We start from the raw sequence: 1,101,536 nt of genomic DNA, 5'->3' as shown, positions 1-1,101,536 counted from the left end.
GAGACGCACCGGCTGCGAAAGCAGCGCTAGGAAAAGCACGGCCAGACCTTCCTCAGCAGCAGCGTGGGCAGCAGGGCGAGGGGGGGATTCTGCCCCGCTGCTCTGCTCTGGTGAGACCCCACCTGGAGCTCCGTGCCCAGCTCTAGAGTCCACAACATTAGAAGGACATGGACCTGCTGGAGCGAGTCCAGAGGAGGCCACGAAGATGATCAGAGGGCTGGAGCACCTCTCCTATGAGGACAGGCTGAAGGGAGCTGGGGTGGTTCAGGCTGGAGAAGACTCGACTCCAGGGAGACCTTATAGCCCCTTCCAGTACCTAAAGGGGCTACAGGAAAGATGGGGAGGGACTCTTTATGAGGGGGTGCAGCGATAGGACAAGGGGTAATGGTCTTAAACGGAAAGAGGGGAGATTTAGACTAGATATTAGGAAGAAATTCTTTCCTCTGACGCTGGAACAGGTTGCCCGGAGAAGCTGTGGATGCCCCATCCCTGGAGGCATCCAAGACCAGGCTGGATGGGGCTCTGAGCAACCTGGTCTGGTGGGAGGTGTCCCTGCCCAGGGCAAGGGGCTGGAACTAGATGATCTTTAAGGTCCCTTCCAACTCTAACCATTCTATGAGTCTATGATTCTGCTCCTTTAAGTGCTGCATAGACGCGTCTTCTAAAATCACTCAGACAGTGCTGTTCGACAGCAATGCAGCGCATTTATAACCTGACACTGAAAAGTGTGGCACAACTTGAAATTCACTCACCAAACAGCAACAGAGCATAGCAACTATACGCCTGCGTATCTGTATGTAAATAGTACATAAACATAAAAATTATAGCAATGTTGTCCGCAAAACAATCTTGGCATTAACACACAGAAAAGAGTACTCAGCTTCCTCCTGGCACCTTAATAAAAGCAGCAAGCAACCAACTGCAAGACACCAAAGAACAAGATCAGTATCTAGTGGACACCCCTCCCCACGGTAGCCTTACCTGCAATCCAATAAAGCCAAATACTCCCAAGCCACACTAAAAAGAAAACCCCCATGCCACCGGTTTATTAGATGCTAGCAAGAGTTAAGCAAAACAACAGTCTAGTTTGTCAAGAATAACAGGTTAGAAGACCACATCAGAATAGTGAAATTAAAACATTAGAGCAGACTCTTATCAATTTCAGAATGGACAACTATGAACAGAAACAGAAAGCGCAATCTGTGATGTTCAGTGAGGAGCCAGCATGCAAACTAAATGACAAGAGACTGAATCACACTCCTCCACTCTGCTCTACCATGCACTATACATCTCCATACTAGCGAGAAGCCTACGCAATTTTTCCATCAAAAAAAAAAAAACCCAACAATTACCAAAATCTTCGTATCTAAGAGAGGTGGCAAAGATTGCATCCCAGCGTGTCCGCAGAGCAGAAATGGATGCTAGTAACAGATGTAGCATGCATTCCCACTGCCTTTGTGGGAACTGGCCAGTGTATCTGCTCTAACAGACCAGCCCTCTGGCAGTGCTTTTATGCCGCTCACCCTCCCCATCGTGCCAGTTGAGTAGGGTGTAAGAAAGCATGGAAGCAGCAGCAGAATGGACAGCACACACCTGCCTTCTCATCGGGTGATACATGCACAAAAAATGAATCAACAGCAATGACTTTTAGGTACATTCAGCTCTATTTGCCATGGACTACCCCAGTGTCTCCCACACCTCAGTTCAACTGTACTCACTATGTCATTCTGTTTTCTTGCCCATTGCAAATGTTTCTGAATCCTGCAGCAGGAATGAAATAAATCTCAAGTTCTTCTCCTTCCCAGCTCCTATGGAATTATCTTTAGTTGGTGATCTGACATCCACTTGAAAAACAGTTCCTTTCCTTGTCTTCTTTTCTGAAATTTATATAAAGTTTTCCACTTGCAAACAACTCAAGTTTTTCTTCTTGTCCAAAAGAGCCAAGGTTTTCCTCAGTCAATGTAGTATGACAGCATTTTGTATTTTTAATTGAGTAATTTCCTATGCACTTCCTTCAGTGAATTTCTAACTAGCACAATCAAGGGTTCTCCTGCGTGATACTTAATAGATGGCTTTAAAAAAAAGGTTCAGGAACATGCAGAAATTGGCTTTTTAATGAAGAACTTCCTTTCTTTATACTGCTAGGAAGTAGGAAGGGAAAGACATTTGTAACTTGGATTTCTATAGAACATAAAGAGTTTATTCCGTTTACTGTTTAAAATCTCTAAGGCGGAGAAGTTCAACGGACATGTTAGAGAATGTTAAAATGGATCACATACAGTACTCATTTATTAAAGAGCTTTTTAGCTGCATTTCCGGAGAACTGCGGCTGATAGAGTTTTATTTTCCTGTCTGTCCATCAAGTCCCCTCCAAGAATTTTCAGTTTTGAATATGGAGAATTTCAATTCAAGTTGCCTAAAAGGCATAATTCAGAAAAAGCTCTACATCCCTACAAGTTTTGTAGAAATTAGCACAAATATTAGAATATGAGAAATTAAAATGAAGGAGAAAAGCTGCAGTGGGAACTCAACAGTTAGCAGTTCTGGAGGACATGTGTCCATTAACCACAAGCACGAGTCAGGCAATCTGCATGTGTGCAGCTGAATCAGCCCCTGCAGTTGCTGTCTCAGATCCTGGCAATATCTAGGGAATGCGGGAGGGAGCTAAGAGGGTGGGAAAGGGAGGTACAGAGAAGTGAGACACCATTATTACTATTTTACAGATGATGACCTCAGATACACAGATAAGAGATATTGACTCAGATAAGATGGACAAGCCAATTGAGTTCAGTGCTGCTTCTGCAAGGGGTGGTCACGTACCCTCTTCTCTTACTCCAACCCATCTGCTCCTGCTCCTCTCACTGCAGCACCATCACCACTGGTCCAACCCTCAAGGAACTACTTTAGCTCATTAATCAGCAAAGAATTGCTTGCTTTCTTGCCCTGGGTTAGCTTTCTGCCAGATAAGGATACGGAAGAATAGAGAAAGAAACCACAGGCTCAGATAAACACTGGAGCTGACAGAAAGTGTAGAACTGCACAGCCAGGAAGGGGTGAGGAGGAACCATTAGAGGGAAAAGAGATGATCCCTTTGAGCAGCAGCAAGCTGTTGAGCTGTTTGATTGACTGAGCCATTTCCTGACTACTTTAGAAGTCCATTAAGGAGCAGTGATTGACATTGTTTTATTTCAGGCATCTACCTGAGGCTTCTGAATTAGTCAACTGGGAAGCAGGATCCTATCTCCTACATTTTCCTATTGACTCTACAGACAGCCTAGGCTTCTAACTCAAATTAGACTGGAGGAAAAGCATCCACTAAGGTCAACATTTCTTAAAGGTATTGGGTCTTTAAGAGATGGAAACAGGCACCTCGGGATTTTTTTTGAAATGCCCAAACAGATTTTTATATTTTACCAAGCAATAGGTGCCTTCAAATCCCCTATTGGTATTTTCAGATGCCTAAATGCCCTTGAAAAACTAAGTATGTTGCCCAAGGTCACAGAGAAAATCTATGTCAGAGCAAAGAATAGAACCTTTATCTTCAAAGAAAAGTATCCTAAATATTGGACTGTATTCTCTGTGCTGTCACTTAGCCTCTGTGTGTATGAAAGAAGATTCAGTTTTCCATCCATTAAGTAAACAGAAAACTCTTAAAAGAATGATAATGTCCAGCTAACCCATGAGTTTGAAATGTGAAAACATTGATCATTGTTACTGAACTCTTACAGCCAATACATTGTCCCACTCGTGATCTGCACAGAAACATGGCGAGGCTCTCTCCCTTTGCTTTTCAGTAGCTTTTGGACCAAGACTCAGACACCTAACGTCAGACTCTGAACCATCTTTGGAATATGTTATATATGTGTAATACGTCCCTGCAAGTTTTGTGCTTTGGCTTTCCAACAATTTGCTGGTACCAGTCCCTACAGTCCCTGCCCTTCTCCCTACCCTCTCCCCATCCTCTCAAAAAGAAGAAATAAACTGTTGATATTTTTAGCATTGATTCCCAGGAAAATGAGGTTTATAATCTCATTGTTTGTCCCTCATCAGTTTTGAACCAGTTTGTTGCATAGGAAAATAGGACAGTAGTTTTAAAAATAATTAAGATCCTATCAGTTGTATGTAAGTTGGGGTTTTTTTCATTCAAATCAGGGGAGAATGACTTAGCATGGATGAAAAAGCAGGTAGAAGTCAGCATGACATCTTTGATGCAGATAACTCATCGGTCAGAACATACCCGTCTTTACACAACACAATATATTTCCTCTTGAAATCGATAATTGTGACAAAAGTTAGGGGTTCTTTTGGAACAAAAGACAAATTCTTACAGAAGTAGGCTTCAAAGAATAATTTCTGTGGGCAAGGCAAACAGCAAGGATGGCTAGGACTGGCCTGAATACTTAACTGTATTTCACTGAACCAAAATTGGGATGCTGAAGGATGACAGAAACTAGAGGGTTTTTCTACAAGTTTGTAGCACATGCTCCACCACAACTCCACTGGCTCCGCTCTTAGGGAAATCAGATCTATAGCAGTCACGCTGGAAAGAAACAAAATCTACAGCATTGCTAAGTCTTATGATTTCATCAGAATTTTGATAAGCTCACAATAAATAATTCTCTGTGACATGAATGACATGAAAGCATGACAGCTCTCACTTTCAATATGAGACTCTTACTATAATCTGCAATTAGTCAGTAATGGGCAGCATATTGACATAAATACATGGCCTTTCAATGATTTCAGTGAGCTTCAAGGGCAGCTCCCACTAATCTCTTTTAAGAAAAGTTCACATTTATATCTTTCAAAGGAGAATTGAGCTCCAAATTACTCACAGTAAACATTAATAGAAATGCTTTACTGAAGTTTTTTTCCCCCAAATACCCCACAGCGCATATACATACATAAAGAGATTTTACCATCAAACAAAAAAAAAAATATCAAAAAGTTAGTTCCCTGACTGAGACAAATCCCAAAGTCATCTTCCTTATTTTTTTCATTGTGTAGAACCAGTTTTCTGAATCCTCTGCATGTTATTTGACCCTCCACATTGTCTGCGATATATGCCCTTTAATGGCAAAAAAATATAATATTGAACCTATGTTATCCTAAGCCAGTGCTGACTACTGGACTCAAGAACCCCAAAATTTTCACACATTATGTAAGATCATGCTATCGCATAAATGCTATAGCTTTTATGTAACCAGGAAATATTGCTGATCCTGGCAGTTAAGGAAAAGCCCTCACACGAGCCTGTTAATATCTAGTCTATATAGCTCTTGCATCAAAATGGCTGACGTACCTGTGGGAACTTAGGGCACAAGGGCCAAAAAGACAAATTCATTTCTAAGAGTCAGGTTTGCAAAGATCAGCTAAATGTTGGCCAGCATTTACTGCTGAAGAACTTCGGCATCACCGCTATGTGCATATCCTGATCAGGAAGATCCCAACAGAGAGCTGAGAGTCAGAAACTTAATCAGGTTTTGCATCAGGTTCCCACAGGCTCACGTATGAAGAATGTACCATGAATAAGAACTCCTAAATAATTTTTTCTTCTAATTTTGTATTCAGTGTATGCCTTCAGGAGATACAGAGGCAATCCCAGAAACTGCCTTTGTTGTTAATTATAAATTAGAGTTTTCAGATATGCAACAAGTAAGCGTATTGTCTCACTGTGTGCCCTACTTCACCTCAGAGCATTTGCTGTGGCCAAACTGAACTAAATTATGCAATCGGATTTGGTTAAATGTGCAAGCATTTTTATATAGAGCAACTTTTACATCATGCTATCACTGTAAAACATGACAGATATTTCACTGGTCAAAGTTCACATTAGCAAAGTTGTTTACGAATAACATGACAAGGATAGCAAAGAATATTCTGAATAAACCTGAGTCAAAATCTCTCAGCACTTCTATACATGGAGAAAGTATAAGGAATCAGGAGCAAAAATTCACTTGTAGTTGCAATGACAATGAGCCAAACTCTGAGAATTGTATACATTCTGCTGTGAACAGCCATGCTTATGTGGGGTAGAGAGTTTGGGGCCAAAGAAATTAATTATCTGAATCAATGTGAAAGTACATGAGTGAGTAATTTGACATCTGATCATAAGAGATATTTAGGTTTCTTCCCGTACTCCTGGAATTCACACATTGCTGAGGCTGTCTTAATTCCTCAAATGCTATTTTCTTTGTATGTATTTTCTATTCTAAACACTGTATTGCAGGGCCCTCTGGCTGAGAAGTATAGAAGCAGACAGGCTTCCCTTCAGAGCACATCAAGATCAGTCCTTAATTAGCTGGTGGATGCAATTTGATTTGAGAGACACAAAGTACTGGCTCTTTTTCAGGAACTGAATGCCTTGTTCCTTGTCATACTAACTCAAGATAGCAACCCCTAGTTCCAAACCTGGCACTGCTCAGTTTTACAGCTAAGGCACATGCCTGCGTGTAGACACATCCTCTTAGATGAAATCTCCTTGAGATGGTGAATGTTTCCCATGAAAATGGCTGTTTCACAAGGACTCATGACACAGTTGGGAAACAACATAGGCCAAGAAGCCAGAGGCACGGTCTTACAGCCATGATCAGTCACTTGAATCTTCAAAGAATCCTGAAGAGATTTGGAAAAAAAAGAACAACACTTTTCTTCTCCTGTTCGTCTTGTCCAGTACATTCAGGTACCATTATTCAGGATATTTTCTTTCTCTTGCTTGTTGACATCTACCAAAAACTTATCTGTTGTCCATGTGAGATAGTTAAGCTCAGGTCTAGCTGAGTTTTCTCATGCAATTTTTTCCTTTCAATATGTTAAAAAAAAAAAAAAATACCAGAAATTTTAATTTAGTCAAGGGATTTTTAGTTTTTTTGGTCCACTTTTAAATCTGTTTGAATTTAGGGCTGATGCTAATTCTCCACAACATTCAGTTGTTTATTCCACAGCGAGTCGCACCAATAGAGCTGCCAGCAGATGACTGAATTCTCCCATTGCGCACATCGCTGGAGTGAAACATGAGGCCACGCTGCCCTCTGCGGGCTACCATTGAGCACTGGGATGAATTGTTTTGCAGCGTCTCATGGAAACTGATTAACACCAGTACAAGATTTCTACGTCTGAACACTGAATTTTGACATACGCTGTACATGTAATGCCAAATATAACAATTGGTTTTCTGCTGCCTGGTTGTTCTTGCTGGAGAGGGAGAAGGAAACACAGACTGCACACATCTGATTACACCCCAGGAACAAATAACAGCTCAATATGACTCCACCTGGGAATTCCCAGGAGGCCCAGAGACTGGGGATAACAGCTTCTGAACATAAAATCAGAGAAACCAAATGGATGGAAATACTTCACTCAGCACAGGAGCTGCCAGGCAGGAATCGAGGACAGTGGATTACAGCACCACTCCAAGATCTACTCCGGAACAGGTTCCATTATATTAGGCATATTACAAACACAGGTCTGCTTACTTCAGCATTTCACAACATGAGGACTGAATGTCAAACCAGTCCAAAGCAGCCTCAGGCAAAAGAGCAGGGATGAGGAACAGAAACATTTCTGGATGACCCCGGGTCTACTACAGACTTCATTTGCTTTGCTTGTTGTCAGTAGTGCCTCCAGCTCAGTTCCTTAAAGGCTTCATCCAAGTGCAGACGCTTGTTCCTACAGGGATGATGACTCAAAAAGAATTACAGAAGATCAAATTGTACACGCTTTTTCTGGAAATGCAGTTTGGCTCAAAGGATAGCTTCTGAGCATGAAATTCTAACTGGAAGTGTTCAGATGGTTCCCTCTACTTTCACCTATAGGTACAATAATGCAATGGTGATGTATAGGGTCACTCTCACCTCTTGGGGAATCACACAAGAATTTAGTTAGTTGTCTCTTGACAAGGGCAAGTGTTTGAATACAAGACCCTCCCTAAATTCATTGGGGTGTAGTTGTTGCAAAGATGCAAATATCATGTGGGATGTGATAGCCACAGGGGTAAGTCAGTGTCTTTGTAAACTCAAACCAGTCCTGTAGCTTCAAATAACATCATTTGAGAATCAAGTGGGACAAGCGAACTGCTGTCGTGTAGCAACCAAAGCTTTTACGAGCCAAGTAACACACAGCACTTAAGCCCAGAGGTAACATCACTAGTTGGTATACTAATTCATTCTACACAGGATACATAGGGGTTTGGGTTTTGTTTTTGGTTTTGTTTTTTTCACAAAAAATAGCTACAAGGGAGTCTCTTTGAACCTTGCTGCTGTGTCCAACAGATGAAACCAGGTCATCTGTGCCCTCTGCTGGTGCAAGCAGGTTCCTGCCAAGAAGCCACGAACGGAACTCACAGGTGTCACTGGCCACCTCCCTGGTGTAACAAAATACTGAAGAACGTCACTGGACTTTTGTCGTGTAACTCTACGGATTGTGAACACTGGAGAGCGTTGTGACACTAGTATTTGGGCCATTCTATATAATAGTGCTATCAATAACTTAAAATTAATCATGAAGCCACTACCAAGTACCTCACACCATAAATATTTTAGGTCCTTCAAAATTAAGACGGTTTACAATGCCAAAATTTAATATCAGACTCCATGAAAGATTTAAATTATGCCTCAGGAAGAAGATATATTAATTGAAACTCTGACAAAAACCTACTTTTAATTGCGGACTAATGCAAAAGAGCGACCTGAAAGTTCCTATACTTGCATAGTAGTAATGTGCCTGAAATATTTTGCATAACACATATTGCCTATCAAGATCAGCTTTTGCTTATGATTAAACAGATTATCTGATGACATTTTAGGGATTAACAGATTATATCCCTAAATCCAAAGATGTAACTAACACAGAAATCTTATTATGCATTAGAAAACAAACTATGCAGTCAGACCTGATCTGAAAATTACTCAGAAATCTCTTAGTAGGGTCAAGGCTGAGCACCTAAATTCTACCCAGAAATACATGCAGATTCTGGTTGCTAGACTTCCCTTTCTGCAAGTACACACATAAATGATTGAGGGAACCGGTTTACAGCAGCTGGCCTGCTCAAATTATTTTTTTTCCAATATTTTGGTGCAAAATACAGTTTTATGGCTATTTATACCACATTCAGATTCTTGCAGTCATTACAGCTGCAATATAGCATAAACCCAGAAGTTTATCCTTAATCTCTTTGCTTCAGTTTACATTGCTACGAGAACAAGTAAACTTGTGGTCCTGCTAACCTACAGACTTCAGTGAAATTGGCTAAGCTCTGACGGATCATATTCGAGAGTATTTTATCTGTTTTCAATAATTTATATTAATAATAACATATATGCAATACATTAATATAATTATACAAATATATATTTGTGTGCACTTGTAAATACGTAATAATTTATAATAATTACATATAATTGTATATATTATTGCGTAATTATATATAATGGTATATATTATTGCAGATACCCTATGGCAGAACATTCATATATTTACTTCTAGAGGAAAGCTTGGATTATAACACTTCCAGGGGAATAGAAACATTTGAGGAAAACATGATGTGTTTGGAAAAGAAATGTCTCATTTCACTGACAAAGCGTACTTCTGACCTCCTTGTGGTCTCCTTAACAACCCATTATATAAGCTAAAGCAGGGTAGTACAGACAGTGTAACTGAAGTACGAACATAAGACATAGCCTAAGAAATAGCCTACTGGGCACACGGATTTGTCCATCCAGCCCAGTATCGTGTCTTCCACAGTAGCAATGAGTGACGCGTAAAAAGACTTGCAGATGTGACTGGTAAGCAACTGCACAATAGGTTAATGACTAGGAAGTTTTAACCCATTAGAAAACAAATTAATGTCTCTACAGAAGGAGCAGACGTGCAGATGTGGAGCAGGGTGCACAGATCAGGAAATGCCTGAAAATGGGATTTAAAGAAATACTGCATGAGCTGATTACGTGGTGCCACTAGCAAATCAACAAGGAGGGAGGTGTTGCACACAGCTGAGAGCACAGACAACCAGAAAATTCATGACGGAAAATGACAGCCAACAAAAGCATGTATGACACTACATATAAGACACTGATTAAACTTGGGAGAAGCATAGTTTGCACTTCAGCCCACTGTATGCTCTTCAGTATCCAATGCACAGAATTCTTGCTTTCTATAATAAAGCCCAGAATCAGAAAGCATGAAGTTGATTGGAAACATCTCTTTAGCCCTCCTCAAAAGCAGAGATCATGCTGAGCCACTAACACTTCATTCTTTATTTCATCCAAGTACTCACTGAAAACATAGATGTCAATCTGGTTATTATAAACACAAAAAATTCCTGTGCAGAATATAAACAGATATTATGCATAGCTCTACTGGCATGTTTTCATTCTGGGGTACAAAAATGTACCTTCCAAATCCTCAACCTCTCTGAAGCAAAAGTCCAGAATGCAGGAAGTTCTTCTGTAATGTAGACAAATACATCCATTAGAGACTGGCCTGGTGCCATCAATCTAAAGATTTTCAGATAGAAAGGCTAGCACATTATCTCACTGTCTCACTCCATTTAAATTGATTTAATCTAGACAATTTCATTAATTTGTAAGAAGGAGAAAAGTTCCCAAAAGCTCAATCAATTAAAATAGCTGTGTCTTAACTCACGTTCAAGCAGAACACTGACTGCATGTGCCACCCCAGAAAAAGAACTACCTCGCCAAAAATCCAACCCAAACCCAAACCAGCAGAACTCTGCTCTCAAGAGTCTTAAAATAGGTAGTAATACTTGTGTTTATTTCAGTAGAAACAACATCAAGCATGAGTATTGTTGCATATGACATGACATTGGTAGCCTGTCCATAACCGAGTCATATCAAATTGAATCATCTCCAATGAGAACAAGAAGTATCCAAACAGACTGTAATCTCAGCCAAATTCTTTTGCACTCACACTGGTGAAATAATTTTTCCATTGGTTTCCAGTGATTTCCATTACTACTGGTCTGCCAGTATGTATCTAACATTCCCAGCAGTGAGAAATACCTCCATACACTTGAAAGATTTGAGATTACTTTAAAGAGCATAAAAACCCCATCTCTACAATTTTCAAAACATATAAGCACCACAGACTGGATTCTGCAGTATGGCTAAGAACTCAAGCTCAATATATTGTTAAGTAAATGCAGGGTTATTTGCAGACATTCAATTTGTTTAATAAGCTTAGGGATAATTATACAATTGTGATATTTTCTCTGCTGCCTTTACTGCAAGGCATTTCATATTGAGAAGTCCTAATAAGTCACTTTTACAACCAAAACTTGAATGCCAACCACAATGAAATGTTCTGTTTTAAAAAAATGGGTTTATATACATCAGGCACTCTTAGAATAATAAGAGGCCCTCAAGCATTAGAAAAGCTTTACCTCACCATCTGTGAAGAGGTGACTTATGATTTCATAAACTGTGAAGTACGCTTAGGAATACTCTCACTGTTATAAAACTGTCTCCTTTTATACCTTCATGATATCTTACTGTTTCTTTATTCATTATGCTGCTCAGAGATGGGAAGGCCCAGGCACACTCAAAAGAGCATTTTAAATTACCGTGTTCTCTTAGACACCTTAATCAAACACGTGTGCCTTAAATCCACATTTTCTTCAGAAGCGACGCAGGCTCCAAAATGGTATCTACAGTGAGAGAATGGGAAGGTCCCCATTAACATGGTAAACACCCTCACATTAATGAGAGAAAAGCTGTACCGCTACTCAGCCCACTTGCTGACAACATGTTTGCATTCGAATCTACAACACGTTATTTGTTTTTCTTTTTTTAATGAAAGCAATACAAACGTTCAATACAAACCAGGTAAGTAGGCTGAATGTAGCCCCTGAACTGTATTTACAGTCTAAAAATACTAATAAATGTAAGTATTTAAATATTTAAAATATAAATAAATATAAATAATAATCTGGATGTATTGCACAACTATAGTAGATACCACTGAAATTCATCTGAAGAAGGGTTTGCCTCCTAGAGCACACTTAAAACCTCTAATAGAACTTTTTCTGCTAAATCGTAGAAGATAGGCACCTTCCAAATGCAGCATCCATCCAGTTAATAATTACCTAAACGCAGAGATGGTACATACGTTTCATCATATGACTACCCACATAGAAAATTTACATTTCCTAAGAACATCTACAGAATATAACTTGACAAACCCACAATAATTTTTTTTTTAAAAAAACATAATTGCCTTTCAAATTTATGTTATTTGATATGTCTGGATTTTGAGAAGAAAATAGCTAGGTCTGCTCCTTAGCAACTTCAGCAAAGGTGTCCACATACAACTAGTATTTATTTCCATACAGTACTTGGACTGCAGCTCTCCGTGCCTGCAAAGCATGGAGGCAGTAACAACAGTCAGTACAGCAGAACCATTAGTAAGACTTCACCACAGGATCAACATAGTCAGACTTTCCAGATGACACAATTTAAAACACAGGAGTTAAATAGTAGCCTTTTGATTCATCTCTGCTTGCTCTAGCATATGAGGAAGATGGTGTTCATTAATCTCCAAAAACTAATGAGAAAGTTTTTCTCCATTTGGTACTACAGATTCGCTTCCCTTTTCCATACTGGTCTGTCACCTCCCTAAGATTTCACTCTGCTCCCCCAGTACCGAATCAACCCTGTTTCCCTACTTCCATTTGCCCAGCACCCTAACACTGTCCCATGAATTGTAGCTGTTCCCAAAACACCACACCGCCCACCAGCTACATTCATAACCTCTGCTCACCCGCCCTCACCTCTGCTTTTCCTGCAGCATGGGAAGATGGCAGGGATGACCTTTTCCGCTGAAATATTTGGCTTTGAGGTGAAGTAAAGCCCTCTTCGTCTCTCCTATGGTTCTGTGATTCCTTCAAAGCTCTGGGGAAAAAAAAACAGCCATGAAAGAGGTAACAAGCGCACTGCCACAAGCCCCCTCACGCTTGTCCATGGCAATGCCCAGAAGGACTGTGGTCAGCCAGGACCACACCACCAACCCCACCGGCCTCTCATCCAGCAACAAGATGTCACTGACTTTCTGAGCTTATCACCCTAACGTTTCTTTGTGGGGAGCCGGGCATTTCGATGTTTCCCTGAGGACCTGGCAGTCCCTGGGGATGGTGACAGATCCCAACAGTCCCAGCAGACAGACAGTCAGGCCTTCAGCCACCCGCACCAAGGCTGCTCCGCTGCGCCTGGGTGGAGGCGGTGGCCGCCTCACGAAGCAGAGCGGCATGTGTAGACCCAGAGCCCTTTGTGGGAGCCCGATGGCGGGCCTCCGCGCACGGAGACAGAGGTGATAGTGGGTGCCTGTTCCCCCTCAGCCCCCCGTGCCCGGGGGTTGCCCTCAGAGGTGGGGGGCTGGCCCGGGGCACCCCGAGCTCGCCGTGCGCTCCCAGCCCCGGCTGTGTCCCACACCGCCCGCACCCCGGGGGCCGGCACAGGCGGCCCGCTTCGATCGACAATGCCAAGGGCACGGCCGGGCGGCAGGACGACGCTCCCGGCTGCCCGGGCCCACGGCCCCGGGCGGAGCGGGCCGAGCCTCCCCGCGGCGCAGGTTGCTGCGTGCGGGGGGTGGCGGCCCCTGCAGGCCGCGCCGGGGCGGACACCCGGAGCCTCGGCAGCCGGCGCCGCAGCCCGGCGGTGTCAGTGCCACGGTGTCCGCCGGGGAGCGAGAGGCAGAGTCGGCGGCCGCCCGCCCGCCCCATCCATCCCCGCGGCCAGGCCGCCGCATGCAGCCCTCACCCTGGAGCGGCGGCGGCGGATCGAGGAGCTCTCGCGGTCCTCCCGGCAGCGGCTGCTCCAGTCGCGGGACAGGATGTTCTCCAAGTTCACCTCCATCCTGCAGCACGCCGTGGAGGCGGTAAGGCCGCCGGCGGGCCCCGCCACGCCGCGCCGGGGATGCGAGCCGGGCCTAGCCGCCCAGTGGGCCCCGCGGGGAGGAGCGGCGGGGTTGGGGGGGGCTCGGTACCGCTCCCTGAGCGCGGTGCCCCTTCCCCGGGGCGTGCTGCCGGGGCAGGGCTGGCGGCGAGGGACCCCGCCGAGCCGGCAGGTTCGCCGGCTCCGGCTCGCCCCTGCCGCGGGGTAGGGAGGCGGAGGCCGAGCTGCCCTGGCGGGCCCCGCGCGGAGCCCGGGAAGGGAGCGAATCGGACCGGGGCTGCCGGGAGAGCGGGGAGCGGCCGCTACCCGCGGCGGGCCCGGGCGGCCCTAGCGCAGCCCTCGCCGCCGGCGGGAGCGGCCTCCGGGCTGTCACCGCCGGGAACCGGCCTTCCTGGGCGTGAGGGCGGCCCTTCCCCTGCCCGGCCGCGCCGGCTGCTTTCTGCGAAGCAAATAAGAAATGAAGTGAATTCAGGAAACTCCTCAGGGTTTCTCTGCTTGTCGTGGCCGGCAGACAACAACAGCAGCCGCCCTCTGCGGTGCTTTTGTGTGGTGGTGTCGCTTCCAAACCGGCGTTTTTGTCCCCGGTTTTGTTTTAACTCGGGGAGGGTGGACAGGGAGGCCGAGGGGATGTGGGGTTGTGTGTGTTCGGCTGGGTTTCATCATGGAGACTCGCACGTCGGTGCCCATCGCCGCCCGGGGGAGAGGAAAGCAGCAGGGCCTATTTCCGAAGCTGCCATTTCTCTAGGCCGCCTTCATCTTATCCTGCTTATCAGGAGTCGCTTACTGTCTGCACGATTTATTTTTGTTTGCTTTTCGGCAAGGTGGGGTCCTGGCAGTAATGTCTCTGGCTTTCAGCGCCTTTCCCCGCAAGGCAGGACAGCTGCGGGACGGAGTTTGAAGAGGTGCATCTTTGGTTAGGTGCTAAAAACTGGCAGTGAAATACTGCGGAAAGCAAAGGCAGAAAGTGTTGAAGGAAAATGGTTCAAATGGTTGGAAAAAAAGAGCCTAGATGCCAAATCCTACCTCATGTGAGGGGCACTCTTTGTGCATTGATGTATGCCTCCATGCTGCAAATACTTAATCATATGCTTGACTTTATGTGTGCCTGTAGTTCTGCAGTCTTTAGCAGGACTGTTCAGGTTTTCAAGTTAAGCATGTATTAATTAATTGCAGGTTCCTAGTTTGCTCTTTTAGTGGTAGAGTGGCAATTGGAAAGGAATGTTTTAAATAATGATGAAGCGACTTATTTGAAAATTCTCTGTGACCACATATGAATGCCTTCAATAGACATTGGAGGAGAAACAGAAATGAGTGACTGCCCGACTAAAGGAATCTTGTTACGGTGAGCCGTGCCATGTTTTGAATAAGAGTGGATGACTGAGTTGTACAGGAGCGCAGAAATTATTCTTTCAGGCCTAGTGATTCAAGATATCTAATAAAAGTTATTCCTAGAAGAATGTTTACATTATTGATGGCATACAAAAAATAAACAAAAAGAACTGCATTTATTTGAGATCCATAAAAAATAGGAAAAATGAATAAGTTGAATGGAAAAGGGGTAAAGTAGAGATAGTAGGGACCAGGCCATCTTTTTTAATTGCCTCACCCTGCTAACACCCCTGTGATGGACCTTCTGATAATAAATACTGTGCTGAATTGCATTTACAGGGTTGTGACAAATACCGAGCACCACATGCTAGGAAGGAAACATGGGATCACGAAAGCAAGGGGATGTTAAGAACATTTCCTACTTTAGCTAGAAAGTTTGACCTAGTAATTCAAACACAGAACTGAAAAATAGAAACTTTTAACCACTTTTGTGGCTGTATGACTTCAGATCATTGTTTCGTTCTCTCTTTAATGAAAGTATGTGGGCTAGTTAGCTTTGCTACTCTGAAAATGAAACTGGTGTAAATCCCAAACATTAGATAAGTCCACCTTGATGCTGCCTGCTGTTTTCAGAACCTAGAGAATTTGGAGCTTCATTTTTATTTGCTGTTTTTGCTGCAAAGCAAGTATAGCTCGTTCAGCCTCGAGTAGACTTGGTTTCAGCCCTGAATATCAGCAACAGAACTGGTAGCTAAGATATAAACTCTCAAAGGTTTTGGGTGCCTACCTCCCAGAGGAATTCAGTTGCAGCTGAACAGTTATCAGCTGAGCTGGAAATTTAAATTTAAATTTAAACTTGAAGAAGTGCCTGGGCTTAGCTTTCCTTGGTAGGATGACTTTTAAATCAGGATTGTTCGGGTAACCCTTCTCCCCTGTCGTTTCTCTTGCACATCACTTATATAAAGCTGCTGTCCTGCCTCAGGGCCCACAGGCCTGCAGACTTTACAGAGATGCATTTAAATAGTAAGAGTTCCTGTGTTATTAGATAATCATTGTTACCTTACCCTCAATATGCCATGTCTCTGAACTATGACGAGGAGTTCCAAAGGTTGACAGTCTAATACACGTAGAAATATTTGCCTTTCACTTGCTGTGAGTGTACCGCTTTTTAATTGACTGCCTTCATGGCAGGACTGTGATGAGGTAAACAGAAGGGACCAGTTGCTTTTTATTTCCTTGAATAACTCAAAACTTTTAGTCTTTTCTGCCTAAACTGTCCAAGTGTGTGAAGTCATATTCTCAATTTTCATTACAACTGAATCCTAATTTTTGCCACCTCTAATCATATGTCAATCCTGCCAGTATTTTAGATATTTTTGCCCTTTCTGGATTTCTCTGCAGCATCCAGATGAGCAAGAACCACTGTGGTATCATCCCAACGGAGCATCATTAAATTGCTTTGGGTGGGTTGGTGAGAACGGTGGAGGGGACTGCAGTCTTTGACTGCAGTTACCTTACTTCAGCGCAGAATAGAAATGTTGCTAATATTAATGAACCTGTGACAGTTTATAGATGGCTTGTCCCCAAAATGTTTTCTCTTTGCAATGCATTTCTGATATACTTTTATCGAAACATATTCCAGGAGTGCTACACTCTCAGCAGCACACAAAATGGAGTGTACAATAACAAAGCAGCAAGTTAGACTTACTTTTTTCTCTTATCTTGTGCTCTTCACTCATGTTTCCCTAGAGTAGCTTGTCTGTAAAATAGCTTGTCTGTAAAGGGGTCACTCAGTGTTCAAAGAACTTCTGTTTGTGTTTGACTTGGGCTTTCAGGAGATGTTTCCTCTTAATAGCGAACTCAAAAGCATGTTTTTGAGCTGCATACCTGGAGCAGGAAAAACATGATTTTGATTGTTTTGAATTTTGCAATTTGCTGTCAAACAAGATTATTTGTATCATGATTTTGGTATCTGGGAGTGAGTTTAGATTTTGGTGTCTGCTGCACATTTTTGGGACCCCTCTCTACCAACGATTCCACTGTATCTCTTACACTAGTACCTTAACATGTTTTTAAGTAGCTTCTTTTCTGTTCATGTTTTCGGGCAGAACTGAGCTTTGAAAGATATTGAGTCACTTGCCACAGCTACTGCTTCAAAATCATTGACTGCATAACTTCTCAGAACAGGATTTCTTCTTCTTGAAACCACTTTATTTGATGTAATGACCTCACATTACTGATTGTTTTAACATTGTGCTGCTATTAACAAATTCTGATGGTGAAATTTAATGCATGGCTTGCAAGCATGTGCAGTCTTAATTTTATATGTGAAAGCAGTGACCGTTATAAACTCTGTGCCTTCAGCAGCTGAGGAAATAAAGTAAACCTTCCAGCAGTAGTCTTTTTTCAGATTTTCCTTCGGGGCAAACCTTCACACAAGTAAAGTAGTAAGATTGAAGAAAAACATCGTCTGCTGTAGTTTTCCGTGTTTCAGTCAGGGGAGTGTGCGTGCACTTCCCCTTCATTTCTCTTTGACCCAATTTCCGCTTTCTTTTTTAGTCTGGCATCTGACCAGCCAGTACCTGTTATTGTTTTATAGTGTTTTCTTTACTTTGTGAACTTGTCCAAAAGATCTTGAGGATATCACCAGCTTCCATTGATTCCATTGTTTTCAGTAGTGAACTGCACTTCTGAAAAAGCATGTATGAAAAATATGACTGATTTTTACATGCATAAAGGAATTGCTGTTAAATACTGTATATTTATAGGTTTCTTTGCTCTTGACATTATTTTTTCTTTCCTGCCTAAACACAAATTCTATATACTTCTGAAAACTACCTGGAACTGTATTTTGGGCAGATTATATAACGAGCAGACTATAGTTCTGGTCAGAGATCTATAGCTCTCCTGAGAACAGCACTTTTCTGGAAGGAGTGGGGTTCGATCGTTAGTAACGTCTTGTCACCAGGATGATAAGGCAGCATGTGTTAAGTTTAGTTTGTAAATGAGAACACTCGTTTGCTCACTCCCAGGAAGCTTGACTGCTGGAGTTGGGGACCAGATGGAAGAGCTAATCAATGTCTACTCAAATGGGCTGGTTTTTAGTAGTGTGCAGTGAGTTTTGGCTATTTGACATACCAGCACCCACACCGCAGTCTTTAAGATGTTGGGGTATTTTTTCACAAAGGAGGAGAACTTCACTTGGAGATTAGGAATCAATAGCTCAAAATTAATAAGAACATATGTAATTACATCAAAATTAATTAATATAATTGCTAGGAATAACTGCACTTCTAAGGTAATTCCTTCAAATTAGACAAATAGCAGGTATTAATGGCATTCACAATGAATTGTGTTTTGCATCAGAATCTTTATACAAGTATGCGTACCTTTACAAAAGCGTGATCACTCAGATTGGCAACTGTAACATGTATTTCATCTCAGCTGGTAGCTAATAATTCATCCTAAAATAGAAACTACAACTTCATCCTGGAACTATCTGTCCTAGCAGGGTTAAAGCACATCAACCAGGTGTTTGGGAGGTTACGTTTTTCTAATGCTTTCCAGTGCTGGGCTTTGTTTGATACCAGCTGGACTAAGCTGGTGTCTTAGTCTTGGTCTTTACCTTGACTTTGTGTCTAAATAACTGAGTTAAGAGGCTTGGGTTTTTTTTCATTTTTTGTCAGTAAAACACTTTTCTCAGAATAATACATAGCATTGCTGGAGTTATATCTCTGTTCACTGGAATAGCTGTGCTGTAAAAAAGCAGATTTATAGTAGGTCCATCTGCAGTGGGAAGAGGAATTTGGGGAGTGGGGAGTATTTGGGGGTGGGGATACTTTAACTGAACAAGTAGGGAAATACGATTTTTTTTAGTATTGTTAGGAGTTGCTGGGTCTGGTAGCCCAATGCAGGCGAAGCTGCCACAACTCTGTGTCACTGTGTCTAGTCGGTGGCAGGGTTGATTGTATATTCCCAATAGCCATGCATGTACACAAAAGCATAGGTGCACACATGCTAATGGTATCTCTGTTTTGTATCTGTCTTGCAGTCCTTGGTCAGAGAAGACTCTGTGAAATCACTGAGTATTTTAATTAAAAAGGGCAGAACCTGTCCCTGAATTACCTCTTCACCTCTGAGAGGAGTCCCTGGAGGCGTTTGGTGGGAGGGAGAATGTCTGTATCCACAGTTCTCTCCCGCGGTGGATAAATTATTGACAGTGCTGAGAATTGAAATCCTTTTCCTGGCACTACTCAGAGGCACTAAATTCATCTTGAGGCAGATGAGGCTAGAAGGAGTGGAGAGGAAAATGACATCAGTCAAGGATAAATTTTTAATGTTATCTATCATGTGTTACTATGGAAATAGAGTGGTCTGAAAGGCCTGGTATTCCTCAAAAGTCGTCTCTGTGCCATTCATCAGCCAGAGTTGAGTTTTCAGTATAGTTTTATTACAGAAAGATGCAAAATGATCATTACATTGCTTGAAATACACATCTACAGAAGCAAAAGTGACATACGAAGCATGATACAAAATACCGTGTACTGCATCTTCAGTTTGTTCAGTTGTTCTTCTGAATTTCAATAACCTAGTAAACTTCATAGTAAAATAAACTAGTTTTGTCCAGCGTGCAGTGTCCTTATACTTACTCTGTGGTAGCTGGTGTGCTAAAGTGCTCTCAGTGTCCAGCTGTGGAAATATGGAAGACTTAATGAGTCTGCAGACTGTCAGGGAATGGATAAGCAATGTCAGTTTGAGTTCCTGGTTGCCATTTGTGAGGGCACGTTTCCACACAGGATGCAGGTGTAGATAGTTACCAAGCACCACTACTTTTTTAAAGTCTTGGCGTTTCAAAGTCCTGTGTGCAAAGGGTCATTAACAATTAGCATTCCACTTTCTTATCACGGCAGGGCATGCTGTTCATATTCTGGGCTGTACGTCTTTACCAAGATAATAAGTGTCGTTAAATTCCAGGGAAAGAAAAGACTGGTGTGGAAAACCTCCAAGGCTTTTTCTGTATACAGATGTTTGAGCCCTGTGCGTCTGTTTGTCCAAGAACTGAGGCAACTCAGCACTTTTTAGGCCCTGTGAGGAGACACTAGAGGAATTCAGAGTTATTAATTTCAAATGTGGTATCTGTAGCTTCTGGGGAAAAAACTTCTTCACTATGAGGGTGACTGAGCCCTGGCACAAGTTCCTGGAGAGGTTGTGGAATTTCCATCCTTTCAGATATTCAAAAGCCGTCTGGGCATTGTCCTGGGCAACCAGCTCTAGGTGTCTGTGCTTGAGCAGGGGCATTGGACCAGGTGTCTTCCAGAGGTCCCTTCCAACCTCAGCAACTCTGTGATTCTGTGAAGGACGGGACTCCGTAGCTTGTTGGGATGCTTCAGCTCCTTGTTCTTCCCAAAATGGACACAGCAACTTACACAGGGCATTCTTCCTGTTTGCCCACAGGTCTCATTGCTACCGTCATGTCAGGTGATAATCCTTTTTTTCAGGATTACATATAAAAGAATGACTTGAGGACTTGATTGTCAAAAAAAAGCATCAAGCAAGTAGGATTAGGCCTCAGTAACAACAGACCTTCATATGATCTGTTGAGCGGTGGGGTTATTCCCTATAGATTCCCTGATTTTACCAGCTCTGAACATTTTACATTGTGGTCGTAAATTCAGTGTTTGCCTCAACTCTCACTTTGGAAAGCAGAGTGGTAAAATGATCACGGTCCTTCTTTTATCACATGCCGTCTGTGGTGCCATGGGCTGCAGGGCACCCAGGTCTCAAGGTCGGGGAAAAAAGGAGTACTGATGTTGGCTGACCGGGAGGCTGTGTTTCGTTCTCGCAGCATGTTGTTCCTGGGTGCCAGTCATGCCCAACCAGCCATCCCAAATTCCTCCAGAAAAACAGAAATGACATAAGAAATTTATTTCTTAAATAAAAAGAACAACGTGTCAAGCTCTGGGGGTGGGCCTCGTGCAAAAAAAAAAAGAAATAATCATCTTTTAAAAGTTGTGGTTAACAGGAAAAAAAGGCGTGGGAAAAGCTGTGTGAAGCAGCTAATGGGTATTTTTAAGGGAGCAGAGGGAGTGAGGAGAACAGAGCATACAGAAAGGGAAGAGGGCAGCAAGAGTAGATGTAAAGTAACATGATTTTTTCTTGAAGGACAGAACTCTGAGATCTAAACAATTCAAACCCACATTTCTAGTGTTGATTTGCTGTATGAACAATTGCTTATGTTGCTTCAAATAGATTGTCTGGTCATAGAGACATCACAGAGATTATTACTGCTGTTCACAAGCCAGGCAATATGACATGGGGCTTATGTCATGAATAATGTATGTAGTCCTTGTTAAAGGTAAAAGAGCACAGAGTAAGAATTGTAGCTCTAGTCTGTAGCAGGTTACTTCCAAGTATAAGATAAAATTCAATTTAATCTCTGGGGAAATATGTTTATTTAATTCCTAACTGGTTTTTGTTTGTTTTTTTTTTTTTCCCCATAGCTCGCACCTTCCCTTCCACTACAAGAAGATTTCGTTTACCACTGGAAAGCAATCACCCATTACTACATAGAGACATCAGGTAAAAGAAGAAAACATTCTGGGTTTTTGTCTTTATTGTGAAAACTAGAATTCCCAATTTCAGTGTTGTTAAAAATTAAAGATTAAGAAATGCTAAAATGAGTCATTTCTCTTATCAAAATACCAACAATAATAATTAATAATTAAAAATATTGTGTACCTCCATTCATCTCTATAAAAGTAGGCATGAACAATGATGGAGGGAAGTTCTTCTTTTCTGAGTACCACAAAGAGAATTGTACCTTTTCACGTCCGACCCAATTTCTGTCTTCACATATTCTGTTTAATCTGAACAGACTACTACAGGAATGTAGTCCCTGTTATTAACTTCTTTTATTGTTTTGCATCAGGGATTTTCTTTTTCTTTCCAAGATTTTAACAAAAGTAATTTTGTGGTCATACATTTTCCCAGACATATATGAATTCTGTGGCCTCAGCATTAGGTATTTTTTCTTTAATGTCTTGTCTCCATGAAAGGTATTTTGATAACGTGGCTCTGGAAAGTGAATTTGTGAGCAGAATCAGAACACATTTTGTTAGAAGTTATACAAACCTTATTCTGCTCTTCTAAAAAATGTGTATTCTGATGAAATAGGACTGTAGTTACTTCTTCTTAACCTCTTCCCTGGTTTCCTACAACAGTTACGCAACATTTAATTTTTTAATTTTTGGTCCTAGTTATTAAACTATTACGTTTTAAAAGTGAATGTTACCATGCTTTCCTCAGTCTTATTAGTTCTGCATTTCTGCTAGAGTAGCTATTGGCTCTGGGACTGGTGATCTTGTTTATATCAATATTTATTCTTACAAGCTGAAACTCGACCCTTGATTCTAAATACCCATCTTTTGGAACGCTATGTGATGTTCCCTAAGGTAGAAATGACGGGGTGGTAGGGGAAAACTGATACTTGCGATTATATGGTGCAGAATAAAAGCTGACCTCTCTCCCAGGCTTTCAAATGTCTTGTGAAAAACAAGTTCCCACTCAGTAGTTGTATTTCTCTCCTCTGCAGTGGGAGCAGTATTATGCCTAGGAAACTCACGCAAAACGCTCTAGACTGACTGGAGATTAGGTTGTGGTAGAGACCAAAATCACTCTGACATGGCAGTTTTCCTTTGTGATCTTGTTGCCATTGGCATGCAAGTGACAGTTATTTTTAGATTATTGCGTAAGAAGTAGTAGTCATTTCCCTAGTGGGATAGTTGTTCAAGTAGAATTTAGCTGAAAAAACAAAAAGGGAAATCTCCACATGTAGATGTGTTCAACAACATGTTAATGCCAGCTCCCACTGCCAGTGGCATAAATCCACAGCAGTTTCATGACTTCAGTGTAATGAAATCAGTGTCTTACCCTTTCCTTCATAAAGTCTGAGAGAATGCTCTCTTAATGCATAAAGTATAAAAGACAAATCTAAAAACTTTTGAAGAATAAACAGCGTGGAATTTGTGTTTTCTTTGTTAGAAAAAACCATTTATTTAGTTATCTAGTTTGTAAAGAAACTGATCATGATTTTAAAAAAGCTGAAGTTAGAGGCTGTTTAATGGATTTCAGAATACAATGTGAAGAGTCAAAGAGGAAGTTATCAAGATGGGGTGGATACTAACCGGAAGATTGAGAGTGGGTGTTTCTCTCCCTAAGCTTGGTGTAAAAGTTTTCCTTTCTGACTGTGTAATTAATGCATGTTTTGAAATTTGGCGTTTCACCTTTTCCCCATTGCAAGGTTAGATATCTGCCTGATGCATATTCTAGTTTACATTTCTGAAAATTTGGTTTAAGACATGTTAAAAAACATACTTACTATATGTAAGATTCTTTAAACGAGTGGTCTTGTTTTTAAATCTTAAATTTGTAACTGAACTTAAGAAAAGTGAGGACAATATTTTAATAATTCCTAATTGCACATCTCTTCTATTTAGATGACAAAGCTCCCGTGACTGATACCAACATTCCTTCTCACCTGGAACAGATGTTGGATATTCTAGTTCAAGAAGAAAATGAGAGAGAATCAGGCGAAACAGGACCATGTATGGAATATTTGCTACATCACAAGATTTTGGAGACACTCTACACACTAGGAAAAGCTGATGTATGTACTTCTCAGCAGAGCAAGTGTGTGAGCTCCTAATTGTAAAAGGGACTGAAGTTCTACAGTAGGTGGTAGTGTGGGACACTGAACTCTAGCAAATAGCTGTTTACTTACGTTACCAACATATTACAAATAACAGTCTTTTACAAGTGTGAGCAAAGTGAGACAACCAGTGAGATGTTGACTAACACAGAACCCTGAGATTGGTTACTCACCACGCTGATAATGTTGACTGTGAAGCTAGAAATAGGAGAAACATTTTTGTTCAGTCTAGAATTTTTCTGGCTTCTACAAGAGAGCGTTATCCCTCTCTGTCCTTTGTTAAGTGTTGGGAGCTGCTTGGGTGAAAAGTGCTGTATTAAATACAAATTTTAATTTTTCTGAATGTGATGAGTTATTGCTCAGAAAGACTTCCATGTCAGAAAGCATTGATTTAAGCTGATCCCCAGACAGCTTTCACATCCAAGTCTTTGGTATGAATGCAGCCCTTGGCAGTTTTGTCTGGTTCTTCTCATGTCTGCCTTGTGGCACATGTGAAATTAGCTTCATGGTCTTGGTGCATTCTTGTTGCTGTCTTTCTTGGCAGACTTATGAGCTGAAATGTATGGGGTTGGATGGATCATGGGGTAAAATTAACTTGGCAGCCCTTGCGCTAGAACTTTTTGTATCACGATGCAGGTGCAGTTAGGAAACTGTGGTGTATCCTGTTCCAAGAATAAATGGAGCTCGTCGTGGTTTCATTCTCAGTCAGTCTTTTACACATTGTCATGAGTTTTTAGTCTGCTGGATTTTACATGTATAGACAATGTAGGGTACTAGCTGTCTGAGCCTGGGATGTTCCTTGCTCTGGAAGGACCAGAGCTCTACAACTCCTGTTACTGTACCAGCTGTCCTGCAATCAGGCTAAGGTACCTGATGCATTGAAAGTACTTGCTCAGAAATACAGCTAGTTCAGTAATCTATAAACTTTGTCAAGAAACCAAGATGAAATGGTGACATATGTGAAGCGGGTAATTAGTAGGATGTTTCTAAGAGTTGAGAGAAGTCATTTTGCACTCATGCAAATACGCCTGTACCAGCAATTCCTGTGCAGCCTGTCTTTATACTTTGCCACTTGTGAGTTGATACATCTGAAGTAAACACACAGTTCAGTGCTTGCAAGATGTTGCAAAGATCTGTTGCAAAAAGAATAATATCCTTTCACAGCAACCACTTAGACTTACTGCATTATTGTGGATGCATCCTGGTGGTACACATTTTGTCATTCTTTTCAACAGATTGCTTGACAACTCAGTGATAATTACGTATTAATAATCTGGGGATAATTACCTTGGAAGGAGAACAACTAGGCAGTTGTCATTCCTGGCTATTGCCACCCATGCTCCATTCACCTGTGCAGTGAACCAGATGAGGGAGATGACGTGGGTTAAAATTAACCTCTGGAATGACAGCATTTATTAACGTGGTAGAGCACATTAGAGTCGGGGGAATTTAGCTAGAAGCAAAGGTACAGAAAGGACCACAAGAATCGGATCTCATGGAGATAAGAAAGTGCTTTCATGGGGCATGAGGGACAGCAGAACATGGGTCTGGATGTTCCAAAGATACTTGTGATTTATATTCTGCTGAATCTCAGTGAATACAACAGTTTTCTCTTGTCCTGGAACATCTGTGCATTTATAAACACTTTACCTGTCTAAGGTTAATTGCTCGTGAATTTAAAAACCTTTTGTAGACATGTAGATGTTTTGTGGCACAATACCGTAAAAGACAGCAGACCTGTAGCCGATTCATTCAGAGTTAATTTCCCCTCGTTGCTGTGTTGATAGGGAATATTTCCTGGAAAGACTGGTAGAAGTGTTCACTAGAGCAATTTACTGAAAATGTGAATAATTTGAAAAAGAAAACAGTAACGCGATGCAACATTTTTTGTTGATCTCTGTTAATATCGACAAAAGTAATGTGTTAACAGATGATGTTTTTTTTTAAAATACTTTGGATAAATTATTGCTGTTAAATTAGCCATTTTGAGTGACAAACTTGCATCTATGTTTCTCTCCACATTTGTTATACTTTTGTTATTGTTCATCTGTTTTTCTTTCAGTGTCCTCCAGGAATGAAACAGCAAGTTTTGGCTTTTTATACAAAACTTCTTGGAAGAATACGGCAACCTCTTCTTCCCCACATAAATGTGCATAGGCCAGTGCAGGTACTGTTCAAATTTTAAATAAAATATATTTTTGTATGACAAGTTTCTCTTATTCTGCTGTAACTAATGGTACCTTTAATTCTTCCATTGTCGACTGAGTTAAAGAAACTGCTCAAGTGCAGTATTGGTTTTAATGTATTAATGATTAGAGCCTTGTACTGCCACTGCAATGTAAGTCGTGAGTAATAAAGAAATCTTGTTCATAGCAATCTAACTCTGGAGCAAATGTTCAAGTCAATAATCATACATCATTGTGGTATGTATAGAGAAAAAGAATTCAGTCCATCATTCTAGAAAAGCTCTTAACTTACTCCCTGTCTTAATCATTCACTTTTCTTTATGTGATAGAAATTAATCAGGCTGTGTGGTGAAGTTCTGGCAACACCAACAGAAAATGAAGAAATTCAGTTTCTCTGCATAGTATGTGCAAAGCTGAAACAGGATCCATACCTGGTCAACTTCTTCCTTGAGGTGAGTAAATCAAATCAAATTTTGCAGGTGTATTTACAGTGTCACAGACAAAATCTGATAGAGGACTGGAGGTATCACATTGTGCTTCATAGCTTAGTTTTCATTCACTCTGTGATTTTCTTTCCTGTGATATTAGAAGGGTTTTTGTCTTGTTTTCAGAGACTTGATACATCTGATTATTTTTACTGTAATTTCATTTACTCACAAATATACCCGCATGAGGTCCTTATCCTTTGTAGTGAAAGTGCCTTTAGAGTAGTGATATGAATTGTAATGTAAAGCACTGTGTGAGGGAGACCTTGGATTTCTTATGTTGTTTTGTCTTCAGCCCAATAAAGACTAAAGGACAGATTGCGTGGGGCACTGAAACCTTGCAAGTTGCTAAGTGTTCTGCAGGATTGGGCCCTTATTTGGTAGTGGTACATATGGTCTAGCTGCAGTGCCAGCTCACAATCTACAATATGACATTATTTTCTATCTGTAAGAAAGCCAAATATCTTTACTCCCTCTTCAAAGTTAACATGTGGCACTGATGAAATCAGAGTGGGAGGAGAAAGAATTTCTAGACTGGCTTTCTGTTCCCATTTAGGAGGAGCATATAAAAGTTTCATTTATGCAAGTCCATTTAGAAATGCCTCCTGCTCCCACTGCAATGTTTCCTACGGTGACACAGTATCTATTAAACATGTGATACACAGGTGAAAAGATGTAGGTATAGTGTCCTTAAGGAATATTTTACAAGCTTTCCACAAACAAGATCTGTAACAGCAGATTCTGTTAAAGTGCAAAGATAGTTGTTTTCCATTGGGTACATGAATATCACTTATAAGTCAGTAGTAAAGAATCCATCTTGAGTTTATTTTTACCCTAATTAAATACCACCCCGATTGTGATTGTATCCACTGTAGTTGTACAAGCAGTAGCAATGGTGTAAGGACTGGAAAGACAGTGTTTAAACATAAGAAACACTCAAAAGCAAACTACTAGATATATTACATGCAGAATATGGTAGAAGCCCAAACCAGGATTACTTTTAGTGTTATTTATGTAAGTTGTATGGTTTGAAAAGAACCCCCTGAACGACTGTTATACTCAAATAATGCCCTTGAAATCAAACCTGAGAACCCCAGTCATAAGAACCACAAGTATTTTGTCAGACATTAGTGTTCTTCCCCAAAATAGCAATATCACAATATTAAAAATCATACATGGAAAACCAGATAATTCCAAATTTCAGAGTTCTCTGGTTTCACAAAATGCTGTCCGTAGGGTTCAGGCAAGCTGAAAAACATTTTTTTGTAGCTCCTGTTTCCTTCACATTATTCTAAATGTCATAGCCTAAAGCATATGTCTTTGCAACTTCCGATAGTTGTTTCCAGATAAGGTATTTGGGGTGCAGAATTGTCCTTTATTAGAATAGAATATTCTGATTGTTCACATCTATGCCTCTTAGAGGTGCTATTGCTGTGAGTTCATAGCTGTTTCTGACCTTCAAATACGTGAAAGGGTAAATTTACAGAATCCTGTGTGGCGTTTCTCTCTCAAATTTTCAACACGTGTAAACTGAAATGCAGATACATCTCTCCAAAACAGTGTGTATCTGCTAGTTTTGCTTCCTTCTTTGATTTTTCCTGATCAGTTTCTACAGTATTTTATGAACAGAAAAAACTCAAGTATGTACAAACCCAGGATTTCCTTTGTATGATTCCATATCAAATAGTTTGTTGATAGAATGGTGTTTATATTTTAGTAAAATCTTTCACATGTATTGCTTTACCAATAAGGCATCACTTTATCTCTCGGGCAAGTTACTTTTCTTTTGGAAATAAGAACTGGAACAACTGCATTCTACTTTGTTAAACCTTTAAAATCCACGTTAATTTTACTTTGGCTTTAATTTATTCTTTTCTTTAAGCTGAGTTTTCCTTGTTCTTGTGTGGAGAGAAAGAACATACATAGGAATGTTTGACTTGTCACCTCTCTCAGCCATTATTTTATGGTAAACTTGTTACCTCATGGTTTTTCCTTATTCGTTTATTCCTTAGTTGCCTCATCTCATCTCATCGCATCTTATGCAAGATACTCCTTCCAACTGAGTGTTCCATGCAAAGGGACACTTGATTCTCTGTGTTTCGATTTCAGCTTTTGAGACCTTAAACAAGTTCTAGTATAGTAGTGTCCATTAAAGAGTTGTACCTTCATTTTATAAAATGAACAGTAGTTTCACTGTTCACTTCTACTTTCATTACTACAAATTATCAGCTTTATATTTCTCACCATGAATTAAGTAGAGATTCTCATTAGCTGTGACGTCACTTAATTTTTTCACAGAATTCTTTTTAAATCTGTCATATCTGTGTATCTTTTTAAATCTTTTAAATCTGTCATAAATCTAGACATAGCGTCATACCCCACAGATTTTTAAACTCTGATAGTTATGTATCACGAAAATGTAAAAACGTATTTTTATATTGTCTGCTCTCTGTCGATGCTGAATTCAGTTAGAGGAGTACTTTGTCTAGAAGGCACTGAATATGTGTTTTATGTAACCTTTTCTATTAGGTCATTCAGGATCCTGTTTTGCGCGTTTACAAGAGGCAGGTGAGCAGCTAAGCTGCAGAATTGCATGATTAAACAATAGGAAGCTTAAATACATGCAAAAACTCTGCCTGTGTGTTGTTCAATGTACAGACTGCTTTGTGTCACCTGCCAACGTAAGAGTAATGAGCTATGGACTAATTTCTAGGGGCATTTATGTATTTATATATGTTAGGTCTTCTCGTCGATGCCTTAGCTAAACAAACAATGGCTTTTCAAATGACAGAAGAGTCCAGCCATGAGGAAATAGGCTGATGTAATATAAAACAAGTATTTTACAAAATATTATGTCATTTTTGAAAAAAGGAGCTTTTTCTCTTTGGCAACCTTGTCTGCTACTTGGATAGTGCCAGCAACAGTGTACAATCCAGGACTGAAATGCAGTTCCAGCCTCTAGTACTGCTTTATGTGCAAAGCTCATTGTTGTGATTCAGATATTCCTGTGTATTGCTAAAATATATGGGAGGATACTGGAGGACTTTAGAAGATTTAGGGATAGACAGACATGGTTCAGACAGACACATTTTTGTTGCTTTGCAGCCTTATGCATTTCACACTGTAAAAAAAAAAAAATATGTGTGGAAGCAGTAATTTTTCTGCTGTAGTGAAAAATCATACTTACTTTATAGCATGCAGTGTGCTGCTTTTACCACTGGGTTGCCCCTCCAGGGAGTTGGTTGTATGAGTGTATCACAACATTCAGTACAAATTCGCCACAACGAATGCACATCTATCAAGCAAGCATTCACAGCAGTTCTCTCGTTTGCTGCCTGAGACTGTCGTGTAGTTAGTACCTGCTGGTTTGTATGTACTAAACGCCATTAACCCCAAATGGTTACTCTTTTAAATTATTAATGCTTGACATATATTTGTAATATTTTTGGTGTTATCATAGATAAGGGGAACCGTTTGGATTTATAGTCTCCCTACTGTACTCACTTGAAGAAATGTCTTGTGTTGAAGTCTAATTTATGGTTCTAATAAAGTATTATTCACCTGTGCTTATGCCAGAAGAACACTGAATCTTGCCTTGCTGTGAGTTTCTTCTTGGTATCACAGAGCACAAATTTAAATGCCTTTATGTGCTGGAGACAGATTTATGGGAAGACAGTTTCTTTCAGGCTAAGTAGAGATGGTTTGTAGATTCCGAGAAGGTTCTCTGTGATCTGTTATGTCTGTTATCCAGTGCCCAATGCTAACTTCTAGTATCTTCTGTCCATTCAATCTGCTCAACTTTTTCTTCACGAGAAACACAACTTGAGAGTACTTTGCTGTCATAAAAGATGTTTTTTTCCCTTTCCTGTTGAAGATAAAATCTCAAGAAGTTTAGAATGAATTTAATTGTATGACACCAACTGGAAATAGTGTTTCAAACATTGGATGATTTTGAGGCCTTGACCTAGAAAGGGATGTTTTGTAGTGTGTGCTAAGGTCTAAAGGTGCACTCATAAGGTAAATGAAAAACTTCTATCAAATAGTGGGCAAATCAAGTGAATATGTGCCTTCAGTGGTGGAGAGAAAAAGATGCCATCTCTTTGTAGATGGCATATTCAGCCTTGAAGCAAAATGGTACAGGCCTTAGCGAAATTTTAGCAGATTAAAAAATGTGCTAGGTTTAAAGACTCCCACGCTCCTGCAACCCATTACATTCTATGTGGTTACTGTATCCAGCCTTGTAGGGAACTACTTCAAATGATGGTGTAAAAAGTTGGCCTTTAGCAAATTTCTGCTTCAGGATGAACAGTAATTGCAACCATGTAATTCCAACAAAATGCTTTGCAGAGTAAGTTAAAAGCAATGGCTTCCAAGGGATCAGCAGGTATAATCACAGAAGACATGCTAAAAGGCCAAGACTCTTTGACAACAGACACAGGACAGCCCCTTCAGCCTGAAGAAATACCTAGTGCCTCTGGAGCGGAGCAGATGGAGAAGGAAGATGACCTCCCTCAACAGGCGGACGATCTCTCTTTCAGTCTGGATGAACTAAATGTCACATCATCACCCGAGTCCTCCACTGTTTGTCCAAATCAAGACTATAATTTAGTGAATTCTCTACTAAACCTCACCAAAAGTCCCGTGAGTTGGTGTTTTTTTGTTCTTTTTAATGTGATAAAATGATGAAATAGTTTGAATGCTCTGCGAGGTGGGAAGCAGGAGTGAATATACATGTATGTACATGCTGGTTTTTAACTATAAAAAGTAAAATGAGGTTTGTTTTGCAGGTGGTTTTTGTAAATTGGTAATCTTCTTTGCCAATTCAGGTTAAAGTAAAAATATTATTTTTGAAAATTAAGTTTGTTAATCATAATGTGGGTTTTGATCAATTTATATAGGATGCTGCATGTTTCACAGACATGCTCCGTAGGATCATCATTAGATTAAATATACCACAAGAGAATATTTAAAAAACTACTTTCAATTGTACTGACTTAACCAAACCCCCTTTTTTTTATAAGTGGACTGGGCTATCTCTAGGGGTTTGATTTCTTTTAAAAACAACTGCTGCATGTCTTACCCAGTTCCATCCTCAATTTCATACTCAGATTCTTTCAGAAAACTTAGAGGAGGGTTGGGTCAGCCTGTAATTCCTACAGCAGTCTTGAGAGCAGAAAACTGAGTCTACCGATATACTTGTTATCATTAAGTGATATTTTACATTTTCTAATATGTTGATCTTAAGCTGACCTACAGCACTAGTTCTGTCAAGCTGAAGGTTACATTCGTAGTAATTGACATAGATTCAGGTGAGATTCTTTATTTTGTACCATCCAAATCTACTAGAATGAAGTTTTAATGACTGAAAAGGCAACAAAAATAAGCGCATTCGCTTGCTGTGGGGAAATAGAGAGGTTTTATATGGGAGGTGTTTGCTTCTTGATTTCGAGTGAGCTTCATTCACCCTCTGATTAATTCTTCCATGCCCTTCTGCCAGGACGGCCGGATAGCAGTGAAGGCCTGTGAAGGCCTCATGCTTTTGGTGAGTTTGCCAGAACCAGCAGCTGCCAAGTGCCTGACTCAAAACACTTGTTTATGTGAATTGTTGACAGACAGGCTGGCCACCCTCTACAAAGCCCTGCCTCAGTCACTGGATCCCTTAGACATTGAAACAGTGGAGGCAATTAACTGGGGGTAAGAACTTTATTTTTGTATTTAATACCCAAGGCGATTTTACACCCCTCCCTGAAAGTAGTTTTCTATAGGTAGATAAGATGTATAAAATATTCACACCCCCATGCTAAAGTCTCAAGAGCAGAGCTGAGATCCCAGCCACAGCGCAGTGGTACATTGGACTTCGGGAGTCCACGTGATTTCTGACACGGGGCCAGGTTTGGCTGCCAGTCCCTTGCAGAGATTCCTCAGGGGCCAGGTTTTTCCACTGAATTACTTTAACAATTTGTAGCGGCGTAGCTGCAGTATCAGGTACAAATTATTTTCTTCTTCAGATGTTAAGGATTTCAGAAACAAACTTTTCACTGTACACAGTGAGCACTGTAACCTGTTGCAGGGGGCTGTTGTTGCGAAACTTTTGCAGTAAGAAAGAAGAAGGAAAGAGTTACTGCATAACTTATCAGCATGAAGCAAAAGCTACATGCCAGTTATCCTACCTGCTTGCATGTTAGATTCTCAAAACTCTTCTCTTCCCCTCTCTGCTTTCATTGTTATGAATTGCTCGTGATCTGTTAGTGCTGAGACAAAAAGTAGGTATATGCAAAATAACTACCAAAATTTCTAGGGGCTGGAGTTTGAAGTTAGAAGGGAAAAAACAACTTTGAATAGTGGGATAAATAATAATTGGGCTGCTTTACCTAAGAAAATGGCGCATTTGTTATTCTGTAGAGGCTATAAATTGAGATACATGCTTTTTTCTGAAAGATACAATCTAGTTCAATTCTAGTTCACTTGTGTGGTTTTGGTGGACTTGATTGAGGTTGTTACAGAGTAGAGGAGAACAATTGCCTTCATTTTATGGTTCTCTGACTACAGGAGTTATTGATTCGGTTTCTGTGGTCTGTGTTTCCTGGGAGGACAGACTAGGTGATCAGTTTTCCCTTCTAACTCAAGAAATACTTAAACAAACAGAGCTGTTCTGCTGTACATGCTACGTATCCTTTAGCATGCCAGAGAAAACCTGTGTAATCATAGCACTGCCAGATGAGTAGAGACTGGCAAAAACGCTAGTTTAGTGTTCACTTCATTGCAAGTAGATCATTAATTATTCTGTTAAGTTCAATAAGAATGCAGTCCAGGATTCTTCAATTACTTGTAGACTAAATAAGTATTTTTCCCTGTGTTCTCTAGTTTAGATTCCTATAGCCATAAAGAAGATGCATCTGCTTTTCCAGGGAAAAGAGCGTTGATTTCATTTCTTTCATGGTTTGACTACTGTGATCAGCTCATCAAAGAAGCACAAAAGGTTTGAAATGTTTGCAGATGATACAAATATATTCAGCAAATAAGTAGTTCCAGTTGTTTCTTAGCTTTTGAGTTTGAGACATACTATTTTGTACTTTTGTTTCAGACTGCTGCTGTTGCTATGGCAAAAGCTGTGCGGGAACGATTTTTCATTGATGTTATGGAACCCCAGCTGATGCAAACGTGCGTAGCAATCCTACAAGACACAACCAACAGAATCTGAATTTAGCTGGTGGGTTGTTTTTTTTTTTTCAGCTGAAATTCACTACATATCTGACAGGAAATTTTTTGTTCAGTTCAGAGATCGGAATCCTCACATCAACGGCACTATTGCATCGCATTGTTCGTCAAGTGACTTCAGATGTCCTGCTGCAGGAAGTAGTTTATTTTATACTTGGAGAAAACAGAGAGCCAGAAACTTTGGCAGATATCAACAGACATCCATTGCGACACAGATTAATCGAACACTGTGATCATATTTCTGATGAGGTGAGGAGTGGTAATGATTTAACAATGTTTGCCAGCCAGTTCTGTCTTGCGTAGAGTCTGTAAAAACGTCATTGTGAGGCCTTTTCATATTTATGGCAGCGAACATTTTTGCCAAGGAGAAGAGTTCGGACTGCCAGCCCTTCAAATTCCCTTTAAAAAATGAAAGTCAAGCTGTTTTCTCCAGGTAGCACATTGTTCGCATTAATAAAGATTCTTTGCTAAATTTGCCTGCCCCCTATGTATATCTAGTTCGGCTTGCTCATCTGTAAGATAAGGCAAAATCAGTTTCTGTAATTGCATTTTAATTCATGCTTTGTTATGTATTGCATCAGTTATTTTCCATGTTGAGTCAATCCTGTCTTGTTATCACATAAGGTATAGTTTAAAACATTATTTTTTATATAAAGTGTGGTCAGGGAATATACACAATGACAATTAAAAGATGATACAATAACTTTAAGCACTTTACACACAGTAGACGTCGTTAAAATAATTTACTTCGGTGCAATCCCTCCTCAGGAGCTGCCTTCATTTCTTCCATGAAACAACCTCCACCCTGTACTTTTTCAAATAAGAACGAAGCTTGCCTGAAATACAGATCTATGCCTTCATATATCCATTTTTGTTTAGTATGCTTACCTGCTCACCCAGAGTTATCTGTATAAATTACTTGTTCTTTGCAAAGCTAAGCACTCTGAAGCTGTCTTTAAAAACAGTCTCTGTATTGCTTAAAGTCAGTCTCCTTTTAAAAGCCTACATAATATCTCCATGTAAAAATCTTAGCCTATAGTTCTAGTCACAATATCCCAATATTACTTTGTTTTATTCTGGGTATTTATTACTCTCTGGAAGTCCTGTTCTGTGTCGCACTTGCACAATGATAACCATCTTCCAGCATGGATCTGATTGTAATATGGAAAGCTAAGTTGTAAGTTCTACGGATGTTCTTTGCATTGTTATTTTGGCAGATTTTTGGAACAGTTTTTGTTTTACAGGAAAAAAATACATCCAGATATTGATTTTCAAATATGTGTTAACTCTTCATACATGTTTATACCACATTCAGCATAACAATTTCCTAATTTTTGTAAGGATTTTTGCTTCCTTCCATAATGTAAATAAGTAATGGCAATGTTCTAGGATGTACAAACCAGATAAAAGGCAAAAAGCGTAAGGCAGCAGTTTGTTGAATTTTTACTTTTTATGTTGCAGATCAGCATAATGACTTTACGAATGTTTGAGCACCTTTTGCAAAAACCCAATGAACACATCCTTTATAATTTGGTTCTGAGAAATTTAGAAGAGAGAAACTATATGGAATACAAGCCTCTCTGTCAAGAAGATAAAGATGTGGTAGAAAATGGACAGATTGCAGGAGCAGTGTAAGTTTCTCTTTTAAGGGAAGTTTTCACAACAGGGAACTTGGATCCTTATTTTTAAAACAAAACAGAGGTTTTTTTCAGTAATTGAAAGAAAAGTGAGCACAGATAGCACTATGAGTGCTCTATGTATTAATCCATATCCAGAAGTGATGTAGAAATTATTATATCAGTAATTTATAGCAGTTTTTAGAACAGTAACAGGAAAGCTAATTTAGAACAGTAACAGAAAAGAAAATTATCAAAAGCCTCTTTCCAGAACAATAGATAGATACTCAAAGGTCTTCATATATCAATTTACTTATGCATCTACTTAGCTTAAGTCTATGCATGTTTGTATTGTTTTCAGTGAGATTAGTCTTGAAGTCAATAATTTAAGGTGTCTTGCTTACATTTATGGTCTTGAATAATTTTTTGATGGATGAACTTGTCTGCAACACTTTATGTAAAGTCCTTTAAGTACCCTACGTATCTCTTTTAACTCCTTTTTTTAATCATGGAGGGGTGAGGGCTAGTCACACCAGCTATTTTAGGCATTTTAATTTAGATATTTCTGAGTCATCTAAACAACGTCTAATGATTTCCTGGAGTATAACTCTCTCTCTTGTAAAAAATGTGGCTAAAGAGTTTAAGTGATTTAATGCAGTGATTTTGTACGAGTCAAAAATGTCTACTCTTTTGTTCAGATCCAGAAGTTATGATTTTTCTTCAAAATAAAATTTGTTGAGTATTTGTAAAGGTTGGTATTTCTGCATATTAATTAGGTAAAAAGATATGCATATGATAGTGATCTGGAAAACATCCTAGTTGTTCAGAGAAGGAAAATAGAAAGCATGCCTTTTGACCCAGAGATTAGGCCTTTCATAACATTCTATGAATAATGATTTTGTCTAATATAATCTCACAGAGACCTAGAGGAAGATCCGTTATTTACTGATCTGTCTCCAGATAACACGTTATCAGCTCAAGAATGGCTCAGTGCTTCTCCACCTGTCAGTCCAGAACATCCAAAAAATGATGGGAAGACTGAAGTTCATAAAATTGTAAATAGGTAAGCTGAAACAAACACTTAAAGAAATCTGAATGTGTGGGTGTCTGCACACACTGTGCAAATTAAATGTACGCTGTAATGGATGTTATTCTGCCAGCTGGTAAAATGACTCCACAGAAGGAAATTATGTGGCATTTTATCAGAAAGCTACTCCTGAAAGATTAGAGCTTACAATAAGTAAAAATTATTCAACATAAATGAGAAAAATAGAAGAACTTTACAGCTAATAGTCTAGTTGAATACTCAGAATTCATGATGAAAGCTTCATTGATTATAAAACTTTTTTTTCTCAAAAATATTTGCTATACTTAAACTGCTGTTACAAGACTTGACCTTCCTGGAGAAGTCTGGGGAGTCTTGCCATAAACGTTTTAGGGGAAAAAAAACATAAAACCTAAAAGGTCTTAAAGTTCCTTAAACACATATATAAAAGGAAATATTTGCTATGCTAGAGAGAACCCTCTGTTCCCTGAAAATCCAGGGGCATCTCTGTGACCTGTAACATACCGTTGTGCATGTTAGATGTTCTGCAAATTGGATATCACAAAGAGGACAGACTCTGCTCTAAGCAACTTAGTGATGGTAATTCTCTTAGCAACTAATATTAGGACAAATGCTGTTTGCTCTGTTAATACATGGTAGCAAAGCAGCACTGGTATTTCAGTGCTGACCTTTCTACTTACTGGGAAGTAATCGAAGGTGTTAGCTAAAGAGGCAAACAGCTTGAGGACAGCCAGCGTAGAATGGCATAGCTGCTTCTTGCCCTCTTTCCCCCAGTACTGCTATATATAGTTTATGGTGGACATGGTTTGGAGCAAAGACGCAAAGAACGTTCTCCTAAATTCACCTCGTGTGATCTCCATCAGTGAATAGAAATGTTTTCAGTTTTTGCAGTGTTTTGCAAATCTGTATTTTTTTTGGATAAGATGAACTCCATACGAAAAGTCAGCTGCTACATATTTCTGCACATAAATCTTACAGGAGCCTCCAGCAGTTCTTGGGGTGTGGAGAAAGCTGAAGTTTGGAAGTAGGTTCCAAAGACTGAGTTGTATTTTGCTGTCCAGAAATTTTAGGGTTTTATATTTATTTTTCAAAGACAGTTCCTCTCTAATAAGATTCAGAATTTCCTGATGCTTTTTAGGTCAGCTGTTGGTGAAGTAATAAGGACATATAGTATTTGCACCACATACCTGGCACTGGGATATTTATATGCAAATATTCCTGTGTGTTCTTAGATGTTCATTTTGTACCACAACAAACTATGGTAAATAAAAGTGCCTATGCAGTAGGTTAAGAAGAATTTTACTGTAATTCTCCTTCTCTTTTGGCTCATTTATTCCTCAGTATATTTTCCATATGCTCCAGTAAGATGGAGTCTGACCTTTACAAATTCATAACCTGGTTATGAATATTCCTTTTCATCTCCATTCTGTCTGGCTAATTCTCAGAAAATGCTTCCACTGAGGTTTTTACCTTTAGTGCTAGATACAACAGTTCTGAAGTATACAACTTGTTGTTATAAACCGTGGTTAGAATAGATGTGCTTAAATAGATTTTGTATTCTCTGTTCTTCTCATAAAGTTCTGGTAGAATCTGTGGATTACTTGGGCAGACAATTCAGTATTGTGTACACTGTTACAGATGATGAGCAAGTATTGACTTAGTGCTCTGTAGATTCTAGGGGTTCATTAATGTACTTTTTTGTTTTTTCCTCTTTAGTTTTCTCTGTCTTGTACCTGATGAAGCTAAGTCATCATACCATGTGGAGGGTACAGGTTATGATACTTACCTCAGAGATGCCCACAGACAAGTAAGTCAGTGAAGTCTTCCTTAGTCCTTGAGAATTTGAAATGCTTGCGAGAAAATACAAATGGTTCTATAAATAGTCCTACTAAATGCATCTTTTGGTAATGGAAGATGGGAAAATTCAATTTTTATTTTCTAATGAAAACTTACCTTTGGAGATCTTTTGACGGTGAATCCACCTTGTATTACTCTAGTGGGAATAATGGATGACATTAAATGCATTAATATTCATACAACAAATACACTGAGAGAAAATCTGAACTGCAGATAGATTCTTAATTTGCTTTGCATTTATCTGCATTCTCTTGGAGAATTGCCTGCCAAGCTGTTTGAAAGGACTAAAGGGAAATTAAAATGCTGCATAGGAGTTACGCAATCTGGGACTTTAAAAATAAAGGCTCATCACAGAGAACGCGCACGCAGCCTAAGGCTTTCAGGTTTGAAGTTGGGAGGTTTGGTAGGTAGGGAAAGCTTTATGATTTACTGTTTTGAAATAAATGCAGGTTTTGTTCTTACAAACATAATCTAAAGTTTCCTTGGTCAGAGGACAATCACAGTTCTTTTGCAGCTTTCTTATTGAAGCCCCGTGAATCTTCTAGAATAGAAAAAACGATGCAAAGGAGTATAGTAACTGAGACCGCTATATTTAGTAGCTACTTCAAAAATTCCATAACCTCTGAATTCTGATATCAGCAGTTTAGGATAGGAAGCTTGGATTTCTGTATTTATTATATTGTTTTATCTGTAGTCTCTCCTGAAAAAAAAGGGAATAGAAAATAGAGAATAAGGAAACAAAGGTTGATGTAATATTCCCTTATGTTCTGTTCTTGGATGCCAGAAAACACATATCATCTTTGTATTTCTTTCATGCCTTGGGGAAAAGAGTATTCTGGGAGTTATTAGAGAACAGACTTGGTTTCTGTCACATCCTGACAATGATATGGCTACTCTTAAAATATTTTCCCCCTAAGAATAGCCCTGCCTATTGCTGTTATTACATCCAAATAGCTCTTCTGCTCCCATATTTCTATTCCTGGAAGCCTGCACAAGTAGGTAAGCTACATGCAGTGAAAAATTTCTGAGCCTGCTTTGTCTTGCTCTTGCTACTGTTTATTCCTGTGTTTCTTATTTTCGCTGCTATAACCTGTGCTCCTTTCAAGGTATGGAAGTGAGACATCAGGCAGCCCACAGCAAGGCAGAGGTTGAGAAAGACTGTTATGGGGGGTAGGAAACAAAGAGAGGGAAGAAGAAGCCCTGAAGCACTTTTCATTTGTATCCCCTGCATATACACGTGCCTTTCCTGTCCTGGGAATTAGGGAGGAGTAAAGATCGGATAGCAAGATAAGCTACCCATAATACGGTGAAAGTGGGGTAACTACTGACAACAAGAATGTATACGAATGCAATTCCTGCTTTAGAATAACCCGGATCGGGTTTTGTATTGTTGGCTTTGCTTTGTGTTTTGGCCCCAGCTGCTTTTTGGGAGCTCTGTTCTCCACTCCTTGTTTCTGAAACTACCCTAATAGCAGGAATGTCAAGAAGAAAATGAGGTGCCTGCATAGAAACTGATACTGTTTACTTCAGAATGACTATTCCTTTTAAGCTTAGATTTATCATTTAGCTACAGATTATGGTTTTAAGGTGTGTGTGGACAGTTAAAAGGAAATTAAATGGTTTCCATGGAGGTTTAAGTCTCTTTTCCTCACTACTTTTTTCTAGTTCCGGGATTATTGTGTCATCTGCTTACGGTGGGAGTGGCCTGGATCTCCCAGATCTTTAGAAAAGTGCAATTTTGAAGCATCATTTTTTGAAGGACACTTCTTAAAAGTCCTTTTTGAAAGAATGGGCAGGATTCTTGATCAGGTAAGAAAAAGCAGGTTATGAATTCCATTTCTGGTACTTTCATCACTGTTAAAGGGCTAATCTCCATAAAGGTCCCGTGGATTCCCATCACTCAGTTGCCCATTATAGCATCATATTATTGTGTAATGTCCCATGTCCTTGGTGCAGGTCTCTCTAGATTGCAGGATGTTATAGTGATCAGTTTATCAATTTAACAAAAGTAGAGAACAAAAACTCTCTTCTCTTTTTAGCCACCTTTTTGTGTACCAAACGTTTTCTTGACCAGAAATACAACTTGAAATTGATGAGTAAGAAAAGAATATCCTTAAGATAAAAGATGTAGCTAAGATAGCGTCTTAGGAATCATTCAGTCAGTTCTGTTTTCATTTTCCAGCATTTACACTTAGAAAGCATGTACATTTTTCAGTAAATAAAATACTGTACAGCTCCTTTCTGCCACATTTCAGTGAATTTCAATCTGGAGTCTTCTTCAGGAAACAGTTTATGTCACTGTGTAAGATGAAAAGAACTTACTGCGTCACTGCTAACATTTTCCCCAGAAAAAACTGTTATCAGTGCATGGAAAGTTTCTAGAAGGTATCCTTTTCCATCTGCAATGTAAAGTAGTTTTTTTTCCTGTTTCATTATCTTCAAATAATAAAAATATAGCTGCCAAGGGCAAACCAATGAGACGTGATCTGACTGGCTCCTTGTTCTGAAAAGGAGGTGTGACTTGTCAGACCCAGATTAGTACAAAGGAACTTAAAGAAAGTGAATTTTCCTGATGTCTGTTTCTGTATTTAGCCAGCCTGCATGACCTAGTCTTTCTGGGGAGAAGTGAAGTCAAGGCTCAGGGAGGTGAAAAGGTGGTTGCCCTGTGTGAAAACTTAATGTTTCTTTCCTCTGTCTAAACTGTGGACTTAAGTTAGTCAAGTCAACGTTGCTGCTTTATATCAAGAAGATAACTTTTCTTGCCAGTGAAACAAGCCCTGGAAGTCTAGATTACCCTCCCTGTTACACCAGCTGGAGTTGCTACAGATGCAGTAGTTATGACCAGTTTCATAAGTTTGTACAATTCTTTTCTGGTTTGCATGGGGAGCTATCTACAGAATAAACAATTAGCTGTAGTAGTGCTAGATTTCCTGTTCCTAAGCAGGACAAGAACCATTTGAACATATAAATGCATAGAAAAATGTCAGGAAGCCAGTAGTAGCCTCTAGGTCAGCTCTGTGAGTGTTCAGGGGAGAAGAGTGGTTGAGAGTACCAACTTTGATAATTCAGAAGTCAAAAAAGAAAGCCAAATACTTCCATTGCTATATTGTGTATTCTCAGGGTTTTGCTACCAGTAAACATGTTCTACATGCTTCACTAGCTGAAGTGGTTACAGATAGGAGTCATGAAGACAACGGGGCATCATCAGCTCTTAGGAAAAACAAGCCTCCTGGATATGAAAACCTTGTCTGAGCAATGACACATAAATTACAAAAAAGTGAAGGACCCAAGTTACAACCCCCAAGAAACACCTGAGTGTCAGATACATATGATTACAACAAAAATAGCAGCTGGCAAGGAAGCACAGTGCCCTTTTTGATATACTACCTGTCAGCATGACACACATTTGGGTTAGTCAAGCAAAGTTTTACGATCTGTGGTGTCAAAAATGGTTCCTGACTCCAGAAGAATTAAAATGAACTGCCTGAATTGGACAGAAGGGGTAAATTACTTACATCGTACCAAACCCCTGTCGCAAAAACCAAACTGAAATTCCTAGGGGTTATTCACAGTAAAACACATAAATCACACAGGAGAAAAAAAAAACATAAAAAACAAAACCAAACCAACAAAACCTGAGTCCTATCAATGACAAATTTGACGTAATGGGTGCTAATGTCCAGACAAAGTGAAAAATGTGGAAAAGCCTTTAGTGGGGACACAGTATTACTTACAGATAGTGTTCGATTCTTTTTTGCTTTGTTGCAATACTATAGGTAGTTCTCGTGTTTTTATCAGTTTTTATCAGTAGATGTCGGAAAACTCTGCAGAGGTGGTAGGTATCGTTTGCCTGGTTTCCGACAGAAGACAGCTGAGGCACACAAGCGAAGTAACTTGTTTTAGGCTGTTCAAATCCAGTACCTTATCTGCTAGACAGTAGCTCCTTCTTCTTGTTATTATTATACATTTCTATGTTTCCTAAGAATTCCTAAGAATTTCCTAAAAATTTAGTTATAGAGCAGTTTTTTAGGATGTTATCTGATATAAGGCCTGTACTGAATCTGCTGACATATGGACAGAAATAAAAGCTCTGTGTGAAGAAGCAGCTTTCCTTAATGCTCTCAATTAGTTCAAATCGCAACAGCAATCTGTGAACAATGCAGCACATGTTACTACTTTGTTTCCTTCTCTTCTTGTGAACACCAGATAATGCTCATGGCTTCAAAGCTTCCTAATGAATTGAGTGACTCAGCTCTACAGTTTGGCTAGATAGGCAGTGGAATGGTTTTATGGAAGGAATTTGCATCTCTGTCTGCGGAGTAACTTTTCCACAATACCTCAAAATGTAGTCATCTCTTTTACCTATAACATCCCTGGTCCAGGCTTTGAAAGCTTCATTTGTTAGAAGATTGGGATGAATCTATTATTGGAATATCAAGTACAGAAATAACTGCCATTGATTGGGAGAAATGCGTGCTTTCACTTCAAAAGGTCTATAAGACAGCTGCCTTTGCAATGCAGTAGTGTGTGGTAATGAATTCAGGAATAAAGTACCTAAATGTTAGTTAGGCGTCTACATCTAGTCAGCAGAAATTTTGTGAGAACAGCCCCGGTAGTCTCTGGAGCTGTTAGACTGCAAAGCAAGTAGGTGTCTCTTTTAGTGTGAAGTGAATCACCATCTCAGCTTCCTTGTGTATTGACTGAAAACTTGACTCGGTTGCCTGAACTGAGGTATCTGTTGCCGTTTTTGTGATGCCCAAGACTGTCTCACAAGCTTGCGGTTACACCACCGATCTTGCAGGATCCATGCTCTGTGGAACTGTCAAGAGACCAGCATCTGAGCATCTGAGATGGCACGAGATGTTTGTGTGTGGGCAAGTGTATTAAGTGTCAGATCTCTGTTGAGTAGGCTAATGCGAGTTTAGACATGTAGACACATCTAAATATATCTGTCTTAATCTGAAGCTGAATTCTTCCAAATCTTACAATCTGGAAAAGGGAAGAATCTGTGCTCTGATTCTTCAGTGGGATGCTAACTTGAGAGCATAAAGATGATAATTTGAGCCCGTGAAATCATCCCCTTCTAGACGTGATTGCGCCACTTTGCAATCAAAGGGATTGAGTGAGGGCCTTGTAATCCACTTCAGGAGAAATCAACAAGGTGAAGTTAAGCCATCTGGGTGTCGGTAACGTCTTCAGACTGGCATAGGTGTGTACCAAGGGAATGCCTGGCCATCTCTTATCAATGTAGTCTGTTCCGCCACTGAATAGATGGAAGGAAATTGCACTAGTCTGCAAATTTTGGGCTGAATTAAATGTCAGCTTATTTTCACTGTGATGGAAAAAAAAAAGTACTTGAAACATAAAGAAGCTAGGGTGAAAATACTTTCTTTTAGGTAAAATCCTTTAAGCTAGGCACTATTATTTTCCTAGAAAGTTAGGTAGGTTGTTTTTTTTCTTCAGACTGATTAGCGTCTTCCAGCATCTGACAGTGTTGCCTCTCCCATTTGGTTGGTTTGGGGAAAGGAGGTGGAGAAGCAGCCCAGAATTTCATACTTCTTTCCCAGCCTAGGACCGTCTCATCTCCTGTAGCATCCTGCCACAACGTGACTGGGCCTTCTGCGATGGTTCTTTCTAAGAAAAAAGAAAGTAGAAGAGAAATACCATATTAGCCCTAAACATGGATTTGTGTGTCTCAGTTTCCTCAGCTCCTATACTTTACAGTTATGCAGGAGAAGCAAGCAGATGTTTAATTTAGGCTGAGTCCGTGCTATTTGTTTAGCTACTGAGCTGAAGAAATGTTTCACGGGAAGAGGACTTACCCAAAAATAAACAAGCGTGCAAAAGCTTTAAGTGGTTGTAGCCGTTATACAGATAATAACATTTAATAGCTAACTGTCATATTCGCATCACCCCTGTCGTGGAAAGCAGAAGTTTTGGGCCTCTCTTCTTATCTAACTTTTTATCTTTATGTATTCATAACCCTGTGTATAAGGTTCTAGTAGTTGAATAAACACTGGCTGGATGAAAAGAAGCCAGCATGAAAATAACTAAGCACTGTGCTTTCCTTTTTTTTTCAGCCCTATGATGTAAATTTACAAGTTACGTCAGTGTTGTCCAAACTGTCCTTGTTTCCCCATCCTCATATCCACGAATACCTTTTGGATCCTTATGTAAACCTGGCTTCTGGCTGCAGGTCTCTCTTCTCTGTTATTGTCAGGGTGAGTAAACACACGGTTAATATTTACATATGGCCATACAGCAGTGATATATTTAGTAACTTTGTAGTTAGTGTTAGTAGTTTCTGGCTAGTTTAAGTTCGCAAATGGTTTGTCACTGAAAATAAATACTTATGCTCTTGATTTGAAAATCAGAATTATGCCTTTTGTACCAAAAACATTGAAAAATTTATTTCCCAGCATTTATTTTCATCCTGTATGTCTTGAGAATTGTTTGCATAGTTTCATTGTGTAGATGCAGAATATCCCCTCTGGCAACGAGGTTGCTTTAAACTGGGCTGGGTCACATTGCTGTCACTTGCAGGCAGCGTCAGGTAGTGCTGTAAGAACAGGCCAAGTACAGGTTTGCACCTGGATGGGGAAGAGATGGCTTCGATTCACACACAAGCAAAGGACGCTCTTGAATACCCTGTGCCTGGATGCGTATCTCTGCTCATCCTCTTTTTCTGATGAAGGCTGTTCTTGACAATGAAGTCCTGGATTTATCGGAAGTCCCCTTCCTTTGCCTCTCTGATTCCATCTCTTCCTGCCAGACCTGCATCCTAGAAGTGCTGGCTGGGTGCCTGTCACTCCGCAGTCTTCTCAGTCAGAGATCCCTTGCCTACCCCACGCACCAGCTGTTATTAAGCTGGTCAGGAGCCTGTTAATGATGCTTGCCCAATACTAATGGAGGGCTTAGCTCCCTTTTTCCCAGCAGCCCTCCCCATTTCAAAATCTAATCTTCACTCTGTCCCCTTGCACTTTCCCTAAATCCAGGAATTTACTGGTCAATTGCCTGCATCAACATTTACTAAGACAAATTAATCGCTGGCATAATTAAAATAAGTAGTAACATTTGTGGCAACAGCTAGTAAGGCTCGAGAGTTCTGATCCTTTTGTGTCCCTCTCCGTTCTGCATCCACTCACCCTTTTTCGGGGCAGGGCAGCTACTCCGCATTTTGTTCTGTGAGCCTGTGAGGATGCCGAAGGGGGTCTGCATCGTGGGGACTGAAGGCTGTCATTCAACCTTGCTGCCAGGTGCACTGCAAAGGTGTTAACTGTGAGTGTTGATGGCATTGTGCTTTACAGGTCGTTGGGGACCTCATGGTTAGGATCCAGCGCATCCCAGATTTCACTCCCAAACTTCTGCTGGTCAGAAAACGCCTGCTGGGCTTGGAGCCGGAAGGGCCCATGTGAGTAAATACATTGCATATTCTCCAAGCCCCACGGCTGGTTTCTGTGTGTGCCAGTCCTGATTCTCTGCTGATTTTTTTTTTTCTCTTTCTCAGCATTGACCACATGACGTTACTAGAGGGCGTGATTGTGCTGGAAGAGTTCTGCAAAGAGCTGGCAGCGATTGCATTTGTGAAGTATCATGCCTCATCTACACCGTAAGCAGCCTTGCTGAGTAGCCAGGCTGGAAAACCACCTAGCCCGTCTCAGTCTATTGACAGCACCCAGATGAGAAGAGGTGGTGCCTCTTGGCAAGGTGTCGGTTGACATTTGGCAGAACTGGAAGACAAGTTACTTTCACCAGATGTTGACATTGCAAGAGAGAGCGATTCGAATGGACCTAGGATACGATTGAAGGCATTTTGGGAGAAACCAATACATAGCATTTCTAGCCACTGTGTGAAGAGCTGCAAAAGCTGCATGAAGAACCGCAGACATCAGACCTTGGTTGTTCTGTTATAATGACTATGTTTAGAGAGTTGGGTCTTTTGTATGTTCTGGGGCTCACATGCGCCAATTTGCTTTTTGTGACCATATTACTTCTAAAAAGCAAAGTAATTTTATAACATTTTTATGTCTTAATTCTTTTTCTTTTCAGTTGGATATATGAAAGGAAATCACAACTATAGTTGAAATGTATATTATTAAAAATGAAGAGGTTCAAAAAATCCACCAATGCATATATAGTGGGATATATTAATGAGGAATCATTTTTGTTTTGGTGAATCTTAAAGACAACTCTGAGCTTGATTCCCCAATGGATTACTCCAGGAGATATATCAGTATAAAATCAATACTAATGAAATTAATCCTCATTCAGCATCGCATCCATAACAAATATACCTGAAGTGTATGTATTCCTAGCATGTTTGTATCTGTCATTCCAAGTGACTGCTCTTCAGGTCATCTGTGTAACTAGATTTACTTTAGGTTTTTGCTTGTCAACTCTAGTTGCTTGACTCACGTCACCTTTACAGGGAAGTTAATTATAGGTCATTAGTAGTTGTTGCTGAAACAGTATTTTAATTTCATTTAAATTGGTATTTAGTCTGAATTGGTTTAAGAATCTTTTGTGCCTTGAAGATTGGAAGCATAAACGTTCTGTCATTTTTAGAAACGTTTTATGGCTTATCTAACCATCGCAGCGGTGCCCAGCAAAAGACTGACTGATGCCAACTCAGTTAAAGCGTTGATACCATATATAGGACCAAAATTCGCCCCTGCTTTTCATAGTGCTGGGATGCAGAAGTGTCTCTCTGAGTCTTTTTCAATGTGAATACTATCAGCCAGGCCAGGCATTTGCATTGCAAGCGGAGGGCCATCGGACCTCAGCGTGCTTTGCTTCGATTTCTCTGGCGTGACGGCAGCCTGCAGGTCTGACACTTCCTGCTGCTCACTGCCACCCACGCACTGGCAGGGTCCGGTGGCTGCGCTTCGGCCTTCAAGTCACGCTGAGCGACTTGGGCACGAGAGCGGCCCTGCTCTGCGCGCAGGGGTGTCGGAGCGCTCTCCCCTCCTGTGAGCGTGAGGGCACGGGCAGGCAGGGTAGAGTTCAGCTCCTTGTGTTTACATCGTACTTCTTTGTTTGTCTTTCCCCTCCTATTTGCACAGCTAATGCCCAATTCAGGTGTGATTGCTCATACACAAATAGGGACTATTTCACTCGCTCACTAGAATTGTTCTGGATTTACATGACTGTACCTAGAATCAGACTCTGCTCTGAATCCATGCCTTTGAGGTTTGGTTTGTTTTTGGTTTTGTTTTTAATATTTTTGGAACCTGGATGTTGAGAGGCCTTTTAAGTTAGCAGGTTAATTAGAAGAGTGTCACAGTTAATGGGCTAAATTTAATTGTCACAGCAGTGAAGAGGGTCCTGCTGTAAAAGCTTCCAGTACAGGTTTGGCTGGAGAGAGCCGTTCTGGAACTGGGGAAACCTTTTGGCAGATAAAACCTGTATTCAGCGGCCCCCTATACTGGGAGGCTTTTGTACAAAGTGTTGCATCCATGCGGCAAACAAAAGTATGTTTTCCTTCCTCATCTCCTTTTCTTTTTTTTGTTGTTTTTTTTTTTTTGCTGAATTTAGCCCTGAAGTGTTTTCAGGTCCTAGTAGCATAGTAGGGTAAGGTGTAAAAAAGTGACACTGCTTTCATTTTTGTTCTTTAGACCCATACCTTGAAAGTAGCAAATAACTCTTGGTGATGGGTATTGCAGTCAGTCTGTGTTAGAAGCTTCTTAAGGTAACGTACCTGACACACAGTCTAGAACATGTAAATGTCTACGCAGAGTGATGTTTAATACATACATTTGTTATAAATAAGGTCCCAATTCAGCAAAGCAGTTAAAGAAAAGCTTAATTTCAAGGATTTTATTCCTAAATGACAGTCTCTTACATGAACAAAGTTAAGCTGTTGAGCACAAATGCTGATGCTTTACTGAATTTGAGTCTTTGTTGGCTTTGCTTGAGTTTAATTACTCTTTCCTCAAATTTTCTATTTTCATTATTTATTTTTTTTAAAGTGTATGTACCAGAATACTTCTAATGTCCCAATTTCAGTGGAAACCGGAAGTGATAATACTACTAGAAATGAAAGCGAGAGAAATGTTAAACAAAACTTGCACGAGCGTTCCAAGTAATTTGACAATTCAGGAAGCCATTTCATTTGAGATGCCTGATCTCAACTGAAAACATGAACATCACCTCTGTTGTTGTTGTTTTTGCTGGTACCTGAGCTCATTACACTGTAAGGAATTGTATCAGTCAGCTTCTGGAAGGACTGCTGCAACCTCTCTGACATTTTAATGCAAAACAGTCTACCGAGCTGCAAACCTAATTCCTTCATGCTTGTCCCTGAGAAAAATAAGTAGATGCAACTATAAGCGCTCTTAAATTCAAGAAAGAATTGTGCAGTCTCCAGCAACATTGGTGATGTTCTTGCAAACCAAATGTTATTTAGCTGATAAATTTGTAAGACATGGATCCATCCTGTCAGAAGGGAAGCAATCCCTGAAGTTGCTTTAGCCTAAACTGCTTTTGTGAGTGCCGCCTACAAACCCTTAATTACCATACATGGTGACAATGACCTTTATTTTTGTAAAAGTGATTTAATCTTCCTTAAGAGATGGAACTCGTTTAATTATTTTTTGTGGTGATATTTTTCATGCACTTTTTTTTTTAGAAAAAAAAAAAAGATTAGAAGTTAGTTCAGGTCCATGTTTTCACCTTTCCAATCTATGCATGTCACTGAGGTGCCCATTTTGTTTCTGTGTGTGTGTGTTTGTATGTGGTTATTTATTACCCAGAGATGGACACCCGAGAAACGGTATGGCCTGAAGCTCACAGCAAATGCAGATCCTCCAGGTGTCGGTGGGAAATGCAAGTGCTTATCACCTTAGAAAATACGGCCACTAGTAGTAGATTGAAATACTTGAGAGCTAATGCTAGAATAATTTTGTATTTCAAAAAGCGGATCCAAACCACATTTTAATCCTGATGCACATGTCTGTAAATAGACACATTTTTACTTTTTTTTCCATTTATAGTATGTATTTGATTTAGACTCCAATGTAGAAAATTTTGTAATAAGCCATGCGCTAGCTCTGGTAGAACAAGTTTGCCCTTAGTTTCTCATATGACTGTAATATTCCCGGTATTCAGATCCTGTCTGTGTAACGTTCTTACTTTGTATTTGTCTGTGCAATATAAAAGCTGTGGCTTGATACACAGCTTGAGTCTGGTTGTACATCACCTATGTATATATATACATATATATATATATAAGGACCAGAATCCCGAGCTTGCTTACACTACGATTAGTGTAAAGATCGTCGCACTTGATTTTACAGGGCACAAGTAACCATGGAACGGCTTTGCAAATGCATGGTAATTTCTACCATAACCTGCTGTGTAATTTCACAGATGACATTTTGTTAGTGCTATTTGTCTTGCTAAAAGAAATGCTGAAGCCGAAGTGCTAGGTAAAACCGAAGGATTATGGAGTAGACTTGGGGCTACATGGGAAATCCATATCTGATATTGCATATCATACAGAGTTTTCAAGCCATGATCCTCAGTGCTTTCTGTGCCCTGTAAAATAGTGTAACTATATAAAATATATACTCCTTGTTTTGCCTCCTGCCTTGTTTACATTAAACAGAGGATATTGAGTAAAATTTTTCTATTAAACTTTGTGTAGGTCACTTACTGACAGTGTTGCCAAGGTTTCGCAGGTGTGGGATTTCCAATGAGGAATTGTTGAAACAGCCACCTTACCAGGCATACAATATTAAATTTTATGAAGGAGGTTGTGATAAAAACCAACTTTTTGTGCTAAAAAATGCATGGAGGATTAAAAGGGATATTCTCAAAATAAATTAATTTCAACGAAGCGACTGCTTCTATTATTACAGAATCCGTAACAGGTTTTGTGTGGATGACCGAAAATGTTTTAACATTTTACATCATGCCTTTGATCCTGAAGTCCTTTCATTTATTTTGAGTCTGTCGCTGCAGCATCTTCTGGGATGAACGTGTTTCCTGTGCTGTGCCGTGCCGCACTGTGCAGGGCTGGGAGAGAATCAGCATACTCTGGCCCATGAAAATTGGAAGCTAAGGGAAACAGCCGGGATGGGCTCCTCCTGAACACGGATTGACGTCTGCTCTTCCCTAGAGCTCTAATATCTTTCAAGACTGCAGCCGGTCAAGATCTTGGTTTTCTATTGCATTTGAGGGCAGAGTGCGTCAGTCACGGCATTAGTTTATTGAATTGGATACAAACGTCCTGTCCATGAGTAAGCATCATTTCTTACTTCAGGGCCTTTCAGAAAGGCTTTTATACATAGGTTGTTATATATTTCTAAATTGTATTTTTTCTTAGTATCTCGTCTAGTTTTGGTGTCCTTCAGGTTTTCATCAGCCTTTTAAAAATCTTATCGCTCTGTAGGATCCCCTCTGAGGGCTACACTTGGATGTTAAGCTGTTTCTCCTTCTCAGTATTTAACAGCTGCGAGTGCTCTTGCATCTTTAACAAGAGGAGCGCTGCAGCAAGATGATACACTTGACAGCTTTTTTTTATAGCTCTCAGCATCTTTCCCCATCCTCCTGGGCCTCAGAGACTGTCATCTCCCACCCCAGATCATGTATTTGCTGTGCCTGCATGAGGCATTTAGAGATTTAGGGACACTTTGCTTCCTCAAGCAACGAAGAAGTTGTATCAAAATTGCACATTTTATATCTTCTTGTATTTTTCTCTTCCTTTGATATCTTTGAAATGAGTGGATTATTGAAGCATGATAATGATACGGCACTTGCATTCTGATGCAAGATTTTGGGGCTCTACATCCTATTGGAAAAAAAAACGGAGTATTATCAGTGTGTGGTCTCTACTTCATATTCATTAACTCATTTTACAGATTCTCCGTCAAAGTTCTCCATGTAGATACAAGTAGCACAGGATCTACTGAATTTGTTAACCTTTAAATATTAACAGAGCTGGTGCTGTCAAAGCCTCAAGGATTTTGGTAGTTTGGTATGTGATCCAATTGGATTAAAGTGGATTAATGCTCAGAGAAGTGAATCTGTCACAACTTGTATGAGCCCTTTCAGCCTAAACCCGTATGTTCCTGGCGCATCCTTTATCAGCCGAGGTTCCCTTTGAAGGGTGAGAAAGAGAACCGAAGAGCAATTTAGGAATTGAGTGCAGCATATGGTGGATTAAAGTTTTCAGGTGTCATAAGCTTCTTGGGAATGCCAAAAAAGAAAGTGAAAAGTCAAATTTTACAAGCTTGGACCAGTTGCTGGCATTGCCTTTGGAGTCAGATCTGTGAGGATAAAAAGACGCATCTTGGAACGCGGTATCTATCTCACCAGGCTATTTAAATTCCCCTTGCTAGGACGGTGTATATATTCTGAACTATGTTTCATTAAATTCCTGCTGGTTATTACAATAAATGCTGCTGGTGATATAAAATCTGCTAGAATAGCACTGCGGAGCTGAAAACTTTGTCCGTGTCTTGTAATTTTGATGAAGTAGATGTATCTTGCTGGCTTTGCCTTTCTGCTCTACGGCATCATAATTCAGGAGGGATTTCTATGGTGTCCCTTCCCTCTGGTAAAACATTTTATGAACTGAAAAATATGGAAACATGTGAAAGGAAGGAACCCATAACAGCGGTAGGCTGTAGGAACGTGAAGAAAAGCATCTTTTTCTTAATCATCTTCATTTTCAAAAAAGGTGAACCTCATTGTATTCTAAAGTGAACAGTTCTCTGAAATAACACGTGTTGAAGAGGGAGGGTATCTGCCACGGGGCGCCCTAGGAGGAAAGTATAAACCTGCTTTAGAAAGTTGCGGTGGGGACAGCAGAACTGAGACGTTTGCATTATATGTTTCAGGATGTAGAGTATCCCATTCCCAGTTCGGAGAGATGGAGCAGCTGAAAATGTAAGTCGTTGTGTTGAGTAAAAACATGTACCAAGACTACAGGAAGTTCTGCAGGAAACAGTGAAAGATATTAAACTGATTTAAGAGAGGAGGGCAACAGAGGTAAGTAAGTTTAGCATAGTTAAATTATGGCTTAGGGTTAGAGGAACATTACTTCCCAATAAAAAAGATTTGAAAGCCTTGAGCACCAAGACTGAAGGAATTACGGAGCCTAATTTACCAGAATGCAATTAAGAAGGAAGTAATGTCATTGAGGAAAACTGATACTCACTGTCAAGGCAAACTTCCTGACCGTGAAAGCTGCTAGACCAGGAGAAGTGGAAGGAGCCTGCAACCTCGCACTTTTAAAACCAGACTGGGCAAAACATAGAACGTTACAAGAGGAAACCAGCCTGTGTCGGTGAGGAGACGAAGTAAACATGCACTTACATCCTCAGTCTCCTGGCTAATTAACGGCTCCTAAATAACTTGTATTTGTTCTGCTAGAAAGCAGTGAGGTGGCCTGATGCACTTGAGCGTCTCCAATCAGGAAAGTTGCTGCAATCTGAGAAAAGCAATTTCCAGCCTTCCAAATTGTGACTCACTTAGATAACAAGCTCTTTGCCGAAGCGGCACCCATTCCAGGCGGCGGGCGGTACAGCTTGATTAGCGGGGCCAGGATCCCCCCATGCTGCGCTGCCTTGGAGAGAAGAAACAAATCACCTGTGCCCTGAATCATCATTATCCTTCACTTGAGAAACCCACTTCTGCTTCCCTCATCTCCGCATCCACAGGAAGCACCTGTCAAGTTTGTAGTTCTTAATTTGGGTCATGAATTTTTATTTCCTAAGGTTTTTGGAGACTCCCATTTTTACTGTGCACGGGATGTCCATCAACACTCTGCATATTTCCAGCCAATTTTCCTTTCGGCTTCCCGTAAAGAAAAGAAATCTGTGTATTCTTTATCCTGCTTTTTGAGACTCATGTTCTCCTGCCTTGTTAATTCCATCCTTTCAAATCCCTGAAAATGTTTTTCATGTCGTCCTTCACCTTGGGGATTCTGCAGTCAGCAGTTTGTGCAGCTCGGCAGGCGGGGAGTGTTCAGGACGATGCAGACAAAAGCGGAGCTGCTTCCTTCCCCCCAGCTCCAGCTGCGGGATCTGCAAGGGAAATCCCATCTACGTAGCGAATGTGGTGGGGTGGATCAAGAAGGAAAAGCTGAACGCATCGAAATCAATGGGAATTTTGCCATCTGTAGAAATGATGCCAAGTCTTCACTCCCTGCTTTGCAAACTCATTTGGGCATTTCTGATAATGTTTTACGTTTTTTCAGAAGGAAAACAGGAATGAAAATGATCAGAGAAGAAAAAATGGGATTCATGGGTTTCCTGGGATGCCTGAAGAAAACTATAGCCTGCTCGTGTTTAAAAGATAGACATTTAAGGAGACACCTTCTACTGATTTAAAGGGCACGTCTGCACAAGTGGCGACCTGGCTCAGTTCTGAGCCTGCCGACAGCCGTACGCGATGGCAGCTCAGCGCAGGGACAGGGGACACGCGTCTGCCAGAGCAGGTGTGGGACAACCGGTGTCTTGGACCAAGGGAAGCGCGAGAGTTCGTAACCCTCAGAGGGGATCTTACAGCATTACCTCAGAAGTAAAGCATAAGCCAGGGACCGGGGGACCATATTTCATAGATACAGGAAATATATACTCCATATAGTTCATATTTCTGAACGCACAAAATGTTATTGTTTTCATGGTGCTTCTTTGTGCAAATAATCAAACATAAATTCCTAAGGAACTGAAGCCTGAAGAATTTGGGAACACAATTCAGTCACCCGAATCTCTTGGCCTTGCTTACATAGGCAAAAACTTGTCAGGAACAGCTAAGATACATTTAAGCCGGGGAGAACTGAAATATTACCCTCTCAGAGCCAGGCGCCAGAAGACAGCTTTGCTGTGGGTAAATAAGACCTTACATTAACAGCTTAGAATTCTGCTGTTCCCTGACTTTTTGCTGAAATTTAGGAAAAGTAATAGTAATACCGGGTAAATCATCCATCAAAATTGTGCGAGCAGTTTCATGCTATATGTATTAAATGTCTGCTTCTCTGGAGCCGTGCTCTCAGCTTGGATCATTAAATAAGGAGTTGGTTTAGTATCAACCAACAAATCACAATAAACCATGATGTTTCCAAGATGGCAAATATGCAGGAAACTAGATTTATCAGACCTTATTTTTAAGTTCTAAAAGATCAAGAGTGAGCACAAACCCTTTTTTCCCCCTTTTATAATCAATTCCAAATGTCAATTTGATCTACTGATATGAATCTAATTGCCAAATTTCTAAAATAGGGTTGCCTTTTTGTTTTGAAATATCGACCAAACTAAGTAATGAAAAAATAAATGCCTTGATATGATTAAACATGGTCTGTTCGACCAGTGGGATGGTACCACAGCTTCAAGACCGCTCTCCAGTCCATGTCTCTCAGGTGAGATGCTGACAGGGAATGTTCTGGCTGTTTTTTTCCGAGAAGGGAAAGCTGCAACACAAGTTCCTACCTTTTACTTGTGGGGTAGAAAGTGGAAGTGCATTATGATGGATAGTTTGGGATTATGGTATATAGACTCATCCTGTAAGCATTATTTGTTTCATCTTATTTCAGAAAGAAGCATTGATGTGGGAACTCTAAATAATGTGATGTTAATGATTGCAGCCTGCACATGCAGCAGTTGGTGCCATTTCAAGGACCGTATTACTTTTTACCCCTAATCACTGTGTCTTGTTCTGCTAATTGTTTAGCTATTTTTAAGCAGGTTGCTTACTATCCACACACTGAGGTGATGCTGAGTAATCTGAGCAATTTTGTTGGGTTTGTGGTTTCGAGTGACAAATAGGTTTTTTTCTCCATGTGACAGCTGGATGACTTAGTCTATTAATAGAGGAAGCTGTCACAGAGGAATTACATCTATAGACTTTATTTAACTTTTTAAAGTACAAGCTATATAGGTGCAATTCATCTTTTCAGCTCTTTAGGTATTAAACCATGTGGCAGAAGGGGCTTGACTTCTTAGTCTTGACTCGGTTTTCTACAGAAACTTTTTATGCTCGGCAACTATATGAACCATTACCAGAACTCCCCAAGAAATTGCTCCAACATTGGCCCCATGGTTTGTTGCTTCAGTGGAAAAGTATGGACTTCAAGAGCAAGCTGACCCAGATGCCAGGTAAAGATCTTCTCCAGGGTGAAACTGAAATTCGATAAAGAAAACTTGCACCATCACGAGCCAAGGTCAGTGTAATTGTGTAACTCAAGTGTTCCAGCAGCAGCAGATTCCACCTGATTAACCTATTTATAGCTTTATATTAATTCAGTACCATTTATTCCAGAGACTCCATGAAATTTTATAAACACAGCCCAGGAGGCACCAATCCCCCATGCAGCGTTTAATGGCTTGGTTTTCATTGAGGCAGGGGAACAGCAAACCCCTGATGCTGGGCTGATCCCCGTGCCTGCAATTCCCTATTTTGGGGGATGAAGCTGGGTGTTAGCAGTGTCTGTGTTGGACGGGAAGCAGAGGAGAAACTTAAGAATAGCACAATACTAACGCGGCCGTGTAGCCCTGTTGTATCGTGTTGCCATTGCTAGTAACAGGCAGCAGGTTTTGTGCTGAGTTTGCAAGGCCTCAGGGCTGAGGCGCGTCAGGCTTGCTTTATCTGAACTTTTATTGACCTGCCTGCAGCTTTGTTTTAATTCAGTTTAGCTGTAACAGCAATTTTTCTTCTGAGTAGGTGGCTACGGCAAATTTCTTTTATTTTACTTATCACTGCAATAGTACTGTTGTAGTTCTGCTCTCTAACGACGTAACGCAGTACACAGAGAAATATGGGGCTGGTACGAAGGCTGAGGCCTTCAGAGCATTAGAGCAGAGAAATACTGGCACGGGGAGAAAGGAGACGGGGCACAGGATTCGCGCTGGAGACCCCACAGTGATGAACTCACCCATGGTCCGTTAAAGAAACGCAGACCTGGAGCTGGACAAAACTGGTTTTAGGGATAATTCAGATGTGCTGCGGAGCTGCAGAGCAACGAAGAAAGAGGAAAGGTGTAAAACAAGTTAACAAGCATACGAAAATGAACCCAAGTGGATCTCAGAGTGAAGAAGACAAAACTATCAACATGAACATCATGGTGCTCCTGGTGAAAGACTCCAGGTGCTGATGACCTGCTGCAGCAGCCCCTCCGCCTCGGAATGACAGCTCTGACCTCAGAGCCCCAAGGAGAAGGGGGCCATAACATCAGGAAACAGGGAAGAACGCAGGAAGAGCAATTTTAACAGGTTTATTATTAGCATTGCAATTTTTTATGCCTAGGCAAAGCTGCTACTTTCTGTTATAATTAGATCTGGAGTAATATTAGCTTATGGAACAGACCGCAAGGATTTCAACTACACTTACAATAAATTCTTGGCTTCATATATAAGATGCGTTTCCTCTTTGCCTATAGATGAATTTTGGGGCATAACAGTAACAATACATTTTAGAACTACAAAAAGAAAAATGCAACGAGGATCAAACACACGAGGAAAAGTTCATTCTCCTGCTGCCAGGGAGAAGATTCTGACAAAGCAGGGACAGATACTTCTATCTTCTGATTGAAAATGTCATCTATTTTATAGTTGTTCTTGATCCCGATACCCTCCATGCTGTGGAAAAGCTGCTTGCAGGTTTTTCCTGCATAAGAACAGTGACATTTGATCTAAAATCTGTCTGGAACTGAGACTGAGGATATGCATGAGGCTTTGGTAAATGATGTTGGTAAATATCATTCTTCAACATTTAAATGGCACTGAAGCCCCGGGTTGGAGACTTTAGCCGAGCACAGCCCCATCATCCCTATTAAAGAAACAAGAGAACACCTGAGTCCTGCCTCCAACCAAGCATTTTATAACAAAAGCTCTTTTTCTTTGGTCTGAATCTAGACATCTCTACCCAAGTCGAATTCTACTCTGCTACTGCCTCCAGGTTTAACCGGAATAACAAATGACCACTATGGCAGTCGGTATGACCAGACTGCAAAAATAGCAACACAGAATTTCATTCGGATGCTCATCATTATTTAATCCAGCAGCCAGCAGACATTAAAATTTCATTTTACCAGAACATATTTTTCTTTGGATTGGGTCCCAAATAATTTCATTCTCCGGTTATGACATTGTTTCAGTGACAATATACCCACACCATAATTATTCTTAAGGGGATCAGCGTGCACGTGGGAAACAAAGTGCTCATCAGTGGGTACCGTTCTGAGTATCCATTTGTCTCTTGGTTCCCTGAATCACTGTTACGAAGCATTTCCAGGGAGCTGATACTCATGTTTTAAACCACTGTGTTTCCTACCATTTATAAGCATGTCTGAGCCAGAAATCATTCAGTGGCTGTTGCTGCTGCATCCTTCAGGGACAAAATGTTCTAAAGAGCTAATGCTGCTCTTTCATTAAGAAACCTATTCAGAACCACAGAGAGTGATTTTGACAGTGCAATTGGTAGTTGCTCTAGGGCAAGAGCTTGACAGGCGTCCTATTTTAAGCTAAATGAATGTATATTGTTTATTTAAAGAAGCAGAGTCGGTTACAGATTTTGGTGTGCATACGTAAGCATATACCTGTGTGTCTCCTGTGCCCTGCCTCTCCACTTTGCACAACGTAATTCTGCCTTGGTACCTGCAAAAAAAATCTGCTTTTTGTGGCCAGCCCTGGTATGAAGATAAAAATAAAAGGGAAGAAATAAAAAGAAAGAAGGTAAAAAAAAAAAAAAAAGAAAAGAAAAGAAAAGGAAAAACTCCTACAAAACCAAGATCAGTCACTTCACTCTGAGAATCTCATGTTTTTCTAGCATGAGCACACTTTGCTTTTTCATATGTTTTGGTGGGTTTAAGAGTGGGTGAGAGAGAAGAGAGTAGGACATTTAGTGAATAAGGGAAGGTAAAGTGAAGGGCATTAAAGTTTAAAATGACAGTATAGATTAATTGCTTGAACAATGAACAATTGCTTGAACAATGAACAAGGGTATACTTTCACATTACGGTTCTTCTGGTGGCAAAGCTGGTTTAAAAAATTTCCTGTCCTTAGCTGCCAGGCATCAAGTTTTGCTCTTGTTGAAAGCCATATATTTCAAACAAAGCCATTTCACTGATCATTGCAACACAGCCCCAAAGGTTCTATCAGCACAGCCAAAGGTCATAAACTGCTGCATGGAGGTGGAAGGATGAACCAGGGTGGTAATGGGCAGCAAACTCCGGCAAGGAAGGATGGTCGCGTGGCTGAACCACGGTCTGGGGAGCCAGAAAAAAGCTCATTTCCGTCCCTGACCCTGCTGCACAACCCATCACCTCTGTTACTACAGCATTAGAGCAATATTCCTGAAACTGTCTCTTCAGAAGGGTGTAGTTACGTCTCATTAATGCAAGTTTAATGGAAGATGGTATAAAAACACAGCATTGTTATCAGTCCCTCTCATCTTTATAAGTGCCACTGCACAGGTAATTGCAGACTTTCAAAATTAGATCTCCTGGTAGTGCTACAGAACACATATGCTTGTGTCTTAGCAAAATGTTCTTTGCAAGGGCTTCCGAGATCAAAGACAGTCTGGGCTTGATTGGAAACCAATTATCTACTGCTGTGTGGACCTTTGAAAACTAACAGGATTTTTATTTCCTTTATCCTTTGATCCCCAAAGTGAGCAATATAAAGATAAGGGAAAGCAGAACAAAAGAACAGATGTACCAAGCAAAGAGGGAAAAGGGAAAGCAAGAACGTGCCTATAGGTTGGTTGGACAGATTGAAAAAACAAAACAAAACAAAACAACAAAATAGGTTGCTGGATTAGAAAACCTCAACAAGCTACAAGCATAGGCAATGTACCTTCCAGCTTTGTAACTCAGAAAATCAGATAAACACAGAGTTGCAATGTGGTTTAACCATGGATGTCCATAGGAAGGATACTTTTTTCCTCTATATGCAACTGGAATTACAGAATTACTTGTGCAGCTGATGCTACTTAAAGTGCCATTCCTGCAGCAGCACGTTGCTGTACCTTTGATCTATTTATTGCCTAATTTCTTTAGCCTTTCTCCTACTCTTTTCCTGCTTTGGCTTCATATTCCAGGAAGAAGCCAGTGCCGACAAGTGTGCTTTACGGCTCCACCTCTAACTTGTCGTTTCCAGTGCTGTCAGCAGGCTGTGGGCCAAGGGGGGCAGCTGCAGATCCATTCACTTCTGTAGCATTTCACCCGCTTCTATGGCCCCGTTACTTTAATTTTAGTTTCACTGTCTGGGGTCAGTCCTTGTACTGAGACAATTAAGACTGAGCATCTGAAATCTGATCGGGATTTAAAGCAAAGGGTGAGCGGTTGCCACCTGGTGAGAGGAGGAGAAAGGAGGGGGAGGATGAATGAGCTGGACCTTTTCCTTTTTCATCCGGTGCACATTAGTGGATCAATGACTGAAATGGATGAGGGTGCTGCTGAAGTGTCACGGCGGTGTAATGATGTAGCTGCTATTAATGGCTCGAGCTCCAGCCCGGAAATTATAGTAGAAAAAATAGAAAAAAAAATATTTCTGAGGGCTCTGAATTGGTGATTTGAGGATTGTAATTTAGTCCCTGCTTTCATATTTCATAAAATGGCTACTGTGCACATTTTCAGAAGTTTGCCTGTTAGTTAAGGAAGGAATAAAGTCAATAAAGTGTGCTTGATCATGATTCTCCTTCCATTCCCCATCGAAGGTACAACACAGAATCAGCAATGGTGGCTCTCCTATAAATCAAGATCTATTTCTTGCTTTTTAGCAGATCTGTTTGCAGTGGGGAAATGTACCTTCAGCCCTCCGGCTGTCTGGATAAAGAGCAGATGTACAAAATATTATAGTTTATATAGCCTGTGAACTCAGTGTATTTCAAGATCAAATTCCTATTACACTAAAATCACTCGCAACACCATGGTTATCTTCAGGCAGCCTGGATCTAGACACAGTAAGAAAACCGCAACAACTGAGCAAAGGAAACCAAAAATCCCACAGCAAAAGCACCTCATCTTGCAAATTTGTTGAAAAGGACAAATCTGCTGTTCTCAGCTAAATCTATGACCTCAGGGAGGTTGCACTCTTCCACCAGCAGTTTCACCGGTATCAGGATCCAACATATTTTTTTTCCATATTGACTTTCTTTGGGCTCCACTTCTCCTACAGTAATTAGACAGGTCAGAGGGGAGAGCATGAAGGGCGGAAGTTCAGCATCCTCCTCACTGAAAGTGATGCAAAGAAGTGTCATCTGCTTCTCAGCCACTACACAGTGAACATACAGAAGTCTGTAAGAAAGATGTCTATAAGAACCCTTTCAGCACTAACCTAGTTTCTGCCGCTTGCTTTGAGGCTTTTCCCTTTGTCCCTGCTGTGAGCGGCTGCTCCCGAGGCTGCGCCTGCCCTTTCTGCAGTAGGCAAGGGGAAAGCATCCAGCGTGGATTGTGTGAAACAACCCACCAGACCACTCGGCCGTTAATAACTGGTCCTGAAAAGCAGTACCCACCTCAAATCAACAGCAGTCAGGCCTACCGAGGCAAGGGGAACTCTGCCCTTTACATGCTTCCACGGGGCATCCCCCAGTCTCCACTCCCAGCCCTTTCTGCCTGCCCAATTATTTCTCCACAGCTCTCTTAGTGGATGCTTCAATGCACGTCAAAAAGGTTTTTGCCTAATTTCAGACTCCTAACTTTTTTTCTGTGCTTCCTAAACAGTGGAGGCTGTCTGATAAGGCAGCTCGGGGTGAGCAAGGAGAGGAGAGCATGAGGTAAACAACTACGGATGATTGGGTATAAATATTTCAGAAAAATGTGGCAGCATAAAAGGCTTAGCTGCAGCTATTCCTCCTGAGGGGTCAGGTTGCAAAAACCTCTTCCTCACTCCCCCAGCATCTGCCTCCCTGGGTCTCAGATATGGACACGTTCAAGTGCGCAATAAATTGCAGGGATGGGGGAAGCAGGAGAGCAAGTATTTACTTTGCACCAGTAAAACAGTTGTTCTTATTCTGCCTTGTCGCTGGCTAATTAAAGCTTACGCAGCCAGTTCATCATCAGTCTAAGGCTGCAAACCCTGCTCATTGCCAGGCAGTTTTGCAGCCGTTAAATCCAGCCCGATGTATATCTGAGTGTTTTATCATAATTGAAGCAGTTTGTGTGAGCCACGTTCCGCATGGCTGCGTGGACACTCGCCAGTGGTGGTTTATAATGGTAATTGGTACATCAGCAGTTTGACCCTTTTCTAACAGACTATTTCATAGAAGATGCTTCACTGCAACTGGTATTTATCTCAAAATACGCATTACAGAAAAAATTCTGTAACACTCTACTCTAATCATCCAAAACACAGATTCAGTACCTTGGGGATTTCTGCTGTGCCCGTTCAAGAGGTTGCTCTCCGCCCACCCCACCACCCCCAGCTTATCTGTCCCCAGAGCAGAGGCAGCAGAAGGGGATGATGCATCTGCTCCTCACCTACCCCGGTTCCCAGGCCAGCTACTGCCCTAAATACACCTGGTATATCCTGCAGAACTGTAGCACAACCATGTTGCACTGCAGGATGGACAGACGGACCTCTCAGATTTGCTGAGAAGACGGGAACATCTTTGCTCCGCTTAATTTTAATGGCAGCTGGAATCTGAGTCCTCTTAAGCAGCCTGTCAATGCAAAATATTGTGTTAGTGCAAAAGATTGATAAAGAACTTGTGAAATTACTGAAGACTGTGGGGGGTACCATGCAGCTATGCATTCCCTAAAAGTCACATTGGGCCCAAATATTATGTACACAGAAGTATCTTTAAACCGCTAAAACTGTGCGAGTTAGGGTACACGCCAGCTTGAGAACTCTTTCTACGGATGGATTCAAGCAGCGGGACTACCCTGTAAATGAGAAGGTTGTTCACAGTCCAACTAAACTTCATCTAACATTTATGTTTTCTAAACATGCAACAACCAGGTTGCCTGGTGAAAAGGAAATGGAGCAAAATCTCAAGTTCTGGGTTCATCTGAGGACTCACAGGTTCCTCTTGAGAGCCCGGCCAGCCTCGGCGCATCGCAGCCTGCAGCCACGAGACACAAAAATCCTCATTGTGTTTGTGGAAGGAAAAACGCTGTCAGAGTCTTGAGGCTCAGATTCTTCGCTGGCGGAGAGTGGGGCATTTTAGAAAATCTTGGTAGTGTATTTAGTGTAAGACTTTAGAGATCAGGAAACATGGGATGTTTCCTGATTAACGTTGGGATGGGATGACCAAAATTTGAGTCCATAAACAATCAACTAAACAAGCTGCTGCCCTTCCCTTAAGGAGCTTCGTTTCATTGATTGACCAGTGTCTCCAAGCTGGGTCTGATATTGAACAGTACTAACCCCTGTCACAGGTTATACGGTTCCTTTAACCACTCTATGGAGGAAAACACTGATTAGATTGCCTTGCTCACTGATAATTTTTCCTTCTGGTTCTGATTATGCAGAATGATACTGCTTAAGAGGACATTAGAAAGTCAATCAAACATTGCAAAAGATACAATAAAAGCCTATTCTAAAAATCTTTCTTTCCTTATTTCTGTTTTTTCTCTGTCTGCCTCTCTCTCTCTCTGTCAACTCACCTGACTCTATTTACACTACAGATATATAATCAACATAATTTTAAACTGCTTTGTGGGAGTTAGTAAGTTTCTTTACTTGATGTATCTTGAGGAAATATAGCCAGAATATGAATTTTCCTTGTCAGGCGTACTGCTTGGAGGTAAATTTTGTTTTTACATGTAATTTATTAATTTTTAATCAATAGTACAGACAATACTGGGCAATTATTGTTATTTCTTTTGGCCTTTTCCACTTAGCATGGGATCATGAAAAATAAAGCTTGCCACTTTCAAAAAGATTCAACAAAATGTTCCTTCTCACATTGTGTAACTCTCAAGGCTGGTTTCATTTCACATAGAAAATAAAAGTAAATCTAATATGTGTTATTTGAAAATGTAAGGGGAAAAGCACATAACCAACACAGTGGTCCCAGCTTCTTGTCCTCTAAAGGTCAGCTGTGAGGAGGTGACACAGTGTTAAATTACCAGTGCAAAAGAAGCTGAAATGCAAAAGAAAGTACTGAAATGAAAGAAAGAAAGAAGGAAGGAAAGAAAGAAAGAAGGAAAGAAAGAAAGAAAGAAGGAAAGGAAGGGAGGAAGGGAGGAAGGGAGGAAGGGAGGAAGGAAGGAAGGGAGGAAGGAAGGAAGGAAGGAAGGAAGGAAGGAAGGAAGGAAGGAAGGAAGGAAGGAAGGAAGGAAGGAAGGAAGGAAGGAAGGAAGGAAGGAAGGAAGGAAGGAAGGAAGGAAGGAAGGAAGGAAGGAAGGAAGGACAGACGGACTTGAAGAATTCCAGGTCGCTATATTGCAGTTTTCAGAACATCCAGTTGCTCTGTAAATATTGTTTAATTAAATGTACTTAGACTGGCAGCAATATTTAACTCCAATTGCATTAGAACAGAATCACTACCCACAATATTAATTCCAAATACCACAGCAGAAGCAAACTAGGAGTAGGTCTGAATTTACATCCTGATCAAGAATTTATGGTGCAGGTCCAAAAGCATCGAGTCAAAGGACATCATCAATTTATTACAAGGTCATACAGACCTCTGCCCCCTTGATTCATGTTCTCTGCTCCCAGCTTTAGAGAAGACCTGTGTAAAGGCCAACTGCTTAGTCTGAATGTCATGAAGAAGAATGAAGCAAATATGGTCACCCCTTCAAATTTTAGCTTTCTAGAGAAATCTGGTACTACATCAAAGAGATATTTATCTTGGATGCTGCAGAAAGGGAAAGGCATTTTGGTGCATGGAGCAGTGGCTGAATGGGAAATCTGACATGAGTACAAAAAATGGACTTATGATCTGTAGCAAATGAAGGTCTGTCAATCAGGCGAAATGTCAGACTCTGCTAAACTAAATGGGCTTGTTTATCACGGTAATTATGTAGCCTTACAATGATAAGGTATTACATATACATGTCTTACTCTGTGCCAGGAACTGTTCCACAGAAACCCAGTAAATTTAATTACGAGAGGAGGAAAAAAATTCCTCTGTTTCATGATCTATCCACCCCTGCAATGATTACTCTGGGGAAATTGCCACTGAAGCCAAGCAGATGGTTCCTACCTTGTTGTACGCCCAGCTTATTTTCTTTTAAGCTATGAAGTGGTTTACAATGTCATTTTTCTCTGGAGCTGCCTTGCATTTGGCAGACTTCTGATTGTGCGTGAATTCCTTTTTATTGTATATGTGAATTAACTGCTTGGTTTGTTTTTTTACCCCAGATAACAAATCCCACTTTGGATCCATATAAATAAGGATATGAATCAGACAAGTGTCTAGTCCAAACATGCTTTCACCAAGATGACTCCCACTGACTTTGTTACAAGGGAGTCAATAATCAGATTTAATGTCACTGGGCCACATTGTCCCTGGTTATTTCCAGAAACACCCGTATTGACCTCTTAAAGACTTGTCTACGGACCAATGCCGTGTATTTCTGCTTCTGAGCAATCCCTTACTCCTTCTCTCCACAGATATGTAAGTTTGCAGCAAACTTGAACAGATGTTCATTCGATGAGGGAGCTGCCTGCTTTCTCTGTACCTGCTGATAACCTACATTGGTCCTGAGGGCAGGATGAAATATGGCTGTGATACTCTCCAAGGCAAACTTTGTCCTTGTATCAGAAGCCAGCTCAAGCCCTACACACTGTTCAAGGGATTTACCCAGGACAGAGGTGTGGTATTGGATTGTTCTCAGCAGAAAGGTAGATTTCTGCTATTTCTCTTTTATTCTCAAAAAAATTCCAGGCTAGCAGGGCTCTCAGAAGAAATATCATACAGGTTTTGGAAAACTGATGAATACTGATGATATCTCACAAGAAACTTTTCTTTAAGTCAAATCTTTATAAAACTACGCGTGCCCAGATTAAAGGCTAAACCTAAATTGGCAGGTGCCTGGTCAGGGAATGGTATATACTTTATCTGATTTGAGACTATGTAGCTCCAAGGAGTTCTTTAAAGAGAGATAAATCATTAATCCTCACAATCACTTCAGAGCAGCCAGAAAAGAAGATAAAGTTCCAGTGTCTTTGAGCCACATATACCTCCAGGCATCTTCTAACAGATTTCTCTGCTGTTTGAATTCAGCTCTCTACTTCAGAGTCAGAAACACAGAGGGAAGCTGTGTTTGAAAGGAAAGAAAATAGCTGAAATCTCTCATGAGATATAATTTAAAATGGACGTTGTTGGGGGAAAAAATGTTATTTGCAAGAATTATGGCATATTTTTCCTCTGATATCCATTAAGAGCATACACAATACCTGGATGACTTAACCTGCAACCATTATTTATTGTAACCTACCTTCTCCCCAGAGTGAATGTCTGAATTCGAATCTTCCATTTATTGCTAAGTGCACTTCTGGGAAGGGTAAACAGAACAGCAAAGGCCTGGATCCGCAGGCAAGAAGCACACAGCAATCAAAACCAGAAAGTAGAAAAGTGGCTTTAAGTGTCCTCTTTGCTCCCTGAGCCTGGACTGGCTCTCTAAGGCTGGCCGCAGTGGAAATGAGAAGACCCCTCAGACTCCGATAGTTGGCTTCAAACTCATAGCTTTTACTCTGGAATAAAGCCCCCTCCCTTGCAGGCTTTGAGGAGAAAAATGTTCTCTCACAAGTGGCTCCAACGCAGTGATTTGCCACAGCATCTTTGATGCAGAATTACTGTGATGATCAAAGCAAGTTTAATCAGCTCAGTGGTTTGTAAGTGTTTGTGGCCCTCCTGCCTGCCTGTAACCAGCCAGGATGTCTCCTTCACTTTGGACAGCAATGATGCAGGGAAAACCAAGAAAAGGTCTGTGGCCAGCCTTCCCCCAGGCATGTTTTCACCCTCATCCTTCAATGGGAGGACAGATGGAAATATGAATTAGGAGTGGGAGACTTTGCCAATTCTACCCATTGAGGGAAGGGCTTCTGAGGGAAGGTCATCCTTTCTATCTGTTCCCTGCCCCATGAAACCTCTGAAAGGAGCTCAGAAGATTTCAGAAACATCTAGGAGTGTGTGCCTATGAACTGAAGCTTGGCTTACTAGAATCATACAAGGCAGTTGCTTTGGCTGCCGACCCCAAGCACACACAGCTGATTTTGGAGACATGATGGTGATTCTCTGACACACAAGCATCTTCCTATGAGCATTTGGTCTGGGTCCACTATCATTTTCTGCTGGTCAGACAATGCGAAGCTTTCTGGAGAAAAGCAAGTGTATTGTGTTGCTGAATTTCACAAAACCCACAGTTTTCAGTGTTAAAACAGTTGGACTTTGAAGCTAAATCTGGACGAAACCTTCTCAAGAGGAAAGCAGATCCTCTTTTAGTCACCTGAACCATTAAGCTGCACTTAAAAGAATGAGGAAAAAGTCTCACAAGTCTTGTTTAATACAATCTGCTATTCTAGGTTGCCTTCCTCCCCCCAGCTGGTATTTCCTGCTCTCCAAAACGCAGGGGAAAGCTAAGGCATTATTTAATAGGATTTATCTGAAAGAGAAATCCTTAAACTCTGCTGTAGCACAAGCAGCATGGGTGGCTGGGGGTGCTGCACGGCTGTACCTGCCCAGGACTGCGTGCTGTGCGGACAGCCCTGGTGAGGGAAGAGCAGAGAGGCTGCTATTCCATAAATCTGCTTCTGCCATGTCCAAGACAAATCTAATTTAAGCTTTATTTTTGAGGATTTAAGTGGGGGAAAGCCTTTCCTTTGTTTTCTGCGCAAGAGGTAAGTTTCCAGCAGCTGGATCTGCTGGCCAAGGAGCAGTTACAATAACTGTTCCGCTATTGCTGAAAAATAACTTATTAATATGACTATCAAATCACAGATTTCTTTTAGAGTCCCTCTCTCCCACTGCCAGTATTGAATGGGCAGGTTCCCACATTAACTTTCTGAGCTGCTGTCTTTTGCAGCAGTTCATCTATTCCAATTCTTTCCCCCTTAAGCTCTTTTGGACTGAAACAACTATAAGCTCCTTGCAGTTCATTCACTGGGGCTCTCAGTTTGGCAGAGTATCAGACTGACGCCAGGACGGCCACGGCCATGGGATTTTTTTAAGGACGTTTAGTTCCTGCCATCTGTCTGTTGGCTCAACTCTAAGAAATTAAGATTGTGTTGCCTTCCCAAAGTTGTTTTTTTTCCCCCTTGGACTGCTGTCAGGATATGCAATCTGTCTCTGTGAGCGTTCCAGAGAGACAGCACTCGAGATGCAATAAAATGCCTCCGACTCTTACATGTGTTACTTCGTTTCTTAATAACAGGTGATGATTATGATGCATTACCATGCACCTCACCTGAAAGGCAATGAGTACAAAGAGGTTCTAAGCTTTTAATGGGGACTTACAGTATTTTAGGAACAGTGTTAACAATGCTTGCTATGCTATTTCCTCATTTTGGCCTTTTACACCAGGTTGTTTGGTCAAGCTGAAGCGTGGGAATGAGTGATTAGCTTTTGTGCTGCCACTCATCTGGACTGGGGCTTTCCACAGCATGGCCATTTCGCTCAGCAGTGCAGGGAATGAGGAAAAAGTGGGGGTAGCTGCACTGCTTCTGGATTCCTCTTCCTTGTGTGTAATATAGTTACGCCCCACTTTATTCTTCATATTTATTTTCCCCTGGGATGTTTTGGAAGGAGGTGGTATTTCACTGATACTCTGGTACCCCTCCCCGTGAGCCTGGTTTTGCCCCATGTTGTTAGGCAGTGAGCCAGTCTATAGGAACCCTTAGAGATGAACCTCAGAGCCAGGGCCAGAGGTACCTGATCCATTTTGATGATGGGCATATGTACATACTCCATTAAAGGTTTAAACTCAGAAGTGGTTTATGAACCATTCTCGTGACAACAGGACATATCTACTAGAAGATCAGATCAGAGGACGCAAGTCACCTAAAGTGAACTGTTCTTCCGAAATTTCTGCTTCTGTGAAACTTGGGACACATCTGAACTGGGCAATATTTTGTGGTCCTGTTTTCAGATGTGACTTTTAAGAATAGGATATTCCCAGCAATGAATCAGAAGGTATGACAGATTCCGAATGTTTTGGTAAATAGATTATGAACCCACCAACGCTTAAGAGATGATTTTAAGCTCAGCCTGAGAGTCTACCTAGGCTTAGATTAGACCTTTTACCTTACAAGGTTTATTTACTTTAAAGACCCTAAAACTATTACATTGATAGTGTGTTTCTGGATATAACTTATACGAAGGAGACATTTAGTTTACAGAATGAAACCATAGAAATCTAAAAATGTGGGAGTGCAGCTGGTTAATATCTGTCTCCTTGTTTAACTGACAGTTCAAAAAAATACTGTCTTAGCTAGAAAATACAATCACTACCTTAACAAAACAGATCTTCCCAATCTCACTTGACTGCAGGGCTCACATTTTGTATATACAGTTGAAGTCCAACTAAATTATCTTTGTTTTTAGCTGACTGAAGTACTTCTGCAGAGAATGATGATAAATCTGCAACAGATAAAAACTGGAGGTTTTCAGTTTTAATAAAAATTAGTTATTTTTTAAAGTGGGAATAACATCACAGAGGTACAAATTAGACAATGTAGGATTTAGATAAACTTAGGGTTACGACAGCTCTCTTGCCCTCAGCCAGTGTAATGAATAATTTAGAGCCAAATTTAGGGGCACTCCAGGACTAAAGTATTGCATTATCTAATTTCTGTTGTTGCTCTGAAGTGTAAGCCGCAAGCTTATTAAATATGAATGGAGTAATCAGAAAAATTCTATGACTCTGTTCGTGAGCTTCTCATTAATGTTTCACAAAGAAGCATCAAGAAAGACTAAATAGACTGCAGTGGATTTAAAAGTAATAAATATACTCCAGAAACAAAGTAACTTAATGATGTTCCTATGATCACAAGGGCTTAAACCAAAAGGATACTCAAGCAGAGTATCCTTATTGAAGCAGTAACTGAAGTAGATCATCTTTTGCACGTACCCGGTCACTTTTTGATTATCATTTGCCAAAATATCATTACCACGGTACATCCATTTAGTGCCCCTTTTCAACGCTGCAGTTATACACTGACAGTCTCGGCCACCACGGCCTACCATGACTTTATTACAGCACAGGATGATTGCTGTAAACTGGCTTCTTAGTAGGACACAGAATGTACCTTCAAGCCAAGTAAGCAATTAGGGCATGATTTTGAGCATCCTTTAGCTCTCACTGACTTCAACAGATAGCACTCCTGGGATCAAGCTCTTCAGCTCTGTAAGTGAATATTGCTTCAAAGTGAACTTCTGAGCTAAAAGAAAAAAAATACTTTGGCCTTTTTTCAGCTTTCCAGGAAGGATTTTTCAACATCTAACAGAAGAAAACGTTCTTTATTTCATTTTATTTTATTTTTTACATTTGAGATTGGATGCACTGATGTTCCTTTCAGAAGTGAAATGTGAATCAGCATACCATGAACAGTAGTTCCTATCCTCATCAAACAGTTTAAGCAGAGGTTCAAATTAAAGAAAATCAGTTTAAACTAGGAAAATCTGGACTGACTTTATAGGTGATATCAGATTTATATTTCTAGCAAATAGCGTCTTTTTTCTAAGCAAAAATATTTTTCTTTGTCCATCTGCCTAGACAATACCCTTACAAATCCTGCAAGATAAAACAGCCAATGAAAGAATGATTCAAATACATGAAAAACTGGAGGAAATGTCAGAAAACTGACAAATACTTGACTCCATTTTACTTTTTTATTTTGAAGAAAAGCATAGGACTTCAGATGTGACAGACAAAAATATAGTCTCATCTTAGGGTTGCTCATTGTCCGTGATCAAGATATGGGATGGGATAACCCAGATGGAGTGGAATATTGATCTAGGCATGTGTGCTGGTCAAAGTATTTATTGCTTTGTTCACACAGACATGGTAAATATGGAACATTGTTTTAATGACTGCAACCCAGAATAAAAAAGCGGAATACTCATCATCTCTTTGATCTCCTTATTTTTAGCAAGGTATCTGTAAAATCAAAGTCCTTCTTCTCTCTGCGATTTTAAGTCCAACTTTATGAAAATAAAAAGCAGACATTATCAATTTAATCTTACAGTTGGCAATTAGCATCTCTACAGACTCCAAAGCCTAAACGATTAAAAGTTGAATAATTTATAGCAAATGGAACAATTTCTGTCAACAGTATTATAATGTGCATTAGAAATATACTTCACTGCCTGTGGCTGCTTGATATTGATTCTGGAGTTCTCATTAGTGATGCAATTGGCAGCCCCTGCCCATGGGCAATGGCTACTTTTGTTTGTCTGCACTTCTGAATTAATTGGAACCAATCCACAGTTAGTTGTGCTTATTTAGGGTGAAATTCTGCCAATAAAAGAAGATGGAGGACACGTGCTATGGTTGTTCTCATGCCAGCAGGTTATCTTCCAGGCAAAATCTGCCAGAATGGCCCCTGACTCTCTGGCCAGGGAACACAGCAAACCCCTCCTCGGCTCCAATTTCATTCTTGGGACAATGGATAGCAAATCCACAGCTTTGACCTTCTTATCATAGGTATGTGCTTGGGCTGGTGATGTTTACAAACCTCTCACAGCAAAGAAGGTGTTAAGCTAAGTAGATATTCAGAAGCAGTTGCAAGGGGTGAATGATCAGGTAGAAGATGAATGTGGGAAGTGCGTCTTTCTTTCAAAGAGTTAGAACCAAAAGACTGAAACTTTCTAGGAAACAAAAGAAAGAAGGTGGCTTGGAGAAAACCATCAGGTTAGAGTTAGGTTGAGAAAGGCCAGTTTCTGTGTGTATGAGGGATGACTGTGGTGGGGATGTCTCCAGTTAGAGGAGAGATGCGCTGATTGAGCTCATGTCTGAGGGGAGGTCATCTTCTTATATTTCCACTGTAATTGGCAGGAAGAACCTGAGATGCTTAGCCACTGCCACTGTAGATTCCTTAGACACTGTAAGATTTCTGGACCGCCCTTCTTCTGCAGACTGAGGAGAGATATTTATTTATTCTTATAATCATATTGTAGACCAGAGCTTTTACGAAATTGTTACATTTTGGGCTGTAACTCCAAGACCCCAACGTGGAATGAACCTTCATCTCTGTGCTTCTTCCAACTGCCTTCTGCAGAAATGCTTTTCAGCTGGCTGTTTACTTTCTTGCTGTGAGTCACTCAGTGTTGGCCATTCTTGGGAAGGATATGAAGACTTGTCAGACTGGAAGGAAAAACTAATAAGTAAATAATGACATGTGCTATCCTACTTCTGCAGAGAATTATTCTTTCCCCCAATAATGTAACTTGTGTGTTTGTCCAGCAGATCCCCTAAAAGCATCCATGCAATGGAAGATGGAGGATGCAGGGAGAAAAAGAACAGCTATCAGGCAGCTTTACTTGCAATACATGAAGTGTCAGGCAGTCAGGAAAGTGTGGTGAGGGCCTAAGACACCTGCTACCGTCTGTCCCCAGCTCTGTTAATGATGCTCCACGATCTTACTGGTGCAGAAAGAGGCTCCACATCTCTGCCCAAGAGGTCAAGCTTTGCACCTCATAAAGAGATCAAAAAAGAAAGGAAGGAACAGAAAGCACAACAGAAAGTCTTGTCATGCCATGCTATGAAACCATAGCGTGGCCATATTTTAACTGCTTAGTAAAATGCTGGTTACCCTGTATCAAGAAGGATGTTGTAAAATCTAAAAATAGATGGAGAAGATAGTTACAATCATAATGAAGATTATAGCCAACAAATAGCCTCTGTCCAAGGAGTGACTAAATAGAAAGCTCCAGAAAGACTTAATAGGATACTTCACATTGAGAAGAGACAGATGGAGGGAGAGCGAGATATGATTTAAGGCCTTTCAAACCGTAATAGAGATAGAGGAAATAAATGAGTGAATTTTTCATTTTTCATTGTACTAGAACCAGGAGGTACCTAGTGCTAGTCAAGGTAGCTCAAAATAAAGGACAAAAAAATAGAACTCCTTCATACAACCTCCAACTAACTTGAGAAAGTCATTGACACAGAGAAAAAGCTGAATGTAGATATGGTTTCAAAGCAATTAGGCAGATTAGACAACAGCAGGAAGACCCACTGATAACGGTTAAATATAATGGTCCACATTCAAGCTTTGGCTAAAAATATCTCCAGCTGCTGACAAGAAGAAGCTGGGAGGGTACGTGAGGGAAGAAGGAAACTCCTTCCAGTGTTCATTTTTATGCTTTCACTAAGCATTTGGTACAGGCTTCCAGTAGTGGGCTGAGGACCCGAGCCGCATCAGTTGTTTGTGCAGAGGAGATGGCTCTGCCGCTGCTACAGTTACAGCACGTTGAATCTGGAAGTGCAGAATGTTTTGGAAGAGCAGCTCTTCACTCCCCACAGATGGGGGCTTCATAGGCTTTAGCTTTCTCGTGCCAAGAAAATTACCACGACAATATGTATTTATCTTTGATGTGAGTTTAACGCTAGATGTTGAAGGTGGCTGTCTTCTGGAGGTAAAATCTCATCCTTTACCCAAATGAATGGGTAAGGAAAGGGGGTCCTTTGAGGAGTTCAGGTGTTCTCTTTTCTGCACATCCATCATAAACCATTAACCAGAGCCTATATGTGTGCTCACAAGATGTTTATCTGAATGCTAAAATTGTACAAAGCCAGTTGAGAAAACAGGTATAAATTTGAAATACTAGTGAAGCTACAGAACTATTTTTTTTTCTGTCACCCAGCATCTCCAAACCAAGACTGGATATTTTTCAAGAAAACACACTCCAGTTAAACTCATATTGCTCAATTTATTTTCTAGCCATGGCATTTATCAGCTTCACATATTTGATAGTGTCTAGGTCCTTTTAACCTTATGTTCTGAATTTACAGAGGGGCAAGTTGGACTTGAATAGTCCATATAAACAATCCCTCATGTGATGCCTTCTTCCATATGCACATCTGGTGAATTCTTCGTTGTTTCTTATTAGGATGCAGCTTCTTGGAAAATGAGTTCTTTGACAGCAACTGTAACAAGAAACTGCAAATTTAAACAAGAACTGAGAACCCCACTGAGACTTTTATTAGGAACAAAATCAAAGAACTGCAGAATTTTGTTTTTCTTCCCCTCAGCATCACTGAATCTTCTGATTCCAGATCATGCTTAGTCCTCTGTCATTAGAGACACACCTGGGCACATGTCAGAGACTGAAAATACTTTCACAGTCCATAATAGATCTGTCCTCACTTATTAATGTACTATGTTTAGAAAGGGTCCATAAGAAGCAATTGAAATCAAGTCTGTATCAGATTTCTCCGTATTTTTGCACCAAGTCCTATGAGGAATGGCTGAGGGAACTGGGGTTGTTTAGTCAGGAGAAAAGGAGTCTGAGCAGAGACCTCATCGCTCTCTACAGCTACCTGAAAGGAGGCTGTAGCAAGGTGGGGGTCGGTCTCTTCTCCCAACAGGACAAGAGAAAACAGCCTCAAGTTGTGCCAGGGGAAGTTTGGATTGGATATTAGGAAAAAATTCTTCACCGAAAGGGTTGTCAGGCATTGGAACAGGCTGCCCAGGGAAGGGGTTGAGTCACCATCCCTGGAAGTATTTAAAAGACGTGTAGATGTGGTACTTACTTATCCACATGGTTTAGTGGTGGACTTGGCAGTGTTACATTAACAGCTGGGCTTGATGATCTTAAAGGTCTTTTCCAACCTAAATGATTCTATGATGTGTGACCTACCGGCAATCAGGAAAAAATGTTGTTCTCTTGTTTAGCTAACAGCGAGAACTGCATTTCACATAACAAAGGAACAGCTAAAAACATTTGGATCCTACTATATTCTGCCCAGTTCAACTCAATTTGACACTATAAATCTGCATTAAATCAGCTAACCAAATCGTCTTTTTGTCATTTTCTCAATTAAAAACAATCCCTCTAATATCAGAGAAATCAGAATAAAGGTGGAAAGAAAATATTCCTAAAAATAAACAAAAGCATAGATATAAAATCCAAATTGGTGTAAACCTTAACTAACGATCTTGTTCTGAACAAAATACAACAATCTGTTCATGTAATACTTGTAGTTTATGAACCTTTTCTCATGGGTAGAATGACTAACAAAAATTGCCAAACCTAGGATTAGTGTATACCATTGGTAGTTTTATCTTTCCCTTGCACACAATAATTGACATTCTTTTTTCAAAATTGCTGCACTTCAACAAGATACTGAAGAACCTACTTTTGTTCAGAAGGACTCTCGCACAAAGAATTATGTGCTTCGTGCCCCTCTGAAGGAGACCAAATGAACTAACAAGTTGAAGAGATCTTTATCTACGTCTTATTATCGAAACAGATGGAATAGTTAGAGGGAAAAAAAAATCTATTTCAGGCTTTGATAGTTCCTATTATGGACAAAATTCCACTAGCTGACAAGGGAGTCGTTTACATGGCTAGGACCTAAACTTTCAAACAGCTGCAACTCTGTTTTTACAGGAAGAACATGAGCCGTGATTGACCACCTTGCAGTTATTTGCTCTGGTTTGGATACAGACAATAAAGCTGGAATCATAAAGTGAACACAAATACAGATATGGCCTGTTGCTACTGAATCTACTTTAAAAGCTCCAATGCAGCATCATTTTCTTCTGCATTGTGGGCTGTGAGCATTACCTCAGAAAAAGCCAGTCAGAAAGCACACAAAGAAGTGAGCATCTTTCTGGAGAACGCAGAAGGAAATGTGTCTGTTCTGCACAAGAAAGTAACGGATTTCTCCTCTTGTGCAATAGTACTCGTGCTGTTTGCATGTACAACTACTACCCATTATCTCTTCTCTATAAAGCATAATCACACCAGATCCTCGAGGCATTACTTTGTGCAATTCCAGTGACCTGAGTGGAGGATTTGGCCTGCCTCTACTAGACCTGCCATGTTCCATACATAAAGCAACATCATCCTTTCAGCCACTTACTGAGCCCCTTTATTAAGGTTGCAAACAAAGTCAGTAACTCTAATCATGCTTTTGGTTGTTGTGGATCCTGGCTTGGCTAGGAATCGGTGGAGATAAACATCTCATTTCAAATAGGCTACTGAGCAGATGGTAATGACTTTTAATCATAAGAAACATGAGGCGAATCTGAAATAATGCCCTTGAGATGAACAGTTTGGTACATCATTCCCACCATTTTGAATGCTGAATAACCTTGCCCCATGAAGAGAGCCATGTGTGATTTATGCACACTTATACTTCCAGCTCACTAAAATACTGACAATCATTAATAGTTTTTCACAATTATTATTCTGGGCCCTTATCCAATGCCCACTGAAGTCAAAGCAAGCCTCTTCTTTCTAAGCCTTCAAAGACTCCATCTGCTGCAATAACAAAGTGTTGTGTTTTAATTGCTGATGCAGAAGTTTGGGAGATATACAAGAACTTCCTGCTCAATATGAAAAATGAGAGTAGGGTGTAGTTTCTTTAGACACCTGGAACCCTGTCCTCAAAAGAAAAAAAAGAAAAGAAAAGAATAACAGCTTTCCATAATTTGTGGAAACAGTACTGGGGGTTAGACACTGACCTTCAGGTCATGCATATGTCTGTGTCAGGTTAATTACATCATTTTAGACAATTCTCTGATTACGTCAGTCCTGAGAAGGCAATACAGGGAGTTTTTTCACAGCCCCCATCTGCCACTGTGTTATTGGAAAGCTGAGGGGCTCTTTGCATTAAGGACATCTTTATGTCAAGTGAGCAGCTCCCATTTCTGCATAATCTCCCTTGGATCCTTTGCGATGTCTTTGGAGCAGTCTGCTGGCCCAACGATACTGCTGGGGATGACGGTGTGACAGGTTTAGATTTCAGTCCTTGGGCTGCAATCTCCTTGCTCACCAGCTTACTAACGCCATTTCTTAATAGTCATGTTTAAATAGTTTTGCTTGAGCCTGCTTACAGAGCAATCTGTGTTTAAGCTCTTTTCAGCAGGGAATTGGTAAGACTAGTTTTCAAACAGTTAGCCTGACTAAACCGTGTCTGCAACAAAAACTCCATCACAGTTTACAACATGCCTTCCACAACTTAAACTATAACTGCATGTAAATCAGTAGCAATTTTTACCTCATTTACCCCTGTGTGTCTTTGCCGTTTTACCTTCTGGAGAAGGACTCCGACACCTTGCTTCCACCTGGAAAGATGTCCTGGAAAGACACCTGTACCGCTCACTGGGGAATCCACCCTCGCAGCTTATGGTAACAGCAAACATTTCCACAGTCGGATTACAGCTATGTAGACGAGGTCTAAGCAAATAAGGTGCCTGATTAATAACAGGCGCAAGAGGCGTGCAGGGGAGGCTGGCGGGCGCTGCTGGTGGCAGGAGGCCATTGCCCTGATGGAGGCGGCGGTGGCAGCCTGCAGCTGGAGGCTCTGGGTCCCGTGCACCTGCTGTGGATGGCATTTCCTGACTCTGGAAAAGCACACAGGGACCTGGATCTGGCTGTGTGCAGAGACAGCAAATGACTTCAGCAGGAAGATTTGCTTCTCTCAAGCTCTGGGAAGGACTGGGAACACGCATAGCCCTTGGCTAACCATGTATTTATTTCCCTGAAACAGTGTCTCTTCATGGTTTCATTGGCAAGCCCTTACAAATGAATGTGAAATGCATGGATGAAACATTCAGGCTCTCAGTGCCTTGCTCAAGCTCGGCTTGCATAAATGCCTTGGGAGTGTTGTCAGAGAAATGAGTCTGTACAAATGGGGCCTGAGGAGGAAACCCCACACGCTGTGCTGCTGTGGGGAGCCGAGAGGCCTGAGGGAAACCTGCCTTCCCAGCGCCCTCTTATATGACACATACGAAGGCAGGCAGATTAATGGACTTGGCACCCGGTCAGCAAAATATAATTCTTTCAAGCTGGGCAACGAAGGTATGAGGACTGACGTGACGGGTGAGGGTACACAGCGGTTAGCGAGCTTCCCCAGCAACGCCTCAGTCGGCCCCTCTGCCCGGGGGAGCTGCCTAAAGCCACCTCGCTTGGAGTGAGGGGCTCCCACCGGCCAGCCCGTCCCTCCGTGCTGCCGGGACGGGCTGGGGTTGCCCAGCTTGCCTCCCCTCACTGCATCCCCTGACGGCCTTCCCGCCGCGGCCAGCGGACTACATTTCCCAGCGGCCGCCGGGCGAGGCGGGAGGCGGGCGGTGTCGGCGGGGCCGGCTGTCCGGTTCGGCGGGGCCTGCCGGGAGCATGGCTGCCAGGGAAGCGGGCGGTGTTGTGCTGGGCAAGTCCGCTGAGAAGCTCTTCTCTCTGAGCGGGCTGTTTGCCGTCTACAAGCCCAAGGGCCCCACCTCGGCCGGCGTGCTCAACCTCCTGAAGGAGAAGCTGCTGGCAGGTAGGCTGCGGGCCAGGGGAGGTGAGGTGAGGCAAGGCAAGGCACGGCACGGCACGGCATGGCACGGCACAGACTCCCTGAGTTGGGCCTGGAGGCCCGAGGTAGAGTTTTGGTGGTTAAATAAGGAAATTGTGACAGGAAAGTGTGCGTAGGCCCTGCCCGCAGTCCCGGGTCAGGAGCAGGCTGGCCCGAAGCGAACATGCATTTAGTCCTCAAGTGTTTTGTCCAGGGATGCCATACCCGGCATGGCTGCGGGATGGGCAGCATGCAGTAGCGTGTGTGTTTGTTAGCATGCTGGAACCACAACCCCTGTCAAGCCAGTGCACCCTCTTTCTCAGCATTTACAAAACTAAAGGAGAACTGTTTTTTTGATTTTTTTTTTTTTTTTTTTTGGTGGTAGTTCACAGCCATGGCGTGGCCCAGGTTGGGGAATGGAGCCATTTCTGGACATGTTCTGGCTCGCTGCATGGAGCTGCTGCATCCCTGCAAGGCTCAGTGTGTTGGTCACGCTACACGGTGAGCTGTAAGGCCATATTCACCACTAGCTTATTTGGGGCAGGCATCTGTTGTCGCCTAAGGTACAGCATGGTGTGAGCCTTTGTTTTGAATGGGGATGAGATTTGCCCCATCAGAAAGCTCCAGTCCTGCAGTGCACAGGGCAGGGGATCCCAGCTTGCCTGGAGAGCTGTCGAGCATGGTCCCAGGGACAGCGTGTACCCATCTGCCACAATGGGTGTCAGCAGCATCTCTGCAGCACAGCAATGGCAGGGTATTCTGCTTCAGTCCCGCTGCCTATTACCATTAAAACAAAAATAATATCACCAAATGAGTGAAAACCCACAGCGTTTCGAGGAAAGTCCTGGGCACATTCAGTCTGCAGAAACCGCTTTTTCTGAATACAGGGGACCCTGGGTGTCAGCTATTAGTGGGGAAAAAAAGTGTGATCGTTGCAAAGGTGTGAGGGACTATGGCTTAGATTCTCTTTATAATAGATATGGGGACTTGATCATGTAATCTGGGCTTTTGGGCACTTGCTGATGAAATGAGAATGTAGACTTTCAGACTGGTGGTTGCTTATTTAGGCTGATTTACTCTGCAGTGAACTGTAGTGTAGGTACTGACTTCAATTCAGCTTTGTATGGAAGAGATTTAGCTGGATCATGCCTGATTCCCTGATGTGAAAGGCATTATGAAGAGATAATAGAAATAGGTAAGGGAGCTTAGAGCATTTGTCATATTTAATACTAATAAATAAGGGGCCCTGGACTCTGCAAAATTCCTGGAGTCTTCAGCTGCATAGAAAATATGGGGGGTTGAGATGCTCTGACAGCTTGAAAGCAGCAGTGAGCTAGTTCAGTTAATTTGCAGAGTTTCCATAGGGCTGCATAAATGCAAATGAATGTGTCCCATTACATGGTAGTAAATACAATAAGAATTACTCAGATTACGTAGCATAAAATTTGTGTATAATAGATGATTTTTGGGATTCTGATGATAGTTCTTGCATGCTTTTTTAATGAAACTTCACAGGTGAACTGTTTGCCAAGTTTTGTGGTAGTATTTTCTGAACATCTCTTTATAACAGTATGTAAGACTTGATTAGAATCTAAGGGAAAATAGCTCAAAAATTTTTTGAGGTTGGGAGTATATCTAGATGAATCATTGGTCTTATTCAGTACAGCAATTTCAACACTACTAATTCATAGTTTAAATAATTCATTTTTGTCTCCTTTAGCAATCTGGAAATATGTGCTGTTTTTCCTATCTTCTAAGGCTGTCCTATAATGCCTCCTTTCAATTTCTATTTGCAGAAGCTGGTGTGCAAACAAATGGGAACAAAAGAAACCAGGTTTTGAAAATTGGACATGGTGGAACTTTGGACAGTGCAGCGGCAGGAGTTCTGGGTAATGAAAAATATAAACACAGTCATCAAAAATGATTTCAGGAAACATTTTCATGCCTACATGAAATCAGAGGTGGAGAAACCATTTACAATACACGTGACAGGCTTTGTGGTTTTGCGGGAACGACAGGTTACTGTAGAAGAGTGGTCCGGGTTACGTTTCCTCTGCATATACTTTTACATGCATATAATGTGTTTCTTAACAGAAGGCTATATTCCTCCCCCTCCTAAACTCCTGAAATAACTTGTCGGTTACTACATAAAAATACAGACTCTTGTGTAATGAATTCTAAATTATCTCAGAAATTGATGGCTTTTTTACTTAAGCTGCGGATTTATAGTCATCATAATTTTCTGAAGTATTTGTTCTTAAACTAATGCTTTTCTGGGATTTTGAGGAAGCCTTTTGGGTTGTAATACTAGCCAAATGAAAGATGTATAAGAGCAATTCAGCTGCTGCTTTTTTTAGGCTCAGCACAGAAACAGTTTTTGCTTCCCGTCCTGTCTTGCTTAATAAAGAAGAGTCATCAAAGAGATTTTGTCTTTTAATTTTGATATCAATCCATTTATCAAATTCCCTTGTTTTATTAAGGAACAGGATGTGTCAGTTGCTGGTGTTGAAAACTCAGCTGTGGGTATGACTATTGGGCCGGATTATTCCCATATCGTACATCATCACCAATAGTTTTCTTGATAAGTAACGTGCAAACTACAGCTTGCTTAAATCATAGCCTTATAGCTCCACTTGGCTAGAAGAAACAACAGCAATACTTTTTTGGTATTGAAAATCAACAGGTGCAACTATGAATATACACTGGAAGTAAATCCACTGAGTTTTGATGTAATGACTTCTCAGGGAGAGCTGTGCTTCAAGGGGATGTTGTTTGCTGAGACTGTTGCTAGTGGAGGCCCATAGGCTGGTAATTGTCTTTCTCTGTCACCTGTGAGCATTGCAAAATGTAACATTCTTGGTCTAGAAGTAAACTCATTTTGTTCCAATTTCCTGTACTGTGTGGCTGCTCACCGGAGAACGCCTTGTGTATTGCCAAAGTGGACGTTTTCCTTTTATACAGATGTTCCCTTTGAGCATGCTACTGCTCATTGTGGGAAGTCAACAGCATTGATCCATAGGAAAAGAAAAATCACTCATGCCTCTTAATTGCTTCTCCTACTGTTCTCTGATATCAAGTAGTCTCCAAAGCCTGCCCCTGTGGCATGACAAAAAGTACTTGGGCTTGACATGCTTGGTAAAGACAGAGAAGTGCATCACGTTAATATGCAGTGGATCAACTGAAAAAAGGCACAGGATCTTTCATTCCACTGCCGTATAAAACACACAGAGAAAAATCAATGGTAGCTTGTTTGGGAAGAACAAAACTGTAGAAGAGTGGGAAAGGGAATGTGCTCAGATATCTTGTGGGTTCAGGTAGGATAATGAGGAGAGAGGGGAGGACACAACAGAAACAAGTTATTCAGAAAATGTGTGCTACTTTTTGGCATAGGGTGGTGAGGCAGGAAGCTTTCTTTCCTCTTGGACAGTAGCATAGTAGAAGTATTTATTTTCTGAAACCTCTAACCTTTCTTTCTTGATCTACACTGCTGTTTCCCAAATTTTATGTACTGCATATCTATAACTTTGTTCATGGGAACTAGCTGTTACAGAGCCTTGCTTAGTGTGCCAATTATACTGCAGATCACTGGGCAGTGCTTTTCATCATAACATATACTTTTGTATTTCTTTTCCTACTAACACTAAGCGTAGATGAGGACGTACAGAGATCAGTGATCAGTGTATGGCATGTGAGTGAAAGGTGCCGTAGAGACCAGGTAGTATGTGATGGCCCCGCACTGGTAGGAGCCTGGAGCAACGGCAGTCTGAGAGGCAAAATCTTTTGTCTGTTCCCATCTGTGGCTTCTGTTGCATTTGGAAGGTGGTGGGAGCTGTGACTCAACTTCTTCTTGCTGCTGGGTCTCATGTTTTAGATAAAAGAAGCAAGGAATTGTAGGTCAAGTCTTAGTGAGTGTCTTCTTTTAATATCTGTATAGAGATGTGGTTCCAGTTCAGTGTTTCTTGCTGTACAATGGGAATTGTAAATATTTGGCTTGTTTCCATATGGTAGTTATGAACTATGCTTCCACAGTAGAAGAAAAGATGAAAAAGTATAAAAATTAAAACCTAGTGGTAAAGTTAGAGGAGTATGATTACGTCTTTTGAGAATGAGCACATCTCCATAATGTGCGCTGTACCTTATGTAAGGAAGATTGGAGGTCCTCTGTCCTAGGAGAATCTAAGCCATTTGTAAAAAGGTAGAGATAAGTGAGTGACGGTAATTCTTTTGAAACTGAAGTATGTATTAAAAAGCCAAGTAGCAAATGCCATTCAAGAAGTGCTTTAGAGGCTGGCGAATTAAAAGTAAAACATTCAGTTAAACCTTATTACACTCTATGTAGTCTGGCAAGGTTAGTTTATGTCATTTTTCAACAATACATGTGCTACACAACCTGATGATTAATTGGGAAAATCGTTAGTGTCTTGTTCACAAAAGCATTCAGTATCTCTTTAAAATTATTCTGTTGAATCTCCTGACACTCTTCACAAATTTCAGCTCAGCAGTTATGTTGAAGTGTCAGTGATGTCATCACATTGCAAGAAAAGTGCTTGGTTATAAAGTTTTATCTGTGTGCTTATCTCCTTTTCTCAGCCGTGTTGCAGCTCTTTCCTATCTGGTGAATATGACAGGAACAGGCTGAACTGAAGGAACACAAAAGCGCAAGCACGAGGGCATGTGTGACTAAAAACCCTCAGGAACAAGAGGAGAAGTAATAGAGAATAAGAAGTAGTCTAACAAGTCTCAGAATGTAAAGACTGAGAAGCAGTGGAGCACAAGTGTTTGTTTAAAAAAAAAAAAAAAAGTTCATTGTCTGCTTTGATGCTTTTGGTACTGGCTCCTGGTTAGAATCATAGAATCGTAGGGTTGGAAGGGACCTCTGGAGATCATCTAGTCCAACCCCCCTGCCAGAGCAGGGTCACCTAGAGCAGGTTGCACAGGAACGCGTCCAGGAGGGTTTTGAATGTCTCCAGAGATGGAGACTCCACCACCTCTCTGGGCAGCCTGTTCCAGTGCTCTGCCACCCTCAAAGTAAAGAAGTTCCTCCTCACGTTTAGGTGGAACTTCCTATGCTCAAGTTTGTGCCCGTTACCTCTTGTCCTGTCCCCGGGCACCACTGAAAAGAGCCTGGCCCCATCCTCCCGACGCCCACCCTTTAAGTATTTATACGTGTTGATAAGATCCCCCCTCAGCCATCTTTTTTCCAGACTGAAGAGACCCAAATCCCTCAGGCTTTCTTCATCAGAGAGGTGTTCCAAGTCCCCTAATCATCTTGGTAGCTTTCTGCTGCACCCTCTCCAGCAGTTCCCTGTCCTTCTTGAACCGGGGAGCCCAGAACTGGACACAGTACTCCAGGTGCGGCCTCACCAAGGCAGAGTAGAGGGGGAGGATGACCTCCCTCGACCTGCTGGCCACACTCTTCTTGATGCACCCCAGGATGCCATTGGCCTTCTTGGCCACAAGGGCACATTGCTGCCTCATGGTCATCCTGTTGTCCACCAGGACTCCCAGGTCTCTTTCCACTGAGCTGCTCTCCAGCAGGTCAGCCCCCAACCTGTACTGGTGCATGGGGTTATTCCTCCCCAGGTGCAGCACCCTACACTTGCCCTTATTGAATTTCATAAGGTTCCTCTTTGCCCAACGCTCCAGCCTGTCCAGGTCTCTCTGTATGGCAGCACAGCCTTCTGGTGTGTCAGCCACCCCCCCCAGCTTTATGTCATCAGTGAACTTGCTGAGGGTGCACTCTATCCCCTCATCCAGGTCATTGATGAATGTGTTGAAGAGGACTGGACCCAGCACTGACCCCTGGGGAACACCACTCGTGACTGACCTCCAACTAGACTCTGTGCCCCTAATCACTACCCTCTGAGCTCTGTCTTTCAACCAGTTATCTATCCACCTTACTGTGCATTCATCAAGACCACTCTTCCTAAGCTTCCCTATGAGGATGCTGTGGGAGACTGTGTCGAACGCTTTGCTTAAGTCAAGGCAGACCACATCTACCGCCCTCCCCTCATCTATCCATCTAGTCATGCCATTATAGAAGGCTATCAGGTTAGTCAGACATGATTTCCCCTTGGTGAATCCATGCTGAGTACTTCTGATAGCTTTCTTTTCCTCCACATGCCTTGAGATGACGCCCAGAACAAGCTGTTCCATCATCTTTCCAGGAATGGAGGTGAGGCTGACCGGCCTCTAGTTCCCCAGCTCCTCCTTCTTGCTCTTTTTAAAGACTGGAATGACATTGGCTTTCCTCCAGTCCTCAGGCACCTCGCCTGGTCTCCAGGACCTTTCAAAGATGATGGAGAGCGGCCCAGCAATGACTTCCACCAGTTCCCTCAGCACTCTTGGGTGCATCCCATCAGGGCCCATGGACTTGTGAATATCTAATTGATCCCCCACTTGATCCTCTTCAACCCAAGGGAAGTCTTCTTTCCCCGTTACTTCCCCCAATGCCTGGGACTCCCGAGGGCTGGGCCGAGCAGTAAAGACCGAAGCAAAGAAGGTATTCAGTAACTCTGCCTTCTCCACATCCTCCATCACCATGGCTCCTGTTTCATTCAACAGTGGGCCCACTTCTCTGGTCTTCCTTTTGCTTCCAATATACTTGTAGAAGCCCTTCCTGTTGAGCTTGACATCCCTGGCCAGGTTTAATTCCAAGGCAGCCTTGGCTTTCCTTGTTTCATCCCTGCACGCTCTGGCAGCATTCTTGTAATCCTCCCAAGGGGTCAGTCCCTTCTTCCACTTATTGTAGACTTCCTTCTTCCACTTGAGCTTTTTCAGAAGCTCCTTGCTCAACCATGCAGGTCTCCTGCGTCCCTTGGCCGATTTCTTTCTCTTAGGGATGCACCGATCCTGAGCTTGGAGGAAGTGGTCTTTGAATATCAACCAGCTTTCTTGAGCCCCTTTGCCTTCCAGAGCCCTAGCCCACGGGATCTCTCCAAGCAGTTTCTTGAAGAGGTCGAAGTTAGCCCTCCTGAAATCCAAGGTTGTAATTTTACTTCTTGATGTTTTTTGCGTGGTACCCATGATCCTGAACTCTATCATTTCATGATCACTACAACCTAGGGTGCCCCCAACCTTAATGTCCTCCACCAGTCCCTCTGTATTTGTCAGTACCAGGTCCAGAAGTGCTCCTCTCCTTGTTGGCTCTTGTACCACCTGTATTGGCTTTTGTTAACACAAAGCCGATATCCTGCAAGCTCCCTTAACTCCTGTAGTTCTGTTAAAATCAAGGACATAAGCTGTTTCGTATTCCACGAGTTGTACACGAAACTAATTTCCTTCTAAAATTTTCATTGTTTCCCATCTTCCTTCTGTTGTCATTGTTTCTTTAGATTGCTGTATGTGGAGAAAATCAATAGAAAATCATATTCAAGGAAGGCACCTTGTTGTAAAAAGCTTTAAAATAAAATATAAAATAGAGCTCTTTTGCTGTCTGCTGCTTTTATGAAAAGCTGACTGATTGTTGTTTCACAGAATACTGGTGTAAGATTGAAAAGACATTATTCTGTACATACACAATAATAGAAGGGTTTGATTATAAAAGATTTTTGACAGAGGCAATTGGACCTTTTGAGTATTTTGCTTTCTTGCTGTAAGCCTGATAAACAGTTTCATTATACTATCTTGGCTGCATACTCTTGGTCACTATCAACCTTTAAAAGGGCTATTTAGTTACAGTGAAGGCTAGATTCATTTTTAGTGAGCCATAGCCTTCATCAAACCAAAGACGGCGTTAATTGTGCTATCCATTTCTTTGGTGATTAAAAGATAAATAAATCTGGGGGTTGAATTAAAGCATTTTAACAGTAGGTGAAGCTTATTTATCTTCTGCTTTAGACTTTTCCTTTCACTAGTCTCACGTTGTTTGAACATCAGAGATACTTTCTCATAAGCATTGACTGTCTTTGCTAACAGAGCATGAAAGGCTGTATTTCTGACTAGCATAATATTTAGTAATGAATGGTGTTGAATAAGGGAACTGCAGAGCTGTTTTTGAAGTTGCATTTCTCCTTCTGTCTTTGCAGTGGTTGGTATTGGAAAAGGAACAAAAATGCTGAGAACTATGTTGGCAGGTTCCAAGGTAAGGAGGGCTAAATGACTTGTATTAGTGGGGTTTTTTATTTGTTTGGTTTGTGGTTTTTTTTTTCTTCCAATGAAGAGCTGCATCAACATACAAATACCTCTGCCATCCTGCGTGTTTAGTTTAAGTGTCTACTTCAGTTCCTTTTTGCGTTTAGTCAGAAATTTGATATTAAGACTTTTACATCCAGAGTAGTTATTTTAAAACGTTTGTTTGCCTTGTTTTTTCTACAAAATGTTAATAAGGACCAGATTCCTATTTTACAGGAAGATTTCTAGAATAATTAGTGTTTTCAACAAAAAAAAAAAGGAAAACTGTAATGAGGGTGGCATTGTAAATGATGTTTTCGGGATGTAATTGTGTATGATGGTTCAGTTTTTGGTCGTTTTCCTGACTTGTCGATAACATAATTGTTATTTAGTTTGCAGTAACAGATGGTCTTTGTTTCTTTTCTCTCTTCTTAAATACTGTGGGGCCTTAAGAGGCACCTTTTGGAATGAAGTGTTTTGCATTTGTGATAGTAGCTATTGTTCCAGATTGCAGCTTCTGTAGACGGGTGCTCTACAAACGCATGGATAGGCACATGTAAGAAGCCAAAGGTAACTGAAGTCCTGTGGCTGCATGAGATAATCCAGACTGGAGCCTTGACAGATAACAGTCTTGTTCATTGCTGCTTTTGATTTGTTGTGCTGTGGTTTTGGTGCGTGGACTCCAGACTGTAGGTGTTAATGTACACAAACAAGTGCAGGTACTCCCAAGAATAATCTACCAGCGTTGATTCCTTCTTTGCAAGTAAAATCCTGTGCTTTTAGCCATTAAATGTTTTTTAAATGAGAAGTTCAGGTGAGAATGACAGATGCAGAAATCAATTAGGCCTTCCAGATTTCATGTTGTACTTGGGGAAAGTCAATAGTGGGCTCAGCAAATTGATAGCCTTTTTTTAATGCATTTTATTCTGCTGTTTTTCCCATTGTCTTCTAGTCTTAAGGTCTTTACAGATGCTGAACTGATAACTTGAGGTAGAATTTGATTGACAATCTTCAGTTCAATTCAAAGGAAAATAATCTGTCAGAAGAGAATACAACCAGGATGAAAAGACATAGCTGTAGAGTCTGATCCAAAACTGTAGCCAGTGTCTACAAAACAGTGTCAGTCTCTGCACTGACTGTAATGGGTCTGCAGTTGGTTTATAGGACCAGATTTCAGAGGTGTCTGCATTTTGAAACATGCAGTAAGCAGCTGGAGCTGGGTTTACGGTGGAAGTGTAAGCAGTTACCACCTGACATCTCCTTAGGAAGAACTTTTTAAGTTAAAAAAAGGCATCGAGATACTTCAGCTAAACTAAGTTATCATAGCGAAATGTGTGAAAATTGTTGGTTTAAAAACATGTGAAGTAAGTGAGTATCTCTTAAGCTGGTGTTCACAGTGGAAACAGCTGTGACGGATGAAGTAATTTCAACCTTTTTGGCAGAAGAGAGTATGCACAAGCTCCTTGGCGACTGTGAAGTCCTGTAGCCAGTAGGAATGTTATCTAGCCAAACATTGTCTACAGATAGCTCAAGGCGGCTCCTAGCTGCTGCTGAGGGACAAGAGAGGGGAACAGAGTGGAGAAATGGGCAGTGGAGGCAGTCTGGTAAGCTACCTCAGCTAGATCCATCAGCTCTCTCCTGGGGCTGTGGGCACTTGATCCAATGAGGCAAGCAAAGTTACATCCTTACAGCAGATCAGCCCTTCCGCTGCAACTGTTTGTGTGTTCTGATGTGGCAGAGTGTGAGGTAGCTGACATCTGTGCCAGGTGGCATGGCAGTCATGAGCCTTCATTTGGAGCTTGTCTTGTCTCTGCTTTCGTATTTTCTATCTATACTTAAATAAATTAGGCACACAATAATTTGAGAGGCTTAAGAAAGTTGAGGGATCTCCCACAGATATCTGCCTAATTGGTTTTTTTAACCACACTGACAGCAAATAATGTAATCCATGACTGTCTGAATAGGTCTGAGTATCTTTTTGCATCCTGTGCCATGTGCTAGGGATTTATACTCTTCTTTCATCTTTTTTTACCATTATGGATGCTAAAGTGTTCAGTGAAGTGTGATGTTTTTCTTTTGTTCCTTTTATTACTATAAAGATTCAGATGAACTGTCTGAGCCTCTCTGGTTAGGATTTACTGTTTGGTTATAGGAATGTATCTTGTGAAGAAATAGTTCAGTCTATCATTGTTGGCAGCAGAGCTATGCTGAGTGGCCAAAACGTATGTTACTGCAGTAAACTCCATATGGTGGCTCTGCCAGAGATTGGACTTTTTCTGATTTTTTCACAAACATTGTGTGAAACTTTCCTGACTCTGTGGCTGCTCTGAACATTATCACTCGATTTGCAGCTCATACACATTATACAAGGAGTGTTACTCTTTCAGTGTAAATCTAGTTCTCCATTGGTTTGACCTCCCTGTGAATGAATTCAAAACAAATAGAAATGTGCAGCAGCCAAGGGCGATACCTACTTTGTGTTCCAGATTTCTCATTGAATTCTTAATATTTCTCCAGAAATAAAAATATGTGCAAGCTGGCTTAGGTTTTGTTTGTTTGCTTTATTTTGTTTCAAATGTTCCAAGTGAGGGGGAGAAGTGGAATCCTCTTGGATCTGGAATTTTAATACCGAGCATTTAATACGTGTTCCATAAGAGAATCACTCTTCCTTTCTGCTTGGAATTTTTGCACTGTATTATTTTGAGAGAAATTTTATCGTGTTTGCAAAACAAAGATAGTAGAATGAGAAAATATTTCCTTTTTAAGTAGTAAAATGAATATGATGGGGGTGAACCAATTTTTATTATGGTAAATTGCTTCTGAAGGACTCAGTCTTAACGGGTGACTAGTCCGTCTCAAACACAATGTAGAAGTGATTTTTTGGGGGGGGGGAATGGGTTAGAAAATGCTAGCTAGCAGCACAGTTTCCAAAGCAGTAATCCTGTTTTAAAACCTCTCATCTACCAGAATGTGCTGTTACATAGAAGCAATGAGGGAAATAATCAGGGACTCGTCAGAGAAGAAAAAAGGGAAGAGCAATAAGCAATGAAATTCTTCATTATTCAAATACTTTCCATTGGGAGGAGATGTCTTCCAACACAAACAGCCTTTATTTTTAGGTGAAATAAAACAGGATAATTGACATTTTCAGACTTCAGTTCCGTGCTTAATTTGTGTATTTTTCAGTGAGATAATATCTGGGTTCACCCTAGGAGAATTTTAGTCATACTAGTGTGAATGAAGCCAGAATTTGGCCATCCATCAAACTGTGCTTGAAATCACTGCCTCTTAATGAGCAGAAAGCATGGGCGTATTGCTTTTATCTGAGGATGCAACTTCTTGTCATGGTCCACATATAATCTGAAACCCCAAGTGCTTGGGCAGGGACTAGTTAAAATAGAAAATTTAATCTCAAAAGCTGTGGCTTCTCCAGAATGAAACACTATCCAAAAAAAAAATAAAATCATGAGATAGGGAAAACCCAAACTCCAAATGATCACAGGGGCTAGAAAGAGAAAAAGAGATTACGGGCAGAATTAAGATACGTCAGTGACCTCGTATGTGACAACTTCTATTTATTATAATTGGAAAAATTTGAGTTCTTGCAAATCCTGGCTGGAGAATGAGTGCTAGTTCAGTGACCAGGTCTTAAAACTTGCCAGTCACACTTGTATCCTATGAGAGTGGGCTTGCCTGGGCAGGAATTGGTTCAAATCACATAAAAAAATTTCTGAGACGTGTAAGTTACTTCTTGCAGTGTGATTCCAGGATTAGAGTTTGTATATTGCAAAATTGTTTCTCTAGAGGGTTGGCACCAGATGCTGCAGAACAAAGTGTCCATAAAGAAGGTTGTTTCTTTACCTTCTGTGATTATTGTACTGTCCTAAAAATTAGGCTTTAATTTGTATCCCTTAACTTTTCGAACATAAAGATTGCTAGCTTTCTCCCTGAATTCATTTTTTTTGAATTAAGTCCTTAGCTTCCATCTTTTGGCAATGAGTTCAATGAATTAATAATGCATTAAAAAGCACATCTAGTAGTTCTATAAGGAGCAGAACTAATGAAGTCTGGTCTTGTGACTTCATTTGTTTACAGCTCGTTAGACACCAAAGCCCCATGTGGACTCTTTGGTATCCAGTAATACAGCGGGACTCCCTCTGGAGCCTTTTCCATGGTGGAAGCTTTACAGCTTTACAGGTTTATTTCCACTATCTGTCTATTTTCAGGAGGCTTATAAGAACTTGGAATCTCTGAGACCTCTATTCTTCTGCCAACATTTGTGTGTTTGCATATTAACATGCGCACCATGATGATGTAAGCGTTTTTTCTTTGGAAATCCTAGTTTTCTTTTTGAAGAGCCTTGCTGTGTTTTGTTTTTTGTTTTGTTTTGTTTTTTAAATGTATTTCAGAAGCAGTTAGTGCCCCAGTTCACATATTTGTGTTATGAGTGCAAGAAAATTGAGTTGACTTTCATTTTGAAGGATCCTCTTGGTGGTGTGTGCTCTTACTTTTAATCTTAAAAATTTCTTTACAGTATCACCAGCTGAGCTCTTTGCTTCATCTTGCTTTCTTTTGGAGCTAGTAAAACGAAAACTACTTATTCATGCAGTGCATCGTGTTGTGTTCTGTTTCCTTTTTCACATTCTGATAATTTTAGCATTCTCTTGGAAGGGTAAGATTTGTGGGTAATAGTAATACTTTTTGTTAGACTAATTGTTATATTACAGAAAACTAGGCATTTGGATATACAAGCCCTTTCTCAGGTCTAAAATAGAAGCCATGGATCTTTAAAAATAAGTGTATTTCAGATTTGTTTAGTGAAGTAGATACCTTTTAGACCATTTCTGAAAGAAAAAGTAGTTAATGCTTGTGAGTGTGTTATAGCAACAATTCTGGATGGGCAAGCAGCTATAGGTAAGACCCCAAGACTGTTCCACACAGATGGGCTACATTTCATTACCTGCTTTAATAAAATAGAGTAAGAAAACAATTTATCTCCTGCGTAGGGTAGCAAGGTTTTGTTCACAACCAATCAGCCGAGCTTCCAGTCACAAGGCAAGGGGGGCTGTTACTGCTTGCTTGATGATTCTTCAGATCCCATCTTGCTTTTGTTCATCTGTGGTTTTACTTGGGCTTTTTCTTCCAAACTGCAGTATTACCATATCCCACTGTCTATATTCGTCTTGGAGGAATCCAAGTAAAAGCGGTTTGTTTGCTCTTTAACTCTTCCCCTAGGAAATTTTTCATCTGCAACACCTTCTCATTTTTCACTTTGTGGTTCATGCCCTTTTACATTGTCACACCTCTTTGTTTATGGTATCCCATCCACAATAACCAAGGGTCTGACGGAGTTTCTATTTCTATTGAGATGGGAGAGGTAACAAAAAAAAGTGCAGTATGTGACCTGCTCATTTAAGCAAAATGGATTGTAGCTACGCAAAATGTCATTACTTTGCCTCTGTTCAAGCCCAAAGAAATTATTGTTTCCTTACAAGGGAGGTAGGAGAGGAAAAAAAGCGATGATAAGCTTATCTCCTAGGGGGAAGAGAGAGCCTGGTAGATTATACATTGTGGCATGTGAAGGGGTTAGTGTGAGGTAACACTATAGTGTGCCATAAATCCAGTATCTCTATTGAGCCCATGTGTTTTTTTTTTCTGAACCCAGTGGAGTTATGAATTTTAGTTCCCAGGCCTGTTTTGAAAGGTGTTTTATAGGGTTTCCCTTGAGGAGCAGGACTTTCAGATCAGAGATGGAGTGATTGTTTTATGAGAGTTGTTAACCCACGGGCAGATGGATGCGTTTCAGCCGTTGTAGACTGGCTGGGTGAATTCTTCCTGACATGCAGTGGTTGCTTAATTTCACCCATTTATTTGCCATTTTGTGCATTAGATGAAGTATATTACATTCCTGAAATATAGGTATAGGACAGAGAAGTCTTGACATTTCTGTTGCATGGTATTTGTTACGGTATTGTGCAAACATTCAAGGAGTAGTTCCTTATATGTTTGCACAATACAGTGCAAAGATGTCAAGTTATTAATAGAACTTGCCCTACTTATGTCTGTAGCCTGTAACAGCTACATCCAAGTACCACTATAATAGTTTGCTTTTTTCTTTGAACACTACTGACACCTGAGAAAGTTTTCACAGAACCAGAACTTTGTATTGTGTTGCTGTGACCTCTTTCCAGAGCAGAGGATGTTGGTTTATCGTGTTTATGCAAACTTAGCATAGAACTTAGCATTCTATCCTGTGTGTATTATTTCACATTAGTGACAACAAATTTCTTGTTTCCTGAATGCCTCAAGATACTAACTAGAGATCAGTGTCAGTTTATGAAAGTATGGTTGTCTTCCTTATTTTGTCACAAGGAAAATGCTTATATAAAAGGAAGGCTGGGGAAATGCATGAAGGATGTTGGTTTTGAAGTGTTTTGAGAATGTGTAGAAGGTGTTATCAAAACTTGAAGTGGTGTCTGTACAAAACAAGATGCAGTGAGAGAATGTTAAGCCCGCACAGTGGAGGCTGCAGGAATCAGGAAGGGCTGAAGTCTTTAGCTGGATAAAATGGTCTTAAATGTGCCTCTTACATGTTACACACAATCGACATCTTTAATTACCTGTTATTGGAAAACATATGATACATTTATTAACCTGCTATTTTGGTAACAAATCATAAGAAGAGAAGAGGCTGATTTGCCTTTCCTGCCCTGCCCAGTATCTCCAAAACAAAGTTGTAGAAGCTGTTAAATAGTATAGATATACATTTTCCTGCAGTGGTACCATTAGTAAGCTGGCTTTACATGCTGTGTATTGCTCAAGTCTCTTTTATGCTCACCCTAGAGGCCTAATCTATTAATAGCACAGCTTCATGCTCTATTAATATTCACACTTTTTATAAACTGTTGAAAATCTTGAGGAGACTGCACCTATTGTGCTGCAGAAGCTCTTTCCTCCAAAAATGCAGAATATTTTAAGAGCACGCTATAGTGTGATATTTCTGTTCTTCCATTCACGAGGTCAGTGTTGCCTTTTTTCCTCTTGACCTTTCTATAATTGTGTATATGTCTGTGCTACATGTACAGTTCTTGCTAGCATTCATTAAAAAAAAATTGCAACTGCAATGTGGCAAGACTTTTTTCTCTTTCTTAAAAAAATCACAGGAAAGAAAATATGTTAACAGACTAGTCATTCTGCATTGTTTTCTGTATTGTTCCTTTCTAGTAATTTGGAGAAGCTCTTAGCACTGCCTTTTAGACTTTACTGCATCTTAGCCTTAGCAGTGTCTTTGAATTCACCTAAGGGCTTTCATGCATTCAATTTTATCTGTGCATTTGTATGTACCTATGAACTCTTACCCCTCTGGAAGGAACTGTCTTATATTTTTGGGCAGACAATTATGAATTTCCTTGAAACGCTGCTTCTCAGGTAGAAACTGAAGGTCATCTTTGTTTATTTTGTATAATCTGTGGTGTGGGTACTAGAAGACAGAATGAGGAAACAGGTATTGAAGGTGAAGGTGAAATTTTAGAGCCAATCATCTGAGACATTTTGGTGAGTGTCAGAAAGGTCTGCATAAAGAGACCGTGGATTACAAGCAGCCACTTTGGCACCTTAGCCTGCATCCCCTCTTGGATGTTGTGAGCCTGGATTGCATTTATAAGTGATGTGGGGCCATGGTGCTATCTGGGGTGACCTACTGTTCCTGTTGGCATTGTTCCCCCTCCTGCCCTCTTTCCTGCCCTCCCACACCAAAATTTAAACTTGCTGCAGTTTTAAGCTACCACCTTAAGGCTTCTCTGAACTGCAGATAAAGTACCTTCTGTGGGTTCCCCCATTTCAGGTGGTTTTAGTCCTTCACATTGAAAATCTTGTCACCCCTTACGTTTGAACTTTTTTAATAAGCTGACATAAGAGGTCAGAAAATCCGGTTAGTCCGAGAGTAAAGATCAGATAGTTCTTCAGCAATGACAGTACAATTACAGTATCTAGCAGTAAATAAAATTTAGTGCAGGTTTAGCACAAAGTCAGCTTTTTCTTTTAGGAATAAAAAATGAGTGGTAGAGGAGAGGAGTTGTAATGTTTGTGTATATTAAGAGGACATGTTTGGTGTTTGATAACTTCAAATTTGCTCTGTTGTAAAATACAGAGCTCCTCCCTCATCCTGTAGTCTTTATTTTGTCTCTGTGCAACCTGCTTTTAAGAGATTAGGGCTCTGTGTTTTTAATATATTGGAATCTGCTTAGTGAGAGTGCTTTGTTTTGGAAAATAATTGAAACTATGGCAACCCTCGGGTTTTTTTCCAGCTTGTTTGTCTACCTCGTGTACTCTGGTTTGGTGGATGATTAGCATACTGGAAGCCACTGGTACCTGCTAATGTTATATAAACAGCAAATATAAGTTATGTAAATATTAAATCCAGAGCACCTTAGTTGTACTTTAGAAATCATCACACACAAACTGAATGTCACTCTAAAACTGAGCTTAAGGCCTCTTGGCTATCTCAGTGGCCTAAGTCTACGAAAATGTGAGTGCTGGCACCAGGCGTACAGACTGAGTGGGTCAGGCACAGGAGCACTAATTCTGATCAGGACGTGCCTGCTGTGTGCTTACTCTGATTTCCTTCAGATTCTCTAGAGCACTTGTTTTTTGTTTGGTTGGTTTGGTTTATGTTCTCTCAAACTTGTCAGCCACAGGCAGACATCAGTTTATATAAATTGACTTTCTGTTTCTATCAAATATGGCTTCTCTTGCCCAGCTTTCAGTCTCTTTCACAGGGAACTGTAGCCTTTATTTATTTATTTTCCTTTTACACTTCTGTGTTCGGTTGCTGCTGTGATTAGAAAATGGGTCATCCTTGGATGAACTCTTATGAACTGCCTCTTCCAGAGAGCTTGCTTGCCCGGGAAATTCTTGAAGTGGGAGCCATCTTAAAATCTTCCTGACAGCTACTAGTGACCTTATTTCATAATTACTCGTGTTTCTGTCTAGCTGTTCTAAAGTGTTGCTTCTCCATGTTTTAAAAAGCTTTTAAAACATGCTATAATTTAAGATTTCAAGTCTGGCTTCTTTCCAAAAAAAAACTTTGATATATTAACAGTTAAAACTGAGAAGCTCCGTGCCATGGTCTGTCTGGCATTTGCACCGCTAAGTGGGGCAGACATGCTTGGCAGTCAGCCCAGGGGTTTCAGCCTCCAGGAGCCCCCCCGGGTGGGCTGTGCAGCTAATAGCTATGCTGGCTGTACAGCCCCTCTTACGGGAGGGGATTCTTCTTCTTTCTCCTCCTCTTCCTCCTTTCACAGTCAAATATGTAAACTGATAAAGCCTTTTTCTCTCTTTTTATGGATATACTTTCCCTTTCCGTTAGTATAAGGATTTCTCTGAAATTGGATATGAAATGAAAAAAAAAAAGTGATAGCTATTCTCATACGAAAATGTTATTGTAAACATCATATGGTTTATTGTTTGTGAGAATTTTGACTGTGCCCTGTGGTTGTGACTCTCGAAATTCCTCTCCTCAAGATCTGTCAGATTTATTAGAGGGTTTGTAATTTGTTTCTTAAGGGCTCGTGTCATCCTGTTTTTTCTCCAGTCCTGGCTCTTATGGCATGTTCCATTCTAGTCATGGGTATGGTAGTAAATGTATGTCTGCTGAGGCACTTCCCCATCTTTCTGGTCTTGTCGAGGTAACCAGGACAAATATCCACTGTGTCCCTCAGTCTGTGTGGCAGAGTTTTCACATTACATCATCTTTGACAGTCCAGTGGTTTGTCACTGTAAAGCGTCTTCTTAAGGCTGTTTCCTCACTAGTGTGAATGAAAGAGTCACTTATACTTGAGGGCTTCTGATCACTTTGCTGCCTTTTGTTGCAGTTGGCATTAACGTCAAGCAAATGTTTTTCTAGATGGCTGAGAGATATAACCATTCTCTAATGGAGGATAGTTTGGGGAAGGTCTCTGTGCCCTCAGGGTCGTTGTGCTGTTGTACAATTGTGAGGCTCTGCTTTGGGACCATGCAGACCACCATTGGAAGTTGGAATTAACGCACGATGCTGCAGTGCTTGCATGTTGTGACTGGGAATGCTTGATCTTAGCTTTTAATGCACTACACTTGCGTGTTGTGGAATCCCATAGGGAAACTGAGGGCCTGCTTTTAATCTTTAAATGGTTTGGGCCCTGGCCTCTTGAGAGGAGTAGGGGGCAAGGACATAGGGGCTGTTGATTGGCAGAGCATTCTCTGATGAGCTGCTGATAGAGGGATGTTTCCTGTCACAGTGTGCACTAGCTAGGCTTTTCCGCTGCCTGCAACACCTACTACCTTGCTTTTTTTGTTTCAGGTTGAGTGGGTTGAAGGCAGCATGGTTGTGAGCAGTTGCTGTCTGTGTTGCTGCAGTGATTTGTAATTTAAGAGTGTGGGAAGAATGCCCCTAGATGTATTTTATAAAACTGGAAGAAATAAATGATTGCCAACACAGGTGAGAAAAGGTCACCAAAGACTTATTAAATGACTCAGAATCCATTGGGTGCTTCTGAGGGCAGTGTGAGTTAGTGTCTAAGGAGACTTAATGCTGAATTTTGACACAAAAAAAGAGGAACAACAGATGAAGTCTGAACTCTCATGTTATCTTCTACAAGCTCCAGGTCCTGCACGCTAACAAAGGGGAAGTAAACCCTATTAAGTGGCTAGTAAGAATTATGATATATAATTATAGATACCCAAGGGCACTCCAGAGACTGATCATAAACCAACTGTAATTCTTAATTTCCTGACCTGTTATAACCTTCTTTGTGGATTATTGCATTGCTGGCTTGAGTCTTTTGTGACTCTTTAAAGGCTCCTGTAAGGAGTGGGGATTTGTGACTAGTTTTTACAAATTGTATGGCTTTTTGCCCTTTTTGGAGAAATCAAAGAGGAAGTCAAGTGTCGAGATTTAGATTGTATTGTTCATACACTTTATGTTTACATTTAAACAGATAATATTGTCCTTCTGTTGCCAGGAGGTCAAATATAACATGTTATTGTAACAGACGGCCTGAAGCAAGATAGCCAAAACCAGAATTAAGAGGAAGAAACTAATTCAAACTGAAGTAGTATCAATACTTTGATTTGGAAATACCTGAAGACAGCGCGTGAGGGTTCAAACTTTCAGATTTAGAGTTTTACTGACCTGCTAAGATCATTCTTCATGCAAGAATTATGAAGATCTGCTCACATGTTTTTATTAACCTCTAGAATAGTTGCTGAATAGTGTCTCTTCCTAGCTATGCTATTAAATATTAAGAACTAGATCATTAAATGTCTCAGAAAGCAGGCAATTTTATGGTCCTAAAAGCAGATAATATACTTTAAAGTTTATTTAAATATTTGTTGTGGGGCAGCCTTCATCCATTCTTCCTTTCATTTTTTCCATGCATTCCAAACTTCAAGAATTTGATTTTAAAATGCCTAATTTTGCAGAGTTGTCAGGGGATTCAGACATCTGCAGTACTTAGGAAAAAGGTTGCCTAAATGTGGTAAGCAAAGAATACGGCTATTTTTATATTAAAGTCTGCACTGCCTTTTGTCTGACTATTCCTGCTGCTTCCATTTCATGGCAGTTGCTTGAAGAAATATATTCAAGTGGCAGGTTGTCACATGGAACAAAATCAAGGCGCGTCTTAGTAGTCCCGTTTTGTAGGTGTGATTTATATGCCTACACTATTATTACTTAAGCTTGTTTGTATTTCACAAGTACTTGAAAAAGGATGCATCGCATCAAAGAGTAAAATTTTAGTGCTTATACCTTTTTGGATGTGTTCCAGTTGAATTTGGTCAACTAACTTGTAGAAGATAACATCCTTTTACAACTTGGTTCAAATTTGTAGTAGCTCAGTTGGGAGTAAGTTCATCGAAACCCTACTGGGAATTAGGCCTGTGGAACACCTTGGTTTTTCTCTCCTAGGTTTTACTTTGAAGGCCCCTGCACTTAAAACGGTGCTGAGGGAAATGGAATGGAATGGGATAGGCAGTGGGTCAAACTGCAGATTTTAATACCTGAAGGTATCTCCAAACTTGACCCAAACTCATGTTACAGGGTGAGTCTTCATGCGTTGGCAGCCTTGTGAAAAGACATGGGGCAGCTGGTTCACGGGAAGCCTTCTGTCAGCTCCAGCAGATTCTGCTGTGTGCCCACAGCCTGGCAGTGCTTAGGGTGAAAACGTGGAAAAGAAGGACATTAGGTGAAATGCAATAAGGACAAGAAGTACTCTGGCGTCGGAACAGGTTAATTCCTTCTTGCAAGCTACAAACACATACACTGAAGATTTCTTTAGAGAAGAACTGAAAGGAAAAACCCTGAAACAGAAATATTTGGAGAACCCATGTCACTCGGTGACCTTGCACTCCTTGTGCTGCTCACAAGGTCCTTACCAGATTCCACATTATCCAAACTCTAGCTTTAGGCTCTTGCATATCACTACATTTCATAGCAGAAATATTGTAATTTTTTTGCCTTGGAAGTGGGTGTTTTGCCTTCAGAAGTAAAGGTCTTTGTGGTTTTCGATTTTTTATTTTTTGTTAAATTGTGAGGGAACAGAAAGATTGTGTGTGAAAGGTACTTTATGTGCCGTGCTTCAACAGTGAGATATGACACCCCATGGAGACTTTGATTTTACCACCCTATTATTGTCTTTATGGTATTGATGTATTTATGGTAAAAAAGTTAGATTCCATGTTGCTGCTTCATGGCGTTTCTAAAACTGAAATCATAGGCACATGTAATGCAGAATTTAATTTTTGTTTAGTTACATGTCTTTTCATCTTTACTTACCAAAAGGTTGCTGGATTGACTACTCAGATAGTATCCTTCCTGTCCCTATTTGAAGTACTTGGTACTTGCAGTCTTTATTTAAAAAAAAAAAAAAAGAAAAAAAAAGAAAAAAAAAAAAAAAAGAAACAACCTTGAAGACCTGACTTACTAATCTCTCTTTTTCCTTCCCAGAAGTACACTGCCATTGGACTACTGGGCAAAGCGACTGATACATTAGATGCTACAGGAAAAGTAACTGAAGAAAAACCTTATGGTAAGTGTAGATGTATCTGTATACTTCATGTAATTTGAAGGCATAAATAGGCTCTATCATAGAAAAGCGGAAGAGATGTTTGGGACCCTGTAAACTAAATTTAAATGTGAAATCAAACTAAGATTATTTCATCTTCAACTTCAGTGCTCATATAATTCAAACCAGCTTCATGCAATTATGTCCAGTGCAAGTGTTCATTTCTGTTGGAAAAAAAACACCCAAGCATTAGATTAGGAAGGAGAAAATAGAATTGGGCAGGACTGTGTCCTTTTAAATCTTTGACAGGCTGACAAATGACGTGCTGTGTCCAGTAAAATTTTCCTCTTTCAGTGTATAGTCCCATGAGAGCTCTTTTAATAACACCCTTCAAGGCCAGTGGAGGAATAAAGTACTTAGATCTTCCCTCTGGGATGCCCCCTTAACTACAGACTGCTCAACCTAAAATGAGGCTAGCATAAACTATTTTCTACATATGTTCACCTACCAAATCTTGCTTTTGCTTGCAGTCTGTGTCCTAGCCACTTTAATAATGAACTTTTCTGACCCACAGAGCACAGTGCAAGCATTTAAGGCTTCAGAATTAATCCCGTGGCTTTGTTGAAGTGGACATTCCACAGTACCCAGGGCGTCTTAGAAACAATGTGGGACTAATCAGGGACGCACCAAATGTATTTGCCATTAGTTCTTTCACAACCTGGGGAAAAAAGAAAAGAACACAATAGGTAACTGCTTGCTTAACAACTCTCACAGGTCCCACGCTGTTTGTGGTACCTGGTAATAGGTACATAAAGTAAATTATCTTTTTTTTTAATAGCATGCTGAGAAAGGTAGCCTGGATTCCACCCCCAGTCTCCTTTCTTTTGGAGTTTTCCTTTTTGTATGAGACAGGCAAGTGTGAATTTCTTGTCTGCAGTAACCTGATGGATCATTCTAAATAGTATTATTTACTAGGTGATGTTATTCAGAGACATTGGATCATATGCTTCTCCTTCAGGATCAAGTTCTAAGGCTCTAAGTTTCTGAAGGACTGAGCATCCACATGGTGTTAGAGTTGCCAATGCTTCATGATGGCTGGAGAGAAAACTTTCTTTGTTTTTACATATACCTCTTAGAAAGTGGTATGTTGTGCTTCAGCTGCACTGAGTAGCATTCATGGTAGATACTTGCTCACATATGAATTGTGAAATATCATTTCAAGTACGTGCAACTCCTGTGGTCACTTAAAAAAAATTATCTATTTCTTAGAACACTGGGTTTGCTTTTTTGTTTTGTATTATTTGCTGGAGACAGAATTTAAGGTGTTGTTTTCGTGTGCTTTTCTTTCACTGGCAGCTCTTCTTATAGTAGTTCCTACCTCTGCACCACCTCCTCTGTTATGGTGGTTTAGCTTTCTGTTAGACTGTGTGCTTGGGGAACTGATTTGAGTTAAAAATACCCCCTATCTTTTGAGTTGCTTATCTTTTTAAACTGCGATCAGTTGCATGATTCAGTTCATCATGCGGTCACATGAAAAGCAGTATTGGCATTGCTGGGGCAGGGCAGTTTTGGGTGCTGGACAAAGTTTCCTTTTGCTGAAGCTGACGGCTGAAGGAAATGCTTGTGAAATTGGTTTCCATGTTGGTGCAAATCAGTTGGATTTGAATTCTTCAGAAAGAAGAAAAAGAGAACATGCACACTCCTTTTTTTCCATACTACCTAAATATTTTGTATTTCCTTCCTTCTTCCTGTTCTAATAAAGCAAGTATTTCTCACCTTTTCCAGTGTCTTCTCCAAAGCAGCATGGTTTTCTGCAGGATTCTCTGAGTGGCCCACCATCCCTAATCCCTAACTCTAATTGGTACTCCAAGAACAGGCAAACCAGATATTTGAGCTGAATTTCAGCTTTCCTTTGACACCTACAAGGATCTCGGGAGAAGCAGACCATCTGCTAGGGTATATAAATCCTGCACTGTCAGCAGCATACAGGACTGGGCCTTAGTACAGAGAAAGGGCACTAAAACAGTTTGCAAGACACATAAAACTCTTCTTGAATGACTCCACTGGACCACAAGAGGAAAGTGTCTGCAGAAAGTTGCCTGCTATATTAACTATAAGAATGTGTTACATTTTAGTCCTCAAACTGTCCCTGGACAGCAGTTTAGAAAGCAAACTGTTGTTTATTACAGTTAGTCGCAATGAAAGGATGTATTGATGAGAGCTCCTTGCGTTTAATCCCTCCTGAACTTCTCATGGTTTTTAGTTTGTTTCTTAGCAGAAGAGTTTGCATTTCCACATGAAATTAGGTTGTGGCTTCATACTGCCCCCAGGCTATCAGATGCTGACTTTGGAAGCAAGTAGCATTTAGCATTCCTCTGACGGTTTCTTGGGAATGTTAATGTTTGTTGCCCTTTTTTTAATGTTTGTAACTATGTGTAGGAATGTGCATTCTGAAACCCACTTCCTCCTGGCTGCCTACAGACCATATACAGACATGGAGAACAAAATTAATGCGGATTTTCTGCAGGTCTCTGCTGATTATGCTGAAACACTTGTTTAATAGAGCCATCTGAATAATTTGAAAAAAGTAGTCCTTTCAGCATTCTACTTGCCTGTTTGCAAATAATTGTGCTGGGTCAGATTGAGTCGAGGTCATCTGCTATAGTTCTGTTGGGCTGTTGTGGATAATTCTTGTGTTCTGTTTTGGTGTAGTTTGTTAACGAGTACGGGGCAGTATCACCCTTCAGTGGAGGCTTCTTGAGGTTGTGGCACAATTGGCACCTTTTGGTTTGGTAACTAATTAACTTCCTTTATGATTATCGCAGGAAAATTGATCAACAGTCACCAGTGTTGAGAAGCACAACTGTTTTTTAAATTTTCATATTGGAAGCTAACAGGCTCATTTTCAATGTTTTTAGAAACATCAGAGAACTGAAGTTTGGGGTGCTTTGAGGTGCTGATAGAATTGTAAGCAATAGTCCATGGGAAGACGCATAGCCTGTGCAGAGATCACATAACCCCACTGTTTGTCTAAGGACATAGGAAGAAATTTAGAAAACAGCGTTGAATTGAATGTATTCTAAATAACGTACTCACAGAGCAGATACAATCATTTTGTTCTAAGCTAAGGCTGTTGTTATTCCTAGGGACTGGATGCAATTATCCCACAGTCCAAACCTCAGCAATCCTCACTGTGAAGCAGGGTAGCAGCCTCCACACCCCTCCCTGGAAGGACACAGAGCTGCAGTTTAAGTCCAGCTTCTAGCAAAAACTCACGGTCCGCAATACGGCGGATAAGGATATTTGGTATTTCCAATGGGGATATTGGGAGGAATAGGCTAACACTTGGTAGCAAGGGCAGCGATAGATGTGTCTCACAGAAACGTCTCTCAACCCCTTGCTTCCAGGGAGTGGAGAAGGGAAGTCAAGTGGGGAAAGTTTTGGGTTTGTTGATGCTAATTAGCCTTTATGGATGTGTCTGTATTTCATGCTGTATGAAGGGTTGAGTCCAAACTTGCTGACCAGACAAGCTGTTAACCTACTAAACCCAAGCCCACAGCCAGGGGAGGGAGATGGGTGAGCCGAGGGCCTGAAGGGAGACATTTCTCCTAGGCAGCAGGTCTGCGTTCCCCGCTACCTATGCTGTGGTTGTAATGACTGTGGGAGCTGAAAGGTGGTGAAGGAGCTGGTTCCCAGTGTGGGCTGTGTGCTCTGCAGGGCCACGAGTCCAAACTGATGCCTGGGACAAATACAGAGCTCAGACATAGTGAAACTGTTTGTTTGGGATGAGACTAATGGTGCATTCTTTATGACTGAGAGCTGGACGGAAGCTCCACCAGCTTGTGTGTTGTTCTGGGAGAGGGAAAGAATCCAATACAGAAAGACAGTGTATGCTGGGGGGGGGGGGGGAAAGCACAGCGCATGGTTTTAGGTTTTCAGAATGTAATACTAGCCAGCTTGTGCCACGATGTATCGTAGAAGGCAAATATGATTTATTCTAGACCTCAGCAAGCTCAGCTGTAAATATTTACTTTGATACCACACCATACAACTTTGTTTGTTAATGGCTTATTACATCATTCCTCATATGGGGGGATTATTTTTTTTTCCTGAAATAGAGATTGCCTGTAGCATAAGTGATTTCCTCAGAGGCTGGATGTAACCTCTCCATCAGGGGAATATGAGATCAGAGCAGGAACTGAACTCAGGTGTCTCATTAAATGCCCTAGCCACAAAAGCAGTTTACAGGGTGAAAACTGAAAGAGAACCCCAAGTGACACTTACGCTTAAATCTTAAATACTAAATTCTAGCCTGAAGCAACCTAGGGTTCACAAAAAGGCTGCCAGAATCACTGGCATAGAGCTGGGTCATGCTAACTTTCTGCCCTGTAGTTTTGTTGTGACATGTTGCTGAACTAGAGGAATACAAACAGAAGATTGAAATAACCATGTAAGAAGCGCTTCAGAAGAAGATCCAGACTTACTATACAATTGATTTTGTTGTTCCTACGCTGTATTCTGATGTACATTGGTCTCAGCATCCCTGACTGACACTTGTGCCTTGCAACCTTGCTGTTAATTGACACTTCTTGAGACAGCTGTTGTGGCCCAGGGACAGCATCTGCTCTTGATGTGCTTTACAGAAGTGAGGTACCACATTGCCATCTTCCAAAGCTGCTGTGGAAAGGAACCTCTCCTTTTTTTACTTAAAGCATAAAGTACAACTGTTTTGTAAGGTTTGTAAGTAAAGCTCTGTTCTAAAACATAATGAAAGCTCAATAATAAATTTGGTTGGTTTATGTTCCAGGATGCTGTTGACTTAGCAGGGTGACACTAATTGCATATAACTTATGAGAAACAGGACTAGTCAAGTCCTAGACAGTAGAAATGCACTGAAGTGCACTGTGATTAAAGATCTTACGTTTGTACTCTCTAAACAAATTAGAGATGAATGTCAGATGAATGTCACCTGTATTGAATAGTATTTCAAAGGACCAATGCAATCAGCTACTTAAGTTATAGCCTTCTAATAAAAGTGGGACAGATGTGTATGTGTACTCTTAAAAGAGAGTAGATTGCCTAAAGCAGATATCTTTCTTTTACAGGATTTCTTCAGTAAAATTGCCTTACTTAATATATAACAATACCCTGGTGTGCGTTTGCAGGTTAGTTGTTTGATACGGAAATGTGATGTGTTGTTCCAGGTGCAGTCTTTTTCTTCACTAGAAAAAAAAAGCCACAATGCTTTCGCTCTCTAATAATCAGTTGTGGTTTTTTCTCCCACTTAGATACTCTTAAAGAGAAGTTGACAAGGTTAGATGAGCTTTTTATTCTTTTTGGTCCTTTAACAAAAATTAGAATAGGACAAATTTCGTAGTTCTTTTCAGAATTCCCAAGAAAAATGAATTTGCAGTTCCAAGAGAGAAAAATTACGAAAGAAAACTGTGTATATTGGGATTTTTGCCCTTCTGAAAGCGTCCAGACTGTCTTAATCACCTTGGACAGTTTGTTCCAGTCTTTTTGTGATAATTCATACTCCTACCTACATTCTGTCTTTTATCTCGTTTCTTTGGTGTTTTTCAACCAATCTAAATTCAGACAAGAGGGGCCTCTTTTTTGTTTCTGTTTGCAGAACATGATTGATGCCATTAGTGCCATGTCAATAATCAATGCTAACGTACTTACTCTTTTCTTTCTACAGACCAGATAACAAAAGGAGATCTTGAAAACGTGCTGCAAAAGTTCACAGGGGACATAATGCAGGTTCCTCCACTGTAAGTTCCACAATATTCAGACACTCTTGGCAGTTGGGTTCCGCTCTCGGGAGTTGCCAACAGAAGTCAGTTCTCTCAGAAATAAAAAGACACATTTTGGCAAGAGGATAGAGGAAAGGCAGGCTTAGGAGTTTAACGTTTGCAACTGCAGGTCATGCCCATTTGAATGTCAAGCACAAATGGTAACCTGGAGTCTGTGGTTTTTTTATGGTAAAGTAGCAAAGCAGTCTTAAACAGCTTTGCAGGGCTGGTGATGTCTATCCTGTCTTCCAATTAGAAAGCAAAGCTTTGAGTCTTTAATTTATAGTTGTAGGGTAAGGAGAGGCTCACTGACATCTGTGCGGAAGTGTTTTAAATGACTTTGAATTAGTTTTCTGAAAACTTAGAGTATGAATGAGTGATTAGTGACTGAGCTTCCGTAGCGTAGCAAATTTCTTCTAGTCAGGTGAGCCATAGTAACTGGCAATGTGTAAGCACTTAGCTTGCGACAGATGGCTTTTATGGTGATTTAAGCTAACATGCTTTCCTTTGCATTTGCAATGGGTCGGTTACTGTGGTTCCAATGTGAGCCCTGTAAGGTCAGAATTCAGTAGGCATTATGCTTCATGTGACTTGTTTCAAATTACCCTCTGATAATTTGAGCAAGATTTTTTTTGATTTTTCTATGGTCATTTTTCTGTCAAGACCAAAGTTGGAGCTTTGGATAAAGTTTCATGTAATCAGTGAAATTAATTTTTTTTTGTTCTATAGTGGTCCCCAAACCCCCCCCTAGAACGGGGCTACATAACTTGGCAGTTGCTGTTGTGAGATGGGTAAAGGTACAAGGCAGGATTACAGTAGTTTCCTGAGCAGTTCCCAGCGCTTGGCTCAACATAGCACTGAAGCAGAGTGTGCCCTGCAGACTTCTGAGAAAAAGCATGTTAGAGGCATCTACAAGTGTTGTACCCTTTATAGGAACTCTTTGTTTTCATAAACTACAAACTGAGTGATGAAACACTTTTAAATCTGTACAGCAAGAGATAAATACAAGACTCTCTCTTTTCCAGTTTACATAGCTACTGGCAAATGAGATGATTTTCTGTGTCTAAGAGATTTCAGACGCACTTAACGGAAGTTTTTTTTTTTGGTGAGCGCTTGGAGAGGATTAGAAGGGTGAAATGTACACTACTCTAGTACAATATTAACAGGATCTGGAGGATGGGAAGCTTGTTCTATTACAACCGTATGACACACATTTTCATGCTCTATCTGATCAGCTATTCTGCTTTGAAGAAGGATGGAGAAAGGCTATCAACTCTGATGAAGAGAGGAGAAGCAGTCGAAGCAAAGCCTGCTCGGCGAGTAAGAGTGTACAGCCTCTCTCTCCAGCAGTTCCAGCCACCACTGTTCACACTGGGTAAAGGCAAAAGATTATTACATAGAGTGATGCTCCCAGCATGTTAGTGCTTATTTACTCTCAGAATGGGAATAAGGTAGTGAAATGGGTTTCATTTCCCTCAGCTACTTATTTTGGTGTGAGCCCATGTGCAGAGACTTTCACTTCGCAGTAAAAGCGCCGTATTTTGGTTTTAAGTTAAGCTGATTATATGTAATCTTTCTGTGAGGGAAAATTCTGAGAGACTGGTCAGGGGATTATTTGCATCTGTCCATGATTTCGCAACCTTCAGCTCACTCCTCCTTTCTCAGGTCTGCTTACTTTGCTTTGCCCATTCTTTTATCCAGATGCCCAGACCTGCTGGCATCATTCCCAGGGCACAGCGAGGACCAGTATCTGTTACTGCCAGGCCTCTTTCTTGGTTATCCTTCCTTCCGTCATACATGAAGAAACCTGGGTAGTACATTAAGCAGCACATTAATAAATAAACCAAAAAGACTGTTGTAAATGTTTGATGCTGCTGTGAGGTCAAGATAATGCGTTGCATTGATCAGCTACCTAGTTGACCCATAGTCATCTGATGGGCCAGATGTTAGATGAGGAGCAGGTATGAGTGACAGAACTCCGTGCTGTGTTACTTCAGCCCTTACTTTATGGTTGGATGACTAGCAGCTGATCACTGGCAGAGGGGGAAGGGAAGGGCTGAGAGAGCAGGGAAAGTCAAAGGTAAATTTTAAAATTTTATTAGAGCTGCCTGTGTGCAGTACGTTAAAAGCGCTGATAGTCAATTTAGACTGTACGTGAAATAACTTGTTTTCATTATTAGAAATATGAAACTTTCTGAAACCTTTAAAATGAATAGGACCGAAGCATTTGTTAACATACGACAGCAAGTACTTCATTTCTAGTGAGTTAGTTCAGTTGCCATTGTATTTGCTTCCCCTCCTGTCTAGTTTAGCAATCTCACCCACACATATGTTACAGGATGAATAATTGATGTTGCATCCTATAAATATTTTATCACTGGGTTGTTTGCTTAGCACATTTTTACATTTATGTGGGGGCATGGTTTCTATGTAAAGTAGATTTCACGTTGCACTGGCAATTTACCATGTCACTATTAACATTCCAGATGTTGAATGTGGTGGTGGCTTTTATGTCAGGAGCCTGGTCAGTGACATTGGCAAAGGTAGGCATGAAAAAAACCATGTCAGCTTAAGGAATGAATGTGTCTGGTTATGGAAAAATTTTGTCATTTTGTGTATCTCCAGTAAATAGACCTGTGTGTTATTTTGCAGAATTGTAGGGCTATCACTTGTTTTTATATACCAAGGTATTTTCCTTGGGAGCGTGGGGGAACGAAGGCTAAATAATTGCCAGAGGACCTTGGGGGCTGGGGGCTAAAAATGGAGCGAGTAATATCACTGAGCAAAATAATACAAGGCACGGTGGGGATTTTTTTTTTCCTCCTCCATATGTTAAAGCTAACTCAGATTAAGGATGAGAAGAAGAAGAAAGATACTGTCTTTTTAAACATTATTCATCACATTTTGAAAACAGATTGCACAGAACATTACCATGCACATAATAAACCCTATCTGCTGGAAAGACTTCTACATTTGTGATGATTTTTCTAGTGTTTTCTTTCTCCTTTACCTGAACTGTGAATGGTTTTGCTTTCCCACAGGGTTATTTGTCTTGCTCTCTATATCTATCAAACTGCATGATGGAGAACAGATAATCCATTTCAAATTTTTTTTTTTAAATGATACATTCACAGATCGAGAAAGCAAGTGATGTGGGATAACCCTATGAATTTCAATGTTGTTATTTGTGCTTAGGCAGTCAAAGATTCTCTTTCTGTTACTGCCTTCTGAGCATATTGGCTTATGTTTAGTCCTATAATGACAAACCAAGATGAAGTATGTCCTCAGCTAGTTTCTTTTCAAAAATAGAAAATGTAGTAAAAATCTTCCTGCATCAAAAAGAATGGGAGAGAATATTTTATTATACCTGTGCGCTTACAAGTCAGGTCTGGTTGCTGTTTTGTGTTGTAGCCCCTCATTATGTAATTCTGTCCTACTGGTATTTATTTAACATAACAGAGCATTTGTTTATATTCTTTATTTTTCCTTATCTTAGTTTATATAATCCTGATAGGCAGCATAGGGTAAAAATATCAAAAATCCTTCTTGAAAGCAAGAAGTGATAAGGCCTCAAAGTCTGTGGAAAAATAGTGCATGGTTTTCTGAGTCATTTGTGAATACAGAATGTTCTGCTTACGTCTTTTGTCATTATTTCCTCTCTTTTCATTCTGATTTCAATCTGGAAAACCTTTTCACAATTTTCTGTCAGATTTTGAACTGTTTACAACACTGGAGATCTATTGAAATCAAAGGAATTCCTTGGCTCAAATTTAAGAAGATACAAATGAGTGATAAATCTTCATGAGCTTCCTTCTCAAATAAAGCAGAATAACGTAGAAAGCTGCATGTGAAAATACATTTTAAGTGAATTGCAAATAGTTAAACTTGGTAATGCACTTTTTCTAAATCCTCTTTTCTCCTTTACTGTAGAACTCTCTACCTGTGCCACTATGCAAGAGCTGACCCGAACCAAACAAGGGCCATTTACACTAGAGGAGCATGCCCTTCATGAAGACAAATGGACAATTGATGAAATTGCACGATCCTTAGAGCATTGCACGTCTCTTCTCCCGGATGAGCCATCTCATAAAAAATTGAAGACAGAGCATCCTGGTGAAACTGCTGTGAGCTGTGAAGATAAGTGATAAGTTGAGCCAAGGAAAAAGACTGAATGATTGAGACATTTTAAGATTGGATTGGGATTGTCTTGCCTCCTGTGTAAATTTACAAGTCTGTACTGGGAGGATGACAAACTGCAGTGCAAGAAAAACGGTTCTTTTGTTTTCTGGGGTTGGAACATGCACTGAAAATATCCAGTGCTTGCTGTTTTCTGATCTGTTTATTTTCCTTCTTGCACACTGTAAATGGGTCTGCCACTGATGTCAAATCTTCATAAACTTTTAAAGAACTTACTGGGTGCAATACAGCTGTTGTTGCTAACTCCTCAATAAAAAATTATAAACATTAAGGTTTGATAAACGTGCTCAAAAAAAAATCTTTTTTTTCTTTATAGCTGGTAATCAAACCCCAAAATACCATGGTGACAAGACTATCATAGCTTGAAGGATACAAGAATGTGATGTAGCAATTTGCTTTCTTGAAATCCATTTCAGGATATGTCCATTTTACTGTAGTTTTTCCTATGCAGATTGTTCTTTCAGCCTGACGTTATCCAGAGTGCATTAAATGCAGATGGTAATGTTTTACGTTAAGTCTGAAATATCAGTGTAAGTGAATAGTTTTAAGTATAAACAATCCCCAAAGATAACTGATAACAAATGGTCTGAAGAGTGCAGCTGTCATTACAGGTGTACAAGTCTTATTCTGGTACAATGTCCTGGTTGGTGACCACCCATAATTTAAAGCGTAGTTAACTGTTGTGCCCTTCATGGAATTACTTTCACCATCTGTGTGTATTGCTTGAGCTTTCTCCCATGGATTGGGTAGAAGGTTGATGTGCTTCTGGGCTTTTACTGATCTGGTCCTGACTAGAAGTTGTATGGGCAACAGAGGGATCCACCATCAAGGATCCTCACTGAAGCCATTTTAATTCACTGGGGCAGTGAGGGCCTGTTGTACAGCTCATGTAGTCAGCAGAATTTGATTGCACGGATTATTTCTCACCACTGCTTCCCTTGGGATTGTCAAAATGACAAAAAGACAGTGGTTTGAGAATGCAAAAAAGCACTGTAGTTTGTTTCCATGTATGTAATGGACTATCCTAAAAAGACTTCCCTGTGTCTCTCCATACAAGTTAGTAGTGGCTCTCTTTATCTCTTGTCATAATGAGGAACATGAGGAGTAGTTTAAGCATGTGAATGATATCTGAGAAAAAGTCCTGCTTTTCAAATTGTCACTGAAATGTCACCAGAGAGGAACGGACTGGCTGCTGTTACGGTTTTATGCTGCTGCTGGCCAAGTGGCCTGCTGTGGCTTTGTACAACTCCTGCGCATTTGGGTTTTGGTTCTGGAGTACAGGGATTTGACTGTCTTACTCTGAGTGACTGAATGCTGTACAGCCAAGAGGTGGTGCTTATATTAGGGTGTAACATTTACAGAAAGACATGAAAATTTGATTTAATACTCTGTGTTAATGGACTTGCTACTTTCCATGGTAAGTTATCTTTGTAGCTAATTACCTCTATTGCTTAGAAGTAGTTGTGTTTTGTTCCGAACTTGACTTGAATCTCCACATGCTGCATTTTCTGTCTTTGTCTGCACCTTACAAAAAGTAGTTTCTCTGTGTGCTGGTGTTAAATGACATGAGCAAGTTCCCAGCCTTACTTTCAACCGAAGAAATGAAATAAATACCTGAAGTTTCTCATTGCAGGATACCTTTCCAGACATCTGTAGTGGTTTTTTGTTTTCTATAGAATAAGAAACTGAAGTCTATGCAAAATTAATGAAGCTTTTGTTTAGAGAGAGGATAGAGTTTATGCTTTATTGTTCAGTAAATAGTTACTTTTCTTTTGTATATTCTTATAAAGAACTTAAAGGAAACACTGAAAATATCACAAGCAAATTGAAATATTAGAGCACTGTAGCAGCAGCACATTCAATGTACAATATGGATGAAGTAAGCGTTGCTAGAAATTTTGATTTCAGAGATGGGAGAAAAGACTTGTGTTCAGTAAGAGAACAGTGGGAGATTTTAGTTGTTTCTTTTCAGGTTGTGGTTTTTTGGTGCTTTGGATAGGAACAGAGAAGAAAGAGATTATTTTCTCAAGAAATCAAATAAAGCAGAAAATGTCATTTTCCAGTATACTTATCTTGAATTATCAAAGACTTTGATTGAAACACAGCTTCTCTTATTGTCTAAATCTCTGTTTTTCCAAGAACCTAATTTATGTTATCCCAGCGGTCTTCTAGATTAAGTTCTCATTTTATTTATCTTTCTGATTTTTTAAAAATAGCCTTGTAGATATAATTCTGTTAGTCTGCTTGCTTCATCTACAGGGATTTGTTTCTTCAAAAATTAGTGCAGTTGAGAAATCTTTCTATTAATAGGGTACATTTGTATACAGTGTTATAAGTGTCTAGCACATTTTTTATCTCATCTGTTTGTTTAATGCTCACCATGGCTCTCTTGCTATTCCATGTAAGACCTCCTGATACTTTTAATTTCAAATGGAGAATTATATTTTCATCAGCTTTTAGGTTAGCTTGCAACTGGTCCGTTGTAGTTGCTGATAACGGATCTGTGATCCTGAGAAGACAGGATCTGTTCCATAGCCTAGTCACTCAAGAGAAATGACATGGCAATCAAAAGAAAGCCTCCGATTGACATCAGCAAGTTCTGGTTTAGACTCTAAATCCTAATGCATATGGAAAGCATAGGGAGAGTTGTAGCTGTGTAATAATAATGCAATTCATTATATATATTCATTAATATATATATTCATTATATATATTCATTAAACATAATGCTGTTGAACACGTGCAGGAATCCGCATAAGGTGCGTAGATAGTGTTTCTAAACTGGAGGTATCTTTCAGTTTACAAATGCACCTTCCTACAATGCTTTTATTCCTCTGCAGCCAGTAGACAGACTTACACCGGCCCTAACTAGACTTCTTTTTTCCTGGGATTCCTCTCATCTTCCCCAACACTAGGTTCTGTCACATTCAGAAATAAAGGCAGAACTTCTTTATCTCAAATTAATAACGAATTTCTCCCCACATAACTTCTATTGAACTATAGAAGCTATGTCGCTTACAAGTTGAGTAGTGAGGGCGTCTGTCTGTAGTGGTAAATGGCTGGAGAGCACGCAAAACAGCAGATAGCTCTTCTTGGAAGACACAGTGTAAAGAATGCATAAAGTCGTGAACAAATTACACAATAAAGGCTTGTTTTATTACCACTGATGAGTGTCAGCCCCATTCCAGCCCTAAAAAGCTGTGCTAGTTTTTCAAACATTCAGACCCCTCTGGCTGCTTCCCAGTGTCTTTCCTGGGTGCTCTTTCCCAGGTGCCCCTCTGTTTTAATGGGTCTCTGCCCCTTGAGCCATTAGTCCCGATGGAAAGTAACCAGGAAGCCACTGAAAAATCTAGGAATGGCTTTTTTAGATATGTTTTAATAAGTGTTTAACCCAGTATCTTGAAATTATCTAGATCTGGAAGTAAGTGTTGTGTTCCCATGGGAACGTAGGGAAATACTTATTTTAACTTCTTTATTCTTATTAACATGCACGTCCCTGAGATACCAGACTTCAGAACTGTGCCATATCCTCAGAAAAATGTAGGCTTTTTCCAGAACAAAATATCCTGTGATCCTGGATCTTGATTACTGACAGTCATGGTTTCTCAACATTAAGGGCTATTTAGAGTGAGGGGAAAAGCGTCTATACAATATTTCTGAGACTAGTAGAAGCGTTACTACCAAGTGCCCTGCTGAGACAAACGGTAGTTAATAGGAATTTTATGCTACTCTGGCCAGAAAATATGCATGTCTTTGTGAATTACCATTTAAAATATATCCGTGACACAGACTGAAAGATTTGCCTCATTTTAATGAGCATTGTTCGCGGTCAAAGTCCTGGTAGAAAAGAGTGTCCTGCTTTTTTGAGCTGAATATTGTCTGTCTTGAATTTGGCCTTGGGATCTTTAGTCCCCAGTAGTGCGCTACCCTGCTCTGGTCCTGAGTCTGCGTCCAGTGCTGGTGCTGCTTCAAGGAGATTGACAAGGGCTTCATGATTTGTTTGCTTCTAATGTCTCTGCCTGGCTGGCTCTCTTTCTTCCTTATTTAAATGGTAGTTTTTCTGTGCACTTCATAATATATTTCTGCTGCCAGCACGTTGAGCACTTTTAAAATGTTTTTTAAGCAAAATCAATAGGATCTTTTTTTTTTATATATTAATCAAGTCTGAGCCATTAGCAAAATATTCTAGGAGTGTCTTCATCAATAACTAAGCATTTAGCATCTTACTGTGCAGTTCTGGTTTTGATTTATATGTTTATTAGAAGAAAATAAAGTCAAACTTTGAATAACTCTCCAAATCTTGAGATACCTTAGGATTTTATTTTTTAGTGTAATAGGTGGTGAAGTTGCTATGCTGGGCATGAATGGCTCTGAGACTTTAATGGCTAGGGTCATCCTGTTTGCTTGGCAGAGTCAAGGAATCGGTTGGCAACACTATTAATTTTATTATTAGGGCTCAGAGAGACAAAGCCAGAGTGTGTGCGTGTGTACGTGAGAGCGTGACTACAATACGTACAACCAGAGGGACGCTGTAGAGACAGTGACTGGGTTCAGCCAGCCTGGGCAAAATTACTGTCCCTATTAAAAAGCAGTCATTGTTTCTAATAGCTATGGGTTTAATTTGCTTCTTTGTGAGACCTGATTAAGTAAATCACCAATACTTAAGAGGATGTCAAACAAGCAGGTTTATCATCTGGTTGCTTACGTCTCCACTCTGGGTGATGGGATGGCACATCTTTTCTTACTGTCTCTGAGATCAACTGCTAAGGTTGTATAGGTGTTTAACTGGCAAAGCAAGAAGTTGGTAATTGGGAGCGGATGGTTTCAGTGCTCAGGACAAAAAATGGACTATTATTGCAATAAGAAAACCATATTTTTTTCCAGTTCTGTTTTTGGGGAACTGTTGGAGACACTGCCATGTCTCAGAGAAGGTATTAGCATCGCTGCCTGAGAAAAGCCTAACGTTTTTGTTATGGGTGTGAATGTGTTGGACTTTAATCCTCTTCCCTCCTCACCTCTAGTTCAAAAAAGTGGGGTTAAATCAAAGCGTCAGCCTCTCCCTGATTTTTCCATGTCACATTGCTGTGTCTGTGGTGGATGCTGAGACAATCCTATGCTCAAACTCTGGGCTGTAAAAGGGCTTGTGTGGCTTGGCCCAGAAGTTAACAGTAACTGGGAATGAGTAGGACGAGAAATGAGGCCATGGAATTTGTAGTATAAACACAAAGCAGCCTTCATGTACTCATCTTAAGTGACAGCTCTGTGCCTGGCCTGTCCACTTTGCATCCCATTAACTTTTCTACTCGTGGAGGCACTTCATCCTAGGACTCTCTCATCCTCTCTTTTGAATTCCTTTCCAGGTACGTGTTGGCCTTGGGATAGTGTGGAGCAAAAATGCTGTGTAGTTTTCTGGGGGGACAGGAAAGCTGGTGACAAAATAGAACTCAAAAGGATCAAGTGTGTCTGGTCCGTTTCTTACCCTGACCCTTCCGTGAGAAAGGTGCAGTTCTGAATGCTTTAGTGCCATTTCTCTGGGACATAGGATTATTTTAGATATTTCAGAATTAAGTACTTCAAAGTCAAATCTGCAGCTGAGTGCATGCATTAAAAACAAAATACATCGTCTCACAGATGTCACGCTAGTTTTAACGGCATCAGAACATGATTTTACAGCTTAAAAGGAGGGGGGTAGAAAAGGAATGGCAAGAGGTAAACGCATTTTTGAAATAGATGAACTCATTTTAGGTAATCATGTAAGAAAATACATTAAGTACTCTAATGGAGAAAAGCTACAGAGAAAGGACATAATTTTTACCACCTTTTCTGTTTCTTTTAGCAAATAAAACAATTAGCTTAAATACATCATTTCAAAGCTTAAGAAGCTTTTATGTGGAAATGCATGAGAGGTTGTTACTGTATGCTGATGTGAAAAAAGGCATTTATTTTCATTTCAGCAGCTGAAAAGATAGTCTTCAATGATGCCCTTCAAAAGGCAGTGTTTTGTTTTGTTTATATTGAATTGCCGTAAATCCTTAGCATAACTTATTCTTTTGTGGGTGGAATGTTCATGTTAAATCATTTCCCGCGGCTGGCTTTCCGAGGGGTCAACAAAACTGTTTCAGGTTCTGCAGGTACATAGTACACATTCCCAGTCTAAATGGAACATTGTGTACAAACAATAAATATATTTAGAAAACAAGATTAATTCTCTGTAATCTTTGCTACGCAGATTGCTCTTTCAGTAACGTGTTATCCAGGCTGCTTTAAACCTGGCCGCTGCTTTGCTGCATTGCTTTGTGTACAGCTGCTTCTTACTTTATACTCTTGATTTGACAAAGGGCACTGGCAGACTCTGTTGATTTCTTCTCCAGGTGATTAATTTCACCCCACTGCTGCTCCTACACAGAGAGATTACTGGCTTTAACTTCTGTATTTACTAGCTATGATTTCCTAGGACTGTGCTCGGCGTTAGCAGAGAGAAGCGCGTGTCCACCTCACCTGGCCCATTCATAGTCTGGTACGTGGAATTGTCGTCGACGGTGCAAATTTTGTGCCAATAAACCAGACTGCTAGGAGAAGACCATATGTCTCATCGTGTTGCTGAGCTAACCTCCAGCAAAAGACAGAGTGGGCAAGTAAGAGGGGATAGTAAAGTTCTAGTGCTCCTCCCTCCAAGCAAGAGTGGGTGGAAAATGTCAGCGAGGTGTATGGGTATGTAGCTAATTTAAAGCATGGGATTATTTCTCTTGACCGCAATGAGAGGACTCCTGCCCTTTGTTACTAAGTTATCTGAAGTATTACTCACTGAATTAAGGCCTTGTGTGTTTCGTTTTCACCTATCATGTTTTTTTGTCGTTTTTTTTTCCTTTTATTTTAGTAATGCAAACTGATGGATTGAAAAATTGTATTTCTTTTTACAAGAGGAAAAAAAGACAGAGTAAAATAAATATTAATGGTGTGGCACAACACTTAGAGTTGTTCCACATCTAATGAATATGTAACAGTTCTATTTTCTGCTTAAAAACAAACACACAAAAAATGTCAAAATAGAATTAATGTTATTTTTTAAAAAATGTGTTAATCGAGGAAATGCATTTCTCCAGAGAGTGCTATTAAAGACTGCAGAATGGATAAACCTATTTGTTGAGTGGTTGGTGATCTGTTTCTAGATTTAGGAACGTGCAACTTCTATTGAATTGTATACCATTTCCCTGCACCAGTTTTATCTGTTCTCCTCTGCTGTGTTGTAGTGTTTATTACTGGAAAGAGCGTAGTCCTGCAATCTGAGCTGCTATTCAGCCATTCCCTTCTATCAGTGGAAATATGCAGTGCTCATTCCCACTCTTCCCCCCTGCATTAATGAATCCAAGCCGGTCCTTCAGAATTTTATAGAAACAACCCAGAAATAAGCCGTGGTGCCACAGAGAAGGCAGTATATGATTAGGATTTGAGGAGATGGAATTTATCTAGAGGCAGAGCACATGTTATGGCTGTGAAGAAAAACAAAGAAAAGTCCATCAGGATAGGCTTTCCCATGCATCTGCAATCTGATCCTAGACTCACCATCCAGACAGCTTTTCCAAGGATGTCCATCTTTTAGGAGACCATCCAGTTGTTGGATCACAGGAGTTAAGCTCCCAGCATTTTTCTGTGCATCAAAATAGTGAGTAAACTTTCCACCTCTCCTTTGCTAAAGGAGCTCACTCATTCTGTTTCGCTCTTGCATTGCAAGGCTTTTTCAAGCCCCTCAATCAGCTCTTGAAGTTTCTGAAGTTTTTGGTGACTGGTATACACACCAGATGTGGTTGGGAGAGCTCCTCCAACACTCCCTTTTGGTTTTGAGAACCGAAGTTTGGAAAAAAAGAAGAGGGAAGGCCTGGCAGCATCTCTTCTGTTATAGACACAGACTTTCTGCTTTGTGCCTGTTCTTGTGTAAGATAAACCTGGCAATGGGAGAGGGTGCTCCATGGTTGAATGTCTCCTGGAGTATCCTTCTAATCGCCCTGTGTAAGAGAAACACAACCTTTCTCATCACTTCTGCAGCATGTGCATGCTTGTTTTTCTTTAGAGTTGGACAGCCTTCCCCAAGCCCTTCTGCTCCTTGGTACCCAAGAATCATTTATCTCTCACTGCAACAATCCACTGGTTTCATAACTGGCCCCAGGCTAGGGATGTTGCTGACTGTGGTCCAGAAGTCAGCAAAATATTGGCCAGGAGCCACTGTTGAGTGGCAGAAACAACGGGGAATTCTTGGTAAATCAAGAAAAATGGCTGGCGTCTGAAAACACTGATGGGGTACAAGGCTGGAAAAAAGTGTGCTCTCTGAGGTGTTTTTATAGCACTTAGTTTTGTTCTTTCTTAACAATGTTAGAGCACTCTCAGAAAAGCGGTTTTATTGGTTTCAAGTCAAACCCAGTTGCAGGTTAGGGGAAGCTCAGTTGATGCAGCATTTGCTTATTTTCTGGCAAACGTCTATGTGTTTATAAATCCTTAAATAAAATGCAATAGACAGTCGGCAGAGTTGAAATTCAAACTTACACGTTACCTTTTCCAGGGCACTTTCCAAGGTCCTCAGCTCCAAGAGGGGCAAGTACCCTGTGGGTCCCCTGCACCTCCTTTTTTTGGGGGGGCAGAGTAATTGCTCAGGACGGCATGGGCATTTTAAGGAAGGGGATGGCTGTGAAGAAAAAGAAATCTGCAGACTCCATGTTAGTATGTTTAATCCTTCAGTGAGGAAGATGTTTTTTCAGCATTCATTTTGAAGTAAGGTCAACCCAGTGACTTTTTAATTATATATAAGCCAAGCAATATGCTTCATCTTCCTTTCTGGAGATTTATGTGATGCAGAGAGACCAGTGAGGAGTTGTTGTCAAGGGAAGGAAACACTTTGTGTTCCACAAACCTGATAGAATACCGGACGTGTGCCCACCATGGAAGAAATTTTAGGCTGCATTCAGGTTTACATTTACCTGAATTTGCTGACATAAAAGGAATAAGAAACTTGATGATGTGTCAGCTTGTTTCATTTCCCAGGATGTTTTCTTGTTACAGGGTGCTGCTTCACTGTAATAATTATAATTTAACTCCATTGCTGTGAGCATCACAGTGTATTACTGTAGAGAGAGACTCAGTTCTTGCCTCTAAAATGTACAATCTGTACTGACTACAGCAGAAGCATCTGACCTGATGAGCTGAATGGTTTGCTTCAACCAAGCACTGATGCTTGGTTTTTAGTATTTTGATGAGTATGAAAAGCCTTCAAAAAAAAAAGAAAAAAGTGAGTATCAGAGAATGATTTGAAGGGGGGGGGGGGGGGGGGCGGAATATTAGTATTTTGAAATTTTTGCTTTAGAAAATAAACCTGTCAGTAATTTCCTAGGGTTGGCAGGGAGCACACGTTAATGACTCTTTAGAGAGGAGGCTTCTTAGCCACGCTGTTGAATATTCTGGTCGTTTGGTTCAATAAACTCTTGCTCTGCGGGCCTGACTGTCAGCTAGGGGGTTGTTTCTCACTGGGGTCCTGTTAAGTCACTAATACTTAATTTGAATTTGGTGTTTCTGTCATGCTGTGTTGGTCAGTGTGTTGGCCGGTCTGTCAAGGTTACAGCCTGATGGATCAAAGCTTGAAAGCTGCCACACAGCTGGCTGAATGTAGGTGATCAAAATTAACTCTGTGGGAAAGATGCATCTTGTCAAAGAGCACAGGATGTAGGCAGAAGGGTATGCAGAAAAAAACGTGTGAAGAGAAGGGAAAATTTGGTTTTTGCTTTACAAATCTATTTTATTATACTTTATCTGGCTTTGTTTGATCAAGTTGCATTAGTCTGTGCAGTGTATTGCAGGCTGAAGGCAGAATGAAAAGAAACTGTAAATTCACAGAAGTTTTCCAGGTCAAAATGCTGATGGTTAATTGAAGAACTGTCAGTGTTGTAAGCGTGCATCATATAAAGGCACTTTAGAGTTTTACTTAATACTCATCTGCTCATCTTCTTTCACATCTGAAAGTTCTTCATCTGCCCTGGTACGTATCACAAAGGGTGAGCCCTGGAAATGAAGATACTGTTATTATGCTTTAATTTTAGAAGCAAAGGGTAGAGACAGGACTGTTGACTTGTGGTCACACGGGTGTTACGCAGGGCTTTAAGGCAATTATTAAGGCATTTAGTTCACTTAGAACAGGATCTGGCATGTGAATGGGAGACAGCATTAATGTGAAACATTAGTGTTCCTTCCCAGACTATGTACATATCACAGCAGATGATAATTTTTACCTCTCCATATGTTTGCCAGTTTAAATAGAAAGCCAGGCATATCATGAGGAGAGGAAACAACTGTCGTGCTTATGGATGTGAACTCAGCAGCAGCTAAGCTCAACGGATCGCTTAGTCGGACCGAGATTAGCAGTTACCTGCGTCCCCAAACTCGTCCCCAAACTGAAATGCAACTTGCACTATAATTTAGGATTCATATGCATACGGTTATTGGAAATATAATCTGGTATTTTAGGGAAGGAAATGCACTTTTTTGTATAAAACTATTTTTAAAATATATTTGGGAGTAGGTTAGAGTTCAGTGTAATATGCCTTAAAGCCTACAACTTGCGTGTGATAAAGACAAATTTGATCAGAACACCACCCTTTTCAGGGCATGCATGCTGCTGTGCTCCCCTCGCTCATTAACTAATTGTGAAATACCTGCTTGTCTCTTCTTGTAGTTAGATCAGTTTTAACCAGTTCTGCTCAAAATTATCTAATGCCCCAAAATTTTCCATTGGTTTCCCTGATGTTATTACAGATTTATACTGGTGTGATGTAGAGCAGAAATCTGCCCCTGAGAACGTGGAACCCCAAAGGCATTCACTAAAACCATTTTTTTTCAATAATAATAATAAAAAAGATGTCAAAGTTGAATGTCATTTGTCATTGTCTCCCATTTGCTTGTGTCTAGTTACAAAGGAGGAATGCAAGAAAGCTCTCCCATTAGTTGTTAGTTCAAAAGTAGTTCCAAAAGAATGCCCAGTGCCTCCAGGAATGTCTTTCTAGCAGCAGTCTGATCTCTGCAGGTTACTGTTCGGAGTTATTTTAAATCAGCCTATCCTTAGGCTTTGCTGGCTGGAAGTACCTGTTATCTGCAATCCCGTTTAATTTGCAGCTTTAAAACGTAATTGAGGATATTATTTCAAAGCACGGCGCTTTCTGAAGCTCCATTTCTGAGAAGGATTTTGCACTTTAACAAGTCGTCTTCTGATGCGGGGAACACTGACCTCTGTCCTGTTTTCCGTCAAGGTAAAGCTAAAATGGAAAGGCTCTGGCATGCTTTAAAATGTTTCAGCTAAATATCCTTCAATGTTTCTCTGGCCAAAAATGCAGATGAAATTTAAATTCTGTCTTTTATTATTTCTTTTAAAGGAGGGACTTGCAAATGGAGCAAATTATTCCATAAGCGATTCATTTTCCTCTGCGCTACTAAAGGAGTTCAGACATAAAGGCTCTTTTCTAATGTCACGTATTTGTCTTGCATCTATTACTTGGGGATATGAAAATGATTTGCAAATGTTAATTAAGGATTCCACCTCAGTCAAGTGGTAAGACAACAGATTTTCCCTGGGAAAAAAATGAGTTGGGAGCTGGTTGTGCGTTCCTCAAACTGTAACACTGGGGAAGAGACTTCAGCTGGCTGCAAACTCAGCGCCTGCGTTCCTGACTCCAGCTTGTCTTCTGGCATGTGATCAATTGCTATCATGCCTAATAAGCACTGAGAAATGGCCCATTTACGCCGCTCTGGTTATCGGTAGTCTAAGGAAAAGCTTATAATCAGCTTGTGATGAGCAGGTAGTGAGTTTTGCTGAGCAGCGAGGAAGAACAGTGAGGGACTGCGTTATTTGAAAAAGGTCTCTTGTACCTGCACACAATGGCTCTGCAGCGACACCGCTGCAGCACGGGCTACGTTAGCAGAGCCCAAAGGCAGGAGAAACTCCAAGGTGCGAGTTCCTGGGGTGTCGGGCTCCTTGGATGGGAAGATACTGAGCTCTGAAGCTCTGAAGAGGAAACAGGGAAGAGCTCTATGTAGACCAAGCCCTCGCTTGCGCAGCCGTCACTACCCCGTCAGACTGTCCGCTTGTCCACATCCCTGCTGTCACCTGCATTGTACAAAATGTGGAAGATGACACTTAGGACCCATAGGACCCGTGATGCCATGGAGTATCAGGCTCGGTAAAAAACAGTTGAAGAACTCTGGAACATGGCAGGTGATGAGGGGTGAACTTCAGAGCTGTTCCATCATCAGCTACAGCTCACCCAGCAGAGCACAGAGCAGAAACTTCATGGCTGGAAACTTGTTCTTTGATGTCTACCATCCTCATGGATGGTTTCCAAAGGGGTCTGACCTGGACTCCCTGAGGATCTTCTCCTGCCTTCCCCCCGCCACAGACAGAGATTTAAGGTCTGTAACAAGTTTATGCATTATCCTGGGGGAAAAGCCAAAGTTCCTCCAAGGTTTGCTGCCAGGTTGCAGGATTGAGTCTCCTGTTAGGAAGACTAAATTTAGACCCTACAGATGACACCTGCAAGCGGAGTTCAAAGGTCGGTCTAGCTTAGATCTCTCCTAGTTCAGGTCCTAACCTGCAGCTCCCTCAGCCTGCCGTCGGATGCCTGGGGCTGGAGGCTGTCGCAAGGTTACGTGTGGGTTTTGCCAGCGCAGGAGGAAAGACAGAGATGTCCGATAGCGTATGAATGGCAGAATGTAGAACTTGGGTTGTTCCTATGCTTATGAGTGTGGTTCTGATTTTGCAGCCATGGGAGTTATATCACATAAAGTTCAGGTGATGAGACTGGATTTTCTGGAAGAGATAAAATGTTTGGTTTTCATTTTATGTAATACCGGAATGCAGCTAGGCAGAGAGGGGTTTTCTGTCTCTTCATGGATACTCAGGAAGCGGAGACGCCGACCCATCAGTTGTACCCGACAGTACCGCTACAGAAAAATCTCCTCTCTTCCATCAGTAACTACTATATACTGGCCTAGTTTCCTGCCAGCAGCTGCACAGCATGGCACCAGCAGTGTAATTCAAGTCTAAATTTATGAATGTCTGTTAAAGCGCGAGTTGCACTCTTATGCACTGCTTGTTCTCAAACATGTTAAAGCAGTTCGAAAATAAAGGAGCGGATGGAAAGAAGGCGCAGTAATGCAATAATAATAGTGGAAGGCACATTTTCCCTTCTAGTCGTCTAAGAAAGAAATGTGTTAAAAGATTCTGAAAGAGTGCCGAACGCTTGCTGCTGCAGCACATGGCTCGGAGTTTTTTGGGGGGAATGTTTGTCCGTGAAGACATTGCCTGCTTCTCAGCCAGGAGAGCTGGTGTGAGCTCAGCGATAGCAGCAAAACATAATCAGTTCTTTGCTCCTTCTGTATTCGGAATTACAGTTGAAACCATCGATAACCTGGGATGCAGAGACCATGAAGGGCTTTGAGTGGTTGGGGACAAAAATCTTTCTGAATACTTTTGAAAATCCCGAACATTAACCATCGCATTCCTTCTATTAACTGTTCCCACGCGCTAATTATAGCTAGCCTGTTTTGGCAATAACGATCTTTGACTCTTTCTACGGTGAATTCTGCACGAGGATTCCCCCCGGCGCACATTTCCTCGTGGCCTGTGCTGTGGCAGTGTTATTTCCCTACCTCAGCACTTAACTGCTTAAAGCACTTTCTGTTTATAATGGTTTATAGCTCTCTGCTTCTCCCTTTCACCCCGCTCTACTCTTTCTATACACAATCTTTTTTTTTTTTTTCTGTCTTTACTTGGCATTATGTTTTGTTTCTGCTGGTGGTTTTTTGTTGTTGTTGCTGTAGTAAGGGCCCAAACAGCTGCATTTCCCCTTGCCTGTATCTCTTTGGATTTGCCTTTTTTCTTTTCACCTTAATGAGCACCACACTCCAAAGTTTTTCCTGTACAATGTAGGGTAATTGACTGGGATTCTCCAGCTTTTTCCTGAATTACACTGCCCTTAGCCGTATCACTGTTGTTATTCACTGCTTTTTCTTTCTCCTTATCATTGGCTCCAAAAAGAAAAACAGGGCTCCAGTTGTGATTGATAGGCATTGCACAGAGCAGCTGGAACCTGACTGATGAAGGATGGGGGGAACGATGGGGCCCAGAGTGGTGGGGTGGCACTGGCCGGTGGTGCCCAGGAAACTCTCTGACACCTGACCTGGTGCCTTTTAACACTGAGTGCTGATACATAGCATGATACATAGCACTCCACTCCCTGAGGAGTTAAAGAAAAAGTAGTGATCTGTGTTGAGGAGGAAAATACATTCTTAGAGGTGTCTTCTAATAGGCACCCATGTACCCGGGAAGATGGGAGAATGAAGACAAGGCAATATTCACTCTTCAAAGTTGCTTTTTTCCTGGCTCTTTATTACTGTCTGTTAGTATCCATTCTTCACTCTGTCTCAACATACCAGTAAGTGCCCAATGTGGACCAGGATCCCAAAATGCTACATACTGGATAAATGAGTCCAAAAATGCAGTCGCTGCCCCAGAGAGCTCACAGGGCCCTGCCGCTGCTGGGCAACAGTCAGGGGCGTAAGAACAGGATGAACCTTTGAGGTGAACACGAGTGGGAAAAGCTCACGCTGGTAAGGTCACGGAAAGGGGCTGCGGTGTTTAGCTGGGCATGGGAGGACGGTTTCTTAAAGGAATTACTTGTGAAATAATTTGCAAGATCTAGATGTGGCCTGGCTGTCTATAAGAACAAACAAAAGAAGGAAACCGTCTCATGACCATGAATGCCTACCAGGAAGGTGGTGGTGGGCACTGGGAAGGGGAGAGGAACTCGTGGGAAGGGGTTGTGAGTGGGAAATGCTGAACTCTGGTTAGTTAGAAGGGATTGCTAGATATCTGTGGTGCACTGTTGGGCTGTGACTTTGCTTGAATAAGAGAGATAGATTTGCCTCTCTAGTTTAGACCTGAGTCATCAACAGAAACGGCTGAAGAATTTGCAGTTTTTGCAGACAAACGATTACCCAGAGATAAAGAGGGACCAATAATACATCTCACGGTGGCCCTTTTTTCACTGTACCTCTCTTCCTCTCTTCCAGACCTGGAGAGGGAGATGAGCATCCTCCAAAAAATGTACTGAAGGAGTGATTAAAGATTAAAGGAGTACTATTTCCACCTTTCTCCTTGTTTTCTTCATTTCTTTAAGTTAATTTGTTTTCACTTCTTCCTTTCCAGCTCACTACTTCTTCCAGGGGTTTCTGTTGACTTCTCAATGCTGTTACTTCTATTTCTTCCCTTTCCTTGTGTCTCTTACCTTCTCTCTCTCCGGCATCTACCTCTTTTCAGTCTCACTTGTCCTTGTTTGAATCACTTCCTGAGAGTTTTATCTGTGCCTTTTCCCTACTCGCAGGCTGGAGAAGGTGCGGGCCGCTTTCTTTAAGCGAAAGAAATGTCTGTGGGCAGGTACCTTAACTCTCTGAAAAGCAGAGGAAGTTGAATTGTCCTTTGCGAGGTTCCTTAGCTCAACCGATGCAAAGCAGTTTGCCATGTAAGGGTGTTAGAGCGAGCTGTAGTCTTAAATTTTGAGTTAGAGATGTCAGCAGCGGTTACCAGGGAAACTTCTAAAATTACACTGGCAATGTCTCCGCTCAAATACTACATCAGATCTTTGGGAAATGGCACCAAGCGAACAGGCACTGGGAAAGTGGCACTGTGTGAGACTCAGGGATGCTTTACATGTAAGTTAAATAAAAATTCCTAAAGCTTCAGGACGATACGGGGTCCCTAGCTCTGCAAGCCTAAACCAGGAAAACGGCATGAATGAAGTAAAAAGCATTGCTTCTGTTAAAATTTCATACAGACGATAGCTTTAACAGGATTATATTTGTTAACCTCCATTTTGGGTTTTGTTTTTCACTACGAAGAAAAGGGAGGTTGTTTCTAACAGGTAATTAATAAAAAATTGTAACGCGTTACTAGAAACTAATGGGAGAAGCTACCCTGCACTCTGCCACCCCTGAACCTCCCGAACAGGATAAGAGTATAGACATGTATTCATGCATATTTAAATGCATGCTAATCAGAAAGAACATTTGGGATTAAAGCAAATGTCAGGAACCTGTAAAAGGGAGAGTTCCAATTGCGCTTGAACAGAGTTTTTACCTAAATATTGTAATGCCTTCTCTGGCTGAGTCGGTCCGAGCCACAGGCTACTGCAGGTTTGGATAATATTTTAATCACTACATATTTTCCTTATCCTGGTTCTCTTTTTTGGTTATTCATTGCTGTCAGAGGATGGCCTAAGGACATTTATCGGGCTCGATGGTCTTGGGTCTGACCTGAGACAGCCAGGCTTATATAGGGACAAGCATCTGTCCTTCTGGAGCTGTTATTCCCTGCTCCTGGGAAGGACTGGCCTCTTACCCCGTGCTCGTGCATAACAGGAATTTTTTCCATGGCGGGGCTTGAGGTGCAAATAATATTTCCCGCATATTACATGTCTAAGTTGCCCATATTTTATTCTTGTCTTGACTCCTACAAGTCTCTACTTTAAAATATGAGCTATATTAAGGTGTATATTTCACATTATTAACTAAAATAGATTTATGTGTATATAAGGCAACTTTGTTTTCACGATATGTTGTCTGGCCAGGTAAGCCATATGTATTTGTTATCTGATAACAAGTGTTGTTGGATCAGCCCCTTGATCCAATAACATTTGTGGAAAGTACTGTTAGATTTGAATACGTGCTAAAAATATCTCTTCTTGCGTGGCGCTGGCTGCAGCATATTGATGTATTAATGGGCTAACTTTTACCACTTTTGTGCAAGTGCTCTAAGAACACAGTCTAAACATATGAGGAATGTACGCAGGAATCTGCTACATATACATCTAGTGACAGATAATTGGCCAACCTCAGGATCTGGGAATATGCTGCTGTGAGAAGCTGACTGCGATGCTGAATTCGAACCATAAAGAGCACAAGTAATTAATCACCGTATGATTAATCAAAAGCTCATCGTGCTCTGGATGTTGTGTGTGAAACAAAAAGTGCCTTAAGTAGCAAATTCCTTTGGGGTTGTGAGGAAGCTGATGAGAAGGCATGGATGGCTGCTCCGGTTTACACTACTGCTGTAGGAGTAGGATAGATGGTATTTTTCTGAACGCGGATGCCCTGATATAAGGGAGTGACTTTTCTTTTAAAACTTAGTGATCTTCGAAGATAATATCTATTCAAAAATATCAATAAAAGATCAAGCTCTATTTTGATTCCACCTGCACAAAATTTTGTTTCTTTAGGTTTCAGTATGACGGGATCAGCTGGCAGAGCACGTTCATGCGAGTCTGGTCCTGCAGAGCTGGCAGGAGGAATGCTCCGAAGTGGATGGTGAGGTATGGTGAAAGCAGCTTGTAGCCATAGGAGCAACTTCAGGAGTACGTGGTGACCTCCTGATACCATTTCTTTGTGCTTCCTATTGTTTCGCCAGGAATAATTTCTTTTATTCTTGATGTGCAAAGCTGGTGTCCTAAAAACTTCAGCATTTTACGTCGTGTACGTGCTGAAGGGGTGTTACAGTCTTTTTTTTTTTTTTTCCACAGCAGAGAGCTACTAATGATCCAGCAGCTCCCTTTCTGAGGAGCAGAGCTGACACGCAGATCAGCGATTCTGGGAAGCTGTGGGAGCATTTAATGAGACGTAGAGCAGGTAGTCATTCGGTTGAGCCCGCCGCGGCCTGCCGTGCCGGCAGCTGGCGGGGAAGGGGCAGGTTGTGGAGCCCGTGGTGTCCCGTTGTGTGCAGTGGGATCGCTGGGTGAGAATAGGCAGAGCTGCCCCGCACTGCAGGACCTGACTCCATGCTTTGCCCCGTCCCTGGAGGTGCCCAAGGCCGGGCTGGACGGGGCTTTGAGCAGCCTGGTCTAGTGGGAGGTGTCCCTGCCCAGGGCAGGGGGGGTTGGAATTAGGTGATCTTTAAGGTCCCTTCCAACCCAAACCATTCTATGACGTCTCCTTCCTTAGGTGTGGGGCAAAGGCAATGGGAAAGAAAAGGTAATTTTCCTCCAAGAAGCAAAATTGTATGTTAGAAAGAGAAGCGAAGAGCATTTTTCCCTAGCTCCCCAGAAGACCCTGCAGGAGATGTAGGGGTGTTCAGCATCACGTGCATTTTTTTCTCACTCATAAACTATATTTTAGGCATAGCTATTTGCAGTACTCTGATGCAGACAATAAATGCACAAAGCTATTTTATGAAAACTTGGAGCTCTTAATTTAAACTCTACTTTTGTTCCTTAATCTTCACAAAGATGTGGAGAAAGGCTGAGAAAATGGGGGTGAGTATATGATAAGATATTCCTGTTTCTTTAGGGTAATGTTTAATGATCAGTCAGTGACTGAGTTTACATACATTAAATATTTATTTTTCTTCTGTAGAGCTGAATGGGGAAATGTGCTCACATTCCTGCCAGATCACTAATTGGGTAACTGCAGATGCTTAGGGTATTTCTGAAGCAGCAGTTTTATCTGTGGTACTTGTCTCATTAAGGATTTTACTGTTTGTGTTCCAGAAGTCACGAATTCTCCAGCTGGGGCTGGAGCTTTGATAGATTGTCATTTTGTATGCTTGAAACATAACTTTATTACCTCTGAGTAATAAAAATTGTCAGTTTGCATTTTTTTTTAGCGTTTTTACAGCACAAATTTCTGTTCATTTTCAGTGTTTGCAAAATCAAGATTTTGTTGAAATCAGTGGGTTTCTACTAGTTGATCTGGCTGCAGAAACAAGGCTACAAACGTGTGGGATGTGGGTGATTTCTTTATTTCTTTAATTTCTGTGCTTAGATTTCTGGCGGGAGTGTGTTCTCAGACCTCTCGTTGCTCTACTCGAACCAGAACCGTTCTTCTGGCAGGTGCAAAGTAGCTTTGGCTTTTCTTCAGGGGAGCAAAACCCGGCTGGTGCCTGGAGGCCATGGGAATGAATCCTTTCTGCCTCCTGTTACTGAGTGGTCTGACGCCGGCACCAGCCTCCGTTTCCCATCTCGTCCCTCCCGGGGATACTTCTGGGGGACTTGTCTGCGTTGGGTTGAATTCTGCCCCAGACACAGTCCCCTCCACCGCTGAGGGCAACAGGATCAGCTGTTAAGGTGGTGCCCGGCAGTTGTTGGGGAAGTTGGATTGAGGCTCTAGTAATTGATTCTACTAAAGTTGTATTTAAGGGCATCCCGTGTCCTGTCTGGGCTTTTTTCCCCGCATAGGACAAGGATTCCTTTCCAAGCTGCTTCCTTATGCCTGCCCTACCCCTAGTCGTGATGCTGGCAGCTTCGTTTGTTTTGGTGTCCTCTGCTTTCCATGCTCTCTTCTTTATTTTTTACGGAGATGGCCCTCCTCGGGAACTCTCTTCTTTGTCGGAGCTGAGCTGTAACATCAGTTTAGCCCAGCAGAAAGGAGCTGGGTTTGCAGAAGGTGTGCAGAGAAGGATCCTCCTGCCCAGGAGGATCTGCGCTCAGCGAGCGAATCACACATTTCTTCTCAGAGCGAGCTATTTTATCTACTGTTAAGTTCTGCCCCAGCTTCATTTTAGGAGCCTAAGAATTACCTTAACTCTTTCATTTCTTCAGCTTTGAGGTGGAAAATAATATTCCAATAGTATCCAGGTGGTAAATCTCCCACTTGTTTGCAAAAAGCCCTGAGATACTGAAATACTGAACCCTTCAGAGAATAAACTGTGCATTATTCTGATTTATTTAAGGGCATCCTGAAGTGTTCACCATTTGCCGCTCTGAATGTTACCGCATAGCCTAAATACCACTTTAAAAATAAACCTAATGGTGAGTCTTTTAAAGAATTTTCCCTAATGGAATTTTAAATATAGATAAATGAACATACGACATGTTAAGTCTTTGAGGTTTGGTTAGTCTTAATGGTTTGCTTAGTTATGACAGGTTCTTTTTCTTGGCACATTAATGATATTTATATATGGAGCACCCTAAGGAGGTTTCATAGCCAAAATATTTGAAGTCACAAAGGGTCAAAGCTGCCATTCTAAAAGCTTAGTTTAGAGTTTCATTAATGCCATCCATAGTTAGTCATTTCTAAGGTCACATCGTGCAGGTTTACTTATCTCTTTGTAGCCCGTGAGCAGTCTATTTAATGGCTGCTGCTTTTGTGTGGAAGAAAAAATACAATTCAAGACCCATTCTTTGGCACTTTCATCTTTAAAAATATTTAATATTTATGCTATTAAAGTGAAAACTTCCTTAAGGAAATGGCAACTGAAATCATTCAGAATATTCCTGCAAGAGGTAAGCTGGCAGACTGACGGTCCGCTTTCCAGTAGCGCTTTCTCCTTAACCTGCCCATCCCCCTGCTGCTTTCTTGATTTATTGCCTTGAAGCTTTTAACTCATATGAGTCTCTCTCCTGCCTGTAAGGTTTTATATATTTATTTTTCTTATGAAACAAAGGTTATTTGTAGGGTGATTTTTTGCTGCAGCTAAAGAATTATTATTTATCTGAGCTAATGAAGCACACCACATTTATAGCATTAGCTTTAAAAGCAAGATTTTTTTTGTTTATAACTGCATCCTTTTAGATAAACAGTAGCGTATTTCCATCCACTTTTGTATTTATTTATGAAATATAATGGCACAGGAGGCTCAAATATCTAAATAAACCAAATCATTTGCCGTTGCTTTGATTAGTTTGTTAGAACATTTTTATTGTGGTAAATAGCTATAGAGGAAATCCAGCCTCAGTGCGTTCTGTTTCAGCATTATCTACCGAATCAATAGTTTCTATAAATAGTTTTAAAGCTAAAGTACACATTCCTGGATCCACTGTCATTAGCCAGTGGTTTTCAATGCCTAAATTATGAAATGGGTCTCACTTGTGGTGCTTTTCTGAGTGGAGCGACTGATCTCAGTGAAGGTACAGGGAAGTTGTGAGATGTTTCCACAGAAGATTCTATTTTTTGGTCTTCAAATATTAAATAAGCTGTCTGAGCTTGAGTAGTCAATTTATTTTGATAGAATCAGGTGAGTTTGTGCTGATTTATGTATCTAAATGTAACGCTAACTTTATGCCCGGGGAACTGACATATTTATCATTACCTTGCCCACATAGATGAATAGGCACAGATACACGCATGGAAATGAACCGCTAATAGATTTATATAGTGCCACGTACTGAAAAATGATCAAGAAAACCCCTTAACAAAACATTTAAGGGCAGAGACCAAAGCTGCTGTCTGCTCTGCCACGGTGTCCTGATGCCACAAGGCCAGATTTCCAGTAGCTGATACAATAACACCGCTGTAAATCAGCGGTGCAATGTGATCATTTATACTGTTCGAACGAACAAGACAAACACTAGTTTCAATGGACTTTGTTTTAACTTTTGAATACATTTTTTTAGAATTTAAATTCTGTATTTGATAAAGCACATGGGTATCCCACCCACATTCAGCATACGGTCTCGGTCTCTTCTCCCAAGTAACGGGCAATAGGACAAGAGGAAATGGCCTCAAGTTGCACCAGGGGAGGTTTAGACTGGATATTAGGAAAAATATTTACAGGGTTATCAAGCATTGGAACAGGCTGCCCAGGGAAGTGGTTGAGGCACCATCCCTGGAGGTGTTTAAAAGACAGGTAGACGTAGTGCTTAGAGATATGGTTCAGTGACGGTTTTTGTCAGAGTTAGGTTGCTGGTTGGACTCGATGATCTGAAAGGTCCCTTCCAACCTCGGCGAGTCTGTGATTCTATGATACATTACAGGAAGTGTTTGACAAGGCGATGGAAGGAACCCAAAATGCACGCTGTAGTGTCTTTACAAAATCTGGGCAGTAAGTGATGTTTTAGCTCCTGCAGCAGTGTTTCTGTGGTAGCTCTGTTCTTTGAAGGGTACCAAAAAAAGCCAGTGGAGATAAATAGCATCTATTTAAGATTTTAGACCAATGGATACAGAAATAGATGAGATCTGAGGCCTGACAGCTTGCCAGTTTTCTTCCCTTTATCAGCTTGCCTATCTCTAGTCTCTAAAATGTCATGTTGAAGAAAAAGCAAAAACCGAAGAGCCCCGGCTATGGTTTATCGTGGAGAATTGTGCGTTCTGACAAGTGTCCACAGGCAGCTCCAAAGGTTTCGTCTGCCGTTAAGTAGGTGGTTCCTATGCAGGAGGCTGAAAACCTGAGAGCAGAGTGGGACCCCACGTCTCCAGTGAGGTAGTTGTACTCATTAGCTAGTACCTGAACACTAAGCTGTAATGATTCTACTCTGCAAAGTGAAAATGAAAGCTATGTTATAAAATCTCTGAATTCTGCTACTTCTAGGAAACCTAACACTTAGCCCACTCCGACCACTGTAACACCCGTATCGTAAAGCAGTTACATTTCCCAAATACAATAGCCTGCTTTTTTTTTTTCCCTGAAAATATTTGCCATTTAAGACACGTGTTGTTTTTGGAAAAAAGTGTTTTATTCTGCATGGCGTTTGGAAAAGGTATTATTTACAGTAGATTAAATCCGCTTTTCCCTCCTTTTTTTTTAATTTAATGCTTGGTCAAGGCACGTTAATGCTCCTGTACCATTGCTTAATGGTTTTATCTGTTTCTGAAGAGGTCAGAAAGAAATGTCTTCCCTTCTGCTCAATTTTTAGAACTTAATTTTGTATCCCCTGTGTATTATCTCGACTGATGGCATACACTTTTCATTCTGTTTTTGGCTTGTGCTCTTCCTGAAAGCAATGTTCTGTACTGCACGTTGCTCTGTAATCCTCTTAAGTCATCATTTCATTTGCACTGTAAATAGAAATCCATTTGTGTAATTAATGATTTTGTTATTACAGGAACTTTTTTTTTTTCCCTCTTTCATTTAATTTCTCTTATGCATAGATGTCAAACACGCCATCTTTAGCCTAGAACTATCCCACATAATGTGTTTAGGGGTCTGCTTCTTACTGAAGATAACGAGGCTTTCAGGTAAAAAAGCTGTTTTCAGGTAAGACGTTTTCAACCTCATACTTGCAAGAAAGATTCTTCTGAAAGTGGAAATGAAAGAGCTGAGCAGCAGCGTTTGCCCAAGCCAATGTCTCTGAGGGAGTACGAACTTCCAGGTCCCATTACTCCTATTTAGAAGTTAATCCCCAAATCTAATGTGTAGACCAGCAATCTGTTAACTCTCTTCTTACAAGTGTAGGGAAGCGTTAGGTGCAAAGCTCAGAAATGAAGGGAAGGAGCGCAGAGGGAATCAGCAACTGTCTTGTGGAAGAAAAAGAAAAGACATGGAAGAGACCACAGCAAACCAAAAAGGTAATAACAGCAGGGATCCCAAAAAGGAGCAGATTTTTTACAAAATCGCTGAATTTGAGAACGCAACAGTGTAAAACTCACATCCTCAGTATGTGCTCATAATTAAGAGAGTATCTCTGAAGGGTGGTTTATATTCGACTTCCACTCCGTGTGTCAGTCTTTTCCTGAGAAGAGAGCACTTTCTGCTGCTGGCAGTTCTTACCGAGGCGCACGGACTTTCACCAAATCTGGCTCTTTGGTAGAATAACCCAGCTGGGCTATTTCATAAGACGAAACATGCACAGTCTATCCCCAAGCTTTTTTCTTCCTTAGCCATAGCTAAAGCAATCTGGAATATCTCTAAATTGAGGTAGGAAAAGATGAAAATAATTCCAACTTTGCTCGCAAACTGTTCATTGATAGGCTTTCACTGATAGTTCCAGCAAGATGGGAAAACTCTCCTTGTTCCCTTTTAAAGAGGAAAGTGGTTTCAGGAAGTAAAGTTGTTAATTCTCTGCCTGTTGTAAAGGAAAACGTATCTGTGGTTTTCTCTTGGATCAGTCACAGAACTGATTGAAATGCATGCAGTTTTCAGTGCATTGATATTTAATTTCTTTGGAGTCCCCATATCTGAATTTGATATTTTGTATTAAAAAGGAATTACCTCAAACCCTTCATTATAATGAAAAACCAGAAACCGAGAGATGTCAGACACTGAGGTAACCATACTCTTTTATGACCCTGTCTCGCCCTTTACAAAAGCCAGCTTAAGTTGGTTAGAACTGCCTGTGATTGCTCATCTTTTCTAGTCATTACTTCCTGCATACACATAGCAGAAGAAAAGTCTTGTGCCAAAGAAGATTAATGAAAATCTACATTACACTTCATTCAAAGCATCTGCCTGCTTTGGAAGTCATGCACTGGCACACATACTAATTAGAGCAGAACAAAATGTGCCCTTTTTTTTTTTTCTTTTTTTTCTTTTGGGGAGGAAATTGAAAACCAAGAAGCTATTTTCTCCCTAATTTTTTTAAATGGTCACACCAGCTGTGCACATTAAATTTCTCATATGCAATGTGCGTTTTGTAACCGAGACTGCTGCAGGGGTTAAATTAATAATTCCGCTTCCTCAGAGAAAGTACAATATAACAATCATCCTTGAAAAGGGAGAAATCTACTTTTCTACAAATGAAAAAGTCAAAACCATCACTAAAAATATATCTGCACTCTGAAAGAAGGCACTGATGCTCTCGCACATAGTGCTGTATGCTAGCTGCTGACTAAGGGGGAAAACAGATGGTATATTATGACTAATTTTTACAGTGGGAATAAAACACAGGTAATAATATGCCTATTAACAGAGAGGACTGTTGAGGAATTTCCTGAAATTGTGGAGTGTAACGTGCAGTAATACGTGCTCATTCTGAACCAATGTTCCTGCCTCATGGCTGGGAGGGGAGGGATAGGGAGGAAGGCTACTGAATCCAGGAGAAAGTGAAGTTGTTCAACCAGTGCAGGTGCTGCCCTGGGACAAACACTCGTTTGCAGGCCTGGTGGTTCCACGTTCTTCTCTGAGCCAGGGTGAATCCAGCACATCAACCCCATGTGTGTTCCTGGGCACGTCCTTGCCCTTGGCAGTGGAGACATTCAGGGCCAGGCTTGATGAGGCTCTGAGAAATCTGATCTAGTTGAAGATGTCCCTGCTTACTGCAGGGGGGTTGGACTAGATGACCTTTAGTGGTCCCTTCCAACCCAACACATTCTATGATTCTATGAAATCCCCTTGCTACGGGGACCAGGACCCAGGACCAGGAGACCCAGGTGAGATGTTGCAGCGAAGCATTGCAGTCACCAAGGGGAAGTCAGCAGAATTCCTCTGAATGTAGAAGATCACCAAGATCACCCAGTTGTCCTGTCAGGTATGAACAGTTAAAAGTCACCAAGGAAACGACTGCACATGATAGAGGAGAAAGGGCTGATTCTAGGCAGTCAGTTTTACATACAGGAGAAGATTTATGGGGGGAAAAAAATTACCGCCAAATGTATGTATATAAAAAACCCCCGTAGCATAATTGCACTCGCAGGTATCCACTTCCAGGAGATGGATGCGCTTGAAAGAAAGAAAACTTTACAGAGCTCTTCATCTAGCTTGCTACATGGCAGAATAACATCCTTCAGTCTGTCAATTTTTTGCCATCAAAAGGCTATGAAATTCAAAGAAATGTGTTCTTTATACATTATTCAGTGTAGCTTTCCAGTCGCATATTCTGTAAATAGTATTTTTAGGGGTTTTGAAATGATGAGAAGACAGGGGCTGGCCAGTTTTCATTAGACTGCCTCACAATTTTCATCAGAACACAAAATAATTCTCCCATGCTATAGAAAAAGTGGAGGGAGGAACAGAGTCGCCCATTTTTCCTAAGCGGGTGGCAACAAAAAAAGACTCTTCTGTCAGTGAAATGTAGTTTGAGTGAAAAATCAGAGTACATTAGCTATGTGGCTCCAATTTTGTATGTAAATTGCCTTCCCACACCCTCACAGTATTAGTGCTTTGGTGACAAGCAAAGAAAGTAATTCTGTTTTGAGCTTTTTATCTGATGATAAGTCTCTGTGCTCACTGCTCCCTAACTTGTCACCACTGTGGTGAGATCGATTGCATCTTAAGTGCTCCAACTCATAAGATATTTAGCATATATTCATTAAAATTCCTTATTTTCCTCCATTAATATTTTTAAAGTAACTCCCTAAGGTTTTGGGTTCCCCCTGGGGTTAAAGCTAATTTTCAAGGACTTGTTTCGATACATTGTTGCAAATATTTGCTTAATATTAATTTTTTTGGGGGGGGGGGTAAATTATTGCATTTCTCCAATTTTATTGAACTTGGGGACCTCAAGGAGACATCCAGGTAGTGTTACGCTTCAGCAAATTGGCCTGGAAGATTTTAGGTTGAAAAGCTGGAATTGATTCCACCTCAAAAATTCATGACACAAATATCTGTCTTTGGCTTATAAAACCTGGACCCAGAAAAATAAAAACCTGAGAGCTTGGGTCGTCCGTCTTAGTGAAGTCAAGTCCGAGAAATATTAATATTGATGGCCACAAAGAAACTGTGGGGGAGAGGAGTGAACGCCAGAGAATGACAGAAAGTATGTGAGGTAGAACAGATTGTAACACTGGCTTGAGAGAAGATAAATAACCACTTGCCCCAAGTACATTTAGGTTGGAAATTAGACACTTTTTTAATCATTAAAAGACTTTGGCTTTGCAAATAGTTTTATAATGGCAGTAGCAAGGGCAAAGTACCCAACAGATGTTAGATCGGCTAATGATGAATTAGAACAGGGAATGTTATGGCATTTCTCTTGCAATTGCAGGCAGCTTCGGCTCAGGGAGGGACCAAAAAACCCCGGTCAGTCCAGGTTTCCAGAGGCATTGGATCTCATGCAAATGTCAAAAGCAAAGCTTTGTGCTGGAGGAGGCAGATCCTGAATTTTGGCAGTGTGGTATTTACAGAGTGTAGGTTCTGCCACCAACTCTCTGCTGTCCTACAGGAAAGAGGGGGAAAGAAGGAAAAGGCGACTTGTTTTTTCAGAAGTGTCAATGCAAGAAGCTTAAAATGATGCTAAAACAATTTATAACTTTCTGCATTGTATCTTCACTTCCTCGGCTGCCTTTTCCCTCCGATACAAATAAGCTATCCCCAGTAACCCTGCTGGTAACCAGGGATGAAAACAGCTGTAAGTCTGAGAAGAGGCACCACACTGATACACGGTTAGGTCTAAGTTCAGTGTTTCTTTTAATAGTGCTCAAGAGTTTGAAGACTGAAAACTGCACCGGAGGGGTGGCTTAATAATAGCATCTTTGGCGGCTGTATTGATTGCAACCATGGCTTCTGGATGAAAAGTAAGATTTTATTGCATTTAGAAAGAGACACTTCTAAGGCTTTTTAGGATGCGGGGTGGAATTAGCCTCCTCACTTCTCCCCTCAAATGTTGTCATGTCATGAGACACAATGAAGGTTTTACACCTTCAAATTGATGAAGTAGCCCCTCCTTACACTCACACACCTTGTGACTGAGCCTGAGCAAGAAGATCCTGCTTTGTTTGGATTGTGTCTTTGAACTACGCGCTGGTTTTCAATGTGCGCTATCTATAAAAAGTAAGTAAGTTGTGGAAATGGGTCTGATGAAGAGTCCTCTCTCAGAATCGGAAAGCAGCATCTTGTCACAGCAGGTCCACCTTCAGAGCGAGCGTATCAGGGCTTTTAAACACTGATAATTGTCTTCTATGTTAAACTCACCCACTGCAGTGGGGAAAGGAATAGCAGCTCTCTGTCGTTTCAACACTTAAATACCACAAAAATGCCTGAAAATAAGCGAGCAGAGAAGCCATTCAGTGGAACTAGGCCTGGCATGGACTGTAGGTAATGCTAATGATGCGTATTAGGCAGTGCTCTCATCTCTGTCCTCTTTTTATTTGGATTGTTAAAACCAAATTACTATAACTTCACTGTGTCTTATAGTGAATGCCTTATTAAACTGGTCCTGTATACCCTTTATTCTCTCTGATGTACCAAGATGGCTTGCCATAGTGCTATATTACAATTTTGAGATGCTGGAGTTATAAAAAATTAATTCCTCTTTAAAAGGTGGGGGGTTTTGGTGTGTTTCTGGTTTTGTTCTGGTTTTGTTGTTTTTTCTTTTTAGTTTGGTGCGTTTTTTTACTCTTCTCTTTCAGTTCCTTGTGGTGCTGGGGATGAGGGCAGGCAGATGCTTACCTTGCATAAGAAAAAGCCTTAGGACAACTGAGGTTTAGACCCTACAGGTTAGCCAGCGTTGCCCAGGATGAGCACTGGCCAAGCTACGTGCTTGATACTGTGTCCAGTTTTGGGCCCCTCACCACAAAAAAGACACTGAGGTGCTGGAGCGGATCCAGAGAAGGGCAAGGAAGCTGGTGAGGGGTCTGGAGCACAAGTCTTATGAGGAGCGGCTGAGGGAGCTGGGGGTGTTTAACTGGAGAAAAGGAGGCTGAGGGGAGACCTCATCGCTCTCTGCAACTCCCTGAAAGGAGGGGGTAGAGAGGTGGGGGTCGGTCTCTTCTCCCAAGTAACAGGTGATAGGACAAGAGGAAATGGCCCCAAGCTGCACCAGGGGAGGTTTAGATTGGATATTAGGAAAAATTTTTACACGGAAAGGGTTATCAAGCATTGGAACAGGCTGCCCAGGGAAGTGGTTGAGGCACCATCCCTGGAGGTATTTAAAAGACGGGTAGACATAGTGCTTAGAGATATGATTCAGTGATGGTTTTTGTCAGAGTTAGGTTGCTGGTTGGACTTGATGATCTGAAAGGTCCCTTCCAACCTTGGCGAGTCTATGGTTCTATGATTGATTTCGGACCAGGCCGAGGTTGCTGTGACAACTCAGGAAGAAGTGTGTTTGCTAAAACCTGCTCCAATGTGTCATGCAACGACAGCCTAGAATTAGACAGATCTGAAGAATTTAGGCCTGTAAACCTGCAGGAGGCTGCTTAGGATAACAAGTAAATCCAGATTTAAATATTTAAACTTTTTAAGTGTCTGAACATTAATGCGCAAATTTGAAGCCCTGGAGATCTGTTTGTCAGCCTGTGTGTAAGGTAAGGTAACGTAACGTAGTTATACCACAGCGTTTCCTTTGCACTTTCAGGGCAGTATTTTACTTCTGTCAAAATCAATTGCTGAGCCTTTTTAGTGTGTTTATTTAATTGTCTGAGTTACTGGTGCAAATTCATAGAAAATAGGTCTCACTGCTAGAAAGGCAACCTGGGAGAAAAGCAAGTGCTCTCTTAGTTTCTGTGTATCTAAGAAACGCTTGGAAAAGAAGCGCATGCTGCCTTTATTAAGAGATATGGTTTAACTGTGAAATAACAGGAATGCATCAATCTTGCTTCCTTGGGAAACGCTGGGAGCGTAACTGTGGAAGTGTTACCGTAGGTGTGGCTTTGAGCTTCATGTACAGAGAGTTGTCTGTGGAGACAGCTAGCTATCACAGAGCTCTTCGATGGAAGCATAGTGTTTGGATGAATCGTTTCATTTTCTTGTGTCCTTTCTTTCACGCAACGGACTTAAATAAAAATGAGCAGATCTGGCTTTGGCTAAGAACAGAAGAGTGGTCAAAAATATGACTCTACTCCAGAAATGGAGAGTGCTCTTCAGCTTCAAGTTTGGCCTCAAATTCTCACATTTCTTAGTGTGTAGGTGGATGGGGTAGGCTTAACCTATTGTTTATTGGAATTGGGTTTATATTTTTTTTTAAAATAACAGGCTTAATGCTACTGTAAAGCTTGAAACAGAGAGAGAATTTGTCACCTCATAGTGCAGTCAGACGAATGCAAGGACTGGAAAAGCCTAGTCCCTTCGGATCTAATAAAATGATGCTTTATCTTGAAGAAGGTGTAAAGTCACTTCCTATTTATCCACACTGCTGCTGAGACTAAAATTAACCTAAAGAGGTGCTTAATGGCACCTGCTAAGCCAGCATATTAATTAAACTGCTTTATAACATTTACTTTCCGGGAAAGCACCTTTTCTTTTATTTGTCTGCCACGCACACTTATGACACCGTAGAAATGATCTATACTAATAACGCTCACGCCACCAGTGACTTTCAACATTTTTTTGGGGAAATGGCTCCCACACTGTTCTTGGCTATATATATACGTATATATCTCTTTTCATGAAAGTGGTGCTGGCAAAATATCTCCTGCCATCACAGACATTGACAGCTGAGGCAGCCTGGAAATGCCAGTTAATTTGGCCATTACAAATTTTATGCTAAATTTCGTCTCATTTTTAGGGGAGTTGCAGGGATAAAGTAAGAGAAGGGAAAAGGCTGGCTGGCGGAGGAAATGATAAGGGTCTGCTTATAATAATTCAAGCAAGGAAGGAAAATCTAACTAAATACAGCGATAAAATATGCTGAAGATGATTGGTGACAATTAATATTAATTCTTTGCTTATCTTTTCATTTCTTTCAGTATGACATTGTCTAAATATTTCACAGATATCAAGGAGTGCAGCCTTTCCAGAGCCTGCAGGGCAGAAAGTGCTGTTCTGCTGGAGCCCCAGAGGAGCAGAGATTAATAACCAGGTCTCTTGCTTCAGAGTTCCCATATTTACATTAACGCTCCTCTTCTTCTTGTATGTAATAGTGAAATTGGTGCTGCTCTAAATGCATGAGAAAAAAATGAGATTTGTGACCAGAAGGTAAACTCGGCGGAGGATTGTACCATCATGGACGGGCTGGATAAGAATCTGCACAGGTCTGGGAATGTTTTCAGGGATCTGGATCCCCATTCTTTAAAGCTGTATTTTAAATGGAACTGACAAACCTGTCTGTGTGAAGGTTTCAACTTACTTTCTCTCTCTTTATATATACATTTGAAAATTGCTGGTTTTCTTTCTGTGTAGAGATGATATACATAGTCGTGTTTCCAGATTTTTTTTTTTGTAGTACAAATCCCCTTGTGCTTCCTTTTAGCCATTTCAGTAAGGCTCACGGCTGTAGACATGCCTTTGGCAGAAGCCTGAAGGGTGCACACACCTTTTGCCACTGTGGCCACATCTTTCCTGGCACCTTTCATCCTTTTTCCTGCTGTGCTTCCTACAAGTAATCAAAAAGTCATTTTCCCTTTTTTAAACTGCGTTATTCGCAACTAGCCTGCTATTTTGCTCTCAGTTCTTAAATCTTTCTTTTCTTTGAAAGTCTAATTTGGCTAAGAGCTGGACCCTAAACTTCTATTCTCTCATGTAGTAAAATGGTAGCGTACCCCTCCTGAAGAGTAGGACAGGCTCGTGCTGTCGGTTGGGATTCAGAGAAGATGCCCACATCGGCTTAGGAAACGCAGATTCGGGAAGTGAGAAGGACCAGCGGTGTCCATCCACCCGGGCATGCTCATTTCACAGAAGGGTGGTTCTGAGTCAGTACCCGATTGCAAGAGGAAAATTTATTCGAACCAGCTATCCTCAGACGCTCGGCAGTGCCAGCACAAGCAAGCCCTCGCAGAAACAATGCCACGTGTTCCCAGAGATAACACAGCCATCCACACGCAGTCGCAGAATTCAGTCCCCGGAGTATGGCTGAAGCCTTCTGCATAAAGGAAATAACAAGTCTGATCTAGGAAAGAAACCAGAAGAAACAGCTACTACTGATAAGAAGTTATTGAAAGCAAAGCCCAGGACCCCATGCCAGTTGGCATGCTGGATTAGCAACCAGATTTTGATCAGAAGGATTTGGATCATTTTGAAGTGGGATGCAGGAATGTATACTTGGGTTGAAATAACTGATGTTCTAAACCTTTATATTAAATAACAACTCAGCTACAGTTACTGAGTCAGTCCTGCCCACCCTAAATTCCTTCCACTAGCTTGGATCCCCAAAACTGAAGCGTTGCGAACTTGGTGAAAAAAAAATAATACATTTTTCTGTGTACATTAAAAAAAAATAAATTATCAACTTTTTAGAAATGATGAACGGTTGAATTCACACTAATTGTCTGTTACATTGTAACTTGCATTTACGGATTCCCACTGTGATACAAAACCTGAAAGTATTTTTCCTTCAGCTGGTTAATGTATTCAGAGTCTTTTAACTATGGCTGGAAGTGATGAAAACATGTCATTTTTCTGACATGTATTCTCAACCAAGAACTCTTTACTTGTCTTTTTCAAGTACAATAGACTGTCTATAATAATATCTCAGCTCTAGCTGTGGTATTTTTGAAGCAGATGCTCATGTTAGTCATCAACTCCTGCTCATGTTAGTATGCCTTACATATACCAATATCTCATTGAAGGCGCTGAGATTTTTTTACAGCATAGGTACACTCCGGCATGAATTGGGGCTGCATTATCCAGTCCTTTGTGTCGAGATCCATGCCCAAGGCAGAATGTAAAATACTCACAGAAAATGTAGCAAAAGGAAATCGCAAAATTTATCTAAAGCATATTTTGTAGGTAGCATTCATGGTGCGTTTGGGAATGGCTACCATATGAACTCCAGTTTCTCTGGGCTTTGAAATAGGGGAATGAACATATATATATATTTTGTTTTTTTCTTTTCTGGACAAAACATATTTTGCCTTTATTTTGTTTTGTTTAAATTTAAATGAAAACAAACAACAAAAGCAGGACTTCTGAGAAATTTTTATTTCGAGTATGATTTCAAACCCTTACATTACAATTTTATAACTGTTGGTAAGGTCAGCTGGAGCACTTACATATTTTTGAAATTATGACATATTTAGGGCACTACGTTGGCATTGTGGATGTGCAAAATATATAGATATATAGCTATATAGGAATGGATATGTATGCTAGCATACAAAATGCTGAATGTATAGAAGCAAAACACAGTTGTAGTACCAGGTATCCTTGCCTTTGAGTTTGACAGCCCCGAGTTGTGCTCCGGTGGGTTCCCCCATCCTTTACAGATGCTGCTGGATTCCTTGTTCTGCAAACGCCACTGAGCATCATGTTCAATGCTGTGCTCCCGAGGCCGTGTCAGCACAATCCTTCATCCAAATCCGAAGCCCAACGTCTTGGTGCCCACGTAAATTGTTCCAGGTACGTGAACCTTGAGGGGGTGTTCGTGGCACGCCTCAGTAAAAAAAGATATTACTGCAAGAGACTTAACTGCTTTTGAGGTCTTTTTCTGGCCTGTGCAGCTTCAGAGCAGATGTTGCGGTTGGTCAAAGCTTAGCCCATGTATTTTCGATTGTTTTCTTTGGGTGCTGGAAGCGCTGCTGCATGTGACATACCCGGAAGGGAAACAGCTTGATGGCTGTACGGTAAAATGATTGTTTCAGGTATTGTCATTTTATCTTTCTCCTGTGAGTATGGATTTACATTTCTACAGAAAGAGCAGTGAAGAATTACAATTTCTAGAAACGTTCACCTTCTAGCTGAGACCGCAGTAAAAAGATTAAATTCATTTTAAAATAGGGTGTTTTAGAAAGTAAGCTGACAAGATGGAGAGGGTTCACTACAGGGCTACAAAAATGATTCAAGGTTTGGAAAGCCTGCCACGTATTTAGAGGCTTAATTAGCTCACTCTTCTTAAGAAGAAAATTAAGGAGTGGTATGATCAGCCTACAAATACTTATTTTGTTGTTCCTAGTGACAGCTCCTTTCTCTCTCCCGCAAAAGCATAACAAGATCCAGCCAAACTACTCAGTGCCTAAAAATAAGAAACAATATTTCTAATTAGATAGATAGATAGATAGATAGATAGATAGATAGATAGATAGATAGATAACTGGCCAAAAGCAGAAAGGATACTTGAAATCTATAAATCAAGACCGTTGACTTCCTAGAAGGAGGAACGTTGCTCAACCACAGGTTGATCAGAGTGAAAGGACATTCCCCGCCAAGGATATCCAAGAGATCAGTCTGAAGGAGGAGGTATGATGAGAACAATTCTTCCTGCCCTTGTAATCTGTGACTGTACAGAAGGGAGACAGATAGGTAGCAGAGAACAGAGCTTACTTGGAACAGACACTATCTTACAGCCTGACTTTAAAGACTTCAAGGCCAAAGTGAATTCCATAATAATGGCAATTAAAGCATAGCTGGCTCCCTTTTCAGGTTAGACTTTCGAGTTAATCATGCAAAGGTCATTATTAATGCCACTCAAGCACAGCAGAACATGTAAAACCACCTCTAAACCACCTCTGACAAAAATGGCTTGCAAATCTTATCTTTCTCCCCAGACAATTAAAAAGTGGTCTGGTTTTTTGTTGGGTTTGGGGTTTTTTTGCTAAGCTGTACAAATTTTTTTGAAAGAGTGACTCCTTTAGAACGCACAGAATATACTTGAGAATACCAGGCCCATTCCTACATATCTAATACATTTTACTGGAATTCCAGGTGTACAAATAAAGTTTACTTGAAACTGTATCAATGTAAAAAATACGGCATCACTAAGTTAATTTATCTTTTACTTCGGAAAAGTAAATAAATGCTGAAGTGAGATAAATAAACACTGCCTGTGGAGGCAGGCAGGCAAAGAAACCAACTAGTTTGGGAAGTATGCTGCATAGAATGGGCAGATATAATACGTAGTATAGCATAAAATATGATCGTTTAAAAAAGAAAATGAGTTGTACTTCTTTCTTGAAATACAAATCTTGCAATCTTATTCATAGAGTTGCTACCCACTATTCCATGCGGTTTGCAAAATTCCTTATGAAAAGAAATATTTTCTTCCTTGATTGTAGAGAAACTGTTTCTATGCAGACACGTAGCAAAAGTTGTAATTATTAAACCTGTCTTCTCTTAGTCTGTGCTCCTTTGCATAATTTTATACCCCTCAATAGCCCTTCTCCTTCACCTTTTCTCCGTAATTAGGAAGCAGACACGGTTTGAATCTTTGTTCGTAGAGCAGGACCTACGTTGTTGAGTCTTTTGCAGAGGATGCTCTCTCTGCTGTGCCTCCGCAAGGAACATGCTGCCAATTATTTTTAGGGAAGAGCCGACTTAGAGTAAAGATCTCCCTTTTAACGGCGACAGACTTAGCTAGGAGAGTGAAATAATAAATCTTATAGAAAGAGGGAGCTGACCAAATTATTGAAGGAGAAATCACTCCTGCCAGGTACTAAGAAATTTGGTGACAAAGCGAAAATCTCCAAACCCTGGAAGGTTTTATCCATCTCTTGAATAATACTATTTTGCATTTTTAGAGCATTTCATGTCTTCAAGATGCAGAGCAGATGTTTCTTAATTCTCCTAATGGTTCTGTGAAGGGGGTGAGCATTATCTCGGCTTTACAGATGGGCAAAGTAGTACACAGAGATTGAATGATTTGTGTCGGACCACGGTGTGAATCAATGTCAAAACCAGGAATAGGACTGAGAAGTGCTTCAGCCCACGCTGAAACCACTCAACCACGCTGTACCCATCGTAAGAAATGGAAATTAATTTTTAATATTCCCGTTTCTAAAGCGAGATTTCGGATTTTAGAAAAATTAAATATTTATTTCATTATGTATGACTTCATAAGCCTATAATTTATACCAGATAGATTTATTGGCTTTATTTCCCCATGATAATTATATAGTCCTTATTGATCTAATGGTCTTGTCATTTTCAGTAATGTAGCCATCTGCCCAAAGAAACAGCATTATTTGCCTATTATGTACTTAGGAACAGAGCGGAACAGTATGTACATAAAAATTACACTGCGCTTCAATATTAAAATGAAGGGGTTTTCCTTTTCCTAAACGCAGATTAAATAAACCGCATTAATTTGCAACTACTTCGGTTTTCTAAGCAAATTTAATCCTCTGATACTTATCAGGCTGGCAGCATCGCAGTCCTCTATTTACTTAAAATATTGAATATTTAAACTGCTGCTACGTAGCAATGACACCAGCAGATTGCCGAGAGTTTACAAACGTTAGGCAGGCTGCCTGTAGCAGGAGGGAAAAAAGCAGCCAGTGCCTCTGCCGGGATGGTCATTGCGAGCTCCGTGCAGGAGAGTGTTTGACGCTGGCTGGGAGGGAGAACATTCGGCACCGAGCCAACTACAGTCAGAGAGTTTTCCCTTAGCCCCAGCAATCTCCTTTTGCTTCAGAAACTCCCGAGTTACTTTACTGCTGATAACACGATACTGAAGCCATAGCATCACCATAAACATCAGTTGAAAATTCTAGTCCTTTTGCCTGTTCAGCCTCAAAATTAATTTCTTTCCGTGACTCGGTTTTTCTAATCAAAAATGTCTCTTTCCAGAGCCACATGGCTCCTACTTTCCCTGTGCAGGATTGCGTCTCGGTCTCCGTGCCCAACGAGCCTAAGATTCCTCTTGTTTCACAGGGTCCCTACCATTTTTTTCCTGAGTGAAAACCAGGTTAAACTGGTTCTTTTTTATAAAAAAAACTTTTCTATAAGTAGTATACCGGAAACTGGGAGAACAGTGACATTCAACATACAAACTCTAAAAAGTATCCTGACATTTTCCACAAATGAACATTGAATTTTCAGCTAAAAATAATAATAAAAAAAAATAAATTAAACATGATCATATTTTTCATTCCTGCATTATTATGCTCATGATAAATTTGGAGAATCCTACAGGTGCATTCAGCCAGAAAGTCAAAAGGGGGGCCCTGCTGGGTATTTTTAAATAAAGGTGTCCTTTAAAGGTTAAGTACGAATGAAAGGATGTAGCATTTTTGTTCAATTACACTAATGTTTTAAAGACAGCATTACTGTCACGTAATTCAAGCCAAATAACATCTTAGAAGAAAACAAGGTTGAGGGAGGGGGAAATGGTGACACAGAGGAATCTTGGCCCTATATAAGCATAGGGGAAAAAAAGACAACAGTGGAAAGACCGAATGGCCTGGATTGTGAATGGATATTCTGGTTGTGATCCTGCTTTTGGTGCTTCTTTCTCTTTCAGCCCCAAATTAGGCTTCATCAGTCTGGGTCCACGCTCACTCCCCTCCCCTGCTTGCCAAATTTCTGCTTAGCCTTGCAAGAATCAGCACTAATTACCACAGCAAGAGATTTCGCAGCTCTTTCCCTCCATTGACCTCCCCGTCGGTGCCCTGTTCCTCTCCAGACAGCCTACACACTGAAAGGATTTGGCCAGAATGCTGCCAAAAGGGGAAGAATTTAAAAGGGAGAAAAGCAATGCAGGTGGCTAAGAACCACCTGTCAAGGATTCCCAGGTGCAGACAGATTAGGGATGCTATTTACTGCTGCCATGGCTGCAGCTAACTCTTTGCCACAGAGCTTAATGCGGACGTGATACCTGCAACACAGGTGAGCGGTAAGAATGGTAGTTCCCCTTTTTCTTCACCTATTAAATGGTGCATACGGGGGACGTGTAAAAAGCAAAAATACTGAAGTAATCAAGCCGTTTATGACAGTCAATATTTTCTTCACTTCATGTGATCTTCTCTTATAATAGGTTAGGAATAATTTTTTTCCTTTGCCTTGCACTAGATATTAAAGGCCATCTTATCAGAAGCCATTTGACAGTCATATCTTTCTTGTTGATAATACAATTTGACTGACAATAAGTCAGGGACGGCAATTTGAACTCCTCATTGGCCCGACAATCATCTCTTTCTCATTTACGGTGCAGTTTGATAGACAATAGGCCAGGGGATTGGCAGCCAGCTAGTTTGTTTTTCCCTGAATGCATATTTCTAGCTAAGACAAGACATCAATTCCTAAATAGTCTGGTAGATAATTTGTACAGAATTCTAAAAGGGTGATATAGCTTAGTATTATTACTAAAATAATATTGTTCTTTGGCTTTGTACCAATTTCACGTTTAAGGTGATGGTTTTCTTTCTTCCTCCTCTGCCAGTTGTGTGTCTCTATTTTTCATCAACATCATTAAAGCACTGTAGAATTACAGTTTATCTGTTAGGAACTGTTATGTAGGTTCTTGACAATTTTTCTTCTTAACAAGTATCAGAAAAGCTATTATCTGCTTTGCAAAAGCAACATCCATGTATAATAATTGGGATGTTTGGGGAATTATTTTCAGTGGTTGTTGCTTGTGCGTTGTTGACTATAGCCGGTCACTTGCAGGATATCTTCTTTATTTTTATAGACAAAGAATTCTGGCACTCGCTATGTTGTTGATAACTGTCATCTCTAAATAAATGCACTTTCTCTGATGCTTGGTACACTACTGCCTTCCACAAGTGGGTCTCAAAGCCAAAACCAGCATAGGTTGCGGTGATGTCATAACAAAGGGGTAGTTTGCAGTGACCTTCTCCAAACCTTGGCCGGGAATCAATACCAAAAAGGTCCATGAAACTCTGCAGTAAAATATCAACCTGTCAGGATGCCTGATGCATCTGTACCGTCCCTGCGATGTTCAAAGGCAGAGGAAAGTGAGAGTATGGAAAAGAGCTATCCTAAAAAGCATTCTTCCTTAGGGGGGGGAAAAAAAGCAAAGCAGATATTTGGAGATTAGCGTTGCTCTGCAGTTTCAGTCTGATCTTTAGGCGCTCTCCGTTGGATATACTTCACGAGTGCAGCCACTGTGGAGGCGGGTTGAAGGGCAAGGGAGAAGGGTTCATGGGCAGGAAATCGATAAAGGTGCAATTCCCAGGCTGAGGCAGCAGATTCTGCAGCCACTTTTAAGTCCATTATTCACAGCAGTTCTGGTGTCCGTGGTTTGCAGGGTACCGCCTGCGCTATAGAGGGCTTATTCTTCATACCCCCTACGCACCCTCACAAGACACATTTAATTAAAGAAGTAATACAGCTACAGAGAAACACTAGTTGATATTTTTGTAGAGGACCCATGAATTTTTTAGCTAGAGGAATATGATCTCTTCGTAGTTCAAATGTGCCACCTCGACATGCAAATATTTTGTATACAAATATTGGAAAGGTTTTCTCAAGTCATCGAGTAAATATTCTGCTCAGAAATAGTTTCAAAATTCTTCATAAAGAATCCAGTCAGCTACACCATTTAAATATGCTGGAGGGACTGAAGATTGAACAAGTAAAAGTATAAATTGTACTTGAGCTACCGAGGAACAAAAAGTAGAACAGGTATGTTTGTGTCTACGCTTGTTACTAAAGGATGAAAGGGTAAAGAAAAACTTTAAATTGATACTGAAAAGACATTAGACTGCAGAATTCTCATGCAAAAACATTCAGTAGAACAAGATGCTTAAAATGAGAGCTAAAGGCACTAAGCCAGCGGATTGAAATGTAAAGTTTGTTCACGGTGGAGACAAAAATTTTTATTCCTTGTTTTCTATTCCAAATAAATTTCTTTCTGATGCTGTAATCTCATGCTGCTGTTTATCTCAACCTGTGACTTTGCTTATTCCCTTTTCTCTTCTAAAAATCACTGCAGCCAGTGGTGCATTTAATCAGCCTCTTTCCTAGATAATGCCCAATAAGGAGCATCTTCCCGTCAAACACCTGAACTGCTGAATTCTCCCAGTTAACACCACCATTTTGAACACGGAAGATTAACACAATAAAAAAAAAAATCGAAGGGAACAGAACTAAATTTCAAAGATATTCACAGCTAACGTAACAGAGCGCTGAGCTCTGTACTCGTGCAGAGAGCTGTTGGCTCTAGGCATGCTAAACGAAACGTGTTTTACAGCTGGATCAGAGTTAGAAAAAGCTTAATACTGCTATCGTTTCTTGGGATCTTTCTTTTCCTGAACAAATGGCAAAGAATATAGCAGCCAGTAGTGCTATAGTATGGATTTTATAAAACAGAACGGCTGTTTTCTCACTCCTATTCACTTGATACTCAGCATTCAGATAGTGATATTCACGATCATCTTTTTTCAATTAACTACTGATGGGCTGTTGGGGCACAGTAGTGACCAGTTATGGGGCAGAAGAGGACACAGTTGTTCTTGCCACCTTTCCAGATCCATTTAAAGTAGATCCTACTCCATAACTGGGAGCTGATGCAGCTATTTCTATGAGCTCTGCCTTTTTTCTTCCTGGGGATGCCCTAAAGCTGTACTTTCACTGGTAAATAAACGTCAAAAATTTTGTTAAATATGGACCCCCACCCCGCAATAAAAAATGGAAAAATAGATCACTTTGTCCTCTGGGGAGCTATAATGGAAGACTGTAGTGCAGGAAAGAAAGATACGAGATCAAAATTGGAAGCGCTTAATTTTTGAAATGTGAACTCTCTCCAAGATGACTATAGAAAAAGGGAGAAGAAAAATAACAGCTGTGGACACAAGAGCAGAAGCAAAACATGGAAACCATTTCCCAGTTCAGTAGTCTATTTCCAGGTAACACTACGTAAAGTAAATATGCAAAGACAATAGCAAAATATACTATTTTTATTGTCGTCTCTCTCAGAAACTGCCAAACAAACCGCTTTCTTTGATTTATTACATTTATTAACATTTTGCCATTAAACAGTACCACAGGTAACAATTATTCTTTTTTTTCCCATACTTCCAATTATCATGTCCAAGTTAAATGTTCATAGTTTTGAATAATCCCGAAATTCTTATGTCTATGTGAAAACCTTTTCCCTCATCATTGTGTTACTACAAATAGAGATTCTTGCCTGCTTTTTTTGGTCCAAGATAATACAGCTCATTTATTACAACACTTGGAAGACAAATTTGGGTGTGGGTTTTTTTTTAACTGGTCACTCCCTTTTTTTTATATTAATTTTTCACTTTAAGGAAAAAAGAAAACAGCTAGGCAGAAGAGACAATTTTCACTCTTTCCACCACTCCCGGTAAAACATACTTACATTATATGATTGAAAGAATTGCCTTTCAGCTTTGATAGGTTATAAATAGAAGGCACTGCCATTGTCTAGCAGCTCTGCAAAGGAGAGGTAACTGAGTAGATGAATAAAATATTGGCATTAAAAAAACATTCTAAATTAAATCTCAAAGTAGCTGATGAAATATTTCTACAGCAGTCCTGTCAGCTCATGCTCCAGGTAGTAACCTCTTTTGCTAGGATTTTTTTTTTTTTTTTTTTTTTTTTTTTTTAGAATTAAAAAAAACCCCACCCCAAAACGAAAACCTGAGCTTGGGGAGGGCCTGAGAGTGTCCCAAGCTTAAAATCATAGAACAGTTTGGGTTGGAAGGGACCCTTAAAGGTCACCTAGTCCAACCCTCCTGCAATGAGCAGGGACATCTTTAACGAGATCAGGTTTCTCAGAGCCCCATCCGACCTGACCTTGAATGTTTCCAGGGACGTGGGGCGTCTACCACCTCTCTGGGCAGCCTGTTCCAGTGTTTCACCACCCTCATCGTAAAAAATTTCTTCCTTGTATCTAGTTTGAATCTACCTTCTTTTAGTTTAAAACCATTACCCCTTGGCCCATCACAACAGGACCTATTAAAAGTCTCTCCCCAGAGAGAGACTTCAAGTTACCTGAGGCGGAGACTTTTCCAGACCTGCCATTCACACAGATCCTGTTGAGGTGCTTTGCTCTTTAGTGTCCATCCCCATTTTCATAGGACCTGAACACCTCGCAGTACAGCCTGCTTGTTCTTCAACGAGGTGGTGAGGCAGAGTGATGCTGCCCTCCCCTTCTGCATGTAGAGAGCTGGTGCTGCTTGTGCACTGTGCTCGTGGAGAGATCTTGAGTCCAGACTCGATGTCCATACCTGCTGCCGTCTTAACGGCGCACGGTCACCTCTGTCCAGTGCATGCTAGGGAGGGGAAAGGCCCTGAAATCTCTTAAGTTATGGGACCACATCAGGCTGCAACTGGTTGAGCACTGAACAGGCTGCCCAGAGAGGTGGTAGAGTCTCCGTCTCTGGAGACATTCAAACCCCACCTGGATGCATTCCTGTGCAACCTGCTCTGGGTGAACTTGCTTTGGCAAGGAGTTGGACTAGATGATCTCCAGAGGTCCCTTCCAACCCCTACCATTCTGCGATTCTGTGGTTCTTGTGGTTCAGTTCAGACATGGTGTGGAAGCAGCCAGGGAGATGGGCTGGTTTGTCCAAACCGGTCCGGACCTGTGGCCGTGTTGCAGGTTGAGGGTCCCTGGGCTGGGCCAGTGCACTGCCCTCCTGTGCAGAAGGAGGTGAGGGGAATGCAGAAATGGTCTGGGAGTTTGTTAATACCCTTAATGAGGCATTAGCTTTATTTAATATGAAGTGCAATGTGCGTCATATAAGGCCAAGTATTTCAGGGGCAGGTAATTTAAAATCTAACAGCAATTTACCACTCTAACATCAGCCCAAACATCTCTGTTTAGATTTTAATGCTGCTCCAGCTAAAGGATGACAGCACTGAAGATTAAAGGTTTTTTTTACTCCTCTTTAAGATCTCAGCAAAGTGCAGATTTGAAACACAGAAAGAGGTTGACCTTCGTATTAACCTGAATCTCTTTTCCTGTTTCTTCTTGAACATATTTTATTCTCTTTATGCACAGTGGGGCTCTTTTTTCATGTGCTCCGCTGTTGAACGAAATGCCAAAAAGATGGAGTGTGCACTTTTACATCAAAGAAATGATGAGACCATAAAAACTCATTTCCCTTGTGACTTCTTAAATTGTTGCTAAGGAATTGAATGAGTCTGTTTGCAACAATGTGTCCCTCTAAATTCTGTTTTCTTATTTGTCTTAAAACACAAAGCCACAGTTTCATGTAGATCCTGATCCAAAGGCCACCGAAGTCAATAAAAGATTCTTGGTTACTGCACCGAGCGGTAGGTCAGATTTTTCAGGTATTTCACTATGTAAAACCCAGGACAGGACGTTTTAAAAAGAACTGGCCGTCTAGAGAAAAAACATAATTGCCTGGTTTATTTTGTTTATTCAGCTGGTTAAAAATTTTACCTTCACATGGGCAAGAATTAAGCGAGCTCCTTTCTTATGGAGCAGAATGGATCTGACAAGGACAAGAAAGGTCAAGCAGCAGCTGAATTCAGAAATCCAAACCAGCGGAAATATTGATTTACTTCAGTTTTTCTCATACATAAAGGTGATGTGCAGTAGAAACACACACAGGAACAAAGTCCACAATTTAGGCTCTGTTGGAGGGAAACCTTCCCCAGTTCTGTGTACGGGTTTTGGATAATGACTGTAACTGCTGGGATGAATGATTTGTTACTACTACAATCCAGTAAGCTGCTGGAAATGGTCTTGATTGGAATGAAAAGGCATTGTAAAGCAATTAAGTTCTGACTATTAAAAAAGCTCCCACAGGGAGCATTAATTTTTAAAAGTAGACAAAGACTGCATTTAGTAGCTGTATAACTGTGGCTATACTGAAATATGGAAAAATTCTGCAGCAAGTCTGCACTATTGTAAATACGCCTTATCGGTTTACAGAAAAAGGTTGTGAAGTTCCAATTTAGAAAAGCATTTAAGCATATGATGAACTTTCTTTCATTTTAACTGAATATAAATTAAACAAGTTGCTAAGTCCTTTGCTTAATAAGGAGCAATTTAAATATCTGCCCATAGCCCAGGTTCAGGTTTCGCTGAAGTCTCCATTCCTCTGAATTGGAGCCTTAATCCTCTGAATTGGTATTTTTGGGGTCTATAATCCACTTTTCTCTCAGACACAAGACATCCTTCTTTTTAAAGATACCCATAGTGTGCATGATGTTCCTTTCCAGAGCTCCAGACCCTTTAATTTACAGTTTATTTCTTTCTCCAAAGGCATGTAGTGATTTAAGCGAGTAATTTATAATGGTTCAAAATAGTGATTTCTTACTCTACCAGTTCAAGAAAAATCCAGTGCTGGAGAAGATACTAAACCTTCTCTGCGTAGGTCTCTACCTCTGATCATGCTCAGAGGTTGACACGTGCCTTCTTCCTCTCTTCTGTCCATTGCAGACTCCTGTCACACTTATACCCAGTTTCTGTTTGGTCAGTCTCTATTTTGTGCCTAGAAATAGACACTATCTTTTACAATCCCATGCTGGGATGGCAGAACAACGGAAAAACATCGCTACCAGTAAAATATGTTTAACTATTTTCAACATGCTGGAGGGAGACAACGGTCCATATCAAAGCCTTTGTGAAGGCATCAAGCCAGTTTCTCAGATTACATTGTTTATAATCTCACTTGGGTTATTTCCCAACAATTTAGAAAAAGTGTGACTGTTTTTGTACCCAAAACGAGTTTGGCCAGTGTTAAAGTGACAATATGGGATATTTACAAAACAAGGCTACCTAGCATGACTGGCAGTCTAGCATTCTGATTAACTGAATGGTTGTAGCAACTCTGTTACTGAAGATAGTTCAACTATCTTCTGAATTACATAGGGGCGGTTGGTTAGGATTTGGGGTTTTTTTTGTTGTTTTGGGTTTTTTTTCTTTTCCTAGTAGCATAGTTCTGAGCTGAGTAATTGAGTCAGGTTTTGTTCCACGCTACTGGTTCTGAAACTGTGGATGCAGCAGATGCAGGAATACAGGTTAAGAGAATCACAAAGGGATAAATGGGCAAATTCGCTCAATGCTTCTGATTGCAGAGTTCCTTGGGCTGAACATTTATTTGCTGGTAGCTAGAAAGGAGAAGCCCAACTATACAGGTACTTTGTTGAAAAGAATTTATTATAAACTGCACTTGAAGTGGATATTTTATACTATTACTTAAAACTCAGAGCATTATAATTTTGGTTTCGAATCAAAGGAAGCAGACACCCATTTTCAATACCTATAGCTATTACACTGTCATGTTAGATACTGCAGCCCTGACTCCAGAGGGTGGAAGGTCATTGGCTTCCATGTTCTTGGAAACAGAGAAGAAAAGCAGTTTGGAAGGGGAAAATAAGTCTCCAGAAGATCCAGTTTTTATTTTTAAACCAGTAGGTTGCATTTTCAATATCCCACTTTGGTATTTTTTTCCTTTGCCATCAGAAACAAGTATATAACAAGTTCATACCTTTTAATCTAAGAAAAATTGACAGACCTCACGTTGAAAACCCGCTATACAAACAGCTGAACTTTTCAGACTTCCAGGAGTAATTTCATTACAGGGGTTCTTCTGAGATGCTTTTATTATTTAAAAACACAGTGTTTTCCACCTGATGAAACCTTTGGCATTTTTATAACGTGTAACAAAATAATCACTACTCATGGGGTTGCAACCCATTTTTTACAGCAATTAATTTTTTTGTGGTGAAATATCTCAATAAATACATTGTTTCAGGCTAAAAAATGACTTTGAAGAAGAGGAAAAGAGGAACTTTCTGCAGTGATGTTGGAAAAAATTGTTCTGCCATTTGCAAAATGTACCAGTGCCTTTTGATTAAAACTAAAAGTGAAAAATCTGACTCTAGTTTGAGCCTTAGAGATAAAATTCTTTAAGTGAGCCAGAGAATGAAAAGAGCGTCAGGTAGCACTCTGAACTTCTACATGGTCTCAAAAATGCGCTGCTCTGGAGGAACCGTTTGTAGAAGTGTAAGGGCATTTTTCTGCAAACACGCCTTAAGCGCAGGTGCTTAACTTCTCTGTTATCTTTTGCTTTCTTTTCTTACAAGCTGATGTCCAGCACAAATTAAACTGAATGCTACATTCAGTGGCCAACTAGCTATTAATTGGTAAAATCTGTGTTGAAACACTAGCACGTAACAAAGGTTAAATCCACGTGCAGTTACCGGGGACATGGAGTTGAGCTGAGGATAAAAAACGGAAGGAAATGTTGTGGTGTCTATTTAGAGGCCAGAACCCCAGTTTTCATTACTTGTGCTTCCAAAACTTCACTGGCTTTTGAAAATATAAAAGGAAAGTACTTCCTTCCCTGCTGTGATGCAGTGCGAGGCATTCTCAATGTCTGTGCTTGTACTTTGTTGCGCTCTTTAATACATCTCTCTCTTGAAGAGAAATTTATATTTGAGAAGAACGGAATCTCTGGGAACGCAACAGAACTAGAAAAGGCAAGAATGTTACTGATCTCAACCTAGACTTGCAATAAGCTTTAGGGAGTAAATGGTGATATCATCTTGCCACCTGTTTTAATTCCTAATGAGCTCTAGAATATGTAGTTGCATAGTTTGTATTTCAGAACGTGCCTATAAGACCTACAATAAAGGGACAGTGCAATTGAGCTAAGGAGTGATGTTGAGAATAGTAAAGAAATAATGACTTCCGTTGAGACCTTTAGTAATGTTTATTGATTTCATATCTACTTAGACATATCGTTGAAACCAAGACCAATCCTTACTTTGCCAGATTTCAGGCCTTACTGTAGATTTCAATGTTCACTAAAACAGAAAGTTCATAGAGTCACTACACCCTGAATATCTTCATAAGAGGAGTATTTTCAAGAACATTTCAAGATGACATTCTAAAAAAAATGCAACATCAGAAAGAACTGAAAAGTATTCGCATAGAAATGACAGTCATTCGTGACATCCTAATTTGTGCCTATGTTTTAGGAAGTTTGTGAAGATTCCAGGGCTGATTACTGTATTCATTTCATGAAAATAACAGGAATGTACTGATTCAGTGTATTACTCTCTTAAACCAGTCTTAAGAAAAGATTTATCTCAGTTATCCAATGGTAAAAATTATATTGCTCAATTTCTTCATCTTTAGTACATGTGATAACACAGAAAAATCACTTTGCAAAGTACTTTATGTCAAGGGAATTCCAGGACACAGTAAAGAAGTGCACATTGAAATAATGAAAATGTAATTTGGGGCTATTCACAAAAGAAATAATTAGTGTATTTATGAATGTTAAACTCTAAGTCTGCTGCTTAGCTATGTGCCAGTAAATTATGCAGACATATAAAAAGGGTGCATGCTTAACGCCGAGAAGAAGCTGTTACGATACTTAGGACATGGTATATCGGGAAAATAATCTTTACCGTGGTGGTATTTACTATTGGTGAAATAAAAAAAGAAAAAGTATAGAGGAAAAGGAAAGTTAAATAGTAGATATAATTTTGCTTTGGAATCAATTCCCTTTCAGTACAATGGAATAACTGTGAAAGCGCTTTTGGAACAAAGATGTGAGGGACAGTAGAGACCAGTCAGAGGTCTAGAAAATATGATCTCTGAAGAAAGACTGTGTGAACTGGGGCTCTTTTAGATTAAAAAAGAGAAAGCTAGGGCTAGGTGACCTCCCTTCCATATTTCTATAGTAATAAAAGGAACTGCAGGAGGATCGCTGCACTCAAAGACATAATCCTACCTTTCAGGAAATGAAAATTACTTCTGTATAAAAGTTGAACTGTCACCTATCCTACAGAGTTATATAAAGAAATAAGGGGGCATCAGTGTCCTTTTACTCCCAGGACAGGCAGGAAAGCATCTTGCATGGGATGGCAAGACTTGTTTATATGCAGGAGAGTGGGGTGTTGATTAAAGCCTTGCTCTTGCTGGAGTGCTCTTTGTCTATTGTTTTATTATTTTATTAATATTTATTACAAAAATATTTAGCTAATAGATCAGACGATGCTTAGAACTATGTGGTATTAAACCAGTAAATAAATACCTGGTTTTTAACTGTGGGTGGCAGATGTATTTACAAATATCTTCATAAGGAGAACCTGGCCACCTCAGCAAGTCTTGACAACACTACTTTCTAGGAAGCCTCCTAATCAATAATACACGAAGTATATGCCATATGGCCATATACTTTTCACTGGGATAATAAATGCTATGTTAGTTTATCAAAATCATCTTTATAAAATGTAAATGACTCTTGCAAACAGTCAGATAAAAGGTGGGGGAGAGTGAACGCATTCGAAACTGGTATAAACTAATTGGGAAATTCTCAGTTCACTGTTCTCCAAATAGTCTGTGATAACATTCACGGGTCCTCTTTTTAGCTTTGCTTACAGGAATGCAGAGAGATGCCTTTTCTTCTTCTGTGGCAGAGGGTATTGCTTACACGATGTGAGAACAGGTAGGCAGAGGAGGGAGAAGATGAACGGAAGAAAGGGTCCGTTACAAAGGCTATTCTGTGTTTAGAAATTAAAGGGAGATAAATGGAATGCTGTGACCTGCCCATATAGAAAAGCAGTGGTAGAATCAAGCCTAGGACTCAAGGCTCTTGATGCCTTGTTTAGTGTTTACTCTCTGCCACAGTTTCTCAAAACCAGTCCTGTTTATCTTCCTTGACTGTGCTTATAGGTTAGGTACTTATACAGGTACTTATATAGTAGGTTGCCACTCTGCCCCTGCATCTGTCCAATGCAACGGAGAGTTAGCATTACAGAAGGTTTTAAATAGATGCTTTTTCAGATTGTGTTTGCATTTAGCTTTTTTTTTTTTTAATACAGCAGGAACACTGAAGATGTGAAATTGTTAATATTTTTAGTTGAATAGATGAAGAAACATTCCAAAGGTTACTGGTTCTATTTCTGAGAAATTATAGCAATGCGCTTCATCTTTCAGACAATTGCTGCAGAGACTTGTATAAATCTGGCACATTTGTTCTTGGTTTTTTTTTTTTTAATTTTATTCTTGAGATTCTGCTTGGGAAAGAGTTGTTTTAAAAATTCATTATTATTTGATTGCAAGTTGGATGTCAGCCAACTAAATTTTTGAATTTGAAAGAAAATGCAGCCTCAGCTTCTCTGGAACTATAATGGAATGAAACCCTCCAAGCACTCATTAAAAGAGCTCCTGACGTCTAGCAAAATTAGATGAGGTGTAAATCACTGAACTACCATATGTGGGTTTGAAATGGAATATTTAATTCTGTAGAATCTAAACCCAAGGCAAAAGGGAAATTTAACTACACCAGCATAATATTATGATGATGGAAGAAGTAATACCATTTTAAAGGTTTTATGTTTAATGTTTAATTTTAAAAAATGTTTATTGAGGGAATGTTCGTTGATATCTACATTGTTATCTGGCACATAGGCAAATGCTTGAGAAATAATACCAACGCACAGCAATAACTTTCCTCCACTCAAGAGCTTCGAAGGGCTGTAGAAATATTGTTGGAAAATTCTGATTTGTAGAAGCCTGATCATAACAATTATTTCTTCCCTTTGCTTCTTCCTGATATTTTTGTGCCCTTTGATACAGCTCATATCAGGGGAAGTTTGCTATTGCTCCTCAGTTGCTGAAGGATGGAGTTGGTTCCACAGGGAGAATGGATCACAGTCTTGCCTTTGATTTTCCTTGTATTCAAAATGCAGAAGTGCTATTTTTTCAGTAACAATAACAGTAGTACTATCAGTAAATATTTCTATTCCTGTTCTTTCCGTTGACTTGTCGGGATTGGGGCTTTGTTATTCTGATGCCATGCAAGTTTCAAAGAAAAAATGCCTGCCCTGACATCTTTGTAAACAGACATAAGGAAAGGGATGTGGGTGCATCACCTGAACAAATAAATACGCTGAAGAATGGTCTCGCTTTGTTATACATGAAGTAAGTTTGATGATTTTTGATCCCTCCTGGCTCTATTTGAACTATAGCTCTGTGAGAAGATAATTTATTATACGGTTTTACAGTAATTTAAGTTGTCAGGCTGTGATTCATCTTTTAACTGAACTCTTGAGAATAAAGGTGAGATGGTGTTGTTTTATCATTATTATTATCTAAGCGTGTTTGTGAAAGCAGGCAAGGATTTGTTTCGCATGCTGCAAAAGTGTAACTGCCCCAACATGAAAACCAATTTAAAAAGAAAAACATGTTTGTTTTCTTGTTTATCTTGCACATAAGAATGGAATACTTCTGTACAGAAATGTACTTCCTTGTGAGGGGATGGATGAATAGACTTTGATTCCTCAAAGAAAACTATTTGTTTGTCTCTTCAAGCCAGACAAGGTGGGACTCATGAATTACATTTTAAGAGGAATCACTTTGAAGGCAAGGGAGAGATCATGTGAGAAAACCAGCATTTGAGGAAATCTTACACAGAGTTTCAAATTTATTAAGAATAAAGACATTCTTCAGAAAAGGAACGAGCTTTGAAAGACTCAGGATGTGCAGCACTGTGCTGAGAATAAGGAAGAGATTTGGTCCCTTCACATTGTTCTCTGGAGTGGAGAAGAGGAGCAGTGGGAGTGTGTTGGGATCAAAGGATGCCTGGTAATTTATTTTGTGCCCTTTTTTTACAGCTACTTTGATATCCAGCATAAGCTGAAATGAATAGTGTTCATTTCTTGAGGAAAATATGGTGCATTTGAAAACCAGTGTTCAAATGAGCAATAATCCAGTCTGGCTTCCTTTGTGTTATCCAAAGCAGCAGTGTCTTCAGCTCGAGATAAGGGTAGGAAGACTGCTTAATTTCAAACGTTTTCACTTTTATCTTAGACTGGGAAATCTGAATACTTTAATGGGTTTAGGTTTTTAATTTAATTCCAGGTTGCTCATCATTTCACCTTTCAGCTGGGCTATAGAGATAATTCAATCATATTTCCCTTGACAAGTCATCTGAATTACGCTTATATTTCTCTGCAGATGTGAAAACCAGCTACCATAATAGAGAGTGTGACAGACACTTTTGCCTTCCCTCCTTCTTTTTCCCTTAATTTAGGAACTGTACTGGTCTTGCTCCATAATACGGATGTCCTCTGACACAGGCACATGAAAGACAGCCCTTGTATGAAAGCGTAATGTGGTATTTCTGCATAGACACAATGCTAAAAGGTTTGGAAATAAGGCCAGAGAGCAGTCATCAGGCAAAAAAGGGGTCAAATATGCACAAAGAGTGTATTTTGGAGATTTGGGGAGTATGGGCTCTATTTTTGCCCTGAGTTCACATAGTGTACAGAGCAGTTTACTTACTTTCTCCCTTTCATGATTGTTTTCCATGAAGACTCCTTTTATTTCTTTTCCTGAGCTATTCCCTTGCTATCCAGCATATAAGCAGACCTTAACTTTAGACCTGAATACATGAACATGGAAGAGGATTCTCTGATCTGATTCTTGATCCCAAATGGATGATCAAGAAAGACACAAATATGACGTAGTAGTTTCTTAAATTAAAGTTTTTCTGTTAGACTTCACAAATTAATTTCATGTGTGAAACGCCTTCTCTTGGAGGTACCCCAATCAAGAACAAGCATTTCACAGGTTTGGGTGAAGACATGCTAAAATGAATGTAATGACATTTCCATGCTGAGGTAAGGTCTGTCTTCGGAATGTTCACCTTCCTTTTGAGGTCACTAAACATTACAATAAATGTTTTGTCCAACATTCGTTTCATCACCCCTAATTTTATCCTGCCCCTGAAGGTCAAGACAGCAACAGCTGCTCGGGAATTAATCTGTGCAGAACTACACGGGACTTTGCTGCTTTTAGAAGTCCTCAGGTGTGAACTGCTACCATCATCCCATTGAGACGTTCCTGCTTTCTTTGCTACAGGCAGCTAATGGTACTACTCTAGTTAAGAGGCAAACAGGCATCAAAGGCACATAAAATACTTTTCCCTTGAGGCCCAGACTGTAATTCCTGAGCTTATTCTCTTTAATTGTAGACCACACAAACGTGGTAAAGCTCAGGGTCTAAATCTACCCTTCACATGATATGCTGTCATCCTGTTGGTACAGTTTTCCGACAATCTTCAGAGAGATGTGGGCATTCATTCATTCATTTTTGCCCAAAATACTCACAGGAAACATCCATACTGTCTGCTATTTATAAAATTGGCATTCATTTTATATTTGGCAGGTGTTCATACACAACCCTGGACATCAAACAGCTTTTTCATTCGAGGCATTTTTGGTGCCTTACTGAAGATAGTCCCTTTCAGTTGGGGAAGTAACACCAGGACCTTTCCTCTTCATATAGGCAGCTTCTGCAATCAGGTGTGTATGTAAGTGAGGGTATGTGAACCAAAACAAAAGAAAAAAAGCCTGGAATAATTACAAAATTTTAAAAGTGTGCTACTGTGTGCGTGTGTGGGCACATGCATGTTCGTGTGTGGGCACATGCACGTTCGTGTGTGTGTGCACGCGTATGTTCTGACAAGACTGTGTCAGACTAACACAGGCTGATGGCTGATGTAGGTAACAATAGAGTGTCCTTGTGTAAGGCATAAACACTAGCCCTCTTCTTTACGTGAGATCTCTACTATTCTGCTTGGACAGAACCATGAATGCTAACAGAATCTAAAAAAAAAAAAAAAAGAAGAGTACAGGTTATTTTCTGGGTGATTTTTTTGTTTTGCTTTGTTTTTAAAGTAATTCAGATAACACAAAATGAACGAACAATAGGTGGATAGGTGAAACACGTTGAAGAACACTTATTTTAAAATCCAATTTAAATATAAATGTAGACTGGTCTGTTCAACAAAAACCTCATAAACCCAAGAGAAACTCTTATTTCAAATACAATAAACACAGTATTTTAGTCTTTAATTGTCAAAAGAGTTTTATATGCTCTGTTTTACTATGCACCCTTTTGATTTAAGAGGGTGCACTCATATTCTTGTCATGTAAAAGTGAGGAGTATTTAGTTATTATTTCTTTTAGTCTAGAATGACTTCCAACTGCTCTCAGATTAGTAAACAAACCCTGTATTTTTCTAGGGTCAACATGGAAAATAAATAAAAGGGCAAATGTAGAAATAATGGAAAAAGAGTATTCGGGTTGATATACACAACAAAGAAAGTGAACAGATAAGATGAATTTCTTTTCATTAAGTTAAAGCTTTAAGTTAACGTTAAAACCTTATAACTTGCCTTACATTATGTCAGTAAATTACGTAGACAAATTTTATTACAAATTTATTGTTGTCGATGTAATTAGACAATTATTTAAATGGATGGAAAGTGGCTCAGCTGACATTATGATTTTTCTCACTCTTTTTCCTGGTAAACTAGAAAAATGAGGGAAAGGGAGAAAATACAGAGGCACAAAATATAGTAAACTTAATTATACTGCTGTGTAAAACAGTGTTGTGAAGTAAGAATACTTTGCATCAAAAGTTTTTCAATGAGGTTTTATTAAACCTTCCTAATCTCAGACTGTCTTATAGCTTGAAGATATTTGCCTTCATGGCATAAAAAACCTGTTTGTAGTTAGTGGTATAATCCATCCAGAGTGTTACCTTTCATTATGTTGTTCTTTATCTTGATATTGATGCACAGCTGATAACTTTTCTTGGCAATGATGAAGCCACAGATCTGCTCCATGAGATGTAGCTGAAAATTGTATTTCATGATCTTGTTTTTAAACATCATTTTCATATTTAGTATGACCATGTGCATCTCTGACAGAAGTAAACTGTGATACGTGGAATTAATTTCAGTGGGCCAGATGCATGCCTCGTCTTGTAGTGACAGTGGACAGTTAAAGTCAACGTGGCTGGGAAAGGCATCTGAGAAAATGAAACTCCACCATCTGTCTTTGCTTCAAGCTTGTGAAATTGCTTTTAGAGGACTTGAAGTACAGCATGAGATGGAGAATTTGGAGAGGAAAACAGGTCAAAAACGATTGACAAGCCATTGTTCTGTGATATAATCCTTGTGGAAAACAGGTCTTCTGATACAAAGCAGTATAGCGGTTATTACTATTTCAAGCACAGATCTCTCCCATTTAAACTGAATATGAATATTACCACTTTGCGTTTCAGAATGTTTTATTTTATTCTGGCTTGCTTGTGCTGTTTCTTTATGCTTATCATTATATATGTGTCATTTTTTTTTATATTTTATGGTTTTCTTTTAGGTTTTCAGATCGTTAAAGAGTTCTTGATGCAATCATGTTAATTTTTGATGTACTTCTAATCTTTCCTCCATGTTCGGATAATTTGCTGTTGTGCCTTTATCTCTTGCATTCCTTTTTTCCTTATCACTTCTCAGATACTTGCATTTCCCTGAGCTATTTGAAGTCCATTACCCTTATTTTGTTATTCGCAATTTAAAGGAAGAATGGGAGACTTATCATTTTTATGATCTTTTTCACTTGAATTAACTTCCACTTTAAGATTCTCAACCACTTCCTCCTACGGAATTTGAATTAAATCTAAAATAGCTACTTTCTGTGTAATTTCCTCCACTTCATGAACAAAAAAAGCGGTCCCTAGCACATCTGAAGAATTGAATAGACAATCTATGTCCTGCCTTACTGTTTTTTCAAACAGATCCTCAGCTAGTCTATTCCTATCTCGCCACTAGGTCCTGCCATGCAGGTCTTTCCAGCTTCTGCCCCCTGGATACCTCCAGTAGTTGCTGTGTTGAAAAAGCCTCCTGATCAATAAATCTTTGGTTTAAGCCTGTCGCTATGTGTACTTTACTCTTCTCTCCCATATTTCAACTGGTTTTCAACAGATCTTTCTGTCACTTTTTTCCTAGCCTTCAGAAGAAGGAAATATGCCCTTTACAAGCCACATCCCCTGACTTTTCCTATGGCTGTTCTTCTAGAATATGCTATGCCCTTCTGTAACTACATCCCAGTATCACTGTTTACCCAGCCACACCTCTGCAATGCCAGCTAGGTTGCACTAGGATATTAAGAACTTAAGGTCTAGCACTTCTATCTCAGACTGCAGTGTTTGTGGATCTATACTTCAGATGTCTGATGGCTCACTTCACATTCTCCCTTTCTGCTTGCAATTTTTGCCTTTCTCTCCTCCTCTCTGTCTTGGCTTTGACGATACCTATTGTGAATCTATACCCTGAGAAGGGGAGGAGGTAAAGCCTGCAGAATATTTTTCACTGGTGCCTTTTAAAACTAGTTCAAAGCCTTGCTCATGAAGAGCAACTTCCCAGGCTGGTAAGAGGGTTTCCCTCAGCACGAATCTCTACAGACAGCTACCCTGCATGCCCACCTTCACACCTCCTGTGCAGCCAGATATTCCCCCTGGCACGAGCTGGACTTGTATCCCTAGCTGAGGGCATGGATAAGGTCAGCACCTCTACTCATAGCTTCTTCAGCCTCACTCATATCGTACCCACAGTAACACCAGTGCCCAAGCACACTAACAGGAGATGCCCCATGTGGAGATGTTTTGCTCTTTTGTGGCAATATCCATATGTCTAGGTATGTGTAAAACTTGCTACTTCAGGGAAATAAGGTAATTCTTAGAAATGATTACTTCTATCATTATTTCAAACTGCAGATCTGGAAGGTATTACTTCATATCTTCATAAAAATTAATGTCTTAAGCTAATTAAATAACTGCTTGTGTGCTTGTCAAAATATTATATTTATACTTGAGAATTATTTCTTCAAATTACTGAAAATAATTTCATTGAATTAATACAATATGCCAGTTAGATTCCTGGAATATCATGTCTGTTTCGACATTAATGCTGCGGGAAAATTTAATCTACTCAATTCTTTTTTGACATCTGTATAGTAGACAAGACAGAGATCAATGCATGCATAGCCTCTCATTTTTGTCAATTTTATGCAAATCAAAGGGCACAAAAGAGCATCATTTTATTACATTATTCCATTATGCCTAGTACAATTGTTTCATTATCCTTGTTGCAGCCTATTTGATGTACTTTTTTTTTGTTTTTTGCATGTATCGCTTTACAAAGTTTAATAGTACAACTACTCAAGTACTAACTGAGAAAAAAAAGGAGTAATTTTTTTAAATACATAGAAGAGAATGAACAGGAAAACTCACTAGACTTCTAAAGCAGTAATTGGAAAAGAAAATGCGATTTTAAGGAAAGGCAAATAATTTCATTACAGTCTTCAAACAAAATATTGAGAAATTAAGTATTAGAAAGGTTACTACAGTAGCCATTGTTTAAAGTTTTTTAAAAGAAGAGTAAGAAATCAACATGAGTTTATATTAAAATAGCATCACTAAGACTCAGCAATTTCACTCCACAGGAGATGAATCGTAGTATAAACACAAAGATGGAAATTGTATTAATCAAAATATTGATCGTACTGTTGATTTAACAGCTGCCCAACATTTTAGTTATTTTTTTTTTTTCAAAAAGATCAAATTTGTCAGCCTGAAAATATGGACTGAGACATCATGGTTTAGTAGTATTTGAAGAAATTGGTGTAGGGCTTACAAAGCCCTTGGGTGAAGTAGAACGTGATGAGGAAAAACCAGTAAGCCACTATTAATAAATGCAGTCTTCCTAAGTCTTGTGGATAAAAGAGAATTGGAGCATATGGTTTATTTTGATTTTCAAGATCTTTTAGTAAGGCTTTTTTTGACATCATTCAGCAAACTAGCCTTATCCAGAAAAATGTGGAAAGCTGTGCTACATTCTGAAGGAAGGGTATAAATCCCAGTAAAGTCAATGGAATTTCATTACCATCAAATAAATTTTTCAGCATTTTGCTGAAACTCATGAATAAAAAGAACAAATCCAGAAATAAAGGCTGCAGTGGTATGAATCCCAAAGATCATTTCCTGATTTAGAAAAGAATGAGAGAAAATAACTCAAAGTAAATGCTTTCTCAGCTAGAAAAAGTCTAATATCCGTGTCCCTTTGGGATCATTAAGGGTATTGGATAAATTCAGTATACCTACTAATGATGTGTAAGAAAGGTTGAATTGTGAGACGGAGCTTTGCTGACAAGGAAAAAATGCCCTAGCTTAGTCAAGATTAAGCAGGATTGCGAGAAACTCCAGAAGGAATAGCAGTGAAAATGAAATGCAGCAGAACGGATGCAGAAGAATACTCAACAGCGGGGACATTTGCAGTGGAAAATGCCAGTGTTTTCCAGATAATTTGTAATATATTGCAGGATGCATCAAGGTTTCAGCATGGCATACAATTACACATCTATTCAATGGAAAGACATCTAAAAACTTTTTCTTTTTAAAAAATCAAAGGATCATACTAAGAGTCAAGATCAACGTCAGCAGATTCGTTCAGTCATAGATGGAAAGGCTATCAGGTATAGCTTGGCTATTTAATTTTTAGCATCTGTACAGAAAGTACATAAAAACATAATATGACTTTTATTTCCTGGTTCAATAGACTTTTATTTGACAGCAGACAGGTGTTTCAAATAACAACAATGTCACTGTCAGTGCTGATAGAACTTGGTTTTGTCTGGTCTCTCTGTTTAGCTGAAGTCTCTTCAATCTTTAAATGGACCTGAAGCCAACTTACAATTTACCCTGTTATTCTTGATACAAAGTCCATAATTTTAAAATAAGTGTGTAAAATTGTAATTACATTTTTTTCCTGATGAAAAATTCTGCAAAGGAACAAACATTTCAGTAAAAGTCCGACTCTTTGTATATTTTACATCTTGGCTTATCATAGAATCATAGAGTCTTCATGGTTGGAAAGGACCTTTGAGATCATCGAGTCCAACCATACACACACAAAAACCCTCCTACAATCTTTGCCACTAGAGCATGCCCTGAAGTGCCAAATCTACAAACTGACCCTCACATTTTTTTTCCAGATATTGGCTTTTCATAAAATAGCATAAACATTAATTTCCCCCTCTTTTGTTTTGTAGTTCTTTCTGAGTTCAGTAAGCTTTCTACAGCATCTACAGTCTTTATTGTATGGCAGTTTGCTCACCAATGCTTATTGGAGATTATGGTAACAAATGTGATTCACTGCTGTAGCAAAATACATGCATGGGTGTTAAGAAAGCTAAGATTTTCTATCAAGGTTTCCCTTTAGAAGGGTGCCAGTGAATCTTCTGTGAACTTTCTTTCTTTCTAAATTAAAAAAAAAAAGAGTAGGTAAGGGAAGGCTTTTATTTTTAATCTTATAAAATTGATGCCTACCAAGAGTTGACTTACCAGATAAGACAAATATGAACAGAAAATGGTAACACACATTATTCTGTTAGCACTAGAATACAATTTACTTCGTTTGTTTTTCCTCATGGAAGAGACCAATGGTTTTCATAATATCAGAAAGGGCTATATGGAACGGCTCAGGTGACTCAGTGTCACTCAGTGAAAAATTAGCATGGGATTTAGGAAAAAATCCTCACGTTGTCCTGCATCCAAGGTGTTGTGTGTGTATTTGGAAATACAAGGGAAAACCTACACCGAAGTTAAACTTGTAAGGTTCAGTAAGAAGCCTGTACACTGCATACCATAAAACCTGTACATTGCTCTGATGTGTTAAGCTAGAAAAGCTCCTGAAGCTGTATCAAATCACTCTGCAGCTATTACCTCCACTACAGCAATCTACATGCTAGTTTTACCAATATGTCATAAGGCCAACTCAGATCTATATATCCCTGCCCAGAAGCAGGGCAGAGCTTGGCCCCTTTTACTTAATGACTCTGATAATGTCTGTCCCAAGGAGAAGGGAAAGGGCATAGAAAACATTTGTTTCTCTTAATATCCTTGCAAAGAGGTCAACCACAAAGGTAGTCTTTTTTTTCTCCCTCTTCTGTTCAGCCTCTTCTCAACATCACTGCAAAAATACTTCTGCAGTAGATACCCTAAATAGGACTAAGCATCCTTTAGGAAAGATGTTGTCTGCAGCAAGGCTCAATTGGTATCAGCCTGTCGGATACCAATTGGTATCAGCCTGTCGGCCAGCAGAGCAGGGAGGGGTGTGTGTGCATGTCGGGGGGGTGTGTATCGGGAAGAGGCTGGATTCTGCTATATTCTTGTCCTCAGGGTCTTGCAGAAATTCCGAATAACTGAAGAAGTCTGGTTTGAGGGCTGTTTCCCTTTATCTGTTCCACCCTGCCCCACAACATCAACCATATAGATCTTTAAATACACTTCAAGCTGTTTTGCTGAATGGACATGTATCAGTATCTTTCTCCTTGAGTACTAGTGCTTTCTTTTTGATAGTAATAGTTAAGAAGCCTTTATACTTTATACTTGCTCTTTTTATTTTTCTTTCCTACCAGAATGGATATTTTCTTGGAAGGTTTTGTTCACATATAGCCTTCTACATGACTGCTCTAGTCTGTAATTTCATTATCTGATTTTATTCAGTAACTTAAAACTTTTGTTAAGTTATTCAAATGCTTTTAAGTTTTAAATTCTACCCGAGACATTTTAGTACATTAGTCCTTCAAAAGTGTAAGCGATTTCTGTGTCAAGAACCAGAAGGATGAAAGGTGTAAAATGTTACACTTCTAAGAAGAGTGGAACTTACAGATATGCATGTAACGATGAGAGGATTGACAGATCTGACTTCTCTCAGCCAGATCTGTTAACTCCATCTGACACCAAAAAAAATCCCATCAAATCGGCATAGAAGAGAACCAATATTGGCATTTGCACATCCTTCGTTTCCTAGGGATATGAAATATCTACTGCATTGGTGTGACATACAGCAGCCAAAAGGTCTGCGTTCCTTCATTTTCGTAGCTTGTTACATTTAGCCAGGAGATAGCTGTCCAATATTTCCTCCTTGCTGTTCTAAATCTAGAAACCTTTATAGTTGTGTTTACATTTTTAGTTATGATTGTTTATGCAGTAAAAGTACTGTCATACTATGCTCTGCATCTCTTACAACCATCTTACTCCTTTTCTGATGGCCTATTTGTGGTTTTCCTCCAGCTTGCCCAACATAAATTTGTATGTATCTTTTCTTGTCTTTCTTGTTTTTTTTTTCTTTTTCTTTTTTCTTTGTATTCATTACTGAAGAAGAAAGTTGGCATTTAATGAACAAATGCACACTGATCATTGCGTTCTTGAAGAGATTTCTTGCCTGGTAAAGGATTGTTGAGAGCTCAGCTTTGCTGTGAATGTTAATTTCAAAAATTTGGCTGACTTCTGTAGATCTGAAGCAAAATCTTCCTTCAGTCTGAGCAAAAGATGGTGCTGGCTTTAGAACTTTTTTGGTTGGTATAAAGGAATTGAGAAAGTGGAGGAGGAATGTATCTCCCTGCCATGGTGAGCAAAACTATTGCTTAAAGTCTTTCTGGATTAGAGAGTAGTCTTGAACTGACTTTGTGTCTGGGACTATAATCTCCTGCATTTCTAGTCTTACAATGTTATTTAACAGAGGACAGTTGTTCAGCAGCCTTAATCACATGTAATACTGTACAATTAGCAGACTGTTCGACAAAGGCTTCAGCCTCAGCTTTTTTACATAAAATATAAAGCAGCAACACAATTTCCATTTCCTCTCTTTGCATGAACTCCCCAATTCATTACAAAACACACACAAAGACATGTCTAATAGCTAAGAAATGTGTCTGTTGCAGAACAATGATCTATCTCAGCTCTGTTAGGAGGACAATGTAGAGAGTCCTGGACTGAGACCGGCTTGTGGGCCTCCTGACATCCTCTGGAATGAAACTGGGCAAATCACTTCTCACCTCTGTTTTCCCCACACACTTTCAGGTATTCCCTCCGTCAAGACTGTAAACTCCTTGAGGCACAGGCTGTTTCTCTGTGATGTTTGTATTGTGCTTAGCTCTGACATCCTGATCTTGGTAGGACTCATATCACATAAAGTACAAACGGATACTGCTGGATCTTATTGTGCTGATGTACCTTGATTTTTTGGAAATTCAGGTGAAGATGTAACGGTATGGCTGGGAATACAGGCTAAATCAAACCCCAAATAACTCCTCCACACTCCAAGGGTAAGACCTGCAGAACCTGGAGAAGGGTCGATGTGGATCTGATTTCAGACTCTAACATGGGTCACTTTGGACCTATCTGTTTGGAGATGGTATCAGGAGATTAAATTAAACCCCTTTTTCTTTATCTGCTTGGAAGAGAGACATCATGTCATAAATTCTCAATTTCAGCGTTAGAAGAAAGTTTCAGAGGGTTTGATTGGTGTTATTTTCTTCATTGCTTGACAGCAAGATTTATTTTTTTCTTGCAAAAAAATTGTAAAATGAAAACAGGCTATAGCAGAGTTCAAAAAGAAGGGATGTGTATGGCTCATTCTGCAGAAAAAAAAGGACATTTTATGCAACTTTATTACAACGATTACTTTTGTACTGCTCCGTTTACAAAGCCAGGAACTTTTGTTACCGCTCATCAGGCTGTAAGCGGAAGGTTATTTGAACCGTAAAATGAGAAGATGGAGTAAACCCTCGGAAGGTAAGGATTTCCAAACAAGCTGTGACACCTCTCCCCGTATGAGCCGTAAGGAGTTCACAGAAAACCGCCTCTGAACTTTGCAGGACCTGAAGTAAACGCGGCCACCTCAGGTAAACGTCTCCCTGAGGAGAAGGATCAAGGCGGCGGGCCGGGAGCCACCAGCGCCGCCGGCTGCTCTCCCCGCTGACCGGGGCCCGGCCCGCAGCCGCCCCCCCTCCCGTCCCCCCCCCCCCCTCCCCTCCCGCGGGGCCGTGAGGTGCGGGCGGGCGGCCCGCGGCGGGCCCGGGGCCGTGTTACCTCCCCCCGCCTTTTTGTTTTAAGCGCGGGCGAGAGAGGTGCCTGTGGAAGCGCGGGTCGCCGTCGCCGGGCGCAGGGGAAGCGGCGGGAGCGGCGTGCGGCAGCTGCCGGTGTGCCATTACCCCGGCTGCACCTTCCCCGCGCCGGACGGAGGGGTGGGCGGTCTCCCCCTTCAGCGCGCCGGGCCGGGCCCTCCTCCCTCAGCCGCTAAGGGACGGGCGGAGGGACGGATCCAAACGGACCGAGGGGCGGGGGGCGTTCGAGCAAGCAGGCGGCTCTGAGAAAGGCGATGACAATTAGCCTTTAAAAATGGCTGCTTGGAAGCTGTCATCCAGGACGCGGAGGGGCTGTTAACCCTCCTCTCTCTCCCGCCCGCCTCCCTTCCCTGCAGGGCGAATAACGGAGAGGCGATAAGAGCCCCTCAGCCCTTACCAAGCCCCACCCCCTCCCGCCGGTGCGGGATGCCGTAGCGGCTCCGGGGCCCGGCCGCCCTCACTTCCCAGCTGACTGACTGGTGAGAGGACGGCGGCCCCCGCCTCCCCGCGCTCCTCCTCGCCGCCGCCCGCCTGTGTGCCGCGGGCAGAGGCACTACAAAGGAGAAGAGGGGAGTCGGGGGGCTACATGACCGAGGGTAGTGTGTGTGTACGCCGGTGGGGGGCATCTCTGGCGAGGAGAAAACACAAGGTCAAGAGGCAGTTCTCCTCCTCCTCCTCCTCCATGGAAGAAGACGGGAGCGATGAGCCCTGAGGAGGACGACGAAGAGAAGGGGCGGATGGCTGAGGGCTGCCGGGCTTCCCCTCGGGAGTGAGGGGGCGCGGAGGGCTGAAGGGGCCGGAGGAGGCAGCGCTGGGGTCGGGAGGGAGGAGAGGAAGGCGAGGAGGAAGCGGGGGGTTTGAATCTCCCTGGCTGGATTATTTCTCCTCAGGGGAAGCTGCCCCTGCCCGGGGTGCCCGGGGTGCGCGGGCGGCGCTGCCATCGCTGCCCGCCGCCGGCCGCGCCTCGGCCCATGGCCCCTGCCGGGAAGATGGAGCTGGGCAGCGGCGCCCGGAGAGCGGGAGCTGCCCCCGCGCCCCTGGGCGGCTGGAGACCTTTCCCTTCCTCCTGCTGCTGCTGCTTCTCCTCGCTTCTGGATGTGAACAGCTGGCTGCTCTTCTACGGCTTCTTGTACCTGGCCCTCTATGCCCAGGTGTCCCAGTCCAAGTCCTGCGACAAAATCTCCTGCTTCTCGGGTCATTGTGTCAACTCCACCTGCGTCTGCGACCAGGGCTGGGTGGGCGACCAGTGCCAACATTGCCAGGGCAGGTTCAAGTAAGTCTCTGCTTATTACGACTCCCTTCTTCTTCTCCCTACACCCTTTTCCTGTCATTTTCACTTGCCTGGCTTTTTTTTTTTTTGCTTGTGTCTGTGATGATTTTTGTTCATGTGTGGTGGAAGCATGTGACAGAAGTTAAGGATTATATAGGCTCCTCCACCTCATGATCCCTCCCTCTAAGAGCACAGGGGACAGTCCTCCCGTGGAAAATTGTACCCGCTGACTTACCGCTGAAAATAGGCTGCTCCACTTGATGGGAACTGAGAGACAAGGAGAAATCGGCCTAAAGCTGTGTCGCTGCTGTCCCTTCTGGAACTGTCATGGAAGTGACATGGGCACTTCATGGGGCTGCCCAGGGAGCAAAAATTACTAGTGGGTTTGAATGCCTTTTTCCTTCTGGAGAGTGAAAGTGTTTTCTCATTCCAGTCTTCCTCCCTTTCTTTCAAGTGTTTTAGCTAAGTGGATATTAGTCAGGCACATTCGGGCTAACATAAGTGTAACTTAGTGAAATGTACATGACTCATGACAAGGTTTGCAGGAGAGGAGAGAATGGTAATTGTAAAACAATAACATATTTTTGTAAAGGAGTGAGTGGTCAGTGGAGCTAGAACTACCTTCTTATTCTGAAAAGTGAATGTGATACCGAGTCATTGATCAGTAAGAAGGAAGCGCACCCTGACACTTGCTTTTGTATACGTAGTGGAAAAGAAGACTTAATTTATAGGGCTGTCATTTTCCCCCCGCCCCCTTTGGTATCAGTATAAAGACTGACTGTGAAGAATACTGTTTGCTGTTATTTCACTTTATAACCTTGGACAGGACATCTCATTTCATTCCCTTGTAAAACACCGCTTAAAAGAAGGAACTCTATTAAGTGTATTGACATATGTAGCTGGAAAGTGTTCTAATATCTGGCTAATAACAGTACATTGGTGAGGCTGTGTCTTAGAGAATTCAAATTCTGTCTTTGGAAAAGTACTTTTAAAGGTTAAAATATCAATAATTGTCTCTTCTAAATTGTGTTTAAGTTCAGTTTTCTCTTTGGATTATAAAATTAAGATATATAATTTACATCTCTCTTAAATTTTTAATCCAAGGTCACTTATTCCTAAATAAACAAAAAGTAAATCCGGTAACTTGTTAGCTTGGGAAGTTAAGGAGTAGCTGGAGTCAGACATGTTGGCTGAAGTAATGTGCACGCTGCAGAGAAAGAAATGATTCCCTCGTAATACCTGGGGGATTAGTCCATCAGTGAGATTATAAATGAGTTACAAAGGTAATATAAAGCAAATATAATACATCTTATCTGCATAAGAACTTGGTAATAAGATTTTAAAGTTGGTCATTTGTTGCCTGTGTGTATGGAGGATTTGGGGTTTGTCCTGCTCTGTGCAGTGGAACAATGGGCTAATTGCCTATGGATTGAGAGCAAGGAGAGGAGGCCCAGGTGAATCTTCTTTGTGTGTGAGGATCTGCAGGAGACAGGCTAGCAGAGCTATTATTTCCTTGCTTTAAAGAGATTACTTGTGTCCTTTGTCTTGATGCCACTCACAACAGACTCTAATAGTGCAAGGGTTGAAGCAAATTTTTACTTCTTAGATTTCAAAGCTTCATGTGAATTAGTAGATTCTCTGAAGGGCTACTGGAGCCTTTATCCAGTCCTTACAGGTATTTCCTTCATTATCTGTTGAAACACTTATGTTTCTTTACATTGGTTGTATTTGTCAAGTGAGGAGGCAGAGTGGTTATGTTTTCACTTCTGGTAGAAAGTTAATAATCCATCCCCACCTAGAGGAAGTTCTGCCTGAATGTTGAAAGGGCAGCTCTTCTGAGCTAAAGTAACACAGTGGTTAATCCATCTGCTGTTAGTTTTGGTGAAATCAGGATATATTCCTTATTAACTCCTCTATATTCTTTCATGCTTAGCTTTAGAAGTGACAGTGATGCTTGCATTTTTATCACAGAAGTAAGCTGTTTCTATTATGTTAGAGACCTATTTTTTTACTGAGGACTTTTTCACAGTGGTATCTTTGATAGCTCATCTTTAATCTTTATTCTTAGAAGCAAAATACACTCTGCAATGAAAAAAGGCATTCCAAGATTTAAAGCTTTTCAAGTCTTGTGAGTTTGGGATGGCATGAAATATGTTAACATTTGTTACAACGCAAGCAGCAACTTGGAGTGGTTGTATTTTGAATCCTGAAAATTCAGAGGGATGTTGAATGGATGATGAGTCAAGTCCGTGTATTTCCAGCTGAAGAGTTGGAAAATGAATGTTAGTCTGCCTCATGGCTGGGTGATTGAAGACCTTTCTGACTTCTGTGGCAGTTGATGGTTTGGCTTATTTTTGTGGAACACTTGTGTATTGTTTCTGTTTGTCTGTGAAGGGTGAGTATGTGTTTTATACACAAATAGCCATGGCTGGGCTTTTGCAGCAGCAATACTTGCATTTGATGAGTTATGTTGGATGTATATAACTTTTGCAGCACTTGCTTCTGTCAGCAAGAATTATTATGAAGAATGTTTCAGAATGACATAAAGATTGAAAAGTGTGCTTGGCTATTGTAACTGCATCAACAGTTAATTTATGGGTTGTAGATATAATCTACGCAAATGTTAATTGAACCTTGTGTATTACTCTAAACATTTACATTGTTCTAAGGTTTCAGCAGTTTGAAGTGCCTTGGTGCCCCTCTGTTATGCAAGATTAAAACTGAGCTTTTAATGACCTAAATAGGACATGTGTAAACCCTGTTTTCTGTCACTAGATTATTCGAGGAAACAGATTTTTTAAGGGTAAACTTAAAACACTTGAGAATAAAGGGATCTTTATTTTTCTTCGTACAAGTGGAGTATAGTTATTTTTGCTCCTCTAGGAATGAGTGACTTTCATTAGCAACCATCAGAAACTTATTGTAAGAGAAACACTCTACCTAGGGGTAACTTGGGACCGTTAATTCTTTGGCAAAAGATGTGTAGTATTTTTGGTTCTGTTTTACTTCTTTTCTAGACTGAGAAATAACAACATAGCAGAGAGACGTCAGAAATAATTGATCAATCTTATTTTGACACCTTAGTAAGCAGGTGTCAAAATTAATTGACAATACTATGGTAACCTTGCCTTTTCCCTGTAAGAGAGCTACAGAGTAAGTAGGCTACTTTGCAAATGTTGCTCTGGACTGGATAAAAGAAGGGTGTATGGGAGGTAAAAATAGGCAAAAAGTTTCTCTAGCACTATTTTATGACTCTTAGTTATCAACTTTTGTATTTATTCCTTGTATTGTGAAGCATGTGGTAACCCGTTATATAAATGGAAGTGTTGTTATTCTTACTGCATTGTGTTCACATGCATGTCAGTCACTTTTCAGAATGATTTAGGCTTCATCTCTGCCTGGCAATAAACTATTTTACTCTCTGCTAAGGATGGATGCAATTCTGATTATTCCCTTCTCAAACTTGTTTTTTTCCCTTCTGCTCTGACAGAATGCAAAAACTTTTTTTTTTAATTATTCTTTTGTTACCAAAATAAAAAAGGGAAACTTTCTTATAAAAAGAGAGGGGGAAGGAACTCTGCCTGCCTGCCCACAGGAGACAGGTGAAAGAGGAGAAAGCCCAGGGGTGAGCAGGTTCTGTTTTTATAGTGGGGAGCTTCAAACAGCACAGTTCCCAAGATGTAAACAAGAACACAAGCATGAAAGCACAGTGTCCAGTTTTATTTTGATAGATTGATTTATTAAGGAAATAAAGCTTTTAATGCTTCATCTGCCACTCTTCCCTATCCTGTACCTTTGAATTCGTTGGTCAGTTACAGTTTTTATGATGGTATGAGTTTGGGCAGCAGGGAGAGGGAAAGGCTGCCCGAATCAGTTGCATTATGAGACTTCAGGGAATTCAGGGAGGCAAACATTATGAATGGCCCAACTGCAGGAAAAGCTGCAGTCGCAGCTTCTACGTATTTAGATGTCAAAGTCAGTCAATCTTGAGATGCAGCACTACAGGAACACAGGTTTCATTAGTTTTGCTACTCACAGAATGACTTGTTAGAAGAAAAAAAGTTTTCTTCAGGTTGGAGCAGGAAGTTACCCCTTTTTCTAGCTGTGGTTTGTACACTGGTGTGTAGAAGAGTGTTAAAGAAAAAATTGAGCATGAAACTGCTCTTCCTCTTAAGTTTGTGAGTACCTGAATGACTGGAAGTAACCAATCTTCTAAAACGCTGTCTTTAAAAAAGTAGATTGTATCTTCAGACAGTTATTGTTGTTTATTTGGTAACTTGTGGGTCCCAATTGGCATATGTAATGAAGCAGATTGTACAGAATAGGTGAGCACCTTTGAGTACCTACACTTCAGTTAATCTGCTTTGCCTGGTCTTAGATACCTAGTTGTTACGGTGTGAGTAAGAGCAAATTGATCTGCTTGATTATTAAACCTTGTCTCCAGATGTTCTTATTGCACTTCTAAATTACCTCCTGCATGTTCTTCTTAATTTCTAGAGCTCCTATAAAAGATTCTGTGTTCCTCAAGGGCAAAACAGTTTACAAGTACAAGAACCTTCACAACTGAAGTGTTAAAAGGGTATCAAACTTTATTATTCCAGGCAAAATCCCTATTTCTATCTAAAACTCCGAATTCTGCTGTCTTCAGAATGACTCACGCAAGGAAAGTGTCCTTAAATTGCAGACTGTAAATGAACAATAATGTTGTATAAGAATCGATCTTTAGAAAAAAGTTAGTTTTAGCTGCAGCCAGTTGAAGTTCATGCCGTTGTGAAAAGGGGTGACTATCCTTCATGCTTCTCTTTGATTACATCTTTCTGCTTCTTATGTAAGCATTAACATTCCTGCTGAGAGTTGGAAAGTATCAACAGGAACATACCTCCCCACCTCCCAGCCAACTTTTTTTAAAGCCATCTCAGTTTCCTCATGTTACTTCACTTGCAAAAGTTTCTTGCTGGCACAAAGGAGGTAGCTGGAATGAGCAGGTGTAGATGGGAAAAGAAAATTGTCCCTTTAGAAGTTGTACAGGCTTAGTTTGCCTTAACTTTCATGTGAAACAACATCACCATTACACTGGTGTAACTTCTGTTACACAGGGTGAACTCCTGAGTCAGGCTATCAGTTGCAAAACTGCCTTTGTCATCAGCATGGCCTGTATCTGATTCAAGACATATGCATAATTATTCTTATTAACATCAGTGGAATTGTGTGCGATATTTTACACCTGCAAATTGCCTTTTTATAAATCAACATGTGAATGTTAATATAATTAAACTAGTGGAAACATCAGTGATTATGATTTTTATCCTTTTAAAATGTGATCTTTATTGAAATGTATTTTAGTGGTGATGCTTGGAAAAATATTTTTTCCAATGTGAGTTATTCTCTCTGTCTGTATTAAAATTTTAAAATACAATGATAGTTTGTATGATAGAGATTTTGAATTTGTAAGGAATAATTTTTTTTTATTCAAATCTTGTTTTGAAATGTAGAAGCACAAGCCATACAATCATACTACAGTCCTTCTACAAGCTAAACAATCTGCACTGAAAATTGTTTTTTGAAAGGAAAGCAATCTTTCTGAAAACTTTAAAAAAAAAAAAAGGTTTTTATTGGAGTGTATTTTTGGTTGTTATTTAATGCTTCCTGTATAGAATCATTTAGGTTGGAAAAGACCCTTCAGATCATGGAGTCGAACTGTTAATCTAACACTACCAAGTCCACCACTAAGCCATTTGAATGGTGAGGGTTTTTCATGTTTTTTTTGTAGACAAGACCAGAAATGAACTCGGTGATTACCTGTTCTTACCATTTATGTAGGCTGTAGGGTGACTCTGAATTAATTCCTGTTTGAGTTGAACACATGGTTTTGAAAAGCATCTGTACATGTCTAAAAACACTTCCACTGTCTGAAATCCCACTACAGATATTCAAAATTCTTCCATTGGTTATTTATCTTCACAGTTTTCTATAACTAGCAAAAACAAATGTGTGTTTCCCCTAATCCAGAAAATCTACCCTACCTCTTTTTTTTGTTTCTTTGAATTTTCTCATGAGTCAGGCCTTCATCGCAGAACCTTCAGTATGTCAGATCTGTGTTTCTCCTATGTAGGTTAAAATATGGTCACCTTTTCGTCACTGAGAATGGAGGAGCGTTCCTCGAGTCATCTCAACATAAAACAAGTTTTTCCATCCTTGATTGCTCTCTCAGTTTTTAGCCTTCCCTATTTTAGAGCTGTGAATGCCAAAACTAGATGCTTGTCTTTTGGTAATGGTGGTACTGGTGAAACATAGAAGCTGAGTAACCTCTCCTCTGCTGCTCAGTGTCCTGCTGTGTGCAGCTGCAGAGGATGCTTCGAAGCTTAGCACTGTGCTGGCTTAGCTCAGCCCATTATTTTCTCTCTCACAAGTCTTCTCAGAGTTGCTGCATCCTCATACCAAGTGATTGATGCATGGCCCTGCTTTTCTCAAACTAGCCTGTGAACCGAACACACCCTCCCCTGTTCAGAGTGATATTTAATTGTGGGGCTACAAACATGCATGTGTTTGGGATGGAGCTATGCTCTTCTAAGAACACCCCTCTTTCCCCCCTCAAGCAATAGATAATTAACAATGTACAGAGTCTCTTCCTGTGTGTAAATCTGAGGCCACCTATAGGATTGAATCGAAATGCAAGTTAGGCAAAGGGCTTGTGCGTTCTGGTGTCTCGTTTGTTTGCAGATTAAGTGGTTCATTACTTAAGCAAATAAGTGTGGGAACAGATGGCTGATGACCCTGTCAGGCCTTCAGACAGCACCAAAGGCTGGTTGCCATTGCTATGGGTGTGTAAAAAGCTCAGTTGTATCGAATGTATGCTTAAGTCTATCCATAAAGGATACATAAGTGCTGGTACCACTTACAGCATTTAATATTTATTGTGTTTTAAATTTAATTTGGCAAATAAATAGTCTCATGCTGTGTATCTCTTACTTCCCCTAACCAAAAAGAAGGCATGATGATGATATTTTGGAAGGCATTACCATAGTTCATGTCATCTTTTTAAAATGAGTATGAGTAGTTTTTGAGAGATCAGTTTGTCACACTGCACTAAAATTGATTTAGTTGTATGAAAATGTAGGCAGAAAAGGTAGGAGGTAATAGGAGATGCTACAGGAATATCCTTAGGATATTCTTACACATAGTAACTGAAGTGCTGGTGAAAAAAATCTTACTTTAAAACACTACTACATAGAAAATTAAAAAAATGCATTAGAAAACTCATGTAGTATTGAAGAATAATCATCTGTCAGTGTCCATAGAATTTATTATTAGCTGTATAGTCTAGTCTTGGAAAACATGCTACAAAGTTGATGTAAGGAGGAATAAATGATGATAATGCCTGAAAACACAGGCACTCCGTGAACTGCAGCTGTTAACAGTAATAAAGGGATAATAGTAAACTATAAGCAAAGGGTGTGTTTTCATGTGAGGTGGGTGAGCAGTGGGAATTTTCAAACTAGTATTATAGGTTGCCCTGTATATTATTAAAAGCCTAATGAATGCATGTAAGAGTTGCATTGATTTCAGAGCTCCATGTGGAGCAACACCCTATTGAGAAGTGATAGAACTGAGCTCAACGCTGTCTGTTACTTAGTGTTTATTCACAAAGTGCAAGAACTGCATTTGACTTTGAAGTGTCCTGCAGACAGAAAAGCCTAAAGCTTGTAGACCTCTAAAGAGTAATTTGGCCACCAGTTCTACAGAATATTCTAAGGTAAACATCTTAAACTCGCTGTTAATGCAACAGCATTTTGCAAAAAATGAAGTCACTGTAAAATCTCTCCCAAAATTTAGAGCTTATGTCACTCATCTGTAAGAAATAGATCAGTTTGTTTGAATCAGTATTTTATATTTCTTAGCTAAGGATGGAAATGTGCTACTACAATCACATGATCACAAAATATCTATTTTGTTCATGCTAATGATGTTTAGAAACAAGCTAGCCGTAGAATATTTCCGAGTTTTAAGCAGCATGTGCCTGAGAATCATGATTTGGGTAGGGAATTTTGAAGCCAGGATATTGTAGGATTACCTGGCAACAGAACAACTACTTAAAGATTGGATGCAGACACATAAAATGACACTTAGTGTCTGCATTTTCTTATGGATTTCTTCTGTAATTTATGTGCTTCAGTGTCTCATCTGTAAAAAGGAAATAATGTTTCCTGTAAGGTTAAAGACTTGAGGTGACCCACGACTGTAATGATGAGGGAAAGCTAATAAACCAGGTACAATTTTAGAGAATGCATTTCTTCCTAGAATGTGATAAATACTATGGGATGAAGTACTGTTGTCCAAACTGTGCCATGTATCTCAAACAAATGAGTAAAATTGCATCCTCGTTAGGTAAGGTGGATCTAAAACTCGCAAGTCTGTATTATTGCAGAATATTTGAAGAATAAATTGTTGTCTTATTCAAGAGAATCCTTGGAAAAAATTACACGTTGGCTGTCACCGATAAGATTTTTATTAGAGAAGGTGAGACCCCCAAAGACCCAATGCCCAACCTAGAATTAAATCTTACAAACAAAATATTGTGATACGTTGCAGTACTTAACAGATATTTTGATGAGTTAGTGCTCTACTTATAGAAATACAATGTTCTATATTAATTATGACATTCTTGTATCAGTATCAAAGGACCATCCATTCCAGATTTGTAGGATGATTGCATTATGTTATTATAGAATTGTGAGTCTGGATTCACAGTCTTTAAATGTAGCTATTTTATTTTTTTTTTATTATAGACATGTACTTGTATTTTATGCATAGATGTATGTTTGTTCCCGTTTTCCAAGTTTTCAGCTTGTTCTCTGTTACCTTGAAGGCTAATAAACTTGCCTTCAATGAAAAAGTGGATCGTGTTCAGTATGTCATGTAACTATTGGGATGCAGAAGCTAGGACTGAAGAACAATCAGAAGTATCAGAGAAGGACCAGATTTTAACTATGTACGTTACCAGCGGTGGCAGTAAAGTGTGAGAAGCAATGATTTTGGTCAAGACCCTGGGAGGAGAGCTGGGGTTAGTAAAGTCTTTAGATGCTTTGGTGAGCTTTGTGTAAGCAAACCATGAGGCACTGTGGAACAGGAAGACAAATGGTCTTCATTGATTGTTGCCCCCGGTCCAAGGACAGAGATGAATTAACAAGAAAAATATCTTGCTAGTCATGCTGCAATTTAAAATACTTTCCTTTTTGTAATAGATAGTACTGGTGAAAAAAATATGGCAAGCTTTATTTTCTTGATAATGCATCTCCGCTTTCAAAACTCAAGAAAACTTTGAGATGCTCTGAGTTTTGTAAAGGAATACTTGAAAATTATAACTTTATTAGCAAAACTAAAAGTAAAAATGAATCCTAATGTAGGATAATTTGCACCTTTAATAGTTTTTTGAATCCATACAGTAACTGTGTGTGTATGTAGAAGTATGCATTTCTCACAAAGAAAAATCCAATACAATAAATCAAAACAAATACAAAATAGCTCACATTCACGTCTGTATGTGCAAGCTCAATTGATGAATGTACTTTGGAGGATACCTGATAATCAAATGTATATGTGGTATATGCAAGATGTACAAAAGCAGTTATGGGGAAGAGGGAACTGTATGTTTCATAGGAAGTATCGTAGAGCTGCTGTAATTAAGCCATGTGCTTCTGTAGTTCTCTCAGGTCTGCTTTGTTTGCTTCCTAAGTCAACTGAGACTTTTCTAAAGGGTAACTTAAAACATTGAACAGGAGCTGGAAGTTGTTTTTGAAAAATGGCAGATACTGGACAAACAAATGTCTACTTTTGAAAACATACAAATTTGCACTTGTGTGCACAGCTGTAATATGTTAAGACAACTATGTTAGAAAATATTTTTGCAGATGTTTTCTAAAACCTAATGCTGATGTAAGTATTACATTCAGAAAAATTGTATTTAAAGTGTTGGGCTTTTTTCCTAGGTATTTTCTGTAGGAATTCCTGTAGGAATAATCTGTGAGCATCTATTTTAAAATCAAGAGGACACTTTTTTTCTGGACTTTTTAGTTTCCAAATTGCTTATACTAATTCAGTGTTCATGGGGAAAAAACCCCAACCCTAGCTATATTCAAGGAAGTACATACTTCTACATCTGTATCATGCTTTGTATCTGGATATCTTATTTAGGCACTGGGTAGCTAGTAATCACAATGGCCTTGAGAAATAGACACTAATTTTTCTAGCTGTTTTACAGGTAGGAAACCTTAAATTGTGTGTTTGTCTAAGGTAACATAACAAGTTACTGAATTGAAATGGAAGCTTGTGAGTTTATCCAATTTTCTGTAATTCTGTCCCTGTCTGCATTTTAGGAAGACTGAATTATTTTTAAATTGTACATTTTTTTTCTGCAGATATACAATATATCTTGGAGTGCTTTGTTTTTTCAGAGGCCTTTACTATGTAACGTAATCATATATGGGAGAGGATTTGAAGCTTATTATTCAGGTATGGATACATAGCTGAGGAGTTTTGTGATGGTATTTTTAGACTGACTGTTCCAAAGTCATACTGTGTATCATTCAGTGAGTACATAGGGGGCGTTTGTTAGTGCAGGTGTAAATGCCAATATAGGTTAGAGGTTGATGAATACATAGAGAATTGATTTTGAAAGGCGTTCTCCATTCAAATGAGTCGGGACATCAAAGCTGGACTGAGTTTGTAGTTGGTCTGTCTTCTTATTTTTAAAGGGGCCTCGGTAAGATAGGGAACAAGCAAACCCCAGCTTAATATATTGAGTTCACAAAAGCTGTTCATTGACAGACAGGAACATTGCTGGATTATTGTATTTTCAATTTTATATACATTCTTGAAGTGCATTTACTGCTTTTGGGATTTGTATGCATTCAGAAATCTGTTCTCTAGCACAAAACTCTGAGGTGACAGGCAGCTGAAAGTAAGCAGAATCTTCCTTTAAAGTTAGACTTAGGTTTTCTAATTTAAATTGACTGCATTTATAAGTAACAACTGGATTGGAAAGCGGAGCCAGTGTATGTTAGATTCTCTTGGAATGATGGAGACTTTCAGTGTTGCACTGAAATGGAATTTGAGAACATCATCTTCTGAATTCTTCCTTTGCATTGTCTTGATAGTTTTGAGATCATGCTCAGTAAAAATCTTAAAAAGCTTTACCTACTATTATTAAAAAAACCCCTGTAGCTGAAGTTCTTAGCTACTAAGGACATTCCTTTAAAAGAGTTGTAAGCAGGTCTTTGACACATCACCTGTTGCTCTTCACAGTCACTATTTTCTTTATCATCCTGATAAATTTGACTTTTTATTTCCTTCTGCTAATGAAAACCAAAGCAGATGAAGGACATGCTTAATCTCACTCATTATTTTTAAATACAACAATTAAGGTCTAGTCTGTTTTTTTGTGACGATCAAGGAAAGCATCGTGCAGTCATAGAATACCAAGTTTGAAGGGATCTCAAGGATCATCTGGTGCAAACTTTCTTGGCAAAAGATCATCTGGTGCAAACTTTCTTGGCAAAAAACCAATGTGTGATATTCTAGTTTTACGTTCTAACTTTCTAATTTACAAGTTTCCTCATTGTCTTTGTGTAATTCACTGGGCATGGAGGTAAATTATTGTGCTTCAAGGCTGGGAGAAGACAAAACTAACATATGCTAATTTTGGTGAGTACGAGCATAGCTGGACAAGAACTTTAGTAGAAGAAATATTCTTTGTTCTTTTCATAGTTATACCATTGCAGGCTTAGACTTCAGTGTATGATATCACTTACTCTGGTGCTACTTGAAGGCATACTTTTTTTGAATAAAACAACACTATTTCATGAAGGAAATTCTCAGGTATCCTATGTTTCAAAATCTACATATTTTTAAGAGGCAGTGACTTTCTTCCATGTTGAAAACTTTCTCATTATGGTTTTGAATTGAGTTTCTCTCTTTCAGTTTCTTTTTTCTGTTTGGTTTTTTTTGGTTGGTTTGTTTTTTGTTTGTTTTTAACACACCAGAAATATTTAGAAGGCTTTCTGAGATGATGACAACCTATAAGCTAACTAGTTATGCAAGCTCATCTTCAGTATATCATGTATTTATGAAGTATGTGTCTTCTGATGATATAATTTGAATGATAGGATGCCTTTATTTTGTGGTTGTTTCTTCTTTTTAAGGACAGCTGATCGTCCTTGTTGAATTCTGTTCTTTGCTCATTATATTCCTCCTGGCAGGGTATACTTGCCTTACAGTTTAGAAGACATTCTTGTTTAAAAGATCTTGTTGTCACTTCCATAGAAAAGTGGAAAATGGAAAATACTGTTGAAAATCTGGATGGAAATGTCTGGGAGCCTGCAAACCGTGGCTCTGAAGGGAATTATGGAACTGAGGTTAGCAGCTTTGTGTGTTAGGGTGTTGCTGTGCAGAAAAAGTTTCATATTCTGGTCAATACATACTAGCATTACGTGTTTCTATTTTGTGCATGTGCTGAACCGCATAAGCTAGTAATATTGTTCAAGGCATCTCTGTACTGGATTTCTATGGTAACTTGGGCTACAGGCTGCATAAATCTGGCCTGCTCGATGCTGTGAATCTTAAGGGTGGATTTTTTCGTAACAGGGATGAGAGTTGTGGAGGATATTGCTTGTGCTTAAGTGTATCAGAGAGATTGTTTGGTTTTTTTTTTTTTTTTCCCCCTAGTGTTGAAGTTTACTTAGTCCAGATTCACTTGTGCAGTTCTTCAGGGTTTGTGTGCACGTATGCTTTATGACTCCTCAGTTATTCACTCAGGCAGCAAAGAGAAAATTACATAGCCTTGTGGATACATCTGGTGTCTGCATATCAGAAATACTATGTATTTGCTCATCTAATTAATCATGTTGAAGTTTTGGGAGAGGGAAATAGACTTCTTCAGAAAGTAATTTACAGAAGCTGTGTGGATAATGAACTCGGTTCAGAGGTTCCACGTACTTGCCGAAGTATTTGCTTGAGGCAGGATTTGAAAGAAACTCTCTCTAAGGAGGTCACTCCATGCAACATAAGGAGAAAGAGGTAGAAATTTGAGCACGTCCACAAAATAGGATTTTGGACTTGTAATTGACTCAGGATGAGAAGCATTTCTTGTTTTTGAAGACAGGTTGACTATTATGAAGGTGTACACCATCAGAAAGCATTCATGGAGTTATTGGCGGTTGTATGATAAAAATTCAATATAAGTATTTAGTTTAAAATTTTAATCCATAATAATAAATATTTAATAATGAAATTATTAAGAAATAAAATGGTATTAAATTTATTTTCTATTAAATATTATGGTATAACAAGGAATAATAAGGCTGTTCGTAATTTTGCAGGCCTGCCTGTCAGTTGCTATAGCCTTAAGATGTTCTAATTAATCTCTTTAGGGTTTGTTCTTTAATTTGAAGGTAAACTTCAGGAAACTTGTATAATGGAATGGAGAATCAGACTCTTGAAACTATGTGTATATGACAATAGTGCATCTTTCACATATAGGTGGTGAAATGTTAGGTTTGTTTTTTTTAATAAATAACATGCATGTATGTACATATGCATCATCTTGTTATGCTGTAGAATATTGAGTTCATTTTTTAAATTAAAATTAATTTTTAAATTTTTAAATTTAAATAGAATATTGTCTTCATTTTTTAAATTAAAGCAAAATGAAGAAAAAGGAAATCTCCTAATAAAAGAATGTCAGGATAATAATAGGGAAGAATGACACTGACAATCAGTGTTTGTCATACTTTGTGCCATAGCTTTAGAAGTTTGTGTGGCTGGATCCAATCAGTCTGTTTTAGAGGGATTTTTAAATTATACAAGTAAGAAGGGAGTTGATGAAATAATCTTTTCACCTAATGAACTGCTCGGGACTGTATTTATCTTCCTGGTACTTTTAGAATCAAGCTGTTAAGGTGTTGTCCTGTGCTAAGAATTTCTTTATTATACGAACAGTTCTCCTTGGTGTGATTTAATTACATTAATGTTGCACTCAGAAGGGAAAAATAATTATTCACTATCTGCTTTTAGTTAGGGTTGTGGTTCCAAGTGTTTTCCTTGAGTTAGAGATGTCCAAGGGAACGTTGTCCTTAAGCATGTTTTATGCATGTGAAGAAAGGGAAATCATAGAATCATAGAGTCTTCGTGGTTGGAAAGGACCTTTGAGATCATCGAGTCCAACCAAACAACCTACAATCTCTGCCACTAGAGCATGCCCTGAAGTGCCACATCTAGACGTTTCTTAAACACCTCTAGGGATGGTGACTCAACCACCTCCCTGGGCAGGCTGTTCCAGTGCCTGACCGCTCTTTCAGTAAAGTCATTCTTCCTAATATCTAATCTAAACCTCCCCTGCCACAACTTCAGACCATTTCCTCTGGTCCTGTCATTATTCACCTGGGAGAAGAGGCCAACACCCACCTCTCTACACCCTCCTTTCAGGGAGTTGTAGAGGGCAATGAGGTCTCCCCTCAGCCACCTCTTCTCCAAGCTAAACATGCCCAGCTCCCTCCGCCTCTCCTCATATGACCTGGTCTCCAGACCCCTCACCAGCCTGGTAGCTCTCCTCTGGACACGCTCCAGCACTTCAAGGTCCCTCTTGTACAGAGGGGCCCAGAACTGAACACAGTACTCGAGGTGAGGCCTCACCAGTGCCGAGTACAGAGGCACCATCACTTCCCTGCTCCTGCTGGCCACGCTATTCTTGATACAAGCCAGAATGCTGTTGGCCTTCATGGCCACCGGGGCACACTGCTGGCTCATGTTAAGCTGGCCATCCACCAGCACCCCCAGGTCCTTTTCTGCTGGGCAGCTCTCCAGCCTTCTCCTCGTCCTTGGTTGCAACTTTTCGCCCCCACATCCAGTAAGGGATGGAGATTCTCCCTGGCTCTCTTTTTGTTGATGTATTTATAAAAAGTTTTTTTGTTGTCATTAATGTTAGTGGCCAAGTTGAGCTCCAGCCAGGCATTTGCCTTCCTAATTTTCTCTCTGTGTAGCCTAATGCGATCTCTGTACTCCTCCTGAGTTGCCTGTCCCTTCTTCCAAAGGTGGTAAACCCTCCTTTTATTCCTAAGTCCCATCAGAAGTTCCTTATTCATCCACACTGGCCATTTTCCCCACCCTTTAAACTTGTGACACTTGGGGACAGCCTGCTCCTGGGCCTTCAAGATTTCCTTCTTGAAGAGCGTCCAGCCTTCCTGGACCGCTTTGCCCTTCAGGACTATCTCCCAAGGGACTCTCTCAACCAGTGTTCTGAACAAGCCAACGTCCGCCCTCTGGAAGTCCAAGGTGGAGGTTTTGCTAACCCCACTCCTTACATCACTACGAATTGAAAATTTGACCATTTCATGATCACTAAACCCAAGATGACCTTCGACCACCACATCTACCACTAGTCCTTCTCTGTTTGTGAACAGTAGGTCTAGCGAGGCACTTACCCTGGTAGGCTCACCTACCAGTTGTGTCAGAATGTTAGGTTCTATTCAAGTAGAACTCCCTATGCTCTCTTAAAATATTTTAAACTTATCCTTGTCAGAAGCTTTAGAAAAATAAGAACAGTTGCTATTATGAGATCTCTGGGAGCTTTACTGTGTTTGGATGCAGAAGAGAAATTAGAATCTTACCATGGAACAGAATAGGCATAAAACAATAACTGGACTACAGTGTGTTACCATTACTCTGGAGTATTTGGTTTCTGAATTTATGCTAAAAAGCACAGAAGAAAAAACAAAAAAACATGTTTTTTGATGTAGGGTTATATGTTGAAGGGTAGGAGAAAAAAAATCTTTGACTAAGTGTGAAGTTTTTTGTACAACTAGTATGAAATATGAATATTTCATTCTGTATCTGTTTAAGCCTACTTATGTTGCTTCATTGAACTAATTTTATTAATTCTCCTTGTGCTTTCAATAAAATAACAGTGTCTGCATTGCTCAGTAGTGGTATATGTATTTGTCAGGTATGTCTGAAGTTATTGGTGTCACGGGAGACACTTATTTCTCAACTAATCTTTTCTGTTGTTGGTACTAGATGTAACTTGATGTTCTAGAATTGAGCAAGTCTTTTGTAAGTGTCCAAAAATGTTACCAAAGTGCATTTAGCTGTCTGATTTAGTGATGCCAGGACCATTCTGAAGCAGAATTCTGCTGTCTGTGTCTGATGGACTGAATTTGCAGGACTGTATGAATAGAAAGGCCTTTTGTATTAGATAACTAAACAAAAACATCTGACCGACAAGTATCAGCAGTTAAAGCATTAAACCAGAAAGCTTTTAATTATATGTAGAGAGCCATTTCTGATTCAAATGTGCGGTAACTGAACACCTTCCAAAAATTTCAAGTTTTAATTCATTGCGGGTGGGGGAACAGGTAGTAAAAAAGTAAAGTTTGTGAAGACCAATAGATTTGATCAGTTATAGTCGTAGACTTTTCCCATCTGTGCCTCAGAAGCAGCTATAGTTTTGTATTCCATTCTGGACAAAAAGCCTGAGGCAGGGCCTTTCATATGCTAGTTGTATATCCTTCCTATATACGACTGTATTATTCTTTAAGCTTCATGTAGACCAGGTTGCAATGGCTAACACTCAGTTGTGACTCTGCATTAATTGCCTGTTCTCAGTTGTTATTCTTAGAAGAATAACTTTTAGTCTATGTAATGTTCAGGTAATTTACACGTAGAGCTTTATTTGCTTATCTAACATTCCTGGGGATAAATGCTAACTTTCTCAGAAAAACTGAGAAGTTTGCTTATTTTCAAGTAGTTTTTCATATACCTTTTCCTGTTTATTTGGCTGGATAAACAAACTACGTGTATCAAACTACTATGAACTGTTAATAGTTAGATTATATTATAATTGAATTTTTCAAAGTGGTGCCTGAAAGAGTGGGATGATCTGGATGAATTAAAGCTCAGTGTTTGATGCTAGAGTCTGGGTTTGTTTCTTCCTGAGATATTGAATCTTAGGGAAAAGCAATTTGAAAGCAAATAAATGCCCAACAAGATCATCATGGAATTTTGAGGGGAAAAAATGTAGAACAATCAATCAAAAAAACTCCCTTGCAAAATGGTAATCAAATTGATTTTTTTTGGAAGCTCTGAAATGAGTACTTAGGGATTGTCCCTATTTAAAAAATGCTATGTGATAGTGAGTTTGAGAATTTCATTTCTATGAAAAATGCTTTAGTGGTTTTCTTATTGCCTTTACAATAAATTATATGCTTTCTTTTCGTATATCTTTTACTGCTGTATAAATCTGCAGAGAAGTTATGAATTTGTTTCGTATTGCTATGTTGCAATGAAAATGCTTATTGTGTCATAAATAGATTTAATTGCATAATTTAATGGGGGGAGGTGGACTGAAAAGGGGGAGAAAACATAAATAGCTTTATAAATCAACAGGTAAAAGGAGAGAAAGTTTTGTTACTAAGCTATACAAGCAATGCAGTACTTATGAAATGCAGAACCCAATAGTTATTTTGTATGTCCTTTAACTTAAATAATAATTGTAAATGAAAACTTACATATAAAGAAAAAAATTTCTAAACGACGGAAGACTTTGTAGGATTCTTCATAGCATAGCTAAGACTTTACCTATATGCTTTTGTCATTTCTTGTCTCAACTACTGCAGTTCTGTTTTCTTTGGAGCTGGCTCCTCTCCAGCGTGTGTTAAGAGCTGAAATAAAATACTTTGCCTTGTTTATGACTTAAATTTCTATCAGCTGCTTGTGAATCTCTCATAAGGACTTCTGCTTGCCTCAGTTCTCTATTAAATGGGAGGAGAAGAAACTATGCAGCCCCACTATGGCTCTATTTTAATTATAGTTCCTCACAATTTAAGAGACTGGTAATAATCACTGGATTGTTTCTAACCTCAGATTCTGGAACTACAAGTCTTGTGTGTTTGTGTTTTTTTTTGTTTTTTTTTTTTTTTTTTTTTTTTTTTTTTTGTTTGTTTTTTTTTTTTTTTTTTTTTTGAAGGGAGTTCAGTGATAGTGGAGCATGCTCGCTCTGGATACAAGTGTGAACCACCCCCTCACTGATGATGGTCTCTCACCACTAGTGCACAGTTATTTCACCAAAATGATATGTTTAAGTGATGACTGAACTGTTATTGTAAGTTCAAGATAAAATTTGTGACTTAAATTATTAATAGGAGAAAATGAGTAGGCTTTATGAAGTACGTTTTTAATTTATAATTCTCCAGTTATCAAAGCCCTGTTACTTTCATTTTTTATAATTTCTCTTCTTCTCTAGATGAACGTTTTAGTTGGCTGAAACTGCTAAAAAGTTATAACTCCAAACAATGGGGTAGAGAGGTAGCTCTGAGCCTTACAGAGGAGGGAACAGCGCAGCAGGAAGTTTTAATTTACCAAAAATATGACCAACATTGTGGACGACAATTAAATTTCAGAGCTGTCAAGTTTGAATGAACATAAATGTTGAGGTTTCATTTTTATTTCTGTTATGGTTCAGCTTTCCCAGGACGTTATTGGGCCTTACAATGGTAATTGCTATTTGCAATTTCTAATGCATTTGTTGTAGGATAAATGAAAATTATTTAGTCCTCGTGGTATGTTAATTTGTAGTTGTCATTTGTAGAGTATTGTAATTTTCTGGTATTTAAATATAAGCTTTTGAAATTGCTAGGTGCTTTTGCCTTAACTTGTGAATTTTTATTTTAACATGAAGCTTCTTGATGATGCCTAATTCCTGAAGTATTGTAGTTTTGTTCTTTTTTTCCTTTTCAAGTGCTTTGATTTTTCTAATGACTTGCCTGCCTTCTCAACATTCTGGCAAGTTGGGATTAATTAAGAAGGCGGGCAAGTTGGGATTAATTAAAAAGGCTTGTCTGTAAAGCAGCAGGGATTTGTATGAGTTAAAAGGTGAAGTCTTGCATATAAAAGCTAAATATTTCTAAACCATCTGCATATATGTGTGAGTCCATGTATCTAATTGTATATCTATGTATGTATATATGAATGTACTTGAAAACAGAATTTTCTGGATTCTATGTGAAAGTCCAGATTCCATGCTGTTGGTTCTTTGACTTGAAGCAGCTACACAAGTACTGCAAACCTTCTCTTATCTGGAGTTAGTGCCTCTAATCATTGTGCTGCTGAATGGGAGAGGGGAGGAAGAGGAAGAAGAGTTTCGTCTTCTCCTTATGTGCTCATATCTTAAAATAAAATCACTGCCACAGCATTTCTGTAAGCTGTGTTTCCCAGGTTGCCTATCAAAATCTGTGAGGAGTTAGGCAGGTAGATTCATATGTCAGGGTAGGCATGACATCCAACTTCATACAAGCAATTACGTCCTTCTGTGAATGCCTGGCAGCATAGCTGTTGAAGAGTTCACAAGTTGCAACGTGGAAAAAAATAAGGTGGCTGTTAAGAATGTCTTTCTTCAGGACTGGACATTTTGAGTTGCAATTTAGGCTTGAATACTGCTTTTAACCTACTTCAGTCTACAAGCTACTCTCTTCTTCCTTTCCCTCCAGATTTCTGTGTGGTGTTACCAGGGGGAGGGATTAAACTTGCTGGTTTGTTTTTTTTCCTTCTCTGTTCTCCTACCCTTGCAGGATTACTCCGCTAGTCCATGTACACTATTTCAGAGGCAAAGGCATCAGGTGTTGGCAGGGACGTAAGCGCTGTGTGAAAACATAATATAATGCCTCTGTTTTTTTTTTTTTTAATTATTGTGGCAAAATAAAGCCTTGGCTACCTATAAGTGGCAAACATATAGTTTCCCATTATTATACTCATGGACATTGTATATGGAGGGCATGTTACATGTTTAAGAAAAAATGAATAAAAGAACAAAAAACCACCCCAAAACCCTGCAAACAATTCTAGCAGAAAAATTTGAAACTTGAGCAGATACTTTTTAAAAGCATGCCTTAATGACTTTGTATATATGATTGAGATAAAAGAATCTTCAATTAACTTTTTACCTTATGCTGTAGTCCCCAACTCTATGGAGTGATATGGCAGTATTTTGTAACTAAATATGCCATAAACTTGTTCAAAGTTTCTTGGATCTCGCATTTCTGACTGTCTGCATTTAGAGTATTCCTCTAAATTCGTTCATGCGGTCGTCTTTGTACGTGACTATTTTTGTGTGCATATCATTACTTAGCTAAATGAGCTGGTCTCTCTCCATTTGCTTTTCCTTTTGTCCGCTTTGTACGTACAGAGTCTCATATTTTTACCTTGGACTTCATTACGCTAGATAAGCGAATGTCTTCTTACTAGGCTCTTATTTCTTCTAGTCACTCAAATAGCATTCTCTGTTCATGTTCCAGTTTAATTTTCCTATTCTGTTTCCTGGATATGGCTTTGCCTGTCTCCTGGCCAGTGATACTATTTCTGCCTGACCGCTTCTGGAAATCCCGCATCTGGATCACTGCTTGAGCTCTGGAAATCCCACACTGTAGAATCATTTCTCTTTTTTTCCTGTTCTGTATCCCATTGGTGGCATATAGTCATTTTGCTGCTGTTTTAATTATCTTCTTTTTAAAATTATTCCCCTCAATTCTAGTGCATTATTTTACAGACTAAATTACTGAATTTAATCTCTTTTCTGTTAGTCGTTTCAACATCACCTAGCTTTTTGCATGGGGTATATTCATCTCTAGCAGTATGAACAATATCATGCCATCAATAAGTTGAAGTAGCACACTTGTGCCATTGTTTTTAAATATTTTTTTAAGATCAGCTTTTGACTACCACTAGTATCCAATGTTAGTCCCCACATGGGCTGAATTTTTTTTCTTATGGGCAACCTGTTGGTCCCATTTCTATCCAGCTTGTTACTTACATTATGGTTCTCGTATTAACTTGGTCTCCAGTTTAACTAATTGCACAGCTTATTATTGAGTCTTCTTATCATGGTGATTTTCATTATAGTTGCTTTAGCAAAGATAAAGTGTGTGATGTTAATAAATTTATGATGCATTTTATTCTACTTTCCCCTCACATCCATATTTTTAGATTAAACTATGAATATAGAATAATGAGAAGATAGACTAATAGGTTCTATTAATTCTGAGCAATTCCTCCCCTTTTTTGCATTAAATTTAGGTACAATATTTCCTAGAATATGACAAATGGTATAATTTAATATATTTAATAAAGTGCCTACTGCTTAACTTGCAAGTTAATGTCTTGGCTCTTTTGTTTCCCAATATTCTTGCATAGAGATTCTTGTCTCTCTTCTGGTAGGACAGTAAGTTCTTTGAATTTTGTTACTGCTAAAATTGTGATATTATCCAATTCTATACACTTACTTCTATGAGCTGTCTTGCTTTTGCAAGATAATACTTTACCATCCTGAGTGAAAACTGTTGAACATTTTTTTTTTTTTTTTTTTACAAAATCTAATTTCTGCTGCCTCATGTTTCCTGATGTTTTTGCCAATTGTTTGGCAAGTTTGCAATCGTGTATATATATACACACTCCTGCAAACACACGATCTGACAAACGTTCCTTAGCTGAGAACATTATTTTTAAAAATTTGGACAAGAATTTGTTCTTTTGTGATTATTAGTGTTAGACATTAAATCTCAGATGTTTTGGTTTTATGGTTGATAGCCTTGTCATGTGTACATTCCTTAATAAAAAAAAAAAATTAGAATAGGAGGTAATGCTGTCAAAGTTACATATTATAATCACAACATCCCAGTTTATCTTTTAAGATATAATTAGATCTAAAGTAATTCAAGGCTTGTTTAGAGTTCTTCATTAGATATGAGGATTTTAGCCTTACTTAAAATTTGGGCAATATTTTAATTCTGACTTGAATTTTCACCTCAAAGTGATTTTCATGTTGCTTGTAAGTTAAATAGTACAAGGTTCATCTCCATTGCTCCATAACTTTTAATTATTTAGACTGGAAAACTAACGGTGCTGAATACTACTAGAAATATACACATTCTCTGTTGCTTCCCTATTTGCTTTCTGTCAATTATCTTAATTATTAATTATGTAAATGAAACTATGAAATACTTCATAAAATGCTATGAAGTGAACAAACACTAGCAGTCACTCAGAGAGCAAGTTCTAACTGGCAATAACAAAGAAATAATATCTACTTACATCAGGTTTATGATCCTATGCTATGTATTTTGCAAAGTAGTTTGTAAAGATGAATTATTTCTGTACTTGTTTAGTCATTAAAGGTAACAATTTAACCAGTGTATTTGACTAATCTTCATCTCAGATTGCAGCTGGAGTGCTAATGAGTATGTACAGCTGCTTTGGCTTTTCTATTATGTCCATATGGATACTCAAATTGATACTGGTACATCATGCATGTATATAACACTCTTCCATCTTCTCTGTTCTTTTTTCCCTGCACTAGGAAAGTAGTCGCTGATGGAAAATTTAAATGGAAATATCTAAGATTTAAGGATCATACATACTGGCTTAAAAAGTGCTAATTAGTTACACTTGGTACTTAAAAAGTAATTATGCAATTTGTCAAATGTGAAAAGCTTTGGTGCTGCTATATGCTCCAGTAATGGCCCTACTGTTAAGTACTTATGCACCTGTTACATCTGATTTAGTATCTCTGGTTGATGTGTTGTCAAAATAAGTATTTGTGTTGGAATTGTGTGGTGGAGGAGAGATTGCTAATGAATTACATGATTTTTAACAAATCCCTCCCTGAGCAACAATAATATTTATACAGGAGAAGGTATTAAAGTGTCTGTATCCAATAGTACTGTTCACAATTACCCAATTTCCATGAACATCACTCTCCTGAAAATGTATGAATGAAAAAAACCAAACTTGCATAATGTATCCACACCTCAGTTTTAGATGGTAAACTGTACGGTTTTTCAAGACACATTCTTTTGTGTTTACTCACAAACCATTAAAAAACCCCCAACAAACCAATCTGCTCTGTAATCCAAAGAAAATGGAAGTTTTATGTCGGTGTACATCTGAAACATAAACTAACTTACCACTTATTTTGTGCCTTTCTGTTTGTTTATATTTCAATCTTTATTTCTGGTCAAAAGCAAAGAGATAGAGCTTGTTACTGAATATTACTCTCTATGTGGGAGAAGGAACCCTCCACCCACACTTGTAAGAAGGAAATAAATCAGCTTTGGAGAGTTTTTAAAAATTGCTGTTGATGTATTTTATATGCTCATTAACTGTGACACTAAGATCAGTGGATTAAGGGAATTTTAAAGGGAATGGAAGCATCTAACTAGAAAAAGTTGGCAGACATAGCACTTAAACCCGGTATAAACACTGTAAATCTTCTTGGTTTTGTGGGTGTGTGTGGTGTGGTTGTTTTGTGTGTTCCCTCCCTTCATTTGTGAGATTGAGTTAATTGTGCGTAACTTAGAGCAGTGCGTAGCAGGCAGCATTCTGGATGATGGTGAATTCTGTATGTTTGGCTCACTAGTGATGTTACCACAAGTCCTAAGATGTCTGTCATCCTGATATTTTTACCTCATTTTTAAAGGGGGAAAACCCTAAGCAATACAGAGAAGACTAAGATATAATGCTGTTCATGTCTGTGAAAGTTGACTACTACCACTGACTGTGTGAATGAGCCAGGGAAATGGCTGCTCCTGCTAACTGTGAAATAAGTACAGCAGCTGAGTATCCACTGGGAATTTAAAATTTTGAGCCTTGACATCTTTTTGAATAGAGAGCTATCTGAAAACATCTGAATTTATTCTCATAAAATCTCTGATTTGGTAAAGTAACCCTTTATGATCAGTTTAATGATACATTAGCAGGAATGGCCATCTTTGTCCTGAAATGAGGGGGCTAGGCTGTCTGTACCTTTTTGGTTTAATTAAACAGAGGGACTTCCCTTTCTGTATCCTTAGGGGGCCTGTTTGCCAGATTATATGGTGGGTTTTTCCCCTTTGCAACATGGTTCCCATGCAGAAACCCCTGTTGCAATACCAGGGGTGTATAGAGATTGCATATTATCCTTTTTAAATATTGCCATATTAAGCTGGAATCAGCAGCTCTTGCAGAGCTTTGCTGCCTGTACGCGATCTGTGACATAATCCACATGTAAAACCAACTCCAAACAGGTAATACGTGAAGTCCCTGTAACCTTATTTTATAATGAAGTTAATTTTATAATTATTTAACTTTGTAACTTTTTAGGAAGGCTCTAGTTTTGAAATGAGAAAAACAAAGATTATGCAGACATATGGTTAGATGAGTCAACATGTACTAGATGCTGTCTTTTGCACATGTATTTTTGCATGTTGATCCCTGCAGATCTTGGAGATGGGAACTCCTTGGTCTCTTTGTCTATGTGACAGGGGTGCAATGGGAACTTTTCAATGTTGACCTAAATTATGCCATCCATCCTCTATTAATCTAACTTTTTATTTAATTTGTCTTTGACATTGTTGCTTTTTGACAATGTCTTGCTCAGGCTGTGTGTTGTCTTTTTTAAATCTTGTGCCTTCACTGTTAGTTGTGCGGTTTCCTTGATATTTGTTTTTCTCTTGACTTTCATGATAAAGGTCTCTCTTGACTTGAGAGACTCAACTACTCTTATTGCTCTTTCAGTGTCTCCTTGAATTATTTTCCTTAACAAGGCTTACAAAAATCATTGAAACAACTACTCTTCATCCTTTTTTAGCCATCGTTCTTCACTTGATTGCTTGTCTCCAAACTCTGTCTCTTGCTGCTGATTTCAAAATATGTTCTTCCACCTCAGCCTGTTTTATTTCTTTAAATAATCATGTCCATTCATCTACTGAGGTAATCAAACAGTTTTAAAAATGTCTGGAACTCTAAAGGTCCAAGAGTTCACTACTGTACTTAGCATTTCCTGCAGATCTCTCAGATAGCATTAAGATAGAGTCTTAGCATATTGTTTTACCTGTAAATTAATCCAAATCTCACACTTTTAAGGTAACTAACTTAGTTTTTTATTGTCTTATTAAGCTCTTATGAACAAAATCCACAGTTCAAGAGCCAAAAATCTGCAAGTAGACATAGGAAAAATTAGTCTTTCAGATACTCTTTTTTAAAAGACAGCCTTCAAGAGCTGTGTTAACCAATTGTCCTGATACTTTTTCACAGAAATTGTGAGCCATGTAACCAAAATTTTTCTGATCAGTTTATGTTAACGTTATTATTAAATTATAAAAGTGGCTATGGCAAATGAGTTGTGTATTTTGGCTGCCTCAAAGAGCAGAATATGCTGATACAGTGTTGCAGTGCTTTGGTGGACTACTAAATTTTTAGTGTCTGAATTTTAATGAATTTCTGAAAGCTCATTTTCTGAAAAACCTGTGGTACTATACATCCTATTGATTAATAAACCATATTCTCAAGAGCGTGTTTACTGAGAACAAGAATGTAACCTAATAGGTTCTATTGTGTAACTACCATTGTGGTACAGCATAATTTTTGCAGAACATGTTTTTAACATCTGGGATATGTCAGAGCGTTTCCTTTTTTTTTTTTTATAACTGATTCTAAAATAATTGCTATGTTTTCCTCATAGCTTAAATTTCATGTAACAGTTGGATCATGTTCCGTATTTAACACAATCATTGATCAATGTATCAATGAAAAAGTGCTTTCAGAACATGTCATGGAGTTTAGGATTATTTGAACTTTATTGTGTATAGACTATACCTTGTATGTATACTTTGTATACAGGATTTATCTGTAAACTACATCTGTTTTCAGGATTTTGGGTGTTTTAGTCCACAATTCTTGCCAGAGTTTGGTGTTTTGTTTTTTTTTTTTTTTTTTCCCCTTTATATTATCATATACTCCTGACTGTTCAAGTAAAATTATTTCTGAATTCAACACTCTGATTTATTTTTCTTTCTCTAACGAAGCATGTTTGACAGCTGGGTTGTTGGCAATGTTTTAGAATGCTCACATTAGTGCTGAGCATTTAAAGATCTTTCCAAAACTCTAAAATACGAATGTGGGAGACTTGTAATTCATGTATAACTTTTATTTTAAGATCAGTGTGTGGAAGAGGCTCTATTTAACGTTATTCATAAGAGACATAGCTCTGCATTCTGGTCTTGTCTATCATCAGGGGTGGCTTAAAACTGTTAAATTCTTTTTATGCAGGTATTTATGCAAGGTAACCTGTGGCCTAACAATATCTAGCCACCCTATTTTCTGATGGAATATCAGGTGGTTACTCAGAGCTTCCTTATGACTTATTCATATGTCCCAGTATTCGCTTGTGTCAACATATTAAATGCGTTCCTAAAGAGGGTTCGTTCTTATTTTGAAGCAGGCAGATGTTACTGACCTCATTTAGGCTGTTACCTTATCTAGCATATACAGCAAGTGTATCAATCTTTTATGCAGACTAAGCTGCAGCGTGGTGCTGAGGAAATCCGGACACTTGCAGGTGAGTAGCACAGACCTGAATGGCTGTGCATAGTGTGCAAAATAAAGGAAGAATAGGGGAAACTACTAATCTATACAAATACATAATGACTCTGAAAGCTTACTAAAAATGTTTCCCTCCATCCCTAGTTATATATTGTCTGCTTAGTAGCTTAAGTCTGCTTCTGAAGATTGATGATTTCTGTCTTAAATATCTTTATTTGCAATTTAGCCACCTGCTTAAGAGACAAGTCATTGGGCCTGTCTTTCTCCAGTTTTCTCAGTTGCTATCTAAAGGATCCCTCTTTCTTTTGGCATGTGCAAAGTTTGTTAATGTGACCACTCTTCTCTAATGAGTGGTAGAAACACTAATGAGAAGACTGTTCAGAACTACAGCTCAAAAGTGTTGATAGCTTTCCAACAGCTTTCTGAAGCTGGGCTTTGCCCTGTCTTGCCCATAAGACCCAGTCCTGTATGCCATCAAACCCATGCCAGGGCTTTGCTGGGGATCGGAAGAAGGGATAGTGGCTGTGTGCGTGCATGGTCAGTTCACAGAGAATATCTGTTGAGGCTGGTGGTCTGTAGATGGTCTGGACAGGGACAGCTCACTTATGCAAGTATCCACCAGACTTTGTCCTCTTCCACACAGTAGCCTAAATATGATTCTGAAGTGAGATTTTATTATGTGAAGAGTGGATACATTCTGCTGTGAATTTTTTTTTTGATCATTAGTATATGATTGAAACAACAATACAGTATTTGCATCTTTTTTGTCACAACAGGTAACTTGCAGATTCATACCAAAGTAACTGAGGCAAGGACTATATCTGTTTTTAAGCTTAGTAAAATTTTTAGATCTCCTGAAGTTTTTGAGCTAGTACAGGGTGTGTATTTGTCCTGGTTTGGGGTAAAGCAGAGCCAACTCTCTATTCAGTGAGAGGCCTGGGCTCGCACTTGTTGCAGTGCCAACCAGGGCCAGCTGACTGGGGTGTTTACCCCATGGAGGGGTCACACCTGTGGGGAGGAGGGGACAGGTCAGGTGACCCAAACTGACCTGGTATTCCATCCCATCTGCCATGCTCAATATAAAGGCTGAGGGAGCAAAGAGTCGGCTTCTTTTTCAATGGCTCGGCTTCTTCAGTGGCTCTCTTTCTTCAGTGATTGACATCTGAGGAGGACCTTGTCAGTTTGTCCACCTCAGATCCCGATCTGTGGGTTCCTGAATCAAGATCCGGAATCCAGTTCCCATCCATCACTGGGTCTAGTCTGGAACTTCCCCAGTGCCTGCCAGTGATATCTCCCTGGGAGCTTGGTATGATTTTATATATATATATTTATATATATTGTATCTATTTAATTATTTGCCTTTTATTATTAATATTTCACTAAAGTAGTTAGTTTTTTCTAAACTCATAAATCTCTTCTTTCTTCCTCTCCTTGGAGTGAGAGGTGGGGGGGAGCATCTGTCATCATGTCATTGGCCAACCCAGTCCAAACCACAACAGTACTGAAAATCAAGAACTATGAGTAAATACTTCCATAAAGCTCGCTCACCAACTGAAAGCTTTTTAAAGCAGCCTTGTCAGTTTGAATTCCCTAAAAGTATCCTATGTAAAATGATATACATGTGCTGTATAATCCTATCCTTAGTAAATGGATTTGCAGCCTAAGAACATCTATGAATCAGAACGCTTGGATCCTTAGGCTGATTCAAGAAAAAGCATTTTAAAATGTAAAGGGATTAAAAACTTGTATTCCCAGTGACTTTGTAAGCAAAGATTTAGCTTATTTTCTAACTAAAAGCTGACATCAGGCTGGCAATTCCCAAAATCCAGGCTGACGAAGCCATCTCAATCTTTTATATATAGATAACTTTTAGACTTGGTGTTTTAAAAAGTGGCTATTTTGTTAAGTTAGTTATTTGAGAGGGGAAAAAATGAGACAAAATCAAACTGAACTAGAGCGTCTCCCTTGGTCAGGAGATGAACCTCATCTGCTGTCACTCTGGATCTGATGCCAGACTCCCTGGGGTGGTTGAGTGCTGCTTGATGAGGGGATTGCAGCCTGTGCCGTGCTGGCTGCTTGGACCGGGCCAATGTGTTCACATTACAGATCGTGTATGGCTTTCTCCCTGAAATCAAGGGAAAAAAGGCTCTTTATTTTTAATTAGATGGGATGCAGACATGGAGTAAAGTGACCTTTGTAGAAGACTGTGCCTTGTTCTGCCTTTGCTGGCTGGTAGTGTTTTATACAGCCTGATCCATATTTGGAACCTATTTGGGGGGAATACACATGTTTAAGTATAAATGCAGGTGCACTTCTTATGAACAGTGGACAAAAGTGGGAAAATTCACAGATCAAAATAAAACTCTTTCTACAAGTATATGATTTATTTACTCAATATACTTTATTGGCCTTAATTTACATAGTCACTGGAACTAAGCCACCACATGTTTTGATTACCACTTTTTTTCCTCTTTTGTTTCTTGCCTAAATAAGTTGTTTATCAAAATAGCTATGTTTTTAAATCCCAAGTCTTAAATTTTTCTCTCTTAAAGCAATGAATGAAGTATCAGTTTCCTAATTATATATTTTGAGATGCTGTAAAATGTGTCTAGTATTAGAGTAATTTTCACCTCTTTGGAATTTTCTGTGGATTTTTTTTTTGTTTTTGATAAAGAGTGTATATCCGTAGAAGCGTGTTTTAGGTTTTTTTTGCAGTTTTGAATAAAACCTTATTTTGGGGATGACTCAACGAGCCCTCTGGCTCTTTTTAGGCTGATGATAATCCTTCAGCTTCCTTACTGAAAAACAAGCCATGCTAGAATTAGTTTGACTTTTGCCATAACTACAATATGTTCCAGTTTAATGACCTACTAACAGTCCTGTGCACAATGCTGTCCTTGGAGAGTTGAGGTCAGGAGTGACTGAAGCTCAGATTAATGATTTAAGAGCACCTGGTGACTAATCAAAGGCCAAAAAAAAAAAAAGCTTGTTTTGACTGTGGGGTGCTTGTTTAGAAATGTATCCAGAAGTATATCCTGAAAACAGTTTTGATATATTTTGTATAGGAGAATATCCTAGGATATAGTTCTCTTTCTAGCCTTTCTGCCCTAGAACCTCTTCCCCTTCTTCCTCCCCGTCAGCTTTTAATCTGTTCTGTTATTTGTAAACATTGCTGAACGGATGCTTATGCTAGGTAAGATCTAACAAAAAAAGTAGCAAAAACCAGAAACTCTGTCAGAAATTGAGGTTCAGCTGTGGGCTGAGGTGATGTAGCTTTTTTTTCTTGAAACGGCGTTGAATGTTCTTTTGTACCTAACTCCACTTGCTCCTGTCTGGAAACAGAGTCACTCATTGAAGAAGTCTGTGTTATGTTATATATTGCAAAAGAATTGAAAAGGTTTAAGGTCAACTGAAAGTTTAAGGAAATTTAGGTTTCCTTTCTTCTGACTTGTTGCTGGTATTAAGCTATTAGACTTGTGTGAATTAATCCTTGGAAATTTTTGTATTGATAAACATTGAATCAGTTTTGCATCAGTGTTAGCTGATCAGTAGCAACTTTAGAGCTGTGAATTATTTGAGATAGTAGCACAAATGCCAGTTCTAGTCCACAAACTGAGAACTGAATAAAAAGCAATATTAAGACGTGCTTTTATTGTTCTGAGGGGTTTCTTTTGATCTGGTTTCTAAACCAGTTTGAACTTCTGGATGAATACTGTTCTCAGACCATGCTGGTAACTCAGAACTTTTCAAGGAATATTTGATGAGATTTCTTTTGTCCCAATAAAAATTAAGAACCTTTATTGCAGTTCATGTATTCTTCTAGGATTTAGAAGAATTGATTTCATTAGTTTGTCATATCTGCTCACTTATTCCCCTGTTGTTCCTCACTTAAGTTCCTGTAATGGAAATTCCTGAAAAACAAAACCAAGCATCCAAAACAGTTCAAAATAAATTATCTTTACTCCTGGTCAAAAACAAACAAAGAAAGTATGTTTGTTGTAGTTGAATTATTCATGATATAGAAGGTACTGCTTAAGTCAGTGCATGCCTGTTATTTGGAATAGTGGACAGGAAAGGTACTCAAGAAACCATTGAGTAGAGCAGGTAAGGTCATGTAGGCCAGGAAAGTCGATTTTATTTAAACAGGATCGGTTTCAGTTGTCATCCTTGCTGCAATAGTAATTTTCATTCAGCTAATTACTTTCTTTTCAGATATCTGTCTCTTCTTTATGCAGACTAGTGCACTTCTTTCTGAATTTGTTATGTATTCCAGTTTTGTTTAAGCCAACCAAATAAAGCAATAGTTACTCTCTGTTGATGTACCTTTCAAAGGCATTTTTGTAGAAATTTCATCAGTGACAGGAAATGTATTCTGTGCTTGGCTGTTAAATGACTTGAGTGAGGTGACCAGCGCAATTTAGATTTCTGGTTTGATACATTGCAAGAAACCACTAAACGACAGTCGAAGCAGTTAAATGCTGACAGGCATACTTGAGGTATGTTCCTAATTTGGTATATTCAATAACAAAAGTATCTCTTTTGAATGATTCCGTGTCCACAGTTGCTGGGAGTTGGGGAAGCTCGTTCCAGAGCGTAAGCCGTGGAGTGCGCTGCTAGTACTTCTCCTTTGGCATATAATTCATGAAATCCGGGAAAGGGCAGCATTCTCATTCTCCCTAACCACTCGCCTGCACTGAAGCAATTCTCTGCTCTAGTGCGTTTTGCTACCTGAATCATCACTTCTTTGCCAAGCCTTAGGGTCACTGCTTTTTTCTGACCCTATTTCAGAGTGATTGCTTGCCTTCTCGCTCCTTTTCCTCTACTTGTTTCTAACAGCCTAATTTACTGGCTTTAAACTTGAGCATATGGCTTTGTTGATTCCTGCTAGCTTTTGGGCACTGTGCTGTGTAGCAGAAGCTCTCCTCTGTGGACAGGTATAGTTTCTGTTTATACTGTCTTGATGAAGACTGGGTCCTTCTTTCTAATCTATTCTGCTTTGTTTGAACTGAGTGAGAAAAGATCAGCAGCAGCTCTGAGAGCTTTTCATAGCAGAAGTTAGATTGCCAGTCTCCAGGAGGGAAGTGGGTGCAGCCTGTTATGCTAGGAGCACTCTTAAGAATCTGCTCATGAAAGATGGTCCTACGCTTTCTATATCCTCTCACTGATAGGACAAGACAGGCTGGCTGCGTGTCACACATGCCGTGCTATGTCCCTGTAAGGACAGCATGAACAGGCTCATAAGAGCTCTGGTCCTGTAGGTGTGTATCTTGCTGTTGTACTCTGTGAAAGGGAAAGAGGGGCATTCCAAGCAATGTTCCCCTGACCTGTATTCTCCTTTTGTGGGGATCTGGGGGCAACAGCCCCTGCGGCAAATTCCCATATGTCCCCTTTCCCTCTTCCTATCTCCAGCCATGTCTTTTGAGCAACTGGCTGATACTGATCAGTGGTTTGGAAAGCTAGAGCAGAAGGGTTTTGGAAACTTCAGCAGAAACTTTTACGTTAGTGTTCATTGAATTGGCAGTGTCCCTATCAAGAGAGGATTTGAAGGGACCAAGTTTTCTGTTCTAATTTTTCTGCTTAGCAGAAAGAAATTCTAAAACAAATTCTAAAAATTCTAAAAAAAAGAGGGATGTGCTTTGTATTTAAGGCAAATGTGTAATGTCCTGATAATCACTGTAGCCCAGAAAAGTCAGAAAGCAAGTGATTATCTGTATAATTATCTAAAAGACAGTATTTGAAACCTAGTCAGCAGCCAGCCCTTTGAATTAATTAATAATTTAAGTTTTTAAAAGAACTATTATCTTTTCTTATCTCCACATTGTTACGGTCTGAGGTTGTGTTCAGGGACTGGGAACCTCTTGTGAAGCAGCATGTATTCTGGTGAGAGGTGGAAGACAGGAAGAAGAAGTTGCTGTTTATGTATATTAAAAAATAAAATAGAATGATGATGCTGAATTAAAAAAAAAGTGTTGAAAATAAAATAATTCATAAATAATATAAAATGAATCAAACTTCTCTTAGTGTAATCTTATGGATGCTAAGAGATACTTGATGTCTTTGTTTTCGTTTTTCTTTGAAGTGTGTGTGTGTCAAAGTTTACTGCATTTGGATAATTTCAGAATTAATATAGCTATTGGGAGCTGGTGCTTGCAGCCTTATGGTAGGAGGTAGTTTCCTGCCAGGAGACCTGTCTCTAACAAACGTAGAATTTGATGGTTAGGTATTAATCAATCTATATGACAGAAAGGTGGAAATAGCTGCTTCTTGTTGAGCACAGGTGTTTATTAGAAACTTGTTTTAAATAGACAATGGCAGATTTAGGAATAGGTGACACACCGGATTTAGAGCATTTGGCTGTTACCTCAGAAAGCTTAAGTTAAACCCTGAACTAGGTCACAAATGAAAATGAGAATTATAGTGATGTACAGTGAAAAATTGGCACAGTACATTACCTTTTTGCCAAGTACCTCAGTCTGTGTTCTCTATATGCTTTGTGCCCCACATTTTAAAATACTGTAGCATGTTTGATTAATTATAGAAGTCTTATAAAGTACATATATATGGCTCAGTATATAAATATACACATACATATGTTTAAAATATATACCACATACATATGTTTAAAATATATACAAATACATAAAAATTCATAAGTAACTTTTGTCCTTCATTCATGTTAATCTTGTGATTAAATCAAAACCTGTAGACAGTCTTACTTCAACATAGAACCTTCTTGGATTGAAGTCTATTTTAGGCAGCAGAGATGAAATGAAAGAGGTTAACAACATAATGTAAATGATATGTTAGAAAATACACTTAACTGTGTTACTTTAGGAAACAGAGTGCTGACTTGTAGAAAATAAAGCCTGGAGAAAAGAGCTCTAGCAGTTAAAGAAACCTAAACTATAACTTTTTTTAACACTGTGGATAACATAAGGATAATGTGTTACTTCTGGGTAATGCTAAAGTAACATAATCTATTTGGGTATAAAACTTTTCTAAATGAAATAATAAAAATATTAATGTGGTAGGAAAAAAGTAAGTAAAAGGACTCCTTCAGTCTGGTGGAGTGTGTGTGGGTTTTTTTGCTTATGTTATTTATTTCTTCATTATCTTGGCGATGTTTGGCCGTAAAAATAACTCTTGGCTGAAATGAACATTGTAAAATGTTAAAGCAATGAGATGTCTCCTTGCTTCCTGGCAGATTCTTTTGTAATTCCTAGTTGCTTCTAATAGTAGCTATCTGGATGGACAGTATGAGAAAAATTTGGGATTGCTGTTAATATTCTTCTGAATCAAGACTGAGTAGTCAGAATTTTGAATATTTGAAACCTTACTCTTTTTCTGAGAAAATGAGTGACCATGACGTGAAACTGTGAGTGCAAGAAGTTCAGTCAGTGAATCAGGTTAGATGGTCTGCCTCTTACTCAAAACAGGAACTATTTTTATACAGCTTTTTTAACCTTTTGGATTTTGTATCGAAAGTAGCATTTGCAGTCATAATTAAATTAGATCGTGATACAGGGAAATATATGATGTGGCAGGCCTATTTATAGGCAGAATTTGGGATGACGTCTAGGAACTAGCCTGGGCATTTCTAATAGAGTAGATGTCTGTCTCATGTGATTTTGCCTAACCATGATACTAAAACAGGAAATACCAAATGCGTGCATTAATCCAGATAAGAGAGATGAAGCTACATTTCTTGAAGTTTTTTCCAGGTCAGTGGAGGATATTGTGCCGTTTGCAGTATCTTTTAAAAGGCACTGATTTCTGAGTTGAGATGAAGAGGACCACTGCCACCTGGAAAATATTGGCAAGATTCGAACCGTTAATTGGTGTAGCAATTCTGTAGAAAGTATGCGGTTCACAGTTGAACTGTGTAGATTGACTCAACTCCACTCAATTTTATAGAAACTTTCCATAACTATTACATGTAAATCCATCTATGTAAAACTAGATAGCATAAAAACTTTTTTAGTTGTTAATAACTTCTAAATGATTGGGGGTGATACAGTATTTAGTAGTTTGGCTTTCTTAAAATATAGCATAACAGTTCTTCTCCCTCTCCCCCACATAGAAAGGTTTGCATTAGAAAATATTTTCTGACTTCAGGTTAAACATCGGGAAAACGGGTCAACCATTTTTCAGTAACATATGTGTACTTGGATACCTCTGTTAAACAATTAAGCTGTAATCTCTGAGAATCTGTTTTTGTTGATCTCACAGGTACAGAATCAGGTGAAGTCGTATTAAAAAAAAAAATGTTTCTTGATGGATATCTACTATATTTGTTAGAGGGGGAATAGTGGCACAATGAGAGCTATAGGTAAGGAGGTATTTTTCTGAAGATAATCCAGTTTGTAATTTGTTAAAAATCTTTGTGTGTGGTTTTCTTCCTGTATTTTATGTGAATATCAATATTCAAAAAGGCTAAGAATACACTGAAGGGTAATAATGTATTTAATGACAGATTTCTGAGCGATGATCTATTTTTTTCCTTGCTGCCTCTCTTCGGTCAGCTTCCTAAAGCATTCATCATGCTGGCTGCACTCTGCTACTCTCTCTCATACTGTATTAGTACACCAGATTTTCTTAGGCTTTGCTGTCTTTCTTAATTATTCTTTCTTTTTTTTTTTGTAGATTTGAGCCCTCTTTTTGGAGAAGTTCTGTTATTTAAAAAACTGTATTCATTTACATAGTTATAAAAATAAGCAAATACTCGATACCAGTAGAGGAAATGGTGTATTTCTTTGCTTAGATTTAAGGCGATCAGCATTTCAACTGTTTTGGTGTTTGTTTTTTTTTTTTTTTTTTTTTAGATAGTTATGGCTTATACTCACATATTTTAAAGAATGTATGTATGTAGTCTGAAGAATAGTCTGAAGATAGAAGCCATCCTGACTTTTTCAGGACCCGCTCTATGAAGCTATGCTTTCATTAGTGTTATTTACTTCATTTAAGTATCAAGCTGTTAAATGAAAATGGTTCAATCGTGTGCAGTGAGAGAGGTTATGTGCTTGTTCTTCACCTCTTCTCTTGGCTTCTGTTTATCCAAAATTCTGTTATTCATTTTGTCACAAAAAATTAAAATAGAGCATTTTGACGTATGTTGTTGCTGGAAACCAGTGGGAAAATTTCTCTACATGCAGAAGTAGCAGCAAGCTCTTTTCCATATACATGGCAATGTTTTCCCTTGGACTTAATATTAGAACCATGTGGAAGAGGAAAACGTTGTGTATTTGTGCTTCTCATTCACAATGCTGATGTCTGGCAACTGCCTGGTTATAACCAACACAAAAAATGGCATCGTATTGTAATTGATTGAATGACTTACATTATAGTTTACAAAACTAATGCAGCTGTCATGATGGGGACCTTCTACATCTGAGCACTTGAGTTGTAATTTTTATTAGTACTGACTTCATGTTAGTGCTTCGTAAGGTGAATAAATAATGAATATGAGAAATAGTTCAAAAATTGTTGGCATAATTGAGGAATAGAAAAATCTTATGGAAAATGTAGGAGTTTTTAAAATAAGTTTAAGATAAATATACACAAATGGAATTTCATCTTTTCTTGTAGAGGCCATTGATTTTTAAGTAGGATTTCTCATCATGCAGTGTGGCCAGGAGTTACTATCTTTTAAATGAATGCTTATATCACAGAAACAAAACCAGATTTCCCTACTGAGAAAGTTGATTATGAATGAAACTTTCCATCCAGCAAGTTCCAGATCATGCAAGCTGCATTGATCCTGTGTAACGCTGCCTGAAAAAAGTTGTACTGATGGAATTGGATTAGAATTTCTACACTTCAGTAGGCATAATTAACCCCAGTAAGATGAACTAGAGCAAGACGGTTTAGTTCCTTCTGTGGGGAAGTTAGCAGTCACAGGGAATTCTAGGTTGTATACAAATCAACATGTATAAAGGCAGTTATTATGCTACTTACATTCAGGAGAACTGGCTACGTTAAGGACATTAAATAATTATTCTTCTGTGGTTGCTATGCTGGTCAGACTACAGCTGGAATAGTAAGGACCATTTTGAGATGCAGACGAATTGCAGAAGTTCTAGAGGAGGGAAGTCTAGAAAATGACGCATGAGGAATGCTAGATCAAATTGCTTAATGCAGAGAAGAAAAGCCTGAATGTAGATGTTTGTAAAAGGTAAGCAGACAGAGGAAGGGAATTAACCTGTTTTGCAGGTGTGTGCTGAGTAGAACATGAAGTAATATGTTTAAGTAAGAAAAAAATTAAGTTAGACATTTAGAAAAACTTTCTAATAATAAGGATAAGTCAGTACTAAAATAGATTGCCTAAGAAGATTGTAGACTTCTGTCATTGGAATTATTAAGAACAGATTAGACAAGTAACTGTGAAGAAAGATTTCAGTATGGTTGATCCTGCTGTGGGATAGGCGTTAGGGTGTGTTGTAACTGAATGGCAATTTAAAGGGTTTTTTTGGAGGCAAAAAAGTCACGTACCACCTAACACTGTGAGGAGGTAGCCTTGTACAGTATTTCCACAGTAACTTTAATTTACAATAGAACAGATGTTTGGATTACCTTTAATGTTACAATATTATTTTCTGCATCTCCTTTGTCTATAAAGTCTTCATAAGACTGTGCCCACATTTGCTTATTTCTAGTTGCTTTATAGATTCACTTTTTAGTCTCACAGTCACACATTCAGATATCCTAGTCATAGAATCATAGAATCATAGAATTGTTGAGGTTGGAAGGGACCTTTAAGATCATCGAGTCCAACCTTTAGCCTACCCTGACACGAGCCACTTCTAAACCATGTCCCTCAGTGCCCCATCTACCCTTTTTTTAAACACCTCCAGAGATGGTGAATCCACCACCTCCCTGGGCAGCCTATTCCAATGTTTAATAACCCTTTCAGTGTAAAAATGTCTCCTAATATCTAATCTAAACCTCCCCTGACGTAACTTGAACCCGTTTCCCCTCGTCCTATCACTTGTCACCAGGGAGAAGAGGTCAGCCCCCATCTCTCTACAACCTCCTTTCAGGTAGTTGTAGAGGGTGATAAGGTCTCCCCTCAGCCTCCTCTTCTCCAGGCTAAACAACCCCAGCTCCCTCAGTCGTTCCTCATAAGGTTTGTCCTCCAGGCCCCTCACCAGCTTTGTAGCCCTTCTCTGGACACGCTCCAACACCTCAATGTCCCTCCTGTAGCGAGGGGCCCAATGAGTCTAAATGACCTGTCACGGTCTATGTTCTGTGAATTTATATATTATGGAGCCTAAGGAAGGGAACAGATTTTTTTTTTTATTTTTTTTTTTTGAAACTTTTATGTAAGCGAAAATACATTGCTTAAGTAAGATATCGTGTAAGTTTGTACTTTGAAAGGAACATCTATGCAGTTTTCTTTCAGTAGCTTTTGGGACTATTATAAAAATGTACTATAGAGTAACAGCCTTTTCAGAAACAGTAAATGAGACAACAAAAGACCTGTTGGAGTTAAACCTTAAATTAATGTCTTTCACCAATCAGAGATTATATTCCTGCTTACTTTATTAAAAAAACCAAAAAAATTCCCCAAACTAAACACTCAAGAAAATAATAGATTTGTGCCATACATAAGTGTTAAGCTTCTTGAAATAAAAGATTATTTTTTTTTTTATGTGGAGAAGAGATGTTGTATTGTAGTCTTAATTCTACTTTTCTGGAATTTTTGGATTGTTTTGGAGCCTGTTTTTGTTTAAAATAAGCTAGAGGGAAGAACTGAATAGTTCACTTAAAGTTTAGGGACGTTTTACAAAAGAAACTTACTTTTGTCAATGGGTAAAGTATGGCCTATTTAAGTGTGCCTTTGATTAGTTGTTGTGTGAAATAGTTATTGGGAACATCCTTATTGTTTCTAAATATACATTCTTCTATTAATGCAAAGCAGTATGTAACAAGTATAAGAGTGTGATTGGCATATGCAAATATTTTCTTAATGTATTAAGTATTTATTCCTCTTGATTAGTCACTGAAGAAAATTTAGAACTGCAGTATGTTCAGTATATTCAGTTTTAGTCTATGTTGTGGAAGAAGATTAACCAACAGCAAGGTTCTACAATAAATGTAAAAATGCAGGAAAATAAAATGCAAATTCTCAGGATTTTTGTCAGGTGCCAATCAGTGCTTTATGCCCTGAAAATAAAAATCTGGCTTTGTGAGTTTTTCAGAACATGTTTTTCAGATCTTGCTTTTAAAACAATATTGAGAAACACTTATAGTTTATGACTTAAAATTTTGGTATGAGAAATGGACTCTTGATCTCCTCTGTATTTCTTTCTGATATCATAGTGCTCACTGACTCTAGTTTGTTCTGTAAGGCAGTCTGATTTTTTTTTTTTTTTTTTTTTTTCCTTCGTAATGTATTTAGCTGATCTCATCTGGGATACATGGAGAACCTCTTTCCCTGCTGTAAAGGTTAGGCACAAGATCTCAAGCTGGAAAGATTGCCCCTTCTTGTATTTATGAAGCATCTTACAGCTTTGACGCACAGTTACTGATTTTTATTTTTCTTAATAAAATAAATTTTCATAAAAGATGAAAAGGAGATGGAGCAAAATTTTGCAACAATTGAGAGAACAGTCCTCGACTGACACAGAAATACTGATACTGAGATCAATCCATACAGTAAAATATACTCTGTATCTTATATTATATATCTGAAGTAGGAATTGCAAAGTAATCCAACTTTTCATAAAATTTTGAATAGAAATGTGACACTAAGTAATATAGAGATAAATGTACCTCTTCATAACAGTGAATATTTGTAATATTATGGATGTGCTTTATGCTTTGTTTCTGCTAATGCACCTCTGTGTTATGCATCAGACCTCTATCTCTCCATCTGCCAGCAGTTTTGTGGATCGTCATGTTCTGTTGATGGCAGAAAATAACCAGTGACTTCTCTGGTTTAAATTAGCACCCCTTTCTGAAAGGTTTGATGATAGTAGTCTTTTACAGGAAGATACAGGAGATGACGGGACTGCGTTTTTCACAGATCTAGAAATATTACAGCCAGGAAGGGCTGTTTTAATAACCTGCTCTGACGTCTTATGTATTGCAGGCCATAGATTTCATCTGACTGCTCCTTCATTTTGGACCAATAATTTCTGACTGAACTAGAACATAGTTTTTCCTTGAAATGCATCAGCCTTGATTTAAAGTCTCTACAGTGGTAAATATAGATGTTACCACCATAAATTCAAACTCAATTATATTTGCCATTATTTCATAACAGTGGTAATATTCCAGTGGAATACAGATATCCCTTTGTTGCATGTTTTGGTTGCCTGTGTTGACTTTAGCTTTTAGCCCGTGCGTTTCTGGTATATGTCTGTCTGCTAGATGAAACAGCCTTTAGTGCCATGTAGCTTTCATGTAAGCTATTACTGATGGATTAGTTTGGGGAGTGACTAATCTGTCACTGATGCTTCTGAATGTCTTTAACTCTGCTGTGCAGCATCCTGATTTCTTTCTGTAATTTGGTAGATCTGTTTTACAGGATATGGAGAAGGGAAATGTTCTCTTGGCATGCGTCTCTAATTCTTCATAGGTTTTGATTATAACCCTAACAACTAAAAAAATATCGTTGCATTTATGAAAGCTGGCATGTAATTTAAAATTACAAAATACAATGTCAGCTGCTCCCTGGGCATTCTGTTTGGAAAGCTGGAGTCTAGGTGTGATAAACCTGCAGGCCACACAAGTGGCCCTGGCTGTCCCCTCATCCCTGAAGCTTTCTCAGCAATGAGTAGGGAGTGGGCTGCAGCACATTAGCATCGTCCTGGCTGTTCCACTTCTGTGACTAAGCGTGTGTAGTCATGTTGGCTCATTGGGATTTTGGTTATTTGACAGGATCACTGTTAGTCACAGAGCAAAAGTATGTCCACGAATACCTGGCGTTATATGGTAGAGAATATTGCCTTTGATTTGGTAAGAGGTTACGTGAAAGTAGTACTGCTTATTTATGTGTCATTTATGGGATTTGGCATTTGGTAATGTTTGGAAAGAAAAGTGATAAAGTTCTTGGTGTGACTCACGAAACTTAAAGTAATATACCTCTGTCTTTAAATATGTATTTATTTAAAATAGAACAGCCCCTTTATCTTACCATTTTCCATAACCATTATTACAAAGGAATGTCATGCTCTTATTTATTCTTTACTTTTTTTTCAGCAAAATGCAATAGCTGCTTCAAAGGCTATCTGCTCTTTTGAAAGAAACTATTCATCAAAAAATTACCAGCGTAGGTGAAAAGGGAAATTGTTTGCACTTTACTAGTTCCAAAGGGCTGATCTAAGAAAAACAACTGTTTTAAGTCCCCTCCATTGCGTTATACAGCTACTAAGAAAGCAGTGGTCATGACTGCAAATAAATACTTATGATATTTCACACTTCTTGCAGCAAAATAAATGTTCTGTGGCTTGCTTTATGAGACTTTACATCTCTATATAAACCATATGACAGCACCAAAATTATGATTGGAATTTTATGCATCACTGCCTTTTTTCCAAAAGTATTAATGCCTTCAGTCTAGCACACACTCAAACATGAGATCTGCTCCTGTAATCAGCTTTAATAAGGTTCTAATAGGGGCCATGCATCAATACTAGCTTGATTTCAAAATTAGTGATGTGTGACTTACCCTGCTAAGTTTTAAGTTGATATTAGGTTCAGCATTGTGCAAACAATGTAATTAATATGTAAAAGAGCCAGAAATAACCGTGAAAAAAACCTTTTCTCATGCATATAAACATGACAGTATACTTTTAGGTAAAGTTGATATTTCTCAACAAAAAGAAGTATTGTAAGCTTAAACTGCATGTGTCTTCTGCTTTCTTCGAGCAGAACTTTTCTGTGGCCAGGCACTGATTCACACGCGAGCACCTGGCAGGAGCGTGGCTAGCCTTTCCCTGTGGCCATTGCTGCGGCGTTTCCAGTGTGCAGCAAGGGAGGAGGGAGAGTCACCCGCTGCGCCTCTTGTCGTCTTTTGCTCTGCTTATGAGCTACACCAGCATTTGTATAGCACTTACCAGAAACCATTGCTTTTGGGAAGTGCTGTACTGCAGCATGCAGACCAGCTCAATGTGTTGGCTTTTATTGGGGATATTTTCTCTCAGCTGTCAGCTGTTTGAAGTGTAAGGTGGTTGGTTGGTTTTATTTTTTTTTCCCTCCCAGTCTGTTGCTCATGTTACCAGCTGTTTATCTGCTTTTCTTTTTATTCCGAAACATAAAATATGTTCTTGATATCGCTTTTATGCCTTGAAAAATGTGTTGAAGTACAATTATTTGGACAGCTCCCCATATTAGAGAGTTTTGTCCCATTTCATCAAAAGGAAAAAGTGGGTAAAGAGCTTAATTCAAACCATCAGAGATTGGAACAGAGTGGCTTACAATGTGCCTAATAAATTGACGCTAGTTCTTACAGGACAGATGAAGGAACTTGTTTAAAAAGCTGAGTTTGCACAGACCTTGTTACATAAATTCTTCTTTCTTGCTCCCTTGTTTTTAGTTCCTTTCCACATGTTCATAGTTTCACGTTGGACTTCTATTAATAAAGTATGCAATTGGTGTTTGATATGAGTTCAGATTTAAATTGCAGTAGAAATGGTAGCAAAGATTTTTTTTTTTTTTTTTTCAATTGGTGTATACGGCTTCAAAGATAGTAGGACAGCAGATACTGAATTCCTGTCCAGCTAGACTCCTGGTGGGAAAATTTAGCTGTGACTTGGTCAACTTGTTCAGCGTTGCCTCTGGACTTAGATCTAGTCTATTGATTTATTAAAAAAACTGAAACAACACAGAAAATCCAAACTGCTTCTCTTTTCTTATTCAGTGATACTTATTCTTAACGATTATCTTTCCATATTATAGTGAAAGAAATGAGCCTTTCCGAGTATGTATTTATATTCGTTATCATTGTTGTAACATTTTAAAGAATAGGATGGTTAGTTTTCCCAGTGGAGTAAGGCCACTAGAAATATGTGTTAAGGCCTGAACTATAGAACATAATCATAAAGAATGCAGAAAATGGGGTAAACTAGTGAAGTTACAGTGTGATGAAGATACTAAGCTCTTTCAGAAAGCTTTTATGTTAATAGATTATTGAATTTCATCTGCTATTTTATCACTCTGTATAGATTAATGTGAAGTAATATACATGAAGGGAGGAAAAAGGTTCTATTTCTACATTAAATGAATTCCTGCATGTAATGAATCTTGGAACTATCTATTATCACTCAGAAAAAAAGTCATAGCAGCTAGTTGTGTTTAAAATGTCAGCATAGTAGTTGTTGAAAGAGCGAATAAAATGTTAAGATGGGAATAGAGAACAAAGTGGAAATCATTATTTTGCTACTGTGCAGATTCATGGTTCACTTGCATCTTGAATATGACATGCTGATCTCTGTGTTGCGTCTCAGAAAGGGTACAGAATAGAAAACATGTATTAAAGGCAGTGAGCAAGGATTTCTTAGGTTGGAAAAACTGTTGTCCACTACCTCATTCAATGCCAGATTGCAGGATGTCAGATGAAATTGCCAAGAGACAGGCTCAGGAGAAAACCAGTTGATATTTCTATTCATATATGTGTGGAAATCATTCCTGCAGGTTGTTCTAGATGCTGCAAGTTTATGTGAGCAAACTCCTAGGAGAAACATTAACCCAAAACCAACACAAAGGCACAACCTCTGGCTGAGAATGTCCCCGAGCTGCAAGTCTTTGAAGGTGGTGTAATGCAGTGGGGAGTATCCGTAGGGATTTATATTCTTTCCTGGGTATCCACTGTAGGCCACTGTCAGACACAGGGTGCTGCGTTATGTTGGTATTTTGGTCTGACCTTTTATAGCTGTTCGTAAGCATTGTATTTAGTTTTTGCATAGTCCAGTGTTGTTCTGCTTTACCATGTCTCATCACTGACCAGGAATAAGAGGGACAGACTGGCAGATACGCTTATTTAAATTTATAATTTATGCTTCAATTTCTCTTAATCTAGAACAGTTTTCCCCACTGCTGCTGTGGTCTAATTTCAGAAGTAAGATATAAGACAATGGCAAAAGAAATAAGCAAAGCAAACCAAAATACTCTTAAGCAAAACCCCTTTTTCATTAGCTTGGATCCATGTTGTGTGAAGGATAATTTAAATTATACATAGTATTTGCTTGCTACTGAACTAGAAAAATGAGAAGTCTCGTGATTGCCTAGGGGAGGAAAGCAGATCAATGAGATAGAATAATCAGAATTCTAGTTCTTAGGAGCAAAAATAGTGTGACAAGAAATATGAAGAGAGCCTTGACTCTTTCCCCCACCCCCGATTTTCTTTCCATCCAGAAAGAATCTATTGGTGTGTTGATGGTGTTTTTTCTGTTCTGTTGTCTCTGGTTTGTTACAGCACTGTTTTTTCTCTTGTAGGTTAACGGAACCTTCTGGATATTTAACAGATGGACCAATAAATTATAAATATAAAACTAAATGTACATGGTTAATTGAAGGATAGTAAGTATTTATTTTCATAGCTTAAATTTTCTGACAGTTTTGTACTGTGTCTTCTAAAGATCTAAGTAACTCCTCAAAGAAACTGCATCTGGATACAATATAAGCAGTTTGGGGTTTTGTTTGTTTGTTTTGTATTTGTTTAAATGTTATAAAGACTGTAAAAAAAAAAAAAAAAAAAAAAAAAGAAGTAGGATTTTCAGGATTTCTCAGAGTTGGCCAAATTCTATTCCTGTTCAGATTGCTGGCAAAAGTTAGGCTGACATTGGAATTTGGCCAGTGCTGCAAGCTCTCGAAACCCTATGATAAATTTGTTGCCTGTTTGAGTACCTTTACGTAAATTCCAAATGTGGTTACAGAATCCTATTTAACTCATTATCTTACTTATGTAATTCATATCAGTGATAAATCAGGAATGGCTTCAAGTACAGGATGCTTCCAGTCTAATGATAATTATTTAGTTACGTGTTGCTCAAAAGTTAGTGCTTCTATAAAGTATTTTCTTCTGCATTCTAGTTTTCCTCATGCACTTAATTCTAAAATCATACTATGTCCACAGTTCATACAGTTTAGATGTCTCCTGTCTGTTGCTAATTTTTCAGTTTATGCAGCACAGAAACACACAGACATGAACAAAGAAATAATGAGACGTATGCATGAGTATGTCTGACTGTTAAAGGCACAAATTTATTAAATTTCAATGGGACTTTTATCCCCCCAACTATGGGTGAGGATTTTGCTGAAGAATTTAGCTAGGTCTGAATTCTACTAATGTTCTAGAAGAAATTACCCCCTTCTGTATTTCCATGTTGTCATAATCTCAGTTACTTTAGATGTCTTCTCTGTCGCTGCAGTTCAGTAATGATCTGTCTGATCTAATTTTGGTCTGCTTATATGCAGATTGTAATTTAAACATAACAGCAATGAAGTTACGGGTAGTTTGCAAAATCATTTAAGTAGAAACTTCAATATCTAGGTGACTAGGCTATAGCGGAATATCTTTCTGACATAGCTAGACTTCTCTTTTTACTCAAGCTAGCTCAGGAATATTTGCACTGTGCTACACCGTGCTAAAGTGGAAACATGCCTCAGGACTGTATGCAAACTCTGCTTTGAAGTTGTTCTTCACTCTGTTCCTCCTCTTTGCAGGAGGTGGTAGAGTAGGTAGCTGGAGGAAACAATATGCTGCACAGTATGTGGAAGAATAATGCAACCCAGTAACATAGTGCAAAATGTCAACACAGAAGCAAGTCACATATGTGTAAAATACTCCCTTTTAAAAAATGAACAAAGAGCGATCTTGAAATGATCTCTCAGCCCTCCCCCCCAATATGTTTTCCAAACCGACAAACTGTACTCAAGCCTGTCAAGTAGAGCGTGAAAAAAAGAAAATGAAATAAAAGAACATGCTCAGTATGCTGCATGGAATATATTTAGGACCCTGCTAACTTTGTCATATGAGAAAATTCCCCTTTCAGAAATCTTGCAGTCCCCATCTGGATGTCTACCAAAAGCTAGTGAAATCTGACTCCCAGGTGTCAGACCGGGGAGTGGGGGGGGGAAGGAAAAACAATTTTACACTAATATTACTTGCTATTTTAAATTTGTGTTTTAAGATTTTTATTTTCAATAACTGGTATAATACTGGAATGAGGATATGCAGGTGATTTTGTCTTGAAACACTCCTTTAAATGTCACAGTCCTGACATTGTAAAGTAAAGCTAGTATATTAAAATGGGATATTTTAATTGCTCTAAATTCATGGTCCTGAATACTGATAAAACCTGGTGAACTTCGGTCTCTTGTTAACTTTAGGGATTATTAGACTTCAACTGAAGATGCTGTTTTTAAGTTTTCTAAGAGAAAGTGAAATATTTGCTTGCCTTGAATTTTGTTATTTAACTCTTTGAAATGTTTAGTTAGTACTCAAAATGTTTTAATACAGCTATGCTGGCATGGTCAATTTTGCTGTAAGTTCTTTATCTTATGAGCTCAATGATTCTGTAAATACTGTTTTATATCAATTCTTTTTTTTTTTTTTTTTCTTTTTCAGCCCAAATGCAATACTAAGATTAAGATTTAATCACTTTGCCACAGAATGTAGTTGGGACCATATGTATGTATATGATGGAGATTCAATATATGCACCTTTAATAGCTGTATTTAGGTGAGTGTATTTGTTAGCCTTTTAGTCCAAGATGTCATATGTGGACATTTTTACTTTGCCGTGGAAAAAAAATAACATTAGAGGCTTTAACTTGTTAAATAGCTTGCTTTCTTTTGTTAATATCACGGGTGCATGTATGTAAAGTTGTATTAGAATAAATTGTAAAACACTGCTTTTTTGGTTAGGTGACCAGAGTGTAAATCCATTACATGGCTTGTACTTAGTGCTGATGTTGCATGGAGTGTTAATGCTCATAGACAAGAAATCAGAAATGTAATTTCCGGTAGGCGTCCAATAGTGATCCCTGAGTTTTAATGTGTATTAAATGTGGCACTGCCCAGTAGTGTCGGTATCTGAACCTGCTTCAGGGAGTATTGCAATCTGACACTCGGGCAATGTTGCACTATGTGCAAGTTACCAAAAATGGCTGCTAAATGCCTTCTACGATTCTGCAGTAACAACAGACTGGCTGGTTCAGGGCATTTGATACAAAGGCTATCTTAAGCACTCATTTTGTAATGTGTTTCCTTAAATTACTAAACTGGACGTCATTCTGACTAAGTCATGGCAGGTAAAATTATCAAGCTCTTCGAAGTCCTGAAGGAGAGCCTTTTTGTTATGTTATTATTAGCTTATGAGAATTGTTACACAACTAAATCTTTTTTTCAGGTTAATATTTGTTGCCTAGAATAATAGTATTAATTTGTAGTGAGGTTTAGAAATAAACATAAAATCAACAGCAATAAACAATGAGCATAGTAACTAAAACTGAATAGAGACTAAATATTTGCCTTTCAAATGACAATAAATCATTTAGGTAAAGAATTAGGTCCATGCACTGCATTCCATATGTGTCCAACAGAGAAAAAGCAGGGCATGTGAATTTTAACACTTGTTTCCTCTGTTCCTGGACCACAGTGTTTCAGTTGGCTTATTCATACCCTTTGTTAAAATTTTGGGGAATATTCTATGCAAGCAGGCTATAGTTTATTAGAGAGAAGGCACAGGATCCTAATCCTTTGAAGTCAGTGAAAGTTTTATCTTGGGATATCCCTTGAGTGCAAAGCTATATTAAAAAAAATAAACCAACAAACCAGAAACTGTTTGTGCACATATGCACATGTACTCTATGGGGCAGAAATTGTATTTCATTTTGTGTTATGAAATACTGATTATGCTGCAGAAGCTTAAGAAATACTAATGGTGTAAATGATAGTGCTTTCTCCTGAAGGAGCAAAGCTCAGGTCATCCCTCTTTCCTGCCCAACTCTAACAGGCTACACCTTCTCTCCTAATTCTGCTCAATTGTTACAAAATTGCTTGGTGCTTTTTTTTTCCCTCCCCAAAGTTGTATTTGTAAAATGTGTCTAGCTGTTATTCAGGAGCCTGACTAGTAGCATGAAGGGAAGCAAGTTCCTCTATCTTTGTTCTTCACTTCAGATGTCTTTCAGTTTATTGATTGTTAGTGTTTCCTTAGGATTCCTATAACTTCTAACTTATGTTTGTGTTGTAGCATTGTTTATGCAGATGATCTTTTTCTCGGTATTTTAATATATTTCTTGTGTTCCCTACTTCAGTCTTTATTTAAGACTGGCATCTTAGCATCTTTAGTTTTGAAAAGGGTTTTATTTTCCATTGAAAATTGCCTTTTCATGGAAATTACTTAATTATCATACTTTCCAGGTTTGAAATTCTTTACTAAGATAAAATTCTAAAGGCACAAATGTGGAAATAGACTTTGTGCTGAAAGGCAGCGAGTGTTAAGCCCCTGTCTGAAGGATATATATATATTTTTTTTCAAAGTTAAAATAAGTTTTAAAAATTATGCTCACAGTGCCTGCGCCTTCAGAATAATCTGATGTGAAATTTTGCATCACTGTGTGAGGGAGGAGGCTTTTTGTTTTGTTTTCCTGGAAAACCCTACCTTAATTTGCAGAGGCGTAGACAAGTTTTATACACATTTTATTATTTGTTTTTTAAAAAAATTTTAAAACAAGATTTATGAGTTACCTTGTCTATATAATTAGCAACCAGAATAACTAACAACTTCTTTCCCTTTTCCTGCCCTCTCCCAAAGACTGTTTAAAACATTATTCTTATTTTCTTTTCCAGTGGTCTAATAGTCCCTGAAGTGCGTGGAAATGAAACTGTTCCTGAAGTAGTTACTACATCTGGCTATGCTCTGCTACATTTTTTCAGTGATGCTGCTTATAACCTAACTGGATTTAACATTTTTTACTCGTAAGTATTTTTTAATTAGTAATCATTTTGTTACTTAGCCTATCATTTCTTTCAGGAGAATGACAAACCCAGGGAAAGTGTTTATTGATTTTATTAATAGCATGAGTTATACTCTGTGGTATGTTTTTAAATCAAAAGGAGCTGGTTTTGTAATGAGTTGTAATTAAGGTACTAATTTTAAAAAAAAAAAAAAAAAAGGAAAACAAGAGAAAGTGAGTGAGTGAAGTTACATGGCCATTCCAAGAGTATGTTTTTCTATGCCATATGGAACTAGAATGTATCTCTTCCAGTGTTTATCTAACACATATAGCTGTCATATGGAATAGAAGGGAGTTTATATCTGCTGCCATGTCAGTTCCCTTCTCTTGAACTAGGATCATCTGTTGCTCGATTTTGTTTTTTCTTGCTGAATATACTTTTATGGCTTTTACCACCTTCAACAAAGTCCTACTTTTATTCTTGTGCCAGCCACAAGGGTTTTGTTCAATTTCGTCTCTGTTTCTCGGGTACTTTCCCTCCTATTGTCCATCTCAGTCTGCATTCTGCCTTCATAGTTATCTGCACTGTCTGTCTTCAGTTTCTCTGATGGCAAAGTCTAACCTGATATGACTATGCTTGCTTTCCTCCAGTCTGCTTTTCTGTCTCAGCAGCTCTAGAGATGCATCCAATGGACCTGAGCCTTTTCCTTCTTATATGCATCAGCTGTTGATTGGAACATCTGTCTCATTTGGGATGTGCTTGTGACACATAATGTGATGTCTTTTTATACTGGATTATTTAGTTCAAGAGGGGTTTGCTTGGTCCTGTTGGACCTGTTTCTTCATATGATACTTTTCCCATGACTGAAGATACTTGATTTCCTTTCTCTTAATTCCTTCAGATTCTGAAATACCAATTTTTGGGATTTGGTAGCCAACGCTGTGCTTCAAATGTGAAAAGGCATTTTTGTCATGTTCTTTATTAATTTAAAATTCCTATTTGTGCTTCTGACCATAGCTTTACTCTTGGCAGAGGTCTCTGGTAAATTGTCTGTGGAAAGATTGTTTCTGTAATTTGCAGCGGTTTGCCACCTTTTACCACGTAATAAATAGCTATTCAGAGTTTGGGAAACCTCACTAAAAATGTTGTATTGGAAATGACAGTCTAGAAGACTTGATATTTTTAATTTTTGTTAGTTGACATCAGTAAAATGCAATCACCTGGCAGACTTCTCTATTGTGATTAGATACATTTTTCAGTTATCCCTGAAGCTTTTATTGCACTTCTTTTTGTTTGTCTTGGGAGCAAATGGCAATATGACATGGCATTCTTAAGAAATGAGTGTATGTGCTCTGCATTCTTTTGTGACTTGGTAATGTGGTGCGTGCTACGTATCATTACTTAATTTCTTGGAAGATTTAAAATAAACGAAAACTGCCAGTTTTTAATTCCATTACATATATGACTCATGAAATCTGATGTACTCTGTTCTTCTGCTTCTTTTATTGCAATGGCTACTTTTAAAATATATATAATTTTTTTTAATGATCCAACAGTAGCTTTTTTCATAAAAGTACTTTCTACGATTGCTTTTTATGGCTGTATTAGCTTTTTTTTTTTTCTGTCACTGATCTGTTGCACTCTGCTTCTGTTACCCTCTTTCTTCCTTGGTTTGATAATCCCAAAGCAGTTTTTGACTTCATCTTTAACTTCATTGTGATGGACCACTTGTTTTCCTTTATTTTGGGGAAGACAGAAACATAGTGTCTGTGACTAAAATGCTATGTCAGTTGCAAACAACAATAGTTACTCCAGAACTCTGAGTAAATTTTGTGTTCCTTTGAGTCGGGCAACCTGCTTCCGACTCTGCCGATCCAGTTTTTCTCCTTCTGCTTGAATGCTTAACAAACCTTTTGGAGTGGGAGTATGTCTACTTTTAAACTGGTGTCTCTATTACTGGAAAGACTTAACTGTTCACCTTCCTGCAGAGCACCCTCCCTGTGAAGTCAGGGGGAGAGGTTCCTCACAGCTGTGGTATACAGCAGTTGATGCCATCAGTGGTTTTAATGCCATGTGTGTTACTAGGCAAAAGCTCCAGGACGTTTGCAGTTCAGATGTAGAATTTTCTTTTTTGGTAGTGTAACAGAATCAGTTGTCTGTGGTGTGAGTCTTTAGAAAATGAAAAAACGTCTGCTGACTGTCCTACCTTGAATAATTTTTCACTAACTTTTTGAGTTCTTTCTTCTTTGGTAAGACCAAGGAGGGCTATGAATGGTGTCCAGCTCTCACATCTATAGGGAGCAGCCTGCGTTATCATCAGTGGTTTGTAGTAACAGTTTATTCTAAGTTTCAACCCAGCCCTTTGCTGTGAGTTATCAAAAAAGGTTTCAAATCCTTTCTGGACTTCATCAGGCACATATTGCCTGAATTCTGTTCATGGAAACTCTTGGACCCACATCCTTCAATGTCCTCCATCCCTCCTCTTCTCCAAGGAATTGCCAGTATTTCTGGAGACAGTTTGCATAACTTTGCAGTCCAGTTGCCTGTGATCTCAGTGTTTGGTAGGGCGTATCACAGAAATGCTAACTCTCATAACAGTCACTGACTTCTTTCAGCCTAACCTTTCCTCTTTTTGCATCTCTGACTGTGGAGTTAAGGAAGCAAGGTTAAGGTGGCTCTGTTATTGAGGATTCAAAGCATGAAATGCTACCTGTAAGTAGTTTCAGAATATTAACCATCTTGTATTTTTCCATTTGGTTTTTCCATTTGTATTCCCCTCGGGTGTTAGCCATACTGTTTTACAGCGTGGACCGAAGCCATTCACCCTTTACCTGTCTGCCTGTGGTGGAGAGTTTAAGGGTAACTGCTCACAGTCACTCCCAGTGCAGATAGAGATAATGAGCATTTGAAGGGACTGACTGGAGTGCTGATACTGGAACATAAGAAAAAATAGGTGGTGATCTGTCCAGGCAGGGCCTGTCCTTCTGCTTACTGTCAATCCTTCTTGTTAAAGTACAAGGTGTTTGTGATCCTGACTTTGTATGAAAGCCTGGATGAACGCCTTTTCAGCTCACTTGCCTGTAAAATCATCATTAAACTTGTGTTTTATCAGTACATAGAAAATTTTTCAGGAAAAAAGTACTTTATCTAACAAATGCTGTTTGAATACTGTCAGATAAAATCACTGCCATCAACTCTTGGTTTGTCATTTCCCTTATTTTACATATTTTTTTTCAGAATTAATTCTTGTCCTAACAACTGCTCAGAACACGGAAAGTGTACAACCAGTGTGTCCGTACCAAGCCGGGTATACTGTGAGTGTGACAAGTACTGGAAAGGAGAAGCCTGTGATATTCCGTACTGTAAAGCCAACTGTGGCAGTCCAGATCATGGGTACTGTGATTTGACAGGCGAGAAGCTGTGTGTTTGCAATGATAGCTGGCAAGGTAAGGTTTTGCTATTTGGAATCAAGTTAATCTTTAACAAATTGCTTTTAATGCATCCTATCTAGTATGCAAATTAGTATCTTTAAAGAATAAAAATGAATGAAAAAATAATTTCTGGAGTAAATTTTCATGTGGACCTAGATGTGCATACTTTAATACCATGAAAGGCTCACAGCTTTGATATTTTCTGTCTGAAGATACTGCGGAAATATCTGACTTTCTCGTGGTGGGCATTCTTCTTTTTGGATCATTAATTTGAAAAAATAATGGCAGTAATTATGCAAGAGTTGTGAGCACTTCTGAAGACGAAGTTTTTCCATAGCCTAATTTCCTTTCCTATTCATTTTTTTTAATGTCTAGATAGATTTAATTTCCCCACCCCCTTGACCCCCCCTTCTTGTTGTCACATCATCACATCATATTTTTAGTGCTTCATGAAGTAAGTATTTGCTGTCCGGTTTTTAGTGGTGTGTTATTTGTGTAGCCTCTCAATGAAAAAGGAAGGTAAGCTGTTTTGTTACGGTGGCGCAAGAGTGTGTGTATGTGGACATGTACTGTGGGGCAACGGATGCGTTGTAAGCATGTGTTATAGTTTTACTCCCAGTGTCATAAATAATTGTTTCTTATTAAAGGTGAATTATTTAAGATCCTAAACGTTTAATTCATTTACTTTTAGTTATGCTAGAGGTTTGTAAATTTTTTCTTTTTATCCCTTACCCACTCCTATTAGATGTCTCATGTAACACAGATGTCTCATCTAACACAGCTTGCTGTGTGTTGAAATTGCCATTCTTCCCTTAAAAGAAATATTAAAATACTTCCAGATTACTTAGCTGATATACCCTCTTCCCATTACTGCCTGCCTCTGCTTTCGTTTTACTGCTGTTTCTTTTTTGCATGTCGAGGGAAACGACTGTTTTACTTCTGTGAGCTGTCACACTTATTAGACCAAAGACACCGTGAGATATAATACATTTCTCTTCTTAATAATTAATGAAGCTGTTCATTAAAAGGTAGTCAGTGCACCCACAGAAAGGAAGTGGGTTAGCAATATGGTCATTGAATGGAAACAGAGCAGACTTGTTACTGAGTCCTCCAGAACCTTTCATGATTATAGTGCATAAAAAAAGATCCGAAAGCTTAATCTCTTAAGGCAGCTGTGAATAGAACGGGCAGCAAGAATATCACCCTTTTATTTGTGCATTGATTCAATGCAGTTTCAGATTGCTGTGTACAAAATGGGGAAGCCCCCCAAACCTTTGGAACAGCTTTTTAGGCTACCTGTTCATTTACAGTGCTATAATCTTCATTAGAAGTTTTAAGCATGAAAAATATTCAAAATTCTGTCACTGTTGGTACCTTCTTTTCATCTAGCATTTCTGTGCCTACTAGCTTCCTATCCTTTCCTACAGTGAGTAGGACAATATAGAGATAATCTGCTAAACTGTTACTTGTGTTTTCACCAAACCTCCATAGTTTTCAATTCTTTTATTATTTTTTATTCTGTGCCAGGTGAGCTAGGTTGGATACATAATTGTTTTTCCTTATTAAATATAAAACAGTAGCAAACTTTCCACAAGCACTCTGGGCACCTATTTGCTTCTCTGTTTTATTTGTATCTATATATTCTCTATAGTTTCTAAACTTGACAGTATCTTCTGTGTTAGGTTATTTGTAATGCTGGAACCATAAATTTTTCTACTTATCTTAATACTTTTTCTGTCTGTCAAGTTTTTCTTGTGTTTGGTAATTTAACCCAACTGCCTAAAGTACGGTCGTGATTTCTGTTTTTTTGAAGAGAATTTTATGTTTTGGTTTTTCCCCCCACATTTTGGTTTTTTGAGTATGATTAGTCCCTATATGAAAAAAATAAACATCACTGGAATGCATTGATTGAAATGTACAAGAAATAAAATCTATGGTTCAGTAAAAAGGGTATTTCATATTTTTCAACATATGGGGTTTCTTTTTTTACAATGGTGACATCTTGTGGATGCTGTTGAAGGAGCATCTGAAGAAAATTTCACATTTAAAACAGGCATTCTGAGGAAAGAACAAAGTATTCTTGGGGATGAATAATTTTTTTCAGTAAAAAGTAGAGTCCTCTTGTTAGTATAGGCAATATATTTTGTGGAAGAAGGATATTGTAGATACTTGCAGTTAGCTGCTAATTCTACAAATATAGAATGATGCCATGACAATAAAAGCTTTTACGCTTAGAAAGCAAATAATTTAATAGTAATATAAATATTTTTTCTAACAAAAAGTACTTTATTGTACTATAGATAGTTGATCTCAGAAATATGTACAGCAAGAAAATCTAATATTTCCTTGAAATACAGGTAATTTAAAATATTCAGGCAACATAAAGGAGGACAGAGTTTTTCCTGAATAGTGCTTCCTTTTATGAGTGCTAACTCATATTACACTGTCCTGTTCCTGGCTAATCTGTCTTGATATTCTAAAGCAGAATGTGTTGATGCCTGCTTATAGAGGCTGTGGATGTAACCTGGGGAGAAAAAGATGACTTAAAACTGCCAACTTGATCTTTTCCTTTGCTAAGCATGGGTAAGAAAGAAACGGGGACTTGGATGAGGCAAAAGTGGTGGCTCTTGCTCTATTTGACCTGTTTAAGAAGTTGAGAAGATAGTCTATAGAAAGATGTTACCTTTTGCCAAATCTGCGTTTCCAGACAGCAAATTCTCTTTAATACAAGGAACACTGTGTTTTGCATTGTCTCAGGCTGTAAACGAGCAGAGGAGATTTCAAAGCAGTTAATTTCTGTAACAGGTTTGAAAATTCAGGATGATTGGAAGGATTGCAAACAGTTCCGCATTTTTAAAAGGGTTAAGCGGACTATCTTTGGAAATGCTGAAAATATTGCTAACTACAATGAATGTATTGTATTGTTTTAAAAAGTAATATTACAGATCTTTTTGATAGAGACATTCTTTGATTCCTTCAAGGAGTTCGATTTAATACTGCATAAAGGAAGTAACTAGCCTGCCACATATTAAATAGGTTAAAAACTTTCACAGAAGGAATTCAAAATATATCTACCTGTAAAATATGCAGTAGCCAAGTGAAGTGTTGGTGAATTTTCCAGTTACTCCTTTTTGGCTGATGTTAAACAACATTTTTATAAAAGATCTCGATTATTACGTATAATTTTTCCTGATAAAATTTTCAGGTAAGATTCACTGAAAGTTGTCTTAATATCACTTAATGTAAAGTGATCTAGGAACAAAGACTGCAGGCTGCATTGGCAAAAGAAAGGCTGTCTTAGAAAGCAGAGATTATTAACTTGCAAATCACATGAGGCATTTTCACATGAGGAATTCTGAGTAGAGAGCAAGTGACCCTTTCTCTGTGATGGGTATCTAAGAGATAACACTGCAGTATAGCGCCCTATTTGGGGATCAGCACATTAGGAAGTACCAGCAAGAACTCAAGTCATGCCACAAAACTGATATGCTTATTAGGAAACAAGCCCGTGATGGGGAGATTAAGGAGCGGGTGGTGACTAACACATAGTGGGAGTCCTCGCTGAGAGCTCCTGCACAGGCATGATGTACTTCCTCTCCCCAGTCCAGCGTGATGCTGGGATGCTCTGGTACCATTTGCGCTGGGTGGAGACAGGAAAAAGAGTTGAAGATTCTATTGAATTTAACAGAAACTTTACTGGTGCTTTGGTCATTGAACATCAGTACTGCAAGCAAAATGGGTCTCTAATAGGGAGGAATTACAGGGCGCGCTTACATTGGTCTTTAAGAGGATCAATAGGGTACCTTCGAAGCAAATCTCATCCTCCACGTGTACTGTGTTTTGTCTTGCATTGTGAGGTAGTTTGGAAACACAGGAACTGCATTCCTTGTAGATAAAACTACACCAGAAGATGAGCTCTGGGGTTGCATGTAACGCACACTATCCAAAAATGGACATTCAGTCCCAAGGATCAGATCTGTTAGTTAAAACATCAATAAAAATTCTGGAATGCGTATAGTCAGTTGTTTCTCCCTACAGATCTTCTCCTAGCAGATAGAGATGTAGCGGAAGTCCGCATTCTGAAATTAAACTAATTAACTTTGAAATAAGTCCATTAGCAATTCAGACAGTTTGAATTTTATAACATCTCTCTAGGGAAAAGTGAGACTTTATGTAAGGAGAAAAGTAAACAATGAAAGTATAAAAGGAGTGCTGTGATTACTGCAGTGTAAAATTCAGTATTTTGCCTTGCTCATTACTACGGCATTTCTTGCAACAGCGTCTTGAGTATGGCCAGAACTACTGTGTTAATGTGTGTCTATACTCGGATTATTCTGAAAGGATTACCTAGAGTTGAGTTCATTCTGACGGCTTCAGTGGAAGGCTTTGAGGTCATGCTCCCTTGTTTGGCCTGCCTTATCCCTTCAAGCTGAAGTTTAGCAAAGCTCTGTTTGTGTGGTGGGGGTTTATTGAAACTGCTGAAAAGGTTTGAGATGTGAGCTTGGGCAGTGGCAGCTGAAATGCAGCACTGAGAGGAGCCTGTGCCAAATGCCCAGATGTCTGAAATCTGAGGTTTTGGCCTGTTGTGCCTGGATGTTCTTCAACAGAAAGCATACAAGTAAGTATTTTCAGAGAAGAGGACCTGTGATGAAGCATTTGCATTGGACAAACCTGGTTTTGGAAGAAAAAAAAAAAAAGAAAAAAATCAGAAGCAGGTATCCTCTAACTGTTCCGCCCTGTGATACTTCTCTCTTTGTCTAGATTTTACATTGCAGGTTTTCTCCTGGCCAAGTATCCATTCAGTCAGAAGAAACTGCAGTTTTACAGTCTGGGAGATGTCCTGTTGAATACACGTACATTAATACTATATATGCACGTAAAAAGACACACACAAGGAATCCTTTCCTCCCCCAGTTTTAAGTTAAAATCTAATTTCCGCACTCTGTATTTGCAAATTTCATTATGTGTATCATAGAAATTAGAGTAGTCTAAGGAAATTTTGCATATACAGATTTCATAGGAAGGAATTGGCTTAACGTGAATATTTATTATTTATTAATATATACTGGAAACGTTCAATTTCGTGTCCAGACTGAAATTAATAATTTGTCGAGCACCCTTGAATGACTTTGTGGACTTTGTAAACAAAATATAGCTATCATAATGAGAAATCTAGTGTCTGAAAAGTCTATGTGGGAAAATTAAGTATCCTTATTGCAAAAGAATGAACATCACAGTTAAATGAAGAGCCAACTTCAGTTTTAAATACTTTTGTGGTGTCCGCTGACAATTAGTGAAAGCAGGTTTAGTAGAATTTATTGGATTCATTTCAATAAATGATTTGCTGCATTAAAGTAGTTGATAACGCTCTCTATGTGCAATTAGGCTGCGATTTAGGAAGGAAGTTCCCTACTATTTGTTAGTTTTAATGAAAATGTACTCCATTTAAAATAAATCAATGACCTTCTAAATATTTATTTAAAATGCACGCACATAACTGTAGCACATGCAAGGTAGAACATGCAAGCGCTTGATTAAACTAAGGAACAAATGCAATACTATGTCCTGAACACAAGAAGGGGATAGATAGCGCTGATCTCCCTGATAAGGGAAGATACTAAATTTAGCTCGTTATCTGGAGTACCTTTTTTAACAATAGGAAGAAAGTGATTTAGGCAGGTCAAAACTTCTTAGCTTGATTTCAGCAGTGTAAAGTTGTAGACCGTAACTTGAGGAAAGAAATGATTTAACATATGGTGTAATTGAATAATGAAACAGTTGAAATGTGGATTTGTCAGTGTAGTTCATACTAAAATAATTTGTAAGAAAAATGACAAGAAAACGCAATATATTTTATCTGAACCTCAGCATTTGATGATAGGAAATTGTTGAAACGGAAGAAGTCAGGGAATACATAAGGGAACAGTAAGAGGAACACAGCGTGTTAATTGTGAAAAGTGAGTAGGTGGGCTGAACAAGTAACTTAGGATGGAAAGATACCACTACTACTTAAAGACTGATCTTGTTACATAATTTTTATAATCTGCTCATAAGACTGCTAATGAAATCTGGTAATACAAAGGTGGGGGTTACTTTAAATATGGAGGACCACCAGAATACCCTGCAAAAAAGGGTTAGAGTAACGTGTGGGATGTAATTGCTTCAGTATAAATTGTAAATTCATACATTTAGGAACTAGGAGTATTAAGAATTTGTTTTTTAATCTTGGATTGAAGTGTGGAAGGTGACATAGGAGAAAACTTGCTTGTCTATATCAATTAGAATATGAACAAACTCATATTCTTAATTTTATATACTGTATGAACTATAGGCTGTAAAGTGTCAAGTGCACTGGTAGGATGATAAGTTACAGAATGTACAGTTAAATACGTGAAAACATTAGTACTATATTTCATTTTTGTTACTACTTTTATGAATGCAAACTGAAACAGGCTCATAGGGAAAACCATTAGGGTGCTCAGAACTATGAAAGATACTAACAGTGTGGTTTGTTGAAACTGGTAAAGTGAAGGCTGGGAGGGAATAGCATTGCTGTTTATAACCATTTGTGGGGTGTATCCATGGACCAGCTCTTTAAGTCCAGAGATACCAACACTGGTAGAAGGAAAACAGGGGTAAATTGGCCATCGGTACATCTAGTTTGAAATTTGGAAGCAGCCTTTTGACTACTAGAGCTGCGAAGTCTTCTACAAGTTGTTAGCATAGATATTAGAGCTGGCATTAGCATGGAGCCTCAGAATCTCTAATCTAGTGGGTACTGTCAGCTACTGCGAATCTGAAAAGTCCCCGTTTCTTTTGGTAAACAGCAAAACATTTTTTTGTTTAATATTAAGGTGACAGATTTCATCCAGAGTCTACCAAAGAGTATACTTGTGCTCAGTCACGAAAGACTAGGAAGGCTTTCTGTTCAGTGTGCTTCCAGTAGAGACTGCTGTGGTATCAGGCCTTACTCTTCTATACCCGCCTAGCTGAGCTTGAGTTTGAGACCTAAGTCAAACACTTAAAGGGCGCTGTTGAGCACTACGCACCAGTGGCAGGGAGTGCAGCCCGTTTGCCGTGCCTGCTGGATGACCCTGCAGATTCCCCAAGGCCAGATTGCCCTGGGATGATCCCCTCTTCCTGGCTGAGGAAAGAAACGGGACTGAATAATAGCAAGCAGATGGCATTTCAAGAACTGCATCAGCTTGTGTGTGTTAAGATTTCTGACTATTTCATTCATGGAGGAGGCTGAGTCCTGGCACAGGTTGCTGCCATGCTGCTTTAGCTGGAGACCTGTCCAGAATCTCTCTGCCTACCATTAAGTCTCATTAAGACTATTTGCAGGAGGGGGAAAATGATTTCATCCCGTATGGAAGTTGTGGACCTGTGCAGTGGCAGTGTAGGGGTACATGAATACACCTGCTATTAGAATGCCCATGAGCCATTCTTGAACAACACTGATCTTTTCGTTTACGTAGCAACTTTGTATTTTTATGTAGTTACTATCTCATCACTTTCCTTTAAGAAAGGTGATTTACTGCTTGGTAAAACTTCCAATAGAATTTTTATTGAAAGTATATTCAGATATATTCTCTTTTCTCAAAAATATTTTTCATAATCTCAAATTCATTATCATATGAAAATTATATTGGATACTTGAAAATAGTAATATTGGGTTTGTATTTGTGGTGGTTGAAAAATTATGTTAAAGCAATAATTCTCAACTCAAATGATCAGATATCAAACAAATACAGAATAAATTACAACAAAAACTTTATTTAAATGCTTCAACTAGATTGTATGAAAAACAGGACTGACATTTATATTCAACACATCAATACTTTTGGTTTTTTCCTGTGATCCCAAAGGAAAAGATTAGGGTTGAAGACAGTACATGATGTTTTCTCATTAGGTGGAAATTGATCTTATGACTCGAACTACTGGAACAGATTGTTACTTTGGCAGTTCATGAAACTCCTCAATAAATAGAAATTAGATTCCTTCTCTTGTGTTCTGTGGGTAAATTGCCTTTTTAAACCTATAGAATTTTTTCCTACCTTTGAGGATAATGTAATTGACTTCCAGTTCAGGTTTATAAAGTTGTTTGCTGTTTTTAAAGCTTTTTTTCCCCTTTATCCCACTCCTCCCGCCCCCCCCCCGTGGATTGAGTGACACATTAGGAAGATAAGAAAGAAATCCAATTTTAAATAAATGGAAAAAAATCATATTTGCATAGAAAATAATAAAACATATTTTTCATTATCTTTGTCTGCAGCTGTAGTGCTCTCTGTTGCGCAGAAGGCATGTATTTAGTGAATGTGATGTTTCTGAAGAGAAAAAGCATTTATGCTGAAAGAATGGTGATATTTCATGGTATATGTATTTAAGTAGGAAAATCTGTAAATAATATTTCTAAGTCCTACATTTACCTTGCTTTAGCCACACAAAAGCATTTGCTCTTTAAATGATGTTTCAGTAGAAGTCAGTGTTATTCTATTGCTCTGGGTTTGTTCAACTATATATTCCATTTTTGTACTGATTGATACCTACTGTGATAATTCCATGCGTGTTTTCACTGAAGAGGCAGTCCTGGCCACACAGTCTTACTTGTGTTGGCACAACCATGCGTATGTGGGCAAGGTGAAACATATAAGGGAACACATCCAGAGTAAAAACTAGCCTGGTTTAGAATAAAAATAAGTTTTAACCTGGATTCATTCCCTTGTCTGGTTCATTGTGCAGCCATGTGAAAACTGGTACCAGTAGCAATGTGAGCTGGAGAGTAAGTCGTGAGGAGAGGCCAGGGGTTGCCTGTTCTGGTGGGAATGTCAACTGGTGTCACTTTAATGCATGTCTGTGTGTCGTGCACAGGGTATTAATGTGTTCTTTCATGAAACAAATGGAGGATCTGCTGGTTTCAAGCTCCCAAGTTCAGGTGTGTCTCCTCAAAATGTGCCCTTCCTCCATGCCAGAACAAGACCTGGGTACACGGTGTTTCTCCCGTCTCTCTTGCCTTTCCTGTTGGGCAGTGTAGAACAGCAATGAAGCACTAAGGTTGTAAAAAAGTTATCTGTGATATTCTTTCAAACACTAATCTGGTTAACAGTATTGTTAAGGCTTTTGCATTCATAAATTTTTATACAATTTTTTTGCATCTCCTCATTTTTAATAGAGTCAATGTCACCTAAATGTATTTTGGATTTGCTGTATGAATTCTTGCAGCTCCCTGTCTCCCAGAAATGGAAATCTCGCATCAAGTGGCGTGCGAGTAGTTTGTGTGTTTTACTCATTGTTTGCCACTAGGGGACACTGTTGACCACTGCATTTCTGTGCAAGAGTGGTAGCTATAATAAAAAACATAAATGTGTTTTCTTTTTGTGTCTGGAGGCACCCTTTTCATAATTCTAAGCTCTTCCCTGATCAAAGAATACTTAATCAATTGTTTATTTTTAAGCACTTTTAGATTCAAATTAAGTGTTTCCTCCAGTGATTTACCAAATCAGAATCTTGCTGAGGTTACAATTCTGTTACAGTATCTATTATTAATGCTTAAGAAATAATATACTGAATTGTTCATGCTCTCATTAGACCTCATTCATATACCATTAATCTTTTCTGGGTAGAAGGTATAATGAACAATGGGAATTGAGTGTCTCCATCATTTAATGAATGGAAGGTAATTTTGATGCAAGTGGACATCATTCTTCTATAGAGTAGTAGGAAAAGCTGACAACTGGTTAGGTACAGATTAGATGCCTGGTTCTTGTGTATAAGAAGTAATTGTAACAAGTTGCCCAAAAAATGATAATACACATTGGAAAAATGTAATCTTCCCCCTGCCAAAGATCATATGTTTTAAAATTTTGAACTTGATGTAAGTTACTTATTTAGTTTATTTAGTAAACTGCAGCAGCGCTCTCTTCTAAGTGCTTGGCCAGTCTCTCCTTGACTCAGTGTAAACCTTTGCATCCAGAGCATGCTTTGTCAGGAGAGCATCCTTGCCAAGGAGATCTGATACTTTCTGCATGAAGAGCTACCTCCTCTTGTTTGTTTTGAACCTGGCTTCTTCAAGCTGCATTTGATAAATCTTGGCTCTTATAGTCAGAGAGACTGTAGACTGTTCATATTTATACTTATTTTATACTTATTCATACTTATTTTATAGGCATTTATCATTCATTTCCAAATTTTCTTTTTTTTTCCAAATTTCCAAATTTTCTTTTTTTCTGAAAAGTGTTAGCCAGCTCAGTAGTTGCAATTACAGAAGCCATTCAATTCCTTTAAACATCCTTATTACTGCCCTGTAAACAGTCTCCTACTTTTTGAGTAGGGCACACAGTTTTCTGAGTGTTAGGCAAACTACTGATGTATACGGTGGGGTAACAGCGTTCCATATTCCTAACGTGGTTTGGCTTTTTTTGACATTGCCGAGTGTTGATGTGATATCTTCATAAGTTATTCCAAGGTGAGACTTCGCTACTGACTAGTGGTGGTTAGTTAAGAGACCATCTTCTTTTTTTAGTCAATCTAAAACATAGCTTACTTAGTTTTAAATTTATCTATGTTGAATTTCATGTCTAATTTTATTGCTCAGTGACATGGTCAGACAACAACTGGTTCTGTGTTTCTTCAAAGGCTAATCTTATTCTTTCTGCCCTCCGGTAATTGCCTTTATCAGCAAACTTTCTTCACTGCTTGTCCCCTTTCAGGACCATTAATGTGAATGTTGAATACCTTGGGGACCAGCAGAAATTCACAGGTGAACTCCTTCCCTTCAAGAAGTGGCCGTTTACTCCTGTGTACTATATCTTACAGTCATTTATTTAGCCATACAAAGGCCTTCATTGTCTTGCCACAAAAGTCAAGTTTCCTTAAAAGTTGTTGGTGAGGAATTTAGTGAAAAGCCTTGTGAAAATCCATGTCGATGTATCAGGTGGATCACCCCATCTTGATTTCTTCGAAGAACTTTAAGAGGTTTGGAAGACAGGGCTTCTCTTTATGAAAGCTATACTGATTTTGAAGAGTAGGTGGCAATTATCTGTCTATTGACTAATTTTGTCCATTCTTATAGTTTCTACTGATTTATTTGGTAGAAACAGAAGCATAGCAGGCCAGTAGTTTTCCAGATCTTCCTTAGAACCTTTTTAAAAAGTCGATGTCACATGTGACGTTTGGGATGCAGACGATTTTGTTTGGTTTGTGTGTTTGCTTTTTAGTGGGGTTTTTCGTACGTGGGTTGGTTTTTTTTTTTGGTTTTGTTTTGTTTGTTTTTTAGCATGTTATCAGGGAGTTTCCAAAGAAGGTTATACCTAGTCTGACTTCAAGAGCTTTGGTTATTAGTAAAGTCCAGTAGCTTGAGGGAATGATTTATTCCAGTTAGGCGGGCTGAGAGGGACATAACATTGCTTATAGTATCAGCATCAAATTACAGAAAGAATTTAGCTGTCGTACAACATCTGTAGGCCATCACTAATGACAAAAATTTCAATTTCATGATTGATAATGATTAAAGTGAAAGGCATTGGTGTCCTAAAAATTCAATATTCCCCATCTAGAAATAAAGCCAGTAAATAATGATGGACAGTCGCTGACAAGAGGAAAATGGTGCATATGCTGTCTTTTTCTTTTTGTTTTGTGTTTGTTTTTTAAGGAAATTTCTGAATATATTCAAGTTTTAAATAACAAGATTTTAAAGTTCTTCCAACACCTAGAGCATTAACTAATTATGTAAGAGATCACATTTTGGTTATTACAAAACAAATGAAAAATAAATATTTTTGCTGTATGTGATATTAATATAACGGAAAAATCACGCATTTTGCTGACTTTTCCTTATTTAGTAAAAATTATTGTCTAAAATAAATTCCAAAATAATATATAGTTGTGAGGTTTGGTAGCTTCATAGTGATCTACAAAACTTCATAAAATTTAAATATTCAAATCTTTTTTTTATAAAGCACTTTACAGTGTATTTTACTTTTGAAAAACAATGCAGAATGGTACTGGCAAAAGGCAAATTTTGATTCCTGAGATTTAATATAGTGTAATCTATATTGTGACTTAATTAACAGTAGTATTATTTGCTTTGATATAATCTCATTCTGGTTAGTTCAAATACAGTATAGTTTCTCTCCAGAGGTAACATGCAGTGTATATTGTGCTACACATTTTAGATCTATACAGCATCTAAAAATACGGTGCATTATGCCTTTCTTTCAATTTGTGACTCATAGAGTATGTTTTAGAAGAATGCAGAAATGGATCACTATTATTTGAGCTAGTCGAACATTTTCAATTTGATTGACATCCGTTGTTGTTATTTTTTTTCATTGAGCATCTGTTAAACGTAAAAGTGTATGCTGTATTTTATCAGAATGAGCAATCCTGATATCTGTAATTAAGCCTCCCCTGTTTCTGCTTTATTGGCTTTAACATTCCTGTCTAACAGATTGTACAAATTGCACATTTGTTTACAAAACAGGTCCAGATTGTTCTTTGAACGTCCCTTCCACGGAGTCTTACTGGATTCTACCAAACGTAAAGCCATTCAGCCCTTCTGTGGGTCGGGCTTCCCATAAGGCAGTCCTACACGGGAAATTTATGTGGGTGATTGGTGGATACACTTTTAACTACAGTTCGTTCCAAATGGTGTTGAAGTAAGTGATTTTTCCTTTGTCATATCCTATCTGGTGGGGCTTAGGGAAAACAGATCTTACCAGGGAGGTAGCCTCTCTCCTGCAATTTAACGGAAAGGTTTATATGTTTTTAGATTCTTTATTGATGGTCTTATTTTCTGCTTGTAATTTCCTTACGATTAAAAAAAGTGAAAGCATGTGTAACATCAAACTAAATGTGATACTAATATGTAATTTCTTCAGTTTTGTGAAAACCATTGTTACGCTTTGCTGCGAAATGCAGAAATATTTGTACAGATAAAATAGTGGAAGAAATCCATGTGCTGATATTTTTCAGACAGTAGGTCTAGAATGTTATCTGCATTATTGAAGTTAATTTATAATTATAGGATACTTGTATTTAATGACTGATCAAGTCTACCAAACAGAAGGCAGTTTGAACATACAAAACCCTGTATTTCTCTGTAGGCAGAAGATGTTTACTTTTCTATTTTTCTTCTAGCTACAATTTGGAAAGCAGTATATGGAATGTAGTGCCTGTATCCAAAGGGCCACTGCAGAGATATGGACACACTCTTGCGTTGTATCAGGTTTGGACTCTTCAGCTTCCTATTTAATTAATTTTCTTTGTGTGTGCTGTTAGTGGTCGTAAAATGATTCATTGTGAACGTAGCTTTTTGAAAATAATTTGATTTCTAGTCCCTAAACATTTTGTATTGGTGTCTTCTTCAGTACTTAGATGTATTGCACAATTTTTGGAAAAAAGATTGTGCAATAGAGCTAAGTCACTTATTAGTTGACCATAAACCCTCAGAGCTAAACCTGCCAATAAAAGGGGGATAATATAATTCGAATTGCACTAAGGGAAGGTGAGCTGGGAGCCAAGCGCGACTCCACCGTGAGACACAAGGAGATAGAGCCAGAACAGGACTGGAGTGAAGGCTACAAGGTATGCTTGAGGGACCCATCCTGGAGTCAAGCCACCCACAGCGCAGGTCTAGGTCCATCCAGGAGGCAGGATCACAAGCAGTCAGGGACTGAGGGTCCACGACTGACCTCTGAGTGAGGCTGGTCAGGGTTATTAAGGCCTGTTAATGCCCTAAAGACCATGACAGTTAAAAACATGTTTTTATCTATGTGTCTATTACTACAGAACCAGAGCAGTATTAAAATACAGGCTGTTGTTCTATAGTATCATTTTGCTGTAAGTTCAAATAAATATGAACTACTTTTGGTTTTGCTTCTACTGGTATCATGTATTCTGCATGCTGCTTTATTGAAAGCACTTTTAAAGGCTTAACTCACTTAAAAAAAAAAGGAGAAAAAAAGATTCTTTGTATTGATAGAATATAGAGACAGAAATAATCTTGATTTTAAAAAAAATGATTGCCTTTTGTTAGTTCATTAATTTTTGGCTTGTGATAGTCAGGTCTCCAAATTACAAAGGACCAAAAGTGAATGCAGGCATAATTTAGCCTTGTACAGATGATGGCAAACGTGTTAACTGTGATACAAATTCTGTATTTCTCTATCACAAATTTTCAGTTGTTTGCATAAGATACTTCCAGTAGGGAAGAACAAAAAAGATTGTATCAAGTCTGACCAGAGGAACAGGTCTGGTAACACATCTTGAATAATGGGTAACAGCAAATGCCTAGGGAAGAATACAAGAAAAAAACGACAACAGCATGGAGAAACTTCTTCAGAATACTGTCCTAGTCTGCAGCTGGGATTTTCTAAAATAAGACAGTATTTTTGTGGAAAGTTTATGAATCTAGGGTTTTTTAATTTTTTTTTCCAAATTTTCAGACCACGTATTTATTTTAGCATTGATACCATCTTGTGCCTAAGAATTCCAGTGTATTTTGTGAAGAAGCACCACCTTTTGTGAAACTGGTAGTAGCTGGTTTAATTTTGATAATCCCTACTTTTTATACTATTTTCCACTTATTTTCTTGTACCACTCATGATTTTCTGTAAGTCTATCATATTCTCTGTCTGTCATTTCTTTTTCATACTGAAAATTCCTGGTGTTTTCAATAATCCTCTAGAAGGAAGCTATTTCATACCTTAGATAACATTGTGTCATTGCCCCTGCCTCTTCTAGTTGTGTTGTGTCCCTTCTGAGATAGGGGAAATTATCGTCTTTAGTGTATTGGTACCTCAGAGATTGATAGAATTAATGGTCTCATTTTTTCCTATGAATTTTTAGTGGTATTTTAGCTTTTTGAAAATCTGCTGTTGGCTTTTAACTGGTATTTTCACAGAACTATCAGTTTATAACCTCAAGATCTCATTCTAGTCAATTCAAAGGCCACCACCATATGTACGTGCTTAAAATTATAGAATCATTTAGGTTGGGAAAGACCCCTGGGGTCATCGAGTCCAACCATCATCAAATTCTTTCTTACGCATATAATCACTTCATGCTTCTCTCTGTGAACATTTATTTACCCTTTTATTCGTACTTGCATTTTACACTCAGTATTATGAGATTCTTCTGCAATTCGTTGCTTTTGACCAGTTTCAGTTATTTTGAGTAACAGTATTATCAAAAAACATTGTCATTTTTCCATTCATCCCTTTGAGAGATTGTTTTTCCATATGTTGAACAAAAAAAAAAATCCCAATTGTAGATCTCTGTGAGACACCACTAATGACCTCCATTCATTTAAGAAGTGACCTCCCCCCCTGCCAAACTTTCCTTTATTGAATTATTTAGCCCTGTGTTATCTGCCTTGATTGTCCAAGAGCATCTTAGTTTCTTTAAGGTGTGAGGAACGTTACAAAGCATCTTTTGGAAATTCCGGGTAACTGTGTCAACCAGACCTTTGATTCCTTTAGGAAAATCCAATGATTTGCAAGATATTAACTGCCTTTTTCAAAAGTTATTCTTTTTCTCAGTCTGTCTGTGTTCACTGTATTCTGTCCTTTCTGCCTGTTGCTTTTCAGTCTTCTGGTACTGACACATTTTTAAGGAGGGAGTTATACACTACGGACAGGGGTCAGCTGTTTTGTTCTTTAAGTCCTTCAGAACTTATCCTGGTGACTTGTTGCTGATTGGTTTGATTTTGTTTTTTTTTTTTGTTTTTGTTTTTTTTTTAACTATAACCTTCTGTTATTAATTTCTGATATGGAAAAGTCTAGCATGAAGAACTTGCAGGGGAGAATTAACTTCAGTTTATTGCTATGGCTTTATGTTCTCAGAGTACTCCTTCAGACTGTCTGTTGGCACCACAAAATATCTAGTTGGCTGTGTTTCTAATGCATTTGAAAAATGATGTATTAGTACTTTATATATAATTTTGCAGGCAGCTCATTAAACTGTTTCGTGGCTTGCCTTTATATGTCTCTGCTGGAGTTTTTTTTAACCTTTATTTTGAAGTATACTTTTTCTTCCAACAGTCTCCGTTATCCTCCTGTTCAGTTAAGCTTTATTTATTTTGTTATTTGTTGGGAAATTTTGGGTTTTTTAAATGGGAAGCATTCATGTGATCTGAGGAGATGTCCTTAAAATATCTTCATATTTTCGTTGAAGATTTTATCCTTTTAGTCGTACCGTTTAATTTCTTTTTACGATCAGTCTTCCTTTCATGTAGTGCTCCTTTTAAAGTTAAGCAGAAGTGTAGGTTTTGTTGGCTTTTTTGTGTTCTGTTTTTCGTCTTGTGGCATTTTTTTGCCTCCCTGGCATCTGTTGGCCTTCCAGAGATGTTGTATGTGTACATGGCATGGTTAATATTGTAGAGGTGTTTTTCAGTAGTAATATGAACTAGATCCTGTGCATACCCCAACATCAACTCAAGAATTGCTTTTCTTCTCGTCAGTTTCGTGATTCATTATTAATGTATTATCTGTTCTTTGAAAGGTCAGACCTTTCTGACCGGTATCTTCAGTTATTACAGTTCTTGTAGAACGTGGGCCTTTTAGTTGTGAAACATTCAAGTAATGTATCATTTAGCCGTTCAGAATAAAGGCTTAAAATATCATTTAACCTTTTTATTTGACAGTGATTTTTCTTGAGATAGTGCAGACTAAAGGGTAACCATTTTAGAGATACTTTTACCAGAAAATATTAAATATAATAGACCTGTGTTAACTCCTTTTTCTTTTTGGATCTCAGTGAGGAAATGCAAGTCTTGTTAGTACTAATGAAAGCTACAAGCAAATATGTGGTGAAGAAGCTATTGCTCTTGTCAAAGACACGTGTTAATTAGTAGTTACAATTCACTAATAATGAACACAGCACCACTCATGTTAAATAATTAACTAATATATTGCTTGTACTAGTGATTATGTCGAATGTCAAAAATTACATGGTCCAAAAGGAGCTGATCATGTTAAGTTGAAGAAATTTCAGGTGGAAAAGAACATCGTTTTGCAATAAGTTCTTAAATCAACTTGTTAGGATAAACTTTGGATACTTTTCCTTTTAGATGCTCAGTCTCTTCAAAAATACACAAAAACAATTTAGTGTCAAGAGTAGTAGAACAGAATACCTAGAGATGGCAGCTTTGAGCTGTGTTTTAGCAGTGTCTAGTCATTGTGTAACATTTCCTTTATAGTTGAGAGAAAAAAATATCCACAGAGAAGAAATTAGATTAAGTTTTTTACTTGAGCTCCTGAGATTTCAAAGCCTAGCGCTAGACTGGAGTGAGAGCACAGAGCTAGTATTGCCTGATTGTGGTGCAAGGTAAATTGAAGCTATATAATTGACTGTGTGGAGAATGAAATAAGTTACTGTGCCCATTTCCCTCAGAAAGCTTCTTTAGTTAAAATTGAAGTACTGTACTTCTTTATTCTGAAGAAAAAAGGATCAGAAGACTCCCACTGATGTATAGTTATAGCAAGTGACTAAGACTTTTTATGCGTTTATAGAGGAGAGAGTATAAAAATGTTCTTGCTTCTAGACCAACTAAACTGTTCAATAGTATTACCTTCAGTGCCTCTTCAGACTGGTTATTGGAAAGGTGCTACCTATCTCTGTTAACAATTGGTTCTCCTGTATGTCAGAGATTGTATATCGTTCCTGGCACCTCGATACTGAAAAATGTCAGCATACTTTGAAATAATTCATATAAGAAATAGGATTATAAAGAGACTAGAGGAAATGGGTTGTGAGGTTTTTAAAATAGGTACATATAGCTTTGCTAAACAGTGATTAGATAGGGAGTTAAACAGTATATTGAAAAATACTGGATCCCTGGAATAAAGGAGAAAGGAAGTTGCCTACAGCTGTGTGTGGTCACTGATGTGACCATATGGTGTATATGGTCACCGCGGGGAGTTTACTCGGTCGTGAGCTTGTGGTTGTATCCCAGATTGCAGCCTTGTAATTGAACTGTTACTGGTGGTCCCAGGACAGTGGGAGGATGACTGGGCACTGAGATTTGTTTCCTTTGAGATTTGGCAATAGGAATGAAGCAAACAGGCAGGCTGACGTAGTAGTAGTCGTAAAGATGTTTTCCGGTATACGGACCATTTTATACATAGTCAAATATAATTTGACTCATTTGAGTTTTATGAATGTTACTTCCAATTTTAAAGCTTTATTAAAAAAGGGTAATTGTTTTGATTCCTCTTCCAAATGAATTGGTATTGATGTTGAGTCTCTTCTGGTATTTTTTTATTGGTCTAATCAAAAGCTAGCATTAACAAAACGAAAAAGAGTAAAAAACTTTTTCTGCTTTAATATGAGTGAGGCAAAATCTTTCACCTATTGGTTTATTGTTATTCTTTTAATGCCTGTGTGGTTTTGCTATTGTAGTATAATTTGGAACAGCAATAGGCATGTAAAAGTCTTTTCCAACTATTAATAATTAGCAGGTTGTACTACCAAGTTGCTTAGTTTTATTATTCGATGACTTTCAATTACATTTAATGCACAACTTGCTTTCTAATTGTGATTTGCAGACCTCAGAAGTATATGAGAAATAGGTAAGATAAGCTGTCGTACGCTTTTTGCATGTAGTCTAGATAGATGCCTATTTGGAGTTCTTCTTCAATTAAGCGGACCTTACTTATCATGAGATTGGTTCCTGTATGTAAAAGTGCAACATTTTTCATTCGTTGTTTCAACATTATATTCCAGTTGGTTTGAAAGTTGAAGTCTAAGCATGATCAGTTTTTATGTCTAGCAGATCTCAGAGCAGATGCATACTTTTCTATGCAGTCTCTGTTACTTATTCCTTCCTTCTGATATGTTTAGTCCAAATATTAAATGTACAAAAGATCAGACTGAAACCTTTGCTAAAATTTGAGCTTATAACTCCAGCACTTTCGAAAGCTCTGTTCACATAGTTTTATTTGCATGCTTTTCTTCAGCCTAGTTTTCTGCCAAAAATAAGAATGTTCACAGAAACAAGTAAATTTCAAAATTTTTTTTTTTTTTTTTTTTTTGCCAAAAGCACACTACATTATTTTGAATGGCACTGTGGTCCATGAAAAGAAGTTAGGTCCTATGATGAATTAATAATGAATTAATACCTTTAACTATAGCCAGCAACAATGTGGAAAACTCTGGAAGTAACGAAGAAATAAAGTGATAGCACTCTTGATTAGGCTAACCTCCTGACATACAAATTGCTGCAGTATGTACTGCCTGGGACTTGTATTTGGTCCTGTTGGGAAGCTTAGGTTCTAATATGCTCCTCATGTAACTTACCAGGTTCAGGTTCTTGTTCAGTGAGGGTCTAGTTCTACAATAAGCCTAGAATAATAAAACAGGCCGCAGGAGGAGGAGTTAAGTGAAGGCTGTTTTCCAGTCTGTCAGTCCTGCTCTACTGGATTATGGGATCAAGTAGAGATGTTGACTATCCCCTTTTTTTTTTTTTTTTTATTTGATACAACACATAAAAGAATGTTCTTGATGCTGTTACCGTGTTAAAGGAGGTAGTGGTCTGGGGAAAGGAAGAGGAGATGTTACACAGTCCTAAACTAGATAGCATGTACTGAATGCAGAAAACAGGCTTGTGATGAGTTATATTGCCAGATGACTTTTTTGAGTCTTACTTATATTTTGCTTGAAAAAAATTTCCAGAAATTTCTTAATTATGTACAGATTTGAGTAAACTCTTAGAAATTTCAGGTAAGTATAGAGAACAAAAGTTCTGATGAATTTCTGAGTCCTATTAGTTTACATAAAGTTAATTTTATACTAGTGCATGGGTACAGTTTGTGGGAGGAAGACAGATTGATAGTCTTGCTTCAAGAAAATGGAGAATGTTTTTCATGTGGTTTGAGAGTAGTGTTTCTTTGGCCAAGCTTTCAGGAACAGATCGGGTTTATATAAGAATTAAGGCAGAAAACTTGTTTCTCAGACACAGACTTTTCTCCGTAGCCATGATACAGTTAAGAAATACAAAAAGATAACTACGTGGTTATTTTAGCATGATTAATTTACTTCCAATTCATTAGAAATGGATTATAAATTACCACCTTATTGCACTTCCTTTACACTTTTTTTGTGGTAACTACCGATAAGATTCTTTTGGAATGCAGGCAGGATTTGCATAACAGTGTAGCGTTCCCAGGTACAGTCAGAGCAACTGATAAGTATTGTTCTTTTAGGAAAAAGAAAAAATAGCTAAGTCTAAAGAATAAAAAAAAAAATGATAAGTTTTAGAAAAGTCTTGAATTGCTGCATTTATATGAAATACAAAATCAGTATTAACACTGAGATATGATATAGGGAAGAGAGCCTGTCCAAGGTCAAAGGAGCTAATGACCTGGGCCGTCTCGTTGTTCAGGATTCAATGTGAAGTATGTAGAAGAGTTACTCTGGTCTGCTGTATAGTCTGTTGACTGGGACTTATCAAACAAGTGGGTGCTCTTACCTGCTCTTCTGGTGTTACTCTTGTTGAGTACCTTCCTTGCTCTGCTTCAGTTTTGTCTCACTGTACAATGCTCTGATTTGAAGTCTTGTTAAAACTACTGTGCAAAAGCTAGGTGATACTGTTGGGGCATGATTTTTCAGGAATTACCAAGTGTGTACTCGGAAGGCAGGAAAATGAGACAGCTGAAGTAAAGCATACTGGATCACCAGACCGTTCTGCAACTTTTTATCTTTTTACCTCTATTAAAGATAAGTCTTCATTTATCTATTTTGTGGAAGTGTTCTGCATTACCTTTTCAGTTTTTATGAATCTTTGAATGCAGAAATCACCATATTAGTTTATGATTACTCACTTAAAGGAGGATTTACTTTTGGATTTGGAGCCTTTATTAATTTACAGGAATTCATGCTTTCATGTAGATCCTGACTTTCTTTGTTACTGTAAGTCTAAGTATAAATGCACATTGAAAGATTTTATTCTCTTTCAGGCTTCTAAAAGAATTTTCCCCTCAAATTATAAAGTTCAGACAGCTAGGCATATTGCCATTTGTTTACCAGAACTCTTTAAGTTTTTCCTGTGCGGTCTCTTTAGTCACACAAAGTGACTTTTCGAAGTCTGGTGTGGGGTTTTTTTTGTTGTTGTTGTTTTTTTCTTTTTACAGAGAAAAAGTATTTTTACTTTTACGATTTGGATATTGTTCATCATCATCCAGTGGATTATTTTTGGAATTTTTTGTACTAGAAAATTAAATAAGGAAGAGGCTCTCCAGAGGAATGCCTATATTAAACATTTGTTATCATGGACTCGTAAAGAATAGTTGAGGTTGGAGAGGACCCCTGGAGATCATCTTGACCAACCTCTCTGCTCAAGGCAGGGTCAACTACAGCAGGTTGCTCCAGGCATCGTCTGGTTGAGTTTTGAATGTCTCCAAGGGTATTCCATTCCACAACATCTCTGAGCAACCTGTTCCAGTCTTTGACCGTGCTCACTGTAAAAATAAATGGTTTTTTTTAGGTCTAAAGTCCTGTAATCCAATTTGTGCCCATCACCTCTGGTCTGTTCATTGGATAACACTGAGAAGAGTCTGGCTGTTTCTTTTTTACCCTCTCCCATCAGGCATTTAATTTTGAATTATTTGATTATTTAAAAAATGCTTTCTTCAAAGATGATGATGATATCAATAAGGTGAAGAAATTTTGAGGAATTTTACTGCCTTAAATTATCTTAATTCCTCCAGCAGGCGTTCCAAATTGTGACAGTTTAGTTTTTCTCCTGTATTTGAGTTACTCTCTTGTTTCCATTTCAGCTAGTTGAAATGTCTGTGTCAATCATTACTCTGTAAGAGAAATATTAGATCAAACAAATATTTTCTTTTTCTCTTGATAAATGTGATTTAACTCTTTTGTTCAAATCCTGACTTGGGTCTTATGATTCCTGCCTTCTGCTGTCATCCTCTCTGCCTGATATGCACAAGCAATTTTTGCAGCTCATATACCTTATGTCATCTTTCTTTATCATTATGGTTCATCAGAAATTTCTATTGAAATAATTTTCTCAGGGGACAAAGCTGATTTGAGAAAATGGAAACATCTATTGGAAAGTTATGGTTCCATTGAAACTAACAGGAGGTACGCTTGCTGTTTGGTTGGGTTGCACCTGAACAGTTGCCAAAAAAACAGCTGATGTGATCTGTAGGTGGGAATGTCATGAATGAGTGAGCTGCAAGCTGCTTGCTTTACAGCAAGAAATTTCTCATTTTTGCTGGAATTCCCTAGTGAGGAGGAACTCTGAATTGCAAGTTCAGTATACATTGTAGTTCTGCATACTTCGATTTGCATATGGTAATATTTATATGAAATTTTCATCGAAAAAACACAAGGCCTTTAAAGGTTTTTGTAACTTCTTAGATAATTTTATTAATGTGAAGTAATATATCTAAAATCACCAAGGTTAATGCTCTCCTTCGCTGTCTGCCACTGTGATTAAAAGTGCTGCTTTTGACACGTGGTATCACAACTGCAAAATATGAGGGTGTTGGAGGCCTTCTGTCTTCTTGGTGCTTATCTGCCTGTTGTTTTGTTATCTGTTCCTTGGACAGTCTGCCTCTTGGTCTTGTCCCTCTTCCAGGCTGAGGAGTTATAATTTTTAACATCTTCCATCTGGGCCAGATTCTTGACACTTTCCTCACTAATTTCACAAGGACTCTCAGTTCTGTACTTTGTTGTTGTTGGTGGTTTTCATCTCATTCCTGTTGTGGCATGCTATCTTCTTATAAAAAAATATCTGGTATGCTTTATTCATTTAAAGGTCAGCAGTTTTTCTGTACTAGCACTCTTGAAACTATATTGTGTATTATGTCTGTCGGAAAGCCTCACCTTTAGCATATACCTTAATTTATACTTAATTTATAAGTTATAAAGGTAGTATAAGTTTATAAGGGGATTCCTTCTTTTCTGTCACAGTTCTTAGACTGCTCAGGTCCATTTGCACTTGACTCTTTAATACTGTCTCTTCCTGATTCAGCCTTCCAGATAAATGTCACGGAATCACGGAATCTTCAGAGTTGGAAGGGACCTCTAGAGATCATCTAGTCCAACTCCCCTGCTAGAGCAGGATTGCCTAAAGCACATCCCTCAGAGCTGCATCCAGGCGGGTCTTGAAAATCTCCAGAGAAGGGGACTCCACAACCTCCCTGGGCAGCCTGTTCCAGTGCTCTGTCACCCTCAGGGTAAAGAAGTTTTTCCGTGTATTTGAACGGAACTTCCTATGTTCTAGCTTGTGCCCATTGCCCCTTGTCCTGTCGCTGGGAACCATTGAAAAGAGCCTGGCTCCATCCTCCTTAAACCCACCCTTTAGATACTTGTAAACATTAATCAGGTCCCCCCTCAACCTTCTCTTCTCCAGGCTAAAGAGTCCCAGCTCTTTCAGCCTTTCCTCATAAGGGAGGTGCTCCAGTCCCTCAATCATCTTGGTTGCCCTTCGCTGGACTCACTCCAGTAGTTCCCTGTCCCTCTTGAACTGGGGAGCCCAAAACTGGACACAGTACTCCAGTTGTGGCCTCACCAGTGCAGAGTAGAGGGGGAGAATGACCTCCTCCTTCGACCTACTGGCCACAGTCTTCCCTATGCAGCCCAGGATTCCATTGGCCTTCTTGGCGACAAGGGCACACTGCTGGCTCATGGATAGTTTGCTGTCTACCAGGACCCCCAGGTCCTTCTCCTCAGAGCTGCTTCCCAGCATGTCCGCCCCTAACATATACTGGTGTTTGGCATTCTTCCTCCCCAGGTGCAGGACCCTACACTTGCTTTTGTTGAACCTCATTAGGTTCTTCTCTGCCCAGCTCTCCAGCCTGTCCAGGTCACGCTGGATGGCAGCACGGCCCTCTGGAGTGTCGGCCACCCCTCCCAGCTTGGTATCATCAGCAAACTTGCTGAGGATACACTCTGTTCCCTCATCTAGGTCATTAATGAATATATTGAACAAAATTGGTCCAAGTATTGACCCCTGAGGGACACCACTCGTTACAGGCCTCCAACTGGACTCTGTGCCGCTGATCACAACCCTCTGAGTTCTGTTACTCAGCCAGCTCTCGATCCACCTCACTGTCACCTCATCTAGCCCATACTTCCTCAGCTTCCTAATGAGGATGTTATGGGGATGTTATGTCCACTGTTATGAGCCTAGGACGTTGGTTTTGTCCTGCGTAAATATACGTGTAACACTTTTTCATTCTGTATTTCATCCACTGACTTTGGTCTGTGAGCCTTTCTTTCTCCATGTTCAGCTGATCATCACTAACTTCTGAAGTGTTTTTCAGCAGCACTGGGAGCTTCTTAATCTCAGAAATAGCCCTGAGTGAAGCTTAGTTAAATCTGTTTTTGTGGTTGATAAAGCAGTTGTCATGACCTCCTTGTCTTTTTCTCTGTGAATAGTCTTGTGTACAGGATCTGCTGTGTCACTTACACAGATTGCTCCTCACAGAAGTGTTCCTTTATCTGAACTTTGAATCATTTAAGCAGAACTGTGAGGAGGACTTTCTTACTGTCAGCTGTCAGAGTAATTGTTTCAAAGTTCATGCAACTCTTTAGGTCACCTTTTTTGTGTACTGTCTTTCTTCAGTGTCAGAAATCTTTTTTTCAAATACTGTTATACAGCACCTGCAACTCCCTAATTAGCTCTCTCTTTCTGCTGTAGTCCATTAACTGCATTTAAAAATAAATAAATAAATACTTAGTCCACTAAGTTAGTGATGCTGATTTGCTTTTTGAGATCTTATATGTCAGTGTGATGAGTGAGCCATATAGGATTCTTTTAAGAAGAATACTTTCTCAAGCCATTCCTTTGGATCAGCGCGCAGTATCCGTACAGCTTTTGTGGGTCTTCACCAAGCTCTTTGAAATGTTGTTATATCTCATAGGAAAAGAATGGGTTCAAATGTATATAACCTAATTCTCCTGCAAATTCCTGCTGAAGGATGTGAACATGTTGTGTTCAAATACCCCCAGTCCAAACTAATCGTTAACACAAAGTATCATTGCATAGCAGTTATTTAAATTCCAAATCAAGAAATGTTTACCTGCATCAACTGAAAAAATAGTTGAAAATCTTGCAGAAATTTTAGGTGTACGGTTAAAGACAGATCAGTCATTTACTGACTAATCTCTCTGAATAATGAGGAAGTTTTTCCTGTGGTCCTGGACTGGTTGTTTTCCATCACCTGTAGGTATATAGACAGCATTATAACCCTCTCAAGCCTTTGTTTTGCTGGACTAAATAGACTGTTGTTCTACTGACCGTTATAGTTTACATACGTGCCAATTTGAGTTCATCTTTGTTGATGTGTGTGATGATAGTAGCTTGCAGTTTACATTTCCGTTTAGATCCCATCAGGTCCTTGTACAATAAGTCTGAAATTTCTGCATGGTTGATCCAAACTTCTTATATTTGGTAGTTTCTTTATATTCTATTCTCTTTTTCTGAGGGTCAGTGTTCTGTGCCAAGCAAAACTTTGCCACATGTGCTAAGCCTGCAGCATCCTTTTGTTTTTCAACCAGGTAAGATTGAACTTAGGGTAAACTCTAGGATATTACATTACAGTGTGCAGAAGACAACTCCCTACTGTACAAATACCGTGCAGATGGGATGCAGAGAGTATGTGTTTCTAGCATGTCCTAGCAAAGACTAAGTATTATTCTTGGACCAGAGGCAGTTTTTTTCCTACCCAGGATAAACTGTCCTTGAGGCAGTCCGTGAAGCCAACAAGCTGGAATTTGTTCTGTGACTTTGTATGCCTTGGTTTGCAACTCTACGTGAAGTTTGAGATTTAGTAGGATTTACTTTCAGTCAATATTTAAGTAAATCATTCATTACTTTCCAAAACAGATGGCATTGCTGTTTGAGGTGTGTGGTTCACGAAGACTGGAAAGTCTGTTTTGCATCCCTTTAAAAGAACTCAAAGTATTCCCCTATGGGATTTGATTTTAGCAAATGTGCCCGAGAGGATGCTATACACACATTCTCCCTTTTCTTTGGGCTCTAATGACTGTGAATTTTCTCAGGACTTCAGTTACTTTGCTCTCTTGTGCACGTGCTGAATGAAATCCCTATAGACTGAGTGTGTGGAAAATCACATTTTAGTTCTGTGAACTGTTCCTTAAGAAAACAATATAATATCCTTTCTGTTCAGGTTCTTTTTTAATAGAATGCTGCAGTCTGAATTAGAAGAGCCATGTAATTAAAGTTTTTCTGCTTGAAGTAATCCGGTTGAGATTCATTTTGGTGTAATTTTCATGGCTGGGTTTATTTTTCAGAGAAATAGTCTCCTTATCATCATTGTTGGTTTAGTTTAAATATCATTGTCTGGGATTAGTGTCTGATGTTGAGCTGGTTAATGTAAGATTAAATGTGAAGATTTAAATCAGATTGTTCGGTTATGAAATATTACGCAGCACAGAAGTATGCAGTTCAGATGTTATCTTTCTGTAATCCATTATTTGCTTTCTCTTCTCTCCTTTCCAATTCTTACAGGAAGACATCTACATGTATGGAGGCAAAATCGAAACAAATAATGGCAATGTTACTGATGAGCTGTGGATTTTCAACATACGCAGTCAAACGTGGAGTACCAGAACTCCTGCAGTCCTTGTACACGGCCAACAATATGCTGTGGAAGGTCATTCGGCACACATAGTAGAGCTGGACAGCAGAGATGTGGTTATGATTATAATTTTCGGATATTCTGCCATATATGGATACACAAGCATTGTACAAGAATACTACATCAGTAAGTCACTTTCAAATAATTTTTATCATGTATTGATAAAATAATCCTGATTTTTTTTTTTTAAAGTGAAGGATACTCCTGTTTGAGGAAAGAAAATATGTATTTTGCAAAATAAATAAAACCTCAGCCTTTTTCCTTCATATTATGTAGATCAGATTTCTTGTTAAGCAGTAGCATTTCATGCACGTTTGGAGTATAATTGCTTTGGCTATCTGTTATTTTGTACATGGCCATGGGGGTAAGGTTGAAACCAGAAATCCCGTGCAGTGGTTATTGTTGTGATGAAACTTACTGTTTTATACCACAGAGTACATAGACTCAAACCCAAAGAATTAGCAGAGTAAAAAAAGAAAGAGCAAAACAGAATACAATGAACAATGCTTACTACAATAATTTAGTTATCGTAAAGGTTCTTTAATGTTGCTGTAATATTTTCAGTCTGATTTTCAGAATCACAGAATGGTAGGGGTCGGAAAGGACCTTTGGAGATCATCTAGTCCAACCTCCTGCCAAAGCAGGTTCACCTAGAGCAGGCTGGACAGGAACGCGTCCAGGCAGGTTTTGAATATCTCCAGAGAAGGAGACTGCACAACCTCTCTGAGCAGCCTGTTCCGGTGTTCTGTCGCCCTTAAAGAAGTTTTTCCTCATGTTGAGACAGAATTTCCTGTGTTCCAGTTTGTCCGTTGCCGCTTGTCCTGTCACTGGCAACGCTGAGGAGAGTCTGGCTCCATCCTCTTGCAACCCACCCTTTAGATATTGATAAGCATTGATGAGATCCCCTCTCAGACTTATCCAGGCTAGACAGACCCACATCTCTCAGCCTTTCCTCATAAGAGAGACGCTCCAGTCCCTTGATCGTCTTAGTAGCCCTCCACTGGACTCCCTCCCTGTCCTTTTTGAACTGCGGAGCCCAGAACTGAACATAGTACCCCAGATGCAGCCTCACCAGAGCAGAGTAGAGGGGAAGGATGGCCTCACTTGACCTGATGGCCACGCACTTTTTAATGCACCCCTTTAATTTGCCTTCTTGGCCACAAGGGCACAGTGCTGCCTCATGGTCAACTTGTTATCCACCAGGACTCCCAGGTCCCTTCTGCAGAGCTGCTTTCCAGCAGGCCAACCCCTAACCTGTACCGATGCATGGGGCTATTCCTCTCTAAGTGCAGGACCCTACACTCACCCTTATTTGAACTTCATTATGTTCCTCCCTGCCCAACTCTCCAGCCTGTCCAGGTCTCTCTGTATGGCAGCACAGCCTTCTGGTGTGTCAGCCACCCCCCCCAGTTTTGTGTCATCAGCAAGCTTGATGAGGGTGCACTCTATCTCCTCATCCAGGTCATTGGTGAATACGCTGAACAAGACTGGCCCCAGTACTGACCCCTGGGGAACACTGCTAGTTACAGCGCTCCAACTAGACTCTCACCACTGATCACAATTCTCTGAGCTCTGCCATTCAGTCAGTTTTCAATCTACCTAACTGTCCACTCATCTAGCCCACACTTCCTAAACTTATCTGTGAGGACATTATGGGAGACAGTGTCAAAAGCCTTGCTGAAGTTGCGGTAAACCCTCATCTACCTAGCCAGTCATGCCATCGTAGAAGGCTATCAGATTGGTCAAGCACGATTTCCCCTTCATGAATCCATGTTGAACGCTCCCAGTAACCTTCTTTTCTTCTACATGCTTAGAGATGGCATCCAGGATGTGCTGTTCCATCACCTTTCCAGGAATGGAGGTGAGGCTGAATGGCCTTTAATGTCCTGGGTCCTCCTTCTTGAACTTTTTGAAGACTGGCATTGGCTTTCCTCCAGTCCTTGGGCATCTCTTCTGTTCTCCATGGCCTTTTAAAGATGATGGAGAGCAGCTTAGCTATCCCATAATGTAATAACTTAGTTCATCATTGTATGTAGGGTTCTCTCTAAAGTGTATTCATGTTGCTACCAGAAGAAATAAGAGAAAATGAACACTAATTTTTGTAAAGAACATGCCATGCGTGTCTGGGATTCCCCTTGAGAAGTGCAAGCTTTTGCTAGGGGTGATTTTAAATACTAGAATGAAATAAACCAAGAGAATTTTTTTTATGTTATACATGGTGCATTTAAGATACTAGTTCAATAGAATAAACATGAAAACCTTCTGATACATTTCTAGAAATACTTATATGTCCACTAATTAAAATTATAACCTTCTCTTACTTATTTTGATTCCTTATTTTTTATGGAATTGATCTGAGTCCCTTGGTTATTTAAGTGATCATGGAATGCATAATACAAAATGTCAAAGTAATATTTATAGTTTAAGGCATAACAATTTGTTTTTAATAGTTCCATTTAACATTTTTTGCATGTATGTATATAAACACTATTTAAGCAGACTCATGGGCTGGGGAAATCACTTAAAAACTCAAAGGTTTCTTATGCTTCCTGGCATTATCTCTGACCGTAGCATTGAAATTTTATAACAATGTTGAAAAAGGATAAAAGGGAATGGGAATAAGAGGAAGAGCACCATGATGTGCTTTATCTACATTGAAAATTTTGATTGAACTGCACAAAACTACTATAAAGATCTGGTCTTACAATATTGTTGTGAAACATCATTCTGAGATTTGTTAAGTATAATGGTCAGTTTATTGAAAAACTTAATTTCTGAAAGTTTTTTTAACCTACCAGAGAGAATTTTTTTTTTTTTCTTGAAGACAAAAATATGATGTTTTAGTTTTCTGTGTGCTAATTCACTGTAATGTCTACTGGAACTTTGAATTGTTTGCTCCTTCACATGCTGCTTGTTTAGTCTGGAGTAGAAGTACCAATATTCTTCTCACCTGTTACTGTGGTTAGTTTAATTACGAATGATTCACTTTGTAATGTAAAATTTTCTATCTGGTGGATTTTATTGCTGTCTTTATGGTTGAAATGTACAACTTATTCCTGTTTTAATTTTTTTTTTTTTTTAATCTTAAAGCTATGTTTGTGGAGGATTAATGAAACAGACTATAACTAAGCGTATAGAAAACAAACAAACAAAGAAAAAATACTCCAAACCTTTCATACCGTGGTGATGAGCTTTGAGTAGGAGAAAGCACTTATTTCTCTGGCAGCTATTATGGGTCTGAATTATTCTCAAGTTTTTAAGACTCCTTTCTGAGATGATAGTTTTATCACATACCAGTGAGAAATTTAGTTTGTTAGAGAAAATATGCTTCACTTGCATCAAATATAAAGTAAACTTGTAACAATATATGGTATTACTGTGGAAAACCATTGATTTCAGTGAGTTTACTCATGTGATGAAGGATTATTGGCGCATGTAGTGCTTTGCAGAACATGGTGTGTGTGTTGGAACTGAACCATTTCTGCCGTGGATAATTCTCATATTTCATTTTACCTCATTGAGTCTCCTTCCTTCCTCTCCCCTCTACATTGAATGAATTTTGTGGCAAATTTTCCTAAATTCTGTCAGCTGTAGCATTTATCTACAGTTTTGCAGCTGTGGGATCATTTTTAACCATAAAATTCCAGATGGTGGTTTCAACTAAGAATTGCTAGTTTCTTTGGGACTTTAGCAGCTCAGAATCCAAACTTAAAAGACATAGGAAGTGATAGAAGTATTGCTGTGAGCCCACCTGAATAGGAAAGAATTTTTTTTATAAAAAAGGGTTTCTGACATTACGGAAAGAAAAATCAGAGTCCAATTTTCTCTATCTGATGGCTTTTAAAACATACATTGCTTTAATATTTCAAATTGTACTGCATTATTTTTTCTAAATGTTATCAGCCATGGCTTTTGGTCCTAATGAAGGCTATTTTTCAAGCATTTACCAGATGCCTACTGAAAGAAAGAGGCAACTTACACTTTGGTTTCTGTGAATTGAAACCTCTAGTGATCCAGTCATATTAATGGACTTTGAACCTGATATATGGAATTCTGGTGCTAAAGCCTTCTTTACATACTGTGACCCTGATTTTCTTGGGGTTTGGGTCAAGAAACGTCTAAAGAAGTTTTAATTATTTGTGGATTCACCAGCTTTTCACATAGATATGCAGTTCTTTTTAACAAAACTTGTGAATTGAATGTGTGCATGGTCTGAAAATTTCTCTGACACTGTCTGGTTAGTGAAGAAAGTAATTTCTATTAAAGTCAAATAAATTCTGGAAAAATTGGACATGGTTTGTAGGCAGAATTTCACTGTGCAAAAGCACAGGGTTTCATTTTTACTTCAAAGGTAGGGTGGTTGTTGCAGGAGCAAAAGAGCTTCCTGTTGTACTTTCTTGCTATGCTGAGACTTACGACTTTTGAGGAATCAATAAATCCTGGAATGGGAATTATGTGAATGATTTTACTAACTTGAACCATAAAGCTTTTCTGGGTTACTCCCCAGGGAAATTTATTTCCCTTTAGGTTAGCAATAGCTCATAAACCTTCTAAGAATCTCAATGTGAGTCTCAAGGTGAAAATAATAGTGTTTTGTTTTAGCTGAGGTTTGTAAAAGCTTCTTACATATTAAGAAACTTCTGAATAAGTCTTCTGTGATTTTATTTTATTTTTTTAGAAGACAGAGAATTGTTTGGATTAGCAGCATAACACTATTTTTTAGGCTGGATTTTTTCATGACTTTAGAAGTAGGTTATAGGTTGCTTTTGATTAAAAACTTTTCTTCGAAATAGTATTAAAAGAAATGGCCCTATGATGTAACATGAGTTTCTTCTTTTTTGTAAGTTAGCATAAGCTTCATGGTTGCTGGAAAAATGTTAAAGTTTATCATTGCAATGAAGTGAAGATGGCACACTGAAGTGCTTCTTGGACGTGTTCTTTCTACCAAATCTGTTCGAAGGTTGTATTGTGGTAAGGACAGATCAGGCCAATGTATCTGCCTTTCCTTGGATTTTTTTAGGGGACTAATTACTGCATATTTAAAAAAAAAAAAAATACTTTCAAACATTTTTTTAGAAACAACTTTATGTCAAAATGCTATTTTAATGATTCTGTTTTGAATGATCAATGCTCAAAGTTGCAGTTTTTCTTGATTTGGCCATCCTAATCACTTTCATACACAGAAATGAACTGAAAAAAAGAAAACAAGGCTTTGTCTCTCATTTCACTTGCTTTGCATTCTTTGATGATGGAATGGCGTTAGATCTTTGGATATGATTAACTTCCTGTGAGCAAAACACTGGAAGTTATCACCTTTGCCATCAAAATCAGTGCTTTTTTAATGTAAACACCATATTTTGTAATCCTTTCAAAAATATATGAGGATTAATCTTAGAAAGTTTGGGTTTTGTTCACTGTGTCATTGGAAAATTGATTATAATTTTCGTGACTAGCCATCTTCTAATCCATAGCCTGTTTATATTCACTTGTTTTCTGGGTGATACATTGTTTAATGTAAGCAGCTTGTCTCCCTTTCTGGAATTCCCTTTCTTTTGTATTTATGGATACCAGTCCTCCCTTTTGAAAGAGTAATTAAGGCAACCTCATCTATTCCGCTCTCATCGTAATAGTTATCTGTGTACCTTTTCCACAAGGAGTTAATCTCTCTTGAACATGGATGATTAGAAGCGTCTTTGGGATATTCTAGGTGAGATTTCACCAGTGCCTGGCTAAACAACCTTCATCCTACTTTATTGGGAACACCTCACTTGATATGTAGTAAAATGACATTTGTACCGCATCCATGAGAAAGTCATTAATGGCTCATAGGCTTTCTCTGATGAAGCAGTGCTCCTTCTCATTCCGCTCAGTTGTTATCAACTGATGACCTTCCATTTTATAGAAGTTCATGTTGCTAATCCCAGTGCACAATATCTTTGTCGTTGAATTTTGATCCCTTTTTTCTCAGAGCCAAGATCATCCAGTTCATTCTGCATGTTTTTCAGCTGCTTCTGTGAACTGATAGTTTCTAAATTTATGCAATTACTACACCTTAAATTTGTGACAGTGTCATAAAATTCATCCTAGTCTCTCTAGGAATTCCAGCACCTCTCAAGATTGTTCATTGCTACTTCTTGTTCAGTGCCCGAATCCCATTCCATTATAATGGTTTATTTACTAATTTCCCATTGTGAAACTATAGTAAGGACATTACTGAAGCCCAGACACTGAGAACACCAACTCTCCCTTTTCTAGGTAATTGTTTTTTAGGTAAACGTGATGTAAATGGTTTGGTATGCTTATATTGTCCAGTGAAACAGTTTCCCATCATTCTAACATTTCTTATTTATCCTGTTTTAAAAAAACCCCTTTGTTCTAAACCTTTGCATGTTACTGAGGTGAGATTAAGGTCTGTAATTGTCCAGATCTTGCGTCTCCTCCCTCTGGTCTTTAATGTCAGCACTATCATCACTGTTCTTTGGTAAATATCTAACTAGCTATGTTTAAAATGCTTGCTATGGTGCCTGCAATTTCACTTGCTGCTTCTGTCAGAATTTTGGAATGGGGTCATATTCCTAGCTTCAGTGCATTAAATTAATGAGTTTAGGTTCTCTCTCAGCTGTAATTTCTTTTTCTGTTTACATGTAGATGACTTTTTTTCTTTTTTTTCTTTCACTTGATCAGTCTTCTGGAAATGGTCATGGTAAAGCCGGATGTGAAGTGCGTGATTTTTGTTTGACAAAAGTGGCCAGAATATTGCAGCCTGTAACTGTGTCCAGCTGTTTAGTATCTGACAGATTTAATTATCTGATGTTATCATAGTGACTTGCCGAAGCATTTCAAGAGAAACTTTATGTGGTAGAATTCTCTGGAAGATTGCCTAGATGTTGATGAAAAATCTCAAATTAGAAATGAAAAGTAGGAGCCCCTATTACTGGAATGATTTTCTTTTGTGATTTTTTCAAAATTCATTTGACCTTGTTTTTACACTGTCTATTAGACTTACAAACTGAAATCCGGAAATAAAAAAAAATCCCATTTCCTTATTTCTGGTTTGTTTATTCATAGAACTCTTTTGATATTTGGCTTTTTAAGTTTTGCATGACTGATTTGGTGAACCAATTACTTAATCTGATCTCATGATAGACAGAGCGGCATCTCTTTGAGTATGAGAAGAGTTATGTTAAATACCTTCAACAAAAATAGGATTTCTGTTTAAAAAAATATAGGTGAAGATACATATCAATGAATTGCTTTTAAAAAAAGGCAAATCATATGCATAGTAATTTCTTTAAATTCAGATAGAAGTATATTTTTGTCTAAATGATGTAATATTCAAGATGCTGAAGAAGTGTGAAAGAGATCAAAACTGCGTATATACATTACAGTATTCAAAATCCAGGCAGCTCAACTAAATTATAGAATGGGAAATGGAGAAACTGTAATAGTGCTTTTGACTTTTGTTTCAGAAAGAGGTCGCTGGACCTCTCTTCTCAAATTGAGGTAGTTATCCATAGCACGTGGGTTTTATTGCTCAAGAAGGAGCAGCTATTCATATTTCTGCACAAGTCATGTAAGGCTATGCAATACGCAGTTTTACCATGACAGTGTTCTAAATGCTACATAAACCAGTCAGATATAAATGCAAAGTGTTCTATTATGCATATGATCAACACCATTGTGTAAATTTATGTGGAGAACAGTCACTTTACCCTGAAAAGTATATATGCACATCTTTAGGACAGATTGCTATTTAAATGAAAAATGAGGATGGTGTTTGTGATGGAAAGATGTATCTGCAGGTTGACTCCTCACCAACCTTCTTACATAAATTGTATGAAGTAAATCTATCTGTTAACAAGGTAATATGTATGTAAAATATAGTATTATTGGTACAAATTTGATCTTTGTGTTCAGAGTTGCGGTTCTTAATAGCTTGATAAAATCCAACATAGAGATTGGAATAAAATACTAGTTACATTACACTACATATAAGTAATGTAAATATACTGTGTAAGATATAAATAGTATGTTACACAAATATCAGCATTCATACAAACAAAAAATCAGCACAAGACTTCCAGTTTAATCTGTGCTTTATAACTAGCTATAAGCACTCTTCATTGAAAAAAATGTAACTTGCTTATAGAGGCAGTGCCTGAAAACCATTTAATGAAAGTAGAATAGAAATAGTAATAACTGAAAGTCATGAGTCTTTTCACTGGAGAGAAGGATTCGGAGGAAAAAGAATTAATTTTAAACTACCTACATAATATCAGGTAAAAATTGAAACGGAACTTAAACTAATTTTCAGATGAAGGAAGGTGTATGGTGTTGTGTACTATCCTTGGATAAATAACTTTATGATGGCAGCCAATTTAAGTTAAGAATTGGTAGACTGCTCCATTTCGGTAGTCCTTGTCCACACTTTCTATTCTTCTGACATAATCTTGAAGAGGCTATAAGTGAATTATTTCTTCCATTTCACAACCATAGAACTGGCTGCATAGACTCTTTTGAATAGGCTGGCTTTTACAGGAAATACTTGCCTCCTGGCTTGCTCTTTTTGTGGTTTGTGTCATCAGCTGGGAAGCTGGAGGGGAAAAAATGGAAATTTCAGGGACACAAGCGACAAGAAGTCACTTAACCTCTCTGCCTTTTTCATTGCTATGGTAAAAGAGTTTCCAATTGTGTTTTATTCTTCAGTCATAACAGCTATTGTGAATGGTTTTATTTGGTGTCTCTTTGCAGCTATTAATGATGTGACGTAAAATGTGGATTTAAGTGCCAGTTTAATGAGCTGCTATCAAATTATCCTTTTGTGAGTTTTCAGCAACTGAGTAGGTACATTTGCAGTTAAATAACTAAGAAAAAGTAGTTGGAAACTGATTTTAGCTCAATAATTTCACAGTTTACTAGCAAAATGTCTATCTGTAGCCATGTGTACTTTGAGCTACCTCATATTACGTGCTTCTCACAACTCACAGCAGTTCAGTTTCTGCCAGGCTTCTCCAGGCAGTTGCCCCTTGATTGAGTACAGGTGTTCCTAATGCAGCTGAAGTAGCTGGAGCACTGAATTCTCATCAGCCATCTCTGGCGGGACAAAGTTAAGGTGGAGAGAGAATTAATTGTAACTCTTAATTTCCTATTTTCAAGCAGGTTTGGGCTTTTTTTTTTGGTTTTGTGTGTGTGCTGAACTTGGCCATGGGAGAGTATGAGATACTGCCAGGCACCTGTAAAAACGACGCATTTGTGATTTAATCAAGCATAGCAGATAGTAGTCTAGTAACGTTATCCAATTGCAGCTATTTTCATACATTGGTATAAAATTACTTCTTAAAACAAGTCCCTAGTTATTGCTGTATTTAAAACTATAGTGAAAATTATTTTGTACACTTAAAACTCCTAGTATTTTGTGTTGGCAAATCGTAAGCCTTAAACCTATGTCTTTTGTGCATCTGTTCCAGGGTCTAATTCTTGGCTTGTACCAGAAACAAAAGGAGCAATTGTGCAGGGTGGATATGGCCATACTAGTGTCTATGATGAACTGACAAAATCTGTTTATGTCCATGGTGGATACAAAGCATTACCTGGCAATAAATATGGATTGGTGGATGATCTTTACAGATATGAAGTTAATACTCGGACATGGTAAGTGGGATTTATAATGTAGGAAACTAAGTTATTTGTTACTGAAAAAGCATGCATAAACATAGAGTAAGATTCTAGTTAAGTTGTGTAGGTACCTCTGTATCCTTTGCATGGTGGAGAACAGTACGTTCTCTGCAACAAAATGGAAGAACTGTGATGAGGGATTAGACTTTAGCCAGTGGATTAATGGAGTTACACATCGAAGGAATGGCAGGGAGGAAGTTTGGCACGCGTTCTACAAATTAAGAGAAGGTTCTTCTATCCAGACATACCACTATGCAGAAATAGTACACGTGTACTGTTTCCAAGTGGTGTGAATATATGGCGAATGCACATTGAAGTACCTGTTATATAAATAAGTAGAGAAACCTAAGAGCTGTAGAAGGTTATTTTTCACAAAGCTATCAGAATTAGAAGAGAAAATTCCTGGTATTGGCTAGGGATGCTTAGTTATTGATGTTCTTGGGTTTTCTATTTTTTTTTTTTTCAGTTCCTTGTCCTTCAAGTTTATTGTAACTTATGAATGTTACTTATATGTTAGGTATAGAAAGTGACCTTAAATGTTTTTTCTTACCTTAGAGGTGATTTGAGATCGAGAACTATTTCTCAGAACATTTTATTCTTGCAGTTTAATATTTGTGTTGAGCACTAATGGCTTAACTTTAAGCACACAAGATTTGCTCTCAGATGTTGGAAATGTGGGTTTGATTTCACTGAGGCTTTTGATTTTGAATACCACTAACTCGTGGCACTTGGAAACATTATTACAAGAATTTTCTGTTCCTTTTAATGTATTTTTAAATTGCTGGAATTTTAATGCTCTCTTATACTCTATTTTTGGAAGAAAGTGATATTGTATCCTTTGATGGTCTGTTCAACAATATAATCATAATTATTGGAATATTTTTATTCATTATTCATATAAAAGCTAATAACAAATGCTTCTATATAGACTACTGTGGAATTCTCTGCAGCTTGTAGGGAACTTAACTCATTCATTTCATGAGTTACATTACACAAGCAGTCAACTGTACTGTGGGACTTAAAACTGGCTGAGAGGATGGGGATAATGACATTTACATAGTAATAAAATACTTGTTTACTGTAGCTGTGACATCTTATAATCAGTATTCAAAGCATTCAGTGAGGTAACTGATCCTGAATCACAGGCTAGGTGGGGTATGAGGAAGAGGTGGAACCACGATGGCTTTCTCATGCCCATATGCATGTTGTTTTTTTTTTTTTTTTTTCTTTTCACATTTGCATTTGCTTGTCCTCACTGTCTCTGCTTTTCCCTTGCACTTCATTACTCTCTCTGTTTCTGCCTGATCTGGCTGAAGTTCATATGCTTCACTCAGCCGTGGCATACAAAGCTGATTCCTTGTTTTGTTCAGTGGCACGTGGGTTTTCGTTTCTTCATATCAATTAGGTATAAGCTTTATGTTTCTTGGAATGTGAGGGAGTGATAACTTAATTCCTAATGTGAACATTATTTCTAATACATGATGGAGAATTACAGTGTGTGTAATACCTGCGTTGCTTTGTGTTACTTGCATACTGCTGCAGTTGGCATTTGGGGGGCAACGTGGTGCTGGGCTTAGATAATGGCCTGAAACAGTGGAAGCACCTGCTGGCTCCTGGGTATTTCTGTTACCATTATAATATTATGCTGCTGCATCACTTGGCATTGCTATAGTTAACATGGACTAATGTTTGCAGATACACGTATATGTGCATAAATAATGAATTCACTGTAAAGTGTGCTGAGACTCACATAATTTGCATGAGGTTGATGTGTGTTGGAGAGTTCGGAAGATTGCTCTCATCAGTGATGCTAATGCATAGTGAAAATCATGGCCAAATTAACAAACTTGGTCTGTATCACACTTCCACTTCTGCTGAATCTTAGGGAAAAGTTACTGTTATCAGGAAGAATGACACTCAGCACATAATATGCAAAAATTCGGGAACCCCCCCCCTTGTACAGTATGGGGCCAGGGCTGGGGCAATGCAGTGGGGTGACAAGTAGAAAAGTGACCAGCCTGAAGAAAAACTGCAGGGATTGCTGTTACATCCACTGTGGAGAGAAGAGAGTCCTTATTTTTCTCCAGAACAGTGTAAAGCTCCTTGGGCCTTTAATGATCAAGACAACTATTTGTAGACAGCTGCAAGGCAGGATAATCAAGATAGAGCCTAGTGGATAGCAATTAATGTAAGTTAAGAGGTAGGAGCTGTAGAAAACTGCTAAAACAAAAGACAAAAAGAAACCTGTAGTCTGAATGGATAAGGACAGCATGTTCTTATGTTCCTTGTCATTCCTAATTTTATATGTTGTTAACTGATGAGTTGAAACCAAATATCATGTTTTTCTTGGTAGCTATTGGAAACATTCTGTATCAAGCTAATTCCTGGTTAGAAAAACACATTTATGTGGTGCTCTATTTCCATAGAATCATAAAATGGTTTGGGTTGGAAGGGACCTTAAAGATCATCTAGTTCCAACCCCCTGCCATGGACACATGTGCGTGGACTATTTTTATTTTTTTGTACTAAAATTCTGTGTGTTTCAGTCTGCCAGCCTGAATATATTTATGAAGCAGTGCAAGTGTTTTTCATTGTAATTAGAATGGCTTCTACCATTTCTTTTCCAGGCCTGAGTGTTCAATTAATAAAAAAAAATAATCCAATACTTAGGATGGGCTAAAGAATTGTAAAGGATTCTTTATTGCAGTTCTTCAGCAAAAAACCCAACATAGCTAAGAACATATAACAATGTAAATTAATAATATAAATGCGTTTTCATTCAGTTTTGAGTAAAATGTACCATATCATTATTTACTTGTGAAGAAGGTAAAAATGATGTAATTTACTTCCGATACAGTATTTGTCAAACTGGATTTTTAATAAAAAAACCCAACATGATGTTTTAAATGAATGCTAAGTATACTTCTTGTAACATAAGAAAACTCATCTTAACAATCAGAATACATTTCATCATATTTATTGAGTAATAGCTGTAGTTTACTGTTTTCCTTGTACTTTGTATTGTTTTCAACTATAAATATTTTCAATGTGTATATGTGGTTTCACATGTGTTAGTATGTATTAATTTATTCTTATGTTTTGCAGGACTATTTTGAAAGAGAGTGGTTTTGCAAGGTATCTTCATTCAGCTGTCTTAATCAATGGAGCTATGCTCATTTTTGGTGGTAACACTCACAATGATACTTCCTTGAGTAACGGCGCAAAGTGCTTTTCTGCTGACTTTCTTGCCTATGATATAGGTATGTATTGTATTCTGTTTTTCTCATTTGAGTTTTAAATATCACCGTGTTGCTTTCTCAAGTCCAGCTAATGTGATCCTTTAATGTCTTGGTCCCAAGCACCTTCAAGTTATTTATAAATTATATTGTAAAATTAAAAACAGGCTTTTGTTCCATAATAGTCTTAAGTTTTTTGTTTGTGGGACAAAGCATAAGCAATGATCAATCTTAAAAAATGTGCCTAATACTATCTTATAATATGAATAGCTGCTATGTTGCTAAATGAATTGCAAGAGTTGCTGCATTTTGGTGTTATGAAAGTGTATTGAATAGAGACCCTAGTGGTTATTACCTCCAAATGTTGATTGATTTTTCTTTTTTTTTTTTTTTTTTTTAATACTGATGCTGGAATTTAAAAAAAGCAAAAGCCAAAAAAAACCCAAACTCCCCCCCGCAACCTGAAACCAAAACATTTCCCCACAAGTAAAACTTGAGAGGTTTCTAAAAAGGTTTGGAATTGGTGGCAGTTTCGAAAATGCATTGCTCAGTGCTAATACAAAGCACCACAGTGATTCTGAACTGAAAGTCAGGGAGTGGAGAAGCCAAGGGAGGCAGCAGTCTGAAAGGTGAGGCAGGTGTGATCAGGTGGTGATGCTCAGGAACCTGGGCAAGGTGGAGCTGCCGCAAGCTGAAGAGCAATTTGGAAACATAGGGAGTCCACATCACAAGTAGCAGAGTGTAGAGAAACAGCCTCTTGGGAGACTGGTTGTGGTAGATGGCTGATTGTAGCTGAATAGATACAGGTTGAGGCTGATAGCTGAGATGCATGGATTTTGCTGGAAATCTTCCTCTGACAAGGTGCTCTCCCTGCCTCCTGCCTTTTCCTATGCGTTTCAGATTAGAGTATTAATTAAAAGATTCCTGCCTTTGAGACTGAAATACATTACTTGATCTGATAACTGCCTTGGTTTTATGTCTGTTTCATCCACAGTCTAGTGTGAGCAGTCACGCGGAGTGGGAGGAAAATTCTGGGGGATACTCCCCCATATAGACTAATGGGGCACCTACAGTAAATGAATCAGGTCAATAATAGACTATTGAATGCTTTTGCATCATTATGTTAAACTGTGTTTCCATGGGCAACAGCGCAATGGAAAGGGCTGTTTGTGCTCAGTTTCTTGGGACAGAAGATGGTCTTTGGAGGTTGATGCTAAAAAAAAAAAAAGTTTACTTCTGAAGCACCAAAGCCTGCTAGTATGCAGCACAAATGTCAAAATAGAGAATTCGTTCCCAGTGAACCGAGTTCAAAAGCAGAAGTGAATAGTAACAAAAGCGCCCCATAAAACTTTGCTGACAACCAGTTGGGAGGAGGCTGGACTGTCATTCAGGGAGAATGAGGTGATTGGAAATGACAGTCAACATGAGATAATGTTTAATGGAACAAGGTGCAAGTCATACACTTAGGAAGTGACAAGAATTTTCTCCTACAAAGCGAAGGCATGTTGCTGTAAATGATAGTGGCTTGTATGTCTGAGTCAGGAGTGGCATGTGGCTCTGGAAGTGGCCTATGCAGTCCTAAGGAAAAGAAGAAAGAAGCGTCAATGCCATTCTCAGGCCCTGGATATTTTTGCAGAATTTTGGCAACACATATTTAAGAAATGCAAACTCAAACAAGGCTCCACGTGGTGAGTGGTATTAAGGCCAACTGAAGCATGGGGAGCATTTAGGAGATAATAAAAGGATGTGGTGTATTTTATTTCACAATAGAGTGGCTGAGAGCAGAAAAGATTGTTGTTTATAAATACATGATAAGAATACACTTTGGAGGAAAACTGTTTAAGGTAAAAGACAGACTCAAGACAAGGCTAGATGGCTGTAAGCTTTCAGTCTGTAGAATGGTTCCAAACATTAGAGCTGTGCAGTTACGGAAGAGCCTCCCTATAGGATTGTGGAGGCTGTAAATCTAAAGGAATTTAATGAGTCCATAATGTGTTTCCTGTCTTGTTTACTGCCACTATTGTTCTTACCGTAAATAGTTTTTCCCTTCCCTAATGTCCATGTCCATATTTTATGCATAGGCTGCAAATATAAACACATAGGTCACAGCCACTTGTCCTGGGAACTAAAAATTGGGAAACGTGTCAGAGCAGTCTGGGAAATGGACTTGTGGATGACCCTGTTGAGAATAACTTGTGGATAGCACCTGGCTTTGTTTTTGGAAAGCATTTATCATCTGAATACAGTGGTAGAAGAGGATGAGAGGCATGATCGTTTTTAGAGGACTAGTTGATGGCTCTTTATGGCTTTGTGTATGGATATCAACCATTCTGCATTTGCTCTCATAAGAAAATAATTGGTAAATTAAGTACATGGAACATATATGGGCTATTTTCTGCCACTTTCACCAATAGTGAGAATAAAGCCTTTTCAGAACAGGTAATTTTTTTTTTTTTGGTCTGTATCCCTGTATTAACATTTACTGTAGCTTCTTGTAGGCATCTGATGGTGTGAGCTATTGATTTTGTTCTCACTTGAGTTTACATCTGGTCTTAATTTTTAATGAAACAGAGCTCCCCTCACATTTAGAGGATAATATTACTTGCTGGTCTACATTTATTTGTAGGATGGGCACTTGAGAAATAATAGTATGAGTCCCAGGATCCGAATAAGTGTAACATTGACTTTCACATGCCAATAGTTTTTTATTCTACTTCATGAAAATATTGTGTGCTGGTTTTGGTTCTTTTTTTTTTTTTTTTTTTTTTTAAGGTGGAAGAATATTTTGGTATTTCTAGTTCATGATAATATTTAATATAGTATTCATATTTTCTTGCAATTCACATTCTCCATGTCTTATTGAACTGATGAAGCACAATAGAAATGGATGTAGTAATTACTCTTTAAAAAAATTTTTAAATTTATGAAGATTGATTTGATTCAGACTTAATCCTTCTGAATTATTAATTTCACCAAATTAAAAACAGTCTCACAGCATCTAAAAAGATACTTTTTCAGAAAACAGCCACTATTATTTTACTAAGAAGTAATTATGGAATGGGTATATTTCAGGATTTTATTTACTGTGTATCATGAGTTTTTGAACAAAGCTTGGAAGAAAAAATATACGATGGTATCAGTATCACGTTTCCTAGATACCTTGCAAGAGATGGAGTGTTATGCTCTGTCTTGTAAAAAATGGGTGCTGTCTGAAAACCAGCTGAATCCTGGAGATAGAGTCTATGCTATTTATGTTCAAGTTGGGCTACAGAGTACTTTTGATTATATCTCTTATTATATGTGACATCGTCTTATGGATAGATTGCTTCGGCTCTTTATTAGCCATGAAACCGCTTACTGTTTTTCATATTAATGTTAAATAACTATTTGGGAGGATTCATCTCAGTTAGGTTTAGCTGTCTAAAAGGTTGTTTTTTCATACAGTCTGGTAATTCAGACTCTGCCTCAGTCAATGGTGAGAGATAAGCGTCTCTAGAGAGCAGTTAATTTTACCAAGCTTAGGACAGAGTTGCTTTTTTTTTTTTTTCTTCTTTTCTGGAGTCAGTCATTGCTCTCTAGGTACTGAACTTGGTCTACATGCATAAGTTTTGGACAATTAAATGTCAGCCTCATGAACCAAGAGCTCAATTCAGTCATTTTAAATGCTTACTGCATCTGAATATATTTGTTAAAGCTGAAGAGTCAGAGATCTAGAGATGTTATAAAAACTATTATGATGCTCTGGTTTTCATAATTTAATATTGTTTGGTGTATTTACTTAAATAGCAGTAAAAATAAGATTAGAAGTCTGCTGCATGAAATGAGCTTTAGAAACCTGGCCTTTGGTATGCTTTTGTCCTCCTCTGATGTTTTACCACAGACTTTCCACCAAGTTTCTCTGGCAGCTCCTTAGAAGATCCACAAATGGTTATCCTCATAGAGGTGAGGTGTTTTCCAGCTGTGCTGTTACTGCTCAAATTATGCTGAAAGAGGAACCTCAGCAATGGGGACTGGGCTGACACTGGGCTCAGTCTTGGATACTGTGGTTGACCTGCAGTTTTCTAACTGATGTTGGTTGTGGCTTTTCTTTATCTGCTGTTCACTGGAGTGCCATAATTACTGTTCCATATGTAAAAACAAGCTGAAGGGCCTCAACTAGTGAGATCCCGACTGTTAGGGATGTAATGTTAGTGGTCAACCTAGGATGTTTAGTCAATTCTTCCATTGCAGTATTTTGAAAATACTTGTAGCAGTTCTCATTTACAAAAAGAATTTCAATGGGTGTATATAGCAAAAATATATATGCACTGCTCGTGAAAATCTGTGCTCTGTGACAGCTTTTTGGAAATCAGGGTGTTACGTGTGCAAAGGACAGTTTGTGTGTAGTCGTCATGTGTCATTAGTAATAATGACAGTTAATACAAACTGGGATATGTGTGTCTGAAAATCTGTCTGCTTACTTGTAGTTAATTAATAGGGATTTATCTTTCAAAATAAGATATTATCTTGTTCTTCAGTCTTTGCTGTGTAATTGAGAAACTATGTATTAGGATCTGTACCCTGAGTTCTCCCAATTTCTTAGCACTAATTTGCAATATATAAAAAATACATACCTTTGGGAGACTGAGACATGGTAGAAAGTAAGTAGATAAACATCATTGACTTTAAATTCTACAAAGTGCTTAGGTCCCGCAGAGATTAGTTTAAATAAATGTGTAATAGAACTAGAGAGGAAGAGTGACACGTGTCAGTATTGATGTTTTGCTTATGTTTTCTTCTTGGTACAAAGTTTGACATTAGTTCAGTCTGCTTTTTTTTTTTTCTTCAGCAACAAAATCTCATGAGTCAGTTATTGTTGGCCTCAAGTTCACCGCCGTGTTTTCTGGCTACATGGTGGTAGAATGGTTCAACCAGGCTGGTGTGCTAGGGAGGTTTTTCTGAATACTTGATTCATTTAATTATAATCACAGAATCACAGAATCTTCAGAGTTGGAAGGGACCTCTAGAGATCATCTAGTCCAACTCCCCTGCTAGAGCAGGATTGCCTAAAGCACATCCCTCAGGGCTGCATCCAGGCGAGTCTTGAAAATCTCCAGAGAAGGGGACTCCACAACCTCCCTGGGCAGCCTGTTCCAGTGCTCTGTCACCCTCACCGTAAAGAAGTTTTTCCATGTATTTGAACGGAACTTCCTATGTTCCAGCTTGTGCCCATTGCCCCTTGTCCTGTCACTGGGAACCATTGAAAAGAGCCTGGCTCCGTCCTCCTTAAACCCACCCTTTAGATACTTGTAAACATTAATCAGGTCCCCCCTCAACCTTCTCTTCTCCAGGCTAAAGACTCCCAGCTCTTTCAGCCTTTCCTCATAAAGGAGATGCTCCAGTCCCATAATCATCTTGGTTGCCCTTCGCTGGACTTGCTCCAGTAGTTCCCTGTCCCTCTTGAACTGGGGAGCCCAAAACTGGACACAGTACTCCAGTTGTGGCCTCACCAGTGCAGAGTAGAGGGGGAGAATGACCTCCCTCGACCTACTGGCCACAGTCTTCCCTATGCAGCCCAGGATGCCATTGGCCTTCTTGGCAACAAGGGCGCACTGCTGGCTCATGGATAGTTTGCTGTCTACCAGGACCCCCAGATCTTTCTCCTCAGAACTACTTCCCAGCATGTCCGCCCCTAACATATACTGGTGTTTGGCATTCTTCCTTCCCAGGTGCAGGACCCTACACTTGCTTTTGTTGAACCTCATTAGGTTCTTCTCTACCCAGCTCTCCAGCCTGTCCAGGTCACGCTGGATGGATTGTATAATATATAATTATTGTATAAGGAATAGAATACACTTCAGAGAGAAACCACGGTGATCTGTCTGCTGTACAAAGTTCAACTCCTCCAAACAAAGTATTATTGTTTTGCAGAAGTTATTCTAATGAGTACACATCTCAATAACTGGGCTAAATTCTGTGAAAGGGTGCGAGTAGTGAAATAAATAACATTCCATGCAAAGCAGGTCTTAATTTTTTAAACATTTATAAACAAAATGAAACCACTTCATGAAGACATCTCATTCTTTCGCCATGACTAAGCATTATTTGGTGCAAGTTGGGAAAATTTGAGGACATACATACATTTACATGAATTTGAGTGAAAAATAGCATACTTGAATCAGCTATCCAATGGGCTTCAGTGTAATTCATGTGAGCTAAAAACTATTATGGATTCTTCTTGCTGCTGTTGGCGTTCTGGTATTGCAACAATCATGGAAAGCCCTGCCAGAGAATAAAGAACTCTGTGGTATTGTCCCGAAAAAGACCAGAAGTTGCACTGTGAATATTCAGTCACATTACATCTTCTGGGCTTTACCAATAACCAGCTTTTTGGAACAAGATTATATCTCGTAACCAGATATGGAGCAAGAATCCTACTGCGCTCTGTTCTCTCCTGTAGGCTTAGGAGGAAAAGAGGGGTGAAGCATTACAGCTTTGTTTCTTTACTTTTATCCTCAATCTTTGTATCTGCTATGAAGATGTTTCTTCTTTATGCTGCCCTATAAGTAATGTTACAATGCTGATAAATCTCACTTATAATTTGTATGATATAAGCACTACTGGAAAGCTTGTCTCTAAATGTGTGCAGATCAGCAGTTGGAAGGCCATGTCCATGTGGGTTTTAATTTTCTGAAGGAGAGCTCAATTTTTGCCCTGGGGAATGTGTTGAAGTACTACTTAAAAATAAAAAAACGAACCACCATGCTACGAATTTATATGCATACGTGTATTAAATACATATTTATATGTATGTATATACACAAATATGCACACGTCCATGTTGAAGAACTTGTTTTCAGCCCAACTGCAGATAAAAAATTTTCAAAGCTGTACTCTAAAATTTTAGATAGATTTTTGAAGTATTAGTTTGGGATTAGTAAGACCCCTTTTTTAAAAAAAAAAAAAAAAAAAAATTGTTTGGTTTTGGTGGTTTTTTTGTTGTTTTGTTTTGTTTTTAATTGTAAAACTGTAATACAAGAGCCTCCCCGTGCTTAAAACTTTTGCATTTCTATTCCAATCAGAGTTTAGGAAAGTAGTTTAGATTGTATCTCATGAGTATTCAGATGCAAAATATGCAGAGACAAATAGATTAATTGGATACATAAGATCAGAATTTAAAACAGAGATTGTAACTACTGAGATTAGTATTAAAAAAAAAAAAAGCAAGCTTTTTCTAAGAATAGGGGTATTTATTTTAGTTCCTGCCCAAATGGTAACGTCAGTAAATATATTTCTGTATGCCTAAGGCAGTTCCTGTAGTTTCAGTGTATGAAGAGTTCAGTCTCTGTCCTTTTGTTTCACATATGCCAATTGCTAACGTATCTGGATATGCTGAAATGTGTAGACAATGACTGACAGGGAACCTCTATAAAAGTCAAGAACCGAAATAATTGGAATGTGGCAGCTGCTTCTTCCGTGCTCTCTCCTAGTGGTAGTTGTATTTCAGCATTGTCTGTATCTATGGGAGAAGTGCAGTAACCCTTACGTTTAAGATAATAATATACTCTGCAATGTTGTTTTTTTTTTTTTTTGTAAGTCTTGTTACTGTCTGGATTTCAATATATTATTATGGATTAAATAATATTCAAATTCAGTTGCTCATGAAAGACTATATTGCTTGTGAAATGTTAAGTTTCTTCTAGGGTATTCAAATGAAGCTTAAAAACTTTTGCCTGTTTAGAAAAAATTTTCAAGATTATCTCATGAGATTAACTTTAGTTTCACTTGTAATCAAACATATTGCTTGTATTTTGTAATAAAGCAAATTGTTTATTCATAAATTGCTTGTAAAATAAGTTGTTTCAACTCTAGTCTTTGTCATCAACAAAATGATCAAGTTTAAATGTCTGCAAAGATATCCCACCCCCCCTGCCCAATGCAGAACCATCTATTTTTACAATTCTCTCTTCTTCTGGAGTTACAAATGGATTATCAACGTGGTATCACAAAGAAAACGTAAAGCAGTGGCTGTGATAGATTAAGTTTTATGCATTCCTGAGCACTTAAGTCATGAACGTAGTTCTGGTGCAGTCTATAGTAGCAATTACATCCATATCACCGTACTATTAGAAGAGCAAAACCATAATAATATAATTCACTAATTGCTCCATTTAATAGTAAAGCTCAAGGTTGTTATTTTTTTAATATTGCTTAGGGAGTCACTCTTATGTATATAGACTCTACTATAGGTGTTAGATCCATAGTTTAAATTCTATTCATGTTTTCCTGAGAGTAAGGATATTTTTATTATCTGAATAAAGAAAAATATTTATGCAGTGTGGAATGAATTGGAAAATAAGTTTTTGGTTTGTATCTAAGTTTGATGGTGTTTTTAGTTGTTTATGGTGTTTGGTTGTCCAGATTCACCGAAAAAGACCTGAAGAGAACCAGACAGAAATATAATGTGTTTCCATACTTTGCGAACCAACATTTATTTTTTTTTTTACCAGAGTAAAACTGAGTAGTTATTGGAAATATGCAAGGAGAACATCCAAGCATAATCTGACATTGGATTCTACATAGCACGTAAGGCTGCATTGCAGGGGTTATAGAGAGCATGATTGGGCAGAATCAATGCATGGGCATTTCAAATCCATTTAAATACTTTAAAATTGAGAAATGATTTGATAATGTAAACATAAAGTAGGCAGTTTCATATATCCTTTCTTAGATCATAGCTCCAAATGTAGTAAGAGGTTGTCACTAAACTGCCCCGCTAGTGAGAAATGCAAATGTGACCCTGGAAGCAAAGTATTGAACACTGGTTGCCCTCTTAGAGATTGTCCTAACTTTTGCTACCTATTTCTAAAAATGTTATTTTTTTTTATTTTTTTCCTGTTCAGTGGAACAGCATTAACTTGGAGTAGTGGAGAGTTACCTAGCTTGAAGAGTTAGGGCACTTTCCTCAGAGATGAAAACTGTAGGTTTCAATCCCATTGGGTAGGAAATGAACCTGTTTCTCCTATATCTTGGATCATTACTCTAACTACTATTAAACTATATGAGATAAGTCTTTTCTTTTATCGTATTTCGGAAGTATGAAGTCTTTCCGCTATTCAAAGGGAACAGTGAGAGTATCACTTTGAGAGAGTTCCACCTGCAAGTTCTTAGTGGGCATGATGTTCAGTCTTCTGTTCAGTCTGAGTGCAATCTTGGGCATTGCAGGGTGCGGGAGGAAAATGAAGATGTGGTGTAAATAAGCTTCTTTTCTGTTCAATGCTTACAGTTTTTCATTGGAATTTCTATAGTGTTTTCTGCAAAGGGACTATTTCAGTTCCTTGATGTTCCCTTATCTTCCTTACAAAATTTTGTAGATTTGGGAGTGAGCTGTCAAGATTTTCGGGGTCATTCTCATAGTCTTTTTAGTTGTTGAAAATAATTGAGAGATCCATAATACATTAAATCAGATGAAGAAAGGGGAGAGTAATCACCTTTTAAACAGCTTGTAGATGTGTGGTTCTCTTAGAATTTCCTGTTGGAGTGTGGACCCTGGAGTGCAGTACCCTGTGCAAAGTTCAGCTGGGGTTTTTCTCTGCCAGCATCAGCTGGATCACCTCAAATCTGGTGCATTTCTAAGGTGTGTTTTCATCACCTAAGTAATTTGTGTGGTTGGCGAATTCACTCTCAGAGCCACTTCTGTATCTGGTAACCATTTAATCTACACTAGGGAGGAATATGAATCTTTTTCTTACAATGGTATAAAGTGGTACAACTTGTTCTTGAAGTAGAAACCTTACTGATAGGAAGAAAAGCCCCTGTATTCCTCCTTGTACTTTTCAGTGACTAAAAATTCTGCTAATCACTTTGGAATGAATACTATCACTCCTTCATCTGCTTAGTAACTGTTTCCACTAAAAGCACTATACGCCTCTATGTGCTATATATTATACACGGATACATACAGAGACAGTGGTAAATACAACCAATACCATATCTTCCACTTAGTATCTGTATAATACCTTAAGAGTGCATGACATTTTACAGAGGAAAGTATTTTATTCTTTACTCCATAGAGTTTACCATCCTTATTGGAATTAATACAGCAAATAGAATGCACAGGAGGCAGCAATATTGATAAGCAATGTTGAAAATCATTCTGCATTTGCTGTTTGTCACTTCCTTCTTGGAACTATACAGTAAGTCTGGAAATCTGGGTACTTTGAAATGTTCAAAAGAAGTTTGAAGACGATGAATTCTATTTGATTCTTTCCACCAAAAATTAGTTGATTAACTATCTGTATTTTGTTTTAACCAATCTGTACAGAGAAATTCAGATCAGGAATTCGAAGCTGAGCAAAAGTATTATTCTTGGACAATGCTCCGTTCAGCGTTCAGTAGTCATTGAGAAGGCTAGGAGGAGATAAGAGGGAAGGCTATTTGTAATGGGCTTCCCTCCCCCTTTTTTTCTTGTTCTCTATTGAAAAGACCTGCCAGTTTGACAAATACCATCAGCAAGAAAGGAATTATATCTCCAGCCCTCAAGGGTTTCTTATCTCAAACCCAGCCTTTATTATGGTTTTATGGTTTTCCTTCAGGATTAAATCCCACTTTTTCTTAAATAAATTTCTAAGTACAGGAAACACTATGTATTTGTATGTATGTTTGTAAAAATACAAAAAATAATATGCAACACTTTCCAAGATCAGGTGAATATTTACTGTGTGTTTTTAAAATAGTTTCTTTTACTATCAAAGGCATATAAGCTCAAACACCCTGTTTCTGTTAATGTGCAGTGACTTAAAACAGCAAGAACTTGATTTTAAAGTATAACAGCAAGATTTTGCTGATTGATTCCAGTGTTAAAATGCTTGCTTTTTATAGCTTTGAATATGGAAATATTTTCTTGAAATAGAAGTCGAATTCATGTTTGTTGATGACTTATTTCCAATAAATAATATTGGTCTTAGTCTGAATTTCTTACGTAATTCAAACACCATGGAGGCATCAAATGCCAGTGTTACTCTGGGATACGAGGAATATACAACTTTTACATTTAATACTACTCCTGCCTTCATCTGAAACTTGTGATCGTAAGTAATTAATTGGTGCCCTACTCTTCTGCTGAAACTGTTTCAGGAACAACATCTCTCTGTTATTTATGTACTTTCACCATTCTATTGAAGTAGAGAAAGTAAAAAAAAAAAAAAAGAACAATTTTGAAGATGAAGTGTACTAATAATACCATAATTTTATGATAATATAATGTTAACAGTGACAGAAGGTAGAAGTTGAGAACGAGGCGAGATTTTGGGGATGTGTTGGTCTTATAAGACAGCGAATTAAATTTACGATACTTTCTTTTTCTTCAAACTACTAAATTAATTCCAAGTCCACTATCTGATGTTGAAATTATTGCTGTCTAAACCATCTGAGTTACTCTGGTAAGAATGTGCTTTTAGTTTCTGTTTCCAATTTATAAGAAGATGTAATTGATTTATCTCTCAGCCCCAGTGTCACCCTGACTCTCTTTGTGGGCTCAGGCTGTGGTGCTGTGGAAGCCTAAGTCAATCTAGCAGCCTATTACTGCGGTTTTGCCCGTAGACATGCCTGAGTCCACCCTTGTGTGACCTTGCACGAACTGTTTCAGCATGGTATGGGAGCAGGATGCGAACTGGACAGAGTGCTGCTGTGAATAATTTTCTGCATTAGAAGTGCCAGAAGAGCAGCAGAGACGAACTGTTGTGACAGTGGGAAGGAGAGCACGAGCAACGTAGCCAGCAGTTGGAGTGACTTAGGCTCTGTGTGACACCAACCTAGAGGACAATTTGTCCCTCTTGGATTTCTTAATATCCATTTTTGTTGTTTTAATCTGGGGAGGGGCGTTTGGGTTTCTTCTTGGTTTTTAGTTTTTAACCTTAAGCAGACTTCTTTGAAATATGTGGTCTCATGTTAATATTCCTTTATTTTTTCATCATATTTATAACAGGTAAATTAATTCAGCAATATTTGCTAAAAATCAATCTGCATAATAATTTCATTAAGATCCTGCAGACAGTTAGGTTTCAGATGTGCTGCTCACTGTCTTGCTCTGTGCCAGTGACCTTTTCTGACTGTTGGTCTCTATAGGACAGTTCTGCTTCTTTGTGGTACCAGCTCTGTGCAGCTTCTACAGGCATTTACTCTATTTACTTCTGTATATTATGGAAAGTATGCTGAGCAAAGAGGTCATTTTTATTGTATCTTAGTGTCCGCATTGATAGCTTTGCAACTGGTTTAGAAGTAAGAGTGTCATGTTATTCTGGCTTCAAACCACGTTAAGGCAAAATGCAAGTAAGTTTTAATTGAGAATATCTGAACAGACAATATAATTATTGAAGACCTAAATATATATGTGTATTCATATCTATATCTATATATATAAAAAAAAATAAATAAAGCCACAGTTCAATTTGGATTCAACTGGAGAGGTCTCTCTCATTTTAACTCCTTTTCAGCTTTGGATTTAATCCTTATCTTTGTGTCTGGCAGATTTTTTTTTTGAAACAAGAAAACCCTCTGTCTGATGTGAAAGTTTTCCTGAAAGTTTACCCTACCTATCTCCAAAACCTGTTATGATGACAAATTCCAGAAATGCTTTGCCTGCTCTGTAGAAAAGTACTTTCTTTGCTCGCTCTTAAAGAGATTTTCTAGAAGCTTCTATCTCTAGGTGCTCCCTATTTCTACTACTGTGGGATATGAATATTTGAAGTCAGTAAATTTCCAGTAGGAAATAATGAAGAAAGGACTAATTGTTCCAAAGATTTAAAATGCAACCACACCAAAACCACATTTGTAAATGCTTCTACAGCAGTGCTAACAGAAATATGCTTGAATGGTTAATTTGAACTGAAGATACTGAAACAACAGTCATCTCAAATATTTGGTGAAAGGAAAGTAATTAGAAGCATACTTAAATCAAGATACCAAGAGTAAGATGAGATGGGCTGCACAGGTAGAGGAGTGGTAGCTTGTCTTAAAGCACTTATGAAAAGAAGTAAGTTTACTGTCACAGATGTTCAATGAAATACATATGAATTGAAATCCTTGGCTAATTTGAGGGTGTGTAATGCTAGGGCAATATTACTGATCACTTGATGGCAACGAAGGCGGTGGTTGTCATTGTGGTTGTTGAAACGGGCAGTGAAGGCAGAGAACTGTATAATAAAGGGTCATTTCTGTGAGTGTCCTCCGGCCTTGATAAATGCCATGATAGGTGAGTGTTGTTGACAGGTTCTTGGAGCACCTATTCAACAAATGCATCTAAAAGGAGTGCCTGTTGACTTGTTCTTGAGCAACGCAAATATAGCTTCTCAGAACTAGTGGCTGCAGCGTGCGCAAATCCTGCAGTTTCCAGAAGAGTAGAAGAACCTGCATGCATGTTAATCCTTTCTCCAGGAAATCCATGTGATGCAATTAAAAGGGGGATCTACATAAAAACACGAAGTCTAGTTGAAAAGAAATGAAAAGGACCAAAAATTACAAAATGGCCTTAACGGAGTGTATTTAAAGACTGATAGTGTGTGTACATCACTGATCTGTGGTATATATTGATAATGCATATCACTGCAAATAAAGCCTCTATAAGGACCCTATGAAGTCCAGATAAGTAACATGTTTAAACAGCAGAATAAAGTAGATTTTTAGGAGTAGAAAAAAGTAGTTTAGCTTTCACCAGTTGACAACAGGGAAAAAAAAGTTTGTCAAATCCTTATGATTTTGCAGAACAATTTGAAAAACCCCAGAAACTAATATTAAGAGTGGTTTTAAATACGCCAGTCAAATCTTATTTCAGAGTTTGAGACCAGTAGGTGATGAACGCATGTTAAGAACATCTGAAGCACATGAGGTGTAGATGGTCTGTTTTTACCGTAGAGGCAGCAGGGGTTGCCTGCACAGATCCCTCTGGGAAAGGAGGATAAATAGGCAATAGTTAGTTGATAATTAAAGTACAAAAGAGTGTCTGATAAAATCCATTTTGCATATGCTTTGCTGAAAAATTTTGGAATTATTTTATATATATTTTCCTATGCTTTTGTTTTGTTTTTCAGCTTGTGATGAATGGAAGATTTTACCAAAACCTAATCTGCATCGAGATGTCAACAGATTTGGTCACACCGCTGTTGTCAGTAATGGGTAAGTGAAGTGAAGTGCATTTTAGATTTTCCTGACCATTTTTTCTGAATGAAAAAACTGTGGCAGAAAATACACCTATATGAAGTGTGGTTCGATGACATACAACTGATGTAATTTATTAACATGAAAAGTAGTGCTCATCAGGGACTTTACTTGTCTTAGATAATCAGTACAGCTAATCATCAATTTGACATGCTGTGGCGTCTGTTCAATGGCATTTTATATGAAGCGTCTGAGGTGTTTCCTCAGTATCGTGAACTGCACTGAATTTGAAATTCAGTACCGACATCCTTACTTAGACGTAACGGGAGAAATCTTTCTCTCTTTGCAGCATGCTATAATTCCTTGTTCTTCTACAATCATAAAATGAAAAACACGTAACTAAAATTTGCTTGGAAAAAGCAAGATTTTTAAGATACTGATACAGTGATCATCATTAACTGCTTGCAGGAAAAAAAGCCTGCCAGCATCTAGACTATGTCAAGTATATTGTTTGCATAGTTTCATGTAACTTGCTGAGTAGAGGAGCTCAGTAAAGCTCCATCATCTAGAAACAGGAGGTGGAGTGGATCAGGAGTTTGCTGGATTGGTGGCTGAACTCTCTGCTTCCCCCACCCCAACATACAGAGATAAAATTGTAGGACAAATGTCTCTCTTTTTTTTTTTTTTTTTTTTTTTTTTTTTTTTTTTTGGTGGAAATGTTGTAGAAAACAGTAGTCAGGTTTAAAGCAATTTCTGCTGTTTGGTTGTGTGAGTTTACTATTGCTCGTTGCCAAATAGGCTATATCTGACAGTTGCAGTTCTACAGGTGACTCTGCTGTAATGTGTTCTACTGATCAATCCTCTTCTACGTTATTCATCACCCGAATAAGCTCAGTATTTAAGTATGTGTGGGCAACTTACAGATCCTCTACATATAGGTCAGAAATAATGGAGGTGATAAGTTTACCAGATTTTAACAAAAATACCAGTAAGTTGTAATTCTGTACACAGAGCACTTGAAAGTAATCAATGAACAGATAACTTCATTAATCAAAAATTGCTTGGAATCAATGAATTCAGCAACTGGTACTTTTTCATTCTGATTTATGTTGTTTTAAAGCATCTAAGCTATGTCTGATACTTTGAGAACTGTCACTTTCAATGGCTTAGATTCAAGGTGAAAATGTCTTCCCATCTCCCCTCCCACCCCCCCGAACCTAGTGGTATTTTTAGTAGGGTTTTATGTACAAAAAAGTGTAATACGAGATACTCTCCAAAGATTTCTGCTATTGGTAACTGTATGATTAATTCTGTTTTAAAAGTATGTGATGCCACAGGTATACAGGTTCTTTATTATTAACTTTTACTTGAGGCTGTTCTTAATTTTAAATGAGAAGGGTAAGATCTCAAGTCTAGTCTTCTAGTTCTGATGTCAGCAGCAACTGTACCGGAAATATTACCAAAGAGAAATACCCATCTGCCAATTATTGCTGGCTGTCTTTGAAATATTCTCGAAGAAGAATGTCCTCGTTTCCTGCAGCCCATTATTTCACACTCTGTTATCATTATCAACTCCAAAAATGAGAAGTTTCCTCCATAACTCTTTCTCCTTTCCAGACATTTGGTATATGTCACTCACTAATACATATAGCACAGTGCACTTTGAGCAATTTTTTTTTTTCTTAGTTTAAACTTCCAGGAAGCAATACATTGAAAAACTAATCAATAATAGAACCACTGACAGAATCTTTACTAGAGAGAGGTGATGAAGGTTTTTTATAATATTTTTTAGTTGTATATCAAGACAGATAAGAAATCAAGAAAATGTTATCTGTAGCTACAACAACAGTTATATTTACTTGCGTTTTCCTAATAGGTCCATGTATATATTTGGGGGTTTTTCAAGTGTTCTTTTGAACGACATCCTTGTGTACAAGCCTCCAAACTGTGAAGCATTCAGAGATGAAGAGCTGTGTAAAAATGCTCGTCCAGGGATAAGGTGTCTGTGGAACAAGAAACATTGTGAATCCTGGGAATCTGGACATGCTAATAACATCCTCAGAGCAAAATGTCCTAAGAAAACAGGTAAGTTAATTCTAGTCTTACAGTATGAGATTTGCAATACGGCATAGGAGATGGGGTGGGTGGGAGGGGAACCCCAAATGCGCCCTGAAAAACCAACCAAGTGGAACTAGTGATTGAGCTGTCAAGACTTTTCCTCTCTGAGAATACTCGATGCAAGAGATTTATGGATTAATTTTTAAAGTCATTCAATTCTGGAATTTTTTTGGATTTTAAATACAGGGAAGTAGGTGCAAAAGAGCCCAAGTTTAAGGTGCTAAGGTATACAAAACATAAGAGGGTTCAAAGAGAAGAATTTACTTCACTGGGGTGCTAAAGCATAAAATGACTTTTGATTGGATTTGTCTGTGTGTTTGAAGCATTTATAAAACGGTGAGCTTTGAAATACTGTAACCAAATCAATTTTCCTCTTTCTTCACCTTCTCCTCTTTCAGGATATATATATATATACGTGTGTGTGTGTATATATAACCACACAAACACATATACATAAGCCTTTGTATTTTTCTGATTGCAAGAAAGCATAACAGCAATCAAAGCACAGATAGGTGCTACAAGTGATACCTGGCATTACAGGCGTATGGCACTCATGTCTGTACCAGTAAGAGAGAGGGAAAGCATCGCTGCTTCAAGTAGATTACCTATCAAATAGGAGCATTTGTGTAGAAGAACGTAGTACAGTCACAGCTGGAAACAAACTTGAGGCAAACAAGCCCTTTGCCGCAGTATGTCAAAACGGGTTCGAGTGCATCCCGTGCATTTCTGTGCAGCATTATGATAGCTGTGTTGTTTGAAAGAGCAATTTCATATTATTCATAACTGTTGCACCCTATTCCTAAGTATTTTGGCTTGTCACAAATAAATGGCTTGGGAACAGAATCTGCATCCCTGCTACATACACCTGGTGTTTTTTCTGTGCATCTGTCCTTTCAGCACAGTACAAAGTGGCTAACCAAACTTTGGCTGTGTGCTGCATTTGCTACCACACAACAAAACTGCCAGTCTACTCTTCATGTTTGTTACAAAATTATTAGCTCTGCTATTAAGCGATGCTTCAAGACAGTTTATTTTTTCAGTTTGCTTTTATTTGTTTCTGAGCTAGATATAAAGGTGCAAACTCAGAAAAAAGGTGCATTATATAACAGAAAGGTTATTCAGGTAGTTTTCTGAAGAACTGCTTTTGTACAGTTTCACAACATTTAGAGATCTGGAGTCTAGGCAGTTTTCAGCTCAATAAAAAGAAAAATCTGGAGACACTAAATTCAAATGATATATATGAATGATAATAATGAAAAGTGGAGGGTATAAAAAGCTGATCATATCAACAGGTGTTAAAAAAACAAATAAAACAAAGCACAGACAGGTTGTAGAAAAATATAAAAATTAGAGCAGTTTCTAAAGTACAGCTGCTGCAAAGGGAATAAACTACAACTAAACTTGAAAGGGGTTTAGAATTGTGTGTAGAATTCCGGTTCTGAAGCAGTTGTGTGGACAGCACTGCTTCACTGCTCTCAAATCCTTCCACTTTCAGATGGTAATATTCTGCAAAAGCCCATTTTTCATATATTATTTTACACCGCTTGGCTCAGTTGTTATCTGGTTGAGAGTATCATCTGAGAAACTGCTGACAGTCAATATGAAAGGATAAGCAGAAATTTTAGTGGGTTTTCAAAAGATCAATTCTTGGATAGCGAGGCTTCCCTGGCAAGAGAATCTCTTAAACTCGCACAATCCTGAGACTAAATGTCCTGGTTTGAGCGACACAGGACTAACTTCTCTTCTAATGCTTGGGAAAACTGCCCTTTTAGAAGGCTCTAGTGCCCAAATTTGTGAAAATATTTACTTTGTAGCCAGCTATGGTATGAGAGATTCAAGGTCTTGGTGTTTTCGAGCCTTGTCACGGGCAGGGATGAGGAGGAGCGAGGCCTGGGCACTTGACGCAGGCTGGCCAACAGGATTATTTCATACCGTGAACGTCACATTCAATATAAATTATAAAGTTTGCTGTGTAGTTCTTGCTGTCCGTTGGTGGCAGCGGTCCAGAGAATTCCTTGCCACAGTGCTGGAGCCCTGAGCCCTTCCCTTCCTCCCGAAGCCAAAGCGCTTGCAGTGTCCCGTATTTGCTGTCCCCTGCTGGGAGCGCGCAGCTTCCTGCTGGTAGCATGGGCTGAGTATAATTCTTGTATAGTTTGTATTAGTATTGGGATAAATACTGGTTCTTTAGTATTATTGTTAATTATTTAGTCTTATCGTATTAAATCTATTTACATTTCAACCCTTGTGTTTCCTTGTTTTCCCCGATTCCCCTTCTCAGGTGGGGAGGGGTCATCAAGTTATAGAATAATTGTCTAAGTGACAATAAATTGTTATGGGTTTCTCAAACCATAACACTAGAGAAGCCAAATGGCACAGGAGTTAAATTACAGTAGTTAGTGTAGGATATGGTAGGAATTCTCCTATTTTGGGTCATTGTGATTTTTCAAATTTTTGCATCCTTTAAACAGAAGTAATAATTTGTGTCCCAAACTGTCTTAAATAACATAAATTTTTAGTCCAAGTCTTGAAGGCTTTTACTAAGGATTTAACATGAACTCTTCCTGAAATATTTTTTTGTAGAGAAAAGGCAGAACTGTAACTTACCAATCATAATTAGGTTTATAAAGTATTTTATAAAGACTTAAAATGTCCGTGTGTTGCTAATATCTGTCTTAGCTTTTTTATTTACTGCTTTTACCATTGCCTTCTTGCATAGCAATCTAATATTTTTATCAGAAACCTGCATCTGAAGAAAATCTTTTTTCTGTGTTAAAGGAGTGAAGCATGAATAGTTTAAGAAACTTTCTAATACTCTTAATTTATGCAGTGTGCTAAGAGAGTTTGTATGCGCCAGAGCCGTGAATATTCCTTTAGTTGATATGAGACTTATGAACCTTCAAATATTGTTGTTACTGAAAGACTTTTTAAAGGACTAAATCTTATTAACTGAATAGAATTAATTTCCTGCAGTAAGATAAACCTGTATGTATGGCTGGAGTTCAAATAAAGGGTGTAACAGAAAATACTCTAAGAAAGTGTTTAAAATGTGGTATTCTCCTGTGGGATGTTTCCTGTGTATTACAGCTGCTGCGGATGACAGATGTTACCGATACGCAGACTGTGCGAGCTGTACTGCCAATACAAACGGGTGCCAGTGGTGTGACGACAAGAAATGCATTTCAGCAAATAGTAACTGTAGCATGGTGAGTCTTTGCAAATCTATGATCATGTTATTAATGCTGTTTCTTTTCTACCTACACCAGAGTCTGGTTGAAGCAAATGAAAGGGGTATAGAAGACTAAAAGAAGCTTGTTTGGAACACGAACACAAACATGTTTGCCTGGCTTTTGCAGTAAAACTGTTGCAGAGAGCAGAGTTGGACTACAGCAAAGATATCTGTTCCAGGGAAAAAAAATTAATGTATTCTTTGGGATTATGTTAGACCACTGTATATCTCTCAGGACAAATACTATTATCTCCTAATTAATGACATTTGGAATGTCTCGGAGTCATTATCAGCTTGGATTTTGTGCATATGTTATGTACAGTAGGCAGGCAGAAACTGTGGAATCCCATGAAGGGTGGCAGCTCGTGGTCTTTTTTTCCCCCGTTCAGGAACAGGACCAGGTCTGTCTCATTAATCTTGGTATTCTGATCATTGGTCATCATAGAAACGTTTTTCTTTAAGTCATGGAGTTACTTGTCATCTCCTTAAAGGAAAATGAACCTCTGTCACCATGAGATTAACTGGCTTGTGATGCTTTGGTAAGATTGTTCTGATCTCTGTAAGTACAAGCAATAAGAACGTATAGATTCATACAAGTTTTTATTTTTCTATTTTTAATATGGCATAGTGCCATGTTTTATACTTTACGTTGTTGTCCACCAGCTGCTGCATCTCTTGCTTGTTCATTTGATTTTTGGCAAGCTTACAATAGTATCTTAGCTTTAAAAATTTTGACGCCTTATGTTTTTTTTCAGCTAGCTCCAGTCACCTGTCTGTACCTGAATTCAAAATCCTTTCTTTACACACTTCCATTAGTAAAAGTAGCTTGCTCTCTAGTTTGAACCTGATGCAAATCAATCTTGTTCTCTGGACAGACAAATTAAGGTGTGAGTTGGATTGACTCTGACTCAAATCTTGCCCATTCAGAGTGAGAGCAGCCAGCTCTAATCACTGGCATTCGTAGCTAGTCACTACTAATAAAAGCAGAGCAGACTCAGATTCATCAGCAGCCATGTTATAAGTCTGTCAGAGGGATTTCACATTCTAGGCACTAATGGTTGGCTTCCTTTGTGAATCTTCAAGGGCTCTTCCTTTCCTAACACGTTATACTATATTAGGTGCCAATTTTCTAACTGCGGTTTTCAACTCTTAAGCAAGGAACAGTTGCTAAGGAGCAGACCATCTTCATCCCTAATAAATGTGGAGCACTGGGTATTTTAGCACAAGCTTCTCAGTTCAATAGCCTTCTTTGACAATCTTTGATGAACAAGATTGTCAGCTTAATTAGCAACTGATGCACCAGTCTTCTATCATTTCTTGTCTTTTATTCAGGATTTGAAGTGGATAGCAAAGGCTGTTAGTGGAATTACTAAAGAATGGGATAGTGAAAATTCATTGAAATGATTTCTGAAAAGAGTTACTATCAGAAGTTGAAGGTGGCTATTGCAAAATTAGTGTATTGGCTGGGAGACTATGGAGGCACAATTTTGCAGCTATCGATATAAACCCACTAAAATAGCATCAACAGAATGGCACCATGTGGATAAATGGAATGGATCAGGCTGATTATCTGTTTGCATAGACTGCTACTTCTGGACTAGGCCCACAAAATGAAAATGCTGTGACAGTGCTGTGATGGTCAGATAGGATATCAAGCCCCAGACTCAGAAATATCACAAGGAGAAAGCCCCATTTTTGCAGCTGTACAAAGACCTTGATTTATTAGATCATAGAACATCCAGATGAGACAGACAATAATGTTTTGGATCCCATTGCTTTCACTTGATGGAAACTGGCCAGCATACTAAAGATATGTTGGCAATCAGTTTGGCGTTGGCCTCATGGTCATGCATATTTGCAAAGCAGTGACTGTTCTGTTGATCGGAAGGGCTGTAAAATATGGAAATTTCCCTGAAATAACTCTGTTCGGACAGATGGACTTCATAAGTAATACTAACGCATTGATGAGACACATGTACCTGCCTATGCTCACCATCTGATGTGGGTCAGCACATTAACGGGACACTACATTCCACTGCTGTGGAGATCATGGATCAAAGTACGTATCATACTCATATCTGATGTAATTGCAAGCAGAGGCTTGCAGTGCCAGGTCTTTCAGGAGCTCTGGCTCATTTCAGCACCAGCAAGCTGGTTTGTTTTTCTCGTGTAAAAACCTCACATCAATGAGATACTTCTGCGTACCATAGTTTTAGTTGATCCCATCATATCTGATGCAAATATTGAGGAGTTAATGCTTATCCTGTCTTTCCCAGCTGGGAAACAGTTTACTTAAAATATGTGGAGTGGTTCAAGATGGTTCTGAAATTTGGCTAGCGAGTAGATTGAACAGTGTGCTAGCAGTAGTGCCTTGTTGTCTCTTTTCTACCATTAAATGTGTCTATTAGAGATTTTGTCTGTTACAAGGATTTTGAAGGTTGCTTTGAGAAATTACACCATTGAAATGGAGTGCTTATACATACGATAAAAAAAAAAATCAACTTTGATGGATGCTAAAAATGGTAATATCACCTACTATACCTTTTTTCAAAAACGTGCAAATACAAATACTGGTTTGTCATAGGGGCAAAGGCAACTATAATACTGTCATTAATACTGCCTTATGCCAAGTACAGACTTCTTGAAATATGACATACTAATATCTGTATAACTTCCTCTTTCAAGCTCTTTCATGGAGCCTCTTGCACCTAGTCCAAGGCTGTTTTCAGCTTGGAAACACAGAATATTGTGTAAGACTTTGTCACAAAGAAGGAAATGATATCATTGATGTACGTATTCTTTTTCTTCCTTTCATTGAATGTCTGCATCAAAGATGGAAATTTAAACAGGAATATTTTGATTTACTTGTACAACCTAGTAGTGTTGCCTACGTGTCCCTCTAAGCACTACATATCACTGCTCTTCTAAAATTGGAAGAAACAGCTTTCTGTCTTGCTCACATCTGCCTTTTATCCTTAACTTCTCTGTCTCATATCTTCCTTCTGTTTGGTTTTTCAAAAAAAGTTTTGTGTCCTGCTTGTGGTATATTCCTGATTTTTTGTGGAGTAGATAGTATTGACTTTTACTAGCAGTTCACTGCCCTTAAGTCTATTACACTGATCTTGCGCATTGACACCTTCATTTGTACTCCATGTATCCTACGCGTCTTCCTGGTCCTTACTGATTCTGGTGCATATTGCCTATTCCTTGATAGAAGAGAACCACGAGACCTGGAGCTGCTTAATATGTTTATGAAACTGTATTCACTTTGTACATCTGCACGTAAAAAGCTTTATCTTGCATCCTGTGAGCATGATACTCCTGTGCTGATTATGTTGTTCAGAAAATTGACTATATTTGTATTTTGTAATGGAAATATTCTCAGGAAAAGCTGTTAATTTTACAATTGTATCTTCCAGTTAAAAAAAAAAAAAAAGGCCTTAGGGGAAAGAAATTTACTTTTAAATTGCTGCACCTTTACAAGGTGTCATTTTTCTTGAGGTAGTAGCATGGAAAAATAAGCAAAGAATTGGTCTGCTCCTTGGGGGGGATCTTCTTTGTGTCTCCTCCTTCAGCCTGTTCTTCGGGAAACAATGGGGAAATGCTTGCGCTAGTTATCAAAACAAATTGTTTTTGATTCTTTACATCCTTAAAATCACTCTTCCCATTTCCTGGCTTCACACCAAACTCCACCTCAGATCCAATCAGCAGTCCTGAACGGCAAACTTCAGGAATGAACAAGAAATAGCTTCCTTCTCCTCTTCCATTTTCTTAATCCTCTACAGTAAAGATTGAAGTAATCACTGCAGATAGAGTAGCTGTAATAATGTGCTCCTCTGTTCGTCTACAATGTTGGCCTATAATTCTTCAGTTTGTAGAAATCTTTAACTGCCCACACTAAAAGTTTGCAAATAAAGTTACTTATTGCCATATTACTTAAGGAAAATATTCTGAAAACTTGAAATGCAGCAGTAATTTAATATTAAACTTTACTTGAAAAATATTGATTGAGAGGAAATGTTTTCTTTGCAAAACCATACAAGTGCTTCGGAAAAAAAATTGAAAAAACCACTTTCCTTGTAAAATTTCAGCTTATTCTGAATCTTCACATTAAGCTTGTTAAAATACCTACTGTTTTACTGTAACAAACAGCAGGCAAATGAGAGGGCAGAATAAATTGAGAACACTTAATCAGCTAGAATCAGGAACCCCAGGCAATAATAGCACATAAATGTAATACTCTTTTTTTGGTCAGAGTATGTTCTCAGATGTTTCTTTTCAAGTGGAGTGCAGGTGGATTTTCTTGTTTGGAGAGACTGTGATGGGAAGAGGCACAGCTGAAGTATTCCTGCATCCACTCTGTATTGCATTTTTGAAAGCCTCATTGCTTTCAGAAGCTGTGAGCTTCAACAAGGCCAAGTGCTGGGTCCTGCACTTGGGCCACAACAACCCCACACATCTCTACAGGCTTGGGGAAGTGTGGCTGGAGAGCTGCCTGGCAGAAAAGGACCTGAGGGTTCTAATTGACAAGTGGCTGAACATGAGCCAGCAGTGTGCCCAGGTGGCCAGGAAAGCCAGTGGCATCCTGGCTTGTATTAGAAATAGTGTGACCAGCAGAAGGAGGGAGGTGATTGTCCCCCTGTACTCAGCACTGGTGAGGCCACACCTTGAGTATTGTGTCCAGTTTGGGGCACCTCAATACGAGAGAGATATTGAGGTGCTGGAGCGAGTGCAGAGGAGGGCAACGAAGCTGGTGAAGGGCCTGGAGAATAAATCTTAGGAGGAGCGATTGAGGGAGCTGGGACTGTTTGGTTTGAGGAAGAGGAGGCTGAGGGGAGACCTCATCACTCTACAACTACTTGAAAGGCCATTGTAGAGAGGTTGGTGCTGGTCTCTTCTCACAGGTAATTAGCGATAGAACAAGAGGGAATGGCTTCAAGCTGCAACAGGGTAGGTTTAGAGTGTTCATTAGGAAAAAATTCTTCACAGAAAGAGTGGTCAGACACTGGAATAGGCTGCCCAGGGAGGTGGTGGAGTCGCCATCCCTGAATGCGTTTAAGAGTCATTTAGATGTGGTGTTGGGGGATATGGTGTAAGGGAGAACTCTGTAGAGTGGGGCTGATGGTTGGACTCGATGATCCCAAGGGTCTTTTCCAACCTGAATGATTCTATGTTCCTACAAGGGGGATATGTTCCTTCTGCAACAGTGACCAACCACACTCTTACCTCCAGTAGCAGTCTCTGGATTTCCTGTGTGTCAGTCTCCACATGTGCAATACGATAAAGCCCTGGTTGACATAAGTAACTGAAATACAGACCAAATAGGTATATGATTTAAAAGTAGTTTATATCTGACTGTGGCAACATAAACTAAACGTTGTAGAACCCATGAAGGGTATGATAAAGAGCATCTTGCTGAGGGGTGTAGGATAGTAGAGGATGCTTCAAAGAGAACTATAGTCCTACATTGTTAAATATTTTTACACAGTGCCTTAAAGACAAGAATCATTGTCTCTTTAATGCTTGCACTGCTTCCAGAAGGTTAACGGCCTCTTTCATGATGGGAGTCCTTGGATGCTATGCTAATACCAATAATAATAATAACAATAATAATAAACAGCAATCTGCCTACACTTGAGGAACTCAAAGAATAATCAAGGGGAAATGAATAAAGTAGTAGAAGGAATTATGAAGAGAATCAAATTTATCTTGGAGGAAAAATGAAAATTTAAGACTAAGGTGTACCCAATAGTAAGATTTGGGAGTAGCTTCAGAGAAATAATAGCAAATCTAGTAGATTAATAGTTTACAGTTAGAACAGGCAAACTAGACAAGATTATACTGTTAACCTGAAAAATCCAGGAGGACGACAAGGGTACGTTATTAATAGCAATTTCTGAAATTCTGAGATAAACTACTATATTTTCATTCTGCAGTGGATATTCAGAAAATCACTGCAGTTCATAAGTCTGTCTATATACCACCATATCAAGATCAGTACTGAAAAACCTAAGTAAATCAGACATAAGTGGGAAGCTTTATACATAACATGATTTACTCAGACTTCGGTGTGTAAACATTATAAGTATCCTACAGCAATATAGAGCTTCAGTAACAGATGGGCTGTCATATTTCTGAATTTCATTGGCTTTGGTAGCTTAAGTTATAACCTTAATATTGTGTTAATATGAATTACCTATTGGATTCACATCTACACTGAACTAATGAGATTTTCACGCAAGCAATATTTAAATTGGATTTAAGGGAAATAAGTGCTGGGAATAAGGGAATACAACAGAGAACATTATTATAGAATAGTCACTAGTACTTTGAATTTTATTTTAAACATTAAATAACCAGCGTACAACAAGCTTCATGCTTTGAAAGTAATAGAGCAAATATCTTGGTTTAGTTAGAAGACTGTAATCTGTATGTAATATCACTAAAGAGTATATAATTTTCAAAAACAGTCGGAATGATAAAGGATTTTGACTATGTCATCATGAAGCGTTGAGAGTGAGTATTAGTTGAGATACTGTAAATGAGGAGACGGTGGTTACTTGTGCTCTAAAATTAACTTTAAAGCATTTCTTAGGCAGTTTTGTGAATATGCTTCAAGATTGAGTGAAACTACGTGTGGGTTTGTGTAAAATTTTTTTTTGCGCTTTACTGTTTGTATGCATTTATTGGCCTAGATGGACATTCTGTTACTTTATGGCATTGCCTTTGGCTCTGTTTCATACTGTGGTGTAGATGCCTTCTCCTAGAACTGCTTCTCTAGTTCTTTTTTGCTTCATAGTAGCCTATGAAGGCCAGAAGGCCATAGAAGCCTATAGACCAGAAAAATAGTGAGTACCTTTTATAATAAGCTCACTGATGGATACCTGATCCAATAAAGGAAACAAAAAAATCCCTAAACAGCACTGTTCTCCGCAGGAATGAAGCTGGTCCTATGTGAGATTGAAAATTCATTGTAACAATTGCATTATTTCAGGATTTAAAGTAAAAAAAATTAAATAAAATGAGGCTGGTTGTTTTCCCTCCTGGCTGCAGTAGATTGATGCCCTGCTGTAGGTGGATCATCATCATCATTCTATTACTAAAATCTGTGTAACTTATTGTCATACTGCCCCTTTAGATGTGCTTTATTGTACTCCAGGAGTCTATTAGAAAGAAAAGCAACCAAAATTGTCGTGTAAACCATTCATTTGCTATCTAAGTGCAATCCGTTTCTGCTACTATGCATAAATTAATCTTTTGTTGTTAAAGACGAAAGTTGCTAGGGTTAGCCAAGATGAGCTCCCGAGGTCCCTTCCAACCTCAACCATTCTGTGGTTCTGTGACAAATCTTTCTTGTGTTTTTTTGACTGCTGGTCAATAGCTCCTATTTTTGTTTCATTTAATCCAGATAAAACAAAATAGAGCATATTCTTGCACCTTCAGTCAGTGATAAGTAATTATTTTACACCTGTATCTTATGCAATTTTTAATATTCTGTTTGATTATTTTGCTTGCTTTAACCTGCATAGGATGAAATAATATAGTGAGAGCATATCCCTTACCTATCTAAGACATAGAGATGTAGTTTCATTGTTTAAGCTCTTTCTGGGCTCTGTAGAGGGAAGGGACATCTTCAAAGTACTGTTTGGTCCACTCAAAAGTTAGTTGTGTAGGACAAGTGGGGTGGTTTGTGCTCTAGAGATGCTTTTCATACTCTCTGCGACTGATAAGGGAATCTAAACAAAGAGCTCAAATTCAGCCTACCTTTTACGTGGCTGTGATTTCCTGGGAGGGATCCACCTGCTGTGTATTTCAGTTTTGACTTCTGGTTTGTTAATATTTTGACATACGTTTGAGATGCTGGTTTGTCTGCTTTGTTTTTATAGTCGGTTAAAAACTACACCAAATGCCATGTGAGGAACGAACAGATCTGCAATAAACTGACCAGCTGCAAAAGCTGCTCGCTACACCTGAACTGCCAGTGGGACCAGCGGCAGCAGGAGTGCCAGGCACTACCTGGTAAGGGCTGTGGGGCGGCAACGCTGCTTTTAATGGTTGATTTCAGAACTGAGTAAATCTCCTCTGTTGTTGCCAAAGAATATTTGTTCGGTGAGAAGACCTGGATTTGGTTTACTTGTGCTGCCTCTCCCTGCCTGGCTGTGCCTGTACAGGTGCACACAGATGTAATTACATCACTGATTGGCTTATCGATGCTACCTTTAATCATGTTAGGAGGGATAATAATATTGTGAAGGCATAATGGCATGCACCTCTGCACAAGCTAGTGACGGGTTCTTGCCTGTGGGGATCACTGAGTGCAGAGCTGAATTGCCATACTGAGTCCTTTACTGTTACATATTCACTGACACTGTTACTTTTGCTAGCTGGGGTTTTATCTTTATAAATTATACTTCAATTATACTTCAATTTTCCTGTGCAGATAGGGCCTAAGATCTAGTTTCTTGATTGTCTAATGTTGGTGAGACTATGAAAGCAGTGAATATTGAAATGCTAATATAGAATATTCTCAGAAGGTGACTGTTAATGTTCTGAAATAGTATTTATTCCTTAATTCCTATTCATAACTACATATATGCAGTTAGATATCAGAACCTTTTCCATTTGATCTTTATGTCCAGATGAAGTTAATGAACACAGTTGTTTTTTTTTCACAGAGATTATTAATTAAATAACTTTAATCAATTTATTCTGTGCAGCTTAAAACTGCATTTGTGTAATCTTTGTAAAGATTAGCTATAATAGTTGCTCTGAATTAATTATCTTTTGATAGTTATCTGAATCTGAGTAATGCTGAAATATGTCAAGGAGGAAATACCTGAATTTCCTGTCATTCTGATCGCATTTATATGAATCTATGTATCTATATTTAGGCAAATATAAAGGCAAAGATAGGATGATAAATAGGATAAATATGCGATCTCTTGATTCTAGAGAGATTCTAGATTTGAAATTTACATAACATTTAGGTAAAGTGATCAGTAAAGCACTATTAATTACACACCTAATCTAATCTTTAATGTTTAGTTGTGCTCAAATATGAATACAGAGAAGAAATAGTGTCACAACAATATTGTTACATTGAAACTTAGCATATATCTTAAATATTTTTAAGTTGTTAAAAGTTTCTTTTCATAAAAATACGCTATTCGATATGGTACAACTTGGTGTTGTAGAATTTACGTGATGTGAAAAGGGAAATTGAGTGTGGGATGTATTTTGAATTATGATCTCAGGAAGATAAAATTCAGATTTCCCTTAGGCTTTTTATAAGTTTTTTCAAATCAGCTTTAATTGTATGCTTTTTACACTAGCTCACCTGTGTGGGGAAGGATGGAGTCATATTGGAGATGCCTGCCTCCGCATAAATTCCAGTCGTGAAAGCTATGACAATGCCAAACTGTATTGCTACAATTTAAGTGGGAATCTTGCATCATTAACAACCTCAAAAGAAGTGGAATTTGTTCTGGATGAAATACAGAAGTATACACTTCAGGTAACTTGAGTAACTGTAATTGATGCTTATGTGAATTAAATTTGCTTTGAGAAATCTATTTTGGGGATTTCTCCAAAGAGAGGAGAGTTTATGCCTTCAAAGAAATGTAGCGTGGTGCTAAAGGCTGATATAAGTGAGGTGTAGGATATTAAGAAAATCTCATATTTAAAGCTAATGACACAGCAGTTCCCAAATGTTTCTCCTTACTGGATTTAACTGTTGCAGGTTACTGTTTACTTACAAGACGTGACTCAAGAGAATGTCTGGAACACTGAGCTAGGAAATCCCAGCCCTTTCCAATACACTGTGACAGCAGGAATCAAAACAAGAAAAAATTATTTTCACTATAACAGCGAAAAAAAATCCTGACTTTCACATCAGTATCCATAAAACTGCTTGCAGGATTGCTTTTTGGGTGGTGAATAGTTTGGCTAATCCATCAGGAAACTATAATGACTACTGATGTGACATGACATTTCTTTCTGTTCTAAATCGCTCATTTTAGAAGGGAACTGACTGTGCTTACACTACACACAGTTTTAGGTGTCGAAAAGCCCTCACGGAAATGGAGCGCTTTCTTTGAGTGTTCACATTGTAGCTATTTAGGGATTTCTTCAACTCCTGCATGAAAGCATTACTTTTAATTGCCCTACCATTATTCTTTCTGTATGTTAAATGCATTTTCTCCCTTTGGCAGTAGCCAGAAAGGAGATGTGTGGACCTCACTATTAACAGTTAAATAGTAGATCTAAAAAAGAAAATTTGGTTAAACTCACCTGCCTGAAAAGACCACTGTCATTAGTGTGCAGATCAAAAATCTCTAGAAGGTAGTGGCAAGAACTGTCTTCAGGAAATTGTAACTTAATATTTTTATCGTAATTGAAGTAGATGGTGATACCACATTTAGACCAACTATTAAAAAAAATACAACAGATGTAGCAAAGTTTCCTCTGATAACCTGAAGAAAATGTTTTCTATTTTTAAATCTGGTTATAATATTGAAATAGTAATGGCAGTTTGTGGCTGAGAGTGACATATCCATGCAGGATTTTTCCATCTGGCAGCTGCCTCTGAAGTGATTGAAGATGTTATTTGTTGTGACTGCAATGTCTAGTGAGCAGATAGGAGTGGAACTGGTTTGAATAAAACTTTTTAAAGCCTTTGGGAGTCCCAGATAATTGTCATTTGAATGTTCTCCCAGCTCCATTACAGACTTCTCTGTTTATTTAATGTTACTTATTATTCTGTGGAATGTACATCTACGAGTATATACGTATATATATACACACACATACATGTATTATGCATATGTGAATGTGTACACATACGTACAGATGTACACACGCGTACATATTCCTGTGCATGTCAGCCTATACATATTTATATATAAAATGGACATATAATTTCTGTTACAAGTAGATATGTATTAGCTGGACGTCTATGGATAAAGAAAATACTTTGGAGGGAGAATGTACACAAAATAACTTGCTTCATATGACAACTTCTGTAATCAATAGTTCTTGTCCCTTATGTAAGAATTTGTGGTGCATCATAGGGGATTTTTTTCCCTATTTCTCATACTAATGCCTTAAATCAATAGGAGACAGAATATATCTGCTTTCCCTGTCTGGGCCTTAGCTGCCTCAGAATTGTCTTGTTGTTATGTGCTTTGTTGAAGGACACTGGGGGGCGCTTCCTAAACGGGTACTTTATAGGTAGTTTAAAATACAGAAGCTTTTTCATGAAGTGCCTAGGTGTATTGGGGAGTCTAGTGTCAGCGCTGAATTACATCAGCTGGTCAGGGAATTGTTTTGATAATTCAAGGTTCTGGTTTATTTTAACTTTTCAAGCCCAACACTTTCAGATGTTCAGATTGCAACATCTCTTCACACTCCTGGAAATGCAGTCAGTATCAGAATACGAACTGAAGTTCAGACAGCTTAAAAGAGAGCAATCATGGAGAAAACCGCAATATCCATGAAAAACTCTCAGCCTCTGGTAACCTCACTCCATGTGAAGGGCACGTGTTTGCATGCGCCTTCATTGGACAATCAGTTGAGGACAGGGAGGTACTAAAGACGCATACTCCTGTTCTCTGGAAAACCCTGGCTCCCTAGATAACTGGGGTGTGGGATGAAGGGTCACAGAGAAGCTGTACCAGTGGAAATTCTAGTTGTACTAACGTGTGGAGATTCCCTGCACAGCAGCACTGGAATGAGCCAGGAGCTAATTAGCTTTCTGTGATAACGGTGGGGGAAGGAGAGGGCTGAAAACTCTCACAGGCCTCTGGCAAACAGAGGAAGCTGCCATCAGAATATTCTTTAGGAATATGATCCATATTAATTTGTCAACTGTGGGAAAAGAGAAGGGAAGTTGGAGATTAATTACCTGTCCATGGGTGGTCAGACTCAGTTTTTAGCAGTTAAATATTCAAATGCTTATTGATGTTTTTAGACTGATGGAAAGCCTACGCACATCGTTGGTGCACGTACGTGAAATTATATGTATGCTCAAAAGATGTCAGACCCCACAGGGTACACTCAGACAGGATTCTTCGCAGAAAAAGATTCCGTTATGAGCAGATCAGTCCATATTAGCAAAGAACACTTTTAAAAGTGTGTATTTTGGTTTATAGAACATGCAGCACTTCTTTTTTTGTATAAACCCCCAAATTTTTAAGTAGCTTAGGATTTTACAGTTACAGGAAAATGAAAGATAATTATGAATAATAATTAAAGTTTATATCAAGCTAGCATGTGATTTGCAAAGTTATGTTGCAGATGAATTGAGGTGCATACAAAGAAAACAGTTAGGGATTGCCTTTGTTACACTAAATCTGTGTGTAAGGGTTTAGGGACGTATACTGTGAATCAAAATATTCTATATTATCCTTTTTACTGTTCCATTTCGAGAAGGTGATGCCAACACAGGTTATGTACTTAATTTTTTGGGGCATTTTTCCCAATAAAGGTAGGACCTGCACAGAGCAAAAAAAATTTTGAGAAATAGCTTTTTTTAGTGTTTGAAAGCTAGATTTTTCTTACATTTCAGAGCTTAGAAGTTCAACAAGGTGACATCCTGCTGAGCATATATTTATTTACATGAAGTATGTCCTGAGCCAATGTGGTGATATAAATTTGAGATACCTCACACATAGTTTAGACAAATGTATGTACATGGGTTAAAAAATCATTTAGTTATCAGAATCTCTAATGAAATGGTACCATGACTTATCCTGGTGTTTTCAGTGGCATTTAGGAAAAAAAAAAGTTTTTTCATTTGTATCTGTCTGTCCAGTGACATTTATTCTGTGTGAGACTGCCTAAATGTCTTATCAGGTGTGACAGAGGCTCTCTGAAACTTCTTGATTTTCTTTGGTCTGCCTCTTCCTCTCAAACTGCAATCATAATGATTTAAGGAGTGAGATTTCATTTTAGATGGCTTGTTTTTGTGACAGGTGGTGGTGTGGAGTTCACAAATGTAGTCAGAGCAACTGTAAGGTGAACACTGTGCCTTTAATCTGTGTTATCTATGGTGGAGTTTGACTCATGTAGTTAATATCAAAGGCTTTAAAATCTTTTGCCTATGTGAAACAAGAGCTTTCAGGATTAGTGAATGTGTCTGAGCAACACTTGGAAATAAGAATATGGATCTGTTTGTTTTTTCTTCTTTATTTGATATACTCAGAAAAGAAAAACAACTTTGGTAACTCTTGTGTATTTTAAAAACTGTTAAAACAGTGTCAGAAAGTACTATGGCCTAGAAGGACTTAATAATTATTTATTGTTCATAGAAACAATGTGGGACTTTGTAGATTGTTTTGTAGTCGACAAAGTCCTTGTTCTGGGACAAATTGAGGACAATTTCTTCATCATGTTTAGAATAATAAGGAACATTGATCCTTTGGAAAGATTCAGAGGGAGGAGGCTGCCATTGTCTCCAAACCTCACCGTGTATCAATACTTTCTATTAATTTCAACAACAAATTGGAAACCAATGCACTGCCTCCTTTTAAAGGATAAGGATAAGGTGCGTTTGGTACTAAAGAAGGGGACAAAATAAAGATCGTTGTAGTATGATGTCAAAACTGTTGAATTTGCAGATGTGTTCTAAAACTATCACCAATAATTTAAAGTCTAATTGGTATTTTTCATTGAAAATAAATGAAATTCTTTAAGAGAATGCCAAAGTAAACACAATGGATAGACTCCAGATTGCTCTACTAAAGCAAAACAACACTTGATTTTTTTTTTATATGCTGTTTTATTGACCTAGTAAGCAAAATATTATGAAAGGGGAGATTCAACTTTTTCTGCAAAGTAGATTAAACAGCAATATGAGGTTAATTAATTGTTCCTGCTAATATTCAAATGTTGCATACTCATTTAAAAGTGCAATTAGTTCTCTTGGGGGTTTGCTTACAACTGTGGGATTTAACTAAAAAGAATAATTTTCTTGTTAGCATGCAGTAAATTTTGAGAAGATTTAGTTTTGGTTTAGTAAGCATAAACAAAGATGAGAACAGTTTTAAACAATGCCTTTCATTATATAAACTGTTTGCAACTTTTCCTTTAACTCACTGTTCTCAGGGCTAAGCATCCTCATAAATTACACTTCAGTGTACGTTGCAGTTAATTAGTGAGCTTTGCAAGGCAATGTTATTCCTTGTTAGCTCAAAGTATTCTCAGAGGGCTGTATGTTCTTGTGGTTTTATCATATGTTTGGTTTTAGTGAAGCTGACCTTTTTTTTCTTTTTTTCCTGAATTAGTCTCTTTACTGCGTTTTCTAGCAGTCCCACTTTACTATTGTGGTTTTGGAAGTCTAATAAATTATTTCAGCACTTTATGTCCATACTGGAATTGCTACATTGACTGCCCATTTGTTCACCTCTAGTTTAAGTGTCTTCCTAGTTTCAGGAAGTGGGGAGCTCAACTCACTTTGGATGCCTGAGAAGATAACCTGAATTTCCAAAAAAATTGTCCCCTATAAAGAAGAAAACTCAAATGTATCTAAACCAAAGTCCCGCTGGTACACTAGCTTGTAGATGGAAGCCGGGGAAGTTGTAGTCTTTTCGGTTTGCCAGATTTTACTTTTTTTTTTTTTTAACCAATGCCACAACAGCAAAATTTGAAAAGAGTAGGAGAAATAAGTGTTCTTTTGCATAACTTTTCTAGTAATTACATCTAGATTTCATCATTTGTGTCTGAGACATTTAAAAACCGTGCAGGTTCCTTCCACTGCTTACAATGTGTCATTCTCTGGGTAAATATTTACGAAATGTGAAATGTGCAGGTATCTAGCATAGTTAGAATCCACGCATAGTTAAATACAAAACAAGCAATGAGCTAGTAAATAGAACAGATGGTTTCTCTTAGTATAGCTCTTATTTTCAGTAAGCAGTTTTTTTGTTCATAATGGTGCAGCAAAAAGGCAAACTAACGGCAAGCCCTTCTCAAAACTGTAAATGTTGTGGAAATGTGAACACTAAGGGGCGACTGTATTTTCAAAGTTTCATTATATGTTTCTTCCTAGGGCAACTATTTTCCTAGAAATCAAGGAGTTCAAATGATTCTTGAAAAGTTTGTTGAAGTTTGGTAATAACATATGGTGGTGCACGCATTTGAAAGTGAGTCAGAAGTGTATCGTACCCTTCCAAGACAATATAAGATCCAAAATGAAAGGAATTTAAATAAAGGTGGGGATAAATTTCTGAAAGAGATATATAATTGCTTAGCAATTTGCATAATTAAGAAACAGAGGAGGATTTTTAGCCTCAGTAGTAACTGGCTATTCAGTATAGGTAGACTGGCTCACTTCACTCATCTGCAAATTTTTCAGCCCTCATTAAATTAGTGCTGAAGCAGCAGCAGTGCCTGAAAAATGTGTCATGACTATAAATGATCACATTCACTGTAGATCTCAAAGCAACTTAGTATGACATAAATTTTCTGAGTAAACTGGATTTAGTATGAAGTATCAGCTCTCTAGTTAAGGTTACACAATTTTCCTTTCTAACATAGTTCCGTAATTGCTACTTAAAAGAAAATTGAAATTGACTGGTTTAGAATAAAGAGAAGCGCATGCTTTTGAAGTTGTTAGTGATCAGTATTTAGTAAACTTCTGTAATGGTTAAAACTTGCCTTGCATTCAATTAAATAGGACTGTAGATGTAAGCACAGAATGACATTCTATTGGTATGCATCATATGATTGCAATTTTGCTCTTCTGTCAGATGAAAATAATGCCCTGTCCAGCAATTTGTCTCAGAATTTAATAATTCCTAAATCTTTCCTAGCTTAACATAAAGGTTGATTTTTCACTTAAAAGCGTTTTTGGCAACTTTTTATCAGTGTTATAAAAGATTGTTCTATAAAAACAGATAAAGCGTGACTAGCTGCACTTCAAGCACAAGTATATGGCTTCTAAGGTGGGCCGTGAGTTCTAAAAACTGGCCTAGAAGGAAATAAATGAGAGGAGAAACATAGTCTAGAGAATGGTTCTAAATTTTAAATCGTGTAGTGGGATAAGGCTATAGAATAGTTCTCAAGATGTATTTGATTGCATTCTCCAGTGCAACGTTAGTAGGGCCCATAACAAGCTTTCCCAAGATGGATTTGGCCACCTGCTGTGCATTGGATTGCATTGTTTCACTGTAAAATTCTGCTTTGAACACTTCTGGGTATTTTCCTCTCTCCTGTTATTTATTTATTTTTTTAACTGATAACTTACCTAGAATGCTATAGAGTAAGCTTGGTTGTTGTTGATGTTGTTTTAAAATGAATTGTACATAATGTATAATGGCAGTTTTCAGAAATATACTCTAAAGCCTGATTTTATTTTTTTTTAAATTCTCCACTAAAACACTTGGAAGTATACGTAATTTTTCAGAATATGGTGAGTGATAATATTCCAGAAAAAAATTGTCTCAATTTGAAAAGCTGGAATATAAGCAGTGGTATTCTATAATAATGCTTACACAAATTCTGGTCTATACATGTAGAATAAAAATAGAAAAATAGTAGACTGGAGTTTGTATTTTCTCCTATGAGCCACTGTTTCCTCCCTATCCTTTCTTCTTTCCACACGAAAGAACATTTATTAAGTTCATAAAACTTTGCCATTTCACTTAGAAATCTTTAATGTAACTGAAATAATTCCTAAATCCTATAAAGAATAATCTGTATTACTTGGTCAAAAAGCTATCATTTGTTTTGGTGACTTTTTGTGGATGTATCATGATGTAGACGAAATGCAGCTTTTAGCTCTTAACGATTTTAAATGGGAACAAAAATGTTCAACAGTGATGTCCAAAGCAATGATGAATCGTTATTTTAAAAAATAATGGTATTTAAAAATTAAAAAATTTTAGAGGCATAAATAGAAGATCATTCCCTAGATACAGTTGAGAGTCTTGATTAAGAGATTCAAAGTTGAGATTATGATTCAAAGCAAATGGTTTCTCTCTTGTCTATGCAAACCAGAAGCTTTTCTATTACTTATTAATGGCAGTGGTAGTAGGTAGTAAGACTCAAGTATTAGGGAAGTGAAGACATCAAATAAAGAACTATTTTGACAGCTAATGTATAAAGATAGGAAGTGCTGTTATTTAACTACTAAATTTTTCCAACTGTTAAGAAATTTTCTTTTGCATGGTTAAAAAGATATTTTATTAAAACAAACATGACAATTAACTTCTTCTAGCTAGAAAATAATTTCAATTGAAATAATTTTAGGTTTTATAATGGCAACAGAGAAGTAGTAGAAGAGTAGGGGTGCCAGTCTTATTGTTCCATATTCATGGAAGAGTGGTAGAGCTGAATATTAATAGAACGTGTGTAATGCATTTTCCTTGTGGCCTTTTTGTATGCACTGTATCACTGAAAATTCACTGGTTTGTCTTCATATGGTTGCACATACGTGTATGTAAAATCTGAAGGGACGTCCCTTCTACACTGCCTCTCTGTGAGACTGAAATCTTCGTGAACAGCAATGTCTGCTTCCACCTTGCATGCCTGCTAGTCCTTTGTTAAGAGGTGTGAGGGCTGAACGACCACAAATGTCTACCAAGTTTCTAGGAATTAGCAGTTGTAAAATGGAGCTGTACCATTTGTTTGACTTCTAAATGAGCGAAGGTAGATACGGCACCAAGTTGGGCTAGATTATCCATTCTTTTCTTGAAAGCTAGACCATTTCAGAGCATACTTTGCATTAAAGAATTCTTACAGATTCTCTAGAGACAGCAAGTGCTCCCTTTTCTTTTCTATTTTGGTGCAATGAAGGAGGAAGGTAGCTCTAATAAAATCTTTAGCTTCTAGCAAAAGATAGCAGCCTTGCTAAAATCAAACCATGGATTCTGCTGGGTTTAGACAGTGAAGGTCTCTAGATGACCTTGCTGCCTCCTTACCATTGCAACACACGATGACTGTGCATTTGGCATTAACGGAAAAATCCAGTAATGGTAGGAGCCACGTGCTTTTGGAGTTCCCATTCATCTCTGTCCCCACTGAACTGGCAACTACAGCAAGTCTGGACTATAAAGCACCCAGGAAAATTGTGACACATGTTAGATACTATAGTAGTCAGCTTGAAGAACTGAGATAGGCACAGTCAAGTAACTTAGAAAAAGTTTCAGTACATTTCCACTCACCTGTTGTCTGGCTCCCTAGTAGGAAGTGGAGCAGCAGGACAGACCTGGTGTGGTGAGACAAAGATGTCTTGAATAAGAATGTTTTCCTGTACTAGGTCATGTCATTGTTTACTGAAAGTTTTTGCATTGTACATGTTCACATGTGTATGCATTCTTGTGTCTTGGAGCTTTTCCTCTATCCTCAAATAGAAAAGGAACTGATTCTGATTGAGTTGCAGGTTCCTCTGACTGTGACTCTCAACAAACTTAGTAAATGCTAAATACAGAGAGGATAGGATGGGTTTCTTGGTTGTGGTTTTTGGACATCTTGAAAGTATGTCATCAAGGCCTTGAGGAAGAAAGAACAAGTCTTTATAACTCTGAGGAGTAACTTTCTTCCCACTTACGTGTTGAACAAAGATCATCTGACCTTCTAATAAAGAAGCTGGTATTCTGGAGAAGAAAAAATTTAGACATATCTGGGGCTGATTTCACATCAGCAAGTATTTTTCAGAAGTGAAGAATTTATTTGTACGGTATTTTTCAGCCACCTGGTTTGATAACAATATTTTTTAAGAGGCCTGGAAACTAGAATCTTACACCACTGAGTTCTTGGGTACAAAGAACAGGCAGTCTGGTTTCCTTCCTGTCTGTTCCTCTTCAGAAGCATCTTTGGCAAGATATTAAAAGCAAAGGAGTTGGATTTCTACATTCATTTTGCATTAAATGAAAAAAACGTAGAGTTCAAGGGAAGGTTGTTTAACTCTCATTATTTCTTAAGCCTGAAGAAGAAGCTGCATTGGCATTCTCATCTGATGCCTTTGAAGTCCCTCAGTTGCTTCAAGTACTTTGAGACTCCCAGCTATTATGACTGAACTTTTCATCAGTTTGAGAGATGAGAGATAAGGACTAGATTTCTGCTTTTTTTGGTGAAGAAATTAGTTTGATAGTCACAGGGTACTGGTGGCTGCAGGTGTCACGGGTGAAACTTCCCGAATTCTTTATTCGCTATTTGTTTTTTTCCTGATGGCTTTTGTGCGGTGCAGCAGTGGTCTTTGCTGGTAAGCCTTGTGATATCAACGCACAATCTCCGTTGTTGCCAGCAGACTTCAGCTGTAGTCCACCACATCATGCAATTAATGCCACATAACTGAATATTTGCTTTAAGCATGTCCTTGGAGCGTTTTGGTGGCCTACTTCTCAGCTACTTACCATGTTTTAATCAGACATTAAAAAAATGTTTTGGATAATCTGTTTTTGGCATCCTAACAACGTGCCCAGAGCAGCATAAGTGAGCCTGCAAGGCGGTAGCTTCGATGGGGTGCATTTGATAGCATGCTAATCGGTGTTCGGGTCTGTGTTTTGATGTGTTATGCTACCAAAGAGCCGAAAATGGTCCATATGGATTTTGAGATATGTGACATGATGACTATGAGTTCTCCAGGTATTACAGCTACTAAGAATGAAGATGACTATGTTATATGTTGCTTTTGCTTGAAGTCTTTCATTTCAGGGGTGCTGCTTTTATCTCCAAAGGCTGCTCTGGCTTTCATGATCCTCCCTGGGACTTTGTCATCATTAAAGGGGTTCTGAGATACTCTGCTACTCAAATAGAAGAATTTCTCTCCAAATGCCACTGCTGCACTGTCATTTTTCATTATTGGCCTGACACGCTTTTCACCATAGCTGTAATAGGATCTCTGTTTTCTATATACTGATGCTGAGGCCAAATTATTTGGCAGAGCAATCGAAACAGTCAGTATGTTGAAGGTTCTCTTGTCTAGAATTCCTCAGCCCCAAAGTAGGCATTTAGGATTGTTTTAGGTCTGTGTTTGTCAGCAATTTATCTTGCCTAAGTCCCTGACACTTTTTATACGTGCCTGTTGTACACACTTAGCATTCTACAGAGAGATGTCTAGAGACGTGCATAAATATCTAAGGTTTTCTGATGCATGTGGGCCGCGTACATACAGAATCATAGAATCATTTAGGTTGGAAAAGACCTTTAAGATCATCAAGTCCAACCGTTAACCTAACACTGCCAAGTCCACCACTAAACCATGTCCCTAAGCTCCACATCTACATGTCTTTTAAATGCTTCCAGGGATGGTGACTCAACCACTTCCCTGGGCAGCCTGTTCCAGTGCTTGACAACCCTTATGGTGAAGAAATTTTTCTGAATATCTAATCTAAACCTCCCCTGGCACAACTTTTGAGACTGTTTCCTCTTGTCCTATTGCTTGTTACTTGGGAGAAGAGACCGAACCCCACCACTCTACATCCTCCTTTCATGTAGTTGTAGAGAGCAATAAGGTCTCCCCTGAAGCTTCTTTTCTCCTGACTAAACAACCGCAGTTCCCTCAGCTGCTCCTCATAAGACCCTTCACCAGCTTTGTTGCCCTTCTCTGGACATGCTCCACCACCTTAATGTCTTTCTTGTAGTGAGGGTCCCAAAACTGAACACAGTACTCGAGGTGCGGCCTCACCAGTGCTGAGTACAGGGGGATGATCACTTCCCTAGACCTGCTGGCCACACTATTTCTGATAGAAGCCAGGATGCCATTAGCCACATTGGCCTCCAACTTCTGTCGGTTCATATTCGTCCAGTTGTTGACCAAGACCCCCAGGTCCTTTTTGCCACGAGGCAGCTGTCCAACCACCCTTACCCAAGCCTGTAGCATTGTATGCGGTTGTTGTGACATGGGGGTCTTCATTCTGCTCCCTGTCTTCCAGGTGGCTGGGTACCTGGGAGACAACTGGTCTTACATTAAAGACTGAGGCAAAGAAGGCATTAAGTGCCTCAGCCTTTTCCACATTCTTTGTCACTGTCTTTCACCTGCATCCAATAAAGGATGGAGATTCTCCCTAGCCCTCCTTTTGTTGTTAATGTATTTATGGAAGCATTTTTTTTATTGTCTTTTACAGCAGTAGCCAGATTAAGTTCTAAATGGGCCTTGGTCCTTCTAATTTTCTCCCTGCATAACTTTACGACCTCCTTGTAGTCCCCTTGAGGTGCCTGCCCCTACTTCCAAAGGTCATAAACTCTCCTTTTTTCCTGAGTTCCAGTCAAAGCTCTCTGTTCAGCCTGGCCAGTCTTCTTCCCCACCGCTCATCTTCTGGCACATGGGGACAGCCTGCTCCTGTGCCTTTAGGATTTCCTTCTTGAAGAATGTCCAGCCTTCCTGGACTCCTTTGCCCTTCAGGACTGCCTCCCAAGGGACTCTGTCAACCAGGCTCCTAAACAGGACAAAGTCTGCCCTCCAGAAGTCCAAGGGAGCAGTTCTGATGACCTTCCCCCCTCCTTACTTCTCCAAGAACTGAAAACTCTTATCATTTTGTGATCGCTATGCCCAAGACAGCCTCCAACCGTTCACATCACCCACAAGTCCTTTTCTCTTCACAAACAACAACTCCAGTGGGTCACCTTCCATTGTTGGCTCCTTCACCAGCTGTGTCAGGAAGTATACAGCAATCTAGGCAACTGAATAACAAACAAGACAACAGATGTATTATTTACCACTTTCCAGATGCCAAAGTTCCACTTTTATTGCTTACATCATGTTCTTTCTAGTATCCAGAATGTGGGAGCTCTCTCAGACACCTGGAAGGTTGGTCACCTGGGGTAGCAATGAAGTTATGAAGTAAATACAGAAGTAAGAAGCAAGAGTGGGTGGTGGCATTTTGGCTGGGTCTTCTCATTGCTTTTTAAGACTCTGCTAGAGTGCATCACTGCTTATGGAATGGAACATTTTGTAGTTGTTTGATTTCTGTGAATTGTATTTTATTATCCACATAGGCCTCACAATTAGTAATCAGTATAGTAGCCAGTGGAAAAACCCCTCACAATTTCATTAAAACCATTTGGCCTGTTTTTTGACTCTGTGTCAAATAATGCTAATCAGGATTGACTTTGAACAGAACAAACACAGATTTTTAGTAGAACAGAAACATATGATGGGTGGAGTTTTGTTGCTTTTTTTGGGGTGGGGTTCGGCAAGGTGGAACAAGCAAGATAAAAACTATCTGGACAATGACTGGTGAGATGATAAAGTCAGAGAAGAACACAGTGAATTCTCTCAAAATATGAAGTTGTTGCTGTTGAGCTATTCTTTGAACTATTTTAATGAAAAATAAAAAAAGCATTTAACTAATTATGTCACATTTGTTTCATTCTGATTCATAGAAAATTTCACCTTGGGTAGGTTTACGCAAGATCAACATCTCCTACTGGGGATGGGATGACATGTCTCCTTTTACAAACACAACTCTGCAGTGGCTTCCTGGAGAGCCGAATGACTCTGGCTTCTGTGCATATCTAGAAAGAGCAGAGGTGGCAGGTCTGAAAGCGAATCCATGCACTGCAATGGCAGATGGTCTTGTGTGTGAAAAACCTGTTGGTAAGCAACCTCTTATACTCAGTTACTCTTACTGTCATGATTAGCAACCTGTTTGGGGTTTTGTTTGGCTAAGAGGGATAGTTTGACAATTTCGATTAAATAATTAAAAAAATTACTTTATTATTTTTTAAAAAATATGGAGCTTTAATCTAGAAAACAAATAGTATTCCTATTCCAGCAAATATTTATTTATGAATTAGTTGACGTGGCTTAGTTTGCATTATAGCAGAAGTCTTATAAATTGCCTCTAAATCAGAAGGAGTCAGTGACAATGGTGATTGTAGCATGGAAATGTCTGTGGAGGTGTTCAACAAAGCTGTTGTTTTCTTTCTGAAACATCACTGAACGTTTTTATGGTCTAAAAGACTGACAAAAGCAAAATTCTTGTCTCCATCTTTTAGGTTGGTTTGTATACACCGATTATTGTGGCAAATAGCCACTTGACAGTTCAAATTAGCATTTTCATGTTCCGATTGTCCTATGTTTCTCTTCATGGCTGTGAGGTTGAGCACTGAGCACATGAAGTTCTTTAAATTTCCCCTTCAGATTTATTTTTTGCATTGTCTGTGCAAAACTGGCAAGTAGCTGCATTGGTGGTGTGTTGGGAACGCTGCCTGTCAATCAGATGGTTTTGCTGTGAAATTGTCAGACTTGTTAACTTGTGTAACCACAGTGAGATCTTACCGATCCTTTATTTTCTTCTAAGCAATTCCAAATAGTAATGTAATTGTAAAGTATATATTGTACTCTCGTTGCTGCTGTCATTTATATTTCCTAAAAATGTCTTCTTTCACAGTGTTCTTAATTTTGAGTCAATAGTTAATTATTTACCAGATGTTTCTCAGGATATTAAAAGATACAGTCACAATGGAAGAGACATCTCAAAATGTAAAGGATACACTCGGTGGAACACAAATGACTTTATTAAAATGCAGTATTTTACAATTAGATCAACATTATATGCATCTGTTACTGGTGTCTTGTTTTAGGTTTGTTTTGTTTTTGATCTTGAGGTGCTTCAAAGACTATAGCTGTCAAAGTTCCTCAGCCTTATGAGAATACTTTTATAGTTCAGCTGATTTTTCTTAGGTTTTTTTTTGGCATTTTTTATTAATTGCAAACCACAGCTTGAATACGTACATAGTTGGTAAAATCGAGGACCAGCCATGGTTGAGTGATTTGGTGTACTATATTAGCAGATGAAGAATGGCTTGAGAACTAAGCTTGTATTGGATATGGGTCAATAATATATAAAACCATGGCAATACACAGGAGGGCTCAATCCTGATGTTTCACAAGGCGCTTCTGTATGGAAAATATTGTGCTATCTATACTTTTGTGTTCCTGCCTAGGAATTACTATACTCTCTTTCTTGTGCACTTTACAGTTTTATTTGAAATCAAAGCAAAAATCAGGAGTTAGGGTATACGAGTTCTTTTTGTGTGTTACAACTTTTCGAGATGACATACACCTCTAACCTAGTCAAAATGTGGACTCTATTAGAGCAAAACAAAAAATCCCAAAACCCAACCACCACCACCACCAACAAAAAAACCCTAACAACCAAGCAAATCTGTTTTGCATTGAACAATGTTTCTTTTGTTACTTTCCCTGGATTCTAATGTCTTTCTGTAAGGCAAAATTTTCGGGGATTAGTCATAAGTAGAATATTTGTTGCTTATACGTTGTTAAACTAATGAAAACAATAGACCCAGAACTCTCCTGTACTTGCTGTAGACGTTTGAGACTTATTTTATGTCATGTATGTGCAGGTAACTAAGCTGACATTACCGGGCAATGAATATTAAATTTACTGTTTTGCTATACAGATAAAATAGCTGTGAAAATTTTTAAATGGACTCTTTTAGAGCTCTAGTGTGACTCATGCAGAGTATTACTTAGTAATTTTTATAAACTATTATTGTATTTATATACTGCAGTGTAAGTTTGGATGAAGTTATTTATAGATAATTAAGGAAGCAACCACTTTCAGTTTAACCAGGATTTTTTTTAATGGAATATACAATTAAAGAAAAAGGAGATTGCACTTGTGTTCAAAATTACAAATGTTTGTGTCTCTTTTCCAGTTAGTCCCAACCAGAATGCCAGACCCTGCAAAAAGCCATGCTCCCTGCGAACAACATGTTCTAACTGCACGAGTAACGGGATGGAATGTATGTGGTGCAGCAGTACAAAACGATGCGTTGACTCAAACGCCTATATAATCTCCTTCCCATACGGACAGTGTCTAGAATGGCAAACTGCCACATGCTCCCGTGAGTATCTTAATGAACGTTCATCCTATTAAACATACCATTGTGTATTTTTCCACTCATAGAGCATCTGTATGAATAGGACACAGCACGTCCACTAAAGATAAAAATAATTTCTGAGGAATCACCTTAGATAGCCACTAATGAGGGCAGTTAGTACTGTGTATGTATTTTCTACTTACAGGAAAAAATATTGGTAATTCTTTCACAGTGAAGCGTATTGAGTCTGTTAGAACAGATACTAAAAAGTGTTTATTATTTTCAGATAAAGTACCATGGTTATGGATGTGACCAGTATTAGTGTGTCAAATAATGGTCATGAGGTGGAACAAAACACTGTTAAAATTAGAGAAATAATAGGCAGACCTTAGACTTACACCACATCTAGTTATTAAAAAAAAGATACGCTGAATTCAGAGTTTGCAAGAATCTGATTTGTTTTGCCAGTGGATTCAAATCACATTTTTGTAGCGTCCCCTTTGGAAGCACATTTCATCAGAAATTGATGCAATATCTCTCTTGGAGAATACGAAACCTACTCAATGTACCTCTCAGTGTACCGTTCAGCTAAAGGTACTTCTTCCCAAGTCTGTAGTGACTGGGCCTTGTTAAATTCAGCACCGTGCAGTTCCAGTTTATATTGGTGCCATAATTCATGTGGATGCTGGAGCGAACTGCCTGATGTCTTACGTTATTGTCTCAGTCGTGGTTTATTTAGAAAAATTCCTCAGTTGCTATCCTACAGAAGCCTGGATCTTAGTAATTTTACTGTCCTGCAAGTTTTGATTACAATACTACTTGTAAGGACTCCAATACAATGGAACCCAAACTTAATATATAGGACTTCTGAAGTGTACTGTTGAACTCTCATTATTGCTATTCTCTCTGAGAGTGTTTTTCTAGCAACTTGTGACTTCCTTTCCCTTTCCTTAAGAGTCTTTGGATATCAGCATCTCTGGAACATTTTATTTCTGGAGATGTTGTGGCAGGATTGATGATGTTGTCCAACAAGAAGCAACTTGCATTAAGGTCATAATTAGATCATGATTCCATTTAATAGATTATGGATGCAAATACAAAAAGTAGTTACTTGCTAAGCCTTGGGAAAATATTAAGTAAAATAAGGTCCCACCATATCTATAATAGGGGACTGTTGATACATTCTAATTTTAAGAGATTAGAATCTTACATCCTCTAAACCCAGCAATCAGCCCATGTTTGGTTTAAGAACAAAGCGATAATAAGAACACTTAATCTCTTGTCCCATAGATTTGGAATAATAATACTGTAATTATGTCAATGTTTCTCTCTCGTAACAGTTCACTAAACTTTTTTTCACTCCTTTTAGAAATCAGTTTTGCAACTTATAAAATATTGATAGTGAGTTGTGGCAGAAGATAAATAGATTGAAAATTTGGAGATAAAATAGACAGAAAGCCACATGAATGATGCTTAGCTTTTTAAAATAGCATATATTATTTCAGCCTGAACTTTTAATTCAGTTTTTGTGTTTGGGTAGTATTTGCACATCATGCAGATTTGATTTGTTTGCGGAACACAAAAAATTGTTTTTAACTTAATTTGTCATTTTTGTCAGGTCTGTAGAAGTTTATATTAAATAAGGCAAACGGGATTTGCTATATACCAGTTCATCATTATTTAAAGGCAATTTTGTGTGAAAATGTATTTTCTATTCAACAAATTAAAGGAAAACAAGATTCCATGTCCGTAAGCAGTTTTTTTCAGAGTTTAAAGCATTAGATATTTTGCATTTAAACAAGAAAATGAGTGTCCAAATGAAACATGGTTCAGACATTGTTTCATTCTAAATGACTTGAAAATTTTATTTGGTAGATATATCATTATTGCTGCTGAGGTAATGAAGTATTAAGTGGATTCCCTTATCAAGGGGTAGTGTTTCTACTTACTTGAAAAATGGACTGTAACTGTACCCTAAAAAAAAATTTTAAAAATCCTCTTTTAAAAATTTTTCTTTTTTACTCTGAATGACTGATTTCTGAGTTTTTTAATGTTTTGCTCTGAATGAATAAAAAAAACCCTCAGAACTTCACACAAGCATGTATAATTTATAAAAAAAACCCAACCCAAACCAAAAAAACAAACAACCAACTGAGAATTTCTCATTTATTTTCACAACTGGGAATTAAAATGAAGAATGCTGTTTTATTGGAGACATCTTGTCATTTTAATACCTGCTTGCCAAAAAGTTGCATTCCACTCTTCCTCACATCTTCCATCCATTATGACTTTGGATTGAATAGCTGACAGTTGAACAATCTTGGACGACCTCTAGAATTTAAAAGGGAAAAAAAAAAAAATCTGTGTGAATACTCCCTTCTTCCATAAACAATCACTTCTCAGTTAGCTCTCTTCAGTTTTGCAGCTGAATGCCACTACAGAGACTATCTGAGGATTTTCCCTTTTGGTTCTCTTTTATCTTCCATGAAGATAGTGCTGCTGATATGTCAGAGCTGTTTTCGCCCAGCTTTATAAATAGCAACATGAGAATTGTTCGGATCTTCTACACTGCATCTCTGAAAGGGCAAACCAGCCAGTACAGAATGGTGGTCTTTATTTTTCTGCTGATCTTCTAATGTATTCAAAAACCAAAATTTGTATCATTCAGCTTCAGATCTGATGAGGTCTGGCTTTAAACTGTTTTGTGTCACATGATTGATATTGATTTCCAAGAACAGTTGAACTCCTCCTCCCCCCCCCCCTTTTCTATGTTTGGGAAACTTGAAACATTTCCTCCTATTTGGATTCTTCCACGTCTAATGATACAAGAGCTCATGCTCCAGCTTTCTGTACTGTTAAAGTCCTTTTGAAATCTCATTCAGATTCTTAACTGCCAGTTTTCTTGATATCTGCATGTATCTTTATACGACTGGAGTGTTTTTTTCTCTGACAACTTTCCTTAATTTTAAACAATTTTAATAGTTGCTGTGGTCACAGTAGCTACCTTTCTTCTGCTCTTGGTTTATTTAATTAGAAATGCAATTGTTCTGCTTAGTATAGCCTTTATAACATGGATTCAAGTCTTGCCTTTATGGAGTAGAGTGGTCCAGGTAGCTGTGAACATGAGTATTGGATACAGTGTCCTCGCTGCAGCTGAGCCAAATTGAGAAGTTGCACTCATGTAGAAGCCATTTGAGTGTCCCAAAAAAACCTCTTTAAAATACTTTCTTTTTAAAAAGAAACTTAGTCTATTTCTGGCTTCCTGGTAGAATCTTCCCAAAGTTCACGTGTGCTTTTAAATTTATTTTTTAAGTGTCTACAGAGTTGATGTGAGAAGAGACAGGGACCCCTAGTGATCAACGTTCAAATGATTCTGATGTTAATTTAGTTCAGTGTTACAGCATTAATTAAAAAAAATTAAGATGTAGCAGAAAAATCTCAAAGAAATGGTGAACTCTAGTGGTGTTTCTGAAGATACTAAATTGTTAAATTTTTATTAATAAGAAATGCCAGTAAATTCAGAATATGATGGTTTTTTGATTCTAAACAGATTTCGTAACATATGAGGAAGACCGTTTCTATGAGAAATTAAATTATTTAAATAAAATTTTAGTATACAAATTAAAAAATGAAACCTGATTTACTCTAACAGACAAGACTCTTAAAGTGTAGTTCAATTAAATGAGATTGCATTATGAGTTATATCTTAAGAATTCTTTCTTTGGAAAGATGTGTTGTGCTTGTTTCAAAAGTTCTGTCTAAAAAGACTGAGTCATGTTTGTAGATGAATACCCGTGTGCGATCCTGGGATACTTTGTACCCAAATAAAGTTTAGGTTTGAGTTTGAATTATGACAATTCTTAGATTATTATTATCACTCTTATTTGGATTATTGGCCTTGTCTTGAATTCTAGAGTTTTTGTTGGAAGTACCGTTTACATCAGTAGAATTAGTAATGTATGCATCCCATAGCATATATTAATAAGTACAGAAGATATATTTTATCATGGAATTTAATGAAGATGCATAGTATTATTGTTCTGCTTCATTATCTTTGTTTATTTGAAATCTTTGTTGTTGCATTGTCGTGTAAGAAACACCTGCTGTGTATTTTGTGATCTGTGAAGTACAACATTTAAAGAAAATGGAGATAATCTTACTAGTGTTACTGAAATTTTTTAATTTGCACAAGCAAAGAGAAATGCAAAACTGTATCTTCATCAGCTATTGTAAAAGCCTAGCCCTTATTTACAAAAAACCCCACCCAAAACCCCAACCCCAACACAAAAAAAACCCTTACATTAATATTGTATTCCATGAAATAAAGCTCAAAACTGCTCTGGACTGAGGACCTGTGGACAGTGTTTGGAACAGCCCGGGTGTGGATGGTGTAACGATCCCAGTAACACTGGAAAAGGACAATGTTTGGAAGGATCATCAAGAGGCCCAATGAAGCCTGCTGGTGTGCACTCTAATGAAATGGTGCTTGACACTACGCTTTGTCCAAAAGAGAAAAATTATGAGTGGTCTTTTATACAGTGTCCAGGTAAGGTCTGCTTCCATCCTTATATGTGAAATAAGAGCTGTTTCTCTGTTTAAGCATGCCAAATTAACATAATTATTTTGAGTAATACAAATAACATTTGCACAAGAAATTTTTTTTCTAAAATATTTCCTAAATGTATAGTTAATCTCTGTCTACTGAACACAAATGTAGTCACTGTCATACAAGTTCACACGGGAAATGTAATGCCAATAGTTTAACCGAAATCACTATTTACTTGTTAATGAGTTTTCACCCATCCTATCCATCTACTTTTTCAAATCCAACTATATGGATTTGCTTCGGCTTTTGCTTTCTTCTGGCTTCTGTAGCCATCAAAGAGCAGCACAGTTGAGGAGACACTATCCATAGGCAGGTGCCGATGGCCAGGAACAGGAACTTCCCGTGTCCCCGCTCTTCATGCCAAAGTCTGGCAGGCCGTGAGAATGGGGGGCTGCCAAATACCCGAGCTGTGCCTCCAGGCTACCTTTTAGACATTTTGAGTAAATGGAATGTACGCTTTTGCAAGCTTAAAGAGCATCTCTGCAGTCTAAATTTAAGCCATACCAATCTGATGATCGTATTTTAATTTTTAAGTTCATTGGAAAAGTAAGCAAGACATGGGGTGCTTTAGGGCAGTGGAAGCTGAGGTTGGTACAGCCTCCTGCATGGAAATACTCAAACCCTGAAAGCGATGTGTGAAAGCAGCGGTGTAGTAGTGCAGGGAAATGAAAAGCACGCTGGGGAGTTTGACAGACCTCCAGTGGTAATTTACAGTAAATAATACAGCTTAAAAGACAGCTTGGAAAGTTGTTTTTTTTTAGAATAAATAGTGTAATTGTACTAAAAGTATTTTTCCAGCAACTGTTCCTACTGCTGATGTATTTGAAAGCTGGAGCTTCTCTAGAATCAAAACTTCTGTGGGTACCTGCAACTATTTGCTCTCCTGGGTACTTTTTTCAGCAGTGTATTCTCTGTGTATGTGTGTGTACGCATATATATGTGTGTGTATACAGTATTATTTAGAAAGCGACATCTCTGAAGAAAGTGTTAATTTGGGAACTTTTTTTTAAATCAATAGGGAGAGAATAAAATTTTTAAAAGTTTAGAAACCGAAATGTAAAACTAAGCGAACACTGTCAAATGTTCAGAGTTCAAACCAAAAAACCTCAAACCATCTAATACTGTTTCCTGAAAAAAGAAGCCTCTAGGAAATTTCTGGAAACAATAGAATGACAGTACATTGTCTAGAAACTTCAGTCCTTGGTCTGTATGTTAAAATACAGGTAGGTTGATAATACGTGCAGTTAGACTTTCACTGCAATACACAGTATCTACAACTAGTGGAATTGTAATGGAGATATATATTGCTTGTCTGAAATGTTTGAGTTAGACGATTTCATCACCTTGGTTGTTTAATGGATAAAATGCTGTATTTGTTGTGTGTTTTGACCACGAACTCACTGCAGCTCCACTTTTGTTTTGAAACCCAATAGTTTTGTGAGTTTGAGGCACATCCTACAGAAGTCATAGGAATAAAATTTCAATTGATGTGAAATTTCATTTTGATTGGTATAGGCTGTAGGTTTTATTCCCAAGCATTTGTTTTTGTTTTCTGAAAATATTATCTCTAATGGATTATACTGACACAGTTTATTATTCTTAGCACAGCAATTATTTGATGTACTAGAAATAAGATAGAATGTAATATGTATATAAACTTACTGAACAGTTTGTTGTTTGGATGAAAATAAAAATAAATAGGTTATAACATAGTTTGGAGATTATTTTGCCACATGGATGAGTAGTTGGCTAAACCATTCATGTTCGTTCATGTATGCACTTAGTTTTACTTGTAGAATCGTAGAATCATAGAATCATAGAATTGTTAGGGTTGAAGGGACCTTAAAGATCATCTAGTTCCAAACCCCCTGCCCTGGGCAGGGAGACCTCCTACTAGACCAGGTTGCTCAGAGCCCCATCCAGCCTGGCCTTAAAAACTTCCAGGGATGGGGCTTCCACCACCTCTCTGGGCAACCTGTTCTGGTGTCTCACCACCCTCATGGTGAAGAACTTCTTCCTAACGTCCAGTCTGAATCGACCCATCTCTAGTTTTAATCTATTCCCTCTAGTCCTACCATTACCCGACATCCTAAAAAGTCCCTCACCAGCTTTCTTGTAGGCCCCCTTAAGATACTGGTAGACCACTATAAGGTCTCCTCGGAGCCTGCTTTTCTCCAGGATGAACGACCCCAACTGTAGTTCCTATCCACGCTCTCTATTGTGCCCCTGGGCAATTGTGTTGGTGTTAAATATTTTAAATTCATTCTCATTTTCTGTGTGTTCAATACTTTAGAACTAGTATTTGGCAGGTAGCGTAAAAAAAGCGTTTCTTTTTGTGACTGATCATTTTGAAATCAATAGGCCTAAAAGCAGCTGTCATAGTATTTCTTTTTATATGAATACATTTTTATTTTTTTCATCACATTTCCATTTTAACTGGACTATTATTATAAATAAAATGGCAAATACCATACATACGTAAGAAAAAAAGAAAAATAAATAGTGTTGGGTAGTGTTAGGTAGAATGTAAGCCCAAGTTTGCATTTAAAGCCTAAATTTCTCCTCTGAAAAACAGTGTGAATTGATTCTAACTAGTTTGTTTAAAACTAGTTAAAGTATTTTTACACTAGATCTAGACTGTAATGCAGACCTGGGTTTTGTATATTTTTCTTAGCATTAAATTTTTCCTAAAACTATAATTACCAACATTTGTCAGCATCAGCAACCGTTTCAACACAGAGGTCAAAAGCAAATTAGTCATAGAATTACTTATCTTCAGGGCAGAATCAGCTGAAGATTCAGCTACATCACATTTGTACATGTGAGAAAAACTACTCTGTTGCTTCCACTGACGTAAAGTAAAATCACTTAAGGAAAATTGACTTTTTAAATTTAACTCCTAGTTCTTATTTAAAGATCCTTACTGCATCCCGTTATTCTAATTATTACTGTAATTATTTAATACTGATGTCTCCAGTTTGCACTTGTTTGTATCACAGAAAGTTGTTGCAATGTGCAGTTCTTCTGGCGCTTCACTTTTCTCAGTGAAAATCAGCAAAAATGTAATATAATTTTTAAATGGTGTGCCATTTAAATTGCAGGTTGTAGTAATTCTTGTTGCACATATATTTTTAGTTTGATTTAAAATCTCTTCCATTATCTTTGCCTTAACAAAATGTAAGACTATCATATATGACCAGAAAATATTATCACTTGCAGCAAACTAAAAGTCACAATAAAAAAATTGATTTTAGTTTCATTTATCCTTTAAATAACACAAAAAATAAGAAATATGAAACTAAGCATTAGAAAGAATAGATGATGTACACATCAATGACCCACTAATTAGAGAATACTAGAATGAAACATTCTCCTTATATCGTGATAGAGTCTTAATTAGGCAATCTTACTTTAATAGAACACCTATCTAATTCGCTGTTTGAACTTTCAGTTTATTGGGACGCATTTTTTTTTTTTTTTTACATTTGCTTTAAGTAATTTAATGTGTAAGACATACAAACAAAACCCAAAATGGAGCTGCAATTCATGGTACTTTTGTGTAGCTTTTTCTGGGAAAGCCAACACTGCAGAACGGAAAACTGCCTGGAGGAAAATACCACCAAGTTGTCTAAAAATCAAGTGTTCTTAGCAAGAAGAAAACTTGTAATTTCGAAGGATGTTTATTCAAGACAGTGTGAAAACTTCTGGTCTAGTAGTACAGAAATGTTTGATACTTGTTTACAAGGTTCTGTAGGCATAGCTACAGAAAAAGGAAGAGATTGCAAACTTGGGAGCTTTAATGGTTTATGAGCCAAGCCTGGCGATGACTGTAAATGTATTAAGTTACTAAATTCTAAAACAGCTCTAAAAACCTTTAAGTCATGCAGTGAGAATCTCTTTTTTTTTTTTCTCTTTTTTTTCCTAGCCAAGACACCATGACATTTAGATTAAGAATCCAAATAATAATAAAAAAAAAAATTAAACTAAATGATGTATTGAGATATCTGTCCTATGCTGGGCCTTGCACACCCCTCGCCAGTAAGGGATTGGCAGGTTTGATGTAGTCTGACACTTGACAAGGTGCTGTAATTGTCACTAATCTGCTGAGCACTAGGAGCTCCAAGGTCCCAGTCTACGGCGAGGTCATCCTTCAAAACCTCCTGGTCGTTCGGCCGAGTCCTGGCAGCAGGATCAATGATTCTGGCGGAATTCACATTGTGATTTTGCTGCAACAGTGATCAGTACTTTCTGAGTTTCTTCAAAACGTGGAATACTGAAGAGGAGTTGTGGTGCAAGATAGGTGGTTTGTAGTGTTGCTGTTTGACAAAAAGCAATTTCACGCTCTTAGGGTCAATTTATGTCAGTAAGAGTTCCAGTTTTTCTACTCTGACCAAAGCTGGCTGTAGTGAGGAGGGACTGGAGATGTTTGATGTGGCTCAGATGTCCTTAAAACCCCTTAATGTGCCAAAGCTAATGGGAGGATCAGAACTGTTAAAAATAAGGCAATTTTCGGTTAATTCTTTTGTAAGTTCTTTCTCCCCAGTAGATACAAGTTTGAGTGCGAGTTGTTCACATTCTCCATCACAGTAGCCCTTCAAATGCTTCACAGCGGATTGCATGTAGGTGTGGGGGGTTTTATTTGCTCTCAGTTGGTGACTTACTGTCTCTTGAGAGGTTTCTTAAGCGACTGGGCAGCATTTTAAAGCTAAAGGACTGGATTCAGTCACTCACAGTGGCAAAAAGACTTTCTCACACGCCTTAAGCTCACGTGTCACTACATGGTCAACTTCTGTGCTCTTCTGTGTGAATACATGTTTTGTATGTATGCTATGTATATAGCATGCTATATACATGCTATTTTAAAGAGGTTCTGTGTTAAAGTACAAATGTATGTGCTGGTCATTAGTCAGGAGACTCCTCAGAAATACATTTGATCACAACTTCGTACTCACATAAGGATGATTTTGTTCCCAAGAGCAATTTAGTAATGACTCTTTAAATGTTACATTCTAGCTTGCCAGTGCAATGGCCACAGCACCTGCGTCAACAGTAATGTCTGTGATCAATGTAAAAACTTAACAACAGGAAAACAGTGTGAAACGTGCATGCCAGGATATTATGGGGATCCCACAAATGGAGGACAGTGTACAGGTAAGTTGTTCTGCTGGGAGGAAAAAAAAAAATTGAACTGACATTTTATGTAATGTGAATTTAACTTTTTTACTGTAACATGAAATTAACTTTTCTTTGAAGGTAAAATGTTTACTCATGAGCCGATCAGCTAAATTAATGATTCAAAATCAGATTAATATTTTTAAGAGAAACTTTGCATTCAGAATCATCATTTTGCAGTTGTTGTTTGGTCTGGATGCTCTAAGAACAAGACGGTAATTTAAAGATGCTCTCCCAGTTAGGGAAAGGAGGAGAAAGAAGCTGTTTTGTGGGAGCAACACCTTAAATCCTGATATTCCAGAGAGGCATCGTTTCATTCCATGTAAATGATCCTCTTAAAAGCAGTGAGATGTTTCTTATAAATGAAGTTTGACACCTACCATAATGTCTGATAGCACTGATTTGTATAAATGTGTGATGCTAGTGGAAAAATTACACATTTAAGAGACCAACGCATGTTATTCATGTGTAGTTCAAACAGAAAAGCCTGGTACACGGAGGATTGTAAGGTACGCTAACCTATTCAATCTGTTCAGTTTTCTAATTGCTGCATTGGAGGATTCTCCTTGAAGTGAAAGAGAGAATGAGGTCCAGTAATGCAGATGGTTTTTGTGTATTGCCGTAGGGCTGCTTTTTTACTTGCATGGGTGATTTTAAAGTTGACAGGTATTCCTTCCCTTACAACTAAATGGGGGAAGGTGGGGGGTATATCCAATATGAAAAGTAATTAAGGTAGTTGAGATTGAATCTAGGAGGCTGCTACAAAATTTTGTCCTATGATGATTTCTTCTCCGTTGTTGTTTCTTTAACTGGACTTTTGCTTGTTAAGGAATGATTATTCATTTAAAGGCTTCACTTGTTCCTCAGCACGTTAACATGCAGCAGTCAATGCACAAAGCTGCGCATCTGGTAAACTCAAGCACGATATGTAGAAAGTGTGTTCAAGGGGATGGAAAGACTAATGTCTGCCCCTATTGACAATTGCACATTTTGCTGTTGCTTTATGACACTTTAAATAATTCTTAATAGTTCTCTTATTTCCTGAAGTTGACAAAATGCTCTTTTGCTGTCTATAGCACTTTATGGCAAAATGATGTATTAATAGAGCTTTTATTCTTCAGGGATACGTTAGCTATCAACCAAATAAGCATTCCATCACCTTTAGTGAATTATGTGTAGTACAATAATGGCTAAAATCAATTTATAAGACCAGTAAAATTATAAATTTTATGACTTGTTTTTTCAACCCTAGTCTTTAGAAGTACATATTTTTATTGGTAGACATGATTTTAACAGGAGCTATTTAAACTAAAGAATGCTTTAAAAAACAAAGATTGTCATTATTTTGAGGCCTTATCTGCATTGGTATATTTTGTAGTATAGAGCCCATAAATCTGTTTAAGTCTTTAAGACATTTTGATGAATGTGGTCATTATGAACTGTTAGATTTTCTTCAGTATCATGATTTTTCTTCCTATGATAGAGGTGCCCAAATTGTGGGCCAGGGATTTCTGCAGGAAATAATACCAATGATCCATAGATAAGCCAAATCAATTTTACTTGGATTTAAGAGGATTTTGGAACCATAGTTCAGATCAGGCAGTGTGCAAATCTAAAGAAAGAAAGAGATAGTTCTTTTTTTAATTTTTTTTTTTTGTTCCACCTTCATTCTGCTAATGTTTTTGGCAACAAAAAAAGAAAGTAGCTGCAAATTAAAACCATAATTAAAGTAAAGGCATAAGGAAAAAATATGATTGGAAGGAAGGGCAACCCAGTCAGAAGCTGAACTTAAGTGTGACTGAAATAATGAGAAAATGAGACAGGAAATGGTATGGAATAGTCAATCAAAGAAGAAAAGTCATGAAGAACTGAAAAAAAACCCCAGTCATCCTCATAGTCCTTTCTCGTGCTGCTTTTCTCTGCTGCTGCTGCCAGCTAAGTTTCTGGCATAACCCTACCAGCATTTCTTTTCTACTGACTCACCCTTCTGCACAGGGGCTGAGACTGCCTGAGCACGTGGTGCGTTTTTTCCTCAGAGCTCCCGAGTTATTTCTTTGAGGATCCAGATTGAAAACTTTTTAAGGGAATGACAAGGTAATGGCTCTAACTCCTATACTACAGCTGTAATGCTGTAATATTCTTCATACAACAAGTTGCTATAGTTACAAGGGTGTAACTTGGTTATGAATTGGAGAGCAGCTGAAGCTGGGAAAAGAAGTTGTACTCAATCCCGACAGTTGAGAGGCAAAGTGGCATACAGTAGGAGAAAAACTAAGAATTATTCTCTTGATGTACTCATGACATACTACATAAAATATTTTTTTTCCCAGTGGCCTGACAAAAATACTTATGAATTCGTACATGTATTCTGCTGTTGTGTTATATACATTTATAGGTAAAATCTCACCTCCCAACTTTGACTATTGGTGACATAGATCAAAAAAAAAGATTTCCAAGAAAAACTTCCTTTTCTCTTATAGGCTGGATTAGCCTTTGTTATTCCTTAGATCCCTGATGATCTTGAAAGGAAGGAGGAGATGCACAGCAAGTCTATCAGTCCTCAGAAAACTTTTTTTTTCCTTAACTATGCCAATCCTTTCCTAAATCCGTTTTTATAATTTTAGGAGGTCATTGAGAAAGCTCTGAAAGAAGCTGACTGTCCACTCCTGAGTGATCAGTTATCTTCTGCCTTTGTCCAGGGATGGAAAACTTTGTATGTTTATAACTATTGTCCTTATTATACTCTGGGAATGATGATGCCCTTACAACCGTCATCAGATAATCGATACATTCATAGTGGTATTGTATCATGTTATACTATCAGATTACTATGAGATGAGTAACAGTTGTTGTAGGAAGAAGATACAATTCATGTTTCCGAAGGTTTTGAATAGTTGTGATTAAACAATGGCTAAAAATAAATTGCCTTTTCTGGATTTTTGCTCACTATAATTGCTGACACTTCAATAGCTTTAAAAGAAATTTAAGGACTCGCTTTGCATCCTGATATGATGCAGGCTTAGTAGATGTGACAAACCTAAAAATAAGGACATAGAAAAGATAGAAGCATAATAACAGGCTTCTGTTATTATAAGCAAAAGGAAGCTGAAAAGAGAAAATGATGATAAAGTGCCTTCCCCTACTTGGGCTGAGGAAGAAGTAATGGGATTGCGTTGCAACAAGAAAGATTAAGGTGGAATACAAGGAAAACTTTCTACTGGTTAAACTGTGACATAGATTGCATAAAGACATTATGAAATATGCATTATCACCTACACTATATTTTTAAAATTCTCAAGTTTCTCTAGCTTTGGAAAAGGGCAGTGGACTAGCTGATTCCACATGTTCTTCTCCAGTCCTAATTTTCAAAAGATTCTCAGAGTCTGAGATCTAGAATGCAGGGAGGTATTGAGTAAGGGTAAAGTATTTCAATTATATAGGAAAATGATCTATGTATAGAAAAATGACTACGGATATTTGCCATACTATGAGTACTTAATAAGGATGTTCGTAAGTCTTACCTGTTACTTATTTTGGAATCTGTAGCATTATTGTTACTGCAGCATTAAAAAGCTTTCCATCTAATGCAGGTTTACTCTGTGATTGATCCTCGCTCTAGTTTATTTTTTGTGTCAAAAACTGTGACTGTAATTTTATTACAGTTATCTGTTCTTATTCTTAATTAAAAATAGTTTCAGGTAGTTATTATGTCTGATGTGAAACAGGTAGCCAAAACATAAAACGAAATTAATTTGTTACCTTATGATATATTTTTAGTTACACAAAAAGATTTGCATGCTTTGTTGGAAATTAATGATATACAGTGCACTAATTAGTAAGTCCAGACCCTGTGTGTGTGCTTAAGATTTGTAAGCTAAACCCCTGTACGGCAAAGAAAAGCATAAAATGATAGTACCATCAAAGTTACCGTGTAAAGTTACAGCATCCTTTTCAAGAATCGGGGCAATGTGCAAGAAACTAAGAGGGAAGCCAGAGGCAAATTCTGAATGTGAGGGAAGAGCATGCTGACAAGGGACAGGTTTTGGGTTCCAGACCAAGCTCCAGTTCTGTTTACACCTCTTATCTGACTGGTCTGGAGTGCAGACGCATGAGCGACCCTTGGAGTGCTAAATGCAGTGCTGTCAGTCTGTGCCGGGAATATTTAAGAAATCAAAGCTCCAGTGATTTAACAGAATAAGGCGCGCACACACTCTGTATTGTGGTGAAGCTTAGATGAGAGCTGCCCAGCTCAGCCTTGTTTGCTTCTGAGCAGGTAAAGCTCTCCAGATGTAGGGAGCCTTGTAGTCTGAGGTGTTGAAGAGTTGGAAGGCAGATATTCCAAATTACTTTCTTTCTTTTTTTTTTTAAATTCGGCTCAAGTCCCATTTGAGGTACAACTTTGAAGCCATGACTATAAAAAATCAGTAATAGAAAATTCATCATTAAATATTGATGGATTTGGAAAATAAAGGAGCTCTGACTGTAGATGGGAAAGATACTGATTTGCTGCCTTGGTGGTTTCTCTTAGTGTTATGTTTTCTTCAAGGGCTTGTTCTGTCACGTGCTGCGTGTCTGGGAAATATGCAAAGCTTTTATAGAAATTCTAGAAAAAGAGTTATACGTGTACAACAGACTGCAGCTTAAAGTAACAGGAGAAAACTGGATGGGAGATTGCTTGGAACAATTTTGTGTAATCTTGGCAGCATTTTTTAGCATTATTTTCAAACTTATTAATCATCTACTTAGTTGTCAATGTTAAAAAAAATTACTCTAGCTGCTTATCATCCTGTCATTTTCTTTATGCATGGTATTTTTAAAAATTATTCTTAAAATGTATGAGATGCCAGGAGAGAATTCTTTACAGTAACTTATGACACACACTGTGAATGTATAATACATTTAATAATATGATAACGTAAGCACTTTGCTGTATTGCCCTTTTTTCATAAACTGATAACATCCCAAACAGCGTTCAGTTTTCCCATAATTGTACTACCATTGCTGTTGCTTTTACAGTAGGAGTAAAACTGTGAGTACCAGCGCAGCAGGAACATCATGTTTTAACTTGCACCTCACGCTGTCTAAGCAGGGTTAAAAGGCATGGTGTTTAAGACACACTGGTGGCCATTCTTTAAAAGCCTCCTACCAGATAGACTGTATGGGTGAAGTTTTTTAAGCAAATCTGTAGCATTTCTATTTCCTTTATAGATCTGTCACCTTCCCTGCTATCATACAGTCGGACACTTTCAATACTCAAGGCACCAGCTTCCCCCCACATTTGATTTGGAATCATTGTGTTTGAAAATGTGAAGTTAATTGTTTACTGGAAACATTTAATTTTTTTCCCAGATCTTCAAACTATTAGCAAAACCAAACATATTTCTAGTGAGCGTACACCACGTAGGATCCACTGCAGCTAGGTGAGAGGTCTGGGTGCCTTTTTTGTTCCTCCATTACATGGAGTGTGAAGGAGAGAATAAATCTGAGTTTTTCTGCTGTTCTTCTAAAGCATCTGTCTCTGTAAGAGTGTGCCTTGTGCAATGTCTGCTTCTTTTGGACGTTGTATAACTCAGTACTTTTAACCTATATTTATATATGTGTGTGTATGTGCATACATCTACACATACTACTCCCTGAATTTGTTCCACGTGAATTTAGGCATCTACATATTAGCTGTCCAACTTACATATATATACACCAAGTGTCTCAAGACATTAAAAAAAAAGATAAGCATCAATAAAGGGCTAAATTCTTAGACTAGCTTGAACATACATTGATTTAGGTGAGGTTGAGCCCAGCAATGAAACTTCTGTTGGTTAAAAGAAGAAAAAATAAAACTTATTAGTGACTTGTTGATACCTAAAATCTTCAGTAACAGGAGGAAAATCCATGGTGTTCAAATCTTGCTGCTCAAAGAACGTGAGTATTCTGCTGGGTAGCTGACGTGTGAGCTGTGGGGGTTTTGAGAGAAGAGGCTGAGGGTGGCAGAAGCCATTACTTCTGGTGTCTGTGAGAGAGAGACGTGAGAAAGATGTTAAACTCATCATGGCAGCTAATTGAAAATTGTCTCCTTGCTTTCTAGGTTCTGTCTAACTTTGAAAGACATCTACTGGGTAGATTTATGGATTGTTTTTCTCTGGCACTGTTTCTAACATTTTTACCTGTTCAGCAGTAGCAACCTTCGTAACACATTTTGGTCATGACTGTCCATGGAGGAACTGATACTGATTTCCTTCCTTCGTTTCCTTCTCTCCAAAATAAATACTGTTAAAAGCTACCATGGGCATGATCAAGAACAAAGTCCTGTTCCTATAGGGCAATCAGTGCGTTAGATATTTGGAAAAAATAATAATTCAGTTTCACTTACAAGGAGCACATGTGCATTAGAGTGGCTGTTTTTGTAGGCAGCACATCTAAGAAACCCCACAATTACTTTGAAGTAATCTGTAGTCGCTTTATTAGAACACAAACATCAACCTGAACAAGATTATCAATGGAAAACTAGGGGAGGTGTACTAAAGAAAAAATGGAAGCAGATCTACCTTTTGCTACCAAATAATTTCAAGGCGGATGTCCTTCTTTGCCATTTTCTTTCCAATTCAACACTTTATTGCTGTGTCCAAGCTGAATCAGGCTCCATACAATCCACACTAGATCTTAGGAAAGTCTCTTTTTTTCCTCTCCATTTTGTTTTGATGCTGTTCTTTGATATAGATAGGCCTCTTCCTTGCTGAAGCATCTCTTAGTTTCTACTCCTGCTTCAGGTTTTCTGCTTCTTGTCATCTTCTCTCTTAACCCTGACTGCGGCTCCCAATAGTTTTTGCAAAGCTTATAATTGTTATTTGCAGCCAAGGAAGAAGCAGTTTCCTCTGCCATCTAGAGAGTACAAAGTAACCCATGGTGCCCAGGGCAATAATGTCTTTCTGCTTGCTCCCCAGCCATGCTTTTAGAATATATATACAGGAACATGTGTGTGTGTGTGTATATACATACACAGTGCACAGTATTTGTATATTAAATTGTAATACAGCAAATTAGATGATTTCACACATTAAAGAAAGCAACCTGTCTTTTCATAATGGAAAAAGTTGATAGTGTGACAAGGAAAACAGTTTAATGTTCAGTTTCTTTTTTGAACTAAAATATGCTGTTGTCTACTTAGTTGATAGAAAGATACCGGGTAATTTCCCTTTGGACTTATGTTTCCAGGTTTCAAAAAGTTATACAAGCAATACGGGAACAGAAAACAGCAGTCTTAATTTTTCACTTCAACACTATCACTGTGTAGCTTTTAAATTACCTGTAATTTGGGAATGCGTAGGGCAGGTGTAGAGAGGCATCAGCCTGAATATTCTGTGTATGAATATTTTATGACTGCATTTGTGTCAGTAAACTTGAAATTGGAAAAAAAATATTTCCCTAAGAATCATTTTATTTAGTAAATATCATAGCACAATGACATATTTGAGTTTTAGTCTCAGAATACCCAGAGGCTAATATATCGTAGTATTAGGAACTGTATGATGCTACTTTAAACAGGCAAAATTAGGCAGATGCTGTTGGCCTGAGAAATAGTTTTTGGAAGGAGAAATAAAATCTTACATTTAAAACTTCATCAAGGGATTTTTTTTTTTTATTTTTTTTTGGTAACCTGAAATCATTTTGTTCTGTTGTGATTCAGAATTTTACAAACAGATTCTGCAGTAATCCTGTCCTTTGTAAATATTTTCAGCTAGAATGGGAATTGAAGGTTGTGTCTGTCAGGGAGGTCCCACCGCTGGCCGGTGTCTGAGACACACGTTGGTTACTTTTCAGGGCTGTCACAAAATGGCTGTACAATTGAGGGATTTGTTCTCTTTAACGACACAAGTATTCTAGGCATTTCTAGTTGTTGGAGGTAGTTCATGACAACTCTGAGCAGCAGGAAACTGATAAATGTTTTGTTTTGTTTTGTTTTAGATGAAATTTATAGTCTGCTTTTGAAAAGGCCATTTTAGTGTGCTGCTTTTTTTTTTTTTTTTTTTTTTTTTTTTTTTTTTTTTTTTTTTTTCCTTCTGTGAGCGTGGCTGAGCACTGGAGCAGGTTGCCCAGAGAGGTTGTGGAGCCTCCCTCCTCAGAAATACTCAAAAGCCTTCTGGATACCATCCTGGGCAACAGGGTCTAGGTGGTCCTACCAGAGCAGGGGAGTTGAGTTGGACCAGATGATCTCTAGGGGTCTCTTTGAGCCTCAGCTGTTCCGTGGTTTGAAAACAATGCCATGCACTAAGGCATTAAAGACCAGGCATTTTGAAACTTCTATTTTTCATGTCCTGTTATTTTGTAGTAATACAGCATCTGTAATATATTTATGTAGTAGCTTTAGGCTCATCACATTTTGGTTCCACGCACCGGTCCTAAGGGAGGGTAATGCCTATCTCTGAAAACCTTGCAAGAATTCTTCAAATTTATATTTAGGTTACCACTAAGCTCCTGTCTTGTCAAGTGTTTAGACAGTGATTTACAAGGGATCTCTCCATTGCCTTCATATTCATTGGCGGGTTGAAGATCTTCAGCATGCAAAGTTGGAGTAGTGTCTGGTAATACCTTGATCTAAGCAAATTTATTTTTTTAAAGGGTTGATTAGGAGTTGAGCTCAGCTGGTAATTCATGCTATTTTTTCTAGGTCTAACTTTTCTTTGGCTTCTTTACTTATCGTGATTTATGATTGTATCTATGTTTCCTTAGAAATGCATGCAAAAACTGCATGTGTTGTACAAGTAGCCTGGGGAGCTTCGTATGATAATTACTTCTCTGCTTTATTAAGATGCTCTTTATCTTGTTTCACCCACTTCAGTTTAATTTTGTGTCCTTTGCAAAGTGGAATTAACACAGCTGTGCGGGGAGGAGATACGCTGCTATCTGCGAGTGGCTCTGTAACTCCATCAGTGTTGCCCTGTCTCATACTGTGGAAGGCCTGATCCAGTGTTTGGATTCGCCAGACCTTTCTTGTTACGCTACAGTTATCCGTGCTTTCTCTGGGTTGTAGCACGAAGCACTCTACCACAAAGGCCTTTCAAAATGTAAAGCTAATGGAAGTGCACGCTTTCATTTACATGATATGTAAGTTAAGAAGTTATTTGAGATCTGGCAACCGGTACATTTCTGTGTAGAGTTCAAGTTGAGTTGCCTTTTGTTTGTTGTTTTTTGTTTTTTTTTTTTTGTTCACTAGGTTCTAGAGTCATTAAACAGCTGGACACATGGCAAAGCTTTTCTCCCCAAAGCACATTCAGGCTGAAAAGTTGTAAATTCTAGATGGACTATCAGCTAATAGCTGTTAGAGGATCACAGTCTTGACTTCATACTGTGAGACCCGAAAGAGCATTTGATGACTGATGTGCAGCTCTGTCAAACATTATGTGGCCAAATCAAAGAGAACAAGTCAAAAAATCCACACCCAAACACCCAAATGAAAAAAGACCCCCAAGCCCCCAATCCACAGCAGGAACCCCTTGCATGATCGTTCATTACAATTCTTCGCATAAATGCTTGTGCTAATTTTTATAGTTCTCTGATCTTTCTTTTGTGCCTTTATTGTAAGGTTTTATGGCTGTATCCCTGTTTTTTGCACATGCTTTTAGACCTGACCCAAGTGAGCCACATGCCTGGTTTTGAATCAATGAGTAAATAAGCTTTTTCCAGAAGATGGAGGCATCTGATAGTTTTTACCTGCATGCACCCAGCTACTGTTCTCGATGAATTAACCATCAAACTAAACTGCCTAAACTGATTTTTGTGCTCCGAAATGGGGCATTCTGTGCACGTTGCCTGAACTCTGGGCATAGTGTATTTAGACTATATCCATATATAAGGTGAGCACTAATGTCAGCTGGGAGCAGATGAACTACAGTTAATTTTGTTTAAAATCAAAGTTCTGGAAGCAGTATTCCCATTTTGCATAAGGATTTACAATTAGTGCACCCATTCTGACAATCAGTTGATACAAAACTGCACCGTAGCGTAGACTAAGCCTTCAGTAGTCAGACCAGACAAAATTGTTTGCTCTTTAGGGAATTTAGGTGTCAAACTCCCAGACTTCCAAGGTGGCAGACTTCCAAAGCTGAAAGCCTAATGCTTTAGTACTGAAATCTCATGTGGTAACCTGCCCTTCAGGCTTTCCCAGCCCCTGATATCCATCACTGGTATCACTTCCAACATCTGTTAATAGCAGTTCTCTGTGGGGAACCATCATACAGACTGTCATTTTGATGAAAACATGCAGGAATTATTGTAAGCTGTGATAACCAAGGAAACAAAGAATACCTGAGCTCCATAAAGCTGCATGTTAAAGAGAATTAATTGATCATTTCTTTATAAATCCTAGAAAATTGTGTATCCATCCAGCCCAAACCATGAAAATGCTTGTAGTTGGAACAAATTTTTTTAAAAAAGAGCTAGTTTAACTAGGATATTCATTATTTTATTTCATTAACTTTTTCTGCTGCTGTGACCACAAAGTGGTGACACATGTCCAGAAGCATGTTTTCTATTAGCCTGTAGTAATGGTTTCAATGGCATAAAAGCTGTCATTCTTAGCTATTAATCTTCAGTGAGCAATGACCTGATGTTTCGCTCAGATCATGTATTGTTTAGAAACAAAAGACAGGTGTTCACAGTCCAAATTAATATAACAAAATGCATGTCAATATAAAATCATTATATGAAGTAGGTAGAAATTTAAAATAGAACGTCTAAATTTTGGCTCTCAAGCAGTCATTCATCTTTCTTCCCATTGAGTCTGGCAGTCGTATAAAATTGGTAATTGAAGTCTCGTAAATTAAAAACAAGCTGGAGTTACAGCATGTAGTTTTGTAATAACTGGTGTATAGCTTATTTCTAAGAGACTTTAAAAAAACCCCACAACTTTCTGTACTTTTTTAAATGGTTTCTCTCTTATAACTAAATTTTCGAAATGGGGAAGCTGTGATGTGTTCAGTTACGTGGGTACGGTTAGTACTAATAGGAGTCTCACAGAACCTGTTTAAGCTGTATTGTAATCATTGATGTGTCTCATGCTTTTCAGCTGGTGATGATATCAGCAGCAATTTTTGCAGTAGAGTGATCTGTGCACACGTGTCCCTAGAACGCAGCGCAGGCCCAAGAGGAAAATATTGTACAGAGGTAGTAAAAGATATTTATGGTCAAGATAACGCTAACAAACCAAGGGTATTAGTTGCTAGTAGGCTGGAAAACAGGACCCTGTAGCTTTGTTACACCTGGTGTATTTAGTCCTCCTTCCCTAGCGTTATGTGGATACGGGCTCGGTGCTACAATTAGCACAGGCGGGATAATGAGAGTTAGAAAGTTCTGGTAGGGATCAGCTCCGCTATCCCGTCTTTGCAGTGATGTCTTCAAAATGTTTGTTCCTGTTCATTTCATCCTGACTCTTCCTGTGGCACGATGCCTGGAGTTTGGATGCTTTTGTCCAGTGTTGTCCTTAGAGGTCAGCACCCACGCTGTTGTGAAACGAATGAGAAGGATGAAAAATAAGCTTCGGCACTATGTAGAGTTTGGTTTATTAGTTTTTAATAGAGCTATTAAAGTGATATTCAGTGTTTAATATCAGAAAAGAGGTAAGTAGGTAAACTCTACTACTGCTGTAGTTAGCTGTAAATTTGTTTTTTTCTCTTCTGCATGGGAATTCTGTGTTGAAGAGGTTTCTGGTCCAAAATCTCATATTCAGGGGCCTTGAGCCCTATGTAATGCAGGACTGAGAATGCGGACAAAGAGCTTTTAACTGTCATCTGAAGGAAAAACCAACAGAAATGTAGAAAGCATAAAGGTACACAGTGTCCTCGTCTAGCAGTATAAACAGCAGCAAAAGCATTTTCTTTTGCATCTTCCTAAAGTAGAATTAGGAATGAGCATTAATTGATGGGAGTTTTGACACTCTTAGAGAATGACGTGGCAATTTGGGATACAGAGCTTTTATGCAGTTTTCCTGTTTAGCCATTCTAATGTCTAACATGTAGAGAATTGCATTTATGGAATTCACCAATGTGTTAAAGATCGTGGGTTTGGGTATTCCATCATTAGGTGTCTAAAATTTTAGAGGAATTTTTATATTCAGTGAAATATTATGTTCTAGAATCCTTCTTTTCACAGTGACTATGTCTGCGTAGTTAAAAATCAAAAGCATCTTTTAGTCCAAGTACTTTGTGGTAATTCACATAAATAACAGATATTCAGTGCATTGGAGGCTTATGATATAGACCCCAGGAGTCTATGTGAATAAAGACATTTTCTATAAAAAGGGATAAATGTTGGAGATCAGTGAAAAAGAGAGTGTACGGTATGCTTCATACTGTCTACAGGTACTAGAATATAGAACTAAATTTAAAAATAAAAAAATCCACTTCCACTGTTTGTCTTGTACCTTGGTTTCTAAGAAACAGTGGGTCACAAGTTCATAGTAAAACTCTGTGATAAGAAGCTGTAATTTAAGATTATTCAGAAAAAGAAAAGCTTACATATGGTGCTAAATTCCAATAGAAACCATGATTTTGTTTATCCTATACAAACAAAATAACTAAAGGTTTTGACAAATGAGGGGGCTGTCAAGAAGTCCCATTTCGTAGTAGTGGTGGTGGGTTTTTATTGTTATTTCCTTTTCTTTAAAGTGTTGAATAGAGATAATGACACCAATTGCTCACTTTTATACAATACCGTATTATAGAATAAAACCACTTAATATTAACTAAAATGCTGGAATTTGTTTTTAGTAGTAGGTAGAGGGCTTCTTGGTACATACGAAACGTAAAGAAAAGAGCCCAGTAAGGTATTCAAGAGAAGCTTCATATTGCTTTTTGCAGAGAGATTGTTAGAATAGTTAGAATAAGCACTCTTTTTTTTTTTTTAAGATGACCTTTTTCCCCAAAGGTGATTTGAAAATTTACTTTCCGTCCTTTACTGAATGCTGTTTATTGAACAGTGTTCAAGATGGTGTGGATACTGAATGAATAAAATGCCTGCACTTGGGCTTAGTTATGAACTTAAATTCACTCCAATCAAGGTGTATTGCAAATAACTCCCGTACTATTAAAGCAGAAGAAAAGTGGATTACTGTAAGAAAAATTTAATTGAGGAACTTTGAAAAAGACATCTTTAACTAATTACAGTTCCCGTTGTTTTTTGACTGCCAAGCAAAATGTGCTAAGCAAACTTTTCAATATGCTATTAATTGTTGTGTATACATATAATTTTCTTTTTCTTTTGCTTGTTGTAGATTAGACCTGTATTATGTTGATTAGACCTGGAATAAAGAGTATTTATAAAACGTATTTCTGATGTGCTGTCCGAGCTGTGTATCAGTATGTTCACCTTTCTAATGAAATTTGTAAAGTCGTTGGTTTCCAAAAGATGTTCCGAGAGGAGATAGGTAGGGCATGATTTAGAAACCTTCAGCTGTCCAGAAATATAGTGATTCTGCCTGCCTTCTATAAGCAAACGTATTTTACCTTGTATTGAAAAAGATGTCAAGAGCTCACTTAGCTACAGTGTATAGGTGGGGCAGATGCTAGCCTTCAGTTGTGGGCTGGCAGTTGTAAGTTGGTTTTCTTAAATCATACTTGATCCTCAAATAAACATTTGACTACAACCAGAGTAGTCTTCTCCCAAATGCAATAGAAACAAGAATTAAAAAAAGAGTAGGCATTTAATTTGTTTGTTATTTCTGAACCTACCCTTCTAGATGTTTCTAGGTGCAGAGAAGCTCTCATTCTCTCTCTTGTTACTGCAACCACTGACAGTTTCCCTCTTATTCTCGTAGTTTCAAATGCAGAGACATCTGCAGTCAGGCAGCAATTCCAGCATCTCTGTCTGTAAACTTTCCCCAGGAAAATCCCACAAATATGTCTTCTGACAGCTGGTCAGGTAACATGACTGCAATTTTACCAATTTTACAGCCTAAAAGAATTTAATTCCCCCCCCCCTTTTTTTTTTTTTAAATATGGTTATGTATCCGTCAGTTTAAATTAGGTCAGAGATGTAGAGCAGAACCTCCCAGTGTAACAGAAGACCATTGAGTCACTGATTTGAATCCCTAGATGTGAATATGCCACCAGGACAGGAGAGCCAAGACCTACAGGCTGTTGAGAAAATAGCTTTTGAAGCATCAAGCAACTTTTTCCAACTGGTAGAATGAAGATTCTCAAAAAAACCTCTTGTAATGCCATTTCTGTTTGATTGCAGTTGATTCCTCCTTCATTTTCCGAGTGGTTAATGCAATGCATTACAATGGCAGGCCACATTAGTTATTTAAGGAAAAAAAAAGCTTCACTCTCAGTTGAATGCATTAAAAATCAGTCATATTTTGTACCTCCTAATGGCTAACACAGGGAAATGATTTGCTGACTTCTTTACATTTTGTGGTGGTTTTGTCTGATAAATCGTGTAAGGCATTTCTCTTCTTAGGGCTTTTACTCTGAATGACCAAATACACACAAATAGTTGCAATCACCAGTTGTTGATTTCAGTTGTTTTTCACCTTAGATTGGATTTTTTATTTTTTTTTTTTTTTACATTTAAAGCCACTATGAATAGCTACCGAGTGGTTTTTAAATTGTTTTGCTTTTCGTACTGCTTTATAATAATCTTTGATTTTTATTTTTTTTTTCCTGTTATAATTTAGGAAGTTATAAATTTTCTTAGAGGGAAAAAAATAGCAGTCTTTTGATGGAAGGAGGTTTTTGTCCAGAATTTTCAAGTGGAGAAGCTGCTGTCTTTCTCAAGAAAAATTAAAAAGACAAAATTTAAAAAAATGTACTAAGCCTTTGGTGTCTGTAAAAGACATCTTAAACACATCTCTCGTTGGACATGCAAAGATGAAGGTGTCCAAAATCATCAGTTTGTGTTTTTCCTTTAAAGAAACCCACAGTCAACAAAACCCACTGTTTTAGTTTTTACTAAACCTAGTAAAATTTTTAGTCTGCCGGATCTGAAATTACTTCTTTAAGTAATTCTGATTTTATCTTATGTTTTCATGCGAGAGGCCTCTTCACAAAGAAGAAAGCTAAGAGTAATTTAAGGAATAATATTTTAATCTTGTAGGCATGTGAAAGGAGCATCACTTTAAAGGCTTGCGTGCTTAAAGAGCTGTGCTATACATCAGATATAGAGAATAGCTGATGTATAGCATATATACAAAACCTGCAGCTTAACCCACTGTAAAATTTGTAGGCTATTTAGTTCATAATAACATATCATACTGTATCTAAAAATTAAAAGAATGACTGTAAAGAATGAAAAGGAAACTGGTAAGTAGGACGCTAAATTTATCTTCAAATAAAGTGCTCTTCATGTTTTCACATGGGATTTTTCAGTTTTACATGTTCAAAGTCTAAAAGTTTCAGTTTTTCACGCAGATTAACATGAAGAAAATAAAATTGGTGATACTTAGTTCCAGAATTCTCATGGAAATGTTTTGGTTTGGCATGGTTTTTTGCTAGAAATTAAGTTATTCCGGAATGATCCCACGAGCAAGCTATAAAAATTCTGTACTGTAATTCAGTATTGACATGAAAGAGTCAGGCACAGCAAGACTCTTGTTAATTGTTTAAGATTTTATTCAGTTCATAACAAGAAAAAATATCCCGTCTTTCAGTGTTAATCTTCTGTGTTGCTTTTTTATTATCTACTTGTATAAAACAAAATTATGGTTTTCCAAGCTGTCTTTCGTAATGGTAGTTGCTGATGATTAAAGATAGATTTAGTATGATTGCTTGAGAGGTATTTATTACAAACAAACAAACAAACAAACAAAAAAGCAGTTCACTTTTTTGGATGAATACTTTAAACAGAAGAAATAATGAAACACAAACACCGCAGAGCTATTTTGCCAAAGTGTAAGAACAGCTTAAGAATAGACACAAGCCTTTAAAAGGAGAAGGTTGCCATAGAATTGTGTTGGTGTAATCAAAGTAAATTTTGTTTTCTGCAACAGAAATTCGACTTGTTTGTTGTTCCCAGATTTGTTTTGGGTTTTTTAGAATAAATAACCTACTTCAGGAATGTATGTATCAGTCCAAAAATCGAAGGAAACTTCACTTGTGATTGCCAGATTGTTTGACCGTGACACAGTATTGCTTTTCAGGTACAAAGTAATTGCCTTATTAGTAGTCTTAGGTCATGGTCAAGTGAAATTGTCTGTGTTTTGTTGTGACTATAAATTCCACAAAAAAAATTAAAATCACACTCAGGCTTGGGTGAATTGCTTTTTTGGAATGGGAGGTGGCTATGGACAAGAGCATGTCTGTAAGCACCAGGTTAGCCTCTAGAATGCCGAGGAAGAGCAGAGGGCCGGCTGCACTGCAGTCTGAGAGAACAAATTTGGTGCCTATTGAAAAAATTGCAATGTCGTCAGGGGTGTCTAATTTTACAAAAATGGCTGTCTGGGTGATTTGGTGTATTTGCCTTTTCCAGAACAAATTTTTAATCCAGTATTGATCTGATAAAAATATCTGGTTTTTATGAATATTGGGAATAGCCGACCTTGCTTTAAATGATACATATGTGATATATATATATATGTATATGATTTGGGTGGTTGCAGAATTCCTGTATATCCTGTATATACAGATTCCACATCCTGCCTGTATAAATCCCCAAACTATATCTACTCCTTTTCCCTTTTCTCTCTCTGGCAAGTATAGTGTCTCTCAGTCCTTAGTACTGTGTTAACGCATGAAGATTTTTTTTGTGTTTTCTGTGCTGTTATTGTACAACAAGAAAAAAAAGGTTTGAGACCACAGAAAGATAAATCACAAGATAAACCAAAAGGGATGAAAACAAAATTAGTCATATATGTGCTGATCAGTTTAATAGGACTGACTTACCATGATGGTTAGTTGTGCCACTATAAAATGACAGTTGCATTTGACCCGCATGTACTTTTGGAGTGCTTGCAGGAAAACAATAGTCCTTTCTAATGCCAACCTTTTTTTTTTTTTTTTTTTTTGAACACATATTTTTATTGCTCATTGCTTCATGGAAGTTATTTAGCTTAATTTTAATGCTACTTAATTAATGATATTGCGTAAGTGTTGGGCACATTTGTTTGCTTTTGCATTTGCCTGTCTCAAAGGTTGAGTGGATGTATTTCCTACAAAAGTAATTTTTGAATGCTGAAAGGGTATCAGGGGCTTCCAGTTGAGTATGCATTTCCAGAAAAATAAGTGACTAGACAGTTTTGTAATATTGTTTCAGAAGGGCAGCTCTCGTATGAGTAGGCTAATGGATTACAGAAGTGAACGTTTACAGTGAAATTGAGCATTACAATGTTATATCTAATCTGTGTTTATACTTGTTATTTCTTACTTAGTCTAATTTCATGAGAAAGCCTGTATCTCCTTTTTTAAAAAAAGCATATACAATGTATATGTTTTTCTAGAACATATATGTGTTTTGACGTGTATGGGTTTTTTTGTGTTTTTCGTGATGTGTATGGGACTTGCACGTTACCAAAATTAAAGGACTGCACCTCAATATTTAATAGCGGTGTCATGGCATTCCTTTTAAAAAAAATCAGCAAGGTGTCTTCAGGGAATTATCTGTGTGCAGCTACTAGTTTAGTAATCTTTGAAGTAAGCAAACATATTGAGCTACAGTACCATTTGTAGTGAGCTCTGTTTGAGAGAAAAATCACTCTTGCAGCTATACATTCTAGATGAGGGCTAAGCAATAAGTGTTTTTAAATTCAATTGTCTAAAATGCATACTTCGTGGAAATAGTGATGGGTATTCTTTTGTTGTCAGCATCAGCAAGAACATTTATATGCTGAGCTAGCAACTCAGAATCAATCATGCTGTGGATTTATTATTTAATAATTTCTATAGGGTTGTGATTTTACAGCATGGATTTTCTCTACTGGATTATATTGCTTTCATGTAATCTTTCTGTTCCACTTAGAATCTGCATGTTGTAAAGAGTAGTGTGAACTGCTATTTCCCTAAAAATGGAGTAGAAATTGCCAGGGTGGTGTGATTTTTGTTTTGTTTTTAAAGCTCTCATGTCATAGTTTCAGTTAATATGTAAAAATAACATGACAAAAATAGATTGAAAATTACATATTTTAGGTAGATTTATTATTGTAAGACATAGATTATTTATTTATTTAAAATAGTTAAAGATTGATAAAACGTTTGCATGGTAGTTAAGTGTTTAAAAGAACTGATTAACCAAAAGCGCGTGTGCATGATGGAAGCCCAAGTTGGAGAGGAGAGCATACAGTAGTATGGGAAGGCTCTTGAAGTTGGGTTGAACTCACTGTTTCTATCCACGTGAGCGGCACAGAGTGCGTGTGCACCTACAGCACTGCAACACGTCACCCTCGCGGTAAAAGAAAAGTGTTTTCTCCTGTTTTGATGGAGGCTGAAACTTCGTAAAATGCTCGAGTGTGGCAGTAGCTGAAGCTGTCCTTATTAGCTGAGACTCAGTGGGATGGCTTAGCTAACTTCATACACAGCCACAGAAAATACGGTGTCGTAGGAGAACTCTAAGGCACAAAAATGGGGTCTCGGAAGTTTTCCGTGACAGTGTCTCAGATACATTAATTCAGATGGGGCAGACAGGCCCAGAAAATCAAAAGCAATAATGCGATCCTCCCACCATCTACCATTAAGTAGTCTGAGCCTGGGATTTTCAGTCAGAAATCTCTGCTTACCACCCTGCAGTTCTATGCAAAGTCTTAAACCTTTTATTAAATATATGGGTGGGGGGGGAGAGAAGCATTTGAAATGTGAAGTATTAAGTATAGCTTTCATTTTAACTCTTAACTCTTTTTTCCTTTTCCTTCAGATTTAGGGAGTTCTTACAAAGGAAAATCACGTTAAGCATTTGTTCAGATTAACATTAAAGGTGGTAACTGTCCTTTTTTGGAAGGACAAAACCAACATTACTTAATCCAGGCTTTAACTGCAGCTGCTGCTGCCGGAACCTTAAGCCTTGTTCCTTGAAAACAAATGCACATGGGTGGAGAGGGGTGGGACCTCAACAAAAATATGGAAAATATAAGTTGCATCTCTTGTGCTGATTCTACCAGCTGAGAACGAGTGATACAAAATATGCTTTCAAAACCGATTCCAAGATTTGGTATATTTCTACTAGCGTTGTACTGCGAGAGATACTGCTGTAGCTACAGTTTTACTTGTTGACTTACACTACTGTCAGAAGAGAAGCTGTTCTCTGAGAATGGTTAAGCAGAGAAAACAAGTAGAAAATATTAAAGACAATATGGAAAGAGGAGTATGGAAATATTGAGGTAATAGAAGAATGTAAATATTGTGTTACTTTGAAATCAAATGTAGCTTTAGGTTGTGGTTTGTTAATTAATAAACATAGTTCATATTCAAAGGTCATAATTATTTTTTTATTATTCAGAAGTAGGCCAGTGGAAAAAACCTGCAGTGAGGCACAAAAATAATGGCATATAAATTTTTTTCCACTGACTGTACTATAATATTGTCCTGCTTCTGCTGTTCCATTTGTTTGATAACATATATTCACATTTGCTTCAGTAGCAGCAGAGATAACATGTATTTTGGTTTTTGAGTTACTCCCCACATAGAGGTCCAAGGATTGGTAGGAATCCATTTTTCATCAGACATGCAAGCCTGAGATTAATTAAAATATGCGTTCACTGCCATTAAATAAAATTTGTCCAGGTGAGATTTTTAAAATAATGTAAAGGTGATTAGCTCCTGATGTCCTTTTTTGAGGTATTATCCAGGGAACAGTTAAATTAGTGGGAACATGATCAATGAATCTTGTAATAGAAGAAAATTAGCTGCCAGGCTTGTCAGAAATAGCTTTTTAATTTACAAGGAATCCAAAACACAAGGTTCTGAGTCTTCTCAACTCCTCCTTTCTTTTCCTTTTCCAACCCTACTGATCTCAGCCCTATAGAAGCTCCATACATATGTCAGGTGAGGTAGAGCAGTCATGTTGGTGATTTTGGTGAGAGAGACCAAACACTGAATGTATCCTTTATTTGCACGTGCTGTGAATACGCACAGAACAAAATTTAGCTGTGAGTCTACGGGAAAATACATTCTGTCAGATTTTTATGTTATTTAATGATTCTCCAGTATAAATCCAGGAAACGCTAGAGGTCGGGACAGAGTGCAGTGACAAAACCGTGATGCAGTTTAAATGGAAGGAGCTACCTGGCTGATTGGAGAGGAGTTCATCTGTGGACTCCTGTGTGAGTGAGCACACAGTAAAGTGCACTCCGTGGGTGCTGAATTGATTTAGATGTCCTTGGGGATAAATGGTACTGAGAAGTTTGCTTTGTCAGTAATTCCACGGACTGGGTATAGAAGTCATGTCTGAGCTGCCCATAGGAACTGTTTTGCTCTTCCACAAAGTCTCATATAGCTACATCTATTACTATCAAATTCCTTTGACCCCATTTTTTTCAAGAAGGTGATAAAGTTGCATAGTGTCCAAAGGCTTTTATACTTTAGTGTTTAAATAGTTTTACTAAACAAAAGCTACTCGAGTAAAGGAAGTTCCACTTTCACAACTACTTCCTATTAAGTGAGCAATAACTACGGGAGTAATCAACTAAGATCAGTTGGCAATAGCTTCTGTATTTGTCCATGTAGTGACAGCTCGTGGAATATGATTTGGAATTCAGCCTTTTACCTCCTTTATAACTTTTGTTCTGTCCTGTAATGGTGCGTCACTCTTCAGAGCAGTTAACCATAAGCAGAAGAAGCTGTTAAGCATATATTCCTTTGTTTTTCACTGAAAGTATAACAAAGATTTACACAATTAAAATTAACTTTTGAGAAGAGGCTTTTCCAGCTTAAAGTGCCTAAATAATCATTCCATAAATGTAGAGGGGGAAAACATAAGTGGATTTAGGAAAACAAAGCTGATTACATAGTAGCAGCACTTCAGTGAACATTTATTGTAGAGTGTCAAGATCATAGCAAAATTACAAAATTTGGCACTCTGTGGTAATTGTAGGTGTTTTTCAGAAATGTTGTTACAAGATGTATTATGAAAGAGAGAAAAACGTCACACATCGCTGTATGCTGCATAGAAATTTCTGGGATGTGTTTCTCGCAGACAGTTTGAATCTCTAGTACCTCTTTAGTAAGAATCCCTCCTTCAGCTGGCTCTTTAACAACTTCTGAAGGCTGGACAAACCGTAGAATTCCTGACATTGAAATATTCTGTCAATAAGATGTTTAATTGTGGTTCTGGTCTGGCTGTTACGTTACCTTTTTTACCTCTTTGTCTTAGGCTGGGGCAGAGGGGTTAGGGTGGGTATGGTATGGGACGCTGTCACAGACGTATTCATTGTGTGTTATTCCTTGTCAGTAGAATAGAATACGAACATTAAAACTCAACCCCTCTGACAGAAATTCAATATTAGGATTATAAAGTGGAAAATAAACTTTTATTATATACAGCTCACCACTTAGTATCATGTCGGTTCACAAACAGGAGTCCACATATTAAATCTTTTATCTTAGTCGTAATTAAAACTTCAGTGAAAGCATAATATGGGCATCAAGGTAGGTTCAGAGTTACTTTGTAGTAAAGAAAGATTTCAAATGTAGTGTGAATATTAGCAGATAATTATTCCAGTATGGTGGGGGAACTTATTGACATGTTTACTAGAGGGAGGTTATTAAGTTTTGTCCGCTTGGTTAGAAAAGAGGGAGGACTGACCAAATAAGATAGTAATTCGTATAAACATGGAAGGGAAGGAAAAGCAAAAAGAAAGCTCAAGAATTGGGAACGCGAAGGTTCATTTGGAGGTGAGAATCAATCAGGCAGCAAGAGTGGCAGTGAGCAGACCACTGCGGAGAGATTTACTTTAGCCACTGAGTTTAAAAAGGAGCGACATGATGATGATGATGATGCTCCTGTGATTCTCCTCCAGTTCAGATTGTGGGAGCTTTTAAAGGTGCCTGTTTTTGGCTTCTAGAATATTCTTGTTGTGGACCATAATTGTAGTATTAACTCTGCCTTTGTTCAAATGGTTTTAGAGTTTTCTTTTTGTTCATTGTTGTCAAAAGCAAGAGTTCCAGTTATATTAGACATTTTACCAAACAGCTGCAATAGTACTTTCTTTAATTAGACATTTGAAACTAATGGAATTTTGCCATTGCTTTTGCCATTGGTCAGTATTTTACCTTTGTATAGAAAAGATGTATTCTGAATAATTTTCTGTATTATGCGTTGAAATGGTAGACTTTAATGGCTATTCTCAAACTACTATTATTTAAGGTGTGGAGGAAAACCCTAATGACACATGCATAATTCTTAACTCTACAGAAAATAAACTAAATGATGTGCTAGAGAAACGTTCTTCAAAGGAGCTTATAAAATTGTAGTAGTAATATATATTTGATGCAGCTTATAGGAAATGTGTTTAGGATCAAGTATTAAAACCCATTAAAATTCCTTTAGTTATAAAGTAAAATATGGGCGAATAAATCTCCCTTTTCCATTTTGATTTTATAGCTTGCACGTGCAGCGGACATGCAAATATTTGTCACATGCAAACAGGAAAATGCTTCTGCACAACTAAGGGAATCAAAGGAGACCAGTGTCAACTGTGAGTACAATTAAATGTAGCCCAAAGTTATTGCAGTTCTTGCCTAGTGTATAATCACTTTTTTCCTTTTCTTGTTTTGCTTTTGTTTCTGGATTTCATAGTTGACCTGACAATGTTTTAGTGATGAATCTAGCACTCCCTACATTTCTTAGGAAATTGCAATATTACTTAGCCTTCTGTTAAAGAATTACATCAGAAATATTTTGCAGACACTACAGATTTAAAAAATACCCTGTAAAAAAAGTAGCTGGAGAATTACCTTTACTAAAATTTGATAAATTTTAAGCTTTACTTTGATAAATAGCCAAGAAACAAAAATATCTGGTGCAGAGGTGATGTGTACATTCATGAGAAGGAGCTGTGCTGGCAGGTGGACTGTTTCAGTGGTAGCTCTGGGACTTTTTGTGTGGTTAATTGGAGACTCTCAGGATGAGATGTCCTAATCTTTGTTTTCCGAAATGGTGAATTTTTATAATGAAAAAAGCTGCAGAGTGATAAAGTCCTTAAACTCTGAATTAAGTCTTCACTGGGAAGTTATTTTTTCCTCTTTTTGACTCCAAACGCTCAATCAGTTCTAGAAGTCAATGAGAGGTTTGATTGGCAGTGTGTTACAGACGTGTTGATGTCATTCTACCTATTTACAAAGAATGGGGAAAAAAAATAATAATCTACTTATGTGTGCGTTGAAGTTCCAATCCTCTACCAACTACCACTGAGCCTAAGGTTCTCTCTGTAGACCGTTTCCCCAGCCTGTATTTCACGTACCTGTTCTGCTGTTGCTTTCCCTCTGTCTTGTGTCCATTTCATCATCAGTTTCTCCGCTCTGATTTGGAACTTTTGTCTCCTATGATTGGTTGTGCTGCTCAACTGTATCAGTCTGCTGGCCTGCGTTTGTGTCCGTCATAAAAGGTTCTGTTATCCCATTTACTGAACTGAAAGAGAAAGGGTTGTTCTGGTGGTGGATTTTCTTGTCCTTGTCAAGAGTTACAGCAATTCCACAAAATGGAGGAAACGGAGATTTGAATTTTCCAGAGTAAACTTGAAATTGCAATTTCAGTCTGAAATCCCTGGTTTTGTCACATGTAATATATTCCCTTTCCTAGATTCTTACATAGACCAAAGGCTTATCTAGGGCAAGCTGTTGTGTTAAAGCATTTGATATTCCAAATGGTTTCTTTTGGATGAAATAAACTCTGCAGAGCAGCCATTTTCAAATTGGTTTTGGCTGTGATCACATTTCAGTTTGTGAGCTTCACATCTGTTGGGTTCATAGACACAAATACTAGCATAAAAATGGAATTTCTGCTCTTAAGTCCTTTACTAACTGTGTTCTTTAAAAAAATTTTTTTTTTTTTTAAAAGGCTATGTAGACTACCTAGTTGACAACAGCATGTGTAGAAAGACACCAGTTCCAGCTAATAGACACTTTGAACATATTAGGAGACTGTCTAGGATAAAATTTCAGTACTGGAGACTCACTGTAAGATCACGGGATATCCTGAGGAAAGCCGATAATCACAGATTTGTAGTTTAAGTACACACCATCAGATGATCCACTTAGGAGTTGTCATTGTACTCTGATGCTTGCTTTGGGAGAGTGATCCATTCATGTATGAAAGTTTCAGTCAGATGTTGTTTTTTGGTTATTTCCCTTAGAACATCAGGAGAGGAAGAACATAAAAAATAGGTCACTCCTGAATCAAGTTCTGTACTGCCATCTAATATGTAAACCTCATATCAGTAATGCGAACTTGATCAGATTTGTATTATGTTTAAACAATAGAAAACTGTTTTCCCTCTAAAAATTATCCTTATGCTCAAAGCCTGTTTTGAAAGTATTGTATTATATTGTCAAAATACATGTGCAGTTGTTATCTACATATGTAAGATAAGGATATTATTTTAAATCAGCTAAGTGCTGTACTTGTATTTATTACTTTATTATATTCTGTATAAAGCATCTGTAACTTGATTCAAAGTGTGAATACTGTTCTCCATAGCTCTGGATAAAAATTGGATTTTGCTGCTCGTTAGACAGGCTGTTGCGCAATCTCAGCAGCAAACCTGTAGCCCTGTCATTTCTAAAATAAGGATTTCTGTGAAAATTCCAAACTCTAGCTGGTCAGTGTGAAAGTTAGATTTATATTCCTGTCAAGAATCCTATTGATTAGAAAGTCATAGCTGCAGGGTTGTATGTTATCTCCCTCTCTCCCTCCCTCCGTCTTTCCTCCTCCCCTCTGACGCTTTTATATCTGCTCGTCATGTGTAGTGCACACCATGGCCTGGGGACAGAGTTTTTAGGAAATCAAGGAAACTTTACAACACTTTTTTTTTCCTTTTTTCTTTTTCCCCTCCCTAGCTTAAGAGCAGATAGTTATTTGTGTGTTTTTTTTTTTTATGGAGGTTCTTTTTTTTTTTCTTATTTTTTTATTTATTTATAATTTTTTTGTAGTCTACCCATCTCTGCTATGTTAATTTCTGAAATGTGCTGTTGGGTAACAGGAAACAGTGGCATTTTTAATGAAAATTAGTGTTCTAAAACAGCATTGACCATATATTTACATTGTCTTTTACAATGTTTTAACATTTGTTCCTAAAATAAATATTTTTATTTCCTTTAAGTAGGTAGTTTCAGTTGGTAAAAACCTGTAATACTGTTGTGATCAGGAGGAACTAATTAGGATGGTTTGATTATTCAAAGTAACTGGACTGTAAAACAAAAAAAACCCAGGTACAAATAAAATACCTATATGTTTTCCCCTTAATTTTAATAATGAAATGTAACATTGATAGTAACAGGAAAATCATATTGGCTTAAAACACATTTTTACGTGAAAACTGTTACTTTAAGTTAATTTTATTTAATTTTCTGTAATATTTGATTTGCTAGCTGCTCATTTTATTCCTTCATAAAGTTTTGTCTACAGAGGTTTTAAAATTTCCATAGGTTTCAGTGTATCCACATGCAGGATTATACACACATAAATTTTCAGGAATAGGCTGAAGGAAATGTAAGGAATATGCTAAGGGGATGTTTCAAAGTTCAAATTCTGATATTAAATGAGATAACTTTTACTGTATGCAAGGAAAAAAATATGAACGTTACAGAATTAACTGAGTAGTTAAATCATTCTTTGAGAAGTTTCACTATGTCTGGGCTCTTTTAAGAGACAGCCTTCACCTGGAGATGTGCCTGTAGCTTTTGTCGTCCCTTGTAAATCTGTGTAAATCTGGACAAATCTTGAGCTTCTGGAAAGGTTACAGGGTTACAAATGCTTGGTGGAAATAAAGTTTCATAGTGAATTTTTCAAATTGTCAGATTTTACTGGATGTACTGTAACATTTATTGCACTGTGCTTCCCAGTTACAGCCATTGCTGGAGTTTTGGGGGAAGGAAATCAATCTCTCCTGTTAAGTACTTTCTACTGTGGCAGATTTTAGGCTATTGGATGTGTCCCTTTGGTATTGAAACTGTATCTTTGATAGACGGGCAGGTCAGATATCACAGAATCATAGAACTGTCTAGGCTGGAAGGGACCATCCAGATCACTGAGTCCAACCATCAACATAGTACTGACAAAAAACATCACTAAACCGTGTTCCTCACCAGCACGTCTACCTGTCTTTTAAATCATGTTAGTGTGTCTAAGTTCCGAGGCATAAATCATCATAATAATTATTTTACCTAACTGGGAAACATTAAAATGTTGAGAAAACCATATTACAACTGGGCAAAAACTGGTCTTCAAGACTTCTCTAATGGAGAACTGCTAGGTAGAAATAAAATATTTGGAGAAAAAAGTTTCCTTATTTTTAATACCATATTTCATAGTATATTTTATGTAGTTGTAAGAAGGATAAATTTAAGAGTATAAAATGTATAGATCCAGGGTATTCTGTAATGAAAAAGTAATATTTTGCTCATTTTAATTCTAATAAATATTCAGACAATTTTTTAGTCATACTGTTATTTCCTCTGAAGAGGTGGAAGAAATACTATTTTATTTATAAAAATATACCCTGTTTATTTGGTAAAATTTTCACTGTATGCAAGCTTTAAAAAGCTCTTTAATAATGTAAGGATCTGTGCATAAATAATAAGCACTTATTGATAGTCTGTTTTACATAAGAATAAGATTTTAGAGTATCCAGCTGTCCTCTTCTGCATAATTCCCCTCCACAGAATAGTATCATTCCTCTTACCAGATGGAAAGGCAGGTAAAAATATACTGGGTTATGAGTCAACTTCATGATTCTATTGATATCGCTGCGGCTTATTTGCTGATAGCAGAGTAAATCTGTTCCCTGTTGTTCCTCTCAGAGCTCCGCTTTTTGCTTTCTAGTGGGGGAAAATGGAGAGCAATCATGTAACAAATTCACTTTATTAGAACTTCCTTTACCAAAGACACACACACACAAACCAAAACCAAACAAAAACAACCCAGAGAGATTCTAGTTGCTGTAACTTTAATAAAAAACCCCCTTCTTCTATGGAAGAACTTCTTTTTCCTGCTAAAGGGTAGAATCCATTTAATACTAGTCACTATGGTGATCTGTGCTTTTCTAAAGTGATGTAAAGAAGTATAATATTTAATGTTTTAAAATATTACAGGAAACTGTATTTTAATTTTTTTCCTGTTTTGAGGATTTTCTTTCCCTTTTTCTGTTATTTGCCCATATTGCACAGTTAGTTTTACATATTTAGCTGTACTTATCATGAGGTGTTTTCTCCTTGTTCACGCTGAGTCCAGTCCTTGAGTTTTTCGTTAAGCAGAACACTTTGGCGTGTCTATGCATGTTGCTCCGCTAGCTATGATGTTTCAAGAATTACAGCAAAATCCAGCAGGTAGATCTAGGTGAGTTTAGCGACTGCCTCTGTTCACATTTAACTGCCTGGAAATTCTATCTTGCTTCTGTAAGGGTAGTTTCAAGCCCTTGGCTAGTTCTTGAAGAGCTAGATCCCTAGGTTGCTAAGGAGAACAATAAAATAAAACTCCCACTTCAACATTAAATATATGTTTTAAATCTACTAATTTTCTGCTCTACATGTAGTGATTATTGCCAGATCTATCAAGGGCTTGAGATACTTTTTTTTTTCTTTAATTCATGTTTCTGTCGTCAATCATTTTTGCTTAAATTGCAGCTTTCATTTAAACAATATGTCTAACATCAAAGCTTCAGAACATGACCCAAGTGCACTCTAATGGCTTAAACACTCAGAAGGCACTTGAAACATTTGAGATGGGATTTTAATCTAAAATTTGAAGAAAAATAACATTTCTGATTCGCAGTGGGCCTTGTGCAGTCTTTTTTAAATAGGTTTTGGCAGCGTTCTATGTCACTATCAGCCTTTTTGTTGATTTTTTTCATACTGTGGTAGGCTCACTTTCTCTTCGTTGGTATCTTCAATATACGATATGTAAAGTTCATGAGGCTCTCTGGGACCTTTCAGAGTTGCCGGCTGTCTGTAAATGTGAAACAACACTTTTTATAAGCATTGTTACTTGCAAACATTACATTTTACTCAGGAAGTTGCCTGACTTGGCAAAAATGTAGAAGAACTGGAGTTTGAATGTCCTGTTCCTAGAAGGCAATGTTCTCGGTGCAGAGAAGGCGCTAGTGGCGAAGGGAGCAGCTGCAGGCGCTTCGCCGAGAGCTTTGCATATTGGTGCTTTAATGTGGGTCAGTTGCGAAATGTGTTAAATCTGGAGAACACTGCAATATTGGTATTGCAATGTAAAACTAGTTATGTTAGCAAGGTGTCTCTTGCCAAGAGCTGCATTAAAAATGGTGCTCCATTCCAATGAAATATGCTTTTTATCTTTCTGAGTTCAGTACTAATTTGTCTGGAACGGTTTGGGTGTGAGGGTTTCTGTTTCATGAGAATAAAGTAATTTTGCTATTGGCTTCTAAGTTAGGCTCTTCCATAACTGACTGCGTGCACATAAATAAGTATGTCTTTTGGTTTGGCAAACAGAGCTGAATCTACTCACCACTGGGCTTCAGTTGTTCTCTAAGGCTTTTTATATTCATTATTTCCTCTCTAGGCTACCTCCAAAAATACAACCTGCAGAGCATAACAGACTTTCTTTTACAACTTTCCAGACACTCCTGGCTGTAAAATAGGAATGCAAGCAGCGTACCTGTCTCTTGTGCCCAACTGGTTAATGTTAGTACGTGTCCTGAATATAGATTTAATTAAGTAATATCTTTTTTGTTTTATATTTGAAAAATACGTGGTGCTGGATTTTCTTTCAAAATAAGTGAATCAAAATACCTTATTTTTAAAAATTGTTCCTTATGTTTTAAAAACTGTGCCATGGCCGTCCCATTCAGTGATTGGCATTTGAATAATCTGTTCTGCTTAGCGCAGGATGTATCCGTGAAGCAGTGGAACAGGGCAGGCTGCCTGAGCCTCTCACAGATGACATGCCGCCGAGACCTGTTTTGAATTCCAGTGCTCAGGATGCATTTGTTATAAAGCAAACCTGTTTTATAAAAAGTGCTAGTAATTTTTGGTGTTAACTGTTGCTATAGTCCCAGTTGTCTAGAGATGTATAGGGAAGGTAATGCTGCTACGTATTATTTTTATTATAATAGAGTAGCACAGCTGACAGGAATAGACAAGATTGCGAGTTCTTTAGGTTTGAAAAAGACACGTAAAGATTTAAAGATAAATATAAGCTGAAGACAATTATTCTGCCTTTAATTGGGTGTGTATTGAGTCTGAACTGGGATGAATTTAGACGTGGGAGTGATGCTAATGGTTACTCCTATATAGGAAAAAGAGAAAGAGGGATAGCCTGTGCCACATGGAAGAGTTACTGGGAAGAGGAGAGGAAGGACGGTTATGACTGTCATCAAACCGCTTTACTATTGAGTCTGATTTTTTTTATTACCCGGAAAAGTTGTAGCCTTAGCTTCTGTGCTTGTTTTTAGAAAATGTTTGTGAGGTTTTGAGGCTGTTCCCGTACAGCTGAGGAGGGGACAAAGGGCCTTGTGGCTTGGGCTGGCTTACATCTTGCTTACACCTAGGGCTGACTTTAAAGCAGAATTGCACGTATCTGTGTAGCCCAGTGCTTCTCCTTACTCTCAAGCAGGATCACAATAGGTTGCAAAGACTAACCATTTGAGGGTTTTTTGCCCCCAGTTCAAGCCATTGAAAATGATGTCGGGGCTGTGCTGCGTGGCATCTAGAACTGCAGTTAAGAGCTAGCAAGGCCGAGGCTTGTGAAAAGTAATATAAGCCAAAATTGGTATGAACAACTCTTTTTATAAAGCAGCCAGCGCAGTGGGAGAGGTGCATGCAGTTACACCATCTCTTGGCACTGCTTTGAGAAGATGTAAAAGGAGACTGGAGCATTTCTTGTAAGAAAGCCAACATAAAGTGGTGTTCAGATTCCAGAAAAAAAACTTGTAGGACATTGCTGACAGTGGAGACCAGCTTCTTTTCCATGTGCAATTCTACCAGCCAGTTGTCTCCCCTGATCTGCATGAACCAAATACCGCCATAGTCTAATCTTTCTGTCCAGGTAAGGTGCTTGAATCCCCACAAAGCATAAATACATCCAGTTTGAGTATCATGGTTACTATCTCTGTTAACTGTTAATATAATTATTCTGTTCTTTTCATGCTGCTGTGATTGGGTTATAAACTGTTATTGTTCAAGGGAGCCATAATTAATCTCACAGATCGTAAATCGCCATGTATAGGATAACATCTGTGAATTACTCTAGCAGAGAACTTTTTACTACACCTTATTAATGAACTTCTGTGCCTCGATACAGCCCGGCACTGTGTGCCTGACCTAACCATTTTGCATCTTCACTATTCAGTGTACCTGCTGTCAGATTCCAGCTTTTTTTGGATAGTAACAGCTTGTCCACCTGATGTCCTGTATATCTCACACCTGCCCAGTGAATATTCTGATCCAGCCATTTCTGTCCAGAGAAAGAGTATACGCACCTAAGTCTAGTAAATGATTTTGATCTGTAACTTCCAATCAAAAAAAAAAAAAAGACATCTATGTGAGTGTACAGGTAGCTAAGAAGATCTCCAGCTGTGGTGTCCATGGGCACTAATTGCAACCTGTTTGCTGTATGGACAGTTGTGGTAGTTGTTCTGGATTTGGGAATTATAGTTGAGCAACTGGGCATCTAACAACTTGCTGATGAGATAAGAAGCGTTACAGCATATATGTCTCTTTGTGGATTTGGGCTCTGATCCATTCAGTGTTGATGCTTTTCTTGTTCCATTGTTCCATTGCGTCCCTCTTAAGGAGGCGGTGAAGTTGGAGTACTTCCTACTCCCTAGGTAGCTGTCCCTCTTTGAAGCCTGTTAAATCTTTATGGGCTTTACGCCATAAAATTAACTCCTGAAGATTTTTTTAAAGAGCTAAAAAGATAGCTTGTTTTTTTTCTACACGTCAGAGGTGGTAGTGCTTAATCCATCTCTTCCTAACCCAAAACCCCAATTCAATTTTTGAGAGTTAGAGTATTTGCCACAGGTAGGGGAAAAAAACCAGCACAGATTTCTAGTGGAGCATAAAGACATTTGGGCCTTTCTACTGTTTTGGTTAAGGATAAGGAATTCTCTTTATAGAAGGAAAAGAAAGAATTGATGGATTTGTGGCTAGTTATCCTGCTTGTCATCAGAAAAAACCTTCAGCTGAGTTGTGACTGACAAAAGCAGTTATTTGAGGGAGCTCTTTTTAAAAATTCTAGTATATACTGCCATATCATAACTCATTAAATTCAGTGTATGCTCTGGTAGGGTAACAATCCTCTGCATCACGGTTATTATTGCTGACTACTGCTACCAGAGTCAGCTTTGGACAATTAACTATGGAGCAGAAGGGAGGAAAGTGATATTTCCTTTGTGAAAGGGGAATATTCAAGGAGATATGTTTTCAAAGATTTAAGAGTAAACACCTACAAAACTTTATGGAGAACAAAGCATTTTCAAGGTGAGCATCTTCCAGAGAACAAGTGTTGCTAGTAGGGTTTTTCATGGGCCCTTTATCAAGAACAAAGAATTTGACGCATATGATTATTTTTGCCTTCATGAAACACACACTAGTCGGCTTTAGTGTATGTATGTATTTGAGAAATCAATGCTATCAGTGACTTTAATTTTTTGATCTTCCTAAAGAGATCTTGGCTAGTATGTAAGCTAGAGATCAGCCTAAAAAATAGTTTATCAAGATTTTATGTATCATTATTGGTTCTTTGTGCTGGAAAAGAGCCGAGGAGGAGAGCCAAAGAGTCTCCTGACGTGCCTCCATCCTTCCTGGTGCTCATAGTCCATATCAACATCTTAGACAAAGGCAGTTTGTTAATTGTAGGAAGAAGGGAGAAGAAGGGAAATAAGTCAGAAGAAGGGTTTACAGCAGTATTTCTGTCACCCTAATCAAAACTGGATTTAAAAAAAAATACAATTTTGGCTGTACAGCCATCATTTTTCAGGTGTTCCATGAACAGGCAGGTTCTTTTTATTAGTTTTCAATTTAGGGGAAGATGAATCAATCAAAATTTTCAAAATTGACTGGGAAAACACGCTTAGAATTATATTGGTTCATAATAATGATGACAGCAAGAAGAAGCTGTCAGGAGACAAGGCAGAATGTCCATCAGATTCTAGGAGCCATACACCCAAATACACCTGGCAAAGGGTTGTAAGCACATGCTACTCGCCTGACGGGGAGTGAAAGTTCTGTGAATATTTCCAAGAAACCTTCCCCCTCCCTTGACTCTTCAGGAACTCCAGTTCTCCACTGTGAGACGAGATGGTTGTGCTGGGCGTGCAGCTCCGTCCCAAGATGTCCTGCTGTTGTTGGCCTTGTTGGCTTGCTGCCCCCCACAAGGGCTTCGGATGAACCAGCTGCTGCTTGCCCTGGTGCAATGCAACTGCTCGTTATTTACAAATGGGCACCAACACGAGATGCCAAGTAGCAGACGCTGATAGACTATTTTAATTACTACATCTGGAGATACATTAATTGTTTATGATCTTCTTTGTACGGCTTCACTTTTCTCCGTTGGTTTCTACCAAGGATAAAATAGAAACTTAAGAGTTTCTGGTAGAAGATCTTTAAAATATTCTAGTAAGAAAAACCTTTATGAAATTCTTTCCCCTGAATCATTCATGGTAGCATTGTATTGGGGAGCTAGCAAGATTCTTTTACGGTATTTTTTAGAGAGAAAGGAGAATTGATCCATTTTCATTAAATGATTATCAACAGAAATGAGGCTCGGATGGCTGAAGTTTAAAGAGACTGGAGTTATGTTGTAAAAAGCGTTATGATTTAAATACACACATGGATTTCAATATGCAGAACTGGTATTTCATTGTGTACTGTTAGGCTTTAAGTACTCTGTAACAGAACCTGCAGTTGTGAGCAAAAAAAAAAAAAAAAGGAAAATTGTTGTGGGCCCCAGGTATATTGAGTTTTGATACAGATGATGTGGTTTCTTCTCATTTGAAACTGATCTGTAAAAATGAGATTATTTCAAAGGAACCCAAGCTGTTTCTGCACATAGTTAATTTTGCATGTTCATGGAAATTCTGACTTTTTTTGTGAGATTTGTGACAGGGAAAATTCTACGGTGAGCTTATTAAACAGTATTGGATGTCCCCCAAAACACCTTTTGTGTTTTTTTTTTCTTTTTTTCTTTATTTTTAAATAAAGCTGTTTCTTCCTGAAATTACAACATTCACTGAGGCACAAAGCATCAATTCTCAGTAAATGATAAATAACATTTATGCTCGTTAAATGACTGAAAATAAGGCTTTTTTCTTTTCTAGTTTAAAGAAAAATCCTTTTAAATAGAAATGAATAAGCAATTGACCTGTTCTATACTTAGTATCTCTGTATATTGTTAATATCCATCATTTTCTATCTGAGGTATTTGGTCAAATGTAGTCTGAACTTTATTAAAATGGATTTAGTTTTGACTATAAAATAGCTTTGTAATTAAATCCAGTAGGAAGTATATATAGGAATTACTTCAGTAAAGTTGAATCGTGAACTATCAGGCCATTTTAAAAATAAAATAAAAACATTAAGATATTGCCTGTCAAAATAACTACTTCCCTTACTGTTTCGGTATTTGGAAAATTCAAAATATATACCTAATGGGAGGTGGGTTGGAATTTAACCATCACAACATGTTTTTCTTTAGTAAGTGTAACTGATGTAACACACACGTCTTACACGTTTCAGGTTTTCCTTTTTAAGCTGGGCAGAGGATGTGTTGAAGGAGCATTTACAATGAAAATAATATTTTTCAGTAGAATCTGTTTGCCATTTTAAATGAACGATGATTCATTTAAACCATTCAACGATGGTTGAATGATTTGAAGGTGATACTGATTTTATTAGTTGACAAGTAACTGAAAATATTAGCTCTTACAGAGTTGTTTTCTGTTGAATAAGCTTTTGGTAGCTTTAAAGTGATTGTGTTGCTGTTGTTGCTTAATCCATCGAAGTGATCACATAATTGTGACCAGGACTGAACAAAGGCTCACAGGACCGACTACCTTTGTGTGCCTGTTGTAAGGGCTTGTGCTGTCTAAGTCAGTACATTGCAGTGGGTATGCCTCTAAATCCAGCTCAGTCCTGATTTGCACGAATTAATTTGTATTGAATGTAGAAATATTTAAAGCAGGAAGAATATATTGATGATAAACAGTAGACCTGAGCAAATATTTTTATCTTGTGAAATGAGAAGGGATCTGCATGAAGGTTTTTATTTGAAGGGAAAGCAATTTCCTAAGGTAGACCTGTCCTGAATATCCATGTTTTCCTTATTTTCAGTGGACAAGTTTAATGTATGTAGTAACGCAAAGATTTTATTCTTTTTAATGAAATGAATTGTGACTTTAACTAAATAGATCCTGTGAATCTAATTTCTTCTTAATAGATCTACAGTGCTTGTGACTTTTCGAAGCTCTTGGAAATTGCTTCAGTATTTTCAGATCTTAACCCTCAGATAAAATATTATCCATTGTGCAGTATAGATCTGGGCTGATCATTTACATCTGATAGGCCATTAGTATGGTAATTAGTAATTGGTGTGAGAGTTGTGAGAGTCGAAGTAAACATCTGGTTTAATCAATTTGTCATTAAGCTAGTACCAAGTATATAGGTAGCAATGGGAAAAGAAAATACCGGTGTGATAGCTCATAGCTCTCTCTAAGCTATCAGCACGTAGCTAAGTTTGAAATTAAAATAGTGCCTCTTTATGCTGGTTGATATGGATTGCTCAGTACTCAATTTGCAAAAAAAATTATTTTTATATCTGTTTTCAAAATCTTACAAATAAGTAAAAGAAAAGAAGTTATGTTGTGATGAAAACCCTGTTGATAGATATATCTATCAGCTTGGTTTGTGTTATTTACTCATTTTATTCACAAAGAAAGGGGAAGACAGACAGTTTTTATAGGTCTGGTGACCTAAAACTAGGTACCCATAGTTTTTATGGGTACTGGTGACACTTTTTTTTTTTTTTTTTGAAATGTGCTGATGGAAAGATTGCTTTTCTTCGCTTCTTATGGTCTCTAATAGAAGTAGTGTGCACCTTCCTACTGCTGTTTTCATTTTCTGTTTTCTCTTTTAGTCAATTCTGTACCTTTACATATAGATGAAAATTTAGCTGCAATAGTTGTATTTCTGGTTGTAAAGTTAAAACGTTTTGTTTCACTTTGTTGCCAGTTATTAGTTTTAAATTGCTTCAGTAGTTGCTGAGTGTGTTAAAAGAATTTTGCATGAAAAGGATTAAAATTATGCATAGATAGAACTAAGAACTATATTTGGGTATTAAGACATGGGTGTGAGAAATGCATGACTTCTCATTTCTTTTTTCATGAAGCTGCTGATAATTATGTAGACAAAGCACATCGATTACACAGTGCTAAATGATGCTTAAGAGTCCTCAATTTGGAGGACCTTCCAGATACAACAAACTTGCATTCTTCTGCAGTTGTGTGTGCAGACGTCTGGAATTCATGCGGGTGCCTTCCTTCCATCTCAACTCTGTATCTGCAGTTCTTGTACAGGAGCCCGTCTTCTCACGTATCCCCGTGTCCCAAGTACAGGCAGTGCCAGAAAAACTTTCTGTAGCGCTAGCTTCTGGATTAATGGTGGGCTATCTAAAAGGATATATTCTTTTTAATCTGTTATGAAGATAAGAGTGCTGCATGCAACGTTTTAAAAAGTTGTTTAGAAAACAGTTGATGTTTGTGTTTGGATTGTAGTTAAACTCACTGAACAATTAATGTAAACAAAAATAGGGGGCTATAAAACCATGTTTTTCAGAAATGGGGTTACAGTCCTATTGTGCAGTTGATCAGTGAAATCTGATATGACTACCTGTATTTTTATTCTTCCTTGCTGAAGATTTGTCTATTTAAGGGTAATATTTGTTTCACTCCTGTTTAAAAATCTGGAGATAGACTATCTGAGATAATGAATTCTACAGGTTGACCGTATGTAAGCACATACGCATATATAAAGATCCTTTTTTCTTTGCCTTTTCATTCTTAGCCTTGATTATCATGCAAATGACATAAAATGAACAAAATATGAAAAGGCAGTAAGTTAAACAATATTACTGGAAAGTATCTGTAATATTTTACCTTTTATAATATGAACTAACAAAATTTGACAGCAGAAGCAAGTTCTCCATCGCGTGCAAGCATCTCCATCCCTTTTCAGGGATAACTGGGTAACAACAAATAGCACAGGACCAATCCTATCTATACCTACCAGCTGAGCGATAATAATATCTTAATATTAGAAATGCTCCCTTACTCTTTCTTCTTTCATACAGAAGAATCACCTTTAGAAAGCATAAAATATAAATTAAGCTGCATAACCTTTGCATGCTTTGAGATCCATATTATTTTCGTGGATGTATTGAAAAGTAAGTGGTATTCTTTATCTAGTTTACCAGATAATGGGGCTGGGGAGCTTGATTACAAAGGCATAAATCAATCCAAGAGCCCTGATGATATCCTAAACTTCAACAGGAAAGCCTGAATGCTTTATTAGATTATCACTTCAGAAGGATTGATTTACAGCTTTTGTTCTCCATCTCCATCTATTATTTTTATATTACGAGAAAAGGAATTTTTCAGCAATTTAAAAAAAGAACAAAGTACCAGAAGTCAAAGCAAATACTTAGCTAGAAAAGCTGTTTTAAATAACGACAGGAGTCTGATTTAGAATGAAAGCAAATTTATAATCAGATCTGAAAATTTGACCTGCTACAGCGCTTTTCTGTCACTCACTGTTACACAGAGCAATGATAAATTTAGGAATAGGGAATTACAGCAGGAGGCCAAGGGGAGGGCAGTGAGATTGCCAAACTAGTGTAAGAAACATGTCCAAAGTGGCATGCGATCCTGGAAGAAAAGTTGTTGGGCTGCTCATGGAGAAGTGATAAGACTTAAAGGGTAAAGGAACAGTCAGATACGCTAAAAGAGTTTTAATAAATCAGATTTCATAAAGAAGGTTTAACTTTAAAAAAAAAAAAATTGACATGGAAATGAGTTCTTACAAGATCCACACAGAGATAAGGGCAGCAATTACTTTTTTACAGACGTTTCGAAATGACTTTCTAATCCTGTTCTCGTTTAGGTCATTTTATCCTTTCTTACGTATAGTCTTGGTTTAATCACAGATTTGGGCCCTGATTCAGATAAATATATGATAATACCTTGTTACTTAAGAGGAGATATTTCCCTGATTTGGTGCAAATTATGGAACATGTAGTTTACTTTTAATTTCTTCTGCTCTTGGGAGGCTAATTGTAAATTGTCATATACAGAACAGCAGGAAAAGTTTCACAAAACTAGTTCACAAAGTTCTTCCCATCCACTCTTGATACTTTGCTTCTCTTCATCCCTTCATTTTCCTTCTCTTTATTATTATTTGTTGTTTTCTGGACTTGGTAAAGGTAAGGTTTTTTGAGGTAAGGTACTGTTGAAGGCGACAAATGGTGATTGTAAAAATGAAAAAATATATAAATCAATCCTCCATGTTGAACAGAAAGATTGCTTCCTCTATATTTATGAATAAAAGAAGAGGTAACAGCACATCTAAACAGATCAACAACTTTACTACTGTTCAGTGCCATCCACATAAAAGTAAAATACCTCTAAGATTCAGAAATGGGAATTCTGTAAATCCATTCTTTGGGGAAGATATGCATCATTATTACTTTTATTTTTTTTAAATAAAATGCATTTATTGTTGAATTGAACTTAAAGATTTTTTTCACCTTTTTCTGTTGTATTTAAACCACCCTGACATTATAAAATCAAATGCATTTTCCAGCTCTGCTTTTAGGGTAGAAAAAGGATAAAATTTAATTGTGTTTTTTTACTTAATGCTCTTGTCTTTTTGTCATTGACTTTCATGAAGCCTTTTCTATACCATTAGTTTGTTGCTTTTTTGGAAAATAGTTAACGACTTGATTTAATAAATGGTTTGACATTTACCCTTTGGAAGCGTTGATTGGAGCTTTCTCTGTGCTCAGTTTTGTGGAATTGTGTCTGCTTGTTTTTCAGTCTTCTCAACATTCTTAAGTATTTCTACACAGTTAAAGTTACGATCACATTGCAGGTTGTTCTGAGACTTAGTTGTTATGCCATAGGGTGTTGATTCTTTTAATTGAAAAATCCGAACCCATGCATACTCTATGCCTGTCCGCAGCTTTTACCTTTGACACTTAATTTCTGCAACCTAAAAATCCCATCTCTTGTCTTTGTTATGTTTGTATCATATGAAATTTTCCGCAACATAGATGTCATTTAGGTACTGACCTTAAAATAAATTACAGTGAATGTTCAGCAAACAGTAGTTCTTTCATTGGTGAAAAAACAATGAAAGAAATGGTGACTAATGTAGCTTTGTTATAAATATGGGAGAAGTTCAAATTAAATTGCTCCAGTTAAATGCAGGCCTAAAACCAGAAAAGAAGTATTGAATAGTACAACCCAAATGTTAGGCTGATGTATCTTCCTCCTTAGTGGATATATTCAGCTACACACCAGATATATCCAGCTTTTTGTGTTTCTAAATGGTATATTGTGTCCATTTTTCTGCCTGCTCATAATATACTAGGTTGTCATACATTCTATGAACACACTGTAATGGAAACTACAAGGTAACATTTTGTTTGAGTATTTTCTTCTGGAAATTCCAGTCATAGCTAGAAGTCATGAGTATTCCTTAATGTTCCTACAGAAAACTAAACTTCTGTCTTCCAGAATCCAAACCTGATTACCACAATTTCCTTCTGTTATGTGTTATGGCAGTAGGTCATATGGTGCACTCTTTTTTTTTTTTTTTTTTTTTTTTTTAATCTTTTCTTTTTTAATCTCTTCTTGTGGGGCTTAGGTCTTACTTATCAACTGGAGTTGAGGAAAACTAAAATGTTTCCTGGGTTTGGAAATCTTGATTTTTTTTTTTTTTTCCTTTTCTTCAAAATGACATGAAAAGCATATCTTTCCTGGGGGAAAAGAAATCGGGAACATCTGCAATTCTTGTTTTTAAAATAGAATATTTCACTAGAGATCTTGTATATTTCTTATGAGTAGTTTATGTGCATCTTACAGTTTGTCTTTTGCATGTGTGCTCATTCTTCTTGATAGTAAGCTGCCCAGGGAAGTGGCTGAGTCACCATCCCTTGAGGTATTTAACAGACGTGTAGATGTGGTGCTCAGGGACATGGTTTAGTGGTGGACTTGACAGTGCTGGGTTTACGGTTGGACTCGGTGATCTTAAAAGTCTTCTCCAACCAAAGCAATTCTATGATTCTATATGAATAAACAAATCCAAGATTGCTTATAAAATACTTTGCCATTAAAAAATTTTGTGGTCCTTAGGACACTTCTCCAAAGCCACTTTTGAAGTAGAACTTTGAAATTGCAGAGTTGTTTCAGTTATACTTTCTTTAAAAATAAAAATCCAAAAGGGGACAAAAAAAAAGGTGAGAGAAAGATGGAAAGCTTAAAATTGTAGTATAAAAGATGCCTTTTTTTTTTTTTTCCCTAAGCCTGTCTCATGGTGGTGTGGAGGATTTTAACATAAAACCTGTAGAGCTGATCCAAGAGTGAAATGTTTGCTGTAATGCATTAGGATGCCCTGCAAACATAAAATAATCGTGGAGGGAATTCTTTGGATTTCCAGTTTGATCTTCCCAAAAGAGCATTCACCTCAGTGCATTTCTCCGCTGTGCTCTCGGTTTGTCTCTTATTGATGGAATGTGACAAGTACTTTGTTTTTCTGACATGATGGGCCATTTCAGTCACCAGAATTGTGTTTCAAGTAATATTAAAATATTTTGCATTTCTAATTTGTGTGTAAAATTACAAATTGTAGCATTATATTTGCATAAATTAGAAACCCAATCTGAAAACAAGTGAGAAAAGAAGACCTTAGGAACATGAGAAAAATGGAGCATAGGATTGTATTTTAAATAATTTTAAAATCACTTTCATACTGCAGAATATATCTATATATTACTGAAAATACTGTAACGGAAATTTTCCTCTTAAGTACTAATTTTGAGATTATCCCTCAGTTAAAAAAAAAAAAAATCTGTAAATTATTGGACTGAGGAAGTTTATTATTCTTTGACTTAAGCAAAATGACTTGGGACAGATTTTCATGCTGGCACGCAGAACAAATTTAATTCAAACTGAGATGAAAGGCGGTTAATGTAATTGTAGCCTATTATCCTGTGCAGGCTTGAGTTAAGAAGCAAACCAACAGACAGCCAGAAAATGATGGATAGAAAATAGAAAACGCTCAAGGCTGGTGAAATAGAGAGTTGTGAAGGGATTATGCCGTAACTGTTCCCACACAACCTCTGCATCAGTAATATCCCACCTCTACCGTATGTTTGGATTACTAAACAGGATTTTTGTATGCCTCCTGGGTTCTCTTTATTTCCTTCTGACGTCAAAAAAGGCCCTCATTTAGTAAATTTCGGTACTCCGTAATCCTGATTTTTTTTTTTGCCCTTAATCTACCACATTCATCAGTCCCAGGGATGTGGTAAAGCATTCTGTTACACGACTTTTTTCTCTTTTTTTCTGTAATTTACTATCAGATGGAGGCAAGTGGATGGTCACATAAATAATTACAGTCTTTGATCCTAAGCATGTCTGTGGGGCTCATTGCTAGCAAGAAATTATTATTTTTGTAAAAGTTTTTTAGTTAAAAAATAGTAAATAATAATGAGGCCTCAGGTTTTTCAGCTGTAGGAGTGGCTGTTTTGTGTAGCGTGTCCCTTTGGAAGCAGCATATTTCAGGTGGGGTTTTTTTAGGACTGCATTCTAACAGTCACCTGTTGTTTTGTGGTGGGTTTTTTTATTAATTTTTATTAGTCCCTTTTGTTTTTCACTAGCTGGTATTAGGTTTTTTTGAAATACATACAAACTTTTGTTCTGAAAGCTTTTAAAAATCAGAGAGGCATGTCTTAGTCTCGTCAGAATACCTGAGTAAATGTGCAACATTTTGGGAATACTTTGAAATGTGTTAATAACAAAAATGTTTGGACAGGTTTGTTGCCCTTGGCATAGCCCAGGAAGCAAGAATGCACCTTGTTTCCCATAAAATAACTGATCATACCTAGAGTAATACATCCATCTTGGGTATTTCTAGCAATAACTAGTTCAAGCATCTAGCGTGATGCTTACGAAATACAGGAGATCAGTTACCAATCGGAAATCCAAGTAAAGTTGCTGTTTTATAGCCTCTTTGTAGAGGGATTGAATTTTTGAGGTACACAGGCTGGGATGATAAAATGGCTTTTTGAGGCGTGTAGTCTTTAGCTTTCCCAGTCACTCCCAGCTGGGATGCAGGAATTTTCTCATCCTTTGCAAGTTATATCACCAGAGCTCTTGTAGTAGCAAAATAGTCTTTTTCCCCCCTCGTTCTGTTATTGGTTAGGGTGAGATTTTCTGCCTGTTGTTTTGAAAAATGCTTTATTCTGTGAATTGCCCTTTGGGAAGTCATTGGGATTGCTTACAGAGTTACGGGCTCTGTTCTGCGCTGTACTCACGCAGGAGCAAGCTTTGCTTTTCGTGGTAGTGCTCTGTAGCCTGCCTGTCAAAACCAACATCGTTTGATTGGATCAAGGCAGACCAGGACTCCTGTTATGAAATACTCACCATACCCTGCCGTGAGGCTATAGTGTTGTTTTAGTCAACTTTGCTTTCCTTTTTTACAGCCATTCCTTTTAAGTTTCCTTTTAAAGGGCAAATAACTTTTCGAGGAGAGTCGGACAAGACTGGAAGTGTTGGCAGATATAGTATTGTTGTTGCAACATGGACAGTAACTTTTATTTCCACTTCTTTGGCACTTCATAAAGAAGTATCAGTGTCATCTCTGCTCCAGGAAATTTATGAGATTATGTGCTATAATGGACTAAGGGAGATTGGGGCTCTTCATAGGAAAGGGACCAGAGCAAACATGTGTATTTATCTTCATACTTTCTGCAACCACCCCTACCCTTTTATGTGTTCTGTTCTCAATACATATTTCTGTATCTCTTGGATTGGTATCATTTTTAATAAAGTCAAATAAAAGATGGTGGGGGTCAGATGGGGTTGATATCCTAGATATTAAAAAGAGGCCAGACATGGCTATGATGGAACAATGGTAGGCAATAAGACATGAATTTGATTGACTTTCAGGCGTGGGTAAAGAAATTTCTTTTGGTCAGGAAAAGAACTTGTCAGAACAACAGAGTGGATAGATTTCTAGATATTGAAATGGTTTGATAGACAAAAATATGATTTTAAAGACCAGCGGGACAAGAAGGAAGCTAGGAGTCTGGAAACTGCTGCACCTCTGTATTTGGTTTCCAATGATCACTCTCCCATGGGTCACTTGTGGTATTTTTTTGAAGGCTCACCATTCATTGTTGTTCAAGGAGGAGGCATGATTCTCTGACAATTTCTGTTACTGCCACAGGAAACAAGTATGCTAAGTAAATATTCTGGACATACTTTCTGAATATTTAGTCAGAAACTCCTCAATCACGTAGGAATAGTAAAAGTAATTTGAAACTACCATGTAACAGCTGGAGTTTTGGCTTCCTAAAAGTAAGAATAGTGCGGCTTACCAAGTTGCGCTATACATTATACTTAAACCTCTGTAACATTTATGCATCGTGTTCATATTATAATGTCATTAGCACTGTAGAAGTTGTTATTGCAGGTAGAGGAATAATTTAGATAACATCACTATTTTCTAAAATTCCCTAGTACTGTATTGCTGACAGCCTAGAGAAAACCATGACATTCTGTTTTATTCATACCTTTGCCTTCATTTTGTATTTAATATTCTTGAACATTTACTATATAAGCAGCATTTGATCATGGCTAAGCTGCAATCTCCGCTCCTAAAAGGGTGATGCGCTTTGCTTCTGAATCATCAGTTTTGTCTTGGCATAGTCAGAATTTATTGTCTTTTTGAAAGTATTAATTGCTGTAATGTTATAAATTTTAGACTTAAATGACAAGAAAATGATCAAAGTTACCTTACATAATTTGAAATTTAGAATTGAAAAGAGAAATTTACATTTCTCTTTTTTGAAGAGAAAAAGTAACTTGTCTGTCTTCATACCATCTTCTGGAAATTATAGTGTATGCATGACATCCTCAAACACATAGTTCTTAAATTGTCTTTTCTTTAAATTGCCTCAAAATTAAAGAAACCTTTGTCGTCTTATATAAATAGTGGTTTTGTTTAAAAAAAAAAAAACAACTAACAAAACCAAACAAAAACCCAACCCAAAATCTTGAAAGCATAGTAAAATGAATGCAAGATCAACTGAAAACAGATGAGAACTCTGTAGCACTCTATAATACTATAGCATTGAACATTCTGCGTGAAGATTGTAATTGAGTATTTCTTTGCAGTCATTTCCCTCAGTGATTGACCACAAATTAAATTCAACAATAATGAAATAGTCATATTAATGCACGTTTTTTAAAAACAAGATGTAAGCTCTTTAATAGTTAAGTGTATTTATAGAAAGTATAGTTATTAATAGTGTGGGGTTTTTTTGCAATTCAATGATGACTAGTAAGAATGCAGTGCAACACTTGGGATTTAGTGTGTGTATATATGTTTTTATTTAATCTGATCTCATTGCTGTGGACATTTACAATACATTCACTCCAACTGTCAGGATTTTTTAAATGCAGTTAACAGTGCTATTTGAACAGCAACGGTATGAAATATGAAGAAATTTAGTCATTTTAACCAAAGACATATACTTCTTGTTTTCATGATTATGTGAATATTTTTTCCATGAAATCGTAGTGAAAATAAAGTTCCACTGAGGAGAACTTTATATTAAAAATGATTGCAAAAGAAAGTGTTTAAAAACTGCTTATGCTCAGGGATGCAGATTCCCGAGTAATCTGTCGGTGATATTAAGTTAATGTTTAATACGCTTCATCAATATTTATTGTTTAAAAGAATGAAACATATGTAAATTGTGTGAACTGTTCACTGATTTTTGCAAAGTAAAAATTGAGGAGGAGCCTAAACATTCATAAACTGTGGATGATTGTTTTGCCATTGCTTCTATGTAATTCTTTTAGCTAAAATAAATGAAATAGTTGAGAAAACTATGCTAATATTTCTTGGAGATGTGGTTCAGTCTGGTGTAAATACAGCATCTTATTTTGAGCTGCCTAGGATGTTTGCAATATGGAGAAATGTCTGAAATAGGTCAAAATGCAAGAGAAGAAATGTACATATTTCTGCCTAGCCTTGAAAGAAGTTTCTGATAGGCGGGAATTCTGCTTTTCCAAGTTCATCCTTTTGCATATATAAAAGTTCATGTGCATCACTGACAAAAACTTGGTCATTCATAGAGAAAGGAGAGTGCCAGAGGTAAAAGGTAAGGCCATGGACATGAGATTTTCTGGTTCAGAGTAAGCAGCGTCAAATCGTTGGCATGTGAAATCCATTTAGTCTCTGATTAGTAAAGATTAACAAAGATATTTTTTTTGTCCAGATAGTTCCAAATGATGGCTATAAGTTACTTAATTCTGGTGTAGAATAGATGAAAATATAATCTTATATTACCTCTTAACCAGTTGCTCTTAATTATATAATTATGTGATGAGTTTGTCACTGGTTTGAAAGTTTATTCTCTCCTGTGGTGTGATGTATTTAGTGATTTGTAATATTACTTCAAAGAGTGTATAAAAACCTTATAACATTATTCTAGATCTTGCAGAGAAGAGGGGTTTGAATAGCATGAGGGAAATCCGGAAGTGAAAAATTTGCTTATGAAGCTAAAATATTTTAGTTTTTCTTTTGGTGAGATCAGCCTAGACTTTTTTTAAGAAAGTACTGCTGGCCTAGGCCTTTTTCATGAATTATATAAAGAGGAGACAAATTAATCTACGGAAAAAACATTGTCTCAAGACATCATTATATGCACTTACAAGAAGAAACAAATAAATCATTTCCCCACATTATTAAAAAGTCCTAACTGGAAACATAAATCCTAGTACCTTTTACCCTTTTTAGGTTATCATTATCTTAAGGGGTAGGCTGATAATTCTTTATATCTAAAGCAGAAAGGTTGCTCTTGCCTGGAAGGATCTTGGCACCGAGAGAAGTGAAAGTGTCCAATTTTTGCATTAGAACCAAAAATGCTATATCGTAGCTCAAAAAAAAATTGAGAGAACTATTCACATACTTCAGTATTAATGGAAAACATTGGGACAATATAGTGCAATGTCAATACAGTTAGGAAGCAAGCTCTTAACTATAAGAGGGGTATATTTGCATTTATAGATTACTAGTTTTTGTATTTCACTGCAGCAAAATAAAGATTATAGTAGCAGGATAAAAATGCAATAATAGTTAGCAATTAAACGAGCCTAGTCTCTGAAAGATCACAAAGCGCTCAACTTTGCTGACAGTACTATTTTTCATTAAATATATCATCAGAGCTCCATTATCGCATCTGAATCTTAGCACTTCTGCGGAAGAATGATGGCACTTCTGAATCTTTTATGCTTGAGCTCCCAACACATGAGGCAGGCTGTTGTAGCATAACTTTTCTGGTTTCATTGCTATTGACCATGTCTGTTTACCTGTCGTTGATGATTAGAAGAGGGGGCTGCTCTTTGGCAGTTCTGTGTAAAAGCTATTGAAACCAAGTAGGCCTAGTCAAGACCTGGGGATTTTTCTTCTCTTGCATCCATGTACAAGTGTGAGTTGGGATTCCAGGTATCAGTCACTCACTGTTCTGGACCAGTTGATAACCCCAGAACAGCTGAGGTTGGTGCTTTCATGCACGAGTAGCCGCTCTTGGGCTGAAAATCTGCAGTTCCTATGGCATTACTTCCAAAATGTTATGAATTATGGTCAATTACAGTTATTGACTATAGTTAAGCATATACGTCAGCTAATTTTCTCATTGCTGGAAAGGTACTTTTAGAATAGCAAGTCTTGCATGACTTCCAAGAAGGGGTACCCAACAAGCAGGGTAAATACCTGGGTGTGAATCTGTGCTGAGTTCTGTGTTACTACATAGTTATTACTAGAGGTTTCTCAGCTGTCTCATAAGTATCTGCAAAAGCTGCAGTTAGAGCACCATGGGCATATTTTTAATGCTGAGGATTTAGTAATGCTTCATAAATCACTTGTGATGCCATGGGACTAGAGAAGTCTTAAATTCAGCTTTAAAAATCACTGTTTGAACTTTGATTACAAGGTGTCCTGAGTAACCAAATTATGTTACGTTAAATAGTGTTCTGCTATTCAGAAACCCCATAGGTACCACTGTGGTACCACGAAAGCAGAATGAAAACAGGAGCCAGTTGTGCAAGATCAGGAACTGGGGCAAGGAGATCAGAAGCAGAAATCAGTGATGGAGAAAAGCAGGAGCAAGACCACTGACTAGATAGGGGACAGCGTGGGAAATAAAGGCTAGAACAGAGTTGAGCAGAAGTTGAAAAATAGTCCTAAAAGATATTCTTACTCATCTAAAAGCTGGGGCAAGTAACCAGTCAGGGTCCAGGAATAGTCCGCTAAGTCCATTAGTCTTTATCTATCAGGAACAGCTTGTAGATGCAATGCTGACATCCAACACAAAATCCCAGACCTGTCTATGACCAGCTTCAGATCAGAAAGATGATGGCTCCTCCAGACTGTGTAAAGTGGCCTGTGTTAATGTGCAAGGACAAAATATAAGGTAAGGGTCATAAATATCTACTCAGTATAGTTATGAGCCTGCGCCTGGGCCAGAACAAGATACAACTCCCTCATCAGAGAATCAGTTGAATAAAAGAATGTTGTCTTTTAGAGCGGTGTGGTGCAATTTTGTCTTCCCTGAGAGCTTGGCATTAGAAGGAAAGTCATCTAGAGGAAAGACCAGCCACACTTAGGTTACACTTCCCCTGTTCCTCTTTGCTTTGCATTTAATTGAAAGAAAAGGTTTACCCATTAGTGGTGGCAGCAGAATTGCAGAAACTCCTGCGTTTTGTGATCAAAGGTTATAAGAAGGTTTCCACATGATCAAATCGCTAGTCTAGAAAGCTGTAGATCTAGGTAGGTTTTATATTCTGACAGCTTTCTTTAGGTGAGAAGCTTAAAGGTATACCCTTGCTTAAGGGAGATAACTGTAAGCACAATAAAATTAGACATACGTATATATATTCCTCTACTGCCACTTCCTTACCTTCCTTAAGGTTGGAAAATATAGATATAGTGCACAAGATCATACACGTTGCTAAGCTTCAACAGAGGGTCATTTGTAAACACGTAGTCTTACAAGAAAGCCTTTAATTAATTAAAAACACAACCAAAATCTGTGAATATTAACATAAACATGTACTCTTGAAGACATTTAAGGTATTTAAAGAGAAACCCAGGAATTATCATTCACTTAGTCATAAACATGAGAAAAGATATTTTTTTAATGCATTTTGTAACTTATATTTTGAACTCCCAGGAAATCCGGGGAGAAAAAAAAAAAAAGAAAGTAAAAGAAAATGGTTCAGTTTTGAAAGGATAATTGAGGGAGAGGTTGGGGAATAAGTGCTAATAGCAGGCCATCAGAAGGTCAGTGAGCTTGATGAATTGAATACTTTTGTATTGGAACAAACCATAGAACTTGTACGTAACCTGGTAGGAGCCTTCCTCCATTTGTCCTTGTAAATGGGAGCTGTGTCTTTGGACGCATGCCAGAGTGGAACTGCTCATTCATTATTACCACTTAAAGCAAATGATCATAGCCCTATGGCACATAAAATAATGAGTGTGGCTCTCATTTCACAGATACGAGGCATATATTATGTTTCACATATGGTCAAATGTCTGCTGGCTTTTGGACAAGTTACAAAAATTACTACAATGAGTAAAGCTCATAAGGAAATAATTCGGCGAATAGGAAATTTTGCAGTTGGAACTATAATAAGTGGCTAATGCAGAGCAATACATATGCGTACTGAAATAGGATAGGATTAAAAGACAAAGCTAAATTTATTCAGAAGCTAGCATACATACTCATGTGAGTAATTTCAGATGTATTCCTAATCCTAGTAGTTTCATCTTTTCACTCTGCTGAACTAAGTGTTTAAATAGCATCTTTCATTTGAATTAAAGCGGGTTTCTCTAATGAAAAACTCCGCCTCATGCTATTCCTAATGTGCATTACGAAAGTGTTCTGCACCAGGGGACAGAGGAGCAAGCGTAAGAGAGGTAGTGCAGGGTTCTTTCTGAGATACTCAGTAAGGCCTGGCAACAAATAGTATAATAAACTAGCTGTTTTAATAAGATGGAATAAAAAGAGGAATACAGATAGCAGGTAAATGTCGTGTCCCTTCAGTTGCTGTGAACCTGGTGTGCATGCAGCACTGGAGGGACCCAGCGTGGGTTTTCCCCCCGTGTGCTGCATAGATCCCACCAGTGGAGGGGGGCCTCCTCCCTCCTGTACCGTGGTGCCTTTTATCTTGTGTAAAAAAAAAACCAAACCATGTTATCTCCTCCTGACAAGCTGGAAGGTTCTCATTGATGACACCCACCAGCAGAGAGCTGGTTCGGGGCCTTCCAGCGCCTTCCCTTGCAGCGGCTACTCATGCTCACAGATGGGCTTCTCGAGCCTGACTACCAAAGACCGGTAGATGCCTTGTCCAAGATCACTAGCTCCTCAAGTGCAATGTCTTCCATGAGGCTCCCAATTCTTTTTTTTTTTTTTATTATGCATATTTTATCATTTCATCATGCGTTATGCTGAAACAACTGAAACAGCTGGCTGTAAAATTGCACTGCCTTTTTCTCTTCAAGATTCTTGAAGGTCACTTCTATAATTGTCAGAATAAGTAATTATTTGGATTTGAATGAATACTTATGAATACTTGTATATTGCAAAATCTTCTGTACCTAGTAATTTTTGTATTAACCATTCCTTTGTGCCTTCTTTTAAGTAGCAAAACCGGTGATGCATTAGATGGATTTTATAGATATTTTTATGTTATGTATTCACATGTTTTTTCTGTAATATAAACAGAAGTATAAGTACCAGGAAGGTATATGTGATGCTGGAGATCCCTGGGTTCTGGTAATTATTGATCCACAGGAGATGGTTTCATCTGATTAGAAGGGTAGCTGAATGGAGAAGGAAAGCTGTATGGAAACAGCTTCCTTTTTTCATAAAGATTTTCAAGACTAAAAAAAAATACCAAACCACCACGAAAAAAAGGTCCCGTTTTATGTCAGGAGCAAACTAAGCTGCTTTTGGACTCTGGGTCGAATGACCACAGGTGAGTCCTGTGGCTGGCAAGAGTTCACTGCGGAATTTGTTTAGTCCCTCCTGATGGAAGGTTGTAGAGCTTATTGTTACTGGTGGTCGGACGTTGCTCTGCCATGTTGTACATAAATCAGTGGCGTTGTCAGTGAGCCTTCTTCCTCAGACTCTGAATACACAGTTATTTATATAAAATATACGTTTGTGTTTGGGTATAAAACCCCAGTATATTCTGAATACTGCCTGTTATTTAACATTCTACTTTGAAACAATTCCAAAGGAAAAAAAAAATCCTCTTACAATAGTCTCTGTCATATTATTGTAATTTGTTACATGATATACTGTCTAGCTTGTGACATACGTACAAGGAAAGAAAAGGAAGTTCTTTTAAACTCTTCATTCAAAAATGATCCTTTTCCCTTGGCTTGCTCTTTCAAAATTGCCAACTTAAAGACACTTTCAGACACGAGTCTATTTTTATAAGGCTAATCTGTTTAAGTAGTGAGCTGTTCTTTGAAGAATTTAGTGTTTTGTGATGTTTAGAAAAAAGCATGTCAGGCAGACCGATATTATTACTTGGGATTGTTTTCTCCTTTCCTTACGTGTGCAAGAGAGATACTTTGGCATCAATCCCTCTTTTCCAAATTCTGTGGAAAGGGTGGTGAGGTCAGAGTGTTTGTACGGACAAGACCCCAAATTGTGTGCTGCAGTTCGAGTTGAAGCATATGGTTTTTTGGGTTCTTGGTGTTTAAGCAAAATTTATATATTTATATATATGTATATTTTTATATATAAAAATATACATACATACATATATATCTATAAAAAAAACCCCGTATAGTTGACCCTGCAAAGAGTTCTCAAACTGACATGAGACTAGGAGTGGGCAAGTCCAGCACATCTTTTTTTCTGTTTCCATTTTGGTGGTACTGTTGATTATTTTCTTTATGATGCTGTAACAACGGGTCAAGGAGATTCTTTAATTTTTTTAATTTTTTTTTTTTTAAATGAGCATGTTAAGTATCACCAGTTGGAAACTATTGAAGAGACCAACAGAAATACAACCATTATTCTGCAGTCTGCGACTTGTTAAATGATAGGATATCCAAGTTAAATTTTTTTTAATATTACTCAGAAATAACACACAAAAAAAATCTCCTTGCAATTTAAGTTTCTTAGAAAAAGGTAATGAAAAGGTAGTCCAAGGTATTAAATGATCCAGATTTCCTCTGGGAAAATATTTGTATGGAATTTAATAGCCAGCAATAAGCTTTCTCTTTGTTTTATAAATCATTCTGTGTATTTAATAGAAAATCATAATCTTGCTGGTGACTTCTGTGGAATAGCCAAGAAAAGCAAAAGCGGGATAATCATTTTCTATTAAGGTACTTGGCATTTTTAGAGAAATGTTATATAACTCAATTTGATCACTGTGAAATTCCGCAGGATGCTTCATCTCTTTGAAAATAACTGTGTATCTTATTGATAAGAAAGCTATTTCTCCAGCTCTTATCATGTACGCATCTTGTCAGCAGCATCGGCACCTTGTGTTCAGTCTAAATTGCCCCTAGTGCCCTGTAGGCGGTCAATGAAGAGAAGGAATTGCCTCTGAAGTTCAGAGAAGCTAAGCAGCTGAGACACTGCTGTGCTTATAGCGCTGCACGTATGGCTACAATTTCTGGCCCCAGAGCCAGTTGCCGTGGTCTAGTTGCGTCTATGTAGCTTAGGACTGAACTTTCTAGAGCAGACAGAAGAGCTTTGGATCACCTCTAGGTCCTCTGTGGTGCTGTGAAAATGTAATTATTATTTTGTGCTTAGAGGTATTTGGGGGCTTTGGATTTTTTTCTTATTGTTGGGTAGTGGTTTTTTGTTTTGTTTTTTTTTGTTTGTCTTTTTGTTTGTTTTTTTCATTTAAAGAGTCGGAAATAATATGAAGGATGCATTGCAGCCCACCAGAGTGGTGTTTGTGTGGTTGGAAATGGAAAGCGTATGTTCCGTCCCTGAAGAGATGGCATGAAGGAGGTGGGGAAGGTGTGTGAGGGTGCAGAGCCTGGTCTCTGAGGTGTGTGAGGGTGCAGAGCCAGAGTCTTCAGGACTGTGTATGTAGTGGAGATGTATTTGGGAGCACGTTCTGCAGTCAGTGATCCCTCTGATGGATGCTCAGCTGCTCTCCAGGGGAGGGCCAGATCAAAAACAGCTGAGGGAGTAACTGCTCACTGAAGAGGCATGGATAATTAGAGGTCCGGTGCTCGGCCTCACTGCCTGGCTCTTCTTTGTTCGTTAGTGGAGATGTACCACCTGCAGTAAGTCCTACAATAAGGCACCGACTTCAAGCACATGACTGAAGTGCGTTATTTGAGAGCCTCGTTCTCTCTGGCTTGCTTTTATAAGGAGAGAGGAGGGAGACGTTCCTTGGGAAAGAAGCACACACTAATTGAGAGCTGTATCAAATACTTTATGTTTTCATGTATTTGTGCTACCAGTAATGAAATTCTTGCTATTTGGAATAAATATTCTAGCTTAATTTTTACTAAAACTGTACTGTGTTTAATGGGAATGTTTGGTTTTGTCTTTTTTCCCACTGCAGCTGTGACTCTGAAAATAGGTATCTTGGAAATCCGCTTAGGGGAACATGCTACTGTGAGTACTTATATTTTTAATGTTCGGTAATTAAATGCTGTTTACATATTACGTGATAATTTCATTGTCTTGGAAAAACAAAATATTTTTCTTAAGATTTTTCCGAAGCTGGGGCACGGTGATATTCTGACTGAAAAATAAAATGCCCCGCTGGGCTTCTCTGTTGCTTTGTCCACAAGAATTTAAGTCTACTAAAAGTTGATTCTTTATGCCTAGGTTAGAGGGACTTACCAAGCCATTGGGTTCTTGCCTGTATCTCAATATACGTGAATGAAAGGAATAAGTAGGTGTGTCAATGTTTAAAAGACAGGATTTGTGGTGGGGAAATGCAAATAGGCTGAACAACACTATTTCCTGGAGACATTCTGAATGGTTTAGCCAGTCTGCCTCCCGGCGACATGATACACAGCTGCTCTCCAGAGTATCATCAAATGATACTGTGTGTTGTCTCCATGTTCTTATTATTGTGGAAAAGGTGCTTCTGGCAAATTTGCTTTAAAGCATTATGTTTCTGATAGTCGTAGTGAAAGACCTGAAGGGATGAGAATGCTTATTACCGACGTGCAGAAATCGCTTAGTGAGCTGTGCCAATTTTGCTGTGCCAATATTGATGTTAAATAGTAATTTTAATCATCATAAAAGAGTATGGGATGTTGGAGAACACTGTTTTACTTTTTGTGATTTTTGCACATACCTACTCAATGTCAGACGATTGGACCCATTTGTCTGTTATTTCCTTTCATCCCTGCCTCAAACTACATAAAGATGTATCTCTGAATATATAGCATCCATTCTGATCTTTGGCCTTGTTTTTTATCATTTTGTTTTGGAACGTACGCAAAAGCTTTCTTTTAAAAATCTCTTTAAGGCATCATTTACGTAATAAAGGAATGTTTCTTTTTTTTACCTTAAACGATTTGCATCTGCAAGGTATGTTTTACAGAACAAAATTGACACGTGCTATATTACAGGTTCTGAAATCTAGGCCTAAAACATTTATTCCTCTTGCCAGGTATTAAGAAATTTGCTCTGTGTTGGTTTTTTTTTTATCACAGATGAGTTCAAATGTAATACTTTAAACTGGAAGATAATTTTTAACTATTTTATCTTGAAGATACTCTTAACATTGTTGACAGTTTACATAAAATAGACCAATTTGAAAATACTCCTTAAAACTGTGTTCTAAAGATGCTGTTGATCAAATAAATTGAATTCTATTTGTTGTTTGTCACATAAAAATTTTTTCTTATTTTAAACCAGAAATTTCAGTATTTAGAAGAATGAATTTTTGTATCTATGAATCTTATAAATTTTTTAGAGTTAGATAATGATTTCATAAGAAGTTCATACTATGAAGAGAGTGCTGTATAGGCTATTTTGGATATGTTTATCAACATCTGTTTTGTCATTTAAAAATAAACATTATTAAATTTAAGAGATGGAAAAGAAATGACGGTAATGAGATTTGTAGACCGTGGGCACCTCCATGAGAAACCTTAATTTTTTGCTATCATGTTGCAGGTTGGTTCTATAAATCATGTTGGAGACAAATTGTACTATATTCAGGATGCCCTTTCACCTTTAACTCGCTACTATTATTTGTCTTCTGTCGGCTTTCAAAATATTTTAAAGATCTTGTTGTTCTGGAATGATAAATCTTCTTTTAATACTTTCATTCATTTAAAATATCGTATATAAATGATTTTCAGAGTTATATATCTGGAGGTAATAGGAAACCTGTGCTAATTTAAAATAATGGAATTCTGTGTTTCTTACGTACAGTGGCTGATGCACCATAATGGGAAATAATTTGTGGATAACTGATGGACCTAAGATTTCAATGACAATTGCTTATCAGTACTATTCATTACCCGCTAAATCATGTATTAAAATATGTATATGTTATAGAGATATTCCAATTTCTTATCTATATAAGTATTTTAAAATATGACCTTACTATGGACTATAATTTGTGTAAGAAAATGTTTAGCTTTTGTACAAGACAGGCATTTGGATGATATTTTTCTGAGCTTATTTCTCTACTCTGGAAGAAACTTTCTCTTTAGACACTTATATTGCTGTTTTGCTTCTCCTTGAAGTGAAGAATATTCTTATTTTTTTACAGCACAGGAATAGTTATTGCTCAGGAGGGAGGAAAATACTGAGGAAAACCAAATAGTATATACTTATGAGCATCATAAGTTTATGAGAAATAAAAATTCTAGGCATATTTGTTTCTACTGCTTAGAATCAAAATCAGTGAAAGGAAGCAAAATAGGAATACAACTGGTAATTTGCTGTATGATTGGGAACTTCTTCAGGAAACTTTTAGTCACATGCTTGAGTTTAGCCATCTTCAAAATGACCAGTATTAAGTGTTCAAATTTTATCTTTTTTTTTTTTTTTTTCCCACTTGCACAAATACTATCCTAAATTGGAATGCTTTTCTAAGCCAAAACCATAGAATTCAATCCTGAGTGTACGGCTAACTTTTGTATGATATTGGATGACCTCAATTTCTCTTTAGCAGCAGGATGTGGATTGAGAATGCCTGTTCCCTTGGAGGAACTTCCTGCAACTTGTGATACTGTGAATACCCACTGCCCTATAGAAGTTCAGCTGTTTCCATCCCTTTCAGCCCTCTGCCCAGCTTACCTAGTGCTTGCCTAGTCCTCTCCTCCCTCTTGCCTGTCACTGCCATCCTCGAGCCTAGGAAGGGGCGACACAGACTGGTGTTGATGTAGGTACAGGTGTTAACATCAATAGACTGTTTAAGATAGTAAGTAAACTCTAAACTTAATAGAGTTTAGCCAGTGTGATAGCACAGATTGTTTTAGTTTCTTCCTTATGTATTCCCTTTAGTGGTGATGTTGGAGTGTAAGCAGAGTATTGATGCTGTACATTGGAGGCCGAGTGGTTGGAGAAGTGATCTGAGCACAAATGAATATACATGAACATTACAGATAGGTCTAGCTTGATCAAAAAGAATGAGATTTATATAGGAGGTAACATGCTGAAATGTTGCAGGGACTTAATCTAACTACAGATACTATGCCAAAAGGATAAATGCAGATAGCAGCAAAGCCATCAAATCCTAGTGATAACAGAGGCAGTTTGTTAAACATCAGATTTCACTCTAATGTGGCGTTTCAAAACATGTCAGCACTGGATGTGAGTAGTTTTTCTACTTTAAATTATCAAAACTTAATAAAAGCAGACTATGAAATGCATAATAGACTGGGTATGTAATAGTGTATTATCCAGATTGTGTGAAAACCATTGCCCATTGCTTCTATTGAAATTATTTTCATTTCATTCTTCATGACTTCACTGTATGATTGAAAAAGCACAACAGAGAGAACGAACCTTTCCGAGAGTAGGAGAATGAGAACAGGCCCACAGATATAAAAATTAGAAAAATACCGAATGTATAAGAATGCACGAGCAGCTGCATGATGGTCTATCTATTCTAGTACCCTGTTGTCAGTAGTGTCTGAATATGAGTGCCAGGGGAAGAGTATAGCAAATGGACAAACATACAGTCGTACTTATCTCTTTATATCCAACAATTTGCAGCTGAGGAACTTTGTAAGAGGAAGGATTTCTTGAGCCAAAAGTGTTTGATGTGCCATTGTTTAGGAATATCAGAGGAAATCTTATCAAAGATTTCTTATACATAATAAAAAGAAGAATATGTATACAAAAGAAAGCTTCATGAATTTAAAAGCCACGGTTTAGTTTGTCTTGTAGGTTGATTACAAGTCTGCTTCTGGATTGCGTCTGTTTCTGGTAGGGAGGCTCTGTATCCCTTGGTCTTTCTGTTAGAAGCCAATCTTTCCGTGAATGATCAGAAGCTGATTCCATCCATATAAATGAATTCCGAATGGAGGCCGGAGATGGTTGTGCAGCTGACTTATGCATCTACACAAACCATAAATATCACATTTTGTCATGATGCATTTGTATTTGTTGTCGTTATTGTTCTTTGATTTTTTGGTATCTCAGCCAGCGTGATGTGTAACAGTGACACCTAGATAGCAAAGTATGCATCCAAATTGCTGGATTAGTTCTGTGCACATCAGCATTAGAAATACATTGCCGCTGGAATCAGCGCTCCTGGGTGCAAAGAAACGTGCGGCAAACTCAGATGGTTTTAGGCTGATTGGGAGGAATCACTGGGACAAATGCCACTTCTGTGATTTTGACCTGGGTTATATACAGACCCAACGCTTTAAATCATAAGTGGATAAAGACTTCAACAAGTGCTCTGGAGAAAACGAGAGTTTAAATTTACAATTCCTGATACGTTATTATACAGAGGGTGAATTACAGGCTTGCTAACAATCTCTTGTTTTGAAAGGATGTGATACTCTCCCTCATAAACCTCTTTTAGATATCCATATTTCTAAGGTCAAAAACTTTCCAAAATGTCTGTTTTATGTCCATTACTTTTAGTGTCATGGCTCCAATGCTACGTTTCAAACAAGAAGTACAACTGATAGATTCTAATATGTGCAGAAACATAAAAGCTTACAACAGATCAGTATTGTGAGTGTAAATCGTATAGTCTACCTGCATAGTTGTTGGAATTTCCACGAGCTGAGCTCTCGAGAGTTGCCTGTTCCACCAAGAGAATTCCTAGCTAAAACTAATCTGGTAGACAGCTAAGAAAATGTAGTTTAAAAAAAATGTATGTGGATTTACATTGGTTTCTTATTCCCTTTTACCCATTAAAAAAAGATGTTTAGTAGCTTTTTTTTTTTTATTATTTCTGGGTACTACCATCAACAGTTGAAGAGAGAGAACAAGTAGCTTCTCCATTTGGTTCTGCAGGTGGGTTGCTGTTTTAAAATAGGCAACAGTAGTGGGTTCCAGGGCAGCACGCTTTAGTGCAGGAAACTTTTATACATTCTAGAAGGTTTTCTCCAGCAATGCACAGCAAGAATGTAGTTACAATTCAGTAAAATTGCAATAAATAAACAATTTTGATTGATCTGGTGCTGGATATACAGTTTTGTGAGTCCTTGACTATCTGTGAACTCGGAGAAGAAGCGGTGGCAGCTTGCCTTTTGCATTCAGAAGTCCATTATGTGTCCAGGGTAACGCTATAGAGTTTACTGTGCTGCAGAGCAGGCCCACTTTTAAATTTGTTCGAGATTAAAACATGACCTTTGAGAAGGATTAGAGCATCCAGGAGTGAACAGAGGTCAGGAGGGGTGGGTTACTTACAAAAAGAATTAAAACGGGGTGGGGCCAGATGAGTCATGGTATTTTGTAGAATTAAAACCTATTTATTGATCATTTATTCCACATCGTTGCAAGAATATATGCTTCTGGAGATATTTGTTGGATTTTCAGCCTTTAAAAAAGAGGAAGCCTGAATATAGGTACATAAGAGGCTGAAAGAATGCACAAATTTTATTTTAACTGTTTTCCTAGGTTCGTTGTGTTTTCCGCAGTTCTTTCTAATCTTTCCCTCACCTCAGTGTTTCATGAAATGTCATTTGTGGATGGCTTCACACTCATCAGCCGCTATTTCAAATGTTCTTCTGGGATGAAATATGCAAAAAAAGGAAGCTGGTAGGCCCATCTGCAGAAGCCTTAAGGGTCAGGTGTCCTACAGGGCACTGGCACTGCTGAGCTTTTCTACTCAAACTCATGGACGTGGAGGGAGGAAATGGAAAGCCAGAGAGAACACTGCTGAGTTCTCAGATATTTATCACTAAAAGAAATCCGGCATAATGACTGGTAGGAAAATAATATTAATAGATTTTTAAAAATTGTCTTTAGATAAATCTTATTACCTGTTTTTGTTCTGCTTAAGGTACACTGAAGGAAAAAATATGTGATTGTAAGTGAGCTACTACGAATTTTGCAACAACTTTTTGGGGAGTGACTTCAATAATTGGTTTATGCCATTGTAAACTCTGAGCTATAAAATCATTATAGCTCATAACTCTATTGCTTGTTTCCTTGGTATACGTACAGAAAGGATAGCAATGAGCAGCTCTCTCAGTATGTCAGCAGCTCCACAATTGGTGAGGAAGCATACGATATACATTCAGTGAAAACTCTCAAGATAATGTCTGGTATCTGTGCAGGGAGCCGGAGAGGAAGAAGGAAATTTTGCTTCTGGCTGTAGAACCTCGTAAGGATTTTAGCCCAGTCCTGGGGCTGCATTAACCCCATTGCTGCTGACACACCAGGACTTCAGAAAAGGCAGAGTAAAGGAAAGTGCTCGTCCTCACCTATAGTCCTTACCATTTCTTACAGGAAATTTTTACTATAATTTAAAACTTTTAAATAATATTGTTTATTTAGTGCCTGAAACAAAAACAAACCCTCATTTCTTATATACCATTAACTTAAAATTCATCTCACTTGATAAAAATTAAGCAATCGTAATTATTTTTTGATATCCGGACTTTGGACTAAAGGCCTTGTTATTCCTTTAGAGGTGTTACTTTCTGTTTTTTCTTTCTGACTTTTTTTTTGTTTGCAATAGTAGTATCTAGAAAGATGGTTTTATAGAGGACAGATTATTAAAAGCAGAGAATTTATAACAACATAGTACCTCTAATGACTCTTTAGAAACATTGTCTCAATACTGTCTCAGAGCAGAAGGGTCACATAATACATCCTTATTTATGTTGTTAAAGTACAGTTTAGACTTAATCTGGTCTGATAATTCATCCTGCCTGGTCTTTCCTTTTTATTTGAATGTTATTATATTACAAATGTTATAATTTCATAAAAAGGGGAATTAAAATTGTTGAAAGAAATCTCTGTAAATAGCATGCCAAATTTTCTCTTGTGGTCTAGCTGCCTTGCAAGAATCTGGCAAAATGAAGGGGCAGAAACTTAGGTTGTCATCTTCACGGAAGAGTCACATAAGTAACCTCTGTGAAAGGAGCTGTTCTGGGGGCAGATGGGTGGAGGATTTGCAGTGAAACTTGGCTGCGGTTGCTCTCGGTTTTTGAGGGGCACAGCACACTGGGATCTACCATAAATCACTTCTCGGGCTGCTCCAGCCCTCCTGCTTGGAAATTTTTTTGTGAATGGAATCTGTTTGTGCTTCCTTTTCCTCATCATTCCCCAGCTTTCGTCTTCCATGTGGGGTGCCGCTACTGAAGAGTTGCTGCCCCGGGAGCCCAAGCGGGTGATCTCAGCAGCATTTAGCTCAGAGCCCCTTCCAAGGTGGGCCTTTCTTCAGTGCTGGGGGTACCCCGTGGCGACGGCACCCCCCACCATATAACAGACTGTACGTAGAGCTGCACTGGGCCAAAGACAAGTTGGCTTCCCTCATGTTTCTCATACTATACTGACACGATTGGTGTTTTTTTTCCCATTTATTTTCTTTTTCATAAAATAAATTACAAGTTTTCCCTTTTACAATCACTGAGAGATTTTCACATCTCGTGACAGAAGGGCGCAGTTATAAGAGGGTTGCACGCTAGTCAAGAAATGCAAATATAGTCTAATAGCTGTTGAAACACATAATGCAACCTGACAGCAAGAAGGTACAATGTGATTTTTAAGCACTCTGAGTGTGTCTAGGCAAACATGCGTGTATATGCATTCAGGGACTTAGACCATGACATCTTTTATTAAAAAATTATAAAAAAATAATTATCAACTAAAATTTGTACTAAAGGTGGCCATAAAGCACTAGGTGGCAGACTTGCTATACTTCGAGAAAAATTAAACTCAAGAACATTCCAAGGAGAATATTTTAGAAGATAAATAGCAAGTAGCACTTTTAATAAAACTGTTAGCAGAGATTTTCCGGATACTTAAAAATTACGTTGAAACTTAAAGGGCATAAACAATAAATTTTAGTTATTGAAAAGGTGTTTGTTTTAGTTGAGTTGTGAGATGTGTACCAGCAGTTAGATGCTTCGCTACTGATTTGTAGAATTCATGTTTCCTTTTGGGACAGCATTAATTTAAACTAAATACATATTGTAATTGTAAAACTGTCATGCTTGACTTAAAATAATGAGTTCCACCAATTATGTCTAACACTGATTGACTTTGATACAGACTGAAACATTTTTATTATTTATAAATACGGTAACAATAATGACTCACATTGTCTTTTGAATATATGGGTTTATGCAAATAAATTCTATTTAGAAAGAAATCTTAGTGTTTAAAGAGTCTAGTGGAACAGATTATAGTTTAAATCAGACAATTCAAGGATGGTTTGAGAAGAGATTGGTCCCAACAAACCTACCAACTCAGAACATATAAGGGCAACAGACAAATGGAGTCTTTGCCCTGAGCTAAAATAACCACATGAACCAACTGTCACCTTCCAGAGAATTAAAACAATAACCACACCAAGAATCTGAAGCTCCTAATAAAGTATTATGATCTCACCCCAGGCTCTGTGTACTCATTTGCCAAATGCTAGGTTGGCTTGCAGCTTTTATGGGCAGGCTAGAGAAACAGTTTTGCTGCCAATCATTTTCAGGCTTTACTGTGAGTTGGAGAATCTTTCCATGTATGTCTTTTTTTTTTTTTTTTTTTTTTCAATATTGGGGATTTTCTTTTCTTCGTTTTTATAAAAAAACAACTTCATTTTTTAAATGAGGATTTCTCTGATAGCTTTCAATGATGTATGAGTGAATTTACTGACTGGCATCCCCTTACAGATATTATTTAATAACTTCTGCCAAAGTAGACCAGTAGACAAAGTCATTTTAGTGACTGTTCATTTAGAAATACTACCCTAAGTCAAAAGAAGGTGGCCGTTACCTAGCAAACTAGCTTTAGGAAGCAAACTAGCTTTCTAACTGCTAAGGAGAAGAAAATAATAGATAAACATTCATTATAATGTATGCAAATAAAAGTCTGAATTAGAGGCCTTCATCACCTGATAGACTGTTCCACAGGCCCCATAATTATTTTTATGTTTTTATATTATATTATCTTGCAAACATAATATGTAGTATTTCGGTAAAATACATGTTAGTATAAAATTTAAAACAGTATAAATTATGATTATTTATAGAACTACAAATTTTGTAAAGCTTGATGAGGCAAGAGTGAGAGAGACTCGATGGCTTGGAGAACTCATTCCAAAGAAACACTGCTTTGCAGGGGACCCTAGCCCATCTGCGAACTGTTTTTTTTTTAAATGAGAAGGAAACTGATGCAAATATCTACATATCTACAATATTTTATTTTGTCTGTATATTGAGATGGGGTTTATAGGGATGAATACGTTTTGAATCCTTGTGCTGTATATACAATGTACTGTGTGTTTGTTTCCCTAACTTGTCCACAAGGACGGGAGCTGTCGCTCCTCAAACACCTGGGAGGCCTTAGAGCTACCCAAGAGCGGAGTTGTAAGAAGCAAACGGAATAGGAAAGGATCCATCAGTGTCCCTTTACTTTACCTTCTGACAGCGAAGGGAAAACCTTTGTGGTGGTTTTACAGTTGCATTGCTTCCTGTGCTGACTTCCCAGGGAAAAGAGAGAATTCTTGATCAGTGGGACTTCAAGGAAAGATCTGTAGTGAAATCTTGAACCGATTGAAATAGAAAAAAACCCCACTTCAATAAGTAAGGGGCTTATGGGTTGGGGGAGAATTTGTGTTGATTCCTTTGGGAGTTCTTGGACAAACTAGTGCGTTATTTCATGTCTGCTGGGGTACTCTTCTCCACTGGTGAATAGGAAGCACTTGAGTATAGTTCAGCCTCTTCCGTTATTACAGGCTGAACACCTAACGCAACTGTCTAGTTTTCGTAAGGTACACTATTCAGGCGTCTTGGGTCCTCAACCACCTAGTCAGAGCACACACATTTGTAAAAGTTGAGAGAGCGTTCAGTAACGTTTTTAGCTTTAGAATTAGTGTTGTGAAGTCCTTGCAGAGTATTTGAGTGAGGGGCTCCGTAGGATCAACAATAAATAAATTGAGGGTCACTTCTATCTCAAGATGAGACAAAACCCTGGATTATATAAACTTTAAGAAATCTTATATTAGGTTAAATGTGGACATTGTCAAGTTCAACTTTCTGACTGGCTACCTAAGCTCAATTTCAGCGTATTGTAAAGTAGCCTATGAGTCCTTGATATTAATTTATTGTCACTTTTCCTTAGCTTGAATTGTGACTATTGTTTTAAAACGTGTTCCAGAAATATAACCCATCAACAGCAAAGAGTAATTTTCTAGTCATTTGATATAAAGGGTAAGGCTGACATGAAATGGAAGAGCAATCTGTGTGAGGTCAAAAAGCAGCAGTATACATTTGCAAAATAGATAACAATAGCAAACAAGACATTCAGGGAAAGTTGAAAAATTTATTTGTTGGGAGTATGGAGATACATTGGTAGAGAAGTTTTATATATATATATATATATATGTTTGATTTGTCTTTTTGTTATAGGTAAATAAATATGCTTTATTGTGTTACCCCACAGCAGGAAATGCCATGGTCATCAGAATAAATTTGGAAAAATAGCAAGCTATGCAAAATATGGGCAGAAACATCATAAAAGGGCAAAAAGCTCACATTTTTCTTGTCAATGAAGTGAGAATTTTAGAGTTCTACTCTTGTTGAGTAGAAATAGATGCCATTTCCGTATGGGTTTGTGAAAATATGGCTAGACAGATTGTAAAGTGTTAGAGCCTTTTATGGCACTAAGAATGGTGAACAAAAGAGAAGATGAAGAGAGGTCATTATTAGAATAAACAGTAGACTAAATGGTGGAAGGAGAAAAATTAAATGAGTCTGGGGAAGACAATGTACAACTACATCATGCAAATACGTCACTTACTACATGTTCGTTGGCAAGGATTGCCTACCACAATATATGGTCAATGATGTGAACGATCGATGTTTTTTAAATACCAAGCACAAACAGACTGTTGGTATTCACTACAGTTTGCTGTTCCTTTTTCACATGACAATTCAGATCCTAGAAAAGCTGTGTCAAAAAGTTAGTGCCTGATACCTATCAAAAAGTAGTGGTATCTGTCAATTGTTCTATATTAAGCTAATCAACAAAATAAAAAACAAACAATAAAAGAGGAAGAGGTTTATTCCATTTGTGCACTTCAGTTACAAATACTTTCTTTCCATGGCCAAAAAGAAGTCATGAATTAATGAAAGCACAGCTGTATCTAGTTCTTGGTTTATAGAAAAAGTAGGGCTAGGAAAAGAGAATGTTTCTTCTAATGTCTCGCAGCTGTTTGAGGTGGAAATTGAGTTTTCCAAGTCACTTTCAGAAAGGAGTCAGTGAGCCCTGCCGCAGTGGCCAACGTTCCCTCTCTCAGGCAAAGAATAAATCTCCTCTGAAGAGTGGGTGACTGTGTTGGGGTTGAGAAAATCAGCCTTCTGGGCTTCATTTTTCCTTCTTCTGTTATTTCTATTTGCTTAGTTTTAACAAACGGTTTATTATTTTATGTGCTTAACTGCCAGCCTTACAAGCTGAGTTTGTAGGAAGTGGGGAATAGAATCTGGGTTTATTTTTTCTCAAGTTTGTCATGCTGTACTTTACTCTCTGCTAAGGGTTGAGGTATTTCTTCCTAGCTGTTGTAAAGGCTACGTAGGCTGGATTAGGCAATATTACAGCTACGTAATCTCATTTGTAAATGTTTATAACTTCAATATAACAACATCAATGTGGTTTTTTTTCTGAATTGGTACTCAGTTCTTAGCATGAGCAAAAAGCAGTGAAAATGTTATTATTTAAATCAGCAGATTTTACTGCAAATATGCCTGATGGTATTTTAAATGACAAGGTGCTTGTGTTACATCTTCTTTTCAAAGTTGTAATGCAGAAGTGTTCTGCTGTCTGTTGTAGACAAGTATGGTAATTTAGCATATCATATTTTTTATGATACAAATACCAGTTGTAATTCAGGCAATTAAAATAGATGAGACTGCACATTGAGGTATAAGAGATACATGCCGTGTATCATTTCTGTCCAGTATGAAGTGCAGTTTTGCTGAAAGCGTTCTGGATTTATATGCTCTAAGAGATTTTACTTCTCAGAACTAACATGTTAAAATTGTTTGAGAAACGACAAAGAATATCAGCAAAGTTGAAACATCTCAACTTCAATATACATTGTGTATTTTATACCAATCACGTGGTGTTGAGCAACATGGGGTAAGATCTGACATTTGGACTGTAGATCTAACGTTTCTTAAGCAAAGTTCAACTAAATAATGAGAAAAAGGAAGGAAGAGAATTTTGAAAATGTTGAGATATTACAGGAGCACCTACTTATCTGTGTATATTTATAGCCAATTTATGACGTGTGTGTTCTTTCTCCTTGTAAGGCCTGATCAACCAGAGTTTGCCTCTTTAATTGCTGAGATGTGTGTTGAATTATTTGAGAACTAGGAAAAAAAAAATCTGCTAATAATCCACATAGAAGTTACTGTGTGAATAACTTCTGAATATTTGCAATTCATGTGAAAACTTGAGCATATATATGTACAAAAGCATAAACGATTTTAAAAATAGTATTTATGCTTTTGCCGTGTCCATATTATGGGCGTTGATCCATTTTAGAAATAGAAATAAATTTATTTATTTCTAAAAGGAAACAAAGTACCTTACTAGTAGGGATTACACAATGAAGTGAACATTGTAAGAGCAAGATTAACTATATGACAAGAAACATCTCTCTTGGGCAATAACACATGAACTCAAACATTAATTTAATGTTGTTGTTTCTTAGACGTGCCATTTCAGTTGTCAGAACAAGCAGGTCAGAGATCTCTTCAGTGTGTATAAACTACGTAACTAAAGAAAAAGATTAGAATCAGGTTTGTGAGTATTGATGCTAGTATATTGCAAAATGATGTTGCATGTTAGAGCTGTAATATTAATGCAGGTGTTGTAAAGCCGGTGATGCATCTAAATCATTATGAAGAAAATTTCATCGAGAGATAAATTTGAATTTTTGAATTGAATTTTTTCTTGGTTTTGTTTGTACTTTTCTCCCACTTTTCTGACACTTCAAAATATTACAAAAGCTGTCCATTGTGATAAAACAAAAGTTAATTTCCTAAGCAGTCCTTACTGTCATAGAATCACAGAATGGTTTAGGTTGGAAGGGACCTTAAAGATCATCACGTTCCAACCCCCTGCCCTGGGCAGGGACACCTCCCACCAGACCAGGCTGCTCAAGACCCCATCCAACCTGGTCTTGTACGCCTCCAAGGATGGGACCTCCACAACTTCCCTGGGCAACCTGGGCCAGTGTCTCACCACCCTCAGAGTGAAAAATTTCTTCCTGATATCTAAGCGAAATCTGCCCCGTTCGTTTGAAACCATTACCCCTCATCACACACAGAATCACAGAATGGTAGGGGTTGGAAGAGACCTCTCCCTATCACTACATGCCCTTGTAAAAAGTCCCTCTCCAGCTTTCTTGTAAGCCCCCTTCAGATACAGGAACACCACTATAAGGTCTCCCCAGAACCTTCTCTTCTCCAAGCTGAACAATTTATTAGACCTTTCCAAAGAACAGCTGAAAATTTCATAAGAGAAAAGATTTTGGTTTAAAATAAAATTTAGTTATCTGGTCTGGTGATTATAACACTAATCCCTATGACTTTTTAGCCTATTACATTTTTTTTCCTAAGTACAGTAAAAGAAACAATGAATTGTTATTGCTGTATGTTTTTTGAAAACTTTGAACTTCTGTGAAATTCATTCTCACATGCTCTTTTCTTTATATGGAAAAAGGCATATAAATAGTAAGTGCTGGAGTATTTTGATGCTCATTCTGCTCTCATTACTTTTAGCAAAAATGCAAGTTTTGCTAGTTTATAGTAAAGACTTCACAGTAAATGACTTCTTGTTTTGTCACAATGGACAAGTAATGTCGGACACCAACATATTTCAATATAACAATGAAATGAGGCAGCGGATGACTGAAAGATACAGATGAGAGAGGAATGAATCAGGCAGCTGCTCTGAAAGTTCAAAATAATTATCCTGACTGAAAATAGGTCTGGTGGTAACCCCCTAACTTCGATGTAATACAAGTGGAATTTATTTGGGTCACAAATGAATATGATTTGTAGCATTTGATAATGGAACTTGGTTTCAAAAGCAACATTTTTGCTGATAGAGAGAAATATGAATAGGACTGTTCTCAACAAATTCTTGCTGGAAATAGAGAACAATTGCTAGAAAGAGCAGGAGAGGGACAAACTGCCTGTGCAATGAAGAGGTGAAAGTATGAATTTTAGGATCAGCATGAATAGAGAGTTCCCTAAATAGAAAAATGTGGGAAGACTGACTGTGATGGGTCTGATGTTGCGATCGTGAGGGAGGTTCTTACAACTTGAAGTGGTTTCAAGAAGTAAAAATTAGAACAGCACTATTTTATGAGGTTTCTATTCAAAAAACTAGTTATTGTAGTTCAGTAATACAGAATTCTGATGAAAATGTACCAAATCAGGCACATAATTGTCTGCTTGTCTTTTAGTGTAAGTGAAATATGGCTTCTTAACTATAGTCTTAAAAGTTTTTATTAATACGTACATGCTTGTACAGAAGGCCAGCCGTTTATTCAGTGAATTAAGAAGCTTTCCATCTTTTTGTTACCCATCCTTTGCTATTAAACATTTTAATTTTCTGTTTCATGGCTAGTACTCTTAATAGTACTAAGTCTTAGTACTTAATACTACTCTAAACTACTCTAATAGTACTAAGACTTAATAGTCTACCATCTCTTCCTTCAGATTTAGTGATTTTTCCATCCATCATAATTTCAAGTTGTCCATAAGGGTTCCCTTTGAGTAAGCATATGCTGACATCTTCTGATGTCCATTACCCTAGTTTTCAGCATAATTTTATTATCGTCATTAGTTATCAAAAAAAAAAAAAGAGGAAAAAACCCTTTAGTCATTGATCAGGTAAAGATTATGTGATCCTCACCTACCATTTATAAAATGTGATAATTAGGTTGTAGTTGGGAATGAGACTCTGTTGTGAGTGGGTCTGGATGCGTGCTCTGTTCGGATGGCTGGCTGACATATTGCAGTACTTTTGGTTTAGAATTTTGCTGTACTTTAACTTTTGGAGCCAAAATGCTAGACCTATTTCTCAGAAATTCTGTGTATGTATGAAAATCTTTTGCCATGCTGTTCAATTGTAGAAATGTGTATTAAGAAACTATGTGACAGAAGCCATGGGAAAATGGCCAGTGACTAAAGTCAGGAACCCATGAATGTGTCCAGTTATGTACGTTCTCGCTCCCTTTCTGGGAACTCAGGTTCACTCTTCCCTCTTGGCTGAGACATGTAGTGAACTGGGATGCTCTACTGGAAAGATTTGGGGAAAGGGAGAAGCTGGTTCAAAAGCAAAGTGGTTCTCTAGAATTTATTCCAGCCGGATTCTTAAAATTGCTTGATAAAAGCCCATTATTGAAATATGCTATTTAGGCAATGGGTGCCAGGAAAGTGGGAGAGTTAAGGTTGCTGGAACAATAATTTTTGATTTGCCTCTTAATTAGGACATGATTGTACCACTTTTAATAACATGGCTACATACTGCTTCCCAAGGAACTTTCCCGCTACGATGTACTGAATGAATTTGTAAGGGATGAATCAGTGATAATATAATGGAAAGATGAATGTATGTTCCTTTCCTGTTTTGTTGTAAAATTGGAAAGAATTGCAATGACTGATGGAAGGAACTGCAAAATAAGAATGATCATATGTAGTGTTATATAATTCAAAATTTTATGAAAAATCAAACTCTAGGTATTTCAGATTGGCTACTCATGATTAATGGATGTTTTTGTCCCTGGTCTCCGTTTCATTTCCTGTCCTATAAAATGGGACTAATAATGCCTGCTCATCTCACAGTAATGTTGTAACAAATTCATTAACTTTTCTGAAGAACTTAGAAAATGATAGTGATGAATACTATAAAAAGCCACATTAGAAATTAATTCTGTCTTTAGAAAAGGGTTTGTGTAGTACGTAGTCAATGAGGCATGGGCCCAACACTGAGTACTGAGCAGAGAACAAAGTGTCGAATAGCTGCCCATTAAGTGAGCACTCACCCAAAAATAATTCACAGGCACCCTGGATTGCAGTGGTTCATTTTACAGTCTTAATAGTCCTCTTTAACATACCTCTTTGTATATAACCTTATCCCTAACTTATACTAAACATATCCAATTTTTAAAAAAATATATATTTAAAATAATAACCAATGTAATTATATATTCCTAGAGACTTGTAGTGGCACTCAGAAATACTGAAGTAGAATTCCAAATCAAGACTTCTCTCTGACCTTTGTTCTGTTGGGAACGTTCTGGCGTTTTAGAAAACACAAAGCTTTCTTTTAATACAAAAGCTTGAGTATGGGAATAGGTCTGGTCCTTGTTGGATATGGGTATAAAACTTCCATATTAAGCCATATTAGCCATATTAAAAGTCACAGGCCTTCACTAAAGAAAGAGAACAGTTTCTTGAAAACTGTTCACAATTCTAGGATTAAACAATTGCTTCGAAATTTATTTTCCTCCTTTAATTAAATGGCTTTCTTTGCCTAATTATTGTTGTGTTCTCACATGCGCTCATTACTGATGTTTTTGAATTGATTTTAATGACTCCTTTTGACTGTGAAAGCAGTCAAGGGTTTTGAAAAAATCAAAATAGAAATGTGAAAAGACTCAATAACCATAAGTCCTTGTTATGTTTGACCGTTGATGATGTCAAGATGGTGTTGTGGTCTTATCTCCCAACGTTCTTTTTCTACTTTATTCAATGATTTTTAATACAGAATGAAGCAACATGCCTGGGAAAAGAAAATTAGACTGTAGGACTCCCCTCTCCCTGCTGAGTGCCTGGGTCATTTGGCTTCCTCGGGTCTCTTTCTCTTTATGTGCAAATTCAATCTTTTTTCCCTGCTGATGTGAACCCTTCTGCCACTTCTCCCTTGCCTACACTGAGGTGATGGGGCACGCACCCTGCGAGGCAAAGATAGGAGGAGACGGGTTTAATACTAAGCAAAAGAAGGCAGCCTACAACGTATTCTCCTGCGGAGAGCTCTGAAGAGGAGGCTGCGCCGCAGTGACCTGGCAGCTGATGTTTGTGCTGAACTCTATAGTAGCAGTGCTTAGGCTGCACTGGGCTGACTCCTGGAGAAACTTTGGCTCAAAAATATACCCAGCTTGTGGATTCCAAATATTCTGTGTGGCGGGGAATTAAGATCTGAGCTGTGGGCTCTGAGTTTGTGTAGATTTCTGTGTCCTCAAGAACTTCTGCTGTGAAACTTTAGACATAACAGTTCATGGAGTTTATAGATCATACTCTAGTGTGTGGCTGTTGAAATTCTGTCTGGCTGCCACTTGAGTCACCTGCGTCTTATATCAGATTTGAGGTGAAGGTCTGGGCTGCATATTTGAGCCAAGAACACACTAGGCGTTTTACAGTCATTTGTACAGCACAAAGTGGGAAGGGATTATTGCTGTTGTCATGTGATAGTGGTTCTGTCTCTTTCCCTTGCCCATTCGTGTAGGGAAACCCTGAACATCAGGGGTTTTTTTTAAAAAAATTCAAACATATTAAGTGAGAAAATGTAAACAGGGAGGATATTGATGGCATAAAAGAACTGAAATGCTGGATATTAAGATTTTACTGAAACGATCCAAAACTGAGACGAAACTGTCTTCTGCGTATTTCCAAAAGATCGAGGGTATGTAGAAGAGCAAGCAGTTGTTAAAAAAAAATAGTGTGTTTCAGGAAAATTCTTTTTCAGTTAGCTTTTTTAAAAATAAAGGAATGCAACACCCATTCTGTAATGTCATTAACATTTTCTCGATAGTTAAGAGAAGAGTCTATGCAGTGCTCAAGATAGATAGTTAACTACCCAGACTCTTTGGAAAATCGTTATAGCTAATCGACACTTTGTGAATTTAAAATGTGTTGAGAATTAAGTTTAGATTGAGGAGCTACGTTTTGAAAAAGGATGGAATTAATATTCTAGATTTTTTTAATTCTTATAGAAAAATGAAAGAGTCACCAAAATGAACCACAGAGTGTATCAATGGTACTTCTAGAGAATCAAGCATTTTCTTCTGTAATTCACTGAAATAATTCTATAAGTTTGTATATTTAATTTCTGGATATTAATGGCCAATGATAATATTTTGATTGCTACCTCTTATGTAAGTGTTGTTTGAATTTGTTTATCTTATTTTCAGAGTTCACCAGATTTTGAAAACAGTTTTAAAATCTTGTTTCTGTCTCTCAGCCATATGAAAATTATAAGATTGCTTTTATCAGGTGTTGCTCATATGGCAGTTTGATGATTATGTTTAGCATTTGTTATCTTTGTGCTTTCATTGTTATCCTATGCTACAATATAAATGCAGTGAGACTTTTTAGTTTCTGTATGTGATCCAAATTTCTTTCCTAATTGAAGCAATCTGTTGTGTGTGTGTCTTTATAAACAGAAGCGCTTAGGAAAAGTCTCATGTGTTTATGTAAAGGGTAAAAATACTTATGGTGGCTTTTTAAAGGTTTAAAGTAGAAACAAAAATACATGGAGTAACATCTCAGGCTTCTCTAAATTCCTGATTGTAAATATACACAACAATATATATCAACAGGATATGCTCAATGTGCTTTAATTACCTATTTCTAAATTTAGCTATTATACATTTGGCTGTTTGTACATTTAACTACTCAGAACAGGTCGCACTCTTACAACTAAATTTTTCTTTAAATTTTGTATTTATTTCCAGGATAAGCTGTCCAGGCTGAATGGCACTATGAATTGAGAAAATATGGTGTGATGCACTGTGTAACTGCTTAGTTTGTTTATGTGCACTTGGCATAGATGATGTTTTAGGGTTATGTTGAGGATGGAGCTTGGCAGTGGGAAGGACAGCTCTTGTGCCCACTGCAGTCAGTAGAAAGTGAAGCCTTCTGGAGGAGAGGGAGGTGATATTTTCCCCGAGAGCTGCTGAATACGTGTCGGGGAAGTCTCTCCTCCGGTATAGGCTGAAATAGATGGAGGGAGGAAGGAGAGCGAGATAGACAGCAGCAGTATGCAACAGATGGAGGAGAGACTTCTCCACAATCCCTTTTAATTTCTACTCTCACTTTGAATTTCATCTTAAATTAGTGCTACTAATTTATATTCTAATAAAATCTAGCTTTAATGCTTTCTAGAGATTTGGGATGTTCAATTTAAGAATAGGTTGGGGCAAATCTTTCTCAAAATTTTGGCCAACCAGAATTATCCTCAATGTGGAAATAAACCTTCCTCGAAGCTGTGAAACTTCTTCAGCATACTTTTGCAGTCCTCAGAAAGATGGGAAGGAATGTTTGCTCAGTGTCAGCCTTTTCATTTGCACTGTTGAATCATATAACTCCATAAGGCAGTGCTCTCAGTCACATTGTACGAGCTTGAGGTATCTTCTCTGAATTAGAAACGTCTATGAAGAGATATGTATGTCCGCTTTGCAGCATCTACTCTGTGCCCAAGATAGGTTTAATGATTTGTCCCTCTCTACTGCAGGTCTCTCTGGAATAAAAACTTCATAATTTCTGTCCATTAGTGCCAAGAAATGTTCTCCTTCTGAATAGTTCAGTGAGGATCCCATTTTGTAGAGCTGGCTTGGCTTAGGTTAAAGGTCCTTTGGCACGCCTTTGAAGAGTCCCAGGGCAAGTTCCATGTGTTGGCTCTCGGAACTCTTCTTGAATAACACAAGCTGTGTTGTTCAAGGCCCTTTGAGTACTACAGAGGAGATAATGGCTAGTATGTGGGATATATAACGATTTTCGATACTATTAATGGAGTGATTACTAATTAATAGCGCCATAAAATACTTTGGGATATCCTGAGTATAAAACATGCTATATGTATCCAACTGTTGCTGTTTTTCATTATTTACTGTTTCAACAGTATTGTAGGTAAAAATGCAATTAAAAAAGTGGAAGTATTTTTTTTTTATTTGTTACAGATGGTAAAGAGGAACTGCATAGTTTAATATCTTTTATCAATGTACTTTTCCTACATTCCTTGAAAAACAAGTTCCTATTTTCTAGTCTTCTGGCAAGTAAAACATAAATTAAAAAGCAAACAAACAAACCACCACCAACAATACAACAGCAACAACAAACCCCAGGAAAAAAGCAGTCATATTGTTTTAAGAGTAAATGGCTTTGAAATTTTTTTAAACTTGCATGCAGGAAAGCTGTTTGTTCATATATGATCGGGAGACAAGAGTCCTGTGTCTATTCCCAATATTGCCTTATGATGAGATCTTAGGTATATATCACTGCTGGTCTTTGGCTAACACTCCGCATCTCCGAGAGGTTACGGTCTGGGCCTAGAGGAAGACGATGGCATTTTTAAATGGTCTTTTTCTCTATATTGTGAGGAAATCAACAATATCTTGTCCAGAAGGTTTTTCGACACTGCTTCTTGTTTCTTGTAGCCTTTGCAGTAGCCAGAATTTCTGTAGGAGTGCATGCTGTAATGCTAGTCCACCATACATTTACAATAACTCTGTTTGCAAAGATTCGTGCTAAAGCAGTCATTCGTATTTTGTGGGACCCCAAGTTGACCAGATGAGGAGATTTTGCATATCTACGCATTATTCCTAGCCTTTTGCCCTTGCTGCTCATGATTATTAAAGGCTTTATTAATCTCTTTAATAGGGGTCGATCTCTACTTGCCATCTTTTGCTGCCCTGCTACCTTTAAATAAGTTCTGTGCAATGGTAATTTTATTGTTGAATACATAGATATGGCACACTGTTACTAATAGAGTCAATGAGACTTTATTAATTAGATTTGCATAGGTAAGAAGTGTAAAGTAGTATTAATAAATAAATGGTGTCTTTTACTTCAGTATTTATTCATATTTCACCTTCGTAAGCTTGCAAATACCTGATCAACCCTCATTATCTAAGACATCTAGATCAGCTTCTTATTTGAATAATGGAACTGTGCTGGCTAATAACAGAGAAAGTGGACTTTTCTTTTTTGAAGGTCATGGTAATTCTTTTCATGTAACTCCTTTATTTTCTAATTTTCTTTCAACACTCAGTGTAAAAAAGAAACCACCAAAAACCAACAAACCACTAAAAAAAAAACCAGCAAAAAAAGCCCGCAACATTTTCTTTAACTGTTAAGACAATATAGGGGGCTCTATTCATGCTTCATTGAGCAGTAAGCTTTTTTTCTCCCTCTATGCCAGGCTTCCCATGGGATACAATAGAGTGTATTTTTTCAGATGATGTGTTGCTACAGAAAAGGTGATTGTCAGCACTAAGCAAACTATTGAGTCCAACAAAAGGCTGACACAGCTTTTTCCTGCTTTGACTTAATCTTTCACTCTCTTTGTGTTTACTGATTTTGTTTTTATGAGCACATATTTTTTATTTGTAACACACACCATGTGTGGTTTTGGTGACTAGCGGAATGCAATCAAGAGAGGCATCAAAATAGGGCTCCAAAATTATTCACTAGGATGTAGCATCAAAGATGACTTGCATCTAATCATGCTTTAACATGCACAAAATAATAATCATGTACATTTACAAGTCACCTCCTCATTTCCTGTGACAGAGGAAAAAACAGCATCTTTGGATCCCTGTAGAGCCATAATGGGTCAAAGAGTTTATTGTGTTAGATCTGAAGATATCTGCCCCCGTAACGAAGCATTCGAGATCCATCCACGACATCCACCTCTGGTTCCCTACAGAGAAGTTCCTTTTCAGGCATTCCCAGTGCTATGACCCAATTGAGGATTAATCTAATTCCTTCAATGTATAGAATCATAGAATCGCTGAGGTTGGAAGGGACCTTTCAGATCATCTAGTTCAATCATCAACATAACTCTGACAAAAACCATCCCTAAATTATATCTCTAAGCACAGGAACTGGTTGGGATAACTCAAAACTTATGTCTTCTGACTTACCCCAATCATTTTACGCTCCTTCCAGGAAGGGTTAAGCATGGTTTGGGTCATCTGAGGATAGCCCTTTCTCCCTTCTGCACCTATGCCAACTTTAGCTGGCCAGCAGTGCAGTGGATGACAGAAATGGCCTGGATAGGAACTGCCTGGCAGACTCCATTCTTTCACAGGTTGAAAGAAAAATGTGTAGAACAAATATAATTTTGAAGTGTAATACGTAATCTTTTTGAGTCAGTACTGAAATTATTTCTCTTTCATGTATATCACTTGCCACTTACAAAATCTCTTAGAATTCTGGCAAATTAGAAAGGATGTGCTTGGTGGTCACGTTGTTTCTGTTCAAAATTCCACTGTGCCATTATTAGCAATCTTATTTGCTATGGTATCACGCCTTCGTGCTACGTAATTTTACTCTAGATGCAACTTTTTTTCCAAAATTGTTAAATGTAGTAATTCTAAAATGTATTACAGTAACGTAGCTGTGTAAACCATTTATATAACATAGTGAAGCTTATGACTGTAAAACAGAAATATTTAAATGCATTTTGAGTGGAGTTTGTGAATAATTATTTTAGAGTAAAATTAGAGAGCCGATAACACTCTAACAATACTTGACACTCTATTTTGGAACAATTACTTTACAAAGAATGACTATTTCAAGTTATATGTAATAGCTGCTCTGACTTCGTGACAGAATCTGTTTCTTAATTTAGTTATTTTTCTTAATTTTATTTATTTTGTTACTACTTAATTTAATTTTATTTTCTTTATTGCTTCAAGACATTCTAGTGCAAGTACTTAAACAGTGAAATGCATGTGAATAATTCTGACTTACAGATTACTCCATGCTTTTTAAAATAAAAGTGAACGGTAAATTTTTAGGTGCTTGCATAACATATTGTTAATAGGTATACATTTGCATCCGTTTTATTATTTTTAATTTCTGTTTTGCCCACAGACAGCCTTTTGATCGATTACCAGTTTACCTTCAGCTTATTACAAGAAGATGATCGCCATCACACTGCCATAAACTTTATAGCAAATCCAGAACAGGTAAGACAGTATTATTAACTTTAGACAAGTTTTGGAGAGTCATGAATAAGATTTCCATTGTATTTGACCACGATTAAAAGTTTCCCAAGTGCCTATAAGCTATTAGAGATATTTCAAATCTTTTTGAAATGAAAATTATTCCAGTGTATTCATTGAAAAAATCTTTCTAAATGGTGGATGTGCTTCAGATCAACTAATACCTCAAAAAATTCCCAGTTGGTTTATTTTGTTGTTGCTCCCATGAATAACAAGTTGTAGTATCTTCCTAGGATGAATTAAAGGAGCGTACCCTTCAGTTAAGAAATCTGTATTAGCAGATGAGAAAAGTAATTTTTGAATTGTAATTAAAATGTAGCCATTTGCCATAAATTTTTTTCTTTACTTTTATAAAGGAAGTTATTTCATTATTTTTATCACAATCTGAGAAGTTAACTGCTGTAGTTATGTGCTTACTTGTACCCTGTTCTTACTGCAGCAAAAGAGAGGATTGCCTTTGGCTCTGAATTATTACCATTTCTATTTATGTTTAAAATGAAAAATGGAAGATGATTAAAAGGCTATATTCAGTTATGTGCAATAGAGTTATATTCAGTACATTCTGATATATGTTGTTAACTTGGATATATTTTCTTTTTTTTACGTAGTCCAATAAAAATTTGGATATATCAATTAATGCATCAAACAACTTCAACCTCAATATTACATGGTCTATTGGTTCTACAGGTGAGGGTGAATTTTGGTATGACGACTTTTTCCCATGTGATTTCATGATCCTTTAAGCTATTTTAACCCGATTGTCTCTTTGTTGCTAATTTTGATAATAAAACTTTACCAAATGTGTTCTTTTGCCATTATCATTATGCCATTATTAATTATATTATTTAAACTTCAGATGATAATTTGCAATCTGAACAAAGCTTCATTAATATGTTAACTTTCTCTCCTATTCAATTAAAATTACTTTGGTAGGAAAAGCTTGTCGTCTATTTAAATTTTTAAAATGATAGTGTTATGAAATGCTGTGATTTTAATTAAGATAAATTGCTTCCTTAACTACTGCAGAGACTGAGATTTTATTTCTTTGTTTCAGTGTTGAAGCTAAAAATTTAATTATTAACCTTAACATTGATATCAAACAATAAAGTTCTTCTGTGTATGCTGATAAAAGGAGCTGCTTATCTATTTTTCTCCAACTTTGAACCCCATTACTCTTCTTTGTTCTGAGAAGACGGAAGAAAAGCTTTATTTAGGCAGTTTCTCTGAATTGGCTCTATTGACTTTCTGAAAACACATCCAAGGAGAAGCATGATGCTTAAAATGAAATCGTACTGAGACTAAAAAAAAAAAAAAAAAAAAAAAATCTTTTTAAAGAAGGTTCAGAGTTTGTTTTACATAAACTCATTAATTTCTTCATCAATGTAATTCTGAAGTGTTTTAACATACCATACTAAGTACATTTTATTTATTCCTTTATTTTAACTTAGCACATTCACCCATGTGTTTGCAAAAAATGATACACGTTTCTTAGGTATATTATTAAAGCTTTCATGAACAATTAAAAGTCTACAGCAATAATGTAAGGTGTAGACAAATTCACTTTCAAGATTTATTAACCTATGAGTTTATGTTGAAATTGAATGTAAATTACTTGAGGAAAGCAAGTTATCTGTTTAGCTGACAGTAAGAACTTTCTTCTAAAATTCATTTTACTTCTATCAATTTTATGATTCATTCATAAACTTTTGAAACCAGTGTAAGAGTTTCTGTGAATTCTCTGTATGTGTATGAAATACACCTGATGTGCCACGTAAACCGTAATAAGGGGTTATTAAAATTGTAGAATGATGATACCAAAAGTAATTCAAGAATTTAAGTTTCTTGTGCAAATTTACTTTGGCACCTTTAATGATGATTAATGTTTGTCATAAATATGTATATTTACATATGGGTTTTTTTAGCTGGAACGATATCTGGAGAAGAGATTCCTGTTGTTTCTAAAGCTAATATTAAGGAATACAGAGATAGCTTTTCCTGTGAAAAATTTAACTTTCGAAGCAACCCAAACATCACTTTCTATGTCTATGTCAGCAATTTCTCCTGGCCGATCAAAATACAGGTTAGTATGACTATTTTGTGCTTATAGAGATGTTGGCATCTTAGCTTTACATTGACGTTTTCACTCACACAGAAAGTTTACAAATAGTATTATATGCATGCTGTATTTTCTGTGTATAAGAATTACATTATAATGCTTGTGCTTTCAATAGTGAATCAGTCTTCAGGCGGTCAATTTTAAAATCTGAAGTTAAAACTATTGAATATAAATATTTATTTGGAATATCTCTTATGCATTTAGGGCATACAAATATGTGTGTATGTACCTAGATATTTGTGTGTAATCTTTCATTAATCATTAGCTTTTTTAGCCTCCGGTTTTCTTAAAGGTTGAACATTTATATTATATTGCAATAGTAAAACCGTCAGTTAACACTAAGTGTATTTGGTTAGAATTTATTTTCTTCTTTGACTTCATTGGAATCAATTTCTCTGAGTATTTTCTGGAATAGCGAGATACTGTGCGGTGCCAGACTCAAAAAAAAAATCAATGCAATGACGGTTGCTTTGTTTTTTTTCCCCCACAAGTTTCAGCATTATTCATAGTTACCATCACTGTAGCTGCGTTTGTAAATATTGTGCCCCCTGCACCAATCAAGGAGCTCTTTATGTGGATGACCAGCTTTTGGCTATAGCTCCCTTATGGCATAAATTCTTAAAAATTAAGTTCTTAAAATGATGATGAAATTTCGTAATTCCTAGTGATGTGCTCAGGAAACCACAAGAAGCTCAAAATACTTGCCAGTTTACCATAATAACAAATATTCTACAGATTTCCATTTTGGTGGAACCTCCTCCCCCCCCCAGTTTTTATAAAATACAGAGCCTGTTTTGTATATATATGTATATATACACACACACGTATGTTTATTTATTTATATATGATAAGATCATCTGCTGAGGAGCCTCGTGGATTAAAGCAGGCATCTTCTAAGTAAACTGGCAGAGAAATGTTGTTCCTGTGCTGTGTTAAGTAAAGATAGACTTTTCTTAATCGTATATGAATGTTAACCGTAAATATGTGTTACACAGTGTTGAAGGATGCATTTGTGCAACTTATTAAAATTTATGCATGCGCTATTATATATTAAAAAAACCCTGAAGGTTAACTGCTTTTTTTTACCCTTCATATTAGCGGTATTTTTTATACTCGCCAATTCCTCTTTCTAAGGATAAAAAAACTTCAGTTGCCAAAGAGCCTTCCTAAACAAAGCCGTGAAGCAATTTAAGCTGTAAATGCATTACATGCTCCTTTCACCTTTAAGATGGGAAGGTGCCTATATCATCATTGTAAGACGAATGTTATTAAGGTGATGTATTCCTGAGATGTGTAACTCTGTCAGATGTCAGCAGATCGCAGCTCCTTCTTGTGCTGTTCCCACTGCAGCATAGCACCCTAACGGCAGCGTGTTTTACTGCTTGACGAAGGGAATCCCTGATCATTGGTTATATCCCTCCTTTCTTTTTTGCTTTGTGTCAGACTTTTCCTAATCTACCACAGGTGCACAGATTATATTTTTTTATTTGTTTTTGAGGCATGTTGAAATTCATCATTCTAGACAGTTCTGTCTCAGGGATGATTGTGCTTGAGTATTGCATTCCTTTTCTGTCCTACTTATTTTTCATAAAAAACTTCTTCCATCTAGAAATTAAGTCATTCCAGTTTTATGCAGTGGAAAAGGAAATGCTAAGGTCCAGTTATGGAAACTGCTTCCAGATGTTAATATTGTCCTCTACATTTGCCTTCCTAAATCACCAAGATTATTATTTAGCTCTCAACTTCTTTATGCTGTTATTTGTTCTTTTGCAAGGAAATATCTGAAGTTCACAGTACCCATATAGATTTCTTATTTTTGGCGCTCTGGGACTAGATAAGATATTCAAATGATAAATGGAGTTGGGAGATTTTCAGCGAAAACAAGTTTAGTTTTATATGTTAACTTTATGATTGTATATGTAATAGAAATTTACAAAACGTATGAGCCTTCCTATGACTTAGGGTTAAGAGAGGGAAGTTATGGTTCACCTCTACGCAGAGGCTGAAGTTTCCAAGGCCAGTACTGAACAGGCTCACGGTTCTAATACTTATGATCTTCTACGTCTACATCTCTTAGCATACCAGATTTCACCTTCACAATATGCAGAAGCGATTGATGTCAGTCTATTACTGTATTAGAGACCATCCATTTAAAGGATGATAATTCTTACAAAAATGATGTTCTGTTATACTGATGAAAGGGCTCTTTGGGAGAGTCAAGATACTGATTATGGATTTGAGTTCTGGTTTGGGAAGGGGGAACCCTTCTACGTGGTCTCTGAATTAATTTTCAAACGGTGTAGAAAGCAGTTTCCTGAATTAGCCACCTTTGCCTTTCTGGGGTGATTAGAGAGTTATCTCTGTGTCCTAGCGCAGGGCTTTGGATGTCACGGGAGCTAGCCTATGCATAAATGGTCCTAGACACTGAACTACTTGCACAGTAGTCCTTTCCACTAATGCAGTCACACTGCATTGGTCAGATCGTGTTGGTTAAAAGCATAGTGATATTTTATATCAACTCGGTACTGAAGGTTTCATTTAATCCTGTTAGAGCTAAGGAAATCACTGCAGCTTCCTTGAGAGGTACTCTGTTCATAGGAATAAGTAAGATAGCAACATGAAATTTGGCACATGTCTTTTACACAGTACTTTTGTAGAGGAGTAAATACTCACATCAGCACATCTAGCATTTTTCACCAGTGTCCTGTGTGTACATTATTCATGGTGACTTGTCAAGAATAGATTATACAAAGTATGAATCCTAAGGAAGCAGAAATAGGTCTGTCCCCGTAACTGGTATTTCAAGTCGTGTTATTGATATGCGTTTCACTGCTCTCCTCTTACACCTCCTGTTATGCTGGCACTGGAGCTGAGATTGTTCGTGTCTTTCATTGGGAAGGTTTGAGTGCGTCTGTTGGAGTTACTGCTCTTACCGTTTCATTTTCTATAGGAGAAGGAACAGAACTCCTCATTATACAAGACGTTTAGTTTCATTTTCTGTCGGTCACCTATATTACCTCTATTTTTGCGTTCAGTTCTTTTCAAGATTTTCATGACTACAAGGAAAAACTGTACATCCCAGCAGGTGGTTGTTTATTTGGATCAATGGCTCACAGTTGCTTCCTCAAATACTTTTATTATACGTTACCTATTCATCAAGCTTGGAATTTTTTTTCTAAATCTTAATAAATCCCTGGTGATTCTAACACAAAATACCCTCTTTTGAAAAATGATTTCCTGAGTTTGAAAAAAGGATATGTGATGGTTGTGTCCTTACAACAATTTCCTGAAGATGTGCTGGTCTATGATAACTCTTCACCAGCCACTACCCAGTGACCCATTTTATTTTTGTCACTGGTGAGCAAAAATTCTGAAAACCTCAGAATACAAGTTCTTCCGCACTGCATAGCAGTGAATTATTTGACAACCATAGAAAATATGTAGGAAATTTTCAGTTTCAGATGAAGTCCTGCTCTCTTTATAAAAATGTACTCTAGGTTCCCATTAGTCAGCGCCCTTCTTCTGTCCATAATGGCTGTGGGCACACAGCTGGGTGCTCAGACGATGAGAGAGCTCTGCAGCCCTCAGGGGAAAACGCTACGTTTAAATTTCCTAATGCTAAAAGCATTTTATTTAGCCATAAGATCTCTTCTTCTTGACATCAAAGGAGAAGCAGAAATGTGACATAGTTGCATAAGGGGTCATTAGAAAGATGGTGATATAGGACATCTTCAGCTTAGAGCTGTTTCCACAAATAGACCTGTTACCGGGTGTAATATGGACAGCTACCAGTTTTTCTTAGAAGTATGTAGTAGTGTTAGGCTGGCACGCAAATGTTGGATATTTTCCTGTTGAGTTATTGGAAGAGTTTATACCACACTTTTTCTCCATTTCCTGTAATGCAGAGTTGACTGGAAAGTAGGGATGAATACAGACCCTTAAGCTTGGCTGTTCCAGGCTTTCACAGGCAACGGTAGTTTAGGCATGTTTTCAGTGAATTCTCTGTGAAGTATCTTTGTTATTAAAGGGTTCAAATGTCCAAGTAATAGGACATGATTTATCATCCAGACTTACCATCCCGGTGTTTGACTGAGTGTCTTGGACAGTCTCAACCCTTTAGGTGTACCATGTCTGTTAACCATCTGTTAAATAGGAATCCGTGAGAAAATGCTGTTGTCTTAGAAAGATTTCTGAACAGAATATATGGCAAAGCCCCATAACTTGTTTCTGCTCATTTTTATTTTATTTTGAGAGTAGATGTAATTCAGACTCCACTGGTAATGGAATTTGAAGGCTGTAACATTTATTGAAAAGCAGTAACTCAGAGTGTAGCCAGCACGTCAAATAATGGTCAGTGGTCCCTGAAGTAGTAAGCAGTCATAAAGCTTGGGCTTCTGACAGCTATGCAAATATTAATAACAGCAGTAACAACATGTTCTTCGGTCTCAGGAAACTAATTTTATGGCAAGGGATTTTTGTCATTGAAGCTGGTTATAGATGTCTTTCCTTTTTTTTTTTTTTTTTTTTTTTCATCAGTTTCTCCCACATTCTGAAAAGTAGCAAGTGCATATGAAAGAACCAAATACCCTTAAAATGCTGTCCTGGCTCTCCAGTTGATGGACTCTGTCCCTAAGGACAGCAGTAGCATTCCTGCTTCCGGATCAGCTGCTTTCATGCACCTATATCTCTTTATAACTGTCAGACTTGTAAGTCTGATCTCAACTTGTGCCTGAGCAGCAAAATTTTCTGCCAGTTTTAAAGCTGTATCTGGAGATAATAATAACTGTTCTACTAGCTATTTCCTTTCTTCCCTAAAGTGTAAATGAAAGATTCACAAGTGTCTGAGTTTTAATTGGGAGGGTCAGTTTAAATTATAAGGTTCAGCCTCAGCGGCAAAGCACTGCCTGGCAAAATTAGGTTTGTATTTAATGAAGAAAAAAACCTCCTGTTATTCATTTTTGGTCGTAGAATAGTTAATCCCGTACATGTTTCCATAGCACAGAACAATTATTGTTACAGCGAAGTAAGACATGATGTTCGTGTACATGTAGAAAGCCCAAATGTGTTGGAAAGAAGGAATTTAATTATTCTTAAACAAGCCTACTGCCGGCTTTAGTAGTGTATTGTTGGGTTGTTGGGGTTTTTTTACAGTGTTGTTTCTGAGGAAAACTATCTTTGGCACCCTGTATTAGTTTGTATGCCAGAACAGAATGATGAATTATGGTGAAGATTTACGTTTTATTTGTACGTAGCACAACAAATAAGCAAAACTACTTCATATATAAATTTTCTTTTTTTTTTTTTTTTTTTTTTTTAAATGGAAACTGGTGTTCTTTCAGCTTACTGGATCCTGTTTCAGAATTGATTTTCTTTCCCTTGTTAATAGCCTGCCTGTAGCAACTGAACAAGTGGCGTAATTTAAATCAAGAAGCATATCTGCCTTAGTAATAAAATTTATCGTGTAGCATAATTTATGTCAGCTTTTTTTTTTTGTTTTGGAGTTCATTTTGAATTTTTAACATCATGAAAGCTCCAAGAAGTAAAACTTGTCAGTCACTGCCATTTCAAGTTATAACAGGGCCACAAACCTAATTACTAAATCAACAAATAAAGATCAGAGCTTTTTGGTTTTTACCTTTCTAAATTTGGCAAAGGTCACGATTCTGGAATTTTTGCTTGGGAAATGTGTATTTATCCACTTGTAGCTGTGCTTGAGCAGAACCTCCTCCCATCAGTGATTGCATACCTAAATCTAATCTCTGTGATTTATGGTGAACGATTCAATTTCTAAGTGCCTTAATGGTTTTCATAGAGGCTGCCGAGTAACTGCATACAGCTATGTGTGAAGACACTATAATTCTTGAAACGCTAAACAGGTACTGGTGATGAAGTGGATACATTCGCTTCCAAAATGACTTCGATGTTTTCTTAGAGAAAATATAAAATCCCTCTAAAAAAGAGGTTTGAAGGTAGTATACCAAGAATAAAAACCTGGGAAATCCACCAAACCACCATTTAGTTACAGTTCTGCAAGGAGGAGGAAATTCTTTTGTAATCGGAAAAGAAGGCATCTAGCAGTACAGGGTGGGTTGGTTTATAGGTGACTGAGGTATAATTTCAAATGTAAATGTGTACTTAGCTTCAGTCGCCAATAGGGATGGTGATATTGATCATAGTGTAAAGTCAGGATTGATGATAATAATAATAATTAACGTACATTTATTAAAATTATCCTCAACAGACTTGGATGCAAAATTCAAGCTTAATGTTCTTAGAGTAGGCACCAGGTAATAGCCATCCTAGAATCTGAAGGAAGCGACACATTAAATTGCAGAGCCAAAAGTTGGAGCGTAGGACCACGAGACTGGAGAAAAGCAAATGCAGGCTCATTATCTGAACATAGCAAAGAAGTGAGTCAGGTAACAACAGATTTAGTAATATTCAGAGCTTTGGAAAAGATTTTGAAGGAAGGTGCTAGTATGGTATTTAGTATTTTGTCAGGCTTTATGCATTGACTGCAGGCATTAAGTTAGACAGTAAGGGAATTAGCTGACGATTGTAAAGTAGGAGAATGTAGATCAAAGGAAACAGAGATTTTAGTAACAGATCACGTGGCTGCTCATGATATATTTGCGCTGCGATAGCCTGCCAAAGTGGCTCATCTGATTATCTTTCTGGGCATGGCAGAGTTTGACACGAAAAAGTCTGGAGATTCAGATTTATATCTTGCATAGAATTGTTTCTTGTATCTGATTAAAATATATGAAAAGGTGCTTTCATTGTTTCTTAGTTCTATGTAAATAGAGTTTTTGCTCTAGAGTTATTTTTTTAAAAAAAACAACTCCACTAAGTGAAGGAATTCAAAATTATTTTCAAAGTTAAATCAGTGGGACAGCAGCGTGGAGGTAAAGATTCATTTCTTTCAGCTACATTCGAGAACTAAGCTCCGTTCTGTTTTTCAACACATTAAATACCATTGTTAAAAATTCTGTGCCATAGTTGCATTATTACAGGTATATCTGTTACACTTGTAATTATTGCATTATATAAAGAGCTGAAAATTACTACCCAAATGTGGACTGTTACGGTAATTATGATTACCTTTTTTTTTTCTTTTTTTTCTGGGGTAATCAAATATAATACCAGAAACCTACTGATTCTTGCCTTGGAAAATTGGCTGTCTATAATATCTATAATTTATTTCCTTGTAGTTGCAAGGCCAATTGTGTGGAGAATAAATCATAAGACTGTATAATATTCCTCAAAAAACTAATCTGCCCCAATCCAATATAGCATTTTCCAAAATGCTTGCGATGAATCTTGAAGTATTGCTAAAATGAGGAGGTGTTTTCTGATGATTAGATTATACTTTTTTTCTTTAACAAATAGTGATAGAGCTGTTAACGTTTGTCTTAAAATATACTGGAACAAGGTTGCCAACCATATTGTGCCAACTTCTACACCACTCCAATAAATGTAAATGTTAATTTAATTACTCTCCCTGGTACATTTCTTTTTTTCAATCACCTTTGAAAAGGTTTAATATGAACCATCAGAATATCTGTAAATATTTGACATAGTTGACGTATTTCTCAGAAAGCGGAAGCACTGTTAACAGTTCAGCTGATGATTTAAGGGAACCAAAACACCTAATTAAGAGGTAATTAGTCCTCAATGATGCATAGTTTTAATTGGTGTATAATTTGAATGTCTGAGATAAGAACTCCTGTAACTGATGTGCCAATTGTATAGGGTTTTCTTTTCCAGACAGACCGAGGCACCATCTACTGGTAGCTGTATAACACAATAGAGATGTATAGATATGGTATTTGCTAATAAAAATTATCTTCCTGTGATGTTTAGCAAGTAGATACTGAGATTTTTTTCTGTAATTTCCATTTCCCTTATCTACTTAATTAAGTAAATTGTAGTTAGAACATTTAGAATGAAACAGAAAATATTGCTCAAAGATAGCTTTTATTTATTCAGGACTTTTGATTAACTATAGGAAAATAAATCAATTATTAATCTTGGGATTTTGGGAGGGAACATATGACAGGATATAGAAACCTGTTTTTATAATAATAAGAAAAAAACCCTTCAAAGATTAAGATTCTCCCTGAAGAAAACATCCATGCCTTGTTGAACCGCAGAAGCCCATAAAGGTCACATGCAGTCGCTCCCACACAGTCGGAATAATTTGAAAGTAAATGTTTGGCTCACAGGGAATCAGACTGGAAGTAGGAAGACAGTGGTAGGCAATAGATATTTTCCTCCTATTTATCATGACTGTCCATTCTAGAAACCGTAGTTACCCTCTCTAACCAGGATATTGTAGATAAATGTGAATAATGTGCAGGATTTCTGTTTCTCATATTTTTGGTTAAATTTGGATTTTTGCCAAACTGCACCAAATCCATGTTTTTCAACTTTTCTTAATAAACAAAATGTCAGTGGCCCAAAATCAACTTAAAAATTCCAGGGTAAGGTGTTTGTGTAGTAGACTTCTCAGGAACCCCGCATCTGCTGAGTAGGGATGACAATCTTGTCAGCCACACCAACATGACTGTGGTCCCGACCCTGTCAGGAATTTCAGCTTTTCAAGTTGGAGTAGCTTTTGGGTTTCCTGAGGTCTGCTGCTTACAGGTGTTTTTGCTGATCAGGCTGCTCTGAACTGTCACTCAGAGGTACACGGTACCTGAACTAACGGGATCTCCCCTGTCGAAAAACACAAACCAGAGCTCGTTTACATCATGGGACTGTCCTTCAGCAGCAGCGCGTGGTCACTTGTCTCATGAACTGAAGGTTCCAAATCTGACCTCCGAGCGCTGAACCAACAAGGTATGTCGCGGTGATCTGTGCGAGACAGTGACCCTGGAAACAGGAGTTTCCAGCTCTAGGTAAACTTGACAGCAACAACTGGAAACGTAGCTCTGGGATTTTGTTTAATTCCTCAGGCCGAGGCAAACTAGCTAGAAACTGTAGGGGCGCTTACAGCTGAGTTTGCAGAGCTCTCCAACTCCCAGCTTTCCAAAAGCACTGAAGCTTCAAAAGTTGAGGCTGTTTATTTGCGGGAACATTCTCAGGAGTGAGATAAGGTGCCATCAGCATCCTTAGCACGAGGACACCTACCTTAGATTAAGCAGGCATTCATGCTTAAGAATGTTTATTTTAGTGAATTGGTATTTTTGATGGCAGATCCAAGGAGTTAAACTTTGTATATACTACTCGAAGGCAATCCTTGAGAATGGAAGATAGTTGCCTTATATTGATCTTTGGGACCTCTTCTAAGGTAATTTTGTTGTGATATTTCATGTAGACGCTTACTATTTTCAAAGCTAGGTATTAATCTCTTAACCGTATGGTCAATGGACTAATCTCCGTGATGAAATAATAAACTGAAAATATTAGTCAGTGAGACTTCAGGATTTTCCAGTCCAGAGCCATTCCGTGGTTCCTCGTGGATTAGCGAATACTTAGGTGGTTTGAGCTGAGCTAACCAACATGAAGATGGGAGTAAGTCAGTCCACAAATGTCATTCCTGAGAAACACAGAAAAAATAGCACAAAGTTGGTCAGAATCACAAGCTCTTTGTTTAGCAGGAAGACCAGCTCTCAGACATGCAAACTTGACTGTTAAACGGGCAGATATTGGGGAGCTACTGTGCTCTTTGTTAGATTATAGTGTGAATGCTCACTTCGTTAGACTGTGCAAAAGGGTGCTAGGGCTGGGATTCTGTTTATTTTCATCATGAAATGTTGATGGTTAGGTTTTATTTTGAAATGCTTTAGGGACCTTTAAATTGTGGTAATGATGTCATTTCAAAAATCTCTTGAATTCTTTATTATCAGGAAGCTGATTTCATATGTTTTGAAGAAACAGAAAAAAAAATGCAGAACTGCTTGGTCTGTATTAGACAAACATATTCTGTGCCTTCAGGGAGGCAGCACGAACAGCTATCAGACATAGACAGTCAGTTAAGCGTATTAAACAAGAGGGTGGAGAGCTTGCAGGTCATCTGTTGGTTTGTTGTGGTTTTTTTTTCAATCTGGCTTTAAGTACATTAGTCACTTGCCATTACTTTTTCACGCAAGCACTTGATTCCGTTGCTGCCTTGGTGTTATATCTCATAGATGATAAATCCAGAAGAGGCTGCTGTGATCATATAATCTGAAATGAGACATAAACTCACGCATAGGCTTTCATAAATTAATTGCTGTTTGAATTAGATCATATATCTCCAAAAAAAGATCCAGTCTTGGCTTAAGTATTTCTAGAAATGAGATACACACTAGACTCCTACTAATCTAGTAGTCTAGACTACTGTTCTGACTGTTAATTGTTGTCACTGTTTAAAAACATTTGATTCGTGTTAAGTGTAGCTTTCCGTGGGCTAGTCTTGAAATATAGTTCTATGCTAGAAAGAAGAGCTTCCTCCTATAAAGGGTGTGCTGCTGTTGTAAATACTTACCATGTACTCCATCACCTTTTCTTCAGTTTTTTTCCAGTCTTACTGTCATTCTTGTGGCTTTCTTCTGAACCCTCCAGTATTTCAGTGTCCCTTGGGAATTATGGATGCCAGAACTGGATGCTTTTGCAAGCACGATTACATCTGTTTCAGACACAGCGTTAATGATGTGCTTGAGGGGGCAGAAATAGGGTGCTTTTCAGCAGCTCCCCCATGGGTCATGCTGTGCTGCTGAGGGAAGCAGAGCAACCTTAGCACCACCTCTCCTGCTCGCTCTTCTTGTGGCTCCAACCCAGCCTTTTCCTAACGTTCAGTATTTTCCTCTATACATCCTAGGTTCATCACAGCCTTGGGAATGTAGTGATTATCTACTGTAGCCCCGAATGTTTTTCAGTGTCACTGAGTCCAGAATTGTCCTTTAAAATGATCTTCATTCTTTGATTCCACGTTTATACTATCAAAGGCAGTTTTTATTACTTTTACTTCCCCTTATCCTCCTGTACAAATGGCTTGGTAAAAGTGACCTATTATTTTCACACTCTTCCCTCAGCATGCCAAATAAAAATATATTTACAATGATATTGTTTTCTTGCCAGTTACTGGCAAAAGCTTTAAATAACACCAAGAAAACAAAGATTCAAGAATCTCACTGTGCCTTGCATTAGAAACACATTTGTACAAACGCGAATCTCTATTTGCAATTACATTTCACATTAGTTAAAGTTTAATACATGCCACGTTGGATTTGTATTATTCCATTTTCTCAAAGTGATCCTTTCGCCAGTAGGATTAATACAATCTCTTTGTATGTATAAATAGGAAAATATCTAGAAGAAGTAGAAGTTCTGTTACTTGTATGCTATGGCTATCTATATTGATGGGCATCGTTTTGGAGATGGCCTATGTAGGCATGAACTGGAGAGTAGTGATCTTAGCATCATAGAATGGTTTCAGTTGGAAGGGACCTTAAAGGTCACCTAGTTCCACCCCCTGCCCTGGGCAGGGACACCTCTCACCAGCCCAGGTTGCTCAGAGCCCCGTCCAGCCTGGCCTTGAACACCTCCAGGGATGGGGCAGCCACAGCTTCTCTGGGCAACCTGGGCCAGGGGCTCACTACCCTCACAGTAAAGAATTTCTTCCTAATATCTAGTTTAAGTCTCCCCTCTTTCAGTTTAAAACCATTCCCCCTTGTCCTGTCGCTCCACTCCCTGATAAAGAGTCCCTCCCCATGTGTCCTGTAGACCCCCTTCAGGTACTGGAAGGCTGCTATAAGGTCTCCCTGGAGCCTTCTCTTCTCCAGGCTGAACAACCCCAACTCCCTCAGCCTGTCTTGATAGGAGAGGCGCTCCAGCCCTCTGATCATCTTCGTGGCCCTCCTCTGGACCCGTTCCAACAGGTCCATGTCCTTCTTGTGCTGAGGGATCCAGAGCTGGATGCAGTACTCCAGGTGGTGTCTCACGGGGGCGGACTTAGAGGGGTAGAATCACCTCCCTCGACCTGCTGGCCATACTTCTTTTGATGCAGCCCAGGATCTTCTGTGGAAACAAGTAAGAACTGCTGGTAACAGAATACTTGTTTTGAACCATATATGCTTAAAGTTGGTAAAATTAATTTTTAGACCAATATGCTCTACAAATTTTGCTGTTCTATTCCTACGTTATTATTTATCTTACTTGAACATTATTCGTAGTTCTAATTTTTCATTCTGTTACCCCTTGATGAACATACCTTACAGAAAACTGGGGGAAGGTAAATCTTTTGCCTTTCTTCTTTTTTTTCTTGTTTCATGATGTCTTCATTTTACTTTCTTGTCTTTTCCTTTTATTATTATTCTTTACAGTGAGAAGAAAAATACGCAAGACTGACATTGTTACAGATTGCAGTCTTGTTAAAATTGCCATATTAACTAGCAGTCCAGGTAGTGAAAAACCATTCAAGCTGTCAGATATTCTCAAATGAACGAAATAAAAGCTGTTTGTATGTATATAGAATCATCATCACTCCTTTGTCTCTTAATGCCATCTTTGTGCAGGCTTTGAGTTGTTTTCATTTGAGGTAATTTTATTTTTGTTTTATTCTCAGTGGTAGTGTCCGAGAAATTCTCTGCTGTGTACATATGAGGGTTTTACAGAAGTGACTTTCACTGATAAAAAAAGTTTTAGTATTAATTCTCTCTAACTGAAGTATTTCATGTTGGATTTCTTCATCAAATTAATATAGCACAAAACTCACTTGCTGTGGGTACAGAAGTTATGAGCCTGGTAAATACAGAATAGTTTATGGTGAAAGAACCGCTGGAGGTCTCCAGTCCAAACCCCAGCTAAAAGCAGGGACAACTTCAAAGTTAGATCTGATTGCTCAGACGCTTGTCCAGTCGATTTGTTCTCCTTGTATCTCATGTTGCAGTTTATGTCCATTGTGTCTGATCTTCTTTCTGTGCACCTCTGAGAAGCCTCTGGCTCCATTTTCTCTGCAACCTACCCATCAGGTCGCTGGAGACAGCAAAAACATCCCTTCTTCATCCTCTCCTTAAGACATTCAAAGTTAAGGAGTTGTTACTGTGTAGCAAACTGTGAGCTCGATGAATTTACAGAAGACGTTAAGATCAGTCCCAGGAATTCAGTGCAATTCAGCACATTCTCCCTGAAAGTCCCTCCAGCCCCAAGGATTTAAAAATAATGAAAGTGGATATAAATCTTGAGATCATTATTTAAAATAATAAGTTGCATAATATAAATAGAAGATAGTTTATTTTGGTATTTATCCAGCTGTTAGGCCTGCTGAGCTCCATATTTGTATCTGCCTTCTTGAAGAAAGAAATGTTACTTAAATGGCATCTGGATGGTCTCCTAAGACAGAATGAGATACGGCTTTTGTAGATGCTAATTCTAATAATAATAACAAAAAAAATATTTGAACAGTATTTTCTAAGAGAAACGTAGTTTTACATTTTATCCTGTCAGATCTTAATTTTTCCCTTTTGGAGTTGCCGTCCCAGCGAGTGCCTTGTTTCCAGACCAGAAGTTGCTTATTATGCCCACACAGGTGAATTAACATGTAGTGCCAGGAAGTGATATGATCAGATGTTTCTCTCCAAAAACCACCTGAGAAACTTGTAACTCTTACTACGAAGGGGACTTTGTACTACTTGTAGTTGGAAGCCACATCCATCGTACAGAGCATAATAGATGAAGTGCCTTTTCAGTTTAATCTTTCTTTTCAGCTGATCTCTTTCCTGTATAGCATAATCATTATCCTTATTAAAATCTCTGGGGTTTATTTCTCCTTTCTGGCATGAGGTTATTTAAATATACATTCCTGTATTGAAAATCTGCCTGTATTGAAAATCTGCCAGTGCTTGTGTGTACACACTAGAGATTGGAAAGACCAAGGATGAAGCGCATCTCTTCAGTGGCAGCAGGGGTGAACAGGGGGAAATAGTGTAAAGCAGCATTTAAACTGAAACATAAGGGTTATTGTTACTGTTACACTTTTGCAGAGTTGGTGGTGAGATGTCAGTGGAGAAAGTATTCACATGTATATTCAAAATGTTTAAAAGGAACTTTTTGGCTCTGCTTTTCTCACTGGGGATGTGTTCTTGCAACACTCATTAACATGAGCGTTGAGTAACTGTATCGCTGTCCTTGCGACAGTGAAGGCATTCAGTGGCATTCTTTGAAGTGCTTATATCAGCTCTTCAGTGAGAACGTAAAAAAAGATGTGTTTTCTGCCCAAACTAACAGGTATGTTAGCACTCTTGTGGGTAAGTCCCACGTGCATAAGTAAATAAGAATAGATTTTTCCTTAGCTGTTGCCTTCTCTTTAGGGATTAGAAAAGGTGAAAAGCTATTTCGTTCACATCATCACATCACACCTGTATTAACTACTGTAAGCTGATAATGCTTTTTTTGTAAAATGATTACACTCTTTTTTTGTTGTGGTTTTTTTTTTTTTTTTTTCAAAACTAATAACACTCATCTGTATTCTATGGACATTAACCACAGAACTTAATTTGTTTTGAAAATCCTTTTTAAAGCTCTATTCATCTGTGGTAAGGCTAGTGGTGGTAAAAAATCAATTGCAGCTGTATTATTTGCAAAGTAATCAATTCACTTCTCCATTCTAACTAGAAGAGGCATCCTGAGAAGCTGGAAAAATTACAGTGATCGGATATGCTTGATCTTGCCTTTGTTTCATTGTAAAGACTGATACTCATCTCTTTACGTCTGCTTCCTTTGAATTTTATTTAGAGTTCATATAAATAAGGGCTACTTGAAAACATCTTGAACAGGGATGCAATCACCCTGTTCTTCTGACAATCCTTTCTCCTGTTTGGTCGTATTTTGGCTCTTCTTATGAACTGGGCATATTTAAATGATGTGTTTATCTTCTGTGTTAATTACTGTGACCTGAACAGTGTCTCAAATTATGTGTTTAAAGTAAGTTCGTAAGGGAAGCGTACAGTAACTTTACAGTCCTTGATTTTCATGCATACTACGTATTATTCTGTCCAAGATTTGGTTCCATTATTAATCTTTTCATTAAAATAAATTTACTTATTTTTTCTAACTGCTGACGTACGTAGTAATTTACAAAAAGTGAAGGGTTACAGGTGTTATCTGCTGGGCCCCAAGTCTTGCAAATACACACAGAACATTAAAACGGTCTTCTGACGTCTTAGTAACATAGGCTTAGGGCCAGCAGGAACCTTTTCCATCATCTAGGTGATGTTGCAAGCAAACGTTTTCATAAACTCATCCATCTGTTTTCAAAAGCGGATTTCCTCACCATTGACGTTAAAATATTTTCACAAAGCTCCTTTATTTCCACAAAAGTAATCATTCATTTTATACATATTTGTTATTGTGCAGCCATTTTCTATGACTTCAGTAGTTCTTCCTGGTGTTTACTCCTTTCATGTATTTATACACAGCAATCACGTTCCCTACCAGACTTTGATTTACCCAGCTAAGCAAGCTCTATTCTTTGCCTTTGGTAAGATTCATTTTCTGTTCCCCTCCTGGCCACCCTAATGGTTCTTCACCTTCAGCTTGAATCCATCTTTGAACAGAGTGACAGTGCAGCATACAGCTATTAGTCTGTCAAGACGTGGTTTTGCAGTTAGAAGATTAAATTGCACAGTACCATTGCTATCGTTACAATTTCAGTTGCTCCATTAAGATGCCTCACATTCCATGTGTGTTTTTCGTTACGCTTGGCTCGTGTAGTTTGAGGAAGTTGCTTTAGTGGTGATTATTCTACACCGGTTGTAGCAGCCAAATGTAAAAGAGCCAGGACTTCCGATTTTGGCGGGGGGGGGGGGGGGGGGGGGGGGGGGGGGGGGTGTGAGGTGAGGAGGAAGCATAATAATTTAACATAAAATAATGAACTGGCCTCATTTGAGGTGAAAAGTTGGAATGATACTCTAGTATGACAGAATTTAATCTTTTAAAGCAATTGGTGAAAATGCGTGTGCGTAATTGCGATGCGTAGACTCCTTATCATGCTAATATGAGTGTGAATTTATACTCCTAAATTCACAAATACTCAATCAGATCGTTAAATGGAATTTCGTCTATGGGATGCTTTCACGTAGTTTATCATTCACAGTGATAAACTGCATGATACTATGATATTAAACCCTCAGTTTCCGCTCAGGTCCACTTACGCGGCTCTCTCCGTTACCATGAATACGGAGTTACTGGGGTTGCGCTCACTGCGGATGAACTGCTTTGTGCGTGAATTTTTATTTTTATGAAATACCCTACTGCTTAAATTCTTGCTTGTACTTTTTAAAATGATTTTCATAATATTTAAACATTACCTTTGTTTAACATTACCTTTGTTTAACCTCAGTCAGTATGGTGAAATCAAGCAGATTATGGAGGAAGGAATGTTTTTATCTTGGTATTTTGAATTTAAATTGAGTGTACAAGATACAGTGGTAACAATATGATAACAGGTGTGCTAAGGTTAATTGTGTTTTTAGTCAGAAGAAAATAGTAAATGGTACATCGTTGCAATAACATTTCTGAAGTTTGCAGAGGGAAAGAAATTCAATTTTTATTAATGATATATAATATTAATAAGGTTTTTAAAGGCTTTTTAAACTTACGATGTAGCAAAAGCAAGTTACTTAAATGATCATACTAAGTAATATTATACTTTTAAAAATCTATTGCTAAGCTGACACTTGTGTTAATATTGTTCAAACAGTAGCTCAGGATACAAAGGGAACAAAAAATTAATGCAAAGACATAAAACAGGTTTAGTCACCTTGAAGAACGGTGTTTTAAGTGAAGCTTATAAAGCAGTCCTTTTGCTCTACTCAGCTTTTTCTGGTTTCAACTTGTGAGTTCAGAGGATAGTAAAAATTGCAGAGAGGTCTAGAAGAAACGACTTGAAGAAATACTGAAATGATTTCGCTTGTTAACCTCACGAAGGGAAGATTTAAAGGGTGATACTGCAGACGAGCAGCTAAAGATGTCTGACTGGTGATGGGGGAAGGAGATGGAGAAAGAGGGCTAACGGAAGAAATGGGCCTAAATATCAGTGAGAGATATTTAGCTTAGACATGCTAAAAGGAAAGGTGGCATAGGTAGTTTCTGAAATCTCTAAAATTAGAGGTTTTAAAAAATTACATAACCATCTGTCTGAACAGGTTTGATTCTCCATTGGGGAAGCAAATACGTCCTATTGCTGTGCTTTTATAATGTTTTCTGTGATACAGTTTTCTCTTTTCAATATTCCATGTTTTTTCCTTTTTGATGTGAATAATTTGTAACAACAAAAGTGAAGTGACACCATTGGTGTCATCTTAATAAAGGAATGAAATCATCCTTTTCATGATATGACAGGCAGGTGCCCTGCTCGTCATTCTTAGGAACTGTAGAGGGAAAGCAGCAGTGGGGATGAAGAGTGTTTACAATTTTCTCTGAAGTTTTTAAGAAGTACCAATAATTCACAATTTAAAAAAAAATGTTTCTAGAACTAAGCAATGATTATTAGAAAGCAGTTAATGGGCTTCAGAAAAATAGGATTAAATCAGTCCATTTTTCAGCTTTGTAACTTTTGTGTGAATGTTTTAAGAGCAAATTAAATCGGTCTTTTACCAATTGACTCTTCTTTCACTGCCAGTTTGTTGACAGGTAGAGCCCTTTGCTCCACAAGGAACGATAATACAATTGGTCTAGTACATACTCTTTAATTGAATTGACTATTTTGCCCTGCTGCTCAGGAAATTGATAAATTGCCACAGCCTTCTGTTCTGAAAGTTGGTGGGTTTTCTTGTCTTCTGTTTTAGGAATAGAAAGAAAATATGAATAAAACCAACATTCAGAATTGGTTAAAGACATCACTGAATTTGTTTTGACTAACGATATCTTTGCAGTCTTAGTTCTGTGAAATATTTTAGGAATTAATTAGTGTTTACTGTCATTTCTGTTTCTGCTCTAATCATGTAAGTAAAATAAACTTTCATATTCAATATTCCACTAGTGGTAGAATTTGACTGAGTGTTTTGAACTTTCAATAGCAAAGTTATTTCTTTGACCTGAAAACATGGTTAAGGAGAATGTTTTTCTTGACCTCATAAGGTGAACATTAACATTGCTTTTGTAAAGGACCAGCAGACATGATTTGAATGACATTTTGTTATTATGCATTTTAACTGAAGTTCCCAAAGTTATTGTTTAATCAAGAAAATATGACAGGAAACATATTATTTTTTTCAGCCAAATTGGTATTTGTATTGATAATTGCTAGTGTCCTGCCCACTCCTTCACAAGTACTTTTCCCGCTTCTCAAATTCTGTAAGTCACAGATCATAGCTAAGAAGCATTTTTTTAAGTCATCTATATGTTTGGATCCTCACTTTCTGGAGAGGTTGGGGCATGTGTGTACAATTGATGTCCTTGGAAATATCAGCCATTATTTAGCTTTGATTTTTATTTCATACCCTGTTGTGAATAGGCTCTTACAAGTTATTATGAGGGAATGGAGGAAATTAAAGGGATTGCTTTGCCTGAAGACATACGTTGGGGAAATGAAGGTGGATGCACACACTGGTCAAGCATAAGGAGGAGTAGGTCATTCTTAAGTGACAATCTTTTATTCTAGAAGCACACAGGATCATAGAATGGTTTGGGTTGGAAGGGACCTTAAAGGTCATTTAGGTCCAACCCCCTGCCCTGGACAGGGACACCTCCCACCAGACCAGGTTGCTCAAAGCCCCATCCAGCCTGGCCTTGAACACTTCCAGGGATGGGGCAGCCACAGCTTCTCTGGGCAACCTGTTCCAGTGTCTCACCACCCTCACAGTAAAGAATTTCTTCCTAATATCTAATCTAAATCTCCCCTCTTTCAGTTTAAAACCGTTATTCTGCATCCTATCACTGCCCTCCCTGATAAAGAGTCCCTCCCCATCTGTCCTATAAGCCCCCTTCAGGTATTGGAAGGCTGCTATAAGGTCTCCCTGAAGCCTTCTCTTCTCCAGGCTGAACAACTCCAACTCCCTCAGCCTGTCTTGACAGGAGAGGTGCTCCAGCCCTCTGATCATCTTCGTGGCCCTCCTCTGGACCCGTTCCAACAGGTCCATGTCCTTCCTGTGCTGAGAGGGTGCTTTCCTGATCAAAGAGGGTAAGAGGAGAAGAGAGAAAAATCTATGTAGTATGTTGCAGAAATCAATGTAGAAATTGTTGCAGATATTTCATTTTTGTCAGTTTCATGTCCTTAAGTCATTCAGTTCCGTCTTGTGGAGAGGTTACCCATTTAGGCACTTGTACAATGGGACCACCATGGTTTGCGTCATAGAATCACCATATGAGTTTTGGAGAGCTCTGTGGCTTTGTGTGTCCTCTGCAGCTGAATCCATAGCTGGGTATATTGGTGGATTTAATGTCAGACTATAAAATTTACGTACAAACCTATCTTTACGTTTTTTTAAAATCTACTTTAATCCAATGTGTCAGTAATTTATCAGTTAGTCAAAAACATGTCCAAGTCAACATGAAAACGTGATTTAGTAAGTGATGGAAAGAAGTTTTTTCTCAAAGAAGAGGAAGCTGTGTTATGTTGCTGAAAATTAAGAAATAGCTTACATTCATTTTCTGTTTCTCCTGGTATCTTTTGTTTTGGTGGCGTGGGTTTTTTTCCTCTGGTTGTGATGTTTGTGTAAGTACACTTTGCTCTGTCCTTGTATGAAATAAACATGCTTTCAGCAAATGTTAAAATGGATATTTGCTCTGACGAAAAGCTTAAACTTAGCTTGTTTTACCCAAGACAGACTACAAGTTCTGACTAGCATAGATAGAAAACTTTCCGTAGTTAATAAGTTTGTGGGCATTTGGCATGCTTTGTCATTTGATTCATGTTTGACGTTATTCATGATTATAATTCATTTAGGAAATACACTAAAATGCGTTTTTATACATTCCATTTCAAACTGTGTAAAACATTCACATGACCTTTAGGAGATGCAGTGTACTATGTATTCCCTGGAAGGGTGTCCATTTTTATGTTTTTTAGACAGTTGTACTGCCCTTGTGCTTTTATAAGGCCCCAGACATTTTGGGGACCTAACTGCCAAATATCCCACTCCTACAAGAGTGAATGTTTGATTGACCCCTGACCAAAGATAACTGTGTCCATCAGAATATACAGAAGCTTAGTTAAACCATTTCTTTTCAGTAAAGGTTCCAGGAGTCTGAGAAGATGCTCAGCAAATGCTTATTAATCAGATAAGCATAATTTTTTTACCCTTCTTTCAGTGGAATAAAATAAATCATAGCCCAAAAGTTAATCAGAATTGCTACTAGGATTTTAAGGCATGACTCCATTAACTTAATGTAGTTTGCATTACTCATGCAAGAGGTGAGTTTGCTGTTTGTTTTTATAAGCTGTATTTGTTTCTCGGAGGTTTTTCTCATTTTTCTTCAAGTGATACTGAAGCTCAGCTCTTGGTCATCACGGCAAAATCAGATAAGTGTTCCATATGGTTTTACTTCAGTTCTGTGTATTTTGTTAGTTAAGGGCACACTTTGGTCTAAACTGAATAGAAAAGGTTGTGAAGGATGCCAGAGTGTAGTAAATAATATACATGGCATCTCTAGCTGTGATTGAGTAGCTGCTAGTTAATGGGTTATTTTTGATGAGCCAAAACTTTCCTTAGATATTCACCATGCTTGTGTGTATGCTGAATTACCTCTTCCAGGAGACATACTAGAAGTATTTCTTATGTCTTTCTCATGAAGGTGATCATCCATCTTTTAATAAAATAGATTGTCCCTCTTTTCATTCATCATGTGAGTAAAGGAGAAGATTAAATCAATCTATTGAATATTATTCAGTCAAACAACATGTGATATATTTTTAATTATCTCCCTGTTTTTATAGAGTTTAATCACAAAGCTTTTTTTTTCCCCTACCACTACATTGAATTATATGCCTGAAACAAGTAGTGTAGTGTTGCCTAGTGTTTGATGCTGTTGAGACAGTCCTTGTGATTTTTTTGTAGTTGTACCCCAAATAGTAATAAGTAGTGGACGAGAAAGATTGTTCTCCTTTAAAATATGACTTGGACATTTCCAGGTAGAAAAGTCATTAAAGCTCTGAAGCAGCTCTCTCCGTTTTCAGAACCTGGTGGTCTAAGTGCAGGACATCATGCCTTGAAAAGCTTTGCTGCACTGGGCTATCACTGTGCTCTGAGAAGATAAGAACCTTGTCGAAGGATATTCAGAACTGCATGCTAGAACTTGAAAGAGAAACAGAAACTCATACTGAGGTTACAGCTAAGAGGTTTCAAGAGGAGAATTGGAGTGGAGACTCCTTCAGGTCATATACTGAGATTACTTTTGTACTGAAGAAACTTATGGGAGTAGAGGAAAGAAAAATATCAAACCCAAATATTATGAGGATTGATATGAAATATTGTGATTGGATTGATTGAATTTTCTTTATTGAAAAGTTTTATAAAACAGTTTCATTTTAACTAGTAAACTATGTATTGGTGGAATTAAGTTTTTGAGGTTACTAAAACTGCAGCTTTAAAGAAAGTGCTTGATAAGCTAAGGAGCACGGTGTTTCTACCAAATATGACTTTCAAACAAAACATTCTTTATCTTATGTCCTTGTCTGCTTTGGTTTTCATGTACGTTGACAGTTTTGCTGCCTGACAGTGTAACCTGTTGCTCTGTTTCATCTTTCTTTCTCCTAGGATAGCTGACATGAAATGCATATAAAATACCTTGTGATGAGCGTTCAGCTGGACCAAAATTCTTTGAGAACATAGATAATATTATTTTTTATATAATTGAGGGTGGTACATTAAAAAAATGTAAATCAGGACTTTAAGTCTTGTTAGTGTAGCACTTTTATTTTTGTTTCTGATATTCCAAGTGTAAAGACATTTGTACCATTGAGTTCCATCTTGCGAAGCAGTCAGAATGATCTATTGGCACCTCATAGTCATTAAGGAAATTTTCAAAGCAAAGTTTAACCAGTTTAAATTCTGTGTTCTAATTCTAGATTTCTGTAATAATATGACCCCATATTTCTGTAGACATTATTTCCCTCAGTGAAGCATTCCATTATTCAGAAGCAGAAAGAACAAAAGAATTTTCTGTCTTCATCAGTCATTTCGTCTCCCAAAACAAAGGTCTCTTTAATCTTCTGGGTAGAAGTTAGTAGAAGTTTAGCGTAAAAAATATCCTTTTTGATTATTTTGTTTTCCTTTGAATCGTCCCTTGTCTCTACAAACACAGTATTGGTAATTGCTCTGGCTTAAGCATCATTATACTGCTTGTAGTTACATATCTGCTTTTTCTAATCTGCTAGTTGTCATATGCTAAACTCTTCTGAAGAAATCCGGTAGTGTTTGGCTGCATGCTAGGATGGTAGGTTTTTTCCTTGTTTCTCAATGTCTGTGATCTGAACCTAACATCTGTCTTTATTGTTTTCCTGCTGTCAAATAAGCCTTTTTTGTTCACACTCTATCAGTAGTCTCACCTTCTTTCTGTCCATTTTATTTTAAAAATTCCCCTTTCACACCAGCAATGGAGGGTAAACGTGGGCATTTGTTAGTATAATTCTATTAATAAGAACAATTGTGATGTAGTGCCAGTCCTGAATCAAAACCTCATTGTGGTGGGCTGTGTAAACAGACAACAAAAGACAATTATTTCCTCCTTCTCAGGCATCTTCTATGTCAGGAGTCCAAAATGTCTTTCACCAGCTGCTGTCCTGGGTGGTGGCTGTCACGTCAGCAGCATCACTCTTCTCTTCCTGGTGGTAGCAGGTACATCACTGAGAGTAGCTGTGCAACAGCATCTTCTGTTTTGGCTTCTGTTGAAATGTTATCAGATCCTTGGGTTTTCCATTTCTCCCCTTTAACTTTTGAAGAGCTATTTCAATCATCCTCTCTAAATTTGTGTAGAAACTCTTTTATTTAAGAAATGTGTAATGCAAAGCTTCTAAACCTTCTAAACTGTTTTAAAAAACAGTACTGTATGTATTAAGGTCAGATTTTTGTAGAAAATTTAGCTTTAGAATTAGACAGAGGTCGTCTTTTTTTAGTTTAGGGTAATTTTTTCCTGTCTCTACTGTACCTTCTTTTCAAACCCCTATTAACTCAGTATTCATGTCTCAATGAAAACAAATTCTTCCTGTGGTTGGGGGCTCTGATGAATAGCCTGGATATTGCATGTTGATTGCTCACAAATTGCTTTACACACGAACTCCTTATTTTTGCTTTGTGATCGGCTAAAGAAGATATATTATCTTTTATAAAGGAAAGAGTGTAGTTAATAGAAAAAATGGTATAAAGAATTACTGGTCCTTTTATTCTCTCAGAAAAAAGAGAGCAAGTGTTTGTTCAGTTAGGAAAAGCCAAACTGTATGGATTATGAAGCTTATAGGACATTCTGAGGCATTTTCAGAAAATGCTTTTTTTCCTGACCTTGTGTGAGTCATGACTGCCAGAAAAATTAGGTTCATATGACATTAAAACTTAGTTTCAGGTTTAAAGCTATTTTTCCTCATCATACAACCATAACAATTTGCTGCAAAGCAGCATCAGTTTTCTGCAGTAGGAATTTCCTAATCCTTCTTTCACCAGAAACAGATTTCATTTAGTCAAAACACAGAATTTAGCTATAGGCCTGAAACTAATTTTTTACAAGCACTGCGTCAATATTCAAATAAATTTGTTCAGCAATATTAACTGGATTTTCTTTAATACCTTCCCCTCACCTATTCTGTTGTACTGGAAATAAAGTATGTCAGGGAATTGGTGATAGGCATAAAAAGATACTAAACTGAAAATAGATAAACTGAATGGGAGACACAGATATCTAAAGCTGAATGTGGCCTGGTGGGTACATTTTACTGATGCCATTTACTTTTCATTTATATATGTATATAAAATGTGTGTATATATATAAGGAATATATATGTATGTTCCTTGACATAATTCTTTTCCATACATTTCCATATTCATTTGCATATACAAGTCAGGATTATTTCAGTGTCAGAACCGTATATTGTTACAATCCTATTTGTCCCGAAGTTAAATTAAAATCTGTCCATTTATGCTGTTCATTATGGTACCCTTTGTTAGTGAAATCATCATTTGTGGAATAGTGGTTTGGGTTTTAATGTATTCATCTGAATGACGGGGCAGAGTGTTCCCTCGGCAAGTTTGCCATTGACACAGAACTGGGAGGAGGGACTGATGTGCCAGGGGTTGTGCTGCCATCCAGTAGGACCAGGAGAGGCTGGAGAAATGGGCTGACAGGAACCTGATGAAGTTCAGGAAAGGGAAGTGCAAAGTCCTGCACTGGGGTAGGAGCAACCAGTATGTGCTGGGGGGCTGCCCAGATGGAAAGCAGCTCTGCAGAAAAGACCCTGGGGCTTCTGTTGGACACCAAGATGACCGTGAGACAGCAACATCCTTTCGTGACAAAGGTGGTGAATGGTATCCTGGGCTGAGTTAGGTGGAGTGTTGCCAGCAGTCGAGAGAGGTGATCCTTCCCCTCTGCTCAGCAGTGGTGAGGCCACATCTGGAGGACTGTGCTCAGTTCTGGGCCCCCCAGTACAAGAGCTACGGGAGGGAGTCCAGCAAAGGGTGTCTAAGATGGTGAAGTGACTGGAGCATCTCTCCTATGAGGGAAGGCTGAGAGAGCTGGGACTGTGCAGCCTGGAGAAGAGAAGAAAGGTCAGGGGGATCTCATCAATGTATATAAGTACTGGAAGGGAGGGTGCAGATGGAGCCAGATTCTTTTCAGTGGTGACCAGAGGCAGTGGGTACAAAATAACACACAGGAGGTTCCATCTGAACATCGGGAAATACTATTTTTACTGTGAGGTCCAAGCACTGGCACAGGTTGCCCAGGGAGGTTGTAGAGTCTCCCACCTTGGAGATAATCAGAACTAGTCTGGGCATGGTCCTGGGCAACATGCTCTAGGTGGCCCTGCCTCAGCAGGGGGCGTTGGAAAATTCCAGAGGTCCCTTCCAACCACAACCACTCTGTGAAACCCTGACATATATATAGAAAGGTTTGAGCAGGTTAAAATTTGAATACAGTGAAAACATGCTAACAGGAGATACACAGGTTTTGTCCTGCCGTATTACCACTAAAACATCCAACTATCTTATTGTATTATCCAATAAAATGCAGTGGTAAGAGGGGGAAAAAAAAATCACCCCATTACAGCCTCTTCAAATGTCTCTTACACCTCTGCTGCTTTTCTAATAAAATCCTTCACGCTTTTTTTTGTGTGTGTGTGGGTTTTTTTAAATATATTTCAACAAGTAAAGCAGCTATTTTCAAAATGCTACAAATATATTGCAGCAAACGTATCATTGCTTGAGGGCAAAAGATCTTGTGAAACGGTGAGCAAGAAAACGAAAGGAATTATATCCCTAAGCATCAAACGTTTAATACGCTTAGTGTGGAAACTGAAAAAAGCCTTCAAATTGTACATTATGTATTTGTGTAGATAAATTTTGCGATTATTTTGTATCCTAGAGGCAGAGCTTCTTATCATGTATCTTGAGTGTTATCATGGCAGTTTTTAATTTTTAGTGAATATTGCAAAATAAAATTCTAACTAAATTCCCAGATTAAATATTTTAATTGCCCTTTATAGCTCTAGCATAAATACAGCTGTGTGAATAGCAAATGACAGTTACTGATGGGTTTATCCTGATTTTTAACATGCTTTTCTTCGTGAAAATGTGTTAGATGCAGCTTGTCATAGCTTAGTTTTTACTGACGTTCACCTGTCTTGAAATAAAGACCAGAAAATGCAATATTGTGGGGGGAAAAAAAAGCTGGCAATTTGGCATGTGTCTGTGTTGTACTTTAAAGTGTTCTTTCATTGTACTTTCACTTGGTAGTATTAGAAGATCTCAAAAGCGAAAGATCATGGAACTCTGTAGGGTCACTGTGAGTAACTCCCTGAAGATCTCAAAGCTGAAGCATATTCTTACTGTCCAGAGGGAGGGCTGGGATCATGGATCTGGGAGGAACAAGAGGCTCTTTCCTTGTCTCTGGATAACCAGAAGGCCCTGTGGCAAGCAGCAAGCCTGGCAGAGCCTGCTTGATTGCGGAGAGTTCCCAAGGGGGTGGTTTCAGTGAGAAGTCTCTGAGAAGACCTTCTCTCTTAAAAAATCCTTATCTGTTTCTGAATAGGCATAGCTAAGTTGTTTCCTTCATTCCTGTCCATTTCCTTCAAACCGTTTTTAGAAAATAACTGGTTAGCAACCAAAGTTAGTCACAAATAAAAACATCTCTGAATAAACTACAAGCTGCATCTTGTGCATATACCAATAAATAGTTATCGGTACAAATTAGCAAAATGGTCGTATACCCTGATGTTAAACCCATGCATATGCTATTATTATTCAGTGACATTATGGTTGCTCTGGCTGGCACCCAAGATGCACATTGTGTTGTGTGGGTGTTTTCAAGCAGATTAAGTATGAAAACTCTGGGTACAAGTTGGACCGTGCATTTTTAATACTTGTGGATTTATAAAAATTTGTGTCAGTGAGAGGTCATTGGGTCCCTATTCGGAAGTCTACGGAGAAGTATAACTTACATTATACCTTGGTACCTACTGTTGCAGGACAAGAAGCGCAACACATTTTTTCAGAGACTGTTGAATAGGGCTGCTCAGGGCTGAAACGCTGTTTTGTTTGTGTTCAATTGTGTTGTGGAATAAACTAAAGGGTAGACAGTGAGGGTATGTACTTATATTGCAACCCTGCCTATTCTAAGTTTGTGATGAGATTTGGCAAAGGATTGTGATCCTGAAGGTCCTATTGATTTCCTAATGGGATAAAGTCTTTGAAGTCTTTGGTTTCCATTGTCTTTGCTTCTCAAGATAATACATAGTTGTGAGATCCACGCTTTTCTTATCTTTTTGAATTCTAAGCAGCAGAGAAGAACACAAGTTGTTCAGGCTTTCTATGACAAGGCCTCTCGACTATAAAGGCAGCAAACGTCATTGCAGTAGCCAGGTATTTACAGAGTACTAAAGGATATTACCCTAATGGAAACAAGGGGATTTTTGCTGTTGATTTCATTCAGCTACGATGCTCGGCTACAGATGAGTAGCTTTTCCCTCTTCCTCTCCTTCTTTTCTAACCACAGTGGCTCAGTATTAAGTGTTTGAATTAACTTAATTATTTAACCATTTTTCAGCTGACTCTGAAAACTTGTCCAAGATGAATCTTAATATTTGGTGATCTAAAAGATAAATTTAGAGCTGAGAGTATTTTTTTTATTATTATTATTATTCATTGTATGAAAAAGGTTTTTGAAAAAGCTTTTGCAAGTTAATCTTCCCAGGAGCTAGGCTACAAAAACTCGGTTGTGACTTTGGGCCACTGGTATATTTAATTTCAAAAATCTCTTCTATTTTCTAATAATTTGAAAGATTCTTTTATTCATTTAAATTTTTCTTTGGATAAAAAAAGTAAAATACGTGAAATATTTTGTTTGAATTGAGTTTGAAAGTACGTTTTATGGCCACATGATAAAAAAATATAAATTTCAAATATTAGTATACTGCATTTTTGAAGAGCAGTGGTTGTAGCTATACCATTCATAAGGATAAGCCCATGTCAGTGTGGCCTGTTGTATAAAATATGGAGTGCATTTGTAGTTCAGTTTGTTTGCAAAGGAAGATATTTTTTCTGCATGCTATAAAATGATGCTGTAGAGTTAATTGGCATGGATTCCAGATTTAATTTTATTAACATTTGTTTTGATGGTTCCTAATACCCTTCAGATCTTTCTTTGAACGAACAAAAAAGAGAAAACTACTGTATCTTAAACAGTAGTAACTTAAGAAACTTAGGTACTTTATATTCCTATGCAATAGTCTACTAATCAACATTTATATATCGCAGCTAAAATTGAATTAAATTAGATTGAAACTAAATTACAAGGTCCTGAGTAAATTGGATTTGGTAATGTACTATTGAGTCAATCTGAACTGATGTCATAATTTAGATTTGCTTCTTATGTGAGAATGATGCCAAGAATTATTCTTCCCTTTGCAGTGTCAATTTGTGAGCACGAAGAGGAATGTACTTTTGCTAATGATCATGCTTGAAGTACAAAACTAGTAACTGACCAGATGTTAATAAGGACTGTGTTAAGATGCCATTACAGGTCTTTCAGCTCATCTTTTCTTGAACTTGAGAGGCAAAGTTGGGACTTAATGACTCTCAAGAATGCTCAAAGAAAGAAGTGTGTTATGGTTTGTGTATGTAAAACGAGATTCAAGATGTAGGAGAAATGTTGCAGATGTCATATTTAGCTGTATTTATAATCTCTGGTTTTATACGCATCAAACTCTGTTTTGTGAGCTTTAAGGAATTTTTAGCTTTTGACCACTGACCTGTTTATGGTTTATCACGCTGAATTCTGGCAGCTGGCTTACTTGCAGAATGTATGGGAAATTAGTTTTATAACAGGTATTTGAGAATGAGGTCCATATCAACTTTCTTTTTCCTTTTTAGTTAGCCTTCAAAATTTACATTTCATTTTTTGGAATGTTAGGAAGGGATGGTTTGACATGATTTCCTACTCTCAGATATAAATCAGGAGCCTCTTTTATTACATAATAGCGTGCCTTGCATAAATGCACTCCATTTGTGAAACCTCTTACGTATTTAGGGAAATTTCATAATATGCCATATTACTGTGAGTTGTTCTTCCCAGCTGGAACAACGGCCTTGGGCATGAAGCCACACAGTTGGGCAAAATAATGGCATCATTTTATAGCTTGATAATGGCACCATTAGCACAAGATATTATCATATCACCTTTTTATGGATACTTATATTTTAAACCAAGCTCCGTTATATGACTTATAAGTGCAGCATTGGAACAGACTTCAAAAATAAAAGTGTAATTTCTCTTTCAACAAGTTAAATATTGTAGCATTTATGTAGCTATTATCTTTATTCTTTATAAAACAGTGAGCTGCTTCTTTAGATGTTTAATTGAAAAATGTATGTAAACCCAGCAATTTTGCATCTGAAACAGGTATCGGGGTATAAGGTGTTTCTTGACCCATCGAGTGTGACTTTTACTCCCAAACAGATGGATGAAAGGTCTGCTCTTGGCCAGTCTGATGCAGTTTCTGATTATTCTAGTCTGACAGAACTGCTGGTGCTTTGGAGATTACACAAACCACAGGTTCAAAAAGTTAATTTCTGACCATTCTGGAACTCAAGATTTTAACTCTAGCCTCAGTTTCTAGTTGTTGATCAGCTTTACAGAATGCACATTCATCTTTGAACTCAGGCTTTGCCCCTGATAGCACAATTGCAATTCAAATGTCGTGGAAGATCTGCTCTCTCAGACAATCACCTTTTTTAGGACAGTCCAATACACCAAAGTAAAGGTTTCTGAGAGTTTCTATTCTTCAGTAAATTGCTCTTGACTATGGATGAACTACAAGTACTGAGGTCTGTGGACAAACAAACACTCATACCGTAGACCCTAAAACCCTGGCTTCCTCAACACTCTAGCAGATTTTGGGGAAGTCCATTTACATCATAGCTTGTCCTTAGTACAGAGTCATGTCTTCTGGTTCTCCTCTTCTGAAGCTGACAGCAAATGTCCATTCCATAGCATTTCACTCTCATCATCTGCAAGTCGTTACCACTCCCTAAGTTTTTTTCTGTCTCCTATCTGGTGATTCAGAGCTTATTCTCTCTCCTCTTGAAAGTGCAGTGTGAATGTACTAGTTGACTCTCTCTATGGTACTCCGATAACAAATTGGAATTTGGAGGTTCACATGAAGACACACACAGATTAACAGTAATTGTTCACAATCCACAGTTGAGTATCCAGTTTTACAAATTCAAGAGATAACATAAAATGGAGCATATAAACTCAGGTGAGTAGGGTAAAAGTATGAAATTGGGAATATCACTTATAAGATAACACGTTAGTTTTTGGTTTTTTGAGGACTGTATGGACAATTTTATTACTGCTCCTTTGAATGAAAATTAAGATCATCTTCGTATCTCTTTGAAGTTTCATATCCCAGAGAATAGATGAATTGCTGCTTGTCGGGCAGTTTGGAGTTCAAAATAAAAAACATAGTTGTGATAAATTACGTTGAAAGAATTATGCAAAATTATTAAGATTTTGATTTGATTTGAGAGCTGTAACTTGCCTTTCACTTTAGACAGAATTCGTACATTGAAAAAACATCTTCAACAGATGTGTCAGGTGGAATATTGCTATAATGATTTCGCCTAGGAAATAGATCAAAACCTATCACCGTTCAATAAAAAAGGAGTTGACCTGAAATTGTGCTTGAGTTCTGGTATCTTTGATTCCTGTCAGGCTTTTAAATTGTAGCACAATGAATATTTGGAGACCTTGAAGAGTCACTAAAATTTTTAGAATTTTAGTAGATAAGATGCAAAGGAAAATGAGGTGGAATTCTTCCTTTACTAAGAAGATGGCATCAGAAATTTTTAAAGTAGAGGTGTGATTCAATATTGAGATATGTTCATGCTTGGCATTAAGATTATGTTTTTTAAGATAAAGAAGTTAATTATTCAAAAATAATCATGCAAAGAACATAATGATTACAACAGAGCAGCAGGTTGTATTTTATATAGTTTTGACTGAAAAGATACGCAAAGATTTATTGGTAATGCATCTATTAATCTTTAATTTCAGAAGACTTAATCTCGCATTTGATTTGGTTAATTTTGGAAGGCTATTAAGCGGAATGAATTAATTATATTTTTCTGGGTTTTTTAAGACTAAGGTTGGAAATGCATCAATTAAGAATGAATAAGTGGGGGTTTTTTAAGGTTATTTTGAAGAGTTTTAAAGCTTTAATGCCTATGGCTTGTTATTGTATATTAGCATTGTTGGAAATCGAAAGTCAATACATGTTTAAAATGCCAGAGTACTAAAAGGCAAGATCCTGAACGGCCATTGAAGGATGAAGCAATCCTGGTTCAGATAATTTACAACACAATTAAAAAACCAAACCAAACCAAACCAAAAAAAAAAAAAAACCACAAGCAAATTACATTTTTTAGAATTTCTCATTTCTAGTGTTCATTCTGAGAAATAAAACATAGTTCTAAATGCTTTGCATTCTACTAGATATTTCAGTATTTAAGCTATGTGAGACTTTCTTGCCATAAAAATGAAATTCTGGTGTGAAAATAATTGTATTTCTGATATGATGATACACTGTATATAGATTTTCCTTCAATTTTAATTTTACTATAATTTGTAAATATCCTTTCTTTGAAAGGAGAATGTATGTCCCTGTGCGTACAAATGAAAACTCTCAATAGAAAGCGTACCTAATGTGTTACCTCTTCTGTGTTTTTTTTCTTTTTCTGTAGTCATTCTATATTTCAATCGGTACATTCTCTATGCTATTTTTTTTTATCCAATCTTTGAACTGGCACAAGACATTTTCAAATACTGATGATAATGAAATTACGACCTCTGGTTTTAGCAATGGGAAATTTTATCTAAGTCTGATAAAGTACAAATGCAGACATATGAAGGGATTTTTTTTTTCCTGTGCTTTATTAAACTTCTAAATTTGATTGAGTGTAAGAACTATAAATCACTAGGGATGAGTTGTGCAAATCAGATGGTTTAAAGTTTCATGGTTGTGACTCACATGAAGAACATGCTGGTGACTGCCATTGCATTTTGTCTTCAACTTTTTTTGGATTCTAATGTAGTAGCTTTATGAAAGTTTATGCTGGCCACAGCTGCCTTAATAGATTTTCTGGTAGATGCAGTTGTAGAGATATTGATATCTGGGACATTTCAAGCAAGCCATGTGTATATGTGCGTAGCATATATCAATCTGTATTATTTTTCATTACCAATCTGTATTGAATTTTGCAGCTATTGAGTTTCTAAATTAAGTGCAAAGAATTTTAATACTGTAGTTAAGGTTTTATGCATACCAAGAATCAGGATAGATAGGCTTACAACAGCAATTTCAGCTCTTGTCTCTTAAATTTATTGGTATCTCAGAATCACACAGTGGTTGAGGTTGGAAGGGACCTCTGGAGGTCATCTTGTCCAACCCCCCAGCTCAAGCAGGCTCAGCTAGAACAGGTTGCCCAGGACCATAGAATCATAGAATTGTTTTGGTTGGAAGGGACCTTTAAGATCATCGAGTCCAACCATCAACCTAACACTGACAAAAACACCACTAAACCATGTCTCTAAGCACCACATCTACACGTCTATTAAATACTCCAGGGATGGCGATTCCACCACTTCCCTGGACAGGTTATTCCAGTGTTTGATAACGCTTTTGGTGTAGAAATTTTTTCTAATATCCAATCAAAATCTCCCCTGGTGCAACTTGAGGCCATTTCCTCTTGTCCCATTGATTGTTACTTGGGAGAAGAGACTGCACCCCACCTCTCTACAACCTCCTTTCAGGTAGTTGTAGAGAGCGATGAGGTCTCGCCTCAGCCTCCTTTTCTCGAGGCTGAACAACCCCAGTTCCCTCAGTCTCTCCTCATAAGACTTGCTCTCTAGACCCCTCACCAGCTTTGCCCTTCTCTGGACTTGCTTCAGAATCTCAATGTCTTTTCTGTAGTGAGGAGCCCAAAACTGGACACAGCACTTGAGGTGGGGCCTCACCAGTGCCGAGTATGGGCGGACTAGGCCTACTTACCACATCATTTCTGATACAAGCCAGGATGCTATTGGCCTTCTTGGCCACCTGGGCACACTGCTGGCTCATATTCAGCTGGCAGTCGACCAACACCCCCAGGTCCTTTTCTGCCAGGCAGCTCTCCAGACACTCTTCCCCAAGCCTGTAGCGTTGCATGGAGATGTTGTGACCGAAATGCAGGACCCGACACTTGGCCTTGTTGAACCTCATACCAATGGCCTCGGCCCATCGATCCAGCCTGCCCAGATTCCTCTGTAGAGCCTTCCTACCCTCAAGCAGGTTTGACACTCCTGCCCAACATGGTGTTGTCTGCAAGCTTACTGAGGGTGCACTCGATCCCCTTGTCTAGATCTTTGATAAAGATATTAAAGATAACCAGCCCCAGTATGGAGCCCTGGGGAGCACCACTCGAGAACAGCCGCCAACTGGATTTAACGCCATTCACCACAACTCTCTAGGGCCGGCCCTCCAGCCAGGTTTTCACCCAGAGAATAGTACACCCATCCAAGCCATGAGCAGCTGGTTTCTCCAGGAGAATGCTGTGGGAAACTGTCAAAGGCTTTACTAAAGTACAGGTAACAACATCCACAGCCTTTCCCTCATTCACTAAGCGGGTCACCTTGTCAGAGAAGGAGATCAGGTTAGTCAAGCAGGACCTGCCTTGCATGAACCCATGCTGACTGGGCCCGATCACCTTTTTGTCCTTCATGTGCTGCATAATGGCACTGTGTCCAGATGGATTTTTAATATCTCCAAGGAGATCAATCAGATATCTTTCCTCCCTCCTCACCTCCTCAATTTCTGGGTTGTTTTTTTTTTTTTATTCCTATGTAAGATTTTATGTTGAATACCAGCAAAGGCAGTTTGTGTCTGAGTTACAGCGTGAGTCTTGAATGTTCTGTGTACCTTGGTAAACTAGCCATCATGATGGCACGCCTTTCACTGTGGGAGATCAGATCTGATCACTCTGTTCTGTTCTCCGTGTTCCGATTTTCCTGTATCACATAAATTCGAATGTTCTCTTTATGTAGAACTAGACCTAAGAGCACGTTTACCTAATTCATGTAAAGGACATTCAATTACTGCACACAGTTGTTACAAATGTTCTAAATTACAACAGTTTAATAATAAGCAGTTTAATAAATCCCTAATCAAGGAACAGCAAAAGGGGCCAAATGGGTGCCATCATGTTTGTGGGCTCAATTAATTTTCATGAAATGTGATCAGCTTTCCAGCTTGTCCATTAGGAAAAACAATTTAAAGTCTTTAGGTAGGTTAAAATTAAATGAATGGTATTGTACAAAGATTGAGTCATTGAGCAGATAATCTCTTCACAACATAATTCTTCAGAAAAAGAATGACAAAGCATAGAAATGTTCTTTATGAGCCATAAGCATTCTATTGGTGCTTCTGCAATAGCGTGTTGCAGTAAATATATATTAGGTTACATCGTAGCGTTAAGCATTTGCTATCATTACCAGAATCAGGGCATTTTTTTCAGGAACTTTTGATATAAAAAACTTCAAATAATTACTCTGTTTCTTTCAAAGTATCAGTTGGTACCTTTTTTTTTTTTTGGTATGTTTTTGTGATATCAGCAGACATTTGCAAGATGTCTCTTATTTTATGAAACTGCTTTGAAATTAATTAAAACCATAGGTGTCTTTGGTAAAATACATGGGAAAAGTTAAGTTTGGTTTGGAGTATTTGTTGTTTTAAGTTGACACTTTTAATGTGGATGTATCTGCACTTGTTGGCTTTGGGAGAATGGAGAGAAGATTAAATCTCTCAGAAATCTTTTTTTTCTGACTTGTTTCCTGTTACTGGCACAGGGGCCTAATAACCCGTACTAATAACCTGTGAGAAGGGAAATAACAGTGCCTAATTACAGATTCACAGAAAGATTGTGGTTGGAAAGGACCTTCTGGAGATTGACTGCTCAAAGCAAGGTTAGCCAAAGCAAGTTGTCTGGGGCTTTGTCCAGTCAGGGTTTGAATATCTCCAAGGGTGGAGAATCAATACCCAACCTATCTGAGCAGCCTGTTCCAGTCTGATCATCCTTGCAGGAAAAAAATTTCATGTGTTTAAATGAGATTTCCGGTATTTCAGTTTGATCTGTATTAGATGCAGGTTTAAAAAGGCAATTGGTATATAAGAAACTTTAACTTACCATTTTTTAAAATTATTATTGAGAATGTATTTGTACTGAAAGAATGTTGCTGTATAGAACATCTCATTTGTGAAAATCCCCTGTAACTTTTGAACAAGGTCACATGGTTTATTTTCGTTGAACTGTTTCCCAGCAGGCTAAGCCCAGATTTCAGTAAACAACATAAATCAGCACTAAGCCCTCTGCAGATGCATAAAATAATTACAGAACAAAGTCACTTGCAGCTAGAAAACAATTAAGCATTAGTTCTCAGAAATAACAAATATACAAAATCTTCTCTATTTTTCTATAAGTATGTTCATGTCCGGGCGAAAACCATGAGACAAAAAGGTGTAGGGTACAGTGGAATGATCTTGGGACTTTCCGTAACCACTGAGGTAGGGGGAAAAACAACCCTTTTTTTTGAGCGTAGTCAATGCATTTAGTTGAAGATACCTTACAAGTATTCTTGTCCCAGAAAGCATACTGAAAATCTTTCCTGGAATACTCTGAGGATACCTGTTGCATATGGCTGCTGGCAAGAAAGTTAGCTTTAAAATCTGTACGTGAGAAAGTTCACCCTGCAGGGACTAAACTTTGTGATTTTAATTTCTTAACTTTATTTTTCAACACCTTCCTGTGCTTGAAGCCAGATAGTCTGGATTGTCTTTTAAAGTATTCATCTCTTTGGGGACAGAATTGTTGGTATTTGTTCTTCTGTGCCCTGCTCAATACCACCCTTACAAAAGCCTACTCAGGCTTATAGAATGCAATAATAGGAGTTTGTCAAATATGATGATTTTGCAGGAAAATTTTGGGGGAAATTTGCTTTTTTTTATTTCTAAAACTTTCCAGGGAAATATTACCGGGTTAAACCAAGTTTTCACTTCAATTTTTTTTAAGCAAAAACTTTTTTCATTTTCTCATTTTAGAAAAGTAGTTTTTCCCTATAAGCACTGTAGTAACCAAAAGTGTTTTACATTTTTTGGGGGCCAGCTCAGCCAATAACAACCTTGTCAAAACTAGCATCTATGGGAGCAAGCAGCAGCTTCAAGTTTCCTAGGTTTCTGCAGAAAACCTGATACTTCATCCTAACATTTTGTCTAAAATTAATGAGAATAATTGGTGTTTTCATAAGTATTTTTTTCCATTTGCTTCTGTGATGTCTGATAATGTGTGTATATGTGTAGGTGTGTTTCCTTCAGCTGGTATATTTAAGGTCATCTCTCTTGTAGTCTCGTTATGAATCTTGTAGGCACTGAATTTTTAATACCCTTAATTTTCTGTGCAGTGTGTTTAAAATCAGTCTTTGAGTCCAAAACTGTTCATGCACAACAGGCAGAGCTACATTCTGTAGCTTTGATTCTTAGAAACCAAAGTTTTGTTAAAGGATTTCCTAGAGAATTACGATATTGCCCTTTTGAAACCTGTCCCTAGTTAAAAGTAGAAATTATTTTCCTGAAGCATAGAGGAAGGCTGGAGGATACCCAACTTTACTTGACTTACTCTTCCAAATAGGTTTCTTACTCGTTGCCTAACTCCCTTGCCATATAGATTGGGTACAGCAAATGAGGTGTTTCAGAATTCCAAAGTATACGTCTGTGTAACACAGACTGAATTCATTATCTTTCTGAATGTTTTTTTGTCATGCAAGATCTTTGCCCTGACTCATATACTTGTTTTGTTCAGAAGATATTATTCATTATTTTGGGATCAAATTCTGCTCTGTGGACACGCTCTGCTCCTACTCAAATGAAAAGAATCTAGATAGCTGAACCAAGTACCCCTGAAAGCAGACTTTATATATATATTTATATGTCTTCTGAAATTAGTTGGTATGAAGTATTCAACATGAGAAAGGAAAAGGCACTATCTATGTCTCAGCAGAGTTCAGGCCAACATTATAATTATGTAGGGCTCTTGAAAAGTATTTTTCTTTGCTCTCTGAAAGCATAAAGTGCTCTGACAGAAAAGGTGTGTTTATTTTCTTTGGATTTGGATTTTGTTAAAGCTGTTTTAACACCCGAATGGTTACTCTTCATTTGCACATGCCTAATTAAACAATTAGAGCTTCTGGAAAATATACCTGGAAATACAGTTTTTAAAAAGTGAGAATAAAAAGTACTCTCAGTGCTGACAACTTCGAATATTTTTTTCTTCTAAAGAACTAAGGCCTTTATGAATTAAAATGGATGTGAGTGAAGTGCCTTGGTGTTTGTCCGTGAGGTACGAACAGCCCATTCTGAACTTTGCAGGTATCCTTCAAGATCACAGTTCTAGGTGATGCGTTTCATACATTGCACTGTCATTTCTATATTTCAGTTATAGAGCTTTTGTTACAAACATTGTTGTTTCATGGAAATGACTGTTGCCAGTACCTATCAGCGTAGTTCATTGTGTCATTGCCAAAACGCTAGCATGGCTAGCCCAGTTTCTTGGAAGCCGGTTTCAGTTGAGCAGGTCCTGCTCTTCTCTCTGGTTTACATCATTCTGAATCTGGCTGAAACCCAGTTATTCACCCACCTTTCCCCACCTAATTACTGCAAGTTATTAAAAAATATGACATCAAAGCTTGCTGCTTACTAGCACTACACATTTCTCTGTGTCTTTTACGAATGCTTTCCTGCATCTGACAGCGTATCAGTCAATGATATGATATATGATATACCAACAATATATCACCCTGACTCTACGGAATGTAGTACAAGGTTGAGTGAAATCTAGAGCTGTCAGTTATCTCTGATTTTTTTTTTTTTCAGATGTATTATAGCTTGCAATATAATAGGAGTTTCAAATGAGGGATAAAAATTAAATGAAATAGAGTAAAATTAACATAATAAAATTGGATCACAGTGTGTTCTGTTAATCCTCATCATTTAATTTTCATTTTATTTTGTAAAAGTCTCAGTTGTCACTTTCTGGATTTTGATCACCTCTTCAAGGAAGAACATTAAACTCATTTTCTTCCTTACATGTTATATATTTTCCTTCTCAGTATGCTGAGGGTTTTTTAGGTCAGTTAACCACTTCCACTTTATTTGAAACATTTAATGTTTTCACATTAGTGCCATCTGTTATTTTTTCATCAGCGGATCTTTTAGAATAGCCTTGTCCTTGCGTAGATAAGTGGACATCACCCTTTCATGCAAACCCACGCACTTTTCCTTCAGTGGAATGTACATACAATAAAGAAATCTTGGTCAATTCCCCCCCCCGCCTTATGTTTTTAGGTTTGATGTTCTAAATTATATTGGTTAATGTGTGTCCTCTTATCTTCACTCTCATGCACACACATGTAAGCCACTCCTACGCCCGTCTTTGCATACCTCCATTTCTCTTGCTATTAGATGTGGATCTTCAGGAACAAACTGAAATAATGATAAAACTGATGGACGTTTCCTCTGTACAGTTTCGTGAGGTTTCTGTGTCTTCATTTGTCATCATTTCACAATGATGATAAAAAAAAGTTTCACTTGGGTACCCAGAGTCTTGAAAAAGCCATTCTGCAGGAGCTACCCTCCAGACTTACCTTTTAGCTAGTTACAGTCTTTCATGAGGGGCAGGAAGAAACATTTCAATTTCTTGTCTTAGCATTCAGCTCTGACATCCTGGTCTTTCTGAAGCCAAAAGGAAGCCAGCAGGTATTTACTATTGATAGTAAAGTAGTCAGCATTCACCTCTGGAGAAAAAAGTGAGATTATTTTATTTAATTCTAGTTTTATTCTATGACAGTGCTGTTTATAGGATGAACAAAATTCCAGTATTTGTTCTCTGAACAGCTACTGGAATACAGATTCCTTCCCCTTTTCAGAAGTTTAATTGAATCAAATATGCTCACAATGACTTCTGCTCTCATTGTACTAATGCTATTTATATCAAGGAATTAAAGCCTCTGTCTTTCATGTCCTTATCAATAGGTGAGGAGGGGAATGAGAAGATACATCAATGAATTTCTCTGCTGAATGGGAATGCTTCTTTTTTTGTTGTTCTACACATTAGAGAGAGGAATCACCAAGCACCACGCAAAAGATCAGAAAATTTAATTTCTACAAAGTGGCATTATATACATAAATCTTCTGAAAGACAGATACCTTTGGGATATCGTAGGCCGTAGACTTCTGTGTAATCCATTACCCATGCTGATACAAACCTTTGATTTGTGGGTTTAAACCTGAGGCTGAGTAACCTCATAAATATGCTAATCCACAGTAATCAAGAAAAGTGCTATTGCAAATACAAAATTTTTATTCCACAGTTCCAACAGCTTTATAGCATGCTCTACATTTATAACAATAAACTTTGGGAAATTACTCTCTTCATGTTTAAGAAAATGCTTTGCCCTTTTCTTGGCATCTCACCAATGAGTTTTACACACATTATTTTGAATGGCGTGATCTTTATGCAAAATTCAGTGCATGTTTTGCCTTTTCTAGCCAAGTATTTGATTTGTAGAATGAACAAAACATTGCATAAATTTTAAAAATTCAGCTTTTGTAGCCCTATAAAAATTTTATTATCATTTTTATTAGGCTAGAGACCAACCAGTGGGTTAACTAGTTGGGCAAAACCAGCACTACTGTATATTTAAGAAGATAAGGACAGCAGATTTTGAAAAAAATCTTGTACATTTTAGTAGGACATTTTCCTTGTCTGTTATATGTATTTCTACACTTAGATATAGGCATGAACTTTAAATGCCATAGCCATCATATTAAGTTCTACAGTCATTCAAATAGTTCAAATAGTTTGGGGTTTTTTTGTCTCCAGGAAAGGTGAAAAATATCTTCCATGCAGGAAAGAAAATTGGACATATTTCATGTTTATAAACTTCATGAAACAGAATATGAGAATTCTGCTTTTCAGTCTTTTGAAGAAATAAACAGTTTTTTTCAGCTGATATTTCCATTCCCAGATACTGCAATACTAATATTTACTTGTCTTGTTTTGAGTAATCCCATTTCTAATCCATGTCTCAAGAAAATTGAGTTACTTTAAAAATTGAGGAAAAAATAATCAGTCGGTTCTGAAATCATTTATTCCTTAGTTCATATGAAATACCTGTCAAAAATTATTATTTTATAGTTTCTGTAATCACTAATTACAATTTTGTATTAGGTGCCTGAAGGACTGAAATCTGAGCATTGGTAGTTTGAGCAATATAGTGTTTTCCAGGGTGTTAGGTTTGTGCTTGCCAGATTAGCTGTATAATGCAGATGTATCTCTTTGTATACGATTTTTTTTTTTATTCGTGCAAAATCAGGGTCCATTTTTTTTTTTTCAACTGACACTCACACAAACAACTAATTCACTCTTCACAAAATAAGGTTATGTTTTGGTTTTAGGTTTAAATGTGACATTTTACAGAAACAAGACTGCTATTAGCCTCTTTAAATACAGACAATAGTTCAGTACGTATTCACTTTGAATTCCTTCAGACATTTTAACTTAAATCTGATACTCTTTAAATACAGCTGGTGTGGTACAGAACCACTGTTTAGTTTTCTGTACAGAGTAACATTGCTTCTGAACTCCATTCTACTTACTCCACAGTAAAACTGAAAATTGTCATTAAGGATGAAAAGCCAGAGTCTGTGGCACTATGACTATGCTTATGGGAGCTCCCTTCCCCTGGAAAGCTCTTCTTGTTTTCTAATTTGATCTGATTACTACTGAATTTTATTTTCTGTAATAGTCCACAAGAGTAAATAAATTCCATATTGACAAATAATAAAAGGTCAGTTATGCCAAGTGGTCTGGATAGCTTTGTAAATTAAACTCATTTGAATAGTATGCATTTTAGTAGTTCAGGGTTATTAACTGCCTACAAGTTTAAATAAATATAACGTTTTGACACTTGTGTATCCTTCCACAACATCCAATACCCCGTGCTTGTATCAGAAGAGGTGGCTGTACAGACTCAGCAGAGTTAAGATGTCTGCAGCCTTATCCCCAACCTGTTCATTTTCTCCTGTAGGCTGTAGGGAGCAGGTGAGGGGTTTGACAGAATCGTATTTCCAGCCAAGGCACATTGTAATAGATGTGGGAATGACTACCTAAGCGTGCCATTTTATGAGACGTTTTGTGTTCACTGAATTGTTTCCCCTTTCATCTGCATGCACTTTCCACGTGTTGCTTCTGCCCAGTCTGTGAGCATTTCCATTTAGAAGATGTAGATGGTTGCCTTCAATGGTATCTTTTGGGGACTGTGCAATCTAAGGAGCACAGCAGCCCATTCTTGTTGCAGAATTCTGGGTCCACATGTGCAGGACGGTGGTAGGTGCAGAAGGATTCCCTGCGTCAAGGCTCAGTGAAGAGGTAGTTTCAGGTTGGCATGTCAAGTGTAGGCGAAGTGGCTTAGTGCAAGTCAGGCATTACAGATGTATACAGAAACTTCTGTCCAACTTACAGTACCACTTGGTGGCTTTTCTAGCTGTGCATGCAGCGCTCTGTCTGAGGTTCACTAGAGAGCTGGGATCTTGCCGTGCTGACTGCTGTGTTCTAGAACATTGTATTTCTTGAATTTCAGAGAGATTTTTCTTTTAACTCTTCATGTGGGAGAGAGTTCTGAGCCAGCCTCTGCACCATGCAATAACTGCTGTGAAGTGGACCCTTCACCTTAGTGAGATGTTCTCAGATTCATCAGACAACTTTATAAAGTTAAATATATCCTCACACAGTAGCAGTGACTCTGTGATTCTGACTTCATCCTCTAGGAATTTTTTATTTTATCAATCTACATGAATTCTATAAAATATATATTTTCAAATAGCCATCCCATAGTGTAAATAATTACAGACATGTGACTTAAAAATTAGCTATTTAGTGATAGTGGCTAGGCATTTTCCTGGATATAAGAACCCTGGATGAAATCCAGATTGCTTCATCAACTCTTCTCTTAGCCACAGTTTGACAGAGTAATATGATAGTTGTGTGCCAGCACCAGCAGATTTAAACTTGCACCACTAATTCCATTTTGACATTGATGGAGAGATCGTATGGGTCTTTTGCATTTGAGGAGGTATCTTTTAGAGTCTCTTTTGAGAACAGAAGAGAGAGCACTTTGGTTTTGCTGTGTTAAATGAGAGTCATGTTACTATTTTTTTAATGCACTATTTTTTATTGAACCATTTTTCCTCAAAAACATACAGCACTTTGAGGAGTGAAACGAATCTGGGCAACTGGTTTGTGTGGAATCATAAACAACGTATAAAATTGGAGATTTCCTATGTTTATTTTTTGAATAAATATAATTTACAATTTTGACTTATTATTGTATTCTAGAGCCATAGTAGTCTGTCTGTTGTTTGAATAGGATTCTCTATTATGGGCAAGCATTCCTGATGTTTTGCAAGCCCATCGATCAAGCTACACAAGATGAGAATGAAGGTATTACTGTGCAGCACCCAGGTAGTTTCTCACACTCTTCAGATGCAATATCACCAGCCTGTGCTTGAGCTAATTTAGGTTTGACAGGAAAAAAATTTAAATTACATTGCCAGAATGGAGATTGTCTTTGAATAGGAGTGAATCAGGGAGGTACTTGGACGCATGCTTAGAATGCATCTTAGAATGAAACCTCATGAAGTCTGACAAGAAGTACAAAGCCCTGATCAGGATGGAATTTATGAGCCAACGGTGTGCTCTCATTCCACTTCAGGTAATACCCAAGTATGGGGCCTCATTAAGAGAAAATTATCCCCTTCTACTCAGCCCTGGGCAGGCTGCATGTGCAATGAGACTCCAATTTTAGGTGTCCCAGTTCAGAAAAAGTATTGAGAAACTGAGGGGGTCCAGGAGAATTGCCACAAACATTTTTAGAGGCCTGAAGCACACAAGCTGGGTTGAGGCTGTGGAGCTTGGGCTTGTTCAGTCCGCAAAGAGCCTCCAATAGTAGACTGCAATTACTTGTGAGGGAGTTACAGAGATGATGAAGCTAAATTATTCTCTGTAATAGCAGGTGGTAAAACAAGGGGAAGTAGTCACAAGCTGCACCTTGGAAGATTCAGATGAACATTAAAAACATTAGAAATATTAGATCATTAGAAAAAAAATCACAAAAATTTAAATTCATTTAAATAATTTTAAATTTAGCATTTAAAATTTAAATTTTAAATTAGCATTGAAGCACATTACCCAGAGTGTCTGTGGAATATCCATTCTTGGAGGTTTTCAAAACCTATCTGGAAAAATACACCATTGACCTGATCTGGTGTTGACAGTAGCCTGGCTTTGAGTGGGAAGCTGAACAGCATGAGCTTGAGATGTTTCTTCCAGGCCACATCTCTATGACTCTATTATGCAAACATACAAGAGCAGGCTCCATAGCAGGTGCATCTTTCCTAGTGGGAGACTCTTTAACTTATGAAGTCATAATAAGATGTCATAAGAAGTCATAAAAAGAAAGCTGAGGAGAAAGAGAAATTCTAGCAAGTGACAGAAATGGCTTGTCCATTTAACTTAGCCAGGCTTTTAAAAACCAGAGTTTTGGAAGATGTCTAGAAATCTGCTGTTTCACACTCAGTTTGCAGGAGAACTCAATCCTGCAAAGATTTATGTCTAAAATAACTTTCCAGTACAATAGATCTTTGTGTCAATTACTTTTCATCTTTTTTTTCAAACTTTCAAGATGTTGTTTCTCCCTTGTCTGTGCCTTTTAGGTTTTTTTTCATTCACTCATTCACTTTAATACTCAATATTTCGATTTCTTAATAACGTCTGTATTAATCATTATGAAGATACTTTGCATAATGAATTAAACTGTAAGTTAGATAACAGTTCCACTCCCCCAGATTTTGTCCTTCACTTCTTGGAGGTTATTAACTCATGGTTTCTCTGTGTGGTATGCATGTGTACTCAAACACAAAATTAGATAAAGCTGTGAAATAGCAGTGTGTGAATATTGAATTTAATAGGCAAAGTGCAAGGTAAGAAAAAATTCATCTGTAAACACCTTCTTTAAGAATGTCATTCATCTCACTTGAATACAAACCTAGATTGTCTTTCAGCCTCTCGTGACTCTGAATAGTGGAAATAATATCCTGTAATTATTACATTGTTTGAGAAAGGAAGGGGTTGGCGTTTGGATAATCTAGTGTATGCCATCATCAGAGGCAGGACTTCAACATGCAGAGATAATCTATGGAAGCTGTTTATCAAATCCTGATGTGAAGGCTGTGATTCCGAGTTTGATTTTTCTTTAAGTTATCTTTCATTTTCTATTTATGTTATCAGCATTGAAGTCTTGCTATCACTAATTCTCATCATCTGTGAGGACTGTTTGTTGACATTAGACTAAATTCTTTACTGGCATCAACACAGTAGAAAGCAGTAGGATTCTGCCAGCAGGCGCTTAGCTCCATATTGCTTCTATGATTATTTCATCCCAGCAAGAAGAAATTTTTTTTCCTACTTTAGCATTATGTTATATTGCAGAAATACCCAATCAGTACTTAGAAACTATGAGAGAAATTTGTCTCACCTAGCGTTGGTTATATTCAAAGTTTGACATTAGAACTGTAGTCTAAACTGATCACGTACTCCCTGTGGTGTTCGCAGAGAGAAAAGGCAGCTCCATAGGGTAATTCATTCCACGTTATGGGTCCCATATCTATTTTAGTCACTCACCTATGAAGTGCCTTCCTATCTCTGCTGATTATTATAAACTAGCTGACTAATTTTGACTAGATTCACACATTTGACTAGATTTTGCCATGTTTCACATGGCAAAATTCGGATAAATTTTCTTTAATTTTTTTTTTTTCAAGTGGCATCTTTAGCCTCTGTGTGAAAGCATTTAATGTTTCTCTAACTTAAAAGTAATTTGGATTCATTGTTGGTAAATTTGTCCTTTTCTTACCATGTTCTCTTGGAATTTTTGTTTTACAAAGGAAAAGAAAATACATTTTGTGCATTCCCTGTTAAATATTTCTATTGGGAAAAGCACAGTTTCCTACCATCCACCTTTCACTAGTGCAGATCACTCTTCATTTTCAAAGTCCAATGCAAAAGAACAGTCATGACCATTTTTTGCCCTCCAAAAAAACCCCACATAATTGTGGTTGTATTTAAGCAAAAAATGAGAGCAACTGATCTTTTGTTATGTAATTACGAATTTGCTGAGGTTTTTTTTCCACCCAATTACCAAATAGAACATAATATTGTCTTTAAAATAGTCTATACTTGAATCTCTGCAGTCGTGCTTCTGCACAGTATATATCTAAACTTCACTTCATACAACAAATAGTAAATATGAAAATTTATTATGTATCTAAATTTTCCAACATCCTGTTTCCAAATTATCACAGTATTTGATCTTTCTCGTTTTCCTGATAAAAATGCTGTACACACAAATGTGCCCATCTATGTGAATATTTTCCTTCACTGTCTTTTATATTTGTAGTCTAGAGTTGCCTCAGTCAAAAAGTGTTCCTCAAGAGTAAACAACAAAAATGAGTTAGACAACAAAATGAGTTAGTCTTCATGTCCAGTTAATATCCATGTCTTCTGCTTCAGAACATACATAGCACCAGTGTGGGAGTGTGTAATAGTTTTATTAAAGAAGAAATTAAATTATACTTTTATGATACTGAAGGAAGTAATAATTCTGTAGGGTTTAAGTACACATAATCAATACAGTCCAGGCAGTTTAGTTTGGGTTATGTCTGACTTTATTGTATTATGTTTCCAGGTCTAATAATTAGACCATCTACCAAAGTTCTACCATGAATTTATTTTAGTTTCTCCTATTTGCTTGTTCTTAATTTATTAACAGTGGAAGATGAAAGAATTTTATTCAGGGCAGTATTTGTTCATTGTCTGAGAGCCTGAGCAGATAGAAGTTTACATTAGTGGATAACGTCATGAAATGGAGCATAGATTAAAATTGCTTGTTGTGTACATTATTTGGATATATAAACCATTTCATGGACTAGGTTCATGTTTACTGCAAATGTGGAAGTTTGATTTGATACACTTACGTTGTGCCTAATTTTCTGTTTCTTTTTCCTTTTGCTAGATGGGCTTTGTTAGAATTGCAGAGACAGCTTCTCGTCCCCTACATTTTTCAAAGTAAAACACAATATTCTGAGGCCAGGCTTACTATTTCCATATGAAAGATGTCCCTAAGTTAGACTTTCAAGATTGTCTCGTTTTTGTGGTGGAACAGATCTTGACCTATTGTTCTCTAGGATGTATTATTGCTGCATGTGGTAGTAAAGGTGAACATGAAATGAAGTATCTAGAGCAGGGGAAAAAAAATCTGTTCCTGCAGACCTTAAATTTTGAAGGTTGGAAAAATCCCTGTGTTCAAAAGTTATTCCTATTTTAACAGACCTATTCCATCCATCATTATTCAGTTTGAAGTGTATTTCCTACATCATGCATGAAAACAAAACACCAAAAATTAAGAAATACCATACACTGAAATGTTGGTTGCCGTGCATCCTTGTATGCAGTGCTCTCTGGCATATTCTGCTGAATATTGGACTTTTGAATCCTCAATTGTTACAGAAGATTTATCAGAAATTGTAGTGCCTTGTCTTCCAATTAGTCACGTGATGTAAACATCTTAAGTGCTTTTTTAGGGTTTATGACTTTTGGTTGTTTTGGGTTGAGTTTTTTTTGGTTTTGGTTGTTTGGGTTTTTTTAAACATACATTTTTCAAAGACATGAACAGGAGAAAAAAGATAGACACATCAGTAATGCTTGTTGGAGCAATCGTTTTGGTTGGAAGAAACTTTTAAGATCATCAAGTCCAACTGTTAACCTAGCACTGCCAAGTCCACCACTAAACCATGTCTCTAAGCACCACATCTACACGTCTATTAAATACCTCCAGGGATGTTGACTCAGCCACTTCCCTGGGCAGCCTGTTCCAATGCTCGATAACCCTTTTGGTGAAGAAATTTTTTCTAATATCCAATTTAAACTGGTGCAACTTGAGGCCATTTCCTTTTGTCCTATCAATTGTTACTTGGGAGAAGAGACCGACCCTCACCTCTCTACAACGTCCTTTCAGGTAGTTGCAGAGAGCGATGAGGTCTCCCCTCAGCCTCCTTTTCTCCAGACTAAACAACTCCAGTTCCCTCAGCCGCTCCTCATAAGACTTGTGCTCTAGACCTTTCTCCTGCTTTGTTGCCCTTCTCTGGACACGCTCCAGCACCTCAATGTCTTTCTTGTAGTGAGGGGCCCAAAACCGAACACTGTACTCAAGGTGCAGTCTCAACAGCGCGAGTACAGGGGAATGATCACTTCCTAGTCCTGCTGATCACTTCCCTAGTCCTGCTGGCCACAAAATTTCCAATACAAGCCAGGATGCTATTGCATCAGCTCACAAATCGCCACAGCTCAGTTATCACCCATCAGCTTTTCTTCATATGCCTTTATATTTTTTAAGACTGTAAGCTGGAACGTAAATATAACGTATTTTGCTTTGGAATCTTATGACTGTGAATTTCAGAATGCATCTACATTTTTTCTCTGTATTGGTATTACTTTGATCTAATAGAATACAAATGTAGTGCAATTGTATCTGATTGTATATGAAAATTAATTTTTTAATATTTTAGTTCATCCAGATAAAAATTCAGGCAGAAATATTGGCAGAAAAAGTACCTCTGATAACGCTATTCCTGAAGTTAAAATGGCAAGATGAGTTTTGTAGATAGAAGTTTGTAGCATTTATTAAGGCAGCTGGATACCTGGAAAAGTTAGACAAACTTCCAGACACACAAGTCCTTCTTCACGTCTGATACAGAAGCATCAGACTTCAGAGCTAAATCCAAGTTGAAAGCAATTGCTCACAGTTTAATTATAGAGCATTTTTCATAAAACAGTCACTGCAGTTCTTACCTCTAGCTCCTGATCCTCGCAACTCCTTCACAAGATGAATCTTGAGACTAGGATACAAAAAGCTTTGGCTTTAGTAGAAGTATCTAATTGTTTTTTAATTAATTTATTTTTCTTTACTGTCAATAGCAGAGTATTTAAGAAAAATAAACATCCGCTTTGTAGGTTTTTTACAAAACCTGTCATTATTCATTTTGCAAAGCAACAATTTGCCTGCAACAGTATTGGATCATAAAGGCACTGAAAGCTTTTAATGCTAGCCAAACGGGGAAAAGAACTTCAACTGTTGTAGTTCATGAGAAGTTCTCAAGTGGTTTCTGTGAAGGTGAGAAAACTGTTTGATAAGATTTATGACAGATAGCTGTCCGTAAGCTTGCCTTTGAGGAGAAGCATAGATCATGCACAGTTACTGAAATGTGGCTGCGTCTGTAGCCATATCCGTAGCTGACATATTGGTGTCAGTCCTCAATTCTTTATTAGAAGTCTAATGTTGGTGAATGAAAGAATTAGGATCTGCACCTGAAACTGCATTTCGAGTAATGTTTTGTCGTACTATATACGTATAAGTAATCCTACTTGCATGTTTTACTGTTAAGCTGTGTAAAGCAGAAGTGTTATTGTTCCTCTTTCTTCAAGGGAAATACTTTTATGCTGGAAATTCTGTGTTCACTCGTATACTTTGCCATAGAAAATTATTTGACACAAGGCTCTTGGTGATTCCATTCCATAGGAGATGATGGAGATAATACTTATCTTGACCTTCATTTGTAAGAGAAGATGGAGATAATATTTCTGGGATCCATAGGCTTATTAGACATTTTGGTGAAAATGAGGGCTACTTAGGCATGATACCAATTAACAAAAGAGTTATTCATCTCCAGTATCTTAATGTCCAAAGGGAAAACCTGGGGTTGAAAGAATTTTCCTTGTCTTGTCCCTTGTCTATTTCGGCACAAGAAAAAAGATGATAACATTCATATCTGGATGAAAATCCCATGGAAACAACTCTTTTTCATTGTATTATGGTTCTTTGTGTCAGGCTTAGATTCATACATTTTCTTGCTCCTTCGTGATCTACTTATAATTAAAATATGTATTCTTTTTGTTAATATTCTGTGTTGAAATTAGCCTAAGATGCGTAGTACTGTTTCTTCAGAAAATACTGTAGTTCATCTTTTAAACATGAACTCTAATGTTAGATAATGTTTGATTAAAATCTGAAATTACTTCTGGGCTGGAACTTTATATTTTACTGTGTTTTTGCTCTAAAGTATGAGTACTTTCGAGAATATCCCATACAACCAAACAAGTAAGTTTTACAGACAGAAGTTCTTCCATAGGTTTGCAAACATGAACTCCAGCAAAAAAACCCATCACAATTGTCTTAAGTAGATGATTTGATTAATAGAAAGTGGAAAATGTAAAATCAGTCCTTTTGTGTCTGTTTTTGTGCAAAAGCTGTCCATCCCATCTTGAGCTTAGGGATTTGCAAATCATATTTAGTCATTAATAAAATCATTAAATTGTTGTAAATCTGCCTATTTCATAGTTCCTGTGTGTTGAAAAAGAGAAATAAAGGTACTACAGTTTCTTAGAAAATTTTCTATAAAACTTTCCTGATATGATTGTGATCAGATTGTGAGTTTTGATTGCAGAGCTTTCCCTTGACTGTAGTTGTTTCTAGACTAACAGATGCTGTTTGTTAATGAATGCTGACACCTTGAATGAAAATAATTGAAGTAATGCAAAATATAAATGATCCTTCAACAAATAGCTTTTTAACAGGTCACACAAGGTGAACTCTGCTGAAACTGTCATGTTTTTTTCTCTTTGTGTTAGTTCATCTCCTGAAGTATGGTACTTGTAAAAAAACATTCTGGAAAAGCCAGCAGTTAATTTGAATGCTAAACATTATTTGAAGGGAATCCAGCCTGCATTCAAAATAAAGATTGACCATAGAAAGCTTTTTTTTTTTTTCCCCCCCATACAAGGTATTCTTAAACAATTGCTTGTGCTTGAGATGCACTTTATGTTTGCTAAAGAGATCTTCAGATCTTTTCTCAGATTTTATCTTTTCGATGTAAAATAAAGGTTACACTGGCATTAACAGATACTTGGACAATTTTGGCCACTCTGTAATTTCTCTTCAACTTTTTCATATTTTTACTCCCTAATCTCTCTTCATTTTGGTACATTATGCCTCATGACAGTAGTCTAAGTTAAAGTTTCTGAGAATTTAAAATTTCTGCCTGTGTTGGACAAATGTGAAAACATTTGTAGATTAAACTTGAGTAGTGAGCAAAGAGTTCTTTCTCTCTCCTGCCTCCTTCCCAGGTGGTCTTCAGCTTCTTGTTTTTCCACACGCTCCTGGGCCAGAATGTAGGTTTTGCCCTGATCCAAACTCGGCAGTCTACTTAAGCTAGGCACATTGAAATTTCCTCTCTGACGAGGAGACAGAGTGTAGCACTCAAGGAGTTCAATACACTAAATTATATTTCGATTCATTTATCGAGTATCTTCCCTGATATTTTGGGCTGAGAAAATTTGAAATACCTACTTCCTGTATCCAATTCCAGGGCTCCTAGAATTGTTTGCATTGCTTGCAGTTGTGCATTATTAGCGAAGAGAAAGCAGAAATTACGTCGCAGAGATGCGTTTGCATGATGGTGCCCCCTATGCTGATTCCTGGAATGATACAGTTTACATGCTCTTCCTTCCTTAGACTTTTAGTAATCTGAACTATGTTTAGCTGTGTTTGGCTGGCACAAGGCACAGTAGCACCATTATAAAACTGAAGTTTGCATTACATTTTTGCCATAAAAAATAAAATATATCAATTCCTGAGTATCATGAGTTATCATTTCAAAAGTTCATAAATCAACTGTTAAAGGGAATAAGAGTAATTCCGTGTAATTACTAGTCAACATCAGATCTTAAATGCACAAAGATCTCTAAAAAAACCCAGTTATTTGAAAAGGCTGGGAATGTAGTTAGATAAATACTTTGTGCAATTCAAAGTAGAAGATTCTGTGTATCTTGAGCTGATAATTACACGCTATGAAAAACTGAACAAGACAGGGAGTTAAGGATATTTGTAGATATAACTTAAATATTAAGTACCACTCTTAACATTAGCAAAAAGTAATTATAATAATAATTATAGGCTCCATTGCATGCAAGTGTGAATGTGCGTCTGTGTGTATATGCTGTCTTAGAGATAATTATTAAATCTTTGTGAAAAATTACAGTAAGGAGTTGAACTAATGCATGTTCTGGTGAGGCTGTAAAAATGTAGCCTAAAAGAATATTTTTTATTTTGTCTTTAAAGTAATTTGCTTTCAAACAGTTTGTTCTGTTGTGCACCAGATTTATCTTTTTTTTTTTTTAATTAACATATGTGGTAATTTTAATATTATACAATTAAAATATTTTAAATGTATAAATTTTAAGCAAAAGAGGGGGTTTGTCATTTCTAAACGCTTGTTTCAGTGTTGTTATTAAAATGGAAAATGGTAATAGGTTAAAAGAGTTGACTATAAGGAAGACAATTTATATCAATATGATTTCTTAATATTTTGCATGTTGTTTTCATTGTTTATATTGAGCAAGTTTTACGTGGGCATTTCTATTAACTTTACTTCAATAGAAAGACTGTATTCCATTGTTTGTATTTTGACACAGGCAAAGGCAGGGGAGTTAGTTGCTCATCTCACTTTATGGTAAATGCAGGTGTGTGCACACTAGACTGAAATTACACTTGAAATTAATCATCCGTGGAGCCATAAAGCCCTAGCCCAAAAGGAGCTGTTGACTCTGAAAGTGTTGTAATTTACTTCTATTTTATTTGCAGATTGCCTTCTCACAGCACAATACTATCATGGATCTGGTGCAGTTCTTTGTCACCTTCTTCAGGTAAATTGCTTTTTCTGTCTTCTGACTGAAATCATGCTGATTCTTTTCTATCAGACCAATATCTTAACTAGATTCTTAATCTTAAGAAATGCCTGCAAGGAAGCCTTTAAACTGTGTTCTCTAATTTGCACCAGTGGAGGATCCAGGCCATTGCCCTGTAACTCCAGGCAGCTGCTGGCATCTTTCATATATTTCACATTTAGTGGTACAGTTTTCACACTAACTTCATGAAGATTAGCTAGATACATACAGTATATTACAGTGATTAAGAGAAAACAGCTAGACTGGCTTAAACCAGTAATTTATGTTTGTGATTGTTTTGTAAACTCTTTTAAAGAATTATTAAAAATGATAGTTCTGTTCAATAGCTTATTTTTAGTAAAGGACCCCAAGTCACTACTTACACCTTCGTGTCTTAGAGATTAATTGTGAAAGGCAGTAGGTAATGCATGAGGTTTGGTTACGGCAGCGCTGCAGGAATTCTAAGATCTGAACTAAACTCCCCTGAGTTCTTAAAAGTTCAGCTGTCTGATAAAATGTCAAAAACTTGAATATACGTGGATTAGTTACGGTGCTTTGAAATCTTGCTGTGAAGATATTCCCCAATAACCATGAAGCGTATGCAAAATGCGAGCGGCGACAGACAACTGTGTTCATCAGACTCTGTATTTCTAGAGCTACCATGCATTTATTTCACAAGTTCACAGTACAGCTTTTCTGTTTGTTTTAATTACCGTGCTCTGAGGAACTGTACCTGAAGAATCAGACCCTTCAGTGCTGCCAACAGACCAACCTCAGTTCATTGCTGTCACCTAAAAGGGGGCAGAAATGAGCAGACCCTGAAGTCTTCTGTACTCAAGGTATTGGCTAATGGAGAGCGGCTTAGTAGTAGGTGGAAAGCATCCCATTTCTTCTCTTTCATCACAAACAAAGCAATAAATGCTGGTTGCCTGAAGGTCAGTCCAGTAGCAGTTTGGGTTTTTGGTGTTCAGGAAGTTTTTTCTGGGAAGCCAGCAAGATCCAAAATATGGTGATGCTCATGACAAACCTTAAGACGACAAATTCCTCTAGAAGAAAGCAGAGTCTGTCCAAGTATGGTAGAACAGAGGGACCCTGTCACAAATAGCAGAGGGAGACTAAAAGCAATTTGTTTCTGCTCTGTACCCTAATGCTGGCTTAGAAAAAGTGAACTATAGGCTCTTTGATGGTGAAGCCATCTGTATAGATATATTCCATTAGCTCTCCTGGTCTGATGGACTGTCTGATATGGTTTGTTCTAGGTAAATGCAAACTTACCATGATTCTGACGAAAGATCCCCCTTAGAGAGAGAAAGGTTGTAGGAAAGCTGGCAGCTATCCTACCCCTGCCTTTGACTCAGCCCCAGCCTAATTGTAGAGCTCAGGCTATCAGCTGTTGCTCAGATCAAGAGGGGCTTGCAGGTGTCTGCAGCACCGTGTTAGTAATCAACCTTAGGAACCTCGTTGCTGAAAAGCATAAAGGAATCAGGAAATGCTGTGAGTAATGCATTGCAGTAATCCAGGCAAGGTACAACAATTAATAACAGGACATCCTCCAAAGGCACATGCAATTCAAGCTAAGGTTGATGGTTATGATGAGAAATAGAGTGTGTATCAAAATACGTTTTCAAATCTTGATGTAAGATTGTGTGGTTCTGTTCTACAACAGAATTGGTATCAAGGTGCCTGTAGACATAGGCAGAACGTCTTGGAGTTGGAGCTCCCGTATTGTGTTTCTAAGACAAAAATAGAAAGAGTAGCACACAGTAGATTCACACTTTGCAAAGCAGAACCTGAGAGGAAAAGGGAAGGGAAAGGAGAGGAGATGCTTGAAGGAATGAAACAACTTCATGAAAAAAAGTTACTTGGTTGCATTGTGTTCCCAAGTTGATTAACTCTGCTAGCAAGATTAACCCAGGCCTATTGCTTGTCCGATGGGCTCTTTCCAAGACGTGAAACAGTACCTTCTGTGTGGTTTTTTGTTCCAGTGTTATGCCCAGAGGCATGGGGTTTTCATAGGTGTTAGAAGTCCATTTATTTCCTTATCACAGAACCAAACTGAGAATACATAATGTCCCAGCAATACTCACGGCTCCTAGCTGCTGCAAGTGTAGTAGCATCCTCCCTGGCATCAGGGCTAGCAAATGGTCACTCCTTGTAAATGATCCAAAGAAGAAACCGTCAGGTTGTTTGTCACTGGACTAGTAGTTGCAATGTGTTGTAAATAAATGTAGGAAAAATACTTAGTGTGTCCTTTAAAGAAAACCAGACTGGGAAATTTAGAATGAAAAGTTTCCAATCTAGGCACTGTTAAAACTTTCAGTAGTTATTAAATTGGGTGTTGTTTCTACAGGATCACTAGTCTAAACAATCTGCAGAATATTTCTAATAGGAAAATGTAGTAATAATGAATTATTATTTTTTTTCACACTTGTGGACAGAGTTAGTCGTACTCAAAGACAGCATCAGGACATCCTCTCCAAAGTGCTTGATAGTCTTCAAGCCTTTACCTGAAAATTTGGTTTCAGCAGATTGTAGCCTAACAAAATTATTTTAATAAAGGTTGGTTTGTTTGGGTTTTGTTCTGTGGTGTTGGTTTGTTTTTTACTGGATGGGAGTGCGGTATATTAAACAGTGGCAAATTATGTTGGGAACAGTAATAACACAGGTCATATTTGCTAGGTTTATTGGCAGAGAAAATAATTGTGTTTAAAGACAATTTGAATGTGCTTGATAACAAACCGTTTCAACCTGCTTTGATAAAAGTGCATTGGCATTTCTCCCATCTAGTATTATATTTTTTGTATTTCTGAGCACATGGAATAACCCTGTTCACACTGGCTGCTTAGCCAAACCAGCAAATAGCTTTATTTGACAATAACAGCTACTACTTGAATCAGAAACATCAAACAAGCATTTTTTAGAGTTTTCCTGATGTATCAAGATCAACTAGTTTAAAAATACTATTCTGTAAGCAATTTATTTAAAACTATATGTAATAAAGTGTAAAAGCTATGATTAGATCTGCAATTAATGCTTGATCTACCAAGACACTGTTATTGTATGTTCTAGAACAGAAAAATTGTAGAAATAAAAGTTGTTTTGAAAAAATAAGCAGAATATTACAGAAACTGTAGTGCTCCAGACCATGATATTCATAGTATCAAACCAACAAACCTATTTAACTCATTCTTTTTATACTGGAAGGTTTCATTTTATCTACTGATTCAGTGACCTTTTCTCTAAGAGTAGAAATGCAATCAGATACGTAAGAGTAGTAACAGGTTCCTAACAGTCTTACAGAAACTGTGGCATCTGTGCTGCTTTAGCCAATGCCTTGAAGACTTTCAGCCGTCACACAAATTGAGAAGTGTGTGACTTTTTTTCCACCTGCTTTGAAGCAGTACAGATCTCATTAGAAAATTTCACAGGCAGCAAATGTGAATGATCTTTCTTCTTATACAGAAGAAATGCAGTTCCCACAGTTAAAGAAAGTCTATTCCTGTATTATCCTAGCCAGTAAAACACTGAATTAGCTCAAGCCTGGCCTTCTTTTCTAAACTGTAAGTGATAAAGAAGTTTTCAGTACTTTGAAGTCTTATACGAATATATTGTTTTGGCTGAGTAGGTGGCCAGGACATTTTAGGCATTTCGTTAATGGTACATGAAGTATCTTTAGTTTCTGAAAACATCATTTACTGTTTCTTTAGATCATATTTTATCATGCATAAAAATTGACAATGTTCAATATTTGTTCCTTTTATTGCATATGATTTGAGTAAATCCAGAATTGAGAGCCAAGGAACTCTTGATTGCTAAACCTGCTTTTAAATAAAATTATAGTTAAGAATTTATAACAGTACTCACGCATTTCTCAGAAAATCATTTTTATCAAGAATCTGATGCGGGAGTTCTGGTAAGAAATGTGGTTTTGTCTCATAATCACAAACTAGGTAAACGTGAAATCAGTACGGGTGACAAAGGTTAGCTATTAGTACTTTTGTGATAGATAATAGCAACTGCTACAATCATAACGGTTTTTTTGAAGTCTGTTTCAAATACGTAACACCATCACTAACTTTCTCTGAGCATCCATCTTCTTTATGCACTCACAACGATTCCTTCCGTTTCCTCTGGTTGTTGGGTTGGAGCTGCCAGTGGTGGATTTTGTGTCTGGCTGGAACGGTACACTGTAGGCACTTGTATCACATGTCTATTTACTGTTATGAATTACAGAATTTCCAGTTTGTACTAAATAGAGCAATAGTAAGTAATGTGGATACTTCGGAAGTTTGAAAATCGGTGGGTTTTGTGTGTGCTTTAAGAAATTCTATGAAAAATTGTGGTCATCAGGGGTGCATTCTTTTTGAACAAATCTTTCTGTGAGCATTAAAAGTGAGAGAAAAGAATATTGAAAATATAGCCGGTGTTTATTGCAGGAGGAAGGGGTGGGCATTTAGGTTAGGGTGGCATGAGCAGCATGCTACGTAAGAAATGCAGCAGTTACTGAAGAACTAGATTTATCACCCCCATATGTGTAACTGTGTGCCAGAATCTCAGAAGAGTCACTTCAGTTGGGTTTCACACAGTGGCAGTGGATGGCTGAGTTTCAGCGGGTTGTATCAGAGCTCCCAAGAGCTTCAGGACCCGAATCTGCCATTCTGGGTATAAACTTGCAATGGATGAATTCTTTCTCTTTACTGGGCATCCTTCGGTGTGTCTGCCTGGTTTCATGTTTTGTTTTTGTTAAAATAAAGGATGATAAATTAATGCTAGATTTTGCCATGCTTAGCTTTATGAGATCAGATATCGATCTCTGTAGGAAAGACAAAATGCAATGTGTCAGGATCACATCACATCCACCATGGCTGCGTTCTCAGAAAATGCAGAAGTCTTATAAATCTAAATTAGAATATTTTCTGGTAACATGAAAATCAAGTTATCTTAGCAAAATGGATTTTACATTTGGGGCTAGAATAAAATTGATTTTTACTTAGTGATGCATTAAATGGTTTTCACCTCACTTAGAAGCAAATAGTTGTCTGACTTCCACTGGGACAAGCATGGCTATACTGCAGTGGGCAATCTGAGTTGGTTTTTGTTTTAAGTGTTTCTTTCGAATTGTGGAATGTGTCTTCCACTCTCTGAATCACTTAGAAACTTTGTCATCACTGTAGAGTTATTTGGTATATTCGTATTTCCTGAGAAGGCAGCCCTGTTATTGGCCTGCAGGCAAAGGAGGTTCCCCAGCACCACTGGATCAGTTGCTCTTCAAAACAACGGATGAGTCATTTAATCCCTTGGCGAACATAACTGTTTTCCATTATTTTGTTGTTGTTTTTCTTCTTTCTATTTTTGTCCTTTGAGTCATTTGGAAGCACGTGCGATGCACTAGTGCTTGCTGTGTTTTGATTTCAAAATACACTGTCCCTCAAAGTACAAAACAGTTGCTCGGCTTGATATCTCAAGGTGGCCTATGTACTTGCTTGATACACAGCAGATATGGGCTTTTTCGTCCTTCAAGTAGGTGCATTTCAAATTTTGAACTTCTCACTTCCTGTGTGTATGAGATACAATAAGTGAGAGCTCTTCATTGTGCCTGGTGAAACGCTTAATCCCAATTTCTGCTCGGTTCTTAATAAGTTCTGGAGTTGCTTAAATGCAGAGGGGAGTTGTAGGGTGAAAGTTTGGGTGACAGTAACAGGATTTGAAAGATTTCTTTTCTTTTTTGCTTCCTAGGCTTTTTCAGAGGGGGGAAAAAAAAAAAGAAAATCTGAAATTGCGCACTTTATTGTGTGTGGTGCTGTAGCCCAGCACTCCAAAAAATATTTTGTCACTACTTCTGCTTTTATATAGTCTTACTGGAATCAAAGCTGCCATTTATGTAGTATTCACCTTAGAGGTCTCAGAAGGCGGCGCCTGAAATAAGCTTCCCAAGACTCCTGAAGCAAGCATGCCTTTTTTTGAAGATTCAGTACTTTGCAGGCTCCGTCACTCTGGGACAGTTCTGTAATGGTCGCCATTCAGGGATGCATCTTTCTACAGCTGCATTGTGTTTTGTTTCCTAAGAGGCATCATAGATAATTCATATTGTGTTTCTGTTTTGATTCCCTACATTTTATATTGTACTTTCTTAAATCCGATTAGTCAGTTGTTTTCTTAGACTAAAACAACGCTGGTGCTCACAGCTATTTGTCTTCTAGAGTGCTTAATCCTGGTCACTTTTTTTATGAAACTCCAGTCCACTGTACTGTAAACAAAAGAACTGGAACAGGTTTTCGTCTGTGATAAATGGACTTGAAATTTTGCTTTTGTCATTTTAATTCAAAAGAGAAGCAATTCTTTCTTCTTATGACAAGGTATACGTACCCGTTGCAAAGTTAACTTCAGAAGTTTCTTTCCAGATGTAAGTATATAGGGAAGTGGGGTGAAAGCTGATGAAGAAAAATAATAATAATAAAAAAGAAGTAAAAAATATTAGGGTTTTCCTTCAGGCAATAATGTCGTTGTCCATTATAGCAAGTGACAAGCATCTTTCTCAAGCCCTCTGCCAGTCTGTCTCTGCAGATGCAGTCGGTACGGCGTGCTGTGAAGTGAGTGACATCCAAGAAATGAGCAATCTGTTTACGGCAGTAGAGAAATATTCAGGGTCCTTGTGTTCAGTTGTAATAAATCACTGAAAGAGAGAAAAGAGTGCCAGACTGCTTGTTATGCTGCGGATTTCATAGATACTAAAATATTAGATCTGATTATTACTTTTGAGAAGAGATATCTGAATTTAAAGGAATTGACCTAATGAGCTTTGAAATGGAATATTAATAAAAATATTCCGGTAAAATTTCCTGGTACCAAATGAAGCATTTTCTTTGGAAGATTTTGGTTTTCAAATTTATTTATTGGGGTTCAATGGCGGGGTAGGGGAGTACATTTTGTCAATAAGAAGCACATTGTGGAAAATGCTGTGGACTCCAAAAGCCACACGTTAAAAAGTAATTACATTATCTATTTGTATTTTTAAATCTAAATTTAATCTGCATATGTGGCCCAATTATGTTGTGGTGGTTTTTCTATGTTTTCAATAATTATTTGTTGTATTTTAGGGAAACATTTCTTTCTTACATGTCTTTTCAGTCAAAATTCTAAATACCAGGTTGAGGGGTGTCAGGGGTTTTGGTTCTTTACACAATACAATTACAGAACAATAATTATGCTGCTTTGGCCTGGAAGTCTAAAAATCCTCACTCTGTCTCCAGGAAAATTTCATATTAATAGAGATTTTAATAAGGAGAGTTTATGATTTTTTTTTTTTACACCTACCAGTTCAAATATATGCACCACTTTGGAAAAGGTTTTGTAAATATTACATAATAAAGGGAAAAGTTCTTTAGCAACGTACTAAATTTCTGTAAGATATTGGAGGCTAATACACTAAACAATGCTGACATGGCTTACTGACTCTCTAAATGTTTTTTATATTTCTGTGATTTATTATCAAAGGATAACACCTGCAGTAGAGAAACAGTGCAGTGACAGAAAAGAATGAGGGGAAAACAAAAAAATTAATGAAATAACGTGGATCTTTTGCGTTTGAAGGCTGCTGAAATGTGGCGTTGGTTGGCAGTCCTTCTTCCCCAAATTCACTAACTGACCAGTATTAGAATGAAAGAGTCTTCCCCCCCCAGCCCGCTTAATTTCAAAACTTAAATTAGCATAAATCAGCAAAATCATTGCAAAAAAGGTGGAGTCAAAGCACAGTTATTTTGAAATAGAACCAGTATATTCAATTTTGGATTCTTCTTGAAAGTTACTGCAGAAAATATTAAATTCTGTATTTCATAATTTATCTGCAAGTTTAATGGACACAGCTTAATATTATTTTTCTTTTTAAATCTGGGGGGTTTATACACAACATCTCTTGTTGAGAGAAATATAGAGTATTTCACCCATGAAGGGCAAAACCATAAAATTATATGAAATATGAAAGTCTTTTTCATGAGGAAAAGAAACATAATCACACTTTATGGGTGTGATGTTCTATTTATTCTATGGAGATTAATTTCAGTTTATGTTAGATTAAGCCCCTTTGATTGTAAATCTTCTTTATTTGCTGCTTGAAAGAGGTGAAAGGAAGAACTGCCGAGAGTTAAAGTTCACATCTAGAGCTTTATTGCATAATATATTTCAGAGTCCTTTTAAATGGTTCACTTTTGTTTGATAATGTATTGGCAGAATGAAATGTGAATGTTGGCCTTCCGGATAGCATCCTGATGTACGCTATATCCATTTTCCTTTTTTAGGTGTATATAAAGGCTGTTCACATAATTGATCATTCATCCATACATTACTATAGTAGCTTCTGGTACGGCTTGTGGTATATTTAATAAGAAAAGACAGCTTTATGTATATATACATGAATTATTTATGTAGGAAGAGATGAATATAGAATATGTATGTGTCCATTTATACATTATATAGTTACTTTTTAATAATTTTATTTAACAAAGTTATTTTAACCCCCCTCCCCAAATTCTCTATAATATTTTAGCACATGTACATAATGAAAAAAATCAGTACTTTTTTTTTTTCATAATCATTTTCCTGCAAATAACAAATTCCCTGCTCGGACACATCTCATTCTTCTTTACCTTCAAGAAGTATTTTGATGTTTCATTGCACAGCAAAGACCAATAAAGCCGGGCTTTGTAGAGGCAGTTGTCAGAGATGATTTTAAACTATTACAGGAGTTGGAATTTATGCCTCAGGAGATGAAGGATTAAGTTAGTTTTCTACATTCAATATATATTCATAAACGATTTTACACAGATGTGGTAGCTGTTCTTACTAATAAACTAATACGTTTTATGTTGATATTTCATTGATGCTGCTTACATTAAAATATAATTTATATGAAATGCAGTTGATGCCATTGATACTCCAGTGTCCCTGTTTTCAGTTACGCATTCAGAGCTTAAATTGTGAAGCTTTATTAATACCATTATTGAAGTTTTAGTTTGTTGTTTTATTTAATTTTGCTCTTCTTCCTCAACAAAAGTATTTGGTTACGTTTCCAATAGTAATTTTAAATGTGCTCTTCTGGAAACTTACAGCATGCTTTTGGCAGTATACTGGGTTTTTTAAGGCTCATTTCCCTTTCATGTATTTCTCTTAACTTCTATTAGAGCAGTCCAAATGTTCTGTGCCACAACAACAACATCCAGTGGTCCTGTGGAAACCAGTCAGAAACCTCCATGGCACAGGGGTGCTACTTTAATTTGCCCATGACCTTTATTTTGGCTCCTCTGCAATGCTCCAGATCTCCACTGCCAAAACCAGTCTCAAAACAGAAAGGCTGCTACCGTCAAAAACATTTGCTACAGCCAATGTGCCACTTAAAGGCAACAAACACCTTGTACTACAATAAATCTTCATTACTTCCAAAGCAAGTTACACTCTACATGCAAAAGAGCTGGAGCACCTCGGCCTGTGCATCTAATGCTTTGTTTACAACTTGTTGTATAGACAGGCGTGCATTGTGCTACTAAACGTCGGTGTTTGGGTGAATCCGTCCGTGGATACCTGTATTGTGCAGCCTCACCCAAGTACTTGAGCAGAGGCAGCTCATAGACTTTGATTTTTTTTTTTTCGTTTTTATTTATATTGCAATTTATCTCAGCAGTAAAACAATCATATTCTATAACTCCCTTCTTCTCCCATAACAACTACATAATTTTATTTTATTTTTATATATAAAAAATATATATTCATATATATTTCACACAGGTATACTTACATTTTTTTTGAGTGGAGTCATACGTACATACATAAGTGGTCGAGGTGGCTGTGGTGCAAACTTCTTGGATCGTTTGGAAAATAGCATCATTGGGATAATTCAGACTCACCTTGTGGAAGTAATAGTGAGCGTGGATCACACGTGTCCTTACTTTTTGGTTCTTGTTTGGCCAGGCAGCTAGAGATGGCCTGAAGGTTAGTTAATGAGTATTCCAAAAAAAAGGTACACGCTATGCTACAGAATCTGGCTGCACCTAAAAGTTAGTGCTACCTTTGTGGAGTTGGAATAAATTGTTTGGTTTGGGATTTCAGAAGATTGAGCATATAGCTGTAGAGGAGGTGATTTCTTAAAGGGGCTTTGCTTTGAATACGTTTTAAGATATAGCTGTAACACAGGTCATACCCTGAAAGAAATGATGCCTGGATCAGATACTGCTGAGAATTCCATGCCCACCTGAGTACTACTGATTCAAAAATGTTATGTCAAGTTGTGAGATTTAAGCACTATGTGCCATTTGAAAAAAAAAAAAAAATCGTGTCAGAATTTTTGCTCGTGTCTAAGTGTACCTTCTGCAGGGGCCAGTGTAGTGATGCAGTTCTGTGATAGCTTTAAAGCTCGGCCATGACTGAGACTTCAGTAGGGCTCTTTCCTTTAAAATAAGTTATAATACCCCTGTGTTTTCCAGGTAATTTTCTCAATAAGACCAGGGAATAAGATCTTGTCTGAGGAATTCCTTTACAATCTTCCTGCCATAGTCCATAGTAATCCTCCAAGATATAAATAAATTTTCATCTTCATGTCCATCTACTCTATGGGAGATGAAAATCTGTAGAAAGATCTGTTGCTCTGATCTGCCAGATTTCTCTTTGTTTCATAAAAACATCTAATCTCTCATTCTAACACAGAGAAAACCAGGAATGTATTATGTGGGAGTAGAGTCCTGTCCACCCCCAGCCCGTTGTCTGTGAAAATATTTCATTTATAAAGCTCAGGATCATCAGTGGTCAATGTCTCACCTACCAGGGAAAGAGAATGTGCTGACATACGTTTCTGAATTGAATTTTTACTCAAGAGCCCAAGCGCTCTGTCCACGGCTCCATCTCAGCCTTCCTTCTTCCTTTTGTTTTATTCTAACTGCAGTAAGTACCAGTTATATCTGTTTCCAAGCAGAAATAGTCAGTTTGTGTGTGATTCTAACACAGATGTTATGAAAATAAGGATTGTAGTATTTTCCTACACCAGGAGTAGGAAATTCTTTAGATGTGATCTCCTGTTCTCCTTGGTCAAAAGGACCACTCTGATACTAGGTGGAAATGTTCACAAAGGTTTGATGTTTCCTTACAGACTTGAGTCCGCACTGATGATACTGGGTAGGTGTCAGGCTGGCACTGAGGAACACTATGTTCAAATAGAATCTGAAATCATCAAAACCTATTCTTTTTTCTTTTTTTTTTTTAATACATGCTAAATACTCAAATAAATAGAAGAGCTTATACCATTTAACAGCTGAGTTTATTCTAAATTCTGATCCCTATTGTATACATTGTCAGCCTTTTCTCACCTTAGAATAACTATGTATTTGTGTTTTCTATACCTGCAGAGCTGTTCATGGCAATTACTTTGCTGTGTGAACTTCAGAAAAGGTTATGCAGATTTTCTATTGCCATCTTTAAGAAGTTTTGCATATATTAAAGAAAAATGCTTTCAGTTGCCTCTCCATATGTGAAAGTATTTTTTAATCTGTGAGCTAAAGTATTTCCATTATGGCCTTGTAATGTTTCTAAATCTTTATTTAAATACTTGGCCAGTAATTTTATGAACTGCATCTCTTTCAGATGCAGTTCCTGTTAATCAGCCATGTAAAACACAGTAAAACAAATCTAATGTGGATATCCTTTACCTTGCTTTCTTACCAAATATAGTGTTCTGCCTGGGAGGACCAGATTAGTAGAAGGCCATGTATACTTCTGTTTTTCTTTTTTTTTTTTTTTTTTATAAGGTTGGTAGTTGTGGAGGTGTGAGAAGTGAATTTTAGGGGCAGTTATGTTACTTTCATGAGACACTTCATGCAAGATTTATTTATGGGAATATATAGATTTTCAGGACTGCATCCAAAAATAGCATTTTAATCACTGTCCTCTGGATAAGAATTATCCATGTAATTAGTTTCAAATGAACTTGAAAGGTGTTGCTTAACTTGTGTGAATCCCATTTGAGACACAAATAAATAAATACAAATTTGCATTTAAATGATTTTTGGTAATACTTAAAGTTTTAAATACCATCATCGATAATTTACTTTATATTCAGACATTTCTTTTCACTTTCCAGTTCAGAAAGCAAGAACTGAGGGCTTGAACCCTTTGTATGGCTTTAAGATTAGAAGGTTCACATTTGAATGACATTTCCCTTGGGTTCCTGTATTTCATGGAGAAACTGGGGGAAAAGCTGGAGCTCAGGAGCTATTGCTTTATTAAAACAACAGGGGCAGGAAAAACTGACTTGGAGTGGGACACAGATCTAGGCTGATGAAAGAGGAAAAAAGCCCTGCCGGTGCATGGAGCTGCTGGTACTGGTAGAATTTCTCACAACCAGCAAGAAAAACAGGACATTCCTGAATCACCTCGGTGGTAACGGTGGTTTAGCACGGCAGTGCTGTGGAGCCGGAGCGCTCTCAGACCAGGAAACCAGCACTACTGGTGGTGGGTCTTGGCTCCGCAGGGTCAGCCAAGATTTATTTCCCTGACCCCACACCGCATTAGCAGGGTCTGGAAGCTGCATAGCCTGCTCCATTGCTAGCCAAGACTACTTTCCTCTAAGTCTTTACACATTTTAATTTGGAAGCATAACGCTTCATTCCCAGAATCATTCAGAATTGCTTATCATTGAAATATTCCTACTTACAGTAGTGTTTGTAAAACTGCGTGATTCAGAGCAATTTAATTAATCATTAAAAACGTAAAAACTTTTTACTGCTCTCGTACGTGTCAGACTTCTAATATTATGTTTGCAGTGCTTTGTATTTCAGTTAATCCTGTTGAAGTCTTTGGAGCTGCTTGTCATGTGTATATTAGTTAACACAAGTAAGGATGGTTGAACCGAGCACATAATCATAAACACAATGTTCCTGTCAAGTACAATGAGAGAAATCAATTGCTGCGACAATAATTGCTATTTGAAATAATGGTTTTAGAAAAATAATTGTTCAATTATTTTTATTTTAGAATTGTGCTTGCTTTATAACATATCAATTAAAATGCGCTCTATTTGCCAATAAAAAGATAGTAAATAATATGTCAGAAAAACAGTTCTTAGAAAAACAGTATATGTGATCTCTTAGGAACCTTTTGCAATATTAATTTAAAAACATTAACTTAGATATGAGACTTGTTTTCTTTGCATGTATCTACATTAAAAAGATTTTTGTCATCAGTATTTTTTACTGAATACTGTTATTTTTCATTCATGTTTAAAAAATACCGCAGTTGGTATGAAGGAGAAAACTTAATACAGGGCAGGATCACTGTTAAGTGAGATCAACAGGCAAGAGCCTTGTGGATCTAGAGGGATATTTAACTATTGTCTCACTCAGCACAGCAAGGTTCGAGTAATTAAGCCCTAGTTGCCTTGATGGCCCAACTCCTATTTTCAAAAAAAAAAGACTTGAGAGGAGCTTTTAAAATATGTGTATGTATACACATGCGGGCAGTCGGTGAGACTGCTATACACCTAAATAACTTCCAAAGTTATTTAGTAATCTTTTTAGTTTAGAAAGTAATCTTTGGGTGCTTATGTCTCTAATAGTAAGCAGCGTGGACAAATAGGAGATTGTCTGTGGAGTAACACGGTGCTGAGGACCTGACATCCACACTAGATCCGCCTTGTCATTTTGCTGCTTAGGACTAGCTCTACTTTAGTTCCATGGACTGAAAGCCCACTTGCGTCTGGAATGTACATTGCACATCTTCCAGTTTGGCTTCTACATCATGAGCTCCAAGATCACTCCACAGCATGAGCCAAAGCACAACAGTGGTGACAGGGGCTTCATTCCAAAGCCCACTCGTGATCCACACTGAACCAGCAATGCAAGCACCACCCTAGGAATCTAAGGACTTGTCTACCGCACGTATTTGAGCATGGTGAAAGTGTAACAACATTAGTATGAAGCTGACAGACCATCAGTTTCCTTGGGAGTTGTTAGAATAGTCTTGGCAAACTGTGCTGGCACAGATGCGCTACCCCCAAGGTGGGCTTAACCAGGGATAGCTTAGGGACTCTGCACCACGCTCAGCTGTCTGGGGCTGCTGTGCTTTGTCCCCTGCTATACGATGAGTAAACGTGACCGGTGGCTTGAATTAGAATCCCACACCATTTTTAATTTTAATAGAGTTAAAGGTATACTAGATTTCAGGTAGAGTTTGAAAAAGTGTTTGCTTTCATCCAATATGGAAATTTATACTGAATTATTATGCAAATTAGTGGCTTAAATAAAATCATAGAAACAACAATTATTCATGCAGGAATGTTCATATACATTTTTGGACATTTTAATTTCTCTTTGCATGTTAAATAATAAGAGAATGAGAAAAGACATAGCAAAGGATGGGGGATTTTGTTTTGTTCTGTTTGCCTTCCATTTACAATATTGGTCCTTAAAATATTTATGTGTAATTCATGAATTTGCTCCTTTTACATCACTGCAAAAATAAGTAAATTTTAACACAAGTGCTCTTTTGATACAGTAGGTAACTTACTTATAGGTATTAATATGTAATGGAAAAAAATAAGGAATTCGGTAGTGTGTTTATAATGCGTTCATAGAGCAAATGCACAAATGTGTCATTAATTCATCTAGTGTGGCCACACTGACCGTTACATTTCACAGATTTTCCCCTGTATTTATCCCTAAAATTTGAAATTGTTTAAAGATGATCTACAGGTTTCATTTTAGTTTGCAGATAGCAAGCAGCAACAGATCTACACATTCCCTTTATGGTTTGTGCTAGTGTTTAATCTTAGTTTTCAGTCTGCCTCATAATCGTACACAGAGAAAGTAATTTCTCAGTTAAAACCACTGCCCTCTCACTCCTCAGCCAGGTCTGTGATCTGCGCTAAATATGTCTAAATAGGACCTCTGTAAGTTAAAAATTTACTCTGTACATTGCAAAAGTCGTTACGCAGGCAGCGTAATTCCTTGCGGTTTTCCTTTTCTGTGCTCTGTTAAATGAGCATTTCTCTTTTCATACTACTCGGAGCACTTCTGGGAAGATCATCCGTCCAGCCTAGACCTTACTGCTAGACCCTGTTGTTCTCTTGCAGCCCTTCCTTGGCCACCTCCTTCTGCTGCATTGGAAGTGAATTACTTATTTTCCGGGCTTCCTCTTCAGTTCATCTGTTCTCTAATTGTTTATTGTCTCTTATTTAATACTAAGGTGATAACTTTCAATCAGCCTGTAATACACACCAGTGGTGATGAATTGCTCATTTTCAAGTGTGCTTTTTTAGTGTTTCCTCCTATTTTGTTCCGCATGGTTTGAAGGGGCAACTGTGCAAAGCTATGTCATTATCTTCTGGCAGATCATTTCTTTGTTCTAGAGACTACAAAATCCTGATAATGCTTGAGCTGCTGTGCTTTTAAGTGTGTCTTAGCATGATAATTGTCTTATTGGGAAGATTTACATTCAGAAGTGCAGAAAGTCATTCAGTCTGTACTCTGGGTCTGCATTTCATAAGCCATCTGCATTGCGAAGGCATCTATCTGTGTACTCAGATGTCATTCAGACTCTCAACTAGAGAGTGCACCTGAGTATTTAAGGTTGGTTTGAGCCTTTTTGTTTCAGCATCCCAGCAGCAATTCATACGAGTTGGTCATTCATACTGATCAAGTTATTTTGGGCATTGCTTCATTCCAAGAGGAATACATATCCTTTGCTCTGTAAATGACGCCTGGATTCCTTGTTCTTGTAAACTCAACGCAGCAGTCATTGTGTTTAAAAAAAATAAAATAAAAAATATTACTAAAATAGATGCCACTGACCTATTGGCACACAGTAGGATTTCTTTGTCCTCATTACGATTAACCATTTTTTTTCAGTCTTTGTGTCATGGATAGACCTCTCAGTTATTATATATCAGTCTCATCGAAACTGACTGGATCTGATACTCTAGGAACCTTGCAAACCTCTCTAGAGATTTCCTTTTCTGGTGTTGGTTGCCTTCTGACAATTTCTTTTTGACCTGTCTGCTGGCCAGTTTTTAATTCGTGTGTGTTGCACTGCACTGATCTCGGTTTTACCACATCGTTTGTGATTGTGCTTTCTTCTCTTGTATCTGTGTCTCAGGATGGAGCTAAGTAGTATACTGGGGCTTTGGAGAGCATCCCTCTATGCTTGTCCTGCTGTTATGCTGTTTGCCTATGATGTTAATGTCTTTATCATGTCTCCTTTCAACTCCCTATTGTTTCAAAACCAAAGGAGCTTATTTCTACTACCATTCCATTCCCCTTGCCAAGTGGACTGTACTCCTTCACACGTTTTTCGTTCGACTTTTTGTTTTTGAGATGAGATGATGGGTGCTTTGAGAAACAGACATACTATAGATTTATGCGCTGGCATCCCAGTGCTTTCTGTTTTGTTCTTTATTCCTTTTCTAATCTCTCCTAACATCCTATTTGCTGTTTTGACTGCCACTAAACATTCAGTTGATATGTTCAAAGAACTATGTGCAATGACTTCAAGACCATTTTCTTGAGTGGTAATTGCTAATTTAGAACCTATCATTGTGTATTTGTAGCTAGAGTGGTTGTTGTTGTTGTTTTTTTTTTTTCTTGTGCACATTGCCTTAAGTTCATTGGCACCAAAATTCATTCTCTTATTTTATTGCCAAGTCACTCAATATTGTGAGATCCTTTGCAGTCAGCTTTAATTTTTATTGCTCTAAATAAACCAAGGCTATTATCTCACCACAGCCTGGAACCAGGTTAGTTTGACAAAAGCTATTTTCCATGTCTGTCTTCTCTTCGTTAACATGAATTTTAATTTTTTTTCCTTCTGGTTATTATATTATATTAATTATATAATATTAATATATTAAAAAAACAGAGAACAAAGTCAAATATTGCACGTTTACTTGTAAAGAAGAAATCATATGAAAGTGTTAAGTAAACATTTCACATTACGAATTCTGTAATTTCCAATTATTTATATTATTTTATGGGTGTGTCTTTGAAACACTTGTTTCTGATTTTGACTTTGCACATAAACTAAATGATGTTTTGACTGATGACAGGAAAGTTCAATGTGTGACCCAGCTCCGTTGACATACAGAGCACAGAAGCACTTTGTCTAAAGTTTTGCAGCCAGAACTCTCAAGTTTATATCTTCTACTAGCTTAAGAGAATTGTTCAAGAAATTAATAAATGTGAAAGATAGAATTTTCTAAGGAAAGATATTCCATTCCTGGTCACAATGAAGCAGTCACACAGTGCAAGGCTTTCTTAGTTTCTTGTGTCCAGCTCTCCTAAATGTATTCATCTTTTTCAAATTCCAGGAGCTTTGGGTTCACAATTTTAAATAGAGTTGCTGATGTTTCCCTAATTTAGTTTTTTTGGAAGGACTATAGAGGAGGAGAAGAGCAAACGAGACGGCTTACCCTTACTTCATGCGCAACATGCTAATTCATAGCAACATGTCAGGACTCTGATGTTGCCTCTAAGCATCTGTTGCAGTTATGAGCTAGACAGCACAGTATATGGTAGGGAAAACACTTCTGGGAAATAGTATTTGTAAGCAGCTATTGGGTTAAAAAGCTTAAAAGATATTGCTGCAAAAGTGGATTTATTCTGGTGGTCAGTGTGGGGAAAGGTTTTGCTTTTCCCTAGACACCAAATATAAATTCACAGTAAACTTGTACTTGCTTTCAAAGGACACCGTAAAAAGGAAGACAGCCAAAGATAAATTTTAAAAAGTGAAATCAGTGCATCAGCTGGAGCGATGCATTAAATGGTGAATGTTCTCTGATGATCAGTTTCTATCATAACATTCTTTGTGCTACTTAGATATTATGTTGTAAAAAACTGTTAAGAGAAACTCTTCTAGTAAGAAATACTCTGTTAATAAAATGGTGTATCAATTAAAATGTTCTTACTGTGTTAGCTCCTTTCAGTGAAGACCCATGTAGAAAGGTGATTTACACAGAGATTCATTAAAGTGTAAGGCTGAGATTTCGCTTCTGAATTCCCCAAGGTTCTTGAACCAGCACTTGCCCTCTCACATCCTTTTATTACAGATAGTTGACTCTTCCAACAATTTTCTATTGGCAGAATGGTTCTTAGATATGCTGAACTGTTCTGATCCATTGATCAGAACCAATCAAAATTCCAAGTACCGTTGCTTCTTAAAGGATCTGTGCCAAGAACCAATAAAAGCTCAACGCAGTATTTAAAATGGTCCTACAAGGAGGGAGGGAGAATATATCTTCCTTTCCATAAAAATCCCTAAGTCCCAAAGAACATTAAAAAAAACTGCTAAAAAATGCTGGGGGTTGACATTGGCTGTTAAGAGGAAAGTCAGACTTTGCGTCTAGAAATGATACTGTAACCATTTTTTCCTTTCAGGTTCAGAATAATCAGCCTTCTTGGAACTAAACAGACAGAATTAAGTCTCTTAAGTAAAAAAACAAGCTGTTAATTTTAATTGAGCGTTCTATGCCCAAACCACTTTGTATATTTGGTACTTTTCTCTTTCAAGCTCAGCCTCACGCTGGCAGGCTTTCTCAAGGGTGTTCAAAGAAGAAATTGATGAAAAAGAGTTTTGAAAGCTCATAGTGAAAAGAGGTTTAAGTGAGTAAGATAGATAGCCATATTGATTGGCTCATAGAAAGCCAGATTGATTTGTGTGACTTTAACCATCCAGAAAAGCTTGTGTTATGGAGACTGACTTTTGAACATACTCCGAGCAATGGTACTTTTTGTTGTTCAAGATTCAGTGGTACGGCTGATTCTGTTGCTTGCAGGCCAAGGTGTGATTGGGGGCTTTCATTCCATTATCAGAATAGTGACATTAAACTCCAGCTGCCATAAACGGGTTTCTAATAGTCTCCATATTGTGGGTAAACACTGAATGCCATGAGCTGCTACTTCTGGAGATGTATCTTCTAGGTCATAACTTCAGTTCTGTTTACAGCATGACACAGGGAAACGTTGATGTTACTGCATGGATCATGATTATATTTTGCATTTTTACACAGTACTCCTCTGAACTATGCTACTTCAGGGTATTCATGGTATTTCCCATATTAGTTAAAAAATACATTTTTAAGCTTTTTGTCAAAAAAATTATGGATGACTAGTATAATTCAATAGTTAAAGGATTGTATGAATTGCAAACTGTGCACAGCAGATGTGCTAACATGACTGGAAGTTCTTCACACAGCTAGAAAATCCAAATATTTTTATCAAAAACTGTCTAAAAAATTAAAATATTTTCTGTCTGTTTATATTAGGTGTCAACTTTAGAAGCCTTTTGTCAGTATCCAGAAATTCACTAAAAGAGGTTGAGAGTTCAGTGATCTTCCTATCAAAATCTTTTATGGACTAAATGTTACAAATACAAAATTATTAGAGCATGAGAGAAGGCATATGCTCCAATTGTGAACTGCAGAAGTTTAATAACGTTGCTTTTTTTTTTCTCTTCTTCCGTTGTGTCTTTGGGACTGTAACATGGTGATGTTCTTTGGGATGTTTTCCCTGGGCAATTTACTACAGAAGTACTCAATTTAATAAAACAGACCTATTATCAAGTGCAAGCCTGGTTCCTCAAACTAATTGCTAGATAACTATATACTCCCTGCATATAGTTATCATTCCTGCATCCCAGGAAATTATTCAGAATTCACAGAGAGAAGTATAAATTGGTATCATTTTGGGGCTATAGTTCATCTTCTTTTTGCTTCTGTTGAACGTGGAACATGCAGTGCGTATTTGTTGAGACTGTTGTGGTTGCAATGGAGCTTATCCCATGCTAATGGAGGCAGTAATAGCATTTTATGGAGACTGCCACAGCATCAGAGGTGTGTGTTCTCTTTTGACTTTGAACTTGGGTGGTTGGCTGTTGTTTGTCATCCTGGTAGAGTTTAGTTTTACTCTGTTTTTGTGGGGTTCTTTTTCCACGTTTGAATGTATTTTCATTACCTTTGATACCCTAAAAACATAAACTTTTTCAGACCATTATGTTACAATTACTTTTTTTTTTTTTTGTAATTGCAGTTGTTTCTTATCCTTACTGCTGGTAGCCGCTGTCGTTTGGAAAATCAAACAAACCTGTTGGGCTTCTCGACGGAGAGAGGTATCAATAACTTTAAGATTATTGTGGTGGCTGTGTCTTTCAGAATAAATTGAGAGCTCTGATGAACAATCGCACCTCCACTATCTCCTGTATATGCAATTTAAATATCCTGCTAAACATTTTGGGTTTTTTACCATGGATTTCTTATGCTGAGGAAAACGTTTTTCTTCCTCTTGCCAAAAATTAAAGAAATTGCAGCACTACGTTGCAGAAAGCTAAATTTTCTTTATGGTGGAATATTTAGAATAGAGTAGAATAGAGTAGATTATTTCAGTTGGAAGGGACCAACAACGATCACCTAGTCCAAGTGCCACTTCAGGGCTGACCAAAAGTTAAAGTGTGTTAAGGGCATTGTCCAAATGCCTCTCTGACAGTCTTGGGCCATCGACCACCTCTCTAGGAAGCCTGTTCCAGTGTTTGACCACTCTCTCTGTAAATAAATGCTTCCTAATGTCAAGTCTGAGCCTCCTCTGGTGCAGCTTTGAACCATTCCCAGGCACCCTGTCACTGGATCTCCGGAGAAGAGCTCAGCACCTCCTTCTGCACTTCCCCTCCTCAGGAAGCTGGGAAGGGCAATGAGGTGGCCCCTCAGCCTCCTTTTCTCCAAACCAGACAACCCCAGAATCCTTACCCACTCCTCACAGGATATTCTTTCCAGCCCTTTCACCGTCTTTGTTGCCCTCCTCTGGACTCATTTAAGTACCTTAACATTCTTTTTAAATTGTGGGGCCCAGAACTGCACACAATACTTAAGGTGAGGCTGAACCGATGCTAAATACAGATGAATAATTACCTCGTTTAACTGCCTGGTTATACTGTGTTTAATGCATCCCAATACTCTTCAGTATTTTCAAAATAGTGGTGCGAATTGAGTGAACACAGAGGATCATACTGTAGCATCTCAAACTTTCTAAGAAGCTATTTGATGCTGTGACTTAAGTTGTGTTGTTATCAACAGTCATTGGAACATATAGTAGGAGACAACCCTCTCTGCAAAGAGCTTACACTTCTTTTTTTATTCTCTCTTTTGTCTGTCATTTTTTTTTTTATTCTAAGCAAAATTCTCTCTCAATTAATATTAGTAGTTCTGGCATTAAAACCATGGCACAATTGAAGCTCTTTAATAAATACTCATACATAAAGCCACCTCATTCTTCTGCTGTCTAAATCATTATACCTATGTTGGAAATTTTTTTTTTTTTACCTGTTTACAACATATTTGTTCTTACCTGTTTAACAAATGATTAAAATTGGATGAGATTGAATTTAGATTATGTATACTGCTACATGTATATAGCATGATGAAGATGGTGTATACAGGTAGTTGTCATATTTCATTTTGTTCTCATAAATAAGATGCATAATTTTTAGACAGTGATTTTCTTTTCCCTTTGAAGCTTCTAATCTTGATAGTTTTTGGAAACAGGACTTACCTAATGGAATGTAATGTAGATTTTTTTAAAAAACCCAATTCTTAGTTAATTTTTGTTAGTATACTGGCACTATGAATGGTTAAATAACTTTTTTTTTTTTTTTACTGTAGATCTACAGTGAATTTATATGTTCTTTAAAAGTGCCGGGTAAAGAGCACTTACAATTTTCCTTCACTGAAATTATAGCGTCCTGATGCCCAGGTTTTGCTTTGAACTGGTGCTACAAAGAAAAATGTGTATTATCGTAGTTATTTCATTTAGGTATTTTTTTATTCAGATGAATATTATTAAGCATATTCTCCCTCTAAGGGCAAACGCTCATATATTTGTTATGACTTGCAAAATACAGATGAAAGTTACTTTAAACTACAGTATTCAACTTCTTAATATTTTGTTTGAATCCGTCTCAATACTTAACTTGTTAATAGTTCTGTGCAACACTATTGTGATGGAAATAGTAATTATTTCCCTTCTCATGTTAATAAAGTTGTTTTATTGACATGTTTAAGAACAAATACAAACATATGAGTTTACAGATCTAGGGGGTCTAGTCTTTTTTCCATGGTTACTCTCCTAGTTGTTTGAAATATAGTATTTTTAATGTAGTTTGTAGGCATCATTTCATAAAGAACACATTCTCATATAACAAGTTTTTGAAGTTTTCCGAGTCATTGTAGTATTTTCCTAATGTCATCAAAAGCATTTCTAAGACTGTATAAAAGCTCATATAAGCTGACTGATAGATACAACATAAATGCAAATCAGCTTCTTTGGAAGTGCAAAATTGAAAGAAATACTTGTCAACTGGATAAAAACTCTCAGAGGTCCATGCTTTAGTTCTGATCCTTGGTTTTCTGTTACTATAAATAGAGAAACGTAGTTGTCTCTCATTCACAAATGTTCAAAATTACATGAGCGTGTATTTCTTCCTATTTTAAACGAGGTCTGAAACAGCACCCACAGTATGGTAGCATTATGACTTGTACAATCTGCTATTGTACATGTCAAATACAAGTTTTCAATAATGCTCCAGGTAATATTGTCCTTTAATCTAGATCAGAGAACTTGTTTTTATAGGTAGCATTTTTTGTAAGGTTTTGGAACAAAGTGTTACAAATAAATTGTATGAATAACGTACAAGTAGAAGGCAATTTATTATTGAAAAGAATTCTGAAGTACCTGCTTTTAAAGCCCACCCGTTTAGGCAGATGAGCTTTCCTTCTCTTTCATCATTCTTGAAAGACAAGACTCTTTAGATGTTACCTTCAATATGGAGTAAGAAGTGAAATACAACAAGAACACAAACAAATATGAAAAAGCATGCTGTTAATAGCTATTCATCTATTTATTGTTCATCCCATTCTGTTTTCACCTAGAGGAGGAGAAATTTATCATCCAGTTCTTGTGGTCTTTTATTCATGAATTTAATCAGGCTGTTGAAGTAAGCAAATAATTTTTTGAAGTCTTTGTAGACTTCTATGTGTAGCTGAAAATTCAGAACTTCATCCTTTTTTGACTTATGACTTAAGTGCTTGGCTAAATCGGGTCACTCTTGATGACGAATTGAACGTAGCATGGCATCAATCCAAAACAAAGGAAGAGCAAGTTGTTTACACTATGTAGTGGGAAAGTCTTGATTTTCCCATGAATTTAGAAATTTTCTCTCTAGTTTCTTTCCTAATTCATTGCTTATTCAACAAATATTTGCTTTCTGCTGCTCAGAGCACTGCCCAAATCTTACAGGGCAGTTCATTTGCGTTTAAGCTCTATTATAGGTACTTGTAAGAAACTACTATATGTATATGAAAATAAATAAATAAATAAATAATGTCTTCCAAAAGACTTTAACTGATGTTTGGCAATAATGAATTCAATCCCTTTTCCCATACCTATTGGTCTTTTGATTTAATTAGTTGAAATCATTTTTCCCTAAGCCAAGTCCTTGAGTTTTGGTCATATTTTACTCATAACAAAGTTTCGGTTCGCTTCTTTTTCCTACTTACATTTCTGCCTCTTAAGATATACTTTATCTAAGGTTTTTTGAACATCTATATTTATACTTTAACTACTGGCTGAGCTTCTCTTCTTCTTTCCTGCCTTCTGAAAGAGCAGAAACAGCAGATAGACTCTCTCTCACCTTATAACGTCAAAGTTGTTCACCTGCATTGAAAGAAAATGGGAAGTATCATTCTTTTATTTCATAGTTCCCAAAAGATGAATGAAACTTTGAGCAGGAGAACATGAACAACCTCCTGCCTGGCATCCCTTGACAGCTTCCCCCAGCCATCCCTCCCATGGATCTGCAGCGCTTAAAAGAGCGTTTTTAAGAAAGGCTGAAGTAAGATCGTGAAATATTGCTCATCTGAGAGAGCTTGATCCTTGAAAGGAATAATTCAGAATATTATGAGATGATTTCCAAAGCATTATTCTTATGGCACTATCTTTCTTGAGAAACAAGCCAGGAGGAACTGGGAACGCTCTCAAATTCATACTTAGAGAGTAGGATAACATTTGCAGGCAAGCATGGAAATTCATGCAGGAGTAGAAAAGGAAAAGATATATTTGTGTGTCAAATAAGTTAAAGGAGTTCCGAAGTATTGCGAAGATTAGGAGCAGCAAAGCATTTTTTTGGAAGAGTCTTATATTACGTAAAAAGATCAGATGTGTACTCTAGGTTTTAATCTCTCATCCTTCTTTTTCCTCCAAAGACTCACAAATCTTTCTACCAGTACCTTTCTCTGTAAAATTTCACTTGTTAGTTCACTGGATGAAAACCTGAGAGCTGTCATTTTCTCCCAAAAGATTTGTTAGGCCTCTTGCGTTTTATACCCAGAATGCACCCAAGAGCCCATCCATGAAGTTTCAATCTGACTCTGTTTTCTTTCCTTATACAAAAAAAAGATGTATCACCCAGATTTACTAAATAAGAAAATTGAAGAGAATATTATTTGTTGTCTCTACATGTTTCATATCTAAAGTATCCGTTCAATCTTCTGTTGAGAATGGGTAGAAGAGAATCTGTTCATAGATCATTTTACTGAAAAGCTTGATAGGTTCCCTGCCAGTTTTGTAGTGGCTCTAAGGTTTTGTCTCATGAACTTCTGATTGAAAGGCACCACACTGCAGATAAAATTTGCATCCAAATGATTTCTTATTAATAGTGTGTCGAACTTTTCTTTTTGCTGACAAGATTACACTGAGGTCACTAACAAAGCTCATGCAGATGAGATTATAGATGACACAGCTTCTAGTTGAGGTATTTTAGCAAAGTATTTGTCCTTCATAAGATAAAGCAGTTGCTGTTCAGATGCCCTTTGTACTATTCATTCAGCCAGATGTTTTAAAATTGTTACCTTTAATCCAGAATCGTGCAATTGCTGATGTGCGTACAGACATACTCTTCCTCCCCCAACACAGGCACACACAAAATACATTCATGTGCCAATGCGTCGTATGTCATTACATACATTTTTGTATATTGGATCTATCAATTCATTAAAATGCACTTTTACATCTTTTTTTATGAAAATCTCTTTTTTACATATTGTTATAATTACACAGTGGAAAGCTTACATATCTTAAAGATGACTTAGAATCTTATTTCCTCATGTAATACACTGTAAGTCCCTTGAGAAATGAGGAAGTAATGCATGATTGCACATTTATGTAAAAATGTTTGAAAGCATAGTATTATATGTGTAAAGTGCTTGCCTAACTTTAAAGGTTAATATCATTCCTTTATTGGAATTTTCATATTTATATATAGCATTTCATTATACAGTCAGCTGTGCACCATTTGCCTGTCTGAAAGAACAGCACATACAAGCATAAAAACATGGAATTATAGAGAATGCTTTGTACAGTGTGTGGGTGCCACACAACTTATTGCTTCATTTTATTAAATAAGCTTATGCTTGTTTAAAAAAAACCCCACCTTTCTAGCCTTAATTTTAATATCAAGGTAGTTTTATTCTCTTGAATATTCAAAGATTCTTAAAAGCACACAAACAAAACTGAAGTAGACTACTTCTTAATAACAGTAACAATTCATGTAATAGCTCTAGGCTTATTTCTAATAAGAAAAAGAAAGTTCAGTAACGTCGATAGTACTAATGAACGTAGACAATATGTGAATTTCCGCTAGAGCTTTCTTACTTTATATTGTAACAACACTTGCATTTTTAAAGTATTCCTTTTAGAAAAGGCAATAATGGCTTTTGGTGTATGTAATGTTGTTTATGGAATGCAACATGTTTAGTTGAGGAATATTAATATGCATAGAACGTGGTGTGTTCTTGAACAACAAATGAAGGAGCAAAAGGAATACTTTGGTTCATTTAGATGTTGTAATGTGCACCAGGGACCACCAATAGTAGAAGTAAGGAAACCAAGAAATATTAATACATATAATTAAAGTACCCCAATGCCTAATATTATTCATGTGTGTAGGTGTCTACAGGATTGTGCTTTACATTTAAAAATTGTTAACCTCACAGATCACTTTTTTTTTTTTTTTGATAGCTTCTTGTCTGTTGCTTAGCAAATATCTTCGACATCTATATGTACTTACTCATAGACTGTGAGTAATCCTACTGAAGTCAAAGGAGCTATTCATAGGACCAGAATCTCAACTTGTTATATTGCTGGAGCTCTTCTGAAATCAATAGAGCTATGACTGCTTATTTCAACTGTGGATCTAGTTTTATTGAGGATAACTGGGGCATTTATTTCAGGCTGACGTTTTCTGCATTCTCTCCAGCCTAAAATTTAGGTTCCTTCTGAATGAACCTTTCAAGTGATGTGCCTGGTTAGCTGACACTAGATCTTGTCTCAGGACTCCCTCTGCAGTCAGTATAAGAGACATCTCCAAATGACAACTCATCCCACCCAATTTTTGCTGTGTTCGCTTTGATACTTGGAGGGGGGCTGGCTCGTTGTTAACGATATAAATAACCTTATGAGTCAGATCTCCTATACTGAGAGTTAATTTTTGGTTTGATTTTGTAAAATTGAGGTTGTATTTATAGTACTGTCACTTCATAAAAATAAGCATCTGATTGATTCCTGTATTAGCACTGCTCACGTCATGCTTATTCTCTGTAATGAGAAATATTAAATGGTACCAGTGAAAGACTCAATTTTGTATTGGAAATATTTATTTTGGCTTAAGATAAAAAAGTTGATCCAGTGCAGATATGTCCAACATCATACAGTGTTAAGAGGCTTCCATGAACTATTATCATAAGACTAGGGGCATGAGATTGAAGAGCCCGTCTTAGTTTTTGATGGCTTTGTATCCCCTGCCGGAGGTATTTATCCCAGGAATTAATCCTAGCTCTCTTGTGTCAACTCTGCTTATGAATTGCCATCTTCAGTAGGAATTCACCAGGACCTGACTGCATAGAGTTGGCCCAAGTTTTGTTTGGGCCACACACAGTTCTAAAGCTCTGTGTCACAAATCTGTTGGAATAGTGTTCAAGTATTATGGTGACGGGAGGAAATTAACTGTACTAAGAAAATCACTGTGGAGGTAGAGATAAAAACAGAAGCCAAATTGTGCATCAAGTGAAAACCTTCCTTTGAAAACACTGCAGGTAGACAGTGGAAATCTTGAAGCATGGGATGAATAAGGCAAAGGAATGAATAGGCAAGGAATGAATAAGGCAAAAAGTAGTGATCTGGTTTCCTTTGCAGACCTTCCCTTCCACAAGCTTATCAGTTTCATCCTAAAATCATCCTGTCCAAAGGAGAATTGACGAACATTATATTATACTATACTTTATCTTGTCTCTTGAAGTTGTCCTTCCTTAGAAGTCATACAGGTATATGATTTTCTTATGTGTTATACTACCATGTTCTTTGGCAGGATAATCTTTTTTTTTTCTTTCTTGCCTTTTTTTTTTGTTGTTAATGCTGAAAAAAATCTGTAAGCTGGAAGTAGAGAGCTGGTTTTTAGTTTTACGTTTTCTGGGGACCATGTTTGGAACAGAAGCAAATAAAGCCAAATCAGCTATTCAAGGATGTACCCATGAGCAAAGGAAATTCATTCCTACCTCTAGTACCTCTAGTCCCTTTTTTCTTAAAGTAAGTACATGTAAGCATGTTTTATTTTAAACAATTACACATAAAAGACACTGGAAATCAGTGTGCGTGTGCAGATAAAATACTCACTTTCAGCTAACTCAATGCATTTATGAAAGCTTGTTTCTTCATTGCACAAAAATTCAGAAACTAAAGAAGATAACAGATGACAACAGATTTTGCAAGGAAAATTGTGGGCTACTTCTCTTTACTAAAAAAAAATAAATGAGGGAAAACATAAACTAAGTGTTTTAATTTTATCTAGATATGACCAGGAGAAGAAAATAGTTTGTTTTTCTTAACATAATAACCAAAGTTCCTTCTTATATTTGCATAGTGTAGTTAGCCTGAAGAATCCCAAAAGGCAGTAATCAAAAGAAATTAATTTCATTATATATGATTCCTGGGCGTATGCATAGAAGGAAGCTTGGATGTAGTTATTAGTGATGATAACAGTTGTGGTATTCTGTTCTGTAGAATTTATTATCAAAATTGAGATTCTTAAATACATCGGAGACCTAGTTAAATCTTGCGAGTGTACTAGGTTAAGCTTTCAAGCTAACAGGAAGATAAGGTTATTTAAAAGAAAGAGGGAACTGGCAAAAATGAAAAAGACTGCCTGAGGCAACTGGCCACTTGGCAGAGCCTAAGGAGCCTTTGAGCTGCATGGTCTGAGAGGTTTCCATGGGACTAGTTGTAAACATAAGAGCATTAGGAGAATTTTTAGCAAACTACCTGTCAGCAAAAACCAGCTGACAGTGAGAAAGGCAATCCTTAGTGGGGCCCTGGGAAGAAGCCAGATAACGTCTTTTGAATTGCCAAGAAGAAAAGTCGTTTGGATCTGTGTCCACAGCGTTAAAGGAATGAGGATGGTGAATATGTTCTTTGTAAATAAAGAGGATTGCACCAAAATAGGTGTTTCATTTTTGTGTCTTAACAAAAACAAAAGAGCAGGCGTTGAATACTGGCCCAAAGTGGCAGGACTCTTCTTTACGCTTGTATTTTCTCTGTGTTTGCAGTGTAGTGTCAATTTTTAGTCCCCTGTTGAAATACAAACAAACCTTCCATTATGCAAAACCCTGTAAGAAAGTAGTGAGTGGATTTAGGTGCAAACAACACAAGTGGTTAGAAACTTGGAAGAACTCTGCTATGAAGAAAGAGTGAAAAGGTTTGAGGGTTTACAGTAAGAGCTCTTTGAGGGAAATGCAAATGCTCCTCTTTAGCTTTTCTCAGAATTAGGAGCAATTTTAGTGGCACTAGGTAGACAACTTTGGCCCAGGTGAGTCACCTGCAACAGGGGAAGCATAAAGGAAACATAAAGTCAGAATTGTCCTTCCTCCAGAGAGCAGGGAAGCAACTCAAAGTCCAAGCCTAGAAGAAATATATAGTTCCTCTCTCTTATTCTGCTCCTCCTTTCTACCTAAAGTTCTATTTACAGTTGAATGTTAATCATAACTTCTAAAAATTATATTAAATCATGATAATAATAATTTTGATTGTTTGTAATGCATGGAACATTTGCTAATGGTCTGTAGACAGGTGATGTCAGTATTATTGATGTTCTTTCACAAATATAGCTGCCTCTACAAACATCCAACTTCTCCTTGCAAATACATCAATTTATTTTTTTTTCAGAGCTGAGTTTTAGGTACATTTCTGTGTGTGTGCAATTGAGTAGCCGTAAAGAGGGATTGAAATCATGATGAATCTATTCCAAAGTGTTTGCATTTCACTTTGCCCAGCACGGATAGTACGTGCCTCCTAAAACAACAACATTGACCTTTTTTCTCTCTTAAAGTTAGTGTTGATAAGATTCTTTCTTTAAAAAAACATTTTGAAGAAACCGAAATTTCTTATATGTTGACGACTGGCTGCTAAGGTCAGAGCTTTAATAATTTTCAGTGCAAAGCAAATGCGATGATCAATGCAACTGGAAATCAGTTAACTTCACCAACTTATTTTTTCAATGCCTGCACTATTAATCAGTTGACTCTCTCTGCTAAATGTGTTCAGTGCCGTGAATGTCAGCATTGTTACTACAAACAAACTCTCTGAGGAACTTCTCCTCCTTCTGTAGATATTTGTACATACAAACGTTCCTCGCTGTCATCCCTCTGAGCAAGTGGTGGGTGTGTAGTTCATCTGGGCACCTTCTAGGCATCTCCTCCTTCTCTGGATAGACGGAAATAATAGTAGGTTCATGGTGACAAAATTTGCATATGCATTCTTCTTTATTGAGGAACCTGGAAATACAAAATAACGGCGGAACCTTAGGCTGGAAAAAAACCCAAAAAACCCTTTAGAAGAAAACATGGGTGTACAGCAAGTCTACAAAAAGGTAGAGTAGTTATTCTTTCTCAAGGACATAATTATGCAATGGTTATCCTTCCTGGAGCTATAGTTTCTATTGCTCCAACAGTTCACAAACAATAGTTGAGAGTTAGTATGACCTGATATAAACTGAGCTCATTACATTCATTTTCAGCAGATAATTAATAATTAACATATAACCTTTGGCTTCCCTTTTATCTTCAAGTATTGACAGAAGTCGCATAAAAACATACTATGTGTGGAAAAAATGCTTTGAAATGCAAAATTTAATTAAAATTAATGTAATGTTATTTTAGGACAGTTGTATAGTAGCAAAAGTACTATAGGGAATATGAATATTTGAACAGACCATTATTTTTATCCATGCTGTTCAATTTATACACAAGTAATTTCTGGAAAACAGAATATGATTTGGTATTTTGGTTGGAATTTAGTGGAATGAGTGCACCATAGCAGTTAAATTGTAACATTAGTAAATTAGTCTAGACTGCTTTAACAAACAATTGACCCGTGTGTAATTAGCAAAAATTAAACCACAGTGAAGTCTGTAGCTGGAGCTTTTTTTGTTTTCTGTGCTCCACGTTAATTTTGAAAATCCCAGTTAATTACACTTATCACATCTAAATAGCTGTAGTTTTTTGTCTTATATTTGTGTAGCCGCAGCCAGAAATACTGCTGGAGGAGGCAGGCAGGGAATAGCATGTGCCAGTCAGGAGAAGTTTGGGTTTGGAAGACAGTCGTTTGCTTACTGGTCTTACAGGTGTCCTTGTGCAAATTGCTTCGATGCCTGGGCCACCAGTTTCCCCGTCTGTAGAACGGAATCAGTTGCACAGGTCTTTATATGCTTTTAATTAAAGATGCTGTTGCTATTAGGCGGGGGAACCTATTCTCATGACTTATTCCCAATAATCCTGTTTGTCCCTAGGCAATTTATTTAGGCATCTCTCCATTTAGGCAGGAAAAGCGAATGAAATGGACACTGGGTTGCTCTCTTAATTTCTTGTCTGGGTACATTGCTACTAATCAGAGATACAAACATGTTGTGAAATACAAAGTGTTATTTTAATGTGTTGTATTTAATACGTATTTCAATATTTGATAAAATACATTATGAAAGTATGAAATATCTCATGTGCATTTCATTTTCAGCTTAATTAAAACCAATCACCCATTTCTTAGCATTTTATGCTTTTTGAGTATGTTAATGATGTACAAAACTGATTCTGCACTGCTTTTTACCTACCATAGTAATTTATGTCTTCACAAAATTAAGGAATAATATTTCCAAAACAGTGGGAGCACGTTACAAAAATATCATACCCATGCGTATACGACCCACATGCAAGTTTCAGTCACACCATGTTTTGACTTAATACCTTAACAGTGTCCATTAGTAATATTCCTGAACTTGTCCTCTTCCCCATTCGCATGGAAAGCAAGTCCATATTGTTAATGTTGTTAATGACTAAATCAACCATGCATGAAATGTCCAAGTTTCACCTCTGGTTACAGCATCCAGTATACTGTAAACTCATAGAAAACTATGAACATAAATCATTTTAGAGTGAGGAAAAGAGGAGCCAGAGAATTATGGTCAGTAAATTTCCAGAAACATCCTTCAACAAAAACTAAGCTGGTTATAAGCACCTATGAAAAGAAAAGATTAAAAGCCCAGTTTTTTTCATGAACCAAATCACATGAAAAAAATATGCTTTTCTTCCAAGGTAGGATACAAATCCTTTTGAATGGAGGGAAAAGTGTCTGATGCTTGTACAGTTTGGCATTATAAAGGCTTTAAAAAGTCTATCACGTGATACTTTAATAGGTAAGGCAAGGAAGCATTGCCATGATTACGTAGCTGTGGAGTAGGTGCAAAACTGGTCAGAAAAATATACTTAGGTCTTCATCCTCAGTAAAATGAGGTATTAACTACATGTTGACTGTAGTTAACTGCATTAACTACAGGTTAATTTCAAACATTTGGCCTAGCTCCAGAGCTTGTCATTGTTTTTATTAATCACCTAAGTTATGCAGTTAAAGAATACATCTATTAAATTTGCAGATTCTAGAATCTGAGTTGGAGGTGTATTACAGGCAGGATTAGACTTGAAAATAATCTTTTCAAATTGGAGAGAATATTCGTGCTGACGAATGCAAGCTTTTTACCTGGTAGAAATAATCATCTTCACAGAAACAGCATGAGGAAAAAGCTGACTGCGCTACAATTCTTCAGAACTGATCGATGTCTTAGAAAGGTTCACAAGTCGATGTAAGTCAACAACAGCAACCTAGTTACAAAAAAGGAATATATTACTGACTTGCATTGGTAGAAGCAGTAACTCTACGGCGTCTGATTCTTGTGCTACTGAGTATGGCCTTAACTGGAGCATCACGGCCAGTTTTGGCACTCCAGTTCAAAAAGTGTATGGAACATTTGGAGATGTTCAGAGAAGAGCAACTGAAAAGTATAGCTGTCTATAGTTACATAGTGAAAAAGAAGAACATGGAAAGATGTGATAACAGCCTTGAAGGCAGGGAATGGAATAACGCATTTGCTGTATCTGTCGTAGAAGGGACAAGAAGTGAGGCACCTGTGTTGCAGCAAAGAACATTCAGGTGACACAATGAAAGATAATAAATTATGATGATTAGGATAGTGTAGTTCTGGAATACATTGTCTTAGAGTTTCCAGAGACTCTCTGTCATTTAAAGCCTTTAAGAGTGGCAAATACAGGACAGAAATTAGAAGACATACATGTCTGCAGGTGGATGGTCTTGTGACAGTCTCCTTCTTTTAACTGTATGATCTTATAATTAAAAAACCCCACTTCATTTTGAAGTCAGGGAGAGGTATTTTTTACCTATCAGTAGCATTTTTATTTGTCGTGGAATCACAGAACGATTTGTCTTGGATGGACCTTTAAAGATCACCTTGTCCAACCCCGGATGCCAGGGGTAGGGACATCTTTCATTAGAGCAGGTTGCTCAAAGTCCCTTCCAACCTGACCTTGAACGCTTCCAGGGATCCACAGCTTCTCGTAGGCTGCCCACTGCTAGGTGATATGAAATTACAGCAGCATATGTCTGTAATAGTGCTGTAATAGTACCTGCACTTCCTCATTAAAGGCTATTTTAAAATCTACATGAATTTGATATTTATACTTTCATTGCAAAACTGTGTCCCAAATGACATTAAAGGCAAATAATTATCCAGAAGTTCAGTTGTTTTTCCACTGAAAAGGCTTTTAAGTGGCAGCTTTCTTCTTTATAAATCTTACATGCATAAATGCAGCCTTTGATGTTATTGATGTCATGTACCGTGGTTAAAGATTGAAAAATCTCAAATACTAGAAAATTAGGGTCAAAACTAGCCCCTTACATTTTATACCATTTAAGTTCATATCCATGACGTCCATCCAACTGACTGATTGAGCCACCGTGTGATTTTATTTTTTTTTTCACTTTAAAACTGTTTGTATTTTTTATTTGACGATTTGAGCTGAATTAATTGTTCTGGCCCTGATATCCCTTTTGTTGTACAATTCTACTGGCTTCTGTGTAAGAGTGGCAAGCAAGGCAAGATACCTCATTTGAGATTAGAATTGAAAATGAAAACCATACACAGATCAGAAATTGAGCAAGTTTCTTGATTTTTTTTTTTTTTCTGAAATACATATTTTTGCAATTACTCTGGCTCTGCTTTAGCTGAACCAGTTTCACCAGTATTTTAAAATACACGTGCATGTTTTTTACAACAGCGCTGTTCAGCACATGTACAGAATTCGTATCCAAAGGTAGAATAGTGCATTTTCATGAGTCATACTCCTTGCTTTCCAAGGAAGATGATTTATCTATCCTGCAGGTGGACAATATATTATATTTCCAGTACTTTCAGAATGGCTTCTTGTTTTGTAACATGAAGCTAACATAATTTAAGCATACTTTCTTCCTTCATGTAATTAACAATTTACATATAACCTTTGGCTTTCCTTTTATCTTGAATCGTTGATACAAATTACATAAAATCATACAATTTGAGCAAATATTCTTTGAAATGCAAATTCTAATAAAAATGAGTATAGCGTTAATTTAGGACTTTTGTGGTGTTGAAGTACAGTCTTTGGGACATCATCAGTATTTGAATATGCTGTTATTTTTTCCATATTCTTTGGGCCTAAAAAGTGGTTTTGGGTAAAAAACTTGGATCAAGCACAGTGTGACAGAAGAGCTAAATTATAGCTGTATTAAATTGCTTTAAATTGTTTTACCGATTGAAATGCATGCAAATAGCAAATGAATAAAACACCTACAGTTTGCTTTTTAGTTTGGCTTTTGTATCTGTACTTACAAGGCTGATATTAATTGGAAATAATACTATGGCGTAGAAGCTATTACCAAACACCTTTTTGGACAAAGATATTTATCTACAGGCTGAAAAAATCCCACTTTTAGAGGAAGGTAAGCAGCTTCATTTAGATTAAACTTTTTTGATGGAAGAGGCAAGTAAGTACATGTTTCTAACATAAAGAAATAAGGTGATTTAGCTGGATTGCTAGCAAAATAGGATATTAAGAAATATAGTCTAGCATCCGAGCAGTAAATAGGTTTTTCTAGTAGTTGATACAGTCAAAAATTCACTGTCGACCCATATAAAATTCTCATTCATAGCTAAGACTTACAAAGAAGAGTTTATATCTCTCTATTTTGCGAGCATCTCGCTCAGGTCAGTCTGGTATCATAATTTTGAAAAGTTTCTGCTATCTTTGAAGGATCTTTCTCTAATCCAAATATTTTACAGGATGCTATTTCTGCTACTAGCTTGAGCATTGGCTTCGCTTTTTCATTGCATCCCAGTTCTTAAGCTCTCCATGTGCCTGTTTACCGCTCAGTTTTGCAGCGTTCCTACATCCAGTACAGATATTCATAGTTTATGGGACTTCTAGCTCCAAAAGCAAGGGAAGTATTGTCTGTTTGTGGTGTTGGGTTTGGGGTTTTTTTTTCTTCCTTCTCTTTTTTGATCCTTTCCAACATGAGCTGCAGGATATATCTGTCTGAAAATACTAGTTTTGTTTTTCTCCCGATAATGTAGGTGGGCCTCAGGCAACCAGTTGCCACGCTGCACTTTCATACTATTTTGCTCAGTGTTCTCCAGGTGGGAAAGTAGTTTACAAAATGTTTCTCTGATCGGAGATTCAGCTCCTTGTAGGCTTAGTCCCTCAGTGGGACTTGGCCCTCTGTTACTAGGGGATGCAATTAATGTCCAAAGCAGTATTTACTGGACTACTACACCCCGGTTGAAGAACCTACTTGAAGCTGAAGTCTGTCAAAGATATATTAGCGGTATTTGTAGGAAAACAATTGCATTTTTTACATTTTGGCTGAAAAACATTACTTGGTTCACACATTTTTTTCTCTATGAAAACTCTTTCCTCTTTTACTCAGGGCAGATTTTTCCCCAGAGTTCATGTTAAGTGCTAGCTTTATCTACTCATCAGTGCCCTCGTATTACTGTCATAAAGAAATCAGATACAATAAAGATTTTCAAAGTATAGGTAAACAACCTTCTGAATAAAGTAGGTATTGCCAGTTAGTTCTGCCTTGTGGGATGATGTAGACTGAACAGAAAGTATATGTCTCTCTCTAGTTTACCATAATAATGTAGCACAAATGGATAATGAGCAAATAAGGAATATGCAGGCATAACTCCACCTACATTTAATGCTTGTTCTAGTTGTCCCAGCAGGCAGACTAAAATTTTGACTAGATAAAATTGCTAGGAGGGAAATCCTATAGAAGCTATTATCAGATTTCCTATTGATTTAGTGGGGTTAAAACTTTGCCCTTTAAAATTATTTGACTGGCTCTAATCTAGATGGTGTTATGCCCCATTATGATATTGTGTACAAGCCTTCTAACCTTTGCAGAAAGCTGAGATACACAAGTGCCGCAATGTGGTAAAATGTGCACGGAGACTTTGTATTGTAGCTGTTCTGTACCTGTCTCAGCTATGCTTTACACCAGGTGGGTGTGATCGCTTTGAAGAATCCAACACAGTTTGTAGTTCACACCATTCCCACACACTAATTTTATTTGAAGCAGGGAAAAACCATATTCTAAAAATATTTTTTTTTTATTTTTGGAGGGCAAAAAGCTGTATTTTTTTATCATCATTTATTTACGATTGTCTTTGATTTTCACACCTCAAAGTACCGTAAAATCAGCTTTTGATCTTCATACATTCTTAAAACAATCCAGTAATTAAGTGAACAAAGGGAAAAGGTAAGAAAGTAAAATTGTTTATGAAAGATAGTGAATCAAATGATAAGTAGGTTTTTTTTGTCTGATTAAATTAGAATAATGTATTGGCTCAAAAAAATTACACTGTGACACTGCCCCCCCATACTCACATAAAAGTTTGTCAAGAGGTGCTTATGTGCTTTTGATAATAATGAACAAAGTTCTGAAGTTCTGGAGAGTTTCATTCCCATTTTAGCTGTTGAGCATATTTAATATGTCTCATTAATGTACTCGTAGAGTTTCTTCTTCAAGATAAATGTTTGCTGAATCCGAACTGAAGGTGCCTTTGATGTTGAATGGCTGGCACATGTGATAACAACGGAGGAGTAACTCGTGCAAATTCAAGTACAATCGTGTCTTGCAGCAGGTCATTGTGATATGCGTGTGAGGCCAGCATACTTAGTACAAGTCTCTGAAGATATTGTGTAGCTATATACGCTGGGACCCACTGGTTAGATAAGGGACAAAAAATATATCTTTCTGGCGTCTTAGGGAGTTTATAATCATACTTTTATTCAAAGTGGAAACTCATCCGTGATGGAGTGGTGTTCTGTTTGGAATTAATCTTTTAATAAATGGAAAATAATACCAAAAAGCAGTTTTTAAAAAAATTTCACATTTATTGTCTTTCTGTGATATTGATATCAAGTGTCATTCTCACAGAAAGAAAAAGCTGCGTTGCTGCCTTAATGTTCGTGCTTAAATGTAAACCATTAATTTTATTACCTTTGTGTGAATAAAGGGATGTACTTTCCTGTGTAACTACTGGGAAGCACAGGAAAGCTTTGGCACATACAAGTTCTCCTGAAACAGAAGTGGCAACCTTGAAGGTAAAAACAGGCTGAGGATGGTTGTTCTGAGTTTTGTGTGGATAATCACTTAGACATTCAAGGGAAAACGTTAGAGGTATCTGGGGACACTTATTATGGTGAATGTGTCAGTAATATTTCCACCTGTGCATTATTCTGGCACTATCTATTCAGTGTTTATTGCTTCATGGGAGACACCTTTGATGGCTAGTTAGGCACAACTGGGGCTTATCTGAAGGCTGGAATGAAGAGTGTTCCTGAAAAAACAAATTGGCACAATCAAACTAAGAACAGTTGGCTGCTGACTTAGTGCCAGGGAGCCACAAATGCCCTATAGGAAGGGGAGATGGGGGTGACCCCAGCGTGGGCAGTGCCCTCACCCACCTGGCACCATCTCAGAGAGGCTGAGCCTGGTGGGGGCAGAGCTGGATGGTGGAAAAGGGGTCCATTGTGGGCCCAACAATAAGCCAAATCCAGGAGCCATCTAGGGAGTCCAGAAAAGTGAAAATTGGCACAGGGCCAGACACAGGGCTGGAGGCAAGGCTAAAAAATGGGTCCCAATCCATCCAGTAGACAGGGTCGTGGCAATTAAGAAGTTTTAGTGCCCTCAGGGTCCTTACACTTACCCTGAAGGTTGTTGCTGTGATTTTAGACGAGAGGAATAGTGTAAATTTTCAAATATACAATTTTTTTTCACAAAATAATGCTAGCATTCTCTAGAAATATTGCTTTATTTATATCATCATGCTACAACAACACTTCTTTCATGTTTAGCTGTAATTCAGTTATACATAGAATCATGAATACTTTGGGTTGGGAGGGACGCTGAAGTGAGCAGTGATATCTTCAACTAGATCAGGTTGCTCAGAGTCCCATCCAACGTGACTTTGAATGTTTTCAGGGATGAGGCATTGACCACCTCTCTGGGCAACCTGTTCCAGAATTTCACCACCCTTAGTGTAAAAAAGTTCTTCTCTGTTAGTTTAAAACCATTACCCCTTCTCCTACAGGCTACAGGCCCTGCTAAAAAGTCTGTCCCATTTTTCTTATAAGCCCCCTTAAAGTATTGAAATGCTGCAATAGGATGTCCCCGGAGCCTTCTCTTTTACAGGATGAACAACCCCAACTCTCTCAGACTGTTCTTACAGGAGAGGTGTTCCATCCCTCTGATCATCTTTGTGGCCCTCCTCTGGACCTGCTCCAACAGGTTTGTGTCTTTCCTGTTCTGAGGACTCCAGAGCTGGACACAGTGCTCTAGGTGGGCTCTCACCAGGGTGGAGCAGAGGGGCAGAATCACCTCCCTCACCCTGCTGGCCACATTTCTTTTGATGCAGCCCAGGATACAGTTGGCTTTCTGTGCTATGGCTGCACATCGACAGCTCATGTCCAGCTTCTCATCCACCAGTAACCCAAGTCCTTCTTGGCAGGGCTGCTGAATCCCTTCATCCCCCTGCCTGTATTGATACGAGGAGTTGCCCTGACCCAGGTACAGGATCATGCACTTGGCCTTCTTGAGCCTCATGAGGTTCACATGGACTCACTTCTTGAGTATGTTCAGGTCCCTCTGGATGACATCCCATCCCTCGGGTGTGTCAACCGCACCACTCAACGCGGTGGTCTTGGCAAACTTGCTGAGGGTGCCCTTGATCCCACTGTCTCCGTCATTGATGAAGATATTAAACAGTCCCAATGCGGACCCCTGAGGGGCAGCACTTGTCACCAGTCTCCATCTGGACATTCAGCTGTTGACTACTACCCTCTGGATGCGACCATCCAACCAATTCCTCATCCACTGAACAGTCTACCAATCAAATCCATATCTCTCCAATTAGGAGAGAAGGATGTTGTGGGGGCCATGTCAAAGGCCTTACAGAAGTCCAGAGAGACGACATCCGTAGCTCTCCCTTTGACCACTAATACCGTTATCTAGTAGTTTGTTATATGAATATACAAATGCGCAGCGTATCTGCCATTTATTCAGAGAGATTCAGGAAGAAAAATTTAGCTCTGGCAAAGGTTTTTCATAAGAAGCCTCCTCAAGTAAGTGAAAAACTTGTTCAGTTATATTCATTTTCTTATAATATTAGTCTCTGTCAGAAACTATGGGAAGAAGTTGTAATAAGCATATTAATTCATCTTTTATCTGTCTTCCCTTGTCCTCCTGATTTTGATTGTGTAGCTGTTATCTTTGATTTTTCCCATTCTCATTCCCTCTCGCGTTATGTACATCAGTTTCTCCTTTCTGTTATTCTTCGTTAGTTGTCTTTTCTATTTTGCTAGTACTTGAATATGCTTTTATGAAACACATCTCAGCTGTGTTGTGTTTTTGTTAAAATTGGCACTTCTAAAAGGTTAGGCCGCTGCCTTTTGGCTGTTATACTTGAACTCAATTGTCAAAATGATTTCTTTAGATTGATGACTCTTTAGAGAAAGCACTGCTTTTGCCTGAGTGCATTGCTGGTACATAATAATCATTAAAGATTAAACTACCTCGTCACTGTCAAAATCACCATACAAAAGGTTTGCGAGGGCAGAAGGGACAGTGCAACTTGGTGTAAGGAAGAAGAGAGAATGCAGTGGTGTAATATTACTGTCTTGTGCCAGAGAGCACTTGCCCCACCACCCAGGGCCCATGCAGGAAGGGAAATTTGGATAATTCTCCAAATTCTCTAAATTTGGACATGAACATTTAGGGGTCTCCTCATCCAAAGGGATCAACGTAGGGGTTGAGTATGACCAAAAGGAATGGTATTTCTGAGTTTCATGTATGCTAAGCAGTTGGGCAAGCCATGCTTTATTATCCACTCAAAGGGAGGGCATAAAAAGAAACACAAACAAACAGGAAGAGATTTCCATCAGGTGGGTGTGATTATGTGATTTTATAACAGGGGCATGAATGGCTTGAAAGCATATAATATCAAAAAAAGTATCAGATATCAATATGCCACAAACATCATAAAGTATCTGTCAGTGCATTGGTAGAGGATTACACCTTTAATTTTCCAGAAATAGTTCATTTGCTGGAAGCTTTCTGAAATAAAGGGAAAACCTATTTGGATCCCCAGATGGTTATTTACATTTGACATTTTTTTAATTTAAAAATATCTACAAGCAGCATTTTATTAATGCTTTTAATTTAAAAAGTTGTTTCCTCGTTAGTGGTACGTATGCAGCAGAATGTGAAGCAATGCAGAAATTGAAAAAACACAGTGTAATACATAGCTTAAATAAGAAAAAAACAACTTGAAATCTATTAACATGAATTTCAGACACAGCTAGCAAATTAAGATTGTTTCTTTCAAGTCAATGCATTTTCTGGAGGAATGCAGGCGAAGGAGAAGATGCAGAAATCTCTCATCCCGGTATTTCATTTGATGTTAGGGATGAATTTGTAAGTCGTTACCTACGTATTTTTTCCCACAGTTATTTGCTTCTGCAGCTTAAGCCGCTTCAATGTCTAAATGTATCTGTCATCGCAGTGTCTCGGTGACTGTCCTGCACATAGAAAAAGTGCATTTACAAAAGTAAAGGGCCAGCCGAGGCTGGCAGGAGGCTGGCATTGCCCTCTGGAGTAGTGTGCCTTTCCACAGAGGCCTGAAACTTGATTTGGATTCCTAAAATTATAGCATAGGAATTCCCCCGTATTATGGGAAGTAGCATAAACTGAAAGTAATATGTGATGCCAGCGACACATCATAACTGCTATGCTGTGATGCAATGTGATGCATCATAACTGCTTACCCTTGTATCTCTGCCTGTATGTATGTATATGGCTATTCCATCTGTTAAAAAAACACCATAAAATAAGCCCTTTATCCTGCAAAAAAGACACGCAAAAGGAGTGGATTGAAGGGCTGAAAGAGTTTAGTTCTAGGGGGTCTTACTTGCCTGTGTTAGGCGATGTGGTAAATGGAGAGCTGCAATGTTCACTCTTTTATACCCTCGCCCTTAGAATTTTCTCTGTTCCATACGCTCATTTGTTTTTCTTGGAAGAGAGGATTAATATCCAAACCCAGGTTGTATTCTGAATTTAGCATCAAGGTTGATTCCATTTCACTGCATATTGTATCCAATAAATGTTCCATAGCTTGAGAGTCAGCTCCCCCTTCATATTAGATTTTAAAGTTTTTTGCTACTTTAACTCTATTAATATTTTTTTTCATTCTTGTGTGTTTTCTTATCCTTTTTTTAATGAATTTTGGGAGTACACATCTGAAATGCAACCTTATGTCAGGGGAGTAAGTTCTGCGGCAAATTCTGCCACTGTAGAATAATTTTATTCATCAGTATGGCTAAAAAAATCTGAAAAGTCTTCATAGTTAAAATGTTTCATTTTAAAACCATAACCATACATACCCTATATATTTTACTTAATTGGCATGATTCCCAGTCTTTATGTGTGGAATTGCATTGTAGGTTACCCAAAGAAAACAGGCAGCAATGATCACTGGTCTTGCTTTAAGGCGTTGGGATTTTTTTGGTATCTTTGAGCACTTTTATCTGGTGATGCAGCGGTTCAGAATGTTTCTATAATGCACCTTGCAGATCTCTCTTTGTTTTTTCATAGCATGGCATTTTAAAAAGAGTGCAAATGTAAGTTACCAGTGCAGCAGGCATTTTAATACCTGAAGCAATATTTTGTGCTGTTCTGTATTGCTTTTGGCATGTGTTTGTTCTGATTCTAAACCTTTAGAATGAAAGCTATGCATATTTGTCACATATTTCACAACTTTCAGATATTTTGAGGTCCTTAACATTTTACGTTTAGTACTAATTGACATTTTTCTTTTAGTACAGAGAAATAGACTTAATCAGTGTCAGATAATATTTTGAGTTGTGTCTCTTAAAAATGAGTAGTTTTGGATACACAACCTTTAAATCTTCAAAGCTTGACATCACTGAAAACTAAAGACCCATATACTCTTAAAATGGGATGTATCAAAGGCAGCAGAGATATTTATCCACGGTTCCCAATGAATGTGCTTTGCAGTCAGTGTTCATGTCCCTTTATTCGGTTTCTCTTATCAACTGCCCACAACTTTACCACGTTTGTTTGAGTTTTTTTGTAGCACAAAGAATTACGTATAACACTTCTGATCCAAAATTAATTCAAATCGATTTATGAGGTCCTGGTGACTTCAGTGAGAGTTGGATTCTGCCCCATTATCTAGACCGATGTCCTCATCACCTTTCCCATCCATACCACACATGCTTTAGATGACAACACTATTAAAACTGAACATTGACATCATTGAAAATGATTGCATTATTCACTGTTAGGACAATAACTGTTACAGTAGTCTTTGTGCCTTTATTGTATGAAATGTCGTCATCTAAGTTTCATAAAATTTACCTTAGTAAGAGGTGTACGAATAAAAACAATTCTTTGCAGCAGATGAGCACTGATCTACAAATAGCTCGTAGATTTTGGGTTTGTGGGGGAGGGTTGTATTTTTCAGGTGATTAGAAAGGCAAAAATGTTTTATGCCCTTGCTACAAAGTTAACAAAGCATTATATTGCCACCTGGCCATCTGTTAGGATGAAATGCTTGTTATTTTCAATGATGTTGCTTTGATTATTTTTTTTTTCTAAACTCGTCATTCACATTTCATATATTATACAAAGGGGCATTTTTTCCAATGTATTTTAGTTGAAAACTTGTTGATAAATTTTGTGTGCTCGTAGCTAAATACCCACTTTGACTGTTTGTGCATGGAGGGTGACAGTTTTATTTTATACATTGCTTGAATTCTTACAGAGGCAGCTACCATTTTTTGCTCAGTGTTAGGTAAAGCAAACCTACGCAATTATATTTTCCAGGAATCGGATTATGTTTGCTCGCAGCCAAGATGCCTTGCCAATTCTTTCATGCTCACACAGGTGCACTCTCACCTTTCCCGTGTCCCTCCCCAACTGGCATATGCTAATGTGGCTGTCTCGGTGCTGCTGCTGGTCTTTTAGTTACTGTAGCGTGTACTCAGGTAACCTTAACTGCACCAGAATGATTCGGCAATTTATTTAGTTTTCAATAGTAATGTCATAAACGCAAATAATTGGCTTTCACGTATGTATAGCACATTTCACGTGTTTTCAGACAGAACAACTTGTGGTACTTCTTGTTTTTAGAGACAGATACCCAGTACGGAGATGTAGATACAGAGTAAGTCAGCTTATCCTTGAATACAATTCTATTGTCTCAGGTGGAGAAAAACTGAGGATTAATATATCACTGTAAATTTGTATATCTTGCGCTGGGAATATCGCTTTTGCTATTTTCTGTAGTCGTGACGATCACAAACATGCTTTAAATACAAATAGTATGAGATTATGATTCAGATTTTGCTGAAGATTGTCAAAATTCTGTAAGCAAAGCCAGTTTCCTCCTACTACCCACAGAAGAGGAAATACGCAAATGATCTGTGCAAGAATTGCATTCACTTTGTTTGCAGATCTGAGCTCTTTTGGTTTTTTGAGGATTATACAAAGTGAACATATGTGGAATATTGCTACCAGCTTGCATTCTTTGATAAATCCAGATAGGCAGAAGAATGCTGGTGGCAGAAAGTCTAGGGTACTGGGGTTTCTTATGGTTAACGCAAAATCTGGAAATTCTGCTGCTTTTGAGTAACAAATGCCAGTAAGATTAGAATACAAATTGTTGGATGAGTGTGTTTCACATATTAAATATCAAATGTTAATATCAAACGTATTTGTCAATAAATTAAAGGTTTCCGTTCTGTGATTTCCGCAGATCTTCTGCAGCATATGTGTGTAGCAGAGATACAAGCAGAGAGATTTCCATTCATAATGAGAGCCCAAAAGTGGTCTTTTTGCACAAACTGTCTGATTTGTACTGAGAGGCTTTTATATGCCAGTAGACTGTTCCAGCTGCCTTGTAGCTTCCAGCAGCACAGCGGAGGTAGGGGTCAGGGTCTGTCGGTTCAGACCTTTGCTGTTCAGCGGACGTGAGCTGGTGTCATTACGCAGGCTGTCGGTGCTGGTCTCAAACTTCATAGGGTTTCCTGTCACTCTCAACGACCAACTCTGGGATATCGCTGCTGAACCATGAGAGGAGCTATGAGTACTTCAAGGAATATTGTCTAATGTATGACTTCAGAGAACCTTTTCACAAATTTGTGCCTAAGGAAATGGGGACTATGTGATCTCTGTCCTCTGTATCCTCCCAAAATGTGTAATCCATAGGTCAATGTCACACTTACTGGACAAAAAAGGAGAAATCACAAAGATAACTGACTTCAACAAATGTCAGGAAAATTAAAAGGTGGCTAGAGGACAGCGACCCGTCTTAGTTCTCTCACTGAGGGAGGAAACAGCACACCTACACCTCTTGTGTTTGGCAGTAACCAACAAATCCCACTGTCATACGTGCACTAACTGGTCCCTGCGCACAGCAGGACTGACAAAGAGAACCCTAGGGAATCTGATATCTTCATGAGTGAAGGAAAGTGAAGAGTCAGGGGACAAAACCCACAAATCAAAAGGAATCAAAGCTTCATTAGTTCTGCCTCAATGTAATTTATATGTTATACTTTTTATTCTGTCCAAGTAGCAGGATCTTAGTCATACAGGATATTGTAGCTTTTGGTAGACTAAATATTCCTGAAAGTGGAAAAGCAGGCCTTTTTTTAGAGATTTTAAAAGTCCATCCCACAGCACGCATGGCAATGACTTACGTGTTTATAGGATTTTCACTTGCAATAACTAGAGAGGACTTGGAATGGGATTGAAGCTTTTGTGTTTGAACTGAGGTACTTCCCATTAGTATAAACAAAATTTCTTAATCTGTTTTTAATGGAAATGCGTGCTAAAAATGCTAGAGACACTATAATCTGGTTTACTTTGGGGCTTCAAATGCTGTGAATTGGTCTTAGCCTGCATTTCCTTGGTGGTCTAGATAGTCTTTTGCTGAAAGGCATTGTCAGCATCAAAGCCATCACAGATATTTTAACTTACTGTTGTGATTTCCTTGCATACATCAAGGTTCTAGGACATCCTCTTGCTTATTCATCTGGGACATCCCTTATTTCTCTGAAAGATCAGAAGGAATCTGGAATTAAATCAAACTGCTGAGTAAACTGTCATAATGTATTTTGGAAACATTTAGGTTGCTGTGTAAATTCACCAGGCTCTATTATCAACGTATCGTACAATGCTTGTCATTAATTTCACCTGTTCTTTTTTAATAGTCATCTGATTTAACAGCTTGGCCTTTTCTGTGAAACTTTTTTGATTATATGGTCTTTTGAATTTTGCTTCCATAAAACATTAGAATGATGATTCTATGGATTCACCTTCTTTTCTAGCTAAAACACATTATCATCTAAAATTTTGAGAGATATCTAAAATGAAATACACGCCTTGTCAATAATAGGTGTTTTTGTAATGTGAAGTATGTAAATATAAAATGGTGCCACATTCAACTCAATTTTACCTTCAGGAAAAAATACCTGTGAGGACACAGACAATTTTAACTTAGCTAACTTTCTGTGTCACTAGCAAAATACTGTAGAAAACCCAAAGTATTCAAATTTGTATTAGCAAATATTATTTGCTAAAAAGAGAATCTTAACAACCTTCTGCCCAAAGCAGAGCTGAACATCAAAGCCTGAGCGTACTCTTGCATTTGTTATCTGACGTCTGAAGCTTAGTGTTGCTGACATCTGGAATATTTCTCAATGTGTTTGTATAATGTGTTTCTCTCTCTCTCTGTGTTATTGATCATACATCCATTTGCCATGCAGTCAGATTTTCCTAAATGTTTGGAGCCTCAGTTTTATTCTCTCTTCCTCTCTCGCTGCAGCAATTTTACATTTGTTAAAATTTTCCTCAACAAACAGTGGAAAAGAGTCAAAAGTTCAAGAGCAGACTGAAGACAACCACCAAATGGAATTGTTGCGCATGGAAAACGTAGCTGTGGTGGTTCATTTGGAGTTAAGGGAGATTAAGTTTGTGTTACTTAGCTCTGACCAGATCTTTAAGGTAATAGTTGAGCGGTATTGCCACAGGTTGACAAAGATGCTTTATATCTGCCTACACAAGTGGGATAGAGGATAAAGCAGCATGGTTCCGTACAGTGGGGGTAATGTGGGAGGTGTAGGTATTCAATGAACAATTCGTATCGTTCTGTTGTGTTGGAATATTAAACTCTTTCCCTGATTCACTGAGGAGTCCTTTCATCACCTTCTATGGATGTAGGTTGTCCTGGGTTTCCATTGAGGTCAATGGTGCGAGACACCCATCTGGCCCTCTTTTTGTTTTTTAGTGAAGAGATTGTGTATCAGTTAAGAAAATTTTGTCCCTTTGAAACATTAGTGTGAATTTACATTGTATTAACCTGCTCCCTTAAATTAGTAGCAACATTAACTTGCATATCCTAATTATCTGTATCTTAGCATCCACAGTGAGTATACAAAAGAGTGCTCGTGGAGTAATTCAGATTTCTATTTATAATTTGTTTTATTCCTGTTAGGAAATATTCTCTGTTCTAATGGCGAGTGTAATTTACTTCGTATCTTGCAAGCATGCAAAGTAACCTAGTTTAATGAAATTTTGCAAGGTTTTAGTTTGTTCCACTATGGTTAGTTTTAAGTTTCTGTGAAAGCTTAAGGAGAATTTTGCTTACTCAGCTACTCACTTTTTCCCCATCCCATTACTGAAATCTCCCAGGCCAGATAATGTAACAAAAGCCCAGCAGTGTAGCTACTGTGATAATAAACACTTAGATTCCCCAGTCAGATTTTTATTTTAAGTTACTGTGACACACTCTGCTCTTGCATAAATGTTTTTATTTAAAATGTGTAATTTGTACTGAAGTCTTTTATAACTGAATCATTGAATAATCATAAGACAAGGCCCTGAACTAGCAATAGAAAGGTCAGGAGAACGTGGCCAATAATTATGTGATCATGTTGCGACTTCAGGCAGCAGGCTTTCTACGTTGCCACAGTTTATCAGGCTTTTTTGTGCGATGGAAAAAATTGTAGCTGACACGACGTGTGTGTTAGATCTCTGTCAGGAAGCTTTAACAGAGAAATGTATTCCAATAATGCGAAACATCGCACATAGGGAGTCAAAACAAATGAGTTCAGTTTGACCATTGTTGGGTTGGAAGCGTGGACTTGCAGCAGCCTTAAGAACAGATCTGAATTGCAAAGAGTCTGATTGTTAAATGATTACAATCGTTTACTGCCATAGGCTATAAAAATTAAAAAGGCCTAAGTGCTTCTTTCAGACAGAGATGCAGAGACTAATTTTACATGAATGCATATCCTAACAAGATTAGCTGGCTTATTCAGGCGTATGAATTGCACTTCTGTTCTTCGTGTTAAACAAGCTTGTATCATCAGAGCCACTCGGAGCTTATCATGGTCTCAATCAGGCCTGTACTTTCTTTCAGTCCGTGTTTTTCCGCTGTCTCACCATTCTAACGCTAGATCTCGGAGGTTTTGCCTATTTTCATGCCGACCTTCGCTATTAGTCCTCAGTTTGAATTCTTTATTTTCTATGCTTATGTTTCTTTTATTTTTAACGTATTATTCTCCTGACAGCTCTGTGTATAATGCAGAATGATGTCATAGTTCGCTAACACTGTGCTAACGGAAGAATGGAAATGATCCACATTTAACAGCATTTTCTTTGTTTCGGTATATGCTATATTCCTACAACTCCAGTGGTGCAATTAGGATAGCCACTGTTTCTACAGCAATTATGCAAGCAACAAAGAATTCTTTTCCTGTCACGGAATTAAAGATTGATTTTATATGTTGGCTAATCTATTGATGGTGAAGCATTAAAAATGACTAGGTTACTGCAAATATGAAAAAATCAATTCTTCTGAAATTTCTTCAGCTTCTAAGATCAAACACAGTGTGCTTCTTTATGCTTTATGAAGCAGCCTGGCTGAAAAACCGTTAAAAGCGTTGATACTTCTGTCATTTTAGATGGATTAAAAATTCTGTAATATATTATGCATCAATATATTTTTAAAGCAGACAAACAGAATTTTATTTTGGACAAATTTGGTTTTCTTTTTCCCTGTGTTCAACTTTCACAGCTCATACTTCACCTTTAAATTCAGGGCTGGCCTATGTCATGTATCTCCTCGCAGGAGTTGGAAAGTTCATATTTTTAACATATTTTGAAAACACTGATACATTTAATGAGGTGATTTTTTTTTTAATAATCCCAAATCAGTACGTATATGGATAACTAGTATTTTAACGTCCCTTTTTTGTTACTTCATGCTCTTACCAGCTTCAATATACTTACTTTTATTAGCATAATTGAAATAATTAGCAATAACAGTCATGAACATGAACTTTAGTATCTAGAACCTAAGCAAGGCTTCACCGAGATAGTTGCTCTATATATTTGTAAAAAAGAGCCATTTTCCAATGTGCCTGTGTGCCCACATGTGCATTTTTCTACTGTTATAAAATTGCCTGGGTGCCAAACTATTCTAATTTCTTATTTCCTTTCCACTTTTTTTCTAGAAAAGTGACAAATAATTTGCTTACATTATTGAAAATTTCATGGACTTTAGGTACAGAGGAAAGAATAATGAAGCTTACTAACCCCAATTTTTATAAAAAAGTTCATATGCGAGAAGGTTTCTATGTTACGTGTTCATATTACAGCAGTAATGTGATAACAGTTATTAATTACATTTATGCTGTATAATATAATATTAGTTTTCATTAGTTTCATCTGATTACATTTAATTGTATTCTTCTGAGTACAGGTTGAAATCTTGAATACCTTGGAAACCTCCTCTTCTTTTGCCCTGTTTTTATTATTACTGTTGACTAAGTCCCTCCTTTGTCATTTGGACAAACTGTGAAAGTTTAAATCTTACATCTTGTACTTTAAGAGAAACCGAAAGAAAGAAACAAGCTGGCTAGATAACACAGGAAAAACATAGAGGCAAATAAGTAAGGTAAAAAATTATATATGATTATTGGAGACTGCATCAAAAATAGTAATTAAAAAAAGCACAATAACATCTAGCAGTCAACGTTAGATCCACCTCAGAAAAATTGTTTCAGTTTTGACTCTTGGGTACTTTTTTTGAGTGTAGAAAGGACAGATTAGTGAAGAGTCTGACATTCTTTCCTGTTTTCTGTGAACATGGTTTAACATGACATTGGACATCTTTTTCTGGACCTAGATAGAAAACATTTTATGTTCATCAACTTTCTTGAGAAGTTAGCTCTCCACTAGTAACCTCTGCAGTGCAGCCCTCCCTATCAATTTGATTTCTGACAGTCGAGGAGGCTGCTTTATTAGTTGTATGGTGAGGTCTTCGGTGTTACCTGCCATGTTCCACTGCTCAGGAACCATGAAAAGAAGCAAACTGTGAGTATAGATTTTTGAGACAGCAGCTGCCTGGTAGCCCATCTGAGAACAGCTTTAGAAACTGGTGAATGCAGCATCCCATCTCATCCCAGCTACTCATCACAGCCAAATGCTTATGCGTATGGATAGTTCTTAATGTGACTATACGTGTTATAACCAACACCAGCCTCCTAGAGTATGGTGCAGTACTGCCCTCACTCTTCTCATGTGAGCTTTATGTATTAGGAAGAAGTTGCTCTGTTCTGCATTTATATGGGGTGGCATTTATAAAAGGGTCTTCAGAAGCAACCAAACCCAAAATCCAGATAAGCCAGATTTTGAGATGAGTAAAGAATAGCAGCTGAGACCAAGTTTACACCTTTGTGGCTTCCTTTATGAATTTTTCTACACTTTTTAAAAAAAAATATTTTTAATATCTATATTTTCATATATATTTCACAGCTTTTATTAACTTAATTGTTGAGATTTCTACATACAAGTGTCAGCATATGCAAGGAATGAAACTTGTCTCCTGTGAAGAAGCAGCTGGTAAAACAGACTCGTGAGTAGTTCCACATCCCTGTTAGCCACAGCAGCACTTCAGTCTCAGCATCACAAGCCACATGCAGACCTTCCGATGTAAGATTTGAACTCAGGTATTCAAATTCCAGATATGACCCAAAACCTGGCCCCTCATGATACTTTTGCCTTTAGAAAGTGAAGTCATCTTCTGCACAGGTGAATGAGTTTTCAAATATGGTGTCAGGGACAAAGCGGTGGCAGGAATCTGTTCCTGTCCTGACTAGAATGAAGGTGCTGTTTGTCCTTGGACTATCAGAGGGAGACTGGAACTCGGAGAAGAATAGGAGACAGTGCAAGCCAAGTACTACACACAAGATGAAAAATAAGCGCAAGGGCAGGTTTAAAAACCTATACTTTCTTCAATTTTCTGTATATGATTCTGATTGAGATCCTACATACTGTTTGTCTTGTTGAAAAATGTATGGGCACATAAGTAACGAGATAGAACCTCTGAGGGATTCAAAGCCAGCCTGGAATAGCCCTCAGACATGTCCTTGCTGTTTCATGCACCTGGTGGTCAGAGCCTGGGTCAGTTACAATGAATGAAGAGCAGCAGGAACAGAGATATCATTCTGGTGGACCTTAGGATTGTTTTTCTTTCCCTCATATTGTGTACCTGCTTGCTCCCTGGCAGCATCCCCATCCACTTGGGATTTTCCAAGAAGGGAAAAAAAGAAAAAAGAAAAAAAAAATGTTCTGCATTATTCAGAACTGGCAGTAAACAAGTTATCATGAAAGCTGGAGATCAGACAGCTGCAGTAAGAGACACATCGTATTAGTTTTGGTGTAGCCCCATGCTGACATGGGTCTGCTGATTTGAGACTGAATTGTTTTCTTTTCATGAAGTTGCACTGTACCATAAGCGCGTCTTGCAGAATAAAACATGTCTCTGAATATTTTGCCAGGCTTTAGCAAACGCCTTATTATAGCATTTGAAAGAAAATAAGCATTTTGTTGCCTTATGTTGCCTGTCTTAACACATTTAGATAGCCATCTGAAAGCCAAATTTTCAACAAACAAATTTGTTAAAAGGGTACAGAAATACGTAGACTTTTTATGGAAGAAGTATCATGAAGAGGGTCTGTTAAGGGGACTGGTATCCCACTATGTTGGAATAATTTTTGTTTAGCAGGACAATGGCATTTGCTAATTAACTGCTGTAAATTCTTTTTATGTTCAGTTGTCTGTCTATTTGCTTGGTAACATAAAGGCAACCACATTCAAAGTTCTGAATAGCCAGCTGGCTGCTTTTCAAATGTACAGCCTTTGAAATTGATTTGAAACTCCTTTGTGCAGTAAAACAAATGTAAATTGTTGACGTACTGATGACACTGCACATACTGCATTTCTGTGAAAGAGCAGAATCAATTATTTTTCCTTCCACAAAATGAATCACCAAGATGTAAACCTAAGCAGGATCTTTTCTGGCTTGAGTAGAAACATTAGATTAGTCAGTCTTTTTCCAGAGGTGACATTTATGATTCACGTTTTCTGTGAGCTGATTCATCTTGTTTCTCATACATTAAATTATTTCAACAATTTAGTGACAGATTTCTAATTCGCATAATTAATGTAGAACACAGCTATCTTGAAGTGTATTGCTTGTATTGAGATGCTTGAGTGGATGAAGAACTGTCTTGGTTTTGGAAGCTTGGATGCATGTGTGTACATTCTCAGGTGGCTGAGAAGAGGAGGTGCAAGGATGTGATTGAGCACTGTCCTGTGTGGCCACCTAAGATCCCATTTTCTTATTGTTACATGTCAAAAAGAACCTGTCAGGACAAGTTAGTCAGTAGTTCATTAAACTGATGGACTTTTTTTTTTATTCCTGTTCTGAGGTTATACACTTAGATATAACCTACCGTTATTCTAGTTCTGACACTCCAAGTTATTCGTATGGTAGAAAATGGGAGTGAAATCTTCCTGTGTGCAGAATATTGTTATAGCTTTATCTGTGTCTTTTTCCTTCTCAAATCCTGCACAAGGTGGTTTTGGTGTACTAAGTTAGATGACTTAATCCAAGTCTTCAAACTGTGGAGCCGCTGGCATGTGATTTCATTAAGGATAGCTGCCAAAATCTTTACTTAAATACCAGCTAGCTATTTCAGCTCACTTAATTTCCATACTGCTGACCTATAGTGTTGTGAAAAACTCACTTATTAACTTCAAAGCTAGCTGTAGTATGTCTGTATTTGTTGGATGAGCTGTACCCTCAATTGTTCTTTCAAACTATTCTGTAATGGTTGCATAGGTGATTTACCCATCTTCATTTCTACAGTAAGTCTAATGAAATCACGTGATCAGATGGGTTACTAGTTTTTATTTCTGTTTGGTTTTTTTTTATTTATTTTGTTTAGATTTATTTGTATATATGTATCCCTTTAGGCTTTTAGGAAAGGATGAACACTGAGAAAAGCAAAATGTCTTCCTTTAAAAAAGTTAATCTAATGGGCTAGTGAACAGGTATGAATAGCACTGTTTGACATAGGCGTGGTATGTGGTTGATAAGAAAGACTCGTTTTAAATGAAGTCTAGAAAGTTAAATATTTGGAAGATTCAGAAAGCTTAAGATTTCTTTTAGAAATTAACTTTAAACATCTTTAACATAGAGATCTACGTCTGAGCTAGCAATCACTGCATGGCAGAATTCCTCCTGCTCATCCTACCCCTTGGGAAGCGTGGGGGTACCTGCTGCCAAATGAGGGGTGAGGTTGCGTAGGGCAACTGTCAGTAGATTTGGTACCAGACTCTGCCCCACTGGCAGTAAGCTTGATTCTCTGAGAATGCCTCCAGCTCTCCATCCCAGACCAGTCTTTTTCCTCCTTTTTTCAAAGAACAGGGCAGCAAGAGGCTAATTTGACTCATCCTTAGAGTGATAAAATGTAATTCTTCTTACCCTGCTCAGATTTGGCATTGAGATAATGCAGAAGATGATGTTTTACTTAAACTCAAACCTGTAAAGCTTTTGAACATGCAGCAGTATTGTATATGAAATGTGCGGCATCACTTTTAAGGTACCTCCAGCTGACATATATCACAACCACCATAATGCCTAATGTAAATGGTAATAGAACAAATTCCCTTGAAGGTACAGTATAGTAGTCAGTCAAACACAGATCTCAGCTCTCCGTTTGGCATCGGCGCTCTCTGAATCTTTGCGTTGAGTTAAGAGGGCCTCGCAGTCCTGAATGGTTTCCTGGCTGTCAGTCTGGTGGGTAGATGAGAAAGAATCCACTAAGTCTAAATTTCTCCCTGTCTGTGAGCAATCGGGAGGACACAGCAAGGAAAGGACGACCCTCTGAGAGATCTCATAATCCTGCAGTGCTGTACGCCTTTTGTCTCTCCTCAGTTAATTAAACACATTCCTGTCGTCTACATCCTAGGAAAAGATATATAGAGCTGAGGAGGCTGGAAGAATTATTTATGTTAACTATCACTCGTAAAAACAGTGGAGATCTTGACCTCCCTGGACTAGACATTATTGTTTCTTATCGTATATAAGCACATAGTTGAGAAACTGTTTTTCCTTCGAAGTATGTTTAAGGTCAACTTGGAAAGGAAGAAAGAAAGGTTGGAAGAGAGAAAGTAGAAGTTTGTTTAGCATAAGCCTCCTGCTATTTATTTACATACCATATGCTTCCTCATGCACATTCACACCGGATGATTTTATTTGGATAGACAACTGAAACATCAAAAAAGTAACAACAGTTTTTGCACAGTGTGAGGCTTCTATTACAGCAGCCTGCCATCCACTGCTAAGTTCACTTCTCAGCTGAGCAGTTTTGAGTGCAATACAAAGAGAGAAAGCTGGCACTTAGTGTCATTGTCACAGTATTGAAAACCACCACAATTCATAACCATGCTCATTTTCCTTCGTTGAAAACAGTTCCACAGCTTCCAATATCACATTTTAGCTTAGTGGCCTGAAAAATACACTTGTGCAAATATTCTGTCTGCTGACTGTTGGTAATAATTTCTGAACCCAGTCACCAACTTTACCTGGATTACTTACATACAATGTCCAAAAGTGCTCAGTTTCTACAACGTCTTGTTTAGAGGAAGCAAGCCCAGATTTGTGAGAGCAAAGCCAAGAGAGCTGAGCATTTAGCTGTTCTTTACTCCAGTCAGCCTCCCAGTTAGGGGATATGTGTTACCCAAACCACCAGCATAACCCCGCCATCAGCCCCACAACACAACCACACTCTGGCTGTGGTACGTGCTGTTTGCCCAGCTAAAGTGCTAGGGAACATGGAATAGAGGAGAAGGAATTATCCTGGAAGGTATTAGGGATATACAGTGGAGTCGAGGGTTATGTGAGGGACCTTATAGGGTGTGTGGATTCGAGGAAGGCTTAAGAGTGATGAAGCTATAGGGGTTATGGAGAATTGAAAAAAAAATAAAAAATCTATTAGCATCTCTTTGCTCTCTCCTGCTTCCACTTCTGTTTCTCTGGGGACCGCGAGCAAGAGATGTATTTGTGCCTAAGAATGGTAGGATCTTATGATACAGGAATAAAGACGTTTGGATCCAAAAGCTTTGTGTTGTACCCAAAAGCATTCAGATTTATATTGTGTCTATAGAAATGGATAATTTCATAGTTTCCAAATGTGCTTTCTACTTCTTTGAAAATGCTGGAAAGCAATGTTCAGTTGAGCATAACAAACAATATGTTTATTAACAAGGAAGTATATAAAAATCTTTGTGAGGGGAAGAAAAGAACTATAGGTTACTTGGGTTTTTTGTGTGAAGAAGGGCAAGATAGAGGGATGGTATGAAGTGAAAGGGAAAGAAGGGAAGCTTTATACGGTAGCATAATTAAACCATTAACAGCTTATGCTGAGATCCAAATGGATACGTGATTAATTTCATTTTCCTGAAGTGGGGCTCAGGTCTCCAAAAGATGTCAAAGCAAAGCTTTAGATACCCATTAAACCTACACAAAGTAATACTGTTTTGCAAATGTTTGCCACTCCAAGTTTCAGTGCTGCTTGTCAGCTGAAAATTAACAACATGCACAAAACTAGTTGCTAAATCAGAATCTCTGGGACTTCGTAAACACACATTTAACTGAACAACCTCTTTTTTTTCTTTCTTTTGCGTATACATTAATGTTTTTCCTTGCATCATGTAGGAAGACTGCCTAGTACAAAAGGGAACTATCCGTACTGTGATCCAAGTGCCTTAAGTAAAATTTCATAAATGAGGAATGTTTGTTTTGAGTAGCTAAGTGAATGAAATTTGGACTTGCTGGAAATTGAGGTTGTAAGCCTAGCATTGCCAGAAGTGAACGCTGTGCCACCAAAACTTTCTGTTTTGTAAGGCAAGAGAAATGAGATCTCTTCAATATGAAGGGCTCTAAGCGGACAGGGTGATCAATACCAGTCAGCGGCAGAGCTGAGAGGAGAACTCCTGTCCTCCCGCTGGAGGACTCCCGTCTTCCAAGCCACAGGGATGACAGTAATAGCTGCTGTCATTGTTTCCAGAGATGTGGGTCTGTGTCCCTGATGAAACAATGTTTAGTAGAGGCTTGAAGCATTCTCAGGCTTCAATTCAACAAAATATTGACAAATATATTTTAGACTCATCATTCTGCAACAAAGCAAAAAAAAATATCCTCGCGTCCTGCTGAAACTTGTGTTCAGAAGACCTGCCTGTGCCCACTCTATCACCTTAGGGAGCACTAAATTCCATCCAATTAAAATAAACACTCTTTGAAATAATGATGATAATTATGGACACATCAACTAGCTGATTATGTAGGTTGAGCTCTATCAATGTCGTTAATGTGCACACTTGCATTATGTGCCCCAAAAGATCAGGATGTTTCATAAATATTTCTTATATCAGACATGTTGAAAAAAATTACGCTTTCCAGCATGACATAGAGGTTTACAAGCATTTGAGTCAAATGACCTATTATCTAACAATGCATTGTTTCACTTTGCAGGAAGTTAGAGTCCTTTGGAGGCTTTTGAGATAAAGTCAGCATGCCGAGAAATGCTTTATATATTCGTTCAATGGTGGTGATAAAATTAAGGGGGTTCTAATATTTCTTTGGGTAGATTAACATAGTTTTTTTCTTTTAGCAAGAACTAGCGATATTGTATTAATGTAACAATATACCTTTTATGGGTGTAAATAGAAATTCTGTTTATGTTGTAGAGGAGTTTTGCAATTTGCCCTACGACTATTTCTTGGTCGTGCAGAAACATGTAAACATATATAACATTACTAACATGGGTGATTCCGTTGTTTTCAGTAGCTCTGGTTAGGTATTTGCTTTCATGTTTTAGGATTGCTGGTTTAATGAGGAAGCTTTATCGAAGTCTGAGTAATATGGATTAAATTAGTATTATTCTCAAGCCAAAATGTCTTTACATCTTGAAATAGTAAATCTGTTGAGGTATCAGGGAGCAGTAGCAGGAGTGGGCTGCCCAGCAGGGGATGACGAGCTGGGAGCTGGGGATGACACATGGCACTGGTCCTGGCACAGAGGAGCAAAGCAGGGCTGGCGACTGCCGTCAGGCTCAGCCACCGCACAGCGAGCGCTAGACGAGCCTGCAGCGACGGGGGCCAAGCCATGGAGCCAAGTCAGCAGGGCAAGGTCAGGCTCTGCAAGGTACAAAGCCAGGTAGAGGCCTGCCTACAGCCTAGCTCTGGAAGGACCAGGTCCTGGGCTTCCATGCAGCTCCCGAGCCAGGGGCAGATACTGGGAGGGCTAGTCTTCCAGATCCTCCAGGGCTGTTCCCAGCTCACACGGCTGCCCAGGGTCACAGCTGAACTGCTAAGAGCAGGGCAGAAGACACAAGGCTCAACACTGTGGTTGGCACAACAGGTACCTTAGTGCAACAGCCAGGAGCTCTCAAAGCGTACAGGTTGATACCTCGGTTATAGCATGCAAATGCACTGCCTGTTAAAAAACCTTCTTTAATAAGGCTGAGTATTGCAGGCTATGTCTGTGTTAGAAAGTAATTCAGGACCCTGGGGTACACCAGTAGAAGTAGCTGAGGCTCCTACATATCCCTTGTATGGAGTTCAGGAGATTTCCAACCAGACTTAGTCTGCTTTCCCATACTGCACATTCCTACCCTGTGTATGCTTCAGTTTTCCAAAGGACTGCTCATACATACCTCGGAACACTCGCAGACCCATCGGGATTGTAGCATTATGGTGCACACATGAAACACATGAATTTCTTGTTTGATTTTGTCCAAAAAGAGTTTAGTGCACCAAAACTTCTCTGTGAACCTAGCCAAAGACAGAAAGAAGGGATGGACAGAGGATTAGCTTCAAAACCACGCTTCTGTATTTGACCAAAACGGTAATGGTACTTTCTTTATATGTTCCCCTCTCTCTTTCTGCCTTGCCAACTCCTTTCTGCTCTGTAGAAATTTCGCTCCTGTAGAAAGTTCTGCAACACTTCCATCCAAGATACTTATTCACAATGGGACCCACAATAAAAAAATCTGGAACTTGATATCTGTGCCTCTTTTGAGTTAGAACTTATTTGGGACATAAACTGTATTTCTGTTTTGTAGCTTTCACCACTGCTTTAACATTTAATTAAATAGTAATAAAGATCAATACATAGTGAGTTCTTTGTAGTGAAGATGTTACGTTTCTTTTTTATTCTGCAGTGTCATTTTTTATATTAAGAATTATTTTACTGTGAAAAAATTGTTATAAATAGGTGCCCAAAAAATCCTTTTTAATCTTTGCTTTTAGCTAAGAGCACCAAAGGAAGGCTTTATTTAAAATCTGTTTTATCGAAAGTTTGAGTGTGTGTCTAATAAAATTCTTTCTGGACTGCTATCCTGTATGCTTAGTTTCAGATTGCAAAGAATTTTGTCAAAGTTATAAACCCTCTGAAATAGGGACATTAAAGAGTATCTAACAGACCATTAACTATAGGGGTAGTATCAAGCGTAGCTTTAATGTCATACAGATCTCACCTTTTAGAAAGTTTCGGTACACAGTGATGTGAATTTTAAGTGTGGTAGTCAAATATTTCGAACACATATATGGTTAGACTTAAACAAAAGAAAAACCTTGTTCTTTCCCCCCCCGCTACGTTGAGTGAAATACAACCCCAAAATGCAAGAAATACACCTTGAAAATTAGCATTACATCTTTATTGGATGTAAGAGCTGAAAACGGAAATAAGGAAGTTATCAGAAGGCTAATGTTAAGTATTTCTAGGTCTAAACAATTTAAATTAAGTTGTTGGATTTTTGAGAAACCTCAGAAGAAAATAAAGCTATCTTATTTTTGTCCTTGCCGTAGAAGAACGCTAAATCCATTTAGGACATGGAATCTTTTGCCTCTCTGAAGACCTCTGGTCTGGAAGAAGCACTCAGAAGTAAAAACCAAAACCACACAATACTAACTGTAGCTTTCAAATGAACCTCAGATCACCTGTCATCTCTGTCAGACTCCATTTTCCACTGCACTAAGTGAAGAAAAAAAGTGGTCACCGTAAAAATGCCTTTAATATGGCAGTTTCAAGTATCATTAAGCTCTGTTCCATCTGCTTAAAGAGAATATGGCCATCTAATTGCTAAGACCGTTGTTACAGACCAAGCAGCCAAGCAGGCAGATTTATCATATGGAGTCTGAAAGAAATTCAGCTCAGTTGATGTTCTACTGCTGTTTGTTGAATTATTATGAATGCACTCAAAAAGTTTGTAACTTCCTCATTTAATGTTTATTCCGTATAGAGATAAGTAAGCAATCGAAAATCATCATTTTGAACTGTATGGTATATAGTTCATTATCTCTTGCTGGCTCAATAATTAACGCTTTAGGAACTTTTAAACCATAGGACTCAAAGCACTTTACAGCAGTAGGTAGGTATCATATCAGTTTACAGGTGAAGACGCAGGTGTGACAGTAATAAGTCGTAGACGAAACGGCATATAGAGTGAGCAAGTTCAAGTAAAGATCTGAGGGCTCTCTACTGAACCTTGTTATTTCTTTCTATGGTCTCTCTACTACATGTTTTTGCCTCCCCCTGTCCTCCATTCTTTTACTGTTCTACTCTTCACTTCTCTTTCACTTTAAGCTACCTCTGTTTGTTCAAGTTGATGGATCCTGAAACACTTCTGAAAACCGTGTGTTAGGAATTTTAAGTTCAGCATTACCAACTTAAAGAAAAGGTCTTGGAAAAGATTCAGTATTGACTTTGTCAGCTGCTTCTACTGTACAATTGATTTATTTGTCTCTCTGTTGCTTTATTATTACATCCCTCCCCATTTAATCTGCCAAGGAATAAGGACGGCTTAGCGGAAAAGGGGAAAAGGAGGGAAAAACCAGTTGAAATTAAATGGATGTTAAGGAAACTTTAGATGAAGCATTCCTAATAAATATCCCTTAAGACAGACTTTTTGCTGAAGATATCAAATGAAGCATACCGTTGTTTCTTTTCCTGCATCCAGATCGACATTAAATAGATATAAGTAAAAGCACCACGTACCCTCAGAATCACAGAATGCTAGGGTTGGAAGGGACCTCTGGAGATCATCCAGTCCAACCCCCCTGCCAGAGCAGGGTCACCCAGAGCAGGCTGCACAGGAACATGTCCAGGTGGGTTTGGAATGTCTCCAGAGATGGAGACTCCACCACCTCTCTGGGCAGCCTGTGCCAGGGCTCTGCCACCCTCAAAGTAAAGAAGTTCCTCCTCACGTTTAGGTGGAACTTCCTATGCTCAAGTTTGTGCCCATTACCTCTTGTCCTGTTGCTGGGCACCACTGAAAAGAGCCTGTCCCCATCCTCCCGACGCCCACCCTTTAAGTATTTATACGTGTTGATAAGATCCCCCCTCAGCCGTCTTTTTTCCAGACTGAAGAGACCCAAATCCCTCAGGCTTTCTTCATAAGAGAGGTGTTGCAGTCCCCTCAGCATCTTCATAGCCCGAAGTAGTATGAAATGTGCTGTCAACATATTCTGGTGTGCTGGCTGGAAATGTTTTTAAGTTAATAAAATCAAACTGATTTTCTTCAAAGGTGAGATGTTTTGCCGTTCTTGGCAAGGTAAGTCAGTCAGATTTAAGTTTGAAGTGTTTAGCTTCAACTTCTCTGAGTAAAGAGAGAGCCAAAAAGTTGAATTAGAATATTCAGGAAATGTATGTCCTTTTATATACATAATAATCAAAGGAACAACTGAAGCAGTAGTGTTCTTTTTTTCTCTTTATCCAAAAGATTTCACAAAAATATTAGAAAACATATCCCGAAAGAATTTTTTGGAGACAGTTCTGAGTAAAATAAACTTGAATGAAGCATCAGTTGTAGCATTTTGGCAAAATATTTAGTATCGTGTAGTTATAAATTATAGGAAAACATTTTAGGTAAGATGGGACAGAAATATTTGTAGTCACAAACATGCTCCCTGAGATTAAGCTTTTTTATCAAAATAGTTAAAAGCAATAAATCTAATAATATAAAAGAATTAATTGATAATATTAAACAACCAAGCTGTTTCTGATGCTGAAAAATCAGTTAAAGCAGCAACATGCCCATAATTAATATCACTTCTGAATAATGTGTATGTAAGTGTATATACATGCACAAATATATTTATTTAAAAAAAATTAAAAAGCATAAATGGCAGCCTTTTGAGTGCTCATTTCTCATTTTCTAATGATTAAAAATTTGGTTTGTTCCGGAGTGCTAGTTTATTCCTGGGAGCATTTCATATAATATTGCATAGTCGCATTAAAACTTTTGTTTCCTTGAAGAAAATTGTGGGTTTGTAATCCTTTTTAGAAGTAAACATTCTTATTTATGAAGGAAATGCTCTATATTTTGCCATGCAAGAAAAGAAACAGTTTTTACTGGGTTCAACATTTAACATATACATAGCACATATCTGGTTGGCTGTAGGTAAAGTTATAACGTCTAAGATTTTGTTATTTTGGCCACAGATTAAAGCATTTCAGTGGGTACCAGGGCTGAACTGTCCTTCTGTTAAACTACAGAAGAGTAGGGAGCTGTACACCTCAAAGCATATATATTTGAACAGAGGGCTTGAATTTGCAACACTATATGCTTTGCATTAAATGCACACTCATCAAAATAATTAAAGAGGAATTGTAAGCTGACGTTAGCGCTGGTGGGAAGATGCAGTCCTCCTTTGTGTACATGTCACCTCTGTGTGGTGCAGCACGTGAATGTAATTTTCTGGTTTTAAAATGAATAATAAAATTACTTTTGAAATACTTGTGGTTAATGAGAAAACTCAATTTGCAGAAAGTGTACTCTTGGAATACTTCTGTGACATTCCAAGCGTGCTTCCTCATATGCAGTTATTACGCAAATATTACTGCTTTGGCAAATGACCTTTGCCATGTGATGTTTTGTAATTGAGCGAGGTTATTGAATGCTATAGATTTTTAGGGTTTTGGTTGTTTTTTTAGCAGTGGTTTCTGTGACAATGTTACACATAAGACAGAAAGACTAATTGCTGACAGTAAAAGCCTCTACAATTGTAACTGATGCTTTTCTGCGTTTTAAAATGTCAGGAAATGAGACATTTAAAAATATTTAGCATTTATTAGTGTTTCCTGAAACATGGTTGCTATGGATGGCAGCTCATCTTTTCCAGTAAATGTGAGAACTGTGATTGTGTCCAGCTTTTCTTTTCCAGCTGTCACTAGCGGAGTGTCATAATATTTAGAGATACGCTCTATACCTGTCAGAGTTTGTTACAGTTCAGTGATGCATGGTGAAGTGTGAGGGACATAGTCTTCCTACACTACTAACGGTATAAATGCGGAGATGATGCTTCACAATGACTCCTTGTTCAAGGTCAGTACAAAGAAGCTCATCTATAGTGTTCAAGAGCTCACTTATTAATTGTTGAGTTCTAGAATGCAAGGCCAAGTTCTTTAATATATCTATAATTTTATGGAAGTATTCCTGGGTATTTCTGAGAAATACAACAAACTTTTATAACAAGTGCAATTTTTCCCTACAATTTCTCTTTCAAAATGAACTGATTTAATCATCTGAAATTATTTCTTTGTTCAAATCCTTTGAAATTAAATACGATAGCGTTAAGCTTTTGCTATTTTACCTGAGGATTAGTCCTGGTGGTATTTGAAGATATAACTGAAGGGGTACCTCTGACTAATACTTATTCTGGTAATTTTTATAGAACCTTGGAAAAAATTAAAACTTGCTAGCTAAGGGATTATTGTAAGCATATAAGAATAATATACAACCAACTTATTAGCCTTATTCTTCTGTTTTGCTAAAATATGCAATTTTAGGGCTTTAACACCTCAGGTGCTCTCGGCTTATTTTGTGAATGCCATTTAAACACATGCTGGTGTGAGCTCTTCCATTAGAATATTTGCATGCGCTACTTTTGCAGGTGCTAATTATCTAATAAAAATACTTGCTAATTTACAGATGTTCTGTTACTGCACTATTGTCCTGTAACCTTTTTTCTGTTACACTGTTCCCTTGAAATCATAGGGCCATAAAGGAGGTATGACTAATTGCATTATTAATGGCATATTGAGGTGTTTGGGTTCTTGGAAAGGCTTCTTTTTAGTTATATTTTAATCTAAATAAATGCATAAAAATATTTCAATTTTCTGTTAAAGACCTACAGCTCCACAAACTTGAGCCACATTTTCTTTTTGAATGAAACACTATTTAAATCATACAATAGAAAAAAATCCTTTAGACAAAACAGTTTCAGGTAGAAAGTAGTTTTGAAACTCTGAGAGAAATTGTTATGAAAAACATCTTTAAATCAGAAGTACGCATCTTCGACAAGATCTGATGAAATCATCTCAGTGGTTGTGGCTCCTAATAGAGCAGCGGTAGCGGCATTCACCAAGCTCCTGGGGAGCATCTCCCCAAACCTGCAAATGGCTCAGAACAGCACAGACCCCGTGGTGTCACCGGGGCTGAGGTGGGTGAGATCTTCGGAGTAGACTGTCTGCTGCGGTGCATCCTTCTCGCTTCCAAGTGTTAAACTCCATAGCATTTCTTGAGGCAGTGAGGGGTTGGGACTCTCCTGATGTCTCCATTCATCATCTGTCTTTTGTATTGCAAGATTTGAGAGGAAGACATCGTGTTTTCTTGCTCTGTTTATGGGGTGGGTTTTTTTTAAACTGTGCTGAGTATAAAAGAGGAGAAGTGGGACCAGCCTGAAACATGATGTATAGTCTAGTACATATGCTAGTTTTAGAAGAGCCTACCTGAGACTCATAAAGTCAGCAACATGCTTGGTCAGTTTGTTTTCTGGGCACTCATGGGGGACAAGAACAAGGAAATGTGCCCTTACTTGCTACAGGTTTTTGGCTCCTCTTATATCACTTCAACCTCCAGGGCAATGATGTATAGGAGATCAGGACTTCAGTTTCCAGCAAAGGCTCCCTTCGCAGATTTGAGGGAAAAAATAGTATATATTTCTTGCTTATGTCACAGAAGGAAGCATGGATGCCTATTGAGACCTGAAAAGGTAGTACGATTGAGTGATTTTGGTGTATTTTTGCTTTTGGTTGTAATGTAGGTTAGTTCACCTACACATCAATTGATGTTAACGTTAGAAGTCTCTGAATAACTTAAAAGTATACTATAGAGATTACAAAGATCACTTTAAGGTATAAATTTTGCTGAGGAACTAAACCGCTTTAAGCCTTGAAAACTTTACCCTTATCCTCATGTTTATCGAAAAGCAACCCAATGTCCATTGTGTATTTTGCTATTTGACATTAAAACAGAACACTCTAAAGAGCTATATGGGTATGAACTGAAGGTGTGTAATATTAGGCCTGAAAGCTAAAGTCCTACAGTTAAGCTTACGATCATTTAGAGAATATAGCAATGGCATATATGAGCTTAAAAATTACTTTTATTATAATCCATTAATCTGTTTACCATGTTTGCTCCTTTCCTTAAATATTTGTCTGAAATATCTCTGGCTGGATAATGGTAAAGGGATCAGAAGAAGAGAGACAAGGATTTGTTTGAGGGTAGAAAAAATGCTTATACAGAGAGAGACTGAAGATCTCAATGTAGTTAGCAGAATGAAGGTTAAGAGGTGATCTGATTAGAGTTTATCTCCTCTTTAGGGAGAAAATTACCAGCTTTAAGGTGAGTTCTTTAATTTAGCAGGAAATGGTACAGCAAGATCCTATAAAGGGAAATATAGCTTCTCGAAGGTTTCAGGGGTTCTCTATCACTAAATAAATGTTGTATGGTTGATGCATAAACTACTGGGGGCAATACTTTTAAGTATGTTACGGATCAAGTCAGACTGGATCATCATAATAGCTCCTTGGTGGGCCATTGCTTTGGTCCTTACGTGGCCATTAGAATGTCACCTTTTCTGAAAGTATGCATCATTCTTCTTTTATGCGCATACTGATCTATTCTTGCATTTTCTTAGTATGTGAGTATGTGAGTATATGTGTCTCATCATGAGGTAGGACAACAGCTGACAGGTCTGTATTACAGTTGTCATAGTTTACTTGAAAATAATTGCAAGTGCCCAATAACTACAATTAGTTTGTAGGTCTTCTATTATGTTTATAGTCAATACAGTAAGTATTTTTCTGTTATTTTGCCTTATTGTACCACGTTATAACCTAAGCTGCTTTAAACATCACAAATTTCTGCATTCATATAGCTAAGGAAAATATTGGAATATATTAACAGTAGATTGTCGTTAGTTTGAGTCCATCTCCTTTCATGAGTGAGCTATGTATTGGCTGCCAGGTTATGTGTGGAACAATTTCATTTTCACTGGTGCAGCATAAAACCTTGCCATGCAGTGACAATTACTGAGACCTATATCCCATAAAATGTACTTTAATTTTTTCTCCCTCTGTAGTGTTTGGGAGCAACTTAGACCTCTTGAGCACTTGTAGATTTACACTGAAATCATTGCCACCAAATTGTTTTTTTAAGCATAGATTGCAAATCTTTTAAAGCATTTATTAGAATCTATGTCATATGCTGCAATTAACTTGCCATTACTTGCAGCTGCCCTTTCCAGTGAAAAGATTAGAAGATGGGAATTTATAATCAGGAAACCTCAACACAGCTGTCAAAAAAGACTTGGGATCAGTACAAATAGTCTCAAGAGACAACTTGAAAGGCAGATTTGAACTGTGAACTTCTATGTCAGAATTTTGATTGCCAAGGACCCTTCTAGGTCACACAACAAGGATAATGAGTGCTGCAGACTTAAATGCTCTTGGACAAAAGTTTATTATAACTGCACAGAGAAATAGCCCAAATATGTCACAGTAGATTCATGGTTATTACCGAAACAATGCATTAATGTTGGCAGTCACTTGAAATATGGTATGTATATAATAGTTTCATTTAGTATCACTTAAAGGTCTCTACTGCAAAGAGGCATGACCTGTCACTGATGTATGCTGCTATAAGAAAATATGAGAGTTATCCCTTTCCTTTGACAAGTTTCAGATCACTCATCTACTGTACAAAACAGGAGGAATGTAGGGTAAGTTACAAAGAACTTAATTCACCACTTTGCTGGGTGGTTCTTCTGCTAGAAATTCAGGTGATTGTCCCCAAAATAAGGAACATCAGAAGATCATCTATAGCTTTTATTTTAATTTAAACAAGCAACCGTTTACTCGTAATGAAAAGAGTAGCTTTAAAGCTTCTTGGTTTTCCTTTTTTTTTTGTTGGCCAAAGAGATTTCATTTGAAAAAACATTCTCAGATGTATATGTAGTTTATTGAGATTCTTAATTCAGAAAAGAAATGTAGTATGCCAAAATAAATACATAATAAGAAAGCATCTGTGTCTGCCGTAGAACTGACAAAAACTAAAAGAAATTATTGCTTTTCTGAAGGAAAGCAAAAGTTGTCTTCTCTAGTCTCTGTCTGCTGTTACCTTGGTAAAGAATCAATGTTTATGTTACTGTCAAGCTATTATGACACAGTTTTCAAACTGACTTGCATGTCGTGCTATGGTGTTTGCGAAGATAGTGAATGTCACCAGTTTTCAGTAGGAATATGGAAAACAAGATTAGTGCCTCCATAAAGTGCAGTAAATAACTTTGTCATTGCAGCTGATGCTAGGAAGACTGTGAGTTTGGATCTTACCATAAACTCTGATAGCACCTGAAGTGACAGCAATGATTTCAAGATCTCTAGTGCTGCAATTTTTAAATCACTGCAGAAATGAAATAAGGAAAGACAGTAGAAGTTCTTGGAAAAAAAACCCTACAACTTTTGTTTTACGTTTAAAAGAACAAATGCAGTTAATCTGATAATGAAATCCATCAGGTTTGAGATTTTATTTCTGTACGTATTCAGAAGTGTAGCCCTATTGAGGAGATTGTATTGACTGTGTAATTCAGAATGCAACAAAACAATGAAAGAAGAGTTTAATAAGGTGGAACTGATTGGGTTGGACATTCGTATACCTCTGTGAGTATTGTTTAATTGTGCATGAGATTGAGTTGTTAAATAAGCAGACTAATATAAACTGAGTAACACAAGAAAGAACTAATAAGATATCACAAAAATAATTTTTTCTAATATATAGTTCTTAATTATAGTGTTTTACACTCAATGCTGTATGCTTGAAAGCTTACATTTCATGTCTCTGTTGAAGGAAGCAAAATAAATGTTATTTACCAATACCAGAATTTCTCTTAGGTACATACATTATGTGCTTGACACTTAAGACATGCAAGAATTCATGGATTAATTGAAATGCTGGTTGATACTGCAGATACACCTGGAAGGTGTAACAGAGAAAGCTTAGGATGCATTTGTGATCTTATTTCACAAATACACAGAATGAGTGGCTGACAGACAATTAGATGTCCAGATCAGGGATGCACACAGTATTGATTTTTCATTCAAGTACGATGGTCTGTCTTTCAGATGTAAACGTATCTGTTCTTCCTTACCCAGCTGTGCCATTGGAAAAGGTTATAATAACCCTGTTTCTAACCCCAGCTGCTCATCAGTGCCGTCTGCTGAAGGTTATCATGCTCTCAGCTGTGCTGATTGAATTGCCAGGGCTCACTTAGCCCGTTTCAATCAAAAGGATCTGGGCTACCAAAGATGCACTGTTTAAATAATTTAAGCTAACCTGGGGCTAATTATCTTTGGCAAAGAGGGTGTCTATTGACCGTGTTGGTTGTTGTCATGTCTGGGAAAGGTATGTGTCTACAGCCTTTGATTTCTCATTATTTGGTTACTCCATCCAACTTAGTAACTCCTCAAGATGATCCTGAACAGAAGCTGGTTGTTGTACTGAGGGGAGCCTTTTCTTTAACTGTGTTGGCACTGACCAAGCTCACATATACAAGTGAAAAGTTTGGCAGTGGTGTGGGGGTGCAGGGGGACTCCACAAAGGATTTGTGCAATGTAGTCTGTATGTTGGGGGGTGCTGGTGGTTGTTGTTCATCTGAAAAGATTGTACGGTAACTGAACAGAAACCTGTGATTCTTGCTTTGGCTTCGTTTATTTACATGTAAATGGATGAGTTGGGGAGATGGAAATGAAGATATTTCATTTATCTTGCTTCCAAGCCAGCTTCTGCGCTTTCTGCAGTCACCACAGAATTTGAGGTAATAAGCAGGCTAAACATAAAAAGACTAGATCATTTTACAGGTTAAGAGTTGATGATAGTTCTGGTAGTCTGCGAGTTCATGACTTGTGCAAGGGGAATCTGGATGAATTGTATATGGTGTGTGCTTTAATTGGTCAGAGTCACTGCAGTGTGGTTAATGAAATACAGTGCCACGTATATTGCATAGGTTGTGGCAGTCTAATTTTTAACTTGAGATATGTCTCCCGCATAGCACTGTGCCATCACAAGAAATAGTGTCCCTAAAGCACCACTGAAAGTGGACGTGGCCGATGAAGAAGGCAGTTGGGATCAGTGATGTACTTATAACAGACTTAGTCAATGTCAGATTTTTATTCGTCTTTGTCTGTCATCAGGCATGTATGGGGTACACAGCGAGTGATGCTGATTTCAGCCTAACGTGATTTGTCTTTATTGTGTACACATCTTCAAGAGCAAGGGCCAGATACGTATCTTCCATGTATCTCATACAATGTTGTCCTCTTAGAAGGGGGAGCTCTCTTTCCCCAAAGCTGTATGCTTCTCTGAAACCATTGTATTTGACAATAGTTAAATTAAGGCTTCCTTCCTAAAAGGTGAAGTGGGCTTCAGTGCCTCTTTTCTTCTGTTTTCAGAAGTCTGGAGGATGTAAGTGACGCTACTCAGCATCACATGATCATTTGCCCTCCCTGAAAATAATCTTATACCAGAGTAAAGCTTTTCCTTGATTTACTTAGGGTACTGAAGTGAAGTACTATATAACAGAACGTATAGCACCTAATTTAAGCAAAGATGTGCTGGAAAAGCAGCGCTTCTCATTTAGAGTGCTAGACATGACTTGGGCTACGTGTGGTTTTAAGGCTAGCTTCACTTCAGGGCTGGCTGGAAAAGACCTTGGTGAAACAGCTGATAGGTGGGGCATGACCTACTAGGGAGCAGAACTTCTAAGCTTTAGATTCATTATATACCTTTTTTATTACTTATTGCATCATTTTATGATTTACTTCATCACTGCCAGTTAATAACCTGAGTTATATATGCAGATTGTCTCAAAGTACACATCCTGAGACTCAAAAATCTGTCACACATCTGTCTTTCCTTTACTCCTGACATCTAGTATTTCGCTGCTGGTGCTCAGTGTGCATTTGCAAATTGTGTTGCCTTCTTTTCTGTTCTGATTCTCAAAGCAGTTGGTATGCTCGTAGGCTCATCTAATTTCTTAAAACTTTCTCCTCCTTCCTTGAAGTTTTCATGTGAGTTGTGAATTCTTCATTCAGCTCTCCTTATCAGTTTGCTGAAAAATAAAATCACCAGCACAATCCTTCTATCATACCACTTCCGATAGGTCTTCAGTTGATATTATCATTTATAAGCATTATATTTGGACTTGACCATTCCGTATAAGCTAACCAAACATAGAAAGCTCGAGAGCACCATAGGAAAAAAAAAATATCAAAAGTGTTTCTCAAAAGGTTGTTTTTGTGGATTTGGGGGTTTTTGTGTTTTGTTTTGCTTTATGGTTTGTTTTTTGTTTTGTTTTGTTTTTTTTTTTCCAAATAACAAAGCAACATGATAAAGCTAGCCCATTTAAGTGGTAATGAAAAGGTATTTTCCTAAAGACTTTTTCACAAAGGAAATGTATGTAGCACTGTGAATTTCTCTTCTTGTAATTTAGGCTGTATTAGGAGCAAACTGTTAGATGTGAGAAAATTACCTGAAAAGTTATTCAGCGTGAAGTATTTATGTTGTGGTGGTTGGTCTTTCATTGAATAGTGAAGGGAAGCAAGCATTGAAGATAACGAACTTCAGGTGAAGTATCACTTGAGCATTAAAAAAGTATTCCCCTGGGACCAATGCTGACTAAATTTTAGAAACACAGATTTCTAAATAGCTGATTTGATAAAATGTTCTCTACTGCACTGTTTCATGGTGAGCTGGGGAAGAGGCTTTGCGAAGCTACACAGTATTTTGGATTTACAATAAATGACATGGGATGTCTGCCATAAGGGTATTTCATGTGAATTAACACAAAACTTAATTCTTAACTTTCTAAACTTAACACAAGACTTATTTCGCATGAATTAACACAAAAATTTCTTCACAAGTGTCCCTTCGTAGACCAACATGCAGTATATGTAATTAGATTTCTGTTAATCATGAAAACAGCTGTTTCATCAAGTCATCCTATTTTGAAATTTGTCAGCATTAACAAGCACACAGTTATAAAAATGTTCTCCAAGTAGAAACTCTGCAGGATTCTAGGTTAACAGAAAGGCATCTGTGGTTTACACCAAGGAGGATCTGACTCCTTATCATTAGTATTTTGCTCATGCACTGTAAAAGAGAAGCTGATTCTTCTCAGTGCTAACAGTGGGCACAAAATGATTTAATATGTCGGCATTGATGTTTGTCAGAATGAAGTTTAAGGTTAGAATGGGATCGATTTAAATATCTATGGTGCGCTAGACAGCCTGACCCTGTGAGTTTAACACAACATGGGATGCTGGGGAAGCTTCCTACTATGAGGAGTTGTTCTGTCTGCCCTCTTTAGGACCATCAGACATGATGGCTTGTACTGTAACTCACTCTGAAACCGCAGAATATCTTTGAATCATAGAGTCTTCGTGTTGGAAAGGACCTTTGAGATCATCGAGTCCAACCAAACAACCTACAATCTCTGCCACTAGAGCATGCCCTGAAGTGCCACATCTAGACGTTTCTTAAACACCTCTAGGGATGGTGACTCAACCACCTCCCTGGGCAGGCTGTTCCAGTGCCTGACCACTCTTTCAGTAAAGTCATTCTTCCTAATATCTAATCTAAACCTCCCCTGCCACAACTTCAGACCATTCCCTCTGGTCCTGTCATTATTCATCTAGGAGAAGAGGCCAACACCCACCTCTCTACACCCTCCTTTCAGGTAGTTGTAGAAGGCAATGAGGTCTCCCCTCAGCCTCCTCTTCTCCAAGCTAAACATGCCCAGCTCCCTCAGCCTCTCCTCATATGACCTGGTCTCCAGACCCCTCACCAGCCTGGTAGCTCTCCTCTGGACACGCTCCAGCACTTCAATGTCCCTCTTGTACAGAGAATTGAACTGCAGTGCAAAGTTATAAAATAAAATTAATTGCAGTAAAAATAATTATTTAAAATACACTTCCAAAACAGAAGTCCGTAACTGCAAAGACTGGTTTTTAGTGTTTGTTTTTATACGCCTTTATAGCAGGCAAACACAAATAAGCAAAAAATAAGAACTAATTCCTCATCATAACAGGATTCAAGTAATGTCATTAGGATTCAGTATAGTGAAATGAAATGACAGAAGCTCTTCAGCTATTAGAATGAGTTCATTAACTTATTAAAATCAAGCATATGTATTTAGCATAAATCAGATAAAATTGTGACTTCAAAAACATTCATATGAATGTCTCTGACAGAAAGGTGTTGTGGAGTATAAATAATTACATTCATAATAAAATGTGGTATTTGGGAAAGCCTTTTATGGCACAGATATATTTTTTTTTTCCCCACTTTCTAATTTTAGAGGCTATCACACGTTCTCTGTGTTACCCCACCTGTTTATTTGTGTTGATTCTGGCTCTGGCTGACGGAGGGCAAAATATTCTGCATACACCAGGAGAGTGAGTTGTAAGCTGCACTGAATTTACTCTGCAAGAGAATGCTTTCTCTGTATTTTTCTTGGCAACCATTAATAGACACACTTCAAAATACTGCCAGGGCTCCAGAGGATCCCTGCTATCGATCTTATCTGAGGGAAACGTTGTCTGCTACCCTGGTCTTCATTTTCTCCAAGTATTGTGTGTTCCAAAAGTGCAAATGTCACTCTATCTAGTGACATGTAGTGTTAATACAAGCCAAAGAAAATCAAAATCTCTTAGTACTAGAGTTTTACAGCAGTATAGTAACAAAGTTGACTGGGACATGTATTACGACTTCTATGAAATTATGGATTATCCCAGTATACAGATTTGAGAGTCTGTTGGCACACCTGACTGCAAAGAAAGTTGAATGAAAGAGGAAAGAAAGTACTTATAATTCCACAAAACAAAATAATGACTAATTCACTTTTCTATTACAAATAGTAATTAGAGAGGAATCGTCATGACCTGAAAGACTCATGACACACTACCGCTCTTCTCCTGCTAAGCACAGGTGCTAAAATTCAACAGTTCGATGTAAACCCATATGTTGGAAGACCTCAATAGTTTGAAAGAACATTATTTCGAAGTTAAGAAGTCCTGAATGTCAGTCGCTAAAGATCCTGCATAATTTATGTCCTTTATATTTGTGCTAAAATAGTCTTTTATTATTTAATCACAGATTTTGATTTTTTTTTTTTTTTAAAAAGGCAAAAGTCATAATATGAATATCCTGCTTGCCAAATTTCAAGTTTATCTCCAAAATATCAGAGTACATGATCCTCTTTGACTATAAAAAATAGTAAGATGGTTCCTAATGTCAGGGGAAAATTCTTAGGAAAATTCTTAGGAAAAAAGGATACACTATATCTGAAATTTATGCAGTCTTGAAAAAAATTCACTTTGACTGAAGTGTTAAATGTGGAAAATTTTTACCTTAACAGTTAAAATCTGGTGGAATTATGAGGAATATAAAACTATTTCCTTACAGTAAGAAGAATAGAGTGATCATATGTGAGAAATACGAAGTTCAGGAAAAGTAGCTAGAGACTATTAACAAAAGCTCAGACCATATAAGATCATGACTTCATATATTATACATGAAAATGGCTGAGTTTTTACTTTTTAATATATTTTGTTTTAAATTTACTTCCATTTGTGAAAGTAACTTACTAAAAATAGTAGAATTAACTAAATTTTTGATTTGCAGATTTACAGAATTACTTACCTTGATTATCCCCATCATTTTAATGAACTACGCATATTAGCCTCCTTGGTGATTTTTCTACAAAATTAATGAAATGATTTGTATTTCCAGTTTATGAAACAGTTGCTGATTATGTGTCATGAGAATAGACAACGAAAAATTCTGATGCAGACAAATACTGTAAGAAACCTGAATCAAATTTTGAATGTTGTGGTATGCTTACTTTGTTGTAATACATGTAGACTCATACCCTTTTAAGGGGGCTGAAACCACCTTGGCCTGATACTTGAAAATAGTCAACATAAAGCACTAGAATAGTGGTTTAGTCCCCGTAGGAAATGAGATGAGGTAGACAAGAATATGCCTGCTACTTCACTCTGCAAACCTTCGTGGAGGGGATAACCTGAAGACTGAAGAGTCAGTTTGAAATTTTAGGCTGGTTTATTGACTTGCAGAAAAGGTACCACGCCATCCATGTACCTTTGTTAACGTGAGAGAGTCCATCAGCTCTTCCAGCCAGAAGGAATAACCTTGCCAAATTACACATTTACAAATCCTGCAGTGGGCTTTCTGGTAATGCGCCCACTATTCATTTTTCTTGCTGAATAGTCGTCATCTTTCCTTTTTTTTTAGCTCCGTATAGAATACTTTATTGTTATTAAAAATATTCTTAAAGGCTTGTAAAGCATTTTTAAGTTTAGTTTGAACATGAGCGTGCTGTTAGGACTCAGAAGTAAACCAGGGCTAAACCCAAGATACTCCAAGACGTCAGGAAACTGTTTCTTCAAGAACGGATTCCATTCAAGTTAATGACAGATCACGTTCCAGAGAGATCGTGGCATCTTCGCATGCCAGCCTTGAAAGTGGTTTCTTTCTCTGTCCCTCTTGCTGCCGTTGAAGTCTGTGGTTATCTTCACTCTGGTCTCACTGGGAAAAGACAAAGTTAGGGAGGATGTATAAGATGGACGTACGTGTAGTTGTTATGCCAGCTCTACTGGTGTGACCAGTATTCACCATATTACGTATTCACTTATAAGTGAAGTCTGTAATGACTGCCTGCCTGTGGCAGAAGAACGCGTTTCCCCGGTGTCCGGAGTTTATGATTTGAGTGGAAAGTGCTGAGAATAGTTACTCCTCAGTGTAATTTTAAGTATGTTCTTGTTGATTATCTAAGCAGTTAAGTTAATCTGGTGTCTGCAAGTGAGGAACATTTTACTGACCAATACTGAAGTGGAGAGCAATAATGTTTCTGGCCAGGGGGGAGAATCCTGCACCTTTTGTGAAAACACGAGGCACTGAGTGGGAGCAGATTCTGCCCTCTCTGATCAAAACCAGTTGTGCTGGGCTGCATGCCTGTATGAGGGACAACCTGGAATCCCAGCTGACCCTCTAAATTAGGCCATACTATCTACCTGTTGAAAGCAATGTAGCTGTTGCGGTTCCTCATTCCTCATTATGGTAAACTATTTGGCCAGAAAATGCAGACCTATTAAAAAAAAAAAGAAAAAAAAAAAAAAAAAAAGTTGTGGGATACAGAGGAGAATAATCTTGCCTTTTTGTCCAAAACTGGAGACAGTGCTCCAGGTATCACAAGGCGTATGCTAAGGTTTTTGCAAGAAGAATACTTTACATTACTTAATACTTTACATTACTTCTGGTAGAATTTTCCTCAGTGTTCAATGTTTGTTGTAAATGTAAAAAGGCATAATAAAATTATACAACATTTAGGAATTGTACCCCAGCCAAAGTGGCTTACATTCATTTGAAACATCATCTGTCTCAGTAATTAGAATACTTACAGTTAACAGGGACCTGGCCCAAGCTATTTGTTTTTGGACTATATTCTGTTTAAGCATCTGCCCTTGAGTTAATCTTTTTAAATTTCTCAGTATGTTCTAGCTGTGGTCTGCATATTTAATTCCTCTTGAATGTTTTTCTACCACTGGTGAATGCATGATTCCTTCAAACTAAAAAACATCTTGATATTTTGCGTGTGGATAGAATATAGAACTGCATTATTTTCCATCATGATCAATTCTTTATTATTTCTTTTCTTCCACAAAATTTACATTTTTTTAAAAAAAATCAAGAGCTTTGGGATGTGACTTAAAGAATCCCCATTTTCATTTCACTGTCTTTCCCGGGTTAAAAAAAAAGAGCTTAGAAAGACTGGATATTATGTGATGCCATAAACAATAAATATTATGTTAGGGCAGTAGATAATTATATGACTTTTGTTATTTTAGAGTATAATTATTTCAGTTAGGTTGCAGTACTTTAAAAGTATATTTTGGGAATAGTTTGATATATTTACGTAATATTATCCTGTGAGTTAATTTACTGATACCTCCATTTGACTTATTACTGAAGAAGACATGCAGAAATGAAATTCAACAAGGGCAAGTGTAGGGTGCTGCACCTGGGGAGGAATAACCCCCTGCACCAGTACAGGTTGGGTGCTGACCTGCTGGAGAGCAGCTCTGTGGAAAGAGACCTGGGAGTCCTGGTGGACAACAGGATGACCATGAGCCAGCAATGTGCCCTTGTGGCCAAGAAGGCCAATGGCATCCTGGGGAGCATCAAGAAGAGTGTGGCCAGCAGGTCGAGGGAGGTCATCCTCCCCCTCTACTCTGCCTTGGTGAGGCCGCACCTGGAGTACTGTGTCCAGTTCTGGGCTCCCCGGTTCAAGAAGGACAGGGAACTGCTGGAGAGGGTGCAGCAAAGGGCTACCAAGATGATGAGGGGACTGCAACACCTCTCTTATGAAGAAAGCCTGAGGGATTTGGGTCTCTTCAGTCTGGAAAAAAGATGGCTGAGGGGGGATCTTATCAACACGTATAAATACTTAAAGGGTGGTCGTCGGGAGGATGGGGCCAGGCTCTTTTCAGTGGTGCCCGGGGACAGGACAAGAGGTAACGGGCACAAACTTGAGCATAGGAAGTTCCACCTAAACGTGAGGAGGAACTTCTTTCCTGTGAGGGTGGCAGAGCACTGGCACAGGCTGCCCAGAGAGGTGGTGGAGTCTCCATCTCTGGAGACATTCCAAACCCGCCTGGACGCGTTCCTGTGCAACCTGCTCTGGGTGACCCTGCTCTGGCAGGGGGGTTGGACTAGATGATCTCCAGAGGTCCCTTCCAACCCTATGATTCTATGAAATCCTGTTTTAGAATATTGAAATATTTAACAACATTGAAATACTTGTCATTTGAGAGATTTGTCTCTCAAAATCAATCTCTCAAAATCAAAGCAATGTGAAAATATTTACAGATTATCCTTTTTTTTTTTTTGAGTTCCGGAAGTTCGAAAATCAACATTTTTAATAATAATTAATAAATAGAGGGAAAATTCCCAGTACCTTTTGTTTTCATTTTGGATCTCTCTTCTTTCTGCAGGGGTAAGAAGGAAAGGAGGAAAACATTTAAAAAATAGAACATTGCTGATGTATGTTGAGGAGCTCTGACAGAAGCAGTAGAGGCAAAAATTGGGTCAAAAATTGACCTAAAATACTTCATCTTGTACCATACATAATTTGTAATGACAGTACATTGTGTGCCTGTATCTGCATCTAAATGTATATATTTATCACACAAAAGAGGCTCTTCGCTTTTCCTAAGTTTTAAGTTCATATAGAGATTAAGAAAAATATGAATTTTGTATGCCTCACTTCTCATTCAAATATCGCAAAGTACTTCACAAAAATTAGGACTATCGTTCTGGTTTAACAACTGGAGAAAATAAGGTCTGGGTTGTTAACGCGCTGCAGTTCACAGGTTAAATCTGGGCAGAGATGGGAGAACACTGCCTCTCTTCTTCCCCACCTACTGTCAGCTCTGACAAATGCCAGCTTTAGTGTATTCCTGTCACTAGGTCATTGCTAATGACACTTGAAATGCAGATGTTAAATGAAAGTGTGAAAAATGCTTAATAGTTGTTTTGTCAGGAAAAAGTTATACATAAAACCACTTTGTACTTTTTATTGAAACAATTCAGCTATTAAAGCATATTTAACTGATCCAATTTTTTGATGCGTGGTATGCCATAATTACCATCAACTTTTATTATCTTTGGCAAATGATCATTGCTGTTCTCTGAATGACTTCACCTAGACAGATTTTTCCATTTCATGCAACACAAAAAGCAGTTCATTAGTTCCTGTGACAGTGCTTGTATTCAATCAACCATATTAAGCAGTGACCTATTAACAGGATGGTTCAAAGGCTTAGAGGTACATGTGTTTGGAGTTAGGTTGACTTCCACTATCCTAGAAGTTAAACTCGGTCTTTTATAGCTCCTAGAAATCATCTTGGAACAATGACTTTAATTGACCGCTGGTTAGTAAGCAAACAGTATGTAGGAAATCTATATAATTGAGTATCCTTAAACCTAATGGAGTTACTGTCCCATTCAAAGGAATCCTTAGCCGTATCCTATTTCGGGTCCTGTCATGAAGCTTTCGTTTACTCGTTCATATTCTTCAAATGGAACTGAGTGAGTGCGGTGAAATGCTTATGTTAGCATTTTCACAAACCATCATCTTTTGCATAAGAAAAATGAATTAATGTATTTTTTTAGATTGTATTGGTACGATGTTAGACCACTCCGTTTCCTTTGCCTTCTTTATATAGAGATGACTGCAGAGAAAGAAATTTTAGAGTAAATATACTTTAAAATGTTATAGTTCATCTTTGTGCTCAAACTGAAGGTGAAAGTTGGCTTTGTATTATGCTTGATTTTTATTTTCCAGGGAATAAAGTAAGAACGTGGGGGGTGGGGTTGTATGCTTTTGATTTACATTACTTATTCACTACAATTATATGGACAATATGTTGTAAATTGTCTAGTTATGTGTTGGGTTTCCTGCTGTCTGGCTATTTTAGAAGCCTGTTGTTTCCTATTGGGTTTATTTAATTTCAATAGATGCGAAATTGTCTGTCTTCTGTGTAGAGGATTTATTTTGTCGTTCATTGAAAAGCTAGATGTACAGTCTTTCCAGAGTGAGGAGTGTGTTCCTTCTCCTAGGAATGGTGTAGGCTCACAAAGGATCAGTGATGGAAGGTTTTCTTCTAGAACCGTAGTTGTGCTGATGTGTTTCCTCTTTCTTGTGAAGTTAGCTCATAATTCTGCCCTCGGTGATTATCGTATTTTATAATAGTTTTGCTTGATTTTGCTTGCAGAGAATTGTGGCTTAGTTTGTATGTGTTATGCTTGTCTTTTTCAGACATAACCAAATTACGTGTTTATAAAAAACTGTTTGTTCCAAATACTTCATGTGGGTCAAAATTTAATAACTTTGGATTGTGTTATAAACATAACCCCCATATGATCATAGGGTTAATAGGTGCTTTTTTTATATATATCAGTAAGATTCTTTTTAAGTTTCTGTTTTCACAATTGTGTGTTTTAAAGATATGAAGACAAACGTGCAACAGAGAAATAAGAATTGTCAATAATTTCTACTGTGTGACAGAGGAAAAAAGCATTTTCCCTGTAATTCACAATTGTCATCATGAAAACCAGAAGTTGTTAAACTTGAGCAGGAAGGAAGAGAAGGAGAAGTATAAACTGAATATGTAAAAAACCTCTGGAGACTAGAAGATAGAGAAAGGAATCTTAAGAATTCTCTTTTAGTGAAATCTTGAGGTTCTCTTTCAGTGTTTTCTTGGTATGTGTGGCCAAAGGTGTCATGCTGACAATATCCTTTCTTATGTGATATAAATTACTTTCTTACGTTATATAAACAACATAAAATATATATATATACAAGTATAAAGTACTTTCTTATGTTATATAAATTACTATTAGTGAAAATTTTTTTAATAGTTTTTCGTATGAAAGTTCCCTAAGGAAATATTTTTTCTGTCTTATTTTCCTGTGTTTTCTTAGCTTTAATTGGAGAGCATAACTCTCCAAGTTTCAAACTGTATCTCCTGCAGAGCTATTATACCTGCTGATGACCGATACTCAAGCTGTTTATTTTGTTTAGGCCAGAGAGATCTGAAAAGCAACTTTTTACTGTACAAGTCCTTATTTCACATGGGGAAAAAAAAAAAAAAGTACAGTTTTGTTAAGGTATTACTTCTAAGAAAATAATATACGCTCTTTTTCTGCCCTTGGCAAATCTCTCTGAAGAAGTCAGAAGCTTCAAGAGGAGTCTGCATTGACCTTTACAGATTTTTTCCAAGAAAGGGATTTCTCTACCTCTTTTGGCCACAAAAGTACCAAAACACCTTCCAAACAGACTCACTGGAAATCAGAAAAGACTCTTTTCATACAAACACTACTGTATGTTTCATAAAACCTAGTAGGATTTACAATGGAAGTAATACCATCACCAATTCATCAGAAGTATGCCTTGTGCGTCTATAATGGTACCTCAGTACTATCTTACAGTTTATTTTTGAGGTTTTCTTCTTTCCTGGGAAGTGGTACAGAGCAGCTAGGGCCACGCAGAGTTTCTGATGGACTTCCAGTCTCAATCAGATGCCATACTCTCCCCTCAGGTAGGTAAGAGTGAGATCATCGAGGCACTTTTTGCATTCCTGTTGTCTGAGGCTATCCTGGTAAATGAGAAGACTATTTCAATGTGGGCTTCTCTTGCAAATTCTTTGAGAGTCCCCTGCCCCTCTGAAGCTGCAGCATGATCTTTTATTACTTTATGTAACATCATTGCAGTGGGTCAGACTTCCTGATGCAGAACAGACTTTGACAGGTGAGTCCTTTGTTGAGTGATTCTGCAGTCTGAAATTCCACCATCCACAAAGATGGCTTCAGTGATACATGTGGAATATGCCAAAGAGAAGGAATGGTTACATGTCTCTGAAGAAATATGGGATGTTGTTGGGATGCAATGGGTGTTTGGGATGTGGCACAGCAACCATCCATTCCATTTGAGGCATATGCATGTCCAGCGTGCTTGAGTTAAAGCATTTGTTTGCATTACTCTTGGGGGCTGTAGGGGGGGCATAAGCCTTGATTGTTATTGCAGTCTCAGCTAACGGCACGGGGGGATGTGACCGCCTCAACTTCTGCACAGTTCCTAAGCATTAAGTACTGCGGAAGGCTACTCAGGAAATGCAAGGACCAAAGACAATGAGAATAATGAAAAAATACTTATGGTTATTTTAGCCCATCCTGAGTGTCCTGAGTCGTTGTTTTTTTTTTAATGTAGCTTCAGCTTTTTGTTGGAAAACAAGTATTTTTCTTTCACAAGCCTGAATATCATACACCTAACTCCTCTTCTACTCTCCCACGAAAAAACCCCAAACAACGATGCAGCCATCTACCTAAAAACGCAGGGCCTGGAACTAGGAACAGCAGAGCACCAGTCTCTCTCCTCTTCACTATCCTTTGCATGATCTTGAAACTTGGACTCGTTCAGATCCTTGCACAGACTGTCAGACCATCTGCCTTCCCCTACCCACGTGCAGAATCATAGCGTCTAAAGCATCCTAACTAGAGAAGCACTTCTACAACTAGCACGGGGAGATGATCAGAGACCTCCGTGGCTCTCTTACAGAGAAATAGCCCCACTTTCTGGACCTGTATTTCCTGTCTCATCACAAGTTTGTTCCCAGCTCAGTAATCTGCTACAGGTTTGTAGCTCACACTGGTATTGAGTCCAGAACTCCTCCTTTTTTATCTTTGAATTGTTACAGTCTGCCCCTTTCACCTTTCTTTTGTTCCCTAGTAATTTCTGCCCTCTGTCCCCTAGGTAATTTTAAGTACTGCCTGCCTATGACTTTTGTATTTTTAGACCCTTCTTTCTCCTGTTTTTCCAAATAGCTGAGCTTTCTTCCTTCCTTTCAGCACCTTTCCCTATTGGGTGGATGTTGTCTGGGTTCCACTTTCTCTCAGCAAAGTTGCTCATCAACTGGTGCTAATTTGTCTCTCTGATGTCCCACTGACATAGTTTGGCTAGCTGCATAGTGCCAGCCATTTCTCTCTGATTTTTTTTTTTTTTTGTCATGCCTACTATGTGGGTCCAAGTTTTGCAATAATTTAATTATTTTTGAGACAGAATAATGGCACACTCTAGTAGGAATTTACCTCCTAAACAGTGGGTGCAGTGGTGAACTCACCTGCTAGCTTATCCCATGGTAATTTCTCGGTCTAAAAAGCAACATCTTCTCATATCAGCAATGTATCTGTGATCCTAATAAGGTTTGTGGGCTAAAGTATATAGACTGGTTTTAAGAAAGATAAAAGAGCAAACCTGAAATTCATTACTTCAGCATCACCGTTAGAACTGCACTTTCACTATTAGCACCGTTTGGTGTTGTGAACAACGTGCTGCGTTAGGCACAAGTCAATAGTGGAAACAATAACATATTGGCAAAAATTCCTCCAGCTTCTCTTGGCCTTGGGTGGTGTTGGGGACTCCTGTAGTTCTTTTGTTAGTAATGGATCTTCATAAGTGGATCTGGTCTTCAGATTCCCTAAGGAAGATTTTGTCCCCTGTGCCTGCTTATCCAGATGATGTCTGAGAGTTTCAGGAGCTTTGTCATTGTCTGGCTTGTAGCTAAGGACGTGCCGTTGGCTGTGGTCCAAGATAATTCATTCAGTTGCTCGATGTCCTGTAGCCCAGGGATAAGGAGAAGGTGACTCCACCAAATAATGAAGACTGTAGTCGTATTGGCTGGATGGCAATTCTGTACAATAATAAAATAAAATAATGAATGTATTTTAATTATAGTCCTATTTAAAGTCCTTTGCCTTGGCATATTTTTCCGATAATGCTCAACTGAAGGAACAAACCCAGAAAATATACAGATGTAACTTTGTTAATAATTCATACATACATTTTAAATGCAGTTTAAAAAAGGCGCAGGAACACAGGAATTATTGAGCTCTTTAGCTCTTCCCCCCCCATTTTGAACAACCTGATTATATTATATTTTCAAGGAATCTTTTTCCTATTGTATTGCTTGGAGCATAATGAAGGCATTTGAGACCACCGTTACCTATCTGCAGATTACGTTGAAATATGTTGATTTATTCTAATTGCAACTAACTTCAGATCATCAGTAAAGGTAGCAAAGATTTTGAAAGACATGAGAAGATATCTTCCCTGAGTTTGTGATAGTAATGTATATTTCTGTACGGAAGAGATTTTAAGAAACCTCAGTATCTGGCATTTCATTTCATAGATCAGAAAGCAAGTAATTCTAGACTTCCATTCTTTTCTTTCCAAAATTGAGAAAACAAATGTAAATGATTTAAAAGCAATTAGTTGCATGCATATTGTCCTGGCAAACCATTCTATTCCTTTCTAGTATGTAAATTTTGAGGCAAGCTTGGTTCATCTGACTCATTGATGTGAAACAGGGGAAAACCAAGGCTGCCGTTCTAAACTGATGTACGTTGGTTTTCATTCTAATTTTATTGTTATAGAAAAATAAGACAATTTCAAAATCAGTTTGAGTCAATAACAGTGTAATAGCATCCTAAAATGATATTATTATTTATTCATGCTTAGTTAAATATAACTGTAACATGAAATAAATGATTATCTGGTTTGGATATAATTTCATAATAAGGCCTTTGAAGGTCGTTTGAACTACTGCACTAATTAATGTTTTATTTCCAGCCTTCCTTAATTATTCTTGCCAGATGGTCCTTTATTTATGTTATTGCTTGGAGTTTCCAGCTGAGGTTGTTTGATTGTTGAAGAAAAATATGTGATGGCACCATAAGATAACTGTAATTGAATTGTTAGGTATGTTAGAACATTCAAGCCTTCTGTCCCTGCTTTAGCCACATCTGGGAAATAAGTTTGTTAACAAAGTGCTTTGGCACCTCATCGAATACTTGATGTGATATATGAGAATGTTTAGACCAAACTCAATTAACAAAAAAGCCTTTAGAAAAGAGAACTCTGGTAGCTTCTCATTCATTTATGAAGTACAAAATCTTCTGGGTAAAATGCACAAATGGGTCGATTACCAGGTGGTTGGTTTTGTTTTGGCTTTTGTTTGGTGTTGTTTGTTAGCGCATCTGACTTACCTTTCTCATATCTAGACAATATTGCGTTTGTGTTTATAATAGGGTGTCTTTAAACTAGACAAAATAATGTGATGAAAGCATAGTAATACTCATATTATTTGAATATTATGTGGCTAGCTTTGATACGTAATATCTCAGGAGTGCTAGTTTCTGAAAGGGTTAAGTTCAACACTGGGAGATACCAGATTTGTGAACGGGAATGTAATGATAGCATTTACAGAAAAATAACTGTTTGGTTTCAATCAGTCATCAACATTGTTTGTATTATGCTAGTAAATAGGTATCCCACTTGTTCTTTGAACAAGTTTTTCTGTGGTCAGCTTCTAGATAGCAACACATAAATATGCATGTTCTGAAAAATAAGAGGAAATAAGGGGGGAAATAGTATATGATAGTATACAAATGCACAATTTTGTTCCAGCAGTGTAAATAAAGTATTTGTTGTATCTCTTCTCTCTCTTTTCAAACCATTGCTTTCACCATTTTTCTATAAACATTGCAGGAAGCTGTTTTGGGAAATGGATAGGAGTTTACAGCCCTACAACCAACATGGAAGAAGAAGTTGGATGTGTTTTGCAGATATGTGTGTCAGGGTAGCTGGGAAAAAACAACTGAGATGTTTGGGTAGGAAATGTTGAATGAAATGTTGAATTGAAAAAATGTTTGGTGAATGGATGAACAAGCAAGATATTGACACAAAGATTCAAAATCAGAAAAAAAAATTATCTCGTCTAGAAAATGAAAAGTGAGACATGTATTTTTTTTTTCTTGCCGGTAGCTGCGTACTGCAAGAGATGTAGGTAAAATGTACTATGAAAAAAAGGTAAATCAACTACAAATTAGAAAAGCTTACTGTAACAATGGATAATAAGAGCTCATTGAATAAGAACAGTCTTCTAGAAGATGACTTCTCTGTTTTTCTTGTAGTTTCATTTTATTAGCACATTAGAAAGTGCTCTGGAAGAAAACTATAATTCCAGTTGTGGAAATTAGTTCCCAGTGTTGAAAACATGGATGTGCTATACAAAGTTTCGCCAATCTATCACAGCCTTTAGAAATATTGGAAAATTTTTGTATTGTCTTTTTTCTATTGGAGTACGTGTTTAGCAGCTCAACATAGTTCCTTGGCAAACCCCCCTTTATTTGCCACGTGTAGTTTTCCTGAGCAGCAGATTGTCTGGGTACTCAGAGAAATACTCTCTCCCTCAGCCTGGATCAGAGATGTGTGTTCTTGGCTGGCGAGTACTCTGAATGTAAAACTCTCTTCAGATGTTAGGGAAGATGGGAAGCAGCTGCTGTCTTTCACTGCACAAATGTAGGGCTTTCAATGCACACTCTATCTGCCACCGAGCAGGATGGAGTCCATACAATGGAGCCCATCACACAATACAGATGTATCAAATTAAGGCTCTACCCGATTGGTTTTTGCTACTTCCTGTGTAATTCAAGCTCTTTGTGATTTGTTAACTCGTTCGGCTGTAAAAACATTATAAATATGCATTATCTGAATTGCTGCTCTGAAAACGGGGCCCTGGAGCTGGTGGCAACATCTCTGCAGCAGCGGTGGAATGAGTGAGCACTTCTGTCAGCTGCAGGAGATCTCCCCATTCAAATTTAAATCTAGTCCTTGTGCCAAAACAGAAATGCAGACTGTTCACGTGCTCATCTTCGCCAGCGTTAAGCATGCATGTCTCTGAACCACAGACAAAAGAGAGCATCGAATCTCTTTAATGAGAATCTCTTTAATGACCAGTTAAACTGACCGTAAACTCCTTTTAGCAACTGGTTGCCCAAATAAGCAGAATGGGTAAAAGAAGCAACAATAGCAGGGTGGTTTCACCTTGGTAGTTTTTTAACTCTCTTCACTTTTAGCTTTCTTCTTTTTATCAATTCGTCATTTGTCTGCCTTCCACTTCCCTCCGTCACTGTACAAACCAAATTTCCCCAACAATATTGCTTGGTATTTTTAAACAGAAATTTTAGGATAGTATATGAACTCCCTTTGCTCCTTTTCCCTCTTTCTATCTGGTGTTGCAAAATAATAAATCAAGGCCAATGCCCCCAAGTTCCATAGCTGCCTTTTTGTCAGCGTATTCGATGCTGTTGCTTTGTAGACAGCATCTTTTCCGAAGTCTCCCAAGAGGTTCTGCATTTTGCTGTTTCCACCGAGGGCAGCAGGAAGGAGGGTGGCCAGCTGGGGGAAAAGAAGTCAAGTTCTAACAGAAGTGAGCTGACCTTTGGCTTCAGTATCTATGTGAATGGGAGGTTGGTCCCGGACAGTCTCTTACCACAGCGGGATATCCCAGTGTGAGATGCCAGCATGAAATTACTAATTATCATGCTTTTTCAGTTCAGGATATGCTGCTAACTTTAGATTTTTGTAAAGTCACCATAGTATTAGAGAGGCATGTGCAGAAAGAGGTATTATCTTGCTATTGTGACATTAAATTCTATCAGAGTAATTTGGCAGCCTTTTGTAACACTTATTTCAATAATCCTGTTTTTTAGGGATTTATAAAATTCTTGTGCAGAAAAAAAAAATCCCCAAACAAAAGGTTAAGTGGTTTTTTTTAACCTTATTGTGTAAACCTCTAAATTCTTTGGCATTACATACGGTTTTTCATGGTGTAGAAGATCAATATTAGTGTTTCTTCTTGCCCACAATGCAAGATCTATTACCCAAGACACATGACATACTACCCAAGCAAAGCACCCGCTGAGATTTGTAGGTGGTGTTGGGTTACAACTGTTTTTTCCTGGAGGCTAAAATTGCCTAAATCTTGGCTCTCACTGTGCTGTTTTTTCCCTCATTATATATTTAAGAGGGTCAAATCATTCATCATTCTCAATTACTGGGGTATAATTCACTGCATGCAATGCGAGCTACAGACCAGATGCCTGGAAAATTCCTGCACTGACCAATAATCTTAGGTCCCAGTACACATTCTGTTTTTAATACAACAGTAACATGTTTGTTTCCTATTGAATTATTTGCAGAAGATGCGTACCCAATCAAAGCTTCGTCAGACAGGTGGTTATCAGAATGGGACACAATCAGGGAGACTCAGAGCAATATAAACATTCTGAGCTCTGTTCCTTTTAACAGCCTATAAAATGCCAATAACATTTAAAAGGAATAACTTGATTTTATTAAAGGGCAGAGTCTGTCGTGGGAACTTGCAGCCGCAAGGCATTTAAATGAATGTCTCTTAGTGCACTGCAAGTCCTGCCCTCTAGTACAACTACAGGTGCTAGAAAATAAGTGCTTTCATTTTATAAGTGTTCCAGCTTGCTTGTAGTTTCCTCTAGTATCGTTGCATAAAATCAGTTAGTCTTCGTGGTGTCATATGGTAAATTCATCAGAGCTAAGGTACAGACATCACACTAAAATAAAACCAAAATTTTAAAACAATCTCTGCTTGAACAACCTATTCTAGTTTTGAATTTTTTCTGTTGTAACTTACTGCAGCGTGTGAACCTTCACACATTTCATGCCAATTCTTGAATCGTGCCAACGAATATAAAGTATTAAAGGAATTTAAAGACTGGCGGTTTCCTGAGTCAATGAAATCTCAGTATCTGGGATTCCTGGGCGGTCAGCACTCACAGCTTTTGGTTCTTTTAAATATGTATCTGCAGCATTAACTTGGTTTGTGTCTGACAGAGCTTTTAAACTGATTTTTTTTTTTTTCTTTTTTTGGAAATACAGGAATTAAAAAAAAAAAAAAATCCAACAGGTGGAAACACACTTACCTATCAGGTAAGAGTGTGATGGTGTGGAAGCTCTGTACACCTGTGGCCTAGTTTAGCCCAGTTTTCTGGAGACAGAGTGTCAGAGCTGAATTTTAAGGACTGATGGGAAGGCTGACAGTGGCCTAAATTTTTGGGTAGCCTAAGGCAGAATGTAGGAGAAGGTACAAATGGTTTTCTAATTTCAGAAGGCAGATTAATGTTTCAGGAGCCATAATGACAGCACATGAGAAGTGCTAGATAGGGGAGAATAAATTGCAAAGAATTTTGAAATTGAAGACAAGTAAAAGGTATTTGATACGATAGAGAAACTGAGGAGCCAGGGAAAGGAAGTTAAGTAAGGGATGATGTGATCAAAGTGATGAAAAGATGATGATCTCTCTAGAAATGCTGCGAATAGACATAAATAGGCCAGGATTGCATTTGCCAGGGCTGGTGAGAAGGCTGCAGTGGTCGAGGTGAAAGCTGATGACCACATGAGTAAGAAAGAGAATTTTGAGAATTATTAAATATGCTCACACTGTTCTGTGGTTGCATTTTAATCTGTGTTGTTGGTATTTGCAAAACCAGAACTCAGTAAAATGAATTAATCCTTCTGGTTCTCTTTAACTACAGTTTTCTGAAATACTGAAATTATTAATTTTGTTCTTCTTGTTCATTGGCAGTCCTAGAAATAGAGAAGAAATTTATTTGGGTCAATTGAAGTGATTTTTTTTTTTTTATTTTCTCTAGGATTCTCACCTCTATAAAATGTCAGGGGAAATTAAATGCTAAGTTTAATACGACATGTGCTTCTAATAAAAGCAAAGAAAACTTGGAAATGAAAGGTTAGAATATCAGACTTAGATTCCATGCACAGCCCAGAGGAGGAGGAGCTTTCATTCAAATGACGTGCCTTGTTTAATTGTTAAGGCACTTATGTATGTGTAAGACAGGAAACCACAATTAGAATTATTCCTTTGCGTTATCTGGAGCAGAGAGATGGAAATAAAACTTTCCATTTCTTCAGAGTGCCCTGATTGCAAAGTTAGAACATTCTGGAGCGTTGTACCCTCTGAGCCTGTCTTATTAACGTTTCTCACTGGGGGTAAATACAAATTGGACCAATAGCAGGAATTGATGACTAGTGACTCTCCTCATCAGTCCTGTGGAAGATGCTAGGTTCCTGTTTGGTTTTTTTTTACTCCAAAGAATAATTTAATTGTAGATATGAATTGGAATGAGTTAAAGAGGAGAGACTTAAGGAAATCTCAGTCTAGCCCAAATATAAACCAAAAAATTTTCAAAAAGTAACTGGGAAAGTAGGAGGTCATTGTATTAGCAGGGGGTTTTGTGGATTCATTTTTTTTTAAACTTTATAGTTGGTGATGACTGAGAGAATCCTCTGGAAGGTCATGCAGAACAGGAGTTGGATTCAGGTGTTTTGACTTGCCCTGTAGAGAAGCTTGCCTTTTTCTGCAGAATACAGAGGAAATTCAGTCTTAGATGTCCAAAGCTATAGGGTACAAGTGCCTACTTTGTTTCTTATTCTTACACTGAATCAGCTGTAAATGACTCACCAATTTTTTATGGCCTGTTTTGTTCCTGACTACCTATAGCATATAATCAATATAAATTGTCTCAACCTCCCTCCTATGCAGAGACCAGGTGGGAGAAATGAGCCCAGAATTTCCTACAGAATATCCCATGTTAACTCAGATGTTTCTTCTTTGCTTCTCAGACAGTAATATAACATTGACATTTTCCATGGGTTATAGGTATTCTCTTAACCAGAATGGTCACTGGCCACCTAAAAACAGTGTTTCAGGATGTATAATTAGGATAAAGGGAATATTTGGAATATTTGAAATATGTATGTGTTTTAAAAGAAGGTTCTATGGTAAATGAATAAACTTGAATAAGCCTGATGCAGTTAGCTGCCACATGTGAGGAAAATTTAATTAAACAGAAATTGAAGAACTTGAGTTACTTTCAAATGTGACAGTATGTCATGTGACATTTTGGCTCAATATCTAGTTTCCAGTTGTCAGATAAAGATGATTATTTGCAGACAGCCCTTGTTCCCTCTGGCCTGTATCACTTCTGTCATATGAGCGTAGCGCTTTGACTTTATTTGGCTTAAGTAAACTATGTAGGGAACAGCACAGCCTTTCCCCCGTCCTCTTACTGCAGACTCTCCACGTATTTATCTGTCACGGTTACACCGGAACTTAACATATTTCCAAACGTCTGTAGGAAATATGATGATGTAAATGCTATCAGAACTGAATGGTGATGACTTAGGAAAAATGAAGTCATATTCAGTTCAAATAGTGAAGCTTGATATTAAAAAACCCGAACCCTCAGTTTTCGGTTACTTAGTCCGCAGCTTTCCCAATAGTCATTCTGCTTTTTCTGCTTCCTTAGTGACAGTTTGTGTGGTTTACAGAAAGAATAAATTCTTTTGTAGTAGTGACTTGTTTTCAAATAGAAATTGAAATCCTGAGATTGCATTGAGCTACACGGGGAGATTTACAAGAGTAAGGATTAATCATGTTGAATAAGGACTTCAGGTTTTCTTTGGGAAAGCTATGTGATTGCATGTAATTGCAACATTCGCTGGCTTTAGTTCACCTGTAGGTTTGGTTTTATTGTAACGTATAATGAAAACCAAACTTTTTTATGTTAAGATCTGTAATACTGAAATGAACTTTGAAGATTATCCTGCTCTAATGTTTAGGCAAACTGTTACATTTAACCTGAGATCTGACTGACAAAATGAAGAAATATTAAAGCAAATGCAAATTCAATTTCCAAACCTTTCCTAGTCTTCAGTATCAGGGATTTCTGATTAATCTTCAATACCAATGGAAGTACCGTCACTTGATTAAAATCGTATCATACCATATATAAAATACTTCTGCACTATTATTTCAAAGGTTTGGCAGCATGCATTAAGTACTGACACTTCTAAAAATAATTTCCTGTAAAAAAGAATAACGTAAGTTTTCCATTTAAAGAAGAATGAGGAACGATACAATTACATTTGCCGTGAATAAAAAAAGAGTTTTGCTGCTCAATATGAAAATGAATTATGTGGATTTTTAATGCTACTTATATTTGCTTTAAGACTTATGAGGAAATCGATGACGATAAATAAAATAATGAATAAACACTTTATAAAAATATACATTAAATTCATTCAAGAATTGTAATTAAGCATTTAGAGATACATACTTTTCACTGTGTTTTTAACATATTGCATAAATAGATTAATTCATGAATAAGGAAGTTGATAATTGGACCATGTGATACTTATCTGAACCTTTTACATTATGCTTTAAAAGTTGTAGCCACAGGCACTAGAGACGCCAAAGATTCTCTTCATAAAGCAGAATTTTATCATTAAAATGAGAGCTTCTGCAAAAACTTCCCATCTCCCATCACTGGCAATGAAGTGTATGCCGTTTGATTGTGAGCTAGCTTCGTCATCCATTTTCTTAAGATTTAATTCAATTTCACCTGGTCGTTTGTGTGTATATCTATACGATAGACCGATAAATTATTATGCACTGTGGTGGGTTTGCTTTCATATTTATTCATGCTGCTTCTGTCTCTCTTATTACCCATTCAGTGGGTTTAGGGAGTAGCGGGAAAGCACTGTCCTCTTCAAGGGCTGCGCACTTCTCAAGAACTTGAGGAGGAAGTAGATAGGGTGCCTGTGCTCTATTTCAGGAACCAATTTCACATTTTATATGAATGTCTGGTTTTTTTAAAAAATATCAAGGATTATGGAGTATTGGAAAACAACAATGGCCAAATGTAGTCTACTCTTCTGACATTTACTTCTTTGGTTCAGGTCTGAATGTAGCATTGTTTATATTTGATTGAGTATAAGGGTTGTTTTTAGGAATTTATCTGTCAGCAATTTTTTTCATTCTTGTCTATATTGCTTGGCTCTAAAGCCCATGTACTTTTAAAATGTATTTCCGTTACTATATTATGTGATCACTTGATAATATTAAATGGTTGTAACCTCAAAAACCTTTTGCAAAGTACTGCTATACATGGTTTATAGATGGAAAAGTATAGATTTGTAAAGACTAAAGTCCCCAAAAGTGTTTTAAGTGCTGGCTGACCTCCTTCTAAACATAACTCTACTGGACCCATGATCATATTGAACTGTTCATCTCCTGTAAGAAGTTAAGAGATACCGTGGATATGGGAGAGGCAATAGATATGGAGCATAGTGTCTTCAGGAAACTGTCAAAGAAGGCTGGAGGAGGCAGCAGCTACATTGCAAAACAGGATTATTTTCTTGGAAAACTGGAGGAATATAGATCGATGCCTGGCTGTAGTGAATATCAAGCTGATCATGATTCAAAAGTTAAGTTGGGGGGTAGCATGCAGAAAGCAAGTTCTATATTGACAAATAAGATCCATGAAAGCCATGAAGGACTTTTTCCCCTCGCTTGGTTTGGGCAATGTTTCATTATAATCCTACGTTAACTTCTGAGCCCTGCAATTCAAGGTGCAATCTGGTTTTAGAGAATCCAGAGAACAGTATTATATGAAGTCATTTCCACTGTGTTTTTTTATAATCCGTGACTGAATATCAGATGTCCTTAGAAGAACATGGTCGTGAATCCAGATCTTGCTGTTCTGAAGCAGTGACCCATTTACTAGACGTAATCGTAATATTTATTTTTCCTATTGTCTGGCCGTGGTCCAGACTGGGTTACACTGTTTTCTTTAAATAGATATCCTTAGTTTCTCTTTGAGATTTCAAGGGTAATTTTGAAAGGATTTTTTCACTTCAAAGACTGATTTTTCACAAGGGGCCGGTGGAACCTGTCATACGTGAACATGATGTCACCAGGAAGGGGAGCACACAGTGTAGGCTTCGCTGTCATCAGTCGGCTGATGACCTGGGGCTCTGTGATTTATTTTTATTAGACTTTATCAGTGAAAGGTCTTCTTTGTCTCCGTCTTGACAGAGAGTCTGTGGAATTGGATTTGGGTGACAATGAGCTGGCTAATGCTCTAACTAGGAGAAGCAAACACTGCTCATTTGGGAACTTGAGATTTGTTCTTATCTGTAGGGAGCTTCATCAAAGCTTCAGTTTTTTCACTGAGATCTCATAGGCTTGGTGGACAGCAATGTTTTTTTGACATGCATCCGGCTATGCATCTAAATCGTTTTACACTGGAATTCGTACTTTGCCGCACTAATCCACGTTTATGTACCTGCTAGTTTGATTATTGCAGTGACCTTATTTGTTGTTCTCCCTGAAGTCTCAGAGCTAATCTGAGAGACTGACATGGTGCCTTCACGAAGAGTAGATGGGTAAGGTTTAGCTGTGATTAGAAATAGCCAAAAGGAAGTACTAGGCAGAGTTTAATCCTAATACTGGCACGCATGTTTACCAACCAATTTTAAAACAGCAAGAAAATATCAGCTGCAGTAAAAGCCTCTTTTTTTTTTTTTTTTTAAAAAGGATACAAATAATTTGTTTAATAAATAGAATGACTTTAACCTGAAATCGTTTATCCCTTAGCATAGTAATAATTAATTACAGAAATCTTTGTGGTTTTATATAAATATCAGAAATAGTTCAAAAGTAGTCCTTAAAATATCTGATCTCTGAGGTTGCTTTTGTCATTAAAATGACTTCCATTTAAATCATGTGTTGGAGAAATTCCTTTACAAGGTTTCTAGCTTAATGAACTAGTTGAGAAAAACTCCAGCTTTTTGTTTTGGAAGCTGAAATGTATATTTTTATTTAAGCACTCTGAAACAAGGAGAAGAAATTATGCAGATGGGCTAAGTTTCTGGAATTTTACCAAATACAGTACCTACTGGTACAGAAGACAGTGTGCTCAAAAGGAATTTTCTGACATTTTTCACAGCCTGATTTTTAACAATGTCCTACATTTTTTTTGGCCCATCAGTGAGGTATGTTTTGATTTTTTTTATTTATTTTTTTTTAAGGCAGTGAAGCTAAAAGCCTGATGGCTGATACTACACATTTATCCATGAAAATGAAATTTAACACACACGTTTGCCCTATACATAACACAGCATAAAAAGATGATTCTAAAGTGAAAAAATGCAGACAGCTGTTTTTCTTCTCCATTTTGTATACCAATACACATGGTAAGTGGTAGTTAGTCTTACTGGTTTAATTTGTTGTTCTGTGAATGCGTAAGATGGGTCTGATCCGTGGCACTTACATTCAAGCAAAGAGCAGGAAATGTTGAGTAGAATAAGAATTGCCTATGTGTAAGTATATTTATATGTACATTTATTATGTTTTCATAATCTCTACAATTATCCTACCGTAAGAAAGAGCAGAAGAAATTTCTCCTGAAAAGGTCCTCAGTCACGTTGTTGTACATTAAATATACTTTGTCAGCTCCGCTTTACTTTGCTGCCTTCGTGACTCAGTTCTGGTAACAATGTCAACCTACTTTCCGTGTACCAACCATGACTGACCTAATCCTTCGATCCTGCGATATTCACCTGTTGTCTTTGATTTAGGCCTCTATTGCAAGCTCTTTGAGACAGGACTTGTTTTTTTTTCTTCTGTGTCTGTAAGAGACCTAGTGTTGAGAAAACAAAGTTGGGGCTTGTAAATGGTCCTTGAAGGTGCTGCCATTAGCTGGGTGCTGTTATTTACAACACAGTGCCTTGCTAGGGATGTTTTCATTTATGGACATTATATATTCAGAGTTGCAGTCCAACTAGTATGTTTCCATTGTTTTCATTCACTAAATAATTCCTAAAAGTTTGGGTTGCTAATCAGGCAGTCGTCATTTTGTAGCAATTATCCAGAAGCACTGCCAAGAAAACCATCTTCTGTATATTCATGGGATCACAAGACCCAATTATTTTGATAAAATTGCTAGTAATTTTGTGTGATTGTATTTGAATACCTTTTCTTCATTTCTTGATACAACTTCATTTCTACTTTGTCTTCACATTTTCTGAAGTATTGTGTATGGGTTTGGATATGGTGCGGGTGTAAGTATTCATTTGTAAAGATAATCAGTTGTGTTTCTTGAAAGAAAAAAAGAATTATATTCAAAAATATACAATGATAATGTGAGATGTGGGAGGGATGCTGGACCTGAAGTTTCAATACTGCAAAATGCAGAATGTCTGTAATACACACGGAAGTGAATAAGGGTTTTAGAGTGGAAGCAGCAGTACGTCTTTGAAAATTAGGGATTAGTTATAGCAAGCGTGTACATAGAATTGATGGATACTTGTGTTAAGTAAAAGCTTAATTGATTCTCTTCTTTCCACATACTATATAGAATTTGATTCCCTAGCTCTTTGTTCACACACCCTTCAACTCCTAAAGAAAGGCAAAGCATTGTTTGGAATGATTCTAGGAGACAATAACTGTTAAGTAATTCCTAAATGTTAGTTTAAGGAAAAATGACTTATAATAAATAATATGTGAATGTCCTTAAAGTGAGGTCTGTTTGATTTTTTTTTTTAATATATTTTTTTTGTGTTTGAGGATTTTACTCTTGACTGTGAAATATGAATGGCCTTGTTAAATTTTAATTGAAAAGAAGGTGGGGCAAAATACGCAGAAATAAGTCATTCTTATACTGTCCCTGCAAAAATATCTGACAGCTGTATATAACCAGATACACATTTGGGTAGTCAATGCAACGGACAAATATTTTGCAGAAGCGGTGAAAGAATGGGTTAGTTCAGTCTTTCTTAGCACTATTCTCATACAACAGTGTCATTGGCAGGCATAACATATTTGTAATTCCATGAACTTGATCTCTTGAGAGAGTATGACTTGGCCCTAGGACAGAGGACTCGTTTGTTTTGCTTGTCTTAACTCTGCCAAATGATCTTACCAGCTATCTGATGATCAACTGAGACAGTAAAATATTTCGGATTTTTGTACCATCAGTGTGTATATTTCAAAGGAAGGCAACTGGCTCACAACCTCCATCTACCTCGTTCAAGTGAGAAATGTGACTGCGTGTGATTCTTAGTAATTGAACATCATACAGTACTGCCTTGTTCAGGGTAAGGATGTTTAGCTCACGTAAATGCGTAAACCAAACCATAAGCAGATAAAATTTTTCATCTTTACTCATGATTATCAAATATGTGTAAAACTGTTTCTGGCTTTCAACAGGCTTCTATTTGCTTCTGAAAGAAATGTAATAGCCTGCGGTCCCACTGGTGCGTGGAAGTGCACACTGTGGTGGCTTCTGAACTTAAGCATGGACTTCCGAAAAAACTCATTTATTATATTAAAATATTGGAAAACTGTCAGGTACATCCAGTTGGAGGATATTGCAGATGCCAAAAGAAACCAAAGCACATGGTAGAAAAGGAAGTTAGTAAAATTATGTGTTGAAAAGATTTATTTTTTTTTCTTTCACTTCGTATTTCCAGCTGAAACCTTGGGCTGACAATCAATTCAAAAGTGTACGGAATAGTTTCACCAGAGGTTATAGCTTATCTCTGTTGATACGTCCTGGCACTGTTCTTCCAGTCTTATCAATGTCTCTTATTGAGCAGAGTCCCAAGAATTACTTGTTGACTGTACGTGCTTTTAGAACTAGAATCTTTAAACCGTGTCTAGTGTTGGTTTTAATTAGAAGAGCTGAAGCAAATTACAGGGATTACTTTTGTAGGTGCATTTCACCTGTTGGCATGTTACATTTTAGAACTGTGGGGTTTTCTGATTAATAACTTTTTAAAAATCTACTACTCAGCTTAGTCAGAAAAGATACCTTTTCCATTTTTTAGGTAGGTATTGGCTTCATGTTTCTGTCAGTCTTCAAATAAGATAATGTAAAATTCTTTTTTAATCTGAGATTTAATAGGAGTACAAATGTCATTTTAAAAGTCTTCGTGCTAGGGAAGTCATTTTACATTTCCTTAAAACTCATTTATTATATTAAAATATTAGAAGACTGTCAGGATTTTTATTGACACTGAACTGTTTAGAGTCTGTACATGGTAATGAAGAGTAGTGACGTATTTTTAAGGGATGTTGTTGTTTTTTTTTTTTTTAAAGAGTGTACCATCCTGTAGTAATTCAACAGCTAAATCTAAATTAATTGTTCTGCCATAGAAGTGAAACGTTGAAATAATTTTATCTATATTAAATAAGTTCTGCCATTTATCATGTTCTATGTGTCATAAAGTGAATCCTGTGCATAGTTGTCTTTCTTCTTAGCGCTTTATTACATGCATTTTTCATGAAATCATCAAGACTTTAATGTTTTCCTCGAAGCTGGTTGCTATAGCTCTCTTAAATAGTCCTATAGTGTTATTTTAGCTCACTAAATAACTTTCCCTCAGGCAAGTAGGATCAAAGTGCTTTGCGCCTTTAGTTATTGTCAGTAACCAGGACAGTTGCAATCTGAACCTTTGCCAAGGAATGAGTTATGATGTTTTGCCTGAAGTCACACAGGATATCTTTGTCTTGAGACGTGGGGAACTCCCTCATCACTTAAGACGATCTCCAAGTATTGTACTTTATAATTATTAGCATCTGCGTACGTTCACTGGGTATTGGTATCTGGAGTTAAGTATCATCATGAAAGCTCTCTGTGATTTTCTATTTTCCCATAATTGTTTGTTCTAATAAACTAACTTTTGGTCGATAAAATGAAAAACAAGATTCAGAAGTTAATGAGTCTAAAGGAACATCTGTTAGAAGGACCTTCATTACCATACTTTTCCAGGGAAATGAGAACATAAGGCAAGACAGAAGCTGATGAAGAGCCTGTTTGGCTTTAGTAAATTAATAATGTGGCCCAGGACAGAGGATGAGCTTTTCAGTCGGATACTAATAAGCATTGCATTGTTTTTGGCAGTTAACCCCAGATGTTAATCTGGTGTCAACTGCATTGTTCTGTCCTTTTTTCATGCCAGTGTGATTTACTCATCCTGGCAGGATCCACTTTTCCCTTTATTTTTCCAAGGCACCAAACCCTTATTTTATCCAGTAGGCTTAAAAAACACCCATCCCTTCATTTAGAATGTAAAATGGTTACCCATCTAAAATTAAGTTTCTTAAATCAGCTTTATGCCATGCTGTAGAATCCAGTGAACAAGCAAAGAAGCATCAGTGTCTTTTGTGTTAAGAAAAAGAAATCTCAAGGTTGTTTGCATAATGTATCTTTTTATTTCTCCCTCTTTCCCTTTATGATCAACTATGGTAGTTAAAAATGCATTTTGTATAAGTGGTTCTAGACACACAAAACAAGCTTTCACACAACAGGCACTCTGAGCTGAGAAAACAATTGCAACAATACTTTTCACACAGTGAAACCTAAAGCACATTTATTAATCACTCAGTCCCAGATTTACTATTTTGCAGCTAACATTTTTATTCTGACATGGCAAACAACATATAATGAAATAAAATTATGTCTCTAGACAGATCTGGTATTTATAATGAAGAGACAAGAGTCACTCTTGAAGTTCTCATTGATGCTAGTTCGCCATTAAAGAACTGATTGACTTACACATCTCTTTATTACCCGAGGGATACAAAGCTTCTGAAAATTGGCCAAGTACCTTTTTTCCACAGACTAGACATTTTACGAGAAGTTTGATAGAACTAATACAAAGGATTTTAAAACTTGAGCACTCTGAAGTGAGGTTGTGGTGTATTTTTTAAATCAGTCTGATCCTGGAGGAGGTGGGGAGTAATGGTATCTACAAAATTACATCTGAAAAAAAAAATTATTTTTTTTTTTCCCATAGTTTGGACTAAGGAGACATTTATAAATTTGCCTTGGAAAGTTCGCAGGACGTTTTTAAGAACATAAAATAAAGCCTGGGTATATGTAAATTGATTTTGCATCTTTTGACTGTAGCTAGTTTTCTAAGGTAGAAATTTGCTTGGAGATTGGGGAAAGTATGGGAAAGAAGGGGATACTAGGAAAGATGTGTCTATAGATATAGCAACACATTCAGTTATCTGTAGTCACGCCTGTGGTGTAGAAAGTAGAATACTGATCCTTTTCTTTGTAGACTAAAAGCCTCCAGTCTTTTCTGGTATTTCTCACCACCCAATGCTTCCCCCAGATGTCATGGCTCTCCTGATTTACTCCAGCCTTGAATTCCAACCTTGAACCACTTCCCCATAGCCAGCTCCCGAGTCTAAATATTCTTTTAATGCTAAACAAGCCGATGTGAGCCGTTTCTTTTGTTGTCATTTGGTATAGTAAAATTGTTCCATTTGTTTTGAAGGTGGTTTGGCATACCCTGGCTCAGTGCTTATGATTTCTTTATGACCAGCCTGATCCATTTTGCTTCATTTTCAGAATTGGATATGTTCCTTGATATTAGAGGCATCAAACTTGCTTTCCAGAGCTGTGCAGAGCAATTAAAATGAGAGTTTTCAGGCCAATTATTTCTTGATATTTCTCTGCTCTGCTGAATAATAGACTCCGATGATATCACCCAGTGGTGGCATTATCACAGCAAACTGCACGTTCATATTCACTTACATATAATTATTAAATCTTAAAGTAATTTTAAAGATGAATTTCAAAACTATTGTATGCACATGCTGAAAGAATGGTTGCTTTATTATTAAAATAATATTTTTTGTACTAGATCCAGTTTTATCTTCCATAGTTTTAAAAATTTCTGTTACTTTTGTAATTCTTGGAAATACAATGTTTTCCTCTTTTGCTCAAAGGGAATTACTTAATGGGAATAATGACCATGTAAGCAATTTACTACTTCTTAACAATTAACCTTGAGAATGTATTTTAGTCAGTTTAAAGAAATACTGCTATTCATTATGAGGAAGTAGAACCAGCCCAGCAACATTTTCATTTAATAGTGGAGTTACTTTTAAAACTCAGATTCAGTTTCAGAAATATTGTATCAGATTTTGAAAGTTTGACAATCTCGCTAGTCACAAGGTTTCTGTAGTGGCTGCAATTCCCTTCCCTTGGGAATCTGATTATTGACTTATAAGAGAGTTCTAGTCTAGTATTCTATTTAAAATTCAATAGTGACGATTACTTGTTTAGTAGCTCTATCGTTACAATAAATACAATTGGGAAACAGTACTGTCGAGGGCTAAGTTTTAATGTAAAATAACATCTACCTTATGTTATCAGTGTTTTCAAGAAAGTATATAAATGTAGTGTGTTAGGGTATGTATTTTACCTGATTATGTGCTTAGCAGTGTAGGAAATTACTGATATGTGGATAGATTGTTGTATTTTGAATTTAGAGATATCCTTTAAAGACAGGAGATAAAGATCTTGGGAGGGCGATGGAACACGACTCAGTATTTCTACTCTTAAATGATGTTCTGATTTGCAGCTTAAAACATTTCCAGTGCTTCTGAATCTAAAATAGTAAGCATACATGGGCATATATTTTATGTGGAAAAAAGTACTTTATTAATTTATAGTAGTCAAATGCCTTTATTTTTGTTTCATTAGTTTCACAGAGGACGTAAAATCACACCTTCTTAGCCCTGAGCACATTTTTGCTTGGAGTGCCCCGATGTTGACGACAGATAGAGAAATCTAGTGGTGCTTACTGTACTTTTTTTTTTTTTTACCAACCCAGAACCTCCAGTGAGACTTTGGTACAGAAAGTAGCTGTTGAACAGTATTTGTGATTACTACTTCTATTTTATTTTGAAGTAAAATTAGTTTTGCAGTTATAGGGGAAAAAACATTCTTCTAATGGATATTAGTAATTTACAATTTGTTTGTGTGTGTGGTTTTTTGTTTGTCTGGCTGTGTTTTGGTTTTTTTCTGCTGCCACCTTTTTTTGATAGTGGTTTGAAATTCTCTTTTAAATAGGCAGAATTCCATTGACATTAGTAGTAGTTGAGGCATTTATACCTACAGAGAATTTTATCCTCTTTACTGTCAGTTTATAGCAATGTTCAGTGTATCTGGTAATGGTGTTTTCTGAAGGCAGACTGAGAATTGTAATAGGAGCTGCATTATATAGCTAAATGCTTTCTGTTTTTGAATGCCTGAATGCCTCATTCAGATTATCTTTTACTCTTCATCAAAAATTAACAAATTAAAATATAAACTGTCTGGACCATAAACCCCCTCTTTCCTTTGTTTGCACAGCAGCTAGTGCAGAGAAGCCTTGGCTCATGTCTTTTAGGCAATATACTGTATATAAAAATAATAATACAATTAAATTCAACTTTAAAGTGAATAGATTATATGCAGTCAACGTCCGTGACGAGGGGCTTTGACTCTATTAACAGACGTGTTAGGTGAAATGGTAGTTACTTTCATTTTATTAGAAGTATTGCATTGCTCTGTCTTGAATTTGCCTTCACAGACTGCTTCCCATTCTGCTGCTGCTGTTGAGGCAAAGCTAATGAAAAAGAACAAACGATAATATACAGCGGAGGTCAACAGAAATTTTAATCATTTGGCTTTGCCAAAATAAAAAGTACTGACCTATTATTGGAGTCTGTCTACTCCTTTTACTGATGCCTGACATTGCATTAGTATTAGCTTTTCGAAAGAAGGATTTTTATTTTTCTTTAATGCTAGTTTTACACATATTAACTTTTTTTGTTGTTATTTACAAAGACGTGAGTGAGGAATGCCTTTGTCCTTTATTGGTCTGGTTTCTTTAGAATTGCTACGTTTCACACAAATTACTCCAGAGTCTGCAAGTCTTTCCAAAAAAATACTGATTGTCCCACAAAACGGATGGTACAAGAACACACCATTCATGTTACTGCCATTTAAGTTCTTTATACAACACCGAGATGTGAATGTAATTCCAATATTTCTCCCTTTTTTTTCCAACTTACTCCTCCTTAACAGGGGGGCCATTCACGCCTTCTTCCTGGAAGAGTTCATGCACATTCCCAAAGTGGAGGCAGATGCAAATTAATATTTTTCTCTAAGTCAGGGTTTTAAGCAGTCCCCTGCTTTTGCATAACACATGCCCAAATCAGGAGGCATTCAATTTGATTGCATCACTTTTGTCTAGTAATACTCCGTGTAGCACAGTCCCTCGATAAGTACACACGCATTGTGTTTAATTCTGTGGCTGAAAGCACTGGTGGAAATTAAAAGATTCTTATTTCTTGCTTGCATATAAAACCGAAGTCATTTTTTCCATCGCTGCAAGCAGTGAATTCTGACAAAACAGCCTTCATTTGTTGTGTTGCTGTAGCAGCCTCGGTTTCCCTAAAAGCATGTAGGATGCTGTTAGAAGGTGGGATCATCCACTGAGACCTCTCTCCTTTAAGGGATTTTCTGATGGTAAGATGCAGGATGGAAAAACTAAGATTCTGAACCACTGGCTCAGAGATAATCAGCAGGCAGATCAAAAACTTGAAGAATAAATTGGAGAACAGCAGCAGTATGCTGAGCTGTTACCAAAAGCCACAGACGCTGAATAAACGTTTCACAGGATAATGTCGGAGGCAAGTATCGTGTCACGTTTAAGAGCATGTCCCCGTGGGTTTCTCTGTACCATAAGTGCTAGATTTTAAATGCTTGTAGTTTTTTAAAACATTACAGTATAAAAATCGGTGAGTAGATTTTCACTCATCCCATGATATTATGTTTGTCTTTTATTGAACATGTCCAGGGAAAATAGGACTAGCTTGTCTTGCCTATTTGCATAGGAAATGCTCTGTGCTTGTGCTAGTTGTAGGCTCATATCTGTGGCAATAAATTAATACCTGAAATCTTTGTTCTTCAGCTAAATTGCTTTTTAGCCCCTTTTTTGGCTTCACGCTTTATGTGCTTCTTTAATAAGAGACATCTACCTGTACATATATTTATTGTAGTCTTAATTTATCTCAGCATTCTATTAAAATACACATAATTTTTGACCCACAGCTAAGAAGAAACCAGATTAAATTTTCTAAAATATTATTTGCTTTGGAGAGTTACGGCTCTGTGTTTATCTGTATGCATTGAGCAATATTTACTGCCGTGGTATGGCCTGTGTATGGATCCTGGGAAAAGCTTGTCGTTCCAGAAATCATCTGTATATTTCCAGTGTATTTATTTCCTATTTGAGCATTATCTCTGAGGAGGAAAAGATTATTATGAATTTATTCTTTTTATAATTTTTTTTTTTCCCTCACAATAGTCACAGGAGAATGGTAAATTTTTGCTTTTCTGTTTCTGCTAGTCAAGCCATTCTTATGTTGATGACTAAATCTCCCACTTTTTGTTTGGTTTGTTTTTTTCTCTCTGAGTACACTTACCAGCATGGTCCAACAGGCAGCTCCTAAGTAGGGGCCAACAAAGGATGCTGCTCTTGTTGTCTCTATTCCTAAATTGAAGGAACATTTGATGAACCAACCCAAAATGCTTACCACCACTGAGTGCACAGCGTGGTCTCCTTGTGCCACTGCTGCCTCTGCACCGTGGCCGTGGGAGGCCATTAGGGAGGAGAAGGTTTGAAGAAGAAAGAGGTGTTCCTCACACACATCCTTTTCTGTCAAAAACTCAGAACAACTGGTCTCCACGGAAGCTGGTCAAAGAAAGCCTGCCCTGAGCAGGTTCTGCTATTTCTGAAGGGAAGAGCAAAATCATCCCAAATCTGCCCTGTCTGAGGGAGAAAAGGAGAGGGCATCATGGCAGAAAACTGAGTTACTGTATTATCATAGAATCATAAAATGGTTTAGGTTGGAAGGGACCTTAAAGATCATCTAGTTCCACCCCCCTGCCCTGGGCAGGGACACCTCCCACTAGACCAGGCTGTGCAAAGCCCCATCCAGCCTGGTCTTGAACACCTCCAGGGATGGGGCAGCCACAGCTTCTCTGGGCAACCTGGGCCAGGGGCTCACCACCCTCAGGGAAAAGAATTCCTAATATCCTATCTAAATCTCCCCTCTTTCAGTTTAAAACTGTTACCTGTTGTCTTATCGCAATGCTACCTGATAAAGCGTCCTTCCCCATCCTTCCTGTAGCCCCTTTAGGTACTGGAAGGCCACTATAAGGTCTCCCCGGAGCCTTCACTTCCCCAGGCTGAACAACCCCAACTCTCTCAGCCTGTCCTCACAGCAGAGGTGCTCCAGCCCTCTGATCATCTTTGTGGCCCTCCTCTGGGCCCACTCCAACAGGTCCATGTCCTTCTTATGTTGGGGGCCCCAGAGCTGGATGCAGTACTCCAGGTGGGGTCTCACAAGAGTGGATTAGGGGGGCAGAACCACCTCCATGAAAGGCGGGACAGGAGGGGTGGCAGAGGGCAGAGGATGGATGGCTCTTGCACCCCCTGATCTCCCCACAGCTGCACCCAGGCGGCAGAGCTGAGCCAGGACCTCGGCCTGGTGGGGTGGACACTGCTCCCTCCTAACATCCCTTTTGGAAGGGTGATTAGCTGAAAGCCCTGTTGCTACTTAGAAGTTCTGTTACATACAATACTAAATCCATTTTGAAGTGGCTACAAAAGTGGCTGCAAGTGGGCAGCTGAGAAAGAATCTTGTAAGCATTTTCCATTCGGTTTTTATTTGTTACTGCTTTTGTTTTGCACAAACATTCTTGTGGTTTTAATGTCTGTCTTGGTAGCGTTCCGCAATGATCTTATTCACAGTAGTGCATTGTAATAAGGAAACAGACAGTCTCGTACAGATCAGTACGTGCTGGTTTTATTAACAAAAGAATAATTCTTCTATTTCTCTACGTCCCAAGATCTTTAATATTTTTAAGTATTTTAAGTATATGTGGTTTCTTCTGGGTAGATTGTGATTATAATATTTTTTTTAAATATAGCATGAAACACTTCCGTAACAGATTCAGACATCTTCTAGTTTAATATCAAAATGGAAATAATAATAAGCCACACAGAACTGAGTTAAATCCCCAAAGTCAGCATGATCAGAAAGGAGGGTGAAATGTCAGACCTGGCGTAACCCACTTCATTATGCCTCGTTTTCACAGTGCTCACACAACAGTGGATGATCTTAAACATCATAATTGAATAATTATGACTCAGGATGTTTTGCCTTAGGGCATAGTTTCAGCTTTTCCTGATGTGGCAAATAATGTTCGATGTCATTTTGCATTAAGAATCACAGTAGCCAAGCTCCATATTACGCACTGGTAGTTTTAGACTAACAGCACACGACTGTCTGCAGCATCAAATTAAAACACAACCCTCCAAAACCACCTCTGTGGAAAGCAGGCAGGTATTTAAGGAGGCTTTCACATATCCTAGGTCTGGTTGATGTCTGCAACCCTTTGCACCAAAGCCTTGTATATTTTTAGCAGAAATAGCGATATGCCCACAAGTAATGTCCGGCTGTTTGAGGTGTTTGTATCAACTTAGTATGCAATTACAGTTAAAAATTGGACCTTTTATTAGAAGTTGTATGGAAGTCTTAAAAAACATTCTGCATTGAGCCACATATATATACAGTACCCTTGCTGATGGCATTTCTTTTAAACAAGTAAATTTACTTTGAGAAATGCAGCTGATACCACTGAACGTATGGCACACGGTGAGGTTTTGCATACAGGTTTACTCTTTGGAAAGTAAATTTTAATATATGTCCAGGTGAAGTGGCGTTAGATGTCCTTTTCACGCATGTAGTAAACTGGAGTTCCGGCCTCTATTTTTACTTCATCACAAAAATAAATGATGTGCTCAGAGAGTGCTAGATCTCATCACATCACAGCTTGATTCTTCTGCACTGCTGGTGAGTTTGCCAGTGGCAGCTGAGGTGACGTTAAATGAGTTTGCTTCTGGAGGAGGAGTGCCCCAGGAGAGGAAAATATGAGCACTGTTTTGTACAGCTGAGTCACAGCTGCCAACCTGCAGTTTGTATGACAAAGGGCCAAAGCATTGTCTGGAAATACAAAATTAGCAAAAAAGAAATCTGAGAGTAAATTCAATAGACTGGGTGTCACCTCTCGTCTTGGCTGTGTCTTATGCCACACAGTTCAGTTTTGGGTTTTTTTATGCATAACAGTTCATGTTATTCTGTGATGTACATTAGGATCAGAAACATTTCTGAATGACTTCAAAATGTGTATAGGGTCAGTAAAATCCTGGAAATGATGGCAGTGCTCCCTATGCCAAATGTTTCTCATTATTTGTTACTAAGGCTACCTAGTGTATTTTTCTTTTCAGAAAATATTACTTTATCTAAATGGCAGCTTTGTAGGAGAACAGAGATTTTTTTTCAGGGAAAATTTGTAATGAGTGAATGAAAAATTGAATGATTTTGTTTCAGGTCAGGTGAACATTGATCTCTGAAATGTTCAGAAGGCTGCCATACCTTCTGAAAGCTGTAATTCCAGGTAGCATGAAGTGCTATTCTCCATCATCTGTGTCCAGCTCCAAACTTGGGTTACATCCAGGTGTAATCTCTTCCTGCAGTTCAGATGCCACAATTCTGTAGAACAAGCGTGATCGATTCCCTCTATCCGAAAGAGGGCTTTTCTATCTATCACGCACTAGCTGGCTGGAGAGCTTGACATTACCACCTGCTGTCATGCATCACATGAGAAAGCTCTAGCTTTCCCCCATCTTCGCTCTCTGTTGTGTACTGCTGAGTGACTTGACACTTCTTTTCTCCAGAAGAAGAAACTGGCTTACAGGTATCTTGGCTTGTCTAGCAGACTGTAGCCAACATGATTCTTCAGTTGACTTTCCACCCGTATTACAAAGTCCTGTTCACTCAGGAGTGAAAGCCTAATATGCATTGGAATTCAGTAGAATACATGAAATATGAGACATCTCTATGTATGTAAATTGTTTGCATTTGTTCTGTGTAAGGCTTACTTTGACTTACCAAAAAAAAGTCATGTTAAATATGTTCGACCTAATTCAGTGTTTGAAACAACCAGGTTTATACCGTGGGGAAAAAATAATGCCAATATCTTACCATGCTTTCCTACTTGTAGTTGCGGTAAATGCTGGTATAATTATTACATGTGCTGGTGTGGACACTTAAATAACTGTATAGAATAATAATTTCCTACATATTGCAAATATTCGATGCATGTCTTGCATTAAGATGGATACGAAGAATTTTTAAATTTTCTAATTGTACCAAATAAAAAGTATTAAGAGGCACAATATATGTAGTGGGTGAAAACGTAAAGGCAATGTTTTTATTTAATGAGATTTAACTGTGTTTTATTTACTTCTAAATACTGAAGCGTGTTCCTTTAGGCAAATCCCTCTAACTAGTTGAATATTTTGTTAATACTCAAGACAAAGTGAATCAAACTGTAAAATAATATCTACAGGTCTCCATGTTGTCTATGTGTGATTGAATGCAAAAATATTTGCAGAAAGAGAACTTAAAATTTATCAGAAAAACAAATCAGAATTTATCATTAACTGAGAACTAAGAAATAAGTGGTTTTCATTGATAAGATGGGGAATGCCATCATATTTTTTTATCCCATTGGTGACATAGGAAGTAAACATCTGAGAAAAATAGATTTGACCTTTCTGCAGCTTGTGCTGAGCACTTTCCTTGATACTGCATTTCATCACTAACTTAATTTCTGGTGTACATGATTCTGTACATGATTCTGGTTTAGGATATCTTGGGCCTTGTCAGTCTGAGTGACACCAGCTCTTACCATGAGTGTAGTTCACATTATACGTTTCACGTTTTGTTTTCTGAAAATTGGGCAGGACATGATTAGGGAAGGACCTGATCTCTCCTGTGTGCATGATGTGGTTAGAAAGCAGGGACTTAAAAAAAAAAAAAAAAAAAAAAATGGAGATACTCAGATGCAGTATTTGATTCATCGCATATAAATGAAGAAAAGAGGACTAAGTAGCTGGAGTGCTTAGTGTCTATGGATCTGTGCTCCTGCATCTGTGAATTCCAATGATTATTTTCCTCTGGACTAATTCAGATACAAATACCATTAATTTCGGAGTTAAGTACTAAGTTGTACAACCTGTACTTTTGCTATCAAAGAAGCCAGAGTTTTTAAAATAAAACCTGTTTTTTTTAAATCCATGCTGGAGCATACATAAACTGATTATTAGAAATGCTGGGTGCTCAACAGGTCAACGGGACCTGTTTTATTTTCAACATGGGAAGAGAGACTACAGCTGAGAGTTCAGTTTAAGTTACACATTTCAGAAATTTTTGGCTTTCTTAGAAAAACCATGAGGACTCTGGTACTGCCTTATGTAATGGAGAAGAACAGATACACTCTCAAATTGTTTTAATTGGTGTAGTCATTATGTATCTAAAGTGTTGGTACAGTAAACGGAAGCTTACATTTATGGGATGTGACTGGTTGTACTTTCAAAGCAAATCATGATTTTAATGTCTTTATTTTTATTTGTTATTGTTTGTTTATTTTTTACTGGAGCACCTTTCATGGCACTTGCATTTAAAAAGTCATGTTTAAAAATTGTTGACATCTTTTGCCTTTAAAGCTGCAGAGAATTAGGTCAAAATTTCCCTCCATCAAAGACTGAGAAATTCAAAAATGACTTTTGCCTGTAGGACAGGAATGAATGCGCGTTAGTTTAAAGGCCAGTAAATATAACTGCAAGCAGATCTTTACTGTTGAAATCATAAGGTTCATTCATCAGAATTGAAATGGAAAAGAATCAAAATGCTGATAAATTATAAAGCAAGGCAAATATTCAAATACTTTTTCAAAATTACTAATTTTTCTGATAAGGCTGTAGTCTTACAATCAATGATTTTTATGTACAAGAGTATCTCTGCATGAAAATAAATTTGCTAATGTTATGTTTGCCCACCTTCTGTGTCAGAGCATGGCCAAAGCAGTAAATGTTAAACAGCCATTTTGGAGTACTTATATAGCGTAGATTTTTGTATTTGATTCACGGATATTGGCAATTTTAACTTGATTATGAATATATATGATGTCAAAAGCAAAAAATATTATAACTTTTCCTACTTCATTTAAGTATCCATAACACGTTAGAGAAATAACCTGTGGGGACAACATAATTCTCTACATTTTGAACCATGTATAAGTTTGAAAAAAATAATGTAATCAATTGCCAAATATAACCAAATTATTTGTTAGGACCTCTTCGGAGCTACAGCTGATACTCGTCTTTCTGACCCATATCCCAACAACACCAAGCTGCCTGTGTTGATTTCTGGTCTCTGATTCCAAACTGGGCTTTCCACATTAGTGCTCCACACTGCACTCCTCCTCTAATTATGGCATAAGGAATAATTGTATCGAGCAACCAAAGCAATATTTCCTAGTGGTTGAGAAGCTGCAAAAAGCCCCCTATGTTACGTGATTCAATCTAACCAGGTAAGGAAAAAGATCTTTCTCATCTCTTGATGGCATTAGCTGAGGCCGTAGTGACCTATTAACGATGTACTCCATTCCCAGTGCCAAAGCTGAATAGTTTTTCTTGAGCACTGTCAAAAATATTGAACATCAATGGAAAAAGAGTTCACCACCAAAGCAGAGAAGCTGCGGTAGAGGCATTATCCAGAATTTTTTCCTCTGCTAACTTTAATGGCTTCTGTACTCCACTTCTATTTATGTGCAGCAGGGAAGGATCAGAGGGTACTTTCAGATCATTGCACCCCACGCACCGTTCTTGCGCTTCACATATTTGTGGTCATTCAGCTCACCTTTATGGAGAGGAGTGTAATCTTTGCTTCACTGAGAGGAATTGCCTCCTCCACAGTGCACTAGACTCACCTGCTATCAGTTGGCATATTGAAACTGTGCTAGATCTAATGTTGACAGCGATCCTTACCCAGATAGAAAGATAGAAGGTTTGTTGGTCCTCGTTTAGGCAGGAGCATGGTTTTTCTGAGAAAGGCAGAAAAGGAATGTAAATCTATCTCTGCAGAGGTGAATATCATCCTTAATTCATGTGTGTTTTTAAAGCACACCTATTCAAATAACCATAGGTCACGTAATCAATAAATTGCTTTTTCCATGTTAATAATCAAGCAACCACCACAGCCCCAAGTATGTTGAAGGGTTTGAGCATTATATACTAGAATATTTTCTTCAACCCCAAATAAGTAGGGAAAATTAATTAGCCAAGTCATAGTTGTCATGCTCTTTTTAAGAAGGCCCTGAGGGCCAGTCCTTGCTTTGTGTGCACTGTGATAAATATAGGTCTGTTGAGGAAAATCATTGAGATGTGTGGCACCTTTGACTCGTAGATCATATCTTTGTTTTCTTTTGTCTCCCAATTAAGGATGTTGTTGTTTTTTTTTCTTGGTAAATAAATTTCAATTAATGAAATTCCAGCTGTCTCATACATTATGGTGGTGTAAATTTGAAAGCATTTAGCAGATGCCCATATAAAAATCCATTAACACATAGCAGGTTCCCTGACATTTTAAGCCAATATGTCTCCAGCTGGAACAAATAACAGAAAACAAGTCTACATTCTTGAAAAATTTATGGCATTCTTTAATGCAGGTAAAAGATTCCTATGCAGAAAGGAGCATATTGTGGAAGAATATAAGTGTCTCTTACATTTTCAGTTTTGCAAGAGGAAAGTCACGAATGCATCTTGTTGTATTCATTTGCTCTTAATACAAGTTGTATAAGACTGCATATATAAAAAAGGAGCCAATTAAGATTCCAGGTGAAAGACAATACTGCCTGTAAGTTTTAACTTGGCATTTATCACTCCTGAAATCACGTGAGGGTCTCTAAAAATTAGCAGTCAGAAATTCTGATAATTTACTTGCCCCTAAGCGTTTTAATCTGATACGGTTTAAAAAAAAAAAAAACAACACTTTAAGACTGCCATAAAAAGCCTTTTAGTAGTTCACTACTTAAAATCCTACCAGCAATGTCAAGCCTGGGGAGGAAGTAAAGGAATGGGAAAGATGACCTTGGCTTGCCTAAAGCTTGCAATATGTAATTTGGAAACGGGCCATGTTAGAAGAAAGCAGGTAAAAGAGATCTGCACATAATGCCAATATGCCCAGAAACTGTGATGGAAGAGTATGGAAATACACTTTTGGAAGCTTGCTCGTTCTGGTGAAGTAATCATTGCAATATGTGCGTTTTTAAATGCCTGTTTTCATTTACCTGTGTTAAAAAAATGTTTTCTTTAGGAGCAGAGGGAAACTGGATGCTATGTGGAAAACAGTCTTTTTGATCTTTTGATTTCTTTCTTAGTATTTATTGCGGTAGAAACAGTAAAGCTGGCTTTTCATCCCTGTTGAGCAAATTTACCACTAGGCAGAGGGGCAGCACAAAGCCCACTTTCCATTTCAATCCACCTAAGCCTCTAGACCGCAATTTAAATGATTCACAATGCTTGCGATCATGTCCATAGCAAAGGGTTGAACTCTTCGTATGAAGTATTTTGTAAAGTGATATCTGTGTAAGGTTCTTCAGTGCTGTTCTGTGTTTCACTGTGATTTAAGTTACCGCACTATCAGTGTCTTCAAATAACCACGGCAAATTCAAATTTAAAGTCTCTCAATTGGAAGGCAAATTCTAACAATTTGCTGGAAGTGATTTTCCTTTAAAATAGCTAACTTACGTGCTAACCACACACAGTTACAATGGCGTTCCAGTAGTGTACTCATCTAGTTTAAGGGTTTAACTGGAAAGGTAAATCTCTGTGTAAGGTAGAGGTATACAGGACAGTGCCTGGAGAAAGGCAGTGACTGCAGGATTGCTAAAAAGTTGTTTAGCACGTTGCTTCCTTAAATGAGCATGAGGGTTGTCACATCAAAGCCAATGAAAGAAAGAATGAAGGTGGCTGGAGTTTTTCACCCAGATGAAGCGGCTGCCCAGAAAAGCCTACCATTCTTGCGAAGCAAAAGTGCTGTGCTTCCCTCTGACTGTGTCATTGCCACAATCCTGTACTTGGCTGTCCTCTCTGTTGTAAATTAGAATAGATGAAAGCTGTCGAGCCAAGCCAGTGATGGAGGCTAATTTGATGTGATATAATTGATGAACTCTAAATCGTCCCACTTCTCTCTCTTGAAACAGTCTGACTGGAGCTCAAAATGCCAGAGTACTTTGATTTACGCTCTCTGTCACTTTTATATTGAAAGTCTCAGTGTGGCAGCAGTGAGGGATTAACTTCTTCACAGTATTTTTTTCCTAATCTGTAGAGTCTGTACACACATGGACTGGTGCAACCCCTTGTAGGAACACGATTGGGAAAGTCGGATTTCCTCGTTTGCAGCTGGATTGTGTACAAAATTATTTTTGAGATAAAGAGAATAACAACCTGCCTTCTGCTGTTACAGATAGCACCAAGATGGTCTCTTGGAGTTAGAGTTGTGCTTCGTGTTTCATAACTTAATTTTACACTGTAGGATTAGGGAATTTTCTGCTTGGAAGCCCTCTATTTCTGAAATTCTGATATAGTTTAAATATTTTAGGAGATTAGACAGGGTCTAGTCCCATCAGTAGCTGTAGCTTACTAGGTAGCAGTTAAAATAATTCCTCATTAAAATATTAACAAGCTTCAGACTTCTTTATCTCAGCAGCTTCTTGTTATTCATACTTTCCTGTTGAAGATATTTGAACTCAGAGCAAGCTGCCTTGGGGTCTTGGTTTCTTTCAAAGGTAGGGGATGGTCAGTTGCCTTCCTTGCTTAGGTCTATAGCTGTTACTGTTCAAGCATTCTCGAGCAACCACCATTAAAAGGTATAATATCTCACATCTGCTAAATCAGTTGTTTCAAACTTAAAAAGAACGTGAACAAAGGAGAACTGCTTTAATTTGCATTATTACTCTGGTCAGGTAGCAGAACTGCATCTGTTTCAAAGCCGTTTGCTCCCCTGCACAAAATGAGTTGGCTGTGGCCACATGCCATTCCCACTAGCTGTGTGTGCCAAATTCTTGCTGACCTGAATGTACTAGGTATGGAGAGCAAATATGTGCAGTTTGGAATATTTCTTTGGACAAGCACCCAGATTTCAGATCGGTATCCTAGTTTTCTGTTGATTAGCTAAACCCCTTCTCGCTGAAAGTGCCAGGTGGACAGGATTTGTTATATTTTCTGTACATTATGAGTGACCAGACTTTTTTTTTCACACTTCCTGATCCTAGCTGTAACTTAAAACCATGGCTTTACTAATGATTCGTAATTGGGTTGTTGATGTGAAAAATGCTGGGGTTAGAGCTTCTCCTGGATGGGGCAGTTAAAATAAAGAGGCTATCGGTGGCAGGATGAGCCTCATTTTTTCAATGATGAGGGAGGCACGTAACCAAGTAGCACGGGCTCAGCTTTCGTAAGGGTTGTCTAGAAGAGCTTTGCTCACCCAACACAGTAGCAGACGGTACTGGGGCATGCCTGTTCAGCTTGTAATAGCAAAGCTATTCAGCTCCTTACACTGGAGATCTGTGTAGCACTCTGGGACAGCAGGAGTGCTGGTAAGTGTACCTCTTTTTGGTGCCTTTTGCAGGGCAGTGACAATGGTGGTTATTTTGCTTAATATTTTAAGAATTAAAGCTTGAAAGCATTTAAAGGCATCGGTCAGTCATGGTACATCACCAGTTTACCAGCTTCCTTAGTGGTAATGTCATTTGTGCTTTAAGTAGCTTCTGAAGTCCCGCTTTAGAACATCGTATAATTGGCGATGATGCTGCACTTAAAGTGGTTCGTTTACATTGCCACTTTATCAGTGTACCAGTAATCACAAATAATAGATGGTTTTAAAGAATTAGAGGTAATAATATAGGCAAACTTCACCTTTGTTGGAGTACAGCCCAGTTTTCCTGTTCCGTATTTTTTATTTCTCTTCTTCCATAATTTTTTTACTTCAACATACTATAGGACAGGATTATAATCTGTGCCAAAGAGGATGGGAGAATCTGAAATAATTCACTGGATAGCTGCAATTCCACAATTCGGTAGGTGGCAAATACGTGATTCTGCAATGAGAAAGAAATAACTATCTGCAAAAAAGGAGTAGGGGAAAATGGGCAATGAGCTTGGTAAGAATATTCAAAAAATCAGGTGGAATTATCATCAATCAAAAGTGAATATAAGTCACCATACTTCTGTTGTAGCAACACAATATTATCAACAGCTATGTAAGGTTTGAGGCTCCACTTTTTGACAAGAGCGTCCAGCACTTTGAGAGTAGGGAGGGGAGCACTGAAAATAGGAGCAGGAGTGATGAGATAATAGTTACAAACCTACGTTTATTTAAAGTTGAGAAGGTTGAAGGGAAACTTCAAATTTATAAAGAACTCCTTCTAAGGAGAAGAGCTTTGTTTGGCTTTTTTTCTCAGTTGTGGAGAGGGAATGCTCTCCACTGTAGACAGGACAAGAAGCAGTTGGCTTAAATGTCAGCACGGAGATTTAATTTAGATTTTAGAAAAGACCTTTCCAGCATGGGGATCATCAGGCACTCCGCACTTATTGAGTGACGGTGGAACCTCCATCACTGGGGCCTTTTTAAGAAATGTATACATCTGCTAGAAGGATCGTAATCGCACTGCGACCTGCCTTTGTGTAGGACCTATGCGCAGAGGTGGACAAAGTGATCTCATAAGGTACCACTTATTCCCAGTTTCTTTTATTAGACCGCATTTACTATCTTTACTGAATTGCCATAGGAACAGCCTAAAACTTTATTTCAGAGCTGGGAATTATCAACTTGACATCTGTTGTCTAAGGTAAGTAACTAAAGCAGGTTTTTTTTCAGTTGTGATAATAATGGATAATATCCATAATGCCTCATTTCAAAAGCAGTAGCTTAATAATGGGGATAGGATGCGCTGAGCGTTTGTTAATGTAAGGTAGTTTCATACTGTGTCTCTTACACTTATAAAGATGGCACTTATGTTTAAAGTACTACACTATCAGTGTTATTCATTCTTCAGAAGAAATTTTGAAAAGCGTTATTTATGTGACACCATTGTAAATGAAAAAGTTCCAAAGAGTAGTTTGCATAATGTGATACTTGAATCTCTCTTTCATATTCTGAAATAATTAATTTTAACGCATATTATAATATATGCATTTATAAATAAATGTCCTTGGGCAAATACAGTAGAATGTCTTATGTGGAAACGTTTTAACATACATAATTAGTCGATCTGGTTCTCTTTTTCTCTGTACACAGAATTAGTTTGCAGAATAAGTATTTTTAGAAATTTTCTGTGAATTGAAAATGGTTCTAGCTAACAGCAAAACAATCAACAGATTGCTGAAAGGAATTTTTAAACCCACTTGATTAGGAAGAATGCAATTCTGGGGTTAGCAAGGCCTACAGAAAGACCCAAGTACCTCTAGATGAAGCTTTGAAATGTTTATGGTGACAGAACTGTGTCAACGTGCAACATGGATTCATAGTGATCTAAGTGACGGACGTAACAGGATTAGGTCTGGTTTAGCACTTCTTAAATTTGAAAGCAGTGAATTGAATGTTGAGCTAATTATCGATTCTTAGCACCCAACAAATCTTCCTATGCTAAATTAATTTCAAGGGAAAAATTCTGAAGGATTGATCACAACTATATTGTAACATGAGGCTCCATGAATTACTGGCACATAAGCATAAACCAGGGTGCCATTTCCATTGTAATAAGCAGCTTTTCTTACTCTTGAGTGTTTTAGGGACGGGAATTCTATTCCAGAATCAAAAAGGTCCAAAACCTGAAGATTCACATTTTGCTCTTTGCTTGCTAATGTGCAATACATTAAATGTCTGTTCCTTGGATCTAGCAACAAAATGACCTTTTCAGGGCTCATCTTTTTTTCTCATTTTTGATTTGTTCAAGGGAAATTACAGAGGACTGGTATTTGGTTTCCAAAAGGGATACATAAAAACTTGACCTTTTGGAACTGTTATTTTTTGGGATGTGTACACTGTATTTTAAGTATGTCTTAGCTGTTGTTTGCTGGACTATGTCTAGTTTAAATAACCCTTTATTTTATTCGGTATAAAGCTGGGACAAGAAGTATAACTCCTCTCATTTTTTCCCATGACAGACCTTTGCAGACACCTGAGAGCACTTTTTCTTCAGGCAATTTTAAAAGAAAGTGGCCTGGAATAGACTCTGATATCTTAGGAAGTTTCCATAGAGTCTGTTTTGCAGTGCAAATAGCGTTTTGTACTGTGTCCATCACTGTAATGTCTCATTGCCTACCTGAATGCACTCTTCTGTCAGGGCACTTTCCGCTTAACAGAGTGGGAAATGAGGCACAAGGAAAGCAAGGGACCAGGATTATTTAGGAAGTTCATGATGGAGAGAATGAATGATTCCAGATTGTCAGACTACTGTCAGAAGTGTGGTTATTCCTGCTGCTTGGTTTCCTAAGCCGGCTTTTGTCCATCTCTCAAAGCCACTGTATCTCCTGCAATCATGGAATGGTGAGGTTATTTCACCTGAAACCCAACAAAATAGTTTAAAGACTATGATATGTCTTTCCAGTGAAATCAGATGATTTGGAAATGAACCAAGTCAAATAGGTTATTCAACAGGTAAATGAGAGAGTGCCCTCCTCTCCAGCTATGTAAATACCTAATTTAATTTGAAGAGATTTGTAACACCAAGAGTTGCCGTGAAAAAAGTTACAGAGAAGGCAATCTTTGTCTACTGCAAATTAAAGCAAATAATCAGAGCTTCATTGAAATATCACTGTGTATAATTCAGTTTGAGAATTTAAGATTTTTTAAGAGAATTAAATTGTGTTTCTAACTAAAGTGCCTGTGGTCCACTCAGATCTGTGTAGTCATTTAAACCCATTTAAGTTACTTCTGTTGATTAGATATAGCAATAAGAAACCTCAGGAATGTGCAATTAATGACTGAATTGCACTGCTGATAGAGACTGTTTTCGCAGGGCTGTCCACTTATATACATATTAATTTTTGTAACCCTTGGAGTTTGTCAAATGCAATGCGATCAGAAATTAGTCAATGCAGCTCTCCATGAGCTTTTGATATTTTCCCTCACTGCAAACACTTTTCGTATAAAACTCAGGTTTAATGCGTGGCGTTGTTAACGCTTTTGTTGTAGCCTTTGGCGTTATTCACATCAGCAGTTGACAGCACGGAAACAGGAGAGGAGGAGACCACGTTGTAACTGCAGACAAGTCAGAGTTGGGTGATGAATAAACAGAGTAGGAATTTCAGATTAGACATTTGGAAAATCGTTGTCAGTGGGAGGGTAGTGCAGCACTGGACTGGAGAGCAGTTGCCAGAGAGATTGAAGAATTACGGTTTTGTGGATTTGAATACTCATCTAGACAAAGTCATGAATGTCCTGATACAATGTTGGTAGTGATCTAATCTAGGAAAAAAACAAACAAACAAAAAACAAAAACCAAACCCAACAACAAGAAAAGCTTAGATGTGAAGGAAAAAAAACTAGAAAACCTAGGCAGTTGTTAAAATAATAGGCACCCTTTCAACTGCCATATCCTTCCTTATTTCTGAAATAGGGTACTGAGACTGCATGGCTCTAAACAGCCAAATGGAAAACTCTTTTAATCTGGCAGTCAGACTCTTCCTGACATTTCTACAACTGTTTGCCACCTGCTTATCCCTACCCTAGCTGTCAAGCTGCCCCATGAACTTGGGCATGCATACTTGTCTGTGCATGCTTTATGGCACGCTCTAACACGTACCTTACTAGCCAGTGGGCTAAACTAGCCCGTAACGGTGCCAAACAGCTACGGAAAGATCTTCAGAAGGATTTTTCTGTTCATCCTATTATGGCACTAAAATGGTCTCATTCCTTTCAGCTATCCTCACCTGTCAGTCCCTCAAGAATGTCTGTTACTGTATAACAAAGAGAAAGTACACCTGTCCTAGTTCCTAACATCTCATGAACTTTATTAGGGTTTTTTTGTCTTTCAATTAGGGCTTTTCTAGGACAGTTGTGCTGGAAGGTGAAGAGAAAAGCATAGAAAAAGCAGAGCTAGTCAGAAGAACAGTAACCTATTCCACATGAGTCTTAAAAAAAAAAAAAAAAAGGAAAAGAAAGTCTTCTAAATAGGAAAAAGAAGCAAAATGGTAACATTTCCTAAAATACAAAAGATTTGAAACATGTTAGCCTGGAATTGCTGAAATGTTGTATTCTGTTAGTGTTAAATCATTGTAACATGTATTTTTGCATTGAGTGTTTTATTGTACATGAATACAATATGGGCGTTACAGTATTTTGAAAGTAAGTCGAAACGCTATCAACCAAAATAAAACAGCTAAAATGGAACATTACTTTAATAAGAACTTTACAACAAATACATTTTCTTGTAGAAGATTATACACGATGGTAAGAACATTTGAACTCACTCCAAACTGCATTGATCAGAGGAGAAGTATCCCCCATGAGAATTTTTTTGATCAATGGTAAAATTGAATTGTATACCCAGGCAAATACTTTCCTGTGATATACTTCTAGGTGGGGAATCAGGTCCTATTTCAAAGGTACTTATTTGACTAGCATGCCAAAACTCAAAATTAACATAATCTATGGGCGAAGAAGTCTACATGTCTATGGAGAATCAGGTGAGATGTATATTTTCATGACAAGGGACTGACTATGCCAAAATGGTTGTTTTTTAAAGAAATGTTCTCAAATTAAGTGGGTTTTGAGTGAGAAATTGAACTCATTTCTCGTATCCCAACATCTTACTCGTCTTCACTTATGACAAGTACAATTCTGTATTTTACAAGAAAAAAACCCTCTTTAATAGGATATAAATTAATACTTTGAAATTGCTGCGAAATAATAGAGATGCCTAAAAAATTAATCTTGTCAATACTGTTGTACTTAATGAGATTTAAAATTATGGTAGACCTTGAAATCAGTTGTCTGCTCAGTCAGATAAATGCTCATTGAATTTTTCAGTCCTATGATGAGAAAGTAATGTTTTGAATTTCCCATAGTTTTAAGTTAATATTTAGGCATGTGCTTAATTCTGAATATTATAAATTAAATATGTGATAAAATATTCAAAGAGTACATGTTAATAATGTCCATCTATTCTTTATCTCCAAGTATGTATCCCTAATTACTGAAGAAGTATGTATTTATTTTTTGTTTGTATGATGTTTAATTGCAGTAAATTTTGTTTGGATATGAGTCTATAAGTGACACCAGCGTAGTTCCACTTTCCACTATCCCATTTTCATTCTGCCTCAGCTCTGATGAAATCTGTGGGGGTTTTTTTGACCTCTTTGACTGCTGAGAAAAAGGCAAGGAAGAGTTTTTTTCACTCTTCTCCTAATACCTGTGTTTGGAGAGTTTCCCTGTTACTTGGCCTGTGGCTGAATTACGGGAATTTCCCCGTGCCTGTATGGGCTACGTGAAAAGAGCGTGTGAGTGGAGCACAGGGTGGCACACCTGAATGCCACCTGCCGTGCAATGATCTAACTCACAGGGCTTTCTACAGCTGGAGCTTTGCCTTTGTCCCAGGCTTGGTATATGAACAGTATCAGATGGGGGGAGTTAGCGGCTTTTTCCGGCCACAAAACTGATTTTAAACATCATAATGTCTTCCTGTATTTCTCCTCATTGCATCTTATTTTTCCTGTTCTCCACCTTACAGGGAGCTTTAAAATAGCGAACAGAAAGAAGCAGTATTTTGAACAGAGCACTTTTGTTTGATGTGCAAGTGCTCAGCTATCAAACTCAGCAGCGCTCCCTGGGCAGCCGAACATTTTAAAGTTTTCATTCTTCTTTACAGACCTAATTAAGAATCTTCGTAGCACTCCTCTCAAATGACAGAGTATCAAAATTACAGTGACTGCCTTGTGAATGAAAAGGTTTTACTTGAACGTATGACCAGGAGCAGAGGTGAAGAAAAACGCTGGCCTTAAAAAACAGAGAGCAGATCAAATACACATTCCTTTATAGTCTGGATTAAGTAAATCTTTTTAAATAATCATTTGCACATTTGGAGCATAGGTTATTCTGCTCATTTAACTACTTTCCCCAAGCAATTCTATTTGTTTAAAACAATGTTTGGTTTTCCATTAAAAAGTAAGCATTTGCCAATAGCTCTGTAGACTTACAATACTGTAATGAGTTCCATATGGCAGGACTGCTCTAATAACATTGTTTTCTTCATTTTTTGTTATTTTAGAAAGGAAAGGAGCTAGATATAGTAATTTTAGCATGCAGTAACTCAGTATTTATGCTTTAAATTTTTGTGGTCTTTGTCAAGTTGTCGGTAAGACTGCAGGATCATAGTAGTCCTTTCTGGCTGTAAAATCTATGACTATATTGTACTGATGTAAATCGCTGCTGCTGTAAATCAGTATACAGAGACGACAAGTTTCATTTTTACGTGGAGGGTTACAAACCTAATTTTTAACCATCTAGATATTAAAAATAAGCTTTTATTTATTCTGAATATAAAACATGCAGTTTCACCCAAAGCCATGTCAGTTGTCCTCTTGGTATGATATACTGGGAGCCCGTTTGCGCTGCTGCTTGCTGACACGCGTATTGCATGTTTATAAAAAGCAGGCCTTAGGAATGTATGGGTATGCATTAGGAGACTACTGTACTGTTTTGATGTTAACGTTACAAGTGCTTCTTTAGATTTCTGTAGACTCTCTTAAAATGCAAGTCAAGAAAAAATGCATGAGCAGTATTACAAAATGAGCTTGTTGCTTTGTAGCAGACCTTAAATCAAGAGTGTTTATTAGTAAGCTGCCAGCAAATATTTACTCACATACCTTTTATTATTTCAAAGGCTTTTATGAACAGTACGTCACAGTGCTAGTGTCATTTACATTCAAATATGTTTCTGATGTTTTAAGCTTTCCAGAGAAATAATAGGGAGACAAATGCTAAGAAAATGAAACTTAGATCTTTTGTAATAAAATATTTTTGCAAGCATTTTGTCTCGTCAAGATGCTGTGACATCCTGTTCAGTTGAAGGAGCACACGACTGTAATTGCACGACTCATTCACTTTAAATATTTAATAATGCTTTTATTAGTTGCACTGAACCAGTGAAGTAAGATCTGTAATATCTAGTGCTGGTCATCGTTTTTATTCATCGTAGTTTAATAAGCATTATAATTACAGATTGAGGAAGAAATATGAGTTAGCTTTGTGGTTTTGCTTGGGACTTCTGTGCACACCGGTATGATTGAAAGGGATTATAAAAGCTCTGGGAGCATAGCTGATAGCATTCAAATAACACTGATGCAGGCTTCCCAGTATTGACACGTTATTCTTCATATATAAGTAACTGCAGAGAAGTGCATAAAATTATGAGTCCTGACACTATTAACTCCATCTGGCTTAGTAGTGAAGTATGAAAATTTGAAGGCCAAGTGGACTGGTTCTTGGCAGGTATTCTGATGCATGCATTATCAGTGGAATTAGACTTTGACTATTTTTACCAACCATTTCCCATATTTGCTTGCAACTTGCACAAATAGCAAAGTTATTTAGTCAGTTAGGGAAGCTTTCATTTGGAGATTTCATCAGAGTTCAAGCTGAAAGACCATTTGTAGACAACATAAGCCCTCTGGGCTCAGTTCTCGAGTAAATATAGATGACGATAATTTAGGATAACTTTCTGCCTTTAATATTACGAATAGTACTATTTGCATGCTGTTTGCATTCTTATGTTTTAATGGGAGGTATAGTAGGGCAGACTAATATGTGGTGCATTTTTTTAATGTTTTGTTAAAACATCATTTTTTCCCCATCAGCAACTTATGCGGGAGCGACAGCAGATGGCCAGCCGCCCCTTTGCTTCTGTCGATGTAGCACTGGAAGTAGGAGCTGAGCAAACAGACTTTCTACGAGGGCCATTAGAGGTAGGAACAGTGGTGCTGACAAGGGACCGTTGTGATTTGCATATTTATATTGCTAGTCTCGTCTGCATCTGCTTCTGAAACCAAGCAGTGTCTGATTACCTGGAGCTGACAAGTCTCAGCTACATATGTTATGCCATTTTCAAGGCGCAGAGTTTTAATAGCATGACATGAGCTGTAACAAAAGCCACTGGAGAATCTATTAGCCTGGGCTGGAGTGACAGCCGGCTCACCTGGCAGTCCTTCCGTGATGGATGTGAGCTGAAGGAACGCAAGACGCAGGCCTTAAGGAGGGTGCAAACCTCGTGCTCGGTCCTTCGAGTATGCAGTGCCCCCTAGTTAACGTCTATCTTAATTAACAGAGATTACAGCAAACAAACAAACAAATAAATAAAACAGCTGCAAGTTGAATTTCAGTGTTGTGGTTTATATGTACAGGTTTAAAGAATAGAGAGTATACGGCATATTTTTGTTTGTAGATAATGGATACATTACTGCATTCTTTTATTGTAATTGCAGTACATTGGAAAAGAAATAATAATATGCAAAGCAATGTGATATTGGAATAGCGTAATAATGCATGAAATGGATTCTGGAAGTTTCACCTGAAAATAGAGGGAGAATTACTATATGTGGATAATAATGAATACCTAATCTAGGTTGGGCTTTTGGTAGATTGTAATCCTCTATTCCTTTACTTTTATTTACAATATTGTGTTTACAGTTATTACTTTATCTTATTCATGGTGGGACCTGGGAATGACGCGTGATAGCTCTGAAATCTTTCAAGATTGTACTTTTCGTTGCTGCCAATTCATCTTAAATTCAAAACTTCTTTTACTTTTCTCAATAGCCTCTTTCAGTGGAAGATTAAATATACTCTATCAAATCTCTAAGGTTCATGGAGAAGTGAGCAATGCGAAAAACAGATTCATAGCAGAAAAAAAAAAGAATCAGCTCTTGAGTACTTACCAAATTGAGATGCTCTGTCCCGCTTCTGTAGAGGAAGCGATCACAATTGTTCTTGCTGACATAATTTAAATACTTTAAGGAAGCTTATTTAGAAGCTTATGTTATTTTCTGATCAAATATAAGAACCCCCACGTTCTTCACCAACATCACCTTTTTTTTCCATCTCCTTTTATCTTGGAACGGAAGAGCTCTCCAGCTCCCCAGGCTGAGGACACATTACACTGTAGTTAACTTTTAACTGCTTTGAATGTGGTTTCATTGTTTCTATGCTGATATCTGGGAACACTTTCTCTGTTGTCTTTTCAAAGGGAGGCAACGAGTGGGAGCCGAAGCATCCAAACTCTAATTCTGTACATACTGATTATTTAATTAAACTTTAGAAGTAAACATCACAAGTTAATTGCCGCATTTTCTTCTCTCATATCTTTTATTTAGCACTAAAAGAGGTAGATACTAAAATATTTTAATTATATTTCACAGTTTTTATTAGATTTTTCTTCCTAGCCTAGCGTTTTCTAGCGATTGTTTAGTATTCTGTTTCCATAGGGTTTTTTTTCCTAATTAATACATAGTTATCCACAGAATGAAGTCCATTCAAAGTTTCTTTGGAATTACAATATACTGATCTATATCAAAACAAAGCATTGTGCTGAGGATTAAATGAACGTGGTTCGGGGTATTGATTGTCCTTTGATGTACATTGTATAAGAAAGAGCTATAGTAAGCTTCTATTCCGGTCCTATCCTCAATTTGCGAAAGGACACTAAAAGTTGTAGTTGCCATTCTGTTCTTCATTCTCAGCTCTCTTCTGGACTGAAGGGACTTTGGATCACGCATGCATTTCCAGGGTGCAATGCTTAAAAAACAGGATAGCGTGAAGTACCTGTAACTTCATTTTATTGTCTTAAGTTAGAATCTTTAAACTATTTAAATAATTCTGTGATTTCTGATGCCCATTGTGATCTTTTAAAGTTAGAGAGTTTTTGAAAAAATGAGCAATAACTCTCTTCAAAATGTTCCCCTGGCATTGCAGAGATCTTGCACTGATATACCAGGGGTTCCAATTTTAATGGTGGTGCCGTGCATCCCCTCACCTCATATTTTATTGACGTTGTAATAACTCCGGCACTTCCAATGACATTGTATTGATCCAGGAGTCCTTTGGGCACAATGTAATGTCATTGAACTGTTCCAAACATTACTGCAAGTCTTCCGTTCAACTGTGTAGTAAGACTGCTGTTCGTTAATGTCATCTGGTTACATGATGGTGGTTTTTATACAACTGCTGTTCTATATTAATACTGATGGTCTGATACATGTCAATATTCATATGACTACTACACGATAATTCCAGTATGCCATTTGGTTAGCTTTTGGTTTATTATTTGCATTTATTTGTAAATATCCAGAGCAGCTGTTTCACTGTACAGTTTCAGTTGGCAATAGTAAGGCACTTTTTACCCAGTGTTTTGAAAGCATGTGGATACTGTACTTCAAATGGTTACCTACTTTAGATACTTACAATACAACTGATAATATTTGTGTCTATTTTCAGTTAGCAGCCATTTGCAACAGATTAAAATAAAATCCTGAAAACATTACAGAAGAGAGTGGAATCTCTGTTATTTTGGGCTCTCTTTCTGCTTTGGAGTCTTTATCAGCCAGTCCACCTTTCTTAATGTTTTGCCAACAAAATGACAGTATCTTGATATTAACTCCTTCAAAAAACTTTAATCTGCATCATATTCCTCCTGTTCCCTGCTGTCTGAGTGGGTTTTCAGGCACTGGTAATAGCCTTTGCTCTTCCCAATTTAAACCATATTATTCATCAATCTTTACCTCTTCAGGCTGTCTTTCTGTGTAACTGATTCACAACATGACATTAACAAGTCTCATCTTGTCATCCATTCTGTCATGTTGGCCTTATATCAACTATTAAATATCTTATTGTCAGCTTAAATTTAACACAGAAGAAATCAAACTTAGTTTTTCTCTTGCCCTCCTTCCCTCTTGGTGTCACATCAACCACTATCTTGCTAATGATATTGGTAGCATGCTAGTATCCTAATTTTAAATCTAGGAAGCAATACCTACTCCTGCTGTGGCATGATATTCGTGCTACTAATCTTGTGCACAATTGTCCTATTTAACCCCTGCCAGCCCTAACCTACATATTCATCTGCTTCCATTATAATTGCCATTTCCTTACTTAGAAGTGATGAAATCTGCGTGAGCTCTGACAAGGGAAGGTGACACTGGAGGAAGGCCATGCCTCACTCTTCCTTCTCCCTCTTGGGAAGAGCAAGAGCAGCCTAAAGTTACTCCAGTGGAGGAGAGGAAGGGAAATCTGGAAGGCAGTGAACCTCTGGATTCCAAGAGGGGAACAGTCAAAGGGGGCTACAATGAAGTGGCCGGCGTCCCAGGGACAGGGAAAAGAAGAGAAAGAATTCCTAAGGTCCCCCTGCTTGCAGTTCCACATAGCACAGGCTATTAAGGAGCAGAGTAAGAAAACACCAGAAGCACCTTGTCCAGAGAGTCTGAGAACATTGTGATATTTTGTGATACCATCATAATTTTTTCAATACTAGAATCATAAAAAATTGAAGTAGCATCATAGATCAATAGCTACAACGCTTCTTGACACTCAGTGCCCTCAGTGTTAAAACGTTTTTTATTCCTTTCATTTCTTTTTTCTAGACATCTAAGCCATTTCCAGGCCTGGTTGCTTTTTGCTGCTCGGTGTATCCCAAAAGCTAAGTCATTTAGGCCATTTTCATATTCTAAGCCTCCATTAGGTAACATTTTTTTCCCCCAAAATATGAAGAACTCTTGAAATGCACTTTCACTGTGCTGCTGACCGTCATTAATCTGTATGTTAATAAAAACGTTTTTTCTGTCCTGCTTTGCCTAACTTCCGGGTATCTTCAGCTCATTCAGAGTCCATGATTAATTTTTTTAAACGGGGACAGATTATTTCTTTTTGGCCTGTGAGATAAGGTGAACAATACTGTAAATTCTAATATTTGTTCATCCTAAGTCTGGGCAGCAGCACCTACTGTGTTGCGTCTGCTGGAGTAAAGACTGATCTGTTCTTGCCTGCGTAAGAACCAAGTGCACATTTGCTCTTAGGATGGTCACCCATCTGATATCTTTTACAGTATTACTTGAATATCTTTTTTTCCAAATTGGTGTTTGTTAATAATTATTTCTTCAGAAAAACATGCAGTAAGTCTTTCAGTCATTTTTCCATCAAGTTACCGCATTGCCTGTAGAATTGTCACAGGTGTCAGATTGTTCTCTACTTCTGACAAGGTAGGATGATCTCAAGAATTTTGAATTTCAAGTAAAATCTAGCTTTGTTTCTCTAGCAAGCAGTAAGTAATATTTATGGCACATTAAATAAGCTTTGAATTTCAGGCACTTCTGATAAGTATGAAGCAAAGCCCAGCCATTATTTCTCATTTATCTGAGTTAAAGAATTGGAAGGCATGCACCGACACCAATGGCTATCATTATACCAACAATGGCTCTTGGAAATCAGGGTGACTTATTAAAACACATTAAAATCCTGTACCAGAGATTTGTGGGGTTTAGGTAATTGAAATTTATGTTAATAAGCTGCATTGCTGATTTCTCCTGCCAATAAGGTGTCAGGACCTTTTTAGCTTGCTTTACAAATAAATCCAGTTAAGTTGGGTTAATTTTCTTGTTTAATTTGAATAATTCGGTAATTAATTTTTGAAATTGCAACCTAAACATACTTCATTATTTTGTACAAAACGAAACAAGTTGTATGCTTCATCAGCATTACGCCTGCGTTATTTTGATGACATAATGTCTAATATCAAGGAACAGGCTCTTCCCAACTCTTTGTTACAGGTCATCAGATTGCCTCCTGATATTCTCAGTTCCTAATTTTAGTCTCAGTATCAGACAATAACTTCATTCCCCTTGTAATAAAGTAACAATTTATTTGAGACAGTGATGAAATTGTCCCTAGAATGGTCATCTTGTTTCCAGTGACCATAAAGGCAATATATATTTGGCAACAGGAGCTATCAAAGGCCATTATACTTGCACTTCTTGCTTACTTAAAAGTCATACTATATAATTTGCAAAGTTGCAGGTGTTGCTCATGGCTCATGCAAGTTTAGAGGGGAGCTGAACTCTGGTAACTTTAAAGAAGATATTAGAATATTAATTATTTATTATGATTTTTTTAAAAATACAATCAAATCTGATTATTTTGCAGTGGGATAACTAGACATTATCCTATGCTATCTTGTGGGAAAACCAGACATTCTCCTGGATGGGGAAGGGTAGTTTCACTGGCTAATCCATGTTTCTGTCGTTGTCATGGTTAGTGCTGAGGAAGGTGTAACACCAAATGTAGAATACAGCCTGTGAGCCAGTTCAGCCACTGTCCCATAGTACAAGCTGCAGGTTGTTGATTCCAGGGACTGAAAAAGCTGTAGCTGGACTCAAGGGAGCATAAATACAGTTTAGAGACACCTACCCCATTCGTTCTTTTCAATGTCATTCAGAAACAAAGTTTGCATTGCTTTTTTGTAACCTGCCCCTTAGAAGGCTTTGGACGTGCACATGAGGAGTTGGTGTTTTTAGAACCCTCGTCCCTGAGTTTGTCATTTTCCTAGCTAATATTCTTCTTTCCTAGCAAAGTTGGGATTTTTTACCCCTTGCTAATTCCAAGTTTGAATTATCTGTATTGTCCATCTATCTGTAAGCCAAGTTCTGCTTGGCATTGAAAAGGGCTTCAGTAAGTACTGTGTCTGGTCTGTGGCACTGCAGCTGAAGGAGGACCAGAGGAGAGAGAATCAAGATGGGAACAATGTGAGCAATCAGAGACTTAGAAAATATAACTACAAGGAAAAGCCAAGGAAATTGGAGTAGGCTATTGAAAGGAGTCAAAATAATAACCTTCAAATATGCAAGAGGTTAGTAGCAATCAGAAGGGCAACAGTCTTTTCTTTGCGTGCACTGTAGGCAGCAAAGGTGTAATGGACTTAAATTGTAGTAGAAGAGGTTTAGGCTGGATAGCAGGAAAAACTTCTCATAATAAAGCTGAAGCATTGGAAGCAATTGCCTGGAGAGGTGATGGAATTTCTTTTATTGGAAGCTTTTTAGAACAGGTTAGACAAACATTTTTCGGGTACCATGTACCCGTATCTCCATTACCTTCTCTCCTTTCAGCCATCTTTACTATTATTATGATTGCTGCCTAGCTCTTCCTTCTGCATACTCTCTGAAAATTTTCCATTTCTGTTGTTTGGACACCTTAATTACCTTCATTGCACTATTAGTTTTCTGTTACTGAATGTTTCTGACCCTTCTTTTTGCTTTTGAAGGTGTCTTCATTGATTTACGTCCTCAGTTTTCTTGCAAGATCAGAAACTCTTAAGTCATCTCTGACCCCCAGTCTCTCCATGACTGTAGGTCTGCCTAATACGATCTCCAATCCATTCTGGAACAGCTTCAATATTCTCCTTGAAGCCTGTATTCATGATGTAATTATTTTTATCTTAACTGGTGCATTACCATTTTTATAGCCTTTCAAAATCCGTGCGTCCTACACTACTAGATCTCACACGATACACCTGACACTGAAGAGAAGGATCTATATTGGATCACATTTCCTGGTTTTCTGTATTACTCAAAGATCGTGCTAAATTTGCTGTGCACTGCCTCAAGAAATCCGTTATCTTGTGCCACGCTTTGACCTTGATGGCTCACTGCATTCTTCTCTGCCCGCTCCCTCAGTCCTGTTCATATTGAGTCACTTTGTTATAAATCCTACCTTCAAAGTTATTTTTTTTTTCTTCTTTGCAAATGAATGATTCACCTTGGGTATCCTTTTGTGATACCATGTGTGAGGTATGTTATATCATATGCAAAATTCACATTCGGTAGTTCTTCTGTTAGAGAAAAAAGTTTACCCAAAAGCAGCATTGTTTGGTCCCCGCAATAACTCCTTCCTCATATAGTGAACTGTTTTTCATGAAATAAGAATTTTAGATTTCACGCTATTTAATTCCTCGTTCGGTGGTCGTATGCAACAGTGCAGCTCTGCCTGATTGAATATCTTTACATTTGCACAATATTTTTGTTGCTTTTCTTTAAATTTATGTCTAGCAATGTGTGAATGTTCTGAGCATGTGATTCGGAACAAGCACCTACTCTAGTTGCTCATGCATACTGCTCACAGCTATGATTTTTTCGTGTGTGTTGTGTATACTAACTCTATTCAATGTAAAGTGTATAGATGTTCCATTCCTTGCACAAAATCAAGTTAACAGTATATTAAGATTTCTAAGTAATAGTTTTCTCCTTCGGTATATGGGAAATCTAAAAAGAGCCTGAGAAAGGCTGCCTGGAATAAGCCACATCATTGTTTTTTCATACAATACAGACGAAATTTGTGTGTGTGTGTTTATTGCTAAAATATATACTAACACCTCAAAACTTGTTGACGTTTTGACAGAGACCTTAATTTAAAGAAAGTTTTTAAAAATTCTAGGTTGGTTCTGGAATGTATCCAGAGTCTAAACTTACAGAAAACACATTTTAAATCCGTACATTCTCTTGTTTGCCTGCTTGTTTCCCTTGAATTAATTTACCCTCATGGGCAAACAGACATTGTAAGAATGCCTTAAACATGATGTACAGGAGATTTTCCTACATGTGGGTTAATGTCCTAATGTTTCAGAGTAAAGCCTCTGCTTATTAGCTGATGAGCTATAGGATCTGTGAATTCGCAATTAGTTCTGAAAACCTGATGTTGGTTCATGTTTTTTGACAAAAATGTATCTTTCCACTTCATAAAATTTATTTGGCACATGTACTGCGTAATCATATGACTACAGAAATTGTTTGGATAGAAATATATGATTTGTCTTGAACAAAATTGCCAACAAATTTCATGCTCAATTTGGAACAATTAGCAGGAATTTTGGCTGACTAGTTAAATGTAGGTGTTTCAGCAGTATTGGCGTGCTGTGAATAGAAATTGTTATTATTGTATTACACATAGTTGCAAATTGAAAATATCAAAATAAATATTCTGATTGTTTGCAGGCAGAAGTGTTTAGATGTGTCTGTAAATGTTATGAATAATGACACTGTACATGTCCTATGTTCATTAAAATTAATAAATACAATCTTTCCAACATCTTATTTCATGAGGTACGTAGATACAAAAATTCAGTCAATGCAAAACAAAATATGTATGTACGTACCTCTAGATTTGTCTTTTGAACGAGGCTTGCTTATGGAAATCTTGACTTTGGATAGCAAATCCGTGACAGTGAGATTTTCCCGAATTGTTTAAATGGAACATACCAAAGCACGGAAATAATTATGCTGTCAGGATAACTAAAAAGCACATAGATTGAAATTTTTCTTGGTTTGATTGACTGGGCCTTTCTGTACACCTGATTGGCACATGCCGTTTTCTGTCAGGCTGCTCTTTCTAGTTATATATACTTCCTTAGTATTTCTTTAGGGTTTAGATCAAGAGTTATTTCTCATCTTTAAAGTAGGACACTTCTCTCTTTAAAAGGAACAGAGAAGAATAGGTACAGAAACTATAGTCTTTCATCAGCTATTTCCCATGTTTCCAGGTGGAGCTGGCTACTGTATGGTGGTGTTTGATATTTGGCAACTTGTAGCCCTTAGCTTTGCTTCAGAGACTTTACCTGCATGCCATTTCCTAGCTCTGTACTTGAGTTTCAGTTCTTCCTGCCAATAACAATACATATTGAAACTGCAGCAGACAGGAGACAAAAGTGCAGTGCTTTTGCTTTTCTTCACAGAACTTGACAACCTGCGTGTATTGTCAGATAATCTAATAGGTTATGCCAGTTTTCCCTGAAGTTTTATCGTTCTATAACTTCTATCAAACTAAATTCGAGTCTGAAGTGAATGTGAATTCATTGTGTAGAAGGCAGTGCACCTGCCCTAGACAGCAGATGCCTAAACCTCACCTAAGCTTCAGAGCGCCATCCAATTTGCTTACTTTCCAAGACTGTTGAACCCAGCAGGCACTTTTCTACCTGGTCTACAGAGAGTTATTAGCTAAGCTTCGCCTGAGTCTGCAGAAAAGACTGAAATGTTATGTCTGGTCAGGACTACAACTAAACTAATTTTGACAACAGCAACCTTTTACATGATAATACAGTAAGAATAGCATTTGTCCATGAGGTAGGAAAGCACTGAGCCTGAGGGGGACTATACCTACATAGCCCCAGGCATCCTGTGAGAACACACTTGTATTTTTACAGCTACAAGATTGGATTAATCAGATGGTGAAAGGAGAACAGATTAGAGAGAATCTGACTGCTCAGGTGACCTGGACACTATTCTGGAAGGGGGCAGATGTAAAACGTTCCCTGTGGGCTGGAGCCAGAGCTGAAGAGTATGCTCTTTCCACCTCGGTGTCTCACCGTGGTTCTGCCTGCTGCACTTTGGACATTGTGGCTCTTGAATTTCTGGTTACATCGTGGCTCAATTTCAAGAAAAAAAGATGGAGCAAGTTCCTGTTTAGGTAGGCCATAGAGCCCCTTGGGCTGAGTAGAGCCTGAACCTCAGCTCCCTCCTTAACTGGATCAAGATCACTGTTCTGACGTCTGCTCTACCATACAAAAGGCAAATTTGGTTCCCGCTCTCATTATGTGCCCATCATCAGAGCTGGAGGAATTTAATCTAAGCGTGCCACATCATATTCCTCCTTGTTCCCTATGTCCTCAGTGGAAGACGAGGAGGCCTATTTTTCCCTTTGCATACCTGGTCTAGTGGGAGGTGTCCCTGCCCATGGTGGGGGTTTGGAACTAGGTGATCTTCAAGGTCTCTTCCAACCCAAACCATTCTATGATCCTATGATTGTGAGAGGCAGTTTCTTTTTTCACACTGATTTCACACTGAAAGGTGTGTAGTAATTACAGGAAGACTAGATCACTTCTTTGTTGTGAGGAACCCAAAATTTCAAAGAGGCTGTGAGGAGGCTGGGTATGTAAGTTATAGGGCATGGGTTCCATTCACTGGCTTTAGCAAAGCGGAAGTAGAAACCTTGCATTAGGTGTTAATTTCAACAGTAATATCAACAATTTTTTAATTACAGAAAATGCCAAAATACTAGAATTTGAAAAATGAGTGGGCTCAATTAGGATTTAGGGCCCAATGGTGTGATTCTTTAACGGTCTTGAAGGAGCCTTCTCCTTGTACAATTTCTTTTGGAAATCAAAAGATTAGGAATGGTGTGCCGCAGTAAAGCAGAAGTTACAAAGGCAGTTAGACTGCAGTGAAATTGGGAACATCAGTAATTTTGTATCAGGGCCATCTCTACAAGAACTCCTTTAAAAAGTAAGCAGTATTTGTGATATGTGATTGCTTCCAGTTATAAATATAGTGTACTTTACAAATCTATTAGAGTTTCCTATAAAGAAGACTGTAAAACACTATTGTTCATTAGTGTGAAGCAGTAAAGTTTTTAACAGATAGGTATGAAATAAAATTTTCTCTTTTTTCATCTTTGGTATATATTCACGTTACTGGAATTTTATTTAAAGTAGAATTTTGCCTTTCCAACTGCTATTCCTTATACTATATCCTTGGCAAGATGACCTTTTTCTTATCTTTATTATCCAGCTTTCAGTAAGAAACTGGGAAGTTTAAAGAGACACTTGCCGTCAGCTTCTTGTCTCAACTGATTAGGCCTTTGAAAAAGATGTATAAATATTGAACCAGCTGGAGTTAGTAAATAAACTTATTCTGTTCTACAAACAACTTAATGGTTATTAAAGGAAAAGCCAATGGGCTTTGGAAAAAGTAGACAAGTAATAATTTCTTTTATATTGAAAATTTTTTTGAATTGTAAGAATCGGAAGGAATCGAATGTACCCTTCTGAACACACTTAAATATCGGTTCATGTGCAGAAGAGAAATGCATTATCCAGTGCCTCACAAACATAATTTGTGTTTTGCAACACAAAACACGCAAGTGTAGGACACTCTTTAAGATCGCCACTAAGTATACCAAGAGACGCTAACATGACTTTGGCAATGAGATCCAGTGAGATCATTTTCCTCTGGGGATATGGATGCCGTAAAGTGCGTATTTCATTGTTTTGCATGAAGAATATTTTAAAATCACATTAAAAGAAAGAAAATGTATTACCATTTTGTTATAAACAGAGCCAGCTAAACATCATAAATTGAATATGCATTAAAAAAATCTCCAAAACTTACTGTCATCTATTCCTACATAGCTTCAGGGCTTAATCATGAATGTTATTTGAGTTACATTCTCCCATCACTCACTTGCTGAACTCAAGAAAGGTAGAATTGCACCAGGTCCAAATCTGGCACAACATACGTCTGCTAGAGCGCCATTAAAACTAGACTAGGGAAATAGTATACCTACTCTGATGGATTTATTGAGGAATACTGGATTTGTGTGTGTATGGTTAAATGCAGAGTAATTGCAGAAATATATTTTTTAGAAGTTGAAAAAACTTTTATTTTTCTCACTTCCCAGTATAATTAAGTGGTAGAAGTAGTACTACAGTCTGAATACTTAATTTTCTTTTTCTCCAAAATCGCTACAACATGTGTTTCTGTTCTAATAGGAAACTTCCATGGACAATATCCATTGAAGTGAGTGCAAAGCGCAATGTGATTGTGATCTAGCAATAGTTTATAATCAGTTTGCCACTATTTTGCAAAATAAATAGCTGAAGAACATTTTAAATAAGCTTCTCTAGCCCAGATGTCTGTCTTATTAGTGACTTTCTTTTAATTATATGAAGATCTAATAGCTCAAGGTGAAGAGGAAGTAAGAGGAGAACTGGAAGGGGCGCACAAACAATATAGGACCTTGAAGGAAAGCAATAATTAATGTGGGGCCATACAGGAAGATGCTTTGATGCTTTGGCAGCAACAACTATATATCCATAAAATGCGCAAGATACACATTCATAAAATGGCACAAAACTGCTTCTATATCTGCCCTAATGTGACCTCTTCACTAATTAATATTTTGATAAAATTTGCATGCAACCCAAACCATATTTCCCGAAGCCTAAACATAGTGCTGTAATTTGCATATGCACTGCATATGGCCATTGGTATTCACAGCAGGAAATGGCATAAAACCAGTGCATTTAGTGTAGGAGTGTGTAATGTCATGCTTTGTTTTGTTTGATGCATATGTTTTTGCTCGCATTTATGTGAGTGAGGGCGAAGTCGGAGAAACTTGTCTAGGATTGGGGGTAAATGATAGGGAAGTTAGTGAAAGTCTGCAGACCAAGTAATATTTCAGTAACATTATTGACCCGATTCAAAGGAACTTACATCTCCTTTGATACTTGGAATTGGTTTTGTTCCAAACAGTTCCATTGTGCAAGATGAGAGTTAAAAAAAAAAAAGGGGGGGGGTGTTGATCACAGACCTTTAGGCAGTGTTTTAGATGTGCCGTCTTAGCCACTGGGTATCTTGAGGATAAGGTCTGAGACCTTGAATTTATATTCTTTAGAAAGAAAGCACAGAAAGCAAAGGGTAGGTCTGATGTTTTTACAGCAGTCTCTGCAACAGCGTTTGCTACTGAGGTATGCTCTATTCCTCTGTTTCAGATAGTTTTTCAAAAGGCTTAAAACGCCCAAGTATATCATAGAACCGAAGTCACCCTGAGAGGTGAAAATAGTACAATCAACTCATTATCTTCCAGAATGTGGGGCAACAACTTTAAATCAACTGGGAAAGGCAGAAAGCCTTATTCAGAAATACTTCTTAATGAGAACTGGGACTGAATGAGAAATTCAAAAGCTCCTCTGTACAATGAGTAATATTGATCATTGTTTGGTACACCTTCTATGTAATTGTAGGGTCTTTCGAATGCTTTCCCCTGCTCACCTCTGCCTTGCCCATTTTTAACTCTAGCCAGCTTGTCTTATCAGTGTGCAGATCTTCTCCAAGCACCGTTCCGTTGCAGCATTATGATCACTAAGATAGTAACATGGCGAGCGCTTCTGACAGACAAATGCGGGTATTTGTTAGCTGAGGATTTACAGCAGTAAAGACCTCATCTTCTCATCAGCTGTTTTCGATACTTTACATTAATAGGACCAAGGAACTGATCCTTGTTAGGAGAGTTCATGTCAAGCTGAAATTCAATGTTTTTACTTACTGAATTTGAATCAGACAGTAAATCTAATTTGTAGAAAACAGCATTCATCATGCACAATAGAAACAGAATGATTTACGTTGGAAGGAACCTTTTGTAGTCGTCTGTCAGTCAAAGACACTGGGAATGAGCCAAACCCCTGAGCAAAGTCAGGCCACCTTTGATCAGGTTGCTCACTGTTTTGTTTACAAAGATACCGTGGAAAACTGTTTGAGAAACTTGCTGAAGTTGAGGTTAACGCCATCCACTGCTGTCTTCCACTGAGCCAGTCATACCATCCCCGAAAGTAACCAGGCCGGTGTGGCAGTCTTTGTTTTTCATAAAACCATGCTGGCTGTTCCTAATGAAATTTGTGTCCATCGTGTGCCAGAACAGGGCTTTTAGGGGCATTTCCTTCATAGCCTTCCCAGGGAAGCAGATTAGGATGACCAGTCTGAATTTCCCCAGATCTTCCTTCTTCCCCTTCTTAAAGATATGTGTAACATTCGCCTTTTTACAGATACCAGGAACCTCCCCTGATCACCATGACCAAAGATGATGGCATTTTCTCAATGACATTGGCCACTTCCCTCAGTGTCCCATCTGGTCCTGAGGACTTGTCTTTTTTTGTCAATTTGCTTAAGTGGTCCCCACCTCATTATTTCTGTACTATGGGTGCTATGCGCACTCTCTACTAACTCAGCCAGATGAAAATCATTAGCAAAACCCAAAGCTTGTGTTGCTTGGGATTTCAGGCTTTTTTTGAGTGCGTGGAATAAAGTTGGATTTAAAGTTCTTGCATAAACCAGAGCAGCTTTGACATTAATGTAATTAAAGAACTGCTGTAAAGATCCTTCCTTCAGTAGCAGCAGGTAAGAGTTGTCAATGTCTGCTTTTCTGCTGATATTTCTTGGTGAGGCATATTTTTTGAGCTTTTCTTCTTATGCCACCCCATAAATTCCAGAATTTTTTCCCAACGTTTACGTTTTAGTAGTTGCGATGTGTACCTTTGTATACTATGCCCAGTGTTTTTTAAAGACTGTGTTTAAATATTGGCAGTGCATGTGCAGTTAGAAAACAGTTATGAGTTTGTAGCTCATACACGGTTCAGTTTTTTGAAGGTTTCTTTTAGAGGCTTTGTGGTAAAGTAGGCACAGTTCACAAGGTAACAGATCAGAATGGGTTAATGAAGATCCTACTCACAGGCTTTTACCTGTCCTCAGCTTTGACCAATCAGCCAATTAGCAGCTGTGAAAGCCTAGATCCAAATAAATAACAAATGTGCAGGTTCTCCTGGAAAGGCTGCAGAGCTGTACTGAGAGATGCTGCAGGAAGAGCTTTGTGTGAAGAGCAATGGTTGGCCATAGAAAGAAGCCTGGAAGTTTGGTGAGTTGCGTAAAGAAAAGTCTCTCCTCTTTCTTGTTTAATGGAGGGTATCTTGTCTGGAATTCAGTAAAGTTAAGGTGAACCACACTAAAGCTGTTTTCTGTGTTGTACAAATTGGCAATGCTATTTTAGTTCTCTAAGGAAGAAACAAGAAAAAATAGGTTTCAAGTACCTATTACTATGAGTAAATGAGAAAGATGTTTTTTTTCCTCTAGGTCTGATTTTGTTTGCTTAGTTTTTCTTTTTCTTGGTAACTTGTCAATCACAGTTTTCTTACTTGTGTGTGCCAGCTGCACTTTAAGAGATCCCCCTATTAAAAAATGTTCTATCTTTAGTGCATGTTAGTACTTTTTCTAGTTTCCCCTTTGAAGCCTAACAGGTAGTCCAGGCAGATGTAACTCTTCTCCCTAGTGTGTCTCTTATTTTTTTTCCACCTTCAGGAAATAGGCTGGCCATTCTTCTTGATCATAACACTTATGTTTCACTTAAATGGACAGTACCTCATTTTTGAAATGGATGTGTTCATCTGACTAACTTAAAAAATCCATGCCACATCATAAAGGTATCATCTACTTTCAGTAATTTATTAACACATTTCAGTGCTTAAGTGTCTAGACTATGTATTTTAGGTCAATAATAGGTATGTTAACAAATATAGGTATTTAGGTACAAATATACCTATAACAAATATAGGTAGCAAACAATAGGTATGTTAACAAATATAATTGATACATACAAGCATCTGAATAACATAAACTTTGTCTTATTACTGGCTCTGGTTGTCAACCAAAGATGACAGAATTGTGTACTTTTGGGTAGAGTGAATAATTCCAAATACCTTTTTCCTAAGCATGTTAGATCACTGAGCTATATGAGCAAAGGAGTCAGTGTGTTAAAAGGGGGCTCTAATTGGTTTCACAGTGGAGGTGGTCATGGAGTCTGAGCCCTCCCTTGTTTTGCAGGGTCCTTCTAATCTGTCTTCTGATTAGTCTTAGTGTGATCACTTTGTGTTTGTTCTCATGTGACTAGCTTCTCTTCTTTTTAAACTCTTCCAACAGATAAATCACATTTAATGACAATCGTTGCTATATGTTAACTTGTGGCTGTGAATAATGTAATGTGGGTCCTAATCGTTCCAAGAAATTCACGTGCAGAACCATACGTCCGAAAGTAGTCCATCTGACTTAAGTAGGCAGCTGCAATTAAGTGTATTCATAAAACTTAGCAGAGTCAGTATTATAGGCAGCTGCACTATGATGGAATTTACAAACGGAATTACTTGTGTGATTATTGTATCTTGGAAGCAAACTTTTTGAGTACAAGATGTAAAACAGCTTTGGAAAAATGGAAAAGTGGTTATCCTGGAAAGTGAATCTTCAGTGCAAATACTCAACAAAGCGAAAGAATTGAATTATTTAGGCTACAAATTGGGAAACTGTCCTCTCTCTCTGATCTTATGTTACTAATGCAGACCACTGATCTACATCTATAGATAGGTTAATCTACAATGAATGTGGTAATTAAGTATTAGCATTGGTACCCTTTTCCTCAGTTGGAAATTTCAGTGAAGGCAGTGTATTAATAATTAAGAGGTATAGTGAATCTTCTAAAATTTATGTTCAGAAATTCACTGTCACTAATTTCATGCAATCACAAGCAGCTTGAAGGCAATGTGACACGAGAAATGATACTCAACTGTCTCATCTCTAATAAATGACAGTAATTAGCCATATTTCAAGCAAAAGATAATACATCACAGATAAGAAAGTCCGTATTTCATACAGTGCCCATTACCAGAGATGTAAGGCCAAAGGAACTATCACATACACTCCTTCATAAGCTCTTCTGTCACAGAATATAATATTAAAATGATGCTTGTATAGTAAGCTTTAAGGCAGAGGAAACTCTTGAAGATTGATGGCTTTAGAGAGCAGTCAGCATTAGTATTTACTTTGATAAGGACTAGGGGAATACCTATGGGAATTAAATAAATCCCGTGCATCCTTCTTGTATGTTGTCTTCCCCACTGCTAATAAGGGAACAGTGGTTTGGTTCACCTCTAGTCATTTCCACAGTGACTCAAACAGTACTATCTTTGTCTTTTTAAAAAGGCTATGAATAAAACAATTGTTCTCAAGTATCTAAAAATTCTTTGCTGCTTATAAAGCCTAGTATGTGTCACCGACCCTATGATATGGGCATCTTGGAAACAATCTGTGCAATGAGAACAAGGCTTCCCACACTCAGTGGAGGTTCAAATCTTTCCCTTTCGAGATTACAGTGATCTGAGGTTCAATAGCAAACAGCTGATTAATACCATAAAGTATTTTGTCCCAGTCTCTCAAAGCAGTGAATAGACTGAGTAGCTGGTAAATAAATTTGATTCCGTTCATCCACTGTAAATAAAAGGGTGGAAAGTTGTGAGATGGTGAGCGATGAGGTGAGTAAAAGCTGTGATTTAAGCCAAATCCTGCCCATTGCCCACTACTTATGCAGTAAGTAGCATATCTATACAACTATTGCAAAGCAACAGAAAAGGGGAACATAAACGTACATACGCTTTACGCAGAGCAGTCCTGTGTAATCACAAATGGCCTGTAACGCAGGTGAGAGAGAAAGGTGGTGCATTTTGGAGGGGGATGGTGGTAAGAAGGCTGTGGAGCAGCTATCGTTACAGTGCTGGGAACATGCACAGAAGTGAGGTGTAGTACAGGTACAGTCTGCTGCTCCAAAGGGCCATCAGATTAAAGAAGATGGAGAGAAACCAGTTTATGCTGCTTTGTGCAGGACTGAAGCATCCTGTCTGATGTTAAAACACATAATCTAGGCTGATTCTTAGGAAAACTCTAGTACTACCCTGTTTGACTTCTGATGTGAAAATGTAACTCTCGGTATATATTTCTGTCATCGACTTCTAGAAACTAAAGATTAAAAAGCAGAGTTAATGTACACCAGGCTATGTTCAATAGCATCGTGCTGAAACTAGTCAGTCATGCCTATGATGTTCGCGTGTGGTTCTTTAACAATTGTTTACTAGGAATTTCACCCTTGCATAGAAAAGGGGGAAGAATATCAGTATTTTTAGCATTCTGAAATCTTTTAATCTGTATTCTTGATAAGACTTTGTTACTGATTCTGAGGAGATAACCCAAGTAATTTCTCTTTAGAAAAAAACCAACACCCCAAACCCCCAAACTCAATTTTTTTAATCTGTTTGCATAATCTATAGAGCCTTTTCTAGGTGTAAAGGTTCTTTATGAAATGAATGCATGAAATTTATTATTTTCTACAAAAAATAACAATACTGTTTGAACATACACTGTATTTGAAAAGATGCACAGCTTTTTTTTTTTTTTCAGCAGTACAGCAGTGGAGTCTTAGGTATTTGTACATGTGGTGGATTCAGAGAGCAGTAGGAATATGTATGTTACATGATGTAAGCACAGATCAAAATTAAAAGGAGTGATTTCAAAGAAATAAAAGGTATTTTTTGTAGTGAAACAAATACTCCTATGGTATGAACACTATCTGAAATGTCCTGTTGATGTTTTTGCATGTTCAGAGAAAATCAACGCTATTGATATTTCCTTCCTTAGCTTCATTTTATAAGGAAGGAAACATGAATATGAGTTATTACTGTACTAACAGTGCAGCCCAAAATGTTTTTGAAAGGCTCCAGTTTATCTTGTTTTTAAGTGTCACAATTAACAAAGTGAGGTTATTCCAGTATTATCTAAGAGTCATTGTTATAATCTAAGTCTTATTTGTGGGGTATGGAGTCGGGCTCCCTGAAGTGTGAATGTCCTTTTGCTGATTTATAGTTTTGCGTTATTTAAGTAGTAAATTCTGTACAATGCAGATAAGAACCTTTGAGGGAAAGCAAATATAGTAATTCAATATTTCAGTAGCCTTGTAGCTATTTGAAACAGTCTATTAGTAAATGATGTTTATTTTCATCTTTAGGTATAAAAATGCTTCTTATATATCAGTAGGTATCCATCCCACTTTACACACAGAAAAACTGACAAAGAAAATTGGAAGGAAGCCCAGGGTGGTGGTTTTTTTTCCCCCTATCCAGCGACCTACTTGTTAATGACAGTATTTATATTGGCCCTTTCTATCTTCAATCTAGATATGACTTTCAGCATAAAAGAAGCCATAAAATATAACCTAGTAATTACTACAGCTTTTCCTAAAAAATACAAGGCTTAACTAGAACTCATTCAGAAATATGTTGTCAATTTAAAAGTGTTGGGAGAAATTTGTCCCAAAAGATTTTGGTATTATAATGCCTGTTGCTGTAGTAATCCATTTTTAGGTGGATGAGTCAGAGCTGAATCCAGAGCCATGTGTGGAGCAGAGCCAAAAGGGAATACTGAAAAGGGACGCCTCATCAAAAGTACCTAAAACAGGCTGCGGAAAGCTTCTTGTGTCAAGTCAGGATTCACATCTAAAAATGATCTCCTGGAGTTTGGTGCTTATGCTTCTGCTTTCAAAAACAGAGGGAGCGCTGTTGCGTTTGTACTTTGTACAGTAGTTCAGTGTCTCAGTCACTGGAAATATAAGAGATGGGTGTTACAGGCTATCATCAGCCAACAGAGTCAAAGAATCATCTCTGTGACCTGAGTGTAAGGCTGTGGGCTGCTCTTGTCACTGATTGTCATAGCTGTGACTCTGCTATTGTATAGAAAAGGGTTCTTGATCTCAGCAAGCTCAGAGGAAAAAAGACCTGTGACCTAGACTGCTGTCCTGGGAGACAAAAGATACCTGGTTTGGGTTTTCTAATCTCTGTGCCATGCGATGTTCAAGCCTTTAATCCAATTGTACAGATGTAATGTGTAGTTCATGAATCGCCCTTTGAGGTGGGTGACAAATCAAAAACTTTGTCCCTAGTAACATTAACATTAGGTCACAAAAATGTACTTTGTTCTGGCCTAATTAATCCTGAAATTCTCATTGTTCTGTAGGAAACTTCAGCAGTGGAATATTTACTTTGGTATTCCTGCACGTGCTTATGTAAGTCATAAACACTGAAGCCATTTATTCTGTTGAGGCTGCAATAAATTCCGAATGCATGAAAATTTCTCTATGTACCACCAAGAATTTATTTGATTTTGGACTTAGGTGCCAATAAAATAGTGCAGAGATCTTTTTAATTTTTTTTTTTTAGGGGGGGCCAGCAAGCATCATAGAAATAAATATCTAAATTCTGCATTTCTTGAGTCAAGTCACAGTTGACTTGGATCTACACTTCTCTCATGGTTAATACTTTTCACCTGTTTTTATGTGTCTATTTAAAATAATGTGTCAACTTGAGCTGTGATAAATTTAAGAGTCACTTAAGTTTGTTTTGCCTTCATCTATTAAAGTGGTCTCAAAATCTTGTACTTTATTGGTGCTAGGAGGTTTTGATTTAATAGTCTTTTAAGAGTTGTTCACGAAAGCAAATTGAGTTCTTCACATTGCAAACCTTGTTTCCAAGACCACGGATTGTTCTGGAGCTCTTGTCTGAATGCAGTGCAGTTTTCCATCTCTTTTTCTTCCTTGTTTGGACTAGGACTGGAGCCAAAGTATGAAATCTGAGTTGATCATAAGCTCGTATGGTTTTGTTAATGCTTCCTGATTGGTAAAGCTCTGGTCAAAAATGAGCATAATCTTACAAATTGCTGTATAAAAGCATCACTGCAGTCAGCTGTTACTGTTTCACAGTTCCCCCTTAAGGGTGAGTAACACCCTCTGTCTAGATGGGACCTTACTTTCAGCTGTACTGTGGTGCATACATCTTCCTTCAAGTTGTCTTGCTGCATAGTGACTATCAATGGTACATAACAATTTCTTACAGATCAATGTTATTTACCATCTGAAAGCTTTATTAGAAAGGCTTTATTACCAAGTAATGGATTGTATGGAGTCAAGTATCAGTTGTCATAAGATGCCAATAGAAATACTAGTTAATACTTCATCACAAATACGATTTATTATAACCTGTATGTATTTTAGTGTATACTGTTTCTTGGATCAGTCGCTTCTGGTATTGAACTGAAAGTAAGATGCACACATGGTTTCTCAGTTGTGTGGTAGTGCCTTGCAACCTTTGGAATAGGGCCTTTTTTGTTGTCATGCAGTTGCAGATTCATGTAGTTCTAATTTTGTAAGGGTTTAAGATGTGATACAGACTTCGAACTAATTAAGTATGGGCACATTTCTTTACAGAAAAGTTCTTCCAAACAATTTCTGTTCAAAACTGAAGCATTAAGTGTTTTTTACAAAGTTTACAGTATACTGGGGGTGGGGAATGCGTTTTTTAGGTCATCTACACTATTATCTTGAATACGGATAGTTCTTTCAACCTTCTAAGTGTGGATGTAATAAATATATAACCTCTTAATTGACAATACTTTCCCTCCCTCCCTCCCCCTAAAAGGAAAAACTCAAACACCATGTTGCTCTCGCCCCCCTGCCTTTCAGGTATCAAATGCTTGCTGAAAGGGTTGGGAATAACCATGTGATTCCTGACAGCACAGGTATGTGAGGTGTTAGCTCTGGTAATGAAACTAGATTAAGAAGTTCCCATCTCTGATTGCCTCTTCATTTGTGTCGGTATAGCTGTGGATCAATACAGTAAAACACTGAAACAATCAGGTTGAAAAGACATCCTCTGGGCAAAGGGTTAGTTCTGTTATTACCAAAGGCTCTTTGAACATGGTCTAAATAACTCTCTATTTCACACGATTTTTGAATTGGATTTTTAGAGGTTTCAGTTGTATGTCTGCAGTGTTAAAAGCGCTAAATTGTACCTGTTCTGCAGTGGTCTGCTTCCGAAATGGCCTTCTGTGATCTGTCTGTGCTCTGCTGTACGCTGACAGCAGTTTAGGGTGTTCCAAAACGGTCATGAGAAGAACAGAGTAACTTCCTGAAGCTGGTCATCCTGAGCTGTTCCTGCAACAGTAACAACAAATGGATCTCAGAAAATCCAGTTAAATGTTCTCAGGGAGGGAAATATCAGACTTGTAGAGAACAAGAATTTTTGAGTTGAAGTAAGATGTTCTGCCATTAGTCTGACTTTAAGCTAAAGCCAAAATACTTCCTCGCTTATGAAAAAGTTTTGTATGAAGTCTAATATGCTACTGTAGTGCTGGTTATGTGCCGTTATATTTTTAACTAGGTTGGTCAATATCTGTGTTCAGCCTGCAGTGTTTTCCCAATGGAAGCTCAGTCCGTTAGCTTTAGGATAGGCTTAGTCAATGGATTCCTTTTTTGCTAACAGAAATGATCCATGGGAGCTCCCATAAGGAGAAGAGTCATGAGGCAAAACACAGACAGCCTTTCATGCTGTAAGAGAAGCTAGGAAGTAAGAATCTGACCTATTTTTAAGGTGGCATTTCAAAGACTTTGCTGTTGAACTTTTTTCTTTATTAAATCAATTCATGTTATTAAAGGAAAGTTGAAAAAGTTTTTGAAACCCTTTAGCTTATTGCTGCTTGTTTGCAACTCTGGTTGATCTTTCTTGAAGTCACAGATTACAGGAGAGCATTAATACAATAGTTATTCTGAAATATTAAGTGATCTGCGTGAGCTAATGAACGCACTGCTTACGAGTGTGAGGTAGTTGCAGTGAGTCAATGAAGCTGGCAGTAAGCTTTATGCTCGCTCGTGGGTGGCAGATGTGAGTACCAGTTGGCTCTGTCAGGTACCTATTGCAAGCGTGCTGGAACGGGATTGGTTTCAATGCCTTGTTTGCAAAGTAAAGAAAAAGGCTGATAGTATATTGATTTCCAGAAATGGCAAACTGTTGAAAAAACGCATATTACAATTGTAGACATAGACTGGCATGGTTCCTAGACGTACAGCTTTATGCAGGTTAATAAACGCTTAAATAAGTATGTCATCCTAGTTTATGGTTATAATGTAGCTGCATATTTGTACTTGGGCAGTGCTAACTGAAGTTCAGTCGATTTTTGAAATCTGGAAGGGGAAGGTATCTTCATAATCAGCTTCTAGCTGACAACTTCCTAGGAGCCCTTAAGAAACTTGTCTTGCATTGTTTTTCAAAGGCTCCAAGTAGATTGTTTTTTCTTAAAGGTTTCCTTGTTCACAATTGCCACCAAACAACACAAAAGACTTCAGAAATAGGATGGAGACAGTATAGGATGACCTAAATCCCTCCCAAAACAGAGCAACTTTGCGTCCTTTCACTCTGCTTATGAACCTGTGAGCAGAATTCTATTCTTTGCATTTTCTTCTTCAGCATCTGCACATCAGAACTGACCAGACGTGCTGAAATAAAGTGCAATAAATGCCTGCACGTGTGGTATATTTGCTAGCCTGCATGCCCCGGGAGACCCGACAAGGTATTTTGGCTAAGTCAGCCAGAAGCAACATTGGACGCTGCATCTTCCGCAATGTTCGTGAAGTCTAATACTGCTGTAGTAGGGAAGCATTTGGAATGAAACAGGCTGCCAGTGAGAGGAATGGAGGTGTTTGGATGTTGAACACAAATGTTAAGTATTTTCTAAGTAATCAATGGCAAAATTGAGTTATAGGCTGCTTTAATATTATTTACAGAAGAATTCAAATTTGCAAACTTATTAGAACAAGTTGCTTCTAACAACACTGAAGTTCTTGAAAATTCACTGCTAAAATGAGTTATTACAAGTAAGTTAGCTGTCTGAAATTAAATTAGGTGATAAACAATCCATTTTTCTGCTGTAAATTGGCATTCATGACAACTAGTTCTAATGTGCACCTGAACCCATTATTCTTGGCACTTCATAAAGTGGCAATTGATAGCAATTTGTATTGACAGACTCTTATTGAATATAATTTCTCAACAGGAACTAGCTAATCAATTAATTAATCATAGTGTTACTCAAGTTTGGTTTTATGTTGCTCCATCATTCAGAAAATTAACTGTTAACATTGTTTTCAATTAATGTAACTTAAACATTTTAGTTTTCATTGGCTGAATTACCAAGCATAGACTAATTAAATAAGTGTTAAAGCTTTCTGAATTACTAGCAAAACTGAAATTTATGTATGCTAAATTGCAAACTACGCAACAAATTCAAATTCTATTATACTTAAGATTATGCAGTATTTCAAAACAGAATGTTTAGTCTTGCATTCCCTCTTGAAAGCTGCTTGGGCGCACATGGAAGGATCTAGCTGCTTCTGAAAAGGCTTGAGGTAGTAATCATCAAAAATATTATGATGAAAAGCACCATCAAATCATGTTCTTCTAAGGTTATCTAAAATACTTGCATCTTCCTTCACATTTAAATAAGGCTTTCTTAAAAGTCAAAATTGCAAAGAGATAACTCCATCCTACCGCCAGGTGCTCTAAACATGTGAACTCCACTGTCTACGGTGACTGCGCAGAGAATGCCAAGGTTCGTCAGTGTGGACTGCTTGAGTCAAAAGGGCTTTCCTAGAGAGCAAGGGTCTGCTCGCCTGTCTCTGGCTGCAGTAACAGAGCCTACACTATGGATTTTGATTTGTATTGACATAAATTTCACTGCACAATATTAAAACCTTAAATTCCGTTAAATGAACTCTTGCCTCAATAAACATGAGTCCTGGCCCCCAGCCCGACTTTGCCAATCTAAGTGCAGCATTCCTGCTACAAATTAGGAGAGTGGCCCTGATCACGTGTGTTTGAATAAATAGTGGTAACACTGGAAGTAGAATATACAAAGTGTAAAGTAATCTGTTAATACTGAAAAACTTGTTTGCCAACTCAGGTACTCAGGCAAGGACTCTGAAATTTAACTTTAGATTGTGTTTTATTTGTCCTTTGAAAAACTCTTGTGTCTTCCTTTTCTAGCAGTTTGGTAGAACAAAACCTGCCAGTCATTCTGTGTCTTGGATCTTGTTTGCCAAGTGACAGTTTTCTTAGAATAAGGATGAATTGGGCTTCTATTAATACATTAGTTTTTCAAGGAAGTGTAACATTGCTTTGTAAATATATTTAAAGTTTTTTGACTGAGCTCTCTTTCTTTTTTCTCAAATAGTTAAGGCAAAATATTGAATCATATGAGCAGAGCTAGTCCCTTTGTGCATATATTCCCAAAGACTGCTGTTATAGGAGATTTTTGGCATGGAGTGAATCAGCAGCAACAGCCATATTCTAAAAGAATGAATTCTCTGATTTTCCTCCATGTCTGTCTATCCTGTTTTTTAGGGTTCTCGTTGTTGCTCAATATCTTTGGGATTTTTTTTTCCTTAAGAATTATCTTGAAGCTGAAAATATAAAATAGGAAATGAATATGAGTCTTCCAAGGATCAAAGTCACAGGGAGGTAGAACTGGGTCTGTCTGGATTCTCAGACATCTAAAACCAATGGTGGCAAAAAGCATCAGAAGCAAATTAATCTGTTGAATCAAATGCCTTTTGTCTTATTTTCTCTGTGCGCAATCGGACTTGATTTCAGATAGCTCCTTCCTTTTGTCAGTAAGATCAAGGCTATGTGCCTGACCACTACTATCAAATAAACCCCTTTTTACTTATTAAAAACTTTCAACACACAGGGTGTACCTAAGCATTTTATCTTTACCTCTTGGTAATCTGAACAGTTGTATGAAAAATAACACATTACTATGACTAAAATTCAATAAGAGACGGTAATTAATTCCATAAACACAGTAATAAATAGCCCAAAGACAAAGTTTAATGGACCCTTTTGAAAAAGGTCACTGTGAGTACTTCTATAGTGAAAACAATTCACTCTTCCAGTTGGGAAACCCATGCAGAAATGAACAAGGGAGGAGGGGAATCTTGTGGCAGCTAGGCAACTTGTGGCAACTAGGCTGTATATTAAGAAGCTCTGATCCCATCTCCATTTCACCTTTTTTTTTTAATTATTTTTAAGGAAATGGATGCTATATTTGTCTGACAAAGAACCTTATCCTGAAAACATTACATTGATTGGCACTGAAAGCATCTGCTTAAATTCCCTGTAATTTTGCGCCTTAACCTATATTAACATGGCTAGACATAGGGCTTTCCCTGTTAAAACATGGGTGCTTTTGGTCATGGAAAGAAGTAGAACTTGCTGCTTTCAAGAGAACTTTAGGATTAAAAACTAACACAGTGCCTGTCCAGGTGGCAATCAACAGGATTATATCTTTTATTTAGGTCCCTGAGTAATACCTGGGTATTTTTCTGATTACCTTTTGTTCTCTTCAGCAGCACTCTTCATTTGTACTAAGTGAATATTTTTGAAACCTGTTTCAAAGATTATGAGTTTGAGATGTGTGAGGAACCTTGTTTATTTGGTCACTAAATAAAATCTTTGTACCGTATTCAGTTACTAGGCAAATAAGATAACTTTCATTTTATGAGTCATTGTTTCTGGGAGGTGTAAGGTACACTGAAATCAGCCAAATGTCTGCTTTCTTCTTGTTGAAGTGGCAGGAGTAGAAGCTGGAGGGAAGACTGGGGCTTTGGCTCTGTAGCTGAACAGGAGCTGATATGGTAGTTGCACTGTTTTAGAAGGAATCCCCCAAACATCTTTTTCTTTGTTGCTAGCTTCCCTCAGAAAAAATCAAGGATTCTCTAAAAATCACCTCCGCTGTCTACTAATTACTGTCTACTAGATAGAGCATGAGAGATGTTGGACACATCTCACTGATATATTCGTATAATATTGAGGTAGAAGATTTTTTTTTATTTTTCTAGTAAGTAGCGCAATCTAAATTGCGATCTGACCTGTGGGGATGGAGAAGGCCTAACGTGAAACACTACTACAAAATTTCTGATGCATACTTCTTGTCGGATCTCTTTTAACACAGAAGAACTCGGATGCAATAAATCAGTTTAGATACCAGAGAACTTGATTGGGATGCTCAATTTTACTATAATAGCCTAATCTAAAACACTCAGCCCTTTTCAGCTCTTCTGTACTCTTCCAAAATTGTTCCTAACAAGAACAATCTTTAAAAATGGGGCATTTGAGACAAGTTAATGGTGCTATAGCTACTCAAGATAACCATTGTCTAAGAGTAGCATTTGCTGCCTAAGCAGAAGGCTGGATACAGTGAATAGTATCTAAGTTGTTCTCTAGCAGCTTGGAGAGACTTGAAAAGAAAGCTGCATTAGCCATTAGAAGAGCGGTGCAGTTAGACAAAACCACAGGTTTTCAAAAACTCCCACAACTTCGTTGTAAAAAGAAATGCAAAGTGAAAGGGAGGTTAACCTAGCTTTAAAGTTCACTTCTGCTTACATTTTGCACCAAGTTAAAATCCAGGACTTGGGGAGTTTCCTTATTTGGGCTTAATATCACTTTCAACATTATTTCTTTGATATTTTTATCAATGCTTATCCTACTAAGTTTGTTCAAAGACAGTCTCATTACACCACTTCCCTCATCCTCTCTCCAAAATTTTCATGCAATTAAATGCTTGCCTTTAAGTTACCAACTGTGGTGATATGGTGCTGTATTGAAATATATATGCTGCATAACTTAACTTGCTGTGAATGTTTGATTTACCTTATTGATAAATCCAATTTAAGTGTTCAGTGTGACCATTAGCAATTTCTCTGTAATTATGTGAAAAGATAAAATGACAGGAGGAAAGGAGGCAGTTTCAGGCTTTGAATTTAGTATCTCGAGAGAGGTTTTTGTGTGAAATGGAACTGCTGAAAACAAGATTTCTCTACTGAGCTGGAAAGAAAAATGAAAATGTGTTTTTCCCAGTTCACTGCTGTTCTTTGTCAACACTCTAATCACTTCAATATTTAACTGAATCTTGTGTTCTTTTTGGCAGGGAAGGGGAATATACCTGAGTATGAGGAGATAGGGGGTAAATTGGTTTGGTGTCTTTTTGGGTTTTGGTTGGTTTTGGTTGGTTTGTGGTGGTGTTGGTTTTTTGTTGTTGGTTGCTTTTTTTTTGTTTTGTTTTTTTTTTTGTTTTGTTTTTTTTTCAAAGACCCTCTACACCCCTCAAAGACCCTAAACTCTCCCTCATGGAAAGAGTAGCCTGAACTTGAGGAAGCAAATGTTGTCAACTTAGACCATGATATTCCTCTTCCAGTAGATTGCCTAACCCAATTCCAGCTCGCCAATGAGAAGGTGCATCCCTGAAATGTTCTTTGGCACAACTTCCTCCATCTCTACCCATTGCGAAGTCTCACTCCTGCTTTGGCAAAGGAAGCAGCAGTATTGGAATGTCTTTGCAAGCCTCTTTCATCCTGGCAAAGAGGCATGGTTGAGTCCATTAGCGATAAATGTTAGAACACTGTGTGCTTTTTCCTTCAGAAGCTTTTGGCCTTCGAGGTTGTTATATGTATTTCTAATCAATCAAGAAAAATTGAAAGAATCAGGAAAAGCAGTATATATTGCATGCAGAGATGACATCATGTAAGTTATTGTGTCTTTTATTTTCTAGGGCATTTGAAATACACTTACAAAGCCATAAAACTTGCTTCTATTTATCATTCACTGTAATCAGTCTGTGCAAATAAAGCAATGGGGAGGGGAAGCAATGTGGTGGACATTGAAGGATCTAGCTAAAAGTGACTTCTCTTAAGAAAAAACACTGTTCACTGCTAACAAGGCTGAAATTTCCTTTTTTCTTAATGGTGGGTCAAATAGGAACATACAAATAAAGAACAGCTTTATCTGCAGTGGGGCACAGCGTCACAAATCGCAAATTTGCCTCCTGGGAGAGTTGGCAGTGGAAACAATCAGATTGATAATAATAACATTGCAAGTAGTAGATTTACCTTAATAAAAGCATACGCGGTGATAAGGAAAGGTAGGTCTTCTGCTTTGAATTGTACTACTGCTGGCAAGCTGTTACTGAGCCCCTGCTAAGTGAGTGTTGCTGCCTAGTGTTATATACCCTGCAGAGCAGACCTGTCTGGCCAGGTTGAAAGGGTAGGCGGTTACATTTAAGGCTGCAACATTTCCTCTATTCCTATCACCTTGTTTTATTTCATGTTTGGAAGTCAGATCAGACCACAGATTTTCACTTGATTTAAACGAAGAATGATTTCCTCCCTCCTCAAGACTGCGATGTAAGCACTAACGTTTTCTAACATCATCATTGTCAGGGTATAGGACTATTTTCTTCCGCCTTTATATTGTGTTGTCTGACCTTTCATTGACATGCCAGTATAATTAATGATGCATAATTACATTCTACTGCTGATAAAAAGCTGCAGTGTTGTTTTTCTTTTGTTAGTCAGGGCCAATTATCTGTAAAGTCACTCTTTTGAATTCTCTACGTTCAGTCATCACCTATGTATGTAAAAAAAAAAAAAAAAAAACCCAAACAAACCCAAACCATTTCATCACAAGATTGATGTTCCCCCACCCCGTGGTTGTGTGCACACATACAAGTGCGTTCTTTCTGTCATCTGTTTTCCTCAAGGAAGCGTTGATTGACAAAACGCTCACTAGAGTACTGTATCAAGTCTTCCTATATAAACCTTCCCTTTATAAAAAGTTGAAATTCAAACTTTACCACTTGGTAAGTTCCTCCGTGTAATTAATGTATTTCTCACTGAGGGGAAAGCATGCAAGTAGTGCTGTAGAGCTTGGGCTCTCTATTTGTTAACAGATCATCTTGTCTTTCCAAGTTGGTTTTCATTTTCTTCCAAATTTAAAAAATAAAACAACCACCCAACCTCAAACTTTTATTTAAGTAGGCAGATAATTATAACACTAATGTTGATATCACTTCTAGCTGTACATCTGTTTAAGATTTGTCAGCTTTCTCCCTTTAAAAACAGCACTTCTCTTTAGTCGTTTCAGTGTTATCTCTTTGAACATAAAGAGCTGAAAAGAGAAAGCTACAGATAAAGAAAAGCTTGGACTTCAGGAAAGTTGGACGTTATTAGAGGTGGATGCTATGTAGTAAGAGGTCTTTTAAAAATAATTCTATACACTGTACTCTGTGCAGGGCAAAATATTGAACCCCTTAAAAAAGTACAGCTGCAGAAATGTTGCATCTTAATGAAAGTGCTGGAAATCTCTGCTGACACTTGCAAGATTATTGTGGATATGCTAGACTTCTACTGTCCCTGTCAGTCAGTCTGTGACCTACTCAGATGCTAAGCAGAGTAATGAACGAACTGAACATCCATCCTTGAGATGAATACAGTAAATTCAGGAGTGGGATGCGATCTAGTGAGTGAATGTGATATTTTTAGCCTTCTCAAATAAAACTGAGCAATATAATCTGACTACAAGTAAGATCTATACCCCTATTCTCACAATAGCAGATGAACCCATAAAAGCTTTTTATGGCTAGTAGAGTTAATCGGACTATTCTAAAAATCTTTATATCAATCAACAGGCAAGTCTGTCCTTTGACTTTGTAATAAGCACTGAAAAGCCTAAGTCAGGGTACCTGGTCCTTTGTAAAACATTTGTAGGCTCTATAACTGCTGAAAAAAGGCTTAATAGAAGTCCATTTAACCAACAGAGGACTGGAGTGTTTAAATTACTTGGTGCCCATCATATGGGAGCAGTAATAGGGTTCCCACTATCAGCCTGGTTGCGAAACTTTAGCTTGCATGCTTTCCTTCATTTCTTCTTCCTATACCTTTCTAACACTTAGATGGCTGTAGCAGAGCACGTGTGCTTGTGAGTCGTGGTATGAGTACAGGAAGCAGAGTAGTGTCTGGCAATTCAGTAAAACAAACTGCAAAAAATGTCACTTTCCTTTGTGGTGCGATGACATCTTGTGAAAAAGTAATCAAAGTCTCTTCCTACTCCGGCTCTTAAACAAATATGACAATAGGCAAATGTCCCATTGCAGAAAACGTTAGAGTCGAAGCAGGGCCCTGGAGCAGGTCAATTATTTCAATTATGTGGAATTCATGATGAAAAACAGCAGCAGCTTTCAGGAAATATGCGTGAGTCTGGCAATTGCTTGATCAGTTATGACAGTCACTGCCAAATATCATGTCCCATCAGGTTTTGCAAAGGGAAGGCTTGGAACAGGTGGATTATTTTAGATAGTTGTGTTTCAGCACAGGAGTGCAGCGCAGATCTCAGGAGATGTAACAGGCCACCGATTGCTTGATTAAGTATGACATCACTGGCAAATATCACAAGGCAGTAAGTAATTGCAGTATAGGCAGAAAGAGAGTACATAGAGCAGATGGATTGTTTCAATTATTTGGGCCCCTTGATGAATAAGAACTTCAACTGCCATCAGCAGATCCTGTGGCAGGCAAGTAATAACTGCATTGCTATGACATCACTTTAAAATCTGGTATGGCTTAAGTATTTCAACAGCTGTAAAGCTTAGATTTGTCTTAGCATTGACTTGACCCACAGCTAGCTTCAGTGCTGAGAACTGAACGCTGAGAAAATTGTTTGTGAGTGCTTCCAAGCACTTCATGGTATTTCACCACTGCAGGGAAAACATTGAACCAGCACCGAGCTCGCTGTGGGTACGTTAGTTTTTTCCGCATAGTGCATTTTTCAGAAGGAGTGAGCAGGGGAGAGGACTGCTTACTGTCAGGTGCCAGGACAGAAAAGCAGTAGCTTAGATCTTTTTATGAATAAATTTGGGAAGGCCTGAGCATCCAAAAAATGATCCCTAATTGCATGATATACTAGGTCCAAGATCTGATAGGCCTGAAATTTCTTAGGAAAAATTGACCTAAGAGCATGCTCCCTCGTTTTGCGTTCAGTCTTCTTCCAGGCTGCAGCTGACACAATCTACCTTACTTTCTCTTTTTACATTTGTCTTGATGTTGAAAAAAGCTTATGATGTTTGGTTTTACGAGAAGATACATGGTACACTGTATCACTATCCCCTTTCAGCTAAAATTTGTTTATTGACTCTGGCGTGCTGAAATCTAGTTTACACATAAAAAGCTAAAGAACAGAGGATACTGAAGAATTAATAAACTTTGAAGCCTAGAGTTGTTGTTTTTTACAAACCAAATCCCATCTGAGTTTTATCAGATTTAAAGCCTGAGATCTACTTTGGTCAGGCCTTGAAGGCAGAATAGAGAGTCAATAGGAAGCTTCTGTTTGAGCTAATATCTCTTGTTAACATCTTTCAAAAAGTTAACGTTATAAAGGATTTGATTTCTGAGTCCTTCAGTGTCTTTAAACTCAGCAGAGAATTGATAGAGAAATATTTCCTCTGAGTAATTACCCCAGTTATGCAAGCATAGCCTAGTCTTAAGGTGGGGGGGGGGGGGCAGGGGGGAGGAGGGTGTAGGGTATCATTTATATTAGAAGATGGATGTGAAAGAGTTTCTAGTCAAAATTTTATTCCTTTCTACTCTTCCTTTTGAAAAACCAGATAGGAATGTAAAAGAAGAATCCTGAGAGCGATTTAACTGCACTAATTCTAGAAAATATAAAACACAGCAATTAAAGGTTTTGTGGAGGTTGAGTGGTGTACAAAAAAACCAAAAAAACCAAAAAACCAAACAAACAAAAAAAAACCACCCCAAACAACCCCTTTTCCTTCCTCGTCATGTTGCTTTGACACCATTAAGGGGGAAACGGCTTTTAATTCGAGATCAAGAAATGACTTTTGATAAGAAAAAATATCTCAAAGTGATGAGGAAATTTGAGCTTTTTCTGCGTTTGCTACTGACTTGAAATCTGCAAAGTACCACACACTTGTCACTTCTGGTCATTTCCATCCAAAATTGAATAGCAGTTACTGAGACAACATTGCTGCCTGTTTTCACAACTTTAGTGTAATGAGTGACATTTTAGTGGCATTTGTGTGGTGACTGCTTGAGATTAGCTTTCCTTTTTTTCCTTTCCCTTCCTTTAATATTTTGACCATACAGTATGTAGTTTTAACTCAGAATAGTTCAAAATCAGATATGGACTTAAACAGTTGTTACGCAGTCTGCTCTTCAGATCAGATTTATGCCTGTCCCTGTGAGTCAGAATGCTAATAGTTATACAGCTAGCTTAAAAATAATAAGACTTTAAAATATTAGGATTGAATGACACCCTTTCTCAATTGTGATTCACTAAGTTAAGACAGGAGCATGTTTCGTGCATTTCTGGTAACCATCAAAACTTCAGATTTTCTTTTGAGGGAGGTGTCTTACGGAATTCCTTCAGAAGCTGCAGATTTAGTAGTAATAAACTTAATTATTTCAAGCATTGTAATAACGAGAACTGCCAGCACTGCAAGCAAAGAGAAGGTTTTGTGTTTTGTTCTTTCTTTTTATTTTATTTTTTTTAATTATGCTGAAGATCAGCTCTCCTCCAATTTAGTCTTGTCAGGATTGGCCACTTACTCTACAAACAGTTTATGTGACCCAGTTGTTTGGCAGGATGGTGCAATAGTAGAAGCTTGGTAACATACAAAAAAAAAAAAAGAAGTTACTATGGTTTTAGGTGAAAAAAGGTTGTGACAAATACAAAATAATAAAAGCAAAGAACTGGAGGTGACTGTGGGGCAACAGGCTGAAAAGGCGCAGGAGACTCAGAACAGGTAGGGAGAATCTGGAGACCAAAATAGAGTTGTGCATTATGCAGAGCGAGAAAAGCAAAGACTAAAATCATAAAACAACGTGTGGAACTGTAAAGAAGGGGAGCAGGGAAAGGCTACCTGTAGAAAAGAAGATATTTGGACAGGAGGCAGAAAGGAAGAGGTGAATAGGTAGCTCAGGGAAAATAAAATAAAAAAAAGGCAAAACAAGGATTGGAAAACTTTATATATATGTGTGTGTATGTAAAAAGAGATGGAGGCAAGTTAAGCAAGCTAGATGATGTGGAATACTGACGGGCAGGTTACAGAATGGCATTGGTTTTGAAACCAAGACTAGCTGATGCTTTCTATTTTTAGGCAATCACAAGTTGCAATTGCAGGATTTTTAATTTGTGTTATAAACTCTTCTATAGCATTATTGTGCACCATTAAATAATGGTCTTGTCTCCTCACAGAGGGTACTCTCTTTCTCCCTACTCCAGTAATGCAATTTAAGTGGATACAGGGCCTCCTCATATTCTGGAGTTTTGTATACAAAATACTTTGTAGTAGTGTAATATACAGGTAGGGTCTTATATGACAATTTTATCACTTTAGAAATATTGTCCAGGGAAAGCGTTTGGCTTTTTGTTGTGTGGTTTTTATTTGTGGTTTGTTTTTGTTTTTTTTTTTTTTTTTTTTTGTTCTAAAGTGCTGTCAGCACAAGGGAAAAATATTGTGTTCATATATGTGCTTTTCCAGAAATTCCATTTCATTTTGGAAACCTTTATCTAAAGAATTGACCAAACCCAAAAATAATAGGAGGAGTGTTTCAATGTGCTGTGGTTTTAATTGAAATATCTCTGAATCGTTTACCATTTTGCACCTTTGACGCAATACTGTCATACAGTGGTCCTAGAGATAAAACCATTGAAGATTGTATTTGAAGGAATGAAGATAGTTTTTATTGGTGTTCTTTTAGGATCGACCACAAGGACTGAATAATGCTCCCAAAGAAATACATTTGGATGAAGATGACTGAACATGCAGATCCAAAGGCCTTTTAGGATATGGTGAACCTTTGGCCTTGGATGAAGAATGTTCTTGGATGAAAGAACTCCGGCTGAAAGACTTTGTCTTTGCCTTTTGCCTTGAGAATTGCAAAGATATGAAAGACATAAAGGAAACAAAGATTTGCAGCTGAATTCTTGCAGGGTGCAGTTACAGTGGCTGACACTGGCATGCAGCCAGCCTGCCTCATTACTGTGGAATGTCACATGCTTGTACCCCTTACTGGTCTCTTACGGCTCCCCAAAAGCCTCTAACACGTTTTTTTTTTTTTTTTTTCTGCTTTCTATTTGCAAATTATACTAGCAAATTTTAAGTGCGTAGTTCCTGTAGTGAAATTAGCACCTCTGAGATTTATGTATATCATGTGTAGCTACAAAAGTGGATGCAGGAAATACTGATTATGCTTTGTTTGTCAGATTATAATATCATGCTTGTACCTGCAGCTGAACAGGTAGTTAAGTAATAATCTTTGTTTTTCTTCATGGTTAATGACTTGCCTAAGTTTAAAATGGCAAGAGTTCACTAACTGAGTCAATGAACTGACTTTCACAATATGGTCAGCCATGGCTACCTGGGCATTTGAATGGATTTCTTATATTGAACTATGTTAAGTCAATAGGAAGACATCTAGTGACTTTGTAAGTTTCCTTACTAAATATTCAATATACTTGAAACTTGATTATACATTTAACTATTTCACTTCTTGAAGTGTCCTTATTTTCACTTTATAATAAAATGCAGCTCTGCTAGACTGAATCTGTTCAATATCTTAGAATAAGATTTGAACCACAGATTTCGTGCAACGGTGTTTGCGAAGGTTGACCTTCAAAGCATGTCTGTATACAGACACATTGCCCAAGTAATTCTGCTAAGGTGTCAAAAACCAATGACTACATACAGAGAAATGCTGTACCAAAGTTACAGGGCTTACTTCGCCTTTGTCTCTCCTGGAATCAATCCACATGGAGAGAGGCTTAGTGATTTCCGCCCCCCCCCCCCCCCCCCCCCCCCCCCCGTCCTGGGTAGAATTCTGTAATTCTTCTGTTTTCGTACCAGCTCTCCCACACCATAGTACCTTTTGCACCAACTGGGCTTGCTTAGTAGGTCTGGTAGAATTTGAGCATTTACAGTATCTCTGTTCTAAAATGTGGCCACTAACATATGTAGTCACCAGACAGACTTCTCAAAGGACAGACTCGAACAGAAACTATTTAATTGAAAAATGCATCCTCTACCAGGGTAGCTTAGGTGACCCTAGCCTTATCAGATGAGGACATATTAGTTTACATCTCCTAAATGCCCTCTGTAACTTCTCAAGAAAGTTTTTCTTCAATAGCTATTTCTTCTTGCCCTCCCACCCTGTCTAGCTCTACAAACACAGTTCTAGAAGCTGTTTTTAGCGTAGTAGGCTTTTCTAAATGATAATATGGACACTGTCTCTTAACAACCCTTAGCTTTTGACCTGAAGAACTGTCTTCAATTAGTGATTTTTGCTTGCTTGTCTTTTCTCCTTGCATCTCCCTGTGTCTCTTCTTCTCCCCCCTCTTATCTGGCCTTAACTGATCATAAAAATTGTGCATGACTGTTGGAAGTGTCAGTTACTGCAGGGTCTCTGTGCTGGGCTGATTAATATAAAATAATTCATATTGGGATGCATATGTATGTGTTTGTGTGTGCAAGATGTTAATATAACCTGCTACCACCTAGTAAATATGCATTGAGACTACTGGAATGTATGTATACGTAAAGAAAGCTATGGCTAGAACTTCAGATATCTAGATGCTGGACAGTTAAACTCCATTGTTTACTATTGATTATTAATGTACCGATGCTGTTTTGTTACTGCCCTAATAAAAGAAACCTTTTCCAATGCTTTGCTATTGAGTAGTGTGTATGGCAAAGAGGCCCAGGGTGTTTTTCTAATAGGAGACAAAAAGCCAAAAGACATGTCTGGCTTGACCAAAGCAACGTGTTTTTACAGTGATCATGCCCAAAGGCAGGGCAAGTCAGTCATGGGTTAACTTGGAATAGCTGTGTGACTTAATTTTTCCTCTCCTTTGACCACCATTAAAATTGACCAGCATTTCTGACTTTACATGCTTCTTCCATGTCAGATAAAGTTTTTGTGTGATTGTGCAGCCCTCCCTAAGATTGGTGCTACATCTATTTCTGGGTCAGCAAAGGAGTGTTTGCTGATATTACAGAGCTATTTTGTTTTCCCTGTGATTGTTCTAAACTCTGCTGAAGATCTAAACCAGCAAACTTTTCTGGTTAGGTATGTGGCTTACAGTCCAGCTTAGGGCTTTGTTCTTATGGTGCTAGAGCTACCATGCTCTATTAAAGATCTGTTGCTGTTCCCAAGGGATTAATAACAGGGGTTGGACCACAAGATGTTTGCTTTTTCTTGTGCTTTCCAGAAATTCCTCTTACGTGTTTTTTCACCTCACATTAAGGATCAGTAGTACTGCTGTATTGACAAATCCTCATTGCTCCCCAATGGGGAAAATGTTGTATGTATTTATTCCTCTAACTTTGATAGAAATTCACATGCTTATTTACTAATGCTCTAATTAAAAGCACTGTAAATCTATGATATAGTTGTAAAGGAACTTTAGAGGGGTGATTTCTAGTTTTAAAGCTGCGTGTGAGGATTTCCTCTTGTAGTTCTCCTTTGTGCACATGCTTAGAAGTTCTTTACTTCAGTCACCTCTGATAGGTCTATCTTAACATAGAAAGGACATGGGAAACAATTTCTATTAGGTTATTGTTTGGTTTGGGGTTTTTTTTGGGGGGTGGAGGGGAGGAATGGATGTCCCTTTTGTCCTTCATTAGATCTGAACCTCTGTGCTTGACTTTTGATTCGGAGGTGGAAAAATTCTGTTTTGTATTTAAGATGAGACCTAAACTTATCTTTTGTTAAAAACATTGAGCCAACCTTAAACAAATTCATATGAGGGCTTGCTTTTTACTTCTGTTTTCTTCTGTTTGCTTTTTGTTGTCAAAGAAAAGTGTAAGGGGTGACATATCTACTCCACACAGAGTAGATGCTTGGTATTGGGGATTCATTTATCATGAAGACACAACATAACAAGATCCTGAGGCTGAGCCTGAAAGTCAGAGAATTTGATCAGGAAAGATGATGCACATTTTCAGAAGCCAAAGTATTTTATTATTGGAATGCATCATTCAGGGAATATGATAGATTTTCCATTAGTGGAAATCTTTGATCAAAACTGCATATCTTTCTGAAAGAAGAGCTGCCTCAAGAACAAGCAGCTAAGCCTGATGCAAGAATTATTGAATGAGGGAGTTCTGCCCTTTTTTTTTATGTAGGATGAGTCAGATATGGGTACCATAATACCACAAATAGTAGTAGTTATTGTAGAAAAGTGAGATTAGACTTTTGCTACAGAAGTGGCACTTGGAGAAAATTATTAAAATAGAGCCTAAAGCAACTGCACCTCCTGCTGCTGGCATCAGAGAACATGTATGATGAATGTTATAGTTAACTTTGCACAGACACAAGGTTATCTGGAACAATCTCAGAAACGCCTGTCAAGGCAGACAGGTGCTTTCACATTGGCAGAATACTGTTAGAAAAAAAAAAAATATTGCAACAGCTTTTTAGCTTCACAGGTCAGAACTGTAAATTCACAGGGATTATGTTAGTGTGAATTTTCTTCTTTAATGGTTAAAACATATCCACAGAAAGACTTGGGGGTTCTAGGCCCTTTTCAGTCTGAAGGGTTTAACCCTGAGTGTCAGGAGAGGCCCACGGCTATCATGTCAATATATATGTTGTAAGAGTATTCTATAATCCCTTATTTGATGCTGGGGCGCTGTAGTTGCCAGTGGTCAGAAGCACAGCAGCTGAGAACCTCCTGGCAGGCTAGAAGTTAAGGGCACTAACCTCTGCTGACAAGCAAAGAGTCAGAGTTTTTGCTTCTGGGACTTTTTGGGGGGGGGTTTATTGGTTTTATTCGGTGATAGACAAATGAGATTGTAAGATATAGTAGCATACTTGTATGGTGCAAAACCCTAGTTTCCTCTCAGCTGAATCAGGCCGGGCCTGTTTCCACTTGCTGCTGTGCCATGGCCAGGCCGTGGGGTGGAGGACGCTCCCCAGGCTGGTGTGTGGGGTCGCCTTCTCCTGAGGCGACAGCTGAGGCCTACAGCAGTGGCACACCTGCTCAGAAAAAGACTAAATCGCCTGGATTTCAACTAGGTACCTTCACAGGATTTCCACTAGGTAGAACTCTGCTATCGCATTAAGCCTGTTACAGGATTTAGTCACAGCATCGTCTTTGCCGCTGTTTAATTGCAAACGTATTAGAACATTGGACCCTGCGTAAACTTAATGCTGGATAGAACAATTCCCTGTGGCAATTCTGGGGATTTTGGGTAAATTAGCCAAATTACAGAATTAATTTTGCAGACTTCGATGTCTTATAAATGTTTATGTACCATCATATTCTTTCCATTGTAGCATCTTATTCTTCAGAGTTCTTGTTAGTGGATGTGGTTAATAAAATCTTCAAGTCCTACAGAGCCCACTATTGTCAGAAATGAGGCCAATTTGATTGTTGTGTTTCTTGCAGGCACCCTCATGTTTTCCAGACACAAGGACACACTTTTAAGTAGATAAATTTCCAGTTGCTTTCACACTTTCAGAGATGGTCTTAGAGGCCTTTCCTGCTCTGGGTAGTATTTCCTTTTCACTCCTGGAGCTATGTGGTGGTCAACGATGTCCCAGAACTTGCTGATCTTGCTTTTTTTCTTGTATTTCACTTGTGCACAGACAACTAGAACTGGAGAAGTTCTGCAGTGCTCAACCCGCTTTTGTCTTTCTGGGAAATCTAGACTTCAGAGACAGTCCCCTACAGTATAAGAAGTATTAATGTTTGTATATTTAGGTCTTTCCTTTGGCCTTATCCCATGATTTTGACCTTGTCTAATGAATATCTGTGGGTTGGTCTTCCAAGCAGTGCTATTACTTAAGCCTCATCTCTTTAGCATCACTTTTACAGCCTCAGTTGTTAGATAGGAGTTATCAGAGAGATTTCCAGGTGATAATTTTGTTTGCAATAATTACAAACAATAATAGTTGTTTGTAATACTACATCTCCCTTCCTTCCTGAGAAAGATGGATCCCTTTTTACCTTGTTACTATGAAAGTCTCTTACTGTAAATGTCACATTAACTTTTATTGATAAATGTCCAATATTCCTGCATCTGATAGGTGGAGCCATTATGCTTTCATTAACTGCTATTGCTACGTGATGTGGGAGAAAGGAGAGAGAGGGAGAGAGTAAAAAGAACCTGCAGAGGGTAATTTTCCTTTGGGAATTGGGGAATGATTTTTTTCTTCGTCGTAGTAAAGGTTTTTTGAAAGCCTGGAAGAGGTGATTTGCTCCTAGATACTTTCTGCAGGCAAAGCAGGAACCGTAATATCATCTTGACAGCAGCACCAAACGCGGCAGTTCTGCCAGTTCTCATTGTCCCTTTCTTCTGTTGTCCGACATGCGCGTAGCATGTCACAGGCAGCTTTGAAGTCAAATTCCTTTGGGGTGTATGAGACTGGGCTGCAGTTCTGAAGTAAGTCTTTAAATCTTCTTCTTTGTTATTGAGGTCTGTAAAAAGCTATACCACCTCCTCATTATTAGAAATGTCACATTTTGATACTTCTTCCTTTATATGAACTTTTGTATTCTGTTGCTCTTCAACAATGCTTCCAAAAAGCTATATGCTTCAGAGCATAACACCTGAGTTATTCCATACTGCAGCTTCCAAGCAAGAAGGGTAGAATATAAGTTTTTAAAGAGCAGAACTAAGACTTTAATATTGTGATTTTTTTTTTTAATTTTTTTGAAGTACAGTCAGTGTTATCTGGAAGCTTTATATGAGGCCTTCAAGGGCACTCTGAAGTTTACTTGCATAGCAGGATGTTCATAGATGTGAATATCTCTGAAAACAAAGACGTGAAGTGTTTTTAATGATCACAAGTTAGTAGATTGCCCTCGCACCCCCAGGAAAAGCATCTTCAAAATTTGTTGTTCACATTGAGATCCAAATGGTTTCATGATTCTAACTTTTTCCCATTTTTCTCTTTCACACCCACCCTCACCCCCCAATTTTATTGCCTCTTCACAAGATATTTACTTTGTGAAAGTATCCACCACAAGAAGAGGGGCTAGAAGTGTTAGTCAAGTGATAGGCTTTATTTTGTACCAAGTCATACAATTTAGTTTTCAGATAACACAAAAAAAAACCCCAAACCCAAAATGCAATGTAAGTTGTCAAAAAGCTGACACTCTAAATACCGGGAAAATATTAACATCTATTGTCAAGAAAAATAAAAAGTATGAATCACTCCATCTCCATGACACATTTCAAAACTGCTATACACAGCACAAATTATAGTGTGTTTGATGGTATCAGGGATAATAGTACTTGAGAGTTCCTCTCTGAGCGCCCAGCGTTAGTAGTAAAAGGGTTCAATTGTCTTGGCTTACACTGCAGAGCTGCAGAAAAAAAGATTAAGGTTCTCTGATGTCATCTTTGCTAAAAATAAAAGCTGATACAGAATTATTGTTAATAACTTCAAAGGAAGTTTCATATTTTGTGTATTACATTCTTACTGCAAAACAAAAATTATATCTACATGTAAAATATTGATTTATTTTCTTTGTGCCATACAGAACATTTCAAATGTGACATCCCCTTTTTCACCAGTTATGTCCTACACAGTCCTGTATTGTAATTCCTTCTATTGTCAAGTTTCCTGATAGGCTAATCAGAAGTGCTTCCTGTGCTCAGCAATCACATCAATCCTAAACAGAGGAGTGAGAAATATGTCAGGAGAGGCTAAAATATAAAAATCCTGCCTGTCTGAAAAGCTTATTGAGGAATTGTCTTCCTTTAGTCAAGGCCGTCACCTTTGACTTTTCGGGCATTGCCCTTAGCTGGTGGTCTCCTGTGCTTTGAGGAGAGGGAGAAGCAGCTTCACTGAGAACTGTAGGAGATGGAAGTCTTTCTCTAAGTGGCCACTTGTAGGCAGCATATTGTTTCCTTTCCAGGGAGAGCAGCAAGAGATGATAACTGTTTTGTCCAGAGCGGTTCCCCATGGAAATTCTGGAAAAGAACATTATTATTTAGCAATACTGAAGGAAAAAAAAAATAGTTGTAGAGACTTGTATGGGGAAATCACTGTTACTTTGAGAGAACACTATTCAAAAGAGAAATAAGCACAAGACTTGAAAAGTTTAAATTATATGGAGGGGGGGTGGAATTTGTTTTGTTTAGCTCATTCAAAACCAAATCCTAGTTGTGGTGTTTTTTTTTTTTTTTTTTCTTCTTTTCTTCGGGTGAGGGTATGGTGATTGTTTGGGGTGGGGGTTTTTTTGTTTGCTTTTTTAGCGCAAGGATCCAAATGTAATTCATTTTAACTCCAAAGTAATCATTGTCTATCTATCTAAACTCTGGGAAAAATCAGCCATAGTAGAAGGGAAAGCACTGTGATATTAATCGTGTAGTTATTTGGTTTATTATTCATGTGTAAGAAGAAATGTAATTTCTGCTTTTAATGCTGAATTTTACTGTAACTGCAGGGGTACATCTCCTGCCTATGTAATGAAAAGTTTGACAGAAGGAATCCCTGGGGAGGGGGGCTGCAAAATTCCTGTGGTTTCTGAATGCTGAAACGGAGCAGATAGCAAAAGGAGGAACAGGGTATAGAACATCATAAGGCCTGTTATTAATATATTAACCTACCTGGAAAGAAAACAAATTAATTGTAAATCAGAAGAGAGAATATAGATACTTACAAAGATTGCCTGACATACAATATACATCTTCTGAGGATGAAAAGGTCATCGTAAAAGTGTTTTCTGAACAGGTCTGTTTTCTGTGTCTCTGGGGTTAACTGCAGTATTAAAAAAAAAAGCAAACAAAAAAGTGTTTTAATTATGTTCTGTTTAGGTTGTCTTCATCATTATAATGTCCCAGTTGCCTCCAGCAGTTCATTAAGGAATGCAAATACTCTGCAACTTGTTGTTTGTTCTTTTGACCCTGCACGTATAAAGCAACTGAAAAGGATGACAAGTAGCTGATTCTGTTCAGTTTTGCATTTTCACCAACTGGACTGTATCCCTTAATCCCGTCCCTGATGCCTGAATGGAATTCTCAGAGTCAGGGGACCTCCAAGTGCTGTTAGAGACAGAATTACAAAGAGTGTGCAATTACTACAAATCCTTTTTTCTTAAACTAGTTAACTTAAAGGCATTTGGTGTGGATATGATTGAAGTAGAGTGGGAAGCAGTATAATTCTTTTGTTTGTTTGTTTTAGAAATTGAGGTCTGATGCAAGCTTAGTTTTGCCCAGTAAGATCTCCTTTAGTTCTCTTCCTCAGAGAGAACAGAGGATGATGCTACAGTTAAATCCAAAGACGTTAAAAAGGTGAATCACACTTTATTTTTAAGGAGGAAAGGTGCATGTTGGGTATGGTGGTGCAATATGGTAGAATAACTTCCCAAGATAAATGATATAAGTACTGGAGTTTGAGACAGATGAAGGACATGGGTTGAGAATTATGTTTGGAATTATGGAGTCTGGAGCAAGTCCATGTTGCAAGAACATATGAAGTGGCTTTTTGATATATTAAACTCTAACATGAATTTATATCATTTCCAAGACTTCTTTCCCCCCACCCCAGTGTGAATTTACTTTCAGAGATCCCATCCAGTTCAGTGCTGGCCTCCCTGGTCCTCAGTATTTTGTCTGTTCGGGTCTCTCTGTGTATTTCTGTCATGAGGCTGAGTTTTACAGTCAGAGGTGCAAATAGGATTAGTTCTTGCAATAACATTTCAAAGAGAGGCTTTCATTGGCAGAAAGCAAGTTTGTGCAAAATGCTGATGACATAAGTAGCGCGTTGGATGATATAGCCTGAAAATGAAGCTGCTAAGAAATCTTCCAATCAAATGCAGTTGTGTCCAGGAGGAAATCATTTGCATTAGAAATTTTGCTCTAGCTTGCTGCACAGGCTTGGCAGCCCACACTCCCTCTGCTCTGTGTTATCTCATTAACATTATTATTTGGGAACCAGAGTCAAACACTTACATGGGGTAACAGTTATGACTACTTGACACAATGTCAGTAAAATGCAATTTTTTCATATAATTAGAATTTTGACAGGAAAGAGAGGAAGAGTCAGAAAATGAGAAATTAGTTATTTCCTGTACCTCTGTCACTGCACACATTAAGCTTCACTGGTGCATTTTGCATGATCTCATGGCAGCCCCTTCAACAGCAGCCTGATCTCTGCCAGATTTAAAGACAGGATGAGTAAAATAAAGAGTGATGAGTTGGAAACGTTGCTTGTTGAAACAGTAGACCTTTCAGATTTTTCCGAATTGCAAGAGGTCCAAGACAGAATACTGTAATTCTGATCTTGTTGGGAATCTGGGCTTACAAAACCAGAAATTTTAAGGAAAACTTTCCTAAATATTCAGGTACAATATTGCGCTCATTAGCCTGGACTCTCTGTAGAATGACAGTGAATCTTTTTGTCAAAGGTAAGTCAGTGGGAGTAAATTCTAATGAGGATTAGGGCCACAATAAATGAAAGTTTTGTGGGTGGGTGGGTGGGTTCTGTTTCTGAAAGAGAGATTATTTTCTCACTCAAGAAGAAAGATTCATCCTCAAAGTCTTTAATGTCAAGCTCAGATTTCAGAGATCAATGATCCCTGCATACAAGCAGACATCTGCACCAGACCTCCATCTGGGACAGATATTGGTGAGGCTAATGTCTCCAGAATTAACAAAAAAAAAAAAAAAACAAACCCAAAACAAAAAAAACCCCACCCCAAAAAAACCAAGTCAAGTTATCTTGTGTCATCTTGGAAGGAGGTGATCATTAAGAACTGGCATGTCTGCTTATAGGAATAATCAAATAATAAATAAGGTTTTCAGCAAAGTGTGTTTATTCAGCACTACTCACAGCACTATCCAAATTCTGTCATTTGATTTTTAAAATCAGCTTAATTTATTACTTTTTTTTAATCTTGCTGCTCTTTCATACCTTTGTAGCTGCATAATTCCGTGAACTCTTGTTATGCTTTATTTGGATTATTGTACACATTGCAGTCCCAAGTGAAATCAGAATTCCCACTGGTCTACACACAGTGCAAGCAAGCTTGCGTTAAGAAGAGTCTTTACCCAGAAGTGTTTGCTTTATAGTTGAATAGAAGTGGGCAGGGAAATGGAAACGTGCAGAGGTGAAGCTACTTGACAGGGGTCAGAGAACAAATAAGCGGCAGAGGAGAGATTTTTTTTCAGCAAAATTTTCTGAGTTTGATCCAGTCAGGTGATATTGAACTCAACAGTATGGAATCTCTCCCTCTGCTCTAGGTAGAGATTTGCTCAAACGAAATAAGCTGGCATGAGAGCAAAATACTGACTCATTTTAAGTAAAACCTAAATTCCCTCCTTTGGTTCCTCTGTTCCTCCAGTTTTCTTTATAACAGTGTATGTATAAAATTGCTCCATTCTTATTTAAAGTTATAAAGTGATTATGACAGGCTGCTTCTAATTCTCGTCCTGCACCTCCTGAGATTTAAAATAATTAGTAATAATCCTATGATACTGCTGCCTTTTTATTTTTCTTCTAAGGTCAGTTAAACTGGTATAAAAGCTTACCCTGTTCTTTACTGCAATGCTTTTGGAGAAGTTCATACAAAATTACAATATTATAACACACTTTTGTATGCTCCTCCTCCAGGTTTGACACTGACAAAAAAGCCCACTTAATTTGCTTATTTCATTGGAAGTGGAAACTGAACTTTGCTAGCTAGTAATTTGGTCAATATTGCATCTTGTTAATGATTTATGGGTTTAAGTGTATGTTTTGCTCTTTGGGCTAATGCTGCAATCAATATGTGTGAACTTGTCTATTATCTATGTGTATTGTATTATTCAAACTTAAATGCTGGCTTCTATCTGATAATGAAGCAGAATTCAGTAACTCTGCAATGTTCATTAATCTCCTTTTCCTAACTCATGTCACTCTCTTTTAATCTGATTGTCTGATTCACCATCTTCCTCTGACATTTTACATCTTTGACAGCATGCTATGTTTAGATAGTGTCATGGCATTTTCTGCAGATGACGATAGAAACTTTTTTTTTGTGTCTCATGTTAACAGATGCGTATGGCTAGATAGTGATCAGGTTAATAGGATGAAGTGAAATAAATCTCAGTTTGAAATGATTGTATCCTATTAGAACTGCTGCTATAGCAGATACAGGAGGTGAAACTCAGGTTGAAAAGTCCCTGTTAACGTAGGTTATGCCGACCAAAAGCACAGCATTTCATCTCTCAAGTGACAGAAGCCCAGGCGTTCATCTATGAAACCAAGCTGCTTTTCTGGTTAGTCATAGTTCTTCAGAAAAACATGCAGTTGGACATATGTTGGGGAAAACATCATGATCAAAATTGCCGTGAATCAAGACACAATTTTTTTTTTTTTTAAATTGCCTCTTCATGTATGAATTTCTCCTAACATATTGATCCTGTTATTCTAAATCCATCTAATCTTAATAGTATGGATGCAACTATTCAGGTAATGAGTGCAGACTTCCTTACTTAAGAAAGTAATGCATTCAAATGACAGTATTCATGGAATTTTTAGACCCTATTCTTCCATACTGATGCTTCAACAAAATCTGGGAAAAAAAGTGAAGTTCAATAGATGGTGTGTTTATTTTCAATGACTGGCTGACAAATTGTCCTTTTCAGAGTCGCTTATTAAACTATTAAACCTATACTGATGAAAAAGGCTGGGGAAAAAAATAATTCAATTTTGTTTTTCTGAGTTCTTGCAAAGTTACCAGTAAACTTTATTTGGTTTATTATATTAAGTGGGAAATATGTAGGCAAAGGAACTAATCATTGATTAAAAGTAAAATTAATTTACACATTTTGAAAGAAGTAAGAATATATAAAATGAGCTGAGTTGGATGTTTGATGAAACATCAAGCATATGGTGACAATTCCTGCTATTGGTTATTCTATAAAAGAGGGAACTGTAGAGAAGCATTCATTATCACAGTTTTCAAATGTAGGGACTGACTGTATCTTTTGATGCTCTCATATTAGAGCAGCACTCTCAGACGTGTCACATTGGTACTCCTAAAAGTACTCCGTGGAACTTTTTTGTATAGATTTCACTTTTACACCTAGAGTCACACATTTAAATTAACTGGACTCTCCTCTGGGTATGAAGGTTATTGAAGAATTCTGTGGAATCTCTGTAAGGTGTAAAATATTTCTCTCTCTCTCTCTGTATATATATATATATACATATGCAGTCTGTGTTTGCATGAGGAATATGCTGCAAGAGAAACAGTAGCTAATGCATGCTAAAGTCAATTGGCGACCTGTTTTTTTCTAGGTGTTGCTATAAGTATTTATGTGTGTATGTTGATGGTAGAGCAAAATATATATTGTGACTCAGACTGGCGATCTACTGCACCACTGTTATCAAGGGATCTGGAAGTCTCTCTGATTTCTGTTACAAAGCTCCATCTTTTTGCTTGTGCATTGTGCGTCTAACAATTTTTACCTTTGTTTTCTTTTTTTTTTTTTTTTTTTTCATTTAGTTCAGTGCTTTCAGCTAGAAAGTGAAGCAAATTAGCAGGTATTTGCACCATAGGTAGAACAAAGCATCTACGCAGCTCTATGGAAACCCCACAAAGAATTCCTGAAACTTCATAGCATCATACTAACATCAGTATGGGATCTAAGAGACATAACTGACAGCTCTATAATTTCACCATCCAACATAATATTCTTGGAACCTCATAAAAATGCAAAATGAATTCTTGCTAACAAATCTACAGTACTATGTGTAGTTATTATTCTCCTCACTTACCAATGAGGATTTTTTTTCAAGGGGGATTTAAAAGTTGATGGAAAGAGGGTCAAATCACATTTAGTCTTGGAAAATATCACCAAAAAAGGAAAATTATCATTATAAATTGGCTAGATGCATTTCAAGTTGTACTCTGAAACATCTTCTATTTGTTGTCTCAGGATCAGTGACGTTCAAGTCACTGGAAAATGGGTTGGGGAGTGATTCTTATTCTGATAGAAGTATATTAAAACCCACTAATATTTCATAATAGTAGCATAAGGGGGAAATAATTGACTGTATCTTGTCATATGGGAATACCATATAATCTAACCAGAAATCAAACATAATCATATTCATCTATATGCAATGTTTATAAGCTGACAGAAATTAAGTCATAGGAGAATAATAGTAGTTCATAAATCGGGAAATGAGATCAGATAAATAAATTGGTGAGATTTTGTAAATGCATGTGGAGTGCTTTTGTTCTCTTTCTTGGCTTTCGTGCTCTTTTTTCCTTTTTTTTTTTTTTTTTTTCCCCCTTTTAAGAGTGTTCTTCCATTGGCTGAATGTTTAGAAAGAGGAATACGTAAAATCTAGGATTTATGAGAGCTTCTGACATTTATTGTATTTTTGATTAACACTTTTATTAGACTTGTCTGAAAAATAATTCATTATTTCAGTTTTTCTTTGTAGTTCTCTAAAAAGCTGCCATGATCATCAAATAGATCAGGGCATGTAATAAAAGCCATACAGCCAGTAGTAGAACATACTGTCATATAACCATTAAGACTGTTCTAAGAGCCAAAATGTTAGAACTAAAAGTATTTTTAATGACTTGAAATTGCTTGAAGTGCTTTCCAAGAGTTGAAGGGTACTGATTTATTTATCTAGTGTACTTACCTAAATTAATTTGGATAGAACTACTTTGGTTTTACAGTGAAATTTATGTTAATATTTTTAGATGGTGCGTCATTTTGTCTGAAGGATAGAGTTAAGTAATACTGGTCTGAATCTTGTCATTAAATAAGAAAACATGAATGAACTGGCCAAAAAAGCATTAATGAGTGCAATCTTACCTGGATTATAGTACTAATTTTTAGTGATGACCTTGCAGGGAATGCAAAATTTTGGTAGTGTTGTCTCTCTTTCTCCTTTTAGTGAGTCTTTTAGGATGGCAACAGTCAGTAACGCAAGTACATCAGCAGCTATTTTAAGTAATTTTGTATCATATGTGTATGAATGAATTCATTGTTCCTTTTCTTTTTCTTTAATACCCTTGCTGAGAGGAAGCATATTCAACCATTGGGACATATTGTAGATGTTGTAATAAGCAAGTTAAAGGCTTGAATATTTTTAATTTTACTGTTTTTTTCTGTTGGTAGAAAAAGACTGCTTACCTGGGTTTATCTCCTCAGCATCTATTTTTAGCCTTATTCTACTTACTGCATTGCTTCTTTTGGGAAATTTTGTAGCCTAGTGTCCTAGCTGCTTCTTCGTTAAACCATCACCGTGATAAAACTTGTCTCCATCAGTATCTCTCCTATCAAGACATTTTCCTGCCATACTGCATAGCTTTCCCAGAGCAATTTCCCCCAGATCCCATCTACCTCTTATTTCCTATGTGTCTGATAATCCTTTTTCCTTCATTCCTTCTAAGCACTGTCTCATTTCTGCCATAAATCTTCATTAGCTGGAACTTTGTTGCAGTCACTGTAGTATCTGAATATCCTTGATGAACATCTGTCCCTTCACTGAGAGGTTTATGTGCCAATAGATGCGGGCTTTCCCGTGTACATATGCTTGTTTTCCTAGGCCTGACTCTAGAAAAACAGAGCAACGCACTGATTTATACGCAGGTTGAAAATATATTTCTTTCTGTTGACCCTTGATTACAATTTGTCCACTGCCAAACTGTGCCACTTTCCTCTCTTGGCAAAAATAGTTGTATTATGCAGCAAATAGTGGTTGTCAAAGTCTCTGTGAACTGAAGAAAGGGTGTAAGTGTCACAAAAATGTTACCAACGCAAAATCTTGATGCCGAATAACAATTTTATCATTTCTCTTTCATGACCTAGAAAGTGCAGGTAGAAATACACTCCGTTATTATAAACATACATATAGTATATAGAGAGTATAAATAGAAGGATCTGAGAACATGACCTTCCTATCATTATGATTAATTTGTTTATTAATCTTCCCTAGCTGTTTGATTTTTTTTTTTTTTTTTTTAATTTTCTCCTCTTTCAAATAGGCAAGAAAAACAAGATTTGGAGGGAAATTACTTAAGATATGGTTTTACCTCATCAAAAAAAGGAAGAATTAGGCATTTCTTCTTTTGGAGTCATGTACCTATGCTCCTGAACTATTAAGGGGAGGACCAGAAACTAGCCTTTTCAGTTTTTTGAAGAATCTAAAAAAAAATTTTCAAAAAATTGAATACTTTGCTAGCTTATGGGGAAAACTTGATTTCTTTAAACATCTCAAAAAATAAGCAAACTTCAGTGAGATTACATTATGGAAGATTTTATGATTTCAGAAACCTCACAGAAAGTGATCTCTTTCCATTTCTATATTTTCTGTTCTGGCATGTTCCAGGCCAAAAAAACTTACAGTTATTATTTCACTCATAACTGGAGGTTATTATTGCAGGCTGTGCCTAATTTATTTCCCTACTTAAATGTGTCTGCCTTATGCGATCTCTGCCAAAACAGCAGTACCTAAGAACCTGTTTCTAATTGCAGAAAAGTGAGGCAATGCCACAGCGCTCTGGAAGCATAGTGCTTTATACCTTTCTCTGAGCAAGTGGTGAGAGGAGTATTTCTGAGTTCTGGTTTTCTTCATTGGTAAAGTTGAGGGGTTTTTTAGATCAAGGAAGATAAAGAGCCAGTATTTAAAAAATAAAAAAATAAAAATCCTCTCCCTGGGATCGAAATAGTGGTCATTTTTTCTGCAACAGACCTAGTCTTCCAGAGAAAACTGAGACAATGGCTAAGAGGTTGGAGAAATATATCCTGCTTACATAAAATTTAATGCACCAGCCTGTTAATCTCATACTCTGTAGGAAAATAAAGATTTCCCAGAAAAGCCATGTATTTTATTCAACTAACTAATTCATTTCTGAAAGGAAAATCAGGCCAGCTTTCAGGAGAACAAGCCCTCTTTCAGTCTGAAGAAAGCAACGGCAATCTTCAAATAGACAATTAGTCTAAGTTTGATTAGTACAACTGACATAACTGGTTAGTTTGAAAGTAGCTCCTGTGAGCAAAGAGGCATGCTGGCAAAGGAATATGTGTTTTGATGTTCTCAGCTGGTTAGTGGCAGTACTGGCTTATGATTCTATGATAATATTTTGAGTCCTCTGCATCAGGCCCCTAACACTTAACACCTGTACACTTTTGCCTGGGTCCCCCAAAACTTCTTGAACAACCACTCTGTTAAATGAATCAGGGAAGTTATCCTACTCTAAAAAAACCTCAACCTGCTTTTATTTTCATGGGTTATTTTTAAGGTCTATCACTTCAGCAGTCCAGCTGTCAGGGTATGACTACTCAAATAGTTATTTTGGGAAACCTGGCAGGGTAGTGCGCTGTGATGCACTGGTGAGAAGCCCAAGAGCCGATCAATTAGTGTACGTGGAGTTTTAAAGGATATAGAATAATAGAATGATTTGGGTTGGAAGGGACCTTAAATACCATGTAGTTCCAACCCCCCTGCCCTGGGCAGGGACACCTCCCACTAGACCAAGTTTTTCAAAGCCCCATCCAACCTGGTCTTGGGCACCCCCAGGGACGGGGCATCCACAGCTTCTCTGGGCAACCTATTCCAGTGCCTCGCCACCCTCACAGTAAAGAATTTCTTCCTAATATCTAATTTAAATCTCCCCTCTTTCAGTTTAAAACCTTTACCCCTCATCCTATCACTGCACTCCCTGATAAAGAGTCCCTCCCCATCTCTCCTGTAAGCCCCTTTTACGTGCTGGTAGGCTACTATAAGGTCATTAAAAAGATTTTTCAAAAGTATCCTAAGGACCTTAGGACGTGAATAAGTTTTGTAGGGATGAAGGGAACTGGAGCTCAGGTGCAGATGAGCAAATGTGTCTGTAAGGAATAAAAAAATTGAAATTAATTTGGGTTAATGGCCTTACTTCCGTACTCTTTGAGGTATTCAGTATATCCGCTACTCATTATAAGAGCTTTTTCATAAAAGAAAGCAAGCATAAAGGCCTCATAATTGCTGTGCACTATTACCATGGGTGACCATATAAATTATGGGAAGATTTGCTGATACACAACATTTTTGTTTGCATCAGTTTGAGGGGAAGGAAAAAGGGGAGCTAAAATTCCCAATACAGGCAAAGCAACAGCAAATCTGAAAGGCGCTCCTTTATTACTCATCCCTTTTCATAAACCCACAAATTAGGTGTAGCCAAGTTGATGGAATAGGTTTTAAACCTCTACAAGAAAGCTTGCTAATAATACAATACTTTTTATTGCTTCAGTTTCATGTTTAATAACTTAGAGATTGTGGTTTTTTCCATTTAAGCTAATAGTAAAAGAAACCTTGATGCTGGCTATCACGTAACTTCTGTGCTTTATTGTTATGAGTGAGCCTTTATTCCCCTTTTTTTCTTTCTTGCTATAAACTCTGCTCTGGTGTCATTAGTTCAGTCCCATGTGTGTTACTGGCAGCAGCATGGACTGGGCTTCTGCAGGAGTTAGCCTGCCAAAGCACAGACACTTGGTTATTACAGAAATTGGCAGATGGAGGTGCTAATAGCTAGAGACAAGGTTGGAGACAGGGTTCTGCTTACTTCGTAATAAAAGCCCAAAACCCCCTCTAGCTGAAGATGAGGAGCACAAGCTGGCAGCTCTTTTTGAACAGGAGAAGTGACAGTGCTGCCCAGGCAGCTTCTGTGACTTCAGGGGTAGATGCAGGGGGTTTGCCTTACATCTGCCTTGCACTCACTCGCCAGGAATTTTGTTCCTCTCTGTTCCCATGAGGAATGTTCTCCTTTCTCTGTACGCGCCTCTCCTTTTGCCCTCTCAAGGTGTAAACTGTGATGCTGAGGGCACAGTTTAGCCTCTGAAGATGGGTCATAGCAATTACGTACTGTTTAGCTTCGAACAAACTCCTCTCATGTGACACAAATATTTTGTTTAGAGTATAAAAAGTAGATATGAGAGGAAAACAAGCTAAATATACACTACTTAATCAAAGGTGAATTCCAGTCCATCTATAATAAGGGATTTCATTTAATCTGTCATAAAATCCAGGCTATTGGGGTATTTCTCTTTCCTTCTCATTGCTTCTCAGTTAGAGGCTCCCATCCGTTCAGTTGCCTGAAGGAAGAAGGGACACAATTACTCCATAGGATACAAACTGGTTTGCTTTCAAATATTCCCTGTAACATACCCATTCACAGATTAAATTCATCAATATTTCCTACTTTATCTCCCATTTATAGCATCAATTGTTTCCAACTTTTAAACTTGCAACAAGTTTTTTTTTTTATATATTTAATTCTATTCAGAATTTAAAAGATATTTGACATAGTTGTTGAACCTGTTATTGTCCTCTATTTAAAAAAAAAAAAAAGTTTTAATAATAACCTGTTCACTTTCAAGAAAAGGTTCGCTATAAAGGAATAGAGTTGCTATAACCTGAGTTTATGTGCATTTTTCCCAGCACGCTATCTACTTACTGAACATTCAATACCAACTGCAACTATAAATTAGCCTGTAAGACCTACAGATATCAGGAAATTTAAAAGTTTCTCACATAAGTGCATTTTAAGCTTTGCTAACTACTATATACTATCAATAAAGCATGTAGTGCACCTTCTTGTTTTATTAATTGCAGGGTAATAATCTGCATATAGGAATAAAGGCGAATTATATACCAAGCGGTTTCTGTACGACAGCAATATAACTTATTTTGATGCTTCTGCGTTGTGTTTTGTACATGAGTCCTTCAGAAGAAATGGTCAAGTGCAGTTACGTTTTTACTCAGAGATTTTGTGAAAAACTCCTTAAAGGGAAGATGTAGATCTTAATGCATAAATTTTGTAGAATGATTGCTGAAGTTGAAACTTCATTTCAAGAAGCACTGGGCTTTGTTTAACTCTGTATTTTTAGTATCCAGAGTTACTGAACCAGACTTTACTTAATTAATAACTATAGGATGTGAGGCAGTTCCAGTGCTGCTTTTTCTATTAACTTGCAATTTCCTTTAGGAAATGAATAAACTGGGGGGGTGGGGAGGCATGGCTGCTGAGAATAAATGTGGTACCATTGTACATTGCCAAATTCACTTGAATAAGTTAACAAACATGGTTTATAAATTGTGTAAGTTTAATTCCATAACTCATGCAGCATGTTTTTCAGGAAGAACGTTATGCTGAATATGGACTGAGATTAGGAAAATCAAAGATCATTTCTAAATGTTCTCTAAAATAGTATTCTAATATTAAAATTCACTTGGTAGTTTATCACTATCAAGGCCATAATTACATAAGATATTGAGACGTATTTCAAATACAATTCACTTTTTTCAATGGTTCCCCGGAATTTGCGTTTTGTCACTGAAAGCAATATCTGGAATGCTCCAGCAGTTAACAACTTCATAATGGTTTGCCTAACTTTAAAAAAGTTTATTTTGTTTGGAACTGAAAATCTACCATGGAACTGTGTATTGCCGAAGCCTGTTGCTATTTCCTGAAAGTTGCATTAAAACTAGAGAGGCCGAACTTTCCCAAACATTTTCCACACTGATGAAGAAGGACAATACTAATATTTGATATCATTTAATGAATACTTTAGTGATAATTTTCCTCATTAATTTCACAATACGTATATTCTGAGTCTGTGTTTTAAATGCTCTAAGTTTAGGAGGCTATCACTTATTTATAGGGAGGTTTTGTAATAAAGCAATTCAATTAATTGTAGGGACTCTTAATTGAAATATCTTGCCTCCAATTGTTATTAATTAAGAATACCACTGCAGTGCCAGTGTTGTGTGTTTGAACACCTCAAACACTGTAAAATTTACCATTTTCTCAAATTAAATATTGCAGGACCTACATTTATTGCTCATATTGGTATTTTTAAGGTATATTTGAATCAGAAACAACCATACTTGTGTTTCTCCAAGAACACCTATTAGATGTGTACAGAGTGTTTTCTACAAATACTACTTATTTCCTTTGTTTATATTGCACATTCAATAAATACGATTGTCGAAACCAAAGGAATTATGGTTAGGCAGGTATCAGAAATAAAACTTAACAACATAATAATCTGACATTTGCTGCAATAAATAAACAAGTGCTAGTTCTCATCTGAAAAAAAACCCTACCTATGTAACAGCTTTTGTTATCTACATGTAAACATAGGGTTATTAGCTCTGCATCTATAGTATCTTGTGTATGGCATAAACTGCAGAATGAGTCTCAGTGTAGTTTTGCTATCATTTAATATGTGGTCATTAAGGAATCAGCGCTGCTTCCAGTTCTTATTTATTAGACACCTATGGTCAGTGCCTGTGTTTATAGTCTTTAATATCATAGATTCATCGTTTATGTGGATATCAGTTTAAAAGATTTGTCTTTAATTCAGGCTACATATAAGCATCTAGTAATTTGTGTACCTGAAATTATTTCTTGTTCTTGATTAACGTGTGCTAGTGAGGTCTTCTGAGTGTGTCTTGTTATTAAGCTTCTTTATTAAAGTCACCTTTTAATTTCCTGAGTTAATTAAAGACTTCTGTTATTTTTACAGTCTCCCTAGTTGTGTGATGGCACGTATGGTACCTTTTACTCGTTTCGTTTCTTGTAATTTATCATCCTGTCAATGGAGTTGTTGAACTATTACTTTGTATTTAAGTATTAGTACTGAGTGACTGAAACAAATGATGTTATAATAGCTAACACATATTTGTAAATGATATTAAAGTACTATCTTTAATTCGTGCTCAACATAGGCATTGAATGAAAAGCAACATTTTGGTCTTTGTCATGGATGCAGTATAATGCAGGTGTTGGTTTAGATTTAACTTTGCGTAGTACCAAAGAGCTAACTGTATATTTTACATCTATTCTTTGGTTTCTGTCTTCTGCATTTAATCAGGTCAAGTGGAAGAGCACCCCTTCCTGCCACCCCCTCAAATAATTTTTGGGCCAAATTTACTATTAGCTAGTCATGTACAGGTTTGATATGCACCTGTATGTGCCTACAGATGAATGAGCAGTCAAAAACTATCAGTGACAGTAACAGCTGGCAAGAAAAATTGACTTAAAGTCATTAGAAGTTGTGATTTCAGTGAAAAAATAGAGGTTGAAGGTGGGCCATTAAATAACTATAATAATGTCAGCATTCCAGAGAAAAAAACAGGGGAAGAGGCTAATTTGTATCCTAGTGTTTAAGCACTCAGATAAGATAGGGAGTCCAATTCTTGCTTCTACTTACTGTTTAATCCAAGTCTTGCAAGATTTAGTGTCTGTCTATATGTCCTGCAATTAGAATAATAAGCTTCCCCAGCAAGGACTATGCCATACTGTTGGCGTACCCTTGTGGGAAAACCGTCTCCAGAAAATCGGTAAAGTTGTGTTTGGGTGCCCCAATTTATGTGAAATTGGATCCAGGATTTCCACATCCGGGATGAGTAATTTATCTTCAAGACAGTTATGCAAAAGGCATGTAATGTATCCCTTTTTAACAGGAGGTAACATACATTTTTAACAAATCAGACGCCTGTGTGGGGTTTAGATGGTGATGAGATGTCCCTCCTAAGAGACTCCAGTTTCAGCAGGGTATAGGTAGTAACTAAACACTTAGGTCCAAATGAAGACCTCTTCTCTGCATGGAGACAGCTTAAGTCATCAGAATGATTTCTGACCCATGTGGAGAAGCTCAGTGAGTTGATGGACCCTCGGAGGGAAAGCCGCACAGAAACATAGGCAAGGAATTTTCTTGCTTGCATTACATTTCTAAATTCTGATGAAGTCTGTGGAAACAGAGGACCACGGCAGATGTCATCCCAGTGGCAGTAGTCCTGTGTCCCCTAGGAAAGTGCCTCGATTAACATGCTATAAAATAGTATCTTACAGGTGATCCATCCCACTTGGAATGAATTAAATAAATGTTAATCAACAGTTAATGTTTGACAGTCGTGGTGGTATGGCATGCATATAGGCTGTGAGAGACACAGACACATTTCCTTATTTTTAAACAAAGCAGGATTTTTATCCTTATTTCTCACATTCTTGGTAGAAATGTTCCTGCAATTATTTGGCCTTGCCTCTGTCTTCTCTCTTACTCTATTCTCAAGACAAGACTAATTTTTTTTGATAGGAAAAACTTTGTAATTTTTATTTTACTAGCCATACTACATACACATGATTATCTGTTTGCACTTACAAACTAACTGATTGGAAGAAAACCTGTCTGATTTGTCTTGCAATAGGTATCATTATGAGCTTGAATGTAGAGACAGGAAATCTAGATGCAATGAGAGAAATGACTTTCAGCATTTGGAAATATTAAACCAGACATATCTGAAAGAATACCATTATGCGCTTTCATACCTTCAAATCTTTCTTAAGAGTTGCCCAAACCAACATAATAGGCAGGTCTCAAATCTGTAAAGCACTTTGCCATGGTCTTATTTGTAGTCAGTGTCCATTTTCTTACAGGTTGTCATGCTGGTGCAACACCAACTACTGGTTGAGTGATGTTAAGTTCAATGTAACAGATACAGTTCAATCATTTGTTTCAATTTGGGAAGCTGGAATTAGGTTGTAATTAGCTGCATCAGTTCATTTTGTTTTCTTGCTCTGACCTGACCACTATGGCAGAATATGAATTGCATGGCTGCAGTTTTTAGAATGAGCTAGCTGCCAACTCTTTGATTTTAGTATTGATTATGAATAATTTAAAACTTATGTCCTAAAGATTTACAAACCGTATCCTATGAAGAAACTGAAAGGTCTGTAGATAGTTTAGAGACTTTATGAATCAACATTTCCAATTTTGTATTTGGTATATATACTGAAAAAAGTTCTTTAATAAAATAATAAACTTTGATTTATTGCTGAATGTTTCACAGTGAATACTTAACTATTGACTATATAGTTATATTCCTGTACATCAAATAAATTCTATCAAAATAAGAACATATATGGCCTTTGGAGATAGTGTAATACAGCTTCTTAAAATCTGCGATATTTGGAATTTCTAGAGAAATTGTAGTGACCAGCTATTTAAAAAAAAAAAAGTATAATCTTTTAGACTGAGTTCTTGAAAATTCCAAAATCTGACCATGTAAAAATCTGCCCCTAATCATTATGTATTGCAGAGACTCTGATGGTGAAGGCAGCAGATGCCTGTGCATACTGAAAGTTGTAGCACCTTGGTACCACCAACAAAATAGAAACTAGAAATATATGCTATAAACCCCCCTCTCATTTATTAAATGTAAATCAGATAGTAAAAGGGGTCCCTTCTAGATGAAATTATGAACTCAGAAAATTTTACAGCCCAGTTTTCTGTTTTTCAGCATGAGGCAGTTGAATTGATGAAAGTTAAGGCACTAGTTTTAGATCCAAACTATACAAAAACTAGGATGAGAGGAGAAATTGCACATTTCTTCTCTAAATTACTTCTTTTTCTAAAATGCATAATGTATTTTGAGTGCGTAATCGTGTGATGTCAGTTAGTGTTATGCCTTCTTTGGCGTGACTTGCATAAGCTCTGACATTCAAGAATAATGTGGCCTTCCTAAAGTGGTATTCATTGAATGTTTTCATCTTTTATATGTGTGTGAGCAAGAGTTTGGGAGGACTGCATTACTCATAAATGAGCAATATACGAGTTATATAGATCACACCAAACAACCATCAATAAAAGCTCTGTAGATCACATTGCCATACATTATGCATATGCCACATGTTTCACAGAATAAAAAAAATAGAAATTAAAAACTGTGGTATGGGTTTAGTTCTCCTATTTGGAGATTATAAAGCCAATTCCTTCATTTTTATTAGTCTAAATTTGAAGTCCTGAAGCAGGTGCTGTGCTCAGTGGAAAGCTGTGAATATCCCAATTTAGGTTATCCAACCCTTTCATTTCCAGCTCCTAGGATCATGAGATAGCAGGCCTGAAACTGCTCACTGCTGTTAAATGAAATATCAAGCATATATATCATGAGCTTTTAGATGAATTCCAGATCTTAAGAACAGAAAAGTGCTTTGTCATTCTGAGTTGTGAACAACTGTGACAAAATGTATTTAGATATTTTTTCAAGTCAGACTAGGTCTCCAAAAGAGTGGTTTCTTTTCTCTTTTAAGCATGGAACAGGGGAACAGAGGTGTGCAATGGATTTTATGTGACACAACAGTTATGATAATGGACTGTGGGGATACAGGAGAACGTTAATTTGATCATTTGCATGTACACGGTAATGGAAGGGAAAGACAGTAGTAGAGGCCTGGTTTAAGAACCCTGGTAACAAGTTTTCAGATGATTTGATGACTTTACTTTCAGAAGAGTCTGGAAAATTGCGAAGAAAAGATGGCTCATGTTATACAATCTGTTGCAATCAATATGAAATAGATGTGCTGGATCTTGAGGGAGATCACTGAGTCAGAGAAAAGTAGAACTGCAGAAAAAGGAAGATGAAAGTCCTCAGGGTAGATATTTGATCTGTGACTCTGCTTTCCCCCTTTGTATTTTTGAAACCTTTGGTGATTAAGAGGTTCATTTTATTTCTTTATTTTCATTCATTCTTCTAATGATCCTGCTCAGCTCTTAAAGACTATGTAATAGGGATCTAATTACGTACACGTGGTATCCAGAAAACAGTTCTAGCAATTGGAGAATTGAAGATGAAATAAAGTGCTTTGGACATGAAAATCACAATGATCCTTTGCTGAAATATTGGTGGAAAGCCTAAAATATTTTCACTGAGATATTAACACTGAACCAAAATGTCAATATCACCTCTAAAATTGTGTAATGTCGAGTTACGTGGATTCTGTCATGTTCTCTGCTCGCATGACATGCCGTGTAAAAGCAGCCACTTCCACTGGTCCAGTGTTTGTGGTCATCACACAAAATCTTCTTTGCTGTGGATTAACAGGAATGTAATTAATACCCTAATTTTCAATAGTTATAGTAAGTACTGAACAGAATAGAGGAGGATGAGAAGCAGATATGTGGTGTTACTGGAAGCGCGTCAGAGTACGACTGAGTGGCACCCTTGATCTCCTTCTGTGTGGTAAAAATGAATAATGCCTACTGACACACATCCATAAGTTATCTGCTCATAAGAACAGAGAAGGTTGTTTCTTTTTGTGTTAGAAATTGCTCTTAAGTATGGACAATAACTTAGTGTCTGTCTCTTTTGTCATGGCTGTGAGCAGCCCATAAGAAAAGAGCTAGAGGCTGTGCATCAAGTCTTTGTGAGCATATGTGGTCCATAACAGCATACTGGGAATGGAATATATACAAATACATAGTGCCTTAAGTATATAATGCCATGCATGTTATAATAAAAAAGACATCGTCATTACATTGACGTGCTCAAATGAGCATGCTCCCCAGGAGGTGATGAGAGACAAGGTTTATTTGGGAGTTAGTTATCCTGCTTGAAGCCATTCAGAAACTCCTACGGTCACTGCAGAGTGTAGGAGGTGCTACAGTATAGAATTCAGTAGGCAGCAGCTTTGAAAACAATATTAAGGAAAATAACTGATAAACTTATTAAAAACTCAAAAATATGAAGAAACTTCCTAGTGGGTGACCATTGGTGGTCTGGAAGACCAGGGTCTCTGCAAATGCTCAGAATAACGTGCATTTCTTTTTTTGGGGAAAAAAAAGATTATCTGAGGAAATTTTAAAGATTGTCTCTCTATTGCTTTCATCATAGGAATATATGATCTTCATTCTCCTCATTTCTTACAGCTATGGAATACAGGACTCTTAGTATTGCTAAAGGACCAGATGCTTCATGGGAGCAACAGACAGCTGCAATTTTTTAAGTTTTCTCATGATAACAAAGTCTCAATTAGAGAAAATTCAGTGATCCACAACCTAGGTTGTGAGTCACTTGTCTTTTTCCAATTACTTTCTGTACATTGAGAGAACTCAAATATTTACAGCAGGGCAGAGTGGTAGCATAAGTCCCTTACTCACCTTTGCCAGCTCCCAATAAACGGCTGAACCCTGTTACTGAACAATGGTTTGTTTACAGATGGTTAATTAGGGACCTAACTGAATCTTTTAGAAGGACAGATGCAAATTGATTAACATCTATATCATCTACATGAGCAGCCATTAATAAGAAGCTCTTACAAGAAAAAATAAAGTGGTATATCCAGTTAACATCTTCAGCTTGCTCAGCAGTTCACTGAAAATTAGGAGACTCTAATGACCAAAACCACGCAAACTGGACGAAAATTACAACTATATGAAGAGGCCTTCAATGTGGACATGAAAAATTTTTTTAAATATATAAAAAAAAGTATATATTTTATATATATAAAAATGGAAAAACAAAACTCAATAATATGAAGATCAAAGATCAAATGGATTAAATGTTAATCCCTCAAATTAAGGTTTTCATTATGTATGTGTTCAGATACTTCCTATAAGTGAAGGTTACACAAAGTTTTTCTTAAATGAAGAAAAATATTCACCTATATTTTAAGTTATATTACTTATGGTAAATTCAAAGAAGTTTGAATAAGGACGAAACAAATTGGAATGTGAAGGGCAAAGATTGCTTGAGCAAAGAGTGTTAGCTGATAAACAGACCAAAAAAGATAGTGTTTGGAATTGCAAATTTCAACACTAGGTGATTCTGCAAAAACAAGGACTTTACAACAATAAGAACTGGAAGTCATCCAGAAATGTCACAGCAGAAGAATCAGGGACAAGGGAACTGGAGAGAGCAGAAACCATTCTGGCAATTTATGATCAAAGAGAACTAAAAGACATCTATGAAATCCTTAATGATATTTATGGCTCTAGAACCTCTTAGTGCAACTCATTTCAATGGACATTTAGGGAATTACGAGAAACTGCTCTGTCTGGGACTGAAGCGGTTTTCACGAGGATTTCTCTTTCAAGGGACGTAGTTTTTATTATGCTTAACTTTCTTGCTTCAACATAACATTCCAGAGATTTCTGATAGCACCCAACCAACTGAACAAAATGCTTAGAAAAGTGAAGTTGCTGCACGTAAAGGGGAATGGGCATGGCTTGCTCCAGGCAGGTGCTGAAGGTTGCCCTAAGTCAATGTCGCTGTAAATGGCAACCTGCTCGGTTAAGCTGGGAAGTGGGAGGCAGTCGGATTTGTTGCTAGCTGCTCTAATCCCTTGAGGGCACTGGTTCAGAGGACCCGGCATGCTTTGGCCATGTTAGGCTCAGCTATCTATAGCTATCTACAACTCTCTATAACTTTTCCTCTGTGGAGAAAGCACGAACTGCTTCACAGACATACAAAATCTGTTAAGATGTTCTGAGTATAGTGCATAGGTAACTGCCATTTAAAAGATAGCTTGTATGTTCTCTGGTCCCTTAACCTTCCTGAACTACAGCATTTACAGCGCTTTCCTCTCTGGATGTTGGTCCATCAGGACATGTGCCATGCCTTAATTGCATTCTTCGTATTCAGGCCCACACAATCACTTCTAAATTCTAACTCTGTTTTCATAAAACATGCCTGCAGTACTCTTACTTTGTCTGTGATATGTTTCCAGAATATCCTTCGCCACACATTTCTCACCCTTAGAATGTTTTATAGATTATTTTTTTTTTTTAAATTTTATTACTATCGTCAGCATACTGTTGCAGACAGCACAAATCCCCACAGCTAAAGCTTTTTAACTGGCTCCTTAGTTGTGTTCCTTTGCATAATGCTTTTTTCACTATGCCGGTATTGTGTGTTAAAATAGATACCAGTGGCACACGTAGTTCCATACTTCTCTATATTCTTATGGAAATCTAATCGTGCTCTGATTGTATCACTGTATTTTAAAACAGATTTGTTTTACAATAATGAAAGGCAGGAATCCTCAATGTTACCTGAGTCAAAGCCAAGTTTTAAACTAAACTGTAAGCCTTGGATAGAACTGGTATTAGGAAAAAATGTTAATTGTCCTATATCTCAAGGATAGTTGAGAAGTTTCTGAAAGACTGGAGCAAAATTGTCCTGTTTGAACAGAAACACAGTATAGAAAGTTAAAGGAGTTATGAGCACATGACAGTAAGTTGAGAGTGAAAACAGCTTTGAAATTCTAATTATAATAATTAGAAGTTGCTACTGTACCTGTCTTGAACATCTTTATATTTTGAAATATTAGTAGCATTTTATCCTTTTTTAAGGATTTCTCTGTGAATGGAGACAGAAAAGCCTCAGAGAAGGAATATTTCCATATATACACGACACACTCGTTCTGTTACAAAAATTCTAATTTACTTGCATAGCCTTAAATACAGTTTTCCTTTCCACATGAAATAATAACAAGCCAGCTTTCAGCTGCTTAACTTCAAATAGAGGTTTGCCCTGTTATCTGTCTGTGGGTATTTAAGTGTAGCAAGTGAGAGAGGTGGTTAATGTTCCAGGCATAGGTTGGGCTGATGGAAGTTTATCTGTCCCTTCCCCCTGGCACAGGCTGTTGTGTTTCAAAATCATCCTGGCAGTGATGGCTGTGACCTGCTCCGAGCCCCCTTCCCTGGGGATGCGCTCAGGGTGAGGGATACTGCACTGCTGGAGTCCCACTGACTTCACTGCAACCGGGATTCAAATTTTCACTCTTCTTCTAGTATGATTAACAAATAAAGCAACAAGTCTGAAACTTCTGGTTATGATATGACAGGCAATTGAAAGATGCTTTCTAAGTGACGCATATGCTTCACAAAGTCTACTAAGAGTGAAGAATGGTTTAATTGCTAAAGAGGCTGGGGCTGGCATTTAGTAACCGCTGCTGGTTTTGTGCTGCTGATCTAACCACAGGAATTAGCAGTGGGTTCCTGTTTTTCACTGTTGCTGAACAGGGAAACACTGATTTGAGTGGCTGCCCACAGGAGGGGGGAAATGAAACAGACGGGAGTTCAGTGCTGAATGAGTACAGTGTGTGTCATTTTATGGATGGCTGGTATTGCGATACAGTATCTTTTAAGACCTATAGAAATCCTGTCTTGTAGTTACTATTGAAAGCAAATAACCAGAAAGAAAATATGCGCAGTTGATAACTTACCGTGGGATGCAGCATAATACAGAGTGCTGTAGTTTCGGCACAGGCTAATAAAGAAGTGTTTGTTTGGAATATTTTACAAAGCTTGGTTTCTATAGCAACAATCATCATGAATACTTTCAGCTTCAGAAATAACATCTGCTTGATGACTGATCTCGAATCTCAACCCTTGTTTAAGTAAATAAGACCCTGCTCCTTCTGCTTATTATATTAGTCAGTGGCATTTGATACAGGGCATTTATTTCTGTGGAAAGAGCACCATAAGACTGGGAAAAGTGTTGGTAAGGGGTGAGAAAAGAGAAGAGGAACCAGAAAGCAATGGTGAAATGCAAGATCTGCCTCATTAGCCTAATAGTAGTCACTGCTAAAATAAATTAGAGTTTACATATAGTACATAAGTCAATGTGTTATACCATTCTGTTGACTGAAGTATAGGACAAACATTCCTCAGTTTTACTCTTGGCAGTGGATTAAATTCTATGCATAAAATTAAAGGAAGAGAAATAGTTTGGTTAGATATCAAAAATATATGAGATGGAGTACAAAATTTCACGGAATACAAGGATTTGAAGCAAACTCCAATGAAAAGTTCACAAACCATTGAATTTTCAAGGAAACTTTTAAAAAGGTGGTCAGTCTGCTCTGAAAATGCTATGTCTTTTGAAGAAAAGATGTGTCAAGCATCATCGCTGCTGCTAAATTTTACAATGTAAAATTTAATGTAAAATGTTTACAATGTAAAATTTAAAGTAAGAACACTTCCTGAAGCAAAGTAACAAGTTTTTCTGTACTTTCATGCAATAAGGATGAAGACTATAGGATTTTTTTGGTGGTGACTGTGTACCACCTTACTGAAGAAAATAATAAAAAAATGTAAATAGAAATATAAAATAAATAGAAATTCCTGCTGTGCCCTAGGAGACTCACGTGGTACAGAAGTGCAAGCAGAGCTGGGCTGTGTTTCCATATTACTCATTTTTAGTTAGCAGTGCTCAAGGGGCTAAGCACACATGGAATATGGTACTTTCTAAAAAAAAAAACCAGCACTTACTTTCCGTGTAAGTGGGATTCAGCAAATCCAAGTTCAGTAAATACTTCAAACATTAGATCTCTTCTGGTTTAGTAAAAATTATGCAGATTGTGTAATATTTTAAAGGAGCTGTCTTTTTCCTATTTTGTTGCACTGTTAAAAAATGCCACATTAAAAAAAAAATATTCCGTCAGTTACGTTAAGCTAACGGGAGTAACGTGCTTGAATAATTTCATTCATGCGAGTAATCCTGTTTACTTTAATGTAACAGTTTCTCCAAGCACTAATTCTCATGTGTCTAATTATTTGTCAGATTAGATCCTGTAAATTTCATTTCTTGTGCATTTTCAGTGAGGTTCGTAATATGTTTGTGACCACTGTAAATTCTAACGGTCTTGATGGGGAGCATCTTGTAAAGCAACACTAAGCGATAATGCTTGAGTTTGAGTTTATTTGTAGGATTTTTCAAGGAGAACTTTAAGAAATTAATAATATAGTGTCAGATTTGCAGCTGGTATAAATCAGCAGAGTTGTGCTGTTACTCGAGTGTTGTGCTGATTTAGGCAGCTGAGGATTATCTCATAGATATTTGAGATTTGAATTAATTCGTAAGATTCAAGTGCAAAATCGTGCCCTATTATGCTTTCAAGTTGGTGAATGGGCAGAGTAGGTGATGGAGGTCCTCAGGAGAGGAAAGCGAGAGACGCATCTGGCAACACCTTTAAAAAGGTCTGGTTTGTGCTTTCAGGAGCCTGCCAGCCTGCCCTCTCTCTTTCCACCTCCTTGGCAGCTACTCCTGCCAAAACTGCTAGTCAGTTTAACACATGCTGCTGCTGCTGCTACTCTGTAATACAGCAAAACTAGGTCCCTTTTGCTGCCATCACGTACCTTTTCCTTGGGACAGAGAAGTCTTCTCTTCTTGTTTGTTCCTGCTGCTGGAGCAGCTACAATCTGATCCACAATATCCACACACAGTCACTAGGATTAAAACTTCTATAGACTTACAAATCTTAAATAGGGATAATTTGTTTCAGAATGTTTTTGGCTATGGCGTACACATTTTGCAGCTGTCCTTGGACCGCGGCAAGGACAATCAAAATAAAAGCTATGTCATGCTTTCAGATGTTCAGTTCATGTCCTCCCTACTTTCAGTAGGCTGTGATCTGTGTAAGTTGTCATGATAGAAAGTAATTTGTTATTCTGGTGCCATTAGCATTTTTTCCTGCATTAAGAATATTGCCAAGTTTGCACTTTAATCCCTTCTGCTGACAGTTGGTTTTCACAATGTGTCTTGATTTAGTTCTCTTTTTTATTATTACGATTCTAGGTATAAATGTTTTAATTTGTCATTCACTAAGCACCCTGCAAGTGGCCAGGAGGTTACAAAAGAACTTTAAAAGGCATTGCTGAAGAAAAGTTCACCAAAAGTGTATTTTGGATGACATATGGTGTACTATATTTTCTTTCCAATTTTGCAAGAAATGCAAAATACAGCATAATAATTTCAGGACATTTGCCTTTCCTAACCCTCAAGTCTGGCATAGATCTCCTAAATAATAATCAAACCTTATCTTTAATGACTCTAGGATGCTGCACTGCTACAGGAATGACATCTTTGTGGTCACAAAAGACACCTGCTAGGCAGAACTTGTGACTTCTGTCCGAGATTCATTGTCACAATGACAGATTGAAATGTTACGATCCCCCCTGAGCGAAGGACAGCCCAAGTTTATCCACCTCATGGACATTTCAGAAACCTGTAGCTGACTCAGTTTGCTTGCTCCCGACAAAAGTAACCTGTACTGTGCTCATCCTTAGCTCAGCGTTCCCCTGCCACCATAGCCACCTTTGTTAGCCTGCAAGTTAGGCAGAATTTAAACTGCACCTAGTGCTTCATCTTTCCCACCCTGAAAAGTTAGTAGTGGCTCTGGAGGGACCATGTCCTCTTCTGCCAGGCAGTCTGGGGTGAAGATAACCTACTGTGCTATACAGGAGTGATGATCTGATCTTAAGTGATCAGCCCATGTTCTAACGGGGATGGACTGCCAGTAATTTGCCACCAGTGAAATGTGCATTTTCATAGACAAGAGCCTTTAAGGTTGGATTGTGAAGGAATAACAGAATTCTCCACTTTTTGTTTCTAATCCTTGGAGATCCAACAGTTGTACCCTGCTGGGAAACAAATGCCCATTAGCATCACTTCACTGCACAGCACCGCTCTGCCTCACAGAGTTTGAAATGGCAGTAGGAAGAATTTACAGGAAAATATCTGGGGATACATGATGCTTGGTATATGCCACAGACATAGGGTCTCAGGTGCTTTTCCCAACAGGATCCAGCTAGCTGCTGCCAAGATAAATTTCTTTTCACAAACTGGATGGTAGCATTGCTAGCCTTTAATCAGACTCATACAGCTTAATAGGGGAATGTTTTGGAGGCTCTTGGGGATACCTCTGGCAGTAATCCAGTACAACTACTACACACACCATCCACTGTAAGTTATGTTCAGTATTTTCCAGATTAACCTGAAATTACTCTTATTAGTGGGCAAGATGGATCAGTAAAGTAAAACCAAATTTATTTAACGGTATGAAGAGATAGGAAACTGCATATGTGGACACGCAGAAAAAGCAATGAAATGCAACGTGCCTTGCAGCTACCTGATGTTTTGATTTAACTTCAACGTCTTGTGTTCTGTTCAGCCACTTGTGAAAGTCAGGAAAACTGCAGGATGGTTCGCATCGGTGTCGCAGTTCAGAAAAAGCAGCCTCTAGGCAGTAGGATGAGCGCTGAACAGGAAACCTGGCTTGGAGTTCTTTCTGGAAACCCCACTGAAAATAAATGCGTCTGCAGGTGTTTCTCATAGCTTTGTGTTAATAAATCAGTTTTAATCAGAATGTCAATTGGTAACTCTCTTGCTAGTGAAATGCTATATCACATAGTACTAGGTGTGAAATATAGCCACTTACTAGATTAACTGAGAGTAACTTAGTTACAAATAAATATAAACGTTTGTTGCAAATAAGTATAGTTCTTATAATAAAAATATGGCTCTTCTAAGCATAGAGACTAAAAGATTAATACATAAGTTTAACATCAGTACATAACCTTTCATAACTATCAACTACATTCTCTATTCAGAAAAGACCTCGAAAAAGAATGCAGCCTATCACTGCATATTGATATAGTTGAGATAGAGAGGTAAGACAATAAATTGAAGGATAACAATGCATTTCGCTCACGGGGGCCGTAATCACAGCGTGGTAATCATAATGTGTTCTTTTCATTGTTAATTCCCACTGTTTTTCTTATGGAAAATAATGTACCAATGTATTCTAAGATTTCCATGGCTATTTTGAAACCAGGAAATTAACAGAGATCTATGTTCTGCTAAAACAATGGGGCAAAATTACTGTGGAAAGATAATTCACTTTAAAAAAAAGTGTCTAACAAGAAATGTTAGTATCATTTTGGTCAGGTTGCATTTTATTATCAATAAACCTGTTGGTCTCAGCTCCACTAGACTCTATAGAAGTTTTCAGGGAAACTGGTTCATTCTGAAAGTTGACTAGAGCTGGTAGAATCCTCCCAGTAAATCAGCACTGGCTGGACGACTCAGTCGCAGAAGCAAGGAAGTTACCTCAGGTCTCTTTCAGTAGAGGTGTAAGAATTGTAAGATACTCCAAAATGTTCTCCAGCTTTTACTGCTGTAGGTAAAGCGAGTACGTACCTCGCATGGGTTTGTGAGACCTCGTAAGCCAAAGTTAGAAATCACTGAGAAATCCTCAGGCAAAGGAAGCTGGAGTGTAGAAGCCCGAAGTGTTGAAGACACTCAGGCTCTGAGCCATTCTTGAAAGTTAAGATGAGGTAAAGCTTTCCACTCGATAATTGCAAGAGAGGAACTTTACGGGTTGGAATAAATGAAAATCTTTAGTGGATGTTTATAATTTCAGTAAAACCCTAGGGTCATACGGAGAACTGGCATTTCTTATGCCAGCCACAAAGCAAGGTTCGGAACTCCAGCCTTGCTTATTTATTCTGTTGAGGTATTTCCTAAAGTATATTTCTCCTGGCATGCAAATGATGTTTGGTGAAAGCATTTTTCTTCCTGTTGCACTGTCATTAAGACTCATTACTCATTGAACAAATCTGTGGAGAAAATTGTCAAAACTTTTGGGTGGGTTGGAAGCTTATACTCAAAAGTATGTTAATGAGTGTTAGTTAATATGTACCCAACATTTAGAATAGCAGTGCAATATAACACTGACAGTCTAAGAAAATGGCAGTTCTGATTACAGTCTTTGTTTCTGTCTGAGGCATTGCCTTAGTTTCAGCACTCTGGAAGAAGTGCCAGGTTCTCCTTAGGGCAGCAGCAGGTGCTGTGAAAGCCGGGGGCTTCTACTGGGAGGAGCAGAGACAGCATTTATTAATTCCTCTGACGTAACCGTTGGTCTCTATTCTCTTGGCAAATGACTGTGGAGGAAGTCAGGTGAGGGTAGGATGGAGGTTGGCTACAGTTGGGAGTCTCCCATCTTCTTCTCTTGGAAGGGTAGCTGTGCTAGGGACATTTGGAGTTTCTCCAGCAAAACATCAAAAAAAGCCACCAACAAATGATATCAATGGAATTCTGTGAGTTTGAGAGGAAAAATTTTCTTGTCCTCTTTTACACTGCCAAAAAATCTGTCTTTACTGCACTGAAAATGGTCAGAACAATCACAGCATTTTACTCTGCATCTTTAGTTATAGGCCAGAGTATTTCACCTCAAATGAGCATTTGGTATAAGCAGAATGGGAAAACCAGGATTCATTCTTCTTCCATGAAGAAAAGAGCTACTACTGCCTTCAACCATGATTTTTTTTAAAAAATAGTGGCTACAACTGTATTGTAAAGCCCTATTTGATAACATGTTTTGAAAACAGCTGTACATGCAGGGCAGCCAGTGATTCCTGAGTTGGGTATAAGGCAGATGAGGGTGTCCTGGGCAGGTAGAGGAGAGCTTCAGCTATTGAGAAAATTTTATTATTGAAAATAAGATTAACAGGATTTTGAGGCTTTTGAGTTTGTATGTAGGTATCTAAATTTGACCAAAATCCAATTTAGGTACTCAAGTGCTTTTCTGAATCTGAGACTTGCTTATCAGAAATAAATCAAGAAACTCAGCTTCAGGTTCATTTCCTAAATTCTTTGGTTATATTCTAAGAGAAATGAAGACGTGAATACTTGTAATATAACAGTCTAAATTTTACCTTTCCTACTTTTCTACATCCTTTACCTCTTCAGAGGGCACAGTCTTGTTTCTTGTTTTCCTTTCTCCCCTCTGAAGTCTTGCGCACTGAACTTCAGAAAAGTGGCTATTTACATTCTGAGTCTGGTACTAATCCTGTCATAACAACATATTTGATTGTTTATTTGCCAAGCCATCAAGCTTAGTTCATGTGGAATTCACCAGATTAATTCTGTTTTAATAATGTGATTAAAAACTAAGTTGAAATCGGCATCGTTTATTTCTAAAACAAAAAGTATAAGTCAAGCTGTTTTATTAGGAAGAAGAGACAAAGGTTTATTTATAATGAATTCTCATAAGTATTACTAAGAACATTTTAGTTAGGAAACATTACAGTGATTAATGCATAGTTGTTTGCGTTTTAATACTTGATTTATATATCAGATCTGTATTTGCGCACACTGTCAAACTTTATTCTGTTCTTGTCAAAATAATTATTACTGCTGACAGGTGTAACATGCTCACATTAATCCTTAATTCCTTGATTCAATTTTCTAATTGCTTTTTTGGCATGAGTTTGGAACCATTTAGTCTTACGTGATCTATTTGTCTTATGGTATAATAATGCACTTTTAAAAATTGGATGCACCTAACTTAGAATGCTGAACAGAAAATATATATAGATATTACTTAGTACCAAAAATCCGAAGTTTTATAGCACTTCTGTGAGACAGCACTTCTGTGAGACACCACTTCTTGGAATACAGATAGAGCCCAAACACTTTACACTTTTCATCTTCCAGTATTCACAGTATTAAATATTTTCATTGATAGATGAATGACCAAATAGATGCTAAAGTTTCAGTGCATTTCCCTCAAAGAGATTCTGAACCCTTATAGCAGATCCATGAACATCCCCTTAGTCATCGTTGTGTTCTCCAACTCTCCTCACCTCTTTATGCTGCTGCCTTCTGCTGCCCATCCGCCCCACCGAGAGTCACAAAATACACTTCCCAGCTTCTTCTTGGTCTGGACTCTTAAAGCTGCTTATTTGTGTTATTCCTAAATAGACAAATAACACAATACAAGATTTGCTGGGTTTTTCAGTACTTAAGTAAAAAAAAAACAAAACTGTTTTGTTACTTTATTGTCATTATAAAGCAGATGTGCTAAGTTACTTAGAAAGAAATACTTTTAATACAGGTATGAATATGGCATACACTGACATATGTTTTTATGCCAGTAATGGTAGTATCATCACCTGTCCTTTGTATAGGAAAAAAAAAAATCCAGCCAAAAATTGTTTCTTATAGAAACAGATCAAGGGTGAGCAAAGAATCTTCCCAAAGCTCAGTAATTCTTCACAAACTCACCCAGGCAGCTGGACTTTGACAAGGTCTTTATAGGATTTTCAGAAAAAAAATATGGAGAATGGAGAACCTTTTCTCTGATAAAAATCTAGGACCCTGGGAAGATGACTTCTGACACTTGTTTTCTGTGAATAAATGTATGACTACACATTTAAATGGTTGATAAAACCTTATACCTTTTTTTCCCCCTTTTATTCTCTGTTTTATTCCCTTCCCTCTCCACTTGTTTCTTCTTTCTACATCCACTGACATACTATTCTTTTCTCACTATCAATAATAATACATGCTCTTTCACCCTTTCATTTCTTCCTGGTTTTCTTCCCCTTTCTTTTTCAGCTTCCCAACTGACATACCTCTTTCTCTCTGTCGTAGTGTGTGTAAGAAAAGAAATATAAGAGTAAAGGTTGTTTAATAAAGAAGTGTTTGGTTATTCTGTCTTCCACTGATAAAGTTTTATTAATTCTGTGATTGTCATTTGTGCTTTTTGGCAAAAACGTAAGTCACCTTCTGTACAGGGGGGAAAAAAAAGATAACTCTAGGAAGTAAATCATGGTCACTAAGTGCTTTGGGCAAACAAACATGCACCTTATCTCTTCCAAAAAACCCGTGGAAAATGCATGATAAATAGCACATTTCAGAGAACATGTTATGTCACTGTGAAATAACTTTGATTCATGGTTATGTATTTATCTTTAAACAACTGACAAACCTTAGGGTATCTAAATTATTATAATTTGCTCTATGCCTCCGTGTTTTTCTAGTGAATCTGAATGATGTGAGGTAAGATAAGGCATCTGCTTTTTCAGTCATAAGGTTCTAAACCGAAAAAATAGTAAGCACAAATACAAAATTCTTACTGTATTTGATTTTTGGATTAAGTCCTCTCAAAAATATTTATCAGGAATAATTTCCTCCAATTATGTTTTGAAAAGCATTAGTATAAACTTCAAACAGAAGAGGATGGGGCCTGTTAATGAAAGGTTTTATATTACATAGCATTAGAAAATATCATCATTTTTATTTATAATAAAGTAATTATTCACAAAATCAAAAGGCATACTGGTAAATTTGTTCCTCTCAGTTGTGTGTCCGCATAAGCTGTATTCTGAATTACCTTTTTAAATGAAGATTTCATTTTGCGTGCCTTTTCAAATAGAAGGGAATCCATGTCATTTTATTTGCCCTAGTGACAAATCAAGAAAGATGACTTAAACTCTCTATTGCTTGCACTAGTACTACCAATTACTTTAATCGTAAATGTTGTATCAGATTTCAGGTGCTGTTGTTCTAGTATATAGTGGAAGGTGGCCCATGCAAAGGTATTTATTTGTAAAATCTATTTATCATATTAGTGAATGCATGGGAGACACTGACTAAGCACCTCTCCAGTTTATGGCACTCTGTCCATGGACATGAAGAGCACCTGGTCTGCTCCATTCACAGCTCCTGCTGCAGAAACTTGCCAAGAACTGGAAACTCTGTTTTGCACTGGAGATGCAGGAGAAGGGCCAGTGCAGGGTAAGATAGGAAGCACGTGGTCGAAGTGGGATGAACTTAACTAGCATGGAGCTGCGTCCCTGTCTGGGTGGTTGGGGAAGAGACATATAGGTAGAGGTGCTGGAATGAAGGGTCACGTATTTAGGTCCAACAGGAGGTGTGATATGAGTGTGTGTCAGTTGGGAAGCCTTAGATTGTGACCATTGCAAGCACAACAGGTAGGAGTGAATGAAAGGGTGCAATAGTGGGAGAAGTAAGCAGAGAGGTCTACGCCAGACTGCTGTCAGTCATGGTATGTTATATTATATTATTCTTTGCCTACACTTGTCTGATTAGATTTAAACTGCCTGGGGCACAGACTAAACGTTAATCCAAACGATCCCATCAAGACTCTTTTCTATATTAAATGCTGTGTTCAGAGGAATTACTGTTATTTTTGTATGTTTTTTTTACCTTGCGCTTCAACATATGTAAGTCAAAAAAGCCTTAATAAGAAAATTCTCCCACACCGTTCTTTTCCAGTAATCCACTGGTATGACTTCTGTGCATGTGCAATTAATGCTGCTAATATAACTAAGACTCTTATTCTGTTATCCCTATCCCCCTTTTCTGCGTTGCTTTTAGTGTAGAATCATAACATCCAGCAAGGTCTGTCTAAATGCTTTGCCAATAATTGGAACATGGAAGTCGACAGATCTACACCACCTTACACAAGTTCAGAATCTATTCTCTTCATCTGTTCCTTTGGCCTACATGGAACAAATACATTATAAAAAAATGATTATTAAATGCTACAAATCCAGTGCATTCTGTTTAAGAAATATGTCTTACATAGGTTTTTTGAAAAAATTTTTTTTTTCCGAAGCTTTTGCAGTTTTCTTTTTCTGTTGCGTTGTTTGGTAAGGTTTTAGTGAATATAAGTTGTCATTCATTATGTCATGACAATTTTAAATTAGATGACATTCCTCACCCAAGTTGTTTTAATGCTATCATCTCAAATGAATCTAGAGAAATGCCTTTCAAATATGACCATGAAGTAAAAAATAAGTATATTTATCTATTGTTCAGTTTATTGTTGTATTCTCTGTTTCCTTATCTTCACCGAGCAGTAATAAATGTTGGTTACTTGGAGGTAGAAAAATAGAAAATGATAATTGCTTTACATAATGGAAGCGCCTTTGTTTTCTTTATATCTAGTACTTTGCAGTGTATTTAACTTGGCTAAACTATCATTTTTCTTAGTATACTTGAGTCAGTTGACATTTATATATACGTTGCATTTTGCATGTAAATTGAAAATTTTATGGCTTTGAATTTTGAATCAAAACATCAAACTCGTATTTTGCCTTGGAACATGATAGACATTCTAAAAATTTACAAACAAATAAAACCCAAAACAAATGCTTATGCTGATTTTGACCTAATGTTTTTAGAAATAGCTTCAGTACTTGACTAAACTTTTCAGCTCTCCAAAGTGAAATGCCTATCTCTTAGTGACCACAAAACATGGAAACGTGTGAATATGGAAACGTTGTAAATTGTCACATTAGAAGCTTATTATTCTATGACTTTGTAGGCTGCTCTGCACTTTTTCAGCTCATAGTGTCCTCAGTCTTGGCAACTTGAGAACAATATGGCAACAACCATTAAGTCGAAAGCTAACTGCAAATTAAAAGATATATATAGCTAATAAGAGAGAGATGCTTGGTAACAGCACGTCCCTCCCGCCAGCAAAACGACTTTTATCATAACTGTACCACTTTTATCATAACTGTATATAAGAAAAAGTAAGATGATAATCGCACAAGCAACGTTTCCAGAGAGTTTCTGAGTTTATTTAAATATAGTAACACTGCACCTGTTTTCTGCATATGCAAAACAGATTCAGGAAGGACCTGCTTCAAAGAAATCATTTGCTTACCAGTACAGACACAGAGACAGTACAGACTTACTGGCCTGGGAGACTCGAGAGGGATTGGCTATCTTTATGTATCTGTAATATAGATTTGCTCTCATTTTATGATTTTGGCATAAGGAGGTCTAGGTAACGGATGCTGTTGAAGCACAGTTCTTTCACACGGCTTCTTCTTATTAGAATAGGGGAAATTCTGGTACTCTCAGATACCAGTGTGTATACTAAAAGGTTTTGCTGTTTTCTAAGCTTTAAGAATTTGATATCACTATGTTTAGTGAGCTATAAAATTGAGTATCATTTTGTTGTCTTTATGAACATTTAATTTTTTCTGTTTGGTTAGATTTGCAGTGTGGTCTGTTAAAGCCCATTTTTAAGTCAATTAATAGGGCTAGGACAATCTGTTTAAATGCAAAGAACTAATTGGGAAAAAAAAAATCTTCCTCTTGTTACAGTGAACCTTAAAATAAATTAAAAATGTACAAGTAAAAATGTAATGGAAATGTCTGACGTTACATAGGTATCTTCCTTCCTTTTTCAGGGCGCTCCTAAGCCGATTGCCATTGAACCATGTTCTGGAAACAGAGCCGCAGTCCTCACAGTATTTTTATGTCTGCCCAGAGGATCATCAGGAGTCCCACCCCCTGGTCAGTCAGGTAAGGCTCGTGTTGGTGAGCATCATGTCTGTCCTTGTGCAACACCGTCTGCTTGGACAAATGCACCCACACAGATCCAAAATAATGGCACAGCAGATGAATAGAAGGGGCTACTCAGCCAAGTTGATGTTAAGTTCAGGGCCGATGTTTAATGAGGAAGTTTTGTTTGGAATTTGATGTGGTATCCCAAATAAAAAGCACAGTGATCCAACTAGGTTGGTGTACAATGCTGTATCTCATTAGCACTTCCTGAAACAATACGTGTGCATACCGATATTCTTCAACCTTGTCTTGTAGGAAAAAACAATTTCAAATGCAGCCATTTCTAGAGTTTCAGTTCAAGTTGCTATAAATGAGGCTATATAGGACATACCAGTGAGTATCCTCAGTTCAAGTTGATAGTGCACTAACTTCTAGTTAAGTTCCTTTGGACCGTGAATCCCAATGCTGTGCTCTCCAGGATTCAAATAAAATATTAGCATTTCCCAGAATGCCTGTCAGATGAAACATGGGATCGTGTGAGCGAATGTGTCTGCTTCATTAGGAAGGTGTTCACTTTGGAAATGATCCCGGCTCATTTTAAAGCAGCATTCGCATTATCTGGAAGCATTTGTTGTGGTAATCTACCTTATCGGATCTGTGCTAGATCATTGTACAAAACCATTACAGCCGTTCTTATACAATACTTCCTAAGCAGGAAGTACCTAAATACGCTTTTAGAATCCTTCAAATAACTGCCTACAATGATATGATACAAAATGGTCATGACAAAAAAGTTTAGACAATAATGTGGCACTGCACAGGTCACCAGTTTACTACTGCAGAATTCATTGGAGCCGTTGCCAAAATGAACAGTTTTGTAATGAATAGTAAGATGCATGGTATGTGCCCAAAATGATCCTATAAACCAGAAAATATGCTTTAAGGCTAACTTTTATTATTAAGAGCCAAAAAAGATATCCTTTTAACCTTCAAAAATCCATTTAAGAGATTAAAAAGTATTGAATAATGATGATGAGGGCAAACGCAGTTGACTTATATTGGAAATAAGCTCAGCTGAGTGTTCTTTCTTCTTCTTCTTTTGGCCTGGTGACTATTTGTTATTTATTTGGGTTTTTTTAGTTTTGGGGGTTTTCTTGGGGGGTGTATTTATTTATTTTATTTTTTCCCCCGAGTCCCAAGATGAGGACTTAGTTCTTAAAATGCTGTTGATGGCTTGGAACATCATTTCTGGAAGTGCTATGAAAATAAAAGTGTTACTGATGCTTTGTCAAATACATTTCCTGGAAGAAGTATATAAGTGTAAGTGCTCTGAAGAGAGCAATGAGGGAGGAAGGACGTTTAGCGTATTCCCTGTTCATATTTTAAGGAAATGAAAAAGAAACGAAGGTGTTTATAGTCTTACAACAAGGAAAAACTTTATGAAAGGAAATTAAAAGTAATTGTTGAAATTAGAGCTTAAAGTGTTTATTTTTTTCTGTTGTTTTCAAATTTACCTATGATGTGCTTCTTGGCAGTAAAAATGTATTCATCTAGTTACTTCATAATCAGCTTCTATTTACTATATACAGGTTTTTTTAAAGTAAATGCTGTTCTTTGCTATGTGTAAAACATGGACAGAATAAGCTTTTTGAAACAGGAGTTGGGTTCAACAACACAGCAGATGTATAATCTTGAATGTTTCTCAATATGTGAAAGAATGCACCTCTCTTTTCACACGTTATATCCTGGTGTTCTGCTCTGTCTTGTTACTTTGCCTTCCATCAGCTTTGCAGGCTTGTATTTCAAATGCTATTCCTCCATTTCTTATTACGGTGTTTTTCAGCCATTAGTATTTAAAAATATCTAAAATTTTTAGTCCCACAACTTTCACTTCATTCAGGGTCAAAAGCAAATAGAAATGCTTGAGGTGTGCAACCACGCTGATTCAGCCATTAGGTTATATTAGATTATATTGCTATAATAATTTTTTCTTGTGTGTAATGAATTTTGGTACTCATGGAGGGCTTTCACTGTATGTAACCGTGCATAGTCTGGGCAGAAGCTATTATGCAAGTTTGTTAGCATACCTGTAGCTCTTCTAATTCACTTCATTCCTGTCCTGCAGCACTACCTGCTGCTGCTTTCCTGGGCTTCCTGGGAGCAGATGCTGTGAACTGTGCCAAGTTATTTGAAATGATGTGGAAGCTTTGTGCGGCAGACATATGTTTGCTATGCAGTTGGTTTCCCTTATGACCTAAGCTAGGTTAAAACAATGATATCTAGGTGGATGGAAGTAGTGTGTTCAGTAATTATGTCTTGCCAAGTAATTTTAGAATCCTCTATTACTTGCATATAGCTATTTTCAAGCTCACTGGGATCATTCTGGGATAAAACTGACGGTGTGTCAAACAGATTTGTTTAAATGATACATCAATGATACTGATCCTCAGTTGACAATGAGAGATCACGGATTTCATTTTTTATCTACATATGTCTGAAATATAGGAAGGAAATGCCTATACTGTTCTGCATTACATTTTCTCCAAAATCAAGAAAGCTAATTCTTTTCAGAAATAACTAGTCTATGCGCTAATGGGGTTGAATTAGAGTTGTATTCCTATGTTTTTAAGATCTGAATTCAATCAAACGTGAGTTTTACTTGTTTCCAAGGTTTACATTAACAAATACTTTGTTGAAAAATGTCTCTGAATATCAAAAAACCCAAACAAACTAATGTAAAGGTTACTGTTTCTGCAGCATATGTTCTATACTTCACCTTTATTAGCAGCTGGAAGAAAAGTTGAAACTACAGATGGTGGGCTTTGGCCAAAGGCTATGCAAGGGAAAAACTTCTCTAGGAGAGACCATATGTCCCAGTGGAGATCTGAGTGCTCTCTGGTTCCTGCAGAAAATACTCATAACTTTACAGACTTTCAACAGCATTGTTTATTTCTAAGTGCTAATCTTCTAAATATACAAGTAACAGCTAGTTTGACACAATTAAACTGCTTAAAATTAATATGTGCTTTAAGATAGGTTTTATATAGATTGGTCATGTAGATTCAGATGAAACATTGATAAAAATGAATTTATTGGAAAAAAACCCCACAATTCATTGTGACTCATGGTTTAAAAAGGGACTTTATCAATGAAGGAACAATTTGTAGAATTAAACATCCTGAAAATCTGGAAAGTCAATAAATATTACCATCATAGTGAGTTAGGTGTAGCACAGTAGACCTTACATTTTCTTTTAGAGGATGAAGAGGATGCTAATAATTCAATTATACTTCTCTTGAGTAACAACTATTTTAAATTAAATTTTGCTTGGATTAATGCAGAAATTAGAACTACATTATAAATTAGACTGATCAATGAAAAACATTAAGGAAGTTTAGCAGTGATAAAATCTAAATTTCTCAATTTTGTATTGACTGATAGAACATGTAGTTTCCTCATTCTTCGTTTGTCTCATTGTCTGCATTGTACCTGAGTAATCAGATTAAAATTCAAAGGTTCAAAAAAGTAGCAATTCTTTGTGCAATTCCTGTATATATCAATATGCACGCATCAATGTATGTGCATATCAGAAAAATCACTTGTTCAAGCACTTGTGTGCAGATTTATAATATACAATGGACATGTATGTCTTACAGATTTTATGACACATTGGAAGCTAGAAATAATCTGTTGTTGCTGTAGTGTCTGATCCCATGCTTTAAATAGTTTAAACTCTTCTTCATATCAAAGGAGATCTAATAATGAGAGCAGCAGCTGCAACCAGATCTCTAGAAAGAACTAAATTATACATCTCAATGGGTATTGAACAAAACAAGCCAGGAAAAAGAAAACACCACCAACCCCCACCCCCCACCCCAAAAAAAAAAAAAAAAAACCAACCCAGGAACAACAGGATAATATATAAATTGCTTAATGCAGAAAAAGGTGCCAATGAATTACCAGCAGTGGAAAGGCTATGAATAACGCCTTCAAGGTCTTCATACAGCTCCAGTGATATATTGGGCAATACAGAAAGAATAGCTTAGTAGTGTGATAAATTCTGTCATCATTATTATTAAAGCCAACTAAATCCCACACTTTGAGGTATCGAGGTATGGTACAATAAGTTTATAAAAGTCTGATTGCATCATTCTTGGATAAGGCCACTAAATGCTTTAAAGCACAAAGAGAAATGAGAATATTAGAGCATTTCAAAATAATTCAGAATCAAGGCATATAATTTCTGAATTATTTACAGGATATGTTACTTTCACACAGCAAAATTTTCCTATTTATCAAGCAGGTAAAAGTGGTAGAGCACCCAGTAAAGGTGGTTTCCTATTAAGACAGTGAGCTGAATGGTCTCTGAAGGTGTATATACCTATATGAGTGTCTCTCTATTAAACCTTAGAGGATATCTAACATGGCTATGAGTAGGTGAGGTGAATCTAACTTAATAGTTAAAAATAACACTTGGACATTAAAATCAAGAACTAAGTAAAATATAGTAATTAATAGAGCAACTTCAGTGGAAATAATTTTGCGGTGGAAGTTGTGGAATGTATGTCATGGAAGACTGCATGCAATATTATGTTGCTGTAAATATAGATGAAGATAGCAAAATTTCATGTTCATGAAGCCTCTCCAGTAGTGCCATCTGAAAGTTACTCTCTGATATCCTTGAATCAAAACAGAATTTCACGTAATTCTAGCCACGCTAACTGTGGCGTTCAATCCTACTTAATCAGCAAGCTACAGTAGAATCACAGAATCAATAAAATTACCATGCCATCTGCCTTCCCTGTACTCACCATCATAATGAATAACGACTCATTAAGTGTTCTACAAGACAATTAGCTCTGGGTGGGGGTTTTCAGTAGCAAGGCTTTCTTGGTTCTATTTCTAACTTTCTCTGATTGAAATAAAAAAGACTACATATCGTAAGAGGCACATTAATATATAGATGAAATAATGAATAGTTTTTATAAAGTACTATATTTAATTATATTGCTCAATTGTTCTGAACCTTGGAAACAAAACCATAGGTTAGTGTTTTTCATATGCAGAATGGGCTCTCCTGTGTACGTGTATCAGTATGCAGTGAAATAGTCGCAGGCATGCACCAGGGGTGAGTTCCCTGCTTGCTCAGTCCCTTCATACCTGCAAAATAACCCAATATAAAGTCAGTTGGGCTACAAAGATGAGTAAGGATTTTCTTGTAGAAAATTGTTAAAGATGTTGATGAAAATATACTGTAATTAAGACGTACAGAAGATGGTTAGTGTGAGCACGTATATTATATATCTTTGTGTTGAATCCCTTATGGCCTTTTTCATGTCGGAGGGTATTTACAGAATACTAAAGGATTGAAAATGCAGGATGAATTAATGAAAAAGTTAATAACAGAATATAATTTGAATTTTACAGTATAATGTACGGAGTATATATTATTAAGGGCCCGTGTGTGCATGTTGAGGGTTCTAGCATTTCTCATGTACTCATGAGGGAAAAGACAAGGAAAATACAGGGAAAGACCTGAATCTGATTCTGCATTAGCAAGTATATCCGTGTGCCTATTGAAAAGCTCCTGCCTCACAGTAGCAGTGAGGCTGAAGAGTCGAGGGTGAACTTCAGAGGCTCATTTGCTAAGGACTGCCTTAACCCCTTGTCTTCTCAGACATGCATATTCTGGTCCAGTATTTCACCTCTTATTAGACCTTTTCTTGTACACAGAAAGAGGGGAAAAAAGAAAAAAAAAGGTTTGAAGCTTGCTTCTGTTTAGAGCCGAGGGCTAGGCCAGGTCATTAATCTTGTTTGTCCTTTGTGTGGTCTCTGTTCAAACTGGAAAACAATGACTTACGAGTTCAAGAGCTGTATGTATGGTATAATGTCAGGTGGCTAGTAGAGCAGAGTGCTGGCAAGGTATTTGTTTTGGAATAATGCTTACATTAAGTATGTAATTCATGCTATATAAAATGTGTCATTAACTATTTATAGAGTATTGCACACAGCATTTTGAAGGCACGCATGGAGTAATACCGACAGACAAAATAAGAAACCTTCAACTGAGCAAAAGAGAACCAGGAAAACAGAAAAGCTTAACCTAGGGAAGAGGTACTGAGGTTATATAAAGAGGCTTAATTTCTCTTCTGACTTCACTTAGAAGTGGGGCTTCTCATTCATACATATAGCAGGCTTTAGTGAAGAAAGACCATGAGTACTGAATGTTGGGTTAAGAGAAGTGGGGGTAGAGGTAGAAATGAGAACGTATTCATAACTAGTCAAATATTTAAACTTCTAAACATATAAACAAGAAACCTAAAAGACATACTGCAAAAGAAAAAGTAAATATGTGAAAGGATGTTGGTCTAGCTAAAACAGAACATAGTTCTGCATTCTGTTTTTTTCCTGCTGGTTTATTAGTCGCATAAAATTAGTATCTGGGCATCATACATGTATATTTAAGAAAACATATATCTCTGCATCATCCCGTTCTCTGTTCTGTAATAGTCTGCATCTCTAGACTCTCCTTCTTTATTTCATCCTGTCATCTCTCCTTCTTTATAATTTTGGAGACAGACTATTGACTTATTTTAATTATTTGTTGTTTTATTGACCTAAGTTTTTATTGATGCACTAAAGAAATAGATTTTATATTTATAATCACAGAATCATAGAATGGTTTGGGTTGGGAGGGACATTAAAGATCATCTAGTTCCAAGCCCCCTGCTCTGGCCAGGGACACCTCCCACTAGACCAGGTTGCTGAAAGCCCCATCCAGCCTGGCCCTGAACATCTGTAGAGCCTTCTCTTCTCCAGGCTGAACAACCCCAACTCTCTCAGCCTGTCTTTATAGCAGAGGTGCTCCAGCCTTTTGATCATCTTCATGACCTCCCCTGGACCTGCTCCAACAGGTCCATGTCTTTCTTACGCTGGGTGCTCCAGAGCTGGACGCAGTACTCCAGGTGGAGTCCCATGAAAGCAAAGTAGAATCACCTCCCTCAACCTGCTGGCCACACTTCTTTTGATGCAGCCCTGGATGCGGTTGGCTTTCTGGGCTGTGAGCGCACATTGCTGGCTCATGTTGAGCTTCTCATCCACGAACACCCCCAAGTCCTTCTCTACAGGGCGCCTGTAGAGGGTTTTGTTGTTGCCCTTGACATCTCTAGCCAGATTTAACTCTGGGCTTTAGCTTTGCTAACTTGATCCCTGGCTGCTCGGACAATTTCACTGTATTCCTCCCAGGCTACCTGTCCTTGCTTCTACCCTCTGTAGGCTTCCTTTTTGTGTTTGAGATTGTCCAGGAGCTCCTTGTTCATCCACACCATCCTCCTGGTGTTTTTGCCTCATTTCCTCTTTGCTGGGATGCATCGCTCCTAAGCTTGGAGGAGGTGATCCTTGAATATTAGCCAGCTTTCTTGGGCTTTATCCCATGGTACTCTGCCAAGCAGATCCTTGAAGAGGCCAAAGTCTCCTCTCCTGAGGCCTAGGGTAGTGAGCTTGCTGTGCACCCTCCTCGCTGCCCTAAGGATCTTGAACTCCACCATTTTGTGGTCACTGCAGCCAAGGCTCCCCTTGAGCTTCCCGTTCCGCAGCAGCCCCTTCTTGTTGGTGAGAACAAGGTCCAGCACCACACCTCTCCTTGCTGGTTCCTCTATCACTTGAATAGATACAATCTAATGATACTATTTAGGTAGGATAAAGCAGCATGTAAATAGGGAAAGCATTGTAAAAACACTGAGAAAAACCAACTTCACAATGCCCCTAGAAGGGACACTCCCCCCACCATCATAAACAACAAGATTTCTCCTATGAAATATTGAAAAAATCTCAATTATATTCGTCTTCTCTGAAGTGCCAACATACAACTGGAAATAAGCCAAACTATGTATTACAGCAAGACAGTGAGGACATCTAGAACTTGTGTTAAAATACAGGAGTGAGTCAGGCATTTTTTCTGGGCCGAAAGCAAAGTAGTGTTTACAGTGCCATATAGTTCACCATTCCTAGGAAAAAAAAACTGTCTCCAGAAAATATTATACATCTGCTTTATACGAATGATGCTTCCATGATGGAAATCACAGCAACAATTCACATAGCTCTGCTTGCAATGGTGCATAGCCGTATTCATTTGACTAGAAGCTCGGCAGATAAGGTGGATTATTTTAAAAGACTTAGGGAGGAACTGAATTTTTTTGAAGGTTTACCTGTGTTGTTTAGACTGGATAAAGACTGAGTTTAATCTGTCTCTCTAACCTAAGGCATGATGAGAGCATTTTGTACAGAAATGTAATTTTGGTAATTGCATCGAGGCATACTCCATATAGTTACCAATATGCTGCCCGTTAAATGCTCAAAAAGTAGAAGTTGTTAAAATTGTGTGAGAAAATTGAATTGGTCTTTGTAGGAGTTTAATGACTGAAACTAAAACTAAACTCCTAATTAATATATTAAGCAGTAACTTCAACTTATTGACACTGAGAGATGGGTTTGTCAAGTGCCATGGTCTCAAAAGTAAAATCTGGAGTTCTTTGTAGTTAACTGGAGATACTAAGCAAAATAGCTCTTTAAGATTTGGTGAAAACTGAAATAATGTATTCTGAAGATCATTTTACTGAAGTGGTTGCTTTCTTTTAAATAGTAAGGCCTATTTTTGGAGTGACTATTTTCTGCTAAATTCCATTCTTCTGCACTGCATCAAATGAAGGAGCAGACTGTGTTTATAGTATTGACACTGTGAAAAGAACACAGTGGTAAGTGGCAGATGGTGCTGATGATTACTTAAAAAATATTTATGGCAATAGCAAAAACAAAGTAGATAATAAGACCCAGTAGCCGCCACCACCCCTCCCTCAGCCCAAATCCAAAGCAATTATTTTTGCAACCTGCAGGGTGAAGTCTCCCTGAAAAGTGCTGAGGTTCTTAGCATAGTAAGCTTTGTAAGTGATGAAGAATTAGATGGGTATTGATTTTGTCTGGTCTTTTAAGGAACTTTAGGTGGTTCTGTTATGAATTAGTTTTTACATCATTCCAGCCATAGAATCTTGATTCCTTTATATTCTGAAGAATTTATTTGAAAAGGACACGAACACTGTAATATGAAGAACATGCCGTATAATGTTAGCAATGTGCCTTCCACAAATCTTGGCAAAAGTAACTTATTGATTCGACAGTAAAAACTGCATACTATAGAGCTATCAACTGCAAATAATTAAAAAAAAAAGAAAAGAAGAGTTGAGTTAGAGATGGTTGTTCTACCACTTTAACACTGGATTTCCTGTCCTAGAGGGACTCAATAAAATGAGACATATTAATAAAAACTGTTAAATACCATGAACATTTCTTTGACAACTAGTTATTCATGGCTTAAACCAAAGCTGTCGCTGTTCCTCCAGAGTATCAGAAATAGGGGGTTTTGGGGTACTTTTGCAGCTTTAATTGCACAAAGGGAACGGAAAGAATGTCTGACAGGGCTGTAAAAGTTCTGACCACTGTGAAATGTAAGTACAGTCGTGTACGTCTCCTCTGCTGCTCATGGCTGAGCCATTTTCAAGTTGCATCCAGACGGCAATTGATTTCCATGATTTCCTCTCCCGACTCATCATGGCGAACAGAGAGGCAACGTCAGATACACATGGTCCTAAGCTTCTGGCTGTAAACAGGCACATTAGAACCCAAACCTTCAAATCGAAGGCTCTAACCTGGAAGGAAACCTCAACCAAACCTGCCTGCTGAGCGTCACCTGAAGTGCTCGGGAGTTATCCTATTTTCATCCCAACATCTGTCACCCACAATGTTTTAACACAGCAATCATATCTCTCTTCTACCTTCATTTTGCCAGGCTAAGGCAAATGAGGTCTGCTTTAAAAGTGTTCTTTAGTCTTCTGAACATCTTTGTAGCACTGTCCCACTTTCAGCTGCAGCTCAGCTTTTTTTACCTTGCATGGCCAGGTTGTACTCAGAGTGCCATGTGAAGTCCCATCTGGCCTTGCCCAGTGGCACTAACATTTCCTTGCTGTATCGCATTTAACTTTTAGGTTTTTTAAACAATTTTCCCCACACCCCCCCACTTCAAACTCGGTCATTCTGTGGCCATCTTCTTACATCCCTGCCTTTCTTCTCTTCCTCAAACAGTGAACTTCTAGTGCATAAGTTTCTGCTTGTTCCCAAAATACATAGCTTTGAATTTTGCACTGTTGAATCTGAGTACATTTATATTCCTCAAGTTCTTGAGGTCATGCATCTCTTTCGGGTTTATATTCTACTCCTTCTCTGTATTGATGATACATACCAATTTTTGTCATGACTGAATTTCAGCAGCATACTACTACTTTTATGCCAAGCTCTTTAATGAAAATACTAAAAAAGACTGCTTAAAACATTGTTACTTGTTGCCATGCTGTACCTTTAGCAGCCTCATTCTTCCTCTTCAAACGTACTTTTTTTTCTCTCCTTCATTGAATTGCCCACTCTCTGTAACTCCTGTACTAATCTCTCATCTTTTGTGTCTGTTGATAATTTTCCACAGTGTTTCAGAAATCTTGATAATCTTCTGTATGTTCTAACCCAGAAAATCAGTTAACTTTTTGTAGAAAACTGCCAGGTTGGTCTGGCACAATCTCTGATGAAACGTTGATGCATTCTGACCCATTTTCCGTTTACCTGCCTTTTATTATTCTTTCTTGCCAAGTATCATATAGCTGAGTCTGATCAATAGATCAGTAAAGAACTGAATAATACTTTTCTTTCTTGAATCTAGACAATTTTTAGTATGAAATAAACAGCACTTACTGTTCTCAATTTGTATGCCACTCCATTTGACATGACAGATTATTAAATTTCCCCATTACCAGCCTTTGTTTTCTTGTATTCTTACAGAACTAGTGTTCTGATTACTCTAATGTCAATGCATAAAACTTCTGTTGTTTCTATTTCCATATCCTCCTTCCATTATCCATGTCGATGGTTCCTTCTTTGATAAATATTATCTCCCTCCTTGAAAACCGTCAAACAATTCACTCCCAGGACAATATCTAGAAAATACTTGATCTCTGCCTCATTCTTTCTACATAATGAGCCTTCTTCTTTTTGGTCTCTTATTTATTTATACAGTGAAAATCTTCAGATGCTTGTTTTAATAAACCTTTGCAAAGTCTAACTCAGCTTGACTTTTTGCAATTCTTATTTCACTCTTATATTTCTTTACCTCTAAAACACAGCCTCCTTTGGTGCTTGATGCTTTTTATCTGTTTTCATAGGGTTTCTGAATTTAAAAAATGCGCATAGCCTCCTTCCTTTAGAAGGTGATTGGCTTCCGTGTAGCACAGTTATAATGTATTTGTTGGAAGAATTTTTCTTGATGAATGTATTGCAAGTCAGCAGTAACCTTGTACAATGTGCTTTTCTGTTGATGTAGAAAGGGACAGATTTCTAGCAGTGATTTGTCCCTTGGAGGGTCTGGGCAAGACTTAACGGTCGCCAGGACCTCGTGCTCCCTACCTTGTCAAATGGCAGGGACAGCCTTAGGATCCCACTGTGGGCTCCACGTGGAGGGGTGGGGAACTGCTGTCCCTTTATATTTTGGCCCCTTTATACTCACAGCTCTAATTTCCTTACCATAATCACTTCCTCTAAACAAAGTAGTAGTTTACAAAGCTTCATCTTATTTTCCTTTTTAGGCTGTGAAATCCTATACTTGTATTACTGGATGTCGTGATTTTTTCCTTTTTGCCAATTCTGTGATGAGGAAGGCACAGGATTAGTAGGGTTTGGAAAGTCAGAGTAAAATTGATAGGATGCACAAAGAAAAGTAATTCACAAATAGGAAGAAGAAAATGTTATGTAAAGTTAGGTCTTCAAATTTGATTGTGTCTCAGGCAGACCCTTAGGCACTCTGCAAAGCTAATAGTTGAAAGAAATTGTAGAGTGCTTTTCTTCTTTTGACATAAACTATACAGATGTCAACAAAGGAATGAAAAAGACAAAAAAAACCCAAACAGAAAACAAACACAAAAAAGTGATAAAGGCAACTAACAAAAGTGAAGTGCTCACTTGAGAATTTTACTGAGAGATGATACGTACATCATTTTTAATAGAAATCACATGGAAAAAAAAATCTTTTGTAACAGAAACATCGGTGATCAGATAATGCTATTTTATCTACTCTCTTGATATTGACACAAAGACCCAGCGTTTCTGAAGTAGGAAACATGCAGTAATAGGGCCTCTCTTGTCTACATACAGTCCATATGAATGTACAGCTTCACCTTAATGGAGTATCTTATTCATCCGTGTTCCTCCTGAAAACCAAGCAGATTTTTTTGATTTTGTACTGTTAAACTTTGAGGATTCAACAGATGTCTAGTCAGAGTTGCAAAATTAGGTAAAGTGAGCAAATCTCTGTGCAGGTGACACACTGGATGATAAGTGTCCTTCTTATTTGAAATCAGTGGTCTGGTTTTATATTCAGTCAACACATACTAGGTGGAGCAGATGGCTTACAGTTAAATTAGAACCATAAACCTTTCAAAAATAAAGTTATCTATGATTTAAATCTTTCAGCAGGGGTCCCATCACCTATATCTCCTTCCTCTAACTTTGAATTCCTTGAAAAGAAGCACTTTTTTTTTTTTTTTTTTAATCGACAGAAGTCAAATCTGTTCAAATCTACCACGAGAAAGAGTTACATTGAGACCTGTCCTGATTCTTAGTCGTACCATCATGTAAAGTTTCATTCATCACTGTGACAATGCACTTGCCCATAATCTACCTTCCCACATTTATTTTATCACACTTTTGGGGTAAGATGCTTCTACTGTCTATTTTTGGGTTAAAGCTATCCAAAATTATACAGAGGCCAATCAGATTTATCATTCTGTGGCATTTGATGGCATCCATCTGTTTATTTACTAAACCATTAAGGACTTATTGAGTTACTAGACTACAGAGAAAATAAATTGAGTTATCATCTATAGTTAAATTCAGTCCTTGCATCTGCTGTCTTTTCAGCCTGTATGGTGTTTTCTGAAATTATACTGGCTTGCAGACCCAGGCTTCAGGAATACATTTACTTCACAGCCTTTTTATGCCATTTCAAGTGAATTTCTAATGCGTGAGCAATTTGTGGTTCAGGAAAATGTTGACAGAAGGATGTCAGGGCTTTCTGTTGTTAGCAGTTTAAAGGCATGATAGGGACAGTTCTTGCTTAAAAGTGGCTCTTAAAAGTTTGGAGCTGCTCAATTTCTAGAATCATTTGATTCAACCCCTTTCAATCAATATTGTGCAACTGCTGTGGGAGGCTAGGTTTAAAGCTTATGGACACAAATAAATTCGTATCACTATCATTATTAAGTAAAACAGTTTTAGGATGAAGGATAGGAGATTAACTATTCTCTGTGCTCTATATATTCAATTACTGTTGTAAATACAAAGGAAGAGGCATAGGGTTTAAAGTTCAAAACTTTCTGTTAATAAAATTGAATAGCAGACTGAGGAAATAGATCTTAATAGGATACTTTCTTTCTTGTAGTAGGAGTGCGTTTGTAACAGTGAACTTAAGTTATTGCCTGCATTCTTTCTGGTTGTGGATTAACCGTCCTGTAACTATGAAATCACAATATTTTGGATCCAGCAAAAATATTAACTCAAACCACCTGCAGATAGCTGAGAGCTCAGGGTTGGTGCTAATTAGCTCACGGTTGTTAGAGAGGTTGCTTGTTATGACGTCTGCCTTTCCTGTGACAACCTCTCAGTTTCTCTTATTTGTGTGCCTTGGATAGTTCTGCTTCATAATTCTGTAACTGAGCGGTATAGGGAATATAGTTCGGAGACATCTATGTGTCACTCATGTTCTATAGGAATATAGTAGACCCAGGTCAGTACTGTCTATACGAGACCGGGGCTGAGTTCTGCATCTCTCTATCTTTTTAGCATCTAGGTATGGCACTCTGCCTACACATACAACCAGCTAAACCATGCATCCAAATGACTAAGTCTTTGTGGAACATGAAATGGGGAACAGTGTAGAAATCATGAAGTGCTGCTTTCTGGAATGAGTTTGAACCTAACAAGGCTGTCAGAACTTGTACACCCTGGTGAATCATACCTGACTGCAGAGCTGCTCGAGAATTTCTGCAGGATGCACTGTATGTTCTGTAGTACTTGCACTAGATGGGCTTCTCTGATATCAGGGCTATTCCTGCCTGCAATTTCCCAGGTTTAAAAAAAAAAAAGTATTTGGAAGATAATTTTTCTCATTTTCCTTACAAAAAACAGCGAAGACAAAGGGTGGTGGAAACAATGAGAAGGGATAAATTTAAGCATACAGAATGAGCGGGTCCATAAAATGAAAACAGGCTGTTTAAAAGGCTGCTTTTTAAAAAAATCCAAACAAAAATCCAAGGATCAGTTAAATACACAAAAAATGAAGATAAGGAAAACATAAAATGAGATGAAGCTAGGTTTCTGTAAATATTATTGGGCCTGGCAAGTCACATGCCCAAATGCATATATTTTCTGTACTGGAGAAGATAAGCTTGAAAATCACTGAGAGCTAGTTAATATGGAAGAATGGCAGACAAAATAATCCATCCCGAAGAGGAACATTTTAAACTAGTACCTATATGTGAATCATTTTTAAAGAATCCCTTTTTATAAATCTAGTCTTTCTACAAATTCTTGGATCTGAAAAATGTTAATATTAAGTGAATTTGCCAAATTGCTAAGCATATGAAGCATGAATCGTAAAAGTAGAAGAAAAAGACCATTCTCGTCACTTTAAGTCTTTCATTTCAATAAAGTTGTCTTAAGTGCTCAAAACATGCTAGGGTGTAAATGAAAGATTACAAAGAAAATTACAATGACAAACTATATTTAGGGGTGAGAGTGACTCAACCTGACACAACCATGGAAAGTTTAGAATGACAATGTGTCTACCCTTTTCACCCATTCTGTGCTTAATTCCTACTATTTCTATATATATTTATTACTTGTAATTCAGGATTCAATGATACACAGTCTTGAGTATCTTCTGTGTCAATACTCTGTCCTCAGCTTGCTTTGAATGCAACTGAGTGTAACTGGGACTTAAAATGTCTAGTGCCTTTCCATAGGGCAAACCCAGTAAGGCAATATACTTGGATTTCAGTCATCAAAGGGTAACCTTCCTTATCCTTGCTCTCTGACAGTGATATACCAGCATAATACCGTAACTGCAGTTCAAGGCTTCAGACTTGTCCCTGGTAGCATCATTCAGGGCACTTTTCCAGGTACATAACTGCTTCAGGCTCAGGCTGTCTTTTTCCCCTCGACCCTTCCCCTTCCTATGTATTCGCAGCTGTATCTGCCTTTGTGTCTCACTCCTTCAGTTCAAATTCACACAACAGTGGGTTCAGCAGAACTTGCTCTGTAGTGAAACGGTCTCACTGACTAGAGGTAAATGGAAGTTTTAGATGGCTGATTGTAGTTAATCGTATCGAAAAGGAAGAAAAGACTTGCTGGGACTTGCACCTACTGGAACTTATATCCAAAGTAGACTTTAGCCTGTACTCTATTACCAGATCCCCATCTGTTTGTGGATAGATGGTGTTTCTCTATGCTCTCTGTAAAATGGGAATACTACTTTGTGAGGACGTTGTGGGAATAAATGAATTAATATTTGAGATGTTCTCAGATTCATTGTTGTAATAGAAAAAAATATAAACAATCATTCATAGCATGGTTTAGTGCATAACATCTTTCATTAATTTCCAGATCCCTGCATTGCCTCAGCAGGAAAGTTTGAGTCAAGGATGTAGTTAAGAACTCTTCTTCAGTATTCATTGATGAATTTTCAGATCAGTATCTCAATATATAAGATACTCTGTTTTGTTTTGTTTTGTTTTTTTTCCAGGGAAGTGCAGATTAATCCATTATTCTTGCTGTAGATAAATGATTCCTGTCAAATATACTCGTGCAGGAATCTTTGTCCACAATAGAGAAATACTGATTAGTCATCATGAGGGAAAATAGATAAAGAATCTTAGATAGCACATTGCAGCTGAAAATACGCAATGAATTTTTTTGTAGAGATATTTTGGTTACCTGAAAATGTATCAATATGCAAAAAGCATAACAAGTTACACTACAAACTATTAGAGCATAACACACATTCCATTCAAGAAGAGACTGCATCTTTTCCTGGAGAAGCAGCAAAGGAACGCTGGCCAGAAAGTGCAAAATGATCTGAGTATAAATATGAACTTCAGATGGAATTTTCTTTACAATTTCTGGAGATTATAATTATTAAATTCTAAATGCCAACTATTGAAAATTATCCTTTGAATAAATTCTGTTTGCGTTTGTATATGGAGAGGATGGAAATAATGGGGGGCTTTTTGGAAGATGGCAAATCGTGGCTGGCAGCACAGTGAGCCACGTCCCGAGCTGCGTCAGAGGATTGTTCAGACTGATGTAGGAGAAGAGTTATATGTAGCTTTATATGGTCTGTTAGACTGAAATTAAAATATATCCTTTAATTTACTGTTTCCTGATGATTTAAGAATATTTGCTCAGAAAAATATTTAGAATAGAGAAAGCTTCATTTATGTGAAAAAAGGCATTTAAATTAGTTACTCATCCACCTAAGAAAATATTATCAGCTACCCCTCAGCTTCAGTTCAGAAGAGAATCTGAAGAGAGTCCCAGAAGAGGCATCAAATTTCTTCTGCTTTGTAAAGAGCTTGGTAATGCAAAATACTGAATGTGACAAATGCAGCTAGATATAAATTACACCCCTTTCTTCTTGCAGCTACTGGAGCTTGAGGTCCCACTTCCCTCGACTAAAAAGCGTGTAGTTCCACCTTGGTTTGTACTGGAGGAAATCTGGAATGCCATTACAGAACACTCTGCAAACTCCCATTATTTTCAATAGGAGTGATGCCAAGCTCCTTTCAATGTTGATTATAGAATCATAAAAAAATAAGGCTGGAAAGGACTTTTAGAGATCATTTAGTCCCATCTCCCCTCTTCAAGGCAGTATCAGCTGCATGTAAACAATTCCTGGCAGATGTTTGTCTAACCTGTTCATAAAAGCATGCAAAAATGGAGTTTCTGCTTCTTACCTAGGAAATTTTTTCCCATGCATTGCTGTGCTAACTGTTAGGAAGTTTTTTGTAATGGTTAGCTTAAATTTCCTCTGCTACGGTTTAAGCCCATTACTTCTTATCTTGCCCAGAATGAGCATGGAAAAAGATTATTTCCTTCCTTCATCTTCTCTGCAGCCTTTTATATTTTTATGTTTCCCCTCTATCACCTTTACCTATATGAAAATAATCTCAGTTCCTCCAAGCTGGTCAAGGTCATGTTTTCTAGACCTTGTTTGTATTAGCCCTTTATATTCTGCCTATGCAAAGACAGGTACAGCAGGAGCATAGAATACTGAGGACTGGAGGGGGAAATTGAGTATTTTAAAAAGAAATATGATATCAAGCATTCAGTGGCATTTTTGCAAGTACACCAGTTTATCTTTTGGTCTCTTCTTCAGTGTGCTCTTTTCACATGCACAACTTCCATCCTCCTTACACTGTTAATTACTGATGTCTGACATAGCTGAAATGATTTGCTGAAAGGCTGGAATACCTAAAATGAGAGGTACACGGTATGTGACATAGTCATTCTGAACTTGGGCAATATGCAGGATCTATAGAATAACAGGAAAATCATCGGTGTGGTTGATCCAGATTTTCTACTTCCCAAATCTTAATTTTACTAAGTGACTTGACACTGAAACCAGAAAGCTTACTCCACAGTTCTTCCTAAATTCAGCTATTTTTAGGATTTCCTGCAGAGATCTTGGCCTTGAGCTTTAATTCCTTCTTCCCACAAACATGCCCATCTCTTTCCATACACAGTGGAGTCAATGATTCATGTCTGGTACAGTCAGCCAGCAGGGATCAGTTATTTCTTCCTACAGGGTTATGGCACTTTGTAGCAAGGTGCAGTGAAAATTGCATTTAATCAAGAGGAATTTGTCTTAGGAAGAAACTGTGACTTAGTTCCCAGCAAAAGTGGTGCATGGCAATTTAGGAACTAGGATGTGCATTTTGCTTATACAGATGTGTAATTCATTCACAAGGGAATTTGTAAATTATTCAGGTAATCCTTATCTGTGGGATAAATATTATCTCCTAAAACTCGCATATAGTTTTATAATCTGATAATCTATTCTATACATTATAGATTAGAATATCTATATGCTGAGAAATTTTGTAATAAACTTTCACTAGTTGTTACTAGGCAACTAGAACTTTATTCAGATGCTGTTTCCCTGATATTAGTCTTCAGTGATCTTTCTCTGATTTTCCTTCCTTGATCAAAAGTAGTGATATGAAAAGAGATTTTTAGAAAGCACCATTATCCTGCATCTTCTTATCATAAATTATTGGGTTTTTTCTTCAATAGTGGATACAAGAAAATATTCCAGATAGTCAAATGAAAAATAAAAAAACATGTCCAGCATCTAAGGCTCAGTTTTTGCATTAAATTTAGAATTTAGTTTTGCCAACTTCAGCACAAATAATTTTTCTTCACTTATGAGAAACCACTTTGCACTTCTTCCCTGCTGTGACAAAAATGTCCCTATGAAAAATTCAAGACATATTGGATTTTACATCCCAAACCAGACAAATCCTTACAGTAGACTAGAATGTGTACAATGTAATAAATCAACAAATATGACCACAGTCATCATCTGTCCCACTCGGACAGTATAGCCCAACTATCAAAGAGAGTTTACATCAGCCAACAACAGATGACATCCTGACTTTGTGCTACTCAAGGAATACCGAGTACCTTTCTTCATATTGGAGCAATTACACTGTCAAATCCTTACTCAACAGCTGCAAGGGACGCTGAGCAGCCATTCCCCATTCTCTCATCCCTCATTAGATCCTATCCAAAATGTTCAAACGTGGAAATACTAGCAAACCTAACCTGGAGTGCCTGACTGATTTCTACACAAAGCCTGTAGCTGCCACTTACCCATCAAACTGGAAACCGATATAAAGACAACGAATTTCTAGAAGGTACAATCAATATAAAATAATTCACCTCAGGAAGTGCCCTATTTTGTGTCATCATATTCCATGTATTCTATGCTTTTATATCCTCAAATGTACCAAATGCATCTATTTCTATAGATACATATAGGCGCAACTAAGCAACAACAATGCAGCAGAATGAATTTACAATCTGTGAAGGACTGAAATTGCCAGCTACCTGTAAAATATTTTGCAAAATTCTAGTTTTCAGTCCTGAATTACATTAATGTGCGTCTATCCAAATGAAAAGGGTAGGTCCTTCATCAAATCAGTGTTTCCACTGAATGAAAGCTATCTAGCCACCTGAAAATTATGAAATTAGTTCCCAAGCTCATCTTCTAAATGTATTTATGGCTATACTTGTTGGTTTTTTTTTTTTTCTATCCTGTTTCAGGTGTTCTAGTTAAAGTTGATGTCCCTTCAACCATATCTCCTGTAATTGACTAAGGGATGGAACATAATTATAATTGCAGTAAATTTTTTTTATTTATGTACACATTCACCAATGTGTACATCCACCAGAAATAGCATAAATGAAACTTGATATGCACACTGTTAATAAACTAACAAACCAATTAAGTTTAAAAAGATGAATTCCAATCAAAAGGTCTGTGCTTGCACAGTACAGTCTGTGTGCACAGAGTTAAAGTGTGCAAATACACCATATACTGGGATAAATTATTACCTTTCTCTTTCAGAAGTAAGATATGCTGCTATGACCACCTTTGTATCTATAGATACATGTCCAGAATTTTTCCACATGAGGAATTGTATCATTATAGTTATAACAGTGCCATTGAAACATTTTAGGTTTTTGAAGAAAAAAAAAAACAAAACAGAGCCCTTAGAAAAGTCCCAGGAAACTTCACAAAACAATTAATTTCTGTAAGCACTCAAATTAACCAGCTGGTATATTCCTCTTGGTGTTTTTTCCTTGTTTTGACTACATCCAATTTTGCGCAGTACCTGGTCTGGCTTCTGTAGATTGTGTTGCATTTCTTGGGTGCTTTTGATAGAGTACTTGTTACGTTCTCCTCTTCGAATTTCCCTACCTAATCACAGTAGCTACTGTACGCCTTTTCTTTTCCCTTTTGAAAAGCAAAAGTTGAGGGACTTTGCTTCCCCTAATGATTTTTCTTTTGATATCAAATTGCATGCTTGAATTTTGATGCTGTACTTCTTGCTCTGGGAGCTGAAACTTTTGTTTATTCAGCTGAGCACGGGCAGCACTGGTGCAGTTTTCCCAGCAGGGTTCTCTGATCCGTCTGGTCCCTTACTTGAAAGGAAGCTGTTTCCACTTATTCCTTAATGCTCCTAGAAAAATTGCCAGCAAATATGGAGGTTAGTAAGGGCTATTGAGGTTCTTGTAATGATTTTTCTAGTAAAATGAAATGAAAAAAATACCCCATTCATGTTACAGAGAGCAGTAAATAATAATCAGAAAGTAGTAGTAATAATCCATAGCTGAAGAGGAGGACCACGTCTGAGCACTTAACCTGCTTTGTATTTACAAGATTGAACTAAACATAACTTGGAAGTTATGAGCTCATAACTGTTGGTTGGGGTTTTTTTTGGTATTATTTATATCTTTTGGATTGCAGTACAAGGGGCCCATTGAAAAGTCAGTAATGAGTAAAAGCCCCACCTTCAAATCAGTAGTTCTAAGCACTCTCCAAAGTATAGGGAAGAGAATGGAATATTGATTTCTCAAGAAATCAGATATTAGAAAATGAAACGGGTTTAAAAAGGTGGGGTGAGGTACCTCATTGGCAATGCTTCATGAAGTGCATTCTGATCTTCTTTGCTTTTGGATGCCGCTTATACCACAAATCTACCGCTCTCTAATTGGAATGCTGTTCTGCCAGAGCATGAAAAGGAAACATATTTTTTTTCTGTTCAAAACATTTTCAGCATTTCAAGCCAAACAATTTATGTAGAGGAATAGACCTCTGTTTAAAGAAACCGGAGCAGACTACTCGTTATTGCATCTGGAATCTTACTTTAACATGTTGGAAGCAAGGCTATGAATTATACTCATTTTATGAGCTGACCAGTCATGAATTAAAGAGCCGGCTGATTTTGTCTCCGTAGTTATGTGCCTTTCTTGTGAATTCTGAGTATGTTGTAATGCCATTTTCTTGTCCTCGACTGGTAAGGTTGAAATGGAAATAAATGAACCTTTGATTGAAGTTGCAGGTCTGCTTGTAGTGTGTTTCGTTCTAGATACAGTTGAAACCAATTTTATTTCCCATTAGTGAAGAAGAAAAAAAGTATCTAGTCTTATATACACTGACTCCACAAAGAAAGACAGATATGCTACAGTTCGATTTCCTGGATCTCTCCCTGACTAAATGAGAAGGCATTGTTAGCTGAGGCTGTAAAGTTAAATACCCCATTTGTAAGCTGAAATGCCAACATGGGATCAAATTGTTACAGTAGACAGCTTTTTTAAGTGTGATGTTGCACATGGGTGTAGTAATGTGATAAAAAGTAGTAGTATGTTTTTTTCAAATTGAGTGTGATCTTCATATTGAAAAATATTTAATTGGGAAGAAACTTCTGACACTGTCCTGTACTTACAAATCTTTCAAGCTCGTGCGGTCTCCTTATGAACAACAAAAAGAGGAGCAAAAATGGAAAATGAAGTCAACCTTAACAACAAATACCACCCTTTCTGAGCAACTTTAATTATTCATTGTCTGCATATAGAGTGGTGTGTTGATATCACAGGATAAAATATTCTGACTTCTCCCAGACTTTTAGGACACTTCAAGGTGTGATTATGGAAAGTAACATTCAAGAGATAGAGCAAGTTATGACATATTACTTGGAAATGACAAGAAAATGACTACTTTGCTGAGGGAGTAGATGTTGCTGCAAGTAAACATCCCTACACATATGGGAAAATGTAATTTGCTATGTTTTCTTTGTGGAAGCGGTTATTTTTATTATTTTAACGGAAAGACAAGTCTTACGGTATTATTTGGTATTAGTAGGTTAGCTGTTCTTTCTACATATTCAACTTTCTTTTACACATACCTGCACATGCATTTTTTGGAGAACATGATAGAATGTATGGCTCTATAAGGTAAAGGATTTCTTTTTTGGGTGAACTTCGTTAATCAAAAAAATGAGTTATGCAGTTTTAAGTGGTCTTAAGCAAATGCTTTAGAAATTATTGCCATAGGATAGTAGCATTCCATCGATATATTTAAAAAACAAAAACAAACCAGATAACCTGTATTATTTTAGAAATGTTGAGACATTTGTGTGCATTTTTAAATGTGTATGCATGTGCATGTATGTGCATAGATAAAAAAATTGATAAAATTTCACAGTTCTTAGTCAGCTGAATCGTAACACCCTTGGGAACCCTCTCTTTGGAAGTCTGAAGAAGGGGTCCTGTTTAAGAAAGTCTGTGATTTTTCAATTTATCACTTGGTCAGTACCATCTCTCCATACAAACCCTACCTCAGTGTCACTCAGTGACGTATTACTGTGGTGCATCATTAAATATTGAACCTTGATTATGTAAGTGCTGCAGTACTCACTTTTGTTCGCTGCACGTAAAGACTCGTGAAACTTGGCCATGTTTGTTGTTCCGTATTGGGAACAACATGTGGAACTTCCCAATATAGAACTTGTTCCATATTGGGAAGAAAAGAAAGAAACGCTTTGTGATGCTGATCTTTTAAATAGGAATTATGTAGAAATTAAGAACTTGGAGATATGTAAAAGTACAATTTGCGTATCTTGAGAGAGCCGCTCAGAATAAGTGGACAGAAGTACCTCAGTACTCTGAACTTTGCTGTTCTGAACTAGCTGTGGGGAATTACTTTGGATATTGTAAATAAGAGGGTTAACTGACTCCTTGTACTTACTTATGCTCAAATTCTGATTCCTTACATGCTAAGCAGAAGTTTGTTTTCTTATACTATTACTGACTTCAGTTGGTCTGTGTATACAGCGTTACTAACTATGTGTAAGGTTGTCTGTATCTGCTGATAGCTATTTAGAATCATAGAATCATAGAATGGTTTGGGTTGGAAGGGACCTTAAAGATCACCTAGTTCCAGCCCCCTGCCCTGGGCAGGGAGACCTCCCACCAGACCAGGTTGCCCAAAGCCCCGTCCAGCCTGGCCTTGAACCCCTCCAGGGATGGGGCAGCCACAGCTTCTCTGGGCAACCTGGGCCAGTGTCTCACCAGCCTCACAGTAAAGCAATTTTGAAGCAATAATTTGAAGCAGTTAACAAGTTTAAATGCAACTGCAGTCACGTGGGTCCCCATTTTTATCGTGTTTATAAATTTGTTTGTGAAGTGCTTGTGTATTTATATATGAAACATATATTTAGACAAACTTAGGGCTATCTGCTAAGTTTCCCAGCCCATTGGAATGAAAGATTTTTGCAGAAAAATATGATTACTTTCAATGGCAATTTCTAACACTTCGGTTGTTTACAGCAGACTTTTAAATTTGGTCAAGGAAAAAAACCCATGAACTAAAGAAGTGCCATTTCTTTGTTCCCTGAATTCAGTGCAGTTTAGTGGAATCATAAACTGTAGAACATCACAGTTTTCTTTCTTTTAGCTGCATTTCATAGGAAAAATTGGCAGCCGGCCAAAATAATAACTGAACTCAAACATTTTTAAAGATTCAGGTTCACATTGCTGCCAGAGCAGCTGTAGCGGCACAGGCTGCACCGTAGAGTATTTGAGCTGCTGGAGCAGTGGGGAGGAAGGAGCCGGCTCTCTGCTCTACAGCCGTACCTCTCCAGACCTGCCACCGAGACTTATCATTTTGCCCCATCTGGAGGGTCATAAAAAGATAATTTTCACCCACAGGGTTATTGTTGACAATTCATATATTTGGTCCTGAACATAAAGTTGAAGAGTTGTGTGGTGCAGCTGACAGGTCCAGTATCAAGCACTGGGGCTTTGGGGAGAACATTGCAGTTATGCTAGCAAATTTTTAAAGCCTTTTCTTTTAAAACAAACAGCAAAAGCCAGAAAAAAAAGGCTTTAGAGATTGTTTTAAAAGGAAATAATGGAAACTGGAGAGCCAAGTTCTTGGAAGTAATGGTTTGCCAGATTTGGCTGTGCAGCCATTATTCAGTTCCCCTGGGTGAGCGCATTGTGATACAGTCTTCAATAGCATAATTTTGTCGTATGTTTCTGCAGAACACCTGCAACATTCATTGCATAGGTTGGACATAAGAAAGGACAAAATTAGGTTTGTACAAACAGCCTCAATGTTCGAATGCTGCCTGTTGCCACTTAGGTGTGTTTTAATGTGTTCTTCTGAGTGTGGATGGTGTTGGATGCACATATTCTATAAACGTGGAGGTATGTATGTGTGCGTACATGTGCACCTGTAATTGAGGAAATGAGGAGCTTTTTGTTGCTGCACAAAAAGAACTATCAATTTCTCAGAAGAAGGATGCTGTAAGGCCAGCTTAAACATTTTAGTGCCGTAGATGTATGATTTTAAGCCCTGGGTAAAAGCCGACTGAATATGTCATCGAGATGATTTGTCTTTGGATGATAGCAGCATCTCTCATAAAGCACTCAATCTGTGGAATGATATTAGTAGTGAATGTGGAGAATGCTCTTTTCCAGTAGCTTGAGGTGTACTTATATGAAGCTAGCTGGTGAGTGACATGGTAAATAAAATCCAGAGGAAAAATGATATACAGTTAAAGATGTATTTTAGTGACAGGCAGTGCAGCAGCAAAGGCAAACAGAAATAGAGCCCTGCAGTAGGTACACAAAAATAAGAACAAAGAAGAAACAAATGCCTTCTAGAAATAATGGTCTCTTGAATGTTTTATCTTTTAACTCAAATTAGAGTAGGAAAGATCTATTTAAGAGAAAAAAAAAAATTCTAGTTCATCCTTTACTAAACCTTGTATATTCCCCTCAGTACCCACCCTTGTGAAATGCATGTTAGAAACAGAATGGAGATAAAAGTATCATGCACAAATTAACTGTGTTTAGGTCTGTATTGGTCCAACATTATTTTGCCATCTAGATTAAAGCATATTTTTTCATATCCTTCTGACACTAATTCTAGTACCAGAATTGCATTCGTCCCCATAGTGGATCTTCTTTCCTGACAGTAGATTTGTCACAAATGAAAAATCATGCAGTCATTTCTCTCTAATTATGTGTGTTTCTAAATACCTAATTATCATTGGGAACAAATTGCATGCTGCAAAGATAATATTATGGAGAACTGTTAATCTGTTAAGATGCTGCTTTTGAGTTTTGAGCAGTTGATGCAGCTGTTAAAACAGATTTTTTGCCACACGGACATATCATTATCATTTTGTTGTAAAATCCAGAACAGCAGCTGAGAAGCCAGAGTACTGGACTTAACTTCTTTAGGCATTCTGCATGTCAGATAAACAAATGTATCTTTATGTCCTTCATAATCTACTCTTTTCTATGCTTTAAACTACTTTGGTATTCCTAGAAGGTGAGTCTGTGTCAGCAATAAATATTAAAATATTAAATTTCTTTCAGGGTTCTTTGCTTTGTTAATAGCTCGGTTTGCATTGTCCACATATATGTGGCAACACAGAATAACACAGTAGATTCATGGAGCTTTCTTGCCAAATACAATCTGCATAGAAATTACATGTTTCTGTAGAATACTTGATAATTGCACTTAGGTGGCTTAACTGTAATTAATGAGTAATGTTGCACTTTGGCTAGAAAAGAGAAATTACCAGGTACTTACCTCATGATTATTTCAGCATGGACTGCACAGTTGTGTTTTGTGGTCATAGTAGTGCAGGCTGCTGAACATCCTCAGCTCCTGTTAAAGTTCTTTGGTGCTGAGTATTTCTGGAACCTCCCAGATGAGGTCCTTGAATCCCTGAGGACTATATAGTGACCGTATGTAAACCATAATTTACAGCTGATGCCTGCGTACAAGTATTACCACTGCTTATTAATGATATCATCAAAAATTCTCAGCTCATGAACATTCCTGATTGCTGCAGTTACAAAACTTTATCTGTGGTAACACCTCCTTTTTTAGCTGAACTTCTGGATTTCTTTATATTGTTTTTTTCATATCAGTTCTTCAGGCTAAAAGATTTTTAAAGCAGACATGCATGAACTAGAAGGATTTCAGTATTGGTGGTAAACATAGCTGTACACACATTATCTTTCTGTATTGATCTGCTAATATGAAACCCAGAAAAAGATGGACTGGTAATAATTTGAGAGTTCAGTTCTAATTAGCAGTCATCGTGCTGCCACCTCTTCTATGTAATCAAATCAGCAAAATACTGACAATATGAAAGAGAGGTGCTTGAAGAAATCTAAGTTAGTGAGACCCATTAATAATCTGATCTCATAGGAATACAGCTAAAATTTATTCCCTGTTTTACTTTCATGAAAAAGTTAATTAAACTAATCAGCACTTTAAGAACCACAAGAGAAATCCTGTCCCAAATTCTGCTCATCTGTATACAGGCAGCCTTGAAAATGGGAATGCCACATCCCTTGCCAGAATCTCCAAGCAACTCGTGAGGGTAGCTGTAAGCATTGTGAACTTCCCCAGTTGTGTTGGTCGCTCCCGATGGACTCAGATCCTGCATCCATGGAGTTTCAGAGATGTTATAGGATGCATCATTTGAAGCATCCAGAGACATACGCGGTGTTTTGTTTCTTTGCTCTTCTGGGATCTGCTCAGAGTAGCTTCATAATCTTATGTCCCCCCGAGAGGGGGACATAAGTAGAGATTTGGCTGATGACCGTATGTGTTTCTTGCACTGTTGTGAGGATCTAGGCAGAAGAGCCTGAGGAGTTAGACTTGGAATCCAACCTGGCCAGGGGTGCACAGAAACCAACACATGAGCTGGTGAGCAAGGCAGCTGAGAGAGCAGTATTCCAGGCAAGACTGAGACAGACAGGAGGTGGGGAAAAAAAAGGGTGTAGTTAGAAACCTGCCACGAGTCTGCGCAGGTCCCAGACTTTGGACAGAGCAGCTGAGGAGCACTCGCACATGGTGTTCCTCCGTCTCTTCTGTGAATGCAGTGTGGCCCAAGGCGTGGTAACACACACCGTGAAAGCAGCAATGCCTTAAACCAGTGGAGGTTTGAGTGAACATCTCCTTACATCCAAGTTGGCTTCAAGGGAGCTCGTTTCAAGCTCCAACTTTTTCTGTTAAAATAGAGAAAGGGAGATTCTGAGGCTGCCTGCCTACTTTAGAAGAGCCAAGACATGGGAAGCCAAGCCTTGATACCTAAAGAGCGCAACACAACAACTTGACAAGTTTTATTCAGAGGAGAGATTCTTTAGCTAGAAGCCACTACTGTGAGCTAGATGGAAAAGCAAGAGGAACATGAAGGCTGTTTTGCAGTGACGACCAAATGGACCAGTATTGCCGGGTAATTTAGTTTTGGTGGAATCTGATTCCACTGTGTTGTGGTATCTGTGAGGCAGTGTCTGTATCCGGTGCTCCAGCTGGGTTATTTGTGAGAATGTTTGCTTGTTTGTATTATACTAGTGCTGGGAAGCCCTAATGATGGGTCAAGCCTGCATTGTTTTAGGTGCTAAATGAACTCAGAACAAAAAGGCAGTTCCTCTGCCATAGAGCTTATAATCTAAGTATGAAACAAGAGACAACAGATGGGGCTAGACAGACGGGGGAGCATAAGGAAGCAATGTGACAGTACTGGTCAGCCAAAAAATCAGTGTTCAAAGGAGAGCAGCAGGCCAGCTATGAGTTTTCTATAAGCAACGTATCAAAGACAGGATCTGAAATGTGATAATTAAGACAGCTTTGCAGAGGACTGTAGGGAACTCCTTCTAAGAATGAGGCAACTTGATGGGGTAGGGCTTTGGCAGTAAAGCAAATCATCTCAGATTTTAGGGCATAGAAAGTAAGAAACCAGTAGAAAGCACAGGGATAGTGGCAGCATCACCAGCATTTTTAGGTAAGTACGTGTGTTTTGCAGCAGATTTCTGCATAGGAAGGAGTGAGCTAAATCTGCATACCTATGATCTACTTTGTAAGTGTGGAGCCACCCTCTCAAGAATGCTCCTTCTTCTCATCCCAATTGAAGGATTTTCTCCCCCATTGTATCAGCAGACACTTCTTGGCCATGGAGGGTTTGATGAGATTCACTTTTGAGTGCATGAAATCCTTTGTTTCGCCAAGGAGGTTGAAAAATACTTCTGTACTCCCAGAATTCAAAGGCTACTGGGACAAAAGCCTGGATTTGGAAGTCAAATCAATTTCTTTTCTCAAGCAGAACAGGAAAATAATCACAAGACCATGTTTGATCGTACTGGACAGTTGGTAAACAACTTGACAGCAATTTCCTCATACGGTTACATTAGCTATTATTTTATATGCCAGTTGTATTTGGCAAATTACAATTTCTCTTTGGAAATGATCTTTGGAAAATAATACAGAACATTTTAAAGAGCCATGATCCATATATGCAAATCAATAAATGCAAGATAACTACATACAGCTAGATGGCGTTAACTGAGTCAAAAGAGCCTTTACTCGGAGATCTTTCACTTCAGTATTTCTGTATCCCATTGCTATATTAATAAAGTTCTCTGTATTTAAAATAACAATTGCTTGCAAAAATATATGATAAGCATTATGTTTGCTTTCAATTTCCATGTTCTACATAGGAAGATAAGAGCACTGAGTATCTCTTAACAAAATGAAATCCCTCCATATGGCACCCTTCTCCCATTAAGATCTATAATATGAACCCAAAAAGCATCTTTTAAAATAGTTTTATAGCTGAAATGGGATTTTAGTTTAGCTTAATTTGTGAATTGCCTGAAGCAAGAATTATCTTTAATGCTGTCTATATAAGGCTGCTCTCACAGCTGTTCCTAAACAATTCTATATCAAAATAACCAGGAGCTGTCTCACATTCATCTAGAAGTTAGTTTCTAATCTAAGTTAATCTAAGTTTCCTGGGTAGTCAACAGAAATAATGAAGCGCTTGGAGAGGACGTCTCGTCCTATTCTATTCTATGTGCTCAGAACAAAATTGTCTTTTAAATCTCACTCTTGAGGTGGTCTTGCTCCCCTGATATCTACAGAAGGACCCGAGGTGATTAGCTTAGTCTAGTCACCTCACTCTAGGCAGCTGAAGTTGGATGAGATTAAAAACAACCTTTGAAACTGAGATGAATTGTCTTTTATTTCAGCCTGTCAAATGTAGTACGGTGATACAGTTAGCAGACATATCTTTGACCAGCAAGTATGGGAAGAATTTAAAGAGAGCCTGTGTAGAGCCAGGGCAGAATGGCTTTTATTAATTCACCTGGATGTCATACAGCTAAAACGATGGCCAGGCTTAGTAGTGACTACTTGTTTTAACAGTAAATCACCTTGAGAAGCTCTAACGTTTGAGGTAATGTAAGAACAATGTCATATATTGAGTGCTTTGTCAATAATAATATCGTACACTGATTCCTACGTTATGAAGAGGCTTTACTGAAAAGAGCACTATGTTTTTGCATGACTGGGCTGTTCCCATATCAACCTCTTTGTCTTAGCTGTGAGGTCCTCATCTATCCGTACACTCAGAGCAGTCTTCTGGCACCTTAGTGTGGCAGAGTCTATTATGCTACAGACATCTCATCTGTTGAATGCAAATTGGGAACTTGCAAGAGTGTTTCATCAGCTATAACATACTTAATTCTTAGAGCTATTTACCAAATGCAGAAACATTTGATTGAGTGCAGGGACCATGATTCTCTCTTACCATCTCCTGTCCTTCACCTGTTTTACTACTTTCTCTGTTAAAAGTTGTGGTAGCCCTGCTGTTTGAAGGACTTTTGTGTAGTTCTCAGAGCCTCTAAAATAGGCCTCTCTCATAAATCATATTTTTAAAAGTGCTGCTCCAAGTGATTTGACATTTTTTCAAAAGTAAGATAAAAGTTTACGTGCTTGGAAATGATGTCTCTAAGAAGTATGCACTTTATATTTTATTCATTTTGATAGCTTATGTTATGATACATTTGATAGATCCTGAAAGACACTGTCAGTTTTAAAGATACAGCCAATAAACTTTTGTTACTGATGAAAATGCACCCCATAATGATCAGATGCCTCTGCCTATGCAAAGAGATTGTATCAACCTTATGACAGTTTTTATTTTGAAACTTTTTTGTTGCACGGTTTTGACCAGTGTTCCAGAAAAAGAATATTTGACAAACAATGGAAAGAAAGTAAAAAAGTAAAATTAAAAAATAACACTTTTGCAGCTGAGGAGCATGAATTCTCTGAGATTATAATCATTATAGAAAACAGGTACAAGAAAGTAATGATATCTTTTCTTATCAAAGTTTGCTCAGAAAATTGCAGAAATAAACACATATATATAAGTGTGTGTATTTATAGTTCAATACCTAGATACTGCAAGTAACATTGATTAAGACTTTAGTGGTTGGCTAGCTAGGCAGAGAGACAATCAGAACCCCAGCTAGCAAAATTTGGCATTAACCTATTGCCCATAGTAGAGACCATCCATTAATACCTGCTGAAGATATGACCCATAACTCTTCTGAAGGCTTCAACATTATCTTTTATAATAAAATATGTTGTTGAAGATTTTTTTTGCCTCATAATGGAAGAAATTCAAGGGCAGTGTGGAAATTCAATGAGTTGAAAACATGAATTAATCAGTAAGACTATTTAAAATAACATTCTTTGCAAAAAAGCTCAGCGAGATAAATTTTTCAGCCAGAAAATTTGAAATGCAATTACCAGGTGGGAAAGTTTAAACAGATACGTTAGTCTCTGGCATCCTTCAACCAGTTTGATTGGTGGATTACAAGGTGAGAGTAAGACCAACGCAAAAAGTATTGTGCATGTACTGCGGTGCCGTACAAGCGAGAATGCAGTGTAGAGATAAGACTACTTAAAATCCTGCCAAGCAGTTCCTCTGGTTTTGCTCTATTTACACTAACTGATTCAGCAGTCAGAGCACAGAAGGATTTTTCTTTGTCTTGTGAAGGACTGATAGTTCTGAAATTTCATAAGAGTAATACTGTGTTTTTTACTGAAGCAGAAGCCTCCTCACTGCTGTGTTGAGCTTTTGCAGGCAGTGAGAATACAAGCAGTTGTTACTGTAGTTGTTTCACAGAATAATACAAAGTAGTTCTTTGCAGGCATATTTTTAAACTGAGAAGAGATTGGAGTGTTTTATAGCTGTAAAAATGTTTGCAGTTCTGCCAGAGCATGTCTACATCTGCAACGTCTCTCTCCAACATCTCCTTTCCACATTCATTCTGTATCACGAATATCTCCTTTCCGCTCCCCTTCCTACCACATCAGAAGACATTTACTATGTCTGTATCCACTCGACAATAAATACAATACCAAATTGGAGGTATTTGGCTGGGGATATCATTTAATTACCTTGAATAGTAATTTTATTGAATTAATTTTCCCTAATACAGTATTTGATTTTTAACACCTTTTCTAGGTGTCTCATGCTCAAAGAAAACTTTAGGACCAACCCAGAGGAAAGTTGCGGCCATGTAGATAACAATTATTGCATTTATTTTTTCCTTGAGACAATGGACAATGTACCACGGCGAACTTATAGTTTGCCACAGCGTGCAGTCAAGAAGCATCTTATTTTGGTTTTGAAATGAGCCATCCATGGATCTGTGAGCTTAAGGCAGGCAGGCGGCATGGGAACCTTTTCCTTTGTTGAGGACTTCCTTCTAGAAGACCTACCCCGGTGCGGTCCTCCTGCAACGGGAGGGACCTCACTGAGCTCCACTCAGAGCCCTCCATGGACAGATGCTGTTTCTGAATGACCTAAGGTTTGGTCTCCTTACTACTGCCCCAGTATTAAGGTTTCTCCTAGGCAATTCATGAATTGCCTGTTTGCATTTAGATAAATCCATTAACAATGGATACTACTACTGTGATAGAACCCTGTATATGTAGAGAGATCACCACTTTTCCGTCTGTATTGTTCTGATGTCCTTTTGAAGTGATTTATATTTCTAGTTTATTTACGCTCTGAAAAAAAGTGTGGGAAAGCAGTCCACATGAAATTATCTTAATGCTAAAAGCTGAACGGTTTATAGTTGGTAAACCTAAGTATACTGTATAATTAAAACAATTATTTCATCAAAAGACACTTTTAAAAATTGTTTTGCAATTAGTGCCATTGAAACAGTTCTGTTATTTTACATGCATTTAATTTCGGTTTTGGTCTCTCCAAAGCGCATTTTTCATAGAAGGCAAAACAATTTAACATCAATAATTATAGCTTAAACAATTAGAGGTACGCATGATCAGATTAAAAGACTAAAGTAAACCTTACCATACTGGGTCTGAAGCACTGGAGAATATACTGTGGTGGATAACTCTGTTTAAAGTTATGAACGTACGGGTATGCTTATAATATTTTCCAGTTTCAGTGATATTGTATCACTGTATATTCACAAAGAGTTGAAAAAAGAATTTCCCACTCCTGACACATACTTTACAAGTGCTCGCTGCATGCCACAGTGCTGGTTTATATATTGTAGCAGTAATGGATCCCTTGTTATGGGTATGTTTGTAATATTGATTTGCCTTCAGTCAAATTTTATAAAGAGCTTCACATCCCTGTCGTGCGTCTCTGGTCTAGACGCTCCAGGTATTAGCCTCAGTTTGTAAAAGAGATTTGCAAAGAGAACATTTTTGTGTGCACAGTTGCATCAAGGCTGATGGAAAATTGGTCTGAAGCAAATGCCTGCTATGCTTGAGGGGCATTCTGCGGTTCTGATGTTAAGTGTCCTGAAACCTGTGGGCACATCATCTCTTTTCACAAATATTTTTGTGGAAGACATCTGTAGGGAAGGAAAAAAATCATGTGAATCTCCTAGAAGTGTTATTAGATGCTTTCATTGAGGGATAGGTATTTCCCCCATTGACAGGATAGGTCTCTGTCAGGTCCTGATCAAGATGCCTGTGTAAAAGTTTAAGCAAGCATTTAAGATGCATTGACGTGATGGTAGGCATTTGTGTACCTATCTCAATGAATAGATTAACAATATTAGAAATATTTCTTAAATCAAGAGAACCGGGTCTGACAGACAGGAATTCCATGCAGGCCTTGTCCTTCCATTCAGCACTGAACACCCACTTCCCTTCCCCTTTCTGATCTGGCAGGTTGGGGGGACGCTGCTGTTCTTGGACAGCAATTAAGTCCCCTCAAAGCTCCCTTTTCACGAGGAGGAAATGGAGTTCATCTGCTGATGGCTCTACAGGGTGTTGAGTCCAGCACTGAGGTTCACTGTGTCTCCATCGCCTCTAAGGGAAGGCAAGGAACAGTCTGACAGGGACGAGTCCAGACAGTGGAGACCTGTGCACCAAAGCCCAGCGATCCTTTTGTACTGGCGACAGCAGAAGCACAAAGAGGAGGCCTTGTCCACCATTAATTAACCACTCACTGAAAAACTTCAAAATGTAATCAAGAGAGATTAGTCATGCAGAAAATGTCTAAAAGTTAATTTCATTATTGCGGTAAGAACCACGATGAACGGTTGTATATTCACTGTCTGGTTCCTCTGCAGGGTTTGTATACTCCTGCCATGGCGTACAGGGCTTTGTTTAACAGCAGATCACTGGATAAGTAGAAGGTAACTCTGAAGGGCTGCAGTCCACCTTTTTTTTCTTTTACTTGTTTCTTTTAAACAAGAATTAAAACTTCTTTTTGATAACTTTTGATGCACATAAGCTTTTGTCCAGAATTCCCCAAATCTAGGAAGACCTTTCTGTAGGCGATACATTTTCTGCTTCGTTTTGCCCCGTATTTTGTTCACACTTAAGTTTTAACCCTTGTGTTTGTTCCTATTAATGGATGAGGTTCGTCATGCCTAATTACATACAGCATGTAGCACATGACTAGGAGTATTAGAAAACATAGTGGCAGTGAACAAAAAAACTGAGTTTCTTCAAAGTTTTTGTGACTGAAATGCAAGTAAATGGTGATCTGCAAATAAATGATATTTACAGCTTAATTTCAGGTGAGATTTATGTTGATTGTTTACAGTCGGGCAAACCCAAAATGTATTGATAGTTTGATGATTTCAATTTTTTTTCTCACCTAGAAGTTTATTTCATGGTTTTGTTTTCATTTGCTAAAAATATTTTGCTTACTAGACAGTGCAGAAATTTATATTTTCAGATAGTTTGTTCCATCCTGAAATTACTGACATATATTTTCTGAGTTCTTCAGTTTGGATTAACTTCAGTTTCTGAGTTATTCAGTTGACAGAATAAATTGTCAGCAAATTATTAGTGAAATATGTTCATTTGAAATAACTATATATATGTATATACATATACATACGTGTGTGTGTATATATATATATTTAAAAATTGATTTTTAACAAAGCACTTTGGCTTTTCTGTAATTGCACCCACCTATCTATGTTCCTTCCAGTGCTTTACTGTTATAGTTCTTCTTCTGATGGTCTGCCTCCAGGTCTGTTGACCTTTCAGGTTATCTGTTTGATTCCTTATTTTCATAGAGTTTAAGACGTGAATTGTTGACTTACGTACTCTGATGATTTGTATATCAAAGTTCCCTTAATTTCACCTCATTTAGGTTTCCTGAGTTCAGGCTTTAAATCTTTCTTGCTGAAAGGGTGAAAGAGCCCTTTTAGCACATGATCTTTCCTTCTTTGAACTTCCAAATGTAATCAAATCATTTCCCCTTATCGTTTCCTGACTTGTGAATTTGAGACCCTTTCTGAATTCACTGCTTTATTTTGGTATATCCCACATTATTGTTCCAGATGTGTAAGTTCATATTTGGCTATAGGGGTAAAGCAACTAAAAAGAAAACATATTTAAATAGAGCCCATTTAAAAAACAAAGTGTTTTTTTCCTATGGATACCATGTTCACCACTGCTGACTGTTCTGTTGTGTCTACCTCTGTTATCACCATATTTTGCCATAAATGGCAGCAGTGAAGAACACAGGACCCGTTAAGGGTGCATCATGAAAGAAATGTTCAATAACAATTCCCCGTGACAGCTATTTTGGGCAGATATTTATGGTTTTTGTTACCTCCTTGAATTTCTTTTATAGCAGTCCCATTTAATCCAAAAGTTTTGCATAATCTGTGCGTATTATTTTAGATGTGTTATCAATTTGATCATTCAAGCTTCTGTTGAAGGGCAATTCAGCCCACCTACAATCTCCATAACTCTTTGGACATGCATCTCCAGATTTGGGTGTCTCAGCTAGGTGCCTAACGGCAGATGGGATGAATCCGAGACCTTTGTCTCCGTCCTACCCAATCTACTTGGGTAGACCCAATCTACCTTGACCTGATGGATTTCTCTAATTTAAGCAGTCTGTTCCCACACATGTAATGCACCTCTCTCAATCTTCAGTTCTTAATGTTATCCCTCTCTTTCACACTTCCGTCTCTGCAGTTTCTCTCACTTCAGTATATTCCCCAGTTGCCCTGTGCTCAGTTTAGCTCTACCATGGTGCCTTTCTTCCCTGCACTATTAGCTTCATCTATCCCTGCCCTGGCCTTCCCGCTATGCCCATTTCATCTCTGTTCCTTTGCACGTTCTCTTTATCCACTTGGGAGAAAGCATATTCTTCCTGTGTTTTTAAAGTACTGTACAAATTGATATATCCGTATATATTTTCATCATTATCACATTGCAATTTCAAATAATACTATGCCTAATTCTACTATTGTGTTATCCAAGGTTCTTATTTCTATTTAACTGATGCTGTAGAGCAGTGTGTTGGTCAGAAAGCTTTGTGCTGTAATTGAGTAACACATTATTATTTTCTTCTCATGTGTTCAGTGAACTGGTTTTGCAGATCTTTCAGCTCAATTCATTATGATCAAATGGAGAAGCATTTGTTTCAATAAGATTTTAATCTCTAGGACTATCTTTTGCATCAGTGACTTTTCATTGTTAATTGCTTTCTTGTCCCCCATTAAAGTGCTCTTGCAAGTGCTTCATCCAAACTAAGCTCCTTGTCTACACACACAGTTTGAAAAGACTCTACTTTTTTTGGTAATATAACCATTGTTACCATCTTAATCCAGCAGCGTGGGTTTTGTGTATTTTCCTCCCTTGATGCTGACAAAAACTCTATAGAATCACCTCTCAGAGGAATTTTAGAAATGTCCTGAATTCCCCACAGATATGTCAGAATATTAAAAAACCAGTTGTATTGTTTCATAGCACCAATTAAGAACACCAGGGCACCTAGTCTGTGCTGGATGTTTGTGAGTGAGTTGACGTTAATATTAATGACTTAAAAGGATATACACTGACTGGAGCACACCCCTGATGCCTCAGAGCCATCCTACTGAGAATGATTTTTATTGTAACTTCCTCTGAACCTGCTGCTACTTTAAACCCCATAAATGGCATGCAAAGCATGGACTTCAAGCAACAATTTTAAATATGCCCCCCATTTTTTACATGTGTAAATAACAAAATCAGGGGATGAGTTCAAGAGGTTCTCTCCCTTTTCAAAAATCAATCAGTTGTGACTTTATTATTTTAACACAGCTGACAAAGAATATACAGAAGGAATTCAGTAATGAAAAGCATTTGGGGGTTTTGACAGGTCTTGGCTGAAATGAAGTCCTTTGAGACCAGCATTTGGAGGCAGAGGTGAAAGTAGAAATTGGTTTACCTGAAGATCTCTGTATACAGAGTCTAAATTTTCAGGGGAGACGGCCTGCCAGTGTCAGGGCTTATCTTTAGACACATCCAGCCTGAAATCTATCGAAATCCGGAAACTTCTTCACTTTTCATTGTAACTTCTGTATGTGTGATTTTCTACACAAAACTTTGTTTGTACGTGTCCTAAAAGTTTCCCAGAAATTTTGTGCTAATATTACAAGCTGTTAAAAACTGCAATCCTTTTTTTTACTTAGGTATTTTGTGGTTAACTCTGAGCATAAACTATTTTTAAATAAAACTCATTTTGCTATTAAAATTAACCATACGAGGCATTGGATTTTGCAGCTTATTCATTTATTAGTTTTCACAATAATTTAATCCAGTTCTCTCCGAAAAAAAATGTTGATTAATGCAGTCTTGTTGCTCCATAGATCTGTGCAGTATTTATATTGACAGTTTTTAATGTAAAATAGTATTTTTTCACTTGTGTTAGAACTGCAGGGCCAATGTAGATTTACAGGAGTGAGGTACATTGTGTTCTTTCTTGTACATCATTAATATCGCTATTTACAAAGGTCTGCTCAGTAGTAGCTGTGTAACAGGATGTCAGAAATATATTTTGAAGCCTCCGAACTACACAGTGTAACTGAGAGCTGGTAGTGATTTGCAGAACTTTTATTGCCCTAGTAGGTTATTGGATGTGAGAAAAGTCTAGCTAAATTTTTGTGTTCAGCCTGACTTTAAAAGTCTGTGGGTTAAGAAGGTCTGTGAATACGTTTCTTTAAACATGAAAATTTAAACACAGTGAGAAGAAGTTGTTTAGGTTGTAAGCTCTTTGGTGCTGTGCTCATGTATTACACCCAACACAGTGGGAGCTGTATCCCTGACTGGGGCTGATAGCGGTTACAGGGAGATGTCTGAGTAACGGTAATAGCAATTGCACTGAAACAGAAAATGAAAACCCGCCACGCTATTTTGAAGAGCCGTTTTATCCATGCATGCTCTAATACGTAACATACGTAGAATACATTTCTGTGTAATTTTAAATATTATTCTTAAGTGCATGTAACCTAGCAATTGAAACCTGTGTGATAAAATTGTCTGTGTTCTAGGAATTTTTCTCCAGCACTCAGAGCATGCACAGAATTATACTATCATGAAATAATCCTTTCGTCGGGTCATGCTTATATATCTTTGGAAATCAGATTGCTAGTTATGTACTTATTTACACTTTCAGTATTTACTCTCTCAAAAAAATCATCCATGTGTACTTAGGGCACTGAAGGCAGAGCCAAGCCCTGAAGCTCTCAGAGCTGAGCCACATTAGATGGCGTAGTGATGCACCATATCCATCCTGAATTGTGCAAACCAGAAGAGATTACTTGCATTTGAAAATACTGGCAACAAAATATGTTAACTCTCATCTGATCACTGGAATACTCTGTGCTGGCTTTTGAAAACATAAAATGTACGAAAAAGATGAAAACAACCATAACCTCCTATCAGTCATTGGAACTGCTAGAGCGTTCAGCAGGAGTTAAAGATAGATAAAAAGTCAAAGGTGTAATCCATAACGAGGAGTAGCAGATGAGCTGCATTCAAGACAAATAGATTCTTCATGAAAATGCTGTGACATTTATTTTCGATATTAAAAATTCAAATGCAAGTGTTTAATATGTCTCATACACATCAGCTCTTTCTGTAATTCTGGGACTGGCGCAGTTTTGCCCTTAGTCATTTGGGGGATTGCTTTTCCATCCGCTTTGATCACATTGTGCTCCTGCAATATTCCAACCACTTATCCTGTGAACTCTGATAACTGAATCTTGTTTCATCTGCCCTAGAAAATAAAATATCATGAAGGGGACTCTCAAATAAAAAGGTGAGGAAAAAAAACCCCAGGCAACAAGCACCCCAAAATGCTTATTAACACCTTCAATGTAAACATGGGTATTTCTGAGGATTTAACCAAACCTCTCAAAAAATTGTAGCATTAATCTATAGAATGCACAGCCAGTATCAAACCTTTTCTTTCCTGCACAAAGGAAAGCATTTATCATTCTGGTAACACAAGGGACAGAAAACAATGCCAATTCACAAATAAAACCTCTCATGATTTAATATTGTTGTTTTGTCCCCTGTGATCCTAGAATGATAAATATTGTACCTTCTTTTGTCAGTATCAGAAACATTTTCATATATGGAGTAAAGGCTCATTCATTATATTCATATTGGGTTTTTTCCAGATTGCTTTTTCCGAGCTGTTTCAGGATACATTGTACCAGTGATATTGTGCCACCTTTCTTCTGGTCAGTACAAATCTCCATGAATACCTGTGATGCTACCAGTTTCATTTCTATTTATTACTATTTTTTGTTATTATTATTTATATTCTTGAGGCTTTCAGAAGCCTGCCTGTGGCTTGGGACCTTATTACATCGAGAAGTGTACAAACATGTACCTAATCTAACCTACGAACACTGGAATTGTACATGCCATGAAATTCTCCATGGAGTGTGGTCCTCTGGGAAGGCCACAGGCAAAGACTGTTTGGTCTGTTGTTTTTTTCCCTAAAGGAGGAGGGAAGGGATAGCCCCACGGTGGGGAGACAGCACTTTCCTCTAAGGACTTTCTATGCTATTTGCTCCTGAGAAGATGCTGTGAGGGGTCAATGCCTATGAAATTTATGCAGGAACCCAATACTCATCCCGGGTGAAATGTCTGTAGCTCCGTCTTCATCCCACCTAGCCAACAACAATCTGTTATGGTTCTGCCTAATATTGCAATCTTTCAGTAACTGAAAGCATGTCTTGATTTCAAAATGTTTCTCCAAAAGTAGTTGTCTTTTGCAAATAATCAGTACTCCAAAGACTTATATGATTTTCATTGGGGAATACACAAATGTTAAGCACAGTATGGTTTGAGAAGAGCTGTCCTGGCTTCAGTGTGATACCAAACCATGTCTCATTGAAAGATGGCATTAGGAAACATAGTCATTGTACTAAACCTAGGCAAACAAGCTAATCACTGTATTAGCATGCATTAGTTAATTTGTGTGTAGCACTTTGGAGATAATAAGCTCAGTATTAATACTATTTTTGCTCCCTGGACACATCTCTTGTCTTCATATTTAAACCACTATGGAAAGGTCAGTAAACATTCATTTTGTAAATGAAAGCTCTAAAATATGACTTGAAAGAGCTACTGTTTTGAAAAAGAAAAAAAAAAGTGTGAAAATTCAACTTGTTTAAGTTAGGCCTTCAATTTTGGGAGCCAGATTTCTCCTACCAAACTTTAGATCTAATAGGCTTATATATGGTTAGGCATTTGTTTCACTAAAAATTTTTCATTGTCTGAACGTAATGGAACTGTTGGTATGGATCAGAAGAGGCAAGTTGCAGGGCAATAGGTTGATTTGTTGGTTTTACCTGGGTAAATAGAAAGGCAAAGAGTAGAAAGCCAAATGAAAATGTAAAGACAGCATTGTGACTTTGTCCCAGATGAAGCACTCAGTTGTCTAAATTACTGAGCATATGCGGCTTCAGCAGAGCAAAGGAATGATGTACCTCACCCTAAAGGCTGTTTGTTCCTGTGAGAGGCTCTTGGCCCTGCTTCGCTCCCCTTGAAATCCATCTCAGTGGATCTGGAGAGGACTTAAACCACACTGCTTCAGCCTCTGCAGACTTTCAGCAGCCTCGTGCACATCTCACACTGGCACAAAGGAGAGATGTATCCTTGAGGCCATCCCAGTGAGAAAAACATATTTCTGTCACTTTTACAGAACGATTAGTGAAAGTAGAGTTAAAGACATTGAAGATGAAAAATTGCCTTAAAATGTGCGCTATTTAACACACAGCTTTTAAAATCTTGAAAGTAAATGTTGTTCTTAAACTACATATGGGACTGAAATAATGAAATCAGGCTGGCTGTATTTAGATTATTCACAACCTACTTCATTGCTATTAAAGAAATAACTAGATGATAGTTCAAATGTGAACAGTTATTTTTGTCTCTCTTCGTAAATAGTGGATGTGTGTGTTTTTCTTGGAAAAGAATTGCCCACTAAAATGAGAAGCCAGGAGAAGGACAAACAATATAAATGATTATTAAGATGTTTGCAGCTTTTAAAACCTGCCATACCACCACCTCCTTATACTAGTACAATCCAAACAGACAAAAGAACGTGGAAGGCAGTTAGACTAGTCTTGGCAACTCACATCAGATTCACAAAGAGAATTCCTGATTATTGGAAATCTAGGTAGAGAAAAACAAGTACTTTGTAAAGGCAGTTAAATAATGTGGCAGCTCACGCTTAATAGGAGGAGAAGCAGCAAAATTATTGGAAAATGGAGGGCTATGTGGAAGGAAGGCAATGAAAAATAATGGAGAAAGAAGCCAAGAATCCTACGTCTTCCACTGTTGTTATATTGAATGCTTGCCCAGACAAGACAGAACAAACAAAAATCAACTCACAAGTTCACACATCTGAACACAAGCCTTACAGAGGTTTAGATAAGTCCCTCTCATCTCTGAGGCGTCCTCTTTTGGGGGATAATACCTTCTATTACTGAACCTCATACATTGTCAAATCCCATTCCCACAACAGTATTTTTCCCCTCCTCACCTTTTGAGATAGAGGGCATGAAATGTGGTGCCCCACCTGTTAGAAACAATGTGCAGTTTGCCACTGATTACCTACTATTTCCATTCTTTGCACCCAAGATAGCAGCAAGCTTTTGGTGAAGTAATCCTAAGCAGGAACCATGCTTTTTATTATCACCACCTTTTCTTTTTTTTATGAAAATCAATGTTTGCGTATGGCTGCTTCAGAGTCTCAAGTGTATGGTGTCTAATGGTATTGCTTTAAAGTTTTATATTTTATCTTTATAACTTAGGATAATTATTTATAGTTGCAAATCATAATGTAGCAGCATTATGGGAAACAGAATGCTGGAATGCATTGCAAAGGGAAGAGCAGATTCAGGGTTTATTATATTATTATATTATAGAAGGCACTTCAGAGACTACGGAAGAAAGCAACTCAAATTGTAGCAGTTCTCAGAAGCTGAGATAGTACAAAACAGATTTCATTCACAACACACTCTTGTATCATCATCACTTTATATATAGCCATTAAAGTATAATTGAAATATAGAAAATCAGGAAATGAGACAACTAAAGCCAAGTTTTTCACATTTGATCAAAAAGAATATAGGAAAAAATAGAAGGAGAAATGGTCAGCAGTTGAATAGAAAACAGAATAGTTTGGGTTGGAAGGGACCTTAAAGATCATCTAGTTCCAACGCCCCTGCCCTGGGCAGGGACACCTCCCACCAGACCAGGTTGCTCAAAGGCCCGTCCAGCCTGGCCTTCCAGGGATGGGGCACCCACTTCTCTGGGCAACCTGTTCCAGTGCCTCACCACCCTCACAGTAAAGAATTTCTTCCTAATATCTAACCTATATCTTGGCTCTCACAGATCACCTGCTTATTCTCTATGCAACTTAGCAGAGATTCCAGGAGGATCTGCTCCATGATCTTGCTGGGCACAGAGGTGAGAATAACTGGTCTGTAGTTCTCTGGGTCTTCCTCTTTTCCTTTTTAAAAATGGGGTTATGTTTCCCCTTTTCCAGTTGGTGGGAACTTCACTGGACTGCCACGACTTCTCAAATATGATGGATAGTGGCTTGGCAACTTCATCTGCCAGTTCCCTCATGACCCGTAGATGCATCTCCAGCTTCCTCAGCTGGTCTTGAACCTGATCTTCTACAGTGGGTTGTTCCTTATTCTCCGGATTCCTGCTGTTGCCTTCTGTGACTTGGGTGGTGTGGCTAGAGCCCTTACCAGTGAAGACTGAGGCAAAAAAGTCATTGACTATCTAAGCCTTGTCCACGTCCTGGGTGACTAAGTCTCCTGTTTCCTTCTGGAGAGGGCCCACATTTTCCTTAAGTCTTTCTTTTATCACTGACTTACCTGTAGAAGCTACAGGTATGTTAAATACTCAACATAATATCTGCTTTTAAAAACCAGATGGGAGATTTAGCAAAACTGCAGTGAGGGGATTCTAATGTCTTGCTGAAGGTTTGTTCCTCCTTCATCACATAGTAAAAGCTTTTTGAAATATGTAAATGAAAACTAGCTCCTGATCACACCCTAGAAATACAAAGCCAGCATGGTGCTTTATTTTCATTGAGTGCATCTTCTGGGAGCTGACATTGCTGGGAAATGGACCTCATGAAAATTTCTAGACTTTATCTTTCACTTGATTTCTACCTTTTGCTTTCACATCCATTTAGTAGCATGAATCCTGTTCAACAGGAAATGAGTGAGAGATTTTATTTTGTTGTATAAAAAGGTGGTGTGCACATCGGCCTGAGATTTATGCCAAATCTGATCCCAAGACAGGAATATTTCAGTGCTCCTGTATCTCTTGTGGATGTGGTTCCTGTAAGGAGTAACAGTGAACCTGAATTTGGGTGTTAGCAGGGTAGGGTATTTTTCCAGTTACATCTGCTAGATGATGCAAAGGGGCATCTAGAGGAATGTTTAAGTGTCAAAAGTTATAGTTTGGTAATCCTTGTACCAAAATAGTTCTTTCAAATCTTATAATGGGATTGACAAATGAGACAATGAGTGCTACTTGTTGGAGTGTGAGTACACATAGAGCTGGGTAACAAGCTGTGACTATCTACTGTTAGTTTTCTAGTTTTCCCTCTCCAAACTATGAAGCGTGCCTAGGGCATATAATATATTTTGTGTTACTAATCTCGCAGTTTCAGGCATTTGCTCTACCTGCGTATGTCACACAAACAGAAATGGTGCTCTGTTACTATAATTTTACTGATACTTACCTATATTGACTGTTCATGACAAAGCGTATGTAATCAATTATGAACATGCAGTGTTTGAAATGTACCCATGTTCCATACATTTTGACAGTAGCCAGGTCTAAGTGTGTCATTTTGCCTGTTAAAGTCATAATATAGTGTATTCAGTGTAATATAGAAGATTCAGGAAAGAATAAATGAGTAGCTGTATAGCTTCCCTGTATATACTGGAATCCCATTCAGAATTATTCTCTTCCAGTGATGACCAGGATTCTGGTAGGGCTATTTATATAAAATCTTTGGGTTTTGAAATGTTTTTTATGGTTTGAACTTTTCAACCTTTTACCAAGCTCTTCTGCTAGAATTAATAAAAATCAATGTTCTGTATAAGCTGATGCTAGCTTTGCTGATCGAACCACCCTAATATTGACAGCAGGGCAATTGTGTTATCTTTTTTTTTACTTTTTCCTTATTCTTGGGCATTAGTAGGTACTGAAACTACAAATACCCTTATGTTAGAAATCCTGAGGACCCTGATGTTGTCACTTCAGTAGTATTTCAAAATATGGTTCAAAATTCTGTGCACGCTTTCTGTCCTGTTGACTTAATTCTGTGTTACACTCCCAAGATCGTTTGTTTTGTCAGAGTGACTGCTGGCTATGTAGCTGGGGATGTGCTGAATGTCTAATTGTGGAAATCAGCAGAATACTGAAAAACTGGCATTGTTATTTGGCCAGAACCAAATTACAAGCCCAACAGTGGTTAGAGCAATGATATATTGCAGCAGTATGTTGGAAATAGAAAACAAGTCCAGTACTTTGTCAGCCTTCAAAAGCAAAACTGAAAAGTAAGGACGCGTTACGGGAAAGCTCTGCAGATAGCATGCCTACTTCTGATTAAGCTGCAGTTCTATTGAATTTCTGGTGAACTGTAATAATTTTTTGTATGAACATGTTCATCACATTCTGGTTTAAATAAAATTTTTGACAGTGGGGAAAAAAGACAGCACCTGCAAAATAAAGGTGCAAGAGCGAGAAACAGAATCTTTGAGGATTATTGTTCTGAAAGTAAATGATAATGTAAGTAGTATTGTTTTATCTCCAGTGGGCGCAGAATTGTTCCCTCTTGGGCCCTTAAACCTCTTGTCTTTAAGGTTGTGTGTGTTGTCTTGAAGGGCAGAGTAGTAAAGCTGCAAATCTGACAATACACGTTATCACCCAGATGGAACATTAGGGAGGTATTCACAAAAACTGAATTTCACCTGGTGAGGTTAATCACCCCAGATTTCCTCTACAGACAGAAAGAGATCTGCTTTAAATCACCCCCTGCAAGTAAGACCCCTCTGGAGGGAAGCAGACCCCAGTGAATTCCTCTGCCATTTCTCCTTCTAACTGTTCTCCTGATTGCTTGGTTGTGCTCAAACCTTCTGTTTCCCAGATACTCATACACGTATAGGCACACACGCACACACGTGCAGATATTCTGATTATTTAATTGCATGAAATGATAGTTCAGCACTGTATTAATGGAGTGTCGATCACACTCTGTTTATGTGAACGATAAAACTCTGTCTCACAGGTGTTCATCCTACTCGTGATGTTTAGTAAGGCTTCAGCTTTCATCACTGGTTAAAGAGTCCAACTGCATGAATGGATTTGGGTAAAAAGCTGCAAAAATGTTGTAACTCAACCTCACGATTTTTTACAGTTTCTGTATCTTTGTTTTTCTCTGATTGGCATGCATGACCCCAATAAAAGGAGATTGCTCAAGGTAGAGACAAAGAGTAAAATAATGCTGTACAAGTAACCTCAAGTGTACTGGTCTGGAGGAGGCTTTTGCAATCCGAATTTGTCTAATTACTGTAGAGAGGTTCATAAACTAACCCCAACTGGGTTACAGCTGTGATACTGACTTCTAAACAAAGCCAATTATAATTTTGTTTGTGTTAACACAGGTATTGCTAAAAGTAAGTGAAAATAGTGCTTCTTCAGTACTCCAAGTAGATGTTTTTTCTCTTCTACGGAAATGGGTTTACAAGACCAAATTAGATTCTGGCATGATTAATGCATCTTACCAAATTCTTGCAGAGTAGCAAATTAGTTTATAGTGATTTTCTAGAAAACAAATTAAATGGCTGCACAACATCACAAGAATAGAGATGTTTTTCATAACATATGGAGAAATGATTCAATGAAAAGGAGATGTAATCAAACTGAAAATTTAATAGTTTGTGAGAAAAAAAATCCAAATGTTTCAAATATTACTGTCCATTATAGAAACCTCTTTAATTACTTACATTTTAACACATGATGTGCAATACGCAGTAGCAGAACATCAAGGAATTAATCTGCATGAGGTTTGCATGTATCCTAAACAGATTATTTCTTTTAAGTGATTTTAACAGCCATCAAACTAAACCCTTTGTTTTGCTAATAATTTCAAATAACAATTATTTTGTGAATTACAAGTGATTTGCCATTTATGTATTTGAATGATAGCATTCTGAAAACATTACATATCCTAGAAATTTGCCTTTTTTTCCCCTAAAAACGTAAACATATTTTGCTACTGATACACCTGTTTGAGACTCTGCAACTTATATTCAAGAAATGCAGGATAGAGAAAGTCTGTTCGCATACATAATTATTAATGCAGTTATTACTTGTTGCTTGATTTTTAAGTCAAAGGGGAAAAAAAATTGCAAACATCTGCAATCATTTTTGTATAAAATAAACCATGCTCCAAAAATTACAATAATGGAATAAAATAATGGTCTAGCAATAGGTCCCTTACCTGTAACTATTGCCAAGGTAGAACTTCTTAGGTAAAACGATCAAAACGCTTTCATTGTCTTAGCTCTGCTATTCTGTAAGAAGACTATATTTCCTGACTACATGTGATGCCTGCTTTATTAACTGAAATTTAGTACTGGGTAAGTATTGCAGCTTTAGGAGCTATTCCTAAACTAGTCTAAATGTAACCATTCCCCAAGCCAATGGTAGTATCTAAAGTGAGTCAATAAGAGGTTTTGAGAAGAATGATTTATCATCAGACTCAGCAGTCAACTACAACACTTTTTTTATTATTTTATTTTAGTCTGTAGAATCAGTCATATTCTTAATATCACGGGACAAATCTGTGCCCAGCTTTACCACAATACTGCAAGGAATAGTGTCCAAGAAAAAGATAATATACCTAGTAATGTTGTTGAACCATCATAGCTTAAGGTGTGCTTTACTCTTCAAATTTAAACAGTTTTTGACAAAGTAATGTGTCAGAGTTCTTGGGAAAGTATCTGTAGTTCAACTTCTTCCTTTATTTGTAGAAAATGCATGCATTTGACTTTAATGGAAGTCTGTATTCCATACACCTGGATTTGAGTTCCCCTTCACCAACAGTTTATGTTACAGACCAGTTTTATGTAGTTTATTTTTCATTCCCACGATGTTTTACATTTCTTCATATTAGTTTCCACTGTTTTCCCTTGAGTCTGTGTTAATGACACTATTACCTTTGCTGTCCCTCCGGTCTTGCCCAAGCATTCTTTGACAGTCGTTTCTTTGTTTCCTTGCCACCAGAATGCATAGTCTTGCTGAATTCTGCTGCTGCAGCCTCTCCAAAACACCATCATCTTCCCTCACCATCACCGAAACAAAAGCCCTTGCTCAGGATCTCTGCAGCCAACTTCAGAACTACTGCCACATGCTGTCTTAATATAATTATTCATTTTTAAGACCCGCCATGACTTACTGTTCCCCACTTATCACCTCTTATTCAGTTTCAGATAAGAGGTGCCATCCCAGCTCAGGTCAGCCGTTATCTCAGTCTTCCTCTCCCACTTGTTAAGTAAGCACGTTTCTACTTCCATCTGAACTGTCTTCCCTGGGCAAGGCACACAGGTCGGATTGGTGTACAGGTCTGAACAGGGAACCAGGGTTGTTCAGCCTGGAGAAAAGGAGGCTGAGGGGAGACCTTATCGCTCTCTTACAACTACCTGAAAGGAGTGTGTAGCAAGGTGGGGGTTCTCCACAGGACAAGAGGAACAGGCTTCAAGTTGAGCCAGGGGAAGTTTAGATTGGGTATTAGGAAAAAGTTCTTCACTGAAAGGGTTGTCAAGCATTGGAACAGGCTGCCAGGGAACTGCTGGAGTCACCATTCCTGGAGGTCTTTAAAAGACATGCAGAGGTGGTGCTTTGGGCGGGACATGGTTTAGTGGTGGACTTGGCAGTGTTAGGTCAATGGTTGGACTCAATAATCGTAAGGGTCTTTTCCAACCTAAACGATTCTATGATTCTTGTGTTCTATTAGGGCTTGAGTTGAGAAAAGAGGGTGAGAGAAAAAAGCTTCAGTAAATCAACATTAGATTGCACCAATCCCACTACCATAGTGTCTGCAACTCCTCACTAGGTCCCCTTCGTCAGTACGGTGTTTGTTTGTCCTGCTGAATGGACAAGAGCTATCCCAAAGCGTGTAGTCAATACCTGTCTTTCCATAGCCAGTGAGACCAAACAGCCCATGCTATCGCTTGGCCGCTGGCAGGCTGGATAGTTTAAAGGCACCAGATGTTGTACAGACCTGGATTACAGACTAAACTACAGATATCTCACACTGAAAGGGAAGGGGAAACTGCCTGACCATATACAAAAAAAATCACTACCGGCCCCTTGGAGCACAAATATTTCACACAAATATGTAGGGCCATTTCCTTTTCAAAATGAGAAAAATTGGGAAAGGCTGAACATTTCGTAGAAGATCCTTTATTGTATAGTCTGCATTTCCCACAAACTGACAGCAAGTAATTTATAAGTCTATTCTGGGAATAAGAGTTTCTTAGTCCCCTATAGATAGCTGTTATTTCTAAATACCAAGAGTATAATACAAAAGAGCATGACATCTCGCTCTGCTAGTGTGTGGCTATTTAATTCCACACTTTCATTATTTAGTTTATTATTGTTACGGTTTAAGCTCTGTCTCATATTTTACTTATTTAATTAAGTTATATGCATAAGAAAAGGAAAACATACCTCCTGGAGTCTTGGCTGTCTTCCCATCTAACAAAAATTATCACAGAAAAAAATGATGGGGTTACTTGCCCAAAGTAATTTCCTAGTTAGGTTAGTTTTTTTAATATATCTTTCTCATAGTAAGTATGGTGTCAACTTAAAATATACATCCATGCACCAAACAGGAAGAGGAGCCCATAAAAAGACGTTCTGATTTTGAGGTGCTGTCAGCTTGTCCTTTTAAAAAAACTTTAATTCAAATAAAAAAAAACATTCAATATGACAGGTTATGAAGATACTTATTCTTCTTGGCGGTTGCTTATGATTGTTTTTCTCTGTGACTAAGTCCATGATCTCTGGATATTGTCTAGGCAAACCGGACAGATCAGGACCCTCAGATACACATGAAGGATTTGACTATTTTCTGACTTCAAAATGAACTTAGCTCTGTTGTGACATACAGTGGTTCTTCGGGCCATGTACAGTCTTGAACTTCAGATGACTCTTAATTTTTCTCCTGGAAAGTAGCCACTTCAGTATCAGATTTGTAAGTGGTTAGGAGCAGGTTTTGCGGATTGTGCTTTTGTTCTGGTTCCATTTTACGTGCCTTTTGGATATCTCCCAACACGACTCAGTCTATACGACGGAAGTGTGTACCACAAACCACATTCTGGTCTTTTCAGTCATGAAAATGAATCATCAGTTAGTCCATTTGGAGAAAGTTAAGTTTGGTTGAGAAAACAGGAAAGGTCTAGGAAGTACCAGACAATCTTGAAAATGTTACCAAACAACTAAACTGAATAAGAATATTCCTAGCGCAATGTCTCATAGAAAATGAGAGAATTTTTTCAGTCAATACTCAGAAACACTTGCCTAGTAACAGCCTTCTTGAAAGTTATGTTCTTCCGCCATTATAGATGCTATAGCTAACAGATATATTTCCTGTGAAGAATAAATGTATGCAGTCCTGGTTTGCATCCATAAAGGTTACGGTGAATGTGATCTGCTTCATCAAATTAAGAAATGGATGATACAAAGCTGCGTTATTAACAAGGTGGTTTTGTATATAAATGTCATTTATACACACATAATATACATTGTGTATTTACAAAACAGTTCTTTATGGACTTGAAATAATGATAAATGACAGAACTCATTAAAATTCCCGACGTAATAACTGGTGGTTTTATTGATGAGCATGAAATTCTCTTCACTGGCTTCGCTGTGTGCTATGGTCATCTTCATGAGGCATTAGAGGCTGTAATTCTCATCCCTTACTCAGTAGGCTTCAAACTGCTTCGATCCATTTGTAGGGATGTTCATGGGCATTGCATCTTCTGCGATGGAAAGACTTTGAATAACAGATCCTTCATGATAGAAGGACTCTGTCCACTATTAGGTGGGCTTGTACAGTAACATGTCTTTAAAGAATCAACAAATGGAAGTGACACAAAGGCTGCTGGGTGCTGAAGGGTGAAGCTTTTACTTTAATAGTATAGCATTTAGCCAGTCTTTTCTGTTTAAGTCTCTCTATATGGCAGCTGTCATTTTATTTTCGTTGCTTAAGGTCACCTTAAGCAGTGACTATAATTTTGGTTAAAATATCAAACAAATCCAATTGATCTACCTGAGTTGCAGTTATTTTATTGTCTTGAGCTTTCTGAATTATCTGATTCTACGTAACAATGAAAATGTGTAGAATGTAATCAAATGAAGACATCTATCCAAATGTTATCTCTGAGTAATACATATTTAAATTGAGAAAAACATTTCCAGTTACCTGCCTAACCATGAATCTGAGGTCATTCTTTGTTCCCTTACTTCTAACAAAGGGGACAGTAAGAACTCAATGCATTTCTCATTAAAATGAACAATAGAGGAGGAAAAAAAGGTTTTAAATATGCACGCCAGCATGTAAGACTAACTTTTTCAATGTTAGGGGTTTTTTTTTCTACTTTGAGAGATAGTGTAGCCTTGCATCAGTTCAAATGTAGCTGTATACAATCAGAGGAAAACGTTTAAACATCCCAGCATGGGTATTTCCATTTAAATCTGATTACAGTGAAATAAAACTGTAGCTATTAAAGGTTTAGAAGAACTACAAATACAAGCAGTAAAAGAAGACAGTTAGTAAATGAGGTAGTAAAACATTTCAGCAGGGCAAACAGTTTACAGCACTCAGCCTTCCTGTAGCAGACTGTGCTATTCACTACAGACCCGCGCACTGTTCCCTGAACTGCACTTAAACCTGCAATTAACCTTTCACGCCTAATGAAGCTGTTTTGCTGCAAAATTAAAATATATAGTACTGCCTGTTTTTACAGAGACCGGGAGGAGTGCATCTCAAAATGAATGACTTTTTCAGATGCTTTTGTTTGAATGCAGAATTGAAGTGCTGTTTGTGTATAAATCGGGAATGCGCTTTTCAGGGCAATCTCATTTGATGTGCTGTATTTTATTCTTGTACTTATTAATTGTTTTGCATAATTGTTTAAAAAAAATGACAAAAAATTCACACACCAGTAATTTTATGATTAGGCACTTACTTCCTGAGAATAAACTATTACCATTTAACTTCCATTAGGAAAGACAATAGTTCTGCTAAAGATAACCAAGTTCATATTGCTTTATCTGGTATGTTTCTCAGTGTGGATGCAATTACCTCTTACAAAAATATACTTCCCACTTATGTATTTGACTGGGTTCACTTCTTAATGATCTTTCCATACATATCCTTAAAACAAGCTAGAGATTGTTTTAGCTGCATAGAACTAGGTCAGGTTATTTCTATAGCATTTAGGAGAAAACCAAACTAAACTTATAAATAGGTCCGTTTGTGCAGCTAGGCTTGAATTTCCAGAAATTAGAGTATTAGAGGTGACCCATTGATTCTCCGTGTGGGACGCTTACTGATTCTACTGTTCCTTTCTGCCACCTTACTCAAGAGTCAGAAGCAACCAGAGACCATGCACCGGTTTGGGAAATACCAATTTGGATGGTAGGTAGGATATTTAAATGGCAGCACTGAGGGAAGCTGGGCAGATGGGTAAATGAAATAACTCATAAACTGAGGTAAAAGACATAGAACGTTATACGATTTACAGTTCCAACTTGAATGACTATAAATGTATTCGCATTTGTTGTTTACATACAAAACTGTAAAATAAAGGGAATGTTTTGTTGGGGTGGTGTGTGTTAATGAATATTTAAGCCACAGCATTTTTATCAAATCTTCTGTTGTATTTTGATGTAAATTCTGCTTGCTTGCAGTGTCTGTGCGTCAGCTTGACTTGGTAAATGAAATTCCTTTAGACTGCCAGTCTGAAATAATGAATTGTTCCCCCAGTTAATTGTATTGCTTTGATAACAAGGAACTATGCTGGGCATAGAGAACATAATAAATGAATTTCATCAGATGATTTGTGTGACATTTTGAAAAATGATCTTCTAGAGTGACCCGATTTAATGGAACTCTAACAGCATGCCAGTATATCCCAGTATGCGGCATTTAATTTGAAGGAAATAGTTCTTCCTTTTTGATAATTGTTATGTAAAGTGAATACATCCAAGTACATTTTAAAATAGCTTACAGAAAATGGAAAACCTGTTTTCCTATATAATATTCATTGCATTTAGCATACTCCTAAGCTTAGCTGCTAAAGACAGGATCACATGTAAGCAACTATCAAAATGTTATTTAGGTTTTATCCTTGAATTTGCTAATACCGGATACTGCTGATACTTTAAAGGTGCCTCAAAGATTTTAAAAATTCAATTTATCAAAGTCCAATTTAAGGCATGGCTACCTCATACCAGGAAATATGTGTGTATGTGAGAAAAACAACTTAATTAATCTTGGCTCTTACATATCCTGAAATGCAGCAATGATAATTGTACTTAGCGTTTTAGAGTATAGTGTGGTGTATTTTCAAAAAGCTCTATGCACATAAATTGATTCTTGCAACATTTCTGTGAATTAAGAAAGGTAGTGTTACAGTATGCAATAGCATAGATTTTTTCAGGATACTGGAAACCTGAATCGAATCTGACAGTGTATCATATACTAAAAAAGAAGCCTGTAGAAACACTTGTAAGTGAAAAATATTTTTTGCACGGTTTCTAAGTGGCTAAGTGTTATAATGAGGGAATGCATGAAAAATATTGCATTCTGTATGAAAAAATTGCATTCTGTAATAGGTAACCTGAGTTGGATATTGGCCTGAGTTCAAAAAAACAGAGCCTGTCTGTTAAACATGGTGAAAAGTATGTTCAAAGGTTTCCTTGTGGAGTGGTACTGTTATTGGTTAGAGACTGAGCTGTACTGGGCAGTATGGAGAACCAGCCCCGTCTTTGCCTGCATTATGGGTACATATAGATGTGCTTTTGCAGATATAAGTGTCGCGGGTTTATAGCAGCCATAGTGGAGTAGAACATATGAATGATGTGAATGCTCCTAATCCATTTCATTGCAATATTTCCTGTGTGAATTTAAAAATTTAGAGCTACCATGTATTATCTGTACTGTCAATGACAGCATTCCAGCGAAAGCCAGCAATTTCTAGCAAGTATGCAGTAACATGCAAATGGAAGAGTAAAGTCTTGAACCACTAATTTCCAAAGCATGCTTGTCCATGCCCTCTGTAACACCCTGTTAAGATTATAACAGGTCATGAAATAGCAACAGCTTAACCAGAATTTAAAAAAGAAGAGTTTTGGTGAGTTGATGACATTTAAAATTTATCCAGGCCAACACCATCGTGGTTCGCTGATGGTTCATAATCCACGCGTTCTGGAAAGATATTTTCATATCTTTCTTTTCATGGTAAATACTAACCTCTGAATATTTCCAAATTAGGAAGCATATAGCTTGCAAAGGGAAATATTCAGGGGTAAAATCTTGTCTTAACTGTGGTCTCCATTTCTCTTTTATTTTCTGATCTGATTATTAACTGATTTGGTAGTTTCATCCATTTCTAAATGCAATGCACAACATGTAATAAGAGAAAATCCATGTCAGAGAGCTGCTGGTCCGCATAACCAAGAAAATAGTGATAAACAGAGGTGATGCTAAGATCACACAACAAATCAATAGGAGACTTAAATGGAACTCAGTCCTTCTGATTTCCAGTCTAGTGTCTTAACTGCACTTTTTTTCTTCCCCCGCTTCTTCCCTGTTACCAGGTAGCATTTTAGAAAGTGAGAACTTGTTATCTAACTCTGTAATGAAGCTGATCACTTCTGGGAAAGTACAAAAACTTGTCATGAAAGGGACCATCACACTGCTCTGGAACTCTTCTCAGGAAAGCTGGGCATTAAATTTTGTTTTTCCTTTATTTATCTTACAGGTCTTGCAATTGCAAGTGCACTGATAGACATTTCACAACAGAAGCCTGCGGACTGTAAAGATAAGAGTACAGGAGTCAGAAATCGAAAACATCATCTTTCAACACGTCAAGGAACTTGTGTCTGAGATTTAAAAACTACTGTTGTATATTCTGTAATGTTTTCTTTTTAAATGGCTTCCATTGAAAGCTATACTACAGCCTCAGGTTTTATGGAGGCAAATCTATAAATGAACATATGAGGTACTGTGCTCTGTTGTAGTCACACAGCCTGCTATACCCCAAAGCAGAACAAACTTCTGGTAGGTATAAGTATGTTTGATGAGCTTTAATAAAAAGGGTGGGTTCTGATATCAACAAAACATGAAACAAAATACATAGTATTCTTAATCCTGAACATATCAGAGCAGGGAAAATCCTTGGACAGAACTAGGAAAAACTGTACATTGTTTTGTAATGTAGAAGGAAATTGTATAATTGAATACGAAGCAAATTCCGGGAAACGAAAGAACATTTTTGTATAGCTTAATGTAACAATGAGAATTGTACGCTTCTTTCCTTGTAATCAGCACTAAGATTTCTTTCCAGCAAGCAGGAACTAAAGAGGATCATTTGGATTCAGGTGTTCTTTTATCATTGCCTGAAACAGGTAGGCAGCGTGTAATTTAGCATAGGTATGACCTGAGAACACCACGTGTAATATTTGAAAGATAATTCCATAAAAAAAACCTTGATTTGAGTGTTTCATAATTATTTTTCTTTACCTTGCAAAAGCCTCAGAAACATGATGTGGGCTGCAGCAGAGTGATGGGTGGGCTTTCACGTTTCTGTACCTAAGTCTTTTCTAAATTCTGAATATCTTTTACAAAGAGCGTATGTGGGTCCTCCATGCCAGCTAACCGATTTGCAAAATTAATTGAGCATGGAAAAGCTTCTTCTGCAACAAAGTTTGCTTTTTTTTCCAAGAGTCTCCAAGTTTACAAGCCTAAGGAGAGTTTAGCTTGTTGTTATTGTACCTGCTCCTATTTCAATATTGAAATTTGGTAGTATCTATATATTGTCCTGACCTCCAAGCAGAAGAAATTAATCCCAGTCAGCACTTTGACCCTTGTTCTAATAATAATAATGTATGAATGTTTTTTGTTCTCCCAGCTGCAGAATTTCTTCTCATCCTCACTTTCAAACCGGTTAAGGAATTACCCTGCATAACAAAAATTAAAGAAATAAATATTTAGAAATCCAAGTTGCTTCCAACAGTGGTTCTCAAATCCAATGTCCAGTATGGAACCTCACACAATCAGTACTCAGCAACGAAAAAGCAGATGAAAGAGTTTCCTTTCTATAGGACTTCAGTCTTTTGGGGGCTTGGTCACCACAACAGACAACCTAGCAAACAGCTGTAATGGCCCTCAGCCTTTTTATTTACTCAAAATTCATGGATATACAAAAGAGTAAGAGAATGCTAAGGGGTAGGTAGCAGATGTGTCATGTTCTCATTTACACATTACATGTTGTCAGCAGTATAATATGAAACGAGTAGTTTTGTACAAGCTTGTTGAAAGTATAGTTTCTCAACTCCAAATTTGCCACCATACTAGTACAGGAGAGTGATACAGAGGTATAAATGCCTCATGTAACAACAGACTTTTGGTAAATACGAAAGATATAAAAAGAAAATTGATGTTTACTACTATATCTGTATTTTTCATGTTCTTTTTATTTCAGGAAGATGATGACATTTTACTGTTTATAGTTGACTACATAGTTACTTGCATGCCATGGTGGTGCAGTAGCAGTAATAAAGCCCTGTTGTGAGTTGTGTTTATTTCGTAACGCCATTCATACATAGAAGTACTCAGCTTAATTTGGATGAGGACTAAATGTAAAAATAACTATAAAAAGGAACGATTGTACAGTATGTAGTTATATCTTATACAGGAGTATTAGGTTGCGTCTAACCATGACTGCTCTATTGTTTTGATAAATTATGCACTTATGAATTATGGTATAATTATTTCTTATGCTGGCATGATTGTTTCAGTATTTTCATATCTTAAAATAAGATTATTATCCTAAAATAATGCCATCACAATCTTGTGATTTTTATTGCCTATTCTGACCTCAGTCTCTTATATCTTAAAACTTTAAAAATTCCTTTTTAAAGCTTCTGTTGGGAACTTTCAATCAGTGCTAGTTAGCATAGTGAAAAAAATGGTCTTTTGAAAACAACCCTTTCTGTCAGTTTTCAAGTTGATCTGTTGAAATTAATATAAACCGATGGAACTGGTTTATAAGATGCATACACTTATGAAAAGGAAAGAACCACTTGTCTGGAATATATTCCAAACTCTGTATTATCCTCAACCTAAACATTTCACGTAAGAAATATGCAGTGTGTGTTTTGTGGCTGTACTGGAAACCCCGTACACAGAAAGACCATGTAGTCCTGTAGAGCAGTTTTGACTGTACTCACTCATAAAGGATTACATTCCTCCATATCTCAACCGGAGTTTGACAACTACTTGAAAAGCAGGTATGAGTTTTAAAGGGATTAAAACATTTTATTGCAACACTGAAGATGGGCAAATAGCTATTAGCCATTTTATTGTGATAACAGTTTAAAATATTATTTTTATTGTACAAGAAAAGCATGTTAGTCATGGGATCATCCAGCATTTTCATTCACTCTGAGAATGTTTTTTCCTGAAGTATCTTTCTTCTCCCAAGGTCCCTGATTGCATGCAAATTAGTAAAGACATATAATAATAATAATAAAAAACAAATAACTTATTTAATGGCCACACTTAAATACCAGAAGTTTGCCAACACATCTCAAACCAAAGTTGCAAACTGTTACAGCTTTCTATTTTAAAGGTATAAAAATAACATAATATGCCTGATAACTACATTTTGTTAGTTGTTGGCAAGTGCAAACTTTTTAATAATGACCACCGTACATCAGATGAGATGTTTTATCAACTGTCACATTATGATTGCTTCACGAAAAAGCCAATTTTTTAAAAACTCTATTCTCCAGTTTAACTTTTGAACTCTTTCTTAGAGTCAGAAAATGTTGAATGGCCTGTATTACCCCTAATGTGATTTATGTTGGATGAAAAATAAACGACTAAGCGCTGTTCTGGAAAGTAAGCCCCAGTGAAGTTCTGATTGTCAGGATTCCACCTCCACCCCCTCAGTCCATGGATTCTGCTGAGGGAAATTCAGCAGCTCTGAATGGCTGTTCAAAATGTGAGACAGACTGTCCATGGTAGCATGGGTTCAGTTCCTCTCTGTACGTGTATATTTATATAGCGTCCTGAAACTACTTGAATCAAATTTGTGCACATATAAATAACACTTTAGAATACTTGCTTCCATTCATTACATTCCCATGAAATGTAATGAAATGCTATTTTACCTGTACAAAAAATTGGTTATCTCTATGTTGCCACTATTAAATTATATCTAAAAAAAGGCCAAATTCTAGATCGGTTAAGGCATAAAGACACCGTTAATTAGGAACGTTCAGAGTCATGTGATTTGGAAATGTTTATATCTGACTGGTCTTTTTATAGTTAGAGCCCCCTCCCATCTTCCAAAATCTGTCCAAAAACAAGTTCAGATTGGGACGTGGAATTCGTTATGTGTAAAATCTGCAGCAATAATTATTTTCTAAATAATCTAATGTAGAGAGCTGGAACCCTGATGGTAAGAATTTTAGTTTGGGATCACTTTAACAGATGTTCAGTCTTTATGCATAATAACTTTCATAGTATTCATCTAAATTATAAAATCATTATGTATCTAATTTCATTACCAGTTTTTTAAAAAGCATCTGAAAGGTTTCTTGACAATAAAGGAAAAGTCTCTGTTAAAGGTAATTAACAATCTCTCTCTTTTTTTTTTAAGCAAATTTGTCCTATCCAGAGTGCTTGACTGTGGAAAATTAAATAAATTAACTCTATTTTTTCAGTCTCTAAAGTGCAGTATTACCTGAAAAGCTGTACTTTACTGATACTTACTTCAGATTATCTCTAAAATATGGAATACCTGAGGCTATTTTAGATGCTTATAGCAAATAATAGCAAAACTACTGTTGTCTACCGGTGTCCAGAATTTCCCATGTTGTCTTCAGGTGGACTTACTTGCCAAATACTAATGAAGAAAACCAAAGCTGGCAAAAGGAGGCTTTGCAGAACATGGGTTTGTACCATTCAGGACCACACGTTGTTTCAGCTTTTCCTTATTTAATGCTGTTTCGCTTTCAAAATGAATGCTCCTATTTCCATGTGAGCACATGTGGCTATTTCTATGGCTACAGATATTTCCGGTGTAAAAAATCGTCATCTGGTATGTGTAGTTGAAACTCTAGTGACCCTCTGAAATTTATTGTGAAGCTGAAAGGGTTGTTACCCCAGGATTTCTTTCACTGATATTTCCTTGGTCACGTAAGTCAAAGCTCAGTCATGTTTTGGTAGAAAATATCTCTTTACACCTCTTGATATGTTAAAAATTTCCTTTTTCTAAAATAAGAAAGCAAGGGTGGGACTGATGAACAAAGAGCAAAAGACACAATATCAGGAAGCGTGTGTGTGTATATATATACACATGGAATCATGTAATTGGTTTCACAGCTGATCCAAATCAGAACATTTTCTCAGTTTCCTCGCGTAGTATATTGAATAGTATGAAGACGTTAGCTGAATCAGTGACTGTTTATGTTTATGCTAATAGTTATTTCTACAGAAATACAATCTTGAATGTATTTCTCCTGAGTGAGGATATAGAAGGTTGTTTGAAATGCTGTATAGAGAGTGTTGTCAATTATTGATTGTTATCAATTATCAATTGGCTATCAGTGATTTCAGCACATCTGAGACCGAGTGCATAAAGTGAGGCAAGTGTCTTCCATCCTGTTACATCCTTTATTTTTTACTATATTTGTATATGCTAAGGTCATAGTTAATAATACAGAAAGTCTATACAAATTTGGAGTTTGAGAGAATTGTTACTCATTCAACAATAACTGTTTACCTTTCTATGTTATCATCAAAACAATGCTTAGCTATGTTCTTTTCCAATTTGAGCAAATGCTATTTTCTAAAGGACCTTTTATTAGACAAGAAGTGAGAAAAGCATTGGGTGGAGCTCTTGAAATACACTTCCAGACCTCAAAGATATCTTAAAAATTTTATTCTTCTGAAGGTCTCAGTCTTTTTAATGTTCAGTTCCAGGGCAGTATTTATCAAAAGTTGTTGTTGTGACATGATTTTTAGTGGTTAACGTGAAGGACAAATTATTTTTTCATGTGAAGTCCTAAAGCTCTTTTGAGATATTCAATTATAAAATATACTTGAGAAAAAATAAACACAATTGTGGAACCTAGTGTTTAGGTTAACCAATATGGATGTTCTTATGACAGAATACCCAAATTGTCTGTGTCCTAAAGTTTTCTCTCAGAAATATTCTTGCAAGTCTCCTCTTCCCCCCTCCCCAAAGCACAAAGAGCCAAACGATCAGATATAAAAATCTTTCTAAATGGATTCATACAGGTAATTTTCTTTCTGCTTCTAAATAGAGGGTTGGAATATGGCAAATCATTTTTCTGCTTCAAGTTTCCTAACTGAATACTTAGGAATAATAAAATTAACCTTACTAATAACATGGGAATATTGAAGATTAATTAATTAATGTTTAGAGAGTGCTCAGAGCTCTTTAGTGATCTAAAAATAACAGTCACAGTATGAGTGCTAAGTATATTTTAGTTAAGTTATTTAGTATCAGATTTATTTAATACTGCTAGATGTTGCAGTTTTCTCTACCACAATTTCTGGCATAATTTAAAAAAAAAAAAAAAAGAGAAAATAAACACTTGCTGGCAGATATGAAATAATTCATACTCTGGCTTTTCACACAACAGCGGTCACAGAATTTGCTCTAAATTTCTCATATCGAGCTCGTTTTCCGATTGTTGGTAAATCATTTTACTAATCTACTCAATTTACTGATATTTTTGATTAGTCAGGCTTCTCAGATGTCTGATTTTATGTTATTTTTCTTTGTTTTTCTTCCTCAAGTAGACATTCTTTGTACAGTACCTTCTGCTTCATTCAAAATTGCCCAGATGGAGGATCCCAAAGGTGCTCCACTATTTTGATGTTCATTGTAGTCTGAAAATGTCAGCGATTGTACCATTTTACCCATGTTGAAGAATATTGGGGATAATGCATTTCCATGCATTTCCATGCCTTAATCCTTCATTTATATCAAATGGGCCAGAGCTTTTACACCCTCTTCATGCTCCATCTTCTCCATTACAAATAGTGACTATGCCTATTTAAAAATGTTTTATGAATTTATAAATTCTTCAAATGTAGCTCAAAGGCCATGATATACCATCATAAGGTTTCTTAAAATCTGTAAGTCTGCGTATTCATTCTGATTATAGTGTTATATATTATCAAATACCTCATGAAAATATTTAATGTTTGGTAGCACTCTTTTCCAGAATCCTCACTGGTGTTATCGAACTGTTCCTGCTTTATTAAAAAAAAAAAAAAAGTAAGTAAAGCCTTCGGAGATCGCTTAATAGATTGAAGAAAAAGACAGGCTCCACACTAGCTTTTACATTGCATTTATGAACACCGCCGTTCATTGCTCTGAAACTTTTTCAGATATCCGAAAACAACGGAATTACTCTGTACAGCCTTTAAAGGGCTTCATTTACTGCCTCCTGATTGTAATAATTTGATGGCAACCCCGTCAACACATGGTGCTGAGCTCTTTCCAAAGGGTTTTAATTGTTTTTTTGGATCTCTTCGGAGCTCAGCTCCACAAACAACTATGGTCCTTCCCTCTGTAACTTCCTTCCTTGAAATCTTTGAAAAGATTTTAATTTTTCAGCAGATTTGCAAGAAAATTATACCCTTTCCTCCAGACATAGATTCTGCCTTCTCAGGCATTAACGTTCCTCCTGTGCTCCATGCTCTCCACCATGCCATTCAAATATTGTCTTTTGCGTTGGCTTTCTCTCTTGTTGGCATTTTTCTTTTGATTCAGTCTCGTCATGAAACCAATCCAGCTGCTTGCTGATCCTGATTCCATTCCAAATTCTTTTATCTTTGCTCTTGGAAGTATGCTGTTGGCTTCTGCAGCAGTTCTCCTACTGTATCTACAATCATCTTACACTCAGTGTCAGCATCATCTGTGTACTTCATATAGAAATCCTCCAAAGCTTCAACCTTGTGCTTAGCTGCTGCTCAGTAATTCCCGAACCCCTCAGAATTTGTAAGTTTTATTTGTAGCATATATATTTAACTTGACTCTGATGGGACAAGGCTGTCTCCTGTATAGGCGTTTAAAGTTTTGGTATTTGAACAACCAGTTGTTCTCATTCGCCCACCCTGCATTTTTGCTTCTCTTGCACCATATGCATTCAAAACGTTCTGTGTCCTCAATTTCCAATCCTTTCCTCTGACCTCTGCCATTTTATCTGCTTTCCCAAGACTTATTCATGTGTTTTGTAAGATTTTATGTTTCTTTGTGAAGAAAAGGCCTTCAAATCCAAGCGATATTACCTTAATATGAGCCCACTCCTTTAGCCTGCCCAGGTTTTTACAGTCAGCAGAGCTTTTGGAGTCACACGTGTATCCACAGCAATCTGTTATGTCAGGATCCAGACGACTCCAGCCTGGTTTGCTAGCAGGTTTGCTAAACCGTTGCCCAGTTTCTGCGGTACTGTAGGTCTGGGGGTTGTTTTGTGCAATACTTGCAGGGCGAGGAGGGAATATTTGAGAAATTTAAGTACTTTAAGTGAATTAATCATATTGCTGTATAGGTGTTCTTGTCTTACTTAACCCGACTGCCATTTTATACGGTTTGCCTCCCACTGTGTCTCTGCCAGTCCCATCAAAAGGAAAACATACAGCTCTGTGGTCTCTTCACCACTGAGACACTGATACTACTAATGGTAGACTTTATGTTGTTATTTAGTTTATTTTATAAACTAATCCATTTTTCAAAAGAGGCCTTTAAAATGGTATGGCTCAATGGTAGCTCAAAATTGAAGCATTCAGAACTTGTTATTTACCCTGTCTTTGCCCAACCTTCTGTTACAACAAACTGCCTTTGTTATAAAAATTACCAACCCACAAGGAGTGCTTTGAAGCTTGGTTGGCTTTTGCCTGCTTTGCAAAACCTTGCTTTGATGGCAGACAACATAGAATTGCAAAGGTTTCTTTATTTGTGTTCCTGCGACAGTGCAATGTGCAAGCAGTAGTTTTGCTGTCTGGGAAGATCAACTTGTTTGGTTTACAGCCTCTAAAAATGAAGGCCAACAGGAAGGGCATCAGTAGCTGTACCCATACAGACTATTATTTCAACAGCAACAAAACTGGCATCGCTAAACTCTAGACAAGTAAAACTTAAAACAGTAAACAACATGACATTTTGCTTTTTGATTTCTCACTTAATTGTTTGAGGGTGACATACAGGTGAAGTTCTGTTTCACAGGAGGAGAGACAAAAAAAAAAAAAAAAGTGCTAATCTAACTCATATTTACCCCAAATGGTGCATTTGTGCTCACACACACATATTTATATGTGTGCCTCATCTATACACAGGTTAGTTTGACTCAAGGTCTGTGTTTTTGCTTGCAAATATATATGATGTCTTTCTGCATAAAGATAGCGGTGTCCTCCAGGGGCTTGAGCCTTTTTCTGACTTGACTTTCCAGTTTTAAGTAGACCGTAGCTAAAAGGGGGTTTTGCTGTACGAGTGGACACCATCCGTAGTTATCTAGGAGAAGAATGAGCCCTGGTGAAATCTTTGAAATCTTCAGGCTTCCGGTTAGATAGAAATTCATGGCTGTGGACTGAAAAAGGATAAAGCAAAGTAGGTTTAGCATAAGGGGCTGGATGCATCATTCTTCTCCTTCAGGTGCCAGAGTACTAAGGCCAGAACGTAACATTTAGATCACGTTTGTTAATGGCTCTTAAAATCACCCTTCTGAGGTATGTCAGCAAAAATTTCTTGATGACAGAGGAATGGCACAGGTTTCTAGGACCTGGGAGCAAGCCCAAAGCTTTCCTGTGGTATAGGGACTCCTTTTTTTCCAACTTATTACTATGGTGTTTGTATTTATTGGGATCATCTTGTTATGTCAGCTGCGTACATTGTATTCCATTGCATCAGGGGTTTGTATGCCGAAGATCGTAAGAGTGTGCCTGTATAGCGTAAGATAATATGGTGCAGATCTCTCCAGCCGACTCCAGGTGAGGGGCATAGCTGCATCAGCGCTGTAGCGCACCCCTGCTAATAGCCTACTGCTCTGCAGAGCTAATTAGCTCGGTGAGAGAGTACAGGATACTGGCGCTGGTACAAGCCAGCGTGTTCCCAGCTAGCTCAGGTAGTTCTGCACAGCGTTTCATTTTGCTGCCTCCTGTCCAAGTTAGCAACACTTGCTGGATTAGCCTTAGTGCCAAAGCAATGTAAATAACAGCCACGCTCCAGGAATACACTCGGTGCTATTGAGTGACATTTTTCTGCAGGATTTCTTCTATGAGCTGGTGAAGCAAAACAAATGTTAAGATATTCATATTAGTAAGTATATTGTGCCCTTAAAAAAGTCAGTTACTCCTTCTCCTATGAAGGCTGGTGCTAACTGTGCTGATCTGTGGAATCTGAGTCATACCTTAAAAAAACAACAGTCAGAAGGACTGTGTACCAAAGAACAAGGAACCAAGGAATAGCAAATATTCCTTGGATTCCTTTTGAGCCAGGTTTTATGAAAGTTTGTTGCCTTTTTGTCTGCTATTTCAGGCCGCACAGTTACTCTCTGTACCTACGTGTCTGACATTTTGTTAGGTGCTTCTGAGTAAAACGCTCCAGAAGTATTTAAATTTGTATCAATAACGAAGAGCTTTCATTCTTTCTCAGTCAATGTTGGCATATGCAAAGCAAATTGAAAGCTATGATCAACATAATAAACTGAAACATCTATCTCTTCCAGTCAGCCATTACCTTGCCTTTTTTTTTTTCCCTACTTTAGATAAACAATCTACAATGTGTTTACTGAGGCTTGTACTGATATCCCTCAATGGTATGGGCGAGTCTGCTTTTATTCCAGCAAACACAGAGAATAAGCCTACGGTGCACAGTGCGTGCAAACCCCTTTGAAACCTAAGATTATTTGTTCTCTGACTGTTCTAAGGTAATTAAGGAGCATTGCATGTTTCTCAATTAATGATTCCTCGTTCAGCTGGGGATCTTTGATGCTAATTTGTTTTAATCAGGACAGAGACTGCTAAAAAACTAAACAATTCAGTGAAGAGGAACTAGGAATTTTTAATCAAGTGGAAAAGATCTAAATGCTGTGAGGGACACATCCATCATAAGTTTTCACTTCTTGTTCATTTAACTTCGTTCTTTCAGGTCTCATAAAACACTGCGTTAATCAATGAAAGAAAGTTTGTTAAGATGAAGAACACGCGGTATTTTTTCCTTCAGCAGATGTGAACATTTGTGCAAAAATGAGGAGCTGGAACAAGAGCCATGATAATAAAAAGGATTCGCCACTGGTTCTTAGTTATGCGCTAAATTTATAGTTTCATGTTTCGTCAAACATCATATAGAAAGTTGTCAATAGCTGTGCTGTTAATATGCTGGGGAGTCACTGGAAAAGAATGCTGGTTTGAGGGAGGATAAGATGCTCTCCATTTAAATGTTAATTTTTTAATTATTTTGGTATCACACTACATGCATGCGTTGGGCAAAGTGACCTTCTGTATTCTCCTGCACATGGAATTAGTATTTCAAATGCTGCAGCCCGTGCTACATGAAATCCTATGGTTGCTGAGTAGACCATGTATATGCTTGATAAAATAATGTTTTATTCCTGAGTACATTTATTTATAGCGCTGAAGGAAAAGCACTTCGCAGTTCTGCCTCCTCCAGCTGCTTTACCATGACAGACTTCATGTCTTCCACCATGCAAATAGCACCAATGTGCATCTTCTACTCCCATGGTTCCAACAGAGGGAGGTGCTCCCAAGCCTTGGCTTCCAGGGGTCTTCAGCCATCTGACAGTGTTAAAGCCATGAAGGACACCTAAATCCAAAAAACAGATCTTCCTGTATAAGCAGTAGTTTAGTACCTGTTCAATTAAAGGCAAATTGTAGGTGCTAAAGAATTTCCAGACCAGAAGGAGAGGCAATTAATATCTTTGAGGTTTTTTGTGTTAGGAAACATTCTCAGATGGCAAATTTTCATGTGACCTCCAGCATCTTCCCAATTAATGCTTTTAATGCATAACTTCTGGTTTGAACTGGTACCTAACTCCGAGTTCTGACTCGGTTCCTGGCGAAGTGCTGTGTACTAAGCTCTAAACAACGCCAAAAATACGCAGAGAGCCCAGATGGCTTCCTGCCATCTTGCCCTTCTGTCTTATGACTGTGAACCACTGTGTTTATTTTGTAGTTCAGGAGTCCAAATCGACAGAAAAAGCCTGCTAATAAATTCCTAATGCCCCATCTTAAGGATGAACTTTATGTAATGTAACAGCAGCAAACTCTAAATTTTCTCTGTGTTTTTTTTAAGCAAGCTTAAACACCACAGCTAAAAGTAGAATTCTATATGTTAAATGATTCCTGTACAAATGGAAGCACAGCTGTTTAAGAGTTTTCTATAGAAGATGGCTTTTTTTTCACTCAAAGCTGTCCCTCCACTGTGAAACACAGTTCAGATGCTTGAACTTATGCTAATTGAAAGATCAACATTTTTCTTTCTTCAGTGAGTACCCTGCTCTTTTCGTCTTCGAGATGGCTCTCCCATGTGCAAAAAATGAGCTGTAATTATGCCCAGCTCAAGGCAATCTCAGGATCTAAAATATCCTGCCAACCAGTGTGTTCTCAATCTGCCTTGTTAGTTCACAAAATTGTGCATGTGCCTTTGCTACAGTCTCAAACCTGATAATGCCACATCATTGGGACAGGAAGCATTCTCTGATCTTATCTGAAGTGACACTTGCAATTTCAAGTTCTAGCTTGATGAGATCACATTGTCAGGGCTCCACGTAAGTGTGATCTTTCCTGATTTGCAATTGTATCTGTTTTGAACGATCTTTACACTGTTCAAGCAAAAACATATGATAATATATTTTGTCAGATGCAAGGATAATGAAAGGGTGATTTCATGTTTCCACTTTTAGAAAATCCAATTCATGTGACTAAACTCAGTCAGTTTTCTTACCCGTTCCACCCCATCTGTGTAATTCTATTTGCACCTGGAAACTCTAGGACCCACAAAACATGAGCATGTCAAGGTAGCTCATCCCCTTCGTGAAATAGGTAAGCCTTATTACCTTTAAACCTCTACTAATTCCATGAAGCTCAGGGCTACAAAGTGGTTTGCACATGCTAGAGTTTTTAAAACATATATTATGCCTTAAGTAAAAATATTTAACATTCTAAAAGCTTGTAAAGTTGAAGAATACTTAAATACCTACATTGTGTTATTGGCAGTAAGAAGGTCTGTAATACTTAAAACCAGGAGACTCTGAAGTCACATTTCAAATGTTTTTATTCATGATAGTAATTTTCTTCAGATGTACAGCATACAGGAAGGAAAGAGCTGTTGCAAATTTCCCTTTTTACCATATATATTACTGAATCTTGTTACACCAAGTAAAAATAGAAGAGGCAAGAAATACTGCGTACAGCTAACCTGTTAAGACTTCAGGAGCTTCTCAATTCTCAACAAAACTATGGTGGTAAGGTACAAAGACTTACACCTTCAACACCCGTTTCACATGCGTTATGACAGAGCCCTACATCACTGTGGATGACCAAGACAAAGAAGACGTTTTGACCTCTCTTTTAACAATACCATGATAGCATATTTATTTGTCTGGATTGTGGCATACAGATTGTAGTAACGAGCAAGACAACAAACTACGGCTATTTGACTAAACTAGTGGAAAGTCAAAAAGTGAAAAAATACTTATTTGTCCATTTAAAGTGCCCAAACCAGAAGGCAATAAGAATCTAGGGCATTTGACTTTCTTGAATAATAAGGTGAGACTGGAGTCTTGGTCCTGGAAGGCTGGAGGAGTGGAAACAGAGGACTTTCCTGGCAAGCAGTTTTGAAATCCATACAAAACCTTTGACAATTATTTTTTTCAGCTGAGTATTATTCCTAAATAGTCATGTCCAAGCCAGAGGGACACGATTTATTAGAGTTATTCCCATATTGCAGTAATATCTGTATCCCTCCTACTACAAGATTAGATAAATAAACAGTTTTGTTGTGTGTCACGCACTGATGTATGACCCAGATAAATCACTAAAAATTAAACCTAAAGTGTTGCATTTGGACTGCCTAATCCTAGACAAATACTATTTCTTTAGTAATGAATCCAAGCCCAAAATGCATTGTATTGTAAGGGAAGTGACAGTTCTGCCAAAACCCTACATAACTTGCAAGATGCGGGCTCATGTGAGATTACTGTGTACTGTGCTGACTAAGAAAAAGAAAGGACAGAATTAGGTTATTGTGATGCTACCATATATATTAGGCCATTGCTGTGAGGAGAGACGCGTATATAGTGCTGCCTCTGTGCATCCCTTCCAGAGATCCCTTTCCAAGTTTTGATTGTATTTTGGGGACAAAGTAGGCAGGTGCCTCTCTCTATCCATTATGCAGGATATTAAAAGTAGTTCTTTCACTGAATATTATGATGTGGTATTTCTCGCAAAGCTGCTTGGATTAATACATGTGAAGGACAAAGCTGTCTTGCATTATTCCTAAGGGTCTGGGTTTCTTCTAGGTGTGCAGTGTGGTTTGGTATTTATTCCCGTGCTGATGTTCAAACTTTATGACTGGATAGTCTAAAATGTTATTAGATGGCAACAATAGCTTCCAATCCAGCCTGGTCAGCTGGATTTTTATTGTTTAAAACAGCTTAACCTTTCCCTACCATTTTATAGTGTATATAGAGCTTATTCCAAACTGCTTTATGCTTTGACTGAAAGATGTATTTAGTAGATAGATTTCAAAAGTGCAGTGATTGAAAATCTGCATCCTATGGAGACATTTGCAGTAATCTGTTCTTGGCGTAATGCTAGTTATTCTTTAGCAATGATCTGGAAGAAAATAGAAAATCTCTGCTGGTAAATATTGCAGATGACATAAAAATTAGTGGAGTGGTAAACAATGACAGGAGAGATCATTTCTATATTCTGAATTTGCATCATTCAGTAAGGTGAGCTCATCTGAACAGTATGCATTTTAATACAGTCAAATACAAAGTCATATGCCCGGGAACAAAGAATTCCATTCACATGTACAGAATAGCAGAAAAGTACCCTTGAAATACAGTGGTACTGATGAAGATTTAGAGTTTGTGAGAGGTAGTGTCTGAATATGAGCTCCCTGTTCAATATAATGGCTAAGAGAAAAACATTAGCTTTGAATGGGTAAGCAGTGAATGTCAAGCACGAGGGAGATGAGTTCATGGTGTGACTGAGGTAATTGCTAGCATTCTCTGTCCAGATCTTGGTTCCACCCAATAAGAAAAAATCTGAAAACCAGAAAAGATTCAGAGAGGAACAAAAGAATAACGCTGAGCCTGTAAAAAAAAAAAAAAAAAAATTCCAATGTGATTTAAGAAAATTAATCTAGCTAATTTATATAAGAGTAGGTTATTAGAGGAACTGATATCAGCCTTCAATATCTACATAAAATAGCTATTTTATGATTCTGAAGAAGTGTGAATCATAGAATAGTTTGGGTTGGAAGGGACCTTTAAAGGCCATCTAGTCCAATCACCCTGCCATGAGCAAGGACATCTCCAACTAGATCAGGTTGCTTGAGCCCTGCCCAACCTGACCTGGAGTGTTTCCAGGGATGGGGCATTGACCACCTCTCTGGGCAACCTGGGCCCGTGTTTCACCACCTTCAGCGTAAAAAATTTCTTCCTTATGTCTAGCCGGATTCTACCCTCCTTTAGTTTAAAACCATTACCCCTTGTCATTTGCTACAGGCGCTGCTAAGAAGTGTGTCCTCGTCTTTCTTATAAGCTCCCTTTAAGTATTGAAAGGCTGCTGTGGGGTCTCTCCAGAGCCTTCTCTTCTCTAAGCTGAACAACCCCAACTCTCTCAGCCTGACTTCACAGGAGAGGTGCTCCAGCCTTCTGATCGTTTTTGTGGCCCTCCTTTGGACCTGCTCCAACAGGTCCACGTCTTTCGTGTGCTGAGGACTCCAGAGCTGGATGCTGCACTCCAGGTGGGTTCTCACCAGAGTGGAGTAGAGGGGCAGAATCACCTCCCTCACCCTGCTGGCCACGCTGCTTTTGATGGAGCCCAGGATACCGTTGGCTTTTCTGGCAAGTGCACATTATCGGCTCATGTCCAGCTTTTCACCCACCAGTTCCCTCAAGTCCCTCTTGTCAGGGCTGCTCTCCATCCCTTCATCCCCGAGGTTGCACCCGACCCAGGTGCAGGACCCCACACTTGGCCTTGTTGAACCCTATGAGGTTCACATGGGCCCACTTCTCGAGCTTGTCCAGGTCCCCCTGGATGTCATCCTGTCCCTCAGGCGTGTCAACGTGAATACATCGCTAAAAAGGGTAACAGCGTCTAGTGGATGAAAGCTGGAGCTAAGCAAATATGGACTTAAAATAAAACACACAATGTTTAAAAATAGTGGGTAATTGATTACCAGGACAATTTATCTAGCATCAGAATGTATTTTCCCCCTCTGATTATCTTTTTGAAAAACGTACTATTGTTTAAGCAGAAGTTAATTTAAAATAGATTATCGTAACAATCCCTTTGGTTTTACAATCCATTAAAGAGACATTACAAATCTCCAAATATGACCCAGAATGCAGATTTTTAGTTGACGAAGAAGATGTTTACAAAATGAAAGACCTATAGGAATATGTGCTTGATTCATTTTAAAACTCCAAGAGAAGTGTTTAAAAGAAGTAAGAAACCTCCAGTGACAGCTGCAACCCAAATATTATGCATCAGAATTTAGAAGGGAAAGCAGATAAACAGTGACATGACTTTCTGTAAACTGCCTAAGCTGTCCCAAAATGCCGAAGGAAAGTAACAAACTGGGAAGGTATGGTACTAAGAATCGAATGCAGTAATAGCACAATACTTGGCATATTGTTTATTGCCCTTTGTAACTTGCCACTGAGTTTCTCTTTTTACCACTGAAATGTAGCCCAAATTGTGACATAAAACTATAGCCATTAAATGAAAGAGCTTTGATGAGATGTTTTTTGAAATGTTGGTATCACTGTTCTACATTTCTGTGGCTCGTCATGTGACTAAAATAAAGAAAAATATTAGTGAGGCATTAGAAAACATTTGACTCTCTGGTAATGCTCTGTACTAAGTCATGCGAAAGAACTGCTCCCGTTGCTGAAGACACACAAGGTACAAGGTATTAGTATGATAATGACACCAGGAAGGGTCAAAGGATGAAGAAGTAATGAGAACAGGCATGTCAGGAGGATGGATAGGTGTGGTCATTAATTTCAGTTGAAGAGGCGAAAATGTAGATTCTGGCAAGATTTAGAGGACAAGTAGAGGCTGAATATGATGCAATAGCTATAGGGCAGACAAGAGTAGAACACGTTTGGATGTGGCAAGAGCGAAGAGAAACACTCTCCCTGCATGTAGCATTTATTCTTTTTTACAGGGTAACACCTCATTCTGCTACAGGATGAGCTCAGGGACAGAAAAAGAGAGAGAGCTGCCAAAAGGCAGACTGCTTTTGTCTACCAGGTATAGCTTTTCAAAAACTGCTCACCTCGGTTGATTCAGGGTAGCGTCTGCTTCGGAGCAAATGATGGTAAATGCGATGACTGAACTACTTGTGAAAGAAAGTGCTTAAGTACAGAAACTCGTGGAAGATAAATTTCCCAGGCTCAAGAACAGGAGCAGCAGCAAGAGGGAGTTTATCATTTCATACCTCTCCTCTTGCTTTAGAGCCGTTATTTAACACTGCTAGGTAACAAGAATGTAGAGAAACGGGGGGCAAGGCGCTCAGCAGGGCACCATCCCAACAGCCCCGAATTCCTAGTGAGTGCGTATGTTGGTCGTGTAGCATTGACATGCGTGCTACTCGCCTAATCATTTTTCTGGCTGAATACCTACAGGAATGTAGTAATCCTAGAAATACAGTGAAGGTGAGAGGATGTGAATATATATTTTAATGGCAAAGTCTTGAGCATTGATGCAACAGAAATAATTATCCAAATATCTTTGACGTTCTGATCAAACACACTCCAAAGCAGAGTTCAGTTACTTAGTTTAAACTCCCACATTTAAATTAACATTCAAAGAAATCTTTCCTTCTAGGATGAACAGAAACGAGTTATTGATATAATTATACCAACGAGGAGAAAAAACTTAAAATATTAGTTTTACCAACAGATACTAGGAACCTATTTCTTTTCAATTTCCCATTAAGTACTTTTGCTTTTTCTATTTGCCAGGGCCTCAGTTCAGCAAAACATTTTAAACGTTTGAGGTAACTTTCGCTATTCAACGACACACACGGTTTCATACTTACCCATATGTCCCATTGACATTAAGCACATACCTAAAGCTAAGCACACAATTAAAGGCTTAGCTGGACTGGAGACTAAGCTCTTTATAAAAGAAGTTAGTTGCAAAGAGAAAATGAGCAGGGGTTCATTTCTACTTAGCTGCACTTTACAGCTAGATCTGTGTTTAAAGAGTATAGTGTCTGGAAAGAAATAGGTAATCCTGATTTGTCTGTCAGGAGTCTCTAGACAGAGCCAGCTGCAAAGGAAGACTGATTGGAAAATTAGGATTTTAGGACTGGCACATCAAGAACCATCAATTCTAGTCACCCAATTACTGTATCCAATCGTGTTGTCTAACCCTCGTTAGCTCTTCTTTGGGTCTAGTGGCCAGATAGATCCGGAACCGAGGAACCATTGCCAGCTGCCTGCCCAGTTACCTGGGCCAAAACCAAGACTTTGGTGGCATTTTATAGAAGCTGGTATTTCTGGAAAAGATGTCACAGTAGTGTGTAATCAGGAAGGTAAAACAATGTAATATGCATCCTTTTAGATGGCGAAATCTTTAACTAACTTCCATCTTGTGCCACGCTCTCACTTCTGAGAGTTCTTATGTAGACTTAGATGTGACGCAGACCTACCACCATGGTTAGACAGTAAAGTTCATCATTTTAGAGGATTAAACTGTTGTTGCAGTTCTGGAAAAGTGTTTGGAAGAGGTGGTGATTTTCCTTTTTGAACTGCCAGGCACTTTTGTCCTAAATTCCCTAAACCACAGATCGATATCTGAGTGTATGTGTTATCTTTAGACCTCACACCATTCTCATAACCATTTATGATTACTGTTATTAGTTTGGGTTTCATATCACCTACAAGTCCTTTCTTGTAATAAGCAGCGCTAGTTATGTCTGCTTATCTAATTCATAAACAAAAGATTCCAAGAGAATTTTTATGCTACAGATGAATTCAGCTAAACAGTCTTTTCAGCACTGCTGTGAGTACAAGTGACATTTTTGAACCAAAACTTAATAGAGAGCGACTGGAATAGCTGAGCCCTGATTTTTTGTGGAGATAAAATGAAACTTCAGTCTTCAGACAGTCCTATCATTGATTTTAGTCTTTTATCTCCCATGAAAACATCCCCCTCAAATATCATTTAGCTGTGGATTTAGCAAAAACAGAAAGCAGATTTTGTCTGTTTTCAAGCTACCCCGGTAATACAGTTATCTGGCTTTATTAGGGCATACAGACGCTGGTTGGAGAACAAACCCACTTCTAAGCTTACTTAACCCATTTCTTACCCTGACAGGAAGAACTATATTTAGTATGTAACCTTGGCAAGTCACACAGAAAGAACAAAACAGAGGGCAAAAAAGAGCGAGTGGAATAATAAGTGGAACGAGGGTGTCCTGGCCGACCCATAGTCCAAAATTCTGGGTTCCCAGCAGCATCGTGTGTGATTGTAGCCTTGCTGCTGACCACGTAGTACAGTTCTTCCCTTCCTCCTGCCGTCCATCCTCCTTACCTATCATGTTTACTTCAGCATAACTGCTATCGCAAGCCTCGTAGGGGCATTTGATCACCTGTTTCCCATAGGTTGCCAGCACTTATGAAGTCCGTGGTCCAGCGACAGGCCAGTGCTTATGGCTACTAATGCAGGGGACTGCCTACAACTGGAACGGAAGAGCCAGGAGAGGAAGGTTGCTAGCTCTCATTGGAAACGCTGTTGTGCTTTTTCCTCTGCTGACAAATATATACTTCTGTGGCCAGAAATGCTGTCCCCATCTAGGGCCGGTGTTGGTGTTCCTCTAGAGGTGCTGGCTGGCTTGCGTCCCCCTGCACAATGACCTCCAGGACCCAGCTATCGTCATGTCAGCCCACTTCACCTGCATTGCTGTACTGGGAGCACTACAACAGCACGCTGTGGACAATGCCAGATAGCCTCTGCATCGCTGCGTGGGCTTGGATGTCTGCTCCTGAGGGACTCTACCTGCAGGAGTGGACTTTCGACCTGCAGACTTTGCAGGTGCCTAGTTTCAGGAAGGTGAGGAGATTCAAGCAGTGAAATGAATTTATGGATGCTCGGTATGATAACGAGGGAACAGGATAAAAGCTTCTCTCTAGTTCAAGATGAACACGGGAGGGAAGAAGGGAGAAAACAGAATTTGCTTATGAATGCATAGTAAAGCCTGAAGCAAGTGTACTGGATGAAGGAGCAGAGAATCTATTTGCATTAGCTTAGCTGCGTGTGGTTATGTTTGTCTAGTAATTGGGCAACTAAAACCTTTGGGAAGTCTTTCCCTAAGAGCAAGTTAAATGAAAGGCAGTAGTTACAGAACGAATGTGTGCAGGGATGTGGAGAGGAGGAGGAGGAGGAGGAGGGTAGAGGTTGGGTTTGTCAGCGTTCTGCAGAGAGAGGTGGGAAACCGCTGCTCTTTGTTTAAATGTCGGATCCCACTGTGGAAATTCTTCACTGCCATAAAAAAAATGCAGTGGGGACAGAATTTAATTGCCTAGTTACTGAAGAGGAGAAGATGGTGACTCTATTGGAAACAATGGTAATAAGGTGATGGCTCACGATTCTGCCACAGGCTTTTCTTGGGTAGGGTCCCGATCCTCAGAGCTGCTGAGTGCTAAGGCAATTTATACAGTGGGACTCCATATGGAAAGAGATTGAAGGAGGTCAGGTTTTCCTTTGCTATCACCACCGGTTGGGTGGTGCCTCGGTGCATCCCTCAGTATGGCCCACGGCATACATCTCTCCATTTTCCCAGAGCATTACCAGAGCCAGCTGGTGGAGTTGGCGCATTTGCCTGTTTGCAAAAGGTAAAACGTTGAGGAAGCCGACTATTGCTTTCATTTTGATAAAAATTTGCTTGTACATCCCGTGCTAATGGTAACAGAGCTCTTTTGCTCTCTGTCTCTGCACATGCATCTCTTGCAAACCTCTGCTTACTGCAACTCTCTTCACAGTGCCGAGCAGCTGGTGCTGCGAACAAAGAGGCTCATTGAGCGCTCCTTGATGCTGGGCGCTGCTCTGGTGGCTGGAGCTGAGGGAACCGCAAGACGATTCAGTGTTTGTTGATCCCCCCCTGTTGCGCCCTACGCTCTGTCCTGAGCTTGAACCCCGGCTCTCAGCGCTGCAGTTCAGCTACCCCATACCGAGCACCAGGACAGCTGCTGGTTGTAGCTTTGAACTGTTACAGTACCTCACCCATGGATGATCCCCATGTCCCCATGGGGAGATATATGCCCGTATTTCTCGTCTCTCCCCTGTGCACGCAGAGGGTGAGGACAGGCAGGAGGGAGAGCTGGGAGCAGAGCTCCCCCTCCCCTCCTTGTGGAACACAGACTGCTTCTGGCTTGCCCGTGCCATTTTGTTTTGGCTTGTTTTGTTTTCCCCTCATCTAACCCCTTACAAAAAAATGACGGAAGAGCTCTAAATCCCAGGGGCAAGCCATCCTGCTCGGTGCCGTGTCGCAGCCCATGTTTGGCTGGTGCAGCGAAGCCGATGCGCAGCCCGAGCTGTGCACAGCACGTGACAGGGCTCAGCGCCGTGCAACGCCGAGATCGTCCCGGGGACGGGAGAACAACAGTCAGGCAGCGAGGATCTCCGCCAGTCAATACACAACACCAAAACTGGTGGAGGGATAGCGTATGTAAAAGAAAGTCATATGTAAAAATCTAACGTGCTGTTTTTTATTTAAAGCTAGATATGCAGTTTCCATGGACACCCGTTTTTATCTTATAGTATGTTTCCTTGTATTAAATATGCATAACCAGGCTTGCTCAGGATGTGAAGTCTGGTGTTTGATTTTTCTTTACATTGTCACTAGGGAATTACTTAATAGGCAAGCAGATTTCTGAAGGCATTTAGGACAGTTTTACCTTCCTGCTATCCAAGATGGCTTAACCCTTAGGAAGCCAGCAAAATGTAGGGAAAGGACAAAGAATACAGGGAAGGCAAACTCCTGTACACAGTGTGAAAGGCTCATCTTCCCCTAGCATGGCCCATTTTTGCGCTGGGTCGGTCTTTTCTTTCAGCAGGCTTTCCCACCGTCTAGTCCTTCTCGTTCTGCCTTTTTCCTTAGCCTCGAGAGCAGCGATTAGTTATTATTGATGAAATCTGACTGCCATGAGAGGTGTTGGTCATGGGACTTGAAAACTTGCGCCTGCGTGGGGAACAGGTATGTGAAGCAAGAAAGCGCAGTGTTTAAGGCAGGGGCGCGGGGTGTGTGTGTGTGTGTGTGTGCGCGCGCTGTTTTTTTTTGTTTTGGCTGTTTTATTTCGGAGACAGCTTGGTTTAGAAAAGGAACCTTTAAAAAGGGAACAGGCCTCGTCTGCTTTCTAGGGTAGCCTGGGAGGTAGAGTGGTGTCTTACTGAGGCGTCCTACTTCAGAAACCCTAAGCAGTGAGTTACACTGAGCTTAATATAGCGCATAACCAAAGAGGAAAAGTAGATGGGGGGTGGGGGGGGTGGGGTCTTCTTTTGAGTTTTCTTAAATTTTAGTGCAGAGTTATTTCTTTTGGCTGGCTGATGGGAAGGGATTATAGGTGGCAGGCAGTTTTCTAGAAGTTTTCCTTTTGTTTTCCAGTTAGCACCAAAGCTCGGTGTTCTGAATATCTTCAACTTAAGGCACAGCATTCTTAAATGATCTGACCTTCACTTAGCTTACACCATAGAGTGGCTATGAAAAGCTATCTCGCCTGTATGGAAACTTAGCTTTGGCCCTAGAGAGGGGGGGAAAGCAAAGAATAACTAAAATGTCTTGATTCACATGATGGTATTTCATATACTTCTGCAAAGTCAAAGAAGATGCAGAAAAAAATGGCCATGTTCTATCTCTTTTTTTTCTTTCTTCTTTTTTCTTTCTTTTTTCTTTTTACTTTTTTCTTTTTTTTCTTTTTTCTTTTTTCTTTTTTTTCTTGTTTTCTTTTTTTTTTTTTTTTTCTTAAATCCAGATCCCTTCTTTAAATTAATTTCTGCTTTGATGTTGAGGAACAACAACTGGTGCCAAATTCAGCGAGTTTATTAAAAGCTATTGATCTCACGTCGTTCTGTGTTCAGGTCCCCACCTGGTCATCTAGTTCAGATTCATACTGCTTTTTACATTATTGCAGCCTTCTGGAATCAGGGAACATATATTTCTCTGTCAGGTTTAATGGTGAAAACCTTGTCAGTGTCTCACTGATGTGCCATTTAGAAGAGAGAAGGTGAAAAATTCAGAATTATTCTATCAACTTCACTTTACTGTTCCCATTAAAAAGGAAGAATATAGGGCAGGTTCCCCACAAATGTCATCACTTATATCTGCTTATACTGTAAAGTCTTCTACCTGAAAGCTCTCATGAAGTTTTTATCCATTATCCCCTTCTTTATCAGGCCCATTTTATATTATCTTGGACACTGTGCCGAGCAGCAACCTATGAAAGCCAAGAGGCAGAGCAAAGGGCAGGTGGCGTAGAGGCTGATGCGGAAGGAGGTGACTCATTTGGCATTTCATCCTGATCAGATTACTACATTTAATTTAGACATTGGAATCTGACGTCTTCTGACACTTCTCATGGCAGACAGGAGGAGAGGTGGATGGGGGAGAAAGTGCTGTACGATGCAGTAGGGCAAAAAAGATTTGTTGCCGTTCTTTCGTATTGTTACACTGGCAAATAAAAAATAATTGCTTTCTAGCACAGGCATAGAGTCCCTTGGATGTGACTGGGAGGCAGGTTACGCTGAGTCCTGTGCATGTCCTTTCTGGCAAAGGAGATCAGGCCTGGAAATGCATCTATGGAGCTTGCAGAACTCTGTCTTCATGAAAGGCACAGACAGAGCGATCTGAGTTACAAGAGGCCCTGGTGGCCTCCCTTCTCTCTTATAGAGCAAGTACGGGATCCTGGCGAAAGTCTGTGGTCTGAGCAGGTGCGTGGCCATGTGCCTTAAATCCTGTTATTAATCAGTGCTAGTTTACAGCCTAAGTGTGGGTCAGGTAGTTCTTCAATAAGGCGGAAATTCTGCATGGTGAAGCCTTTAATTCCTTACCCCAGTGCTACTGATGAGAGCGTGAAAAGGACTTAGAGAGGTATGTTTTTATCCCTTTATCTGTGCCGAGGTAAATGCGCACACCTGTCGCTTACCTGCCTCAGGGACCTCCCTTGTGCATCCTCCTTTTGCCATCGCTGTCCCGCTGTCTTGTGGGAGGCAAGGAATTGGAATTAGCGATTAACATTGTTTCACTAACATGCCTTTAGAAGTGAGATTTTTTAGCTGAAGCCTCGCCGGTGATAATGATTTCCAGCAGGGCTGACTGCCCAGCAGGGCCAGCGATAACCTGCCGCCAAAGTAACGAAGCAATGCTTCGATTAGCGCAGCTCACTGCGGTACGTTCAGTTGGCACTTAGTGTAGGCACAGTCTTGAGTTACTTTTCACACCAATCTTCTTTGGCGTGGAAAGGCAGTAGTGAGCTGCACGGCTTAAGGCATGCAGACATGGTAATATACGTAGTTTTGGTGACAAACAGGGATCTATATCAGTGCCTCTACTCTGAGAAGGTGGTCTATGGTCTACAGCTGCCAGGGCAGCCTGTGATTAGTCAGCCCTAACGCTGAACTCTGCAGATTAATGTGTTGGTCTTCTCCCATTATATCCCTTCTCCGTGAGGCAGTCTATCTCTTGCATCAGTAATGACCAGCTGCAGAGCCTCAGGGTTTTCTCTAGCTACTTTTAACTGATCTAGCAATTCTTATTTTTTCCATGCTCTGCCCTTTCCTTGATTGGTAAATTCCCCAATGGCTTTAATCAAGCTGTGTTGAGCCTAGCAGCTCTGGCAAGTTTTCTTTTGTTTTAATAAAAGGTGAGTTTGTTCCCCAGGCAGGTTCTGCCAGCTCAATTTCAACTATTGCACATTTGTCTTTAAAAAAGGGGCCTCCCATCTCACAACCATAGGCAATACAATATCCTGGGTGAACTCCTGCAACCTGCCCTTTCCCCTTTAGAGGAAAAAGGGACTTTTCCCTTCCACTTCACTGAGGTCGGTGTTTTGCCCAGTGCATTCTTCATTCACAGCTTCAGGCTAAGGGACCCAAAGGATTTAGTTATGCGGCTGATGTTCAGCCCAGCCTCAGACCTCAGATGGCCACCTGGGCTCTCCAGAAATGTCCTTAATTAATATTCTGACAATAATAAAGTTTGAAGCTGCAAAGGCAAAGTTAAGCATCTCTGAGACCTCACTGCCTGTCTCAGTTCTCAGCCTCTCTCTTTTTCAGTCATTTGATCAGATCTGGGAGAAATGTTTCAATTAAACAGACTCTTTGGAAAATTGCACCTAAAACAGGATAGCAATACTGCTTACGCTCTTCGTTAAATGTAGGTGAGTGGATTTGGTTAGGAGAATTTTATTATTATTTCGAGCCCTTGACATTTTACCTTTGCAGCAGCTTTTAATATTTACAAGCAGACACGCTGGTTATGGAACTGGAGGGCAAGTGAGGGGAATCCCAGATAACTCATGCAGGTAGAGAAGCCAAAATAATATAGACTATCTCAACTCCTGAGTATCCCTGCAATTTGTCCTTATGTTCCATCTAGGATAGGTTGTTCCTTCTGCCAAGGTTGTTTTAAAAACCATTGTCAGATTTATTTTATTTTTTTTTTTAAAGCTTCCAGCTAACAGTAAAGACAGAAAATTCAAAGGTAAGGCTAATTTATCAGGAATACTTCCAAAATGTAGACACTAGAAGTGCACAAATTGCTATTAAAAGCATCTCTGTAACGCATCTAGCTCTGTATAAATAGAAGTGCAGTGAAAAGTCAAGATGAGAGGAACTTAAGGCTGTTTCAGGCAGGAGAAATCAAAATTGAAATATTGGACCAACTGGAGTGAGAAATCATCAAAATGTATAAAATGCAGCAATTTATTTAGTTCTATGGAATATAAACCAAAATATGTCATTCTTTAAACACTGATTACAGAAAGCAGGTGGTTGCTAATTAACAAAAGTAGGAGGGTTTAGATACCGTCCTCCTCTCATTCAGTAGGTCATTGATTAGAAATAGTCACCACAAGGTGGAAATCCACATTTAGCTTCTTTCCTGCCCAATGGAGATAGAAACCACCCCCCCAGCTCCCAGGAGAAGCAGCTGCTGGATGCCACGTGCTGAGCCTGTCCCACTTGTGTAAAACACTTCAGCGCTCCAAGGAAGAGTGGAGAAGGAAGGGAGGAGGTGTGAACCTCAGGTTAGGGTTTTCAGCTGGGATGTGGAACGGCCCTGCAGGTCTTGCTCTAATTAACGTATGCATCGAGAGTGTCAGAGGACAAACTACCTTATGTCCCAGGAGGGATGTATGAACCCCTAAAGCAAGGCCATGCCAGGATGGGCTGGATCAGATCCCATACTCATTTCTCTGATGCATTGCCGCAGTTCCAGGTATACAATTCAAGCAAGAGACCCCAATTTCTTGTTACTCGCCATTCTCTAAAGTCTTGCTAGGTGGGAGGGCAGGAAACTGAGGGAACCGCTGCAATGGTCCATCTTGGCTGAAAAGACAACACGCAAATCCTGGCAGGGCAGGCCATGGCGTACTGCTTTCTGCTGGACCTCAGTAAAAATTAGTTGAGTGGGTCTGCATTAAATTGTTGGGTAAAAGGTAACAAAACCATCTACTATTTCTTCTGAGAGTTCTGTCTCGATATTTTTTTTCTCAGATGGAACCATTACGAAATTTGACCTGAATTCAGAAATAGTTTCTGGACAACGGAAAATACGTTTTTTGGTGACTTTATTATTGACTGAAAAAAATACCTTTACCCAGCACCACAGCAATATAAATAGCTATTATCTCCATTACAAACAGGCTTATTTTATCTATCAGCGATGTACTTTAAATCTCATATTTCCGTTACAAACAGGTTTGTTTTACTGGCAACTTACTTTAAATCTTTCTGCCAACCCTGATTTTTTTTATGGCCAGACATAGACCAAAGAAAAGTAGGTGTCATATACTCTGCATTCACGTATAAAAAATACTGGTCTTGGCAAGCTTTCCTTCCCCATTCGGACGTTGTCAGCGCAAAACAGAATCTGAGTGAGGTACTGGGGCAATTCCTGAGGCTTCCCAGTCACGGAGGTGGGAGAACTGGTTAAGTTTGGGAGTCCTGCAAATAGCAAGTGAGACACGGAGGAGCTCATGGCTCAGCCACCATGCGGGGCTCCGACGACTCTGATGCTCCCTCTGCATGGACCACCAATTATACAAATGTCATTAGATACAGGACGCGGTGTGTCTGCATAAATAAACCTCCCGGGCCCAGATCAGGAAATTATTGCACTTGCTTTCCGAACAGAACAAAGATTAGTGTGGTGATGAAGCTGTGCACTTAGCATTGAAGACATGAATGTATGAAGTCAATTATAAAAGGAAAGCTCTGTGGTGCGCAAATAATTGGTACAACTACAGTGGCTCATCTGTGTGGAATATATCCTCAGTGTATTGCTACAGCGGTCCTACACAACCCGAGAAAAGTAACTAATTAGGAAAAATAAACACACCTTACAAAGTAAGTGTGAATGGAACAAAGATGGGGAGTTAGGGGTTAGCAGTGAGGTACATATTAATTAATATTTTGAAAGCCCTAACTATGAATTTCCTTACTTTGAGATATTTGAGGTTCTTTTAAGTACAGCCAGAACTCAGAATCCTCTAAGTTGTTAATGGCTGTGGTGATCATTAGTGCTGGGCGCCCAGTGAGCGTTAGAAACAAATAAAGACATAGTTTATGTTCAGAAATATTTACAATCTGAATTGAAACAGGGCACAGTGAGCAGAAATGATGAGCAAACAAAATACAAGAGAGAGGCTGTTAAGTCGGAGTTTTGGTGGTGCTCCAACACTTCAATGAGACTATTTCAAGTGGGCAGGTTGCGGTGGTATTGCTGCATCACCCCGCTCCATCCCTTCTCCACAGTGCAGCTTGGCCAGAGGTAGTTGGTACCTTAGTACCCAAGGTTTCTCCTGCCAAAATTTCGAGGGTATGAAATTCAGGAAAAGTCACATAAACCATAATAACAGCATGCCCTCAAATCTTTGAATTAGCTAATCTAATTCAGTCCCTTAGGCCATGGTCATTTCAGGGTATAAACAGCCTGTCAGACAACAAGTTGCTTCAAAAGTTCTCGTGGGCTTGATTCACATCAGTACCTCTCCTGGCAGCTCGGGGAGTCCAACGCTCTCCATCCTCTTGTATGTCTCTTGAGTGCCTGATAACCCTCTCATCTCATCGGCCACCGAGGTAAGAGGGCTGCAGATAGGCAGGTTCTTGAGGGTGCTCCATCTGAAGCTTCCCAGCGGGAATGCCCGGCCGGCAGCACCAGAGCCGTCCGTGAGAGTGCTCCGTGCCCCTCTGCAGAGCTACCTCCTGGCTGAAGGGAAGGAGGATATCACCTCTGGAGAACTGAGGGCCCCCCTGGTGTATCATTCATGGCATTCCACATTTGGGACGGAGGATTTCACTACCTTGATGAGATTTCGGGGAGGTCTTGGTGCTAAGCAGAGCAATGTTTAAGTGTAAGTAAGTACCACATTCCGTGCCTGATCTCTTATGCATGTCATTAATGGGCTAAGTTTAAAACTGTTTAAAACCCAAAAAGGCTTGTGTTAGCTCTTCCTTCAAGCAGCAGAGGAACACAAGACAAATTTAAACAGTATTCAGTACCAAGTATTAATTTAAATAGAATTCTGTGCCTAAATGCTAGGCAGCCTTTCCACAGCCATTTAGGATTGAAGTGGGGCTGGCATAATACAGACAAGAGGTTAAGCCAATATTAAAAAAGATTCAAATGGCATTTCAAAGGAACTCTAGGTGCACATGTAGTTGTTTGCACAGTGGACAGTCCATCTGGCAAGTCATTAGAAGGCTGGAGAAAAAGGAAAACGGGCACTGAATAGCAAGATGGTATAGAATTTTTTTAGACATGGTGAACTATTGGTCCGTTATCTGACTGGGTTTTCCTCTCTCCCTCCTCCCTGTTTTGAGGGTTTATAATTTTCTCCATAGTTGTAGTCTTGAGGGGATTTTGTGGAGTTGCTGGCATGTCTTGTTGTTTTAGATTTCATTCATTAACTCTCCTTCCTTCATTTAGTGGTGCAAGGGGGAGACTGTTCTATTCCAGGCCAGAAGGAGGTGTTGGAGCTTGAATGGCTGCAGTGACATTTCCCATGTAACATCTTGGCCACCTTCTCTTTGGTGGAGGCTGGTGACTGTGGAGGAGCCCCTGGGGTCGTTCCTACCACAGCTGATTGATTACTTCTCTTCAGGAGCAGAACCCGGGCAGGCAGTGGGGCTCTGGCAAGCTCTCCTGGCTCGCAGGTAGCACAGCAGGATTTGGACCACTTTTAGTCTTCCTCTGATGCTTCTGCTAAATATGCACCTTTCCCTGAGCTGCAGAGGTAAGAAGAGGTTACAAACAGAAGTCTTAATTCCCTGCACAGTATGGAAGTAACACTCACCATCTAGTTGCCAAGGAAAAAAGTTCCTCCTAAAGAATAATGAACAATGGAGAAGCCAAAAATACTATTAGAAACTATTTGGCAATATACCATGTTTTTACTTTGTCTCAAGCCTTCATCTTATGATTGCCTTGATAAAGGTGTAGAGCCCAGGATAAAATGATGGAATGGGCAGGGAATATAGATCATTTGTTTCCTGTTCTATGTCACTGCTTTGCAGAGAGGACGTTCCTGCCAGGGGACACGTGCATCATTTTTCAAGTTCTGTGTCAATCTTCTAAAGAAGATATCTGTTGGTCATGCTCAAATTTATCTAGGGAGTATATCTATCTCAGCAGAGAGAAAAATAATTCATTTTTTAGATGTGCCAGTCAGAGCAAACATCTGTCCTTAGAGTGAGGAAAAATGATAGGATCCAGATCCACATCCTCCGTGACAAGTTATCCCCAAGGAAGGGATGAGGCTCACCGTTAACATCATCTGCAGGAGAAATAGTGGTATGCAGCAGTAGCAAGAATCACTTTCCTCAACCAAAGAATATTTATTCCTAAAATTTCTGATTTACACTGCGCCTCATTGCTGGGAAAGTTTTACACCATTCCCAGAAAACCTTCAACCCTTTTTTGTCTGCATTGCTGTTCGGATTTAAAGACATGGAGTACTTTTTGTGAGAGAAAGGTCTCACGCGCAGCATGAGACTACAGACTGCAAGGAGATACCTTCTGTCTTTGAGTCCCAGCCATAGGCTTTGGGCTTCCCAATCTTATCAAGGTGTTTAGGACAATAGAGTGTCTTTAAAAAATAAATCAGACCTTGTAGTAAGAGAGCAAAGCTTCTCATGTCAAGTGGCAGAACACGAGAGGAAAGGAATAGTGGCTGTAGACTTTGGTGAAGACACAGGAAGGAGAAAGATAAAATGAATGATAATCAGGTTGTCATGTTTACAGTTTTATGACCGGTACAAGCTTAATAGAGTTTAATAGAGTGGAAAAGCCATACCTTTGAAGCTGCTATTGGAATGGATATTGCCTTATGGGGTTAATTGAGGAAGGCCCAGAATTCTGTAAAATCTCCATAGTGCCATTTCCATGGGTAAAATAAATATTCATTGTTATGCTGACAGAATAAAACAATTAAAGTGGTGGCTGTACTCACATACTATCTGCTCTGTATTATCTTACCCAACTTTAGTATGTTTTCTTTATCCTCCCTGTGCGCTGGTGCTGTCAAACCATCCCTCTCCCACTTCCCTTGTCCTTTTTGTAACTGTAGTCACTATTTTCCTTTCCTTCCCCTTTCTCTACCTTCAGCGCTGCATTCTGCTCCCCCTTGCCTTTTGCCATAGACTACACAGGGTGCTATGTCTTGGAGCCCTACTTCCAAGAGACTAGAGAGACAAGCAGCCAGGCATCCCTTTCACCAAAGCCATTGGAATGTCGTATTTATCATTGTTGGCTTTGAAAGTTTACAGCAATTTGAGCCAGAGCTATTGATGCAAAACCTTTACTACAGGAGGAAGCTTTAAAGCTGAGAAAATATGGGAACAAGTATGGCCATAATTTTTCTGGGAGGAAGGGGGAGATTTGTGTTGCTTTTCTCGGCTGAATTTCAGTTTTGACTTGTTTTCTCCTTATTGGGTCTATTCCGCTAATGCTTCCCTAGGATATACCCATAAAACTACAGTTCTTAAGGCTCATTAGCTATGTAGTCATATTTAGATTTTTTGAAAGCAGATAACACATCCTTAGTGGCTCTTAAGTACACTACAATAACGATAAGTGAGACACTGAGAGCTCTTTCTTGGGTAAAATACTTCTGCAGGACAGTGCCACAGCCCTGGCTATATTCCATCAGTCTCATCTTCCCTGGCTCACTGTCATGGCTTGCTAGTCCGGAACAAAGCTCTCAGACATGTTGCAAGAAATAAAAAATCTTAGAGAGAAAGAGAGTTAATGACCACAGTCAGAACTATTAACATCAACCAAAGCCGAGTTAAAGGAACATGTGGCAGATCTACGCACTGGGCTCCCTTTGTGACTCTTTGATCCTGTGCAGCTGTAGAACAATTCAGCATAGCAACACCTCCTGTAAAACAGCTCAGTGGCTGTGCTAATTGCTAAGCTGAGGAAAAACAGCGTTAAATAACACGAGGGTGACCACACTGTTTCCGCCTTCAATCACTCAACAACGGATCAAACACTCCGCTGATGAAATGCAGTGAGAAGGAACAGGAGACCTGGCACTCGTGCTGTACTTAGAGCCTGAGTCTCATCCAATACGTTCGGGGGAAGAAGTCGAGGATAACTTTAAGGCATTTTGGGTGTTTGGAGACCATCTTTTCTGCTCTTCCATCAGTGCAGAAAAGGTACATATTCCTGATGAATGGGTCTGGGGGCTGGAATGAAGCAAGTGTCTGAAGAACCCTAAATGTGCATTAGCCAGCCCCAGGTTTCTGACGAAGGAGAGTCAGTGAGGAGCCATGAAACCAGCTCTTCACAGATGGGACAACACTTCTGGCCAGAGGATGTTTTCTGGGTAACGTTTTTGGCCCTGCTGTAAGAAGTCTCCAGGCAAACAAAGAGACCTGAGCAGATTTTAGCCTGTCTGAGAAATGAACTGAACTATGTTGAAAAATGGCGTGGATCACCTATTGTGGATGTGGATGCTTATTATTCAAAATACAGGGTATTTTTTCATTATGAAATTAAGGCAGATTTGAACTACAGGAGCAGGATATTAACTTACATGCCTTTTTTTCCCCTTGCAATGGGTGTTATACTATTTGCTATTTGCGGATCTGAAGCAGGCAGCCTTTTATCAACTACAGTCATTGCAGGTGTTTTCACTGTAAAGATCCGGGGAATGGAACAAGATGGAGATTAATTTGCAGGTCTTACCTAAAATAGCCCAGTCCGTGTATTTTAAGCATTCTTTCCAGTGTGAGACAGTGATAAATTAGAAATCCCTGCCCCGGTAAGGCTTGTTAGTAAATCCGATACGCAGTTAGCTGACAACTCTGATGCACTGAGTTTCAAACCTGCTCTTTGGAAACCCTGCCTTCTGCCCACCTCCCACCCCATTGTTAGAAAGTATATCCATCAAATTTTACACGGGATAGCTCAGATTGCTATCTGGATGATAGCAGCAGCATTTTCTGCATTAGCAACTCTCTGCAGATAACGTCTTGAGGATTGAGAGCGGGAGATTAAGTCTGAATAAATATCCCATGGTATTCATATTTAATCATTGTACTTAGAGACTGGCTAATCAGTCAAAGCAACAACTGTTACTGACATACAGGTTTCATAAAAATATATACTAAACTGAAGCAATAAGCCTTGTCCCTTTAAATTCACCTTGAGCCTATAAGCGGCTCCCAGGCAGAACAAACCGTGGCCTTAGAAATAGAAACTGATGGCTGTAATGAAGAGCCATCTTACCCAGGAATGACAAACAGTAACTTTGGGCATATCTACATGGCTGGAGGAAGGGAAAAGGAGAAATTTGCCTTTGAGTAGCTTGGTCTGGCAAATAGCGTACATTTGTAACCCTGTTAGCTTCTGAGTTTGGGACAGATCGAAGCTGTCAAACCCATGTACCCATATTTAAGATCACCACCTTAGAATCTTTTTTTCTCTGGAGTATTTTCCTCCTCTTGGGAAGAAGGGGGGAAACAGCAGGGGGAGAGGGGGGTGGGTTTGGAGAGACTAAAATGTGTCTGTTTCTCTGGGCGCAGATCTACAATACTTGGCAAAAGGCTGGGAAGTGACATCTGGGCCAAGAAGGAAGGAGACGGTGAAAAAGCGCTGTGAGAGGGACAGAGATGGGAATTTGAAAATTCCCAGAAGAGACAGAGCAGATATATTGCTGATGTGCTGTAAGTAGAGTGCACCATAACCAGTTCGGCTGAGGTGAGCTGGCATGTGCTTTCACAATGACATTTGGCTCCTCCATCACACGAAATGTTCTCTGGTTGCTGCCCCATCATTTAAGAGCATGGCATTCTGCTCAGGACAGAGCAAGCTGTTCTGTACCGTTGAAGACAGTGAGTACGTGTAGCTATGTCTTGAATGTTTTCACTGTAGCATATAATAGAAAGCCTCTCCACTGTAAGCATTAGCAATGCAATTTCATAACTATCTGTTCAGACAGTGCACAGGAGCTTGAAAAACAACTTGAGACACTTTATTCCCTCCGGGAAATGCCATCCGAGAATATGTTAATCTGACAAATATGCGAAAGGCTGTCCCCTATTGGTGAACCATGAAGAATACCACCTTCTCTTTTTTTGTGTGTGTGTGAGCTGGCTCCTCCCTGCCGAGAGTGGAGCAATCCTTACGCTGTCATCAAACCAGACAGCTGAAAAGTACAGAGACATTGTGCTGCCTCTTTTGCCTGGCTATGTGGATTTGATATTTTCTGTACCACCTTTGACAACGCACTTGAAATTAATCAGAGGAGAAATGTCTTATTTGATTATATTTAACCGTGAACATTGATCAGTTGCATGCAATTTTAACTTCAGAGCCGTGTGTCCAAAGTCCTTTCTAAAAAGGGCAAAACGTTACCCAGAGATACGTGGGAGCTTGTATTATCTGAGTCTCTGGAAAGACACACTCAGGGGAAACGACTGTACGTCTGGGAAATTGAGAAACATTTACTGTGAGACTCTCTGTGAGAGATGGACAGTATCAAAAGAAAGATCCCCAAAACATCAGTCGCCTGCTCATTCTGTGCTTTCATTGCAGTCGTCTTAGCTCGTCTTACTTTAAGATTCTTGCATTAATTTCTGTCAGGCTGGAGACTCAGTGAAGTCTCTGAGGAGACCATAACAAGACCCACTGTTCCTCAGCATTTCAAGTGGCACTGGAAGCATCTGACTTCCCTGTCTGTACTCTGAAAAAAACCCACGGAAACTACACAGTCCTCTAGTCCTTCCTCTAGTCCTTTTTCAGGCTTCCTTTCTGCCACAGAAAGCTGGCACCTGGCTGGCGTGCAGCAAAACTTGAACCAGCACAGATGCGTAAAATGATTGCGTTCATGAGTACTTTGTAGGACGGCAGTGGAAACCTTTCCACCGTTATTGCTTGTGCCTTAGATAGCTAGAGATCATCACTTGTCAGTCCTGACCCTTCTCCCACTATGTCTTGGGTTAGGGTGGATCTCCCAAATTTGGTAGGGTAGATCTCCTACAATGCTCAGATAGACCAGCACTTTTCACTGATGAAAATAATTGAACTTAGGGTGAAAAAAGGCAAAGAAGGGATGCTTACTGAAGCGTATAGAGGGCTGAAGGTCAAAATATGTCTGCTCTAGTTTCTAGTCTAGAGCCTGTGATAACTTATCATTCCTCAGCTGCGCGGGATCTGTGAACACAAACAGCACACAAATAGCGTGCTCAGGCAAGCTCCTCTCTTCCTGACGGAGAGTGAGGATTGCCATATTTCCCCCACCTTTCTCAAAGACAAGAGGCTTCAGTGTAGGGAGGCAAATTTGCGTGTCCTGACAGGTTTTTCTTGACTGTCTCTCAGATTCATCATTCCTTCATAAAGGGCAATAGCTTTTCCTACCTCTCACCCCCTAACCTTCCTGCTCTCCAGACACCCTAGGGGTCTTGGATGGCATTTCCCAGAGGGAGAGAATTGTCTCAAGCAGTTTTTCAATAGCTGTTTTTTGGAACTTGAGGAGGAATTAATATTTCACAAAAGAGACTGGGTGGGTGGAGGGGGGAGCCTAAATACAAAATCCACTTGTTGACTGGGATTCTGGGGTGGGAGCAAAGGAAGAAAGCTTTGCAGGGAGTGTTTTCAAGCTCTTAAGAACGTGTTTTTCCAAGTGCTGTTCTTAAGCATAAAACTGTTAATAATAAGAGCGCAGTAGGGTAACATAAATGACACAAAAGGCACTCTTTCATTGCAAAGCTGAACGGTTTGTGGTTTAGTAGGTTTTTATGATAAAAGAGAAAAAGGAATAAAAGTTTTTCCTTCTCAAAAGCTACCATGCCTAGTAACATCTTTTGCTAATAAAAAGAACCCAGCCTCCACCCTCTCCTGACATATGTTCTTACCCAATTAAAGTCCTCCTGCAGGTCTGTAGGCCTATTGACAACTAGTTCCATGTCACTAAACTTGGTTTGCTGCCCCGATACAGAAATAACAATGCAGTGCTTCTTAAATGGCCTGAGTGCTAATAAGTGGCAGAAGAGATGGAGTTTTGCAGGCTGCCAGCCTCCTACCTGCAATCTTCATCCAATTGCTTACCTTGCTCTTTGTTTTCCCTTCCGTCTTGTTCTTTGTCAGCAGCAGGGCTTACATACCAACAGGAAGAGATTCAGGTTCCTTTTGTATTGTAGGAAATCAATTGTTGTTGTTGTTGTTGTCATTGCTGGTGGTGGTGGTATTTGCCTTTTTTTTTTCTTTTTTTTCCTTTGGCCAATTTGCCCTAGGCAGGCCGGAGGTGAGCAGCTCTGAAGTGTGCAAATTTGCCGCGAAGGTACACAGAGAGAGGCTGGTTGCTACCTGTGAGCGCATGGAGAGGGGAAAGAAACTGCGGGAAAGAGAAAGCAGCCTCCCTTCACATGAAATCAGTCTGTCAAATCTTGGTGGGAAGGAGGCAATCCTTTTCTGTGCATAATACGGGGAGCCCAATCCTAGCCCAAAGAAGGAAACCCTCTTAAAGTAGACTTGTAGATAAGCTGTGCAAGCAGCATTAATGCCAACTATCATTTCAGCTGCAGCCCACCAGCTGGTGCGGGCCCTTTGTAAATCTGTGTGTGCTGTTGAAGTGAGGCAATGTCCCCCATTAGCAGTTCAGTCACCCGCTCACACAACTGTGTGGCATCCAAATAAAACCAACTTCACTCCCTTTTCAACAGGAGCATTAGGAGTAGGGGTTCAAAACATTGAACTGAGCTTCCCCGGTCGTGTCTTCTTCAAGTGTTCACTTGGTGGCGAAATCTAAGGATGAAACCACACGGCTCCAAAGAGGATACACATGATTGTAACACCTACAAGAGGGCTTCGTAGTCATTTCCCATCTCTTTCACAGACTGTATGAAAGGCTTGGGTGAGTATCTGGCATGGTTTCTGTGAGTCACTGCAGTGTGTAACTCCCACGGAAATTAAGGCAAAGGCCTTAAATAACTTTCTGAGGAGCCGTGCCATGTTTTATTATTGATGTATAAAAGTGAAATGATAACACGTCAGGGTTTTTTTTTTTCCCCTGTTTATGTATCTTGCCTGCTTATCGTCCTCGCTGAATGAGCTTTTTCCAGCCACATTCAGAGCTTGGCACAAGGAGGCCCCACCTTTTGGCACCACAGTAGTTTTAGGCATGGCTCTACTATACAGACAGGAGGGTCTGAGCAGTCCGTAGTCCTTGGGCTACCAGGATCTAGCACAGTGCTCGCAGCAGAACACCTTCCCTCTCTGCCCAGCCAGTGGATCCAGTCCTGGACACACATTTGCTACGATAGCCTTGGGTGGATCACCAACGGTTCTGTAAAAACGCATGCACGAAAGAGTGAGCCATACCTTGCTGCGTGGCTCTAGGCCAACTCCCCCTAGAGCACGAGAGAAGATACCTAATACACTGTTAGTCTTGGTCTTTGTTTTGTTCCTCAGACTAAAAGCAAAACTTTCTGTCCTCTGTTGGAGGTTGGATTTGTTGTCATTAGTTCATTCACTAGTGCATATACAGCTGGTTTTAGCCTCAATTTAAAATGCAGTGAGTTTAAATACTGAGGTGTAGAGTTCAGCAGGATAAATAAAGACGTACTTGAGCAAACTTACATTTAGTCATTTATTTTTCTACCTGCAGTTTTAGAGAGTTGTGGGTTGTTTTTTTTTAATCTAATCCATTCAGTCAGCGGTCTCAAGAGTAAAAGCTTCTGCCTTAGCTTGGTGTTGATGCTTGGTCGAGTTTTAAAGCTTCATGGTTCTTTGACACTGCACTGAGTCTGAAGCTTTGATGTCTGAGACCGCTGCCTGCACAGAGTAAATCATATTTTAAAGTTTATCAGTAGGAAGAGTATGCCTTTTCTTAGACATATACACATGCATCCACACACAGCATCTTTCCACTTCTTTTAGCTACCTAGAAGTATCCTTAGGATTAAATGATTCTTTCACTTACTATTCCCACCCAGATGTTGCCATCTTTAATTGAAAGCTCGCAGCATTTGTGGGCTAAGGTGATACTTGTGCTTAGCGGTGCCAACTGAGGGCCTAAAGAGAAACAAAAATAGTTTTTCTCACTCCACTACTGCAGCCACTGTACCTGGTCCACACTGGGTACGTATCTCCGTGTAAAAGCAGTTGCTGAAACTGGTGGCACTGAAGTGAAGGCTGGAGATAGATAGTTTCTGTACATCAGCAGGTACTTACTGCAGTGGCAGTGCTGGCTCACTCCGCTCTTAACGGTGTCATGAAGTAAGTTTCTTCAATGACAACCAGGAGCTGCCACAGAGACTGACGGTGACTTTTGGTGCACGGATACAGAGGAGATCAGCCTCCACGGACCTCCAGGGAGCTCGCTTCACAGGCTGGCGCAATCGCTGTGTAGCTCCTTTGGCTGCAGCCTCGCTGCTCCCCTTTCGGTTGGGTCTGGGGAAATGGATGAGCCACCTCTCTGGAGCGTAGTGTGCGACCACTTGCGAAAGTCCAAATCTGCCTTTCACAGGCTAATGGAGCACATCGGGGCATGGGATTAGTGGGATTAGTGGGATCAGTGTCTGAATTGTAGCCGCTCAAAGCTTTCTCCAGTGTACAGACGACTGCTGGCAGGAAAGAGCCGTGGCTCCCCCTGTGAAGAGCAAGACGCTGACTGAGCAGCCACTCTTCTGTTACAATCAGTTTCTCTTTTCTCAAATGTGCTTTATGTAAGAAGCAGATAGTACGGTTTGCACGTGTGCCTTTGTACCAGGGCTAAACCTTCTTAAGAAGCTATTCAAACTAGTGTCACTTGTGGTTGCCTGTGTATGTCTCCTGGTTTCCATCCACACAAGCGGGGGCACAAAGAGATTGCGCAGGCTAAAAGTAGTGCTCAATTTCCTCGCACAAAGTTGTAAACCAAAGAGCAGCATCCAACGTAATTCAGTGTGCTTGGCACTGAGGGCTAAATAAGTTGTTATTAAGTTTAGTGTCTTTTGAGCAGACACTGGGGAGATGGTGTCACCAGGAAGAGAGACTACGAAGGAAGGCTGGAAGTGGGAGTTTCTGGTGAGTATACGGTTTAGTCACAGCTACCCCGTGCCCGAGAGCCCTTAGAAACGTGAGGCCGTGACTCTGAAGAGCTGAGAGCGCAGAATTTCGTTCCCAGCACAAGTAAAAAAAAAATCTCTTCGTGTAATAAAAAATTAAATCTAATCCAACATCACCTGCAGTTATGAAGGATAATGCACAAAATCTGCTGTTCCAGGTGTTAATTGCAGTGTGGCATTTCAGGCAAATCTAAGGAATGTAATACCTGTCAGTGGGACTTACGCTCCTAAATCCCATAAACCCTTTTAAAAATCCTCACCGGCTCCCTCAACTATTACAGTTACCACTGCCAATGTCTCCTGAGGTCCTTTGCGCCTACTGGGGAATGTCTGGAAGTTTTCAGGGCAAGAAATAAAGGAGAGGGTTTTTCTTCTCTTATTTTTTGACAAAACCCTTTCTTTATCAGCCATTCTTTAAAGAGCTGGGGTACTCTCGCTTTAGCACCTACCACGGTTGTTACCTAAAGGAAAAAGCCAAGTATTCGGCCTTTTTCTCTCTTTCTTCAGAGTAGCTGCCCAGAACTCAGATGAGGAGTATATTGAAATACATTAGTAGCATAGAAAACCTCCTCCACCTACTCTATCATCTCGGCATTTTTCCTCCAGCTTCTATTTGTCTTCTGTGTACAGATTCCCTGAATGAAGAAAATTCTTCAAGAATTCCTGATTCAGGCTGTGGGGCCAGGAGGTAACTGGGGACAAGGAAAGAAAGGGCAGGTAAAACATAATTAATTGTACACTGCTTTCCCTCAGCCATCTGTATAACGCTTTCCTATGGAAGTTTAAATGCCTTGGTATAAAGGTCAAGATATTAGCGCACTGGGCATGATTCAGACAATCTTTGTTCAATTCCTGCTGTTGACTCTTTGTATGACCTGAGGTAGGTCCCTCATTTCTCTCTCTCTTAGATCTCTATCTGTAAAATAAGGATAAGTGAATTTCTTCTCCTTTCTGTGGTCTATTTGGACTGTCGGCTCTTTAAGCCCTGCTGTTACATGTGGATGCAAACACATCCACAGCCGTGGCTCTCAAACTAAAATGATGGGAATGCAGATACGTAAGCTTCAAAATCTGAAATTAGCTGAAATATCACGGTTTATCTGGCATTTGTGATCATTTATATTCTTCGTATCAGTTACAATCCATGCTTTTAAAACAGTAACCTGGGTATGAGCGCTTCTGCAAAGAGAAGGGTGTTCAGGGTGATCTTAAGCCGCCTTCAGACCACTGAAGCCGGTAAGAAACTTCCCTGGTGACAGGGTCATGTGTAACTGCAGCTTTGAGCTGTATGGACTTTCTTTTGGAATGTCTTGCTGGCCAGTGTTTACAACAAGGCACTGGACTACCGAGATCCCAGGCTGATCTGGCACCGAATTCCCTGTCGTCCTCAAAGGTACTATAAGAAAGCGTAGCAGAAAGTGATATGCTATTTAAATTCACAGCAGTAACAGCAATAAAAGGTTTAACTGTCCCCATGAACCAGCTTCTTAATATCTATGTGGATATTAATATCTTAATATCCCATCAATGCTACTTCACTAACACCCCTGCTGTAACTGAGAGGAGCAATCAGGGAGATAACGGGTTTCAGCAGCAAAGCTGGCCGAAGATGCATTTTCCCCCTGGCCAATTCCCACCTACCTTCTTGCAGTTCATCACCCCTCAGCTGTGTTGATACAAGAGTTTATTATTAACAGCTATTTTCAGGCTGTTCATTTCAGGAATCCAGGTTACGGCTCAGCTCCACAAACAATCGTGGTGGCACAAGTGAGGCGTATCGGACGCGGGGGTCAGGAGGGGACGTGCAGAACGAGCAGCCGGGGAGCGGGGACTTCTGAGGCTGGGCTTGCTGCTGAACCAGGACACGGTGCAATGACCCAGGTCTCACTGCGTGCAGCTTGATGTCATCCTGTTAGCCGCATGTGAACGAGCGTACGTGCTTTCCGAAGTTGGGTGCGTAATGAATTCCTAAGGCTATTCATGGTGTAGCGCTCCTTGGGAGCGTATCTGGGCTAATTCAAATGTTCATCTCACGGTATCTAGGAGTTGGAGGCACTGCTAGGCAACATCAGACATCTGGACACATGTGGCACGTTGTGACAAAGAACTGGGGACATTGAACGCAGATCCTGAGAAATCATAAATGGGGGAATCAAATAGAAAGGGAACAGATCATTATATAAACTGACTTTTCTTGATTTTTTTCCCCACTTATTCTTTTTAGAGGGCGAATAGGGATGATGGCTCAGTGTCCAGTTTTTAACCTGTGATTTTAACAGTGATCTTACTAAAACATCGTTGAACCTCATTACGCCCAAGTTACCAAAATTGACTTCAATTTGCATGCTTGTGCAGAAGCATGTAGGATCACAACATTTATGGTCTCCAGATGGTAGCTGTTTTGATACATGAAGGTCACATCTTTTTTAGATCTGTTTGTTCTGTATCCATAGGCAAATTAGTTGAGATTTGGGGCTGCTTTGAATCAGAATGAATGGCTGAATGATGGAACATCAGTTTCCGTGCAGGACAAGAGGGTAATGACCGAGAGCTACTAAGGATACACCTATTGATCAACAGATTGGCCAATGTCAGCAAGCACTTTTTTAATCAGAAAAAAAGCCACACCTGGGGATACATGCTATGAAAATTACTGGTGGGGGAAGGAAGTGATTTCACAAGGAGAATATTGCTAAATTTAATCTTCCCAACAGAAATTGTGGAGATAAGCCCATTAACAACCTTCTGTTTCTGCTTCTCTTTACATTATTTTTCTCTTTATTAGTTGCAAAGTTTAAGAAAGCATTTAATATCTTACAAATTATATAGAGTTTTATGCCTATTTTTCTACTTATTTGCATTGGCAAGGGTAGAAAGAATTTTTTTGTCAGTTATCATATCATTAATCCTGGGCTTCTAGGCTTGATTTGACTTTTGTGAATAGAGTCACTTCCAGAATCTGTTTGAAAATTATTATCTCCATGCTTTTCTTGTGCAGAAAAATCGGTCAGCTTTCTGACAAATGGTGTTCATAACAACCTGTTGCATTCTCGCAGGTGGAACACGCAGCCTTAAAATGACAGAATCAAAGCCCACAAGAAAGTACAGGCTGAAGAGAGCTGAACAAGGCTGGATTCTCAGAAGTGACTAATGATAAGAGGGGCCTAGAAGAAGATCTGGCTTTCAGCTAGCTTTGAATGCCTAACCTCTGAAGATTAGAAGCATTTAAGGTGTCTCAAACCTGAGCCAAAATCATCTTCACTCTGGAGTTTGCTCACTGATTCTTCTCCTCTCTTTGGGCTGATGACTTCATTTGTCCCACAGGTCCTTTATCAATGCATTTCCATATCATGCCTGTACTCCTTTCATCTCGCCTCATTTCCTGAGAGAGCTAAACTACTTGGAATTCTTTTCTTTTTCCAAATTGAGAGTTCAAAGGATGGATTTTTAATTAACTATTCCTGCTGAGTGGTTTCATTAAACGAACAGAAGGGAAATTGTTCTAATAACCTTCTGTGTTGCAGAGGAGAGGGATAGTGAATTCGAGATCCTATGAATAAAGGGGCGGCCTCCCACAATATCGAGAACTTCTCAGAATTGTAACATGTTGTTCTCCGCAGAATGGTGTGGATGGTTTGGGCATGCTGCTACACCTCTGCTTTGTTGAAATCAAGATGAGCTCTACTACTAAAGACAGTGCCCTTCATTGTTCACAATGGGGATTGTCCCAGTGTGGTCACAGTGGGGATCGTCCTAGTGTGGTCACAATGGTTCACTAGAACTAGGACAATTCCTCCACGAAGAAAGATCATAGACATAGCGCCAAAATCTTAGTGCATCTCATTTAGAGAATAGTTGTACAAGGAAATGCAGAATTTGCATGCACTATGACTATTTTTGGGTAATGTACATGTTAATTATAGAGCATCCAGAACTGCTCCTTCCAAAATAATTGGAGAATTGCCACTATCCAGTGATCTGAATTGTCTGAATACACAGTGGGACTTCCTAAAGCTGTGATGGCATCAGCCATGCTCGTGACAGAAGACAAATTATAATTATGGTAGATAGGGTCAGATTTAGTCTACTGTATTTAGAGGATAAGACTAATCTAGAAGAGTCTGTGGTGTATAAAGATTAGCAGAAAGGGTAGTACCTACTCACAACCAGTCACTGGGCCAGACTCCAGAATGCCTGCAAACTTCTCTGAGAAATCAAAAAAGGGCTGCTAGTCATGGATTTTCATGAGTTAACCTTTTATCTTGTCCTTTTCAAAATGCTGTCATGTAACATGAGTTATATGCTACCAGATAATTTTCCTAAAGTGGTTACAGTATGCACCAGTGATAGTTATGCTCTTTGTCTGGACTATCATTTTAGAATATGCTTTAACTGCATCTTTGTAGGATGTAGCCACTCAGGGAATCTTTCAGAGACACAATTCACTGCAGACAATCCATTTCTTATGTGTAGTCATGCAAAAGGAAATACAGCAAATTAAGAATGAACGCGTCAGTCAACTTTGAATTTATCTGAATTCTTTCTCCCAGGAGAAGGCAGAAAGGCAGTGGTTGTAATCTTGTTGTAGCTTGTACAACACTAACAACACTAACTAACACTTGTACACATTTTCTCCCTGATTTCAATGAAATTCTATGTGGGGTCCGTGCATTTTGAAGCCCTCGGATGAGGAATTCATTGAGGTTTAGCAGCTACTGGCGTTGCTTTCTGAACCAGCTTCGGCACAGGAACGCAACATGACCACGCTGGGCTTTGGCCACAGCCCTGTTATTTGTCCTCCTCTGAAGGGCATGATATGAATTTCAACTTCTTCTGGCCAGGTAGGGTCTAGTCTCTGGGTTCCCCACGTTTTGCAGAGGTCTTTAAGAAACAGAAATTAGCAGTAGGAGGCAGCACCAGCACAGCACCCTGTGCCAGCCATGTTTTCTATTGAGATCCTGGGCAGAGTTGGAGTGGTTTTCCGTGTATCCCAGAGGTGTGATTGCACTTTAGGTGGGAGACAGGCGCCTTTCTGCTCCACCCAGTGAGTCTCCCAGCATGAAAAAGTGCTTAATGAGCTCTGGAGTCCAGCATGGAGGTGATGACTCAATTAAGACATCTTTGGGATTAGGCAGTGTGGAGACCAAACGCTGTACATCACCTTCTGAGGCTGGCTCCTAACTTCAATTCAATCCCTATTTAGACTGCTTGCATCTTTATGTCCTCATCCATAAAATGGATTTAACAGCATTTGCCTGCCTCTCAAGGCAGCTGAATAAGCACATAAATGTGTTGTGCTTTAGCACGAATGAGATCTGATGACTACTGTAAATGAGTACCCGCTAGATTAAAAAGCTTGGGGACTTTTATTTATTTTGCTGAAAATAACTGAATCACTTCGATCACTTTTGAGGGGGTATGCCAGAGGAAACCTTTATATTTTGTGGAGAAAAGAGTAGGTCCAGAACCCATCAATGGCAGAGCTACGTGCATAAATATGCATAGAGCAGTCCAATATTTTCACCCTGGGGAACCCTTTTATTTTATTTTGTTTTGGTTTTGTTTCGTTTCGTTTCATTTTATTTTATTTTATTTTATTTTATTTTATTTTATTTTATTTTATTTTATTTTATTTTATTTTATTTTATTTTATTTTATTTTATTTTATTTTACTTTCTATTTTATTTTATCTTGGTTTATCTTCTCTTGCTTTACCTTATCTTGTTTTATCTTAAGTTTTCTTTTCTTTTTTTTTCCACCGCAAGAAGACTTGAGTAGGGGCAACTGCACTATGGAGAGGGCTGATGCCTCAGGTCACCATCTTTGGGCTCTGAACTCCAAAAGTGATGGAAAAATTCCCAGGCCTTTCAGTCCTCCCTTTCTCATAGAAACAAAGAGTCAAATGAGAGAAGGAAAAAACACCATTGTTTCATACACAAATTATTTAATCCAAATCCACCAATTATTATGAAATGTGCCTATAGGCTTTGATTAGTGTGAAACATGGCCGCATCTACTCTTTATCAGGGTACTTGTATTGTGCAGGGGGAGAAACATGAGTTTGAACGGCATACGTAGGAGCAGACGGTACCGCCTTGCCCAAGGAGCTATTCCTCTCGTGCCTGCTTTGCCTTTTGCCCTTTACTCATGTGTGTATCCCTTCCTCTGCTTGTGCCCATCGCTAATGGTTGAGGCAATAAAATGTTAATTTGTGTCAGGAGCAGAAAGCAATGACTCTAAGCAAGAGAGGACTATCATGGCATAAAATGACTTGAACTTTAAATTGCTACTTGGGGCTTGAATCCAATGGATTTTATTGCTTATAATTCGAAATTGAACAAAACACTCTCTTCTTTTCTTGGTTTTGCTTTCCCAGGTGTTTGAAGTATGATCATTTGAAGCATCCTCTGCTGTTTATTACAAAACCGGCTGCAGAGCATAAGCATGTAAGACGTACAAGGCAAAATGAATAGAGGTTGTCATTCCTTCTGATTTGTCTCTTCCTTTAGGCTTTCTGAGGTTCCCTTGCAGCGATACCAATCATGTGTGATTATAGTGAGTATGTTTATGTCTGTATGCTTAGTACCGATTTCCAAGCTGAAGACTATGATTTTATTGTGTATTATTTATAAAGTTCCTGCTAGGCCTAATGCTTCCTTCACAAGAAATCACTGTTGACTGTTTGAACCGAACGTGTCTCATTCCACTTAACAACCCGATTTATCAGCATAGTGTCCACAGTCATGCTGAACCATTCCCACTTCACAACAGGGTAAATTTTAACTGTTCCGTTACTTTTTTTTTAGAAAATCGGCCTTCCTCGTTTATAAATACCTTCCTAATACCTTGTACTGAGTGTGCCACCTGACAAGAGGGTCAGGGTTTCTTGCGCGCAGTCGACTGTTATTTCATCACCAGCATTTTCCTCTTGAAACTTTGGACTATTCTGAGCTTTTTTGAGTCAGCAATTGGATCATATTTATTTAGGTCTGGCAGTGCAAATGTATTGATTTGTAGCCTGTTACTGTTTTGTGCCTTGTATTTATGTGGCTCTAATGGACTGAAAGTGTTTCAAAACTGAAGGGGATTAAAATATAGAGCTTTTTCTCTGAGTAAGTGTAGGGAATATCATCAACTTGAAATCTGTTTTAAAATGTGATTTTACAGCACATATACTGTTATTTTAAACCTAGAGATACTTTGCCATCCAGTAATTGAGTACAAAGCCGTGAAAAGAGCAGACAGAAAGCAGCGTATAGAGAGGAAACAATGAAGTTGGCAACACAAACCCTTGTCAACTGTGAGGAATGAGCTTTGAAACAAGCTCTGACTTTGCCTTAGCGTCACTTGCTTGGTCGAACAATCTCAACCCCTAGCCAGGCGTCACCATATGGCCAGTGACTACTTTCCATTACAGGCCTGTCGTGTTCATCATCTCCTTTTACATATGGAGAAAAAGCAGTCCTGTGATCGCTCCGTTGCCTCCGAGAGGTGTTCGTGTTCCTTCTTTAAAAGACGTGTGTGCCTAGACTCGCCCCCACCCTTAGTGCTTTAAGTTTCTAAGCCCAGTTTTAGTGTTTTGAACCCTCATTCAGCCACTGCCAACCCTGAAAACTGGATCGAGCCTGCATTTTCAGCAGGTGCTGAGGATGGGTTTTGGAGAAACATAGGGCTCAACTCTTGACAGGGCTGAAAATGGCATTATGGAGTTGACTCAAGCCCCACACGTTGCTGCACCTGCTTGGGCTGCCCATGCATCCAAGGCTCATTTTCAGGGCACGGCTACACAAATACAAATGTTGTGTTGTGCACCTCAGCTATCGAGCAAGGAACCTACTGTGTTGTAACAGCACCAGTCACACTTGTTAAGGAGTCCTGGTACCCTTAATGAATGAGGGAAAGGCGCTAACGATCCAATCACCCACTCATTCTTGAGATTGCTTAGTCTTTGTACAACAAATTTGATTACAGGAATTGCCATGTGCTTTAAGTTAACTGGATGTCCTCCTGTGCATGGCTGGGCTTTCCTAGTAATCCTGTACAGTGCATGTATCCAAGGCACCGTTCAGTGGCTCCTTGCAAATCCTCACAAAGCAATTATTGGTCTTTCTACATATTCAGGAATTGTCAGTTTCAGGTGCAATTAAAGTAAAATTGCTTTCAGTAGCTACTTGGCTATGATGACTTTTGCTGGTCATAATTCTCCCTATACTTTGTTGTTTCTTCAGATAAAAATTATATTTCTCTTGTGCCCTGGAAGCTCAAGCTCATTTTTGACCCAAAGTATCCTCAGAGAGTTATAAAACTTAGATGATATAACTGCACATTGCCTAGTAATGAACATTGTGAGAATCAGGCTGGGAAGACGAAGACAAGAGATGTGAATTAATGTTTTAATAATCTTCCTCGGATTACTACAAGTCATACAGGCAGGGGTCCCAGTAACTGCTGGTGAGCGATGCAGCTCCTCCAGTATGGACCAATATTGCTTTATAACTCTCCAAGGAGATGACGCTCTAACGTCTGCAAGGACAGGTGGTCACTCAGCTACCAATAAAGTCATGACCTTGTCCCAGCAGTATGGTGCAACTCTGTACTTTCAACAGAATTGCTATTTACAGTGCCACAGCTTTTGCTGAAGATACAGGAAGCCAATTAGTTTATTTTTACTTCTATTTAATCCTAGGCTATGCAAGAGCCAGGGCATTCACTTTTTTTTTATAATGGAGAGCGAGGACCTGTTCAATTTCTGATAGACTAACACTAGACTCAAAGTGGAATACAGCTGTGAATCATGCCACTTGGTTCGGCAGTGGTGTGACACAGAGTACTTGTGGGAGCAATATCTGCTGCCTGCTGGTGTTATCCTTCTCTGGTACAGGAGTCAACTGATATGAGACATTTTGCAGACCTGCACAAGGCCAGCCTTCCCACACATACACATAGTCTCAGTCAAGCTCTGCTGTGATTGCTCTATGGTTGAAATAACCAGAATAGTGTCTTGTTCTTGCATTTTAGAATACAAAGAATCTTCAAAGTCCGTGCAAAGACTCTGTTCTGACATCTCAAAGTGGCAACCCCAAACACTACAGAACTAAATATTAGAGAAATGGGTTTATCCATTACAGACTGAGAGGCTGTCCTATGTCACTATGCTGCGTGTAGGGCTTTCCTGAATTATTCTTTGAACACAGCTTTTCTCTGGGAAAAACACTTTGTCTGGTTTTAACGATTTTGTTCAATGGTGGAGAACAAAGTACAAATCTTGTCTACTTGTTCCTATGTTTGCTTACACTTTCTGGTAAAAATGCGACACTTTTCTATTCTGAACTGGTCTAGCTTTAACATCCATCCATCCAGCCTTGTTGAAGCTTTGTCTATCGGATGGAAAACTTTCTATTTTCTCATTTCTGTTCCTTGTTAGGTACCTACGGTCGGTGTTCAAGACAATACACAGTGGGTTTGTGACGAGATTGCACAGTTAGAGATTTACTATTAGCCATGCTTTTCACAGACTCTTAGAATCATCCCTTTGGCTCTTCTCAGAACCACCTTCAATTTTTCAGCACCAGTTTGGCGAGATTTACTGAAAAGGGACAATACTGACCCGGCTTTCAAAACAGAGAACACAACTTCCATTCCGTGCACGTTACTATCAGTATAGCAACAAACGCTGAAAAGGATTTAATCTCACATATTTTAAGGTCCCGACTGCTGTGAGATGGGTGCAATCTCACAGAAATAACGCTCAGCAAAGCCGGCGTGCCTCAGTTGACTCTATTCCTCCAATTAGGTGCTCTAGAAAATTTGGCTTCAGCACAAAAGGGAGTACAGCTGCAGTGGCTCTAGCAGGTATAGTCTTCTCAGCAAACTTCAGTGAGGTCAGTAAACCAGAAAATTGGGAACAGGGGGCTGTTAGTTGAGAAACTGTTATCGCTGCAACCTCCTTTGTTTTCCTTAATATAACTCTTGATATGTTCAGAGTTACCTTCCAGTTCGTCAGCCACGGTTAGTCCAGCTTCTGGTTGACGAGTGTTAAAAAAAGTCAGTTAACCAATAAAAACCTCAGCCAAGCTCCAAATGAGCATCTGGCATTGGTTGTTTAGATGTGTCTGTGAGTAATGGCAAGCTACAGGACAGCCAAGCCAGTATTCAGACATTACTTTTTGGCAATGGGATTTGCTGTGTTATTTCTCTTCTGTATTAACAGAAAGGGTCTGGCTTTTGTTTTTTAACCTTGTTGTTCCAATGCCAGAACAGTAGAAATATAACACAAGTTAAAACAATAGCTCTTAAGAGATGTGGTATTTTCTTTCGTCTCCTGTTTAGTAAGCAGCCTTGGTAGTGCCATTTCATGTAAAGAACTGCAAAAGTCACAAGGTCCAGAAATACAATAATTCAAGTAATGACAAAAAAAATGACCTGCTTTGTCTCTTTATTGACTATGAACGTGGTGAAAAAGGCCATTCCACATCCTCAGCCGTAACTAGTTAATTATTTTCTGTTGTTTTTTGTGGATGTTTCTAACCAACATTAAGCAAAATGTACATTGTGGAACAAACCATCCATACAGTATATGCCATAATTACTGTTTAGCAATTTCACACTAGCAAAAATTTATTAAAACTTCACGACTCATTAATAGTAAGTGATCATAATCGCTTAATAGAAAAGGAAACTGAGCTAATGATAGAAGTGCTGATTAATGTTTTTGACCTTAAGACAGGAAGTCAAGTGAAATTAATGTCACTGGGTGTTGAAAGTTAAGTTATTGTCAAGTGTAGATAGTCTGTAATCACACAAGAAAGTCCCCAGCTACGCAAATTTTGTGTTCTTGGGCGGAAAAATATTCCTTTTCTATACCAAGTGGCATTTTTTAAAATCTCACTACTACATTTCAAGTAAGCACAAAATTGTTTCATTTATTATAGAAAGTGGTTAAAAAAAAGTTATCTAAACAGGCTTACTTCAGTAGGCAATCTCACAGCAATACTTAACGCCCTAGCAACCAAGGGGCGTTACACGTAGCGGTTTATCTCTTTTTTGGCCAATAGGATTTCTTTTATGAGCTCAGGTTAAACATTATTCAAGGGATTAAGACAGCACAGCTCACCAGTCAGCTGTCTGTTCACATGTCAGATAGCTGGGCACCACCGGGCCTGACAGGACGACTGTTTCTACCGCCAGCTGTGTGCCTGGAAAGCACCTTCCTTAGCTTAGCATCTGGCTGCTTCTGGTGCCCACAGGGGCTGTAGCAAGTGGTGGCATTTGAGGCGCAGCAGGCATTGGAGTGCACGAAGAGGGCTGGTGAGCAGCCTCAGGTTGGAGTAGTGTGGCCGCGTAACTTCTGTGTAGACCTCAATGCACAAGGGTCCCGATGTCTGAGGTAATACAGGTAACCAGGCTGTAAATGGGAAAGTCTCCTGCTTCAGCAATAAATATATTTTATTTTTTTTTTACATGTGCTTCTTCCTTTTTTGGAAACGAGGCATTTGTTTAAACCCGAGTCACTGGGACATGCTAGTCCTTCATTATGCCGCAGTCCCTTGCGCGGCGTTTAAGGAAGATGGAAGTTCTGGAGCCTCTCACAAATTGGTCTAATCCCGTCCCATTGAAGATGTTGAACTGAGATAACTCAGCCTTTCCCCCAAGAAGGCAAACTTCTTTCTGTGTGTTAACTCAGGTTTCTAGCACTCCAAAACTTAGTTTGAATAATCTCACTTAGATTATTCAACAACTCCCATGATGGGCAGAAAGAGAGAGACACGGTTTCTTGCAAGTACAAGCAGAATCCTGGCTACTTGTTAGTGGGGTTTAAGCTCGTTTGACATCAGTCAAAGTCACAGAGGGAAGGACAATCCCCTTCTAATAATGTCACGCAATATTTAGCCTGCCTACATTTGTATTAATAATAAGGCCCTCAGGCAGTGAGTTATGTAGAGCCATTGATCTGCTCCGAACTCAGCACTGCAGTATTGACAAATATCGTTTTGGAGACAAAGCTAAACCGTATTTATAGCCACCAGCTTCTGACCTCTGGCAAACAGACAACTATGACTGCTCAGCCAGGGTAATACTACCTCTGAGGCCTCTTCCATCCAGAACGAAGCCAGCAGCCGATTGGTGAGCGTAGATTTATTTTTTTACTTTTTGTTTTCACGCTTGTGTATCTCTGGGTGCATGCTTTGTGAGAGCACTTTCACAACTACCTCTCTTTAAGATTTTTGGCCTTAATGTCTCTTTAGAAAGCAAGAGGGATGTGGCACACTTGCAAAGCCAGAGATAAATACCATCTGTTTAGCTAAACTCACTGAGAATGTTGGTGGAATGTTCTTGGGTTTGTGGTTTTTTTTTAGAAATACATACAATAGCAATTCAGAAGCTTGAATGCAAGGTCCTTCCAAAGCAATTGACTACCAGTCTTTATTTTATAATGCTACAAAACATAAATGAGTTTTTTTATTAAAGACTCTGTGAATTATGCTTTCTACCTCAAAGCAACATATTCTCTTTGGAAAAGAAAAAAAGAAAAACCAAAAAGCTTCTGCACAATTACTTTGGAGTGAGATTTCCCAGTCCTGATTTTGGCTTGTTCCTGGCTGTCGCTCTGCAGTTTTCTGTAATTAATACCGATAAGAAAATTCGGCGATGCAGAATTAGGGGGTGTAATTTGTATTCGGGGCCAAAAAAGACATGCGTATCACCAAAACAATTGAGTTTATTGTTACCAAAAAATTGTTTCAGGAAATTGTACTCCTGTCTCTGAATGTAGAACAGAACTGAGCATGAAGCAGACAATAACACAGACAGTTTTTGTTGCCAGCACAGAGGAGCTGTGCAAGTGTCGGGGCTGGCCGATTGCTTGGGCAGAGTGGTTTGGAGAGCTGTAGGAGCATGCTTGGAACATGGTTCTGACCACCTTTCAATACCCATGTCCTAGACAGCTGAGACCCTCTAATTGTTTAATGACAGACTGGAATTGCATCTCTAAAAAAACTCCTAATGAAAAGTTGGCCAATTTTCCCCCTCTAACATGTCCATCGTATCCCTGCTTTGAAGATGTCAAACCTTTGTTCATCTGCTTAGCAGCGTGTCTTTTAAAATGTCTCTGCATAAGTCAACCCATTTAACTGAAATGATTCTATAGATGTCATTAAAAGTAGATAATCCTACCTATGTGAGCATCACTACACCTTACTAACAGTCCCACCAAAAGTCAGGCAAATTGCCTTGTGTGATGGGCGCTCTTTGTTTAACACCCAGCATCCAGGACAGTGGAGAAAGAATGCAGTTTCTTCATGAGGACACTGGTCGTCTCTGTCACGAGAAGAGGTCGATGCTATGAGGCACCATTCTTTATTACTGGCATAATACATACACGTGGAAGAAGGGCAATGCAGCACAATGGCTTATGTTCGTGCACCTTCTAGGCAGATCCCTGATACTAATGTAGACAGTTGGCCTTTGTCCAATAAAAGCAGCCCTGTTGCCATGATGTCTCAACCCAGAGAGAAATTGTGAAAGGGAGCCTATGTGTGAATAGTAACAATTAAAAGTAAAAAAAAAAAAAAAAAAAAATCAGCAAAACAAAACCTAAAAATCAAACCCACAGATGATGCACACAAAGGAACCCATCTGGTGATGCATAGCTGGCTGCTCAGTGGCGTTGAACACAGCTTGGTTTCACCTGTCCCCAGAGAGGCTGCTGCCCAGCGAGTTTGTCATGGAGCGCTACCTCTTGAACGGAGGCGTCACTGCTGTCCCTCCCTCCCTGGCCTCCTCTTTCACAGCGCTGGTGCTGTGGCACCACAGAGTAAGAGGGAAAGCAGGTAGAAGGAAGCCTTTATGTCAAACATTTCGATTGCTGTTGTGCATCATATTTCCCAATTCTCTGTCTTCGAAATGGTTAAACACTCGGAGTTGGCACCGCAGGAGCTGAAGTACCTGCAGCACTTTATCCACAGGACCGTAATAGCAGTAGAGTGACTCCTGAATCCAAGCAATCCCAATGGGTGGCCCAGGATCCCAAGCTGAGCTGTTGGATGCTCCCATACAGATCCTGCTGCCTGCCCTTCCCACCTCCAGAAACACGGAACATTTGAGCAGCAAATGATGGCAGGACAGCTAACCGTCTCCTCCCGCTTGCACACATTGCAACTCTAGCCCCTTCTGGAGCTGCCAAAACACGACGGTGAACGTGTAGGATGGTGACCTGCTGCTGTGTTAGCCAGGAAAGTGGTTTCAGCCCTGAAAGAGCTGCCCTTTCATCTTGGATAACGCACGTTTCTACCACTCCCCTCTTCCCTTCCTGCATCTTGCCCCCGCACCTCGCTTCCCCTCTCTGAGGCAACAGCAATTGAAACTCTCTGGTCTTAAAATGGTGGGAGGCTGTGGCCTGCCCTTTGCTGGGCAGCAGTTTCTCACAGGCGGGTGTGATTGCTCTTTGCCCATAATATATTCATTTGTTACATCCCAGTCTGACTATGAGCAAATGCTGAAATAATTTTCCTGGTTTCTAGTCATCGACACGAGCAAGTGCATCACGAAAGCTTGTTTGTCCACCTTCCCCTTCCCGCACAGTTTGCATGGCCTAAAATATCCCCCCGACGACCCTTTTGTCTTTTGCTCCCATTGTGCGAGAAGAGGAGGGAGGCCTTTCTTTCCGGCCTGGCAGGACGGAGGGGTGGGATGGGTGTGGAGGCGTGTTTGCGTGCCAGAGAGTGAACAAGGATGAATAGGGCCAGCTGGCCACTCTTGTGCCCGTCTTTCCATCGTTTCCATCTGATGTTCCCTGCTCATTGTAATTTTGCAGGCCACATTCACTAACACAAAAAAAAAACCAACTAGGCAGCAAGCAAATGCACGGATATTTAAAGGGAAAAGCTTTATTTCTTATTTTCTGAGATCATAGTGGACTGTAAAACAACAGGGAACAATGAGATCAACCTTTAATAAGCTTGTTTTCCTTTTTTTTTTTTTTTTTTTTTTTGCCAGTCAAGCTTCCTTTTTTTTTTGTATAAATCAAAACAGAACAAACAACCGGGAAATTTTTCTCACAAAAAACATGCTTTTAATAAAAAAAGAGAATAATGTTTATTGAGAGGGCTTGTTTTCTGGATATGTACAATACTAATGCAGGAGGATGATGCTAACAGAAAATGCCAAACATCATGAATTGACTTCCAAAGTGTGGACGGTCCAAAGAGCATTGTCCTCAGAGCAATGTCTGAGTAAGTCAACAGGAACAAGTGAACAGTGTTTTTATTTTTTTTCACAACAAATTAACAGCCAGTAAGACTGAAGACCTGACACATAATAACCTGCAGTGAGATGTACAGAAATCCATAAGACAACATAGAATTTGCACAAGAAGGTAACTATTTGTATAAGAATTTCCTCCAGAAAATGGAAGCATGTTCTAGACAGACAGTTTTGGAAAAAGAAAAGCTAAAAAAGAATTAAAAAAAAAAAAAAAAAAGGCAGGAAAATATTAACATTGGATATCCTCAGTTCACAGTGAATGCCAGTCTTCCTGGGTCCAAATGCTACCTCTTACCTCTGTCTGCATCCTTTCAGCCTACCCTCAATGAATCCCTGTGTCGTTGCAAGATAGTGAAAAATTACTTTTACCTGAGCCTTCCCCTGCTATTTCGGCTTTGCTGCAGCTCCTGTCAGCTTGCTATGTACACAAAAAGTGCAAACTTCGACATACCCTCAGGTGAAAGACACGTACACCTCCCCAGCGTGAGCGGTACTAATCACAGCTAATCATTTCAGCACTAAGTAATGCTACACAAAACATCACACAAACCCTGTTAAGCAAACTCGGTAGCAATAATTTGGGGGGAGGGGAGGACATGGAGATTAATAATTACCATGAGTTAAGCTTCCCACGTGTTGCAGTGCTTTGAAGCAATTTCTTCCACTGCCTGCATTTTGGATTTATTGTGGGTTTTTTTTTTCCTTACCCAGAAACAGCGGAGGGCACTGGGAAGAGGCAAGAGGTTGATTTTATGCCTCACTTCTAGTGTGACCCTCTCAGAGAGGAGGCAATATAAAATTCAAGACCATATTTTTGCTTTCAATTTTTACCTCCCCTTACTTTTCTTTATGAGCAGCATGCGACTGGGCTCAGTCCTGGCTGCGTCCTCCCGACTGCCAGATGCAATCCATCGCGGGGCTTTGTGCAACCGCTGACAATCCTTACAAACACTCTTCCTGAATTAACTTTCACTTCAGGGTTAAAGTCTTTGTCCCACCCCAAAGCGTGCAGAGGATGGCATTACTGATAATCAGGTCTGGGGATGTGGGAAGGAGATGCTATGCTCCCATCAGCTGCATCTTGGTTAGCATACTCCTAGGAGAATTGCTTCATCTCCCAAAAGGGGGAACAGTTTCCATGACCCAATTCATGAAGTCAAATTAAAAAGAAAGTATGATTTCTCTGTCTTCTACCCATCGGGACACACATTTCTGTTTCTCAGCAGCGTGCTCTCTGTAGCATCTCCTGCTAAAATAAATGGTCGTTCCCTAAACAGTAATTTTTGCATCTTCACCCTTTCTCCCATTTTTGACAAAAAGCTTCCAGCATATATATTCTATTCCATAAACAGTATCAGGAGACGACCATGATGTTTTAATTTTATTTTGAAAATTACTCCAGAGTTTCAGCAGATTTGCTGGCTTCTGTGCTTGAAGGAGTTTACATCTCCCTGTGGTTCAGTAAATCTACAGGGTTTAGCTTTTGTACCTTTTACACTTCCATCTAAGGACAAGTGCAGTGGTCAAAATCAACTTCCTATTCTTTGCAGACCAGCTAAAGAGCTGGAGCTAGCAAGCCTGGCATGACCTACTTGTCAGCTTGTAGCTCTGAAAAGGTTTGTTAGTGTGGTCAAAGTGAACTTTGCACTGGCCAGACAGGCCTGGGTGACGGAGTAGACGCAAAGACTTGGTACAATACAGACCAGCCAGCGCCAACACACCTCGTGTTAGCAGAAGAACGCTGCTGCCTGTTAGTGCCCACTGTGGTACTGCTTTTGTGCACCTGGCCAGTAAATACGGACTGAGATTACTGACCTGAGGTGGACTTAGGTTACTGAGACTGACAGTAAGAACTCAGTGGCATCAGTCAACCATTTTCAGCTCTTCGGTGCTTCCAAGCAGATTGAACAAAGGAACTCAGAAAAGGGTGGAGTGGGCGCTGTATTTTAGACAATAAAACAATAAAAGACATTAAATTTTTGCACTTACAACAGCAGGACTTTGAATGTCATCTCCTACTGTCAAAGCTATGTCTGACTGAAGGAGTCATGAGGAACTTTGCATCATTGGTACCAATGCTGGAAAACTGCTTGACATGAGCTGGCCAACATGGGGGGTAGTGTAGTGCCGTGACACCATCTCCAATTACTTACGTTTATCCATAACATCAATTTGTAGAATAAGTGGCTTGAAGAAGCCTGAAAACAAAATATGGCCTCATTTATTGGAAGCTGAATCCCCAAAACTCCTGCTCAGTTTCCCAAGGACTGAAGGTGCTGGGCAGGGGGGAGTCAATGCTTTGGAGGACAGACGTCCACAAGAGGTCAATTATTGTGGTATTCTGGCAGCAGGAATTTGAAGAAAATTGCCCTTAAATGTATGACTCATTTTCTCCTGGGTTCTAGGAAATTCTCCTTCTGACAGGTTAAAAAGTAGTGCAAAAGAATTAAAGTGTGTTGGAAATACTAAAAGCAGGAGAAAATGGGCTTGCTGAAGTGGGATGAGGTTTGGCTGCTGTAATCCTGGCAGCGATTAGCTGTAAGTGTACACACGGCAAAGTTCAGCTACTGGCACCTGGCAAAGGTAAAACAGCAGAAACTGCAGCTGCTCTGGTTAAACGCACTCAGAGATCTTGAGTGACTAGTCTGGGTGGTGCCGATTTAAAACACCACGACCTATATTGATTAAGAAATGCTACTGAGAAATTGGTTGACTCTGTGCTCTTCGAAACGTCACATAATCTTCAGGCTACATCTTGAATTTGTTGCTCTGGCTTTTATGAATGATAAAAGAGATGGAGCGTCTAATTAGGAGTTGCGGGAGTGGGCTTCCAATTATCGAGGTGACCATATCTAATATGTAACTGTTAAGCATAACCGTCCCCTGAAGGCACACATACTCAGATGAAGAGAACATGGAAAAAGGGTGTGTGAAAGTCAAGGCAATATTGAGTTAAAAATGGGAATTCACCATCTTCCCTGATTTTACTTTAAAAATGGACCCATAAAATTTCCCAACGAAACTTCTTACTCTTGGAAAAAACCTACTACTTAGTGAGACTTTATCTATTTGACTGAAAATCCAACTGGAAAATACATCAGAACTATTTAAATATTTCTAAAAGATTGCGAGAGTTAAAAACTTTTTAATCCTCATTCAGTACCAAACTAAATTTTAAATTCCATCTGGGGAATAGCAACATTGTGTTTTAGCTTGTTCTAGTCAAACTAGTGCTGAACAGATAAAACAGGAACTCGCAATTTCCTCCTCTTGTAAAGGTGTTGGTCGTTCAGTAGAGATATATTCCTGATCACTTTTTGTTTTCCCTCAGAAACGAAGGCTGTAATTAAAAAAAAAAAAAAAAACCACAAAAAAAACCCAACAAAAACAACACTGAGGCAAATCTATAAAGTGGTTTACTGTAGAGTATGGAGAAAATGACCTTCCGAAGTTAAAGGAGAAGCTGAAATAGCCAATAATTGAAATGTCATAGAAAGAACTGAGCTGGCAAGAAAAAGCAAATATTTAAAGAAGAGAAATATTTAACAAGTCACTGGATTAATTCCTCTGCCAAGTTCATCAGAAGCAAATATATTTCTATTTGATGTCAGGGACATCAGGTAGAATCTGACTAACCTTATGGGTAGAAAACAACCTTGGGGGCCTCTTTAGCCCAGAGGAGTTTTAATGCAGAAGTCCTGTCAGTGAACACGTGTTCTTCAGTGAGGTAGATCCACCTTGGTGCTGACGACAAACAATTCCATTTTATAGAAGAAAGTTGTAATTGCTGTGCAAATAACTGCTCATTCTTCCATCTTTCACTGCTTGCTCTGGAGGAGCTGCTGTTCCTAGCAGAATCCAGCTCTTCTATTTCAAGCTGAGCATGAGATACTCCTGTCGCTTGAACATACGCAAAATTTATGACCCGTCAGGGAGCTGTTCCGAGTTTTGCTCTTCGCCTTCACTGGTTTCTTGCCAGCCCTCCTCCGTGGAAATAGCGTCGTGATTAAGCCAACAATCACAAACGAAAATTAGATTGTGATTTCAAGGTGATTCCTTCTCCATTTTCTTCATCTCCAGCCTAATTGCACAGGCTTAGCAAAGGTGTACACTTTCATGTTTTCACTCTACCGATTCAAACTGCAACATCGCTTAAATCGTGAACAGCCTCGTATCGAAAAGGTTGGGTCTTAGAGGGACATAACTTCATTTAAAAACAAGGCTTGGAATAGGTCTCCAGACAGAGTCTGTCTATGCAATGCTTTGAAATGATTAAGAATTTCTGTTCCTCCTAATTCTTCCTAATGCCAGAGTGGGAACGAAGCTGTTCAATGGAAAGTGGCCAGTGTGGCAGTGAAGACGGACGGCGCCTGCTCACTGCTCGGCACCTCCTTCCCCCTTCTCTTGAAGGAGTCGGGATGTCAGGCAGCCGGGTCAGCGAAAGGAGGGCTGTGCTCCTCCTCACTGACCAAATCACTGCGCGGACACTCGGGAGGAGCGCTGCCGTCGGTGGATGGCACTGCTGGCACTGGCTGCCCTGCGCCGGGGCAAGGGGAAGCCTCAACTGCCATTATTTTTACTAATATCCGAACGGTTCATCTTCAGTGCCTCTTTCATTGGACTAGCTTGTGTAATTAATATCTACGTTAAATACTGCAAAACCTTAGCCGTACATTTCACCTCAGTCTGAATTTTATCTTTGTGTGTATTACTTTTAAGAAGAAATATAAACATAATAATGAGGTTATTTAACATGGCAGAGTATACACACTCCTAACAATACTAATGACAATGTTCCATTATGTTAAATGAAAAAGATGATTTGTATATGTTCGTGGCAGCCCACGATTTAATTTACACACAACTGAATTGGTTAAATTTACAATTTAAACAGAAGATCATCTGTATGTACGTCCTGTATTCGGACAGTTCCTATATTATTGTTATATTGATAAAATTAACATATTAAAGGAACATATCAGGCCCAGCCTAAGCTGCTTCCTTGAGCACTCAACACATGGCATTTTAGTGACTGGGAGGGGAAAAAAATGAAACAATTTGCATACGTCGGTACTGTAGCAAATGACTGCATTGACGAGGTCACCATGCTAAATTGACATCATCCACACCACATCCAACTTTTAAAAATCCTCCAATATTTGGACGGTGATGCCTGTAGAAACCTCAGTAAGTGTCAGAGTCTTAGGGTGTTTTTTTCCCCCCTTGCCTGTTTAATAAGCCGTTTGTGTTTTTTTTAAATTAAGAATTCAGCATGCTTTTAATTTACACGGGGAATAAAAGCTTGAGTGCTCTGTTTTGTTTGTGGTAACGTGGCTAGCTGTATAAAACACTATTTCTTCCTCTACTACAGACATAATTGTATTTCCAAAGGTAACTCTCATTGAATCAGATAACTAGCAATTTCTTTTGTAATCAGAACCTAATTAGGTTGTTGTTTACAGTATAAGTGATCAATAGCTTTTATTCTGGATCACACAGTGTCAAAGCTCTAATAATTGGTATTAAATGTAATAGAGATATTGTAATCAAACCAAATATTAAAAAATCTTCAAAACGTATGTACTATACTGGGAGGTTATTAAAATTCCCGATACTGCTTAAAATGTTTAATGTGCTGAATACAAATGATATTTTAAAGAAAGCTTTGTGGATCAAAGATGGATTTAATAATTGTAATGTTTATGAATTTGTTTTGAAAATATTTTTAATTGGATAATGTCAGAGTTTTGAATTATAATGCTACGTTCATTAGCATTTCAATAGGTTATACTATCAACTCCTTTTGACAAAAAAGAATTTGATTTATTTTTTAAATCGTGAATCTCGTAATCTTTTTTATGTTGTCACTAGTTTTCAGTAATTTGATTAGCTTCCACAGGAAGAGCAACAGGAACCACATGGGCTTTGCTGGTAATGATGTGCTATATATTTCTTCTCCAAAAGCAGCTCTGATGCCTTTGAAAGTAATTTTCAGTTTCTTATCAGCACAGAATTAAAGAGTAATATTGTTTAATTTGTTATGTTCAGTGGCACAGAATATCCTAGAGTTCTATCGCATACACAGTGCTCTGAAACCTGTATTATGTGACCATAATCAAGCGTACATAAGTGAATTTCAGAATTTATGAAAGTGTTTATTATTAGCTAAGAAATGCTCAGAAGATGAAATTGTCAATAGGTTTAATAATCTCTTAGTAAGACGTGTATTTTGCACACTCCCAAACTTCACTACAGTTTATAAAACACTAATTTGTCCTTTACAGTTGTGGACATTTCAGAGCAGGCCGGGGCATAATTGTGTAAGTCTCAATGTAAATCTGTAAATTCAACATGATGAACTCCTTGCTTGGCAAAGTTATCTTCTACTTTCAATAGAAACAAAAACTGATTACTGTTGATCATTTAGACATAACTGCTTGTAACAGTCAACAAGCCATCACAGTAAGGTATAAAGACAGCCCTTAGGAGAAATGCTGCCTATTTGACGACATTTAAAGCTTTAAAGAATTCCTTCTAATACCGCAGAAAATCATCACGAGCCAGCACAGGCTGTCAACGTCACTGAATGAAAACCAGAGCTATCAAATCATGTACACGGGCAATATTGCCATGCAAACCATTGAAACAATGTGGGGAACTGGTCTTGCAAACAGTTCATCATGTCAGCAATGCCAAGGTCTGCCGTAGGAACGACCTGGGTGAGAGAAGCCTGTCGCACGGGTGAGTGTGCGTGACACAGCCTTGTAATTGGATCAACCATCCTTTTGCGTTGATTTTAGCAGTCGAAGAAATAAGACACAGTTTAAAGGATATCCTACCAACTCTTTTCCCTCTACAATATGGTGATAAGAGAAGTAAGGCATGACGTTCCTGTAATTTTTTGAGCTATGTGTGAACAGATAATGCTGGTTTGGTAGAGCAAATAAATTGTATGTCATTTTTTATTAAACAAACAGTATAATAACTGGACTATATTATCACAATGGAAGCACAGAAGACCATAGACTGTACAGCTGAAACCCTGTAGCAAAATTTGTTTCTACCGCTTATCCTCAAATTTAAAGAAATGTATCTTTATCAAGCTTTCACAATGGCTGCTTCTTGTTAATTTAAAGAATCTTCACCCTTGTTAAGGCTAGATGATTATAATTAAAAGATAAACATACTGTTAGAAAGTTCTATGCCACACTCTATAGGAATTTAACTGAAAGACGTACATTATACCTGTATGCGAATTATAATGGCTTCTCAGCAGGGAACGCAGAATCACTTACAGTATGTAAACATTTAAAGAGGAAAATGCTAATACACTGAAAGAGTTTAACATCAGTAGCAATTTATCAACTGAAGAAGTTTCATGAAGTCCACTCTCTGGGAGAACATTCACCATTAGACAAAAGCCTGGCATCCTTGATAGTCTGAAGTTCAATCAATTTGAAAACCAAAACCATTCAATGAGATAAATAAGATCTTAAGAAAACTGCCATCCTCCTTCTCAGGTAAAAGCCAGAATTAAAATAATTATTATTAAAATAATCCAACCAGGTTGCTTTACAGGCAAATTTACACACTGTCTCTTTAAAACACTGCATGCCCAAAAGCCTTTTGGGTTTGGAATGTAGCACTGCACCAAGTATTTCACAAAGCCTCTAAATATCACAAGAAGCTTTTTTAGAGAGAGAAAAAAAATTCCAGCTGACTGAAACTGTTCTAGCAGGAGTGCCTCAGCTTAGCTCCCAGACCTGGAATTCCAGATAAACAACAGAGGACAGGAAACAGAATTTTATTTTTTTTTGATTTTTTTTTTTTTTTTTAAACACGTCCTCTTCTAATGCAGCTACAAGACGACTGACGAGCTTAGGAACAAACAGAGTGAGAGTGCAAGTGTCATCAGGGTGAGCGATGTGCTTAGATAGAAGCTTGTAGGAGGAGCGAGCGAATTCTCTGAAGATATGTGACTGGTGGAGACTCCTGCTGCGTTGTCTTTCCCAATAGCATTCTGCAAGACACAATACTTTCCTTGGTCACCGTTACACATTTTCATTGCAAAATATTTAAATCTACAGCATGAAATTCATCTTTTGTTTCAGGTCCCACCCTCCACTGTTACCTATATATCACTGTCATGGGTCGAAAGATGCAAAAGGCATAAAAACAGATGCTAAAATGACAGTATTTTAAAGTTACTTTAAAGGATAACAACACCATTACGGTAATTTATTTTTTTTTTTTTTTAAAGAAGAAAGTATTAAAAAATTCCCTACTTTAGTGGTGGTTCCATGTGTAAAACCTACTGTCATTAAGCACAGCAATTTTTTTGGCAATCTGTGTTTATCATGCCAGCTTATTTTAAAAAGCAAACACAGGACCTGCAGTGAAACTGCAACTTCTGCAGAGTCAAGAGAACAACTTTCTCTGATACCCAGTTACTTCTGGGTAACAACAGACAAAATCTAATCCACGGGATCAGAAAAGACAGACGTTTCGAGCTTATAAAAAAATGTTCTTTCTCAAGCCTTTTCCCCTGAATTGCTGCATTATTTACATGCCTTGTCTTTTTTGCCTGGATAATTAAGCAGTACACATATGCAAGTACAGGTTGGCAGATTATAGCAAGCTATTTAAGGAGGTCCGACAGGAATATTTCTCCATGCTTATCATCCTCGGTTTAAAAAAAAAAACAACCACCAAAAACCCAAACGAACAGGTGTAATCACAGAAGCAGAACAATTTAGACTAGGAGGGACCTCTAAGGTTATTAGGTCCAACCTACTCCATGCAAAATTGCTCAGATCTGTCCACTCAAGATTTGAAAATCTCCAAAGATGCAGCTTCTACAAAGGGGACAAGTCTCCCTCCATCCTGGGGAGGCAATGGGCCAAGGTACAAGCTACAAGTACCCAAAAGAGCAGATAGAAAGAATGAGTAGAGAGCATCAGTTTCCACGGGAACAACTGTCTACAGAGCCAGGGAGGCATTCGTGGATAACTCTCTGTGTTATCCCCTCTATTTGCTATCACTAACTGGAGGGCCTTGAGGTGCAAACTGTTAGAATCGAGGCATTGGTGGAATTATCACGATATGCTTTCTTATACTCAGCCCTGGGCATTCGCTTTTTGGCAACTGTCACAGACGGAGTATGGGGCAAGACAGACCAGCAGTTCTTAGGGTAAGCTACAGTTATCACGGCCTTCTTGTGAAAGTTCTTTGAGCCAGCACAAGATGTCAACAGATCTGTTACCATTACTGCACTCTTCCCTCACCTGTTAGTAGGCTTCATTCTAGTATCTAGAGGAAATTCTTAACAGAACCTAAAGGAATGCTTTAGGTTCCTGCTAGGAATGGGCTATAGAACTGTCATTGTTTAGAAGAAACTGTGCAAATTTGTACTGGCGAAGAAGAACCTGAAAGATGTGGTCACATCCCTTTGGTGGCTTATGCCAGTGCTAATGATGCTCTGATGTCTAGGCTCTGTGCTTCCACATTGTAAAAATTAATGTACGCACCTCACTAATTATTAAGCTTCCTGAGAGACTCAGTACAAAGGGTATGGACTGACAGACATGGAGACTGACGTAATGTTTACGTCTGAAAGGGGGCCTTGGAGGTCAGGCCAAGCAGATACTCCAACAGCACGGGGAGGTTCACCTCTGTGGGGGCTGGCAATCTGTCTTCTGATGTATGAGCATCCCGTGTCCTGATGTGAACATCATTTCATGCCCTAAATTGGTCATTTTTGTTAGCCACAGAATGATGTCCAGTATGTTTCCGTGTATTTGTTAAAAGCCATATCATCCTGTGTTCCTGCAGATTATTAACCAGTTATACTTGCTAGGTGCAATGGTAATTACCATTGGATCTGCCTAAACGTGCACTACAGAGCTATTAAAATACAAAGTCAGCAGAGGCCACTTTGAGCCCAGCTCCAGATTCCTGAGTAAGGTCGTTCTTTAATACATTATGGTACCCAAACATAACAACGCTATCAAGACTTTAGTGTGAGTTACACCCATTATAATCTCGACAGACACTGAACCTTTTATATTATGGGAAGCCACCTCTGCTGTGAAATATACAGGATCCACACTCTTACCTCATTAAGACAGAGCTCTGTGTCTACAGATTCATTGGATTTCCGCTTCTTCTGTGCCTATGAACAAATGCAAAATGTATTCCCTGTAAAATTTATACATAGAGCAGCACAAAACAATTAGATAAACTCACATGGGTTGTCATACTCCTATAATTTTGACCGTGATTTGCACGTGATTAGCAAATAAACTCTCCAAATGTAACTGCATGTTTTCCAATAACATTCACATTCTGATTTTTATTTACAGCAAAATTTCAAACAGTCAGCTAAGGGTACTTAGTAATTACAATGATGAGTGCCATCAGCTGCAGAGAACGTGTTATGTTCTGTGGCCCCTTAAAAATCGGGCTGGATGTTCATGAGAAGCAGCGAAATATGACAGTTAATAATTACCATAATACCACTGCATAGTAACAAAAGACATATCATGTATCTCAGTTTTAGGAAAATATACCACACAGGAGTATTTTATCCTTAATGATTCTTGCAATTTCTCCAAGTATTATTATGAAAATACAAATATAATTTTAATACACTGCATGGCTGCCTCTTCTAGAAAAGTTACAAAAAGAACATTTCATGTCTTTTAACATATATACCTGTAAGTCAAATTGAGCTGTTTGTTAACATTGCGTTCACTGATTATTATATATGGAATATTATTAAATGCAGGAATATTTTACATGATCCAAGCCTAAAAAATGAATCTGCTATATCTTTGGCCATGTCTTATGATCATCTGTTGCTAATACCATGTTCTCTTCACACTGACTCAAGTAAGAAGCATTTCTGGTGGCAGCATCATCCAAAATGAAAGCAATTGTATGCACTCCGTCTAGCGTCATAAGGTGTTTAATATTTCCATTGCTCAAGTGAACACGACTGTGCTGGGAGTTTTCTGCTTTTCTGTAATAGCAATAGCAATCCCCACCGTGCTGAAGATATCCTCAGTAAATGGTGCTGTGGTTGATTTAAGTACTTCAGTGGTTCTCAGTATCATTTCTTTCATTGTATATTCCAGAAATACAAACAGCACCCTTTTATAGGAGCTACTATACAATACAACTATACAAACGTACAATCACGTCTTATAACAGAAGACTTGGATTTACACATTGAAACTACTGACTGCACTGAGGAAGTTTGATACTTCCTGGAAGTTTTGTTGGTCTTGCAAGTTATTTCCTGCAAAAAAACGAGGATCTGAACCTCGTCGCGTTGCATTCGTTTTAGGCTACAGAATCCCACTGGTTTTGGCAGAGATGGACTGGACTAAAGCTGATGTGAGGAAGTGCTGAGCATTCTGATTATATACCCTCAAAAGTTCCGTTCCACATACAGATATTTTATTTTATACCTGAGAGCCACTGGTGCTGCCCATGGATACAAAATTGTCTTCGACCTAATTACTGATTTTAGAATCCAAATGAAGGAGCTGAACTTCTCATTAGGAAGCACATTTTCTGCTTTTCATGATACTTTTATGTTTATAAATATATATGCTAGAGACAACTGAAAAACTAAACCAGCTGGGATTTAAGAGAAAGACAGCTTAACTATAGTAAGAATGCATACTGTATATATGTTGATAGTTTTCAAATATATGACAAAATAATAGCTCGATTCATTAATAAACACCCTCCGCGAAATCTCTCTCTTACATACCCATTCTTGTAATTAGTACCATTAAAGTGGTTATGGTAAGCATAAATTTAACTATCGAAATGGAAAAAGAAATGCCTGGAAGTAAATTTGCTGCAACAAGAAGGAACACAGTGAAGCCTTCCTGCCATGTCTGGAGTACAGGTGGTATTCACAGAGGTTAGGAAACTTCTTTTAATGGCACATGGGTAGATTTCAACTCCTAAATGGATGGCTCCAAGGAGACGGGTAAAAAAGGAGAAACTGGATTTCAATCCTGATTTTCTTATATCCTAAACACCCATACTACATTGAATTGGAATGTGAGGCTTCATAGGAGGCCTCAGGTTCAGAGCTTCAGACCTTCACGGTGTAAACTCTAAGGACCGTAAAAGCCTCGTATTTCTCAGTTCATCATTCAGTGCTGAATTTCCTAATTCACGCAAGCATCCGTCTATTGGAAACGTTGTGCTTTGCTGCTTACACCTGCTCCGGATTCATAACGTTGTGCTAACTACAAGTCTGCTCTTGCTAGTTGGTCTCAACACCAAAGTTAAGATTTTTGTTCCTTCTGTACCGTGTTTCTCAAAAGAGAAAAGAGAAATATATCATTATTTTGTCTACATGCAGTAAAATCTTTCTTTACTTCATTCAGCCTCATAAACAACAGAGTGCAGCAGATAAAACATATTTACCTTTGAGAACACTATTTTAAGGGTAAAACCAACAGCTAGAAACAAAATCAACATAAAAAAAAAGCTTTTCAATCATTGTGATCAATATTCCCTAGCTTTCATTTGGAAGGTAAGACTTCTCTGTATGCATATACTTAATGCAGTCATTCTAACATCAACAACACTTATTCACATGCATCCTCTATTATAAAGTCCTCCTTTCTTAGAAATGAAAAGTAATTTTAATAAATAGACAGGCTTTTCTCTTATCAAAACAGAAAAGACAATATCTTCCATTTAAAAATACAGCAAAAATGCAACCTCTTTCTTTGGGGGAGGGGGAGAAGGCTGAGGGAAAGAATAAACTATCATTTTGCGGATGAGATGAGACATTATATGCCAAGTTTCAAATTGGAAGAGTACGTTTTTACTGTTGAGTTATAAACCTGTAAAAACGGGTTATAATGGAAATGCTGGCATAGGCTGCACTACTGTGATACAACGGTGCATTACTAAATCACAAGTAATGGAAAAAAAACCCCACTCTACATGTTGAAGAGAGTGCTATAGAAAGCGTATGTCCTGTAATTACAACCTAAGGGGGAAATTCTTCCTGCCCTTCTCTTGCGTCGAAAGGACTCTACATGTAGCAGAACTGCTGTATTTGTGCTACACTTTATTAGAGGTAAAAAGTCAGGACTTGGAGATTACGCTGATAGCCTTGGTGGAAATACGCCCAGGCTGGGAGACATGTATTTGGATTAGGAAGGATATCCTCAGCCATCGGATATTTACCTTACAGCATCTTCCATTATCCAAAAAGATTAAACAATAGAAAAGTGTGCCCATCACGTACAGCTGCAGACAATTCTGACACGGAATATCTAAGCCATCAACAAATTTGGGAAATGAGAGTTCATTATGCCAGATGCCAAAGATTCACTGCCAAATCCCACCTCAGGTCTCCTACCTGCCTAACATATGGGCAGGAAGGTACCTTCAAAGGTGCTGGATATCTAATTCGACAGGGGTAGAATAGCACACACAAATGGCTAATAAGTCTGTATTCAAACTGTTGTGGTTTTTTTTTTTTTTTTAATATAAAGCTCTTATCTGGTGAAAAAAAGATCTATGGAAATTTCGTCACTAAACAAAACAAAAGCAAGGCTGGGCTGATAAAAATAATAATTAAAATAACAGTGAAAGAAAAGCAGCTTAAAATAACTGGCTAAACATACGGAAAGAGGTATGAGATCTTTTCTACTGAGGTAAAATAGCATTTGCTAATGACTTATACAGTCAGCTGTGACAAGACTGTAAAACAAAGTTAGGGAAGTCGGGTTGACACTCGCCCTGGCTTCGCAGGGAACTATAATTCAGTAATGTGGGCTACTCTGAAGAAGTTGCCCCCATACTGCCAACAACCTTGCACTCACTTTAGCTTTTATAGTCCATAAAAATGAACATCTGCTTTTACAGAGAACCTTATCACTGTGGTAGCATAAGCAACAGATGATATTTAGAGATAATCACATTCATGCACCTCCTGATGAGCTCTTTCGTACCCCGTACGTTAGTCACGCAAGCCTTGTTTTGGTCTTTGCAACCTTTAGCTTTTAATATGTGAATTCAAGTGTTGGACTTGGTCAAGAGCTGGTAGAGAAACCAACTGCATGTCCAGAAAAGAAAAAAAAAATCTCATGATCAGAAACAGAATATTACTTATTTCTTTCCTAGAAAGGAAGGAGAATCAGGGCCAGCAGAGGAACTAGTAGTTTTCTGAAAAGAGAAAGGAATATTGTTTATAGAGATATTTCTCCTCCAGACACAGGACTCTGTGGACCTCCACGTTTTGTTCTAATCGCAATGGCTCCCAGATGAGTTCAATCATATGTCATTGCTCAGACATCGCCTAACCTAGTCTTCTCTTGTCTTGACCTGACCTAATAACCACCACAAGATCCTCCCGAACCTAATCACTCTCTGCTTTCCTTCCCCAAATCCCTCTGCCTCCATCCTTTGCAGACGTTATAACCCAGGACATATTCCCAGAAACGCTATCTTGCAATTATGCATCCAGCTTCTACAAATCACAGCGCTACATGGTTAATAAATGCATTAAACACTGCAGTAGTATCTCACCAGGAGTCAGTACACACATTATTTATGGCTTGTCATCCAGCAGTATTTTTATATATCCAGTACAGCATGTATATCTATGTTACTCACAGCAAGGAAAACGTCTGAGGATGGCTCCAGACGGAGGTGAGCTTTAATTTGGAGGGAAGGAGAAGCACGTAAAGGGAAATAAATGCATTGGACCTGAATGCAAACAGGCATGGAGTGAGCATCCAAACTCACAAACCAGTCCCTTGCTGTTAGCTACACACTTCGGGCCTTTATGAAACATATTGCTTAGACATTACAGTGAGAGGCAACAGAAGTATCATTACGATAGAGATCTGTTATGTGGGTTGTTTTTTCAGCTAATTTTAATGAGTGTGCCTTTGTCCTCTCCTGAGATGCCTGGTTAGTTATGCTCATATTAACAAGCCTTTCTGAAGAAAAGGGACAAACCTCTCAGAATACATCCTTCAAATGACCACGCTTCTGAAGTAGCTGTAACAAATGAGGGCGCTTGCTCTTTTTGCTCTTCTCTTGTGTTGATTAGAGAGATTTACTATGCAACTAACCTGTTTTTCCAACAGGAGGACACAACCAATAAGTGGAGAAATATACAGACTGTAAAAATGCAATCAGTTTAACTCTTCTGCGCTCACTAAGCGGTAGGTGCATCTATCACAATTGTCAATAGTATTTTCTTATTAGCGCAGTAGCACTATGCCACGCTGGAGTATAAATTACCTTCAACAGGGAAGATAAGTAAAGTGGGGGTCAGAGACACAGGCCACTAAAATAAGGATCCAATTCAGCACAGAGTAATTTTGAAACCCATACTGTACTGCCAGGGTGCAGAGCTATTTAAGCTATAAAAACAATCAGCTTTGCACAATCCTATAACAAAGAAGTTAGATCTTTGTTTCTGCTGCTTTGGTTTTCTCCTCTGCTGAATCAGCCCTCAAGATACAAGCTTGGGGCATGAAATTATTGGTCGTCATTCTGCATAAAAGCACTACAGTGCTGTCATCCCACTCTGTACAGTGAAGAAAGTATCTTTTAAAAACAAGCATTACCAAGACATTGCTGGCACTAGTCTCCAAAGCTATGTAGATAACACCCAGCACAGTAAGGATCAAATCGCAAGTTTTTCAGCTGGGAGACATTAAATAAAGCAAACCAATTATCCCCTTGCGCCCAAATACACACAGGGGAAACACGCAGAGAGTTTTACAGGCTGCAATACAGTGCAACAAACAGTTTATCAGCCAGTCCCTTCAGATCCCATCACCTCCCAGCACTAAGCTCCTGTCCCCCGTAGCTTTGTGCATGTCCTAAAATCACACTGTCTGTCCCTGTTCTCCTACAGGGGTCTCGTCAGGCGGCAGACCCCAGGCAGCCCTGAGCACTTGCAGGATGCCCCGGCTGCCTTTGGGTCCAGCCACCCTCTGGTTTGCCAGTTCGAGCATTCAGAAATCATGGGTCAGGCCCCATCCAAAACCAGCAGACAGCTGCTCAGTGGGCAACACTGCACAGAGACAGATCTACCTTCACAAAGCTCTGGCTTTTTTAAAGCAACACTCATGGCATGTTAAAAGTCCCCTTATTCCTGAACGTTAATAGATTCTTGCTAGTTTTGCGTACTTAAGGATCAGAACCAAGGGACAGAGGGCAACCTCAAAGCAGGGAGGTCTGTTTTATGGTCAGGAAAGGGAAAAAGTGATGGTGGGTTCCCTGAGATCATTTCCACGCATTCCTTCAGGAGGAAAGGGGGTTGAAAAGAAAAGGCTTCACCCCAGGGCAGGCATGAGGAATCCTCTGGGAAGAGGGGCTTGGACACATGTAGGTCCCTGTTTTGCTACAGCCAGCTTTCCAGCTCTTCGGTCACCAATGAGGTAGCATGGCCCAGTCCTTCAGGACAGGGCTAGGTGGGCTGGGAGCAGTGTTTCTTCCCCAGGCCACCGGCTAACGATGGATCAAACTAGCTCTGGTCTAACAGGTGCCCAGTGCAGAGACCTGGGTCTCTTGATAGCTGTAGCTAGAAACATACTCAGCAGCAGACAAGACTTTAGAAATCTGAGAAACAGGCCTATTAGCCAATAAAGTCCAATACAGGTAGAGAAAAACCTCCTCCCTCCAACCTCTTCAATCTTAAATTTATGAGAAAATTTGATTGGGGTGGTAAGGTGGGAGTTTGGGAGTAACCCTTCCAAAATGAGCAGAAACAAGTGCGGAAAGAAGGAAAGATGACCTGTTCTGTATGAATTATTGGGGGACTATTCCCAGATACTTATGTTAGTAAAGACGAGACCCATCTCTCACTGCACTTATATGGCTGGGACAATATGGCACAAAAACTACCTAACAGCAATCTTAAAGGTTTTATAAAAAACAGATCCTACCAGAAACACCAAACTGATCAAACAGCTTACAAGGACCAGACACGGAGATCTTCAAATATTTATTTCAAGCAATTAGTCTCCTAGTGAGCACAGCACAAAATATGACACCCAGCCAAGGCAACTGAACTGACTGACTTACCTTTCATGGCAGTACAGTAACTTGCTAACGATTTTGTTTTCGTGTTCAGTCATTCATTTATCTGAGCAAAATGAATTTCTGTAGTCCTAGATTCTTGCTTCCTATTTTTAGGGGATATTATGCAATTCTCCTAATATGGTCTTTTTATGGATTTGCCTCAAGCAAATATTTTTTGCATTAAGAAGGGCAGAGGAGAAAACAGAATACTAAAAAGCATAGAAGGAATAAGTTTTGTTAGGTTACTATCTCAACAGTTTAGAGTGCCCAGGTTGTTTTGTTTTGTTTTTTTTTCCTCTAGTTATAAAACTGAACAGCCATGTAATCCAAAGTCGAGTTGTCTGGGATTTTATTATTAAAACCCATTTCCCCAGTGATTCACTACAGCTAACAACCCAGCGCACACATAGCAGTTACAGGTAGCATCTGCCTGGTCTGCACTGAACAGCGTCTAAAGAAAAGCAGCACGAACACAAAGCCATTACAATCCCAGTGAAAAGACATACTCGGCTTTTAATTTTGAACAAAGATAAGCCATTGAAGAATTGCAGATCCCACAACGCTTCCCCGGGCTGGAGTGTGTGCCCTTGCGTGTCCGAATATGCAAACAGAGTTGTTCTGTCTGGCAGCAGGCGAAGTACCTACCTCCCCTATTAGACTGGGCTTACGTGGTGCACTGGAGTGTGCCGCAAACACTCCTGAGCAGCTGTCAGCCATGGCTACTAGGGGACTAAAAGCAGCTCAGCCAGAACAGCACAGGCCTGCATTGTGCTAATGAGCCTTGAAAAGAGGCACCATAGTAATGCAGCTCCAGTGCTTCTGCCCCACATCTCACACCTCCAGGTGTGCCTCGGCAGGGAGCTGCCGGCCGGAGGGCGGCTGCGACGTGCTGCTCTGTGACAGGCAGGTGGTCACAGGCACGTTCTCCTTCACACCGAGCAGGTGACAGGACGGTCTGTGGCTGGAACTCTCTGCTAAGAAAAACTTGGGAGCCTCCCAAGCCCAAAAGCAGAGTTGCAGGGAGAGAGCTCAGTAGGGATGCTGGCCGCATCGGTCGGCCTCGTGAGACATCCAGCTCCGAGCTGTCAGCAGGTGGAAGATATTAAGAAAACAAGGTCACACATTGCCTCCGCGCTCGGGCAGCAGGACCAGGGGTGCCGTCCTCTGGTTCTGCAGCTGGAAGGAAAGATCAGGCAAGCTTGCTTGAACACCAGTCTGCATGAAGCCTTGAGCGCTGAGCATTGCAGGAAGCTTCTGTGTCTGCTATGCCAACCTTAAGCAACTGATATTATTGCTGGTTTCTTGAGCACCGCGTTCACTCATAAATTTTAAAAGGGAAGGGAAGAGAATGACCATGAACATCTGCTTTTGGTTAACTGACTGAAAATGTTCAAGAATTTTCTCTTTATTAACCATACGGCTATGCGCGTATGTGTTGTGAGTACTGGCATGGTTACGCACGGAAAGAAAACACAGAAAGCCTAAAAAGGCTTTCAAAACACTGCAGGTAGCAAGTGACTTCGCTGCAGTTGCAGGGAGGTGAAAGCAAAGGTGCAGATACTAAAGTATCCTCGCACAGAAAAGCAGAAGAAACTAGCCATTTAGTTGAGGCGCCCATCATACAGCTATGCCCTCCCCTCCTCAGTCTTAGTTACACTTCTCAAGCCCGTTTCCTTACATCTGCAGTTATGTGACTATGCCTGTACCTGAGTCCCATCAAATCATGACATTATTTGGAGAACGCTTTTTTTTCTTTCTTTTAGAAGTAATTCTATCCTGAACAGCTGTGATTTGGATTAATTGGTGAATTTTGCGTTTTTGGCACAACACGCTCTCCAGAAGTGCCACCGAAATAAAAATTTAAAGCATTTTCTCCTTGTTCCTCTAATCCTGTAGCTGGGTTCTGCAGGTGCACAGATGTCCCCTCAGAACTGGCAGGGCTGAAATTTTAGTGAAGTTGCTGCAGTATTTGCTTCAACATCCATGTTCCTTTCTAGCACTGAAAATACCATTCAGGATAAAAATATCAGAAAGATTATTTTTAAATAATGCAATCAAATTTACCAAGGCAAGTATATAACAAAACCAGGCTATGGCAGACTGCGGTCTTGACCCGCAGCTGGTCCCCAGGAATTCAGCCAGAGCCACGCACGTAACATGAAAAATTTCTACCCAAATAGAATGTTTTGGCAAAGTTCAAAGTCACTGAATACAGGACTTTTTTTAATGCAAAACGTAAGACTTCAACTTTAAGCCTAGCTGCTAGATGTGGCTATAATAATTTTTATTTTCATTAGAATACACGCCTTTATACTTTTGTAGAAAGGTATTCAAATTCACTGTTAGTACTCCCGATTAATGAATTCTGACAGCACTTTAATTTCTAAAAGTGAATGAGTATCATAAAATCTCGATTGTTGGCATTTTATTTCTCTACGACAAGCATATGTTTCAACAGATTTAAGTCATGACTGAAAAAAACTAAACATCCAGCTAGCCCTGTGCACAGATCTCCATTAGCTAAGCTAGGCCCTGGTTTGTCCTGTCAGCTTCCTAAACGTTATTAAAAGGCCCCTGCAATATGGATCTTAAAACTCAATACTTGCGAGAGACTTTGATGTAGCATCCTACATTCATTCCTCCCCTGCTGAAGTGAGTGAAGGAGAGAAAAATCATCCCTTCTCAAAAATACTAGGAGTGAAATCCTAACACTAATTCTCTTTAATGGGCTGTAACTATAGTGGACTACGCTTTAATGGATGATGTTATAGCGGCCTTCCTCATATCCATTATTTACACATGAACGATGCTCTCACACGCAACTGTTACGCTGTAATTAATGACGTTATTCAAATAAGCAGAGAAACTCTCACGTAAGAGGAGTCTGCAGAATCCTGACCTTATTAGAAAGGTGCCTTGTTCTTTGCTGCCCTGATCCCACTGCGCCAACAGGAATTCTTCCACTGGCCAGGCAGCGGCAAGTGAAAATGAAAAGCAACTTCCTAATACGATCTGCATACATGGCCTCCAATTTGAGCTCATTAAGAAGCACTGAGAAATTTTTTCCATCACTGAAATAATTTCTCAGACACAAAAAGTATGGTGATTGTTAGATGTTTAACGATTATAACCCTATTAAGACAAATTCGAGCCTATAATAACCAGATTATGCAAATAATTATCAGATTATGCAAAATTGTATTCACAGGATGTGATCCTGCTTTGTTTCATCACAAAAATCATTCAGAGAAGGACAGAAGGCTTATGTTTATGTTTACATTTAATAAGCCAGAAAGTACAAATAGATGAATGCTAATTATGCAAGTAAGGGAGATCAACAGGATCACTTTGGGTGTATTTTGTAAGGTTTCCATACTAAACTGGAAGAAGCTTTTGAAGATTTATTGTGAGTAGTTTGCCTACTTTTTGAAGTATTATGTTGTGGCAGACTGGATAGTTCAGGGGATTATTAATGGGATATAAAGCCTTATATTCTGAGGTAGCTAGTTTAATCTAGCTCAGGTCAATACTGACAACTATTCTGTAGTATTTTTGAAATGAGGAGGCGGTTCTGGAGCACTTCTTCTCTTAGGAGGACAGGTTCAATGCACAAAAGTGGCACTGATTTGCACCTCAGGCAGTGCACTTCATCAAAGAGACTGAGGAATTAATGGGATATAGGTTTGTAACGTCGCAAAGCACTCAGGATGTTTGCCCATGCCCTTCATTTCCCTTTCTGGGAGAGGAGCTGCTCTGTTAAAAAGGGCCAGTCCTCCTACATCCTCAGATTTTTCTAATTCCGTTGCAAACCCTACAAGAAAAATCTTGAAGGTGCCCTACGCTACCAAATTTTAACATCCTTTAGTGGGACTCAAGAGAGAGATGAGAAGGTTTCACCTAGAAAAACATCTTGAAAGTGCCATCTGAAGAGAATCTTGATTGATGATGGTTGGCAGCAAGTATTTCCCTGAATGCAAAACAGTTTTATTAACAGTTCTGGACTGAGCTGAGGCAAGTAGAAAACAGCACCAAGCGAGGGGTGTTTTTTGTGATCTACCTACTCATGCATCTAATACTTGCGAGCATCAGCTTTGTCTTACTAGCAAGCTTCAGTGTCGATATGTTGTCACCAAGTTTCCCAAGAGGAAGCATTCAAAAAAAACATACATCTGGGTGTGCGTCAACTACAGCGACAACATGGTTTCTTGTGTTACTCCCACCTCCAGACCAGTGGGTGGAAAGTCAGAAATAAGACAGCATCAGTAGAGGTGAGGGATCGGTATAACGCAGACTGTGTCTACTGTGTATTAATGTATACTGTATATGCTGGCTGCATACGGGCGCCGGCACTGGTACTGCACTAGCGTGTTGAGCGGTCCCCGTGAGAAGTGAGCTTAATGGGTTGAAGAGATGACACGTGCAGTGGCCAAGATGGGATTCGCCTCTCTAGTACTTGAGAGCAGTATGCCTGAAAGGGATCTGGGCTATCACTATGCTGCTCACACTCAGCGCCCACTTGAACAGCACAGGACGTCGCATTTCTGATATGCTGTGCATGGATGAACGTAATTGCACTACAACAGGCTTTGTACATAACAAACGGCAGCAGATGATGAATGAGGACTTGCAGAGCATACATGAGCAGATGCGTCTCACTGGCTTGGAGATTATTTGGAGTTGCAACCTTGCCAGTTGCTCTCTTTTAAGTGTTCACGAAACACCCGAGTCCGGTCTCCTGTTACACTGACGCGAGCCAGCATGACTTGATTTCAGGGGCCGTCCCTGCGACGTGGACCCAGGGCGACCGGTTCAGCTTCCAAAGGGCAGAGCTCTCTCACTAAGGGCGCTTGCGGAAGAGTTGTACTGCTACTAAATACAACGTTGTATCTGAGCCATCAGCCTGAAGGTGAAAAGCCTCTGCTTAATTAATGATTCCTAAGTATCCTCATTAAGCTGTTCTCTGGCTATAGACCGTGTGGGTTTTTTATCTAAACCTTTTCAGTTGTGCCTATAACAATCTGAATTTCTCATCTGCAAATAAGCGCGACTGAATCCTTAGGAATAATCAGGAAATCTTAATTAAAAGTAATAGGGGTTAGGCCAACTCTTGATGAGAGCATGATTCCGCAAATAGTTGGAAGAATTCGTCAAACTAATTAAGTTCAAAATCGGTAGGAAAAAAGGGACAATTTTTCCTTCTGAATTTGCATTTGACTTCCAAAATTGTATATAGGCAGTTAGTTCCCGGCAGGAACAGATCCCTAAATTCGCCCTCAGGAGCAGATAATTGCATGCGACTGAAGTGTGCAGAGGAGCATTCTGACACAGAATTCTTTATATAATGGTCTTCAACAATTTAACTCAGATACGTACAACTTTCAATGCGCTACTTTTTCTAGAGGAGGGCAAGCAACTGTAAAAAACATACTACAGACTGTTGATCAGAACAGTTCTGATCAAACCACTTTTTTACTTTTGTGCAGACACAAATTTAGGAACAGGTTTTCACAGATACTTGTAACTGCTTTGCTTTCATCCGTGCACACTCAATTTACATGCCCACTTACCCAACTCTCTGCATAAATTAGGTACTTAGGACTGCAGGTAGCTATTTAGATCCTACCTGGCACACGTCTTACCTGCCATGTACATAAAAAATCTGAATGCACACATTTCAAATCTGAGCATGAATTCAGTACGTCCAAATGTTTATGTGCATGTGGTAATGCATACCTGGCCTTGAATTAGAGGCAGCTTGAGGCTTCTGAAAATGTCAAGCTGGAAAAATAAAGTAGTACAGTGTAATAAAGTATTTAGTAAATTACTGCCCTGAATACCTAATTCTGTTTTAAGAAAGACATGAGGGAGGATAATCCTGTAATTCTTTAGGACACACGCTGAGTGAACCTATGAAAAAATATCTGCATTACGCACAACAGTCAGTCTGTTTACTTGTGGCTCACAGAAACAGCTAAGCACGCAGGAGGGCTTAACCTGAGGTGGGATTATTAGGCCAAATCCACCGATTAGAGCTACAATTTGGTGTAAAACAGTTAGGCTCTCCTCCAAAGTAGAGACTAAAATAAACTTTTTGAACTCCTATTGATTTTGAAGGCAAGGAACTGAGAAATGGGTGACAGCATCTCATGTTCTGGAAGTCAACAGCAAGTTGAAAAATGCCGTGGAGTAGATGGTTTGAGGGTAATGTAGAGATCTATTATTCAGGTAAGAGAGCTGATTAGAAGTCATAGGGATAAAAAGTAAGTAGGAGATAAAGGGTGTGATTTATTACCAGTATTTGATTACTAATGTACAGTGAAGACTGTAAGTAAAATGAGCAGAGAGGATAAAAGCAGAACAAAACCACATTTCTGTTCAGATGTTTTGTTATAATTAATTTTTTACTAGAAGTATGTGTTAGCCAATTTGGTTAAAGGCTGTATTTCATTTTCTGTCCTATAAACTTTGTTTGACTACTTGAAAAATTTAGGCGTCCTATGGAAAATGTTCAGAATTTTAGCTCTTCAACAGTGTATTATTTTTGCAGCTATGCTGCCTTGTCACCAATGTATGATTTAGAATGATTACTTATTATTGTATTCTAATTTCCATGGGGCTTTTCTAGATTTCATTTGCTGCTGCTCGCAAGGAAGAAACTATTCCTAAAAAATCTTCTTTATTACCACTGAAATGCTTTTGATCATATCTGCCACATGATAACTGAGAGCCTGGGTAGTTTATTTTTTAAGAACACCAGTTTTTGGGTTATATAGAAATATCAAAGAATGATGTCTATATATATGTAAAGAGTAACTGATAATTACAACGTACACTTAAGGATAATTGTGGTGTACGCAACTGTGGAGTTATTCCATTTTTACAAGTGTATAAACAAAAGCAGAATTTGATTAGGTCGTGTGATTGCCTCTTTAGACGCAAACGACTGTATCCATAAACATACTTCATGTACTTGGGTTTGCTGTTGGCAGAGGAAGGCGATGTATCCTCTTTAATCAAGGATAAGGAAGCAGGGTTGCCACAGATTTTTTTCTGAAATCAAAATACAGACCTACTCCAATCTCTTAATTGCACCCCGGTATGGCCAGAACCCCCAGCCCCTTCCCCACTGGAGCTTCCGAGGCAGCCACGCCAGTGATGGCATGGTGACTCCTCCCGTCACCTCCATACGGGCTCAACATCCCTCCTGCTCAGTCCTGTGCAGTCTCTTCCCCCCCGCCCCCTCCCCCCCCGAATCTGCATTTAGCCATTGCATCATTAGAGAAAATATAGAAAAATGTACACTGATAAATTTCATAACAGAATAAGTCTATGAGGCAGTTGAGTGCCCAAAGATTACAGAACGGATCTGCAAGAAGAAAGAACACCCCAAAAACATATAAAGAGGAAAAGACAGACAGGAAAAAGATCTAATAAAGACTAATGGTTAACTGGAAGTGAGGATTCAGAGGTGGAGTAGATATGCCAGTAAACTGAGACTAACAGTCTAACAACTCACGTCACATAAATAGGTAGAACTAGTCTTGGTTATTGTTTCCTGAAGGGGAACTTTCCTCTATGATAAAATAGCGTATTTCTTGAATTTCTGTTATTTCTAATAGGGAGGGTTTCCAAGAGTACAGGAAGGTGTTTAAAAAAGATCATCGTGTTTAGAGCTGCTATCTGTGTATGAGTGTAAAGGAATCTATCTCTCTGAAAGCAGTGCGATTTTCTCTGCTGGTGCTGCAGAGATGTTTAGACCTCCAGAGGAAAGGTTACACTTTCTGTGCCAGGGAAAGCAACGGTGCCACCAGACTGAGTGTAAGAGGATGAACAAAGCTGCCACATCCCCTTCCACAATTGGCATGTTCTGCAAGACGCGTAAAAGGACAGAATATGGTAAATGCCTGCAAGCCTATTTTCATCGAGTGGGTAACATCAGGTTATCCTTTCTGCTTTTCTGAGCACTGGAGCACTCAAATTCATATGCCGTCTTCAAATGCTTTAGTTCTACTATATTCTTCATAATGATTCAGCTAAAAGCAGCAACAAAGCAATCTGAACACTTGAAACTATTAAGAAATAGACAATTAAACATGTGCAGAAGGCTCCTGAGGCTTGTGGAAACTCTATTTGCCTGATACCTGCTCAGGACCTACCACAACAGGACAATGGCTTCTGCATACTACCCAAGTCTTATCTTCTTTACAGTTATTTTGGACTGAAAATAAACCAGACAGAGCTGTAAGCATAAGACAGTGAACTTTAATCGACACTTTGCGTAGCAGTAGACAAAATACGATCAACCACTTGTCCCAAAGAACAGCATAGGTTTGGTGTGCTCTAGGAAATAGATAATCTATGGAAACAACCTGCTGATCACTAAGAAGGGCAAAAGTGTCCAGAAATGTCTGCAACAAGCAGATTGCAAGAGCCAACAAGGGTGACAGCAAATCAGAGGTTTATAGCCCAATTTGAATGCAGTAGTTACCCATGAGTTGCTCTCTACCCACTCATACACCCAAGGACTCAGAAGAATACCAGGAAACAAAGATTTTGGGAAAAGACTCTGTGGTAGGCAGCATCACAACTCTACTCCAGGATCTGGGACCATCTGTCCAACCTCTGGAGATTTCAGGGAGCAGGACAAGAGACGAGGGAAACCTCATGACCCTGCACCAGAACTGTGCACAACACAACGGGGTCCCTTTCTGGGAGTGAGCCTTCTCCCCGTGGAAGGAGGAAGTCACGCAACAAATAGCTATGCTGCTCCCCTGACTTCTCACCCCCTCTGCACCGTCCCCCTACAAGACGGAGAAGGCATGTAATTCATAAAACACTCTGCATCTGTGATTAAAATTCTTTGCTATCCAAAATTGTTTAGCCTCCACCCTGTGATTTGTCTTAAACTGTCACGCTGCAAGACAAAACCATCAACCTGCTTCAGTAACAGTGTTTAAAAATACATTTCAATTATAAAAATCTTGTGAAATCCTTTCGCTTGCCTAGCAACTAACAATTCTTCGCGAAAATGGAAGAATTGATAAAGAAAGATTTAATTTGTTAAGTTCTGATCTAGTCTGGCAACTGCCGAGCTATTTTCATACTTCAGAAATAAACATCTCTGTATTGACAACTGGGTCAATTATCTGAGATAGTACCAGTCTTTTACTTTGGTTTTCCTCATGTTTTCTCTGTGGATATACTTTCTAAGGACACGATAACGCATTAACATAGTTTATAATAGTAAAATATTTATTCTTTCTAGAGCACTCAAATACACTATGTGGTTTTCAGAATAAATAAAGGCTGTGAGGTGGTATTTTAGCTTCACTGAAGTTAACTGTAATTCATTGGGTTTTTAAGGTCAGGAGTACGATTTCATTATGAGCCTGCAGAACAGCTAGTATGATGGGATTCTGGTCTATAAGTACGACTCCTGCAAGCTATTCCTATTAAAATAAAAAAGTACTAATGATTTCAAGGATTCTATTCTTGTTCTTCATTCCATTAGCAACCTGGTGGCATGATGGCTTTTGCCTGCGCTTGCTTTGCAACAGGGTCAGCCTGCTGGCACAACCACAGTTACTTTCACTTGCACAAGGGTAAATGGAAGCAGAGTCATGGCGAAAACCTAAAATTTGCTAACCAAAAACAATATGTCTTAAAGAAAGCGCTTTGTCAAGTCCCATAAACGCACAATATATTATGAACTATGCTTCCAAAGACAACATGATTAAACATCTACCATCACAATGCAATGACCTAGAATTTTTATTAGTAGTAGTTATGCCTTAAAATTAAATTATAATACTGTACTCCATTTTATGGCTGTTTTTTGCAGGCAGTGAGCTATCTGTTTTAAAAGGGAAACACGTGATGGACTAGATATTTGATTGAGAACTAAAATTGGCTGACATTAGGAATACCTTTAATATGATGAAGAACCACATAAAGTAATAAGATGGGCTATGAATAGTTCGATTAGGCTTATCTGATGTGATCCAATTTTCTGATTCTGGTTTATTCTAGCACTCTGTATTTTTGTGCGTATTCCTGTCAGAGGATACGAATGTGAAACGTAGAAACAACTGTGGCTTAGGGGAACATTGCAAATGCTACATCTGTTTTTATTAGCAATAATTTGCAGAATTCTTTGTGAGGATAAAAACTATAATCTGTCCATAGAAATTTCAATTTTCTGTAAAGGTGTGTAGTACATTTGAATAAAGTTGTATTTTTGTAAGTCATTAAATTGGTTTTTAGTAACCTCATACTCATTTTCAATTGAACAATTATTAAACTATAAAACAAAATTGCATGATTCCTAAAACTGTAGTCTGGAGTTTTACAGTCTGCTATAAAGTGCTGTATTATTATAATACACTAAAGATGCTCAGACTATTAAAACTTTTTTAAAATTAACTGTAAAATATTTTATCATTGATGAAATAATTCCAAAGTATTATGCTCTCCAGCAGTATACATGCACAATATTTCGGTATAATGAAAAGCATACTAATCAAAAAAACATACTTTAAACTGTAATTCAAATATGCAAAATAAACCATTTGGCTGTCTTTAGGTAATAGAAGTTTATTACACCTGACTTCCAACATTAAAAACGTTTCATCGGAGTATTTATCATTAAATATAAGGTCCAGTCTTACAGAGGGCTGTACGTGCAGAAGACACTGAATGTTAACCCGTGTACCTCTGTGTGGCTCTGATGATAACAGCAGAGATGTGCTGACTTACGGAGAGTTTTCGCCTGTATTTTACTCCACAAATCATGCCTGATCATGCAAGGGGGCCCGGTGTTCAACTAAGAAGTTCAACCAAGCCTGGTAAATGAGAACAATTTTCTACTGACTACTGATAGCCGATGTCTCATAGTAACGCTGACACTCTGATACATCTGAGCCTATAGGGTATGATACTTGGCTACGTCCTCAAACTGTTCCTCTGATGTTCAAAAGAGAGGCAAAAGACTCCCTGTACTTTGAAATTAATCAGCTGTATTAATCAGATCTTTAACTTCAGCAGGATTTCAACAAGCTTGAAAATGATCTATCTTGTGTGGTCCTGAAAGTCCTGGCAAAGATGGTGATGAAACCTTGCTCCGAGTGGGAGCAGTCTACACGATCATACCATTCGTACCTATGTATGTACGTGTTCACTACGAAGCAGGCTTTTGCCACTGAGGTCCACTATTTGCACAGTAATGCCGGTGGGCTGCTGATCGCTTCCCCGCCTGCGCGCACCGGGATCGCCACGTGGACTGAAAACCCTCGCTCATGGTGACCTGGCCTTCTCTGGTTCCGTCTGAAAGCTGCAAGAGCCATGTAGTAAATGAACATGGTCTCAGGGAATTTTATACTTCCACAGTTTTTGAGGACCCCCTCCAGCGTGGTGCTGAGGCAAACAAGGCTTGACTTCACGGAAATCAATATCAATGAAATCAATGGACAAAGCAGTCTCTGTTTTGGTAAAACACAGAATTTTTTTCAGTGCTCCCCAAATTAGGAGTGTAAGATTGAAGATGAAGCTTGAAATTACCCCTGGCTGTCGGATTTTACTCTGAACATGCAAGGCACACAAGACTTCCTTAGGTGCAACAGAACTGCGACTGAAGCAAGTTAGAGATGTTGCTTTTTCAGAAGAAAAGGTGCCAATAGGTGTTCTCTAAACCACTTGTACCAGCAGGCTGACCCCATTATGTCAGCTAATCCTGGAAATACAGGAGGTAAATTTAAATCTTTTCATTCGAAACATTTAGTCAATATTTCTTTTTCTATTTTTTATTTTATTTTGTTCTGGCATAGCATTGAGAGCTTTATATTCCTGTCCATCTTTTGCCCCAGACTATAACTTTCTGCATAGTCGCAACGCTTGGAGGAAAAGGTCCAAGTACAACTTCTCCCGAGGGACAGAGGAGGCAGGGCGTTTGAAAGGACTCATTTTCATAAAAGAAACAGAAAGATCACAGGCTGTGTGAAGGGAAGGGGAAAAGAGGGTGCCGGGCATATGGGCGAGCTAATACTGGTCCACAGGGGATAAATCAAGTTCCCTTTGTCTCTATTGCAGCAGATGTACCATCCCCTCATCAACGACACACCTACACGCTGCCCGTGTTTCCTGCTTGTGTTCACCCACCACCCAATTACCAGTCCATGAAGCTCCACACCTGCTGTGTCTTGATCCTCAGAACACTGCGCTGAAGCTTTTAACCCCCTCCAAACACCTACACGATGCTTTATAATAATATTTAGCATATGGGAAGCTACATTAAATAATTACAGATGGTACTTCAAACACCAGATCAGCAGATCCTTACACAGGGCTGAAGGTCTGCAATAGATAGACCCGCAAAGGAAAAGGACAGTCATTTTCAGACTGAGTCATGTTTAAGTCCTAGTCTCCTCAGAGAACTGTGAGCCCTGCCTCCTGTTCTTGTCCTAAGACTCGCCATAATAATTTTTTAAAGACCCAAATATATGTGGAATTATGTGAATTTGTGGAAGAACAGCTTGCATTATGATCCACGTCTATTCTAAACACTCGCTAATCTTACATGTAAATAGAAAGAATTGACGTACTTAAGTATCTAGGTTTTTCTTTTCCTCCTTGTTCCCCACAAAATGTTGGAGCATTTTAATTCCTATCTCATAATTTTTTAATTTTGCTGCTGAGAGTACAAAGACATTCACATACTGGACTCGACTGAAAAGTACTTGCCTTCAGTCTGAAGGGCCATGTGACTCAATTGCACGTGTCCGCTGCTCACACTTCTTCAAAAGCACAAAAGCCTTAAATTCCCTCTGAATGCTCAACTAAGGTTAACTGGAGCAAGACACTTATAACAAACGTGGGAAAACAAAGTATAAAACTAGCTAGGGAGCTGATAGATTTCAATGCCTAAATTTAGACTTAAATGTCCTTAGCCATCTTGATTTCTATCATTTTTGTCCCGTGCAAAACGTCCTCTGAAATATAATAGCAAACCCAGTATGAAAATCTTAGCTTTTTATTTATCTCTGATGATGATGTGGTAACAATTGGTCTAACCTAGTCTAATCTATCACTTGGAGTTTATTTCATTATCGTCTTTCGGTTCCATGCATCCCTCCTCAATGCAGAAGCAGCGTTTTTCTTGAAGAATACATGGCGTGAGCACACATCCAAACTCATTCTTTTGCCCTTTCCAAATAATCCAACATGACGGTTCAAGCAGTGGTGTTAGAACATGAGACTGAAAGACCATAACCATTTTTTGACTGGCGTACTGAACCCAAGTTACAATTGAGAATGAAGGATAAACAAATACGTCAGTTAAATAGAAAACATTAGAGTGAAGCTATCAGAAAAAAGATAGGGATGGCAAGTACTTAATAAAATACGCCTGTACAAGGAGCACACTGTTGGCATTCATCTCTTTTGTTCACAATATTTTATAAATTATTTTTATGTGGTGCTGAGGATCCTTTGCAAGATGTCAAGCACCTCAAGAAATACTTGAAGTAAGAATTTTATATAAAACTAACCACTGTTTACTCTCTGTGTTTAGCAAACTTCATTAGAAGCCAGATTTATAAAAGAGTTTATAGGATGCTCGACAAAGTTAAGCATCTTCCTAGCAAAGATGGAGCGATGATTTCATTTAGGGATAGAAAAAAAGAGTATATTACACAAATCCATGCATATGTAAACACAAATAATCATAAACATAAAAGAAAAAACATCTAAAAATAGATAAAAAGTAAACACAAAATAAGCATATATCAGAAATATTTCTCTGTATCGATTTGAAATAAGAATATACCACCATATAAGAATATACCACCATTGGACAACCTTGAATTCTTGTAGCAATGGTAAGTTGAAATGAAGAACAACTTCTAAAAAGCATCACCGAAACAAAAATTATTTCGAAGTCCAAACCTTCAACAGCTATTAGAGATAAATATTGACTACAGGTAAACAAAGAGGATCTCGTATTTTCTTTAAGCATTCACAACCCTTCTGATTCCCAGGTGTGCAGGAGACCACGGCGCAGTGACAAAACCATGAGTGTATTCTTGCTTTTCATACAACCATTCTGAACAAGTCAGAAAAAAATGTATCAAAAACTGTTCAGCCGGCAACACTCTTGGCAGATTGGGTTAGTGCCCTGTATTTTACAACCCCAGGAGGTTAGTATTTGTTCATTTCTATGGCAATTTATACTAATCAATCACTTCCTGCTCTTTCTTTCCTTACTGTATTTATTTCTATGGCAACTTATACTAATCAATCACTTCCTGCTCTTTCTGCCTTCACTGCATTTTTAAACCCACCAACTAGGATAGGCAGCCTTGGAGCACCTCAATGATCATTTCCTTATCCCCTCTCTGCCATTGTCTTTTTGTGCTGAGACTAATGCTTTTAATTTGACTTTCCACAGTGTTTAGGCTATATTGCCTTTTTGAAACCTTTCAGCTCAACTGCTAAGCGCGTAACAAAGCCCTTCAGATTGCTTTTGGTCGCACTAGTTCATGTTTTGAAAATACTACAAAGGCATATTTTTCACGGGAGAGCCTTGGAATGAATACCCTTCTCCAAGCGCAATATGAATGCCTCCAGTTCTTTTGTAAAATTTGCATTGAGGTTTAAGTCTCACATGCAAAGTGGCACCATACTGTCCAACAAACACAGGTTTCTTTTTAAAAAATTGTGGGCTTGTTTTGGCTCTATGTGTAAGTTATTTTTTGAAAGATGCATTAAAATATAAAAGCTTTGTTCTTCATGTTTCAGTTCTGACACGAGGAAGTAGTGAGCCCCAGAACGCTGAATTTCACAAGAACAAACCCGCTTGATTCACATAACTTCAGTGACCTTTTAATGCCAACTCATCTATAGTTTCTACAAAGCAGCAGAGATCATGTATTTAAAGGAAGCTGTTTTCCCTACAGACTTGACTTCTTGTGTCAAGTATATCAGGGTGCACTTGAAGTCACAGCACTTTAAACCAGTGCTGAGAAACGCACGTGGGATGTGACTTCAAAATGCCAGAGTAACAGGAGTAAGGACAGGGTAGAACTTAATCTATTTTCAAAACACTGGAACATCTATTCAGGCTTGAGGAAGATTTGCAAATCAAACTGAATCCAATGGGATTTGTGATCGCTTGCCGTTTCTTCAGTACATTATTTATCATATGTACTTTGGGAGCATCTGGAGGCCTTATTCTATAGGGAACTGTACAAACACTGAAGGAAAACGTGCTCCCATAAAACAACATTTTAATATAACATGAAGTGAATTAATAATATCCCATCAAGGTCTTGCTTTAAATGCAAGATATTCCAAGTTACAGGTTTAAAAGGTTACGTTTCTTTTTAGCATATTCTATTTGGTCAAATGACTACTGCATATAGAAATATAGGCCTACAACTGTCTCCCTCTCATCAATTAACTTGCAAAGCTTAACTAATAATGAATGCACAGATATGAAAAACAGAATTAAAACAGAAGGACCTAAACTCAATACCATCTACCACTAACCCCATACTTCATGACTCTGTAATGCCTCTGATAAATGTTAATTCACATGCAATTTGCCAAGGCAAAATCAATGGAAAAACTAGAAAAGGATGAAGATGAGAGAGTGGTGCAGGAAAAATTAAGCAAAATACATTGCTGAGGGATACAATTTAGTGAAAATGGAAAGCTTGATGCAGTTTAACACGAAGAATACAAAATAATTTTTTTAAAACTAAGTGAAATGTGAATGCTACAAGCGTGGAAGAGTTTGGGAGTCCAGAAAAGAAGTATCTTAATACCAGATGAGACCTTAAAACTTGGACACTTTCCTTTGTGTCACATAGCAATTTTCCTTCTGTAAAGAGAAAAATAAACAGGCAAAGCTCATCTATCCCTTACCTAATTTTGCATGTAGACCACCAGAAATTTTTATAACCACAGATTCTAATCTGGCCTGAGGATGTTTTCATCTTACATTTCCTTCTACCTCCTTCCTGCCTTGATTTTGCAGTTGTCTCCTGCCCAAGTTCTTCAAACTTTCTAAGAGCTGCATATACTGCCTTCAGCGACGAGCCTCTCTAAATCCAGAATCAAGGACGCACCAGGAAGGGCCTAACTGAAGTGTCAAAGAAAATCGCTACAGCCATTGGCCAAAATCACTCCACAGCCTTGACCCCAGTTCAGGAAAGCACCTGATTCAAAATAGCTTCTATCTTTGTCCAGCTTCTTCACCATGTAGTTTGTAGCACCACATATTCTCTGATATCCAGACCTACTCGGCCAAAAAACCTCTTAAGTTTACTGCCAGTAACATAAGAAAGAAGGCAGCGGGACATGCTAGCTGACACTAAGAGCTCCCACTGAATTTGGATTACCCAGGGGATTAATTTAATCTGACGTATCCTGGCAGGGGCTGGACAGTGCCACATTCAGATCCAAACCTGTGATAACAAATTAAATACCGTGCCCTGGTTCAGAGTCAGAGGGGCGATAAAGTCCACTTTGGAATATGCATTTTTTTCTGATTTAAAATAAGAGTGTCTGATATTTTGCAATATATCTGGTTCCTAACTGGAACACAGGAATAAACAGATACTCCAATTTAATACTCCAATTAACAGGCATCTACTTATGCAGCAGGAGACTGCTCTGTATGAGAAACTTTCATCTCTGCACTGCAACAAGTACAAGACTCTCTTACCTGCAGGTTTGCACATGCTGGTGAGTCGTTGTGGGTGGGTATTTCATTGTTGGTGGTCTCTGAACCTGTGTTTTTAAGTCTGGAAGCTGTTGTAGTTGTGGCTGTAGTGGTCTGTACTGGTAAGATTGGCTGCCACACATTCACATCAGTGCCGTTGCCGAAGGCCTGAATTGCGTTTTCTGTAAAAATAAATTACAGGCGATTTTCTATTTCTAAACAAACGGCAGAAAGCAGAACTGACTTTTTAATCATCGTTATTATTATTCCACTGAAAAAGTGAAAAATGTTTATGCTGAAAAACGTGTCTTAATTTTGAACATATCAGAAACATGAACGGAGAGTCTGGGGTCACATAATTATCTGGTGCAGCCTGTTCTTTGTAATGTTCCCAGTAATTCTTGACAGAAGCTCTAGGACTTACTGTAATCATATTTGTTACCATCCAAAAGCCTCAAAAATTTACTTTCAAGATTTAAAATACAGTTTGAATGTTATGTCCTAATTCAGGGAGGTGATGCTACATAGCAAACTAAAAACAGAGAGCAGGCAAAAGATTAATTTATTTCTACAGCTTGTTGCAGTAAAACTAATATGCCTATAACTACAAAATGGTTTAACTAAGACAATCTTTTCCTTACAGTTTTCAATCAAAATCTGCATAATTAGGTGAGGGAAGCATGCTTAAACTAAAACTTTAGAATATAAAAGTTAAAAAGCTTATCATAGTTTCATGGGATTAAAGAGTGTGTTTATGTCAAGAGTAAATTGGTTGGGTTTTTTTATAAACAAATAGAAAAACAGTTTTTAATCAGGTCTTTGGGGATTCAACATGGATTTAGGGATTTCTTATTTCAAATTCTTTGTACAAGAAATCAAACAATTTCACTGGGGACTAATATGTGGAAGTTATTAATACTTCTTCTCAGTGGTATTCCTTGCCTTAAAAAATAATTCACATTTAATTCTCATCTGAAAAAGATGTATTTTATTCTGGTATTAGTTCTTAAAACTCCAACGTGCAAAAGGAAGAATTTGTAAAAGGCACCACAATCAGCTGGCTTGATGGAGGCAAACTGGGAAGAGTGGAATGACATTTTTCTTGATTTTACCTGAATAAGGCAATACATAAAGCAGTTTTTTTCCTACAATTTCCTAAATTACACTAACTCTTCATTTCCATTATTACAAGAAGGATCACAGAAACACACACAATCCTTCCAGTTTTCTAAGTGGTCTAGGTAATTAGGCTTCTTTGATCTTTTCATAGAATCATACTAAGCGATTGTCACGGATAGAAATATTTGACATGGTTATGATTTATCAGCAATTCAAAACTTATTAATAGCCGGGGGTGGGGTGGGGTGGGGGTGGGGGGTTGCACCACCACAATGATCCTTATGTGTCCCTTCCAGCTTGAGGTATTCTATGATTCTATGATAGATTCATATCTATCATAGATATTCTATGATAGAATGGTGTGGGTTAGAAAGGACCTTTAAAGGTCATCTAGTGCAACATCCCTGCCATAGTCAGGGACATCTTCCACTAGATCAGGTCCAACCTGACCTTGAATGTTTCCAGGGATGGGGCATCTACCACCTCTCTGGGCAACCTGGGCCAGTGTTTCACCACCCTCAGTGTACAAAATTTCTTCCTTATGTCTAGCCTGAATCTACCTTCTTTTAGTTTAATGCCATTACCCCTTGTAAAAAGGGGTAGCCCTGCTAAAAAGTCTGCCCCCATCCTTCTTATAAGCTCCCTTTAAGTACTGGAAGGGGCTATAAGGTCTCCCTGGAGCCTTCTCTTCTCCAGGCTGAACAACCCCAACTCTCTCAGCCTGTCCTCACAGGAGAGGTGCTCCAGCCCTCCTCATATTTTTGTAATATTTCAAACATGTAAAGTATATTTTAAATATTTATTTTATATATATAATTTTCATACGTATTTCAAATGCATTTCAAAAAACATAATGACTGTAAGGAGGTGCTTCAAGTGTCTAACTGCTCTAGTAAAGGTCCTCTCAATAATTTTAATTAACTAACTCACTGCTTTATGCTTTTCCTCCCACTTGTCAATTCTTTTTACTGCAGTATAAAGCAGGTGTGAACAAATCCTTTGAACAGATAGGTAGATATAATGAATCCCATTCATTTCAGTATAAATTCTAGAGTACGTAAATGAATGTCAGGACACTGACCTTCAGAGAAGCTAAAATAAAGTCTTAAGATGGATTTCCAGAATTTAAGATTGACCAAACCCTAACTGGAGAGGCAGCAATTAGGACCACTCTAATATTACCTATACACTTGCATCTTCCAATGAAGAGGATAAAAGTACAAGGCAAGGCAATACACAGCTCCAAATTTTTGGGTGGAGTATATCTTATTTAGGGTCTACTAATTTGGAATTTTAGCTTTCTAGAGATTGGGCCAGTTTCATAGTTCTGATATAACTGCAGGACATATGCTGAGATAAGAAACACTTTATCTAATACATGTAAAAAGAAAACGATGCAATGTTTGTCTTTATTGGGACTGATTATTAAAACAAACTGGAATTTTCACTTGTATTTTCATATACCCCTTTGAAATCAAAACTTCCACTCTAGTTTCAGCTTAACATCTGTTGCAAAATGCTTTTCAACTCTAGGTGGAATTTCTAGGCAAGCGCACACAGAGATGAAAGAAAGACCAGGATTTCGGCTGTGTAGGTGGGACGTGGTAAACTCAGCTTCATGTACGAATGTGATTTTAGGTCTTCTGCTTTCTGAGTCCCCTGGGCCCCTGGGTACCATCTCAGCTATTCCACTTTGCATAAATAACCAAATGGGGTTTTGAATAAACATTTAAGCTAGGCTTTCCACATCTTCGGTAAATGCCTCAAATCACTGCTTTATTTTCCAGTTTGAAGTGGAAGTATACTTTAGCAAAACAGACTAGCAAGAAATTCCTAGTTTCACCCCATTGTGGAAAACGGATTTTTGTTTTGTCTAAAAAAAGTGTGAGGGATTTTAATCTCATCCAATAAAGAAATGACATTTCTTCAGGCACCGTAAGGCCCATTAAGGACAATAACAATTAAAAAAAAAACCTGGAACTTTTCCCATTCTCTGTAAGAGAAAAAATTTTTTATTAAACCAGAAACATCTTTAATTTCTTCATGAAGAAGACATCTCTTACAGCTAGGATGGCTATAATTTGTCTCACAGTAACCTCTAATGTCTTTGATTCGTCTTCATTAACGATTTTATACCAATAGCAAAAGAAAGGACAGGGAATCGCTCTGTCTTTATGTTCTAAAAGAACCTGTAACATTCTAGCAATTAATACATTCACAACTGAATAAAATCTGATGTATTGCAGTATATATAAACGGCAGCCCCATTAGTTTTGAAGAAGGTCTGATGCTATATTGTTAACTTTTACCCAATCATAGTCTGAATTGTTTTCTGGGTTCTTTTGTTAGTGATCTTGAGTAGTCGATTCATTCTTCCAAAGCTTAATACATAGTGTACCAACTAGCAACTCAAGTCACTCTTTGTATGCAAATCTCCCCTTGTCTTACAACATGTTGCCTGCTGAGAAGCTACCAGTGGAGATTTTCAAACCGCTATATGAAAACACAGACCGAACCCTGCATTAGCATCAGCTCAAGTATATCGGGCTGGATAGGACAGTCTGGATCATCGAGTTCATTCGCTATTTTTGAAAAAAAGCAACGATATATGCTTCTTTTCATAAGCTGATGAAATACCGCTTTTAAAACCAGTAAAATTTTTTTACCCTCAAGAACTCCTGCTGGAAGCCTAATTCTTAACTTTAGTCTGATGGTTAAAAATTTTCCAATTTTGAGCCTAAATATGTATGGCCAATATCGCCCTTTTTGATCTTGTGCCAACATCGTCCTCTAGGTTAAGTAATCCTTTTCCCTCCCTGGGCTTGCCCCTCTAATGCAATTTCAGAGGACAATCACGTATCCTTTAGCTTTCTGTTCTGCTAGGCTAGGGAAGCCAAGCTCTTTTGGTCTCCTCATTTATCTGAAATTAAAACTCTGATGCACACTCCACATCATCCAATTATGCTGCTCCAGGCAGACAGGAAATTTGAAAAGAGAACCTGCCAAAATCGACTCCACTGAGCCATTCTGAATTTTATAATAGTCCCTAATTTGGAAGTGAGTTTGACTGAAAAAAATCAATAATTTAACAAAATCTTGAAAATAGGTACCATCCAGACCTGTGTTAAAACCAGGCATCTGAGATCAAGTAGCCTAAAAAACTTGAAGCTTGGCTATAAATTGCAAAGGCAATCCAATTTATACTTACCTACAGCAAATCCTTCATATCATAAACTACATGGCTTTTTTATATGAAGTTCTTAAATTATACAGAAGCCCCTTAGGTGTTGCAATTTTTTGGTACAGATGCTGCCTGACTTTTAAGGTCCAAACACGATCTGTGATGTAAACATGTTTCTATACAATACAGCTTTATTATTTGAATTTTTTTCCAAGAGCTTCTCATGTTTGCAATCTTGGCCATAAGCCACAGTATCAGGCATGTTTGCTCATATTTGTTTAATTCTTACACCTACAGCAGAGCCGGGCTTACAAAGTGCAAAGAGATGGCCTTGACGTATCACAACATACTTAAACAGTACAGAAATCCCAGATAACATGCTAAAACACATTTAAAGACATCTAATTTTGTACTCACTAAGGCATGTATTGTCCTGGAAGAAATTCAGAAATTTCAGGCATTCATCTATGTCATTACCGCTGTTGCTGCAGTCACACCATGGGGCAACGCTGAGACTATTTGAGTCTATGTAGTTTGGTGTCATCACTGTGCCTATTAACAAAGAGTAAAGTACAGCACTGTGAGCAACTTCTGTACTGAAATATTCTTTCCATGCTAAGAAGATAACAAACAGCACCTGGTAAGTCATGTACTCACGGTTGGATACGCAATGCAGATCCATGGCAGGGCTCTAACTTCCAGACTCCCTTTGCCCTTGGATACCCAGCCCCGTGCCATACTTCACACCCTCGGTTGTTTGAATGCAACCGCTTTAGGGACTGTAACGTGACTCACCCGTTAAAGACCCATTCCTTTCCTCCCCAAAAAATTAGATTACATTCCCACATCCCCTACATTCCACCACACTTCTGCATCAGCAGAGCTGACAGGTGGAAAACTGTGACAGAGGGGAGGGATGGTTTGGGAGAAGGTGGGAACCTCTTAAAAGAGCTTTGCTGACAAATCAAACACATGTGGACCTGTGCCCTTAGAGCTGCACTCTAAAAATCCCATTTTTCTTCCTCCCTTGTGTTTTTCCTCATTTTTGTCCTAGCTGCAAATAAATGGCTGAAACTTAACGTCCAGACCTGAGTTTCCTCCTTGGGTCTGCAGCCAGCCTGGAAAAACAGTTCTGAAACGCATGAGCAAGGAGAATGCTAGTCAAGCTGAGAGGAGCCTGATATGTCTTGGAGAAGCACTGGCCCCAGGGTGCTCTTTAGGCACCACTAACAATGAACAAAGCAAAAACATAACCAGCATGCATAAAACGGTACAGTAGCTTGTTTGCAGGTAATAAATTACTATTAATCTTGCTGTGTCTCTGCTTTTTCAGTACAGTGACTGTTTCCTAAACATTGCCAACAACTTGCAACCACGGGTTCATTCTAACTCTTCACAAATTCTTGCGTAAATATTCTCACATTTATATGTCAACTCAAGGCTACCAAGAATGAAATGAAACCAAAGAATCCATGTTGTCTCCTGAAAGATGTACAGCAACCGTTCATCACTCATCTGGATCTGGCAAATGTTATGTGATCAGCACTTACTCAGACCAGTAGTCTCCCTGAAGGCATCGCCCCAGCAGGTCAGAGATTTCAAACTTCCCTAAGGACTGAGAAGTTTGAACCTTTATTTTATTTGTCTGACCAAAGAGGAAAAATTAAATAAAAAGGGGCAGGTATTCCAGACTTGTACTGATGACAGCTGTCTCAGGAAACACGTTGCTCACTTGGTGATCTACAGTTCTAGGACAGGCTATATGTCGCGAGGAAATGTGATCACATCTCCTCAAAACTGACATCAAAGTAGTCATTAAGAAGATGGAATAGATGAACGATAAATATTAGAGACCCAAAGTGTACACTAACTGAGAAAATTTGGTGCGTAGGTCCAGGGTCCCAGAGTCTGCAATAACACACAGGAAAGCCCTATCAAACACCAAGCTAAAAAAGGAACATTAGAAACAACACAAATCACAGAATGACGTCAAATAGCCTTTCAGTCACCAGGCAGCGCTGGGAACTGAACAAACCAACGTGCAAATTGCTTCATACATGACATGGCAGACAAAGGAGAAGAGTCATTAAGGGCTGGCCTGAGAAAGGCAGTAACGTATGTGCAAATGAATGCAGTCCCACTGCCAAACTCACAAAAAGCATCTTTTGTCTTGTTTTGGGATGTTCTTAAATTAGAATGCAATCCCATACCTTTATCCACTTCCAACTTTTAACAGATAGTTGCAGTAATAATTGCTCAAATTCTACATGAGATTAGCACGTGAGTAAATAGCACAGTTCAAAATTTATGAAATGGAGGTAGAGAATTTAGTAAAATAGGCAAATATCGTTTGCACCATTAATGGAAACTCGACAGTAGACAAATAAGAGGAGGAATGATGTTAAATTAAAATTTAAAAAAAAAAGGAAAATATCTGTCCAAATGAAAATATCTGTCTGTTATCCATTTGACAGTTCAGTACACTATTTCAACCATGTGACATGATCTGAACAGAAATGAGAGAAAATGAAAATCAAGGGGATTTTGCCAATGGAAAAAAACCCGTAGGCCTCAAAAAAAATAAAATAAAAAAGGGTAAGTAGGAAACGCTTAGTTAAGGGTTAAAAAAACAGGAACGTATTGAGGAAATTAGAAAGGTCACTGAGGTAAGACTTTCTTATCAAGAAGAGGTAATAAAGTAATAAAATGGGTCAGAACAGGGGCTAAAAGTGTAACAGATACGAAGCCCCTATTAGGGTTGATGAACAGAGGAAAGACAGGACAAGGAATGTGTATACACAGCACACAAACTGTACATCCAGCAAAAACAGAGTGGCTGAAAGAGCAGCTAGTAGAAAATCAGCCTGTCATTTAAACCTGGGGGCAGATGTGAACCCAAGCGGATTATATGCTTGGTTTCCTGGGGTGGATTTTCTTTTTTCCCTGCAATGTGTGTGCCTTCCCCTCCCCCTCCGCCGCTAGCTGGCATCTTGGAAGTTCTGCTGAAGGACACTAACGGATCAGAGAAATCGTGGTGGTTGGCAGTGAAATAGGACATGCTTGGTTTTCCGCGTTCTCTGCATCAAATAGTTCTGTGACGGTCTCAGTAGCAGGCAGTCAGGTCTCCATATTTTAGACAGAAGCAGAGCTGACCTGAACACAGCCCAGAGGTTGCTCAAATTAGGGTCAATTAAGAACGAGGAGATGGATGGTGAGTTCAGGAGGAGGGGCGTGTCACCGAAGTTCCCTTGGCCCAATGCAACTCCAATTTATTCACATAAACTCTCACGGAATTCCTGGGAATCCCAGGGAAATGAGATGGATTTTACAGAAAACAAGTGAAAATGTGCCAGAAAGTGAATGCTAAAGCAGGTCTTGAAGTCAGCAGTTAGAGCAATACCTAACTGATGTGGGAGTGCGGACAGGTCCTCGTGACCTACCCTAGGCCGTAACCAAAACACTGAATCTCAAACATGGCCATCTTATTCTACATTTAATAATTTTTATAGTTTTCCTTTACTTTTTTAAAAAAATATTATTTTATCCCTATTACTGTGACAAGGGGCCTAAAGCAATGAATTAAGATGTTCCAAATTCCTGTAACATATACATCACTTTAAAACTGTATATGTAACACCTTGATGCAAACCTTAAAGAATCCTATATAGACTGTTCTCTATTAAACTGGTAAAGCACCTGATACAAAACCTGCCTAACTCTGTTCTCACTGAAGTCATTTATTTCAGGTGGGATTCCACTAATTTCAGTGAAGCTAATGCTGATTTACATCCCTGTACGCGACAGCAGAATCACATCCACTGTACCCTGCATAGAGAATCCTCAGTTTCCTGAACAAACTCTACGGAGGCACAATTTTTGCTACATTTAATGAAATGGCCAAATGAAACAATATTTTATCATAATGAACAATATTTTATCTTAATTAAAACACCTGGAGATCCTGAAGCTCTGATGAATGAATGGATCTGTAACAGCTTCTTACCCACAGCCTATCCATCTCTTCTTCCTGTGTTTTATATATTAAGCAGACATTTGAAAGACTGTACCTCTGATTTCTATCTCAGCACCTTACAAATTTGATGATCTTCACATAATTTGCTCCACTTTTATATCAGCCCGGTATCAGAAGCAGGAATTTACTGCTTCAGCACATAAAAGTTTTGCTTTGGTAATTTCCTTGCTTCGTAAGAATTACTACCAAGTAAAAACTCTTGTAACGCTAGTCAGTACCCATCTTTTTGCATGTGGCCGGGGGCTATCAGGAAGGAAGAAAAAATGATTATTTTTCCCTTTGAAAATTAGATCTCCTATCGATTTCAACTCCTTAGGGATCCGTTCCACATTTCTGATGTGTGACGGTGTTTTGCAGCATGGTCATCCGCAGTAACACAGAAACCCCTGACTGCAGGAAATGGGTCATCCTTGGGGTTAAATTGGAAAGTGGATCCAACAAAACTGCCAGCAAAATTCACTAGGTCCAGCAAGAACTTCTTGGCAGCTCTCACCCAGAAGTATCTATTAGTTACAGTTACTCTTTGCCAGCAGCTAGACTTCTTAATCTCATTGACTAGATCAGATTTCAAGGCTATTCAATTCTTTGTTTTAGAGTCAAACGACATTCTGTCATAACTGTTCATATGTTATACCCTTTGCATGCTGTCTTCATCTCTTAAGTCGTAGAAACATATCCTTTGAAACCATCACATCTTATTTTACCAGTTGCCACAGGGACTTACCTCACTTGTTAGCTGCTACAGTAATAAGAATAATAAAAATAAGCCAGTGAATATAGCTTTCAGTCATTTTTCAGCAAAACCAACCTATTTTAGAAATATTTTATTTTGGATATTATCTCCAGAGACATTTATTTAACAGCAGGATCTGCTTCAGGGCCTCAGCTGGGACCTTCATGCCCAACAGAAGGGGATATTACTGCATCGCAGCAGGTGCAGCCTGTAAGCTTAAAAACATCTTATCTGGTGGCCTTTAAAATTTGTTTGTTTCAGAGTTTTGACATTCACTTATTCTTTATTGCCCAACCATGGTATTTCTACAAGTTCACCTTCCTGAGATGGTGATTCTCTCTTTCAGGAATCAAATGCTGCGTGTGCTATACGGAATCTGGCTTGTACAAAGGCATCCTTGTGCCCGTTGACAGCCAGGAAGATGACAGCAAACAAAATTAATTATGCTGGGGAGGGAAGGGGATTTCAGAGGATAAATTTGGTCTCAGTTCACTTCCACTGACAGGCATCTTAGACAACATTTAGAGTGGGCAGAAGGATATCATGGAAATAATAGCAGCTGGAAGTGAAACAAAGTTGGGTTGGTCTGTCTCATTCCTCAAACGTCCCGCAGACTTTCCCTGAAGACCAAGAGGTATTTACCCAACCTTGTGATGACAGCTGCAAAATCAACCCAGCCGCAGTTTCACTTCTTGTTTTTAACTTCCTACTTCGCGGTCCTGTCCAAATTCAACCGCCTTAATAAGCTTTACTTTGTAAGCTTGAATTTATTCCAAATTCAAGCACCTCTCTCTCCTTATCTTCTACCTTTAATTTCCTTGCAATGTACAAATTTACCCCGGGAATCTCTGTAAGGCAAACCAGGGCCAAAACGCTTTGGTGGAGAAATTTGCCTAGTATCATATTCCACATTTTTTATTTCATGTGGGCCTTCAAAATATAGTTTGAGTGTTTTTCTTAGCCCGAGCAAGCCCCCACCCTTCCCTGCCTCCTTACCAATAAGCCCCGAGTAAGCGAGGAGGCAGTCAGCATAGTTCTCCTTCAGACAGCTACTAACAGACCGTGACTCGGGCTGGCAGTTTGTGAAGAAATCTGCAAGGCGAGATCTGCAACACGAAGAAAAATGCATATCTTTAAAAATCAAGCCTGCAGGCATTCTTACCTTTCACACTCTTTTTGGTTTTTGGACAAGGCTTAATATTCTTTAACTTAAATATATATTGGACACATTTCAGCTGACAAGAGTCTCTTTCTCAGGCGCATCTCTTTGCAGAACCCATTTTTGAAGTCAGAACAAAAAAGTGTAAGAAAACAGTAAAAAGGGACAGAACAACAGGGCAATGCCTGCCCTTTACTAAAAGAAATGCTCTGCGTTTTCATGCCAAAAAAAAAGACAAAGAGCGATTTTATCATAAGAGCAGTCATTTTGCATGGATCTGAACTCTAACTGGAATCTGTTACTCTACAGATTCAGAACACAGCTTCTGCTGTTTTACTGATTACACAAAACGGTATGTTTGTGCTCATAGAGTCCTCTTACTACATGGCTTGAGGCAGGACCTGCTTTGGTGCTGCCCCGAGTTTCCAGGGCATGGGTTTACCCTTGCTCTGGGCTGGCCTGCAGAACCAGCTGGCACGGGCTCCACGGCCCCCCGGAGCCATGGTACTGAGAATCTGTTTGTTCTCGTAAAATGTGCATTTATCCGAAGTCTACAGTATTGAGCCCAGGGCTGAGAAGAAAGGAATGCGTGCTCTGTATCGAGTTCTGCTGCTGAATGGCTGTATTATCTTCACTTACCTCAGTTACCCCATGTCCGAGAGGGGGAAAGCACTGCTTACTTGCAGAAAGCACTTGAAGACCAGGACTGAGGCCATATTGCACCTAACAGATCACTCCTACGTTGGAAAACAAGACAAGCCCTAACAGCCAGGAGCTCTTCTGGTTATCCATGCTTTAAAGGCCACAAAATGCTCCCATTCAGGTCTGTAAAATTTGAGAGGTATCACCGAGGTGGGTCAAGGGCCCACATCCTACAGCCGCTCTCCTGCCCACCTTGGCCTGCTCTCCTCACCTCCACTAGTGCTTTCACTTACACTCGTAAACTGGGAGCAGTGACTTTTGTTTATTTATAAAGCGTCATTTAGACCTTTATCTCCATGAACAAAATTATTTAACCTCCCAACTTTGACCTTCTGTGAAAAAAAGGGATGAAAATTTTCTATTGCGTATAACAACTCACAGTGACGTTTCAGGATCAGGTGCTTAATCTTCGCAAAGCCCTCTCAAAATCAGGATGTAACCTATGCATTTTCAACACTGCTTTAGCATTATGTAGATTTGCAATATAAATGTTCTTTTTTAGTTTTGCAACGAAAACACAAAAGTTAGCAGAAACAAGTGATTTGCAAGTGATTTACTTTATTTGTTTACATGCTCCAGAGACTAATTATCTTTGTTTGCTTTATTGTTTTACCGATCTCAGAACGGGATTGGACGTACATTGTTAATTGGCCTGAAAGCAGTGATGGGCAAACTTCAAAAGGTTCACAGGCTTAGTTTGAGAAAGCATCCTATAAATAGACTGTATGCAAACTGTACCTGAATTTATCTGAGCGATTCTCATGACCTCTTTTTAGTTCCATCCCTCGCTGACTGCACTGACACCAGCAAATCCATCGTTGCCTTCCAACCACAGTCAGCTGTAAGCTGTCTACTCCCTCCCTTCCCTTATTTAACTGTTTAACCTTGAGATGGACATCTGTACCCAGTTGCCTTTAACGGCTTTAAAAAGTCAGCCTCTCTACTGATCCTTCAAGATGCCCTATACGTATCCATAAATTTCTAAATTTCCATAAAATCTCTACTTTGCTGGTGAATATATACTGTACCTGCCAGGCTGAGAAGAAATGGATTGCAAGGTATGGTAAGAGATAAATAGCAGCACCATGAAGATAATCTGTGCAAGGAAACGATGTCACTGCAGTGATTCCCCTCTCAGTCAGTAATTAAGATAATGGCTCGGATCCAGCCTTCTGAGCAACTGGGAACAAAGGCAGTTGACAGTTTCTAAGGTTTTTACAAATTCTCCTAATACCTGGATGAAGTCTGTTTTAGGACCGAAGACAGCCTATTACATCTATCTTGTATGAAAAACCTTTGCCACGGTAGAAAGAGCAAGCCTGCTGTACGTGCAGTATTTTTGCTTTTCTAAAACAAAGCAGCTCCTCAGATTTAAATTTCATTATTTATGTGACCACAAATCAATCTTTTTGGAGATGCAATTATACAATCAGCATCTTGATAATCCTGAAAAACGTTTCTTGCAATCATTTCATTATTCTTAAATGTCCAGTTCTCCCTCAGATTATTAGGTGCATTGGTCCAGAGATCATTTACTACATTCCTCTTCTCTAAATGTTTTTAAGGACTGATAAGTATGGAATAACACCAGTCATTTCCTACCCAGTCTGCTTAAAGAATTTATTTGTTGTAAACCCTAAAGGAGGCTAAAATTGCTCTGCCGATCCCTTTTGCCTACAGCTTGATTTCTATGTTAATTTCCAAAGAATTTTCGTGGTCATAAAAGGTAATGATCTGACAATGTTGCGCATTTAAGTTTTCATAAGCCAAATATAGTTCAGATAGCTCTGGTCTCAGCATTACTGGACATCATCATACACCTCCTCCCTAGTGAGCCATCCAAACTCCATACTATTAAAGTTCTCAGTCTCTCCTGAGCTGTTAACTACACCTGATATTTATGTGGATGCATTTCCACTGGAGATAAAGCCAGCAAATAAAAACAGAGACAGACCTCCATCTGCCATAAAATAACTCCATTATCTTCAGCGAAGACCTGCGGATTAACACCCACTGAAGATCTAGCCCCAAACATTTCCAGTAGACTGGCACTGATGGAAGTGTGCTCATCAGCAATACCAAAGCAGTGGAACTGCTCTTTAACTGGAGAGAGACAAATTAGCCTAATTAGGAACCACAGTATCATTTATCCTAAAGTATTGCACATGATATTAAGAACTGTTTGGGTAAAAGAGACAATCCTTTTAGGGATGCTGGAAAAGATCATTCAGATGATAGCAGTGCTATAAAAAATACACATACTGTGTTCTGTACTGTAGGAAGCAAGGTGTAGGTAGTGACTTGTGGGTAAGTGTCTAACCCCTGATTGAGCACTTTGGTAATGTAGAGAACAAACAGAACTTGCAACACGTGTGCGTTTGAGTGTGCACAATTTTCCGCGTGCAATGTGCATATATATATCTATTTGCTAGGTGGCTGGATGGAGACAGGCAGTGTTATATTGTACATAACATGTGGCGCGACCAAATTTGAAAGGAACTATGAATTTCTTTTTCTGTTGAAGAATCACAAATCCTCTTTGTGCACAGCAGCATTAATGATTTTTTTCCCTTCCTTTGCATGAAGAAAAGGAACTGAAGAGAACCACACAGAAAATTGTCTTCCTTGAAAGAAAGAAATTCCTCTCTTTGTAGGGCAAAAAACCCTCAAAGTCCTATCTTAGCCCAGGAAAATCTCCTCAAAGTAAACCGCAGATCTTCTGGAAAGCTTGCTTTAAATATTTTGTATACCACTAACTGAAAAAATAAGAATAATCCTATTGGCAAATTCAAAGAAAATCTGCTCAAACAACAAACAGTCTTTCTCAGAAGAAGAGAAAAAAATCCCAAACCTGCTATTCTCTAATGCTTTGTATTAGCACCAGTAAAATCATTTGTAACAGTTAAAAATACAAAGAAAACAAAGTTAATTTGTTTTCCTTATGATAGTGGTTCTTCAAATACTCAGCAGGATAAATCAAAACTTTCAAATTGTGCTTACAAATAAGCTTTGTTAATAGCAGTATTGTATTTAATCTGCATATAATTTTTGAGGCAACTTGATTTTATATTAACACAGCCTGTTGCGTAGGCAACATTGATTCGGTTTTCACTATTTTTTATTCTCAAGGTTTTGTAAAAGTTCTTTGATGTTCTGAAATTATCTTTGATATTTATCAGTTCTCCCTCTTTAAAGTTGGTCAACTCAGCTTCGGTACTGGTGCAATATTTAAAAGCATGATATTAATGATGAAGTTGCAGAAAATTTCTAAAACTGCATTTTTAGTTTGGCTCTGTTGTAAATCATGGCCTACTGGAAAGCAGCTCTACAAACTAGCTGTGAGTCCTCCCCAGGGTGTACCGCTATGGCTGGGCTGGCAGGTGTTGGTTCCTCTTCTTTTTTCCTCTCTGGCTATACGCATCTTCAATCGCTCGTACACGGGGGCTGAGCCTCGAGAGGGGGAACTCTTCTCTCCTAGTCCTGCCCTTGCATTGGTGATCTTCAGACCAAGAAAGACACTGAATCCGCATCTCCCGCTGACTGCACGCACGTACGCTGCGATGTCCAAGTTTGTGGTTACAACTACTTGCCCTGTTAGTGAGTGAGGGCTGTCCTCTGTGCCCACCTCGGTGATGTTCGGTGAAGACTGGACGTGCTCACTGCCCCCTCTCTTCACATTGCTGCTTGTGTTCAGGTACCTATTTATGGCTCAACAGCAGCAATATAAAGAGTACGTAAATGCCGACGCTGAGTGACTGGGGTGACTACGCTAATTAGTCAAAGCTGCTCCGGCGTCTAGACACCATTTGGCAGACACGGTATAGTCACGTAAGGGAAGTGCTGCATCAATATTCAAAACAGCAAAGAAGTATAAATCTGACACTGAAAAAATTCAGACTAAGTCAATGAATGTGTGTCATAGTGATAAATGACACCATTATAGAAAAAAAACAAGCCCAAAGACTTGTTCTTCTTTTGTGGGGGTCAAATGCAGTATCCTCCTCTGTAGCTCCAAATAGCTCCCGTATAGCTTGGGTGGTGCTACTTCTGCTGGGATGCAATAGCAGCAAGAGGGGTTGGTATGTGGCCAAACTAACGGCTTCGTTGTTGGAGGAGCTTTTCATTTTCTCTTTGTTTCATAAACACACAGTGAGTGGGCAGCGAGAAAATGAGGCAAAGGCTACGGAAGAAACTCTATCAACCAGTGAGCCGAAAAAAGCCTCAGAGCAGCTCCACCACAAGAGAGATGACCCTCCCAGCTCCTAGTAACAGAGCTTTGACACGTTTTTTTTTCATTAAAGATGCTAGAGCTGAGTGATACTAACACAACTCATACCTCCTTAGTTACATACACACACCACTGAGCACCTGCGAACAACTATAAATTTTGACAGTTTTTTTAAATGGTCATTTTTACATATACTTATTAAACAGCAACTACGTTATTTTTTTCAGCAAAAAGGCTATTTTTTCTTTGGTTGCTACTCTCTTTCTCAAACAATGACGGTGTCCGGGCCCTGAGGGTACTAATGTTCCTGCCTACCCCCAGGGCTTCCCCTACCCAGCCTATGGCCCAGGACCCCATCCCAGCCCCCCCAGGCCTCAGCGCCCCCCCCAGATGCTGTAGGACCTCGGTCTCCAGCCCCCTACAGCCCTGCCCTGCCCCGCCATGGGCCTCACCGAGACAGGTCCACCCATGGGCTGATGTCCCAACCTGTCCCCAAGGAGGTGCCTGACGGCTATCCCGCTCCCTGGCTGGGTGGTGGGACGAGCCCTGCCTGCAAGGTCCTGCCCTCCCTGTCCCAGGGTCGGGCCCCACGATTCCCAGGGAGCCCCCAGCCCATGCTGCACCCTGGCTCAGCATTTCTACCTTTTGGGAGGTGGGAAAGAAGGGTGAAAAAGGCAAGGTCTGATGGCAGACCATTTGGCTCCCAAGACCCGAATACTGAAAGCTGACACTTGAGCAGACACAAACCTTTTGCAACACTGCCGGAAACCATTGCAGGATCTCGGACACCAAATACCAGGTCCTAACCAAAAGAAGCTGCTTTTTATCTGGTTCTGTTTCTGTTTTGTTATTTTAAATGACTGCCAGCGTAAGCCCATGCAAATATTTGATTCTGGACTCGATTTATCTGTAAAAATTTTGTTGTTCATCTGGAAGTAAAATACAGACGATCCCCAATTACATACAGGCAGCCTATTTGGATTGTGGAATAACTGGACACAGAAACAACCAGAGACCACACAAGATGCATTCAGATGCCTCTGAGCATCACGAATGCTTGCTCAGAGCATCAGGCACAGGCACAACAGCCCACCAAAGCCGGTTCCTCCAGCTGAGCACCCATGCTCCACCCAAACTGGCTGGCTGTACCGTGTCCCCCACCATGTCTGCCAGTACCGATGTTATCCAGGCTTTTTGTTCACCAGGGGCCTTCTAGGCACCTAGTACCCCAGGTAATGGAGAACTAATTACTAGAAACACAGTCACGCAAAGTGAAAAATATTTCCACCTATGCATATCTACCTTTTAAAATTAACAGTACAAACATTGCATTCTTTCTATTCTTCTATTAAAAAACCCCCTAATTTTTCTGAGTAACAACTGCTCTAAAAAAGACATACCCCAGACCCCTGTTCTATTACTATATTTTATGCAAAGCAAAATAAAGTTATATACCATTTTCTGTTAATGTTTCTCATGTCATCTGCTAGAGACCTGTTAGATCTTTTTAGACAATGTCTGCTACAGAAAATCAAAAGAACTTAACACAACACTAATCTCATAGTTTATCAATGTTAGTTAAATCCTCTAAGTGACTCAAGATCATACATGAGAGTAATTTTAATTTAATATATTAGGTCTCCTTTGGGTTTAAGGAAAACTACTAAGCTCAAATGCGATTCTAAACAAGTATGATTTATTTGCAATTGGGTAATATAAATATTTTTATACTACTGACCTTTTGTGTAATAAAACCAATTTTGAAAAATACGGTGCAAATCCTGAGCACAAGGTAATGCAATAAAGAATTAGAACAGCGATTCTCAGATGCAGTGACACAAACCAGAATTTTCTCTTTCTGTTTGCAAAAAAATTACCTCAGACCATTTTTTAGAAGCCTGTTTGAGAGAACATCTGGAAAGCATTCCACAGGAAATCAAACCTATATTAAATATGTTTTGCGGGGCTCTGTTTCCTTGCGTTGACTTTAAGCATGCATAATGTGTTTCTGTCTTCTCAGCTGCAAAGAAAACACTTCTCTGAGAATATTCCACCAAACAATAGGCTGAACTGTCAGTCTGCGAGTTCTATCAGGGGATGCTGGTGAGATTTCTATTTAGTCTATCTGTCTTTCTACCAAATCTCTCCAATAACATGAACAAATCCACTAGCTGCTTTCCGAGTACCGTGAGGTCGTATATTTTTATTTTGTTTCATTTCCTTGACGCTGTTTAATTTGAAGCTTCTAAATATAAATGACTGTCATGTTTAAAGATGTCCAAGCCTCAGAGTGTCTCTCGATAGCACGTTACTGGGGAAAGAACTAGTGCATTACGGATAGAGTTGTTCTCACTTCGTTGGCTGGGCAGACAGGAGTGTCTTTGAATTACAGGCCGGAAAGCTAAGAAAATCATTGTCACTCTCAAAAAGCAAGCCAAAGAAATTAGTGCCACCAGAAGCCCTTGAATGTGCCACTGGATGCTTAGATGTTTATTAATAACTATATTGTGAGGGCACGCTGAAAGGATGTGGATCCAAGTATCTGAGGAAGACGTCCATGGCAATAATATTCTCTGTAACCACTTGAATTAACTACAATAGAATATTGCTGGCTCAAGCATGAAACTGTTGTGGAGTCTGGAGACAGAAAATGATCCTAAAAGTCCAATACAATTTTTCTCGTTACCAGAAAAGTTTCTGTTGGCAGATGCACTGGATCATCAGGTTTCCTAAGGTTATGCAGGGATGCTTTCTGCATAGGAAAATCCCTCAGTGGCACTGTGGTACGTGTGGTGGCATTCCTGCCTCCACACAGATCTGTGTCCCCTTCTCAGAGACCTGGCTAGAGGAAAGAAAGGGTGCCCAGTGTGTCCTTGCAATTGTGCAGGGTCTGCAGACAGCCAGCATACCTGAAACTCATCCTGGAGCTACTCGAAAAATTATTCCGACTTCAGGAGTAAGACAACGCATATGAAATCAGAACTACAGCAGATAAAAGCAGATTAGAGTCTCTTTTATGTGAACTCTTTTTTTCATGCACAAAATAACCCCATCAAACAGCAAGTCGAAAAGTTCTGGCAGTAGCAAACCAATATAGCATTGATCCTATTCAACATGTTTTACTTGCTTTTAGAGGCTATATGTTTATATAATGCTAGTACAAAAAGCACTGATTTGTAGTAAAGGATTGGAAAATAAACCATTTTTACCAGTTAAGGATGATGTGGCTGTTTTAAGAGGATTTTTTTTGTCTCCACTGTCAAAAAACCTGAGCACAGCCACTGAAGCTGAGCTGACAGCCTGTGTTATATCCAGATGTTTACAGAAGTTGTTCTGAAAGACATTGTCCATTCTGAAGAATATACTGCAATGCTGCACGATGGCCAGTTACTGCGATGTATCTCCAGCATTTCACAATGCCTTATTAGAAAAGGGAGCATCATAACTGAGAGGACAAGCACTGTAATTTATGCTTAAATTGGAACAAAAGAAAATGAACTGAACATTCAAACGATATGGTCAAGTTTTAATTTAACAGAGGTCGTAGTCACATGTGCTTTATAATAGAAAAGCTTGCTATAATGGTTTATAGAATGTGCCTGAACAAATGTAGTGTAACCACAAACATGTGAATGTAAGGTCATCTATTAATAATCTTAGGCAAGGGTCACAGACAGCTCACAAAGAAAATCTATATTCAACAGTAAACACACACCAGAAAACTTGTCACTTGTTTTCAAGCCGGCAGATAATCAAAGCCGAGGAAACAACCACCACCTCTGCCGAGAAGCCTTGGGAGATACTGGTACATTTACATCTGACTTCCACTTAGCAGTAGTTACTCCATCAGTAACATGGTAGTGCTCAATGCACAATGAAAGCAATGCAATTTCTGTTCAGTAAACATTAAAATGCTAAAATTTGAAAATATGCATGTGGATGTCACTAGCTCTGTTGAGAAACAAAGTTTTATTTTTAGTTCCAGTGCTTACATTTTCTTGCAGCTATTTTAACAGATGAACTGCCACCAGAAATATTCCCTCACTGGGGCCTGATGTAGAATGATATAAATAACCTTTACAAAGTCCAGCATAATGGAATGGTAAAATCAGTTGACATTCTTTTAATTAGCACTGCCTGCAGATTTACCTACACAGAACAGGAATAGCCAAATTCATCCCTGGAATAAATCCACTGGAGTCACTGATGTCAGGAGAAGTACGCTGGGAATGGACTTAATATAATAGCTCTGTTATTCACATTAAACATACAGCAACTTCTTGCCTGTAGCATGTACATGGTTTGAGGTAAATGAGAAAACATTTTGATTTATTAAAGAAAATGCTATTGTGTGATACATACACCCTTTCTTTGCCCCAGGAGCAGCAAGTTAGCCAAATGTGACTGGGTTTACATTAAAAGGGATCAAAAACCTTCTCTTCACCATACTTAACAGATTAGTGGGTGGATGCTACTCATGCAAACCGGTGGATGCTGAACTCCTGCTCTCTACAAAAATCTCTCAACTAACAATTCAACAAAACAGCGGTAGCTGTACTCTTACTGGAACCCCATCCAGCAAGGCAATTAAGTGCTTGCTTAACCGTAAGAACATGAGTAGCTCCAAATTTAGATCTCTGTTAAAGTGTAATGCCAAATTTAACTTTCCTGGATTTCAATATTTTTGACTAAACATGCGTGAAACTGCTTATGGAGTTTAATCTTTCCCCCCGATAAATGAACAAAACAAAATGGGTCACATTTGCCCTGCTGTAACTCCCTTCCTGGCTCGTCCTTCTAATCTGTAGTCTTCTTTTTTCTTATCTTATACAGGTAGTTTTCCTTTCTCACTTAGAATAACAAAACAAGCCTTTTCATGCAAAATGATGATGAAGGACCACATTCGGGTGACACAAACGCCACCAAGTTCTCAAAACTGAAGTTTACTGGTGGCTGCGAGTACTCCAGCCCACGGAATCATTTTGGCTGAAAAGGGACTGACATGGAAGGCAGGGTATCTAAATATGACCTATAAAACTCTAAGCATTTTTACCTGAGTTTATTTTATGATTGCTGTATGTTCACACACACATACTTTATTCCCTCCTTCACTTTTTCAACAGGCAATAATGCATATTCAGTGCCACGGTTTGTTCTTATCCTTAACAGTAACCAGAAAGGACTAGCAGGATCTCAGCCACGTCAGGGATGCTGCCAAAGCTACACCATGCAAAACAGAAGTCGGCCGATTCAAACAGCTCTGACAATGTTGAGGTATAACTTGTGTTTTGCAGATAATGGCCACAAAAAAATTACACTCCCTTTTCGTGGAGACTGGGTTTCAGGAATCGGCAGAGGTTCTAGCTGAGTGAAGGGATGCCGCTTGGAGAGTTTCAAGCTTGCCTGATGAGGGACATCAGCATAAAGATACTGTCTAGTGTCTAGTTACTGCTTCTTGGAGCATAAACCCCCTGTGCGTGAGGATCTCTCTGTTGTTAAAGCACAAAGTGATGTGAAAGTTGGGTGCAGGAATAAAGCTGAGCCATTTTTCTAATTACTATACCCTCGCATCTTTGCGTCTTTTGGAGAAATGTCAATCATCCAGCAAGCTTTTTAATCTTCGAGATCCTCTTAAGCAGAAGAGAGAGGGCATAAATGAGGACTGGCCGAGCAGATCCTGGCACCGCAGAATGAGATCCATCTACACATTAACAGGGACAAAGCAGTCTTGTTTTGCCGGGTGTTCTGATTTTGGGATTCCAAAGGGATTTATGGATATGTTTTAAGGAGGAACTGCTTGATTCATTCTGAGTTTGATTCAAAGGGAAGAAATTTAAAATGACCTTTGTTTATGAGGGGAGGGGAGAGTAATATTCTCTGTTACTCTGCTAATGAAAGACAACAATGTAATGAATCATGTAAGGAACCAGACGGGAAGAAAATAATACAATATTGCAGCACTTTCTAGCTTTACTTTTCCTTCACTTGAAAGGGTTTTTGCTTATTTTGCAGAGACTGCATTAATATTTTTTTCCAGGCTAGCAATTCCCCACACACATACTCCACCACACCATCATGCTTTCTCTGCAGAGCACAGCAGCTTCTGCCCCAGCTCCCCCCACATCTCATTTGTTGGATTTTCTGAACTGCGATCACTCATTCCTTGCTATTAATTCATTAAAATGAATTAATGCCTGGATTTTTTTTTTCATGTAAATAAATATGGTACCTCTAGCAATATATGCATACATGCATACATATATATATAGACACACACACACACACTTACATACAGTTCTACATATAAAAATAATTCTTTGGCTACAGGCTACACTTATAGATGTGAGGTGAGCTTGTGGGCATGCTGCAGGATTTGGGCCAAAAGGTAGCTTTACAATTTTTTCTGTCCCACCTGGTCGTGTGCAGACACAGGCCCTTTCCTAGCAAAGCCCGGGTGCAGAGAGAGAGCGGGGGGGACTGGCAGGCAGCCTGAGCTCAGGCCAACCCCCTTACCCTCCAGACATCCCACATCTAGTGCAGGGTGAGTCAGGCAGCACACCAGGTTTTTCGCTCACTTCCCTGACTCAGTCTCCAAACATACAATACAGGCGTAGCCTGCATGCCTCTAGAAAGCAAGTGTCCCTGTTTTAATGTCCTTAACAGCATTACAAAAGCTATGTTGTTGTCCTGGTTTTGCATACCCACAGCCAAACAATCATCTCAAGGAGCTGCCAGACAGCTTTGAGTGCCAAAATGATATAAATACCCCGGAGGGATGCAAATCCAGCTCTGTTATACAGAACCGTATAATGCTACGGTGTCCTTCAAGAAAATATCCACCAAGTGTCCTTTTAACTCGTAAAGTTAGAGCCAGTCTGAGACCGAGCAGTCAGGCTTAGTAAGTGGCCAGCTGAATTGTAACCAATGCAAGCTACAAGGCTCAGAAAGGGAGGTAGCACCTACGTTTTCCCCCTCATTTTCTGAATTACAGGTGATCATTGGACTGTGGCAGGATACTGAGGGAGGGAAAGAACAACACACAGAGGAGCAGGTGAGGAGGGACCGTAAGTGGCCGTAATAGAGAGAATTCAAATGCGTCAGAGAGACGGTGAAAGTCAGATAATGACTGGGACATCTGGAAAGAGGAGATGAAAGGAGACTAAACTAGGGGAAGAGGCATGAGAAAATAGCAAGGGAGAAAGTGAGAAAACTGAAACATAAGTCTAAGGACTGGAAAATTTGAGGAGAATTTCTTCTTGCCCTCTCCCCTCACACATGCCCTTAGTGCACTCCTCCCTGCTACCCATAGTTAACTTAAGTTCATGTTGCGACTGAAGGCAGCTCCCATCTGACACAAGGTGCTGGGCTCCCCCTCTGCTACAGGAGGACAAAAAATGCTGACTGCACATCTATAACATCTCATCACAGACTTGCCTATGGTCTCGAACCACCCCATTCTCCGGCAAATCTTACCCACGAGGGCCTAGGGTTTGCAGTCAGCAATGGTACCAGTTGCAGGAACAGCCCAGAAGTCACAGGCAGAGAAGCCACTTTTACAAACAGGTACTTGGTACAAAGCACGGGCAGATTTGCATTTGGTACCCGCACTTGCAGACTGGCACATGCCTTATGGAAAAAGCGCACAGATACAGTGCTTCCCTTTCCACGGTAAATTATCGTTAAAAAAGTTCAACAGAATATAAAAGAAGGAAAATTAATTTCTTGGCAAGTTTCTTACATTTTCAGGAAACGTAGCAAGCAGCTGAGCTTTTGCTCTAGCTTTTACTGTGGATGACCTCTTTTACGCACTGATGAAAATGTCTGCTAACCTTCACCCAGTGTTCTTATACCTGTAGATGCAGATAGCTTTCATACAGAATTGAACGGGTAGTTGCAACGAAATTAAAACTGGATAGGACAGGTGACCAGAAACTGCTCCAGAGGTAAAACCACACCCATGAAAGCACATAGAATCATAGAATCATAGAATCATAGAATCATAGGGTTGGAAGGGACCTCTGGAGATCATCTACTCCAACCCCCCTGCCAGAGCAGGGTCACCTAGAGCAGGTTACACAGGAACACGTCCAGGTGGGTTTTGAATGTCTCCAGAGTTGGAGACTCCACCACCATCTCTCTGAATACACAGTGCTGAAAATATCTTTATTGTCTTTTCAGAGAGATGACCCATCAGCTGAAACCTAATAGGACATTTCATTATTACCCTTCAGACATCCCACGAGGAAAAGTTATTTAAATATATTATGCAGCTATTTTATCTTTTTGTTTTTTTTTTTTCCCCCCCCAGTATCAAATAGCTGTAGCCATCAACATGTGCCTTTTGCAGAACTAAAGGAAAGACATTACGAATAGTATTTCTTTTAGCCGAAAAAACAAGGTTCAAGCAGGTGTCATCTGGAATTAGTCAAGAACTACTTTCTGGCTGTTTCACCTTAAAAATGAGCCTCCACGATTTGACCGACCATTTTGAATATAGTAATTGTAGAGGACAAGAAACATGCTGTTACTGGATTCTGATATTAACAAAAATGCCTCACTTTATGCTACCCTTCTTTTCAGATCTTTGTAGCATATGACAGGATTGATACTGTTCTTTTAATAAATAATGTGTCTGTATCATTATCATTCTGGCCAGCTCCTTCTGCGCATATCCAGGAGACAGGGGAAGTATGCAAATTCAAACCACAGATTATTAAAAAGACCAAACTAATGACCCACGCTTTCACTACGCAGAGAAAATAGTATTTGAAATACCGTCAAATGTGATAGTGGCAAAAACGGAGCACACTGCCCTGCATTTACAGCAGAATGACATTTTTAAAACATGCCAGGCAACTTTCTGAAGTTTTAATTGGTGGCTGAAGTGATCAGAACAGGAGGTTCCTCAGAGGTTTGAGCTATTCCAGGACAACTTCATCAGTGAAAGTTTTTGACGGTATATTGACTTTCCTTAGAAGTTTTGTTTATCATCATAATAAAAAGGAACTCTAAAGGCTTCTTTTTGTTCTTCGGGGGGTTTTTTTGCTTTGCTTTTCAGTGAGCATTGACAGGCATGTTTGAGAGACGGCAATCAGTTTCAAAGTTGGATATGGACTGGGATACAAGAAGCGGCAGCAGAAAAATGATAATGAAAGTGAACCATTCAGTATTCTGATGAAGCTGAAAAATTAGAACTGTTTACATAAGTCAGAACTTATTTGCATTGCCTGACATTTTTGGTCTCTTTTTCCCTCGTTTGAGAGTTTATGTTATATAACTGATAGATTAATGAATAAAAAAAGAACAAAATAAGCAAAGCGTCCTGCCATCTCAGCTAGTGGTAACCTGCAGTTTGGCCAAATCGCTTCCCTGCTCTTAACTCCGTTTCAAAAACAGATTCAGTGACATATGCATCCAGGACAAAGCTTTTAACGAGCATCCTAAACTGAACGTTTAAATACTTGTTTGCACAGGCCTAGGTGATATTTTACAGAGTATGGGCAGATTCATTTGTACAAAGCAGCATTTGTAAACCATTTGGGAGTGCACTTTCAGAAACCCTTTAGAACTTGTCCCCTTTGTCTTAACTAGCATTATGAAGAAGCTTTAATAGATGTAATAGGCACACAAATAATAGTTTCTAAAGGACGCAGTTTCACAGTAGGCAGAACATGGTCTCAAATGAGTCTCCCATTTAGATACTCTTTCTGATTTCAAAATTAAATAGAAGTTATGAGAGTTACAATTATATGCCTACTGACTACTGCTTTTAATTATTCTAAACATATCTGGAATTACTATGTAGACTGATATTTATCAGTGCCGATACTTTAAATAGCAGGGAGGAGATCTCCCCTCTCTCTCCTCCCCTGCCCAAGTCCCTGTTTTCCTGGGGAACAAGGGGAACAAATCACACCAACTCCCTCTGAGTGCACAACGAGTCACAGACAAAATGTCTTGCACCGTATTATGGATAGGCTGGAATAGCTCCTGCTGCCGATTCCTCCTCTCCACGACAGTAGAGAGGGAAGGTATTAAAAACACTAGCAGTTTAGAGCGCTGAGGAGGTATTAACACCTACGTGAGATGGAGCAGCACACCAAGCTTGCTTTACCTCCAGCACAGGACCTAAGTGCCACCCTCACTGACTCTGCCCCAGACCCCGCAGGCATTTGCCCACCCGTTCCCTTGTCGCAGTGCTGCCCCTCACCCTCAAGCCACTTCTCACTGAGCCTTGGAAGAGTCCACACTTTCCAATTTTGGTATTTTAAAGAAAAGAAGCCACAGGAAGAACCTGTGAAGAAATCCATTTTCACCCCAGTGCCAGCTGCGACCTAGGGCAATGGGAGCAAAGATTTTACTAAGCTTCCCTCTGCAGCGTTGCAATGGAGAAAGCACATCATCAGACTCATGAACTCGAATTAAACAAAATGCCATTAAAAACTTAGCTACTGAGACAACATAGATTAAAGCTGACCAAAGGAAAACACAGTCATGAGAGAAGTAATGGCATTAATTTAACTAAGTAATTCCTGAACACTACAGCCTGAATAATAGGAAGAAGTCTCCCTATAAAATCCTCTCTCCCATTTCATTGGCACTGTAACACACTGGAAGTTTGGCAGAAAACACAGTAAAGATACTGCAACTCCATTAATTAACTGGGCCTGCATATAGGGAAGACAAAATATTTAAGCAAAAAGACTAATGGCACAACATGGAAATGGAAAAGAGGTGGTTCTGAGACTACTTGCACCCGGCTTTCAGAAACTGCAATAGCATCAGCTAGGAAGGCACTGAGTGCAGCTCAGGGGACTGAAATGAGAACCCTGCTCTGATTTAAATCCGCTCTAGTTTGGGGCAGCATGAAACTGTCTCCAGATTTCCCCTGAGCCATGGAGGATAGGATGCTGCTCGCCTCCTCACCTCTGAACAACACTCGGGCACACCTGAGGTGCTGTGGCTAAATGTTTAAGATCAGCAGTGGAGATCTCATAAACAAACTTCAAAGTAAATATTTTACCAGGCATATGTAAGCACTTATTAAGATTCATATCATATCTTCAGTGTCCTTGGCATTTTACAATAATGTTTATTTCCCTGTTTGCTAATTCACAGAATTGGATAATCTACAAGGAATTTACACGTTAGAAATAAGCAAGATTCTTGGGTATAACTTCATAAATACAACATTAGCACAACAACGTTCTAATATAAACATACACAATGCAAAGTAGGAACAAAGCATTTCCTAAGGGCAGAGGAGGTCCTGTATGTCACTGAATAAGCGCTGTGTGACAACCTGGAGGGAAGTCACTGAAGGTGAAAGGACTCGGTTTGTCCTGTGAAGCCACGCTCTGTCCTCCCTCTCCGGGATGAACACACAGAGGAAAAAGGCTGGGAATTAGGTCAGTGAATCAATGACCCTCCAGTTGTATTAGCCCAGCACTCTTGCCAGGGGAGGGGAGATAAAACAATTCCAAGGCTAAAACAGCTCTACGAAGATAGTGGGATCTAGTCTATAAACGTGGACTCCTTTTTTTCCAATGAAGAAAAACCACATGAGTAGTCTGTGTATTGCGACCATTTATGAAGTCCAACATGTGGCTTGTATTCACAGTTATTAGTGCTCACACATAAGATTACAATGAAAATAAATCCCATTATAATGAATAATTCTCTTTTCACCTGGTCACTAATGGGACATTAAAATCTTTCTGAGGTACCATTTACTAGAGACACCTAATGAAAATGTTTCCAACAAAAATCTGTAAAAATTAAACTGGGGGTTTAAAGGTTCCTCCGTGGTACGAGGGAGTAGCTGTGAACAGTTTTGGAGAAGGCACACACTGTAACCAGGTGCAGGCTTTTGTCATTCTGTTAAGGATGTCAGAGACATTTGCTTTTTTCCCTGATGCATCCTTTTCCCTAGTGGATATTCTGACCCTTAGTCCTGGCAAATCCAGCAGTACCAAAAAGTTCTCTCTGGTCCCTCATTAATCACTCCCCTGCCATGTGCTATCTTACCTGCAGATGTAATTCTTCTTGCAGGATTCTTGTAAATTCAGGCAGTTTGGTTTCTCCCTGTCCTCATATGAACACACAGGAACAATAGTCTGCCGTCTCCTTTCTGTACAGGCTACGTCTCGACAGGAGCAGAAGAGCATCCCGTAGCTGTGCTTTGGGGGAACTTTGTCAAAAAATAGCCGGAGGGCCTTATGACACTTCCGCTTGTTACAGATCTCATTAGACGTGCTGCTGGTGCAGGGGGTAATGTAAGCAGATCTGAACCTCTTGCAGGTATCATTTAGGTTACAAGCTTTTGCTGCATCCAAGCAATTGTTCCCCTTTGAAAGTACTGGCTCCACTAGAAAAAACAACACAACAGCAGTAAGAAATGCGTCACATTTATATTGTGTTTCGATGTTTGTGTTTATTTCACTGTTAATGAGATCCTGATTATATATTTGTTACATACAACACTTTCAGTGCCAGAAACCGTGACCAGTCCTTATGTTTGTTAGGGTAAGGGTTTAACAAGTGAACAAGAGCACAGGCATGCGTTAAGATCAGAATGCTGGCAAATAAATGAGGATTACACTGGGCAGGCTGTACTCATCTTCTTTGTAGCAAACATGCAGGCTGAATATTGGGTAAGACTTGGTCTCACTAAAATGCTATTAAAAACGCTGCTAAATTGGAAGGGATAAGTTTGGCCCATGGCACAAGAACACACTGACAATGTGGGCTCCTAACTCTGGTTTTGTAGAGCTCTGACATTTCTTTATTTTTCCCTTGAACATTATAAATGGCATTCAGCGTCTACACCAGGTAACAACATTTGAATATAATTTGTGTACTCTGCAGAATGTAAAAGCCACATGCCTGTTAGCACAGTTCTTGAGGTATGAAAACAGCCCACCCAGACAGAAAGGAAAGGTGCAGCCCCACGACGGGGAGCTCTTTAAGGCCACCCACAAGGTCTGTAAGCTCCATGCTTAGTTAAAGACATTGTTATAAGCTCTATAGATGCCACCTGAACCCTGGAAGTTTTATGAAGTTTACAAGCTTTGAAGAAGCTGATGCAGAATTAACAAGTGACTGCGAAAGAAACATTTTAAAACAAGTATGTCTCGCGTGCTCTCTCTCTCTCTCTCTCACACACACACACATGCACACGCTACAAGAAGTTACAGAAAAATTGAAACTCAGATAAAAGTTAAAAGTTATAATTACACATTTAATTTTGCAATACATTATCCAGATATTAAAACCCAACATACGCTTTGCTTGAAAATGAAGGCAACTGGCATTAGCATGCAAAATTCAATTAAGAATAATCGTAATGCTGCTTTGGATATTAGGAATGCCAAGATCACAAATCCAAGAAAATACATTAACTTCCCATTGCTACAGAATTTGCACGCTGAACATAACATTTTGCAAATATCTAAAATTCTGCAGCAACCTTGTAGGGGGGCTGGCCAAAGATAAAACACCTCAAACGATCTGAAGCTCTTACACTTAAAAAAAGCTTTTTTTCTAGATCCTCCACCTTTTCCCCAAAACTCGGTCCACAGCCCTTCTCGAACTCAGTGCCACTCTTCTCCATTCTCCTGCCACATCGCCTCCCATTCCCAGATCAAGAAATCAGCTTTTAATCTTTTTCCACGGCAGGAGGAGATGGTGTCGCTCGGCTGGCGTGCCGCAGGAGGTACTGCAACGGCCGGAACTCACTGTGCCCAAGACGGGCCTTGGTGCTAGCACACACTTCACGTCATACAAATACGTCACCTGCTACTGTCCCAGGTATCTCACCTATCCATAAATAATGCAATGCCTAAGTAGCATTAGATCTGGTTTTCATTCCCGCGATACGCTGTAACTACGTTCAGTGGGTTTGTACATTTAACCTTTGCACATTTAACATTCACGCTCCAAGTCCCTCCCAATCCCAGTTTCTAGCACAATAAACTGCAACTTCTTGCTTATCTTCACAAATTACAAAATTATAAACATGCAACATTTGACTATAAATTAACAGAGCCAAGCACTTCTTATAATAGCAGCCTACTACAGTTTAAGCAACACCAGATGCAGAAGAGATGAGATATCCGAAATACAACCCCCTCATAAAATTGTAACATTTTTATATAAAATGTTGTATTACATTAGCATAAAACTATAATCTTAACTATGAACTCTCAAAGTTTTTTTTATACAGCATATAGAATTACACGGTTAGTACAAATATAATTACTACGTAATCTGCAGGGCATATAATTATGCAATATATGAATAGTACATGCTAATTACTATGTGATTGCAGAGTAATTACATAGTTATTTGTGCCTGGGAGTCAACTGCTGAATTCCACTCTTTAAAACAAGATTCTGTGGAAGAGCTCTGAATGGGGCATTTCAGTACGAACAGATACCAGCTTACTGTATGATATATTAGAAAGCATTCTTTAAAAGAAAGCCCAAGACGTAATAAAACACCTCTTTGCTGATAATCATGTACATGTTTTCCATTAAGGGTCCAAAATACAGTAAACGCCGATAGAGAATTAAAAAGCACTGTGAACATCAACACCTCAAAAATCAAAAGTGACAGGTTAATCAATCTTTTTAAAAAATAGAGCATAAGCCAATTCACTGACCGCACAAAGAGCAGTGAAAGTTATCTTGGATGAAAGTTGAATGAGGCGCAAATTGTTCATAACTGTAGTTGTGCTCATTCATATCATTCATATAATTTATATCTACCCAAGACTCGCATTCCTCTACAAGTCAACTCTGAACATGGACCAGGCCTTTTGGTGTTTACTTGTGCTTTTTCTGTAAAACTACCCCTTGCTGTAACTTGCCACTTTCCTTTTCTGTTTTGATCCACATGTCTCTAGCTATTGTTTGTGGCATATTTATCATCGCTTTATGCAAATTATTTCTACCTTTTAAAACCAAGACTAACATACAGCCCAGAAGAGATATGCATCAACTGCATTTGAATTAAACAAGACTGTCTAAACCAGCTCCTCTCATTAATGCCTGCTTCTCCCAAGCTTTTAAATCATGTTTTAATGCAAAATTTACAATCCAGAACAGACTTTATGCTTTATTTTTATTGCAAAAGTACAACATAATTATTCCTAAGTCCTGTGGTAACTACAAACAGTTAACAACACTGAGAGTGTTTCTGAGGATTACTTACGCAGCAGTAATACATAAGGTCAAAATTTCACCCAGCTTCTGTTCTGCAAAGCTTAAATTATTAAGACAGGCAGGAGTTTGGCTCTTACTAGGTAGTGACTACGTTAAGAGCAAATGGATCTAATCCAGAGTTACTTTTCCTGCCAGCATCTTTTGGGAAAAGTCTGTGTAAGATCTTTTTCAGTTCCCCCCTCTCTTGGGGCACTTGGATATGGACTGGGGGAGGTCAGAGCAGCAGCCTGGGACAAGTAACGATTCCTTCCCACCACCATTTCCCCACCCAGAGCTTCCTCTCTCCCAAGTCTGCTTTGCCTTGGACCCGTTCTGGAAATCTCTGCCAAGCCATGCAGCTCTCCACTCCTGCCAAATCACTGCGGACTCCGAGGTAAGTTACTTCCAGGCAGGTGATAAGTGATGCCTCACGCCTGCGTGCGAGGGGCTGGTTCCCACCCCCGGCAAGGGGCCCAGCAGAGCAGATCTGCGAACACCAGCATGCTGCCCCCCAGCAGAAGTCACCGGCGGCTGCTATGGCTGCTTGGCTGCTATGGGTGCTTCCTTAATGTGGAGTCATGGCAAAGAAACTCCAGAGACAGAAGCTGCTGCCTTGTGGGAAAGCAGCAGCTCCCAACACCCATAGAGTTAGGATGCCTAAACACGTCCTCCTACCTGGCAGTTTGCTGCCCACTACGTGCAAAAACTCTGGGGCAGCAATAATTGGGTGACTGATACTAACTTACCTCTACATGGATCAGCAGCTCACAGCTCTTCTACTGCACACGTAATGTGTGCATGCAAGGTGAGACGTTTTCTGATAAATTTTACTGATGAAAAAACAAGTCTTGTATAAGATGTTACCACTTTAATATTTGTTATCTCCTGAACCCTCCGCTACCCCTGGCCCAACATCATTACAGCTACAACAGTTCTGGACTCGAGCTCCCATATGACAGCAGAAAGAAGCCAGCCACCCTTTCATCCAGAGATGTTTCGAAAGTTTTAATAGGGCTTCCTCTGCCCTGTGTGATCTTCCTTATGCTTCACCCTCTTTCACAGTCTCTTCACCTTAGTCTTTCATCTTCCTTGCATTTCCATTTCTATTTCATTTCTGCACCTACTGAGCCTCTGGCTGTCTCCTCAACTCCTGCTAACCCCATGGTGCACAAGAAGGGATTCTCAGTGGAAACTGGGAGCTTCTTAGTTGTGCTCCCACTAGATGGAAGGAGTGAAAGGGCTATTACTTGTTCTATAAGATTCTTATTAAACAGCAAAATGGACACTTAGTTTTCAATTTTCTTACAGTACATAAAAAGCAATTTACTGAGGTTGCCATTAAAATTACAATTCCTATTTGCAAGTAATTAGCATTAGTAGGTTTTCTAGGGGTTTTAGTGAAGGGAATGCTGTAAAGAGAGCAGTAAATGTTAATGTGATGGAAGGCAAAATTACAAAGTGGTAGAGGTGACCACACGGGTATGGGCCTGCTTCAATGCAGATGCAGAATATGGCATATAGGAACCCAAAAGCAACCAGAATAAAGATGAGAACCGTGATCCCACTTTAACAAAAGTGCTGCTATGGGGTTCACTGAAGTAATTCTGCTTTGTAAGAAGACCAGATTAAAAAACTAAGAAAGTATGGGAAATATTGTCATCTGCATCTTAACGGACTCAAATAAACTACCATTTTCCTGGACAAATTATTTCTGATCCCAAATAGCAGAGAAAAAAACCAAGTCATTCCTGAGAAATCATGAGACTGATGCACATACATTTCATCTGCCTGACTTACAGGTTATGTTAAAGGAAAGTCTTCCAACCCCACAGCGAGTGGATTTAAATTTTCATTCCACGAGAGCAGCAAGGGAGAGGAAACCCTGCTCCCCAGTGTTAACAACATTGTGGTCTGCTGCTGAAATTCTTTCTGTCTTCATTTACACAAATATCCTGATCTATCACCTTTCATTTCTGCTACAAATCTAAAGGTAATGCCAGGGTCCCTAATTTTCCACATAGCGATGAGGATGGCAGTTTTGCATTATATTCACACCAGCATAGTTAAATCCATTTTATTCACTACAGTTATTCTGAATTTTCAATAATCTAAGTTCAAAAATTTGGTTCTTTCAAGCTACTTTTGCTTCTTCCGTCCAAGGTGTCTCAAGTAGGAGGCAGAAATGTAGGAATAAAATCAGAGGCTGCTAAACAAAGACACGTCCAATGGTTGCAAACTGATCCAGTCACCATTTCTCACGTTACTGCACCAATGACTTCAGTTCTAGTTTTAGGGTGTAAAGGTCATTTTAATGCGTCTACACTGCACTAGCATTAGAGATGGATTATGCATGACTGGGACCATATACAGAATATATTTTTTTCGGAGGGAGTGATCTCAGCCATTCCATATACAATTCATGCTCTGTACTGAGTCAGAGGCTGGTTTTGTGATGTGGAAGGCTATCGCCACGGTTTCAGCTGAGTTCTTCTAATTAATTTCCCCTTAAAATATTCAAAGTGAAAATGTGTTACTGCATATGCTCTCATGTTATAAAGTTCAGTATTTTATTATTAGCTAAATACTAAGTCAACAGAACGGAGAAGGAACTAGCACACACAGAAATACAGAATAAACCTGTGAAAATATTCAAACCTACACGGTTGCCATGAGAAGTGATTTACTGCGTGCAAGTTCTCAAGACACAGTGAGGGACTGTTTACCAAAGTCATGCCAATTTACAGGGCAACTTTCAGCATTTCTTTTTATTACTGCAGAATTGAATTCACAACTTGTTTCCTCTTTTCCTCAGGCTTGATTAATTACCGTGTTAACATAACTACTGTTCTCCCGCTTATAATGGGCTCCCTCTAAAGTGCTGCCCCAGCAAAATAAACCGGGAGAAAGCTTCTAGCTCTTTGCTCTAGCATTGCAATCCTTTCTAATCTCACTATTTTTCAAATTTATGTTCCATTCCAATAAAGCTTGTGTGAATATTACAGCAAATCAGATAATACAAGGTTATGACCCTTGTAATTGATCCTTCAAGGTTCTTTTTGCCTTTTTCCAGTTGACGTGGTAAAAATTACATTTAGATGTGCTTGTTGACACTTGAGAATTCACTTTGTTGGTCATATACACTGTTTCAGAGAGATCACATTACATAATGATGTATTTCTAGTGCTTTATTTCTTCTATACCTACAACCCCATTAAGCTGCAAGCAAACCTCCCGTGGGGCTGTAAGACTACAAGTACCAAGGGGGCAATGCTCCCATACTGTTCAGAGGGAGCGTGGCTGGAGAAAGTATTCTGTGAGGATACAGGGTTAAACACTAGCTACTATTTTATAATATTTCCAAATAAATAAAAGCAGCTTAAAATAAAAAGCTAGATTTCCGTTTGTAGGAAAATGCACGTTTTAATGAACACAGACCATGTATGCCGGCACAAAAAATCAGTTATCTGTAGCAATGGTTTCTGTATCACATGACCACTGGAATAAAGTGATTAATTGGACTGTCTGGGTAAATGCGATCATTACACTTTTAATTAACCTTTTCAACCTCTTGCACCTTTTAGTTTTGTTATACATTATATTTTTTCAGCTTTCCAGTTATTATGCTTGACTAAGCTTAAAACAATGCAGAGTTGTGTTAGAAAGATAAGAAAAACAATTCAAACAACTCTTACTGTTCCTAATAAGAAAATACCGCTGATACTGTCATCATAAGGGTAGTTATAAATCAGGTGGACAGACATTCTGAACTCTGTGGCTATGTTCCCACCTAATTTTTGTTTTGGCAGCACACTGTTATTTAATGGCTCTGGCTACCAGGAAACTAGCTTTTGAAAATTCTTTCTCAACCTAGTTATAATTACTCCATATAAATCATACAATGATCAATTATAATAATCTTAGCTTCATCCATTATTTAAACTTAGCATTTGAATCTACACAGCAGGAGTGGAGGAAATTCCAAAGTCCTTTCTCTGCTCGCTAACAACTGCTTTACTCCTGAAGTCATGCCAGTTACAGAAAAGAAGGGGCCAGATATGCTCTTAGCTATGATATCAAAACCTGAAAGAACCACGGATTTTGGACAAGGAAAGGGTTTTGGCTCTGAATATAGTAATTTTTCTCACCACAGTAGCTTCCTGTTGTTGAAAATAAATTCAACATGAGATTTTGGTTCCTTTACATTGGTGCACCAAAATCAGAGGAGTTCTGCAGTTATATACACTGACAGCACGGTTTATTCTTACCGTGAAATGGCCTAAATCTTTCTCATATATAAACATAGACACATTTATATACACACATGTATATGGACATAGAATGTTTCAATACTATTTGGCTTCATGTCTCATTTCATAGGATAGCTACTTACGTATTTATTAATAAGCAGAAGAAATAATCCAAATGTTTTTGTCTAACTTAAGGCTGATTCTAAGGTACCTGAACTCTGGGCTCCGTGTGATACGAACGATAAGTCTGATGGAGGGAGGAAAGACACTTCAAAGAAATGAACTTTCATAAAGGCTCAAGCAAAACATCCAAACGTGTTTCAGAAAAACTTTAGAACTATAACTGGATTTTTAATTAGTAACAAGGATTTTTAGAGCATTTTAATAAACTAACTATATGTTTTTGACAATGCAAAATATTAAGCTTATAATTATTACTTTTTTGTACCTTGTCCTATTTCAGGTCAATAATAGGATCTGGTTTGAGCTTTAATATTTTGAAATTTTCCAACACGTATTTTAGTGTTTCAACTACATGCCAAGAATTGCTTTGTCAATAAAGCTGTATTTTTCTGGTTTACTTGTTTCATTTCATTAAACAATAAAGCTGTTAAAATGTGGGAAGTGAACACCTAAAAAGTGTTAGGATATATTAAAAAAAGTAAAATGGTGCTCTTGCACATACAGAACCATAGTTTTTCTCACCACAAAGAGTAATAGGTGAACCATAGGGGAAGGGGTCAAAAGAGGGAACACGAACACTGTCGGTACAACGGGGAAAGGGCTGAGAAAGCCCTCAACTTATGACAACAAATGTACATACAAATGGGCACAACTCCAACACCAGGAACAAAAATATAAATGCATATGTCCAGATTTGGGCACCACATGGCATTTGTCTATGGGCCAAGCACAAGTAGAAGCTCAGCAAATGGTGCATAAGTAGAAACTAACTGGTAGGATTTTCAATTATTTTTTTTTTTTAAATAAGAGGTGAATATGACCCGCAGCAACTCCTTTCACGAGATATAAAAACTCTTCCTCAAAAGTCTAACTGGAAACTCCATTTAGCTCATTGGATGGATAAACGCACAGTAGAGGAACCAAGGAACTTCTCTGTACTCCTCATCTGGGCATACTATGGTCTGCCCAAAGCCCTCAAAAACTTGCAGCACTTAGATTCAAGCAGACAAAGGAGATGCCAAGGAAGGACAGCTTATCAGAGTAGGAAGGAAATCCTACTCTGATAAGAAAGACAAAATCTCCTACATGGTAAAGCTGGCGTTCATATTTGAGCTTAGAATCACAAGGTTGGAAGGGATTTCATAAAATCACCCACCCTTCTGCCCCACAGAAAGATCAGCTATAGCCAGAACAAATCCTGACTGATGCTGCCTTAGACATAGCCAAGTCCATAGGACCAGAGGGTGTGCATGCAAAAGTGCCGAGGGATCTGGCCAATGTCGCTGTGAGGCTGATCTCCTTTTCATAGGTCTTGGCGATCAGGGGAACTTCCTGATGACTGGAGTAAAGGAAATTGCACAACTATCTTCAAGAAAGGCAAACAGAAGGATACAGGGAATAACGGGTGGGTCAGCCTAGCCCCAGTTGCAGGGATGATTATTGGGCAAGTCCTCCTTGAAGCCATATCCATGCACATAAAGGACAAGAAGGTGATGAAAAACAGTCAGCATGGATTTACCAAGGTCAAATCAGGCCTGACTGCCTTCTGCATTGAGATGGCTGGTTCGGTGAACAGATGGAGAGCACGGTGTCAATTTACATTTACTTTAGCAAGACTTTTGATACAGTATCCTATATTAATCCTTGCAACCAAATTGGAAAAACAGAGTTTGGATAGGAGGCCTACAGGGTGGAAAGGCCCTGCTTTGAGTGGGACCTCGATGACCTCCAAAGATCTCTTCCCACCTTAATTATCTGCCTGATCTATGCTCTAACCTGTTTTTCAAAAACTCCACAGCCTCTTCAAATAGGTATCCAGTATTCCCTATGCATCCCATTAAATTGTTTTCCTGCTATCTAATCTACCTACCACTTCCTGCAACATAATTCCCCCGTTTCCTTCCTAACTTCACTCCTTTCCTCTTAGCAATGGCTTTTTAACTTCCTGAAGACCGTCATTCTCCCATCACTCCACTCTTCTTTTAAGCCAGTCCTCCCCGATCTACTAATTCTTTCTTCATAACATAAATCATGTCTTCTAGATATCTAAACTTACGCTATTTTATACACAGACGGGGGGGGGAGAGGGGGGGGAAGGAAATTACCAAAAAATCCACTGACCAAGAGTTACTGTACGAGTTGTACTCAGGAAATCGCTACAGACAGACAAAACCTGTTAATTCAAGAGCCGCTGAAGCATAGCTTACTCCAGCCTCAAGCAACACCAGGGTAGGTAGGGATGGTTTACACGCATTGACTGTCTACTGCAGGAGTATGTATTAGCTTATCTATGACAGCAGCTTGCTCCTGATGGCTATAACCTGAAAAAAGAGTCAAAATATATAAAACCTTAGTAGAAAAATTATCCTGCTTATTCTGTGGTATTACTCTTTCGGAAGGAAAATCAAGAGAGGACAGAGGGCTGGAGAAGTGATTGTGAATCGAACCTGACAACAGCCGCTGATGGGATAAATCAGGAAACATTTGAAAGCAGAGAGTGCGGAAAGGTGCTCTCTCCAGCATAACAAGAAGAAAGCTCTACCTTTTCTAAAGCTCTCCTGCAACTCCTATCAGGTAGACACAGATGTCTCTGTGGTCATGACAAAAGCACATTAGCACAAGTAAAAGAAGAGGCTAAAATCATCGTGAAAGCAGCAGTAACAGAAACGGAGCAGATGCTCAATTAGTGACAGCAGCAGTAGGGGTGGGGCGGAGGTTGCCATCATGGCAGCAGAGAGAGCAATAGAGTCAGAGAACAGCAAAAGTCACAGCAGCTGTGGAGACACTGAATCATCCCCCCCTTCCCTGCTGCTAGTGAAAACCATTTGGGGCAGTTATCTGGCCTATCTACCAAACAATACGAGCCTCATCCCATTAATCCACCACCAGCTGCTCTTCTTTTCTCTATCACTTGGTCCCAACGCAATCCTGTTGAATACAAATAAATTCACCATAATGTGAAGAGGGTAATGCTGGTAACTCTTGTCTATTCATGGATTTGCTGTGGATCAGCTTCAGGAAGCTTATGTGAGCTGCAGTCACTGTGCTGCTGCTGACTTCATCTTAAGTCTCATTGCTGAGACTTCAAAAGCCAACGATCAGGGAGATTTGTGCACTAAGGCAGGGGCGCTTAATGGAACAAGGGAAATAAGATACTTTGGAAACAAGTAACTTAAATGATACTGACTTGGAGATTTAATAATCATCATCATGGTCACTATCCTACTGTGTGTCCAGAAGATAAAGCAGCACAAAATGAAGGTAAGGCGGTGGGTATGATGTATGTCACTTACCTACATGCAGCTGGGGGTTTATTAACTTGAGACCACTACGTTATTTAATAAATTAGACCACTGCCTACTCTAAACTGCCTTTCACTTCAACTTATGGCACATACCATACGTGTCAACAGACAGAATGCTTTTTTCTGTTTTGTCTGCAGTGTTCTGGGCTTTCCCCTGTTTTCTGCTGATCCCTCTGCCTGACCTAGTCTGGTTTACCTTTACTTATCTCTTACCAGAGTTCAACTTCTCTTTTTTTTCCAAATGTAAAGATGTAGTTCTTCCTTAAAAAAGCAAGCAAGAAATCAAAGCATTTTGACTTCATTGTTAACTACATCAAACATGTGCCTGTTTTTTGAGGTGCTGCCCCCATGCCTCAGCTCTCTGTTATCTAGCGTCCAGTCTGAAGCCCACTGAACACTGTATTTTGACTTCCCGTTTGCTTCAATAAACCCTGGATCAAGGTTCAATAAACTCTGGATCCAGGTTTTATGCCCTATTTCAGCTTGTGCTCTAAGCCCATTGGAATCAACTAAGCATTTCAGTAAGTGCTATCACAAACTGGGCACTGACTGTGTCACTGAAGCCATGGATGCAGGATGGGTGTGGAGCCTTTGTATTGCCAATTTCTGTCTGCAAGCCTTGATGCCTTTACCAGACTAAGGAGAACACTTTGGCAAATTTCAGTTTCCCATTTTTCTCTACTCTCTTTTTCTTGAAGAATGGATTCAGTAACGCTGTTAGGAAAGTCCTGGCAGAAGGTTAAAATCCTTAGAACCAGTGCCCCTCATAAATGGGCTGCTGAAGAGTGTCTTAGTCCTGGTGGAGAGAGGAGATTAACAGCACCCTACGTAGATTTGCTCTTTGTTTGTATTTACATGCTTCTTTATCCCCATCAAAACCAAAAAAGAGTTTGCTTATATACTTATTGATTAGTGTTAATAGCAGTATTTTTACTTTTGAATACAGTTACAAATGCATATATTTAGTTAAAAAATAGTACTCAGATTAAAGCCTGTGCCCTAAACTAAACCTGCATCTTGAAGCTAGCGATGTTCTAAAATGATTGCGATGTATGAGAGAACCATAACATAATGAAGAGCCCAAAGCCCGCAAACAAGCACAACACATAGATGCGCTGAAGAGAGTACAGAATCTCGAAATTCACTCCACACGGGATACCACCAGGCACACGCATTTCTCAATCAGCAACAACTCTTACTCTCCAAGGCCCTCATACAACCGTGAAACCGCCCCCCGTCCAATTAAGTGTATATCCAATACAATAGCGTAGTTTCCTCTGTAACGCATGAGCATGAGAAAGATTAAGAACACTATTGAAATCAACACCAAAACTTCAAATAAAATGAATCATGATTGTCTGTTAAAGCCAGAATGATGTAGAAAGGAAAGACAGCCACAGTACACTAGTGCACCAGTAAATAAATAAAGTACAGAAGTCCCGCATATTTGACATTTGGAGAACAAAACTATCCATCAATGTCTTGGCATGGATCGATCAAACAGAATGCTACTGCTGAAAACCTAATAGTATGATGGTAATAATGTAGCCATAAAGCCTCTACTCTATAATTGACTGCTTCCACTTCAAGCTAACATGTCTAAAAGAGTGACTAATGTTCACCTAAAGATTTCACTTGCGTTGAATGACAATCAGCTACACCTCGTGCTATTCTCCATAGATTGCTTATGCTGGGTAATTGTTGAGGGACATGAGCCAGAGGGGAAATGGTCTACTTAAATAAGAAAATTTATATGAAAAATGGTATAATAATCTCAAAGGAAAATACACAGTTTCTCATCTGATTGTAAAACACAATGCAATACTCTGCTTCAACCAACACATTCCTTCCCCAAAGCAGAAGTGTCAGTAGTGACTCCATAAATAGCTCAGAGAAGGTTTTGTATTTCAAACAAGTATTTAAACTTTCAGCAAGGTATAAAAAATACACTCTGTGTTTCCCAAAATTACAGCCTACATACTTTGAATAAAGAACGTATTTCTGAGAATTTACAGACAGATTGTATGCTTTGGTCAGATTTTCCTTTGGCAGAGGGGGAATTCATGCAATTTCACTGAAAGTTAATAGAGTTAGTTAGAATTATAAAACCAAACAGAACTATATACTTCAATGACATGATCTGTCTTGTAACTTACTTTTGTGATCTTACAGAGCTGACTATCTTAAAACTAGTATGAGATAACACACAGTTTATTTAGTTTCAATTCAGGAGACTAAGATCAATTTACGCATATTTTTCTACTTTCCTGAATGAAAAAAACAACCTAAAAAACTGAAGAATCATTTTGGGGTTTTTTAATTTTTTGAGGCCAGAATGAGAAATTTAAACTTGCTTTGTAAGTTTCACTGCAGATAAAAATATATTTATAATTAAAATGTTTGGAACTCTCTAATGGATCATGAATGTAAGTCAAATTGCTCTGTCGCCTTTGATATATACTTAAAGGTAATTGGCTAGTCTTAGTGATGTATTTTTAAAGAGCTACCTATTGATTAATAACGTTTCAGTATTAATATAACCACTTTGTGTGGATCAAGAAACATCAATAGCAGAAACCCATATTTATCCACAAATTAACTGGATATAGATCTGTTGCTTTAAGCCAAATGGGGTACGTTCACTCATTATTTTACAAGAGGAACGAGATAACTGTAACAGTGAAGATTAAAGCAAAACTTGGTTTTATATTTTAGCTGCATACAATGGAGAAAGTTCATGGTTTTATGTTTTTGCAGAACGCATAACGAAAGGACACAAAACTCCCACCTGCGGGAACGCGTGACAGAGTAGTTTTGTACTTTGGGGCCTTCTGCTCAAATGCTGGACAAAATGAAGTGTATAGCACAAACAGAGGTGGTTTTTTTTTCCTTTTTTTTTTTTTTTTTTTAAATCCAGTTAAAAATGGATTAAACCCGTAAATGATCTTGTAATCTGATCAATATAGCCAGAGCTCTTACAGCTACACTCATCTCACTGTCACCCAACAGGCTCCGTAAGAACACAGAGGTTTGCTGATTTAGAGAGATATTTGAAAATAATACCCTGGCCTGCATGTGGTCAGCCATCCCACAAATATATAACTGGAGATGAAAAACTGCTTGCAGATGAAAGTTATCTACCTGTAACTATAGTGTACATTCACACAGTGTATGTAAATGTGTGATCAAAAAACTCAGTTAATTTCCAAAGGAAATGGAAGAAGAAAGAGTGTTGTGCCTTCCTACTGCAAACACTAATGAATAAATTCAGGAAAGCCCCACTGTCAGGTATTTAACCAAGCAGTTCAAAACCTGTATTGTGCTGTAAAATCTTAACAAGATCAGAGGAATTCAAGGCTGGAAGGAACCGTAATGGCTATCTAGTTCATCCTCCTGTAGCAAGCCAAACTGAGCCCATCCTTTGCAAACTATCTGTCTATATCTCCCAGTGGAGGGGATGCTACAGCCTCCAGGGTATTACGTTCAGTGCCTAGTTGTTCTTACAGTTAGATTTCTTTTCCCTAATATCTAACCTAAACATCACATACTACAATTCAGACCAATTGACAATTACCCTGTCACAAAGGATATTAGACTGCTTTGACATTTGTTCTTAATGAATCCACACTGACCCTCCTTATCACCTTACATCCCCCGGACGCTTTTAAATCAATTTTTTTAATACCCTATTCTGTCATCCTTCCAAGCACTGACTTTGGGAACTGGATCGTAATTCCCTGGGCCTTTTTCCTAGGTTTATTTTATTGATGGGGTGTGTGTGCAAGTGTGTATATATATATGTGTTGGGGTTTTTTTTAATAAGGTAGGTACTATGTCCTGAATTCTCAAAGATAATTGCTAATGGTATAGTGACAGCTTCAGCTTGTTTAAGTACACTAAATGAATTTCATCAGGATTTGGGAGCATCTTTCAGGCCATCAGAAGGAAAAAACCCTAATATTTCTTGTGTGGTTTTCTTCCTTTCTATTCAAGACATAATTGAACTTGAAACTAAAAAGGAAATATAAATCTTTAACGTTTTAATTTTGGGGGCCACATCACGTGATAACATACCGTATGTTACAGGTCAAATATCTTAAAACTGCCTTCCTAAATTGCTTGCCGAGTTATGTTGAATACTTTTTAGATGATCTTTTCTCAGTAGAGAATAGTAGTTCTCTACCGAGAAATCTGTCTTTTCACCTCCAATACATACAGATCATCAAGGAATAAACAGACATAGGAAGTGCGCCCTAAGGTGTTGACACTCTTTGGTTGTTTTTTTGCTACTGTAGAGAAGGAAAAAAAGCTTTCACCCCAACTGAGAAGTTAAAGCAGATTTCTGATGACTGTCTCACCCAAGTGGCCCAGAGAAGTATAAGCATTCTGATAAATCAAACTCTGAAACAGAGCAAAGTTGGCCAAAACTTTATTACTGTTGTTTCATTTATGATCGAACGCATAAATGGATAGCCTTTCTATTCAGATTAACTAAAGTCACCTATGGCAAAAGAAGGATCTTTGAATGTGCACTTAGGTCTCTGGAACTTCAAAGCCCCAAGTTATGAATAAAGTGTCCTTAATCAAAAGAGACCACAAAATCACCAGATTAGGGCAACCTATCCACCATCAGGTGCCCCATCACGCTCTTAAACTTGTATCAAACCACCAGGAGGAATAAAATAAGGACCTCTTGAATTTCAAATGCATGAAACTGCTTGCGTTCCTTCCTATTTTCCTGAGCAGGAAGCTGGAATCTCTCATAATCTCTTTTCTGGTCAACAAACTATTTGAGCTAGGACCACAGTGGCTAAGGCTCCTGCTACAAAGAATGTGATAGAGCTGAAGAAACACAGCAAATTCAGATGGAGTCTCAGCAATAGGAAGCAAGACACCGCAAATAAAATCAATCACTGCCCACAGCGAAAACGGTACCTGAGTCATGATTCCCAGTGCTACATGGCTGTGGATCAGGCAAGTCAAAGACTTCCACAACGTCTACTTTGCAGTCAGATCAGCAAGGAACTTTTTCACAGCATCTGTCCTCAACAAAACTAGATAATTTACTGAGCCTAACAGATAATAAGGCCTCTTCTATCTGTTCAGGAAAGCAGAGAAAACTACTGGACTAGAGGCGCTAATCAGCGCCCCAAAGCCCTATCCTTGCAGAGCTGTCAGTCAGTCAAAGCCTGAGGAGCTCCAAACCCACTCTCTTAGCATTTCCTATTCATCTATAAAACGGCACGAAGCTAGCGAAAGGACAGTGCCAGGAGCATCAGTTTCCATTTTTGAAGGGCTCCTGGAAAAAGTGTCAGTCTGCTCAGCGTTTAGCCCCTGAGTCATAGGGAACTGAAAAGAGATGGCATCAGGGAATACCGCTTCAAATCAAATGTAATCTATGGCCTTCAGATGAGGGCTGTAGCCATTAAATGATCCCCCAGGTGCAAAACTATAGAAAGCCCTGCTGTAAACAAAGGCAATCTAGTTCCTGGATGAAGCACTTTGTCCTTCCCTAATCAGTAATTCTTTCAAAGGCAAATTAAGGTGTTGGGATAGAGCTACTACTACCTTAGAATGGCTCTTAGAAGAGTTCCCTTCTCCTCTGAGTTTGCAAAATCTTAGAATAAGCTCATTAACAGGGTATCCACTCCACATCATGGTAGACCATGCCACCTCAATTCCACAGCTGGATCCCTCAGTCTTCTGAAACAGCAAGAGCAGGAAGGGGAAAGTAAAGGAATATTATAATTAACAATTTACTGTGGATCTGCATGTCCTAAAATTGCCGCCGCTGCAGAAACAACACAAGGATTAGCTAGTTCAAAAAACATACAACTTGCATAAAATTTCCCTATTTTATTTGGTTACTAAGAATAATTCTAAGGTCATTTTTGCCTTTTGGTAAAAAATTAGAGAGTCAACTTTTCTAGTTTGTCTTCATCCAAATATTTCTGTAAAACTCATTAATGATTGGACTGCTTCTGAAAAAGCTCAATTTGTATGTAAAGCTTGCCGCAAACACTTTGTGAAGAAGTACTATGGCACTACATCAAATGAAGTTTAACATTTTCCTGCTTTCTTTCAACCAGTCTCACAGGTGCTTTACATTTCGCTATAAAATTCTTATGCAATGCAGAATCCTAAATCACAATGACCCACCCAAATTCCCAACAAGTTAAGCAGATGCAGAAGAAGCAATTCAGAAAACAAGCAGCAACACTAAGAAAAAGGCCATTGAACATGCAGAGAAAGCTTTTATCAGGGCAAAGGGATAGGTCAAGTTGTGCAAAAAGGAAATAAAAGGAGCAGTTTAATGGCCTTAAATGCAGGAGTAATTTTACAGCATTTGCTTTTTTTTTGTAGTGAAAGGATGTACTCAGTACCTAAAAGCTACTATATTTAACTGGAAAAATGAGTGACCACTGTTTACTACTACAAAATCCAGGCCTTAGGTCCATGACAAGAAATTACTATTTTCTTCAAATCAACCAGTTAAAAGGCTTTCATATATTTAAAATACATATTTTTCTGAATTTTCAGCCAAGATTCCTCAGTGTCATTTTTGAGAACTTGCAGCAAACTAATAAGGATCTCTATCCATGGTTGAAAATATTTTTTGCATAACAATGAAGTCATTACTCTTTTTATTTCTGTAAATTCCATGAGAGCAAGAAATAGAAGCACAATAAAAATCTTTTTCATAACAGTTGATTAGAAAATATGGCCTGCAGAAAGTCTAGCTCTCTTTGCACTTTGCACATTAAGAATCCAAATACGTTACCAAAGCTGGGATTTTAACCCCCCACAGCTTTAGCACAAAGAAGCACATTAATAAGATACAATTTAGATTTGCATTTTTTAATAAGCAAGGGGATCAAAGAAAATATGAATGCTGAAGGGATGTTAAATCATGTGCAAATTCAAACATCAAGGTATACTACAGAATGAAGACACGTTTGCACTAAAGTATGTGTAGTGAGGCTGTCCACAAGTTGGGGCGAACAAAATGTTGTTTATGAATTGTTTGCCTGGGAGAGAAGCAGATGCATTGAAGTTGCACCAAATTATTTTGGGGATTTGCATAGTGTTAATGGTTGATGGCAAATCAGCAGGGATGGTGGAGAACCAGCAATGAAAGGATTAATCTTTCTAATAAGATAGTAATGTTGTCATTAAAGACTTTGGCCTGTTTCTACATGAATATATGAATATCTTGAACTAACATATATTTCCGTTCAGACATCGGGATGGCAAATCTCATTAAGGTGGCCACACTGCTGTAATCTACTGGGAGTAACCATTAGTCTGGGCACACCAACCACAATGGATGGGTACAAAAGGCTGCTGATGACCTGCCATTAAAAAGGGGTACATACGCACATCTTCACGTCCCACGGGGCGGCTGAGCTAGCTACCAAACGGCAGAAGGCAAAGCAGTGCCAGCACTTCTGCCATTTGTACATATCTAGGACAGCTGACAGGTACACAGAGCGGTACACGGTTGCTGAAAAGGGCACCAAGAAAACAAGGAGGAAATGGCCTTGACAGGCTAATGACAAACATCCTTTTCTGTAAAACTGTTTTACATTTTTTGAAGAATTGAGTTCAGAAGCTAAAGCTGCCTCCAGGCGTGACCAGCATTTACTCATCAGATCACCACAGGCCTCGATGACCTTGGCAGTCTTACAAGGATCATATTTTTACATGGATGAACTGTTCCTGAACAATTTCTCCAAACAAGATTTCTATCAATGTCAGGCCTACTTGTCTTCTCATTCTACTTCCCTTTCCTTGATTAAACATATTTATAGTGGACGTTTAAGAGAGAAAAACAAGTCTTCACTAACATGCAGGTTTAATAAAATTCAATCAATCAATCACAGAACTAAAATAGTGTTTGCAGTTATCACACTCTCCACTGCTTGCACGCTTTGTCCTTCTGTCTATCCTAGTGATTTACGTTGTGAATTCATCAGGATAGGGATTATCTTGTATTCGGTGTTTGCCTACAGCCTGGCAGAATGATACCTCGTTCCCAAGTGTCTCTCGAACATTATGTAATAAACATGATTCATCTGTGGATCACCTCCATCTTTTTTTCCAGAGAGTGACAGAAGATAATACCTTTTGAAGGAATCGCTTTCAACACTTCAGTGTCAATGTGCAGCAACGGTGTACGCCTGTTGTAAACTTCCAGTCTAGGAGTTTCCCATGAACTTTGAGGGTAAAATGCTCAATATAATTGGAGTATACAATGAACGATATTCTCTGCCTGCAATTAGACTCTCAAAAATCCGGAGTAACTTTGTTGCTTCACTGAAAGATGTCAAATTCTGTCTCATTTCCATAGCCTTCTCCCACCTTCAGAAGAGATTAACACAGAACAAGAAATCTAATCTAGAGCTCTTTAAGCACCAGACAGAATAAATGAGGATGATACTTATTCTTTCTCTGCATAAACAATGCATAATAGAAATCTACATATTAAGTTGGAGAAGAAGTCTGTTCTAGCACCCATGGAGGAGCCTCTACTCAAACACAAATACTGAATTTATAAACAGAATTCAAGATTTAGTTCTTAATTACCATTTCCTGTCTTGCCCCCACCTTTACTAACAGCAAATTAAATGATACCATGCTACACACACACCTATCTTGCTACAGTGGAGTTTAATGGAGAGGGAAAAGGTGCAAAGATGTCCTGGAAAGCAGCTGTTATTGGCTGCTGTCAGACAGGGATAGAGGGACATCCGTTCTGATTCACTGCAGAAATCTTTCTTTCCTTAAATTCCTAACACATGCATGAATCATAAGAGGCTGAACAGAGCGATTACTCTCTATCCAAACACTGTGATTTTTTTCTTTTTAGTGGAAAATAAACTGGGACAAAAACATCACCAGGAAAACTTCTAAAAACTTCCCCTAATCTTTGCTAATTTTCAATAAAATATTTATTAAGTCTTAATTTCATTCCCAGAAATACAATAATAAATGGACAAATCTGCTGCTTTGAAAGCGACACATGAGTTGGATTTCTTGATTTAACAACAATTCAGCTAGTGCCCTGTGACAATTTTAAAGGTTGGCTGCCTGAATGTACGATGACATGGGTATCATGTGGCACAGTCATCATCTTGGATACATACTTGAATTACTCACTGGGACACATCTATCAAGCTTTATTGAGTTGCTAAAAACAAATGGCTATAACGATCAACTTTGGTTTATGAATCTGGCCCACAGAAAGAAAGAAAGAAATGTTTATTCAAATCAGTTTCCAGCACAATAGCTGAAAGCAAGCAACAGACAATAAAACAAATTGGTGCTTGATCTAGTATTATTCCATATATTTTAAATATTTTGTGGTATGTACTGTTATATATGTCTTATTCAAAAATTGCTCCATTTATCTGTTGAAACAATGCAGTATGATATTAATGCCAAATCCTAACAAAAGCTGTTTTGGCTCAGCCAAAGGGGAAAACAAAAAACCCTACAAAATTCTAATTTTCTGTACAGCACTGTCACTAGATATATAGCATGGATCCTGAATTGTAAACTAACTAGAATAAAAGAATCATCCTTTTAATGAGTGTAATGTATCACGACAATGTCAATTTGATTAATGTAATGGGGCCACATTTCAGAAGAAGGAAATTACAGGTCGTTAGGGTAAGTTAAAATTATGTTATAGATTTGAATTATTTTCTTCATTTTGCTAAGAATTCATCAAATATTTCTATTTTAATATCTTCTGTTTTTCTTTCAAATCTTACAGCATTCTTCTTGCCTTCAACCAGCTTTAACTCAGAAACTGAAAAGTGTGTCGTAACGCTTTCTCTGATTATAAAACATCTGGATTGATTAAAAAAAAACCAAACCCACATTAATCTACTATGAAAATTAACTTCTTTTTATTAATATAATTATACATACAAGTCCCTTTTTTTAACACAGATTTTTAGTAAACATACAGCTGGGTAAGTTTTGTGCCTTGGAGATACAAACAAAAAATGACAAGACAAGGCACAGGAGTTTAGAGGATGAAAACGAAGATTTTGGAGGCAGAGGAGGCAGCCTGGGGAAAGCACAATATAAACCAACAAGATGCAAAGTAAAATGGAGGGATGCGATAACACGGGGAGAGGCAGTTTGGGCAGAGCATGTACGTAGGGGAGAGTGAGAGCAACTGAGGTTTAAGGGTAGAGATGAAGAGCTTGAACATGATCTGGTGAAAGACAAGAAGACCTAAAAGGATGCGCAAAGCTCACCAAACCAAAGAAACCACCAGGCCTGCCAAAAATGAATCATTTCATATGTTCCTACTCACACAGTTTTAAAAAATTAACTGGATGCAAGGAATGAAATTTTCCCCACTACTGAAGATGGCAGAGAGCATTAATATAAACAGAACGGAAGCACGGAACCACCAGGGGCGCAGAAGATGCCCCAGAAGACAGTGACAGATGGAGAAAGAGGACATCTATTCATATACACCTATACAAATGTTTTCTTTTGGGGGCAGAGAGGGTGCCTACTGCTTTGTCTTTAGCAAACACAGGAAGGCATAACTCAAGACTTCTATAAATCCATAGCCAGCTCCAGGCATCTCAAGGCGCAATGCGAAAGAAATGTGTCAGTTAAAACCAATTCAGATCACGTCACGTTGGTACGTGGAATACCTGAGTGCTATCCTGCCCTTGGAAGCCTGCTGCAGAGTAGGTCCCTCACATGCCATACAACCTTTCTGCCCACCCCACAGAGCATCTCCCAAATGCAGTCAGGTTTTAGCATGAGGGTATGGGGTTTTGGAATCTTTTTGTGAGATTATTCTGCCCCTTTATCCACAGTTGTTTTGGAGTAAAATTAAATCATCTCTTGACTCAGGCTATTATATATAAAAATAAAAAAAAAAATTAAAAAAAAAAAAGACGACTGATGAAATCCAGCAAGTTGAAGATGAGATTTCATTACAGTTTTTTGCAAAATCTGGTTTGTATTTGATTTAAACCAGGCAAATCATAATTCAAATCAACAGATCCAAACATAGATTTGTATATTTGATGTTTGAATAATTCCGGGGTTTTTTAATCATTACATATTTCTTCCTACTACCACAAAATAGTAATGAATTTATCATTTATTCTCCTAATATCTGAGAGGGGCAACATTACAGTTTCAATTTATAGCTATGGAATCTAGGCACAGAAAAAGTATTTATGACTTGGTCAGACCACACGTGAAATCTGCATATTCGCAAGAGATTTAAGAGAGATCTTGAGCGGAAATCTTACGTCCTTCAGTAATTTCTTAATCATAACACCATCTTTCCATACAAAATGTAGATATATCCTAAGGTCTTAGTTGATGTTGCAAATAAATGGACCTAGGCAGTGTCTCAAGCAGTATTAAAAGAGTGATTCTTTTGAGGGTCCCAAAATTTTAATAAAGCTTTTAAGGTAACTTTATACATTGTTAAGAAATCCTTTTCATGTATTTTAGAGAAAAAAAATCCCAACCAGTCTCGAATGATGTCCCAAGTAAATTTGAAACTTATCTTTTCATTCAGTTAGTGATTCATCAGTCAAAGCCACAGTCCCAGTCTGACAGACTTCCCAGTAATATTTACAGAGGAAGCCAAGGTTAATTTTGTTCAAATGCGGACACTTGAAATGAGCTCCTACCCCAGTTAAGTCTTTTCTTCTTAAAATGGCCGTGACAGTTCTTCAGGAAACAAACTTGAAAAGGCTGAACACTTCACTTTCCAGTAAGTAAATGACCCATACACCAATGCACAACATTCACGACATGTCATTATACAGCATGACAAAGATTACTTTGAGTCTACTTTGCTGTAAGAGTTATAATCCCAAATGGGTTAAAAATGAATGACCAATGTACAGTTTAGAAAATACATATACTATCTTTAAGCCACCATACATTTAGAAATTCCCAAGCAGTATGGACCATGAGGCATTTAGCCATACATAGATTTATGATATTCCTATTCTTATACTGTTTTTAATTAGGTATTGTTTTAACATGTTCTCTTTGAAAGCAGAAAGGCGTATGTCAATAACAACTATGAATGATTAATTCTTCTATTGTAGGATCTTAATTCACTAAGCAGGTGAAATAAATTTGTCTAAATTGAGCCTTAAGTATATTACAAATGTTAATAGAGGGCCAGGTCACGGTCTACATTAATTTGATAAACAAAGTGATGTTTTTCATTATTAAAATGTGGTTCCCTGAAGTACAGATGAAAAGTGAAAAAAGATGAAAAGACATAAAGAAAACGGAGATTGATGAGATTCCGCTTTGTGCTGAATTGCACAGAAGTAATCTCAATGGCATGTAATCCAAGGTGGCTTCTGAAAAAACAGACGAAATCTGTTTGGATAGAGTAGACCTCCAAAAAGACTGCCTCCTTCCACCTGTGCATTGTAGTGAGAGAACTCAAGGAAGGAAGGCGTCGGGGGAACGTCGTCTTTGTCTATCGACAAAGATTTGTGAAGCTAAAATGCAGCGTCTGTAGATGGTAATGCCCTGCCAAAAGGTCTGAAGGCATCAGGTCTGCTCTGTAGGTCTTTATATATCAGTGCCAGCGCCTAGGGAACAGTCAGTGCCCCAGTCAGCTAGAGACACGGAGTGCCTGATAAGTGAAACATGCTGTTAATAGTACAAAGATACTCAAAGTTCATTAGCATCTGGGAAAACTATTTCAGTGCCTGTGGATCCTACAACGATTCATAAGAAGTTAATCAGATTCCTATTTGTCACGAGTATTCTTCTATGGTAATATTATTTAAAAACTCCCTTAGCATGCTATTTCGTATTCCAGCGTGGCGCAATGTGTAATTTTCTAGTGTAGTTTTTCAAAAAAAACTTACTCTGAAAACTAAGGCAAACAACTTTGTAGCTGGGACATGACATAAGATATTTCCATCCCTGATCAAAACTCATGGTTACACAGCTGCACTTATTTTTAAGACTGTTCAGCTAAGCCGTCGTTGACTTGGAATGAAAAGAGGAAAAAAAAGAAACTTTGCTGGTTAAAAATTCCACAATTTTACCAAAAGGACATTTAACAGTTCGTGTTCTTATTGTGTATAAATGCATCAACATATGGAGACACCCAGATATACACTCACTAGGCATACAGTGGAACCTGAAGCTCAACATACTGCTGTATAGTAACATTTTGTAATTAGGACTAAGTGCAGTGAGACCCTACATCGTTCAGCTGCTACAGTAAGTAAGCTGATAATGCTGTTCTTCCATTACCTCATGAGAATGTAAGTACCAAAACACAGCAGTCTCTCCTGTAACGGGGAGTACAAAGAGAGACTGAAAGACAATGGGAGGCAGAGCGTGAAAAATGGCAGAGGGCACTTAGTAATGAACAAAGGAAAAAAAATACTACTAATTTCCCAGGGGGTGGGTTTATTTAACTGTCACATCTGGAATCCATGTTTAAATATCATTGAGGGAGTTGGTTTTCAAAGAAAGGTTATAAACTGAAGTGTTCTGAAATCACTATGCAACGCTGTTCACATAGCAGAGTGGCTGCAGGTTCTCCAGCTGCGTGTCGGATCCCGATAGCCACAGAACCAGTAACCCCGCAGGGATGCTCACATCATGGATGTCCTCCCCACCAAAAAGGGACCCTCAGAAAAGGAAAGCAGCTTAGCAGCAGCCAAAGAGTTTGAAAGTCTTAGGCACAGTTCTAGAGCTATTAGTACAACAATAGCCTCTCCTGGGCCAAAAAAAGCCATGTCAAAGTACTGCTTTTATAGATTCTCATCATGGTAACTACTCTCCAGCCAAGCAGAGTGGCTGAAAGAGCAGCAAAGGACAAAAGTAGGAATTTTAGTGATGTGGCACTTGAAAAACACTTCACATATAAAACAAAGTCTTTGTTTTCAGAGGCCTAGCAAAATGCAGGTCCCAGTGAACTCAAGAAAATCTTTACTCCAAAAAACATCTTCTAAAAGCATTCCAGGTTAGTGGGAACTCTGTATTAGTAAAGGGCCTCAAGATTCAGCTTCTATTCAGCTGTGCATACATGGACTTCACGTTGAATTTAAAAGCCCCTAAAACAAACAAACAAGCAAACCTCAGTAGTTTTGGAAAGGTCAAAAGCTCTTTGATTACGGGCAACATTGGTGAAGTGTTCTGGACTACTAGTGTAAACATCTTCAGCATTACGGTAAAGATGAAAAGATAGAGAGCGGCAGACGAGGTACAAAGACACTGTATTTCTCCTGCAAATGCATATGTGAATTCGGCATGTGCTAGTTTGCTTTGAGCTATGTTAGGTCATGCTGTGTGACACACATTTGATTTGATATAAGATTTAGAAGGACACACCTATCAAAATATGTTTATAAAATGCCTGCAGAATTAGTCAACTGCATTTTGCCTACATCTGAAGTAGATGTGGGATGTTTATTTGCAGACCCAAAGGCTAAGCGCAGTCAAGGAACGCTGCTGGATTCATTTTTTGTAGGAAAAACAACTGGTGTTCATTCTATTGCCACTATATTTATCACTATTTTGTTTGAATATGTAACTTGGGAATTAAGGCTATTTCCCTCAGCCTGTTAGAACAATACAGTGCAACATCTTTACTTAATTATTGCTTTTAAATTATAAAATGGCAGAGAAAACCTAAGACAAATTAAAAACCAAAATGATCTGTTTACATCTGTACACAGAAACACTGGAATGAATGATAGCGATTGCCATTATAAAATAACATTTATGCTTGAGTAAATGAGGTGTTACACTCTATTGTAAGAATAGAACTGTGTCTTGGAGAGCACTGTTTAAAATAGTAGCACACATAGTTTGTGTTTATAAAAATTCATACTTTCATTTTTATCTATTATCTATTTATTTATTTTATCTATTATTTATTATCTATTTATCATTTTTATCTATTATCTATTATTGCATGGATCTGTACAAGCTGATTTTTACCTGATAAAAGGTGTTTCCAAGAAGAAAACCTATGGTCTGTCATCTGCTTATAGACTACCTCTTTTTTTCTTATATCAATGTCCTCAGAAAGGGGACAAACAGAAGAAAGGAATACAGGCTGGAAAGGAGTATCCCTAGATAAGGGAAGTTTAACACATGCTCCCATCTTCCTTAGGTGTGGTATCGTTGTCTGGACTTTCTCCCACGCACCCAGGGACCCACAAACCTATTTCCTTGTGGTACTTCTATAATGAAGTGCCACACAGCCACTTCTGAGTTTAAGTCGTCAGGCTGCAAGAAGAAAACATGCTCCATAGGTAACATCTGATGAGTATGGGTAATCTGTCCAATTTTAATTTAGTTGATATATGAGGTTGGATTTTAATTCTGTGTTTATCTGCAGACAAAAGACCACATTCTTAAAAACATGGCCAAACTGCTCAAGTGAAACAGAGATCGAAATGCTAACTGAGTGTTCTCCCAAAAAGGTTTTGCTTAGATCTATGAGAATACCCAAGGCCAGTTAATGGAAATATATGCAAGAAATTTTGTTTATTTGGTTCAAATCATATAGACAGGTTAATTAAAAATTCACAAAGGATTTGTTTTCTGTGTATCAAGCCTAGGGGTTCTTGGTGTTGTGTTTAAACAGGTGCATAAAAGAGCAATGAAGAGAAAATAGATATGTATCCTGAAAAAGGAATTTTAAAAGAAAATCAATATCCCAGGCAATAGAAACGATGGAATTCATCATTTGTGCATGCAAATGAGAAGGTAGTTGGGACAAGAGCTAATGTAAATTTCTCACTCCTTTTGTAGTCCAGTCCATTCTGAGACTTCAAATTTCAGCATAGTATAATGAACCGATAAAGACCTCATCATGAGAAGCCCCCAAGCAAAGCAGCATGTGAGAGGTGGTGCACAGAGGCCACTTTGCTAAGGAGCAAAAGGTCAAGGGCCAAATAGAGCTAGATTCTCTCCCTCTCTAGCCCAGAGAACAAGTAATGCACTTCTAAGGAACAAGGAAGTTTCTTTTCTTATGTCCAGATCCAAAGTATTTAGGCTCCCAAGAGGATGGGGCTCATACAGTAACTAGGCGTGCAGCTACTTTGTTTAACTGAGGCCTTGGAGTTAAAGCAGATTCTCACTGAAGTTAAGAATAATTCCTTAGATTTTATGGGTAAAAACACTGATGTGTCATTGACTTGCACTTTCTGTTTTCTCACTGTTCCATAAAAGGCTGTTTAATACTTCTATTGTTCAATCTATGATGGGAAATGCTTCTAGCTGGCACACTCCAAGGAAACAGCTCCGTCCTCCAGAGAAGGAGAGAAAGATCAGCTTTAGCCAGCAGGAAACTGTGGTTTCCTTCAGAACAATTTGACACAAGGGCTACTGCACAGGCAAATGCAGACAACGGCTCATAGCTCAACTATGAAACATCACAGACATGCCCCCAGTGGTAGACACCCTAAGCAAGAGGCACAACATTACCATATAACTGATTCCGGTAAGCGTAACTGGGACTTGCTGCATCCCGTGCTCCAGAATTCTGTATTCTTGACAAAGTAACTTTCAAGAATAGAAAAGGATGGCCTTACATGCCTGAACAAAGGAGGTAAACTTTGAAGAATGAAGTTTTGGGGGATGTAGTAACAGAGGAGAGGCGAGCAAAGTAGTAAATGGCATGTGTAAACATATGCTGAACTAACACAGAGACAGAAGCCAATGAACAGGTAACAGATCATTCAATACAAGGCATTTAGAAAAGTATTCATATAATATGCAGAAGCATGGCTTAAAAAATATCTCAAAAGATTACACGCTGATTTTTTAGATGTAGCACGCTGAGTATGCAAATATGATTTACGAGACATAGATTTTAAAAGTTTTTCAAGCATACCATTTTTTCTTCCCCTTTCTTACAAGTACAGAATTTCACTGTATATTGCACACTTTTTACCATTTCTCTGGACACAGTTACAATATTAAAAAAGCAAACAAGGAAAACTGATATTCCAGCAAGTACAGACAAATCTGCTAGTATGGTCTGAGCTGGAAGCTCTCTTTGGCAAGAAAGGAATTGCACCCATTAATTCTTTCAGAATAGAAGCTTTTACAAAAATAAAAGGCACAGCAAGAGCAAAACGCTATGCTAGGTTACCTCATGTCATACTTATCAATAAAAGCATTTTTTTATCCTAGAGGTATTCAACAAACCGAGGTCATCCTGAGTTACTGGCAGCTGGGGAAATGTGGCAACTCTGAAAATCACTTTGATCTGAGTACCTTGAGAGGAACGGAAATGCATACTTCGACGTATGCAGGCTTGGCAAATTTGGCCACTGTTTCCCAGCCTTTACGGTTGCAAAGATAACCTTCCAAAAGTGGAGTGCGCATAAAGCAAACGCAGAATTGTCCTGTTGAAGCTGCCGGGGTGGAGGTGTTTGACACAAATCAAAACCCCAAACCAAAAAATAACTGAGGAAACAACACAACCTCCACCGCTCAGCTGCTGCTTAACAGCTTTCTAACGTGGCAAAAACCCCTAAAATTGTCAACACTCCTGTCATAACACGGATGCTATTAAGAACTATTCAGGGCTTCTGCAAAGCTTTCAAAAGTCATGTCATTTTCATGCTGCTGTAAACTGGGAAATCGGGGAACTGAAGCAAGGGTTAGCACCGACTGCACTTTTTTAAGGAAAAAGACACAGTAGAACTGGAGCCAGAGGAGTACTACAGCGGCTGAGACCCCTCCTTTCCAAATCCAGAAAATAAAGCAGGACTGAGCATTAAACAGTAGAGGCGATATGACCTTTACCTATGCCAGAAGGACTTGGACAAAAGGTAGAAATGGGAAGGCAGAGAAATAATCTAAGAAGGACACTTCACCTTCCACTTCAGGCATGGTTATGCAAATCTGAGAATCTGCACAGACAGAAGAAAGCAGAAAGAAGCAAAAGAGCTGCAAAAAAAGGTGCAATCTATCAGAGTTAAAAGTTTGTGTCAAATCTAGGCTTCAGACTGAGCTCTGAAACAAAAGCTGGTGAAAGTTGCAAGTGCAAAGACGGAAAATTACATTCCCCCTGACGGGCTGTCAGAAGATCAACCTTCTGGCCCTTGGTTTCTTTCTCACCTTTAAATTCCATTCTCTGCTAGACATATCTGTGCTGGCTCTTAGCTGGAAACTAAGCACTTAATCCAAAATTATGAAGTTCCAGATCCCTGCTCAGTTGCTACAAAAGTGTGACACATGAAGTCCATAAGCACTTTATTTGCAGCCCTGAAGTTCCATATGTTTGATGTTAGACCTTGGACTTTTAGTCCTGGCCATATCACCACTCTCATGTTACCGAACTATATTGTGAGTTCAGTCTCTGCACTTGTCCATAACCTCCCTGTTACTGGGGAGAGCAGCTTTCCATTTACTGATAACAAAGTCCCTCAAGATCCACAGAGGAAATGTTCTCCCTCCCAGACCTAAGAAGCTTAAAGCCTACTGGAATTTATTTGAACTTGCTTAATAAACTGGGTGCTGCAAAAAATGCAGTCATTTTTAACATGAGGCCAGCACGGAAAATAAGAGAGTGACAGTCATCGGATTCAATTCTTTCTGTTAAATGCAGAACCGTAATGCTGTACGTCCCCAGGAGAAGGCCAACCACTACGTTGCAGAATCACTATCACTCTTACGTCCTTCTCCCCTCCTTTTTGTCACAGGGTGTAAGTCTTTATGTGGACGTAGGGCCTAATTAATTTTGCAAACCTGACATAATGTTAGTGTCCAAATACATTTAAGCAGTTTCCAACTGGGGGGGGGGGGGGCGGAGAAGGATACTTGAACCTAGCAAAACTACCCACCCCCTCAAGTTCTTGAACCGCATCCATCACAGCACTGTCTCAACACTTGAGGGCACAGGAAAATCCTGATTAAATGGACAGGGCTTGGAACAAATCCAAAACATCAAACCTCAAGCTTAGTTAAAAAGTACCTACTATTGTGCAGGACTTATTCTTCAGAGCTATGTAGATCTTAAACTAAAATAAAGACAGAATTGTATGCTGCTTGTTCAAAAGAGAAGTAAAGACCTTATTTTTCAAGTACAAATTGTGTGTGACTTTAATAGTATGAATTCTGTCAAGTGGTCCATAGAATAAATTTGCACACAGTTCAACATAACATGTGCACATTAAATAGGATTTGGCATTAAAAGACCCAACACTGAATGGAAATCGAAAATAAATGCCCACATTCTCCCCAGAAGACTATTCACCCCAAGGCCTTAGGCATTAATTTAAGTGAATGAGGAAGCCACTAGGGCAGCTGTCGGTAGCTTATTTGATTTGTGAATAAACAATGGCTTCATTTTAAATGCTATTTACTCCTACTCCATACTAATGTAAAAATCGAAAACGCAAAAAAGAACTGACTATTTAAAAAACACATATTTTTAAGAAAGCTTTTACACTGCAAAGTTCTTCATTTCAACATGGTAGGAAAATAAAATAGCAAGAACTCCTGTTGCATTATTAATTTTAACTGCTGCTAATGTTAAGAAGCCCTGAGGTTGTATCTTATACTTAATTGATATTGTGCATTTGGCTGTATATTAATGAGAAGTTAGGGTATCATAGGTCATTCCAATAAAATCTTTGGGCTTGTCAGCTTGAATTATGTATCTTTACATCTGTAGAAAACAGTGGCGATATGATAATTACGGTAGTTGATACATGTTGTTATAACTTGTTAGTACAATCAGGTACATCATGTCCAAAGTGCAGATGCCAATCCAGTCTGGCACTAATAATCCATCAAACAAATTATTAATTATGAACAGTTTCTATGCAAAAAGCAGCATTTAGCTGCACAACGAATTTTTAGATCGGGGCACAACAACTTCTTGATATTATAAAGATTTCATTACAACACAGAGCCACCATCTCCCTGGCACTACAAGATGAAAACGAACACCTTTACCCTATACATCCATATACAAAGTGCTGAACTTCATGTGTAGGTGTGCCCGTGTGTTTGCAGATAATTACATATATAACCTCATGCAACCACTTAAATTTTCATGTGAAACAGCTTCATATTATCAGGATTCATATTTACACGTAGGTTTTACCTTGTGCAAAATTCAGAGAGGATCCATCTAGAATGATGCAGTTCTATAGCCTTTTAGCAGAACGTACATACTGAACGCTTTTTGGTTTCCATGTAATTTGTAATTTAAAACAGAACCTAGCTGCCCCAACCTACACTCAATTTCTATTTCACATACAGACATCTTGCCCTATGATCAGATTCTTGTTTGACATGTACTAGAGGTATGGGAGTCTAAGAGAAGATGAAGAATTTACATAAAAGGAAAGGAACTGTTCCAAACAATAAGCAAATTGTATCTGTTCAAGAATGCAATGCAAGATCTGACTATAAAGCAAACTGAGTGCACAAGTTAAATATGCCTTTGTGCAACTGGCGCTTACAACAGCCAATAACCCAAGATGAAACTGTCCTTGAAAGCATTGCAGTGACGATCTGTGGATAAATTGTTCTTGAACAATTTCTCCAATATACATTAAGCACAAAAAGGCTTGTTATCAATACACCATACAAGTTCAGCTGTCTTGGGTTTCCTGGTAAACATGAATATTCAGGACAGCAAAAGAAAGGGAAAAATAAGTCCCACTGAGCAGTTCCCATACTGATCTCTGCTGCTAAGATGTAAACCTAGAAAAAACGCACTGAGACCCAAAAGGTGTTCTGAATTTACAGTCTGTTTGTAAAATCAGAACCCAGCCCTACATATTCAAATACGTGGCTTCCAAAGGCCTAAACCACATATACATAACATATGAACAAACACTTCTACCTTATTCCTTTAAATCCACCCAGGCTGTCCTGCACAACATCAGCAGCATTTAGGGAAAGAAAAAAGCATGAAGAAAACCAGACTGCAGGTACTCCTGTCCCCCTGCAATGAGCCGGTCCAACAGCTCAGGACATTTCTGTGCACAAGTCAACTCTGCAGCACACGTAGAGGGAGGGAATCCAGCTCCTCCCAGTGTTTGCGGTGCGTGGCTATACGGGATCTCATGTGCGCACCAGTTCCAGCTGGACTGCCAGATGTCTGAGATTTACGGACATATGGCAGCCTACACAGTAGCATCTAAACTTCTAGGACATCCGCAAAACCCAGACTAATCTGTTAAATTCTTGAAATCTACATAGACAAGAACTCTGCGTGCAAAAGGGAATGTGTCCAGGAGAATGCAGATGACTGGTGGCCGACACAGATTAATGGCCCAAACAATCTACAGTCTCTTATATTCAGAGAGGAGCCGTGATCCCCGCTAATTTTTCTTTCTGAGTTATGAAGCAGAGCTCACCAGGTTGTAAAAGGGCATGTTCAATATATTAAGAGTGTATTGGCTGTAAGCACGTTTTGTCTTCCTAAGGTATTGCTCCGGTGGTGCAGTTCCACTTTTCCTCCTCCATAGGCTGGTATTTAGCAAAGGAGGCACAAAGCTGAGCACGACAGGGTTGGTGTATTATGGACAATAAATTGCTGCATCTACAGTAAAGGATAAAGATAAGAAAAGAAAGCGGAGTGAGTTGCTTGAAAAATTTCTACCTCATCTATGGACTCAAATCTACAATGAAGCTGCGCATTACACGAGGTTTCAGCGCGTTCCCTCTGCTGAGCCGCAGTTGCTGGCTGCGTGCACGCTCGGGGGGAGCAGCATCAGGTAGAGCAAACTACGTCCATCGTTAACTTTTGAACCAGGGTTTTCTGTGCCAGGCTTCAGAGAAACATGGAGCACAGCACAGCCAGGGGAGGGGTTTCTCGCAGCTAAAATGACCTACCGGAACGACGCTTCTAAAGCATCTGTATTTTCATTTCCTCTTTTGGTTCAAGTGTTTAAGCAAAAGAATTCTGCTTCTGGGCTCTTGGATTCCAAAAATTAAGCACTGAATCTGTATTTCAGTACCTAAACAGAGCTGGCCTGTTTCTCGGTATCATCAAAGCGGTACACTTTCAACCAGTGCTTTTCAAGTTCAACTGTTCTTTCCCACTCTTCAAAAATTATTCATCTTTTTCCTTGCATAAAGAATGCTCAGATTAATAAGACAAGGAAGAAATGCCCTTGTAAAAGAAAAAGAGAGGGACAGACATACAGACACCCCGCTCACTTAGGCCTAACAACAGGCCTTTTCATTAATTATCTTCCTAATGATGGTCTCTCGAACAATACTGCAAAATTTCATTCAAAATCGAACTACTCGCTGGGGAAAGAGCACATTTTATCTTGTTCCCTCAAGAACTCTGAAGCCATCTTCCTCATATTTATATTCTAATCTTTCTATGCTCACTTGTAAAAGCTGATAATTAGGAAAGCCTCTTTGATGGTCAGAAGCTGCACACTATTTCTGTGTGCATGGTAACAGGATGAATCGCTGTCTGCACTAATCCTGTAAGAGTGTTAAAGGTCCCATGTGACAGTTACTGTGAATGCTAAACCTGCCCTATATTATGCTATTTCCCACTAATCCTAAGAAAATTAATGTTAATTTATCATGAAAAAAAGGTTAATTATACATTGACTTCTGATTTGGGCACATTAGACCCGACTCACAAATAATACAGATTTTTTATTATTATCTTTAATAGGAGGATTTCCCTTTCAGCCCACAATCAGGGACTATACTCCCAAAATCGCATCAGGTTGGGAAAGGGGGGTTTGCTGAGGCAGGACAATGACAAGAACCAATGGTAATTCTAATTATCTTTCCGATCCAGTTTAAAAAAACTTTAGCTTTTGTTCTTTATGCAAAACTCGCAACAGTTATCTGCTTCATCTCTTCAAGTATACAGTGAATGCCAGTCCTGGTTCAGAAAACAGATTCAAGTTATGTAATTACCTTTCATTGCCTATTAAAGCTGTAACTTACAGAATAAAATTTGTTCCTTTATGAAACACTTTATTGTAATTAAATCACAGCATTTACTTGATATGAAAAAAAACCACAACCAAACCCTTACGTTTTGAATGATTTATTCATACTAGCAGACTCTAATCCTTAAGTACAATCCTGGCATTTTACCCAGGGTCACGTAATAGCTGCACTACTTACTACACCAACCAACTTTCAGAGGTCGTTCCCTGTTCATGCAGTAAGAGTGGGAGCCTGTTGTAACAGGCTGTTTTTTAAGCTTGTTCAAGGCATCTCTGATAAAGGAAGAGATAAATTAATAAAAAGATATTTTGCTGAACCACACAGTATTATCAATTCCAATATTGATGTTGCTACCTGGTTCTCGTCTGACTTGGCCACCTACTCTGTTCAAAACTAAACTGACGTGCAAGTAATATGCTGCAGAATATAAGTAGCATACCTTTGTCCAATTAAGGTTTAGACAGCTATCATATCCTCTATCAGGTACCACACTTTCCATAATCATGTGCCAAAAAGGGGCAAATTTTTCTGCCAACAGTTAACCCGAAACCACATTTCATGTAACATGTCTTTTTTTAAAAAGTAGTTTTAATAGCCAAATAGGTTTATTGCCTAAAAGGAAATGCGTTTTTTTCATATAATGCTTAAAAGACACTTGTATGCTGGGAGCATGTTCTAAAATGTTCCACCCCGCCAAATGTCTGACCAAGTTAATAAGTTAATTTATGACCAAATTCACACCAAATTTTGGCAGGTGCAGCTCCACTAACTATATAATCTTGAATTTTTCTCTAATTTGCCACTTGTCTTAACCGTTGGAACTAGAAGTGTTTAAAGTAATTGCTTTGAAGGCTATTTACGATACTGTTTAGACAGGCTACCTCGTGGTGAAAACCATAGAGCCCTGTCCCTTCAGAAGTGCATAATACAAGAAAATAAGTGTTTGGGTTGTGGTTTTTTTTGTTTGTTTGTTTTGGGGTTTTTTTTGGGGGGGGGGCTTTGGACGTTTTGGGGATTTTTTTGTTTGGTTAGTTTTGGTTTTTTGGGTTTTTTTTAAGATCAACAAGCAGTTAGTTTAATTATTAAGTTAATATTTTTCAAGCAGATCAATATTTACATGTTTGCGTTACTTTCATTGCCCACAACATGAGGTGAAGAGGAAGGGGTTTATGAACAAGGGGTTTAATTCATCCGAGGCAGCTTCCTTAACATCTAAACAGATAAAGAGCTTTCTCTAACCACCCCCCATTGCTGCTGCAGAGTGCTTCCTAAAATTATCTTTTGGTCCAGTGCTCTAATATCTCCCTGTCCCACCACACAGAAGCATTCACGTATTCCTTAAATTTGGCACAATTAGTGCAGGACTGCACAGATTCTGCCAGGAGACAATACCAGTGGATGCCCCGTTGCTTCCAGCCAAAACCCAACCAACAAAAGCAGTAATGTACATCACTAACACTTCTCAGTTACAGAAGCTAAAGCTACAGGTTAGGTTTAGATTGGCCATTAGGAAGAAGTTCTTTACACTGAGGGTGGTGAGACACTGGCCCAGGTTGCCCAGAGAGGTGGTGGAGGCCCCATCCCTGGAGACATTCAAGGCCAGGCTTGATGAGGCTCTGAGCAACCTGATCTAGTTGAAGATGTCCCTGCTCACTGCAGGGGGGTTGGACTAGATGGCCTTTAAAGGTCCCTTCCAACCCAACACATTCTATGATTCTAAGTTAAAATGTAATTGACCAGAAATGGAAAGAGTTAAACAGGCATATACTATATAATTTGCATACATTTGCATACATCCCAGTGTTTTCTCAGGTAAACCTTAACTTCTACCACATCACTATTTATAGCTAAATGCATACTTTTGTAACATGATGTGGATCGGGTCCAACTAATATTATTAAAATAGCATTTACGTTTTTGCTTGCTTTTGTATTAGATGTGACATCATAAAGTGTGATGAAAAAACATTTCAAATTCAGCTGCTTTTCAGAAAAATTATAACACTCAATTATTAACAGAGAGGGTCTATCCTATTTCCTGACATCTTCCAATAGCCTTTTGAAACCATTTCTCTGCTTCGTATCCTATATATTTTTGTTAGAAACATTCTTCAGTGTCTGTGAGGGGAAAAATGTGCTGAAAATCAATAGCCTGCATACTTCTTTGCCTGTTTTATAAGAGTCTACAATGAGCTAGAACAGATTCAATTTTAAGATTCAGAATTCAGACTAATAGGTTTTAATTTAAGAAAATATCTGTCACTGTGAATAGGCAAACAAATGGATTAGATTCTCCAGTTTTATTCCTTAGGCCATAAGTGTTAATCTCTCAGCAGAACCAACATAATATACCACTATAGATTATCAAAAGTGACTACTCGCTGCCGTGAATTATTCATTTGAAAGGTTATGCACCAGTGATAATATAAATTATATTTGAAAAATATTCATATAACATTTTAATAAGCTTTAAGAAATGATTTCTTTCCCAGTGTTTAAACTAAAAATAATATTTAGTGTCTCAGAAGGAATTATGGATTTATTGGATGTGTTCAAAAGTCCTGCCATAAGGTATCTGAGACTTAGGGGGAACTGATCATCTAAATGCTCTTTAAGATGTACTTGCTCCATAAATTAAAGATAATACATGTACAGTTCTCTCAAAGGCCTCTAATCAAATTATTCGCATGCACGTAAAAAGGTGGTGACTGGTTACAATTTATGATAAAACCCAGGAATTCTTGCCTGTGCTGCCGGGGAAAAGGATCTCAAGGAGGAATTTAGCACGCGGGACAGGCAAGCATATGCACCAACAACGTGTGTTGTATAGCAAGGCAAAAGAAGCTCAAGTTTCATTAGCAACACCCAGTGCACCACCTGAACCCAGTCCAGTGTTGCAGCGTATCCGCACTGCTCCCTCCGCTACGATAAACTGTCAGAAAAAGAAAGGCTTTTAAGATTCTGAAAGCGAAGCAAGAATTTTTAAAACATAGTGATTCAGGGTATGTTTCGCGTGGCCAAAAGTGCCTAATAGACACTGCCGAAGAAGCCTAATTTTCTCAGTATCCATGTATAGAAGTGAAGGCCTTTTTAAAACATATTTTAAAAGATATTCTGAAATTGAAACATAAACAGTTTCATAACATAAAACCCCCTCACGTTTGAAAACCTTAGTCTTCAATTCATCTTAACATTGCTAAGTCAGAGTTCTGATTTATTCTAGTGTTCTGATTTATTCTAGTGTATAATACAAGATTTGATAATAGCTTACAGTTATATTTGAAAATAAAGTGGTTGAATCACGGAAGGAAGACTTAGAAGTTCTTCATCTACTTGTTGATAGCAACGCCTTTTTCTGCTCACCCAATGGTAATATTCTGATTCAAGTTAGACCTGATCGGAGAAACTAATCCTATGCATTGGAGAGAATAACTATACCAAAATCTAAGGACACTTCTGAGCAGCAAAAATAGAATGTCAGGATGTCCCATTTGGTCTTCCACTAATTAATATAGATACCTTCTCCAAAAAATCAGAAACAAGCATTTTAATTACATATGTAATGGGGAACATTTTCTACTTGTATTTCTTATCTTGCCTCTTCAGGTATAGTGCATATGCACTTTGGGGTTGTTTTTGTTTTCAGGCTCCATAATTACTCTGAATATTCCATTTACATCCCCTTCCAAACTCCATATTCGATAAGGTTTTCTTTTGTGTATTTTATTTGTGGCGCAGCTATATAGCATTCAGGATTCGCTCCCCTTTTCCTACCATGGTTGTCCACTGTAGGATTTGACAGGTCAGTGTTTCCTTTTTCTTCCTTTTGCTTTCATTGATCTCCAGCGCAAAATCTCAGCCAGTCCTCCTCCCTACTCCTTTCTCAGTGAGTTCACCCGCCCTCAGCTTCCAGCACCATTTTGACACTGATGAATCACTGATCTTCACTTGCATCTTTCATTTCCCTTACGTTGCAGGCTATCTCACTTCTTTGCCTGCTTCTCAAACACACAATTTTGATGTCAAAGTCAGCCTCCTGAAAATTGAACTTCTTATCTTTTCTTCCAATTCTCACCTCCTTGCCATTACTGTTGACAATACCACTATCCTTCTCAATTCTCTAGATTTCAAATTTCATGGCCCATTCAACTCTTTTCTCCATCACTTGATCACAGCTCAAGCTGTCATCAAACACTATCAGTACTTTTCTGTATCTCCAATACCCACCCTGCCCTTTCCAATCCTTCCACTAAAATCTTTGTCCAAGACTTCACATTACCTGCATCAGTTACATCAAATTCCTGTTTAAGGTCTTCTTTCCCATGATCCAATACATGTAAAATATAGCTGCTAAAATAATTGCCTTCCTTGCCAGCATTGACCATATCACTATGGTCATCCATTAAAAAAAAAAGTTACATGAAGTTACCCATTACTTTCTGTATTAAACTCAATTTCCTGACGCTTCCTTCCAAAGTCTTGTGCATTTCCACTCTTAATTATTTTTTTCCACACTTTGTCTCTTTTTTTCTGCTCGTTTCTGTTTCTTACAAGCTGACTTACTGCTTCTTTATTGTTTTTCTGCTTCTCTCGAAACCTTATACATGACACCACAATGCTGAATATACAAAATATCTTTGTTTCCTCCCTTCCAAAACAACTCTCTGTATCTTCTTCTTAAAATTCTCTGCTTCCTTTCACCTGCAGTTAAACGGCAGAACATAATCCTTGCTTTTATTTTGCAAAAGGAAGTAAGCATCATAATTGAGCCACTTCTTATTCTCTCCAGAGTGGTTCTGCTGCTCCTGCCTGGAGTTTTTGCTTTTAAGCTAGTACGAGCAAATAGTTCCACAAGAGTGACATCTTCAAAGATCTAAAAAAAACCCAAGCCAACAAACACAAACAAACCCCACAACCCTCTCCTCCTAAACAGAAATAATCAGTTTAATTCGCTGTGTATTTCATTGAAAATCAATGCTTACTACCAACTAAAAAGAAATCTTTCTTTAGAAAAATCACGAGACAGTAACACGCAAAGCAAAATTTAAATCAATTATGCAAATAGGGGCTACTTTTAAGCCATTATTTAAATAAAGGTTAATTAATTAAATTAATCCACTCTGTCCCAATGTAATACCATAGTACACTACATTACTTACATAGCAATGCAGATATTCAAAGTCCTTTATAAAAAGCTGCACACAATTTGATCAGGAGGAAAGCTGAAGATACTTTATTCCCATCAAACAGCTGGATAAGCTGAGACCGAGCTATCAGTCAGTAAATCAGTGGCATATCTAAAGCCTTGAACTAACATCTGCTGATCAGACAGTTCTGCCTTCCCTAAAGAACAGGGGTGGTGGTCATCGCTTGAGCCCCCTTGAAGATTGTGTCTTTTGTCCGCGCATTTGGACATTGCTACTGAGCCGGCAATTGAAGATACGAAACCTGAACAGGCTTCCTGAACTACAGGAACAGGCCAACTGCAATATCATATAATCCCCATTTTCCAGATACATTATTTGAGCACGGATATACAATAATTCCAGAAACAGCCAGAGTGACCTAACAGTATATCACCCAGAAGGCGCCTGACATGACCCCTACAGAAGAGACGTTATAATGGATTATGTGTCTTTCATATGAAATCAACCTGCAATAGTAATTCAAAGTTAGCTTTACAGAAAAAGATTCAGAATCACCCCATGATCTATTACAGAAGCTTAACTATGGGGAAAGGTAACATCCAGCAAAGGAGCAGTAAGAATAATCGAGCCCAGCAGTTTCTTAAGCTTCACCGGCAGCTCCCCAGGAGACATCAGAGGGATCTCTTAACTATACTTCTGGTTGTTGTCACACCTCATTTGGGGCAAAAGATTTTCTGGAAAGGAGCTAAATGAGCATTATTATAATCTAATTCACAAATTCAGTGATGTTTTCAAACTCCTGATAGCTCGGACACTACTGGAAACCAGTATTTTTAGAGCAGTACAGCAAGCAAAACACTCTCAAAAATGAAAGACACTTCCCAGAAAAAATCCAACTCCAGGATTTTCCATGATGATAGAAAAGATTTAGATATAAATGTCAGCGCACTGGTCAGAAAGCCTCTTTACACTACAAGTGCAAGTAAAGCAATAAAACTGCCCTTCAGTTAAGTCTTCTATTATATCATTGGTACAACCCCAAATTTTAACATTACAAACATTTATTTGAAAAGTTTTCCTAGCTATGAAGGCTCTATTGATCACTAAAGCAAGAAGAAAAACAGACCTAAACTAAAAGTGCAATGAAGTGATTACGATGGTTATGAATCAGCTCTCCATTATTGAGCCACTTTAGCAGCATGTAATAGATTCTGATTAAGCTCTTTAAGCTGAATTACAATGTACTATTAGAAGACTACTCAATTAATATTTTTCAAGGCCCACGAGCTAATTTTACCAGCATCCACTAATTTTTACCAAGGTCTGACCAGACCTTACCACAGTGTGCTCAGTGGGAAGCAATGAGCCAGCTCCAACTTTACCAAGCCTGCTATTAAAAACTTCAAGCGGACGTCAAAGCTCAGAGCTCTGTCTCTCTGCGGGAGCTTCTCCCCGTGTCACAGCTAAGAAATACAGGATTCCTCGTGGGAAAGTTACAGACATCACGCACTTGAAACAGAGGCAATTCCAAGCAAAATTTGCCTCTGGTCTGGACCTGGACTGAGTTTGCCATTTCAGCAGCACTGCACTACTGTAAAGCTATTAGATGCCATTGCAAACATTTAGAAGCTGAGACACGAACAACTCAAGCAAGTTTTCAAATCAGTTTATACAGTGCTCCTGGCAATCGAAAGTGATAATCACAGCATACTGTTGCTCCTTTACTGCACAATAGATTTTGAAATGGTGCAATCATTCATGTTCCCATTGGAAGAGAAACAAGACACGCACAGTATTGTCTCCCGTTATTCACAAAATATAAGCAGGGGCATCCACATTTACAAGAAATGGCAACAACTGCAACAAAAGGGCACTCCAGCAGCTCCATCTACAGAAACTGTGAGTAGGAAATGGCTGTGTTTACCTTAGAGACAGCGAACAGCTGTCTCTGACCTATGGGTCATGTTAACATCTGGGGAGAAAAAAACGTTTCTTTTATGAGACTCCTAACTGAGAAGGTATCTTACTATAACATTACAGCTTAATTTTACCTAACCTTTTTCATCCTGGTAAACACGAATTCTTAGAGTAGGCATTTCATTAATTAAAACAAGTACATTGTCTCCTGAATGCTTTAAATAGCTAGTTTTGGTATTGAGAATCATGTAGCCAAGACAATACAAGTTTAGCATTCAAAAAAGGTTTTTCTCCAGGTTTCCACATGTATTTGTACAGTCTGGACTATTTTGCATGCCACTGAGGCTACATGGCACCGAAATCCAAATTTAATTCAAATGTTTGCACACTGAATGCAATGTAGACGCAGCCCATCTAAACCAAGAGGTCTCCCAGATTAACATATCAAGAAGTGCATGGTCATATGCCAAGTCATACGAACCTGATCATAAAATCCCCTTAGCCTTGTAATAAAGAAGATTCCTCAAGTAGGTTTGTCTACATAGATTACCCATAATCATCTCTGAAAAGGTACTGAGAAGAGTTTACTCTTCCAATCCACTCCACTGTCATCCATTTTTGAGAATGTTATAGTGTTTTTTATGACTTCTACTAAGTAGAGCCTTTGGAGCCAGGTTCTTCAATGGCATGGTTTAACTTCACTGCTATCTGTTTTTAATCTTGTCTCTGGAAAATTTCATTTTAACCTCTCATACTTATCAGTAATTGATAAAATATGTTTCAGGATCTCCTTTGTGTTATATTATTTTCTTCCCTGTGCTTTTGTTTCACATGGAGCAATAAGTAGCAGGTATGTTTTCTTACAGTCCATAAATATTTACAGACTGTGAATAACAAACAGCACTGCTTTAAAAAAATCCTCTCTCATATTTTTACATACACCAGGAGGAAAAGGAAATTTCCCCTCCAGAGCCCGTGCGTGGGAGTGAATGTCTTGGCACTGTGTGTCATGGAACCATCTGAGACAAAGGGGTTATGTCCGTATTCTTACAGTCATCCAATTATTCATATATATATGTATGCCTGTGAGTCCATGACATCATGCACCTTTAATAAATTTCCTATAAATTCAGGCAGCTGGTCTTTGAATCGGGTTTTGAAATCCCACCAGCCTGGAGACAGTAGAATTTGGAGCAGGTGAGTAAGCTGTACTGGGAATTTCTCAAGTACTATACTATTAATTCATTATTTTAGATTTCCATTAAAAAAGAATTGGAAATAGTTAGTTTACATATTAAAACCGAATCTTTTAGTGCTGGTTTAGTGCCAGGCAAAATTTGTGCGGTCCCCAGACATTTCCCGCTAAAGACTGGCTGAAGTATACCTTAGGTGATCCGCACTTCTGTAGCACTGTTTGAGGCTAGCTGTCTCTCAAGGAGGGCTTTCTGAATTTGTATGAGCAACCCGAATGGCACACAAGTGAACAGGGAGCCAATTCTTCCTTCGGAGAAGTAGTGCAATATACTCTCTGAATGTGCTGCCATTAAGAAATGTGAGCAGTCGCACTGAGGACTAGCTGTGAGCTTCCAAATAACCGCTGGAGTTATCCCAGTACGCTTCGGTGTGCTGCAATATTGAAATGTGGGGTTCACAGGGGTACAAATAAACTGGGTCGCGGAGAAAAGGCTACAGGGAGTAGACTGAAAAAACAGCGTTAACAAATTCTTTTTAAGTGTTATTGTTTACAAATCTGAATAGATGTAAACATCCTAAATCAGCTCTGCGTCCTCTCCTAGCATGGAGGGTTCGCTAGGCTTTATGTGCCTCCCAGAGAAATGGGTTTATCTCCATTTACCTGAGTTATCTCATTGTCACTCGGGTTTTGATCTTTAGACTTCAGGCAAGCAGGACTTAGCGCCACCATCATTTTTAGTGGAAGACCGTGGCTCAGAGACACCCACATATCATCATTCAGGCTAAATCTTACTCTTCCCCTTTCTACACAGATGAGTGAGGATCCCACCAATGAATGATCGTGGCCCAGCTGAGCATTAAAAATGGGATGAAAAAGTGTTCAGCACTTTGAAGGAAAAGGGAAACTCTTCCACCCACTCCAATTGGAGTCCACGGGTAGGTCACTAACACCTGTATATCACTGTCACAGAGCTGCTGGAATGGTTACAGTAGCTTTGGTTTAAATCTGCCCACTTTAACAATAGTTTAGATGAGATTCTTTTCTATATGTAACAAATTTTAAAAGGAACAGTATAGGCTTTCAAACATGAATTAAAAGTAGTTTCATGCAATGTGCCTGACCCCAAATCTGTATGTAGAGATATACGGTCCCTCCTTTGCTGCTCAGCTGAAAGGCAGCAAGAGAACCAGGGAAGGAGGAGACGCACAAAGTGCTGCTGCACATAAAACACATGCCTTGGAGAACAGAGGAATTGTGTCCTCATAAAAGGTGATCTGTAACAGGGTAGGTTTGCAAAGACACTCTTTTGATCTGCAGAGAAAAGGATGCCGAAACACTATCATCTGGCAAGATTGTCCATCTTGTTTGCAGCCCTCGCTTACAGGGGTTTAATGATTTCTGGCAGTATAGCTCCTGACGGACAAAACTTCACTGTGCCCTTCGTTGTGCCCATTCCCCCTAATGGCTGAACGGCTATGAGCTCAGAGAAGCCTGTCTGCTAAAAAATCACTGGTAAATGGTGTGCCATTGACCTTTTAAGCAGGTTTAAGTACAAACATTCCTTTAAAATAAGAAAATAACATAATTTTCAGATCTAAAATACATGCTCTCAATTGTATGAAAATTAAGTCTATTAATTAAACACTGCATAGGGTGGGCTGCTTTGGAGATGTGTTACCTCAAGAGCAACCCTTCATATATGCTTACTGGATAAAAATACATGTTTGTAATTGTAAGTATAAAAACTCTACACTTTGCAATATTTTAACAATTCTATCTAGACATCTTGAAGTGTCCGACTATGGTTGTATTCCAGAACAGATGAAATGTGATATGTGATTTTTTTTTTTTTTCCAAATAGCAAAATAGCAAGAGGGAGAAAAAGTGTTATTCGCATACAGACAGTGACAATTTCTAATTACTGATGCATCACTAAGCAAGGTTTTGCTAACAGCTAAACGAGCTATTGCACTTAAAAAATGAGGGCACGTGGCACATCTGATTAGTTTTACTTATATGTTTATGATATTATGTAATTCTAGAAGGTTGATATCTCTTTATCTTTTGGAAAAATGTGCCACGTAAAGGAACAGTCGTATTAAATGCCATATTGTTTTCTCCCTAATTATCTTTTGTTTTCAGCATGCAAATGGAAAAATGCTGAGTGCTCATTTTAATTCCTATATATCAACGTAATTAATTGTGAACTAGCTCCTGCTTGCGCTTGTTACATACAGAACATAAAAGAAATTAAATATTCCTGGCAAAAGAACGTACAGTATTCCAAGAAATCTGCTTTTTGCAAACTAATGAAACAATTTTTAACAATTTTTATTACAAGCATCTGTGAGCTCCCACCAGGCAGCAGCAACAGACTTGTTTCTGCTTATATTGCTCAGTTCCAAGCTAATGTCCCCTAAAGCTGTTAGGCTGAATGCCAACAGAAGATAGATCCAAAAGAGACCTGACCCTTATCCCTGCAACTAATAACATCTCCTGGAAGTTTTAAGTTAATAGTCTATGTGAGATTCTTATTAGCGAAACTTTGCCTTTTTCCCCAACCATATTTGGCAGTAGAAATCATGTACAGGAACCAAACGCACTGACGTAAAAGAAATGGACTGAAAGGGAAATTCTCTAACTACAAAATGTTTGAAGTCTCATCAATAAAAAAATAAAGTCTAAATCCAGAATTCTCTTTCTATTTTTACTAAACACGGTTTTATTTTTCTGCTTACCGAATCTCAAAATGTCATCTCTGGAGAATCCGAGTGCCTGTGAATTCTGTTCTTAATTTGTTTGTTCCCACACTTCAGATATGCGAGGGAATCTTTCTGTGAACTATTAGATAGCGTAAGGTCTCAGCCACTGGAATATCACGGTTGTTCATGGGTTGTGATCTGGGTTTTTTTTACCTGTATTGCCCTAAAGATTCTGGCAACAGAGGCCACTGCTTTGACCCTTATCAAATGCCCTTGTTCTTGAGACAATTTTGTTTCCACTGCTGCAACCAGAAAAGACACTGGACAAAATGGCATCAGTAACCTTAGTAAGTGAACTGACTGATTGAAAATATTTGACTTTACAGCAGCTAAATTATGTGCAGTTGAGTCTCTGAACACTGGAAACTGAAGGGGAAATAAAAACAAAGAAACCATAGAAGGTGGCTTCCTTGTCCACGTTTAAATAGTTAACCAAATAGCGGTTGACTCTTCTGCAACAACTTTGACCTATACTTAAAATGGATCCAATTATAAGTTGCAGGTTGTTCTGTTGGTTAATAGCCAAATTCCGAACAGAATCTAGTCTGGTGACTCTGAGGCCAATGCCCTATGTGTGGTAAAGCACTGTCTAACCAAGAATCATTTAATGCATGACAAAGTTCCTCTCATGGCAAGGGAGGTTAAAAGAAAAGAAAAAAAGAAAATGAAGAAAGATGAAAATATTGGCTGCCTGAGCCGATGTGATATGACAACAGTTTCAAGGAGCGGATCCGTTTCTAACACAAAGCATTATTTGTAGGTAAGATCTTTCCTCTAAGTACTGTCTCCGAGAAGATCTGCAAGAACACAAACTCCTTGCCACCAGGAGCAATAAAAGTACTAACCAGCATGGTCTTCCCTGCAGCCGTTATTTGCACCATGCTGCAGTTCAGAGCACCTTGCACAGGAGAGAGCAAGAGGTAATTTTCAAGAGTTTCAAAATGATGATTTTTTGAGTTGTGGAATAACTCAAACCTGCTTTTTCATTATGTGAAACCTAATGTGAAGTACTGCCAACAAGTCTATCACCGCAGATTTCACATGTATGGGATAACATGATGTTGTGCAAATACCTGCTCGTCTCTGCCTGTAAGTTATTACCGTGTTTACTGATAAAGAAACGCAGATCACATGGGAAATGTAATTCAAGGAGATTTTATGAATTCAACCCAAAATGTATCTTCCACGTAGATACTTCACAGCAGAGATTAGCTCAAATGTACACCTTCAGTTCCAAATTACTTTGCTTGCTGGAGTTTTGAGGAGCGTAAGGTTTAAGAAACAGGGCAGAGAGAATCTATGAGGCTTTATAGCTACCAGACCTGAACACCAGCTTATTCATTACTTGATCCTGAATAAAATCTAGATTCGGGTTTAATTTAAGGGATCATTTATATTCTAGGATTTTTTTTTAAAAAAGGTCTTAGCCCCCGCTAAAGGATTAATGTATATATAAAAAACAACTAAAAAAGATTTTACAGAAGGCGGTAACACTACCACCTGTGTCCCTGCACTAGGGTGTATAAAATAAGAGTTTTAAAACAAACCAAACTACTAAAGAGAAAACATCTTGGATGTAATGAAGTAGAATAAATTCTCGTAATGAAATTCTAACATTAAACATTCTGAAAGGTAAAAATGGCAATTAGGCACCTAAGTCACCTGGGACTTTGCAAATTTCTTTCCTTCCGTAACGAAATTGAGATCGCCCCAAGAATAAAAGAGACATGTTGCTGTTTGATTTTTGCTACATCTTCATAAGCATGTGTTGTGGTTTAACCCAGCAGGCAGCTGAACGCCACGCAGCCCTTCGCTCACTCCCCTCCAGTGGGATGGGGGAGAGCATCGAAAAAAACCCATAAAACTCCCGGGCTGAGATGAAGACAGTTTAATAGGACCAAAAAGGAGAAAGAAGAACAGGGATGAAAAAGATCTGATAAAACAATAGACAGACAAAGGGAATATTAAGTATATTCTCTTCCCGTATAGTAAAAGAGCAAGTGCCTTGTGCAGAACTGTTTGGCATAAACGAAGTAATTTCTGGATAGCTGCCAGTGCTAAGGTTAAAATGCAACATTACAAGGCTTCCATGATGACAGCCTACTGGGAGACATTTGTTGAAAATTGCTTTGCCTATCATTTAGTCAGCAGAAAGAAAAAAAAAAGGCAAAAAAAAAAAAAATGCCTTACAGTACTAGTTATGGTAGTGCTATGTTGAGTCTGTATCTATAAATGATTCAAATTGTAAGCTTATAAAGCCCCCATACAGGTGCAATCAACATAAAAGCCTAGCATTTATCTTCTTTTCTTTTCTATCTCAAAGTTCTATATATTTTCACCATATGCTCTTCCAATAAGTGTGTGTAATTATAAAGGAGGTATGATCTAAGATTTAGATTCAAGTTTCAAAAATTAAATTAAAATGATTTTTTTGACAACAGGCAATAAAGTTTTCACCAGTTACACTGTGAACAAGTAGAAGCCTTAAATCTTGCAACATCAAATAAAACAACATGTTTTAACTATACTCTTTTACTCTGCAGGAAATGACAACTTAGGCGGTGCAAGTACTAAATTGTAGTATTTTAACTGCACTATATATGTCTGCCTTTGAAAGTCCACTAAATACATGAAAGTCTTCTACAATAGTTTGAAAGAAATAGGAATAAAGAACTAAACCTCAAATTTCGAAAGAGGTCCATACAGACTGTCATTTGACTCTCATTTAAATTAATGGGATTCAATCAGCTACTTCCCAGAATACTGCTTCAAAAACACAGGGCTAAGTGGTCAGAAAGGGTTTGTTCAATACGGTTAACAAATTAATATTCATATTCTACAACAGCTTTTATCTCTCTATTATCTCTTACTGACCAAGAGAAATTAGAATTCTGATCTGTGTTTTGGTATCACTAAATGATTCAAGAAAATATCGTTTGTGGTTTCCTTTTTTAAGAATTAGCCAGTATCTTCACATGAAACAGGATTTAAAGTGATTCTACCCTGCAGTCAATAGGCAAGAGTTTATGCACATGCTACTTCAAAATAGGGTGCATTTTACATCTTTTCTTACCTTTCTGGACCAATTCTAAGGCAAAAGCTTGTCGTTTTGCAACAATTTCAATAATCTATTTGTTTGCTTCTTGTTGTGGTTGCAGCCTCTCACTCAACCCCTTCTCCTCCCAGAAGGGTAGGGAGAAGAGGGAGAAAAGGAGGGGGAAGGGTTGAGATTTCATGGGTTGAGATAAAGACAGTTTAATAGAACAATAACAGAAAGGTACAATAACTATAATATTAACGGTAAAAGAATATACAAGATACAAGTCACTCTCACCAGCCGGTGAATTGCCCAGCCTAACCCGAGCAGAGATCGCGGAATTCCCCCCCACAGCCAACCCCCATTTGTGTACCGAGCATGACATCTACGGCACAGAACATTCCATTGGCCATTCTATTGTTCTGTCTGTCCTCCTTCTCAGCTTCTATGGGAAGCTGAAAAAAGCCCTTGACTAGTATAAACATCACCTAGCAACAACTAAACCAATATGCATTATTGGCATTCCCATCATACTGAACCTGAAAGCACAGCAACCACTAGGAAGAAAATTAACCCTGTCTCAGCTGAAAGCAGGCCACTTACCCACAACGTGTGGAAAGCCTTCGCAGTTGAGTGTCACCCCTGGGGACTCAAAGCGTGTGTTGGTGGTTTTTTATGGTTTGTTTTTCTTTCTTTTTTTAAATTAACTGCCTACCTCTTTCTCAAGAAATTACTACTTTTCCTAGAAAAATGACTATAGAGAATCTAATGATGAATTCCTAAATCCACAGAGAATGTGTCACTAGCTCCTCTCTTTTAAAGGATTACTTAGAAACTTCCTCTCCAAGACTTGACTACAGGTAAAGTAACACAGCAAAAAAGTGTTCTTTGGTCTAAGTACAGGATTACTTTATATTAGCTTGATTTATCCTTGTGACAACTGGATGAGGGTTCAGTGTAACTCATAAAGCCAACAGAAAAACTATTTATTCTAGTACGTCAAACATAAATTGGTCTCTGATCCTTAAACCAAATTATACTTGTGTATGTCCTATTTTAAATAAAGGGAAAGACAAAAAATGATGTCTGATGCTGGTCTCAGGTTAAAATCTGCTCACACAATGTAAGAGAGTTTCTGGCTCTGCGGTAGGAAATAGTATAAATTTCCCTGTAAGAAATAGGAACGTCGGATATTGTTTTTACACCACTGGTACAAACTATACTTGTATATTAAAACCATGAGTTTTCTTATCTCATACTCATGGAAAACAAATGACAGCACTTTGGTGCTGTCAGTTTGATAGGATTTTGCCATTTGAAAATAATTCTTTTTTGCAAGACTTTTAGTAATTATGTTCCTACTGGGACCTCACATTGTTATGCATCCATACTTTTTCCATTTATAATTATTAAAAAAAAAAATTGCTTCGGCAGTTCTGTAAATGTTGATATGGCTTATATTTGAGTTCAATTTAAATTCTTTTTCAAGTGTTTCTATTTCTAATTAGTTTGTGTACCAAAGTACGAATTCAGTATACCACAAATAGATAAAAATTCAGTGGTGTTTTATTTACTTTTACACAAAGTGATGTTGGTCCTAAATTTGACCTGTCCTATCATACCAATCAGTCAGTGACTGTCAGCCTTTTTGGGTTCCCTAAAAGCCATGAAAAAACCCCAAATGTCAAATCTGTGCCATCATCCACAAACTCACTAGAGATGGAGGCAGAAATGCTACATGATACTGACAAATTTAATCAAAGGGAAAAAAGCAACCCTTACATTTTATGTAGAAAAGAAAACCCTAAAATGAGGTTTGTACAAGTAAACCCTGACTTGACAAGAAGTTAGACAAATCTAGCTATAGTGGGTGACACGCAGCCGTGACATTCCAAATAAAGTTTATTTAAAGAGAAGCGGAGAAATGTCCTTTTTTCAGTTGAGCATCAAACAAATACAAGTGAGAAAAAAACCTCTTGGGCCTTCGAAAGAATCATTTCTAGTGCCCTGTGTGGCTGTTAACTACTTTGCGTGGCTATCATCACCTCCTTCCACTCAGAGATGTGCTTTCCCATAAATGTATCTTCTGGCTGCTAACCTGATTTGGATAATACTAGTAATTCAAAAGCGCAGAGAAAGTTATCATGTACGTACACCTTTTGAGTCAGTCTGGGTAGGTAACTTTTATTTTAGAAGGCATACCAAGAAAGAAAAACGTAGAGGAAGGAGAAAGGTAAGTAATGGGCAAAAGGAGGATTGGGGTGTCAGGGAGGTGCAAAAAGAAAGGAGAAAAAACGATACCACTCAGCCTCTAGTCCAAAGTTGCAGAATTATCAAATGTGACATCAGGACGTTGCTAAAGTTGACAAAAAAATTTTATATACTGCGGCTGCTAGGTCAGAGAGCCCAATGATACTCCCCTGAGGAAGAAAAGCTCGCTGCAGAGATTGGATAGGCTTCACTCCCCATATGTAATGTCACAGGAGGGGTGGAACAGCTGTGGAGCTATGACATCTCTATGCCTGCTATGTAGATGTTGTGCTGGGGCACTGGCCAGTAATTTGTATGCTTGCAGGCTCACCAACTGCTACTGCCAACCTCCTCAACATCTTCAACGCACCACTGCGAAATAGCTACCACGGAAGTTATCGGCTCTCTACTGCTTGCACCTATCCTCTACATCTAAACGCTGCAGCTGCGACGTTTTTGCCCTCTTTCAACACTTGCACTCCAAGGGAAAGAGAGATTGGATTTGGTCCAAAGGATGTTAAATCTATATGCTTTTAGAAGGATGAAATAGATAACAGTTTCACTCTGACCTCTAATGTTATAAAAGCTGTCACCAAAAGATATTAAAAACAGCTACATGTGTGGCAACTGGAAATGAACGCAAAATCCACTGACTACTGCATATACAGTGCTCATCTAGTCCTTCCTTGATTTTATGCTGATTGCCACGCTGTCGTAACGCAGAAAGCACCTCAGGATGAATACTGTCTTTGCTTATGAAACACTTGTACACACATGTACAGACCCAAGCAGCCCGGTAATTTAGGCGATTATATTCCTATTATTACACTTCAAAAAACACATCTCTGAATACATTCCACGCTGGTCTAGAACAGGAGACAGGGCAACAGGAAATGGTGTCAAAATGCAACAGCACTTTCTGAGTGAATGCAAAATGGCATCCCTAACAAATGTAACTCTGAAACTTACGGTCCACTGACCCCAGCATTTAAAAACCGATCGCAGGGAGTTTGAGAAGGATATGCCTCATGAAAGGATCTCTGTGACAGCCTGGCAGAATTTCTGAACTGAAGAGACACCGGGCTGTTATTTATGTTCAACAACAAAACACATACAAACACGTAATTAAAAAGAGGTACTGTACAGGCACCACACTACTTAACATAGATACGGAAAGTACATCCTTGGCTGGGTAAAAAGTGGCGACAGTGAAAAAGGAATTAACTTGCATTTTGCAAGTAAAATAAATACCACTTCCAATAAAATAAAGTGTGTTGAGTAAAAAAACCTCCCTCCGACCTCCAGATCCTTCAGGCCTTGTCTCAGTAAGAGTTTCTACCCCTTGTGCGGGGCACTAAGCACACGTAGACTCCCCTGTCATACTGAGAGTAGGAGGAGACAAGACAACCCCAGGCACCGTGGCTCCCAGGGAGGAAATCAGGGACCTGCTGTGTTGAAAAAAGAAAATCCAAGAAATCACTGATTTTTTCCATGCAGGGCAAGAGCTGTAGCTACAGCTGTAAGTAGAATTTCAATGAAACAACAAGTATTATTCAACAGCCTGCTTCTCCAGCAGTGCAAAAGCATGAACCTGCCAAACGTAGCCGTTTTACAACAGAAGCTACTCCGGGGATGCGTTTGGCCCAGGGAGGGTTTCTTTGCGGAGTACTCGGGACCAAGTGCAGCAGCAAACTCTGGACCAGAGGGTACCAGGTGGTACCAGGCTGCTAGATAGCGCGTCGGAGCGCAGATGCCAAGCGTCTCTGCGTGTGTCCTGTCTAGTGGCGGACTGAGAGGCATTACCAGCAGCCTCACAAACAGCTTATTCCACATACTGGCCAGAGGGCGAGTGCTGCGCTGGTTACGGCAGCTGGGAAGGAGTGTGTGGAGAGGGGAAATAAAAATGGGGAAACATGGAAGGTCTCACTAGCCAAAAGAGATAAACACACACACGACACACAAATAATCACTGCAGCTTCACAGCCTGTTGGAAGGCAGCCCTAGCTGCAATTTCTAGATCTTTCTGTCATATCCGTAATACTCAGTAACAGGCATAATGGAAGAGATTAATTTTAGAGGATTTCTTAAGTTTGCAATATTAACTGGGGTGAGAAGAACTAAAAAGCCCCCACAAAGGACTACTGTAGGACTTATGCAAATATTTCCATCTGGGTTTAAAATAAAAATCAAAGCCCTGAACCAGCCAGCAGACACTGTTTCACGCACTGCTAATGAAGAGAGAATTCAATTCTCCTGTTTGCTGAAATGAATACTGAACTTGTATCTTGATGTTTTACAAGAATACAGTATGTGTGTCAATACAAGAGTTTCACAATCACAGGAGCACTGGCAGCCTCCCGTAATGCTTAAGGGCTACATCATGGCTTTAGCCTGAGGAAAGGACATTGAGCAGCTGTGTTCCTACCTAGTAGTATTTGAAATTCATACAGTAGCCGCTGTGATGGCTAGGTGCCAGTCTGCCCTTGGCATGGCCCCCTTCCCTACTAAATGGATGGCACACACATGCAGACTAGGATACCTTTCACAGCAGTACAAGTTAACCTAACACATGCTCCGGCACCTGAACCTGACAACTATTTTCCTCTGAAAAAGGACGGGGAAGAAGCTGAGCTGAATGAAGCCCATCCAGCACGCAGGGAGCGTGACAAAGGGACAAGTTCCCATCACTGGGCAGCAAGGATGAGCACATGCATGTTGCTCACACAGCAGGCTGGAAACAGCCAGCAAGGGCAGGATTAGAAAAGGAGGAGGGGAAAATCTGTTGTTTCACACTGGTGATAGAAAAACTGAAAAAATGGTAGGATGATAGATGACTCATAAAAGTGTTAGACTACTGCCAAAAGCAGTAGATTTGGCAGCAGTGCAAGATACGCTGCCTCAGGAGAGTCACGCTTCAGCCCCTTCCTCCAGTGGGGAAGCGAGATGCATGAGCTCCCATCCAGGGCAGCTTCCGTCCTCCCCGCCGCAGGCTCCCTTGTACCGCCCTGACTCTGCTCTCCGCAGCACGCCGGTGATGCCATTAGCCTGTCTTTTGCTCCTTGGTCCCAATGCCGATATAACACTTCAAGTAACAATTTGACAGTAAATTAATAAATGTATTCCTACACTGCTAAGTTTGAAATGGTTTATAAATTCAATTTTTCTCCCGTTGCCATATTACTAAAACTCTGCTTTCCTTCCTCCCTCCTTCACTAAAGTCTTTTGTCTTAAATTTTTCATTTGTGGCATGTGGACTTGGGATTCCTTCTTTTTCCCAAAACTGTTCAATATAAATCAGACAGGCATTTGGGAAATAAGGGAGATCTGAAAAATGAGAGGAGCTGAACTTCTGGAGATGTGCCAAAAACAACATGAGACAAAATTAAGGCAGTAAATACATATCGATTACTCAGGGGAAACTTTTTACAATGTTTTATCAAAGGTTACCTGCTCCCAGTCCTTTCTGCTCTAAACCATTATATTGCCAAACCGCAAGACTGTGTCAGCATTTGAAATTTCAGCATATCTGTCCATTCCTCAAATGCAAGACTACAAACTGACTCTCACTCACCATAGGCAGGCAACCAAACCCGTCGGACATTCCTTTGCTTCAGAGGCACATGTGTTGACTGCAAGAGTCACCAACAACTTTCTCAGTCCCTCCCTCATCTATAAATGCAGGTTACTGAAGCAGTGATACATTAGGAGACTACCTGGAGTCTCAGGTTCCGTATCTGTTAGGTCTTTGGCATAGGTTAATAACTAAATGTTCATTCATATCAACCTACTTTGTACTATATTTTTGTAACGGGCACTGTTTGGGCTACAGAGCTATACAAAAAAATCCAGCAAAAGTAACATCTCCTCTTGGCGCGTGACAGTGCAATCTCTTGAAGCAGAGTATGTAAATGGTGTCCTCCTGATACTCTGAAGAAAGGTTTGAAGGTAAAAATAGCAACCAAGTGGGCTGTTTTTTTACTACAGGTCTGGGGGTACGAGGAGGAGACATCCAGAGAGTCATGGACAAGAGAAGTTTCATGTAGCTTTCAGATTCAGGGAAGGCACGAGCCCATCTTTACTCCTTCATCCACTTGATGGCCATCGTACAAAAGGTCATTAACAAAAAATTGGGTTTCCACATATGTTTATGTGATCTTCCATAGCCTTCTGACAATATCGTCTAATCGAAGATTTCTTACTGGCATTAGGAACTCCCTGCTGTAATTTGATTCCTGTCCCACACTAACACGAAAGCAGAACTCAAGTCACCAGCCCAGAGAGCTCTGACCTCAGTGGTTGGAGTGATGAAAGCTCAGTCACTGCCCTGTCTCTGAAGTAGAAGTGAAGTATATGTTGCAGTTGAAAGTGGTATATGCTCAGCATTTTTAGGCAACAGGAATACTGATATTGCTATTCTGCAGGCTACAGTCATCTTTTATATTGTTAAAATTTTTGTTACTTCCATTTACAGCCAAAGAAAACTCTTGACGTGACCTTCATGCTGCTGGCCGCCTAGCCCTGCAAAGCTACAGTGCAGGTGACGCAGCAAAGCCTGCGCAAACATCCTACAGCCCTAAGTAAAGTGTTGAGCAGGGCTTCCCCCTATTTCACTTCTACTAAACGCTGTGAGGAAGGGGAGACACCAAGTACTGCTGGCATGAAGAAGGGCACCCTCATTATCGCTGCTGAAGCTGCACTTACAACATCAGTCAGCACTCAACACCGGAATCCCACCAGCAGACCCTGCGGTTCATTTGTGCAACGTGCTCCCACAGGTGTTTTAGCACTGCCCAAGTTGTCACTTCTTCGGGGGTTTCATCCCATCCAAGAGTACTTCTGACACTTCATGAGAATTTTGCTATGTCACTGAGAAACTTCAGAACCCTAGACATTTCAGTTATCAATCTGTTCCTTCCAGAAACTTATCGGAGAAGGAAATAAGAAGTATAACGTGAATGAAAGTAACAAAAAATATTTACTACGGATTTACGAGACAACTAGATATTTTGGGAATGAGCCCCAGGTAACTGCAGCAACTACGTAGATATTGACAAATACAGACAATTTTCAAGTTCTTGAGTTTCTCAAAAAGTGTTTCCTCCATATTTGTTGAAAATTAACCAGTTTCGAATACGCACAAATCATCTACAAAGCTCTCCGAGTCTCAACATTGAAAACTACTTAAAAATACTGGCTGTTGTGTCTGTTATAGTTTAACAGATACGTGGATGCATGTGCAAACATGGCAGTATTCAGGGGCCTGGCTACAGCCCTTTCATTCGGACACAAGCTGCATCACCACTCTTCCTTGCTTTTTTAATATTTCTTCTCTTAGAAGTTTGGAATTAAGTTGTCGTTATATACAAAGTTTGGATTTTGTATGATACTGTCAAACATCCAGCACGCTACTGTGCAATGTGTCATTCAGAAAGCAATTGTATTTATAACTTTTCAATTACGCTTGCTGAATCTAACACCAGCTTTATTTGGTTTTTGTTCAATGTTCTAAGCAAAGATTGAATTAAAATGGTGAGAGCAATAAACTATATATCAAGCCAAACAACTCTAACTGCCTTACATCTAAAAACAGAAGAAAACTATAAACACAGAATTTCTATGCCTTTACAGAGTGACTCTTAAAGTACTGCCTTGCACAGAGTAAAAATTTTGAAAATGTTTTTAGCACTTCAGTGTTCGTAATGTTAGTAACTCCTCCCAATAAGAAAACCTGTTCTCATATAATAACGTGCAGAAATAACAGTATAACAACAACTGCTCCAGTCTTTAAAAACAATACTACTGAGTTTCCAATTATGAGAAATTTTCGTAAGATTATGCTGAACAGCATATCACATTACTGGCTGGCAAATCCTACCAACAGAATGGTAAATTTTACAAAGTAAGGCAAGTTATTTAGGAATAAATCTAAATTTATTCTTTGCATTTCAGGGGTGCTCACAAATAAAGCACTTAGATTTTATCATCATAAATGATAAATCGGTCTTGTGTTTTGCACACAGAAAGATTGTTTCACAGTATAAATAGATACTGTGGTAACATGAGAAATACAGTCTATGCTCTTGGTTGTGGTTATTTCTAATTTATATAATATATCATAGCCAAAGCTGTCTAGATGGCTCAAACCAATTAGAAAGAGTCCCAATAGATATGCATTCCCACAACAGATATTTCATTAAAAAACCAGCCTCATCCCCTTTTTGGTTTTGTTTGTTCAACCTCAACTAAATATAACCTCTAATGCAACTTACAGCATGTTGGGTTATATGCATTACACAGAAAGTCTCTGTAGGAAAAAAAAAAAAAAAGATAATATAGCCTCTGGAAATAAATAATGGATAGCCTACAAACAGTAAGCATCTTCTTTCCCATACCATATGTCCCCAGTAATCATTAATACATACTGATGTTCAAGAGACAGACAGACAACTGTGTAAATAAACAGACTACTATGGACTGCATTTTGATAGCTATATAAATGAAAAGTGTATTCACTATTTAATTAATTTAATTAGCACACCAGCTTCCCAAGTCTTTGGGAAAACATCAACATGCCTATAGCTACCCATTCCCATAGTTCGCTATTTCATTTATTAATCGTAAAAGGATGTGAGAAATGGATGTCATGGATCTGCAATAGCAGCAAGGAGACACTGAAGTCTACACCGCTCATTTGGTGGATCAGTTCTTCCCACCACAGCATATATCCTTCTTTGAAGAGTCTCTGAAACAAAGCAAATGAGGGAGAAGAGGAGAAACATGAGTCATCCTTCTCTGTGCCTCTTACCCGCAATGTCCTTGGAAAGCACAGTGTAAAACATTCAGGCTCAACCTGATTTGATAAAATGTTTTCTGCCCATTGTGCACAGGGACAGTGACTCCATAAAGCAGAAGGCAACAGAGAATATGACTCATGAATTGTGAATGAGAATTCTGAACCTCCCCTCTGTGGATGGCAAAACTTTCAATGACTTTTACCCACAAAGAATTGGCCTTCTATTACAATCTGTTATTCATACACAGAGTAATGCCATATTACAGCATAATGAGATCTGTATATTACATCCAGATACCATTTAGGAAAAACTCAGTTTTGCTTTATTTAACAAATGCAATATACACGTATTCTCAAACGCTGTTGATTGCTCGTTCATAAAATCACAGAATAATTCAGGCTGGAAGGGCTCTCAAGAGGGCTCTCTACACAGTACTGCTGAAGGCATGGTCAGTGGCGGTACCAGACGTGGCGGTCTCAGACCAACTTGCTCAGGGCTTATCCAGGCAGGTTTTGAAACCTCCAAGGATGAAGACTGGACTTCATACATTTTATAATCAGCTTGCAGGGAGGTAAGCAAATAGATAACTTTTGCAACTGGTTTAACAAGCACTCTGTCAGAGGGGAGCCAGGAGATATGCCTGGCAGCATAGCCACAGAGTTGAATTTGATCCTTTGTCCATAAGGCCTGCTTCCTTCTCAATAACCAGGTACATCTTCCTTCTCTAGAAGATTCTGCCTTGCCTGTTCTATGAGCACTAAAGGTCATCTCCATCTTCTGTGAAAATGAAGACGGCACTTGCCATACATTGCCACTGACCACCCCTCAAAAAGCAGAAATGTGCCTTTAAAAAAAATCAGATATTTGAGTACAATCACCACTCATGCAACACTCTGTTTTTACAAAAATATCCTCCTATTTACAAGTGTCATAAAATGTTAATTGTGACCGAATAAGAAAAGGAGCCTTACACAAGAACAATCCAGAACACAGTTTTTTCTCTCTGTATCATCCTTGAAGCGGGCACTGAACTAACTCCAATCCATAAAATTTTCTCCTTCGTTCTCATACAATAGTAATATTGCTAGAACCAATAAATCAGTTAAGATTAATTTGTCCAAAAATCCATTATTGTATCAATGAAGCTATTGGTCTCAAAACAAAGACGACAGTATGAAAGCATGGGCACAGTGTTTTTGCATGTTGAATAAAACTTTTGAAAATGTTTTTCTCTAAAACAAATGCTGGCAATGTGAAATTTGATGATCTTAACAGCAAGTAACCATAGGTCACCATGTGAAAGATGAATCCTAGGCCTAGGGACATGGGTCTTAGGAAGACAAAATATCCATTCCTGGACTCTTTCCCAAAGTCGCTGTACAGAAGCTGTTTCAAGAATTCTTTCTTTATGTGTGTCCAGTGAACCACAGACAGCTGTATACAACACAGTCACAAGATTTTTAAGAGTGTTGGGGGGGGGGGGGGGGGTTTAATTTCCTTCACCTGTCCCAGATATGTTTTGTCTGCAGAAATTTAGATGGAATATTTATATCACCTGTCTACCGTTTTCAAGGAGTATAATAATTTCCCTTTTCTGCAAGAACTTTCACCTTCACACCTACCTATTCTGTCCCTAGTAATTAATTTCCAGGCTCACCCAAGCTCTATTCATTCCCATAAGCATAAGGATAAAGAGAACACTCAAACATTTAAAACTGCTTTATCTAACAAAACTGAGATTTACTATGAAAAAAAAAAATATCACAGAGGTCATTCCTGTTTGGGAATAGAACTACATCTCCTCTGTCCAACTGTAATATTAAAAAAAATAACATCCTACATCTGATTTTCTCTTTCCTAGATGTGTATCCTCACAGTGTATCTCAGAAGAGAAGACTCACATGATCTCAACCAGTCTGGTCAAACAGAAAAGATTTCTCAGCAATTTTAAAAAAGATCCCAGTAAACTGGGTAGATGCACATTTGGATATAAAGCTGGAGCAGGACTGGGAAAGAGTCGTGCTGGATGGGAACATAACACGCAACCAGTTCATTTCTAGGCCAGATGAATCTGGTCAGATGAACTAGAAGGAGTCTTCCTTGCTGAAGGAGTATCTCCTCCTTCCATACTGAAACATCACCTTCTTCCTCCACCAAGCAAAGATCAACCTTCCACCCCATAAACAAGGTCAAGTAAAACGGGCAAAGGAACAAAATCTTCCTCTTTCTCCAAAATGACACGAAACCCAGACTAAGCTTTCCCCGGCACTTGACCATTTCAAGCATTGCCCTGTTTTGAGCTTTCACACGTTTCACAGTTCCACGTGCTCTTTTACAGGGTCTGTGTAGTTCATACCATGGCTTGTTTCCTCTACCATGCAATTATTCTCATTCTCCTTTTATCCAAGCCAGAGTTTAATCACATTTGCCAAGTAAGCAAGCATTAAGCTCTACCCCTGGGTGAGTTTCTAATGCTAACAGCATGCAACAAAAGGAGAATCCCATCACTTTATTGATTGTCTCCACAGAAAGGCCAAAACCTGATTTAGCATGAATGGGACCATTTCTTATGTTTAAAAGCTGTATCAGAATGAACGCCTATATTGCTTCTGTACACGATCTGGGGAAAAAGAGGAACACATTGCTCAAATGTGTAAAGTTAAACATAACACACGTTAAATCTATTTCAGAAGTCCCCCAAAACTGCAGATTGATTTGATTGCAATATGTGAAATCATCTAGAAAGGTAAAAAAAACTGGACAATAATACATTTTCCAAAATAAACTACACTCATTAGGACATTAATTTATTCAGTCCAGTTAACCTGATGGTAAATCATATCATAGAGTGCAGGGATATAAAAGCTGTAAGTTAAGATAAAAAAGCCAAAATAAACCACTTTTCTTAAAATAAACTGAAAGGTATTTCTGAAATAATAGCATAGGAGCATCAGCGTAATGCTTATTTTACACTTGAATACTTTCTAATATCCAGACAACCTCAGTGTGCAAATTGGTGCCGTTCATAAAACTAATTAAGAGGACAGGATAGAATATCTAGACACTATAAACATTTTAGGCAACTGATAAAGCTTCTTCATCTTTTCTTAATAAGTATGTTCAACTGTTTTTCCACCCACAAGAACATTCTGAAGAAAGATTATGGAACAGGATGCATTTATAAACAAAATAAAATAAAAACACGAACCCCAAAAGACAGGGACTTTTTCAGTTCATTTTAGAAAATAAGATTCAGAAGGAAATAATACAAGACGACATAACTGAGGAAAGATCACCCTGTTGCAGATCATTACACTGTGACTTTATGGGGTTCCTGCCAGAAATTAGTTGTATTAAAAGGAATTCATTGGTAATGATGTAATTTAGGGATGAGAGACTGGGGCTGTGAACAAGGAGAAGTGATCTTTCGTGTAGGGTCACGGGTGCTTACGACACTCAGCACTAACTCACAAAAAGTCAAGATTAGCGTCTTTTGTCAGGTTCTGATCCAGACATCCAGCTCCTGCCTGCCCTGACCCCTGCTGCTGTCTAGTCTGAAAAGGAGCGAACCCGGCAGTTGAAGTGCGACGACGGTCAGTTCAGAGAGATGCGCTCTGAGGCGAAGGGCCTTGCGCCGTCCCACACCACTGCCTGCACCCTGTTCCCTTCGCAACCCACAGTTGCCTATGGCGGTTGTTTATAGATACAGAGAAGTACGTATGATAGATATAGATACCTCGCTGTAGACAGAGAGAGAAAAAGAGGGAGGGATCGAGCAGCTCTGTGTATTGAATACAGCACCTCACAGGGAAAGCGTGAAAGAGCTCTTCCTATACACAAGGAGCATTACAAACCGCAGCCCGGCTTCACTCCGACTGACATCTTGGGAAAAGAGCCTCTGCTCCCCACTGTATCCTAGAGTGGAGCGCCAAAGCTCCGCTACCCTTCAAAGACGAACTAAATACACGTTATATTGCTACTCACGATCTGTCTTTTGTACAAAAGCTAAACATTAAGTAACTGTAATCCTTTTCATATTTTATTTGGGAGAAATCACAGAAATTCTAATATGCTTTTCTCTATACAAAATATATCTGAATAAAGAAAGGATGAAGTAGGATGTCTCAATGTGGATCTGTTTACAAGAAAAAAATATCAGTGCTCAATCTCACCCCGCAGGATAACTACTGCTGCAGAAAAGGAGCGACAAAACACTTTGCCTATCATCTGAGGTCCCATAAAAACTTTAAAAAAGATCGCTCCTTTATACCCACATGTCATTACTGAGAATATTGAACCGTTGGGGCTGTATGATTTCTTGACAGGGACACAATAAGCCAGCAGCAAGGTGTGGAAATTCAAAGTCTAACTTTAAAGTTTAAAGTCTTAGTTTAAAGTTGCAGGTCTTTAACTGTAAAGTTTAAAATGCAATTCTTTCTAATGCATAATTTTTAAGAAATTTTGAAAAAAAATGGGATTTTTAAATACTTGTAGTCAAAAACCAGACTAATCAGACTAATTTGTATTTATTGAGCTGCTAGTCAGCAAATAAATATCTATGATTTTCAACGTTTCCTAAATATTTTTCTTCTGAGGAAGAGGCCTGTGTTTCTTGGTAACATTAAAGGTTCTGGACAGAAAAGTACAATTCCTTTCTCTAGATCTTCAGGTCTCCTTTTTTCCTGCCTCATGGAATGAATTATGACAGTATTGTTCTATTTTTGTTCTACTGAATTAGCATGTTTTTTGATACACGCTGTAAAAACATTTACCATTTTTTCTGCTTTTGGACTCCCTTCATTTTTTATGATTAGGAACAAGCCTCTACTTGCCCTTTTCTTTGCTTCAGCATCTGTTCTGTCTCCAAGTTGTAGGTACAATTGAAGATGTTTTCCACTATCTCAGTCCAGTGCTGTCAGGGATCATTTTCTAGACATTTTGCCACCATCCCTTGGAATTCACAAGTTTCAGAGTATCAGCGCCAGATCACTTCCCATTTTCGACACAATACAAACCACAAGGCCATTCTGCCATAGTTTTATCTTTTCCTTCTTCAAATCTTTAGAGTATGATTATTTATTATAAAAGCTATAAACGCTAGTTGTGCTCTCAAAGAATCATGGAGAAAACATCTGACCAGAAAGAAACCCCGCAGAAGCTTGCTTATATTTGAATGCTCTGCTTTTTGCTACAATGCTTACAGCTTTGATTTGTTAACAGGTTATATACGTAAAAACAAAATATTAAAAATAGCCTTGAGCTAGTAATAAATTTACAATTTTTATGGAAGGCTCTCATTGTTGTGGATCATACTAAATTTACAAGACAACCCCATTTAGGAGTGATGTTTTTAAATGCATACATTGAAGTGCAATGTTTTTTTTCTGTTCATAAGCTAAAAGCCAAATTCAGAACAGGGCATATTATTAGTAGAAGCATGTGAATAGCACAATTTATATCCATTTAGAATTTCTTAAATTGAATTACTTTTTAATTACAATACATGTAATTCAGGCATAAGGAATTCAAGTACAAATATTCAGGCTGTATTATTAAACTCTCTGGGATATAAAAATATATTAAACTCCGTCCCTCTAGCAGCTACTGATGACTTATCTGAGTCTAGGAAAGCAATACAGATTATTTTTTTCCCCCAAATACCTTGGCAAGGTCACTTTTTTGAGAGTTGAAATGTAAATTACCTGTATTACAGCAGTGTCCTCAAAAGTTTTCATTTTGTGGATTACTTCTTTCCGAACTGCCCCTCGCTCCATCTGTGCTATTTTAGGATGGTGAAGTCTGAAATGTTTGTTTTCATAAAAAGACATGCTAGGACAGAACTGAGACAACAATCTGGAAAATTAGTTTCCCTTAATGTTACAAATGTGGCCAGATCCTCCCATTGCCAATCCTTCTTCACCCTTGCCTTACAGAACTTTATATTTATTAAGCAGCTAATCTCCCTTTGCTCCCTATGGCCTCTGCCGCTCTGATCTCTCAAGGTCATTGCATTTTGGCCTGGCCGCAAGAGCGTTCTTGGCCCATCTGGTTTTGTGTCACCAACAAATTTGATCATTGTTGAAATTGCATCAAAGGAATACCCAACAAAGAAGACGTGAAGCAGCTGCACATCAGACAGAAAGGCAATAGTTTATGGTTTCCATCATGAAAAGAGCTTCTGTAAATGCAGCTATCCAGAATAGTCAAACAGTACAAATTTCACTAGTATAACAGATGCCGCACACCAGTACGGATTGTCATGCAATTTGTCCCCAAAAAGACATGTATTGTGAATAAGATCTTTCCCAAAACATGCACTACTAGATCTAAGTTATGTTGCTGAAGAAGAAACTATGAGTGTTTCATTAAATGATAAACTACGTGATATCCTCTATGAAAATGAAAACACATGCAAAAAGCCAAACAGATATAAATACGCCTTTTTAATAAGACCACCTTGTTTAAACACCCTATTCTTTGAAATGGATATTCCATTTCTTTCTCCAAAATCACAGGCCATAGGGAAATACTTCTCCAGTACAACTGACGTGTCCCAGGTCAACAACGTATTCAAGTTGCTAACCTTCACAGATCTTTTTTCTAACTTTCTGAGAAATGCTTTTTCTGCTGTATTTACAAGTCAACTGATAATTAAATCACATCTATAAATTCTCTGTGGAGAATACATGAGGTATTTCAGAGGTCCTACTTAATCTTTACTCCAAGTAAGGTCTGAATTCAGATAGGCTGGTGACTGACACCAACTGCACGTGCTGACTTGCTCTTACTTAGCTTTTATTTCAACTTACTATTTTAAAAATAAATCTAGAAGAATGACAATAATCATTACTATGTGAAACTGGCACAAAAATATTGTGTAATCAGAATCTCTGGATGTGAAATGCAATAAAAGCTTAGATACGGAGTCAGTTCTGGCATCGAATTCATCACTAATACCCAAGGATTTCTTAACAGGATGCAGGTGATGCAGTCCTGCTACGCAGCAACAGGCCTCAACATGACGACTGCTGTACAAAATGGAAGCGGGAGATTTCAAAAGAAAGACAGGAAAATCTTAATTTGGACATGACACCAAAGCAGATTCCACAAAGATTCACGAAATACAAATTCATGGGAATTTTATGAATTTTAGCAGAACCAGTGAGGAATTACTTTTTTTTTTCTGTTCCGTAACACCCGAAGGCGCAGCTAGTTTCAGTAAGACTGTGGGAAGAAGATACTCCAACAGTTTTTAACGAGACCAGTTTTGTTTTCTTCCATATACTATCGTTGTTTTTCCTGAGTAAGAAAATACCAAATACAGCAGCAGGTAAACTTAAGGACTGAAACTCCCTTATCCCCCGGGGGTACCGATAGGTAGGATTCAATTATCCTTGCCTCTTTGTTTTCCGTTGTTAGGTGTTTACATCCTAGAACATACTCTCTCTCCAAAACTCTGGAAGCTCAAGGATTTGTTAGCAACAGTAATAATGATATTAAATTCATAATATGCCCAGTCAAGTCCCTTGGGCATTGCAACAGAATACTCATAAGCCTCCAAACACAAAGAAACAGCAAAATGTGTTGGCACTGGAAACAAAACAGAAGGAAAGAAAAGGAATGCAAATTATCCATGCGCCCTTCCTTTGTTCCATCTGTTTTCCAGTCTATGTCAAAGCAAGACTTTTTGTGGTCAAGTGCTTCCTAAAATAATGCAGACACTAATTTCTCTAACTTGAAAACACAGAATTTTTTGTTAAACCCAGCCAGAAGTAAAATATTTAACACGACCATTTTGTAGACCTCTAAAAGCAATTATTTATTCTTGAAAGCAATATGTATCCCAGTGTCACTGCCCTAGAGACTATACTGTGTTCAATTTGTCCGCATCAGTTACATTTCATGACTTTACGTGGCAAGATGTAATACAATCTGCTCAACTATACAACAAGCAAGTCAGATGCTTGAGAAACATGAGACTTCGCCCAAAGTAGGTATGAGAAAGTACAAAGCAACAAAAGTATTTCTAAAGTTTTTCTATTAAAAACAAAGACACAACTCGGGAAGGGAGTCAGCAGATGTTGACTGAGAAGATCTGGTACTTCAAAAGAGAAGAATTTGAAAGTACTAGAAGTCTGATATAGTCCTTCGCAGTGATTACACAGAGTAATCAAAATTGAGCATGCTATTGACAAGCTTTATTTGGCTTAATATGGAAGCGAACTTCCTTTGAAACAACGCAAAATATTTGAAAGCTCAATAATATTGGCAAAAATATAATAATAATTAGAAGTCAATGGAGGAAGGAAATGCAATTGCCAAATACCTCACAGAAAGTACACCTCCGTCCTTACATTTGGAAAGTTCAATCTCAATCAAGCCTAAGCACAACCAAAGACACTGGGGTAGCTGAGGATTACACAGCGAGAGTCAGCAGATGGCGTGGGTTCACTGGACAGTCTGCGAACTATAGGGAAAAACGCTCATAGCACCTCCTCCTCGCAATTAATCCACTCAGTTCAGGGCCTCACGAAGAATTCTTCTTCCACCTGTGGCATCTTTGCTTCCTCAATACGTTAAATTTGGAATCGCATATCCACCACTAGAGGATAATTCCTGCAGTCTATATACACTATATACTATTTAGTGTATAGTCTACATACACTACACACTAAATAGACATGCTAAAACAGTGCTGTGCACACTATATACCGCACTCCTTTAAACAACTGTTAAGCAACAACGCTGCTTCTTTTTGATTAAATCCCTTAAGTGGCCCAGTTCGGTTGCTCTCAACACCTTTATTAAATATAAGACCTTGGCATCACAGGGTGTGTCTATATAACACAAATTATATCACATTAAGTAACTCAGCTTCCAGATAGCTGCAACAGCACTGTCATAGAATCATGGAATGGTTACTCAATGTAATTAACCCCACTGAAAAGATGCACTTTTCCCCACAGCCTGTGATTCAAATCTGACTTCTGATTACAATTCCAGTTATAGTTGAATAAACAATAAATAGGATGCTATGTGCCACTAAATATTTTTTTCAACACAATTTTTTATAGAGAATTATTTTATTTAAACTCGAAATTGTAATTAACTTAGGAGTACACTCAGTAGTTGTAAAATTCATGCTGTTCTGCACTTGTAGAGGTACAAAAGGTCCCTTGTTTGCAGTACGATTCTGATTGATTCCTATGGTAGAGCTGTTGATTCTCTGCATGAGTTTTCTCAGATAACACATGGCCCTTTGAATATTGGCGCGCTGGGTATTTATAAAGCATGTATTTTCTACAGATAAGCCGGGCAAAGAAAGCTTATTGAATTTTGTAATTTAAATCAAACATTGAAAAATTATCAAAGTTTTATACAACCTATTTTCAAATTGTGAAGGCGCGTTACATAATGACAAAAATGACCAGTATCAAAGAGAACTATATTATAAATAACATTTATATACTGGAAATCTGAGGCACTTAAAAAGTGTATTTGTGACAAATATATCCAAATTTGCTTTACCATATCAAAAATAATAATTGCCTGATAAATGTCTGTGATTTTTTGCGATACTGCGGGCAATGGGGCTGCACTACAACACACTGCCAGTAGGCAAGCACCTCAGCTCTCTGACCCTGCGACCTTCTAGGGTCTATGCCCAGCACCGCATATCCCTGCGTATGCGACCTCTAACTTTCAGTGCTTCTACACAGAGAAACAGAGGGTGAGTAGTAGTTACTCTCTCTCCTCTTCCTTGTAATTCAAAACTTTTGTTAGCAGCGTACTTCAACTGACTGAAGTACCTGGAGGAACTGAAGCGGCCGCAGCAGAGCTGTCTTATTTTCCTTTGCGTGCGTGCCAGCATAAAGCCAGGCAAGAGTGACCGCTAAGCCGCAGTCCTTTCAGACTGGTGGCATGAAAAGTGCCAACCTTATCAATTAAAGAAAGATGGGAATACTGCTTCTCCCAGTGCATCATCTCTGGATCTAGCAGCTGTATACTTTACAAATACAAGCAGCTTTTTCTGTTTGCGAGCCTTCTAACTTTCATAAACTAGATGGCTTTACAAACAGGACAAGATGTTGCTGAGGATCTGGCAATGGAGGAAAATACAGCTGCTACCTGATTGCTGAGCTATAAACTGGGTTTTCCACATAAATAATTCTCTCCATCTGTAGTATGAAGTTTAGGGGAAAAACATAAGGCCACCAATTCTGTTCTGCAAAAATGCAGGCATCATCTTTACGAATGAATTTCATACAAGGTCTCAGTACTATTTGTTCCTGATAGAGCAAGGCATATAGCTTTTATACCATAACTGTCTAAAGCTTGCTTGCTCTGCTGAAGTGAATACCAATTTTAAGAGTCAGACAATGATCACAGCAGTGCTTAAAATACACACAAGATGCATGACAGGCATCACAAACAGGACATTAAAGTGCTCCACAGAAACCTATTTTGTCGCTAAAAGGGTCTTTAAGAAGTTTCAGCAGTATGAGACAGAAGATCAGGAAGTAAAGTATTGAAGTGACACACACATGTCACTATCAGATGAACTTTTATCAATGTAAGAGAGGGTATGGAACGTCCTATGCGTTGTAAATAATTACAGATCTTTCCATGCCCACATGGAAAATCTCCTCCACTTGGAAGGAATCTTCCTGACTCCGGGTGATGTAGGCTCCTTATCGGATTGCTCAAAGCAAAGAAGCAGTAGTCGTAATATGAGAATAATTATCAAGAACAAGTCCTGTTTTGTGCAAGAGATCTCTCTAGGATTATCTGTCGGAGGCATCAGATGACTGCATGAAAGCCTATATAAAACCTCTGAGAGCTTTTAACCCATATTTTTTATGACTAATGAAGAATAACATTTAGAATTAGACCAAAGGCATGAAAAATATTTTTTTAAATGTTATGGAGCTTAGAAATATACCACAGAGGGTAAACACAATCCTCTTTCCTCACATAACTTAGAAGGGAGGTAATAGCTGTGTCCCTTTTACACGTGAATAAAGCAGGCACAACACACATATGGAGTTTCAAAAGACGCAATTAATCAAAACACCTCGAGGTTGCACAGATGAGGGATATTTGCAAACTAGAATACACAAACACCATTGTTGACAGTGGTTATATTCTGCAGCTTGCTCGGGAAAGCTTCATTTGATCTTAACAAAAATTTTGCCCAAAAAAGGGACTAAAAATCTCATCTAGTAAAACTGATTTTGATCCAACTCTGATGGAAAACAACTGGAGACTCAATGATAGCTGAGGGCCTACAGTATTCATAACGAGACCCTGATAATAGAATGTAAATGGGTATCCTGTGACTAAAAGCCGGAGAAAACACTCTTCTGCAGTTAACTATAAAACATATTCTACAGTAAATATTTGTCATAATTTAATGCTATGAATATGGGTTCTCCAGATTAAAAAAAATATATTTCCAGAAGGAGAGACAAAATAATACAAAATGTCTTCTGCCCCAGTGTTTCCACCATACGTGAATGCAAAAACAATGAGAAGCCAATTTCACAGGAGCTGATGTAACTCCCATATTAAAAAAACCAACCTGTACTTAAAAGAAGTAATTGGCATACTACTGTAATTACTGCAACATATGTCCTTCAAAGAACAACCTGACCTGATGAAATAAACAAGTTTAAACAAGCAAATATCACTTCTCTTCCTCTGCCAAGCGTCCTTAAGAACTACCATTTTGCTTGCAAAATGGCTGCCGCAATTTGACCGCTCTCCATATAACCAAATTTCTCCGTAACGTATCTCGAAGTTTCCCATTAGCAACCAACTGACAACTACTGAAAACAGCAACAATTAGAATAATGTTTATGCTTCATTACACATTAGGGTTGACTGTATTAGAATATATCATAATACCAGAGTTTATGGAATTCTACCACGTTACAAAGCAAACTGCTCATTTCTTTCTCTCCAGCAGCGAACAGAGGCCCTACACATTCTCCATCAGGAAGATGTTGCCAACTCTGAAGTGTTGGTACTCAGTGGAGTAGCTTTTTGATACGTATGAAAGGACAGTGAAAACAATCAGAGGATTTTCTACTTAAATGTGTATTTTACACTACCTGAAGCTCCCCAATTTAGAGTTTGACAAACTGTAGTTTTACTCACCCACAAAATGTCTCCTTCTGCCCTTCGACTAGTCTGCCTCATTTCGGATGTTACTTTTTAAAAATTATATCTCAATTGATTATTCAACATTTACTTGTCACCAATGAAGAAAAGAGACTGCCAGAAATTCAGGTATTTAAATTCTAAAGACAGCCTAAAAATTAATGCTATATGACAATCATCACAGGAGACATTCTCTAAACAACAAAAGACAGATTTTCCTTATGATGCAAATACAACTTGGTTCTTCCTTGTTTATTTTATTGAATAAAACAGTGGTGTGATTGTCTATCTGAAGTATAATTCACTTTATTAACGTTAATAAAATAAATGGGCTCTGAAAGCCAGATGTGAGATGGGACTTCTGCATATTTGTTTCCTACCAACTAACATCCTTGAACTCCTTTCACTGTGATGCAACAGGTACAGACAGAAGAATTAGCAGAAGGAAATAGACTGTGATGTAGCTTGCTATCCAACAGCAACAAATAACTGCTTTGAGAATATTTGGCCTTACGCTGCTAGTGTCTTTGAAACCATGCTGAGCTACGGCAACCGACGGTTTAGGGACCCCACGGTGGATCACAAACAGGAAGGTCTGGCTCTTCACAAATGGCAAACTGTCGTTCGGCTGTGTGAACAGATACGGACAGACGCATCTCCCTTCTGTACGGTCCTTTCTAAAAAGCACTGTGGCACAAACTGGGGGGCCCTTCCGATACCACCTGTAAAGGCTTTGGAAATTCCCAACAGGAAGAAAAATGCAGTCTCACAGAATGACCAACCTAAAGTACAGTCGGAAAATCAGGAGAACTGCATTTTTTCCAATGGAAAAGAGCTATTCTGGGGAAAGGTCTGGAAGTTTACACAAATGAGCCTCCTAACCTTCCTTTCGGTAAACCTACTGTTGAATGATTTATGAAAAGAAACTTTCCAGTCAGACAGGCACAGAATTAGAGATGTGTTTGTACCTTAACTCTCCCTTTAGTATATGTATTAGTCAGATTTTAAGTACATCAGCAAAGGTGATCTTAGGCACTGGTACAGCATTGATTCATATCACATACTGGAAAAGGAGTGTTTGAATGTAATTTCAAGCCTGTGTCAGAAAGGAATTGTACAAAGGAGAAAAAGCTAAAGTCATAAGTTTCCTGACCTCCAAGTGCTTTTGTCTGCCAAATATACATTAGCTCAGCTTTTACATTTAATAGGAAAAAAGCTAGAGTCCTGCCAGCACCTATTCACTCAAGTCTTAAAACAACTAAGGATAAAACAGTCAAAAGAATGAACTCAGCCACATCTTCTGCAAACGGTGCAGCTTCTCATGCTAGCGTTAGATGCAAAGAGAAACAACCTGGGTTAACATTTGGGTGTCACAATGCGAAATAGATAATACTTCATTTGCCAACCAAAATGAACACAATCTTCTAGGACAAATACGCTGGCAGCACCTCTTCCAACACCAGGCACACCCCTCACCTTCCGGGTGAACTCAATCATTTAAAGAAAATCTGGGGTACTCCAAACTGTACGGAAGAAATGTGAACAGCAGGAGTCCCCCAGTGGTAAAAATACCTCAAAGAAACCTTCTCTTCCCAAATACCTACTCTACAGTACTTTGGGCAGCTAGCCAAAACCTTGTCTCTAAATAGCTGTAGAGTGATTTAGAGAAGTCTTTTACTACTTTTGCCACTCTTTAAAAATAAATAGTTCAAAATAATACATTTACTGCACACTAATAATATACACTGGAGAAGTTAACACCTTTAAAAAACTTTTCTAGCTTTCCTGTTATAGAATCTAATAAATCATTCCTAATATGCACAGTAATTTCTAGAATTTTATTAAAATACTTTTCTGTTATTGTATCGTGTCACAAAACAAAAAATCATTACCCAGAATTAGACCACTGCACTCAGGTACAATCTGGGGAAAAGATGATTTGTAAAGTATTACTCTAAAATACCAAGGTTTTCTGAGTTTAAACATATTTCAAATACCATAAAGCCTTTTAAAATTCTGAAAACCACGAGGAAGGATAAGTAATAAACCTTAATTCTCTATGACATGCTCCTTGAGACTCTGATCTTGTTCAACATGTAGCACTCACACTCAGGAACATTATGAATTGTCACCCTAATCTATCAGCGATGCTCTCTTTGCCGTGCAAGTACAACCTGCTCGGTAGATAGAGGAGTTATCTCTTACAAGTGCTTTACACGTCTCCCATTCTGATAGCTGCAGTGGGAAGTAGCTCTTCTCATCACAATCCAGGTCCAGGATCATTCACTGTATTTCTCATTCTGGCTAAAGACAGAAACTAGTCACTTTAAGTATTCTACAAGCTTGAATATTGACTCTTACAAAGCAATCCTGTGTCCTCCAATTAGCACATAGTGCTGCACAAGGGGAACTAACTATTGGCTCTGTTTTATTCTTTTTGCCATAATATAACTAATTCTGTAACTTGCAAATTACATTGCTCTTCACAGGCTAGACCAGATATTGCATACTGCCTGCATTACAGAAATCTGATTTTTTTTCTGAAGATCCTAGTGAGAACAGCTTTAGAGAAAACATTGCCATTTATGAAATCAACTTCTTTTGCCTCCCCTTATGGCCACTTATTATCTTTTAGGTATGATTTTAGTTGTATTATGTCTGTGTGTCTTAAATACATATTTAAATCACCAAATTAATTTAAAATAATGATAAAACCCCAGTATATACAGTTGCAATGCTACAAATAAAATTTTGAAAGGCAAAACAGAATAACGTTTCTTGTTTTCTTAGCTTGGCGAAGTATTGATATGTGAAAGATTTTTATGCTGACATTTTCTCTTTTAAAGCAGGACCAAAAGTTTGCAACATTGAAATCCTTGACTGAGGGCAACAGGAAGGAGATAACTCTCTTTTTAATAATCTGAGGAATTTATAAGCTTACTTGCAATTAGCATAAATGAAAGCTAGTATCAGAGTGTATAATTATTGCAGAGCAATGCAGTACCTAAGCCCTAAAGATGACAGCTTCACAAGTGCAACCATTCTCTGTCTTGTTAAGTGAATAATTTAAAGTAGATAATTAAGAACACTGCAAGAGCGGCTGCTTGCTCTTGATATCACTACAAGTCATCTGTTTTCAGAAGTATCCCTATAACGTCAAAGATGCTCAGATACCAACACATTTTGTAATGAATATATAAATAAATAAAGCTCAACCATCACAATAATTCACTGTTTATGGCTGTAGCTATGCCATTAACGATGTCTTTAATATATTGACAACCTCACCTTTTAGTCGCTAGTTCAAATACAGGTCAAGAGGGTAATGACCGAAAGTATTTATACGGCTGCACAGCGAACTACATAGAACAAGCCAGGGGGGAACGGGGCATATTAAGGGACAGATATCTGAGCTACAGAAATCATCATTATAATTGGCACCTTTGTTGGCAGATTCCGCAAGGAGGGGAAGGACTGAGTGGGGACGAAAAATGAAGTACCTTCCTTCATTTCTAGGACTACTACAGCACTGGCTCTAGTAGCAGATTGCTTCGCTCAGCTCTGCCAGACTGGACGTATTGTAGGATTGACAACTTAATACCATTTTGCGGATAGCCAAAGCATTCAGTACCAATTTTCTTCATATAGGCTAATTCTAAATTTATTCTTATTTATGCTTTCTAATCTTCCCACAGCTCTTAGAGAAAGGTCAAGGGCACGAAGATATTTTTAGCTACACAGCAGAAATTTATTAAAAAGCTAAATGAAGCTCCAACTCAGATTCAAATAATTCTCTACTTACTAAATTAAAAAACACTGTATGCCTTTCTTCCTAAACATTAGTGCAGTTAGCGTTAATGCATTCACTTTCACCCAACACAGAAGAGAGCTGTCTAGATATTTTTAAACTGTGCAAAAATTAAAAAACGACAAAAAAAAAACCAAAAAAACAAATGCCAACCCCTGTGTTCAACAATTCTCACACCAATCTATAGACAAGATTAAATACACTAACGCGCCACATTTCTTTGCAAGTCTCCTTTAATTTTGTGTTGTGAAGATGGGACATTTGGAAGGGGAAGAGACATCTCACGCATCAGCCGCCTTGGGGAATGTTTGCTTAGAAACACACACAGTTTGACCTCTCAAAGGATCAAAGCAGTTTACTTCATCAGGTCATAAGTGTTATCAGCCACTGCAAGTTTGTGTCTCCATTTCGCTATTTAGGAGACTAAAATTAAGTAAATAGATTACGAGAGAAAGAACTGCCACAATTTCTCAGTCTATATGGGTTTATTATAAACCTATAATTTTCAAGACTTTTCATATGAGAATACTATAGGCAGTTCATATCTATGTAGTCCTTTAAAGAAATATGACAAGCAAATTTATCAATTTCTAACAGAATTTCAAACAGTGCAGACACCTTGCTGTCTTCAATCACGTCTTGTTTCTTGACTGTGTATGTGGAGAAAAGACTTGTTTGTCCAGGTCCTAATGGATAACATGATGTACATTCCCATGGCAATATAAAATGAACAACAATGAAAATGATAATTTACTTTACTGTCAGGTGCTGATGCTGTAGGTGTGAAGGAAAGCAAGTAAAGCTGCAGGGACCGGGTTTTGATCTGGTATTGTAGTTAAATATTCTGTAGTTGAGATCTAATTGCACTTAATCTGCTCAATAAAATTATCTTCACTGTTATTAGTATCCAAGACTTGTGTTATTACATAATCCTAACCTATTTTTTAAACAGACATTTTAATCTGCTGCTTAAGCGTTCATTAATGCAAAGCCACTGCTGTGCAGAATACACGCCACTCAACTTGCAAGCAGCAAGGCTCAGAAGTCGGGGTATTTGGACACGGAATCACGGAGTCTTCAGAGTTGGAAGGGACCTCTAGAGATCATCTAGTCCAACTCCCCTGCTAGAGCAGGATTGCCTAAAGCACATCCCTCAGGGCTGCATCCAGGCGAGTCTTGAAAATCTCCAGAGAAGGGGACTCCACAACCTCCCTGGGCAGCCTGTTCCAGTGCTCTGTCACCCTCACCGTAAAGAAGTTTTTCCGTGTATTTGAACGGAACTTCCTATGTTCTAGCTTGTGCCCATTGCCCCTTGTCCTGTCGCTGGGAACCATTGAAAAGAGCCTGGCTCCGTCCTCCTTAAACCCACCCTTTAGATACTTGTAAATATTAATCAGGTCCCCCCTCAACCTTCTCTTCTCCAGGCTAAAGAGTCCCAGCTCTCCCAGACACAAATTCTTTGAAACTACTACCAAATGCTAGTATCGCCTTTCTTCATTTTGTTTATGACCTTACCACAACAAACGTCAGCAAAACTTAATCCTAAAAATATTTCATCTGAAAAAGAAGATGACTCTAAACAAGTGCAGTGTCATTTGTAAACACAGTGTGGTATCATCCAAATAGTCAAATGCAATATATGTGTTCATGTATGACAGCTTTTGGATGGGTCCGTCCTTTCTTGTTTCATTTCTAAATCTGAATAAATAATCTTCATGCCAACTAACCCAAATGCATGAATTCTTTCCCATTTTGAGAATCCTGAGATGCTCAATTATCTAATACAATTGTCAGCCATCAACAGTACTTAATTGTCTGTATGTTTCAAGTCCGCTGCATGTTTATTTATAACACTTGCACAACACACTAGATATTCTAGTCTCATAAAATAAGATGAGATATGTCACAATCTAATGCTTAGCGATATGACAGGAACCATATTTGCCTTTTTAATCCTAATTTTTCAACGAGATGTAGGTAAATTGAATATTAGCCTCCTCTAACTTCTCCACGCGCCTGCAGCAGTGATTTTTTAACCCATAGGACATACTCAAACAAGTTTGCCAGAAGAATGAATATGAAGTTCTTACAAATTTTATGAAAAATTGCAGGTTTTAGACTCAAGTAGACCTGCCTGCTTGCAGACAAGGCAGGCATGTCTCTGGCTCTGAGCCATTCCAAGAGGGAGCAGGTGCCTGCCCACGACACAGCCCTTCAGCACGTGGAACACCAAACCAGCCGCAGCACGTGCTGCCCCACAGAGACAAGAGATGTGGGGCAGAATTAAGGACTAATGAAGTTGATGAGGTGGTATATGTGGAGGTGGGCACACCACAGGGAGAGAAGTGAGGAGCTCTGTCTGTGCAGAGAGTGGGGGCATCCAGGAGATGGAGGACTCTGGTAGGAAAACAGGCTGTTATTAGTTCCATTACTCAGGAATAATTCCTTTTATTGGACCACATTTCAAGCTCTTCACAGAGAGGGTGAAAGCAGAGTTTAAGGGAAGCTCTGAAGAAGCCGAGAAGGCGTTGCCCCACCAGAGGTACCAGACAAGGGAGGGCAGGGAGCTGTTGGGGGAATGGAGAAAAGGAGCACCACGTGGGGGGCAGAGGCAGACCGCAAAGCAAGATATCAGACAGAAAAGCAGAGACAAGCCTGTCATAAAAAGGAAAAGGAAAAACCATAGTCAGATTTCTGAGAAATGGGTAGCTGATGTGGAAAGCTGATTCACTCCATGCTGCAGCAACAGAGAAAGAAACCACCGAATTCCTACAGCCGTAGTGGATTTGGCGGAGGAGTTACAGTTCAGAGAGAGCAAAGTCGACAATCAAAGGAGGCACGGCAGTATATGGAAAAGGTATGTCAAGGCAGGAATGAGCTGTGGTTATTAGCTCAAGGAAGCGACAGCAATTAGCACAAGCCTGGCTGTCAGGGTTGAACGCGAGTAACATCAGCAGTGGGCTGGAGCACTGTGGGACTGGGGAGCAGGGAGAATCACGGAACCATCTCCTGCGGAGGAGGAACGGGGAAACGACCATTTCTGGTTTTGCTAAACTGAGCTTTAGTACTGAATTTAGGGTGCAGAATTTAAAAGGAAGAGACTGGAAGCTTTTAACACTTCTGAACCTCATCAGCTGCATGACAAAACTTTAATGGGAAGATGCATTTTATGGACACCAGACAGTGATAAAATCGTATAACCAGTGAATGCAGAAATTCATCTTTATTTATGGGTTCCTACTCAAATTGTTTGATATCTTCAAGTTCCATCATTTCTGCAAATTTCTATGCAGGAAGAGCTATCTCTATGCCATTACACTTTGTGTCATGCGTCTCTCATTAAATTTCAGGCTGAGTGCAGATTGTACAGGACAATAGCCTGACACTTACCAAAATTGTCAAAGGATCATAGTAACTAAAGAGCTATCCCAAAAATAACTTAATTGTGTTAATGCTCTAACTATACTGACAGCATTGTTGCTGCACTAGTTTCATCCACAGAAAATGCAAGAATATAAAAATAATACCAAAAAACTAATATAAAATAAATTACAGAATTAGTTTTCATGAACAAAAATGGTCATGTTTCTAAAAATCAAAGCTGTAAACTCATTCCTTTCTAAGGTTAAAACAGTATCATTTACATCTTAAAATAAGAAATGTTGGATACTCATGGCAAGTAAGTTCTGCCTTAAAATCCACAAATTCGTATTTCTTTTCCTCACACACAGGCATTTCACCCTTAGCGTTTTTAACATACTGTCAGCTCCTGACAGATACCACTGGCTCTTCCAAGACTGTCAAAGTTATCCCTGAGAGTCAAATACAAATAGGGTTATGAAAATAAAGTTCTAAATATTTTAAAATGTAAAGAGCCGGAGCGCAAATCGCCTGCCATAAACTGCACCTTGCTGTGCCATCACGAGACAGAAAGCTGCAGGATACCGCTCTTTTGGGCACCGTTCTCTGCATTTCACCAGGGGATGCGGTTTACAGACAAGGCACTTCTGGAGCCCTCCGAGGAAGGCTGCCATAGAAATATGCTTACTCAGCGCAGGCTTCTCCTCCGCACCAGTCCTTACACCACCTTTATCGCGCTCGGCACTGCGCCAAAGCTGTGCCGCATCAACCGCGGGCTTTTTCTCGCTCTCCCCGCCTCATGCCTTCCGCAGCCCCATTAGCGGCCTGCGTGTGGCCAGCTGCTTACCCCTGCCACACAGCGGCCTGGAGCTACCTGACAAAACTGGGAACTTCCTGGCAAGTTGTGTGTTTCTAAGGTCCCCTGACAGCCTGTGCCAGCTCCTGCTCACCACGTCCTTGAAATGGTGGTACCTCTTCCCATAGCTAACCAGATCTTGCTTCCCTCCTCAGTGACAGGCGAGTACCCGATCTCTCCTCGTAATCCCACCAATATCGCTAGCAGTACCTGTGTGCTTTTGCTCCTACTTCAGAGGAACTAGTGTGGCACTTACACAAACCATAAAGCTGGTTTGTAACGGGAAACAAGAATTTTCAATTTGCTGCTCAAAAGCGCATACGCATTTGCTCATTTGCTGTCTGGCCCACCACGCTGTAATTGTGGCTTTCCTGCAAAGATGCAGATTAAAGGGATGGCAATTCCACTCTCCAAAGATGCCACTCCAGACAAAGAAAGGACATGGTCCACTCTATACATTGCAAGCAAAATGCCTGGCCACGCTTATTCAACTAGACATCTCCCAACGCTTTCCTTTGAGGCTTCAGGAGACTACTACTCTCCTTTGAGACTACTAAATATTCTCTCTTACTACTCCCAGCATTCAAGGAGATGCTGAATATTCATGCATAAATGCTCTGTGTGATATCATCTGATGCTTCCTCCTTCCATGGAATGGATTTCATCTTGTTTCCTGTGTTGAAACGGGGTGACAAAGCCTCCCTAGACTACTAGGACAAGCAGAAACTACATTTGCTCAAAGCTGTGCGTTTTAAATACTTGACGAACAAACCTTTCCTTCTGTCTTACAGATCTTCAAGGAAACTAGCCAAAAAAGTTCCAATAATCTCACCAAGGAAAGAAACATGGACTAAACTGAGGATATTTACATGTTCCTATTTGGGGTTTCAAGGCCTGTTCATGTTCCTGCTGAAGTTGAAGTGCGTAAGCACTGCCTTTATAAGGTAGTCAATCAGTTACTTCAGCAAGGTACTTAATTCCCCTCTCATAATCAGATCTAGCTTCAAGAAATGTAGAAAACAGGAAATTCAAAGAGCTCCTGCAAGCCAACAGTCACCAAAGTGATTTTCTTTTGTGTGAAGTCCAATCTGATTATGAAAATGCAGAAGTGGAAATCAGCAACTAGTATCTATGCGCTCTTGATAACTCGTTATCTGACTGGAAGCCAGCCTAGTTGTCTCTGCAAAGAAAATCTGCAGACAGAAATGTCAAAGAACACAAACACTGTACATGCTCATATTAGATTTATTTTTGTCAAACTATTTTCATTTCGTTAAACGCAGCTAAAATAGATGCCCGTGTTGTTCGGGGCTCTTTCTTGCAACAGGCAAAGGGCCACAAATTCTCACTGAGGAAAGAAGAGTTAGTCTGGATTTGTAACTGTAAAACCAATATTACATATTGGTCCAAGGCCTATTAATTTAATGTATTACCTTAAAAAGTAAAATATAGTTGTGCATGTGACAATCTAGTGTTGGCTAAATTACCATGTTTTTACTTTTCTGTTATCAAAAGGCTCAACCTCACATCAGAAAACCAGAACTAAGCCAAAAAAATTACCACAGGAAACAGAATACATCATAATCAAATAAAAAGATTTTGATGTGTTATGCTTACTTCAGTGGGAACAGAATCAGATTGCAAGACTCCTATTAACTTAATAAGATCTGGTTTATTGCTTATGAAATTGGGTGAATGTGCAAGGTAACTAACATGAAGTATCTCTTTTTTTAAAATAAATTGCAACGATATGGGAGGTAAGAACTAATAAGAGCATTGTAAATAGTCAAGAGAAATCAACATTTTTAATATTTTGTAAATTAAATTGCCTTTGTAGAAATGTGCCATCTCAAATATTCTTCCAGAAATGTTAAAAAAAGGCATAGTGTTAAATTACAAAAATATGTAGCGTTTGAAATATACGCAGATTTAGGGGAAAAAAAACAGGATTAGAAGCCCCAGGCAGCAGGAATTGGGGATGTCATACAGTATTAATTCATGGAAGAAGCCACTAATTCACATGCCACAAACCCTAAAAGGAAAAAGCAGTGAATCTGCTTTGGACAGAGACTCTAACTTATCTTTTTGATAAACAATTCAAAAAATGCTATATATGGATTCAACAAAAGAAAAGTAATTTACCAGGTAGGGAAAAAAAGCAGCAAACGATAATTAAAGTGTCAGGGGCCTGCTACCTAGAACACAACGTAAGTTCAAGAATTGCAAAAACGAATGGGGAAACATTCAGTTCTGGAATAAAAGAATTTTGGGGTTAGGAAAGTTCGGGCAAAATTAATTCACTATGACACGGTGTTTTGTAGTTCTACAGCCCCTCTTTACACAGATAGCAGAAAGAGAAGGTATGAAGAATCCTAAAGGACCTGAAGCACCCAGACAAAGAAGCTCTATTTCTCTGGGTCCTGAGAATTCGTATTGAAAAACCTCAACCTTCCTCCCCCATCTTCAAAGATTGCAACTTTTCCCAAGGCAACACTTGCAGTCCATTCTCTGTGATATCTCTACCCCATCCCTGGGAAGGTTAAAATAATGGGGAGGGGCCAGATAGCTGTCACCAATACTTAGAGGAGGTTTTATGCTGGGGAGAGGAAGTATCCCCTTATAAAAATCTGTCAAATCTTGAAGGAAGTGTTTTGCATACTGGACTTCATTCTTTCCCACCATTGACTTCCTGACCTGTGAATGAACGCCAATGATACAGGATGCCTAAAAGACTTTGAAAAACTTGGAGGAAGAAGGGAAAACTACTAACTGACCCACTCTCCTTCTGAACAACGTAGAGATCCTAGAGGGAGACCCAGACCCATCTTCATGAAACCCTACAGGAGTGCGCGTGAGACTGCCTAATTTCAACACCACCAGCACACACCCCCTTCTGAGAATTCCAGCACTGCTAACTTTTTATAGTCTCAACTTTCTAAATGCAATAAAAGGCCATCTTACTGACCATAATTGTTTGTATTTGTACTTCTAGCTTATTCAGTATGCAAATCAAACATCCTAACTTCACGTGCTGTGCTACCCATGTTCTAATATGGAAGATACACTCCACTAAGAAGCCTTGCGTGCTGTGCTGTCTACTGAATTCTTGTTTTTAATTAAGAAATTTACCATAAGAAATATAAAATATACCCTTTTCTAAATATAAGCTTCCAGATACCTGCTGCAACAGAAGATTCCCAGAGTTTTTAAAGAGTAAACAGCCTCTCATGACAATGGCAGAATCAAGAAACGTTCCTTTTGACATATAATCATACGAGCCAGTTTCTTTCTCTCATGCCTTAATGATACAAAAGGCACTTTGCAAAAACAGTTTACTACACTAAAAAGAAATATTGGCAAAATAATTAATTTCTACTGTCTTGCATTTTAGCAGCTAGAAACAAGACATAACTAGCACCACGTGACAGACCAATTCTCCACAGATTACCAGCAAAATTTACATGTTTTAAGAAATATTCTAATTTATGTAGCCTGTTCTATAAGATTATTTCTGAACATAATAGATGTAAAAGACAGAAGAAAAGATACACAACGCTGAACAATGTGATAATAAGCCCGTGATTAACTAGGCAACTTAAAAGTGAAACCATGGGAGGACAGCATTATATCATCCTAAATACGTTGATATAAATAGTCAGTTCTTTTTAACAGTAAGTTAAAAATGTGGTGTACCACTTCACAGATATGGCCTAAGGGATTTTATTCAGCTTTAGTGGCTCTCCATTTTGTGTTTAAATGAATGAGACATTTCAGAAACGTTTATTTGGTAAGTATTTCTACAGGTATGTGAAGCTACAGTTTTTATGCAGGATATTTTCTTACAACGTGCCACAGAGATGACCACTATCCTGTACTAGTTGATACCAAAATAATAAGATATCTTCCAGTAGCTAGGCTCAATGTCAAATACAATACAAATTGAAGAGGCAGACTGTTCCCCAGGTAGTAAAAGGCTGTAGATAGCTTTAACAAGTGACTAATTCAAGCACCTATCATTAATCTGGTGTGAAACGCACCTCTGAAATCCAATCAACAGATTTTGCATTTACTGTAGTTGTGACAGAAGTCTATGGCCTTAAAATGTTTTCACCTCTCAGAAGTTGTTACGGTTTAAGCAAAAATGCCTGTTTAAGCAAAATCTTTACATCATAATAACTAACCCAAATCTGTTACTCTCTAAAACGCACACGCAAGTCTTCAGTAATTTGAAGAGCTGCCTACCAGCAAGAAATTCACACCCTTGAGGCAGAAGCACCACATCAGACATAGTAGTTCTAAAGAAAATGCAGACCTAGACATGCCCAAAACCAAAAATAAGACAGCCCTGTCCTTCAGCTGGGAAGACTCGTAGTCCTGGATTTGGCCATGTGAGGTGTCAGAGGACTAACTTTATAGAAGGAGCTGAATTTTGAACTTGAAGTGTAGATGGAAAGGAAGGAAGATGAGACCCTCACTCAGGATACATCATCAGAAGTAAATCAAACGCTGAACTCGCATTCCTACTTTAGCCATCAAATTTTTTTATTTTTTTTTTAAATTACACTTCCCTTTCAAATTTAGTAGTGATTCAAATGCAAAATTCATGCTTGTTAGTATCTAAATATATGATACCCTGGGCTTTACAGCAAGAACTACAATAAATAATTTTGTCGGTTTAGATTTTTCTACTCTGTGTTGTTGGACATTGTTTTAAATTTTCTATAGAACATTTAGGTTGTCCTTCTAGTTCTAGACTAACTGCACCACTAGTCCCAGTATAACATAGACCACTTAAAAATATAAAACAAAGCTTCACTTCAGTAACACGACTGCATCACTTGTTCCATTAACATAACAGGAACTGGAGAGAAACTACAAATTTAGTAACAGGTTTAGCAACGTATTCCTGATTTTTGTTTTAAATCAACATATTGATGCTTGGACTATTGATGAGAAAGTGACATCCTGTTTCCATAGAGGATGCAATTTTGAACAGCTTTCGGTAGAGAATTAGACCAACTTCAACTGCTTTTAAAAACTGTCCTCCATTTCTTAGACTTATATACGCTGCAAAAGACTTAGGTAACACACAAACCAGTCATCTTAGCTAGTTTTTCCCCTTTCTATGTACCATAAAAAGACAACTGTTGTGATCTTCTATACTGTCTCAAACATAAATAAAAAGATGGCAAAAGCATTACACTACATATATACACCAAGTCATACAGTAGCACAGAATGGCCTTCGTGAGATGAAAGGGTTAATCGCTGCTTTTAATTACACCCAAGTAACTTTAAGGAAAGTAAATACTGCAGTAACACAACGACCACATTAGCAGAGCATCAGTTATGAAACCCCTGCCAACACTGCTTCTACAGGGTGGGGGTGTTTTTGTTTTGTTTTAATCAAGATATAAAAATCTTACCAAGTTCTGCTGTTTCGGGTATTTGCAGAGCCCTGCAAAAAAATCTGTAAGACTAGGCAGCTTTGAAGAATGTAACATGCAGTAGTAACCACGACGATAAGAAAAAGGCTTTTCCTAATCTTTTTCTTTCAGATGACAACACTTCCAAATACTGGAGGTTTTCCACTGTATTACAACTTTTGTTTGTTGCTCTCTGAATCTAGGCCTCCAGCCCTTGTAAACCTGAAACTTCTGTGAAAGAGAACAGCAATTTGGGGAGCACTAGTAACACAGAATTGAGTCCTAACCGGTCCAGCAGCATCTTAAGTGACTGTGGTAGGATGGACATCACTTGTTGGTAACTATGTCATATTTCGTTGTTGCACAGAATAGATAGAAAAAAATTATTGCATCTTTAAAGATAATTACTTTGCAAGTAAATGGGGAATCTTAAAAATAACAGAAAGGCAGGGTGTAGATGGGGTATTTCTATGGAAATCAAAAAAACTGCTGAGGTAAGTTAGAATTTGGCCCTCAGCAGGCTGACCATAAACTTAAAGAAAACAGCCCGGAACTCTCTGCATTGATTTTGTCTTGGTTTTGTGTTAAGTTGGGGGTTTTAAGCAATACAAATTAAAATAAATACAGATTATTCAGAAATTAATCTTTGTTCTCTACTATTTCTCCAACAGACTTGCTCACCAAACTAAGATAATGCTTTCAAAAAGATGTATGTGATTTGGATCTGAAGTCACATTTTGAAAAGTGACTAAAGGGCTGATTTTCAAAGGCATTAAGATACCTAAAGATGCATTAAGCACTTAGAATTTTTAAAACTTCCTGGGCATCTTAACGCCTATTTAAATCACTTAGTCCTTTCTGAAAATCCCAATGGGCAGTTATCTACATTTTATGTGTCTATATGCCTTTGAAAATCTGTACCATTAAATACTTAACAACCTAAGTCCCCCTGGCTTTTAATGAGACTTGGGGTCCTAAAATGTGTAAGTACCTCTGAAAATTGGTCAAGCCACTCTCTCTGGTCTTTTTTTCTTTCTTTTGAAGAGCCATCTACTAATTAACTGACATGCTATGGATAAGCAGGTCAGCTTCAGCACTGTCAGACTTACACATTATACTGTGCACGTTCAATTTTTCTACGTAACTAAACAAATAAAGGTCCTGAGTACCGACTGCATCCTCATAAGACTCTCTGAAACTCCAAAAAAGAAAATTAATTCCAACCTGTAACCCCGTGAATGCCTAAAAATCATTGTTTCAGTAAATACGATCCAAAATGAGTATAATTTAGGCTGATAAAAAACAAGCAGCATAATTACCGAGCAACATATTCAAATTACTACAAGCCAGTTCTGAAAGACAGCCACACAGCAACAGAAACGTTAAGAAAAAAAACTCGAAAAAGAAGGAAGTTGTGAATAGGCTCTTTAAACAGGCAGCCGTTCAGAAAAAAAAAAAAAAAAAAAGGGAGCCAAGCCTTAATTCTGAAATTTCTTATAAGAAATATTTCTTCTTTAAAGCATTCCCTTATGCAAACATTTCAAAGATTTATCTTCTGATCTTCTTTAATGTCAATGGGAGGTAACTTGCACTGACCACGTTCCCAAAAAGGAACTGATTTGTAAATTAGGAACGCAGGGAATCAGATTGCCACCTACAGGAAAATTTAGCATTTATTGTCAAGAATGACTCAAAAAGAATACAGATTGCCATCCTGCCAAGCACTCTTTCAGTTTTAGTTATTATTTCAAAACCAATTAATATTTTCTTTTGTGCAACTATATCATCAACTTCCTAAATCCAGAAAGCCATTAACATTTCTTTTTATTTAAGAGAGTATTGCTTGAAAGTTCCATAATTCAACTACAAAGCAGCAGATTGTAATCATGTTTCAGTTAAAGCATTTTAAATCTGCTTACCTGATACAATTGGTGCTAGCCTGAATATGTCTGATAGTCTGCTGTTAACTGGTTCATAGGGGGAATCTTCAAGCAAGTCATTTCCTAAAGACAAAAAATATTTGATGTTTTTAATACAAGAATTCAGGATAAGATTCTGTTGTTTACTTTTGCTCTGAAATGAAGCTACTCTGTAACTGCAAAATATATTCTCCTCTAATTTGTGTGGCTATTTCTCCTCAAAGCATTACCTATAAAAACACTTGAAAGAAGCAAGTTGTTTATCCCTGTCACTAGTTCTTTCCTCTCCTTCCTCCATGGATAAGGTCATAATTTGCAGAGACAGCCTGTGACATCACAGGGACTGTCCTATCTCGCGCCAGCAGGAGAGCAAGGATGTTCCTCTTCATTCACCCCAACAGCAGAGCTCTTTTTCAGAGGAGCAGCCCAGGTCACAGCCAAAAACTAGCATGTTTGGAATAAAACACTCCCAACAAGATGCAGGGAGATGAAGGGAAACTTTTTACGATGCAGAAAATGTCCAAGAGTAGTGTAATTTATTATGGAAGTTAGAACAAAAATACATATTGACTCATTAAAACATTCCAGTTGATGCCTGGATAAATGAACAGAAAGGGATTCCCTTTTTGCAGAAGCAGCTACAGAAAAGAGTTAAATGGGGACCACAATGAAGTAAAAGACTGCATCTTCAACTCCAGGGCCAGAGCAAAACAGGGCTAAAAATGATATATCTCATATAAGGACCCAACTGTTATCAGCAGAGAATGGGAAATTTGACAGTGACATCAAGAACAAAAGTCCTGAGTCAATCACTGTCGTATCCCTTCTAACTGGCACTTCTACACACTCCAGAGAGCACAAACTTCTTTTTTTCTGCCTCGACACACACAGGGAACATTGCTAGTAAATACAGGGAAAGAAAAGAATAAACTTCTCCTTAAAACAATGCTCCTCTTCATATTACATTTAACTTTCAGCAAAGAGCTAAGAAACTAGTTCCAGTGTCCTGCGATCTTGTTAGGTGAGTCCTAATTAAGGAGTTTAAACGTTATTAGGAAAATGTCTCCAAATGATTGTTTTTGTAGCTCTTGCACTTGCTAATGCCCTTATCTTTTGCCTCTGGTTTAGAAAGGTCAGCCGGGTCCCCTGGAGGAAACCCTCATTGTGGATTTCCCAACAACAGGACACGGAGCAGCAGCTGTTCTTGAGTCGGATGAAAGGTCCTCAGTTTGCAGCTGAAGAGCACAATGTGAATTACAGGGTCAGACCCTCAGTTTAGCCTCAGTGGCAGAAGCTAGCCGCGGATGTGAGGGGCTGCAAAATCACACACTGCATTAGGGGAGTGTAACGTTTCTGTGTTTTGCAACGTACCCTGTAAGCTCTGGTACATGCTCCAGTAAATGCGCAGGCAGTTTTTCTCCTTCTTCATGCCCCTCTTACAGCGGCAGTTGTACAGAGATTTCTGCTTGAGAGCTTCCATGGCGCTTTTGCATTCGTCCTTTGCCTCCAGGCCTGTCGCCCGGCTGAAGTTGCTCTCTTTGCCGGCTACACACTGCCTCAGTGTCCTGTATTTAGTACTACAGCTCTGCTCCTTGAGACACTGGTCACTGGCTTTCACGCAGTCCAGGCGGTCCCCTCCAGGCAGCCCACTCACTTCTGTGGACAGCAGTACATCTAGAGAGAGGAGACACAAACCAACAAACTCCGGTTGAGGGATGAGGCTGGTTTAAGCAGGACTCCAAAGCAGGCAACTGGGAAGCACAAGGCACCTCCTCACGCAGCACACGCAGCCAGCCCCATGGGCAGCACCTTGCAAACCTCCCGGCTTCATGAGTCACGTCAGGAAAAAAGCACAGGGGGTTTTCATGGTCTTAGATCCACTTTTGTGGGAGCCCAAGGAAACGGTATGTTTTAACCCTGCCGGTTGGTTTATGAGAAAATACAAAAAGGAAAGAAAACCCACCGGGGTTAATGTGCCTGACAAAACAAGGATTCGTTATTCCTTAAATCCCCTTTGGTGAAACAAATAACCTTGCCATTCGAGTGTTTAACTGAGGGGTTAAATATTCAGCCTCACTCTCCACAAGAGCTTTGCCGTAATTTCAATTACATCCACGAAGAACCCGCTTGGAGATAAGTATCCTCACTGATTGATATTAGCCTCTTTTTGCGTCAGTCACTTTTTAAAGGCTGTACACATTTTTGCTTATTCTACATGTATAAAGGTAGAATTTATGACTCCCCCCCTCCCTCCATTTCTCTCCACGTATGATGTTTTTGCAGGAGAACAAAGCAAATTACATTAACTCTCTCCTCTCCATCGTGCCCCCGTCACGCTCCCTCAGACACACACAGATGGAAACGCAAACCTCTCCTGTGGAAAGGAAACCAGTTTGGGCTGCAAACCACTCACAGCTGGGCAGGCTGCCAGGTTCAGGTGAAGATGCAATCCTTCAGCCTGCTCTTGTCACCCCCTCACCCTCCCCAAGCAGCCTTATTTTATCAAAAGGAAAAGTTTCCCTGTAACTTGCAAGAACCCTATTTAACAAGAGGCTACACAGGCAAGTATCTTAAGTCTGTAATCTCCCAGAGCTTTAAATGTAGACTGGGCTAACTGATGTGAGGCAGAGCTGTAAAAACTACTGGAAACTTCACTGTTCTGCCTAGACAATAGACTGACAACCGTCAGACATCCGATCCCATAAACCGTATGCTTTGCTTTATGAAGCGATGTACAGAAATCAGATGCCAGCAACTTACCCACTAAGGGCAAAGCGAAGTACAAGATAGCGAGAAACATCTTGCTGTCTTCGGATGGTTTCCCCAAACGAACTGATGTGCCACAACAAAGAGGATCAGCATGTAGATATTCCAAAAGCGCCGAGGTCCAAAGACTCCAAGTTCAGATCCATTGAATTCAAGGGGAGAAAAAAAAAACACACCCTCTCGCCTCTTCACCGCTACCACCACGGGCGGCAGGAGCAGCGGCGCAAACGCTGAGCTTTTTCCTTTAGATTTCAGGTCTGAGCAACCTGAAAACACAAGCGCTGACTTCAGTGAGGCAGCGGGAGAGGCGCACGCACGGGTAGATGTGTGTGCGAGTGAGCAAGCGGGAGCGGGGCAGGAGCGCCGGTCGCCTCCTTGGGTGGGCAGCGCCTGTTCCCAGGGAGGGACCGAGAGCGCACACGGGGGGGTGGGGGGAAGGACGAGAGGGGAACGAGATCCGCGGCGCCCGCCCCCGGCCCCGCAGCCGGGGCGAGCGGCTGACAGCCCCGCAGCTGGTTGCAGCCCCCGGCTGGGGCTCCCCAGGGCTGCCTGAGCCCCCCCCGGGGCAATTCGCCTGTTCCGCCCCCCAATCCGCAACTTTATTTATCGGCTTGCGCCGGGGCGGGGAGGAGGTGCGCGGGGCGGGGAACGGAACCGCGCAGCTTGCGCGGTTGCGTTCGTCTCCGCCGCCGGGTCGGGGCGCGGCGGGGGCAGGTGTCGCGCTGCCGGTAGCGGCTGGGAAAGTTTGGCAGGGGAAACTGGGACGGGGAGGGAGGAAGCTCGGCTGGAGGCGCGGAGCGCCGGCGGGGGCGGCTGCTGCGGTTCCGCCGACCGAGGCGGGGCGGTGGCGGCTCCAGGAGGACCCCGGGGCGGCGGGAGCGTTTCCCGGCGGAATCCGCCGCCAACTGAGCGAGCTGCGGGAGAGGCGGCGAGGCGGGTGCCGCTGCCCGCGCCCGGTGGGGATGACCCCGCTTCCCCGCCCTCCGCGGGGGCTCGGCGGCCGCGGCCTCCCCCTGCCGGCCCTGCCGCCGCCCGCGGGGGAAGCCCGGGGCGTCCCGCTGCGACCCCGCGGGGCGGCGGGGGGGAACCCGCCCGTGTTTCCCCCGCAGCCCGCCTTGGGGCAGGCTCCGCGCCTGCGGAGCAGCGCGGAAGCAGCGCCGCCCGGCGCAGGCTACGCTCTGCCGGGCGCGGAGACGGGCATCCCCCCGGTGCTCGGCGCGGGCCAGCCCTCGGCCGGGGCCGGCCTGAGTGTATCGGCTTCCACTTGGCTCCTGAATAAACAACGCGAACATATGTCCCATCTTCGTGACAGATGGTTCAAACAGAGAACTATTTAGTGGTTTTCCCACAGTTGCTACTATGTAGCGCTCCCCTGAAACCAAACAAAATGCAATTAGCCTAAAATAGCATCAGTTTCCAGATTTCCTTGTTTTCATACGTGGAAAATTTGGTTCAGGTGGTTTTAGGTTCTAGCTGCAACCAAATGTTGGGTTGTTTCTGTTTTGTTTTTTTTTTTTGTTTTGTTTTGTTTTTTTAAATCAGTATATACTTTACTTGGCGATTTTGTCAACAAGCTATTTGGCCCATTTGAGTTCAGGAATTTGCTTCTCCCCACAATAAATTTTGCCTAAAGGAGTTTGCCTCACCTCATGAGACAGAAGATGATCAGGCTGGCCACTTCTGTAGCAAAAACTGGGTGGCAGATGGAGCTAAACTGTTGTAAGGTACTTCAGAAACACTTATTTAAAAGCTTAACATATGCCAGGATATACAGAGAATACGACATTCACAGAACCTGAGTGGAAGCTTTGTATTTATTTGTTATTTATTGGGTTTTTTCCTCTCCTGTCACTTTTTCTTAACAGACAGATTTCTATTTCTACCAAAAAAAAAAAAAAAAAGGCTAAACTGTGCAGAGTACTGACTTTCTCCATGAAGGCATAATAGTGATGTCAAGTTGCAACTGATTAAGTCACAACTGTTTGTGTTTCAGTCATTTAATAGGAAGGGGCATATACTATTGGTCACAAAATCCATTATCTGCTACATGTACCAGGATATAATTGGAGAAACAAAGACAACAGCCAGATTTCTAGAGTATTTCAAGATAATTAGAAGGTGATAACTTGGTGATGGCATTGATGATGCAAGTCAGCTTCAGCTTTTAAAGTAGCTGTTGTTTAATTAAAAAATTGGCCTTCCAAACACTTCAGTACAAATGGAACTAGGTGATACAGAGAGATGATTACTTCTTCACTGGTAATTTTGACACCATTATGGCACATGATAAGCTTTGTATAGAAGTTATCTGTATGTCTAATACACAGGTAGCATTATTCTCCAGTTATTTACAAGGCTAAGCCAGGAATAGCTACGACATTCACAGTAGAGCAAGGCAAGTGAAAATAAGACTGAAATCCAGGCCACTATTTACAAAACCATTCATGCATTAATGTCCTGAATACATATACACACACACACAGAGAATTATTTCGCATATAAAAGCAACACATTGCAAATCTCTGCATCAATAGCTACTTTCACTGTTACAGACCACAGCTTTTGTGGGGTGTTTACTATTACAGTGAAACCAAAATCATGTTTTAAGTGTTAAAAGTTGAATAAAATGTTACTGACAGTTCAGAAATAGCAGGGCAGCTGAAAAGCATGCATCCAAAATTCTGAATACTGTCATTAAACACTCCTTTTGCCAATATTTTCACTCATCTGTGGAAAACTATCACCCAAAGTGAAAAAAGGTTAGAATCTCTTAATCCAAAAAAGTTTTAAAATGCAACTATATTCTGAAAAAAAAAAAAATCCAAGGAGAAAGTCTGTTCTACATACAGTTGCTCAGAACGTCCAACCGTGCTACACACTCTTTAACAGGACTATAGGTATGAGAAAGCCTCTTGCAGGTCTCAAGGACATTTTTCCCACAGCAGAAATTAACAATTTATTTTTTTTTTTCCTCTCAGAGATGGAATTATTTATACATTTTTTCAAATTGTTTCTAGTATATTTTTTTTTAATTAATCTCTGGATGCCAGCCTTTCCGTTTATTACTAAACTAATCTCCTTGCCCTGCTAGCACTGAGACAACACCAGTACTGTACTCTCTTCATAGAGGATCGCTGTGGGTTTCGGTAGCTGAAGCCACTTGCATGTTGGACTGGAGTCACTTCAACACGCAAGGCATGCAGCTTTTCTGAACTGAAGTGCCGTGTTGTATATTAGTATGGCTTATGTATACTTTGCCACAAATTGTAGCTACAAATAATTTTCAGGTTTTTTAAGAATGTAAAGAGATACCAGACAAAAACCATAAGCCACGGTGTGGCTGGAGTCATAATCCTTCTGCTCTTGCGCATTCTTTTTCAATTGCCTTTTACCTCCTCTGGGGTAAAACTAAGTCAGTGGGTTCTTTGCTGTTGATTTCAGTCAAACCAACATCCACCTTACAATTTCTATCTGACAATTGCTCAAACCATAAGGCTCTTCAGTCCAATGAATGATTAAAAAAAAAATAAGCTATGCAGAAGTCCTTGATGTGAACATATTAAAGATATTTAAGATGGCTTTATATTCTGGTGTCTGAGTTTTATACAAAAATTCCAGAACAGATAATATAATATAATATAATATAATATAATATAATATAATATAATATAATATAATATAATATAATATAATATAATATAATATAAATAAGGTACATCTGGTAGGGACAAATATTTCATTAGAAGACAGACGACAACATAATCGCCACTGAATTATTGTTTAAAGGCCATTACAATATAAATAATGTGGAAAAGTACTAACTACTTCAAGCTACTTACTGCCAGCATTAACTGCTGGTACTTCATTCTTTACATAATTTTAGTTACTTGGTTCTTGCCAGTAACCTACATTAGGTGGTGTTCTTTCATTTAAAAGTTTTAATAAAGAAAAGACAAAGTAATGAGGATAGAGCGGTCATTTGATACTAAAACTCCTGTAAAAAAACAGTGCTTCAAACGCTGTTCTTTCAAAGTAGGTTGAGATAAATGAACCCCTACCTGTGGGCAGTTTAAAGCTCCCTGTCACCTTGCAGGCTGAACCCGAGTACTCTGAACGCAGCAACGGCATCAAACCACACTGCAGTCAGGGCCGTGAGGTACTTGAAGGCAGCCGTACAAGATGTGCAAAGTCAGAATGCTATTTTTTCTGCATTCAGTTTTACAGGATTTCCTTCTGCCTCCTCCTTTGCATGTAAATTAGTGGTTCAATTAATACATTGACTGGCCCACAGTTAGCCTGCAGATTCCCTTTGCCCTCGCTGCCATGGACCTCCTTTTAAAGACTCAACCCTGCAAGGAAATATTGAAGTTGGAGCCACTGAGCCCAGAGAACATTACACAGTATTATCTGCAGGCCTGGTAGATATGTGGAGAGAAAGTATGCTGAGAATAAGAACCATGCCATGAACTTTAAATATAATTCTTTGGGGAAAGAATAGGTGAAGCAAAGCTGAAGTTGAACTAATGAGTCAGATACAGCAGGTGGGGGAGAGCAAGCAACTGATGGGAAACAGTCTGTGTGCCATGGGAGCACAAAAAAGTAGTGTTTACACAGGAGGCTTTATTCAATAATGAGAAAGGGAGAACAGACGAGTTAGAGAATTACTAGGGACTGGGGGAACAATCTGAACAGCATTTTTTGTCTTACATTTATCTGCTTACCATGAAGTCAAAGCGCCTAGTGGTGGGAATAAGGCAAGAAGGATTTGCTCAAGGCATTAAAGTTTTGAAAAGGACAGATTAAATAACAGTGCTCCAAAAATCAATTTTGAGGGGCTTATGAAGCCTTGAATGGGCTTTTGCAGCACAAAAGCGAGATTGAGTTTTTACTGAACCTGTCATTTATTTGGGTTTAGAGCTTTCAGTAAGTATCAGGGAAAACATAAAACAAAAGCAAAGTAAGCAATGAGCATTCACACAGTAATCAAATAAAAAACATGTGGAAGTGCAATCCAAATTACCGTGTGACTTAATTGATGCAAAATATAAGAAAAGAAGGCCTCCTCCCCACCCCCCACTTTATTCAGACCTAGTAGTAAATTCCCACAGCTGTTCTTGGCCAGGAAGCTTTTCCTAAACTCTTGTTTCCCTGTCCTCACCAGAGGTTTTGTTTAAGTAGTATCAGGCCACCTGGAAGAAAAAAACCAAAAAGCTGCAAAATTCCCAGGTGAATTCATATTTAATGTGTGACCTGATTATGATTTCAGTAGAATAGATAGATAAATACGAAAACAGTACAATCCAATTCAGAGAGCTTGCAGTTAAGAAACACAACATACTAGTTATTTTTGAAAACTTTGAAGCTTTGAAAACATGGACAAAACTGCAGCCACTTGTGAAGTTCTGTATCGTATACAAGTGATTCCATTAAACTTTACATACTGATATACAGGCATAGACATTGATGTTTGCCCAAACTGGTAAGGAAAAAGTTGTTAAGATCGACTGGTAATAGTCTGTATCCCTCGATTTACGTCTTGTTGCTTGAAAAGTGGGATAATACAGCCCCCTAGCTGTTCGTGGAGGCAAGTCATGCTAACGTGGGCAAGGTGATTCCTGCCTCTACAGCAAAACAACGTGCTGAATTCCATAGGACAAGAGAATACGGTCAGCAAAGAAAGTTGATGTGAAGCAGTTAGGAAAAAATATAAAAGGTGAAAAAAAATATGAAATGTCGTATGTTACGTAGTAGTAGTTTACATTCCTATAAAATCTAGAGCAATACAATTCAGATGCTAGCGCCATTTGAAACTTCAGCTTCTGAACCATATACCAGCAGCATCAACCTTTAGCATCCCACGGGCATTAGGGATCTCATGTGGTTCAACTAATGTCATAATTCGGTTTGTTAACTTGAAATTTTCCTTTCGCCTTTTTAAATTTCAGTGATTACCAGCAACTTGGTCTTGTGGAAACCATCCAATCCTGAACCACAGGACGGAAAACCCTACCTTATACTATGTAAAATAAATTTACATTAGTGAACCTCATAGTCTTTGCAGAAAAATGAAATCTATAGAAAATTGCTTATTCTAATTATCTGTTGCTGGAGGAATGTAACATCCAGGCAGTTTTAAAAACATAATTGTGGAAAGCATTAACATCGGAGAACACTGAAATCAGATTCTTGAACAGCATCTGAGAAAACCCATGTAAAAAATGAGAACGTTGCTTCTCTTACATGTAGGTTCATTCCCCCTCCATGTTTAATTGAAAGGGATAAAATGCCTCCGTATAAAATGGTGAGTAAAAAGCGGTGAGATTTTCTTTTCAAATGTGCACAGCTCTAGCTAGTGATGGGTATTCAGCTTCCACTGTTCGTGCTACGCCAGATACACGCACGTTTACAGAGCAAAGACTATTAAATCATAGAGGAATATTTTGCTTTCACTTACTGTACATATCTTATTCTAAATTGTAGGACGAAATCTGCCCTGACTCCTGCCCTGTGTAGGGAAGTCAAAAAAGATGCATGGAGGTTAAAGTAATTTTAGAATTTAGTGACCAAAGGCAAAATTATCATCTTTGATTTTCAAAACTGTATTTTCTGTACATTTGCTAGACTAGCCCTGACAAGTAAAATAAACTTTTCTCTTGACGTTGAATATCACCAAAATTGTAATTTTATTGGAAGTTTCTCAAAAGGTTAGTGACTCTGTCAGTGTTAATTTCTACAATGTCTGTTTGATTGGTCTTCCTTTGAGGTGAGAAATTTAGGGTACAAAAATTCTCAAGATATTTATACTTGAGGTGAAAGGAGATCAAGAAAAAAATGGAAGTGGAAGAAACTAGTGTTGTAAACGCCTTGAGAATTTGTTCTACAGAGAATGGGTTTGTGGGTTATTGGGGGGGATTGTTGGTTTTGTGTTGTTGTTGTTTGTATTATTTTGTGGTGTTGGGTTTTTTAAAATTATTATTATTTTGTTCATGGGGGTTTTTTTGTTTATACAATTTCCCGAATAACTCCTAACACCAGGAGAAATAAATACACAGAACACAATTTAAAATTAGATGTTTAGTCATAAAGGGTATTCAATAAATATGGCACGAAAAGACTGAATATTTCTTGAGTCAGCAACAATGGGTCTTTAATTAACACATGAATTTTTATAGTTTAGGAGGAACTTTATGACTGACAAATGAGATAATTCTCCTGTAATCCAATTGATTGTCAGCTGGAAACAGTGTTGAAAATCAAGACCTGTTTGTTCTACTAAAATACCAGATAATCCCATTACTTGGCTTCTCTGCTACTACTTCTGTAAAATTCTGGTGACAGCAGAACACCCACAGGGCACTGTACACACCGAAGAAGTAAACACGACAGGCCACTCTGAAAGGCAAGTCTGAAAGGTGGAGTCACAACTGATGTTACTTGCAGTTCCTTCCCCCCGTGCTTTTCTGCAAGCATTCATTATATCAACTACAGCTCTATCTGTTAAAGAAATTTTCCTGGTTTGATCACATGATGCACAGCTAAATCTACAGCACTTTCTTTAGATGGATATGGTTACCTGCTGGCAACACCAGTAAAAAAGCTATTATGATGGAATGCCTGCATCTATCCTGCAGCTTTACTAGCAGACCTAATTCAGATGGAAAACAACAATGCGTACTTTTAAATTATGAAGGTGAACTATTCAGACTTCCTGGATGCTGTCTAAATTTGACTCTGACTCAAGTCATTTACATGTAGCTGCATCTTGAATATTCCTAAATAAACTGTATCCTAAGTTGGCAGTAAAAGTAACTGAATGTAAAGGACTCCACACTTCTGTCTCTCTCTCAAGGATATGAAGGTGGATTGGCCATCTTCTTTAAGCAGACACACCAAAGCCGCCTACTCTCAAAACCATATTTTATTAGAACAGAAAATAATGGATTAGACACAGATTTCTTTTTTAGTAGAGAAAACTCTGGTGAATAACTATCGGTCCACTAAAGGGAAGAATGTGCTCTATTAAGAGAGAGCTCTCTCTATGGAGATTATGGAGGTTCATCTGTAAAGCACTTGAAAGGACAATGTCCTCACCCTAAAAAAGGTTAACAGCCAACCCTGTCACATAAACTGGAAGAGCATCCAGCATACAGTGTTGGGTTGGGTTGTTTTTTGGTTTTTCTTCTTTTTGGTTTTTTTTTTTTTCCTTCTTACAAACCTTACCTGAAAAACATTTCTAAAGGCCATACTTCTTAACACAGCAATGGATAGATACGAGCAACTGAGCCGTATAATTTATTTTATAAATAGCAGAAAGGCTGGTAATCTGCAGCCCCAAGTAAGGAAAAGAAGGAACTGTCTGATGAACTCATTTTCATAGGAATTTCTGAGTTATTAATTTATGAAAGAAGAAAAAATTATGTTTGCAGACGAAATGTTAAGATAAAATGTAAATACTTTATAGTAAATTTAAAGCTGTAACAAATTACTTACACGTCCACAGTGTGACCCCTCCAAGTTTCTGACTTATCCAGTAGATCACTATTTATAATAAAATAATGCAAACTTGTTTAAACATGTACAATAATGGCATCTTGCCAGAATGAAATGTAAGCATGATGTTCCCAGAATTACAAAAATCTTAATCAATTGTGATTAATATCATGATTTCTGAATTTCATTACGTTCTAATCTGTGTGACTGGAGCTGGTCAGAACATCCTGACAGATGTGCAGTCAGGATATTGTGAAACACCAGCACAGCACGTCTGAGTTCTTTTTCCTTTTTTATACATCAAAAAAAAAAAGGAAGCAAGAAAAAAACCAAACCCACCAGACATTGAGGAGTTTCAATTTAGAGGACAGCACAGCTGAACTTTCAGGGATACCTGGCTGTGGAGGACCTCCAGGTATGTATGGGACCAAGCTCACAGCCACCACACGTAACACCCTGCTCCTTCAGATTGCTATTTACCACGGCTCCTATCAGCAAGAAAAGGGGAAGCAGAGATTCAGATTTTGTCTTTGTAAGCTGGGTATCACAATCACCTTCCGTTTTGGTCTTGACTGTCTATGTTACAAACGCTTTGAAGCGGGCACTGCTTTGACACTGCTCAGAGAGTTAGAAAGGAGGCTACAGTCTTGGCTAGCACTGTGGGAATTACTGTAACAGTTTTGGTGAAGACATTTTGGGAGAGAGAATCTTCATTCTTAATGTAAAACAAAACCAGTAGGTGGTGGCACATTAAATTATTTGCTTTTGGAGTAGCTGGCTGAGCCACAGTAGTTTTTGGAGACAGGGAGAAGCAGAAAGGAGAAAGCTGTTCATCCCAGGGTATTTCTTCCACTGCGTTACCACAGTCTTAGTTGAAAATGCATTGCACTTTTTGGTGGAATGTCTTAATATGTCTACATGTTCAGCCTAATTAGTTATGTCTTTTAATTCACATTCAGATAGAAGACTGTTATATTTTAATTTAATTCTCACATTTGGATATTTAAACTTCTTCAAATTTTACTTGTTGAAAATGCTTAGAATCATCCCATTATCAAGAAGTAGACTCCACAGATAGATGATCAAAGTCGTAGAGTTGACCATACATATATATATAACAAAAGTGAATAGATTTCATCTTCAAGATGCAGACACCTGTTCAATATGAAAAATGAACTTCAACAGAGCTGCCTTTGTCTGCTGGAAAATACAATGCTCAAATTAAGCATCCTTTTTTTCCGTCTCAGAACACAATTTGGAATTCTTTTGCGTTGCTGCGCTTAGTACTAACGCTCATGTTATTGACAGCACCTTGAAAAATAAAATACCTTAAAATACCTTGAAAACATGTTTTTTCTTCATTAATTATATGTTTTATAAATTCTTAACATATTTTCACATGAAAAAAATATTTTAGTGTGATTGTGGTCACTATACGTAGGTTATATGTAACCACCAATGTTATTTCCTATGATATTTTTAATTTGCACTTTTTTGCAGAGCTTTAATTAGAGTTCACATTGCAAATATCAAAATTATATTCTTTCTACAATTTAAAGGAGTACTATTCAACACATTTATGTGCTTCATGACAACTGTCCATACCCACTTCCATTCTACTGTAAACAGACTGAATTAAAGTGATATGCCAAATGTACAAATAGCAGAAATTTCAAAGTAATTGATTTCTGACAGTTCTTACAGGCATTAAGCAATACTTTTTCAGACATCTGAAATAACTCACTTCAGCATAGAGACACTGGATTGAAGGAAAGCTGAAAATGTGTTGACTGCTCAGTCAATATTAATTTAAAATTGAGGTTTAGAACTTTTTAAAACGTGAAAAAAATTAACTTAATTTTCCAATCATCTTTTATCCCATGGAAAAATAAAAAGAAAGAAAAAAAAAACCTTGCAGAAAGATAATGTTGTTGGGGGGTTTTTTTTGCATTTTTTTTTCCCCCCACCCCTGGAGGAATAACCAAAAGCGCTCTTCCTGGAAGAATTCTGTGAATAACCACAAGGGCTCTTTCTGTAAGATTTCCTCTTTATGTGGAGTGTCCCAGTTGATGAATATTGACTAAAAATGTTTAAAAGAAGCGTCAAGCATACAGAAGTCTCCCTCAATCTGTTTAACTCCCTTGAACATCTTTAAGTGATACTTTTAACTAGCAGAAGTCGTGAGTAAATAAATCCTAAACTGAAGGTGAAACAGAAAGGCTGAAGGGATCGGTAAAAAGAGTGGGACTTATTTAGTTATAGTTCTGAAACCAGCTAAGATGTTCATATCCAAAATCCTGTGACATACTGAGACAGGAAGATTCTTACCAGCACATGAATACGTGACAGGGAGGCCTAAATATGTCCAGCTGTCTACTTCATGGCCAAGTTGACAAGTACTGGTCAGACAGAGAGGGCAAACTGATGCAGGCTCCCTGGCTACTTTCCTGGACCTGGTTTGCAATGCTAGCCCAGACCCGGCCAGTAAATTTGGAATATACCCAAACAGAAATCTTCCAGTGGTTGGGGGCCAACAAGGTCCTACTTTGAGCTTTGTGAAAAAGAACTAATAGAGCGGTGTTCATGGTTTGAATAATTATGTGACTGGACTGTCAAAGCTATCTGCACAAGATTTTATTTTTTTTTTTTTTTACATTCAAATGGCACTTTAAAAAAAAAAGGAAAATTTGGAAGACAGCTTCCCTTCTGAAATAAAGCTATTTCTAAAAGAAAGCACTCTGTTACTGAATTGAGTTTACTGTACTTTAAAGCCACTCAAGAATGTTTTTATTTCTCTAATGACTGGACAAAAAGTCAGGTTTCCCAGAGAAGTCTAAAATTTTGAAGACAAGAAAGAATTAAGTGTTATATTGCAAACCACTTTACCAAGGCAGGGTCACCACATTTCTGTGTAAGATTCACAAGATAAGAGTATCTGTGCCTATCCTGTACAAACGCAGCTCTTATGAAATAAATCCGATGTCGGGCTCACCATGCAGTGTATTCCTGCACAGGGACCATTTATCCTAGCTGTCCAGAAACCTAGAAGCTTCTATGAGGCACTGACATATCTAGAAAACCTGGAGCAATGCCTAATGTCCTCAAAATCTGTTTGCATAGACTCCAGAGGTTAGTCTAAGAAAATACAGGCATAGAATAGACCTGTGTTTAGGCAAAGCCTACAAGTATAACTAGAGTGAATGCCTGCCTAGCCTTGGATTGCCACAACACCTGCCTGAGCTACCAAAATACATTTTGGTTTTAACACTGTGATGGGTTGTTCTGCTTTACTTGCAGAACTGGATCCTGGATCAAAAGAAAGACTACAGTTTATCTCAAATGCGCTCTCCCAATTGAAGTCCTATTCCAATACTTCCCTGTTAACACTCATAATCTTAGTGTTTTTCAGAAACCACCCTCAAAGATCCTCTCCCTTCTCTTCTTTCCAAATATTAGCAGTTTCTCTATACCCATCAGCTGTCAAGGATTCAGAGGAAGCAGAATACAGCTTTTTCTGCTGACTCCTGTTTCAGAGTACCAGATGTGTATTTGGCAAAAATGGAATCCAGTACCATAAAATAAGATGACAACCAGAACATAAAGCCTCCTTGAGGAAAAAAAATAAAAAAAAAATATATTCCTCCCCCCATTACAATTGGAATCTGCTAGAAGCTTGGGTTTGTAAATTTCTCTAGAGTTAAAAGTGGGAATTACATTTTAATTAGGAATATATATTCAGACTAATACTGTTACTGAATTGATACCTAAGGCAAAGTATAAAAAATTATGCCAGATTTTGGAAGGTTCACTGAATACCGAATCCATGCTCTCAAATGTTTCCCCAAGGTAACCCATTTCTTAAAACCATTTGTCATACGGATAAGGCGCATTTTATTTCAATTGCGATACTATACAAAAGAGAAGCCTGGTCTATAATGAACTAAGCATACACTTCAGGCTTAATATGTAGAAGTGGAACAAGCATTCTGAAGGCTCTAGATACATTTTGCACAGATAAAAACAGTCCTGGAAGCACAGTATCATAATCATTAACGTACCGTGTTGCACCACACCTTGCTTGTTGTTGTTCTTACTCCAATACTCTCGCACAATTTGCTGTCCAATGTCTCCATTTGAAAGAGGTGCCTGGTAATATGCTAGGAAATCAAGATTTTTGTTTCCCTAGTACTCAGAGAGCAGAATCAAACCATTCCTGTCCTGGGAAAATACTCCAGCCTCTACAATACCTCTGCCACAACGTGCTCTGAGAGCCCCTTACAGGCCTTTCAGAGGAATCACCCTTTCTCCTTTCCCTCTCCCTCGACCCAAATATTGCCACATTTCAAGATCTGAATCCAAAACTTTTGCAGAAAAACACAATACCTTGGCAATTAAAGTGAACACTGAAATATTGTACTGACTCCTCTTCAATTATACATAGTAGAGTTCATTTTTCATCTTGTGGGTAGACTTTTAAATATAAATTACAAGGACCTTGAAATGAGATGGCTAGACAATTTGCTACTTAGCCTGAGGCGATCTGGGACTTGTGTAGAGCACAAAAGTAAAAGGACAAGAAGGTAACTAACTTTCTGCCAACAGATACTGGTGTCTGTTTAGCAGAAGGACTTTTTTTGATATCAGGAACCTAAAGGCTTCCCAAGTCCTGATTTATGTTTCAAAGTTTTACTGTGGCATAAAAGGAAAATAAATGTCTGATAACAATAACTTAGACAAGAGTAATAAGAGGGGGAGGAGTGTAGGAGACGAGTGTTATGCTATCTAAAATCCAAAAATGAAAACAATCTGACAGGATCAGCTTCAAAAATCCTGTATTTCTAACCAAAACTTCAAATGGGTAAACTTAAAATGACTCAGCAGAAACTTTTCAGCTTAAATTTAATCACACAATTTATTAGAAGAAAAAGCTATTTTCAGGTGGATTTATGTACCTAAGATGATAATTAAAATAGTTAGCTTTATTTTATTACTGTTCCAGATGGCAGCCAAAAGGGACTGAGAAGCGTGGGAGTGACCGTTCCCCATCCATGACGGGTTTGGATTTAGAAAGTTACGTATGCCATGCAACTGCCAACTATTTCTTAAAAGGTTCTGTGGCTTGTAACACTGGACTCCACAGAGACAATGATACGAAGAACAAAGAAAAACTAATTTGGCGATTTTGCTGTTTGCATCACTAGCAGATAACTAAACATTTGCTCAATTCAAAGTGCCACATGAGGATTTTGGAGGACTGGCGGGTTTAGAGACATTAATTTTCTATATATGTTTCAGGCCATCTCTTCACTGGAAGATAATTTATCTGAGTATGTCAAGATAGGACTCAAGAAAACAGATACAGACTAGATTTGACCTGACTTATGAATCTGCTATTTTACTTCTCTGACAAAAAACGTAAGGGGACAGACTGAGTAGGAGTAGATTATACTGCCATTTAGTAATCTGTGTTTTATAATGAAAAACTTTTAAACTCCAGCTCCCTGGACTGCAAGGGATAAACCACATCACAGAACTGATACATCGATACCACTATACAGGTTATAAGAAATAAACTGCACAATTTCAGAGTACAGTTATTCAGAATTCAATAAACAATACAGAGATAAACTGAGTATTGTGTTTTTATTAGTGGCAAGAAAGATGTCAGCATAGCCACTACAAGCGTAGGTATATCAATAACTCACACTGAATTACCTAGTAGATTTTTAACACCATTATGTCCTTTGTGGCCTTTAGTCTGAGGATCCATATTTGTGTAAAAAGCAATCTTTAGAACTAAACACCTTTACACCCCATCTAATTGTATCCACTTAACTATGACAGGTGAGATAGGAGCCTAATTGCCATAGACTCCTTATACATTTAATGAGATAAAGCACTATCGCTTTTCAAGTACGTTTTTTCAGGTAGTAGTAGTCAAGAAACAAAACCAGGAAGAAAAACAATGTGTCTGTAGTTACTATAAAATGAATTTTATAAAGTCTGAAGAACCTCAATCATTTAGTAATAAGATGAGGAATCTATAAGCGTGTTAGTGGAATACCTAAGCTAGAAAGTCCTGAGAATCCCAGTTAACAAAATATGACAGTCTCTAAATAGTTCTTAAAATTCTTTGAGCTAGAATAATCATTAAAGGACTTTTTCTGCTATAAGGTTTTTGGGAATATCCAGTCCACAAAAGTGATCAACCTCTTACTTTTCAAAACTTACCAATACATATGAAGTATCCTTGACTGCCTCTTATTTAACTCCATGCCACCTCAAAAAAGTAAGATTTTCTTATTCAGAGGAAACTCTTGAAAGATCTGAAAAAGCAAATATTGAATCAAGTCTTGTAGTATACTGAAATAATATCCTACACTATAGTCACACCCCCTTGTACCTCAGGAGAACAAAAGACTGAAACCCACTAATGTGTCAAGAGGCCAGTAGAAGATATTAAAGTCATGAGATCTCCTAACCAGCCACATCTCAGCAGTCTGCAAGAGCAGGTATTTCACAAGGTAAAAACACACATCCCATTCCAGACAGTTTATGTTAGAGAGGAAAACAATACCCTCCATAACCCCAGCCAATATGACTTAGAGAAAATTTACTTCCCGATCCCAATCAGGTGATCAGTTTAACCCTGAGCATGTAAGCAAGTTATATGCAGTTAACACCTGACATGCTAGAAAACTGCCCCATTTTTACCTGCTGCCAATCTTGTCATTTAAGAAAGGGCAGTCCCCTTCTCCTATACTATGCACCAAGAAGGAACATAAAAGTCCTGGTATATGCAGAAGAATAGAAGCACTGGCACATGGACCAGTTAAAAACATTTCTATTTAAGGGACTGTGTAAGAAAAGTATACAAACAAGTTTCCCATTAAGCTTCTTTGGCAATGTCAGTAAGTATCCAATGCTTTATATCACAAACTTTATATTCTGACTCATGATCACTTCCCTGTGTCACACATATACTTTCACTAACTTATACATTTCCATCTGGAAGTAGTTCAGGTCCCTGCCTCCATGACCTCGTCTGGAAAGCAGTTCTAGAGCTTTGCACAGATTGCCAAGAACATTCTTTTAAATTTCTCATTTATTCATTATTGTTTGTAAGTATCTGATCTTGAAATAGTGTTATCCTTTAACATAAAAGTCTTCTTCCATCACATCTACCCCCACACGTACTTATAAAGATATAACCATATGCCCTTTCAAGCTTTGTTTTGCCAGATAAGCTATTTTCATCACAGCTGAGAAAATAGGTACTCCTTTCCCCTAACCATCCCACTCTGCACCTGCTGTGAATCAACGTGGGTCATGAGAACTGTAAACAATATTCTGAGAGTTGTCTTACCAATGCCTTGTAAAACAATATTAACACTTTATGGTCTTCACTGAAAATCCTTCGTCTAATATACCCTGAAACGGCTTCATGGCCATGGCGTAATGATGGCTCACAGTCACTATACAGCCGACTAATGCATTAAACCTCTTCCCTTTACTATTGCCAGCAATTATCAAGACACCAGCTTATACTAAAAGAACATGATATTAAGCCCCAAGCACCCAGCTCTACTTTCTGTACTATTAGGTTTCCATTTTGTCAGTCCATAAGGTCATTTATTTTTTTCTGATACACTAGTCTTATTCCAATTTTGTGCCATCTCTTAATGCCATATCCCTTCTACTTTTACCAAGTTCAAAAATACTACTTAAATTAGTGCAAAGATTGGTCCTAGACAAATTCTAGTAGTAAACCCCTTTCATTTTGATATTTCCATTTTTGACAGAACCCGCTTTTAATATAACCCTTTACTTAGTTCCTCTTCTGCCTTACAATTCTTGCATTAAAGCCCATCTACTCCACCTTAAATAACTACCCAGAAGGAACAATATAATGCCTTATTTCGATCAAGGTAGATTAGGTCTACTGCATTACTCTTCTCTGGGACAATTATCTTATCAAAGACAGACATTAAGTTAGTCTGATATGATCTGCCCTTGATAAAACCATGTTGTATTTTTTCCCACTTTCCATTTACCTCCAGGTCTTTGATAATTCTTTCCTTCAAAAGGTACTCTAAGACCTTGCTTAATGTTGAGGTCAAACTACCATGCCTGCATTTTATTTGACCACCTTTTTTCCCCTTTTATGAATACAGGGAATAACTTTATTATTCTTTAGTTGTATTGAGCTAGCCCTGAATTGAACAGATACACGTAAAATCCCTGCAAATGCATTTGCGCAAATCAGCATTTGCAGATACTTTCAGTGCCCTGAAATGGGTATTGTTTAACCCCCTCCATTTCATCACAGTAAGTAGGCTATGTTTAGCTGATAGTCATTTACGGAAACTTCTGTTGCTCTCTCTTCATTCCCTTAAGCACTTTTTTACTATTCTTAGTCATTGTATTATCCCCACTGAAAAATGAGACAAAGTATTCATTTGCTGTTTCATTCATACCTAGATTGTAGTTAATCTCCATTTCGTTCCTAGTATTCTATGTTTCCTTACAGAAGTAATTCTCTGCTCCTTTTTACTCATGTGTCTGAAGAACCATTTCATTTTGGTTTAATTGTGGAAGCCAAGTCAGCTAAATTCTTGGCTGTGCTGATATTTTTATATCACTTCTGAGAAGATCCATTATGAACTAGGAAAGGGTGCGGAGTATGATACTGAGAAGACTGACACATTTCTGTTCCTTTTTTCCTCCAGTGCTCCCCAGAAAAATGAACTGTTCCTTGATGCATCATTACACTAACTTCAACAAGGAGTATGGAGTATTGTTCACAACACAAAAAGAATGTGCTAAATATTTAGGTGCGTTCATGCTGATAGGACCTCATCTTTTTCAGCTTACAAATTTGCAGGAACTATTCAAAGATATTTCTTAATTGCTAGAGCTTGTCTTAAAGAATTCATGGAGGACTGGGGAGTTCCAGAGAAATAGGACAGGCTCAACTTAGTGTTTCTCTTTATTCTTTGGCAGAATTTTGCACCAGACAGATTTTTAAGTTTTAAGAATGGCACTAGGAAAAATTATTAAACATTTAAACTGCAGATACTTGGAAGAAAAATAAACTAATAAAACACTGGTCACCCTTGGTTTGTCATGAACAAATCATGTCCCTCTATCTAACTTCCTACCCTGATGTGGCAGCTGGTCAGATGGATGAAACTGGAGCAGTAAGTGTGCTGTACCTTGACTTTGATAAAGGATTTTGACACCGACACTGTATTTTCACATTGTCTTATATCATATTTTTATAAGTAAACTATTTTCTAAATCCAAATTTTTGCAAAATAGAAGGCCATACTGGGGAAAGAGTCATCTCATACCTATTTTCTTCTTACATTCCTTGGGCTTCTACTGCTAGCTGTTGTTACAGAGGCTCTAGGTAATCCTTTGGTCTGAGCCAGCACAACAGTGATCCTGATCTTTCATGTGGTCTACAGTACTCACTAATATCAGAGTGTGTAGCTTATCAAAAACTTGCTCTTGGTCAATAGTTTGCAATTATTTACTCTTCAGGACTTCACAAAAGGGATCCCATAGAAGTCTGAGCCAGGTGCAATTCTATTCAGCGTTTTTAACGTCTTGGAAGGTGGAATAGAGAGTGTACTTATAAAACGTGCACTGCTCAATGTATAGTCTTGGGGAGGGGACAGAGGCTGGAGAAGGGGAAGAGAGAGTGTTTTGAAGGAAAGAACCAGAATTCAGAATACTGTGACAAATGGGGAAGATTGTGTGGAATATTCACCAAGGGCAAGAGCAGAACAGTACGCTTAATGACAATAAATCTCATGCACACATGCAGGATAAGGAATGTCTGGCCCAGCAGAAAAGGATCTAAGAACACCAAAGATGGAGAACATGGGGAAAGAAACAAAGCCAAGAGGCTAAGAAAGTATGACTGATGCAGAAAGGGTGAAGGAATTGGGTGTGTTTACTCTAGATAATACCCACAGGACAGGGAGAGCAGGACAGAAATCTGCCAGGACTTCCTAAAAAGTTCTGCCCAGGCAGTGGTTCCCTGTCCCCATGAGTCAGGCAGCCCCCAGTGAGCTTTTTCCATCCTAACTGTAGAGTTAAAACAAATGATCCCCTGCTATGCTTTTCAGCCCTCCATGCCTTATGTCATCTGCTCAGTTTGTCTGACTGGATTATTCCTATAAATAAAGATTACAAATATAAATGTGTGCACACCAGGCTCTTCATCATTAAGTCCTTTGATTAAAGAACTTTTTGTTTTTCTCTTTCCAGCACTAGAAGATCTAACAGCATTCACAATCAACAACGATTGCTTCTGAACTGGAATTTAAGTTATGTTTATTTCTTGTAGCAATGGAAAAGGAAGGTTAAAAGTGCCATCAACAGAAGCACGGTTATGATACGCTTTTTAAAAAAAGAAAGAGGAACGGGCCAAAGCATATGTGAAAAAACATATGGAAACACTATGTGTTATTCACTTTTATAAATTCTGCAGCCTCAACTATAGTTACTACTTTTGTATTCAAATAACTGACTTACTGAGGGTATTTTAAATACTCTGATTTAATTCTCAAAATAGGAAAAATCTAATTATTTTAAATGAAGCAACATTTTTGCTCTTTATTCTAATTCACTTTCCTTCTGTTATCTTCTTTCTAAAAAGACAAGCTGTAAAAAGACAAACCCGCAAGAATTATTTACATACTTTTCACACAATCTGTGAATAGACAGGTTTAATGCTTCTGAAAAGAAGTCACAGTAATACAATGCAAATTATTAATTTATGAATGTGGCACAATTGCTAATACATGCTTACTGCAGCTGTGATTTTCTACTCTACTTGAATTTAATGCTTTTATTATCCTGACTGTGTGCTGAGTCCTGGCATATGTATGCAGATGTGTGCCATGAAGCTTTTGAAAATTTCAGGATTAAAGATAGCTAATCTCCCAGAAGCATCAGTGGGAAGGAATATAGAAGGTATGGAAGCACAACTATAGGTTCTCTTTTTTTATGTCATCTTCAAAAAAGATGAAATCTCAGCATAACATTTGTATCAATAGGCAGTTAAGTTTACTAGTGTTATTTATCATTGTTAAGTCTTCATTAAATATGTTCCTCTGCCCACATTTTCTGTACAGAAAAATAGAGAGCACAGTTTTATAGAGATCTATTTATTAGATTGGATTGTACCAAGCAGCTTTTAAAACCTGCAGGTAGAACATATCTTTTCCACTATATTCTGGAGGAAAGAAGTACTCTGAAAACTGTTCAGATTGTTTCAAAGGAGTAAGGGCAACAGCTTTTTTTGTGAATAAATAATTAGAATTGGGAACTTCTTACAAAACAGTTTGTCACTAAAAAATACCATCTGGCCCAATTTTGGTGAGAGGTTTTATGAGACCATGGTGTTTCAATAGCTGTGTTAAGAGCAGGTTTTCAGATTCAGGATATATGTTTTAGTCAAACTGAAATAGCCCTTCCTCAAATAGGCAGTACTTCCTTGGTTTTGGGCACTTGCATGGAACATGGAATAATCTCCACCGCTGCCTAGTTCAGGCCATGGGCATGTATCCAAGTCTTCCAAATGTCTCAGGAAACTGTCATATTTTTAAGCAGGAACATGGATGGAACTGTAAAATTAATCTTATATAAACTATTAGCACAGAAGCCTAAAAGCATAATGGACAACTCTTGATTTCACATGAGAGCATGCATGTCTTCAGCATGCAGAGAAACTCATTTGGTTTTAATGCATATAGCAAAAGTATAGCAGTTATCTATATAACCTAGCACTAAATAATGCTCCTGTTATGAATAAAAACAATAAAGCAGTTTAATTTCAGTCATTTACACATATTCTTTTTCCTATAATTGCAGCATAAAGTAGAAATAAAGCTTAAAGAACAAACATAAACATTTTAAAATCTCCTGAAATGTTTTAGAAAAAATAACGACAGCTGCTCATCTAATAATTTAGCAGCATTGTGTATGAACTTCTGATAATCAATCGAAATTCAAAAAAAATTTTTGTTCTACTTTGATGAACTAACTGTAAAATTATTACTTTTTATGTTTCACTGTTCATTAAGATTTTTCTATGATTTAAATACAATCTATGTGACAAAAAGAGATAAGTTAGCATATTGGCATTGTATGGTTAAAGAAAACATACCATACTCAATTGATTAAAATGAAGTATTTTCAACAAATTTTTTTAATGCATTTCAATCCAAGATTACATCTCTTGTATGAAAGTCCCAGTCCTCAAAATGTTTCTTTAACAGACCTTTATTCAAAAGATCTAATGGCACCCATATTTGTCTTATAGGACATTACAACATAATAGATAATTCATTTACATTTCTGCTAATAGAAAATAAAACCCCAAATCTATTTTCTAAATGGAAGATACAAACAAATAAAACCTAAAAAGTATCTTTTCACTGTTTCTCTTGTAGCTTCCATGGGTGCCAAATTAGTGATAACTGGTATTGATGTAAAGCAAACTGCAGTTTTCCAGCCAAATAATTAAGAAAATTTACTATGAAAATGCAAAGCCAAGGCAGTATTTTGTACTGTGATATGCACTCCAGATCTGAAAAATTCTTTCTCCATTAGAAAAGTTACTACCATTATGCCAAGATAAATAAGAATTCTGATAAATGTTTCAAAATGTGAGCCTCATTTGTCTGTTATCCAAATACTACAGAATAGCAGAGCAAAAAAGTTTTAAGACAGACTCTTAGATCCAGTAAAAGAGACAACTGAAATATATTTAAGACTCTAAAAGATTACAGAGGAACAATGGACATACCTATATAACAGCACAGTTACCAATCGGCAAAGAAAGCAGGTGCTGTGTGATTATAATGAAAGACAATAGAAAACTTAGATTTAAAAACACAAAAGAGTAATCTTTACTTTTGTGACCCAAAGGGATCCAATGAAGCCTTTCCAGATGGAATTAAACAAAATCTTGGATATAAGACTCAAACGGAGCTATCACAATGCAAACGGCAGGCTCTGGCCTTATAAAGAACATCTGTTGTGAAGTTGTTTACATTCCTACCAAAATGCAAAAGAGTATAGCTAATTCTCCGTTGAAGCCAGACATGCTAGGGGGAGTACAAAGTTACTTCTCGGTGTTTTTTAATACACTATAAACACCCACAGCTTTTCACTAACTCACAATTTTTTCACCTGAAAAAACAGACAAATAGGGATTTGGGGCTCAAAGAAACATTCTGTATTAATTTGCATATAATTTATTTCTAATTTTTTCCATATTTTATATTTTATTATATGGATTTTTTTGTAGTTTATTTCCTCCCTGTTACAAGGAGGAAAAAGTGTCCATTCACAAGCCCCTTGCTGAGCGGTCTACTAGAAATGGAGAGCTTCCAGCCTGTGGGTTAGTGGTTTGCTCTCGCTCTTCCAGAGATAATAACTCGACTGTGTTTAACCTGAGTTCCTCAGGAAATCAGAGATAGATTGTAAATTATAGGTTATTACTACATTTTAATATTCCTCTTCCCTGCTTTCCCAGTCTAGGTTTTCAGAAGTAGCTGAGTTATTTTATTATTTTTTTTTCTTTTCTTTTTATTACTAGGAACTCAAATATATTCAAGCAGAGACCACCAAGTGGTTGTTCAGCTGTTCCTGTGCTCCCCCCATCCCGCCCAGCCTGGGTAGGAGACAGGCAATGGAAGAGGCAGAACATCTCCATCCTCCCCTGCAGTGTAATGGGTGGCCAACAGGAGGGGCAGAACAACCACACAAAATGTTCTTGATTTGCATTAAAACCACTTTATCACATGTTACCACTTTACACTGCTTGGTTTGTTTTAACAAAGAAGTTTTAAATAGTAGAGCTAAAGGTTTGATTTTAAAAGCCACAGTATAAAATTAATTTTTAATAAGTCTGCGATTTCTTCTGCTTAGTTATGCCAAATAATTACTGGGTTTCTAACTATTTGTGGTCTCTCTTCATCAGCATTGCTGTTCAACACTGCATTCCAAGTGATTAGTGCTCTTTCTTTATTTTATTTATATAAATAAATATACACACACACACACATATATATGCTATTTCCCAGTAAAGGATAGCTCAGACATCAGCACTGAACACAAAATGATAGCTGTGAATTTACACCGTAGAATAATTTGGCTTTATTCCTCCATGCAGGGTAGAAAAAAGTTAGTGCAAGAATAGAAGGCAAATGCAAAGACCACCAAGAGCAAAGGAAGACCAAAGAGATGTAGTTTGGGAAGAAGGTTTTCTGTAACCACAACATTTCAAAAGTAAGCAGTGTAGTTTGTATATGGAAAAAAAGAATACTAGCAGTGCTTAAGAACAAAAAAGTAAATCTATTTGTAACTATACTCCTGTAATTTCTAGCTTCTACTGTATATTTTTGATGGTGAAGACCATATTGTATGATCCAATCTTTACCCTGCCACTTCTTTGACTTTGCCTCTTTCATTTTTGGCTTTCAGAAAAACAATTTTTGAAATAATTTGAGTGTATATAATTTGGAAATAAATCACACTAATAAATATTTCTGTCGTGACTTGAAATTACAAGCAAAATCTTTCTTTTCTTCTTCCTACACAAATTAGAGAAGAAACTTGTAGAAGAAACTTTACTATTAGCACAGCAGCCTGATTACAAAGGGCAATTACTAATTTTGAAGTACACTAGAAAGACATGACCTGATTACAGTACAGTGATTAAGATACAGATATAGATTAAGATTAGGATGTACTGATATGACCAACAGAATAAAATTAAAGTCACCTTTCAAACAGCTAGAGAGTTAAAAAAGATCTTATACTTTGCAAAAGTTGTAGTCAAGCAAAGGTAATTCACATCTTAGTTTTATTCGAAAACACCTAGGTTCATACTATCTCATCCATTTCCATGGGGGCCAGGCAACTACATGCCTTTGAAGTAATGGCCTTGATCCTGATTCTGAAAGCACTTGTATGTGTTTCACTTGCATGGTTCTCTTTATACAATCCTGAGTTATTACTGTGAGTTATTTACTATGTAAAAATCAACCATGTGACAAATAGCTGCAGGAGTCAAAAACTATGAAGCTTAATGTCCAATACTTGTCCCACTTTGAATTTTTTCAGTCTCTGAAGGAATCTTTTACAGAACTGTTAATCGCACTGAATGGTCATTCTCAGACAGTGAGAAGTGTAGTTGGAGCCAGACTCCTCTTTCTAGGGAAGAGCAGTTTGTTTGCCATAATTAGAGGCACTGCAGCATCCTCCACAAAACACAGTCGTTCCTTTAATAAGTGACACTGAACACTATCGCAGCCTACAGCAGCTTTCTCAGTTTGAAACACAAAAGCAGTCAAGTCTCAAAAACTTCAAAGAAAGCTTTTCATTTTATTTTCTCCTTGATCCACTGATAGAACAGTTCATTTTCTTGAATTTTGTAAAATGACTTTTTCACTCATCAGACCTGTGTAACAAATCACTGTCTCAATCACCAAATGTTCCCGTTTGACTCATCCGCTTTTCCTTTGGCCTTTGGGTAGGAGGCTTCACTTCTGAAACATTTTCTAAATTCACTTTTGTGAACTCTTCTCCCTCAGTTGCACTTTGTTCCATTTTAAAAAAATAATTGCATTTCCTGCAAGATAATGTACTAGTTTCAGGTTTTTAAATTTCATCAGAACGTACATTTTGTTTCTTAGATAGAGCCATGTCTTTTCTTTTAAAGGCACCATTTTATAGCATACTACCAGTTATAACATAGTGCTTTTTAAGCAGCAAATGCTACAACATAACTTTTTTCCAGAATTCTCAGTTTCATTCTAGTAACTTAGAACAGCTTTTTCACTAATAAGACATTTTTATTTTCTTGTATATTGTTTTTCTTTTTGTGGTCAAAGATTTTCTAATTTCTGAACTTTGCTGCTGCAGTCTATTCTAAGACAGTATCTCCTCCGAGGAGAACTCTAACAAGACAGGACTGTCAATAATCCTAATCTTTTTATACGTTAAAAAGGCTGGAAGGGTATAAAGTTCCATTCCTCCAGGCTTTTTGTGCCTCAAAGCAAATAGGCCAACTTCACATAGGTATTCCCTACTGGGAATGTAGTTAATCCTTTTCAAGATGTAGGAACAAGCCTGTAATATGACTTCTATTTTCAACGGCGTATTTGCATTTCCAGGTATATCATCCAGTAGTGTACAAACCAGAAAGTTGCAGAAGCTCAGAGCATAGTAAACCCATACACAAATATGCTCCAGAAGAGTGTGCAACAGTCTACATTATGATCTTTGCTTACTAAGACCAACTGGAACAGAAACACTGTAATTTTATGTTAATGGTGAAATGCAGCTGTATTGACTCCGATCACCATCACTTAAGTTTATGTAGTCAGCTTTACCATCTTCTGTATGATAGACTTTAGCCTACTTCCTTAACTGCTAATGTTAGGCATCAACCTTTCTTCAAATGACAAATAAACCTGAGCAGATATAATATTTAAGAAGGATGGTGATCACTCCATAGAAATTGGAAGGGGTATAATAAAGAGCTTCTGAACAACATAAGCCTGTGGTCCCAGAGTAAGTCAGAGCTGTTTGATCAGAACTCCACAGACCCTGAGTCAGAACCAATGTTTCACAAACGTGCACAAGTTTGCCAAGATTCAGAGTGTCAGCTGCCTTTTGCCTCGCCGAATATCTTCTTTCTCCTGCTCTTATCTTACTGTGCTGCTTCTCTGCCTGCTCGTTCCCATTTCCCGTGTTTCCCATGTCGGCTCCCCCAGCCAGTCAGCCACGTTTCCTTCTGCCTGAGGTTCACTCTTCCCCCGCCACTCTCTGCAGCCCGCACATCTCACTCTGTCACCTCTGTCACCTCTTCCTCCTCAGCTGTGTCCCATCTACCACGGTCACTTCCCTCCATGGTCTGGGGTTTCTTTCCTGACCCCCGGGAGGCAGAGGCCAGAGCCAAGGCCTGGTGGGGCACAGAGCCCTGAGGGAAGGGCTGTGGCCGGGCCCAGCCTCCCCTTCCTCCAAGGCATCCCAGCTTTAATCAACCAGCCCTCCACAAAACCAGCAAGACTCAAGAGAGCCCACAGACGCTGCGAGAAGACAGAAATGAACCTGGATGCTTTGTTCCAGCAAATACAGCTCACAGAGAAGCAGGCCGGGGAGAAGAGGCGCCTCATCCAACAAGGTCTGCACCATGGCTGCCATTTTGTGGGTCCGGCGGCAGTGCCGTCCACACTTCATGGCCTCTCCATTTCCCTGAGGAAAAGCAGGGTGGCCCCGCTATGCCGTCGTGAGGGGAGCTTTGTTGGTGAAATCTCGGCAGGCAGCCACACTGGCTGCTTCTTGTCAATGGCACCTTTTTGTAAGAATGTAGCTTTTTACAAACTGAGCACAGTTTTTGTTGTGTTGCAGCTAAATTCGACATAAACAGATGTTATGAAAAAATTAACCAAATAAAAGAAGAGCTGAGCACTGCAAAAATGAAATTAGAAACTAAGGTAAGCAGGCATGTTTATAGTACACATAATAATGGAATACATTATATTTACAAATATACGACCTATTCTTTCAGGAATAGATTCATAAACACTTTCAAGGAGTATGCTTCACCTACTGAATAACACAGCATTGAGAAAATTTACACTGTGCATATCCATAGTGAAAAAAGGTCTGTCAACGGCTTCCCCTCTCATAAATCTCACCCTTCGGGCTGGCCCCTGGGTATGTTCAGGGACTCGCTCGCCTCAGGGGTAGGAACATTTCCAGATAACCCTTCCAAAAATCTGGAATCGCTGGGGACAGCACACGTGCATGTCTCCTGCTCCACAGAAGGAGCTTGGCAGGGAGTGACTGCCATGTCAGGTTGGTCTGTCCCCAAGACGGAGCTACCAGACGTCAGCTGGGGAGAGACAGGTACAGTGTGAGCGGCCCTGTCTTCACAGTCCTGGAACTTGTTATGGCACTTTCCTTCAGAGGCCTGGAAACCATTCCTTCATTGCCCACTGCCATTCACAGAAAATATATGGGAACATTCCCTGTGTTTACCTCACAGGATCTTGAGTCATATACTAAAGATCTTCCTGTGGGCCTGGGCTCACAGCTAGGGCTCACAAGGCCTAAGAAGTTTTCTAGGGACATTGAAGACAGAGGAGATTTTCTGGATCTATTTAATGTTTCTGAGATTTTATTATGCTTTCCATTTAACCAAACTGCAGACATATTTTTAGATTTTTTTTGCAGAGTTTTTCACCATTAATACCTGTGGTTACAAATGATTTAAATATCCATTTGCTTGTGCCTGAAAATAAATATCATCCTCTGTGCTCTTAAGTATTTGTGCTGGCAAAACTTGTATGCACCAACAGGAAAGCATATGGAGCCTCCTTTGAAGTCAGAACTGTTGTACCCTATCACTTAAATAAACGTCTTCAAGAACCTTTGGGGGATTACCTCACCTAATTGAGAAAATAAATGTTTGGGGGATGATTATAATCCTTCCAAAAACAGGCTCTTCTGCCTTTCGCAAAAGACTATGTAATATATATAATAACTAACAACATTACTCATTTACAAATATTTACTGATTGCAAATTGAGACTATAAGCATGCAAGCTGTTATTCACGCGCTGGCATTTATGCATGCCACAATCTCAGAGCCCAAAAGCATTTTAAGACAGTAACTTACTTAACCGTCACAGATTATATCCTGGTATTGCTTGTTAGGTAAAGTCCTTTGTAGCCTTGCTCAATAAATTTATTTATGAACATCACAATTTTATGTTTATACTACTAATTTGTTATTGATGCATTGTGATTTATGAACAAGGTTTATGTGGTAGGTATAGAAGGTCCCAAGAGTAGAGCCATTATTGTAAATGACTAATGGGAAGAGCTAAAGAACTATTCCTAATTAAATCTTATGTGCTTTACCCAGCAGGATTAATAATATTCTCACTGATGTCCACAAAAATATATTTTACTTATGTGCTTAGTCTGACATCGATTCATTTATAGATAGAAAATGATACAGAAAACAAGCAGAATGGGCAAATGCATTTCAATCAGACCGTATTTAAAGATTATATAGTTATTGAAATTTTATTTTTCAGTTATTTTTCAGTGCAGCAATTAAGTTTATATATGTCTACAATACTTAATATAATTCACATAACATTAAATAATGCTGTTCAGCTAATGCCATTCAATTTGTCCTGCACCAAATAACTGCACTTCTTTATAAGCATACATATCCAAGCACATGCGTGCACAGCAGCTTATGCCTGACCAAGCAGATGAGAGTGAGTTCAAAAGTGTTTTGACATCTATTTCACAGAGACTGCCTGTGGTCAATCAAAGATTCCTAGGAAATGCTATTTTTCCCTCTGTTCTGTAAAATCAGGTAGCATGTAATTAGAACCCAAATTATAGCATTTTGCTTTTCATGGCTCAATAATTTCTTAAAAAAAAATCTGTTGTAAATGCATAGATTAACTTTGCATCTTATAGATGGAGAAACTATACTGCAGCTAGTAATAGAAATACATTGGTATTTGACCATACAATCTTTGAATTCGTATGTAAAATAAATATTTCTGAGGCAAGCACTTCCTGGACATTTAGCGTGCCAGATATAACAAGGATAAGGAAAAAATCTGGTCCTTTCCTTTACAACTCACATTCTAGTCTTCGGGCATTTGATTCCACTATCCTCCTCCTTTTTTGATCAGATGCACTTCATCTGCACCCTCTCCAAAATCATCTTCATTATTTCATTTTACAATCTTTTAATTTTTACCTCTGCATAATCACTATTATTTGGTCTTTTCTGCTTCTGCAGACACAAACAGTCATGCATCTGTGTCTGCAGACACAGACTATTCAATTTACTTTCTGATACTTACCCTGTGCCTTTACAGTCTGTGAGCAATTCTGCTAACTTTACTTTCCCTACTTAGTCTTCTCAATATTACAGTCTGATTCATTCTCTTGACCTCCTTTTCTCCGCTTCATCAGATGAAAGATTCTCGTCCTTTAAGACTCTCCAACACTTAGCTGTTCCCTATTTACCTGCTGTCATATTGTAACCCACCATATATCTTAACTTAGGTTAGACAACGACGCAATGGATGTGCTGGAAAATTGAGAGGAACTCTTCAGCAAATTTTGAATATGCAGTGGTTGAAGAGCACACCCTTCTATCACATAAACTACCATTTAAAATTAATAAAACTAAAAATAAAACTATATGCATAAAGAAAAGTTTGGGGCTTGGGGAGGGGGGCAGGGGTGTTTACGATCAAACTGTCTTTAACCAATGAGCTAATTTCCATTACACTTCCCTGGCTAAGAATTCCAGAAATTGTGCTCAGAAGAATATTAGGATATCTCTCCCTCCTTTGTCTATGCAATAGTAGCATTGCAGAATTGATGATGTGTACAGCCATTCAGCCAGAACACTGATGTTGGACCCCAGTCCCTCTGATATTATTGTCTGATTTGGTATGTGATGACCTTCACACAATTAGATGGAGGACACTGTATTATGCTGGGTAAAAGATCCCATGTGATCAATATTTTTCCTGGTTTTAACCTGAAAAAATATCTTCTAAACTGAACAGACGTTAAAATGTCATTTTAGATAGATGGACCAGCACTAAATATATCTTTTAAAAAAGAAAGGATACTTTTCAAAAACTTAGTGGTATATTGGAAGATTTTGGGGGGAAGAAAGAGCTGTTTTGCTTTTGCTAGTCCAGAAGCTATGCCAGCTGTGTTTTAAATGGACCAAGATCCTTATGTACAATATCAAAGTATATGAAACAATAAAAAAATAATCTTACTTTATAACCTTTTTTTATAACCTTTTTTTTTTTTTCTCTTGGAAGGTTCAGCATCTGTCTGAAAAACGGTTCTACTTAGAAATGCTGAAGAAACGTGAAGACAGCTTAGAAAAACAGAAAGCTGAACTTATTAATCAAAAAAGCTGTCTTCTTAAAATCTTTGTATGTTTCCAGCTACGGTATCCAGACAGCTCTTTTCTACTGTATGAGAGTAGTCAGCTTTAAAATTTGAAAATATGGAAGTAATATTTTAAATCTGTGAAATCAATTTTGTATTTTTTACTCTAGCATACTTAATAATGTAAATGTAGGTAAATTCTCACTTTTAATTTAAAACACGATCTAAGGTAATGTATGCTGCAGCTTATCTACAAAGCTGATTTAACATTCTTGACTTCATTTTCTACTGTCTGCTGTTGTAGGACTGAACTCCAATTCTGATTTGTTATTTTCTTTGTGAAAGAAAACTAAGAAAGTCTCATCTTAAATTGGACTGTCTCATCCACAATAAAATATATTGCGAAGGATCAAAATTCTGGAGAAGACTTGCAGCCTTTCAGTACTTAAAGGGGGCTTCTAATAAAGATTGGGACAAACTCGCTAGCAGGGTCTGTAGCAGTAGGACAAGGGATAATGCTTCTAAACTGAAAGAGGCAAGATTTAGACTAGATATAAGGAAGAAATTTTTTACAATGAGGGTGGTGAAACACTAGCCCAGGTTGCCCAGAGAGGTGGTAGATGCCCCATGCCTGTAAACATTCAAGGTCAGGTTGGGTGGGGCTCCGAGCAACCTGATCTAGTTGAAGATGTCCATGCTCATGGCAGGGGGGTTGGACTGGATGAACCTTAGGTCCCTTCCAACCCAAACTGTTCTATGATTCTATTCAATGAAAAGAAAAACTCTGTGAAGGCAACACCACATTTTAGGAATCCTGATATACCATGTAATCTCTTTGATGCTACACACACCTAGCCACCTCTTAAAAGCTAGTTACTTGCAACAACTTTAAACAGAACTCTATACTAATTTCAATAAAGAATTGAAGCGGAAACTGCTGGCACAAGTCTGTAACATAATGTAGTGATTTTTAAAATGTTTTATTGTTAAGAATGCATCCTTCACTTTTTCCAAAAAAAAAAACCCAGGTTAAAACAAAGACAAAATGATAGAGCTTTAGATCATTTTCATGTCAGGAAAATATATTTACACTACAAGTTTAAGGATAAACAACAACAGTGGGTTTCAGTCTGCCTAGCTTAACAAAGGCTTTCTTTTTTTTTCACCTGAACACTCAATTTTCTCTTTCTTTTTTTCAGACAGATTCAAAGAGAAAAATGACTGAAGAGGATGATAATTTTACTAGAGAAGTAACAGAGTTTAATAATGAGTATGGACTAACAAGTAATAGAGATCTTCTGATTAAAAAAAAAGTCAAGACTGAAATAAATGATTTAGAGAATGAGGCAGCTCTGTTGAAAAACGGTAAGTCTTATATTAAACTATTTTATCTTGGATTACCAGAGCATGAATAAAAATCGGTAAAATATAGGTGTGCAAAACAATAATTTTAATTCTATTCCCTTGCTGTCTGGAACTTCCTCTTAATACTAAACTGAAGGAGTGCAGTCTGACATATCACATCACACAAGCATGATTAAACCCTCTTTTGTTCCCTGTCCTTTTCAGTCCTTTTGGACTATGAGCACTATGAGGAGAAGAAGCAGACCTGCAGAAGTGGCTCCCAGTGTCTAATGTCAGCCAGCACAGAGGTGCACTGTTATATGTAGCATACTATATTAGGCTTACAATGATTATAATCACCTATGGTTGTGCTACGTAAATTTCCTTAGCTTCAAAAGAATTATATGCACAAATGTCTTGTCGGACTGGTCTTTTACTGCCGCAGTATAACTTTATCTTTGAGTTAAGATACAGAATATGAGATTTCTCAGAACAGAGAGTCAGACTGAAAAGCAATCCTTCAGCAAGGAAATAGGAGTCATCATGGATCACAAGCTGAACATGAGTCAATGACATCAGAATGCCAAAACCATACTGAGACATAAACATAATTCTGACCCCTAAGACATGCAAAATAATCCTTCACTTTGTTTAGGGCAGTTAGGCTCTTAGCTGGAGTACTGTGCATCTAGTTTTGCATGTTGCACTTCAAGAAAAAATGTGGACCAGATGGAGAGAATCCACATGGGACCACTGAGAGTGGTCAGAGATCTGGAGAACATGAGAAGGAAAAAAAAATAAAGAATTGGGACTATTTAACATATGGAGGAAAAGACTGGTGGAAGATGGATATCAGACTTCAAATCGTTAAAGGATTCTGTAAAAAAGAAATTAGTATATTCTCCATACCTATAGTGAACTGAATAAAACCAAGTGTAAACCACAATAAGGTAGAGTCGGGCTGGTTGTTTAGAAATCTTGCTAAGAACAGTGAACTACTGAAACACTCTGCCTTAGGAGATTCTGTTACCAAAGGAATTAGGAGTCCATTACCAAAGGTCTATAAGAACAGGTTAGACAAGCATCTGTCAGAAATGACACAGGTACAAGCTGATCCTGCCTTCAGGAGGAGGAATGCAGTATGGTCCCTCAAAGTCCTTTCCAGTCTCATGATTCAATGATTCATCAAGTGCCGGCACTTTGAATTCTCGATATCTGATGTAAAGTTACTGAAGTAGGACTGTCTGTTTGAGTTTGTACTTGGTGGTACCTTCTTTCTGTATTTCCTGTGTCTCTGATGCTGACCCACAACTGAAAAGGAGCCAGTATTTGGTGGCACCTGTTACTTTTATTGATTAATTTTTACGTATTCAGGCAGATCTGATCAAATGGACTCTTAAAGGTTAGATGAGTAAGACATGAAAGGTGACTAATATTCTTCTCTTGGTTTAGTTGCTGTCTTAATTCCATCATTTTAAATTGCACCTTTTTTGAAGTACAACTACTCTGTCTTTCTGTCTGCTACAGTCCTGAGCACCCTGACAACAATAAAAAGAGAAAAGTTGAAATAACTCATAACAAGGAAATTAAGTGAGGACCTCCAGTTGTCAGGGAAACAATCACAATTAATTCCAGATGCTGTCAACGGTCAGGTTCAAATGTCCGTAACACTAAACAAAATATGTTCTTTTTAGTCCTGCTGAGAGATATTTGTTCACCACCTACTCAATAAGTCATCTTCCTTTATAGCTGAAGTAACTCTAAAGAAAAACATTTGTAATTGGTTTTATGCCCAGTCAACAAAATATGTCAAACATCTTAATAACATTAAAAAAACATTTTCTTTCATATTTATGAACACATTATATGACATAATTTCCTGTGAACTGGGTTTTATGTGACCAATTTTAGTTTTATATTTCAGGTTCTTTTTGACTAGCTGAAGATTGGTAGAAGTCGTTAAGAATGTTTAAAATCTTATCATGAAGACTAAAACTGCAGTGCATTTTAATTTAAAGTTTTTTTTTCTTAGAAATGGAGTCAATGGAACATAAAAATGTTCAGTTAAATGCACTCCAGATGCAGAAGAGTGAATTAAAGCAGGATTTATTTACCCTCCAAAATGAACTCAAAGGTATGCCTGATAATCACTTGTTACGATAATTATTTGTGTCTTGACAAACACTTCTGAAAAATCTTTTCTGTCAAGTCATTTTTCTCAAGAAAAAGAAGTCATAGAAACAAGATTTTAATATGTTTTTACATTATGTAATACATCATTTTAAACATGGTTATAACAAATATTGTGGATGTCAATAAGATTTATTTTAAATGTCAGTGATACTGAGGTCTACAGATTTGCTGAATCATAACTTATAAATACGAAAAAGAAATTTTTACTTTTGCTGGTAAGTCATACTCTTAAATGGAGAGTTTAGTGTTTCAAAGTGAACTTAAAATCAGCATAAATATTATTTAAAACTCATTAACCTACAATTAAATGAATGTAATTAAAATTCAAATGTTTAACAGGCAACATGGCTTGGACTGATAAAGAAAGATTTGGCCTAGGTGTAAACCTCTGAGTTGTAAATTCAACTGTCATCTCTTTATTGACATTTGTGTGTTTGTGTACGAAAGTCTGTGCCTAAAAAGAAAAGTTTACACACAAAGCTGTGTTGAATACACAGGAAACCCTATAAAAGAAACAACTAAAGAGAAGGAACAAAGCAAGGTTCTGTGTTAAAGGAGATCACAAGCCATAGGGATGACTTTGAAATTTGGATAAGAAAATGTAATCTAGAAATGCTTTAGTAATGTTTTTACAAATGTGTGAATAGCATGTCACAGTAAGAGCTATGAAAGAATGGCCGCAAATATGGTCATAACTTGTACAGAAAAGGAAAGAAATTTTCTAGAAGATTGCAATATGCATACCAATTACAATAATAAAATAAGTAACGTTCTTTATTGAAATGTCTTTACAAACAGTTTCACAAAGAAATATTAGAAAATATAAATTAGAAAATATAGGAAGTCTTTGAATATGGATGATTGATATATATTTATAAGGTAATTGTTATTTTATATTTAGATCTTGAGAAAGTAATCAGGGAGGCTGAAAGAAAGACAAAAGATTTAGAAGCAGAAAAAGTCCAAGTCACTGAAAAACCTCAGACTGATCCTGAATGTTTAAGGTAAAAGTCTCATGCTAATAAGTTACTAAATTTAATTTTAGGTCTGTAACTACAGACCAGTCCTGCTGGCAATGACTATTTTACCTGTCCTGTACAACATTCCTTTGAAATCAGATGAATCATTCATTTTTATTACCGAACATGAAGTCCTGTTGCTTATTACAGCCTTTCAGCCTTACATGCATATTCCAGTCAACTGAAAACTGGAAGTGGTTGTAAGGAAGTCAGTCAAACTTGGAGGAAGAGCAAAAGACTTCTCCTTGGGTGGAAGGCTAGTTCTTAAGTTTTCATGAAAATAGCGGTGGCACACAGAGTATTGATGAACAACCCAGTGCTATACGTACTTATGCTGACTGGCCGTACAACCTTCCCCAGTTGGGCACAGTAACCTCCTTGGGCCAGGTGGGCCTCGTCTAGAACCTACTAAATGTAGGTTTATTTTTCCTATGGTCCCTACCATCAGCTCTATTTTGCCTTCTAATTCAGCTAGTTTAGAACAAAATTTTGAAGATTTAACCAAGACAAAACACCTTGCACAGTCTCCCTTAATAGTCAATATTGCTTCACAGGAACTGAGTGCTAATGACTCGTTTCTTGTCAGTTTGCTGGTGTGTGACATTTACGTTTTTCACTATACAGAAACGCTTTTCAACAAAAAATCTTCCAATGCAGAAAGCCCCATATCACAGAATTAACCATCTTTTTCCTATTTTATGGTGTTCCAGATGAAAGTGCCCGTGGATATTTAAAAATACTTAATAGACAATGCAAAGGAACTCCTCCCAGAAATCTGGTCCAAAATATTCTCTAACAGAAATTGTTAAAGAAAACATATTTGTTACCATCACGGATTTTTTCCTATACATCTCTGAGTTTTTGACAAAAATAAATATATATAGTATTTTTTTCTGAAAACTTTTAGTCGAAAAATAAAGTTTTGCAGAGAACCCTGAGCATTTTTCTGAAAGACAATTTGGTAATTTTTTGCTGAATATTGGTTTTTGAAAGAAAATGATATATCAGCGCTATTACTAAATCTCTTCAACCTCTTACATGTTGTTGAGACATGGCCAAAATTTCCTCAGCATAAAAATTAATTAGCTCGCAATTCTGCATACAGTAGCAAAACCTTTGCATTTAACATATACATAGAAGACATGGTGTAAATAATAATAACAGCAGCAATCCTGTAAGACAGCATGTTATAATTCACTCCTTTACATTATTCATTCCATCGTGATATATTAGGTTTTGTGATACATGAGGTTGTCAACTTCCTTCTAAATAACATATTTCCCTTGGAGTAGTTTACTGCCATGATGCCACTTAATATTCAAATTGGTGTAATTAGTTTTCTATAACAGGTTTCCTGTGTATAAGGTACAGAAGTAGCAAACATTATATTACTTTAAATCCCCAGCTCTGCCACAGATTGCTATGAGATGCTAGGGAAATCATTCAAATCCATGTATGTTTGTCTTTCTATGTAGTGAAATTAAATCACGGCTCTGTGGAATGACACTTTGGTTTTATCTGGGTGGAAAACACAACAGTGGATAAAATATATTAAATTCTATTAACTACAAATCCAGCAAGTGTAATTTACAACCAAAGCAAGAAGGAGGATGAGATTTTTTTTATTTCATAAAATGCCTATTTTATGGTCAAGATAAGCTTACATTATTTGATAATTGCATGTAGTGCAAAATATAAAGTGCTCCTACTGATATTACTACTATCACAAAAAGGAAGTGCTCCTTGAGGTGTAATAATATATTGAAGAAATTTTCTTAACATTGAAATATTTTTTCATTTCAGCAACTGGACAAAATTTAGGATAGATTTGCCTAAATCGTGTTTTTATCTTGCACTTGGCTTTTGATCTCATATATACTCAGAAAAGCTCAATGCTACGTTAGTGCATTTCTGTGCCACCACTAATAGATTCTGCTTTTTCAGTAGAGCCAAACAGGCAATCCTCATTTGTCTGCTTCTGTATGTCATAGCACTGTGCTGTTCAGAATTATCCCAAACCTTATCAGACTCATACAACTCTATAAATTTTTATTTTATGTTTTTTTAACAAAACCTACTTACCACTTCTTGGTTTGGCCTACTGAATTAAGAAACTGAAAGGGAATTTAAAGTATTATAAGCTATAAATAGTGCAGGTACCCCCTGGAGGTACCTGATTGCCCTCCAGTACCTACAAGGCAGTCATCAAGAAGATGGAGCCAAGATCTGCACAGTGCTGCACAGCTGGAGGACAAAAGGCAAAAAGGAGAAGCTGAAATAAGAGGGGTTTAGAATGAATTTAAGGACAAAAAACCTTAATCATGAGGATAGTATAGCAAAGGAAAAATTTGCCTAGAGAGGTTGCATAGTTTTCATCCTTGAAGGTTTCCAGACTTGACTGGATAAAGCCCTGAGTAGCCTGCCCTGACCTTGTAGCTGACCCTGCTTTGAGAAGGACAGTGGGCTAGATGACCTCCTGACATCTCTTCCAGTCTGAATTATCCAATGAACCAGTTATCATTGTGGATTGCACAGGGGGAAGAAAACAGCCCATAGATCAATACATATGCACTGTCTTGTGCCTACACTGCTCAGAGGCAGCTTTATTTGCAACAAACCAGTCATCTCCACACTGCCTAGCATTTGATGAGATCATATCTGCTCTGGTCCATTCGTAGTGTCTCTGTGGCGTTAAGATATAATGTCATGTATATACATATATTTTCCATTCAAATATGCATGGAATACTTAAAGGAGGCATGTCCAGCACAGCAGAGTGCTGGTTCAAAATGACAATACCTAGCATGCATCTTGCATGCCCTATGATGTGCCACAGAAGTATTTGAGGGACCACAGCTGCTGCAGCAGAGCACATACTGATGCAGTCCATGCCAATAGTCTCTCTGGAGCAGATCCTTGAGTGAACTATCCTGGAACCTCCTGGTAGCGCCCTCTGAAGGGAATCTGAGAATAAAGAAGCATTCATGCAGTGTCAGTGGAAAAACTAAAGTACCAGGCACCTGGGGTGAACCAGGAAGCCCTCCTGACAGCCTAGATACACCTTTGGCACTTGCAAAGGACCGTTTGCAGCCAAAGTGCCAATTAATGCAATCTTACGTATACTAGTATGTAAGTAATTAATGCAATCTTACATATACAAGAGATGTCAGTTTTGGTCATGTTAAAATAAACGCGATTGAACCTACGGTGTTGGAGAAACAACCCTTTTTAGCCTAACAAGATAAGCTTTTTCCCTGTATCATATCTATTGCAAGAATAGAGTTTTAGCTTTTACTGAAAATCATATTCAGTATATATAGAAAGAAGAATATTTTGACACAACGTGTGGATCAAAATTATGTATTTTTTCTGTGAAAGAAGCACAAACTTTTATTCTTTTTTTTACAGAGCAGGAAACCACACCACTCTTTAAATGGTAAAAATACCAATGTTTTTAATGCTTCCCTAGAACAAATGTGAGAGACAGTCAGCATCAATAACCTGATATATGTAGCTCCCAGACCACCCTGTAAGTCTGTTATTGTATCACATACCTAATCCCAGCTTAAAAATCAATATCAAAAGTAGCTGGCGAGGCAAGAATCTTCATTACAATTAAGTATATATCTTAAAGTAAATTGCATTTCAGCTGAAGAGTGTAGCCAGCTAATTCAAATTACAGCAATTCATCTTTGATCTGAGAAAAATGCCCTATACCCTGTCTGCAGTTTCAGAAAATTTCTCCCAAATCCATCAAAGAATTACGAAAGGTCATAAGAAGCACACGCCAGTAATTCCAACAGCTGTTGGTGCTGCACTTGTAGGTTTGTTCTAATACATATCAGATACAAGGAAAAGCTAACCAAAATTTGCATGTTAAACACAGCTATAGTTATGGGTAAGACGCTGTACCCTCTTCCTCAAAGTAGGCACCCTGAAAATCATAAGTCTCATGATACAGGTGCATAATTCAGAGAAATATTTAAGAAAAGAGGTCTTTTTTTCAGAAAAGATCTGCAATTAAAATCAAAAGCCTTATTTTAATTATCTGTTCTGCCAATGCCAACCCCAAACACAAAACAGCAGGAAAGAACTTTGGCATCAGCTCTCGAGTCACATTTCCCTGGCAGGTCGCAAGTAGCATCACTTACGTGGAACAATACAGGAGTCAAGCAGAGACTAACTGATACCAGTAAATTCCTAGCTATGTCATTTCACTATTATATTCATTGTAATTACTTACTATATTAATTATTTATCTTCTTTCACATTTTAATTTTAAATTGATGTGTTGCCTTATGTAAAGCAACCTAGGACTAATTCTAATTAAAGTTTATTTAGACTAAGAACAGACAGTTTCTACCTAAAATTGAAAATATTTCTCATGCTATTCTGAAGGTAGACTAAGGATAAAACGTTCCTTTGAAACCTGAATTTCTGTTCTATCTCAGAAAAGCAGCAGAAGAGAAATGCATGGAGTCAGCTTGCTTTGTAAATTGTTCAAGGCTTTATATACTTGTCTAATTCCCAAAAACATAGTACTGCTTCTTATACTTCATAATATAGAAAAAGAAACTCCATTACTCCATTTCCTTCCATTAGGAAGGAAAAAACGATGCTTTCTTTCATACAAATCATACAGGAAATATGTTCATTAGAGCTGAGCAAATGTTTCATGCTAGCAGTGTACTGCCTACGCCCATGCATGGGTTTGGTGGTTTAAAAAAAAAAAAAAAAATTTGCAATTTAATTTCATATTAAATTTTATAATCAGGAAATATCAGTCTCTGGAGTAATCTATGTGGTTCAAAATGAGTTTTTTAATGACAATCTCCTCATCGATTTTTTAAGCTTTTCTTTTTAATAGCAGTGCCCAGTGGAACTATTATAGTTTGAATTATGTTAAAATAGGTTTCTATTATAAATTGCAGTATGGATTTACAAAAAGTAGATCAAATCCAACTAATGATATCTTTTTTTGATAAGACAACCGATTGGATAGTCAAAGAAAATGCAAATGCCACCCATCTAGATATTAGCAAAGTATTTGATGTTATCCCACCTGGGAAACTACTAGTTAACCTGAGGAAGATATATTAAAAATTTTAAGTGAGTAAGGAAATGACTAATAGTAACAACAGTGATAGGTTAAAAGTGATAGGTTTTCAAAAAAGAAATTCTGGGGCTGGAAGAAGGTAACTGCAACCACAGCTGGTCTTGCTTAATGTTTTAAATAGTGACTTTGGAATAGAAAGTGTTTTAAGACAACAGTCTAAAACAATTTAAATGCTCTAGACCTTGTAGAGTGAATTAACTAAAAAAGAGGCAGAATATAATTATATATAGTGCAAGTTTATGTACAACTAAGGACTTCAATAATAGGTACCTGGAAGCAAAGGAGAAGAGAGGCCTGAGCATACTCTGAAGTCAAAAGACAACCATAAGCATCAAAAGTAAATATAGCTGTGGAAAAGATAAAAGCAAGAGGTATTTCTAACAAAAACCAGAAGGGTGTAAAAATACCGTGTGCAAATCTCTCACCAGCTTTTCAAAAAAGGTGCATTCAACCTGGAAGATGAGCAGAGAATGGAGAGTCCGTAATGCAGAGGGAAACAAGGACATTTCTAAAACCTTTCTACTCGGAGAAAATGACATAGTATGCATGAAGCAAAGCAGTAGAGCATAGAGATATTAATTTCAGCAATATAGTAGCCATATTAATACATCCAAACTGAGATCTAATTTTCCCTGTACAATAGAAAAATCAAGATATTTGAACTAGAAGGATCATTGACCTGTATTTATTTTCCCTGCCTTTCAATAGGAATATTATTGACCCCTAGGAACAGATTTCAACTTGATGTCTCTGATGCTTGTAAATTTTTTCTTTCCTATGTAATTAGTTCTTACGGTTCCTGTGGAAAGTAGTCCGTATAACTTTGGTTTGCTGTCTGCACAAAAGCAAATGTAATCCTAAATGTGTAGTTTAATTCAGTGTGCCTTAACCCTTCCATGCTTATTCATCTCTAATAATATATTCCTTAAAGACTTCTTGTGATGTTTTATGTATTTGGGGAACATACATTAAAAAAACCCCCAAAACAACAAACGCCACACTTTTCAAGACCTGTAACTACTTTTATAAATACTTGCCTGATAGCATTCACAAAATACAAGCTTTAATCAATGATAACTGTATTTTACAATCAGCATTTGATCCAGAACAGTAAAAGCTGAAATTTTCTTATTTTAACTAAGGTATTTATATTTATTTTAATTTGCATTTAATTCCCATAATTACGTAGCCTAGTACCCTGTTTACTTTCATGTTTCCTCTTCTTACTAGAATTTATTATTACTAATAGATCACTTTCTTAATTTTTATTCTATTTATACTCGATCAAGCACATACTTTTATAATCTATTCATTCAACTCAAGCGCTTGAGTTTATGTTTTGAGATACCGAATTCCATTTAGGACTCATTTTCTCCCTTCCTCAATCAATTGATAATAGTCTGAAATTTATTGACTTCTTCAACTATATCAATAGCATTTTCTGTTTAGTGGTGTCAGCAAAGCGTAGATACCCAGCAAAATCTTGCTCTTACCATAAAAACATACACATTAATTTAGTCCCAGTACTGAACTGAGACTGAAAGACCCCAACACGTTAGCTCTACTTTGGCTTGCGACAATAAACCAAAGTCTTCTATACTTTTCTCCAATCTCAGTAAAGTCTTAAAACCTTGCTAAATGTTTCTGGTGACCTTTATGATAAAATTCAGGAAAATCAACGCACATACTCTCAAGTATATACATATAAAACTTCTGAGGGAACTTCATTTTGTACCATAAATTCCATGCCCCGTATATGTCTCTGATGCATATCAGTGTCAAGCAATTCCATTTTATAATACACTTCAATGTTCTTCCTTGTATTTATAGCTAAAAAATAAAATGGTGGTCACAAACAATGCAAAGACAAGAAGGAAAATAAAAAAATGTTTTACTTGTCTCAGCAAAACATAAGCAAGAGACAGTTTGCTCCTTCTGCTATTCCAACAATAACCAGGTAGGATCTTCCCTCTACACTTTAAAAAAAAAATGGCTCTAAAAACCACATATTCACCCTGCGTTCTGCACAAACTATTTCTTCTTTGTAACTTTTTACATACAATTATTCCATGAATCTGTGGATGATTTTCGGAGAAACCTGTTTGACAATAACATTATTTTCATCATAGTTCAATTCATAATACCAGCATGTATTGATTTCACAATTATTTTTCCTATTTGCCTTCTGCATATACAGCTGAAATTCAAGAAGAGTGCGTATCAGCCGCAAATGCCAATGACATTTAATAGCTGTGCTCATTTCAAAGCTGCAAAATCGATCATCTTCAGCGATCTCCTCCTTCTTCATCTCTTTGTCGCTTCTGGCATTCAAGAGTAATGGAAAATGGACCACTGATAGCAGACCTCAGTCTAAGGCAAGCTGGCATCCAAAAAGATGCTGATGCTGTTGTCCCTCCTACTTGATTTAAGGCTAGGTTTTGCTATGGCTTTTGATCTTGAATGCCTTTCAAAGGAATAGTCAAGACTCCTTTCACAAATACAGCATTGCAGCTCCGGCTGTTCATTGAGCCCGTTACTTGTGATGCTGTAACTTACCAACACAATGTTAATACAGCACTATGACTTTTCTGAAAGATATATTTTATTATCATCAAAGAGATGAAAACAAAAACAAAGGACATAGAGGGACAAATGCTAGCCTGATACTTCTGATTAGTACTTTTTTTTTTAAGAGATTTGCTTTTTATCATAGTCATAAGGAGGGTATAATTGTCATATTAATCCTTTGTCTGGCAAAAGGTACATCTCTTTCCGTTGCTGAAGGTGACAGAAAACTTGCCCTCCATCTAGACAGCATAGTTTCATGAATAATTGGTTTGCACATTCAATCTGATAGAGGAAAGACAAATATGAATATACTGCTTATCTTAAATGTAAAATGAAAAAGCTAAATCTGCTTCCAGGTTAAGCATTTTTTTGAATAGTTCCATTGTCTCACATTCCTTCTGGTAAAACTTCATCATTTATTCAGTAACTCAGGCGTCTCTGATGCATTAATTGTGGAGACTGTAACCTAACAGACAGCCCTTGTTTTGTGAGTGTAATATTCCTGGCACATACTCTAATTATCTAGCTTCTAAATAAGAAAGAAGGAAGACCTGAAAGCAGAATCAATTGATTAATGTAAAAATTAAACACCACATTTGAATGAATGTCTTTTATCACCACTACCCCATGCTATGTAAGGACTTGTGCTGTCACCACGTTTAAAAGTTTTATAAAATATTCTAAATAAAATTTTTAAATCCATATGCAAAACGTTACAGTTTCAAAGCACACCATCAATAGTAATTAATTGACAATCCCAAGACACAGATAAGCAACTCTTACTGCTTATCTTCTGGTTGTTCTATCCTTAGTGTACACCTAACGTGGGCTGGTATCATTCTCAGCTGACAACTAGCAAACAGGCTATGCATCGCTTTTACAGCATGGAAGACAATGAGAGCGCATTTTCTCTGAGATTAACAGACTATGTCTCTTTCTGAAGTAAATTAGGCAAAGAAGGGCTTTTGTTTGTCTTAAATAAATTAGGGTTCTAATATCACGCTAACAGAGAACACAGAGAGAAAAACATGAGGAGGCAAGGCAATAAAGTTAAGCTGATTTAATCAAGATCAGAAGCTGATCTTAGACCTTGAAATGAACTCCTCTCAATGAAAATGGTCTGTAAACTAGCAATGTAGTACAGTACAGTGAATATTTAATTTCTTAAGGTGTAGTTCAAAATTTCCTTTTGTTGAACACGTGTGTGTGTTATGAATGCAGGAGAAATATTTCTGAAAGAAGAGACATTTACTTCTTTGTAATACAAACACACAGAGCTCATACTGTTTCCATATTGATGGTAAGATATTTACATTTCCCCAGGAACAGCAAAATTAACTTACTGTCCAGTTTTATGCTACTGTTCTAATCCACGTGGTGACTAAGCTATTCCTCTCATATGAAGCTATATTTTTGTTTTTAATAAAGCCATTTTCATGTGTAGAAAACAAACTCTATCTGCAGTAGGACAGTGAAAGTGGTGCGTTATCTGTACCATAGGGTTAAATAATTTGTTCTCTACCATAGTATATGAAAGGAAAAATGGTTGCTACCTCCTCTTTCAACTTCAGAATAAACAGGGTCCTGCTTTGCTGCATCAGTTTAGCTATTTAATGAGAATCAGAAGATATACTTTTCCTCCTTTTTTTCAGTCTATATGTCCCAGATTATTCACATTGCTTGCTGAAACTGTATTAAGGGTAAGCAACTTCAGCTTTCTCATTATGTTTTCCTATGATAGCCATGGAAAGACTCAGTACAATCTCATCACCTTGTATTCATCAGACTACTAAAAGCTCTGGCATAGATTTCTCTTGGCCTACTGAGCATTAATTTAAACCACTACAGTCGTTGATGTGCAAAGTAGGTGTCTTCCTTTAGCAGGACTAATGTCTTAAATGTCTTACACATTTCCCAAACACTGTTATTTCCCTTGGAAAGCCTTTTTCTATAGGTTTGGTTTTTTTTTTTTCCCAATTAAAATGCATTTTTCTCATTCTCAAAACTCTGGACTTGTGAGCTTGGTTTGTAGACGGTGTTAGATAAAGGCAAGTCTTTTACCTCTTTTCATTCCATGAAAACATTTGGAGAGAAGCTGCAGTGATTCAGGAGCTGCAACAATTGAGTATCCTGACGCTAAGGTTTGTTTTGTTGTTTCCATACTTGTAGCAGAAATTAGCCAAGAGCTGTTTGTAAAAACTGCTTTATGCCTCAAAGAGACAAAAGGAGGCTCCATCTCTGCAAGCATCGCCGCTATGAATATCTCCACCTTCTTATGAAAACAGAACCGCACACTGCAATTTTTTTTGCTGACCACTTCCTGTGGATCCAGAGGTGGCTCTCCGTATGGTGCTGGCTCCATGCTATCTGATTTTCTAGCAGATTTTAATGTTAAGCTACTAACATTTTACATTACAATTAATTTTAAATGATATTTTTACAGATAATTGCTACTAGTGCCATTGTGGCTATTATATAATCTTGAAAGAATGGGGGAAAGGCCAGTGGTCTTTTGAATGCAAAAATCACTATATTAAAACTAGTAATTATTATAGAGAAGTTAGAGAATTCCTGGCTGAGACTATTGGGAAACAGTCAGTAAGTGCTGTAGCATAACAGGAGCAGCAGGGAGAGAACAGCAGCAATAGCAAAGGAGTCTGTGGAGGGGTACGGAGCAACGACTGCACAGGAATGGCCGCCCAGGGTCAGGCAGAGGACCCGTCCAATCCAACATTCTGTTTCCACCAGCAGCTACAAGTAGATACCCAGGGAAAGTAAGAACAGTAGCATATGGTACTTCCTGAGTATCAACATTCCAATTCACGTGTTTAAATAAGGAAAATGATGACTAATGAGGCCATAAATCTTTCACAGTTTATGAAAACAACATGGTCCAGAAATTTGTCTAACAAAGTACTTAGTCAAGATACACTTTGTAAAAACCCAACGTATCGTTTTCTGAAGTTCCTCATGTTGCCATCACAACTGCCAGGGCTGAATGAAATCCAACGATATTGCAGGGGAGCAGCGTGTTGGACTGCCAATTACAAAACTAGCAAACTTAAATCCTGATCATGCAAATAGATCAATAAGGGTTTTCGCACATAAATCAAATTGACAATTGGGACCAAAGCTGAAAAAAAATAGTTACCGAAGCAACAGTTCTCTGATCCTAAAATTTATTTGGTTTTGGACACAGGCTTAAGAAAGAATTGGAAAATTGCAGAGATGATGATTGGGAAAGTATCTGTGAGACTCTTCGAACAGAAATTGAAATTCTGCAAGTGGTATGCCATTTTCATTATGTATTTTAAGTACTTGATAATTTTAGTTTTAAAGGTGTAATTTGAGATGATTAAAAGTAGTTTTTAATAAGCATTTTTTATACTATGTACACAGCCAAACATCCTTGCATTGCAGGTGCACTCCAATTCTCATTTGTTTTAGCCTATTATTTCCAAATATCCAGGAATATCATTTCTCAGAGAAAAGGGAAGCACAGAAAAGAATTTAAAGACGTTTTTAGCACACGAAAGACCTATTTGAGGACTAGTACTAATAATTTGTTTCTTGAAAGATGCAAAAGATTATGCATTTGGGAGCTAAATTAATCTTTACCTCCAGCTGTCAGTTAAATGGAAGATGGGAATATGGATAAATAGGACTATAATAGCATCCTTTTATGTAATACTTTATTTTTTTCCACTCACAAATTCTTTACAAAAATTTATTAAAGTGTGTTTTCTCTCTAAATGTCAATCTTAACTTCAGATTTCTTGATTGTCAGTCTCTGTAACAAGACAAAGAGAAAAAATATTTTGAAGTCCCATTTTTGGAAATAAAGCGGTTTTAAAGGTTCATTTCAGAGTCCCTGCTTGAGCTGTATGAAGATGCAGCTGCCAGTAGCATCAGTGGCAGAATAACAGTCATGGGAAAGTTGTATTACTCACTTTTATGATCAGTTTCAAGTTTCTGTTGGAGGAATGTAACTTACTCATACTTCATCCCTTAATTTTATCATGCTTCTCAAACCTCAGAAACAAACAAAAAAAACCCCTTTTTGTTTAAAAATGTCTCCATAAAGAACACACCGAACTCATTAGATTTCATTTTCTGTAATTCAATTCTTTCTCTTTTCCAGAATCTATCACAAAAAAAGTCTTCAGACAAGTGAATAATATGTGGTATATGATATGGAGCATCACAGAAGTTAGTCTTTGAGTATTTTAAAACCATTTTACTCCAGCTTTATCAGATTTGCTTCTATTTTTTTGTTTGATGAAACCGCAGCTTGTATCTGCCTTTACTTTTCATTAACATTAAATTTTATTCATTTAAAAGAAGTGGGGGGTTTGTGTTTTATCCTCAAGTTCAACAGCTATCCGTCTTTAGTTTCCTCTTTGTTGCCCATGAACGGACAGCACATAGTCCACTACACAAACAGCCGAGTTCCTGGATTACCAGCTCTATTCTCTATGTACTATTTTTCAGAATAAATGCTCCCCTATTTTTAAGGTAGCGATGTGCTCTTATTTGAGAGGAAGGCTGCTATTACTGTTAAGAAATACTTAACAGGAGCTGTGGCTACTTAGTTTATCCCTTGACAACGCGGTTCTGTAACAAGCTCCCTGAAACAGCTCAACTCCAGCAATACTGCATGATAGTCCAGAATAGTTTCCAAATCTACTGACCGGTAGATGCCTCCACTGATGGTAAGCCAGTCCATTACTAAGCACTTGTCTTCTCATTACATCAGAAGTCTTCTGCCTCTCTCAACAGTCCACAAAATACTGCGTGCTATCTTCAGCACTTGGCAGCAAAGATAAAACTGTATTCTAACAGAAAAGTCCACAATTGGTGGAGAATTTCTGTTGAATAAGGGACCCTATTCTTTCAAGCTTGTAGGACATATAACTGTTAGAGCAGTTCCCATCCCCAGAGTAGGAACTGACTTCATGATTCAGGTGCTTATAATAGGACCGTGTAAAAACGTTCACTCTGCTCAGCCAGAGCCCACTCTGTGGTCATCGTCCCATCACATCCAACCGTGTGTGCAGATAATTTTCAATCTGCTTCCCACCTAGGGGGTGGGATAGATAACTGTTCTTTGCTAGTTTTTTACACCCAGAGCTCTCCAAGCTACAGAGGGTGTCTGTCATACATAAAGCTGCAAAAGATGTTTTATTAAGAAGGGAGGAATAAATCACTTTTGGAAGCTGACCAAATTCTGACTGCGAGGGAGAAAGTTTTTTCCCCTTGGGACACAGCTGCAGTTTGAAGTCTGGCAAGGTTTGATCTGCAGCACTAGTATCAAAGAGTATTCTGATCCGCTGGGCTAACCAGGATAATTCCAAGAGGTTGGAATTATCATTCTTAATAACCAGTGCTGTTGGAGCTGACATCCTTTTGAGGGTTTTTTTTTTTGTCTCTTGCCTAAGACAGATCCTCTTAGGATGTGCTTAACTTTAAACAACTTAGTCCCTCTGACTTCTAGGGGACCATCTGACTCTTTTAAAAAAGTTAGGCAACTACCACTGTGGGCTTTGATCCAACTCAGGGCGTACTGCAAAATGATACAGCTGCATACCCGAGCGTCTACAGACAGCTAAAGCAGTGCTATCTCTGCCTTTCAATGCTGGAAGCAGATACAAATTTGGGATTTGCTAGGATGGCTGAGTTTGTTCTGATCATTTTATTCATTTAAAGGATCTTGACTATGCTAAGTGTATTGATTAATCAATGAGGAAAAACTTAATTTTAAACTTCAGGTTTATTCCTTTATAGTTGCTTTTATTTACAAGAATCCTTGTGCCTCTTTTGCAATGATCTCATATTTATATAGTTGTTTGATCCATACCAGCGTTCTACATATACATTTTAGGTAAGTGGAATGATCAATAGCATCCAATAATTATCAATAAATAATAAAATTAATGTCCCTAAGTCACCTGAAAAAAAAACATCTGAGAAAAAGAGATATGGAAGCCCTTTTCAGAGATACTTCAGATTCCAGGGAAGTAGTTGCAACTTGAGGTTTTTGTGGGGGGTTGGTTGGTTTGTTTAGTAAGGGGGTGTTTGTTTTTAATAGCTGTGAAGGTCTAAGTTCTTGATTATTGTAGAATTGCACCATAAATACAGCAAAATTCATAATAACCCCAATGGCTAAAGCTCTCAGAATCAATACAGCAACAAAACAAGAATAAACCTCACCCCAAAAAAGTGAAACAGAAATCAATGCAAATCCTATTGGGCTAAAAAAATCCCTCAACAGCTCTGAAAAAAATATAATGCCAGACTAAACCAGCTGTTGCAGGGTGAATGTAAAAAATACCAATTTCTCCAAGTATAAAACTACATTTTTCACCCTTGTCTTATGAATAATGTAATTTGGGACCAATAGAATATTTCTGTTTGGAAGACTCAAACTAAAAATTAAGCAAAAGTTTATGTTTTGTGGATTTTCTTTAAAACTCTCAAACCAGGAATGAGTAATCCTTTAAATAGTGAGTAAAAAAGAACAAAATCTTTTGTCAGGTTTAGTAAAGATGTTAAAGAACAGAACATTGCCAAATTGCCATGAAAATACACACGGAGTTTTTATGAATAAATAATTATTTCACGGATGACATACTGTGAAATATATTTTTAAAAGGATAGATTATATATTATATACCTTGTGTATGAGAGTCTAATGGAACTTCTGAGCCCAAGAGGAAGTAGTTGTCCTTTTTTATGATGCAAAAAGACAAATTAGAGCCATAGAAATACTTGAAGCAGTTAGTGAGGAAGAGGAAGATAGCCCAAGAAAAAAGTTATTATTCTAGGGGAAAAAAGGTATAGGGATAACTAGCCATGCTTCTGTGTTGGGCCTGGGAACAGTTGCTTTCTAGGATCAACAGATAAAACAAATCCCGTTTTTGAAAGGAGACAAAGAAATACTTCCGATTACTAAATTTACCTGGTAAGCATCAAGTCCTACATCCTTCACAGAAGACTTGATGAACTGCAGTTCACACCCAGACCCCAGCACCTCTCCTCTACTGTGGCTGCATACCCGAGACACAGCTGAGCAGCCTGGTATTTGTATCATCAAACCACCGCTCCCAGCCCTGCCCTGTAAAAGACACCTCTCAGTAACAGACTAACACAAACAGAATATCATGAAGGAGAATCCAAGATCCAGTTGAAAAAATCTAACAGGAAAATAATTAAGCCAGGTTAGCCCCTGAGAGGGCTTGGGAAAAGTGAACTTTAAAACAGAGTTTGCCAGCCAGGGTGAGTAAGGTCTGACCACAGAGGCCCAAACCAGAAAGTCTGTTAAACCCTGAATCTACAAGATTATGGGTTTACAAATCAGCCTTAACGAGTTTGGAGGTAGAGGGAGGACAAGCCAAGGTTAGGAACTGGTAGGGATAAACTAAGCCAAAGTCACGGCCAGAGGCCATGCTGAGGACCAGAAGACCCAAGAACCTTCAATAGCCAGCAAGCCAGCAGACAGAATACAAACCACAGGGTTTGTGTGGTTTAAGTGTGTAAGAAGATCCTGCCATGACCTAATGCTATTTACCAAGACACGTACCTATTCTTCAAGCAAGGAAGAGCTACAACTGGGAGGAAAACCAAGCAAACAAAAGGACTTGAAATGCAATTATAAAAAGGAGTTAAGCTACCACATTTTCATGTTATTTTATTTATTATTAACAGCCAATTCAGAGACTACCAAGAAAAACACTACAATATCTGACCACAGAATAAAATTAGTTAGCTGATGCAACAATATCCCCCCCAAATTATCTCTAATTCGTTGACATAAACATGACTGAATTGGTGATAGTGCCAAATTACTGTTATAAAATGAAGAACAGCAAGAAAAAACGAGTAAGTCGCACCAAAAAAGACTAACCATAACTGAGTGACAGACTGAGTCAATGAGAAAAAAATCATATGTATGACACGGGGGGCAACATATCACTTGGGGTCACACACCCCGGTTGAGCTGATCTGGCTTATGGGGTCCTCAGTTGCAGCAGCAACTGACAGTCTCCAGCTGCAGGGCTGGTTGTCTACGTAGAGCCTGACAGTGTGGCAGCTGACTAATCTAAAAAAAAAATAGACCTCAAGGGAAAGGAATATTTGTTTCCAAAACCCATGACTGAATTACATGTATAGATCAAAAACGGATAGGAAAAGTACTTGAAAGGCCAACCCCTGTCACAAAGGTGTGGTGGGGAACCTGAGGGCACAGATCCTACGAGAATGATGGCAAGGGAGTCTAGTTGGAGGTCAGTGATGAGTGGTGTTCCCCAGGGGTCACTACTGGGTCCAGTCCTCTTCAACACATTCATCGATGACCTGGATGAGGGGACAGAGTGCACCCTCAGCAAGTTCCCTGATGACACAAAGCTGGGGGGGGTGGCTGACACACCAGAAGGCTGTGCCGCCATACAGAGAGACCTGGACGGGCTGGAGAGTTGGGCAAAGAGGAACCTTATGAAATTCAACAAGGGCAAGTGTAGGGTGCTGCACCTGGGGAGGAATAACCCCCTGCACCAGTCCAGGTTGGGGGCTGACCTGCTGGAGAGCAGCTCAGTGGAAAGAGACCTGGGAGTCCTGGTGGACAACAGGATGACCATGAGCCAGCAATGTGCCCTTGTGGCCAAGAAGGCCAGTGGCATCCTGGGGGGCATCAAGAAGAGTGTGGCCAGCAGGTCGAGGGAGGTCATCCTCCCCCTCTACTCTGCCTTGGTGAGGCCGCACCTGGAGTACTGTGTCCAGTTCTGGGCTCCCCGGTTCAAGAGGGACAGGGAACTGCTGGAGAGGGTGCAGCAAAGGGCTACCAAGATGATGAGGGGACTGCAACACCTCTCTTATGAAGAAAGCCTGAGGGATTTGGGTCTCTTCAGTCTGGAAAAAAGACAGCTGAGGGGGGACCTTATCAACACGTATAAATACTTAAAGGGTGGGCGTCGGGAGGATGGGGCCAGGCTCTTTTCAGTGGCGCCCAGTGACAGGACAAGAGGTAATGGGCACAAACTTGAGCATAGGAGATTCCACCTAAACATGAGGAGGAACTTCTTTACTTTGAAGGTGGCAGAGCCCTGGCACAGGCTGCCCAGAGAGGTGGTGGAGTCTCCATCTCTGGAGACATTCAAAACCTGCCTGGACGCGTTCCTGTGCAACCTGCTCTGGGTGACCCTGCTCTGGCAGGGGGTTGGACTAGATGATCTCCAGAGGTCCCTTCCAACCCTATGGTTCTATGATTCTATGATTCTAAGGGAAGACCAGAAAGAGGAGATTTTTTCCAGCACTGTCACCCTGGCTGAGGCTGCCATGCCTGACCAGCACTGCCACCCATCTGTGGCAGATCCTGCTTGTGCTTTGACAGGAAAGAGAGCACTGCTTTTGGATTTCCTGTTCACTGCATTTCTGCTGCAGACTCAAGCAAATGTGGAGAGTTAGCTTTTACGATATAACCGGGTTTAAATAGATTAGAATTTTGAAGAGCTCTATGTGTGTATCTGTGTTTGTCTACACCTGTTTGGATGTTTTCTGCTCTGATTGATACCAAAGCATACAGTCAGAGTAAATTCAGATGAAACAATCAGTATCTCTCTATATTGTCATCCTGGTCCAAGTTTAAACTCACATTAACTCAGCTCAGGGCTAGAGTGAACCAACTGGATTAGCAGTTTGATAGCAGTTTGTAATACGAGAAAGGATTGTACCACTGACCGAGACGAAGTAATAAATAGGGACCTGTCCTGAAGATTTTAGGATGAGAAAACACCTCCAGGTGATTTCCATGAAAAAGATAACAGGTTCAGTAAATGGGCTGCACACCCATTTCCTAGGATGACAACGCAAGAAGCAGATACTGGGTAAAGAGGACGAGCAAAATAGTTCCAGTCCTCTGCTCTGATATTAAATGTGATACTACAGTACGTTACCTGGGTAAAGGATCAGATTCAATGTCTAATGATCTATGTCTCCCTTGTCAACAGAGTATTTCAGTAAGTAGTAGCTCTGCTTCTTTTACTGATTGCAGCACTTATATATTGCAGTGATAGCCCCACCTTCCAAACCCACACCGTTCTCACTGTGTCTGCTAGGATCTGTCAGCCCCTTAGCTTTCACAATGATTTGGTTGTTCATTTGGTGAATTTTGGGTCTGAATTTATCAAGTTGCTACATTTTTGTTTTTTTTTTATTCTAGATACCAGGCTGCTGTTAACAGCTCTTTGCGTAGCAAAGCATCTATACCCTGGGCTCAAAACCAATTATAGTTAGTAATACTTTCATCTGCAGAAGGAAAGTTCTCACCTGGCTCACCGAGAAATCTCCTAAAGCCCAAAGCATCAAAAACACTTACAGGCTTTGGGTTCCAAGTAGGGAACACGCGAGCTCCGATTCTCTGAAGGGCTAAACTCAAGCACATCCATACACTCGGAGCCACCTCCGGTCACCCTGCTGATACATGTAGGGTTTGGGTGCTTTCTCAGCATGAGATTCTCATCTGCAGAAAGCTTGCATTTCATTTCTATTTTGACTAAAATTGTATCAGAAAGTATAATACTACATCACTGTCAATTTTTAAACACTAGATATGTTACACTTAACTATATACCTTCTGCATTTCTTCAACCAGACCTATACGGTAATTCCCAGATACTATCGGTTTCCCCACTCCTATGATCCCTCCCACCAGCACAAGTCTGTCAGCCTGAAGAGCAGAGGAGCTTAAAAATTTCCTTGGAAATGTGAAGTGGGAGCTAAATCCTTTCTTCCCACCTAACGTCTTGAGCACTTAAAGACAACATCTACTTGTTTAGAAGAAACGGCTTTGCAGTGACCAATTGTACATGTAAATAATGTATTAAAGGGATGAAATGCCAGAAAAGAGTCTCTATAAATACACAGCATATTTCTTGGGTTTTACTGAAAGAAGAATTCCTGTTATTGTATAGTAATAAATTTCCAAGCAGTCTTGATGCCACATCCTAGTGAGAGAGGAGCCCATAGCCTCTGATTCACTTCAGAATAGAGAATTACTGTAATTTATTCAACTAAATTTACCTCAGCCAGAAAAGAATAAGGCCTTACCAGCAATCAGACTACGGATTGTAGCAGTGTTCAATTGCGTATTCTAAGGAGCATTTGCTATAATTTGGTACTGATTAAGTTCGCCTAAACACAGTCGCCACACGTATAAGTGCATAAAGATAATCCAGATGATCACAAACTAAACAGTGATCAGTATATTGCATACAATAAACAGAAACAAAGAAAATTCACCCTTTCTAATATCAGGAATTTTTGTCCATTGAATTCTTCATACTATGGTTTGTAAATTCCTTTTAGCCTTGATTAAAAAATACAGATAATCAGGCTATCATTCAAAGCGAGAGGATTTGTAAAGGGATATTTCAGTGCCATCTAGTGGTTTTTTGTATTAATAAAAAATGTTCCCTCATGACAATTTTCATTTTATAATTCTGATCAGAAAACACTTTTTGCTCCTGCTACATGCTTAATTTTTCCTGAACTTTTATAGATAGTGATGTTGGATGCATTACCTTTAAAATACTTTTATTACCTCTGGCTAAGGACCTACTATTTTATGGGCAAAAATAGAGTAAGTCTCGTGCAGTGTGGGAATGCAGTACGTTATATTACGTGGAAGGGGGAGGCATCGCACTGTGCGGCTGAGACCAATAATCGAGGCAGGCAAAACCCACCCTGTGGAAAGAACTCCGCTTCCGTTTGAAGACTCCAAGAGGGGAGATGCCTCAGACCTGTTCTGCTGACGAACTGGCACGCTAATCTTTCTCTAATTGATAGTATGAATGTGTTGGCTGTAGCCTTTTAATACATGGTATATTCTCCTTGTATTAGTACATCTGTGCTACAATCAAGTTATCTTTCAGACTCTTCTTTGATAAGCTTAACAAATTGCATTCTCTCTGCCTTTCACTGTAAGGCATTTTTCCAGCTCTCAGATAATCGTCGTGGCTTTCTTCTTACACCTTCTCCATTTCTTGCGCTGTTAGAACCACTGACACCTGACTTGTAAGCAATATTCTAGTGCTGGCTTCCTCAGTGCTTATATAAACGTAAAATTGCCTTCCTACTCCTCCATACTGCCTTCCTGTATAGATTTACAAATCCTTGTTAATCCTGTTTACCTCACACATCACGTTAGGTGTCTGTGTTGACTCAGTTGTTCAAGATGATTTATAAGCGCTTTTCAAAGTTTCTGTTTTCAAGGATACTGTCCTCCCCTCCGCGCTTACAAACTGCATTTTTTCAGATATACATCTCTGCATGTGAGTATATTAAAACAGTACCTAATTGCATGGGTTCGTTCTGTTTACCAAACTATCCTTGTTACTCTGCGCAACTTCAGCATCGCTAGCTATCACGCTGTCACCCTCTGTGTCACCTGCATATTTTATCAGCGGTGATTTTATATTTAAGTCCAGGTTGTGCATGAAACTGGCATCACTTTGAGCCCTCTTCTTGGGAAGACACAACTGTAAATAGCCTCATCTTATTTCTCACTGGCATTATTTTTCAAAACCATCAGTTTCAGGTTTTAATTCATTGCTTATAGACTGTATATGCTACAGCGCCACTTATTTTAAATGATCGGTAGTATAATGTGCTAGCTGAATGTCTTCCATCAGTTAAAGCATACCATAGCTACGCAATGTGATTACATCTGTAATCTCTTGAAGGGTTAAATCAGGCCTATTTTCTATAAAATCACGCCGACTAGCATTATTTGTATTCCTATCATTTAAATCTTTATCACTGAAATCCTTTGCCCTTTCCCAGTATTTCATCTGGAGCTCGTCAGGTTATCAGGCCATTTAGCTACAAGTCCTTTTCAAATACAAGCTATTCACAGCTTTCCTGCTTCAGCAATTTCCCCAGCACTCCAAAATTTGTTTTGAAAGCTGTTTAGTGTATGTGAAGTGCCTCAGCCAAAGGGGTCTTCTTTATGGACTTTCAGGTATGAATGATCCAAACTTGATCATTTTAAAAAAACCTTATCCCTAGCAGGCGCTTAACTTCTTCCTTCCTTATTAATGAACTCAGTGTTATGAGTGCATTAGCACGCTTCTTTCCAAACACAAAGGAGAAACAATATATTGAAGCTCTTTGCCTTTTCTGCATCATTTGGAATAGCTGTAATATTAATCTACCTGCAGGGCCCATTTGAAATTTGGGAGCACTGCCCGGAATCTTAAAGAAAATTCACCTGGCGTCGTGAAGACCACCAGTCCTGCTCTGTCACTCCTCTGCAGCCCCACAGGTAAACCTGTAGCCACACCCACTGCCACCTAAACTGGCTAAAGGGAAACCAGTGAGAGCACGTTATAGAAAGAGCCATTGCTGGTACGATGGACAAAGTGTAGCACCATATTTGATATTTGTCTTAGAAGACTTCACTCTGTCAGAAAAGGTACGTATAGCTTATAGCTATATACTTACAATACTACAGCTTATAATTATTAAATAAGCTGATTCCCCTTCTGTTCACATTTGACCACTTTCCAGTCTCACTGAAGTCTAAGGTATTATTCACCAACCACAAATATGGGCCTCTAAGTCTGTACCCTAAGCTTTAAACACACAGCTCTTCATGTAGGTAGGATCCCTTTACCAAAATCACATTAGAATTCCAAAGTAGTGAAACTTCTCAGTTATTTATGTGTTTATAGAGAGTTTTGATCCTTCCTGTCTCTTTAGATCTGACTCTTTCAAATGAAGGAAATACAGAAAAAGAAGAGGCCTGGAAAAAATAGTTGGTCAATGAAACTAAAATGTATTTAGCTCTTTCAGAGTGTAGCTAGCCCATAAACAGAACTGCTATTAATATATTTGTATTATTTCTTTTTATAAAATAAGTATACATTCTTTATTTTTGAGCAAGGACAAACACAGGTAGTATTAGAGAAAGTTCTGCTGTGCACTAAACTAACTATATGTGTATTTTCCATATTGACACAATATTAAAATAGGGCTGGGAAATTAAACATAATAATAGAAAGCATCAACCTGGCTAACTTCTTTTTTAAAAAATGATTATAATATCCCCTTGTGACTCTGAAATAATTCATTAATAGAGAGAAAATTAAGATTCCGATATAAAAAAACTACCCAAGCCCTTTGTCTTTATGTATTTTCATTATTATGTAGCTATACAAAGGACCAACATTACATTTGGCCTTTAGGAATTTTATTTAAATAATCCCTATATCATTTGAGGATGCTTATTGGACATACCTTTTTTTAAAAAATGGACTGTTTCATGAGAGAAGTAGAATGGCACCAAAGTAATAACCACACACTAGGAATTAGCAACATTAGCTGTTTAATCCATACTGTTCTTTGTTAAGATCAGAATGCTAATACCTACAAACACAGAGATTTACTGCGGTTTTACATACCGCAGCACACGAGATCAAGACAATCCACCCTCCTTTTCCAAATCACACTTCAAATATTACCGGGGTGCTTGTACAAACCAACCACTGTTCATTCACATAAACCCACAGCTGCGTAATTCAGCAGGAGTGTAGGTGTGTATTATTGTGCGAGGGGAATGATTACTAACTTGAAATTACTATATACATGTGAGAAAATAGGCAGATAAAGCACGGAAGTCAGTGTACTATTTACAGAAGGCTTAGAGGTAGAAGAACAATCACGTTCTGTTTCGTTTTCTTCCGTTAATATAGAGTTATTACTATAGTCAATAAGTACATCAGCTAGATCAATTATTCAGAGGAATTCATTAATAATAAAGACATCATACTGTATAATGCTGTTGCACTGAAACATGACTTGCACTAGATGGTAGTATGAACTAGCGCCTCGAGAGAATGGTCCAGGATTAACAGTAGTAGTTGTGATACTCATTAAAAAATCTGCAGCACTTCTTCCTATAACCACAAACACTTTACCTAGGAGAAGCTACTAAACTGAATGCAGTAGCAAATACCGAAAAGTGGCAAGGTTTTTCAGAAATTAACTTATAAAAAAGAAATATAACTCAACATTGTCTCATATTCATGCCCATACATCTATAATCAAACACATATGATATATCTTAACGATTCCTTAATACTTACAAGCTAAGTACACAAGGAGACAAAAACATAAATGGGTTCTAATCCTTTTTTCCAGTCCCTTAATCCTTTTTTGTCTCCTTCAAAAAGATTTTTTCATTCTTAGTTTTCTCAATTTGCTCACTGATTTTAAGGGATCTCTTCTTTTTCTGTTTGTTTGCCTGACCTACCCACCTTTTCCTCAGCACCAGATTTTTTCTAGGCATCTTTCAGATGGTTACGCTGACGGGTTTTTCAAACTTGTCCACTAGAGAACATCACCATCAAGTTCAGAAGAACACACTAGATTTTGGAAGTCCATGTGATCACCAAAATGGCTTAAATTCACCTCTCTGATGGTGGCTCAGTTCCAACACCCCATTACCGCACACTTCCCGTTGAGGTCCCTGGGTGCCACCCCACACGCACAAGGGCACTAGCACTCAGTGCAGGTTTTACATAGGTAGGCACAGACATGATCTTCACACAGAATTTATCACCTATAAATTCAGAGCATTCGTATTTATGTATGGCGCAGACAGATTACGTGGCATCGCAGACGAGCTAAAAATCTCATTTCAGTCACCAGCAGGAAGCACAAGTGCATGGCGAAGGGAGGAGGAGCGATGCTCCTGTAGTGAGGTTTCAGAGTTACCTCCAGAAGAGTTGATTGCATCCTTATGATACTTACACGTGAACCGAAGCAGAGGAATGTTTTGCAGGTGATGTGTAGGAAGGGGATAAGTGACGAGAGCAGACACCGAGCTCAAGTTCTAGGACTAGGAGTGCCTTAGGAGGAGGATGTGCACTGCAGGAGAGGTGAACAAACACATCAAGGCTGGCATTATTGGCTCAGCAGTGACTGGGGCAGCTCAAAGAGCGTAACAAAGTTGTGAAACTAAGTAGAGAGAGAGTCATGTTCACTTCCTTTAGGTACCCAGCTGTAAAGAAAAATCATCAATGAAAAAAAAAAAAGCAAACTGCACTTTCACTGGAGGATATTTCTGAGTATCAGCTGTTATCCATCTCTCTGACACACGCAGAAATGTAAACCATAACTCTGGCTCCTGGCTGTAACTATGCCAGAACCAGTGAAAATAAACACTCATCCAATCAGTACATATTCTTATTAATTTTATCAAACAAAATAGCACACAGAAATAATAATAATAATTTAAAAAGACTGCAGGGAGAAGGATCATTCTCAAGTTTCCAGGGAAATTACCTCAACCAACAGATTAGTGAAAATCATTTTAATACAGTTGTCTCCAACTATATCTTCAATACAATTATTTAAACCAAATAGTTCATGTTAGTGCTTCTCAGAAAATACTCAAGCAAATATAGATATAAGAAATCAGACCTATTTGAAGATCATATTACTCTGGGTGTGATTTATTCCTGTTGAACTGAATGCACATAAATAGAGCTTTTCACACCCTTGGAGGATTCAAACAGCATAAATTGTAATTCTCCACCTGATAGAAGATACCAGCATATGCCACCTGTAGGGACACGCTTGTATGTGCCACTTCAAAGATCTCAAATGTACCGGCACATACTTATATCCTAAACCCTAATAACAACATTCAACAGCCATTTGTTGCTATATGGTTGCATGCAGATATTGCTGTCCACTTGCCAACACACCTAGATTTTATTTAATTTTATTTTGCCTCAAATATGGTGCTTCTGTAGAATATGAACTCCACTGAGTAGCACTGGTTTGTTTTCAAATGGGATCTGCTTCACTACCAGAAAGGTAGTTTTCAGGGATTTTTTTTTTTTTGAGCAAGTAAACATGCAGTTTCTCACTGTAATTTCTGCAAGGAAATAAGGCATCACAGTTTTATTATTCAGTCCCGGGGAGCAGGAAAGCATAGCTCATCTCATTTACAGCTTAATTCCAATTCTCAAAAAATTCAACCAGCTCTAACTATTCGTATGTGAGAACAGAAGTATAAAAGAGAATGAATTTCACAGAAGAAATGTCATGAAACATTAAATATGAAGGGACAAAAATAGCAGAGCAGTTGTCATCTCTGATGGCTTGAAATCCTTCTAAGAGACGCTGCGGCGTAGTTTTACCTAGAGAATCCCATTAACTCCTGACAGCTAATGGGGTAGGCAGCAACGGCTGCTGTCAGCCGTCACATACTTCGCTTGGTTCATCACTCTCTGCTTCCTCCATCCCTCCTGTTTATTTCGGCTTTTAGCTGCGTCGGGGTCAAGGTCTGTCCCTTCCCTGCCTGTCTAGCACTAGCCTCTAGGTGCTGCTGGGATGCAAATAACTGGCAATAAGGGGGATGGAAGTGACACTACAAAACGCAGTTAAAAGGTGCGTGCAAAATTGCCCTCTATTTCATGACCCTCTATATTAAATTCTGAGCTTTTTTATTCACCATAAAATACGTGCAGGTGGTTTTTGATCCTCTCCTGAGTAGTAAAATGTTTGCTCCGTGGAGGTGTTTCTGCAACTGCAATCATTCTTATTAGCTTCATAGGAAACTCCAAGCACAGTTCAAGACCCAAACCACCAAGTTCAATTCACAAGAGTGTCTTGCTCTGATTAATATATGCCTGTTATATTTCATTATAATTTCTAAACCCTCATTAAGTATTTCAGTACTTCAGGCCCTTAGATACTGTTTTGAAATTAATACCTGAAAATAAAAACCACTTGCAAATTATTTTTGAGGAGACATTTTAAAGTATTTTCCCTTTAGGCAGCTAGTGAATTGAGCTGAAAATGCCAGTATTAATAAAATGATACCTCCACGGCAGTCCCAGCATCTCACAGACTCCGATCCCCATGGAGTGCCGTCATGTCCCAGGTGCGGTGCTTTGAGTTAATGCAAACTCCAGAGATGGGAATTGCTGACTTAGGCACTCTTGCTCTAATTTAGGAAGATTAGCTGCATGTATCTTGGCATGGTACTCATGCAGGGCCTGGCATTTCGCACTCCTGCTTCAAGCAAAGCTTCCTAGGAGCATCAGTATTGCAAATTGGTAACAGAAGTGAGTGTATTTCCAGTGCTGCTACCTTATATACTTAATTCACCCTTCCCCAAAACATCATTTGGCAAAAGAATCACTTTCGACCATCAAATGCCCTCTGATCTGAACACAAGAAATTACGAGGCCAAGTTTGCACTACACTACAGCAGAGCCTTTTCAAGTCATCTATCCATCTACTATGCAATCTAAAATGCAACGGGAAAAATGTAATATACTTTCAGTTTTACTGATAAAATGCCTGCATACATCAGTCTAATGGGATTAACTAATGAGGGAAGGCAATAATTAATGCACTGTTTAGAGGCTCTACTATTTTAAGGCAATAATGAACTAGTGGTGCTGCTCAGCGATGCAATGAAAGCTGGTTTTTTCTTTAGGTTTAAAGACTGGGGCAGCCTGTGGTGCACCACACAGCTTTCTTCCCAGCTGGCTGCAATGTGAAGGGTGGTGCGTGGTGGGTCTCGCCCCCATACGTAATGAGGGCAGTGCCAGAGCACAGACCCCAGCCCGCGAACCAGAAAGCATTCCGTCCTGGGGCTGATAATCTAGATGAATCATCACATACAATTAGGGATCAGAGTGTCTTCACAAATCAACTGAAACTATAGGTAGAGATGCCGGTATTCACACACCAACCTAGCTCATTTTCGATGGACACTTCAGCTATTCAGGGAGCCCTCTAATAAAATAAGACCCTAATTCTGCTCACAAAAAAATACTAAATTTTTTGAGACATATTACCCTTCTTTACCAATTCTCTAAATGTATATATATGGCAGCAGTTTGAGGCATGTGAATGTTTATAGCACAGACAGGCATAATTCAGGGCTTGTTCCCTCTGCCGTTTCTTGTACCCTAGACCGTTACTCCTTTGCAGTTCACTGTTCTGAAGTTGTTAATACTTTTTCTTTATAGGCAGGGCATGGGGAATGTTTCGTTAATGAAAGAAATCAGTTTATCTTCTAATGGAATACCAAGCATGCCATGACTTTTTTGGCCATTGGGATCGGCAGTCTTGCATGTGCTCCTCGCAGACTGGGAGGGCTGTAATTGCTTCTCCTTGGGTCCCAGAGCTCCCTATAATCAGCATTTACATAATAGAGCAAAGGATTGTGTAAATCTTGAAAACACATACCTACCTCACTCTCTGTCTACATATTCTGCAGTAGTCTGAAGACAATTCTCTCTTTTTATCTCTTGAATTACTTAATTTCAGTGGCATTAAAAATTACACCTAGTAAATATCTCATTCATGTATCATACAGATGCACATACACACAGAGTTCAGTAAACATGTTAAAAGGCACACATTAAAATGCTGCATAAGAAATAATAATTTAGATCATTAAATTTCTGGAGTTTGTAAAGTATTACTGCAGGGTATGAGAAAAGTTTCAATGATGAAATCCTACTGGGATAAAGGGTGCAGCACAGAAAATCTACAAAGGCAAACCCGAGAACTCCTGGAAACTGCCGTTTCCACTATATTTAAGTGCCAGTGAATGCACTTCCAGTTATTATAACAACAGTGTTATACTAAAAAGGCCTTTAACTTCTTTATTGCCCTCATTTGGTGTTATAAATTGCAAATTAAAAAAAGAAAAAGTATTATATTTTATAGCAAAGAGAGAATTATTACTTGAAGAACCGACAGCAGCTAGATGAAGGTCATGAAAAACAATCCCTTGGAAGTGTGTTTTCCAGGCTAGCAGGAAGTCTTTCAGAGAAACGAAAGAGCTGGTTTTCTCAGAACCCATGAGACTGCCAGCGATGAGGATGGCCTTTGATTTCTTGGCCAATTGCTCCACTTTCTTGGGCCTGGCCGAGTGAGATCACTGGGCTCAGGTCTCCGGGAGCCAGAGGTGATGGAGCGGTCTGGCTGGAGACCCCTTTTTGTCACGTCTGACGCAGGCTCTGACTGCTGGTTGTATCACAGTAGCACCGAGGCCTTCGAAAACCGCTGGCTCCCAAACTTGACTTGCCTGGCTGATGGTGTGTTCTCCTGCCGAATGGGTGCCTGAGGCTCCCCTTTGCCGGGAGGCAGAGTCAGTCCAGCACATCTACGTTGCCTGTGGGTAACCGAGCCTGCTGAGGCTGCGCGCCTGGCACAGTAACCCAGCAGTGAAACGCTGCAGCTGAGCAAGATGAAGTAGTTTGTCCCAGTGGTGGCAGTGGTCCTCAGGAGTCTGGGAAAGGCTGCAGTAAACTCCTAAATTACCAGGGCTGGGCCTGCGTTTGCAGCCCAGGCCTCATTCGGCTCTCACCTCCAGTAACTATTGGTAATTCTAGCTTTGATCATTAGATGTTTTACATTAATCTCAACCAACTTAAACTGTAGTCTGGCTGGTAGTAACAGAAAGCAGATAATGGCTGTTTCATAGAATCATAGGGTTGGAAGGGACCTCTGGAGATCATCCAGTCCAACCAGAGCAGGGTCACCCAGAGCAGGTGGCACAGGAACGCGTCCAGGCGGGTTTGGAATGTCTCCAGAGACGGAGACTCCACCACCTCTCTGGGCAGCCTGTTCCAGTGCTCTGCCACCCTCACAGGAAAGAAGTTCCCCCTCACATTTAGGTGGAACCTCCTATGCTCAAGTTTGTGCCCGTTACCTCTTGTCCTGTTGCTGGGCACCACTGAAAAGAGCCTGGCCCCATCCTCCCGACGCCCAACCTTTAAGTATTTATACGTGTTGATAAGATCCCCCCTCAGACGTCTTTTTTCCAGACTGAAGAGACCCAAATCCCTCAGGCTTTCTTCATAAGAGAGGTGTTGCAGTCCCCTCATCATCTTGGTAGCCCTTTGCTGCACCCTTTCCAGCAGTTCCCTGTCCTTCTTGAACCGGGGAGCCCAGAACTGGACACAGTACTCCAGGTGCAGCCTCACCAAGGCAGAGTAGAGGGGGAGGATGAGCTCCTCCTCTACACATACGTTGTGTATCACTAATGTTGCAAATGACAAGAATAATCAGTGAAGAATAATGTTGGCAAACGACAAGAATAATCAGTGAAATTACAAGAAAAATCAGGGCCGCCTCCTTTGCATACACCAGCGTTGCTCGAACCAGACCATGGTTAGTGTGTCCATAGCCGAGCCTCGGCATCCTCTCACCTGGAGAGGAGACAAGGATGGACACAGGCACAGTGCAGAGCACATCTAATGTTCTCCAACGTGTCCGGCCTGCTCTGCACACACAATCTGAGCGTACACTGCAGCTGTAACGTGTCCTCATGAGACGGAGGAGGACTAACAGCCTAGAAGCCCTGCCTTGCCACTGGAAGATTTTTATCCTTCTGACACACAGCTGTTAAAATGCAGCTTAGAAAGATGCCTAAATAGCCATTTCTTTTCATAAGATTTACTGTTAAATAATCCCAAAACAGACACAGCTCCCTGAAAACCCGAGGCCTGCATGCCGCGATTATGTACAAGCCATGTGTTCACAAACTGCCCAGCTGGTTTACAGAAGTACAAAGCCCACATGGAAACCAGTCCTAAAGCTTTTTACTCTCCAGTTCTTCACACTTAGCCTTCAGTGCTCATCCAGTAGCAGGTCACTGAAATATTACTGAAATATGACTTCTTTTTCAGACATTTGCATGCAGCTCAAATACAAACTACAACTATATACACCCTGAAATTAATACTGCAATGCTGGCTTCTCCCCTGGCTTATTGAAAACAATGGCAGTAGCTTCAGCTGACTTTAAAAGAGGCTGGGTTAGACTCACGTTATGAAATAGTCCAGTTAAGCGTATTAGGGCTAATCGGTGTGGTAATGCCTTTGTACGTTGCATGCTGGGCCGATTGCAACATCCCACTCCTACGTTCCTTGGGCTTAAAATGACTTTGTGCTTTGCAACCTTGCCTCTCATAACTCTCATTTGGGGTAGCCCTTTAAAGAGTCTTCTCTATTCCTCATGACTGTTTGCTTCACAATTAAAAAAAAAAAAAAAAAAAAAAAATCTGTGTTTTTGTAACTTCCAAGCCAAAAGGCTTAAAATTGAAACGGTGATGCTCAATGTTTCTGAAGTCGTATTGAACGTGATACCGATTTAGCTGGCCTGCAAAGTAAACGGATGCCATCCTGTAGCTTTTTTGTTACTTCATTTACAGAAGGAGGCTATAAATTAGTTACTTTTCTTCATAGTCTACCCTGTATTGGCTGGCTGCTCTCAAATCAGTGTTGAGACCTTCCAAAAACGGCAGAGGTAGTGCTTCATTAAAACCTGATTTAATTCCACAAATTATTAACATTCTGACAGCATTCTCAAAATATACTAAAAAGCCAAAGTGACTGAAGAAACAGCAGTATTCAAAAGCAAAATAAAGAAGCCTTCCTGTTTACAGGCAGCCTTGTGTCACAAGCAAATATGGTAAAAGATTATTCCCTGTGTATGTCCTCCCTTTGTACAGGGAGTGGCGAAGCCGGAGAGGGGCACCAGGCAGGCCTTGGGAAGCAGCCATGTATGGCTTCTCCCTCTGTCGGCCCCTTCCAGGGGTCCTGCTCAGGAACAAACCTCCAGCTCCTCATGTGCCCTAGGTGCACAGCTCCAAGTTCAAACCTCCCCTCCCCACAAGACACACATGAGGGACAAACGCACACCTGCGGCCAGGCTGCGAGCGCAGAGGACACCATGAACACAATACGTGGTTTTATCGAACTATTACATGCGTCGCCACCCCACAAGTAGCTCAGAACCTAAAGACCGTGACACAAACATAACAGCACCTGACGTAAACCTCCTGTACTCGACTGAAGTTAAAGGAAATGTGATGGAATGGAACCAGCGCTTGCAAAATAACAACCAAACCCACATAAACCAGGCCATGTATCATGTCAAAAGCCTGAATTGAAACCACTTAATTATTTTATTAGGTGTTTCTATTTAAAAGCAGCTAAGAGATTGTATAAATTAATATCATCCTATTGACTTTATCATCCATTTTTAAACACGGAGCGTTCTGCTCTGACAATTACAGTCATTTAATCGTTTGAGAAAAATGAGATATAAAAATATTAAAAACATGATTAAGATTTACATACATAGGAAATCTGGTGAGGGACTAGAATACGTAGAATGTCTATGTCTTTATCTTTAGTCTTCTCTTTCAGAAAGAAATACATAAATTGATTTTATCAACATATAAAAAATAATTCAGCCATCCCACAAGCTGATGTTACTTGTTTAATATAAAATGTCTTCTTTAAATTCACACAGAAGCTGCAACTAAAAAAGAATATAGTGCTTCTGAAGGCATAGCGTTTCAGTAATAATGCTACCAGATAGGGATTTGTCCCAATTATTTCATAAAGGATGGCTTCCTATTTTACTAATAACCACCAGCTTTAATTAACACAATGAAAAATTCAAAAATTTAAAATCAAAGGCCTTCAGTTAGATCTTCTATCCCACCACTTCATGTAATCTTTAAACCATATAACAAAATTCATCATGATCAATTACAATTCATTTACCACAGCCTCCTACAGGGCTTTGGAAAACAGTTATGATTAGAATCTTTATTCCATGCTTTCCCATTAATCTGTGAAATCCATTTTATATGGTATGTAATTGTCTTTTCTTAAAATAATTTCTGACATTTCAAAAGTACAAAACCAATAATTTCATGCTAGATGGCTAATGAGAGAAAGAAAAAAATTGCAGTTTGCCAGGAAAAGGCCCAAAAGTTACTTCTTTCTATCATTTTTTTGCACTGTAGTTAGCTAATTTAGATCTCGAAATTTAGATCAATACACATAGTGTCCGTAGGCCTTAAAATACCTTGCTGGAGGAGATTTTAAATTTTCTATTTATATCTCATTCTTCAGTTTTGTACTTTTAAATTCAGTGCTGTCCTCAGAATACGCGTCAAGCCCAAGAGTGTTTTATCACAGAAATGGTGAAAAGCTAACTCACTTGGAATTCTCTTTGCCACAAGCTAAGACATAACTGCAGGAATAAATTTATTTTCTTTATTAAGACACAAATTTCAGATCTTGCCTGGTGTAAATCCGTCTAACTCTACTGAATCAAATCAGTGACTCTGACCCACTCTATCTGTTTCAGATACGTAGCCCAGGCTCTTACAACGTGCAAGTAGCGGCTGAAGAGACAAGCACAATCTATTACTAATCAGATGCTTATTAGCAATTGCACCATTATTACGTGAAAATAAGAAAATACATGCCTCCAAGCTTGAAAGCTTGAACTCGCTAACACTGCTTGAACTCTTTTCTTCTCTAAACTGTTCCAGGGAGAGGGATAGTTTATCAAACTGAAGCTCTGCAAATACGACGTTCCCATTTTTTCCAATCTAAAGTTGATGTTACTGAGTTTTGCCAAATGAAAGTCAAACAGTACTAGGGCTGAAAGAGGACGCTTATCTTTGCTCCCTTACCTCGACAGGATCTGCATCTCCAGATTTCTAGGAGCTCTAAACTGACGCTGAATTAAATAACTTAGTAGCATGGTAGTGGGATGTCTCAGACCTACTTTGATATGCCAGATACTTCTTAATTTAGACACCGGAAGGCCAGATAAAGCTCAGGGGAATGCTTCCTGCACTATTCCTTGGGAAATTTAATTATTCCTCACCCACCTTCTCAGGAGTGCCTGTAAGCGTTATAATTGGCTGAGCCAGAAGGCTGGTAAACAGAAGTAAGCAGTGAATACAGGATGGCTAATTGCACGCTCACATCCCTGAAAATACATATTGCTATGAGAAGAACAGATAGGAGCCAACACTCTAAAACAACTTCTTCACTCTATTTTAATTACTGGGGCAAAACATAGTCAGGAGCATCACAGATCAAATCTCATCGTATCTCCACCTCAAGAAGTACAAGAGAAAAACAGGGGTTTCCATGGGAGGTACGAATCAGTCACGCAACAGCTCTTAGTTTAAAAGGTATTAAAATTCAAAGCAAGTGGAACTTAACATTTGGTGCTCTCTCTTTAGCTAAGAAGTATTTTATTCTATGCGGGATCCCATTGGAGTCGAAGTATTAGAAGCTGGATCATAATGAAGGAACAGCAGAAAAGAATAATAATCCCTTCATATCTATTTCAGCAGCCAAGCAGACTAGAAAGAATAGAAAAATACTTGCTGGCATTTAAGGTTTTTTATTCAAAAATGTTAGTTCCTTAGGGAGGACCTTACAACTGATGTGCTGGAAAAGGTGACCTTTACATTACTGTTACCATTCATTATTCATACACTACCCAAATCTGAATTACACGCGCCACAATGCGCAGAGGTAGGTAGATAGGTAGGTCCCTACCCAGAAAGTTTACTCTCCAAGTTAAGACATGGCAAGTGGGTGCAATTACAATTAAAGAACAAAAAGAGAAAGAAAAAAAAAAAGCAGTATAAATAGCTCTGCACAATAACTTACATGATTATCCCTTTAGTCCTGGTTTTTATCATGTTATATGCACTGTACCTCATTACCTAAGTTCCTCTCTTACAGATGTTGCTGCAGAAGGGAACTTTTAGGAGAGACTGCACAAGGCTGAGTTTGAGTTGCAGAAAGAACCTGCTTCCACTTTTGGCCACTTCTTCCCTCAAGAAAACACACATTCATTGACCAAACTTCAGGACAAAAGGAATTTTCCTTACTGGTTTTGGTAATGGGGGCAAAGACTAATGTTAATCTCCTCCAGCCAAATGGAATAAGGAGTCATTTTCCCACTTCCTCCGGCATATCAGGCAAAAACAGAAGTCAGCCTGGAAGAGAGACAGGGGTGTGAATGTGGTCTATAAAGTGAAGAGGGTCACGGAGAATTACAAAATGACTTGTTTGTTTTCTTCCACTCTAATAACAGGGGGCATGAAATGAAGCTGGCGGTTGCACACCTCAAAACAAACAAAAGGAGATGATTCTTCTTACACTTGCATCATTAGAACGTGCAGCCGCTTGATACAGGATGCTGGGTGTGCTAGAAGTGTGCGTGAGTCCTGGAACAGCTTGGACAAGTTCGTGGAAGTGAAATCCTCAAGAATTTCTAAGGGATGAGGAGTCAGCACTTTGTGGCTTGCTACTTCCTCCATGGGTCCCAAATACTGAAGTAGTTAAAATAAGAAGTTTTCTAGAAGATGAGACAGAAGTGCTGGCATCTAACAACATTGCTGAGCTACAAGCTCTCCTGGAATGAGTAAACCAGCACAGAAAATCCATTTCATGCTTCTCTGATGGAGTAAATGCTCTGACTAATTTGTTACAAATATAAAGATGCTTTGCTCTCCCAATAACTTTGTCTTAAACACTGGAGGAGAGCTGTGGTGTCTCACTGACTGCTGAAAGGCAGGGGGAATGTCACTAAATAATCACTTCATGTGTTCTGAGAAAAGCCTGGAGAAGTAAGGTCCAATTGCTGCTCAATACTGGCTGGAATGTCGGTTTATAAGTATGGCATAGTACACATTTCCATCTAGGATGTGAGGCAATGATGCTGTCATCACAGGTAAAATCAAAAATATCTTGTCATTCTAATTTTGACTTGGCAAAGTCACTGAATCTTGTAAGTGGTCTGAAATCTTCACCAGCAGACTGCTGTTGAAGTCTGTGTTGCAGCAGAGGGTTGCAGCATGGTTTGGGACTGTAATACCAGGCTCCAGAAAGGCTTCTTAATGTAATGGGTAGTTCTGATTTCTCGGGCTCCCCAGAGAACATATGCATCAAAATACTCTCTATAGGTAAAAATCTATGAGTTCAAACTAATGAGAATAATTTATTGAATCAACTAGGTTAATATAAAAGTTTGAGTGATCTGCTTCTGCAGTAAAGTCTCCTCCTGAAGTAGGAAGAAATTGTGAGGTAGAATGAAGCGAGACTTTTGTCCAGTATTATATATAATAGAATGAAATCAGAAGCAGGTAATGTAGATTAGATACTAATTTTCTGTAGGGGCCTTGAATTCTAGTGAATCAGCCTTTCTGAGTTTGTCTATAAATGCTTAGACATACAAAAAACCCAAGCATCCACTCCTTTTGAATGTGATGCTACATGACAGACCTGAGCACCAGATCCGAGTATACTGTACGCTGCAGTAGCATGGCTCTGAGCACCTGCAACTATCACTGAATCCAGTTTTGGCCAGGATCACGGAGGATGACTTGGAAGGAGACATTTTTTGTGTTTCTTTTACCCATTTCTTCCAAACACCTGGTCAGGACTTTTGTTTGCTAAATTCTATTGGTGACTGGTTAGCTGATCAATTTGCACTCTAACAACATTCTCTAATTACATGAGCAGAAGATCACTCAAATGAATTTCAACGTGAATAATTCGACACTTTACTGGACTAACTTAGTCCTGAAGAAATAAAAAAAAAAACAAACTCCCTAAGATATGTACTAACCTTCCTTCTGAATTTTCTACTAGGGTTATGGAGCACAGAGATAGAAAATTCACTTCTACAATCTGTATCTAAAGTAATTATCCTTTCAAGGCTAGCTAAGACATAAAAAAAGAAAAAAAAAAAAGCCTGGAAATGTTTTTGTGCCTAGCACTCTTAAGAATCACTTTAACCCAGTTCATATTTGTATGTGCTAGATATAAGTCATCAGTCAGTGGAAAGGATTATACCAAAAGGGAGTCTCCTTTTTCTGTGCAGTTTTGGCTGAGGAGGTGCCGAGAGCCACCCGATATACTTAAAAGGTTTAACACTAAAATGTTGAGTTGCAAGTTTCTCATTTGTGTCTACGTACAGGAAGAAAGACTTCCAGAAAAGCCTGAGCAGAAATGTTACCATAATAATATGACAACAATATCGTACTACGTGAAAAGACATCATTATCAAAACACTAAAATCTAAAATTACTGCAATTAATATAATTTAATTATGAAGATTCATGGTGATCGGATGTGGTGACAATCTGCTCAAGGAACTATTCTCCTCTGTTTAAAAATATTTCTGTCATCTTTTCAAAGAAAAGTCAGGTAATTCATCCACTAGAAAAATTATAGATGACAGAAGATGAAGAAATAACAGATGGCAGACTGAGCAACTTAATTTTTTAATCATTTTTCATCCTTCTCTCTTCTTTCTGCCTTTTCTCAGGTAACAGCTGAAACCCTGCAAACGTACACCCTACCTGATCCTACACCACCTTGTTTGTGTCATGATGTTGTAATGGTAGACTAAGCTATCAAATACAAATTTGAAAATTTTGCTTAAGATTGTAAATTATTTAAGGTAGGGATCAGGGATCAGCTCCAGGAAGGATGGTTTGGCTATTAAAACTCTGAAGTAGGACACGAAAGATTTAGGGCTCTGCTACAGCCTTCCAGTGTGATGCCAAGTCACTTGGATCCCAACTCAGCATCACACTGAGACGCGCAGCCCCAGCCGATGGCAGGAGCCTTGTTCCTCATCCTGAAAGGCTGCGTGTTTGTTCAGTGTTTACATCAATCACACTTCCCAGTACTTTTTAGCTTTAAAAGTAATTGCTGATGGATGAAAATAACGCCCTATGTGAAACTCCGCATTAAACAGGTGGAGTCACGCAGCAACTGGTTTGACCTGGTTCATGTTATCTCAGCTGAAGCATGCCTGACACAAGGAGATCTCTTTTGGCACTACCCAACAAAGTCACAGATGCAGCTGGGAACCCAAGCCCTGTGCAGCAGTGGTGGGGTGAGCGTCCCTCTGCCGCATGTCCCCCCTGGGCAGACGCAGTTCATTCCAGGCTCCTCAAGGGGCTTCTGCAAGGCTTGCCGCAGTCAACTAAGAGGTGGACCCAAAGAACTTGCTCTGAGCCTCGCCAAGGTAAAATGGGATTTGGAGACAAAGAGATCTAAGGAACTTAGATGAGGTGCATCATGTTAAGACATGGGGTATTTGGCGAGTGGCTGGAGGAAAGGAGATGGAAGCGGGCCATGCTTGAACCTGCAGTGGGTTTCACGGGGATGAACTCTTTGCTCCTAACAGCGTATTAATGACTTGAGGGGGCTGGGGTGGGGAGGGCAGGAAGGGGATGCAGGGGTCTGCCTGTGCAGAGCTCATTGGAGGATCAGGGCCTGATATTAAGAGTTTTCTAAGAAGAATCTTCTTTCCTTTGAAGATAAGTTACTGGTAGTGTTAGTAAGACTACACTTAAAAGGCTCTCTCTGCTTCACCTCAAAGCAAATGACTGGTTCCATTTACTCCAATGCTTACCTATCAGCTGGTGATTAAGTGATCAAGCAGATCAGGGCTGATAAGCGTACATGGCTGAGAGCGATGATCAAAATGAGTTTTCAAGACTATCTATATGATTTAGAAACACAATTTTTTTTGTTCCTGGTTTCTTTTAAGCACGGTCACTTTCCTACTAAATGCTAGAAGAAACTTCACTCTGTAGAAAAAATGTTGTAATTCCTTTAAGAATTTTCATTTGCTTGCTCATAAATTGCAGCGCTAGAGAAAAAAAAAAAAAGCTTCTGTTTGTCAAGGTCAGGAAAACAATCTTTAAGAGATGCTTAGAGGTTATCCTGCATATGCAAAATCTCCAGGGCAAACTGAAAGACTCCCCAAGGTATTTTCTGAAAACCTTGCTATCGTTAGGGAAGTGTTGATTCTTTTGGATCCAATTCATTAAATGCCTGAACTACTCCTGTGGCCACTATGACTTTTTTTTAATGGGTCAACGAAACCCTTAGGTGAATTCCAGATTCTATTTTTAATTGGGTTTGAATTGTGTTCTTGTTTGCTTTAGATGTTGACAGTATGGATCGCTACTCTTTTTCTTCTTCATGCAGCCAGAGGTAAGACACATAGTTGATAAAAATCTATAAATAGTAAAAATTGTTGTGTGCAGCTTACCCAGAATAACTATAATTTAGAAAAACGATGTGCTTTGGAATGGATTTAACATACGTCTTCATTAGGAGCACTGAGTTACATCATGTCTTCCCCACGTTTAGCCTATTACTTTATAATTCCCATACTCCCCTCACCCCCCACCAGCATTTATGGTAGCTACAACACTTATAATGCCAGCCTAGGCACCTACTGTTCACAGACCTATGCAGAGAACAAGACAATGGTCCTGGTCCAAAACATTTCCTTACTGATAGGAAAGAATAGTTCAATAGGGATGGACACACAGAAAGAACACAGAGAAACAATAAGACACACTCCAAAGGTTTCCTGGCATCAGAGGAAAGACCCCCGTGAAAGCGACTGGATCACTTGTGGAGTCTCTAGCTGCAGCTCCACAATTAAATGTTTTAAATCTCTTTCTCTAAATGTGTTTCCAGTATATATCACTCTACCCCTGTGTTTCGTACAGAGTAACAAATAGATCAAGTCACAGTCTGATGTGGCATGAATCTGCCACCTATCCTAGGAAACAGTAGTTTCTCATTGTTTTCAGTGTCTCTTTAATAGCAATAAAAATTCCTTGGGATTTTCACAACTGTGGTGCTACAATAGTGGATAAGGATGACATTTAATGGCCACACCCGGATGTCGTATTTGCATCATCACTGTATTAAAGCCACAATAGAAATTGTGAAACTCTACTCCTTCAGGCACAGACCACACTTCCTGAGGCTGTGCTTTGCTCCAGGCTTCCACTCAAATTCCACTTTATTCCTTCCATAAAAATCTTATGGTGATAAAAGAAATAAGGGAGACATTTAATGTATGTTATGGAGCAACCAGAGGTATCTATTTTAATGTTCTGTTTTCATTTTACTCCTGCATGAATTGTTGCACAAGACATAACAATTTAGATAAACCCTGGAGCATTAGCACTAATTTGAAGGACTGCTCTGCACTGGCAGCAAAAGCTGGTTTGTTCTCTGGATCCACAAAGGATCCAGATTTTATTGTCTTTTTCCGATGGCTGTGTTAACCATATGTTTGACAAAATAAGTCATGGGTTCACCAAACTGAGCTCTACGCTATGTTTGCAACAGGAATCGGTCTTGAAGTTCATGTCCCTGCTGCGTGCACAGGTGCACAACTGAGCCCCTTCATGAAAACCAAACACAGGCGCCATCCTAACCCGAACCAGCTGTTTTCCGCTTCCCTGCTATAAACACTATCCTGCCAGCTCCTTGTAAAGTGGTGGCAGCCTGACCAGCTACCTTCCCAGAACACTAACATTTTTCTTTGTGTATCCCAGGAAGGGAAGTTTGCTACAAAAGGCTCGGATGCTTTTCAGATAGCCCGCCTTGGTCTGGGATCCCGGGGAGACAGCTGGCAGGCTTGCCCAGCTCTCCAGAAGATGTGAACACCAATTTCCTTCTTTACACTAGAGACAACATCATGAAATACCAAGTAAGAAAGTGCTTTGTTTTTAAACACTGATCGTAAACAACACCTTCAACAAATTATATGAACAGTTTCTTTTCTCCTGTATTTTTGCCCGTAAGTCTCCCAAGAGAAGCCCCAATTCTATATTATGCATGGACAATCCATCATAATTTTCTTTCATTTTTTTTCTTTTTCCTCATTTTAGCTCTCTGATGAGCCAGGTATATTTACAACAGGTTAAGTGCAGCCTTCTGACACAAGTCACCTGAGATATATTGGATATATTTTACATACTTCTCTACAGTAAGCTAATCGCCTAAATTCAGATTCAGGTTTAGCACTATAAAACCAAAGGTAGGGAAGACAGTACAAAAGGAAAGCTCAATCTCGGCTCCTGTGTGTCTCCAGATTAAAAACATGTTTCGGGTCCATACACACAAAATCATACACATGATTACTAGGTCCTCTGAACTACAGAGGCTCTGCTTATGTGGTGGCCAACACTGAGCCCTAAGAGCAGTAGACAGCTAAGAGTGAAGATCAGAAGAAAAAGTGTCAGTGTTCACCAGAGAGAGGAAGGAAAATAGGATGAGAAATTAAAGGAAAGCTTAGAAAGAAAAATGGAAAGAAAAGATGAAGGAGACAGTGAAATCATATGTGGAAAAAGAAGCAAACAACCAAAAAGAGAATGAGATGTGGATGGAGAAAGAAAGTAAAAAATATTAAACATCTTTTGGAAGACTGTGACTGAGGGAATATGGAGACTAAAAAGCTAAGGAAAAAGACTTTGTAAGACTTAACATGGAGAGAGCTTGGAGGTTTCTCTTACAGAGAGGTGAACCAGGTTATGCCCCATGAAGACACATCAGGTAGAGAAGTGCAGAGACAGCAGGGTCTGGAGCTGTACGGAAGGAAAAAAAAAGTATTTGCAACATCTGCAAACTAGTGGCAGCGAGAGGAAGCCCTAGACTGTGACGGAGTGACAAATGAAGGAGCTAAAAGGAGCCTGAAGGACTGCATATGGGTCAAACGGGAACATACTGAAAGATGCCGGAAGCGTGTCAGTCCTTTCCTCTGAAGACCAGCAAATACTGGGAAAAGCACACAGCAGGATGCTCAAGGTGTTGGAGATGTCTGGGCTGGGCTTGTCCATGGCACAAAGCAGTTTTGTGGAGCTATAGACTAGTCTGGTGAAAGAAGAGAAATGACCATCAAAGAGTGTGAATTTTACTTGGAAAAAAAGCAAGAAAAATGAAGCAAAGCAATATGGGGGGGGTGGGTGGGTGTGGGGTGCGCAATTTTTCCTGTTGTTGGCCTACATGACATGAAAAAGACTTCACAGTTGTTTTTTTTATATGAATGGCAGTCACAAACAGTGGAGGCATTTAATGTCTCTCCTGAGTCACCTCAGAACAAGTCTAACATCTCCAGCTGAGAGGGCCTATGAGGTTTTGACTTTAATCAGTCTTTCACTGAAGGTGAGATGTGTGCTAATTAGTTCATTACATCCCCTTTTAAGCTTATGAAACCATAACAAAAAATAAGTAAGAGCCAAACTTTAAAGTAACCCAGTATTCAGAATTTCTTTAAAAGAAAGTAACGCCTGCCTTCTCAATAAACCCCACGACACCTACAGCCTCTGATGTTCTAAGCCTCGTGGGCTTTCTCATGCTATCTGGAATATCTTTAGGATAAAATATAAATAAACTTAGCGATGAAGGTCTTATCTTCAAAGAAGAAAGAGAGAAAAATAGGTATAGATTCAAAGTCAACCGCTTAATACCTTGCAGAAGATGCTATCTTTATCTTTCTACGGCCAAGTTTGATAAAATCTTGCATTTACATGGCATGTTCTACCAGTATATCTCAAAGCATTGTTGCAAAGGATGACAATATTATTAGTCCAATTAACTAGAGGAAGTGAATCATTTGTTGAAGCAATTAATCGATATCCCCCAGCAAGGCAGTTTAAGAGTGAGGAACAAGACCCATCTCTTCAGAGTCCAGAACTATGCCTTAACCCTTGGGGTACTCTGCCTTGTATCAAAATGTACACTGGGATGGAGCAGTCACATCTGTGTTGTTTTGTTTGTTGGTTGTTTTTTTGGATTTTGGTTTTTTTTACACAGAAAATTTCTGCTACAAATCCATCGACTATCAAAGCTTCAAATTTTCGACCACACAGGAAAACTCGCTTCCTTATACATGGCCATCTTGTTGGAGCGGACCTCCTCTGGATAACAAATATATGCAGGGTATAGTATGACTATTGGCATTTTACTTGTGTTTAAAAGTGCAAATATCCACATCCCCCCCTTCACTTGCTTAAATTCCCACAAAAAATTTACACCTCTGTTCTCTTTTTGATTCAGGGAATAAATGAGGGGAAAAAACTTCAACATGAAGCTCAGTTCGACATGACCACCCTCTTGATCCTAGCTAGGAGCATAGCGCACTTCAGCCTTCTGCTAAATGCCCTTTTGCTGCTTCCACCTCCACAGGGAAAGCTATAATTAATTGATTTTTCAATTCCTTGCCAATAATGAAGGGGGAAAAAAAAGTCACTTTTCTCACCTCATCAAATGGTCGAAAAAAACCATTTCAGTTTGAGTGAGGTGTTTGATCTAATAAAACCAAAATGTTTTGTTCAGCAGATTGGTTTCATTTTCTTAAGGCACATTTGAAAAATGAAATTGTTTCAGAATGAACAATCAGAATGTTCCGTTGTCAGAAGTATATAAATAGAACATTTTGGTTAAAATATATGAACTTTGGGGCTGAACAATTCAAGCACATGAACACAAATTTTTGAATCTTTTTAGATGATCCAAGCATATAAATTTTGAAGAATAAAGTTAGGAAAACAAAAAACAAGTCATACTATCCTCTTCTTCTAACTGGGATTCTGTCATTAAGAGAAGTTGATACCCTAAAGCTAACCAAGGCATCTGGAATGGAAAACAGAACTTAAGCAGGGTTCCGTGTGTCTTTATACAGTGTTCAAATCACTGCCTCCACTCTGCCTCCTTGTGTTGATTCTTCAGCGTTAGTAGGAATTAATATACTAAAGATGTGTCCTTACCGGTCACATAAGGAGACAAAGTGAGTCCCCAGCTATAACAAAATGAAATATTGTTTGTATATTCCCTGCTACTATTGTAACTAATGCCTGTTTCGTTCTGTTCTGCTGTTTCCATGTTTTCCACCAGTTCATGTTTCACACCGAAGATGTGAACTGCATTTTGACTGACTGGAGAGGTGGCTCTAGCGGTTTGTATACCGAAGCCGTTAACAACGTCCGCATTGTAGGGGCTGAGCTGGTGTATCTGGTGAACCTTCTTGAGGTAAAAGTATTCATGGAATGTGAACACCGACCCATAATCTGTATGGTAAAGGCTGTGTTCAGGGTGGCACCTTTATGCTCAGGAAGTAGAGAGGTATTCAATAACATAGCGGGGATGGGATGAGCTGGGAACTGCTTCTCTTTTGGTACAGATCCCACCACCCACAACAGTAACTTCCCACCCAAGACGCTCCCCTCCATCGCCTGCTGGTTTGGCCATGTCCTAGCATAGCATGGGGCCATGGGGCAGTGCCGCAGGCTTGTATGCCCCACTTAACACGCTTCTTTGTTTCCTTTCCATACATCTTCACAGAAAGATTATGGCTACTCTCCTGCCAACATTCATTTCATCGGCCATAGTCTTGGAGCGCATGCCGCAGGGGAGGCAGGGAGAAGGAAACCTGGCATTGGAAGAATAACAGGTACCGAGGCTATTTCAACTGATGACTATATTTTCATGCAACTTAAGAGACCCGAAGAATCACTGCTGCCTTATCAACACACAATACAGACTGCAATGTGCTGCTTTGTCATAATTAACAGTAGACGGCATGACAGCACACAAATGAAGCCATGTCCTATCAAATGCCCTGTATTTCACATGTCAATGCTCACATCCCTTAGAACAGCTCGGCTGCAACAGATCAGAAGGGCTTAGATGTCCCGACTGTGGCTAAATAGAGGTCACTTTTCACAGGTCACAACAAGTCCCAGGGGGCACTCCATAGTGAATTTTAATGATATAAAAGAACAGGAACACAATACCATACTGCATGTGGAATAACAAACATGTAAAACGTAAGCAACTCATTGTCACATTTGGTTTTAAAAGCCCACTCGAAACGTGACTTTTCAGCAGCTCAAAAGATTGAAAATCTGAAATTAAAAAATTAGAAGCCCTAGTCTAGTATGTGAGGATGAGACAGTAAATATCCATGGACACCCTGAAAAGGAAGCAAGCTATTAGTCTCACAGCTACACAGAGAGACACAGCATCATGACACACTCACATATCACTATTTCTTTTCTAAGGGCTCACTATTTTTTGCTTTCCTTTCTCCTTCGGGCAGTTCTTTTCTCTGCATAGACATTGCTTTGGCTAAGCTGCATACAAACTAAGCAGCCTCATAAGCAAGTCGGGGAAACTGGTATCAGATTTTTCACCAAATAAAAATTCACAGACATGCTCAGAAAAATAAATCGAGAAAAATAAGAATATATATATATAAAGAATAACATATCAGAAAATTCCAGTCTACGCACTCAGAATAACATACCAAGATTTCATGTCTTCCCTAACATGAAATAAACCACCAAACCTCTTCTTATAACATTATTCCCCAAAAGTAAGCCCAGCACCCAACAGCCTTTTACTGCACTGTAACGCCTCTAGCCACCTTTCTATTAAAAACCTGCTTGTTTTTCTGGCTGTTGCGGTCCACAAAATGGATTTTTTTTTATGTGGAGTAAAGGTCAAAATGTAATGACTTACAGTGTACACAGGCTGTATGTGATGACATACACATAGTATTATTTACTCAATCAGACTTATCTCCATTTATTTAGGCTTGGATCCAGCTGGGCCCCTTTTTCAGTATACCCCCACGATGGTTAGGCTGGATCCTTCAGATGCAAAATTTGTTGATATAATTCATACTCATGCCGGTCATCTGTTCTTTGACTTTGGTAAGTTTTTGCCCAAAGGCCAACACCGACACAGAGGCTGAGAGTACCTGAGAGTGATCAGCCTCGATTCTTTGTGCATTTCAGCTCCAGGGATTCTTCAGACTTGTGGCCACCTGGATTTTTACCCAAATGGTGGGAAGAAGATGCCAGGATGCAAGCAACTTCGTGTACCTCCTGCAACTCGGAATATCAATGACCTTATGAGAGGTAAATATATTTTTAAACAGTAATACCTCATTATAAGCCACAGTTAGAAATAAAGGCTAGGCTAAAGTAAAGCACTTTGAATGTGTATATTATCTATATAGCTCAAATTTGGAGTAGGGAGAGAATGCTCAAAAATGGAAGATTTAAAGCTGCCTGTGAAATAGCCTCCAATTTTCCTATATACTAACCAAGGCAAATTCCAGGTGGAAACTTCAAGTTAAAGCATGCAGACTTGTTCATCACAGTCTGTTACAAAAGACTGCCACTGTGCTGACCGACTAACCTCAGTGGGAATTCCACGCATGAAGGACCAGTAAAATTTCGTTCAAGGATAATCCAAAAACGAGTATTTTAAAATCTGAGCTTCCCTTCTCCCTAGGAAGACATCAGTCACAATATTATTGGGGTTAGGCACACTCATCCACGCCATTAACAGGTTTAGTGTCTTCAAAGGGAACAGCACAAGGTTAAAAATACAGAAGATGATAAAATGACTGCTGCATTGATAGTTCATGTTCTTCAAAGAAAGCTGGGCAGTTAAGCAGTATTAGCCTGGGATCCAGCACAATAGATCCCCAAAATGCCGTCTTCTGATCCTAACCTACAGAAATAAGAATATCTGTTATTCACAGCTAAATGTTTTGAAATCCCCACCACTAGTTAAGTAATTGGCTTTCAAAAACGCTCAGTCTTAGAACTGGTTGGAGAACTTAGTAACAAAGAGGACAGAAAGCTGCCTGTGCACAAAGTCATTGGGAACCAAAACCCTGTCCAATTGGACTGCATGAGAATGTCTGCATTTTCAGCACAAAAAAAAAAAAAAAATTTCCGTAGACATTTCACAAGGCTGTTTGCAATGTTTTGTGGTGAGGGAGAAGCCCAGCTCAACTGAACACGAGTAGATGGAGTTGGTTGTTCCTGCAGCTCCTAAAATTAGAGACAACCTTAGCTCCTGCCTCTTGGTTAAACCTTACTTTGTGCCTATTTCTTCTGTTTGATAACATTTACATTTATGTAGTGCTTTTATGTATGACAGGCTTTGGAAATGCTATTTACTAGCTTCTTTCTACAGCTTTTGATGCAGTAGGAGAGGAGTATTATGTTCCCATTGTATAGATGTGAATTTGGCACTAGCACAAAGTAAGCCAACTGTAAGAGCTGAGGTCTTGAAAATTGAAAGCACAGACCCTTCTGAATTAGATTTAAAGAAGAAACTATAAAGCAAACATATTCAGAAAGCCTTGACGATGCAGATAACTTTCAGAAAAACAGACAAAAACACTTTTCAGAGGGGTTTTGGTGTGATTTTTCTTTCCTTATGTAAAGAACAACGCGTGTCAACTGGTCGATACCAACTGGTCTGTCTTTAAGATGCACAAATATTGACAGTAAGTGAAATTCTGATTTCACTATAAACTGTGCCAGCTTGCAATTACTTAGTGCCTCTGAGACTTTACCCCATGGATTAGGTGAGCCCCCACAGATGCTGAAGCAGAGTAGAGCCTATTTTTATACAACCTAACTTTGGTATATTGTGCTTTGATACAGGCAGGGCTTCAGAGCCAATGAAGACAATACTTGTTACAAGGGACCTGTAAATATAACCCAAATTGCACTTTCTTCTTTTGTGCACTGACTGCTTATAAATTTCATTCTGATGGGAAAATGTACTTGTTTCAAATAATTCTGTCAAAATCAAGGACACACTGCCAAACATCTTCCTTTTCAGAGAGTTTCACAGAATCACCACTGTCAAATGACCGTAGATTTTCTAGAGCTTAAAAACCTTGAAAGCCACTGAAGTTAAAAATAATTACTACAATTATCTTTAATTCTAGAAATGAGTGGGAACTGTGGTTTTACAAAATACCATGTTGTGATAATGGTAAGCAAATGAAAACTACTTCATAGTGACTACTATATGCTTTACAAACTCTGTAGCTATGAATTATTCCAGTCTTTGAAATATCAAGGGGAAATTCTCCTAAATCCTCCCCTGTTCTCATGCTAAAGTCAAAGCAGTGAAGTACCCATAGTCAGACAGGAGGCTGCACGAGCTCCGCTTCCGTGTATCTCCACCTCTGCACTTCTGCATGAGTCCAGCGACACACAGATTAGTCCCTAGCCCTTCCCCACAGGAAAAAACAGATTTAGCCATAAGTACACGTTTTACTATAAAACCCAACAATTCACACTTTAAACATCTTTTTTTTTATTATTTTTAATCTGAGACTTCACTGTATGTGCAAATACTGTTGAGGAAAAGAGACCCACAAGTGTTATTTTTGGCATGGACTTTATGTTAATGTATAGTTTTAATCTTTTGCACCTGGGCTTTTTCCCAGGATATAGAGCTTTTGGATGTGGACATAAAAGAAGTCTCCGGTATTATGCTGAGAGTATTATGACTCCCAATGGATTTGTTGGGTATCAGTGTGACACATACCGAGACTTTGTATTGGTAAGTACCAGGCGCACATTTATCTGAGGGGTTATAGCCCTGCCCTTCTTCTCTTAATAATTTCTAACTTCTATGCTCTGGATCATGGGATTCGGGGGGGGGCCTATGCACACCCACTGACTACCCTCATCCAGACAATACCCAAAAACCAGGCAAAACGTAAAAGCAGCAAGCGCCATTAAAAAAAAAAAAAAGATCCAGAAGAAAATAGGACAGTAAATATAAACACCAAAACCAGTTGTAACAGGAGAGATGAAGAGTTGAGGAAGAGGGCAATGAGAGGCAGTGGCTGGGTTCACCTTTTGCATAGGTCAACAGTAAGGGACACTCCGGTTGAAGGAAGTCCATCTAAACCTCGTGGAAACCATCATCAAGAGGACAGCCTCTGGATTTCAGAAACGTTTAAACATCCGTATAAACTATAAACATCCACAGTATAGAGGGCAGGGGAGATATTTATACAGCCCAGCATTGTTCACGCAACCCTCAGGTGGCACAAGAAAGAAGGAAACATAATGTCCTAGCGTTTCATGCCTGATATAACTGGGCTTTTAGTGGACCAATTCTGGCAATGCTACCGAGGACTGGTCAAGGAGGAATTTCCTTGACCACCATAGTATTTCCATCTACTCCAAAAATGAATGATTATAATACTGCGGAATAGGTGTTAATGTTTGTAGCAATGTTGCCATAGAACTTGAAAGTTTGATGTAGTTCAGGATTTGAAAACCTTAACTGTGTACAATTTACTGATGCGAGGGAAATGCTTTTTTTTCAGTCACGTTATAAAGTTATAGTGATCATTTAGCCTTTTATTCATCTAATGCCCAAATAGCCAAGGATCCACAAATAACTATTCCTACAGAACCCCCCAAATATCAAAACTGAACTATTAAAATATAACAATGCTATATTTTCCAATTGCAATTAAATTACTTTCACTGAAAATAAAAATATTTATCTTTTCTTTTTTTTTTTAATGGACTTCAAGGTCTTGATCTGAATGTTTGATCTATGCAGGTAGATTAATTTCATCAAGGCTCTGCACGGGAGTAAAGGCTGAAAAGGAGACAGAACACATCCCAAAGTGAGACCCCCAAGCCTCAGTATTCCTAACCTTAAATACCCCCAAGCCTCAGTATTCCTAACCTTAAATACCTTTACCATATGAGTGAATATATCCAGCCACTCCTGCTTGCAGATATTGTTACCAACCCTATAATAATTAGCAGACAACCTTTCAATGGACCCTATTAATGATGAATATATTACCTGTACTTTACAGATCAAGTAGTAAGGCGCAACGTGCATTAAGGTATTTATTTATGGTCTCCGCAAAAGCATAAGGAATTAGGCCAAATTTTCAACCTGTTTCTCTTTGATTTTCAACCAGATGAAATAAGCTGACTGACAACCTCAACTCCTTTTTTCACCACGCTGATAAATACTGAAGATATTATCTGAACTCAGAACCAAGTACCTTTCAAAAATGCTGGGAAAAAGCTGAAATACTCTGATTTCTTAAACTTTAGGAATTGGGATTAAAACAGATAATGTCTTGTAACACACATTGTTATTTTCCCCCAGGGAGACTGCTTTCCATGTCCAGAGGAAGGATGCCCACTCATGGGTCATTATGCTGATAAGTTTTTACGTAAAACTGAAAAAGAACAGCAAAAGGTTTATTTAAACACAGGGCCCTCCCCTCCATATGCTCGTAAGTGCTCATTTTGGGTGGTGAATTCTAAAGTGGCAACGAATTATGTGTGAACAAATATCTTAAACTTCTACAGAGAGCTGCTGGAGTTAACGAGTGTCACTCAGTACAAAATCTAGAGTTTCAGGTGTGTTGGGAACATGCAGTACCAGCATTATCTGGGAAAGGCTGAGATAATTACAGAAACAGATCAAATGATGCTGACCTCTAAACCTGCTAAAATATTGTTAATTAGATGATGGCTTCAAAAATTCTGTAAAGCTGAAGGTGGGAGGAATGTTATGCTAAAAGTGCAAAATTTCAAATCAATACGTTACATTGTTTTTATTGACAAAAATTTATAAAACTGGAACATTTCAGGATATTTTTGCAAAGCTCATCAAGTCAAAATGGCAGGGAGTAATAAGAAATATAGTTTTGATTGTGATTAATGTAGAAGCAGCCACAGAACTGGAAAATAAGAAAATTCATAAATAAATTGTAATCCATCACAGATGGTGAATTGCAAGGGCAATAAATGAGAGGGTCTTTGAGAACCTTATTCACCAGTCACTAAGATATGAAAGCAGAAAAAAAATAATCTTATATCACATCTCCATAAGAGCAAAAAGTAAAAAGATGAATTTGAGTATAGAGAAACTAGCCATTTCTCAAATTTGAATGGATACATTGATTTCAACATTTTCAGACTGTTGAGTTTATAGAAATTATAGCCTGAAACCAAATATAACCTTATGAAGTGGGCGAAGAGAGTCTCCTTTTAATAGCCCAAACCAAATCCAGTCCAGTTGCTGGGCTGTGCACAGGTATAAGAAAAACCCTAAACCCTCTGTATATCAGGATCATCCTGGGAAAGCTGCCGGTTTTGTTTAATGTATCTTTAACACCACGGCAGTTCAGCTGAACTCACTTCATAGTTGAGAGCCAACATGCTGCCCATGAGACCCCACAAACTCCTGACAAGTGTAAGAAATTACAAAATTAAAAGCGAGGCCAAGTGGAAGAGCAAGGTACGGCATTGGCCATGGCACAGTAAATACCCAGCATAGTCGGTAGGTCAGCAAAAATTGGATTTGCGATTTAGACCACTGTCAAGGAAATTAATACTGCCAGATTCACACAGAAATAACATTTGCCTTAATGAAGAGTGACATTTTGGTTGCTTTTGTTTGCACATTTGTGCAATCCTTTCCTCTCCCTGAAGGACATTGACACTTAAGAGAAGGTTTACCATTAGGAAAGAAATCTCCTTGCAACCATTATCTATTTCATTTTGCTTTCAAAGGCTGGAGAAAAGAGATACTTGTCAGAGTATCTGCAACAGAAACCATGAAGGGAAATATAGATATAGCCTTGACTGGAACTAACGGGATCAGGAAAAAATATACAATTGACAAGTAAGTTTAACGTGGCTGCTGAAAAAATGGCTCTATCATTGTTATCATACTGAATTTATACACAACTATTTTTACATGTCTCGTCTCATTCTATGTGCTCTGTGATTTACACTGGTAATAAAAGTAGCTGATAAGTGAGCTGATAAGTTCCCCGTGCTACAAATTATGGTCAAAATCTGCTTGCTGGTCTCTCTTTCTCTATATTTTCTTTTCTTTTCTGAGGATGATGGTTAGCATAACAAGTGGGCAAGAGCAAAGAGCTCTGTGGATACTGCTGGACTCAGACATCACCAGGTGATCTTCTCTGAGAAGACAAAGAGCGACATGATATACAGTCACTTAACCATTCCCTCCTCTAGGGAATATGTAAGAGAGCTGCAGCTTGCTTATGAACCGTGCTGGAATCTGGCGTTCCTGTCCGCACAGCTTGGCTTTTTCCAGTAAATGTGAATTTACATCTCATAAACCGATCCTTGTCAAGAACACAGTTGAAATATTGTAAAACCAACTGCATCTGTGTTTGGACATAGCCCTGTTACTGGCCTGTATCAGGATTACATTTGGTTGCAAATACACAACTGCAGTGATACGCTTACAGGTAATTTCTATGTTAATGTCACACTGTCACGTGCATTCCATTACAATGAACACTGACACCACAGAAAGCACGAATGTAAACTATAATTTTCAATTTTCTTCATGGTTGAAAGCAAGCAGAAACACAGAACTTTTTGACTTGGACTTATTTGAAGATAGATATCATTTTCCAAAAATAATGACTAGAATAAACCCCATTACAATACCAACAACAAAGACTGAGCTAACTAATCTACTGTTATCATCCTGAAAGGCACGGAAATTTAAGCAACTAAGTCACTTGGATACTTCTGTTGTTCCCTCTGGGTAGCTATCTCCTCCTGAGGTACCAACAAGCCTATACATTGGCTTGACAGGCTGAAAGCCTGTAGCAGGATCCACAAAAAGCTCCCTATCAAAGCAGGAATGGTGTTACCTCTGCTTTCTCGAGTAAGGTTGATACAGAGACTTTGTGGCCTTCACCAATTTGCCCAGCTGGAATCTGCACCACAGAGTTCAACCAAAAGGAGGGGAAAAAGTGACATTTAGTCCTCAGAACTTCCTCCAGGTGACCAGGATATACAGTGGGAGAAATACGGTAGCCTCAGCTCCACCACAACAGCTTCAGGGAAGGCAAAAAATGCAATACTGATTTGGAGAAAGAAATCAACCAAAACGGCAAATGAGACATTCTTTCCTAATCCTTACAAAAAAGGTTAAATTTAAAGTGCGTTTTACTTTTTTTTTAATCTCCCCTTTAGTTTATCCCTGTTACAATGTCTGTCCAAAAAAGTATTTAATATCTTTTATGTACTAAAAAAATCTAAGATCCAAGGACTTCATAAAAGACTTTGCTACATCCTTGCATGACCAGTCAGCAGAGAGGACAGAACTCAGTGTTTCTGGACCGGAGACACAATCCCCTACTGCCTGAGCTGAAAGCCTTGGATCTGCGTGAGCATCTGCATCAAGAGCCCTGTGCGCTCCCCAAGGAACACATTCTTCAAGAACGTGTTCTAAGCTAAAATTTTGCCTAACATCCCTGATTGGTAATTCTTGAAAAAAAAAAAAAAAAAAGTAATAAAATTATAGTTATAGTATTCAAAGCTTCAACTCTCATAGCATCCCACAGCTCATCTCCCTTTCTGTCTAAACTGTAGCTTTCCCCCCCTCCTGCCCATCATTTGTAAAGAACACAGAGCATCACTTCTGTGCTTTTCTTTTGGCAGGGGCACTTTCAACCCAGGCAACACATACTTGAACTTTATCGATACAGAAATTTCTGGGAACATTTCAAAGGTTGAGTTTCTCTGGAAAAACCGTCTAGGTCACATACATGGAGCCTGCATGGGAGCTGAAGAAGTCAGAATAATATCTGGGGATAACGGAAACGTGTGAGTACATCATCTGATAGTATTCCATTCTGTAGGCATGGGGAAAAAAAAAAACAACAAACGGAAAAAAAACAGAAAAAGGGAAAAAATACCCAAAACACCTCTGCACAGTATCATGCAACGTTAAGCGAGTGGGTTTAGGTACTGAAAATAAGAGCCCCATCCAAATTTCCTGGCAGTACCTGGGTGTTTGGCTGACTACAGCCACTCCCACCAGCTCAGCACTGCAGCCAGACTTCCCCGAAGAAGAGAGATACCAAATCTGAAATTCTGAGGGCTGCACTTGTGGGAAAGGTACAAACTTTTCTCCTAAATTGCAGCACGTCAGAACCAGCTCTGCACAGTGCAGCAGTACAACTTGCCTTGGCAGGGTACTTTAGGCTGACCCCGACCTGATCCCATGGACCGGGTGCCCGCTGGCATCTGCAGTACCTTAGGTACGCTTCTGGAGCACACCTCTTCGTGTAGTTTTAATCAAAATGAACCCAGCTGATTTGTCCCGACACCACTCTGTCACGTAAACCACGGTGTGGTAAGTGGGGAAAATGGAGTTAGATATTCCCTTCAAAAGCGCGCTCCTCGTCCAAATTAAAATGCTAATGGAGTCTGAGCATAAAGGCAAACACGTCTTAAAATTTAATAATTGGTCACTAACTAGTAATTCTTTACAAAATCATTTGATAACTCACACTTTATTGTTCTCAGTCTATGAGAACTCATGCTTTGACCTAACATGAAATAAAAACAGGATTTATTTTTATTATCGTGGGCTGCTGCAAAGAAAATGTCCCATTGTACTGAACTATATTTCCTTAAACTCTTCCTCCCTCGCCAGGTCTGTGTTCTGCGGCTGTGGAAGTGTGCGGCAGAGCACGTGGCAAGCCCTGACGCTGTGCTGAGGCTCAGCGAGAAATGCCGTGGTTGTCCACTGTGGCAACCCTCACCGACTGGAAGAGCACACGTCTTCAGTCAGCGGAAAAACATTAGCGAGGCTCTTTTAACAGGTTCTGAAAAACTTGCCCAAGCGCACTACAAAAGCTCTATTTCCAAATTAATGTTGTCAGATTTTATCCATAGAGGGGAGTTACACTTACGTGAGTTCCAGTTACAATGAGAGCTAATGTGTATTTTACTAGTAACACGCACGTGCAGTGTGGTTATATTTCAGAGTCAAGGGGGGAAATAATAAAATAGGGAAAAAAAGTCCTCGTCAATTCCCCTTTGAAATACACTTAATTATTGTAGCAGGAGCATCCAAAAAGAGGCAACAAAAAGAGAGAAGGAAAAGAAAAAATAAAAAAGGAAGGAAGATGAAAGAAGAGAAAAAAGGAAGAACAAAGATGAAAAAAAGGGGGGAGAAAACAAAAAAGGAGCATAGACAGTCAAATTCTTTATTAGTGCTTACTTAATTCTTCAGGAAGTGGACATTTCTTTACTTTCAGCGCATCTAATTGCTTTTATGTCAGGTGGAGTAGTATGTCAGGAATAATGTTAAATATAAAAATAATCGGAGGTTGAATGGCATTGCCTGATGTCCTTCCTTTCTGAAGAACACAATTAAACAACATTTTAGCAGCACATCCAAAAGACTGCTTGAGAGCTGGGACTGTGTACCGAGTTGTACAGTAGACCTTGAGAAACTCTACCATCAAAGTTCACCATGTGTCAAGTAGAGCAGCTTAATGTACAGCAAAATATTTGATTGCTGCCTTTTTCCCGGGGAAGAACTCATTGACGTTCTCTCTTCAGCTCTGCTGAACACCGGGTGAGCTGGGACTCTTTCTTTATACCCGAAACAGGCATCTTCTTTATCAAAATATGCTGCACTACTGAGGATCTTCAATTTTCTGGCAGCTTTCAAAGTAACTATTTTTTCTTTAGCGGCGAAGCTGAATTTTCTACCTCTAACTTGCCTTTCTGAAGCCACTGAAATCAGGCCTGAGCTGCATTATTTGCATTACTATATAACATTGCCCCTCTCCCCCGCCCTCCCCCCGATTTGGCAGCATTATGGTTACACTGGTTAACAAAACCAGACTACTAAGAGTTATCAGCATCAGCCAAAATAAACTAAGATTGTTTCTGTTTCAATACAAGCTAACCACAAAAATCCTTTCGGTTTCTAATTGCCCACTGCGGTCTAAGACACGCAGCTAATTTTTAAATCTAATGTGAGGTTTATCATTTGAGTGCAGAAATCCTGCGTGTGAATCACATTGGGCAACGCTGATCTCTCCCATCCTAACAACTAGCTATTCCAGCATACTTCCAGTGAGGTTTACCAGAAGGTGTTGATGAGATGCGTTACACAAGGCGGAATGTGAGTGATGAACAGGTGTGTTTCAAATTATGCAGCAATAATTTTGAGATGTCAGGATCCAGTCACCTCCTATGAAGTTTGCCAGAGGAGCTTGCTTAGGAGGTTTGCAGCCAAGTTGACAAATCAGACGTCTGCCTTCTCAGACGCCGGTACCCTTGCCATCTCCACCCGTGTGGAGTGGGATCCAGAAACCATCCCATCCTCCTCTACCCTTTAGGGAAACTCCTTAGGCAAGACCCCTTTCTTGTGCAAGCAGGGACTCTCCTCTTCTGTGCTCCCCTGGAGAAGAACAAAACAACCCCCCAGGTACTTCTACGCAGTTGGGAAATAGCTGTAGCTAGTAATTACACCATCTTTAACATCCTTCATAAATCAGGCATGGCTCCCTGCCGCAGAGTCGCACAAATAAAGGAGACTCAAGGAAGGGGAAAAGGAAGACTTATTTTCCCTCTCTTACAGTCAGGAACTGAAGCAAAAGAAATGTAAGTATTTTCCTCGGGCCCACGAAAAAGTGTGCAGCAGGGCCAGGGGCTGGATTGGGTCATCGGATGTAATGACACGAGACCGCCGTGTGCGCAGTGCAATGCAGGCCATGGCTCTCACAAGAAGGAAGCAATGTCCTGCTGAACTCAAGACTTCTGTAAAGCCCGTCCCCTCCTACCTCCATACTTGGCTGTGACACTTCTGAAATTCTAGAAATTTATTTGAAGCTTTTCTGAAAAATAAATTATATTCTCACTTTTCAAAAATACAAGCTTTCATTTTGTTTAATTTTAAGCTACTGATTTCAACAGCATTCTGACAAAACATGACAGCTCATATGGGCTGATGACTTCTGCTATAAATGTGGTCTAGATGATTTGATTAGACCACTTGAAAAATATACATTTTCTCACCCAATCAGTTCAGATAAAAATAAAAAATCGCATTAACTTCTTCCCCTTGTGTTTTCCTGTTTTGCATTTTTGTCATATATTGTTTCTTGAATTAATTTTCATTCTTTGGTATCATGAATATCAACACTGCACTTCTTTGCTAGCACATCTATAGACAGAATAACCGAGATTTATTTTCATAAGCTAAAGAAGAAATAACTGACAGCAGCTGTGTGTTGCTGGTAGCAAATAGTCTTCCTCCTGTTTCTTTCCGTATTTTAAAGTTAAATTTTTTACTGGTATGAAACCTTTGGATACTATCAGTTTGTATTAATGGAGCCAGTCCAAAAAATGCAAGGGTTTGATATTTCACACGGCAATCTGCCTTTGACAAAGACTGGAACAGGCAATTCTTTCATATCTTCACAACACGGTGAGGCAGCTTTTTAGAACAATTTAAATTGCATCTTTAAAATGTCAAGTGAGATGCACCACTTGATATGTTTGGCTGTCATGTTGAAAGGTAGATTTTTTTATTTTTTTTTTTAATCAAATGTGCTTCATTTGTCTAGGCTTTTTGAGGATATATTATGATTTGCATTCAGTCTTTTACATTATTTAAATATTCTGCAACACTATTCTGCACTAGGAATGCTTCAGAACAACAATACAAATTTCATTTAATACTCCTTAAGCATTTGTTCACTACAAAAATTACGCCAAAGCAAATTACTAACAAAGCCATTATAAACCATTCAGCCTCAGTCCCTTTGCTCTCTCATGACACTCTTTTGTCAACGGGGTAAGGTAAAACAAACACACATACAAACAAACCTCTTAAATCTTTTATAGAAGAAAGGAACAGCAATAAGTAATCCAAAATACTAACTCTCTGCTCCACTTACATCATCTGTACTTACTTTGTATCTAACATCAGAAAAATAGTTACAGGAGAAAAAAGTATGCTTGTCATAAAGCGATATACGCAGGCACGCTCATGAGAAACAAGGACCTTTTTTGTCAGAGTTCTCCGTCAATAGGAATAAAATACTCTATCGCATAGCACAGCAGAGACTCTTCTTTCCAAAAAGCACAGCCTATCGCAATGTCCCTCATAAATATTTGTGAGCCCAGAACCAAAACCATAAGAATAATTAAAATTAATTAAATAGAACTTATAGGTGGAGACTACAACGTTCAGTTTATGTAGTCGTCTCTCGTCCCACTTTAGATCCTCTCTATTTTACTTCTGTAACTTTTCAGATTTTTTTCATGCTACTCTAATATCCTAAAATATATTGATAAAATCCTTGTAAAGGAACTACACATTTGCAGGAATAAGCCTACCAAGTCCTTTTGGTCTTTCATCTTCGTTAGAGATGAAGCACGACAAGGCTTTTGTACAGAAAGCCTCCCCAGTCCCTTCATTCCCCCTTTAAGACTATCAACTCCTTTCTAATTATATCATTTTACAGCCCCATCGCTTGCCAGCGTCTTTCCTTAGAGAAATTCCATTATTTTCTCCAGGTAAAATAGGTCAGGCTTTTTTTTCCTTCTCTAGATAATCTGTATTTCACATGTTCCCACATGATTTTTTATCAGTTTTTGTTTCTCTCTTCAGGCTTCTGTTTCCCTAAGTAAGGCCAATTCTTTTCTACACAGTTGCATTTTGGTAAGTTTTTCTGACTTCTCCCTTTTCATTTAATTTAGGTTAAGAGTCTTTATCTTTGGCATACCAGAAGTGAGTGAATGATTACAGTGGCTCGATGCCTGAGAACACGCGTCCTGAAGGTACTTCTGGTAGATCTGAAATCTGGTTGTAATTTTTTTCGGCCCACAGTTGTGTCATGCCAGTTACCAACACTCCTGTAACATCACGTTGCCTGAGAGCAAGTCTGTTTTCCCAGTTAGCGTTCTTGCAGGGGCATCGCCTCACTCACTTCTCTTGCTTTTCCTCCTGGATATTTTTATAGCAAAATTATTTACCTACAGTTCCCACGCTTTCTTCCTTCAGTGCAAATTAGTGATTTTTCCTGCAGCAAACTCCAGTTCTCAAATGTGTGTCTGTTATACAGAAGGTAAAATAAAATCTTTGGAAAGTGATTTTGCTGAGCCTTTAACGCAGTCAGGGTATTCTGTGCAACCCATGGCTCTAACAGCTACATTTGGCAGGCTCCTGGGATAGAAGCAAACATTAAAATCTTAGCGCATTCCCAACGTTTATTCGAGTTATTCTTCCAAAACCAAAGCTGAATGGGGTTGGAGTTGCCACTGGGATGGTAAACAGTTGCTCCGCTGACCTATCAGCAAATCTATCTACATGGACTCTCTACAAAACTTGTGGGTCCCTTCTTCTTTTGTACAAACTTTGTACTTTTAAACAGTCCCCAAGCTTTTTTATGTTGTTCTGTTTCCAATAATTAGGAAGCAGAAGTTGATAGCATGCCCAAATCTATTTTTATGGCATGTTTCCAAAATAAAACAGAGACAAGAATCTGTTCTTTATCTTTAAGTATCAAAGATCTAAAAACTTCCGGAAAGAACATGCATCATCACCAACCCTCGCACAAACAGAGCACGCCTACACTGCCGTGCTGCAGAAAAACATCCCTCTCCTCCCAGCTACCGCAAGGTGGGATGGGGCAAGTGTCTTGCAACACCGGAAGCGTAAGCAATATGTGAAAATACAGGCTGGCGCTGGTGTCGGTCCCCTTTTCATCGCCTAATTTTTCCTTTTTTTTGATACTAGGAAAGCTTGGGACTGAATGTAGGAGATGTCCAGAGCTGTAGATGGCTACCTTCTGAGATGTTGCTCTGTATCTGAGCAGTTCAGAGCCATTCTTTTATTGATCTAAACATTCAAGAAGATTTGCATTTGCCTTTCAATCTCCAAGGCAAATCTACAGTTATTCCCTTTTATTTCACCTGCTTCTTTAAAATGTAGTATTCTAGCATTAATAGGAGATCAAGCATTCAGAATAATGGACTTCACCCTCTTCCCTTTAATTCTGCCTGTTACTTGTAAAGAAAGCCTGGCTCTCCCTACCGACTCCCCTCTGTCTTCAGTTACTGTCATCATCGGCTTTAAAATTATCTCCTAGTGTTATTACCTTTAATAATACTATGCTCCAGAACTTACCAGCTCCCAAACCCAGAAGTTAACATTATCTTTGCTTGCTTTGACTGATTCAATTAGCAGACAGCATGTATCATGGAAGGTCATAAAAATTTATTATTTCAGAAATATTCCTTTTATTGTTGCTGTGCAATACTAGGAAGGATACACTAAGGCAAATTTGTTTTGTCTCTATTCAATATAAGATTTGTTCACTTGACCAGAATGAACGCATTGGAGTTAGACAATAGAAATATCGAGAAAGTCTTTTATTCATGAGTCTCTGCCACTCAGAGACTAAAGGTAAGATTCTCCAAGAAGCTGAGTGGTCTTTGTCTATAGGTATTAGCAATTCTCCGGGGAATAGAATACACAAAGCTACTTCCAGATGACCTCCATCTAAGCTAAACAATTCATTAACCACCTTCAATCTAAAATTTAAATGAGAGAGAAAAATGTTGCATTTACAATTTTATTCAATTATCTTTCTATGAAAGCCTTGGTAATTTACATATCGCCGCACTTGAAACACAGTTGCTGAGATTCCTTTGGAGAACATGATTCTCAGTGAGTGTTTTGATCTTCTTTTTCCTACCTATGTGAAGGCCACTACTATCAGAATGCATTTATGTCCTTGATAATTCTCAAGCTGACATTTATAAAACCACCTGGGTGTGTTCACTTACATATTGTCAGGGGCAACTGCAAAAGCCAGCCTTTTCTTACTGCCCATAAAAACCTACTGTTTCTCTTAAGACATAAAACCAGACGCAGAAAATTTGTCCATTCCTAAAAGAAGACAGCCTTCAAAACCCTACAACATGGGCTAGAAATTCTTTTTACTATTAATTGTGACTGGTCATTCTGGTTTACGTTAATTTAATCTGCACCACTGTGTATTCCCCCTGAAATACGACTGTGAAACTCTGTTGAAAATGTATATGGTCCCCCTGTACAGACCAGGTTGCCCCTTATCAACATACAGAGCAGGCCAAAAAGCAAACTAAAGAAGATACTAAACTTATATTCCTGGCAAAAGCAGTTTTCAGCTATTTGTGTGCATTTGGCCCCGGAGGTAGTCTTGCAAGTGTGTCCTTCTGATTCAATTTGTACCCGTACCGCTGGGGGAGCTCGGTGGCAACGTTTCAACACTCACACACAAAGAACTGATGCTGTGGAAAGCACAGCAAAATACTTGAGCATATCCAGCAATCCTGGTCCCCTAAAAAAACATTTCAAAGGGATCTGATTTTCACACAAAGATGTTCAGCAATTTCTGAAGATGTTTCATAATTAGTAGAGGCACCAGTTTCACTGGCTGCTTTCCATTTAACTTACATGTCAATACTTTGACAAATGGGGCATACGATATTCCGTATCTCTTTTCTGTGGCTACATCATCTGAGGAGATACAGGTCCCGTAACTGCTGCAAAATTTCCATCTTCCAGTCAATGAACATAGACTGGACTGTAGAGAATTTCTTATTAACAAGATCTGTTCTGTCTTATCTGAAATTACGTGTATTCAGCATAAGCAGTAATTAAATATGAGATCCAGTCACTGACTAGCCACTGCTTCCTCCAGATTCCTCTGAGACTTCTTTCTAATGATTATCATCATATATGGCCCTGGCTTGCACCACTTTACCAACAAGAACCAGACCTAGATCCAAACATTCATGTAGGTGCCATGTGCTACAAGGAATGACCGACACACTTGGGTTTTATGATGTCTAGCAGGCTGCCTGTATTATGTACAGATCAGCATATGGAAAAAACATATTTTTGGTGTTATTTCTGAAATTATATCTCCTCTGAGGCAATGCACGTATCTCAAGACCACAAACTGACTTCATGTAGGAACCGTAGATTCAACCCAAGTTACTTCCTGCCCTTAGGCACTTGAATCACTGCTTGCATAAGGATGACAGTCTCTTTTATACAGTTGCCTGAACAGGCGATTATGGCAGCAACTATCCTGCAGATAGCAACGTAGTCACTTGAGGTCTTGCCCAGGAACTGAAAGACCTGGGTTGTGACATCATTGTGACCCACAACGTCCAGATCACAGAGGAGAATCTGTGACTTACATGAGGGACAAACCACAAAGCCATTACAGAGAAAAAGATTAATGACATGATTACCATCATCCTATCCTTCTCCTCCTGACACAATTCTGAATTTGAAGGGCTGTGGCTTCTCTGCCCTAAGCTGATCACAATGTTGTCAGTAGATGCCAGTTATATTCAGAGCAAGCTAACTAATGAGAGCGCTTGGTACAGAGACACCTAATCTGTTAATCCTACGTGGCCCAAGAGGATGTAGATTAGTCAAAATGGTAGCAGGTAGACAGAGCTTGAGTAACTTCACTAGAAAAAGCTAATAAATGCTCAGGCACCTATATTCTCCCCAAGTTGTAACATAGTTTTTCTCACTCCTCCCTTTTTTAAAAAAACTAGCCCACTGTCTGTAAAAAATATAAACAGGCTTGATTATATGCAAATGTACAAGGGTTTGCTTGACAGGGCACGTACGTCAGAGGGATAACAAACAGATAGCTGGTGACTTTCAGCAGGTGACACAGATCGGCGAAATTAAGCTCCTGTTCTGAGCTTCCCCGCAGAGGAGGCTCAGCCCATAGCCTGAGTTTAGGAGAACCGGCTCACTCAGGTAAGCGTTTCATGTTGACTGTTATGAATGGTGCACGTAATAACCCCTCTGAGGGCTAAAACGGCCTCGTCTTGCTTTTCTTCAAACCCATAACACCACTTTAAGAGGTGAAAATTTTGATTAATTAGATACGACGGGAGACAAGAAGAGGCAACATCTGCTATATCCAGCAATAAGGGTATCATTCTTACAAAGGTTCTCACCCACCCACACGAAGCCTATAATTAGACACGGTGTGGGCAGGTCCGCACCCACCGTCGTGGGACTGATTCCAAGTGAAAAGAGCCAGTAGCAACCAGGATTTGACAGGGAGCTGGCTGAACGGAGCTTGCAAAGCAGCAACCCCTCCTGCGTTTCAGAGTGGTAAGTGGCTGAAAATTTGGTAGGGTTTTTGGGCAAGCGTCCTTACTAACTACTGGTTGGGACTGGAGGACTGTAACGACCCCTGCTTAAAATAAGACAGGTTGAATGGCACGGTCTGAGCCAACAGGCAAAAAACAAACAGCAGCACTCAGAGGGATCCTGAGGAGACCCTGGCAGCAGCTACAAGGCTTAAAACTTTTCAATTCCAGGAAATCCCAGCAGGAGATGAGAATTGCTGGGCTGTGATAATGTAATGCAGCTACAAAAACAGGGTGGATTCAGTGGGGCTGAGGTAATTTAAGACTGAATACATCCCTGTGCTTTTAAAGAAAAAACAAAATGACAGTATTTGCACATGGAATCTGGACTGCTTTTTTTTTTTTGAAGGGAAAACGCATGATAACCCAAATAACAGCTGAAATGAAAAATGAGGATAAATTAGGCTACAAAATCAAGCATTACTAGGAGCACTGCAAGTTTAAAGGGAGAATGGAAGTGGGGGAGAATTACAGAGCTGTTATATGAAAGAATGTGGTAAACAAGATGTATTTTGGTATGCTACCACATACAGAAAGCTTGAACTAGTCAGCAGCAAGGGTTATTCTGCACTTTAGAAACGGCAAAAGAAAAATAGTGTTGGTCTTAGAGTTGACTAAATTTAACAGTAGCCTAATCGCGAAGAACAGTGAAGGTCCTGCTGGAAAGGCAGACAAGTGGCCAGATGGTACTGGAGGTCAGATGAAGGCTCCCTAGATGGCACAAAATTGGCACAGCCACTTTCTAAAACAATCATATTTGTCGGGGTTTTATGTGATGCTTGTAATCAGTTTAAATGATCATAATTGTCTCTATAAATTTAAACAGACAAATACCAGTGTAGGGTCAAGGTGAGAACTCTATTATTTAGAAAACCAGAGCAGATACTGCACAAAGTTCTGAAGTGGGAAGCCAAGGACTTGATATTTAATTTTCTTTACTATTATGTCACAATTTATTTATGTCGCTCACCATTTCTAAGCAATTGACAAAACACCTTAAAAGCCCAAATCTTACTGCATTCTCCAATGATGAAACAATGACGCACTTCCCACATTAAACGCCTCCAGAAAAAAAAATTTATCACTATTCTGAGCCATTATTTCAGTTTAATGCCCCAGTCCACTGTCTCAGATTCAGTTTAAAAGGTCAGTAGATATCAAAGAACTCTATTACCCAGAGCAGACAACATACGTGAGTCATTCCTTGCCTTGCAGTATTGGGTGGTTTGGAGAAGGAAATCTACAAAAGGTTCTGGACAGCTTTGCTCCGCTGCAAAATTGATTTATCTAATGTTAAATCTGTGGGTTTCAGAGCTATGCAATTAATATCCATTTCCTCCTGGAGAACTTCACTGTACCTAAAAGCTGATGAGCCAGCAGGAAAGGAGACTGGCTAACGCCAAGATGCTCTTTTACAAATTATTACTCATTTGTATTGAAGCACACCCAAAGAGCCTTCATCCAGAATTAGGACCCTACTATGGGCTGTTTATGGGGAGGAGCTGGAGCTGAAATTAAGTCTTTTATCAATTATGCCAATTATTCTGCTACCTGAATTGGTACACCGTATCACCGGCACTTTGTCCAGTTCTTCGCACACCAGTTTTCAATATTTGATAGCCTGGACAAATAACTGTGTCTGAGCTACTGGAATGGGGACTGTGCCTGGAAAAGATGGTATTCTTTGTATACGCGTAAAGAATGGGCCAGACAACCTCTACAAAACAAACAAAAAAACTTATAACGTACTTTCAGGTATTTGCATATCAGTAAATACATACATGATCTCCCGTTTGTGAGGCCTAAAGATACTAATGTAATATTTTTTTTCCTTAGCTCCTTTTACCATTATGAGTAATGTTACAGTGCTTGGGTGTGCAATTAGCAAGTGTTGTCTAAATGCCTCAGGCTCAGACATGCAAAAATTTGCTGAGAGAACATGAAACTTAACCTGTAACTTCTATAGCCAAGGCTTAAAGGCCAAACTCCGGATGGATTCTTCTCCTTCATGTTGCCTTTATACTCCGTTAACTGAGCGCTGTGCCAAACTACTGGAAAATACGAAAGGCTAAAATAAAACACTGGAAAGACAGAACTGGCATAAATATTCTCTTTTTAAGGAGAGTGCCAGTGCAGGAAACGTAGGAAATATGGTTGGAGTGGTAAGGCAGGAAAAGATGAAAAAAAAAAAAAAAACCAAACCCAACAGCGTAAACAGTGAAAATTAAAAAGATTTGAAAGGAGCTGAAGAACTTAAACTTCACTAGGGAGAAAAGCAGACCTGAAAATTGGAAAGACGGCATAAGATGAAGGGACAAGGAGATGCCACGCTTAACTCCGTTGACAGCTGAAAAGAGCTAGCGCCGCAGATCGTTACTGCAGAAGGAACTGTTCCTGCTCTGCCGCTGCTTGCTTTGAACATAATGATATTAATGCATAGGCTGATGAGGTGACCCTTTAACTTCCCATTTAGCCTCTTTGAAACACAGGATGAGGAAGTGGAAGGCAAGGTCTAGATCATCAGCCCTCGTCCACGCCACTTCTCTCTGTCACATTAAAATGTGATAAAACTCCATCTTAAAACCAGCTGGGTTTGCCCTGTCACTCCACCTCGATGGCTATTTCAGGACAACATACTGGACTTCATTTTTTCATGGCTAGTTCTTGTTCCACCACTACTGCTTTAAGTATCACTGCTCCTCTTCTGGTCTCAGGTTATATCTCTGGGGAACAACCATTTACACTCCGAGATTTCGTACTCCTAGTCTAAAAAGTCGTCTCTCCACGTCTTGCTCTGCATTCCCTCTTTTCCATTCTCGTGATTATCCAAGAAGGCTTTCGCTCAACCTTCTCCATTTTCTCAATAACCCTCTTGAACTGTGCACGCGGCACCAAAGAAACCTCTGTACTCTTTAAATAATACCCCCATCTATATATTGAATACAATACGTATACCTGAAAATACTATTCTTCCAACTGCACGTGTGGAAACAAACACTAACAAGTTCCTTGGCACTTTGAAAGTCACCAGTACTACACTAGCAAGATTTCAAAGCCCTTTTGAGTCATTGCTTCCTCAGATGTTTACCTCCGTTCTGTGAGTATGATATGCAGTGTGACAGCATTTACTTTCCCGAACAATAAAAACATTCATGACCTGTAATATTTATTTACTAATCCATTAGTCTAGATGCCAGTATTTTTTCCAGTATGAGCTCATGCCCGGCAACACCAGTGTTGAAAGCTGGCATGCAGTGTAATGCCAGGAACTGATTCCCCTAAAGCCCCTATCAGTAATGATCCATCATGGGCAGTGAGTAACCGCGGGGTCAAAAGCCACAGCTTAAAAACATGATCATAGCTCGATCGTGATGTGATGTGATGGTGCATAGTAGCTAGAACTGTATTTGTAAATCCAGGAGCTGTCTTCTAATTCTTTGCCGTTATAGTCTGAGATGCAATAATTGCTCAATTTTTAATCTACTTAATCCATGCATTTAATTTTTAATCTACTTAACTGTTGCAGTAGTGCATGTATGTAATTTTAATTTCTTAACCAAAATATCAAGTAGCAGAGCAGATCTTATTAAAATCCGAGTATCATGAGACTTATAATGTTGATCTTATAAGAGTGTCATGTTTGTCATGTCAAGTAACTGAATTCAATTACACAACTTAATCTTTTAACAGTTTTTCACAATTTTTCTTTCATGACTGGGTATCCTGTGGAGCATTTAATTATTTCGCCCCAGGCTGATATTGGACTAAAACTCCACAGGTCTGAAATTCCTCAGGTCATTCATCCTATTTTTGTTTTACCTGTTAGCATACCAGTTTTCTTCAAATCATGTCTCTGGAATTTTCTTACTAATCAGTAACTTTAAAAAGTTGTCAATAGGTTTTTTTGATAGTTTTTTATTTTTTTTAAGGATCTCAGCTATGAGTTACCGAAGTCCAACGATTTTAAAATATGTAATTCCAGCAGCTGTTCTACAGCAAATCTAGAATTATTGTCTGAACAGAGTATCACCATAAATACTTTTTTTCTGGTGTGAACAACATCAGCTGGTTTTGGTAAAGGGAGAAAAAAAAAAAAAAGTGTAAATATTTCACTTCAGCTGCATCATTGCCTTTTGCTCCATTTTATCTAATAACAGATCAAAACCATTGCATCTTTTTAATTTTTCCATGCATGAAATATTCCTTCTTAATTCATGTCTTAATTCTGTTGGCCATAAATAAAGGTTGGCATTGCCATTTTCCTTATGAAATCTGTATGACTTTTAGCTATTAATTTCCAGTTATCAATATTCCCCTTTTTCATTCTTTTGTGTTCTTCCAGTTTCTTTCACTTTACCAAGTGGCCTGTAGGTTTTCAATCTCTTTTCTATTACTTTTTTTTCAGCATAAAGCTACCCAATCTTCATCAAAGAAAACAGTGGCCGTTTTGTATCCTGTTACTGCTCACCAAAGAAAGAGATAAGAAGGGTGGTAAGAGAATGGTGAGTAAAGTTCTAAGCAATTAGAGAAATAACAGATTTTTATTTTTTTTTTAATTTAAAACGAGGTATTTACTGCAATGAGTTTTTTAGATTAAAAATGCTGATAAAAACTCTGAGATTTGGGCTTGCTTCTCTTGAATAGACTGCGTGCGTGTGTTTGTGCGCATGGCCTGAGGAAGGCGTGCAGGTACCTGTGTGGGACTTAAAAATACACTGTTGACAGTCATTGTGCAGACTTTCTCATATCTCACAAGCCATCCACTAGTGGCCCGTGAATCATGGGTTGAGCAACAGTGTCCATAAGATTACCTGATGGCCTATTGTGAAGGACAGCTACTGGTCCAGTGTAGGTTTTATACATTAGATGTCAGTCTAGGAATACTTGCAATTAATATTATTTTTTTTCCTGAGCTGAACAGCAATTTTCAAATACTTAGTGCTGGTTTTGCTTCAGAAGCGCATGTCCTCTGTCCATGGAGTGCAACAATTGAGTTCAGCGTTCAGCAGCCGTCCTACCAGCAATACTGGCTGGGCTGAGATCACATTCACAAACAGGTCATTCCAGTTCCTCTTGTTCAGCACTAAGCTTCTTAAATGCCCAGTGCAAGAATTTTCCCCCCATCAAATCCTACACTGCCTCAACTCTTTTAACAAAGACATAATTTCTTAACATCTTAACACCTACCCACTAAAAAAATTGTCTCCTACCCAAACTATCGTGTTCTCTTAATAACAGAATGAATCAACATTCCACAAAAAATTAAAAAATAAAAATTTTGCATCTTCCATTACTCACCTAGCTACATGTTCATTTCTATTTTCTGCCTTCAGAGGATGAACCTCTGATGGGAAACTACTGATCACTTCTATTTGGCCACAACCTCCCACATTTTCTAAAATGGTTACTCATTAGCCGCCTTTCAGATTTTGAGTCTGAACAGAAATTATACTGCCCTTCCCGCTGTAGCATTCCCAACATGGACTATACATCTCCTGAGTGTGAGCTCTCTCCATTAAATATAAACAAATCCCACTGAGCTCTCCAATTCATTTGATGAGCCACATCTTCCATGATTTTCCTGCACTGTCATCAGTACCATCATGACGATGGGTACTCCTTGACAGATACTCCAGCTGAACAGAGGTGCTCCTTTCGGCTACAGTTAGGATCTCTCTGTTCCTCTCTGTCACCAGCTGCTTAGAGTAACTCCTGACCCTATTCCCTCGTACTCTTACTCACTGCTAGACGTCCTCTCTGCTGCCCACTCTCCTCGAGCAGCTGGTTTTTTCTCTGTTAACTACATCAATGGATATATTAGACTTGGGAACAGAACTGTATTTCCAAGGAAATTTCATGATTCCTCTTCAGCTCTGCACTTTGCAGCTCCAGCTCACTACTTAGATATTCGGCCTTCCTCCTCTGCCCTACCACATAAACAATGAGCTATTACCACACAGGGACTTCAGGGTTGGTTAGAGAGTGCTCAGAGACACGGTCTTTGCACTCTGACCTATCCCATTTGGCTTGTTTAGGAAACCACGTCATTCCAGCCAAGTAATCTGACTTGCACCAAAATAACCCCAGACAGGTAGATCTTATATGCCTCTCCTGCCTGACATTCAACACAGAAGCTTCAAGGACAAATTCTGTGACATTCCAAATTGCTTCTGGTTTGTTTCTGAGAGCATTCGGTAGTGTCAATGACATTTGGAGTGCTGGTTTTCTACTTTTCTCACATCGACAAATCTCTTAAAAATATCCCTTGGAGGGAGACAGTCTCCCACATAACAATATTATACCTACTAAATTTACCATTTCTCCTTAATTACTTATAATGAGCTATCTCAATGGCCAGGGGTGAGAGCTCAAAATTTTTGCTTTACAAGAAAATTGGTGTGTTGAAAATGGGAGGCAGGTGCCATAGGAAACACCTAGAAGAGGACAAAATTGAGAACAGTGAATAAGGCAAACAGGAAGGGAGGAGAATGGTGAAATATATGGAACCCCTGCCATGGGAAAGCCAAGTAAGGAAAGTGTAGAGGAAAGGAATCTGAATAAAGTCAGGATATGAAGGTGCATAAACGCAAAGAGCAAAAGCAAAAGGCAGCACAAACAGCCTGAAGAATCATAGAATCATTCAGGGTGGAAGGGACCTTCAAGATCATCGAGTCCAACCATTAACCTAGCACTGCCAGGTCCACCACTGAACCATGTCCCTAAGCACCATGTCTACCCATCTTTTAAATACCTCCAGGGATGGTTACTCAAGTACTTCCCCGAGAAGTCTGTTCCAGTGCTTGACAACACTTTTGGTGAAGAAATTTTTTCCTAATATCCAATTTAAAACTCCCCTGGTGCAACTTGAGGCCATTTCCTCTCATCCTATTGCTTGTTACTTGGGAAAAGGGACTGACAGCCACCTTGCTACAACCTCCTCTCGGGTAGCTGTAGAGAGAGCGATAAGGTCTCCCCTCAGCCTCCTTCTCTCCAGGATAAACAACCCCAGTTCCCTCAGCCAATTAGACTTGTAATCTAGAGCCTTCTCCAGCTTCGTTGCCCTTCCCGGAACATGCTGCAGCTCCTCAATGTTTTTCTTGTAGTGAGGGGCCCAAGCTGTTGAGTGTGCAGACTTTATCAAGTTTCAAGTATCACTGTCTTTGTTCTACCACGCCTCCCACCTATCTTCTCACAGATAGCAAAAATCAGGACCTCGTGATCCGATTCACTCCCTCAGCAACCTGCATGCGGTATTGGCTGTGCAAGAAATGCAATGAACAGCAAAACTGAGTGAAGGGGAAGGATCACCTCCCTCATCCTGCTGGCAACGCTCTTCCTGATGCAGCACAGGATGCTACTGGCTGCCTTTGCTGCAAGGGCATGTTGCTGGCTTATGGTCAATTGGTGTCCACCAGGACCCTCAGGTCTCTTTCTGCAAAGCTTCTTTTCAGTTGATGGGTCCCCAGTGTGTACTGACCGGTGTATGACATTATTGCCCTTCACGTGCAGGTTTTTGTATTTTTCTTTGTATTAAACTCTTTTAAAAAGGACAAATCACTCTAAATAAAATGGTTAACCTGTTTATTCAATTTGCTTTAGGTGGTTGGAATGTGGATTACTGCACTTTATCTCCTTGGCACAGTAGCAGGTGAGACACAATTTCTATAAAAACCACCACTAGACAGCAAGTTGAGACGAAATAATATTTCGGAGATCATGACTGGTATTTTCCTTTACACTGAAGTTGTAGTATGATTTGCGTGTCATTGCATGACACTGTCTATTAGTGTGCATAGAACTAATGCTAAAAGGCTCTGCTCTGTTTAAATTTTATTATTAAGAATACAAGACACACAACTCTGTGCTGAAAATTCACAGAGAATTTCAGACTCACGTGTCCTATTCTATCTACGTGGGCTGCCTTTACACAACTGCTGTGTACAAAGAATCAATCATAGAATCACAGAATTGTTAGGGTTGGAAGGGACCTTAAAGATATCTAGCTCCAAACCCCCTGCCCTGCGCAGGGACATCTCGAACCAGACCAGGTTGCTCAGAGCCCCGTCCAGCCTGGCCTTAGAAACTTCCAGGGATGGGGCTTCCACCACCTCTCTGGGCAACCTGTTCCAGTGTCTCACCACCCTCATGGCGAAGAACTTCTTCCTAACGTCCAGTCTGAATCAACCCATCTCTAGTTTTAATCCATTCCCTCTAGTCCTACCATTACCCGACATCCTAAGAAGTCCCTCCCCAGCTTTCTTGTAGGCCCCCTTAAGATACTGGTAGGCCACTATAAGGTCTCCTCAGAGCCTTCTTTTCTCCAGACTGAACAACCCCAACTGCCTCAGCCTGTCCTCATAGGAGAGGTGCTCCAGCCCTCTGATCGTCCCCGTGGCCCTTCTCTGGACACATTCCAGCACGTCCATATCTTTCTTGTAGTAGGGGCTCCAGAATTGGACGCAGTACTCCAGGTGGGGTCTCACGAGAGTGGAGTAGAGGGGGAAAGAACCACTCAGCAACAGGACCCTTAGCATAACAGACAGTGCTAAAACACGAAAGTTGAGCATAAGTGAGCAAGACACCCATTTGAGCTAGAAAAGGCTACTATATTGAAAGAAATTATCATTTCATTCACAATACAAGGTTACTTGTAGAAGGATACGTAGATATCCTTCATTCCTATGAACAGAGACACAATGCTATGGAGTGGAAGCATGCAGGACCAATCCTAACAAGCACTTCTTACAAGACCTTTTTTTTTTTTTAAAGAAATTGAGTTAATCCTTCACAAGACTAGAAAACGATGTCAAAACGGTGTCTGGGTCTTTACTTGGTTTATCCTCAAATTACTTAGCTCCCGTTGTGTTACCTGCCTCAGGCAATATCCACTAAGGAAACAAGAATGAATATCAGTTTCAAAATAAATCATAAAATTAAATTCTGAGTTTTCTGCTCTTCAGGCTGTTGTAGTCTCAAATACATCATCAAGCGTAAGAGAGTCCAACATATAAACACATTGTTTCTTCCACTCTAGGTAAAGAAGTTTGCTACCCCAGGCTTGGCTGTTTTACAGATGACCCACCCTGGTCCGGGGTACCGGGGAGACTTCTGACAGGTCTGCCTGATTCTCCAGAACATATGAACTTGAGCTTCTCTCTCTACACCAGAGAAACAGGAAATAACTCACAGGTGACATTTATTTTTAACATCGAGAACTGACTAAACCTACAAGTGTTTGTTAACATGTTAAAAAGTCTACATCAGCCATCATAGGCAAACAAGTCAGAATAAGAAGATAGTCTGAAGGTACAGTAATGAATGTACTTTCAGGTAAAGCACAAAAAAAAAAAGCTATGAATGCACGGTAGGACATAACAGCTTTCCTGGCATTTTCCTGCACAAGGACATGGATTACGGCAGACTGCCTTTTGCATGCATGTAGGTCTCTGAGGAAAGCTGGAGACTCATTCAAATAAACACCCTTCTGAGTATTCAGATAGGAGAGCTGCTGTTTCGCAGGGAAGCTAGCTAGGAAGATACTGTCAGCTTTTTAAGAGAAAAGACTGATTTTATGCAATTTCTAAACCCACATTCCACCTTGAAATCTGAGGGATTTTACATTCTTACCTGTCTCTCTGCACCCTGAAAATAAGACAGAGCTACCCAAGTTGCTTATGCCCTGAAATACTGAGAGCAATGTGGAGGAACCTGTAAGATCAGGAGCTGGGACCACATCGCTTCAGCAAATGCTTATGAAATTGCTAAATCCCTCTCAGGCTCCCAGACCTAGCGTCCCCTGAGCTGTACGGGGAGATGTTTAGGATTCCTCTGGCATGAACTATGATGCCATCGCTGCCATTGCAGACATCATTGCTTACAGCAGTCCTGGTTGCCATGCTGAGAATCCCACTCAGGCTCTCTAAGGATGAGAAGTTATACCTGTAATAAATTTTTACTATCTGCAGAGCAGGGACAGGTGAGCATACAAGATAAATGCAGCCGCAGGTTAGTCAGCACTTCTGTTGTTGACAAAATAAGTCAAAATACACCTTACACTACTTCCCAGCCACTAAACTTAAATGTTTCTATGATCTAAGGCACAGCCCAAACTCCCTGAGCTCACATCACAGACCCTGTATTTGTCCAAAAACAATACAGACAGTCAGATATTGTTCTCAGAGGAAAAGGAAAATATGTAACTAAGCAGCTTGCAGCAAAGTGTGAAGATCACCTTCGCCCCTATTGCACGCAGTTCTTGTATGAAATTCTTTCAGCCTTTCTGGGGCAGCTAATCACAAAATCAGGCATAGAAACATCACCTATCTAGGAAAAAAAAAAAGGCAAAAAAAAAAAAAAAAGCTGTTGCTTAGATGCAGAGCAGCACATTGAAGCCAAAGGTCAGGTCAGTAAAAGGGCAAGTTGAACCAGGAGATGTGGAGCTGGTGGGCTGCCCTCTGGAGCAACTCCTCCAACTCAGGCCAACAGGCATCATGTAACACTGTGTCCCTTTTAGGTTGCTTCATGTTCCACATAAGGCAGTTCTTCCGCCATGAAGCAAAATAGATAGGTGCAATAGAAACCACATGGGCACAACTTCTTCAGAAACCACAGTGGAGCTGAGAAAATCCCCGAGTTCCAAAAATCACAGACTGTCTGTTCAAAGCAGTCCCTTCAGTCCTGCAGAGGTGATGACCTAGATGACTTTTTTTAAATGTTTGAAAGTATGAATAGATAAAACCTTTTTTCTTTTTTTTTTTTCCCCCCCCACACAGGTGATCTCGGCAATAAACTCCTCAACCATCCAAAACTCACATTTTTCCTCACGTAGGAATACCTCCTTCATCATTCATGGATTTGGCAGCACTGGAAAAACAGGCTGGGTGGTAGAAATGTGCTTGGTATGAGAGAGCATCCTCTGATTTCCATCAGCAGTTGTAACTACAATCTGCCAGTATCCTTTAGGCACTAACGTTCACCTTCCATTTTGCAATTCATTAGGTAGTAGCAGATAACAACTAAGAAGTAAATTTCACAAAAGCCAAAGTGTTCCCTCTCTGGAAGATGCAGCATAGTCAAAGTTTCTTGGTCATGTCTGACACTATGCTTCTCTAGAGAGTTTCCATCCCCAAACCCTACAGATCAGGTCAAAGCAATACATTGAGCAGATGTCCCCAGCCTCTACAGCGGTGTCAGAACATCGTATTAGACACACCAATTCACCGCTTCTCCCATTAGCAAAAATTGAACCATCTTTCAGTCAAAAAAGTCTTCCTGAGTTGTAAAGCTCAGGTTTCAGTCTACAAATACTATTCTGAGTCACCGCTATTCAGTTCTTAAAAAAAAAACCAAACAAGCAAACAAACAAAAACCAACAAAAACCAAAACAAAAACAAGCCCAACAACAGAAAAATCCTTTTTGTTTGATCACAGACTGCAATGAAAAAAAGATTTCCAATATGAAATGTGGAAGCTACCACAGAACCAGCAGAGTGAACTCTGTCAGTGACAGCCTTGGCTCTGACAGATAAGCAAAATCTACTCTTGTTTCTGCTTCTTCCACGCTGGCAGGGAAAAGGAGAAGCTAGGAAAAGACCACCACTAAATACCAAGTCACAGATCTGTAGAATTATTTTTGTTCGTAAGTCCCTGAAAACTTTTAATCTAGAATATTGAATTTCCCATTTTTTTAGTTGAAAAGAAACAGCAATTCTATCTGCCTCTCCATACTACAAACCGTGCTTATGGTGCCTATAGGAGAGGAGGGAATCCAGCATTCAAGACACTATCACTTGAAGCTTCTATTTTCCTTGTCATTCACTTTCAGCTGTTTACCATAGATAAATTTTTGTTTCCACTCCTTGTTCTTTCTCAAACCCGAGCTAAGCCTCTGTCGTAGACAGCTGTAGCTGCAGACTTTGATATATTCTTCCAGTGGAAGAATCACTGGTCTCTGCAAGACAGTGAGCAGTTCCAAAGTGACCAACACATTATCTTCCTTACTGAAATAGAAACTTCCTACTCTGCCCCAAACCTTTCCAGTCTGCTATGTCTCTCTTAAAGACACTTGGTAAATAAGTTTACTTTCTATATAATCCAGTTAAACTATCAACATCCCTCAAAGAAACTCACACACTGCACATAGCAGCTACTGTGCAGTTGTGTGGCTTTTCCAAATTATTTCAAATAGGTATACAAATGGCTTATAAAATAAAATATTTTTATTACAGTCTTTCATAATTGATACTTTTGGGATTAATGGCTTGTTATATTCTGTTCTGTAAGAAGTGGTGTGTTCCAGTGTGGTACGGGCTACAGTGAAGAGTCCTGTATCTTAATGAATGATAAATTACATTATTATATTACCTTTTAATGATTATTCTGATTTAAGTTGAATCTCTGTTTGTTATTATGTTTCCTTAAATACTTTGCTTTATGTGTTCCCACATGAGCTGTTACTGGAAGTGGAAAACATCAACTGCATTGCGGTCGATTGGGAAGAAGGTGCTAAAGGCACCTACATCAGTGCAGTCAACAACATCCGCGTGATTGGGGCTGAGGTTGCTTATTTCATAAAAACTTTACAGGTAAAAGACACAGCTTTACCGCCTACAATTCTTAAGCGGATGCAGTGGGGTTATGATGCTGCTGCTTTGATTTTGAACCTTGTCCAGTGTGGTCAGGCAATGCTTCAGGAAGAGCTGAACAATGTTGAGATACAGCTAATTATACTGATTGTGAACGCTGTAAGGACTTCTGACAGCCACAAAAGACGCAAATTAAGCTAATGTGGTTCAAAAGAGGTGCCAATTAATTAAAGACCGGTAGATGGCAACATTTCCATATGATGATACAAGCAAGAAGGCATTCAGTGGAAATGAGGCAAGGCCTCGGTGATTACGAGCTTTGCCAGCCTTGTGTATGTGTTCTAGAAGCAAATTAGTATCTCAGCTTAGCATCACCGGAACGAGCAGGAGCTGGCTCGCTCGATAATGGCATGTTTGCTGTCGACAGGCACAATAAACTGTCCAGTTGCCTTCTGGTTGTGAACTTCATGTTCCTGAAGGCAAGCATTCACATCTACATACGTAGCACAGAACCGCTCGGTTATAGAGTTTGAGAGTATCAGCATTTCCTGCTGACTTCAGAAAGCTTCGTGAGTACCTGGAACTGCTGAAAATCAGAATCCTGCCTGGCTATGGACTTAATCCTGATGAGGAGGTGTTCATTTTAAAGTGCTGCAAGAGATATAGCCCAGAGCTCACAGAGCAAAGTGCCAACTTCACGCGCACCTGAGCGTCAAACACTTCCCCAGAATCTGCTGGGGTACAATCTACTGCTTCTACCTAGGAAACTCATCTCTACCCTCACACATTTGCCTCTGTATCTTCCTTCTTTGCGTAGAAATCCCAGGTCACTTGAAGATGGGTTCAGTTTCTCATTTAATATCTCTATTACTGCATCATTTGCAGTCTAGGCCTCTCTTTCTTCCATTACAAAAAAAAAAAAAAAAAGAAATTATACAGAAATGATCCTTAGGCTTTCTTTCCTTTTCCCCAATTTACAAACTTCTGGAGTTTGAGTTCAGAAAAAGTTAAGTTGCATTGTCAATGGAAGTACTTCAGTAAGATGTATTCGAAGGAATCTGCTGTCTAACGATACAGACAGACAGGCCAATACTACAGATCTGTTTTTATTTTGGTACGCGCATGACAAAACAAAACCTAGTGTAAAAACCTCAAGCAATTAGCAACCAATCCTTATGTCACTACAAAACCCAGCAAATCCCTGGCTGAAAGGTGACCCCTGCATACAGCCCACACGCTGATTAATCTCCATTTCCACCCACAAAGCACGTGTGATGTTTCAGCAGTGCAGGTCTTGTACAGGTGACACTTGGCAAAGAGGAGAATGAGCGTCACCCCACCTAAGCTTCTCAGTGAAAATAGTACTGAGTGATATGATCACATATTCTAAGCAGACATATGGAGAATAGACATGTGATAAGAGGGCTCCATAATAGAGTAAATCAATAAAAAATAAGATCATTTTGATGGAAGATGACATTAGGGCTTGATCCAAATGAGAAAAAAGGTTCATATTTTGTCACCAAGGGTAACTGAGGATGGTAACCATATGCCAACACCATAACAGTGAATCCATCATCACTAGGCATTTAGAATTCTACATTGGATCATTTTCTATCAAGTCTTCAAGTAATTTAAACAATAATTAACTCAAGGAACTCACACCCTGTTTGCTATGCAGGAAGTCAGTCTAGATGTTCACAAAGGCCCGTAATGTAAGACATCCTCTTTACTTGCTATTTAAAGCCTGTGTTCTTGTCTCCCACCACCACGACCTTAATGATCAGGAACTCTTCAGATACTTCCTTTGCAAAATTCATCTAATTGGCCACAGCCTGGGAGCACACACTGCAGGAGAGGCGGGAAGAAGGATCCAAGGCATCGGGCGGATAACAGGTAGGCTGGTCACTGAGGTGCATAGCACTAAAAGCTGACATAGCATGTTCCTAAAGTAGGAAAGGAACTTGCAACACACTGCTCTGTAGACTGGAATTACATTTTTGACAGTGCTGGAGACACCATGTGTGAGAACAGGCAAACTTTACGCTTCTCAGAAACAGGGGTAATTATTACATCTTCTTTCTCTAATTAAGTTAAAAACTCTCTAGTGGAAAACTTTAGTGGAAGGACAAACATATTTAATATGTTTTTAACATTACTGTCATTCACTGGGTTAGATCAAGCCCTCCACAAAGACAAAGCAGCGTATCAAGAATCCTCAGTTTTTCCTATACGTAAAGCTTTACAGGCCAGTAATAAACTCCCAGGTAATGAAATGCCTCCTTCAGAGTAATACGATGCCATTATATAGTTTATTAGAAAATATTTCACTTCTGTTGGAATAAGTTTGCACAAAGGCTCAAAAAAACATATTATTGCATATTTTTCTCAGTTCACCTTAGAATTCACATCATTATTGTTCAACGTGCTTGTGCAGTACTGAACATCTGATGTTGTAAGATGGCAAAAGACATATTAACACGTGCAACACCTCTCTCTCTCCCTCCCTCAACCAATAAATGTGGGGGTTTTCAGGCTTAGACCCTGCTGGGCCCTATTTTGAAGGTACTCCTCCTGAGGTGAGACTGGATCCTTCAGATGCAAACTTTGTTGATGTTATTCACAGTAATGCTGCTCACTTCCCTGCCATCGGTAAGTGTTTGTGTACAAACAAATACCTGCAGGGATGGGGACATCACCAAGACACTGACATCATCACACGTGTATCTCAGGGCTTGGAATATATAACACCAGCGGTCACCTTGACTTTTACCCAAATGGAGGAACTGTGATGCCTGGATGCACCGATTTAATTCCGGAGATGAAACAAAGTGATTTTGAAGCTATCATTGCAGGTAAACACACACTCCCAACACGTGTACTCCATTATTTTTGTTTAATCCTGAAACATGAACTGTGACTTTTTCTCCCCAATGTAACTGTCTATTTGGGAGAAAACAGCAAAACAGAATTGGTTTTTGCCTATTTACTCATAAGTAAGGAAAGGCAATAAGGAAGAACAAAGGCTGGATCAGAACACTGTAGGGACAGGAGGAATAATACAGGACCAAGTTTTGCTTCTGTAATTTGAAACTGGTGCTGCAGAACACACAAAAAAACCCCCAGAAAACGGGGAGTCTGGAAGTTCAACACCCTGACAACCTTAGCAGGAGGTTTTCTAGGCTGAGACAGGCCAGCGTCATGTCCAAGCCTGTGGCATGACACCACCACCTTGTCTTCCTTGCAGACGCTGCAAAGTGCATCCAACGCTTATAAGGCATGAATTAGGCAAAAGCACTCAGTGTTTGCAGGGACTGCACATGCCTCACCTCTCTACCCGAGACTTCTCTCTCTTCTCCTCTTTGGGGAGGTTGGCAGAAGGCCGATGGGTTCTCTTTCCTCTCTCTATATATATATATACGCACGCGCACGCACAGATATATATGGCTGCCTTCATAAAAGGGACTATTAGGCCACAGCAGACCAATGCATCAAGAGATGCACCACTTAGATGTGGTGTTAAGGGATATGGTGTAAGGAAGAACTTTGTAGAGTGGAGATGATGGTTGGACTCGATGATCCCCAGGGTCTTTTCCAACCTAAGTGATTCTATGATTCTATGAAATCTTGGGGTAACTGGCACACAGTTCTCTGGATAAAGCACAGACAAAACACTAACTTCTACTGCAACTCGAAATGTGTAAATTCAGTTGAAAAATTATTACAAGACCATACTGCTGTTCTGTGCCTCAGCCGTTTCCATGTTGAGGCAAGTGCAGCTCTTACACAGGAGGTTATTGCATGGATGCTCATAAACTTTGTTCCAACAGATGCTACGGTCATTGGAGGGTGCCATCACTCTCGCAGCCATGAGTTTTATTTTGAAAGTATCCTCTATCCCACCGGATACCTTGGATATCTCTGTGAAACGTACAAAGCCTTTGAGTCAGTAAGTATATCAGCCCAGGAATGAGCAAGCTGTAAAGAAAATAATCGAGGTCTCTGCACTAACGATAGGTCCCGTGCACCCGGATGCTGGTGCGTTGTGCTCTCGTGGGGTGGTTTGGTAGGAGGAAGAGTGGAAAATGAATCCCCGAAGCACAAATGATATCACCAAATAGGAAAAAAAATTAAACCCTGTACAATTCTCACCCTAAACCTTTACAGAAAGAGCACATAAAGTAGATGTATCTACCCTACTGAGCCCTGGCTGGAAGAAGAGACATTTGGAGCCTCCAAAATCATTGGCTCTTCTCTAATTTACACTGGGCACTGATTAGAGCACCTAAATAAACACACTTATGAACAATGTTCCTTTTTTCCCCCGCCATATTGTATTGCAGAGTGGATGCAGGGAAATTACCTTCCCAGTGGAAGGGTAAAATTGGCTTATATTTTGTCCTAGACTCTGGCTGAAAAAAATAATATTTGAACTAGGGAGTTTCAGACCATCATCCACACAGGTGTTAAACCTGCTCATTCCACACCCGCTCGGTATTGATGGGTGCGGGAGCTGTTAGCCGTCATGTTTTGGTGGCAAGGTATGACAGCATACAATGCTGCCACAGCTTTGCAAGATCAGAACAGCATCTTGGGCCTTAATTTTGTTAGAGGTAGGATGAAAAAAAATACTCCTAATTAACTGGTGCTCTTATTTTCCCTAGGGAGACTGTTTCCCGTGTCCCCAGGAGGGATGTCCAATGATGGGGCACTACGCTGACAGATTCCCAGATAAATTGAAGAGGGTAAACCAAAAGTATTTTTTAAACACAGCAGCAGATCCACCTTTTGCTAGTAAGTGGAGGAGGTTTGTTAACAGTTGTTCACATTCGAAAAGTGATTGCCTTGACGTGATTTACAGCCACGCACTTCTGTTGCTTCTACAAACAACCACTAACACCTCTGACAAAAAAAAAAAAGTGCTACGTCAGTTATCAAAATTCAAGATCACTGAGTCTTTCATTTGCTAACATGAACAAATTCCCGGGGGGGTGGGGGGGGAGTGGGAAGGAACAAAACCAGAACTTTCCACTATATTAGCATTTTTAGATCTCTCGTATCAATGGCAATCTAGTTTTATTTTGCTTTTCTTTATGCAGCTTGGAGGCAAAAAGTATTTCTCAAACTGTCTGGTGTAAAGAAAATGAGGGGGGACATAAACCTGGTTTTCCATGACACAGAGGGGAACACAAAAGAATATGAAATTGCCAGGTAAGATAAATTAATATTTCCCTATAGCATTTAATGCTGCTAACCTTAATCTACAGATTTTCCACGTATTTAAGCAGTGCAAACACTTATTCTGCACTGCAGACATTCTACTTAACATCAGACATGAAAAAAACTTATCCAATAGATAAGACGTATGAAGGCAGAATGGTTGCAAAAAGGACATGGAAGTCACTTCCTTTACATGAATTCATAGAATCACCTGTGTTGGAAGGGACCTTTCAGATCATCGAGTCCAACCAGCAACCTAACTCTGACAAAAACCATCACTGAACCATATCTCTAAGCACTATGTCTACCCGTCTTTTAAATATTTCCAGGGATGGTGCCTCAACCACTCCCCTGGGCAGCCTGGGCTTAATAACCCTTTCAGTGTAAACATTTTTCCTAATATCCAATCTAAACCTCCCCTGGCGCAACTTGAGGCCATTTCCTCTTGTCCTGTTGCCTGTTACTTGGGAGAAGAGACCGACCCTGACCTTGCTACCCCCTCCTTTCAGGGAGTTGTAGAGCGCGATGAGGTCTCCCCTCAGCCTCCTTTTCTCCAGGGTAAACCACCCCAGCTCCCTCAGCCGCTCCTCATAAGACTTATGCTCCAGACCCCTCACCCGTCACAGAATTATGTGACTTTATGATAAATTAGGAATACAGTTTGACAGGAGAAGTGCTGTGTTTCCAGATGTGTAAATTTATTTATTTTTTTTTTAAAGAGCAACTCAGAGAATGCACATAATTCATAGGGTGCTCACCCATTACACACGGGCTTTAGCACTACTGCTCCCACGCGAGCGTGGTGTCACATGTGTCCGCATACTCACTCCACGTGCTGACAAGACTCTCTGCTCTGCCCGTGACTTGCTGGATGATCTCATGCAAAGCCATCCTATGCCTGAACTTACCAAATTTGCAAAGTGGATACCTCCTTCCTCCGCAGACCAAAGCCCCACGGAAGTTGCCAGCTCATCCATAAAATCCTCCCCGATAACCTTGTCTGGAACTCTCCCTGTAGCGATACCTGCAAAACTCAGCACCCGTGGGTGCTGGAGGCAGTCCCAGCCTCACCCGTACCACCTCCCGGTGGTCTCCTGACATGTGAGCATTTAAAGTTTGCAGTGGTTTTTTTCAGCCTCTCCCCATTCAGCACATAACATCCCAGAGTGCTTACCCAGTGACCTCTGCTGTTGCAAAGAAAACAGCAAAAGTGCAAATTTCTGTTCTAACAAAGGGGAAAACACACATCTTGTGGAAAATGTGATTTTGTTCAATAACCTCTAAACTGCGTTGCTGTCTTCATTCTATTTGCAGCGGTGTCCTTTCTCAAGACGAAGTTTATACAAAATACCTTGATGTTGAAATTAATCCAAGAAATACTACAAAAATTGAATTTCTGTGGAATAAAGCCATATTCACTCTGCTCTGGGCAAGACTGGGAGCAGAAACAGTCAATATAATTCATGGAGAAGATGGGCGTAGGTACGTACATCCCTTTTAAGGTCAGAAGGAATGGGAAAGGAGTGCAAAAACCCCAGGAGACAGAACTGAAAAATGGTCTTGATAAATTGGACACGTGGTTTGCAATCAACAATGTGAATTTCAGCAATGACAAAGACAAGATATTAGACTTTGGACAGAAAAACAAATGTTTGAGTACAAACCAGGGAATAACTGTCTGGAAAGGAATACAGCAGTAAATAATTTGGAATGTATACTGTTTTGCCACAGCAAAACAATTACAAACCAAGATAAAGCAAGTCTCATTCTCAGGTGCGTTACCAAGAGCATTGTATAGAAGATCCAGGGAGTAATCATTCTAATTGGCATAACTGGGGTGAGACTGTCACTAGAAGGGTTATTTTTGAGTTTGGAGAGTATACTTCAGGAACGATGTCCACAGCCTGAAGTCCAGAAGAATAGCAAAAAGAAGTTTAGAAAACATGATCTGTGCAGAGCACCTGAAGGAAGTGTGTTTCTCAATAAAGAAAAGCCTGGAGAGAAGCACAAAAACATAAGTGCAAACTGTCTGTGAAGGATCACAGTCAACTATTCTACTTACCTACAGGGTTTAGGTCAAGGTTTAACTGATGTTTAAATCAATGTTTAATTGATGCAACAGAGGAAGTATTGGTTAGATATTAGGAAAAATAAACTTTCCTATAGTTTGGCATTGGCACGGATTATTTAGAGAAGCTGATGAAATCCCTTTCAGTGTGAGCTCCTAAAAAAAAGCTGCAAAGCTTTGACTGGGGGAATCTAGTTAAGCACCTAGCCTAAATAAAAGGAGCTTAACAAGACGCCTTTCTATTTTTTTTATTTAGAGCTCTATATTTGTGAGTCTAGAGATTAATTGTATTAAAACTCTATTCTTATGCCTGGTCCCCAAAGGAAGGAAATTCACCTTGTTACTGATAATATACAGATGCTAATATTCTGTACAGCAGGCTTTTAGGAAGGCCTAAGTGGGATTATGGACCAAACTTAGAACCCTCAAGGTGACAGCTGACAACCTTTCATTCTTCTTTGGGGGCGGGGGGGGTGGGAATCTTGATTCAAGTATTTTTTTTCCTTCCCAGGTCAACTTTTTGTGGTCGTGGAACCGTGACATATGGAGTTCCCCAGTTACTTACACCTTGCTAGAGGTCACCGACTACAACTGTTCGATATACAGCAGCTGAGCAAACCATCGGTCCTGTGCACAGGAATATTGGTACACAAGGCTATTAAAGCAAAACTCAAACTGCCTGTTGCTTCCTTTATTTTTTTTCAGTTCTTTGCAAACACACTGGTCAATGTTTTTCGCGTTTGAACCAAGTTTATTGTGCTTATAACTATAGAAGCAACTGGAAATCACATATGCTAAAATCCACTTATAACACTGCGCAGTCTTACTCTACTAGGGCGCAAGGAAAGCGGGTAAGAACTGTTTCCCACCGCATTGATAATTTGCCAGATTTTCTATCTATCAAACATTCTCAAGGCAAACCATTACTTCAGCACATGCCTGGGGCTGGGAATAGTCCCAAACACCTCCTTTCCTCCGCCTACTTGATTGCTCAAAACTTTCCAACCCCACACGAGAGCGCTGCCCTCAGAAGATGCTGTGGGATGAGGCAGGAACAGAACAAGACCAGGGTATTTCTTCATCAGGGCAGCGCAGCCCTTTGTACACTGCACCTTCAGGGAAGCAACAGGCAAAGCCAAACCACAAGTCTTCCCACTTCAGAAGAAATGGAACAGCTAAATCATAGCACCTGTCTACTGTTTAATTTCAAACAGATACCTTTGCTGTGGCCGCTGACAATCCTAGAGAGAAATTCTGACTTTTGAGTAACTCCAGGCTTTGCAAAACCTGGGATTGACTATTTGACATTAAAATGAACACTACAGCTCTGCTAAGCATGGCAATGAGTGAGCCACCTGGAGCTTCAAGACACCAAGGCAGTGGATATTTTTCTAAGTATAAAAATCAAACTTTAACACAATGAATAGGAAGAAAGAGTTAATAATTTACTCACTCCCATTTCCCGACGTTTGATAAATGATGTACAAGCACTCGGGCAGATAAACTTCTAAGAACTAGGAGTAGGAATACAATATTAAGAACACATAATGAGTATAAATATCTGAATTAAATATTTTTTTGAAGTAAGAACAACAGTCAGTGTTGTATCCTTGACTAAACACTAACCAAGCCTGTATGAAATTAGAAGCATAATTAAACACAAGTCTGAGGTTCAGCCAAGAGAAATCTGCAGTCCCAAGTACTGCAAATCCCCCAGGGACTTCACAGGTGGCAAGGAAAGCGTGAACAATGCCAGGAAGCACCACGCTGCATCCCAGGAGAGAGCCACAGCATCCTGCAGCACGGGAAATCCAGTCCTCTCCTCCACCTGCTTCCTATTCCAGACTAAGCTTACTCAAGACCGCAGAGACAGAGCGAGGCCCTTATTTGTTGCTTTCTTTCTTGAAAGCCGTCTTTCTTCCAACAGCCCCTGACTGTGAGGCAACAAGGACCAGAACAACTCCCCTAGGCATAGCGAGCGTCCTGCATCGTACTGAAGGACATGCATCCCAGCCTTACCCCTTCTTCCCAAAGGAGAAGCAAGCAGCTGAAACCTATCTGAGCACAGCCTAAGGAATTGCCCAGTTATCCAGTTTGTCCTATGTTATTACTGCGTTGAATAAGAGCAGCAGACTAACTATGATAAAATCCTAACTCAAATCTTTTCCACCAGCTCTTAAATTAAGTGAGAAAGACTGTTCCCCCCCCATTTTGAACAAGCGTTAAACTTCTCAGTGTACTAGGGCATGTATTGATTCTCCTGTATTACTGATATGAACATATTCACAAACTAAAACGCTAGTTCAATTAAGGATAGCTCACTAGCGTAGATGATATCAGTGTAATACCTATACACACAGCTGGTATCCATTTGGTCATTCCCAGCGGCAGAGATTAGGGAAGGTCAGCTCTGCAAAGATAGGTGGCGACAGCCAAAAAGCATAGCCAAGCTGACAAAGCTTTCTAAGTGAAGAGTTATCTGAGGTCTCATTTCTTCTTGAGTCCGCTTACAGCCTTCTCCTAGAGACGAACAGGAGCAAGGGGTTCCCAGACCTAGTCCTGTTCATTTGCACAGGCTGTTTTTCACCTTTTAGTCGATGTCTCTAGTAGAGTGACCTACTGAGTTCTGTAACATCGCTACACAAAGTGGCTATGTCACTGTTTCTGGGGGAATTTTGTATGTTATTGATATATATTTCCAACACGCTTGCTCTCCGTTCATCATTCAGAGGAGAACAGCTTTCTCAAAACTTGGGTTACATGAGTAGTATCGAAAGCATCCAAAGGGGTAGACAGCTGTCCTTCTACATCTACTTCTTTCAACAAGGGACACCAGGAGAAGGTCAGACTCTTTGACTATGAAAAGGCCTACCAGATGCACTAAGAATTTCTCCTGAAGGGATAAGGCTTCACCAAATTGAGCTGATGTCAGCAAATGGGCACAGAAGACCCAAAAGCACAGGGGCATTCCACTTCCAAAGTCACTACATGCAGGGCAAGGGAGGGGACTTAAAGACAACGTTAGTTCTCTGCTAGCAGACCCCCTACATCCCAACTAGGCAACACTAAAACCAAAAGCCTTCCTAGACAAGATGAGCCCCTAAATGCACTGCTACGCAGATCTACATTACTCTCTCTAATTCTTCTGATGTGTTGCTGCCTGGGAATTACCCAACCTCTGGAGCTCCAATCCTATTTTGGGCTCCAGCACACCAGTTAAAGAATCTATGCCCATGGATTTTGGAGTTTTCAGAGAAACCAACCACTAAAGTTCTTTTTCCAGCTTCGCTATAAACTATAATCTGAAATAAATGCTCCTATCTTTTTGGGAACATTTCCAAGGATAAAGCAAACTATAAAAGTACGTGCAAAGCTCGCACGTTAGTGCATGGAGCTTCAAGGCTGCATTGTAAGTAGTGCAGGCTTTGGGTTTTTTTCTTTTACCTCGTCAAGTATACGGATTCCCAAGACACAGCAGTATAAAGGGAATGGCAGCTCACATAGGCATCCTTACGCTAGTAAAGTAGCTACTATACATTCAATTAGAAGCATAGCCTCAAAAGGACAAAAATCACCCTGGATTGAAGCTATGCTTTAATAGATTGAGGAGCTCCAGAATCTCTAGTGGAGCAAGCAAACATAAAGCCGACTCATACCTGTCTCACATATGCAGCGGTTATAGATACGCGTTGCAGAGAAGACAGACACAGCACCCTTTTCACCTTCAAAAAATTCAGCACCAGAAAGCTAAGCGCGTTTGCTAATCAAGCGGATTAGCAAATCCTAGACGCTTCTTTTTCTACTGTTCTAGATGCTTGGAATTTGGATACTTGCACTGTTTCTGCTCAGCGCAGCAGAAGGTAAGCACATGGGGTTAGTATTTATATAGCCTTTCTATGCTGCTATATTTTTTGAGATATTCTACATTATGGTGCCTTAAAACTTACTGATTGAGGTTACACGGTTCACTTTCCTATACAAGAACGGTGAGACGAGTGCGTGTGCATGTTGCCTTTCCTCTTCTCTACCCTGGAAATCCCACCCTAGGAGCACATAAGAAGTGCTGGTGCTTTCTATCTCAGAGCAAAGCTTTGCAAAATCTACAAAATTCTTTGTTGTACTCTTCTTCAGTGATGGAAATGGGGAAAAAGCCGGGGTGGGGGGCAGGACGAGGAGAAAGTCTAATGAGGGTATAGCTTTTATTCAGCAGAAGCCACTGGCTTGCATAGTATATAAGACTTCCCATGTACAGTGTAGTCAGCTGTTCAGCACAGTCACAAGTTATTGCTGATTATTTGCAATTTCTGGGCTTGGTATTAGGAAAAACTCATCAGCTGTCTTGCCTTAGGCAAAGCACATCTGGGGAACGATACCCAAGGTATGGTACAGGATACCCACGGAGCAACCCCACTGAATACTTTCTTGATGAGCAACCGGGTGGCCTCTTTCCCTGGAGTAAACTGTAGCCTTTGAAGACCAGAGAGAGAACAACTGTTCATCTTTGCCTTCCGTAAACTGTAGGATTTTTCAAGAGACCTCCAGAGAAGAGATGCTATGAGTTATGACTAGCCTGCTCCACTTCTTTGCTCATTCACATATTATTGATTTGGTCTGTGTGCTACAGGTGAAGAAGTTTGCTATGATAGGCTTGGATGTTTCTCAGATGATATACCATGGTCTGGGACTACAGAAAGACCAGTCCATAAGTTGCCCTGGGATCCAAAGAAGATAGACGTTCACTTCCTCCTGTACACGAGAGAAAATCCTACTGACTTTCAAGTAAGAACTACTGCAGTTTAAACATTAGTAAATCACATGCAAAAAGAGTAAGTAAACAGACTCGAGCTGTGTTCCTGGAAAGCGTTAGAAATGGCCAAATCTCCACTTTATTCAAGAGACAACCTCTTTCAGTTTCTTGGCAGGGTCTCTGGGGCAGAATTCTCATCTTCATCCAGCCTTCACAGAGCAGCACTCCCCCATGTTTTCTGCCTGGCCACTGAGAAGTATTGGAAACGGTGCATTTTTAAAGTTATTGGGTATTTTTTTTCCACAGATAAGATAGAAACACGTTAAAAGTAAAGTCTCGGCTGCTCTAAAATATGTGCCAAAGCGTGCTTTGAATGGAGATACAGACCTTAAGCCAGTCGCGTAAACACTTGCAGATGAGCTTAACCTCACATAACTTTTAAATGCCTGTACAGCTAAGCATAGTTCAGGTTGCTGCAATTTTGATAAACTATTTACAGAAAGCAGATTTGAATGTTTATTAATTTAATGTCTACAACAGGAGGTCTCTGCAGTTGATACCTCAACAATTGACAACTCAAATTTTAACACAAGTAGGCTAACCAGATTTATCGTACACGGATTTGTAGATAATGGAGAAGAAAACTGGCTGTCGGACATGTGCAAGGTATGTACCGTAGGGAAATCCTGTCCCTGTGAATTTCCTTAGTTTGGATTTATAAACACATTCCTATAGACTGTCCCTTTTCTCTATGTCTAATCAATTTCTCTCATGGTACTTGTAGTGATAAGAAGGGGGAAAAAAAAGGCCACGTATTTTCAAATTGTTAGCAACTTACATTTGTAGCTCTGCACCTTGATGAAAAGCATGAGGTAAAATGCATCCAGTTCTTCTCTTTAGTCAAGTGAGTGACAACAAGATTTGTCTCAATAAGTGCCCTTTTTCTTGATAAAAGCAACACAAACCCTGGAGCAAAGTACTCTTTAGGAACAAGGGCAATTCCAGAAATAACTGCAGACTCATAACTATTGCATCATGTTTCTCCAGACAAGCGACGGGTTTCTAGATGTGGGAAGTCCATCACAAAGGCAGGGACAGCCTTTGGGTGTAGGAGGCTGAGGACCTGGGCTGTCCATTTACAGAAGCAATAAAGCTGTAGAAATGCACAGCCGGAAGGGAGCTCAAGGGGATCATTTTGAACAAAGCTGTCAATCTAGGACCAGCTATGAACAGGGAATGAAGCACAGCACTCTGCTTTATTGACTTTCGTGCTAATTCTCTGATTTTCCAAGTTATTTCTTAAACCTATCCGCACCCACAGTTGCGATTCCACCTTGTGGTCTTCTCAAATTCTATAAACATGCTTTCTTTTCAAGCTGCAGCTAATGAAAGCTACTAGTCATGCAGCACATAGAGCAAAATACCAGTGGATGGCATACGACACTTTTAGGATAAGGATTTTCAACTAACTATTCACACAACTACAACTTAGTATAAATTCTATAATCCTATTTCACTTGTGAGAACGCTATGGGAAACAATACGAAAGTCCACAAAAATCAAGGTATTTCACATTTATTGCATCCCTGTTACCTGCTTCTCTTTGATATTAGGTCAAAAGAAAATAAATAAAATTTATTTGACGGTTTTTCATTAAAAAAAAAAAAAGACCAACAACCTATGTTGATTATCACTATGAACAGTGAGGAATGATTATGGGATTTGTTAGTTAATCATTTGTTCAAAGAATCAGAAGCAGATTGATGTTTTTGTAATTCTCAGCCTCCCATTTTCCACTCTCTTAAAATAGAGATTTATTTTTTTATAGAACTTCACAATCAATAAGATATATAGCTCACATTTTATTTCAGACAGTACCTTAAATCCTTTTGATCAATTTTCATTAGTATGTAGAGACGTGATAAATATTGAAATTCTTTCTCTATTATGGTGGCCCATGTTTTATCACAGTACGCCAACTTATTTTTAAAAAACGGTCTCAGTGAATCTTTTCAGTAAAGAATGGAACAAGCGGGATTGTGAATGCATCAGCCCTCCTATGTGGATCTATTATTTACTCTCCTTCTCATTAAGTAATAATCCTATCTGCACACTTTTTACTACTTCTGACGTAGTCACAGACACTTCTATCGCCTTTTCTGTCCTTTGCCAGTCGTGACTTGTTTTGTATTACAGAAGTACTTTTAATCACCTAAGTGAATCAGTACATAAGTAGTGCTCTTATTTAGTGTTGCATACAAAAGTTTGATTGAAATTAAAAAATAACAGTATTTGCATTGTTTTCCCTTCTGCAAAAAATACAGCAGTATTTTGGGTATTTGAAATGATAGCGTGGCCATTGCTACAGCATACCACCCTAATTCGGTGTTGTGTGCGCACACAGCCTGTGTGCGGGCGTGACCATAAATACATGCTAAGGTTTTGGTTCTTAAAACATTCTCATCCAAATTCATGGAACGTCTGTGAGTCGAGCTGTAATAAGCAACATGAACCAACGCTAGACTGAATTTACTGTGGGACTCTTTGGTTTTAACTTTTGTTCTACAAAACAGAGGATGCTCACAGTGGAAGATGTGAACTGCATCTGCATAAGCTGGAAAAGAGGGGCAAGATGTCAGTACACCCAGGCATCAAACAACGTCCGTGTTGTAGGCGCTGAAATAGCTTATTTTATAAACGTTCTTATGGTAAGAATCTTCTGGTTCTAATGTTGTAGTCATAATACTGATTTAAAAGAAATGTGATCCAGGAACTTTCATGACTGTGAGCAGCAGAAAACATCTACTCAGTGATCATTTTATAAGTTGTGCTGAAAACAGACTTTTTTTTTTTTTTAAAGCTAGAGAACTATGTTGTAACAGCAGGCTTAGCCGACTTAGGGATATGAAGTTCTACAAGACATCCCCACAGTACAGACAAACAGTTATTCCATAGATATTAACAGATGTACAGTGTTGTGTAGTTTTAAATATGCAGAGATAACAGACACAGTAAACTGTTTTGAAAAAAATCTATGTATTGGACATAAGTACCTAAACTGGCAAACAGATGCTGAAATCCTATAGGAGTTCCCAAGTCAGTAGTCAAATTAAAAATAGTTTTTCAGCCCCTTTTTACTCTTTCCTGTTGCTGATGAAAACAGATGTAGTAATTTTTTTTATATTGCTGTTTTCTCAGGAAGAATACAGATACTCTCCAGCCGACGTTCACATAATTGGCCACAGCCTTGGAGCGCATGTGGCAGGCGAGGCTGGCAAGAGGCGGCCGGGCATTGGAAGGATAACTGGTAAGTCAGTGACTTAAGTCACAGCTCACGCTAAAGACACCGCTGCTTAACAAAATGATGCTGTTCATTTTCTCTTACGATTGTGTCCGACTGTGGGCTGTAGTTTAGTCAAGGGTAACTTGGACGTGATAGAACAGCCTCTTCTCACAGTACACCAAGGAGTGGTGCCCAGGTAAGCGTGGGAAAACAGCCAGCGTGATGAATATTTTGCTTGAGTATGTTTACACAGCAACGAAAAGGCTCCACAGAGCTAAGAGAGCCAGAAGGGCCCCTGCAATCCATCAGCTGACTTGACACATTAAAGGCTGTGGCAATCTCTACAGAGTTCGCTTTCCGGTGCTTCAACCTAGCAGTGTCACTGCCCAGACCAGCGTCAGTTTGGAGCAGGACAGGAGCGATGCTGTAACATAACGATATTCCATTCTTGCTGCTAAAAACAAACTCACAATAACTAACATACAACCAGAACCAGCTTTAGCTGCCACAGTTGCTTTTCATAATGATTTGTCCAACACTAATGTAATGAAACAGACCGGGAGACTAATCCCTACCTTCCTCGTCCTAGCAGCTTTTCTCCTGCCATTTTCATCTTCCATTCATCTGGCCTGTTATATAGCAGCACATCCAATGCACAACATCGCCCACTGCTTGCAGGTCCCTCCAAAGCACACTAGAAGCAGCACAACAGTGACCAGTTAGTTATTTTGTACTGTAGTTTTGCTAATTAATACAATTTTCCAGAAAAGGATGGATTAAACCCGATGTTTTAGACGCAGTAGGCTAACCTTCCTGACGTATCACCCGTTTTCACCTTGCTTTGCTATGTCTGCAGAAACTTTTCACCTAGTAGAGTACATTGATAGTAATTACCTTTTCTTTTTTTCAGCAAACTTTCTAAAGTTTCGTTTCTTCACTTAACAGTTGATACACTAAATCTCTGTATTGAGTCACATAGGATTATATCTTCTGTCCAGCTTCGAGTAGATTTACTAAGAAACTAAACTCATACTTAAAGAAACAGCCAGATTTCAGCTGAATTCCCCTTCTTTTTTTTTTTCTGAGAGATCACAGACATTATGTTTATACAACCTGTATTAGTTTGAGCTACGTGAGCTCACTCTTACTTCCAGATAATGTCGGAGCCCCCTGTTTTCACTAAATTTCTGATCAGCCCCCTGATCAGAAAGCCCCCCCTCCCCCCGTTTTCACTAAATTCCTAGGTAATAGCCTGTCCCTTAAGTGCTCCCATATTTCTGAGTTTAGACATTTTTAAGCTATAGGATGTTATCTTAATTTTCAGTCAGCTGTACTGATTCTGTTTTTGCCTCCCCAGAAGTGAACTGCTCCGTTGTCTTTCCCTGTTTGAGTTACATACTCCATGCCCTGAGAAAGCGAGGAAGCCTCTCGCTACTGCTGAGCCAGGTTTTCCTGTTCCGTTCTTTCAGAGAAGACATTTTGGGTTGTCGTTTGGTTTATGGCTGTCCATGTGTTGCTCTGAATACACAGACTCTGGGCATCCTCCACTGGTCCCACAGTGTCTGTGTCCTGCAAGATGTAACGGATAAAGCCTCTGTGTCTATTGGCCAGAAGCCTTTACATCTTCCCTTTGATCCAGCAGCAACTTTTCATTTTTTCAGCATCCTTTGGCTTGTAATCTGCTCTCTACCCACACTAGCTAAGAGCAAATGACTCTTGAAGGAACCATTTTGCAACACTGCAAGATGTAAATGGTGAAAACGCATATAGCCGAGGGGCAAAGCGAAGGTCGGTGGAAGCACAGGCTGTCTCAGCCCTCTGCCCACAGCAGGAGCATCGCTGAAACGCAGCCACCACAGAACCACGTGCCATACCCCTGCACTGTTCTTCATGGGGTGGCCCTCACCTTTCTTGGTTTGTTTAACAGACCCTTTAAAAGAGCAAACGGTGATCAAATAGCTATATTTAGTGCAATATGTTATTCATTTCTAAAAAAAGATATTCCAGAGACCTCACAAAGCAGAGACGCCATTTCGAGTATTTTAAAACATCCAGTACTCTCCCAGAAAACAAAACTCAACAGAGGTGTTATCTGCTAGACTTGTGACCAAACCACTCCTTTTTTTCAAAGCACAGGTAACTCACCCTGCAGTCTGCACTCTTTAGCAATTTTTTAACATGCTCAGCACTTCCAGAGTTTATAGCTAGGGGCTTGATCTCCTTATTCATCAGGCAGGCAGTGCCAAGGGCAGCGTGCATTAAGCAGAGTGACCTGTCATACACAAAAGACAATTCTGGATATTATTAACACAGCCCTTTTCAATTGTTACTTTTCCTCGGGGATTTCAGGCTTGGTGAACCTTGGACTAATAGTTTACAAAGCTCAGTCTAAAAGCAAAACCAAACCTGCTGCCCAGGGACAAGAAGGGAGGCAAGTATAAGATAGCAGAAATTGTGCCATTGGCAAGACTTTATAAGCTCTTGAAATTGCTCCAACAACTTGGGAAACAACTGAATTCTCTTTTCTGCTAGGATCAACAGCAAAGATTGTCACTTCAAAACTAGATGCTTTTCCAAAAGCTGTCTGGAGCAGAAGTAGGCAGGTTGATTTCAACGATTCCATACGCATGGGGCGCTATCAGCATTAGTTTCTGTTTGAGTGCTCTCAAACCATGCAGACCAGTTATATGGGATGCAGACACGGCAACCTCAATTTCAGCAACATTATTAAAGCGAAGTTCAATAAACAAAAAAAAAAGTTATACCCAAGTGCTGGGAACCAGCATTGATGTGAATCAGCAAAATTCAATAGGCTTCCACATGCAACCTTTTGTGCTGCCTGGCAGAAAGGCCACTTGGTAAGCGAGAGCAGACATCATCATTTATTAGTGACTCTTCTACTTAACTATAAGGAACCATAGGCAGCTATATATGTCATATGCATTTTATGCAATCACAGCGTTACATAAAGTGATGCATTTGTATCCCTTTATACTTAACACCAGTCTTTTTCTTTCAGGACTGGACCCCGCTCAACCATATTTTCAAGGCACTCCCATTGAAGTCAGACTGGACAAATCTGATGCAGAGTTTGTCGATGTTATCCACACAGATTCAGCTCCCACCATCCCCTATTTAGGTGAGCACTTAGCTCTCCTGTATCAATACAAAAATACTCATGCCCCATCGCACTCGAGCATCCTAATTGTTCACCAAGACCCTGTTTCGATGCACAGACACAGAACAAATACACCATGCCGATCACTCAGGTCCTAAAATACCAAGCACAGACAAACTTCAAGCCAAAAGCTATAGCTATGAGAAAACACTGTTTTAAAAATGTGCTTACCCCTGCTTTAAATGCTTCAGGTTTTGGCATAAGCCCAGCTATAGGACATCTTGACTTTTATCCAAACGGAGGAAAGCAAATGCCAGGGTGTGGGAAGAACCCCGTTTCGCAGGTCGTGGATCTCGATGGCATCTGGGAAGGTAAGCGTGTTGATTACCTTACAAATTGAGGGGAACGTCGCCCTCCCCGTGTAGCCACTTAACATCCCTTGATTCAGGTGTTCTGTGTTAGCTTTTGGTGTGTCCACCAGCAATGGCAGCTGCAAACTCTTAATAGGCTCAAACACACCATTTTCCAGAGCTCATTCAAAAAAATAAACCAGGCAAAGGGTTTGCCTCTGGAAAATATGCCTCCTCTAAAGTATCTAATAACAGAAACAAAAGTTACTTAAACCGCGCCAGGAATGTTGAAGGGTCTGTAAGAGCACATTTCGCTTTGTTTCTATGCAGTTGCCCAGCAGCTGCAGTGGGTGTAGGGCAATGATGCTCACAGCTACTTCTGTGAAGGGATCCTCAGCTGCAATTCTTCTGGGATAGAGCAATTAATTTAATTATTTTTTTTTTTAATTACCTCTTACAAATCTGGGTTGCATTAAAGCAATATTATTGTGTCTATTTTTAGTCAGCTAAAAAAAGATTGGCACGTAGCCGCTCAAATACACTTTTCTTCATTGTTTTGCATGGTTTTAATAAAAGCTCTACTTACTAGAAATTTTCTGTGTCTTTATAAAGTTAAGTTGCATATGACATTAAAAAAAACAAATCAAGATTTCTGCTGTAGAGAATTTTCGGTATAGGATCCGAGTTCTTTCTTACATTACTGCAAACACCTTAAACTCGGAGAATACATGAATTTATTTGTGATAACTAGCTTTCTTTTCTCCAGTTTTTATTCAATGCAACTGGAGACATTGCGCTTTTTTCTTCCCCCCGCCCCAACTTGTTATCAATAATGGGGAATTAAAGCACAAAGAAATAACTATGTTGTATATGATCTTTTTTTTAACTTAAAGTCAAGAAAATAATGGCAACACAAAGGAAAACAATATATTCATTATTTTAAGAGTCTCCCTTCCGTAAGCACCCCCCCAAATACTAATAATTTTGTTTTGCAGTCCTCAGCTGGAGCAAATCACCATTGCCCTAGGAAGTTCACTGTTAAATACTTTTCATTTGGTTTTCTTTTGTTATTATTTCTTTTGTTTTCTTTTCTGTTGCCTACAAAAGCCCTGCTTCATGCAGTTCTCGTTTCTATTGTGCAACTCGGTCAGATTAGTTGAATAAGTGTTTGGGAGGGGAGCGTAAGCGGGGGGAGGGCCCGGGCTGGGCTGAGCTGCACAGTACAGTCCGTCTCCACAAAGCATTTCAAGTTTGCATTTTATACCTCTTGAGCCAGTGACGCTTCTTAGAGCATCAACTGATTGCAAAAGCCAGCTTCAAACCTTATGTTTGATACACCACGAATTGTGAGGAGGCTTTGGAGGAGGAGCGATGCACCCCAATGCCACGGCAAGGGCTGTGCCAGTGTCTTTCCTCAAATGGTAACAGAAAGGAAGAACTAACCTGGGGGCATCTTTTCACAGGAACCCGGGACTTTGTGGCTTGCAATCATCTGCGGAGTTACAAGTATTACTCTGACAGTATTATCTACCCTGATGGATTTCTAGGCTATTCTTGTGCTTCGTATGATGTTTTTGAAACAGTAAGTATTTCTCAGAGCCTAAGGAAGGACCATGTCAAAAATAGTGGCTCTTATGCAAAAATCTGAAATTCACTTTATTTGCGCTAGCTTGCACCCAACAAGTGTATGTGTAAGAGAAGAGTCAGGCATGCTAAAGCATTATAGCTCGTGCAGCTTACATGGGTCAAAGTAGGAAAAGGCAACAACAAAACGGGGACATCCCTGTTCTGTGCTGATGTGATGGCCCTGAGGTTCTACTGGAGCTGGAGTGGCTTCCCCACGGCCGCTCTGCTGCACCAAACTGGGGAAGGGGTGAGGAGGAAAGCCTGCCCCCATAATCACCAAGTGTATTTATCAAACAGCAATGAGTGGAATCCCATACTGTAGCAGGTGAGCTTTTAAACATAGCTTAAATATCTTCTTTTCAAAACAACAAGAAGTGAAATAATATGTGATGGCCTGATGGGGTCAGTCCCTGGTCAAAGTACTGTGGTGACTTAAGATGGCCTCAGGGACAAACCACAATGGCTTACAGAAGAGGTCAGGAAGCCCTTCCCTGTCCCAGACTGGGAGATAAGGAACTACAGCCTAAGAGTAGCGGAGAGGTAACAGGCTCGTCATATCTTAAAGGGAGCGCAGACAGAGGTATCAACTTACATAGTGCTTAGATTGACCTTGATACATTCTGGGCAGGTGATAGAGATCACACTTTTCTAGATGACTTTGGGAGAAGGTGACTACCTGCCTCTGTGCCCGTAGCAGAAAGTTGCTCTCATGACAAAAATGAGTTTTGTTTTCAAGATAAAGCCTTTCTTGACCCAACCTGAAGGCATAAGGCAACGTAATTGTTTCTCATCAGTTGCCGGGAAGGACACCTCCTCCTCCCTGCTTCAGTTCAAGACTACTCAAGGATGTCACTGATGTGGCCGGATTGAGCTAAATGGTGTGAGAAAAAATATAACCCCCTGAAAAACAAGATCCTATGAGAAAGTTGTCTAGCTTATATGATCTTCCTCAAGTCACAGAAAGGGTTACTTGAAATTTGTTGTCGCTGTGGTACAGGCCTGCTAGGTGGGTATGTTAAAAATAAGTTCTGAGACTTCTTTTTTTTCTTGGCTGGCTGGATAATTTTATTAATAGTTATATTTGTTTTCACTAGGGAGGCTGTTTCCCATGCCCAAAAGAGGGATGCCCAAATATGGGTCACTTTGCAGATAAATTCAAAGGGAAAATTAAAAATGATTTTGTGAAACTTTACCTGAATACTGGAGAGGCCAAGGATTTTCCTCGTGAGTTTCAATTGCTTCCATTACTACCTACTCCTCATAAACAAACCTTTTTATTTTTCTGTTTTACAATTCCTTTTAACAGATGAGCAGACCTCACAGCAGTGCAAAGGCTCTTCCACCTTTCGTGCCTTTTCCTCTTTTGCTCCAATACTAGTGCCCAGTTTTGGGCCCTCCAGTACAAGAAAGATGTTGACAAACCATAGAGTCCAGTGGAGGTCAGTGAGATGTTTAGTGGGCCGCACTACAAGGTGCAAGGAGAAAGGATAGCCAATGCACAGAAGTTGCAGCAAGGGAATTTCTTATCAAATAGTATGAAAATTACTGTCACAAAGACAGTGGTTAAATGCAGGAGGAGGGGCCAAGAGGAGCTGGTAAATCTCCATCTTTGGAGATGCTCAAAACTCCATTTGACAAAGGAGCAAGCCGATCACAGCTGGCCCGGCTTTGAGAAGTGGATGGACCAGATGACCTCCTTTACAACCTAGCCTATCCGAAACGCCAGCTCTCACAAGATGGCTCTTCTTTTGCCTTTGTAAAGAAGAACCAGAGAGAGAAGAGATGCTTTTGCAAACTGTGTGCTAAAAGAAAGTTCCCACCCACAAAAATGATTTTCCTTAAGCTTCAGGATGTTTTTACACTCCTTTTACACTGCTTATATTCTGGTTTGTATCAGTATTTATTCCTAACGCCGTCTTCCTTCCAACTTCACTGTACGTGAAAAACTTTGTGGTCAAAATGCTGAGATCTATATTATGTTTACGATGCCACGGACTAGCTTTTTTTTTTTCTCTCCCAGAAAGGAACACAAATGTCTCAGGTTGATCTCATTAGGACATAATGACAGATCTGACTCACTGATGCTTTGTATTTGTGTTGCATGGTTATAACCCAAGGACCAGCAGGGAGCACCAAGATTCAGGTGTGAGAGAGCATTGTGTTAACTGCTTTCAGTCCAGACACTTTGTGATGCAGCCTTAAGCTGAAAGGCAGTGATAATTTTCTTTTGCTTTCAAATACACTGTACAGACCAAAAAACCAGCCATATTTTGGAGACTGTTTCTCCCTGGGTACAATCTAACTGTATTTCTTATCTGTAGTTTGGAGGTACAAAGTAACTGTGACCCTCTCTGGAAAGAGTAAAGTTAAAGGATATGTAAATGTTGCCCTGTATGGAAGTGGTGGGAACACAAGGCAGCATCAGGTCATCAAGTAAGTTCAACATTCAATATTAAAGAAACTTCAATTCTAGAATGTCTAATTAATATTTTCAGTTAATGTTGCTGTTTCAATTGGTCCTATTTTACAGATCACATTCTACCCCCAGATACAGCTCCCTGATGTAAATGCAGTGACAATTCACTCACTCTGGGTTTGAAGGCGGAAGTTTAGAATACAGGATTTTAAAACGTTAGAATTTGGTGTCGCTTGTTTGCTGTACTACCAGGGTCCTGTTGGACCTACACTAGCAGAGTTCTGATCTCTTTGACTTTCACAGGCTTGCAAAATGTTGCTGTTAAAGCTACCTCATGATTTTCTACTACTTTTTGTGGCTCATAACTTCGCCTGCTTACACTGAAGCTGCTCGCTTGCCTCATGTGCTTTTGTTTATTGGCATTTTTCTTGGTTGTTTCAACTAAAAAATCTGAAATGATGAAAAACAGGGAGAAGGCATTTTGATGTGGGGTTTGGGGTTTATTTTTATGTTTTTGTTTATTGACAGCTATGTCACTTTCACTTTTCCAAGAAGGACTTCACATCTTGGCAGCAGGTGTTTGGTATGAGCTGACCCCCATTTGCAGGCATCGGTGCATTCACCTGAGATCAGCCTGCCAGCACTGAATGTGCTCCACCAACCTCCAGCTGCTCTTTGCAGGGCCTCTGTCAATTCAATTGCTGGAAGTAAACTTTTTTTTTCCCCAGCAAATCTTGCTCTAACATACGCGGCACCACTGTGGATCTGGCAAAGAAACAAAAAGGCAAAGGGATTTTTTCCTGTCTCTCGTTACTTCCACTACCATAAGCCTTATAATATAGAGGAGGGTAAACAAGCTCCTCCGAAGGCAGATGAATGGGAAAGTGCAAAGCTAGGGAAGGAATAAAAATCCTGTCTTTCTTGTAAAGTTTATTGAAGTGATGAAGTTTTGTTTTCTGTGTGGGTTTGCTGGGTCCTCTACTTTCCCCCCCCTTCTGTATCTCTGATGCCATGTCTACAATAACAGTCCTACAGCGATAAAGGCATCACACATTCAAATGTCTCTTGACTTCATACAGCAGGGGTAAATTCTTTAGAAAGTAGCCCTTCACCATCAGGGCATGGGGACTGGAGGGGTCAAAGGAGAGGACTGGAGAAGCATTGGCTCATATTCAGTGAGATGTAGCAGCTGAAGCCATTATCAGTATCAAACTGCTGCCATTTAGAGCTTGCTGTATTGATGTGATGTGAAATAGGTAGCCAGATTATAAACCCAAGAGCAGATGCACATTTGACTCGGCCACGGTGCCTCAAGTGTGGGAATCTCTACTAGAGAGCCAGGCAGAGCAGCTGATGCATAATCCTTTTGGCCATCCCAAACAAATCCAACAACTGTATCATATGAATTAATTACCATTACATGAAAATTTCATTTATGAGCAAAAAACACAGACTACATAAGCATCAGGGATTGTCCTGTAACTGGGTCTTCATTGTAAGATGTGACGGCAGCACATCAGGTCTACCTGCCTTTGCTGCTTCTGAAAAACACTGATTTGGGATGTATTAGGTTGGAAAATTAGCAATTCGTTACCATACTATAAGCTACATATTGTCTCTCTGATAACTTTCTACTCACTTGCTACCACAGCCAATCAGTTGACAGGTCTACTAATTGATATTAAATGCCTCACATCCATAAAATGCTATTTTTCACAGGGGAACCCTCCAACCAGACAACACTTACACGAGCTTCATTGATGCGGAAGTTAACATTGGAGCAGTTACAAAGGCTAAATTTCTTTGGAACAACAACTGGATAAATCCAACTCTTCCTAAACTAGGAGCTGCGACTATCACAGTACAATCTGGAGAAAATGGAACACAGTAAGTATATCTATTGTGAAAATCTTGAAAGTTACTTGAGAAGATAGGTGACAAAATCATATGTGAGGTGAAAGCATTTTTCACAAGAAAAGCTATTTAAAGCATTCAAAGACTCTCAAGAAAACCTTGTATTTCCTTCCTTTCAAGACACTGTTCATCCATAGTTCAGTTCCCTACTACTTCAACCCTTTGCCTTAAATAACTTCAAAGAAAAACTTAAAATATTTCCAGGCTTCAGAAGAGAAAACTTCCTGCATAACCCTTTGGGTGAGAAAAATCAGTGCTGGCTGGGATTATCAGCATCATTCTTGCCAAGCTCCTACTGTCCACAAGAACCGGTTTTCTGTGTCTGAGCTTGCGTTAGGATGTCTGATTCACTCTCAGCTGGAACCAGTGGAAGTTTTCCATTGCTATCTGGTCCCTGAGATCATGGTTGACAAACGAGGACAGTGATAATAAGCCTATCCTCCCAATGAGCAAGTCTAATACTTATAAGCCTTTTAAGTGCAGCTTCTAAAGTTGAGGGAAAGAGGCTGAAACTCTTTTATCTAGACTTTGTGGAATATGGCTTGGATGTTCAGATTATAGAAATATGATTTACTGATCCAGTTTTACTCATTTTCCTGCAATTTTTAAGACAAACTTCTTCATTTGCTTGGCCAGTTTTGGGTTGTTTTTTTTAATCCATCCCATTGTTGGGTACCTAGAAGAGGAGGTACAGTACATGGTTTAGACCCATATAGAAATGCACGGTTAAAATACCATCACTTAAAAGACAACATGGGAGTTGGAAACAGTTTCAAGCAAAGCAAAACGATTACAGCCCAGCAGCATTACCTTGAAGCAGAGGTCCCCAGTCCAGTTGTAGTTCCTGTTCACCAAAGCACGTTGCTGACAAAACACGTTCCTGTAGATCTGCACTCACTCTTGTATTGACTCATGGCCTTTGCCCAAATAGTTGTGACCATCTATATAATGACGGTAGCACAAAATCTGGGGGGGAACAAACCCCTGAAAACTGTAAAACAAAAGAAAGGCAGGCAGTGAAGCAGAATGAAACAGTCCATCAATGCTTTCCCCAGCAGTAATATTTCAAATTTAGGAGCTCAAAGTACGTTGTGTTCAGCTGTGTCAAATGACAAATCAGATTGACTTACATTAAACAAAATCCACTTCTATAATATCAACAAATACTGACAACTCAAGGTGCTTGTATTATTTTTTTTTTCTTCAGATTCCGTTTCTGTGGTTCCGAGAGGGTGAGGGAGAATGTTCTGCAAACTCTTACTGCTTGCTAATGGCACATATGGATGCTCAAAACCTTGCTACCAATAAAAGCTAGTCACGCATAGAACACTGGAGTCTGCACTCACTGCAGTTATGATACTGGTGATGCATGTTGGGGGTTTTTTGGTGGTTGGGAGGGGGGTGGGTGGTGTTTAAGTCTTCTGTGGATACCTCTCTATAAACAGAATTTATAGAGTAGCTTTAGGAATCAATGAGCCAAAGGCTGTTGAACAATTCCCTTGATTTCAGCCTGTTTCAAAAGAATTTCAGACAAGAGGAGGAAAGAGGGCAGATAACAGATTCTGGACAGTGGCTGCTGGGCAGTACCAAGAGAAAGCAGACCTGCCTGTGAGTGGAAGGAGAGAAGAGGATTAAAGTAGCTGATGTTCTTAATCAGCTGAAGGCTACGCCCAGAACTACTGTGAGATAAAGTTAAAATTGAGATAGTGGGTTGGACTAGATGACCTTTAAAGGTCCCTTCCAAGACAAACTATTCTATAATTCTATGATAGGAAGGTGCATGGTTACAAAATGAAGACAGAATTTTAATTTTAATTACTCGTGAGAGATGGAACAGTGAACATGATGGAGAACCGGCAGTGTGTTTTGAACTAAGCTTGTACCTTATGATCTGGACAGAATTAGAGAAAGCTGCACAGCAAACTTCAGACGTTAGTGAAGTTTCACTAAAATGCTTATAATCAGAACAATCAACCAAGTTTCCTGTAATCCTGTATTCTGGCCCTCAGCCTTGAACAAAACTGCCAGATGATGCGATCAAAACAGGTAACGCAATGAGGGAGTCATTTCTTTCCCTGATTTATGATAAACGCATTCAGCTGAAGGGTGGATAGTTCACAAATTCATTTCTTGTCCCTATGTAGTCCTGCTTCAGCTCCCTCAGCCTGCTGCTGGAGAAACTCCTGCTGCTCCCAGAGGAAATCCGTCCTTCCTGAAAAACCCACAGAACTGCTGGGGCCTGGAGATCTACCACTCCTCAGACCTTTTCTCTTCAGCAGTTTCTCCTGAGGTTTCCCAGACTGGGGCACTCTGCTCTTTCTGCCTCTCTGCATGATCTTTCCTCCCCTAGAATGTCTTGTCCTGAAGGACATCAACTCCCTGGCAAGGCTTCAGGTTCCCCTTGCGGTGGTGGAGGTTGAAATTAATTTATTCTGTGTTAGAGCACTGCTTTTTTAATGCAGAAGAAAAAGCAGTTTAATTAATTCAGTGCATTCTGCCAGCTCTCGCGGGGTGACGGGAGGCAGAGGGAGCCGTAAAGAGTAGAAAAAGAACCATCAACACTGAAGACCGGCAAAGTATGGGCATGCACAGAGCTGGAATAAGTTCCTTTCGTGAAAACCAAACTGTTCCTTGCTTTAACCCAACCGAAGACAATATCCCCCAGCAATTTCAGTTTTAGTCAGAGATGTGCAGGCTTGCTTTTGTATTTAAAAACCTTCTAAATTGCTCTTGTTCTTCTTGCCCAGATTTAAAGGCATTACCCAATGGTGCTGCTCCAGGAGCACAGTATGAACCAAATTTCCACCTGGATAATCACTGTTTCCCAAGTCCCTGAAAACTTGCCCTGGGGAGGATAATAGAGACTAAATATATGAATCGGTAAAGGGCACACGCTTTGCAATGCTGACACAGATGTGTAGGGTATTAAAATGCTAAGCCAACATCTTGCCCAGCTTCTCTCGAGAGGGAAAACCAAATGTTTTTTCACCCTGATGATACTACTCATGCCTTCCTCTCGTAAATTGCTTCCCTCCCTGTGCAGCTCCTCATGGCCGTGGACAAGTTTGCTTTGTGTGTTTTCTCCCCAGCCTATGCTGTCCATGAGGGGTGTAGGCTAACATTTATTTTGGCTCCAGTTTTCCCCATCCATGGTCAGCCTTATAGTGGTAGAATAAGAGGATAAGATCTAGTAAGTTCAAGGATGTGAACTGTTTGTCCTGCATCAGGCTGCAGTAAGTCCAGTTCAGGGTTGCTCCTGCGAAGCCTTTCTCGTGTCTCCGCAGCTGCATGGCCACGGCTGTGCAGGAGGCAGAGGATGCAGCCGCAGGACTCCACACGCTTTCACACTTCATTCATGTCACCCAGTCCAAGGGGGAACACACACACCCCCTCTCCAGGGAGACAAATAGTTACGGGTTTACCCAGAGCACGCATAGCCATAGACATGGGAGCTGGCATCTGATGTCGGGTTTCCACGTACCCCGCGTCCGTTTGACATCGCCTGCTTCCTTCTGCCTTGACTGTCTCTTCCAGAATTCGGCTTCCCGATCTCAGTACCTCCTGCCGAGGAAACCTCAACAGGGCTATTAACTTCCTAACACTGCAGAAGAGTTTCTCCTTTGTCTTTTGTTCCTTTACCTTAGTATAAGCAGATTCTTGCCTACACAATTGTTTTGACAGTCGTGATATTCTCTGCATTATCCTTTGCCATAGCCACTTCAGCAGCCCATGTAATTTTAACAAACACCTAACAGAATCAAGACGTTAAAGTTGACAATAGCATAATAAAAAATTTCCTTTTAATAATGAACTGGAGCTGCCGTCATCTTGTTTTAGCAGGGTAAAATCTCTCCCTCCCCCCCCCCCCCCGCCGAACACTTTACAAAGCTATTACATAAAATGCAATGTTAAATGAACAACAAATTACTTTCCCTTTAGCTAGCTTTTAATGCTAATGGTGCTATTTATTCCTGACCTTTTGAAATATTAGATTTTTAAAATGACAACATGAAAAGAATTCTTGTTTGGAAACGCAAGCGACTTTAAACCACATGTTATTACTTGTAAGTATAGCATGCACATGCATCATTCATTTCAGTGTCCCATTCACGGCTAATTGGTATATATTTCAGTTGACATATATTGTTCTCCTGCAAACGTGTCAAATTCCTTAACGATGTCGGTGACAAAAGCACAGTGCTTGAGATATATAAATTACGCTCTTTACCATATAATCATTCTTATCTATTGGGAATGCTATTTGTGACAAATCATGTTCAAAAATACACGCTAAATTGATTATTTTTTTAAACTTTAATATCACACCATTCATGGCAAGTCTTTGATTGAATCTTTAAATGTGGAAATATTTTGATTTTTATCTGCATCATTTTGTAGCTTTTGAAAAGCTCGCTTTATTTATTATAGGAAGAGTAGCACAGCGCAGATCTTAAAATGTATCTTTTGTTATCAGCATAAGAAAACAAATGGGCTATAATTGTGGATATGGAATGAGTAATTTGGTGAACAACGCTTTGTGCTGTAGTTTAGGTTTTATAATTCCTGCCAGAAATTACTATTATTTTGTTGGTGGGCAGCATTGCAATCAGAATTTTAAATATGGGAGCAACTTGGGCCACGTATTTTCAGTACATTTTAGATTGCCATGTGCAATGTATTTCTCTCCTATATTACAAATCATCCGAGAACAATCAGAAAAAAAATGAAGATTTCATGTGACTAATTATTACTGAGATATAGCAGCGCTCATTGTTGTCTTTAGACAATGCTGTCTATAGTCATTACTTTGCTCCATAAATCAGTAGGATAATGAGATTCTATCTTTCAAGAAATATTTGAGCGTATCTTAATTTGGCACTGATGAATTCTCCTTCCTGAACCTCTTGAGGTTTTTTTTAGTCTACTTTGTCATATTAGAGCTTTCATCACCTAGCCACAGCTGACAGTGTTTATGTACGCGTATTTATTTCCATACCTTTCTGGGATGTGTCCTCAGAGGCTGCAAACAGGAATTTTATGATGTTATGCCTGAAGGCTATTTTGTTCTCATTTTCAGTGTAAAACGCAAGGTAATTTGCCACACCCTCATACTTCAGAAATACGTAGTCTGTATGGTTGTATCTAATTGTGAAAAAACAAGGTTAAACTTGTTAACATCTTTTTACCTTTAAAAATTGGAAACAGTTTATTTGACAAAGAGATATTTACTTGAAGAAAATACTCTTTTGCAACAAAAAAAATATATAATAAGCACAGATACCTGTTTTTTCTTCTGCAAACCCTCTCAAATTTGAAGTCATGAACGAGTTAAATTTATCGACGTTTTTAATCTCTCAAAACAGAAGGTTTCAGTAGGGGGCAGAGGAAGAAAGGAGAAGGTTGATGTGATGCTCCCACAGCCCTAAATGAAAAAATACTAATAGTGGCCTACATGTACACGCTACTTACTTCTAAATTGTGCCTGTATACAAACAGGAACAAGAAGCAAAGTATTCTTCAAATTATTCTAAATGTTGAATTCAATTACACAATAACAATTGAGCGGCTACTACACTTGCTAGCTTACTGAAGACATGTATTCTGTGAGATCCAAAGACACAAGTTGCATTCAAGCCCCTCTTTGTGTTATGGCCCATGTAATTATTGTTGCGGTACATATCCTATGAAAAATCTTGACTTTAATTTTATTAAGTGGATAATTGCTTCACATCAAACCAATCAGGGAGGTGAAGGGGAAAAAAAGGGGATCTAAAACTCCAAAGCAATGCATTTTTTTGCATAATAATTTGCATTATTGTAATTTTGCTTATAATTTTAGATAAACATAATACATCTCACTTGATCTCATTAAAAATAACAATGAACAATAGTGGTGGCTTGGGTACCTCAGTTTGGGGTGCGCAGTTTCAGAGTTTGGATTCCCCTGGGAGTGCTGCTTATCCTCGTTGGAAAGTGAGGTCTCCCGTGAGAGCTGTACCGTTTCTCACCCAGAAGGCGTTCTTCATGGAGAAGGAATAGAGTCATCACCTTAATTACATAGGATGCAAAACACACAATGAGCATGTGTATGTCTCGCCTGAGATGATGGAAGAGAAGAAGCCACCCCACCTTTTTCTGAACACCAAGCACTGTGTTTGCTTGACCACAGCCTGAGTCGGGCTACGGAAACTTCCAAAGGAGCTATTTAAAAATAAACCCAAACCGTTGTTTTAGATTGCCAACCTTTTCTTACACTCCTTAATTCATTCGTCAAACAACAACTATCTCTCGTTTGATGAGTGAATAAAAATCAACATGAGGGAAGCATGAAAGAGGTTCTCCACTACCTTCAGCTCTCACCAAGGCTCCTGTGGCTTGAACTCATGTCTCTCCAATCTTTCTCATCTCCCCTTTGCTTGCAGGTTGGAAACTGGTGCCACCTGACCATTTTATACCCCTGCAGAGGCACAGTGAATTCAGTGGGGAGTCAGAGAGGAGGAGGATACGTTTGCTCCCTCTGCACCTTCAGTCCGCAATCATCCATCTCCAAACGCGCATGTCCCACAGAACGCGGGGTGGGAGAGTCTGGGAAAGGAGGTTTCTCCACCCCACTGAAGAGAGATCATACATCCTTAAGCCTCTGCTTTAATTCAAAAAAGGAGCCAAAATGCCTTTGCTGGGTCACGAAAATTAGCCTCGTGGTTCCTCCCACTGAACCTGAATTACAAACCCTCTCCCAGCAGCTGTGACAAAAAGGACATTGAAGGACAGTTCATAGCAGCGTGTGCCATTCCTTGCTCCATCTGAAGGGATGGTGACACGGTAGCAGAAAAGGGCATATTTTTGTTGCAAAGGACGATTGCAGGGGATTAACAGTTTCTTTTTAACCGAGGAAAATGCTAAAAGTGAAAAGTGACTGCACTAAAGAATAATTCTCCTTTTGACCCACAAAGAAAGAGGTGCCTAATGAAAATATATGATCACGGACAGTGTGAAGATAACTGTCTGATCAGATAATGGAATTGTTTTCAGTGATAAGAATGAATCCATTACTAATGCAAATAACGATAATAATTATAATTTGCAATACAGTAAAAATCACCTAGTCTACCTCCTCCTCTGACAGGAGACTGTATAATAAATTATAGGCTGAGGAAAAAAAAATTCAAAGGGATAAAGGTTAAAAGATTAAAAAAAAAATCTGAAACTTAAATGCTTAACAGGGAAGTCAAGACCTGAAAGCAGAAATTGGTGCTATTAAATAAAGCAATTGTGAAGAATGAGATATTATGGAATTGATTAACAAACCAGAAACCAAACGTTTCCTCGTATCACTACCTCTTGTCACAGATTTCAATAATTTTAAAAGAACAAAAAATTAAGAGTTGGCGTATAACAAGAAAATTAATTATTTAAATGTAGGTGAATATGCTAATAGTACTCTGGGAAGACGAATATAACTTAACACACAAAGAGGCCCCAGAAAGGTTCAACAAATTTGGGGAGTTTCACCAGTTATTTTTGCTCTGCTTTAGTATCCAAAACAGGTCCGGCTGTTCCGGCACTCCCGACCAGGACATCTGCAGACCATGCACATCTCTAGGGTAGATCTTTTGGGGTTCTCTGGGCAGACCGACATTGTCATGCCAATCCCATCATCTTCTTTGTTCATGTGAGGGCTTCTGCGTACGGAGACAATGTGAAAAAATGCTTCATTTCACCTTTGTGGAGGAGTAGAATAGGGAAGACGAAACAAATCCTGTATTGCAGAGTTTGTATTACAGTGAGGTGTCTTATTGTTTACAGCAATTCTGCTTTCTCCATCGGTTACGCAGAGCACAAAGCAGTGCTACACAGGGCTCACCGTACATTGTTGGCATCATCACAGTCATATAGATTCAGATGATGGAGCATTGGGAATCTACCAAAAGATAATGTGATTCTTCCACACCCATCAATTCTGAGTAAAATAGCAATTAAGTGACCGAGTTTAAAGCACTGCCTTCCAACACTCTTCACTTAGATCCTCATTTTTCAAAGCACAGTATGTCCCATGACAGGCACATAAGAAGAGCCAGGGATTTTAATGACAGGGGTTGTGTAAGGGAGACTTAAAGACCAGAGGTGCCGACACCTAGTCAAAAGTAGGGGTGACTACCAAATGAAATTAGTTTTTAACCTCAGAGTGGAGCCTGGTTTTCTGCAGTTGGAGTATTTTATTGCATTTTAAATTCAAAAGCTCAGTTTATCCTGCTTAAACTTCCCCAGCAAGACATTCAGGAAGTTAGAGATTTCTCACCCTCCTTGAAGTTTTTCATTGCAGCGTTTTTCACGTTGCTGAAAAGCTCAACATGCTTCTGGTCAGTAAAGCACAAGCAGTTTATCAGAACTTCAACAGTATAGGAGTTCAGGGAAAATGTTTTAACGATGCAAATTTCAAAAGCAAAATGAGTACAAAACTCGCATTATGTTTCGTAACCATGATTTGTGGTTACCTCATAAGAGCAATTTATCAAAAACACACCCAGCTAATATAATATTAACTACTGTAACAAGCTCCTGAGGTTTAACCATGCACCCCTCCAACTGCACGCAAGAAGGCCTTTAATCAATGTTTGCAAAAGTCAAAACCACAACGTGCCTCAACTACTCTCACCACATTTCATTGTTTGTTGATGTTTTGCCAGGGCTTTCTGTTTCTTAGTGGGATGTGCACAGCACAAGTCCTGCGTGCGTGTGCACACAGAATGACTTCAGCATCGGCTTCCAAATGTCCTTCAAGCAACGAGATGTTTATCTGCAAGAAACCAGCATCCACTGTCTAATCCTCAAAGCTGCCAACAGAGCCATAAAAAAGATCACAGGTCTAAAAAATGTAATTGAAAGATGTGGGGTTTAATTGGAGAATTAGACTCAGGGCAAGCATGAGACTAGTCTTCAGATATGTCAAAAGCTGTCAGAACGTTCCAGTGTTCTCCAGGGGTAGGGCAGCCACAGGAAGTCAGAGCTGACCTTATGTTAAACTTTGGAAAGGTCAGGACTGCAAAACACAAATAAACTGCCTGGGTAGGTAGCACCATCGCAGCATCAGAAGGTTTAAAAACAGATTAAGCAGAAATCATAAATACTTTAGGGAGAACTAACACTGTTTTGCCACAGGAAGGTGAGACAGTTGATGTCTGAGGTCCTTTCCATGTATGTGCATGTCCTGTGATGCTCTGACACAGCTGCAATTGTAGTCAGCAAAAATACTGAATAGGTCTGCACAGAGAGAGAAGAAAGGAAAAAGGGAAAAAATCTAAAGCCAGAATTAACATTACATACTACCTGGCTCTGAAGGAGACAAATTACAAATGCTTCTGTGGGATGGGATCAGTGTATTTTGGCAATATCCCCTCAGTCCTGTAGCATGTCTAGTAAGCGTGCGGCACTTTTTCAACTCAGTCTCGTGTGTCTTACCCTTAGGATAAAACAAAACTACAAAATTAATTTAAATGTATTTTGGAACACCCTCAGTGTACCTGATTCTTCAAATGCCTTTCACGATTATCAGACTTAAATGCTGACCTTGTTGCCCTGAGCTGACAAAGTATCTACCCTCCTGCCCACCTATGTACCACTTGCTAAGGACTTCTTCATGGACACAGCCAGTTGTGTGTTCCCAGCACCCTGCAGATACTGCTGCCATCTGGGGCCTCTGCTTACACAAAGAACATAGGGAGAAAATTTTCTGAAGGGGATGCTATAATGTTGTTTGTGGAAAAACAGTTAAATACAGGAACCCTTGCAGATGTTGTGCAGGGCCATCACTTTTTCTGCTGTTCTTTTCACAGTTAAATTCCTTCAACTCTACTCATTTTGAGGAGTCGATAGTCATCTAGTGCGCGTATGTCGGGCGGGGGTGGGGGGAAGGGGCTGAGAAAATAGATCCATTTTGATTGTCACTAGATGAAAAGTAAAAGCTCTGTGAACAATACATTACACCGCAATGCTTTAACTGCAGCCTTGGTATCTGTTAGCGAATACGCAGCGATGGCAGAGGGACGGTCTGCAGTGTGCTTGCGTGTGGGAAGCATCAGGTCCGCATTGAGCTCGTTCTTTGTACTACAAAGGAAGAGGATATGTTCAGTCTGGTGTCTGCTCTTATCAGCTGACGGCAGACGGAAGTTCCTACTAGAGGTGCAGAGCTTATTCCTCAGAGGGAAGGAAATACTCCTTGTTGTCCTTAGGAAAGGGAGAGTCACCTTTCTAACTCCTCAGATTACATCCTACGTCGAAACCCTTACTACACACCTCTTCAGATAATTCCTTTGGTTTCCTCACACTCAATGCAGTATCATCCTCCTTTTACTTGATTGCTCTGCTGCAGCACACAACAATCCCAGAGGAAGTTTACATTGGATTTTTCATTCCTCCGTGTTTATGTAAGCTCACCTGTGGACACTGATAGAAGGATCATAGTGGCTGCAATCTACCAAGTTCTTAAAACAATTTTTTGCCATCACGTGGTAGCGAACACTATGTCCTAGTTTGGTGACTTCTGCTCTGGGCATAAGGCCAGTGCTCCTGGGACAGCAGCATCTAGTAAACTTTTCCATATTATTACAGTCCCTGAAAAATGAGAAAATAGATACGACTTCAAAATTATAGCCAGCACCTACACAACTGTACGTTAAACAAAGGTACATAATTCCTTTGTTTGCAGAAGAATGTTTACAGTTAACTGACTAACTCAATACACTGCACTTAGTCCCTTTATATCAGTGAGGTATGCGCTCAGCTGCTTTTGATGTACCCCTTAGTGATGCTGAGATTATCTTACCTTTTTTTTAATTCAGCTAGATCCTCAAAATCTATTTACTTTTCCACGTGTATTTCTCTGGCTACAAAGGATTTGAGGGCTTGGCTAACAGCTAGGCTCAAAGCCTCCCTGAAGTCAGTATGAACCTTTCTATTGAAATCAATGAGATCCCAAACAGTCCCTAAACCGTGGAAAGGCTCCCTCGCGTAAGCGTTCGTGTCGTTTCAGCTGCACTGTCAAAATCCGCACATAGGAAATTGCCTCCTGGCTGCCAAACAACAGTTTCAACAGGACACAGGTGACGTCTGGTTTCAGACTGGCAGCGTGCGAGCTGCGCGCTGCTAAAATAGCTGCTGTGTTCAGACACGGGTGCTGGCCGCCGGGAAGGGGTGCGTGAAGAAACCTGGGAAGAAGAGTGACAAAAAAGTTGTTAACTAAGGAATGTTTTATAGCAGTGAAAGGTTATCAAGGCACAATGGGCTTTCGGGCCATCCTTTGTAAGACTGAAATACAATGAAAAATGGCAATACAAGACAACCTCTGGTTAAGATGAAGAAAAGCCTGGATTGCAGTTCAGCTTGATGCATTTAAGAGCCAAAGGCACATCTGAGTTTGGACGTTATGTTCCCAAGAGAAGATATTCAATAGTTTGAACTTATTTCAGTAGAAAAGTCTGAGAAAATGTTTGGAAAGAATGAACTTCGAAGAGGGAAACAAGGGTCTCAACTTCTGTAAGAGTCCAAAGAACTGGAAGGAAAGCTATAGAAGAATTACAACGTAATATAAATTAAAACATGAGGGACATAATCTGTTCATCAGTAGCAAGTAATTACGGTTGCAGTGAAATTTGTCGTAAAGGTAGGAGTTACATTGTGATGTAATAGAAATGGCACCACTTACTACTAATAGTGTCTTTACTATTAGAACAGTGATTTCACGTTCTGTACAATTAGGTGTGAATGTTTTAAGACGAGATGAAGAGCATGTTCTCTGGGAATTTAGACTTTAAGGTTTCCTTTGAATGATTTGTTTGTTTCCTAAGAATTCAAAATTTAGATCCATGAAACTCAAATATTGACTCACTTTTTAAAGCTGTCTTATACATTAGAAAAACTACTGTTTTTTCTAGAACAAAACTGTTTTACAGCTTCTGTATTTAGGTTTTCCAAGATCTAAGAAATATGGTTCCTGCATTGCCTGTGTACCTCAATCCAGTAGTATAGCCAAATTTGTGCCAGGTTCCTGAGCACGCGGCCAATGAAGTCAATGCAGACGTTTGTGTGTTGTAACAAGGCGCATCCATAAGCACATCCACATATTAAGTCAAACGTATCTAAACAAAACTGTCATGAACTCAGAATCAATCACAAATACATCACCTCCCCAGAGGCTGGTCATCGCTCCTGATGTTTGCTGCGATGCATTTTCAAGACAGCTTTTGCTGCAAGAAATTGCTCCAGGCTGCAGTGCAAACTTCTCCCTTTGTCTGAATACCCACTTTCAGATCTCTAATTGGAAGGCACAAAAGCACAAAATCCTGCCCCGCCAATAACCTGTTGTCACTCTACAGCAGTCTCGCCACAAAAATGTCTCTGTGTGTCAGAACAGAGGGAGAGATAAATGAGAACTAATAAAACAGAATTTATTCCTAATAAAGTAAATGCATGTTTTCAAACATCAGTACCAGGTGAGATTGGCAAATAACAGGCCTGAATCCCAGTTACCAAAGCGGCTGCAGTTCTCACTGATTTATCCAAGCTGCATCTCTTGAAAATCAGGCAGCTCTTGCACCGAGTAAGGGGACTCTGAATCCACTGTCCTTCAGACAGACGTCTGGGTGGTGTTTAATGTTGAGGGGAGGGGAGAACCCCTTTGGGGACGCTGGACACTGCTATTGTCGAGGTTGTTTTATACGTTGTTTTATTGCTCGGCTATTAACACGAAAACACCATCTGCAAATTTCAGTAAGGATTTATGTGATCTTTCTTGGTAGAACTGATGATTTATACAAGCTCCTTCCTATCAAGATGGGGCTGTAACTTTAAATATAAACACACTCCTATGAGAAAAACTTAAGATTTAGAAAAGTCCAGCAAAAGGGCAAATTTCTGCCAGTGAATGCACATACATGATACTCCCCTGGAAACCAGAGCAATGCGCTAGAACACTGAAAGCAAAATTTGGTTCTTAACGTGTCCCTGAAGACTGTAATTATATTTCCCATTGTACTAGTAACATTAATTGAATGTTTAGCTGAAATCAAGTTCATTACAAGTTAAATACAGTACCTAGCCTATTAGGATGGTGTTTATAATTATAGTCATAAAGCACTTGTAAAACATCTTCATTGCAGCAAATAGGTGGAAGTTGGGTGTAGTGGCTGCTATGTACCTCAGTTCATTTCTCTGCATCTTTGTGTCTGAGCAGCATCGTAGACTAAGGTCACACACACCACTGAATCGCCTCCAGAGCTAGTGCCAACACTGACGCATTTTAGAGGGACACTGCCTGCAATGGTTAGCAGAAAAACATAATATTGCACAAACTGTTATACAAGGTTTTTTGCAGTGCAGCTGGACCTTGCTAAACATTCCTAGATCTAGAAACACATGAAGATGTACACTCTCATTGTTATTGGCCAGCTTATTGGACTGAAAATACAATTTTAGCAATAAACCAGCCTTTGACAAGGCCTAAGAGACTACAGTCCTCTCTGATATATCAATCTTTATATTTGATTTCCTCGCTTTCTCAGAGAATCAGAAAATACCTAATCTGCTTTTGGTATTGCCCAAAGTCTTTCTGTCTTAACTCCAACAGACGCCCTACTCAGAGCTACACCAACTTTGGCGGAAGCCGAGTCATCCCCAGCAGTGAACTTCTACTTCGGGCACATACGGGGTCCCCCTAGAAAGGACACAAGTGAACTAAAAATGCAGCAGGCTTTTGTCGAAGAGTTGTGTGTGCTGCACAGGGGCCTGCAAGCCCTTGGCCAAGACTCCAGGTGTCCACACATCTAAACGGTTGAAGAAATCTGATAACCAGTACATACGGTTGACGTCACTTTTGCTCAGTTACGCGTATGAAGGAGTATCCAAATGCAAGTATAACAACTTGACCTTTCTCACTTTCAAAATAAATTAGGTTCCTTTTAATAGTCATTTTCATAAAAATAGTAACACCCAAAAAGATAAATTGGTTTTACTGTATTTTATTTGACATGGTTGAAGACACAAGAACACTCAAGATACAATCCAGACAAGTTGTGAACAGCTCCAAACATCAGTGAAATCTGAATTTATCTTGCACAGAGGTGAACAAGACCACAATGGTTGGTTTTATAATATAGTTTAAGACTATTTCAAGCAGGTGAGTACTGTGACGTTATGCCCAACAACTTTTATACTATTCATCCGCTTAAGCCACTTCATACCATAAATATGCAGCTTATCTTGGCGATTAAATCTCTGCAATATATAATTAGCCTTCTCATAATAATGCATTAAAACTCCTGTATATAAATATTGGTATATTCATACCAATGTAAACTGTCCTAACCATCACGGCACATTTATCATATTCTAGCACAATTCATCATTCTATCACAATCAGCTGCTAACTTTCAGCCTAGAGTTACGTAACTTGGACCCAAACTTGCAAGTTGCTGCTTAAAGCAGAACTTCTGCTTTCCCTAAGGACAGCAGGCCTTGTCTTTTCAACATTAAGTTGCACAATGTCATCTGAAACCCCTACCCAAAAAAACGCTCTGCAGGGAATCTCCTGCAAAAGTATCATAACTACTATTCTAAAAATGACTCATTTCCTAATATATTTCATATTAGTTTTACAGCCTAACATCCTTTATCAAAATGGGCATCCACATGCCACTTACAAGGTAAAGTTGTTTAACTGGGTTATTGACTACAGACCACACCATAATATTCTACGTGCAATTCTAATTCCTTAGAGAGACAAGCTAATTTTCCATTCTTAGATTTAAAAAAGGACAGCTGGGAGTTTGTTCAGTAGTTCAGTGCTCTGCAAAGATAAGTTTGATGGTGCTCTCATCAGACTGAATGAGGAAGTGCAAAAATATGCAAACGTTTACAGTTACAGGAGGGTCATTTCAGCAACAAACCCCTGCTTGGATTCAGATGGAATCTTACACAAGGAGAAGACGACAGGAGGGAGAATCGCTACTGTGCAGGGAACTATGCTTCAGAAGAGCTGCAGAAAGCACCCTCAGCATTCCCTGCGGACAGGCAGAAACCAGCACAAAAGTCACGGCCCACCTGATCTTGCAGTTCGGCTCCTCTTCAGAGGGGAAAGGGGGAGGTTGCAGCCATTTATTAGACCAAATTCTGTGTCAACCTAAGGCCACTGGAAACAAATCTGTGCAGAATTGGACCCATTCAGTTTAACACAGGATGCAAAGATACCAAAGCCTGCTTTTCTTTACAAATTTTGTGGTTTGGTAGGTGGTAGTGGTAGGCAGAGACGGGGTCTTACCTGCAGCTACTACAAATCAGTGTCGCCTGGCTTTAGAAAGTAGTTTTGTGTTTGTTCTATTTCAAACTAGGGAAGATCCGTAATAAAAATCCCAAATCTAGGGAAGAAGCTGCATATCCAGATCATACAGTCAAAATTTTAACTTGGTTTTACAGGAGGATTCATCCATTATTATGATGAACTGCTGGAGATGGAATGGTCACCGTCTGAAACAAAGAAATGAAAATCCCAGCAACATACTAATGCATCTGTGTAATATGCTTAACTGGTATGACTTGCATTGCAGGAAGAATGTTGTATTCTCTGACACACCAACATTTCTTTCCTATTATTATAAGATCAGCCTTTTACATTTCATATCTTACCATCTTTAAAAGCCTATAATTACAGAAGCTGATTGAGAAACTATGTTATTTAAAATTAACAGCTGAATGAAATCAACAGAGGCAAAGTGCATTTTTTATACAAGAAAATAGCACTGTAGAAAGAAAGAGTCTGTACAATATTTAAATATTGTATATACATAAAATTATATTGTTCATAACTCATCTTAAAGTTTCTCTTGTTTGTAAACCATGGAAAGCAACACACAAAAAATCCCAGTATTTAGCTTTTAAAGCATTTAGCAGGCAGCAGGAAACTGAATGCTAGCAAGCACGCTTTGTAATTATAGAAAGTATCCAGCCGGATACTGTGACTAGCATTCTCCATAGTCCTTTTTTTTTTATTCTCTCTCTCTCTTTTTTTTTTTTTTTTTTTTTTTTTTTTTTAAAGCTGAATGCAGAACAGATTTCACATTCAACTAGGGAATTCTGCAGAAGACACAGCAAACTCAATGGCAAAATGCAGTAGACCAGTTCTGCAGTTCTCACTTGTGGCAAAACTCCTGGCTATTGGAACATAAATCAGTGAAATAATTGATAAAGCTTGTACTTCCGAAAAGTGTCAGTAATGGATTTAACTCATGCTCAACTTAGAAAGGAAGGTTTAGTTTAACAATTAATGTTGCGAAGTTTCAAAATGGTAATGAATTCCAGCAGGTAATCAGGCAGCTCTGTATAAACGCTCTGGAAGTTTCAGCATTTAGCGTGCTTCTACAGGCTAGCATCGGTCTGCCAATCTGGAGCGGGATTTGGATTTGAATCTGAAGTTGTCAAGTCATGGTAGATATAGACTGTAGGTTTCAGAAGTTATATACCTGTAGCATTTGGCAAAATAAAAACTGTTCCAGTTGCAGAAGAAATTTTTGAGGTAAACATGGTTAAGAAAACATTTCCATAAAGTTATTATTTAGAAAACAAGATGCTGCCATGACCATCATTGTGTTTCACCTGCGTTAGAGTTGTGTGCTCATAGCCATGTAAGGAATGCTTTATTTAATGTTTTTTGTAGTTTCATTCTCTTGGCTTCTGCCTTCCACCTTACTGGCCATTCAACTCAACCCAGAAATATATTTTACTCCATTAAAATATTTGCTACTCAAAATACATTACAGTACTTCTGATCTGGACATTTTCTCTCTATACGTAGTTTAAATCTTCCTGAACAGCCATCATCTAACTGTAATTCCAAATCTTAACACAGGGATTAACAAGAAAAGAAATATAACCACTTGGAGAAGTGCTTGATAAACCAGATGGGTCAGAGGGACCTCGACGGGCTGAAGCAACGTGCAGACAGGAACCTCATAAAGTTCAACGAAGGAAAGCACAAAGTCCTGAACCTGGGGAGGAATAACCCCATGCACCAGTACGTGCTGTGGGACAACTGGCTGAGAAGCAGCTTGGCAGCAAAAGACCTCAGGGCTGTGGCAGACACAAAATCGAGCGTGAGCCAGTAACGTGCCCTTGCAACAAAGAATGCCAATAGCTTCCTGGGGTACAGTAGGAAAAGCATTGCCAGCAGGGCAAGGAAAGTGATTATTCCCCTTTATTCAGCCTGGTGAGACCACATCTGGAGTGCTGGGTCCAGTTCTGTGCTTCTCGGTACGACCGAGACATGGACATACTGGACTGAGTCCAGCAAGGGATCATGAAGATGATTAAGGGATTGGAGCATCTGCCATGTGAGGAGAAGCTGAGACTTTAGACTCAAGAAGGCTCAGGAGATGCTAGCAATGTGTATAAATGCCTGATAGAAGAGAGTAAAGATTCAGCTAGACTTCTCAGAGGCATCCAGTGAAAGAATAAGAGGCAATGGGCACAAATTGAAACTCCAGAAATTCCTTTTAAACTTAAGAAAAACCTTTTTTGAAGTGAAGGTCAAATACTGGAATGGGTTGCCCAGAGTTTAGGCATCTCCATCTTTGGAGATATTCAAAACTGGACCGAGTATCCTGCTCTAGCTGACACTGCTTAGAGCTGAGAGGTTGGACCAGACAGTCTATGGATATCCCCCCTCCAACCTCAACGATTCTGTGATTCTATCATTTCAGATGGAGACCAATAGAAATAAGTTTAGAAGACTCAAAAGGGAAATAGCTTTGTTCTTAATAATTTTCCAAAGTATCATGAAGGTAATGCTACAACTGAGAGCTTTGACAATAAAGGCCTTGTTTTCAAATTGGAGAAATCAATGTAAGCTCCTAAATATATATATAAATCTTAATTTTAAGGATTTCTGGGGACTTTCTTTTCAGTGCGATCACAGAATTTAAGAAATATTTCTTTAAGTCATTGATTTCCAGCACTTAAAATTTTGAAAGCACAGGGCAAAATCAAAAGAACAAAAGAATACCGTGGACTGCTCATTTGTTCCCATCGCCAGAGGATGGTGCTGTTTAAACAGATATTCCACACAGATACTTCCCCTACAACAACCTTGTGGGTTAGCGAGTTTTTCGTGGGAGGAAGAGGAACAAGGCAAAGAGATTACGATTTTATATCTTTTTAACTAATCTCAGGACCCAACAATAATCAGTATTTACTTATTAAAGGTAGATCTTTAAGCATGCTTGAGTAACTTGGGAACTTTTACTACCTCTGGAACGTTTGCTCCCAAAACTTTTTAAGGGTCTTTCAAAATCCAGTCTTTGGTCATCAAAGGGCACAACCATGACATACCCCACCTTACAAGCTGTTCTCATATAGCCTGCTGAAATTCAAGTTGATTATGTGATATATGAAAGTCAAAAAATGGAATAGTGGAAGATCAGTCTCACAAACAGGCTGTGGTGGGGAAAATGGGCAGCTAGTAGTTTAAGAAATCAATACCAACTTTGACACTTTTAGATGTGGCAACATCAATGGCCATGGCTTTGATTTCAGTGTCCCCAAACTGCATAAGTGTTTTGATCTCCCGCCGGTTTGGCACTGAAGCATCAGTTCCCGTGAGATCCAAGCGAAGGGTGCCACACTTTTTCACTCCAGCTTCGGTGATGAAGCTGACATTATCTTGTTCTGAGCTATAGATATTGATCACTATTACTAACTGAGAAGGTTTGGCAGGTGTGTAACTGCGCGTCACAGTTTCTCCAAGGGCTACAGATTGGTCAGCTGAGATAAATTTGTCAAAGACATCAGTGCACCAGCGCGTGCCATCTTTGATTAGCAGCTTCTCTGGTGGATGCTTCCCTTCCACAAACCGATTGAGCACACCCACACCGTAGGTGAGAGGTGAACGCCGCACTTTGATGACAGCAGGGTCTAGACCAAAGAGAACAGCTCCTTTGAGGATGGTGAGCCCCACATCCTGAGGAATGATGACTCGACATCTTGAACCAAAAGCGCTCTGGACAGCTTGTTGGAGTAAGGGGGATTCAGCGAAGCCACCCACCAGGAACAGAAACTTGACATTGGTCACTTCTGGCTTATCAAACACATCACCTAAACAGAAACAGAGCCCATTCAATAAGGAAAAATCTACTACGACAAGGCAATGCAGGCGAAACTCCTAATGTCTGAGTGCCCTGAATGGCCCACTCACATGCACAAGATCTGAAACTGCCACATCTATGCCCGCGCTGCCACTCTCAGCATGCACCACTTCCACTTCTGTAGTCTCCTCTGTACTGTATTTCACTGTGAATGTAAACTTACCTCAAAACACACAATATTTCTGAAGTGGCGTTTAAAACAACTTTTATTTAGCTTCTACTAGTAAAGAGAGACAGATTTCTTGCAAAGAAATCCTGACAGTCACATTACAGGTAGTAAGGAAACAGTCATCATCTTGCCACTTCAAGTATCAGTAGGATATTCCCAAGCCTAACTGATTCACATGCCCTTTATTGCATTCCAGAGAAGTCACCTTAAGTTAAGAAGTCATATTAACCACAATAAGTACCATCTGCAAAATAATACCTTCTTACATTTTTACAGATGTTCCTTCTTAGCTTAAGCCCAAATCCCCTACTTTCAAGAAAATCATGCGGTTCCGTTGTAGGCTCACCCTTAGTTCAAATAACCGAGGCAGCAGGACTGATTTATCTGTCACAACTATTGTAATTCTAGGTCTCTCCCTCCCTGCTCACATATCAGCTGTTCAGTGCTAGTTGTCTAAGTTGTCACCTCTGAAATCTACCTAATAATTCCTCACATACAGTGAGCAAAGTTGGATATTCCGTTCCACATACGATTCAATTACCACTTTGTAATGTGTAGAACAGCAATACTTTGCTCAGTACATACACTCTAGTTAACACAAATCCATTCTTCCACCAGGAAGACTTCAAATAATAAATTTCCCAACAAGCCTGTGTCACTTTCCATTACTGCATAAATAAATTCAGTGCTGCTTAAGCCATGCCTGGAAGTACTTTTACCATGATGCGTCATTTATTATTTGCGTTTTTGAGATGTCAGTGATTTGGATGGTCATGAACAAATGTGACCTTCCACTGAGAAGAAATGAACTAGAGGTCTTAATAGCAGGAATAATCGGAAACTAGCATTATTATTATTATCAGAAACTCTGGCATTATTTAGTTGTTGCCTGAAACAGGAAAAAGAAAAGCAGGATCTGGGTTAGTTGGTGCATTTCAGCCTTCTGATGCTCGCAGCCCTGGAAGTACAAAATAATGGAAGCTTTGGCAGTAACAGGACTGAATCACCCTCAATAACCAGTACTAGAACTAGGTAGGAATACATGTTAAGTCATGTCCTTTTATTATTTTCCTAACTACTTAGTAGAAAACTACAAGCTTCAAAACTAAATTCCTTGCCCACATTTGGTGGATACTAGGGGGTTGTTTGACTTTCATTCCAGTTACTGGTTTGAAACAGGTAAGCAAAGCTTCAGTTTCAGCCCAGCTGGGAAGTGGAATTACATGCAGATACGTACTAAGGTGCTGAACAATCTGGTCAATCGTAGGTTTGAAAAGAGCATTCATTGCATCCGGGCTCATCCTCAGCATTCCCTGGGAGGACCACTTCACAAAGTCCACACTGGAAAGGAACAGTTAGAAAGGACATTAAAACATTACACCCAAGCACTTGCAAGACACACTAAATAAATAAATGAATGAGTTTACAGAATCTGTGTGCATTTTGCTTGGAAAAAAGTGGCTCACTTCACCCTAGCCCCATACCAACTGAAGCAATGTAAAATTTCAAGGGAGAATTGTTATTTTTGCTTGTCTAATTGTTGTTTTCTTTGCCTGATTGCCTTCTGTAGCGTTACCAATGCTCAGCTGCTTCCTGAAACAGCTGGCAGTCAATCCAGTGCTCGCTCATCTGAAACAGCACGGATTCATCCCCAGAAGGGCAACATTTAGATTATAGCAGTAGCAGGCCAGAGCCACTGGAAACACACAAGAAAAACAAGCAAGTATGGGAAGCCCCAGGAGGCAGATGGGAGCACAGCATTTTTAATGAGGCATAACATTTGTTAAGCAAATACAGGCATTATGTTAGTCCATCACTGATACACATACACATAGCTCAGTAATCTCCTTTTCGTTCATGCACACTGTCACATTTATACTCTTTCTATCCCGTTATCCAATTAATTTCATTTTATTTGAAGGGAATATTTATCATTGTCTCTAAGATTCGCCATTAAGACTATTAATAAGAAGGAGATGGTCTTGTGAGGGGGAATATTTCCAGAAATTTTTAATGATTTCAAAACCTCAGTCTCATTTAGGAAGTGACTCTGAGCTAGATTCCAAGTCATTTAGGCTTAAAGTAAGTACATTTGCCAATAGAAAGAGATGCAGGAGTTTCAGCCTGCATGCTACATTCAACATTCACTGGATTAAAAAACGCAGGAAGAAGCCAAGGTACAGGTACTAAATATCACGTCTTCTGCTCTCAGGTCCCAAGCACTCTGTCCCAGATTCACAGGCTCTCTTGGTCATTCTCTTTTATGCCATTGATCTCCTGTAGTATATAATCGCAAAAGATGCAAAATGCCCACTTCTACTTTCTCCTCGCTTCCTTTTCCATAGCAGCCCATGATCTTGTCATTTTTATGTAACTATTTATATGGTTTTTATTTTATATTTTTATATTTTTTATTTATATAACTGGTAAAATACTAGAAAAGAAAGCCTGCCATCACTTCAAAAGAAGAATGCTTTCCCCTTGCAGAGCTCTCTGCAGTAGTATACGTTTTCATTAGTGATCTGGTATTGCTAATAACTTTCCTCAAGCCATGAACACATTTATACATCTCACCTGAGATCCTGGATTTGTTAGAGGGCCCGGGCCTCTAAAAATTAAGGGTCTAGGTAACTAACATAAAATTCTGTATTTGATCTGACATTCCTAATTAACACGTAAGGGACTCAAAATATATGGCAGGAGAGTCTGGCTTGAATCTGTGCTCGACTGATAATCGTTTTTGTATCTTTTAGGCTCTGGCTGCTGTAAATCTGCGTTTTCCAAATCCTGAAAGTTTGGTTACAAACACTATTTTCAATATAATATTTTTTTCAGTATGTGTTGCCACATAGCTGGCAAGGTTTGATATTCTGTAGTATTTGCAGAATATTCTCCTTCCCAGGAAAGTGATGCAGTGGTGGCCTAACAAAAGTCATAGAAAGCAATACCAGAAGAGTGCACGTCTTGCATAAAAAAGCTTTTGCAAGAGATGATTGATCATCTGGAAACTGCACCTCAGGCAATCCCATTTTCTCATCCTTATATTTCATTTTTATATTATTATCTTTCAGTCTACATGTAATTAGGATATTTTAATTATTTGTCTTTGCTACCAGTAGTTAATTCTGCATCCATTTGGGTTCAATTGTCTACTCACTTGCTTTTCCTCAAGGCATGTTCTACACTGTGACCTCGAAACTTCTTGTAATAGTCAATGAAGGAGAAAGGTAGAGTGATGTTTAGCGGATTGGTCCTGTCTGGAGCTGCTGCCCGTTTACGGGACTCAAATGCTATCATCAGATCTACCCAGGCAGCAGGACGCTTGATTTTAAATTGCTCAATAAAATCTTCTCCAAATATTTTACACAGGAGCTTTTCAAATTCATAGTCCACACCTAGAGAACCATATGGCCCACCTGTATTACAAACAAAACACAGCTTTAATATTCGGAACTGCTTATTAGATTTCAAGTTGATGAAATACACATCAGATGATAGACTCTAATAGGACTCTCATGGGAGAAGGTCTACAGAAAGACGTATCTTTCCTAAATGTAACAGCTGGTCTAATACAGAACATAATCTTACCTTTGCCTCACTTTTACTCCTATACCATCACAGCCACTGCAACACTACCGCTATAAAACAGAAACATTTTTATCAGAAGCAGAGCAAAAGGCATCCTTATCCACACACGACAAGGTGTGGGTTGGACTCATATTTAGAAGTAGACAGACTTGATGTACACTGTCCATTTGCTCTTACTAAGTTGTTTCCTGAGGTCTTACAGCCCCCGAGACTGAGAAGGCTCAGTGATGAACCGTACAGATGAAGATTAACTTGGTATAGAGACACAGCAACAAATAACAGGCTGAGTCACATGCTTAACAGCTTAGCCACAGGACAAAGTCTAAGGGGATCTGGAGCTCAGAAAGCAAATACCCCTGAAGGAATTGCACTTTGTATCTTTGTTGAGGACCAATCGTTGCGCACTTTTCCCAGGCGATGGTAGACCCTCCTTGTTACGCTGCCTGTGAAATTACTGGAATATATGATTCCCCTTAAATGTAGGGAAACTTCTGTTATGCCAACAGTCACTTTACAAGGATCTTGTTGTGACACACAGCTATTCACATCTCCACAGTACAGCCACGAATACCTGGACAGACCAACAATACACAGGCGAACTCTCAAATGACAGGAAGATGACGACTCTACTAGCAGAAGTCAGACTAGGACCATGGCAGGAGTTCATGGCTTGACTGGGAGCGAATAACACAGGAGACGGCAGTTTCTTGCTCTCCCAATGTGAGGTTTACCATCCAAAAGCATCAGAAGCGTTAAGTGATTTACCCATGTCTGCTGACAAGCAGCTAGCTTATGCTAATTTGGAATGCTGGTCTTATTTCGGGAAGAATTGCTAGTGAAATGTAGTGAATAATAAAGGCATACATTTCCTTCACTGACAAGTCAACATATTACGTAAATAAAGCAAGCAGTAGAAGTGACATTACCTGTTGCCTTGTATAGCTCCTTAAGATGTCCTTCAGGGAGCCTGATCTGATGGACAGTGATATCCACTGTGCCTCCTCCACTATCAACAACGATGTAACGGTCACCTAGTTTGCCAAAGGAATAGGCAAATGGTATTTACATTAGCGTTATCACAACAGCATATTGCAATGAAAGCTTCTCAGGGGCATTAGCACCATGAGAGATAATGACTTACTGGAAGTCATGAACGTCTATGCTGAAGACTTGATCTTTATTAGTAATTATAACACAATGACTGATAACAAATATGAAATTCAGATGTCAAAGGCTACCGATGTAGCAAAGATGAAAAGTAGGTTAGTGGGCTTGCTCGTGCTGCTGGTGTACACTCTACTGGGCTACTAAATTAACACTATGGCATATTTACAAGGCCTATTCTGAGGAAAATATTCTGTTTGCATTTTAAAAGCTAGATGCCTTTCTACCATCTCCTTAATAAACCATATTTTGCTAGAGCATATAGAATTGCAGTTCAGCCTTAGTTCAGCCATAGCATACAGAATTGCAGTTCAGCCTTCAGCAGCACACAAACTTGTATTTTTTTTCTTTTCCTATTTATAACCATGGGAACAATGCAGCGCACAGTACATTTGTGGGAAACACGTTTGCCCGCATTATAAAACCAGCGAGAGCAAAGTTTATTCAAGAAAGGACACTACCTTCCTCCAGTTCGGACCAGATCTCTCCTATGACATTTTCCACCAAAAAGGTACGACTCTGTCGATTACGACGGATGTGTTCCTTAGCTAGTCATTGACAGAGAAAAAAAAATCACTGAGTATAAGAAAGCATGAAGAAGTTGATATCATAAGCTGCAGGAAGCAAGTGCAAGCAGGCCGACAGATCCGTACATACCACTTCTTAACAAAACAAATGAACACTAATTATCACATTAGAATCAGGAACAGTATAACCTTGTTCCTAGAAAGAAGGAAAAACGTTTTTCAGCCACACTGATCTTCCTTAATACTAACTGGATTAAAACCAATAACTTAACACGAAAGCTATAAATGGGTCAGATTTTTATTTTTTTTTAATATTCTTTTTTATAAAGTGCTGCCTGGAAGCAGGCGGGCTGGCACCCAGCTGTGCTCGGCGCAGCCCGTGCCGCCAGGCGGCAGCCCCGGCGCGCTGCCAGACCCACTGCGCCGCCCGGGGCCGGGGAGACTCTCCCCACCTCTCCAAAAGCCACTGCTGATTGTGGGTTCTCGGGCAAAGATGCCTCCTGAGCCTTTCAGAACATCGGTCTGTTTCAAAAGAAGCAGCCAAAAGCACTGCTTCTCAGATGTGTAACTTCTTAAGGCCACAGTGATCACCAAGTCTGACCCTCATAATATTTTAAATATACACCAATTAAAAATTAAGCATAATCTAGCAATACTATTATAACAATCAGTTAACTCACAAGACTTAATTGCTACTTAGACATTTAAAAGATGCAGAACAGTCTGTGAAGAGAAAGCAGAGTAGTGAGAGCCTTTCCTATTATGCTTTAATCAACCTCTACAACTGTATGATCAAAAAAAAAAATCTTTCCCCGTGTAACCTTCATTCACCTTCAAAGGCACTTCTATAAAACACTACGGAAGAAGAGAGGCATCCTGTCATGCCTGAAAATACCATTCTTTATGAAAAAAAAATCAGCACGCAAATCACTGAATGCTTTTTGCTTGTTTCTATAGTACCTATCATGAGAAAAAGGCCAGCGGCTCCACTTGCACCCCTACCCTCCCCACAAAGACCCTCTGATGCAGACATTAGCCTGGCTGCGCTGACTTCGCAGCACACAGCGAGAGCTTCAACGACGAAGCATTCAGTGACAGAACAAGCACCAGGTCCGAGCAAGGGCCTGACACAGACCCCACAGAAGTCAACGGGAGTCCTTTCGTTCACTTCTGCGGGCTAAAAGCGAACACAACAGCCAGTCTTTAACTACGACTGAAGTAAGGTTATCCTGGCTGCTATGAACAGGAAAATATTTGTTTTGACTTCATTGCAATAATATGGTCCTTGGAGTGCTTCTCTCTGTTTATATTTAAAGGGTTTTTCTGCTTAATCTGTTCTCAACTTGTCTTGGGCACCTGCCATGCCTTTATGAAATTTTAATTCTAACCCCAAATTAATTCGCTCCAAACTTTGTTTTCATTAATTTTGACATGAAACCTTTCTCACCCCCAATAGCTTTTACCATACAAAGTCAAGAAGGAGAATGGTAACCCCCCTCGTCCAAGCATAAGCCCGTTAGCAGATATCCATGATCCGGCAGATTCTGCCCAGCTTCAAAACCTTAACGGGAGAAACTCTTTTCTTTTATTGTTTTCCCAGAGGCAAATCCCTGTGTAGCCTGAAAGCGAGTTCATGTAAGATCACATGGAACTGGAATGGTTCAGGACATGAATGAGGGGGACAGAAGGCGAGGGGCCCCTCAAGGGACTGTGTCCTGTAAAGGGACTGTGTCCTGTGCTCTGTGTGGGCCTCCTTAACACTGAACACATCTGACAAGTGCTGGCTGGGGGAGGCACGGACATCAGAAATGATACAGTGATTCCGTCTACCAAAAAAAAATAAAAATACCCTCCGGTAACCACAGGAATAGCTTTACTATTTTAATCTTCCATTTGCCTGTAATGTTTTAACCTAGTAAATGTGATAGGATACAAATTCTTCTGAAAAATTCCTTCTGGGATAGATTGACACACTAGCACCGATATCAGTGCAACTGTTACAATACACATAGATGGGAAATCTGACCTGATATGCAGCAAGCACAGCTTACTGCTTCTTCGGTTTCCTATTTATTTTTTTTCCTATTTTCCTCCAATCTCGGGCAGGATATCAAGCTTAAAAATCTTTGGTGATGAAGGATCTTTTGGCAAGTGACTGCCACTGTGGCCGAATCTCTCTCTCCCATTATTAGTCAGTCTTCAAACATTGACATTAGCAAGAGATCCTAGGTCAAAAAATCAGAAGTGCCACATCTAGTTGCTCTTCTATAAGTAAATTCATGGCTGTATTCCAGTACTTTGTATTCCCTTGAGTGTTGAAAATAATTAATCATATTTCATAAAGATGACATCAAAAAGCATTTGCCAAAACTCTGGAACACTTCAGACTCAAAGCCTCATTGCAGATCCAGTTATGTGACGTTGCTTCAACAATATAGCTAATTGAACAAATAATTGTTTCTAACAAATTAAATTAAAAAAATGATCCAACATGAAGTATCGATTTCAATCAAGGCAGAAAAATACTGTTGTGAAAATACCGTGCCTCTCCTAAACGACTCCCACGACATCCTAGTAAAGGCAAGGCAATGAAGCTACCTGCGTGCTAAAATTCAAGTGCACGCAAACACGTCTGCTGGATCAATGCCTAAACTAGTTTAATTACATTAAACAGCAAAATAGTTTATTAAAGCAAACCGATGCTAGCCTGAAACATTTCAAGAGAGCAAAGACAACAAGAAAAGCTAAGAAAACAGCCCTCATGGACGAAGCAAACTTAGGCATATGAATGTAAAGAAGTGAGTTAATAGAAGCAGTACCCTGTGTAAATCCGGTTCCAATAGTGTCACTTGGGCTATACCCATTGACAGGCGCCCTGCTACTCAGGTCTATCATCTGGTGCAGGCGGAGCTTTCGGCAGTAGATAGAGGCAGCCTCAGGTTCCAGGGCAATGATCAACTGCTCGGGATTTTCAGGAGATGCCATTCCTGCCTGTGAGAGAGAATCGATCAGAGAAATGGGGTGGGAAATACTGCAAGTGACCAAGCCTTTCCCCAGCTCGCGGTTTCAGCTAGGTCAGCCCTCCGAGTTCAACGCGTAAAGAAGCTGCTGCCGTTTGCTAAAGGTCTTGGTCTGGGAATCCTCCTGCCCACAATGTATAGCACAACTTCACAGGCTGGAACAGGGAAGTACGCATGCTCTTACCATGCTACGGGTCTAACTGAGCAGCTGTGTGCGTTACAGGTAGAGAAAGGAAGAAAGACGTTTTGAAACCTGTGATGAATGGCCTAAAACCTGAACTCCTAATTAACCTGTGAATCTGCACGCTAAGAGGGGCCCCAGCCTCCTTTAAGAAATGAAGGAACACTTTTGGCCTCTCCTTCCCACAATGATACTTCAAGTACGCCTTTCTTTATATCCCAGATACATATAGTCCTTGCTGAAATGGACCCACACCATGTAGCTTACTAGGAATATAGGATGGACTTTGCCAGTAATGCATCTTTTAACTTAAACCCAACATTTTCCATTTCAAAATGCATCGCTTTTAAGCACATTTACTTTTGTAACATCATCAAAATGCTCTGTATATTTAACGGCTTGAAATACAATAGGGCAGGTTCCCTCGAATGTAATGAGAACAAGCCTAAAAATAACTCCACATTATACAATCAACATTTGCTATTCTTTCTATTTGCTTTCTGGATTTTCAGCCTCCAGACACATAGATTTTCAAGAAGCCACAAGTTCTCATGTAACCACATCGCTCTCAGAGCTGGGCTTACAGAAAAATACCAGAGAGCAGTGGACAAAATCGTGTTCTCCTTTCTTTTCCCCTGTACTTCTCCCTACTGCATGATTTTCTATTAAGATAGGTAACAGCATCTTTCAACTCTTTCTGCTCAACTTTTAGTTTACCTGCTGTTGTTTTTCAGTTAAGTGCCTGAGTACTAAAGCACGCTAGCAAACAAACAAACATAAGAACATTTTTTTGCTTCCAGTCTTCCAGCAAACCTCCACATCAACTCATACACATGCACTGGGGTGGCTCCAGAGCATCCCCAAAACAAGGCAGATTCACATGGAAAGACTGAAGACCTGGATCAGAATTTGGCTTCCTGCATACAGCTACGCTGTGGGAATTGCTGGGTGGTTTACACTTGCAGCTAGAAACTCAAAGTAAAGCTTGTTCAAAAAGCAATAATGGGGTTAAAACTCGGAGACATAAAACTGTCCTTCACGTTTACTGACTCATTTTACCCTCTCCATCTTAGTACGATAAACAGATACTTATGGAAAGCATCTTCCTCATTGTTGATAAAAAAAAAAAGGAAAAACAACAACAAATAAATAAGAAAGTAAGAGTTAAACTAATCGTGGTTACTCATTATTTTAAAAGCACACCTCATGATTCTGATTATGGTCACTTTATAACTTTTACTGCTGTTGGGCAAAACCTTCTTCAATTACATCTACTGGACTCAACAGCACGATCTGAAATTAGTAGAACTATCTGGGAAGGAGAATATTCTGCAAATACTACAGAATATCAAACCTTGCCAGCTATGTGGCAACACCTACTGGAAAAATATTATATTGAAAATAACATTTGTAACCAAACTTTCAGGATTTGGAAAAACGCAGATTTACAGCAGCCAGAGCCTAAAAGATACAAAAAAGATAATCAATCGAGCACAGATCCAAGCCAGGCTCTCCTGCCATCATACCACTTGCATGCAAGCATGATGGCAGGCACAGGCTTGCATAAAGCTCTGGAGCGGTACTGGGGATGAAGATGAAGTTCTTACATTGTGCCTTAGTACAAACCCAGTCTTTCCTCCAACCGTTCTGGATGTATGAGGTACAAGCACGGCCGGCTCCGTGCCAGCTCACTTCAACATCACTTATCTCCAGCTGAGCTCTTCTACACACAAAGCTCTAATTTGTTGCATTAGAAAGGGCAACATTCAAGATACGAATCAATACTTGGTCCCTGACAGATATTTATCTAATCTGTTAAAGAATTCCAAAAATGTATGGTCTCTGCACACAAACTATCTCAGCCCTTTACTCTCTTTGACTTTGGAAAGTTTTGCTAAAAGCCTCATCTGAATCTTTCTTGCTGCAATTTTAAGGCCAGCACTTCTTGCCCTATCCAATAAGGGCATGGAGAACAAATAGCTCCCCACTACCCTGCTGCAGCCTTCACATATATTAAATCCACTATCACGTCTCGTGAGGGCTCTGAGTCCGAGCAGCAAGTGGATTTTTTTAACATCCAGCAACGCGGACGAACTCAGCGTGCTCAGTCTGCTCCGCTTGCTGGGCGTATGTTAGTAGCACAGTCAAAGCAATGCTTAATCTTGTGTCTAACCTAAAGAGAAACTAAAAGAGAAAATTATATTTTAGGGAAAAAATAGTTTGTTGCCGAGGGTATTAAAATCCAAAGGCTACATCATAAAGATGCAGAGGTGACAAGAACTGAGCTGCACACACAGGGAATGCCCCGCTATTTCCTAATTTGAGGGGAAAAAAAAAAAAGAAGATTGTATTAATTGCAAAGTCATTTATCTGTTCTAGGGGGGATTTTGGTAAAAAAAAAAAAAGGCTGGTTCTGCTAAAAGAAAACAGTAAACCACTAACAATAACACTTGGTTCCTCCCCTCCTCCAGCAGCAGGCTGTACCGTGAACTTTTCCCGTTGCAGCCTGCACGTCAGGAGAGGAAGGCAGTGACCTGCAGCGGATGGACTCAGATCCACGTTCTCAGACCCTCCAAGGATAGCAGATGCTATTCTTGCTACTTTTTCTCTCTAGATATTATTTTAACATACTCAAAATATCTCCTGCGGAAAGCATTCGACAGAAATGACAGTTTTTAACAGTTCAAAGCACAGCTGATCCTAACAGTATTTCATGAAGAAAACGTTGGGGGTTTTTTTGTTAAAAAGCTTTCCTTACAGAGTTTGAAGGGCCACTTACAATGAAAAGTGTGTTATTTCACATCATAAAAAGACCAAAGAATCTTGTATAGTGGGAGGTACTAGGCATCCAACATATATCTATTTTTATAGGTACATATACATATATGGGTACATACATATGTATGTATTGATATTGACTATTTCATACCTTGTGTATGTACTATTTCTACTTAGATCACCAGAGATAACACATTACTCTACATATATCTCTATGCAGCACGGAGAGAATGGGGGAAGAGGAGACGAGAAAGAAACATGAACACAGACATACATCTGGGGAGGCATGGAGCAATGAGGTTGCTTTAATACAAGCTCTGAGGAGATGACGACTTAGGAGGCAGTACCTCTGTCCCATCATTATAGCCCAGGAGAAAAGGACAGATAGGAGAAAAATATCAAGCATGCAGAGAAAGAGAAGTGAAAACAGCAGGCAGTCAACACAAAGAAATGGTGATGCAATCACTAAAAATATGAACTGTAGAAGTCTGGGAATTTGACATATTTTACATTTGCTCCCTACTATCTGCTTCACTCCATGCCCTTGCCCACTGCTGCCCGAGTACTACTGTAACTAAGAACAGAGGTTCACAAGTTAACAGGCTTGAACGGGGCAGATCTAAACAATGTCTCGGTATTCAACATTATATAGATCGTTCTGGCAGTGGGACAGATGCGTCTCATTGCTTTTGCCTAGGGCAGCTTATAGCAGACTTTATAACAGAGCTGTGTCTTGACTTGAGTCTGGGAAGGAGATTTTCTTTCTCCCATTATACGCACTAGCAGTATAAACCCAGTCATCACTTATGAAACATAAAGGAAGCAGACAGCGGTTTCACCGAAAAGGCAAACGTGGAAAACCCATCGTGGAATTAGAAAAATCCTTTGAGCGTCAGAAGGTTCTTAGAAACGAATTTATTTGCAGGATATTGCTGCATTTATATGCCTGGAAGAAGCAAGGAACACTATGAAAAGAACTACTTTAAAAGATTGCCCCAAACTCCCTTTGCTCATATGCCTGAGGACTAGGATTCCATGCTTTGGGAAGAGAACTCCCAGATTTTCACTCACTCCAGTAAAACAAGTCTGTGAGCTGGTGCCAGTGCATTGCTGTTCATCCGCCAAGACGCATCATCGTCAGCAAACCTCAAAGTGCTTCAAAGCCTCACATACTACAGCACAAATAACTTTACCATCCAGATGCAGGTGAATTCTCAACCTAGCACACAAGCTCTGCTTTTATAGCCAGAGATGTGTCACCAGACGAGAGCCACAGCTGACCACAAATACGTTCTTGATGCTCTGAACAGCGTCAGCTGCCAAGTGTTAGACGAATCCAACACTAGCAAATACTGAGGTCTGGACCGTAGCTCAGTATAGCAGCCTGAGCACTCCCAGAGAACTAAAATGATGCACGCTCATTGCACGCACAGAATCGTCATTACTACAGATTAAAAGATGCTGCTTTTAAAATGCAGCCTCGCATGCTGCAAAGAAAAAAGCAACGCACGTTTATTTATTTTTTTCAATTATTTTAATGTTTATGGCCTTAAAGACAGTACTATAATAGAACACTCCATGCAGTTTGAGCCTTTTTTAAAGGCAATGAAAGCCACTAGGTAGGCCTAGATGAAAAGTTCCCATCTCTGAAAGCCACTATAATTAGGACGGTCCGCATTTAGCTGGAGCACTCCTGTATTCGGTAACAGCCAGGCAGAACACTGTTGCGCTATCAGGCTTTACTCATTACACCACCATGACCTCAAAAGGAATAGCATATTAGGAAATTTGCCATCATTGACAAGGTACATGATTCCTACTACTATCCTTTCAAACATTTGAAAGCAACAGTCAGATCTCCTTTTTTTGCTTTTTCAGAGATATTCATCAGACATCTTTTTAAAGGAAAAAAAAAAAAAGCGCAACCACTGACTTGTACAGCAAGGAACATGCCTTACATGGAGTGTGCCCATTTCTTTGAGTTACAAAACAGATTAAAAGAACTGATACTAAGGTCTTAAATAGCGCAAAAAAACCCCACCACCTACAAAAAATAGTACTCCATCTGTTGAATTTAAGACGACGAAGGCTGGAAGGCTCTCAGCTCCCCCTGCAGCTTTTCCCACTGTCAGGGAACCCATAGCCATGCTTTCCTGCACACAGCAGCCTATTTTCAATCACTTCCAAAGTTTCTGCCCTTCCACCAACACAGGCAGGCGCACACACACGCTCAAGAGATCACTGTACAGGTCTCGCTTACTTTTGGAACCAGATCATTAAAAAGGGCAAGAACCAAAATACCTGCAGAATGAAATTACACCAGAGGCACAACAGCAATGATCAAAACACGGCCTTGTCTTACGCAGACTTTCCAATAACTTTTCTCCATCCAAAAGGAAGGTATTTGTGTTAGGTTTGTACGTACAAACATTAAGCTTTTATGTCCCTGAGGTTGTGTGGAGGAAGAATAGTCTACAGCACGGCTGTCAAACCCAAGTGAAGCTGTGGGCCAGCCCCTAGGCTGCTCCCCAGGCTAGCGGTGCTACCCTGCCAAGCTGGGAGGGAAAACGGCCGAAACGCAGGACCAAACCAGCCCCACGCAGGCAGACTCTCAGAAGACCAATAGCGGAGGGATCTGCCTTAATGATGTTCTGCAGCACAGGGGGCTGGGGAGAAGAAAACATTAAATAAATAAAGGACGAGGTGAATATTACCTCACACTTCTATAGGATTAGACTTAGATGGTTGTCGCACCTCAGTGTTATGTTAACATAGGCAGAAAAGCCTCAACCTCTTAAGATGCAGCTGTACTTAATATTATAACATTAGCATCTTCCTTACGGCAAAAATATGGTGAAATTGCATATTAAACTTAACACAGCCTCTGAAAAGGGTCCAAAAAGTAAAAGAGAAATAGTTAAGAGTCAGTACGTACTGGAAATAACGGAGGTACAAAGGAGCACTACACAGATTTAGGATTAATCAGATCTGTGCAGGCAGTCTGGTCTCGACCCCTGTTACACTAGAATCTAGAGCCAGGGCCAGAGCAAACTGCAGCTGGGTCTACTTCAGTGCTAATGCTCACATTAACTTGCCAAGTGGTGGTCTTCACTGCAAGAGGAGCACAGAGGCCACTCTGACCCCTTGATTCCCCTTCGGTCCAAGGAGTAGTTCAGGCCAGTTCTCTGAACTAGAGAAAACAATCTCAGCAAGACCCATTTTTCCCCCGTTTAGTAACGTTTGCTACACCGCTTTCAGGGTCAAATGGAATAAGTAAATTATTCCAACATATACCCACAAATTTTAAAAAGGGCGTTTTCTCTGTATAAGAGCTGTGCTTATACTCAGCAGAAGTGAATTTTACTTTCTGTTGCACTACTAACCAGTAAGATGGCAGACTCTGTGCTCAGATTACCTACCCGTAAAATATGTATAGTAGTGCCTTTGTCCTTTATGCATTGAAAGCCACTAAAGGAAAACATTTTGTAAACTAAGCATAGAGTAATAAACGATATTATTTTCATGGCAGTTAAATTTGATCTTTCAGAAAGAGAAACAAACTGAGGTCTGATGGGGTGGATACTAACTTAACTGCTTTGATAAATTTTGTAGTCATTTAAGGCCTGATTCAGTACTGCGATAGGCACTGCATTGACAATTAATACGACATTTTCAGACACAAAAATGTCGCATAAATAGACTAAACAGATAAACATTAAACACGTGCAAGAGAAGAACCACCCTCATCAAACAGTCGGAAAAACAAGGCACAGAGACTAAAAGCCTTGACTAAGGTTGCGCAGGAACCCACGACAAGGTGGGAATTCACTCCATAACCCCAGAACTCCAGTTCAGTGTCCCAGCCAAATGCTACTCTTCACTAAACAGCAAACTTCAACTTCTGCATGTGACACACAGCACGTGCAGAAGGTGCAGGGACAGCTCCATCACAGCTCCATCACAGCCTGCGGTCCCCATTCTGCCTTCAGTCTGCTACCTCCACCAACTGCATTACTTTAGTCACTTCTGAAGCAATGCTGCAGATCAGATGAGTGTAATGATCCATTCTTCTGGGTGGTAGGAAGAATCTTTTAAACCTGTTTTACCACTAAAGCCACATGTGCAGGCATCAGAGATAAAATTTAAAAGTCGGATTCCATGAAATAGCTCCGTAAAGATAATGTGGTTCATTAGGAAATGAAGCTCTCCAGGACAACATCATTCAGCCAAAAAAACAGATGCTGTGAATTAACGTCAACATTTTTCTATTTTCCAATATATTTATTATAATTAGTAACAATAGGAAAGACACGATTGCAAGTTAAGCACCGCGCCGCCCCCATGAAGAAAGTATTGTGCAACTGAATCTAGGCAACACAAAACAGCAGTTGGAAATTAAGTGCCTTGTGAAATTTACACTGTTTAAAATAATCAGTTCATTGTGTTAACGGATTCATGGTAACACCATCCACTTAGTGCCTTGGTAAGTGAGCTCTTCTCTAATCCTCCTCCTTTTTCACTAGCTAGCACTTTCTCCAGTTCTATGGCATCAAACTGGGATGTGACAAATAAATGACTGAGATCTAATTACAGAGGCAGAGCATGCCAGGAAAGAAGATGAGCAACATGGGAAAAGACTCCCAGCATTATCACAGAGAGGCGCGTAAGGGGGAGCTGGGCTGGCAGGGAGTGGGGCTAGTGGCTATCACAAAGCTGCATGAAAAGCACAGTGCATGCAGTTTTGCCAGATCTTCAGCCTTGAGACTTAACAAGCCTTCGCAAAAAAAGGTTTGAAAAATCACTGCGCCACCACACATACCGATGCTTTGCCGTTGGTCTTCAGAGTGATGAAGAGTACCACAGTACAATACGTATCGTGAATAAATACAACAGGGTGAGGTCAGACAGCCCATTTAGCTCAGTCCACTTATCTGTTCAAAGGCAGATTCTTAAAATTGCTCAACAGCCACAAAACAAACAGGATGTTCAAAAGCACCCAGATTCCTCTTAGTGACCACAGCGAAAAGGCAGGAGGAAGAGCTGCTGGGTGCTCCCCTCCTTTCAAAAATTCATCCTCAGGATTTAAGAGCCTAGATCAAAACTGAGAACTAACATCTGTCTTTTACTCTTTTTTAAAATCCAGTCAACACAGTGTTTTGGTGGTGGTTGGTCCTGCAAAGACCTGACATTTACTATATCACAGAGGCACTTTTTGCTTTACAGAACCAAGAGCTTTTTGCTTTGTTTTAAACAACATTTTCTATACATTCGTGCCTATACATAATAGACACACATAAATGCATAAATTTTTACACTGGCCTGTTGAGCTTCAGCTCAACCTCAATTAGGTTTGTGGCACAGGTTGTCCTTTGTCCTATTCTGATCAAGTGCCACTGCTGATATTTTGCATTTCAGAAGTGAGAACATAGTAGATAATTATCACAGCTGCAGAACTCCTTCAGTGTCACATTCCCCACCTGTACAGTTAAGTGACAGGACAAAGACACTCATCTCTGTGAGAAAACCGCTTGAGAGAGAGTAAGTGAAATCTCAGGCTATGGTAAAATAGTAGTAACTTCATTTTGCAGACAAGGGAAATATAAATTATTAAACATGAGGAGTGGAAAAGCCATCAGTTTAATGGATGGGGCACAAACCTAGAACTTAAGAGACCCCTGTAATAGTTTTCATTTATTCATTTTGCACTAGCCTAAGTGATTACGACACAGAAGGATGAACCACAATGTAAAAATCAGCCTTTACATTGTTCTTAGGATTTTGGGATTATCCTGAGACCTCTGAGACCCCAGTTATCTTCCCTTCTGCATGATGAAGTAGATACTGTTACTATATATTTATACAAATTTTCCTTGCTTTTAAAATACCAGAGTGTAGGCTTTGCAGTGCTTTTTGAATTCCCAGGGCTTGCCCGTACCAGGAGGCTCACACAAAGTCACTAACGCACAGAAAATTCACAGCCTTCCTACAGCCTTCACCTAGGCTGAACGTACTGCTGCTCACACTTCAAAGGTGGAACTCACAAACTATGAACTCCTGTAATGGAATTTTTAGGTGAAATCCTCTAATCTGCTAGAAATCAGGATAGATGACAACAAGGTACCTCAACCTTGCACTCTTATAAGTAGATATGGTGACAAGATATAAATTAATTTCCAGTCAATAGTGACACTACTCCCCATTTAAGAATTTGTGCGTGAACATTTGTGTTGAAGGGGCAAGAGGTTTCGATTAGCATTTTACAATCAGACTTACTTTTGTGGAGGAAAAAACTCTTGGATACCAACTTCAAAAAGCTGGGATGAAAATACATAATCATTGTATACACTATTATTATTGTTGTTAATTCCAAAGAAACCACTAGAATCACTTACAACCCTCTACTACAACACTTACTTTGTTATTTCTCAGTGTAAGTATTCATGACTGCTAATTTCCATCAGTAATGGCTACAGAATGAGCTCTGTAAAGGTTATAAAACAAGCACTTTTGCATCCCCCAGTTCAAGAGAGACATGGAGAAAGTGGAGAGGGTTCAAGGAGGGCCACTAATGGAAGACATTCCGTAAGGAGAGACTGAGGCAGTTGGATTTGTTTAGTCTGGTAAAGAGGTGGCCAAGGAGCAATCTAATAGCTGCCTGCAGCTATGTAAAGGGCCATTACAAAGACAGCAGAACACAACTTTTCTGTCTCACCAGGAGATGTAACAAGGAGCAATGGCCACATATTGCAGCTTGTAGAGTTCAAACGGGATATTACAAACCCCCCTTTTCACTAGGAAGGTGATGCAGCACTGGAGCTGGATGCCCAGAGAGGCATCTCTGCCCTTGGAGGCTTTTAAAACTCGGCTAAACAAAGCCACTGCTGAGCTGGTGTTGGCAATAACCCTGCTTCAAATGGAAGGTCAGACTAGATGATCTCCAACAAATGCCTTCAATGCATGCTTCCACGATTCTAGAATGGTGCAGGTATTAAACGCTGAGAAAGACCAAAACTGCTGGTAGGAATCCTTCCCAAATGCCAAAGCCCTACACACTTTCTCTTTCCTTGTCTTTCTGAAAGCCGTGTCAAATCTTTGCCGTATCAGCAAGAGGGAGCCCATCGTGTCTGACCGCATGGCAGCAGCACCAGACTCACCGTAACAAGCCTGCAGTTATGCAGGGCCTCACAGGTGTGACTTTTACTTTCAGCACACTCTGAATAATGGATTTCGTGGAGTTGCACTGGCTACAGTCAGAACTGCTGCATTTGTGTGGTCACTGATTAGATGAACCAACTTGCTATAGATGGCTAGGCTGCCTTACTGAGATAAATGCCTTTGCTAAGCACGCTCACACTGCCTCAATTTATTTTTCCTGGGGTTGCTGCTAGCCAGGTAAGAGTTCAGATTGCTTTACCTGTGCATTTCTATTTATCTTATACGTTATTTTTTTAAATCCATTCTTTCAACCTGAACTTGGAATCCTTTGGGACTGTAAACACCGTTTGATTCTATTACTAAAAACCATACTTTTCAGGTCTTCTGGATATTGTATTATAATTTCCCTTTTTTAATTTAAAAACCAATGAGATTTACACAGAATATAATATAAACCTTTGAAACTCCTAAAATGCATAATGGAATCCAGAGAAGGAAGAGAAGCAGATAATCTCACGGGCTCCTGAGCTCTATGAAGCATTAATTGGGGAAACATTAAGTTCTCCTGGGCAGTAGGAGCAACGAGCGGACAGAGAACAGGAACTATTGTCAAATCCCTATATGTGACACTTGCGGAATAGCGAAAGAATACAGTACCCACTATGTAAGTGTTACAAGGATTAAGATCATGCTTGTAGTCCAAACGCTAAGTTAAATGTGGCTTCTTGCAGAAAACAACAATAGTGACAAAAAGGGCTCCTCTCTGTCAAGCCTTCCAAAATGTCACCCTCCTGTCACAGTTAGAGGACATCCCTTACCCGGTCTGTCTTAGTTCAAAAACCTGAGGAAATTTATAAACTGTACTGTGACGGCTCTGACAGGGGAATGTCATCCTATCCCAAAACTAGCAGACTTGTTCTACAACTCAAAGAAAAAGGTCCTTTGGACAATTTTGAACTATTCCCTATCTGTCAGAAACTACCTAGAAGTGTGTACAAGTTGTTCATTCTAAAGTTACGCTTTCATTAAAAAAATACACCTTTAATTTTTGAAGGACTGTTGGTCACTTGTTTGCTTCTCAAAGGAAAGGACTGTTCATGCCGAACCCCTCACGGAGCTGCTTTCAGGCTTTCACAGGGCTCTGCAGACCTGAGGGCTAATGTGGAAGAAAAGAATCCGTGCTCTGTCCTGGCAAAGGTGAGAGATGGAAATCAAAGAGATAAAAGTGTAGGAAAATGTGTGTACTGCATCTGTGGGAGGGTCTGGGAAGAGGGTCAGGAGGAACCGCCACATACCACTGCCTGTTCCACCCCCTCTATCTTTGACTCCCCTCTTTAGGGACGTACTTCGGCAAGTTCATGCACTTGGGGCTCAGATCTGCACCAGCCGCAGGAGCAGACCTTACAGGACATCTCATTTAGTCTATCACGTTTTGGTCTCAGAAGTAATCCCAGATGTGTAGACATAATTTTCTAAGGAGAAGAATCATAGAATCATAGAATCTTCATGGTTGGAAAGGACCTTTGAGAGCATCGAGTCCAACCATACACACACAAAAAACCCAAAACAAACAAACAAACAAAAAACCAAAGCAACCCACAATCTCTGCCACTAGAGCATGCCCTGAAGTGCCACATCTAGACGTTTCTTAAAGACCTCTAGGGATGGTGACTCAACCACCTCCCTGGGCAGGCTGTTCCAGTGCCTGACCACTCTTTCAGTAAAGTCATTCTTCCTAACATCTAATCTAAACCTCCCCTGCCGCAACTTCAGACCATTCCCTCTGGTCCTGTCATTATTCACCTGGGAGAAGAGGCCAACACCCACCTCTCTACACCCTCCTTTCAGGGAGTTGTAGAGGGCAATGAGGTCTCCCCTCAGCCACCTCTTCTCCAAGCTAAACATGCCCAGCTCCCTCAGCCTCTCCTCATATGACCTGGTCTCCAGACCCCTCACCAGCCTGGTAGCTCTCCTCTGGACACGCTCCAGCACTTCAAGGTCCCTCTTGTACAGAGGGGCCCAGAACTGAACACAGCACTCGAGGTGAGGCCTCACCAGTGCCGAGTACAGAGGCACCATCACTTCCCTGCTCCTGCTGGCCACGCTATTCCTGATACAAGCCAGAATGCTGTTGGCCTTCTTGGCCACCTGGGCACACTGCTGGCTCATGTTAAGCTGGCCATCCACCAGCACCCCCAGGTCCTTTTCTGCTGGGCAGCTCTCCAGCCACTCTTCCCCAAGCCTGTAGCGTTGCTTGGGATTGTTGTGACCAAAATGCAGGACCCGGCACTTGGCCTTATTAAACCTCATACAGTTGGCCTTGGCCCATCGATCCAGCCTGTCCAGGTCCCTCTGTAGAGCCTTCCTACCCTCAAGCAGATCAACACTCCCACCTAGTTTGGTGTCATCTGCAAACTTACTGAGGGTGCACTCAATCCCCTCGTCCAGATCATTGATAAAGATATTAAACAAAACCATCCCCAAAACTGAGTCCTGAGGGACACCACTGGTGACTGGCCACCAAGTGGATTTCACCCCATTAATCACAACTCTCTGGGCACGGCCATCCAGCCAGTTTTTAACCCAGCAAAGAGTACACTTGTCTATGCCATGATTCGTCAGCTTCTCCAGGATCCCTTACAAGGTAAGGAATAACCACAAGACTCTGAAATCACCAACTTTTTTCTTTGCACAACAGGCTACACAAATTCTCCAAATTGCTTCTTTGTTATGCCCTTGCCCTTTCATTCCTCCAAAATTTTCACAGGTATTGGGACCACAGATAAATCCAAATTAGCATTACTAAAGCTGACTCACATATTGCTGAACAATAACGTGCTAAGGGTTATGTTTGTGGACAGCTTGATGGTAAATGGGACCACGGTGGCATCAAGTCCATATTTCCACTAGAGTGATGTTGCAGCCGCTCGCTCGCTCCCAACTGACTGTTGCCACAGATCACATTTGTGCAGTAAATGAAAGCTTAGCTCCGAGTGGCATTACTAAGAATTTTTTGCTGCATTACATTCTATCCCCCAAGGTGCAGGAGGACATTAGTTGCAAGCTTTATGACTAGCGTGCATTAGAAAAATGAAGCCATTAAATTCTCATAAGCTTTTCAATTTTTCATGTTATATTATTCTAGAAATGCTTTCTGTACCATGGGCATGCACCAGTTACCACAACAGCAATGCCTGACTCTGCCTATTTAAGTACCCTCCTCGTGTCTCAGGCTCTCCCCCTCCCTTTGTTTCAAAATATCCTCATTGTAGGTCCTTACGGCTTAGGCTGATTTTATTAGACACAAGTGGCCCTGACTGAGAGCAGTTTCCCCAATAAAACTATATGCTTGCTATTTTCTGTTAGTTGCATCTCATTTTGTACCTTGACCTTTCTGATTTTGCCTTAATATTTTTCACTATAGTTTCACCTTCAGCTTGTATTTCTTTTATCTGTCGTTGTAATTGAATACTGGCACCTGAGATGTCTTTCAGGCTGATCTGTTATCCTCCTTCATCGTCCTTTCTATGAACTTACTACAAACAAACCTTCCCACTAGTTTTAGAGCTTGTACCTCACTGATTCATATCTGTTTGTGGACTTCTATCGCTCCCCCAACTCCTCCTGATTGTACTTTAAGGACTTTCAGGATGGCGTTTTCTTCTTTTGGCTGGAAAACCCCATCTAGCACAGTCCTTCCACCAGGCAGAGGGAAGATTCTTATTTTTGGCTATTTCTGTTAGCTCCAGTGCCCTTTCAGGCAATTTCTAAGATCCTGAGAAACATGTTCCACAGCTTGTAAGACAGGCATAGATCCATTTACCTGCTCTTACCTAGAATGCTACAAAAACTTCCTATTTTACTTGCTTAGCAAAATAAAAAGAAAAGCTCCAAATATTCCAACTTGTGCCACAGAAGCGGACAAACAGAAATGTACAGAACTGGATTAGCAGATGGCTTTGTCAACTGCCTCTGCCTTCATGTGAACCTGGCTGGGCAATTAAAGTGTGTAAACCGAGATCGATTACTACCCATTTCCCACTGTGCTGAGTTCCCACTCTGTAACCTTCACTCCTCAATTAGTTATCCTTTCCTAATTAAACATAGCCACAAGATGCAGAATCGTCCCTAACATATCACTTAATAAACATTTAATCCTTCTGATTAAAAAGATCTTAATATCACAAGAGTGAAAGCATGGACTCAAGAGAACCCCAGATGCTAAAAATAATCAGGATGGTTGATGTGTAAACACACTTGTGCCTCGTCTGCCACCACTAACAGGCACTGTTTCAAAGAAATCACGGGTTCCCAGTGCTGCTTATGCCTGAACATCATTGCTTTTTTATGTAGCTTATAGCAGAATTCTGTTACGCTGTGCCTAGATAAATAAATTTCAGTTGTGTGTGTTTTATGTACCGAAGAAAATACTTACGAAGGACTAAGTATAGCTCAGTTTCATAGATATCAGTCTGGTTAAGTCTCTCTACTCATCTTTTTAAAAATCAAACATACTTCACATCAAGTTTTTATTAGCAAGGAATTTTATGTGCCATCACACTACTCTTTCACCAAATTCTACTTTTCTCCAAAGGTTTTTTACACAGCAGGCTAGTACTGATCGATGTAACGTAATGTAGCCCTGGAACACAATGTGTTAAATAATTCTCATCATGTGCATTCCATGATGAAACTAACGTGAAAACATTAATAAATATTCAGCATAAGAGCTGGTTAAAGAAAGCATCTGGAAGTCCAGGCCCACGTCCTTAATCCTGTAACGTAGACTGCCTCTCTGTTTATTTATATGAGTTTACCACGCAAATGACTTTATTTGCTGTTTGTAACTGAAAGATAAATCTACTTCAGAGCTCTGGAACTCCATTGCAAAATCAACAGTTTATATTGAAAGAGAAGAACGCTCAATATCTCTAAGTAGACCACATGCCTGATGTTTGTAAGCCTACAGAATATTTCAGGCAAGCTTACGAAAATGCACTATCCTTCCTTTTCCTTTGCTCTGCCCTGAGTGCATTTGGTATGCCACGTTTTACTTTCTTATCTTACAGCTTATGCATTCACATACTCCTGACACACTCCAAACTCTTCTTTAAAACCTTACTCCTATTGGCATGTTCAAGGTATTCCAGCCTGCAGATTCTGCTCTGCATTTCCTGTGCCCAAAGAATGTGTACTGAAAGATGGGACGGAAGAATGCCTTTACTAAAAAGAAACACTCTGCCAAGAATATTGGATCCTCTGTTCCTCTAACAAACAATCTACAGTGCCTGAATTTCATTTGGATAAGGGATTAAAAGTGCTGCTCATAGTAGTATATTAAGACGGCAAAGTGCTGTTAAGACTGAATCAACTATTCACACCTACCTAGGTTCAATGGATTTCTACAAAAATGGTCTTCAATACTTTTAGAGTTTCACCTTTCCGTTACTGGACATATGCTTTATGTATTTTTTTGGGTCATCAATAATACAAGACTAATAAAACACTGAATTTTCCTGTGTACAAACCCAGACGACACAGAGGTGGGATCCTGATTTTGTGTCAAAGTTCACACGCCGTTCTGATGAGGCTGTAAGTGCCAGGCCATGTTCACGAGCAGAAGTGGCTTGCCTCCTAATCTAAGCTATCTTTTTATGTTGGTGTCTAAACCGCAGGCCCAGTGCAGGTTGCATGCGGCTGTCTTGCAAGGATAAGAATGAGGGCAGGTCCCCCATGAGCGGGATGGAGTCCTCCCACATGCTGTCCAACCATACCACTCTGACAAGGTCTCCAAAATAAGAAAACATATTTGAATTTATTACTCACGATAAGAGTTCTTCATGAGAATGGGATTCCTTCTAAGACTGGTAAATACAGCACTTCTGACAGAACTACACCAAAGCAAAGAATTTGAAACAGAACAGCTAGGACACAGAAACAAGAAAAGTTAACACTACTCACGATGCCTTAATATTTCACTGGGTGGGACAATGAGAAACCTGACTGATGCATCCGAAGAGTCCTTATTTGGGATGTAACAAACACACATGCAATGCACACTAATCCCAGCAGACATGCGTTGGGAAAGGAAACTTAAGCCAAAGTGGGTTGTACAGAGACGACACTCTGCTCTTGCCACAGAGCTCTCTCCAAGTGTGACCAGACCTCCACAAATGTCACACAGCTTTAGAACTATCTCTGGGCATATAGGAATTAAGCATGAGGGACAGGAAGAAGTGTCTGTGCACTGTTATTCAGGAAGAAAGCAATTTTGATTCAGCAAAATGAAGCTGTAAAGACATGCAGCTCTCTACAGCCTACCAGACCTAGTCCTTCAGGAGGCCCTGGAGAGCAAGACAAACGAGAATAAACAAATCCTGCTTCAAAGAGGTAACAACTAAAGTATAAAAAGAGTTAAGGATATAAAAAGCACAACAGATGAATAAATATGGGGCAGGCAGGGTAACAGCAAGAAGCCATGAGGAGCAGTTTTCACATATCAGTAGGTTAATCACAGTCAAGCTTTTGTAGGCGTGAAAAAACCCTGCATTTTAGAGTGGGTTTCAGAGAAGGAAGGTGGGTTAGCATTACAAATGTTCATGTCCGGGACATGCAGCTTATGTCTGAGATGACACAGATGAAGGAGTCAAATGTAGGTTGATTCCCCGTCAAATGCAAGGCTACAAAACCCTTTAACGTCAATGTTCTGAAGAGATACAAAACAGGCCAGATTACGGTTGTGAAAGCCAAGGAAATGATGCTGCAGTAACCGAGATGCAAAATCTGTGACAGCTTTGAAGAAAGCTCAGCAGTATGTACAGACAGGAAAAGCTGTCATGCAGACAGAATCCGCAGGATTTTGATAGGCTGGATGGAAAGAGAGAGGAAGAACCATGAGCCGAAGGGAACACCCAGATTACTCATTCAAATCAGAAAGCAGCACAGCAACTGGAAGGGAGCATCGCGGGTGCCCTTGGGCAGATTAAGCGCGGCAGGTTAGCAATGTTTTGTTTAAGGCGAGGCAGAGATGCAGGGATGTCAGAGCTGCACTGAGATTGTAGGCTGTACAAAAGCTGACGGACGTTGAGTGCAGAAGCAGATCTACAACACTTCTTCCTTGATTTTTTTAATTCCATGCAATATTAAGCTTTGCTTAGACAGCTACTTAACCATTCCAGAAAGGCTGGGCTTTATGTTGTGGTCCAATGACTGAAGCCATTAGTATTTTTGTTCTCTTAGAGCTAGGTCACTTGCCAGATTACTCAAGCAAATTTCCACAGCTCATTAACATTTCCCACTACTTAATTCTCATCTTAGACTAGTGGTTGTACCTCAGTGTGTCTCCAGTAACGAAGTTTCTACCACTGCCTTTTTACACTTTTCTCTACTGGATGCCCCAATTACTCTTCAGACAACAAGCTCTCCTTTTCACAATGCTTGCACGTTCCAATAGCCAGCAACAAGGGCTGCAACTACCGATCCAGCTGTACATACTGGTTTGAGGGACACGTTGGATCCAGCAATGGGAACCTAAAAGACTGAATGGCAATGCAGAACTCTGTTTTCTACACTTTTTTATTCATCCCCATTACTCGAAAAAAAATCAGCTGTGTAGTCAAGTAAACATCAATTATTTCCCTAAACTTAGGTTTTCCTGCAGTTGATCACACACACCAAGTTAAAAGCCCTGTCAGTCCTTGCTATTTATCAAGCTTGCCAATAAAAGTACACAATCACAGACACAACCACAGACACAGACACTAATTAACAACATTCCATTGTGCCACAAATGAGAAATGCCAAGAGATCTACCTTACGCTGCCCTGCTCCTTACACGGCTCCCGGTTCACGAGCACACATGCACACACACGGACAGCAGGCAGACAACAATATACAAAGAGAATGAATGGGTCTCTAGCGTTTCAGATTTACCTAAAACCGTGTCCTTCCATCAGAACTTTAAGAGTGTTTTGCTTCTGGCACTAGCATTAGCAATCCCACAATAAAGACTGTTAAGAAAAACGTTGCTCAACATTAGAGATAGTTAGAAACAGAGAAAAATCTGGGTGCTTCCCAGGAGCACTCTGCAAATTACTCATGACTACTAGGTATTTTACAAACTGTGTATCGCACAGCTGCTGCCAATGGGTTACGCAAGTCTCTGATCAAAAATAAATAAAACAAAATGGTAAATGAATATCCTGATGAAAAGAAGAATGTGTACATCTTGTGTATCAAAGACGCAAACTGAATTCGATATAAAGGACATGCATATGGAAAGTGCACATATTTGGGGTGCTGGGGTGAAAGGGTTAAATGCAGATAAACCTCTAACTGATGAAAATAACATTTGAATTTAATTTTACATCCAGACTATTCAGTTCACAGTCCTTTCATTCCTACTGTGGGAAAACGGGAACTGGAAAAAAGTCCCACTGAGGAGGCTCTTTGCTTTCCCTTCCCTTCCTTTTTTTATTTTTTTTTTTTTTATTTAAAAAGTCTGCGATGACCTAAAGAAAATAACAAAACAAAACTGTGTCCAGTATTTTAAAATCAGCTTTCCCTTGGGTCTCCAAACTGCATCTGTTCCACGTGCACCGAGTTCAGCAGGAATACAGTGTACAAGATGACTAAAACATGAGAGTCTGCAATAAGGGGCAGCAAGAAAATTGCATTTAAGAGGTGAATACATATGACTTAAAGCTACTGCTTGGTAGAGTTAACTTCTCTTTCAATGCTTCTAGTCTGACTATTTTCAAGACCATTTTTATACTGTTTATACCAGAGCTAATTGTCACCAATACAACTAGGGCTTTAAAGGGGCATTTCTAGGTTCAGTCTGTCATCTTACCTTGTAGGCAGCTTGTCTCATGAACTGCTTTGCAGGCTGCTTCCAAATAGCAGGCACTGTAATGACCCATCTTACTTCAGTGTTTTCAAAATCCGAACCTCCTTGGTCGCTGAGCTCCTAAATGAAAAGAGAGGTGAATGCAAAATGGTGGGCGTCAGCTTTATAAGAAAACGTTATTTTCTGCTGGCTCCAGTAACAGTAACTTTCTCTTCAATTTTTTCACTGTTACATCTATGCTACAAATCAGGATTATTGCCAACCTGTCAAAAACTGCTTTACTGTGCTAAAAGCTGGGATTAGGTTTGATGCCTTCCCCAGGAGGCCTATAGAAAACTTTACTGCTTAACATGAAGTAAAAAGTTATTTTTTCCAAAAGCACCTCATGCACTGCTGAATATTACAGAACGTTTATGGACGTTCTTAGTCACAGTGTAGGATTTGCTGTTAGCTTGAAGAATTCACACTTGCATCTTGATTAAGATGCAGAAAAATATTTACAGTATCACTGATGAACATTATGTTTTACAATCTGGATTTTTCAATGACTTCTTTATACTTCACTTACCTTTAAATCAAATTTTTACAACTCAGTTAACAAGGGGAAGTTACAGTTAAACCCTTTTAAAAAAATGACTGATTGCTCCTTGAAAACTTTGCTTCAAGCAAACATTCAAGACTAGTTTAGTTCTTTTATTGTCCTTTTTTTTCCCCCTTAAAAAGAGGAAAGTCTGTATTGCATTTGCAAATGAGGTGATATACTGACATGTTTTGGGAAAGGTTCCAAGTAAAATGTCACTACCATATGTCCTATCTCAATTTCCATCCAAACAGGGAAAGGTTCAGAAAGGTGAACAACGGGGCTTTAGAATGTAAAAAAACATGTGCTGGGCCAAGGTGTTGTATTTGTTTAGCTATGCTGCAGTTCAAAAATCCGTGGTGTAAAAGTAGTACCTTTATACTGCACAGGGCACTAGAAATGGACAGATTACAGTCCAAAGTAACAGTTCATTTACATCGCTTGTCTAATTAGTTTCAGCATGCACTCACAAATCACAGGAATTTATTTCTTTATTAACATCTAGAAAGGATGTAGCTCTGAAGAGGCAGCACAGCATATATATTGGATTGTACCCAACAGCATTCATATTCACTACGAATTTCCCCAGACTATGCAATCAACCTCGAAATCTAGTTAAATACAGTCTTTGACAAGATGAGGATTGAGTTGTAATGATAGGATTATTTCTCTGTAGCCATAAAAAATAGCCTGAGATCTCGCAGAGAATAAATTAAACCAATTCAAAAAAGTAGGTTAGTTTTTTAACAACAAGGCTATTTTTAAAAATGCCTGCTTGAATGAAGGTTCTGATGTGACCCAGCAACTACTACGTTTACGCTGACGTTACAGTGGTGCATTTGAGGCCAATGTGTACTTAAGTCACATTTGGCTGTTTACATGAGACTTTAAATCTCAAGAACTGTTTACTGGGGGCATGTACTTCACAGGAGAACACAAAAAACAAAATTGTGACCCAAAAAGAGTATTACAAGAAATAAGTATTGTAAGATTTCAAATGGGAAATGGAAAGTAAAATGCGTTTTTCCCTAACAACGTGAGCCACAGTAGGGAATAAAAAAAGGAAAAAACTGAAAAAAAGCAACACAAATGGAGGCAGTACATCAGAACACAGTATGATTTTACAAATTAAACCCCAACAGATGTCTGTCTTACTTTTTGGTTCTCTCTAATGCTTGTTAGATTTTCTGCATAAACGTGCATTCAGGATTAGGGCAACCAAGTAACATCTCACAGCACAACAACATGAAATTCACCCCTGCAAAGGGTCAGCACAGGGCCAAAATACCACAGCCTAATCGCAGCTCTTTGGCACACGCACTGCAGTTTAACTGTGTAAGACAGAATAAAGGAGTGTTGTGCACAGGTAGCTAGGTTGGTTTGGATAATGGAGGCTATACATCTGCGCTAGTGCAGAATTCCACCGACGCTGATATACTGAACCTCTCAGTGCAATCAAGTGGCTCGTACAGACCGTTGCACTGGCAGAATTACACTATTTCCACTAGGTTGGCTGGCTCGTAGACCTCAGCAGGGCATCTTTGTACAGACTTACTGTGAAATTCAAGCCACCAAATTGTAAAGGAGCTTTCAACACTCTTTTTATTACAATTAAATCCAGCTCATCTGACTTCTCTCTGCATAATCAGTGAAGACAAAGTCAGGTTGAGGGAGGAGACATCAGCAGGTGCCCATCCTATTGTGTTTCACAGTGCCAACCCTTTAACGTGAGAGAGAACCTTGCATGAACACAGAACAATCCACCGCCCCAGCAGCAGAAGCGTAGGGGACAAGGACCGGACCCAGTCTCAAATTTAATTCCTGAGCTTCAGCTCCTGCACTTTTAAACTTTCTTTTCAAATCGATGTTTTTTCATGAAAAAGCAGTAGAAAATGTTTAAGCCAGTAAGAAGATATTCAGAACTCTGAATCACAGTGATACACCTACTATTACTGAATCAAGCTTCCCCTGTGCGAGGGGAAACCACTTGAGGCTATTGTGAGCCCTCCAGAGTCCGCAGCCTGCCTAGAGTTTCTACAGCTGCCTTGCTTTCTTTACATCAAATACTACTGCGGTCAAAGCGTGGCAAGGCTAGAAGTGTTAAGGTCACATTTATACCAGTTATAAATACAGAAAAATCTAGATAAGGAAGCGTTATCCTACCTTTAATGCCTGTTCCTTAAAGAATTGCAGAGCGTAAGCAAATATCTCAAGTGCTTTGACTTTTTTGCCATTTGCAGCTGTCAGGTCTGTCTCCATGGTAAGATTCTACATGAAAGAAAATAACTGGAAGTTATTAAAAGGAAAAGGTAAACATGAAATTAATTCCCACTGCTTGAGGAAAGGGAATTCTTTATCCACCTGGCTAGGAAAAAGTGACAAAATTGTTCTGAAGAGGATCTAACTCATCACTTGAATTTCCCGGAGAATGACATTTGTTGCTTATTTTAGACTTTGTTTTTAAGCACATACCATGTCTAGAATACTGCAGGCAGAGAGAGAAACATAGACTAAATATAAGTAATTACAAAAAAAATGTATTTGTAATTAGTTGCAACAAAGCCGCATATGCAAAATATTTAAGCCAAGTTAAGAGTTAAAAGCACAGTATTCTGGCTTGCCACCAACACATGAAACCAGAAAACACCGCAATACAGAAAGTTCTGGCCACGTCCCAAAACTCTAGAATGACTTAGCTTAAAGACAGAGATATAATCAGTAGGAATAACGTCAAATTGACAACATGATTTGCACTTGCAGTTTTGATAATGAACCCTGGCTAAATTTGCTCCTCTGCGCTAGAGTTCAGTATGGCTCTTATATTCTACTTTCGCTTTCTGAGTAAATTTATAGAACAAACCGACCTCATGCAGAGTCCCTAGACAGCTACGAATTTCAGCAGGAAAACTAGGACATGAAGATCTAAGCAAAGCAGATATTGAACTTTGAAGATCTAGAAAGAAGGCTGGCAAAATACACTTGCCAAATGCGGCGAGAAGGAAAACGCATCATGTTATTAACTGAAAAGTTTAATTTACTTTATTTACTCTCAGAACTTAAAAACAGAGCTGCTTCACACCTAGTTCACAATCTTTAGGCAAAATCTAGCACTGTCCAGAAGATGATTTGAGCAGCAAATGCACAATTATCGAAGAGAGCTGGTTATTACTTACACCAGTGGTATGTAGCTTCATCTTAAACTTTTCAAAATACAGCCAGTGCTTTGATTCAGTGGGATCCAAGTCATGGTAGAAATCTCTCGCTGCATACCCAAAGCTATGGAACTTTCTCTCTGGTGTTAGGAGGATAGTCGTTGGTGTCTTCTGATTGGATACGCCTGGATCTCCACCTTCCCATCGCCTACCCAACACGTGAAACAGCTTCAGTAAATGATACTAATGCTTAGAGCACCAGAAAAAATAGCGCACCTTGAGAAAAACAACCTGGGGACAGATTGCACACGCTGCTTTCCCCTCCAAAGACACTCATTTCAATCCTTTAACACCAAAGCCAAGTGGTTTTATTCACATCCAAGAAGAGGACTACAATTTTAATTTCAGACAATTCAATACATTTTGCAGTTAATCGTATAATTTTTAAGTACAGAATCATACTTTGTCTTTGATAATAATACAGTTCCCTAAAGAAAGCCACACACAATGGAAACAGTATTACACCTACATTTTCAAACTAAACATACATTACATGCTCAGTATTTTCATACTAAACATATGTAATAAATATTGTACGGAAAAAAAATCAAGTAATTATGCAAGAACACTACAAATGAAAACCCAAATCCTCAAAACGGCCGATCAGACTTCATGCATGCTCACTTATATAGGATATTTTTCCCCATTTTGGAAAAGGGACCTGTTTAAGTCAGCTGAACACCACTGAGAACTCGATTAAATCCCTGCTTCTGTCACAGAATGCTCTCTGAAGAAAGACTAGCCAGTTCAACCAACAGCTGAACATGCGCCTCATTTCTTGGACACCTGAAACTCTGAAGACATATATGCAGATGTTGAGCCTTCTGCATTGCACACTCTGCTCACCTGAAGTTGATGAATTTGCCCAAAATGCTGTAAAAATTTTAGTCTGTCAAAAATAAAGCAGACTTCCCCAACTCCCCCATATCTTTTAGGCACCAAAACATCTCCCTCACTACCATGCATTAAAACAGTGAATAAAACTATTCAATATTATCAAGACTGTGAAGGCATCTTCAGGAAAACCCAAGAAGCACAAAGGTATTAAGAAGAAAGCAACAGAAGGCTTCTTTCACAGAATGGATAAGGAAATAAGTAAGAACATCAAATGTGAGAACACCCATTAAATGCAGGAATTGGGGGAGGCACAGGAGGCCGACAAGGTCAGACAGTAGAAAGTTGTACCAGAGAGACAGCTGTGAGCATTCTTGTCTTCTCACTTCTTCATCACAAAAAAAGCAAAATGGAAGAACAAGAAATTTGCATTATTGTTCCTCCTTGCCCCACAAACAAGTACTTTCAGCATGGGAAACATACACTTACCAGAACACATCTTCTTAAAAGGCAGCAGTGGAAAATCTGCTTTACGCTACAGCCATAATCATAACGCAGCTCACAGAGGAGCCAAGCTAAGATCAGATGGGCAACTGCATTCATTATTAAACCACGTTTTGATTGCTTTTTTCTAAAGATAGCTAAATACACTTTCACAATATACCACTGCCAAACTCCTTGTTCTAAAGCACATAAAGAATGCTTTGTTCTGTGGTACTTGTTTATGTGACATAGGAAGATTACGTAGAAACAAAAATAAAATTCTTCTTTTCCATTTCACTCTCAGAAACAGTTGAACCAATTGAAAATTAGTTGGCCTCCAGACCAAGGCAGACAATTGACATGGAAAACTGCAATCTAGGGGTCAATACTTGGCAAAGTAACAAGGAACAGGACCTTCTAAAGTGCTGGGAACTCTTCAGACCCTTCAACAGAGTAAAATCTGCCCTTTTTTGCACCAGCAGCAGCAACGGCAGGCAATCACACGCGTATGAATTTACTTCAGTGTCGAGAGCAGTTCCACTGCTCTGAAAGCAGAAACAGCAGGATAAGAAGTGGAATGTCTTCCACCTTCATCCTCTTGGAAAAACTTTCCTCAACGGCCCTAGTCCTGCTGCTCAGCCCCTGAGCTATTATCTGCTGGCAAGGGCTCTGCTCCAGGTCATTTCTTCTAACCTGTTGCTAGAAATGTACTTGGTCAACTCCAAAATCTTTGAGTAGGTGTTACAGCAAACATATGGTTCCAATGTGAAGAAGTTGAGATCCCACAGCCCATGAGCAGAAAACTCTGCCTATTCACCAGATTGTTAAATCCCACACACCCGCTGCAAGCAGGGAGGAGACAGACTGGTATCGCTTTCGCTTGGAATCATTAATGATTCATTCTGAGTCACTGGTGGGAAATTCCATAAATAGGACATAGCTAATAACAATACTTCTTTATTTTTCATTATGGCTAGGCACATTTTCTCTTTCCGGAATAAGTACACTGAAGGTGCAGTTTAAATGAAGACAAATTGATGCTCAGCAGTATGGGCTGAAATTTTCAAAGCCACCTAGAGAATTGGATGTCCACTTCCTGATGAGTTTCTGATGGAAACTAGACACAGTAATTGCTCAGCAAGTTCAGAAGTTCTCAGCCTGTATTACTGTTCAGTTAAAGAAAGAGCAATAAGGAAGGGGAACTCCGACTTTACCATTTGCAATCGGAGCTTTAAAAATATTCCTGTGTGACATCTTTTCTAGAGAGAAGCAGCTGCAGTCAAAGGCACTCTTCTCAGGTGGAGCCCTATCCTCACTCCAGTTAGTGGAGGCTTCCAGTCAGGAAGGCCAGGACTTCAAGGCTTTCATTTGCAGTTTTTATTTCATGGTCCCAATATTACAAATGATGGTAATAATGCTCTTAGGAAGTAAAAAAAAAAAAAAAAAAGAAATGCCTATTAAGAGCATAGCCGAATATAAGCCAGCAGTACTCTAAATGCACATGGGGATATTTTCTCAAAGCAGGGTCAGAGCTATAAAAATCTATTCAAGCAGAACCCGAGGTAGATTTCTGCCTAAATTCAGACATATGAGACCAGTTCCTAGGCTGATATAAAGTGGAATAGCTCACAAGAGCAGCACAGATCCCTTTATAGCCACAGAGGATCTGACCATATACTAAAAGTGACAATAGAGACAAGAGGAAAGTTAGCGCGGAAAGGATCACAAGGTTATACTAAGGTTAGATAAATGCCCTTCCTTACACCTGAATCTGGCTAACAGACAGAGCAAAGAGAGTGATCTGCAGAGTGATGAGAATTTGATCCAGAGCTGCAGCATGGCAGTCAAGGAAACGAAGCAGCGGGGTCAGCAAAACATAGGCTGAGTGCCACTAGGAGTGTGCATGCAGAAGAAAGGCAAGCTTGTGTCTGCCAAGAACTACGATCAAACAGAGAAGAAAAATCTGAAGGTTGAAGTAAAGTTACACTGAAAAAAAGACCACCTTCTCACTCCTTCCAAAGACAGGCTGCAATTTGTTTCATAAACGCATGCGTTTTTCCATTTATTTTTCTCCATTTGTGAAATACTTACATTCAGTTTGTTGCTACCTACCAGCAGCCAAAACATTTATAACTTCACATAAGTGCACATAAATCAAAACGAGTTTTTCAAAATTGTGTAAGACCTTGTGCATTCGCCTTCAAATGAGACGCTATTAATTCGTTCTACAGCACCCAACTGTCTTTCATTATGGCTCCGGCAGTGCCCGGCACCCTGAAGTGCTCGCTAAACTCACGGCCAGGCTGTTCATAAGCATTTACTCAGCCTCACGGTACACAGAAAGTAGCACTCGTTGTAACATACGCTTCTACTCCCCAACAAGGGCCTGAAGGTAACCACAACTATCTTTACAGAAGCTGTGGGGAACTAGTAAGAGTTGACAGATGTGAAGTATTAGGTAAAATTGATAGAACAGTAACTAATGTCATGCAATCAAGGTAAAGTCATTCATCAATCACTGAACACATGCTTAGTTTACTGAAGTGAGTGAGGCTGCTCATACATTTACAGCTAAGCACATGTTTCAAGAAAGCTGTTAGGTCAATGCTTATAAATTCTGGATTTTTAGTACTGGGCATCACAGCACAAACGCACACAGTCAAAAACATGACTTTGTCTGCTAATTACACGACTAGAATCACAACTTTGCTGACACTACAGCCCAACTTGGTACTAAAGCCTTGTGTGTTCACTCTTTTCCAAAGTAGGACCCTGTAATTAAACCCATCTTACCCTTCATTGAGACATTTACAGAAAAGCTGCTTTGTTAAAAGGCAGTCAGAAACCTAAATGTCTGGAAAGGATCAACGCTAAGGAGGGAAGGTGGAAAAATGTTAGGAAGCAAAGAGGACCATGCATCATTGGTATGCTTTATTTTAATGTAAACATTCTTGAGTCCGGGCGGGAAGTTACATTTACTCCGATGAAATATTCGTAAATTATCCTACATGTAAGCCTCATTATACACAGAGTTTGAGCCTCTTAATACCTTCTGAACTACTGAAGCCATATTTTGATACATATACCATTCTTTTCAATGCGTTTATTTATTTAATGTGTATTTATAGGTACATATATACATTATTTCACAAGTCAGTTTCAGCTGTGTATTCCCCCATCCTTCCCTATCAGCAATATTTACTTAAAAAAAAAAAATTAAAATCATTCTTAGTATTAAAATATTCTCCCTTGTTTGAAATACCTGTTAGAAATCTGAATACACTCCTCCTCCCTCCCCAATATATTCCTTTTTTTCTGGTTAGAAATATATTAATGAATTTATTCAATTTCTTTTTACATTAGTATGGCATATAATATCTACACGGGTCTGAAATCACAATCATGCCACCATTATTGCATAAGGAACAAAATATGGTGTTGTGAACCATAAGTAGTAAAATGCCAGTTAAGAACTGGAATATGCTCTCAGCTGGCCACACAGCATCTAGATTTTAATGTCCCAGCGATATACAGCAGGAAGCCTGGTGCCCTGGAAGGAGAATCTCGTCTGTAATCTACTGCAGTATAGTGTGAACCCAATGGCAAATTCAGGTCCTAAAGTAAAATTTTGAGTCTGAAGGGCTTAAAGGAAATATCTAGAAACAGTAGGGAATTCACATAGCAAAGTCTCCACAGAGGTTATAGGAACTACACAGTATGTAGGATTTAGGCTTGCTCAGGTACAGCTTCACAGATGTCTTCCCCTCACTTCAGCCAGCTTCTTCAAGAAATTTGATTATTTGCTGTCAACGGAGAATAGGAATTGATACACGTGGATTCTGACTCCACAACCCTGTAACCTGGCTGAGATGGCAACGCATGGCCAGTCCTTGGACTTCTAGCGCCACGCAGCTTCCTGCGCTGTTTGCAGAACAATAGGTGGATGGGACGCAGAAAAAGCCTTGAAGCATTACTTGTCCATACTGAAAACGGTATGTATCTTTGTAACTGGATGGCTTAATACCATTCCAAAACTTACCCCCCTTTAGACAGTGTTTCACATCACTCAGTTGTGTCAGATCTCTAAAATATGCTGCAACCGTAGACAAACCAAGGGTGCAGGCTGACTGCACAATCAATGCTGTCTGCTGAGATTGAGAGAGGCGCATTCAGCTAGCATCTTTGCTTAGAAAAATGACAGTACATCACACTGGACTACAGCAAGTTAGTCTTTTCCCTTTTGTTCTCAGCATTAGTACTAAAACAGCAGATTACTTATTGCTATAAGAGCAGCTTTGTTTGGAAGAACTTCTATGGCTAAGCTTTTCATACATACCTTACTTATGCCTGAAATTACCTATATCTTGGTCTTGTTACAATGTAGTCATTTTGAAGATACTTTAACAAGAATTGCATAAGCTCTTTGATATAAAAAAAATCTTTAAAAAAAAAAATCAAAAACATTATAAAAAAGGTTTGTAGGGCAATCCTTTCAGGTACCTGCCATAATAGTTTTTGCATTTGTGACTGCATTAGATTTATATGCATAAATTTATATTGTGTTGAATTTATCAAGAAATTAAAAAAAACCAATCCCTACATAACAGTATCTAAAATTGGTCCCTTACATACATATAATACAGAACAGAGTTCACATCAAACCTTAATTTTCACATTCATACCTTCTGATTGCTTTCTTCCCCAGTATCACTGGTTCATTATCAGGGTTTTGATTCCATTTTAATGCTAAAAGGCTTAAATCAGCCAAATGAACTATCAGTTTCTGGGTGCAAGTAACTAAACGCTGTAACACACAACTGTATACGAGCCTGATTCCGGGAGATGGGCAGCTCCTGGAAAATGCCATGACCCTTAATAAACGTGTAGTTCCTCTCAATCTCTGAGATAAGGGCTTAATAATTGACTTAATAATTATCACTGCTCCCTGAACAATTCTAAATACTCACTGATCCCTCCTTTTACTCATGTCATCTTGTAAACTCAGCAAAATAACAGGCAGGGGACATGTTCACGTTGATAATTAAAGCAAATTAGAATACAATAAGATGCAACAAAAAAGTATAACCCTGAGAAAGGCATACACTGTGGCAACACTAGACAAATCTAGACACTTCAGGCTCCTGTAGAAAATATCTATAGCTACTGCAGACAATCCATGTTTTTACGATCGAAAACTAAATGCTGCATTGCAGCCCTTACCTCATTACATGAATACATTCTGGTTCCTTGGTGAAGCTGTAGGCGTAGCCACTGGATGTTGTGCCAAAATCAATAGCCACAACAACAAGAAATAACTGTTCTACAGCATCATCTGCATCAGAGTCCTTCTGTTAAACAGCAGAAGCAAAACAGACACCGAGTCACCGATTAGAAAAACCGTAACCTGTCTTACCCTTCAGTCTTTCTGCTCTCCGAGACACGCATATTTCTTCGGTGGAAATAAGGACTTCCCTAAAGCTGCTTTTCTGACCAAAACTGATACTAGAAAACTGCGTATTCCAATGGAAGTCGAAATTCAATATACAACTCAATATATTTGCTGGAGCCTTTTATACATAACCATCTGAATCAAGAGTTTGCTTCATACTCATTTCTTGGAATAGCTGTTATCCTGTACCATTAAAACATGTGGCTAAACACTAGGTTATTAGTTTGGGGGCTCGTTTGTGGGTTTTTTTCTTAAATTGTTCAACTGAAGAATATGTTTACATCCATCAGTGTGGTATATTTGTGATTTATTTGGTGCACAAAAAGCACAAAATAGAACTGGTTTAGTTTCTTAAGGAAAAGAGCCACCTCTGTAAGGTTTTAGAAGCAAGTCAGTGATTCGTAAAGGTAGTGTGTTTTAATCTCTTACACATCATGTTTGTTGACAAACTCCCATAAAAACTAAGTCCCATCTGCTTTTAAGATCATCTGCATCATCTGTAACACAGTATATGCACAATGTATTTCTTGATATTGCAAGGGGTCATGTTCAGAACATGAACCTACCCTTGTTGGATTTCTTCCTCAGCTTTCTGAATCAAATTCAGAGTGCAGGATTTCCAGAGTGTTCTCTCATAAATTTTTGCTTTTATTCCCTTCTTTGTCCATATAGTCTAGAACTTCCCCCTTTTACTTCTGCCATATTGATGAATTTATGTCCTCTTTCAGTTTGATTTGCTCCTTTAACTCTTTGAGAAAGGCATATAAATAACATCTTCTACAAGGGATCACTATGCGAGGAAATGACAACTTTCTAAAGAAATTACATCCCACTGAACATTAAGAGTACATTTCTTACCGCAATATGTGATGGAGACAGTGGAGTTATTCCAGGGTCTCCCAAACTTTTGGCTGGTGATGAGTAAGCAGATGTGGAAACTGCATCTGAAAGGAAACGAAAATTCTTCAGTGTCAGTAAACAGAATGAGTAGGACAGGACAGTTGCTTCATATACTGCTACACTATTTTCCTGTTGTAACAAAACTGCTAAAAAGAAAGCAAATTCCACAGCCGCCACATACAATATATTTTTTGCACTTACAACACGCCAAGACACAACAACTGCAGTTTTGGTTTTAAAATGTTTGTCTGACCTTCATGACTAACTTTCATTATTTTGCCTATTACGTTACCCTGTATAATTTTAAAAGTCCTCCTAAATATATTCAGAAGCCATAGTTAATACAAGCAGCTTGAACACTATACACTCACATTAAAGGCCTAAGACTTAAATGTGTGAATGTTGAAACTAAACACAAGTTGTGAGATCACAAAAGACAGACTCATTTTAAGAGAAAAAGAGGAGCTGATATCAATTTGACAACGAATTAGTTGACAATTGAATTAGTTGCATTTATTCCATCGTGAACATTTATTCTGAAACTTTCCCAATACTGTCTCTGTTTTTATTCTTCAATACACTCTGCACTGAAACATCTTGCAGCTGTTAATCTTACTGCAGGACAGAATCCAGCTGGGAAAAAGGAAAGTATTATTAACAAATCATCAAAGAAATATTTCTAGCCTGCATACAATACTGAAATTTCATTTAAAGGAACATACCAAATGAGTCACAAATACTGTAATGCACTATTTGTATTTTTCCTTCTTGTATTTACCCCATCGATGATAGAAAAGGAAATGGCTTATTAAAATAATTAAGCACTGATGACTCAGATGGATTTATATATAATATATTCTCTTCTGAAGACTGCAATAGTTTATCCAAATGGGATGTAGAAAAGGTACTACACACCCTGCCTATGCTCATGCCTCTCTGCCCCCAAATATAAGCCCTGAGTTTACTGAATTCTCTTCTGTAGAATACATGCTAATTATATGTAAAGCAGAATTATTTAATAAGTCTCTAAAGATTAATAACCATAATAACTATTAAATAATACATTTCAACATTTTCTTATCACCTACTTGGATGTATCATGCAATAAAATGTGTATTTATGCATAGTATGTATTTCCTAGACATGACTGACAAGTCAGGGCATTATTCTAAGATGACACAGGAGATGCTTTCCAAGACCCTAAAACTACTTAATGAAGAATCCTGTTGTTCCTGGTAATCAAATACGTGTTGTTTCCCAGGGAAGGTGCAAAAACTCTGCAGTAGGCAATTAGGGGATAATCTGCCCACAGGGAAAAATCTTCCTCCAAATCTTAATATTGTTCTTGTAACGACATTTATTTCAGTTCAAATTACAATAACGCATGTTGACCCTGATCTTCAGAAGCATTTGCAGAAGCAAAATATTCACATTTCCTATACAAGTTCGTCAAGAATATATTACATTACTCCTCTTCTGGTAAAGTACAAAAAACCACAGGGCAAATGTGACAAGCACTGAATCCGCTCAGTTCGTTAATATATATTTGGATCAGATGCTGTTATCAGCCTCAGATGCTGCTATCAGGCTCCTTTGTGCAATTTCTTCCTCTTTTCAAAACAGATTAATTTTTGTACGACCAACATGGCGTTTTCCATGGAATTAAATAACAGTATTTCAGCACAGGGGGAAAAAAAAAAAAAAGAAATTAGTAACAAAACGAGCTCCTTGGATCCTGCTGTCGTTCCTGATGGACCAGAACCAATACTTCCTGAGCAGACCAGGACATTGCAACACTGACTCAACGTCTTTGGAAACTGGTAGGTTTCCTCCACTTAGGACGCCGGTTTTGGTGGACAAAAATGTAGACATCAAATCACTATCTATGTGTTTTCAGTGTTTCTTTTTGTTACCTGTTTCAGCATTCATATTTCAGTGATCTGCTTTCCAGCCTATCTTCAGTTATCAGCTTGGAGGTACCTTTAGAAGTTATTTATAGCTCTATATGCAACTCAGAAAATCCTGTGTGACAGTACACGCGTTTTCTTGTCTCTCAGAGAGCACTGATTAAACAACCAGTGCATTCAACCCAAATAACTTGTGGTAATCCAGAGGTATAATAAGTATACAAGCACACTCACTGTATCCGCAAATGTAAAAATATTTGCAAACAAATAAAAAATGTTAAGTGGAGATCAGAGGTCTGTCTTAGCTACCTGTAGAAAATACCGCTTAAAAAAGAAACTGGACTTAGATATTTTCATTGAAAATCTTTAAAATAAATTGCCCATTTCAAGAGCATGTTTCAGAATGCTCTTGAAAATTTAGGCATGAAGGCTGGATTTGTGGAAAGCTTAACCTTTTCTAATTCTCATCAGCCGCTCAACTCTGCCGGAAGGTTAAGCTCTTGGTGATTTATCCGTATTTTTTCCACAGGAAAAAAAATCCTTCCAAACCCATAACCACTCTGCACTGTATTCACTGCTGCTCCTGCAAATACCCAGTTAAACAAAATAATTCTACAATGAGCCCTACATACCACCAGCCTAGAGTTCTGTTGGATTAAGAGAGGAAAATCGTGGAAGGCAATGCTACAACCTCTAAAGCAGCAAAGTAAAATTTGAACCCAACCCTTCTGTTACAGTGATTCTGTAGAGATGCCATCGCGTTGGCACAAGCAGCAGCTGCATTACATTGCAACTCATTTCATGAGTAACAACTAATCAGGGGCAATAATTGGGGCAGCCATAATTGTTACATTGTAACTCAGCTCTTAAAAGAGGCCCCGACATTAGCACAGAGTCGCAGAACTAATGAATAAACGAGTGGAGTTCAGAATACTGGGAAGTTAAAGTCATTTATCAGAGCAGTTGGCATTTACAGAAAACGGCTTGCAAGCCACTCACCCTGGATTTAATGCCAAGAGTTCCTCTAACAAATAGTGAAATAGTTGTTAACACCAAACGAAATATGAAATTTGTAACATTATACTGTCTACCCTATCTAAACTGAAAGGTGTTAAAATATACTTGTCCGTGTGGGAGCTTTAATATTTTGTTGAGTTAGTGTCTGCTTTGGGGAAAAAAGGTGCACATGTCACAGTTTTCACAACTCTGTTCTGAAGAGTGGTAAATGCATGGATATTCCAGGATATCTGAAGATCTTTTATTTCTAAAGGACTGTGATTGGTTGATCTGAAAGAAAAAAAAAAGCATCTCTTCCAAGCCAGAGAATGGCTGAAGGGTTGCAAGGAACCCAACTTGCAATCATGCAACAAAAAAACAGAATGCCTAGACTTTGTGAATAAATTCCTCTTCTTAAAAATTTAAAAAGATGTCCTGGATAGTATCATGGTATTTGGAATAGTTCTTAAAAGCAAGATGAGTTACTAAGGCTTCTGTAACAAAAAAACCACAGTAAAGTGGCGTCCCACATAGCTCAAGTTCCAGCTTTATCGCCCATGTTTCCCAAGGATCTCTATCTGTGTCAAACTACACTCTATGAAAAAAACACAGAACATTTATTTAACAGCATGTGTTAAATAAACACTTCATTCTTGACAATTTGCACACCAAAATAAATGGAAGAATCTGATTTAGAATCCAAATTAAACTAAGTCTTCAAATACTTAGACCAAAATTTAAAATAATCTTTTTCTAATTATGATGCAAGCTTCTGGACTAGAAATTCCTTAACATGAACATTAACCTGATATATGACTGTCTGTATAAGGGGTTTAGATAATTTAACTAAATGTGTATCGAATGAATTTGAACACATCATTACAATTTGTGACTTTAGTCCTAACCTAAGCAATTGCCAAAGAACACCTTGTGCATTTTCAAGGTGACCAGAAGAGGAAGGGAAAATAGAGAAGATTTTTCAGCATTTTTTTTAACCTATCTGATTTGCAAATCCCCAAACATTTACAGAACTGGTGAAATTATGAGATCAGCAAATACTGTATTAATAATGAGTCATATTCATTATCATATTAGCTGCAATTGCTCGTTTCGCAGATCTAATTTAAATTCTTTCTTCTTTTCATCTAAACACATGCAAGAGTTTATTTTCTGTGGTTTCCTGCAATAGTTAATCAGTTTAGCTTTTTCTGTTTTTCAGTAAATGATCAGCCAGATTCTAGATTTCCAACTTAACTGACAACAAAACAGAACGAAGGATTAACCTTTAAGTGTTGCAGAATACAGAGTAAAAGCGATGTCCACGGCATTTATAAAAACGTAGCTGATGTGGTGTGAACATTTCACTGATAGCGTGTTCAGCTGAATCTGATTTTCTAACAAACAGATCTAGAGAGCAGGACCAAGCTCATTTAATTAGAAAGAGCAGTTAACGGAAGCTGATCTCCTCTGGAAGACCATCAGCCTGTTCTGAATATTTGGGAGCCCCTACCACGCATTCTGATTCAGGACGGGATAAGTAAGTTTTAGTGAACCACTGAAAGTATCAGACATGGCCCACTACAGTCCCAGATAATCAGCTTTAAGACAGCAGGTTTAAAAGCGCTTTAGGAAAGACGACTGCTAAACCTCACAGTCATAAGTCACCAAGGTGGTACTAAAAGGAAAAAAAAATTCCAGCAGCTACACAAAATCTTCTCTTTTCTATTAAATTCAGCTTTTATTAAATATTTAACTTTATATAATTCAGCTACAGCAGGCATCAGTAAAATTTTCTGCTTCACGTACTAAGGAAATTGTTCATTCCAACGGTGGAGCGGCATGCCATAGCAGCACGTTCTCTGCTAACAGAAGGCTCCCTACAACCCATGTAACATTGACAACAGACGAGTTCGAGTTTTTGCAAGCGTGCATGGTCACTAAGTAAGAATTTAACAAGACGAATTAAGAGCAGGAATTCAGGAAGCAGGATACGCTGCTCAACAGCATAAAGCACAGAAAAGCAGTCAGATCAGGGAAGCGGGGCATTTCGGAATGTCTCCTGCCACCAGTTTAGCACATGGAAAAGAAACAAAAAGAAAAGAAGAAGAAATAAGGTATCAAGCCCCAAGTCTGCCATCAGAAACCCCAACGTGGACCTTTTCAGGCACATTCTGCAGTACTTCATAGAGTCATGCCTACAAAAGAGAAGGCTTGGCCGCAGAGAAGTGCAATTTCCAAACCTTCACTTCCAGGTAATGGTGAAAGGGACTCATCATGGTCTGGATCTCCTACAGCTGCTTCACAAACTAGAAAACAAGCAGCATCACTATCAAATCATCTCTCTGTAGGAACGTCCCTGAACACTAGTGTGTATGTTAGATCCCAATCAACCCGTATCTTAAGTTCATTTCTATTTCTATCATGCCAGAGTGGCCACAAACCCAGAACTTGCTAATTAAACTCTAATGATTTTCTGAATCAACAACAGGATCAATACTATTCTCTATTTCAGATCATACTTCTAGCATTTTAAGAAGTGCTTTCACAATAATTAGTAATTTATTTTTTTTCAATCCATAATATACAATGCAATTAATTCCTGGCAGATCTGAGCCTCTGGCCGAGCTTGAGGACCCACTGGAAAGACTTAGATACCGCACCCTTTTCTGGGCTCTCCTAAACTCCCAACTGAGCATTCCTGCAGTACAACAGCCTGCCTCAAAAGGAGAGCTGCAATAACTCTGTTTGATTTGTATAATGCATATCCACTGGTCCATATGCCAAATCCATTCAGCCTCTCAGTTATTTGTAGGCTGATGAACCAGATGCACAGGGTAAGTCAGGATGCATTAGACGTACTAAAAATGCCACTATTGCAGCTGCTTTTTATGGGTCCAATAAATCCAAGCTAACTGAATTTACCGTGCACGGACTAATCATTTTCACAGATTAAACACTTGCACATATTTGATGGCCATTTTTCCGGAATTTCCAGCCATCCAGCAGCTGGGGAGAGTGATTGCTATATGTAGCAATGATCTCAGTCAGGTTGCTGATCATACCAAAATCTTGGCCAAATTCTTCATTTTCCATTCAGGCAATATGCCCGGATTTTAAAAAAAAAAAAAAAATTAAAAAAAAATATGTTCTGAGAGTGAAATATGGGTATAGGGTAGCCATCAGGCAATAAAAGAATGGAATTAAAAACATCATTTTTCATTCAAAACATTGTATATCATTTTGAGCATCAATAATAATTTTGCTGCAAGCAAAGCTGCTAATGATGTTTGCAAAACAGGAAAGGAAGGGTTTACCATATTGCTATTAGCTGAGAAATGCTGCATTGATAAAGAAAACCTTATTCAGCTTTTCCTATTGCTGAGATTTTGCTTTGCATTAAGAACAAAATGTCACAACTTCCAAATGTAACATGACAACCAAGAGCATTTTATTGCAAATACAAAGATGGCCTTTGAAAATAATTATAGAACAAAACAAAAAAAGAGACAGAGACAAGCAAATACAAAAAAACCCACTTAAAATATTCTTATGCTTACTAAAAAGATCTCACATTTCATATCAGAAGTAAGAACCTTCTGTTTCTACTGAAACCAATGACACCACTGCTATTACCATCAATGGAATTAGAGTTCTTTGTTTTAAAATGCCAGTAGGCATCCAGCTGGTTTGCTGAAGACTGCAGCACGCTTCCCTTCTATGAATACAGCCATAGCTAATCTCTGATACAAATCCAAGTTTCCTTATACCCTTTCATAATAATTGGTCACCCAAAGAGCTGGTATTCATCGCACTGATACCAATTAGAGCACTGTCATTTCCTAAGTAAAAAATCTCCCGGTTCTTTGGACTAAAACAGAACTATCACACTGCCATCCACATTTCACTACTTGGTCTGTAAAGCCCCAGCCAGGTCCTTACCAGTAGCTAAGTCTGACCTTAAAACTGCCTTAAACTCAAACCCATTCACCATCTACACTGTAAGGTCTTAAATCCAGCTCCACATTGAACAACCCAAGCGCTTTCCAGCTTTTGCAATCAGTCAGCCCCCTCTTCCTCCCAGTCCTGACGTGGTTCCCACTTGCTCAGAACCTGGTCGCACCCAAGAGCCTGGGTTTTGGAGAACTCACCAGCAGCGCCCTGCAGTGATCGCTCTCTTTCTAGATTCCAGCTCTTCCACTCTACTGCCAGGAGAGACAAAACTGATCCTGGTTTATATGTCAGAGAAGGTGGGCTGCATGTTGTGATAAAGGTGGATTAACAACAGATTTTGTGGCTCAAAGTGGTAGAAGACAACTCCGCAAGATCTTTTTAAATATTCCACAGATATAGTTCTGTAATAGACACCTTTAATACACACTAACTAACTTCCTCTTCCTTCAACAAACTATTTTATGAACTTGCTTCCTTCAGGATTCCTTGCACTATTTGCCTCCGTGCAAGCACTGTTTTCCTCTCTCTCTCATCTCCTCCCTCCTTGCTTCCAAACAGAAAGACGTAAGGAACAGAAAACAAAACACAGATGTACAGAACCTAGGTTCTGTGGAAAGATACCTTCCCAGAAAAGGTTTCCTGCTGCTCCTCCTTCAACGTCACGTCTGTCATCATCTACTTGGTTCACTGCAAGGTCGTCAGGAATGGCACTAATAAGACTATGCTCTAATTCCCAGGACCACGCTCATAAAACAGAACATTTGTGATGCTAATCACTTTCTTTGGGAAAAACACCCTTTACCAGCTGAGGATGGGCTGGTTGGTCATTCTTTTTGTTTTAAAAAGCAAGATCAAAATATTACGGAGTTGTAAAAATCCCTGTTTTACTGCAGGTTGCTATTTAAGAACCATCTCAGGACACAACTGCATCCTGAAAACATGGCAATTCTAGATTTACCTTTCTAGATCAAGATATTCATGGGAATATTCTTCAAAAATTGAACAGGAATTACAGTTCAGCTTTTCCAGACCATGCCCCCAGCACACAGGAATAAGAACACTTTTGGAGGTACCTGTTTACTTAAAAGGCAAAAAGTTTATTTAGTTATCAAGCATTCCTACATTCATGAAGTATCTTGTGATGTATCAAGCTGAATGAATGCAGTGACTCCTTTTTCTTAAGATGTAAATTGGGAAAAATACTTGAAAATGTTTTTCTTCATTTTGACAATCTTCAGGAATGCCAAACATGACTCACGTATTTGTAGACTCTTGACAAGAGAAAACAAACCTCTCTCCCTCCCCGCCCCCCCACCCCCAAAAAAAAACCCAAAGAAAGTGGGAGACAGGGTAAAAAGAATAGCCAAACTAGAATAACTATTACTTCTCATAGTGGACAGTGCGACTGATGCTATATATAAACTCCTTGATAATCTTCAAGGCTATTAAACCCTATTCTGTTCAAAGGTGGGAAAATAAGAGAATTTTAGTTGTTGCAAAACTGCAAAAATTGGTATCACATTTGACAACTCGGTAGCAAAGTCATCTGTGAATCCCTAGTCTATGGCTATTGATTTAGCTTCTGAGTGACACTTCACAGCTAAATCAAAAGTAAGTTTGTATTTCTTTATTCTTTTTATTTTACGATCTTGAAAAAAGATCAGCTATGAGACTTAAAGGAAAAGAGGAGAGAAGCCGTGGACAGAACAAAGTAGATGTTTGAGATTTGTAAAGCAGATCGCAGAATCATGCAGTCACCGACCAAAGTCCATTTCCAGAGGATTTTATACTAGCACCCATCATGCTTACACTCAAATGCCATGCCTGTGCATACACATCACACAGAGACCAGCACCGACCAGCCAGACAACCAACTGGGAAGTTACATGGTCATGGCGACAAGCAGATGGTATGGCCTGCAAAGGAGCTCCTACGCCTAAAATCATAAGAGGAGCAGAGCTGAGTAAGCAAGAGAGCTACTACAAAAGGTTGATTTTTGAATGCAGCAGTTCCATAATGACAATGCTGAAAGCTTTTGTAAATGGCATGCCCTGCCGTTCTGATTACAGCATGTGCTCTACTAAGGTATCCATGGAAACTTGAGAAAGAGATGTTAAATTTGCTGGATCCGTTTGGCACCGGGGAATGGGGCTAGTTTCCAGTCAGTCTAGTATAACCACAGGTATTTTGATCTTTAAGTGTGAAGAAAGCATCAAGAGTCCTCAAATGATGATGAAATCCACAAGACCAAATTGTCACTGGAATGCATCTCCCAAGCAATGACTACAAGGTGGCAAGGACATATTAAAGAAACTGTGATTTTAATGTTGTTACTATCTCTTAATAGAGAAAAATTGCCCAAACATAATGGGAGTGAGACACCCAAATACCCCTCTTCAGACCTCACAAAGAACAGGAAAAAAAAAAAAGAAAGTGTGAATACAAACGCATGGAGCCTTGCAAGGAAAGGCTGTATGGGACAGGTGGACACGGAGCGCTCGGGACTGTAAAACCCTTCGAGAGACACTGCTTCAACCCTAGACAGTAGTCCTGAAAAGCACTAAAAACATAAAATGTATCCAGAAATGGCCACATCGAAGCAGTGTTCCTAGATAATTCCCTATGGCAGAAGGAAGTAACATAAGGAGAATAATTTTCCTCTGCCTCCTTCTCCAAGGAAACCAGTGCAGGTTGGGTAGGCTCCTGCAATAGAGTTTTTCTTCAGAGAGTGTAAACGAATAAACTTCCTTAGAAGACATGAAATTGCTACTACGAAGCCCCATTCACATACACACTTCTTTCTGGACTTCAACTGATACAAATTTCTGGAAATATCTCTCAATATTCCTCGGAAATTGCATCTGCAGAGAATAGTCTGAGAGCATGGACTCAGGCACTGAGGAATTAGCTGACGGAAGAAACTACAGATATAAGAAAAACTCTCTCCAGGTCTTCTGTTCTTGTAAATTAAGATGCCTTTAGAACTGATCCACGTGCCCAGAGCCCTGCATATCCATCACGACAGAGCTACCGATGTGGGACAGTGAGCACCAAATGCCTCTTGCACAGGAGCAGATGACAGCAGCGTGGCGACGACGGGGCACATCAGCGCAGCTCATAAAGCCGCTCTCTGATGTCCTTGACACACCCTGATGCAGTCCTGAGTAAGGACATTTAGCCAAGTCCTCACTGAAGAACAAAGGCGTTCTAGCCTGAATGCTGGCCTCCATATTCTGAGCATTTTAGTTTATTTATTTGCTTACTTTATTAGAACTGACTGCATTTTCCTTTTCATTTACATGAAAACCTTTCTCAAATGCCTCCGAGACAGACTTTGAAGGAATTTCCTGTTTTAATACCCATACTTACAGAGTTGACTGCTGCTACCCTAATTTTAAAACACTGCAAAGTCACTGCTTTAGTAGTAGTTATGGCACAATTTAAAACTTGCATTTGTTTATTTTAAATGCATATCACTGTCCTTCTTAACAGCACAGCACACAGGCCAGAGCTGACATGTTTTGAGTAATGAGTGTTATGGAATGTTCTTTTTAAGACCAAAAATGTGCCTGGCCACTGAGAGGAGGCAGTTTCAATTTAATGACCCAGGAGCCAGAACATTTGTCACAGCGAAGAAGATGAAGTCTGCAGGTATCTCACAGGCATTTCAGATCACTGAAGTTCATACTTGGCAGTGGCATCTCCCTCAGCGCAACACCAACATCTGTGACCTTACATCACCAAGCAGCTGCAAACTCTTCAGTAAAACATCTGTGAAGCAAGCATACCTTTTACAATCGCGACCGATGGACTTCAGAGCTCATTCCCGAAACAGATGCCAAGTCTTCCTGGCCTCTCTCTTTTACCATTGGGGAAATAGCTAAACAGGCCTGTGTGGTAGTGCTGCAACCTGGAGTTTCACCCCTTTCTGTTTTTAACTAGCAAGGCTGTTTAACAGAAAACTGGCAAGTGCACACAGAAGCTGAACAAGTAAGCAACTGAAGTCGTTTATGGACAGACAAAACACTCTAAAGATTTCTAAAGCTGCATATGGAAAATGTCAACATCTACTTTACTTAAAAAAATAAATAAAAGGAATATATACACACTCCCAAATAGGTTATGTTGCCTCATATCTAATTAAGGTCATGACTGTTCTTGTTCTCCTACCTGGAAGTAGCATCATTTGAGCGCATTGTTTTTTTATTCCTTTCATAATTTCCCTTATTGTTTACTGACAGCCAGCACAGCTTTTTTAAGTACCCAAAAAAGCCGCGTTGCTCCTTAACAATACCTACAGAGTAAAACAGCCACAGAGAGAAGTTTCTAAAACCATAAATGGTGCGCTCTTTGAAGTCAAACACTTGTGAAATCCCATCTGACACATCGTCAAAAGGCAGAACCACTTCAGGTAGAGAAAATGGGGGTGATGGGATTCTTTGGCTGTTACTGGTTTAAAATAAGAAGTATATTTTTAAGATTTCTTTTTTAAGAAAGGGATGGTTGTTTGGTGCAATTATAGATAAAGTAAGTGAAATCATAGTAGAGGACAGCAAAAAGGGAGCTAATCACCCAGAACAGCTTAGAAGAATAAGGAGCTAGAAAATCTAAAGTATTTGACCAAAACTGCAGCTTTAAAAGAAAAAAAAGGAAAAAAAAAAAAAAAACCAGACTTAATTGTAACAGCAGAAATTATGTCCAGAAGGGGACTCCAGAATTTCAAAAGCATTCCCATGAAAGTGGGAGAAGTTGGCCATGGCAGGTCACATCACCTCAATAGTAAAAAAAAGCATTTGGCAGAAAAGAGCACAAGATGAGACACCAGTCAACTCGCATATAACCCCAACCACCAGAGACATGGTCAGAAGGCGAAACACGTCCTAAATCTTGACATTTACACGCAGGGATCAGGTCTGTTGTAGCTGAGGCAGCACTCTGGTCTTCCTGCACAGAACCGGTCTCCCGAAGGCTGCTCTAACATGAGCCGACACCTGAGGCCGCAGCAGCCTGTTCCGGCTCCTGGTGACACTTGTGTTTGAGGGACATCCCGGCCACACCCTCTAGACCAGGATAAAGCCCCCTTACGCCACACCTGCACCAGCTAAAGCAACCTTTGGACAGAACGGACCTCTTGGGGCCTCACTACAGCTGACTGCAGCGTTAGGGAAACTTTGCAGGTACAGAGCAGGGCAGCTCTGTTGAACACCAACTGCTGTCCCAGTGGGAATGAACTAAATATTCCGACTGAAAGCTTATAGGGTGACAGTACCATAGAGGAAAACCTGTCAGCTGAATCAGCGACAGTCAATTCTGAGCCAATGCCTTTAAAAATGCCAAAAGTCAGTATAATTGGAAGCTTTACATGCAACAGCTCCTGGGTATGAACAATTTCATACAGGCTGACGCTAACCAAGCTGCAGATACCGCAATGCTGTGCTAACTGAAGCTATAAAAATGACTGGCAGGTACTGCATACAACACTTGGCTATTTTACATATAGACGTTTCTTTTACGCATTGTACTATGCTGCAATAAGTGACTGCAGCTTCAATTCTGTCAATACAACAACACTCACTAAATCACATTTTATCCCCGAAGCCTTTTTTTCTCCGACAGCTTCAGCATTCCAGTGCATGGAAAGAACATAAAGATTTCTGGCATAACAAATCATTGCTTCACTACACAGTCTTATGTCTTCTAACAAAATCCCTCCTGCACAGATTCGCCCTATGTCACAAGATACTTAATTTCAGCATCGCATTGCACTAACCTTGCGACTTTGCAGAAAACAAAATACATGATACCCTCTCATACAAAAGACAACTGAATCTGCCAGTCTGTTCTTCCCTTTGTCATCTGCATGCTAAAAAGTTGTTACAGGTTACTTCAAACCAAACAGACATCAGAGACTTTATTTAGGAAGCACTGAGAGAACATGTAGATGGGGGAGGGCAGGGAGGGAATCCAGTAGAGCAGGTGATCTTGAAGATTCAACTAGTTTCTAAATACTGTTTTCTAGGTTGGTTTTTTTTAATAGATACTTTAGGAGTCTTTTATTCCACTTGCACTGCAATTAAGCCATTTTATTAAAAATATTCCCCAAATCCCACTATGATCTGTTCAAACTCAACCTTTTAAGTTTCCCCATACATTACTGCCAGCACCTTAGGTTCAGTATTGCTTCAAACCTTTGCAGCACACACTGAGGAGGAAGGGATGGAGAAATCAAATGAAATCAGGCTGAGTCTGCATTTCCCTCAGGGTTATTCACCCATATCATTTGTATCCTAGGAACCCTCTTCCCTCCCCCAGTTCCCTTCCCACACAAGGAGAGACCACCCCTGTCCTGCAAAGACTGTGTTATTTTTATCAGGCGCAGTGTAATCGCCAACGGACCAAAACCACAGAATCCTTATTTCAAGCAAAACAAGATTCAGATCGCCTCAGCTCATATTCGCAGCTCAGTCAAGTTCGCAAAGTCAGAGACCCGCGGACCCATTAACATGGTAAAACGGAACCACTCGGTTTTAGCCCATCCCTACACCTCGCTGGGAGCTCTCTGGTGCCCGAGGCTGTGCCAGGATGCAAAGGCTAGCCTCTCACCCCAGACAGCGCTGTCTTTCCCACCGAGCTGCCAGGTCTTTCTTCTTCAGCTCATCGGGCTAGTCGCTAAAAAGGATACACCTTCCTTTATTTCACCATCAGCCCTTAATTTCCAGCACAAACCCTTCCCCCTTCTCTCCCGAGCCGCTGCTGGGAAGGGGAGACCCGGACCCTCGGGGATGACGGAGCCACAAAGCCCCCCCTCCCCGCCGGGAGGGATGCTGCGCCCGCCGCAGCGCACCGCCGCCCGGGCAGGCCGCCCGCCCCCGCCCTGGCCCGGCCATGCCGCCGCATTGTTTTTTCACCTGGATCCCCTCCCGCCCTGCTGCATCGGCTCCCCCGGGAACGGAACGGGATGAGCCGCGACCGCTCCGCAGCGGGCGGGGGAGGGGGGTTCCGCGGGGCCGAGCTCCGCAGCCAGCCGCCCCCCACCCCCCGCCACCGCTGCCGCAGCCTGCCCGCCGGGACACCCCCCACCCCGCCGGGGAAGAGAGGGGGATGGCCGCCCTGCCTGCGCGGACACAGCCGGGGCGGCGGGGCCGGCAGAGCTGCCGGGACATTGTCTGCCGCCTCCCCGCCTTCCCCTCCTCCGGACGGGGCTGCGGCTCCAGATCGTTTCCCCCGATACGCCGGGGCCGCTCCGCCGGGCCGCGCCCGACCGCCGGCAGCGCATTGCGGCGGGGGCCCGGCGGCGGCAGGGCCGTGCTCGGCGACGGAGCCCCGCCGCTCCCCCTTACCTGCAGCACCGCTCTCCGGCTCCGACATGGCCCGGCCGCCCGCCGCCGCTCCGCGGCTTCTCTTGCTCACCGCGCCGCGCTGCGCTCACCGCGCCCGCCGAGGCATGGGCCGGCGGCGGAGGCTCCGGTCCTTCCTCCCGTCCCCACCCCGCTGCGCCCTTCCTGCGGAGGGTGCGGGGAGCCGAGGGGAAGGCTCCGCGCTCGACCCGGCGCTGACAGCCTCCCGCGCACGCTGCGGGACTGCACCGCCCCTCCCCGCCCGCTCCCCGCAGCCGCACAAGGAACCCGGGGCTGCGGCGGCGGCTCGGTGGCGGTGGGGCGCTCCGCGGGGGGGAGGGAGCTCCGAGGGGTAGCCCAGCCCAGCCCAGCCCAACCCCAGATGCGGAATTCACGGCTACCGAAGCAGAAACCCCCTCACAGTGATAGCTATAAAAAGAGCAAGTCCTCCCCGGCCGAAAGTGACACCCTGTCTCATTCGTGTGCGCCAGGAAAAGCATTCTGGAGTCCTGCTGGAGACAGAGCAAGGAGGTTGTTTGCACAGGTTACGGTGGTTGTTTGCCTCCAGGTTGTCAGGGGTGTGCACGTACAGCTAACCTGACCTGTCAGAAGTCGTTAGCAGGTCCCCCAATACAGGAATTACGGGGTAACTTCTACAGCATGGGATTCTTTTTATTTGCCTTTGGAGTCAACTCTCCCACGTGGCTCTGCAGTGCTACCAGAGTCAGAATCTTTGGGTTTTTTCCAGTGATTTTTAGCTAATTAACTTGTCTCCAGGACCTGGGAGAGAGACACCCCTATTGTCACCTCGATCCACGATTAAATTTTAAGAGTTTTCCACACTAAGTAAGAAGCCATTTCGAATTTGTGAATAAAAATAACACTGGTATCCTCCCACGAACAACCCTGGAGCCAGAGAAAATGTTTTGTTATTTTCCTTCCATACTTCATGGTCTAATTCTCCTGCACCTTCCAGCCTCAGCAGCCACGCACATTTTGAAAGCACTGACAGCAGTTCACGTGGAATAAATAAGGGTATTAACTCCCTGCCCAGCCCCGGTTCCTTGCTAACTCCTAGGCTTGGGAGGTTACTGACATTCATCACAATGTAAAATCCA

At 38.7% G+C, this 1,101,536-nt stretch overlaps 8 protein-coding genes, 1 long non-coding RNA gene and 1 pseudogene across 18 annotated transcripts; 7 read left to right on the top strand and 3 right to left on the bottom strand.

Moving 5' to 3' along the window:
* Positions 1-9,438: 9,438 nt before the first annotated feature.
* Positions 9,439-13,894, bottom strand: LOC134518006 (uncharacterized). Its single transcript, XR_010071808.1, has 4 exons — positions 13,770-13,894; positions 12,785-12,905; positions 11,579-11,662; positions 9,439-10,443 (listed from the first exon to the last, which is right to left on the bottom strand). It is a non-coding gene; the product is annotated as an uncharacterized LOC134518006 (long non-coding RNA).
* On the top strand, positions 13,477-46,834 carry FHIP2A (FHF complex subunit HOOK interacting protein 2A). 2 transcript variants are annotated; one of them, XM_063340164.1, is made up of 18 exons: positions 13,477-13,887; positions 21,734-21,812; positions 23,729-23,898; positions 26,003-26,107; positions 26,456-26,578; positions 29,141-29,179; positions 30,959-31,252; positions 32,109-32,305; positions 33,476-33,590; positions 33,696-33,772; positions 33,886-34,078; positions 35,291-35,460; positions 36,365-36,508; positions 38,228-38,318; positions 40,034-40,177; positions 44,449-44,589; positions 45,676-45,779; positions 45,876-46,834. In XM_063340164.1, exons 1-18 carry the CDS (start codon positions 13,489-13,491, stop codon positions 45,979-45,981), a joined length of 2,691 nt encoding a protein of 896 aa, XP_063196234.1. In that variant the 5' UTR covers positions 13,477-13,488; the 3' UTR covers positions 45,982-46,834. The 2 variants fall into 2 exon arrangements, with proteins under 2 accessions (XP_063196234.1, XP_063196235.1); XM_063340165.1 differs by lacking the exon at positions 29,141-29,179 and having other exon boundaries at positions 13,479-13,887.
* Positions 46,835-77,505: 30,671 nt separating this feature from the next.
* On the top strand, positions 77,506-115,978 carry TRUB1 (TruB pseudouridine synthase family member 1). 2 transcript variants are annotated; one of them, XM_063338691.1, is made up of 9 exons: positions 77,555-77,693; positions 78,094-78,209; positions 79,505-79,597; positions 85,736-85,791; positions 98,800-98,881; positions 104,559-104,631; positions 105,888-106,027; positions 107,139-107,195; positions 108,583-115,978. In XM_063338691.1, exons 2-9 carry the CDS (start codon positions 78,125-78,127, stop codon positions 108,795-108,797), a joined length of 801 nt encoding a protein of 266 aa, XP_063194761.1. In that variant the 5' UTR covers positions 77,555-77,693; positions 78,094-78,124; the 3' UTR covers positions 108,798-115,978. The 2 variants fall into 2 exon arrangements, with proteins under 2 accessions (XP_063194760.1, XP_063194761.1); XM_063338690.1 differs by lacking the exon at positions 78,094-78,209 and having other exon boundaries at positions 77,506-77,693.
* A 54,038-nt stretch (positions 115,979-170,016) lies between these two features.
* ATRNL1 (attractin like 1) lies at positions 170,017-697,897 on the top strand. 6 transcript variants are annotated; one of them, XM_063338741.1, is made up of 29 exons: positions 170,018-171,053; positions 214,881-214,964; positions 217,015-217,128; positions 219,240-219,368; positions 222,585-222,793; positions 235,260-235,434; positions 235,916-236,003; positions 249,273-249,528; positions 258,870-259,053; positions 262,183-262,337; positions 276,380-276,464; positions 278,323-278,531; positions 281,649-281,767; positions 289,677-289,809; positions 291,123-291,304; positions 304,114-304,327; positions 306,415-306,603; positions 310,907-311,125; positions 316,199-316,336; positions 338,870-338,963; positions 368,346-368,398; positions 391,279-391,373; positions 392,018-392,096; positions 393,332-393,489; positions 445,045-445,106; positions 465,179-465,257; positions 564,896-565,003; positions 639,743-639,857; positions 693,759-697,895. In XM_063338741.1, the coding sequence occupies exons 1-29, from the start codon at positions 170,752-170,754 to the stop codon at positions 693,881-693,883; spliced, it is 4,152 nt and encodes a 1,383-aa protein (XP_063194811.1). In that variant the 5' UTR covers positions 170,018-170,751; the 3' UTR covers positions 693,884-697,895. The 6 variants fall into 6 exon arrangements, with proteins under 6 accessions (XP_063194812.1, XP_063194813.1, XP_063194814.1 ...); XM_063338742.1 differs by lacking the exon at positions 564,896-565,003 and having other exon boundaries at positions 170,017-171,053; positions 693,759-697,896; XM_063338743.1 differs by lacking the exons at positions 639,743-639,857; positions 693,759-697,895 and adding an exon at positions 598,920-600,015 and having other exon boundaries at positions 170,017-171,053.
* Positions 697,898-754,278: 56,381 nt separating this feature from the next.
* GFRA1 (GDNF family receptor alpha 1) lies at positions 754,279-896,203 on the bottom strand. Its single transcript, XM_063339218.1, has 9 exons — positions 895,570-896,203; positions 894,181-894,483; positions 892,810-892,893; positions 808,319-808,658; positions 791,199-791,308; positions 785,854-785,988; positions 781,140-781,318; positions 757,449-757,505; positions 754,279-755,354 (listed from the first exon to the last, which is right to left on the bottom strand). The coding sequence occupies exons 1-9, from the start codon at positions 895,607-895,609 to the stop codon at positions 755,193-755,195; spliced, it is 1,410 nt and encodes a 469-aa protein (XP_063195288.1). The 5' UTR covers positions 895,610-896,203; the 3' UTR covers positions 754,279-755,192.
* Positions 896,204-921,198: 24,995 nt separating this feature from the next.
* CCDC172 (coiled-coil domain containing 172) lies at positions 921,199-941,464 on the top strand. The gene is made up of 8 exons (XM_063337809.1): positions 921,199-921,277; positions 921,505-921,590; positions 924,978-925,094; positions 926,250-926,415; positions 928,427-928,528; positions 929,489-929,591; positions 940,490-940,577; positions 941,432-941,464. The coding sequence occupies exons 1-8, from the start codon at positions 921,199-921,201 to the stop codon at positions 941,462-941,464; spliced, it is 774 nt and encodes a 257-aa protein (XP_063193879.1).
* A 25,656-nt stretch (positions 941,465-967,120) lies between these two features.
* LOC134517149 (pancreatic lipase-related protein 2-like) lies at positions 967,121-983,121 on the top strand (annotated as a pseudogene).
* Positions 983,122-990,697: 7,576 nt separating this feature from the next.
* LOC134517229 (pancreatic lipase-related protein 2-like) lies at positions 990,698-1,011,320 on the top strand. 2 transcript variants are annotated; one of them, XM_063338518.1, is made up of 14 exons: positions 990,698-990,791; positions 995,235-995,331; positions 998,429-998,477; positions 999,864-1,000,018; positions 1,001,602-1,001,727; positions 1,003,279-1,003,413; positions 1,005,201-1,005,309; positions 1,005,949-1,006,065; positions 1,006,146-1,006,268; positions 1,007,244-1,007,362; positions 1,008,078-1,008,207; positions 1,008,513-1,008,624; positions 1,009,948-1,010,115; positions 1,011,213-1,011,320. In XM_063338518.1, exons 2-14 carry the CDS (start codon positions 995,329-995,331, stop codon positions 1,011,274-1,011,276), a joined length of 1,410 nt encoding a protein of 469 aa, XP_063194588.1. In that variant the 5' UTR covers positions 990,698-990,791; positions 995,235-995,328; the 3' UTR covers positions 1,011,277-1,011,320. The 2 variants fall into 2 exon arrangements, with proteins under 2 accessions (XP_063194588.1, XP_063194589.1); XM_063338519.1 differs by lacking the exon at positions 998,429-998,477.
* A 3,192-nt stretch (positions 1,011,321-1,014,512) lies between these two features.
* On the top strand, positions 1,014,513-1,029,426 carry LOC134517271 (inactive pancreatic lipase-related protein 1-like). Its single transcript, XM_063338611.1, has 12 exons — positions 1,014,513-1,014,561; positions 1,015,326-1,015,480; positions 1,015,989-1,016,114; positions 1,018,022-1,018,156; positions 1,018,647-1,018,755; positions 1,021,751-1,021,870; positions 1,022,101-1,022,220; positions 1,023,663-1,023,781; positions 1,024,920-1,025,049; positions 1,026,147-1,026,258; positions 1,027,961-1,028,128; positions 1,029,363-1,029,426. The coding sequence occupies exons 1-12, from the start codon at positions 1,014,513-1,014,515 to the stop codon at positions 1,029,424-1,029,426; spliced, it is 1,407 nt and encodes a 468-aa protein (XP_063194681.1).
* Positions 1,029,427-1,042,151: 12,725 nt separating this feature from the next.
* Positions 1,042,152-1,100,748, bottom strand: HSPA12A (heat shock protein family A (Hsp70) member 12A). 2 transcript variants are annotated; one of them, XM_063338633.1, is made up of 12 exons: positions 1,100,422-1,100,748; positions 1,086,186-1,086,271; positions 1,085,099-1,085,223; positions 1,078,523-1,078,709; positions 1,077,513-1,077,617; positions 1,074,773-1,074,889; positions 1,055,607-1,055,778; positions 1,052,722-1,052,808; positions 1,052,023-1,052,127; positions 1,050,666-1,050,924; positions 1,048,746-1,048,849; positions 1,042,152-1,047,289 (listed from the first exon to the last, which is right to left on the bottom strand). In XM_063338633.1, the coding sequence occupies exons 1-12, from the start codon at positions 1,100,447-1,100,449 to the stop codon at positions 1,046,655-1,046,657; spliced, it is 2,010 nt and encodes a 669-aa protein (XP_063194703.1). In that variant the 5' UTR covers positions 1,100,450-1,100,748; the 3' UTR covers positions 1,042,152-1,046,654. The 2 variants fall into 2 exon arrangements, with proteins under 2 accessions (XP_063194703.1, XP_063194701.1); XM_063338631.1 differs by having other exon boundaries at positions 1,085,099-1,085,226; positions 1,100,422-1,100,744.
* Between the last annotated feature and the right edge of the window lie 788 nt (positions 1,100,749-1,101,536).

Source organism: Chroicocephalus ridibundus, chromosome 6 (genome assembly GCF_963924245.1).
Source record: "Chroicocephalus ridibundus chromosome 6, bChrRid1.1, whole genome shotgun sequence".
In the NCBI taxonomy this organism is placed as follows: Eukaryota; Metazoa; Chordata; class Aves; order Charadriiformes; family Laridae; genus Chroicocephalus; species Chroicocephalus ridibundus.
This window is presented reverse-complemented; position numbering and strand designations above follow the sequence as displayed.

Bases quoted from the DNA above. Each gene is read 5' to 3' on its own strand.
- TRUB1 (XM_063338690.1), top strand. From the start codon at position 77,549: ATGGCTGCCAGGGAAGCGGGCGGTGTTGTGCTGGGCAAGTCCGCTGAG. The intron at 98,882-104,558 runs GTAAGTGTAGAT...TTCTTTCTACAG, and splicing joins AACTGAAGAAAAACCTTATG to ACCAGATAACAAAAGGAGAT. The intron at 106,028-107,138 runs GTAAAGGCAAAA...TTAACATTCCAG, and splicing joins GCCACCACTGTTCACACTGG to ATGTTGAATGTGGTGGTGGC.
- HSPA12A (XM_063338631.1), bottom strand. From the start codon at position 1,100,449: ATGTCGGAGCCGGAGAGCGGTGCTGCAG. The intron at 1,055,779-1,074,772 runs GTAAGATGACAG...TCTCTCTCACAG, and splicing joins TGAGACAAGCTGCCTACAAG to GCAGGAATGGCATCTCCTGA. The intron at 1,052,809-1,055,606 runs GTACTGCTTCTA...GTCAATGACTAG, and splicing joins TGGAACCGGATTTACACAGG to CTAAGGAACACATCCGTCGT.
- ATRNL1 (XM_063338741.1), top strand. From the start codon at position 170,752: ATGGCCCCTGCCGGGAAGATGGAGCTGGGCAGCGGCGCCCGGAGAGCG. The intron at 259,054-262,182 runs GTAAGTGGGATT...TATGTTTTGCAG, and splicing joins GAAGTTAATACTCGGACATG to GACTATTTTGAAAGAGAGTG. The intron at 338,964-368,345 runs GTGAGTACAATT...TTCCCACTGCAG, and splicing joins AAAGGAGACCAGTGTCAACT to CTGTGACTCTGAAAATAGGT.
- LOC134517229 (XM_063338518.1), top strand. The intron at 1,006,269-1,007,243 runs GTAAACACACAC...TTGTTCCAACAG, and splicing joins TTTTGAAGCTATCATTGCAG to ATGCTACGGTCATTGGAGGG. The intron at 1,007,363-1,008,077 runs GTAAGTATATCA...TATTTTCCCTAG, and splicing joins CGTACAAAGCCTTTGAGTCA to GGAGACTGTTTCCCGTGTCC.
- CCDC172 (XM_063337809.1), top strand. From the start codon at position 921,199: ATGAACCTGGATGCTTTGTTCCAGCAAATACAGCTCACAGAGAAGCAG. The intron at 925,095-926,249 runs GTATGTTTCCAG...TCTTTTTTTCAG, and splicing joins GCTGTCTTCTTAAAATCTTT to ACAGATTCAAAGAGAAAAAT. The intron at 928,529-929,488 runs GTATGCCTGATA...TTTTATATTTAG, and splicing joins CCTCCAAAATGAACTCAAAG to ATCTTGAGAAAGTAATCAGG.
- LOC134517271 (XM_063338611.1), top strand. From the start codon at position 1,014,513: ATGCTTGGAATTTGGATACTTGCACTGTTTCTGCTCAGCGCAGCAGAA. The intron at 1,018,157-1,018,646 runs GTAAGAATCTTC...CTGTTTTCTCAG, and splicing joins ATTTTATAAACGTTCTTATG to GAAGAATACAGATACTCTCC. The intron at 1,021,871-1,022,100 runs GTGAGCACTTAG...TAAATGCTTCAG, and splicing joins TCCCACCATCCCCTATTTAG to GTTTTGGCATAAGCCCAGCT.
- FHIP2A (XM_063340164.1), top strand. From the start codon at position 13,489: ATGCCAAGGGCACGGCCGGGCGGCAGGACGACGCTCCCGGCTGCCCGG. The intron at 33,773-33,885 runs GTGCGTAGCAAT...TTTTTTGTTCAG, and splicing joins GAACCCCAGCTGATGCAAAC to TTCAGAGATCGGAATCCTCA. The intron at 34,079-35,290 runs GTGAGGAGTGGT...TTTATGTTGCAG, and splicing joins GTGATCATATTTCTGATGAG to ATCAGCATAATGACTTTACG.
- GFRA1 (XM_063339218.1), bottom strand. From the start codon at position 895,609: ATGTTTCTCGCTATCTTGTACTTCGCTTTGCCCTTAGTGG. The intron at 894,484-895,569 runs GTAAGTTGCTGG...TCCTCTCTCTAG, and splicing joins CTTCGCTTTGCCCTTAGTGG to ATGTACTGCTGTCCACAGAA. The intron at 755,355-757,448 runs GTAAGAGTGTGG...TGTGTCTTGCAG, and splicing joins CAGAGCTCTGTCTTAATGAG to AATGCTATTGGGAAAGACAA.